Source organism: Salminus brasiliensis, chromosome 10, assembly GCF_030463535.1.
Source record: "Salminus brasiliensis chromosome 10, fSalBra1.hap2, whole genome shotgun sequence".
Lineage (NCBI taxonomy): Eukaryota > Metazoa > Chordata > Actinopteri > Characiformes > Bryconidae > Salminus > Salminus brasiliensis.
This window is the reverse complement of record NC_132887.1, coordinates 34,507,602-35,661,034: the sequence shown is the minus strand read 5'-3', so window position 1 is coordinate 35,661,034 and position 1,153,433 is coordinate 34,507,602. Positions and strand designations below refer to the sequence as shown.

General features: G+C 41.0%; 7 protein-coding genes and 1 non-coding gene across 15 annotated transcripts in view; 7 read left to right on the top strand and 1 right to left on the bottom strand.

Annotated features, from left to right (window-relative positions):
• The window catches only part of plekha1a (pleckstrin homology domain containing, family A (phosphoinositide binding specific) member 1a), a 27,784-nt gene extending 24,943 nt beyond the window's left edge, over positions 1 to 2,841 (top strand). For 4 of the 6 annotated variants that reach the window (XM_072689936.1, XM_072689933.1, XM_072689934.1 and 1 more), the window contains one exon: positions 136 to 2,841. In XM_072689936.1, the coding sequence (XP_072546037.1) occupies positions 136 to 456 (321 nt within the window). In that variant the 3' untranslated portion in view covers positions 457 to 2,841. The remainder of the gene's footprint in view (positions 1 to 135) is intronic. The other 2 variants (XM_072689937.1, XM_072689935.1) reach the window with 1 other exon arrangement.
• Positions 2,842 to 10,697: 7,856 nt separating this feature from the next.
• On the top strand, positions 10,698 to 61,655 carry htra1a (HtrA serine peptidase 1a). Its single transcript, XM_072690528.1, has 9 exons — positions 10,698 to 11,398; positions 39,542 to 39,641; positions 40,578 to 40,782; positions 51,438 to 51,632; positions 53,433 to 53,465; positions 53,576 to 53,690; positions 54,952 to 55,009; positions 55,101 to 55,196; positions 61,040 to 61,655. The coding sequence occupies exons 1-9, from the start codon at positions 10,924 to 10,926 to the stop codon at positions 61,206 to 61,208; spliced, it is 1,446 nt and encodes a 481-aa protein (XP_072546629.1). The 5' UTR covers positions 10,698 to 10,923; the 3' UTR covers positions 61,209 to 61,655.
• Positions 61,656 to 72,290: 10,635 nt separating this feature from the next.
• Positions 72,291 to 100,975, top strand: wapla (WAPL cohesin release factor a). The gene is made up of 20 exons (XM_072689931.1): positions 72,291 to 72,602; positions 74,940 to 75,403; positions 79,661 to 80,300; positions 80,468 to 80,760; positions 81,927 to 82,048; positions 83,380 to 83,475; positions 84,360 to 84,524; positions 86,590 to 86,726; positions 87,203 to 87,314; positions 88,010 to 88,237; positions 88,483 to 88,594; positions 89,236 to 89,333; positions 89,427 to 89,503; positions 89,685 to 89,857; positions 91,134 to 91,249; positions 92,819 to 93,052; positions 94,787 to 94,997; positions 95,152 to 95,240; positions 95,371 to 95,466; positions 97,942 to 100,975. Exons 2-20 carry the CDS (start codon positions 74,971 to 74,973, stop codon positions 98,005 to 98,007), a joined length of 3,498 nt encoding a protein of 1,165 aa, XP_072546032.1. The 5' UTR covers positions 72,291 to 72,602; positions 74,940 to 74,970; the 3' UTR covers positions 98,008 to 100,975.
• A 143,819-nt stretch (positions 100,976 to 244,794) lies between these two features.
• grid1a (glutamate receptor, ionotropic, delta 1a) lies at positions 244,795 to 747,859 on the top strand. 2 transcript variants are annotated; one of them, XM_072689929.1, is made up of 16 exons: positions 244,795 to 245,299; positions 250,807 to 250,962; positions 574,404 to 574,688; positions 594,835 to 595,040; positions 665,002 to 665,055; positions 674,256 to 674,429; positions 682,198 to 682,359; positions 686,132 to 686,251; positions 705,973 to 706,074; positions 710,897 to 711,094; positions 711,439 to 711,769; positions 718,352 to 718,490; positions 732,935 to 733,130; positions 737,567 to 737,733; positions 741,176 to 741,416; positions 746,849 to 747,859. In XM_072689929.1, the coding sequence occupies exons 1-16, from the start codon at positions 245,221 to 245,223 to the stop codon at positions 747,287 to 747,289; spliced, it is 3,051 nt and encodes a 1,016-aa protein (XP_072546030.1). In that variant the 5' UTR covers positions 244,795 to 245,220; the 3' UTR covers positions 747,290 to 747,859. The 2 variants fall into 2 exon arrangements, with proteins under 2 accessions (XP_072546030.1, XP_072546031.1); XM_072689930.1 differs by having other exon boundaries at positions 741,176 to 741,560; positions 746,849 to 746,934.
• LOC140564926 (U1 spliceosomal RNA) lies at positions 363,434 to 363,597 on the top strand. Its single transcript, XR_011980552.1, has one exon. It is a non-coding gene; the product is annotated as a U1 spliceosomal RNA (small nuclear RNA).
• Positions 747,860 to 865,533: 117,674 nt separating the features above from the next.
• Positions 865,534 to 907,291, top strand: ptpreb (protein tyrosine phosphatase receptor type Eb). Of its 2 annotated transcripts, XM_072689927.1 has the most exons (21): positions 865,534 to 865,678; positions 883,935 to 884,140; positions 887,683 to 887,754; positions 887,859 to 887,955; positions 891,292 to 891,365; positions 892,897 to 893,030; positions 893,146 to 893,236; positions 894,900 to 894,976; positions 895,476 to 895,512; positions 896,544 to 896,641; positions 896,933 to 897,052; positions 898,368 to 898,531; positions 900,183 to 900,318; positions 900,405 to 900,554; positions 901,603 to 901,696; positions 902,279 to 902,355; positions 903,058 to 903,192; positions 903,435 to 903,560; positions 904,896 to 905,047; positions 905,789 to 905,924; positions 906,553 to 907,291. In XM_072689927.1, the coding sequence occupies exons 3-21, from the start codon at positions 887,685 to 887,687 to the stop codon at positions 906,625 to 906,627; spliced, it is 2,043 nt and encodes a 680-aa protein (XP_072546028.1). In that variant the 5' UTR covers positions 865,534 to 865,678; positions 883,935 to 884,140; positions 887,683 to 887,684; the 3' UTR covers positions 906,628 to 907,291. The 2 variants fall into 2 exon arrangements, with proteins under 2 accessions (XP_072546028.1, XP_072546029.1); XM_072689928.1 differs by lacking the exon at positions 883,935 to 884,140.
• Positions 907,292 to 909,588: 2,297 nt separating this feature from the next.
• kctd3 (potassium channel tetramerization domain containing 3) lies at positions 909,589 to 927,239 on the top strand. The gene is made up of 18 exons (XM_072689924.1): positions 909,589 to 909,977; positions 911,506 to 911,559; positions 913,093 to 913,138; positions 913,706 to 913,779; positions 913,864 to 913,922; positions 914,018 to 914,098; positions 914,513 to 914,668; positions 916,900 to 916,993; positions 917,082 to 917,272; positions 917,371 to 917,486; positions 917,730 to 917,817; positions 918,625 to 918,741; positions 918,878 to 919,048; positions 919,326 to 919,481; positions 919,624 to 919,720; positions 920,973 to 921,175; positions 921,324 to 921,462; positions 922,402 to 927,239. The coding sequence occupies exons 1-18, from the start codon at positions 909,904 to 909,906 to the stop codon at positions 922,970 to 922,972; spliced, it is 2,487 nt and encodes an 828-aa protein (XP_072546025.1). The 5' UTR covers positions 909,589 to 909,903; the 3' UTR covers positions 922,973 to 927,239.
• Positions 927,240 to 928,068: 829 nt separating this feature from the next.
• Positions 928,069 to 1,153,433, bottom strand: part of ush2a (Usher syndrome 2A (autosomal recessive, mild)) — a 303,135-nt gene continuing 77,770 nt past the window's right edge. Inside the window, exons 19-72 of the mRNA XM_072689926.1 lie at positions 1,153,237 to 1,153,381; positions 1,141,317 to 1,141,547; positions 1,130,863 to 1,130,993; positions 1,127,138 to 1,127,264; positions 1,125,490 to 1,125,591; positions 1,125,192 to 1,125,380; positions 1,124,059 to 1,124,189; positions 1,123,199 to 1,123,475; positions 1,121,005 to 1,121,211; positions 1,118,839 to 1,118,919; positions 1,115,294 to 1,115,479; positions 1,109,721 to 1,109,834; positions 1,105,451 to 1,105,612; positions 1,099,992 to 1,100,151; positions 1,091,590 to 1,091,752; positions 1,089,903 to 1,090,050; positions 1,084,747 to 1,084,898; positions 1,083,441 to 1,083,603; positions 1,074,475 to 1,074,663; positions 1,064,708 to 1,064,855; positions 1,063,152 to 1,063,294; positions 1,051,931 to 1,052,559; positions 1,046,151 to 1,046,479; positions 1,044,119 to 1,044,241; positions 1,042,973 to 1,043,136; positions 1,042,093 to 1,042,302; positions 1,034,204 to 1,034,406; positions 1,033,842 to 1,033,954; positions 1,027,591 to 1,027,789; positions 1,023,904 to 1,024,072; positions 1,022,858 to 1,023,079; positions 1,008,125 to 1,008,348; positions 1,005,841 to 1,006,093; positions 1,003,568 to 1,003,765; positions 1,000,805 to 1,000,959; positions 997,724 to 997,922; positions 984,938 to 985,045; positions 983,540 to 983,723; positions 977,324 to 977,481; positions 972,473 to 972,631; positions 972,150 to 972,312; positions 966,285 to 966,639; positions 946,023 to 946,250; positions 944,295 to 945,814; positions 942,223 to 942,544; positions 937,186 to 937,392; positions 935,583 to 935,821; positions 934,926 to 935,143; positions 934,574 to 934,750; positions 934,380 to 934,463; positions 932,246 to 932,481; positions 931,313 to 931,378; positions 928,790 to 929,014; positions 928,069 to 928,374 (exon numbers count right to left, since the gene is read on the bottom strand). Of these exons, the coding sequence (XP_072546027.1) occupies positions 928,285 to 928,374; positions 928,790 to 929,014; positions 931,313 to 931,378; positions 932,246 to 932,481; positions 934,380 to 934,463; positions 934,574 to 934,750; positions 934,926 to 935,143; positions 935,583 to 935,821; positions 937,186 to 937,392; positions 942,223 to 942,544; positions 944,295 to 945,814; positions 946,023 to 946,250; positions 966,285 to 966,639; positions 972,150 to 972,312; positions 972,473 to 972,631; positions 977,324 to 977,481; positions 983,540 to 983,723; positions 984,938 to 985,045; positions 997,724 to 997,922; positions 1,000,805 to 1,000,959; positions 1,003,568 to 1,003,765; positions 1,005,841 to 1,006,093; positions 1,008,125 to 1,008,348; positions 1,022,858 to 1,023,079; positions 1,023,904 to 1,024,072; positions 1,027,591 to 1,027,789; positions 1,033,842 to 1,033,954; positions 1,034,204 to 1,034,406; positions 1,042,093 to 1,042,302; positions 1,042,973 to 1,043,136; positions 1,044,119 to 1,044,241; positions 1,046,151 to 1,046,479; positions 1,051,931 to 1,052,559; positions 1,063,152 to 1,063,294; positions 1,064,708 to 1,064,855; positions 1,074,475 to 1,074,663; positions 1,083,441 to 1,083,603; positions 1,084,747 to 1,084,898; positions 1,089,903 to 1,090,050; positions 1,091,590 to 1,091,752; positions 1,099,992 to 1,100,151; positions 1,105,451 to 1,105,612; positions 1,109,721 to 1,109,834; positions 1,115,294 to 1,115,479; positions 1,118,839 to 1,118,919; positions 1,121,005 to 1,121,211; positions 1,123,199 to 1,123,475; positions 1,124,059 to 1,124,189; positions 1,125,192 to 1,125,380; positions 1,125,490 to 1,125,591; positions 1,127,138 to 1,127,264; positions 1,130,863 to 1,130,993; positions 1,141,317 to 1,141,547; positions 1,153,237 to 1,153,381 (11,478 nt within the window). The 3' untranslated portion in view covers positions 928,069 to 928,284. The remainder of the gene's footprint in view (positions 928,375 to 928,789; positions 929,015 to 931,312; positions 931,379 to 932,245; positions 932,482 to 934,379; positions 934,464 to 934,573; positions 934,751 to 934,925; positions 935,144 to 935,582; positions 935,822 to 937,185; positions 937,393 to 942,222; positions 942,545 to 944,294; positions 945,815 to 946,022; positions 946,251 to 966,284; positions 966,640 to 972,149; positions 972,313 to 972,472; positions 972,632 to 977,323; positions 977,482 to 983,539; positions 983,724 to 984,937; positions 985,046 to 997,723; positions 997,923 to 1,000,804; positions 1,000,960 to 1,003,567; positions 1,003,766 to 1,005,840; positions 1,006,094 to 1,008,124; positions 1,008,349 to 1,022,857; positions 1,023,080 to 1,023,903; positions 1,024,073 to 1,027,590; positions 1,027,790 to 1,033,841; positions 1,033,955 to 1,034,203; positions 1,034,407 to 1,042,092; positions 1,042,303 to 1,042,972; positions 1,043,137 to 1,044,118; positions 1,044,242 to 1,046,150; positions 1,046,480 to 1,051,930; positions 1,052,560 to 1,063,151; positions 1,063,295 to 1,064,707; positions 1,064,856 to 1,074,474; positions 1,074,664 to 1,083,440; positions 1,083,604 to 1,084,746; positions 1,084,899 to 1,089,902; positions 1,090,051 to 1,091,589; positions 1,091,753 to 1,099,991; positions 1,100,152 to 1,105,450; positions 1,105,613 to 1,109,720; positions 1,109,835 to 1,115,293; positions 1,115,480 to 1,118,838; positions 1,118,920 to 1,121,004; positions 1,121,212 to 1,123,198; positions 1,123,476 to 1,124,058; positions 1,124,190 to 1,125,191; positions 1,125,381 to 1,125,489; positions 1,125,592 to 1,127,137; positions 1,127,265 to 1,130,862; positions 1,130,994 to 1,141,316; positions 1,141,548 to 1,153,236; positions 1,153,382 to 1,153,433) is intronic.

The window sequence follows — 1,153,433 nt, the reverse complement described above, 5'->3', positions numbered from 1 at the left end:
CATTGACGATCTCCCCAGTTTAAACCAATCCAGGGTCCAATAATACATCATTATGCTTGCTTCCCAGACAGTCCCACTGATGCATGTGAGACATGTTGCATAATCTGTTACTGTCTCTTCTGTCCCTCTCTCTAGGGGCACACTGTTGGCTCCTCCTCCTTCTACTGCACCCCCTCGCTTGGCCCCGCCCCCTGGAAGGCCAGCCCTGCCGTGCCAGCCTACCCAGAGTTCCGTGTTGCCACGCGGCCTGGCGTGGGACAGCGAGCACTTCATGAGCCTGCTGCCGTTGCCCCGGCAGCACGCCCGCCTGTCGCTACAAGAGACCCACCTCTCCAAGTGACTCACGAGTCGCCGTGGCGCCGGCGCAGCAGTTTCGGCGCGCGCGATGCCCTGTCTCTTCCCCCTCCACTTCCTCTCGACCTGGACGACGCCGAGCTGCCCGTCAGCGAGGTTTAGCTCTTGGAGGTTATGGGAGAAGCGGATCTGCAGAAGTCAATCACGGAGGGTCTGAAATGAAAGGAGAGGAAGAAGATGATTAAATGAAAGCTACCCTGAACTGTCGTGGTTTGCCAGATTGTTCCCCTTTCTGAAAGTCCTCTATAGAGTCGGGACCAAGCAAAATATTGTGTTTTTTTTATGTGTAATATAAGCACAGGGAGGATTTGCTGTTGCTAAAAGCTACTCACAGTTTTTCCACTTCACTCCTGCTTTAATTAGACGTTGGGAGTAGACTAGATGAAGCCTGGAGAAGCTGAGATCATTTGAGTGTCTCTTAATATTTTTAATACACTAAAAAAATGGCTTTTGAGGCCTCGTTTTTATAGTTACAGGAAAGGCTCAGTAACACGTGCCGACGTGGAAGATATGGAATAATATTAGCATTAGTAACATCAGTTGGCAAGTGGTCACTGATCTAGTGAACGTTACAGGAACTGAGGGAAACTGGGACTACACTAAACAGAGCTGTGTGTGTGTGTGTGTGTGTGTCAGAGTAACTATGCTAACCACTGGAAGACGGGGAAGACGGCTCCCTACTAACCGGAGTTTATTTAATAATGGCCGCTGATGTTTTGTGCTGACTCACTCAGTGCAGTCCTGCTTTCTTTGAGAATACCTTTCTTTCCCTTGCCCATTTCTATCTGCTCTCGTCTCCAAATTCTCAGCAATCAGTTTTGCTGAATTTTCTCTTATTTTTAGATCATTAATGTTAGCAGAAATCTGACTGAACGTAGATGAGTGTAGTAGCTTTGGTGTTGATGTTAAAGGGTGTTCAAAAGATTTTGACATTTCAAACTGCTCTGAGTGGATTTATTTATCTTAATGAATTACTTAGGCTGAAATTGCTGAAAAAGTGCAATTCCTCATTAGCTAACAAAAGTGCGGTGAATGTGAATGAATGAGTACTACAGGTAATGTCTAACGTGGGAGTTGAAGTGAGGGACTTGTGGGAACTGTGAATTGCAGACTACTAGAGGCAGTATAACAGCACTGGTACTAGTAACTGCTTGAATGATTTCAGCTTCAGTTCGGTTTGATCTATTGTTTTTAATGAGTTTCTGCAAACAGTTACAGCCCGGCTGCCCAATCCTCAATACCCAGATTAACCCTAGACTTGTTTTTAAATGATGAAACCACTGATATTGGATGGGCTTAATCCAAGGCCACAGCATTGGCTCATCATGTCGTATAGGGGGTATATTTTAATAGATTTTCACTATTTAACTGGACTTGATTTCTTTCTTTTTGTTAAGAATTGACCTTTAGCAGGTATTAAGACTTTTCTCTATATTTAGAAAAGAACAGAAACTATGCTTCCTTAAAACTGAACAAACATAGAGGACAAACTTCTGAAAACTAGTCCCACCTATGAAAGGATGGTTTATACAAATTTGCAGCTTAATATGCAGATACTGTGGGCCGAACAACCACTTTCCAACACAGTCCAGACAGTCCTCGGCCCAGTTTGCGATCAGTATTCTGTTCTTTTCTAAACGCAGGTGCATGTATTGAAATAGCGGGCTTTGCTATGATATTACACAGACAGACGCAGCACAGACACTGCAGACAGACGACCATGAGGCCCATCAATCACACTATAGTCCAGTCTGTCCCTTTTTGAATTGAGGCTGATGCCTGTGTGGCCTTTGCACTTCCACAAGCTCACTGTATTATTAGTTAGCTGAGTTTCTTCTAGATAACTACTGTGCCTGTTCACGTAAAGCCAAACCGTTTGGGTGTGTCTTAGCAGTTTGACCGCTTCTACAATATGCCATTGTTTCGAGCTGTTCTTTTCAGTTCTAGTCTTGTGGCTCAATTCCAGGACAGTATATTGTTTCCTCTGTTCAAAGACAAAATATCGTATTTCGATTGCATTGGGAGATATTTAAAAAAAAAAAAAAAAGAAAAAAAAAAAAAGTGTTCAGACATGTTTAAAGATGATCTGATTTTTTTTTTTTTTTTTTTTTGATCAGAATACTAAACACACAATGCTGCTTTCTACAATGTCCCATCTAAAGGCCAGCTGGTATTGCAATAACAATTAACACAATATTATCAGAAGCTCAACCACTAACAAGTCCTCGTGTAATGAACTAATCACTGAGCTGAAAGAGGGAAGAAACATACCGGAGAAAAAAAAAAGTCCAGGCCAGAAAGCTCCAGACTCCAAGACTGGATGTGAAACTTCCTTCTATTGAGGTCCTACAAGAGCCTCGATAAGTGACTGTAATTTTCTGTATTAACACTTTTTTTGTCTTGTTTGGTGACTGTAACTGTTGATATCTCATATTTTTGTATTATTTATTATGTCCAAATGTTAAACAAAATAAAGTTTTAATTTTATGCCTTTTGCTTTTCTAGAGCCTCCAAATGGAGAATGTGTGTGTGTGTGAGAGAGTGTGAGAGAGAGAGAGAAAATATAAAGCTGAATAACTAAAGAATGATTAAGTAAATAATAAATGTAACCAGGTAAATGTTCAGCAGGGTAAAAAACTTAAGGGAAGTAATGTAATCACGTAATGTAAGGTGCAGCAAGTAAATTTAAATCAAGGTAAATAGTTACATAGATTACATAGTAAGTAGGTAATATAAGCATTTAAATGTGAAGGAAGGTAATGTATGGAGTTGTGCAGTTAGTTTATACATAGTACAGCTTGAAGTCCTTTAAGTAAAAGTAAGTAAACAAATGTAAGAAAGTACGGTATGGTACAATAAGCGAAAAGTAATTACTACTACAACGACAACTACTGCTACTAATAATAATGTTGGAGATTATATTACTAGCTTAGTATAATCATTGTCATCATCATTATCATTATTATTATTATTATTATTAAGTCACACACGCTTTAAATATTTCCAGGCTATTAAAAAGAGTAGTTAACGAATATGTTGGCTATTTCATGACACAAATTTTACTAGTTTGTTATTAACGCCCCTTTAACTAGCTAGCATAAATAAAGGCTATGCTAACATAGCTGCTTCCTTTACTTCAGTGGTCTAATGTGGGTTTGGTGGGTTATATGTTTATAAGAGGTCTTAACTAAAACTTCTGCTAAAAAACTAACAAACAAACAAAAACCCCACTGAAATAAACAGGCTCTGATTGAAGGGTTAGGGGCCCAAGCATTTGAAAATACATTGAGGCATTATGGGAAATGTACCTGTAGTTCTGCTCAGCAATCCAGGATAAGATTTCTTACCGCTGTGATGTTACCCCATTAAAGTCCCTGAGAAATAGAATAATGAATAATAAATTAATATTTTCATTTATATTATAAAGTAACTATAAATAACTAATATATATATATATATATATATATATATATATATATATATATATATATATATATATTTATTTATAGAGTATAAATAATGCATACAATTTCATATATATATATATATAACTTATACATACACAAATATATATATACATACACAAAATGTGATGCGTGAACTGTATGCAGATTAACAGAATGGATTCCCAGGAAACTACAGAGATGAATACCCTGCTGCCCTCTAGTGTCTATTCACTGTTACTACACTTCACCTGTCCACCTGCCTTCTTCCTCACTTCACACATGTGCTGCCCATTTGCTTCTAGGCCCGACCCCTGGCATCATTACTGCTGTCATGGCCAGGATGTGAGGTCATGGTGAGGTAGTGCCAGTGACTGTGCTGGCAGCTGTATGGGTGACGTAAACGTAGATGATGGAGTGGAAAAGTGAGTGGTCCTCGGCCTGACCCCGCGCAAGCTGCTTTTTTCTTGCTGGTGGGGGTTTAATGGGGCCTCTGGGAAAAGTAGTTAAAGGAACAGTAATCCAGGATGTTTCAGCCTAATCCCAGTCTGCTGCATCTGTGGCTTAAAGTTTTTCTGAACTTTTAGAATGGATTAACTCCAAACAGTTCTAACAGAGGCCAACAGAGCAGATGAGGAAAGTTGGGGGGAGGGGGAGGGGGGTACACAAAAAACTTTTGAAATTATAGTAATTTTAAAGGAACGATGCACCATAAAAATCAAATGTACGCCATTCCCCCTCTTACACCAAACATACACCAGGTTTCCATACAGCTGTCAAACTAAATTGGAGGGATTGGTCATTATTAGAGTTTTCTTCAGCTTCAACCCTTCCTACCAGAACATCTTGTTAGTATGACGTAACGTATAAAAATAAAAATAAACCAGAGAACATTGTGTTGTGGTCTTCTCTCTTTGGTCGTTAGGGGAGGCTTAGCTGTAACAGTGTGTTAAACTAACCCTGCCATGTGGAGGCAGTACTTTAGCCTGGCTGGTCCTCACTGTTGTTTTTTTATTGTATGTATGTATGTATGTATGTATGTATGTATCATCTTCAGGCTGGATCTTGAGACATATCTGTCAGAATATGGTCAAAACAGGGTCCTGAGTGGTCCAGCGGAATACTAACCAGAGGATCGCTGGTCATTCTGCCATCGACAGCCGGAGCCCGAGAGAGCACAATTGGTCTTGCTCTCTCCAGGGTGGGTAGATGGCACTTTCTCCACACATCACTCCAGTGCAATGCTGGCTGGCACTGGCGTCTGCTGGTCAATGCATCAGAGCTGGTTACACTGGGCTTTTCTCCTAGAGTGTTGGTTGCCTGGTGACGCTGAATCAGCGGCAGCTCGGAATAAGAGGCGAGGAGGCGTGTGCCGGTCTTTACCCTCACAGTGTTGGGAGCATTGCATGTGATGGGGGAGAATATGTATGGTAAGGGTAATTGGTGATCCAAATTGGGGAGAAAATGGGTAAAAATCAGAAAACAAAGAAACAAACAAACAAAAAACACCCACCAGATCCACAAACCTTTGGTTGGGGTGAAAAATGCTCAGACGCTGTTTAACCATATACCATAAATATTTACCACCCTGTTATTTGGCCTCAGAATGGAATCACTGTAGACTCACGGGGGAAAAACTGCTTTTATTTGCTGGTTTTTGTCACCATGGCAACCCATAGCAGCATTACTACCAGAGCCTAGTCTAACATAGCTTTCAAGGATTCAAGGATTCAAGGATTCAAGGAGACTTTATTGTCATTCGCATCACATGTGGTACATGGGGTGGAACGAAATTGTGGTACCCAAGGACCCAGTTTTACCCAGAAGCAGTACTTAAATAAATAAAATATACATAAATATATAAAAATATATGTAAAAATGAAAATAAAATACAGAGAGAAGTAAATGGAGAAGGTAGCAGCAGAGTGTGTTTAAAGTGACTAGTGTCGTCAAAGTGTCGTTGCAAGTTTCGAGAGAGTTACTAACTTATAGTAATTATGCCCAAATCCTACCGGATAGTACTGCTGTCCTCTTGGTTTCCATTTGGCATGCTGTGCAGTTAGCTGGCTCAGGAGACTGTACTAGGGCTTGTGGGGTTCGGTTTTAGCTCAGCTCCATCAGCTTTCCAGAGGCATGTAGCTTGCTCTCACCGGCCTAAAACAGAAACACCTGGTCAGTCAAATATGTTTTTGCTAACACTTTATTTTAAGCAACACAAATGAGTTGTTTATCAAGGTCTTACTCTTTATGTAATAAATAAATAATTACACATTTCACAAGCGCACTAAGCTTCATTCATTATGACATATTTATTAGTGCATAATTGGGGGTCGGTTACGTGAAATTAACTAATAATTGCAATATTGCTTCTCTAAATGATTCAGCCTTGTGTTTAGCTTTCTCTAGTGGGCTGGGTTTATGTTAATTTTGGGGGTGTAACTATAACAAGTCTAGACTGTTATGTAACAGTTCTGGGATTTTAGAATTGGCCTGTTTTACAGCTCTGTCTTGGTTATGTCAAATTTTCTTTTGAAGGAGGAACAACAGTATTTGAGTCATTATTATTATTATTATTATTATTATTAACTCTCATTACAGTTTTCCATGCTAGGGAACCTTTAAAGCAGCACTATAGAGAACTGGCATTTTTGCTCCTGGGTTCCCCCTACAGTCAGGATTGTGTAATTCACGCTTTAAGCCACCCCAAAAGGATGTTTTCTGGATGGGCTGAGAGCCACAGGAGCGTCACTGAAAGTGAAAGAAGCATGTCTTGTACGAGGTGTACAGTTATATCAACAGATATACATATTTCACACAGATACGACTCGGGTTAAGCAGCGTTACCCAGTTCTCACAATCGTTGCCCTGCCTGCTTCTCCAAAGTTACCGTAAGTGCAGTTAGCAACAAGCTGAGCCCAGAGTAGCTACAGCAGCTGACAACTCGATCTAGGGTCAGGTCATAACAGAAAATGAGGGTGAGCCCTCTCGCCGGACCCTCTGCCAGACCAAACACTGTATGGAAGTATGAGCCAGTATGAGCAGAATTTATTGTAAATCTGATCAATGGAGGAAATGACTTTAGGGGTAAGCACACACCAAAATATCAAATATCCAAAATACACAACACGACCCCAACTAGACCCTACTAGCAAACCAGAAGGAAAGGCAGGGACCCTGCTTCGAGAAGCTGGTGAGAGACTTCATCACATCCACGCTGCCCGACACCCTGGACCCGTTTCAGTTTGCATACCGTCCAAACCGTTCCACAGATGATGCCATCGCTCACCTTCTCCACACATCGATGACACATCTGGATGCTGGGAGGGGTAATTATGTTAAAATGCTGTTTGTGGACTACAGTTCAGCATTTAACACTATTATTCCCTCAAGACTCAACACAAAGCTGGAAGATCTAGGTCTCCACCCATCCATCTGTGACTGGATCTCCAACTTCCTGACTAACAGACCACAAGCTGTTCGGGTAGGCAAGCATGTCTCACCCACCCTCACCCTCAGTACCGGAGCCCCTCAGGGCTGTGTCCTTAGCCCTCTGCTGTACTCGCTGTACACCTCAGAACGAAGGAGCTGATTGTGGACTTTAGCAGGAAACAGCAGAGGAGCTACCAACCTGTCCACATCAGTGGAACGGCGGTGGATAGGGTAGGAAGCTTCAAATACCTTGGAGTGACCATCTCTCAGGACCTGTCATGGAGTTGCCACATCAACATCATAACGAAGAAGGCTCGTCAGCGCCTATACCACCTGAGACGACTGAGGGACTTCAGACTGCCCTCCAAGGTGCTACGATCCTTCTACTCCTGCACCATCGAGAGCATCCTCACGGGGAACATCACAGGAACAGCACCAAGCAGGACAGGCAAGCGCTACGACGAGTGAGACGTTCAGCAGAGCGAATCACTAGGATGGAGTTTCCTGACCTGCAGTCCATCTACAAGAAGCGGTGTTGGACCAAGGCCAAGAAGATTGTGAAGGACCCCAGTCATCCCAACAATGGACTGTTCTCTCTGTTGCCCTCTGGGAAACGCTTAAGAACCCTGAAGGCTAACACAGCGACAATGAGGAGGAGCTTCTTTCCACAAGCCATCCGTGCCTTGAATGGGGACAGGGACTTAGGACACTAAATCAAAGTATCTACATACACAAACTGGACCCTCACTCACTACAATACACAACCATGGCTCACGGAAAACACACTACGGACAACAATGAAAATATTTCTTTTAACTCACACATACACTCACATACAGATAAATATGTACATATGTATATGTATGTATATACATACACACACACACAGACACACACACACACACACAGACACGCACTATTTCATCTCTGTATATATATTTGTATATTTGTATTCTGTACTTTTTTTTGCTTATATTTCTATATTTTCATTTTTATATTCTATTCTTTAACTTAAATGTAACTTATTCTATTTTTATTTTCTTCATTTTTATTTTATTTTTCTTTTGCACTTTTGCACTTTACTTCATTAAGTTAAGGTTTAGTTAAGTTTAAATGTAGATTTTTATTGTATAGCTTGAAGTTATACTGTGTATGACTATGTATGTGACAAATAAAATTTGATTTGATTTTGATTTGATTTGGACCCTCAGGGACCCCCCCCCCAAACTGGAACAGCAGCGTAGTGTGTAATGCATTCTGGGATATTTGGCTGTGCCAAGTTCACACAAGTCACGTCCTAATGTGTCCTAGAAAACACTCGGACTGTACCCGGCTAGATGGGAGACAGGTCCACAGGAACGCAACCTAGTCTTGCTTCTTCAAAACATGAGTGGCTGATTTCTCTGTCATGTTAATGGAGGAGAGCAGCCACACGTCACCCCCCTGTGGGACCCCGCTGGTTAATACACAGACGTCTGTGGCAAACACTTCATCACAGGTCAGTTAGTGATGCTAAAATCAGCAGTTCTAATGTTAAAGGTCAGAGAGCTGGATATCGATGCTGCTCTGAAAGAGCAGAACATGGAACACAGTGAAAAGCCGAGGAAATCCCAGTTTTAATGTTAGCCTGTAACCACAGGTTTAGCTAGCTAGCTAACTCACCAGCACCGGCTGCAGACAGCTGGATTTTCCCCTGAATTTGCTGAAACTCTGGTACCAAAACAGCTTCGCCTGCCTCTGGGTCCAAATGCAGCAATAATGCCATGATAATAAAATGATTAAATGATTCAATAAATGCAATCGTTCAGTACAACAAACTGCAGAGGCTCGTTTGTCCACTCTGACTAAGATATACTGAACGGACATTCATCAGCTTCTTTTACTTTCTTTTTTTGCTATATAACAACACAGATGACATGATCCGATCATGTCACCGGCAATGACATGATCTGATCGTCACTCCTAATAGCTATAAATCAGCAGGGAATGCTCATTTTATGCAACTAACTTCAGTCAAAGACCTGGAAGTATGTATTTGCATTTGCCATTTTACCCGAAAAAGAGCGTGGGCATTACATAAGGGCAAAGTCCCCGGCTGCATTGCTCTGATTCATGGACACGTTAGACCTTCAGTTCTGCTTTTGAAGTCCTAACCAATGGTAGAGCCTGCTTTGCTGCATCTACCTCGATACCACTGGAAACAGAATCCTCAATTCTGACTGTTTGATGGTTCTTTTGTTACAAACAATAAAATTACAGACATGTGGCAATACAGGGGCAACGGTGGATCAGTGGTTAGAGCACTGGGCTATTGATGACCGGGTTGCCTTCAATCATCAATCAACAAGCTGCCACTGTTGGACCTTTGAGCAAGGCCCTTGACATACTCTGCTCCTAGTGAGCACATGTGCCCACCGTATCACTGTTTGCTCTCTAGAGTGTGTGTGTGTGTGTGTGTGTGTGTGTTCACAGCACGGATGGGTTTAGCGGAGCTGAATATCGCTGTCTTGTAACTGTTCAACTACCAGAAATCATTAGGCCGAGAGGCCCTGTAGGACCTGGCCTAAACCCACTGCCACATAAAATGCTTGCTGGTTTTCCTGCTTATCCACAGAGCCTCAAGTTTAGGAACCACAGAGGAACCCTTGTTTTTAAGAGCATCACAAATCACCCACTTGCAACCATGTAAGTTGACCCTGAGAGCACAGCACTGCAGCTCCTTTCTCCAGTCCCTTTAATGCACCAGTATCCCTGCATGGGCCTGCAGTTACACAACGTGTTACGGCCCCCCTGCTCAACTACTGAGCTGCGGGTACACAGCGGAGAGGCACAGTACAGTGAAAGCTCTGTCCCAAACAGTGCAGCATATTAAAAACTGTTCATCACCAGCAGGGACGAAAGTGATGGAGGGTTTTATAGCGTCGGGTTCTCTCATTATTTACAGCTAAGCCTTTAGGGAAATGAGCTGCAGATGTGTTGAGAGCCTGAATGCTGTCTGTTCTGTTTGGAGCATTGCTGTGAGGATCTGATTGCTGCATTTAGTGTTTGTGAGGTCAGGATGTTGGATGGTGCTCCAGCCAATACTTTTGGGATGGGGTGGGGGGGAGGGGGTCATCAATCATTCTAGAGAGCTCCATTATAGACTCATCTAGCCCACGCCTAGTATTAGGCAGCATGGTGCCAATAGGTTCATGCTCATCTCCTCCAGACTATTGAGTGTCCACAAACTTTTGGACAAGTAGCGAACCTACATTTGGCTTTTTCGCTGAACTACCCCTTTAAGACCATATGCTTCAGTTACTGCTGGAGTTTGCTCGCGCGAGCTTTCTGTGGTCAGTGAGTGACATCAGACTGGAGGCCAAGCCTCCAAGCCAAATAGCGCGCGCGCACCTCTCTCTTTGTTGCCATTGCGTTTTGAGAGAGCGAGAGGGGGAGAGAGAGAGAGAGAGAGAGAGAAAGAGAGAGAGAGAGAGAGAGAGAGAGAGAGAGAGAGAGAGAGAGAGAGAGAGAGAGAGCTCGCGAGCGTGTTAAAAAAAAACGCTGCGCCAGCGAAATCCCAGTCGTGAACGCGCCCTGCGCCCCGCGTGCACGCGTCCCTCCAAACGACAGGGAGAGCAAACGAACAGCCAACCCCGAGACCGAGAACTTTCCCTCGCGCGCGCGTTCGACCGTTTCGGTGTTATCAGCTGCAGGCGCCATGTGGGCCGTGCTGGTGCTGTACGTGTGCGCCGCGTGCGCCTCGGCGAGCGTGGACGCGCGCCTCAGTAAGCGCTTCGTGATCGGCGGCTGCCCCGGCCACTGCGACAAGGCCATGTGTCCGGCCATGCCCAAGCTGTGCGCCACCGGCCAGGTGCTGGACCAGTGTGGCTGCTGCCCGGTGTGCGCGTCCGGAGAGGGCGAGGCGTGCGGGGGCGTGGGGAAGCTGGGGGACCCGGTGTGCGCCGAGGGGCTGGAGTGCGCGGTCAGCGGAGGAGCGGTCGGCTACACAGCCACGGTGAGGCGCCGCGGCCAGAGCGGCGTATGCGTGTGCCGGAGCGGCGAGCGCGAGCCCGTGTGCGGCAGCGACGGCCAGACGTACAGGAGCGCGTGCGAGCTGAGGCGCGCGAACGAGAGAGCGCAGAGACTCCAGCAGCCGCCCGTGCTGCTGATCCAGCGCGGCGCGTGCGGCAAGGGTAAGACATTTCCTTACGTTCCGTGCGCAAGATGACGTTCAAGCGTATCGGTGTGATGTGTTGACACCAATATCAGAATAAATAGTATCGATATTACTCAGCAGGCACCAGGTGTCAATTTCACGTCAGAAAGACGTTGGACTTGAACATCGGACAGATGTTGAGCTTTAGTTGAAAAGGAAAATAAGGTTGAAGTCAAAACTCAACGTTATGCAACAGATGTTACATTTTGGTTGGAAATCAAAGTCACATTTCTGCCAACAACTAACATTAAGTTGACGTCAGCTTCAACGTTAGACAGATGTTGAATTTCATTTGGAATGAAGATCTGGTTGAAGTTAAAACCCAGTTCTGTACAGATGTTGAATTTTAGTTGGAAATTGAGTCATACATCTGTCAAAAAACAACACTGGGTTAACATCAAGCTCCAACATTAGACAGACGTTGAAGTTCTGTAGGAAATCAAAGTTACATATCCGTCAAAAACCAACATTGGTTTGACATCAAGCTCCAACATCAGACAGACGGTGAAGTTCTGTAGGATCTTAAAGTTACATATCTGTCAAAAACCAACATTGGTTTGACATCAAGCTCCAACATCAGACAGACGTTGTCAGACACCATGACAACAAACACCACCATTAGGATTTCACGTTGTGGGGACACTAACTTTATAAAGTTTAGCAGATGTTTGGTCACCAGCTTTTGGTCACCATACCTCACAACTAAAAGTTGGTAGGTCACATCAACGTGATGTTGGTATGTGACGTTTGGAAGACGTTCAATTTTGGTTACTTACCATCACAACTGTCATCAGTATTTATGTCAGCAATATTGGCATTAGAAGTTGTCCTGACGTTGAATGTTGGTCACCCAGCGTCACCACCCACATTCATCCAGACAGCAACGTCTACAGAGAGTGGGGGGCAACTGGGTGGTAGCTCAAGGTCTCTCAAGGGTCTAAAGGGTCTTTTTTTAATGATGCACCTTCATCTTTAAGGGCATGTCTGTATATGCATCCTTTGTTGTTGGCTGCTCCACATGACATTTAGAGAAATCCAAATGTACAGTTTTTACACCTTGTCTTATGAACAGTGTAAAAACTAATAAAAACTGTATTATTGATTAAACTGCCCTTAATCCAGGTCGCTTAATCCACATAAGGGATTGGACGGCCACACTTCTACATCTCTAGCAAGTATTTCGGGGAATTCGGAGAGCCTGGGGTGGGACACGTGTTTCGAGTCTTGTCCTGCACGGCCTTTGTTTGTTTGTTTGTTTGTTTGTGGGTTCTTTGAAACTGTACGCTGGAACAAGGCTAAACAACAACAACAGATCATTGTCACATTTTTGACTTCTTGCCCGACCTAAGTACTCTAATGCTGACTGACGGCTGATACCGATCCGATCTTTGTGCTTATACAAAAAATACAGCCCCACAAACTGGGTAAGAAGATTAACAATATTAAACGATTAATCTGCAATTTTGTTATGCAAATTAAACATCTTACCAAGTTGGCACCAACGTCCTCCTGTAGCTCTCCATCTCTTTACAGAGCCTTAGCGCTTTTACTCAGTGATGTAAACTCTGCGTGGCTACTGCTGAGCTCAGAGGGTAGATTACACTCTATTCAGGGACTGAATAAATCATCCATTTATCTCTTAAAAAGTTGTTGAAGCATTTTCTCTATTAAAGCTTCGGCGTCCGAGCTTCATAGTGTCAGAGGCTAAAACTCTCAAAAATACACTGGTGGTTGGTGTGGCGCAACAGATAAAACCACTAGCTGCCAGTGAGCTATTACACCATGTGGGAGACCAGGGTTCGATTCCCAGTCTCGGTGACCGTATGCTGCGCTACACCAATAAGAGTCCCTGGGCAAGACTCTTAACACAACATTGGCCCACCTGTGTAATACAAGTCACCTTGTAAGTCGCTCTGGATAAGAGCGTCAGCTAAATGCCGTAAATGTAAATGTACACTGAAATATGATCTGAAAATTAACCCAGATTCCTCCAGACAGTTTATTAGGCTTACCACACATTTATCCGTTCTCCCGCCCAAAAATTCAAAGACTCAAATGCTAAAGCATTTTAACTCGTGATTAATTCATTACACAATTAATCACAGAATAATGTTGTGATTAACATCATTCAACTTTTTATTAGATTAGATATCACTAGTTATAACATTGGTCAGGCTCCTCCTAAACATGAAGTGATCTTCTCAAAGGAAATGATCTTCTACTCTGGTGAATAACCTTGTCTCAACAAACAGCGACAAAGATCATCTCGCCAGCTCACCTCATCCTATGTTCAGAAATAGGTTTATAAAAGGCTTGATGACATTCATTTGACAATCAAACAATATGCAATTATAGAGATTTTTGCCAACATTCAAGGTGCTGTCTGGGCAGATAATAGCTGACTTGGGTGGGACACTGTGCCTTGGGTTCCTAGTGTTTGCAGTCGGTATGCTGGGGTTATATGTGGCGTCTTGGTATGATACAGTTTTTGGAGTAAATACTAAGCCGGTGTTCAGACACTCCTCATGTTGCTTATATGTCAGCGTTAATATGGTGGATTACACTAGAAATGATATTGGGATCATGTCAGTGTCAGCAGATTCAAGCATTAGGTGTTGGGTAATGAGATATTAGCAGATATATGAACAGAACAGATGCTGACAGGACACTGCTAGTGGTCTGGGTCTGGACCCAGACGCTGTCCTATCCAGACCAGGGCCTATAACAGCTACACTATTGAGAACTATTTCATTTAGTGTTGTTTGTGTTCATTTTTGTGATTATGTTGAGTGATGTGACACAGGGCTGGGCAGTGTGACCAAAAATGTGGATGACCATATTTCTGTTTTTCACGGTATAGCAGGGCATTTTAATTTATTCGTATTTATTTACTGTTGCCAGTAAAATTAACATAAAATTGAACCATATTAGAAACAACTGGCCTCAGAGGTGGGTTACTTACTACCCATACACACACGTAATAACAGAAGAATAATTTAGTGTGCTAAACAGAAGTAAATAAATAATAGATACATAAACCTGGCATTACTGCAGAGGGTTAAAACATACATTTTGAACGTTTATGGGCTGAAAAAAAAGGTTTTCCCTCAGAAAGCCTCTCGTTTCTCAACATTATTGTAGCCAGTGGGTTCAGAACTAAGAACGTGTGTGTAAAGAGAGTGAGTTAAATTTTTTTTGCTGAGGACTCTCACTAGTTGACGACCTCTTCCAAAGGTCTTTGAGGACAGGCAGACGTTAGAAATCCTATGTCTCAGCGAGTTCTATTTCTCGGTTTATTTAAAATCAGGCGGACGTAAAAACAGCCTACTGTCGCTAACAACACAATGCTAAGCTAAGGTTCTTGTGCTACATTTTGTTATGCACTTTTCTGTCGGTAATCGGTATTACGATATGCAAGAAACGCAGCCCATACACAGCCTCTTTTTCCAGAACTGCCACGCTCAGAGTAAAGCCCAGTGTACCTGGCTCTGATGCATCGGCCATCAGATGCCTGTGACAGCCAGCATTGCCCACCTACCCACCCTGGACAGAGCAAGGCCAATTGTGCTCTCTGAAGGCTCCGGCATGAATGGGATTCGAACTAGTGTTCCTCTGGTCACAGTGACCAATTTGATTCTACAGAGAATTTTTCCCAGCCCCCCGAAAAATGACATCCCTAATGCTCTCCATAGTTGGTGCCTACGGTCAACAGTGTAGTCTGACATAGCCAGGATGGTTGCAACAGAATGGTATAAGTGTGTGTATTTGTGTGTCTACTCACGTATTTAGCCTCTTGTGGAGACTAGTTGTCTACAGGACGATGGAAAACTTGAACAGTCTGCTATTGTGGTGGCATGAGGCTGGTCACCACAGGCAGGTCAGGCTGTAGACATTACAGCATTTAGATACAGTCATACAGCAGGCAGTGGAAATGCACCAGCAGTGCAAACTTTCACTGTTCCACGTTCTGGAGTCAGATTTGATGGATTTGTTCTTTTCAGAATGATTTCAAATTCTTCTTGATTAGCACATATGCACTGTATGGACAAAAGTATTGGGACGCCTGCTTATTCATGGTTTCTTCTGAAATCAAGGACATTAAAAATTAGAGTGACACGAGCATCAGTGAGGTCAGAATGTTAGAAGATCACCACCCCAACTTATACCAAACTCATCCCAAAAGTATTGGATGGTGCACCATCATTCCAGACAACACAGTTCCACTGCTCCACAGCTCAATGCTGGGGGGCCTATACTTCGCTAGCCCACACCCGGGCAGCATGGTGCCAAAGGGTAACGTTTATCTTCTCCAGAGACTCCTATTCTATTGCCAATACTTCTCTCAAGACTAGACAAGTTGTAAGTGTATTATAATAGTATTATAAAAGATTACACTGTATGACCAAATGTTTGTGGACACCACTTCTAATGAATGAATTTAGCTATTTTACGTTGCACCCATTGCGGACACAGATGTGCAAATGCACGCTCTCAGCTTGTTTAGTCCTTGTAGAGAAGTATTGCCCATCGAATAGGACTCCTACTGGAACCATGCTGCCTAATACCAGCCATGGCCTAGAAGAGTATGAAGCCCACAGCATTGGAGCCGTGTTCTCTGAAATGATGGTTGGTGCTCCATCCAATACTTTTGGGATGAGATGGGGAGGTGGTGATCAGCCACAAGAGGATCCAGTCAGATCAGGATGTTGAATGAATGCAAAAGAAGGATACACATTTATATATAACAATAAAGCAGGTATCCCAATACTTTTGTCCATATGGTTTATTCTGAAGAGATTTGATACAGGATAATCTACATGCATATGAAAGGGGAAAGACCAACACCTCTTCAAGACCTGGTAGACCTCTAAAACTGCATCAATGTGTTTGGGATGGCCTCCGAAGGGTCTTTGAAGACTGAACTTTGGAGGTGCGGAAAAATCTCTGAAAGTCAGTAAAGGCTGGACTCCTTACACACTGAAACCTTTGCTCCTATATTCAAGTTGTTGAAGGACAAAGGATACTGTACTGTACTGTTCCACTTCTATACTGATAGAAGTGGAACTTCTTCGAACGTCCAGCATTTGTTCTTTATAGACTTTTTCTGACCTTAATTACAGAAATAGTTGTTCTTGCTAGGCCACTTTTACTTCTACTTGCATCATTTAATCTATTTGACTGAAGTAACGCCACTGGAGAACGGTTCTAGGCTACCCTACCCACAAACAAATGTGTGTATGCTCGTGTCTGGTTGCGGCAGCTGACTTCCAGACGATATCTCCGGCCTTCTGGGCGCATTAGTCACAGCCTTTCATCATCTGTAAAACAATACACCCATTCGAGTGGGTTTCTTTGCATTGTTTCCTGATATGAGCCTCAAACTGTGACTGCAGAATATCCAATCCAGCAGAGCAGTTCAGGAACACACCAGCACCAGCAAATCCCACTTGACTCTTTGAAGGAATCCCTTCTATTTATCAAGAAAACAACCGGCTTAAATTAAATTCCAGTTCTGCCAATGCCCTACTCTCATAGAACCAAGGACTCCTAAACGTTCTTGTCCCGAGTGTACGTTACCAAGGAACACCTTTCTTATGGTTGTGCATTGAAAAGCACCAATTTTTTTGGACTCAAAGTTTTCACGCAGCAACAGATCTTTTTGGGGACGTTCTGACACCCTGCAAATGTAATGATGATACACATACACTTGTAACACCCAACCAACTACATATGGAACTGCAGCAACTACTTGGCAACAGCCTAACAACCACCTGAAACAAATTAGAAACCACCTGGAATAGCAACTGCCTAGCAACCACTAAGCAAGACCATGGCAGCTGCCTGAAATAACATAGCAATCACCTTGCCACACTGCAACACCCACTTAACGCCCACTTAGCAACACCACACCAACCAAGTTTTATATACACACACACCATAGCAACAACCTAGCAGCCAATTGACAACTTCATAGTACCTACCTGAGGTATCATAGCAACCACCTAGCAACATTATAGTAACCATTTAGCAACCACCCTAGCAATACCATGAAAACTACCTGGAATACCATAGCAGCCACCTGGAAACAGTCTTGCAACTGCCTGGAAGTGAAACCCACTTTAGCTGTGCGACCATTCTGTGTTTCCTACAGGAAATGCACTTTTCTAGTTGTGTTCTAGAACCGTTACATTGTAAGGAGGTCCTTTAAAAAATTCTTTAAAAGATTCTTTGCTCTCACATGTGTCTAAAAATGTGTCTTTCACTTAATCTACTGAAAGTCTTTTATCCCATTCTTTTGGGAAACCAGAAATGTCCATGGCATAACTCCAATGAACACTTCTCAGCACCTGCATTTTAAAGCGTGAAGGAACCATCCATTTGAGCTTGGACTGCGATTCTGAAATGACCATTTTGGACTCCTTTATGTCAAAACAGACACCAAAAAAAAAAAAAAGCAAACACCAAAACTAGAATTCAGAAATTTGTTCCATACCAGGGACTTCTATTAGGTTGATTACCCACTGTGTAATTCCTTTTTATAGCTCATATAATGGTTATGAGAAATCCTTTAGAGGGAGAATTTTCAAACTGCAGAAACAGACTGCAGCAGCCTACCTCACCACATTAACCCTTACCCGGTCATACTGGAACACACACAGCCGTGGCCTTCTAGACCTTGTGATTAGACATAAAAACTAGAAATAGGATGTTTTCTTTACGTAGTAACTGTTAATGTGGGTGTGTACGCATTACCCTTCATCTTCTTACCCTTCACTATGTAATTGTGGGATTTTGCTTTTGAGGACTTCCATTATTATTAGAGTCTGAATGGAAAGGCTTAACTCCCATATGCCCCCACGTCTTCTACAAGCAGAACGTGGTTAATTCCTACAATTTCACCAATACGTCTATAAAGGGCTCGTATCTGGGAAAACCAAAATGTACCAAATGTCAACTGAGAAACTATCCAACCTTAAATATCCTAATGGGATAAACTACTTGAACCTCTAGGGATAATTGAAGTCATGTGTTTTAATGAAAAAGACAGCAACTATGGAAAATTGGGTCTTTACTATCTAAGCCTGATCTTCAGCAGACAGTTAGATGGAAGTGTGCCATGCCTCGAACAAAGAGTATCCCTGAGGACCCCAGAGGAAAAAAAAAAAGTGTTATCAAAGCTCAGTAGACTGGAAAAGGTTACAAAACCATATCTAAAGAGTCTGGCCTCCACCAATCCACTGTGAGACAGATGATATACACATTGAGGAAATTTAGCACCACTGTTGCTCTCCAAACGAGTGGTCGTTCATCAAAAATCACTCCAAGGGCATTGGAAAAAAATATTACGGGAACTCACAAAGAACCCCAGGGTCGCATCTAAGAACCTACAGGCCTCTTATTCACTGAGGCAAAGCCAAGATTCATGAGTCTACCATCAGGCAAACACTGAACAGAAGCAGTGCAGAATGACAAGGCTGGCAAGGATTAAGCCACTGCTCTCCAAAAAGAAAGAATTTACATATTACAAAACAACTGACTTTCATGACTGGAATGTCCCAGCAAATTCTACAGGAGAATCTCTTTGGCCTCAAACTATAGCTCACCCAGTAAGTGGGTCATGCAACAAGACAGTGACCATAAATCATAAACTACAATAGTTAAATAAAGAGTCAAAATAATTTAAACAAACTATATAAATAATAAGTCAATGATCAAAACACATTGGTAATAAATATAGAAATGAATAAATAAATAAATGTGAGTGGAAATGGACATAAAACACAGTAAAAGAAAACCGAAATAAAGCAGAGAAATAAGAAGAATGGTAACTTCCATTTGTCCCAGTTCTTCTGTTGCTTAAATACACATTTAATCCACCTCATCTTAAATTCAGCATAGATACTGATGTACTGTCTGTATGAGTGAATACAGGCCCAGCATAGCCAGGATGACACAATTTGGCAATTACTGACTGGGGCCTTTAAGTGTTTTTTTTCCAGAGATATAGAATATGCAAATGCTGGCAGAGGCTTCAAAGACTTTCAAAAAAATAAATAGCATTCAGAGTAAGTTTCTGAAGTCCTCAGACAACAAATCACTCACCCTGTCGGCAACAGCCTCACCTGTGAGGTCCATAGCTGCAGGAAGTCAGCCAAGTAAGATCACGCCAGCTGTTTGACTCATTCTCTTTTACTCACACACACACACACACACACACACACACACACACACACACACACACACACACACACACACACACACACCTCCTTCAATGGAACGTATGAGCCTGAAGAGTCGCATAATTCATGTCAGTGACTGAGAAAACGAGGGTTTTTTGTACGTGTTAATTACAGGGCTAATTTGCTTGCTTTTTGATTACAGTGTCGAGTCACCGTCTGTCAGTTTCACTGAAGTGCTTCTGACACTGAGCTTACGCTACATTACTAAGCAGCAAACACTTCATGCTGCCTTCATGTGCTTCTCTTGCTGTCTTTGTAATTACAAACTGCTTTGTAGTTGGAAACATTCAGCTATTTTGTGGCATTTTGTGTTCACTTTGTTGTGATAAATATAGTTAGCTAACCTAGGCCCACTTCAGACAGGGAGGTGGAGTAATGAAATTTAACTTGCCTCGCCTCAAATTCGCACAGGATAAGAAATCTCGTCATAAATGTCTGAGATGGGAGTGGCTACTCGATTTACATGCTGCCATCAGCTCCAAAACAATGTGATGCAAACCAACCTTATAATCAACAATCAATCATTTTTGCGTAAAAATGAGCAGATGCATGTATGTACCAGTATGTAGGCTATAGGCTACGCTACACAATGAATTTCCTAAATTTCCCAGTACCGTCACACCTCTATGGAGTCTTTTGGTTGGTCTTCTGGATCTGACTGAAGTTTGCCACGGCCCTGAACGACCCGCTGTATCTGTGCCAAGAATTAAAGGTAAAGGTAAAGGTAAAGGTGCACACTGTACAGTGTGGACTGTACAGCGAAATGTGTCCTCCGCATTTAACCCATCTGGCAGTGAACACACACTCACACACACACATGTGTTAGGGGCAGTGAGTACACACACACACCCAGAGCGGTGGGCAGCCAACTCCAGCGCCCGGGGAGCAGAGAGGGTAAAGGGCCTTGCTCAAGGGCCCCACAGTGGCAGCTTGCCGAGCCTGGGAATCGAACCCACAACCCTGTTATCGATATCCCGGAGCTCTAACCGCTGAGCCACCACTGCTCCTGGGGTTATTGCATTACATGGGGTTATTGCTCTACAGAAGTTATGGCTCTAAAAGGTGCTGGAATCTTTACTGACACTGATGCAGTCTGTAAAAATGATTGACATGGCACATTCAGAGGGGACTAAAATCACTGAGAAACTCTTGCATTAATTACCCCACCTCCCCATGTAAAACGAACTCCCTCTGAATAGGACTATAGTCGGTTTTGTGTATAGTCAGCTAGCCTGATATACATTTTGTAGCATTTTCAATTAATTGGCTCTGAGAACTTTCATGAGCAGATATATGGAGGAGCTCGAGTTTCTATGTCTTGTTGGTAGCTACTTTCAGATGGTCTAAGGTGGTCTAAGATGGTTAAGGTGGCCTGCTCATCCCAGCGAAACATACCCTAAACAGGTGGTAAGTTAGGTAAGATAGATGGTTCACCAGTTATTGACCAGGATAGCCTATGTTGCGTTTGATTTTGGTTATCTAGCTTGGTGATGCTACACCTGTAGGTCAAGTACTTTACAACTGAAAACAAACACGATGCCCTATAGTCGGAAGCAAGGTTTGCCATGATGGAAGGGTAAACAACTTGACCTACTGAGATTCATCATTCTGTTCATAGCAATCCCAATTGCACACGAACGGCCATGTTGACTTGGACAGAGCGTGTTAGCCAGAGAAACCCAGAGACCCTGACAGCCAAGCACTGAGCTAAGAGAAATCACGCTGAACAATGATGTGTATGAGGTCATGCTCATCTGGAACCGCTATTTTAGCTGGCGTCGGATGTAGGTCAGATTCAGCCATCGTAGCGAGTGTTATGGGGCTGTGAGCAGATTGGTTCTGCTGCTGGGTTGTATGCATGAGATGCGTGGATACGTGCTAGATATGGGCCTCTTATTCCTGTACATGAGATGTTATGTAGTTGATAAGAGAAAAGCTAGATACTGTTGGGGACAGGGTTATTGATTGTTTCATTCCAACACCACCCGCAAGTGCAGCCCTGGAGCTTGCTCAGTGCCACAAGCAACAGTCGTGTGGGATTGGGTTGGTGGGGGTGGGAGAGAAAAAATATGAGAAAAATGAGAGAGCATGTGTGCCTGTGTTTTATGATTGTGAGGTTTGAGATTTGCCCAAGGCACTGTGTACACACACACACACACACACACACACACACACACACACACACACACACACACACACACACACACGTTTGAGAGAGGGAAATAATATGGGTTTGTTTTCCTCTGGCTAAGCCTGGACCAGTAATGCCTCTCCAGCTCTTTGCTCATAAAGCAGAATTAAGCAGCTTTGTTTTGGGTGCTTGCGTTTCTCATGTATGGTTCTCATTAGCTGTCCTAGCTATATTTTTTTAGGCTAAACCCATGTAGGCCATCTGTGTTCATCCTACCTTTTAGCCTCTGGGTAGACAAAGTACAAAAATCCAGTACTTTGGCTCAAAGTCCTGCATTTATAGACCGTCTTAAGTCAAAGTACAATCGGTTTTATATTTACTTAAGTATCAAAGTACTTTTGATCATTTTGGGTACAGCTACACCTGGAAAATCTGTCATTAGGGGTGCAGAGTTTAGTGAAATGGTATATGATTGGTTTCCTTCTACAATTTGCTTAATATGCCTTTGAAAAGCCCAGTTGTCTTTCACTCTGGAGTAATGAGTAATTTAGACAAATTAAGGTAGAAAATCTAAAAATAACTGATTTGTTGGAGGAGGAACATGCCTGAAGATGACTTTTTTCTACCTTCCCTGTCCATAGAGGAAGTTTTCACAATCCACCACCACCAGCCCATCTCCTCTTCTTAATTCAGTCATATCTCTCTGTCCCAGCTCCATTTATCAGTGGAGGATCTGGCCTGCCTCACCTCCGGCCTAATGTTCTCAGAGTTCACCCTGCCCCTTTACAGTCTCCTTTCACATCATCTATGCTGATGGCATAATCCGAACTCACAAATAGTGTGCTATTTTATGTTGAATTCTAATATAAGGAACGAGCTCAAGAAGTGGAAATGCTTTAAAAGCTCTTCAAGCTTCACATATCTTTAAATGTGCAAGCTTCACTCATAATGAACAGCTGACAATGTAAACACACCTAGCTTTACGCTAACATAGCAGTTAGTCTCCCAACAACGGTCGTCCCAAATATCGCCCACTTCTGCGTATTGCGCATTTCCGCTCCGTTTTTGCAAATCGCTTTGATGAAATTAAAAAGAAACTCAAGCTCCCGCCTTAGAGAGGCATTTTAACTTTTATATTCTGTATTCTTTATTCTGAAAACTATATGTTACAGCTAACATTGCTGTAATCTTGAGCATCTGGGGTGGAAATACTCAATACACAGAACTGCCCGATATTGGGGACAGCCGCTGTTAGGGGGCTAACTGCTATTTAAGCCTATGCTTAAAGGGGGTGTTCAGATTTGCCTGCCTAATGGGTGTACCACAGTTTTACAGAGACTCCTTCAGTTAAACTTAAAGCTTGATAAGCCTGAATATTACCGGAGAAGCCTGTAGTGAGAACAGCACAGGCTACTCAAGTTACAGAGAGCGGTGTGCTAACATAGGTTAATGATATGAAGCCCACAGCAACACTAGTGAAAAGACTACTTGTGGTTCTTATGGTATTATATATATATATATATATATATATATATATATATATATATATATATATATATATATATGTGTGTGTGTGTGTGTGTGTGTGTATGTATGTATGTATATTACACACACACACACACACACACACACACACACACACACATATATATATATATATATATATATATATATATATATATATATATATACATATATATATATACACACACACACACACACACACACACACATATATATACACACACACACACACACACACACACACACACATATATATATATATATGAGAAAAAATATATTTCCTCTGTAATTAATCTTTTTTTTTTTTGGTGTGTGCGCATGGCCGAGTGTGTTCGTGTTTATTTTTTCTGCCAGGTCTCTGCACTCTCTCTGGGAGCTAGCTCTGGATTCCTGTTGTGGATTTGCTCAGTGGCCGACCTGACCTCCCTACATGCTGACGAAGCACATATTTTACCCCGGTCCATTTAGGTCCACACTCACTCAGATTCCCTGGGCCTCGGTTTGTTTCTGCTCTGTCCATCTGCAGTGTTACTCTCCTCTCTTACCTGCTGTTCCCACAATAAAATAAAACACAGGCAGTTAAAGTCACTCCCCTAGGAGTGATTGTATCTGCAGTACCACAAACCAGACTACATTCAAAAAGTTATGGACAATGAAAGTTGGGCTGGATATAGTACTGGCATTACTTAATGATCTTGTTTATGTGACCCGAAAGTGATTTGTACATTTTCGCATAACATCTCCTTTAGCAGCGCTGAACCCACAGGCCTAAGCACTGCATGAGGTCACCTCTATATTAAGCTTCAGAAAAATATTTTTTATGATACTGGAAATGAATGCAAGATTAAAACCGTAATACTGTGGAAGTTAATTACAGCAATACAGCAACTGTTATACCAATTGACAACCACCGATGCCCAAGATCATGTTACGACGATGTCTGCAGTCCCTGTTCTGACTATTAACGATTTTCTAACCATCACTTTTATGCCAGTTTGGAGAGTTGAAACGTAAAAAAAAACGTTGCTGTGTTTGGATGAGCTGGAAAATTTGAGTTATTGATAAAGGAGAAATGCCAGAAGTGGTGATGGCAACACAAGTGATGACGTAGTGCTAACAAAAGTCGAACGGCAAAATGGGACCATGACTTCAACCCTCATTAAATGGGCCACTGCCCGTTATACCTGGTGTGTCTAAACTGCCATTTACAGTTTACATCAGCTTACTGAAGTCTGATGCATCTAAACAACGCTAAAGTCCATAACCCAGCACATGCAGTACATCAACTAAGCCACAAAGGCAACCTAATTTGACTTCATTGTCTTTGTATTGTCAAATACCAACACATCCACGTACACTGTAAACGCTATTCAGTTTACAGTCTAACCCCTCTCACTCACCCTGAAGTTCTTTGTTTTAGTCCTGACTATTTTGAATGAGGTACAGTACAGTGCAGCCAGTCAGAATAGAGATAAGTTACATATCATTCTTAAGAGCGCAAAACACAAAACCAGCCTGTTTAATCCTGTGTTTTACAGAGAGGCTGGAAAATGGTCACATCACCAGAAGTGAAACTCAGGCAGGAATAAGAATTATTGGAAATTGGCTTCTTAACATGATTCAAGCACCGATGCCAGTTTAATTTCGTGTCATTAAGAGAGTTTGAATGTTGAAAAATGATTCACTTTGCTGTTCATTTCATGTTCCTGAATAAAAGACATGGCTATGAGTGTTTGTTACAATGATTTATTATTTGTGGTCTGATATAATTTTAGGTTTTCATCTGGTAAAACATGTTGGTTAGCTCACCATTATATATTTTTACCTTGATTTAAGGCTGCAGATCCTCTATATTTCGAGTATATATGACTCTGACTCAAAGCTCAGACACTTGGCACCTGATTCAGACACAAAACTTAAGATACTCAGTACTTGACTCGACCTCAAACCTTAGATATTCAAAGCTTGACAAACTCCAAGGACTTGAGACCTGAGTTAAACCCAAAAACTTGAGATCTGTGACTCAAACCGAGAGTTTTAAGACTTGACTTTGACTTAAAACCTGGATTGAGTCCAAGTCAGCTCCTGAATCTCTGAGGTTTGAGACTTGACTCAGACTCAAATCCCAGAGACTCAAAATTTGACTTAAACCAGTCACTCAAGATCTGATTCAGACTCAAAACCCACAGACTCTAGACTTGACTTGGATGTAAACCCCAGACACTCGAGACTAGATCAGTCTCAAACCGATTCAAGATCTGACTCAAACTTAAATCTCAAAAACTTCATTCAGACCTGCACCCAAAAGACTCTCAAACCCCAAAGCCTCAAGATTTTACTCGGACTGAAAGCCTCAGTGTGTGTTCAGCTCACACTCAAACACTAGAGGTTCGAGACTTGACTCGCACAGGCTGCTATTTACTTTAAAACTACAGTTTTTGTTCCATGGGGCTGTCGTCCGCTCCGCCCATTTCTCACTCTCTATTTCTGTCTTTTGTGTCACATCTCTCCTCCACCCTGCTCCCTCTATCCTCCCTTTCCTTCTCTTTCTGAGTGTGAACGAGTGGAATCTCTGTTCACATCCTGCTACTAGATCCACACAGCCATTCTCTGATAACCGGCTGTCAGATCCGATGCTGATAAACCATGCTCGGAGTGTGTGTGGGGCACTCTCCCCTGTCACACACTGATCTAATACTGATTAGCCATGAAAACCAACAGAGACTGACTCTGTGGCTGACACTGACACTTTCCCAGCCCTGGAACTTACTGTGTGACAGTGAGAACAGGGGGGTTGAGTGGCAGGAATCCTTGCAGACAAAGTGAAAGTGCAGCAGCTCCTCTGTCACCTTCTACTGTGTAGTCACGACTTACCAACTCTGAGTAGTGTCTGGTGGTCATAAATTAAAGCATGAGTGTCTTGGACGTGTGTATGAAAAGTTTACCAGCCCCGAGTCTGGTCAGGGTTAAAAAATAGGGTTGCCAGGTATCTGTAAGCCACCCATAAGCCAGCACTACCTAGACTGAAAGCCAGGGCGTACAATGTGGTTGCTGGGGTGTCACTAGGTGGCTGTTAGGGTGTCATCTGGTGTTAGAAAATGATCAAACTGATTTCAAAAGATATACTGGAGGCTTGCTAAACAACCTTCTCCAACTCCCACCCCCGGAGTCTGCCACTTGTTTTAATTTGCCAACCCCCCCAAACACATCTCAGAAGCATTGGACGGAGCACAATCATGCTCAATGCTGGGGGGCTTTATACTCCTCTAGCCCACGCCTGGCATTAGGCAGCATGGTGCCAGCAGGCTCATGTTTATCTGCTAAAGAGGGTCCTGTTCCATTTCTAATACTTTCTTCGAAGGGACTAGACAAGCTGTAAATGTGTGTGCATTAGCACGCGTGTTAGCACCTGCTTCAGCAATGGGTGCAATTTAAAGTAGCGGAATGCATTCACTTGAAGGGGTGTCCACATACATTTGGACAGTGCATCTCAATACACCATACCTTGATTTAGAACCCGAGATTTTGTACAGCACGATAGTATCATGATAAAAGTGCTGTGTGTAAAAAAAGAAGACCCTGACAGGACAGAGGGTGGGGTCACTTGTTCCATTCTCTAAAACAGCTTCCGGCTGGAAACTTGGAGAGCTTCTGAGTCAGGCATCAGTGTGTGTGTGTGTGTGTGTGTGTGTGTGTGTGTGTGTGTGTGTCCCTATGCTTATGTGGCATTTACCCCAGATTGCTGTAAAGCTGCTTTGTGACATTGATGGTTATTCACAGCTTAGTGCAACCAATTCCCTGCTATTGCCAGGGTATTACTAATGTACTAGTAAGTAGGTTTAAGAAGAATCAGCCTGGGTCATTCTGCTTGCACTAAACTAATGGTGTACAAAGAATCCAGGTTGCACTGTATTTGTCCAAATGTTTGTGGACACCCCTTCTAAAGCAGTCAGCTGCTTTAAGTTGCACCTATTGCTGACACAGATATGCACACACACAGCTTGTCCAGTCCCTGTAGAGATGTATTGCCAACATAAGAGTACTCTCTGGAGCAGATGAACATAAACCTGTTGGCATCATAGCTAATGCCAGGCATGGGCTAGAGGGCTATAAAGCCCCCTCCCGCCCAAGCATTGAGCTGTGGAGCAGTGGAACTGGGTTATCTGGAATGGTGGATGGTGCTCCACTCAGAACCATTGAGATGAGTTGGGGATGAGGTGGGGTGGTGGCCAATCTCAGAAAGCCCTCCCTGGACAATAGAGACAGTAAAATACCCTTGATTTTGAAAGAAACAATAAATGAGCAGGTGTCCCAATACTTTTGTTCACATTGTGTATTTCCCAGCTTAGAAAATTAGACAGGGTTAGAGCATAGGGTCAAGGGCACTGCTCAAGGGCAGCTTAGCAAACCCCATTATCGAACCCACAACCCTGTAATCATGTAACTCACTGCTCTAAACACTCAGCCACCACTGCCTAAATGGTTGCTAGTGTATTCAGTGGTCGCTGGGCTGTTACTAGGTGGTTGCTAAGGTTAAGTGGTTCATGTGTTATTCTGGGGGACTGCTATGGTGTTACTATATAGTAGCATGTAGTTACTGGACATTGTTGGTTGGGTGCACTTTTAGGGAGTTGCTGTGGCATGACTGGTGGTTGCCATGGTGGTCTCAGGTTTCCCCATGTTTATGTGGTTATGATAGTGGTTCTAGCCATCAAACATTGCACTGTTTTTTTTGAGTATTCTGCCATTTGATCCTATGGGACACATTCAGATATTGAATAATTGTTACATGGATCCCATACGTCCAATCAAATGCTGCATAAAAGTGCACCTATCACAATAAGATTTAATATTAATAATTATGTAATGTAATTCTATAATACATTGACTGGAGTGCTGTTAGGCAACATGTTGTGCAGCTTTCCACCACATTTATTTAGGACCCTAGAGGTCTGCACTGACCTAATATTTCAGTCGTGGTTCAACATACGGGACCTAGATCCAAGTTTGACTCAAGAAGAATAAATTACTTGCACGCTAAAACCCAGATTCAAATGCAGATCCAAGTAAAACAGATAAAGTGCACCGCATGCACTGTTGTCACACGGAGTGTCGAAATCAAGTTATTTTAGCAGCAGCCAAACAAGTTTTAACGTGGACCATTATTTCCATTTAATGGTTACACATATTCAGTCCACTAAGCAGAGGGCCATGAGAACCAGCGAGAAACTGGCCATATTAGCATGCTGTAATGGTTAGGGTGAATAGCCAGCCAGACTGCACGTCAGCATTTTATGATCATTTGTCCGTCTGTCACCCTTTCCCAGCCCAGATCCATCCCAGTGGCACCACCGTCCACTTCACAATCCAGCAAACTCTATAAAAATAACTCTCTAACCTTACCTCCCCCCGCTGCCCCGACTAATGTAATATAGGCCAGTAGGACTTTCCCACACCAAAGATCCTTTTCCTGTTTCGGCTTCTTCCATATGCTCCGACAGAACTCAAATAAACAGTGCACTTAAGGCCTCTGCCGTCCACAAACCCTGCAGAACTGCCCCAACCAGGCCATGAGACTTTGCTGTAGATGCTTGATCCAGACATTGCGCTGACCGGGACATGATTCATGCACATAGGATGCTAGCAAAGGGCAAGCTAGGCTTTCTACAGAAACATCTTGCAGTTTGCTAGAATTTGCTGGAGACAGCAGTTTTAAGTAGAGCACAGTAAAGGGAACTCAGGACACACACCTTAAGGTCTGCTAGAATGTGCTAGAGTTAGTTCCTAGCATTTTAAATGAGGGTCAGTAAAGTTAATTCAAGACAGAATTGCCTTGTCTTTTGCTAGCCCGAGTTAGCACGTTAAGTAATGGTCAGTAAAGTTAAGACAGAATTGCCTTGTCTTTTGCTAGCGTGAGTTAGCACGTTAAGTAACGGTCAGTAAAGTTAATTTAAGACAGAATTGCCTCGTCTTTTGCTAGCGTGAGTTAGCACGTTAAGTAACGGTCAGTAAAGTTAATTTAAGACAGAATTGCCTTGTCTTTTGCTAGCGTGAGTTAGCACGTTAAGTAACGGTCAGTAAAGTTAATTTAAGACAGAATTGCCTTGTCTTTTGCTAGCGTGAGTTAGCACGTTAAGTAACGGTCAGTAATATTAATTCAAGACACAATTGCCTTGTCTTTTGCTAGCGTAAGTTAGCACGTTAAGTAACGGTCAGTAAAGTTAATTCAAGACAGAATTGCCTTGTCTTTTGCTAGCCCGAGTTAGCACGTTAAGTAACGGTCAGTAAAGTTAATTTAAGACAGAATTGCCTTGTCTTTTGCTAGCCCGAGTTAGCATGTTAAGCAACGGTCAGTAAAGTTAATTTAAGACAGAATTGCCTTGTCTTTTGCTAGCGTAAGTTAGCACGTTAAGTAACGGTCAGTAAAGTTAATTCAAGACAGAATTGCCTTGTCTTTTGCTAGCCCGAGTTAGCACGTTAAGTAACGGTCAGTAAAGTTAATTCAAGACAGAATTGCCTTGTCTTTTGCTAGCCCGAGTTAGCACGTTAAGTAACGGTCAGTAAAGTTAATTTAAGACAGAATTGCCTTGTCTTTTGCTAGCGTGAGTTAGCACGTTAAGTAACGGTCAGTAAAGTTAATTCAAGACAGAATTGCCTTGTCTTTTGCTAGCGTGAGTTAGCACGTTAAGTAACGGTCAGTAAAGTTAATTCAAGACAGAATTGCCTTGTCTTTTGCTAGCGTGAGTTAGCACGTTAAGTAACGGTCAGTAAAGTTAATTCAAGACAGAATTGCCTTGTCTTTTGCTAGCGTGAGTTAGCACGTTAAGTAACGGTCAGTAAAGTTAATTTAAGACAGAATTGCCTTGTCTTTTGCTAGCGTGAGTTAGCACGTTAAGTAACGGTCAGTAATATTAATTCAAGACAGAATTGCCTTGTCTTTTGCTAGCGTGAGTTAGCACGTTAAGTAACGGTCAGTAAAGTTAAGACAGAATTGCCTTGTCTTTTGCTAGCGTGAGTTAGCACGTTAAGTAACGGTCAGTAAAGTTAATTTAAGACAGAATTGCCTTGTCTTTTGCTAGCGTGAGTTAGCACGTTAAGTAACGGTCAGTAAAGTTAAGACAGAATTGCCTTGTCTTTTGCTCGCCCGAGTTAGCACGTTAAGTAACGGTCAGTAAAGTTAATTTAAGACAGAATTGCCTTGTCTTTTGCTAGCGTGAGTTAGCACGTTAAGTAACGGTCAGTAAAGTTAATTTAAGACAGAATTGCCTTGTCTTTTGCTAGCGTGAGTTAGCACGTTAAGTAATGGTCAGTAATATTAATACAAGACAGAATTGCCTTGTCTTTTGCTAGCGTGAGTTAGCACGTTAAGTAATGGTCAGTAAAGTTAATTTAAGACAGAATTGCCTTGTCTTTTGCTAGCGTGAGTTAGCACGTTAAGTAACGGTCAGTAAAGTTAATTTAAGACAGAATTGCCTTGTCTTTTGCTAGCGTGAGTTAGCACGTTAAGTAACGGTCAGTAAAGTTAATTCAAGACAGAATTGCCTTGTCTTTTGCTAGCCCGAGTTAGCATGTTAAGCAACGGTCAGTAAAGTTAATTTAAGACAGAAATGCCTTGTCTTTTGCTAGCGTGAGTTAGCACGTTAAGTAACGGTCAGTAAAGTTAATTTAAGACAGAATTGCCTTGTCTTTTACTAGCGTGAGTTAGCACGTTAAGTAACGGTCAGTAAAGTTAATTCAAGACAGAATTGCCTTGTCTTTTGCTCGCCCGAGTTAGCACGTTAAGTAACGGTCAGTAAAGTTAATTTAAGACAGAATTGCCTTGTCTTTTGCTAGCGTGAGTTAGCACGTTAAGTAACGGTCAGTAAAGTTAATTTAAGACAGAATTGCCTTGTCTTTTGCTAGCGTGAGTTAGCACGTTAAGTAATGGTCAGTAATATTAATACAAGACAGAATTGCCTTGTCTTTTGCTAGCGTGAGTTAGCACGTTAAGTAATGGTCAGTAAAGTTAATTTAAGACAGAATTGCCTTGTCTTTTGCTAGCGTGAGTTAGCACGTTAAGTAACGGTCAGTAAAGTTAATTTAAGACAGAATTGCCTTGTCTTTTGCTAGCGTGAGTTAGCACGTTAAGTAACGGTCAGTAAAGTTAATTCAAGACAGAATTGCCTTGTCTTTTGCTAGCCCGAGTTAGCATGTTAAGCAACGGTCAGTAAAGTTAATTTAAGACAGAAATGCCTTGTCTTTTGCTAGCGTGAGTTAGCACGTTAAGTAACGGTCAGTAAAGTTAATTTAAGACAGAATTGCCTTGTCTTTTACTAGCGTGAGTTAGCACGTTAAGTAACGGTCAGTAAAGTTAATTTAAGACAGAATTGCCTTGTCTTTTGCTAGCGTGAGTTAGCACGTTAAGTAATGGTCAGTAATATTAATACAAGACAGAATTGCCTTGTCTTTTGCTAGCGTGAGTTAGCACGTTAAGTAATGGTCAGTAAAGTTAATTTAAGACAGAATTGCCTTGTCTTTTGCTAGCGTGAGTTAGCACGTTAAGTAACGGTCAGTAAAGTTAATTTAAGACAGAATTGCCTTGTCTTTTGCTAGCGTGAGTTAGCACGTTAAGTAACGGTCAGTAAAGTTAATTCAAGACAGAATTGCCTTGTCTTTTGCTAGCGTGAGTTAGCACGTTAAGTAACGGTTAGTAAAGTTAATTTAAGACAGAATTGCCTTGTCTTTTGCTAGCGTGAGTTAGCACGTTAAGTAATGGTCAGTAAAGTTAAGACAGAATTGCCTTGTCTTTTGCTAGCGTGAGTTAGCACGTTAAGTAACGGTCAGTAATATTAATTTAAGACAGAATTGCCTTGTCTTTTGCTAGCGTGAGTTAGCACGTTAAGTAACGGTCAGTAATATTAATTTAAGACAGAATTGCCTTGTCTTTTGCTAGCGTGAGTTAGCACGTTAAGTAACGGTCAGTAAAGTTAATTCAAGACAGAATTGCCTTGTCTTTTGCTAGCGTGAGTTAGCACGTTAAGTAACGGTCAGTAAAGTTAATTCAAGACAGAATTGCCTTGTCTTTTGCTAGCGTGAGTTAGCACGTTAAGTAACGGTCAGTAATATTAATTCAAGACAGAATTGCCTCGTCGTTTGCTAGCGTGAGTTAGCACGTTAAGTAACGGTCAGTAAAGTTAATTTAAGACAGAATTGCCTCGTCTTTTGCTAGCGTGAGTTAGCACGTTAAGTAACGGTCAGTAAAGTTAATTTAAGACAGAATTGCCTTGTCTTTTGCTAGCGTGAGTTAGCACGTTAAGTAACGGTCAGTAAAGTTAATTTAAGACAGAATTGCCTTGTCTTTTGCTAGCGTGAGTTAGCACGTTAAGTAACGGTCAGTAAAGTTAATTTAAGACAGAATTGCCTTGTCTTTTGCTAGCGTGAGTTAGCACGTTAAGTAACGGTCAGTAATATTAATTCAAGACAGAATTGCCTTGTCTTTTGCTAGCGTGAGTTAGCACGTTAAGTAATGGTCAGTAAAAACAATTCAAGACAGAATTGCCTTGTCTTTTGCTAGCGTGAGTTAGCACGTTAAGTAACGGTCAGTAAAGTTAATTTAAGACAGAATTGCCTTGTCTTTTGCTAGCGTGAGTTAGCACGTTAAGTAACGGTCAGTAAAGTTAATTTAAGACAGAATTGCCTTGTCTTTTGCTAGCGTGAGTTAGCACGTTAAGTAACGGTCAGTAAAGTTAATTTAAGACAGAAATGCCTTGTCTTTTGCTAGCGTGAGTTAGCACGTTAAGTAACGGTCAGTAAAGTTAATTTAAGACAGAATTGCCTTGTCTTTTGCTAGCGTGAGTTAGCACGTTAAGTAACGGTCAGTAAAGTAAATTCAAGGCAGAAATACCTTGTCTTTTGCTAGCATGAGATACCACGTCAAGAAAGGGTCAGTAAAGGGAATTCAAGACAAAACTACCTAGCGTTTCGTTACAGTTTGCTAGAGATAGCAGTTTTAAGTAGAGTACATTAACGGGAACTCCGGACAAACATCTGAAGGTTTGCTAGCTAGAATGTGCTAGAGTTAGTTCCTAGCATTTTAAATGAGGGTCAGTAAAAACCATTTTAGGCAGAATTGCCTTGTCTTTTGTTAGCATGGGTTAGCACGTTAGGTAACGGTCAGTAAAGGACAACAAAGAACAACATAGAAACATCCTAAGGTTTGCTAGAATGTGCTAGAGTTAGCATTTTAAGTAAGGGTCAGTAAAGACGCTCAAGAAGTTCAAATGCTAGGAGCTAACTCCAGCAAACTGTAACGAAACGCTAGGTAGTTTTGTCTTGAATTCCCTTTACTGACCCTTAAATGCTACCTCGTGCTAGCAAACCTTAAGATGTTTGTCCTGAATTATCTTTACTGACCCTTACTTTAAATTCTAGGTGCTAACAAACTAGCAACTCTATCTTATGCTAGCAAAAGACATGGGAAAATGCTAACTCTAGCACATTCAAGCAAGCCTCAAGGTATTTCTGCCTTGAATTCCCTTTACTGACCCTTAAATGCTACCTCGTGCTAGCAAACCTTAAGATGTTTGTCCTGAATTGTCTTTACTGCCCCATACCTAAAATGCTATCTTGTGCTAGCCAAAACCCAAAGCTATTTTTGTACTGAATGTGCTAGAGCTAGCATTTCCTTTGCCTTTTGCTAGCTTAAGATAGAGTTGCTAGTTTGTTAGCGCCTAGCATTTTAAATGAGGGTCAGCAAAGACAGTTCAAGACACAAATATATGTCTGCAAGAGTGTCCACTTTAACTGGAACCTGAAACCTGAAAGAAAATGTAAAAACCCTAAGGATGTGTTTATGGCTCCCTTTGCTGTTGTAGCTTATATTTAGCTAGCATAAATTGTCCTTCAAGTTTGGAGAAAAGCTTTGTTTACGTTAGATTGTTAACATTCGTGATTCATGTAATGTCTATAACAGATACCCCACCAGTGAAATGAGATCATAGATCACAATCTGGTTCGGCACGAACAAAACGTCTGATACTTCTCTAGATTGGCTGAACTGATTAGCCGTGTGTATCGTAACCGATAGCAGAACCAGAGGGAATACATGCGATACGTCTGGCCTCATAAGAGAGTCACCATGCTTAGTGTAAAACTAGCGTTCCTCAGCCTACGTACACCCCTGGGGTCTCCGAAAACGAACGCAACTTAAATCAGCTCGCTTACTCAAACCATATGCTCTTATCTGGCCCGGTTTCAGCGAAAAGTAAAACAGAAATGGGCTGTTTGATGTATTTAGGTCAGGGCTGAAAATATCCTTGACATTCCGAGACATGGGCCTCATTAAAGCAACAGTTTGGCGCGAGATCAAATTGACACAACTTTCCCATTACCCCAATTGTAGTCAATCAGCCTAGGGAGGTTGACTTCTTTGGTTTAGCTAATGTAGCTAACGAGTAACAGAAGCTTTAACCTCAGCAATTAGCATCGTGCAAACCACACACTTGCCTCCAACCATGTTGAGCAATCTGTAATAGACTTGTTTATGTGGTTTCTAACACTGTCAGGCATACTTTCAGCTATAAATATAGACAAAAGTGTGTGTTCTAGTTAAAAAACTAGAGACTAGCAGCTCAAATGCCTTGAATTTCATAAAGTTTTATACTTTTCCCCAATTTGACCTTGTGCAAATGTGTGCAAATGGAAGATCTGACCTCACCTCAGAACGGTCATAACAACGAAACCTTTGGTCCACCCCTGAAATTATGTGTTTGTTTGTCTGTTTACTCTACTGGAGCATTTTTCTGCAGAGGTGGCTTGGAAGCCGTCCGTCTCCACACCGTGCCAGCGTCCACACACTGGTCACTATGATGTAACGACAAACCGTGCTGTCTTTTCAGGTGTCTTCAGAAGAGCCGGCAGACGCGGTTGTCTGTCCGTCTGTACACTGGCTTCATAGGCTGAAATGAGTCAGCTGGAGAACCACTCCAACACAGGTGCTGCAGTCAGATACAATTTAGGACCGTTGAGACGTTGTTCTATCATTAAATTACTCGTCAGGCCTCACGCTCGGAACCCCAGAGCGCACCTAACAGGTTTCTTTGCCACTTCAGCCGTAAATATATATGTGTGGAACACTGCCTTGGCCCGATTCTTCGCTACAGCATTGTCTATTGTCTTGGCTATATCGTAGTGTCCTTGGCACGGTGGCCAACAGTTCGGTTTCAAATCCATCACTGTTGGTCAGAATGGCTTGGAGGAAGGCTCTGATGGAGATAACAGAAACAATGGAGGCGTAGAAACCGTTCAGGTCCACTTGGATTTCCATAGCTTCATGATCCTGGCTGGACTTGGCATATTTGATCCTCTTCTGCAGGACACGGTGCTGGACCTCCACAAAAGAAATCTTCAAAGCAGGCAAAAGGCCCAAAACCTTTCCATCACTGGATGGAAATAGAGGCTTCGCTAATGGCAGTTCACTTTACTAGTCTGTAGTTGATGTACGCTTTGATGTAGGGGTAGATTAAGCATTACGGCTCATTTAACAGTGTAACCTTTAGGTTTAACCTTCACAAGTCGTAGCGTTTGCAGTGTTGAGGATAAAAATGTGGTGTATTCACATGTTAACGTTCAGCAGGTTCTCAGAACATCTGTCAGAAGATATGAATTCAAAACTATTAGCTTGTGGTTAGCATGTTAGCTGACATTTACTGCATTAGCTTGCAATTAGTGTGGTATTTAACAGTTCATTAGTTCATAGTTAGTGTTTTCCCTGCTGAAGAATCCACCTTGAAACCAGCCTTTTCTGGTACCTGGTTTCGAGTGGTTTAAGCTGATCTTTGAGGAATGAGGTGGTTGAAAAGCTGGTCATCCAGGCATTTGATTTTAGTCATGCTTGGTCATGCTGGTCAACCAGGTTGGTCAGGTTGATCATGCAAACAAAAACATACCCTATGCTGGTCAAGAGCTAAGCTGGTCAACCCGCTGGTCAAGAGCTAAGCTGGTCAACCCGTCAGCGAAACTAGACATGAACAGATAATCAATTCAGTCTTGTCCCTGCTAAACTGAGATGGTATTTACTCTAACCGATCACACATTTGATTTTGTATCAAATCAAATCCCAGACGAAACCTCTAGATAGTTCCCATTTAGTGCGTTAGTTCATGGTTAGCATGTTAGTGGTATTAGGTTGCAGTTAGCGTGTTAGTTCGCGGTTAGCGACTTAGATAGGAACTAGAGATGAACGGTTAATAAAATAGGTATGGTTGGCATAATTGCTAAACTAAGATGGTATTTACTCTAATCTGTAACATCACAACACATTTAATTGTGTCTCCCAGCAATCGGAAGGTTGCGAGCTCAAATCCCCGGCTTCTGGTTGTGCCCTTGGGTAAGGCACTGAAACCCACACTACCTCAGGTGGCTATGCTGGCGACACCGTGCTACTCCCAGGCTGGCCATCGTCCCAGATTCCCTAGTCATTTAACCTTACTTAAATAGCACAGAAAAGCTCAAGTAGTAGAACTCTATTTTTAAACGTTAAGCATTAAATCTCAGCGTTTCCTCACTGACATGTACATCTGAAGACGAATCCTCTAGATAGTTCCCATTGAGTGCGCATGGTTAGCATGTTAGTTGTATTAGATTGCAGTTAGTGTGGTAGTTCACACTGAACTCATTACCTCACGGTTAGCGTGTTAGTTCGCTGTTAGTGATTTATTAGTTAGCTTCTATTTCAGATAGCGGAACTAGAGATGAACGGTTAATAAAATAGGCATGGTTGGCATGGTTGCTAAACTAAGATGGTATTTACTCTAATCTGTTACATCACAACACATTTCATTGTGTCTCCCAGCAATCGGAAGGTTGCGAGTTCAAATCCCCGGCTCCTAGTTGTGCACTTTAAGGCACTGAAACCCCACACTTCCTCCGGAGGAGACACTCTGCTGCACCCGGACAAGCCTCGTTCCCAGATTCCCTAGTAATGTGACCTTACTTAAATTCTCTAAATGTTCTCTAGATGTAACGCAGCATAAATACCCACTCGCCTTGCGTAGTCGTATCCTGCGTAAATCAGATTTAGCCTTTATTGACATGTTTTTGATTTTCTTGCGCAGTTAGCACAACGCCAGGCCTTCCACTGCATCTCAGGCAGGAGTGACGGTTCCAAAAGTGACATTCTGGCTGTAAAACAGTGGGGATGGTTTATGTGGAACTTTCTCCTCATGGGGACATGCGAGCCCAGCGCCAGCAAGGGCTGTAATTAGCTAAGCTAGCGTCAACGCCACGCTGGATGTGGCTTTTATCGGAGTGGGAGGAAAGTTGCTTCGCTCCTTCTCTTCACCCGCATCCCTCCTTCGCTCCCTCGCTGCAAAACCCGACCGGCCGCAGCTACTTTCATCTCGCGCACACTTTGCGCTTTGCCTTTCCCCTCCGGCCTGTGTAATTAACCAGTTTCAGCACCGCTGAAGACCAGCATGACCAGCACGACAACACACCAAGCTGTACATCAAAACTGGCGCTGTTTGGTGTGTCGCACATACCACAGTACATCGTATGCGAGTGTTAACACATGACCATGACAGTCTTACCATTTCGTTTTTGCGTGTGTGTGTGTGTGTGTGTGTGTGTGTGTGTGTGTGTGTGTGTGTCTGAACATTCCAAACAGTCTGAGGCTGAAGGCTATGGAAATAGCGAGGGAGGAAAATGAAAGCGTAATTTTTGGGCGCTTTATTTTACAAAGGGGAATGTTTATTACGAGCCTGCGAGTGGAGATAATAAACAGTTAGGGGTTTTACGCAAAAAAAAAAAAAAAAAAAAAAAATCAAGTCACTCTCACTTCTCCTTTTGCTCAGTGGTAAAATTACAGAGTGTTCAAAGTCAACATTTCCAGACATGTCTGACTAAGGGCACCTCAGAACTGGCTGCTTCTGTGTGTGTTTGTACATTTTAATAGGTCCTGATTTTGCAGTAAAACCAGAGAAAACAAACATGGCTAACCTTCAGGACAGGAAATGTTTCGGTTGTTTAAAAAGTGCAGACATTTTAGAGTGCTGAGATTAAAACGTAACGAGTTTTCTGACATATATACCGAAGAGCCAAAAGATGATGATCGCTAACAGATGAAGGTCTGGGATACGCACATACCAAGCAATTTGTAAGGAGGACCTGTACCCCTCCTCGTTCATGTAATCACCCAATCAGCTAATCGTGTAGAAGCAGTGCTGTGTATCAAGGCCAGCAGCTTCAGGTAATCTTCGCATCAACCCATCAAAAGTTTAACAGTGGTATGATTGCTGGTAGCATTTCTAAAACTGGGATCTCCTGGGATTTTCAGCACAGCGGTCTCGGTTTACCCAGAGACATTCAGTGAGCGACAGTTCTGCAGATGGAAACTCCTCGTTGATGAGAGAGGCCAAGACAGAATGGTGTCAGATCACCACTCTGTACAACTGTGGTGAAAAGCATCTCAGAATGAATAACGCGTCCAACCTGCTTTTTCTGGTAGCTGGTTTAAGATGGTCTAAGCTGGTCTTTGATGGTCACAGTGGCTGAAAAGCTGGTCATCCAGGTGACAACGTACCCTATGCTGGTAAGCCAGCAGGTTAACCAGCTCTTGCCTTGCATAGTGTATGTTGCAATTGATTTTAGCCATGCTTGGTCTATAATATTAGTATTTAATAATATTATATTTCAAAATTATTTTATAGAAATGTAATTTTTTTACTTGAAGTAAAAAAAAAAAAAGAAACAGGTAAAAATGTTGGCTTAAACTTAACTGGCTTAAACCTTTGTAGTAGTATATCATATATAATTTGCAGTCTAAAAAAATACTGTACATTTTGAAAGTCCCTGATCGTAAATACGACCCATTATCCTGCCAGGGTTTGTCCATGGAGATTGTAGTCTCAATTTTATGCAGTTAAAATAGCCAGCTCCACAAATCAGCAGGTGTCCACATACTTTTGGCCACGTTATGACCTTATGTCCCAACAAGGTTTAAAAAATTAAATAAAATAAAAAATAAGTGTTGAGTGTGTCTGTAGGGACTGAATGACTCGTATAAGCGTCCCTTGTATATTTACGGGACGCGCTGCTTTTTTTAAAAGTTAAATACCAGTTTGATGTTTTGGAGCTTTTCCTGTTGAGGTGATGTAATTTAATATTTCAGTGGTTTGTTCTCAGCTGTGCTGTGTTTTTCCTTGTTGTTCATGGCCCTGTCCTGCCCTGTCCTGCGTCTCCTCTGCAGCCCAGGATAACCCAAACAGCTTGCGGTACAAGTACAACTTCATCGCTGACGTGGTCGAGAAGATTGCCCCTGCTGTAGTTCATATTGAACTATATCGCAAGTAAGAAAATGTGTACATGTGGACACATATGATCAGATCTTGTGGTTCTAGCCTTCATGACATTGTTTCCCGTTCTATTCTGTTGCTGTTCATGGAAGACCTTTGGCTAGGTAGTGGTTAAAATGGACATCACTGAAGCAATACATCTGAATACACATTAAAAAAATCCAACAACTGATCAGAAGACATGTGGATTTGAGGCGGAACCAGAACCATCATTAGCCAGATATATTATACGTGTTATATTATGTATATATTATATATGTTGGGCCCTAGCCCCAACCTAACACACTAACCATGAGCTAAAGTGCTAGCCCCAGTATTAGCCAAATACATTTTTACTAAGGTACTTCATACCTTGCATACAGTAGGACAGAAAATAAGTGCATTCAGTGCATTTTCAATACAGCTAGCCACTTGCTAATGTGCTAACCACAAAAATAAAACTGTAAACCTCAGCTAATGCACAGATAGCAAGTGATGGCCCTAGCTAACCAAACTAACACACTAGATAGATAGATAGAGATACATTTATTTATTAATAAATCTAATTTCTTAATCCCAAAGGGAAAGTCACACACTACTTAGTGTGGTAGCCACATTTCTACTTAAGAATTTCTATGTAAAATGCTGATTAGTGCAGATTAGTGTGTATTTAAAAAAATTGGCTTCATCCTCTAGCACTTCATTAATGATCAGTTTCTGACCACCAAGCTGCTCTTGGCTGGACATTTTTGCCCTGATATAGCCTACTCATACCAGCACCCCACAGACTACCCAGACTACCCATGTCAATTAATATCTGGTCAGCAGCATCCCTGTTATTAGTATCCGTGCACAATGTCAGATGGGCTACAGTCTGTTGTTGTACAGCTTAAATGCATAAATGGTACAGAGTACGTAACATAGATGGAGCTCATCTCCTCTCTCTCTCAGGATGGTGTATTCAAAGCGTGAGATGGCAGTGGCAAGTGGATCAGGCTTTGTGGTGTCAGACGATGGACTCATCGTGACCAACGCCCATGTGGTGGCCAATAAGAACAGGGTGAAGGTGGAGCTGAAGAACGGGGTGTCCTACGACGCAAAGATCAAAGATGTGGACGAGAAGTCAGACATCGCCCTCATAAAGATCGACTCTCCGGTAAGAGAAGGCACTCAGAACACCAAACCAGATCAGCCCGGGACATCTGAGGCTTCAGTGTGTAAAATGACTGGTTTCAACCTGTAAAATATTGGACTTCAGTATTTTACAGGACACTGTAAAATACTTCTTTATGCAAAATTCGAGATGTAAAATAAGAGTACAGTATGTGAGATTGGAGTTTAAAGGATGGGTGTAAATGTACATGCTCAGTACCACAGCGAATACAAGGTGCTTGGAGCTTATCGGTATATGCAAAGACTGATGAAATGTAATGCAGAACCAAAAATCACAACAGCAAGTGTTTAGTATGTGAAGTTAGAGATTTCACAATGATTTAGAGTGAAATAAAAGACTACAGTATAAAATGAGAGTTTCCAATATGTAAAAATACTGTAAACTACGTAAATCTACATAAAAATCCAATGTGTAAAAATATTGTACATGTTTTAAATATTGTACATACAATACAGTGTGATAAAAAAAATCCAATATGTAAAAATTAGGATTTCAGTATGTACCTCGAGATTCAACATACAAAATGAAATACTTCAGTATGTAAATTAAACTTTTCAAGAGGTAAAAATAAAATATATCTGATATAAAATAATATCAGTATGCAAATTCTGAGATTTCAACATATGAAATTTGAGATTTAAGTAGATGAAATGTGAGATTTCAACATACAAAATCAAAGATTTCAGTATGTAAAATTTTAGATTTCAATATGCATAATTTCAGTTTTTATTAAGTTAAAATAAAGGTGTGAATTTGGAGATTTCAGCATGCAAAGTTTGAGATTATGTAGACTTGAAGACTTCAGTATGCGAAGCTAGAATTTCCTGCATTCAAAAGTTTAGTTTCTTTTCAATCTCTTGATTAACTTAGTCATCGCCAAAATACAGATTTCGCCCTCCGAACATATTGAATTGTGATATAGTCAAGTCAAAACCGCGACAGGGTTTTTATATTGTATGCTGTTTGGCCCGAAGCTCTAGCATGAGGAGGTTGAAGCAGTGTCTGCCAAGTTTGAGAAGGACATATTTAATGGTGCCTTTTAGTGTTGTTCTTTTTACAAGTGTTTACTGTGTGGATAACACCAGGAGCACTGTGGCAGAAGAGATGATTGATGGAAGTTGAAGAAAAAAAAAAAAAAAAAAACATTTAAAGGAACTTTATAGCCTTGATGACTCTGCTTTGTTTGTTTTTCTATGTCTTTTTAAACAGTGGACGAAAGGGAACAGAACTTTTCAGACTTGCTGAAGTTCCTTAAGTCAGTCCCAGATAGTGTTTAAGCTTTATATCTGTTCATAAAATGCATCATAAACAAAAATAATAATAATTCACATCAGTTAGAGATAGCCTGTAAACAACACCACCAGCAACCCTACAAGCAGTTGGCTCTTATTTATTTTTTACACCTCCATCATCTCTATTAACCGACATTTCTGCCATTACAGCAAAAAAAAAACAAAAAGACAGCTACCCGAGAACGCTTTGCCATCTTCTCATAAGCTCTAAGTGCTAGGCAGCTGCTTAGAAGAGCTTGTGGCTGCTGATTGTTGATTATGGGCTTCTGATTATATGAGTATTCACAGTAAGCTTTAACATTTGCATTACCTGGCCTTTCTTAGCGATGACCATGAACAATCCATTGCCCTAACAAACAAACTAATATCTCAGAAACTGGTTCAAAACTGAGTTCAGATCTGAAGGGGAGCACAAACCTTCGTATCACCTCCTATCCCTTTTTTTTAAACCTCAAAAATACCTCAAAATTGTACAAAGCAACCATACACCAATCTTGCTTAAACCAGCGCAAGTAGGTGAGGGGAGGGCTGGGGGGGGAAGCTGGCCATGTTCAGGAGAGGGCAGTGTTGGAAGAGTTCCAGCTTGGCGCCGAGAGTGCAGCATTGTTGGCATTCTGGGTGCTGTATAATGTTTGGAGAAGATAATCTTGGAAAATGAGGGTTCTAGTGCTTTACCAGAATAGAAACATATCTGACCACACGAATGCGAATTGGCCATTGCTTTCATTCCTTATAAGGTTTCTGTGCTTTAACTATATCTCTTATATTTAGACACACACACACACACACTTCCATGTTGCATTGCTCCATTGGGACGTGTGGAATATCTTGGAACGTGTTCACGAGCCAGTTTCTGGTGCGCGCTTAAAGCCGCGGGACTTCTTACTCACCCACATATATACGTTCCAGCGGGTTATTCATCTGCATCTGATGGGATTCCAGCACAGATGGGATTTGCTTGGTCGGCAAAAAATGAAATCAACTCAAATTGGCCCTTCCTCCAATTCGGTGGTGGGACAGATTTCTTATTCCATTACGTTTGCTTTGAATGTGAATGTGAAAGTGCATGTGTCATATGTTTAACCCCATAATACTCCCAGGCTTATTACACATAAATTATTGCAAATTACTCAGTAACTACAGGGACTTCAGTAGAAACCGGTGGGGCTGTTCTTTGGTAATAGAAGTTTGCATTAACACTTTTGACGCGCCGGCAGGCCATAGGCTCTTTAAGGGGTTAAATACTTGCTTGCACGTTAATGAACACCAATATAAGCATGCAATAAACCGGTCATTGCAGACGTCATAGGTTGTCAATGCTAGCTACGTGATCTCAGTAGAACATGAAGAAAGCCATGGTAAACACGGAGCTTGTTCTTGCAACTTGCTGTACTGTGAATACACACAGTCTAACACACTATTAGAGCACATTACGCATTCAGGAGATGAATTAGTCGTTAAAAATATATTAATATATATATATATATAATAACACACCAGAATCCCTTTAGATCCCCAGCCAAGCATGCATTCCCCCATCAAGTGAAAATGCCTCAAAGCTTTATTATCACAACAGCCACATTCGGACTATGCAAGTTATCTCCTATAACCACTGGGCAAAGCGAGGGGCCCGGAGTGGATTTCCAATCCTGTAAACACACTGGTCATTTACCCCTAAACGCAGAAAGCCTTATAACACACTAAGGCGCATTACTGAATAACTACAGGAACATCTTTACAAACTGGTGGGGCAATTCTTTGCTAACAGAAGTCTGTAATAACACTTTGGCCCCACCAGAAGGCCATAATCTGTTTAAAGGGTTAGTACCCGCTTCAGCTGTAGACTCTGAATACCCACATATTGCAATAACAGGGTCCGGGAACATGTACTTATTCAATACATGCAATAATAATTGCAAATATTTTACACCAAAACCCACACAAAAAGATATCATGGGCAGAGCCAAGTTTTGGTTTTGAGTAGTGGAGCCTGTACAAACCTTTGAATTGGACCAGGCTATATTTTGAATTGCTAGAGTAACACAAGATCCCAGACAGACTCTTCACAGACCTCGTCAGGTAGGGGAGTACCAAGCGCTGTGGTATAATTAAAAGGGAGGGAGGGAGGAAGAGAGAGAGCGAGAGCGAGATAGAGCGAAAAAAATGGAGTCTGAATGAGTCGAATGGAATCTGTTAAAACCTGCCTCTGATTTATGGTCGACGCATTTTGATGGCTTGCCACCAATTAGTGAAGCGTTTGGAGATAGTAGAAAGTGTTTATGGGGGTGGAGATGAGACAAAGACAAACCAGGGTCAAGCTGAATACATACAAGTCAGTATACTGTAGTGTCTGGGAAACGGAGTCTAGCACAGCCACACAAGTCTAAGGTCACCATGCTCAATGCCAAGGGTTGGCTAGAGGGGTATTTAGCCCCCAGCATTGAGCTCTGGAGCAGTGGAACTGTGTTCTCTGGAGTGATGGGATGAGCTGGGGTGGCTGAATGCAATCAAACCCTTGCAGCAAATGTTCCAACACCTAGTGTAAAGCCTTTCCTAGGGAAGTAGAGGGCCATGTTGAAGCAAAAGGGTGGATAAATTCCCTATTAATACCTTTGATTTCAGAAGATACGTTGACTACACTTTGAGTCCAATTGTTTGTAGACACATGCTAATGTAAGCAAGCCCGCTGATGCAGTGGGCCTTCATTTGATGGGTGTGTGTGAGGGAGGGAGCAATGTCAGCCTCAGGCCTGTACCCCTTTTATCCGCCCTGATGCCTCATGGTTTAAAGTGGGTCACTGCTGCAAGAGTTCCCCGTACACACAATGGAGAACACATGCTTGGTTGGGGCGTACGAGAGGTCTCTCTCTGTAGGAGAATGTAGCTTTGGGAGTCACGGGAGGGGCGGTTGCCCAGCCAGAGAATCGAACCCTAGTCTGCGATGATATGACCAGGACATGTGAGTGACTGACCACGTTGTGATGTGCAGTGTAAACACAGCCTTGGACGTTGTGTCTGCTGAAGCCCTGTTAGGTCTCTGCACTCCTCATAGTAACAGGGTTACTGTGATGGTGCTCCTCAACTGCTTCTGTGGCAACTGACGCAGTGGGGAAATGAATCACTTCCACGTCTCCCCTCAACCCTAATTTAACCCTCCCTGATTTAAATCTCCCATGTCTGCCCGTTTCCACACAGCGCTCCACATGTGCCAAAGAAAAGCCGCGGCTGCCCAGATAGGTTCGGCCGTATTGGAGGCCGTATGGAGTTTGACGAATCTGACGAATCCATTCGGGAACACGCAGTTTCCCTAGATTACCCACGTCCCAGAGGCCCTGGCTGCGGTCGAACACTGCTTTCATGTGGCTCCCCAAAAAGACAGAGGGTAAAACTGAGTCATGCGATTGCAGGGGACAATGTAAACCGTGCATGAATATGGAGAAGAACTTTAGATTGCACGCTTGCGTAAGTGTGTATGAGTGTACACACAGTTTGGAAACAATTTGTCAGTGAAATCTACCCCCCCCCCTGGCCAACATGTGTGCGTGCATACACAGACAGCCACACGGGTTTCAACTTGTCCCATCCTCACGGTTTATCATCTCATAAAATCCATACAGATTTCCAGACTACATTCCTCTGAAAGCTAGGCTACCTGAAACACATCACGCAGTGTTGTTGATGGGAACGGGGTCACTGTGTCTGCAAAACAAAAATAGCCATTTTATTCACTGTCCAAAACAACCACTGAAGCCACGTGTCTTCCTCAAATTATTTTTTGACCTCAAATAGTGTCTCAGGCAACAGGCACCATATTTATGGAGCAAATCAAACTACTGGTTGTGTAGATGTAGACATGCAGGGTATAAGACTTGTACTTCATAGTACACTGGATGTTTATTTTGTCAGATAAGCTGGTGAATTTGCTCTGTGTAAGAGAAGCGGGGACGTATGGTGGCTTTCCAGCACCTTCACTTCCTGGCTAAGCTTTTTAGCGGCAAACAAAAATCATCCCTCCCTTCAGTGCTCTGGGCCTGCGGACCAAATGACAGTAAACACAAACACAGCGTCCAAAATACAGCGTCCAAAACCCAATGGAGGAGCAAGCTGCAAGCCTCGTCCAACATGGCGACCGTCGCGTTTTCATGCTAGTCGCCTGCCTGGTCCAACATCACGCAATCATGACGTTCACAAGCTAGTCGCCTGCCTGGTCCAACATGGCTACCTTGCCATTCACATGCTAGACGCCTGCCAGGTCCAACATGACTACCGTGGCATTTACATGCTAGTCGCCTGCCTGGTCCAACATCGGGCAACGATGACGTTCACATGCTAGTCGCTTGCCTGGTCCAACATGGCTACCTTGCCGTTCACATGCTAGTCGCCTGCCTGGTCCAACATGGCTACTGTGGCATTCACATGCCACTCACATGCCATCGGCTTCTTCCAACAATACTACCTTGCTAACGTTGCCTAGCATAGCATTTTAAATTATGCATGAATCTACATACCCCCCCCCCCCGTGCTAGCAAACAACTTCCATAAAACTGTGTATTAAAATGTATATTATGATCAGTTACCGTAATAGAGTATTATGATGGAAGGTAATTTACTTTAGCTAGGCTAAACTGTTGCTAAAATTGCTGCTGCCAAGCAAACCAGTTGTGATTATTCTTCATAAACATTCACAAACGGGACAAAATTATACTGAAACAGCATAAATAATTCAACGTTCCCCTCCTATCCTCATCTTTTTTCATTCCTTTCAGCTCTTAGTCGTATCTCGGCTGTCCAGACACCTCAGCAGCAAAAGCGTAGGGTATGTTTTCACCTGGATGACCAACTTTCCCATTACCTTGACCACTAAAGACCAGCTTAAGCCATTTAAACCAGCTAACAGTGAAAGCTGGTCTGGAGCGGTGCTCGTTACTATGCATCTTATAATCTGATTGTTTAGGTTTATGTCATATGGCTAACTCTCTCATCCAGAGTGACGGAGGTAAGAGAATGTAGAGTTAGGAGTCTTGGCCGCTCTCATTCATGTAGCGTTCGGGTAACTGAACCCCAGTCTGCCATGGAAGGCCGTGTTGTTACCCACTATGCTACACCAACCTTCCTTTTGTTTGCAGGCGGTTTATAAACGAAATTAACCATCATAACCTTTACATCATTTTCTTAGGTCATGTAACGATCCTTCCCACCCGTACGTCTTTTGGAGGGTTCTCATTCTGTAAATTTTAGAGTTATGATTCTTTATGTGTCCCCTGGCGATGAGGTATTTCCAGAATGCAGCGTCATAAACACAGACACCTGGCTAACATAGACTTTTTACAGGCCAGCTGGCCGATGTGGCAAAGGGCAGGTATAGGGCAACAGCATAAGAAAAAAATAAAAATAACAATAAAAAATAATAAAAAATAATCGCTCTACTCTCTTTCCCTCAGCTCAGCATTACCTAATCTTTCTAAGCACGTGTTTAATACCCCCAACCCCCCGCCAGGCTCCCAATAAAAGAGGTATACTGGGCAAGCAGCATTTACAGGGAAATTCCACCAATTTGTACGTAAACCCAGAGTAGAGTAAACACTCCGCTAAAATGAGCGCAACTTAGTTTGACACCAGACGGCCATCAGGCGAACAGGTCCCTCCGTTAGCAATGCAGACCAAAACTGACATAAGAAATAAACACTGCAGCATTTTCAGTAGCATGATGCCAACATCGTCAACATTACGCTAGCAGACAAACAGGCTTTTTGTTTTCTCCAGAATAAAATGGTTCTTTTTATGATGGTTATAATGGCACAGCGTCCACAGCACTAATATAGGCAAGGAGCTAGCTTAGCTCTGGCGAGGAGCTAGCCAACTTTGCCAATAGCAAGCCAGCTAAATCAGATACCACAAACCATAAAATGCTTAAGTAAGCATAATCAGGTCAGATAATTACATACTTGCTACGTTATGGTACGATATCAGTATAAGTATAAAAGTGTAAAACGGAATAACTGGATGTAGCAGTCATTGATTTGTGTGCCAGCGAAGATTCATTTGTGAGGTAGCCAAGTTAGTGATTAGCATGTTGGTTTCCTCAGCCTGTTGCAAACAGGAAAATCATCAGAAAGATGATAATCCGGTGTCCTGACAGACTAAACGTGTGGTCTCTGACTTTTATTAGTATATTTAGAGCCGGTGGGGAACATACGTAGCTGACATTAGCATTTCCTCAGTTTTGGGTCTTTAGAGCTTGGCTTGGAGATCTGTGTAGCCGGAGCTAGGAGCGCTAATTTGCGTGCCAAAGTTAGAACTGGGCAAAATGATCGTATTTTATGATCAATTTTATCGTATCGTGATGAATTTTTGTTATTTTGATACACAAAATGCTTTTATGAGTGCATCGTGGATATCGGCAGTGACTAAAAAGCCCTGATTATCTGCACATTTCATTACAAAGAGTGTAATCAGTTATTTGATTCAACAGAGTGAAGCATATTTGGAGCGATATAAAATGTATTCCTATCGCCCAACTCTTTGATTGGAATTTGCCATGGGAAAACCCTGGATTATGTTTTTAAGTAGCGCTGGGTCTTTTTTAGGGCCAGGTGAGGAGACCAAACTGTGAAGCGTAGAGTAATACGAGCTGTAATTACGTTCCGGTGTTTCTGCAAACTGTGGGCTGGAGATTTCCCTCAGACCTGGCAACCCTGTGCTACCATGTGTTTATGCTGTTATCATCCGAGCAGCGGCCATTGGCAGTGATAACGCTATTCCTGTTTCACGTCCCAATTGAGTGGAAGAAGAGAAGAGGACTGAGTCGGGCTGGTGGGGGATCTCCTCCCCTCAACAGTCATCATCACCTTTATCCTCTTCTATTTATAAATCTACTCAGGTTAGCTCGGGTCCGGTTCGTTCAGGGTTCACCACGCGACCCTCCAGATCAGTTTACTGTTCGGGCCTGCCAGTTCACTTCCTCGGTCCTGGATGGCTAAAGCGCGTGAATGAGGTTAATAATGTTACAGAGTCGGTGGTCACCATTTTAATGCCCAAGGTCACTTCTTCACAGTGGTATTGAGGAGGAGAAAAAAAAAGGGTTTGACCATAGGCCTCTTTCTTACCCCTCCTTACCTCCCAACACCTTTTTAGATCGGTAGTGGAGCGAATATACACGTAATTGTAGTTAATTTAAGTAAACTTAGAAGCGTAAAGCATCGTTAGGTATAAAAATGGACAAACGTGTGGAAAAGTCGGTCCAGAATTGGAGAAATTTACGCTTTAAGATGACCACTGCTGCTGTTTGATGCTAACTGGTGGTTATGAGCTACATTAGCTACATTAGCCTCATTAGTCAGGGCAAAACTAAAGAAGCAAATTTGACATAGCTCATAGACAAAAGGTCCCTTTAAATGAGCTTAAATTTGCTTTTAAACTTAGCTTATGATTAGATGAAGGCAGTTAAGCCATGCTAATACTCGTTTCAGTAGCTGCTAGTTTAAATGGACCATAATTCACACAGAGATACGGAGGTGAGAACGCTGGTGGCTCCGGTATCCGTATCAGTCTCAGTTCCCCTGCAGTCTGTTCTCGAACTATTTTTACTGTCGGTAAACAAAATGGACACCAGCGCCACAGCTAAACACAGGTTTCTGTTGTCGTGATGCTAATCTGGTAGCTCTAGCGAGTCCTTGGTGTCGGGAGGGAGGGAAGATTCCGGAAACGATTCCCTGCAGGAATGGAAAAAGCCTGTCTCAATCCTCACGTGTTCCTTCCGGCATTCAACTTTCCATCCTGTTAGAAAGGCTGCCTGGCGATAAGGTTTCAGACATGGCCCGAATTTAAAATGCTAATTCCTTTTTACTGGACACATGATCACCAGTGCACCTGAAGGTTAGGATAAGTTAGTCTGCCCCGTTCTAGTTTTAGAACGCTTGGTCACACTGTCGCTTGTAGATCACAGCCCTGGCATACCAGAATGTGAAAAATATCCATTTATATAACGAATAGCTTTTTGCTACATTGCTAAAACCGATGCTCACTCACCAGCTTTGACATGCCACCTGAAAGTGCATTATAAGCAGGGATGCACTGATACCACTTTTTACTTTCTGATACCGATACCAGATTTTCAAATATGCCGAGTACAGATACCGAGTAACAATACTGATACCAACTCAACTTAAATACTGGATAGATGGCCTGATTAATCCTGATATTTATAGCCTTCCACTTTTAATAGATTGTACTTTTTTTATATCCTCATCCCAAATAAGATATAATAAGATTGAAAGAACAGCATTTACTGGTTGAGGAACTGCACATTTGAAAGGTTTCAGAGCTCTGAAAAAATGACTGATTTGCCACAACGCAGAAACACAAAAGTAAGGAAGCATAATCTGGCAAAGACGTTTTTTATGGGTATTTAAAAATCGATATTTCAGAGTGCTGAAAACAAGCTGCTTAAACTCAACTTTTGGTTTCAGAACCAAAAAAAAACAAACAAACAAAAAAACCCACATGGAAACAAAAACTGCTAATGTATAAGTTCCATTATCATGTATTTACGACTGGCTTTAATTGGTTGTTTAAATGTAAAAGTATGCGAACAAAAATGTTCTATGTTTAAAAAAAATTAATAATAATAAAAAAAAAAGTAGAGCGTCAGCTTCATGGTATCGATGCTCTCTACTGCCGATACCGATACTGTGTGCAAGGACCGTGTCGTTATTGGCGCCGATACTGGCATCGTTATCGGTGCAAAACTAATTATTACCACGGTGAACAAGTGGCCACATTTACCAGGAGGGGACAAAGGGACATCAAAAAGTGCAGGTTTAAATGGGAGAAACCCACCTTCAGTTAGGTTAGCCTCAGTGTGCATAATCAGCTAGCCACCAACTAGCCATCAGTTTGAACACAGTGGACAGAAATCTAGTGAATAATGGCTTCTAGTGAATTCTGGCTTGGGTTTGAAACCATATCTCCTTTATTTTAGTTGTTGTTGGCCATGCTTGCCAATTAGTCAGCTAGCAGAGTAAAGTAATAAAGCTGCATCAGAGCAGTAGCATTACAGAAACTGGATGTTTGCAATGTCTTTCGGGATCAATAAATTCTCCCTCTAGGTGAGCGAGTGTATTGCCAGGGAGTCGCTCGATCAGACAGGGATAAACAAGTGAAATGGGGATAAGTCTTAGAATGAGCCTCAGGCGAGACACTCAGCTTAATAGGTCTTAATGGATTCTAGACTCTCTACTTTACGATGTGTTACAACACCCTTCCATGGTTTACTGTTTTACACTGAAACCCTGATAGCCATCTGTCAGTAATACAAGTTCTTTTTCTGGCATTTCCTGCCCCACAGAGCAAACTTCCTGTGCTGTCGCTGGGCCGGTCAGCTGACCTCAGACCGGGAGAGTTTGTGGTCGCCATCGGCAGCCCGTTTTCCCTCCAGAATACGGTAACCACAGGGATCGTGAGCACCACTCAGAGAGGTGGCAAGGAGCTGGGCCTGAGGAACTCTGACATGGACTACATTCAGACTGACGCCATCATTAATGTAAGTGTGAAGCATAGCAGTTACCGAGGTGGAGCATTTCAGCATTATTAACTGCTATGTAACTGCTATGAAGCATAGCAGTTACCGAGGTGGAGCATTTCAGCATTATTTAGCAGCGAGGAATTTAAATAAGCATGTGTGGAAAGTTTACATTTGGATTTTTTTGATATGCAAATAAAACACCGTCTACTTCAATATGTAGACATATGCCTTGTTTTGACAACAAAAACTTTGTTAGAATTTAATGATTTTTTTGTTTTGTTTTAATTGCACTCTCCAGAGTAAGGACTTTACAGAAGCTACATTTTAAAAGTATTTTTTTATACTGGTTAAATCAAGTTTTACATCATTTAGAACAACAAAAATAATTGCGTAAATCCAGGTATGAAGAATATACTAGGACGTGCTTCTGTGATTGTAATTTTCAGTTAGAAATTTGGTTAGAAATGATTTATGATGATTGACGGAGGATGGAGGAGATTTTTGGCTCGCAACATAAAGAAAAGCTGGTTTTGATAAAAACAGGCCTCAGAACATATATACAGAAAGAGAAAAAATATGTTAATAACGATTAGTTCACCGATTTTCTGATTCTGCTGCAGGTAAGGTTTTCTTTGTCTGACATACTATTTATTTATATATTTATTTATTTTTATTTATTTATTTAACCAGATACAACATTGGACATTAATCAACATTTTCATGCCAATGTAATGTGCCAGAGTTAGCTAATAAGCTCTTTTTTTTTATCTGTAGTCCTTGGGCAGGTTATTACTGGGCAAGTACTGCAATGCAATGATTGCACATTTGGTTTGTCATGTCTTAAGGTTGTATTTAAAACTTTGGTAATTTGTGCTGTTTACCCAAACCTCCTACCATGTTTTTACATGCAATTCAACACAGTGGAACAGTGCACCACTCTCGTTGACGTAATGCAAGTTCTTGGGAGTCATTCATTTTTATTGACTAGTATTAGAGCAGTTTTCTCCAAGAGGTTTCCAGAGGAAATACCCTTTTCAGTAATACATACATACATATCATTGAAGTCTTTAGAGTTGCTTAAAAGTTGCTTACTTTTAGATGCAGTAAAGACAAGAGTAAGGGTGCGGTAGCACCTACCAAAGTGAAACGTGTTGCGAACCATGGTCTGAACCAAAGGACCAAATGTGGTCTGACTAAAAGAAGTAGTCTCGGTCTGGATCAACTGAACCATGGTTTGGTTCGTCTCTAGTGTAAAAACACCTTTTTTTGGATGGTTCGGACTTTTGGACTAATTACAGGCAGTTGAGGCAGGCCATCATCACCCATCAGACGAACTGGAAAAGCAGAATGAAATGTAATGTTCCTTGTCTGTCGGGTACGATAAATTTGCTGCAAGCCGAGCGCGATCATTCTGCGAATTTTAACTTATTTCCTGTGCCTGAAGTTCTTAATTAAAAGGCTGTTCATTCATTTTATCCAGGAAAGGCTGTCAGTCACACATTCTTCTACAACCCAATCAGTGTCAGGTGTAGGAAGATTCAGCTCATGTAAATAAGTTCTTTAGTGTGACCAAACGTATACAATTTACAAAAAGACCCCGGACCTTCTTGTGGAAAAATGTGCTAGAGTGAGTAGGCCTTCCAGATTTGACTAAACACATTAAAATACACAGATTTCTAGTGAGTCTTCTGGTGAGTCAGGGCCAAGTTAATCATTTCAGCCTGCAGTTTTAATGCTGCCATACTTTAACACGGTGTTTCAGCCGTTTACATGTCATCCTATTGAACGGCTTACTTTTTTCTCCCTTCGTTCCAACAGTATGGAAACTCTGGAGGACCTCTAGTTAATCTGGTGAGCATCTCTCTGATTTTATTGATCACTGTTATAGTAATGTGTGTTTATGTGAGAGCTGGTAAACGCATGTTATTTTGAGAACTCATACGATGCTCTCATGTCCGCAGGATGGTGAGGTGATCGGGATAAACACTCTAAAGGTTACAGCAGGGATCTCCTTCGCCATTCCTTCAGACAAGATCAGTCAGTTCCTGTCCGAGTCCTACGACAGACAGTCCAGAGGTGGTGCCAAGTTTGTACTATTGCACTAGTCGGCTGCATCTTTATTAATGCACATTAAAGGAATACTCCAGTTGTTTAACAACCTAAGCCGACTGTTGAATTTGTGTACAGTCGTTTACCTCAAAGAATAACTTTGATGCTCTTTCCTGTGCATAAAAATAAGAGACCACCAAACTTAAAGCTGGGCAGCTGCTGAATTCAGTGAAAAACAGCTATAAACATATGTGATTATATACAGTAACATGGGAATATTAAGACCCCCTAATAGTGGGAATAACCACCCTTTGTCTTGAACGACACTAGAGCGCCATCCTGGCATAGACAGCATTAGGTGATGTAAGGTGCTCATTATGAAGGTTAGCTGGTCAACAGTGGTGGGTTGATTGCTCTCTACCACTTGCCAGAATCATTGTTTCCCTCTGGCATCAGTGCCACATGGGGCATCACCGTTATGGGAGGGGCTCGATGTGTGAAAAGCGCTTTCTGAGGAGCTATCACCTGTTGTCCTGGTACTCTATTATCCTGCCCTTTTAAACATCAGTCAATCTGCGTCCATTGCCCATGGTGTTCGCTTTGCCACAACTGACTGGTGTGCTCGCTTATTTGTACCTGCAGCAAATTTGGTCCCATGGCATGGGCCTGTGGTGGCCTGGGCCGCATTCATTCCAAACCATGGGTGGTTATAATGGTCTGATATGATGGACAGTGGGGAGACAGTGTATAACGCCTGTCTGCGGCGTTGTGGTGTCGTTGTTCTTTCGGAGATGGCGCTAGTTTTGCAGAGGGAAGAATTTGTGGAAATAGTGTAGCACAGTGTGGGTGGAGTCTGATCATGCATGGATACCAGAAAACCTTAGGTGAGGCAAAAGTAACCAGAACTACTTTTTAGGGTGTGGTTCGAGTTTGAAAGTCGGGTAAAACGTCATAAAAACAGCTTGGTTAAACCGTTCTCCCATAGCTGTCTGATCTGAAGACCTCTACAGTGGTAGTGCAATGCTGTAGTAGTAGTTTTAAACTCACATTGTATAGTCATGTATTCCTGACAATCAGCAACTGCCCAGTGACTTCTGTTTAAAGAAATACACTAACGCCATTCTCTATGGTATCCAACAGTACAATGTGGATGTGACTGAAAGAGACTCTGGAATAACACTGGAATACTCCAATACTCCTTAAACAGTATTGTGGGATTAATGTGGTCCATTTTCTTTACCACAGTTTCAGTAAATTGACTTGTCTTCTCCATTTGGGTTTTGTACAGGTAGAGGAGGAGCAAAGAAGAAATACATCGGTGTCCGAATGATGACCATGACCCCTGCGTTAGTATTCAAGCTGTTGAGCTCATATATGAAGGCAAATATGCACTTCGAGTGATTCCTTTCCAAGAATTTATATTTTTTCTTTCTCCAGGTTGGCTAAGGAGCTGAAAGCCAAACAGAGGGACTTTCCTGATATTACATCTGGGGCCTATGTCATTGAGGTCATCACCAAAACCCCAGCTGCTGTGTAAGTACCTTCACTTCCCATTGTGCTAAGCCAGGGCGATAAACAAAGGAGGAGGAGAGGCTGGTGTGAACAGAAATTGGTAAAGAACCAACACATCAGTGGGAGGTTCTTCAGACCTTTAGACATTATTCTCAATCCAAACATATTGCAAGTTCGAATCTCAAGCCATGTCGCTTTGCCATCAGCGACCGGAGTCAGAGAGAGCACAACTGGCTCCACCCATGCTCTCTCCAAGTAGGTAGATGGCACTCATTGGTCTTAAGCAAATGTTGGCCAGCGTTGGAGCTAGAGACCTTGTGCTTTCCTTTTTAAAAGAGCTGGTGGCTGGCTTTGCACGTATTGTATCAAGTGGGACTTACCCTCACAGTGTCGGAAGCATTGCTAGTGCTAGGGGGAGTTACGAACGGTTGGGTTAACTGCCAGAACCAAAAAAATAATAATAATTAAAGCAGCATTATGCGAGAATTGGCATTTCTTGCTCCTGGGTTTATCCCCTACAGTCGGGAATTGGAATTTGCATTCTGAAGCACCATCAAGAAGGATATGCTTCAGTGTTACAAAATTAGAGATACAGGTGAAAGAAGCATGTGGACTGAGGCACAAATATGACTCGCAGTGGTTATGCAGCATTACGCAGTGTTACGCAGTTCTTACTAGCACTGTCCTGCCTGCCTCTCCAAAGTTCTATACTGCAATTAGCAACATGCACAGTGTGAAGCAGCAACAAGCATTTTCCAAGGAGCTACCACCTGTTGTCCCAGTACCACATTATCCTGCCCTTTTAAACATCAGTCAAACTGCGTCCATTGCCCATGGCGACCGATTTGCCACAACTGACTGGTGTGCTCGCTTATTTCTACCTGCAGCAAAAATAGTGGCACTATCCTCCCTATTACAGGTCAGTGGATCACGATTGTGAAGCTGTTAAGTGAAAACGCTACATAATGTTGCTTTAAATGTGCCTCAGCTGAGTATCTGTACATGCATCAAGACTTGCCGGCGTGACCAAAAATAAGTGAAAACATGCACAAGTTAACCGAATCGTATAATTGACAGAGAAGCTACTGCAATGCTGTTTGCTCTTACCATCCCTGAAAATCTGCCAGTGTGTGAATCTGGCCTAAGACCTGGCTCGGTCAAACTGCACGTTTCAAATTTATATTAGACCACCGCCCCATCGTTCCACACACACTCAAACCCACCCACAGAACCTCTGCTGAGGTTCAGCCTCACAGACTCGCATGTTTATTCACCCTCAAAGAATTCTCTCACTCAGTATTTTTCGGTGACCACAGTTTAACAGTACTATGCAAGTGTGTGTATTTGTGTGTGTGTCATGGGGACAGCCCACATGCTGAACACTGATCAAGCATAGCACTTTAGCCTCAATCCACTTTCACTTTTTATCCAAGTCATAGAACCTCAGGAACAGTCATAAGCACAGTCATGCCAATGGGCTTTGGTGGGGGCATGGTGAAAATCTGGAAGTGTGACCGTGTGCTGTGGTCTGTTAGCTGTAGGCCTGTGTGCATGACTTTACTATTCACTGTCTGTTTAAAAACTATGTTGGTAATGTTTAAGAGATGGGGCGATATATGAGGCTGTATTAGAAAGTGGTTTTCCTTACTGCTTATTTTTTCCATCTGCCACTATTAGCTGCAGTCCCAACCCACACAAACCAAACATCTGGTATTGAGCCTGAGCGACCACTAGGGACTGAGTATTTTGATAGCATTAGTTTAAAGCAGCATTATGCGAGAACTGGCATTTCTTGCTTATGGCCTTCCTCTATAGACGGCAAGTGGAGCTACACTCAAGAACGGCGCTTTTTGGGACGAGCTGAGAGATACAGAATAGTCACAAAGTGAAAGAAGCATGTGGATAGTTCCGGTTAAATAATACTGCAAGATATTCCACAGAATGCTGAACTGTCCTGCCCGCTTCACCAAAGTTAGAATATCGTATTGTGTAGGGATGACCCAGTCTTAACCAGTAGGCAGCAAATGGGACCAATCCAGGCTATTTTAATGAATTGGGTATCAGTTATTTTAAGCCTCACAAAAGTCCGATCCTTTGTTTTTATGACTCCAGCAGTGTGCCCTCTGGTGTCTTCTATGTGGCATTAACAGATATTACTCACAGTGTGCAGTAGTGAAGCACGTTCTTGGAGTGCTCTGCAGTGTAGAACTATTTAAGGCCTCTCTGAAGGCCTTAAAGGACCAGTGGCTCACCTCTGCATTTCTCCTCCTCACAAATAACTAGGAAAGCTTGCCGGTTGTTTTATATGCTAAATTTTAGGCCAGAATGTAAATATGCTAACGTTTGCATGGCGTCTTGGCCCAATTCCTGCTTGCCTTCGCCGCGAACAGTCGCAACTCCCGGTTGAGCGGCCCGTTACTTCAGTAATCCGATATCTCTCACAGATTCAGAGCTGCAACCAACCCTGCTGTTACGGAGTTGTTTAGGTTGCTGTGGCTGCACTGCGGTCAATCGCTAGTTGGTCTGAAACGCCCCTATAGTCTTAATTAGATAGTTTGGTTCAGTTTTTGCAGTTTTAAGCCGTATTTAAATCATGTTTACAGATTGCCATGTTTATTTATTTATTTTATTTTATTTAATATACCTTCCTTGAGATTTTTAATATGTGCAGGCAAGTTGTCAGCCCGTTGTAACTTCCCAAAAGTACACACCCATTACTGGAGTTCTAATATTGCATGTCCCTGGACCGGGTGCTTTGTGTGTTCAGCTCATATACACACACACAGGCTAACCACAGGCTCTTCCTGCCACACTCATGACTCACTCTGTGGAGACTGATGAGCTTCAAATGCCAGGCTTCTTGGTCTGAAGCTCACTGCTGCCGAAAATAACTGTCTATCTTTCCATGCAAAAACATCCCGCATTTGACTGTTACAGCTAATTCCCTGAAGTGTTAAAGCTACAGTTGGATTTGAATCATCTGATGACTTGAGATTTTACCAAATTCAATAACGACTTAACTTTTCTGTGAGTGGCGCAACTGTCCAAGTTAACCCCATCATTAGACTGGGAGATTCCTGGCAATGTCACGGCCATCCGAGTCCAAGGGAGTCTTTATCCTCCCAGCTGTGGTGTCATCCGTGTGATAGGTGGATAGCTAGATGCGGGGGATTAGCAATGACGAAATATGGGGGAAGACAATCAAGACTGGACTTTGACATCATTGACTCAGACTTGGACTTATTACTTGGAAATACCCAGTCAGTTCTCTTCCAGCCAGTTACCCTTCATGTACAATTTCAAGAAAAAGTAAATGAACTCCGATGTCTGCATTTATTAGTAATAAAATGTGGTCCGATTGGGTTTTAACAGTTTAGTTAGATTGTGGTTGTATATAATTGTCACTTGGATAACAAAGAGTTTACTGTACTGCTCATGTCTTTTATGGAGCACATTGCATAAACATCCATAGTGCATAGTGCAGGCTAGAAAAAGTAAGTGAACCATCAAGTTTACTTCAGTAACCTGTAGATCCCACTTTACCAGCACTCACCTCCAACAAACATTTATATTAGCTTCAAATAAGCTTAAAAGATTTGAGAAATTTTGGACTATTCCTCCCAACAAATGGGCTTCAGTCATCAGTATTTCTGGAAAGTCATTTCAGGAAATAATACAGCATCTCAATAGAGTTAAAGTCAAAACACAAATCTTTCTTTTTCAGCCTTTCTTTAGTCGAGTGACGTGTGCTTTGGGTCATTGTCTTGTTGCATCACCCAACATTTCCTATAAAACGATACAGCCGATACAGCTTTGAATTCATTCCAGGGTCTCACATTAAAACATACTTTCACTAATCAGTCTTTCTCCAGAGGAACAGCTTAATGTCATGTTTAACTGAAACATCCTTTGCCAATTACCTCTTGGAGAAGTCATTAATACTGAGGTTCACTTACTTTTTCTAGCCTGCAGTATGGATGTTTACTCAATGCGCTCAATAAAGGACATGGACAGTGCAACGGTTTGTTTGTTAATTGCTACACTTATTAGTAAGCGATGCAGAAATCTAGGTAATTCCAGATATCCAGGTATTCACTTGCCTTTTTTGTAACTGTTAATGGCCATTACTTGAAACTTGCCTATACAAACTCGAGACTGCTTATACATACACACAGACTTTTTGTCAATCTGGAAGTAAAAAAAAAACAAACAAACAAACAAACCAAAAAAAAAACCTATATTCAATAGACAGAACTGACTGGCTGACATAACCCTACCCACTAGTAGGAACCAATACTTCTGATATTGAACAACAATGGTTAGGTCACTAATGAAGATGACAGCAGCTGAAGAAACTATGCTACTATTTACTGCTCTTTTTTGCTGGGAGGTTCTTGTGGGTTTTTTTGGATAAGGGGGTTAGTTCAGCACCAACTTGCAAATAAATACACTGCATATGACTGTTAGTATTTGCTTTGGAAATGGCCACAACAAGATTCTGGGAAATGCACTCATGTTTGATTTGTACTGGAGGAGTTTCAGTCTCAGTAATTACACTGGAGTGCCCTTTATCAAAAACAGTGACAGTAATGGGGCTTGTTCGCCTTACAGTCTGGCTTTTTTTTTTTTTTTTTTTAGGTCAACCCCTTGTTCTCTCATTCTTTCAGTGCCATTTGGAAGAAGACTATTTGGAACATTATATATGTAAATCATACCTTCACTGTATGCGCAATAGATAAATGAGCCAAAACATTAAGGCTAAGCTGTGCCTTAATTGGTCCTGAATATGCCACCAAACCAGCTCACTCCGAAGGTGGTACTTGTGGTTTGTGGCGCGATTTTTTTTTTATTCTTGTTGTCCAGGTTAGGTTCCAGGAATTGACCAGGTTACATAACAAAGAACTAGACATTGGAGTGATGGCAGCTCAGCACGGTTCTCTGCCACTCACAGTTAACAGTAGGCAGGGGTTAGTATCGAGTATAGAGTTCTGCACTCTGACTGGTCTGCAGCTATACAAATGTACCCCAGCACGAGCCCCCTGCAAGCTTTGCTGTCCCAGCAGATGCTACAACCCAATCCTATGGACAGAATTAATTGGACCTTAAAGTCCCTCAAAGTCTCTCAGGTCCACTACGAGAGCCGACTGTTCAGTCAGCTTCCGACATGCGTCCTAGACCTTCACATGTGCCACGATTACAAGAGTCAAGGGCAACCAGAGAACATCTAGACAAAGACCAGGACTTCTGGAACAATGAGGTTTGGATAGGGCTTCCTCCTTTCATGAAAATCAAATTTGTGCAAACAGTTGTTTTACTTGGAAATCATTTTGCAGACAGTGAAACAATTTTTTTTTAAATCAACTGTTCTGAGATCTTTTTTAAATGCCTTTTGCAGACTCCTCTGCATCTACAACCTTCTTTATGATTTCAGTTGAATACTAAAGTCTCACACTTTTTGTCATTTGTCAACTGGCCATCTGACCAGCATGACCAATCTAGTTGACCACCATGAGCAACAAGACCAATCTGGTCACCCAGTATGACCAAAATCAAATGCAACATACTATATGCTATGTTAACCAGCTAGCTTACCAGCATAGGGAATGATTTTGCCAGGATGACCAGCTTTTCAACCACCTTGACCATCAAAGAGCAGCTTAGACCATCTGAAACCAGCTACCAGCAAAAGCTGGTCTTGAGCTGGATTTTTCAGCAGGGTTTAAATATGTTTAAAAAGACAAATGGTTTTCTTTATGGGTGTCCTTATTTTTTCACACGACTGTACATGTATTTCTGTATGAACGCGTGTGCAATACGTGTGACAGCTTTTATCTTCTTTGTTTCTCTTTCGTTTTCTTATCCAGCGGCGGCCTGAAGGAGCACGATGTCATCATCTCCATCAATGGTCAACGGATCTCCTCGGCAACAGACGTCAGCGCTGCCATCAAAAAAGACGCAACGCTACGCATGGTCGTTCGCCGCAGCAACGAGGACATCATGCTCACCGTGGTCCCCATGGAAATTGACCCTTGACCTTGACTGGAGCTGGTGCTCATTCTCCACAGCAATGAACTCACTGGGCATGTCTGAGGTCACACCCACTGGAGTGACTTTGGCCAAATGCCAATGGCCTTCTGATGACCGGCAGGGTGAAGGCCCTGCCTTAGAGACTGTACTAAGTACATTGGTGTAGATCCTTCTTCACATGTATTGTGTCTTTTTTTTTTTTTTTTTTTTTTTTAAATATTGTATTACTAAGAAAAAATAATGTTACTACTGTTTACTACTACAAATAAGCCATGGTTAGTTCTCAAAGTTTTTCCCAGCCCATATCTAGCCCATCGATGCCAATGTACAGCAATTTGCAAAAGTCAGAACTTTAAACTGTTGGATTTTATACCATTTTTTTGTAAAATAAAACCTTTTTTCTTTATGTATGAAAAAAAAGAATAAAAGACATTTGATGTTTTCGCTTTCAAAGACATTGAACTCGATGAGGAGTGTGAAACGCTATAGCAGTGATCTTCACCGCACTCAACATCAACCTTATACACCTCATACACTATATAACCAAAAGTCGGTCAACACACCTTCTTATGAGTGAATTCAGCCTCATTAAAGATCCCAAAGGATCAAGGTAGATCAAGTGTTCGGGGGACAAATGCATTAAAATCCACCCTGTTATTTTTTTTTTATCTCAGAATGAAACCCGCCAATATTCCCTTCACAATTTGCTCAAGCAAAGGGGGGGGGGCTTTTTGGCTGGTTTACATCACCGTGATGACATACAGCATAGCCTAGCCTTTAGGGTTTTTAAAAAATTAACAAGAACATCTTTATGTATTTATTTCAAAGGCTTGGATAGACTGGATAATGCTGCTGTCCCCTTGGGGACGTCTTTGTGTCCAGTCTGCATGGGGTCCAGTTATCTATTTAAGAGAGAGATTAGAGTAGGGTCTGGTAGGGTCAGGTTTTAGGAGACGGCTAGCTTCATCTGCCTCCCCACTAGGTGCGACTCTCTACCTGGTAGCCCGTTGTGTGGATACCTGCAGCAGCACTTCAGGTGAAGTTGAGAAGTGCCTCACCTGATTGGCTAGCGTTAGCTTTATCTCTGGATCTAAACCTATGGGTATTATGAAAGTCTCCTGAATTAGCTCTTGTGTTCATCCTTGAAAGGCTTTCGCTAGTGTTTCGCTGGGTTTATGCAATTGGGCATAATTGGGTCATACAGGGTTTGGTAAGTGGCCTGCTTTACAGCACAGTTTCAATTACGTGGATTTTGCTTTTGAAGGAGGACAGAAACCTTGTGGTTGTCACTTACATGTACCAAAGTCTCATTACTCAGCTATGCCAAGATAAATGCAGCTTTCTATTCCAGGGCAAAACTGTTTACACAGGTGTTGCACATGAACAGCTTCTATAATCTTCATAAAAAAAGGTATTGCCGGTGTTGCCAATACAATGGGACTCTCTGGACATGCTAACCAAGCTGCACATGGTTACTGCACATGCCCAATACTAGGCATCAGCTGAAGGGATATGACCGTTCTTGTGCAACTGTGCTCCCTGTAGTGACGGAACTCCTTCCGATACCTTTAGGATGAGTTTGTGATCTAAAACTAGTCATCAGACATCAGTACCGGACCTCACAAATGCTCTTGTGGCTAAATGCAATCAAAGGCTCACAGCAATCTTTCAAAATCCTGTGGAGACTGCTACTTACTTTTAGTTTGACTTACAGACTTGAGCCCAGACCAAGCTTCCCCTCTACAGCAATTATCACTTGTCAGTTTCTGACCACAAGTTCACTGCCTGCATAATACTGGGCTGGTGAACTGGTCTCAGCACAGCAGTGACACCGAAATGGCAATGTGTGTGGTACTGGTATTAGTGCGTCAGGCACAGTTGCCCACACCACTGCTACGTTGAGAGTGGACCACCACCCTAAAAGACCTTGCTAAGAGCAGCCTTGTGGTCAGAACCTGACCATTAATGAAGGCATAGAGGATGTTGCCATGCACACATTGGGCGTTGCGTCAGGTCTCCAAATACACTAGTAAGGTGGAGCTCCATCTGTTCTAACTTTAGCTTCACTTTACTCAAGGGCAGCATTGGTAAGCCTACAGGGCACCTACATAAGCCTTTCAGGACGTCAATTATCACGTCATTTTGCCTTTATAACTGTCTATACACAGTCATATCAGAATATTATGACCACCTACCTAACAGTGGGATGAACTGCCCTTGGCTCGGATGACAGCAGCAAGACGCCAATGCACGGACTGATGCACTGCATTCGGTGAAGGAAGTGGTGTAAGCTGGTCTGTGATGGTCAAGGTGTCCGGTTAGCCAGCTAATAAGAGCCTCCATCCGTTTTCCCCACATTTTTTGCTGTTGAAGGAGGACAGAAGTTCACAGTTTGTCACTTCCATGTACCAAACTCTCTCATTACTCAGCTACACCAAGATAAATGCAGTTTTCCATTTTGAGGCACCACAGCTTACACAGGTGTTGCACATGCACAGCTTTTATGATCTCCAAGCGTTGCCAATAAAATGGGACCCCCTGGAAAAGCTGTGCATGGTTTCCATGGCCAATGCCAGGCATTAGCTGAAGGTCAAGATGGTTGAAGAGTTGGTCATCCAGGTGAAAACCCTGAATACCCTACGCTGGTAAGCTATCTGGAAAGCCAGCTCCTGACCAGAAAAGTGTAGGTCACATTTGATTTTGGTCATGCTGATCGAACAGCTTGGGGATGCTGGACACTATGATGGGCATGCTGGTCAACCAGCATGGTTTGAGAGACGAGCTTGAGCTGACCAGGCTGTTTTGTTCATAAGGATTCAGATTACTGTAAAAAAAAAAAAAAAAAAAAAAAAAGGAAGAAAACAAAATATATATAATTTTCCTCCACCTAAGTGTTCACCTCTAATGCAGTCCAGCAGAAACACGTGTGGCAGAAAACCACGGACTTACGCCCAGTGGCCAGCGCAGAAAACATCCTGTGTGTCTGGTTTGGATTTATTGCAGCTTTTCTCTTTCTCTGTATTGTGTGTAAAGCTGGTGGACATGTGTTCACTCATCAACATTACACACACATACATACATACACACACACACACACTGGTTGGAAAACAAAGCTAGCATGCGAAAGAAAAGCAAATGCCCCAGATCTGACGAAAAACAACATGCAAATCCTGCTCATAGGAGGGATTCATATTTAATAAGGGCTCATATCTTACTTTTTTCTTGTTTATTTCCCCGAGGCACCACTTTCTTTGTCTTGGTGTGTTTTACTTGGTCAAACATAGGTTTGTTTGGTCAAAAACAGTCATAACTTAATGCATTTACCAACCTGTTTTAACCCCTTACAATTAAAAAGACTGTCCCTTTAAGACGCATATATGAAAATGAGCTGTGTTCTTATTGGCTGCCCTTATGAATGTGGCTCTTTTGAAAAGCAGTGCAACGTGTTTAAGTGCAACATGACTGGGTGTGGCTAAACTGCAGATTCCATATACAAATATGCAAATGAAGTGTTTTTTCCGGCCGTGACATCACACAAGGAGTACATTCCGGCTGTTTTGCAGTTATGATTGGCTGCATGTCTAAAGGCGATATTGCACTTCTTATAACTTCAATGTAAATGGGCGTGGCTAAACTGCACTGCCCATTCTGTTTTTCAGTGTTCTGATTGGCTGCCCTTCTTATTGTGGCTCATTCAAAAAACAATGGTAAGAAGAATAGCTGGAGCTAAACTGGTCATTTTGGATATATACATACATACATACATACATACATACATATTTATATATTTATTATATATTAAATTAAATTAATACAAGGAAACTAAACTGTACATATATAATATATGCACAGTTATACAGTAATATATATACACACATTATATATGTACAGTTTAGTTTGCTTGTATTAATTAATTATAATTTTACAAACATATATATATATATATACAGTCATGCCCGAAAGTATTCATACCCCTGTCAAAGTTTGACTTAAATTTACTTTTATTTAACCAGAAGTTATATTTTTGCCTGGAAATGACACAGGCATCTCCCAGGAGATAACACGATGATGTACAAGAGGCATCATTGTGGGAAAAAATATTTCTCAGCTTTTATACACATTTGAACAAAAAGTGGCATGTCCAAAATTATTCACACCCTTCTCAATAATTAATAGAAAAGCCTTTATTGGCTATTACAGCAATCAAACGCTTCCTGTAATTGCTGACCAGCTTTTTGCATGTCTCCACTGGTATTTTTGCCCATTCATCTTTAGTGATGAGCTCCAACTCTTGATCACCCTGATCTTTAGCTCCCTCCACAGATTCTCAATTGGATTCAAGTCAGGACTCTGGCTGGACCACTGCAAAACATTAATGTTTTTGTCTGCTAACCATTTCTTCACCACTTTGGCTGTGTGTTTTGGGTCGTTGTCGTGCTGAAACGTCCACCGGTTCCCAAGGACAAGTTTCTCTGCAGACTGCCTGATGTTGTTGTTGAGAATCTTGATGTATTGCTCTTTTTTCATGGTGCCATTTACTGCGATCAAGTTCCCTGGTCCATTGGCTGAAAAACACCCCCAAAACATTAGGTTCCCACCACCATGTTTGACAGTGGGGATGGTGTTCTTAGGGTTGAAGGCTTCTCCTTTTTTACGCCAAATGGTGCACACATCATTGTGGCCAAACAATTCAATTTTTGTTTCATCTGACCATAAAACAGAACACCAGAAGTCTTCTTCTTTGTCCAGATGAGCATTTGCAAAGGTCAAGCGGGCTTTTGTGTGCCTTTTCTGGAGAAGTGGTGTCCTCCTTGGCCTGCGTCCGTGGAACCCAGCAGTGTGCAGTGTCCGTTGAACTGTCTGCCTTAAGATGTCGCCACCAGCAGAGTCCAGATTCACCAGGATGGCCTTGGTGGTGATCCTTGGATTTTTCTTCACCTCTCTCACTATTCTCCTGGCCAGCACAGGTGTCACTTTTGGCTTCCGACCACATCTTCTGAGATTTTCCACAGTGCGGAACTTCTTGTATTTTTTAATAATACTTTGCACTGTAGCCACTGGAACTTGAAAACATTTTGATATGGCTTTATAGCCCTTTCCTGACTTGTGAGCGGCCACAATGCACAGCCGCAGGTCCTTAGTGAGCTCCTTTGTCTTAGCCATGACTGTCCACAAACCAACTGCAGAGAGCTGCTGTTTTTCTCCTGTTGAGTTGATTAAAACAGCTGTTCCCAGTGAATCAGGGTAATTAGGATGCTTTAAAACAGCTTGGACTATTTGGAATGGTATAGAACTTTGGATTTTCCCATATACTGTGACAGTTTTCAAAGGGTATGAATAATTTTGGACATGCCACTTTTTGTTCAAATGTGTATAAAAGCTGAGAAATACTTTTTCCCACAATGATACCTCTTGTACATCATCGTGTTATCTCCTGGGAGATGCCTGTGTCGTTTCAAGGCAAAAATATAACTTCTGGTTAAATAAAAGTAAATTTAAGTCAAACTTTGCCAGGGGTATGAATACTTTCGGGCATGACTGTACATACATACATACATACATATTTATATATTTATTATATATTAAATTAAAATAAGTTAATACAAGGAAACTAAACTGTACATATACAATATATGCACAGTTATACAGTAATATATGTACACACATTATATATGTATAGTTTAGTTTGCTTGTATTAATTAATTTTCATTTTACACACATTTTATATATATATATATATATATATATATATATATATATATATATATATATATATATATATACACACACATTATATATATATGACATATATATAACATGTTTTGAGAATTAATAATTCCCATGGGGTTTATAAGGAGAAGGTAAAGATAGTTCACAGCAGGAAAAGTGCGTTTGACAATCCCAAAGCGCCCCCCACTGGCAACATTAGAAACTGCACACTGCACTACAGCCACGCTGGACCAAACTAAATGGGGAACAATCCGTAGCAACATATTACACACAGTACTTCAGACATAGGTATTAGGCCAGCCTAGATAGTACAGACCAAACCAAAAATGTCCTATATAGTATAGATATTGGGTTCTTTGATGCATAACATGGAGTGGGGCTTCTCAGGGCACTAGATGGCTTTCACTAAAAAGACCCCCCCTACTCACTAATTTAGTCCTTTACAATTCCCACCAGCAGTTAGTTAGAAGTGGGGACTACTTCTGTCACATGATGCTACCAGCACCATGTCTTTTCGAACTGCCACTAACTTAACATCATGGTGGGGCAGTGGGGGCTCAGCGATCAGAGCTCCAGGCTATTGAGGACAGGGTTGTGGGTTCGACACTCAGGCTCGGCAAGCTGCCAATGTTGGGCCCTTGAGCAAGGCCCTTCACCCTCTCTGCTCTCCGGGCGCAGGAGTTGGCTGCCCACCACTCTGGGGCTGTGTGTGTGTGTGTGTGTGTGTGTGTGTGTGTTCACTACCAAAGATGGGTCAAACATGGAGGACACATTTCGCTGTACATGATAGATAGATGATGATTAGAATAGCCTTGGTCCAATAACCCACTGTTTTGATTAAGTGCTGATATGATTATTATATTATTAGGGATGTCCTGATCACTGTTTTTCACCTAATGCCAACAAGCCTATAGTATCTAATTCTAGAGTACCTAATGCCCAATCTCCTATAGTACCTAATACCCAATATCCTACAGTATCTAATCCTATAGTACCTAATGCCCAATCTCCTATAGTACCCGATATCCTACAGTATCTAATCCTATAGTACCTAATACCCGATATCCTATAGTACCTAATACCCAATATCCTACAGTATCTAATCCTATAGTACCTAATGCCCAATCTCCTATAGTACCCGATATCCTACAGTATCTAATCCTATAGTACCTAATACCCGATATCCTATAGTACCTAATACCCAATATCCTACAGTATCTAATCCTATAGTACCTAATGCCCAATCTCCTATAGTACCCGATATCCTACAGTATCTAATCCTATAGTACCTAATACCCGATATCCTACAGTATCTAATCCTATAGTACCTAATGCCCAATCTCCTATAGTACCCGATATCCTACAGTATCTAATCCTATAGTACCTAATACCCGATATCCTACAGTATGTAATCCTATAGTACCTAATACACGATATCCTACAGTATCTAATCCTATAGTACCTAATACACGATATCCTACAGTACCTAATCCTATAGTACCTAATACCCGATATCCTACAGTATCTAATCCTATAGTACCTAATACCCGATATCCTACAGTATCTAATCCTATAGTACCTAATACCCGATATCCTACAGTATCTAATCCTATAGTACCTAATACTCAATATCCTACAGTATCTAATCCTATAGTACCTAATACCCGATATCCTACAGTATGTAATCCTATAGTACCTAATACTCAATATCCTACAGTATCTAATCCTATAGTACCTAATACTCAATATCCTACAGTATCTAATCCTATAGTACCTAATACTCAATATCCTACAGTATCTAATCCTATAGTACCTAATACCCAATATCCTACAATACCTAATCCTATAGTACCTAATACTCAATATCCTACAGTATCTAATCCCTAATGCCTGATAGCCTATAGTAAACACCAGTAAAATCACTATTTTAGAGTATAATCAGACATTCAGATCTGATCAATTTTGTTTGGTGCAACTTTTTAAATGACTGTGTTAAACTTTAGTGTTTAAAATCTTACAGTCCAGTCTGACTGACCTACCTGACCATTCAGCTCCCAGTTCCTTTACAACCCTGCAGTCCGATCACCTGCAGTCAGATGAGTGGGTGTGCTTTAGTCTCCTCCTCGGTTCTGGATGCGCCGTTCAGAGCTGGGTTAGAACCAACGGAAGGAGCCGGGTTATCTGGCTGGCAGAACCGAGCATTTCCACCATAGTTTGTTTTCTGACCAGGAGTAATTCAGGAGGAAGGACGGGATGGGAGGAACGGTTTATCGTCCTTACAACCAAACTGGGCGGTTTTGGCAGCTTGGACAAAAACAACAGAAAATAAATAAACATATTATGGAAAAATAAGAAGTTTAAATCCTCATCTTCTGACATATTAACTAACAAACACCCTCCCCGCTGCTCTGTGAGCCGTTTGCTGTGTAACGTTTACAAGCTGAGGTTTCCCTCTTCACCGAACTTTCCGTTCCACCTTAAATAATGCCGCCGTTGCGTCCCGCAGCTGAAACGCACTCAACCAGCCGCGGCGCTATTTAAGGTGGAATTGAGAGTTAGAATTAGAGGCTAACTTTAGCTTTTGTTTTGGCTGCTCACTGCTAACGTCGCCGCATTTATCAGTTCAAACAAAGCTCTGTTTTATTTTACTCACCGAAATAAGCTCACACATTGATGCAGGAACTAGTTTCGAAAAGAAAATGAGAAGTTCGTCTGCAGCAGCTGAGGGTCGTGTCTGTTAATGGCGCTTGGAGGACGCCAGGTGGCACTCTGCTGCAGTGAAACCAAGGATCGGAACTGGATCGGAACCTTAAGAGCCGATAACCGACCCATTAAAAAGCCTGGATCGACCCCCGGTCCCGGGTCATAGGATTGGACTGTGATATCCCTAATTATTCTAATTTAACTGTTTTACATTTACATGAATCAGGTGATAATGAAGGTCATATTGGTGCAGGTGTTGCTGCACAGTAGAACAGTGCACCACCACTCCGGAGTCTGCTAATCTTAAATATCTATTCCACGTTGGCTCCACATGTAGATGCCCACCAGGGTCAGGGATGGGCCAAGAAGGGGATAAACCTGGGTCTATCTGGGTCGTGCACTGCATACGAGGCCTAGATGGGACCAATGTGAGATTAAGGTGGGAAGCTCAACTAGGCTCAAAGCTCATTCCCACCTGAAACCCACCTTGTGAGGCCCACTGGAGCACGTTGGCTGGACTCCCTCATCCTGTGGGCACTGTATTTCCGCGTGGTTGTGAGTTTTATCGCTGAGGAGACGCGTAATGTCTTTATCTTTGACAAATCCACTCTGAATAGGGCTTTTCTCACAGATACGGCACATTAGGCCCTTATCAGGTGTTTACAGCAGAAATCCTTCACAGAGAGGTCAGCTAAGGTCACCGCTGCAGTTTTATCTCCAAAGGTAACCTTTCTCACTTTGAAGTATTGTAGCATTTCCAGGGCTGTTAACCACAGAAGCAACTGTCCTCTCAGAGGACGCTGTCTGTTGTAAACACCTGGCGAGTGCTCAGACTGCTGATGAGAGCAGGCCGAGATTGGGTAAGTATTTCATCACTTTGCCCGTTGCTGGACATCTCAATTTCACAGCGATGTTTCGGAGCACTGCTGTTGCACTAAAAATCGTAGAGACTGTTGAATATAAAGCTCTGCCAGATCTTCAAACAAACCAGCCTGTATCTCTATCAGCTCTCTCCATGTCAGAAAACAGCAATAGCAAAAGCAAAAGCGGAGCTTTTTATGATAAAAGCTCAAATCAGCCTGTTTCTGAGAGATGCAGAACTGTTATTTGAAGTGACAGAAGTATGTGGACTGAGGCAGAGTAGAGTACAGTATCATGGTAGAAAGATACTGTTTAGAGACTTAACGCATTCCTGCAATTTAATAAATCATTCTCTCAATAAAAAAGTTCAACAAAAGTTCCCTTTGTTTAATTAATCTCTCAGTTAAAAAAATAGTTCAGTTTAAGAAATTGTTTTCTCAATTTAAAAATCTGTCCTTAATTTAATAAATTGTTCCCTCAATTGATCAAATATTTCCCACACTTTAATAAATAATTCTCACAATTTAATCAAACAATCCCTCAATTTAACAAATCATTCCCTCAATTAAATAAATATTTTCTCAAATTAAAGAATTATTCTTTACACTAAATAAAGCATTCCATTAATTTTAGTAAATCATTCCCTCTGTTTACATTTAATAAACTGTTCCTTCAATTAAAGAAATGATTCTGACAATTTAATGAGTCTGTCAATTTAATAAACTGTTCCCACAATTTATTAAATTATTGTAAATTTAATAAACTGTTCCCTCAATTTAAGATTTTTTTAATGTCAATTTAATAAACTGTTCCCTCAATTTAAGACATTTTTATGTCAATTTTATAAACTGTTCCCTCAATTTAAGAAATTGTTTTGTCAATTTAATAAACTGTTCCCTCAATTTAAGATTTTTCCTGTCAATTTAATAAACTGTTCCTTCAATTTAAGAAATTATTTTGTCAATTTAGCAAACTGTTCCCTCAATTTAAGACATTTTTATGCCAATTTTATAAACTGTTCCCTCAATTTAAGACATTTTTGTCAATTTTATAAACTGTTCCCTCAATTTAAGATTTTTTTTATGTCAATTTAATAAACTGTTCCCTCAATTTAAGATTTTTTTTATGTCAATTTAATAAACTGTTCCCTCAATTTAAGATTTTTTTTATGTCAATTTAATAAACTGTTCCCTCAATTTAAGATTTTTTTATGTCAATTTTATAAACTGTTCCCTCAATTTAAGACATTTTTGTCAATTTTATAAACTGTTCCCTCAATTTAAGATTTTTTATGTCAATTTTATCAACTGTTCCCTCAATTTAAGAATTTATTCTGTCAATTTAATAAACTGTTCCCTCAATTTAAGATTTTTCCTGTCAATTTAATAAACTGTTCCCTCAATTTAAGACATTTTTATGTAAATTTAATAAACTGTTCCCTCAATTTAATAAACTGGTCCTCTTGGTTTTACTAAAGGGTCCTCTTTACAGTAAGAGGGTGCTGTATTCATTTAGGGAAAGGTTTATGTATTAAGTATTATTGTTAGTTGTGAGCTGAGCTGAGCTGAGCTGAGTTGTGCTGCAGTCTGCGGGCGAGCAGCAGGAGGCTGCCGCGCTCTGGAGGTCCTGACCGGAGCCCTCAGCCTGAGCGCTGCTCTGCTCTGGTTTCCCCCAATAGCTCGAGCTCTTACTCTCGGGTCACTCGCCGGACTCGGGGGAAGGCCGCAGTTGAAGCGCTGCGCTGATTGGACAGACCCGCGCCGTGGCGTGACGTCGCCGCTGGCAGACGGGAGGCTGGAAGAGGAGGGGTGGTTTTAATGGCGCATCAGAGTCGGACTGATCCACCTTGCAGTAAATAAATTATAACTTCAGTTTTGGGGGAATCTGGAGTCTGCTGATTTGGCCGAGCCGCGTATCACCAGAGCGCGGGTGCATGAGCTCGGCTAGCTCGGCTAACGGCTCGGCTTATCGGTGTGGAGGTGTGAGCTCGAAAGGCCTAGCCGGGGAGTTAGCTAGATAGATAGCTAGCTAGCTAACTAGCACTAGCTAGCAGGAGGGGACGAGGAGGCGGCCGGAGCGGAGCGGAGCGGAGCGGAGTGCAGAGAGGTGAGTGAGTGCGCTAGTTCCAGGGTCAGTGGATTTTAGCCGGCGCAAAGTCTGCGAGACACGGTGGGAAAGAGTTGTGAGACTTTTCTGTCGCTGTTAAAACAGTGTTTTGTCGGGTGGAGGCCCGGCGGCGGCGGCGCGGAGAGCGGAGAGGAGAGCGGCTGTGTAAACACGACGTCCAGGCGGATAAACAGGGGTTAGCTCGCCAGGCTAGCTAGGCTAGCTAGCTAACTTAGCCTCTCAACTGTCATTGTCGCACAACGTCGATATTTTGGACAAAACAAGTTGAATAAGTTCTAATAATGAATTAGATATGTGTTATACACACTTCATGCGTGCTCTGACTGCAGTTTCGTTCACTTTGGGCAAATGCTAACGTCAGGAAAGCAGATATGATCTGTACACAGGACGGTTTACTGGACATTCCTCCCCTAACGCTGCTGGCTGGCTGTGCTTGCCTCCTGCTCGAGCTGCACAGCATTATGGTGGACAGTCCCTTTTTGCACATTGTGCACTTTACTTCTAACCATGCTGATCTCTTACTCTTACTTCTTTCGTATGTCCTTTCTATATTTGTGGGTGTTTATTGTTTATAGCTACAGGTTTTAGACACATCAGCGCAATATTTAAAGCCATTTATTACAGAAGATCACATCAGATCAAATGTAGGTAAACATAAATGTTAGGGCTGCACCGATACTGGATTTCTTTAAGTATCTGCCGATACCAACTCTTGACTCAAATACTTGATGGACGGCTATAAATCCTGATATTTATAGTGTTCCACTTTTTCTAGGTTGTACTTTTTAAAATCTCATCCCAAATAGGATCAATAAGCTTGAAAGAACAGCGTTTACTGGTTGAATAACTGCACATTTGAGATGTTTCAGAGATCTGGAAAAAAAATTAGGAAGCATAATCTGGCTAAGATCGACCGAACAGCTTTTAACTGGTGTTTAAAGTGTATACTTCAGAGCAGTGTAAATACACCAGTTTAGAAACCAAACGTTCTTCTGCAGCAATTTCACATTGAGGTACTCGTCTCTGTGTAAAAAGGTGCTAAACTTTAATGTGTTTCAAGCTGTTAAAACGCTAAGATTAAAGTTTTTAGAGTCTATGTTTGATCTAAGATCTAAAAACTTTTAGATTCAGGACTAAAAAACATCACATGGAAACAAAAACTGCTAATGTAAAAGTATCCTGAAATGTCGGTTTAATTGTAATGACTAGTTATGACTGGTTGTTTAAATGCTTGGTTTCATAACAAAGTATGCAAACAGAAATGTTCCATGTTTTTTATATATATATATATATATATATATATATATATATATATATATATATATATATATAATATTATAGATATAGATAGATATATAAAAGAAACAGGCGTCAGTGGTATCTGTTCTCTATTGCTGATACCGATATAGAAATACAGTAAAAAGTGACCAGACTGTCCCATTTTGAAGAAAGTAGCTGATCTCTTGTAACTGATATCTCAGTTTGAACAACAAGGCCTGGGTCCAGATTGCTCCGGGACGCCCCCAGCCAGCGTTCAGTTCCATCACCTGGCTCACTTGGATGACTGCTATAAATGATACTAGATTCTCATGAGGAGATCTTGGAATATGCTTTAATGAACCTGGTGGTGTAAAACCATTACTTTTTATTACATTTTACCTGCATTTATTCTAAAATTCGGATATTTTTGCCATTTCTTTTTATTTTGACCTTTTATATGTTATACATTCTGTCCGTTAGTATCTTATTTAATAAATGTCGGATTGGCTCAGCACGAGTTGACTGTGTATGACAAATAAATAGCTTTGAGATAGTGAGTAACGTTTGTGTAAGCTGGATCTTGGCTAGGCCCATTTGTCCATACATCTGTTCTCCTCCCTTGCTGTTATTTTAAACCACCAGCGCATCTGTTGGCTGAACAAATGTTTAGCACATAGTTTCAAGGGCTAGCTAACTGTTTATGAGTAAACTTACTTGTACTGGAGGGGGGAGGGTATGGATAATCCTGGAAGTCAAGCAAGTCTGTGTTGAAGTTGTCTTTACATGAACTTCTCCTTTTCTCCTTTTAATTATTCTTCATCGTCTTTACACAGTGCGCATGGCAACCCTTTGCTTCCTACAATGAAAATCCAAAGCGACTGCAGTATGAGTATTTTCTGAAGGGAAGGGTAGATTCTGCATAGTCAGATTACTCATGCATTGCTCAAAGGGTGTTTAAAATACTTCTGAAACTTGCTTGCAACATTTTGGATTGAGTAAGCCTTTGTGAGTTTATGGAGGATCCCGTATTTACCCCTCACTCTTTGTGTCTTGTAGGGAATATGTAACATATGCAACAAACATCAACATGACATCCAGATTCAGTAAAACCTACACGCGGAAAGGAGGGGAGGCCAACTCAAAGTTCGAGGAGGTGTTCGCTAACAAGAAGGCCACCCTCAGCACCAAATGGGGAGAGACCACTTACAAGGCCCAGCTCGGGACCAAGCGGCCTACTTACAGACCTGAGCTGCCGGAGCTGGTCAAGAGGCCACGCTTCGAGGACGACGACGGCGCAGAGGACCCGTTCGGCTTCGACAGCGACGACGAGTCCAAGACCGTCACGTCCAAAGGAACCCCTCAGTCAGACGTAGGCTCAGATGCGGCAGGCCCCGGGAACGAGCAGCCCAAGGTTCATGCTGAGAAGCAGACTCAGGGTGGTGCTTTGGTCAGCGGAGGGACGTCGGCTTTGGGGAGCAACGCAAGCAGAAGCTTCATGACCTCTAACAGCACAACTGCAGGTAAGACCGGCATGCGGTTGTGATATGCCGACAAAAAATGAAATGAAACATGGTTGCTTCGTTAATACAGTGCTAATATGCTAGGCTAACTTTGCTAACAAACACTGGACTGGACTGGAATGTCACCAATCTCCTCTCCATACGTTTACACCCAAAAATGCTCATCAGCCAGCTCTGTCTTACCACCCTGCCATCTTGTATTGCAACATGGGCCAGAGGAACAATATTTTGTCTTTGCTTATCTGCATGGTTTGTCTGTCCATGTCCTGTTTACTGTTTTCACTTTCTCTCCTTTCTTGGTACTGCCAATTAACCCACCTGTTCATAGCTCCACCTAGCACCAACATAGCTCCCGACACTAGGACGGTAAGGACCACCTTACACGCAAAGAAAAGCGTTGGATCCCAAGCTTCCCACACCAGCTGACAGACAGCTGTGCTGGCCAGTATTGTAAGGGGTATTGTTAAGTAGTAAGGGGCGGGAGTGCCATCTACCCACCTGGCGAGAGCACTGATGGCAAAGCGGCATGGATCGTGATTCGAACTTGTGGCCTCTGGCTATACTAGCAGTGCGTTAAACCACTGAGCTACTTGGAGCCAAGCTGTTCTATACATTTTTAAAATAAAATGAATGTAGTTTATGCCAAATATTTACTGAGATGGGATTGGTGACCTGCTTTGGCCGATTGATGGCATTTGGGGTCCGTTGTCACTCATTTGCTACATGCATAACTTGACCACACTTTTTGTTAATCTATTAAAGGCTGCTGTTGGTTTGTCGAGTACTTCTACACCAAGGTGAAAGTGCTATGATCTGAAACTGGTAATGTCACTGTGTTTATTGTTGTTATTGAAGTTGCTATAGGTATGCACAGCTGTGCAGCACCACTACTATTTCGCAGATGGTTTACTAAATCAGTAAGCCACTCTGGCTTCCTGTTTAGATGAGTGTCTTGATTATTATGATTTGGTGTTAACCTCAGTCGCAAGCCATGATGGCAAGATAGTGTCACAAAGTGATGACCTGACACTCCTGGGTTGTCTCAGGGTGATGAGTGCAGGGTAGCTATTTCTGTTGACAGTCAGAGCGCTCCCGTGCGCTCTCTCTCTCTCTCTCTCTCTTGCTCTCAGTGCTGTTTCTAGTGCTCTGACTCAGTAGTTTCTTGGGTTGTTTTTAGCTGCTCTCTGCAGTGTGGGAAAACTTTTTTAGGGATGTCAAATGTGATCCAGGGATACTTGAATTGATGAGCTATCGGCTATTTTAAGGCTGATACAGTGTTGATCCTTTGTTTTTACCACTGTGTTTTAGCAGGACATCTAGGCCCCGTTAACTGGCTAAATTCACAGCTTGTCGCAATGCGGAGCTTTCTCCGTAGGTAGTAGAACAGTTAAGTTTGAGTTTGCAGTGAAATATTCATAATGTGTGCATATGAGCCACTTTTCCTCCAGATGTTTGTCTGTTTTCTGCTTTTTCTTCTACTGACATGTGACCTATGTGAGGAAATACACTCCCGCCATTTATTTTCCTTTTATGTCTGGTTAGAAATTAAAGAACTGTGGAAATTACATTTGGCTTTACCAGTACTGTTCATCTTTCTCAAATGCTCAAATTGCTAACAAACTGGACTGACACTATAACTAGGATTGAGTCCAGAGTTGTGTGTAAGTTTAGCTGTTGGGGTAGGTAAGTGCCACATTTAAGGTTAGGGAATAATTCATCTGAACTATAACCGACATATGGTTGTAGTATGAAAGGAGACTGTATGACTGTATGTTGGAGGACAGGGTGCTCTGAGACCTTGGGTTGGATTTAAGGGCAGTTTCTGCATGGAGATAGAAAGCCTGACATCTCTGAGGTAGGACCCTGAGATTGGATTGGAGATGGGACAATGGTGAGGTGCAGGAAGAGAGATATTTAGCATAATAGTGTATTCTGTATACTATAATAAAAATACTGAAATACTATTATAAAGCTCTTAGCTGTAAACTATATAAACAGAGCGGAGTCTTGGAAAGATTATAGCAATTATAAATCAATAATTAATTAAAAAAAGAAAATGATTAAAAAAAATCTTCTGACTCCAAATAATACCCTGAAATGGCAGTTTATATCCATGAACATATGGTAATCATATTACTTATTGCAATAATTCTGCGTGTAAGTTTACTTTATCATCCATGTTTATTGGTTCTTATTGTACTTCTGAAGCAAGAGCGTAGTTTTGATTTTGACATTGGTGGGGACATAAAAGTAGTCCACTTTCATTTCATTTATAATAGATTGTCTTGTCAGTATTTTTGCCATAATGTAGATTACGTTAACCAACAATATGACCGTACGCTTTTTTCACTTTATGATAGGATATCTAGAGAAGTTGCAACGCTACTCAAGAGCTGACATTTAGCTTTTTAGTCAATACTAAATTATATATGTTATGTTAATTAATGATTTTGTAAAATCATTATGAAATTGGTTAGAGACAATGATGAATAACACTGATGAACCTTTGTACATCATTCATCCTAATATCTGTCACAGTATCGAGTCGCACTACCAACATATCATTATTCAACTTTACCTGTGATCCAGCCTCTCCACCGGCTTCTATACCTGCCTCTCTTCTCCTTTACCTGCACATTAGCAATTAAAAATGTTTTTCTTTGATTTTAATTTGACCTAATGAAACTAGCTCATGGTGCCGGCCGTCCTGACATCCTGAGCATATCGCCAAATTAGGCTAATTGCCAAACGCTCGCACAACTGTTTGTGGTTGCTGCCAGGTAGCCCACAGAATTGTTCCTCATTTATAATAAAGAGCACAGTCCCTTCCCGAACCAATACGAGGTGTGGATTTTTGTGCACGCAACTGTTGGATGTGATCTCTCGCTAAGCCTATGTGTACATCTCGTTGGCCAAGCTTTGGAGCTTCTCACAACCACAGCTTCTCGCACGTTAGCAAGAAATGGCAAAGCCAATCCTGTTCGTAATGTGGATTAGGGCGACGAGACTCGTAGTCAAGAACAAGGTCCCGTTTGTGTACCAGATACATTGACTAGACGCTGACTAACTGTTCATTATAATGTCTGATCAAAAGTATTGCTAGGGACGGGCTTTCAGTTTGTGCTACACTTGCAATCAGAAATTTTCAAAGAATGAAAGGGTCTATAAATCTTTAAGCAGAGCTAGATCTTGCTTTAAGTTAAGTTCAACAGAAGACCAAGCACAAAAGCTGAACGAGAAGATTATTAGATTGCACCAAGAGGGCAGTGTGTTTAAGAAGATATTTGAAGACCTGAACTTTTCTAGAGGCAACACTGGGGAGTTGGGCAGTAGTTCAAATCCTATGGCACATCAGCATCTGCATTTCCTGAAGAGGCCTTAGCCATCTCATTAGGACAGTAAATAACACTGTGTTACTGCAAAAGACTTGATCTGCCAAATCTGCTGCAAGACCACTACATTAATCATCTGGAAGGACTACTATAATATTAACAAGTCCTCACTGTCTTCCCATTGACCATTTGCAATGGTTATTCTGTGGTTTTGTCTGTATAAGAGCGTCACCATACCTGTTGTAGCTTCTGTTTTTCTGAAGAGCTCCTAAAGCTAGTGTTCCTTGAAATGAGGTGCTAAAACTCAAGACAGTGCCTTCCATCTAAGGACCATAATGTGATCCATTAAAATGTAATCTGATCTGTATCCAGTGGCTAGATTTGGACATTGTTTGTTGTACATGCAGTTTTGATGCTCTGCATGCTGTTTGCCTTTGCGAAAGAAAGGTGCAGTTCAATGTCAACATTAGCATGTATCAATCTGGCAATTTTCCCAGTCCTTAGGAAAGTTAGGAAGTACCTCAACTCATATTTGTTGACCTGCAGTTCTCCAAACTGATGTGACTCAGAGGTTGTGATTGTATTAGGATCAACAGTTAAACCAGTAATAGTGTAGTCCCAGTCATGGTCAGTGCACAGGGTCAGCCCTGCTACGGCACCACTGGAGCAAAGGGGTTAAGTGCTTTGCAACAGTGGCAGTCGAGAGGACCTGAGTGTACGTGGCCCTGTGATCAATAACCCAGTGCTTTGTTTTTGTCCATGTTTCAACTTATGAGATGTCAGAGAAAGTAAATATTGTGGTGTGATCTTGCACCATCAGCAGTTGAATGAGGGGAAAAAAACAAATCTCTTTATTCTAACGGCTCTTTTGAGTTTGAATTTGATAGTAATTATTTTTTTTTTGTCTGTTTCTCGCTTCTCCCAGTGAAGCCTCTGCAAACCTCATCAAATGCAAGCACTGGAGTCGCCTGGTACAAGTCTTCGAGCACAGTGAACAAACCCATCTCTCAGCCGTACATCATAAAAACATCCACTAAAGACTCCTCAGACGACTGGGACTCTCCTGGGGAAGATTCCCTGTCTGGCCCCGGACAGGGAGCCTCCACGCACACCTCCAACACCTCAGACGGCCTTAAATCGGCTGAGCAGGCCCCTGCAGAGGCTGAGCCTCCCCCAGAGCCGATCGATTTTGAGCAACTCCCCCTCCTTAAGCCAGCAAGCAACAGAATTTATCGAAGGCCCAATCGGGGCAGAGAACAGCCGGAGACCTCCGGAGCCATAGAGACGTCGACCGGGGTCGGGGCGAGTAAACCAGCCTCTGCGCCGGTTAAAGGCAGCAGCAGCACAGGTGTGGCCAGCGGTTCAGAGGTCAAGGCTGCTCCAGGCCGGGGCAGGGTGAGGGACTACACAGTGCTGCACCCGTCATGTGTGTCCGTGTGTAACGTGACCATCCAGGACTCCATAGATAGAAGTATGGAGGAGTTCGTGAACACAACGCCTACAGACCTGGGAGAGGCTGGAACCTTCCGAAGGAAAACGGACTCACAAGCTGCTAAACCTACCAGGTAGCGCACAAAATATTGAATAATGGGGATTGTATTGCCAGGTTCTTGTCAATACACAGATACACTTAGATATGTGTCCAATCATAGTGTCCTGCTTGTAAACATGACTCTGTATTTTTATTTATTAATTTTTTTCCCTCCATTTTCTTTTTTTTTTTTTTGGTCAGGTTTCGTCCCACTCAGACAAAAAGTAAGAAGGAGACCAAGCTGGAGTTTTTTGGTTTCGAGGAGAACGAGGGTCAGGAAGCAGATGGAGAGCCTGGTGCCTCTGGCAGCACAAGTTACAAAATCAAATACTTTGGTTTTGACGACCTGAGCGAAAGCGACAGTGAGGATGAGGAGGACGCAGCAGCTAGGGAGAGGAAGAAAGCCAAAAAAGCTGCTTCTGAGGCTCTGATGGGTGGAGCGGACAGCCCTCAGACAAGTGACTCTCAGGAGAGTCAATCAAGCACTAACGCAGGTACGTTTGATGCCATAATTATCAGTTCACTTTTACTCAAGTCTTTCTACTAGATTTCAGAGCATTGCTGTGTTTGATTGTATTTGGCAACGAAAGTTTTAGTGAGGTCAGGATGTGGGATGATCACCACCCCACCTCGTCCCCAAAGTACTGGATGAAACACCATCCGTCATTCCACTCCTCCACAGCTCAAAGCTGGTGGGCGAGCTCTAGCCCACGCCTGACATTATGCATGGGGCCAATTGGTTCATGGTTATCTGCTCCAGAAAGTCCTATTCTATTGGCAGTACTTCCCTACAGGGACTAGACAAGCTGTGCGTTTGTGTATTTGCACATCTATGGGTGCAACCTAAAGTAGCTGAATGCATTCATTAGAAGAGGCGTCCACAAACATTTGGGCCGTAGTTCTTGTCCTGCAGACTTGGTTCTAGATCTGGTTAAGGGTGCTGTATGATGTCCTGTTTATCTGTTAAAATTCAGTACTTTAGTATATAGCTAGAGGCTCTGCAGCATTCAGTTTTCTCAGGGGGATGGGTGCGGCATGCTGGTGAGGTTTTTCCAGCTCAGCAGGAGGGTGAGTGGAATACAGGTGTCACCATGGGGGTCGAGCATGTTTGGAGGGCAGGTGACTTGGGACATCTGATCAATGTAGACCTAACACCAGTGTCAAACCGGACAGGAGGGCAGTGTTTAAAGCTAAAGGTTAATCATAGAAACAGCTGATTGTCTGATCACAGCTTTGAAGATGAACTTCAGCCTAAACTGTACTGAGGGTTACTGCTACTGTATTTCTGAATCCAGAGCAAAGCTATGTTTTGATTGCCCACTTTGACATACAGTGCAATATCTAGCAACCCTGCAAGCTGCCTAGACTATGACTGTAAACAGCCGAAGTAAACAGTGTTTACCACAAATTCACTGTTTGTTTGTGACTGGATTGGTAGTATTTCTAATCCAAAATTGGACGGTGAAGCAGTGTTTTCGAGTGTCTCACTGGCGATGCACTTTAGACCAAATTTGCCTTGGCTGATGTTGAAAAGCAAAACATTTTAGCCAAACCTTTCAATTTTTTTGTCGAGGTGAAGCTTTAATAAGGAGAGTTGTAATGTCTCCTGCTGTAAGTGCATTCTGCCGTACATTACAAACTGTATTTTCTGTCTCTTTAGATTCTCAGGAGTGGCTGGAGGAGTCCGGCGCTCTTGGCTCCAACTCGCAAAAAGAACGAACAGGAAAATCGTCTGACAAGGCGAAGGAAATCAGCCGCAAGATCTTCAGCGGGCCTAAAAAGGTATAGCCACTGAAAGCACAGAGAGGTCAGGAGGTGTACCCTTTATCCTAGTCTAGCTTCAGCCCATGAATGCACAGCCATATGGTATATTTACATGCTCTTGAAGACCAGAAACAGGTTGTCTAGGTAATCAACGTCTTTAGAGACACCTCTAAAATCACCATACTTACAGTATCGCAATAGGTCATAACCCCTGTATTTAGAGATGCCAATACACAGCCCTAGTGGCTTATTATTTCCAGCTCCACATATTTGCTGTCTTCATATTCTGCTTGTACATTTGTATGGCCTGCAAGGCACAGCATATCCAGCTCGTCTTCGCCGTGATGAAAGGACTGTTGGTAAACATTAACAGATATTGGAAACCTTTAACGCACTATTCAGCCAAGCTCTTAAAGTTTACTTTCCACTGCGTTCTACAGTACATTGTAAGATTCTCTTTAGCTGAAACAGGACAAATACCTATATTGAAACAGGCTGTCGGGTTTGTATAATTTCTTTAGACTAGCAGCTCTCAGGAAGAATGTAGTTCTTCACCCTTGATTTATTATTAAACTCCATTCTAATGCAAAAAACATTATGAATTATTTAGTACCATTTAGCACATTTTTGTGGAGTCCCACAGGGCTCCGTTTTAGGGTTTGTGAAATTGATGCTTATTGTTGCTATAATGAAGTTATGAGCGTGAGTAACTGAAGAGAAGGCATGCTACAGGGTTTAATGGGTTAATTTATGCGGTTTGCTATAATATGATATGAAGGAAATATTGCAATATAGCAATATCTCTAACTTTTTCAGCTCTGTTTCAGTTGGTAATTTTGTGCTGATTCTAAACGCTATCTTCTGGAGGCGGTTGCTTTAGATCATACAACATTTTCTGTTTATGAAACCTTGTATCAGATGCTAATAACTATTTTGATGGAGAAATAATGTTGTACATTCCATTGCTTTGAGCTCTTCCTTTCATGGCTATGATGTTTTAATGTCTGTTTCATAATATTTATTTATTCTGTGCATATGTTAAAATGTTACAATTCTGGACTACATAATAAACCTCCTGTCATAAAATGTTATTACCTGCAGGCTTCAGTCCAGTCCTAATGAAAGAGCTGCTCTGCCATTAGTGCCTATATTTTTCATTTTTATTACCCATTTGTGCTTCAGTTTGTAGAGCATTTCAAAAGCACTAACAAGATGCTTCAAAATCTCATTATCTTCAAGGCCTTATTTGTCGGAAAATTATGATCTGACTGTTTTGTACTTTTGCCTGTGGATGTGTGTATGTATATTAATGTGTGTGTGTGTGTGTGTGTGTGTGTGTGTGTTTTCAGTCTCCTGCTAAGGCCGTGTATAATGCTCGTCACTGGAACCAGCCTGAACCTGAGGATGTGCCCCCTCCCGCACCCTCCCGCACTGTCGTGGCACCTGTAAGTACTGACATCTGGCCCTTTTATGACCTTATGAGTTAAGCTCCAAGCCACAATTCCACACAAAACTGTTTCGCTGCCACCCTCCTGCATTTCAGTATTGGAACAAGAATCAAACACTACTATAAACACCAGTCAGAAGCGAGTCGATGGTGTATAATTCAGTATATAAGGAGATGTTCGCTGCTATGAAACCATGAAGAATTATATCCAGTTCGAAAATTATACACATAATGTATATAAATAATTAGACATGTGAAGAGAATTGTGAACGATACATAAGAGTGAGGCAGCTTTCATGTGAATGTCTATATTGAACTTTTTTTTTTCTTTAGTTAATCTGGAAGCATGTGTATTACGTTTTAACATTTCGGATATTAAAACATATTAGATATTAAGTTAGGTATTTCAATAGCTACATTCAAACACGTTTTAATACCTAAATTAAAATATCTAACATGTTTAAAGGTTTTTTAGGTATTTATGTCTGAACATTTTAGGTGTTTAAATTTAGATATTTAAAATTTTTAGGTCATCCATCAATATCTTTATTCATTCTATTTGGGAAAGCATGTTCAACGACTTTAAACACAGGTGTTTTATCACACATGCAAATTAGTCACCTTCCAGCTAAATTTGTAGTTCTAAATGATTAATATCGGCTTTATGTCAATTATGTAGATCAGAGATTTTTTTTTTTAAACACAGCACAATAGCAGCTGACGTCATCGTCACCCAGCACACAGTTGTAGCATTTCAATTTTTTATTGTCTGATCAGAATTAAGATTACTGAAACATGAAGACAGCTGCGTTTCATGAGCAGCAAAGTTGCTTTCTAAACTCAGTTTTAAAACTCAGTTTTAATGTCTGATGATCATCCTAGAAGCCCAGTGTACCAAGCGGAAGCAAAGATGCAAATTCCTACAAAGATGATGGAGTGTTCAAAGCCCCGCCTCCTCCCCCAAAAGTCACTAAGTCTGTTACTGTCCCCACCGAGCCCTACCAGGACATCGTCACCTCGCTCAAATGCAACAAGGAGCACAAAGAGGTGAGATATGCATGTATTGTTTATAATACACCAAAGATGGATATAATTATTTTATTAATTACAGCCATTAGTCAGTGAAATAAATATTGCATGATTGAACAACAGCGAAGAGAGAGGGAAATGTTTATCCACCTTGACATTTAAAGTGGATTTCTCTTGGGATCTGGAGATTGGAGGTTGTTTGATCCATTTTTATTAGTTGAATATTAGCATTTCAGATCAGTCTTATTAGACTCTTCCAAATAAAAGGTTTGTTGCGTATGAAAGAGAAGCTGCTCTTGATAGTTTAGTTCATTTGTGGATTTATCTGTGTGATTTTTTTCATGCATTTGGTTTAACATTCTACCCCTTAACGGGCATCATCGTAACTTTCACAGCTTGTGACATTAATACCACCTACTAGCTTTTATGCTAATTGTCCATTTTATCAGCTTCATTTACTTTATTATTCTATAATTACAGACTATAGTCCATCTGTTTCTCTGCAGAGTTTGTTAGTCTTTTTTCACCATTCTTCAATGGCCAGGACCCCACAGGACTGACCACCACGGAGCAGGTCTTTTTTTTTTTTTATTTTTTTATTTATTTTTTTTTTTAAGAGTGGTGGGTCATTCTCAACACTGCAGTGACCCTGCCATGGTGGTGGAGTGTTGGTGTGTGACGTGCTGGTGGTACGAGTGGATCGGACACAGCAGTGCTGCTGGAGTTTTTAAACACTGTGTCCTCTTACTGTCCACTCTGTTAGACACTCCTACCTAGTTGGTCCACTTTGTAAATGTAAAGTCACAGGCAGAAGCTCTCTGATCTGTTGTTGCACAGTTTGTTTGTCATCTTCTAGTCCTTCATCAGTGGTCACAGGACGCTGCTGTCCATAGGATGCTGCTGGCTGGATATTTCTGGTTGGTGGACTAACCTCAGTCCTGCACTGATGCTGAAGGGTGCTTAAACCTTCCAGCAGCACTGCTGTGTCTGATCCATTTGAACCACCAGCACACACCATGTCACCACCGTGTCACTACACAGACTCACCGCCCAAACAATATCTGTGGTGGTCCTGTGGGGTTTTGACCATTTAAGAACAGGATGAAAGGACGCTATCAAAGAATGTAGATATCTAGCTATCTGTCTGGACAAAAAGCACGTTTCTGTCCCCCGAAAAACAGCAACTTTAAAATGAATATAAATTAACACTTATTTTATGTCTGTGTATTTCTTTATACAGCTCCAGAACTAATTGAGACCACCCTACAGTATCAGTTTCTCTGGTTTTACTTACTTTACTTTATTTATAGGCAATGTGTTTAGGGAAATTAACCCTAGCTATTAATATTTCCCCTAAAGTTCAAATACAAAAATGGGTATTTAGAGCATTTATTTACAGAAATAACAGCTGCTCAAATAATGCAACTAAATGATTAAATACAATGCAACTTCTTTGCATTATAATTATTATAAAGTTAAACAACACAGTACTAATATTTGAACTTTGAGAGCATTCAAAAATCACTTTGGTGAAATAACCTTGACTGCCAATCACAGCTTTCCTGTCTTGGCAGGCTCTTCACTAGTCTTTCACATTGCTGTTGCGTAACTTTATGCCATCCATAGTCTGCAAATTCAGGTAACTCAGCTTTGTTTGATGAAATGCCTGGAATAATGTGGCTGCCGTACACATAGAGATGCGGATTTAAGAAAATAATTAAGTGGTCTCTTATTTTTTTTTTTCAGAGCTGTATGTAGTTTGCTAGTTTAAGTATTTCCAGTGTTAAGTAAGGCCAGTGTACCACCCAACATCTTGTGCATCTTATATTTATCCTTTTGATAAATTGAACATTTATCCTTCATTAAAGTAAACGAGCTGAGCTGCTATTGCAACTGACCAAATCTCTAGTGTGGCGAGAGTTCACAGAGAAGTGAGCAACCAAACCAAAATGTATTGAAGAACCTAGTTTAGTTTTAATATCTGTATTCAGATAGTCGAGCCTTACTCTAGACCCTCTTGCTATTTATTTGTCAAAGTTTGAAATGAATAAATATACTGAAGTGTGTCTCTGTGTCTCTGTAGCTGTATACAGTAGTCCAGCATGTAAAGCACTTTAATGATGTGGTGGAGTTTGGGGAGAATCAGGAGTTCACCGATGACTTTGAGTATTTGGAGACCGGCCTGAAGAGCACTCAGCCTCTCAACACACGCTGCCTTAGGTAACGCGTGCACACACACACAAACACACCACACTACTCACTGAGGTTAGAACTGCAGAAAACAGACAAGCCAAAAGACAAGTTGCCATGTAACAGCAGCACACTCTGCATTGCTTGGGGGGAGGAACCTCAAGCACCATCAGTACACAAGAACGTCAGGTAGAATAGTTGCACACTGCAGACTTTTAGACTGCTCTGTTGTCTTCTGGGAACTCTCCTCACATTTGCAGGCGAGGAGTAATGTCCTGTTTAGGCTTAAAATAACCCAATTCTGATCCTTTAAAGCATGCATACATCAGACCTGGACATAATTCTCTAATTTTTCAAAATTTGTATTTTGTACATTTATTTAAAATGTTCCTATTATCTGTAAATGCAAAACTTGGTGTTCATCATTTCATTATACTTTACATTTTTTAAAGTTGATTTTATAGTTTCAATGTCTCATGTGACTGTTTGTCTCTTTTACTTTGCAGTATAATAAGTCTGGCCACACGCTGTGCCATGCCAAGTTTCCGCATGCACCTGAGGGCCCGAGGGAAGGTGGCCCAGGTCTTTAAAATGCTCAGTGATGCTCCACAGCATCCGGTGAGTTCCCATACACACTAATCTATAATCAAGGATTTTCTTTTCACTGAACAAGTGGGTTCAATTTAGTTGCAGTGTTTATTGGCTCATATACACTCACTACTAAGGACACACACCTTGTATTCACCCTAAGCTACATCCACCATATTGATGCACTTTAAGTGCATCGGCTACTCCGTCCATCAATAAAAGTAACCACCAACCACAGACCAGAGATTGTTTCAACTCAGTATAGCAGTGATACTTGGTAAAGGTATGGTAGTGCACGTTTTCAGGCAACGCAGTGCTGGAGATGGCTCCGTGTTAAGAACAGTCCGAACCAAAAAATATCTATTCAGCAGTGAAGTCCAGTGATTAGAAACTGACCACTGATGGACAAACTAGAGGATTGCTTGCACAGAAAGTGCAGGAACAAGTTGAGCTATGGTTTCTAACTGGTCATGCACAGTGCTGCTGGGCCTGATACACCACACACACCACAACAATGTGCTGCTGCTACATATTGGTGGTATTGCTGTACTGAAAATTCACATATCTGGTCATGGTGGGCTCTTTCCACTGATGGACGGGTATAAGGGAGCTGAGGCAGCAATAGATGGGGTACAGTCGCCACCTGTCATGTAACTAACTGCCATTTACTAAACTGGCAAATAAGTTATACATATTTTATATCCCCTTTAACCCTTATATGTCAGAACTTGGCCCTGTGCACTGCCTCTCTGATGTACATTTTGAGTCGGGACCGTCTGAATATGGATCTGGACCGAGCCTGTTTAGAGCTGATGATCCGGCTGCTGGAACTGGAGCAGGACCATTCGGTTGCTGACCAGCTCACTGCAAAAGAGATCAACAAGGTCAAGGAGAAGATCCGCAAACTGTGCGAAACGGTGCACAATAAACATCTGGACCTGGAGAACATCAATGTGAGTTATTTAAATCTGCTCAGTAAGGGTACATTTATCTTTAGATGTTTGCATATACTCATTATGGACTTTATAGTCAGGGCAATATTGGGCTACCGCCACCATGCTTAACAGCTGATGGTGTGCTTTGCGTTAAATGCCTCATGTTTACATCACCAAACATACTTGTGGTCTATCTGGCCGAACATTTTTATCTCATCTCCTCACCATTGACTTCCTCTGTCTTTGTTTCTGTCTTTCTTCAGACGGGTCACCTAGCAATGGAGACACTTCTTTCCCTGACGTCTAAGAGAGCAGGGGACTGGTTTAAGGAGGAGTTACGGTTATTAGGTGGACTGGATCACATCGTAGATAAAGGTAGTGTGAGTTTCACTTGAAAGCTTGATGGATTTCTGCTTAAGGGACCCATTACACTAGGCCCGTTAAAGTGTTATAATTTTCTGAGCATATTGTGGATATTTACTGCAAATATCCTTAGAAATATTAGTCAAATTGGAGGAAGTGCTGCAAATCTAGTTAATCTAGTATATTTTAAGTGTTTTAAAATATCGATATAATAATTCTTATAATATCGCCCACCCCTATATTAAACCAGTTTAGTCGTTCAAATCAGATATTTTAGGCACTGAACAGGTGCACTGTATGTCTAAATGTTTGTGGACACTCTTTCTACTGAGGGCATTCAGCTACTTTTAAGTTGCACCCACTGGTGTTCTCTGGAATGAGGGATGGTGCTTCAGCCGATACTTTTAGGATGAGGTGGGATGTTGATCATCCAACATCCTGACCTTAGTAATGCTCTTGTTGCTGAATGCAGACACATCCTCACAGCAGTGCTCCAAAACCTGGTTAGTAGAGACAGTTACTCATACATAAGCAGGTGTATATATTTTTATGCATGGCCTGATTTTAAATAGCTTTCAGTTTAACCATCAAACCAGAGAACACAGGATTTTGGGTTGATACTCTGACTCACTCTGGCTCTCTTTGTTTCTCAGTGAAAGAATGTGTGGAGAGTCTGGATAAAGAGGAGGATAAGGAGAATCTGGTGGCCTCATTATGGGGAGCAGAGCGATGCTTACGGGTTCTAGAGAGTGTGAGTACATGGCAGTGAGCGGGTGGAGTGGGGATGTGTCTGATCAAGTGTGGCATTTCATGTTGCTTTCTGCGTCTTTCTTTTCAAACTCAGGTCACAGTCCATAACCCAGAGAACCAGGCTTACCTGATTGCCTACAAAGAATCACAGTTAATAGTGTCCTCAGCAAGGTGAGTGTTTTGTGCATCTGTGTGCTTGTTTCACAGCAGGCATTTCTATGATGGTCCATTAATAGTAGCATAGTTCATCTTTGTTGGTGTGTGTTTACATGAGCCTGGGTATGATTCAGTGATCAAGCACAATATGGATGTTTATAATGGCACGTACGTATGTGTGTGTATGTTTGTATAGGGGCCTACGCTATTGTGAGGAGATGATTCAGCGGTATAGCCGCGAGGTCAACAGCGCTCTATCGTCTTCTGGCATGGCCCTCCCTCACTGTAGCCATAGTAACGTCGGCAAAGCCGTGGAGGACTGCATGAGAGCAGTGATAGGAGTGCTTCTCAACCTCACACATGATAATGGTGAGACTCTCAGACAGATCATGTTTTGTGTACTAAAACTAGAAGTTAATGAGTAAATTGTATAGACATGTATAGACTCATCAAGCAATTCATTAGGAAGACTTATACACCCAATTAATTATAATATGATCTAATCTGCCTCTTATAAGGTCATGCAGATAGGGCCATTTGTTCATACTAACAGTCAGGGCTGTTCAGCACATTTGAGTTTACTAGAGTTTACTCTGAATGGTGCAATAAAAAAGCAGCAGTTCTGCAAAAGACAAAAATCACATTGTTAATGAACAAGGTCAACAGAGAATGGCCAGACTGGTTGGTCAGAAAGGCTACAGTGTCTCAGATAACCACTCTGTACAATTGTGGTGAGAAGAAAAGCGTCTCAGAATAGACAACATGTTGAACGTCGAGGTGGAGGGGCTATAGCAGTAGAAGACCACATTGGGTTCCATATCTGTCAGCTAAGAACGGAAAGCTGAGGCTGCAGTGGGCACGGGCTCAACAATACTGGACAGTTAAAGAGTGGAGAAAACCTGGCCTGGCCTGATACAGAAACACAGATGGTAGAGTCAAAAGTATGTGCCGACAGCATTAACCCACTGCCTTGTGTTAACAGTCTAGGATGGTGTGGAGAAGGTTCTCTTGGCACACTTTGGACCTGTTAATACTTGTGAGTCATAGCTTAAATGCCACAAACTGAGGATTGCTGCTGACCATTGCTGAGTATTGCATATCTTCATGACCACAACTGACCCATCTTCTAACTGCTACTTCTAGCATGATTATGCATCATTTGCCAAAGCAAAAGTCTCTCAAGCTGGTTTCATTAACAAGACAATGAGACAATGTGTTCCTGAGCGGTCTTCCCATTTACGAGAATGATATCCCATCGAACACATTTTGCGATGTGGTAGTACAGTTGATTCAATGCAAAAATCTGCAGGAATTGCATAAAGCAGTCATGTCAACATGAACCAGAATCCAACATCTTGTGGAATCCATGCCTTAAAGATTTAAAAAATGAATTGCACTGTGAGTGAATACTGTAAATATGTATGTAGATAGGTAGGCAGGTAGGCATTGAGAGAATTTATTATCTGATAAAGTGCTAGTTTTTTAGGAGCTGAGGGCCGCTCTGTCTTAAAGAAGGGTAATACATGCCTGGCAGAAAAGTGTTTTCTTTGTCTCTTATTTTGTTTTGTTTTTTTTTTTTTTGTTCCCCCTGGCTTTCCTTTCGCTCACTCTCTTTCTATTGTTATTTCTCTCGCTCTGTCTGTAGAGTGGGGCAGCACGAAGACTGGTGAACAGGATCAGCTAATCCTCACAGCACTGAACTGTGTCCTCAAAGTCCCTCGTTTCATACCTCAGGAGCAGAGATTCGACATCCGAGTGCTCGTACGTGCTCATGAATTTCTCCTTAGTATACGCTTATAAAGTCCTGATGTGTGTAAATGTTAAAGTGTCAGAGATGGATGGCAGCATAAATCTCTGAACCTTATAAAAAAACTCCTGTCTTAAGATTTTGAAAAGAATTTTCTAATCTTGTTTAAAAAAAAAAAAAAGGTTCTGACATTAATAGTGTTTCCTAATTGGGGATTTCTTCAGTGTATGAGGACACTGGGATAAATAATTATAACAGCATAGCTGTGAACAGTTCTGTGGTTCAAAAACTAGAACTGTGCTTTGGCCGCGAAGCTGAAGATACAATCTGAATCACAATACAGGGGTTGCGATTTGATATGACGATACTGTAAGCAAATAATAAAAAAAAACACCACCATCATATGCATAAAAATCAGAATAAAAGAAATGTTTTGTTTTTATTAGGGATGTCCCGATCAGATTCACACGTATTTCAATGGATCGGGTACCGGCTATTTTAATCCCATTCTAGTTCTGATTCTGTTTAACCAGAGTGTTCAAGGTACTATTAACACACGTTCGTACTCAGCCGGCAGCAGTAAGAACGTTCTAAGAAGGATAATAAAAGAGTTGAGTCTGCAGTGTGGAGCTATTTTACAGTGGAACATGAAGAGACCATAACATCTGAACCTGAACTCTCACTGAAATGTTCTGTTTTACCAGCGGGAGAACCGCACGCCTTTCTTTGTTTTTAAACCAGCACTGAGGAGCACATTCAGAACCGAGGAGTGGCTAACACTAATGCTAATACACACACGCTATAGAAACCCAAATCACAGCACATTCACCCACTATAAACCATAAATAACTATAAACTATAAAGTTATTTCACACCAGTAGTCAACAAACAACAAATATCAGTCCAGAGTGTGTACCACCACACACACACACACACACACACACACACACAGGAAGTGATTAAACTGTAGCGTTGTAAAGTAGCTGGGAGCTGATTGGTCAGGGAGAAGAGTTAGACTGGATTCAAAGATACTAAACAAGATTTTTTTTTAAAGTCTCTACTAAACTAAATCAATCAGTCCATTAATGAAACGGCTTCAGTATTAATTAGCAGCTCATCTTCTCTAAACTGTGTGGCTCTATTATTTATACAAACACAGATCGGATCAGTATCAGCTGATGCTCAGCTTTAAGAGACTAATTCTTCAGAATAACTTGATTGGTACATTCCAAGTTTTTATGCAGTCAAAATAATGGGATCTAAAGACAAGACTGAGTACAACACTGCTATCTAGTGGTCGGGGTTTAAACACTATGAGCCGCTGCCTGCCACCAATCTTTACATATAATCTATTATTTTACTTTTCTTACACCCCTATTTAAAAATGTCTGAATCTGATGTAGACGTTTTGCTGAAGAACACATTCTTTTCTCAAAAACAAATGTAAGAAAATTCTTAGGAAGACATTGGTGAGTGAAGCCCTTTGATTCTGCAGTTGAATCGCTGTGCGTTTCTGCACAGTGGTGCAGTATTCCGCAAGGTGTTCGTGTGTGATGTGAGTTCTGTATGTGTTTTGTGTGCAGGGCCTGGGGCTGTTGATAAACCTGGTGGAGTACAGCTCCAGAAACCGGTACTGCCTTGTGGAAATGGAGGTGGACACAAGCTGCCTGATGGAGCCAGAGAAAGATGTGAAGAAAGAAACCGAAGATGGCACGGTGGAAGAGGCCTTTGAGAAGGTGCAGGAGGGGGAAGGAAGAGAAGAAGAGAAGAAACTGAGCGCTCAGGAGTCTGCAAATGCACTACCTGCCCTGGTGCAGGTACGTAGGAGTAATAGTAATTAACCTTATTGATACACATGCGGTACTGTGCAGAGGTTTAAGGCACCTAAACGCATTATGTAAAGCTGTTCATCTCAGCAGCAAGAGTTTTCGCTTGTGGAAATTTCTGAGCACATTAGAAAAGATTATTGTAAACATAAATGCAGTAGAAAATTAACTTGAATTTCTCATTCTGAACATCTTGTGAGCTAGTCCGAAGAACAAAGCTTGGTTCCAGGTTTCTCCTGGATGCCCCCCAGCCAGCACATAGATGTTCAATCCCATCAGCAGCTCACCTGATTTTAACCTCATTAAGCACAGATTTACCAAACCAGGTGTTTGGAGGATAATACTCAATAAAACTAGACTCCCGTGAGGAGAGCTTTGGAGATGTTTAAATGAAGATGGAGTTGGTTTTGGAGCTGTTTTTTTTCTATTCTGCCATATTTTACAGGTGCCTAAAACATTTGCACAGTGTTGTACCTTTCATACTCAAGCAACTTATACTGCTTAAATAAACACAAGCACGTAAGGGAACAATTAAATAAGTCAGTTAAGTATAAAAATAATAAATCAATAAAAAAAAAAAACTATAATCACAAAGCAGCATTAAATGACAATTGGTAATTTTCGCTCCTGTGCTCCCCCTACAGGTAGGGAGTGTAAATTAGCGTTACTGGACTGCTGTAAACACAAATTGCAACTTTCATGATATTGAAATCACGCCCCTTAATGATACACATGTATTTCTGGACAGGTTGAACGATATAGAACTGGCATCTGAAGTGAAAAAAATCATGTGGACTGAAGGGGTAGTGTCATATTACAGGATTTTACCCATATGTGACCCATATGCAGCGTTATGCAGCTCTGTTGGCAGGTCTCATGCAGTTCCAGTTCCATGCAGTAGCAGCATTCAGGCCAGGAGTGGCAATGACGGAGACTCTATTCTCCCTCCCTTAACATGATTCTGAAACTTCTATTTTAGGGTAAAATGGCTACATGATGCTGCTTCAGGAGGAACGAACTAAATCGGAAGTAAACACTAAAACGAAATGTAAAAAATATGCTACACTGTATGTCCAAATGTTTGTGGACACCCCTTCTAATGAATGTTTTCAGCGACTTTAAGATGTATCCGTTTCCGACACAGATGCGCACATGCAGCTTGTCTAGTTCCTGTGAAAAAGTATTGGCGATAGAATTAAACTCTCTGGAGTAGATAAACATTGAACCTTTGAACCATGCCTAATGCCAGACATGGACTACAGGGGCATAAAGCCACCCAGCATTGACCTGTGGAGCTGTGGAACTCTGCAGTGTTCTCTGGAATGATGGATGGTGCTCCATCCAATATTTTTGGGGTGGTTGAGGGATGAGGTGGGGCGGGTGATCATCCAACATCACTACCTCACTAACGCTTTGTTGCTAAAAACAATAAAATCCTTACAGCAATACTCTGAAATCTAGTAATAAGCCTTCCCTGGACAGTAGAGACTCCAACAATTATTAAAATTAAAAAACATTAAAATACCCCTTGATTCCAGAATGAAATCATAAATGAGCCGGTGTCCTGATACTTTTGTCCATATAATGTATGCAATGTAAGAGTTTATTGACAAGTATGCTGCATCTATCCATTTTTTTTTTTTTTTTTGTGTCAGATTTTTAAAAAATCGCGGGACCCTTTTAAGTGTTTGAAACCCTCTCTTGCTCTCCCATCTGTGTGCTCAGCTGTTCCTGGAGCGCGAGAGAGCGGCGGTGCTGGCCGAAGCCCAGACTGATGACCTCATCAGCGAAGCGCCCAAGTCTCAGGCTGACCAGAGTGGAGAGTGGCAGGAGACCTCAGGGGAGATCCAGTGGGTTGCCACGGAAACCAATGACACAAACGACGCAAAGGAGAAGGAAAAGGAGGAAGAAGACGAGGAGCTTGACCTCAATAAAGGTACCAAAGCCTTCTTGTTGGGTTTCGCAGGCAAATAAACCCTCAGGATGTTGCGTTTAGTGATTTACGACATCTGCATTTCATTTCATCCCTTATTCTTGCTTATTTAAATAAATCTGAATGATGAGTGGCCTCACTCCTGTATCTTTTACAGCACTGCAGCATGCTGGGAAGCACATGGAGGACAGTATTGTAGCGTCTTACACAGCCCTGCTGCTGGGCTGCCTCTGTCAAGACAGTCCGGTTAGTGCTTCTGGCCTTTACCCCCATATCTTTCTAGATTATTATTTTAATGTATTACACTGTGCTGTGGGTTAAAGTAAGGCTTTAGTGTCATGCCAGGTTTAAAAATGTGCGTGTGTGTATGTTCTAGTTGAATGTGAAGTCCGTGAGAGAGAACCTTCCTAAAGGGGATTTCTCCATTATGACTGAGATGCTGAAGAAGTTCCTAAACTTCATGAATCTGACGGTAAGGACTGTAAATACATGAAAATATGAGAGTACATTACTGTAGATTTAGAATAGCACTGTGGTCTGCAGGAACGTGCCTTCATGTCCTGCAGAACTTGTATGTGGTATTAATGAGAACTTTTCCATCCATTTATGTATGCTGTCGGAGAGCCTTGAGGCTTTAGTACAGTTTCTAAGTTGGGCTTGTGGTTATACTAGCTTTAAGAATCTCAAAGGATGCATTTATTAAAGTAATATTTGATTTATAAATATTGAGTATGTGACTTTAAAATGTGGGGTTTAAAAAAAAATGCTCAGATGTGGTTTTACAAGCCTGGTTAACAGCCTGTTGTTTTGCATTAGAATAAACAACTGTTTTTCCTTTTAATGTGAGTTTGTAAAAAATAAAGAAATAATAATAAATCAACTTTTTTTATTCACATTTTTATTCATTTCTATCACTTTGACGACGACTCAGACTAGCCTAGCACTGCAATTATCTTAGTGTCTTAGTGTCTTACTGGATAGTGTTGCTGTTGTATCAGTGACCTCTTGGCACAGTGTGGGCTTGTACAGGTTTATCTCTAACGTTCTGTGGTCTGCCTAGCATTAGCTTTTAGCCTTTAAGCGTCTTCCCTGGCATCGCAGCCCCTGAAATGCCCAATTCTAGATTCCCACAGTAATGCCCTTTTCCCTTCTCCAGTTACCCTAGCATTAGCTTTTGACCTTTTTGTCCTCGCTACCATATCCTACTGAACTAGATGTCGCGTTTAGCCTCAAAAGGGTTTCGCTAGCGGGTTGGGGGTGTAAATATAACAAGTCAGGACTGTTATGTAACGGTTTCTGGCTTTTGGAATTGATCTGACTTTTTTGGATTGAACTGGACTTTATTTTGAATGAGGAGACTGCAGTGTTGGAGGTTTACAGTATGTCCCTTTTATGTATCAAACTCTTATTATTCAACAATAGCACGAACAAGTACAGTTTTTCATTCTGGGGCACATTTAACTGTCGACCATGCTCCAGAAACGCAACATGCAATTAGCCCATCAGCTCCGATAAAGATTGACTTACCAGATGGCTTGTAAAAACACCTGGTGTACACTTGTGGCAGACCACTACATCAAAAACGACACATTAAAGAGGAATAAAATCAACATAATTTACTGATCTGCACTGTTCACGCCAGGCGCGGATGAGGCTGAGGTTGTAAAAATATTCTGCAGACCACTGCAGTACCATTTTAAATATACTGCTCCCTCTTATTTACTGTTTTTATAAGCAGAATTCTCACATTCTAGCATCTTCTGCAGGCTATCTTTCAGATTAGAAAAGCTGTGAACACACTTCTGCTCGCTTTCGGAGCACAAATCAAATAAACAAGAAGAGTGTCCCTTCTAGAACTCCCCCATGTTCAGCTCAGCTGCTAGTGAGAACATTTGTTTCCACTATTTTGTCACACAAAAGATAGTAGACAATAGATTGCCCTTTAATTGTGGGCTTGAGGGGAGGGGGGAGCTACCGCTCTGCATTTATTGGTTTATGCCACTGACTTAGTAATAAGAGCTCTCTGTTTCCAGTTGGTACGAGGTGTGGTTAGCTAGCTGAAGAGACTGTAGGAGCCTGTAGCCTAGCATGAATGCCTGCGTGCTTCACTGACTTCCCCATACCTTCCCTCCGGTCAGATCTTCTTTGAGCGGTAGCTTAGTAGCTGCTGCATTTATCCTCTAATAGCTTTCAGTGGTGGGCTGGGTTATTGTAAATTTTGGGGGTGTACATGTTTGTGGACGCTTCTGATGAAAGCGTTCAGCTACTTTAGGTTGTACCCTTTGCTGACACAGATGTGCAAATGCACACAACTTGTCTAGTCCCTGTAGAGAAGTACTGCCAGTAAACTAGGAGTCTCTGAAGCAGATAAATATGACCCCATTAGCACCATGCCTAATGTGCTAGTGCTAGAGCGGTGTAAAGCCCCCAGCATTGAGCTGTGAAACTGTGTCCTCTGGAATGTCTGTGCTCTATCCAGTGCTCTTGGGATGAGGTGGGGTGGCGATCATTCAGTATCGTGACCTCACTAATGCTGTTGTTGCTGAATGTGATCAAATCCTCACAGCAGTGCTCCAAAATCTTTTACGAAGCCTACAGTACCCCAACAAAAGCAGTATGAACAGTGTTTGAGGTTCAATGTTTGTGACTTTCATGTACCGAGCTCTGATTTAGCTACACCAGGGTTTCCATTCTAGGGTACCTTACAGCAGTAAGCAGTAAAGACGTGCAGGTCAAATGAACTTTTCCATTAGTGGAACCAGAAGTAAGCAGGAAACTCTCTTTGCTGATGTGTCCAGGTTAAAATACGAACACCTCTGGAGTAAAATCAACTTGAAAAGTCTTGAACTGTACCACTTTTAATGATGCTTGTGTACATACAGCACAATTGAAATGATTTCAGGTACAGATTTAAACTAATCGAAAATTTTCTCTCTGTTTATTTTAGTGTTCTGTCGGCACCACAGGACAGAAGTCCATCTCGCGGGTGATTGAATACCTGGAGCACTGTTAGCAACGGGTTATCGTTTAGTGGATTATCAGAGGACCTAGCAGCCCGCTGGAGGCATGTTGACATTGGAGGCACAAAGACCGATGGTGGGAGTCGGTCAGCTTCGCCGTGGTCACCGTAACTGGGGGGGGTTACGCTCATCGCAGAGTGTTCACGGGTCTTTTCAGGCATTATTCAAATGCTGTCTTTCTCTCGCACATACTTACACTCTCGCGCATACACACCTGTGCGTATGAATGATTAAAAAAAATTGATTGAAATAATAGCCCTTCCAGGCCCATGTTAGAGCAAAAGATACACATCAATTATTTGGACAAAAAAACAAAAAAAAAAACAAGGATATTTTTTTAATGTTTGAAAGTGAACCTCTATTTATTATGAAATGCCATCACATTGTACTGTTACTTCTAATAGTGAGTAACATTTGTTTGGGAAATGAAATTGTAATGAAATGAGACATGCGTGACATGTACGTGTACAACTTTGGCAATGAACTCCAAAACTCTGGTTACTATAGAGGTGGGCAATATGACATTTCATTACAGAGAGTGTAATTAGCGCTGTTTATTAACCGAAGGGCAGCAGATTTTAACTGCACCAATATGGAAGAGTATTTGAATTGAGCAGTTTTTCAAAATCTGCCACTACTGATGCATTTGGTCTGCATGTCAAAATATCACAAATATTGTGTAGAGTGGAACTGTCTTTAAATATCGTGATATAATATTATTAGCATATCGCACACCCCTAGGTTACCATTTAGTGAAGGTGGAAAAATTGCATTAACAGGTGTATGATTGTTCAGTTGGATTGATGTGTGAAAAGGAGGAAACCAATTTACAATGCAGAGTCCTATAAACTGGAACTGATTCACAGCTGCTGTCTATGAATGACAATATGGTTACATTTGGTTTGTTCAAATGATGTCTGGAAGAAATGTCATATTGCAGTTTTGGTTATTGTTACAGTAGAGGGGAGCGGAGCACAACCGAACACATTTAAAAAAAAATTGTAATAATTTTAAAGGCATTTGAGGTTGATAAGTTTGAGTAATCGATCTACACATCTGTGCATCACATGAAATATGCTCAGAACAGAAGGTGTATTAAGGTGTAAAAACAGTCCTCAGAGGAATCCTCTGAAAATCTTTTTTTTTTATTATTAAAAATCACAACATAAGTGCTAAGAGAAAATGAGATGACCAAACAATGTTTTACTTGAATTTGACATTTTACCCCATCTGAGTTTGTGCCCTGCTTTCATCTATATTTAAAACACCTTAGTGAGTTCTTAATGTGATGTGGTTTAAGGTTGGCCTGTGTTTTTTTTTATTATTATTATTATTATTATTATTGTTATTTTGTTTTGTTTTTTAGGTCAAAGTCTAATGTTTGGGGAAAATCAAGACATTCACATGATTCAACAAACACCCACAGAAACTCGAGCTCATATAAAAGTAATTTGCATATAACGGCCCTCTGCAATACACCCATTATCGTTATCGTGATGACTGAAGTGTTACATGTTGCAGCCCTGTTGGCTATGTAGTTGCTAGGTAAACCAAGCAAGGAAGCAAAGGACAGTTTTGAAGCTGATTAAATTCTGGGACCTTCACCTTAGCTGGCTTCCCCTGACATTTGCATCTCCTACATCTCCTATCTAGCTCTCTTTTACAAGTAGGAATACAAGCTTTTCAGTCTTGCTTTGGCTGCTCTGGGTGATTGTGTGTTGGGTATGCCCGGGGTCTGAGAGAGCATGATTGGCCATAGTTGGCACTCTCTCCCCTCATCGCTGTTAAGCGATGTTTGCTTGCACAGACCTCTGCTGGTTGGTGCGACTGAGCTGGGGACCCGGCCTTATCTCTGAGCATGCCGGCTGCCCAGCCGTTCCAAAAGAGGCAGGGACTGGCTTCGCATGTATCAGAGGAGGCGCCTTACCCTCCTAGTGCTAGTGGGTGGGTTAATTGGCAGTACCAAATTGGGACTAAAACAATCATGTACAAATAGAAAATGCTTTCGAAAACCAATGATTGGAAAGTGAAGATTTTGGTGATATTTGGGTCTTGGGTTATTTTTCTTTTCTTTAAAGAAGCATTGAATTGGCAGCGCTGGGTGGTCTTCATTAAACTTAACCCATAATTGAAGTGGTGTTTGTTACCACTGTGTGTATTTGTTATTAGAGTTCGTGTTAAATCAGCTCCACACTGGGACAAGCTCTGCATTTGATGCACAGGTTGTAAAGTTGATCGAGGTGGTGTTGTTCATGGGCCTCAGTTGTACCTTGCAATACCAAAAAAGAAAAATCTGATTAAGGTTTCTTTTATTGTTTCTTCTTATATTTGCTGTTCTTTTTTTATCTCTTTTCAGATTAAAACATTTTCTTTCTTTTTTGCAAACCTAAGCAAAAATGTGCTCAAGTTAGTACCGAGCTAGCACTGTTGTTTTCCTGTTTTCTCATCTCCTGTTGGAAATGTCTTAAGCTGTACCTTGTTTTCTTTCAGCTTTGGTGATGTAGAGCAGCTTTAAAATGCTTGGTTGAAATGAACACGAGCATCACCCCCTAACCACCCCCCCCCCCCCTTTCAAATCCCTCCTGGATGACCGAACTAAGCTAAGTGTCTTCTGTCTCTATCAGACGTTTGATAAAGCAGAGCCATACTGAATAAAAACCATTTCTATTTTCTCTGGTTTTGTAAAGCTGCAGCGAAAGCTAAGTTGTGCTAAGTTAATTTGAGTCTGAATTTCGAGTGGATTATTTTTTTTTTCTTATTTTTTCTGTTTTGAAATTGTAAATATTTTCTGTAAATAGTGCCTATGGGACGTTAGACTGCTTAGAGTACTTTTTTCTGAATTAAATTTTTTATACTTTTTTTTTTTTTTCTTATTTGAGGAAGAAATGCAAACAAATACGTTTGCAGGAAATATATAAATATCTATCTATATATAAATATGTATAAACACTTTTTACCAATTTCCAGGATACTGTCTTTGATTACCTGTAAATAATTTTACCTTTAATAAAAGAATTGCTACTTTATGTAATATTGGGGTGATCCCTTAAAAGCTGCATCACTTAACATGTTCCGCACACACAGATACGTAGCAACAAATGGCATAAAGCAGTGGCAAAGAGGAGTCAAATTAGTGACGCAAGTTCAAACCCCAGAGATGCCACAGCCATCCATGAAGTCCAGGATTGTGTATTTGGCGTAGTTTTTTTTAGAAGGACCTGTTATTGTGTGCTTTTTGTGAACAGATTGTGGTCTGATTCCACTTGTCTGCATGAAAAGTGAGATGTAAACATGCCTTAGATTCTGATTGGTTGTGATCTAATCACTCAAACCACATCCTGAGTTATATAATATATTAATTAATACGAGTAATAACTGGATCTTGGCTTCTGCCTCCCTCATGCTCTTTTTCTCTGTTGCATTTTCTAGTTGAGGCGTTACATGAATGCGAGACCCATCCATCGTTCCACCGCATCATAGAACCACTACCGTTCCTCTAAACTGTTCAGTCTCCTGGAGCGGGACGATTTTTTAAGAGAAAGCGTTGCTCACAAGAAGTAAAGAGGAAAATGATGTACGTGTTTGTGTGCTTTTCAGATCTCCTCTGGTCACACTGGGGACGTGTTTTAAGGACCAATGTAAACAGAATCCGTTCACAGTCGATCCAGATACTGAACATTTGGATCCAAAATGCATCTTAATGCCAGCTGTAAACAGGTCCATTGATTCAGAATTGCAAAATTCCCACACACACACTTTTACCATAAGGCAGCTTGGCACATTCGGTGTGTTTTTAAAGCTGATGGCACTACTCTCGACTTTTGACTATATTAGATGATGGAAGGTGTTCATTATAGAAGTGAAATGGTCTACAATGGCGCATCAATTGCTTTGTACTTCTTGCCAGAGATGTCGATCCCATCTGACATCAAGGGCCTGTGTTGCTCCACTGTTTTGCTGTTGGGAGACAATCAATGTATGAGAAGTCTATTCTTGGTACGCCTTCACCTCCGTACACAATGGCGCTAGAACATCCAGCAACAAGCAGTTTCCAGGGTGCTATTATCATGCCCTTTTGAACGGCAGTGAAATCACATCATTTCCCTGTGATGATGGTTTTGCACTCTGCTAACAACTGACTGGTGTGCTTACTTTTATACATCCAGCAAACCCTGTCATGTGGCATCAGTGACATCCTGGACAAAGTTAATTCCAAACCGGGGTGGTCATAATGTTCTGATAGGACTGGGAGAGTGGGTGCAGGGTGGTAGCATCTCTGAAACCTGTAATACTGTGGAATGTATTGGAGCCACAGTAGTGAAGATGTAGCAAAAATGTACTTCACACATCCCAACGGTACTGCCCCGCGAGCCACTGATTCCAGAGGGAAGCGACAACTGGGAAAGCATAAGAATTTCAGCCACTTTGACAAGAGGGAGGTCTTGTGGGGTGGTTCTGGTATGCAGTGGTCAGTAAAGTGCTTCAGTAAAGGACAACCAGTGCATTGGTGACCGGGTCATGGGCATCCAAAGCTTATTGATGTGATTCATGGAGCCCCCCCCCCCCTCCCAACTTACAGGACTTGGAGTATCTGCTGCTAAGATCTTGGTGGATATTCCACAGAACACCTTCAGAGGCCTTTTGGAGCCCATGTCTCAACAGGTCACCTCAAAGGGTGTTTTGGTAGCACAATGGGAACTGACACGATATTAAGTAGTGGTTTTAAGGTTGTGGCTGATTGTGTGTGTCTCTGAATCATATGCTGAAAGGACACTTGATATTATCTCAAGACTAAAAGCAGCCTTTGGTTTTGATGAAGGGACTGTCCAGTTTCACAGAGGGCCAAGCTCAATCTTTTATCGTTGTCAACTGGAGAGCTTCTTGCTTTCCTAGACCAGATTTCGGAGTCCAGTAGGGGGAGCTGTACTACCACAGCTTGTAACTTGTAATGGCGAGACTTTTAATGTGAATGTAAATTGGTGGGTGTGCTTTCATCTCTTGCCTATCCCAGTATCTTCTTTCCTGGTATATGTTTTATTTGTGTGAGCAGAGATTGAATCGTAATTGGAGATACTGTGCTTTTCTTAACACACCAAGCAAATGACAATGTGAGCTTTTATCTGCCGAACAACTGCTGCAGCGTAGGGAATAATCAATTATTTTTTCTTTTATTAATGTCTAATTAAAACAACTGATCAGAACCCTGTAACCAGAAAAGGAATGCTCATTCACTAAAGAACCTTTGAGGAATCCTTTTGCAGTGTAGTATTTGGCTTTGATATGTTTCAGCCTAGACTGTGGGTGCACCCCAATTATGTACTAATACCAACTTGTTGTTGAGTATGAAGTATGTAGTGTAAATAAGTGTCAAATATCTAAGATACATACTCCGAACCAGACTTTTTTTTTTAGTACGGTTACGATGGGCGTGGATATCCCACGTTGCAGTGAGAAACGGAAACAGAGGAGCTACTCAAGACTGGAACAATTATTAGAGAAAAAAAGAAATGGCGGATGACGAGGCAAACCCTCTCACGTGGCTTCTGTGACACCCTGGGCCGAGTTCAATCCAAACTGGGGTGGTCATACTGTTCTGATGGACCACTGATTCCTGAGTTAATAAGGTCATTTTTGACGCCCTGGACATTATAATTGTCTTGCCCTTACTGCACCACCTCCATCTCATATTTTCCAAATAAAAGCCATTGACATATACTCCACATCAGTAGTCCATTTCCTCAGAGCTCTGTGAATACTAAATGGAGTTATGGAATAACTGAAAGTTTGGGAGAAGGACCATGCCCAAACTCCTCCCCTCCATTTCTACACACTATAAAAAAAACGCTCCTCTCCCTTCTCGTTCTTGTGCCGAAAACCTGCACCCCACCACCCCCCCTGCTCCTCCTGATGATACAATCATACTCAACCCCTACCTGGCAAGGAGAGTCTGGCATCGAGTCCCATCAGCTCAAAGCCCCCCCCGAACTCCAGGTTTCTCAATTTCTCAAGTTCTCCTACTTGCCTCAGCTAGCGTGGTCCGCATTCAAAAGTAGGCTTTAATTGTCTCCTGTTGACCAAGTTATGTGGCCCCATACCTCAAATTGCCACCCCTGAGGTAAAGAAAAAATACATGGGTCATAACTTAGCATTATGACAGGTTTGGTTTTAAACAATAATACATTCATTTGTATGACATTAACTGTTCTCGTTAATTGTAAAGCTAGTTCAAGATTGAGTGAGATATGGCCTTTTAGTAAAAGGTAAATGGTAAAAACAAATAACCAGTAATTAATCTTCTAACATTCCAAAACCAGTTCACTTGAATCACCATCTTCCGACAAGAACAACAGCCCTGCTGCATCCTCCAGCAGCAGACCAGTCAGTTCTGGAGTATCATTTTATGGCACAGATTTCTCGTTGACAAACTGTCAAACTGTTTTTCTAGTCGTCACAAACGCGCGCAGACTGACACGTCTGGACCGTAAGACTGTAATTGAGTCATCTGCTGCTGGGTTTGTTTGTTTTGGGGATTTTAGGTTTTGAAATATAAACAAATCCTTTGTGAGGCTTTTAGGGCTGTGTTTTGGGAGTGGTGGGATTATTTGATTTGGCAGTGTGCCTTTTTTGCAGAGTTTGTTGAGCCGAGACAGATAAAAAATTAAATGTCACTTAGACTGCTGCTGTTTGTGTGGGTATTTTAATAAGACCCCTGCAATGTTTAGACCAGTTCTGCATGTTTTACATCAACTCCATTTAAAAAGAGACAAATACATATTTCTAAACAGATACACAGACTGACAGGAAAACACACACACAGAAAAACACACTAAATGATCAGTTCCTCTGGTTTTACTATTAATAGACCATGTGTTTAGGCAAATGAACATTTGTGTTGTATTTCATAAACCATTATAAACCATCAACAACATTTCCCCCTAATTCTAAAAACAATATTACTATTTAGAGCATTTATTTGCAAAAATGACAAATGCTCAAAACAACTGCTCAAATAATACAAAGAAATAATGATAATATTATAATGCAAAGAAATTATTATTTAGAGTTAAACAACACAGTGCTAATATTTGAACTTTGAGAGCATTCAAAAATCCCTATGGTGAAATAACCTTGACAGCTTTCATGTCTTGGCAGGCTTTCCACTAGTCTTTCACATTGCTGTTGGGTGACTTTATGCCATTCATAGTCTGCAAATTCAGGTAACTGCATTTGATGAAATGCCTGGAATAAAAATGTCTGTCATACACACAGAGATGCAAATTTAAGAAAAGAAGTGGTCTCTTAATTTTGTCCAGAGCTGTATGTAAATTAAAATAACGGCAGAGGAGGGCTGACGTGTCACAGAAGCACAAAATATAGTCCATTACCCTGCTTTTGATACACTGTTTGACTATCATTGAAAAAATAATTGATTATATGGATTATTATGAATCGCTCAATTAACAATCAGATTTTAAATTAAGGTTTTAAATTACGGTTTTATATACTTGATACCTTACAACAAAGACAATAAAGATAAACACCTAGTTCAAACATTCACTCTTCTTTAATGAGCTTTCCTGCTCCAACATCTAATTCCTGTCACAATTTTAAACCAAGGATGACAATAACACTTGGCTCACCAGCAGACCATAGGCTTTTTAAAGGGTTAAAGACATAATACGAGGAAGAACCACTGTCCACCTGGGCCAACTGGGTTAATGGATCTTGTGCCCAAAATGACTGTAATCTGCAAGATTGTATGAACATATTCCTACCAAGCATACTTCAGTACCAAAAACCTGTCAGTTGTTAGCCTACTTTTTGCCACAAGTCCCATGAAACCAGAAAACTACATGAAGAAATCTGTTTTTCACAGTATACTCTACAAGGCCTCTGAAGGTTCCCTGTGGTATCGGGAATCAAGACATCAGGCTTGTTCTAGCATCTCACACAAGTAAATGGAGCACAGGAACCCAATAGTCCATGTGATGTAATTGTTCCATTACATCCAGTTCAGACACTCATGTGCCCATGGTAGGACAAGGGTGACCAGTGTGACCTGTCCTACAGTAGCCCTTCTCTCAGTTTGAACCAGATAAGGAAGCATTTTGTTGTTCTTGTGTATTTGTTGTATTGATGAGCCTGGGGCGCTCAACACCATGTCACTGGTTTGTAGTTGCTCCATCCTCTGGTCGCCACTGCTCACCAGAAGCACCCTACAAACTTTGCCTTGCATGCTTGTTTGGATGTTTGCCCACTGGAAACTGATGTAGCTTCTTTTTAAAAAAAAAAAAAAAAAAACCTCTGCTCCCATTCATATTTCACAGCTTAGGGCGATGAAAGCTAAATACAGGCAGCTAGTGAGCCAATATAAGCAAACTGACCTAATATATATATATATAATAATATGGTCCTTATAGGCCTCCAAATAAATAAATAATTAGGTCAGTTTGGTTATATTGCCTCACTAGCTGCCTGCCTTTAGCTTTCATCGCCCTAAGCTGTGAAATATGAATGGGAACAGAGGTTTAAAAAGAAGCTACATCGGTGGGCAAACATCCAAACAAGCATCCAGTTGTTCTGGATTTTTTTGTATATATATTTTATTGTAGATTTATTGTATATACACACACACTTTTTTCCTTCAGATATGTGAGCTATATTTACAATAAGATGTGACAGGGTGGTAAATTTAATTCTAAAATGGGTGCAGTTCTTGGGTTGGGTTGAGCTTGGTTCCTCTTTGTGAACTCATTTAAGTTTATTATCTATTTATTGACAAACCTTAGTGTGATGGGGTGGGAAGTGAAATTGTCTCAAATATCATAACATTTTTACAATTAAGGTTTTTATTTGGACTTGGTTTATCTTATGTCTAACATATTTCTGAGAATAACAATAAAAAAAATAGTATTTATTTGGTTATTGTGTAGATGCTAGCATCATGGTGGTCAACACAGACATGTGGAAACGTACAGGTCCTAAAGATTAATGTTATAAATGTTAATTCTTTAATAAATAGCATTTTCTCATGTTACAGGATAGGAACTCCAGAATTAACACGAGTGCTAGGAAATGATTTGTGATAAAACATTAACGATGAAGATTTTTAATATTCCGAAATGTAATAAAACGTTAATGAGGGGATTCAGTAATATGGAAAGACAAATAAATGACCTTCTGGTCAGAAATAGGCTGGTTAAGGTCTAATTTACAGCAAAAGACAAAATAATGTACCCCTCTAGTCAAATAACAGCTTGAAGGCCATCTGACCAACCAGAAAACATTAATTGGCTGGGGAAGTTTACTTTGGAAAGTTTACACCTCCGGCTGGGGTTAAATAACCATCTAGGGAAGAAGGGGCGCCAAAAAAAGCGCCAACTCAACTCAAGCCACAGAGAATGTAACACCTTTGCTGCAAGATCCCTGCAGATTGTACTGCCGAGCAGACAGCAGGTGCTAGTCCCAGGCAGATATTAAACCGGAGCAGCTCATTACGAGAGTAGCAACTGGATGAGAATGCTTCTAATGGAGGAACCATGTACAGGAGCCAAAACCAAAAGAAGCTGCATCAATATCTGCATGCAATCGTGTCTTTAGGCCTAAAAAGCTGCACAGCAACGACAAAATAAAGCAAAACTGCCAAATAAACGAATGAACTCCAGTTGGAGAAAGGACAGATAAAGACGCCAGCCTCCTCTCCCACCAGAAAACCAGCTAAACACTGAATAAAGCCTGTGTTTTTCACACTCAGCAAAAGCTACTGGTTTTTATCAGCATTTGTAAAATGTGGGACTCCACTAAACTGACACCATTTTGTTGTTTAGTTTTTTGATAGTATGCCTGGAAATGCTCAAAAAGTTGGGCTAGAAATTTAACAAATGTTTTTTTTCCCCCTGAAGTTTAGAATGTAAACCATCAAAACCTTCACTAGCTTCTAACAAGCTATGCTCAGTTTATTAGCTAGGATTAATAACTAAAGGTTTGTGAACCCTTTACAACTTTCTGTATTTCTTCATAAATTCACCTGAAAAGTTTAGAGCTATAGAAAGTAGATAAAAGAAATTTAACAAATGACCCCCACCCCAAAAAAAAAAAAACACAAAAAAAAACAACCCCCCCCACACACATTTCTATTGTTAATTATTTATTGTCTAAAATTATGAATTACACTAAATATCTTTTGGAAGAAGTATGGGACATTTCAGGAGCATGCGTTAATATATAAGGGTAATTAAAGCGAGGTCTTTCATCAGAATATCACAAATCATTTTTACTGTTTTGTTTTTTCTGAAATCGAGGATGTAAACCATCAAAACCTTTACTAGTATCTAACTAGCTATGTTCAGTTTGCTTATATTTTTAGTTTGGCTTAACGAAAGGTTTGTGAACCCTTTACAGATATTAGAAAATATTGGAAACTAGATGAAAAGAATTTATAAAAAAAACCCCATTTTATTCTTAATTATTTATTGAGTAAAATTAGCTTTGCTGAGTTCAGGACAACTTGCCTTTATTGATGGACCTATGAATTCTGAATTCTTCCAGCAAATGCGACAGGAGAACGTCAGGTTATCAGTCTGTGAACAGAAGCTTAACCATAAGAGTAATGCTGCAAGACGATGACCCTACGCACACTACGTCTACATAGAAAATGGTTAAAGGAGGAGAAAGTCAACAATTTGGAATGGCCAAGTCCTAATCTAACCTAAGAAGCCCACCTTCACTGAGTTGGAGTAACCCTTTGCGCTGGATTGACCAGCAGCTACCAGAAACATCTGGTTGAAGTTCCTGCTTTCTTAAGAGGGTCACATGAGGTATGGAAAGCAAATGTTCTCAAAGATATTTAATGTTGGATAATTTTGCTTAATAAATAAATGTGAAAACCATAATGTGTCCGCATCATTTGTTTAATTGGGTTCGTCTTATCTAGACCTTGTGTTTTTTAATAGGCCTTCAGAAGAGCGCTACTGGGACCTATATAAAAATACCCAATCTTTTTTACTTATCGACAATCATACTAGAATTCTCTGGAAATGAATGCAGGTGAAAGAGGCCACCCAAGCCACCTCTCAGGCCTCGCCACGGTGTCAGTGTGTGTCCACTTACCTTTCTACATGTGTGGTATGACTGAGCAGCAGATATGTATGCAGGACAGTGAACTGAACAGCGTGCATGGATTTCACACTGATCAGGTCGACGGCAGCAGCAGCAGGAGAATATCTGAACCAGCTGTCAATCATTTTCCTCACGGCCTGACTACAGATGTTATACGCAGGCTATCAAATATCAGCTCTCCCCTTTTCCATTTACTACATTCTCTCCATATTGATGGATTGCTCACTTGTCATTTCCCCCCCCCACACTGTTAAAAACGGAATGGAAAGCTGTCTGGATTCGGTACATGCCCACCGCTCATGTGTGTCTATGTGTCTGACTATGTGCCAACAGGCACCATATTCTCCTCGTTTCTATAAATTTGTCCAGTTCTAACATTGGTGTGGTTTTATGCACCAGAATGTACCCTCTGTCTCACTGTGCCTTTAAGAAAGATCAGTGGACTATGTTTTGATTGGCTGATTTTATACAGCACTAAATACACGGATACCTTTGGAATTATTGGATCATTGGGTCAGCCAAGCTACAGCAAAAAAAAGTTAAGGGCCTTGCTCAAAGGCTCAACAGTGGCAGCCTAGTAGCTATGGGTATTGAACCCATAACCATGTGAGCCATAACCCAGTCCTCCTCTAACCCAACACCTTGTCCTATAAGCATAGGAGACTTCAAAAGTAGCTCATCACAAAGCAAAGTCTTCAGCATGTGGAAAGGTCATGCCTGTACAGTGTTACTTAACCCATCTCCATGATTTCAAATGCAAGATTTAATATTAAGATATTTTAAGCTGCATAATTATATTATTATGACTTATTGCAGCAGTTTATACTTCAGTATCTCTGCAGTAAACTTGACATAACTTCACCAAGAATGGGTAGATTAATCTTAAGCTGAATTTTGGTCACATGTAAATAAATGTGTTCATGGATGTGATCAAGTGTTTTTTGCAGATTCCATATATGGACTGTTCTTATATAAAACATAATAAAAATAAATTAATATTCTAGATCACAATTATTATTTAACATCAACATGAATATGTACATATACATGTTAATATTACAAAAACTTACATTTTTGCTGTTTTAAATCTGTCAGTTGTTCTTTGTACATTGTGCCAATTTCATGAAGAATAGACCAATAGAAATACTCCATGACTTGGAATAAAAGGGTATTACACTGAAAGATGTACTTCTACTGTAAAGTTGCCATATTAGACATCCAAGGATTTTGGATTTGGTTTGGAAGGTATAGCAGTAATACTATATACCACGGTACTGAAACCTGTTGACGGTATCTCAAAATGATGACGTGTCTGAAGTGGCAGATTTCTGTTCTGTGTCTATCTATCCAGGGGCAGTGGTGTCTCAGCAGTTAGAGCGCCGGGATATCGATAACAGGGTTGTGGGTTCGATTCCCGGGCTCGGCAAGTTGCCACTGTTGGGTCCTTGAGCAAGGCCCTTTACCCTCTCTGCTCCCCGGGCGCTGGAGTTGGCTGCCCACCGCTCTGGGTGTGTGTGTGTACTCACTGCCCCTAACACATGTGTGTGTGTGAGTGTGTGTGTTCACTACCAGATGGGTTAAATGCGGAGGACACATTTCGCTGTACAGTGTACAGTGACAAATACGTGCACCTTTACCTTTTTTAGTACATAACCAAGTAAGCACATTCCCCCATGTGCATATAAGAGAGCCACAGGGTGGGGGCGCTGTGGGTGCTCACTGACTGGTGAGGTCATGTCCTGAAAACAGGTGCACAATGAAACAAAACAAAAAACCCAATCCCACCATAGTTGCGAGGATGGAGATGCAGAGTTAGACGGAAAGGGAGAGCAAGCAAACCTGGATAAAAACCGGTCCACCAAACAAGCCTGATGTGCCAAATGTGTGGGAAACACTCCACAGACGGTACCCTCGACTTTGTGCTCTGTGATATGAGACTTTATCCTCTAAACAGATGAGATTTGAGGGTGTGAACGGTCTTTTTTTTTGTCTACACGATCAGGACTCAGAGAAACTCGCTGGACACTGGACAGCCTCTGTCTCCTCGTACATGCTCTCCTCAGCTGATTAGTAGCAAACTAATAATAATGGCGATCTTGAAATCTGTCAGCTGTTCTTTACAGAACACACTGGATTTCACATGATATGCACTTAGTGATGGCAAACACTCCCAGCTAAGTCTGTAATGATTAGCTACATGAAATGTGCTCAGTTTAAAAACCAGCACAAAATACCCAACACCGGAGAGAAAGCACGGTCGCCTTCCTGAATGAAATGCAGTTAACCACAGGTAAGCAGCCTCTGTCTCCTCGTACATGCTGCTCTCCACCTGAAGGAAAGACATGAACATTAGTGCTGCATCGCTACAGACTATACTGTAGCTAACATGCTAACTTCAATACACTGCATTTCATCGAAATTCACTCCATAAACAACGCTAAAACTACCTGAAAACCTCTCATTTCATTGAGTAGTGTGCATACACAAAATGTATGTTCTCTTTTTTTCAACATAATATGAATATTTAATTATTTAAACAGCATATTTACTGGCTATTAAAGCTGTTAGCTACCTCTCCTCAGCCGCGCTCCAAGCGGACTGAAGGGAAACACCCGCGAAGCGCGGTAGCTAATTACTTAGCTAGCTATCTACCCATGCTGTCAAAATAAAAGCGGAGGGGGAAATATTCATTTAATTAAAAAAATAATAATAATTAAAGCGAATTAAAGTACATATAGAATAAATAATAATATATATAAAATTGTGTATTCTTCTTACATATTTAGAGAGCCAGAAAGAAAACAAATTATTAATAAAGCTAAATTCAAATCTGCTACACTAGCTCAGCACAGGCTAGCTTAGCAGGTGGCTACAGATCTAAAAAAAAAAAAAAAAAAAAAAAAATTTAATTCAGCCTTTCGTCCTTTTACCAGCAAAAGCTGAATCTAAGCCACTCATCTGAACATTTATAAGTGGGTTTTCAGTCAAGCTTTCAGGCTTGAATTTGCTCTGTGGTGAGCAGACTGCTATGCTGCTAACTAAGCTAGCTAATGCTAATCAGCCTCTCTGTCCTGATTCAGAGCCGTTTAACGTGCAGCTTTGCTGTCAGACTGCTGGTTTAACACTTACGTACTGAATGATTGATTTAAAATTGTGCTTGTTCACTTAGTTGGTCACCCTGTGAGCAAAGTGAACTTTGCATTTGATCGTTTGATTTTCAGTTTTAAAATAAGACAGGATAAGAAAATACTGTAAACTGAGGTAGCGAATACTGTAAGATGTTATCACGGTATTAAAAATGTGGAGACCGCCCAAACCTATCTGACAGGGACAATACCTGAGTGTATATATATATATATAATGTATTCAGATACATCACTGCATTCATTAACTAATCATTTTGATGTTTTATTGGTCCACAATTGGTCAGCTAGTCAGCTTGGTTGCTGCCATGCTAACACCAAATGAATCCGTGTGAAACTGATGTCTGAAAACTAAGAAAACATTTGCTACTTCAGGCTGCTAGCCATCAGCAGCCGAGGCCTGAGAGAGCACAATTGGCCTGGTGTCTGCATCCTGTGGCATCACGTTGGGGGGGGGGATTACGTATGGGTTGGGTAATTGGCGGCCCAAATTGGGGGAAAAAAAAAAAAAAAAAAAAAAAAAAAAAAAAAAAATCGGAAGATACCTCAGCTATGCACATGTCTGAATTACTTTATTGACATACAATCAATACCTGCGCAAATTAATCACCACCCTATTGAGGCATACAACTGGATTCAAAAAGAAACTCAAGGTATTAGACAATTGATATTCAGGTTAGTGTTTAGCCTTGTAATGGCTGCAATTAATACTGGGGTCAGAAAACTCAATCTTGCCCTTAGAAAGAAGCACGTTTGCAAAGTGAATTAGGCCTAATGCCGTAAATGCTTCTGGATGTCTAATGAGGGATCTTCCTGGCGTCGCCGGCGTGAATTATACATTAGATTGCCGACTGAATGGGTGGTGCCCTTATCAGAGAGAGAGAGACAGAGAGAGAGAAAGGGAAGGAAGGCAGGAGCGGAGAGAGCAATGGACCTGTCTGCCTTTTGTCCTGCAGAAACGAATAAATCAGCTCACCAATGAAACTTTAATGAAGAAACAGAGTTACTCAGTCCGGCTTTATGCTATCTGTCTCTTCCTCTCGCTCCTTTTGTCTTTTCTGCATCTCCCCCTCTTCCGGTTCTTCGTTCTCCTCATTCTCTTGCACTCTCCAGGTGTTCTCATTGCTTTGCTCTTTGACTGAGACGTTCTCTGCATGTATGCTACTCACATTTACATACCGTCTACCCAGATTTATGGCGAGGGTCTTTAAACTTTGTCAAACCACCTTCACTGCCAATCACGTGGCAGGAGTGTAATACATGAAATCATGCTCATGTAAGCCAGCAGCTTCAGGTAATGTTCACATCAACCAGCAGAATGAGGGAAAATCTTTAGCATGGTGGAATTGTTGGTTCAATATAGGGGGGTTTGGGTGTTTCTAGTACTGCTGATTTCTTGGGATTTTCAGCACAACAGTCTCGGGTTATGCAGAATGGTGCAATAAAGAAAACACATCCAGTGAGCAACGGTTCTGAAGATGGAAAAGTTATGGCCAGACTGGTTGGAGCTGACAGAAAGGCTACAGTGTCACAGAACCACTCAATTGTACAATTGTGGTGAAAATCTGAAAAGATCTCAGAATGCACAACACGTCAAACCTTGAGATGGATGGGCTACAGCAGCAGATCACCACGTCAGGTTCCATTTATGTCAGCCAAGACCAGAAAGCTGAGGCTGCAGGGGGCACATACTCACCACAAATGGACAATTGAAGACTGGAGAAACGTAGCCTACTCTGATGAATATGGATTTATGTGGAGGTCCACAGATGGTAGGGTCAGATTGTGTTGCCAACAGCATGAATCCATGGAATCCATGAATCAACTTACCTTGTGTCAGAATTCCAGGCTGGTGGGGGTGTGATGGTGTGGCCAATGTTTCCTTGAAACACTTTGGATCATTGGTACCAATCAATCAATCAATCAATCAATCAATCATTGATTGAATGCCACATATTACTTGAGTGCTGTTTCTGACCATGTGCATCCCTTTACCACCATGTGCAACGGCTACTTCCAGAATGGCTTTGCGAAGATGACTCGGAGTTCAGAGTTTTTCAGTAGTCTTCTCGGTCACTGGATCTGAACCCAATAGAACACCTTTGGGATGTGATAGAACGGGATATTCACAGCATTACAGTGCTGAGTGTGACCTGAGGCTGTTTGAGCGCAAATGGAGACCATATCCAGTTTCTAGTAAAGCACTCCATGAGTGTAAGTCTTTAGAACCCCTCTTGCATCAAGCCACCTCCACAACCCTTGAAAATACCCTTACTTAATGAGATGAGTGATACGAGTCATGGTATTTCAGGACATAGCCTTTATTAGCTCTTTTAGCTTTATAAGCCAGTTTGATGGATTTAGCCAGTTGTTTTTGGTCAGGTTGTCAAGGGCTCACCATTTTACAGAGAAAATCCATGCTAGCATTCATGAAGCTACAGAACTGCCTCATACACCATTCAAATACAACTGAAATAGACCTAAATCAATGTTCATAAAGACCTTAGTCCAACAGTCTGTCATGACATCAAAATTGACAAAAGCCTGACACATGACAGCCTAACACTTGTTAAAATAAGCTTTTAAAAAGGTTTATGTAGGTTTATGGCAATTGCCATGAAAGACGTACTTAGGTGTCATGTAGTCTTATGAATGCTGCTCTTTAACCTACTCTAGGTTTGAAAACTTTGATGTGCTTTGCTGTTAATGAAGGTAATTCGCTACCTCACTCAAACACTACTACACTGATACTATTATACTAATAAACTAATGTTAATGATGACCCAGATAGCAAAACAAGTCATGGCACTGTTCTGGCCCATTTTTACTACCGTCATCCGGCCCACGCACTGCCGTAGATCAACTCTGTTGACTTTGTCTAAATCTAGCTGCTGGAACACAGCCACAGTTGGGCCAATTTGACCCAAAATAGAAATACTAATGATAGGATGTATGGTAGTTCAAATGCCATGACAAACTTTCAAGACACCCAGAAGTTATAATCCCAGGTAGCAGATGATTCTGGGCCAAGTCTGGCCCAGTTAAGGCCTAAACAGGTAATAAATAAATAAGTTCACAATGGGTACTGCCATGTGTACTGTGGGCCATAACTGGCCTAGCTTTAACCACCACATTTGAGCTCTGGGCCACATGTAGCCCTTTTGTAACCTACCATGTAAAGTATTTGTAATCTGGGAAACAACAACAAGCGATTTTAATGGTGACTTTAACATACTAGAAAACACTTGGACATTCTTACGGTCATTCCATGGTGAGCCAAAGGAAATTAATAAGTGTGGGCCAGTAGTAAGTGTGGAACATGCCTCATATGCCATTGCCATAACTGACCTTAAGTGACAGTAAGTGCCTTTACTGGGCTGTGGTTGGGTCAGAAAAGTCTGCATTCAGGGTAGTTTTTTTTTTATTATTATCCTGGAGCACCAATCCACTAGGTTTGCTTTTATAGCACAACAGAACAGAAATGGCACCTTACCCTGATAGCAGACTATGGTCACTGAGACATCTAATTGATTTGATCTCAGGGGAGTCTCAAGGGAAACATTAGCACTAGCAAATACTGCCAAACACAGCCTGGTCAAGCCAGGTAGGCTCCTGCATATAGCATATACAATGTGACCAAACTAATCAACCAGCAAGGCAACAAGCTTGTAGACCAACCAGGCTGGTTGACCAGCATTAACACATTGGTTCAACCATATGACTAGCTTGACTAAACTAGTCAACCAGCTTTCACTCAAATGACCAGCTTTTCAACTACCTTGACCACCAAAAGCTGGTGCTGAGCTGCATTTTTCAGCAGGACAGGAACCCATCCTCACTGAAAAATGTAAGCTGGCTAACTCAACATAAAATGGGGGGCAAAAGGAACTTGAAAGAAAGGTGAAATAAAGCTGATGTATCCAAAAAGGCAAAATGCAGAAGTAAAGCTTATGTAGCTAGGCCAGTGCTAGCCAGTTGCAAACCAGCAAACCATACAGATGAAGTCTGTCTGCAAACAAAATGTACTGTTATGCGCTGCTAACTGTCCAGAACATTTGTCGTGAATCTTCATACACATGTATAGGATGGGAAATGAACCCCATTTCTATGTATATGGAGAGTATAGGGATGTATTGGTGCATGCAAGGATGGTGCAGAGACGGTGATGAGGCATGCAGGGAGGAATGTAGTGGAGGGTAAATGTTCACCTCCTCCCTTTCCCCCTTCAAGCTCCAATCACCAAATGTAGCAAATAATTTATGTGAGGACCCTTTTCACAAACTCCTTTAAGGAACTGTCCCCAATGGTCCCTTGTGTAAAGGTCCTATTGTTAAACCGCTAATAACGTAACATTAGATATTACCAAAGATGCTACCTGTAGCTTGCAAGGTAGCAGCTGGTAGAAGAAAAGGTTTCCGTGTTTAAAGCAGCCACACTTTCAGATGATATGATTTACTGGTTAAAAAAAAAAAAAAGAAAAGGCTTTGCAGACGAAAATGAGACAGACAAGGCCGCTGGCAACGTCCAGGAACTGCGAGACTTGATCAAACATACAGAGAGAGGTTAGTGGCAGTACCATGGCACCAAAACTGAGTGAAATGACCATCAAGAAGAGCACAGTAGTGACTTCATACAACTATGACTCAACAACGGGCAAAATATTATATACTGTATATGAGTAAACTGTACTAACATATAACCAAATAATCCAGCCAGTTAACACATCTTAAAGTGAAAGTACATGCACAGACTCACATAATACTAAAAAACAGGCTTCTCTGACTTGGTCTTAATAGTGGAACCCATCGTACATCTCTACAGAACCATTGACTTAAGAGATTCTATTGACATGAAGAACCATTTACCAAAGCAAAGAACCATTTAACACCCAAATGGTTCTTTGGGTTGCATTCAGCCACAATAGCACTAGTGAGGTTGGGTACTGATGTACTGGTCCACAAATGCCACTCCAACTGGTGTCAAAGGTATTAAATGGTGCTCAATCATGGCAAATATATCCCTCCAGGTGATCTAGGGCCTTCACTCACTTCTGCTCAAAAATGACAAATTTCCTGTAGACTGCGATTGTTGCCACAGCTGGTAGACCCGTATGACCATATGCTTCCATACACCTATAAAATCAGCTATTTCCTTCACACTATGGCCTTTGGCATGCCCCAAATGCAATCACTACTTTTTGCCAATTATTAACATCTGCTTCACAAGGCATTTTCCACACATTCAACAAGACATTCAGTGGGCCAATAGAGACTATACCACCTCTTAATCATTGAATCCCACCACACTTGTATTTATAGCCTGAGCATCCTTGTGCAAGGAGGCTTCATCATTTGCAGGAGCCTGAAGTTACTACCACCACTACCACACAAGGTGATCAAGTGTTTTGTCTGTTAACTCATATTATTTAAATGGTATTTAATTAAAGGATTCTTCCCACCATCAGTGATCTAGTTCTCCAGGTCCCCTTATGCCACCAGCTGCAACACAAACCCAAAGCATGATCAACCAACCCCTTTTTTAACTAGAATTCTACATTCTTGTATACCGCAAGTATACCTCAATAGCTATAGCTCAAAATGTTGAAAAGGTCTACTTTTAAATGATGAGTTCACAGGACGATTTCCACAGCCAATCAGTCTTGGGACTGTGGTGAGGCTCCAGGAAGTCCCCCCACCCCCTTCTGATAATAAGAAGTCCAGTGCCAGCTCGGCGGTTAGAGCGCCAGGATATCGATAACAGGGTTGTGGGTTCAATTCCCAGGCTTGGCAAGCTGCCACTGTTGGGCCTTTGAGCAAGGCCCTTTACCCTCTCTGTTCCCCAGGCACTGGAGTTGGCTGCCCACCGGTCTGGGTGTGTGTGTGTACTCACTGCCCTTAGTTCACTAGTGTGTGTGTTCACTACCACAGATGGGTAAAATACAGAGGACACATTTGTGTACACTGTACAGTGACAAATACATCAGTCTAAAGGTTTTTCATAGTTAAAGAGTGGAGTAATTCCTACCCACAGCTCTTATAGAAGGTTTCCTCCATCATTGCTCTTAACTGCCATTTAATGATTAAATTGCACACCAAGGAAACAGCTACCTCAAAAAACATCATGGGCTTCAATTATTTACATTTTCAGGGAGTTAGGGAGCTAATCCATATGCACACATTGCCTCAAATCATACACAGCAACTAAAAAAATAAGTGCAGATAGCATTACAAATATTAATGCCACTACACATAACCAGAACTTGGATCTCCACCACTCTCACCCCTGGCACACCAACTACCAATCAACAAGGAAAGTGCACAGTTGGTTTGAGACTAAATCCTGATACAGTGAACAGTAAATACTAAACAAAATAAACCAAAGAAAAAAAAGCATAAGGAGAAGGGCTGAAACAGCAGTGGCTAAATGAGGAAAGGATACATGAGGAAACACAAAGAAGCCCATTACAGTTGACCCAGGAATGTGAATAATAAGAATTACCTGCTGGTTGTTAGCCTCCTGGAAAGCTCCTGCACTCAACACTCACCAGCAACCAGGAACCTGCATCACTTAGCACATTGCCATTCTATCAATAGATATGCACAAAAGCACATATGCTAAACATACCTCTCCAATCACAGCATGTATCAAAGAACTACACTTGTCAGGACTCTAAGAACCAGTCATTAATTGCCTGGAAGCCATTAAAACTTGGACAGCAGAACCCACCACACCAACCATGAGCAGAACCAGCCTACCTATGTTGCATAGACTTTTTAAAGAGGCCCCAAAAAGCACTGCAGCTGCTACATCTAATTGGTGGGTGTGTTCTTAAAGAGACAGACTGTTTAATGACAAGTGACCATTCTCCTGGCTGTCTATACCACCAAAGATGTTACAAGGCCATGCATGTTTTTAAAATACGGAGGCTTTTGCCTGAGTTTTGGTCTCCCGTCCACACGTGAATGCTGGTAATTCCCTCTGTTTTCAGTGATGTCGTGAAGATGGGGAAATTAGAGCTTTATGATAAAGCTAACGTCACATGCATGCATGTTTCTGCCTGAATCTTAAATACCACCTTACTGCCTATATAATTATTTTTTTAAAATGGGGGGAAGGAAATCTCTTTTTTTCAAAATACCCGGATATGTGTGCACAGGACCTAATAGTACATTTACATTTACAACATTTAGCAGACGCTCTTATCCAGAGCAACGTACAAAAGTTTGCTATTTATCCTAGAAAAACCTCAGCTAGTTAGACTAATAATTCAAAGATCCTCTAAGTTTAGACACTACTGAACACAAGTCAATAAGGAAACCACTCTACTATTCATCCAAGTACTCTCTGAAGAGGTGGGTCTTCAGTCTGTGTTTGAAGACAGCGAGCGATTCTGCCATTCAGACACCCAGGGGAAGTTAGTTGGGTGCCAGGACAGAAAAAAGTCTGGACGCTTGTCTTCCATGGATTTTGAGGGATGGCGGGTCGAGCCGAGCCGTACTTGAAGCTCGAAGGGCTCTTGGTGCAGATCGGCTTTTGACCATTGCCATCAAGTACGGAGGGGCTGGCTGGTCCATTCTTGGCTTTGTAGGCCAGCGTCAGGGTTTTGAATCTGATGCAGGCAGCAGCTACCGGAAGCCAGTGAAGAGAGAATGCAGCAGTGGAGAGACATGGCTGAATTTAGGGACATTGAAGACGACCCGTGCCGCTGCGTTCTGGATGAGTTGCAGGGGCCTGATGGTGCGCAGAGGGAGACCAGCCAGAAGAGAGTTGCAGTAGTCAAGTCTTGAAGTGACGAGAGACTGAACGAGCACCTGGGCGACTCTCTAGAGAGGAAGGGTCGAATTCTCCAGATGTTGTACAGGAGACACATCTACATTAACTGGCCTTTCCTGACGATGACTGTGAACAAGTCAGTCTCAGCCCTAACAACATAGCTAGTGTAAATATTGGGGCTCACGTGGGTGGAACGTGGGCATAGGCTTTGAGTGGATTTGTATATACTTCATTACTAGGGCCAAGATGGGCCCACCTTAATCCTACATAGACCACATATGCAGTGTACAACCCAGATAGGGCCCATGCTTAACCCCTCCCGGTCTCATCACTGACCCTGGTGGGCATCCATATTTGAGGCCAATATAGAACCCAAGGACAAAAAGCTTTGGTTCCTAGTTGGGCTACCCATACAGGCATACATGTGGACATGTTAGCTGGGTAATTAAAGTCTGAGACCTTGAAAAGTTTTGAAAATTATGCAAAACTAAATAATACACAATAAAATGTTGAAAAACATCAAACTTTATGCCTTTTGAAGGCCAGTCTAATGACCATTGACCATTGACACTGGCCCACAATTCCTATCCCAGATAAAAAATATGGGTATGTGTTGTTATTAATGATGGTTTCTAATTATTATTAACAGTAATATGAGCTGTTATTAAAAACACAAGCTTGAGTCTATTTTACCCACCCTTTACTCAGACAACCGCTTTGGTCAGCAGGGGCCTCCAAATCTCTACGGCTCGAGGCATCTGCCTGCTTCGCTTGGTGGTACACACCAGTGCTGAATACATTGCATAGCCTACAGCTATTTTGGTGTGTGTTTAAAGGTTATTTGTGATGGATCTGTGGCACATATAGATAATGCATAAGAGAAGGGCTTTAAGGCTGTATACTGAGCGTGTGCTGCCGGCAGTAGGTGTGGGAAAAGATGTATGTGAACATTTCCCAGTGACTAAGTGTACCTTTGGTATATATGGGGCTGAGGGGGATAGAGGGATGCTAGTAAAATATGATTTTATCTGTAATAGAACATGCATTATTGTTATGGCTGCTCCCCCACCCACCCCCACCTTCATTTAGTTTTTGTTGACTCCTAGCAAGTACCTTTGGGATCTGTTATGTCGGTGTAAGATAAGTGGCTGCGTCACAGATACACACATATTACACAGATATACATTAGTCATGGCCATGTGTACTTATAGAGCAAAAAAGCGTTGCCAATCAAAAGCCGAATATGGTGAAGCTGGCAGAAACAGAAATATCATTTTCTTTTTTTTATCATTAATTCATTTTTTAGATGCTTATGAATTTCACGGTTGTATAATGTTGCACTATGTATGTGATATTACTTGTGGGATAGCTCTAAGATATCTAATATATGCTAATAAGACACTTTTTTCATTTCCCCCAATTTTCTCCCCAATTTAATCATTCCTAGTTGCCACCTACTGTCTAGGACTTCCGCTACCATGCAATGCTAGCAGTGCTGGGAGAATGAAAACTAGCATGTGCTTCCCTCGAGTCACATAAAGCCGACCTTCAACTCAAACCGCCACTAACACAGTATCATTGGACAGCTGAACATGCTTGAACACTAACTGCCACTTCTGTTACATTCATTAACAGATGCCCACATTGACTAGCAAAACGCTAATTGATTGGGGGAGAGGGAGGGCCATTCCATCCACCCAGAGAGAGTGAGGCCAATTGTGTGCTTTCTGGGAATCCCAGCTGATCTCTCAAAGATTAGGCCAACGCTTAGCCAACTGCGCCCCCAGGATAAACAACACTGTCTGATTTAAGCCATAGAGAATCATTTAAACAGCTCACAAAGTAAAATTCTGTAAAAGAAAATGTGAATTCCTCAAGATCCTGAAAACTGCACAAGGTGAAAAAGATGAATATATTTATTAGCTGTCTTTAGAACAGCTCGCTGTCTGGTGTACATGTCCGCAGCTCTAATAGTTCAAAGAAGGTAGGCAGAGAAGCCACTGGCCTGTTTAATAAGGGCTGAAGTCTCTCTCCCACATCACCTCCACCCACTGAACTCCTTGGTGGGAGTGTCACAGCAGCGATGCCAATGCTGCCATGCTCCTTAACATTTACTCAAAATCTGTTTCCATTCATCACAATTTTTATTGCACTTTGATAAGCCGACTTATCCATGTCATTCACTTCTTACTGGTCAGGGTTGAGATGGGTCCAAAGCCTGCCTGGAACCATTGGGCACAAGGCAGGTAAACCCCCTGGTGCATCAGTACATCAGTCCATTGCGGGGTACTACACACAACCATATACTTACAGCCAGACAGCGACGTAACATAGCCAAACCCAGAGGAAACACATGTGGATGTAAAAATGGACCATACTGGAGTGAGGATCAAATCCACAAGCCAAGGCCTCTACAGCTGTGCATTACACACAAAGCTTTATCAAGCCTTAAAATGAAGAGATTTTTTTTATGTCTATGTTTCATGTTCAATTTTTGAAGGGCATTGCCAAATGTTCCCTCCAAAGCAGTATGGTGGAAAACCCACATTAAATTAGGAGGTCCTAATCTTGGATTCTGCTCCTCATCAATCACCTGTAGCTTTTGGCCTAGCACCTGCTTGCTTCACTGGCTTCCTCGCAACCAATACCTTTGCCAGTGGGCACGTCTCCCTTCTCCAGTCACTCTAGTGTTACCTTTTAGTCCTAAGTTATCTCTCAAAGTAGCTGTTGCGTTTTGCCTTGCCTTGCCTAGTGGGCTGCGAGTATGTACATTTTGGGGGTGTAAATGTCGGTTCCATGTCCCATACTCTCATTATTCAACTATGGCAAGGTAAATACAGTGTACAGGACCCTTAATGCTGCTGTTTATACTCACTGATTTGCTCAAACACAAAAAAACACAAGCTCCAACAGCGCTACACTTTGGTTTACAGCCTGAAGAACATCTTGAGAAACTGACTTTTTCAAGTGGGAATTAGAAGTTGGGGGGCCGAATGAATTTTTTGGAGAGAGCGGAAATTAATTTCAGCATTAATTACACAAGAGAGAGTCATGTTTACCATGATGTGAAGAGCTTATTCATAAATGAGGATTACCAGCCTGTTTTACTGTTTGCGTAAAATTTGTTGCACTGCTGCGCTTCTCCCTTATTTGCTTGTGTTGTTTCACCACCTGAACGAGTCTGCCGGTATAAATTCATAGTAAGAAGCAGGCACTTGCCACCAGTACCACAGTTATTTTTCTGTTTGATACCAGGGCAAGATTTTATTGACTATTTAATGTGCGCATTATATGAATTTGATGGTTTAGCTGGCTAACTGACCAAGCTAGTTAACCAGTATGACCAGCATGACTACACTGGTAGAACCACAGTCCGATATCCCTTAATGTAATATCTCTTTCATTCATGCATTCATTTGTTCATCTTCTTATCCACTTCTTCCTGGTCAGGGTCAGGGTGGGTCCAGAGGCACAGGGCAGGAACTACCTCCTGGACAGGGTGCCAGTTTCAGGGTACCTAGGGGTAATGGATCTTGCATAGCCTATTCACCTACCATGTGTTTTTGGGAGGTGAGCCAAAACTTGAGTACCCGTGGGAAACCTATGAGAACAACCCCACCCCCTTGAGCTTTGCAGTGACCAGCGCCTCCCTTTGACCCGGAAAACTGAACATTTAATGCTGCGCTCTTTTTGCGGCATGCAAATAGGCCAAGTCTCAACAGAGCCAGTCAGAGCATTGTGAGTGCATTTGGTGGTTCCCTCCAACCTGGAGAAAAGGCTAGTTCTATGTATAGCTTCTTGAGCTGTACAATACAAGTCTAAAAACCAATCGAGACCTCTCAGGAAAAAGTTTAGCTTGGAAGCAGGTGTCGGCCTAAGTTGGCCTTCCAGGCTCGTAGTTACCAATATTTACACTAGCTAAGGAAATGTAGCCCCTGAAATAAACATGTAAGCTAAAATGCTGTCTCTAACTAGCCAGTGCACATATGCAGACCTATCCTTGCTACAGAGAGCGCCACCTACTTTTGCTAGTAAGCTAGAAAGTTATCTTGCATTCCGCCACGAACCACAACTGTCTGGTGTTAGCTAGCTGGCTAAGGCATAGCCAGTCTGTTTCTACGAACATGAATACAGCCTGGATAATAGACATCATCGTACAGCAAAAGCTAAGCTAGCTGTGTCTAGCAGAGCACCAGAGCTGCTGGGAAAGTGTGCCATGGCTGTGGCCATGTTTTTAGAATGAGAAAAGGCTGAAAAGAGGGGAGGGTGTGATAGGAGGGACTCTTAGGTGGGACGCTTCAGGCTTTTGATGAGCGTTTTATGTAATTTCGTGTTCATAATGGTGGCTATAGCTATTAGGTATGTGGTTTTGGCTTTCAGATGTACAGTATATTTAAAATAACTGCTTCGGCACCATGGAAACCATTCTCTTCCCCCTGGGTCTGTGAGTTTTTGAATAACAGGGGTGGGAGGGTAGGAATATGCTCTCTCGCGCTCTTTCTCGTTTCTCTCGCGCTCCCTCTCCCTCATGCTGTTCTCGCATATTCATCTGTTCAAGCAGGCTCTTTCACTCTCTGTGAGTACTTCCTCTCCTCTCTTTGTGGGTTTCACGCTCTCATTTGAGGCTACCGGCAGCCCTGGAGCCATGACAGACAGAGTGAGAGAGCGCGAGAGCGCGAGAGCAAGCGCAATAGAAAGCGAGAGAGGAAAAAAAAAAGGACTGTATTCCAATTTCCCTTGTTGTTCAAAAGCTATCAGAGAGCGAGAGGGAGGGAATGATGAGGAGGCTGGTTTCCATGGTGCTTGATGTAGTTATTTTAAACATGCAATAAGTTCAAATGCTTCGATCGTCAACTAAATTCCTTCAGCCATCATTAAGCAGAGCAGACAGCATGCAACAGATGCGCTGAGGGTTCCGCGGACGCAAGGAGGAGGCGAGGTACCCGCAGCAGGGTGCAGCCGCAGAAACGAGCGAGAGATGAAACCAGAACAACAAGTGGGTTGCATAGTGAGAGTAGCACGCAGGAGCAGGCATTAGAGGTGTGTTTTAAGTGGCAAGGGAAATGTGGTAAAGAGCAGACGGAAAGCAACAAAGGGAGCGGTGTGTTGCGTGGAGGACGCGATAAGACATCCTAGCTGTATTTTAAAGCCTGTGATGTTTAAGGGACTCGTCTGTGGAAGCACAGAGACGGGGAAGGCGGTATTAGAGGGGTTTTGATAGCTGGAGCGTTTGATCACTGGGCTAGCCTTTAGCGATGCCAGGATCAGGATGTACTCTCAACAGCAGAATTGCACAAGAAACCCCAGAAATCCACAGACAGAAAAAAAAATAGCAGGTCCCAACTGATGTAGTCATGTGGACAAGTTAGGACACCCCATGAAAGCGTTTGCTTTTGAAACAGACGTAAACCTATGGTCATTTGACCATCATTTTAACCATGTTGAGCGATGGAGGTAATAGAAATTATTATTTTATATATATATATATATATATATATTAACATAAACTGCAGATGAAGCTGTCTTATGTGTTATATGTTTGGTTATATTACCTCCATCTCTCAATATTGTTTGAATGAACATAAAATATCCAGATATTTAAATATGTTCAAAAAGACAAAGGTTTTCATAGGGTGTCCTAATTTCTTCACGTGACTGTATATGGTTTGGCCCATAAATCTGGCCAATATTACATTGGATCCACACCCTGAGGTGAAGCGGTAGGGCAGATTTTCTGCTGCCTGCGTGTGTATCCTAAGCTGGTCTAAGCTGGTCTTTGATGGTCAAGGTGGTTGAAAAGCTCGTCATCCAGGCAAAAACATTCCCTATGCTTCTAAGATAGCTGGTTAACTAGCTCTTGACCAGCATAGAGTATGTTGTATGTTGCTATATTTGATTTGTGTCATGCTGGTCATGCTGATCAACCAGTGTGGTTATGCTGGTCAATGAACATGGTCAAGCTTGATTGTCATACAAGATAGCTGTGTAGCTTGGTCAGGTTGACAATGCTAAATCCAGCTAAACCATCAAATATACCCTATGCTGCTCAAGAGCTAAGCTAGTCAATCAGCTTGACCAACTTGACCAGCGTGAGCCATGCTGTTTTTTTCCAGCAGGGAACTATTGAGGCCTATTTTTGAGGATATATTTTTAAGTCTATGAAATGATGTCCTCTAATATCATTAATTATCAGAATTAGTAGTTAAAATCAATACCAGGGACGAACAACTGCAGGCCTGTTCTGCAATTGATCAGTCTCTAAGAAGAAGGCAGAAGAGGAGCTTCACCACTGTGTTATTCTGAGATAGGGCCTTCTGAGGAAGCTCAGTCAGCATTAGCATTCTGATTATAATTCAATATGAAAATGATTCAGCAGGAATTAATATTAATCCGGCCTCATGACATGATGCCCACCCTGGCATCTGTAGCCCACTGCTGTTGAGGTGAAGTGGAAACAGCAGAGACTTTTCACCACCTCTTCATCCTCCCTTTCATTTTGCCAGCAACAGAATAATGAACATTACCAGAGGCTTTAAGACACCAGAGGAAACTGCTGATGGGATTTGCTGAGTTAGTGCAGATACACATTATCTGCAGATCAGCATGTCACCTTACAGCCAGCATTCACAGTGAGCTTTGTCCATTGAAAGGGCCAAATCAATCAGCCAGCCAAGTCAGCCAGGATCTGAAGCAGCAAATCATTTCCACACCTCCACACTACCATGTCTGACTGTACGATGTTTAGATTAACGGGACCCCTGCCTTTCAAAAAGTTCCTCTCCAGATAATTGAACTTTGCAGGTGTGGATTTCTTTGGAAAATTGAAAAAGAGGGTGGAAACTGTACATATATGAGAAACCAGGCAAAGCAGGCAAGGTTTGGGACCAAAATATTGACTCTTTATTGTGAAGAGGTTCTGTGGTATAAAACGACCTCTATTATGCTTCAAGTAGCATTTCATGTGACCCTGCCTGGTAAAGGACTCAAGCCTTGCCCTTAGAGCCTTACGATGTAGACCACATGTAGACCTAGTTTATAGATGCGAAGGGTCCAGGGCCTACTGAACATGGCTTGTGACTGTCCGTGTGTTAGTGATGCCGGGCAAGGCTGGCAGTAGTGCTAATGCTTCTGTAGCAGTGCTGTGTGAGGTCAATGGCCGGCACTCTAACACTAAGGTAGCGATGCTGGGCAAGGCCGGCAAACGACGTGTTGTTAATTCTAATGCTAATGCTAATGTCGAAGAAGCGATATTGAGGCCTTTGACAGACACAATAATGCAACAGTATGCATTATTGTGTCTGTATGCATTATAGTATTCCTCAGAAGGCCCTATCTCAGAATAACACAGTGGTGAAGCTCCTCTTAAGCCTTCTTCTTAGGGACTGACCAATTACAGAACAGGCCTGCAATTGTTCGTCCCCCGGTACTGGTTTTAAGGAGTAACTAATTCCGATAAGTAATGATATTAGAGGACATCATTTATATAGACTATTCAAAAATAGGCCTCAATAGTTCCCTGCTGGAAGAAAAACAGCATGGCTCACGCTGGTGAAGTTGGTCAAGCTGGTTGACCAGCTTAGCTCCTGAGCAGCATAGGGTATATTTGATGGTTTAGCTGCATTTAGCATTGTCAACCTGACCAAGCTACACATCCTGTATTGATCAGCATAACCACACTTGTCGATCAGCATGACCAGCATTACCAAGTCGGTTGACCAGCATGACCAAGCTGATTGACCAGCATGACAACCAAGACCAAGTTGGTCAACCAGCATGATCTAGGCAAACAAGAGGCAGCTCTTTCACATTCAACAAAGTTCGTCAGTCAGCCATTCACTCAGTCAGCAAAATGGCCTATTCTATGTCGATGATATTCTGTGTCATTTCTTTTTCATAAATTGAAACATGAAAGATCTGAACTTTGAACGTGGTGGTCTCTGACTTTTGCATAGTATGTACTAAATACCTCACACACACTTTAGTAATACATACCGCAGCTTAGTGTTTATTTAAAAACGAAATATGTACAAATTCCTTTTTTACATTCATAACATGGGTTTCAAATGCAAATGGAGCCGCAAGATCATATTAATTAGCCCTGGGAGCTTTCGGCAGGTGTTTTTTCTTTCTCCATATATAATTAATCACCCTTCGCTTCCCTTTCACACTTCCAAATGCCTTGAGAGTGTGTTCCGCTTAGTTGCTATAATTGAACCTACTGCTGAGGCCCAACGAAAGTTCATCTGGAGTTCTGTCCCAATTTAACATTACCTACAGGCTACTGGTACACCTTAAACTTTCTCGCTCACATGACAGACACAGACGCACCAACACACACATTCTCCCTCCCTCTCTCTCTTTCTCTCTCTCGCTCTGATATTCCTAAAATACTACACACACTTTAACTACGCAGACATTATCCAGTATGGAATATTATGGCGTATTCCTTTAAGAGACAGACCCAGAAGAGCCTCGGAGCCTTAAGATGTAGACCACATATTTAGCACGCTAAATATCATGAAAGTGATACTGGGCGAATCTGCTGAATAGGCATGGTAGCGATGGTAATGTCGTGGCAGCGAAGCTAATGCCATGATATCGATGCTGGCCGAGACTGGCTGCTGGTGCAATAGCAATGCTGGGTGAGACTGGCTGCCAGTGCAGTAGCAGTGCTAATGCCGCGATAGGGATGCTGGGTGAGACTGGCTGCCAGTGCAGTAGCAGTGCTAATGCTGCGATAGCGATGCTGGGTGAGGCTGGCTGCCAGTGCAGTAGCAGTGCTAATGCCGCGATAGGGATGCTGGGTGAGACTGGCTGCCGACGCAGTAGCAGTGCTAATGCCGCGATAGGGATGCTGGGTGAGGCTGGCTGCCGACGCAGTAGCAGTGCTAATGCCGCGATAGCGATGCTGGGTGAGACTGGCTGCCAGTGCAGTAGCAGTGCTAATGCCGCGATAGGGATGCTGGGTGAGGCTGGCTGCCAGTGCAGTAGCAGTGCTAATGCCGCGATAGCGATGCTGGGTGAGGCTGGCTGCCAGTGCAGTAGCAGTGCTAATGCCGCGATAGGGATGCTGGGTGAGACTGGCTGCCGACGCAATAGCAGTGCTAATGCCGCGATAGGGATGCTGGGTGAGGCTGGCTGCCAGTGCAGTAGCAGTGCTAATGCCGCGATAGGGATGCTGGGTGAGACTGGCTTCCAGTGCAGTAGCAGTGCTAATGCCGCGATAGGGATGCTGGGTGAGACTGGCTGCCGACGCAATAGCAGTGCTAATGCTGCTGACGCAATGCTGGCCAAGGTTGGCGGCCGACATGGTAGCAGTAGCAGATAACAATGCTGAGCGAAGCTGTCGGGACTATAGCTTAACTCTCCTGAGCTATGTAGACATGTGGCCTTTCTTGAGTTTTAGTACAGATCTCAATAAAGTCTCACACTGTTCCAAAATAATAACACTAGTTCACTAAAAACAGAAGTCTCAATGGGTCAGCTCACCAATTTCTCATTCAGGACTCTGTCCCTGTAGTTACTGACTAATACACCTTAGTGTGTAATGAGGTTTTATATATTGAGATTAATATATATTCATATATATAAAAATATATGAATTGACATTTTTATATTTAAATAAACCAGCAATCCCCATTTTTACATCCCCAGATTTTACAGGATCCCCAATCCTTGATCAAATCATCTCTCTCTTGAAGCTCTTTTATTTTGGACACATTATGAGAAGAACCGAAAAAACAACATTTATGCTTGGAACAGCTGGTAAAGGGGGAGAGGATGACCAGCAACGAGATGGAAAGTGTAAACAGAGGACTCATGAATGAGCTATTAATAAACCTGAAGATACAAATAGAGGACAGGAATGTTCCGGAGAAACACTTTTCAGAAATTACAGACCGCAAATTACAGAGTCTTCAACGTTCCTAAATTCAGCCATGTCTCTCCACTGCTGCGTTCTCTTTACTGGCTTCCTGTAGCTGCTGCCCGCATTAGATACAAAACCTCGACACTGGCCTACAAAGCCCAGAATAGACCAGCCCCTCCGTACTTGATGGCAATGGTCAAAAGCCGATCCTCATCAAGAGCCTTTCGAGCTTCAAGTACGGCTCGGCTCGACCCGCCATCCCTCAAAATCTGCGGAAGACAAACGTCCAGGCTCTTTTCAACCAAGTGGTGGAACGAACTTCCCCTGGGTGTCCCAATGGCAGAGTCGCTCACTGTCTTCAAACGCAGACTGAAGACCCACCTAGGAGACCACCCAATAAGGAGACCACCTAGCAGAGTGGTCACCTTATTGACTTGTGTTTAGTAGTGTCTAAACTTAGAGGTGTCTTTTAACTATTAGTCTATTCGAACTAGCTGAGTTTTTTCTTGGGTAAATATCTGCTAAATGCCTTAAATGAGTAAGTAAGGTGTTAGAAAACAGTAAAAGTACGGAGTAAGCGAAGGGTATGTCAGGGTATGTGGTTATTACACGATTACACAATTTCCTAATCCATTGTCCTTCTGAGCGTAATTATATTGTAAAAATAGGACACTTGAAATGTACTGTAACTTGCTGGCAGCAATTAGCTGGTAGGTTGCTGTAGGAAGTTACAGAGTATGCCCACTGTACATGTAATCACAGTTCCTATGAAACACTGTAATGTTTATGACTGCAATAATTACAGTACTGCAACCGGCACATGTTTTAGCACAGCAAACATTAGACTTCTTTAAAACACATTACTGCTTTTTCTTTCAACACTGAATTTTAAAAACGTTAATACATGTACTGTAAATATCATTTTCCACTGTGAAAACTGCAGAAATTTGCTACAGTGTATAGATTACAACAACTGCTTGATAGTAGAGGTATAATCCCTCAAAAATGCTAATATACATAGACCAAACAGTGTGTAAAATATCCAGGAAGTACTTGATCATTATTATCGTGGTCATTCGGATCTCCAGAATTTATTTTAGCAAGTCATTTCATTTGGTTGACACTTTATTTGGAGGGTCCTGTTTAAATACAATAAACATTCATCAAACTCTCAGTAACATGACATATATCAGCGATGGAGCTGCATCTGAACATTCAGTAGATCATCAAGAGACTTTTACTGAGGATATCTACTGAATTCAGATGCTCTTCACTTCAAGTTTAGATCTGTAGATGTTCACCTGAGAAATCACTGATTATCTAACAGGTGTAATACAGACCATCTTAACATCCTCAACCAGCTGCTGCTATAGACCTGCTGCTGACACCAGTCTGTAACTGGAGTGTCACTGGTTAGGTTAAGATTAAGGGGCCAGGATGATGGTTAGGGTTAGGTTTTGGGTTGAGGTTAGGGTAAGGGTTAGGGCCAGGATGATGGTTAGGGTTAGGTTTTGGGTTGATGTTAGGGTTAGGGTTAGGGCCAGGATGATGGTTAGGGTTAGATTTTGGGTTGAGGTTAGAGTTAGGGTTTGGGACCAGATGATGGTTAGGGTTAGATTTTGGGTTGAGGTTAGAGTTAGGGTTTGGGACCAGATGATGGTTAGGGTTAGATTTTGGGTTGAGGTTAAGGTTAGGGACAGAATGGGGGTTAGGGTTAGATTTTGGGTTGAGGTTAGGGTTAGGGCCAGGATGATGGTTAGGGTTAAGTTTTGGGTTGAGGTTAGGGTTAGGTTTAGGGACAGGATGATGGTTAGGATTAGGTTTTGGGTTGAGGTTAAGGTTAGGGCCAGGATGATGGTTAGGGTTAGGTTTTGGGTTGAGGTTAAGGTTAGGATTAGGGCCAGGATGATGGTTAGGGTTAGGTTTTGGGTTGAGGTTAAGGTTAAGGTTAAGGTTTTGGGTTGAGATTAGGGTTAGGGCCAGGATGATGGTTAGGGTTAGGTTTTGGGTTGAGGTTAAAGTTAGGGTTAGGGACAGGATGATAGTTAGGATCAGGTGTGGGGTTAAGGTTATGGATAAGGCCAGGGGTTTGGTTAGGTTTTGGATTGAAGTCAGGGTTAGGATTATTTATGGATTATTTACCACATTGCTACATCTGTAACATTTACCACACATCTATTAACATGTACTACAAACGTCTACCAGGTATTACCCTCTGGAAAACTAACTTAATCTCTGAGAGTATTATTTCTACAAAAGTCCAGCGTATTTAAATTCAGCAACTGCTCATTGGCTTTAATTGTATGCATATCATAAGTGTTTTCTGTTCATTCCTAAGTGCCTGGAATTGCATTCAAATGATTTTAATGCCCGTGGCAGCGGTAATCGACCATACACTACAGATATGGCAGAAGAACATTAGGCTGAAAAATGCTGGAGTATTCCATTAAAAGGTGACCACTAGTCTCAAGAAAGGCCACATCCGAGCGTGTGTGCACATGTAGAGGCCAGCTGAGATGTCACACAGACTTACTCAAGACATTCTTACATTTTCAAGCACATCGAAGAATACCAGAGTTCAAGCCAACTGACTAACTGGTTTGTCAAGCTGAGTGTCTCATCGAAAAATCCATCTTCTTATCCGCTTCTTTCTAGTCAGGGTCACGGTGAGTCCAGAGCCTACCCAGAATCACTGGCCAGTCCATCGCAGGAAATCACACAAACCCAGTCACATACTATGTGTGTTTTTGGAAGGTGAGAGGAAGGCCATGCAGGAACAGGGAGAACATTCCAAACTCCTAAAAATAAAATAAAATGAAATAAATTAAACTACTTAAAAGGGAATCTGACAGACATCTCAAGCAAACCATCAAATTATCATAAAATCCAGTGTTTATTTGACCTTCTGACCACATAGGAGTGGAAACCCCTGTTTCCAATTTTAACATTTAAAATCCCCTGCCATTAAAATGTAAAAAACTTATTTTGAAATTGTTCGTCAGCTTCAACGATTGAGGTTGAGGTCTTGAAAACCAAGAAAACATTCAGAGAGAACTAAATGCTCAAAAGAGAACTGAACTGAGCTCAAAAAAGGACTGCTACAAAGGCAAACTCAAAACCCCTTTCAACAGCAGAAAAGACCTTCTGGAAGTTCCATGCAGGACTTTTCTGCAAGACCTTCTCCATTTTCAACTCCTGAACATCCTCTGAGCAGCTGCCTTGCATTCTGATCAGTCATATAACTGATGCCCGTAGAGCAGGAGATGGCTATAAAAGAATATCAGAGCTTTTTCATTCAGCCGTTTGCACAGTTGATAATGTAATTAAAAAAAAATCAGGAACAGTTGAGGTAAGGTTGAGGTCTTGAAGACAAAGAAAACGTTCAGAAAGAACTGCTCACAAAAGAAAAGCTACAAACGTGAACTCAAAAACACCCATTTTATTGCAAAAAAGACCTTCTGTAAGATTGAGCAGACTCTGAAGCTGCACCCAAACAAATAGGACCTTCATGGACCAGCCATCAGAAGAAACCCCTTTCTGCATCCAACCAGCATTCAAGTTTCCATAGGAACATCTAACCAATCTGTATGTGTTGTTCTGGTACATGCAGTGCACAGATAATACACAAAAAAATCGGATTTAATTGTTTATCATTTTTTATTTATATAATTAATTGATGTATTATTATTATTATTATTATTATTATTATTATTATTAATAATAATAATTATAATAATAATAATAATAGTACTATTTAAGAAAATGTATTATGTAATTATGACACTATTGTGGCAAAGGTCTTAAACACTTAAACTTGAATCATATATGATTGGATTAACCCCACCTGCCATTTCTGCTACTGCTGATGAAGTAGCACGATATTGAAAAAACTGATGTACAATACAGGGATTTTCACCAGATTTCACGTCAATAGTCAATAGACTCAATACACGAAATATATAAAATATTTGAAGTGTAAATTATAGCACACATATATAACACAGAGCGAAAAACAAAGGATAAAACTGCTTCACTTTGAATGGAAGTCGATGTAAAATAAGTGATTATTCTAAGTAATTTACAGCATGTCTATTGGTCTATTTATTCAACATCATCCACACAGTATACAGAGCATCTACAGAGGTGAAAACAAAGAGAAAACTAAAAATGGGTAAAAATGGAGATACATGTTTTTCATTGTACGACAGTACCATACAGTTTACATTTAACATAGAGTCTTTTCAAAATGCATGCAGAACTTTTTTTTACTTAAAAAAATGGAAAAGCTATTATTTTAGTACTCTTACTATTGTAGTGTCATGTTTACCTTTTTCACCATTTGAGAAGAAGCAGTATATTAACCTCTAACCTCTAACCATACTAATTACATAGCGCTACAGTAGTAAGCTAACTGGAACCCTTCTTCTGAACTCCACCAGTCTATAACTCTGCATTTCTATTAGGAAATGTTCATATGTCAGTGTACTCTGGGTCGAGTCAAGCATCAAGGCTGTTGAGAAGATGAGCCCCAGTGCGGAAAACACTCTCTTTGACAGCTTAGACATAGTTGGCACACAGAAGTAGGCTCTTTCTTTGACAATGAGCAGAGTTTGCATTGCACCTCATTTTTATTTAGATTTGGTGAACAAAGTTCCATGTTGTTTTTTCAAAACCAATAGAATTTTACAACTTCTGTACATATATATATATATAAAGGTTGGCCTTCTCTAAGCATCTGACTAGCTAATTGATAACACACAAAGTAAGAGAAGGCCATAAGAAAATAGCAACGCTTCTTTAATTAAAAAAATCAGGAATGGTTAACGTAAAGATGAGATCTTAAAGACCAAGAAAATATTCAGAGAGAACTGATCATATGATTGCTCAAAACCCTGTTTGACTGCAACAAAAAGACCTTCTGGAAATAGTGGTGCACTGTTCTACTGTGCAGCAACACCTGAACAAATATGCCTTTCAGGCCATTCTGCATTCCTACCACATAATTCAGCATCAAGTATTCAATAGAACATCTAAACAAGCCTGATGCATTTTGGAAACAAGTCCCGTGAACTGGTGAAGTTAGAATGGATGTTTCTGGCCGCAATCCAGATGTTGAATTTCATGAAAAGCATACATCTCCAACTGTTAAGCAAGACAATGGATTGATCATGCTTGAACTTGCGTTGCAGCCAGTGGCACACTAGGACATTTCACTGGTATTGGATTCAATTAACCCCTATAAGAGACTGTGGCCAGCCGGCGGGCCATAAGTCCTAATACAAACCAAAGAATAGCCCCACCAATTTGTACAGAAGTCCCTGTAGTCACTGAATAATACACCTTAGTGTGTAATAAGCCTTTCTGTGTTAAACCAGCAAATTCTGGAAGAAAACATTACATCATTTGTAAAAAAAAAAAAAAAAAAAAAGCTGAAGATGAAAAAAGGATACATTTTATTAGGAAAGGCCCAATCTGGTTAATTTTGCCCCTAAATTGAATAATCTGATCTGATCTTTGTGTTTATATAAATAATACAGCCACACCGTTTAGATAAGAGCTGCTGATTATTACTGAAGTAAAATCACTTTATATTTAGTAGCAGGTTCTATAATGAGACATTCTGGACTGACTGATTTAGTTAAGTAGAGACTTTTCTTAAAATGACTGTTTTATAGTGTGTTTAGTATCTAATAATCCAGTCTGACCCTCCTCCCTGACCAATCAGCTCCCAGCTCCTTTAAAACACTGCGGTTAAATCACGTTCCTGTTTTTGTTAGCTATTACCTTAGGTTAGCATACTGGAATTGTGGAAGCTAAAGCTACTATTGCAAAACCAGTCCTTACCTGGCTGAATCCATTCACTGCAGCGCCACCATGTGACATGCAGTTGCTGCAGCTTTAGTTATACTACACAGCACTGATATGAAATAGCTACATTTTGGAAAGAGGAACATACCTGAAGCCTTCCTCCCAATCTAACGTCCTATAAATACCATCTGTACCTCATTCATGTGTCTATGACAAGTCTTCTTAACCCCCGTCACCTCTCTTTTAACCCTGTCATCTCTCATTCCTGGCTCCACATGTCAGAGGGGGGCACTGGCTTCTTACCACAAAGCAGAAGCCACCTGAACTCCAGTCTAATGTTCTTGGAATTGTCTTTCCCCACCTTACTGTCTTCTCCCAATTCACCAAATGCTGATGGCATGGTCCGAACTAGAGAGCAGGCATTTTTTAGGGTAGTGTTGAGGGTAAAGAAGGCTAAGGACACATCCTCACATATCTGGAAACATCAGGGGGTGCTGGTACCAGGAAACAATCTACCAAAAGCTTCTTTTTTTTTGCACTGGCAAGTCGACAGCTTTAGAATTTAGATTTTGATGCTTTCAGGGGTCCTAGGGGTTACCAATGTGAGAGTCGTGGACCTAGCCTACGTCATTTATGTAGCCTATTTAGCAGACACCCCTATCCTAGTGATTTACAATGCTAGGAAAGTATAGGCCTGAGTAGCAGCGATTTCTTGCCTGAATGGCAAAACAAGTTCCAGTCCTCCTTGTGAGGAACGTTGCCTGTTCTCCTAAGGTGAGGTTAAAGATTTTTGAATGTTAAAGAGCTTCTATCAGTACCTACACGTGAATCAAACATAATTAGCTTTGTTTCTTGCACGTATCTCTGTTTCTCAGTACTGAGATTCGCTATCTTTTAATTCTCCACTGTGAGACACAGCAGATCATTAATACAGCCGCCGCCAGAAGTGATTACGGTCATCTAAGGCTAAGGCTCTCTCTCTCAGTCTCTTTCTCTGGCTCTCTCGCCCTCTCTCCCTCGTTCCTTCCTTCCTCCCTCCCCCTCCCCCTCTCTCCCTCTCTGTCTCTCTCAGTCTCTCTCTCCCTCTCTGATCTGTTTGAGATGCATTGTGCAGCTTAGGCTTTCCGAGGCTTCAAAGATTCACTATGGCTTTCATGTCCGTCCCCCAAAGCCAACCATAAAGCACTGCTACTGGTCATCGGACTCACCAAATCCACCCCTCTTCCCCCGTCCCCTGTGTATAGTCACTTAGGGTCATGAGTGCGTATTTTGTCTAGGTTTTTATTTACAGGTGTAACTTGTTTAGTCTCACTGGTCAGGTTGAGCTTTGTTGAGTTGCGATTGCTGGAAACCATGTTTTGAATGCGGAGGCAGGGGTGTCATAGACCCCGTTTACCCACCACACAAATTCACTACAGGACTACCTTTTCCATAATGCCCAGCGTCCTTTTAAAAAGCTAATGCTCTCATTTAGAGCCAGTGAATTTCAGGTTTTTAAAAAAAGATGAAAAGGTGAAGATAGCTAATAGTTATTGTTTTGGCTATGGCCACTTATAACCATATAACCTACCAAAAAATAGCCACATATTAGACCACTGAAGCGAAGGCATTTATTAACTAATTTATTAAAGGCATCAGTTACGTTAGCATTGGCTTTATTGATGCTAGCAATAGTAGCTTTAGCTTCCACAATTCCAGTATGCGAACCTAAGATAATAACTAATAAAAACAGGAACGGGATTTGACCGCAGTGTTTTAAAGGAGCTGGGAGCTGATTGGTCAGGGAGGAGGGTCAGACTGGATTCCAAGATACTAAACACACTATAAAACAGTCATTTTAAGAAAAGTCTCTACTAAACTAAATCAGTCAGTCCAGTATATCTCATTATAGAATCTATGATGCCCCAGCGTCCTTCCAAAAACTTGAACAGCTAACGCTTTAAGTCAGAGCCAGCGTATTTCAAGCTTTTGCGGCATATATAAGAAAGTCAGCCATGCAAAAGATAAGGTGAAGATAGCTAATAGTTACTGTTTTAGCTATGGCTACTTATAACCATATAACCTACCAAAAATAGCCACATATTAGACCACTGACGCAAAGGCTTTTATTAAACGTGCAAAGGCATCAGTTACGTTAGCATAGGCTTTATTTAGGCTGGGTTAAGCTAGTAAATTATCCAGCTGACACAAACTGATGATGCAAAGTCCAAATCACAGCTTCACATGAAGTGTTCTGATGCAAAGGAAATATTGTATGCATTATATATTATATTACTACTAACATTATTATCATAATAATTACAGTAGCAGAGGAATTCAGCTGTGCCCCCAGTACAACAAGCTGTCTAGGAGGAATTCTGACTCGTCTGGGAATTTCACCCAAGTGATGTTCTGAAGAAGGAAGTTTACATTTCCGTTGTTCTTCTCTTCTTACTTTTAACTCGAATGAACTTTTGATGAATGTTTTTTTTTTTTTTGTCAACACACTTCATAGCTGCTAGTCACGTCTCTCTCTTTCAAGCTCAGCCAAGGCTAGCAGAACATCTGTGCAGACAGCTAAGCTAGTCTGGCGAGAAGAGGAAGCAGTGCCTCGCACATTTCAGTTCAGCTGGCTGTGCAACCTATACGTTACATAGCAGATCTGTATCAATTAAAACAGTTGTTCCCTCAACACGTTTTCTGCCTCCCGAATCCTGCTGTGCTCCTCAAGCTACATCTCTGTTCTGTTCTTCTGTAGAGTCTGAAAGCTCCTTCAGTCCATCAATGCCTGATTAGAGGTTATGCGAGGCTTTCTACAGCATGTCTGGTGGGTCAGTCTTCGGTTTGAAACCAAGGCCTCCGACGGAGAGAGCGAGAGCAACCCATGATTTGTAACCCCTAGCATTTGAAAGTCTGATTTTCGCAGTCTTAATCAAGTAGCCATGCAAAAAGCTCATTAGGCTCATTCGATTCTGTCACCGTACAGCCAGGAGCTGAGTAATGGAGAGCGACTGGAGCATGAAGAGAACAAGAGTGAGAGAGAGAAAGAGAGGGAGGGAGTGAATGAATGAGTCTGACAGAGAGTGCGATTTCTCCGATGTGGTTCGAGCTCCGAGTGCGACCCTTCTGTTTGAGTGTGTTTTGATGACTGAGTTGGTTTCAATTTAGTTTGGAAAGGGCATCTCATTCACTTCACAATTCCGAGTCTGAGTCTGTGCCGGTACCGGGGGGATGGGATTGGCTGCTGCTATTGAAGTATCAATACTTTCCTTTTTGGAAATTGATTTTTAAGTGGGTTCTGGGCATCCAAGGCTCATTGATGCGTGAGAGCCATGAAGGCTGTCCCGTCTGGTCCGAACAGACAGTACAAGTCACAGAAATCTTTAATGAGGATTCTAGTAGGAATGAGTCACAACACTCTGCTGTGTATGGGGTTGTGTACTTTTACATTTAGATTAATAGCAATTGGCTGATGCTCTTGTCCAGAGTGGCTGAAGCTTGAATGCAAAAGTGATGCATAGCCAGACACCAGCTTCTGGCAGCAGTCCTGAGGAATCTTGGCCCACTCCTCATGGCCAGTGGCCAATAGTTTACTAATTTTCATGAGTTTGCTGCTGAAACCGCTTTCTTCAAATCCCACTCGAGATTTCCTATGGGGTTTAGGTCAGGCGACTGTGACGATCTCTCCAGAATCTTCCAGGACTTCTCCTGAAACCAAGCTTTGGTGGACTTTGAAGTATGCTTGGGATCACCGTCATGTTGGAAGGTCCCCAAGCTGATGCCCAAGCTGCCCAACCTTCGGTTTCCTCAAAGAAGGCATGACGTTTTCTTCTGTATTTACTGATACTTAATTGAATCCTCTTGAATCTCTAAGGAAGCTGAGAGCTTTGGTGTCACTGGACCTTCCAACTGGACAATTAACCCAAGCAAAACCCAAATCCACCACGGCTTGGTCATCCTGGAAACTTCTGGTGGTCCACTTCCATGATGGGAGCTTTGGAGATTTTCTGAGTTTTAATGAACACATATAATGATAAACCGTAAACTAGCATCTGTATGAATGGTATTGGTATTTACTGTATTATTATTGTTTTACTGAGTAAATAAACACACTAGTCAGATAAGAAGCTTTTTCTGTGTAATTTTCACAGGTGTCACAGGCTTGTTCACAGGGGCACAGGACTGTGTATATCTAAATATACTGCATATAGGTTTACAAGAAAGTGCATATCTGAAATGTACACATATTTGTCTTTGTAATAACAGGTTCCTGCATTGCAACCCTGCTATCATTCCCCTCCCTATGTAGTTGTGTTTTTGCTGTCAGTCTGATCACATCCTGCACGCACATTTTCTGTGATCTGAGAAACAGCTGCTCTTCTATTTTCTCTTCCATATGATAGAGAGGTTTGCCTGTGAGGTTTGATAGTGAGTAGGATACATTTATCTGGCATGTGGGAGGTTTGATTGTAAATGTAAGGTTTGATAGTGAGAGTGAGGGGTTTATTTGGGATGTGAGAGGCTTGATTGTAAATGCAAGGTTGATAGTAAACATGAGAGGTTTGATTGTAAATGTGAAAGATTCATAGTGTGTGTTAGAGGTTTGACTGTGAGTGCGAGAGGTTAATAGTGTATCTAAAAGGTCTTATAGTGAGTTTGAGTGGTTGGTTTGTCAAAGTGAAAGGTTTCAAAGAGAGTGTAAGAGGTTTGATTGTGTAAATGGTTTGATTGTAAGAGGTTTGGTAGTGAGTGTGAGAGGTCTGACTGTGATTGTGAGAGGTTTGGTTGTGTCAGAGGTTCATAGTGAGTGTGGGACATTTAATCGTGAGTGTAAGAGGTTCAATTGTGAGAGATATGATAGGTTTGATAGTAAACATAAGTGGTTTAATTGTTGTGGGGTTTGAGTGGATTGGTTGTGAAAGTGAGAGGTGCACAAGATTTGATAGTGTGAGAGGTTTAAAAAATAGTGTGAGAGGTTGGATTGTAATTGTGAGAGGTTTAAAAAATAGTGTGAGAGGTTGGATTGTGATTGTGAGAGGTTTGATAGTGAGTGTGAGAGGTTGGATTGTGATTGTGAGAGGTTTAAAAAGGAGTGTAAGAGGTTGGATTGTGATTGTGAGAGGTTGGATTGTGAGAGGTTTGATAGTAAGTGTGAGAGGTTGGATTGTGATTGTGAGAGGTTTGATAGTGAGTGTGAGAGGTTGGATTGTAATTGTGAGAGGTTTAAAAAGGAATGTGAGAGGTTGGATTGTGATTGTGAGAGGTTTGATAGTGAGTGTGAGAGGTTGGATTGTAATTGTGAGAGGTTTAAAAAATAGTGTGAGAGGTTGGATTGTGATTGTGAGAGGTTTAAAAAGGAGTGTAAGAGGTTGGATTGTGATTGTGAGAGGTTGGATTGTGAGAGGTTAAAAAAATAGTGTGAGAGGTTGGATTGTGAGAGGTTTGATAGTAAGTGTGAGAGGTTGGATTGTGATTGTGAGAGGTTTGATAGTGAGTGTGAGAGGTTGGATTGTAATTGTGAGAGGTTTAAAAAGGAATGTGAGAGGTTGGATAGTGATTGTGAGAGGTTTAGAAATGAATGTGAGAGGTTGGATTGTGATTCTGAGAGGTTTAAAAAGGAGTGTAAGAGGTTGGATAGTGATTGTGAGAGGTTTGATAGTGAGTGTGAGAGGATGGATAGTGATTGTGAGAGGTTTAAAAAGGAGTGTGAGAGGTTGGATAGTGATTCTGAAAGGTTACATGGTGATTGTGAGAGGTTGGATAGTGATTCTGAAAGGTTACATGGTGAATGTGAGAGGTTGGATAGTGATTGTGAGAGGTTTAGAAAGGAGTGTGAGAGGTTGGATTGTGATTCTGAGAGGTTTAAAAAGGAGTGTAAGAGGTTGGATAGTGATTGTAAGAGGTTTGATAGTGAGTGTGAGAGGATGGATAGTGATTGTGAGAGGTTTAAAAAGGAGTGTGAGAGGTTGGATAGTGATTGTGAGAGGTTGGATAGTGATTCTGAAAGGTTACATGGTGAATGTGAGAGGTTGGATGTGTGTGAGAGTCAAGTTTGAAATTTGTCCTAAAATACCTTTTATTTGTATGTCAGTGTGTTTTAATCTCTGCAGTATCTCATTTCCTCATGTGCCTATGACTGAGCGGAGTCTCAGGTTCATTGCCTCCCGGCCTGCAGACTCACTGTTTTAATAGCTTTTGATTGCATTAGGCGAGCTAAAGCTCCTGACCTCCAGTGGTCCGAGGGCGCTCCACTGCAGCTGCGCCCAGCATGGATCACCCAGTCTAGGCAAGATATGCCGCTATGGATCAGACTGTGTGTTTTGAAGGAGAGTGTTGTGGAAAGGGACAGAGAATGGACACAAAGAAAGAAATGCATAGGGTTAGTAAAAAAGCTTCCACCCAGTGATTACTGCATGCCTCAATCATCACACACTTTCCTTAAACCATGTCGAGTAGTTAAGTAATCTCAAATAGGCTCACATATTTGGTTTCTGACACTGCATGACAATGGTTGTAACCTTGGGTTGAACATTGGGGGTGGTTGCACATAATAGGGGGGGGGGGGGGCATAAATGAGTAAATAAATGTACTGAAATCTACTTGCCACTTTGTGAGGATTTCCTGCAGCAAACACAAACCACCAGAGGATAGTTGGTGCCAGACAGGTGGCTGGCTCCTGGGATTTTCAGCACAACAGTCTCTGGAGTTTACTCAGAGGACAGCTGAGAGGATCATCTGAGTCTCTCTTCTCTCCGTCATGAACATTTACACTGCCCGCTGCATCCACAAAGCAACCAGCATTGTGGATGACTCCACCCACCCTTCACACAGACTGTTCTCCCTCCTGCCATCAGGAAGAAGGTACCGCAGCATCCGGTCCAACATGACCAGAGTCTGCAACAGCTTCTTCCCCCAAGCCATCAGACTTTTCAACTCCAGAGACTGAACTGATGTTTTTTTTTCTGTTCCATGCACACACACACACACACACACACACACACTGTCTCTCTCATTCACCAACCATTTACCCCAGACAATATGGGAAGCATTTTGCACTAATAACTATACTACCTCCCTGGACTCAATATTTATTGCACACTGCATAATTTGCACACCACCCCTAATTATTTATTATTCTTTGTCTGTACTGTGTTGTGTTGTCTGCCTGCACTTGTACTGTGTTGCACTTGTGTTTTGTATCTATGTTGCACCATGGTCCTGGAGGAACGCTGTTTCGTTTCACTGTGTACTTGACTGTGTAAAAACCCACTTGACTTGACTTGTCTTGAATTTTGCAATAAAGAAAAAAACATCCGGTGAGCGGCAGTTTTGAATATAGAAACGCCTTGTTGATGAGAGAGGTCAAATATAAATGGTCAGACTGGTTGAAGCTGATGGAAATGTGGTGAGCAAAAAATGTATTATAGAATGCACAACATCTCCAACAGTTGGGTTCCATTGGGTTTCACGTCTTTCAGCCAAGAACACAAATCTGAGGCTGCAGTGGGAACCGACTTACCAAAACTCCACAGCCAACAGCTTAAATCCATGGACCCACATGACCCAACCGACCCAATGCGATGATTTTCTTGGCACACTTTTGGCTCACTGAACGGCACAGAGTTGTGAGTGTTCTTGCTGACCACGTGCACTCCCTCACAAGAAAAAGTTTCAAACTGGTTTAATTATATGTACTTCAGTGGTTTTCCCAGTCACTGGATTTGAATCTGATAAAACACCTTTGGGATGTGTTAGAACGGGAGATTCACAGCATGAAAGGGCTCTTGAGCAGACAGTACAGTGGCAAGTACTATTCATCCCTAACTTATTAACAAGGAATTAAACTAGTCTTCGAGTTTGAAAGAGCAAACTGGCCAAGGTGTCTGAAACACAACGGCTTAATCGCAAATCTTGCCAGCATGCAAAGCAAGTGCGAGCACAATGTTAGGCGTGGATGCTGAATGAGAATAAGGGCCTCTTTTTGACAATACAGTTGTCAGACGTATTGATGATATGTCTGACAACATTGAGAATGTTGTCCTGGAAAAAATGAAAGCACAGCAGCTTGACGAATCATCGGACTTACGTGGGTATGCACAGCTTCTAGCTAATGTGCATTTTCTACAACAATTAGGGAAAACTTTATATTGTGTAAGCCTCAGCCTACTATAACAGCAGAGGATATATTTCGGTTGATGTCAGAAGTGGATTATACTGGGGGAACTGTCTGCACTGACAGAGCAACATCGATGACTGAGGAAGAGGATTTTGAGTAGGATGGAAGAGAAAAACCCTAATGTCCTGGTCATGTATTGCTTTTTGTACCACAAGGCTCTTGTTTAAAAACCCTTTCGGATGTGTTGGATAGGTGCAGTACAAAATGTTAAACTGCAGACCACTGAAAAGCCATGTGCTATTAGTACTAAATTTTTTAGTGGTTAGTTTTAGTGGTATGCCGCAGGGTTCTTTCTTTTTGACCAAAGTGCCATGACAGTAAAAAGGCTGGGAAACACTGGTACAGTGTTTCTAATAAAATGCTTGGTGAAAGTATGAATAATCCCTAGTTGCCATATCCATGTTAACTCCTAACGTAGCATTACTAATATTACTCTCAGCCTCAGAGTGGCACGAACTGTCACTGCTGTAAGGGGGCCTACTCCTCAATTGCAGAACCAATTGCTCTTGTAGTGAAGGCTACAGCACATCAACCACTTTCCCTTTCACATGTCTTTTTTATACAGAAAGCCTCAAAATCTGTATTAAACACACAAAAAGGCCCACATTACTCACAGCAGTGCTCTAGCTGAAGGTGACGTGCTTGTCAGTGTGAATCCAGAGAACTTTTAAGCCATTTCAAGCACTACTAAGTTGTTTAGAACTGAGAGACAGGGCAAAAAATATATAATAATGTGTGAAAAGTGGGTCGCAAAGCAGATATTAATGTTTGGCAAAAAGGAGTGATTGCATTTGGGTGTGCAAAAGGCCATAGTGTAAAGGAAGTACACTAGCTGAATTTGCAGGTTTATGGAAGTGTATGGTCATACGGGTCTACCAGCAGTGGCCAAAATCTACAAGAAAATATCCTGTCCTGTTAGCCACAATTCTTAGAAGACTTTTTTTGTAGACTGGGATTTTTGCCACTGCTGGTAGACCAGTATGACCGTACGCTTCAATAGACATGTAAATTCAGATACTTCCTTCACACTATGGCCTTTAGTACACCCAAATGCAATCACTCCTTGTAGTCAATCATTAACATCTGCTTTGCCACCCATTTTCCACACATCCACACGACACTCTGCACTGTACCACATCTTCTCAATCTATGAATTCCAACACACGGCCCGCAAGTATTTATAGCCTAATCATCTTTGTGCAGCGTTATCTGCAGGAACCTGAAGTTACCACCACCCTAAACATGCAAGATGACTAATATTTTGTCCTGGGAGCTTAATCATCAATATTTTTGTTAACCCCCTTGCATTAAAGCTGAATGTCTACACATCAATCACGTCTTGATTGCCTTATATTGAAATTCTGCTGGACTACTGTGAACTTCAGAACCAAACAGAGGAGGTAAGAAAAGTTATAGCAATTGCCTTTCACTATTTGTCAGTAGGGTTCGTCAACAGCACACAACAGCAAGGGCAGTCTACCGGTCAATCTGTTGGACACATCATATCGGAGAAATGGTCACCTCAAAGGCACCTAAAAGACGCAAATATGTAAAGCACAAAATAACCCCTTTACCGTCAGTACTGCAGTAAAACTGCAGCCAACTACACTCTCCTTTTAATGTTAACATGGTTCCTAGCTTGGTTAAATATGACTTCTCATTGGTAGAAACCCATTTGTAGATGTTAAAGAACCCTTTTTTCCCTTATTGCTCAGAGTGTACCTGGCTTCCCACTGGGTTGCATCAAGCACCATGCTTCAGCTTTAGACTCCTGGAGGAATCAATTGTCTTTTGAATGAACCCTCAATTACCTTCTGGGGTTCCTCAAAGTCATCTTTTGTTCTAGCAGTTTCCTTGAGGAATTTGCGGTTAATTAGTGAAGTACAAAGCACAAAATAAAAAAATGAAAATGCAAAATAAAAAAATGAGGGTTTCAGACTATTCAAGTTATTACTAAACAGTTCCAATAGCACTGCTGTATGTATGCAAATTACTTCCCTCATAAAAGTTTAGCTGCAAACCATCTCAATAGTAAGAGTACCACCATTATTACGGAAACCAGACTGCCTTGAGAATTCCAGTCCAGAGTGAAGATATGTGCAGAGCTGAAGGTTAATCCTGAGTCCTGATAAAACACAGATGACAGCAAGTCTGTTACATTCAGTGTAATGGACAGTGAATTCGGCATATAGTTGGACTGTACACTGCACAAAAATATCTTTGCAAGTGAAATCTTCTTGAATATAGTGTAAAAATCTGATATTTTTTCATGTTTTCAAGTTTCATTATAAGATTATTTAACTTATGTCTAACTTATTTTTGATTGTTTTATGTGTGTTTATCTGTATAATGTGTCTTTTTTGCTTTTATGCAAATTATTTGGCTTAGTAGTGCAAGGAGTAGAGCTTCAGCTTTTGACAGCTTTATCACAGCCATGCTGTAATTTCACAATAACATAAATAAAATATATTAAAGTATATCATCGATTTTTTTTACATGGTTTAATGGTTCCTAGCCTGGTTAAAGATGTCTTGCCACTTGTGGAAAACCATTGGTAGTGCCAAACAACCCTTTTTCAGTACAATGTTGAACCCTTTTTTCTTAGAGTGGACCTGGCTATATTGCAATATAATATAATATAATATACATATGGTAGTTACATTTATTTTTTACTTTTTTATGTAAGTTCTAAAATGTGTCTTTTTTCATTTTGCTTAGTGCAAGAAATAACAGAACTTCATCAACTTCATCACTGCTTCATCATAATCATGAATACCTTTTGACAAGAAATAACGCTTGATCTGCCAGTTCAAAAGAACACTTTCAGTTGACAGAATTACTTAAAACAAGTAAAAATAGGTTGAGAAATAATAATATTATATATACTTACAACAGTGTAATAATGAGACATTTCAGGTAATTAGATTTAAGAGGGCTTCACTTTCTTAGAAATATATTAGCAAGTGGTTACATTGTATGTATTACCCTTAAATGCCCAGTACAGTAGAAAATATGTCATGGATGATTGAACACATTCGGGGGAAGGTGAAAGTTTTTGAATTACTACTCTTTTAATAAGCAGATATATAGCTCTCCCCCGAGATTTAAAACGTGCAAACAAACATGCAAGGCGACACATGCAATTTCCACCTGTCACATAACAGGACTGTGAATTTACAAAGAGCTTCTGCGTGGAGAAGATAGCATGCGCAATCCATCAACATTAAATAGAGCCGACACTCAAAACACACGCGCCCAATTACCTTAAAATGGATACTTACTCGGGTGAATTACTGATGCCAGCACTTGGAGGACGCAGTTGAACACCTTGAACGGGAAATGCAATTATGCAGGAAAGTTCTACTACTTTCTGCAATATAAAACCAACCAGAATGATTGTGTTCAGTACAGTAACTGACATGTTGATTAGAAGAACACAGTTAGAAGAACACAGGTTTGATGGCTGAGTTCTCTGTGAACTCCAGCCACTGTATGGTTTTGTTCTGTTCCACCAGTGCCACCTTTAGACAGACAAAAACGAGGTATCTAGGAGAGGTCTGGAATTGGTTATGATATAATGAATTATTTATATTTATTGTAATATTAATGTATTTCATATTTCCTCTTTGTTTACATAGCTTCACATATTTTTTTGGTATACAGGCTTATTAACACTGCTGTTTTTTTTTTAGTTTTCTCCATTGTCTGAACCCTTTAGCTGCTCTGTATACTCAATAATTGTGAATCATTCTGGATGAATAGACCAATAGGAATGCTCTAGAACTACTAGGCGTAAACTCATATTTTCCATTGACTTCCATTCACAGTAAAGCATATTATAAAGCATATTATTGCCCTTACCTTGCCTGTAAAGGCAGCATACATGTGTGTATGTATATATATTTATACAGGTAAAGGTGCACGCATTTGTCACTGTACAGTGTGCACTGTGTCCTCCACACTAGTGAACTAGGGGCAGTGAGTACACACACACCCAGAGCGGTAAAGGGCCTTGCTCAAGGGCCCAACAGTGGCAGCCCGGGAATCAAACCCACAACCCTGTTAACGATAGCCCGGCGCTCTAACCGCTGAGCCACCACTGCCCCAATACACACACACACACACACACACACACACACACACACACACACATATATATATATATATCCAAAATGATATCATATATGATATCAAAATATCATTTTTTGCCATCGACTTCCATTGAACCCCTTTATGCTCTGAGGCAGATTACACCCTAAGGATTGCACATCAGTAACTACATGCAAAGCAATGCAAGCTGGCTGAGTTACTCCTAAGTTACAGTATATCAGTGGGGAAAAAGCCAGGAACCATCATTGTTTCTGAGGAGTTTAAGAGGTTAATTCCTTTTATCCTTATCCTGTAAAATTAACATTTTAGAGATTACTAAATTACTTAATTAAGGATACTTTTCTATGTGCCTACGATGAGAGCTGGCACAGATCTCACAAACCTGTTCAAAACCTTATCATAAGTAGTTAACCTCTTAGCAGATTCAGGCTTAATACACACACAGGTGTATTACTCAGTAACTACAGGGACTTCTGGGCTATTCTTTGATAACAGAAGTTTGTAATAACACTTTCGGCCCATCTGCGGTCCGTAGGATTTTCTAAGGGGTTAAGATCCACTTGAGAGTGATCTAAAACGAGCTTTATTAGCTTACATTTTATTATTTACCTAGAACTAGAACAGATTCTCAAAAAATGTTTTCTTAATTTGATCTAGATTTTACTCTATATAGTTTATTTCCAGGGTTAAATGAAAAATAAGCCTTTCAGACCACTGGACCCAACAAACCAAAACAGTACAACAACGGTATGAACTTCATTCACGCTCCAAGATGTCTACCTTAACTGCCTCCAATTGCAAAGCTTCCACTACATGTTAGCTACATTAGCCTTGCAGCTGAGGGCAGATAGGGGTAAGGGGGCAAACTGTGTGAATTGGATTTCTGGTCAAAGAATTGTTGACTGAGAGAGAGTGAGAAAAAAAGAGAGCGAGAGCGAGAGAGAGAGAGACTTCATACTGTGATGACTGACAAGTATTGTATATCTGATGAGATAAGACAAGAGCCAGGTGGATTTCCCCCAGAGAGGAGTGTGTTGCCATGGCTCTGTGATGCAATCATAAATTTTGATTTTTGTTCATGATACACACTCTTCCATCTGCTGTGATGCTGTTTGAAATAGCTTGCTTGCTCTCTCTCTCTCTCTCTCTCTCTCTCTCTCTCTCTCGCAGAGGCTTAACCTTTAAGGCCACAGTTATTGCCATTTTGCCACTCTTCAATATACATGATATCGTGATTTGAACGTTAATGACTGGATTAGGATTATTCATGATTAAGTGCATTCCCAAGCTTTCCCAACTAGCTTTCCCAAAGTCTTAAATCATTTCAACAGTACACAAAATATTCAAATATATAAATACACAGTCATATCAGAATATTCTTACCACCCCTGTTTTGGAGCTCTACGTCCCACATAGGAGCACTTGTAGTTCTACGATCACTGACTCTAGTCCATCTGTTTCTCTGCATACTCTGCACACCTCTTTTACCCTGTTCTTCAATGGTTAGGACGCCACAAAGCAGGTATTATTTGGGTGATGGGTCATCCTCAGCATGACAGACATCTATCTCCACTGTCCAGAGAAGGCTTTCTGTTACATTTTGGAGGAGCATTGAGTGAGGATTTGAATACATTCAGCAGCAAGAGCGTTAGTAAGGTCAGGATGTTGGATGATCACCACCCCACCTCATCTTCCCAGATCTCCAACTCATCTCAAAAGTATTGGATGGAGCAATGAACCATCATTCCAGAGAACACTGTTCTTCCACTGCTCCACAGCTTAATGCTGGGGGGGCTTCATACCCCTTTCCGTTCCACGCCTGGCATTAGGCAGCATGGTGCAACTAGGTTCATGTTAATCTGCTCCAGGGAGTCTTCATCTATAGGTAACACTTCTCTACAGGGACTAGACAAGCTGTTTATCAGCACATCTGTGTCAGCAATGGGGGCAACCTAGAGTAGCGGAATGCATTTATCAGAAGGGGTGTCCACAAACATTTGGGACCATTGTAACCATTTTATGTGGGGGCTTTTAGAAGCAATGCTTCAGACTTCTGGCTCTGGCATCAAGCCCCTTTGAGTCTGACTGGTTACATCTTTGGAAATATGACAAAGTCTTGGTGGCGTTCCCTTTAAATTATGAGTTTAGTCCTACCCTTTATACCGATGTATCACAAATAAGCATAGAAAATGCAAAGCGCTAAAAGTATATGCTAAGCTTAGTGAGTAAATCCTCAATAAACAACTTGTGAACTAGTACAGCACCTCATGCTGTTTAGACAGTTGGACAACACTCCCTCAACGGGAACGGCTCATCTGTTGGGGTTAGCCTCCAGCCTAGCATGGACACCAAACTCCTCCTGCACTTCTGTTTCCTCTCGCTTTTGTCTGCAGTTGCCTTTAGAAATGAGCACACGAAGCAATGTGTAGCAGTATATCTAAAGGCCTTTAGCCTTACCTTAGTGCTTAAATCTAGTTCTGAGGTTGACCGTTTCTTCCAGTTACTTCTTCCAGACCATGTCCACCTCCCAGTTATGGTGGCTCAGCGGTTAGAGCTCCGGGCTATTGATGACAGGGTTGTGAGTTCGGTACCCGGCCTCGGCAAGCTGCCACTGTTGGGCCATCACCTCCTCTGCTCCCCGGGCGCTGGATTTGGCCACCCACTGCTCTGGGTGTGTACCTGTGAGTTCACTAGTGCATGTGTGTTCACTACCACAGATGGGCCAAATGTGGAGGACACATTTTGCTGTACATAGTGCAGTGACAGCACCTTTACCTTAACTTGTACTTATGTACAGTTGTTTGAACGGATGATGTTTAAAAATGGCTCCAAGAGACAGGTCTGGTCTGCACTGAGCACCTTGGACCTGTGTGCTGGTAAAGCCAATGACTGCTGTCAAACAAACAGCAAACTGTAGTTAAGGGCATTTTCACGCTCGTCCCAAATACACAAGCCCGCACCCAGCACCGATTCTGGGCTCGTTTAGGGGAGGGGCTCATTGTCGCTGGTTCGATTGCTCAATTCCGAATGCCACTTTTCAGCCCACATTTTAGCAAAACATTGGGGCCTAGGTTAATCCGATTATTGATTTTCATTATTTCCCTGGATACAAACACTCAGGCTACGAAGAACAGTGCTTTTCTGCAGTCACGGCATTTCACCAGGCAGGAACATCTGCAATCAAGCAGCCGTTCTCAAAGGAGAAGGTTCTTAGCCATGCAGGTGATAAGTTGAAGCAGCAACGTGACAAAATTAACCAATCACGCAACCCCAAACGCGCTTGAAGCGAACTCCAGACCACTGATTTTTAAGGAGGACTGGTGCTCTGGGCCACTCCTGAGCTCTAAAACAACTTTCACACTTCACCAAATTTACAGAACTTGCAGAACAGGTGGACCTGGGTCTGGGAAAAAGCTCTAGAGGCTTTGGTGTTGGCAAGTTAAAAGACATTAGTAACTTTAGTATTATTAATACGGTAATAAAGTGGGTGTATGTATATTTTTTGATGCATGTATTTATGATTTTGACCATGATTTTGACCCCCATAATGTTCTTGTCTTTTTACATACATTGTTTTGTTTATTAAAGATGTATTGTACACTCATTCTGACCCAGTCTAAGAACACAACGTTGTTTTATTGCCACCAATAGCTGCGACTTAAGGGTCAAGCTACCACATGCACACAATCACACTCAATTGTTTACTGTTTGTGTTCCTGAGGGCAGAAAATGGAACTCAGCCCAGCTTATAAAAAATCATAGAGCAGGCAGCCACCCAAACACACACTTTCCCACTTGCTAACATGCTACTATGACCTTTATTCGCATGTGTGCTTTCAGATTCTCCTGGCATGCAGGGCTGCAGAGCCGTGTACTATCCTTGTTCATTATATGTGGAGTTTGTACTGAAAAAAATACTGTTGGCCCAGAAAAACAGATACACACCCACACACACACACGCCTTTACACATGTGAGCACCATATGGGCTGAAGAGACCACATACATAATGCATTCGCCTTCATGATTCATCCCCTTGCTGATTAGGTCTTAATCTAAACACCTGTACTAGTGAGGCTTGTTAACAAGTCAGATGAGGCTATATGTTCTTCACACCACAAAATCTAGCCAATGTTGCCAATATATATTGTTAAAAAAAATTAATTCTCTCCACAATGGCAAGGCTTGTAGGAAAGGCACGCTGTTTGATCTTCTTCAGTAAGATTTAGCAGACTCTGAAGTGATGGTGCACTGTTCTACTGTGCAGTGATACCTGCAGAAAACACTTCCATGTAAAAATGTGTAAATGACTTAATTACAGTTTCTATTGGTCTAATCAGCCTGAAATTGGACACACTATGTAAATTATGTGAGAAAAAAACAGACAATATATATAAGGTGACGAGAACTATGAACACTTACAATGGTGGTTCAACCAAAAACTGACACAATTCTCACCTACTAGCTCTGGAGCTATGAGGCTAATTAGCTAATTAAATAGTAATGGAAGCTGCTAGCTACCTTGTTAGCACTGGGCTAATTGCATGCCGAAATCATCACATACTGTTAAATGTATGCTGATGAATACTTAGACATTCTTAAACTTGAAACTGTGGATGGACCTTCTAGGGCTCTTTGAGGAACTTTCAACCTTTTTTTTTAACATTTTTCGAGGGTTCCTCAAAGCACCTTAAAAAGGTTCCTCCACAGTTTTAAATTAAAGAACCCCATTCAAGTTCCTGGGGTTTCAGTAATAACACGGTTATAACACTGTTATGAAGCATTACATCCAAGTAATAGAGCTTACAAGGCTTAGGCCTGGTTAAAAACAGCAAATCTCATATTTTTTTCAAGTATAATAGTAACATTTTGAGCAGCCACAGAACAGCGCCCTCTGTTTGTAATTTATGCTGAAATATGTATTGGAAGTGTTTTATAAAAAAATGTATAATTAATCTATAACTTTATTTCAGGATCAAAATTACTTGCTTTGTGAGTACAAAGTACTACAAGCAGTATCTTGACTTCCACTCATCACTTTTAAATGCATTACAAATCTCTTTGAAACAGTAATAAAAGGTGTTCCCAACTAGCCCTTGACATCATCTTGCAGATAGAGACAAACACCACCACAAAATGATCATGGAAAACCCAAAAATGGTGGTTCTGCACATTCACACAGCCACTAAGTGGTACATATCGATTAGTAGCGTCATTTTATCGCTAAATTGGGACCCCAAGCTGTGGTGAAGAGGACCCAGACATGTGAAAAGGATCCATTCATGCTCCCTCTGGGCCCAAAAAAATCTACCTTGGCTGGGGAAAAGAGGTCAGTGTAGAACACTAATTCCCAAAAGTGTCTGTTGGGTGGTGGTTAGTTCATCCATTTCAAGGCAAGTCACTGTATCCCTGTACTGTATGGGGCAGACTAACGTACTCTATGTAAGCTAACACATCACCTGTGAACAATGAAGCTTTAGTTTAGCTTGGGATCAGCATGTTTCATGATGCAGGCATGCCCAATCAAATCTTGCACTACTTGTTAGCCACATTAGCCTCATAAGTCCAGTGCAAAAGTAGAGAAGCAAACTTCAGACACCAAATTGCTTGGATGACTACGTTTGAAACTTTGAAATTGGATTTTTGTCTGAGTCATTGCTTTAAATGTCATAAAAAGTCATTTACTGGCCACTTTGCTGGAAACGAGTGCGGCACTCTGTCTTGTCTTGGCAATCGGTTCAACTTTTCAAATAGCTCCTTCTTCTGTATTCTTCAGATTTACCTCACTCCAAACAGTGTTACAGAAAGAGTTTACCAGACTGCCTCTTTGAATAATAGACTCTACTCTAAGGGTCGATTGAACTCTCAGGTAATGGTGTAGAATGTTCCAGAACGTTCTAGCAGATCTCATTTGTTTTGTCTGAGCTAATGAGCTGTCTTTAATTGGCTATCATTACTGTTGTCTATTCAGACAGATCAGTGTTCCATTCACTGCCTATCCAGCGGGGGTAAAAGGTAAGAGAGACAGTCACAGGTCTAAATCCTTTAATTGGTCTCAGGGTGGAGTAGAAAGGTGCCGCATCAGCCTTTGAAGCAGAATGTCAAGCGAGACGGTTCAAAGCAGTGGGAATATTAGGATTTTTTGTTTTCTTCTTGGGGCATGCAGTGCCAGGACTGGAATTATTGATGCAGCAAAATAATCTTGAAGTGATATTTCAATGACAATTCAGGTCAGACGAGACATGTTTGGTGTCAGAAGGTGGCTTCTTGCATTTTGCACTGGAGCGACAAGGCTAGTGCAGCTAAAAAGCAATGAATGCTGTGCTAACTGCATGGCTGAATCATCATCACACACTGCATCATGTTGTTTCGTAGTCTCCAATAGAAATAGACATGCATGCAAATTCACATTTACATTTAAGGCATTTAGCAGACGCTCTTATCCAGAGCGACTTACAAAATGCTTCACTGTTTACTCAGAAAAATATCCTTAGCTAGTTTGTGTCGACTAGGATCCAAAAGATACCTCTAAGCTTAGATACTACTAAATACAGAAGTCAATATGGAGACCACAATACTCTCTACTACACTTTGCCCAAAATCTCTTGGCAGAGATGGATCTCCAGTCTGAGTTTGAAGACAGCGAGCGACTCTGCCGATCTGACACCCAGGGGACGTCGTTCCACCACTTGCCAGGACAGAAAATAGTCTGGATGCTTGTCTTCCGTGGATCTTAAGGGATGGCGGGTCAAGCTGAGCTGTACTTAAAGCTCGAATGGCTCTTGGTACTGATCGGCTTTTGATCACTGCCATCAAGTAGGGAGGGGCTGGTCCATTCCTGGCTTTGTAGGCCAATGTCAGGGTTTTCTGATGCGGGGAGCAGCTACAGAAAGCCAGTCAAGAGAACACAGCAGAGGAATTACATGGCTGAACTTAGAAGCATTGAAAACAACACCTGCTGCTGCATTCTGGATCAATTGCAGGGGCCTGGTCGTGCATCAAGGGGGACCCAGATAGGGCCCATGTTTAACCCCTCCATATGTGGGGTCAACATGGAACCCAAGGAGAAAACTTTGTGGTTCCCAGTTGGGCTAACCATACAGGCCCCACAATGGCACAAATCCCAGTCTAGTGGAAATTCTTGTTTTTCTTGCGATTCCCTTGCGAGTCCCTGTCCATCAGTTTCATCTTTCATGCACAGTTCTCATGAGAATTAGGGAGATTTTTGGGGAATCTGATTTTTTCCACTGCTGGTAGAGACCTTTATGGCCGTACACTATGATACACCTGTAAATTCAGGTACTTCCTGCACATATGCAATCTCTCCTTTTTGCACTGTACTGTATTCTTCTCAATCTTTGAATCCTGTCACATACCCCACAGGTATTTATAGCCTGATCATCCTTGCGCAACGGCATCTGCAGGAGCCTGAAGTTACTAACACCATAAGCACGTAAGGTGACTATTCTTTTAACCTGATTATTATCCATGTTTTTGTCCACTGCTATAGACAACAGTATGATATACAACGCCATATGCCACATGTGTAAGTCTATTACAGATTACTGAAAAGCTCAATGCAGTTGAGGCAAGAGTGTGATTGTATAGTAATTGGTGGGATATAAGCTACATTAGCCTTGTAGCTCCAGTGATAAATGGAAGAAGCAAACTCCAGACCCCAAACATATCTTGCCTAATCGACTGTCTTTGGGGTAAAAGGGGAAATTGCGTAAATTAGATTTTCCGCTGAACAGTTTCTTTAAAAGCATGACCTTTGGCTTCATTTTAATTGCATATTTAATATGTTTTAGCCTATTTGTAGCTCTTTTACTCGGCTATTTTAGGAACCATTATGGAAGTTCTGTCACACTATTGACACTCTTTTTGCATGTTGCATTAATTAATTTTTTTAAACTCCATATTTGCCTTGCTTTGTTCAAGCAGAATCTTCAAGCCGTGGGCCCAGGAAGGAGGTTTAGAGCATAACACCAAATTAAAATATTGAATATAACATTTGAATCACAAAGTCATTGTGGAATGATAATTTTCATATTCATCCCACGCAGCATTTACAAATCCTGTTGAGTTTCCATGGGTTCATTTCCAGCATAGCAGTGGTATGTCTGGAGGACAAACCACACTCCCTGGTGAGGGATGAACTGGGCTTCAAAGAAGTGTGTGTGTGTGTATGTGTGTGTGTTTGTGTGCGTGTGTGTGTACATGCTTGCCTATGTGTATGTCTGGATATATAAGGGATAACCTGACAGAAGAAAGTGAGCTGGATGATGGAAGTGTCAGTTCCTCTCTGGGCCTGTCTCTCTCCCCGACATCTTCTCTTCAGCCTTCCGTTTTTTGTCCAGGGGGAGATATGTTACCCTTAAAGCAGATAAGGCTGTGATGGATCCCAGATGAAATTATTCCAGATGATATCCATCGCATTCTCAACCGAGAGACTCTTCCAAGTCATAAATGCTTCATGCTAGCAGTAGCTTTAAGCGCTGTGGGGACTTCATGCTAGCATTAGCTCTGTAAGCGTATTTAAGGTTATAGCTACCCCTTAGTAAAACCTCATTGCTTGTCAAAGTCCTGAGAGAGAACCGTTGGAAATAGGGGTATTTGCGATATGACAAATAAAAATATATTAGGCCATGTGGGCTAACCATACAGGCCTGACATGGACGTGTTAAGTGAGTGTAAAGATCCTTTCCATCAAGTGACCATCAAAAGGTTCTTCACACTCACACAAACCAAATTTGGTTCCTTTATGGCATTGGTCAAAGAACCATTTGAAGCCCCTGAACACTTGGATGTATTTGGATATATTTGGAAGTATATCCATATATATATATATATATATATATATATATATATATATATATATATATATATATATATGCACACAAAATGTGTTTATGTTACCATGGCAACGCACACAGCCTATAGTTTTTTACCTCTCTACATTGAACTGTGATTGTGGTTTCACAGATCTTTATGGTTTACTGAGGTTGTGATATCTGTAAGTGAGTTATACCAGCCCATATACACAAGCCATGACTGCGGGAGCAGCTGCCCCATGTGCCCAGTCATCCCTCCTACCTGGTGAAGCCAGATGTGAGGGTATGGCGGGGCACGCAGGGTCGTCGCTCTCCCAGTTGAGCTGGCTTGAGCTTTAGCTCGCCAGCTTTAGCTTTAGCTTCAGCTCACAAGCCATGGTAGCCTTGTGATTTGTCTGGAGTATGATGAGGTAAACCTGACCCACTGTTAGGACCGCCCATTCTACAGGTGAAATCCAGTAGACATTTAGATTAGATAGAGAAGATATGCATTAGAAATACTTGGTACATTTACATTTGGGGCCCTGAGGAGCCAGATTCACTTCATTAGAAAGAAAACTCAGATTTGAGATGCCAGGGGGTTTAAGACTGAAGGAGCCATGACTGCATTGACAAATACAAGAGTGTAATTGGTCTTTTTGTAAAAATGCATCTTTATTAATGATGTAGTGCCTCAGTTATGGTGTTGCATTTATTTGACATGTAATAAATATGTAATAAAGCCTAAAATTCATGTTTTGCGACTGAATAATTTTTATTTTTTGCTGAAAATTGATGAATTTCGAGGCCACAGACAGACATTTCGAATAGAACAGGGTGCATTTGACTTTTGCCAAGTGTAAATGACTGTGGTTACAATATTATCAGTTTACAATTTGCAACCTTCAGTAGGTTTCACAGATGGAAAATATATAAATAAATAAATAATAGACTAAACCAAACAGAGCACCGACGCTTTCAAACAGCTGCAATGTACAACAGCCTTGCTTTCTAATACTAGTCTCGAACATTAACCTGAAACAAAAGATGCAAATTGCCTGGTGGGTGTGAGCTTTAATGAGATGCTGTGTTTGGGGATTAGTAAATTAGCTAAATCTGTCATTGTGTCTCTGTTTCGCCTTTTCCAGATTGGAGCTTTAAGCACACTCATCAATTATTTCATATTTGGTAACGTAACATGCTATGAATTAGCATGCTATAGAATAGCTTCCCATGGCTAATTTATTCGCTTATAATGCCAGCAAGCTTTCACAGCAGTGTGTCTCAGCTGTAGACTGCTCTATTGTTAGTCTCTTTGCCACCTGTTTGGCAGCTTAGCAGCAGCAGGCCGAGGCAGGTGTCCAGGCTTTGTGGCTCACTTTCTGGTCATTTCTCCAGCACTGGATTGTGCAAAAAACCCCAAAAGAAAACCACAAGAATTACTAAGGGAGGAGGAAGATTAGCTAGGGGTACTTCACAAGCTGAGGAGGAGCCTGTGTTAACAAGCATGTTAAGGTGAACCTGAAGAATGATGTTGAAATAGGTGCTTTGTTTATTGGGTATCTCAATGATTCAGGGTAGGCTCCAGACCCAGAAGGAGAAGATTTTGTAAGAAAATAAATGGATAGATGGATGGACGGCTGCGTGTCAAAGCCTAGGCTGCAGTCGAGTTAGGCTGCATTTCTCAGTCGCTACGTCATAGAAGGCTGTTGCCTTCGTATACAGCCCAGAAAAGCAGCCTATGTTTGAAGTGATTTGGAGGATGCGCCTGATGTATCCTTCCAGGCCCTCAGTTACCCACAGATCTTGGTGCACTTATAACATGGGGGTAAGAAAATAAGTAAATAAGGTCACCGTGCAATTGCAAGAGGTCACCGTGCAGACTGGTTAGACTTCTCCATTTGGGTGACCAACAGGCTACTAAGAAAGAGTTTTACCAGGGACCCGCCCTACCCCGGTTGCATCTTGGCCTTGGAGGCTTTAAGGTTAAAGCAGCTTCATGCAAGAATTGGCATTTCTTGCTCCTGGGCTCTTCCCACAGTCAGGAAGTAGAATTCGAGCTTCGAGCCACCACTGAAGAAGCGCTTTACACATGCATTTGACATCCTAAAAGATACACAACCAGCACAGTTCTCGCGAGGGATCCTGCACGCTTCACCAGAGTTACTCAGTGCCCATGATAGAGGAGGTACCGCCCCTATTAGAGCTCAGTGGAGCATCACAGTGATTTTGAAGCTTTTATTTTTTAAAGGGCACATCCAACATCTGGCTTTTCTGCTCCAGACGTTGCCACGACGACCTGTCGGAGACATAACATTCGAAACGGGTCGCCCCCCACCGCTACATAATAGTGTGAAAGGTCCTCTCTATTTCATCAATTAAGGAGAGTGCAGGTTCAGATGAAAGACATGCCATATAATGTTGGTTCTACAGTACAACTAAAGCTTACCTATTCTTATCTGCACATATCCCAGCTTAGACAGCCAGGGTCAGCGCACAGGTCAGCCATGCTATGCTGCCTCAGGAGCAGAAAGGATTAAGTGCCTTGCTCAAAGGCCCAACGGTGGTATTGAACCCACAACCCTGTGATCAATAACCCAGCGCTCCTAACCACTGAGCCACCACTCGAACCACCACAGGCTTCGGATTGATGAAAACACCATTTGTTAGAGGGCTCTTGAATAGTACAGCTTTTCACGATGGAATAACACAAAGGCCAATATCATGACATTGATTAACACAATTGCACAGTCCCAGTTACAACCCTAGTTATAGCCAATTTTCTCCACGAGTGCATGGAAATAACCCGCGTTTTGTACACTTTCCACTTCCCTGGGCTTATTTTCTGTTAGGACTGTGATTTTTGTCAGAGTTCTACAATAAGGGCTACAATAACAACAGGAATGTTACGGCTGAAGCCAAACAGGTGCTTTTTGGTGCCAGGCTTGAGCCAGGCTTCACTGAACCATTCAACTAAATAGCCAGTTACAGCAATTGGCAGTTCAGGGAATGCTGATCTAACAAGCCTCAGCAATGTCCAAGCATTGAAACCTGTGCCTTGTTGATCTCCTCATCAAGGAACATGGCTGTGTCTGAACCAAAACAAATGCTGGCTTCTTAGACCCTATTCTGAGGCAGAAAGGCGGCCAGTCCTGTCTGGTTCAGTAGTGCAGTACTGTAGCCTTCTTAAAAAAAAAACTATAGGGGCATCAAAAGTCAAAAGTATTGGGACACCTGCTTGTTTAATGTTTCTTCTGAAATCAAGGGTATTAAAAAAGAGTTTATCCTGCTTTTGTTGGAGTAACTGTCTCTGCAGAAGGCTTTCTACTAGATTTAGGAGGAGCACTGCTGTGAGGATTTGATGGCTTTTAGCAACAAGAGCATTAGTGAGGTCAGGATGTTGGGCAATCACAACTCCACCTCATCCCCAACTCTCCAACTCACTCCAAAAGTACTGGATGGAGCATCAGTACAGTACTGGATCATCCATCATTCCAGAGAGCACAGGTTCTGTAGCTCAGTGTTGGGGGGGCATTATGCTCCTCCAGCCCATGCTGGCATTAGGCACTGTGCCAATAGGTTCATGTTTATCTGCTCCAGAGAGTCCTAATCTATCTGTAGTACGTCTCTACAGGGACTGGACAAGCTGTGCATGTGTGCATTTGCACATCTGCGCAGCTGAATGCGTTCATTGGATTTGGACATATGCTATATATTTTGTTGGAACAAAGCTAACAAAGCTAAATGCTAACATCTAGCAGTGGGCGTCCTTGAGGACGTTCTGTTGACTTCATAATTTAGTGACAGGGACCTTCGTCACCACACTTCCTTCTGAGGGACCGGCTTGTGCACGGCACTGCACCATTTATCTGCTCTCGCGCCACGAGACTGTTTAGCTATTGCTTAGCCATTAATCTTTGCTAAGCTGTACCTCAGGTCCTTTGTTTGTTATTAGCTGTAACTGTTAGCTGTAGCTGCTAGCGTTGTGCTTTTGTCATATTATATTATACCATCAATGTCATTATAACAGTACACAAAAAATAGCTTACAGCTGTGTTATATCGCATATGTGCATAGATATATTAATATATAGATATATTATTATATAAGTTATGAAGAAATTAGAAGTCAGCCAAACTGGGCTAGTTTGAAAGTGCTGTCACAGCGGAAAGAGATTCAATTTCAGCTTCTGCTGGGCAGCTCTTGAGCAAACTTTGAGTAGGAGATTTTTTACTGAACCTGGCCCCCCTGCCCTCTGTAAGGGTAGCTAAAGACATAGCTGGGTCTGTGCATCTTTAAGAAGAAAGCAGTAGGCACAGGGTCAGCAAAACTGGACAGTTGAGGACAGAAATCCCTTCATGCCTTGTGTCAACAGTCCTGGCTGGTGGAGGTGGTGGTGTAATGGTGTTGGGAATGTTTTCTTGGCACACTTTGGGTCTGTTAACACCAGTCAGTCATTGCTTGAGTGCCACAGCCTATATCTGCTGTCGAATGGCTACTTCCAGCATGATGATGCATCCCAACATTAAAGTCTTCTCAAACTGGTTTCATGAAGATGACAGTGAGTCTTCAGTGATCTTCATCGTCATTGGATCTGAATCCAATTCAACACCTTTGGAATGAGATTCACAACATGAAAGTGCTTCTGAAACATCTGCTGTAACTGTGCGAAGCAATTATGTCAACGTGTGAATTTCATGGGATGGTTTCCAACATCTTGTGGAATCTATGGCATGAAAAATTGGGGCAGTTTGAGAAGCCAGGATTAGTGTAGTGTTCCTAACGAAGTGCTTGGTGGGTGTATATGTACACATGACAATTTGTAGCCCGTCAGTTGGTTACAATTAACCCCACCTTTGGGAGGGTACGCTGTAACATTTGCAGTGATTTAGCAAGCCTGTTTTTGCTGGACAGCCACAGGTTGCATAGAATGGTCAATGGAGTTTGGAACCAAAATATAAATCGACCTCTATTATGTTTCATGAGACCCTGCCTGGTAAAGGACCCAAGCCTGACCCTTAGAGGCCTTCTAATGTAGACCACATATTAATTCGCTTTTAGACATGAAGGACACAGGTCCTCATGAACGTGGCTTGTGAGAGACCCAACCTCAGCTTACCTAAGATTATGTCTTGTTTCGACAGCACAGATACTTGTTGGCCATCAGTACGAGAAAACGTCTCTTCTAGGCAAACAAGAGGCATGGGCATTTCAGCAAGGCCGGTCAGTCAGTCAGCCAGTGACAGGTGGTAGGTTGTGTACAGCTCTCCCCTAACCCTCTGTGACAACACACATTATGTAAAGCTTGTTTCTAGCGTTTATACCCTATTGCAGCTACTGTAATGGAGTTCACACACTGCGTTAAAGTGAATTACTCTAAACGCTCCACTGCGTTCTTAACCTTAATATAGTCTGCCCTCCACCCATTGCATGGCTTAATCAGCCATTTTTTCAAAGTGTTGGCCTAGATTATTATCTTTCTCTCTCTCTCTCTATTTTTTTTTTCTCTCCCCCACTCTCTCTCTGTCTTCCCATATCTCTCTCTCACAGCACTCAGTCTGACCTCATTGGAAGTAGTTTTGCTGACTCGCTTGTATTCTTTTCTTCCTCCTCTTCCTTTCTGTCTCTTCCAGGCTATTCCCGCTGTGTCCATGCCTCACGCACACAGTGGACTTTTGCAATTAATTCCCACACATGGCCTCCCTGCCCCAGCCAAACATCCCAATATATTCCAGTCACCCAGTTTCCCTGCCACGCTCATTTCCATAATAGCAATTAGGTTTATTCTTATGTGGAAAACAGACGATTTGCATAATCACAAAAACACAATCTGAAAACTGTTCAGTATGGTCAGCTACTTTGAACGCTACCTTGCAGCCAATTTTACATTAATATTTAAATAGGGGAAATTAGCGACACGTATTGGGAATATAGATGCGTTATGACTGAAAAGTGTGATTAAATTAATGTGTGTTCTCACACTCTGTCTTCTCCCCCCTCTCTCTCTCTTTCTCTCTCTCTCTCACACACACACAAACACACAGAAAGCTGGAGCTATTTTTGCATTGACTACTTTGATGGTGATTCTCCATGGAGAAGAAGTAGATGAATAATATTCACAGATAGGCTAAGCTGCTTTGAGTGCGTGTAGCATGCTAATGTTATTCCCATACCTCAATGTTCCAGTGAGCCGCAGAAATGGAAGCTTTGATTGCACTGCTGAAACCTGAAACACTTTCCTTCAAGAGTTCAGCCCCAAATCAAGCCCCAAACCTAAGACGGATCGACTGAAGCTAATGTCTTTTGTCCTGTCTTTTTTTCTTCTGAAAATAGACCTCTGAAGTAGTAGGTCATTCCTTAGTCTGTCATGCCCAAATATTGAATTCTGGGCCTGGCAGTTTTCATCTATGGTATGGACTGCCTGCATGGCATCTACACAAGCCTGTATCACAACTGACATAAAGCCAAAGAAAACATTTAGAAATGCTTATTCCATAAAGCATCGGTGGTCTTCAGAGCTCAAATTTTTTTGATTTGTCAAATCAGCAACTGGAATGACTTGATGGATAAAGCCTTACTATAGTCCTATGTAAAAGTTTGGGCAGCCTTGGCTAAATGACAAATATTGTCATTATTGCTGGGCCGCCAAGCGGGCCGACCTAGAAGAGGCAATTTCGCTTACTGACTGGCTGAGTGACTGACGGGCCTTGTTGAAACGCACATGCGCAAGAAATGCTTCTTGTTTGCTTAGCAAATAAGACATTTTCTGGTACCGACAGTCTAAGGACTGCATTTTCCACAAAGTTAACAAGTATCTGTGCTGCCGAGAAGAGACATAATCGTAGGTAAGCTGGGCCCAGCATTGCTAAAACAGTGTTAGCATTGCTATCATGGTGTTAGCATTGCTATCGCACTGTTAGCATCACTGCAGCGACGTCCACTAGCCTCAGCCAGCAGTGTTACTGCTGTGTTTTTATTGCTATCGCGACGCATGTTCATGAGTTCCTGGACCATTCACATCTAAAACTGGTAAATCTGTGGTCTACATCTGAAGGCTCTGAGGGCAAGGCTTGAGTCCTTTACCAGGCAGGGTTTAATGAAATAGTACATGAAGCATAATAGTGATCATTTTTGCCACAGAAACTTTTTTTTAAAATGAGCAGATGTTTTTATCCCAAACCCCCCGTTGTTGACATGCCAATGTCAGCAAATTAGCTAATTTAGGCAATGCAGCCAATGGCGGTCCAGCAAACTAGGGCTCCCTGTTTGTCTTGTTTTTACTTAATTAACAGGACATCTGTAGCTGAACATTAAGTGTAATATTTACAGCTAACCATAATACACAGCTACAGATATAGACATCTAAATCATCAGTCCTCACTGTGTTTTATAATTTGCTGTAAATATTGAACTTTATTTATCAAACATTAGCAAATTAGGCCTGAGGCTTGTTAGTTGATTTAGACTAACACTCACCAAACATGGATTTGTCTAAGCAACAGTGTAAAGACGTGAAAAAAAATCGATGTCCACAAGGTAGGGGAAGACTGTAGGAACTATCGTTTCAGTTCAGACTACTATTCAGAAATGATTTTGCTTGTACATGCAACGCTGCACAGTGGAATGCTGCACCACCCACTTGACTCACCTAAACTTTTATGCAGGGTCTTGGCAGGATGTGTATCTTTCGTTCAGTTGTGTAAATGAAAGAAGTCAAGGATGGCTGTTATATAAGCCAGACACAGAAAAGTAACTTTTCCACTATGGTTACAGAAAAGTGTGGTGATCAGATTAAATTACATACAATACATTCATTGTAAATCATTCTATCAAAGCCAGCTTTCCACACCAAATGTAATTTTACAGCTGGTGAAAATGGGACATTATTGTATTTGCCCCTTTTTGATTTTTGTAAACTTGATCCATAGGCCCGAAAGTTTCCAGCTTTGTTTCAAGGCTCCAAGAGAAAATGTCATGCCTTCTGTGAGGAAGCCAAAGCTTGGATATTATTGGACCTTCCAACAGGACAATTATCCCCAGCATACCTCAAAGCCCACCAATTCTTGGTTTCAAAAGAAGTCCAGGAAGGTTCTGGAGTGGCCTTCACAGTCACCTGACTTAAACCCCATCGCAGGTAAAATTGGAAAAAGGTGGTTGCAGCATGCCAGCTCATGAATATCAGTGAACTAGAGGTCATTGTCCATGAAGAATTGGCTAAGATTCCTCAGGAAAGCTGCCAGAAGCTGGTGTCTGGCTATGCATCACATAGCAGAAGGGTCTCTACTAAGTACTAAAGGTGCTTGTCATGAAGGGGTTGAATAATTCTGAGATTGCAGTCGTCATTACAAGTGGTATTTTGTGTTGAATTTGGAGAAACGCTTTACACTAAATTAGCTAATTGCAAACAGCTGAAAGTTTGTCATTTTTGCTAATAATCATTTGCAATAATTTTGCAGGGTGCCCCTAATCACTTTCCGAGACATTAAAGAAATATGTTCCAGGAATGTTTAGAAAACATCATGGCTTTCATCATTATTAGAATGTTTCTTCCACAACATTCCCAGTTAGACAAAAAAATATCATTATGGAAACATCTGAATAAATAAAATACAATTCAATAAAAATGGTGATAAAACTGACACATAATCACACTGATTAATAAAATTTAAAGAACGTGTCACAGAAAATGTTAACTTAAAAAGTGGAGTATTAATTAAAACACTGAATGAATTTACATAATTTACACTGATAATGAAAAAAAGTTTACATAATGAATTTACATTGATTTAAAAAAATATATATATCAAATTTTATCCCATTTTCTACCCAATCTGGAAGGCCAACTACCAAATCCCCATTCATGTGAACTCCCCCTATGACTAGCAATGCCACAAACACTGGAAGGGTGAGAACTAGCACTAGCATGTCTACTCTGATACATATGAAGCCAGCCACCAGCCTTTTTTGAACTGACGCTGAGGTGCCATCAACCCACCCCTGAAAGAGCTAGGCCAATTGTGCCCACTCAGACTCTGGCTGCTGATGGCAAGCAGAATGACCCTGGAATCAAAGCTGCGATCCACGGATCATAGTGGCAACTCCTTAGTCCACTGGACCACTCAAAGCCCATATTACATTTTGAAATATGTCTACCAAATGTTAGAAGCCCATATTTAGTTGTGAGCTAAATTACACAAACTACACAAATATTCCAGGAACTTCCAGAAAACTTGGCAGATTTTTTTAGAGCCAAAACTTGAACATTTTAATAAACCAAAATCGTTCTCAATCAGGACGTCCCTGCAGTGTTCAGAATGTTCACATGATGTTCTCCTAAGATAATTCTTTATTAGTCCCACAGTGGGGAAATTCTCAAGCAATTCCTAATCACAAATTTTTAGCTGGGATGCATTTCTGCTCACTTAACTATACACAGTAACCAGAGGTGCCCAGATGGAGGCTGTAAGTTCCCACTACTTGTTAGCTATATTAGTTTTGTAGCTCCTGTACCAGACATGTCTTGGCAGACCTGGGTTGAAGGGGAAAATGAGCGAATTTGATATTGTTTTTTTGAATGATCATTTTTACCTGACTACAATAGAGGAGCGTTAGTGCCAACCCTCCTGTTGTTGAGCTCCGGCTCACCACTAGTTCGAAATGACTGCTGTTGATGACCGAGTGCACTGATGTCATCTTTTAGCTAATTTCCATCTGCGCTTTTTAAAGCGGAGTGCTTTTACTCCAAGCAAATGCCTTTCCAGCAATCAGAGCCCCTCGGTGAAAGCATGGCTGCCGTTTGAAAAATTGGTTCTGCAGGGACCGGGCTCTGTTTTGAGAAAAAGCTGACAGCGGCTTTTGTGCGAGGGGTGTCCTCTGGCGAGCGCGTCTACCCGTGCTCGATCTTTTCAAATGCCAGGCCTTTGTTTCCTCCCCCCACCCCGACACAGAGAGACTCCTTAAACAAACACTTCACTCCTACTCGAGGCACTTACTAACCCAGACGCCCGCACTCCATTCGCTTCACTCATTTGCTGTGGAAGAATAGACCATGATCCTCATGCGTGTTGAGTATCGTGTGGGAACTGTGGAGTACTATCCTCATGTAAAGTAGTGTTTACTTTAATTAAGGGAGGCTGGCAGTGCTACAACAAATGCAGAAGTTAACTGATGAAAATTGGCAGCTATCTCTGTCTGTCCCTGAGACTGGCGTGTCATCCATAACCCAGCCAATCATTATAAATTACTAAGCTTTCTGTGCTCAGAGCTAAAAAAAAGAAAAAAACAACAACAACAACAACAACAATCGCCTGGCCCGCCCCCATCGCCACTGCTTGTATGTAGTTAGTATGCAGATAAACCCATGCAACCTTTCAAGCTCTGTTTAATGCCTTTGTGTTGGTTTGTCTCTGGCTGTTCTCCAGCATCTGAGGGTGATTTGTCTTGGTAATGAAATGCATAATGCATAATGGCGAACTGGAAGAAGCTAGAGAAAGCATCTGGGCCTGTCTGAGAGAGAGAGAGAGAGAGAGAGAGAGAGAAAGAGAGAGCAAATAAGAGAGAATGATATCACAACAGCCCGCTAATCAGCCTGTGTTGATTATGTTGTCTTGCATTTGTACAGATGACTGGGGCTCATACATAGACAACCACACACACACACACACCCACACACCCTACTGGCTGTTAGATCCGCCTTATGTTGCAAACATCAGTGCTTCTTTGGAAGATCTGTACATTAAAAAAGTGAACTGTGAGTAGAATAGATCTCATTTATGTGGACCGGCTAAGGTGAGCACCGGTTGCATTAAATCTGAAGGCTAAACAGAGGCGCAGCTAGCCCTTTTTTAGGGGAGCTTAAGAGTCCCAGAGTCCCTAAAGATTGCAGTAGGAAAAGGTTCTTTTCCTTTTAATGTTAATTTGTCTCTGACAAGCTGGAAATGTTAAAACCATAAAGAGAATATGGTTAAACCAATTATTTTAACAATGAAGATACAGCACCCCCCCCCCCCCCTTGCCTTGCAAAATGGTATGATCCAGCTGCTCTTTCTCTCAGCTAGTTTTGTACTTTGTCACTCAGAACCCACACTGCAGTCATTATCCATATAATAATGACTGCAGTCCATATTTCTGATGCTATCTTTATTCTGTTATTGTTAGCTAATGTCAGGCACTCGGTATCACGCCCTCCCCGGGGATGATTCCAAGCCACCGTCCACAGGCCCAAATAAGGACTTCCGCCTCATTTATGTTCATGTGTGAGTCGATTCATGTTTATTTGGTTCATGTGTTTCACCTGGGACTGGGGGGTACTTAAGGAGCCTCGACACCACCATTCGGTGCAGAGAATTTAACTGATTGGAGCCTTCAGGACGCCCTGCGGTTCCTCTTTGGTCTCAGGTGTGTCTAGGTCAGCTTAGGCAATTCACCCTTGTTCAAGGGGAGGTTTTCCCGGCTACTCACACATCAAGCGAGGCTCTCTCGCTTCCGGTCTGAATACTTAGGGCACCCACGCCCCAGCAAGGCGACCCATGCTTGCAGCAGCATGCTGCAATTTCAGGTTTGGTTGGCCTTGCCGTTTGGTCTAGCGGCTGGTTCCATCACATTCTGGTTGTATTCATGGTTTTGCCCTCTCATTGCTGCTCATGTTTTTTGTACTCTTGGTGTTCATGTTCCTTTTGTTGAATAAAACCTCTTGCTTAGATCTCCATCTCTGCGAGTGTTCATCCCATCTTGGTCTGGCCTAACACGCCATGACAGCTAGGAGTGACTATCTAATGGAGTAAGAGAAGCTATAGCTGATGTGCCATTGATTGACCTGTGTGTTATTAAAGCCAAGGTGCTAGAGTAGTGCGGTTTTTATTTGTATATATATATATATATATATATATATATATATATATATATATATATATATATATATAGGTAGGTACACAGATCTTGTATCTACACTAATTGTCCATTTTATCAATTTATACAGGCGCACTTTGTAATTTTACACTTCCAGACTGTAGTTCATTTGTTACTCTGTATACTTTACTTCCTCCTTTAACCTGTTATTCAATGATCAGAACCCTTACAGGACCACCACAGAGAAGCTATTCTTTTGGTAGTGGATCATTCTCAGCACTGCAGTGACACTGATGTGGTGGTGGTGTGTTAGTGTGTGTTGCATCAGTATGAGTATGAGTGGATCAGACACAGCAGAGCTGCTGATGTTTTTAAACACCTCAGTGTCACTACTGGACTGAAAACAGTGGCCTAACCACAACTATCCAGCCAACAGTGTCCTGTGGGCACCATCCTGTGACCACTGATGAAGAACTAGAAGATGAGCAACACAAACTGTGCAGCAACAGATGAGCGTCTGTGTCTAATATTACATCTACAAAGTGGACCAACAAAGTAGATGCTGTCCATCTTATAGATGGACAGTGAGGTACTATAGTGTTTAATCGCCAGCTTTCTGATGTACTCATAAAATAATAGCTGCTCTGTGGTGGTCCTGTAATACATACATATAGTTTATCCTTTATTATATTTTACTTAAATACATAAATTACATTAAATTACATAAAATGTCTTAATACATTTGTAAACTAAGCTTTGTGAACTAAGGTTTTTTTTTTTTTAGGTTTTTTTTTAGATTTGTTGGTGTCTTTTTTCCCAATTGAGTCCAGAATGACTTTAAAATGTAGGTTTTTTTTATAGCTGTTCTCATGTGGGTGCTGAGCACCCCTTAACTTACAATTACCCCTGGAAACTAGTGGGACTTGGTAATAGAAGTGTGTAAAAACACTTTCAGCCTGCCAGCGGTCCATAGGCTTTTTGATGGGTTAAATTTAAAAACTTACTTTTTCTAGCCTGCACTGTAAATGTTTACTCTGTGTGCTCAATAAAAGACATGAACAGTACAGCTAGTTTTGTTGTAGACTGTGTTTGTCCATAACTGTGACTTAGACAACCATCAGACCATCTTTAATTTCCAATCAATGCAGAAATCCAGGTAATTTAGACAATTGCGACATGAGGAGACCAACGTAAACATCCAAAGTAGGGTACATAGCGTTGTGTTCTTTACCCGGTGAGAAATCAAACACCAGTCTGCCATGCGGTGTAAAGCGCTAATATACACTTGCTGTTATACAATGATAGTTCTAGTAAGGATTACACCTCAAAGGAACCTGTTCACTGTGGAGCGTCATCTGAAATGGCTTTAGACTGGGGACGAACCCTGATTGTGATTTTGCTTCTCCAAGAGTGAATAAAGCTAGACTGAGGCTACTGTCCACTGACATCATTCATGTAAAAGCCCCATGGTCGCTGTGCTGTGAGATTGTTAGGCCGATTGCCCAGCGTGACCTTTATTACTCCAGTCTGTGAGGTTAGAGTGGAGTGTCAGAGTCACAAGGAGCGAACAATTGACGTGGAATGGTGGGGAAAAGGCAAGCGTTGGGTAATTTGCATAATAGGTGCGGTAAATAATATGTTTTATATGTAGCCATGTGTTTTTTGCGGCCCGTTCCTGAGCATCTGGGAGAGGGAGAGCGAGTGCAGCAGAGAGGCTACCGACCTTTCCCTGTCCCTTCCTGTTCTTCTTTTTGCTCTTTTATTTAATCCTTCTCTCAGGGCACCGCTACATATTTGGGTTGTTTTTCTTCGCTCTGCCGTTGCGCAAGGCAGTGACAGAAAGGAATAATGAGAGAATGGGGCTTGCAATGTTTATTACAAGTCTTAGCGAGACACTGTGGGACGTATTTGGCTCGCGCGGCGGAATTACACACAACAAAAGCAAACGTATATAATGACAGCAAGGGGGGAAGAGAGGGAAAAAAAGTGAGAAAGCTTTAAGGTTTGTCCTTGCGAGGGCCTTTTTTTTTTTTTTTTTTTTTTTTTTTTAACCAAAAAAGAAGTCGTGACTTTAGCTGAACAAACAGAACGCACACCGAGCTATCATGACTGCTGATCTTACCTGAACTAATGGGCTACTTTGCAGAGAGAGAGAGCTAGGGAGAGAGATGAGGAGAGAGAGCGAGAGCAAGAGCGAGAACTCATGCTGATAATGAATCATTGCACCTGTAGGCTTTCATAAGACCTAATGCTGAGGGGAAAAAAAAAAGCTGTGGAGCTCTTAGCGAGGTGCTATATCTCGCGTATTACGGACTGGGCATGGAGCACATTCAGTGGCAAAAGCATCATTGTCTATCAGTATATTTCAGTGTTCTATAGGGGAAATGTGTGAAGGTGTATGTGGTTACTTTCATAATCATCTGATTGTTATTATTTTTTTCCAGACTTATCTAATAACTATGTTCCTACTTCAGTCAAAAAAACTATTTGAAATATACAATAATGACCACAGAAAAACCAGCGCGGTTATTTACATTCACCTCTTCGGTCTACAGCACATTAGCAAAGTCCATATTATTCGTCATTATGAGGAGTTTTTAAGCTTGGACTGCTTTTCGATTGAGGCATTGTACAGGAAAGCCAATCAGAACAGAGCTGGTTTACATTTGAGTTTTAGAAACAAGTCCCAGAAACAAACAGCCTGTTTAATTTACATGGATAAAAAAGAGATGCATTTCTATAATTGTTGTAGGGTCCTTTTAAAAAGTTCCCATAAAGGCACCTTGCATTTTTCTTGGCATCGTTAAACAATGAGAGTACGGTTTATGGAAGTACACGGATGAATCTCAAACACTGTTGTCTTGTCCCAGCATAACCAAAACAGAGCTGCAAAACCCCACTTCCAAAACCCCAAGACTGTCTTGACTTACACCTGCAAACTTTACATAAACCCAGCCCACCAGAGCATACCCTAGTCCAAACTGGCTAAATGCTAAAACACCATGCCGACTTCAGGAGAATATGATTGTTGTTGATACTAGAGAGCAGCTCATCACCTCCAGACTCTGCTAGTTACGGGAACCAGGCCTCGTGACTGTGACTTTTCCTGTGCAAGAATGGGAGCTCAAACTGGACACATGTTGAAGGGAGCCAAGGGAGCAAACCGTGATCCATCATCCGCACCCGCGAAAACAAACTCCTTAAGATGAACGAAATTGGAGTTAAACACACATCACTAGAAAAAAAACTGCCTTATTATTTATCATCTTGAGAAAATCAAACCCAGGAAAGTGAGTGGGAGCCAGGCACAGGTAGGGCTTGTAGAACAAAAGGTTGACGTGAAATCAGTGTGAAATCCAGACATTTTATACAAATATAATATAGTTCTCCCAGTCAGACACATTTTTATTTCCTAAATAGAGGACCTGTCTGAGATTTTGAGGACACCCAGTCATGTGAAAAAGTTAGGACACCCCATGCAAACCTTTGATCAGGACACCCCCACATTTATTACTACTTGAAATGTGCATTTTGCATTTTGGGGCATTTTACTGTTGGAAGACCCATGACCTGCGACTGAGACAAAGCTTACTGACAGTGGGCAGTATGTTTTGATCAGGACACCCCCACATTTATTACCACTGGAAGTGTATGAAAATAGAATCAGGTGCTCCATATCAGCAGCAGATGATCAAAACATGGTTAGAGAGGATTCTGGAGGACTTCGCTTATTAATACCTCAGACATGTAGTCTGGTCTGCTCTTGATTGTTGAAGTGAGTGGTGAAGAAGATCACCATGGCCAGATCCAAAGACTTCTCTGAGGACTTTAGAAAGAAGGTTGTAGATAAAGATGAGTCTGGGAAGGAATTTAGAAATTAGTCGTTTCACTGTCTGCAGGGCAAGGTCAGGCTGTCCTTGCAAGTTCAGCCCAAGAGCAGACCTCACGATACTAAAGAAGTCTCCAACAATCCTAAAATGTAATCACGGGACCTACAGGTAGATTTTGCCACAGATTATGTCAAAGTACAGCATCAGAAAGACTGATTTTCATGAGAGGAGATTTTCTTAATTAATTTTTGTTTTCATTTTTTGTTTTAATAATTTTTGGCAAAAAGCATTGACTACAAAATTCACATCAACAATTTCTGTAACAGATCCAGTAGACTGGTGTGTTTTAGAACAAGATAGTAAGAGGTTAGTCAAACAGAGCATGACCTAATTGAGAACACAGAGAGATCCATTTCTTCAATACTTTTTAATTAATTGCCCACTACAAGGCCCTCAGTGAGCACTGTGTGTGTGTGTGTGTTTGCGGGTGTTTATGAGTGGCTACAGATAAATGAGCACAGCTATGGCAGGTCATATCTCAGTCTCCCTCTGGAGGCCCCTGGTCTCTTTGTGATATAGTTGGCCATTATTTGGAAACTGGAGAAAAGGGAGCATATGTGTTGTTTGGCCCCTGTAGTGCGCAAAAAGAACATATTTGGCCAGCAGCCCTACTGTTAGATTGATAGTCGTTGCAAGGGCTGGCGTAGGTAGGGCTTTCGGACGCGCAGGTATGTGTATGGCACATTTAAGGCCTGCTGGAGCTGGATGATTTTGACTGTAAGCTACTGAAGCTCTGTGATCTTAATCCAACACAAATCTGCAATGAAACAGTCTGATGCTTTTACAGGCAGTATTAAGTCTGGAGTTCTGTTCTGTAATTGGCTGAACCGGCTGTTTCCTCAGTAATAGCTGTCTTGTTCCAGTCCTCTCCAATCCAATATTGGTCTTGCTACCTGTCGTGTGATACTGCAGTAGCACCTGGACTGCTGTGGGCCATTTTCAGGGTGGGATAATTCTTGGATTTCACTCCTGTGAATTGGCAGGTGGGGAGGTGGGGTAGGAAACCCAGATATCTTTGAAATATCTTGAAACTAACAAAAGTAATTGACATCTCCTTCCATTTTTAGGTATTTCCTTAGTCTCAGGTTTGAGGGGTGCTTTCTCCAGACTGCCTGTTTCATCTAATTTCATAGCTGTTTGGTAGGATTCAGATCAGGGCTCACAAAATAGTCCGGTGTTTTGTTTTAAGACAGTCTTGGTTGCTTTTAGCTCTCCATTTTGGGCCATTTTACTGATGGAAGACCCAAGCCTCTTCCATGTTTCACAGTAGGTATGGTGTTTTTGCCTTAGAAAGCTTTATATGAGCATAGAGCTGATGTGACTTGCCAAAAAGCTTGAGTTTTGTCTTATCTGTCCAGGATATACCAAAAAATTCCAGTCTGGCAAATTCCAGTCTGGTCTCTTTCCATGTCTTTCTGTCAACAGTGGAGTCCTTGTGGCCGCATCCATGGAGGTTGGCTACACTACTGTGGCCTTTAAAGCTCTTAATAATAATAAACCATGGTAATAAGCCTGTGGAACAGGCCCCCATAACCCATTTCAAAAGTAAAAACAGCATATTTCATTCTGAAACAAACTAACAGGGTTGTAAATACATTGTAAAACCTCATCTGGGCAAAAGGTTCAAACTGGTCAAGCACCCTGGTCAAGCTGGTCATGCTGTTGGTCCAGCTAAGCCACCAAACTCAAACTCAGTTGCGCAACCAGCTTGTTTATCAGCATGGCATGTTTTTGCCTAGATGAGCAGCTTTTCAACCACCTTGGACCAGCTTAAACTATCTGAAACCAGTTACCAGCAGAAGCTGGTGTTGAGCTGTGGTTTTCAGCAGACTGGAAGGCGGTTTTCACTTCTTTTATTGCTTTTGTGGTCATCGTTGAAGAAGGAGGACAAACCACAAAGTGAAACAGCCGCTATTTGGCGCAAGTTTACTGACGTCTAGCTGAATGCGCAGTAGCATTAGCCTGTATGTAGCATTGCCAGTATTATGACTCTTAAACACCCTTATAATCCAGAGGATCCAGTGATGTACAAAAACCGCTTCATTTTTCATTGAATTGAATTACGCTTAGACTCTGAGAGCATAATGCACACTACAGAATGAAGCACGACTTTGGTGGTCTATGGAAGCAAGTCTAAACAGGCTAAAAGTTAACATTAACTGACTAGTGAACTGCTTGGAGTGGCTACAGAGCAGGGTACCTACTCCAAGCAGAGGTGCTATCCTAAAAAGAAACCAGCTAGCTAACCACACACTGTGCAACTGGTGACCCAGAAAGGACAACACCCCTATCCACTAAGGACATAATTACAAAAAATAATAATTGTTTTTGTTACAGTGCTAAAAGCAAAGCTATGCTATGCTACATGAGTACTGTGGGACATTGCAGTAAGGTAAACCTGTGAAACAGAGCAGGGTTCATCATTTATTTTTCCCTATGAACCCTCTGAAAAGTAAAACCAGCATAATTCATTCTGAGGCAAAATAACAGGGTTGTAAATAATGGTAAAACCTCATCTGGGCATATTTTGACCCAGGTAAGTCACATACCTGCTAGCTATACATCAGAAACATGCATTTTATAGCACCTATAAACAATAGCGAATTAACCTCTACGCCACAAGTAGTTCAGTTGGGGTCTAAACGTATAATATCGTACCCCATATTCTTTTGGTGCTTTGTGGCCTGAAGATGGATTAAAAGCTCTCGTTAGTGCCTGGTGATTCACAATTTCCATATGTCACTGGGTTGGCATTTGAAACCTAGAGACGGTTTTGCTTCCTCCTAGTGTTTCAAAAAAAATGCTGTGAAATTTGAATAGGCATTTCAGAAAATCAGACACCATCGTGAGATAAGGAAGTCTCAAAGTGCTGCCTTTATTTATTTATTTATTTTTTATAGACACTATCGCGCTATTCCCTCTAAGTGTAGTTCCTTATGGCTGTTAGGACATGGAACATATTGAATTTTCCAACTCCGGCACGGATTCTCATTGATGTTGCGGGCCCTCTGAGGTGAGGCCTATCTGCCACTTCAGTTAGGCACACACACACTGACTCACACTCACCCACCGCGTGAGAGAAACAGCTGCGAGCGTTTTCTTTATGCATACGGGAGCCGTGATTTAAGTGGAGTGAGAGAGGGAGATAGAAAGAGAGTGAGAGAGAGAGAGAGAGAGATATGTGGGTCGAAGAGTCCCGCCGCATGTTCAAAGAGAGAGTTCAGCGTTTATACAGTCACAGGCCACGCGGCCGGATCCGCCATACGTGAAAGTGGGATTGTGAGGACAAATTTAATTTACGCTTCATTTCCTTTTAAGGCGAAGTCTTCAAAGCTGCTCTCTTGGCCTCTTGGTGAGATTAAAGGCATTCTTCGCATTATTTCTGTGCCACCCTAATAAAACACATTGTTTGGCGGCAAGATTTTTGCGGCCTGACCAATTTTGACACGTATGAGTCGGAGTCCTCATGGTCGTATGACCGACTCCCGAATGTCTAGCGTCTCTGACTCTTAATTATTCCTCTTATATTCTATGAAATCCTTTAAAGACGGAACTCTGGCAGTCTCGGGGGTTCTTTGATGAGCTGGGGCATTATTCATTGGAATAGAGATGGAAACAGTGAAATTGAGATACGTTGCTTTTAATTAAGGACGTTTTTCAGAATGCTGTGATCTGCTCACAGCATGTGTTTGTACCTTGGAATAAAAATGAAAGAAAGTAATTATGAAAGAAAGTGGAGGAAAAGAGAGAAAAAGGATACTGTGCATTATACTGCACCAGTAAGCTCTGATTATATGAAGCAAGACCTTTTACTGCAGTAAATGGCAGTGTAATTCTGAGGGTATGGCAGTGCAGTAAACTGCATTTACCAGCTTTACTGCTGCAAAAGCATAAAACGCAACACTGCTTAACGCATGACAGGGCTTGTGAGCCCTTTTTTCTCTCTTTTAAACAAAAGCAGGCCTCCAGCAGCTATTTTTGACTTTGACTAATAAGATATGAAGACTGAATATTGAATGAAAAGGAAGCTTAAAAATATGTGTATATATGTTTCTAAATGGCACTTGAATGTTAAAACATGCCTTTTTCTAGAGGCAGCCATGGCCTGAATGTTGGAGAAGTGGCCTTGCGATCTCCTGAACCGACAGGACACAACTGAACCCCCAGGTGTTCCTCTGGCACCGCAGCACCCTAGAGGTGAGGTGCCTTGCTGAAGAGTCATGTCCTGTCAGTTCAGTGGATCAGACCAGGGACCTTCTGGTGCTCACTGCTCCCTGGGAGCAGCAGGGACAAGTAGGACATAAATGTGTGCAGCACGAAGGGCAATTAAGTAGTTCCTCCTTCTTCCTAATACGGCAATACTGAATGAGGATATAGTGATGTGCTAGCATCAGTGCTGAGAGGTTTGGCCGGTCAAAGGTATTCTGTAAGATTGAAGTTTTTAAGCTTCCTACCAAACCATCATCTAAACTGAGCAGTAGGGTAGACTTCATCTCTACTGAATCTCAAATTGCTCCTAGCATTAAGACTTGCCATTGCAAGAGCTTTAAAACAGATAGAAATGTGCTGTTATTTAATTATCTAATTCAATAGCCATGTGCAATGCATAAAATCATGCAGGCAATGGTCGCTCAGCAATTAGAGAGAGTGGCTGTACTGGTTGTTGCTGATTAAAAGACTACGCTAACTCACTTAACTCAGAGTGCATAACATGTCTAACCTTTAGGTGCTTTTCTGTCAGCCAAGAACAGAAAACTGAGGCTGCAGTGGACACAGGCTCACCAAAACTGGACAGTTGAAGACTAGAGAAAAGTAGCCTGGTCTGATGAATCTAGATTTCGGCTGAGGCACACCGATGGTAGGGTTGGTAGGGTTTGACGCCAACAGCATAAATCCATGGAGCCAACTTGCTTGGCAAAAAATGGCAAAAGCTAGCTGGAATTAGCTTAAATTTATTCTTACAAATATATTGAAACTGATCATGCTAGCTAGCTAGGAATAGATGAGACTGAAGGACTGCGACAACACAGTCCTAACAGCAAAGGTAAGCTGACTGTAATTAAGGAAACAATAAATGATTGCATTTATTTTCTTATTTTCTTTATATATATATATATATATATATATATATATATATTTTTTTTTTTTTTTTTTTTTTACATGGGCAATACAGCAACATTGGCAATGCAATATACAGTTATATACAAGAACCAGATACACTGTGAGTCCAATTTACTGACTGACTGACTGACTAACAAATCTTGTAACTGGCACATGCAAGAGGCAAGTATTTGTGCTGCCGGGAGGAGATGTAATCTTACATAATCTAAAGTTGGGTCTCTTTGTTTGAAACATAAGCCATAATATGTTGACTCATCATCGCTACATCGCGGCGTTAGTATTGCTACTGCATTGGTGTCGGCCACACCCAACACTGATACCGTGGCATTAGTCACAAGCCATGTTTATGGGGTTCCGGGTCTTTTCACATCTAAAAACTAGTAAATATGTGGTCTACATCTTAAGGCTCTGACAGCAAGGCTTGAATCCTTTGCCAGGCAGGATCACATGAAATGGTACTTGAGGTCATTTTATGCCACAGAACATTTTTCACAATAAAGAGCAGATATTTTGGAATATTGTTGGAGTGGTGGTCCGGCAAAACTAGGCTTGCCTGTTTTTTTTTAGTTTAGTTAACTTTCTAGTTTAGTGGTTGGTGTGGCGCAACAGATAAAACCACTAGCTGCCAGTGAACTATTACACCATGTGGCAGACCAGTGTTTGATTCCCAGTCTGGGTGTGCTGCACCAATAAGAGTCCTTGGACTTCTAACACTGCATTGGCCCTCCTCTGTAATATGAGCAACCATGAAAGTCACTCTGGATAAGAGCGTCAGCTAAATTCCATAAATATAAATATAATAACACTGATTTGGTGTTTTTGAGAAAGGAGGAACATGTATGCATGTACAGATGTTTAGGTTTGTCTCTTTACAAGGTTATACGTTTTTTTTTTTACTTTGCTATTAACGGACTGAACAGCTACTTTTCCCTAATAGCGCCCCCTATTGGAAAATCGTAATAATTTAAGTCTGGTGTTAAGAGTTTTAAAACAAGCATGAGCAATGTACTTGCTGAACTTCATTCATGTCTGATTTGATAACAAATTGTAAAGCTAGCTCTTTACTAATAAAATTAGTAGCAGTCCCTGACAGAGGTGGTGAATCTTATTGGGGAAAGATCTTTTAAAAGGCTGTGGACAAATTAGCAGGTTCAGTGAAAGAAAAGTGTGCTTCTATTTGCGGGTAGTAGTTTTACCACATCTAAAATTCTGGGGTTGAGACTGAAGATGCACTTATAGTGGGGGAAGGTGGTCAACCTTCTGACCTCAAAACATGTTTACAAGTTTTATACACTGTGAAAATTTCCACCTCCGCCACGTATTTGCGCCGAGTGATTCAACTCCCGATGGACACGTCCAGTCACATCAGTTTGATCTGTGTACCAAGCACTTACAAGCACCACCTCTACAGGCTGGGCTGTTAAACCGCACATCCAAATGCCCTAAAAGCACAGATGAATAAAAAAACCTCAGAGCTTTCCTTCGATCATACGACAGTCCGCGTACACTACAAGCTGTCTTATGACAGGAGGGACATTTTCCTCTCTTCCCCAGATGAGGATGATCTACATTTGGCCCGAGTAAATGAACTGGACAGATAAAAAGGGACGTCTCAATAAAACACATGGCAGCTGTCACTTCGGCTTGCTTTGCAGGGCTAAAGAAACACTGACACGAGCAGTGGAAGTGTGCGTGTGGGGTTAGTGCTTCCTCATGTTTTAATCACAGAGATGAAGTTTGATAGACAGATCTGGATCCTCACTACTTCTTTAAGATCTGACTGATCAATAGGTAGGCTGTGCAGTTTGAGTGGACACTACCCGTCAGTCCGTCATGTCTGATATTTGGTCTAATCTTTGAACAGTTCTGAAACTAGACTATAAAGCCCATAGACATCTCATGGGTGCAACTATTAACAAATATAATGAAATTGTCAATGCAGCAAAAAAAATGCATCTCTTTTAGCCATAATTTAATACCTCTTCTGAAGACAGCAGTATTGTATTGCATTTGCATTGCAATAGGCAAACAGTTCCAGAGTGTTGCCCCTTCAAATAGAAAATGCTGATTGTCCAAATGAAGTTTTACACATTGTGATATGACAGGTACCGTGTAATGACTCTACTAGAGCACTGTTGTCTTAAGACATACTCATTTGGCAAGAGGGAAGCATGACCATGTAAGCATTTAAAAGCATGAGCTTTAAGTTGGGCCGGTTTACAAAGCTTTCAGCGCTCAGTGAACAGTAGAGACAGTGACTCCAACAAAAGCAGATGAACTCTTTTTTCGGAAGAAAGGAAAAAAGAACAAGCAGGTGTCCAAATACTTTTGCTACAGATTACATTCCTTTATGTCTTACTGAAATTTCAGCTGTATTTAAGTAGTGGTTTACTCTTATGCAGTGTAATAGCGGCCTTTCTGAAATTCAGCCATAAAAATGCAGTATAATTTTGCACCTGATCTGAACTATTGAGACACTTGCTTATAATTTTAAGCTCAGGCGGTATGCCGCAATACTGGACGCCCTCAGCAATGAGCTCTATTGTAGCCTAAAGGCCCTGTAACAATCCATTGCTTTAACAACCTTTAGTGTCCTCTGCGGAGACATCTTGGACTTCAGGGGATCCTGGTAGGTATGGAGGTGTCAGTGAAACAGAGGGATACTGTCCAGGCTGCACTAGCAGGCCAGCACACTAACATGATGTGGCACAGCTTGAGGCAAGGCAGGCTAACAGTCAGCAACTTTGGTGCTGTGCTGCCAGTGTGAAAGAAAGGAGAGAACATGACATCTCCTAGGCTTAACTGTCAACTGAGTCAAAGCTAAAAGACATTGGATCACAACAGTGTGGTAGGCTGAACTAATGTGAAGGCATCTGGAACTGTGATGGGACAAATTCGCTTATACTTGACAGCTGACAGTTATACATTCACCTTTAATAGAAAAACAAGACTCTGGTGGTCATTTTTAAAATCCAAGTCAAATTATACATCAGTCACCCTTAAATATTTGGTTAAATGTCCCGTAGCAAGTTCCACCTTGATCAGACACTTTTGGTAGCCGTCAACAAGCTTCTGTCAGAATTCTGGTTGGATATTTGATCACTGACTTCTAAGTACAATCCATTTCATTCCTGACTGAGGTCAGGACTTTTTGGGAAGGCTATTCCAAAAGTCTAATGTTAGCCAGCTTCATCCACGCCACATCCATTCGTAGTCTGGTTGAAACACCCAATTGTGTCCAGCTTTCAATCGTCTAGCTGATAGTCTGAGGTTGTGCTGCAGAATTCTGAGGTAGTCCTCCTTCTTCATTAATCCATCCACTCTGTGCAGGGTACCAGTTTCCACTGGTAGCAAAACCACCACCATGCTTAACAGTTGATTTGATGTTCTTGGGGTTGGATTCTTCACCTTCTCCACTTCGCCAAACATCTTTGTCTCATCTGACCATGAAACTTTTCTCAAAAAGGGGTTATCATTGTCTGTGTGGCTCAGCTGCAAACTTTAGTCCAGCATGAAGAAGTTCATTTTGGAGGAGAGGATTCTCTCCTGGACGGCAGCTTTTACGGTGGCTGTGACTTTGCAGTCTGTTTTAGATTTGCAGTGCCTCTGGCTTTCTCGGCTACTGCAAGCTTCTCATTCCATGGCGATGTAAAACTTGAACTGTCAACTGCTGCAATTGTGGTTCACAGCAGACCTTAGTGGTTCTTTGGTTGTTCCTGACCATGCAAAGCAATTTTCTCTCAGCTGAGGGTGAAGGTTTTGGTCTTCTTCCAGACTTTGGCAAAGTGGCGACACCTCCCAATAACTTCTTCTTCAGTATAATTGTTTGAACTGATGATGTTGGAATCTCCAGTTGTTTAGAAATGGCTCCAGGAGACATTTCAATCCAAATCAGTGAACATTTTAACATTTTTATGAGGGCACAGAGACGCTATCAGCTGTAGTCAATCATGATCACTAGCAGGAAGGAAAGAGGCTTTGGCTTTGGCAAGAACTTTCAGCACCACTAAATAATAATCTAGGTGGACCATTGTATTGTCTTGTATGGCTTGTATTGGACACATATTGGATACACCTGTATGGCTTGTTTTTGCACATACAAGAGCTTTGTCTTTGGCTACACAATAGCTAACAGTGCACAGTAACAGACAATAATCAGTCACACTTGGACTGGCCCAGGCTTTCTTACCTACATACTATTCTATCACACAAACACCCTGTCACACACACACTTCCATACCTGAAAACATGCATACATACATACAATGGTAAATAAAAGGTATTAAAAGTGCTGAGTGCAGCAGCCTGACAGCTGCTAGCAACACAATACACCAAGATAAATAAGAAGTAAGAGACAATAAAACAAAATACAATCGTATTTGAAGGGTTTATGAATGCTTCTGTGCAGCAGTTGTTCATGAGTGTGATGGCCCGACAAAAGAAGCTTTTCTGCTGTCTGGAAAAGGGTTTCATTCTCATTCGGCTGCCTGAGAGAGGGCTCTGAAACAGGTGATGGCCAGCATCAGCGTCAACAGTGATTTTCTCAGCATGCTTCCTTGTTCTGGAGGTGTGCAGGTCAAGCAGGGTGGGTGAATTTCGATGGGCTACTCTGCAGATCTGGTGGTGCACTGCAGTTTGGGAATGTCCTAGTTGTGGGCAGAGCTGCACCAGCAGCTCTTGAGGCAGGTTGAGCTTCTTCAAACTACATCCTCTGTCGGGCTTTCTTTGGATGGAGTTAATGGGGATCATGGTTCCCAGGAACATCTCCTGAGGTCAACTGTTATGCACATGTTCAGCTCCAAGTTGCTGTGGCGCTCTAGAGGCCCAGCTGTCCGACCCTGTCACATATATTAGAGTACATGTTCTGTAGCTTTAGCAAGAGCCTTTATTTTCTGGAGCAATGTTTTATTTATTTTATTGTCATTATTTGGTTTAAAAAATGTGTAAAAGGATTGTTTAGCTTACCAGAGTAAGTTCTATAAGACCAAAGTTTTAGCAGCCCTAACATGAGCAACAGTGCCAAATCCAAGGTAGTGGTGTGGCTGTCTGCTAACTTGGTCGACACTACTCCACTACTCTTCATTGACTAGCAGGCTAATGCTAGTCACTGTAAACTGACCCATGTTTAGCCAGCATAGATATGACAGCAAGAGTATGATTTTGGGTAACCAGCCTTGACTGTCTGTTTATCTGCCTTAAAACGAGAGACACCGGCATCAACCAGTGATAAGACATCCTGAGCATTTCGGCCGAACCGGAAAGTCTGCACACCCCTCTCACCTTCTCTATGTTGTATGACATTACAGACATCTTCTACACACAACCTGCACTAATTATGAAGTGAAATTAGATTTTTAGAAAATATTAAATTTTATTTTTATTTAATTTATTTTCTCCTGCCCATACCTCCTGTCATATCCTTGCAATATTGGATGGGGAGTGTTGGTACACAGCCATTTCTTCAGCTCCTTCCACAGATGTTCAATTGGATTCTGGTCTGGGCTCTGTCTGGGCCACTCAAGGACATTCTCTGCAGACTTTCTCTGAAGCCACTCCTTTATTCACTTGGCCGAGTGCCTGAGGTCCAAAGTGCTCTGGTGCAGATTTTCTTCAAGATCTTGGTGTACTTAGCTGCATTCATCTTTCCCTCTATCAGGACTAGTCACTTCGGTCAAGCTGCTGAAAAACATCCCCACATCATGATGCTGCCACCACCATGCTTCACTGTAGGGGTGGCATTAGCCAGATGATGAGCGATGCTTGGTGTCCTCCAGGCATGGCCCTTGGTATTCATGCCAAAAAGTTCAATTTAAGTTTCATTAGACCAGAGAATCTTGTTTCTTGTTTCTCTAGGTGCCTTTTGGCAAACCTCTAGCGGGCTGTCATGTGCCTTTTACTAAGGACCGGCTTCCGTCTGGCCACTCTACCATAAGGGGTGATTTGTGGAGTGCTGTCTGGATGGGTCATCATCTGAAAGGTGCTCTCATCTCCACAAAGATACACTGGAGCTACTTCAAAATGACCCTTTCTTGCTCACCTACCTGGCCATGGCTCGTCTTCTATGATTGCTCAGTTTGGCTAGGCCGCCAGGTCTAGGAAGATTCTTGGAGGTCCCAAATGTCTTACATTTACAAATGATGATAGCCACTGTGCAGTTTGGGACCTGTAAAGCTGCAGTAATTTTTCTGTACTCTTCTCCAGACCTATTCTGAGGTCTGCATTGCAAACTGCATTTGACCCATAGCTTGGAGTTTGCTTTGACATACACTGTCAACTATGGGATCTTATATAGGCAGTGTTGGCAATCCCCAATCATGTCCAATCAGTTGAATGCATCACAGGTGCACTTCAATTAAGTTGTAGAAACTTCTCAAGGTGCCTTCTGTACTGACCTTACAAGTCAGTATCAGTGGAAACTGATACTCTCTCTGTATTTTATTTTCATTTTTATTTTCATTTTTACATATATTTTTATATATTTATGTATATTTTATTTATTTAAGTACTGCTGTCTGGGTAAAACTGGGTCCTTGGGTACCACAACTCGTTCCACCCCATGTACCACATGTGATGCGAATGACAATAAAGTCTCCTTGAATCCTTGAATCCTTGAACAAAATGGTGTACATATGATATTTTACATTTTGATTTTTATTAAATTCTTTTAAATCTTCAGACCTTGTTGCGAACTTAATCTATTGTAGAATAAGTCTGTAACATGGAGAAGGTAGAAAGGGTGTGCAGACTTCCCAGCTTTACTGTAGCTATAACAGTAAGTGCAGCAGGTGTCTGGCTGGCTAGCTAACATAAGCTAATCTACATTGCACCTCCCTCCTGCCTAACAGAACATGACTGTCACATTCAAATGCTTAGCTAACATTAGCTCTTTGGCGTTATGTCATCATCTGTGGGCAGCACAGATTGCTGCTGGCTACCCGAGCCACGTCTGCACTGCACATGTACCTGCATGCTTGGCAAAAATCGGGCAGGGGCCGCAAATTGGGTAGCGACATGCACCCCCCCATCCCCTCGTCATTGTGAAAGGTATGTAAAGGCATTACCCTGTGATTTTGGCTTGAAAGCCGAATTATATTTTCAGTTTCCATATGATTCAATCATTTAAGCATCTATTCATATGCTTTTTATTATGTTTTTGGGCCATTAAGTGAGTTTCTGTTCCGTTTTTACTCGCAGCCGGGGTGTTTATTATTTTATTTATTTATTTGCTCACATTGTGCTCAGTTTTAGGGTTCGGTAAGTTTTTATAGTTTGTGTAGTGCAACAGCCGTGTCGTAATCAGTGCACCAAGCTTAACGGGCACAGCTGAGAGACAGAGCGAGATCACGAAAACCTAATGAAGCTGGAGCTATACGGTCAAATATATATGAATTTCAAGCTGTTCCGTAAATGGGGAGCCTGTACAGCATACTGTTTGCTATATATGCCTTTTTAAAATTATTATAATTGTCATTGTTATTCTCTTTTATTTGTAGTTAATGAATTGGCCGCTATTGAGAGAGAAGGCACAGCCGAGAGAGAGAGAGAGAGAGAGAGAGAGAAAGGCGCGAGAGCACAAAAAGCTAATGATATTATTTCGTCGTGTGTGCACTTTATGCAGGCGGAGAAAATAAAAGCCCCCTTATGCTGAGCTGAAGTGTTGGTGTCTTTACTTTAGTCATCTTTGAACCCTACACATCGCAGAAGTAAACTTGTTGCATAAGCGCCCCACAACAGTACTGAGACAGTGTGTTTTTTTCTTTTTAACTGTGAAATGTGAAGTTTGACCACTGGTAAACCAGTTGTCAAAAATACCAAGTTGTATAATCATGCAAAGCCAGTGAAGAGGAGTTGACCATTTAAAAATAAAGAGGCCTTTATTGCAAATATAAGAACAGCAGCAAGGCCTATCACACTAAGGCGTATTATTCAGTAACTACAGGGACTTCTGTACAAACTGGTGAGGCTTTTCTTTGATAATAGACGTTTGGAATAACACACGTGGCCACATCTGGCAGTCCATAGACTTTTTATTAATCCTCCATAATGTTAATTAAGAAATAATTATAAAAAAAAGTTTATAAACTTTTATTTTATTTCATTTCTATCACTATGTAAATATGCAAGCCACCCTGCAATGCAAGGGGTAACGTTTATGCTTCAGAGCTCAAGGATCCCTAATAACAAAGACCACCACTGTTCCAAGGACCTGCAAAGCAAAGCTTGAAAAGGACCATTCAGCGTGAATTCTGTTTTGAGGGACTCCTTGAATTGAAGGAATATGTGAATGTTTACTGCTAGACCTGGAGGCACAATGTTCACAATGAATCCTTTACCTCCCAAAAATGTGATCTCCTGGCATCGAATGTTTCAGAGCGTCCTTTGCTGGGCCTTGAATTCACTCACAATATTTCCACTACATGCAAAAAGTCCTGCTAGATGACCACTGGTGTGCCTCAAAGTCATGAATATCTGGTCTGGAATATCCTCTGATGACATCAACAGCAGAAATTGTTGGTCGATGGACCCTTGGATGTTGCTGAGGTATGTGATGATGTATACACTCCTCTGCCAACTGGGGGACCCACTGTGGCAGTGTGTCTACTCATCCTGCAACAGTTTCCACTCAGATCCAAGCCTTTCTAGCTCTGCCTCCAGGACAATTCTCAGTGACCGCTCAAACAGGGCGGAAACACTGTGACATACTTCCATACTTGCAGGTGTGCTCAGTTCTCGTTCCTCGTCCTGCTGGGGGTTCCTTTCAGAGCTGTTTCTTCCCCAGCCTGGCATATTATGTGGAAGAGCTGTCTCTATTTCTGGGTGAGCCGGATGTCCTCCTGTTGGGTTATTCTTCCCCAAGGGACGGTGGCAGCTGCACTCACAGTGCAGGTGTGGTTTATCCTCATGTCAACCAACCTAGTCGGTGCACAGCATAATACACAGCATTATGTTAAATGAATGGCAAGCCATTTTAAGACGTTGTTACACACAGTTTTAGCTGGAACTTAATAAGTAAGCAAATACAGCTAATAGTTTATGTAAAATGTTGTTTATTAAAGATTATTGCAAATACGATGGCCAACTGAGTGGACAGACGGTATGTGTGGCCTGGCTAGGCCCTAGTTCTCTATTTCTTTAATTCCAGCCCAGACATATTGCCCTCCTGCCCTGTCATATGTCATTTTTTATACATTGTCTTGGACACATTGTATTCTTATAAGTGTTCAGTACTGATCTACACTGCCCTACACTGGTTTTCAAAATATAAACAGCATTAAGGTACCCTCAAAGTTACATTAAAGGTCCTTCAAAAAGGTTCGTGGACATTAAAGATAAACAATTGCAATGGAATACAATGTAAAAAGTTAACCTTTTAATAGTCAAAAATATTTATTGGTAAAATTGTGTTGCTGGATCCTCAGATTTTTTATTCATTAAAATATGTACATTATTTATTTATTTATTTATTAAATAAATAAATAAATCATGTAATATGATTCTACCGCCTCAGTTCACATGCTTCTCTCACTCTCAGCTTGTCTAAAAATGCATGTGTAAAACCTGTCTTTCATGAACTCTAATCTGCCACTATTATTATTATAATTATTATTGCCACCATTACCCATCATTACTTTCATTCCCCACACCATCTCTACTATGATTATATGAATTATGTGATGATTTAATCAGCATACCTGAGCAGTAGAACAGTCTTATGTTGTGGTTCGTGGGCTTCTATCAATAATTTATGAGTAGTTCTGACCAGAGGAGGATGGGTCCCCCTTGTGAGTCTTGGTTCCTCCCAAGGTTTCTTCCTCCAGCTCTGAGGGAGTTTTTCCTTGCCACTGTGGCCTTTGGCTGCTCACTGGGAGGGTTGGGTTTTATGTTGTGTTGATCTGTGCTGATTACAACGGCAGTTGTAAGAAGTGCTATGCAAATAAATTTGCTGTGATTTGATTTGATTTCCCTTTCGGGCTTTAGGCTCAATACGCAAATTACACTGTAGGGGGAGTTCAGGAGCAAGAAATGCCATTTCGCACATAATGCTGCTTTAAAAAGACAAATAATCCAAAAGTAAATGGAAGATAATTAGATTCAGTTACTCTAATACTGTAATCCTCTGGATCAAAACAAGAAGATGTCCTGAACTACAGTTTGAATGGTACTGAATGGGAATGAGAGTGGGCAGTGCCGTGTCCCAATCTGTCGCATCTGAAGCATCATTTGATGTAAATGATCTCTAAGTGTCTCGCACTTCCTTCCACTGCGTCTGTTTTCGTCTACGTCCATCCAGCATGACCAGCATGTGAATCCACTGCTTCACATCACATGAAGGTGTTTATGTGTGTGTGTGTGTGTGTTTGCTTGGTGGTCTGCCATTGCATCCTACCTCCTGTCCTCTGCTGCTGGATTGATTTCCCACCTCACGTTTATTTTAATGCATGATCTATCTACACAGTCACACACACACACACAGACACACACATGCACAAACACATGCCAAACATCAGTGTATGACTGAGCTAAAAATGCGTCTGCAGTGTCACCATCATCTCAGCAATGATTACTAAAATTGTGCGAGGATTGCGAACAGGCAAAAACGCTCTCTGTCACGCATACACACACACGCACACACAACACACACATACACACAAACTCCACAATTGAGCTGAATAGGTCTGCCACGTCTGATGATAATGTCGTCAGCAGTGATTGCTTTAACTGTCCTTGTGAAGAGTACATTCACACACTTACACACACACACACACACACAAAAGCACATCACAAAAGATGATTTGATTCATGTTTAATTTATAATTACAGAGGTGAGTTTAAATATGACTACGAACAGAGAGAAGAATTAAGGGTAAGCAGCAGAGCTGTGGCAAAAAAACGGCTATTAATCAAGGTGTATTTGTAAACTGATGTAACTGGACAAAACATCTTGTTGAATGAAGCTGGATTTAATGTGTATATTATTACATTTAACATTACAATATATCTCTATCTATGTATCTCTATGAATCTACAGATACGGGCCTCGAATTTTCTCTTTCATATGCTGCTAAAGAAAATAAGCTTTTAAGGATTATTTCCATTAACGCTATGAAGCCACTTTAGGAACGGTTAATCTACTGTTCTGTGAAATGATCTCTTCAATGAAAACAGCATGACAAAGGATGTTCCTAGAATGAGTCTTTTCATGGTGGACTGGGAGGAATACAGCCCTGAATAAAAATCCCAGAACGGGTCTTTTCCTGGTGGACTGGGAGGGATATGGCCCTGAAGAACAATCCTAGAATGAGTCTTTTCCTGGTGGACTGGGAGGGATATGGCCCTAAATAACAATACCAGAGTGAGTATTTTTCTGGTGGACTGGGAGGGATACGGCCCTGAAGAAAAATCCTAGAACGGGCCTTTTCCTGGTGGAATCTATGGCATTTGGTGGCATCCTGGTTGATATGGCATTTGGTGACATCCTGGTGGATATGGCCCTGAAGAACTATCCTAGGACGAGTCTTTTCCTGGTGGACTGGGAGGGATATGGCCCTGAAAAACTATCCTAGAACGAGTCCTTTTCTGGTGGACTGGGAGGGACACGGCCCTAAATAACAATCCCAGGACGAGTCTTTTCCTGGTGGACTGGGAGGGATACTGCCTAAATAACAATCCCAGAATGAGTCTTTTTCTGGTGGACTGGGAGGCATACAGCCCTGAAGAACTATCCTAGAATGAGTCTTTTCCTGGTGGACTGGGAGGGCTATGGCCCTGAATAACAATCCCAGGACGAGTCTTTTCCTGGTGGACTGGGAGGGACACGGCCCTGAAGAACAATCCTAGAATGAGTCTTCACCTGGTGGACTGGGAGGGACACGGCCCCGAAGAACATAGAAAAATAGAGTACTAAAGAAAATAGAGTACTATGGTCACCTTATTGTCTTGTGTTTAGTAGTGTCTAAGCTTAAAGGTATCTTTAAACTATTAGTCTATTCTAACTAGCTAAAGTTTTCTTGGGTAAATAGCAAAGCACTTTGTAAGTCGCTCTGGATAAGAGCATCTGCTAAATGCCGTAAATCTAAATGTAAATGTAAATCATAGAACGGGTCTTTTCCTGGTGGACTGGGAGGGATACGGCCCTAAATAACAATCCCAGGACGAGTCTTTTCCTGGTGGACTGGGAGGGACACGGTCCTGAAGAACTATCCTAGAACGAGTCTTAGTCTTAGCCAAAGGAAACAAAGTGCCTACTGATGATATTTTGAAAATTCTGGAACCATTCCATCGCAACCATCTGGGCCCCAGATGGTTTCCTTGAAGGTTCCTCAAAGCACCTTTGGAGGTTCCCCCACAGTTTCAAGTTGAAGAACCTCCCAAAGTTAATCAAGGAATACTTTTAACAGTGTGCTTCTTCCTGGTCAGCGTGGTTCTGGAGGATATGTGAAATTACTTGATGACACAAACGCACCTACACTTAAAAATATGATGCTACAGATGCTACAAATGGTTAATTGAGTGATGCCACAGAAGACCCATGTTATGTTCCCTAAAGAGGATTTTGAGTTGGAAGGAATCTTCACCCAAAACTTGATGTGTCTTGACAAATATATAAAGGTTCTTTACACTCACTTCTCTTTTACAGTTCTCATACTATTTTAGAAGAGTTTAGCATAACCAACTTGCCTGTCATGTTTCTTGACACCAGAGCACTCAGAGAAACCCAAACAGACATGTGGAGGGAGAACACATCAATCTTCTCAAAGACAGTGACCAGAGCGAGGATCAAGCCCACAACCCCAGGACCTTGGAGCTCTGCAGTGCACACACTACCTGCTGAGCCCTCCTGCCTGAGTCCTTGTTTTACGGTATACTGTGCTCAAGAAATGTAACTTTTCAGCTGAGGCTACAGAAGCATGGAGCTTGAAGTATTGGACCTTTTCATGTAATGTATTTCAAGAACTGTAACAAAAAAAATGCATCAACATCCACCATCCAGCCTAACCCTTCAGCACAAATTCATACAAATGAATGGTTAGCATCAAGGGTGACGTTAGGCCTTGGAACAGAGCACTACTTCATGTATAAGAGAAGCTTGAAAATGGCATACTTTGAGAAGCGATGGGCCTGCAAAATGATGTCTAACGGCTTAAACGCCCTCTTTCTAGAGAGGAGAAAAAGGCAGGAAAATTGCTGGCATTATTTGCGATTTCATAAGAGCTCATGAAGGGCACAGAGTTACAGTCCCATTATTATGTGAAATATTTGTTCAGTGTGAACTACTGTAAATGTTTAATATTGTAGGCCTGTGTGGGGAGCTTGGCAACACTGGGATCTATTATAGAAATCACATAAGGAGTTTTTATTTTTATTTCTTTGTGTATTATGCACAACAACAAAAAGAAAAACGTCATCAATAATTCAGAGGACCCTCATACCTGTGATTTGCAGATGTGCTTATGATGTGCTTCCTTTTACATCTACAATCTTGGCTCTAGCCCCCTTTTTTATCAACCATAGCCACAGGATAAGCAGCTGTGAACTTGTATATATTTCATGGGACTCTGTTTCCGATGCTTATGATATTATATGCTGTTTTAAATGCCATGGGACAGTGTGCTTTCACTTTCCCGCTGTGAAATATTTATGGGAAATTTGATTTGTGGGACATTTGAATTTTATTGTAATAGGGCATGAAAATATGCTTCACTTGAAATTCCGCAAATAAAAGCTCTAGCAAAATTCTACCAAGAACTGGAACAGTGCAGCAGCACCTTTCTTTAGCCAATCGCCAGCCTCCACCTTTGTTAAAAGACCTCTAGTTACAGTTTTTTTGCTGCTTTCAGAAGTGACGTAACATCTCTCCCTCCTTCTTCCCCGCCACCACCGGTTTGGTCCCAACGGCTCCCCGGGTGTAAGCTCCATCCCTTGTCTCTAAGTTCGGCAGGATCTGCCTATCTACAAAGCGTTTTAACTAGCTGACATTGTTCCCATCTCATTATTTGTCAAGATTATATTTCTGCTTTACTGATCTCATGTCTCCAGAGCCTTCTGGTAGAACTGTTCTTCACAGATTTACTCTAAATCTCAGTGCTCACTCTCTTCTCTCACAGGTTGCACTCTTTATCAGTACTGAATTATAGACATGTGCACATGTCTAATAATATAAAATGTCAGGTCCATAGGGTTTTTATGTTTACATTTTTGCCTCTGTGTGCCACTTTAGTAGATCTTCAAGAATGTAGGAATTCTACACAGGCTCAAAAGTTATTCTATTGATTATTTTATTGATTATTTTTCAAATCTAGACAGAATCAAGTCCTTCCTGTCTGGAAGTCTGAGTTTCCTCCCTTGAAATGCTTTACCAGGCCTTCGTTACAGACAGGTGATTAAGAGTTCTCTCTCAACTTACGTTTGTGTCTACTAAAGTGTTTCAGAGACTGCTTGATGAACATGTTCTGTCACAGTTAGGAAAACTAATATCCATATTATTATCCGTATACCAAGAGATCCTGGAGCTTTTTATTTCTAAATTATTTTTTATCGATTGCTCTGACTAGCGATTGCTCCGAGCATGCCTGAAAAAGTTGTCATAGGCCACCTGATAAGGTCTATTGGTAAGCTCCTGGATTCATTCCAGTTTGCATGAAGCACTGGTGATGCCACACTTGCCTAAAGATTGTTAAAAACTGGCCCTTTAGATTTGTGCCAGAGAGCCACAGGTTCCTATGACTTGCAGAAAGCCAGAAGCTATTCTAGGGTTTTATTTCTAGATTTCAGTTCAGCTTTTAATTTAATTAATTCCATGACACATATTCTGTCGCAGAGGCAGAGGATCTTGATGTAAATTGAGGGCTTATTTTATGGATTGAGGATTTTCTTTCTTATCAGCCTCCAAAGAGCGCCTGAGAATGGCGTCATGCCACAGCATCTTATTTTAAGTGCAGGAGCAGCCCAGGGGTGTGCCCTTTGACCTGTCCTGTTTACCATCTATTGTTATGAGATGCAAATTCAAGACATCTTTTTTTTATTTTTATAAGAACTCAGATTATATGGCCTTAGTTGGCCTATTTGAAGAAGGGGATATGTGTAAGAAGGCTGCCTACTTCAGATTGATCAGATTGATCAATTAATTAACTGGTGCTTAAATGGTGCTCTTATTATGACAATTCTAAATATATGAATATAGGATTCATTTTGATACTTAGAGCCTGAAGTCAGGATTTGACTGAAGTCTGAAACCCATGGACATCACCAAATGCTGAGTTTCCTCCCTTGAAGTGCTTTACTAGGCCTTTACTGTAGGCTTCACTGCAGAAGGGATGTTTAAGAGTTGTGTCCCACAATTACGTCGTCCACAATTATCCCTGTACCAATTTTGTTTTCGAAACTTTACTTCTAAATTATTTTAGACTGATTATTCTGACCAGCATTTTCAGTAAATCTATGTAAAAGGTTGTCATAGGCCACCTCATAAGATCCACTGGTAAGCACCTGGATACTTCAGTTTACAGGCAGGGACGGAGCACTGGTGATGCCACTGGTGATGCCACACTTACCATAGTTAATGCACTTGTTAAACACTTGCAGAAAGCCGGCCTATTCTAGGACTTTGGTTCAGCTTTTAATTCCATGCAAACACCTATTATGTCATGGTGGCTTGATGTGAAGGGCCTGATGTAAAGGGCTTATTTTATGGATTTGGATATGGATTTTGAGAATGACGATATATCTGAGCAACTTCAAGTCACTTTTAGTACAGGAGCACCCCGGGAGTGTTTTCTATTACCTGTCCTGTTTACCATCTATTGTTATGAGATGCAAATTCAGGACAGCGCTCTTTATCTTTATAAGTACGTGGATGATATGGCCTTGGTTGGTTTATTTCAAGAAGAAGATGTGTGTAAGGAGGCTGCCTACTTCAATCAGATTGATAAATTAATTAGCTGGTACTCAGATAGTGCTCTTATTATAAACAACTGTAGAACTAAGGAGATGATAATCAGTGGGGATAATTTTCCAGCTTGCATAAACAAAGTAAAGCTTGATAATCAGCCAGTTGAAATGGAGCAGAATTTTAAGTGTTTGGGCATCCTACTTGATAGCAAATTGAGATTTACAGACAACTCTGAGTTTCTCTTTAAAAGGTCATGCAACACTTGAACCTGCTGAGTAGTTTCTGTATCAGCAGAGAAACTCTAGAGCTGGTTTATAGGAGTTTGGTTGAGAGTGACATACACAATATTGCCAAAAGTATTCACTCACCCATCCAAATCATTGAATTCAGGTGTTCCAGTGAATTCCATGGCCACAGGTGTATAAAACCAAGCACCTAGGCATGCAGACTGCTTCTACAAACATTTGTTAAAGAATGGGCCTCTCTGGAGCTCAGTGAATTCTAGCGTGGTACCATGATAAGATGCCACCTGTGCAACAATTTTAGTCATGAAAACTTCCTTGCTACTAAATATTCCACAGTCAACTGTCAGTTGTATTATAACAAAGTGGACGTGACTGAGAACAACAGCAACTCAGCCATGAATGTTCTGCAGAGTCAATTGCTACAGACCTACAAACTTCATGTGGCTTTCAGATTAGCTCAAGAACAGTGTGTAGAGAGCTTCATGGAATGGGTTTCCATGGCCAAGCAGCTGCATCCAAGCCTTACAACACCAAGCGCAATGCAAAGCGTCGGATACAGTGGCTTAAAGCACACCGCCACTGGACTGTAGAGCAGTGGATATGTGTTCTCTGGAGCAATGAAGCACACTTCTCCTTCCGACAATCCGATGGATGAGTCTGGGTTTGGCGGTTTTGTGCCAAGTGTAAAGTTTGGTCAAGGGGGGATTATGCTGTGGGGTTGTTTTTCAGGAGTTGGGTTCAGCCCCTTAGTTCCAGTGAAAGGAAGTCTTAATGCTTTAGCATACCCAGAGATTTTGGTCAATTTCATGCTCCCAACTTTGCGGGAACAGTTTGGGGACGGCCCCTTCCTGTTTCAACATGACTGTGCACCAGTGCACAAAGCTTTGGTCATAGAGCAGAGACTGCGAGCCAGACCTTCTCATCCAACATTAGTGACTGACCTCACAAATGCGCTTCTGGAAGAATGGTTAAAAATTCCCATAAACACACTCCTAAACCTTGTGGAAAGTCTTGCCAGAAGAGTTAACGCTGTTATAGCTGCAGAGTGTGGCCCAGCATCAAATTAAGCCCTATGGATAAAGAATGAGATGTCACTCAAATTCATATGTGTGCGAAGGCAGGTGAGCAAATTCTTTTGGCATAATAGTGAATAATGTACACACTTGATACAGTATCCTGGGGACTAAGGAAAAAAATCATGCTGTTGAGTTTTGTTAATATGGCTGAGAAAATCATACATAAACCACAAAAACAGTTATGTGAGAAATATTTTTTTGGTAGTAGGAAGAAAAAAGCCCAGTAAATTGTGGGGAATCCTACTCATCCTCTATTTAAATGTGATCTGCTGTGGCCTCTGTATTTGAATCTCTTCAGAATGTGACATAATTTGCTGATTTTTGAGTTATGAGCTGATTTAGCTAGCTTCCCATTTCCAGACAGTTTCTGTTTACATGATATTTAGATTCAATAGTAAATCTGGCAGTAAATCATGCCTGGGTGTGGCTAGTGAAATAAAAGCTTTCGCAAAAAATCTACCAGGAGACTCTAATGCAGCGGCACATTTCTTAAGCCAATCACCAGCCTCCACCTATGTTAAAAGACCCTAATTACATGCTTTTTTCCTGTTTTCTTCCCCTGTTCACCAGTTTGGTTCCAACGACTTCCTGGGGTTAGGCTCTGTAACTACTGTAAGTATGGGATGATCTGGGATGAGTCCAATGTTGCAAGACCTGGGCTGGCGACAGGGCCTACGTCAAAGATTGTACCCATCAACTTTTCAATGTTAGCATGTTTTCACTTCTCATTACTTGTCAAGATTACATTTATGCTTTACTGAACAGATGTCTCCAGAGTCCTCTGGTAGAAACTGAACCCAATTGTCAGTTAAATTTTGGTTAACAGGTTGATTTAGTAGCTAAGTGGGCAATCACTTTTTTCACATGGGTGAGAAAGATTTATTTTTGAATTTGGGATCTAAAAGCTACATTGTGTTTGTGTTTACTATGACTAAACACAATGACTTGGATGATCTGAAACATTTAAATGTGACAAACCTGCAAAAACAGAAGAAATTGGTAAAGGGGGAAATACTTTTTCACAGCACTGTATATCCTGATGTAAAATCTCCATAAAAAAAACTTGTCCAGACTCAATCAGAGGCAGCCCAAGCAACCCAGGCTGATGTTAGCACTTGCTGTGTTTATGCATGGGAAACAAACCAGAACTAAAATGCACCAATGTATCGTTCGCTGCTCCGGTCCAGACCAAGTGAACCATACGCGAGATTGGATCACCCAAGACGGATGTTAATGCCAGGTTTGAACAGGGCCACTATTTTACATCCATAGTGATCAGGTAGTCTATAACAGTGTGCTGGGTTTCAGTGCCAGATAGCACTCTCTCTCTTTTTCTCCATCATCTATCTAGTACATGTACTCGAGCGAACAGCTGGGTTATAGCGATGTGTTTGATTACAACACCGCTTTCAGCCAAAACCATTAGGTCTACTGACAGAACACACACACACACACACACACACACACACAAAGTCAGACACAGTGTTTGGCACAGCTAGCAGTGGGGAATCTTTTGTACTCTTGGACAGATGCTTTCTGAGACAGAAAGCTTCACTGGTCAGTTAAACCCAATTTGTCGGGCCTGTACGACCAATATGCTCATTGTTAGTCAGAGAATTGGGCCTATTGTGTCTGCTAAAGCGGACTCCATGGGAAAGCAGAACACGCTGTACAGCCCAGCTTAGTCTAATTGAAGTCAGGTAAATTAAAGCATTAAAACACACAGAATGCAAATGAGGCCAACAATGAAAGGCAGAGAGAACGCTGTCTCAGGAGGAGGTACAGTGCTCTTCAAAATCTTCTCACTTTTGGAGAAACAGCCTTCAAACTGCAGTCTTCAAACTGCAGACTCATTTTCAGTGCAGTCAGGAAGTTGTAGATACAGCGGACTATGAATCGTGATGGAGAACTGCTGAACAATTCAGCAGTTGCAATCTGCAGGAAGTAGGTGTAGCTATGTCAAGGACTTTCATACACCAGCTTGACCTCAGATGATTTATGATGAGATGGAAATCTTTAAAGCCTCAAAAAAATGTTAAGAACATTATGGAGTTCTGGTACAAAGCGTTAAGGACTGAAGTCAAACATGTACTGCAGAGAAAATAATTTGTGAAATGTAGTGGTTTGCTGACAATGCTGGAGTTGGGAAAGACGGGAGAATTTCCAGTGGAGCCGTAATGATTTGGGCTGGTTACTGTGAACTAACATAGTATAAACCCTCACTAAATTTCCAAGCACACTTTAAACAACATAACCAACTGTGTATTTGTACACTCTTAACCCCTTAAACCCCACCAGTTTGTACAGAAGTCCCTGTAGTTACTGAGCACCATGCCTTAGTGTGTAATAGGCACATCTGCGTTAATGGGTTAAGGGGTTAAAGAAATAGTTTAAATAGTTGAATAATCAAATTATTCTAATTCATCAGTACCCCCTGATACAGCTGATCAACCAAGAAATGTTTGATATCTGACACGTGTCAGCCCCTCGTTATTGCGCCCTCCCCCAGGGGCGTTTCCGAGCCGCCGCCCACAGGCTCACAGAAGGACCTTTGTTGTGTTGCCGTTGTAGTTTGATTCAATGATTCGGTTCAGTGTCTAGGTTCATGTTCATGTGTTCAATTCCGGTTTATCATGTCTTGTTGAGTTAATGTGTTTCACCTGAGACGGGGGGGGGTACTTAAGGAGCTCGGCTACAGAGCTCCTCGCCGATAATTAAATGGTTTGGAACCCCGAGGCAGCCCGAGAGGTTCCCGTCTCTGACCACGGTGTGTTTAGGCCAGCTTCGGCTCTACTTCCTTGTTTGCGAGTTTTCAAGTACTCAGCGAGGTTTGCACACGAATCTCGTTCCAGATTTTTGTGTCCTGTAGTTGATGCCTTTTTGCTTAACTTGCCCCTTTGTGTTTTCCTGAGTTCTGTTAATAAATTACTTGCATTGGACCCATCTCTGTGAGTGTTCATCCCTCTGTGTCTGGCCTAACCCGTCCTCACAACATGCTTCTTTAGTTAAGGACAGGAGTTGCTAGGTTAATGTTGCTAACAAACACCGAACTTACACTTTCACCAATCCCATATTGATAAATACATGCCAAAACTAAACATTTATTTGCTTCAAAAATAAACCAAACATACACCTTTTATTATTGCTTAGTGTTTGATCATATTTCTTTTTATTTTATAATATATAACATTTAACCCCTACTTCCCGACTTCTGTGCTTAAGGCACTTAACGCTAAACGCTCCAGGGGTGCTGTAGCATGGTTGGCCTTGTGACCTGACCCCGGCTTTCTAAGCTGGGACATGTGGAGAGAAGAATTTCCATGTACTTTACAGGTGTATAAGTCTAACGGCGATAAAGGTACTTAACACTCGCACGTAGACGCAAAATACATCCAAACACATCTATGGTCCAGAATTTCTCTTTATGCATGAAAGTAACTGTCTGTAAAATGTTTCACTTTATTCCTTGCAATGAACTGCAAGATCCTGAAGTTGAAAGCACTGCAAACTGCTAAACAAACACTGAAAATTAATACATATATCACTACTGAAATATTAATTCTCTTCAGAACTCTTCAGTTATGTATCTTAATAGTCATTAACATTATGCTGGTATAAATTGAATGGGGAAATTTGCTCCTGGTAAAGTGAACTAAAAACAGGGTAAATATATTGCTATATGCTCCTGAGACCCAGAAACACAGGTTTAGATATTGTTATGGTTTGCCACAAGACAGAGGTGGACGTACTCGCAGGATAATGTTTAATTACAAGACAAGAAAACAGAAACCAAATAAGCACAGTTCAGCAAAATAAAAAAACTAAACAAAACACAAGACTCACATAAACAGGCAAAATCAACAAACCATGAACTGGCATGAACACAAACACGCACAAGACCAGACAAGGGACAACTGAAACAAAGGGGTACTTATACAGACACTATCAAGAGACTCACGAGTAACACCTGGGACTAACAAGGGGGCATGGCTACAAAGGAGACACTGGTGGAACACTAATGGACAGGCATGGCTAGGCCAGACAAGACACAAACAGAGCCATGTACTTGAAAGCACATGGCAAAACCAAACAAAGGCAGACATGACAACAGGGGCAGGCATGACAGATATTTATTTGTTTTGTTTTAAATTACTATTTAATTAATTTGTGTTATTAATTGTGATTGCAAGCTACGTTACAGCAAATACATAAATAAAATAGAAAATGTATGTGTGCCTATGTTCATGTAAATTCAACTAAAGGCCCTTGCACCGCTTACACATGGCTTTTTAACCCTAATGGGTGGTGGTTATTTTCACTTTGTTCCTCCTCAGGCTCTTAGGAGGCTGATAGGTCCTTCCCTGACCTTTAACCTTTTAGCTGCACTGTGTGACCTAACTCAGTCCTCTGCTTTCTAAAGTATGGACATTAGTCAAAAATAGTGTCTTGAAAGGGTTAAAATCACTTAAGAACCTTATCCTGATGAAACATTATGATGATTATAGGCATCAGAAACACAATATCTACAAAAAAATTCATCCATTATCTCCCTTGCTACCATAAACTGTGAAAGCAGTGTTGCTTGCCATTTTAAAAAGAAATTCCACACCCACAAACTGTAGCTCTGCTAGAAAGCCCAGGTCTTCTTGACTGTACAGTACGATGATAATAGATTGTAATAATATACTTACAGGTCTCAGATTTAGGTCTTTCACAGTAGACAGAAATGGCAGGGTCTCAGGAGGATATTTATGGTGGCTGTGAATGACTGGCATGCTCATGATTTTATGACTGTATCATCCTTGAGGCATCCCAAAGCTACTGTAACATTGTCCCATATTCTATGTTTTACATCCCCCAGGATGGCGTCTACAGCCTGGGAAACTAGCTTACATGTGTTTGCTGTTGATGTGACTGTCCACAGATGCAGCAACATGAATGTAATACAACAACATGAATAAAAGTTGATGGTATAGTAAAATATAAAACCTTGACATATGAAGGCAATTCCAAAGATTATATGGTACGGGGTATCTCAGCATTACACTGTATACACTAGATAACACTAATGTAGCAGCAGAGACCAGTGATGGCTAGTGATAACACTGAATAGGAGGGTGAAATAATTATATATTTCTATATCTCTTTGAGATCTCTTCGCACTTACAGCAATGAACCTTTAAGAAAAGCCATAAAGCAGGTGACCTGAAAACCCTCTCTTATGGGAGATCCACACTTGGACAGATGGAGTGTCCAGTATCTAAACTGATATCTAAGCTTAGCTGTCATGATTTAGTCAGTTCCGTTTTAACTGTTACTGTCTGTTTCTGTCTAATGAGTTTAAGAGGGTTAAAGAGGTTGCCATCTCCTGATTATAGGGTTTACACTGTCAGCTTAGACAGTTGTACCACTCGGAAGACTATTTTCTCAAGCTTGTCAAACTGTCAAAAGTAAAAAAGTAACCAAAGAGGAATACATGATTGTTCTGTATATTGTTTTGTATGTCAAGTTTCCATAGATTTGTTTTTTAATTTATTTTGATTTTGAAGTTTAATGTTGTTGCATGGTCAACCCCTAAGGCCCTGAAGGCCACACGTCTTCATTTTACTGTCAAAACTAACATCAGTTTCATAGGCCCTAAAATTGAACCCTGTGGAACTCCTCAAGATGCTAAACAAAACTGTTATCACTGAATTCACAATTGTTTCGGCATATGGATTAACAACCAAACAATAAACCTAGGGTTCAGGGGTTGAAATGGAGTGTAGCCTGTATTATGCCTTCTGTGTCCCGTATCAGTCAAACAGGAAGACAGTATGAAAGAAAATTAGCTCCCCCACAGCACACCTGATTTTATTCAATAAAGGACAAATATAAACTGGAGGCTGGATGGTAGCTGTAAACACTGGGCTTCCTCTGGGAAAGCTTTTAAAATGGTTAAGCAAACATATTCATTTCTTACAATGGATTGTTTATTTATTTGTTTATTTGTTGTATTTGTTGCTGTTAGTGTTTTATAACCAAAAAATGCTTACTGCCCGGATAAATAGATTTCCATCTCATTTTCTCAGAAGGCTTTTGCACAGTGCCGTACGTCCCCCTAGTTTGTTTTTCTGAGGACTGAAAACAAGTAGGAAAAAACAAAATGTGCCAGCAAAAACGATGAAAACTATGAGTAGTGATATTTTGCAGTTTGCAGAATAAGCCATTTAAGGAGGAACATGCTTGTTTCTATGGAGTTTAAAGCAGATGCTATTCACTGGTTGTTTACAGGCTCTATAATTGGTCACAATCTGTCTATTATGATATGTGCAGTTGTTCTCAGTTCAATGTGAAGGTACTTTTGGAGAATATCTTTTGGAAGACAATACCAAGATAATAAAGTGAATCATGAAATAAGTAAATAAATAAATAAATAAATGAATTCTTCCTGGGTTAAAACCCTATTAAATCAGACATGGTGAGGCTCTTCTTTGACATTTTCTTATCTTCTCCATGTTTTTAATTTAATTCAATTCAAATTGATTTAAATGGCGATTTACAATCACAATGAATGTTGTCACAAAGCAGCTTTACAGAGATCAGGGTCCGAACAAGCTAGTTTTTGAGCAAGCTAGTGGCAACAGTGGCAATGACAAACTCCCTCAGATCAAGCGAAGGAAGAATCCTTGAGAGGAACCGTGACTCAAAAGGGGAACCCATCTTCCTTTTGTCGACACCGGATAATAACAAAACTAAGCAAAACAACAATAAATCAACAATACAGTAATGCTGATTTAAGTAAAATATGGCAACTGTGCTGTCAAGCCATAAAAGATGAAAACGTGAGTGAGCACAGTAATGCAGTGAGGTGAGGATGAATCAATGCAAGGCCAGTGGGCAGCTGGGTAGTGGAGAGCCAGGTCTGGAGGTACCGGGATGGAACAGCTGGGACTTGGCATCTCAATACATGGGAAAGTGATGGCAAGAAAACAGAAAGGAGGGGAAAAGGGTTTGGAGGAAAGCGGGGGGTGGAGTAGGTGGTAAAAAAGGCTGCTTACATTACTGTGACATAATTATCTGTACACATTACTGCTTATTTGTTATGCTGAGAAACTACAAAGCCAAACCAATTCCAGCTGACAATTAGGTTAGGTTAGAATTAGCTTTAGGTGTAGTAAGTTCAGGTTTAAGTTAAGGTGTAGGTTCAGTTAATACAATTTCACTGGTTGCTTTGAAACATTCCCTATTCCAATAGTTTAATTTCTGTTTGTCTAAGTTGTGACAGTAATTCTTTCTTAATCATTTTCCAATATTCCTCCCACACTTCATTAATATTCATGGCTTGCCTTGCGTGCACTGCCCTCTTTAGGTCATGCCACAGCATCTTAAGAGTGTTAGGGTCAGGACTTCTTCTTTAGTTTATTTAGCTTGTTTGCTTTGGGTCATTGTCAGCCCAAATCTCTTCAGCTTGAGGTCATGGACTACTGCACTTACACTGTCCTGTAAAGTGTGTAGATACACTTTTGCATTCACTGTTCCCTCAGTGACCACAAGCCATCCAGTCCCTGAGGCCAGAGAAGAGCAGCCCCACACTATGATCTGTCCACAGAACATCTTCCCAGACATGCTGTGAAACATACAGGTGGTCTTAAGCAAACTTGATATGGGCCACAATAGATATTTTTGGACAACACCAGCTTCCTTCCTTTCTTCCTTCCTTTTTTGCATAAAGGCATTGTTCACACTAACCAGTCCATCTTTAAAACAACAGATTTGACAATAAGCAAACCCGTATGTTTCACAACATGTCTGGGAAGATGTTCTGTGGACAGATCATAGTGTGGGGCTGCTCTTCTCTGGCCTCAGGGACTGGATGGCTTGTGGTCACTGAAGGAACAGTGAATGCAAATGTGTATCTAGTGTGGGTTTATTTAATGGGCAAAGCACCAGTGGGACATTTTCACTTATTTCATCTTCTTAATTAAAACACCTTGCCATTTAGCTCTTGAAGAAGCCCTTAGCACAGAAGTTCACTTACTTTTTCTAGCCTGCACTGTGGATGTTTGCTCGATGTGCTCAATAAAAGCACAATTGTGCTGTTGTCTGTCTACAACTGTGACTTAGATATTGTTCACATTTTGTTGGTAATTAATGCAGAAATCCAAGTCTTTCCAAATGGTTCACCTTCTTTTTCTTGTCACTGTACACCTGCATTTGGAAACAGAGATTTGTTTTTCATCCTTACAGGCTTAAACGACGCAGCTGTGAGAGAAACTATGCTGCGTCTCGTCCCTGTTGTTCTGCAGGACAGTTTTGTAAGAGCTGTTTTAATGAGCTTTAAAAACCTTGAACTAAAAGGTTTTTTAAACATTTATATCATTTTTGTCCATTACTGTTGAAAACTGAAGAAATCTTTTAGGACAAACTGCCTTGTGTGTGTGTTGATGGCTACTTCTAGGCCATTACAAAAGAATTTTACAGATTTGTCTGCATAATTAAATTAATATTAGATATATATTATTGCTGTTGGATATTAATAAAAATGGCTGCATTTGTATTTGCAAACCCTGGTTTTCATTTCTAGCCTTCTAAAGAAAACTTACAGAAGTCTGTAAGTACCTTTTCAATAAACCGTTCCACACCAACCAATGTGAATGGCTTGAAAAACTGAATGACTCTTAATGATTGAATTTTTGCAAAAGTTTGAAAAATCTGAATAGGAATATGGTGACTGTATTGTTAGGATTTTAGTGGATTCCAGTATGGACGGATTTCACTGTTTCATACGGTTCTAGGTAAGTCTCCAACCCTGCTACTGGAGAACTACCTTCCTGGACTTCGATCAATCCCTAATCCACCCCAACTAACCCAAATAATTACTGCCACAAGACGTCCTTGATTGGCCATGAATTAGGTGTGTTGGATTTGGGTTGGAGTCAGGTGTGCTGCTTGGGATTTTGGGCCCCAAAACTCTATCAATTCTGACATAATATACACTGAATGGGTTTTTATGGCTCCTGTCAGTCACAGGCCCTTAGATTTCCCCCCATTCAGCACCTCTGGCTGGGTTAAAACCCGAAGGAAGGTCGCTCTCCAGAAGAAGGTTTGAAGACCTAATGTCTAGCCTATATAGAGTCAGAACCCTTATGTAGAACCCCTATATACCATTGTCTTTACTGAAGAACCCTTGAAGAAGCCATTTTTTATGCTGAAGTGGCAGCAACAAAATCAAACCATTCTAGAGTGCTTTCCACAGAGATTCTGTAATGTACCTTTCTAACTCTTATGTAAGTATTCATAACGGCGGCTACATTCTGAGCTGTTTTGCATTGCTATTTGTGCTTTTGGGTATCGAGAAGCAACAATACCTGACTTCAGCATATGCTCATTGTTTAAGCAAGTATTACGCTGTTATGCTTTCTCCACAAAGCAAAGCTCAGCAAGTTCATCTCCGCACAAACCCACCTCTAATAACCAGAGGGGAAAAAAGCCATGCTGAGATAAAGCATAGGAAATTACACCATAGTCATAGCAAAGGGATAAATCTGCTTCTGTGTAGGCATTTCGAGAATTGGATATTGAGAGGCAAGGAAAGGATCACAGCAGAGACACACAGGGAGGGAAAGAAGATTAGGCTGGGGTATCGGACACACCACCCGACACAAACCATACCCAGACTAACCAGAAGGAGGTCTGGATCAGATAAAACGGAACAAAATTAAATCAGAATATTAGCACTGGGACGAGTCTGGGAGAGGGAAAAGGATGAGGGATAACGATATTAGGTAAGGGGATTAGGTGAGGTTTGGTTAAGCCCAAGATGAGTGGGAAGGAGGGGGAATATGAAAGTGAGTGTAGTAAGGGATGGGCGTGTGTGTTCATTTTCAGTATGCAGGAAGCGTACGTGAGCGCCGGGTTATGAGCTTGACTGTCATCAAGGGAGCACTGAGCATGTAGAGAAACAGAGAGCAGGAGAGAGAGAGAGACCTCCAAAGATATTTTCTCATTGAAAATACATCTGCAAGCACGTTTTCAGTGTTGAGTGGACGTGTGTGTCCTCCTCTTGGCCTTGAGCAGCCATATTTTTAACTGCAATATGGCTAGTAGCCAGTTGTTTGCTGACAGAGCATGATAAATTCTCTTACTGCTAAAACTTAACAACCACGCAACCAGGCTCCTCTAAGCAGCTGAAACTGAAGCTAATCGATGCCTAAGAAGCAAGGGGAAGGCTATGAAAACATGACAAGGTGCTGGCAGTTCAGGGGAACTGTGGAAGTCAAAGCAAGATCTAAAAGGCCAAGAAAGCTCAAGACACATAGTTCTTTAACAGTGTGCATTGTCGAGAGGTCTGCACAAGTCATTGATTAACCATTACAAATTCCTTTGAAAATGAACCAGACCACAATTTGTTACGAGAAAAATCAGCCCTAACCTTTAACGATGCAATTGGCCTGCTGCCTGAAACCCAGTTTAGTCCAGGCTTAGCCAGGCTCAGGCTGGTGTTGGTTAACAGACCTCTAGCGCCCTAGAGATTCAAGCCCCATGCTGAGCAAGCCAGAAGCATAGCAAAGTGAGCAAGAGAAAGAAACCTTGATTTAAAAGGGGAACATATCCTCCTCTGGTCAACATCTAGCAAACCACCTCAACAAAAAGCAATAAAAAAGTAATGAAAAATTAAATCCACGACTGCCACGAGGACATGTTAAATGAATATGTAAAGAACATGTCTAATTAGAGTTTGTATTAGTAATAATGGCTTTAGTGGAGTCAGGAGGATGGGTTCAGCATGCTGGTGAGGTTTTCTGGCTCAACAGGGGGGAGAGTGGAATCCAAGTGACTCCATAATAAATGAGCTGGTCTGGAGGGCAGTCAAGCAGGGACACCTGATCAGCATGGAATAACACATTTACATTTCTGGCATTCGGCTGACACTCTTGTCCAGAGTGACTTACATTTGAATTGTGGAGTGTGGTATGCTTTCCTAGCCAGGGAGTTGAACCCTGGCAATGTTGTTACACACTACGCTACAACACCACAGATAGAAGGGCAGTTCAACTACTCATATGCTGGCAAGAAAGGTCAGGTAAAACCCCTATGTGATCCTAAAGGACCTGCATTAAGGTTTAGCTGTTCAAAGAGTGGTGCACTGTTCTATTGTGCAGCATTGTCTGCACAAATCTGAATGGAAGAGTCCATAGAAGCAACCTTACCTGTGACCTTATTGCAAAACCAACATATAAAGTCTGCAAAACACTAAAACATCTAGATCAGCAGAGTCATTTTGGAAACAAGTGTTGTGGAGTGATGAAATAAAAGATGTAAGGCCTTATTCTTTGAGGTTCTGTGGCAACCAGTCAGTCAAAAAAACGTGGAGTGGCTGGCTTCTACAACAGGACAATGATTCACAACCAACCTCAAGCTCCACTAGTGCTGGCAGCCATAATCTTGTACGCAACAAGCATGATTTTGTCCAGATGTTAATTATTTTGTTGATTTTTTAAACCATTCTTCCAGCAGATCAACTGAATGTGCTCATGAATAGGATAAATGTTGTTGGCTGGGTACCCTCCCCTAACTCACAACATTATGATGCAGTACATTTGACCAGGGGCAGTGGTGGCTCAGCGGTTAGAGCGCCGGGATATTGATAACAGGGTTGTGGGTTCGATTCCCGGGCACTGTTGGGCACCCTTGAGCAAGGCCCTTTACCCTCTCTGCTCCCCGGGCGCTGGAGTTGGCTGCCCACCACTCTGGGTGTGTGTGTGTGTGTGTGTGTGTACTCACTGCCCCTAACACGTGTGTGTGTGTGTGAGTGTATGTTCACTACCAGATGGGTTAAATGCGGAGGACACATTTCGCTGTACAGTGTACACTGTTTAGTGACAAATACGTGCACCTTTATTTGAAGGCTGACAATTGGTGTTAAGGTCATTATTTACAGGTCACTGCAAGTTTAACATTTTTGCCACTTAAGCATGATTGTTGAAAATGTCTCCTTTAGCTTGTGAAGATAGAAGTAGAAGCAAACAAATAGGGAAAAAGCTAAATACTAACCTGATAACCTATAGTTTGGTCTTCAAAACATACTCAGGATGTACGACCCTTTGTTTGTGCAGAAGGGCTGGTGAAGAGTTCAGTTTTCAGGCGATATTCCGTGTTCACTGGGTGAGGTCAAACAGCAGTTCTTTTAATCCAGGCTTTTAATGGTCTGTTATTTTGAGAATCATAGTTTGGTAGAAAGTCAACGTGCCATCACTCTCATTTCTGCACTTCTTGATTTTGCAAATCGGTCAAATATATCCATCGTTTATCCTATAGCAGCTGGGTTTGGTTTTGCGGTTGCATATTGTTGCTACTATATGCCTTTTGTTTTGTTCTTATGATGATGCTGCTAAATGAGGGAGCTTGTTATTTGCTTTGCCAATCTTCACTGTACATTTATCAGTGCTGTATATTTAATATAGTGTATAATGAATTAGTGTATTGCAGCCTGCTGTTGTTTTTCAGGCCTGTTGGCTGGTCTTTGAAATGCTTGCAGTCGGGTAATCAGGGTGTTATGGTGTTGTTGTATCTGTGACATGCTCGTTCACTCACTTATTGAGTAGTCATATGCGCATGCATTGGAACCTTCAAGGCAGGCTACATACCAGGCGGTTCTTGTGCGTACTATGAAATGCATCCCTGCCGGCTCCACTGTCAAACTACTCTGTGAAGTACTTAAGCTGGAATTTTTGAAATGGCCCTCACAGTCTCCTGGTATGAACATCATTGAAAATCTATAGGTTGGTCTTACACATGCTGTGTGGGAAAATTGACCCCAGAATACTGCAGAAGTAGAAGGGAAAGGAAGAGTAGGTGAAAATCCCTAGAACAAGAACAGAAAGACTCCTAGCTGGCTACAAAAACCATCTGCAAGCTGGTATATTTGCCAAAGGCGGTGTTAGCAAGTACTCAATGACTATTTAATTTGCTCTATTATTCAAGTTAGTTTGATATATATATATATATATATATATATATATATATATATATATATATATTCGCAAGGTTTTATTTTTTGTCTGTTGCACAGTTTGCGTTTACTTCCTTTCACTTCAAAAACCAACATAATTTGTAATTTGGGTGCTGAACCTGCACAATTTGGGTTTAGCACCTGCACTGTTATGGTAGAGCAGCAAAATGAAAACTGAAAGCTTCAGCAGAGCAAAGATCTTTTCATAAAAGCCCCTCAGCTTTGAAATATCAACCCAGGCAATGCCTGGGACTCATACACAGCTTCAGGTTCATTTAGTAAAGTCTTTGGTAATTGGTTTTCTTGTTAGATAAAAGGTACAGATCATTTGTGGTTCACTGTCAGAAAGAAAAAGTTACTGTACAGGTACATTTTTTATTCTCTAAAATACAATTAGTGTAAATGTACTGACAAAGGTTCAACAAGGTTCAAAGTTCCAGAAAGTACAGTTACTACATTCACTTTCACATGATTTTATGTAGAATAAAATATGGTGTATGTGGCCAATACAGCTTAAATACACTCTTACAAATATAGCTAAGGTGCTTTATTTTTTCCATTTTCGGTTCTTCCCAATGACATTACCCACAGTGGACACAGTAAGATTATAAGCTTTGGAGATGAGATTGTAGTCTTGAAATTGTCCATACTTTTTCACAATTATGGGAATCCTCAGACAATTCCTTACTTTTTTCCTTTGTATTTTCTCCATGCCCAGGATGCCCCATTTAACCCTTACTCATTAACAGTTTAACCATGAAAAACACCCCCAAGACGCATCGTGACCAGTCAAACCACATTTGGTGGTGGTCAGGGACGGATCTCGTCCACATTTAATACAAGTGTAAACAAAATGCATTTTCTGTGATCAGATTCTGTCAGGCAAGCAGAAATACGTCTGATGAAAAAAACTATGTTAATATGAGTAATAATTTCTGTCGTTCTTGGCTTCTCTCTCTCCCTGTTGCGATATGTCCTGTGGGTGTGTGCCCACGCTTGTGCTTTACTGGTAGATGAGAGCAGAGTTTGATACCTTGCGGTTTAGATAGTTCATCACATTTTTTGATAGTGCTGTTACAGGAATGCGAGAACTATTTATTGTTCCACCACAGTGTAGAACCCCAGCAATACAGTTTACAATACAACAGTTTATTGTCTCTCGCAGCAGAACAGTTCTGAAGAGAAATTATGTCTACGGGAAGTAAAATGATGTGTATTTTTAACAACAGTAAATTCAAAACAAGTAAAGGTAAAGCAGATGCAGATACTATCCGGATACAAACGGCATGTTAATGCCAGGTGTAAACAGAATCCAGTCAAAGTAATTCCAGATACTATCCGGATACAAACCGCATGTTAATGCCAGGTGTAAACATAATCCAGTCAAAGTAATTCCAGATACTATCCGGATACAAACCGCATGTTAATGCCAGGTGTAAACAAAATTTGGTCAGAATAGATCCAGAGACTATCCGGATACAAACCACATGTTAATGCCAGGTGTAAACAAAATTTGGTCAAAGTAAATCCAGATACTATCCGGATACAAACCGCATGTTAATGCCAGGTGTAAACAGAATCCAGTCAAAGTAAATCCAAAAACTATCCGGATACAAACTGCATGTTAATGCCAGGTGTAAACAAAATCTGGTCAAAGTAGATACAGACACTATCTGGATACAAACCGCATGTTGATGCCAGGTGTAAACAGAATCCAGTCAAACTAGATACAGATACTATCCGGATACAAACCGCGTGTTAATGCCAGGCATAAACAGAATCCAGTCAAAGTAAATCCAGATACTATCCGGATACAAACTGCATGTTAATGCCAGGTGTAAACAACATCTGGTCAAAGTAGATACAGACACTATCTGGATACAAACCGCATGTTAATGCCAGGCATAAACAGAACCCAGTCAAAGTAAATCCAGATACTATCCGGATACAAACTGCATGTTAATGCCAGGTGTAAACAAAATTTGATCAAAGTAGATCCAGAGACTCTCCGGATACAAACCGCATGTTAATGCCAGGTGTAAACAAAATCTGGTCAAAGTAGATACAGACACTATCTGGATACAAACCGCATGTTAATGCCAGGTGTAAACAAAATCTGGTCAAAGTAGATCTAGAGACTATCCGGATACAAACCGCATGTTAATTCCAGGTGTAAACAAAATCTGGTCAAAGTAGATACAGACACTATCTGGATACAAACCGCATGTTAATGCCAGGTGTAAACAGAATCCAGTCAAAGTAAATCCAGACACTATCCAGATACAAACTGCATGTTAATGCCAGGTGTAAACAAAATTTGATCAAAGTAGATCCAGAGACTCTCCTGATACAAACCGCATGTTAATGCCAGGTGTAAACAAAATCTGGTCAAAATAGATACAGATACTATTTGGATACAAACCGCATGTTAATACCAGGTGTTATCTTATACCATTTGAAAAGGCAGTTCATTTCCAGAGTTTTGTGTTGAAGGATGTAAGATTGGATTTTTTCTCTGCTGTTTTATGTTGCTCCAATGCAAACAAACAAGCAAGCAAAATAAACATGGAAATATTAAAGCATTTGTAATTGCACCAAATATCTGGAAGAAGCCAGTGACAGCTCAGGTTCATTAAAAAAAGTGTTCATAGACATGAAGAACTGAGATGTAGGTGCTGTTGCCCTGCTGCTCTCACATGCTCACTCAGGTTTGCTAATGGTGGAGCAGAGTGGTGCTATTATCTCAGGAAGCCCTCTTTGTCTGGCTCTCCCTTATTAGCTGGGCTGCTATGGCGAGGCCTGGTGGAGTCTCTGTTAATCCAAAACATCATACGAAGTCACTCCAAACAGAACTGACTTCTTTATGTTTCTTCTCCCATCTGGTCTAATGCTTGTGCAACCTTGATATTAACCAAGTGTTTCTGCTTGCCTTATGGTCTACTCCAGAGGAAGTTTGAACCTGAATCGCAGCAACATTTTAGCAACACGGTGGCCCACACTTTTATGAGGGAAGCAATATGCTTTGCTCTAATGAAAGTAAAGAGTTAACCCTCCCTTACAGAGCTGTGCTCTCGAGGTGCTCTCAGGTACCAGTACTTTGACTCTGACAGGCTGGAGTTAGCTTTGAATAATGGTATATTTAGTCATTCAGATTGTGCACCAGAATAATATGCTTTTCAAGAAAGGGGCTTTTTGCTTTGTGACATGGTGCATTATTATGCAGAAAGTAGCCATTATAAGGACTGAAGAGAGATAATTTAGCTACTAGGGCTATTTTAAAAGAAATCATTAGCTCAGAACAAACATGTAGTTTGTGCATGAGAGATATTCTGTACACATAAATTCATATATATATATATATATATATATATATATATATATATATATATATATATATATAATAATTATTATTATTTTTTATGTATAAATTATTATATTTTTCTATGTTTTTCCTTTGCTTATTTGCTACTGTATATTACCAAACAGTACCTCCGCTTATTTTCTAAGAATCTGTAGCTCTGATTCCGACAGCCAATCAGGTGCTGAGCACTGGTCATTAGTATGCATGTGTTTGCATGCTGGAGTTCAGGTGGCTTCTGCTTTGTGCTAGGAGGCCAGCCCCACCTTTGATATGTGGAGCCTGGAATGATTGATGACAGGGTTAAAAGGCAGGTGACGGGGTGGTGAAGGGTTGCACAGACTTGCCGTAGACAGGTGAACAAGGTAGAGATGGAAGTTATAGGACATTACATTAGAAGAACCACTGTTTATCACAGAGATGTGTTAGTGTGAAGAACCTTAATGAATTAATTGATGCAAATGTTCTGTGTATCAGTTTAATAAACACATATCTGTTGATAAATGGTTCTTTATGGATCCAATGAGGTTCTTCTATGGCATCGCTCAACAAATGTTTTGTGGGACTTTTCACTTTTACAGTGTATGGTAATTTACGGTATTTTACAGCAACTAGTAATGTGTTGTAAATTTACAGAAAAATATTTTGCAGTGTGTGGTGCAACTCTGTAGGACAGTACATGATGTCCAAGGTTTTACACTGGATGCCATTTACCTGTAGAATTGAACCTCAGTTGAGTGTGTTGGTTCAGGCAGCACTAGGTCAGTCTAAAGTGATGCCCTATGATTTCACTTCCTACAAGCTGGGATGTAATATAAGCATGCTTTTCTACACAAAAATTGTTTATTGTTATTGTTTTGCAAGGTGGTCACCATGGTGTTGCTAAGTGGTTGCTATGACATCCGAGGTAGTTGCTGTAAGTGGTCTATGTAGATTTTTGTTTTCTGTTGAATAAATGACCTGTGTTTACGTCCACCTTCGACTCCAAGGTTGTGGGTTTAATTTACAGAAAACAAAACAAACCAAAACAGGAAGCAAAGGAACACAAACTGGAGAATGAACCCAACAAAAGAAACAAACAAGTCAAGCTGACAAAGAAACAGATAGCGAATAAACAGGACAAGCAAACAAACCACGCCATGAACACACATGCACAAGACCAGACCAGGAACACTGAATCAAATGAACTGCATATACACAGACAATGACAAGAAACACCTGAGGAAGATAACAAAAGGGCGGGGCTACAAAGGAGGCACAGGTGGGAACACTAGCGACAAGGCAGGACCAGGGCGGAGACAAGAAATAAACATAAACAGAGCCATGTGCACATAGCAGGGCGGAACAGAGACACAGAAACCAGCACTGGAAAACACAAGGGCAAGACAAAGACTCCTGTTACACACCAGGACAGTAACTTTATGAACAGTTCTCAAATGCTGTGCTGGAGTGTCACCATTACAGCCAAATTTGATTAATACTGCTCAATAGTTTTGAAACTTCTGCTACAAACTAGTGCTGGCGATATGACCTCAAATCAATATCATGATTAATTGAACAATTTACCTCCATTACGATTCATGATAAATTACATAAACTGCTTGAATTGCTCAGTGGGCTCTGTGTTTGAGTTCTACTAAGAGACCCAGGAGACATGAGAGCAGTATATTTAATCTTGACAAGTAATGAGAGGGGATCAGTTTATTGATAGGTAAAATCTTTGGCATAGGCCCTGTTGATTGCCCAGGTCTTGCAACATCAGGGCTCTTACAGATCCTGCCGAACCTGGAGGCAAGGGGCGGAGCCTACCCCAGGCAGCCGCCGGGGGTAGATGTCTTTTAACACAGATGGAGGCAACCACAACAACAATGAACAAACAACAATGATCCTAAACTACTTCAAAATCCACCATGAAGTATCTCAAGAACCGAAAGCTGAAACTTTCCAAACGGCCTTCACAGTTCCCTGATGTGAACATTATTGAAAAGCTGTGATTAGATCTTAAACATACTGTGCATGCAAATTGACCCAAGAATACTGTACAAGTAGAAGTGGAAAGAACAGTGGGTAAAATTCCTAAAACAGGAACAGAAAGAAATCTAGCTGGCCACTCCCAAAGGTGATGTAGCAACGTACTTAAGTTTCACAGTTATTCAGTAACTACAGGGCCTTCTGTATAAACTTGTAGGACTATTCTTTAGTAATAAAAGTTTGTAATAATACTATCAGCCCACAGGTGGGCCATAGGCTGTTTAACAGGGTTAAGATTAAAATGTTCTATTACTTAAGTTACATATAAAGTGTGTTTTCATATTTGTGATTGACATTTTTTACAGTCTGCTGCAAAGGTTCTAGATTGTTTTTGCCATTACATACATTTACAGATCTGTTACAATTACAGAAAAGTCAATTGTTTTGTATGTAAAGGTACAAAATATCACTAATATCACTATCACTCGGTAAAAATGCAGGAAATTACTTTTGCATCTTATTTATTACGGTAACTGTTCACAACAGAATACTGCTCTAGCACACTAATGTTGTGCCTGAAGTATTTTAAGTGATTTACAGTAATATATGGTGAAAGCACTGTAAATCTAAACTATGTCTTCCTTCTGTTGTGTTTGAATATTTGCTTCAGTAGACCTTTACTCAGAACGTTTAGAGGATCTTAAAGTGCCGCTCTATTATTTAACTTCCTAGAAGCTCGGAAGTATTTCAAGCGTGCTTTCCTACATAAACACAATAAAGCTGTGGATTTTAGAGGAACATTAGGCAAACTCAACTGGAACAAATTGTTTTTTGGCGGTGAACGCATTTGCAGAAGGAATATCCTGGAAAAATGATAACCCAAATGTTTATGTTTTTTAGCTGATCTCAGCTGAACAGAAATCGCAGCTCTACGTTTTCCAGGGGATCTGTTTAAACTTTTATTCCCAGCTCATTATGGTTCCCTGTGTTCTTTGAAGGACAACTGTGAGGGCTACAAAACCAGCAACACTTTAGTTCAGTGTTTACATGCTGCTTCACTCTTTTTATATTCCTCTGTGAAAAAGCAGCTTAGTTTTGGGCTGTTTTAATTTGTATGGTCGTGACCACTGCTCTCTTCAGAGGCGCGACAGGGGAGGCATTTTGGAATGGAAGTCAACAAATGGCTGCTACACAGACAGACCGTACATGCTCAGCTTTTCAAGCTTGTTGGTGCTAAAACACTAAATAGTCACTAAATCAAGAGAAGCTCATAGTACCTTTAAAAGTCATTTTTCTTTATGTGTTAGCTGAGCTAAGATCACTTTAGGTGGTTGCAACAGTGTTGCTAGGTGATTGCTATGGTATACTAAGGTGTTGATAGGGTGCTATACTACACACTTGCTAGGTGATTACTCCTGTATTTCACATGGTTGCTATGGTTTTGCTTAGTGGTTGCTTAGGCCTTGCAAGGTGGTTGCTTGGCAGTTGTTTTGGTATCCCAGGCAGTTACTTTGGTGTCACCATTATAGATACAAAGGGTGCACACACATTTGCCCCCCATTCATGCCTATGGAAAAAAATGTAGTAATGTAGTAATGTTTTATTGCTGAGCTAAGATGATTCTAGGTGGTTGCTATGGTGCTGCTAGTTAATGGCTATGGTATACTAAGTGGTTGCTTTAGTGTTGCAAAGTGGGTGATGAAGATTGGTGCTATACTGTTGCTGGGTGGTTCCTCTGGTATGTGGTTGCATCCCATTCATTCCTATGAGAAAAATCAGTAAAAAATATGACACTGCTTGGAAACCATATGTCCGATCAAAAAGGTCAAAAGGCCTGCATCACACCGAACAATCTGGAGTTGGAATAGTGTCGATATCCACAAATGTTTGTGGAATTCTGTGGGCAAATAATAAGGGAAAAAGAGTATTCAGAAATAGAGTAATAGTAATCGGATATCATTGCTTTACTTAGTCTTCTATTAATATATACATTCAAACTGAAAAATGTAGGTGGTGTCATCATTTAATAGTTACTAATGTAACTCTGTTCCTCAGACTGTGCCCCCTCTCTCCTGCTGTCCTGCCTTGTAGATCATGTAAGTGGCAGCACTGAGACTTGTCTTTGATTGAAACCAGCAATTCGTCTCTGACATGATACTACATTCACTGCTCAATTAATGATTCCCCCATAGCGTGGGTCGACGATTAGATCTCATTTTATTCATTAGATGTAGAGATGATAGCTGGGTGTTTAGGCTGAACTTAAGGCATGATTACTCCGATTATGACCCCCCCCATGCACCTTTTAAATAAGTGATGTTGAATATGTGCATATTTGCAGCTCTGCTACAGTTTTATGGGGGCAGTCATGCATTTGTCTTCATCTAACGGACACTAGGAGGGTCCCATTCATCCTCTCAGTCAGGGCCTGACTGATATGAATCATTTTGTCACTGATTAAACCCAGAATATCAGCTGATATTCTTCCCCATGGTCTAAATAAATCTGGCACAAGTGTTTTCAGTTAGTGTCTAATATAACGGCATACCTGTTAACCTGGTAAGATTTTAACCACATGTTTTTTAACCACATTTAGAATTTAAATACATCTCTAGTTGATGTTTTTGAAATCCCACTGAAATTGATGCATTTGCATAATATGCAAATCTGCTCATATACATTAAACCAGTTGGCTGTGATGCTGTTTTTTCCAGCTGTATTCAAATGATAGCACTGCCACATTTTTGCACAGTGGCATTGCTTTTCTTACACCAGCAGTTGATGTTTGTGCTGTTTAGAATAATTAGCTTCTTGCAGTAGCCATCACTGTCATGAGCCACACGTTAAAATCCTTCGTATTGGAGTTCCATTCAGTCCAAGGAACAGTTTCTGCCATGGTCATAACCTTTACCATTTGCTACAGACTGAAAATCTAATGCTAATATAATTAATTTTGTGACTCAGTAAATTAAAATAAAAAAACAACATATAATAATATAAAATATTATTGTTATATAATTCAACAATAATAAACAATAATACATTTATAAATGTATAAATTATATGTATATAATAAATTAAACTGATCCTTACTAACTCATATTGTCAGTTTTTGTCTAATTTTTTAAGATACTTTAAAATTCATTTATTGAGTATTTTAGGTGGCTATTAAATGTATACAAAGTAAATAGCAGATACGTGCCTTTGTTGGGGCAAAAGGCATGGTTTCACAAGTCCATTAAAAACCCTGTTATTTTGCCTCAGAATAAAATGGCACCTTCAGAGCAATGTACTGCTTCAGAGCAATGCAGGCTGAATAGATTGTAGCCAGGTTAGCTTTTAGCCTAGCATCCACCTAGCAGTCTTGCTTTTCCTGAGAGGCCTCAGAGCAAAGTCTAGTCACTCTGGCCACCGGTATGGGAGACCAGCAACTAACAAAACCAAACCAACATAAAACAGCAGACAATTTCTGCCAGTGTGTGTGTGGGGGTGGGTGGGTGTGTATTAATGTGCTGTCACCTTGGCATCTGCGAGCTTGTTAGAGTGGTTGAGTTTTGCTGCAGTGATTCATTATGAAATTGCATGACAAAGATGACATTTAGCTTCTATCCTTTTACTCTGTAATGAAATAGGACACACACACACACACACACACACACACACACACACACACACACAATGCTGAACAGTGCCACTAGCACCAGTGATTGGCTTTGTGTCCATAGCGGTTAGTTTTTGATAATGCTTCCAGCAGCCATTATGTTTTAAAGTGCCCATATCATGGAAAAAACAGTGTTTCTCACTTTTTTGAACACAATATTGTATCAGCCCACTATCTATATACACATACATACATATATATATACACATACATACATACATACATACATACATATATATATATAAAATCACAAAAATCCATGCAGAAAAATCACATCCTCCATGCAGATCTCCTCTAGAGCAGTAATGTTTTGGGGCTGTCGACGGACTTTCAACTCCCTCCAAAGGTTTTCTATGGGGTTGAGATCTGGAGACTGGCTAGGCCACTCCAGGACCTTAAAATGCTTCTTACGAAGCCACTCCTTTGTTGCCCTGGCAGTGTGCTTGGGATCATTGTCATGCTGAAAGACCCAGTCACATTTCATCTTTAATGCCCTTGCTGATGGAAGGAGGTTTGCACTCAAAATCTCACAATACATGGCCCCATTCATACTTTCATGTACACGGACCAGTCGTCCTAGTCCCTTTGCAGAGAAACAGCCCCAAAGCATGATGTTGCCACCCCCTTGCTTCACAGTTGGTATGGTGTTCTTTGGATGCCACTCAGCATTCACTCTCCTCCAAACACAACGAGTTGTGTTTGTATCAAACAGTTCTACTTTGGTTTCATCTGACCATAAGATATTCTCCCAATACTCTTCCGGAACATCCAAATGCTCTCTAGCAAACTTCAGACGCACCCGGATATGTACTGGCTTAAGCAGAGTAACATGTCTGGCACTGCAAGATCTGAGTCCCTGGCAGCGTAGTGTGTTACTGACGGTAGCCTTTGTAACATTGCTCCCCCCCGTGTGGTTCTGGGATTTTTGCTTACCGTTCTTGTGATCATTTTGACCCCACGGGCTGAGATCTTGCGTGGAGCCCCTGATCGAGGGAGATTAGCAGTGGTCTTGTAGGTCTCCCATTTTCTGATTATTGCTCCCACAGTAGATTCCTTTACACCAAGCTGCTTGCCTATTGCAGATTCAGTCTTCCCAGCCTGGTGCAGGTCTACAATTTTGTTTCTGGTGTCCTTCGACAGCTCTTTGGTCTTCACCATAGTGGAGTTTGGAGTGTGACTGTTTGAGGTTGTGGGCAGGTGTCTTTTATACTGTTAACGAGTTCAAACAGGTGCCATTAATACAGGTAATGAGTGGAGGACAGAGAAGCCTCTTAAAGAAGAAGTTACAGGTCTGTGACAGCCAGAAATCTAGCTTATTTGTAGGTGACCAAATACTTATTTTCCACCATTATTTGCAAGTAAATTCTTTAAAAATCAGACAATGTGATTTTCAGAATTTTCTTTTCTCATTTTGTCTCTCATAGTTGAGGTCTACCTATGATGTCAATTACAGGCCTCTCTCATCTTTTTAAGTGGGAGAACTTGCACAATTGGTGACTGACTAAATACTTTTCCCCACTGTGTATATATATATATATATGTCCTATATATATATATATATATATATATATATATATATATATATATATATATATGCCCATTTCCATTGTTTTAAGTCGTGTTGATTAAGTGCTTTTGAATGAGTCACTATCAGAACAGATGTCAATTAGCACACTGACCAGACAAGAATAAAAGAACAAGCACATTCTTCAATTTAATTAAATTCAGATTTATTTCAATAGCTTTTTTTCACAATTAAAGTTGTCACAAAGCAGCTCTACAGAGATCCGGGCCCAAGTATCTTTTGAGCAAGCCAGGGGTGAGAGGAACCAATGACTCACAAAGAGAACCCATCCTCTTCTAGTCAACACCAGATAGCACAACAAATAACAGAGACAAGAATAACTGGATGAAAAAATAGTGAATTAGAGCTATGGCAAATGTGACATCAACTTATTAATAGTAGGAACAGGACATCTTGATACATGGAAAAGAGAGGAAACAAAAAGGAAGAAAAAACAAGGGGGTTAGAAGGATTATAGAAAAAGATTGTGAGTTTACACAGCAGGAGAGCTTAGTCCAAGGGGTAGGCAGGCACCAGCGAGCAGACAGCAGGGGCAGCTAAGCACATAGGGAGAGAGAAGGAGACAATGAAGGACATTCTTATGTTTGCTTTACTTTGTTGCCTTTAGAATCTTCAGAAACAGAAAGTGGAAATCAATGGAAATCCTGCATACCGTCTCTGGTTTTAAACTGGTGCTTAATTCTGCAACTTCACAAAAGAGGAAAAAATATATTACTATACTATACTAAGTTTTCAGTGGAAGTCAATGTAAAAATTATATATTATATTCCAAGGAATTTTTGAGCATTTATTTTGGTCAACTTTCCATCAAATGTATGCAATTCTAATAATGTAATAATGTAAAGACCAGCTCCCAGATTCACATTTTGTCAAAAAGACAAGAGATTTAGTTTTTTTTTACAAAATACAAGATCTGCCTCCTTTATGTGGATGAAAACACTGGTGCATAAATCCACACAACTGCCTCCAGCGGAACTGGATAAAACGCAGGGTACGGGCTCTTTAAAGACGGGCCTTTAATAGCACGTCAACTCTACCATATGTCCAATTAGCAAAGGACAAATCTGCAGTCATGTGAGCGCATGCGCATGCATGCCTTGGACATACAGATAAGGGCACTTCATCATTTAGTGAAAAATCACTCCAAATACATCTCAAGGGCAACCATATGCTGTCAGTTTAAGTGGAATATGAGTAAATAGCTTTTGTTCTGGAACACTAATCTCTGGATTTCATTATACTTCATTATGCCAAGTGGCTCAGAACATGAAGATCCAGCAGCAGTGGATTTAATCTGGCTCTTTTATGATGATGCTCAGCATTCATCTCAGCATGACGGAATGTCACCAGTCTGCTGTGGATGTATGAAGTCTTTACATTGTTCAATTTCCTGCCAAAGCAAACAAAAGAATATAGCTGAGTGCATTACTCGTGTAAACAGGAATGGGAAACAGAAATTGGCAAGATAGTAGATTTTGCTTGGTTAAGCTTTGAAATGGACTCTTTTTGATACAAGGCCAATTGCAAATAATTTTCACACATTTTTTCTTTTAATAAAAGCTTAGAGTTGTATTGTTCGAAACTGAGCACCAACAACAGCTAATTTTGAATCAACTGTTTTTGTGAGGTAACAAAAGCCTTTTCACAGACTGTGGTATTACGTAAAGTGCATTGGAAAAGTCTGCAGACTCTCACTTTTTTCACATTTGTTGTGGCCTTGTGCTAACCCCCCCCCCCATCACTCTGCAGTGAAAAGACAGTTTTTTGCAAATTAATTGAAAAGGAAAAACTAAAATATTGCTTTGACATAAGTATTCAGACCTTTTACTCACTACTTAGTTGAAGCACCTTTGGCAGAGATTACAGTCTTCACAAGGTTTTACCCTTTCTTCACCTGGATTTTGGGATTTTCTGCCATTCTTCTCTGCCGATCCGCTCAAGCTCTGTCACGCTGTACAGGGACCATCAGTGGACAGACATTTTAAGGTCTCTCCAAAGATGTTCAGTTGGGTTCAAGTCAGGGCTCTGGCTGGGCCATTCAAGGACATTCACAGAGTTGTCCCTAAGCCACTCCTGTGTTGTCTGTGTTGGCTCTGTGCTTAGGGTCACTGTCTTGTTGAAAGACCCAGTCTGAGGTTTTGAGCACTCTGGAGCAGGGTTTATTTAGAATACCCCTTACTTTGCTCAAATCAGCTTTCCCTCAACCCTGATCAGCCTCCCTGTCTCCCTTTCACCCCCACATCATTATGCTGCCACCACCATGCTTCACTGTAGGTACGGTTTTGGGCGGGTGATGAGCAGTGCCTGGTTTCCTCCAGACATGATTATTGAGGCCAAAAAGTTAAATTTTGGTTTCATCAGACCAGAGAATCTTGTTTCTCACTATCTGAGAGTCCTTTAGGTGCTTTATGTGTCTGTTACTAAGGAGAGACTCCTGTCTGGGCACTCTGCCATAAAGCCCAGAGTGCTGCAGTGATGGTTGACCTTTTGGAAGTTTCACCTATCTGCACACAGGATTTTTAGAGCTCAGCCAGTGTGACTATTGGTTCTTGGTCACCTCTCTTAACAAGGCCTGTCTCCCAGTTTACTTAGTTGGGGTGGGATGGCCAGTTCTAGGAAGAGTCCTGGTTTTCCAAACTTCTTCAATTTTGGAATTGTGGAGGCCACTGTGCTCTTGGGAACTCAGTGGAGCTGAACTTTTGATGATCAAGAGAAATGGGAGGCCCCTTAAAGCTAATTTTCAAGCAAAGGGTCTGAATACTTCATGTTCATGTAAAAGTTTTGCTTTTCTTTTTTAAGAAATAAGCAAAAATGTCTAAATTCTGGTTTCATGTTCCCATTATGAGGAATTAAATGCAGAATGTTTTTATTAACATAACAAATTGTATGAAATGTGTGTCTAAGGACTTTCTTTTGTTTATCCACATTGTATTTTTTATTAAATATTCAGCTTACAGCAGTTTAGTCCTGCCATTTGTAAGTGTTTCAGCTCTGCATTTTGAGTGATGTACTACTACAGGGCACTGTAAAGAAATGTAAAGTCAGGCCAACCTAAATGGAAAAGTAACTGATTAGTAAACAGTAGTAAAGCTGCAGCTCTCAGGCTCAACTTAAAATGTATTGTTAAATGAAACTCAAAAATCACCTTTACTACTGTTTAATTTCTTCCAGATTGTCTTTACAGCTCCACTGAAAGTTCCCAAGAGCACAGTGGCCTCCACAATTCCAAAATTGAAGTAGTTTGGAAAACCAGGACTCTTCCTAGAACTGGCCATCAGCTGAAACTGATTAAACATAAAGTCAAGTCAAGTCAAGTGGGTGTTATTGTCATTTCAACTACATACAGAGTACACAGTGAAACGAAACAACGTTCCTCCAGGACCATGGTGCAACATAGACACGGTGCATACAGAACACAAGTGCAACACAATACAAGTGCTGACAGACAACACAACACAGTGCAGACAGAGAATAATAAATAATTGGGGGTAGTGTGCAAATTATGCAGTGTGTAATAATAAATATTGAGTCCAGTGAGGTAGTAAGGTTATTAGTGCAAATGCTTTGTGCAAAAATGCTTCCCATTTTATCTGGGGTAAATGGTTGGAGAGAGAGAGAGAGAGAGAGAGAGAGAGAGAGAGTGCATGTAGCAGAAAAGACATCAGTTCAGAAGTTGAGTTGAGTTGAGAAGTCTGATGGCTTGGGGGAAGAAGCTATTGCCGAGTCTGGTTGTGTTGGACCGGATGCTGTGGTACCTTCTTCCTGATGGCAGGAGGGAGAACAGTCTGTGTGAAGGGTGGGTGGAGTCATCCACAATGCTGGTTGCTTTGCGGATGCAGTGGGCAGTGTAAATGTCCATGACGGAGGGGAGAGAGACTCCGATGATCCTCTCAGCTGTCCTCACAATGCGTTGGAGGGTCTTGCGATCATTAAGTAAGATGTTTGGTCTGTGGCTCCTTTCACTCAATTATTTTACTATTTATTCCCAGGTTAGGATGCCCCCTATCACATGACATCTCCGGACTTGAAGGCTTTTGACAATGGAGTGCTAAACACTTGCTGTTGACAATTGAGCTCATGATGTCCTCACACTTGATGAGCAGGCAATTAGGCAGCAGGGCCACTTCAGATCTGTGAAATTACGCTACATAAAATTGAGTAAATATATCTTTGCATTCTCTCTTGGACACAGTTACTGTATGTACATGGTTTCACAGCTCTAGAGTGGCGCACTTGTCTAACAATTTGCTTGTGAAGAGACAGGAGATCAGAATTTCAAATCCCATCATCACCACAGACCTCCATGATCAAAAGTCTATATAAGAAATAAGAACAAGGCCTATAACTTACAACTGGGAATAAACAGTAAATAAATTAAGGGGGAGGAACATTGACAGATAGCTGCAGCACATTTAAAGGTTTAATTTAAAGGTTTTTGAGACTCAACTCAATGTGTACTGAGATATAGAACTGCAAAAAAAGTAAATTTGCAGAGATCGTGGCTAATTTAAGTTGAGATAACTCAAAAAACACTCAGTATTCAGTTGCTCCCTCATTTTAAGTTGCTTTACAGTGCAGCCAATTATAACCAATATATTTTCATATAGCAGTCTTAAAGGCATTGTGCCAAATTCAGCCTGTTTAATGCTGTTTAAAAGATGAAGAGAGGTTGAAAATGGTCATATAACCCTAAATTATAAATGGTTTCAGTGCATAACATGCATTAGTAGACATTGGTACAAAGAAATTAAATGGACGTATTATTCAGTAGCTCCTACAAATGAATATTATATTATATTATAGGATATAATATGAACTGAACCTTGGATCCATATGCAAGTGCATTCCTTTTAAAGTTTTAAAATTCAGCTAACTACAGCTAAAGAATTCCACACATGAAGCTTGCTGTAAAGTCCTTCAGAAATGGACACACTTCATTTAGCAGCACTGAAGGTCCAAAATGACCAGTAAGTGACAAAAGTAATATGTAAAGTAGACAACTCTAATTGTTGGTACCTCTTCTTACCTATTTTAAAACATGATGTTTTAGTGAGAGATGGACACAGTAGTGTCTACCACACCACCTGCTAATGTAGAAGAGCCTGATATACTTGCCTATCCCTGCTTTCTACAGAAGCTCAAAGCCTTGGTGTAGTCATGGATGATCAGTTATCCTTCTCAGGTCATGTTGCAAACGTAACACGGTCCTGCAGATTTCTTCTGTACAACATCTGAAAAATTCGACCCTTCCTCTCTAGAGAGTCGCCCAGGTGCTCGTTCAGTCTCTCGTCACTTCCAGACTTGACTACTGCAACTCTCTTCTGGCTGGTCTCCCTCTGCGCACCATCAGGCCCCTGCAACTCATCCAGAATGCAGCGGCACTGGTCGTCTTCAATATCCCTAAATTCAGCCATGTGACTCCACTGCTGCGTTCTCTTTACTGGCTTCCTGTTGCTGCTTCTCTCATCAGATTCAAAACCCTGACGCTGGCCTACAAAGCCAAGAACGGACCAGCCAGCCCCTCCGTACTTGATGGCAATGGTCAAAAGGCGATCTGCACCTAGAGCCCTTCCAGCTTCAAGTACGGCTCGGCTCGACCCACCATCCCTCAAAATCCGTGGAAGACAAGCATTCAGGCTTTTTTCTGTCCTGTACCAAACTTCCCCTGGGTGTCCGAACGGAGTCGCTCGCTGTCTTCAAACCCAGACTGAAGACCCTCCTCTTCCGAGAATACTTGGGCGAATAGCAGAGTACTATGGTCACCTTATTGTATTGTGTTTAGTAATGTCTAAAGCTTAGAGGTATCTTTGAACTATTAGTCAATTCTAACTAGCTAAGGTTTTCTTGGGTAAATAGCAAAGCACTTTGTAAGTCGATCTGGATAAGAGTGTCTGCTAAATGCTGTAAATGTAAATGTAAATGTTGTATTTAATTCTGATGCATGGCAGGCTGGGAGTTTTACATGGATGTAAATCAAGTGTGCAATAAAGTGTGCTTATTAAAATAGGACCACACCCAGAAAGATCTGATCCGTGTTTCTTTTTATCCAGACTTTTCGGAGTGGTTAATATACTATTTAAGGTGACTTTAATGTGTTTCCTTGCGGCTGCTCTCCATGGTGCTGATATCTGGCTCTGCTTAGCTGGGTCCACTTTATCTGTGTGCGCTGTTGAATGCACAGGCAGGAATTACAGTTTACACCTACAGTTCATTTTCTAAAGCAGTTTCGGCTACATTTGTGACTAATGCATTGCAGGTAGTAAAACAAAAAAGGAATCTGATTGTAGCACAATGGTAAACAAACACAAAGCTGCTTGCTTCTGCTTTGTAAAATTTGGACCCAATTTCCCAAAAGCATTCTAGTGTTAAGATCATCTTATTAAGAGAGCAGTATGGGTGTTCAGTGCAATGCTTGTGTAGTCATTTAAGAGTCACCTTTGTGCTAAGATGCTTTTGGGAAACCCAGCCAATGTTGGTTATTGGTGCACATTCCTGAGGGTCTGGAGCTTGGGCATCATTTCATGATCCATTTCCTTTGGAACATTAGGATAGATGGCATGGGTAAGGATAAAGGTACCAGTGCATGGGGAATAAAGAATGATGGGTTTTATCTGGCAATGAAAAGCATATTTTTTTCATTGACTTGGTATCCTTGCCAAGTCTTGGAAAATAAATCCTTCACAGTTTAATGTTTTCTATGAACTGACCCACCTGATCCAAGCCCATGACTGGCTTGGTAAATAACTAGTGAGTTGATAAAGCATGGAAAACAAGACTGCATAGTGCTGCGGTTCCCACACAGCTGTGGCTTCACTCCGGTGCCACATAGTAATCTGATTTTATTTGAAAATGGATGTGTGGAAAACCAAAACTGCATAATAATAATCATCTCCATAACCACCAGTCCCCGGTAGACAGGGAGAGGTGAGATTATCTCCAAGTAATAATGCCAAACTATATGAATAAGTGAAAAAAGCACAGAGAAAGTTTGGGTGCTGAAAATATGGATGGCAAAAGTTGACTTGAGTTTTTGACTTAAGTCAAAACAGTACTGACATTTAACCCCTTAGACCCTGTATGTAAGCCCATACATCAGTTAACATCAGTTTCATAAGGAATAACCCTGCGGGGTGTTACAAGATATGCTAAACCAAATGGTTACCTAGTAATGCACAATAGTTTCTGCATTAGGTATAACAACTAATTAATAAACCTAGGGCTCAAGGGTTTAAACATGCTCAGTTGGCATGAGCTGAACACACTCTACATAACTCAGACTAATATATAATTTATTCACCAAACTCTTAAACAGCTATACAATTCAATAAAAGCACAGGGTGGGTTGCGTCAAGGGTTAAGCTTAACCTTCGATCAGGTTAAAGATTATCTATGAATCCAGTTGCATAACTTTTTAATTATAATTTTAAACCTGGATTCTATGATGATCAAGTAAGGTTGAATATTGTCTGACCACAGCCTTTTTCTGCTTTCCAGACTCTGAGGTCCATTTTTTGGATTAGGTAGACACCTTTGAGATTGGTTTAAGAGCCATTCTTTCCCCATGCCCGGGGGTTGCAGTTAAGCTTGCTCTTGATGAATGGAGGCATTGGCTGGAGGGGGGCAAATATCCATTTGTGGTTTGGACAGGCCACAAAAATCTGGCTTACATTCAAGGAGTGTCCGAACCCCTGGCAAGCACATGGCAGATGGTCTTTGTTCATTATCCGCTTTGATTTCCTCCTATCATACCACTTAGGATCCACAAACGCTTTACTACTATCTTTACTATGTGACACATTGGCTGCAGTGCACTGCGGAACTCTGGGGAATCTCTGTGTTCCTACATCCTCCAGGTCTTAAGCCCTACAAGGGGCACAAACTACCAACAGACATTCACTTGTACATCATAGTCTGTCAGGTGAGTGCCCAAAATACTCCTCCACTCATTGCTGGTTTCCTCTTGACCATGGTCCCATCTGTCCCTTGACTTCAAAACCAGCCTCCTTGTCTCTGGAGGAAAATCATATAATGTGGGAGGAATATCTATACCTGCCAGTTTGGGTATTCTTATTTGCCACTCTTCCCGAGCAAGAGGAGAAAGTCAGGGGAATCTTTGATTGTTGCAGAGTCTGAAACAGGCACCAGTATATGGTACACTTGGGGGGTTATGATTCTGAGAAGAGACTGTGGGTCCTGCCCCTGATTGCATTACAACATGGTGGGCGAGGGAAGGTCCAAAGCCATTCCCAGGGAAGGTAGTCCTGTCTGGAGTTGCCTGGCTAGAATCTATTTTACTACCAAAGGTGTGGCCACCCAGTAACTGGGGAAAACATCCCTAATTTAAGGCTTGCTCACAGACTACCCAACACTTACTCTTAAGGTAAATCTGCTCTGTGCACGCTGCTCTGGCAAAGCCAGTAACTTGGGTATTCCATCTCACGTTTAAGCTCTCTAGACACTGGAGTCCTGTCTCAAAACTGTAGATGCTTATTTATATTTTTCTCATTATTATAGGAGTGATAATAATAATAATAATAATAATAGTGACTCAAAGATTAGTAGTTAGAAGTCCAAGTAAACTTCAATATAGTCAATAATGGAGGGTAGGTAACTACTCAGAGTCAGGTAGCAATAGCTGGAGGGTGAGCAGCTGGTCTGTGGCTGGTGACAGGAGAGCCCAACGTTTTACTTTCCATCAGTGTCAGGCCTGACAGGTGGGCTGTGGTTAAGTTGTAAAATGTAAAATGTAAAGAGATAGAATAAATTTTTTTTGGAAGCACAGTGAACCTGAACATCATCAGAGTGTAACAGCTTAACTAGGAGAAAGCCAGAAGGTAATACAGACATGAAACAATCGGCATCCATCCACTGTCTACAAACCTGAGTGATTGTGTGTAAGTGGCAGGATGACAGCACAAATTTAACACAATTCCCATGTCCATGAATCTCTAGATCTGCAACCATTATCTAAAAAGAAACATTAACTATCAAAAGCTAAATTAAACAAATATGTTTTCAGCCTGGACTTTAGCCTAGAAGAGAACCTTCATTATCTGGAAGGTTATTCCAAAGTTGGGGGGCTTTACAAGGAAAGGTTCTTCCCCTTGCCTTCTGAATTAAAAGAACTAGTAAGAAGCCAGCACCCTGTGATCTACATAATTGGGATTGTTCGTAATAGGAAATGAGGTCTCACAAGTACTCAGAAGTGAGCCCATGTAGGGCTTATTACATCAATCAAAAAAACAATTTTAATCAATATGCAATTTAACTAGAAGCCAGTGCCATTCTGATAGAACTGGGGTGACATGGTCAAATTTAAGGACCCTGGCTGCAGCATTTTAAACTAATTGACGTTTACAGAGGTTCTTGCTGAAACATCCTGACAATAGTGCATTGCAGTAGTTTAGCCTTGAAGTAATAAAGGAATTTGGCAATGTTATGAAGATGTTGAAAAGCTGTCCTGGTCACATTTCCTAAATGTTTATCAAATGTTGACAGGTCTGAATTAATTAGGCAGTGCAATGAAGAGTTTTGGCTACTGACCTAGGAATAAGCCAGATTGAGCATCACGTCTGATGATTTATTTCCCGCGGGCCAAATTGAGAACTTTTGTTTTGTCACTGTTTAGAAGGAGGACGTTCTGCAACATCCAGCATGTCATGTCCTTGATTTTCTTTAGTTTAGGTTTGTCCTCAGGTTTGGATGATGGCTCAGTGGGAGCATCTCTGTCTTTCAGCAATGTGGCCTGGTTTCTTGATATTGTTGGTCCTGTATTCTTAATCTTCTGTTATTGTCTGGAACTCAGGCTTCCCTTCTCCTGTCTTCTCCTGTGGTTCTTTTGTTGAGGTCCCGAGTTTACCCCTTAAACGGACTATAGCCCGCTGGCCAAAACTGTTACTGACATTACTGACATTATTACCATCAGTTTTATAGGCCCCAAAATATAACCCTGTGAGACTTCACAAGATATGCTAAACCAAATAGTTACCAAATAATGCACAAGCATTAAACAATAGTTTCTGCACTATGAATAACAGCTAAATAATAAACATAGGGCTCAAGAGGTTAAACTTGCTCAGAATGCACGAGTTGAACACACTTTACATCACTCAGACTCGAGTCTTCCTAGTCTTCATGCCTTAAAAGAGTGTCCCTGTAGTCACTGAACAATATGCCTTAGTGTGTCTAATATGCCTTTTGCAAATGTATCATTATCTGATGTAAGCTTAAGCCTTGGGTACACTATATGAATACAGATTCTAAAAAGACTGGGTATCTCACACTTCCCCAAAAATGCCCATCACACAATAAAGGGCTATGGATCATACACTCCTCAAATCAAACACCCCCTAAAAGAAGTGTGCCTCTCGTTACCTAACATGCCTGTGCTGACCCAAAACATCAGAAACGTAGAAACGCCTTTAGGTGAGGTTTCATGTGGTAAGACGAAATCAGCATGGTCTATACAGACTGCTGAAGGACCTGGAGGTGAGTAGCAAAGCACATATTAGAGGCTACCCTATGTACAAGACAAATTATGGTTTCTTACACAAATTTCTATACCACCTTTAATGGTGCTGCAGTATCAGAATCAGAATTAACAGATTTATTGGACAAGTATGTTCACACACAATGCTGTTTGTATCTCTCTAATATTAACAATATACAGCTACATATAATTTACAGACAATACACAATATACAGAGAACAATAGTATACACAGTTTCTATAAAGTGTGCTTTACAGTGTTATTCACAGAACAGCAGTATGCAACAATATACAGAGTAATATTGTGTAACCACAGCAGTGTAAACATGTGTGAAATGAAAAATGGTGCAGTAATGCAGTAACTGTGGAATAAGAGTGGTAACAGTTTATCAGTAATATCTATGGCCTTTAGCTGATGTTGGTGATCAGCTGTTGAGGAAGGTGATGGTCTGAGGGTAAAAACTGTTCTTGTGTCTGACAGTCTAGATAGTTCTGTAGCGTCTGCCAGACGGGAGCAGCTGAAAGAGGCTGTGACCAGGGTGCGAGGAGTCCGTAATGATTTTCTCTGCCTGTTTTCTGATTCTTGAGCAGTACAAGTCCTGAAGGGAGGGCAGAGAAGCACCAATGATTCTCTCAGCTGTCCTCACTGTTTACTGCAGTCTGTTCCAGACATGTACTAGCACCATAATGATAGCTGTTACATCATTAAGGTGGAATGTAAAATCAATATAAAAAATTGCCTAAAAACTGCACTTTTTGTGCTTAACTGTCATTGGCTATTGACGGGACCCTTAAAGGTTGACTTCGCTGACCAGTGTGTACACTACTAGATAATGCTTAGAGTCAAGTCAAAAGCATTACAGTGGTTCATCATATAACCTTTACATTACTGAGATCTCAAAAAGGTTCTTCACTGTGTCATTTGTTAATTTGCCTTTATTGTCATTATGTACGAGGTCAGCCATGAGACTACACTACTGGAGCAGAAAGGTTAAGGCCCTCACTCAGGGGCCCAAATACAGCAGGTCAGTAGATTTGGGTATGGAACCCACAACCACTGAGCCACTACTGCCCATGAATGTGGACAATTCACACATAATTCACAAAACAATGTCTCTCTAAAGCTCTTCCCAATGAAAAATTAATTTTTTAGGAAGCACAAGGTGGTTCTTCTATGGACTCTATGGACAGGGAACACCTTTTCACACCTTTTAAAGTTCGTCACACTTGCCATTTAAGTGGTTGTCCTGTAGCAGAGTCTGTTTTAATAAACTTCCATGAAAGTGACTTCTGTGGTAAGACGCCACTCTCTGGATCATCAATAAAAGAAGTCTTTGCTGTAATCTTGTCTCATTTTTTAGGCCATGGCTCTCTCTTAGAGCTGTTGGACAGATCAGTGCTCGATGGCTGAAGGTTTCGAGAGATGCCCCTCGACTGCTCAGGCTCAGACGAGCAGCCATGGATGCTGAATCTATTCAAATGCCAGCATTTATTTGGCCTATCCCGAGTGCTTCGGTGGCTGAAGTTGACGGCGTCTCTTCATCTACATCAGTGTTTTATGCCTCTCGGTGCCAAGCGGGAGAAGACACCTCTCCTCAGCTCCACTGCTTCAGGATTAACGGCTAATGACTCGACTTTGTGTGACAATGGCATGGCGCTCGTTGCTCACACCGCTGCTGGTCTCCCTCCTGCGTAGAAAGGCTGAGCAGTTATGTCTGTGTGGCTAACGAGTGTAACAAGAGATGACATGCCCCGCAAAAAACACTCCTCATTAAATGGAGTGTATAGCAAGGCTCTGCTTGTGGAACACCTGAACTTTTGTTGCCTGCTAGTTTGTGTCTTAACGTCATCGTTGAAAAACTTTCTGAAATTAAATCACATGTGCAGGTTTTCCTCCAGCTAAAGTGCTTTAGGCTATGAGTAGCAGTTAAGCGCTCAACAGCAGATATGCATTAAAACAGCTTCAGTCAGAAACGAGGAACGTGGGGGTGCTGAGGGACTGCGTTGTCTAAAAGTACTAAAGCAAAGAATTAAATAAGCCAGGAGACCTCTTGTGTGTTTGTTTTGTGGTGCAGTTTGCTACTTCTTACTTTTTTTTACATTTTATTTAAATTTTTTTCCCTAAGCCTGCAGTAGCTGTTTAATTTAATGCTGCATTTTCATCACAGTAAGCCGAATTGCTTCCCTCGCCAATGGCTGACTGCTTTGAGCGAGTGCCTCTAAAAAACAAGAGAGTTAAAGGGTATGCAGAGTATGTAGAGGCAATCACATTTTGTGTACTTGATTGTGATTAATCACATTATTTTGTGTAGTTAATCACTATTAATGTGATGGCTGTGTAGTTAACCGTGATTAATCACATTTTGTGCGGTTAATCCTAATTAGTCACATTATTTTGTGTAGTTAATCCTAACTAGTAGTAGTATCAGTTTGTGGGGTTAATTCCAATTAATCACATTATTTAGAGTTAATCACAATAATCACACTAATCACCATATTTATTGCAGTCAATTGACCAAATCATTGTGCTGTTAATAGACTGTAGTACTGCTCACATGAACCATATAACATATAACACACAGTCCCCCATTAATATTTAGCATTTGGCTTTGTAGTAAAATATAAAATATAATATAAAGTATTTATTCACAGTACAACTGCTGTGTGGTTACTTGTGATTAATCACAGTGTTTTGTGTAATTATTCTCAATTAATCACATTATTTTGTGTGGTTAACTACAAGTATTCACATAATTCTATGCAGTTAATTGTGATTTATCATATTTTTTGTGATGTTAATTGAAATGAATTACATTATGTTTTGAGATTAAGGGCCTCAATCACATTGTTTTGTGCGGTCAGTTGTAGTTAATTGTCATGGCTGGTTAGGCCAGACACCGAAGGACAAACACTTGCAGAGATGGATCCAATGCAAGTACTTTTATTAACAGAAACAAAAGCAAGCAATGCAGCAACTAAAGTGACTAAACAGTAAAACAGCGTAAACTTGACAACAGGCTCCGGGGGGGGGGCTCTGGGAGCTGAGCTGGGTGAGCTGGTGAGGGAGAACTGGGAACAACACAAAACAACCTACCAGGCAGTGCTTGGGGAGATTACAGGGGGAACTAAGGACAAGCGTGAACCACTCAGAGATTACACAAACTAGGGGAAGAGAGCCGGGGAACCAGCCACTGAACCCTAAACGGCTAAGCCGACCAAACCTGAAGACGTGAAGTCGAAGAGGGTCGCCTAGCTGGAGCGAGAATCACGGATGTATCCAGGGAGCAAGCGAAGGTGCCTCGCAAAACCCAACGCTACAAGCAAGGTCCGCTAGTGGACCAGAACTGTGAGCCAAACTGGCCTAAACAAAAAGTGATCTACCTCAAGGGTCTGAACCTACAATTCTCGGCGAGGAGCTCTGTAGCCGAGCTCCTTTAAGTACCCCCGTCTCAGGTGAAACACTGTAATGCTGCTTACAATAGACGTTATAACAAATAACACACACTTCTCCATTAATATTCCGTGTTTGGCTTTGTAGTCACTGTGACTCACAGCAAAACTGGCGATTAAAAATAAAGAATATGTTACCATGTCTGTATTTTTGGTTAGATCCGAGTATTAAAAGAGTACTACATCTAGGCTACATCTCTTTCTCTACACACTTTACTATGTAAGTTATGGAGTTTTTGTTTCTATACTCAAATACTGCACTAACAGTCCAGCAGGGAATATTACTAACATGTGGCTGAATCCCAAATGACTTTTTTTCGGAAATATTATGCACTGTTTGGCTGCAGGAGCTGTTATTTTAAGACCTACGCTGTGCACTGTTTAGGGAGTAAGGAGCCATTTGAGACTCTGCCCCAGTGTGGGGAAAAGGTCAACACCATTAGCTTGGTGCCAACAGTTAAAATCCCATAGAGTGGAAATGGGTATCATCACTGCATAGGTAATTTGGCAGATAAAGACTACTTTTAAGGAGAAGATTTCTCAATTAACTAATTATTATAATATATTCATTATTAATAGCAAAACTATTTATCATTTTCAGGTTTATTTAATGTGCTTCCACAAAATATGTCCTGCATAAGAAGTCAATAGTTGCTTGAAGTATGCTTGAAGCTAACTATGTACATTTCTTGGCATGAAAAACATTTGGGATTCTTATTTTTAATGCATTTAATTATTTTGATCACATGGTTGTGTGTTTTATGCCCCATCCCCTATACTGACACTGTTGAGCCCATGAGCAAGGGCCTTAACCTTCTCTGCTCCATTGCTGGCTCTGACCTGGTGGTGACACTGGCTTAGTGGTGGCATGTTAGTAGTGTGTGTTGCGCTGGTTCAAGTGAATCAGACACAGCAGTGCTGTCCTGCACTGATGCTGAGGTGTTTAAACACTCCAGTAGCACTGCTGTGTCTGATTCACTTGAACCAGCGCAACACACACTACTAACATGAGGCCTAGTGTTACTGCAGTGCTGAGAATAACACACCACCTAAATAATACCTGTTCTGTGGTGGTCCTGTAGGGCCTTGACCATTGAAGATCAGGGTATAATGAGGCTGACAAATAGATATTAGTAGTTATTAACTACAGGGTGCTCCTATGTAAGACGTGGAGCTGATATAATGGACAAAGAATGTAAAACAAAGAGGTGGTATTAATATTTTGGCTGATTCATGTAAAGTAAAACCCTTCGTGGCACAGCATGTGGTGTAACATAGTGGTTCTCAAACCAGTCCTCAGGGAACCAAAATACGTAGGGATCGAACAATAACACATGGACCCGCCAGTGGCCCCTGAGAAACCAGCAGTTTGTTGCATATGTGTATATATGCATATATCCTGTGCTTGTTCTTAAAATAATGAAACACTAATTATATGATTGCGTGGGTTGAAATGTCACCGGAACAATGTCGTCCAGTTGCGACATGTAACTGAGCAAGCTCCACTAATGAGAATCGGCTCTCATCTGATTGGTCCCCTGAACAGTAATGCACAGGGAATCCTGTAGCGAGTCATTATTCCCTGGTGTTCTTTTATTGTGATGGCTGGCTAATGAGGAGCTTGTCATTGGCAAGTAAGGTGCACATGGCATAATGATGCACATGATTGTTTGCTTTTGATCTTGTCTAATTATGCTCATATGTATTGAGTGGTGAGCTCTCTACGCTGAGATCAGTCCCTCATTTAACACCCCCCAACCAACCACATCTTCCTCTGGCTTATCTTTTTGTTCTCTACACACACCTTCTAACACCCCTTCATTTTAGCACAAATTAGTCGCCCTCCACGTCTCGCTTCTGGAATTTGAAAGGTAGGTGAAATGCTGTCTTGAGGCATTTCCACATTTGCATTTTCAATCCGGTTCATTCGAACAGGTGTGAACAGAGTAATCGCACTCGGTGAGAGTGTGATCTGTCAGATCTGACCTCCGACTATCAGGTGTACTCTGCAAGTTGGAGCTAAATGGATGCATTAGCACTGTTATCGTGGCATTAGCATCGCTATTCTATTGTAGCATAGGCATTGCTATCGCAGTGTTAGCGCAGCTACCACAACGTTAGCATCACTATTGTGGCATTAGCATGGCTACAGTGCTGGCCACTGGCCTCGCCCAGCACCACTACCACAGTGTTTTCATTTTGTGGCATTAGCACCCCCACCGCGGTGTTACTCAAATGTTCATGAGGTCTACAGCTTAGGGCTCTGAGGACAAGGTTTGAGTTCTTTACCTGGCAGGGTCTCAAGAAATGGTACATGAAGCATAATAGAGGTCGGTTTATACCACAGAAACACCATTGATGATTCCATGCAGCCAATGGCGGTCCTGCAAATCTAGACTCCATTGTTTTTTTTATTTTACGTAAATTTTTTCTAAGTTAGTAGAATCCTTAAATGGTGATATAAATAAATAAGTAAGATATAAACAGAGTAACTCTGAGTGCTTGGTAGGAAATACTCACAGAAAGTTATTGCACAACAAGGATGTTTAGAAATATCCTGTCTTATGCTTGATACATTGTTTTGTGATTTTTATAAGAAGGTTTTGTTCTAACACATCCTTTTTTTAATGCTGGAGAGATGCATGCAGGGCGCTGTAAGACAAAATAGCCACCAAGGATTTACCATTCTTTTTTTCTTTCTTTTTTACCATCATCAGCTTTACATATAAAACTCAGACAACACATGTAGACTCACTGCTGATTTTGGAGTGTAAATAAAATGCCTGCATTTGTGTTGTCATGGCGACTCTGTCATGGCGACTGTAAAGAAATTATTTGGTCATTTTCTCTTGCATGTCACATCAGACCACCCTGAATGACTTTGTTTGCATCTCAATGACTGCATAATTCAGAAGAGTTTCCCTTGGAGTTTTAAATGCAAATGTTGATGCATTGACGTGGGCTCCATTAAGGAACTGACACACACATATATCAGAAGGCCACTGGCAGGCAAAGCTACGCTAAGCACAAGCTGTTTTAACCCCAGTTATTTTCAGGTCTATTTTGGATGTGTCTTTTGGATGTTTCAGATTGATCTACATATAATTTACAGGTTACAGAAAGAACCCGATTTGGGTACAAAACAACACAGCGAAAAAAATTAAATGCAAAGGAAATGTAGGATGGCTGTCCTAAGTAAGTAAGACATGGGCCTCTTTTCCACTGCAGGGCCCAATGGTTACTAATGGTTAATGGCCCAATGGTTACTTCGTTTTCCATGTGATGTGTCACTAAATCAGAACCAGCAATCACAATATAATTATAATTATGCAACTGTTTATTCTTTAGTCTTGCACCACAACAACAAGGCTAATGCAACTAGCTAATGGTAGCGAACCTACTGAAACCGTAAGTTATCTGTTAGCATTGTGTACTCTGCATGCGTATATCACACTTGGAACTAACTCAGTGAGGTTTGTCTTAGACGTGTGACGACTTTGGCATGCAATTAACACTATGCTAATGGAAGGCTATAGCCATGTTAGCAACATTAGGTCCATGGCATTTTCTGAACTGACTTCAGAACTTGCGGCACAAAGGTAATGCAAATGTGGAGCCAAACAGTGCCAGTCCACCCATCGAATGGTTCTGTGGCCCCCAAGTACGATTAGCTTACTGTGCTGAGAAAATCAGGCTCAGCCTAATTTGTAAAGGTCCTATGCCGAACCGTGGAAAAGCCACTGAAACGGTTACCCTCCATGCTAAGTATCATTCAGCCCTGCAGTGCTAATAGCCATGACTGTTAACAAGAATATAATTATATATGTCATATGTCAAAATATATATATATATAGGTCATAAACATAGTCATACACAGCACTACTAGCACTGAAATGCTTTGATAACTCTTTGCTCACATGGAACAACAGGATAGACTATAAGGTAGAACAGTATTCAAATTAATACAGTTAACAAATAAAAATATTTACACTGACATACACACACACACACACACACACACACACACACACACACCAGTTTATTATTAGGTCATTAAACATAGTCCAGATTCATTCTAAGTACTGTTAAGAATTCTTTGGTTTTATTTAGCATTTGAGTACCACAAGGCTCTATTTGGAAAGTGGAAAGTTTGGAAAGTGATGAATTTTGGTCTTACAAACAGTCTCTAGGGGGTTAAAAATATGCCTTTGCTTTATATTTGTCTTGTTCATTGGTGGTTCTTGGCTGCTGTATTTCTCTGGGCTTGACCCTGTTATAGTTTTTGTACATGCTTGGGCCCATTTGTGTTCAGTTGTTTGTTTGGTAATAAGTAAATATGAATATATTAGTAAAGCATTTGTAAGTTTTGCACATTGTGAAAAGTGGTCAAAGTCTGTTTTTTTATGTTTTTATTTTTGCTTCATTTTGTGTGGTTATCTTTTTTTGCCGTTTACTGGCTAGGGAGTTAGGGTTTTTGTCTCTTTTATTTCACTGTTTCTCTTTGGGTAGGCTGCAAAGTTCTCTCTCTCTTTAGCTAGCTGTGTTTGTTGTTTTGGCATGTCAGCTCCTGAAGCTATTTTTCTCTCTACTCAAATAAAAAACAGCAAATAAGAGACAAAGAAGTGTTTTTTTTCCCCTTTTCTCCTGAAGCCTAGAGTAGACTAGAACATAGCAAAGTCCACCTCATGGAGGGAAAATGTTGGATAAGAGGATAAAATGTTAGCCAATTAAGGGTTTTAAAAGTGTATTGTAATAAAATAATAACAATAGATCACCATAAAAACAATGTTATGTAAGCTGACCAGCGCTGGTCCTAGCTTTCCCTGGGACTTGAGCAAAACTTGATTTACTCCCACCTCAGCTTGCGTCTACATCTTCTACTGAAGTAACTTTAAACTTTTACACACATCTATCTAAGAAGGACACCTCTATTTTTCGTTAAGCATTTTAAACCAATAGTTCCTCTATGTATTGATTGATTATCAGACTATCAGACCCGCTCCAGTGGCTGGATCAACCACTGGAGAGCTTTTACTGAACTGGGAAAATCCTCACTTTGCACCAGCAAGCTGGAGTTCACTGCAAGGAACACTAAAGTTCAGCTCGGTAGTTTCACTCAGTCATTTTAAACTTTTATTTCTAACCATTTTAAATATTTGTGTTAAAATGGTTAAAAAGTTATTTTATTATTTTAAATTTATTTATTTGTTTATCATTATTCATTACTTTTATGATCCATTTCTTCTAATGCTGTCATTTTGGCTTAGCTTCACTTTAGTTTCCTTTTTTGGTAGATCCTGTAATGCTCACACTTGCGACTGAAAATAAACCAGAGGGATTTAATGAAAATGGGAAAATACAAATAAGAATCAGACCAAAAAGAAAGGCTAAGGCAAAACAGGGAAAACCGCTCAGTAACCGTGTGACAAACAGAGACAAACAGGCATATAAACAAACAGGCATATAAACACTGGTGTGCAGGTGAACATAATTAGAACAGGTCTGGAAAATGTGTTGTGATTGGTTGGTGGAGATAAGAGTTTATCAGGTGCATTAGGGGAGTTGTAGTCCAGATATTTTTAACTATTTGAGGGCAGGCAGGACTTGGGAAGTGAGTCCCAAAGAGTCTTCAAAGTCTTTAAAATATTTCCATAGTTTTACCTTTATGTATCTTAATTTTTGGTTTTATGTAATTTGGTTTATGTATTTTTGTTTGTTTTACACTTAATTTATTCTTCTCCCTTACCTTAATCTTCTATTTTTATTGATTTTTTAAAATATTTTTTCAATTTGTAATTTTTTTGCATTCATCAATTTTAGTTAAATTATTATTTTTATTAAAATTATTTACATTATATTTTACCTTTCCATCCCTGTTTACTGTAAAAAAAAAACAAAAAAAACTCAGCTACACTAAAATGAGGGTCACTATCAATTTACTTCTGAGTGAAAATAACGCTTGATTGATTACCACTCTTTATTTACTTGAATAAGTCACAATCCAAGCTTTTTGGGGGGCAGCTTTAATGAATAAGAGCCAAAGACTCGACCCATGCTTAAATGTGTGACCAAAAAGGTTTTGGGTCTACTGTATTTTTCCCACTCAATGCCAACCATGTTTTTCGCTTTTTGCTTCTGAGAGATAAGCCCACACAATTGTTCATTTGTTCACAATTTGAGAGGATGCTTTAGACTTAATGTCTGATAATGAATTCAGCCTCATGACTAGTTAAATGTCTGACTGGACAACAGAATCTGATTAGAAATGCTCAAGGCAAAATGTAAACCCACACTTGCATTCAAATGCTTGGAATCACTGTTTTTTATAATAATAATTAATTAGGTTTTTTTAACATACATGTATGAAATGATTTTTACCATGACACATCTGCAATACAACTGACCATTTGCAGGCAATGTTACCCTTGAAAACTTTACACAACATTCAGAAATATAAGTTTAAGTATGAATGTAGGCCAATTTGACTTTGTTTTGTGTCCTATTGAAAGCGAGATTTTAAGAGCTAAAATGCTCTAGCTGTGTAGAGCACTCAAGTATTATCCATTACAAGAGGAATTCAAAATAGCTCTCCAACACAGTGACCCATCTGTAATTTCATCGAGTTCATTTACTGATTTCCGCTGAAATAAAATATAGTAACCCACGTTCAAGTTTAGCTCTTGGAACCAGCATAAAGTTGCCTATTAACAGGTTGGACATTGAGCTGTGAATGTAGTCTTTCTTATAGATTCATCCGAACCTTTATCAGCCTACCTTCCAGGTAAACCAGGATAGTATGTGTATGAGTACTTACTAGGGGTTTTTCTTTGCTTGACAGACAAAGTACCGCTCATGAGCAGGCTTCTTCTTCTTGCAATATTTTTTCTGCCAACCATTTTTAATAAATAAGCAACAAACCAACTCTGGAATATATATATGTATGAAAGGTGGGCTTGTATACAGCTTTTTTAATAACAGTTTGACAGTTCAGTGCAACCACCTGGGATACCATAGTAACCTCCTAGCAATACCCTAACCATCACCTGAAACGCTAAAGTGAATACCAAACAACACCCTAGAACCAACAGGAGATACCACAGTAGCCACTGTTGTATGGCCTAATTTAGGGCATTTCAGTGTGTCTCTGCTATTGTAACGACAGGAAGTTTGCCTTGCACAGCCCCGCAAAGCTCACCTGTGTTTTCCGTTGCCAAGATAGCAATACATCAGAAATTTACCTGAACACACCTCATTTTGAGACCACCACACCAATCAGCGCTGAAATATTCACAAGCACTGTTGCTATTTAAACAACGCAGGTGAAAGGCATGATAATAGACTGTGTAAGACTATGTAAGATAGTGCCCTTTAACACCTGGGACACCACAAGCAACCACCTAACAATGTCCTAGAGCTAATATGAGATACCACAGTGACCACTTAGCTATATTCTAGCAATCACCTTCAATATCACAGCAACCACATAGGAACACACTAGATACCACCAGTGATACCATAGCAATGGCCTAGCAACACTTTAGCTATCAAATGGGACACCACAAGGAGCCACCTTACAATGTCCTAGAGCTAATATGAGATACCACGGTGACCACTTGGCATTTCTCCAATATCATAGCAACCACATAGGAACACCCTACATACCACCAGTGATATCATAGCCATGAGCAAGTAACAATCTAACAACCACCTAGGACAACCTTCGAGAACTAACAAGAGATACCACAGTAACCACTGAACAACACTCCGGCATCCACATAGGAACTCTCTGAGAGATACCTCCAATGCCGTAGAAACCACATAGGAACACATTAGACATCACCAGAGATACAATAGCAATGGCCTAGCAACACTTTAACAAACGTCTGGGACAACACAAGCAACCACCTAACAGCGCCCTAGAACCAATATGATATACCACGTTGACCACTTAGCAATACTCTAGCAACCACCTCCAATATCATAGCAACCACATAGGAACACCCTACATACCACCAGCGAAACAATAGCAATGGCCAAGCAATACTCTTGCAACTACCTAGGACAACCCTCTGAGAACTAATAAAAGATACCACAGTAACCACTTATCAATACTTCAGCAACCACATAGGAACACCTTAGAGACAGTACCACCAAAAATAACATAGTAATGGCCTGGCAACACTCTAGCAGCCACTTTGGACACCATAGCATCCACTTAGCAGCACCATAGCAACTATTGGAGATACCACAGCAACATGGAATAAATTAAACTTGTTCATGTTAATAATTCCAAAGTTTTAAACAGCGGTACATGTTTTATAGACAGCAAAGAGCAAGCAGCAACCTGAAAGTCCTCAGGAGCATCAGCTCAGAAGTTCTGTCTTCTGTCTCTTCTGTCTGCAGAACACACTGTTCTAATACATTTTTGCAATTTTGTCAAACTTTACTCCAAACAGCATCAATTCGTTTTATATGCTGTCTCATTCCATTTAATAGACAGTCTGCAAACACTGACTTCTTTCAGTAGAATATTTTCTTCAATTAGAATATATTTCCTTTTTTCAGTCTGAAAAGATGTTCCAACGAATTGGAGCTTCAATTGCAGGTGTGAGGACATGAACTTTGGCATTTAATGTACAATTCGCCAACCATTCATGGCAGTAATAATAGCATAGAACAGCTGGTGTTTTGAAAGCCTTTTTCAGAACAGAGACCAATATAAGTATGCACACTTCAAAATCCAGGTTCCTAAATGGCAGTATGTATGAATGGATGGTTCTTGAAAAGAAATGTGGCTTGACCTAAAAGCTTTATGTTGTAGGGATATTTTGTTGGAGCTTGTTGGGGCAATTGTGCAGGAAGATTGAATAGTGGATCTTGGTTTCTTTAGTAAAGACAATGGTTTTATATAAAACTTTGAAAAATCGTTCTTTGCCTGGTTAAATGATTCTTCATATACAAGGAAAACCTTTTGTAGATGGTCCTTTATAAAAACTTTTTTTTAAAGAGTTCTACATGCAATAGCTCAAATGATATTAATATTAATAGTCAATGAACACTTCTTCAGTACTATACCTGTAACTATAACTGTTTTCACATGTAAATATAGTTTTGAGTGCAATAATTTCAAATGCTATCATTTTATGATATTGAATAATTATATACATTTAATTATTTTATAAAGCTTTATTATAATCATAATTGATGGTTTCATATTTTATGTTTAATAACATAATAACAAGAATGATACATATGAGGGTTTTCTTAGCCCTTGGTGAATGTTGACCCCCCTTTGCAACCCTTGGTTTAGAGAATATTTGGGCTTACAGGACCATTTCCATGGCATCAGTTACTGTTAATTTGCTTCATTTCAAATATTGGAAGCAAAGTACATTTAATATTTTATAATGTATGTTTAGAAAATCATTTGAAACTGCCTCCTACACTTTGCAGAAAATGTCATTTCTTGGTTTCTTTGTTTTCTATATTAGTTCTTGGATTTGAATAGGAGTGCCCAAACTTTTACATACAGCTGTGAACATCCTCACGAAGAGTTAGTTGATGAAGCAAAGATGAAAAACACATTTAACTTGACATTTCGTGTCCTATTGAAAACGAGCTACTTGAAAGGACAAGTAGATAAATGTTTTAGCTGTCTGATTGCCCATTTATGCAGAGCACTCAGATATGATTCATTACAAGAGAAACATCAAAACAGCACTCACAGTGACCCATTTCTCATTTTTTTCCGTTTACTTATTGATTTCAGCTAGATTTTACTTATGTTTTCTTATAATGTATACTGACTAGTGGAACTCAGCATTAACATGACTGACCTCAACAGCATAAACTTACTTAAATGTAATTGGTTATTACTTTGATTTCATAATGGAAATAAAATTAAACCATTCCCAGAAATTCAATTGATCATTAATACATACATACATACATATGTATGTATAATATTATTTTTTTAAACTGTAAATAAATGGTAAAAGTGCATATTTAGCACCAAATGTTAATGGAGTATTTCACTCAGGCTGCAATGGGACCCACAGTAATCTGGTTTTGCATCAGATGCACCTGAGAGTGGTCTGAAGAGGAGCTTCAGTGCAAGAGATAAGACCAATTTATCTATCCATTCATCCATCTACGTGTCTGTCTATCTATCTATCTATCTATCTATCTATCCATGCATCCATGTGTCTATCTATCTATCTATCTATCCATGCATCCATGTGTCTATCTATCTATTGATCTATCTATCTGTAAAACCACCTATCTATCTATCTATCTATCTATCTATCTATCTGTCTGTCTATCCAGCCATCCATCCATCCATCATCCATCCATCTATGTGTTTATCAATATATCCATCCATGCTTTTTAACAGACAATTTGCTGTAAAACCATTTATCTATCTATCTATCTATCTATCTATCTATCTATCTATCTATCTATCTATCTATCTATTGATCTATTTATCTATTGATCTATCTATCTGTAAAACCACCTATCTATGCATCCATCCATCCATCAATCCATCCACGTGTCTATCTATCCATCCATCCATCCATTTTAACAGACGATTTGCTGTAAAACCATTTATCTATCTATCTATCTATCTATCTATCTATCTATCTATCTATCTATCCATCCATCCATCCAGCTACGTATCTATCTATCTATCTATCTATCTATCTATCTATCTATCTATCTATCTATCCATCCATCCATCCATCCATCCATGTGTCTGTCTATCTATGTATCCATCCATTCATCCATTTTTACAGACGATTTGCTTCCAGAATTTGCTGATATTTAATTGAACCTATTCTTTCCTCTACCAGTGAAATGTTTTCTGTTCCGCTGACTGCAAGATAAGCCCAAAGCACCTCCGTGCTGAAGTTTTCTTTTTAAGTAAACTTACCAAAATATGGTAAATATGGTAAATTTGGCATTCCACTATAAATAAGGTATATGTATGTACACCCGTCCTTTACAGAGACACAGAGACATACAGAGACATTCTAAAGTACAACTACTAATATATAGTGTGTCACATGGAAATGTATATGTGTGTGTGTGTGTGTGTGTGTGTGTGTGTGTGTAGGTGGGTGGGTGTTAGGTGTTGGGTGTGGGTGGATTTTTCCATGAAATCACAGCGCTTAGCATAAACCAGACGAACGACCAAATGGATTCACACTCACTCAAAGTTCCCAGTGATTCTAGAAAAAGTGTAGTGTAGTTGTAATGTGGCGGCACGACCAGAGGTGGCGCTTTACTCACATCGAATCGAGTTCAATCCAGCACCTGCGGGACTGAAGGTCGTGTGGACCATTAGAGCTGGACAAACATTCAGCTGGCAGAGAATGCAGCTTCAGTCTGCACCCAAGATTGCCCACCTGCAAGTGAACTGCCTGTGTAGTGTAAGTGTGTGTGAGTGTATGAGCACAGTTATTGTACACATGTGGTTTTGAACTCTTTGTCTTGAGAGCAAAAACCTCAAAGAAACACAGTTTCCTGGCAGCAAACACACACTGAGAGGTATGTAGCATACAGTGACACTTATTAACAAAGAGACCTCATGTACAGTGCAGGGTTTATTCAAAGGGAAAGCCTGAAGAGGAGAGGTTCAGCCAAGTTGTCAGCAGAGTCCTGAGGGGAGCTGTCCACGGCGTGGTGCTGAAAGCTGGCGACTAGATAGCCTTAACCCAACAATTAAGAGATATTTCTGTCTGTGTAGCCGCAAGAAATATCCTTTAATTGTAAGGTGAAGGGCACCACTCTTCCTCATCCTCTTCATCCTCCTTGACGTGAGCAGTCACACAAGCAGCCCAGATCAGACACCTGTGTCAGGGTTTGCTGCGCTGTGTCTTCGTGAGCCGGTCATCCGTCCTGTGCATCCCTTGGTAGACGAAGGGGTTGGGGTTGGCTCACCTCACCTCCACTTGGGATGACTTTTAAAGCCAGTTCATCGCTGCTCTTCTGCTTTTCCAGGACGAATCCACGAAGTGAATCAGCAGGGCTATCCAAGTCACCGCACACACACGCTCACACACTGTCACACACACTGTCACACACTTTCTCCCGCTTCAGTTTGGACGCTCGGTTCCTCCTCGGTTCCTCGGACGGCTGTGAAATCCGTGGCTCCCGCATCACAGTGGAAGAAAACCCAACCAAAAAGCCCACCCAAACACCACCCTGTTGCATGCGTACGTGTAGTAGAGAGGGGGAGAGAGCGAGTTACACAGAGACAGAGTGAGAGAGAGAGAGAGAGAGAGAGAGAGAGAGAAAGGGGAGGGGGGAAGAAGAAGAGGAGGAGGAGGAGGAAGAGGAGGAGGAGGAAGAGGAGGAGGAGGGGGTCCCCTCTTTGCTCCGCAGTTTGCTGTATCCAAGCCACACTGAGAGAGAGAGAGAGACGTAGAGAGCGCGTGCAGGAAGGACTCGCCACTTGCTCGTCTCGCGGTTCCCCCTCGCTCTCTCTCTCTCGCTCTCTCTCTTTTTTGATCCTCCTGAGAGTGTCCAGTGTCTGTCCAGTGTTTCTAGCCCTCTCTCTCTCTCTCTCTCTCTCTCTCTTTCTCTCTCGTTCCTCAAACACAACTCTGTGGAGGAAACGAGCTCGAGCAGAAGCGCGTGCACTACCTGTGGTTGGTTTATTTTTCGTCCTCCGCTCGCGCTGCATCTCTCTCTCTATCTCTCTCCTACTCTCTCTCTCTCTCTCTCTCTCTCTCTCTCTCTCTCTCTCTCTCTATCCCTCCGTCTCTATCTCTCTCTGGGAACTGGATTTCGGGGCTTTTCGCGGGGCGCGTGGATGAAAGCGTGCACCGGCGCGAGAAGCGGAGATGGAGTTGCTCGTGATCAGCCTCTCCTTGTGGCTCCTGCAGTGGCACGCGGCGCGGGCGGACTCCATCATCCACATCGGTAAATGGGAATAGCGAGTGTGTGTGTGTGAGTGTGTGTGTGTGTGTGTGTGTGTGTGTTGGGGGAGGGGGGTGTTGGGGGGGATGAAACGGCGCTCGAACCAACGGGTGTAGTTCTGTCTGACTGACCGTGTAGCTGCTGCTGCTGGTGGTGATGATGATGATGATGATGATGAGCACACAGAGTAAAACTGGTGAAGATTTTAGGGTTCATGGTGTTTAAGGGGGGGGGGGGGTGCTTCATCTTCCATCGTGTGCTTTTGGAGAAAGTTGTTTATTTATTTATTTATTTGTTTGTTTTTAGTGTTTTTGGAGGGACAGAAAAATAGATATTTTTATTTTTAATACTTATTTATTTATTTACATTTTTATTTTATTACCATTTCCCATCTTTTTATTTACCTTTATTAGTTATTTAGTTATCTAATTATATATCTATTTTTGTTTACCTATTTATTTTTTATTTATTTACATTTTTATTTTATTTACCATTTCCCATCTTTTTATTTACCTTTATTAGTTATCTAGTTTATCTATTTTTGTTTACCTATTTATTTGTAAAAAAATTTAAAGGCCAAGAAAAGTATATCTTTCTTTTTTATTGTTACATATTTTGCTTTATACATCTGTTTTATTTATTTATATATGTATTTATTTATTTATTGACCTGTTTAGTTATTTTTATCAATTTGTTTACATATTTATTTCTTTATTTTTGGAGAGGCTTTTTTTCCAAACATTGCTTATTTATTTATTTATTTATTATAATCGTCTTGTGTTACTCATTTACTTCTTTTATTATTATTATTATTATTATTATTATTTATTGTCTGTAGGCTCTAAGCCTGTATGGCTTGCTGCTCTTTCCACAGTCTTTCCAAAACAACACTCCAGATCTAAACAGGATTCAAAGGACGTCCCGTTGCTCCTGCAGGCTTCGTCCACTTGCTGCATATTGAACGCAAACGTGTGAGCCTGCGTGTGTGTAGCGGGTTTAACTCCAGAGCCCCCCTCCCCTCCGCCGAGCCCCCTAACTTTGTAGGGAACGTGAGCGCAATGTTAAAGGCTGCTCGGCAGCGAGCGGCAGGAAGCGCGGTGGAAGCCTTGGCTGCTGTGTCTGCTGCCCGCTCACTTCTGCTGCCCGCTCACCTCACTGCTCCATTACCTCACTGTCTCTGCAGAGCCCGCTCGGTTCCGGCTGCGATGTAGCTAGCTAGCTAGAACCGGAGAACCATGGGTGGTGAGGTGGGGAAGAATGGGGGTGGACTTGGCGAGCTGAAGTTGAACGGGCTTGACTTTGTCTGCGGGGCGAAGCCTCCTGAAGGCTGGCAGAGGAGAGAGGGAGAGAGCTGTTAGTGTTGGGTGTCTGTACGAGATTAGAGATGGTCCACGGTCTGACTCCTGTTTCCCAGGCCGTCTACTCACTGCAGTAGGCGATCAGACTTTAGGGTTGATGGTTTTGTGTCAGTAATTGGATCTTCATAATTAAACGGAGGTGATGCTGAGCTTTGGGTGTTTATTGAAACAGCTGGTTGCCCCCCTACAGAACCACTTGTTAGCTTAACATAGCTAGCTTCAGATGCTAACCACAACATACACAACATAACACACACAGGTAGATAGCTAAACCCCCTGAGTACACAACTCACTAACTCCATAAATAATAAATACATCTAGTTATGTAGCTAGCTAGTTCTTATGGAGCTTTCTAGAAGTTTGCTGTCAATCACACACAAGCAGGTTAGCGCTAGCTAGCTAGCTAGGTTATCAGCTGTAGCATCAATGCTAAACAGCTAGCTAGCTATCTAGCATTACGCTATTATGAAAGGCTTTGGTTCAACACACATATTATCCAATTGTAAATTTACAAATAACATTAAATCACAGATTTCTCTTAAGGTTTTATGACTAGCATCTAATGTTATTAGCTGTAGCTAGCTAGCATTAATGGTAAACATCTAGAGATAGCTAGCATCATGCTATCCACCGGCTTTGGTTTAGCACACATCTTACCCACAAATAACCTTAAATATAATTCACAAACATATATTACACAAATGTATTACCTAAGAACTTATACAAATGCAAACAAAAATGCTTTTACGTTGCATAATTACAGCTAGCCAGTTATATTTAAAATTGTAAACAGCTTAGCCACGGTTAGCTCAGTAGCATATTGCTTAAAATGGATTAAAATATTGTTTCTTAACACACAATAAACACATTATATATTTTAAAACTTTTTTAAGGTACTAGTAAGTATTGTTATTAATCTGTCTGCCATATACCTTACAGATATGGTCAGGTTTTATGGGTTAGCAAAGGCCTGTTAAAATACATAAAATACAGGCCATAAACACATCACCTCGTAAAATTATTAATTAATAATAAATAAATATATTTTATGTGGCTTTCCAGCATCGTATGCAATCATAGCTGTATAGCTTAGCATAGCTTAGACTTACAGGACTTGTTAGCTTAAAACAGCTTAAAGTACATTAAACACAAAATCATAATAGCTAAAATGTTTATTATAATTATTCAGCTGTTCGTCGTATTGAGCTTTCTAGACATATGCTGTCTAGTAATGACTTTTTCATATTAGCATAACACTATGGTAAACACATATCTAGCATTATGCTACAGACAGGCTCTGAGTTAGCTTTTTAATCCGTTAATTTGATCAGCAACACGTCTGATCCACGTCTTTCAAGAACTGAAAATATATGGCATATTACATATTAAACAAAGTCTTGCAGAAATAGCCTGGCCTAGCCACAACTGCCTAAGTAGCATAGCACCTAAACTAGATATGTTAGTCCTAAACGCATAATACATGACTTCTGAACTAGGACTTACTAATACACATCGTTATTCATCTGTCTACCATGTGCTATCCTGATGTAAGCAGGCTTTATGGATTAGCATAGGCCTTAGACACTCGATAGCTTAAAATATAAGCCACAAACACAGAACAACTAACACATCACCTCGTAACTTTGTAAAAAAACTTTGTAAATTGCTAGTCAATATTGTCATTTGGCTTTCCAGCATTGTACGCAATCATAGCTGTATAGCTTAGCACAGGACTTACAGGACATGTTAGCTTAGAATAGCTTAAAGTACGGGTCATAAACACAACGTAATAATAGTATTATAAATAGCATATTGAGCTTTCTAGACGTATAATATCCACACGATCAGACTTAAAGAGTAGCATTGTGGTAAACACGTATCTAGCATACATGTTTACCAAAAATTGGCAGGTTTTGAGTTCATCTGCACATCTGATCCACTTGATCATTCCAAAATACGCCACAAATAAAAATAGCCTGGCCTAGCCACAACTGGCTAAGCACCTAAAATATAAGACATTGTAGGCCCAAACTCATAATACATGACTTCAGAACTGAGTTACTGATAAAACAAAAAAGATGTAGTCCGACTTTATGGATTAGCATAGGCCTTAGTCACTCATTAGCTTAAAACACAGGTCATAAACACACACTAAACACCAACATATGACCTCAGAACTTTCTGAATTAGTAAGAAATACTGTTACCTCAGCCATACAGCATTATATTCCGCTTTAAAGCATTATGCTGTCCATATATGGCTGGACTTTACAAGGTAACATAGATCTTAGCCACATGTCATCTTAAAAAAAGCTAAATATACTGGTCATAAAGACACATTTACCACAAACACACATCCCCACACCTCTGGTGTTTACTTATTTAACATTGCGCCATGCACTAAAGTCAGTTTATGGCTTAGCATTGTAGGGAATATGATCTATATTAGTGTATTCTGTGCCGACACTCACTACAACAGTACAGGTCTGGATTTAAAATGGCATAGCGGCCTTTAAACCCATTTGAATGGATCCCTTGCTCTCTGTCTGACTTCTCTTTGAGCGTAGAGGTGGATGACTGACCCAGCTTGCAGATTAGCTCGTATATATCGAGCTTATGCTGATGTTACTGCATTAGAAGCCATATGGAAATTTGCTTAATGGCTTCTGGCACCTAATGAGAACTGGCTTAATGTTCTCACTAGGTTACAATTAAAGACCATCACAAGCCTGCAGGATGGTATCTTGGGCTGATTTCTTTGAAATGGCCTTATTTAGCTGTTGTGGAACATGTAAAAGGTAGATTTCCATTAGGGTCTGATTTGATGAATCAACTAAGACTGTTAGAAAATACTGATCACTATCATCGAGGGGTTAGTTAGAACTTCAGAGAGAAAACGAAAGCAAAGAAACTGTACTGGAATTGTGTCTGTAATGGCTTTATTTAGTTGCTAACCCTCAAAGCTGGGCCTCACTTATCTTGGACGGGCAGCAGTGTGGTTTGTTTTATTACGGTTTTGCTGACCCTGACACTCCTTTTTATTAAGGGTTTATGCTTAAATTGAGAGTTATAGCATACAACTGCTATCATTCAGCATTTTGATTAATGGATTCCTTTAAGTCGCAAGCCACATGGAGTATCCGTGGCATTTGCGCTGCAGGACATTAATGGTGGTTCCTGCAAAGAAGGTTGGCTACCGTAAGCAGATCATTCAAGCTGCCTATTTTAAGTGTGCTTGTTTTTGTGCAAAATATTACAGCACATACACTACTTATGTGCGAAAAAGTGCTTTTCATTGGGGCCTGGAGTTTTCAGTTTTCACTATCTTCGATATTGCAGTGATGTACGATACTGTCTCTGTAGTTAGGGAGGTTGCCTGTAGAAGGACTGTATAGCATTAGCATAAACACAAATAAACATAAATGCAGTAGTCAGAAGGTCGTGCTTGTCGGTAAAGTTGTTATTGATGTGTTGGTTTGAAGACCAAAACTTGCCTACTTGTTTGCCATGCATGCTTCCTGTCCTTTGCACTTGACATAACGGATTGTCCTGCCGGATTACAACCCACTGAGCATCCATAAACTGTGAAAAGTCCTTAACGAATTAGAGGCGTGCATAGAATGTGGATGAAGCAGTGGCCCGGTTCAGACATTGACGCTCTCCGTGGTCCTGAATCGTATTACAGCCAGGCTGGAGGGTTATAGATAGGTGAGCTCTCAGTTTCAGTCCTGCAGGGAAAACTTCAGCGCTTTCCCTTCTGTAATGTTTGATCAAACCTATAAGGAAAACTTCTCAGACCCTTCAGGAGTTCAGTTAACTGTGCTTAATTTGGGACAGCACAAACACGCATGCCCTCAGGATTCCCTGGGCTGAAACTGAGCAAGCTGATGTAGAGAACTAATCTGTTGAATGGTTCATAAAGAAAAGAGTGTAAAACCCTTAATGGGCAAACAAGAGTTTCACAGGATCAGAAAAAAATGGTGGCAAAGCTGTTGGCAAAGCGCTCGTATGCTCTGCAATGAGTGCGCACCAGTCGTAAACACAATGGCTGTGGAGGCATGTTGAATAATTTGAGCAGAATTCCACTGAAGGGCGAAAAAGAGTGTCAGTTGTTTTATTGTGTATTGATTTTTTTCCTCCTCTGGCCCAACAGGTGCCATTTTTGAGCAAAACGCAATCCGGGATGATGAAGTGTTCCAGCTGGCCATTTCGGACCTGAGCTTGAACGACGACATCCTGCAGAGCGAGCGGATCACCCATTCTATCAAACTGATCGAACCCAACAACCCCTTCCAGGCAGTGCAAGAAGGTAAGGGATCGATCTCCACGATCAATTAACTGTACTGCTTTGCTTTATCTTTTTGGCTGAACGCTTGCTCCATAAGCCGCTGGCCTGCTTTTCATGGGGTTGTGATGTCAGTTTGGTGTTGGAATTGCTGGAGGAGCCTGTTCTTGGGTTAGTCACAGAGGTTGCTGGGTTTTTCCTCTGGGTTTTGAATCTGGCGTCTTTTGTGCTGGGCAAAATGATTGTTGTTGAGTCTAGTCTCTCTTTCTGTATCTTTCCCTGACTCTAGCTCTCTCACTCTCTCTCTCTATCTCCCTTTTTCTCTCTCTCTTTCTCTACGTGCAAGCACACTCACACACGCCAAATGCTCTCTCTAAGGAATAAGAATGTGTGCTCTGTGAAGATAAAGCTGGGTTGAAGCATTGAGTCATTTGGTCCTGCTGGTCCCTCTCGTCTCTCGTGTAAAGTGGCCCAGTGATGTTCCCCTTTGGTGCCTCTCCACCTGCTGTGCAGCCACAGCTTCCGTCCATGTTTTTCTTGTTCAAACGCTCAGCAGATAGTGCTGGCGGTAAAATTTTTGTGTTCCTTGGCTAATTATAAGCATGTCTCCAGACCTGTTTTCTTCCTGTTAATTACATGCATGGCATTAGTGAAGCTAGTTTACTGCTTGTAGCCAAACTCGCTGGCTATTTGATCGGAAATACCTTCCATATAGGTAAACTTTGTGGATTTTCAGTTGTCAGTCCCCCACTGTCCTTAACTATGGGACGACTACTGATCATTCTCAATACAGCAGTGGCACCAACAGAGCAGTGTGTGCTGGTAAGAGTGTACTAGGCACAGCATAACTTCTGGGACTATTATGCTCTGTTTACAGTACACAAAAAATTAAATGTGCTACAAAGGATTCTTTGAGAAATGGCATAGAACAACTATTTGTGCTTTTATGAAGGAACTATGTGAAATATAATGTGTTAAGGTTTGTCGTCACCAGTTAGAAGGCATCGCTCGTCACCAGAGAAGCCTGTTTTTAAGAGCCGAACCGGAAACTAACTAGACGGACAACTGATGTACAATAGATGCCCTTTTCCATCCACTGGTTGTATTTAATCACCACCTGCCCTTATCAATGGTCAGTTTCCAACCACAGGACCACTGTTGCTTGGATGTCTTTGACTGGCAGATAGTAGATGAAGCTCTGTGCAAAGGTCAGAGACCTCACCTCTTCAGTCAAAACAGCCATTAAGTAAAAGTTGTTTCTATTCAGAACTTAAGCAGAGCTTGACAGAGCTTAAACAAGTACAGATCATTCTCTTTGTGGAGGTACGTGATGTAAACTCATTGTTAAGTCTGATTGGTTCTTTGGCTGATCTGATACTAAACAGGCCAACACAACGTAACCCTTTAAACCCTAAAGGCCTATATGAGGCCTTCAGTCTACACAAGGTTATTTGATTCATAGTAATTACAGAATAATTAATAGTGGATCTTCAGCATCCCTTAAAAAAAAACATTTTCAGCAGCTCTATTTTTAAGAGTGTACCTACACAAAGATAACTGCTTAGCTGTCTGAGCTCTCTCATGTGCATCTAAAATGGGTAAAGCTGCTGTTTCTGAGGTGTGCCCAGTTTCCCAAATGTATCTAAACTGATAAAGAGAGTGCTGGGTGTGAAGCTCGCTTGAAATTCAGTCCAGATAAGAAGGGGAAGTGGATAATACATAACTCACAGTCAGTGCTAAATATTGGACAGTAGTTAATACTTAAATGTCAAAAATTAGTCTAGGGTTCAAGAAGCTAAATTGATAAACAGAAGAAAACTATGGAAAATATAGTGAAACATCTCTCCACAGAAAAGACCATCATCATTTTCTTTCTCTGCCCGTTTATAATAAATTCATCTCAAATACTATAGATAATAATTAGAAGAGAATTATGACAATGAGTAGACAATGGCTAAAAGTAAAGGTGCTTCAAATGGTTCTTCAGGGGACACCATTGAAGAACAGAGATGTGTAAATGTGAAGACCCTTTTAATAGGCCTAAAGAAAGGTTCGTTATCAATATAAAAGTTCTTTACACTCACTCATCTCTAGCACAAAAATGGTTCTTTATGGAATCAAAAATGTTTTTTTTCTACAGCATCCCTCAAAAAACATTTTCAGCACCTTTATTTTTAAGAGTGTACCTACACAAAGATAACTGCCTAGCTGCCTTAGCTCTCTCAAGTGCATCTAAAATGGGTACAGCAGCTGTTTCTGAGACGTGCCTAGTTTCTCAAAGGCATCTTAGGGTTAAAATATACTTAACTGGAAGAGAGAGTGCTGGGTGTGATGCTCGCTTGGCCAATTAAGAGTTATCTTTGTGCTAAGATGCTCTTGGGGAAATCCAGTCCAGATAGGAAGGTAAAGTCAAGGGAAAAGAGGGAAAATAGAGAAATGAGAGTCCTAACAACCATGCAAGACCTGGTAGACCACCAAACCTGCCCCCAGCAGATAAGCAGCACTTACTTTCATCTTTGAGAGAGAAGAGAAAATCAAGCTGCACTTTCACCTCAGATCTAAAAAAAAACACCTACAGGTGTTTCTGTCCATCCTTTCAGTGTGAGAAGACGACTCAGCGCTGTGGGTCTGAAAGAACCTGGAGCTGATAAAGAAGATCTGACTGGGAAAAGAAAGCAGGATTGAGGTTACATGGACTGATGAGTAGCTGGGATTACCTTCTTTTTTAAACCCAACTTTAGAGGTGTGGAAACATCTCCCTGCAGATTTCTGCAAAAAACACTGAAAGGGAGTCTCCTGTAAGGAATGGAAGCTGTAATAAAGTTAAAGGATGGACTCGCTAAATATATGTAGATTGGTATTGTCAATTAACCCATCCGTTCGTTGTCGTAGCAATGCTCCTGACACTAGGAGGGCTTAACAGATGTCTCCTCAGATACATGCAAAGCCAGTCATCACCTCTACTCGAATTGCTGCCGATGCTGCAATGTTGGACATGCTCATAGGACACGCCTGTGCTGGCCAAACATTGCTTTAAGACTCATAAGGGGAGAGAGCGTCATCTCCCCACCCGGAAAGAGAGTGGCCAGTTGTGCTCTCTCTGACTTCGACCACTGATGGCAAAGTGGCATGGCTCAGGATTCGAATGCGTGGGCCCAGGGGCCATAGTGGTAGCACATCAGACTGCTGAGCCTCTTGGAGCCCAACACTCTGTTTATGGATAATGTGCCATCTTTCATCAAAAATGAAAAACTCATGAAGCGCTGTAGCCAGAAGAAACAGAGAAGAAACATTATGTTTTTTGTGCATTACGGAGCTGAACGCTACAAAACTACTGACAGAGATTGAGTCAGATTTTATCAGTGATTTAAAACAGTGGTTTGGCTTATTCATAGAGGTGGGAGTCTTTGAGCGTGGTGGCGTTGCAAAGATGGTCGCAGAGTGAACAGACTTTCCTATACTTGTTTTAGCGCAGCCTTAACATTTGCTGTCAACGGTGGAGGGATAAAGTTTCCAATCAGACTGTGAGCTCTGAACTAACTGTTGTAGAAAAGCTTATAAACACTGGTGCAAATTATAGGACATTCAATGTGGTGGTGGGTTTGGCGCAACAGATAACACCACCAATAAGAGTCCTTGGGGAAGATTCCTAACACTGCATTGGCCCTCCTCTTTAATACGAGTAACCTTGTAAGTCACTCTGGAGAAGAGCGTCAGCTAAATGCCATGAACGTAAATGTTCAATGTAATATATATGTTTGTACTGTTATGCAAATATGCACTGTTATGATCTATTTTTGATGAATGGAAGAAACTGAAATGCTCCAAAATGAAATCTTTTTACACTGACTTTCATTGAAAAATGAGAAGCTTTTGTAAAGTTGCCATTTTGGAGATACAGGTTGTCGTCAGAACACTACGCACTAGACATTGTGCTGTCTGACCTGTGTGGAAGGAGTAGACTTCCTTTAATGTAGCAGATCCCAGCAAGAGAATGGACACAACTACATTCAATGTAGTCTGGTGCGTTTTTTAAATGCCATTGATAAATACACCCAAAATAAAAATATAAATGCTAACAAAACCTAAAAAACATAACGCATAGAAAGATACCAAAAAAAAAAAAAAAAAAGCCATCGGAGGATTAAAAAAAAGTGGAAAAAGAGCTTTGGAAAATTGTGTTAAGACTGTGGGACTCAGGTTCAGGTATGTGGATAATAATAGCCAGGGTGGAATGGTAGAAATGGAATAGAAATAACAAATAAATAATAAACAAGACACACACAAAGAAACCAGCAGTATACACCAGGGTGAAACAGCACTGGGTCTGGAGCATTGCAGGAGGTTTGAGAGAGCAGGGTGTTTTTCCATGTTTTTGAAGTGGAGGCTGTTGTTGACTGAATTCAAACTGGGATACAGTAGTGAAAGACCCTGCATGAGTCACTGGAGAGTTTTTTGTGGAGTGATGATGAGTCTGACAGTTGGGAGTGGGGGGGGGGGGCTACATTCCCATACTACTTACTATGACGAAGGTTGTTTTGCATAAAAATCAACAAAAACAAACAAATAGGTACAGACGTTTTAAAGGTATTTAAGTGTATTTCCTTTATCTGTATTTCACTGTTACACTATGAGCAATTTGAAGTTGAACTAAAATTATGAGGCAATTCATTTACAGTTTTTTTTCGGTCACCTGACTTAATAATTCTCCTAACTCAAACGTTGGTGATTTTTAAAAAATATCTCAGTTATGTCAACAATACATTTGATGCTTATCAATAAAACAATGAATGTGCTGCTTGTTTATTTACAGAGGTGTATTGCTACGAAGAAAAGAAATCAGCATGTTGTTATTATAAGATGTTATGCTGTGGTTCTGAAGTCTTGTTATGACAAAATATCAAGTCTTATTATGACAAAATATACTGCTATTATAAGGTATTGTCATAATAAGGTTATGCCATTAAACATCAAGTAATTGTGAGAAAGTATTGTGAAATTATGAAGTTTTATGTTGCAAAACAGCATTAAAGTCATAATGATTTAAAGCATGTTATAATTATGAGAAAAAAAAATATTATTATGATGTATGCTATAAATAAAAAAAAATATATCAAATTTTTCTGAAATGTGCCAGTGTCAACTCTCAAAATATTCAATGTCATAAATACGTCGTATTGTTTTTATGGCAGGTTTTTGGAAAGAAAAAATCATTTATGTCATAATTATGTCATTTTTAGTGACATTATCTCATAATGAGAGAGACTGTTTTGTAATTACAAGACGTTCTATTATGATATATATTGCTTTTCACTTTCTCATCAAGATCATTTTGGTATCCCTAGCTTATGGGGTTGCTTAATGTTATACAAGAGTGTTTGCTATAGATCATTGTTGCTATGGTATCCCTGATCCCAGGGCTAAATTTAGTCAAACAGCTGTAGTGTATGGGGTTGCTTAGTGCTTGCTAGAGTGTAAGATGTTCTGTTATGACATATGTTGTTTTTGACATAATGTCCCATAACAATGAGATACATTCTCATAATAACAAGATAATTTTGTAATAAACCATGGTTATTAAATACTTATCAGAAATGCAAGATATGTTATAGTTATGACTGTGACTTGGTTAGTTGCATTATCTCATAATGACAGTATACTTTCTTGTAATTAGTTCTATGTCAGAATGATGACATTTGCAACATAGTATCTCCTAATATACATACATTCTTTATTATGAGATGGGTTGTGTCTTAATTATGACATGTTGATGTGACATAATATCTAATATTAATGATACTTTCTTGTATTATTATCATCTTATTACAAGATGTCCTGCATCCTAATTATGTTTGCGACATAGTGTCCCATAATAAAGCTATTTTTTTGTAATTATGAAATGGTCTATGTCTTAATTATGACACATGTTGTTTGTGACATAATCTCATAATAACAAGATACTTTCCCATAATAACAATATGCTTATTTCATAATTACAACATAACATCTCGGAATAAGGGCCTGCTGAATAATAATTTTATTTCATTATTTAATTAACAAACAAAAAAATAACTTGCTGTGGTGTTGCTAAGTGGTTGCTTTGGTATCCCAGGCTGTTGATGTGGTTGAAATATATTTGGCATAGCGTATAGAATATATAGTTCATGGAGTTGTTCAGTGGTTGCTAGGTGATTGCTATGGTGTGGCTAGGAAGTTGCTATGCTGTTGCTAAGTGGTTGCTTTGGTATCCCGGGCTGTTGATGTGGTGTTGCTAAGTGGTTTAAAATATATTTGCTGTAGTGTATAGAATATATAGTTCATGGAGTTGCTTAGTGGTTGCTAGGTGATTGCTATGGTGTGGCTAGGCAGTGGATATGCTGTTGCTAAGTGGTTGCTTTGGTATCTTTGGCTGTAGTTGCTTAGTTAGGGGTTGCTTAGTGTTTGCAACAGGGTTTTCTATAGATTATGGTTGATATTAGTGCTTCCTCGTCCTCCTTATTCATTCATTGCTGATTCACTCCTGCTTCTGCTGATTAGGAGGTCTCCCTCCATCACTGGAACGAGTGTTGTCTTCTCTCTAAGACTTTAGGATTCGAGCATCATCTCCTAATGAACTTACTTTACAACACTTTGGACTTTTGTGTTGAACTTAAACAGGACCACGCTGGAACATGTCCTTCGCCATGGGAATCAGAATTTCACCTCCTGCCACCATGAAGTCACATGCCGCTGTTGCATTTTTGCAGTCATTCACATTTAACCTTACCGCCCCTTTAAGGCATAGTGGAGGCTCTCTAACTGTGTAGGTGATTGGATGTGTATGTTCAGACATCATTAAGAGGCTATAACAGGTCTGTTAGAATGTAGAATCATTACACGAGTCATTGACCGACGTTTAACTAAAACAGCTCATTTTTATGGCAGCCTCATCCCAGAATTCATAAAAATGCTACTCAAACAGAATGAACAAGCAACCAGATAGCAATAAGGCCTGTAGAACTGCATGGGCTGTACGGTTACGTTTGGAACTTGGAGAAAGCAGCGATCCTTACAGTGCAGTTCGGGTGGAATGCCATATAGTTGAGATTGCAGTTCCTATCTTATGTTCTTAATTCCTGCATTCACCCAGTCCCAGAAGCTCCCTTAGGGCCCCAAGCTATTTCAGAGACTTATATATACTTTGCTACCACCATATTTACTAAACTCACAGCAGATCTATTTCTGACTGCAGTGAGAAAGTGTTTAGCCCGTCTTCGGGTGGATTCTGCAGAATCTGAACTACATGTAGGGACCATCTAAAGCATGTCTGGGATGCAGTATAACCTGCCTTTGCCAGTGTTTATATATCAGCGTAGTCTGCATAAGCTCTTTTATAGGAGCCTATATAGGCAGCGCAAGCTGCTCTCCCACCCACTGCAGTCAGCAGCCCTGAAAAACAAGGATATGGTGCTGTGTCATTACCATTGGCCACTGCATCTGAAGCGATGACACAGATGAAGTGAAATGCATCTCATTAGCTCATCCAAGTAAGTGCCGAAGGAACTGAACACAAGTGAAAATGTAAACACAAGTAAAATGTGGTATCCTCGGTGCTAAGTGGTTGAAAGGTATTTGCTAAAGTGCATAGAGTTGCTTAGTGGTTGCTAGAGTGTTTGCTGTGGTTGGGTTGCTATGATATCCCAAATATTTGCCTTGGTGTTGATAAGTGGTTGCTTTAGTATCCTTGGCTTTTGCTGTGGTATTGCTAAGTGGTTGCTCGATGGTTACTATAGTATCCCAGTTGGTTTCTATGGCATTGCTAGGATGTTGCTATGGTGTTGCTAGGTGGCTGCTGTGGGCTTGCTATGTAGTTGCAATGCTGTTGCTAAGTGGTTGCTTTGGTATCCCTGGCTTTTGCTGTGGTGTTGCTAAGTGGTTGCTCGATGGTTACTATAGTATTCCAGGTGGTTTCTATGGCGTTGCTAGGTGGCTGCTGTGGGCTTGCTATGTAGTTGCAATGCTGTTGCCAAGTGGTTGCTTTGGTAGCCCAGGCTGTAGTTTTTCAGATTGCTTAGTGTTTACTAGAGTGTTTGATATCATTTATGCTTGCAATGGTATCCCAGATGTTTGCTATGGTGTTGCTAAAATGTTGCTATGGTCTTGCTAGGCAGTTGCTAAGTATATCAACATTAAGCCTAAGTATATCATTAGTTATCACTGGGGTTGCCAGATATAATGTCCCAAAATCTAAGCATTTTTATTTGTTTTCCATTATTATGAACTTTCTTTAAAAGGTGGCCTATTTATTCAAGCATTATACACTTGTAGTTCACTATAAACTGGTAGTTTATATATTTTTAATTACTAAATCATCATCAGCATGTTTATCATTGTGAGGGCAGAGCTATAGATTATGGAGGTGATGCACCCCCCTGTAAATTGCACCTATACATGTAGGCCAGGATCACGCTGTCAGAAAAGACACACATAGCTCGCAGAGAGCAGAGCTGTGCCGAAGCCCAGCAGCTTCCTCCTGACTGTAACTTGGAGTGTCAGAGACGACAGCGGGCATCTTCTGCTCTGCGTAAGGGGAGATAACTTTAAGGAGCGGTGCGGGAAACCTCAGATGCCATGGCAGATGCCAAGTGTGAAAAGAGAATGCCACCCAGGCCGTATCTGCTGTCACCTTTGATCGCTTCGGATCTCTTTACTTGACATCCCCCCCTAAAGCCCCCTTCCGTGCCCCTGCTATGAAAGTGTGAATGCTAATCTCGGTTCAGAGCACGAGTAGACTGTGCTGTCACTGCACACTGCACAGCTTTCACCTCACACCGCTGAAAAAGCACCTTTTTGTTAAGAGGTTGAGTTTTTTTTTTTCACATTAGCTTTTATTTGTTTATAGTGGAATCGATCTGTTGTGGCTGCTCGGCTGATTTTTTCTCTCCGAGCGAAACTGCTGTCAAACATTTTTTTCATTTGTCTGTCACAGCGTGTAGCGTGCATACTATCAGGTCGTTCAGAAAGGGAAAAAAGTGTGATGACTCTGAAACTGACCTTGTTGGCAAGCAAAACTCACCTTCTCCCAGCAGATCTGTTCAATTTAATTATTTTAGGAAGAGTTTGCCACTCACAAGCATGGCTGCTGGCTAAGGCTGCCCAATATATCATTTGGAGGAGTGTATTGATTCACAGTATTCATAATTTGATTCAGTACAACAGAGTGGCTTTTTAATTAGATTCGTTTTCTGATACTGTGAGAACAAGGAGAACAAGGAGGGACTGAAAAGGTACGGCAGGTTAATACCCTGTGATAATACCCAGTACAGCTGATGTGAGATAGTGGGTGACAACACTGCCGTCCACGTGGTAGACTAAAGGCCAGAGCATACCGACCAAACATTCTTAGACAAACCCCAAAAGCAGTCTTTATTATTAGAAAAATGGGGAATGATGAAGACGTTCTTAGCCCTATTCAGACAGGATTAAATTTACATGGGGTCCTGGGGTAATTGTCTTTTTCACAGGGGCTTCTCTGATAGTTTATTCCCTCAGCAACTTCTGTGTTTTCCCCCGTCGCCCTCAGAGAAAATTACAAGCTGAACTCAGCAATTTTCTAATCATTTTTGAACCATCCAGATTCACAGCTGTATATTATTCCAGGCAGATGTCCTCTTACGTTGGGAAAAAAGGTGTTTGGCTGCTACCGCCCACCGTATTTGGTCCTTGAGAGCCCATATCAGAGCTCCTTCAGTAGTTAAAACACCAGTAATAGGACTGCATCTTTCCAGGGGAGTGCCGGAAGTGTACTTTGAGTTTTTTTGGCAATAAGTAAGTCCCGTTCGGGCCAACGTGGTGTTAGGAGTCTTATTCTGAGTCTCTTATTGGTGTAGTGCAGCATAGTCACCTAGACCGGGAATTGAACCCCAGTCTCCCACATGGTGTAGTAGCTCACTGGCCAGTAGTGGTGTTATCTGTTTCACCACACCACACCAACCAACCACAACCACATACCTGTGTAGCATGATTCGAATGATTTATCGAATGATTCTCTCAATAAGAGCGTCAGCCAAATACCATAAATGTAAATACACCATTATAAAACCCACCCAGACTGGTTTCATAGTAGCATATAAGCCCTATTTCTATTGGTCTATTCATTCAGAATTATTTTCACAGGGTACAGAGCAGCTACAGGGTTCAAACCATGGAGAAACAGCAAAGTGCAAAGGGATTGATGTGAAACAGGTGTGTGTGATTAGTATTCTGGAGAGTTGACTGGCTGAGGTAGGTGGTATGAAGGTGACGTCAGGAGACGGGAAATAATGGGAATTGTAGCTGATGCGGTCGACAGACGCCGAGTCATAAGAAAGCAGTCTATTGTTATTGGCCTGTACCTACTGTAGGCTAATTGTGTGTTGCCCGACTAATGTTGTCTGCACGCAGGCAGGAACACTTGTAAATGTGATATTTCCGACAAGACTTGATGGAAGCATGTGTTTTGCAAATCACAGCTATCAGTTACTCTTTGTAGACAGGAGGCCAGGTTGATCAAATAGTTATCACATCACTTGCTCCTTCTTACCCTCCTTCTTAAGTCGATCGTTTTTCGAGGTGACTCTTGGATTGATTGATTTCCCTGCAGTGCTCCTGTCTGACTGCAGGCTGTTCTGGGATCGATTCGACACCCTTCTGAGTGACAGCTGGGTGGTGATGACCTTTGACTTTGCTCTTTAGCTAGCGCTCGCTCTTTAGCGTTTCCTTTTTTTTTGACAGCGAAGCAATTTTCAGCCTATTAACCAGCAATCAATAAACATGAGTAAAGCTCACAAATGTTGGCTCATGTATTTGAATTATAGCCCTTGCTGGAGGAGTGAGTTTTTGTCCCTAGGACGAAGTGAGAGGTGTGAATTTGCGTCATGAAAGGAAAGATGATGGATGGTGTGCGTGCGCTAGGCCTGCACAAAATACCACTGCCTTACTGATGTCGGAGGAGGTTACCATATGCAAATGAGGCCTCTCACCAATCATACGAAAATAACAGGGAAATAATGTTGTTTACAGCATGCTGTGAAAGTCCTGACCAATCACAGCTCACTTAAAAGAGGAAATTATTTTTGTAAAACTGTGCAGGCAAATCTTTGCCACATTATTAAGTCGCTGATGCATTTTAATATACTGGAAGCAACACTAAAGCAACACAGTAAAAACTGCTGCAAATTTACAGCAGATGCTCTGCAGTAATGGGCAGTTTCCTCATCTATAAATATATGCTTATATGCAGCAGATTGCTGGGAAAAAAAGTTGGGCAATCCAGGTCAAATCTGTCAAGCTAAAAGTTCAAATGTGTTAAAATTGTAAGTATGTGTACTTGCAGTGCTAAAATCATAAACTTCAGTTATTAGTGCTGTAAATAAACACCACTATAACAAGCTTGATTTGTATAGCACCTTTCATGTATATAATGCAGCTCACAGTGCTTCACACAGGGTTAAAGGACAAAAAAAAAAAAAAAAATCAGTAAAATCCATAAAAAACGATAAAAAGCCGGAATATGGTATAATAGCATACAAATCATAAACAGTACAACAATCAAATATAATTAAAGAGAACAAGTAAAGCCCCTGGGAACCTGAATCCTGAGTATTCTTTCTAAATCAAGTTAATCTGGCTCCTCAGGGCCCCAAATGTGAATGTACAAAGGATGTCTTATAAAAATCTTCTAATAAAGTCTACTGTATTTCATCAGGTGGTCCTAACAGGGGGTCAGGTTTACATCAGCATACCCCTGACCGAGGCTGGTAACTCGGTTCCAGATATCAGAACCTCAGTAAAACACTTAGCGGTCTTCTTATAGCTGCTCCTGCTCTGTGGGCATTAGCTATTGTGATTTCCTGGCTATGTTTATTACTTTATTACTTTATTACTTATATAACATTTACATTCAAGACATTTGCTTGACACTCTTATCCAGAGTGACTTGCATCTGAATTGTGTTACACAGGCGGGTGAATGCAGCAACCCAGAGATGCTTATTATTAATGCATGGTGGTGTGCTTGTCTGGCCTGGGAATTGAACCCTAATCTCTAAACTGCTATATGTTAGCGACCTGTGTACTGGTTTGCCCTGTATTGTCCGTACATTTAAAATGTAGTCCAGGCCGAATCAGGCTGTTTATGCAGGTTTCTTGCCACACATGAACTATATAGATTTCAGGCCGGGAATATAATTGCAATAGTAGTAATTTGGTCATACTGTGCAGCTCTGCTGTGTGTGTAGATATATGTGTGTGTGGCATGTCAAATGTCAGGTACCCAGCTGTGTAATATCCTCACCTACATTTGTAATCCTGCAATCCCTGCTAATTACTAGGGCAGCAGGACCTGTCACGTAATGCATGCACACACACACACATTCGTACAAGCACAGCATGACACAACGAGTAGGAGGTTCCATGCATGGCCGTATTTAAGGGTCAGAGGTTAAACACAGCCTTCTCTTTGACGCCCAGCTTCTGCACATTTCCACGACAACCGTGACTGTCCCTTGCTCCGGCCTTTCCTTCCAGTCTCCTGACAGATGACATATGCAGTTTCTATATCGAGTCTATGGAAGAGCAAGCGCTGTTCTGCCAAGTTCTCTATAGACGTAACTTTGAACTGGTGAGCATTGGGATGTGGACAGAGACATACACCTTGTAGGTCCCAGAGGGCCAGGTGTATATGTGTCTGTATGATGTTGGGAGGGTATTAAAAGGTCAAAGCAAAGGGTGGACAGCACTGCTGAGTTATTTCAGAGCTTGCTCAGCCTCAAAGTGATCCTCTTTGCCCTCAAAATAAACCTGCTCTTTATAGCCATGAAGCTACGCTGCGGTTACCCTCACCAAAGAGATGTCTCGCTCAGATAAACCGAGGTAGCTGAACTAGGCCACTTGCTGTGAGCTCTTAAAGTGAGTGATGGTTGTGTGTCTGGAAGTGATTTATTATTTTTTTTTAAGGATATTACATTTATTTTTCTGGTGCTTTCCGCTAGGCCTGCTTGATATCTTAAGTATTGAGATAACGACATGCAGAGTGGGATTAAGCAATTGTATGGCCCTAGACTCACATCACTACCAGACTATTCTGCTAGTTATTGAAAAACAGGATGTAACAGGTGCAGCAGATTTTCCTGTGCCAGTATCTGCGGCAGGGAAACTCAAACTCGGGGCGTGACAGAGCTGAGGCGGGTACACACGCTAACCTAAATCCCTTGGCGACCAGCTTTTACATTCGTTTGCCTCCAATATCCACTCCTTCAAAAACCAAAACCGGACAACCCTCAGACTAGGGCTAACCGCACATCAGAAGGTGAACTCAAAAAGCACCGGTTCGAGTCCCGCTGTTAAGCGTCTTTGTTTCTAACTGCCGCTTTGGTGAAGTGGCAGAGCGTCGGTCTTGCAACGCGGCGTCCTGGGTGGCTCAGAGGTTACAGCGCCGGGCTATTGATAACAGGGTTGTGGGTTCAATTCCCGGGCTTGGCAAGCTGCCACTGTTGGGCCCTTGAGCAAGGCCCTTTACCCTCCCCTCCGTGGGCGCTGGAGTTGGCTGCCCATCGCTTTGGGTGTGTGTGTGTACTCACTGCCCCTAGTTCACTAGTGTGTGTGTGTGTGTGTGTGTGTGTGTGTGTGTGTGTGTCCACTACCACAGATGGGTTAAATGCGGAGGACACATTTCGCTGTACATAGTACAGTGACAAATACGTGCACCTTTACCTTTTTAAATGCTAACCCAGTTACACTCTCATCAGCTAGCTAGCACAGTGTGTGGTTCTCAAAAGCTCTGGAGACAGAGACGGTATGAAATAGTGTTAGCTAACTTTGCTAGACACTTATGACGACAAACCAGAGAAATGCCATCAGCACATTTCGCTCATAATTTCTAACTTTCTCAACCACTAAAGAGTAGTTTCTTAGCTAGCTAGTTAAGTCACATTAGCAAACTGATGGTAAGTGCTTTTGAATTTGCCCTATACTTCCCACATAAGGCACTAGATTCAATCATACGCCATACTCATTGGCTCAATTCTAGCTTAAAAGTGTTAATATCTGATCAGCTGCACTCATTAGCAAACTCTTCTACCAGTAAAACTGAGTAATAATAAGTAAAGATAACACTACAGTTTCTCGACTGATTGCATATGTAGTCTCTTAATGATGGATAATTATAATAAAGATAATGAATGACCGTTTATTTACAGCCGGTAGGGAAGAGGCGGTTGTGCTAAGCCAATTCTAATATTAGCATTTCCTCTGTTTTGCTGAGCCCATTTGGAGGTCAACACAGCTGAAGCATTTAATCTTATTGAAATGAATTTTGCTGGTGAGATTTTTTTTTGGCAAAAGCAAGTTTTAGATGGATCTGTTGCTTATTTCTAAAGAAGAAATCATAGCTGTCCAACAGCTATTGCTGACTATCATACTGCTACGGCAACTGATATATAATACATTGTGCTCAACTTAAGTAAGCTTAAGGTGAGAGAAGCCAGGACAATCGAATGAAGTCCACCTAGAAGCCAAGAAACAAAATTCAAATATTAAGAGGTACAAATTAAAATCAGTTTCTAATTACATACGACTAAATCTCTTGAATATATTCCTCTCGTTCCTTTTACAGAAGTGGATTGCATTTAGGATGCGATTCTGAGAGCAGCCGGACCTCAAACAGAAAGCCCTCAGCATCTCAGTTTGAGCCTCCATTGTCTGAGAAATGTGCAATTGAATCCCTTCCAATTGGTAGCTGTCGACTGGTCAAGGGCTCTGTTGTTCCTTTGACGAGTCCTTTCGCCGTGCCCACGGCGGCTGAGGTCTCCATGGCCTTGGACATAGCCTTTACCTGTTGGGGTGTTACTAAGCAACTGAAAAAGAAGCCTCTGGCAAGGCTCTTTAATGTGTGACAGCTATGATTTTCAATATCAAGAGCAGCAGAAATGTCGAGAAAAACAATGTGTAGAAAAGAGAAACCGTAGAGTACTTCAGCCGTGATGTGGAGGTTGGAACAATTCTGGTGGAGCACACAAGGTTCTTGAGATGGTTCGCAAAAAGAAAACTTGCATCAGCTGTGCATTAATTGCTTCAGCTCTTAAATATCAGGGTGGCAGAAGGGTTCTTTAGAGCGATTGTCTCTTAAGTAGAGCGATGGTCTCCTAAATAGCCCTCACGAGAAGATGTGAGGGAGTGTGAGGAACCTCTAAACCTCTAGTTTAAAGAAGGGCTCTTGAGCTGTAGTTCTGGAAGGTCAGCGTTCAGCCCAGTTTGGTGACACCTGGTGTTAAGGGGCACATATCATGCAAAAATGAATTTCCCTCACTTTCATTGAAAATACTAATACTACTAATAATAATCATTATGCTTGAAGTAATATGTAAATATTGTTGCATTTCCAAAAGTATACCATTTATTGCCCAGCTTTTTTATTTTATAGTCCATATATGGAAAGTATAGCAAACGGTTTCTGTGATGTCACAACAACCAACTCATTTACATATGCACATATTCTGCCAACCACAGTTCAGCCACGCCCATTCAAATTGCACTTATCTGAAATGTTTCAGCCAGGACTGCTTTTTGGACAAGACATAATACATGGCAGCCAATCAGAACAGAGCTAACATAGTTAGCCTGATTAAATCAACAGGTATGGGCCCTTTGCTAATTATTGCAACCGGTAGAGAGGGTGTTCACTGTGATGTTTGAGGAAATCCAGGACATCTACAAAATGGCCTTATACAAGTATTGCATTGTTGGTGTCAGAGTCATCAAAGCCTTCTTAATGACAAGAATGTCTTAATACAAAAATTATTGGCAGTAATACCAAAACAGCAGTTTTTCACTTACCCTGATGTGGTCGAACAGCCAAGACATATTTGGTGTCCATTTATATATATCAGATCCACCCCCCCCTTTTCTCCCAGTTTGGTACTGCAAGCTAACCCACCTCTTCATTACTCCCCCAGTACTAGCAATGCATGTCGACACTTCTCGACTGCCATGGAGGGTAGCCGACATGACCAAACAGACACCTGAACACAGCCAATTGTGCTCTCTCAGACTCCAGCTGCTGATGGCAAAGCATAATATCTCTGGCCCATAGTAATAGGCATTAGACCGCGGAGCCACTCTGAGCCTCTGTTTTATAGTCTTAAACTTGAGCTATGAGGTTAATACATCTAACAAACATCACGCAAATCTTTTGGCTACATCAATATGTGCCCAAAACGTATAATCATTTTGGTAGGAATGTCATTGGCCCACCAGGATGATATCTGAAGAGCCCTGCTTTAAAGGATCTCCACATCACCCACAAAGGCTGTATATCAGTTAATTTGTTCCCTAGAACCTTACATTTAAGCCAGGAATAATTTACAAACCCACACGGACCACATTTGAGTGAATTTATGCACCAAACAGTTACAAGGGAACAGACTGTTGTGACTGTCCCTGTCAGATCTTCACCGCATACCGTGCTTCATTCAGAAAGTAGCCTGGACTGAAACACTCCTTATAACAGCAGGAATAGTTCTGACTAAACGGCTACTGGCTGAAAGAGAGGATCTGTGGGTGTGGTGGTTTTTGTGACGTCAAAAGATTGTTTATATGGGCTCTTTAAGAGTGCTGTAAACCAAAAGGAATCTATATTGATCCCTCAGGAGTGGAAGTGCTGTCTAGGAAGCATTGCTCCAGGCCCATCATGATGACAAGAATCTGGTTATCAGCTGCATGTAAAATGAGTTGTGAGGTGTTCACCTGATGTTGGGCTGGGAAATGTGTCCTGACACCTCCTGCTGTTGCAGTTTGGGCTAAAAACGCTGACACACTCGGAACGTAGAGTGAACTGAAGGTTACTTTTTGTTTCACACTCACTTTATGAGTATTCTCAGCACTTTGGCTACTTGAATGCCCTCAATATCCCCTCTCATATGCCCACACCTTTTCTTCTTTGCTTTCTCTGTGACTCACCCACTATCTTTTATGCTGCCCTGCTTCTTCTTCTTCTTCTCTCCCTCCTTTTCTTGTTTTGCCCTCCATCTTCTTTCACTTTTGAGACCCAGCTTTAAACATTATTCCCATCATAACCCCCCCCCCCCCCTCTTTTTACCTCCTTTTTGTTTAACCTTTGTTTTTGCATCAGGAGTGCTCTGTCACTGGAGGAAATTTGAAAATGATTTATAACAGTTGTGGTCAGAAGTTTTCAGTGGGCTGATTTATTTGAACTGTTTTTTTTTTCCATGATTCCAGGAAATGAGTGACAACATACATTTTTAAAAGAAAGAAAACTGTGGGTAGGGGGTCTGAAATCAACAAAGGGTTCACATTAGACATACAGTACACTTAGTATTTGGTTAAATGGCCTATCAGCAAGCTGCACCTTGGCCAGCCATTTTTGGCAGCCTTCAGCAAACTTCTGTCAGACGTCTGGGTGGATATTGGACCGCTCATCTTGCCAGAACTAGTAGAGTTTACTTAAATGTGTTGGTTTTCCTGCCATGCCTTTAAACACAGTCCACATATTGTCACAAGGTGAAGATTTTGGGAAGGCCATTCCACAAACCCCTTTGTTGTGGGTTTGGGGTCATTGTCCCCGGAGCTCCCAGTTGTGTCCAAGTCTCAACGATCTAGCTGATGTTTTATGTCCTCCTTCATCAGTCCATCCACTTTGCGCAGTGTACCAGTTCCACTCACAGCAAAACAGCCCAAAGGCATGATGCTACCACCACCATGCTCAACAGTTGGTACTTTGTATTCTTTGGGTTGAATGCCTCACCTCCACTTCACCAAGCATTACATCTGCACCTGTCTAGGAGTGGAAATGTTTTGGCAGTTCTTGGGGTTGAAAGTGTTGGAAGCAGGAAAAGGTTGATCTGAGTAAGAATCTGACGAGCTAAATTGTGATGGCTAGATGACTGGGTCAGAGCATCTCCAAAACATCAAGCAGGTCTTGTGGGAGGTCTCCCAGTATGTATGGGTCAGTACCTACCAAAAGTACTTCAAGGAAAGAGAACCACTGAACCGGCAACATAGAAGTCATAGGCGCCCAAGACTCATTGATGCAAGTGGAGTGTAAAGGATATCCCATCTGGTCCGATTCCACAGGAGAACCAGGCTACTGTAGCACAAAACTCATTTGAGTGTTTTCCCTCCTCTAACAAACCCTCATCAGCTCAGGATGGGCTTGTTAATCAGCCGATGAGTTGGGTCAAGTCCCATATTTATCAAACGCCTCTGTAAGAATGCTGATCTGGGTTTATGCCAGGGGTATACAATTTTATCCGCAAAGGGCCAGTGTGTCTGCTTCAATCAATTGGTCACGTGTGCATCTGCTCGGTTGGAGTGATGACCTGCAACCACACTGGTCCTTTGTGGATAAGATTCCCAGATCAGCATTCTTGCTGAGAAGTCTGACAAATATGGGCCCTGATCCAACTAATCATCTGATTAACAAGGCCCTGTTGAGTTGAAGAGGTAGCGTAGGAGCAGGGAAAACAATACAATGGAAAGGACAGGGGAACTCTAGGAACAGGTTTGGGTCACATTATGCTAAATGCTAGGTGTGGGTGCATTTCAGGGGCAGATTTGGTGACTTTGGGGCCTCCTGGAAATTCATCCTTTCAGGTTCTCTTATCAGTTTGACTTCTAGGGTGTGTTTATACTTGTATGTATGGTTCCCTAGGTCCAGACCAAGCAACAAAATGATACATTGTTCGATTTTAGTCCTGCTTTTTGTTCATACTTGGATATTTCCATTTGAAGCAAAAGGCGAAAAGGTGATGTATGACAGAGGCTATGAAGGCTATGAGGCTATGAAGTAGAAGTCTGCAGAAGGCAGGTGTTTCCGCTAGTCCTCACCCATGATAAAGCAGGCAAATGCGGATGGCATGATGTTGGTTGAGCAATCGGATAGGGTTGATACCGGACTTTGCGGACAGGAGTGACCCGTGCTCAACTATTGGTTCATTTAAATGCCTTTGGTTTTTCTACTGTGTTTATACCACCAGAGTTAATTAGAAACGGGCTGAGACCCACCTGCTCACGCCTAATTTGTCCTTTGCTAGGGTAAAGACTTCTGCTGGTGCATTTGAAATGTTTTTTTTTTTCTCAACTTAGAAGTGTGTGTTCACTGTAAAGTAAAACAAGCAACTTGCAACAACCAATATCGTTGTGATGTATTCACGGCTAACTGTAACCCTAGTTTAAGCTACTGGACTCTAAAAACTAAAGGTGCCACAAAGGGTTCTTTGCATGTTGACATAAAACAATCAAAAAGAACCATTTTTGGTAAAGGAGATGTAAGGTTGCAAAGGTTCCTTAACAATTAAAATGTCCTTCACACATTTTCTTTTACAAAAGAGTTGGTTCTTATATAGCATCATTCAACCAACCTACTGTAGCACCTTTCTTTTTATAAGATATACCACATTTTAATTATATACCACATTGCACTGTGTGTGTTATGATGTACAATGTAATGTACAAAATGTAAGGTACAATTTTGCACATACCCGAGTCCCAGGCAATCCACCGACATCTGATGTCCATATTTTACTTCCTAATTCTTTTTAAGCTGCAACTATAAAATAAATGTGGCTAACAAACCCTAGAAACCAATAGTCACCCAAAACTTTTAGATTAAATATTTGCCTAAAACATTTCCATCAGTTCTGTCAGAACTACAGAAGTCCCTGTAGTTACAGAGTCCTACGCCTCAGTATGTAATAAGCCTTGTAAAGGGAGTGTTAAGGGGTTAAGGATATAAAACAACAGGAATTGCAGACACAACCTTTGCCGCAAATGGTTAATTGCTATAAGAAGTCTACAAAAGCAGATGAAGACCTTGGTGGTGTTAGAGCAGGTTGAGAGAAGTGTGTGATCATGTGTTTTTGCATTAGATCTGGGAGACTACTGACTTCTAGTGTTTGTTAAGGACCTTAGCCTTACAGCTCCGGGCGCCAAAATCATGTATTGGCTGATCGACTACATGTTAGGATGTTTGATTTTCTGCCAAACCCTTCCTTTAACCCCAGTCACTGGTTTATCACCAGACCAGTCTAGTTACCCAATCAATGCTATAGTGCTGTCTTGATTGCATTGCTGTGTTGACCACTTAGAGGCCCTGATTACTCGCAAATACACGTACACACACATGCCACCATGCTATCACCCTCCTCTTTGCCTTTTCCCCTATCTCCTATCCGCTAATCACACATCCCAAGGCCATTTCAAGGACAATTTTCACTGATTCCCCACAACATAGTAATTTCTCTTGTAGAGCAATAATGCCGGTTCAGAGCATTTGACCTTTTAGGATCGTATCTCATAAACAGAGACTGATTAAACAACAGAGACTTTAACCCAGTGTTCATCTAGGAACAAAGTGACAATTAACAGCCTTTTAGCTTAATAACTACGCCTTATAAATCTGTTTAATGAAAACATATCAGGGGCCGGGGGGGGATCTGGAGTCCAGCTCTTTCTCCGCAGGCTGAGCTTAATTATCAGATGGTTGTTTTTAATCCATCGTTAGCCGTTGAATAGCTCGTGTCCATGACATGACACGATCATACAGTAATACGGCGAGAACCATTGTCTAGGACTGATCTGCTTTTCTGACATTCTATTTCTAATTAAATAAGACATGATCTATTTTAATCCCATAATCAAGCTTTCCATTTGCATAGAATGAATCAAACAAATTAAAGCGGAGAGGCCCATAGCTGCTGGCTGAAGAGCCAATTGTTGCAGCCTCATGTACCGAGGCCTCTTGCTGACAATGTTTTCAATAAGGTTTTGTCTTATAATTAAGTTCACATACAGAAACCATTCCTCACATAAGGATGTAAATGACAATGACGGATTCATGCAACACGGCGCAAACTCTTTTTGAGCTTTGAGGCCTGCTTGTCAACATAATAGTAGTTTAAGTCTATATACTATACTAAGAATAGCTCGCTTGTTCATAAATATTGCACGCCTGATGTGTGTTATGGCACTAAAAACAGCTCTGCATTTTTAATAATGCTTTACTCATAGCGTCATTTGCTAATAGTGGTGATCAGTTATGCAGGACACACAATCTGCAAGTGCTCCTTGTCAGACTTTACAAATGTCTGTACACTTATACAGTATTAAATATATTATATATCTCCCATTTTCACAGATAGAGAATCTAAAATATTAAACATTTTTGTAAAACCTGTATTTCTATCCCTGAGGCCCACTTCAGGTGTGTACAAAGCAGTTTTCATTTATTTTTACATGGCCATTTTCCAACCAGGGCCAGCATAGCGGCACCGCAGGTAGTCCGCGAGTTGGGGTTATAGTATATCTGCCTTGTGCCAAAGATTCCGAGTAGGCTCCGGACCAACAGCAACCCTGTACAGAAAGAAGTGGATAAGAAGATGGATGGATGGATTTTCCAACCAATCTTTATCCTTTTAAACTCTCATTTTTGTTACACTGCCATTAAGTCATTTGAGATATGTAAATAGTTTCAATTGGCTGGCTGGTACCGTGCCTCGTTCAAAAAGCATGCAGGCTGAAACACTTAAGGGAGAAGCTGGAAATGGAAAAAGCATCAGATTACACCTTTTGAGGCAGTCCAATGTGTATTTTGAGTAGTGTGTGGGATAATGGACCTGCTGTAGAAGCCATCTTCTTTTCAATTCTGTTAGCCTACAGAATTTGCTGGTATTTAACTGATACATTCAATGGCTCCTATATGAAGTTAATATTAGTGCAGGTGCTGCTGCACAGTAGAACAGTGCAAAAAAGGCGTCAAATGTACCACTGAGGTCAAGAAGTAGAAACTGTATTTAGAAAAAAAATTAATTAATTAAAAACCTTTGACCATATATGTTGTATTATAGGCTTAAGAACTCGATTGGATGCTCAGGAACAGTGAATTGTTTAAATCATACCTGTTAGGCAAGAATTACTTTGTTGAAATGGAGTAAAAGTAGGAGAGACTATGCCAGTGACCTGTGGTGTCCCCCAGTGTTCGATTTTTGGACCGCTCTTATTTTAACCTAGACATTCTTATTCGTGGTCAGATCCCACACGAATATGGGAATATATCCTATGTTAAGAATATACATCTTTCCACAGCTAAATGGGGCAAATGGCTATGCCACCCTTGACTCACTTCGTGAGTGCTTTGAGCACATCACTACCTACTTTGTCCACTTACCAGTGACCTTTGATACCTTGAATCATCTCAAATCAACCACTTGCAATGTCAACATGTTTCCAGACAATTTTATAAAGAATGTGTTTCACACAGTGGCATTGGACATACCTCACATATTGAATGTCTCACTCATGTTGGATGCTGCAGTTCTGAATCTCTAAAAAAAAAAAAAAAAAAAGAAAACCTTGATGCAACCCTGTTAAGTAATTACAGACCCATTTCAAATCTTCTACCAGAAAAAAGTATTGAGAAAAATTGTCAAGTTTCTATCCTTGAATGAACGTCTAGACAGGTTCTAGTCAGGATTACGGCCTCATCATAGTACAGAGACTGCTCTAATTGAGGTTATTAATGATATTTGCAGATTTTGGAAAAATGTCTCAGCGCTGTCTTTGACACCATTAACCATACAATTCTTATAGACAGACTTGACAACTTAGAAAACAGAGCTAAAATGGTTTGTACCTGCAAGGCAGAAATGACTTTAAAAAAACCTGAAAGAAAATCCTGTTTCTGAGAGTGTACCAGTGACCTGTGGCGTCCCCCAGGATTAGATTCTTGGGCTGCTTTTATTTAATTTATGCATGCTTCCTCTATCCAGATCCTACATACTATGTGATATTCTACCACAGCTATTCAGACAATACTCTGCATGCTCAGAGATTTATTTGGCTCTATACCCAAAAGAAAAGGGTTCCCTGGACTTCCCTTTACATCTCTAACTAGGTAGGACAAATCATTCTGCAGTTGACTAAAGATAAATCTCCATCTCTCTCTTTTTCTATACATTCCAGAGTCCACAGATTTTTCAAATGCTTAAAATTGCAGTCAGTTCCTATGCCTGAAATGTCACATTGGTTGGGCCACATCTCTCTCTCTCTCTCTCTCTCTCTCTCTCTCTCTCTCTCTCTTTCTCTCCAAACCCTCTCATCTTTCTTGGCCTTTTCCTCAGCATGCCTTGACAGCTGGAAAAAACAGCTGCAATACAGTCTGTGTTTAAAAGACTAGAGAAGAGAATGGCTGCATGCTGTGAAAACCTGTCTATGGACAGGCAGATAGACAGGCACTCTCCCCACCCTCCATCTACCTTCTGAGTCTGCCACGCCTGTCTGTTTTTTTATTTACCTTGTCTGGTTCACATACACACCAAGTCCCCGTTCCTCAACCCCCCACACCTCTATTTTAGATCTTCTAACTTCTAATATCCTGGAGTGTTTGGCCTGTCCAGCAACCAGTCTCTAATACCAGGGGTGTAAAAATGCAGCATCACATGATGATGCATTGATCCAAAGGTAGCAACTCGAGTGGATCAATTTTGAAAGCTAATAATTATAATCAGTTTGAATAATATGCACTAAAGCTCATGTTTACTACTGTGTGTCAGATCTGTCTGAGGATTGCCAATTCAAACCACATGGTCTGTAATCTTAGATGAAACGATTGACCCTGCTCTTAAGGCAGGCTTTGTTTCCCATTCCCTCATCATTACAACACAATGTTTCAGTGTGAGTGAACAGAATGGAGGTAGTGGAGAACCTGGAGAGAGAATCATTATTATTAGCGCCCATTCATTCCAATGTGATTTGCTAAGTAGCACGTGTTCTCTTTGCTAATACACATCCTGGACACCAACACAATGGCTACACAATGGCTTTCTACCAGCAACAAAATGTATGCCAGTGACATGAGCTAGAAAGCCAGAGCTGCTGGGTTAAGAACACTGATTGGCTGACCTTCTTGGCGGCCATGACAGTAGTCATGCTGTGTTAGTCTACAGTTGCACAAAAGCACTGATATAAACATGAAGAAACAAGGTAGAACTGTTTTTGTAAAGGTCTGTAAAATCCTGAATCTTTAAAAGGTTACTCCCAAATGAAGGATCTTGCACGATGGAGACATTATGCGCAAATACCCCAGCTGAGAAATCCAGGTCAAGACCAGATTGTGCTGATAACTGGTTTTAGATAGTCAAAGTTGATCTTTAATATTCAAGGTGGTCGAAAAACTGGCCATCCAGGTAATAACATACCCTATGCTGCCAAGCAAGCTGGTTAAGCTAGTCAACCAGCTTAGCCCTCGACCAGTATAATGTATACTTTCATTTTTGTTTTCATGGACTAGTTGGTCCAGGCTGACCAAGCTGGTTTACTAGTTTGGCAAAGTTGGCTGACTGGTTTGGTCAAGCTGGTAATACTGGCGGTCAGGCTGGTCATGCTGGTCAACCACCTGGGTCAAACCAGTCAACAAGCTTGGTCATACTGGTTGAAACACAAACAAAAACATAGCCTATGCTGGTCAGGAGCTAAGCTAGTCAACCAGTGTTACCAGTTTAAACTTCAAATTGGGTTTATTTGTCAGTGGGACATCTGTAATCATATTTTTGTTGAAATGGTCACAATCACCACAGGATGAGCAAATGTAGGAGCTGAATGTTTGCATTGCATGATAAGATGATCATGCTCCATTCACAAGGTGTGTTCCAGAGACTGCAGTAAAGAAGTTCACAAGTTTCTTTTAAGTTTTGTGATTCGAAAGTGTGGTATCTAGTCAAGGATTTCTGATGGATACATTAGGGAGACAATTTGTTCCACTCATTGGGAAAATACTTTGGAGAGACCAAGGCCAATTGCGGTCTCTGAGGGCCCCGGATGCCAATGGCTAGCAGCATGACTGGGATTCGAAAGCTGTGGCTGCATCTCATCTCTCACATATCTTTATTGAGGCAACTACCCAAAGGAAAGCATTTCTAATAGTAGCCAGGTCTGCACAGAGACTCACCAATGATAAAGCAGGCAGATGTGGCTGGCATGATGTTGGTGGCGCGTGCGGGCAGGGTTGATAGTACATTTTACTGGCAGGAGTGAACCTGTGCCCGTGTACAACTGGCACCAGAGTCCGCTTTGAAACAGAGCGAGAACCACGTGCTCAGGCCATCTCGGCCCGCTTGTCTTGTTCGCACCAGAGTTTAAAGCCAGCGCTTACACTCACTTAAACGAACCGCACTAACAGAGCAATCACACCAGGGTTTGTCTGTAAGTCTCAGAGTGCATGTATCTGTCAGAGATCCGCTGGTAGAAATCACAATTATGAAATCAATACTTTGCTTCACCCTGACCTTAAATAACTGTTTGGACACAAATGATGTGAACGTGACTATGTGACCATGCAATACAAACATCAGGGAACTAAATTTGCTAGTCTTCTGGTGTATTGCCGTCGGGATGCGAGGGTGTTATCGCTGAGAAGATGTCCTCCTGATAAACTAATCCAATCCGAGTAGGACTATGGTTGATCCGGATGGAAGTGAAATCATCGAGAAGCACCTGTGAAAGAGGAAATTACCCCAGGATCCATGTACATTTAATCTTGTCGGAATAGCTTATACCTGATATGTAACCATGTTTAAAGCTGTTGTAAAAACACTGAAATTCCATATTAATGTACTCTGACCCTGAAATCCCTCTCAAGACGGCCAAGTTCATCTGAGTGCACTGTTAGCAGTGATGGGTGAATGGATGATGGATGAAAATGTGCACAGTCATATCAGAACATTACGACCACCTAAATAATGGTGGGAATAATCACCCTTGGCCCAGATGACACTAGCGAGACGTCCTGGCATGGACTGTATTAGTTGACATTCATTACAGAGGTTAACTGCTCCACCGTGGTGGTGCTCTGTACCACTTGCCGGAATCGTCTTTTCCCCTCTTACATCAATTGCCCATGGGGCACCACTGTTATGCTGTTGGGAGGCACTCGATGTGCAAGAAGTCAATTTTCTGTACACCTTTACTATGGAGGCTCTTGAATATGACCAGATGTTCTGTTCGACCGAACACTGCCAACAGTCTTTGCATACATGAAATGTATGCAATCTTGACCCAGGCATTTAAGGAATATATATGTCATTCAGGTGAGTTTATCATCTCTCTCTTTCAAAGCTTTTTGGTCTCCTTGAGCTTTTGGATCGAGTTGAACAATGAATCACTGAGGTTTCATCTAATATCTATTTTATCTAATATCTAATAACTTTGAACAAACTAACCCCAAGACCTAAGCAATATATGTGCTACAACAACAAATGGGCATAACATCTGCAGAGTTTGACCTTTCCTCTCTAGAGACGCCACCCAGGTGCTTGTTCAGTTTCTCATCATTTCAAGACTTGACTACTGCAACTCCCGTCTAGCTGGTCATTCTTTTGTGTTCCCTTCACTGGCTTCCCGTAGCTGCTGCCCGCATTATATTTAAAACCCTGACGTTGGCCTACAAATCCAAGACTGGACCAGCCCCTCTGTACTTGATGGCAGTGGTCAAAATCTGTAGAAAATCTGATCTGTACCAAGAGCTCCTCAAGCTTCAGGTGCGGCTTGGCTTGATCCACCTTCCTGTAAGATCTACGGAAGACAGGAATTTGATGACAGACTTTGATAGGAACAATTTCATGAGAAGAACAGACCTCCATGAAAACTGTAAATATGACCATAGCTTAACCATGTTTCAGTCAGAAATGGAAAACAGTGGTAGCAGCTTGGTCACAGGACTCCAACTTTAAGATCTAAAAGAGTCGTTATATGACTGCTAAATACATGGTCCAAAATGTGTATATGTTAAGATCTGCTACATGCTTTAGATTAAATGTGTGGTTCTGCTGCATTGATTCTGCAGCATATTCAGTATGTCATATGCCATATCCCCTTTCCTTGTAGGCATGTTCTACACTTGAAAAAAAAACTAAGTATGACTGAGAGCACATGTTGCGTTCTTTGGCACGGGTCTACATTGCTGGATAAGTGTCAGCAGACGCTAACAGGATCAAGCTTAGATCTGTCTTCAAAAAGACTCATTAGTGCTACGCTAAATGTCAGTGCTAGCAGAGATTTTAATAAGTCTACTAATGGGGATATCATATGAATGCCTTGAGAACTCCAAACCCCTGGCCCAGGTTGAAAAGAGTATGGGGAAAAATAAATAAATATCTGTCTCCCGTAATTTCATCGACTTCTTTCGGGTGTAAGGGATGCATTTTCAGCCACTCCGAATTCAGAGGTAAACAAAATAGCCCTTGAGCTCTAATTAGAGAATCTTTGGACTGACCCATTTTTCTCTGGTCTTCTGTTTCCACCCATTGTGGAGTCGAAGGAGCTTCAGGTAAGCTTTTTTGCATTTCATTTCCATTTAACGTCCATTGTGAGAACTTTCTTATTAATCAATTGCAAATGCTTAATGAGCATCATTAACAAACATGAGACACTGTCACTTGTCTAGTTGTGGCTAAATTGGCTTTTGAAAAACTCCAGGCAGGTCTCTTTCTCTCTTTCCCAAATGTGATGAATGATGTAGCAATTGTGCATTAACACCTGAAGTTATACAAGGCAAACCAGAGGGCTTCTTTAGTTTTACAGACACCAATGATCATAGCAAAATTGTTCAAAGTCAGTTGTACTACTTTTAGAGGTTCTTCAATTTGAAACTGTAGAGGAACTTCTTAAAGGGCTTTGAGGAACGTTCGAAGAAGCCTTTTTTTCTTCTAAAAAACTTCTCTTGAAGGTTCCTCAAAGCACCTTCAGATGTTCCACCACAGTTTCAAACAGAAGAACCCCTAACCCCCTGGTATTCTTTTAACCATGACGGTGTGGTGGGTAAAGCTTTGAATTCACAGTGGCATGGTTGTGGTTTTGGGCACCATGGTCATATTCTTTGTTACTGTGAATAAGAGCTGAAGCAATTCTTTGAGGAACTTGATTTAAAAAACGATTGATGCAAATTATTTGCATTAAAGCTTGTTAAATCCATATACAGTGGGGAAAAAAGTATTTATTCAGTCACCAATTGTGCAAGTTCTCCCACTTAAAAAGATGATAGAGGCCAGTAATTGACATCATAGGTAGACCTCAACTATGAGAGACAAAATGAGAAAAGAAATTCTGAAAATCACATTGTCTGATTTTTAAAGAATTTATTTGCAAATAATGGTGGAAAATAAGTATTTGGTCAATAACAAAAGTTCATCTCAATACTTATGTATAATATATTATAACAAGTACTTATTGTTATATATCCTTTGTTGGCAATGACAGAGGTCAAACGTTTTCTGTAAGTCTCCTTACAGAGATCTTCTCTAGAGCAGTGATGTTTTGGGGCTGTCTGCGGGCAACACGGACTTTCAACTCCCTCCAAAGGTTTTCTATGGGGTTGAGATCTGGAGACTGGCTAGGCCACTCCAGGACCTTGAAATGCTTCTTACGAAGCCACTCCTTTGTTGCCCTGGCAGTGTGCTTGGGATCATTGTCATGCTGAAAGACCCAGCCACCTTTCATCTTCAATACCCTTGCTGATGGAAGGAGGTTTGCACTCAAAATCTCTCAATACATGGCCCCATTCATACTTTCATGTACACGGACCAGTCGTCCTAGTCCCTTTGCAGAGAAACAGCCCCAAAGCATAATGTTGCCACCCCCATGCTTCACAGTTGGTATGGTGTTCTTTGGATGCAGCTCAGCATTCACTCTCCTCCAAACACAACGAGTTGTGTTTGTACCAAACAGTTCTACTTTGGTTTCATCTGACCATAAGACATTCTCCCAATACTCTTCCGGAACATCCAAATGCTCTCTAGCAAACTTCAGATGCGCCCGGATATGTACTGGCTTAAGCAGGGGAACACGTCTGGCACTGCATGATCTGAGTCCCTGGTGGCGTAGTGTGTTACTGACGGTAGCCTTTGTAACGTTGGTCCCAGCTTTCTGCAGGTCATTCACTAGGTCCCCCTGTGTGGTTCTGGGATTTTTGCTCACCGTTCTTGTGATCATTTTGACCCCACGGGCTGAGATCTTGCGTGGAGCCCCTGATCGAGGGAGATTAGCAGTGGTCTTGTAGGTCTCCCATTTTCTGATTATTGCTCCCACAGTAGATTCCTTTACACCAAGCTGCTTGCCTATTGCACATTCAGTCTTCCCAGCCTGGTGCAGGTCTACAATTTTGTTTCTGGTGTCCTTTGACAGCAGGTCTTCACCATAGCGGAGTTTGGAGTGTGACTGTTTGAGGTTGTGGGCAGGTGTCTTTTATACTGTTAACAAGTCCAAACAGGTGCCATTAATACAGGTAATGAGTGGAGGACAGAGAAGCCTCTTAAAGAAGAAGTTACAGGTCTGTGACAGCCAGAAATCTTGCTTGTTTGTAGGTGACCAAATACTTCTATTCCACCATTATTTGCAAATAAATTCTTTAAAAATCAGACAATGTGATTTTCAGACTTTTTTCTCTCATTTTGTCTCTCATAGTTGAGGTCTACCTATGATGTCAATTACAGGCCTCATTTTTTAAGTGGGAGAACTTTCACAATTGGTGACTGACTAAAATCTTTTTCCCCACTGTAACTGTATACAGCTCGCTGTGATTAACGCTGTTACACAACATGCTTACACTGCAACTTCACAGTCTACAAAATGGAAAGAGAGACAATAGCATGGGATGAACGGAATAGACGGGCCAATAGAAAACTTTTGGGTTTGGGTTCATCTCAAGCAGAAAAACAAAAAACGAAAAAAGTGTGGCTGTTGTAAAACCAAACTAGCTCACCACAATAGTCCAATGTCAATGCCTCAGCATCTCAGCAAAGCGCATCCAATCTACACATTCCATCCACAGCGCGAATGCAGACAAAAGATAGTGTTAACGTTAGCATTTAGCTAAGTCAGTATGATGCCAGTTGAGATGAATTTCTGGCAATATTTAATGGCTAGTTAAGAAAGTAAATCAACGTAATGGCTAATTATGATGTCCCTAAATAAGCTAAGAAAATGAAAGGCTGCAGTCAATTTGTAAAGGCCTGAGCTTTAAGCAGGTTATCTTTATGATCATAGTCTCTCTCTCTCTCTCTCTCTCTCTCTTACACACACACACACACACACACACACACACTCTACCTAATCTATACACTTTTGCTTTTATCTGATTAATGGCTGGAATAATCCGTAGAATACTTGATTGCTAAACAATAATAATAATAATAATAATAATAATAATAGTTACCTGCCACCCTACTCTGAATAGTTAAGTGGGTAGAAGATAAACTCATCTTCAGAAGGCATAAAATTAAACATTCATTTCAAACATTTAAGCGAGACATAGGTTAGTTTTTTTGTACTATTGTAGACTGAAAAAAGGAAAGGAGCCTGATGTTTGAGTATTGGAGCACAGGTTTGGGCATCCCAAGAAACTGAAGCTCTTACATATCAATGTCTCACGCCTTAATTAGCTTCTTTCAGCTTTAGTTTGTTCACTGTCTCAGGCATTAGGAAATGTCAGGCCATACAACTTTCAAACCAACTTTCAGACTCCTCAGTCCTTGTTCCAACAGTCAGCAGTCAGGGGCTCCTCTAAGCAGCTGCCTAGCTCTCTGAATATTATAATAACCGATGCCCGCAAAGCAGGAGAAGGCTGAACAGTTACAATTACAGCTTCCAGTCCTGTTCTGTCCCTGCTCTAGTTGTCCAGTTCATACACATGTACCCATTCATTTTCTCAGCTAATGCTAATTTTCCCCAATAACTTTCCATTTTGCTAGTCTGGATCATATATCACATTTAACAGTTTAAGTATGCTACTGGGCCATACATTTTCTTTTTTTATTAGCAGCAGTCAATCAAGGATTTCACTTACATACTCTCCTTTGCTCCATTTTGTTTTCCTTTCTTGCCCAGCAAAGGGCCAAAATTCACTTTTGGCTGCCCTTAAATAATGCCTGAGCAGATTGAGGCATGCTCAGTAGGCCCATTTTGGATCATACCATGTAAAGGGGTTCAGGAGTTCTTGAGGTTCCCAATGTTTTAATTATTATTTAATTAACTTTTCTTTTTACTATGTTTATTTTTTTAGGCTATGACCTATGCTATGGCCAATAATTATTTTGTACCTTTTTGTTTTTGCATTCTGTATTTCTTTAATGTATTAAAGAATGTAATGTATGATTTAGGTCATTGCTGTATTACCTTGCAGAGGAAAGTACTTGGTTTTGGCTGTGTTGAGTAGACCAGTGTTAGCCTATTTAAGGGCTCATTTCAAGTTTATGAGGAGAAGGGTTGGCTATAGGTTGAGTCAGTGGGTTGTGCTGAGATATGTTGATGTCTTATGCTTCTTTTATAAATAGAATAGTCTTTCTTTCTTTCTTTCTTTCTTTGTTTTTGCCACCTATTACTTATTTAAAAAAAATATAAAAATAAAATACTTGCACTGAAAGTGCTGTTGCAGTTTGCCGTCACTCCTTTATTACAATCTACTACCTTTTGGGGCACAACTACCCTCACCTATAAGCAAGGTCTGACCATATTCAGAAATGGTCTGGAAGATACTTGGAGAACTGCTTGTAGGATTGCTAGGAATAAACTGCACAAATAGGTAGAGGAAAACATGTCCTGCATCCTCAGCACAGAATTTACTCTCAGACGTTTTCAAAGGAACATCTTAACGAGTCTGGTGCATTCTGACCGCAATGACCAATAGGCATGTTGACCAGGTGTGTTCAAACTTTTGCATGCTACTGTATATGGGAGAATATGGACTTCTTCCTGTGTTTACTTTGGGAAGCTTGATTGTAACACTGTGTTAAACTAACCCTGCTGTGCAGAGGCCATGCTTTTTATTATTTTCGTATTATCAATTTGTGACTTAAAGTCAAATCTGTAATCAGAAATGCAACATATGTCCTCAGGGTGAATCTGAACAGTTTAAGTGTCAACTGTTTAAGTATTTAAAAAATCTGTTGCACTTTCCCCATGTTAGTCTGTGTCACACTGTCCCTTATGATCAGAATAAGAGATGATTACTCACTGTGTCTGAAGAAGAAGACAGAAAAAGATATTAATAGATTATTATTGGACTTGTCAGACTGAACCGATCTCTCTGTAATGATGTTTCAAGAATCCTGACACATTCCTGAAGAAATTATTGATGGCTGATCAATTAATCTGATCAATTCTAGTATTACCTCTGAAGCTCCCTGTGAGAGCAATTAAAAATAACAACAACACTGTGCGGCAGTGTGAGAAGTTAATACAGTCAGTTTGGGGCTGTCCCTTAGCTGTAAAGCTTCCAGGTCAAACTCATCTGACATTCATGACATTGTGCCTATTGATCTTATTACCACCCTCGTTGACTTGTTTACTCGAACTCTGCGAGTGTTTACTCTGCAGATGTGACTGCAGGAACACTAAAGTTAAAGTATGCGCTTAATGTCTTCGGATCATTAAAGCTTTTACTGAGGGGTTAGAAGTTCAGGGGAAACTAAATAGAATGGGTTTTATTTTTTTGTAGAGTCACCATTTCTTCTCTTCCTAAAAACTGTATAATCAGCTATTTACATTTACTGCCATTTAATTATTAGGATGAAATTAGTAATCAATGTACCAGTTATTTTGTCTGGTGGTAAATATAAACAAAACAGGCAAGACCAAAAAAAGTCTGAGTTCAAATAATCAATTTTCCTTTCCAGACTGAGTAGAGGGCATTTGTACTATACGGAGTACATCAGTATACACTGAAAAAAAGTGAAATGCACAGTAAAAGCATGCACACCCATGCAATACCCTGCATTTGCCAACAGACACCACAAAACACTGGTGAGAATGGTTAGATCTTGCTAGATTCGGGACTGTGATGGCAATAGAACTTCTAAATATAGTAGAGCTGCTGTAGTGCTTACAGCTGAGAGGATCATCAGAGTCTCTCTCCCCTCCGTCATGGACATTTACACTGCCCGCTGCATCCACAAAGCAACCAGCATTGTGGATGACTCCACCCACCCTTCACACAGACTGTTCTCCCTCCTGCCATCAGAAAGAAGGTACTGCAGCATCCGGTCCAACAAGACCAGACTCTGCAATAGCTTCTTCCCCCAAGCCATCAGACTTCTCAACTCCAGAGACTGAACTGATGTTTTTTTCTGTTCCACACACACACACACACACATACACACACACACACTCTCTCTCTCTCTCTCCAACCATTTACCCCAGACAATATGGGAAGCATTTTGCACAAATAACTTTACTACCTCACTGGACTCAATATTTATTGCACACTGCATAATTTGCACACTACCCCTAATTGTGTTGTATTGTCTGTCTGCACTTGTACTGTGATGCACTTGTGTTCTGTATGCATTGTGTATGCACTGTATGCATGTTGCACCATGGTCCTGGAGGAACATTTGGTTTCACTGTGAACTCTGTATGTAGTTGAAATGACAAAAACCCACTTGACTTGACTTGACTTACAGTTTTATCGGGTTACTGAGGCAGGTGATGTACTTTCTTGGGTGTGGAATTGACAAGAAGATCTCATAAAATTCATACCACATACCACTAAAGTGCAACCCAACAAATCCGTAACAGGTGCACAAACATATTTGTACATATTTTACGATTAGCAAAGAGCTCCCGTCCACAATTGAGTGCACCTGAGTGGTACAACTGTCTGCACATATCATGAGTTTGATCACCGGTGATGCCAGGCCAAGCATAGGCCTTGGCCCTCCCCAATCATTCAGCATGATCCTAGCTAGTGCAGGAATCTGTAAGGGTGATGTCCATCTATCAGGCAGTTGGCTGGCATCAGGGGCAGGGGGTGGCAGCGGGGGGATTATCTCCTTCAGAAGGCCGCTGTTGCCTGTCCACAGTATGTTTGATCTGTGAAATCCAGATGGCAGATGTAGAGAAAATTTATCCACAGGTTGTTTCGAAGGGGAATAAGGAGTGTGGTGAGAGAGCCTTCAGCTCTGTCCTGATGTTCTCATGCATCTGGCTGGGCTGAGCTGGAGAGGGTTGCTCTCCTCAACTCCTTCAGAAGGCCACTGTTGCAGAGATACAGGTGACAGTTGTAGTGAAAATGTATCCAGAGGTTGTTTGGGAGGGGAATGAGGAGTCAGTGCTCATGGTCAATGTGTGAAAGTTGGATCTGCTACATTGTGATGTTCTTTAGAGATGAGCTGGCACAACAAGCGGTCTAAAAGAAGTGCAGCGAGTCCCAGAAAGGCAAAACACTGTTCATGGATAGGTTTGTTGGGATCTTATACTGTATCTGACAGTTAGTCTTAATCAGCAGGCTTTAGCTAATGTGCCAATAATATGTAATTCTTCATTAGCAAGCCACCACGTTTATGCTGTAAACGTGTCTCTGCCCAAAAGAAGTGGAGGTTGGGTTTCCCATGAAAAACTGTTCTGGCCCATTGGACTTTAGACTGCATGTAGCTCTACGCTACACTGTACCAACCAGACCAAACAAAATAATTTAAAAGCATTTCATTTTTAATCCCTGCTTTTAAATTTCTATGCCTTCAGATGCCTGAAGTGAGAGAACTAGCAGCATGTTGCTCTTCTTGGAGAAGTGGTTAAACAGTCCTTTGGTGTACATCTCCTTTGGAGTAATAAATGTCTCTAGAGTTGACTGTGCTCCAGAAGAGTACCTTGGTTCTTTATAGGCCTGGTGTTTTGAAGTTTTCACCAAACTTTATCCTTGTCCTGTCATATCAATAGTATGAGACAGCTCCTAAATCTGACAGCATGCACTTCTTAATGCCCCATGCACCATCTGTCAGCCACAGCATGCCATTAAAGCGCTGGGTGCTGTCCTGGGCTTGTTTGTCAGCGGGTTTGTAAGAAGCATCACAGCTTTGCTTTGTGTGACATCACATTTCTCCTTCTTTCGTCCTCTCCATAGGTGCCAACTACACGGGGGGATGGCATTGGGCTGTACAACCCCACGCCCCATAAAAAAGACAAGGGGGGTGGGGGTGATTTGCAGGAAAAGCCATGACTGTGAAACTACTATAATAGTCTGAAAACACTCCCAACAATGGCACTGTATTAAGTTGTTGGAAATGCAAGGGGCTTTTAAGATGAAAGGTTTATATGGCAACCAGGATCACAGCTGTTTCATCATGCACACGTCTCACTTGTTGAATCTTTCTCCTCCGAGGTTGCCAGATTGATGATTTTCCCACCGGACTGGGGTGTTTGCGAATGCAGTTGTGCTGAATGATGAATTTGTGGGGTATTTTACTTCTGAGGTAGTTTCTTAATAATAATTGATGGCATTGATTGATTGATTTTAGACAATTGAAAATAAAAACTAATAGTCTTATGACTGAATATTGATAACGACTGTGACAGACAGGTGTGTACACTGACTGGTGTATTAAGGGCACAATGAAAGTTTAATGGTGCAGTGCTGATAGCCACCCTAATGTCACGTCTTTTTTAAACAATCAAAATGTTAGATGGTCTTAAAATACTGTTTTACAATGTTAATACAATTTGTCATGAGTAATATGATCTAGAACAATTATTTCTTTATTACCTTTTACCCAAAAAAACAATCTATTTAAGATACATGATATGGACAAAAGTATAGGGACACACCTCTAAATGTGTTTTGTTCCCTTCGAAACAGGTCTATAAAATCAAGCACCTAGCCATGCAGTCTGCCTTTACACACATGAGGGAAAAATGGGGGTACCCACGTAAAGTTACAGAGTGGGGTCGCAGAGCGCTGAGGATTATAGTGCATAAATGTTGGCAAACCGTTGTTAGAGCTGCAACCCCATATTAATGCCTATGGATTCAAAATGGGATGTTATGCAAGCTGCTGTAGATGTAATGTGTAGGTGTCCTCACAACATCACGACCCCTGTTTCCTGCCACCACAACTGGAAAGAAACCAGTAGGTTTATCTACAATGAGCCAGCTCACATCAAACCTCCCTGAATGACTTTATTGGTGGACTTTTGATGGAATTATGCAAAAATGTTGAACCTTCAATGACATTCCTCTTTAAATGTGTAGCCTAGTCACTTTTTGTACGCTTTACTCATGTCAACAGCCAGCTTCAGCCTTGTTTGTTTTTGCAGCCTTTGCTACAAAGTAGCACAGTTGTGGGCGGAGCTTAGGTAGTTCAGTTTTTATAGTCATATAAAGGGAAACAAAGTTTAAGCAGGGTATCTAACTGAAAGTACAGTTGGCAGATTAACTCTATTAAAGAGATAGTATGAATTATGTAGGCAAGTGTATGTGTGTGTGTGTGTGAGAGTGTGTGTGTGTGTGTGTGTGAGTGAGAAAAAGAGTAAGAGTAAGCGACTGAGAGAGAGGTCCTACAGCACTTTAAAAGCTTTGAATCTGTGTAAATGATTCATAATTATTCTCTCTCAGCCAAGCATGGCCACTTCCATCTATTATCACCCTCCTCCAAGCCTCCCACCTGCATCAGCCCTGGCTATTCTGTCCAGCTTTTGATAGCCAGATGCTGCCAGCAGCTATGCCAGCGAACTGCAGAAGCTGCCAGTGTGGATTCTACAATCGTCAGAAATCCAGATATAGCTTGCTTCATATTGCATTGTATTTTTATTTATTTATAAGTCTGTTTAGTTGGTTGAATTCAGACATACAAGAAGGTTCCTATACTTTTAGGTTAAATTTAGCATTAATATACTTTTTCTTTAAAAAAAACAAAAACGATTAAGTTCTTACGGGTTGTAAGTGGCTCAATGGTCTCATACGCTACCACTATGGCCCAGGGGTCGCAAGTTTAAATCCTGAGCCATGCTGCTTTGCCAGTCTGTTGGCTCGTGTGGTGGAGCTAGGGACCTGATGCTTTCCTCAGAGCATGTTGGCTGCCCAGTGATGCCACATCGGCAGCAGTTCGGAAAGAGGCGTGGCTGGCTTTGCATGTATCAGAAGAAGTCCTTACCATTCTAGGTGTTGGGAGCATTGCTAGAGCTAGGGGGAGCTACAAACAGGTGAGTTAACTGGCAGTACTGAATTGGGAGAAAAAGTAAATATACAAATATATATATCAAAATATTATGAATGACTACCTAATAGGGGCAATAACTACCCTTGGCTCGGATGACACTAGTGAAATGTTGTAACTTGGACTGTATTAGGTGTTGGTAGATGTTCATTATAGAGGTTAACTGGCCCACTGTGGTGCAACGATTGCTCTGTACTACCTGCCTGAGTTGCCGTTTCCCTCTGGGATCAATGGCTTGTGGGGCACCACTGTTATGCTGTTGTGAGGTACTCAGTATGCGAGAAGACTACCTTCACTATGGCAACTGTAGAACATCTGATTAAGTTAGCAGTTTCTGAGATGCTACCACCCTTTGCCTGGTACCCCATGATGATGGTTTTGCACTCTGCTACAACCGACTAGTGTGCTCGCCCATTTATATATGCAGCCAACCCTGTAACAAGGCATGTGTGACATCCCGGGCTGAGTTCATTCCAAAACCGGGGTGGTCATAATATTTTGATTTGACTGTGTAGTTGAGTCAAATTTTAGGAACTTTTAGGAACTTTCAGGAATTTTTAGAACCAACCACCTAGCGATACCTTATCAACAAGCAGCTCCAGAATAGGAACACCTTCGCAACCACCCAGCAGCACCTTAGCAACAAGCAGCTACAGTATGGGAACACCTTCACAACCACCCAGGAACTCCTTAGCAACCAATAGCAATACCACAGCAACACCTTTGCGACCATTAAATACCTTGGTAACCACCTAGCAACACCTTAGCAACCAATAGATATTCCCTAGCAACACCTTAGCAACCACCTAGCAACACCTTAGAAACCAACAGCAACAACATAGCAACACCTTAGCAACCACCATCTATTCAATAGCAACACCTTAGCAACCCTATATCACAGCCACACTGCTGAGCTGCAGTCACATTCACATTTTCTTCAGGAAATGCACATCTGCTAATAGAATAAAATGAATGTCTATTTCAGTTGACTGTACTGACATTCATAGACGTGGTAGATAGAGATTAGGTTAAAATCACTGAAGTATCCCTTAAAAAACTATTCTAGCAAGTTCTTAATCAAAACTACTAGAACACAGATTTTCTTACGAGTGTGCTAGGCTGGAAAGTTCCAGTTCAGTTCTCCGAGTTACTGACACCTGGCAAAAACCAGTGAAATCCATTAAAGCATGCTAGTTCCTTGTGATATTAACATTGCTGCAAGTGTGTTGTCCTAATTGGAGGAAAAATGTGTTTCAGCAGAAATGGTGGAAGTGTGGACCCCCTATGTGGTCTGACCTGAATATCATACCCTAAAATATGGACCTGAAGCTATCTAACAGCAAAATATTTGTTAGATATCAGCAGCATGAGTGTGCTAGATTTTTTTTTTTGGGGTGGGGTGGGGTGGGGGGGCATACTTGACTTTAATTAGGCTATGTAGTGCTGTTGCGTAATGCTGCTCAGCAGTGCTTAACATCCTGGGAATTGTGGTCAACTCACCTCTCCTGTCTGAAGCTTCTGCCTTCTACCTTAGAGTCCCTTTTGAATTGGGTCTTATTATACTCAGTCATATCAGAATGTTATGACCACCTACCTAATATCCACCATTGACGCTTGCGTGATGTTGTGGCATGGAGTGTATTAGGTGATGGACGGTTCACAGTGGCGCGTCGATTACATTGTACCACTCACCACAGACGTCATTCCCCACGTCCATCCAGTTATGACAGAAAAGGAATTAGGTTGAAAGTTCTGAAGTTTTCTTTAAATAAACCGTTGGAGTGAGTTTTACGTAAAACTAGAATAATATCATGCCACGTTTCCTGACACTTCTGAGCTGAGGGTGTGATTATTGTATAGCCCTTGATTGCCTGGGTCAAGTAGTTCCAAGGAGCATTACATTTCATGGTGAATAGTCACCAACAGAGATGGTCCAAAATGACCTGGAATAAAATACTGTAATTGTAATACTGTAAAATGTACATGCACATGCTATACTGTGAGACATACATGTGCTGGAATTTAGACGGATCTCGTCATTACCATTATGACGTTATGCATTAAACCAAAGGGTGCACCTATGACAAGTGGCTGATTTGTAAAAGTGGGGCATGGTAGGTTCAAACAAAAACTGACAAGGCATGGTCCCAGTATATGCAAGGCAACTGAGGCAGTCCAATACATGGTGGTTTACCAAAGAGGATTTTCTTTTGCATACTGAGGGGGTGGCAGTCCCTTGGTTCTTGACTTTTGACCCTGTTCAGTAGGTTAAGGACAAGCAAAGTGATAATCTTTACAGGATACAGTACTGTGCAAGTCTTAGCACTGCCGGGGAGCCAACACGCTTGAAGGAAAGCCCTAGGTCCCCAGTTAGGTCCCCACCTTAGCTACCCGGAAAGAGTATGATCAATTGTGCTCTTTCTGACTCTGACTGCTGATGGCAAAGCGGCATGGCTTGAAATTCAACCCCCAGGCCATGGTGCAAGCACATTAGACCGCTGAACCCAAAGCCCTGAGTGGGTATTTTCTTTTTTCCAGTAAACCCCGTATTGCATTAGAAAGAATGCAAATAGACATAAATTCAGCAGTGAAGGTATAAATATGTATATATTGAGTAAAAGAATACAGTTAGAAGAACGCTGGTTTGAGATGCTCTGGCAGGACTGTAAACAGGCAGTTCATGCTCAAAATCCCTCCAATGTGGCTTAACAAAGCAGTTTTTCCAAAGAGGAAAACTCTTAACAATGTCAAAGTCTGACATCCAGTAAAAGGAAGTCTTTGGTTCCACCTGCTGCTACAGGTGGCACAACTGCTCATTAAGTTTAGATAGGCAGTTACTTTTTCACACAGGCTGTGGAGGCATCGTAGAAAAACTGCTATTTTCAACCACATTGGAGATCTTTCAAGCATGAACTGCCTGTTTGTGGTCCTGCCACAGCATCTCAGCAAGATTCAAGTCAGGACATTTACGAGGCCACGCCAGAATTTTGTTTCTCTTTGAATGAGACATTCCCTTGTTCTAGGGCTTTGTATTATTGTTTTGCTGCTTAACCCCACCACCAAATAACCATGTTTAAAAGCTAGTACAATGTTCTTATTGGGGAATGCTGTTTAGCTGCATTATCTAACAACACTTGAGCTTCAGATCATGAACTGATGACTGCACATTTTATGGCAAGTCAACAAGACCCTGGAGCAGCAAATCATTACACTGCCACCACCATGTTTAACAGCTAGCATAATGTTTTTATTGGGGAATGCTGTGTTTAGCAGCATTAACACTTGAGCTTCAGATCATGAACTGATGCCTGCACTTTCTATGATAAGTTGGCAAGACCTTGGAGCAGCAAACTATCACATTACCACCACCATGTTTAACAGCTGGTGTGGTGTTCTTATTGGGGAATGCTGCAATTATGGATGTAATACGATTTTTGTTTCATACAGGGCCAGCTAATGTTGGCTAACTTTGTAAAAACTTATTTTTTGTTTACTCAGACTGTTGATATCTTCTGCAAGTACTGACAATACCCAATAATTTCACTTGCTAACACTGTTTTATTTAAGTAGTGTCACTGAGGAATGGGCTGAATAACATTATAATACTCTTAACAATCTCATAAGGAACAATATTACCTGCATTTAAGATCCTTCCTCTTAATAACCTATCATTTCGCAGTGTATACATGCCTTGGGAATAAGCTTTAATTGAGTAACGGTGCATTCTGCCCAAATAACCGTGCTTTGCTATGCATGGAGTGCTGATCTTGCACTCTGGGAGTTGTTTAATACCTTAAAACCCTTTGTGCTTGGATTACACACCCACCCACACCTACACACTTTGACACATGTACTCACACACATACACACACTCACACAGAGGAAGAATAAAAGGCTGAGTGCTGCCGTGGACTGTGCGAATGGTGCCATGCCCTAAACTGCCCTTGAGTACTGCACAGGTCAGAGAGTTAATGAAGCCATCCCTGCCTACACACACACACGTATGTGCATATGTGCATTAAAATACTTCTAGACATGCATAAATACACAGAGGAGGCTAAAATGCAAATGAACACATCCGGGCCTATGGTATATTCAATTATACATCTTTTACTGGGTAAGTAATGCACAGGAACGCACAGCTAATTCCCCACTGTGTGCTTCCGAATCCAGTTATTCACTCTGAACGAAAAACAAGGCCTGTAGGGTCAGCTTAGAAAAACAAAAAGTAGAGAAAAGTAGATTCATTTAGCAAAAAAGTGTCTGCAAATAACAAAGCATGCTCAGACATGCACTATTAAAAGTATATAAGTATTCAAACACCTCTGTTAATTAATGAATTCAGCTCCTTTAAGATGCACCCATTCCTGAGACGGGCTTTCAACAACCCACACACGTTTTGTCCATAAAATATCCATAAAATAGCATTGGCGGTGGAATGGAATGCTTTGGGGCAGTTCCACATAAGCCCAAGGTCACCATGCCCAATGTAGACCACAAGTTTGCGGCTTGATACGATGAATGTTGGCATAGCAGCATCTCATCATCACTGCTTGTCTGTACCAAACAATGCAGCGGCTAGAATAAATAGTTTGCTACAGTTAAAGTCAGGCTGAAATCTAATTGGGCCTTTTTTGACCTTGGTAATGATTAGTCAATTATCATCGAGTAAAAATGCTCAACTAGCTCCCTCCCTAATAAAGGAGTAGTACTTTGTGTTTGTCCTCGAAAGGCTTTTGCTAGTGGGCTGTAGAATGTAAATAGTTATGTAACAGTTTTGGGGGGTTTGGAATTGGCTCATTTTCCAGTTCTGTTTTACTTATGTGGGTTTTGCTTTTGAAAGATGACTCAACAGTTCATGGTTTGCCACTTCCATGTACTGAACTATGCCAAGATGAATACAGTTTTCCATCCAAGGGCATATTTAAGTTGTAGTTTAGCCTTTTTTGAAGTTTAGCCTGTTGGGTGTTAGAAACTATAATGCTGTTTCTGAATCTTGAAGTCATTCAGCTCTTCCTCAAGTGTCCCCCTCTGAGTGCAATGTCTGTGGTGTCCTATTTCTGCACTGTGCCAAATTTCCCCCTGCCGAACACTCTTCCTCTTTGCTGGACAGAGACATTTCCTCTGGTGCCAGGGATCCTTTCAGCGCTGCCTGTCTTGCATGGGGTTCTTAACATCCGTGCATTCCAGCAACACAGTAGGGCTGTCACGATACCAGAATTGTGACTTCAATACAGATTACAAGTTTACTAAAGCATAACACCATGGCATATATATATATATATATATATATATATATATATATATATATATATATATATATATATATATGCATTTACAAGTTTAAACCAGGCCTTTAACATATGGATGTAGTGTAAGAAGAAACTGTATGACTGTAGGAGTGGAGAGTGCAATTTCATGCTACTTCTGCTTTGAGCTAGAAGGCCGCACCTCCCCTTGATGAACGGAAGCAAGACTGAGACATAGGACTGGATAAAAGTGAGGAGACAGGGTGGTGGTAGTTGGGTGTGAAAACTATGTCATGAAACATGGATGGTACATAAATGTCATGGTAATATTGGGCTTCCCTATCATTTCTTTAATTTAAATGTACCTTAGCAGGCCACACATTATCCAGATGCTGTTGGTAGTCATCAACAAGCTTCTGGCAGAATTCTGGTTGGATATTTGACCAGTATTCTTGGCAGAACTGATTACATTTTTGGCTTCCTGGCATTTTCAAGCACAGTCCACATGTTAACGATTGGGTCATGGTCAGAACTTTGGGCAGACCATTCTAAAAGCTTAATGTTTAATGACCTGCTTTATCCATTCCACACCCACCCTTGATGTGCATCATTGCCTCGTTGAAACTGTCTAGCTGATGGTTTGAGGTTATGTTGAGGAATTCTGAGGTAGTCCTCCTTCTTTATCATTATTTCATCCACTAGTTCCACTAGTTCCACTAGCAGAAAAACAATCCTAGAGCATGACACTACCTCCACCATGTTTAACAGTTGATAGAGATTTTCTTGAGGTTGAATGCCTTACCTTTACTTTACCAAAACATACCTCTGGTCATTGTGGTCAGAACAACTTAACTCAGTCTGTGTCTCATTTTAGTATAAAACTTCTAAACCTTGTCAGTTTAGCTGCAAACATTAGCTGAGCCTGAAAGGTTTCTTTCTGGGCTGGAAGCTTTGCAGTATACGGCGTCCATGGCCACAGTAAAACTTGCTTAATTGTAGATATTGACGATGATGTTCCAGCAGCTTCCAGTTAATGGTAGGCCAGTGCCTTGATTGTTCTTGGGTTTTTTCTGACCATTTCTGACAATTTCCTCTCAACCGAGGGTGACATTTTGGGTCTTCCAGACTTCCAGACCTTGGCAGTGTGCTTAAACTGGTGATCTAAGAAATGGCTATGGTTTAGAAATAGTAAATCATTTGTGAGTAGTATGATCACCACCTGCGGAAAGAGACTGCTATTGAGAGTTGTGGACTGTTTACCATGTTGTGCTATTTGAAAAAAAAAAAACCTGAAGTTTCAAAACATTGTTAATAGAAATGGCTATGTAATGACATGGCAGCGTCAACTGGGTTTGCAATGCTGTTACTTGCGAGTCAGTGATGTGAGTCACAGGAGAGTTGTCATAGCAACAGTTGCCTAATCAATGGATTTGATGAAACCCCTACCTGATTGTCTTGACCTTCCATTCGAGAGAGGCAGAGAGAAAAAGAGAGATGCTAATTGATTGGTGTGTATATATGGATTTGCAGGATCTTTTTCAGGTTACAGATGAAGACACAAACTGCAATACTAGAAAACTGGGCTGGTGGAGGATTTTACAGCCTTTCATTTCCTAAAGCAGCGACATATATTGTGATAGTATACGCAGCCACATTATATTTGTAGTCACTCAAAAAAAAAAAAACGTAATCCATTACAAATTACTAATTACTTCTATCACATTTACTGGGATTACTTGACTTACTTGACATTAGTTCCCTGGAAAAAGTACTGTCTTTACCTCACTTCTACAATACTCTTTAAGGCCCATAGAGGTCTGTACCAACTGGAAAATACAAAGTACCAAAATACTGCCCAATAACTAAAATATTTTCAGTTATTAGTATGTGAGTTTGATGGGGGCAGAAATTGTGGAGCCTATTTTCTGAGAGCAGTAACAAAAACGCTTACAATTGTGTTGATGTTATTTTGTTGCTGCCCTCTCCTTGTGTACTTTCAGTGCGATGTGCTGTTAGCAAGCTAAAGGGATCGCAGCCAGTTAGCTTTTAGCCTTGCCCCGACTCCGGTTTGGCTTCCTCAAATGTTACCGTTAAAAATAAGCCGGGACTTTTCCTTCTGATGTGTGTCTAACTCCAGTCTGGTGTAGCTGAGGTAGTCTAGTTTGTTTCTGCTCCCAAAGGCTTTCATTTCATCCCATGCCGAGTTTGAGCTCCCCTTCTGAGGGTACAGAAAAAGGCGCAGCCAAAAGACCTGGTTTGCATAGCAACCAGTATTCCCCTAACTAGCAGTCTAGAGTTCCCGGTGCTTCACACCAGTAAGTACTGCAAAATGCTACCCCTAACACTGTAATTCATGATAATTTAACAGTTTCATTCAAAGCAAAAAGCGTTTGCTTTGACCTGTAACTACAGGGAAACCCTTTTTGGTGTTACATAGAAGTATTCTTTAATAAGGTACTATAGAGAACTATCTGCAAAAGGTTTTCTACCAATTCAAAAAACCCTTTCAGCATCCAAAGGTTTCTTTGAGCCTTTTACACCTGGCATTAATCTGCACTTTTTATCCACACAATATCTGAAAACACACTGTTTACACCAAACAACAAAACAACAAAAACAACAAAAAATGCGTCTGTGAACTGTGGAGGTTCTACAACCTGGTGGAACAATAGATGTTCACATTCCTGAATAACATGTAATGCTTCAACACTGGGATGGTGAGGACTGACATACGCCTCTTCTGACACATGCACCATCACCTCTTTAGAACTGGGTTAAGAAGTAGTGGTGGTGTAGTGGGCAGCTGTGGCCCAGTTTATAGACATGGGCTTGGGACTAGAAGGCTGCCGGTTTAATTCCCAGGACCAGCAGGATGTAGTGTTAGAACGTTCATGGCTTAGGGTGCCCAGGTGGGGCCTGTATGGGTGTCCCAACTGGGAATCAGAACGTTTTGACCTCAGGTTCCACATTGGCCCCACATATGGCTGCCCACCAGTGTCAGGGATTGGACCAGGACCACGGGTCCTATTTAGTTTGTACACTGCACATAAGGGCCTAGATGTGACCCATGTAAGTTTAAGGTGGGTGGTTGTAACAACAAGGCCCATATGGGAAGCTCGACTGAGTCCCAATAAAACAGTATGTACAAACCCCCTCAGAGCACATGCCCACCTGCAACCCACCTAAGCCTCACATGAGCATGTTGGCTGGATGGGTTTGTTCACCTTAATGCAGCAAGGCTTATTACACACTAAGTTGTATTACTCAGTGACTACAGGGACTTCTGTTCAGACTGGTGGGGCTGTTTTGTTTTTTGGTAATGCTTCAATAGAAAAACTGCAGTTATCAATATATTCTTTTTCTGCATTGTCCTACTGAAGGCAGGACAAAAGTAAATAAACAAAGAAACAAATTACTATATAAATAAATAAATAAATAAGATAAATCTCTATTATAGCCATGTGAATGCACTCAAGCACTGCTTTAGAGGGAAAAAAGCTGAAGAAATCTGTGGATAAGTGGTTGAGAAACCGCTTAATGTAAAGTCAGTGCTGTTACGCTGGAGCTTTTGTCAACAGTGGATTTGCAAATCAGTAGCAACGAAAGTGATTCGTGAAGTGGCAACTTGCGGGACTGATTTTTTAAGGAGTGATTGGTGGGAGTGAGTGTGATTTGTGTGTTTGTATATGAGGTGGATTTGCTATAAAAAAATGTGCTGAGGACCAAAAAAGAGAGGACGTTAAGTGCTGGACAATTTTCTTTTCTTTTCTTTCGGCTTTTTATCTGTTTTATTTTGAATCCATTTCCATTTGATTGAAGTGTGTGTGTGAGTGTGTGTGTGTGTGTGAGAGAGTGAATGAGAGAGAGAAATAGAGTGTGTGTGTGAGTGTGCTTGTGTGATTATCTAAACACTCTCGGGTCCCGTATTGTGAGGGACACAATGCTATACCTCCCACCTCGCTTCAAGTGCCCTTGACATAATTAGCAGAACTTCTCTCAGAGAAGAAATGTACACAAACAGACCAGTGATGTAAAACATGCTTTGGGTCGACTCATTACACAAGCATCTTCTGATTTACAAAATACTGATGTCCCTTATAAACGTAATAATATACTTATAAAGTATATTTCCTAAGTATACTGTAGTATGTTAATACTGTATCAATGCACTAGTGATATATCTCGAAGTGTACTATTCCAATACTTCTAGGGACTCAATTGGCCTACTTTTTAGTTTATGCGTATATTTAATTTACAATTATTTAGTTTATTTACATGAATGAATGGGTATTTATGGACGCTGCTCGAGTTGCTCAGTTGACTCTGTGTTTGAGTTTTCCCCCATATCGCAGACTGGACAGGACAGAGTCATGTGATTGCTCACGTGTTAGTATGTTGTTAAGGGGACAGTACATGAACACACAGTGGGGAAAGTATTAACACAATTTATTAAAAAATTGAAATATTCAACGAAGGCAAGATTACGTCAATCAGAGGTTCTGAATGTCGATTACATTGTACATTGGACTTATAGGCTAGTTAAGTATATAACACTAATTATATACTTCTAACACACTTTTTTGTTTTTAAAAATACACTTTTACCTCTACTCCCTGTAAACTACCAGTATACTAGTAGTTCTATACTGCAAGTATACTGCTCGGATTGATCAGATTGACGTGATGCCTCTTAGATTGTAGACTGGAAATTTCAGTGTCATTCGGCCAGATCTCTAACAGTGAATAACAGTGTTGAAACAGTAACCGCTGACAAACTGTACATTGCACCTTAGCCAAATCTATATGAATGGGGCCATAAGGACTACTCTACAATGTGTCAAACGAGTCAAATCAGTGTCCAGTGATTTGTATATTACTGAAAAAGCCATTGCCTTTTGCTTTTTGACTTGATGTCTTGTGATGATATAGAAGCTCCCCGGACAAAAAGGAGTCACCTTGCATGTTTAAGGTGGTAGTAATTGGCGTGTGGTATTAAAGATTGATAGGGCTGTGAATACCAGCGGGGTGTGCGACAGGATCCATACAGTACAGTGCAGTGATTGGCTCGTTCGGTGTGTGGAAAAAGGGTCACAAAGCAGCTGGAAATGTCACTTCCATCTGGCCAGACATGATAACAGTGAGATGTGTTGCTGTTAAAACAGCTGACATTATAGTTGTACATTACACCTTTGCCAAGGACTGCTATTTTTCGTCCATGTAGGCGAAATATAGATTTGGCTAAGTCTCCCTGAGCTACAGATTTTGCCCAAAGGGGATGTTAATAAGAACTGACCAATGTCAATCAGCATTTTCTTTTTTCCTTTTTTTTTTTTTGCTATTTTGAACCAATAAAAGATGGAAATTTGCTATGATTTTTGAAAAACTGTATACTTGCTTAAAATATACTAAATATATTTAATTTTTATGACCAGGTGCCCAAACATTTGCTTGCTATTGTATGTGCTTGATTTGCGAATGTTCTTAATTGTGTCCATATCATCCTCTTTGCTGTACTTCCTGTTTGTTTATTTTTACGATCTGAACATTTAAAGCAATTGCGTGGCTTAGACCCACCACAGGAACAACGCAATGAATAGGTCAGTACTTGTAGTTTCATATGTTTACTCAAATGTCTCTCCTTCTCTGAAATCTCTCTCGCTGCTTTAATCTGTAATGGTTTTACAACTCCTTTTTTCCACCATGTTTGTTATGACATTTAGCATAATGGATTTTATGCCTGATTTGCCCAAGCACACTCACGCCTAAGCTTTTTTTAAACGCAGCTGTTTGAAGCACTGAACGGAACTTTGATTCTTAAATGGACTTTTTATTTGGAAAGTACTTTTTGGTGGAATCATATGTCTACATATTTCATAGACATTAGCGCCATTGCTTTTCTGACGGCATATTCAATATTGAGATATAGTCATGTAATGTAATGCATGAGTACATGTATAAATGGATTTGTAGATTGAGAAGAGGCGGTACAACGTCTCGTTGGATGTTTGGAAAACAGGCCGCGAAGCAGAAAAGGAGTGATTGCATTTGGGTGTGCCAAAGGCCACAGTGTAAAGAAAGTATGTGTAGTGAAGCGTACGGTCATAGGGGTCTACCAGCAGTGGCAAAAATCTCAGCAGGATTGTGGCCGAAATCCAAAACTGTTAGACAGGGACCACCGGCATGTTTCACAGCTTGTGAATGAAAATGCAGTTCCCTGTGGAGGGTTTTTTCAGAAACTGGTTGTGAAGGACCTGCGTTGAGTTATAGAAGGTAATCTTGCCCTCAAGCTGTGAAACATGTCGGCGGTCCCTGTTCGTCAATATCATTTTTTGAGCGCTATTCTGACAGGAATTTCTCTTGTTTTTCCTTATTTCATAGAAGGCCTCCTCTAGTTCTGTGGGATAAAAAAGCATAACATATAAAAGAAGGTTTTTTTGTAGGCCCTTTTGAAGTCTGTCCACAGATATTTGATGATGTTTAGGTTGGGGGAGTGGCTTCAACTTCCATTGTGGATTTTGAGGTGTGTTTAAGATCTTTGTGCTGTTAAAGAAGCTCTTTTTTGCTTCAAGAATTTGCCCATTTTCATTTTAATCCATTCTTTCTTCTATAAATGAAAGAGGTTCCCCGTGCCACTGGCTGCAGCATAAGTCCCAAGCATGATGGTTGAAAAGGTATTCTTTTACACTGAATGTTTTCCTGACCAGTCACAGATGTTTTGTTTTTGGGTATTGGATCAAGGCCATTCACTGATCCCACCACATGAAATGCTCACTATTACACTATATACCATATGTGCAAAAGCATCCAGACACAATCATAATTAATGAAATTGACTATTTGAAGGTGCACCCATTGCCAACACAGGCATTTAGTTGCTTGTATAATATCTATTGCCAAAAGAATGGGGCACTTTGGAGCAGCCACACATGAGCCTGAGGTCTTCTTAATGCCAAGAATGATCTCGAGGGGTACAAATCCTTTCAGCATTGGGTTGTGGAGCATTGGAACTACATTTTCTGGAGTGTTAGAGCATCACCGGATACTTTTGGGATGGGTTGGAGAGTGGGGAACCCTTAGAGCCATTTCACATTAGAGTCATGCCTGCATTTACTCTGCAAGTATTGCAGTTCTAGTCTTACACGGTTTAGTTGAAAACAAAAGGGTTACTATTCAACGAAAGCATTGAACAACCAAACTGTCCAAACTGCAAACTAGAAAACTGTCCATTTAGGATATCATTTTCTCAGTGGTGTCAAGGCAGATACAGCCAAGCCAGCTCTTCAACTGTTTAGGGCTTCAGTAGACGGACAGAAGACATAATGCATCAGTCATTAAAAAACAACACAGAATTAAAAAAAAAAAAAAACATGGTTTGAATCCCAATGGATGGGACCACTATTGTAAGATAACATCTATTTAGGCTTTCTGGAAGTCCCAGATGCACCACATTCTGTGAATGCGAGCTGTAGCTAAACCAGGTTACAGTAGGTTGTGGAAATCCACAGCCATAGGTCTGTGCTATTAGGGTTCTTTATTGAAAGTTCAAATTAAAATTTGATCAAGAGAGGCCAAAAAAATAGGTTTACAGCCCAACTGGAGGCCTAACTCTAATACTCATGGTTCCTCACTGAAGTTAAAGTTAATGCTTGTGTGCTGAATGCAATCATATCCTCAGAGCAACATTCCAACAGCTAGTGGAAAGCCTTCCAAGAAGGTTAGAGGCTATTTCTGAAGCTCCCTATACCTTTGATTTTGAAGGAATCGTTGGATGGGCAGCTCTCTACAGAATTTCAGCGTATTGAACTACTACAGACTGATTATTAGCTCCTTTTGGGAATGTATCGCGGTAAACTGCTTCCTTTGCTTTCTAGATTTTACAAAGCGTAACTAGAAATGCCGCAAAGCTACTATTCCTTAACATCACTCAACCCCAGTGTGATGGCGGTTCAGCTCATTTGCTTTTTGTGGAATGTTAAAGGTACTGCTCTCATTACCAGCTGGCTTTAATGGCCCCAGCACCATTCTCAGCCCATGTAAGTTAAGGCCTCGCACTCACTCACCAATTCGTCACAACCACTCTATTACAACTGTGTTGTTTGCTTAGATTGCCATCACCCCGCCATTCATTTTCACTCTTGGAAACCGTTACCCAAATCACCAGCTGAATAGACTCTCTAAATTGCATTAGTGATCCACCCATGTATCTTGGTGACAGTTTAGTGGTAACAACAGTCCTTTTAGAAATTGAAAAGGGGGGTGTTAATAGTCAGTATGCAGTGTAATTGCTTGGGGCTAATATCACGGCTGGTGCGATCGGAATCGTCCTGGGTTAGCGATCAACCAACTGTGGTTCATCATGCTATGGAGATTAGAGTATCTCTCAGCCTGTATGGTAATAGCCTTGTATGATACACACTGTGAATATACATTAAACACACAGCCATAACATTAAAATCAGTGGCAGAGGAATTGAATAACATTGATTTTCTGGTGACAATGGTAGCTGAAAAATGAGCCATTGGAAGGATCTGAACCACTTCGTGATTGCCAGACGACCGAGACAGAGCTCTTGTGGGGTGTTTTCCGGTATGCAGTGGTCAGTACCTACCAAAAGTGCTTTAAAAAGAGGGCAAATCAGAGGAACGTGCACATTCATAACCATCACTTAGAGCTTCACATGCAAGAAAAACACTGACTTTTGAACCACTTTCTAAACAACAGATCTTGTGGTGAAGCACACAACGCTTCAAAATTAGGCTTTCTGTGAATTTATCAACATTTGCAGTGACAGAATCCAGGAATACTGCCAACAAGTCAGGGCTCCTCAGGGTACATCAGATTCCCTTCACTGCTCAAACTGCCACAGACTCACTATAGGACAACACAAGAATACCATAAACGACAGCTCTGTTTTCCCACGGGTACTCAGTTAACGGGGTCCAGCTAAGCTACGGCTGGAGAATCTAGTAGACTTTCTAAACTCGGCAGAGCAAAATCAAAACCATTAAATAGAATCGGACCACAGACGAGTATGAACCAGTGGCATAAGCCTGCTGCATAGCCAAAAGCTCGCTGCATAGCCAAAAGCTTGTCAAACTTGTTAGCATCCTCCACGTATTAGCTTGGAAAGTTAATTCAGATGCTAATAAGTCCCTCAAAACTAGCATCGGTCAGCTCTTCTGTGCGAAGGCTGAAGGGGTGATGTACCGATTGTGCTGGACTTAGCTAGTGCATACTTACGCTGCATTCCATTTACCTTAAAAGAATCAGAGCTGACTGCGTTCCAGTTAAACATTCCCATAATTGTACACCATTTCAAAAACATTTCCAAAAACCAGTTAGCCACAACTGGTTTGACAATCCTTTACCAGTATGAATCTAACCAAAATATGTCCCAGGTTAGCACTGTTAGCGATACCAGTTGATAACAACTCATTATACAGTATTTTGCACATCCAAACATCATGGAAACACGTCCACAGAGGCTGGACAGTACTATGTATATGACTTAACGAGACACAAATAGATAAAAGTGTTACTGAACTATAATACTATTGCTATTATTACTAGTGATGTTTGGTGTGGCCTTCTTGGATTTTGAGGTTGGTGAGGCTCTCCCAACTTTCCAAGATGGAAATCTGATTCTTAGAGGCGTTCCAGTTGCAATTTTCTATTTGAAACTCAGAGAAAAAACAAACATCCAAGTTCCAGACCTAGTTTATTTGTCAGGGACATGCTAATTAAATACCCAGCATTGACAGAACTGTAAATGAGCCAGCGAAACACCAGGAAGATCTGTTGCCTCGGGCCAGATGTTGAAATGCACACAACAAGGCTAAAACGTTTTTCAAAAATACAAGAAATTTTAGACTTCTAGTCCATAAAAAATATGCCATACTGTGGTGCGACAAGTAGAACGCGTAAAGTATAGCGAGTTTACTGTGTATCGTTGCACCCCTACCAGACAGCGAATGCAGGCTTTTGTCTGCCTGACAAAAAGCCGGATTTACGCTAATGTTGGGTAACAGGGTTGACTAGATGTGAGGAGCTGCTAATTCTCTTAAGCCTTGGGAATGCTGCCGATAATCCTGTGGGTAACCATAATGCACGTATGTCAGGGAGCTAGATTTCAGTGTAGATAGACTGCTAACCCTTTGATATCAGCTCTTTTATAACTTACTTTTTAAGCAGGATCAAGCACACGGCACAATGTCATCTTATCTCTCCGTCAGATCGGGTTTAAGGAGAATCCCTGTGTCGGCAATGCCGCTGCAGTAATGGAGCTTTCCTCTACTTCTTCTATTACGCAGGGCTTTACCCTTGCACGCTTAAAAATGAGGTACTATAATCTTATAATTGATTAGAGCTATTAAACCCTGATTGCATCCTGGCCCACTTTATGGGAGTGTAATTTGGAGTGTTTGTCTGGAAATCACAAGCAATATTTTTAATCGTAGCGATATACAGATTGCTGACTGGTGATAATCAGGACAGTATAAGTGTGTTGTGTGTGCGTTTGCATGTTCTTAGGCATGTGTGTGTTTGTGTGCTTGCATTGAGTAGATAATCGACTGGTTTAATCTCATTGATCTCTTTAGAAGCCAATGCTGTGATCCTGAACAGGATAAAGGAGAGCTGTGATTTCATAGCCTATGTGCTCGCTGACCAGAGACCAGTATGGTGAATATATGATTAATCATTCACTTACAGCCAGTTAAACAGGACTATCATGCTCTTTGCACAAACAAAACATGCAGTTTGGACCAGGGTTGGGAACCACTGCCTTAAAGAAGCATGTATGTCATAGACAAGTGTAAGCAATGAACAGTATAGTAATCTTAGTAGCACCTTCTACTTCTAATCTTGACCACAAAATAATGAAGTGTTTTAATGATGATCCCAACAAAACATATTATATATGTTCATACATATTCCAGGCATGATTTAACCTCAAGATGTGGTGGAAAACCAGTCACACCATCATGATTGTTTTAAAATCTATCTTTCATATCCCGCAGGCATATTATCCTATGAGAAATCCAGCATGTGCTTCTGCATAAGTGCATCCAGGTTCCAAATCTCCCCATTTAACCCTTGACAGTAATCCTTACAGACTATAGGTAAAGCATTTCTGTGTACTTATGCATGGGCCTATTAAAACAGTCCTTGCTTTGCCAAGATAAGATGGGGCTTTAGTAAGCTTTATGACATGGCTTAACAGGTCAGGAGTTATGTAATGTTTATGTATGTTGGCACTTGTGTTTGGATCATTGTAGTCCTACATCTCAGTCTCTCCCTTGCTCTCTACCTCCCTCCCTCCCTCCCTCCCTCCATGGGATTATTTCACTTTCCCACCAGTGTCTGTTATCCATGATTGTGTTTTTTTTTTGCCAAGAGAACAGTGTGAAAATGTTCTCCGCCCTCCTGCGGCCTTTACAGATCCCAACCTCTTAAAAATAAAGAAGGTTCTTTGAGCGGTGCTGTAGAAGAGCCATTTTTTATTCCTTAAAAAAGGAACCTTTTGAAGGGTTGAAAAAGTCAATGTCTAGGCTCTTCACTCTCACAGCTCCTTTAGAAAAGGCACATTTCTGTATCTCATTCAGTTCTATTCTGTTTGTTAATCCAAAAACATTCAGGTCTAAATCTGCATGTCCTAGTGTATACCTAATAGGTGCATTTAGTCACCAATAATACAGTTGAATGGCCCCCAAGGTCTCCCGATCTGACCCCCTTAGACTTTTATCTTTGGGGTCATCTGAAGGCAATTGTCTATGCTGTGAAGATACGAGATGTGCAGCACCTGAAACTACGGATACTGGAAGCCTGTGCTAGCATTTCTTCTGCGTTGTTGCTATCAGTGTGTGAAGAGTGGGAGAAGAGGGTTGCATTGACAATCCAACACAATGGGCAGCACTTTGAACACATTTTATAAGTGGTTGGAAACTTGTAAATAACTAATGAAAGAATAAAGTTACACTAAATCCAAGCACACTATTGGTTTTCTTGTGAAATTCTCAATACGTTTGATGTGTCACATGACCCTCTTCCCTATGAAAAAACTAAAGTTGGATTCAAAATGTCCGACTTCAAAATGGCCACCATGGTCACCACCCATCTTGAAAAGTTTTCCCCTTCCCATATACTAATGTGCCACAAACAGGAAGTTAATATCACCAACCATTCCCATTTTATTTAGGTGTATCCATATAAATGGCCCACCCTGTACAAATATAAAGGTGGATGCTGTCGAGTTCCAATATCCAAGCAAGTGTGTAAAACCACTGTGACCAGGCTCTCCTTCCCTGGTCTGTGTATCATTTTCTCTTGCACCAATGTCTGCACTTGTGTTTCAGATCCCAGGGGTCAGGACTCATTTTGAGTCTGGGAGTTACGTGTTGCAGGCCTGTCCTCCCCAGCCAGTAACTGTATTTTCTGCGTTACCCTCCAGCCCTGTCTTATTGTATCATTTGTCTGGCTTTGCTCAGTGGCTACATTCAATAACAGTAATGTTAATCTCCTTTTCCTTAACATTTGGACCCCCAGAAGTGCCTGTAGGTGTGGTGACACCTGCCTATATTCTGTCCGATAAAAGCATCAGTCATTTTGGTGTCCTGTGAGTTAACTGGATCCTTTGCATCAATTATTTGATATTGGCAGAAAAAAGGGGAAGTCCTAAGAAGACATAACTGATGTTGAGTTGATTGATTATTGGTGTCTAATCAATTTTATCATTGGGCAGCATGGTGGTGTAGCAGGTAGTGTGTATGTGCTGCACATCTTGAGGGTCCTGGGGTTGTGGGTTCGATCCTCGCTCTGGATTCTGTTTATGAGAAGTTTGCTGTGATCTCCCTGCCTTCATGTGTATTTAGATTTTTTATTAGCAATGTTAAAATATGTCATTTTATAATTGTGAACAAAATAATATTATTGGTAGAATGGAGGGGTGGTTTGGAGGCCCCAAATGACAACCAAATGTTCTAATACAGCCTCATTTTGCTTTTTGCTAAAGGAGGCTGACCAGGTCAGCAGATAACAACCATGCTAAAAGTCCTGTAATTTAGTTACAGTATTTGTGTTAAATACACGGTCTTCCTGGTCAGCCTACATTGGAAACACTGGACACAAAACAGTGATATCCCTTGGACAGGACGCCAGAAGGCTGCCATAGCAACTTTGTTGCACCGTATACATGTAGTGACGATACAGACACATTCAAATAAAAAAAAGTAAAAAAAAAAAAAAAGCCAGGTGGTGTGACTGTCAAACTGCATATACCAACACTTCCAGTAACAGCCACAGCCACACCTTAAATGGTAATGCAAATTTGTTGGTTTGCCTCTAAAATAACGTAGGACTGGACAAACAACAGAAATGGGTGGACTATATTCTTTATTCCTATACAAACGTATGGTAGCCTCTGTTATTAACTGAAAGCCATCTAGTAATAAGCTCCATTTGTTGCCAGAACAACACACAGACACACACACACACACACACAGTCTGCATTCATTTCAGTCAGCTTCCATTACCGCTACGTGCTTGCAGCTGTCACTCTCCTGAGCCATATATAAGTACTGTGTTAACCTCTGCATGTTGTTTTTACTGCAGCTTTCACTCCCGACTATAATGGAATTAAAGGTTCTGTGGTCAGCTTTGAGCCGGAACTAGAATGGCAAAACTTCCAAGCTTACACTCCGAGCACAAATCTGTGGCAAATTCCTTTCAATAATCCATTTTGGGATTACTGAAAATTATGCGGATTACAAGAGAATTGGACCTTAAGCCTGGAATGGAATAAGTCATTGAGAAACAGCTATGCACATACACACACACATACACACATTACTACTGGAGAAAGCGATTAGCCTATTGTGAAAGAGAGCAATTAGTAAAGAATACAGAGTCATTTGCATGAGTGTGTATGTATCTGAGATGCCGTACACCATTGACTATAAACTAGAGCTTTACTGGGGAATTCCTCTGATTTACAAAAAAATAATTTCCATTATTCATCAATTTATAATCCGTAAAAAATGGAAACAAAGTGATCACATCAAAGTGATTTGATGTGAAATGTTCCTCTCTAAGATTAAGACGTTTACATTGCTGGTGAACGGAACTGGAGCTAAGCTGTTTAACACCTCTAAAAGCTAAATCACAGCAAGTTATTATTTTGAATAGAATACATTGCCTGATGCCTGAGATATTGTTTTTATGGGAGTCTGGAGAGAAGGTATTGCCATAAAGACATCCATGGCAGCTGGTGTTCTAAAGCAATTTAGTCTATACTGTACATACAGGTTGTTTTGGATTGGAAACACATATCAAAATTCATATCAAAATATTTTGACCACCTACCTAATAGTGGGAATATTATATATACCACCCTTGGCTCAGAAGACTCTAGTGAGATGTTGTGCCATGGACTGTATTAGGTGACAGAAGGTGTTCATAATAGAGGTGAACTGGTCCACAGTGGTGCGTTGATTCCAGAGTTGTTGTTTACATTTACATTTACAGCATTTAGCAGACGCTCTTATACAGAGTGACTTACAAAAGTGCTTTGCTATTTACCCAAGAAAAACCTCAGCTAGTTAGAATTGACTGATAGTTCAAAGATACCTTTAAGCTTTAGACATTACTAAGCACAAGTCAATAAGGTGACCATAGTACTATGCTATTCGCCCAAGTCCTCTCGGAAGAGGAGGGTCTTCAGTCTGCGTTTGAAGACAGCGAGCGTTGGACACTGCCGTTCGGACACTCAGGAGAAGCTCGTTCCACCACTTTGGTACAGGACAGAAAAAAGCCTGGACGCTTGTCTTCTGCGGATTTTGAGGGATGGCAGGTCGAGCCGAGTCGTACTTGAAGCTCGAAGGGCTCTTGGTGTGGATCGGCTTCTGACCATTGACTTCAAGTACGGAGGTGCTGGTCCTTTCTGGGCTTTGTAGGCCAGCGTCAGGGTTTTGAATCTGATGAGAGAAGCAGCTACAGGAAGCCAGTGAAGAGAGAACGCAGCAGTGGAGTCACATGGCTGAATTTAGGAACGTTGAAGGTGACCCGTGCCGCTGCATTCTGGATGAGTTGCAGGGACCTGATGGTGCGCAGAAGGAGACCAGCCAGAAGAGAGTTGCAGTAGTCAAGTCTTGAAGTGACGAGAGACTGAACGAGCACCTGGGCGACTCTCTAGAGAGGAAGGGTCGAATTCTCTGGATGTTATACAGGAGAAATCTGCATGACCGAGTTACGTTTGCGACTTGAGAACGATAACTGATCATCCATAACTACACCAAGCTGTTACCCTCTGGGTTTAACACTGTCACACTGTAAGGAGTAGCGAGAAGTGCATTCTCTATCCACCTTCACTACGGCGGCTCTAGAGCATCCCAAGTAGTTAGTGGTTTCCGAGATGCTACAACTCTTTTGGACATCAATTAAAATTTCTTTCAATCACAACAATTGAAGATAGAATGGCTGTGTTTATGTTCTAGACTCTCAACCCCAGTGGTTTCTTTCATCATCTCTGTAGAGAAATCAGAGTTGTTACGTTTCTCTACAATGAACTATTTCAGATCAAACCACCATGATTGACCATGTCTTAACATCAGTGATAAAATAATGTAAATAATGTGATATTCCTGTTTAATCATGCATGAACCAAACCAAAACAGAACCAGAGAACAACCAAGTTCAGAGTTCTGAACCCAGTGTAGAACAAGAGCGTTCAGTCTGAATCAGCAGTCTGACAAAATTCCTTTGTAAGCTGACTTGAACTTGACCTTAACCAGAATGCATTAACAGTGCATTAATAGTGCCTGGGAAGTTACCCAGGAGCAAAACTGGGATCAAAAGATCAAGAAATCGTCAATAAACTAAATAAATGATATTAACTGCCTCATGACTGCCTCTTATAATCCTGGGCTTATTACATCCTAACACTTCGTTGAACTACTACTACTAAGTTATTCTGAGTTTTTGTGAGAGAAACTGCACTCATTTTAATGGAATTTGGAGTGATGTGTGGTGTTACATTGCAGACTTTTGAAGCAAATAAAAGTTTTGTGTGAAATGTTATGTCCTTGGCCAATAATATTGCCGCTCTAGCTGTGTAGGCCTTTGAGCAGGCCAGGTTATGTATGGCAGAACTGAAGCTAAATGTAGCAGACCTTTGCTCTCATAGATTTTGACTATGGCATGCACGTTGTGTAGAGCAGAAAAACATCTCAGAATGTACAACATCTTGAATCTTGAAGCAGATGGGCCACAACACCAAAAAAAAAAAAAACACATCAGGTTTCATTTTTGTCAGCCAAGAACACAAAACTGAGGCTGCAGTGGGCACATACTCACCACAAATGGACACCTAAAGACTAGAGATTACTGCTGCTGACCATGTGCATCCCTTCATGGCCACAATTTACCTTTATTTTATAATGCCACAAATCACACATTTTTTAAACTGGCAATGAGTTCAGTGTTCTACAGTGGTCCTCGGCTCCAGTCATCGGCTCTCAAACCAGTAAAGCACCCTTGGAATGTGGTAGAACAGGACATTTGGACCAAAATCCATGCCATGAAGAATTGAGGCTGTTTTGAGAGCAAAGACTGGCCCTGATCAGGGGTCCTTATACAAGGCATGGTAGTTAGGTAGTTACTTTGTGTTTGTACTGTTTATGGTTTATAGAAAAAGTAGGGGGAATTATAGAAGGTAAGAGATGGACAAAGAGAAATCTGGAGGTGAAATGCTAGAGAAATGCCCAATCTGATGTAAACATTTGATTGTAAAACGGTTTAAAAAAAAATGTAAGCTGTAAACATCTTGGCAACACGTTTTAGTCATTCTTCATGCTTTCAATCCTGACTTTTCACCACTTACTTCCGAAAAAGTCTTCACTTTCTGATCTGCCTCCCATCTCGCTCAACTGACCAAGAAGCACACATGGGTATAAAACTTTGCATCAGTCTTGGATTGCTACACCAAGGCTCTCTGACAGCTAAAACATTAAAGACAGCTCCAAGGCCTCAGTCTACTTTGCCTGCATTTCCACGCTTCTTAAAGAATCACACACACCACACAAAACCCCTCTAACCCCTCCCTGTCTGCCTACTGCAAAGCATTCTGGGAATTCTGCGCCACACAACTATATTCCTCTCACTACCAGCTTCTTTGGCACTGAACTTCTCCTACTCAATCATCCTCTCCGCTGGCTTGAGAAAACGTGACCAGAATGCCTCGGAGCAGTTTGCCGATTTTTTCCCCCCAGCCGATTTTTTGCTTTCGAGCAGAGCTGGAGTCACGCTTTAAAGACCACAGCAAAGACCTGGAGAGCAAATGTGGCATAAAGCCCTTGGACTCTGAATTGAACACTCTCGGTGGAACCAGAATTACTCTGAGTAAAAGCTGGACCACTCACAGCTGAACCAGAACTGCTCTGAGCAAAGCCACCTGGCAGGTATTAATGACAAAAGGCACACAACACTGCTGTGTCAATAGGATGCCAGGTCTGTGTATTTGTGTGTGTGTGTGTGTGTGTGTGTGTGTGTGTGTGTACAGGCAGGTAGCAGCTAGTTTAATTTACCTCACTGCATACAGTTCACTACCAATATAAGGCCTGTTCTGTTATGTGGAGTTTATTTAAACTTTGGCAAAAATGGTCCTGTCAAAAACCATCGAGTTATGGAACTCTTTTAAAGGTTACAGAACCTTCACACAACGTAAAGTTTAGATACAGCCAAGCAAGCTCTCCCATTGGTTGGGGCTTGATGCTTGATGAACAGAACTGCAGGCCTAATTTTTCCACCAAAAGGAATCAACCATCACATATTGCTTTCCAGTGGGTGGGACTAATTCTGCGTCAGACCAGCTGCCACCTACCAGTCCGACCATCAGTCCCCCCACCCACCACCACCCATACCAGACCAGCGGCACACCCTCCTACCACTGCTACCTGTTTAATGACCATGTTAAAACCTAAATGGACTCGTAACTATCTGCCACTATTAATATCACCACTATTAACTATCTGCTGCATCTGGTTTGGTCATTTTTATCATTAATGTTTAAATAGTTCTGACCAGAGGAGGACGGGTCAGGTTCCCCTTGTGAGTCTTGGTTCCTCCCAAGGTTTCTTCCTCCAGCTCTGAGGGAGTTTTTGCTTGCCACTGCTTGCTCACTGGGGGTCTTTAATACTTCATGTCTTCTTACTTTATTTTAATTACTTTTATTAATTTAAATTTAATTTTAAAACTTTTATTAATTACTAATTATGTAAAGCTGCTTTGTGACGACAACAGTTGTAAAAAGCACTATACAAATAAATTTGACTTGACTTAATTCATTAAAAGATGGATCACTCTGGAACAAAGGTGGGCAATGGGGGATGGAATCCAGCACAGTGAGATCAGCCCATGGATCGGCCCAATTATCCGCTTCCCGATTCAGCTTATTTTGTTAATATTGGGATCGATATCTGATTCTAATATCGATATGCATCCCTAATGGGGACATTACATTTCTGCTTCTCTGCACTGTGACACTTAATTTGCTTAAAACCTTGACCCTTTGACCTTATATGAAGATATTGATTTTTGCTAAATGACTTCCTGTACAAAGACTAAGTTTAGTTGTATACTTGTTAGGTCCTGCTGATCCCAAATAGCCAGAAGAAATAAAAAATGCACACCAAGCGGGTCTCAGGAGGATAAGGTGGCTAGAAAAAAAAATTCATAGCTAATCATAGACATTCTTGTTTGAAATATTTCCATAAATAGTTCTGTCATTTTTCTGAACATTAGACCAGCTAGCTGTGTCCTGACATACTCAGCTGTGAATATTACATCCTCAATATTATGTGTAATGAATGCTTCACCGTCGCTGTGCGTGAGAGTATATGAAAAGCTCCAAGTTTAGTGTAAAATACAATAAATACAATAAACAAACAAATCAGCATTGATGAGACCCATATACTGCAGTTAGAGCTTGAACTAGACAAATGCAAAGCAGTGAAAGTAAGTGAAAATGAAAAAGATAAAAGGAAAACGAGCCAAACCCTATCCATAAAAGTTCACAAGCACCCCAAGAAAAATAGGTTTTGTGTGCGTGTGTGCATTTAGTCAGTCTTCTGAAGCCTAAACGCTTTTCATGCATTATATATGATGTAATAATTACAGCCTCTAATTGTCTGCAGAGATTACTCTAAGAAAGGCCATTTGCATCCGTGGAGATTCATGCTCCATTATTTGCCAGAGAGTGTGCATTCTGATTCACAATGCATCGAGGCTAAAGGAAGCACAAAGGCAGATAATTTGAGGTTTCTGTCATTTTAGAGTTCTGACCAAGATCAAGCAATTAGACCCCCCTCATGCAACCGAAATGGGACGTGAAAGAAAAAATCAAAAAGGAACAGTTGAATGACTGAAATTTAATGTAGACAGTTTCTGCCAGTTAAAGTGATGTCTAAAGTTTGCTTCATTAGCTAGCTAAGCTAACAAGTAATATAAGCCTATACCCTTTAACATCAAGCGAACTGCATGCCGACATTTTTTGGATATTGTAATACATGCCCTTATCTATGAAAAAGTACTGAACGGACTGGAGCTACAAGGCTAATAGTGCTAAAGCAGTGGAAGCTTTTAGTCACTCATTAGCATTGTAACTTATAAACCAAATGGCATCAGAATTTGCCTCAAACTGCATTTAGTTGTTAGCTAATCTCAAATAGACTTGCTGGTGTGGTTCATGATACTGCAATATGCACGCATTTTGTTATCTAAAAAGTGGACTGGAGATACAAAGCCAATTAAGCTAACAGTCATGCAAGCTGTATAGCCACTCATTAACATCATGCAAACTGCATAAGCATGTGCACAGCTCCAGAGCCCACAGTGTTTAACTATCAGCTGGGACAGTCTGTTCAGACCCTCAGAGCAAAGGCATTGTGTGAGCACCACCAGTGAAGAGAAAACCATTGTGAGACGAAAGTGGAAAAAGAGAAAGAGGCAGAATCCAAAAGGCTTGGCTTTATAAAGTTTACTACAACTAATAGCTTCATCGTACAGATTACCATATAGATCGCCACATACCACAATCACCACAATAGATTTACCATATGTGTCCTATGTTGCACTATAGTTAGTGTAATATCTGTGTAATAAAATGTACATGGTGTGTATATACTTGTATTACATGATTATATCATTACTCAAAATAATTAATCAAATATTACTCATAGTAATATAACAAGGAATTATTACATAAAACATGAGTAGCACAGAATTATAAATATAATATTTATAATTAATATTTATATAAATTTTTATATAAATTATAAATTTGCTGATGTTTTAGATTTAAGTTTGTATCCTTTAGAGGATTTAATGGTAACTACTTGGATGGTTCATTATAGATGCCTCGTAGATGCTTGCCTGACATTCAACTAACACTCAACTGAATATCTATTAAATGTAACTGAAGGTAAATGAATCAACCCTAACCTTAATTTGAAGCTTAAATTTAACCCTAAACCTAGGTAAATGTAAGGTTTAAGTTAGGGTGTAGGTGTAGGATTGCATTCAACAGACAGTCGAATGTTAGTTGAATGTTAGTTAAATGTCAGGTGAGCATCTATGAGGCTTCTACAATGGACCATCCTTTATTTGCCTTATTTACACTTAAACAATTTGCAGTAATTCATTACAATAAGCAACATAATTTGCATATAATATACTTGTATATTATGTAGTTTTTGTTAGTGTTTGTGTTTTACACCAGAGACATTAGAGCCAAATGAAATAAATATATTTAATCAGCAAATAAATGTATTCAGCAAAATAAATAATAATAACTGCTTCAGTAAAAGCATCACAAATCTATTCCGGGCATCTGATAGCAACAAGCAAACAAAGGATTAAATTAGAGAAAATGTTCTGCAAAATGTGTTATAAGAGACTGTTAAATCTTGGTGGTATGATCATCTGAAAATGTGCAGGTATAGTGATTAGAATAAAAAAAAAACATGTAAGATTCATGCTTTACACATTATGCTTGGCCTGTTGTTGTGGGCCTTCTGTCGCGGCTGATTTCGGTTCATTTGCACAATCACTGCTGTGCACTATTATTGCATTGTTGCTCACTACTGGGTGTAATTTGACAGTGACGGTATCATTATTTCTGGCTAACTCTGAAACGCAAATCTCAAGGGTGGTATTGAGCACAAGTAGATAGGGTCTAGGTGGGTACTGGTTCATTCTTTATAATGCTGTTAATTCAGGCCAAGAAAACAGCGACACCAACCTTTTGAAACAGTATATGGGAACATTTCAGTATTCATGTATGCAGCAGAGTGATCTTCTGCACATATTGTGACATACATTCAGACTCGGTACGTAGGCTTATTATAAGACTATAATGCAGGAAATGGTTTTAAGCAATTACTTCGTTGTTGCATATTCATCCACATGCGCGCGTGCAGAGACGCGACCTTAGTTCACGTCATCTCGTCAGTTTTTGGTCCTGTCAGCAACTTTTAGCGCCCTATGTTAATCAGGGGTCAGGCCCGACGACACCCGTCTAGCATACGTGCCACTTCAGGAATGTTCCATTGTACCAGAGTAAAAGATAAGCCACTTTCTCTGCCTTGCAACACGACTGCAAAAAGGAGGAAAGGGCAAACCAGCGCAATCCAGCCTGTCTACTGCATGTAGATGAGCAAGGCGGTGCTGAAATATTCTGTAGCATCCATATAAGAGAAGATCACGGGTAGTAAAAGCATGCTGTACTATGTATCCAGTCTCAGATGGCACAGAGGGCCCTGGAAGCGTGTCCGGTTATAAGCGTCATGCAATCATCAGCTCAAAATGGGGCGTTTCGGTAGCTACACTCTACAACAGCAATGGGCATTACAGGTGGTGTTCTCTTAAATGGTGTACTACGCCCCACTGCGTTGTATCTTGACAGTACACGATGCATTCTTTCTTGCCCTCCAATTGGTTAAATGCTCTTTCTTTCAGGCCTCCTTCCAAAGGCAGCTTTTTCTTCTTGCTACTGTCACTGCAGAATTGCTTTTTATGTGAGAAGCCTGCAGCTCCAATAGTGCACTCTCGGATGCTGTGTCACAGCTGTCAAAAAACAAAGCCTTCTGAACGAAAGTGAGGAGAACACTGCGGCGGAGCATGCTAGAGACACACAGAGAGAGAGAGAGATAGAGAGAGTGAAGCATGGAGAAGGTAGAGATGAGGGAGAGGAAGGAAGGGTGAAAGGAGGAAGGATGAAGTCAAAATGGAGAGAGGCGTCCTGGGTTTTGAACAGTCTGAGAGCAGGAAGGTTTCTGGTGGGCTGGTGGAGTAAGACTGTAATGATGTTCTAATATCTAGTAAACAATAAACAAAGGTGTCCACAGCTATGGCAAACAAAGACATACACTATGTCCAAAAGTTAGTGGACACCCATTCTAATTAGTGAACACCAGTTGCATTAAGGTCCACCTTTCTGTAAAATACACCCAACTTGTAGAATCTTCATAGGAAATAGAATAGAGGGCGGATATGGGGGTGTGAAAGGGGGAGTCCCAGTGAGCGGGTGGTTGGGTTAATTGGCTCAGCTCAAATTGGGTATGGGAATGAAGAATAGAATGGGCTGCTATGGAGAAGCTGCACATGGGGCAGTGGTGGCTCAGCGGTTAGAGCGCCGGGCTATCGATAACAGGGTTGTGGGTTTGATTCCCGGGCTCAGCAAGCTGCCACTGTTAGGCCCTTGTGCAAGGCCCTTTACTCTCTCTGCTCCCCGGGCGCTGGAGTTGGCTGCCCACCGCTCTGGGTGTGTGTGTGTGTACTCACTGCCCCTAACACATGTGTGTGAGTGTGTGTTCACTACCAGATGGGTTAAATGCGGAGGACACATTTCGCTGTACGGTGTACACTGTACAGTGACAAATACGTGCACCTTTTCACATGAGCCTGTGGTCATCATAGTCAATGGACTTGCGGGCTGTGTAGCATTCTGTGTAGCATTCTCTGGAGTAATAGTGCTCCATCAAATACCTTTATATTGCTTTTGTGGCTGAATGCAATCAGATGCTCAGAACAGTATTCCTAGCGGAAGGCCTTCCCAGAGGAGTATTGATACTTTAAAAATGAAGGTGCTTCAACTGGTTCTTTGGACAAAGCCATTAAAGGATCACATTCAGCTCCATGAAGAACCATGTTTGTTCACAGCTGCAAATATTTGATTACAGACTATATGGACAAAAGTATTGAGACACATGCTTATTGATTCACCGTTTCTTCCGAAATCAAGTAAATAAAATAAAAAAAGTTTACTGTCTCTACTGTCCAGGTAAGAAGGCTTTCTACTAAATTTTAAAGCATTGCTGTGAGGATTTGTTGAATGATCACCACCCCACCTCATCCTCAACTCAACCCAAAAGTACTGGATAAAGCACCGTCCATCATTCCAGAGAACACAGTTCCACTGCCCCACAGCTCAGTGCTGGGGGGGGGGGTGCTTTTATACCCCTCTATAGCCCGTGACTAGTATTAGCCATGGTGCCAAAGGGTTTATATTTATCTGCTTGAGAGAGTCCTATTCTATTAGGCAGTGACTAGACAAGCTGTGCGTGTGCACAGTGTGCGTGTACACCTGTGTCAGCAATGGGGGCAACCGTGAAGTAGCTAAATGCATTTGTTCGAAAGGGTGTCCACAAACATTCGGACATATTGTGTAAGTTCATATCATCCACACCCTCAGAGACTCACAGAAAACTATTGCTTCTCAGGTTCTTCATTTCCTCCTCTGTCTAGATTGCTGTTCTCCTCTCCTGCGGTTCCTTCCTACCTGCTGCACAATTGATCAGCTTCTTGCTATTGACTTGCACGCTTGCTATAAACAGTGCTGACTGTCAATATGCCATTGCACTGTGTGTGTGTGTGTGTGTGTATGCATGTTATTAGTTTCTATAGAGATGTGGGCATGCATAGCTTGAGGTGTTCTTGTAGATTATTGTGTGTGTGTGTGTGTGTGTGAGGAAAAGTACATATTGTACAGTTTGTTTGCTTCCATGGAGGAAGAGGTATTGGCAGGTGTCTGTGTAGAATGTGCAACTGGAGGAGATCCTACCCTCAGCGCCTACACATGTTTAGCTAAAGGATCAACACTTCAGTCCCTCCTCAAATGCCCTGGTGTCCGTACACACTGTGCACACAGTCAATATTAAATTCAATCCATATCCATCAATTGTCAATCTATACGATATTATCAATCAATATTACAGCTACACTGATTTAATTATGAGTATTGGTGAACACACAAAAATGTCTCATACCTTAATTAGCTTGTTGGTTATGGCTTGTTCACAATCTTTGTTAACAAAGGTCAGGGGGCACTCGGACTACTCAAACCCTGTCCCAAAAATCAGCCGCCATTGGTTCCTCTAAGCAGCTACCTAGCAGCTCTTAACATTATCATAACTGATGTCTTCAATGCAAGAGATTGCAATTAGAAGAAATGACAGTTAACGTAGTTGTCCAGTGGACTTAAGCGCAGAGAGACCGAGACCCGAGGATCATGGTTCGAATCCCTGGTCATTCTGCCTGCCATCAGCAGCCGGAGCCTGAGAGAGCAGAATTGACTCTGCATTCCCCAGGTAGGTAGATGGCTCTCTCTCTTTCCCCACATCAGTTCAGTGTGATGCTAGCTGGCACGGGGGTCAGAGCTAGGTGCCCGGTGACCTCAGCGACATTGCCACTCCCTCCCAGTGTCCCAGGGGAGACCATTTTTTTCTTCCAATATGATTGGATATGATGTGTCTTTTCCTTAACAGCCAGGTTTAAACTGCTGCGGCTGTTTGCATGTGTGTCCTGATTGCTTATATGATTATTTCCAAGAAAGCTTGCAGGGCTTCTTGCTGGGTGCATGCTTACCTCATGGCAGGAGATTAACAGCACACTCTCCTCTCTTGAAAGGTGTGTGTGTGTGTCCAAGCCTTCTTATTAACACCCTGTGAGGCCCATTAGCTCTCTGTCTGACCTTTTCTCAGTAATTACCCAGCAGTCCTTCGCCGTGGCCTGGGTACTGCTCCAGTGGGACCGGTTGTGAAGGTGCGAGAGTGAGTGACAGTGATATAAAATGAGGTGCAATTGATTCTAGCGGCTGTAGAATGGGTCGAGGTTAGTGTAATAGAGATAAAGTATTATGTTTAGCTTATGTTGTACGTTGATTCCCCAAACCATTTGTGCTGATTAGTTCATCTGTAGTTGTCATTCTGCGAGAGTCGTAATTGCAAACACCATGGGGCGGGGGGTGGATACACTGAACGGGTGTAACGGATAACACCATGGGAGGGAAAACTGAACAAATGAAATTATTATGGATGTAATACACTGCTGTATTTATTTGTCTTGTTGACTCAATAAATACATGTGCCTAAACCTTCAAAGCCACACATATTAGCTGACTTCTGACAGTGTCCAAGGACTTAAATTAAAGACTTAATTACGTTCTTACCTCTCTAACTTCTACTCATTTTGACTGAGAGGTGCCACTTTTGTGTTTCCTCTGTTGGGCTGGACATACAAGGTACCATGTAGAAACATGCTGCTATCAAGCATTTCCTCAAACCAATCAGAAGACAACTTACTTTTAGGGGTTGAGGCACTTTAACCCCACCCTTTAATTTAGTCATGTGCAATTCCCCCCACTAAATTGGTCTCCTACAGTCTGAAAGGGTAATGCCATTGAAGCACAATCCATTACTTCAGCATGCTTAGAGGAGAACACTAACTGCTAATTGAAGAGAACACTAAAGGCCATCCTAAAGATATTGAGGCCAATTACACTGTCTTGGACATCCTGCCACTAATCGTTACGGTGCTGAAGGGCATTAAACTCACAATCTCCTGAAGATACGTGTAATGTTTAGATGGGTGCACAACTTGAGAATGTGAATCTATGTATTCTATGATCTATCCAGAGTCACACCACCAAAACTGATGTAGCATGGAGGATAACAACACTATGCTAAAAGATAGAAAGTCTTATATAAATATGATGCTCATCTGTTTTTACCTCAGCTAGCATTACTGGCCTAATCACAGTGCCACCATGGGGCCTGGAGGAATGACCAATTAGCTTTCTTACTCCACTGCAAGCTCCCTTAGCTTTACTGCTTTGTCATTCCTGTGACTAGGGGGAGCAGTATTCACACTTTAAACCTGGAGGAGGGGCTTGGGAAGTGGCGCCAGCCAGCTAGACACTTTGTCATGTGTGAGAAAAGCGGTGAACGAATCTCCAAACAAAACAACACAATGGATTATGGGAATTCTGTATCTGTTTAATGTGAATTTGTACACTATAGTTTACTGTGCATTGTGGGATTGGTTACAGTGCACTGAAAATGTAGATGGTTTCAGACACCACTACAAAACAGCTGAGCCCTAAAAGAAGTGCACTATATAGTGAATAGGGCACAGTTTTGGACACAGATAAGGTCTCCTTGCCCTCCACATTGCTCATTGTCTTTCGTGGACAGGGTGGTACGTCCTAACTTCTGTTCAGACCCCTCGGTAGCACCTTTCCATTTCTTTTCTTTCTATGCTTCCTACCTCGGACTGAACAGAACTGAACTGAAGAAATTCGGACCATGATGTACGACACAGGCTCTAAGCTGCCCTCTGGTGAAGCACAGAGATCAGACATCTCATGGTTGTTCAGTTTGAGAACATGTAACATTAAAGACAAGCTTGATTAATAAATTTTTTTTTTTAAGTCAATGACTGTTTGAATATTGGAAAATCGAGGCCAACCTCTTGGAAGAATAACTCTAACAACATCCACTCTAACGATGAGTGGGATTTCCTGCCAATGTTCTATGCAGCTTGTCCACCCTCACGACCAGAGCATGGGTCAATCCTAGCTCGAGATGAGAGCGGCTTTTATTATTTTGAGTAATCATAGGCACAAAAACAACAGCAAGGTTGTACAGTATACATTATTGATTCACCAGTGCATTTACCGCATATTGCCTAGGAAACCCAGCATTTGTGCAGCCCTAGTGGAGGCCTTTTATGTACCTTTCATCTTGGAGGCAATGTACTCAGTTGCTTAAAGCTCAGAGCAACTTCATTACCTGGTAATGAGTCAGTGCAGCGCTTGTTTGCGAGGTCAACAAGAAACCCCGAGCATGAGCGAAGGGAAAAAAACTAAAAAAAAAACTAAAAAAAAACACGTTCAGGCTGTTGTTGAGGGTTGTTTTACTTGCAACTTGCAGCTAGACCTTTTGCCCGTTGCTCTTTCCTTCCCGTTTCCAGCTAATCGAGCAGCGGCGGGGGCTACTCTAGTGTTACAAAACCACCTTAAGTGCACCTTAAAGTGTGACAGCCTGAATGTCACACTGGAGTTATCTTAGAATTGCCTTCGAACTTGGCGAGAAGAGAAAAAACACCTGCAAATGTCAGGCCTTGACAGGTTTTACTAGTTTGAAGCTCTAATTTGGCTAATTCCAAGATGACGTGATTTAGGCAGAAGGCAATAATTTGCCAGACACCATCATTTTTGCATACACCACTTGAGACCAGTGACCAGAATGGTGTATTGGAGGAGGGTTTTCTAACGCTAAGTATAATTATGGTGTGTGTGGGTGGGTGTTTTTTTTCTTTTCTTTCTCCTTATGCTTTTAAGTCCTTGGCTATACCATACAGTCGGTCCTGCACTGCTATTCGGTCAGGAGAACAGCAAAACCTCTCGAAGGAACTATTGATTGGCTTGGTAATTTATTCACCACCAATAATGCTGTTTGTTTAGCAACAGACTTAAATGCGCAAGCTTTGTCCATCGCTGTTAATAAGAGTGTTAGCTTGTTTGTTCTAGATGTGTGTGTGTGTGTGTGTTTGTGTGTCTGTGTGTATGTGTAGGTTCTTGGGGATTTTTGTTGTTTTTTTTCCACAGTCTGGGAGCTCTTTGTCACAGTTTTAGGTCTATATTAATTGAATGTGGTAGAAGTGTGTGCGCTCTGGAGGTGGCCAAATCGACAATGTAGTTATATCTGCTGGTGGAGTGTGGATAGTCATTATGAGGGGCTATCGACTGGGGTGCTTTAGTTATTGGGGGCGGGGTGGGATCAATGGGATGCTTTTGGAGCTTCTTTGGAGCTCTCCTGCTGCATCTTAATATAATAAGCAACGATAACGCAGCAATGTAGCACAGGAGCACACAGAGAGAGTAGGAATGCTCACCACTCAGTGCGGCTTATGAAAACCCACCCATTTTTCTACGCTACCTGGTAATACTGTTATACCACTGGACCATGCTGAGCATTTTCATGGCACCAACATTCAGCAGTTGGGGAAGGGCACTGTGGTATGCTGTCTCTAAAGTGTAATTGTAATGGTCTACCACCCACATAATACCTGGTCAGTGGTCATCCTGTCGTGGTCGATGTCATTTGATGGATAGGTTAAGGGGATGGCTGATAAATTGTCCAGCAACAGATGATCTATAGTCAGGAACTATAACCTAATGGTCCATAGGCATGTGTGATGAAGAAAGTGTAGCGAGCATAAGTACAAGGTACAGCGCTGCAGGAGGTGTCATTTCTCTTAGAAGCTAGTCTTCTCACTGTCCATGTCATCCCAAACACATTCAGTGATGTTGAAGTCCAGGCTCTTAGAGTGGACGGCCAATTGTGCTGGAACACCAGTAGCTACAACAGTTTGACTTGCAACGATTGTTCTTCTTTTTGTCTCATGAAGAGCTTCTAAATCATCTCCTTATCCTTTCAGACCGATAGCATTGAATGGTCACAGTGGGAGGATGGACAGTAACACTTGTGGGTGTTTTCAGACCAGAAGTTAGAGGGCAGCTTGATTTGCTCTTCACTCTTCAAAAGATAAAAGGTTTATGTTCTGGTTATCTAATGGGGAGAGCTTTGGTGGTCTACCAGGCCTTGCACAGTTGTTATGAGTCCCATTTTTTGAATTTTTGAAGTTTTAAAAAATCTTGTTTTCCTTTGATTTACCCTTCTTTAATCACCTCTGAAGAATCATGGAAAATAAATAAAATGTACTTAATGGACGTCTTGGCTGGAAGTGAAATCTATGAAGGGTGGTCTCTTGAGTACTGTAGATATAACTGATTGCAAGTGCCTGCCTGCTGCTTGCAGGTGCTCTTGTTTAACTACAGAAAGGATTTCTCTCTCTCTCTCTCTCTCTCTATCTATCTATCTATGAACACCTCATTTAAATTTAAAGGGATTCAAGTTAAAAAACTGAAAAGGCAAGCTTGGTTTGTTATTAACCCAATGTAAATGTGAATGGATAGCTCACAGAGTAGCACCACCACTAACTGGATGGCCATAATGACCTTTAGAGGCACAGCACAAATGCAGAGACATAAAGCATAAAGTAAAAAGAGGCTTGCATGTGATTAAATACAGCTACAGATTAAAATGCTCTCTAACCACAGACCCTAGCCAGCCTGGTCTCAAGAGGAATTTGTAAAAGACTAAAAGACCATTTCAGGAATTGTACAATGCGTACTAAATATAGTTTGACCACTGTGCAATGAATGTGTATGAATTACGGACACAATCCAGACAAACAGAAAGAGAATGTTACCAACCTGTCTAACCTTAACATAGGCCAAATTCAACCTGACCCTTAATCTAACCCTAACTCTAACCTTAACCATAACCTAAACGTAACCGAACCCTTACCCTACTCCTACACATAACCATAGAAGAATGTAAAACTCTGTTTACCTTTTCTTCTGGATATTCCGTCCATGAATCCGTTTTTCGTAGAAGCTCCATAACAAAGAAAAGCAGAATGCTGTAGTGCCACTGTTTGCTCAATTCTTCTTTGAGTACAAGACAGACTGAGTTGTGTGTATTTGGTTAAATAGCACAACCAGTGGATGGGAGCTCTTTGTGAATCGTAAAATATGTACGAAAATGTGTGTAATTTTCTTAGGGTGTACTTTAGGACGAAATGAATGAGCTTGTGTTGCCTTAACACATTAACCAAGTACATTGCATTCTTCATAGATTATCAATTACATTTGCATTCTTTACCAACAGATTTGAGCCACTATTTTCATGGCTGGAAGGTCAACATACTGTACTCTTTTTTTACCCCAATTCTTTTCCCACATTTAGTATCTTACAAAATCTACTCAGTAGCTAGGACCCACCACATCACAAAAAGCTACCAGTGATTTTAGGACAGTGTGTGATTCTTCCGTCAAAGGACGACACTAGAGAACGCTAACTTCTAGTTCTGTTGCGTCATCTAGCAGACGCCCACTCTGACTAGCATTGCACTGAGAGATGGGGGAAGAGAGTGCCATCCTACCCATCAAGAGAGAGAATAAGGCCAGTTGTGCTCTTAGTGACTCCAGGACACCAGACATTGTGCCTGAATCTCTCAATGAGAGGACCTTAGACAGTTGCGCCACTCAAGAGCCCCACCAAGATATATGCCGTTTACAGAATTGTTTGATGTAGCAAAAATGGATCGTGGACATCCCGGTAGTGCCACAGGTAATGCTTGTGCCACACAGCTTCAGGGGCCTGGGATGTGAGTTAGACTTCAGGTGCGAATGTTTCCTCCGACCTCCCAAAAACACACATAGTAGGTAAATAGGTTATGCTGAATTGGCCCTAGGTGTGAATAGGTGTGTGTGGTACCCTGCAAAGGGCAAGTGCCCTCTCCAGGGGGTATTCCTTCCTTGTGGCCAATGATTCTGGGCAGGCTTCAGACCCACCACAAACCTGACCGGGAAAATGATTAGATGAGGGGAAAAAAATCACAGTCTATCTTCCATTCACAGGCAGCTTTTTGCTCCTTAAATGTGCATCATCCAGCATCGAAGCTGCAGGTGTGAAAGTAGCCTACTTTTAATCATTTCAGGCTTGCCTGAGTACTTTCATTGGTGTGGCACTGGTGCTGCTGCCTATGGTCACAGCCTCCTGTGTGGAGTGATGGTTATACACTGTGCTGCCAGGCAATAGCGGGTCAAAATGAGCTTTTTTGTGAACATATTGCTGTTTTTCAATACAGAGATTCACTGACTTTTAATTCCACGCCATTGCTCTCCCATTGAGATGTTAATTTGGCCACTGCATGATCAGATGAAGGTCACGTGTTAGAAAGATGTACAAAGGAAACTGGAGGGAATTATGGAAGAGTTGTAGAGTAAAGCCATGGTCCCACCTCAAAAAATACCTTGCTATTTTCTTTGTGTAGGTGGAGCTCAAGTGCCTGTGGGTGGTCCCGATTTTGGAGGGAATGTGAACAGTTTACGCTAGCTATTTGATTATCTGGTATTTGCAGATTTAGGTTGGCAGAGGAGCAGAAAAATGCCTCTGTAGGTCCCTTGGATGCTACAAATATTTAACCTCCCCCTTCTTTATAATGGAAGTCAATGAAAAAAATTGCTATTGGTTCACTCAACATGATATTTTGAGAAGATACAAAGAACAAGATAAGATAAGATTGAACTTATGTTATGGCCCTCAGCTAAGTCAAGGGGAGTGGGGATTGTAAACATGGAGCTGGAGAAGAGCGTGATAGACCACAAAAGACTATCATGTGTATTATACAACACTATATGAAGTAGTCAGTTCAACAGTAACAAGTGGGTCGATAATCCAGCCTTTCTAAAAAGGGAAAATAGGGAAAAATGCTATGGACGGCACTAACAAAAAAACAAAACAAAAAAAAACCAAGCTTACTCTGCCTAACTGAACAAAAGTTAGAGTGCTTCCAGTGGGCCGTTTATGTACAGCCATAACCCAAACTAACCTGCACCCTGGATTCTAAAGAGCTACCAACAAGGCTAACAAAGCTGAGCTCTTATTGATGAACTTTTATAAAGCATCTCTTTACAAAAAAGTCTCTGCAGCAGACTACATGGAAAAAAGTTGCAAACATGCAAAAAGGATAGCTTTGCTTAGCTTAGCTTAGCTTAAAAAACTCTAAAATGTGTGCTCAAGAGTCTCTAAAGCAGAGGATGGCAGACAGTACCACCATCTTGTCTCTGTAGGGTTTTAGGAGTGAATCTCCTGATTGGTCACCTGAGTAGAATTGGATCCACCAATGGAAAGGAACCTGTGGCAGACTGCAGCAAAGAAAACCCAAGTGGTACACAAGGCACAAATGTGTCCAAATGCTGGTTCTTACATCACTTATTTACATTTACGGCATTTAGCTGACGCTCTTATCCAGAGCGACTTACAAGGTGACTTGTATTACACAGGTGGGCCAATGTTGTGTTAGGAGTCTTGCCCAGGGACTCTTATTGGTGTAGCGCAGCATACGGTCACCGAGACTGGGAATCGAACCCTGGTCTCCCACATGGTGTAATAGCTCACTGGCAGCTAGTGGTTTTATCTGTTGCGCCACACCAACCATGCTCTTGTGGTTGAATGCAATCAGAGCCTCACAGCAATGTTAGAACACTTAACAGGTTTTCATGTATATTCCCCTTGTAGCATTTGGTTAAAACCAGTGATTTGTCCAACAAAGAGAAATTCTACTTTCGCTGTTCCAAACCTGGCTTGTGCGCCCCCTAGTGGTTGAAAATTCTGACCTGTTGTGTCTGTAACTCCGCCCCTAATTCATAATGAAATAAAGGAGTTTTTTTTTCTGTGCATTACACGGAGTCGCCCAGTGACCTTTTGAATGTTGATGCTCCCACTGGTCACTACAGTGATGTACGAAACAGAAACGCCTGATTGTCTAATTGGCTGCTGAGAAGGTGGAGAACCCTGATACTGAGCATGGATGTACTTCCTAAGTCCTCTGATTGAGTTTGTGATCCAGATTTAAGTACCTTACCTCACTAAAGCTCTTGTGGTTGAATGCAATCAGAGCCTCACAGCAATGTCCCAACAACTACAGTAGCCTTCCCAAACAAGTAGAGGCAGGACAAATATGTAATATTCACGAAACTAGTTTTGAATGTCCATATCGGTCAGGCCTAGTGCCAGTGTTCCCAGTAGAGTCACTATTGTGCTTTCTAATCTTCCATGAAGGAGATCTCCTGTTCCTCTTTGTCAGTCCTCTTTGTCCAAAGTCCTCAGCTTCTCCATTGTGTTGTGCTGCTAAATACATTTTCCGCCTCTATCCTTTTCGTGTCTTCTCCTTTGAGATTCCAGCATCTGCCCTTTCCCTCTCTTTCTCTGGCACCCAGATTACGATCTTTTAGATCTCTGTGGCAGTTTATTCCCCTTAAAGATCTGATCTGCTTCCATATCTTCAACCGCACTCACCATTCTCTCCCTCCCTATCTCTCGTTCTGTGTCACACACACGGATACACTCTTTCTACTAGATTTTGGAGCGTTGGTGAGGTCAGGATGTTGGATGATCACCACCCCACCTCATCCCTGACTCCCCAACTCATCCAAGAAGTATTCCAGAGGACATGTTACGGATGGTACCAATAGGTTTGATCTTTATCTGCTCCAGAGAGTCCTATTCTATTGGCAATACTTCTCTACACGGACTAGTCAAGCTATTTGCACATCTGTGTTAGCAATAGGTGCAACTTAAAATAAGTAGCAGAATGCATTCATTAGAATATTTGGACAAGGCAATGACTCAGACCTTTTCTTATCCATTTGAGCTGCTGATTTGACAGTCAGTACCTTACCCATCTGCCAACTGTATCAGTTAAATGTGGCAGTGTACCTGGGTTTATATTCTAACCAATTTCCCAGACAGTAGTCTAACTAACTAGCTCACAACCTTGGCTCACAAATCAGGGCCCATTCCGACAAGGTTAATTTACCCACGTAATGACTTGACAATGGCATCCTACCTCTCCTGGAATTCTGGAGTCTGCTAGCAGTTATTTATATGCGTGTACAATAAATTCCTCCTGGGAAATCTGATTGTTTTTGAGAGAGAGAAAAAGAGAGGGTGACACGAAAAGCACTGTGATTGGTCTCGCTTTGTGCTATGTATGTAGATCAGTCTTCTCTGTGGGTGGGCTTTACAGTCAACCTCTCGTTCTGCATACCTCAGTACAGCAGTGTACCGCTGCCTAAAAGGGGTCAAAATAATGGCAGTGTAGCTCACTGCAGTGTTTATAACCGTGATGGTTCTATCGGCCATGGAGGTTAAATGACAGTAAAATACTCTTTTAAGGTGAGTTAAGAGGTTTCGTGCCTTTATTAGTACAGGGCTTGGATTTGCCAAAGCCCAAGGGCCTTATGTAAGTTTCTCGTTAACGTATAATTTGCACAAGTACTTGTGCACTAGTGTTCATCGTATAAACAACTTCCACTTCTTAAAATCAACGTCACAATCACTGCACTCTATGATACAGAGCCGCCAGCCACAGAATAGACAGTGTATCACTCTTTAACATTCAAGCACAGCACAGAGAAGTTTAAGGGCCTTGTCAAAACTAAATTATTTGACTAGGCCTCATCCGAATTTGCATCATTCTCTGTAACTCTGTTCTTAAACTAGTGAGCTTCCACTATGATATGCTTATACATGAAAAATACAATTAGATCCGCAACACAAGCAAGCCTCCAGAGAGATCCTTAAATGAATAATATCTTTCAAAATGTGGCAAACCGCTTCTCTTGTTTGTAATGACTCATGCAATAAGCAGTATGGCTCATGGCTGTTTCGCAGGCTTGTTTAAATTGTGAACACGAGAGTGTCTTTGCCAGTAGCTGCATTTCTAAACATAGAGTGGGGAACTGACTGGGATGTGTGTGTGTGTGTATGAGAAGTTCAGCCCTGCCAGCTGACCCTACAGCATTCTACCAGTCCAGTGATCCAACTAAATTATTACACTTACTCACACTCCCTATCACTCTCCACCCTCCACTCTAATTCTCTCTCATTCTCTGCCTTGTTTTCTTTCAGTACCACTTTTTCATTCTCATTCTCTCTCCTGTTCATTTGCTCTTGCTTGGCTTTTATTCTCCGTTCCCTTTTTAAGGCATGATAATAAAAAGGTAATATTTGCTTAATTCATACAGCAAACACATTTCAGTAACAGTAATATAATTAGGCAGTGAAAATGAATGAAAGTTAATAATAAAAAAAAGATGAGGCAAGGGGTCTAGCTTTTTGTGAAGCAACTTTCTCAGACGGTTTATTCCAATAATCAGAATAAATCAGTTCGGTTGGTGCTTTAACCAACAAAAAGTTTCAGTTAAATTAACTTAAAGTTCCTGTTCTGTTAATGTACAAAGTTTAGTTCAATTAACAAACATTTTTGAACGCAATAAGCAACAGCTTAGTGTAACCTAAAGGCAACGCACACAAAGAGAACTGCAAAGGCCCTAAAATTGAACCTTGAGGGATTCACAAGGTTTTCTCTCATTTTTTCACACTCCCATATCTCTCTTTCTAATTCTAATTTAAATTCTAATTTACTCTGTTGGTTTACCTGTTTAACTTGTTGTCTTCCACACTCACTTGCACACAGTTATTTTTCATCTAAATAAGAATCTCTGAAGAAAAGAAAATGGATTATTGCTTAATTGTTATTTTCCTAATAGTGACCAACAAAACATCTCCACAGAACTCTGAGACTGGCCCCGTTGTCCAATTACTGAGATATTGAGGTCCATAAAGAGAATAAAGGACAAAACACAGAATTAAAGCATTTCTCTTCATTGTTGCCACATTAGCTTTGTTAGTCCTACAGGAGGATGAGGGACAGATCTACTAAATGAGACGCTAATTACAGAAAGGCGAGCAACACAGTGATAGGATGAACAATTCAACTCCCATTTCTGTCAGCTAGGAGAAAACTTAATCATTAGGTCGAAATAACGGCTTCTCTCAAGAGCTAGACTTGGTATGTTAAATGCATTAACCTCTCTAAGAAAGTTTGCAATTATTCCAACAGTGGTCATTATTTTGAGAAAAACATAAATTATTTCGAGCAGTTAGATAAAGTGAACTGGAGTTTTGTGCCGAGTGCATTTGGGAACTGCATGGTTTTGAACTTATGTCGAACTGAACTCTACGTGCTGGGCATGAAAGAATGGCTGTGACATTTCTGCAACAGAAACCAAAGAGTACATGAAGTAACGAGTAGGATTTTAGAGGCTACACAGCCAGAAGACTTTCACTGTGTGCTTTTAGGAGTAGTTTGGAAAAGAAAATGATCAAATCGTTATCTAGGGAAACAGCAGTTTACTAATAGAAGCTTTTCATTTCCTTCATCAAATTCCCAAAGTCCCTGACTGAAAATAGATGAATAGGTTCAATAACACTCACTTTTCTCAGCCTCTGAGCATTTACAGTGGCATGCAAAAGTTTGGGCAGCCCTGGTCAAACTTTCTGTTATTGTGAATAGCTAAGGCAGTAAATACTGACTTGATTTGAAAGGGCATACATTTAAAGATGACATATTTTATTATATTTTATATTATATTTTATTATATTTTATAAGTTTTAGGCTTTTTATTTCAATATTTTACAAAATATACAAAATAAATAAAGGGCAAAAGGCCTGAAGCAAATGTTCAGTGATGTTTAGGTCAGAGGACTGTGAGGGCCATGTCAATACCTTCAGCCTGTGTCTCATGAAGTAGTTAATTGTGGATTTTGCAGCCTGATCTCACAGTGATCATCCACATAGCACATCCACATCCTCTTGTACAATGATCCTTTGCTATGCTCAGAGGAAACACAGCCTCTAGTGGCAAAGAAAAAGAGGACAGACACTCTTCGAGTCGACTTACAACTGAGAATCGGTTAATAATGTTACTGTAACCAAACAAAACTACAAAAATGTCAAATGTGATGTGATAATCTTAATCTACACCTAACCTTAGCCTTAACCAACACCCCAAACTGCACCTAAACCTAACCATAACTCTTATTCTAAACATAACCGTAACCCTAATTATGGTAATGAATCCCTACCTTTTCTCCATTGATGTCGGCCCATTAGTTTCTCTTTTATAAGCTCCACAGAGTTCGTATTTGCTCAGTTTGCTCAACAGCGTCACCAGTGACCAGTAAAAAAGTGACCAAATAGGTGGTATTTTTTCAAAATCCTAACATGATCCACAAAAAATGTCCATATATTTACATTTTTTGTGATATCATGTTGGGATTTGAAGGTGTGTTTAGGGTCATTACCGTGCGGTAGAAGCCATCCTCTTTCATCTTCAGCTTTTTTTTCCAGATGGTGTGATTTTTGCTTCCAGAAATTGCTGGTATAAATTGCATCCATTTTTGTCTCTACCAGTAAAATATTGCCTGTGCCACTGGCTTCAGCACAAACCCAAAGCATGTTCGATCAACCCTTGAGTTGAACAGTTTTTGCTTATTCTAAAATTCATCAAACTTGTCAGATGTTCCTCTGAAAAAGTCCAAATCTAAATTTTAGATTTCTACATTTTTGTGGTGAAGAGACAGGAAAGGTTTTCTTCTGATTACTCTTCCTTGAAGGTCATATTTAAGCAGGTGTCGCTGCACAGTAGAAAAGTGTGCCACCACTCCTGAGTCTGCTAAATGTTCCTGAAGGTTTTCCGCAGTCAAACAGGGCACTCCTATGAGCAGTTCTCTCTGAAAGTGCTCTTGGTCTTTCAGACCTCAACTTGACCTCCACTGTTCTTGTTAACAGCCTTTTCTTAATTACATTACAAACGGAGGAAACTGCTACCTGAAAACGATTTGCTGTCTTCTTATGGTTTGCGAGCATCAATTATTTTAATGTTGGGAGTGCTAAGCATCTGATTAAATGAGCCCATGGCTGCTTATTGTTCAAGCAAGGTTTGAGGAGTTAGAGTAATAATAAAGCTTTGTAATTTGCATCACCTGGCCTTTCCTAACGATGCTTGTGAACAAGCCATAGTGATACAAAAGTGGTTCCTAGCCTTGCTTCTCCACTGTTATGACTGTTATGTTAAGAAAAACTCTGAAACCATGCAAAAGACTGGGCACCCCAGGAGATTTGAGATCTCAGATTTGAGCAAAAATCTCTTGGGCTGACCAGTTTTTTGCATGGTGCTCCTTTCCTTTTTCCACTCTAACATTGTACGAAACCAAACATAATACACTATTCTGGTTTAAAATGTTGCAAATAATATTTCATCCTTATCTACTTTATGCCCTTTGGAGATCAGTTCATCTTCTGCTACTTAACCCCTTATGCTTCATGACTTTTATTACGGCCTTAGGCTTTACTACATGCAAAGCCATGCAAAAATAGTTCCAAGGTTATAACAGTAGGGGAGGAGTTCTGAGGAGTTAAAGAGGTTATCTATAAACTGTAAAAGTTTTTTGGTTATAGGGTTGTTCAAACCTTTGCTTGCCACTGCACATTTATCTGCATTTATCAAATGACAGATGCCATTATGTATTAATAACAGACACAATAGCAAACACATTAGGCTTGACCGTGGGATTTGAACTTGCTTCCTATGCCTGGCACGTTCACGTTCATGATCTTTGCATAAACCTCTGAAGTTAATGATAATAGCCTGACACAGCTATAACAGATGTGATTTCAGCCTTCAGGCAATAGAGCCATCACTGCAGTGCATCACTGTTATGCAGTTTTTATGTGTATCTTAATGGCTTTTCTACATTTTATTCCTAATTAGATATTTTGATTAGATACACTTCATGCTAATGCCACACGGTCACATTTGGCAAAACTGCTGTATTATTTCTCATAGTATACATAAATATAGAATTTCTCACGCCACTGCACGCTATTACGCATTCACAAAACAGCCAGGGTTCCCCCGTGAATGCGCAAGACTACCACTGCTTAGCGGATAAAGCGGCGTTATTACCTAACCACAACACTTCTGAAATATTCAAATATGCCAATATCATGCAAAGCTCCTTTTGAGCTATTGTTGGCTCTAAGCGTGGAGCTTGCGCATTAGTCATAACAGTGGTTATAATACCATGCCAGCATGCTAGATGCAGAGCATGTTAAGAGTAGGAGGGCTGATCCAGGATCAGTGCTTATTTGCTAGGGTCCATACGCGCTGAAAACAAAACTGTTCTTGAAACTGAGCATCCGTATTGCGCTGCTTTCTGATTATAGCCCCTTTGTCATTCCCAAAGTGTAGGAGGACTGACCTAGGACCAGTTTTTCACCGTCTGCTCATACGCTACAAACCAAAACAGATCCAGAACCAGTCCTTAGCAGCGCCGGATGATGACTGGGCCTGTGTGACCCACTGCGAGCGTGTGTAGGCCGAGCAGAGATGAGTGTACGTGACTTACCCACCCTCTGAATCCTTACTGGAAAGCAGCTTCAGTTTTCTCTGCGAAACTGAAAAAAAATGTGTGGCTGAATAGCTAAATAGCTTTCCAGGCTCAGTGTGGATGTTTTTTGCTAGATTCCATCATGAATAAATGCAGAAATAGGCCAACTATACAGTCAAAAATGCCTGATGTTCAGCACGCTAGTTATTGGCCTTATGGCTACTCTGAGTAATACTCTCTGGTAAATTAAAAGATGCTGTTGATATGTTGGAAGCTATAACTTCCAATGCAGCTACAGTACACACACACACAACCTTAAATGTGAGCATTGTTGCATTATTAATCTTGCTAGCTTGACCACCAAGAGCAAGCTAGCATGTTAGCCAACAAGTTAGCATAGCTAGCATTTTGAGTGTTGATCTCCTTAGGCTCACTTTGTATAAGATACGTTTACAAGTACCTTTATTGATTGAGGAGATTGAGAAGTGCTGGCAGTGGATGCTAACGATTGGCAAACGATTGGCAACGATTGGCAAAAAGGAGTAATTCCATTTGGGTGTGGCAAAGGCCATAGTGTAAAGGAACCTTCAGGGGCATTCACACATCTGGACTGGCCCACAAAATCCCCAGATTTAAATCCTCTTGAAAATCTGGGAGACTACCTGAAATAACAAGTAAAATGCCAGGGAAGGCATCCGTTAAATCTGGCCAAGCTGCGCAATTCTTTGACGCAAGAGTGACTGAAAGGCTCAGAGTGGCCGAGCGGAATAAGGTGCTCTGGCTAGGACCAGAGGATCGCTAGTTCGAATCACAGAGAGAGCACAATTGGCCTTGCTTTCTCCAGGGTGGGTACATGCCACTTTCTCATCACATCACTCTAGTGCAATGTTGGCAGATGCTTCAGAGCTGGGTACACTGTGCTTTCCTCAGAGCAAGTTGGTTGCCCAGTGATGTTGCAACTGTGGAAGGTCAGCAAAAGAGATGCTGGCTGACTGTACACGTGTCGGAGGAGGTGTGTGGTGGTCTTTGCCCTTCCAGTGTCAGATGAACATCCAGTTTCTTGTCTAGTCCATGCCAAATCAAATTTGAATTTGTGAAAATAAGAACAGTATAAAAATACAAGAATAGAAGCATACTAGCATTTTATTATAATTAGCTTGTTTTACTGTTTTTATACAGTGTCTTATATGCTTTTTATAAATCCAACATATTAGTGAATGCATTTGGAGTTTGCTGTAGATATGGAAGAAGGTACTCTGGTCAGATGAGACAAAAACAGACTTTTTGGTCATCAAGGAAAACCCCAAGAACACCATCCCCACAATGAAGCATGGTGGTGGCAGCATCATGCTGGGGGGATGTTTTTCATTGTCAGGAACTGGGAAACTGGTCAGAATTGAAGGAACGATGGATGGCGCTAAATACAGGGAAATTCTTGAAAACCGGTTTAGTCTTCCAGAGATTTGAAACTGGAATGGAGGTTCATCTTCCAGCAGGACAATGAACCTTTGCATAATGCTAAACCAACACTTATGTGGTTTAAACGTCTTGGAACGGCCTAGTCAAAGCCCAGACCTCAATCCAACTGAGAATGTGTGCTATGACTAAATGGTAAAGACTGCTCTACACCAATGGAACCCATCCAACATGAAGGAGCTGGAGCAGTTTTGCCTTGAAGTATGGGCAAGAATCCCAGTCGATAGATGTGCCAGACTTATAGAGACATACCCCAAGAGACTTGCAGCTGTAATCGCTGCAATAAGTGGCTCTAGAAGGTATCTGAGAAGTGGTAGGCATGTTGTGTAATACTTTTGCAAGCCACAAATGTACAAAATATTTGTATATGGAGGGAAACTATAACCTACAGACATACTGATATCTGAAAGAGGGAGTGAAGAAACTGTCGATGGACTTTTTTTTTTTTTTGCCCAGTTTATCAAACCTAAACAGGGCCTTGTTCAGAACCAGCGTCAGCCAAGACTCACCAGAAGGAAAGGTCAATTAATCCAGCAGTTGACTTGGCTCTCAAGTATATAACCACTTTTATCTGATGACCAATCACCTCGCTTTCCAATTGTAGCATCTTGTGGGTAAACTGCAACATTATTCTGTATCATAATCCTCTAACAGTAGTTTGGAAATAGAGTGGCTTTTCACACAGATGACAGCTTTTTCCAGCTTGGCCTCCATATTGCTTCTGCCAGACTGTGCTCTGAGAGAGGTAATCAATTCCAGGCAGAAATGAGAATGGCTTTTTTTCCCTTTCTCTTCTTCACAGTGTTTCTCTAGTCCACGGTAGGAAATGGAAGAGAGTGTTTTATGTTTGCCCTTCCTAAAGTAGGAGGAGATGGATGGCGTGTTTTTTTGTGTGCTTTATTTAAGGCCTCTAGCCTGTAGAGAGCCTCCCCATACTTCATTTATCTGTTCTGATTGAAACGTCAGATTGGCTTTATCTGCTATCACATCTTCTCATCCAGATTCCCTCATCTAACAGGTCTTTCGCTCGAGGAAGAGTGAAACCAGCAATTACACTTTACGCTACCCATGCATCCATTCGATTTTATGGATTTTCTATTTGTGCCCGTGACGTATTTCACTGCGTTCTGGATGAGATGTCATAACTCTTGCATGTATGCTTGCACACACACACACACACATTTTATGAACACCCCTGACTCGTAATCACTCTTAGTGTCAATCATGTAAATAAGGTGGAGGAATTGTTCCTCGGAGCTGTAAATCTCTTTCTCCCTATTCTTTTTTCTTATGGAAAAGAAGTGGGCAGACATCCAGGGAATTTTCTTGCTAGCACTTTCTCGCTAGCATTAACAGTAAATGATTTCCCTGTTGAGAAAAAAAAAACAGCCTGTCCAGCTCAAGCTGGATGACCAGCGTAGCTTTTGATCAGTATAGAGTATGTTTTTGTTTGATGTTTGTTTGATGGTTTTACTGGTCTACCATTATGACCAACCTAACTAAGCTAGTCAACCAGTATGACCAGCTTGGTTGAGTCAGTCGTACTGTGTCATCAAAAGTTAGTTCCAGCTAGTTCATCAAAAGTCCATCATAGTTGATCAAGAGCTAAGCTGGTTTATGAGCTTAGGCAGTGTTTTTTGTCTGGCAACCAGCATTTAAACCACCCTGACCATCATAGATCACCTTGGACCATCTAAAACCAGCTACCAGCAAATGGCTTTCAGCAGGGTTGATAGCGTATACTGTTCTAACATACCAGCCAAAATTAGGTACGAGGTACACAACTGAAACCAACTGCACTGCATTACCTTCCCAGATTGCTGATTGCCAATTATGCCTAGATAGCAAATGAACTCGCAGCTTGCTAATGCAACAACCAACTTTTTGGACTAGCATTAAAAAAAAGGCCACAGCTAGCTGTGACGCTGTGACTTTGCTGTTGGCTGCAAGATACTGAAGCCATTCATGTACAGCCAAAATGTAAAGTTTGCCATTTGATTGACATCCTTTAGCCCAGATTATAGAGATAGCTAGCTTTTGCCTTTCCAATAATAACCTTAAGAGTTGCTAGCTCATCAGCAAATTGCTAACTCAGCTATCTAGGTAAAAAAAAAAGAACAGATCTTGAAACGTATGCTCAGACATTTTTGGAAAAGCTGCATTCCAAAACTGCAACTTTAGAGAAAAAGTAAAAACTTAACTGTCAATGAAAGTCAATGTAAAAAAAGACATTTCATTTATTTTGGAGCATTTCTATTAGTCTATTCATTATGAATTTTGAAAAATGCAGGCATGGCAGAGGCAGTATGCTGGTTTTGCTGGTGATCAACCACTATTGCTGATGACAGGAATATCAGCGTTCATAACACAACATATCGTCTATTGTCTTACCATGCCTTATATCGCTTTTTTTTTACCTTTTGATATAATTTGAACCTGGCAGCTGTTCTTAATACTGTTTTAACATTTCATAATAATTGGACCAATAGAATGCTTCGAAAAGACTTGGGGGGAAAAAGTCATTTTACCTTGACTTCCATTGAAGTTGCCATTTCAAAGGTTTTGTATGACAGTGATGATATGTTGGTTCTACTGATTGACAAAATTTTAATATACCCCCCCTTCCTATCCAACCCCCCAAATTTGGGGTACACATTCTACACTGCTATCACCTATGGATTTTACACGTAACACACATGCTCATGCTTCTGGCTGTTCTTTTTCTGCCTTTTCTTCTCTGTGTGCAGCAAACTAACTATGGGTTCCTCTTGGGTCAAATCAATAATTTACCAGCATGAGTAATTTAATTTCTAGAAATAGTCTTGTGGATTCATCAAAATAACTTTAAATTTTGAGGCCCAAGACATCATCTTAACTAGCGCACGCCGTCATCTCAACATTTCCGATCGCACAAGCTGTGCGCGGTTTTGATTACAGGAGCATGCTGATGTCTTTTATTGCTTCCACTTGAAGTCTCCCCACCCTGACATAGCGCCTTTCCTCGTTCGCTGAGGCCCAGATGAAAAGTGCTTTATTGCTCTCAGTCATTAACAGCAGTTCTTGGGTTCAGGTCAGGGACCGCTGATGAATCTCACGCGAAGAGGATTTGTTGTGGTGAGTGCAGCGCCCGAGTTTTAATTACCCTCCGCTGGGTCCCGTCACCTGCGCCGAGCTCAGAAGTCTGCGGAGGAACAGTCCGGCTTAGCGCGGAAGGCACAAATCTCTAGCCAAATCCGCCGGATTTCGGTGCTTAGCATCAGCCCGGCGCTGTGCAACCAGACAGCCTCTTGATTGGGAATCCTACCCACCCCCGTGACTGGAGATGGTGTTAAAGTAACACGAAATAACAGGGGAGAACGGACTCAGCAGAACATGTTTTTGAGCCATGTGACAGGGAAATCAATGGAAGCTTCCCTACCAGCGAGCGCTGTAAAACTGTAAATCTGCTGTCATGTAAGGCGATGCTGTGTGTTAGCAGACTATTTTACAGCATGTACAAACTGGGGCTCGACTGTGGACACTTTTGTCACTCATACAAGGAAGCTAAAAAATTCCTGGATTACTTCATAGTATTGCTGATATAATTCTATGATCAAAAAGCGAAACAGTAAACAATGTGTAAACAATTAAACAATTTCCATCTTAAATTATTAAATAACATTTTAACAAGGATAAATAAGGACAAATAAAACAAAACTAACACACTCTATGGGGTTTGGGTGGGAATACAGGAAGAACCAAAACAATGAACGTAAAACTACAAAGCAAGTAGTTTAGATTTTCGAACAAAACTATAAACCAAACAAAGAACCGAGAACTGCGAAGCAAGGCTTCGGGCAAAACCAGGGGGATAAAGACAGTGACAAAACAGGATATAACTATCAGGGCAGACAGGGTAACAAGGACAACAGACGTAAAACCAAACAAGCAATGACAAGATCAATATACTTCCCCTTAGAGAAGACCATAGTCCGCTGTGGTACAGAGGTTGCAACAGAGCTAATTCACGGCAATGAGTGAGTAAAAAGCTACGGCTTATAAAGTCCCAGTCCCAGGTGTTCGTAGTTGCGTAGGGAAGTCTGGAATACCCCGCTCCTTATTTGGGCTTGGGGGCGGAGAACCAGATAATGCAGGCCTGACAAAAAGGAATTCCAATATTTTTTGCACAGTTGCCTCAAAGTCATTTACAGTGGTCTGATGTGAAATATGCTATTCTAGAGAAATCTAAATAAAGCATGTCTCTAGAAGCTACCACATGTGTCCTGATGTTTGAGGCTCTATTCACTGTCACAATGTGCAATGTGCGTTTAGCAAGCTGAAAGGACTGTAGCCAGGTTAGCTTTTAGCCTTCCCCTCAATTGCTTTCCTGGGTTGGACTTTCTCAAATATCCTGGTTAACACATTAGCCATTTTCTTTTTCTTCTGATGTGTGTTGAAATCCAGTTAGGTAGTCATCTGAGGTAGTCAGATTTGCTCTCATTTACATTACATTTACATTTATGGCATTTAGCAGACGCTCTTATCCAGACTGACATACAAAGTGCTTCGTTCACTTTCATGCTACCCAAGAAAAGCCTTAGCTAGTTAGAATAGACCAATAAATCAAAGGATACCTCTAAGCTTAGACATTACTAAACACTAGCGATAGTCCTAGCGCAGAAAAGAAAAGCTCTCGAAGGAGCGGCCAGTGCAGAGAAAAGATGGTAAAAGCCAGGCTTTCACTTTGCCGTGGGCCAGGTTTGAGCTCCCCTTCTGTGAACACTGGTGCAGGAAAAGCCAAAGCCTGGTTTATGTAGCAATCCGTATTCCCATAACTAACAGAGTCTGGAGGTGATGTCCTGCCGTCTAGTATCAACAACACCGTATTCTCCCAAAGTCGGCACTGAATTTCAGCCTTTTCTGCACTAGGACTATCGCTAGTGATACATCGGCCAGGGCCTAGCTCAAAAGCCTTAAAAAACACTGGAAGAGAGAAACCTTGTTAAGATAATCCTAAAAATGTAAAGTGCGCCAGAACCTTTCTTTCCTGTCAAGTTCTCAGAGATAAGAGGACAGGCCTTATTTTAAGCCTCTCACTGGCAGCCCAGTACGCAGCCAGCATAAGTAGCCCCCTTTGACCCGTATGAGTAATTCAAATCCATTCAGTGCCATTTTTCCCTATACAAAGCCCCCTCATCTCTTCACTTCACTTCACTCGCCCGAGCTGTGTGTTGTTGTTTTTTTGTTTTTTTTTAGTGCCTATCTCTCTCTGTCTCTCTTCAGCATAATGTGGCAGGGTTATTAGGAGTGTAGGGTCTCCTAGTGTTCTCATGTGTAAATGTCATCCATCATTGCCTCTAATAGGAAATTAAACCCTCCCCCTCTTCCTCAAGTCCCTATCGGTGGCCGTCACACGCCGATGATGTCATTCATTCATTCAACCGGGGCTTATTTTTGGAATGGCAGCGGGGGTTCTGGGAAATGGTGCTCGTCGACGTGACATTTGTGTGTGTGTGTGTGTGTGCTTCGTTAAAATGCGTAGGGTAAATTTTATATATATATTTTTTTTGACGTTCCCAGAAATGAAAGGATGCGTATCCAAAAAAAAAAAAAAAAAAGCCCAACAGTTAAGTTGTAGTTGCGGATCATGTCTTAGCTGTCGTTTGACACAAGGTCCTGGCTCGTTTCTCCGAAGCAGCAAAAGGGCTGATGTCACATTAATGTAGATGTCAGACCCGAAACATGTCTCATTTCAGCAAGCCGGCGCAGACGGAGAATGAAACGTCTCATGAAATATACATCACGGGATCCGGCGCCTCGGCCACGCTGGCTTGTCACAACCGAATCTCTGATGACTGAAAGTAGCCTAGGTAGCGGCCCCCTTCCTTTCAGAGTGGCGTATCGGCTGCAAGTTATGTGCATAATAATAAATGCGTTGTTATTATTGCAAACACGGAAAGCAATGCCACGCTGCGTGAGGGAGGCGCATTCATCAAAATTGATAGAGCAAGTTTTTCAACAACAATATTGCGGACCTGAGCCCGGAGTGCGAAATCAACAAAAGCTGACTGCTGACTGCTTGTGGAACCGTCATTGGCAGTCAAATGCCAGCAGTAATTTCTCCATCACAATATCAGATCGCACATCACGGTGTGTAATTTTCATACCCAGGGCCTATTTTTAGGGCAAGCTGATGATTCAACAGTGGTGAAAGAAAAGCAACTTAAAGTGGCTCGTGGGAACTTGCTCAGATGTTGCATCGCAGGTGCAACAGCTGAGCTCCACTGGTTCTCATTACGAACACAAATCCCAGGTTGACAAATGAATACGCTCAATTCACACAGACAAAGCGAGAAACAGAGAGAGATAGAGAGAGAAATAGCGAGAGAGAGAGAGAGAGAGAGAGTATATCAGCTGCTAAGCCGTATGCTTGCACGCTCTTTGGTTTGGCTCTAAAACACACTACGAGTTGTGTGTGAATGCCCTCAGGAGGTTTCCCATATGGTCTCCGAGAGGACTTCAGTAAAGAGGGGCTAAGGCCATCCAGCGCCCCCCAGCACATTTAAGGCCTAGGCGCACTAGTGTTTTGACAGTCAATCAGTTCAAGACTTTTGTGCGAGTCCTGGAGCGAAGACAATTCGCAGTGCATCCGAAATTTGGTGAATTCTGACAGTGTCAATTTGCATCCCGAAACTGTTGAAAGCTTAAGAAGCCCAGGGTCAGCAGCAGCTTCCAGTAACACAAAACGACAGTGTAATATTTAATGTAATATTTCAATGTAAATTCTGATCAAGTAGCAGCAGTTTGGGCCTTTAGTATCTCGTAAATAAACTTCTACTTGTCATTGAAGCTATGATTCCACAAGACTCTAGAATCACTCAGTTGATTCCCTTGTATTCATGCTGTTGGCTCCAAATTCTGACATCCCAACAAATAAAAAATACTGATTCATCAGACCAGCCTATGTTTCTCCAGTCTTCAACCATCCAGAGGCGGTAAGCTTGTGCCCACTGCAGCCTCAGCTTTCTGTCCTTGGCTGAAAGAAGTTGGACCCCAATGTGATCTTCTGCTGTTATAGCCCATCCAAGTTGCACATGTCTAGCATTCTGAGATGCTGCAGTAAATAGCTAATTGCAGAAGGGCCCCAGGTGGTCCAGCGGACATCAGCAGCCGGGGCTGCTCGTGTTTTCTCTAGGGTGGGTAATGGGCGCTCTCTCACCACCTCACACTAGTGTGGCACTGGCCGTCAGTGTTGTCTGCTAGCTGGTGTGTCAGAGACGGGATGCAGCATTTGCCTGGTGACGTTGCATTGGCAGCAGCTCCAAAAAGAGGTGTGATGGTCTTGTCCTTACTAGTGTCGGGAGCATTGCATGTGATGGGGAAAGGAGAGAATATGTATGGGTTGGGTTGTAATAAATAAATAAATAAGTAGCTAACTGCAGTAAGGTCGTGGAATCCACAATCAACATTTTTCCATCCCCGCCTCAGTATGCACCATTTTTTCCGCAATAATGCCCGAACTGCTGAAGTTGGGTGTGACTGTAGCTTTAGTCTAGTGTCCAATGAGTCGAGTAAAGCTGTCTGTGATTACTGCCACCATGTGGATCACATTCTCATTTGACAAACACGGGTTAAATTGATTTAATTGAAATCGAGTTGGAGGTAATTTAATTTGGCACTAGTTGGTCGCGAGTGTCAGATGAAAATCTCATTTGTCACGGCCTCACCTCCGTCCGTTTCGCTTTGGCCTGTGTTAATCTGCCATTGATCGCCCGGCACCGTGTGACATGGAGTGATACATGGTCTGATGGACTTTACTCATGCATAATGTACAGAGATTGAAAGAATGGAAATATTCCCTAGCATGGCCTACCAGGCCGCCAGTGCCTAGGGCTGGAAACTGATGACTAGTATTAATGCGAGGGGAATGCAAATGATGAACCTATGAAACAACCCCTATGAAAAAACCTAAAAGTCTTTTTTGAACATACGGACATCTGATCTTCATTTAAACAATATTGGGGGATAGAGGTAATAATATTAACTATTATGTGGTTGGTGTGGCACAACAGATAACACCACTGTCTGCTAGTGAGCTACCACACCACGTGGAAGACTAGGGTTCAATTCCTGGTCTGGGTGACTATGCAGCACTACACCAATAAGAGTCCTTGGACAAGACTCCTTACACTACATTGGCCCACCTCTGTAATACGAGTAACCTTGTAAGTCGCTCTGGATAAGAGCATCAGCTAAATGCCATAAATGTAAATGTAACTAAACATAGACAACTGATTTAAAATGTAATTAATAGAAATTTAATTTTCTTGTGAGAAAAAAAGTTAGAACACCCCTATATGTATTACCACTTAAATGTCTTAAAATTAGAATTTTTTCCTATTTAAACCTCATAAATTAGTCATGGTGAGTGGTATGACCATGGCCAGATCCAAAGAGCTCTTTGGGGCCTTCAGAAAGAAGGTTGTAGGTGTTGGTTTAAAAAGTTCTCAGAACTGTTCGAAATCAGTCTGCTGAGTCATTTTTTAACTTCCAACATTGGCAAGTTAGGCCACCCTAGCAAGTTCAGCCCAAGCACAGACCACAATATGTATAAAGGAGTCTCCAACAATCCTAAAATATTATCACAGGACCTACAGGCAACTATTGCCACAGATTATGTCATAGTACAGCGCCTACCATCTGAAAGAGACCGGACAAGTTTGATTTTCATGAGGACGGCAAAACATGTCCAAAGCACACTGTTTCAGAAGTCTTGATCTTTGTCTATTCTATTCTTTGCATGAAATTAAATGAACCAAATGTTTGTGGACGCCCCTTCAGATAGATATATTCAGCTATTTTAGGTTACACCCTTTGCTCACACAGATGTGCAAACGTACACACACCGCTTGTCTAGTCCCTGTAAAGAAGTACTGCCAATGGCACAGACACTCTCTAAAGCAGATACTCATGACCCTATTGGCACCGTGCCTAACGCCAGATGTAGGCTAGAGGGTTATAAAGCCCCCCAGCATTGAAGAACTGTGTTCTCTGGAATGATGGATGGTGCTACATCTAGTACGTTTGGGATGAGGTGGGCTGGTGATTATGCAACATCCTGATCTCACTAACGCTGTTGTTGTTGAATGCAGTCAAATCCTCACAGCAATGCTCCAGCATCTAGTAGAAAGCCCTATTACCTGGACAGTAGAGACAGTTACTCCAACAAAGCTGGATAAACTCTTTTTTTTTCTTTTTAAATACCCTTAAGAAACAATAATTGAGCAGGTGTTCCAATACTTTTGTCCATATAGTATGTATATGGTATTAAGGAGGCCCCAGAAAAGCTAGAGCCGGCCCTGTTGTGAAAGTGAAGCACCATGCTGTTGTAGTTACATGGTATTGCGCACCCTTACTTTCCACTATATTTGCTAACAGCATTTTTCAGCGAGTGAAGATCTGAGCATGTGTACAGCCGAGTGAGTATCAGTGTAGCGCGTGTTTGTGTGTGTGTGTGTTCCTGCTAATGACTGATAACAGTCTGAACTGGTGGCCGTTTGCTTTATTGAGCCAAGTCTCTTACCAGAGCGCAATCCATGGCGATGGATGCAATCTTGCGTGTTGCTTGTGTGCGTGTGTGTGTGTGTGTGTGTGTGTACATGCATGGTAATTATGTGGAACTGGTTCATCCCCAGCATTAACTATGTCTTAAATGTCGGATATGTTATGTATTATGAATCTGTGCTAAAAATAACGTTCTACTTTGAATGAAGTAGTTTCATGTCAATTCCCACAACAGGCTACAGTGCTGAAAAGCATTCTTTGCAAGTCAGGGAATGAAACTGACCTTTCATCAATGAAACGGAAATCTTTTAATCAACACTGAAAACGACGGCGCTTTCATGTAGCATTCCTACGTTTTCATCAAACCTATGAATGATATATTTCTGAATGCAGTATTTGAAGCTAAAGAATGACCTCCCAACTCCAAAAGCCCATTTCTTGCCTTTGACTTTACATGAAGTGTGTCTTTACCATACCATCCCTGTAATGGAGTTCTCTTCATTAAATGCTAGGTGTGGAGTCCACATGAATAGGAATTGAGTGATTGGCCTTCTGAATTGGGTAGAAAATGTGGTAAAGTTAGAAATAAATGATAAAAAAAAGTAAAATAATAGAAAAAGTCCTTAACATTTTATAAAATGAACAATTATTCAACATATTCCTACAACACTAGTATTGTATGAACAAACCAGGCGCTCACAGATAAAAAAAAAAAATATGGAGCTGAGTTTAAAGGGTAATACAATCAGGGTCAAAACCAAAAATAGCCACAATAATAACATGGGACTAGACCGAAAAGATCTAAACGAAAAACAGACAAATGTCAAAAGCAGCAGCCAAGCTGGCAAAAGCAAAAGACAAACCCTAGAGATGAAATTAGACTGGTAACCAAAGAAACGAATAAATGTGTCCACAAAATTAGCTTTCCCCTATAAATAATTATTTTAATAATACAATAACTAATAATCCATTTAACTAACAATTAGCCATTTCGACAATCAGTCAACAAGGGATTCTTTTGGCATAATCAGTCACAATCTTGAGAAATTAAACCATCATTTCAACATATTTAGTTCAAAGATAATAAGCCAGTATTCAACATCCTTTGATGGCTTGAGAACGTGAGACATTATTTCAACATACCCTGTCAAAACTTTTGAAATTCAGCCATTATTTTGACTTAATAAAGTTCATATATTAAGAAAATTAACCTTTTTTTTATTTAGTCAAAACATTTTCGTCAAAACCTTGCAAAAATAAGCCATTATTTCAACATATTGAGTTAAAATATAAGAAGATAAGTCATTATTTTCCACAGCTGGGGAGGTAAGGAGATGAGGAGCTGGGGAGTGCTTTCCTCAGAATGCGCTGGCTGCCTGGCTGCAGTTCAAGAAATGTGTTGGCTGGTTTTATGTGTGTTGGAGAAGACATGTGCTGGTCTTCAACCGATTGGGCAAAAATGGGGTAAAATAATAAATTAGTAAATAAAACGAATAATAATAATATAAAATATAAAAAATAATAAAATAGTAAATTAAGCAAAAGCCAAAACATAGAGACAAAATCACTGTGTCCCTACCATGACATCCCAATGACCAGCCTGTACTGGAGTTCTCTTCTGCTTATTAATGATGTTTTCTCACCTTAAATCATTCCTGAGCACACAAAGGACAAATGTGAGGCCCTGCGGCCATTCCACCCTGTTTGAAGGCTCTCTGCGTTGCGCAAGGCATCTCAGCTAAATCAACGAATCAATCTTGTGTGGTGCTGTGGGTAATTGGAGCGCACTAGCCTTCATTTGGAGATAATTAGATATGTCGGTATGTGTGTTAGCATGACTGCGCTACTGCTTTGTGTGTGTGGGCGTCAGGCTGAGGCTATAGTACCTGAGAGAAACTCCCGTCGGCTTGTTTTGAGCCGGAAAAGGAAGCGGCGTGAGCATGCAGAACGGTATGGAGTGGTTTAGATATAAAAGGAGCTGATTGAGATTTAAGATCCTGATAAGAAATGAATGAGGTTTGAGAGCTGATATTTAACATGGTTGTAAGCTGGCTTTAAAGTTAGACGTTTAGAGAGCGAGTCTGTTTGGTCTTTAATGTCATCAATTTTTGAGCAGGGCATTAAGGCCATTAATCAAACTCAGACTGGACGGAGATGCGTGAGGCAGGGAAAATTACATTTCTTCCAGAAGACTTCAGAGGCAGGCTTACAAGAAGAAAAATGTTCGCCTTGAGAAAATGTTAACAAATCGATAGATAATTGTAAGTTAAAGTCTTTGGCGTAGGCCCCATCGTTAGCCCAGGTCTTAAAACATCTGTCCAACACTAACAGTGAATATGGTTGTGCTGTTAGCCATTTTTACAATCAGTCAATAAGTGATTCTTTTGGCATTTATCTTAAAAAATAAGCCAGAATTTCAACATATTTACTTCAAAGTTTAAAAAATAACTAATTATACTACATCCTCAAAGCCTTGGCAACATAAGACATTATTTCAACTTATTCTGTCCAAATTTAGCCATTATTTTGATATAATTAGTCCATATATTGACAGAATTAGCCATTTTATGCTTACTCAGTGATTGGGGGCATTGCTAGTAATAGGGGATGTTCACAAGAATGTGAAATAAGTAATTAGCCTTTTAAATTGGGTGGAAAATGGGGTACAGTTAAAAATAAAATATAAAAAAGTCAGTATATCCACAAACTCAACATTTTGGAAAATAAACAATTATTCAACATAATGCTATGACAAGCAAGTCCAGACAAAAACACAGCAGCCAGTGCGAAACTAAAAGCCAAAATCTAGAGACAAAATGAGATAAGTCAAGTCAAGTCAAGTCAGATTTATTAGTATAGCGCTTTTTACAACTGTTGTCGTCACAAAGCAGCTTTACATAATTAGTGATTAATAAAAGACAGAGACAAAGAAGAAAAGACATAACGTAAGACATGAAGGATCAAAAACCCTCAGTGAGCAAGCCAATGGCGACAGTGGCAAGGAAAAAACCTTGAGAGGAACCAAGACTCACAAGGGCCCGACCCGTCCTCCTCTGGTCTGAACTATTAATAAATTAATAATAATTTATTAATAATAAATTAATAAATTACTGATAAAAAATACCAAACCAGATACAACAGATAGTTAATAGTGGTGATATTAATAGTGGCAGACAGTTACGAATCCATTTAGGTTTTAACATGGTCATTAAGCAGGTAGCAGTGGTAGGAGGGTGTGCCGCTGGTCTGGTATGGGGGGTGGTGGGTGGATGGTCGGACTGATAGGTGGCAGCTGGTCTGACGCAGGTAGAGGGGACCTCAGCGGGCAATCTTCCAGCAGGTCGGGCTGGGTGGCCATTTACTCGGAAGCAGGTCGGGCTGGGTGGCCATTTACTCGGACAACCAGAGAACTAATAAGGGGAATGCTAAACAGTGGCAATACTTCACAAATTACAAGGGAATTGAACATGTGTGGGAAGAAACCATGCGATTCTTCCTGATCTACCTGGTGGAAACTGACTTAAAAATTAGTCCATACTTTTCTACGTGGCTCTCAGCAAATAGTGAGGTGTTTATGGGACAGTTGTACTGTATAGGATGTTGATAAATTCATATGAAAACCATAACATGTTCACACAGTTCTACTGGAAGTCAATTTTCATTTTATAAATATAATAAACAATAGGGGAGCAAAGGCTTAGGCTTACTCCACTTGCTCAGGTCCCTATGGGACAACACTACACCTCCATAGGCCCAGTGACCGTTTGTTATGAAGTCGAACCCTCTGATTCTTAATTTTTAGTACACTCCAGCTTGGAAGAGCAAAGCTGCTGGAATGAAAGACGCTGATTATCTGAGCTGCACAGAGCCTGTGTCTGATGCAATTGCCTTTCCTTGGCTCGTGGATAATGACACAATTGACTGTCGCACGGTGATGACACGCTTGGGGCCCCTGGGTAAAGGGAAGATAAGTGAATGCATGAATATTTGAAACGAAGCCGGAGCAGTGTATTTCAGAGACAGACATGGCTGAATTGATTACTTAGCAAAGTGAGGCTCAGCGGGTTTAAATGCTCACCCACTGACGAATACCTCCATGCTTGCTTCCCACGCAGACCTAGCCAAATGTGGCTACAAAAGAACACAATTTAGCTGCAGTTATACTCTCAATACAAGAAAGGCAGGTCAAAACATGACTTTTCCAAAGTAAGTATTTAACATCCTGAGAAACTGAGCCATTATTTTAAACAACCTGTAAATAATATTGTTATTGCTTTTTTACTTCTAACACCTGCCTGGGGAGCAGAGAGGGTAAAGGGCCTTGCTCAAGGGCCCAACAGTGGCAGCTTGCCAAGCCCGGGTATCGAACCCACAACCCTGTTATCAATAGCCCAGTGCTCTAACCGCTGAGCCACCACTGCCCCCTTCTTTTATTTCTTTTGCGTATATAGTGTAATTTATCTAGGTTTTTGTAACTAAGTGTCTAGCTATCCCTTTCTGCTGTGACACCGAGAATTTCCCCACTGTGGGACTAATAAAGGATTATCTTATCTTATCTTATATTAACATGCTTAGTTAAAACTTTTAGAAAAGTAGCCATTATTTCAACATACTTAGACAACATTTTAGAAAATTAGCCATTATTTAACATGCTTAGTTAAACATTTTAGAAAATAAGCCATTATTTCAACTTACTCATTCAGAAGTTTAGAAAATAAGCCATTATTTCAACATGCCTAGTTAAATAAATGAGAAAATTAGCCATTATTTCAACATACTTAGTTAAAAAGTTTAGAAAATAATCCATTATTTCAACATACTTAGTTAAAAAGTTTAGAAAATAAGCCATTATTTCAACATACTTAGTTAAAAAGTTTAGAAAATAAGCCATTATTTCAACATACTTAGTTAAAAGGTTTAGAAAATAAGCCATTATTTCAACATGCCTAGTTAAATTTTTTTGAAAATAAGCCATTATTTCAACATGCCTACTTAAAAAGTTTAGAAAATAAGCCATTATTTCAACATGCTTAGTTAAATATTTTAGAAAACAAGATATTATTTTAACTTACTCAGTCGTAGTTTAGAAACTACGCTATTATTTCAATATACTCAGTCAGAGATGTAAAAATAAGCCATTATTTAAAAATACCCCCCTACTCATACCATTATTACAACATGCTTAGTGAACATTTTATAAAACAAGCCATTGCTTCAACATTTTGTCAAAACTTCAGTAAATAAGCCATTTCAACATGCTCAGTCAAAATCATAACAAACAAGCCCATATTTTGCCAATATTAACAAATGTAGCATTTTTTTCCTGAACTATTCTGACCGTGTGTCTGCAAGGCATTCTTACTTTGTTTGACATTTGACTCAAATCTTTGTTATGTCAACCAGAAGGAGGCATTACTGACAAATTTGCCATTTAACCTTCTGTGATTCCTGGACAGTTCCTGCCATGCCTCTTCTGGCTGCAATGACAATGTGCTGCCCACACTGTCTGACCACTGAAAGGCTGCTAGCTCTGTGCTAGGTTTATTAGAGCGAGCTAATTCATGATCATTACTTTTATGACTCCCAGCGCCTGGAAGATTTATATGAGCTGCTTGCTGGACTGCAGACCCAAGGAAGAGTGAAGAGGGGTGGGGGAGACCACTTGAACTCAGAAGGTCACTTTGATCTACTTGGTTTCAGTCGAACAGATTGAGGGGGCGTTCTCAGTGGATGCTATGGTTAGAGTTTGCTGTGCTCCTTAAAGGTACTTTGTGTTGTCATCAGCTGAACCACTCCTGTTTCATTGGAGACGATGGACTGGTCTAATATATGTTTTCACCACAGTGGGTTGCCAGACTGGATCTGCAAAGCCATAGAAGACACAATACAATTATGTTTGCTATGTGTTGCTATGTTACTTTACTTAAATACTGTGTTTTATATTAGATGATGTTGATTAGGAAGCAGGTATGTATTTCGGCATAACAGGTTGGATGTTAATACTTTACTAAACTTTTATTGAGTAATATTTGAGAATTATACAGACATACATAAAAGCATCTAGGACCTACAAATGTGAGTATATTGTGCAACTAGGATAAGTAATACTATACAGCTAAAATAAGTTCAGAGGATGATCGGGCTATTAATACCTGCAGATGGTATAGCACAAGAATGATCGGACTGTACAAAACTGGAGTGTGCGATGGGATTCATAGATGAAGAAGAGGTGGTACAGTGCAGTGAACATCTCATTCAATGTGTGGAAAATGGGTCACAAAGCAGATGTTAATGATTGGCAAAAAGACGTGACTGCATTTTGTCTTGCCAAAGGCCATAGTGTGAAGGAAGTAGCTGATATTGCAGGAGTATTAAAGCGTACAGTCTAGTATTAAATCTCTAGTCTAATATCCTCTAGTCTACAGGAAATTCTTGTCATTTTTGAGCAAGAAATGAGCAAAGGTGCCACGTGCCACTCTGCCCCCTATGTTGATGGTCTGCAGTTCCCTGTGGAGGGTTATTTCAGAAATTAGTGGTAAAGGACCTGCATTGACTTCTTGATGCAATTCTTGCCTGGAAGTGAAGCGATTTTCATTCACAAGCTGTGACACTCACAGCGGTCCCTGTCCATCAGTTTCATCTTTCAGCCACAGTTCTGATGAGAATTTCCTATAGACTGGAATTTCTGCCACTGCTGGTAGACCTGTATCAATACACCTTCAATAATGCTTCAATACACCTGTAAATTCAGGTACTTCCTTCACACTTTTTTTTCACACATCCAAAAAGACACTCTGCACTGTACCGCTTCTTCTTAATCTATTAAATCCCATCACACATATAGATTTAGAGTATGATCCTCCTCGTGCAGCTCCATCTGCAGGAGTCTGAAGATACTACCACCTTAAACATGTAAGGTGACTTATTTTACTAAACAGCTTTGAGCCACCCTTCAAGGATATGCTGTGTCCTTAGAGATACAGAGTCTTCACTGAAAGTGAATTAAGTATGTGGACGGAGGCGTTAGAGTAGTATTACAGGACATTACATGAAAAGTTATGCAGCGTTGTGCAAGTCTGTTGTTGCTGACCATGTACATCCCTTTATTAGCCACAGTTGCCCATCTTCTAACCGCTACTTCCAACCTGATGATACACCATGTCACAAAGCAAAAGTCTCAAACTGGTTTAATGAACATGACGGTGAGTTCAGTGTTCTTCAGTGGTCTTCCAAGTCATTAGATCTGAATTCAGTACACCTTGTGGATGTGGTAGAATAGGAGATTCACAGCATTACATTATTCTTGGAATTGCATGAAACAAGCTTGCCAAAATGGAACATTTCCAACATCTTGAGGAATCCATGCCATGAATAACCGAGGCTGTTTTAAGAGCAAAGGAAGGCCCCAAACCAGTATTAGTATAGTCCTAGTGGTAGAAAGTGCTTGCTGAGTGCAGTGTAATTGCAAAAAGCCAGGTAAAATGTTAGAAACCACATTAGTGAACCTTAGCAGGAGTTCAAAAACTGGATCATGTGAGCGCGTAAAGTAGAGCGGGTAGTGCTCTGCGCACAGGGTTGTCTGAATGGAGAATGCAAAGCAAGACTGGAAGTTGGAATCTTGCATTTGAGAGCCTGTAATTGTTGTGTTGTGCACACACTCATACAAAAGCTCTTTTTCAGTAATAGCTGCACTCTATTGACAGAGATGTTGGCAGAGTTGCAGTGTTCATTGAGAAAAACAGTGGCAAATAATTTGCCTTGTCATTTATTTCAGTTCAATTCAAGACTTTTTACAATAGTGTATTGGTGCAAAAAGCAGCTTGACAGAACTCTGGGCCCAGCATGCTAATGAGCAAGGCAAGGGCATCAGTGGTAGCATACCATCTTTGGGAGGTGATGGGAAGCTCAGATAAAAGACAAGAGCCACAAGGTGTGCCAGCAACCAGTGTCAAAAATCTGGCCGGTGACAGGTTTCATTAAAACACACTATAGGGAAGATCTGAAAGTTATATTAGGTACGAGGTGATGGTAGGTACTAAATTGTGTACAAGTCTTATGAGCAAATTTAGACCACCAAAGAACAGGTTGGGAGTTCATGCTGGGGTCGGCAGTTACAAAGCTAATTGCTAATCATTTGACTTGAAGTTTGAGAGGGGTGTGCCAGTATGCTACTCATTAAAATCTGTGGAGGATCCAGGTGAGGCTTTTCATTGCAGCAGGGGGTAAAGTGGGCTAATCATGGCACCAAAGTGACAAAGTGATGAAGCAGGTTTAGAGCAGAGGCTGGAAGGAGGGGTTGCAGAGTTTCCACCAGGCATGCAGATGTATGTTTCAGAATAACACTGTGTAGGTGCCCTTTGTGCCACCAAAACAGCTCTGGCCTGTCCAGGCATGGACTTCAAAAGACCTGAAGGTGTCTGGAACTGAGAGGTTAGTAGTAGATCCTTTAAGTTCTGTTGTGAGGTGAGGCGTCCACGGATTGCATCAATGAGCCCTGTTGCCATTTTACCAGTTGTTCTTCTTTGGTCCAGAAGGTACTGACCACTGCATGCCAGGAACATCCCAAAAGACCTGCCTGATGTTTTGGAGAAGATCTGACCCAGTCATCTAGCCATCACAGTTCGGCTCTTGTCAAAGTGTCTCAGAGCCTTATTTAGCCAATTTTTTGCCCGTTCTTCCAACATATTAACTTCGAGAACTCAAGAAAAGTCTGTTTACTTGCTGCCTAATATGTATATCCCACTTCTTTACACGTGCCATTGTAACTAGGTAATCAATGTCATTCTCTTCATTTCACTGTTGACCAAAGTCATAAGTAAACAGGTTTTCAGCCTGTGGTCCACATGACATTGCTTCAGCAGTCCCATGTTTGGTGTTTTTCTAGGCAGTAATTAGCATGGTCTTCAATAACGTACACTCTATTAGCTTTCTTTCACATTGCATTTTGAGCGTTTATAGTGGATGAGACAAGCTTTTTTTCCCCCATTCATTAGCTGGGACTCCCCCATCACATGAGGCTAGCAGCACTGGAAGGGTGAAGGCCACCACGTGCATCATTGATTTTACCTTAGCAACCCTGGACAGCTGAACACGCTTGATGGAGAATGGTAGCTGGCAATTCTGTTACGTCAGCTTACAGACGCCCACACTGGCTAGCATTGTGCTGAGTGATGTGGGGAAAGAGAGAGAGGGTCATTCTACCCACTCAGAGAAAGCCAGGCCAATAATGCTCTATTAGACTCCCAGCATCACCAGGGATCGAACTGATCATCTCCCAGTAATGTGGCCAATAGTTAGACATGTGGGCCACTCAGGAGCCCCTTGTAGAAACTTCATTAGCAAACTTTCATATGTATTCATATGAAAGTATGAATAAATTCTTTGTATATGTTATTTATATGTTTTATATGTAAGATTGATAAAGGTGAAATACATAAACAAAAAAAGAGTTATTTTAGGTTCTCCATGCTCTTCTCCATCATATATAACTTAAAAATACACTTCAGGGGAAACTTTTATCTCAGAAATATACATATACATGGCTCAACAGTCGCAAAATGCATATAGTAAGTCTCTTAAATAATCATGAGTGTGTTTTGAGCGTAATGTGCAATAAACCAATCAGCATGTCACTCACCATTCCCTTCAAGAGGTTTGGCCTGACTTTGCTGGGCGCAGAGCGGGGGTGTATGTGCGTTGGGCTGCACGCACCTGTGTTGACACTTCACTGCCAAGATAGCAACAAACATTTGACTGCTGATGTCTACCTAGGTTGTTTTCAGTAAGTGGAGCTCCTGTGTTTTCCATTGCCAAGACAGCAATACGCCAGAAATTTACTTGAACACAACTCATTTCGAGACCACCACGCTTAATAATTGGAATTATGGAAAAACCAAATGATATTAAATAAATAGATATAAATAGAAATAGAAAAATAGAAAAAACTGATATTAAATAATTCATAGTAGTTATGGATAATTTAGTGTATTTACAGAATAATTAATAGCATTCCCTCATTAATTCAGAAGTTATTGAATACTTTATCATTCTTATGGAGTAATTAATATTAGTTATTTACATTAATGTATACATTCATAGTGGATATGGTATAATTTATAGTAGATATTGAATAATTCATAGTGATTATAGAATAATTTATAGATCTTACAAAACAATCTACAGTAATTATGAAACAATTTATAGTGATACTGAATAATGTATAATAGTTATGAAATAATTAATAGTATTTTTGGAATAAATCATAGAGGACAATGAATAATTAATAGTAGTTATGGACAAAGCTATAGTGGTTACTGTATAATTGATAGTAGATACTGAATAAATCACAGGCTTCACAAAGGGTTAAAGTGTGTTACCTTATCATGGCAAATTGTCTAATTATCCTCAACATTTAATAAATATAAAACAAATATATATAATAAAAATAATTACTAATAAAAACCTTATTTTATGAACAATTGTTGTCCAGATGAGCATATGCTGCATGTGTGTGCACAATTGCGGACCACTGGCCTAGAGTTGCGCTTGCTGGAAGTAATTTAAATAGCCCAGCTGACCTCTACACCTCTTCTGTCCAGTGAAAATGTTTAGCCTCCCTCAGGGAGGCCAGGCAGCTGCCATGAGTGCCATTTCACCCATGCCCCAGTGGGCATCCCACTGAGCGTGTGGACAAGAAGGTTGGCATGAAGACTGGCGCCACGGGGAGCGGTCATGTGTCCGTGGCAGAGGGCACTCAGACCACTGCAGGCCTTCTCTCAGAGGAACAGAGGGTCCAAAAGGGGCCATGCCAAACACACACACACACACGTGAACTTGCCTGCACCCTCTTGCTCTGTGGATGGTTAGTGCACCTTCTGGTGTTCACACATTCGCATGCTGTTGTCCTTGAGCTCAAAGCACAGAAGTGTACATATGTCCTGACACTCTTTGTGGGCCACATGAGGAAGCCTCCATATTTCTGGTTCGACTGAGGCTTAAAAATAAGCATCATCACAGAAAGTTATTTCATGAAATTGTTACAGGCATGCTACCTAAAGCCTGAGACATCGCTTTATGACAGTATTGGGATAAAATTCTGACTACACTTAAAACTCAGAAGCCATTTAAGTGTAAACCTCCAAGGCATGCTGTGATCGGATTGCGATCAGATCACTTAAACATTGGGAGGAGGTCAGGGTCAGATCTCGTCCACATTCAATACAGGTGTAAATGGAATGCGTTTTCTGCGACAAGTGGAGATATGTTTGTAATAATTACAATGAATCTTGGCCTCTCTCTCTCTCTTTCTATCTACCCTCTAGCTCACTCTATCACCTCATGCTGTGTGTGTTTGTTTGCATGCACACCCTTGCTATAGTGCTTGTTTTCCTGGTAGATGCGAGCAGTATGTCCCTTGCATTTTCTGAGACATTAAAGAAAATGCGAGAACCACTATTGTTCCACCATGTTGTCCAATCTTCTGGAGCAGGACAATTTAGATAGGAAACCTTCCTGTTTATGTAGGTGTGCTTTTTACATGAGAAAATTATATCGAATCTCACCTGGTCACAATGGGGACGCATGATAATGCCTAGTGTAAACAGTCCCTTAGCCTCACTGGTTCACACTGTCATTTAATTGAACATTTAATGATAACTTGGCCAAATAAAAACTATCCAGTCAACTTTTAAAAGACCCTAACCTTAAAGAAAAAAGACTATCACATTGGACTATTTTCTTTGCGGGGGCGGAGCGAAATCAGGTGAATGTAGACAGCCCTGCTTGGAGGGAATGTAGTCGTAGGCGTTCAGCAAAGAGCTTTTTTGGATAGCTAGTTGAACTTGTGCATAAGTTCTATCTGTCTGTTCAATTTAGTGTGTGTATATAGCAGTGTTTCCACAGACACACCATCCTCATAGTGAGGGAATAATTCAAAATGGTTACTGAATATTTCATAGTAGTCATGGATCAATTCATAGTGTTTACTCAGTAATGCCTAGTTTACACTTGCAAATTCAGGTGATTGTAGGCGGTGATTGTCATCTGTCTCTCTCTCTCTCTCTCTTTCTGTCTATATATATATATATATATATATATACACACACAAACAATCTTCCATTGTTTTTCTTCCATATATATATATATATATATATATATATATATATATATATATATATATATATATATGACACACACACACACACACACACACACACAATCTTCCATTGTTTTTCTTCCATATATATATATATATATATATATATATATATATATATATATATATATATATATATATATATATATGACACACACACACACACACACACAATCTTCCATTGCTTTTATTGACATTTGAATCCATTGAATAACATGCAATGGTACAAAGTCCTGTGGCCTCAAATACTACAAAGTAAATTAGGCTTTGACAGCTAATGTAAATAATTTGTCATTTGCAACCCAGTTATCTACATAAAATCCGTGTAGGAACTGTGTTATGGCACTCTGCACCGCAGTATTTCTAGGTCTTGAAGAAGACACTTAATAAAGGAAGGCATATATAAAAGTGTTGCTCTGAAAAAATCCAAATGAAGATGGAATGTTGTGAGTGCAGTTTCCTACAGCAAAAAACTCATACAGGGAAACTACACTTGTACAGGAAGTCTCATCAATATCTCATCAATACATCATCAATATCTTAAGACATATCAGAAGACATGTTTCTGAGAGTCAACACCTTGTGTGACAGTTTGAGTTGTAAAGAGAAGACTTGGAGCTGCAGGTTTGATGGGTGGGGTGGCAGTAAGAAAGCCAATGCTAAGACGGCAAAACAAGCAAAGCAGGCTTGCATGGGTCATGCAACACTGGCAGTGGACTACCGAAAAAATGGAGGGTGTTCTAAAACTTTTGACTGGTAGTGTATATAATATGTCGAAGTGCATGCAACATTTGTTCTTTACAGAGTTGGACTGAAAGCAGGGTTATGTAAGGGGCGTGAGGGTTAGGTGGTCCTCCCAACACTTAGTTATATACATATAAACACTCACATATACAGCAGTGTTTCCGCACACACACACACCTTACAACTGTCCAACACCGACACACTATCCTCATCTAATCCACTGTCATTTCATTAGTTTAAATCAAATGGGAAAAGGGCAGAATGTCTATGAAAATCAATGGTTTTGTGTGACCACAACTTTAAGAAGGGTGCTGAAAAACAACAAATTACTGCCACTCAACCTTTTATCTCCATTTTTATCTCCATTTATTTATTTATTCAACATCATATAAATCTGGCAGTTGTTCTGTACATTGTGTCACAATTTAATTTTATGAATGGACCACTGGAAATGCTCCAAACTGAACTTCCAAACTTGGAATTAAATCTTTTTAAACTGCCCTCCATTGAAACCTTTTCTCCAGTATCTCCTGTAAAGTTGGCATTTTGGAGCCGCACTGAAATGCTTGTCGTGGGCAATGACGGGGAGGAATGGTATGGAGGAAAATGGTCCCAGTAGAGACATCAAGTGATGTTTATAGGTTCATCAGCAAGCCCACTGCTCAGATTATTCATTTAAATAGTACTGTTCTATTGTTGCTTCTCTCATTTGCATAGAATTCTAGCTTTTATCAACACACATTTGTGTTCAGGAAGTACAATAACGCTGGAGATCTGAGTCTGCACTGACTCGGCTCATCTAAAGCACTTGCAAACTCTCTGATGCACTGCCTTGCAGTAAAAAATAACATGATACGTCCAGGTCAGTGAGGGTTAATTAAACCGATGAAAGGTGTAGCATCTATAAAGTTAGAGTCAGATCCATTGTGTTGCTCTCGACATTTTCTGCATAGTTGTGATATTTTTTGTCCTAAAAAAGCATGAAAACAAACATGCTTACATATGGACACACACACACACACACACACACACACACACACACACACACACACACACACACACACACACACACACACCAGAGCTAATGAGCAGAGGTAATGCAGGGTAACACTATTAATTGATGTAGAGACAACACACTAACAGCCCTCTTTGAAGTTTGAAGAGAGAAAGTGTGTGTGTGTGTGTGTGTGTCTGTGTTTGTGCACGAAAGACTTGCCTCCAGGGTGAGGAGAGACATCTAAGGTGTACCTTCAGTCTTTTCTCCATCTCTCGCGCACACACACACACACACACACACACACACACACACACATATCCTCACACACAGTGGCAGAATGAAGGGAGTGGATTACTATTGGCATGAGCAAATGAACAAGACACGCTACAAGGCAGGCTGCCTGTGCACCCCCCCCCCCCCCATCCCCCCCGAGAGTGTTTTGCTGTGCAATCAGACAGCATTAGCAAGCATCAAACCCCATCCAGCTGTGTGCTTCTCCTCGCCCAGGTCAGCCCCGAGCAACTGTCCCATTATGTCTTCCAACAACTGTCTCGGAATGGGATTTGTCTTACTCATTACCATCCCTCCACTCTCCATAGCCGGCGCACTCTCGCTGAACTCCAAGAAGAAGTGCTAATTACCAATGATGGACGTGGGCAATAGGGCCATTCTTCTGCCATTGCCGTGTCAAATGTGGCGACATTAAAGTCAGCTTAAAATAAGAACAAACCATAGAAGGTTGATTTTCAGTGTGGGCCCATACTTTAGTCACCATCAATCTTTTACAAAATCATGTATAGTAGGTACTGAATCATTTTTTGCAGATACTTACTTTATTTGTTATAGATATTGTATCATTCATATAAGATTCGTCATTCATAGACTGAATCATTTTAGAAGATACTGAATCATTTCTAGTATATACTCACAAGCATATATTGTATACACTGCTTTATTTATTGTAGATATTGCATCATTCATATTAGACACTGAGTCATTTGTAGTAGATACAGAATCATTTGTAGTAGATACTAAGTAATTTATTGTAGGTACTGCATCATTTATTAAAGATACTAAATCATTAATACTGGATTCATTTATAGTAGATACTCAATACTCAATTTATTGTAGATACTAAAGCATATATTCTAGATACTGAATCATTTATTGTAGGTATTGCATCATTTATAGTAGATACTGAATCATTTATACTGTATCCTGAATCATGTATAGTAGATACTGAATCATTTATACTGTATCCTGAATCATGTATAGTAGATACTGAATCATTTATACTGTATCCTGAATCATGCATAGTATATACTGAATCATTTATAGCATATACTGAATCATTTATAGTAGCAACTAAGTATTTATTGTTACCGAATCATTGGATTCTGAATCATTTATTGAAGACACTGCTTCATTTATACAAGATTCTGACAGCACATATACAGGATACTGAATAATGTATACAGGCTACTTAATAATATATATTAATTATTTTGGTTATTTTGGTTATTCTAGCAGGGGTTCCAGTACGACAGGTAGTTTGGAATTTAAAAAGTAAATCCCATCATCCCAGATGAAGGCTAGCATGTGCTTTCTTCAAAGCACATGAAGCCAGCTAATTAATATATTTTCAAATTGCTGCTAGCACAATGTTATTGGACAGCTGAACATGTTTGGAGAAGAACACCAACTTGTAATGTATTTTGACTGAATGTGTGCACCACAGAGAATATATATGCAAGTGTATATATGGATACGGACATCCATACGGATATCCATATGGATTAGGGGCGATGCCTTCTGTCCATACTGTGCATCAATGTTGTCCGTATTTTCAGAAAGCTTACGGATACTTCCAGTTCTGTTACATAAACTAACAGATGTCTGCACTGACTAGCATTGCACTGACTGATGGGGTGAGGGAGCAGGCCATCCTACTTACTCACAGAGAATAAGGCTAATTATCTCTCTGGAACTCCCAGCCCTGGATGGCTGTGGCATCATTGGGATTGAACGGCGACCTCCTTATGACAGGGTCAACACGTGTGCTACAGTGGAGCCCCCTAAAACATGTATTTTGACTAAATGTGTGAACCACAGAGAATATTTATGTAAGTACAGATATGGATACGGATAGCCATACAGATGAGAGAGTCTTCTGTCCGTACTTTGCATTAATTTTGTCCCGGGGAAGCTTACGGATACTGCCCTCTAGTGAATGTATTGCATAACATCTGTGCCAACAAAAAGGCTGCATAGCAGTATGTGGGCAGTGATGGTTACATCATTTGAAATAATCAAGGCCAAGAGTCCAAATGAGCCCTAACTGGTAGCATAGCCACCTCATGAATCTCCAGACTGTTTGTTTTTCCAGGGTTCATGTCTGCGGAGCAGTGCTTTAGATAAAACATGCACAGGCACCACACACATTAGCGATTAGCATACAATTACTCTAAACACATGCTAAATGGTGCGGAAATGCATATGCACACACACGCACACACACCCCTCAGTGGGTAGACACAAATTAGCCGCAAACATGTAATCAGCCTTGACTTACTGCTGGTGCCAAACTGTGCTCACAAATGTACACTCACACACACATTAAAGGAATTAGCGGAGATGCTATAAGGAGATAGTGGAGGCTACGGAAGTGTGAAGCTCTCCGGGGAAGTTGTGTTGGAAGCCATTGTTTCTTGGCTGCTGCTCGCTCCCTCTATTCCTCACTCCCTCTCTTTCTCTCTCACCGGCCCGTGTTATCTCCCAGTCAGAGCAACGCTGTACAGTACAGATCAAATATGTGGAACAGTGTGAAACTGCCTTTCCATCCTGGCCATGCTGTGAGTGGGAGACACATACATACTCATTCATTTCATTTGTTTGTTCAACTCATTCACTCTTAGTTTCAATAATACAGCACTTTCCAATTAACCAGCACTTATGATGGATTCCCCTGGCTGATTGCTGAATTCTGTCCAAAAAATGACTCATGGTTTGGGAGGTGGGACTAGTTTTCGCGGTGGAGAATTTTGTGTTAATGCACTCTGTGGACAACAGTATTGGGACACTTGCTCACTCAATGTTTCTCCTAAAATGAGGGGTATTGAAAAAAGGATTTATCCTGCTTTACACTCCAATGAAGCACTGGAGCACTACTGTGACTACACTCAAACTCACCCAAAAGTATTGGATGGAGGACCACCATTCCAGAGAACACAGTTCCACTGCTCTACAGCTGGGGGGCGTATACCCCTTTGGCCCACGCCTTAGGGCACTGGGCATGGAAATACTTCTCTACAGGGACTGGACAAGCTGTGTCAGCAATGGGTGCAACTTAAAGTATGCACACCAGCATAGTGATGTGGGTGGAGTTTAACTGGGCATGGATACCATGGACACCACCTTAGGAAAAAAATAAGTATTTGGAACTGGTTGTGTAAGGATACCATAAAACCATATGAAAAATGAAAAATGATTTTTTTAACTGTGTCCTTTATCTCAGCAAGCTGTGTTAGGTAAGTCAAAGCAGTTTCTCCTGACAGTATTTGGGTGTGGATAAACAATGAGACATTGTACATGGTTGGACTACACTGTTTTAACAATGATAAGATCCTTGGGGGTTAAACCTGTGGAGGAACCTCTTAAGGTACTCTGAGGAACCTTCAATGAACTTTTTTCATCTTAAACCTTTTTGTGAAGGTTCCTTAGAGCCCCTTATGAGGTTCCTCCACAGTTTCAAATTGAAGAACCTCCAAAAGGTTCTCAAGGATCTTTTACAGTGTAGTTTTCAAGGAGGGAGGGTGGAGCTTTGGCAGACTATGGATACCTTAGTGAAAGTGACAGGAAAGTCCACCAACTCCTCCAAATCCCACTTTTGATAGCGTTGACAGAGGATGACATGTCCTAGAGGAAAATACAAGCTCTTTTATTGAAGCACAACTGAACCAGGTTCAGGTCATGCCCACTTCTGGTCCAAATAAAATCCAAATAAAGGCTATTGTCATATTTCAAACATTTGCTCCCATATTCCCACATATGACTTCTGTTACAGGTGACCTTCGAAAGAAATTGTTTTCAGTTCTTTGAAGTTCTTCAAAACTGTTTCTAAACGACTCTCCTGGGTAACCAAGAGATCAGGCTGAAAACTGCTGGAGTTTTCCTTCAGAAGAACTCAAAAGGGGTCCTAAGATCATTGATAGGACCCTTCCGCCAGCTCCCTGTGTGCTTCATTACTGTGAGCTGTATGCACGAGCCTCCACCGAGTGAAGTCTTAGACGTTGTGCACTCCTTGACCTCCAGATAGGTCCGCCCCTTAGGCCTTTGTAAGCACGGCAAGCGTGTGATTCACTCTAAACGTTTTCATTTTCTCAGCGAACGGTCTTATCCCAGTCAATCCAGTTGCTGCTAACAGGCTTTTGAGTGTGGATGAAAGCCGTTTGAGAAGGGGTTGGGTAGAGAGCGGCCGTATGGAGTGTGTTTGTGTGTGTGTGTGTGTGTGTGTGTGTGTGTACTGTCAGCGAGGCTGAAACGAATCAGAGCGGTGCGGCTTTTTTGTTTCAGAGAAACGCAGCTGCCGGATGATTAATAGTCAAGCCTACCACCTCCCACTAATCACTGTGGAAATAGTGCTGACCTTTTAATGGGACATCCAACACCATGTCCCCACAGAGAGCTCACAGTGACGCACACAGACACGGGCACACACACACACTCACACATAAAGAGAGTGTGAGAAACAGGCAGAAGTACCTGTACTTCTAGTATCTGTCATCCTGAAATGATTAGCGCCCCCTACTGGGTCTGGCAGAGAACAGGCTAAAAACACACTGTCACAGTTTTGGTTCAGTCAATAATTACTAATATTACTAAAGATGAGAGTTATCCATCTGGATTGGTTGGTAGATTTCAGCTATGGCGAAACAGGACACACCATTTGGGAGGGGTTGGTCGGGTACCCGGGGAAGTGGCAGGTCAGGTACCCGGGGTTTAGCCTTAATGTTAAACCCATCTATGGCAGTGAACAGTTGGTCTTGAGTTAGGAGTAAGCCGTGAATGCTCAGGGAGGAGAAAGCACAGGGGAGTGAACCAGCAACCTTTCGCTTCCAAGCTCACTTCTCTAACCTTTAGGCCATGGTGTCAGAGTGCAGGATCAGCCATGCTACAGCACTACTGTTGCTCTAGCACTGGCAGCTTAGCAGAACTGGGTATCGAACCCACAACCTTGTGAGTACTGACTCATTATATAGTAATGCACAGGCATACCCGAATCACAATGTGTAGCAATAGTATTGCAATAGTAGATTTTTTTTTCTCTCAAGTCGTGCACCTCTAGTGCTGAAACACACACACACTTGCATGTCACACATACGCTTTGGGATACGCTCGTACAGTAGCACGCATGACTGGTGATAAAAGCCCCTTAGATCTCTACCTAGGCACTCCACATTAAATACCTACGCACTCTGTGTCAAAACAAGTTTTGCTTGAAAACAAGACCAACACAAAGACACACACACACACACACACCTCAGATTATTTCACACCACATTCACACTCATGCTATCTTACTATCTGTCTCTTTCCCTGTCATCACCCAGGCTAAGGCTTTTCTTAAAAACAAATCTGAAATAATTACTGTGTGTGTGTGTGTGTGTGTGTGTGTGTGTGTGTGTGTGTGTGTGCACGTGTGCGCGTGCGTGCGTGCAAAAAGCTTAGGCATGCCATTTGGAATTCACTGGAGAGCTTCTACCTTGGATAGTTAATAAAGGGAGAAATATGGCCACCTTCACAAAAGAACTGGGCATCGTTGCAAAAATAGAGCCTCAGTATGTATCACAGTATTGCGTTCTTCTAAAGTTTGGAACAAACACAATTCCACAGAAACATTAGTGGAGCATTCCCAACTGATATAGAGCCTTTACACTATGTGTCACGTATCTGTTTTTGAAATGTGGTTCTTAATGGAAGCAGAAATGGTTTATTGTATTCCTAACAACAGTGGAACCCTTTTTGGCCATCTTTGAAGAACCACACTATGTTTTCTATCACTTGAATGGCTCTTTGAGTTGTCATTCCTCTATAAAAACCATTACCTTCACTAAATAACTCTTTAATAGCTGATACTTACCTGGCAGGGGAGATACCATGATCAAATAGGTGGTTCACCCAGGGTGAGGCTCAGCCATTGCACTCTGATTGTGCTGACCCCTGCGAATTCCCCAAATGTGGGAATCTCGACTGCATAATTTCTGGTAGTGGGGGACTGCGTTCACGCTCTCAATTGAACAGGGTTGTGGGTTCGATTCCCGGGTTCGGCAAGCTGCCACTGTTGGGCCCTTGAGCAAGGCCCTTTACCCTCTCTGCTCCCCGGGCGCTGGACTTGGCTGCCCACCGTTCTGGGTGTGTGTGTACTCACTGCCCCTAGTTCACTTGTGTGTGTGTGTGTGTGTTCACTACCACAGATGGGTTAAATGCGGAAGACACATTTCGCTGTACAGTGTACACTGTACAGTGACAAATACGTGCACCTTTACATTTTACCTTTGATGCATCTTATATTGTCTCCAAATCTGGACCTAAAATCCAAACTGGATTCAAACTGGATTCAAACTGGATTCAATGTCCAGATTTGAGAACCTGGGTTCTCTGACATTGCTCAAAGAACCTACTTAAATAATTTAGTTGTTATAGAATATCTATATTATGTGCAGGTCTTCACACTCAAAATGGGTTCTTCTATGGTAGCGATGGTTCTTCTTTTTTTTTGAGCGTGCAAACACTAGGCAAAGAACCACTTCTTCAGATAAAATGTTCCAAAAGGGGTTCCACTACTGTTGCGAAACAAATAGCCTTTTTTCAGTGCTATATAGGACCCCTTTGAGAACCCCTTTTAGAACAACATGAGTTTGCTAAAAAGGAGAAAGCACACTTCCTTCATCCACCCTGTCCCCACTTCCTGTTGGTCCAGGGGATTGAACCAGCAATCTTCTACTTCAAGCCCACTTCTCTAACCTTTAGGCTAGGGCTGGCCCAAAGCCATTGTCAGAGTGCAGGGTCAGCCTTGCAACATCTTTACTGGCGCATAGGAGGTTAAGTGTCTAGCTTAAAGCCCAGCACTTTTGGTGATAAAAGATCTGACATCTAATTGGCTGCTAGTGCAGGTAGTGTTTGCATAGCAACAAGCAGCGGATTTGTCACTTTCTTGGTGTATGTTAATGCTATACAGTACACTGGTGGTTGCTGTTTACAGGCTCTCTATAATTGGTCTTTTATTATTCATTCAGTGTTTCAGAAGCACTCAGGGTACCTGAGAAATACCCAGAAAAACACAAAAACACACATCACCTAACAGAGATACGGTAAAATACTGTCATATTGCCCACCCCTATGTGTGCACGTGTGTATTTGTGGATAAGCCCAGGTTTGTTCTGCACACACAATGACAGCGTTATACCCCAGGCCCATATTAAGCAGGGAAGTGCTCAAGGCACGAGGTCCTGTCCTCTTCCTGCGCCTCTATGCATAATAACTGCGGATTTATGGCTTTCCTTTGATATGCTGAACACATCAGTGAGAAGCAAGTCTGCAGTGTCTGACCTCCCCCATTCACACACCCAATTCTTTTCTTGCCTTTCTCTCCCCCCCCCAGTTCAACTTCACCCGTCCTTTCTTGATCACCTTGTGGATGTTCCGCCTGGTTATCACGCGCACACACATGCTCAGGAAGTTAAGCTAAAGCTAAGAAAGACACTCCTCTCCTTTAGGGCCGCAATGGCCGGGGCTTTTGGCTGCTGAATGGTTTGCTTGTTTGCTAGTTTGACTCACATTGGCAGGGACTTCCTGTCACAGAGGGAGGTTGACAGTGTGAAAAAATGCCCTTTCAACTTGATGAATTCTATGCCAGTCATTTACCCAAGTTGGCTTTTAGTGAAGAAAAATGGCTTTAGAATTACACGATAGTTATCATCGTTGATGCACAACACGTCAAGGGCTTTTCACAATACACAAAAAGCATCCCAGCGTTTAGTTATGGATATACACAGTAGGGACAAATGATATGTACTCAACACTGGTAAAGTGGAACACTTAAGCTTGGTCCTCAGGATCTACATGTAGTCATGCTTTATTGATCAAAACCAATTGCTTAGTTCATCTTTGGGATCTCAGGGGTTAAAGGTTGCTTAAAGGTGCCAAAGAAAGCATTTATTGAGTATTTTAGGTTTTTACTTGATGTATAAATAGTAAGTATGTGACTTTGATTGGGGTGAAAAATGCTCACATGGTTTAACAACCCTATTTTCAACCCTGCTATTTTGCCACAGAAGTAGATAAGATAGTAATCTATAATACTGGTGTAGTGTCCTGTTGTAAACTATCCTGTAGTAAACTATAGTAATCTATAATACTGGTGTAGTGTCCTGTTGTAAACTATCCTGTAGTAAACTATAGTAATCTATAATACTGGTGTAGTGTCCTGTAGTAAACTATCCTGTAGTAAACTATAGTAATCTATAATACTGGTGTAGTGTCCTGTAGTAAACTATCCTGTAGTAAACTATAGTAATCTATGATACTGGTGTAGTGTCCTGTAGCAAACGATAGTAATCTATAATAATGGTGTAATGTCCTGTAGTAAACTATCCTGTAGTAAACTATAGAAATCTATAATACTGGTGTAGTGTCCTGTAGTAAACTATCCTGTAGTAAACAGGATAGTAAACTATAGAAATCAATAATACTGGTGTAGCGTCCTGTTGTAAACTATCGTGTAGCAAACTATAGTCATCTACAATACTAATGTAGTGTCCTGTTGTAAACTATCGTGTAGCAAACTATAGTAATCTATAATACTGGTGTAGTGTCCTGTTGTAAACTATCCTGTAGTAAACTATAGTAATCTATAATACTGGTGTAGTGTCCTGTAGTAAACTATCCTGTAGCAAACTATAGTAATCTATAATACTGGTGTAGTGTCCTGTACTAAACTATAGTAATCTATAATACTGGTGTAGTGTCCTGTAGTAAACTATCCTGTAGTAAACTATAGTAATCTATAATACTGGTGTAGTGTCCTGTAGTAAACTATAGTAATCTATAATACTGGTGTAGTGTCCTGTAGTAAACTATCCTGTAGTAAACTATAGTAATCTATAATACTGGTGTAGTGTCCTGTAGTAAACTATCCTGTAGCAAACTATAGTAATCTATAATACTGGTGTAGTGTCCTGTAGTAAACTATCCTGTAGCAAACTATAGTAATCTATAATACTGGTGTAGTGTCCTGTAGTAAACTATCCTGTAGCAAACTATAGTAATCTATAATACTGGTGTAGTGTAGTAGAGGTAATTTTTAAAAATAATGCTTACTGGAGGAATGCGTCTCAGCACACAGTGTCGACAGTCACTGGAGCATTAATAATCTGCAACACGTGAAATAAGTCGAGAGAACATATTTCATGACAGTTGTTGTTCTGTTGCCATACAGGACTGTCTGTGAACCAAAAACACTCTCCTTCTCCGTCTCTGTCAGGAATGTATCATATCTATTATTTAAAGTCATTTGCTTTTGAAAGCCAGCTGAGACGACTGGGCTGGTATTTCAGTGAATCACTGCCATTAACTGTAGCCTCGAGATGATTGTGTACATCTGCCATTCTGACCACACATCTCTGTTCTGTATTAGAATTATTAAAAAGCATGGCAGCACATAGAAAAATATCTGTCCATGCCTCAGCGCTTTCCTCTGTCGCTGCTTCAGAGACGGCAGCCGCATACAGTTCGTCAACAGAAGAAAGGATGCTGTGCGCCACTCTGCTGCGAGCACGGAAAGCTGTAATTACTTTCAAGTGACCCGCATCACTGAAAACCTCCTTAATTCACCACATACGCTATGAGCATTTGCATCTAACCACTAAAGGTGAACAAGCTTTCTTGGGTCTTTTTTTTAATGAGTAGTAAACAAAGGGTCTGTAGCTAGTCAACATCTGACATTTTTTACACAAAATATCTCTGGCAAATACTAATATCCTTTCGATTTCTGCAATTGGCTCTAGTTCTGTTTTGGTCAGGGGACTGTGAGGGCCATCCAGTGGATTTTGAGGTATGTTTTGGATCAGTATCCTGTTGTAGAAGGCACCCACTTCTTATCTCTTAGCCCTTTAACAGCAGATCTAACATTTGGATCCAGTATAATTTGTGGCATCCACTCTTCCCTTCACTTGTTCAGTATTACCAATGTCACTGGCAGCAACACAACCCCATGCTTCACAGTTGGTAAGGTGCTCTTATCATGAAATGGGGTTTCCATCACTCTAGATAATACAGCTCCACTGCTCCACAGCCCAATGCTGTCAGTGGGCATGGTGACCTTCTCATGTGCAGCTGCTCCAGAGTGTCCTAATTTTTTGACAGTGCTTTTCTATGGAGATTTTACAAGCTGTGTATTAGCAACTGAACGTCTGTGTTCAACTGCATATGTGGGTGCACCTAAATACAAAGTTACCTTTAGAAAGAGCCCCCCCTGTCCATTTAAGATGTCCATATATGCTATAGCCTGACCCAAACAGGCAAAGGAATCAAATAAAGAACACAAATGGAACCACTGGCATAGGGACTGGCACTGTGTGGGGCTTCAAGCGGTAAAGGGACCCCCAGAATTGGATATATTAACATTTGTTTAGCTTGCATGCGAATGGGGAACATTAGCAGAATTCTAGAGTTCAGAGCATTATAAAGGAGCAGCTGTACCCTCTAATGTTAGTCAGTGACCTAAAAACGAACAAGAGACTCGTCTGTGAGATCCAATCACCATCCAGAGTTTAGAAATGTCAGAGATGCACAAAATAAGAATGACTCAATGCAAAACCAAAGACTGTGATGCTTTTCCGCTCGTAACCTGAATGGTATCCAGTTTTCCATATTGGGCACATTACTCCTTTACAGGTGTGCTGGAGTTCAATTTCGACAAGTGAGAATTGATCCTATCCATGATAGATGAATACCCTAATGAGTGACAGCTCTCCAGTAATCAATAAAGCCAGGAATTAGTCTAGCCTATCAAAACACGGCAGGCAATAAACACTAGCAGACACTTCTCCACACATGACAACCAGCAATCAAAGCCTTGCTTTGATCAGCCAATGAATTACCTTTGGTAATTAGATGAAACATCAGTAACATGCTGATGGGGTGTTGCCAAGCGCACAGACATAAATGTCAGGCTGACAAATAGGCAGCAATTAAAAAAACAAAGGAAAACAGGTGAAAAGCTGGGTGGTTGTTCTCTGTCCAGACAGTTCCCAGAGCCAAAACTAGCGGCACTGGGTGTATTTATCTTCCAGCTGTAACATAACTGAAGCTGTCATGGCATATTTCTTTGTGTGTGTGTGAGTGGGTGGGTCTGTAAAGGCCACATGATATATTGTTTGTTCACAATATTTCAAATATATAGCATTTCCAATTATATTATATAAATAATTCTAGTTATACTTCTATATATGTAGCAGTGAATCAGTATATAGAGAATTTTGTCCATATCCTGCAAATCTGGATTACATTGTATGTGCATGTTGCCTTTGAGAAGCTCCTGTTTACCTGTTTTTCTCTCATTTTTCCTGAACTGATCCACTGGACCCCTGATAAAAAAAACACACACACACACTTGCACGCCAGCATTACATATGTTCTGCATATTCATCATTCATCCTGAATGTTTCATGCAGTGTAAAGGCCAACTAGGACTTACAAATTATGTAAAAATGCAAGACACCATGTTTATTATTGTTATTATTATCAATATTAATAATAAGAAAAATAACCTCCCATCTCAATCTCCCATAGGTATCTATGTAAGATACCTTGTATGTTTGCTGGTTTCCACTTTACCAGTGTACCAATGTAATGATAAAGACCAATAGAAATGGTCCAATAACTCTTTTTTTAACTTACATTGTACATATATGTAATACAATGGCTCATATGTACACTCACCAAGCACCTTATTAGGCAGACTTTACTAATAATGAGTGATATTGTCTATGTCTGCTCTCAAAGCAGCCTTAAGTTGTTTTTATAGGATGTTTTTAAGATTTTGGTCCATACTGCCATGATTGCATTGTGCAATTCCTGTAGATCCTGCTCAGGATCACTTTCATGCTGCTTTATTGGATTCAGAGCCAGTGATTGGGAAGTCCACTGAAGAACACTCTAATTGTCATGTTCATTTAAGCACTGAGACAACGTATTGCTTTGGTGCATTACCATGCCGGACGAAGCCATGAGAAAATTAAAGTAAATTGTGACTTGTCAGCAACAATACTCATATAATCTGTGGCATTCAAGCAATGATTAATAGACCAAAAGTATGGCAGGAAAATGTTTCCTATACCATCACACCACCTCCCCCCAGCTTGGACTGTTGACAAAAAGCAGGCTGGGTCCATGGATTCAAGATGCCAAATTCAGACCCATCTGTAAGCCTTAGCAGAAATCAAGATTCATCTGATTGGCCTACATTTTTCCAGTGTTGGTAAGCGTGTGGCTACTGCAGCCTCAGCTTTCTGTTATATAGACAGTGAAAAAAAAAAAGTATGTTAACTATTTGGAATTTTATGGTTTCCTGCATTAATTTGTGATGATTCTCATCTAAGTCAAAAGTATTGACAAATATAATGTGCCTAAAAGAATAACACCAAAAAATTCTGCTTATTCATGTCTTCATTGAGAACAACCATAGAAAAGAAACCTCATAGTGCTAGTGGATAAAGTATGGGAACCCTTGAGTTGTTGGCATGGAGTCTTCTTAAGAAAATAAGTTTGGAGGTGTTGACCAGAACTACTTTTGGAGTTTGCTCTGCAGAAGAAGGAGACGTGTATATGAGCCATGCAAAAAGCTTTTAGAGGATCTATGGTCAGATAATTGATGATTTATATAAAGCTGGAAAGGGTTACAAAGTGATTTCAAAGACTTTAGATATTCACCCATCTACAGCGGTGCAAACAATCTACAAATGGAGACAATTTGGGACTGTGACTACTCTGACAAGAGGTGGGTTCCCAGTCAAAATGACCCCAAAAGCAAAAGGAAGACAATCAATGAGGTAAAGAAACAACCCCGAGTGACAGCCAAAGATTTGAAGGCATCATACAGGCTAAAATCTGTGTTCGTGGGTCTACAAAACCTTAAGCAAACAGGGTGTCTATGGCAGGACACCACAAAGGAACCTGCTGCTTACTAAAACAAAATTGTTGCACGTCTGAGGTTTGCGAAAGAGCGCATTGACACTCAGTAGACAGCAGTACTGGCAAAATGCTTTGTGGTCAGCTGAAACAAAGATTGCACTATTTGGAAAAAACATACAGCTCAATATCTGGCGTAAAAAGGCGCCGCACATTACCATGAAAATATCATCCCAACCGTAAAGTATGGTGGAAGGAACATCATGATTTGGGCCTGCTTTGCTGCATCAGGGCCTGGCCAGCTTACAATCATTGAGGTGAAGATGAATTCCCATGTATATCAAATATTCTACAGGATAATGTGAGAATCAGATGAAACTCTGTAGAAGTGTGGACAATTCAGAGTCCAGATCTCAGCCATATAGAAATGCTATGGATTGACTTGAAGAGAGCCGTACACACAAGACGTCCAAGGAACATGACCGAGCTAAGGCAGTTCCAAAAACTATTAAGCTATTAATTCCAATGGTTCACTTTTTCCACTACCACAATGTTGAATGACTTTGTTCGATAAAGGCCTGCAAGATCATATACATGTTTTTTGTTATTATTATTTTTCACATTATTATTCACCCCCCACATACCCCTCCTATATTTCACATTATATTTGTCAATACGCTTGACTTCTTATAACAGAACACCATAAAATTCCAGGGTTCTCATACTTTTTCTTGCCACTGTATTACACTGTACACTTTCAGTGACCTTTGTTAGAAATCCGGCAAACAGGAGGCAGATTCAGGAGTCAGGAGACTGGATCTTTAGCATTGGAGTTATTCACGTGCCGACCAAAAATCATACACGGGCACAGCTTAGTTGATCACGGTCAGTCTAGTCTAGTCATACCATATCCAGTCCATTCCAGGCTAGTCTGACCCAGGCTAGTCTGATCCGATCCAGTCTGATTAGGGATATTTCGAGAGGACCTTATATACATTAGGAATTGTGGGAGGGGAAAGGATGATGAAGAAGAGGAATTTAAGGAGGGGTATGTGGGGGGTGAAGGTGAGGGTGAAGAAGGGGAGTTTAAGGAGGAGTAGGAGGGGGATGAAGTTGAGGGGGGTTGATGGTCATCACACAACAAAGGCCATTGTTATGACCACTTGATTGTTGTCACCTTTTGTGGGTTATTTGAATTACCACATACAAAAGAAGAGAGTGACCGCTTCAAGCCGGCAGACGAAGTGTAACAAAAGGTGTAAGATAACTATTTGCTAAGATGAAACCACATGAAAGTAATGTTAGATAGATGTTAGGGCCATATTTTCTCTCACCTTTTAGCACTAATGTATTAAGATCTGAAAAAGATCTTACTGTATAGTAAATTATTACTATTTCCCTCTGTTCTCACATTTTCCCAAAGTTTGAGCAACGCTCAACCAGAAAATGTACAAAGGAAAAAACCCACCACACACACTCTGCCCAAATCTCTCCACAGTAGCACGCTAAACTACAGCTTGATGCTCTAGCAGGCCTGTCTACATATTTATAATGAGAGTCAGGAGAGAAAAAGGCCCGAATTGGCTTCCGGTCTGAAATGGCATGCTGCTATTGATCACTGCATTCCCTCTTGTGTGCGGAGAAGAGAAAAGCCAAGCAGGCTCCCCCTGTCCAAATTGGGATTGGGGGGGGGGGGGGGTGTTAGCAAATAACTAGTGAATGTGAGGGGTATTGATCAAAAGATAGAGTGATTGCCTCAGGAGCGAGAAGCCAAAAGAAAAAGAGAAAGTTGTTTTGCCAGGAGAGAAATAAAAGGGAGGATGGTGCAGCTCTTCTGGGTGAAAAAAGCTGAGAAAGATATTGGTGGAGGGGAAGCCATTTTTATTGGAGAAAAATGCCTTCAGTTCATACAGAGAGACAAAAGAGTGGCCCAGAGCAGCGATGATTATTCATGAAGTCTCGCCTCGGCCACCAAGCCGGAGTAGGAGGCCCTTTATCATCTCTTTGAGTTTGTTTTTTCCCCTCTCTCTGCCCGCCCCCCTACCGCTTGTTTTTTGGAGAGTATACTGTACGATTACATGAAGTCACGTCAACACGTCTGGCAGGTTCCTTCTCTTGCTCCCACTTCAGTTTCTCATGGTGCAAATGCAATCTGCTCTGGGGCATCAGTGCATCATCAAAGGGAATGAATGGAGTGATGGGTGCGCCTGTGATGTGCTGGAGCTTTACATGCATTTTTTTGAAAGCTGTCATGAAGTAATGCATCGCGTTGCTGCTGAAGTAGTCATACGGTCTCTGGAGACCTGGAAGAAATCTAAGAAAAATAAGTCTTTGTGTAAGGATTCTTGTAATGTGCACTAATAAATACAGATTGGGAACGCTAAACTATCAAATAATCCACTTTGGCTCATAGTATATGAGTAGCTAAAAGTCACTGGTGGTTATTCATCAAGCTTGCGTAGGGTCTGGCTGAGTCCTGAGCTGCGCAGGCGTCTAAGCGTTGGCTTAATCAATGAGAGATTGTAGGTTCAGTCACTGGTGATGCCACAGCCATTAATCACAAGAGAGCAGAAGTGGTCTTGTTTATCTTTGGGTAGGTGGGATGGTGCTTCCGCTTCCCCATCTCCAAGCACATGCAGGAGTAAGGAAGTACCACCATATCATTATTTGTGTTGCACAGGAATTTGATCTCCAGTCACAAGGCACGTTTCTCTCACCCACATGCCACGGCTGCCCCGGCTGTCCAATGACAGTTCAGAAAGTGGCTGTGGGTGGTTTCAATTGACGCAGTGGAAGCACATGCTAGATTTCACACTCCCAGCACTGGTGGCAATGTATCATGGGAGAGTGTTTACTAGTCAATGGGAACTTGAAATGATTCTGGGAGAAAATTGAGCCTTGTTAAAATTGCCCCTAGATGTGAGTGGTATCCTGCAATGTACTGGCAGCCTGTCCAGGGTGCATTCTTGCCTTGCTCTCAGTGTTTCTGGGTACACTTGGGAATAAACACCCTTGTCCGCACTTGTTTGTTTGTGTTGCACTTGTGTCTTGTATGCACTGTCTATGTTGCACCATGGTCCTGGAGGAACGTTGTTTCGTTTCACTGTGTACTCTGTATGTAGTTGAAATGACAATAAACCCACTTGACTTGACTTGACTTGACTTGACGCTGACCAGGATAAAGCAGATAAGAAGATTAATTGATAAATTAATGGATAATGAGTCTTGATTCACTTTCTCACAAATAGAAATGCTGTCACATTAAGTGACCTCATTAAGCTTTAATCATCTGGCGTTAGCTCTGCTGGCCTGGTCAGTCTACTTGTGATAATTAGTGGTTAAATTGGGTGTCAACAATTTGGGAACAGTATTGTTAAATTTATGGGGAAATGTGGTATTACATGGCTTACTGGTTCTGTGGTCCTGAACACCTGATTAATAACCTGTTTTTAGCAAATTTGTTTTACAAAAATGTTCTAAAGGCAAAGATGCTATGTACAGTGAAATGTGTCCTCCTGCATTTGACCCATTTGTGGTAGTGATCACACACACACACTAGTGAACTATGGGTAGTGAGCACACACACAGAGCGGTGGGCAGCCAACTCCAGTGCCCAGGAAGCAGAGAGGGTGAAGGGCCTTGCCAAGGGCCAAACAGTGGCAGTTTGCCGAGCCCAGGTATCAAACCCACAGCCCTGTCATCAATAGCATGGAGCTCTTACCACTGAGCCACCACTGCCCCTAAGATTTGGGCTGTCAGAAGTGGCATCCTACTGACATCTTTCAGCCTCAGACTAGTTTAACTCTTTACTGAATACTCAATATTTAGAACTCCTTCTAATGAAATCAGAAAACAGTCAAGTTACAGAGAACACTTCCTCATCAACATCCAACACCGTAACTCTAAGGTCTGTTGGTTTATTAGCTCATCTAAAGAGGCAGCCTCCATTCCTCATCCAACTTAAAACACCCCACTGTTCCTCAACTATTTTCAAATCTTGCAGTTCAACAGTGTCAGAAACTAAGCAAGTTAATGACAAGTGTGTTAATGACTTGGACGTACAGTTTTCCTAATGTTAATGGCTTGTAGCTCCAAGGCAAGCATACAGAAACCTCAGACACCAAATATCTCTTGGCTGGTTGACTGCATTTGGAATACAGAGCAAAATGCGTAAATGTGATTTTTCGCCACTTTATTTCCTTGTCGTCATCCGTCAGGAGGACTGAGCCGTGGTGCTCCATGCGCTAAAATGCCAGCATGACTCAGGCATTCTTGCGTCTCTAGCTGAAGTTCGCTGCTCGGTCACAGCTAAGGGCTTTTGCAGGGGGCTGCGTTCGCCGCCTGACAGTGAGCAGTCTGTCGTCGGACATATGGAGCGAACTGCAGAGTCAACACCCGCCGTCTCCTCCAGCCAAAGTCAGGGAAGGAGGCGGTGCTGAGAGAAGCCACAGAGACATGAGCACGAGGCATGGCGGACGGCCCAGTGCCTCTATTTGGGTCAGCAGTTACGAGGGCAGGCTCTCGTGGCATTCCTGATGCTCAGGTTGTGTGAAGAGCATTGCTGTTTAAGGTCAAAGAACATGACTTATTAAATAATAAATACACAAGTTTTGTTCTGACCTTTGTTTTTGGCACTGTGGGCTCTGTGACCTCTCTTGTTTTAGATATGACCTCTCCATAATTGGTATACACGTTACTGACCTTATTTAATTGTAAATGCAAGCTACATTGAGTGTTGCTGCAATAGCGCTAGTGCTGTCATGGTCACATCCCATATGACCCCACAAATAATGGACAAGAAACACTAAAATCACTGTCTGTCCGTCCTCTGACAGCAATTCAGCAGCCACTTCACCTTCTGCTCAGTCCTTTCTTGCTTCTCCTGTGCAACAAGTAAAGGAGCACACACTCTGTTACTGTCAACATGTTTACTGTTGAAGTGGCTATTGCACTCTGAAAAGTGCTGGGTTGTCTTTTCTTCCCAAATGCTGGGTTGTGCCCGTTGGGTCATTCTGCTGTGTTATTTCCACAGTTTTTTCCACAGTTTTTGAGTAGCCCAGTGACTGAGTTACTGACTGTGTCCGTCTAATCGGGTTAATTATGGGCACCTGAAGAAGTCAATTAGAATATTTAACAGCACCCGAGGAAACTGATTAGCACTCTCGTACTCTTCCAACCCCATGAGTTTCAAACCCCTCGAGGTTTAAAGTTTAGAACTATAAGAACTCTGGTTTAGTGTACTGGCTGAGCATTAGTTACAGTTGCAGAATTGTGTGAAAGTAGTCTCTCAAGGACACTGAGTGTCCTTACATAAAAAGAGTTTGTTACCTTGACATGGAAAATCCATTAAAGTTTTGGATTGATGTTTTTATTTAAAGTTAGTCAAAGTTTATTTTTTAAACTTCTTTTAATTGAACCGTTGGAGCTTGATGAGCATATGTTGTTGGCACCAATTTACTTGTGGATCACTACAACCTGTAATTGGAACACTAACATCTACTTTAACAGAAGATCCAGTGACACATGATCGTTTAATGGTAGTATCTGAAGCCTTCATTGAAAGCTCATTCACAGAAGCCCTGTTTTCTTAATTACATGCATGCATACACAGTCATTATGCAATGACCTCCCACAAATGTGTATTTAAATAATTAGGCATGACCAATAGATTAGATATTAAACTTTACATCACAGCCCATAAAAAAAAAACACTGTCATGAACAAGTAACAATAACATGCTGCTCTTAAATAAGGATAATCTCTCATACGTGAGGATTTTAATGGGGTGAACATCAATGGATAAGCTGACAAGGACTAATTAGCGCCCGTTTAATAACAATACAACCTGGACTTATAAAGCTGACCATGAAATAGCATCAGCATTAAAATAACAACGTAAATAGAAAAAGTGTCCCACTGTATTATTATATATTATTACATGCTGTTTTCCCAGTCTTCTGATAGTGCTGAATTGAAGCTAAGAGAATCATCTCTGAAGCTGACCTTGCAGCTCAAAGAGAAATCCTGAGGTCATGCAATGTATAGGGTATGTTGTCACACACACCTCATTCGTAATGGAGTTATGTAATAAATATAAGTTTATGTGAAGGACTACGTCCAGACTCCTCCTCTCCATTACTGTGCACTATAAAACCGCCCCTCCACATTATGCTTAACCTCTGCTTTGCAAGTGGGGAGGTCTGGTTTTGGGTCCCATCAGCTCAAAGCCCCTCAGAACCCCAGTTCAAATTTTTATGAGTTCCCCTTTCTTGCAGCAGCCAAGCAAGCATGGCCCGCACTTTGCAAAATGTCTGTTGGTTCTCTGTGCTGATGGTAGATGTACAGAGTGATATTCCAAGCTTAGCCCTTGCATGGATTTTGGGCATAAAGTTCACTGAGGATGAAGTCCAAATTATGCCTTATGTCAAATATAGTTTGCCAAATCATGCCTTATGCCACAGATAGTTCATCATTACACAAACAACACATGCCATGTCACAGAAATTCCATTCCATCATATCCTGTGGAAAATGAGTTTTTTAAGGTTTTTCTCAGGCATTTAATTTCATTGTGCATGGCAGAAATACCTTAGGTCATTTAATGTCTGTGGCAAACCTCTGTCAAATCCAAAAGATGAGCCAAGGGACTCCTCAGAGGCACAACACCTCTGCCAGCTTTAGGGAAATCATTACATAGCGTAACCTATAGCCTACATACCTGTTATGAGCATGTATCTGCTAATTGTCACTGTAAAATTTCATCAATACTATAAGTGGGTTATGCGATTGGTTATCATCACATTTTTTGAAGATGACGGCAGTGCGTAAATCAAGTAGCCACTCCCATCTCATTCATTTATGTCAAGATTTCTTAACGGTCATAAAATATACAGACATCCTATAGTAAAATTACATCACTCACCAACCTAGGTGAAACTAATCCCGTCCGAATAGGGCTTTAATGAGGAAAGCTTTACAGTGTAGCTGAGCACTGAGGGCAACCATCTTGTATTTCTCAGGAAAAAAATACAGTGTGTTATTTGGCCAAGGATTCTCAAATGTTTGCATGAGACAGGTTATCAGATTTTCCCCTCCCCTCAAAAAGATTGTCAATATTGCTTCTGTTGCAGCCTTGTTAAAGAGTGACTCCTCCTAATATGCATTCGATCAAGCTCTTATTGATTATTTCACAGTGATAAGTAGTACAGACTAATATAGCCTGCTGCATCACCTTGTCAAGATGACGTATGAAAGCGCTGCAGCTGAAGTTTATGTACGCAGGATTATGGCGCGCTCGCAGTGGTTTTCTCTCAAAGGCTCAGCGTTGCTTCACTGCATAAAGGATGTGACAAATGGTATGCAATACCCCTAAAGACATTAACACTAATGGCCTTATTCATTTCAAACCATTACAATTATTTGGCCCTTCAGGCTTCTCTAACTCCCTCTCTCTCAATCTCTCACTCTTACATCCAGTCCTATACACACACACACACGCACACAACATACACACATATACAGATAAGATTTAAAAAGAGTTGCGGAGGCAGGTTGCTTCCCATAGCGGGGCATTAGAAGACCAAACTGAGCAAACTGCTCCATGCATCATGTTAACACATCTGCACTCGACTAGTGACCTGGCTGCCATGCCATGCAGCATTGGCACTGCCTGGCTGTTGCTGGGCAAAGACAGGGTCAACTCAACAATGCCATCTGCTCTGCTGAGCAAACGCCCGCTGTCAAAGCCTTCACTTCCACACACACCTGCTGCTTTTATGGAACGAGGCCCAGGTGATTGTTTGCCCATCGTACGTACCGCAGCATCTGCACAGCACACAAAGCCCACTAACGCGCTACCAGCAAGCAGGAGCGTTCAGCTTGGTTGTCTTGACCTCAGGATCAGGCACCAGCAGTAAATACAGCATGTTCCTGTATATATTCACATGCTGTCTTGCCTGATTGCTAGCCAGGGTGCTCTTGGGGTCCCTTGGATACTAGCTTGACTGGGAGAGCTAACATATGTTGGCCAGCTAGCTTCCATGTATCATATGCTCTCTTCTGCGGAGGCGATATCTCTATCTCTAAAAAAAAAAAGCTCTGTTTTGCGATGTATTCTGTACTTGTGGTAGGAGGGCCTGCTATGGGTCTATGGTCTTTGAAGTGCAGAGTTGTCAAGAATGTTTAGTCCAGTGGTCTTCAAATAGATTAGACCTGAGGCTCAACTCAGAGCTCAAAGCAAATGCTCTATGGGCCAGGCCCCCTCCACTATCTCACCCACACGCACCTACAAAACACACCCACACACTCTCATTCATACCCTCTCATAAACTCTTGGACACTCTTATTCTCATCCAATTGTTTATTCAGATCACACTTACAGTAGTTACATATACACACAATAGCCAAAGGGCTATTTTCAAGCAACAAACAATAGAGAAATTGAAATATTTGGTAAATAAACAACATCATCATGGTATCAAATATACCCATGTTAATGATACCACTGTCAAAACCATTGGCAATATGGAAAAGCAAGGGAAAAGGCAAAGCTTTTACATATACAGAGAGCCCCAGCACTTTACATGTTCTTTTGAAACATGACAGAGCAGCAAAACTGAATTGGCCATTGGGCACATCTGCTATATACACTTTGTAAAATCTTTAACATTTAAATTAAGTTCTGCTCAATTGCTGCTGTATTATCTGGCACAATGCTAAATCGTACACATTAAAATATATAATTCATTTTATTTACATGTATGACCAAACATGTTTGAGGACAGTGTATTACCAGGGAATCTACAATCTGGCTGGTTCAGGTGGTATTTTTTTGCAGGACAGTGTTGAGTTATCACTGGTGGACCATGCCAGGGTCTTTAGGTAAGAGAAAAGGTGTTACTGTGGCACTGTTTACTCTTAAAGTCATGTGTTTAATGAATCTGGCCCTGTGTGGGTCATCATGTCCAATGCTAAATGTTGTCAGGGAATAAATAAGCCAGTACTGGGCTGTGAAGCAGTGGATTTGTGTTCTATATGGTGAACCTTCAAAAAACCTAATGCATAAATATGCCCTATATGGGGTTACACATTTCAGTTGGTATTGATGGTTGGGCAGTATTCAATGTTGAACCCATTCTGCTAAATAATGTTATCACTGGGGGAAAAAAAAACATGCTAGAGGAAAACTTGCTCGTTGGTGGATCTGGCCCTGCACTGTAAAACTTGCTGGGTTAAAAATAACCCAAGTTGGTTTCACATTGGCAACCAGCACTGGGTCCAATATGGAAGAACCCAGCATGGGTTCTTTTAAGCGTGCAGTGTTAGGTTAACAGTTTGACCCAGTATGCTGGGCTGTGGGTGTTTATCCAACTGTTGGGTATAAACAATTTAACCGCGGGATTGCAAAAGGAATTTACTGTAAAATGTTTATACTGTAAATCATAAGAAGCTAAGCCTGAAGAAAATCTCAGCTTCTGTATTAATCAACGTTAACCCTTTGGCTGGGTTGTTGCTATTCAGACAATAACACAATAGCTAAAATGACCCAAAACCACTAACTGATGACCCTCTGTTTATGAATGAACTGATAATCTGCACTGTCACACTGAAGTTAGCATGTAGCAATGGCTAAACAGTGTGCCCATGCTGCCGGCAAATCCAGAAAGAAAAGGGTGATTAGACAGATCCTGTAAGCAAAAAGGTACTTGTCAAAGAAACATCCTGAGCAGGCTTTTTTTTTACACTTTGTAAGGGTGCATGTACAGAGAGAGAGAGCACGAGGGGGAGAGAGAAAGGGAGAGAGAGAGCGAGAGAGTGAGGAGAAGAAAAGGTGGAACTAAAAGGATAGAGGGGGCACGAATGAAAAGAATGTACAGAGGTAGAAAGATGAAAGAGCAATCAAAGGGAGTGGTGAAGTGAGAAAAGAGGTAACAGCAAGTAAAAATGAAAAAAAGGGAAAAGAAAAGAGCATGAATGCCTGTAGGTGAAAGAACACTGCATTTCTGAACAGTGTCCATGCGGAATAAGTGTAAGCACAAAAAAAAATAGAAGGGTTTGGCAGCATTCTGTCTTTTTTCTTCTCCATCCCACAGAAAATGATGGTTCTGAAAATGATGCCTTCAACCCATGAGTGTGTGTGTGTGTATGCAATTATGTGCATGTGTGTAAGCTTATGCCTCAGCTAAAAATACAGCCCACCCTCAGCAAATCAGACTAATTCTATTAAAAACCCTTTCGGATGCGCTTTTTGCTTTTGTAGCTCAAGCCTTGTATAAGACATAAAAGAGCTTCATATACCTTACTTGACCTGAGAGGTCTGAAGCTACTGATATGTGCAAGTCTGCCTACCTTTTCTCTTCTCATTTTCTCAGCTGTATGTGAATCTCGGATTGACTGATTGACTGACTGACTGACTGACTGATAGACTGGATGGATGAATGAATGAATATACTATTAGCGTTTTTGCGTTCTCTTCAATCCATCTTTTCCACATCTGTATGCTGATTTTAACAGTTTGGACTGAATGAATGAATGATGGAAGGAAGGAATTAATTAATGAACCATACCACTGTTGTTGTTTTTTGGTCTCTCTTCAATGCATCACTTCCCTGCCTTTGCATTTCAATAGTTTGTACTGAATTAATGAATGAATGAATGAATGAATGAATGAATCACTGAGCCATACCACTGCTGTTTATTTGGCCTCTCTTCAATCAATTATCTCCACATCTCTATTTGTATTTCAGCGGTTTGTAATGAATGAATGAATGAATGAATGAATCACTGAGCCATACCACTGCTGTTTATTTGGCCTCTCTTCAATCAATTATCTCCACATCTCTATTTGTATTTCAGCGGTTTGTAATGAATGAATGAATGAATGAATGAATCACTGAGCCATACCACTGCTGTTTATTTGGCCTCTCTTCAATCAATTATCTCCACATCTCTATTTGTATTTCAGCAGTTTGTACTGAATGAATGAATGAATGAATGAATGAATCACTGAGCCATACCACTGCTGTTTATTTGGCCTCTCTTCAATCAATCATCTCCACATTTCTATTCGTATTTCAGTAATATGGACTGAATGAATGAATCAATGCATGAATGACAGAAGGAAGAAAAGTAACGAATGAATCACTGAGCCACACCACTGCTGTTTATTTGGCCTCTTTCTTATGCATTACTTTCCTACCTGTATTTGTATTTCAGTAGTTTGGACTGAATGAATGACTGAATGAATCACTGAGCCATACCACTGCTGTTTATTTGGCCTCTCTTCAATGCACCATTTTCATATCTCTATTTGTATTTCAGAAGTTTGGACTAAATGAATGAATGAATGATTGAAGCATGGAGCCAAACCACTGCTGTTTATTTGACCTCTCTCTAATGCATCACTTCCCCACCTGTATTAGTTTTTTTGTAATTTCCCTAACTGTATACCAGTTGACTGAATACATGAATGAATGAGTGAATATATGAATGAATAACGCACTGGGCCACACTACTGCCGTTTATTTGACCTCTCTCCAACACATAAAATTTCATCTTCGGGTTTTTTTCTCATTCCGTTGAGCACACGTTAAACGCTCCTATGAAAACCATAAGCAAAGCTTAAATCTTTTCATTTATTCCACCCCCGATTTTCACCGCCCGGTTTCTCCGAGTAAATGGAGATATTCATTACGTGCATGGCTTATTCACTTGAGTAATGGAGATGATAGAAGCTAATGCTAATCTTGCGCTGATATTATTCTCTGCTTCTCCATTGGACGCCTGCAAGAGAGCGAGACGCCCCCCCCCCCAAACCCCCCCCACCGCTCAGGGTTGGCTCGGTGCCAAACTAGCGTGCAAAGCAGCACCAGGGGGATTCTTTTCAGCCTTTTGTGTTGGAGAGGGTTTTCGAACAAGTTAGTACAAAAATATATAAATATTGTGCATTGTGCTGGATTCAGATAAGAGAGCATAACCCTTGTGAGTAGAAAAAAAACAACTGAAAAAAAACAAAAAACTACCTTGTATATTGAATTATCGGCTCATTTTTACAGAAACTACCAGGTGAAAATTACCAACACAGATCCTGGAAAGCATTTTTATGCTTATTGCTGCTGTCTGTTCTGCCTATGCTGTATAAGAGGGTGTATAATCAGTCAATATTGGTATGCTTTTTTATTCTGGTGTGTTTTGCTGGTGATATTATTTGCACCCCTGGTGAAATGACATATTTTGTTGATTATCTAAGAGACAATAAGTGACAGAAAACTTAAATATGGCATTTCTGCATAATTTAGCGTATTGAAAAATATTGGAATATGGAACATATAATAATGTACCTCCATTTCTGCCATTTGCCATACTCTCAATTGAATTCTTTGTGTTGTATCCACATTTCCTGATACAGATATATATATATATATATTAATTAATCATACATAAAACACTATGGGAAATATTCATTGCAAAGTTCTCTGTCTGTAACATATAAAAAACATCAATCAGTTTGGCTAGTGCAAAAAAGTAAGGATAAAGTGTTGTTTTTTTGGGGTTTTTTTTTTGACAAGGCGTCAGATCTTGATTACCAAAGCAGGCCTGAGGCAAGTCACCAGTTGTAATTTGAAACTGTCATCTGAATCAAATGTCCAAGCTTTATAAAGTCTCTGACTCTTCAAACCTTGTACTAACACTCATCAAACATGGGCTTTAGACATTGCCAGGGGCCACTGTCTAAAGATCTGAAAATGAAAGTAATTGATGCCTACAAGGCAGGGAAAGGCTAAAAGAAGGAGCCAGGCGATTTCAGCTTGTGGTTTCAGCTGTTATTAAGATGAGATCTCTGAGTAAACTGCCCTGGTAACACAGGAAAAGAAAGACCCCATATGACTACAAAGAACCTGTATAAAAGTTTAGCTGAGCTGAAGCTGAGATGAGGGTGAACGCTTCCACTGTGCAGCATTGCTTGCACAAACATTAATCTTCATGGAAGAGTCAGAAGAAGAAAACATTACCAGTGACATCATCACAAGACTTGAAAAGAACACTCTGCCAACTGTGAAGCATGGGGGTAGATCCATAATGTTTTTGGGGTTGTATTGCAGCCAGTGGCATCTGCAATACTGCATTAGTGCTGGGAAGAATGGTGGGAAGGATGATTACATTGTGAAATATTGAGTTTTACGTTGATTAGAAACTTCTAAATTAAAAACAAGGGCCTTAATTACAGGATTTTCTAAGACTGAACTTTGGGAGTATGGAAACTGCTGCTGAATGCTGAAACATTTGATATTGCATTTAATAGTCAGGGCTGCTCGTTGGATATGTTATCTGCATCTTTCCTGATGCTAAAAATTGAATAACTTGTCCTTAATGGCTGTTTTGATTTGAAATGAAATAAATAAAGGCTAATATATATTAAGAGCTCTTAGATTTTTTGCACCTTACTGTGTATATATATATATATTTATTTATATAGCCCACTCAAGACATTGGAGCAACAGTGTTATTCCTCTTTAGATTACACACAAAGGAAAGCAGAAGGAGCCACTTTGGCATGGAAGGTCAGTGCTACTTTGCGTTCGCACTCCTTGCAGACGGCGTGTTGAGGTGAGTGTTACTCCAGGCTGTGTATGGCACGCATCTACGATGTGACAGCTTTGACCGCGAGTGCTGGCAGGCACTGTGTGTCAGACACACTGAGACTAGACGTCCTGTTCAGACTGACGGACACTTTCTGGGTCCTGTCAAAGCTAGGGCCTGGCGGCCGTCAGTGGAAGCTGCTCTTTTTGCAGTGATTTGAGCGAGCTTGCGTGCGGCCTGTGGGAATAAATTTCAGAAAGCGAATGGGGGGTGAAAGTTAGTTAGTAGATTTGGGAACATTTTATGATAACACTGCAAAAAAAGGAATTTGAACTGTGCCATTTTTCACCTTATGATATAATTCAAATTTGTCAGTTGTTCTTTACATAAACATACATAAACAATGGACCAATAAAAGTGCTCCATTGGGAAGTTCTGGATTGTGAGTTGGTTTTGTAAAGGCAATTTGTATATATGTACATATGTATATGGCCCTTACAAAACCAACCCATTTCCCATGGATTTATTATATGGCTTTATTACGTAGCAAGTGAAAAAAAAGGAAAAATCCGTTCTTAAAAAACAGGAAAAATGGGATCTGAGACACTTTGACAAGGGCCAAACTGTTATGGCTAGATGACCGGGTCAGAACATTAGGTTTGTGGGCTGTTTCCGGTATGTAGTGGTCAGTACCAACCAAAAGTTGTGCAAAAGAGGACAACTGGTGAACCAGCGACAGGGTCATGGGCACCAGAGGACTTGTGGAGACTATGCCTAGACTCCAGGGTCAGATCTGTTGTGGCAGTACAAGGGAGACCTACTCAATGTTAACAGTACTAATGTTATGGCTGGTTGGTGCATACAGATATGCAATAGGCCATTTTAGCTGCAGCATTACTGTTGCAATTAGCGTATCTAGAACTCGTTAAAAAAGTATCCTGAACTTGAAAAAAGTATCTAGCAAAAGCAAGCAGGCAGGCAGCGGTGCAGAGAAGGTGAGTTGAAAAAAGAAAAAGAAAGAAAAAAAAGGCTTTGCCGGCTGATGCCACAACGTGCACCAAGATAACGGATTTATTTAAGCAGTCTGCAGGTGATGATGAGGACGGTGGGGAAGAGGCAGGAACATCAAAGAGGAGAAGTGAGCAGGGAGCAGGTGCTTTGTCATGCTTACATGCTACGTGCTGTGCAGTAGCTAAATGAACTACAGAACACAATGTCCTTGGTAATGGTCCTTAGGGTTTCAAAAATAGAGCCCTGCTGCAGGTTTGACCAATTGGTTGAACTAATCAGACCCTGTAGAGTTTTGGGGTTTAGAGAAGTTTATGCTAAAATTCTCTCAAGTGTTTAAAAAGAAAATGGTCATCAGCTTTGACCATAACTGGGTCAAGTGGCATCAGTCAAATGCAATAAATGTCAGTATATGTCAGTAAATTTCACAGTATGCATACTGTACTGTACTGTACTGTACTGTACTGTACAGGACTATTATTACCATCACATGTTTTTTGTCAGCAAATATTGGGCAAATTTACTACATTTATTGTTTACACTGTAAAGTAAGAAAGATAAAATCATTATAAACTGTAAAATAAAGACACTTTGCCACAATAATCTTTTATTGTATGATTTTTTAGGATTTAAAATTTTGTTATAGCTAGCAAGAGAAAAACGTGCATCTGTTGAAGTGCTGGTATTTCGCATTGAATGTTTACGCACGCTAAGATAATGCTAATTTGTGTTAGCCTGGTAATAGGGATGCTAATGCTTTAGTTAACCTTAAGGCTTCAATGCTAAAGGATTGACCATATCCAAACTATTACTATTTAGCATTTTAAGTTACAGAAAAAAGAACATGAAATATGAAATGTACAGTAACTTGCTGGCAGCAGTTAGCTAGTAAAGCTACTGTAGTAAATTTTACAGTATGCATACTGTACTGTACTGTACAGGACTATTATTACCATCACATGTTTTTTGTCAGCAAATATTGGGCAAATTTACTACATTTATTGTTTACACTGTAAATTAAGAAAGATAAAATCATTATAAACTGTAAAATAAAGACACTTTGTCACAAAAATCTTTTATTGTATGATTTTTTAGGATTTAAAATTTTGTTATAGCTAGCAAGAGAAAAACATGCATTGAAGTGCTGGTATTTCGCATTGAATGTTTACGCACGCTAAGATAATGCTAATTTGTGTTAGCCTGGTAATAGGGATGCTAATGCTTTAGTTAACCTTAAGGCTTCAATGCTAAAGGATTGACCATATCCAAACTATTACTATTTAGCATTTTAAGTTACAGAAAAAAGAACATGAAATATGAAATGTACAGTAACTTGCTGGCAGCAGTTAGCTAGTGAAGTTACTGTAGTACATTTTTACAGTATGCATTCTGTACATTTCACAGTACTTACAAAATACTGTTATTATTACTACAGTAATAATCACAGGACTATTATTACCATCACATGTTTTATGTCAGCAAATATTAGGCAAATTTACTATATTTATTGTTTACACTGTAAATTAAGAAAGGTAAAATCATTATAAACTGTAAAATAAAGACACTTTGTCACAAAAATCTTTTATTGTATCATTTTTAATGATTTTAAATTTTGAGAGAAGAGAAGAACGTGACGAGCTTCACTAAATGGACCTGGCTAGTGCTAGCTAGCTAGCTAGTGCACCAACACACGTAGCATGCTAGCACTGGCTATACACAGGGGCACACACGCAAACGTTTACCCAATAATATTACTGCTACACTGAAGTGATGATGTAAATATCGAATCTATCAAAATTTCATGCACAAATAGATAATTTGGGTAATTTGGGTAATGCTCGGCGCACTGGTGCCATAGCTTAGGACGGTGCGTCTCACTACAGCTAGCTAGCTAGCGCTTCTCTCTCTCCTGGTGCGGTGTAGCTAACATCACGTAGCAATGCAGTAGCACAGATCGCCGGCAGGGAGAGTCCAGTTCAGGTTTCTTATCGCTCTACTCGTATAAACTGAGCGAAATACAGCTTTCAGCGCCTCTTTTCACGCTTGGTATCAGTTTACTATACATTGATTACCAGCTGAGGGATACGAGCTGAAAAAGGCTCGGCTAGTAGCATTAGCAAGCTGAGGTAACAGCTAGGCCACTAGCATAGGTCTGCTTTGCTAAAGGTTAGGGTGCCTTTCTCTGTGTACCTTACTGTAGCTTTCTGTGCTTATAACAGTTACGGAGGACATAAAGACGCACTTCTGTCTGTATGACGATAACAACTAGTATCTGAGTTGGAAATAATGGAATAATGGAAAATGACTATTAACAAACATAAACCTGTGACTGAATTTTGACCTTGATGCTCTGCAGTAAAATGCTGTAGACTTCAGGTTCTACGGGACGAATTTGTTCATTATACAGCAGTAATACTGTCAAAAAAAACAAAAAAAAAAAACAAGAAATTGTTAATGTTACAGCCTTTAAAGTTTTTTCCAAATGGTTATTAACTTTTGCTAACTTTAAATGGGCAAAATATCCATGTAAATCGGATCATTTCCAGATCATGTACTAGCTGGACTAGGCTGGACTACTTCATTCAATGCTAGTGCTAACTGCTGGCGCACACCTCACTAGTTAGCATTGTGCAGACTTGCCTCAAAGTGTGTCAGGTATTTTTCTAGATAGCAGTATGTCAAAATCTTATAATAATAATAAAAAAAATTCTATTCAAAATAACATGAGACCTATGTGGGCCCATTTAGGCAGGCAGCTTGCATGATGCTAGCTAGCTGCTGACTGTACACAAGCAAACATCAGACACCAAATACTGTATGCCTTGGCTTATCAGCGATGTTCAGAAAATGTGATCATGTTCTTCTACTCTTCTCATTACATCTTTTATTTCTTGTATTTTTTGCATGATAGCCTTTAAGGCAGACCATTCTTGATAGGCAGCCCAGCAGTCTACAGTCTAAACAGGCCAGTGAACATGGACAGTGGAAGAGGGAGCAGGAACAAGCACAGATCCAACTAGAGGTGCACTACTGAGTGTTATTGGGGGATTGTGGAGTAAATTAGAGTACAGTACATAATTCATATGATCAGGTTATTAAATATATATACATATATACAGTCATGCCCGAAAGTATTCATACCCCTGTCAAAGTTTGACTTAAATTTACTTTTATTTAACCAGAAATTATATTTTTGCCTGGAAATGACACAGGCATCTCCCAGGAGATAACACGATGATGTACAAGAGGCATCATTGTGGGAAAAAACATTTCTCAGCTTTTATACACATTTGAACAAAAAGTGGCATGTCCAAAATTATTCATACCCTTCTCAATAATTAATAGAAAAAGCCTTTATTGGCTATTACAGCAATCAAACGCTTCCTGTAATTGCTGACCAGCTTTTTGCATGTCTCCACTGGTATTTTTGCCCATTCATCTTTAGTGATGAGCTCCAACTCTTTGAGGTTCGAGGGTCTCCTTGCCATCACCCTGATCTTTAGCTCCCTCCACAGATTCTCAATTGGATTCAAGTCAGGACTCTGGCTGGGCCACTGCAAAACATTAATGTTTTTGTCTGCTAACCATTTCTTCACCACTTTGGCTGTGTGTTTTGGGTCGTTGTCGTGCTGAAATGTCCACCGGTTCCCAAGGCCAAGTTTCTCTGCAGACTGCCTGATGTTGTTGTTGAGAATCTTGATGTATTGCTCTTTTTTCATGGTGCCATTTACTGCGATCAAGTTCCCTGGTCCATTGGCTGAAAAACACCCCCAAAACATTAGGTTCCCACCACCATGTTTGACAGTGGGGATGGTGTTCTTAGGGTTGAAGGCTTCTCCTTTTTTACGCCAAATGGTGCACACATCATTGTGGCCAAACAATTCAATTTTTGTTTCATCTGACCATAAAACAGAACACCAGAAGTCTTCTTCTTTGTCCAGATGAGCATTTGCAAAGGTCAAGCGGGCTTTTGTGTGCCTTTTCTGGAGAAGTGGTGTCCTCCTTGGCCTGCGTCCGTGGAACCCAGCAGTGTGCAGTGTCCGTTGAACTGTCTGCCTTGAGATGTCGCCACCAGCAGAGTCCAGATTCACCAGGATGGCCTTGGTGGTGATCCTTGGATTTTTCTTCACCTCTCTCACTATTCTCCTGGCCAGCACAGGTGTCACTTTTGGCTTCCGACCACATCTTCTGAGATTTTCCACAGTGCGGAACTTCTTGTATTTTTTAATAATACTTTGCACTGTAGCCACTGGAACTTGAAAACATTTTGATATGGCTTTATAGCCCTTTCCTGACTTGTGAGCGGCCACAATGCACAGCCACAGGTCCTTAGTGAGCTCCTTTGTCTTAGCCATGACTGTCCACAAACCAACTGCAGAGAGCTGCTGTTTTTCTCCTGTTGAGTTGATTAAAACAGCTGTTCCCAGTGAATCAGGGTAATTAGGATGCTTTAAAACAGCTTGGACTATTTGGAATGGTATAGAACTTTGGATTTTCCCATATACTGTGACAGTTTTCAAAGGGTATGAATAATTTTGGACATGCCACTTTTTGTTCAAATGTGTATAAAAGCTGAGAAATACTTTTTCCCACAATGATGCCTCTTGTACATCATCGTGTTATCTCCTGGGAGATGCCTGTGTCGTTTCAAGGCAAAAATATAACTTCTGGTTAAATAAAAGTAAATTTAAGTCAAACTTTGCCAGGGGTATGAATACTTTCGGGCATGACTGTATATTGATGCCCCTCAAGACTCCCAGGACTTACTGAAAACTGTCCCAGTCTTCAAAACTTATTCAACTTGTACAATTTGGACAGTCTGACCTGAATGGTTATTGTTCTATTTATTCAATTCCTGACAAATACTAATGAAACCTGACATTATTTCTTGTAATAGAATATATATATTGTACCATATATATTGTTCTATTACAAGACATTCAGAGTGAATGACGTGTATGTGGCATAATACACCACATGTGGTGTATCACATGTCAGGTTTCATTACTATTTGTCAGGAATTTAATAAATAGAAAAAAATCCATTCAGGTCAGACTGTCCAAATTATACAAGTTAAATAAGCTTTGAAGACGGGGACAGTTTTCAGGAAGTCCTGGGAGTCTTGAGGGGCATCTCCAGGTTTCAATTTGGGTCTGCTTGACAGCAGATCCCTGGATTACTTTTGGTGGCCAGTCCACCCCTGCTTTGCCTGTGACTAATGGTACTATACACATTTTTGTGAGAGTGTGTGCAGGTAGAAATCCTCTACAGGCTGTTCTGCTCAGGGCCCCATGTTTTGGGGACTTTCCCATGTTTTCTGCATCACCAACTAAATGAGCGAACAGGCCGAATGTCTGTGAGTTCAAAAAATACGGGCTGAATCCCAAACGACTCTGCACTTATTATGTAGCGCAGTATGTAGGTCATAAAATAGTGGCTTCCGCATCCAAACCGTGCATTGCACATCTAAGATAAAGCAATTTATATTCAGGCGCAGGCTGCTTGACTCCCTATTTAACATTTAATGCGTTATTTGGGTGCAGATGTGTAGTTAATGACTTACTGTATGCAGTGGACTAGGGAGTAGGTTCTCGCTAAAGGGCAAACAATGACATTGGACCAGATCCTTTTTTTTTTATGGAAAGTGAATAGAAGTTTCAGAAAGGAGGTGAAACTTTTCCTGTTTTTCTTTATACTGTAAAAATGGGTTATTTTGGGTTCATTTGGATGCTTAAATGGTTCTTTGCCTGGTTAAAAGGTCATTTGGATTATATAGAGCAATTTTAATAATTGTTCTATAAAGGCTTTTGCACCAAAAAGGGTTCCAGTGTTGTTATAAGTCAAAGTACCCTTTTTTTAGTGACATATAGAACCCTTTTTGCTTCGAGTGTACCCTCCAGCTCTTCTCACAGTTCTAGTTTGTTTTGTTGTCACTGACCCACTTTTCCGATTGCCAGTGTGGCAGTGTGTGGCCACGGTTTGTGACATTCTCTCCACAATTACTGTGTCCAGTCAGGTCTAAAGCTGCCCCATCAGTGACTGGTGGCCTAAGCTCTAAACGCAAATCCTTCACAACAGTCAAGGGTTCCCCCCGCAGCAAGGGCAATGGCGAAGCGGCTGACAAATCCGATCAAGGTATGCTGTGTTCCGAATAGCTGCGATCATCGCCAAGACACTGGCAGTAGGACTGTTGCGGACTTTCTGTTTATCTGTCTGTCTGAGCAGAACGAAAAAGAGACAGTGCTCCTCAGCTGCTGCATCGGAGTGTAATAACTTGGTAAAGCTGCGTGTGATATTGAATGGCAAGATCAGATTTCAAGATCAGATGTGCTTTTGCTCCAATGTATGAATGTGTGAATGTCATCACCGAGCAACAGCCAAGAATAGCAAGCATGAAATTTTACTCCAGCCATTCACCGCGTTATCGCAGGGAAACATACTGTGCCGCTTTTGATCCCACGGTGCGCATCGCCACACTTCGACGAGCTCCGCAAAGTCACCCTCACGCGTGGTGAAATTTGATGCTAGCCACTGATAAACTCTACAGTCTCTTAACTTCCACAGTTTACATCTCGCACACTGTATGATGCTATATTGGAGAATCCAGCATTCTAGTTAACTAGATCTGTGGTGTGAGCATATTTAGAGACTTTTTAGGCCCTAGTATGTCCACTATAGAGCCCAACCCTATAAAACATTGTTACTGATCATTTTAGGAAGCTTAAATGTGTAAAATATTGACTGATTTAAATCTTTTTATTTGGCCAAATTAAAAGAAAAAGATGCCAGCAGTGATTTAAACTATAACTGGTGTGGCGTAGTGTCTAACAACATTGCCCTCCCTGTGGCAGACTGGGGCTCAATCTCTTGTTTACATGTTAGCCCCACTAAGATGATGCTAATTTCTTTTGGGGATTTGCCTGTTACATTAGCATCAAGATAACAGTGGTGCATTTTCCCTATTTCCCTTCCAGAAAAGCCATGTGCTTGAACAGGCTGTTCATGCAGCCAAACCAGACATGTTTGACTTTTTAAGTTTGTTTGCTCCAAAAGACCAGATACAGTCACTAATCATGAGTATGAGCCAACCAAGAATGGTCATTAAAAGACAGTTAGTCCCGCTTACTGCTTGTTTCTGTTAGCCTGGTATAAGATTTGCCTGTTACATTAGCATGAAGCTAACAGTTTCAAGTTTTGACCTGCACTGAGGGTGGAGGTCTTTGCTGATGCCAATGATTTAGTAACTATATCTGGGCTCACTTAACCTGGGGGGTAAATTCTGATGTCTTACCAGCAGCATTTCTGCTGATACCGATAAATATGCTTAGCCTTACTGTGTAAAATAACTAATATCAGGAACATTATCAGAGTACAAAGACCTGTTCTAGGAGTTGTTAAATCATTCACTGCATGGTGAGTTTGTTCTGTAGCCTTACCCTGCAATGTGTGTGTGTGTATGTGTGTGAGTGTCAGCATAGCGCTCTGTGCTTTCGTGCATTAGCACACCGTGCCGCGTTTACGTACTTGACATTTTCAGCGTCTCGTTAGGGGAGAGATGGATGGCTTGTTGAGAGAGAAGCATGCTGCTTCTGCCTCGTGCGCACACGGACACTGATGCAAATGAACATGTGCGCCGTGCCACACAGCTGATTATAAATATTCAGAAACCCGGGCATTATGGATTTGATTTATTGTTTCTCTTCATGCAAACCTGAAAGGCCACTTATGAGAGGTTTATGAATCAAAGCAACTCAAAGCCACCAAGGCTGCACGATGACGCGGAGAGGGGATGAGTGACGGGAAAGTGACATAATTAAATGCTGTGTGCTTTCTGCCTAATGTAGGTGGACTTGTTAAACACAGGGTATGTCACAGAGGAAAAGAGCATGATGGTGCTTATAGATAAGCAAGGAGAGACAGGCGACATTAGCAAGCATCAGTCAGTTGGCTGTTTATTAGAAGATCTGTCTGTTCTTATGCTAAATAATGTTAGAGGTTAGTGCAGATTAAAGGAACACATGTATTACCATAATCCCAAGTAGGTAGCTAGTTTCTGATGGCCTAAGATTATTGAAAAGCTAGTCATCCAGGCTAAAACATACCCTATGCTGGCCAGCAAGCTAGTTAAGATGGTTGGTACACATGCAGTATATACCCCATGCTGTTCATCTTAGGTTGGCCAGGCTGTTTTTTTCATAGGGATTTTATTAAGCTGTTACACATGGTGGTGGTTGCATCATCAGGCTCTGGAGCTCAATGGAATGGACAGGGGATGTGATGACTACCTGACAAGTCTGCAGCATAATCTCAAACCATCAGCCTGAGGGTTGACACTTGGACACAGTTAGGTTTTCCAACAGGACATTGTCCCCAAACACACATCAGAGGTGGCTAGTAAAAAAGATAAAGCAGGCTGACATTAAGCTTTTGAAAAATGCTGATCTCCAACCAATGGACAATATGTGAACGATTCCAGGAAACCAACACATTTAATTTAACTCTCAATTCTACCAAGAAGAGTGGTCAAATTTCTAACCAGCATTTTGACCGAAGCTCATTGAGGGCTACCAAAAGCTCCTGATTAAGGGACATTAATCAGTTATGTGGTGTGATGTCTGTATGTCTTCCTTGTATTAGTTTGACACTCTGTTGAATTCAGTTGAATATAAACTTTAGCACCAATTTTGTTTCTATAAAAGATGTCATACACTCATTCTGTCTCGGAAAAAGAACAGGTCAAAGACGTCATTGAAAGCTTTTGCCGTGACATCCACGTCCGCGAGTGTTTGTAAACTTCAACAAACATATCCACAGATTCTTCAGTTAGGTCAAGGGGTGCTCAAGGTCTTATTGTACACTCAAGCAAGGTTAATGCACATAACTCACAATATTGAGCTGCGCAGAAAGCTGGTGATCTGACCCTTTTTAGGTTCTTTTAAAGAAGTACTCCAACGTTTTTCAACCAACCTTTCAGTCACTGCCTCATACCAGTGCATACCATCAATTACCATGGAGAGCCAATTCTCTCTGCACGTACACTCTTAAACATTAAGGTGCTACAAAAGGTTCATTTAGCAATGCCAAAGAAGATCTACTTTTTCTTGAAGCCTCTTATTATTATTACTAAAATGCGTAATTCAACTATGCCAAGGCAAATAGAGTGGTTTTCCACTCTAGGACACCTTTAAAGTGAAATTCCACCCATTTCTCAAATTTTCTGCATAACCCAATCAAAGTAATTCAAAATAGTTTGATGGGAAGTGGATTAAACTCTGATTGCTTTACAGTGGCAGTGATAAAACACAGACATAATGATGTATCAAAAGCAAATAGCCAATTTTTTTACTATCCAAAACCACTACTCAAAAAGCACTACTTCTAATGTACTGGTAAATACAATACACTGTATTGCTATGCCCTGAATGTACGTATTCACCACACATGGCTTAATAATACATGTTTTTGGCCAAACATTTTCAAAGCTATTCAAAAATAGACACCGTGTGGCCACCAAGGGGGCACAAGAAGACCAGAAGGACTCAAGGACGGACGTGATGCAACAAAAACTACCCCCCCAGGGGACTTTATTAGTCCCCTACAAAGTTCAGTATGTGGGGAAACAAACTTGGGAGCAAACTGCTGGGCATGGAGCCAAGCAGTGAGTGGCCAACCGTGGAGGGGTGGTTCAAGGTCCGAGGGGCACGAGCACAGGTCCAGGGTTGACTCAGTGGGCTGGTCAGAGGACAGAAGGGTGGAATGCCATTTTTATGGCGATGCCAGAGCAGCGGGTGAGTGCAAGCAGGTGGGGTCATCAGCTCGTGCAAGCCACATGTGCTTCGGCTGCTCCATATCCTTGCCTCGCGGTGTTCTGGGCTGAATGGGCTGCCTTGCTGTTCAGCACCGTGGACAGCGCCACAAGGCCAGGAGGGCTTCTCTGTACTACTGTTTTGGCGTTGTGGGTTCCAGCCATCTCCACAATTGTTGAACAAAGGCTCGGGCATCAGACAGCGTATTCAGAACCTCAGTGATTAAACTCTTCAGACGTCTGGCTCCCTTAATCACCACTGTGAACAAGTTCAAGTAGGTGGGGTTCTCTAGAATGGCGTACTTCACCTCAAGCCACTCTGAATGACTTCATTTGTGCAAGCAACTTGATTATGCAAAATGTTTGAGAAACTGGAATTCCCCTTTCAGGTTTCTTGGTATTGATGATCAGGCAGAATTCTTCCTCTTGGAAATCCAATTTGAAGATATTTACAGCCTAATTTACAAAACTATTTTTTAGGAAAACTAAAAAAGCTGCCAAATGTCAGAATAGGAAGGACCCATCACTGCTAGCTTCATCACTCTAATCTGTGGTTTGCTCTCAAATAGACTGCTAAAAGTTTCCTGCTCTGTTTCCTGCTCTCGTTCTTCGTCTCGTCTCTACAGTGTGGAGATGCTGAAAGCAGTCTAATGGCAGATTTGAGGGAGATGGGGTGGGTGAATGGTAATTAGTGTGTCTGTCACAACGCAGCAGCCAGACAAAGCAGCCGCCCACCCAGCCAAATGGAGTGCTAGTGGACAAGCATAGGGAAAGTAGCGTCCTGCCCCTTCATTCAACTTATAAAGACGGAGGCAAGGAATGGGAATTGTGTGTTTGGGTTTGTGTATGTTCACATGATTATACAGTAAGTGCTTGCGTAGGGGTGGGCAGTTAGGCAAATGTATCTCTTTTAGTGCACAGGTCACAGTGGTTCGAGCACCGCCAGTGAAAAAATGTGCCTTGATGCATCCAACATGCCCCCACAACATGTCTGAAATGAACGTTTGATATATAAAGACAGTGGCTTGTGTAGCTGCAGCTGTTTAGAAATGTCTCCAAGAGACATTCCTGACTTTCTGTGTAAATCTACAATCATCTTTCTCAGATCTGCAAAGAGCTTCTCCAACCCTACAAGTGCTGTCAAATAAACTCTTTGTATGTGGGCACAGAAAGGCTGTACACACTGTAGTCAATCATTATCACTAACAGGAAGTTAGGAGCTTTGGTTGTGGCAGATTCTGATCCTGTATGTATAATCTTGACCTCCAAAATTTAAAATACACCATTTGAGACCCTACCTCAAAGTTCCCACCAAAGTCAAAAGGCAGGGGAAACCAGTCCCTTCTAGTTGCTCAAACCTTCATAAATCGAGGGGAAGATGTAATTATCTCCACCCAATTTTTTAGAATTCACTCAAGCAGTTGGAAGTTTCACTCGAGCATCTGAAATATGCATGCACGAGCAAAAGAAGCGCCCACAGGCTGCGCATTTAGGCTGATACACCAGTTTTGTATGTATAATGCACGCAAAATGCATCTGATTTATGCCTAAAACAGACATCAGGCCCTCAGTATTTACGATAAGCCCTGGTAAATCCAGTCAGTCTCCCAGTATTTTGCATTTTGAGAGAGAAACTCCTGTAAATGCATACATAATGAGGCAGAAGTGCTAAAAAATGCTCCTTTGATCTTATAATGGGCTATAAAGGGCCAACGCGCCTATTTAGCAAATCACATCAGCCAGTTTTTAACAGCAAAATGTGCTTTGTGGTGGCATAAAAAGTGAGCCAAGCTGCCCCATAGTCTGCAGGATTCGTCCTTGGGTGTTGTGACCATTTTCTCTAAAATACCTTGACATTGAACTGAGATCAGCACACATTTTTTGAATGACTCATTTTAAGGTAATGCGGCTGTTGCCACTGGTGCCGTCAAGACAACATGCCTAGTGATTAAGGATCATATTTCCTATCCACACACTTAATGAAGGACTAATGAAGGTCTATCTTTGGTGTGTCTGAAGTGTTTTTAACACATTAGACCATGTATAGAAGCTCAGACTTTTTTGCTCTTAATACTGTCATAATTGCCATCAGTTATATGGGCCTTAAAATTGAACCCTATGGGACTCCACATGATGCTCATAACTGAATGGTACTGAAATCATACACAATAGCCACTGCATTAGGATTAATAACTGAATAAACAAGAGGGTTCAAGAGGTTAATGTTCTATGCCTTCCAAATTGCCCTTAGGGACAGTATAGTATAGTCTGCGTATTGCTTTTTAATACTATATATTGTCTGTAAATGATATGTACATTATCTGTATACTGCTCAGTACAAGAGAGACACCAACGGCCAGAACCAAATTCCTTGTGTGTGTCAATGTCATGGCGTGCTAGGCCAGACACAGGGGGACGAATACTCGCAGAGATGGAGTTAAAGCAAGCAGATTTATTAACACAAGGCGATAAACAAAGGGGGGCAAGCTACTGAACAAAAATGGCTAGGCTGGCTAAACCTGGAACCGCAGCACACTGCCGTAAGCATGGGTCACATAGCTGAGATATGGGTTGCCAGTAAATCCTGGCCATAAGCGAGCCTCGCTGATGACTTGATTGGCAGGGTGACCTGCTCCTGAACGTGAACTCTGAGCAAAAGCTGGCCTCAACACACTTCTACAGTACGGGGAACCTCTCGAGGTCCCAAATGATCCAATTCTCAGCCCCAAATGGCGGTGTCGAGGGTTCTTAAATACCCCCCAATCCCAGGTCAAATACGTGAACCAAATGAACATGAATCATGAGCCGACACAAAACACATGAACGTAAACAAGGTAAACAAGTCCTTATTTGGGCCTGTGAGCGTCAACATACTTCTGATTCTAATTCTTAACATGACTCTCAAAATCATGTCCAATAGTTAAGAATACTTGCAATGTGCTCAGTAAAACAATATCAACAATATATCATCATATTGCCCCATCCCATTGCTTCAATTTGCATATGTCCGTGCATGTGTGTGTTTGCGTTTGTCAGTATGTGGCTTTCATTTTAGCTTCAAGAACTATAAAACAAAAAAGGCCTAAACTACACCTGCTGTATTTCAATTGCTGCTCACATGCTACAGGAGCTGACTGTGTTTTTCCCCCTCCACAAAAGCCTAAGGCTAGCTTCAAGCAGTTACAGCCATGTACGCCTCTAGACTGCTTTGTAATATTAACACTGCTAAGATCTGTTGAGTTTTCCGAAGTTCAAGGGTTCACCTTCATTATTAATGGTGGGTTTACTTTGTGTTCCTAAAAAACTCCACACCTGGCTCAGTGTTATATTTATGGTGGCTGTCCTGCTGCTAGCTGAAGGGCCACACAGTGGGTTTGTGGTGTTTGCTTGGATATGAGCTGTTAATATCATTCTTTATGCTGATGGAATTTTGTAGACTTTTTGCATAATTCAATGGTTCAGATGTAAACAAAGTCATTCTTAGTAGTTATGTGTGAAATAGTGTGCCGTAAAAAAACGTACCCACCATGATTTCATTACAGATGATTGGAACCAGGGATTGCAATGTCTATTATGTGAATATGTCAATTGCTTTCTATCCAAAACCACCTGTGAACCAGTGTGGACACAGTAGTTAATCATGATCACTAACAGGAAGTTAGGAGGCTTTGGCTGTGGCAGGTTAGAAGATATTCTGGAACTTTTAGCACCACTGAATTAAATTTTGAAATACACCATGCACCAGTTTTGTATGTATCATGCAGGCGAAAAATGCATCTGATTTATGCCAAAAACAGACATCAGGCCCTTAGTATTTACAGTAAGCATTGGTTTACCCAGTCAGTATCCCAGTATTTTGCATTTTGAGAGAGAAACCTACTTTTTTGTGCAGTCTCCAACCATGAAAGTATATCTTTCATCAGTGGCCAACAAAGCCTGGACTTGACTTTTATCAGCTTCTGCTGCATAAACTGATACTTTTTGATGCCATCATGTGATTCTACAAGATTCACTCTTTCAAATGATGGGTCACTTCAACATCATCATCATCATCATCATCATCCTCATCCTCATCATCACGTGACTCTGCTTGAATATAATTCTACAAAATGGAATTTCAGTTTAAAGGGATAAACCAGTCTGGGTGTATTGTAATGGCCCAGCACTGTAGACCATGTATAGTTAGTCCAATGTATTGGAAAGTAGCAGCATTTTATAGACAGCTTTCCTGATATTAGACATAAATCGGGTACCTCTGAAACTCTCAAATGGCTAAATTTAAATGGATAGTCCGCCTTGGAATGGCTGTAGAATTTTTGGCCTTCAATGAGTTATCATCTAACTTGATAGAGTCGCAGTTCGGGAGATTACAGAATAGATTCATGAATTAGGCTACATGAATTACTAATTATTTCACATTTCTGATTTTGTTTAGACAGGGGTAAGAATTTCAGAATTTGCTGCATTTTATCTACACATATTATTCAAGGATTTTTTATCAAAAAAATCGTTCTACATGGCATCAATGGCTTAAATGGTTCTTGACCTGACTGAAGATTTTTTCTTAAATGGGTGGAACGCCTTTCGTAGATGGTTCTATAAAAGTACCCCATTTTTTTTTGCTAGGAGAGAGACTAAGCGTACTAGAGCCCTTCTTGGACCCAGTGTTTTGTTGGTCCCAGTCAGGCTTGTGTCAGGTAGCAGACCTCATATACAGTATGCCTAGACCTCCTGTATAGTGTTATACAGCAAATGTGTTTGTTCAGTACTTCTTTTTAATGGTTAGAAGTATTCTTTGCAGGGCTGCACTATATGGGCACAAGTCTTGCATTGCAGTGGGTGCAGGAACTAGCCTAAAGCCAATAAGTGATATTATTGAATTTAAATAAGCGCCAATGTTATTCAATTCATTGTTCTTTCATTTTCTTTCTTGCACCACATTCTTTTTTTAATTGCTTGGTGTTTTTTTTAACTATTGCCTTTGTACAATCACTGTAATCTACAGTCATAGCAAAATACATACAATGGAAAAGACTGAGCTTAATTATAGACTATACAAACGGAACATTAAATAATTTTCTACACGTACATATTTTGATATACACTCAGAAAGACTCCAATGTAGATTTCCTGGCATAGAATGCTGGAGGTCACTTTTTCTAGTGCTGTTTGTTGCCTCTTTGCACAAATACAGTTTGAACATAGTATAATTGCTTCCTGGAGTAAAAAATGGAAATGCTTCTGGCCACCACCTCCATAACCCTTTTGCATGTACGTCCCCCACCAGTGGGACTTGCTCTGGCAGGTCCCTGGATACTTGGGTCTCACCGGTGGTTTAAGCTATGACTTGCTAGACTGTCAACAAACTCATCTCCTTAACTGCATGCCCAGAAACACCCCTCAATCTTGCAGGCCAATCAGTGTAATACAGAAGTTAACTATATATATATCTCACATTTCAAATATCAAATCTGTCATGGCTAATATACTATATCTAGGGACAGTGATTAACCATGTTCAGTGGATTTTTCACCAAAGCACAAAAATGCTAAATAGCAGCCAAAACATGGGTTCCCCTGCAACCGATGTCTACTGATCTAAGGTAAACTGTCGCCTGCATGCTGTTGCGCTGCTTGTTTTTTCTCTCTCTGCATTTAAAAAGCATGCTCACAATACACTCCTACAATGCCTTTATCTCGTTACCCGCTTAAACAAACATTGCGGAAATGTTCCGCTTTGCCGAGCACACTCCTGGTAACTTAAGCATCTTGTCACATAATCCAAATACAAGATTCCTGCTGTCATATTCAGAATGCAGCTATTCATGACAGTGTAAACAAACACGACTGCGCCAACAAGGACGAAGCTGGCTTCTTATTTGCCAACTTTTCTGTTCAACGTTTTTTCTGTTTAAACCTTAAATGGCACAGTAGTTGCATTCTCACGTTCTGTACATCGGTCTGTTTTTAAGGTGGAGCGGAAAATTTGCAACCAGTACCATAGAATGCATTTATTGAGAATTTTATTTGTGTTATTCTTTGATGTATAAGTATGCCACTTATTAGTTGCAGCAAATACATGGTCAGATATGGTGATACAAACTGATTTACAACCCTGTTATGTTTGCCTCAGAATGAAACACACTGGCTTTCCTTTTACAGAGGGTTTACCTCACCTTGAATGGCCTTTTGTAACCATTCCCAAGTCGTACCGTATAGCGCTGCTGTCTTCTCCGGGCCCTTTCATTGTCCAGTCCACCCAGAGTTTGGTTAGCTAGCTAAAGAGATTGAAATAGGGCCTGGTAGGGTTAGCCTTTAGTCGAACACGTAGTTAGCACTCGCTTGCTTGATCGGCTTCCCTGCAACGTGTAGCTTGTTCCAGTCAGGCCTGCTTTGAACAGTGCTACATCTCATTGGACTAGTGTTAGCTTTTAGCCTTGCTTCTAAATTTCCCCAAGGTAGACATTGTATTAGGCCTTGTAAGGCTTTCACTACTGGGCTGGATGCATGTTTATATCATATAGTGGGTTAAGACCGTTATATAACAGTTATGGGGTTTCAAATTGGCCTGCTACAGCTCTCTTTTACTGACGTACATATACAGTAACCCATTCTTTTTTTCACTGTTTTTTTATGGGCCACTCTGACTTTCTTTACATCCAAATGATTGAACCACGTGGAAATTCAGAAACGTTGATAAACCGATCCTTTAACAGTATGCTGTTACTTACTTGCCCTGGGCAGATCTGTCTACAACCAGAGACACATAGAGCTAGCATAGCAGCGCAACTTGCAACGCTCTGCACTGCGGCCGAGTCCTTTCACACTAAGTCTTGGTGAGCTAGTGTCTGGCAGAGCCACAGAAAGCTGTCTAATCTCTCTCGCTGATAAAGCCACAGCTGAGCCTGGTGACAGCTCATATTTATGCAAATGCTGCCTATTCTGAGAGATTATTCAAATTGGGCAAATTAACTCTCTTCCCCATTCTTTCTCACAGAAGGCAACAGGTAAAAGAACTGTTTTACAAATGCAGGCATTAACAAAAAGCCGAGAGAGAGAAAGTGAGAGAGAGAGACAAAACCGAGGGCACCGGAAGAGCGCAAGCCGATTTGCGTCGACTCTGATTTTCATGCAAACTTCTTTTCCTTTTTATTGTCTTATTGTTTTCTCTTTTTCTCCGTCTTCTCTTGGCGCTTCGTGGTTGCTTTGCTCATGTTTAAAACAGAAGCCAGCGCTTTCGGTCTTGGCAGCGGGGGGAGGGGGGAACAGAGCACTTGGAGAGAAGCGCTAATCCCTGCAGTGGATTTGTATACATCAATTAGAGCCCAGGCTAATTCAATTTTAAATTCAAGCAAATTAGGAGAGATAATTGAAAATTCAACTCATGAATTGAAAATGAGCTGATATTTCTCGGGGAGGCTGTTACAGGCCCGTGAACTGAAACTAAAGTATTACTGAGATGCAGATGGGTGGACCGTAATGATAATCCTGCAAGTCCAACCTGTTTCTCCAGCATTGATTGTTGATGATTGTTAAATGAACAGGAGTAGAACTGCATGCCATTGGGGTATGATTCAGAAGATGGACCTGTTAGGAGAAAGCCAATGACAAAAATTGGACAGGTAACTGGTTAAGTGGGCTACGATTGACACTACTGGCTTTCCATGTTTAGACACCAAAATAACTGGTCAGTCAGTGGTTAGGTGACAAGAAGTAATATCTTGGAAAGTGGCTTTATCTTTAAGCTATATATCTGTATCTATATGTCATTTTAAGATACGGGCATAAAAAAGGGTACTAGTTTTAAGTTATTTTATATAGTAAAAGAAAAAATAGGTTGTAATATTTATTAATAATTAATAAGATAAGATGAATATAATGCATAATATAAATGAATATAAGTAGAGCTGAACATATGCATTATTTTATTATATTATTGTATAATAATATAAAAATATATATTATATAATTAATTATATGATACTATTTTTCATATATACTTTTTTAAAAGCTAAAGAATTCTTTAAATGATACTGTAAAAATATGGTGGTCAAAATTTGTAGGGTTTACTAACAGATTACAGATTAGTTTATTCACTTTCTTGATTAAGTGTTGCATGAAATAAAAAAAATAGCATTGGCAAAAGCCAGCCAGACTGTTGAACAACTAAATAAGTTTGTCAGACAATCTGGTCTCAGGAGGAATTTGTTCATATGTGACTAAAAGACCATTTTAGGATTTAGATATAGTTCTACCATCGTACATATGCATTAATTACTGATGCAACCCGGACACAGAGAAATCAAACAATTTGAACAGAGAATGTTACAAAGGAACCAGTGTAATTTTTTTTCCTGACCCTACAACTCAACCTAAACCTAACCCAACCCTCATTATCCTTACACCTTAACCTATCCATAACCCTTATCCCCTTACTTAACCCACAACCCTTACTTAACCTAACCGTAAACCACTCTAACCACCCTAATCCTAACTTTTACCATAATCTAAATGTAACTGAACAGTTACTCTAACCCATACTTTATCCTGGCAGAATGTGAAAATCTTACTGTTTCTGCAAGAGTTTTCGTCCCTTATTTTTGTAGTAGAATTTTATGAACGCTTTTATTTTGAATGAATTCTTTCAGAGATGGCACTAGTTTTCCAAAGGTAGGACTGTGTGGTAATACATTATTAATGCAGTGATGTGGGGGGAGTGTTACTATGCATGGATACAAACCATATTGTACTATATTGCTACAATTACAATAATGAAGACATTAAATCACATGTCAACAATGATACAGTGTCTTCCAGAATCATTTTCTGGAACAGATTAAGTCACAGACCTGAAGGGTATAAATGAAAGCTTTAGCTACTATTTTTGTGTTGTGGTTTTAGAAAAACAACCTGTATTTGAACCAAGTTCTGAACTGAGGGTGTTAGCTAGCTAATTTAGTTAATGTAGGCCAAAGGGGATAGCTTAAGTAGCCAACAAACCTATGGATCATGTAGCATAGAACCCCTTTTACATTGGTAAGAAGTAGCTAAAAAAACATCAGTAATAAATTCATAAACATGTATTTGCTTTCTTACAGATTTCCTTAATTATTCATTTTATGTGAATTTACTGAAGTGAATTGTTGAGGTCCAGTTCTGAACAGTCTTTCCAAATTGGAGATTAGTCTGAAGTCTGAAGTCTGTCTAATTTGCTGATGTAATTTCAGATTTCAGACTTGTGTGGAGACCTGATGAAAATCGAAAGTGTTGAAATGATTTCCTCAAAATACTAATGTCATATTTCCTATTAACTATTTAATTAATTAATTAATTAATTAACGTATGTAGAATAGTCATTTCAGTACAGGCCATTAACTGCACCTTGCTCTATCCATGTTTCTCTGTGATGTACCCCTCAGATTTCCCTTTTTCTCTCTCTGTGTCCATCCTTCTTTACTGCTTCACTAAGCAAAAGTGTAGATATTAGGATGGACTTCAACAAACAGCTGATACATGTACATACATCCTCTGACACACGCCCACTTTTGTTCCCATTTTTGCAAACACACACACACACACACACACACACGCACTCGCACACACACACACACACAAAGAGGCAGGGGTAAAGATGAAGAACATTTATTAAGCTTTTTAGCATCTTATATTAAATGGGTTTAATTTGGACTTGAAGGTCAGTGCACTCAGAACTTTTATTTTTATCACCTGAAAGCATCTCTCTCTCTCTCTCTCTCTCTCTCTCTCTCTCTCTCTCTCTGTATCACTCATTTTGTGTGTGTATATGTGTGTGTGTGTGTATACAGAGAGAACGAGAGAACCTGCAGGTGAGAGTGTGTGGGCAAGTGAATGAGTGCTTGACTCAGTAGAACAGCCAGAAAAGTTTCTACTATTAGAAGCTGCTGTACGTAAACAGAGACCGCATAGAAACGGCTCAGCTCTGCTTTTAAAGGACCACCTCAACATTTTTCTACCTGATTGCTCTCTGCCACGTCTGTGTCTTTCCGTTAATACCACAGACCATGATTTGAACAGGTTCCCCTGTAATAAGAAAATGACAGAATAAACACCAATAAACATTTGCAACATTTGAGATTCACAGCTCAATTCACCGTGATGCCACAGCAATTGGTGGCCTGGAGTCCAAAACAGCATAATTGGCCTCCCTCCCCTCCCGTCACTCAGTCTGACACTAGCCAACATTGATGTCTGTTAGGTAGTAACACTGAATTCGACAGTTAGCATTCTCTTCCAAATGTACTGAGCTGTCCGACGGCGTTAGATTAGCAGCAGTTCAAATGCTTTCTCAAAGGCTTTTATCCCACCAGTGTTGGTATCCTACCAGCATTATGCAATGGGTAAAGACCTAATGGGTGGGAATGGCCAATGACCAAAATTACAGCATTAGTGAGCTGAAGCTCCTCCTCCCAGGTTTTAGTATTTGGGAAACATCCTGTCAGTTACATTTTTTTCTGTCTGTCTGCTCCTGCCTATTGGTCAGGGTTACTGTGGTCAAGAGGAGGAACAAGCCAGAAGCCCCTCCTCCTCCAAATCTAATGTCATATACATTCTACACACACCTCTACCTTCTGTATCCATGACATAACAACATCCTGTCACCTCCTTTTACCTCAGTCATACACAGTGATGACAGCTGAGAGGATCATCGGAGTCTCTCTCCCCTCCATCATGGACATTTACACTGCCCACTGCATCCGCAAAGCAACCAGCATTGTGGATGACTCCACCCACCCTTCACACAGACTGTTCTCCCTCCTGCCATCAGGAAGAAGGTACCGCAGCATCCGGTCCAACAAGACCAGACTCTGCAATAGCTTCTTCCCCCAAGCCGTCAGACTTCTCAACTCCAGAGACTGAACTGATGTTTTTCACTTGTACTTTGTTGCACTTGTGTTCTGTATGCACCGCGTCTATGTTGCACCATGGTCCTGGAGGAACGTTGTTTCGTTTCACTGTGTACTCTGTATGTAGTTGAAATGAAAAACCCAGTGTAAATGCCTTCAGAGGCCTTGTGGAGTTCATGCCTTGAATGTTCAGTTCTGCTGTGGCGGCACAACAAGAACCTCCTCAATATTAGGCTGGTGGTATTAATGCTGGTCAGAGTATTAGCTCTACTTATCAAAGGGGGGGGGGGTCTGGCCTTCTATCTCAAAGCAGAAGCCACCCAAACTCCAACTGAAAGTTCTCAGAGTTCTTTCTCAATCTTTCTTTACCACTTCATTCAGCAGAAGTTCAGCAGTTAAGAAGGACTTCTACAAATAGCTGATAGATTATCAGAAGGGGGTCTGGTCTTCTAGCTCAAAGTAGAAGCCATCTGCACTTCAACTAAAGGTTCTCTGAGGTCCCTCCATCTTACAGTCTTCTCCAAACATCGTCATATGCTGCTGGCATGGTCTGAACCCGCAAAACGCCTGTTGAAAACTCTTCCTCAGAATGAGACACTCCAATTTCCTGGTTATGGTGGGCTCATGAATCCTCTGAGGAGCTCTGCTCTGATTGGCTAGCATTAATATATTCATTCAATATATGCAACTTATATATTATAAAGCTGTTATGTATGTTTTATCTTTCAAATTACAAACATTGTAGCAATACAGTAAGGCAATTTCAATTATTCTGGTTTTCTCTAAGGTTTTTTTTTTCTATTCATGCGTGGGTGGATCACTCCACCCACGTCACTGCATTAGTAATGTATTACCACACAGTTCTGCCTACTAGTGACAACTAGCAGCATCTCTGAAATGCTAAGTAGAGGGAAATGCTTCGACAGTTTGTATGTAGTAATCTGTCATTGGAATATTCCATCTTCACAAATATCCCATGATACGTTATTATAATAGGACAACTACTACTAACCCACATGTGCATAAATGTCCAGCTCTTCCATATTCTCTTCTTATTTTATCTATTTATCCACTTATGTCTTTATTTATTTTTGCATGCCTCCCCCCTTTGCCTAGAGCTAGCTCATTTGATGCTACAGAAATTGTAGGGGTTCGCTTGTAGGTTAATGTCATATAAACTGATTACAATAACTGTATTATCTCATGTTCAGTGTTTGAGCATACCCCCCCCCCCCCCTTTCCTCGAGGGGCATGCATAAACAAGCAGTAATGTTTGCCAAGCCATAACTCCATAATGTCTGTGCTATCGCCTTACCCCACAACGTCTCGTATGGTTGAGGACTTATGTTTCCGAGTGTGTGCTGATTTACATGGAAATGTGCTCATGTGCCCACGGAAGCAGATAGCACTTCACTGCTCAGTGTCTTCCTCAATGTTTGTCTTTTCTGAGCCGCTTCCGTACTATTCCATTCTTACGGCGCGCTGCAAATGGCACTTGACTATAACTGATGTGTTTTTTTAGGGCCGCGTCAACATTAGCCGTATTTGTGTGAGCTCTGAGATGATGCAAGATATGCAGGATGTGACAGCGGCAGCCTGACACTGGAAAAAGCATGAAATATGTGCTTTGAATCCACCTTAAAAGTGATGCTGACGTGTGTCAAAGTTTTAAGCAAGATTTTTCACTTGCCGTTTTTGTACTAATATGAGACGTGAGGATGTGGAGTAGAGAGAGAGAGAAGATGCCTGGCGTTATCTGTATCTGTTTAGTGCTCCAAATATCAGTGTCTGTATCTGGATTTGGATTTGAATTGAAAAGGGGTGTGGCCTAAATTTGAGAACTTTCCATTTAGTATTATTCATGCTGCATTTCATTATGCTTGTATGTTTTTCTGGTAAGAATTATGAAGATCACCAAATGTTTGTCGACAACCCTTCTATCAAATCCATTGCTGACACCGATGTGCAAATGCTCACACACACACAGCTTCTCTAGTCCCTGTAGAGAAGTACTGCCAACAAAATAGGACTCTCTGGAGCAGAAAAACATAGATGAATCTATTGGCACCATGGCTAACGCCAGACGTGAGCTAGAGGGGCATAAGCCCTACTATCAGTGGAGCTGTGGAGCAGTGAAGCTGTGTTCTCTAGAATGATGGTGCACCATCCAGTTCTTTCGGGATGAGGAGTTGAGGGCGAGGTGGGGTGGTGATCACCCAGCATCCTGACCTCTGTAATGCTCTTGTTGAAGAAAGCAATCCAATGCTCACAGCAGAGCTCCAAAATCTAGTAGAAAGCCTTCTTACATGAACAGTATAGACAGTTACTCCAACAAAAGCAGGGTCAGTTCTTTTTTTATAGCCTTGAATTCAGAAGAAACAACAACTGAGCAGGTGTCCCAATACTTTTGTCCTTATAGTATATGTCTTTCAGTTTTTGCACTTGGAATGATCCACTCTTCTTTGCATGAGATCTCTAGTTCTGGATCTCTAAATTCTTTGGTCATCTTGTACACAACTTGTTTAAGGTCTGTTCACAATATGTAGGTCAGAAGACTGTGAAGGTCATTCCAAAAGCTTCAGTTTGTGTAGTGGTTTTGAAGGATGCTTTGGATCTTTGAAGAAGCCATCCCATTGAAGTCATCCTCCTTTCTTCTGCCTTTCAACAGTTTGTCTGTCATTTTCATCCAGGATTTGCTTATTTTTTGTGGAATCCACTTTTTCCGTTCAGCTCTGCAATATTGCCAGTGCCACTGGCAGCAACACCAAAACAGTTGGCAGGGTGCTCTTTTAATAAAGTACTATCTTTCGTTTTTCTTTTTTTTCTTCTTTTTTTGTGTGTGTATATTTTATATATATATATATATATATATATATATATATATATATATATATATATATATATATATATATAGTGGAAGCAGCATTCGGTCTGGGAAGTGACAGGAAGGTTTTTTTTTTGTTTTGTTTTTTTTAATAATTTGTCAGATTTTTCCCCTTTTGGTACGGCCAATCACTAGCAATGTTCCCAACACTAGGAGGGAAAGGGCTTAACTCCAATACATGTGAAGCCAGTCAACGCCTCTTTTCTAATTGCCACCAATGCGACATTGCCGGGAAGCCAATACGCTCGGAGGAAAGAGCTAGGTCCTAACTAACAAATGGGAGTGATGGGGGAGAAAGCACCTCATTTGAGAGTGATGAGGGGAGAGAGCACCATCTACCCACAATTGGCCTTGCTCTCTTTTGGACTTTGGCCGTTGATGGCAAAGCAGCGTGGCTCAGGATTCGAACTCACAACCCCAGGGCCATAGTGGCAGCGCATTAGCCCGCTGAGCCACTCAGAGCCCCACAGGGGAACATCTTTACAAAAGCTAAAAATAAACTGAAATCATATCTCAGTATGTCAGTACATTTGTAGCGGAGGAGAATGCATGACAGTCCAGTCAATTAGAAGAGAGGCAGATATATACACTATACAAAAGTATTGGGACACACTCTTAATCATTGAATTTGGGTGTTTCATTCAGTCCTATTACCATAGGGAAATAAAATCCATCACCCATGCAGTCTGCCTTTGCACATTACACATTAGTGAATCACTAATGTGGATTTGGTGAATGCCAGGAGGACATGCCATGCCTGACTGCACTGTGCAACTGTAAAGTTTGGTGGAGGAGGGATAATACTATGAGAAACCTAGGCCCCTTAGTTAATATCTTTAGCATATTGAGACATTTTGAAAAACTAGGCTTTCAGCTTTGTGGAAACAGTTTGGGGAAGGCCATTTTCGGTTCCAGCATGACTGACTGTGCCCCAGTGCACAAAACAAGGTCCATAAAGGCATGTTTGGGTGTTGGGTGTCATGGTTGAGTCTGGTGTGAAAGAACTTGACTGGCCCACACAACGCCCTGACCTCAACCCCATCAGGTTCCTTAAACTTTATGAACGAGAATGTAGATTCTCTTCCAACATTAGTATCTGACCTCACAAATGCTCTTCTGGATGAATGGGTAGACCATCAAACAGGCACACTCTAAAATCTTGTAGAAAGAAAATGTGTTTAATTAGAATCAGGTGCTGATGATTAGAACATGGTTAGGTTGGAGAGCTCCCCAATGTAGAATCCACTAGGACGTCTTTATTGTATCAGAGGGTGCTTGCTCAAAATGAGAGCTAAACGTCACAAAGCTGAAAGAATTCTGCATAGAGGAGTGGGATGAACTTTCTCCCAGTTGATGCCAGAGACTGGTAAATCAATATAGGAAATGTCTAACTAAAGTTAGTTAAAACAAGGAGGAACATACCAGCTATTAGGACCTGGGGTGTCCTAATCTTTCCATTACAACATGACATTACATTTTACACATGATTGTAATAGACATTTTTTCAGTTTTATTGGATTAGTTATGTTACTTCCATCTCTTAATATTGTTTATAGTGAAGATCAAATGTTCATTTGCTTAAATACATTAAAAAGACAAAGGTTTTCATAGGGTGTCCATCCTTTTTCACATGACTGTATGGCTTGAGAATTGGATGTCATAAAAGCACCTGTAGGTGTAATCTGTAGGCGTCCCAATACCCTTTTCCATATTGTGTGTAAATATGTATAATAGAGAGAGAGAGAGAGAAAGAGGGAGGGAAGCACATGGATCACTATGTATGCCAAGGCCTTACTGCTGTTCATCCTGATGCGTCAGGTTGAGTCCAGGGTTTTGTGCTACAGCTAAAGAGAGGGGTCAAGTGCATTCCCTGGCGCCAGAACTGGGCTGAGTGCTATGCTAAACCCAGTTACAGATGTTCTCATGTATTGATGCACTGTGTGTGTTGCCTGCTTGAAGCAAATGCATGTTGGCAAGTGTGGTTGTGTGTGTGTGAGAGTGTGTTTGTTTGGAGCTGGGCTCATGTGGTGGCTCTGCAATGCTTGGGAAAGAGCCCAAAATGAGCATAATCACTCACTAGTGTGATTTTCTTTTCTTTTTTTCCCCCCGTTTGTTTATTTAATTCCATTTCATTTATCTGAGCTGGAAAAATCCCAGAGGGATTGAAGTCAGAACCCTGTTACAAAAGCATATATTGCAAATTACACAGGCAACCCATATATATATATATATATATATATATATATATATATATATATATATATATATATATATATATATATATATATACATACAAAAAAGACAAAAGTATTGGGACACCTGCTTCTTCATTGTTCCCTCCTAAATCAAGGGTATTAAAAGACAGTTTATCCTGCTTTTGTTGGAGTAACTGTCCAAGGAAGGCTTGCTACTAGATATAAGAGCATGATTGATTGCATGAGGATTTGATTGCATGCATTTAGTGACCAGAGTGTAAGTGAGGTCAGGATGTTGGATGGTCTCCACCCCAACTCATCCCAAAAAGTATTGGATAGAGCACCATTCCTCATTCTAGAGAACACAGTTCCACTGCTCCACAGCTCAACGCCAAGGGGCTTTATACCCCTCTAGCCAACACCTTTAATTAATTAGAAGGTGTCTCTATCTTAACCCTTCATCTAATCAGCACTGTATGTTAATATTGCATACGTAGCAAATAGAACACATGGAATCTGCGGTTTTGCTAGCAGCTGCCAACTGGTCTTGTACATCTTTACTTCTGTAATATCAGCCGAAATTATGCACAATTCATCCAATTCTAAGCTTTAGTGCGAGAATTATATATATACACACACAAACATATATAGAAAGAGGACAACGAGAGAATCAAAAACTTTAAAATGCTTCAAAGATGGTGGTGTGGGCATGGCTAGGTTTCAGCAGCACCAGAAAAATCTGTTGACCTAATAAGAGTTAAGGTGAATATGTTTTCTCCTAAGACCCGTCCACCTTTTGCAACATATAGTTTTTCATTTTGTTTCTCGAAATTTTGCATATAATTAAATTCAGAAAGAACCTATTTAAAAAATAGTTATGATCTTAAATTGCTTTTAGAATTTGTCTCAATTATTAAGAAGATTTTTTATTTTTTACCCATTTTGTCCTTAATTTGGCTCATCAATTACTCAACCCACACATATTTTCCATCACACGCAATGCTGGGAGGGTAAAGACAGACACACACCTCCTCTAACATGTGTGCCACCGCCTCTTTTTATGAACTCCTGCCAATGTAATGTCCCCTGGCAACCATCACGAGGAAATGTCTGTGTACCCGGCTCTGATGCATCGGCCATCAGACACCAGTGCCGGCCAGCTTTGCACTGGAGTGACCCAGGCCAATTGTGCTCTTTTGGGCTCTGGCTGCCGATGACAGCACTTTATTCCACAGGACCACTAGGGGCCCCCACTTAAAAAAATAAACATTTAACTTTTGGAGTATTATAATTATAACTTATAATTATTTATTTATAGTTATTTAACTTTTAAGTATGAAGTTGAAGAGATCATTTCTCAAAACACTTAGAACAGCATTCGTAATTTGAAAACACGCTACAGAATTTGCCATCTACAGCACTGCAGCATCTTACCAACGGACAGGACTAAACTAACTAGCATCAGTAGATGCTTTTTGGAGTCTGTCATTTTTAAATGCTGTCAGCTAATGTTTTAAGCAGTGCTTTGAAAGCTGGCCAAATAATTTCCGCCATAAAGTTTAGCTTTTTTTGTGAGGAATATAATACTAATAACTGGGGTGTGTTTAAAGTAGGCCGTGTTTGTGTCTGTGTGAATTTGCGTCAGTGAGTGTGTATCGGTGCTGGTAATATGAAAAGGAAAAGACACAGTACTGACAGTAACAAGGACAAAGTGAGAATAATTATTCGGAGCTCCACGGTGTTCTCGGCTCCTTTCAGGATCTAAAGAGAGCGCCGCTAAACTCCTCTTCAGGCGCCGAGACGCCAAGCTTCAAACACACACGCCCAACTTTTCTGTCATCAGACTCATACACACCAGGGACTCGAGTGGGCGGAATGCAAACTCGCAAACAAACTTCAAAATAACCAACGTTTCACAGCAATGGCTCGAGCATAGCAACATGATCATAAGCTCAAATTATTATACTGTCGCTTACTTACATGCTAACACCTACGGCTGCTAACTAAGGGATAATTGATTGACTGTATGGTGGGCATGCTGCGTATGTTCATTAGGAGCTGAATAATCTTTTTCATCTGACAGATAGAAATCGGCCAACAGTGGGCCTCATTCACCAGCCATTCTTAAGAGGAAATTTCTTCTTAAAATGCACTTTGCGCAGTTTTCACGAAAATTCTGACTTTCTCCAGTGTTTCCTTATTTGGGATTTGTTCAATTCAGTTTACAAGGACAATGGGGCCCATCATTATAAGACTATAGCTGTGAAGAATTCTGAGCTTTAAAAACACGTTGTCCGACTGAATCCGACAAACATTAGGAAAATTCTGAGAAAGCTATTGGTGTATCCGGCCATAGTCTGGTGTATATGCCAAAGACTCTGGCCAAAATGAAACCTAACCATTGCTACATCTGCTACCTCAAACAGGCCTACTTACCTTCTACACCAATACCCCCCAGTAGTCTCCAGCACCATTGTCTGGTGCAAAGACTAGCAAAACCCCTTCAGATGATGTATATTGAAGGTGGGACAAGCTTTTCAAAAGCTACAAGTGTTTTAAGGGTGCAAATGAACCTAAGTCTAACCTAACCCTATTATCCTAACCCTAAACTGAACCAGAAACATGGGAAGTTCTTACCGTTTCTGCAGGAGTTTTTGTCCATTAATTTCCTTTTTAGAAGCTTCATAATGGAGACAAACAGCTTGACTGTAGCTGCAGTGACACTCTTCTCCATTTTTCTTTGAGTATCTGGCAAAACAGCACCACCAGTGGATGGGAGCTGTAGTGTGAGTTGTAAAATATGTACAAAACATCTTTGTGCAAATTTACGTTTACATTTACAGCATTTAACAGACGCTCTTATCCAGAGTGTCTTACAAAAGTGCTTCACATTTTTGCCTTCTTCTATGAAGTCACTGTTTTGGGGGTCCATGTTTTCAATTGGACAATAATGTATATATATACTGGCTTATGTACAATAGGTGTATAAATTCTATAGTTCTGTATAGAACTATAAAAGGGTATTTAGCCATAACAATTGACAATAGTGGAGCCCTTTTTCTAGAGCCGTTTTAGAGTTTTTCTTGTATCCAAAGAATTCTGTTACCAGACGAAGACATTTTGAGAACCACTGATTCAAATGTTGGTCCTCCATATGACACCACAATACCTCACTCTCCAAGAACTATGAAGGTGCCCTGTGGTATCTGGCATTAGGGAACCTTAGCGGCAGATCATAGTAGCACGTCCTGTAAGTTGTGAGGTGGAGCCGTAGCAGATCTATGTGATGTTATAGAAACAGGACCCTTCATACTTCTTCCATAGCTCCATTGTTCCAGTTTCAGTGCTTGCCTGTCCATTGTTGGCACTTTCAATGGTGGACAAGATTTAGCATTGGCACTCTGACCGGTTAAACCTGTCTGTGACTTGTGCTACAGTAGAGCTTTCGTGGGATCAGACCCTATAGGATAGCTTTCTTTGCCTTGCTCTCACACAAGTCTCCATGACCATGACAATTTTGTGTAGGTCCCTCCCCATGCTGCTAAAACAATCCATTGAGACATAAACTCCACAAGACCTCTGAAGGTATTCTGTGGAATCTGGCACCAAGATGTTAGCAGCAGATCCTCTAAATCCTGTAGGTTGTGAGGTGGGGCCTCCATGGATCACATCAAGGAGCCTTGAGCAAGCTCTTGAAGTCCTTCTGATGAGGGATAAAGCTAACATTCCTGCCACATCCATAAAAGATGCTAGCAGCAGGTCCTGTAATAAGTCCTATACGTTGTGAGGTGGGGCCTCCCCTAATCTGATCAATGAGCCTTGGGCACTATGACCCTCACTGGTCCCAGGCTCACTGGATGTACTTTCTTGGAACACACCAGAAACACCCAACAAGACCTGCCTGATGTTTTAGAGATGTTCTTACCCAGTCGTCCAGCCTCAGATTCTTATGCTTGGCCATTTTTCAACACGTCAACTTCTAGAAGTGACTGTTCACTCGCTGCCTAATATATCCCACCTCTTGACTGGTGCCATTCATTTGGCCTATAATAGTATGGCATGGCTAATTGGTGTAGGTCCCAGGCCTACATGATTTTTTTGAGCGACTATCGGTCATATCAGTGAGTGTATTTCCTGTTTTGGTTATCTAAAATGATTTGTATTGGTTACGAAATGTTCAGATCAGTGAGGGCTTGCTGTTGAAGGTGTACAGAATGTTAAAATTGGTTTCTTTTTCAGTGCTTTTACCAGCAGAGTGACGAGGGAAGCTGTGAGCACTGGTTCGAACAATGCTGCCTGCTATTATGTGCCAAAGATAAGAGTGTTCTGTTAGCCTAGACTACGCAGGAAGTGTGTGTTACAAACAAGGTGTCACTGACCCTGTGCACAAACACACACACATGCACATATGTCTGCACTCAGACACATACACACTGGGAAAGATGTGCCATATCTTGTGGCTCAGTGGAAGAGCATTATGGATGTTTTTCGGAGGTGTCGCAGGAAGCTGATTATTGCAGAGCTGATTATTCCCAGAACTGGGTGTACTGTTCAGCAGAGATTACCTGCACTTTACTGAGAGACCTCACACAGCATACTGATGAGTACCCACTGTCACTTATAGCTACACAGCCTATCAGCTTACATACACACACACACACACACACACACACACACACACACACAAACACAAATACCCTGGGAGAACCTCCATTCCCTTCGAGCAGACTGACAGCACCAGCAACGCCGGCAGCACACTGACCCAGCGTTCCTCAACAAACACCAACAAACCAGAAGTTTGGTTGGTGTGCCCTAGCTGTGTGTAATTGATAGGAGTCTCTGCAACATCCCTCACTGTTCACACAGTTCTGGAAAGTGTTCTCCCCGTTCACACCCTTTACAATATTCTACTTTATTCACACGGTTCTACAATGGTTCCCCCGTTCCCCGTATATCCAGAACATTTCCCTATTCACGTTCTTCAGGAACGTTCTTTTGTTTTGATTCTGTTCTAGACTATTCTCCCCATTCATTCAACTCTAGTGTGTTTTCATGATTCACTCTGTTTTTAAATGTTCTACCTCATTTATACTGTTCTAGATTGGTTCTTCCCGTTCACTGTATATCCAGAACATTTCCCTATTCACGTTCTTCAGGAACGTTCTTTTGTTTTGATTCTGTTCTAGACTATTCTCTCCATTCATTCTACTCTGGAGTGTTTTCCATGGTTCACTCTGTTTTTAAATGTTCTACCCCATTTATACTGTTCTAGATTGTTCTACCTGTTTATTCTGCCATTGACTCTTGAATTCTCATTCATCCTCTTCAAGAATGTTCTGCTTGTTGATTCAGTTCTAGACTATTCTCCCCATTCACTCTGTTATAGAATGCTCTCCCCGTTCCCTGTATATCCAGAACATTTCCTTATTCACTCTCTTTAAGAATTTTCTTTTGTTTTGATTCGGTTCTAGACTATTCTCCCCATTCATTCTACTCTGGAGTGTTTTCATGATTCACTCTGTTTTTAAATGTTCTACCTCATTTATACTGTTCTAGATTGGTTCTTCCCGTTCACTGTATATCCAGAACATTTCCCTATTCACGTTCTTCAGGAACGTTCTTTTGTTTTGATTCTGTTCTAGACTATTCTCTCCATTCATTCTACTCTGGAGTGTTTTCATGATTCACTCTGTTTTTAAATGTTCTACCTCATTTATACTGTTCTAGAATGGTTCCCCCCGTTCCCTGTATATCCAGAACATTTCCCAATTCACTCTCTTCAGGAACGTTCTTTTGTTTTGATTCTGTTCTAGACTATTCTCCCCATTCATTCAACTCTAGTGTGTTTTCATGATTCACTCTGTTTTTAAATGTTCTACCCTTATTTATACTGTTCTAGATTGGTTCTTCCCGTTCACTGTATATCCAGAACATTTCCTTATTCACTCTCTTTAAGAATTTTCTTTTGTTTTGATTTGGTTCTAGACTATTCTCCCCATTCATTCTACTCTGGAGTGTTTTCCATGGTTCACTCTGTTTTTAAATGTTCTACCTCCTTTATACTGTTCTAGATTGTACTACCTGTTTATTCCATCATTGACTTTTGTCCCCATTTATCCTCTTTAAGAATGTTCTGCTTGTTGATTCAGTTCTAGACTATTCTCCCCATTCACTCTGTTATAGAATGCTCTCCCCGTTCCCTGTATATCCAGAACATTTCCCGATTCACTCTCTTCAGGAACGTTCTTTTGTTTTGATTCTGTTCTAGACTTTTTTCCCCATTCATTCTAGTGAGTGTTTTCCATTCGCTGTATTCCAGAATGTTTCCCTATTCACTCTCTTCAGGAACGTTTTTTGTTTTGATTCTGTTTTAGATTATTCTCCCCATTTATTCCATTCTAAAGTGTTTTCCATTATTCACTCTGTCCCATTCACCTTCTTCAAGAATGTTCTGCTTGTTGATCATGTTCTAGACTATTCTCCCCCATTCACTCTGTTTTAATGTATCCAAACTTGTTTATACCATACTAGAATGTTCTCCCCTATTCAGTGTACTCCAGAATGTTTCCCTCTACACACTATTAAAGAAGGTTCTTCTTTTTGATTTTGTTCTAGACTGCTCTCCCTGTGCACACACATCTAGAATGTTCACCTTTTTAATTCTGTTCTAGATTATTCTCCCCCATTCACTCTGTTGTAGAATGTCCACCCCCATTCGCTGTATTCTAGAACGGTTCCCTATTCACTCTCTTCAAGAACGGTCTTCTGTTTTGATTCTTTTCTAGATTCTTTTGCTGTATTCACTCTTTTCTAGAATGATCTCCGTGTCCACTGTGCCTATAGCAGGTTCTTCTTTTTGATTATGTTCCAGATTGTTCTCTAGAAATGCTTTTTTGACAGTCTGCCCACATCAAAGCTATTCAATAAGATCTAAATTTAAACTAAACCATAACTTAATGAAATAAAGTGCAAAAGTGCAACAAAAATAAATAAATAAAATAAAAGTTACATTTAAGTTAAATTTAAGTTAAAAATAAAATATAAAACTATGGAAATATAGAAATATAGAAATATAAGAAGCAAAAAATGGGGATATTCTCCCAAATTCACACAGTTCTAGGAAACTGTTCTCCCCATTCCCCCTGTTCTCAAATGTTTTCCTTCATTTTAACATATTTTACCTCATTCAAACTGAATGTTCTCCTCCACTCTCTTCAATAATGATCTCGGAGTGCATGCCATTCCTGCAGGTTCTCCCTTCTGATTCTGTTTTAGATAATTCTCTCTTAGTCACTCTGTTCTAGATTGGTCTCCCCGTACACAGTCTTATAGCATAGCACATTTTTCTTCTCATTCTGTTCTTGAATATTCTCCCCAACTCACACTGTTCTGGACAGTTGTTGAATGTTTTCTTGATTTACAGTTCTAGAGTATTCTGTCCCAATGATGATGTTCTAGCATGTTCTCCTCATTCACTTTTCTGTAGTATCCTTGCCCCCTTTCCCTCAATTCTTGGATGTTTTGTCCCATTTACATGAGATTAGACCCATTGCCACACTGTTCTCAAATGTTCACCCCTATTTACACAGATCTAGAAGATTCTTCCCACGTTCTCAAGATTCTAAAATGGTCTCACTCATTCACACTCTTCTAGAATCTTCTTTTTTTATCCACACTGTTATAGACAGTTCACACCCAGCAGTACTACTGTTCTACAATATTCTCCTTCATTCAGTCTAGATCATTTGGCTTACTCTTGGGGCAGATCTGAGTTGGGCTGGCATGAGAGGTTCTTAGAGCCCATGAGCACAAAGGAAGACACATGGAAGCTCCATGTGACCCTACACAGGAGCTCTGTAATCCCACACGTGGTTCATGTTCACACTCTTTCATCTATCATCTGTTTATACAGACCCCTCCTTCCTCTTGTATTGTTATGCAGTCCTCCTTGATCTTGTGAGCATTCAAGGCACAGGTGTCATGGTCTACATGTTGGTTTCTAATGATGCACCTCAGCCCATGTTAACCGCTGCTCTCGGCTGGTTCGTCCTAATAGGCAGTTCTTGCTTTGCTGCGTGTTTGGATGCGCAGGACGTGATTGCACTCTAATGTTCCCACGTAGCAGACATCATGGGAGTCCACACTATTAGCAAAGTCATTTGAGAGATGCTGCTGACTCCTGCGCGGGTTGCGCACATGATGTAGTGTTCCAAAAGAGGCCGTAAGTACTCATTTATTTGCCCACTCCCATTTAATTGAAACTGTAATACGAGGCATCTCATAAAGGTTCATGATAGCCGCTTGAGATATTTATGATGTGCTGTTTATTGCCGTAATGCATAATAAAAACAAAACGAATCCTGAGAAGTTCACGGCCCTGATGTGAGGAGTAAAGCTTTACATTAAGTCCTAGAGGCTTGAAGTGATGTACAGTTCTTTATTTAAAGGCATGTGATTCAACTTGTCTGTTCATTATCAAATTACTAGGTTTAGTAGGTGTGTTAGAGAAGCGAAAGTAATGTACTAGCTTGTGGGCTTCCAGGACTAGATTGGCTAAAAATATTATTACTGCAATTATATTGCTACATATTGCAATTGAGTCTGTCACGATGTACCTGATTACACTTGATTGAATTCAATTTTACCATGTCAGTTGGCATAATGACAATGTCTATTTTAAATCGCCTTACTGCTCTCTTGAAGCCTCCTTTCATGCTGTTCTTCAAAAATCAGGACCCCACAGGACTACATGTATTATTTGGGTGGTGGTTCATTCTCAGCATCAGTGATACTGACATGATGGTGGTGTGTAGGTTGTGTGTGTTAGACTGGTAAGAGTGGATCAGACACAGCAGTGCTGTTGCTGGAGTGTTTACCTCAGCGTTACTGCTGGACTGAGAACAGTCCACCAACCAGAAATATCCAGTCAACAGCATTCCTGTGGGCAGCTGCATCCCGTGACCACTAATGGACTAAAGGACTAGAGGCAGCAACAGATGAGCTTCTGGCTCTGACTTTACATCTACGAGGTGGACCAACTAGTTGTGTCTCAACTAGGGGTGTCTAATATAGTGGACCGTGAAAGGACACAGTGTTTAAACACTCCAGCAGCACTGCTGTGTCTCCATTCGTACCACCAGCACAAAACATACTAACCCAACATGTTGCTTAGAATGACCCATCACCCAAATAATCAATGGTCAGTCCTGTGGTGTCCTGACCACTAAAGAACAGGGTTGAAGGAGGCTAACAAAGTATGCAGAGAAACAGATGGACTACAGTCTGTAATTATAAAACTACAAAGGATGCTATATTGCAAGTGGGGCTGATCTAATGGGCCATTTCAAACCAGGGGTGGTCATAACATATCACTTAAGGACCGTACACTTCTCACACAAGCACAGAGAGAGCGTGTTCCGGGCCAGTCTAATACAGAATATGGTTATAAGTGATCTTCACTGTTTTTTTAAGGTCTATCCACAGATGTGATATCCACTGATTATGTGCAGGTTAGCTTAGTCTTCAGCTTGCACCTTCTGAGGTAGTCCATGGTGGATGTTGAGGTGCATTTAGGATTCATTAATCTGCTGAAGAAGCCATATGCTCTACTTGTTCAGCTGTTGCACAGAATCTGTGATGTTTGTTTCTAGAATCTGCTGCTGTTAAACCAAACCATTCCTCCCTTGACCAGTGACCACAAGCCTCCTCCCCTGACAAGCATGATCAACCCACCCCATGCTTAACAGTTGGAGAGGTGTTCTTTTTTGATGAAATGCAAATGCACCCTGCTATCTTCAAGTAAATCTTTGCTCATTGCTTTTCCAACTATGATTGCGATTAAGTCATATTCATAGCAAGCAATCTAAGAGCTCAGATCACTTGGGGTGCACATATTTTGCATGTTGACCCCTTTTTACTCTAAAATTGTACAAAGCTAAAATAATACACTGAATTTTGACCAGAGGTGCCCAAAAATTTTACCATTTTAATATTGACTGTGAATATGAATATATAATAATATTGAACATAGACTGTAAAGACCACTATCACAATGTAATTCAAAGTCAGAAATTGTGATGCAATAAGCACATACTCTCAATAAGGAAAAAACATAGTGCATCCAACAACAAAGGCAGCTTAATATATATATTTTTTATCATGATACAAAAGATCAATTCACCATCCAGATCCATTTTAGTATGACCAAACGTGGACATGCATGTGCCGTAACTCCACCGGGGGCAGATTTAAACCAGGTAAAGAGCCCGGCTGACCAAAGTCTCTGAATGGATTTCCTGCATAACATAACGTTAAATGATATGACATGATGAATTGCGCTGAATACAGCCAGAGACCGATTAAACGAAAAAGTTCAAAAAGGTCAGTTTTTATTTCAGGTTGACTTAAACAAGCGATGTATCACGCAGAACTACTAAGTGCATTAAAAGACTGATCCTTCCAGTGTTTCTAAGTGACAGTCTTAAACAACAACCAAAAAGTTCCCTCCAAAATGTGTGTTTCTACCCTGCACGTACAGTAGGTAAATTAAATTAGTAATTTGATAGGATTTCAGTGTGACTTGTGGTGCCTGAGGCTTGTACGGCATGGCTGATAGTGGATTAGCATTTAGAGTAGTGCTGCCAGCCAAGACCCCCCTCCTATCATTCCAACCTACCTGATACTCTCTCATTCTTTCTCTCTCTCTCTCTCTCATTCTCAGTCTTTCTCACTCCTTTCTTCTTTGCTCTCATTTTCGGCGTCCCCACGGGGTGTGGGAGGCGAGGGGGTTCGGCTGCCCAAGCGGTCAACTCTAGCCTGCAGCTAGAGAGAGAGAACGAGAAAGAGAGAAAGAGAGAAACAGAGAAAAAGAAGGGAGTTTGAGGCCTGTCAGGGTAAAAAAGGAGTTGAACACATTATCGGTCTTCACTGCGTTTATCTGTCAGCAACAGGTCCCTCGCAAAATTCTCCAATGTGCCCAGTCTGCCCTGCTCGCTTTCTCCATTTCTCTGTGTCTCTTACTCATAGAGTCACATGGTGTTGCAGGCACCCTTTGAGTGGACCCTTGACAGAGACAATGCGAGTGAACACTAGCTGACAGCAGGCTTGACAGCACAGGTGCTAGAGCGAGAGCAAGAGAGAAAGAAACAAAGTCTCGTCCAGCATAAAGCCTGGAAAACGCGAGCGCTCTTCCCCAGGGCCGAACAAGGGAAGATATGGAACAACAGCAGGCCTACCATTTGGACGTGAATAAAGCATGGCTTAAATTTAGTTCATGTATAACAAATTGGCTCCGGGTCGGCATGCAGAGCTAAATGAAAGAAACTCATTAAAACAAGCTGGAAAATGATGCAGAAATGCATGAATTTTCAGCCCATGTCACATTTATGTTTGAAAGCAGAAGAGGAGATATTTCATGATGATACAACTTGAAAAAGTACCTGTTGAGTCTTGCTTTTTTAAATATCAGAAAGCAAAAGCAAAAGCATTGAAAGAATTGAGAGGAGACCTGTAGCTACAGAATGTAAATGTAATTTACTGTGCAGCTTACTAACGCATTATTATTTCATTATTATACTTATTTTCATTATTATCTTGTGATTACATGTACTGTCTAGAGGTTTAAAGATACCACAGAACGCATGACTTCAGTATTTTAACTTGTTAATCATAAATAAAATACACAAATAGTAAGTATGTAGCTATGTTTGTGGCACACATGCTCAGATACGGTTTTACAAGCCTATTTACCACCCTGTTATTTTTTGCCGCTGAATGAAAATAGCTGTTTTTCCTTTTTAACAGCGGACTAATGGAGAACAAAAACAGCTCTGCTGTTATTTGTTGGTTTACAGCACCATGACGCAGCTCCCAGCTGCATAGCATAACCTAGCCTAGTGTAGCCTTCATGCATTAACAGTAGGAAAACAGTGGAAAACAAATCATAACCCCCCCCATCACCCCCTAACCTTTCCCCAGACACAACACCCAAAAAACCAAGCAAACAAACAAGCAACGCATTAAACTAACTCACAAGCTATATGCAATATGTCCAAATGTTTGTGGACACCCCTTCTAATGAATGCTTTCAGCTACTTTAAGTTGCACCCATTGCTGACACAGATGTGCACACCTTGTCTAGCTCCTGTAGAGAAGTACTGCCAAAAGAATAGGACTCTCTGGAGATATAACCCCCCCCCCTCCCACACACCCATCACTGAGCTATTGAATTAGGGAGTTGGGGATGAGCTGGTGTGGTGATCATACAACATCCTGACCTCACTAATGTTCTTGGCGCTGAATGCAATCAAATCCTCACAGCAATGCTCCAAAATCTAGCAATGAAAGAGCCACCAGTAAGTGAGCTCCCATAGCACTTAAGGTTGGTTTGATTTTAGTAGTAGTAGTAGTAGTAGTTCTAGCCCTATGTTTCTACTGCAAGGCTGAGATGACTTAAATGAGGCCCTTAGTGTAAGAGAGGATGGATAGTCCCATAATGAGATATAACATTTGGCAGTTAACTAAGGTGAGTTTTGCAGCAACCCTGAATCAGCTTGAGACAGTTACCCACACTAGATCACCTTTATGAAACTCCAGTGTCTTCCGGTTGTGGTTGTAGTATTTGGCCTGCTTGGCCTGGGCTGTCTCCACATCCTCTCTGACTTGCTGAAAGTGGTCTTACTTAGAGGTCAGGGCTCACTGGCTGGCTTAAAAGCTTTTTCAAAGATCCCACTTTCTTTTTCAATGGCACCTCAGCAGGTGTGGAACAAGTGCTGTCTTGCGAAGCATTGTTAACCCATTGAAATATTCTATATAATAATATAGATTGCTGTTTAACTGCTTGTAGGTTTTGTTCAAATTTTTTTAAAATCTATATTTTTTTGCCTTTAAAGGCTTTTTTTCCCACCAGTATTGTTTACATGCCCAGAGTTGGGATCGTATGGAACTACTGTAGGCAGTGGCCTGTCCTATGTCCAGATTTCTGTCAGCTTTTGTGACTAGCTTTTCCTATCATTTCACGTGGGGAATGTTTTTCATTGACATTCTGCCTAACCCATTCGCTGACTAATGACTTGGGGCCTGTGAAAAGAAAACAGATATTGACGCTTACCGAGGCCAATACTAGTCAGTAATAAGAGCTATGTAGGCAGCACACAGCCCCACACATGACGTGTTCGCCCACTGCCCTCATGACACCTTTAAAACATTTAGATCCAGTTTTCCAGCCCAGTCCGGATCTCAAGCTCTGTTAATGGCTATTGTCTTTAGAAAGCTAATACTATCTAATCTGGCACCAGCCTTTGCAGGCACAAACAAAAGTGGTCCCTCAGATCATTCAAAGCTTAGTTTTGTTTCTAGGCCACCGTGAACTGGATGAACAGGATGTGCGGGGAGTTGTGGGTGGGGGGCAGTAGTGTTGGGTCAGTGAATGGAGGAGCAGTCTGGCCTGGCGAAGAATCCCTCTTGGCTAAATCGTTAGCATATCCACTTCTGTGACAGCAGGAGTCTGGGTCTCTTTGCCCAGCTCTACATGCCTCCTTACTGGGCAGCTCTAACCATTCAGAGATACCAGCTGGCCATACCCACCATAATCCTTCATGCCAGCTTTGCCCTCTGCTACACGCCCACCCCCTTGCTGCCTGGCTGGACCCATGCTGGCAATCAGGCCAGTGAAGCTAGCTACACACTTGGGCCTGACTAATATGAAAATTTGAAATCTATACTCATATCACTTTACATGACCAACAGTTAAACTTTAGTTTTAGTAGATAAACAATCCTTCACTGGCTGATATCAGTGGGGGACCCTCAGGGCCTTCCAGGCCTTTAGAGAGGGCCTAAGGATTTCTGAGAATTCAGAAATACGTCTGTACCTCACTCAGTAGAATGACGCTTGTTTTTTAAACCCAGCAAGATTACAGAATTAGTCTTATTCTTTTATTAAGTTTATAAAGTTTGGTTGGCAATGCTCAATCACAATTGCCCAATCAAGATTTCAGCTTCTCAGTGGTATCTATGCAGATACAGCTAAATTAGCCAACAGTTGTTTTTTTTTATTTTTATTGAAAGCCTAATCCATCAGATTACTAACATACATAATATAAAACTGACATTGAGGAATTAGGAATTAACCAATTATGTTCAGATTTTTAATTGGTGGGACCAGTGTTATCCACATATATACGTTTTTTTTTTGCAGGTTTGCAGGTTTCTTTCCGGCTACAGCAGCATCTCTGTCCCTACAACTTACTTGGTATCTAAAAATAATTACTTAGCATCTCAAAACAATGACAGCAATTCAGACTTATCTCAGTATAATGAAATAGTATCTCATATTAATGACAGTATCTCAAAATAATTACTTAATATATCAATGTAATGACTTAGCATCGCAAACTAATGAATTAACAATTCATTATAAAAAAGTGGCAGGACACTAGCACAAACAAGACCACAGAAGACAAGTTTGATGTCAGATTCATCAAAGAAGCAGTGTGTCAGCCAAAGCAGACCTAAATACAATGCAGATTTGTCACTGTTCATTGCCATATACGAAGGGAGCCTTTGAAATGAGACAGCCTAGTTGCACCGCTGTAACGCAATACGTATTCGAATGCAGCCTCCGAAGGATTCAGTCTGTAGATTACATATAAATGACATTAAAATGAATAGACAGCAATTATGATTCTAACAACTAGTCATGTTTTAGAAATAGACAATTATAAATAAAGATTGACATTTTATTAAAGGGACACAAAGTAACCTAGTAATAATGGTTAATTAATAGGAAGAAGTAGTTTGGGTCTTTACTCCTGTGTTTGTTTTTGTGCCATTCTTCTGCCTGTGTGTAATTTGTGGCCACACCCCCTTATCATTACTCCCAAGTGTTCCTTGTTTTATGGTTACAATTTAGGTTAATTTACTTGTCCTGTGATTTGCTTGTTTTTGTTTGTTGTAATACAGTTTATTTCTCATGATTTGGTTCTTTGGATTGTTCTGTTGTTCCAATCGGTTCTGTTAAGCCTGTCTTTGGCGTAGTTTCCAGTGTTTATGATTTCTGTTTATTCATGTTTCTGTATGAACACCAGTGTACACCAACACATCTTCACCCTTGTGATATTCAGATATCTCTGCTCATGGTCTACTTTGTTAGCTTGTTTGTTTGCTAGCATTATTCCCTTTAGGCCCTAGCTTTACTCCATTCCCTTAACATCCCTCCCAACAAGTACACATCTGCTTTAGTCAGAAACCGGTTTGTGCTCAGAGTAATCCCATGCTGTATCATAGGTTCACTCAGATTAGGTTTGCTCTTTCTGCAGTCCTAAATAAGCACAGCAAAGGATGGTGCTCGGCTCTGCTGTGCAACCAAAATACACAGGAGAGATCCCCAACCTCCCTCCTGGAGATGTGCCTTCCTGTCTCAAATCTAATCTAACCACCTCAAATCTAACACACCTCACTGGAGCTCAATCAGACAATAATGAAGACAATCATTGGATGGATCAGGTGGGGTCAGCTAGGGTTGGGGCTAAAGCCTGCAAAAGGGAAGAGCTCCAAGAGAACATTCGGTGACTGCTGCTTTATGCTCTGAAAATACAATCTGTATCAGGATTTGTATTTTGTTTGTGGGGAATGGTTTGGTTATGGTTTCATTCTATAATTATGGGAAATTACATTTTAATAATAATTTGCTTGTAGAATTATGTTTGTAATTACAAATCTAATATATTGTTAGTGTTTGCATTTTTTAAAGCATTTCTTTATTACTACGCTAAGAATAAATTAAACTTTCACTGCTTCAATAAATTTTTTACTGCTGTTTTCATTTTAGTAAGTAAATCAACTTGGAATCTTAATACTGTATTATTGTAGCAAAAATAATACGTATATGACTTTGGTTGGATCAAATTAATCCTCAGATCAAGACTATTTACAACCTTGTTATTTCATATTAGAATGAAACACAATTTATCTTTTATGGTGGACTGGTGAAAAAAAGAAAGGTTATGATGTTATTGGCTATATTTACACAGATATCCGCATACCCAAAGTAGTCGTTGCATTCAGGCTCAAAGGCTTACTAGTGGACTGGGTTTATGTTAATTTTTGGGTGGTAAATCAAATGAGAAATGCTGTTATGCAACATTTTGGGGGTGGCCTAAATGTAATGACCACTTACCTTATAGTGGGAATAACCACCCTTGGCTCGGATGACACTAGTGAGACGTTGTGGCATGGACTGATGGACTATATTAGGTGACGAAAGATGTTCTTTATAGAAATGAACAGGACCACAATAGTGATGACTTGCTGGTATACCGTTGGAAGGCACTCAATGTGCGAGAAGTCCATTATCAGTACACCTTCACTACGCTGGCTCTTGAACATCCAACGAAGTGGCTTCCAAGATGCCACCACCCTTCTCCCACCGTCACAGTCATATCAGAATAGCATGATCACCCCTGGTTTGTAATGGACTTTGCGGCACGTCACAGATGCCAAACTTTATCTTCCAAGTTGGACCTTTGCAAGGAAAGAAAGTCAATCTTACGTTTTCAAGCTTGTGTAAAAAGATCATAAATAGTGAAATGATTTTATTCCAAGTATTTTGGATTACTTAAATTGGGCCATTCATCATAATTTTGTTTTTGTTTTATATGAATTAAATGAAGTGGTCTGAATTGGTTTATGTTGGTCTGACGCTTGTCTGGTTTGCTGGTGTATGCTGTTTTTTTTAGCTGGGCAATCTAAAGGGCTGCTTTTTTAGGTTATGTAAGACACACACGCACACACACACAAATATATATATATATATACATATATAGCAAGGCTAAATATAGCTATCTATCTATATATATATATATATATATATATATATATATATATATATATATATATATATATATATATAGCTAGGCTAACCATCCTAGCTTGTCTATGTGGTAGTCTTTTAAAGCCGAGAGACTATTTACTACTGGAAGTAATGGACTAACTTATGTACATTTCTTTAGTTTTCGCTGGTAAAAATGTAGTTCTGTTGTCCACTGGGGCACTCTTACACTCAACTAGCTCTGTGTGAGTCATAAAAAAACAAAGAAAAAGTCAGGACAAATATCAGCAATGGCAGCATCTCACAGCCACATGCTCGCTTACTCCATTAGAAACAAACATGGTAAGAGCAGTGATTCTTTTTAAGCTATAATGTAATCAGTATGAATAATCACCCTATTTGTAAAACGTACGTGATCTAATTATCCTGATTACATGTATTCAATTACTACTGTAAGACACTTGGGCAGTACTACGCATGGCAAGATCCAAAGTTTAGATAGCTCACTTTCAATAATATAAAAAGGACACCATGGACTCATTATGGCAGTCATTATCTGTAACGTATGAAGGTTAATCTGTTGTGCTTCTGTTGTGACGTCTAGCGCCTGAAAGATGATTACAAATGGTCAGACGCTGCAGCCATGATGTCGAAAATTGAAGTGCGAGTGTGTGCCAATGGCGATTTTCTTACCTTCAAATGTTTCTTTAAATTTGAGCGGAGTCTTTTGAAGCAGAGAGAATATTTACTGCTGGAAGGCCTAATTATTGTAGGTTCCTTTTGTTTTTGCTTGTGAAAAAGTTAGTGAATTTCATTTGTCCACTTGGGGGCACTCTTCCACTCAACTAGCTCTGTGTGAGTCATTAAAAAAACAGAAAAAGTCAGGACAAACATTAGCAAGGTCATCATCTCACAAACACACGCTTGCTCACTTGATTTAGAAACAAACAAGGTAAGAGTACTGATCCTCTTTAAGCTATAATGTAAGCAATGCTAGTATCACCCTATTTTTAAAACGCACCTGTGACCTAATTACTTACTTTTTCACTTTAACGGAAAACATGTAATCAGAGAAAACAGTATCTGTAATTTGTTAGTAAAAAAAAAAGTCAAAAAAAGGAAGTAATCAGGTCATCCTATTGTTAAATAGTACCTGTGACCTAATTACTTACTTTTTTTTTCACTGTTTTGTACCCTGATTATGGATTTCATGTATTCCTGGGTAAGATATTGGGACAGTACCACACATGGCAAGATTCCACACTTTCAATAATGTAAAAGGACACCATGCGCTCGTTATCGCCGTTATTATCTGCGACTTCTAAAGGTTAATCTGTTGTGCTTCCGTCGGGACGTCTAGCGCCTGAAAGATGATTACAAATGGTCAGACACCGCAGCTGTGATGTCCAAAATTGAAGTGGGAGTGTGTGCGCATGTGTGCATACGATAAAAATGAGACATGTTCACAGAAAGTTGTCTTCCTGTCTTCCTTAGTTTATCACTGCTTTCCAAGGGGAGAAAGGTGAGGTTCACTGCCAGGTGGTCCCTCCATGTGCCTGGGCCTCTGTGCGAGTGTGTGTGTGTGTGTGTGTGTGTGTGAGTGTGTGTTCTTGTCTGTTTTGGATTGGTCCTTCGAGCCATCGGCAGATTAAAGTGACAGAGTGTGTGTATGTGTGTGAGTGAGCGAGAGATTGGAGAGATAGAGAGAGAGAGAGAGGCAAAGACAGAGGACCAAGGAGACATTTTTACAGCTCTTTGATAGGCAGAGATGATAAAGCCATAGGGAGAGAGAGAAAGAGAGAGAGAGAAAGAGAGGGGGGGGGGGGGGCATGGTAGAAAGAGAAGCGAGAGAGCTTAGAACTCACAGGAGGCATTTAATAGTGCAGACAGAGAGACGAGAGTACAAGGTGTGTGAGAGAGAGAGAGATGACGGTGTAAGTGAGAAGATGAAACCCAACACATGAGAGTTGAGGAAAAATATAGTTGTGGAAACAGAGAGGCTAAGACAGCTAAAAAAAAAACAACATAATTACAGAAGTGGCCTGTCACTTGGTGCTTGGACCCCTAAGGAAAAAAAAAAGGGGGGAAAAAGGCTGCATAGCCTCGTTCCAGTGCCATTTAAACAAGACTGGCTCGCAAATTCATGCTCACTAACCAGACTGCCAGAACCTTTTCTGCTGTGCCTTTTGAAAGTCTGAATTAGGAAAGTGCTTATTAAGCAATACTGTCCACAGCAAAGAGGGAATGCAACCTGGACTATATTCTGGATTACTACCCTACAGCTTTGCCCAGCCCAGCATCCATGTGCCAACCTTTAGGATCCTTGCTATATTGCTCAAATGGAATTGTGCAATTATATATTTAATAACAAAGTGCAGTGTGTATAAAATCATTCAGATACAGGCCAGGATATTGTTCACATAAACCATCAGAATGGGGAAAGAATTGTGATCTCAGTGATTTTGAGCATGGCATGATTGTTGGTTCGAGATAGTTTGGCTTCATTATTTCTGGAACTCAAAAACAGACTGGTTGGAGCTGACAGAAAGGCTACAAGGAACTCAGATGACCACTCTGTTAAAATGTGGTGAGCAGAAAAGCATCTCGGATTGCACAACACGTCCAACCTTGAGGCCAATGGGCTACAACAGCAGAAGACCACGTCAGGTGCCACTGTTGTCAGCCAAGAACAGAAAGCTGAGGCTGCAGTGAGCCCAAACTGGACTGCTGAAGACTGGATCAACTTGGTCAGGTCTTATGAGTTTTGATTTCTGCTGAGGGACACCCAAGTCTATTTAAATATTGTTTCTGACCATGTGCATCCCTTCATGACCTCAACTGACCCATCTTCTAACGGCTGCTTCCAGCATGATGCTGCACCATGTCACAAAGCAAAAGTCGTCTCAAGCTGGCAATGAGTTCAGTGTTCCCCAGTCATCTTCTCAACCACTGGGTCTGAGATTTCCAGCATTAATGTGCACCTGAAGAATCCATGGCATGACGAATTAAGGCTGTTTTGAGGGCAATTTAAGGAGGTTCTAGCAATGATTGGTTATTAGTAGAGTGTTCCTAATAAAATCCACCAGTATCAGTGAAATGAATACAAAACCATTCAAATTTCAATTTTGATGAAACGTCTCCTTGTTTACTTACAAACATATTTGTTATAGTAAGAGTGGTTGCGTTGCTCCGTTTCAGTTTAATTATACTATCTCTCTCTCTCTCTCTCTCTCTCTCTCTCTCTCTCTCTCTCTCTCTCTCTCTCACTCTCTCTCTCTCTGTCTGTCTGTCTGTCTGTCTGTCTGTCTTGCTTGCGCTCTCTCTCGTTCGCTCTTTCTGTTAGTTTTGAGAGTGGGCAGAGTTCTCTGCTGATTGACAGGTGAATGCCTAGGTCTGTGACAGGTTAATTAACACATAGGTAGAGGAGGTGTTAGCTGGGCTCTTGAAAAAGAGAGTCAGGATAAAGTGTGTAGCTCCCAAAGCTGCTGCCCGAGAAGTGGGCAGGTGAGAAATGAACACATGTATCTGGGAGAGTGATGGGTTATTAACAGGTAGAGGAATAGCTGAAGCTACTGGGGGATCCAGCTGACAGTGGCCCTATGGTCAGAAACTGCTGAAGGGTAAGGGCATGACTAATACAGATTGTGCAGGAAAGGGATAAGCTAATTGTTACAGTGGAACAGATTGCATCAACAAGGTCAGTGTTTCCAGCAAAGTGGCCAGAAAGTTTAGCACATTTTACTCTCATACCAGTGCAGCACTCATTGATAGCAGGTGCAGATTATTGGTGCTAATTACAAGTTGCGATTGGTCTTTGGCATGTACCTACTCTGTGAAAGAGTAAATACAAGAGCTGCCATCTCGGAGGTTCTTACGCTAAGAGATACAGGGAAAGTAGTAGGTAAGAACTTGCTCTAGCAATACAGCTGGAGAAGCAGAAGCAAAGGTTGGGGGTACCATACCAAGACAAACTCAGCAAGTGATTGTTATTTGGCGTAACTGCCCTCTATTAACAACACTGATACAAACAACCTGACCCGAAGTTGGATTGGTATCATTGCTGTTTCCAACCTCATAGTGGTATATTACTATCTAAATTCAGCCATGTCTCTCCACTGCTGCATTATCTTCACTGGCTTCCTGTAGCTGCTGCCCACATCAGATTCAAAACTCTGACGCTGGCCTACAAAGCCAAGAACGGACCAGCTCCTCCGTACTTGATGGCAATGGTCAAAAGCCAATCCGCAAGAGCCCTTCGAGCTTCAAGTACGGCTCGGCTCGACCCGCCATCCCTCAAAATCCACAGAAGACAAACGTCCAGGCTTTTTTCTGTCCTGCACCAAAGTGGTGGAATGAACTTCCCCTGGGTGTCCGAACGGCAGAGTCGCTCACTGTCTTCAAATGCAGACTGAAGACCCTCCTCTTCTGAGAGTACTTGGGCGAATAGCAGAGTGGTCTCCTTATTGACTTCAGTAGTGTCTAAACTTAGAGGTATCTTTGAATTTTTAGTCTATTCAAACTAGCAGAGGTTTTTCTTGAGTAAATAGCACTTTTGTAAGTCGCTCTGGATAAATGCCTTAGTGTCTGCTAAATGCCTTAAATATAAATGTAAATATTACCAGCTATGAGTCCTGTTTACAGCAAATGTGTATACCTGTGAATAGTTCTGCAAGAGACTGCAACAACACGGTCCTAATGGCAGACTTAAGTTGGCTGTAATCAAGAAAACATGTGCTTAGCATAGCAGCCATTTAGCCGCATTCATTCATTCTTTTTTCTGCCATTAAAGCAAGATGTTACATATTTAGGCTATAACAGTGACAGTATAGTCCTAAAGTAAACCAGAACCCATTGTTCAGCCCATGTAAATAAGTAAACATAAGCAAGTCATAGACATAGTACATAGTAAAGTAAAGCAGCAATGCTGGACAAGGCTGGCAGGTCAGCGATGCTAGCAATGTGTCCTTTTACAATAATATTTCAATCAAGCAGACACAATCTCAACTTACCTAAGATTACATATTCTCTCAGCAGCACATATACGTATTAGCTTTGTGGCTAAATGTAGTCCTCAGACAGTCATTGTGAGAAAATGCCTTCTACGCATATAAGAGGCAGTCCTTGCACATGCAGGACCAAAAAATGCATGCCTGTAATATTAACATTAGCTACTTTAGAAAAACAGCACACACAAAGAAATGATCGCATCATTTTACATATAAAAGTGCTGAGAAGGTTCCACCACCCAGATAAGATCCATGGTCCAAAGGTGGTCCCTTTTCCCTTAATGACTGAGGTACAGGGGTGCTGGTCTGGGTTTCCCCAAAATCATCGTAGCACAAAGACAACTCTTGGAGGGATCAAGCGAGCATAAAACTAAACCCTCTCTCTACCAGTTCAGATAAACTTAACACTGAAAAGCTTTGAGGAAGCTGGGCCCAGGTTCATTTTGCAGAATGAGCTGGGCTACAGTCAGAAATGATAAACCCAAGAAAGTGTGCCTACATGGTAAGCGCTTCAGATAAAAATGGCCCATGGATGTAGATACAAGGTTGATGTATCAACTAAACTGGAAATGCTGTATTCGCAGCAGTCCATGCACGGCTCCGCATCATTAAGAAACATCATTACATACAGATTGTGTTCGCTGCATGACATCACTGACCCCATTTCAGATCTCATGCAGTTTCACATAAGGGTAATAAGATGATGACTACAGAAGGTTAGTCTTACAGGAACGCTAAGGCCAAGGCTTTGAATAGATGCAAATGGGGTGTTATGTAATCGGCAAGACATGGGGGGCAGGTAATGTTGTTGCATGTTTTAAGCCGTATTTTTTAAAATAAGCATCATTGTCTGGCAGTTCAGTAAGAATCATACTTTAGAAGCTCACTTCAAATAAGGAAAAAACATGTACACGTCTCTAAACAGTAAAAAATAAAAACTATATTGGCTTCATTCCAAGTGGTTCAACTTGCAAGGGTATCACATTTTGATGGTGTGATGTAATGCTTTTAAAGTTCATAGGTGTGAAAACTGTAAATATTTGTATTTCTACTGCCTTTAAGACCGATATATGCTAATAGCCTACATTCTGATTGGCTATCCTGCATTGCGTCTTATTAAAAAGGCAGTCCAAGCTGAACCCTTCAGATTTTCGGCATGAAGGAAGGGCTAAACTTCAACATTCTGCTCTTTTGTCCATTTCCAGGTGTGGGCAATGTTGACTCTTTGTTAAAAGCACTGGGTTATTGGTCACAGGGTTGTGGGTTCAATACCAGCATGTGCTAAGCTAGCACTTGTTGGGCTCTGGAAAGGCCACCTAACTGTGTGCACCAGTGCTGCTGAGCCTGTGCACTGAATCTGGCTTTCTAAGCTGGGACATGTGGTAAAGGTAAAGGTGCACGTATTTGTCACTGTACAGCGAAAATCCTCCGCATTTAACCCATCTGGTAGTGAACACACACTCACACACACACACACATGTTAGGGGCAGTGAGCACACACACACACCCAGAGCGGTGGGCAGCCAACTCCAGCGCCCGGGGAGCAGAGAGGGTAAAGGGCCTTGCTCAAGGGCTCAACAGTGGCAGCTTGCCGAGCCCGGGAATCGAACCCTGTTATCGATATCCCGGCGCTCTAACCGCTGAGCCACCACTGCCCCGTATGTGAGGACACCACTTCCGTTGCACTGTATAACAAGGCCCTAACAACGGCCGTCCCAAATATCGGCCACCTCCACGTATTGCACATTTCCGCTCTCTCTCTTTGCCAATCGTTCAGATGAAATTCAAAGAACGTAAGCTTCCACCGTCTTTGAGAGGCATTTAAACTTTATTCTTGCAAAAACATCGCTAACCGTTGTAATCTTGCACATCTGGAGCGGAATATACGTCTGTTGTTGGGGGACTGACTGCTGCAGTTCCCACTGCTTGTTTAGGACGTACAGTTCCTAAACCTGTTACTTTTTTCCTCTTGTGAAAACCAGCCCATTTTCAGGGTGTTGTGTTTGGATATTATACAGTCTGGATGGATATATATATATAGTCTGGATGAGCTACATACATGTTTGAATTTTTGTACGCTAGTTTACGCTCAAACACTAGACACAGTCATTACATTATGATCATTAAATTATGACCATAAGCCAATCTAAGCATTGCACAAGAATTTGTGCAACACAGAAACCTCGTCATCTGTGCTGTAGCTTTGGTTTACATGTTAGCCTGGTGGTAGCAAGCTAGCTAGCTATCAGATATAGCAGCTCTCAAGTTGAACGGCAGACATTTGCAGCTTGTGTCAGACACTTGGGTAACACGTTGGTTACTTCGGATGGTGTCCGATTCAGTAAAACGTGGAGTCTCTTTCGCTGAATATCACTGTTGGCTGGCCCTACCTTAGCTAGCTAACAGTTCATTGCCCAGCTTTCTCTAGTGAGGACAAAATATGGTTCTATCCACTCAGAGAAAAATGGGTTTGCAGAATTTAATTATTGTGTATTCTCTAAAACAGAGGTGTAATGTGTTTGATATGGGGTATTATATCGTTGTTCAACACTTGTGTACAAGTTTTGGCTCCCCTGGTCAGTTAAGTGACTACAGAATGAACTGATAAAAGCTCCAAAAAACTTAAATTTGGAAATAGAATGAATGATTCTTTTCAACATTTTAATCAGGATTAGTGTATTATTTTTGTTTTGTGCTATTTTTGAATAAGCTCTCAGATCTTGAGCTCTCAGACAGATTTGACCAACATGTCAGAACATAATTAGCTTGCACAGGCCCAGGCTTGCTCACAGTTATCGTTAGGAAAGGCCAGGTGATGCAGATGATGAGTTTGGGTACTTTCTTGGTGTTCTGTGGAAAGACAACGATAAGAAGTTGCAAACAGTTGCAAACAGTTGACCTCTCTCTTTTTCTCTTTCTCTCTTTTGCATGTCTTCCTCGACGATGGCTTCAGGTAAGACAAACGTTATTCCTATATTCAAGTACAAATGTCTCCCCAGTGTATGGCTTTAGTGCTGTTATAACACATGATATATATCATGCATATATCATCACTGTCATATTTTTTGTTTTACATTTACACTTCAAGATGTATGGACTAATAGAAATGGTCCAAAATGACATGGGAGTTCCATATTTTTGTTCTGACAATGGTGCGATGCTTATATATATATGGTCTGGCTATGAACTGTGTGGAATTGTAAATTATTTCAATCAAACAAATAATGATGAACTCCAAGACTACCCTCATGCTGCGCCCAGAGAACCTTGCTTTAGTGCTTTAGCGGTCCTTTTTTTTGTCTTGTCCATTTGTCCTGTCATACCCAGGGCAGCTGCTGCAGTGATGTATCCGATAGAGAAACGGCGCACCAGAACACTAATTGTAATCATCAGTGTGCGTGAGTGTGAACTGGCCATTGGAAGGCCAGCAGATGCTCTAATTATAGCTAATTTGTATAAATTAAAAGAGTGGCCTAATAATCATTTCACTTGCCAGTCACATCGCTGGTGCAAATTGCTGGCTTACTGCTGGGTCAGAAGTCTGTTATGATGATTGTAGTCTGATTGTGTTAGAGTGGGTTATAACCTGCACTTTCAACAAGATTGCTGTGGAAACGCAAGGCCTTTTCCTAAATTGGACAAGTCGTTTCTTTCGGCTTTATTTACACGTTTGTATCATCAATATTTTATCACAGTTGTATCAGAACTTTATCCATATATCCATGTTGTTATATGGTTGACCTACATCACGGAAAGTATCTGTATTTAGAGTTTAATGGGGGGGTGGGCGTGGCCTAAACATGAAGATTACATTTATTTTTCACATTACATTTCATCATATATGTGTGATTCAGGCATGGATAAGAAAATTAATTACAAAATGTTAAGATGTGACGAGAACCAGTTTTTGTCAGTTGCTTTTGGTATGTTAATGCAGTCACAAAGAACCTTGCATAAATTTACAGGAGAAGGAAAAAAACTGCTTAACTTTCAATTGAAGTGATTTTAGAAAATTTCTATTGGTCCGTTCATCATGAAATTGGGACATAATGTAAAAAGCAACTACCAGATATAAAAAAGTTTCAGACATCTGAGAATCTAAAATACATTAAATACAGTTGATACAGTTCAGTATTTTGCATGACTAACATTTGCAGAACAGTATAAAGAGCAGTGTTTGTGTCAGATATTGTACTTGTGCAATGTTGAACGCTGCAATATACTGAAAAAAAAGCAAAGGAAAGCATTAACATATTATATTAACATTGTCAGGCCCTTGCTATACGAGACGTAAAATAAAAAATGAAGTCCCATTTGTTTTATCCACCTGGAGAAAGTTTAAAAACAAACAAAAAAACAAACAAAAAAACACCAACCTTTTTTTTAGTGTTTATTTGATCACTGTCACAAAAAAAAGTTTTCTCACTTTTTTGACAATGTAAATCTGGCAGTTGTTCTTTACATGTTGCAACATTTCATGACGAATGGACCAATAGAAATGCTTTGAAATTACTTGAAATATAATATTTATATATTGACTTCTAGTGAAAGTTACAAAGTTTTTTTTGGAGATATAAAGTCTTTGCATGACTGTGAGAATTTGCTCAGTAAAACACCATATACAATATAAAAATAATATTCCAAACCTCTCCTTCAGCAAGTCTTAATAATATTTGTAGTACCATCCAGTACCTGGTCTGGCAAATCTGTGCTTCTTTATGTTAAATCAGATTTACTGGTGATAAAATTGAACCAGTTTATGCTAGAACTGGGGGCCTTCTTGGTTCTTTATACTGCCCTTACGTGTGTTATCAGAAGCATCAAGACAAACAGGTTTAAATAGTGTGCTTTTTCCACAGCACTTTATGTATTTACAGAGTGCGAACATATCCAGGTGAATGCACCAATAGAAAAAAGGTAAAGTTAAAGGAACAGTTCTGGTCAAAACAGCTAATGATAAAGCTAACCATGAATAAATGTGGGTGGCCACTAATTAGCTTTATGCAAATGCAGTCATTCTAACATGTCATGCATTTTACTTCTCCTACAGAGTTTCCAGTTAAGAGATATGAGCTTTTGTTTGAACAGTAGTGTTGTGGGTTTTTATTTATTTATATATTTTTTGTCTTGTGTTTTCTCAAATTCCCTAAATGAAAATGTCAATGTGCTGCTGTTTTGTGGCATGATAGGCCACGGGGCAGGTTGAAAGGCATGTTTTTATATTGTTTCTGTCAGCATGAGCTTTAATAGGAACCACAGTGTAGTGTGGCCCAGTGGTAAGAGCTCATACAGTTTTTTAATTGGCTAGTGGAGTGCTTCAGCCAGGCCTTCCAGCTGAGGGACACTGATCTTCAAGAGCCGTGGGAGATTTATTGAGAGTGATGCTTTCTCCCCCCCAACTCACACACCAGAACATAATGCATTTTTTTCCTTTAATCAGGACTTCCTCTGTGGTCCTGTGGTGATTTTTTTCCCCCATTTCTTCTGAAACTGTTGGATGTTCATGGAGCTGGAAACAACACAGACTCTTTCAGACACAAGATCATTACAAGTTCCCATTGTAGTAGGGCCGATGCACTTGATCAAACAGAACAGCGGGTGATGGAGCCATTGCTTATGTGGTTAGATGGGTTGCCGTGGAGACGGATCCGTCCGTCATTCAGAATGTCAGCCTCTGTTGATTGATAGATGAGCTGTGTAAATGTGATTGGCAATGGATGGACGTTCCACAGAAGCCACCAAAGCAAGGATAGTGGTTTAAGTAGTTTAAACCTCTGGCTAATCAATGTAAACACGATTCATCCAATGCGGTTCCATGTTCTTCGGTCCAGATGAGCTTTGTTGGACCTAAATACCTCATCTGCACATGTGACCATGGTAATTACTACACACTAGCTCTTTGCCAGCATCTGTGGTGTAGAAACAGCATGGCTACTACTTCAGGCACTTCAGCCAGTACTTCTGGCTTTTGCTAGTTTGGACCATGCCTTCAGGATATGATGATTGGGAGAAGACTGTGGGATACGGGAGAACTTTTCGGGAACTTTGAGCTACAGTTGGTGTGGCTTCTTCCTTGCTGGGAGGCCAGTCCCTTTCTGAGATGTGGAGTGGCAGGGAATGATAGATGACCGTGTTAAGAGGTGGATGTGGAGGGTTGTGCAGACTTGTATATATAGACACATGAACAAGGTAGAGATAAAATTTATAGGACATATAGATTAGGGAGGCGGGGCTTCGGGCAGGCTCCACCTCCCAAAAGTCATTTTTTTCATAACTGTACTTCTTGCGACCCACCCACTCATCTCACTGTGTGAGCTAACAGTGGGTTGAGACTACAGAAGTTTATTTGCGTGATGGCGTAGAAGAACCACTCTTGGGTCCATCATTTACCATTTTTGTATTGACGGTATGGGAAAGGGAAGAACCCTTTAAAGGCTTAAAAGAAAAGGTATCTTGATTATAAACGTTAACAGTTTAAAGGTTCTTTACACTGGTCTGGCATTGCCAGAACCTTTTGAAGCCTTTTTATTTTTACGAGTGCAGTCTGCAATAAAAAGCATGTCAATCAAGTATGTTAATTACAATATTAGGCCACACCCAGACAGTCCTCAGATAGGCCTTTGTTGTTTTTTCCCTTCTAACTTTGCCTTCTCTCCTCATAAAGCACATCCAACATGAAGCCAAAGTGGAGCCTCTTATTCGCTCCAGGGTCCCTGCGGGTGTTCCAAATTCGAACCCACGGTGCTGCGGTGACACAAGCTTTTTTCTGGTGTTAGGTGTGTCTGCCTGAATAAGCACGCACAACAAATGAGCAAGAACCTGAGGATAAAGGCTGACAGAACCACAGGCCGCCTCATAAATCATTTATTTCAAAGTCTATGAAACACACTTGTCTCCAAAGTTTTCTAAAAAAATAAAATAAAAAAGAAACCCTTCAAACTTTGTGAAAGAGAGGGAGCGTAATCCATAATAAAATAACTCTAATATACAGTACATTGCTGACAGCGTAACTGTTTTGCAGGGTAGGTATCAGAGTGCTATTTCCAATTCTCTAGAACATCAAATTAACCGTTTTTTTCCTTTGCTTACTTTTTTATTTTCCAAATGAATTAAAACAAGCTATATTAGCAGCACCCACATATTTGCCATCTCAGTGTTTGACTTGCGGCTGGTTACTAGTGACAGGCATCTCTAACACTCCAGGTAATGTGGTTATTTGAGGGGTTCAGAGAGCAGAATTTGATTTTAAACTACACAGTGAAGTACATTGAGACGTTAAAACGTGACTGTTGTAAAATATTAACTATTTAAACGATCAATCGCAGTTAGTCAGACGTTTTTAATAATTACGATTAAATTTTTTTGTGCAAATCTGTTTTTAAGGATTTATTTTTAATAAAGCTCCAGGTGGCTCATACACTAATGGGGGCTAATGCACTTATCCACTATGGCCAAGGGGTTGTGAGTTCGATTCCCGAGCCATGCCGCTTTGTCATCGTGGCCGGAGTCTGAGAGAGCACAGTTGGCTGTGCTGTCTCCAGGTGGATAGATAGTGCTCTCTCCCCTCATCTCCCCTTTAGCAATGTTGGCCAGCACAGGCATCTGTTAGCAGGTATGGCGGCCCGGCGCTTTTCTCATGTGTCGGCTGCCTGGCAGTGTTGCATTGGCTACAGTTCTAAAAGGCACGTGGCTGACTTCGCAGGCATTGGAGGAGACTTGTGTTAAGTCTTTTCTGTCCTAGTGTTGGGAGCTTTGCTAGTGCTAGAGGGAGCTATGAACTGGTGGGTTGACTGGGAGATCCAATGTTCAGTGTGTGCAACATTGGCTAAATGTTCCAGGCAGCCTTAAAAAGGGGGGAGTTCATCAGTTATTTAGTGAAGGCAGTGGCATTAGATAGAAAACATACAATTTGTGTAGGTGTCATTTGTAATCCGGACAAATCTGATGACTTTAAGGTGTTGAAGGGTTTGGAACACACGGTATGCATCATAAAAAGGGTCCACAATATTCGTGAAAGACGAAACAACTATTTTTCAGTACTATTTTTTTTTTATAAGAGTGTACATACACTATATGGCCAAAGTTTTTGGACATCCACTTCTTTTAATATATGCATTTTAATACATGCACATTTTAATATATGCAGATGCTGAATGCCATCAGATCCTCACAGCAATGCTCCAAAATCTAGTAAAGGGCCTTCCCTAGACAGTAGAGACTTTTGTAACTCCAACGAAATCAGGATAAACCATCTTTAATACCCTTGATTTTGGAAGTAACAATGAAATGAGCAGGTGTCCCAATACTTTATTCCATATATTGTATTATGGTGGTGACTCAGCTTGGCCACCAGCCCTAGCAGAGAACTCTAACCATCTTAAAGCTGTAGCTTTAGCTTTTATTGGCCTGTGTTAATGTTTACCATGTGTATAGTGAGAAATCGTTGTCACTGCTCCTTTAGCCAGTAAATTTGGTGATGTTTCTTTAGCCTACAGTTAACTGAGAGAATGACTGAATCCATCCACCCACTGCGTTACTTAGCTTACGTCCTTCGAGCTTCAAGTACGGCTCGGCTCGACCCACCATCCCTCAAAATCCGCGGAAGACAAGCGTCCAGGCTTTTTTCTGTCCTGGCACCAAAGTGGTGGAACGAGCTGCCCCTGGATGTCCGAACGGCCGAGTCGCTCGCTGTCTTCAAACGCAGACTGAAGACCCACCTCTTCAGAGAGTACTTGGACGAATAGTTCTATGGTCGCCTTATTGTATTGTGTTTAGCCATGTCTAAGCTTGGAGGTATCTTTTGTATTAGTCTATTCTAACTAGCTGAGGTTTTCTTGGGTAAATAGCAAAGCACTTTGTAAGTCGCTCTGGATAAGAGCGTCTGCTAAATGCCGTAAATGTAAATGTAAATGTACGTACAAGGACTACAGTAATAGCAACATCAAGAGCTACAGTCATTGTGTCGAATACAGGACAGTTCCATTGGCAATATCTTTACTGGTAATTCTCTTCTTCTTTAATTTTGAATAAAAGATGCTAGGCTAGCATTGCTAACAAACATTGTACTTAGCTGCCACCGATATTGGTAAATACAAACCACACAAAGCCACACATGTCTCTCAACCTGCATTGCACAGACAAATGGATGTGGTTTAGAACACAGTATGACTTATGCTGTGTTTCATTTATCTCGGTTGGCTGCGTTCCAGTTAAACATTACGATAATTGTATGCTAATTTTAAAACATTTACGAAACCAGTTAGCTAAAGACTTCTGAGTTTACCACAACTGGCCCACTTTTTATGTCCCAGGCTGGCCTTGTTAGCAATGCTAGTTGATAACAATAGATTATACAATATATACATTTTTATAGATAGAACGTCCGTTGATAGAAGGTTTAACACTGCTGCTATTATTACTGTATATTGTGTCAAAATTTGAACTAGTGTCGTGAGGCTCTGGGGTAAGTAATGTATTATCTTAATGTTTTTTTACCCCTTTACCTGAGCATTTATTCAGTTATTCGATTTGTAATAAGGGCATTCATATGAATAGTTGTTTTTCTACCTAGCTGAAACAGTTAAAGATGTCCCTGGACTAAAACATCATCATGTTCTATGCCTGACATCTTTATGTTCTGCCGCTGCATGAGAAACAGCCACGGGCTGGTACGGGAAATGTAAACACCTACGCCTCAGAGCGCGCTTCGGGCAATAAACAGGTGTGTGTATGCAGGTGTGCGCATGCAAAGATGTTATTGTATGCATGTACAGGCCTTTCATTGTGCATTAGTGATGCAGGTGCATGTACGGCGTATGTGTGTGGTGGCACTAAGCTATCAGGGTCTGAGTTTTTGTTAGGTGGGTGTGGAGATGGATCGAGCGAGTGTTAGTATATACAGAGCTGCAGGCTGAAAGCAGCAGTGAGTCCTAACGCCTCTTACAACACAGAGATAATTCACCAAGACACACACATACACACACACACAGTCAAGCATCAGCAGCTGAAATAGCACTATACAATATCTGTACACAAGTGATATCAGGGTACTGAAATTCAATTTAGAACATACACTATGTGGACAAAAGTATTGGGACACCTGCACATTCAGTGTTTCTTCTAAAATCAAGGGTATTAAAAAGAGTTTATCCTGCTTTTTCTGGGGGGCTTTACACTTCTCAAGCCCACCCCCAGCATCCCTAACTCCAATACAGCAGCTAATAGAAGCCTGTGATGGCCGACGTCATAGTAGGACTGATGTGGGGAGGAAGTGGTTTCAAGCCACCCCTGAGAGAGCAAGGCTAATTGTACTCTCTCAGACTTCGACTGCTGATGGCAAGCAGCATTGCCCAGGATTGGAACCAGCAAACCTTGGATCATAGTGGCCTTGGTCCATTGGACCACTTGGTGCCAGCAATAGATGCAACGTAAATTAGCTGAATGCATAAAAGCATTAATTAGAAGAGAAGTCCACAAACATTTGGTTAAGCCCCGCCCATCCACACTGATATAGTTATAAGGCAAGTCTCAGCCTGGACTGATTTTTGAATGAAGCACTGTACAGCAGAGCCAACCAGAACTTATATTCCACCTTAAAGGCACAGTATCAGGAGCAGCCTGTTTAATGGGTGAGGGATAAAGGGAGGTAGGAAAAGGGTGATATAAAAATGAATTATGACTGTCTTTGGTGCATAAAACCACACAAACGTTATAAGTGGATCTCATGGGGCAAAAATAAAAGACGAAAAAATGTAGCATAAGGGCCGTATAAGAAAAACTGCTGAGGCTGAGGGTTGTGCTTCCTTGGTCATTTCTTTTGCCCACTGGCCTAAATAACCCTGCCACCACGTCTAATGCATCCACACACTTGAGCCACACAACTCTTACGCATCCCAGATTCAGTGTGATGGGACTACATTGCTCTGCTATGTAGAGAATGCAGCCTCATGCCCTCCAGTCATTCTTTAATATAAAGAGTTCCTCTAGGACTCAGTAGCACTCCTGGATATGGATAACTGAAGGGACAGCTTGGACTGATTCCAGCTATAGGTTTCAGCACTGTGCTATAAAGCTGCATGCTATGAAATCATTGAAAATACAATTATATTGGGGTTGTGATATGCTTTGCAGTACATTAATAACGCATTGGTGATCCAATAATTTCATGCTTGAAGATTTGCCTGAAAGCTGGACCCAATGAAGACCTTAAATCACCAGGTCAGGATACTCACAACACCTTGTAAACACTGTGATTGGTCAGAGGCTTATTTGTAGCCTCATATATGACTTGTGATGACTTCTATTGGAAGCTACAGGTCTAGGAAAAGTGCTTTAATGGTTTCTTTGAGTGATGCCATAGAAGAACCACTTCTGGTTCCAAACATTACCATGTTTGTGAGTGTAAATAACCTTTGCATCAAGAAAAGGTTCTAAGGTTTTAGGGTTTTTTACAAAATGGTTCTTTATGGAACCAAAAGTGCTTCTTCTATGGTATCATTCAAAGAACCTTATGAAGCAGGTTCCTTTTATAAGTTTAAGGGGAAAATGAATGGCATAAAAAACACCACTGTCACACTCTGTAATGTCCCATACTCAAAAAAACTCAATTAGAAATGTGTTAAGGAGTCAAACTAGGAGTATGCTAACAATGCTAATATTGAAATGATCTCATAGGACAGACAACCTCGCCAACATACCTCCATACAAACTAGACACCCTTTTAAAATGTGGTAATTAAGTTGCATTGTCATTGTTGGAGTTCAGTAGTTGACTTATTTTAATGTGACATCATTTCAACGGGCAGGAGAGTTAGCTTGCTAGCTTGTGGCCGTGTCCCAATTGCGTACTATACACAAATGCTATAAAGTACATAACACAGAATGTTAACGTACTGACCTGTTTTATGTTATGCCAACATACGCCACTGCAAATTCTCCAGCCACCATTGCCACTGCACTTGCAGTGTCATCCGCCTTTGTTCCAGATGTGATTAGCGCCTCCCTTTCCATTTCACATTGCATTATGGGATAATTCGGACACACTCAAAATTCAACTTATTCTTGGTTTAGAGTTTTTTTTAAGGTTTTGAATCTTGGAGATCTGAGTATACTCAATGTTGTTAGTATAGTAGCATGCAGTTGGAACACACCCTGTATGTTAGCTGGTGAGTGGTGTGTTGTATTTCGGCTGCAAATTTTTTTTGGATCTTTCAAGTGAATAATGCATTCAGGACAAAATGTATTAATTAGTTTTATTGTCATTATATCATAGAATTGTTCTGTTGTACTATATATGCTATGGCATCCCTCAGATAAAGAGGGTAAGGGGCTTGCTCAAGAGCCCAACAATGGCAGCTTAGCCAAGAAACTGGCAATATGATACATATTACAATACAGGGATTTCGATTCAATATATTGCGATATATATATTGTGAAACTGCGGGGTGATATTGCATTTTTTTCTTTTTAATCAGATTTGAGGAAAACTTATAGTAAAAATCACACCATCATTTGAACCACCAAAAGATCAGTGTAACCTGAGGACAACACCTCTATCTAGCGGTTGCATCTTATCCAGAGCGAGTCACTGTTTACTCAGAAAATACCCTTAGCTAGTTTGTATTGGCTAGGATTTGAAAGACACCTCTAAGCTTAGATATTACTAAATGCAAAAGTCAGTACAGAGACCACAGTACTCTAGGAAGAGGAGGGTCTTCAGTCTGCGTTAAAGACAGCGAGCGACTCTGCCAGTCGGTCACCCAGGGAAAGTTCGTTCCACCCCTTTGGTGCCAGGACAGATGCTTGTCTTCCGTGGATCTTAAAGGATGGTGGGTCAAGGCCTAAAGGGTCTTGGTACAGACTGGCTTTTGCGGGATCCTGAGGGTGCGCAAAGGAAGACCAGCCAGAATGGAGTGGCAGTAGTTAAGTCTTGAAATGACAAGAGACTGAATAAGCACCTGGGTGGTCTCTCTAGAGAGGAAGGGTCAAATTTTTCGGATGTTGAAATCAACACTGGTGTTTTTAAATATCGTGTACACTACAAAACACGATATCGCAATACTTCGCTGTATATTGATATTTTCTCACACCCCTGTGTAACATGGGATTACTGTCACTGCAAGGGCTAATATATCACGATAACACTGTACTGTGCAGCACGATGGTGTTCAGTCACATGCTGTGAGCAGCACCCAACTTGGAAGCTTACGAAGCGCTCAATACGTATTATATTTACCTCAATCCTATCTGCGGTCACATAGTGATAGTGCTCAACTGGCATTATTGAATTGCTGTCTCTTCTGCCATTGCTGTGCATCCCTCCAATGATGTGTCCTCTGTTCTGCTGTGGTTCATCACAGGGCTGCTGCGATCGAACGCTGTTTTCTCAGATCTTCTTTCTGTATCTTGCGATATCTGTGTTGTGCCACCGACTTGTCACACTGCTGGCCTTGGAAGGGCTCGAGTAATAGCTCGCTGTGCATGTAAGGTCCATAGCATTTAAGATAAGGGGCTACTTAGGGCTGTATACGGGTTCTTTGGCTGAGAGAAAATGAAAGGGAGGTCTTTGGGGGATGGCTTAGTGTGTGAATGCTTTAAAAAGTTCTAATTAAAAAAAATTGGAGAAATAAGCCAGGTGTTCCTTTAAGCTGATCTAGGATTAAAGATCTGCACTCTAACAGCTAGGCCAATGGTAAGTCTTTGACACAGGCACGCAGGGGTATCACATGAAGTTGATCTCGAACCGTGTGGGTTCATGGCATTGATGTATGGGGGGCTCGCTTCTGAACGTGAAGAGAAAATAATTATCTCTGGAACACTGGACAACAGCATGGAAGGAGGAAAGTGTCCTCAAACAGTGCTTATGCAATACCATAAAAATGCATGTCTGGTCTCTAATTTATTAGGTAACTGATTACACTACATTTTTTGGCGATATCTCATAACTTATTATTTACTTATTAACTATTATTTTCAGTAGTGCAACTCAGTTAGGTCTAAAAATACAGTTCACACTGGGACCATTTCAGCAGTTGCATATGTAAACATATCTATGGCTTTAGACCCATCTAAATGTACACCTCGCAAAGTGGGGTTTGGGCATTGAAAGAAAATGGCCCAGATCCACTTCACATTTTGCTTTATGGTCAAAGAAACCCCAATGATTACTGTACACACACAGCCACAACCTTCTAAGCTTAGTGGGTTAAAATGAATTCCTCAGGAGAACGGCTGCCCACAGGTTTGTGTGAGCTTGCAACTAGGCAGCAGCAGTAGCAGCACTGTCATATTACAGCAATAGGTCATGAAAGCCCAAGTATTACAGTGGTTTTCTCTTTTAAAAGGTGATGGGGCCCGCAGCGAGTCACAGTTATACCCCAGTCTTACTGCTTTTAATGACTTCTGCTTTCATAAAACAGTGACTATATTAATATTATCATCTTATTAGAGTTGTTGACGTATTTTTATTAAGGCTTTCAACTGTCTCAGCAAATCAGCCAATCTTATATATGATGACGTGTATTCTGTGCTTTGTAAATGAATTGTGATCTGGACAAAAAAAGTGTATATATATATATATATATATATATATATATATATATATATATATATATATATATAGTAATATAATATACACTGCAAGTCTGTAAGTTGTTGGATTTGCATAGTATTGTGGGAACTGTAGTGGTTTAGGAGTATTGCCTGTCCTCATCCTCTTTCTAGCTCGTCTCTCTCTCTCCCTGTTGCCGCTGTGTGTAGAGAGACTCAGACGCTCGTTTCTAATCTTTAAGTTTTTATTCTTTATGTCTCACTGTCGTCACCTTTGGATTTGAAACGACTCAAAATAAGTATTTTATATAAGTATTTTACAGTCAACTCATGAAATCGTGGTGGATTGGATGTGGAAATACATTTAACACGCTAACATTAACACTTTACTACTCATTACTACCACACTACAGGCTGTAATAACTATCTATTATACTGCTATACTGCACTAGATGGAACAAACTGTACCTTACACAACTCTCTGCTAAAATTCCAAATAAATTGTATTAAACCGTAATGTCCAAACTGCAGTGCATACTGAACCGTAACCTTTCTGTAAAGTTAAACCTGTACTAATTATTTATATATCAATGACCATCTTAAGATGGGATTTATGATTTACTTGTTATTCAATGTATTTTATGTTACTGTGTAAAACCTGATAAAATAAGACATCTGCAGTACAGTTAACTAGGACCGAAATAATGTCAGTTTACATTTAGAACAGTTTAAAATAATAAAGCTATATAAAACAAGACAGGAAATGCACCCACAGCTCTTATTTATGACAATGCCCATTGTAAAAAAGCCCTATACAAATACACTTGACCTGACACATGTATCATGACATTCAAACATAGTTTAAACTGACTAAAAGTTACAAGTGTTGCATTTTAGCGCTCAGTAAAAACAAAAAAAAACAAAAAAACTTATTCTGGGGGATTGTACGAAAATGCTTTCTTACTAAATTCTGTGTTTTGTGTAAGAAAGGTACATTCAGAACAAGCCAGTCATTACGTCTAATGCATTCTCCATTTGTTCGGACTGTAAGGAGAGATGAAATGTTCGGTGGGTGGCGTTTCAATGCAGCTTTATAAATAAAAGCCCCTAAGTGGCACTCCCTTTCTGTGTACAGAGCTGACGAGCCAACTTTGCAGTGAGCCTCATGATGATGGGTTTTAGATCTATCACAAGTAATAAAGCATAGTGCACTGCGATAGATGCCTTCTAATGGTTTTAGTACTGAAGGAGCTGCATTCATATAGATTACATCACCATAATCCAAAACTGATTAAATGGTTATTTAAACAATGTTCTTTTTTGCTTTCCAAAAGAGGACATGCTGTGTTTCTGTATAAACCCAGCCAGCATGCTCATGTGGGGCTCACATGGGTGGAATGTGGGCTAGGATGGTTCCAGGTGGGCTTGTGCTCTGAGTGGGTTTGTACATGTGTTATTACTGGGACCTCCAAACGTTGGGCTTCCCAATTGAGGCCCATCGTTACAACCCACCTTAATCTGATATGGATCCCATCTAGGCCCAACCCTGAATGGGCTTATGTTTAACCCCTCCTGGTCCCATCAGTGACCCTGGTGGGCAATCAATATGTGGGGCCAACATGGACAAAACTTTCTGGTGGCCAGTTGGACTAACTATACAGGCCACACATGGGCATGTTATCTAGGAATATGCATAAATTCTTCAATGTGGGTTTTAGAACTGTACTATTCTAAATATGTCATGCTGCATTATTAGATCTATAAATCTATGGAAAGATCTGGAGTTTTGGCCAGGATTGCTCAAACTTTTGCATGCATGCCTGTACAGCAGTGTTAGAACATTCTCCAGCAACCTAGAAAAGGTATGTAAACACATACTGTATAGTATTATAAAGTATATGTTATTTATCAACATAATCCATTCTTTATAATAAAATTGTAAATTCATGCATATATGGGCAACATCTAGGGCCGGGCAATGTAACGATATTGTATCGTATCGTGATCAATGTTGTTATAGTGTTATAGCTTTTCTAAGCATATTGAGGATATTGTCAGTGCTTAATGATCATTGATCAACTGCAGGTTTTATTACAGACCTTGTAATTAGACTGGTTTAATTAGATAAAGAGCAGCAGATGTTGAGTAAAAATCACTGTATTTAGTACAGGAGAGTATCTGATTTTAGTCTGTGATTACATGTATTGTGATAAATTTTGTGTATTGTGAAAATTGTGATATAGTATTTTTACCAAATCGCCCAGGCCTGGCAACATCCAGATGTGGGAGATGTATTCTAATGGCAGGGAATGGGAATGAGAGTGAATAGAGATTAGGGTGGAAAGATCGGCAAAATTCCTTTAATAAGTCAGTGTGCCAGTCACTGCTCATGATCTGTGGGCTAGTTGTTGTAGTTTGTTTTGGATGGACCCCGCCCCCCCTCCCCCTTCACATGATTAGAGTCGATAAAAGTCCCCTGGGCCTAATGCGAGAGGATTGTGGAGCTCATGATGGGTCTCTTAGGAGAGGGGAAGTGAGTGAGGGAGGAAGAAAGAGAGTTGATTGTTCAGAAGGCAGTGTCTGAGTGTGTGTGTGTGTGTGTGTGTGTAAAAGAGAGAGAGAGTTGTTGGGGGAGAAACTGAAAGCAGTCATGGCCCGTCTCACACATGCACACTATCACAAGCTGCAAGTGAGAACATTTGTGATGCCGCATGAAGCAACTTAGTTCTCCAAAATAAAAAAGAAATAGAGGCAATTTCCTGAAACCTTTGCTTAAAAAAAGAGACTGGGTGAGATGGAGGGCTGCTTTGCTTTGCAGGAGACTGAGGGCCAAAAAACATTGCCAGTGAGGTTTTGAAATACTAAGTTCCAGGAAATGCTACTTTCACACTACGTGCTAAGGCTATTCAGAACTTGTCTTCGACAACAGTATGCCCCAATTATATAATAAACACTAATGTGTGTAGTATGGTTTTTTATGTGTGTTAAGTTGATGCAGAGATCTTCTAGTGCAGAGAACTGCCAATTATAATGTCTTCTGGGTAGTTCAAATGCTAAAGGGAGCCCGCTCAAAGAGTTTCAAATGAATGGGGACCTATGGAGATGTTGTGCAAAATTGTAATTCATGGCATTAGTGAGAAAGCCTGATAGCAATCTCTGACAATTTCTGGAAATTGCTAACGAGGTTCCACAAGGCTCTATCCTTGGACCACTGCTTTTTACAGCCAATTTGCTGATGATCTCATCTACTTGTCAGCATTCTGCATCCAAATAGCTTAATGAAATGTCCTGTTGAAGCTTGATGTAGCTGATTTTTGAGTGTGATGATGATGATGTGGGGGAACTGCCAATAACAATCTCTTCTTGGTTGGTTCTAAATGAATGGGGGCCTATTTTGTGCAAAATTGTAATTCATTACATCAGTGAGACAAAGCACTGTCAATCACTGACAAACCTGGAAACTGTTAATTGGGTTCCACAGGGCTCTATCCTTGGCCCACTGTTTTCTTGTTTGTTTGTTTGTTTTTAAAAGCCAATGAGCTGATAACGAACTGGCAATAAGCTGATTAGCTGGTAAGCTGATGCCATGCTGTAGCAAGAGAATATTTTCTTAATGAGAAGAAATCTTTCATTTAAAAAAATGAAAGGAAATTGCATCAGTGTAGACCAGTCACTGCCAACCTTGCTTCTCTTGCAACACTGACAGAGCTGATTAGTACTTGGATCCACATGACTACAAGATCACCCAAAATGATGATGTAATTGTTTAAATTAGGTGGTAATTGCAAGGTAGCCTACTAGGAGCTACATGGATGGCATTACCTTAACTTCCTGTTCTTCCAGCCTTTGCACATTAAATCTGCTGTTAACAGTAAAATTCAGCCTGTTTAAATTATTAATAAATGTCTTTTCTTTCATGTCTTGAGGTATTTTCTGCTCAATTCTCTTTCGCCAGCCCACCCGGTGACAAGTATTCTACAAGTTCTCACCAGTGTGATGTTCTTCAGTAAGTCATGGCCAAACAGCTGCAGTTCTTCAGTGCTTTTCTCTGCATGCGCTGTACCATGTGTAATAATGCTAATGAACGCATGTCCTAGCAGTGCTGGGCTGGGCTATTAATATCTGCCCACCAGGGCCGACTCATTAAACAAGTTCATCTGTAGCTCAGTGGAGCACGAGCTACGCTCATCAGATGGAGCCATTTTGTTTTAGCCTGTCAAGCGTGTAATGGACCACAGCCTTGGCTCGGAAAACTATCTGTTCCTTTCTCTCTCTTTTCTGGATGTAGATCTCACTTTTGATTTATTCCCTACCTTCTGCTTGCATTTCTCCCAACTCTCCATTCTGCCGCATACCCATTGTATTTGTATTGCCATTGTATTTCTTTCCATCTTGCCTTCAGATCAGATTTACTAGAGAAGCACGATTGACCGGCAAAATATTGCTCAAATAAATGGCATTATATTCTAAAGAAGGGTCTGTACGATGGAGGTCTTTCACTTTTGTGTCAGAATTTCCGGTCATTTTGTATCAGATGGTTTATGGTGGTATCCCATTCATAGTGAATGCAGTCTGATGTAGACGACTGCTGGGAACACTGATCATAAAGTAGCTAGCTAGCCATGTTAACCCAACATTTCAGCAGGCTCCAACAGTGCTGTAGGGCACCATATCCAAAGAAGAAGAGAAAGCTCTGTGATTGAAGGGGCTAAATTTAAAATGTCCGTTTTAAGGGAAACGTCTGGTGTTTCTAAGCTGTCGGGTAAGACGTTGGCCTAAAAGCTAAATTAGCGAAAAGCCTCATAAGCGTGCCTGGAGATTTATCTTAGCCATTTCTCTGGGTTACAATGTTCTGGTGTTGGTTTCCCCTCCACAAAATGGTAAGAGCAGACGTATAGACGTTTGGGTGGGTTTTGAATTGAGCACCTTCAACCATAGATGTATAGGCTGCATAGACAGCACTTCGATATGTTTGTGCTGTGCTCATAACACTGTTGTTCAAGCCAAATTCTCCTCTTCTAATTTTTTGACTCCCTCTAACTGAGCATATTATACTACTCAATGTATGTTTATTATCACTGTGGATGTATTCTATACCAATTACAACGTAAGGTCTACAAAGTGATCAGAGATGCCCCCTCCCATTGGTGTAATGGTGTAAAGTGACTATGAGCTCCTCTTATCAGCTGCTTAACCCTCTAGAGTCCAAATGTAATATTTCTCAATATTTTTAACAGTATCTTTGTGATAATACAGCAGAGAAATACAGTCCTGAATCTGTAGAGCCCCCCCCCCCCAGATCTTACATGACTCCCATCCAGAGTTACGAGACTTTGAAGACAGGTGGAGATGCTCGTCTCTGCCTCTTGCTGTGTCTACCTTGTGGATTTGTGTGTTCGCCATCTGCCGCTCATTTGTAATTGGAGGATTTGTGCTTGCGTCAGTGGTTTTGTGAGAAACTGACCAATGGAAACTCGTGTTCTGTGCCTCACCGAGAAATATTAACAAGAAATATTAGGAATTTCTCAAATTTGACTTAAATTGATCAGGATTAGGGGCAGATTATCTCTTCACACAGTGCTCTAGCTCACATGGGGTCTAATTTTCTAGAGAGCTTTATACTACTATATAAAATAGGTATTATCTTCTATTAAATTGAAGACAGTAAGCAAAAATCAAGACCTCAGAGGGTTAAGAAGACAGCAGTGCATTTCCATGTAGCTTCTAGTTTCCTTAGCTCATCATTTAGAATAAGAATTGGCAGTCAACAGGAATGGAGTAGGTGGAGGTCTGGAAGAAAACTTTGATTGTAGGATTGCTAGCATGACCCCCAGTTGACTGCAAAGGACCTTCAGGAAGATGCAGTGGTGGTGGTGTCCTGTTCTACTGTGCAGCAACACCTGCACAAATATGATCTTCATGAAAGAGTCATCAGAAGCAAACCTGTCCTCACCTGTCCCAATGTTTATGTGAAGAACACCTCACAAACATTTAAGCTTGCAGTTGGATCAATCATGCTTTGGGCCTGCTTTGCAGACAGAGGCACAGGGAACAGTTCACTGGTAGATTGAAGAATAGTTTGAGGTAAATACCAGCACATTCTGGAATTCAGCATCAAAAAGAACGAAGACGAAAAGAAGATGGGAGCTTGTCCTCCCATTTGTTGCAGTTACACCCTCTACTCTTTTGGGAAGGCTTTACACTAGATGTTGGAGCCTAGCCGTGTGGATTTGATGATTAGTTCTGGATCAGAAACGGATCCAACTCCAACTCATCCCAAAGGTATCGGATGGAGTTTCATCACTCCGAAGGACGCAGTTCCACTGCTCAACAGCCCAGCGCTGGGTCTTTCCGCCGCTGCCATCAACCCAGTCAGGCTCGGCTCAGCTCTCCAGCCTCCGCTGAGTGAAGGCGGGAGGTGACAGAATGTGAGATTTGGATGGTAAATCAGGCAGTTGTTGCGGGTATTGTTTTGCCAGCTGTTCCTCTTGAACTGTGACCGGAAAAAGTTTGGCTGTGCGTGTGTTAGCGGCGCGTCTGCATGTCTGTTTATGCCTTCTCCCTGTCCTTTTCTGCTTTTCCGTTGTTCAGTCTCTCTGGTCACAAGCCAATTCCTTAGCAAGCGCACAGAAGCGAGTAATGGATTTTAGAGTTAGTGTTCAACTGTGTCTTCTATCAGAGAGGGTATACAAACAAACAAACAAACAAACAGGCAAACAAACAAACAAACAAACAAGCAATCAAACACTGGTGCCAAAATGAACAGGCTGTGCGATGGAAATCAGATGGTGGTGGCGGTCAGGAAAGGTTGTTGAGGTCGGTCGTGCTGAAAAGTTTCATTAAAGGCATTGTTCACTCGTTTGAACGTCCACTGGGCCGTTGAATACACACTGAGGTGTGTGGGCATGAGTTAGGGATGGGCTTGATACTATATGGTCTCTTCAACCAGTCCTTTTTACCCTTATTAGTCACAGGTAGCACCGGCAGTAGCAAAGGCAGTGGTGTAATATCTTAAAAAAAAAATAAAAAACCTGAATTTTCCCTATTGGTAGCATATCTAATATCCATACATCAGTATACACTATATGTCCAAATATTTGTGGACACCCCTTCTACTGAATGCATTCAGCCACGTAAATTGCACCCATTGCTGGCACAAATGTACAAACACACACAGCTTGGGTCCCTGTAGAGAAGTATTGCCAATAGAATAGGACTCTCTGGAGCAAATGAACATAAACCTACTGGCACCATGCTGCCTAATGCCAGGCGTGGGCTAGGGGGGTGTAAAGCCCCCTATCATTGAGCTGTGGAGCAGTGGAACTGTGTTCTGGTGATCATCCAACACCCTGACTTCACTAACACTCTTGTCACTGAATGCAATCAAATCCTGTCAGCAATGGCTTTTATGCAGCTCGGTTTTCATATTTCAGACTCTATAGACTAAAGAGTGTGTGGACAAAAGTATTGAGACACCTGCAGTTTTTCTGTTTTTGTTGGAGTAACTGTCCAGGGAAGAAGATTTTGAGGCATTGCTGGGAGAATTTGATTGCATTCTGTGCCAGCAATGGATGCAATTTACATGGCTGAATGCATTCAGTAGAAGGGGTGTCCACAAATATTTGGACATATAGTGTATACTGATGTATGGATATTAGATAATGCTACCAAAAGGGAAAATTCTTCAATTAAATTTAAGAAGAGAAGCAAAAATTGAGACCTCAGAGGGTTAAGAAGACAGATATTTACATGTAGCTGTTTCCTTAGCTTATAATTTAAAATAAAAAATGGCTGGGGGGGCATAATGCCCTTCTAGCCCACACCCGGCATTAGGCAGCATGGTGCCAATAGGTTCATGTTTATCTGCTCCAGAGAGTTCTATTCTATTGACAATACTTCTCTACAGGGACTAGACAAGCTGTGTGTGTGCATTTGCACATCTGTGCCAGCAATGGGTGCAACTTAAAGTAGTTGAATGTATTCTTATGTGACCGTGTCATATAAATGCTGCTGTTTTTCAGACTGCACAGAGATTGACAAATGTAAGATTGTAACTTTCACTGTGTTCTAAACTGTACACTGCCACACAAAATAGTGCCCTAAAAAGGTGCACCACCAATAGAAGAAGGTGCCCTTGTTGTCATGATATTTAATACACTTGTACAGTACAACAAAAGCCTTCTCTTAGCATAGAGTTCAGGGTCAGCCATGCATTCCAGGAGAAGAGAGGGTTAGGGCCTTTTTTATTCAAGGGCCCAACGGTGCCAGCTTTGCAGATCTAACCACTTAGCCACCAACAGCCTTTCTGAAGGGCATTCATTAGTATAGTATAGTAACAGCAGAAGTACATGATCCCACCAGGCAGGGAGTTTCTTTTTCTTTCTTTCTTTTTTATCATGTACGGACACAACCAAACTGAGTACACGTCCCCCAGGGATAGTGGAATTTTGGAAGTTTTACAACTGCAGCATATTAAGCATTTAGAGCTCATTAAAAAGGGCACTGCTCATTTTAAGGTGCAAAAGGACACGGGCCAGAGTTATTAAGTATCAGAACTGCTACTGTTATCAGACGCTAGCCTTTGAATTACTCAGCATCGGATTGCTCATGTTTGTGTGTAGAACTGTAAGCGTGTCTGTCCCATGCGTGGTGTTTGTGGTCCTGCCTTTTAAAACAGGCTGTGCTGTCCTCCAAATCGCACCTCATTTGCAGGAAGTCATGAACTCCTTTGGTTAGCACACACTGCCATTAGGATAGAGTGACACGGCACAGCAACAGCCCACCAAGCCTGTGAATGCGTGTCAGGTGTACAGTGCATATGTGCACATATTTAACACCCTCACAGTCCCTGGATGTTTCTTCGCTGAGGTTTTGTCATGTTAGCCGCATGCCTTGTTAGCAGCTAGCCCACCACAAACCCTGTTGTTGTTGGGTTTTTTTCCCCCTGCTTTGCTTCAAATGTATTATTCACCAACCGCGTCTGTGTCTCTTTGCCACTGTACGGATCTGTCGGAAAGTAGATATGTCTGCCTGTTATCCATTAAGTCCAACCAACATCCTGACCTTTGTAATATTTGCATATGCAAGCCAAACGGGGGCCAGACAGTTCTCAACCCCTCGTGTCTAAACCGATCCCGGCTGAAAGGAAAGCCGTGAAGTGCTACTACGATCCATGAATAATTTTCAGCCCATAGATCAGAAAGGCTGATTGTCTCAAAGTTTCTGCCTATCCAATTTAAAGCGCTGTTTGAACTAGCCAAGCAAGACGCAGCTAGAGTGATGAAATATGGATGACGAGATATCAAGCCGAGCAATTGGCCAAGGCCGACAGCTGCCAGTCAGAGAGTCTGCCCATCTCATTTTGGTACGCATAAGTACAGTCCACAAACAAACACACTCCCAATGACTCCTCATGTTACCCGAAAGGTTTCCTAGGACAAATAATTGCAACTGCAGTAGTGTTTTAGCATGAAGCATATAATTCATACACTGAAGGGCAGCATTCTTTAGGCCCATGACACCCATGTAAACATTTAAATAAACGACATGTCGCAGTAAGGAAATTTTTTTTTACAGTTTCTCACCGAAAGATACTTCACTGTTTTTCCTCCATTCTATGAATATCTGCACTTTTAAATATATATCCATGTCATGTCCATCCTGCAACAAAATAGTATGATGAGGACATTTGTCGCAGTAAGGACATTTGTATTGTCCATGACATGTCCTCACCGCAACATTCTGCTAGACATTTTGCAGTAGGGACAGTTTCATGTTTTTTACTGAAAGATATTTCACTGTTTTTCTTCCACTCACATAAATATCTTTATTTTGAAATGTCCATGACATGTCCTTACCACTGCATTCTGTTGCAGGAAGGGCATATTGCAGAAAGGACATTTTCAGAGTTTTTCGAAAAAACTGAACGAACATCCCAGATTGCCCAGGGTTGCATAAACTCAGAGGAAACTTTCAGAGGACATGCAGAGGACATGCACACAAGTGTATGCTCAGCTTTTGTAACTTGTTTTTTGTAACTAGTTTTGCTAACATTAGACTAACAACACACTGTCTTTTAATGTGTGTGAGTGTATTTGCTTATCCAAACCATATCCAAAGCTCTCTTCAAGGATGTCCAATATGGACAGTTACAATGAAGTACCTAGTTTATCTAATTAGTTATTTAAAGTAAAGTAAATCCAGCTGCTGCTGAAATTGCAAAAACAAATACATACGTTTTTCTAGTCGTGTTCTTCTAAAGAATATACAGTATTATATACATAGTTAAAATTCAGTATTGCCTTTATACACATAAAGCCATGTGTCTCATCAATAGAACAGATGCAATTAAACATAAATACAAAAAATAATAACTGTAATTTCTCATTTTGAAGAAAAAGAGTTTTGTGAGCTAATTTTCCATGCCCAGCTCACCTGATTTAGCATTATTAAGCACTGATTTCCCAAATCAGGAGTTGGATGATAACTATAAACAATACCAGACTCCCATGAGGAGAGCTTTAGAGATGTTTAATGAACGCAGTGATGTGGTGGAAAACCACACCTTTTTGTATGAATGATATTTGGATTAATTCTAATATTATTGTAATTAACACATACTGATCAGACAAGGAGCTTTAAAGTTTTAATCTTCACTGGTGCCGAAAAGGTTTAGTTGTAGAGTAGTATATGTAAGCAGATTTACATATTTAAATTATATTTAAAATATGATGAATTTATTAAATTTGCATTATTTAAATTGCATTGAATTGCACTGTAGCACACCAATGGCTGCTCATGCTGTAGGACTCGTAGCAGTAGGACTCGTAGCTTGTTCAAATTTCCAGCCACGCTCTTTTAAATGAATAATGAAAAAAAAATAAAGATTCTGTTTTCCCTTTATTTTTGCCATTTTAATGCATTATTTTTGCATTACATCACCCAAGGCAATGCAAGAAGCTGGTTTGACCAGCTCCTCCGCTCACTATGCAGTACAATTTGTCCTTAGGCCATACCTACCCTCTCTCAGGGCTATGTCTGATACACAGAAACACTCCTGCATTTTGATTGGATAAACTAGGGTAATTAAAATTGCCCCTGACTTCATGCTCATCTCAAGATAAGCTTATGTCTGCCATAAGTGACTGCTCAGAGTAAAGGTGTATTATATTAAAATATAATTATTTTAATATATAAATTATAATTACCCAGAAGCCTCCACAACTAAATCAATCAAACATATAACCCTAATAAACATCCTGGACCTAATCCTAACCTCAACTTCAACCAAAAACTTAACCATCATGCTGGCCCTAATCCTAACCTCAACCTCAATCCAACATATAACCCTAATAAACATCCTGTACCTAATCCTAATCTTAACCTTAACCAAAAACCTAACCCTAACCATCATCCCAGCCCTAATCCTAACCTTAACCTTAACCTCAATCAAACATATAACCCTAATAAACATCCTGAACCTAATCCTAACCTTAACCTTAACCCAAATCCTAACCCTGACCATCATCCTGGACCTAATCCTTACCTTAACCTTAACCTCAATCCAACATATAACCCTAATAAACATCCTGTACCTAATCCTAACCTTAACCAAAAGCCTAACCCTAACCATCATCCCAGCCCTAATCCTAACCTTAACCTTAACCTCAATCCAACGCCTAACCTAAACAAATATGTCCTAACCTTAACCCAAAAATCAAGTCAAGTCAAATTTATTTGTACAGCTTTAACTGTTGTTGTCACAAAGCAGCTTTACATAATTAGTCATTAGTAAAAGACATGAAATCCAATCCTAACATGCATCCTGGCCCTAGTCCTAACATCAAACTCAACCCAAAACCTAATCCAAACCCTACTCTGGCCCCTTAATCTCAGCCTAACCCAGTTAAACTCCAGGTTAAACTCCAGGTGTCAGCAGCAGGTCTGTAACATCTGGTTGAGGATGTTGAGATGGTCTGTATTAGCTCTGTTGCTGAACATCTACAGATCTGAACTTGTACTCTCCAGATGAAGTGAAGAACAGAAGAAGCTGAATTCAGTAGACATCTTCAGTAAGTCTCTTGATGATCTACTGAATGTTCAGATGCTGCTCCATCACTGATATCTTACTGACAGTCTGATGAGTGTTTATTCCATCTACAAAGGACCCCTCCAAATAAAGGTGTCACCGAAGGCACTCACATATGACATTTCATTGCTTTTACAGGTTTGCAAACAAGAAATCTGAAAAACTGCAGTGCCGCATTTTAAAAAAGGGCTGTTTTTCCTTTTGTTTAATTCCTAATTTAACACAACTACTTAAGAACAAACAGACGGCAAACATATCCTCATAGTTCCAGATTTAAACACATTAGGAAAGTCATTAATTAACCGCAGTCACTGTAAAGGCGCAGATTCCGGGATGGCCAATTCCATTTAGTCCCTGCCTTTGTGGCATCGTGACAGGCGGGAACTCTGTGAAATTTAATAAACTCCGCAACAGGCTCAAACTCTTTGTCACAGCCACTGTTTTTATGTGCCCTCTAGTTAGGTTTTTACAGCCGCTATCGTTTCTCTTCCAGCCTCTCTGAGGATGATGAAGCAGTTCTCAATCCATCTGTGGCCACTTGGCACTGTTTGGAGAACTGTTTGGGGAGTTGTGATGATGCTGTTTGAGTTCAGGATGATGGCAGCTTAGGGCGTCGTGCCCTCTAAGAGCATGTTTAAAAAAGTCACATAAACATTAGCTGAATGCGCTAAACACAAACTGGCTCTTGAGTTTAGCACCGTCATGTTTCCAAACGAAAGTCAATATAACAAGGCCATCAAGGGAGTGAGGTAGCATGGTGGTGTTAGATGTGTTCTCGGCGGGTCCATGTGGGTTTCCTCTGGGTATTCCAGTTTCCTTCCCACCGTCCGTGCTAAATTGGCCCCGGAGTGTGAGTGAATGGGTGAGTGTACCTTGCGATCCAGTGGATATTCCTGCCTTGAGTCCAAGGATCCCAGGGAGGCTCCGGACCCACCATGACCCTGACCAGGTAAAACAGGAGGTACATTGGATTTAAACCTATGAATTTAACCCATGCTTGGCAGTGAACACACGCAAACAAACTAGTGTACTTGGGGTGTGAACACACATCCTGAGTGGTGGATAGCCATCATCCCAGCCCTAATTCTAACCTTAACCTCAACCTCAATCCAACATATAACCCTAATAAACATCCTGAACCTAATTCTAACCTTAACCTCAACCTCAATCCAACATATAACCCTAATAAACATCCTGAACCTAATTCTAACCTTAACCTCAACCCAACATATAACCCTAATAAACATCCTGAACCTAATTCTAACCTTAACCTCAACCTCAATCCAACATATAACCATAATAAACATAATAACCCCCATAATAACCCTAACCTTAACTTCAACCAAAAACCTAACCATCATCCTGGCCCTAATCCTAACCTTAATCTTAACCTCAATCCAACATATAACCCTAATAAACATCCTGGACCTAATCCTAACCTTAACCTCAATCAAACACCTAACCTAAACAAATACATTCTAGTCCTAACCTTAACCCAAAACCTAATCCTAACATGCATCCTGGCCCTAGTCCTAACATTAACCTCAACCCAAAACCTAATCCAAACACACATCCTGAGAACCCAGGTACCTCATCCAGAAATGTTGAGGTAAAAGAACGCACTGTTACTCAAAGCCCACCTACCCACCACTTCCTGCTGGTTCAGGGGGTCAAACAAGTAACCTTCTGGTCCCAAGCCAGCTTTTCTAATCTTTAGGCCTTTGCTGCCCCTAGAACAGTGGTTCCCGACACTGATTCTGGAGGATTTCTATTAATAGATGTGTCAAGATGGGGGTTGGCAATAGGACGATATTTTATCGGTATTATCGTGATGCATTGCGTCATAATGTGCTTTTGTGATTCATTAGTGAAGTCATTTATATATCATCATTACGTTTAGAGATCTTGTTCTGATTGGCTGCACTGCGCTGGGCCTTCAGTCAAGTCAAGGCTGAAACGCTCCTTATAACTGGAACATTAGTGGACTGAGCCAAACCGTTGTAGGCTGAATAGGCGGAGATATGTAAATATGCTGGTCTTTGTGATGTCACAACAGCCTCATTTTCATAAAGGGATGTTATGAGACGCACACTACATTATACCATGGGAACCCAAGTGTCCATGAGATGGGCCCTTTAACAGTACAAGTGTGGTTATAGAACATTTCGTTCTGGAACAAAACGAAAATAAATAAAGCTGATAAAAGTGGTGACGTATTACTTTAAATACTACAGAATTTACCTGCGGTAAGTTCACAGCTCCAGGTTTAGACCCACACAGGAGAAATGCAGTGCGTAACTTTGCCTTGCCTTTGAGAAGCTCCGCACGGACCATTAACATAAGCCCAGCTAATTTAAAGTTGGCGTAAACGCAGTGCTTTTGTCCCTCGCTGAGCCTCTGGGCACATTTCCACTGCCCACACGTCCCTTTTCTCCTGTCCTCCTCTCTCCTCTGCAAACAAGGATGCCATTTTCAAGACACCACTGCCATCTATCACCGCTCTTTAATCTGAGCACTGTGCTAATCCCACTATCGCTGCCGATCAATCAGCCAGCGCAGCGCGAAGGCAGAGTGGGGAGTGTGGGTCGGGATGAAGCCACACCAGAATTCAACACCAGGCTGTTGGTATAGGATATAGTGATAAAGGAAGTTTCTCCTGACAGTAGAAGGTATACACGGCATTGCCAGTTTATTAGTCGTAGCTACTGTCATTGACCATTATATCAGATACCCACACGATACGGCCAGATGTTTGTGGACACCCTTTGTAATGAATGCATTCAGCTACTTTAAGTTGCACCCATTGCTGACACAGATGTGCAAATGCATGCAACCAGCTTGTCTTGTCCCTGTAAAGAAGTACTCCCTGGGGCATATAACCATTAACCTATTATCACTATGCTTAATGCTAGGTGTGGGCTAGAGGGGTATAAATCCCCCCAGCATTAAGCAGCATTTTCTCTGGAATGATGGTGCTTTATCCAATACTTTTGGGATGAGTTAAGTCGTTTTGGGATGAGATCCAACATTCTGACCTCTCTAATGCACAAATGTTGTTGAATGCGATCAAATCCTACCAGCAGTGCTCCAAAATCTAGTAGAAACCCTTCCCTGGACAGTAGAGACCAGCTCTTATATCGCATCTTTCATAGAACCCTTTAATTGAGTGCATCTTTTGCAGCAGAACTTCCCTGCCATCTTCACCCTTTCCCATCAATGGAAAGGGTCCATCATAGGGCCAGCTTGACCAGATTTTATTTGGGTCGTAGACACTGACATGTTAATGTGTGTTAAGCACAGGTCCAGCAATGTTACAAAGGGTTTTCACACATCTCAGTGTCACTGCTGGGTCGAGAATAGTCCACCTGCTAAAAATATCCAGCCAAGGGCAACTCTGCAGCCAGGAACTAACTACCAGTAGAGGCCTGGAGGATGACTTACATAAACGGTGCCAGAAAAAGATGAGCAATGATCTCTCTGTGCACTTACATGGTGTAACAATCAGGTAAATGTTTCATAGACCGTGTAGACAGTGACTAAAGAGTCTAAGGTGGCACTTTGCCTTCTCGCAGTGGAAGAATGGACGATCTGAGACGAGCATGGAGCTTGATTGTCTACTCTTTTGTTTTAAAGCTGAAAGCTTTAAAAGCTGTTTGTCTGATGTGGACGTCTGGGTGGTCTGCCAGGTCTTGCGTGGTTGTTAGAAGTCCCATTTTCCATTTTTTAGAACTCCAGTTTTGGGAACTCACTTGACTGTCCTCTCTGGAAGCATCTCCTGAAAAATAGCAATCATCTCACTGTACACTTATATGGTGTACCAACCAGGCAGATGTTTCATAGACGGTGTAGACAGGGACCTAAGAGTCTAAGGTGGATTTCTGCCTTCTCACATTGGAAGAATGGACGATCTGAGGTGAGCGTGGAGCTTGATCTTCAATGCTGTTTGTCTGATAAGGAAGTCTGGGTGGTCTGGAAGGTCTTGCATGGTTCTAAGGAGTCCCATTTTCAGGAACTCACTTGACTGTCCTCTCTGGAAGCATCTCCTGACAAATAGCAATCAACTCACTGTACTTATATGGTGTGCCAACCAGACAGATGTGTTATAGACAGTGTAGAAAATGACTAAAAAGTCTATGGTGGAACTTTGGACGATCTGAGGCGAGCGTGGAGCTTGATCTTCAATGCTGTTTGTCTGCTGAGGAAGTCTGGATGGTCTGCAAGGTCTCAAATGGTTGTAAGGAGTCTAATTTTCTCATTTGTAGAACTCCAGTTTTAGGAACTTTCTCTGGAAGCATCTCCGAAAAAATAGCTTGATAGCTTATACCTCAATAAAAACCAATGAGTGGTTTACTATTAGGCAGTTTGCAATCATGCTGAACCACATTCCCCAAAGCCCATTGGGTTAATTTGGCCTTGGCCATCTGTAACTGCTTGTCAAGTCTTCGGTGAAGATATGAATCAACAGCCAACATCACATTTACTACACGAATCTGCTGCTTTATTCACTGAAGCAACCAAAGACAAGCTTTTATCAGAGATCAGAACTCTGTGATCGTGTCTACTACTGTGCTGTGCATGCAGCTCATGATCACACTCCACTATTCAGTCCATCTTTCCTCTGTCTGCTTTCTCTGTTTGTCCTTCTATTTCACGTTGATGTCCTTGTGACCTCCCCGTGTCTCCATTGCTTATTTTCTTCCTGTATGTGTCTGTCTGCCTTTCCCCCTCCTCCCCTTCCTAAATTCATACTTTCATAGTTGTGACCAATTCCACTTGAATTGAATTAATGTCCTTGGGAAGGATTGTTCTGTGGGCTGAATTGCTTTGTGGTTTGCTGTAATACCGCGGGACGTTGTAGTTCACATGAATTGAGTGCTTGTTTGCAGTTAAGATACTTTTCTGTTTGGTTAGGCTGCATGAGTGCCCTTAAAGTGATGATTGTTCCAGAAAGCAGGTTTTTAGCATTTAAAAAAAAACCCTGCTCCCCTTTTGCTGCACCCAAAAGTCTAGTTTTCACTGATTACCCTGCTGAAAAAAACAACACGGCTTGCTCAGGCTAGTCAAGATAGTTGACCAGCTTAGAGTATTTGTTTAAGGTTGTTGGTTTAGCTGGTCTGTAAGCATGATCAATCTGACCAGGCTAGACAACCAGTATGACCAAGCATGGCCAAGCTGGTCGACCAGCTTAGAGTATGTTTTTGTTTAAGGTTGTTGGTTTAGCTGGTCTGTAAGCATGATCAATCTGACCAGGCTAGACAACCAGCATGACCAAAGAGGTAAGTTACCAGCACAGGGTCTGTTTTCACCCGTTTTCAGACCAGCTTAGACCATCCAAAACCAGCTACCAGCAAAAACTGGTCTTGAGCTGGATTTTTGAGCTCAGCCCAAGCTTATTGACCAGTTTAGCTGTTGACCAGCATAGGGTATGTTGTCATTACAGCTGGACTAGATGGACTAGCTAGTGTGAACAACCTGACCAGCTAGTCCAAGCTGGTTGACCAGCAGCAGGTCCTGGAGCTGGACTGTTTTAAACTGCATACCTAACATTTGCCAGAAGCCATGAGTGGATGGTATCCTCCAACGAGACCACAGACAAATGTATGAGGCTGCTACTGGTTTTAGCATGCTTTTCTTCATAGAAAATAATGAGCCGTATAGTGTCTAGAATCAAATAAGCAAGTCTAGTTGATGTTACCTAAGATTACCCAGCTTTGTCCATGCAGTCTTCGTGATGCTAACTGGTAGTAAAAAGCTTGCTTCCTTTTAAGGTAAGGAAGTACCTCTACTGTAGGAGATTAGCCGACACAAGTGTTTGCTCTTTAGTTTTGTGTTGGTGCTACAAAGCTAATGCAGCTAACAAGTACTAATGGAAGCTTATACCCACCAATTAACACTGTGTAAACTGCATATCTAAAGCATCCCGCATTGTAAATGGAGTTGTCAGGTATTCTCAAATGAGACTGTATGCCATTGTGTTGGATGAAATTGAAGAGGCGGTTACTGTTTTTCTTCATAGTTAATGTGCCATAATGTGCCATATAGTGGGATCACTTTAATAGGTCTATTTGACATTATCTAGGTCTATTGACATGATTTTTCTATTACCTGCTAGTTGCATTATCTTCATAGCTTCAGTGAAAAACTAAGGAAGCAAACTTCAGACACCAAACATGTCCTGACCGAGCATCTGCATTTTGGTTACAGGTAAAATTGTTGAAATTGAGATTTTTGCAGAAGCATCACTTTATATATATATGTATAGGAGTTTGTTTTCTCTGTCTCTCCTAACAAAATGGTCTCGGCCTCTTGGGGCCAACTTGTAGTTCAAGTAATGTCCTGAATGCAACTGCTTTTGCATGCATAAAGTCCATTTCCATTACTTCAGGGAGAGGTCAGAAATCTGCATTTGTACTCTTAAGACAGCCACTGTCATCATGAATCACTCTCTCTTGGGAGGCAGTGTACTTTCAACATCTGATTTGAATATTTCCTAGCCATCTCAGAAATGTTTTTGCCATGGACAGTTTTGATGCTGTTGTTGACTGTGAGGGTGTTCCTCCCTGGGGCACAAAGCTGCTAGTTGATTGTAAGCATTTTTTTTTCCAGGCTTTCAGTGTCCTATTTTCCCCCCCTTTAGTTTCTGAGGACACCACGTTTCTTAGATACCTGGCTTTCACAGAGAGGTTTAAATGAAGTTCAGGAGAGTCTTATTATTAAACATCCGTGACAACATTGTCAGTGTCAAGAAAGTCGTATGCCTGTCTTCTTCATTTATCATGCGTTGGAGATTTCCGGAGACACTGCAGTGACCTTTCTGTTACAGTATGCACAATGTAGTCAAAGAATCTTTAATGGACAGGAATTATTAGGTCATGAACGTCCTTTCAGCCTCTTGGCCATGATGTACTCTCTAATAGCTGGAAATGGCTTAAGGTGCTAAGGTAATCAATGCCATTTTGTAGAGCTAAAAAGTTCAGCTACTAAAAGGATCATCACTTTCGGTACTTCAGCAAACAGTGCTTAAGTGATATGACTGTCAGTTGTCAACTATGAAGTTTCAAATATGATTGTCAAACAGTCCTATTTTACATTTAGTACAGAGACCAGAGCATCCCGGCTCTTGTAAAGGCTACATTTCTCTTGTACTTTATTGTTTAATTTGGTTTGTTTGATTTAATAAACAGTCATTTATGCATTTGCTACATTTTTCAACCTCTTTCCAGCCTTTAAAATGATGTAGGGCATGGGGCTAAACTGCTCAGAAGACATACTGTATGTAAATGACATCACAGAAACTGAAGATAAAGTGAATACTAAACGGGCGGTCTTGGCAGCCTAGTTTTTACATATAAACTGATTAAGGATATTGGCCTTTTCATTTCTTTCACCAGTTTTTAACCATGATGGCATTTTGTGTTCAAATTTTCCATCTCAGCCTGCACTAAATGCACATAATTAGCATATCATAAACCACAGCATCACACCATTCCTGATGAAATATACCTTCCAGTAAGAAACTATAAATATGTCATCTGTTCTATAGTGTTTACCAAATGTTTTGACACTGGCAAGTTGTGATATAGACATGTATATGTCAGCTCAGCTGATTAACTGACATTTAAAATAATTACTGATTTTAATAAGCAAATTTGATATGCTTGAACTGAGCCACATGGCAAACATCAAGCTGCATTTGAGATTATTAATATTAACCGAATTCAAGATCAAGTATTTTATGACATAAATTAGAAATAAAAACATAAACTAGAATAAATATAAATGATGTAGATGATGTAAAGATACAAAATGTTGCTGCTCTATCATGATTTTTAACATTTTAAATAATTAACGCAGAGCAAAATGAACGTTATGTCATGCGTTGAGACTCCTTGTATGTCTGGATACTTTTACTTTCACTTTTTCTTCTTCTTTCCACAGTGGATGGAATATTATTGATATTATAATATTATTAATATTATTATATTATATTATATAATATTATTAATATTAATATTATTATAATATTATATTATATTATATTATTAATATTAATATTATTATAATATTATATTATATTATATATATTGATATTGTTCATCAAACCAAATATATTTTTCCTGTTTATTTTCTTGATGTCTTTAACAGTTTGTCTACTTCTGTTGTACTAATGTTCTGATTCAAAAGAGATATTTTGTCAATATTGTCAAAGTCTTTTTGTTTGGGCTCTGAGCATTGGTCATTAATAGGCATGAGCTCATTTAAATCTCGATCTTGATTGGCTGTTACTGTCCCTTGCCTGTATCTAGGTCTTGTTTTATTGAGGATTTACTTTTGGAAGCTGTTACATTCAAAGAAAATAAGTTTTACATTGCAGCTATGTTTAAAAAGTTGTTGGCCAGTTTTTATTTGGTGACATTTAGGCCAGAAAAAAAAGGTTGCTTTGCTTGGCAGAAATGAGCCGGTGCTCCGTTTCCCTGCATGAAGTACCCACGGCTGTTTTAACATATTTTCACACCATGGTGTTTGTATTTTTAAAGGGCATTTTATTCCACCTTTCAGCACTTTTCTATCTTCTTTCGGCTGTGTTATAAACCACCCCCTCCCCTCCCAGTGTCAGTAGTTAAACTCTAACAAAAGGCCGTGCCTGTATGATGGATGGATGCGCTGATGCCGGTGTCATTGTCCTTCTTTCAGAGAGAGAGTTAAATTTATAATTTATCAGCACCTTTGAGGACTTTGCTTGTGATATGATGAGATAAGAAAGAACAGCAGTCAAGACAGGGGTCAGCACTAACTTTTAAAGATTGCTTTAAATCTGACAAACAGTTTTAACTAGGAAGGTCAACCTTCAGGCCTGGAAGAGGACATTGCTTTGACAGTGCAGCGTACAGCGGTATATTACAGGTACTGCACTGGTGTTTTTCCTTTTTTTATTATTAATATTTTTACCTTCTCAGTGTATCATGTATTTTTGTGCATGCTGTAAAGAGGTGTGTGTGTGTGTGTATGTGTCACCTTCCCAACACCTTAGTGAGCTCACCACATAAGTGATGCTGTCCTGCAAGCTCATTAGCATTGGACATGAACCAGGAAAAAGACAAGAAGGATTCCAAGACAACGCAGTCACTAAGGCCTGAACAATATTACAGGGAACAGACACATGGCAGTGTTTTTGGGATGAATACTATAAAGTCTGCAAGGACAAAAATCTGAATGAGTCAGAATGAGTCAAAATTATACCCAGAATTCCAATTTGAGGATATTTTCACTCTAGCAATTGAAAGGGTGTGTTTAAAGGAGGGAGAATTAAGGCAGCGGTTCAGACTAAAACACTTGGATGCAAGAACTTTGCAGTTAATGACTGCCTGGAGTCTCTTCCCTTGAGATGCTTTGGCAGGCCTTTCTCTTTCTGCCTTCAGCTGTCTGAAACTGTGCCCTATTCACTATATAGTGCACTACTTTGTGGTTCAGCCATTTTGTAGTGGTGCAGAATTTCCCGTACTCTTTAACATCCCCATAAAAATGCACCATTATATATATTTACATTTTCCATTAATTAATGGGGGGCGGCCATCTTTATTTACTTTCTGTTGGAACTTCTGGTCCGACAGCAGATTAACTTCTATAGATTACAACCACGGTGATAATAAATGTACTGTGAGTAGTATAACATGATCAGTTAGAGGGAATCACAGCATTTGGAAAATGAGAGGAATTTCGCTTGAACAAGAGCATTATGAACACAACACAAAGAGATCAAAGGGCTCTGGGATGCCATATAACTTGCCAACTATCTGACACCCTCTTTAAAAAGAGGACTTGCATCTGTGGTTGAAGGTGCTCAATCTAAAACATCCACCCAAACGTCCACATGTCTGCCGTTGCCATTTTGTGGAGGGGAAACCCGCACCTGAACAAGAGCAGTTGTTTGGACGTTTGGGTGGATGTTCAGGCCGCTTCTTCTTTGGATGTGGTGCCCCACGACACTCTGGTCTGTATGTGTTTTGTGGGAAAGCTAGCACTTGTTAGCTAGGCTCTAAATCACTATCTCAACCCTTGTCCTGAAGGCAACTTATCCTGCACATTTTAGTGCTTTCCCAGCTTCCAACACACCTGATGAAGCTAATCAGCTCATTAACAAGTCCGTTCAGAGTTGCAGGGGTGTGTTAAAGTAGGGAATCCACTAAACTGTGCAGGGCAGGGCAGTGTGCCTCCAGGACCAGGGTTGAGAAACGCCGCTCTAAATAGCGTTAAATAGCCTGTTTGAATGTTGGGTTAGCTTAGCTAGCCACTACTAGAATTTCTGCTTGTTTTCTTTCACCAGCTTTGACACCTCTTCGGACCTCATATTTCCATGAACGGTTACCAAATGCAAAGTCAACACTTGGAATCAACTCTACACATTTTATCTCCTTATTTTGTCATTAAATAATAAGGGCCCGGAACAGACTTTGCCAAAAAACTGCTCATCAGCCTAATGCAAACATATAGGCCTTTTCATTATCGAACTATATGTCTAAATGTTTGTGGACACCCCTTCTAAAGAATGCATTCGGCTTACACCCATTACTGACACAGATGTGCAAATGCACACACACAGCTTGTCTAGTACCGGTAGAGGAGTATTGCCAACTATATTTAGATATAGGACTCTCTGGAGCAGATAAACATGAATATATTGGCACCATGCCTAATGGCAGGCATGGGCTAGAGAAGTATAATATCACTTAGTAGCAACTGTGGATCTCTGGAATGATGCATGGTGCGTCATCAGTAGTTTTGAGACAAGTTAAGGAATTGACGATGAGGTGGGGAGGTGACCATCCAACATCCTGACCTTGTCGCTGGATGCAGTCAAATCCACACAGCGATGCTCCAAAATGGACAGTAGGGACAGTAACTTCAAAAAGCTAGATAAAGTGGAGTTATGACGTAACTGAATTTTGGGAGATGGTCTCCATAAACTTTATTAATACCCCTGTTTTCAGAAGAAACGATGAATGAGCAGATGTGCCAATACACCTGTCATATTTTTATTTGCATCACAGACACACAGAAACCTTTAACTTTTTAGAGAGCTCATTTGCAAATTTCAGCCTGCTGTGATGCCAATACTGCAAAGGTTAATATCGCAGTAACAATTAACTAATGATATATCGTGTGCTGCTGGTCTTCTCTTCTCCCCTAATGATGATGGATGAAAGATACAGCTCCTTTAACCTTTGACTTTTCCTTCCATATTCTCAGATTTCAGTAGAAACCTCAGAAGGTTCCACGGACACGTTCTTTCAAAGCAGTGACTGTAAAGGTCATCAGGAACATACAACAGATTAATGGCTCGATGGAGCTTGAAGAAGGTGTACTATCTGGCCCTGGTTTTGAGGACAAAGAAGTGAATAGCTGCTTCTGGAATCGCAGGGCCCAGCAGTCTTGCTAGGGATGCATTCTGGGACTAAAGATGTAGGGGATGGTCACTTTTGGCTTTCAAACCCATCAATTCTAACGAGAGGAGAGGAGACTGGACGCTAGTAGATAGAATGCATTGGAAATCAAGGAGATCCGCTGAAAGCTGTAACTAATTGGATAGCAATGGTGTTTATTTTGTTGGCTCTGAACCCCTGCACATTTGGTTCGTAATGAAACACCGACTGTGGGATTAAAAATACAGAATGTCATGGCATTTACACCCATATCCAGGCAAACAAATAGTAAACACAGGCACTTTATACATTACACTAAAAAAAACTTGTGAAATGACCTAATCTTAAGTGATTGACCACCTCAGACACTGGGTATCATCAGTAGCATTGCACTACCTGGCCGTTGGTGCAGAAGCCTCCAGTTCCAGCTTATTTTGGCTTTATTCATCCAGTCAAATCAATGCCAGTGAATTGTATTTGAACCACAAATATCAGAAATTCAAGCTTGATCAGCAGTGTTTAATGAAATGGTAGAGCAGTTGAAATATAGAGCTCAAGTTTAGAATTTGGAACACTACTAAACACTAAAATAATCCGCCAATCATGTGGCATCAGTGCAATGCAGATACAAACCAGCAACTTCAGGACATGTTCACATCAGCCGTAAAACTCTGATCTCAGTGATTTTGGCATGATTATTGGTGCCAGACAGGCTGGTTTGATCTCCAGACACTCCTGACATATCTCTAGAATAGTGTTATAAGGATAAAACATCCAGTAAGCAGCAGTTCTGCAGAAGGAAACATCTGTTAATGAGAGATCACCAGAGAATGGGCAAACTGGTTGAAGATGTACAGTACAGTACATTAACCTGGATAACCACTCTGTACATAAAGGCAGAAGACCTTGTCGGGTCCTGCTACTTTCAGCCATGAACAGAAAGCTGAGGCTGCAGTGGACACACGCTCACCAAAGCTGAAAACTGACCAAACATATCCTGATGTGATGAATCTTGATTTCTATTAAAGAACACAGATGGTGAGGCCCATTAGCATGAATCCATGGACCCAACCTAACCTGGGGGTTGCAAAATGCTGTAGGGAATGTCATCTTGTTAATAATAATCAATCAATTCAGTGCCACTGCCTATTTGAGTATTGCTACAGGCCATGTGCAGGTCACACAGCCAGTCTTCTTATGGCTACTTCCTGTATGATAACACAGCATGTCACAAAATGAGCCACTATGTGCCGTGGATTGCTAGTTCAGCAGTCAGAGTCTGGGAGAGCACAACTGGTCTTGCTGTCCCTGAGAGGGTAGATGGATCAGAGCCTGGATGCACCCGGCACTGTCCTCTGAGCACGTTGGTTGCCCGGTGACGTTGCATTGGCAGCAGGTGGCTGATTATACATGTGTCAGAGGAGGTATGTGTCAGTCTTCACCCTTCTAGTGTCGGGAGCATTACATGTGAATCGGGGGGGGGTCTAATGAGTGGGCTGAATAATTGGCTAAAATTAGGGTGGAAAATAGATGGCGCTCTCTCCCCTCATCACTCTAAAAGCGATGTTGGCTGGCACAGGCGTTTGTTAGCTGGCCTGCTGGAGCTGGGAACATGGTACTTTGCTCCAAGTGTGTTGTCTGCCCATTCGAAGAAGGAGGCAGAGGCTGGCCTTGCATGTGTTGGTGGAGAAGATGTGTTTAGTCTTTACCCTCTTAGTGTCTGAGTCATTGCTAATTCTACGAAGAGTTATATATATATATAAATACATTTAAATAAACATGGATTAGAATCTCAAATGAGACCATTTACAGGCTTCCACTTTCCTTATTTATTGAAATGCCCTTGAGAATAAATTGAAATTGTTCTGTATGCTTATAAATGTGTGTTTTAAGCCAGCATTGCTGGGTGTGGGTACAGTTGTGTGCAAAGGGCTTTGCTTATCTCTGTCAGATTTGATTATTTCACAAAGGAAAAAAAAAATTCCCTGGATTTTCAGTAGCCTAATTAAGATACAACACAAATGTAATAGCCTAAATTACCCTGGTCAGAATTCATTACACACTCTTCCATTAACTAATGTAAACATATTAGGTCACTGTCTGTACTAATTTCTTTAATGTGGTAAAATATTAGCTCTGTGCTCTCACATGCATGTGTTTTGCACAGCTACTGGGCCCTGTTTAGAGCTACACGGTGCGCTACTGATCTTTCCGGTCATTGTCCTGCTGTAAGGCAAAGCACTGTACATTCTCATTCTGTATCTTCATCTCGTCTGCCTGTCAGACTTTGTACAAGAACTCCACAGGCTCGGTTATGAACTTTCTAGCAGTGACCTGGCCTTTCTGTTCCTGAGGCTTACAAGAGGATTTCATCTTGTGGCAAACACTCCGAGGTCATGCCAGTGTGTTCTGTCCTCTGACACATCTATATCCACGTCCTGGACAGTGCTCTCGCCTTGCTCTAAGGTTTCTCTTCATGATTAAAAGTATCCTTTGGTCATCCATTACGGGTATCTTTTGTGGTCTGCCATGCTCTCTGCTATTGCCAAGCTTGCCAGTGCATTCTTGATGGAGGCTCAGTGGTTGATCACAATGTTGTGGGTTCAATACCCTTGTCTGCTAGTCTGAAACTGTTTGAGCAAGGCACTTAACCCCCTTATTAGTCCAGACCCTAGCTTTTTTCCAGATCTAATGGAGCTTTTAGGATTTTGCTGGTTTCAGATGGTAGTCCTTGTTTGTCCAGATGGACACATTCTGCTGCTAAGCCAGCTGGTTAAGATAGTTAGGTTCTGCCCAGTATAACACACGTTTTCATTTGACTATGACAAACCTGCTGGTCTATTAGTGTGTCCAACTTAACCAAGCTGGTCGTCAAGCTGGTGAAACTGGTTGACTAGTGTGGTAAAGCTAGTTAACCAGCTTGATCATGCTAGTCAACAAGCTTGGTCAGGCTGGTCATGCTGTTCTAGTCAAGAGCTAACCATTGTAACCAGCTTGACCAATTTTCCCAGCTAACATGTCCATGTGGGGTCCATATGGGGTCCGTGTGGGAAGCCCAACTGGGAACCTTTTGGGAACTTTTTGTCCTTGAGTTCTATGTTGGCCCCACATATGGATGCCCACCCCTGTCCGCAATAGCACCATCTGGGCTGTACATTGCACTTCGGGCTCAGATGGGACTGAGATTAAGTTGGGATGTAACAATGCGACCCATTTGGGAAGCCTAGCCCATGTTCCACCCATGTGAGCCCCACCTTAGCATGTTGGTTGGGTTTCTCCAGGACATAAAGAATAGGCCAGCCAAGAATATCATTACACACCAGTGTTTAACACAGAAGCCTTTAGCCATTTAGAATAAGGATATGTTTGTTATGTTAGCAACAAGCTTACTGTGGTCAATTCTGGCATGTCAGACTGCATACCTGGACCTTTAGGTACAAAATGTCATACTTAATGAGGTATAATAAAAATAATAGGAATATAATAGGAATAATAGAAAAAAGTAGCCAGGCTTCCTCTAAACTACTAACTCTGATTGAGCTTCTTCATAATTTGCTTTAGGAGCGTCTGCACTTCTTCGATGCTAATATTGAGAGTGATGACTTGGTAACACATTTGAGCAGGAACCAAGTGAACAGCCAACTGTCCAATTATTTTTGCTCCCCTAAAATAGGAGTCTTACACTTCAAAAGGGCTGATAATCTAACTCTGTTCATCCAGTATGGATATTCATGACCTCCAGTAAAAGCTGACAGTCTGAAGTACGTATAAAGGCATCGTCCGGTTACTTGGGGACTCCACCGTAGGTTGATCGCCGAAGCCTGTTGTCATTCACTAATGAAAGGACGGATGACAGAGGACTGACCCCTGTTTATTCATCACTGCAAGAGTGTGTATGTGTGTGTGGTGTGCTGCCTACAGCCTGTTAATACCCCTGTAATTTACAGTGAAAGCTTCCAGCTCATAACTCACATTTATTTAAGAGGGCAAGGTTGACCTGGTCACTCTGTGTAAATCATTGTTTTATAATGTGAGCACTGTCTCCGTCCGCGCAGAGGGAGACGCACAGTGGCATAAAGGTCCTCCAGCAAGCTGAAGAAAATATATTGTGACTGCCGTTGCTCACTGTGAGGCAATGTTTATACGCTGAATTACCAGATTATTAGAAACACCTACCTTGTACCTTGTCGATTATATCGGCTCCATGTCCCATATACCCTGTCCTGGAATTACAGTGCACCTACACTGTTAAAAGTTTAAGGTCCTTGAGGAACATGTTCTTCAGTTGGAAACTGTGGAGGAACCTCTTAAGGTCCTTTTTTTTTTTAGAAGAAGAAAATGGGTTCCTTGAAGAACCCCTAATTGTTCCTCAAGGAACTTCAAGAAGTTCTAGAAAGTTTATTTGAATACCCCACTGGACCCTCACGGAGCAGGTATTATTTGGAAGGTGGGTCATTCTCAGCACTGCAGTGACATTGACATGATGGTGTGTTAGTAGTGTGTGTTGCACTGGTGGTACGAGTGGATCGGACACAGCAGTGCTGCTGGAGTTTTTAAACACGGTGTCCTCTCACTGTCCACTCTATTAGACTCTCCTACCTAGTTGTTCCACCTTGTAGATGTAAAGTCAGAGCCAGAAGCTCATCTGTTGCTTCAGTTTGTCATGGTCATCTTCTAATCCTTCAGCAGTGGTCACAGGCTGCTGCCCACAGAGCACTGTGGGCCGGATATTTCCAGCTAGTGGACTGTTCACAGGTTTATAAAAAGCCATGCCAAAATGAGCAAATGCCAAAAAAAGCGATTGGCCAGTTCTAAAGAGGCGGTACTCTACAGCATGTAGTCCCATTCTAATTTTCATGGAAATGACCATTAAAGGTCACCTACAGTACTGGAGAGCTCATACACAAGCTCACAAAAGTTGGTTCCACTTTGCGGAACCCTTACTAGCTTTGTTTCAAGGCCTTTAGTTAGCACTGTCTAGCAGTCGTTGCTGTCGCTTCTTTACCCGCTCCTCAGACACTACGCCCCCGCCTATGCACACTTTGGATATCCACACCCCCTGACAAGAGGGCGGGAGACCTGCAGATCTTGAGGGTGGATATACTCTTTAAGGAAGCCAGGGGCGACAGTGGCTAGGGAAAAAAAAAACGCCTCAGAGCAAGAGGAAGAAATCTTGACAGGAGCCAGACTCAAAAAGGGGAACGCATCATCCTCTGGTCCACAGTGGATGGCACAGCAAGAAAAACAAGTAAGCAAGTGTAGTTACGGGACAGAAGGAAAGCAAAAGCGAAAGAACAGAGAACTGTGACTAGTGTGGAAGCAAGCCATAGCGTCTGTACAGAGAACGAGAATGGAAGTCGAGGCTTGCAACCAGGAACTTGCACCGGCACAGAAGTGGACAGCCGGGTAAGGGCAGAGAGATAGAAAAAACAGTCTTCACCAGTCACAAAGCCGCCGCTCTTGCTGTGTGTTTACTGCTAATACCACTGCCGGGTGTCACAGCACAGACGATTCCTAATCGTGCAGCAGGGATTACAAACTACAGATTCTTCTGTTCCTTCTCCAGCATGCTGTGTCCCTTTCTTTGTGTTGCTACTTGAACAGAATTTGCCATGAACTGTAGCTAACACTAGCCTCAGTGTGCATAAAAAACATTAAACCGCATTATTACATCATTTGACAGGTATCATGCTGTAAAAAAGTGGTTGCCTCCCTCCAGATGCCTTCTATTTCTGCATATATTTGCAAATTAGTTGGAGGATCTGATTTAGATGTTTTTTTAAGAATAGACTTTTAACCCACTTCTCGATTTTTGCATGTCTTCTGAAAGATCGGCTTTAAAGGCACTGGAATATAAGATACTACCTACATGTTTTTATCAGAATGTCCAATTTTAGAAATTCTTTATATTTTCTTGTGAAAATGTGGACGCATTGTTTTGGTACTTGAAATGGGTTTACCAGAGTCTCGGCTTCAGAAAATAGTGGAATGTGTAAATAAAAATAGATATAAACAGCAGATGACGAGTTTTCGAGTGTCCATTGGTCAATTTCAGATGAGAAGCAGATGATGGACAATCGAATCCACCAGCTAAGACACAGCGAGAGGCAGAGATGAGTGTCTTGAGCTGTCTTCATGGCCTCGTAACTCGTAACTAAGGATGAGTCACATGCGCTCTGGCAATCAAAAATGTTTGAACCATATTTCTGCTCTGTATCCTCTCAAAGATATTAATAGCAACATCCAGAATCATCAAAGTTGATGCGTTGCCGCGTTCGCAGACTCCAGAGGGTTGACGGCTGGGATCAATTTCACTATCCATACCCAGGCATGACATCATTTAAGGTGGAGTTATGACATAACTACATTTTAAGAGATGGGCCACGCCCCAACCCCACCTCCTCAGCCCTATATAAACCCACCATGCTCACCTTACTTTCATGATGAACAACATTGTCTCCTCCATATCTCTCTTGCTTGCTCACTCACTCACAGTAGTCATATGCGAGTGCGCTGGAACCTTACAGGTAGCCCTGGTACCGCGCGGTCCTTATGCGTACTATGACATTTCTTGAGGATGGTTAGTGAGTAACCCTTTTTCGTTTAAGCTTGCTGGGTTCTGTAGGTGGTAATTTGCCAGCCGTGTTAGCTTGCATAATTAGCATTGTGACCTCATAATTCTGAGGATCCAGTGAATCTCAGGACCACGCGTTCTGTCTTTGGAACATGCGAGGATGCAATCCCACAGAATGCCGACCTCAGGGGGCTGTCGCCCTGCACAGAGATAAACCCTGCAAAGAGGGAACCGCTTGTACTTCAACAGGGACCGTTACGCGATGGCAAACAGTCCCATGTATTTGATCAGGGTACAGACTATTCTGGATTCAGGTAGTAGCCCTACTGTGCATAGGGCTACATAGCTTGGTGGAAAAGTGCCATCAGTGACTCGCATATTGATAGCGGCTCCATGACGTCTGTAAATTCTGCACAATATTTAGAAAATCAGGATATTAAATACCGGGCTCACTTGCTTATACCCAGCCCCTTGCAAATACCCATCTTGGTTTTAAAGTTTAGACAGAATCACTATACCATTTTGAACTTTTTGGTGAGTGGACACTGAAGTGTTTACCGTGGCAATGGGCCTCTCATATTTCTCTCAATTTTAGCACCGTGCTTTTGCGTCAGAGCAAAGTCAGCTGTGCCTATACAAGGCTACATAGACTTCTGGAATTTTCATTGCTGTTGCCGCTTGATTGCAGTGGGCAGCACCGTAGAAAATCCAGATTAGTCTGACACCACAGAATTGCTACTTAAGGATGCTTATATTTTGTTAATTCCCCTGAGCCCAACAGGAAGTGTGGGCACAATATTTGTTGGGAAGCAAATATTCGTGGTTGCTTTTTTGCCTTTTGCCTTTTTTTTTTTTTGTTTGTGCATGGCTGTAGGACTTTAGATAAAGAACTGTGTTCTTAGGTGACCCCACAGATAGTCTGCAGTACACTCTTACTCTTACTCTTCAGCTGGTTCTTTGAGCGATCACATAGAGCAGTGTTTCTCAACCCTGGTCTTGGAAATACCCTTATTAGTTTCCCCCATTTTAACACACCCACTGCAACTCTGAAGAGACATGTTAATTAACTCACTAGTCGAATCAGGTGTTTTGAAGAGAAAGAAAGCAATAATGCTGCGTTTACATACTAGTCAGAAGATCCTGCTTCCCAACAGACATGTATAATGTACTAGAGACCCAGACTTAAGTAAAAGTACAAGCGCTCTATCAAAAAAGTGACTGAAGTAGAAGTGTTCCTTAAGTTCCATACTTAAGTGGAAGTACTAAAGTATTCAGCAGTTTTGGTACCTAAGTATTACCTAAGTATTGCAAATAGTTTATTCTAAAATATACTTAATAATATAAGTTTTGTGTCATGCAGAAAGCAGTCAAAAGTCAGAATATCATTGTTTATATTATTGTAATATATATTTTATATGATAAATTATTAAATATTATTATATTATTATAAATGCTCAAACTTAAATACTTTGGCTGTAGTACAAGGACAAGGATGTAGAAGACAGAAGAAGTCCATGTACATGAGCCTTCAATTAACTCTCTAAACAAACCTTAGCCCAAAGGAAAGGCTAAACAGTGCTGGCAGCAACCTGCCTCAAGTGTTTCATATGTAAAAATAAAAATGATTAGTGCCACGATCACTGGAATTTGAAGGTGGTGAAGATGGTGTTTGTTCTGGTGGTTCTTCCCTCTGGAAATAAACTAACGAAGCTCTAGTGTTAGTGTCCTCACTGCAGCAGTGGAGTGAAAGGGATCGATCTGCTCATTGTTGAGGCGGCTTCATCAAACCCGGTGACAGTGCCATCTAGTGCTCTGGTGGTGATAATATGGGTTTGAAATGATTCATAATTTGCATTCATAAAATGCAGCACATCAAAAATGTAACAGAGTAAAAGTATGAAACTCATCTAAAATATGTAGTGAAGTAAAAGTGGAAGTAGGAGAAAATAAATAATACTTAGATACAGATACAGCATTTTAGTACAGTAGTGAAGTAGTTCTACTTCCTTACTATTCATTGTGAAGTCAGAGTAGTCAGTGGTGCCATGGATATGGATAGCACGATACACAGTATTGTTCTATAGCAAGGTAACACACATAGATTGTTTACAATCAGCCATTAACAGCAGCTGCACTGTTTAAAACAAAAAGAACCATGTACTATCCAATACTGATTCCTTCTCCTTCTCTGTCATTGTTAAAAGGTTGAAGGTCTCCTCAGCTCTCAGAATCTCTTGCTAGAAATTACGACTTGAGGGGGCGTTCATGTGCAACTTGGAGAACCTTGAAAAGTCGAGAACTCTCAATTACCATAATTCCGATAGCAGGTGAACGCAGCATTAATGCGCAGGGCAGGCTGCCTCCAGGGCCGGGGTGAAAAACCCTGACCTAGAAGAACCACTTTAGGTTTCATAAGAAACCATGTTTATAGTAGAGATGAATGGGATTTGTGAGTTAGGGAGTTGAGGATGAGATGGTTTGGTGATCATCCAACATCCTGACCTCACTAATACTCTTGTTCCTGAATGTAATCAAACCCTCACAGAAATGCACTAACATCTTGTAGAAATGCCTTTACCCTAACAAGCCAATTAAGTTCTGAGACCTAACTAATGGGTTTTGCTTCATTCCTCCTCAGAACTGAATCCTAAAACTTTTCGAGCCTAAATAAAAACCTCAAAATTCCCCAAGGCTTGGTTTCAGAAGTAGTTTCGGAAGATTCTGGAGTGGCCGTCGCGGTCAAATATTCATAATGTGAATATTCCAACAAATATTCTTGCTGTAGTATCTTACAGTATAGTGCTATACTATTATTGTATAGTATAGTATCTATCACTGTAATGCTACACTTGGTATCGGTACTGTGGTGAAGCTTCTGATACCATGCCAACCTCAGTCCGTTTTATTTTTATTATTATTATTTTTTTTGCTTGGCTAAGGAAGTGGTCCCAGCTCGTTATTTGGATTCGGCTGTGTCTGAGCACATTCTGTCTGTCCCGTTAGTCCTGCTGGAACATTCCTTTTCAGAGCTAGTTTTGCCATGGGCTTCCCTCCTTCTGACAAGCATGTCGTTCCCAGCAGAAGACAGAAAAGTAGGAGGAAAATAAACAGTAGGCCCTTGCTCCCGGCCTTTAGTCCCATCACAGCTGATGAACAACTTACTACAGTGCAAATCAAACTGGAAGCAAAAGAGGAGAGGAGAAGAAAGAATAGGGTTCTCTGTTTCTGGAGATAAAACAAAATAAAGTGTAACTTATTGAAAGCATCCAATTACTGCCCCGTCCCCCAGTACCCAAAGGAGAGCAGTAAGCAATATGTTCAGTGCAGCGTTCAGATGCAGTTTATTTACCATGAGATTACTACTGGGAGTCAGCTCCCGTGGCGTATGCAAATGACGATAGCAGAATGTACCTATTATTACATCTTTTAAAGGGGTGGAAAGTATGAGGGTTTGTATGGAGGAAGCTAAATGCTTATAGAAAAGCTTGTTGATATTATGGTCATAAGTGCCTCGTCAATAAATCATCTTCCACAACCTGAAAACAGTAATGCAATAATAACACACTAACCGCCTGTGTTCAGCCTTTCACTTAGCACACGGCTTTTCTTCACCCTCTGTCTGTCTGTGTCTCTCTCTGCTGTTTCCAAATAATAATAATAATAATAATAATAATAATATTAACAATAATTGCAAAAATGATAAATAAAAGTTAGAAAAATCATTAATTTATAGTATTAAACAAATAGTCAGTACTTAATATTAACATGTTAACATTGTATACTTACATTATGTCTCATTAATAATGTAGTGCTGTAGTAGATTATTATTATTATTATTATTATTGTTGTTGTTGTTGTTGTTGTTGTTAACATTATGATTACTATACTACACTATACTATATTGATGTAAATTATAAATATACTAAATAATACATAGTAATAGGAGTTTTTTTGTGATTTTTTAATTATTATTAACACATATGCAATGTACATGTTGCTATTGTCTAATATCAATATACATTTTCAGGGTAAATATGTAATTCATGTATGGCATAACTACTAAGTATAATTTGTTGTTTACTATTTTAATAAAGTATATGAAATGCAATGTTTACTAAATGTACTAATTGTTTTTATTAATTAGGATGTTTTCATGCATAATTTATATAATCCTGTATGATAATAAGTAATCATTATAGATGCACAATTGTATACTAAGATTATACTTAGGAATTAATAGTTTATTATAAAATAATACAGATAATAGATCATATTTAACAATATATATATATATATTTATCTTCTTGAATCTGGGCATCCCTGGATCTGTCTTTCAACTCTACCTTACACTCCTTTAAAAGTTCCATCTGTCTTTCTGCCTCTCTCTCTCTCACTCTCTCTCCGTGTGTGTGAAATTATATGAGGGCACACACACCTGCAGGCTTAAGGTGGTAAATCCGGGCTTAGTTTGGGCCCCTTAACCCTGAACTGCAGACTGCCTGTGCGCTCTGAAGCTGAACTGCAGCACAGGATAAAGCTCCGGCCCGGCTATGGCTCTTACACACACGTGAAGTGGAGTCAGTCTTCCTTATTCTTCCCTTTTTCCTTTTTTTCTGCTGTATTTTCTTCAGCCTGGTTTGTTTGTCTACTTTCTTAGGAAAGGAATTAGAACCTACTGCACTGTACTGAACTGCAAAGTCTGGAAGTTTTGCAAACTTCTGAAGATACGAGGCGAACTTCAGCAGCAGTAAGCTGCCATCAGGAGACAATAAGCACATGTCTTGGTTAATTACCTAAAATCACACTAACTAGCCGAGAACTACGGCTTTGTCTTCCAAGGCAGAGGAAGACCCTACAATTAACCTTATTGTGCACAGAGTGAAACTCTCCTTTTATTATTTTCTTCTTTTCGGGCATGGGAACGCAAGCCGCTTTTTCTCCCCGGAAAGATTCTGAATTATCGGAGCCTAGATAAGCCATAATTGAACAGGTATGCTACTGCTTTTGCGCTGCTTTGTGCAGTTGATTGAGGAAGTGGAGGTGCAAGGACACATGGGAAATGTAGTTATCTGTGTAGTCTTTATTTAGGCCCCATCTCTGATAGCTTCCTCAAATAATTGGAAATACTGATAACCACTTGAGTAAGAAGAGAAAGAGTGGGGTTATGAGAGGAGGAGGAAGATTATGAATGGAATGAAAAGGTGGGAAAAAAAAAACAATGACTATGAAGAGGAGGGAGCATTAGAGAGAGAGAGAGAGCAGAAAGGAAGGAAGAGGGAAGGAGATTAATTGTCTGTTGTCTCAGGCCTGGCTTTAAGCGTTCTGCTTCCTGCTGCGCATTTTTACGAAGCACAGATGAATAGAGGCCTTGTGCTGTGAATCGCCACGCAGAGGAAATTAAGAGTCTGAGACAGACAGAGAGGGAGAATGGGTGAGCGAGAGGGAGAGAGAGAGAGAGAGAGAGACAGACAGAGTTGTGATGAGAGAAGATGAGAGATGATGAAAAGTAGAGGAGAGTGATAAGAGAGAACTTGGCTCGTCGGGATACCAGACCTGTTGTGCTGGGACTGATGCAGAGGGTAACATCACAATGCTTAATACCAGAGCCATGCTGTGACACACTGTATTCAATACACATGTTCCCACTGTTACAGTTTCATTAAAGGGGCACTCTGGCCAGAATTGAACGTCTGTATGTAAACATGCCTGTTTACCTCTCATCAGTGCTGCAGTATTCTCTAGAACAAGACATTTAGGTTTAAAGACATTAAAAGATAACCCTCTCTGATGATGTAGCTTGAAGGTGGAGGAGTTTTTGAAAAACTACAAGTGAAAAATGTGAAGGTAGCTCACCTGTACTCAAAGCTAGGGGTGCAAGGTCGCTATATATCGCTATATCGACAAAGAATCGCAGTACTGTTTTGCAGTGCCGTATCGATTTTCAGGTTTTAATGAATAGTTTACATGTAAAGATTGGTGGCAGATGGTGATTCATTTTGTGTTGTGTTTAAACCCCGACCACTAGATGGCAGTGTTGTACGCTTTCTTCAAATCTTCCCTGTTCTGATTGGATAAAAAGTCACCTTTTTATTCAATTTTTATACATATAATGTTGCATTGAGCTCTACTCAATGCAAGTATTTGGTTATAATAATATGAATATTCTCTATATTATACAGAAAAAATGGAAATGTCCACATGAGGACACAAGCACAGCCCTAAATTACTCTAATGCAGGCCAGGCCAGTAGGGGGTCCTAACATGTCACAAAATAGGATTTTAAATTCAAAATTCCTCAAAGAAACAGCATAATAGCTAGTACTGTAGTCAAGACCAAGACTGGGACACATTGAATCCGAGTCCGAAGACCAAGACTTTTAGTACTCGAGTCTGAGACCGAGACCGAGACTGGGAGTGGCCGAGACCGAGCCAAGACCAAGAAGAGGGGCCGAGTTTACAAAACATTACATTTACATTTATGGCATTTTGTTGACGCTCTTATCCAGAGCGACTTACAAGGTTACTCGTAATACAGAGGTGGGCCAATGTAGTGTTAGGAGTCTTGCCCAAGGCCCAAAACTTCTGTTCTGTTCTTCTAAAGTTCTTAAGATAAACATTAAATTCACAGGAAAGTTCCTTAAGGCATTTCTCCAAAGGAATCTTAAAAAAAAAAAACTTAAATATTAGAATATTAAGGAAGTCTTAATTATCGTCCTAAGATCTTTTTAAGACACTTGTCATTGTTTTCTCATTTAGGCCAACTGTAAGAGAGTCATTTATGCTGTATTTCACAGTTTATCATAAACAAAAATGCAAAATACCATTTTAATTTTCTAGTTTTCAGTTAAACTAAAAGTGGAGGCAAAATATATAGAAAAAAACTTCATCAAACTGTGTTCAAACATTTTTAGTAAACAAGAGCAAGACATGATTAAAACTTTAATAGTAATTTTGTACTTTTGTACTTTTGTAGTAATTCAACTATTTTTTTCAACTTTTTTTGTCATTTTAATGGCTTACGTGTTGAACTCTTATACAGGTTTTGGAAAATATTTAAAAAACATTTTATTAATACTATTTTATTACTTTCATAAGTGAAATATCTGAACCTGTTTATGTGTGGAGGATGAGTGTGTCACCTTTAAAACACTAATCAAAAAGCCTGTTACTCTTAAAGTCTCTCAGGAAGGGATAAGAGTGTTGTGGAATTCTCATTTGTTATTGTTTGCGATAGCTAGTCAGTGTTTACTTCACCTTGAGTTCACACCTCACTTTCTCTCTCGCTCTTCCCGGCTAAGTGATCATTTTGACCATGTTATGTTGTGAAGGCAGCTCACTTGTGGATGACTGAGACATGGATTTACAGACATTTGTTTGTGTGGATGTTCACAGAATGAGAGAGATTCAGTGCGTGCAAGGGAGAGCAGTAATCACGCGCAGTAGGCAATGTGGTGTGACTCACAGCTCGTCTGCTTGTTGCCTTAAAGCTCACATTCGGGATTTACACAAACATACTTTCGTATTTGCTCAAGAAGCCACCGACTGAGCTGTAGGCCTACACAGTACTAGGCTTTATGTGGTAATTCTAAACTTTTTAATGTGTTTAGCACAGCAAACAGACAGACAGGAGTCAATAAGGAGCAAGTATAGGGCATAAATGTTGTTATGTTGTCGTATTATTGCATAATCCGACAAAAAACATCAAAATGAAGATAGCATCAACAATTGGCTTAATCGTAGCCAGAATCGATTGCGTTGCTGGTAGATCTGCCAACATTGTGGAGCTCATATATAGGAAATGGAACTCATTAGGACATAAGCCCCATTCGTCTGGTGTTCAGAACCTCGGGTTGACATTTAGTTGCAGCATATCATGTTATAAAACACAATTTATATCGTTTGTGTGTGAGTTACTGCTTAACGTTAGCTCCTACCATTACTATAAATCCCACTCAGTAGACCACAATCATGAGGGAAGTGGTGTTTCAGTTGTTAGAGCACTGGCTTATTGATTCCAAGGTTGTACGTTTGCTAAGCAGGTTCACTAACTGGGCTCAAGGGCCCACTGTTGAGCTCTTGAGCAGGAAAGTTAACCCTCTGCTCCAAGGTTGCCGTAGCATGGCTGACCCTGCACTCTAAACCTGGCTATCTGAGCTAGAATATATAAGGTAAATGTATTTGTTCTTTATTTATTATACAAGTACAATGACAAGAAAGGTATAGCCTATCAAGAATAGGCATGTTGTTATGGAACAAGTAATGATCTACAGGTAGAATGTAGGTTAATAAACCTGGCTAGTTTTTGACTAATTTTCAATGACAGAGTTACTGATCGAAGGGAAAGGTGCATTAGTCAAGATTCAAGAAACATCACCTCCAGAACGATTAACATAACACTGGAATGATTTTTGATCCACCTCTCATTTCCAGCCATGAACACAAACATGCCTCTAAGAATTTATTTTCAGAGCATGTCTTATCATTGCCACCCAAGTACTCTATAAACTCTTCTTCATATATCTGTGATGTTTCAGTACTGGGTTCTGGGGAGGCGAGGAGATGGGTTTGAAATGCTGTGTTGAGAAGATTGGGTAGAGTAAAGGGGTATTGAGGAGATTGGGTGGAGTACTGGAGTGTCAAAAAGAGGGGGATGGAGTAATGGCACATTGAAGAGATGAAGGTGGAGTAATGGGACACTAAAGAGATCGAAGTAAAGCACTGAAGAATTTTGGAGACGTGTGGGGAGTGTGGGATAATAGAGTGATGCAGAGATGGGGTAGAGTAATACAGTATTGGGGAGATGGGGATGGAGTAATACAGTATTGGGGAGATGGGGAGGAATAATGTTGCTTTGAGAATATTGGGTGGAGTAATGGGGCATTGAGGAGATGGGGTGAGGTAATAGAGAATTGAGGAGATGGGGTAGGGTGATGGGGAATTGAGGAGATGGAAGTGGAGTAATAGGCCAATGAGAAGAATGGGGCGGAGAAATATGGTGTTGAGAAATGGGGTGGAGTAAAGGGGGCAATTAATAGATGGGGCAGAGAAATGGGTATTGTACTGATGGACTGTAGTAGTGTGGCGTTAAGGAGATGTGGGTGGAGAAATGGGGATGTTAAGGGGAATGGGGCAGAGTAAGGAGGTGTTAAGGAGATGTGGGTGGAGAAATGTGGTGTTAAACAGAAAGGGGTGGAGTAGGGGGTGTTGAAGAGATGGGGCAGAGAAATGGGTATTGTATTGATGGAGTGTTGTAGTGTGGCATTGAGGAGATGGGGTTGAGAAATGGGGCACTGAGGAGAATAGTGCAGAGACGGGGGCGTTGAGGAGATGTGGGTGGAGAAATGGGGCACTGAGGAGAATAGTGCAGAGACAGGGGGCGTTGAGGAGATGTGAGTGGAGAAATGGGGCACTGAGGAGAATACTGCAGAGACAGGGGGTGTTAAGGAGATGTGGGTGGAGAAATGGGGCACTGAGGAGAATAGTGCAGAGATAGGGGGCGTTGAGGAGATGTGAGTGGAGAAATGGGGCACTGAGGAGAATAGAGCAGAGACAGGGGGTGTTGAGGAGATGAGGGTGGAGAAATGGGGCACTGAGGAGAATAGTGCAGAGACGGGGGCGTTGAGGAGATGTGGGTGGAGAAATGGGGCACTGAGGAGAATAGTGCAGAGACAGGGGGCGTTGAGGAGATGTGAGTGGAGAAATGGGGCACTGAGGAGAATACTGCAGAGACAGGGGGCGTTGAGGAGATGTGGGTGGAGAAATGGGGCACTGAGGAGAATAGTGCAGAGACAGGAGGTGTTGAGGAGATGTGAGTGGAGAAATGGGGCACTGAGGAGAATAGAGCAGAGACAGGGGGCGTTGAGGAGATGTGGATGGAGAAATGGGGCACTGAGGAGAATAGTGCAGAGACAGGGGGCGTTGAGGAGATGTGGATGGAGAAATGGGGCACTGAGGAGAATAGAGCAGAGACATGGGGCGTTGAGGAGATGTGGGTGGAGAAATGGGGATGCTAAGGATAATGGAGATCAGTGTAAACACAGGCAAGGCTCCAGTCCAGAGAGTCCACAGGTTTTCTCGGCGTCTGAAACACATGCCCTGCTATTACTAAAATAATGATGACAAAAATAATTGATCATGTTCTCCATGTTTCACACTTTTGGATCCTTTGCTGCTGCTTGCTGCGCACTGCATACAGCCCCAAAAAACAGCCCCTTTAAGTCAATGGCTGAGGCACAAGCCAAAACTTCTTTTCTGTGATAATGCCAAATAAGATCCGCTCTCGTTGGCACATAGTGCATTTTCTCATGCCTGCACTTTCATTTTGGTTAGTTGGAGATCTCTGCGGCAAGCCTTCTTTAATCCAAACATATCAGTCATTCCGCAGAGCACCCCACTGGAGGAAGAAATGGAAAGTGAGGGGAGAGGATGAAAGAGACATCTTTCCTCCGAGAACCTGTGGATTTGATTAAATATGTACAAGGTGAAGTAATCACATTAGCTCGCCCTGTCATCTGGAGTGAGCCGTCATTAGTGGTTTAAATCAAGTTGCGGCTTTTGACCCCACAGTCGTCCACATGGGGTTAGGGATGGCCTCCTACACCTGATCGCCTGATAGCAGTCATTATTCACAGCCAGCTGTGGGCTACAGTCAGTAGGGTGGGTTAGCGTGGGTGTTCAGCGTAGTCCTGTTCTAGAATGGCCTCTAAGTGCCAGATTTAGGGAAACACTTACCACTTAGGTGCACTTTGAAGGGGTACTGTCTTTACTGACTCTACCCTCTGCCCCTTTATTACTTGGTCGGTCACTGGAAAGTGGCCACCATAGAACATATGATAGTGGCACAACCTATGATAGTTTATTAGAAACACCTATCTTGTTGGTACACCAGTCGTGAACAGTGTGCATTAGTCATCCTCTAGCTCTTCATCAGTGATAAATTTATGCCCACAGGGCCGCTATCAGCTGGACCTTTCTGGTTGGCAGAGCATTCTCAACGCAGCAGTGACACTGAGGAGTGTCAAAGGTGTGAGGTAGGTCACTGCTGTGCTGAGAATGGTCCACCGCCCCAATAATATGTGCTCAGCCGTGGCGCTGAGGTGATTAATGGACTGGGTAGAGGGAGGCTGATAGACTGTGCAGCAACAGATGAGCTACAGTCAATGGCTGTAAACGAACACAGTCCACCTATGTATAGGTGTTTTTTGATAAAATGAGTGTTGCTCTGTGGTAGATGTACTTAATAAACTGACACTTCAGTTTGTGTGCACATAGGTTTGTAGTGGGGGTTATTTGTTACACAGAGACTAGGTGAGGTGAACGACTTTAAAACCATAACAGCTTCATTTCTCATTCGCCAGACTGTCATTACCAGAGCCATCCATTTTTCAGCTCTCAATGGCTTTACACTAACGGCTACATTAACACCCTGGCTAACAACTTTAGCTTTGTCCTTCGTCCAGCGCAGCAGGATATATATATATAAGTCTTGAGCATTGCAAAAACCCAAGGTCTCTGAACTTGCTTAGCTAATAAGGCCTTAGATTTCTAAGCTTAATACATTATCTGGCTCTTTGTACCAACACTCAACAAACATGGGCACTTTTAAGTAACTAGTCTGAAGTTCTGAAACTAAAAGTAATCGATGCCCTCAAGGCAGAGGATTGTGATAAAAGATCAAAGGTCAAGTGTTTCAGCTTGCTGTTTCTCTAGTGTAAAATGCAATTAATTAATCAAGAGAAGATCTGGAAGACTAAGGCTATATTAGACCATTTAGATTGTATCCAGATTAGGTTTTGATAGTCTGGACAGCCAAAAAAAAAATACTCAAAGTTTTCAAAATCCATCATTACCACAGCAAACCCATGCAGATAAGTTTGTGATGTCCAGACTAGCAAATCCAATCACCTGCAAGTAACAGTGTGGACAGTCATCTCACCAGATCTGATTTGAGAAACAAATCCAGTTTGCCTACAGTCTAAATGTAGCCTAATACCTGGCCCACACTACAGGATTTTTAAAATCCTAACCGATGTTGAAAATGTGAGATACACATCAAAGTCCCCACACTACACAATCCAAGGCCCTGAGTGAAACACCACACACTTTAACAGACGGCTCCGATTCCCAAAACCCTTCAGAAGTTTCTTGGGAACTGTTACATTGCGAGAGCAGGTGGGGGTGTCTCGTAAACTGGATGTAAACAAACATGGTGGCTGACAGGGAAACCATTGCTATGCTAGTGATGAGTGCGTTCTGCTCATGAAAAGGGTTTGGATGAAACCATGAAGTAGCGTTTCCCACAAGAGAATCAGCATCCACCCCACGCTACAAGATACTGAGTCATAAATATTAAACGTTTCATATTTACGATTCACGATTGGGGCAAACCCTGACTGCTCTGGGATAAGTTTGGAGGACTAAAGATTGGATTACAGACACCACTGCAAATTGGGCAATTGTCAGGAAGAGCAAACCAGCCTCAAAATCGGGCCTGATTATCCTGTAGTGTGGGCCAGGCATCAGAAAACTCTAGAAGGGAACTGCTTGTATGTCTATGAGACAGGCAAACTGCATGTTTATCTAATGGCTGTGTGTAAATAAAGGCCACTTACTACTGGATCACCGTGGCCACGCCCCTTTCCAGTGATGTGCCACACCAAGAACATGCACAAAAGCTTAGCTAAATCAGGAGGGCGGTGCACCCTTCTACTGTGCAGCTTTGCTTGCACAAACATAACCCTATAATCATGTAATAGCAAATGTTTGGGTACCAGGTGACTGTATGGGTTTTGTGGAGTCATTGTAACCAACTGTGGTCTGTATTGTGGACTGATCTAGTGCTGACTCTGACCAGCTTTTCTGTGTGTAGCATAAACATGCATGTGCCGTAAAGCACTAAAGGTTCTGCAGAATGAGGCTGTAAATGTATCGTGACTATATAGTTTAAATATACCCACACAAAAGTCTGAGCCAGAAAAATATGATGCTGGCCCTTTAAGACTGTGTAATGCAAAGCAGCATTAAGACCATGTGTGGACAACATTGAATTTAAGGTCCAACATGAATGCATTGCTTTTGGCTGTTTTAAAGGAGATTCATCTCTTTTTTTTACTTTTACTTACCTTGCCTTAATGCATATGTGGGCCCAAGGACTTTTGCTAATGTGAAAAATTCTAGTGGAAGTGTGTAGCTTTAACACGTACAGTACACCATCAAGGGTCTTGGGATAAAAGCCTGACAACGTTTCACTGAAGGAGGAATGAAAAGTCATTTCATGCTGGTTTAAGCCGAACCTACAAGCTCTTTGTCTTGTTTAAAGTTGTAAACAAAATGTAAGCTTAATTAAAGCAGAGGTTCACCATATTAGCCTGATGAATTAATGCAGAGAGTAAAAGCATGTGCATGTGTGCTAAAGGGAAGATATTCATTCTCTGAAGGGGCCAATATCCTACATTTCTCTTGTATTGACCTTTGTTGCCACAGGTGCACCTGTGATGTTTGCAAGGGTTTGTAGTCATAATTCATTTCATTACCGTGCCTTTAAGACTACTATGCATAAATGAGCTCAGTTTTGACTGACTGCTCTGTACTGGGCCTCATTCTGAAGGCTGGAACACTATAACGGATTTGGATATGTGGATTTATGCAAATTTACTAGTTTTTGTGGAATCATTAAAAAAACTACGACTGCAAATAGGGCTGTTCTGGGTTCATTGTTTTATGTTTTGTGACATCACAGCAACAGTGAATTCATTAAATTCAGAAAATTCAGAAAAGTAAATTCAGAACAGCTCATGTGATATCACAAACAATGAATTGTGACATTACAAAAACAGTAAATTCAGAACAGCCCAATTGTGACATCATAAACAGTGAATATAGAACAGCCCATTGTGACATAACAAAATAAGTGAATTCAGAACAGCCTATTGTGACATCACAAAAACAGTCAATTCAGAACATCCCATTGTGACATCACAAAATAAGTGAATTCAGAACATCACATTGTGACATCAACAAAAAAAAAACAATGATTTCAGAACAGCCCAATGTGACCTCAAAAAAATAAGTGAATTTAGAACAGCTCATGTGATATCACAAAAACAGCCCAATTGTGACATCATAAACAGTGAATATAGAACAGCCCATTGTGACATCACAAAATAAGTGAATTCAGAACAGCTAGTTGTGACATCACAAAAACAGTGAATTCAGAAAAGCCAATTGTGACATCACAAAAAAAACCCTGTGAATATAGAACAGCCCATTGTGACATCACAAAATACAATTTAGAACAGCCCATTAACACATCACATTCAGGACAGGAATTTATTGTGAAGTTTTTGTTTTTTGTTTTTGTGATGTTACACAAAAAACAGTAAATTCAGAACAGCCCATTGTGACATCACAAAAAGAGTGAATTCAGAACAGCCCATTGTGACATCACAAAATAAAATTTAGAACAGCCCAGTAACACATTCAGGACAGGAATTTATTGTGAAGTCATTGTTTTTGTGATGTTACACAAAAAAACAAAGAATTCAAATAGCTCAATTTCAAGTCATTGTTTTGATGTCACAAAAAACCCAATGAATTCTAAAGAACCCATTTTAAAGCCATTGTTTGTTGTGGTCACAAAAACAATGAAGTCTGAACAGCACATTTTAGAGGCATTGTATTTTTTGGCATCACAAAAAACAATGAATTCAAATTGAACCGTTTTGGTGTCTTTGTTTTCATGTGAAGACTGACTGGACTGGGGAGTAACCAGTGTGCTCTTTAGGAAAGAAAAATCCTACAGTTTGTGACCATAGGTGACATTGAGGTGGTTGGCATGCTGAGGTTGACACGTTACATGCTTTCCCATGAAATGTAATTTGGTGTGTTAACATTTCTTAAGTGAATGAGTGTGTTGATATACGTATTAATTATGACATGTATTAATCATGAAGGGAGTTATTTTTGAACACCCGTTGGCATCCCGTAGGAATTAAGCAAACACTTCTTGCATATTTTATAATATAACTGTTAATATTTTATGAGCATAAATGATGTCAGGAAATTTCAAATGAGAGATTAATCTTGTATTTTTGAACACTTGTTTGTGTATGAATTATTGAAGTGTATCCTTAAGTGCCTGAATGTGGTAAAGTTCTCAAATGGGGGGAAAACATATATACCACTTGTATGTATCTGTAAAATTATGTCACGCAATCATTTCAGCTGGTTCAGTGCATTACACTTATGGATAATACAATGTTAGTTTAATTAGTTTAACTGATGAAATGAATTAATTTAACAAAATATCATATATCATATAACATTCAGTGGCCACCTTTCTAAATATACCATACATATATATACAGAAGTGTTCTCAGTATATATAATATGGCACAATTTATACCCAAAATATTAACTAAATGACATGAATAATCATCTGCTTGGAATATAAAACATATTTTTTATGTCTGTCCTAAAACAGTTCTAATACAAACGTGTGACCTGCACCCGGTGTTGTCACTTCCCACATTCAGTATACAGTATTAACAAAGACAGAAACAATGGTTAAAGGTCACACATGCTTATATACAGAATTAACAAAGTTCAGTAACAAACTGTTCTGATGTATTAAAAGTCCCATCAGAGTAAAATCTTCATACAGCTAAATTACACACTTTAGTACTGGCATATCAGGGACAACAGAAATATATATATATATATATATATATATATATATATATATATATATATATATATATATATATATAAAGATGGAAATAGTCATTTTTGTGGTATGAAAAGAAGAGTAATGATGTTGCATAAAAGTGTAAAATCAGTTGGATCGTTAGCCTTTGCGCTTCACGGTTAGACTGTAACTTCTGGTAAAATTGAGAAGCATTTCCACTTTAGCCCAGAGGTGAGCAAAGGTGAATGAAGTGAATGAAGTCAGTCGGTGGGGGGTGTAATTGTCCGTCTGATGGAATTTCAATTGCAGTAATAGAAAACTGACCTTTTGCATAGGCATTGAGCAACATAGGCTGTATTTATACAAAACTCTCAGACTTAAATCACTAGATAATTGGAGTTTGAATGGATCGCTCTCTCTTTCTCATTCACTCTTAGGTTGGCCAGGGCTACCATTGATTTGCTGCGCAACGCCAGTGGTTGCGTTTTAGAGAGAGCGCTGGAAAGCAATAACTTCAGGTCTCTTCTTGCTAAAAGTTCAATAGCAACTGAACTTTAATTAACTTTAAATGATGGTCCATAATCACTACAACAGATTATGATCCATAAATTAAGATGAATTTCTTGCAAAAGGAGAGTCAAGGGCAAAGGGGTATGAGGTAAATGACATACTTTCAGGATGATACTTTTTTCCCATACCTGTGATTAATATGATCATTTATGCATTTATTTGTTTATTTATTTATTTTAATATTAGACAACATACAGGGGGAATAACTACAGTTAATCACAGAGGCCCATGACTGTTAACCACAACTCTCGAAAGCAATCGATATTGTTGCACAAGGCCCTGATTGTTTTGCCTTGTGGGACCTGTATCCACTGTGTCCACTGACCGTTAAAGAGGAGGGATAATCAACAGACCAGAAATCCATGTTCATTACTGCAAGGAAGAAAGTATACAATGCAGGGCTGCAATGATTAGTCAACACGAAAGTTGTCAATAATGACAAAATGGCACGGATTTTAGTGTTGATGCACTGTTGACTTTTACAAATGTTCAGAATTTAGAAAGCCAACTGTGAAGCTGTAGAGGGAGGCTAACTTAAATTGAGTATCTGATCACATTCGAATGAACGCCACTTAGTTTGGTCAAACTCACATTTTTTTTAACTTTACATCTCCATTTAAACAGTTAGTAGATGTTTAGTCTGTGGCTCCTCCCCCTCAAATCGCTTTACTTTTTATTCCCATCTGCAGGTTTGATACACCCCATATCACATGACATCTCCAGACTGGGAGGTCTTTGGCTTTCAGCAGTAGATTGCTGGGATGGGATTTTAATTTAAGATCTCCTCACACTTAATAAGCAGGCAGTTAGACCGTAGGGCCACTCCAGAGCTGTGAAATACTACATAACACTACATTAAACCACAGTTAGAGTTAGAGTAAATTTACCTTCTTAATCTTTCTTAGATACAGATATGTACATTGCTTTACAGCTATACAGTGGTGCAGCTGTCTACTGTCAACACTACAGTCCTACATGTTTAGTTGTCTGAAATTATAAAGCCCCCCACCCCCCCCATGTCATAGTGAATTCCTAACAAGTAGATGGGAATAAACTGTAAAGACATTGAAGGCAATTGCAATTGGCAGCTTTAGGCAAGTGATAGTGTAGCGTAGCATATAGCCTACATATATGTTATGGACATGTAGCTGCTAAATACAAACAAAAATTTCATTATTACATTATTACTATTACTAAGTATTACTTTAAGATTGGTCAAAGGCCCTGCCTCTTGCAATTGAGGCATGAAATTTGTCACAGAAATTAATTCTTATTAAAACAACTAGCATATTAAAACAAACTCTGCTCCGAGCCTTTGTTTTCCACCAAGTTTATGTGCTGTTTTTCCTTTTTCCACACTTTGTATGTGTACAGCGAACTGTGGATAACTGAGGTCCAGGAAGGATACATTTAAGGATACAGTTATGTCCTCCAAATCACTCTGAACGTAGGCTGGGTTGTGTATATAATGTATATGTACGTCCTTCACTTTTGAACAGCCTTCCATGACGTAGTGACGTAGGCTGCCAAGAAATGCAGCCAAGGCTTTGGAACGCAGCTTATATCAGATGTGTGCATGACATGAGGCACCATGCAGTTATTTCCGCTTAGTATTACCCCACTAAAAGCTAGGCATTAGATGTCGTATGCTACATAGCATATAGTGTAAGGTTAGAGTGAATAGCGTAGATGAAACATGGCTACAAACATGGCTTTTTTTGATTGCTGTTAACAAAATCATAATGAGCAAATGAAACGTATATAAAGGTACTTTTATATTTTATGTGATGTATGTAGTGTTTCATTTGGGGGAGGATGGTCCTCTGTTTCTTCTATTGCCTTGCCACCTCTGATGTCTGGTCTGGTCTCTTTGCTGCTGCGAGTGCAGTAAGGAGAGATTTTCAGCCTAGCATGAAAGCAACAGTGTAGAATTCTCATTTCAGAGGAAGGCAGAGGGGGAAGCTGAAGCTGTAAGATGAATCCCCAGCACCGCTCAGTTTTTCATGAGAAGAGAAGAACATAATTGAAGCCTAGGGTTTTTTTTTCCTCTTCTTCTTCTTCACCTTGATTTAGATGTTCTTGCTCTATAGTTTCCACTTGACATGAGACACTATCTCTGGCGTCTGTGTAAAAAAATGAATCCATAATCTTGTTCCCTTCCGGGCTTGTTCTTTTTTTTCTGTAGTATATACTGAATGTGTGACAAAGACTGGACAATATAGACAAAGTACTAATATACCTATACCTCTGTTGCATTAAGGGCTGAACAATATGGGCAGAAAATCTAATGCCCGATCAGTCATTGCTTATTTGATGGCTGTATTAAAATTTCTGATTAAAACAAGATATGGGCTAACATGGGCATGCACTTCAGTTGGTGAGTGTAGTGGATAACAACACTAATTTCTCTTTGGTAGACTAGGGTTTGGTTCTCCAGCTGGGTAAGCACACCATGCTAAACCAATAAGAGTCCTTGAGCAAGACTCCTAAACACTACGCTCCTAAAAATAAAGAGGGTTTAAAGGGTGGACTATTAGTCTATTAGTAGTAAGGCCATCGCAGAACCATAAAAAAGTTTAAAAAGTTTAATGTAAAGATTCTTTACCAATTTAAAGGTTCTTCTCACAAAAATGGTTCTTTCTGGACACAAAATAGTTTTTTTCTGTAGCATCGCCCAAAGAACCCTTTGTAGCACCTTTATTTTTAAAGCCCTATTTGGCAGGATGAGTTTTGCATGGGAAAGTGGGGTAATGAAATTTTTACCTCCTTAGTTTACCTTAGTTTCTCAATGATTTTAGTGACATGTCAGTAATTTTACGGACTCTTTACTAAGCATTATGGGACATTTTAGCTTTTGGAAAGCGAGCCGTAAAAATAACCCTAGGTTACATGAATCCTGTGTGATGGTAAATTGGTAAAATAGAAGCTTGAGGAGGCATTTAGTGCCGTCCTGCATGGCACAGACACCTCGGATCACTCAAGTCTGTGGCAAACCTCAGCTATTGTCTGATGTACAGCACTAAAATCTAGAAGACAAGCCATAGAACGACGCCTCTGGCAGCTTTAGGCAAGTGATTGTGTAGCGTAGCCTATAGCCTACATACATGTTATGGACATGTAGCTGCTAAATACGAACTAAAATTCCATTATTACATTATTACTAATTGGGTTGTATGATTTTGGATATCTTGGTCATCAACATTAGTTAAAACTTTCGGTTGGTGAACTACACTTAGTCCAGCAGTGACACTGAGGTTCCCTCCCTTTGGTTGGCACTATGTTTTCTAGTTGTGAGCAGCTGAAGCCATGTATTCTACATGCTTTTAGGAGGTGATGGTAGTTAGTAAATCGACAGTAGCCATCATTCTTAGTTATTTAGTGCAAATTGGTCATAAATTTTAACGGATGTCCTCTAATAAAATTGCATTACCCCACCCAATACACAACACTCAGCATACACTACACTTTGCCTAATTACTCTTGGAAGAGATAGGTCTTCTGTCTGAGTTTGAAGATAGCGAGTGGCTGTGCCGATCTGACACCCAGGGGACGTTCGTTCCACCACTTGCCAAGACAAAGAAAAGCCTGGGTGCTTGTCTTCCGTGGATCTTAAAGTATGGCGGGTCGAGCCGAGCCGCACTTGAAGCACGAAGGGCTCTTGGTACAGATCGGCTTTTGAGCATTGCCATCATGTACAGAGGGGCTTGTCCACGCTTGGCTTTGTAGGCCAGCATCAGGGTTTTGATTCTGATGCGGGCAGCAGCTACAGGAAGTCAGTGAAGAGAACACAGCAACAAACCGCATCTGACTGTTGAGCTTTAGAAATGTCACAATTTTAAAACCCATTCATTTCTTTAATTATCAAAACACCCACTGAAACACTCCTCTGATTGGTTGTTGGTTAGGGGCCTCACAGCAATCTTCCACAATATCAGTATTGAAAAGACCGGTATCCTTCTGTATATTACAAGTAATATATAAAATAGTATACTGTGAAGCCCTAGCATGTGCACATTTTGTGTATGTTTGTGTGTGTGTGCACAGGTATATGAGGGTGGTCTATTTCTCCCCTGCTAGGATGTTCGATGCTGTGGTAATTGAGTTTAGATGGCCAAATGTGTGCTTTGGTTCTCCCTCCTCTCATTACTCATTACTCATTAGGATAAACTATAGCATTTTGCTCAGGTTTAATCATTATCAGGGTGGTCAGTTTAGCTCATGCACGTTCCCTCTGGACACCAGTAAAAGAGAGAGAGAAATCCATAGAACTAAGAAGCATGTTAGTTTCATTTCCAGTCAAACTCGTCATATCTAAAGGGGCCGGTACGCAAATTGAATTAGGAGACCTATGTTTCTAATTGACTTCTGGTTTTGTCTTCAGGCTCTGCATGATACCATTTTGTGTATGTTCATGATGTACAGCAGAACTCATAAGCAACTGATTTTTACAGCCAGTTATCAGTACAGTACATTAAAATGGCCTAAAACAACCCCAGGACCCACCAGCTGGTCCAAACTTTTGGAATACCACCTTAAAAATATGCCAGCTAGTTAGCATCATGGTACTGAATGAATAACAAGCCTTAGGATGTTTACAGTCAGTGACATATTTAGGATGTTTTAAGGGCCTAGAGCATGGATGGGGACTCTCTGGTTCAGGGTAACATGTAATTACACAAGACCTACAGACCTACAACTTCTTATTCATGCAATTATTTAATCAGCCTGTCACGTGGCAGCAGTGAAATGTATAAACCCATCCACATGCTGGCCAGTAGCTTCAGGTTATGTGCACTTCAACCATCTGAATGGGGGGGATTTATTGAAACTGTATAAAAAAATGTATAGATGGAGAGGAGTTGGTACAGTGTACAGTCTTGTTCGATGGTTCAGTCCAGGTGAATTCACAGGATGTGCCGAGAGGAAATGAGCGAGTCACTTCACCTCAGCTCGTGTATTGTCCCGTATGCCATCTGGCCAATTTTATTCCACAGATTCTTTATAAGCACTGAACAGTCCTCACTCGGTCTGGACCACACACCTCTGACGGATGTGACAGCCCATAATGTTCATTTGTCAAGCGAGAGCGCGCTTAAAAAAACAACACTTTGCCTTCGCACTGCCTTTTCTCTCTCCCCCGTGTTCTCTTGTCCCACCTCCTTGCAAGATTGAGTGTTATAAGTCATTGCTCTAACCTTGAGATGAATTGCCACTGCTGAGGTTCCGGACGCGTAATCCATTTGGGTCCAGGGGAAAGCCATTTCCCTCCATTCATCTTGACATAAGGTCCCGCTGCCACGTTCCATCTGACGGGCAGAGTGATGGGGAACGGGGCAGGAGGGTTCGAACCGGGAGGAATCCATCAAGGAGGTAAAGAGAAAGAGGTGAAGAGAGAAAAGAGCGCAGGTTACAGTTGACGTCTCTAGGCGCTGAGCAATCGGCCAGCTGAGGATTGGAGGATTGGCGGCTTTTTTCGGAAGAGATGGATCGTGAGATAGATTTAGCCACTGGATAAACAAGCTTTTAGACAGTGTAACACCGTCTCGGTGGGAATGTGAGAGCGCTGTGTCTGTTCCCAAAAGAGCCGGAACACAAACACCATCATGAAGTAATAGAGCTCGGGTCACTCTGGGCTTTCTCTTAACATCATTGAGCTTTTGTAGGGTGTTTCATGGCCACACTAGTTCACTGTCCGTTAAGTGTCAATTAAGTCTCATTATATGCTAATTAACATATTGATTTATCTTGATATTATGAAATGTGATTGATTTATCAATTTTGCACTAGCTGCCACTTACTACGCTGACGGTGATCTGACTAGAGTGTTTACTTGTATAATAAGGCAACTTGAGTACTAACTAGTATTTATGTGTTAATCCATTATCTGCCAATTACCTACTAATTTGTAAACATTCCCTTAATTGATTGTGTGCTAACTTCAACATACTACTCTGACTCTGATTAGTGTTTTTACTCATATAATGAAGTAACTTGAGAACTTACTAGATTGTATGTCAGACTTATTATCTGTTTATTAACATACTGCCTTCCTTGATTGATTGACTGTGCACTAGCTGTTACTTATTACACTGACAAAGAGACAAAGACGATCGTATTCACCAAGTTGGCTTCCACATTTAACCCATCTAAGCATTGTGCAAACAGACACAGTGGACAGCAAGCACACATGCCTGGAACGGTGGGCAGCCCTCCCCCTTGCACATACTTGCTAAGCTTGGGTCATCAATAGCCTGTTGCTTTAACCACTGAGCCACCACTGCCCCCAGTCATCTGATCAATTACCTGATTAGTGTTTTTACTCATATAATGAAGGAACTTGAGAACTTACTAGTACTTCATAGTACTTCTGTATTAGTCCTATTAGTTATCTGCTAATTAACCTACTGATTTTTCATTTTCCTTAATTGTGCAGCCTAGTATAAAACATGGTCTTGTTTCATGTGTATCGTCACTGTTCAATGAAAAACATTGTTATCTTTGAAGGGAAGTCAATATAAGCAATATAAGAGTGTATTCCAAGTAAGAGCATTTCTTTTGGTCTATTCATCCAGAAGTTATTACACAGTGTAGAGAGCAGCTATAAGGTTCAAATGAACAAAACATACAAACAAACAAAAAAAAAAGCCAATAATGGAGCTTATGAATGAGTTCCTAGTAAAATTAGGAGTGAAGATCATCAGTTTACTTGCAGGGACACTTAAAGTAGTAATTACTGGTTAAGTAATTGTGACTGATAAGTAATTAATGTTGAAAGTGAAGATAAAGGAAAGCAACAAAGGGTGTATCCTGCGTTTGTTGGAGTAATGTTTTCTACTGTTCATGGAAGGCTGGCTTTCTGATAGATTTTGGGGCATTGCTGTGAGGATTTGATTACGTTCAGTGGCAAGAGCCATGGTAACATAAGGATGTTGGATGGTGGATCACCACCCCCCTCATCCCCAACTCCCTAACACATCCCAAAAATACTCAATGGAGCACCACCATCATTCCAGAGAACACAGTTCCACTTCCAATTGTTTCATGTTTATCTGCTTCAGAGAGCCCTATTCTATTGGCAACACTTCCATACAGGGACAGTGTGTGTGCATTTGCGCATTTGTGTCAGCAACGGGTGCAACTCAAAATAGCTGAATATAGTATTAGAAGGGGTGTCCACAAACATTTGAGCATATAGTGTATATATCTGTACTTCACTGGAGTGGACAGAAACCTGTAGATTACGAGCAGTGCATTCAGTCCAGTATCAGTAACTGCTCAACTGTCTTAATCATGAGTTCTTAGTGTAGTTGAGTGAAGATCATCAGTTTACTTGGATGGACGCTTATAGTAGTAATTAATGGGGAAGTGATGGAGACTAATATGTAATGTATGGTAAAAATGACCTTAATGAGCTGTGGGTGAAGATTAAGAAGAAAGAACTCTAAGCACTGTGTTTATTGGAAATCACTAGATTCATTTACAGATAATTAACAGGACTAACAAATAAGTTCTAGTTAGTTCACATCTTTCATTTTTATGAGTATATGCAGCAGGCAGTATCCAGTTAATGAGTAGGTTAAGCTGTACTAAACTAATTACAGACTGAACAATAAATAGCCTAAACAATGGTCTCAGTTGCTAATTGCTAAGTACTTAGTCAATATTTAAGTCTTGGATGTTTCCACAGCCACTGGAAAAGGAATAAGATCCTTGAGGAACCTTTGGAGGTTCTTCAGGTTTGAAACTGTGGAGGAACCTCAGGCAACCCATTGTCTTCTTCTAAAAAACAACAACAACAACAACAACATTTCCCTGGCTAGCTGTGTCTCTACATTGTAGCTTGGACCCCTTCCATGCTGGCCATTGGAGTGACCATACTTGCAGCTCTGAGGCCTCTCAGGCTGAGCGGGACTTCCCCCTCCCCATTTAATAGGGCTCTGTCTGGACCAGCTAAGTGACTTTAATGCCATGGTCTGGAGAGTTTTTCCCTCTGCCTGCTGGGAAACCGTGTCTGTGTGTGTTGTGGTTGTTTTGGTCCATGCATTTTTATAGATAACAGTGGACAATGAACATGTCTCAGCTGATGGATTGCATCTCAGAGAATGGAACGGCCCGGGGCTCTAAGGGTTAAGCTACATAGTGCCCAGCACTAATTCCTGAAAGTTCTCTAGCCTTCTATCCACTGCCACTGTTTACTTGTTCCATTAGTAACCTCTAATCATCTTCTGATTGTCTTTTCTTTTCACATTTGTAAGAACATAACTGGTCAGCACTGCTACACTTTCATTAGCGAGGCCTGATAGCAACTATGCTAACCCCAGCAGTGAAGGCCCGCTGCGTTTCCTCACATGTGGATGCTTATTGCTCATCATTGCTGCGGAGACTGGGCCAGGTGGGATTGGGTCAGCATCGATCACTGGCCGGGAGGCGTAATTGGGCAGACAGGGGGAGCGTGTTCTCGCTGGAGTGCTGGGAATGGTCTGTGTCTGTCTGGAGGCCAGGACCTTTCTGCATTAGATGGAGAGCGAGCGAGTCATTAGAAACCAATGATAGGAGTGTTGATGTCTTTCATCAGCTAAAGGGCATTCATCGACATTCACTAAGCTGCAGAAATAGCAATGAAACTGAGTGCCAAATCTAGAGCAGGGCCGTAGTTATTCTACAAAGGAGACGTGATAGAGTTGGAAATATATTGGGCCTGGCCAGTACTGATACTGGAACTGAAAGGGAAACTGGTAAAGAATTGAACCTATTTTCAGTACAGCTTACATTTGGAAAAGGTGCACTTTGGAAAGGGTGTTTAGAATACAGTTACCTAATGTTTTGGGAGAGTACTTTTATAAAACACACAAAATGTAATAAAACATACATCTCTAATATAAACACCATCATTTCTTGTTTTTGTATTATTGAACTATTAGACTAAAGCACTCCTTAGATAAATGATAAAGAGGTACCCAACAAATGACTTTTACAAATACTGAAGTTCCTGCTGATCAGTTATTTATCTCAGTGTTACTGAGCTCTACTAAAGCCTGAGTAGACTGATAAATCACTGTGCTGATCAGTTATTTATCTCAGTGTTACTGAGCTCTACTAAAGCCTGAGTAGGCTGATAAATCACTGTGCTGATCAGTTATTTATCTCAGTGTAACTGAGCTCTACTAAAGCCTGAGTAGGCTGATAAATCACTGTGCTGACCAGTTATTTATCTCAGTGTAACTGAGCTCTACTAAAGCCTGAGTAGGCTGATAAATCACTGTGCTGATCAGTTATTTATCTCAGTGTAACTGAGCTCTACTAAAGCCTGAGTAGACTGATAAATCACTGTGCTGATCAGTTCTTCAACCTTAATTTCAGATGCATTAGGCTTATTTTAGGAATGGATGGATTCGCTATGGAGTGCTAATTTGAAGACGTATAGAGTTGAGGCACAGTGGCTGAGTTAATGAGTATCTTCAGAAAGTGTTAGTAAATGCTTCATTGCGGCGGCCACATCACAGAAAACTAGTTTCCATCCGCTCGATAGAAAAACCTGATTTTGAGGTGGCAGTGTTTGGCTCTTTACCAGAGGAGTGAGGGAAGAAAAAAACAAATGGAAAAAAGCTGAGGAGGAGAAAACTGAAAGTGGGGAGATCCAGCACAATTAGGGCAGTGCTTACTAGAGGGCCACGGAGTTCAGAAAATCCAATAAAGGCTCGTCCTTTTTCCATTGTGCTGTTGTTTATGTCCAGGGTTATTACAGCGATGAGATGTCAATCAAGCAGGACTTGATCATGATTTGCTGATTTCAGCCTTTTGGAGTTGTGCTGGGTTCGGAGGCGGATAGTGGTTACACGTACTTGAAACGATCAATTTTTCACCCAGTTCCAATCAAGCCGTTCGCATTTGATTCCTAATTCTCTTTTTTGGTTCAATCTCGTTTTCTCGTTTTACTTTGCTGTTGTTCACACCTCTCATTTTTTAAGATGTAGCATTTTATTAAAGTCCAAGGGGATCCAAAAAAAGAGAAATCGAACAAACTTCAGTATCAATGCTGATAGATGCTGGACGTAATAAGACAGTCCACTGCAGTTCTATAAGGAACTTAAAAGACAGGGGAGATGCAGCGAATGGCACATTTTGTCTCAGCATCTGTACCTCAGTCATTGTTTGCGCTATACTGTTCTATAAGTTAAGAATAGAAAAAATATTTGGTTTCATAAGGAATCATGTAAAAAAAAATTTGAGAGGTCTACAGAACCCTCAATTGGTGAAAAGGTTCTTCCACTCGTTCTTTTCACAACAGGGTATTCAGAGGTGGTCAGTGGTGCATCTCCACCACATGTAACACAAGTGTAAACAGAATTTATGCCGGATGCAAGCGGGAATATGTCTGTTGAGGCGTTGTGTGTGTGTGTTTACTGCTTGTGGCTCAGTGTGTGTGTTTCTGTGTATACTCATGCTTATTTACCATTAGATGCTTGACTACAGCTGGCACTTTCTGATGTCCACAACTTCTCAGCTCATCCCAAAAATATTAGGTGGAGCACCCACACATTTCCACTGCTCCACAGCTCAATGCAGGGGGCTTTATACCCCTCTAGCCCATGCCTGGCATTGTTGGCGTGGTGCCAACAGGTTCATGTGTCAGCAATAGGTGCAACTTAAAGTCGCTGAATGCATTCATTAGAAGGGTTTGGACATGCCGTGTAAAATCAGATCTGATCTGCTCACATTGGGGATGTGTTTTAGTGAATAGTGAAAACGGAATCCAAAGTATATCTAGATCCTATCCAGATCTGAAGCGCATGGTAATGCAAGGTGTAAACAGCCTCAGGCATTGGAAAAATGGGGAATAGGCCACTCTGACACCTCATGTGTGCGTAACTACGCATTCACACCTGCCTTTCGTTGCTCAGATCACTGGTCGCACATCGCCTGTAGGCATCTAACACATCTAACCTTTCATTGCTATGGTTTATGGGTGCGGCAGCCCCCCCCCAACAACTCAGTATACTGTACGTTACTGGCTATACACACACTAAAATCACACAATCATACATTCCCACAAACAGTATCAATGTTGAGTATCATTGCCTGCTGCAGGAGTGCCGGCTTGATGATGCCATATTCTAAAAGTATTTCTCTTTAGTAGGACCAAAAATCTAGGAACCAAATAAGGGGTACCATTAACGGAGATGAAGCCTGCACCACCCTGCTCGGCTCCCATTGGTAATTGCCAAATCGGTTTGCTTCTAATAAAATAAAATAAAATAAAATAAAACTGTGCTGAACTTTGTTGCATCACAGACTCTGCTTACTTGCATGGTCAATGTCTGTGCTACCTTCTAGCTTCCGGCTCTCATTGAAAAATAAGGACTACCGGCAATGTTACATCCCTGCCAGTGTGAAAGCAGGGTGCGGGCTTAAGTTAGGATAGGGCTTAAGTCTTCTAGCTTTTCCAGGGAACTTGGGACGGTAGTGGGTGTTTATAATAGTAATGTCACTCCTGTAGCTTTATTCTAATTGGTGAAACTAATGCTCTTACAACCCAGCCAGCACTACACTACCCTCCTCTAACAAGTCTCCTCTTGCCCTGTGCCAGTGTTTTGTTGTTGTTTTTTTCTATTTCATACTTGTTACTCCCACACGAGTTGTCTTTGCTATGCAACTTTTATTTCTAAATGAGTCATTGTTCCAACGAAGTAAGAATGCTTTCACTTGAGCGAGGGTTTAAGCTTTACTCCGGCTGTGTTTTGGGGAGACGTTTGTCTTTTATGTAGTTTCAAATCTCTGGCTTGAAGGCACCTGCTCGCAATCACAGGCTTTCCTTCCATTCATAATTTATGAGCTTTGTTAATATGTGTGCTTTGTTTCTTTCACGAGCCCACTGTGAACCTGGCTTTTGTTATTGCGTTTTAGTCTGTTTCTGCTGCCTTAATCCGTGGCAGGAGAGCAGAGATGAGACACTTTAAAGTTGTTTTCGAAAGCATCGTAAAAAGAGAGCCAGGGAGAGAGAGCCAGAGAGCGAGCGAGAGAGAGGGAGAGAGAGAGAAAGAGAGCTTGTCTTTTGCCTTATCACTGTCACTGATGCAAAGGCGGATTTTTTTTCATGAGCGTCTGAGGTGCGATTCCGAATGTGCCGCTGATCGGTACTACAGCCAAGAGATGGGGGTGGGGAGGAGGAAAGAGAGAGAGAGAGAGAGAGAGAGAGAGAGAGAGAGAGAGAGAGAGAGAGAGAGAGAGAGTGAGAGTGAGAGAGAGAAACATCAAACGAGTCTCAGCACTCCAAAGGCTTCAACTCCCCACCTTTGCAAAAAAAACACTTTGTGTGCAATCACACCCCGCTGACTCTGACACTTAGTAGAACTTTTGATTTTAGGTCTTTTGGTGGTGCGCGCGCACACGCACACACACACACACACACACACTCACGGTTGATTATAAAGGCATAAGAACAGCAGCAGACACATAACAGTCATATCCAGTCTGTTAATACAACAGTTAAAACCCTTTAGTCTGGAGCAGAGTGTCTGTATCCCAGATAGTAGACAGATACACTACTTGTCCAAATGTTTGTGGACACCCCTTCTAATGAATGCATTCAGCTACTTTAAGCTGCACCCATTGCTGACACAGATGTGCAAATGGTAATTGGTAATTGCCACATTGCTTTGCTTATAATATGCATTAAGCAAAACTGTGCTCAACTTTGTTGCATCATTTGTTGCATGGTCAATGTCCGTGCTACCTTCTGGCTTCCGGCTCTCATTGAAAAATAAGGACTACCGGCAATGTTGCATCACTGCCAGTGCGAAAGCAGGGTGCGGGCTTAAGTTAGGATAGGGCTTAAGTCTTCTAGCTTTTCCAGGGAACTTGGGACGGTAGTGGGTGTTTATAATAGTGATGTCACACCTGTAGCTTTTCTAATTGGTGAAACTAATGCTCTTACAACCCAGATGTGCAAATGCACGCACAAACAAGCAGCTTGTCTAGTCTCTGTAGAGAAAGAATGGCAATACAACCGGAGCGGATGAACATGAACCTGTTGGCACCCAGTGCCTAATGCGAGGCAGGGGCTATTACAGGGGCCCCAGTATTTAGCTGTGGAGCAGTGCGATGACTGTGTTCCATTTCATACTTCTGGAAGGAGTTGAGGATGTAGTGGGGCGGTGATCACCCAACATCCTGACCTTCCTAATGCTCTTGTCGCTGAGTGCAATCAAATCTTCACAGCAATGCTCCTCCAAAATCTAGTAGAAAGCCTTCTTCCCTGGACGGTAGAGACAGTTGCTCCAACAAAAGCAGCATAAACTCTTTCTTTAACACCCTCGATTTCAGAAGAGACAGTGAATAAGCAGGTGTCCCAATACTTTTGTCCAAGGCTCTCAGTGTCAATAGAATCAACAAATGGGTTGAGTAACCACTATACCTGTCAATTCCAATGCGTTTCTTCTCAGACAAAAATGTCCCGCGAGTCCCTCTTCAGCTAGGCTAGACATTTGAAACTTGGACAGAATTGGTTGTTCCAATGGGACAACAAACATCAACACTTGTTGTAGAATAGGTAAAGCAGGCCAGCATGAAGCGTTTGGAATGGTCTTCCCACCCCGTCCAGACCTCATGTGGACACTTCTCTGCCAAGAAGAGGGGCCAAATATCCACCAATGAATTCTGCCAGAAGCTTGTTGATAGCTACCTGAAGCCCCCTTAGGGGTTTTGCGAAGGCCATCATTGCAGTAACTATGACTAAACAACATATTGCACATCCCTGCTCTGTCCTCTAGACAGAATGGCCCAACAGTGCATATGTGCACATGTACGCCTGTCATTGACAAGAAATCATTACCTGTAGTGCTATTACCTGACTGTACTGGTAGCAGTGTTCTGCTGGGAATAAAACTGCTTCTATTTTTTATATCCTGAAGGTTACATGACCGTGTTCACTGACTGTCATAGTTAAAGCCATCACAATGCTTTATGCAATGCACAGCAAAAAGCGCCTGCATGTGTGCAATGAGGAAACTATTGTGTAAGATCAACTGTGAAGAGTTGTGTGTGTGGGTATGAAACTTCATGGGGGAAAAATGACTCAGCTGACTATATCTATGCCTAACAAATGCTAAAAAGCGTGGATGACAACCTACATTGTACCCTGAACCTACCAAAACATTAAAACCACCTGACTAATACTGTCTCTTAGAAATAAAGGTGGCTAAATGGTTATTTCAGCGATGCCATAGAAGAACCATTCTTGGGTCCATAAAAAACATTTTTGAAAAGATGATGTGTGTGTAGAAGAAGAACCTTTTAACCCCCCCCCCCCAAAAAAAAAAATACCTCTCGAACCAGTCAGATACAGAATGTTAGTGTGCATTAATACATCAACTAGATGTGAACATCAAGGGTTCTTACACCCCTCGTCTAATCTTAGTGATCCTAGATCCTAATTTGAACTATCAGCTGACACAGTTTTTTTGTTTCTATAAATAATACAGCCCCACAACTTGGGTAAGATGTGCTAATACACAACAGTAACCACCAGTAAATCACCATTTTTTTGTCAACTAAATCTAATCAGACATTCCAATCTGATTTACTTTGTTTGGTCCTATTTTTTAATGACCTTTTTATAGTCTTTAAAATCTTACAGTCCAGTCTGACTGACCTACCTGACCATTTAGCTCCCAGTTCCTTTACAACCCTGCAGTCCGATCACCTGCAGTCCGATCACTTGCAGTCCGATGAGTGGGTGTGCTTTAGTCTCCTCCTTGGTTCTGGATGCGCCGTTCAGAGCTGGGTTAGAACCAAAGAAAGGAGCCGGGTTATCTGGCTGGTAGAACCGAGCATTTCCACCATAGTTTGTTTTCTAACCAGGAGTAATTCAGGAGCAAAGTTGATATGGGAGTAAGGTTACATCTTCCCAAATGAAGATAATGGAAAAGAATATCTTTGTCGTTGCACAACTATCTACATCCAAACTGGGTTCAACCTACAGGTTAGGCCTACTTGAAACCCCCCAGCCCACACTTCTACACTCTCATAGCAACATTACTGTCATTAATAACATCAGTTTCATAGGCCCTAAAATAGAACTCTGTGGGGCTCCAGAAGACAATTCTAAACCAAATGGTTATCAAACAAATCACAGTTGTTTCTGCATTATGAATAGAAACTAAATCATAATAAATCTACGGATTAAGCGGTTAAAGCTTTAACAAAGTCAATGGAAAGATTCTTTACCAATTTAAAGGTTCTTCACACTTCACACAATCTTTTTTACAAAGCCGTTCTTTATGGAAACAAAAATTGTTTCTCTGTGGCATCGCTCAAAGAACCCTTTGTAGCACCTTGTTGTGCAGTTCTCTTAATGACCCACCAAGGTATGGACTTGTGGTATCTGGCACCTAGACATTAGCAGCAGATACTTCAAGTCCAGGAGGCTTTGATGTGAGGGTAGAGCCACCATGAATTGGACTTACTCTTTATTGGATTACAGCACATCGCAACAATGCTCAATCGGCTTGAGATCTGTGGAATTTGGGGGCTATCTCTACCCATGAGTGAGTGGATCACCCTTTAGCTGCTTTAGCCTGGTTAAATCCCTGCTGATGAGGCAACCGCGTACGTGTGTGTGTGTGTGTGTGTGTGTGTGTGTGTGTGTGTGTGTGTTCATTCAGTCCCTAATGAGGATGAATTGCTGTAGGTGTATTGGTGGTGGTTGAGATTTTGCTCACGTCTGAGTCTCTCTCTGTATTCTACTCTCTACCTCCACAGGCTGCTCACTGCTACTGGCTTCCTCATGGACAAACCATCTCAAACCCACTCACACATACAGCTGGATAGCCTCTCTCTAGACAGTCGGAATTAGTCGGAAATACTAATTCGAGTAACAATTACTGTTGATCTAGGCTTCTCTCTCCCTCTTGCTCTCCCTAACTCTTTCCCTTGCTATTTCTCAGTAGGTGATGGCAGACAGAGTTTGTTCCCTTGCGATTTAAATAGTCTAGCGCATTTTCTGATCGAGGCGCTACGAGAATGTAAGAACCATTTATTGTTCTTAAAGTGCAGTCTAAAGACCCACCTCTTCGTAGAGTACTTGGGCGAAGTGTAGTGTTGTGTATTATTATTATTAGTACTTTTGTTAAGGGACGGTTGTTTACAGGAATCTGCTCAAAGCAGATCCAGAGACTATCCGGATACAAAATGCCTGTTAATACCAGGTGTAAAAGAATCTGCTCAAAGTAGATCCAGAGACTATCCGGATACAAAATACCTGTTAATACCAGGTATAAACAGAATCTGCTCAGAGCAGATCCAGATACTATCCGGATACAAAACGCTTGTTAATACCAGGTTTAAACAGAATCTGCTCAAAGTAGATCCAGATACTATCCGGATACAAAATGCCTGCTAATACCAGGTTTAAACAGAATCTGCTCAAAGTAGATCCAGTTAGTATCTGGATGCAAAACACATGTTTTAATACCAGGTGTAAACAGAATCTGCTCAAAGCAGATCCAGAGACTATCTGGATACAAAACTCAATTTAATACCAGGTGTAAACAGAATCTGCTCAAAGCAGATCCAGAGACTATCCGGATACAAAATGCCTGTTAATACCAGGTGTAAACAGAATCTGCTCAAAGTAGATCCAGAGACTATCCGGATACAAAACTCAATTTAATACCAGGTGTAAAAAGAATCTGCTCAAAGTAGATCCAGTTAGTATCTGGATACAAAACGCATGTTTTAATACCAGGGGTAAACAGGCCCGGTAATAGTCAATACAAATACAATGTAAAAAAAAAAAAAAAAGAAATTATAAATAAATGAAGCAAGCCAACTTGAAATGTTAAATTACAGAATAATAATTTTGTTTAGTTCTTAGACATTCACACTGTTTACCTCAGCATCTCAGTTTATCGACTACACAGAGTTGAACAAACACTTAAATTCTTAATCCTTTTTAAGATTTAGTCTGTGTTCATCCCCCTCATTATGTTAATTGTTTGCCTTGCTCTCTACACCAAAGTTACAGAGTGCAGTGCTGAGCAATAGAGCTATTCTCCCTATTACAAGTCAGTGGAGCATCACAAGGATTTTGAAGCTGTTTTAAGATTTTTAAGTTTATTTTAAGGGAAAATATTAATATTGTTAAGCGTTATTAAGTGCCAGTGTTTGCTAATGCCAGTAAATCCATGGAATATTAATATCAGGTGATTTTATCAGCCCACAGCCCTTAGTACTTATCACTCTACATTCATATCTCTTCATTGTTTCTGCACATGTAGGCTGAAGCACTCTCCCTACATGTCTACAGGTTAATGGGATTTTGTACAGCTTTCAGAGTAATGGATTGTTCTATGTGTAAGGAAATGAGTAAGTACATGTCTGTACACTCCATAGGTCGCACCTGGACCTTGTGTGTGTGTGTGTGATGTATACTCGCTAATGGAGAAGCTTATCTTTATAGGTACGAGTAACTGCATTATGGTTTTATAGCAGTCCATTATGGACGTCGGAGTGTGTGAGGTGCTTTATGTGCAGGGAAACAGGTCAGTAGGTCACTACAACATGTGCTGCGTGTCTGCCAGTAAACATCTTCATTATCCTAATACGGATAGAGGGAACAAATGTAGTAGTGGTGGGCTTTTCTCCCCCCCCTCGCTCTCTCTTGCGCTCACTCGCTCTCATAGCATACATGAGTGAGTGCGACACACTTCAGCTGCTTTAGCCTGGTTAGCTGTCCATCTGTGATGCGTGCATGTGTGCATGTTCAATGTCTTTCAACAGTGATTTAGTGGTCTTAGCAGATATTTCATTACAGTCAAAGCTTCTATGCTCACCTCAAGTCCTCAACATGATCAATAATGGGCCTCTGAGGACATGCCATCATCAAAAATCATCCCATCAAGAAGTCTGGGCCTGATATACTAAATCTTTTTGGCTGCTTTAGTGTGCCTTTCACCTGTGTTCAAGGAGTAATGAAATGAACATTATTTATCACATTAACCCAGACGTGGTCAGCCAAATTACGAGCGATTCCAGGCTAACGTTGCTAACAAACACTCAACTTAAACTCCGCTATTTTTACCTTGATTTTAGCCCTGATTGTCAGTCTAGCTGAGTCTGTGCTGGTTGGCTCCAGGCTGCAGATTTTCCACTAGTTGGAGTCAGCGGTTGGAAAGAGAATTGAGTAGTGTGAATCTCAAATATGTTTGATTGTTCAGAACCAACTCTAAGCTCAATCGAGTAGCGTATTCTGGTCAGAGACTCAATCCTAAGGTGTCCCATCAATAGCCAATGAAATTTGAACATGAAAAGTGCACCTTTTAATCAGTTTCTGATTTTAATTCTACGTTCCACCTTAAATGACTGCAGTAGCTACAATTTGGTGCTAGTACATGTCCAATACTGTAACCGCCATGGAATGGAAATTCGTAAAAGAAGCCAACATCTGCTTCGTACGTAGGAGAACTTCCAATATATGCGATGCTATTCACCTCTAACTCTCTCTGCATCCTGTACAGACCATGACTAATGATGTCTTTCCACCCACGACCCCATCTAAAGCTGTTTAGCACCTCGTTAGGGGTCAGTGGTGCAAATGGCAGAGCGAATCAGCATGTCCTTGGTAACATGAGGCATGTTTTGGGTTTTGGGGTTTGTTCGATTCAGTCGTGTAGTGGATGATCAAACCTCATTTTCAAAAAACTCGCTTCTCACTTCTCACTATTTCTATATGGCGGTCTTACTCAGGAGCTCGGAAATGGAGTTCTAGAGAGGCGGTGTTGTTTGGGTGTCCCTGTGGGCTGTTTAGCTGCTGGTTGCTCTTGCTTGACATCCATTTCAGTAGCCTTTTATACTGTATGTCAGAGGGCTTTAATCCGAGGGGCTGTACTGGTCAGCAGTGCGGGTCGGGGCAGTAAGGAGCTGAGCCCCATGTTTGCTGTGGGGACACTAAACAGCCTGCCAGCTTTCAGTCAAACAGTGAGTGTTTGTTTAGAGAGTGAACAGCCAAGAGATTTACATTCACAGTCGCAGACCACAGCAAGGGGAAGACATGCAGGTTTCACACAGGTACACAGTGGTCAGCCTAGGCGTATATTCATGCGTGACTAGAAATATTACTTATAATATTGTAAGGGGAGGTGGTACGAAGACGTCAGAATCGGAATCAGAAATACCTTATTGATCCCAGGAGGGAAATTGCAGATACAGATACATACTGTTGGTGAAGTTTATGCCAATAGCATGTTGACAACATTGATACTGCAGCATTAGCAGCACACTGGCCATTGACCTCACCCAGCATTACTACCATGTTGATACCGCGCCATCAGCCGCCCTTACCCATCATTGCGACAGCGGGGATCCTGCCAGCCACCAGCATCGCTCAAATTCACTACTGCGCCATTAACATCGCTACCACCTTTGCCACTGGTCTCCCACAGCATCACTACTGCGACATTAGCAGTGCTACCTTGCCAGCCACCAAACTCGCACAGCATTGCAACCACGACGGCCTCAGCCGCCATCGCTACCGCGCCGGCTTCCAGCCTCAACCAGCTACCATTGCTACCGCAACGTTAGTCACAAAGTCCTTGGTCCTTCACACTACTGTGGATGTTTCTGATGGCAAGGCTTGAGTTCTTTACCAGACTGGGTCACATAAAGTGGTACATGAAGCACAACAGAGGTCAGTTTATGCCACAGAACCCTTTTTACAATAAAGAGCAGATATTTTGGTCGATTCTCTGGCAAACCTAGGCTTGCTTTTTTTTCTAGTTTAACATATTTAAACATCTGGACATTTGTAAAATCTCATCAATAGAATTGCAATGTTTTGGTGAGAAAAAAGTGAGGACACCACCACATGTATTACTACTTAATGTAAAAAATCCGACTCACTCAGGTGCAACACATTAGCTGCAGATGATTAGAACATCATTAAAGAGGATACTGAAGAGGCCTTTCTCATCTCAACCTTTTCGTCCACACACACACAAAAAAAGACAAAAACGCTATCTTGAGCATTCTAGCCTCAGAAAGGGAGACATCAAAACCCTACAAAGATTGAGGAAAGCACATAGGTTTAATCCCAAATTACACACTACCCCCTATGTAGTGTACTATGCATGAAACTACGGGTTCTTAATCTGAATAGAGCTTTATACATCTGTAATAGACCAGTATTTTCCATTTTACACAGAAATCCGAAATCTAGTGCTATCTGATTAAGTCAGAAACATGCTTGAATTGTGACATCAGCATTTTTATAATTATACATTTCTATATTTTATAAATTTTTCCTGTCCACCCGAGAACACTGAAAATGTCCACCTTGACGAGCAGTTTCTAAAAAAAAAAAAAAAACAACTCAGTTTTAGTGACCAAAAACACCATTTTCATGTGGATGAGAGGTCATAATATCGGGTAGATTTGTTGAAGTAATTGGTATCCCCATGGTGAGATCCAAAGATCTCGCTGAGGCCTTCAGAAAGAACGTTGTGGATGCAGACAGATGAGTCTGGGAAGCAGTTTAAGAAGATCTCAGGACTATTAGAAATGCAGAAAGTCAGTTCCACTGTCCGCTAAATCATTTACAAGTGCAACAATTGCCAACATGGCCAGGTCAGGCTATCCTAGCAAGTTTAGCCCAAGAGTAACAACAGTCCTGAAATGTCCTGATCTTTAAGAGTTTACGAGTTCTCTGGCAAACTTTAGTTTAGCCCTAATGTTTTTTGTTTTGACAGCAAGGAATTCCTCCTTGCACGCCTCCCACGAGGGTCGAACTTGAGCAGTCTCCTTCTAAAGGTTCCAATAGGCGTTCTCTACCAATAGTAAGGCCAGCACTTAGACAGCTGTGCCACTCGGGAGCCATCTTCCTTCTTCATTTCTGCACCGTTTTGCCTTTTTAGACTTGTTTGGCCATAGCAAGTGCAAAGTTAGCCTAAATGTTTCTGGTCAGCGAGCATATCTTTTTCTTTTTTTGCCTTCAGTCGTGTTTCAAGCGGTCTCACAAATCTAGTATCAATAATAGCGAAACAGAAGATACAGAGATGCTAGAAATATCGGAAATGAAGAAAATCCTTGAGGATAAAAGGTTCAGAGTCAGAGCCCATTGTGGTTGGTCCATTGATAAATATATCATTGTGACCATTGGCTCAGAGGGTCGATATTTATTGATTTCTGTGGTCAGCTGAGTTGATATTGAAGATAAGCTGAAGTCAGGCCAAGCCGAATAGTCCAGAGAGAATAGAGAATAGTCCACTCGGCAGTTGAGGTTTGTCCTAAGGAGCACTTTTAATTTCTTCCCTATACACAGTAGCCCTCACAGGACGTACTGGTGTGCTTGGTTTGTGTTGTAATGAACACATTGCTCTTATAGACTATACACCAGCAGCCATAACAATATAACAACCACCTCATTGTTTCTACACTCATTTTACTACGCACCATATAGGAGCACTTTGTAGTTCTGTGATTACAGACTGTAGTCCATCTGTTTCTCTGCAAACTTTGTCAGCATACTTTCACCCAACAGGACCACCTCAGACGTTCACATACTTCTGCCACTCACAGATATGTAATGTGGGATTGTTTCCCCTCACTAAATAAATGACCAGGTCTAATATATTTGAATTCTGATGATATTTCAGGTCAGATTTATGCAGAAATCTAGAAAAGGGTTCACAAACTTTCAAGCACCACTGTAGCTCTGGTTACTTTCCCCTGCCCTAAGGGTTTCAGATATTCTGCTCCATGAAAAAGCAAATTACCCAGACGTACAGTTGAATTCATAAATGCCTGAAGAATGAATGAAAGTGTTCTACAGAAATCTGTCCTTCGCATATGCATTTACTGTCAAAATTCAGCAAGCACCCACTGCTTTCTATTAGAAGTCTTTTGAGTCCATTCTTCTTAGTTGGAGAGCTGCACCCCCTCATCCTTACACACTTACTTTCCTGTAACACTGTGTCCTAACACTGTGTCCTAATAGCAAGCAGTGTGTGCTAGCATTAGTGACAAAATCAAAACACTGCAATATCTGCCAAGAGTGACAGCGCTTCATGCGCCATGCTGTTTATGACGGATGTTTCACCAGATCTAATGTTCCACCTGTTGGGATTGAAAAATGTTTTTTTTTAAATATTTGCTTTCATGTTTCTGCCCCTATAATTATACTCGCATACACCGTTGCAACCTCAAGTCTCTGTAAAGCTGACCACTTCACATAAGACGTCATCTGTTCGCACTGAACTGAGCAATCTATAACATCACTCTACCACCAGTCTTTTCACAAAGCACATCTGAGTTCAGTTAAAGTTATAGATTATCTAGCTTATGGCTAGAAATAGTATAAAAGAAGAAAGCTATATCTGACTATAGACTATAGCTATATATGACTAGAGCCAAAAGGACAGGGAGGATTGCAACCGTGATGTCAGACCTTATTATCTCAATGCAATGGCACCTGTCAAGGGGTGGAATCTACATAATAGACAGTAAGTGGACCGTGAGTTCTTGAAGTTCATGTGTTAGAAGCTGGAAAAATGGGCAAGCGTAAGGATCTGAGGTACTTTGACAAGGAGCAAATTGTCATGACTAAGCGACTGGGTCAAAGCATCAGCTCAGGGTTACGGGCAGTCAAGGCTCAATGATGCGATAAATCTAGGCCCCACCTCACAACTTGCAGGACTTAAAGGATCTTCTGCTAACATCTTGGTGCCAGATACCACAGGACACCTTCAGAGGTCTTGTGGAGTCCATGCCTCGAATGCTCAGAGCTGTTTTGGTGGCAGAAGGAGGACTTACACCATGTTAGGCAGATGGTTTTGGTTGTGTACCCCGGATGTTACTACTGTTCAAATCAAAACTTGTAGAACGAGCTAATGATCAGTAATTGCAGCATTATGTAGCATAATGAGCTATTAGCTCCAGGCTATTGATGACAGGGTTGTGGGTTCGATATCCGGGCTCGGCAGGCTGCCACTGTTGGGCCCTTGAGCAAGGCCCTTCACCCTCTCTGCTCCCCGGTGCAGGAGTTGGCTGCCCACTGCTCTGGGTGTGTGTGTACTCACTGCCCCTAGTTCACTAGTGTGTGTGTGTTCACTACCACAGATGGATCAAATGCAGAGGACACAATTTGCTGCACAAAGTACAGTGACAAATACATGCACCATTACCTTTTGACCTTTTTGCAAAAGTATTGGGACACCTGCTCATTAATTGTTTTTCCAAAATCAAGGACATTGAAAAAGACTTTACCTTGCTTTTGTTGGAGTAGCCTCTCTACTGGGCAGTGCCTCTCTACTGCTGTGAGAACCATCCAACCTCATCCCCAACTCCCCAACCCATCCCAAAATTAGTAGGCGTAGCACGATCATTCCAGAAAACACTGTTCCATTGCTCCACAGCTCAGGGCCTAGGGGGTGGGGGCTTCATACCCTTGTAGCCCACACCTGGCACTAGGCATGGTACCAGTGGGTTTATGTTATATCTGCTTTATCTTTATCCATATCAGCAATGGGTGCATCTTAAGGTACCTTATGAATACATTCATTAGAAGAGGTGTATAGGAAACTATACCATATACAAAAAGACAGTGGTAATGCAAGAAAGAGGACTACCATTACAGGACTGCCATAATAGAAAATGGTTAAATAATTAATATACAATGTGCATAAACACTCCAAAAGACTTCAATATTAGGAAATTGTTAAGAAGCCCAGCAGGAATCGACAAAGAAATGCACTGTAGTGACAGAGTGAAGTGTGCAAGGTGTCCTAGCAGCATAGTATGTTATTGCATCACCCATTGTAACAAGGTGGCATGGTGACAGTGTCCATAGCAGCAATATTATACACTCATTAAGGGACTGAGTGACAAGGACATTGAGGATGACTTCCCAGCTTCTCGACATGTGCAGTAACCTGATAGCTTGGGGGTAGAAACTGTTCTACAGCCTGTTCGTTCTAGACTGGATGCTCGGGCACTGTGACTGAGATGAATTCTGCCTATGATGAGTTCTGCTGCACTCGAAACTCCTTGCAGCTGCCATACCAGACAATGATACAACACATGAAGATTTTCTCAATGGTGCATCTGTAGATGTTGGTGAAGATGTTAAGATACAGATTCATTTATTGAGCCTGCGCAAGAAGACGAGTTGCTGACAGGCAGATCTCACAGCTGGTCTCACATGTTGGTATGGTGAGGTCATCAGTGAGGTGTACACTGATGTATGTTGCTGTATAAGAGAGAGACCCCCTCTCCACGATCATCTCTTTTGTTCTGGTGATGTTGAGAGAGATTGCTGTCTTTGCACCATTCTGACTAAGCCCAAAAATTGGCCTCCCTGCACGGCCTTATAGGGGGGAACGTTAGGATGATTCTAAGGGCCTGGGACTGACAGGTACCCTAAAAATGTATTAACTGAGTATTTTTGCAGAATTGTTAGAGTTGTGGAGGCTAGTGTAATATCTTTGCATGGGGTCCAACATCCCTGCCATCGCCCCTGGTCTCGTCTCCACCTGATGAGGCCTAACACGGTCGTGTCATCAGCTAACCTCAAAGATGATGTTGGATTTGTGCTTGGCTACACAGTTATGAGTAAACAGGGAGCACAGGAGGGGGCTAAGCACACAACCTTAGGAAGCCCCCTGCTGAGTGTGGAGAAGAAGCTGTTTCCTATTTTCACTACCTGGGGTCTGCCTGACAGGAAGTCTAGAATCCAATTGTAGAGATGGGTGTTTAGACCTGAAAGCTCTGAGATGAGGAGTTTGACAGAGATGACTGTGATAAATGTTGAGCTGTAGTCTAACAGCGTGTTAAAAATAATGGCATGCAAAGGTCTGGACAACCCTGGTAATTTTATGCAAGATTTTTGAGTTAAATAAAGTAAAGAAGCACCATGCTTCATGGGATTTGAGCTTTTGGACCTTAATGAGCTTGTTAGGGCTATGGTTTGTTTAGTTGTTGTTAGGAAAGGCCAGGTGATGCAAACCTCTACTCCTTAGACCTTGTCCCAACAATCAGCAGCCATGGGTTCCTCTAAACAGCTTATTATTGGTGCATTCCTCATCAGTTTGTATAAGACATGGATGACTACAGTTTAGGGTGCGCTGTTGGCTGCATCTATCCAGATATAAACTGGCAAGAAAATATCCCAATATAGATCCAGTTTGTCCCCATATGTTTCTACACATGCCTTGAACCTAAACTCCTATTGGCCCTATTCAGAGTAGCCTTTAAAGACATCTGAGTAGCTTTAGAACAATCAGAAGTTGCATTTTTTTCCATTTTACTAGCTTGGCATATGGTCCTCCGTATGTGGAAAAGGGCCGAATCACCATCTTGCAAAAACTGGGTGAAAGAGGTCATAGTGTTTTTCTGTCTTTCCCCCAGTTAATCTCTTTGGTTTCTTTTCTTTTCTCTCTCCCAGTTTTGTTCAAGCTTTAGCATATATGTAAGCTAAATTAGTAGAGTGGGGCTCTATTTGTCTTACTGCATTTGTGTATTAATATTGAACAATCAATAACACTTTCTAAAAGAGAACTGCTTGTAGGATTGCTAGAAAGACAAATAAGTTTGGCAGCAGAAGACCTTCAGGAAAATGTATGAGACTCTGGAGCGGTGGTGCACTACTATACTGTGCAGCGGCATCTGCACAAATATATAAATCATGGATGTGTCATCAGAAAAAAAAATCTAAACAAGTTGACTGATGCCATTAATATACCACATAAAGGTTGCAGAACATCATGACAAGGACAACTGTTAAGCACAAGGGGTGGAATAGCTATGCTTTGGGTTTGTGTTGCAGCCAGTGACAGGGGGGACATTTCACTGGCAGAGGGGTGAATGATAGCAGCTTCTACAGCAGGATAATGCTCCTAAACAAACAAACCTCAAAATCCACAATGGACTTCTTCCCTATGTTTTTGCCATTGCCCTCACAGTCCCTTGACCTAAATCATTGACAATCTGTGGGTCGACCTTAAAAATTAGTACAGCAAGATGGCTTTTGCAAAGAAGAATGAGTGAAAATTGCTCAAACAAGAAGTGAAAGACTGTTAGCTGCTACAAAAAAAAGTGTTTACAAGCTGTGACACTTGCCAATGGCAGTGTCACTCGGCACTGACCAAGCAGGGTGCCCAACATTTAGTTCAAATGCGGCCCCTTTTCCTTTTTTTATTTGCTTTATTGAAACTGTAAAGGTTTTTATGTTTTTTTTTTAACCTGAAATACAAAACAAGCCACAAAGAATAGCAACTGAAGAAGAGTATTCTTTGAAAATACAGAAGTACGTTCCCAGGTGAGCAGGAAATGAATTGTTCACAGAGCTCCAGTCTTAGTAATCGTTCAGCTGAATGAGGTCTCATGGTGGTGAAATCGTTCTGGAATTTGGAACAGTGGGTGAGAGCTTTAACATAGGAAATCATATGAAATTTGCAATCTACCCAGCTCTCGAGTATGAAATAAGGCAGTTGGATAATAACGGACATTGCCGATTATGAGTGCATTGTTAGAAAGCATGTCATTTTAATATTCATTCAAGGCCAGTTATATTCTTTACACTCTTTTAAAGAGGCTCGAAAAGAAAGTATCCATTTACCTTTGGCATAAATATTATCACGATGGATGTGAGCCTTGGTATGTAACTATGATGCCGTGTGGAGCTTCCAGAAGTTTTAGAAACAGCTCTCCAAGTCCAAAGCAGTGGTTTGGACCACTCAACCCCGGTCTTGGAGGACCACCCTGGTTTCCTGCTTTACCTTCAACTCAGTAAGGGCTTGTAAACAAGCTGATTAGCTGGGTCAGGTGTGTTGGGAGCTGGGTAAACATTGCAATGTGCAGGCCGGGTGGTCTTCCAGGACCTGTGTAGGATAAGGTCTTGTCCAATACCAACCAATTCTCCTACATTCTTCTTTAGTTAGCATCCATTAGCAGCTCTCTCTCTCATCTCCCATTGTGACAGAAAAGTTGCATTTGTGGGCAGCTGAGGCTTCAGTGTCTCTCCTGCATGCTCAAGGACACTGTCCCCCACCCTGTCATTAATCATTTCTCAATTAGGAATGAGGGAGGAGGTTGCTGTGACAAGCCCCTTTCAGGTGACTGTGGCGTGGAATGCGTGTCTGATCGCTGCTTGCGTCCCTCTCCCTCTCGCTCTTTCTCCCCGACACCTGTTTGTGGCTCCGCTGTGATTGATTCCGACACTGTTATTGAGGAGGAAAGGATGCCGTTCCCAGAGGGTAATTACAAGCGATTCTTCTCATTGGGCTAAGCCTTCGGCTCATGATGACTGCTGTTGCGTCACGGGAATTAGAAAGCGGCTCATGCGTTCCGCTCCGTAATGCGCTCTTTTGCGGTAATTTCATTTTGCTAGCTCACATAGCTGCCCCTCCTTTCTGTCCGTTCCCTCTTTTCATCCCTCCTTTGTCGGCATGTATAAATGATCTTTCTTTTTTCCTCCCTCCTCTATTATGTGCCAGGACAGATTATTTTGAAGAAGCGGCACAGAAATGTTGTAAATCTCCTCCAGGTTTCTCGGAGTTGTAATGAAAAAGCTTTCGAAAAGAATCAGGTCTGAATTATTTTCCCCTCTCTTTTCTGTCCTAATGCTGATCATACTGAGCTCCGCAAGGAGTGGAACAATCCAGCACTACATGGCTTCGGAAAACATTTACCTTCATGCAGCCTGGTCACTGTAAACGCATTGAAGAAAGCCGTGTGGAGTGTTGCACTGTTTTGGAAGAGCGAAACTTCTGGCTTCAGGAAGTATTAAAAATATTATCTCCTGAAATATCTTCAGGCACTCTATTTTCACTGTATCAAAATGACAACTGGAGTGTGTTTAATGTTCCAAATGAAATTCTATTGGCCAATTTTATCAATCATCTTTTATTTTTTGCAGTCATTGTTAGGAAAGGCCTGAGTATGCACACAGGTCCATCGCTTGCACACAATCACTCAGGTTTGTTGACGGTGGGGCAGAAGAATGCCAGTATTTTAAGGTGCGCTCATGTCTGTGCTACCTTCTGGCTCTCTCCTTTCAGTGAGGCTGTCATAGTCAGATCTGCAGAGTCGCTAGCCATGACAATGTTGATATTCTCGGTACTCCACAAATCCAAACAGAACTAATTCCAGTTCCTTCCATTTCTTTACTCTTTTTAGGGGTTGCTGAATACCCACCTGCCCAGTCTCGCACTGATAGAAAACTGACCATCAGAGTTTCCTAATTCCTGTCTTAGACCAGTTGCCTACTCTCCATTACGGAGTACACTGAAGACCTTAACATTTACATAAACTTTAGCTATTACTCTTCTAATTGCTGCTATTATTATACTTGTTATTATCTTTACTTTTAACCCTTATTATTACTTTTATTACTATTGCTACTGCTAAGCCTGGGCTAGAAACGAGCTGATGAGGTGACCTCATTCCATTTAGTAATCAAGAATGGGTCTCGTCTTGTGAATTTTGGTTCCTCCCAAGGGTTTTTCCTCAAGCTTTGAGGGAGATTGTCCTTGCCACCCTGGCTTGCTAACTTTTTTTTTGTAGCTTTTTGTCTTTTGTAGCTTTTTTCTATACAAATAAATTTGGATTTCACATGATTTTTAATTTTCCAGAAATTGGTATCAGTATCAGAGATTCCCATATCAGTTTGGGCCACAGTGAAGGGTTAAACAAAAAAAATGCACAACTGTAATCAGATTTGCTGGTGAAGCAATTGGTTTCTGTCAGGTCAAGAGGAGCCTTCAGGAAATAGTGCTCCAGTACTTATAAATGCACATGATTTTTCCTTTTTATATGATAATAATTTTGCTTTGTGCAAATAACAGGAGTAAGTGATGTGCTTATTCTCCTGGCTTTTACCTCATGCCGGGCAGTAGAGCGCTACCCATCTTAAATAAGCCACTGACATTCCAATGACGAGCAGACGGGCCAAGCAATAAAAGTGGATGAGTCATCAGACGGGTCTTTCTGTTCTCTTCATGGTGAGAGACATTGGAGAGAACAATAGATGAAGCAATACTGTGGATAAAGGCCTTCTGGCTTCAATTAATTGCACAGGGTAAGTACAAGTGAGGGTCTAACTTACAAATTACCACAAGTAGACCTACAATATAAGTTACAGCTGCACAATATATTATCTGATAATTGTCATCACGATATTCATCTTTGCAGTTCTTATATTGCTGAGGACTGTGGCACTATGGCATGCAAATAAGCTGTCGAACCAATCACATCAGGTTTTTTCTCTCTGTGTGTATTACATATACACATATCGACAGGTATTCATCTAAATCAAGTTAGCTATTTTGTCCAAAATGAATGTGGGGCAATCCTGGACCTGTACCAACTAGGTAGGTGTGCGTAACACTAGTGGCAAGTAAATGAAGACTGCACTGCAACACCTACTGACATCTCACTACCATGCCAGGTCCACCCCTGTGCTGAAAATGGTCTAACACTCAAATAAGATCTGATCATTGGTGGTCCTATGGTGTTCCCTTGCCACTGACTGATGAGGACAAAGTGGTCAGTCAGTATGAGTAGCATGTCCTGTGGTGGTTCCACTATTTTGTACACTATGCAGCATACATTTTTCTAATGATAGTCTCGCCAAAAAAAAAAAAAAAGACAAACCGTGACATTGGGAAGGCTGCTTTTCATTTTGAAAGAAAAAGGAGGGCTGCGTCCCAGAAGCCCTACTGTCTGATCTGGTGGCTCTACTAGCTCTACTAGCATATAATGAGGCTATGAGATACAGATCAGATGGAAGCAAGGAAAGCAGATGAGGATGGAAAGAGATTTAGATGTAGCAGACAGCAGATAGTGTTGCTGACTCATTTAGGAGCATAACCTTTATGCTTCTGAGCTGCTTCCAAACAGCAATCTGTTGTCTTGGTCATATTTGCTTATGAAAGATGCATTTTTGCAATAAGATAATGTATGTTTAATCCCTTAAATGACCTGTGTTGAAAGTGTTATTAAAATAATTTTTCTATTTTCTAATATTTCTATTAAGAATCGCCCCACCAGCTACTTACCAGTTAGGAGTAATACGCCTTTCTGCTGTAAGGGGTTAAAAGGTACCAAAGAATGCATTTATTGATTAATTCAAGCAGTTTTTTATTGGCGTATTTATAAACAGTACATTTTGCCTCCGAAAAATTCACCCCAATTTTCCATTTGTTGGGCTTGTGAAAAAACAAATTACTCACTAAAAAGCTTGTCTTTTATTAGTTCATTTACAGCACCAGCAAAACCCTGCAGAAGCCCAAGTTTTAACATGGTAATAAACGCTGTGTCATTATTCCCAATAGTGAGAATATTGATGGTGTTGCTGTCCTCTTGTTGTGTCCACTCAGGAAGATGTGCTGTTAGCAAGTAGGAAGAGCTTTCTGGAGTCTTACTAGTAAGAAACAATAAGCCGGTCCAGTTTGGTTCAGCTGAGGTAGTCCAGCTGGTTTTTGAGGGAGCGGACAATGAAGAAAAGAGCTACCGGCTAGCGGTAGCTTTTAGCCTACCACGGGGTCTCTCTTTGTCATGTAAAGAGTTTAAGCTTCACTTCTGCGGACACTGGTGCAGGCAACGTCGCGGCCACGAGGCCTTGGTCACGTAGCAACCTGTAGTTGATTCTGGAGGTGATGAGCTGCTCTCTAGTATCAACAACCTGAAGCTGCTCTCTAGTATCATTTCCTGAGGTCATCATGGTGCTTTACTGTTTCACCAGCTTCAACCAGGGCTAGTGGGTTGGGTTTATGTAAATTATGAGGGTGTAAATTTGTCATTTCCAAGTACTGAACGCGCCAACACACTCATGCCTGAAACGCAAGCTTGCTACTAATAGACTGTGCCAGCAGAAGCATACAGCCGCAAATGCAGCTTGGAAAGCAGCATGTCAAACGATGGGTATTTTGGCATTGTGGGAAATGTAGTTCACTGACTAAGTGATGAGCGAAGGTACCGTATGTCTAAACGCACATTTGCGTTACTTACAGCACAGAGCGGCAAGATTCTGGTAAGCATATTAGCTAGCTAGAGCTAGCTGTCCAACAAACCAACGGATAGGCAACTCGTAGCTAGTATAAGGAAGGATCGCTTTACTGATCCATTTAGAAAATCAGTCGTCAGTGCAATGCACTTTGAGTCTCGCTTTCTTCACCTTTCACCTAAAAACTGTTCAGTCTGTATCCAGGTAGATAGGTGCTGTCTTATGTCTTAGTAGCATGGTTACGTTGTAGATGTGATCCCAGGTAGGAACTCTCATTATGAACTCAACTGTGCCAAGGAAAATACAGTTTTCCATTCTAGGGCCCCTTGAATATGCAAGGCATGTTTGTCAGAAATTGTACATGTGTTTGAATTAATTGATTATTAATTAATAAGCCACATGAATAAGTCATGGTCAGTGTGTAAAGCCTTAGGAAGGAACAGTTGGAGAATTTAACATATGCATTATTGCCGCGCAAACTGCCAACTCATCATTGCAGTTAAGTCAGTGATTAACTGAGTAAGCATAACAGTGTAATTACAGTGCAAATATACTGCCTATACCATGCAGCTGCAGCATGTCTGCCTGCGAAGTGTTAACCACTTCAGAGGTAAACGTACTCCTGCAGAGCGCAATACGTATAAATTTCAGTGATAGGCACTCAGCACTAGTGGTTTAGGTTGTGTGTGTGTGTATGTGTGTGTGAGTGTGTTTTTCTCACAGTGATGAGCGAGAGCACGGGGGGCTTGAATGCAGTCCTTTTGCGGCTTTTGGAGCTTGGCCATGCCACCGTAGTGCTTCCCCCATCTCTTTAATGAAAGGGCCTCTGCCGTAGTACAGCAGCATGCATCAGCAGCAGCAGCAGCGTGGCTAAATTTAGCGATCCGTGCTATGTCAGCATTGCTGAGCCAGGATCAATATGAGAGTGCGGTCTGATGCCAGAGCTAAGAAAGGGCTGTCAATCAGCAAGCTTATGGGATACGGCTATAAATGTCTCTCTCTTAAGTCTTGCTAAGTCGCTCTATGATAACTCCCTTAATGAAGCAACACAAGAAAGTGTTTAGGGCTTTAAAAAAAAAAAGAAAGAAAGAAAGAAAGAAAGGAATTAATATGGTCATTAAGTGCACTTTGATTACGTGCTATAAATTGCATGCTCGTTAGCCCAGATCAAAGAGGGTGAATGCTTGTGAAATTTGATTTACCATAAGTATGCTAATATCAAACACTGGGGGCATCTCTGGTAGTGCCTTCGCTAGCTTATGCTAATCGCGTTCAGCAGACGTCATCCGCTCCGCTGTCGGTTTTGAAGGAAGGACGGAGTAATTAGCATTCTGCGCACACCATGTTTGTTTCCCCCTCACATGGCTCGTATTGTTCTCCTCACATGTCTTCACCTACAGGGATGTGTGCGAGTTAGTGTGTGTTCCTCGCCTTTGAAAGAAGCTCCTCGGGTACTCTCGCGTTCATGGCTGCGCATTAGAGGGGAATACAAAGGCTTGTGTTTGTCTGGGACAATAACGGCCCAATCAGTGACTGATGGCCGAGCGTCTGAGGGACGCTTCGGCCCCCACATTAACGTCCCCCGCGCATCTGTTGGGGGAAAACGGATGAGCTAATTAAACTCATCAGGGCTCAACTTTTTAATAAGCCGCCCCTAAGTGCTATTTGCCGCCACGTTAATCGCCAAATTTGGGTTTAGCCCATTATGGAGGTAAACCTGCAGCGATGAGGCCCGCTGAGGCTAATTAAAGGGGCAGGCTAAAATTGGACTCCATTAGCTAGTGTAGAACATCCAGGCCTTTAACGTACCACAGGTTGTGCCATTAAGATGACCATGTTCATGCGTCATCAGACATGGTCAAAAAACAGCATTGTGATGTGTGAAAACAGTGACTGCATCAAAACACCCGTCCTCGTCCTCTTAAGTGGCCTCTCCAGAAAATTCATGCAAATTTAACAAAAACTCACAATATTTCCAAGGGCTCTTGTTTGTCCCATGACCACAAACATGCATTTTTGTGTTTTGGGGAGTTTTGATCTGATACTAAGTATCGGTTATCGAAACATCCAATCCAATACTCTTCATCAGTGGATCAGTGTAACTTACAGACAGATATACACAGTATAACAAGCGGCAATACTTGTAATACCCGATCTAACCATGTTTTTATAGTCTTTACAAGCAACAACTCCCATTGCAGGCATGAAGTGACTGCCTCATACAGTGAATAAAAGTGAATAAGGTTACATCAAACTATCAAAAAAAAAATCACAAAATTGGTCTAGGGGTCTATCAGAGGGAAAACAATATGGTATCACAATTCTATCCATATCGGCAGAATATGTGGCATAGGACATGAAAAAGTGGTGGTGTCACCCCACGCCACAACCCTGCTTTAGGTTTTGGGGGTTTGTTAACTTATATTTCATATCAAGGCAGTAAATCTTATTGCTTCTCTGAGAAAGCACTGCCAGTGCATTAATAAATGCTTCCTAACAGAGTCACACTGTATTAACCATTTTAAGTATGGGTAATTAAAATGATTTGCAAGGTGTTTATGACTTAATGTATGCACTGATTTTAGCATTGGCATTATGTGATGTGATGTTAGCTGTATATTTATTCCTCTGGGGTTGTGAATTGTTTAGGTATTTGGGTATTTTTTAACAATAATTTGTCAAATTACGAACAAATTAGCACTAGCAATGCTCCTGACATTAGGAGGGTAAGGACTTAACACTTGTATTCTCCAATACATGCAAAGCCAGCCAACACCTCTTTTTGAACTGCCACTGATGCACCCCTGCCAGGCAGTTAACATGTTCGGAGGAAGGCAGCGAGTCACCAGTTCCAGCTAACAGACGACTGGGCCGGCCAACACTGCTGTAAGAGTCTACACATCTGGGTAGAGCACGGCCAACTGTGCTCTCTCAGACTTTGGCCACTGATGGCAAAGCAGCATGGCTCATAATTCGAACTCTCGACCGCCGGGGCCATAGTGAAATAGTTTGATGCCAAGTCTTAATAAAAAAAAAAAGTCCTAGTACTTTAGGATATTAGAGATATTGAAGTGAAAACTTTTTTCTACCATCTTTTTGTCAGCATCAACAAAATGTTCACATTGTTTGTGGCTTTGTAAAGTCTTGCACACTAATGGCCACACAGTAGAAACATTAGCCAGATGTGTTAGGTGAACTTTGCTACAGTTCGCTCTCCGTGGTGCTGATAGAAAGCTGAAAGTGGGATTCATTAGCTTAAAATGCCATGTACCCAGAGTAGGCCAAACGAAAAGCCTTTGCCAATGCTCTCACCTTGCTTCTTTTTAAATGGCGTCCTCGTGCTTCTGCGATCTAAAATTAAGCCCTTCTGCTAATGGCCGCCAAGGCAACCATCTCTATTATCAAGTCCATTAAGGCCTAAAGGGGGAAAAATAAATACACTTATCAAAACCCCTCAGATTATTATGAGGTAAGTCACATTGTGCATCCATCTGTGGCAGTGAAGTGGGTGGTGGGGGGGTACTGGGGGGTGCTAGGGGGTGGGGATAAAAAAAAAAAAAAAAAACTCATGTTGGTTAAATTCAGTTTCTAACGAATGAACATTCATTATTGAACAACATGTTCTTCTCTGTATGTTAGAACCACATTCAAAATACATCTATACTGATCAGCCATAACTTTAAAACCACGTGAAGTGATCAACGCTGATTAGCTCGCTACAGCAGCGCCGGTCAAGAGGTGGGATCTACATATTGGGCAGCAGTCAGTGATACAGACTAAAGTGAACAGTCACTTCTTGAAGGGGATGTGTTGGAAGCAGGATAAATGGGCAGGTGTATAAACCTGAGCAAGTTTGACAAGAGCCAAACTGTGATGTCTGGACGACTTGGCATCAAAGCATCTTCCTGGTAGGTAGTGGTCAGTACCTATTAGGAGTGGTCCAACCCACCTCACAAAGTCTAGGACCTGCTGGATCTGGATCTGCTGCTGACATCTTGGTGCCATATACCACAGGACACCTTCAGAGGTCTTGTGGAGCTCATACATTGATGGATCAGAGCTGTTTTGGTTGCACAAGGGGGGCCTACACAATACTAGACAGGTGGTTCACAATATTAGGCAGCCCCCTTATACCCCTGCATCAGTGGAAATCGACCAGATATTACTGATCCATTCTCAGCAACGCAGTGACACCAGCGAGGCAGTGTTATGTTAGTGTGTGCTGTGCTAGAATGATTGTACTGGGCACAGCAGTAGTGCTAGTAGTTTTAAAACACTACTGGGTTTAAAAATGAGTCAAAATAAAAACAAAATATCCAGCCTACAACAGAAACTCACCATTAATGAAGGGCTTCCAGGGCTCTACAGAGTTCAGCATTCTGCCTCGTTCAACACACCTGATTCAACTCATCAGCTAATTGGGAAGCCCTTATAATGAGTTGAATTCAGAGTATTAGATACAAGAACAGGCTAATCTCTGCAGTGTTGTGGCCCACCTGGGACACCTACAGACTGGAGGATGACTAACAAAAACTTTGTTTTTTCCAAGGCTTTGTTTACACTGCAGGGTAAATGGATTTGGTGAGATTTAAGTGTTCAGGTTTTCTACAAGTGACCAAATCTAATTTGAGTGGCCAAACTCTTGTCGCATTTACTTGCATATTTGTCTGTAGAGTTTATTCTGCAGACAGAAACACCTAGTTCATGAGAGAAGTCAAGCGAGAATGCCCTGACCAATTGGAGCTGGCTCAGAGACCCCTGATGAGACCTAATCACCCTAGAATGCCGCCACCTCCTATGAACGTTCAACTGAGGTTTTGTCTCCCAAAGCATCCCACTCAATGTGTGTAAGGGTTAAATACAGACTCTTCTGGACAGATTCATCACATCTCCAGCAGTTAGAACCTTCTCCCTTAAAGAAGGCCTACATGAAAAAACATCACTACATTCTGTGTGAATATGGCTATAAGGCTTCGACAGCAGTGCCATAATTGTCTGAACAACAAGATTTTCCTGCCCCTTTAAAGACTATGAAAACCCCATCTGATGAAGCATCTCAAATGGGGGATAAACTCAAAGATATTCAAGCCTGCTATTTTAGAAATCACAATGGGTTAAACACTGGCTGGGTGGGCTATAAACAGTGGAACAGTGGACCATGTCAGGTTTGACTTCTTTCAGCCAAGAACAGAAAGCTGAGGCTGCAGTGGACACAGAATGGTCTGGTCAGAATATATATATATATATATATATATATATACAATCTGCCTTACAGTCAACCAACAGTCTAGGTTGGTGTAGGTGGTGTAATAGTGTGGGGAAAACTGTTCTTGGTAGACTTTGGGTCTGTTAACACCACTTAATCATCACTTGAATGCCACAGTCTATTAGAGTATTGTTGGTGACTATGTGCTCTTCATGATGATAATTGATCCATCTTCTAATGCAGGGGTAGGCAGCAGGGGCCAAAGTCCAGCACAGTCTGAAAATTTCCCAGCTCTAACAGACCTATTAAGCCTGGTGATTAGCAGGGAAGTTGAAGTTGTGCTTGAGCAGGAAAAGCACAAAACTGTGAAGGACCGGAATTGCCCGCCCCTGTTCTAATGGCTACATCCAGCATGATGATGCACCACATCCCAAAGCCAATGTCGTCTCAAACTGGTTCCATGAACATGACAATGAGTTCAGTGTTCTTCAGTGGATTTCCCATTCGCCGGCTCTGAATCCAGTAGAACACCATTGAATCTGATGTGGTAGAATGAGAGATTTGTAGCATGAAAATGCTTCTGAAAAAGGAAATATGTGATACAATCAAGTAAAAGAGTCTTAAAGCTGCTTCCAACAGCTTGTGGAATCCATGCTACGTGAATTGAGGCCAATTTGAGAGCACAAGGAAGTACAAAACTTACTAATAGAGTAGAAGGATGCAAGTGTAACAGGGCTATGGTCAGTAGTTGCTCAGCTATGTCCACATATATGCTGGGAGCACCTAAAAAAAAATGGACTCAAGGGTGTAGATACATGATAGATGTTCCTGATAACACCATCTGCAACCACTAATGAAAGAGCTGTACATGCGCTGCACATTAGAAGTATTAATTATTCAGCTTTAGCTTTAAAAAGCACAAAAGGAATTCAATTAATTAGCGGTTTTAGTGCTGAGTATAGGTTCGCGTCCCTCTCCATCTCCCCCCTTCATTTCCCTGTAGAACTGGCCTTGCTCTAGTTTAGCAGAGCATATGTCGGCGATTTTCTGCCAGATACTTAGCTGAGAATGTCTTACATGGGTTTGAACGGCCTTCCTAACGCCAGGGCGGAGGGGCGAAAAAAATGTTCTCTACATTTTTGGCAAGAATACAGGGATTGGTCACAAGGCACTAATTTAATTCCTGTCTTGTAAATTTCATGTCATGGCGTTACACCTTTACCAGCCTGCATGATTAAGCCTGGGCCTGTAAAGATGGGACGGATCCAATCATCGCAGCACGTCCATCTGCACCTAGGCCTTATGTGATCTGCCGTGGAGACGTGTTGCAGATAGAGAGGCCACTGCCTCATAAATGCACAGCATGCTCCTGTATTCTTAACAACATTCACGTATTATGCTAATGCAGGTTTGTAATAAATTTCCTGGAAGCCACGAGGCAAATAGACACATTGTGTTGTGCTAGGCAGTTTATTAGGACAATTAATTTTCCCGTTCTTATGACGCACGGGCAGAGACCGTCCTCTACCAGGCTTCTTCATCTGAAAACCTGGGCTAATGATGAGTCAATCAAGACACTGATGAAAAGGCGGCCTAGGGGCTGCATCTGAGATAATGTGACTAAAAAAAAAAAAAACAAGTTTTCTGGCAATCCCACTGCTTTTAAAAGCTGTAAATAGCCATCCTCATTGATTCAATGTTAACTCATGCGCTGCCAATTAAATGCTTGGTCTTGAATTTGTCAGTGTAGCAAACTATTAAGTAACATTATTGGGATGCTATTAGCCCATAGTGATGTTTTGTGAACTTCACGTCTTCCAGATTTTAGATTATTGGCATGGAGATTGGCGTTCTAGTTTCAAAGACCTGATGACCCCAGAATGCCATGCCTGAACTCCTGTGACTGTCCCTTTGCTCTTTGGAGAAGGTTTTGGCCCCTGTACCATCCCACTCAATGTGCGTGGGGCTAAAGTACACACTCTTCTTATGAGATTAATCAGTTGAGAGAAGGACTTAAAGAAGGACTTTATGAGTCCAAATGAAAAACCATCGCCAAAACCATCTGTTGTAAACATGACTACCAGGCTGCAACGGCAGTGCCATAATTGTCTCTACAGCAAGCTTTTTCAGCTTAAAGACTATGAAAACCCCCTTATGATGATGTCTCTTGAATGTGGGAGGAACTGTGGGAAATCTACAAGCCCGCTAGACAGAAAGAAGGTGTGTGTGTGTGTGTGTGGGGGGGGGTTCTTAGTGGTGTCAGCCAGATCAAGGCCAACTCTTCATTGCTAATGCTTCTTTGGTGTAGGTATTTTCGGTTGTGAAGCTAGCTGCTTTTTTCAGTTTGCCACTGCATGATTTTAGAAAGTCAAGAACTCGGAGCTCCTAAAGACTTCGAAACTCTCCTAAAGTTAAAACAACAATGGGCAACATGTAAATTAAATTTTTTTCATAAGGATTTCAATCAATGCAAATTTTTGTGTTATTCCTTGGAATATTTAAACCTTTCTAAAAGATGTCTCTCATATCTACAAAGTAAGAACAAGCTGATGACCATCAATATTACATTACAGTTTAAAGATGACACTATAAACAAATGCAAACACTTTTTTTTCTGAAAGTCAAAGTTAATTACATGTCTAAAGTGAGGCATTATTTTTATCTCACTGTAACATTGCTATCCACTTGCTCCCAGAAAAAAACATTGCCCATATTCTTAAAACACATGTGGCCCACATGTGACTTACTAGGCAGAATATTTTTTTGGAGTAAAACTGACCCAACTGTAGTCACCTATGGTTGTGCTTCAGCATCCAGATTCAAAATATGACCATGTTTTCAACTAGCATACAGTAGAAACTTTTCATATTTTAAGCCAGATTACAATATTTCCATCTTTTAGAGTTTCAAAAATAAATAAATAAAAAAGGACCCAAAGCAAAAGCAAAGTCTGGGCTCCCTGCTTGCTTAGTACGTAGGGACACCCTTTGGCAAGCATAGCTTGTAAATGTATTTGGCACAGCTTGTAAATGCTTTTTTAATTATTATTTGGGGAATTTTTTGCACATTTTTCCTTACAGTCTTCTAGTTCTTTGAGATTTTTGCTTCTGTCTTGCAGGCTCTGCTCCTTTGCTTCACAAAATGTCCGATAATGTTTTGGTCAAAGAACTATGAGGACTCTGTAAAACCTTCAGCTTGCAATTCTTCAGGTAGTGCACTGTAAATTCTAAGTCATGTTTAGGTTCAGATCTTTTTTAGACAGTGTTTGTCTCCAAAATTTGCTTTTATTTAATTTTATTCCTCTAGTAATAAAATGTTCCACTGGCTCCAGCACAAGCCCATAGCATGATCAATCCACCCCATGCATAACAGTTGGACAGGTGTTCTTTTTATGAATTATACACCCTTTATCTCTCCAATCTTACTTTTGCTTATTGTGTTTATGTTCTAACTTCATTAGTCCATAACACTTGTAACAAAATGCATATAGTTTGCTTAGATGACTCCTTTAGTGACTTTTGCATGGACTTGGCACAGCCAAATATCCCAGAATGTATTACACACCATGCTGATGTTCCAATTGCAAAAGTATCATACAGCATTCTACCGTCCTCTGGAGTTTGTAGCATATCAATGTCCCATGTCAATCCCAGGTGAGGTTAATTAACTCTGATAACTATGACACAGTAACTAACCCAACAGCTGAGCTGAGATTATCTAGCACCATGAAAATAACCGAGCAAACTGGCCCAACAGACTCAACCCAGCATTTGGGTCAGTTTTTGTATGGGAGGAGCAAGCAGAATTAGCCCTGCAAAAGGGAAGAGTACAGCTAAGATGAGCTTTAGCCAAAACTGGGACCACCCAGTTTACACAGAAATGGTAGAATGTCTGGTGAATTATTTTTAGGATTTTGCATATGTATACTGAGTGCAAACAAGAAAAGGTAATTATAGATATAGGTTGCCTGGGACTTTAGGTGGTCTTTGCGATCTTATAATAACATCAATACAACAGGAATGTCTTTAAACTTATTTTACAAAAATGCAGTTCTACCAAGCAGACAAATTGTTCGGGTTTACACTATGATTCATCTCTGCATCTCTCTGGGTTTCACAGCTGGTTTGGACTGTCGCAAACAATTTTTTGACATTTAGTTGATCTCTTTATTAGGTGCCACTGCATCCATTTATTGAGTGTTTCAAGTTGTTCTAAGAAACTGTTATGTAGAAATAGTCTGTCTGTAGGTCTGGGACTTTGGTTAGGGTGCAAAATGCTCAGATGTAGTTTAACAAGCCCTGTTACCCTGTTATTTTGCCCTAGTAAGAACTCTGCTTTTATTGCCTGGTTTTTGTCACTTTGGTGCCTCACAGGAGCATCAGGTGCCTTATATACCTTTTTTTCTCACTGTATCAAAAACATTGTAATTATCGTCCTATCAGACAGTGTTGCTGTCCTCTCTAGGTCCTCTCAGTGCTGTGTGTGATTAGTTAGCTGAAAATATGGTAGTTGGTTGGCTAAAGTTAGCTTTTAGCCCTGTACTTGCTTAGCACCCACTTACTTTCTCAGGATTGGCTTTTTTGAGTTCCACTTATGTGTGGTTAGATCTAGTCTGAGGTAGCCCGGTTCATTTTTGATGGAGAGGATGTTGGAGGGAAGAGATGGTAAAAGCCAGTCACCTTGGGGTTTAGTGTAACACGGATACCCACTTGCTGCCCTGGCAGGTTCCTGAATTGCTGAGTTTAAGTAACGGTTCCGTGGACAATAACACAATAAAAGCTGCAGCCAGGAGGCCTGATTCACGACTGTTACTAAATTACTAAATATTCATGTCTGCATCTATTGTCACTTTGTGTTCTTCAGTTTTGCTAGGTCTGCACAGACTTCAGATTAAGCATTGCTGTTGATTATTGCTGAGAGGTCCTCAGATTTTGTAAGCCTCTTGCTGGACTGCACTGACCTAAACACTTCAGCATATACAATTTATTAGATTTTCTTTTGCTAGATCTTCAATTATGCTTCTACTGCTTCCAGTTTTTGTTATTTGTGCACAAACTTTCAAAGTCTTCAATTATAGTTTGATTTGTGGACGCTAGCAAAATGATTTTGCTTGCATTGTCAAACATTAGAGACCTAAATTGTTCAAAAATGTGTCTGCATCAGCAGCATGGAATGAAGTATTGCTTTCTCCAGGCTTCACACCCACTATATCACACTCAGCATCAGAGAACTTGCCAATATGTGTCTCATTGTCTGCAAACTGAAACTTTTTCATAGGGCTTTCTGGACAAAGGCACTGGAAATATTGACTCTAAACTCAGCGTTGTGCTTCTGACAGGATTAAATGTGCAAAGATGAGCCAACATATTATGACCACCTGCATAATATGGTGTTGGTTCTCTGTATGCCACCAAATAAGCTCCAACCTGCTAAACCATGAGCTCCACAAGACCCCTGAAGGTGTTCTGTGCTACCTGGCACCAAATGTTAGCAGTAGATCCTTTTCAAATTCATTTTACAACAAATGTCACACAGAAGCTTTACAAAGATCCGGGTCTGAGAATCAAGCAAAAGGCAATAGTGGCAAGGAAAACCTCCCTCATATTGAGAGAGGGAAACCTTGAGAGGAATCAAGATGCAAATAGAGAACCCATCCTTTTCCTTTAAATCCTGTACACTGCAAAATAGAGGTGAAGATACTGTGGGTGTTCCAGACCATCCCACAGATGCTCAGTCATCTTGATATCTGGGGGATTTGGAGGGCAGGGAGAGATCTTGAACTCTGTCATGTTCTTCAGACTGTGGAGGCACAGATCAAATTAACATCCAAATGAATGCTTGGGCCAGGGTTTCCCTGCAGAAACCCTGCACTTCACACTTCTTCCAATGCCTTGTCTTCTTTCCATGGTACAACCAGGTGCCATCACTTCCCCAGGTGAAAGGTGCTGGCTGTCCATGACAGTCTTCTTTCATTGCTCCAAGGTCTATTTCCGAAGCTTTCTAACCTTAGTGTCTTTTTGTAGGGCTTCACTGAAATTGTTCTCTAGGTACTCCTTAGCTGAGTTTTTTTACATCATTACAAATGAGTTTAGAATGTCTCCTTAAATAAACTGTTTACTAAAAATAGTGTTAATTAACAGCACATCATACCTGTATTATTAAGTTTGGGGGTCTCTATCATTTGTATGAACATAAACGTCAGATTGGTATTGGCCCACAGTCAGCATTAGGGAAACGGGCTGAGACAATGTCTTGGTACATTGTCTGGTGCACACCAGAGTTCAAACAGCATTCACACTTACTCTAATGAACCGCACTAACAGAGCAATCACCCCAGGTTTTGTTCTAATCAAGATATGAATCAACCCTTGTACTGCACTCCACAACATTTTAAATGGAGATTTTCTCTTGACAATATAGTCCAAGACTAGGCCTAATCACTGTCCGGAAAACTATTATTTATATATATATATATATATATATATATATATATATATATACACCTGCCTCCTCCACATACACAAACATATCTCACATTTATGCCTTCAGCCACACAAGCACACTTTTCGTGAGTGATAAATCAATCAGTATTTTTTAAAACAGAACAGTTTCTTCCTTTTCTGTTCCTTTGAAAGCTCATTAAACCAAACTGTGAAATGTGCAATTTACAGCTTGTTTTTTTATGTCCATTCTTTCCTTCGTTCTTACATTCATTCGTCACATAATACCAACTGCAAAGACTCATTTGCACAAGTAAAAAAAACACATTTTAAGTACATTTATTGTCAATATACTTGTACACTAGAATGAAATTCTTCTCTTTGCCCATACCAGTTCAGAAAGTCAGGGTCAGAGCACCCCTGGAGCAAAGAACACCTTCGGTACACTACACGGCTTAAGTTAAAAATTGTAACAGGTTATAAAAAGACTGGGTACCTCACACTTTGAGTGAGTTTTGCTGACTTTTATGGAGAACGAAAAAATGTCCTTCACATACTAAATGTCTAGGGATCATCCACTACACCACTTCAACCTGCTGCTGAACCGATCCAAACACGCCCCAGAACATGCATGCCTTGCGTTTACTTGAAGATGTAGATTCGGGACAAAAGTGGAAGCTCTCCTACGTACGAGGCAGATGTTGGCTTCTTATACATAGCTCCGTTCCACCTTAAATGGTGCTGCTGCATCAGGCATGTATTAGTGCCAGAATGTAGCTGCTGCACCATTAAAGGTCATATGTAAAATATATATAAGAAACCGCCTAAAACTGCTGAAAAGCTGCACTTTCTGTGCTCAGCTTTCACTGGCTGTTGATGGACCTATTCAGAATGAGTTGCAGACCATTATGCACTACAAGATTACACTCGGGGGGTGTGATCAAACATGTTTGATATGCTCCGGCTGGTCTGAAACGCGAATAAGAGACCGGAATTCAGAGTCTGCGCCCCTCACTCACTACTAGATTCTCTCTCCGGCTGTTGACAGGCCGAAAATCTGCAGGCTAGAGACAACCAGCACAAACTTAGCCAGACTGAGAATTGGGATTAAAATCAGGGTAAACATTGTGCGGTGTAACCCTGGCTTTAATCAAGGGCGCAACAGTGCTGGCAGTCCTTGGCAGATGCAGATCTGAACCCACAACCCTGTGATTAATAACCCAGAGCTCTTATTACCAAGTATTTCTGAATCTCATAATCTTATTCCAACCAGACCTTCATAAAAGAAAGTTCAGCATGTTTCATTAATTTAGGCTGAGCATTTTCCACCCTTACCAATAATAGCATTGTTTTGGTGTGCCTTGAAAGTGGTACTGGTGTCAGTTTTCAAATCAATCAGTCGAGCCTTAGTTGTATTCACTCTGTAGGTCTACAACTTTGGCTGATGATGCTCCCTCACCTTTTACAAATGGGGCAAGGAACTCGTCTTTGCATCTGTCCTCTTCTTCGAAACATCAAAACTTAATCTTAGAAGGATTTTACTCAAACTTCTCACCTCAAACTTAGTGTGATCCATCAATGTGCTGTTTTCTACACAGAAATGAGCTTTGCCTTGGGCCCACTGTCACCATCATCGTCATCAGTTTTATTTAGAGAGCCGCTTTTCCAATGCCCAAGGTCGCTTTATAAACAAGAAGCTATGCAACACTATATAGTCAGTGGTCTTTTAACTGTTGGTAATGCAGGCAGGGAAGACGCACTGGGGATTGCAGGTCAGGGGGCTTTTACCTAAGCAGATGACCCTTGAGTCAAGGGTTAACATACAGTATATATTCAAAGTATGCAGAGATTTCTTCTTTTGTTTTAGGATATTTAGGATATTCTAGGATATTTATTGGGTTGTTTGCTGCAATAACAGCTTCCACTCTTTTGGAGCATTAGAGCATTAGTGAGGTCAGGCACTGATGTCGGAAGATTAGTTCTGGATCACAAGAGCAGACGGCACTCCAGCTCATCCCAAACATATTGAATCACTCCATCACTCCAGAGAACGTTGCAGAACGTACAGTTGCACTGATTCACAGCCCAATTCTGAGGTACTTCTCCTTCTTCATTGTTCTGTCCACTTTGTGCTGTGTCTCAGTTCCAAAACAGCCCCTGAGTGTGTTGCCACCACCAGCATGCTTAACAGTTAGGGGGATTAAATGCCTCACATTTAGGGTGCCTACACACTAGAGGCTGACAGAACATCAGAAAGGCAGTCAGGACTTCAGTAAGGATGCTGTATAAGCTCTGTTGGACTTAAAACTTGCCTGTATGCAGAAAAAAGACACTCTATTGAGTGTCAAAAAAGCTCTAACCATTGCAAACTTTGCTGCAACTGATGGAGGCATGTCAACCAATTGAAACGCAGTTGGGTGGGTACTGGCAGATGATGGATGATGGAAAGTTCAAGATGGAGGAGAGGTTAATCGGTGTGGAGTATTCTTTCCTGGTTCTGTATAATGCTAGTTTGGCAGAATACAAAGATTGACTTTCTCGTCCGGCAGGTCCAGCATCTCATCTGACCATAAAATCGCCCTCCAGAAGGATTCTGGAGTCTTTGTCCATGTGTTCATCTGCAAACTGTAGTCAAGCTTAAAGATGTTGTTTTTGGGGCAGGTGCCTTTATTTTTGGATGGAGCCTTTCAGTCCATGGTGATGTAAAACTTGCCTAACTTGGGCCTTGGTGGTTCTTGGGTTGTTCCTGACTAGCCGAACCATTTTCCCCGCACAGCTGAGGGTGACCATTTGGTTCTTCTTGACTTGAGGCCTCAACTTGGCCTTTTCTCCCAATAACTTGAAGTAAGTGAAGTTTGGACTGAGGATCTTGAAATCTACAGTTGTTTAGAAATGGCTTCAAAGGACTCCAAAGGACTTGCACTGTGTGTTAGTCAGTCCAATGAGTGCTGTCAAAGTGTTTTAGAGAAGCTACCAGCTTCTAGCTACCAGCAGCCAATCATTATCATGGATAGGAAGTTAAAAGGCCTTGGCAAGTTTCAGTACCACTGAACTAATCATCAGTCTAACAAACATGCTTGGATTGAATGTATCCAGAGTTAACAGTAGATAGTAGATTTTTTTTTATGTGTTAATTCCTGCAGAACTTCAGTAGACAGGCTGTATTATAACACATTTCTAAAAGTGTGTATTATGGTAAACAACAGCAGGCCCTCTTAAGCCATTTAGTTCTAAAACAACCCAAAACATGAGAAGAAAGAAGTTTCTTTAAAGCAGTAGCTGAGCAACTGATGATTCCTCACTGTAAGTTTTAAACTTCTGAACTTCGGCGAATGTACCCGTCTCGCGTGTCTAGAGCTCGCTAAGGTGGCTGGGGTTCAGTGCTTCGGAGAACCAGATGACTCACCCACTGTGTACGCAGCATAGCCGCACAGTTGCCATGCTAATTAAGCAGCTATTGTTTACCTTGATGTTGTGTACCTGATGATAGCAGAGATGCTTTTTTTCCTTACAACAATTAAGTGTAACCGCACTCAATTACCATACAGAAGGGAATGAATACTCCTATTAATTCTAGTGTGCCTGCACAGCAATTATGCTTTTCAGAGACCACAAAAAAACAAGGTTTTAAGAAGTTGCATAATCAAAGAAGGATGCATAATGACTGAAAAAAGGGTATTGGCGTGTAATAGGCTACCACAGCATGTGTAAATGTGGAAAATATGGAGCAGGTATTTTAGTTCCCCTTATCCCCTTATGGTTGAAACAGTTTTTGATGCCAAGATCTTCAATGCGATCCTTCAGAACATCAAAAGAACATTTCAGAACATGAAAGGACTTTGGCCTGCGTAAAAAAGACATTTTGGGGGGCAGTGGCTCAAGAGAAAAGGAGGCAATCTGAACGTGAATGAAAGTTCATTTACAGCACATTGCAGACACTTTTATCTGGAGAGACAGCCTAATCATATTTCAGAGAAAAGGAAGCGTAATGATGGGATTCTTTCCCAAGGCGGCCTAAAATGAGGAAAGAGCCCATGTAATGAAAAGAAACCCAGTCGCCGGCATATAGGGTGGGGGATATATATGCACTAACCGCTCTGAGCAGGTGAGTGCATGCGAGTACATGTAGTGCCTTATCCCTAGTCCCAAATGGTGCCCCAAGCCTTGTGGTCCTCCATTTGTTTGTCAAATTTTCCCTTTTTTCTCCAAATTAACCCACGTAGCTCCCCCTAGCACTAGAAATACTCCCGACACTAGGAGGGTAATGACTTAACACGTCTCCTACGATGCATGTAAAGCCAGCCACCTTTTCTTTTTGAACTCCCTGGGCAGCTGACATGCAAGGGAAGCTCTAGGCCTCTAGGACTCCGGCTGCTGATAGCAAAGCAGCGTGGCTGTGATTAGACCGCTAAGCCACTTGGAGTCTGACATAGTGAGTGTGAGTCCTCGCCTGAATCAGAGGGTGCTCGTGAACACCCTTTAGTTCAGCAGAATGAGCAGAATGAATGCTGATGTCGAAATTCTGAAAAAAACAGCTTCATCCCACCGGGACATGGAATATACCAGACCTTTGAATGTACCCTGTGGTACTGGGACACCTGCTCATTCATTTCAAAGGTTTTAGAAAATACTTTATCCTGCTTTTTTGGAGTAACTGTCTCTACTGTCCATACAAGGCTTTCTACTAGATTTTAGAGCATTGCTGAGCATTAGGGAGGTCGGGAAGTTGGCTGATCACCACCCCACCTTCAACTTATCCCAGAAGTACTGGATGGAGTTTCATTATTCCAGAGAACACAGTTCCATTGCCTCTAGTCCACGACTCTAGTCCACCCCTGCCATCATATCTATTCCAGGGATCCTACTCTAGTGGCGGTGCTTCTCTACAGGGACTAGACAAGCCATGTGCATGAAGTTGCCCATTTGTGTCAGCAATAGGTGCAACTTAAAGGAGCTTGAATGCACTCATTAGAAGGGGTATACATATCTGGCACCGAGACGTTAGCAGCAGGTGTTTGAAAGTTGAAGAAGTGGAGCTGCTGGAGATTGAACTTGTTCCAGCACATCCTACTGGGTCTGATAGCGTTCCAAACATGCTGCTATATCAGGCCTACATGCACTCCTTATGAAAGCAGTCCAAGCTTTTCCCCATTTTGTTTTAAATGGTTTAGGAACATTATGTTGGGGGTTGAACACAAGAACAGAAATGGTCAAATTCCTGTTCTGCTTGACACAAAATAGTTGGTTTTTAGCCTTTTTCTAAACTGTACTTAAATTCACCAGCCAAGCGTAATTATACGGTGACCATCCATCAAATCCACTCTGCCTGCGACTCAAACCCTAATAGCAGCTCTTCTTTTCCTTGCTTTTTTTCCTAGAAGAGTTAAACTGGTAGATCTGTTTTGTTTGAGACTAAGTTACAGGTCGACATCAGGTAAAAGCCCTACTTGGCAAGGCAAAGTAGACGAATGACACCTTTATAGTACCAGCAAGGCCAAGAAAATGATAACATTGCAGTAGAATAGCATTTTATTGTTCACAATGCTATTGAAAGTCCCTACATGTGAGCTGAATGGATCTCAAGTGACTTTACACTTCCGTCATATGCAGACATTGACAAGTCTGACAAGTCTAACATGCCAACTCGCACAGCTCAAAGGGTTCTTCATTGTTTTGCCGATACTGAACATGGAACCATTGAGAAAACCACTCAGGCTTTCCACGATCACCAGTAAGGGTTTCCAAAAGCCACTTTAGTGCTGAGATGTTGAACACTGTCCTTTAATATCCATTTATGCTGGTGGATCTTATACACTACCTCAATGGATTTTAAATGAAGCAATCAGGATGTGATTGAAGGGTAGACCTTCAACTTTAATCCAAGGGGTTTAACCAAAAGAGTCAATTAACCGTTTAGGAATTACAGCTGCAGTAAGTAATTGGACAGTTGACTAATAAGCAATTTCGAGCCCAGGTGTTGCCAGTTGCCTCACTATTTCATGACACTTTAATGAGATAAAAGATCTGGAGAGGATTCAAAGCGTTGAATTTGCTTTTGGTTTTGGTAGATGTTCACGCCTGCCTCCATAAATCCGAAGGCAACATTAGCGTTTTTGTAAATTTCTGGGTGTGGGTACTCAAATGTCCATTAAGGTTTTTTATTGTGCATTTTTTAGCTCAGTGAGTTTGATATTGGATATTTAGCTGATATTTGCAAGTTTACATATGGTCATATAGACATATAGTTTCTTTGGTCTGACAGTGGGAGAGTGAGCAGATGAAGACTGAGTTTGCTGTTCTGATTTCTCCAGGTTTGCAGTAGCTCTCGCAGTAGCCGATCTGTTTGTATCAGGACCATTAGCAGTGCTGTGGTTGCTCAGGTAACCAACAAACGGTGCTGGATCCTGTTTTAGAGGCTGTGCATATGATGTAAGTGCGTACAAGTCTGACATGGCCAGGAAAACACCCACGAAAACCTACCAGACCACTCTGTCTGTTATTAGAATTATTACATTAGGCTTTTGTAGGGATGGTCGTGCTGCACACTGATTCCAATTATTACCATCACTTTGCCTCTTCCTACTCATAAAGACTACTGCTTTCAATTGAAATGAAAAAATCTTGGACTGCTGCTTTAATGATGTTAAATTAGGTGAGCTGGTGATAGCGCTGAAAACATCCACGCACTGACTGGGGGCATCCTGGAGACTTTTCCAAACTACTTCATTCAGAATGAGAAATTCTTGTTAACTGTTACTGTATTTATGTTAACCTGCATCTGTTTTATGTTATGTTATTTTTCAAGATCTTATTGCGGAGATAAATACTTTTAAATAATAGTGCCTTAAATGTCTGCACACCACTGTACAGGAGAGACAGGAGCTTTCCCGGGCATGCGTCTCTGCCATGTCTTTTCAGGTTAGTTAATGCTCTGTACAGAATTAACTTTCTGTCTTCCGAATGATCTCCCTGTCACCTTATATCTTAAAGCCATATTCACCCAGGGATGTCTGCTGGTATTAGATGGGTGCGATAAAAAGCGACAGTAAATAGATTAGAATATGACACTGTTTGTTTGTCCTCATAGCTAACTGCAGTGGCTTGTGATTTCTATCCCTGGGAGTCGAGCCGCTGAGCTCGGCAAACATTCATTACGATGTTACTGAGCGCATGAGCATGTGGGTGCTCTCTTGAGACAAAGAGCTAATGTTGGCTTGAGGAGATTTGCAGGGGTGGGAGGTATAATAATAATAATAAGCATAATAAGTCTAATTTAAATAGCGCCTTTCTCAAACTCAAGGGCGCTTTACAACAGCAGAAAATAAAATACAATCAATAAAAAAAACTAAAAAAAACTACAAAACACACACACATATTCCTAGGAGGCACAGAGAAAAAAAGGTCCCCAAACCGTGGCGTGAAGTCATTAGCAGGCCCAGATAGAATCCTTATGAGTGGGGGAAGGTCCATTTTAGCTTGAGAGGCCTCAGGGGACCTCAAGGCCTTGCAAAGTCACTCTATGGCTGGCCCAAAAAGCCTGCAAACTCTGATGCAGAGTCACTCAGCTTCAGAAAGTTACTCAGCCTGGAAAGACTAGGTATAGCTTGGCCCAATAGTTCTCAGAACTGAAATGTGACTCCATCATTTGGCCCAACCAGCCTCTGAACTGCAATGTAGAGTTGCTGCAGCAGCCGGCCAAGTCAGCAGCTAGCCTGGACAACCTCTGAGTTGAGATATAGTCACTCCAGTGGCCGGCATAATACTCCATTGTCCAGTGGTGGGCCTGGAATAACTAAAGTTTTGTAGAGTTGGTCCAGCAGCGGGCCCAGCAAGCCTCCAAACCACAAGGTAAAAACATTCCAGCAGCTGACCTGCAGAACCTCCAAGCCGTGGGATAGAACCACTCTGCCAGCTGGCTTGGAAGATCTTTAAACTGCAACCTATTGCTGGTCAACCAGCATGACCAGCAACACCACTAGATGGCCAGCATCACCAAGTTGGTTGACCAGACCACCAAAAAAGTTACCATGCTACCAGCAAGAACTGTCTTGGGCTCTTGAGTGTTTTTCAGCAGGAAAGGTATATATTCACTCCGACAGCTGGCCTAGAAAGCATCTAAGTCATGGTATAGAGTCACTCTAGTGGCCGACCCTATGGTGATATTATTACTACCACCATCATTGCTCTCATTATTCTTACCATCACTACTATGATTGTATTAGTTATACTATATTTCGATTATTATATTCTGATTATTTTGCACACCTGAGCAGTAGAACAGTCTTGGTGGTACAGTGACTTTTATCAATAATTTATTAATGGTTCTGACTAGAGGAGGATGGGTCCCTCCTGCGAGATCCCTCAAGGTTTCTTCCTCCAGCTCTAAGGGGGAGATTTTCCTTGCCACTGGGGGTCTAAGGTTTTTATGTCTTGTCCTCTTGCTGATTACTGATTCTGTAAAGCTGCTTTGTGACAACGCCAGTTGTAAAAAGTGCAATACAAATAAATAATAATAGAATTGATTTGATAACACATATGCTGATAAACCCAAAACGGTAAATGATGTACAGCCTTGCTTCCCCAATGAAGTAAACTTGAGCAGCTTAAAAAATCATTTAAACATTATTATATAAGTACAATTACTTACCAGCCTGAGGCTTCTGTTTTTTGCTCATGCTTTACTGGCTACATTTCTTCATTGGGCTGTGAAATAATTACATGACTTAATCATGATTAATGGGATTACGTTGTGTGTAGTTAATTGTGTGATTCATTACATTTGACTGTAAAGAAAGCTTTTTATCATTTAAAACACCCCTGGACACCCCTTCTAATGAAGACATTCTGCTACTTTAAGTTGTAGGGAAGCACTGCCATTAGAATTTATTCAATTCACAGATAAACACCAAAGCACCATGCTTAATGCTCATCCAAAATTTTTGGAATGAGTTGGGAGTTGGGGATGATGAGGTGGGGTTGTCATCATCCAACATCCTGACCTCACCAACACTCTTGATGCTGAATAAAATAAAATCAGATCCTCCTAAATCTAGTAGAAAGTCTTCTGCCCTGGACAGTAGTTACTCCAACAAAAGCAGGAGAGACTCTTTTTAATACTTGATTTTGTAAGAAACAATGAATGTGTCCCAATACTTTTGTCCATATTTTGTATAGATTATTTTCAAATAAGCTCGTGGTGTGAAAGTGACTACACAGTTACCAATTTGCTTTACTTATGTCCAGGAAGTATACATGTGTCATACTAATGTCAGTATATACAGTCTGATATGCATCAATCAGCCATAACATTAAAACCCCCCAGAGGTGAAGTGAATAACATTGATTATCTGGTTACAGTGGCAGCTGTCAAGGGGTAGATACACGTAATAGACAGTAAGTGAACAGTTAGTTCTTAAAGTTGATGTAAAATTGGCAACTGTGGACTACTTTGCCATGGGCCAAATTGTGGAGGCTAGATGGTCAAAGCATCTCCAAAAAATTAGGTAAGCTTTGTAGGATCTTCCCAGTATGTGGTGGTCAGTACCCACCAAAAGTGTCCCAAAGAAGCACAACCGCTGAACCAGCAACAGGATTTGCTGCAAATGTCTCAGTGCCAGATATCATAGGACAACTTCATAGGTCTTGTGGTGCGTCGACGGGTCGAAGCTGAAACAAATTGTACATTCCTACATTCTAGTTGTAGCCCCTCCGCGATTGTAGTCTCAGGCCATGGTTGTAGTATGTACTATAAGACTGTAGGATGGGAGAGAACTCTTAGATCTGTGCAGCTTCTGCTTTGATCTAAAAGATCGGGCCCCCCTTCGGTGAACAGAGGCAGGACTGAGAAATTGGACTGAGTGCAGGGAGGAGACTGGGTGAGGGTGGTGGTGAGGTGTGAAAATGCTGTCATGGGATAGAAGAGCTGAAGGACTGAAATGTATGGGACATTTTTCTGTTAGAAGGAGGAGGAACTTCTGAAGCTTCTGGCTTATCCCAAACCTTAGTTGTTTCTCCGTATAAATCATACAACTGCTCACATTGGCATGTTGTTAGCATGCTGATTTGGGTAGTACGAGTGTATTTATTCCATTGATGATGTACATCTTTTAAATGAACGTTTTTTAGGTTCTTCTAGCTTATCCCAAGCGTCAGTAAATGTACACTATAAGTCTAAATGTTTGCATAACCCCATTCTAATGATGGATTGAGCTACTTTTAAGTTGCATCTGTTGCTGACACAGCTGTGCAAATGCACAGACACAGCTTGTCTGGTCTCTGTAGAGAAGTACTGCCAATAGAAAAGGACTCTCTAGAGCAGATTAATATGAACCTAATAGCACTGGAATTTGGCATTAGGCAAGGGCTTGATGGGTATAAAGCCCCCCATTGTTGATCTGTGGAGCAGTAGAACTGTGTTCTCGGAAATAATGGTTCCCCATCCAGTACTTTTGGGAAAAAGGGGGATGAAGTGGGATGATGATCATTCTATATCCTGCCACAGATTGCAATCAGATCCTCACAGCAATGCTCCAAAAATGTAGTAGAAAGCCTTCCCTGTATAGTAGAGACAGTTACTCCATCAAAAGCAGGCCAAGCTCTTTTTAATAGCCTAGAAACAATGACTGAGCAGGTGTCCCAATACTTTTGTCTGCACAGTATATCACATAAAACTAGCCTACATGTGATATTTATAGGATGTTTTGGAAAAAGGGAGGAACTCCCAAACCACGGCGTGATACCTCAGGCTGTTATAGCTGGATAGCTGGTTGTTTTTTTTTAGTCAGAAGTTTTAGAAGAGGAGTTTTAGGAGCTTCTGGCTCCTCCCAAATCTCAGCTATTTCTCATAGCTGATATAACCACTCATGTTGGCATGGCATTAGCATGCTGATTTAGGTAGCACTGTATTATTTAATTAATTAATGTAGTGATGCATCATTACTGCCTGACATGGAAGACAATTTCACCTTCACACCAACCTTTAGATTTCTGAAGACACATCTGTTGTACAAGGAAGATCCAGGCTTAATAAAACTAGAATATCATCCGTCACTCATATACTTTGTTTATTTGCTTTTCTGGAGTAATTTTAAGGTATAGATGCGTGGGTGCATGTTTTCCTCAGTGTTTGGCACCGTATTTCTCCAACTTATTAGTTTAGCAACCATCTGCCGTACAGTTTCTCTCTTCACTCGGTCTGTTTTTTCCTCCATCTTGGTTGTATTTGCTGGGTTGCTGTATCTGAATGTTGACTAAAAGAAGAGGAATACGCTGCCTGATGCCTGAGACATTGTTTACGGTAGTGTTAAGATATGATATTGGCCTAAAATGATTCATGGCGTTTAGATTATTTATTATGTAGTTCCGATTTGTCACTACTTCACCATTCTCAACATCATGTGCTACTCAGAAGACAGGTGTGGGGCTTGCATAGACATGTACAGGCTTAGATTGTTGCTCAACCGTTGGCGCTTTTCCACTGCATAGTACCTACACTACCTCGACTAGCTCAGCTCGCTTTCCACCATGAAAATGGCCCCCTGGAAATGTAGCAAATGACGTCGCTAAACACCATCACTACGGTTTATAGATTCTAAAAGACATTATCTGAACAGGTTTCTAGATTTAAAATGATTATTTTGTTTAAAGAATTAGTGGTAAATTAATTAATTTTGGTAGCTAACGCAAAAAAGATACATTCCCTTCTATGTCTCAGTTTTTAGAAAATGCTTTTTTAAAGGCATAAATTGAATGTGCTTTTATTATTGTAGCATTAGCCAGTTAACCGGCTAGCGTTCTAGATAGCGATAGCAGAATAAGTCCGGTTATAAAGGAAATATATGGTGTAAAAAAGTTAATGTTCAATCGGCAGCTTTACAAAACTTCACATAGCAACTCAAACTAAAACATATATACGCAGATAGTACACATATAGTATACAGTGCAGCCATATGCATATGTGAAATGATTTTTACAGAACTAAAAAAAGCTTGTTGTCAGTAGTGACCATTAAATCAGCTAGCCAACTAACGCATTAAGAGATTAGTTTGGAGATTTTACAAATGGCTAGTTTGTGAAGGATGTCTGCATTAGGTCTTGTAGAGTAATGATTCTAAGTCAGAGCTCTGCAAGGTTTACACGTCACATTTTAGTCCCTACATGGCTCGCTTGGAACCTTGGTAGAGTCAAGTAGAGTAATGTCAGTAGAATAGTAGTGGTTCCGACTATCCCCACAGGAAAGAAATGTGGTAATTACCTCTAGAACCGAGCACTTCACATTAAAACCCCTCTAAAATTACTGTTTACACTTGTGATTACATTCTGCAGAAATATTGAGAAATCTGAAAACCTGTAATTAAATACATTTACAACTACAGCAGAAAACAATAGGTGGGATCATTTGGATTCTGTTTTTTCAACAGCCATTGCGCTGACATTACAGAATGTTACCAAACAAGGTAGTTTAGCTGAAACTGGGGGCTCTCTCTTTTACACTTTTTGTAGTTCATATCGGGGTCCGATTGATTTGAGCATTGTAAAAGAAAAATGGTCTTGATCCGCTTCGTGTTTCGCTACCTGGTTAAAAAAAACAAAAATCTTGAGGCTCACCATACAAACACCACCACGTTCATTTAGAGCTTAGCGGGTAAAAACAACCTCCACAGGAGAACAGCAGGAGAGCGTGGCATGATTTGAGTATTTCTGTATCTGCTAATCTACTGGGATTTTCAGCACAGCAGTCTTTTGAGTTTACTCAGAATGGTGCAATAAAGAAGACACATGCAGTGAGCGGCGGTTCTGCAGACTGAAATGCCTTGTTAATGTAAGAGGTCAACAGAGAATGGCCTATGAATGACTTAATCTGAACTGACGGAAAGGCTACAGTAACTCAGAAAACCACTGTGTACAATTGTGGTGAGCAGAAAAAAGAAACATCTCAGAATGCACAACAACACGTCCACCTTTGAGGCAGATGGGCTACAACAGCAGAAGACCATGCTGGGTTCCACTTTTGACGGCCAGTTGAAGACTGGAGAAACGTTGCCTGGTCTGATGAATCTCAGTTTCTGCTAAAGCACACAAATGGGAAGCATAGGTAAGATAGGTAGGGCCAGAATTTGGTGCCGGCAGCTTGAACCCATGGACCCAACCTACCTTGGTTGGTGGAGGTGGTGTAATGGCGTGGGGGGTGGTCTGTCACTTGGTCTGTCATCACGTGAATGCCACAGCGTATTTCACTATTGTTGCTGACCATGTGCATCCCATCATGATCACAATTGACACACAATCTCCTCATGGTTATTTTCATGATGATGATGCACCATATTCTTCTAGGTTACCGGTATTTAAAAGAACACTTTTGGGACATGGCACAATCACAGATTCAGCTCTAAAACTGCAGGAATTGTGTGGTGCAAGCCTGTCAACTCGGACCAGACTCTCATGTGAATGTTTCCAACATTATGTGGAAGTCATGCCATGTTATAGAGGCATGTTTTTAGGGCTAAAGGAGGCCCTACTGGGGTATTAGCGTAGTGTACCTAGTACACTAAAGTACCTGGTGTGGAGTGTATGTGAAAACACTGCAAGCACCATAGTTCTTATTAAAGGCACACATGTATTTAATCTGTAAAGTTCTACACTACTTTGTTGCGGGAAAAAGAAACAACATTGCTGTAACGTGATACTTTGTACAAGCAGGGATAATGTGCACCCGCTGTGCGCAGAGGAGGCTAGAGCCTCTCCTCTATGCATCTGACTGCAAGACTGAGTGCTTTGCCTGTGGCAGAAGTCAGCAGATTGCGAACGTAACGTGACTTCGGCTCATGGAGCACCCCATCTGTTCAGAGGCTGGGCAGCTCAGACTGCAGAGGAGCAGCAAAGAGACACTTCTACCTATCGCTAGAGAAAACGTGACAACGCTGTGAGTGACTAGGGAGGGCACAGTTATCTCCTTGAGCCCTTACTCCCCAAGCAAAAAAAGCTTGCTTGCCTGTCATTCTCCAGAAATTGCCTCCTGATCCAGCATGAGGACATGAATCTAAATCTGCCACGGGAACTCAGAGGACAGATGTACTGAGCCTTATTTTGCCAGGTTTCAGGGACACATTATGTCCGAAAACGCCTGGCGTTATGGACAAACAAGCCTAAACACGCCGCTAATGCGCCATTTGTATGGAAAGCACACAGCATTTCCCCCCATTGTACATATCCATGCTGTCATGGAAAAACTTCATACCTACAAAATAGCATGTTTATAAGAAAAGGGGAAAAAGATTAACTTCTATTCCTTTCTATTTTGGAGTAATCTACACTACATGTCCAAATGTTTGTGGACAGCTCTTGTAGTGAATGGATTCGGCTTCTCTAAGTCACACCCATTACAGACACAAATTTGTAGATGCCCACACAGCGCTTATCTATGTCCTATACAAGTACTGACAATAGAGTCGGACTCTGAAACAGATAAACATCAACTAATTGGCACCAGGCCTAATGCCAGGCATGGGATAGAGTGGTATAGAGTTCCCCAGCATTAAGCTGTGGGGCGGTGGAACGGTGTTCTCTGTAATGATGGTGCTTTATCCAGTACTTTTGGAATAAGTTGAGTAGTTCCAGTAATCTCCATAATCTAGTTGAAACCTTTAGTAGAGGACAGTAGAGACTTACTACAACAAGAGCCGGGTAAATTTTTTTTCTTTTTTAAACCTGTGATTTCTGAAGGAACAATGAATGATGAGCAGTCCCAATACTTTTTTGTGTCCTTAACATATTAGCATTGGAAGAACATAATTTTCCCAAGCTTTAAATGGCTACCCAGCCCACCCTGCTGGAAGATTGCCCGCCGAGGTCCCCTCTACCTGCGTCAGACCATCTGCCACCTACCAGTCCGACCATCAGCCCCCCCACCCACCACCCCCCATACCAGACCAGCGGCACACCCTCCTACCACTGCTACCTGTTTAATGACCATGTTAAAACCTAAATGGATTCGTAACTATCTGCCACTATTAATATCACCACTATTAACTATCTGCTGTATCTGGTTTGGTCATTTTTATCATTAATGTTTAAATAGTTCTGACCAGAGGAGGATGGGTCGGGTTCCCCTTGTGAGTCTTGGTTTCTCTCAAGGTTTCTTCCTCCAGCTCTGAGGGAGGTTCTCCTTGCCACTGTCGCCGTTGGCTGTTCACTGGGGGTCTTTGATCCTTCATGTCTTACGTTATTTCTTTTTGTCTCTGTTTTTTACTAATTACTAATTATGTAAAGCTGCTTTGTGACAACAGTTGTAAAAAGCTGTACAAATAAATCTGACTTAACTTGACTTGACTTTAAATTAACCAAAGTCAGTTCCATTAATGGAATGTGGAGGACACTCTTATCCAGAGTCAAATCATGTTACACAGATAGGAGAGTTGGAGAATACGAGAGTAACATAGAATGTAGAGTCCTGCCCAAAGACTCTTAATGGTGTAAGGGGACATATTTGTCTAGTTGGGGAATCAAACCGTAGTCTGATGAAGGTCATGTTGTTGCCTACAAAACCACACTAACCTCCAAGTCAAATAAAAGACAGTGAAGCGCACTCTTTGCCATTAACTCTTGGTCCAAGCTATCTTTTCCTCTTACTCTGGACCTTCCTTTGGGTGTTCCCTTAGGTTCTGTATTTTGACTGATCGCCTGTACTCTTCTTGTTGGAGATTAAAGCGAGTTGCCAAAATCTCAGTTGCTGAATGTGGTTCTGAGTTGAGTGGATACAACAACAATCCCTTTTGCATTCAGGAATTAAACCACTGGCATTTCATAATACGGTGCAAAAAGGTTCAGTTCACAAAATAAGAAGAGAAAGGCAAATTTCATAATGAATGGACCAAAAGACCCACAGGCCTCACCCAACATTACCGTGGCATTATCACACCGGCTATGAGCTACATGGCCTGGCTCGCTTAGTGAAGACTATTATTACCTTCACCAGGAAAACACTTAACTGCAGGGTAACAGCTGTGTAACAGTGTAACAGCTGTGCTGGACTGTGTTCATGATTGTGTGGCTGTATATATCATCTGTTATGCCAAGACCATGGCTATAGCTATTCGTCACACACTTGCATCAAACCTCATGGAGGGTGTTCAAGGATGTGTTCAAGTGGATTCCACCTTTTATTTGGCTTACTAAATCTATAAAATGGTCTGGTTGGCGTGGTTTCATACGAGTATGATCAATACATGCATTACATGCTAAGAGAAGAATTACAGCTTCAGTAAGTTAGCTAGCATTAGCAATTATCAGTGCACTGCCTGGTCCTGATTTAGCAAGACAGCAAACGGAAATGGAAACCTTAACAGGTCTAAGCGTACCATACTGGCGTGAAACAGTACAGCCTAGCCTTATTTACCATTTGGCCCTGCAGTGGAAAAGAGGCCACTGATTCTTGAGGAAGTTACTCTTTACAAATGAGGAATCCCCACATTTGAAGAACTTCCTAATCATGCAATGTGCAAAGGTGCCACAACCATTAGGGTACCACATACTGTTTTCCCACTTAAGGTCCCATGAAGTTTCACGTTCATGGAGCGATATCTTCGTGTCAGCTGTGTGAGCCAGAGAAACGGAGGGGACCTTATTTCTGTTGTGGAGTAGTAGAACTGCTTTCAGGCTTACTTTTGATGAATCAGTGAATAAGTGCCACTCATCTGTGTAAAATTCATGGCCAAGTCCTTTCATAACAGAACAAACATCACTGCAAAACCCCAGAGCATCTTCAGGGGAGGAAAAAAATCTTTGAAAATGTCATGGCAACCATGAGGAAAAAAAGCAAACAAACATTAGTTTCATTTCGGATAAAAGATTCCAGTCTGTTAACCTGGTTCGGCTTGCTTTTTGAACAAATGCAGACCGCAAACAAGATCATTAAGATCTCTATGATTCAGCAAATGTAGTTCCTTTGACAAAAAGCTTGCTGCAGATGTTTGATACCGACTGTCCTCTACTTGCTCACTCAGACTCGTGTTTTGGAGGCTCTGGCACAGGTGATTCCTGACTGTGGGGTACTGGGCTCATGGCAGATGGCAAATTAGGATATTTAAATGAGTGTGTTTGGATGTTGATGTTATACCATTTATGTTTGCCAAGGAGAAGTGACGATCCCAACCGTGATCTTTAGGTTCTCTCCAAACTGCAATCGCGAAAGGCATATGGTGTGAACCTTTTGCCCATGCTGCGAGTAGCCTGACACGCGAGTCATCAATCGAGGGGGCCCAGTTTTTAATTTTATCCTAGTCATCCACTTTACAACCAAACTACTCCTCACAGTATTTTATACTGAAGGTGTGAAAGATTGTTTTTGGGCTTTGAATGTTGATGGAGTATCAGCACAACACTTAAATACACAAAAGGAGTGGGCAATATTTGAGTGCCCCAACATCTCTGCAGGCCCTTGCTGACTCATTTAACTAGGCCTATGCTTTCAAAAAGTAGCTGTTGCACTTTGCAACCCTGTTGGTATTAATTAAATGCTTTACAGAGCATGTGTGCATATATAAAGTGCTGTGCAAAGGTTTTTGCACCCTTGGTCAACGTTTCTGTTACTGTGAATAGCATAGAATAGAACAGTGAAAGGCTCCCCTACACTGGGCCTCATCCAACTCATGCACAACCAGCCACTCCAACTGAAACAGCACATTGGGCAACCAATGCGCTCAGAGGAAAGTGCCAGGTACCCAGCTCTGATCGGCTAGCATCACACTGAAATGATGGCAGTAAGCATGACCACGGATTCGGACCATCAATCCGAAGGGCATAGTGGCAACACTTTAGTCCACTGGACCACTTGGAGCCAAAGCGAGCAAAAGATGACCTGATCTCCAAATCATTTAAAAATGACAGTTTTCTATCTTTTACACTGCCCACTTTCACAGGTATCACAGCTCGACACCCTACACGAGTCTTTTAGTTCTTGTGTGGGACATTTTCACGACATTTCCGGTCTTCCTTGAAAAAGGCTTCCAGCTCAGTGCTGTTTTGCATTGTCTACAGATTTTCAATGACGTTTAGGTCAGTGGACTGTAAAAGCAATGGCCAAACCTTCAGCTTGTGCCTCCTAAGGTAGTCCACTGTGCATGTCAAGGTGTGCTTAGGATCATTATCCTAATCCATGATCATCTTGAGGCCTTTTACAGGTGGTGTGATGTTGGCTTTCAGAATGTTCTAGTATTTAATTGAATCCATTCTTTCCTGTACTAGTACAGTGTTCCACTGTGCCACTGGCTGCTACACAAGCCCAAAGTATGATCCACTTCTGTGTTAACAGTAGGAGTGCTGCTTAATAATGTTCAGTACACTGGACTGAACTGACTTTCTTTTTTTTCTGATAACTCTTTTATTAAGGTCCCATTGCGCAGGTGTTGCTGCACAGTAGATCAGCACACCACCACTACAGACTCTGCTAAATCTTCCTGAAGATCTTTTGCAGGCAAACTGGGGCTCCCTACAATCCTACAGCAATCCTACAAGCAGTTGTTTCTTAAAGTTTTCAAGGTTTCCAGACATGAACCTGACCTCTATTGTTCCTTTTATCCACCATTTCTTTAGTAACATTATGAAAATGCTTTGCTGCCGCCTTCTGCTTTGTGGGTATCAATCATTGACTATGTATTTATTAAAATATTTAAAAAATATGCATGGCCTGGCCATGCCATTTCTATCACTGATTGTGAACAAGCCATAGATCTACTAAGCTAATTAACGTCTGAGACCTTGGTGAAAGCCATCAGAGAGCCCAAACCTCTTGGGAGGCCCTACTTTTGCAATATGTACAAAACCAAAAAGGTACCCAAACTTTTGCAAGCCACAGTACTATACGTAGTGATGTTTGAAAAAAATAAAGCCTTGCCATGCACTCTTAGGGACTCATTTGCTCTGAATGAATGCTCTGTGATATTACGCTGCAGTGTAGGCCACATGGGAACAGTTGATTCAATGGCTTGCATTGTTGCATAGTCATTAGCACATTGTGTGATCTGTATGTATGTATGTGTATATATATATATATATATATATATATATATATATATATATATATATATATATATATAGTTTTTTTGTGCAAGCTTTGCGTTTTTATTGTAAATGACTGAATACAAGAAAAAGTTGCCTATAATTGTCCTCTATTCACTTAAAAAAGGTTGTGTGAAAAATTTGTTTTATATACAAGGCATACAAATGCATAAATGATGGCAATATATGATTCATGGGAAGGTAAGGCTCTGGCGACGGTTTAAAAATAGATGAAAAATCCACAGGGAGGTTTTGCATACAGGCCTTGTGGGTGTAGATCTTGGCTTCTGAGAGAATTTTTAAGCATTTTTAGATTTGGGTCACATTTCTTTGAGAATACAAAAATGATGATACACAAGCAACGTGACGGATGCTGAAATCTCATGATGGCACAATAGAGGATGGTGGTAAATGCATAGAAATGTCGAGCACACCCAACAAATTCAACTGAGAAGTTGAAGTGAATTGTGAGGGCTTTCTGTTCGGCTAACTAAGTAATCCATTATAGTAAATTCACCCCTCACAGTCCGATTTGTGGAAAAGTGATTTCTGATAACAGCTGGCAAACCACTTGTGGTGGAACTATTTTTATTTTATTTATTTATTTCTGTATAGGAAATTGCCAATACTTTTTCTTTCATTTTTCCCTCCTTCATCCATTTAAAACATGATAGAGAGATTTGTCAGAATCTTCGTATGATGTTGTGTTTGCATTAGCTCCATCAACCATCACAATATACAGGATTCTCTGAAAATGTGCCACTTGCACTTAAATTCACACAGTATTTCAGCATTTCTGTGGGTCTTCAGCCATAATGTTGAACAAACAACTACAGAACTGCAAAAAGTAGAGCCATCTCTTGTAGCTCAATATACAATATATAATAATAATAATAATAATAATAATAATAATAATAAAAAATAAGTCCAGTTTATTCCTTCATCATTCAGCCTGCTGTTTTGCACACATCTGCACAGATTGACACAATGTCCATATACTTAGAGTTTTAATTAGCTAATTAGTTTGTTTTGGGGATGTAATTAGCTATCTAGCTAACAGTAGCTGTTGTATTGTTTGTTTTGGGGATGTAATTAGCTAGCTAGCTGCATGCTGTATTAGTTTCTGGCTCAGAATTTCTGGCTCTGGCTCTGCCCTGCATGGGACCTCCACCCACCCAGGGGATTTGTCTGCAAAGCTGGATCTGGACACTAAAAGACACATTACCACAAAACAAACCCAAAACAAACAGTCTAGAAACCATTTAATCCTAAACTCCACATTAATCCCATCACATTTTAATCCACATAGTCAATACAGTCAAAGTTACCCTCCTCTCTCTGGGGGTTGAAACACAGTGACCAGCATTACTCCAAAGCCTTGCGACTGGGTTATTTAGAAGCTTAAGGCCTTATTGGTTGGCTTTGTAACTCTGTAAGGACATGATAGGATGTTTAATTACCTGTACCTGTATTGTACAGTACAACTGAATGGAAGAATCATCCAAAGTAACAATGTTTCTCCACTCATTTACCCAGGTTTACCTTTCATTTTCCCCTGATTCTCTGAAAATGTGCCCCTTGCACTTAAATTCACGCAGAATTTCAGCATTTCTTTGGGCCCTCAGCCACCAACAACTACAAAACTGCAAAATCCTCAGCAGACCTCTCCTCATAACTACTACTGAAAATACATTTGCAACGTGGCCAGCAAAGCAAAGACAAAGCTTGTCTGTTTGAAGGGTTTCAGAAGAAAACACTGACATTTCAGGTTGTTAAGTCCAGAATAACAGAATGACTAGCAGGCTATATTTTGTATGCCTGCTTCAGGTCAGCTTGTCCTTGTTCTCTGAATGACTCATTGTATTGTTAATGGAATCGAACCTTTAAGACAATAGTGCGGGTTCTGTAGGACAAGCGTATACTATTTCCACAAGGTCAATCAATACAGTAAGGTGTGCACGCTCGGTTAAGTGGTCTGTTCAGTACTTTGGGGGCTCGTAAGCATCCAGATAACCCTATTTACTCCATTGGTGACTTGATCTCATAATTCAAGATGACAGCACACTGTGAGTATTGAGCATTTCCACAGCAGGTCGTAAGTGCTTCGGCTGAGGTACAAGCTAGGCATTTCAGTCTGACTGGGCCCTCCATTGTCTTAATGAATATGAAAAGGCTTTCCATTGTCTTTCCAAGACAGTGACGTTCAAAGTGTAATAATTATGGAGGACAATTAACAGAATTGAATAAACTCCTACATTGTGATTTAGTTCAAATTAAGGTGTAATTTTCATAGAGTTTGTTACTTTGCATCCTGTACACAGTAATCAAGACAAAACGAGCTAAATGGTTCTAATTACCAAATCTTTGTCGAGACCAATTTAAATGAATCTGTGCTTACAATGTTTAAAGTGGCCTCTTATCAGTCATCAAAAAAGTAGAAGCACTAGTCTTGAAACAAGAATGAAAAACAGGCAAGTTAGACCTCTGTTATGCTTCATGTACCATTTCATGTGACTCTGCCTGGTAAAGGACTCAAGCCTTGTCCTCAGAGCCTTCAGATTTAGACCACATATTTACCAGTTATAGGTGTGAAGGCCCCAGGGCCGTATGAACATGGCTTGTGACTGATTCAGGGGTAATGAGCCAGCGAGCCGACCTAACAGCACGGTAGCAATGCTGAGAGAAGCCAGCGGTCATCGCAGTAGCATTGCTAATGCCGCCATAGCAAGGTGAACGCCACAATAGCAAATCTGTCGCCGACATAGTGGTGGTGCACAGGCTTCCGATATTGTGGCGTTAGCATTGTTATCACGGCTTAACACTGCTACAGCGACATTAGCTGCCACCACTGGCCTCACCCAGCATCGCTGTCGTGACTTTACCATTGCTATCACGGCTTAACATCGCTACAGCGGCATTAGCTGCCATCACTGGCCTCACCCAGCATCGCTGTCGTGACTTTACCATTGCTATCATGGCTTAACATCGCTACAGTGGCATTAGCTGCCACCACTGGCCTCACCCAGCATCGCTGTCGTGACTTTACCATTGCTATCATGGCTTAACATCGCTACAGCGGCATTAGCTGCCACCACTGGCCTCACCCAGCATCGCTGTCGTGACTTTACCATTGCTATCACGGCTTAACATCGCTACAGCGGCATTAGCTGCCATCACAGGCCTCACCCAGCATCGCTGTCGTGACTTTACCATTGCTATCACGGCTTAACATCGCTACAGCGGCATTAGCTGCCACCACTGGCCTCACCCAGCATCGCTGTCGTGACTTTACCATTGCTATCATGGCTTAACATCGCTACAGCGGCATTAGCTGCCACCACTGGCCTCACCCAGCATCACTATCGTGACTTTACCATTGCTATCATGGCTTAACATCGCTACAGTGGCATTAGCTGCCACCACTGGCCTCACCCAGCATCGCTGTCGTGACTTTACCATTGCTATCATGGCTTAACATCGCTACAGCGGCATTAGCTGCCATCACTGGCCTCACCCAGCATCACTATCGTGACTTTACCATTGCTATCACGGCTTAACATCGCTACAGCGGCATTAGCTGCCATCACTGGCCTCACCCAGCATCACTATCGTGACTTTACCATTGCTATCACGGCTTAACATCGCTACAGCGGCATTAGCTGCCACCACTGGCCTCACCCAGCATCACTATCGTGACTTTACCATTGCTATCACGGCTTAACATCGCTACAGCGGCATTAGCTGCCATCACTGGCCTCACCCAGCATCACTATCGTGACTTTACCATTGCTATCACGGCTTAACATCGCTACAGCGGCATTTGCTGCTGCCACTGGCCTCACCCAGCATCACTATTGTGACTTTACCATTGCTATCACGGCTTAACATCGCTACAGCGGCATTTGCTACTGCCACTGGCCTCACCCAGCATCGCTGTCGTGACTTTACCATTGCTATCACGGCTTAACATCGCTACAGCGGCATTAGCTGCCACCACTGGCCTCACCCAGCATCGCTGTCGTGACTTTACCATTGCTATCATGGCTTAACATCGCTACAGCGGCATTAGCTGCCACCACTGGCCTCACCCAGCATCGCTGTCGTGACTTTACCATTGCTATCATGGCTTAACATCGCTACAGCGGCATTAGCTGCCATCACTGGCCTCACCCAGCATCACTATCGTGACTTTACCATTGCTATCACGGCTTAACATCGCTACAGCGGCATTAGCTGCCACCACTGGCCTCACCCAGCATCACTATCGTGACTTTACCATTGCTATCACGGCTTAACATCGCTACAGCGGCATTTGCTGCTGCCACTGGCCTCACCCAGCATCGCTGTCGGGACTTTACCATTGCTATCATGGCTTAACATCGCTACAGCGGCATTAGCTGCCATCACTGGCCTCACCCAGCATCACTATCGTGACTTTACCATTGCTATCACGGCTTAACATCGCTACAGCGGCATTTGCTGCTGCCACTGGCCTCACCCAGCATCACTATCGTGACTTTACCATTGCTATCACGGCTTAACATCGCTACAGCGGCATTAGCTGCCATCACTGGCCTCACCCAGCATCACTATCGTGACTTTACCATTGCTATCACGGCTTAACATCGCTACAGCGGCATTAGCTGCCATCACTGGCCTCACCCAGCATCACTATCGTGACTTTACCATTGCTATCACGGCTTAACATCGCTACAGCGGCATTAGCTGCTGCCATGGGCTTCATCCAGCATCACTATAGTGGCGTTTCCAGCAGGCTGGAAAGCTTTAGCTCAGGGTACAGGTTCGTTCATGTGCCCAAAAAGATCCTCATCAAATAAACATCTATGTACACAATGTTATCCTATAGGCACAATGTCCATCACAACTTTTAGTCCACTTCTTAGCCTTATAAAAATGTTTTTATTTAGTTAGTTAGTATATATATATAGTTAGTTAGTTAGTTAGAACTACAGTCCTTGCATCACTTCCTGTGCGCAATTTTGTTTTAAAGCGATCAAATATTTTCTGTAAATACAGAGGATCCCTGTTCAAACACAAATGCAGACGAGCTGCACGGCTGCCACCGTGCCTCAAAGGGTTAATGCATATCGGCTCATAGAAAGCTCAGTACTAAAGCGAGTATTAAACTCAAACTTGGAAAGCAGCAAAGTCACAACAAACATGTTCACTGTGAACAGTAGGCCCAGCATGGAGTTTACCATCTGTGATTAGCTACTTCCAGCAGAACAGGGTTCGAAGCCAGAAGACTACACTAGGAGATTACACCATGCACTGAAGAAAAAACAAAAAACCAGCAGCCACCGTAATTCCCATGTCGGATCCATCTCGGTAGTTGTTCTGCTTGTGACGACGTTAGATCTGATGATCAGGGAGACCTTTAAAGTGTGCTTTACAGATGGTTGAAAGCATGTTCCCAGAAGAATCAAGACATGCGCCTAAGTGACAGTCGTTTAAGCGTCTAATCACATTCCGAAGCTTTTCGAGTGCTCAGACACTGCTACCATCTCATTCACTTAATAAAAAGTGACAGCTGAGGGGTCAGCTTTATTAAAGCATTTAGGAAACGGAAATGTGTTGTGCGTGAGTTTGAAAAACAGTAATTGCTAACAGAGACATCTTCACTAGTCATCAATATCTTTCCCCACTGCATATGGACAAAAGTATTGGGACACCTGCTCATTCGATGCTTCCCAAATCAAGGGAATCAAACTGATCAGAGTTTATACTGCTTTTGTTGAAGTAACTGTCTCTACTACCCATAGAAGACTTGGTGGTTGGTGTGGCACAACAGATAACACCACTACCTGCCACTGGGTTACAACACCATGTGGGAGACCAGGGTTCGATTCCCAGTCTGGGTGACTATGCTGCGCTACACCAATAAGAGTCCTTGGGCAAGACTCCTAACACTACACTGACCCACCTCTGTAATACGAGTAACCTTGTAAGTCACTCTGGATAAGAGCGTCAGCTAAACGCCATAAATGTAAATGTAAGACTTCTTACTAGTTTTAGAGCAGTGTTGTGGAGGATTTGATTGCATTCAGTGACAATGTATCTATTTATCTATCCATCCATCAGTCTATCTACAAATGTAATTTTATTTTTACCAATGTGCTCAGACAATTATGAAATCTTAATTATGTTTCATTAACCAGAATATGACGTGACATTTCTCTTTTCTTGGCTTTATTGATATTTTTAGAGACAATTATAGAGTTTTTACATAGCAGTCTGTTCCCAGCAGACATACTCTGCTGAGATAAATATTTCTCACTGTTTAATCTTGATGACGTGCTCTAAAAAAAAAAACAGAAAGAACTTGAGAACTGAGAAAATTAGAAGGCCTTTATTGCAGGTTCCACGCCTTTAGCACGTAGCACGTCATTGCACTCGAGATGAGACCCCATGTTGGAAAGTCTTATTCACCAGAAATACATGACTGCAGAATAAAACGAGGGAGAGATTTACCTCCTATTTCCAGAGGAAATGTGATTAAGACCACAGGCTGCTACTGGATGCAACCCAGTCACACAGCTCTGACTGATTAAAGACATTGGAAGCCTGCAGTGAAGGCTGGGTTGTGCTAAAAACACAGAGGAAATTACGCCATCACTTTACTTGGACCACTGATGGTGCCTCATAGATGCTGAACTAACCTTCAACTAACCTTCAACTGAATATGTATTAAATGATTGTAAGTCTAATTGAATGTAATCCTAACCTTAACTTTTAGTTTAAGAGTTGGATTTAAGGTTGGGTTAAGATTAGGTTTTAGGGTTGATTCAAGGGCATGGGTAAGGTTAGGGATAGGGTTAGATTTAAGGTTTAGGTTAAGGTTAGGTTTTAGGGTTGATTCAAGGGCATGGGTAAGGTTAGGGATAGGGTTAGATTTAAGGTTTAGGTTAAGGTTTTGGTTAGGTTTTAGGGTTGATTCAAGGGCATGGGTAAGGTTTGGGTTAGGGTTAGATTTAAGGTTGGGTTAAGGTTAGATTTAAGGTTTAGGTTAGGGTTACGGTTAGGTTTTAGGCCTAGATTTAAGGTTTAGGTTAAGGTTAGGGTTAGATTTAAGGTTTAGGTTAGGGTTACGGTTAGATTTTAGGGCTAGATTTAAGGTTTAGGTTAGGGTTGGGTTTTAGGGTTAATGTAAGGGTAAGGGAGGGTTAGATTTAAGGTTTAGGTTAAGGTTTTGGTTAGGTTTTAGGGTTGATTCAAGGGCATGGGTAATGTTAGTGTTAGATTTAAGGTTTAGGTTAAGGTAGGTTTTAGGGTTGAACTAAGTCTAAACATAAGGTTAAGGTTAGATTTGAGGTTTAGATTGAGGTTAGTGTTATTGTTAGATTTTATGGTTGATACAAGGGTATGGGTAAGAGTTACATTTAAGGTTTAGGTTAAGGTTAGGTTTTAGGGCTAGAGTTAAGGTCTAGGTTAAGGTTACGATTAGATTTAAGGTTTAGGTTAAGGTTAGGGTTACGGTTAGGTTCAAGGGTTAGATTTAAGGTTTAGTTTAAGGTTAGGTTTTAGGACTAGATTTAAGGTTTAGGTTAGGTTTTAGGGCTAGGTTTAAGGTGTGGGTTAGGGTTAGATTTAAGGTTTAGGTTAAGGATAGGTTTTAGGACTAGATTTAAGGTTTAGGTTAGGTTTTAGGGCTAGGTTTAAGGTGTGGGTTAGGGTTAGATTTAAGGTTTAGCTTAAGGTTAGGGTTATGGTTAGATTAAGGTTAGGTTTAGGGCTAAACTTTAGGTCTAGGTTACGGTATGGTTAGATTTAAGGTTTGGTTAGATTTAAGGTTTAGGGTTAACGTTAGGGTTATGGTTAGGTTTCAGGGCTGATTTAAGGTTTAGATTAAGGTTAGGGTTAGATTTAAGGTTTGGGTTAGGGTTAGATTTAAGGTTGGGTTAAGGTTAGATTTAAGGTTGGGTTAAGGTTATGGTTAGGTTTTAGGGCTAGATTTAAGGCTTAGGTTAAGGTTAGGGTTAGATTTAAGGTTTAGGTTAGGGTTACGGTTAGATTTTAGGGCTAGATTTAAGATTTAGGTTAGGGTTGGGTTTTAGGGTTGATGTAAGGGAGGGCTAGATTTAAGGTTTAGGTTAGGGTTGGGTTTTAGGGTTGATGTAAGGGTAAGGGAGGGCTAGATTTAAGGTTTAGGTTAAGGTTAAGGATACAGTTAGGTTTTACAGTTGATTTAGGGGTAAAGTTAGGGTCAGATTTAAGGTTTAGCTCTAGATTCCATAGTGAATCATTTACATTCAACACTTTTATTCATTTATATTCAATCGAATGTTAGTTAGACGTTAGGTGAGCATCTATGAGGGATCTTTAATGGACCATCCAAATGATGTGATACTGAAGTTGCAGTATTCCCTGGATTGTAGACAGTCAGTATTGTTATGGTGGCAAATGAGCTGCGTGGCACTGTTGAACTGTATTAAGCTATACTGCAAAATGTTCATTTATGGAGCTGTATGATATAGCTTGTTCTTTAGATTGATCACCTATTGTAAATATTTCAAAAAAAAAAAATCCTGGTTCTAAAAGCTGTTGTACATCCCTCCATATACACATGCCCTTGTATGTCTACTCAATTCTGTGGTGCTGTTATTAGAAACCTTTGTGCGGTTCATGGAATGAATACAATAAGCCACCTGAGGCTGTACATTAAAGTGATTTTATCATGGTTAAGAAATGGTAGTCGTGAAGTGGGGAAAATGACTGTAATGCACAGCCTCTCATCTCTGATTGCTTTATTTAACCAGACCAAATGTGCAAAAATAAGTTACCTAGTACCAATAGACACCAGGGGGCCTTGAGCCACTGCCCATTTGCCTATGTTAGTGCAGTCATAAGCCTTACCAACAGTGTCTCGCCAGTAGCTTTAGCTAGTCTGATTTAGCTCAGTCTCGACCTGCAGCTAATGAAGCTGAGCTTTCCGACAATATGCCATACTGTATGTGTGTACTGTGTGTCGTAAAAAGGTGGCTATCATGGAGAGCACAGATAGAAAGCCCCTCATGTGCAGGCTACTTAGCTTGCTGTTAATAAAAGTAGGCTTGTTGATGCTTGTCTCCGTTGTCAAGCAAGTGGCTTACAAAAAAAGGCCTGTATGCAACAATGAGTGGCACATTCTTAATTGAATATCATGTTGGGAAGAAGCCTAAAAAGCTATGAGAGAGGCAAATATGAACATTGCCATAGTAAGCAAATATCCCTCAGTGAAGGGCAGATACACTGGCAAATTAGGTTGCACCTCATCGCCCATGTTATTAATACCTTATATCTTTTGTTCCACACATCTTATATATCATCATTCAACACCTGGAAGAAAGAGTGAAGGCATTGGGAGTAGAGGAATTTTTTGAGCTGGAGCTGAGGCGAAGAGATAGAGGAAGAGTAATCTATAACTTGGGGGGGGGGGGGGGGGGGGTTGAGGAGAAAGAGGGCATGACACTAAAGGATCTGCCCCAAAAAGTAGCAAGCTTTAAGGGTGGAACCACCAAGAGACCGGCACTCAAAGACCTCGGCGAGTGGGCTGGAGTGTAGGGGAGAAGCAAGTACGAAATCTAAAGGCGGCGCCAGGCCAGGCCATTCAAGGCCTTAAATGTCAAGAGCCGGACCTTGGACAGAATACACAATGAAACAGGGGGCGAATGCAAACTGTTGGAGAACCGGTGGTGATGTGAGCAGATTTGTTGGAAGGAGGTAGAAGGTGTTGCAGTATTTTTCCTGGCATTCCAATGAACAGAATAAGAGGTTTGGCCTTTGTATGCTTAGTAAAGGGGCAGATGGGCATTATTACGGATGTAAAAATAAGTTTTACTTTTAGCGAGTGCTTTGAGATGAGGTTCAAACGATACGGTGGAATCAAAGAGCACACCAAGCTTGCGAGCTACAGAAGAAGCTTTAATAGACACTACTCAGGATGGAGCACTACAGCAATGCAGTTCACTCAATACAGAGTCAATACAGAGTCGCTGTCTACCTGAAGATCACTTCTGGCCCTTAATATGGATTCCTCAGTACTGTGCCAAGAAGTAAAAGTATTTGGCAGTAAAAGAAATTCTCTGATGATGGTTCTTTCCAACAGGCTTACATGTGAGGTTCATGATTTTGCATTTTATATTTCACCACCCACCTTATTTTGGAAATTAGATAGATGATAGTCTTCTACACATATGATATTAGACCTCGCTCACTCAAACTTGACTGATATTTGAAGCTTGACTGTTGCATGACTGTGCATTCCTATGAACCACTCAGCATTCCATACTGTGGATTAGCATTCGTGCTTTTTTTTAGTAGTTCTCCATCTACAACAATCATAAGACAGCAAATGAAAACATCAGTTCACAAGCATGAAGCGGCCCTGACAGCATGGCTTACGCAATTTGTCTTAAGAGCGTCATACTGTCTTTTTCTTCTACTTTTTTTTTTTTTTTTTTTGTCGTAGGCGGGTTATTGTAAACCTTCTCCCCTCGCTGCTTTTCAATTCCAGGACAGAGCCTTTGCAGATGAATTACGGGCCGTTGATTAATTGACGTCTTTGGCATGCCTGACGCGAGAAACAGCACTCTCTAATGCACTTTAGCAAAGTTCTGAAAAGACTAAAACTAAAACCCCAACATGTTGTTCTCTGAACTCTAGTCCACTGAGCGGGAAGCACTGAAGGGGCCATTCCAGATTAAGCTTGCATCCCTCAGCTTCATCAGTTTGCCAGCATTTACATTTTTGTATCCGTTTTCATGTTTTGGCCTTCACACTACAATACCCAGCATGCATATTTGCCAAATATTACAGTTATTGTAGCATTTTATCTATCTGGCTTCCTGCTGTATCAGCAAACTAGTAATTGGGGGGGGGGGGGTCTTACTTGAAGTTCCTCCTACCTTCAAGCATCATAGGAGGGAATTTTCTACTCTTTAAATCAAGACGATCAGCCAATCAGAACCGAGAACATAGTGTAAATCATATATTATATGTCTATAATATATGTAAAAAAATAAAAAATTGGATTGCTAACCCTTAGGACGAGTTTTACCAAAGCTGTTCTCATTCCTTTTTATCTGAGATTCGAAGACTACAGAAACACAAAATAGGGCTGACCTTCCATGATACCCTGTGCCTGGGTGGGCTTCCTCCCACGGCCCAAAAACATGGAGTTTGGGGGCTCCAAGTGGCTCAGCAGTCTAATGCGCTGCCACTATGGCCCGGAGGTTGTGAGTTCGAATCCCAATTCGAGCCATGCGGCTTTGCCATCAGCGGCCAGAGTCCATGAGAGCAATCGGCGTGCCAATTGATGGGTAGCTGGCCCTCTTTCCTCTCATTACTCGTGAAGCGGCTGGTGCGGCGGAGCAGAGGAGCCTGCACTTTTCTCCGAGAGCTGCCCAGCAATGGGGCATTGGTGCATTGGCGGCAGTTGGAAAAAGAGGTGTTGACTGGCTTCGCATGTTTCGGAGGACACCTGCTCCCCCAGTGTTAGGAGTTACTAGTACTAGGGAGAGTTATGAACTGGTGGGTTAATTGGCAGCACCAAATTGGGAGAAAAAGGGGGAAAATCTGACATACGTAGAATTAAAAAGAAATGACCATGCAGTTAAAAAAAAAAATTGAGCTGTGTGTATAAGTATATAGTAAGTATATAAGTATATAATAAGTGTGCAGTGTAAATGGCTGCTGCTTCACTCCGGGGGGCATTGGTTGGAGGGCAGAGTGTAAAGGATTCTATAGAGTGTTTACTGTAACGCATCCTTGGGTATTAAAAATGAGCCATATAGGTATAACCTTCCATTGCTTTCCCTACTAGTATCAATGTGCAATAAGGCGGAGCTTAAGAAAACCCTGCTCACATCAGGTCAATAATGTATTACCACAAATTCATACTACATCCATCTCTTACAGAACAGATGATCCACATTTTACAATGCCTCAAACTATGCTACATTAGGTACTATTGTAAAGCTTGCTGTCCATCATAATCAACCATATGATACAGATGCAGCAGATGCAGACCAGGTTGGAAAAAGCAGGAATGCTCCTTTAGCTCCTGCCAAGGCTAGAACCCTGTACTGGTGACTAATCGTTTCTCCTGAGTGGATTTTGCTGTGTGATCCTGCTGGCTAATGCACTCCTGCTCAGTTCTCGAAGTCTGAGCGCAGTTATAGCATGTTGTCATGTTGACAGATGCAGCTGCACCGCCATTTCTGCATCGTGTTTGAGTTGCAGCCCGCCCCTAGTGTAGTAATGGAGAGAACTGGATTGCAGGCCAAAAGTAATCTCCACTTTTGAACAAGTCTAGAGTTTGAGATTCCGAAACACACACACACACACACACACACACACACACACACACACAGATTTATTGAGCTGTAATGTAGTTCTGTGCTGTGTGTCGGCAGATAAATTTCATATTTGCCACATTAGTAGTCTCCTCACATTCCTTCCCATTCACACAAAAACTCACAGTGCTAATTTTGGAAGCCTAGTCATAACTGTGTGTGAGAGAGGCATAGCTGCGGGGCTTGCCCCCCCCCCCCCCCCTCCCCTCCCGAGACCTCTACTGCTCTTTTTTTTTCCCCCACCCTTAAACAAATGAACGTGACCACCACTCAAAAGACTCAAGACTCAAAATCCGAAAGACGAGCCAAAGGACTCCTTAGAAGCGCTATTTTGTAGCGTAGCCTGTAGCCTACATACACGTTATCAACATATCTGCTCATTTTTAAACAGAAATGTAATTATCCCTATAAATGGGTTATAAGATCATTGCGGTTGTCATGGCATTTTTTTGCAGGTAACGGCAGAATGTAGCCACTCAAGCAGCCACTCCCATATCTCCCATTTTATCCTGTGCGAGTTGGTCCAAAAAGAAATTTTACCACCTAATCATGTCTGAATAGCTAACATTATTGTCTATATGGACTGTGAGGTCTGTTACGTTTTCTATTACAAAGTGGCTAAAAAAAGTCTGCTGAATGCTGCTAACCATCTTAAACCACTGGCTGTAGACATCAGACATCTACTCCAGACATCAGACATCTACTGTAGACATCAGACATCTACTCCAGTCATCAGACATCTACTGTAGACATCAAACATCTACTGTAGACATCAAACATCTACTGTAGACATCAGACATCTACTCCAGACATCAGACATCTACTCCAGTCATCAGACATCTACTCCAGACATCAGACATCTACTGTAGACATCAGACATCTACTCCAGACATCAGACATCTACTCCAGTCATCAGACATCTACTGTAGACATCAAACATCTACTGTAGACATCAAACATCTACTGAAGACATCAGACATGCACTCCAGACATCAGACATCTACTCCAGTCATCAGACATCTTCTGTAGACATCAGACATCTTCTGTAGACATCAGACATCTTCTGTAGACATCAGACATCTACTCCTGACATCAGACATCTACTCCAGTCATCAGACATCTTCTGTAGACATCAGACATCTACTGTAGACATCAGACATGTACTCAAGACATCAGACATCTACTGTAGACATCAGACATGTACTCAAGACATCAGACATCTACTCCAGACATCAGACATCTACTCCAGTCATCAAACATCTACTCCAGTCATCAGACATCTACTGTACACATCATACATCTACTCCAGACATCAGACATCTACTGTACACATCATACATGTACTCCAGACATCAGACATCTACTCCAGACATCAGACATCTACTGTACACATTAGACCTAATCATGTCTGAATAGGGCCATAGCTAACATTATTGTCTATATGGACTGTGAGGTCTGTTAAGTTTTATATTACAAAGTGGCTAAAAAAAGTCTGCTAAATGCTGCCAACCATGTACTCCAGACATCAGACATGTACTCCAGACATCAGACATGTACGCCAGACATCAGACATCTACTAATGTTAGGATCAACGGTAAGACTAGGTAAAGGCAAGGTTGTGTTTAACACTCCCAGGTTTACCACACACTAATGTGTAGTATTCAGTAAATACAGGACTTCTGTACAAACTGGTGGGGATATTGTGTGGTAACAGAAGTTTGTAATAACATGTTCGGCCTGCCGACGGGACATAGACCTTTTAAGGGGTAAAAATATTATATATATTCCCATTTTATGGAGGCTGCAGTGAGACAGGATAACAGGCTAGTTGGAGATTATTGATGTCTGGGACATAAGGTCTAATAACTGCCCCCTCAACCTCAAAAAAACTAAATTCTTGCTAGGCCACTGTTGTCTAATGATAAATGGGTGTGCATCACACTTAGTTACAGCTATAATGAATTGATACTTCTCTCTGAGTACATTATCTTCAAATTACACAATATAAATCACTTTGATCACCACATAGTAATACATTACAGAGTAACATAATTTCACACCCGATTTCCACTATGCTACATTTACTGTGTGTTGCCATCTTACATATAATATAAATCACTGCATGATTACACACTGCCAGTCAGAAAGAATGGCTCATATGATGTACATATGTCATGCACTGATGTTAAGCACCTGGGGGTTTCTTTCATGCGTTTGAGGGGATCTATGGTTTCTTTTTTTGGTGGAGTAACACCAAAAAGAAATTAAAATAAAAAAAAATATTTGACTCATTGCTAATTAAGTGATGGAAAGGGTTGCTGAATGAGGAAGTTCAGGTATTAAATTTTGTCAAATACAATCCGCAGACTTGAGCAGATTTAAGAACTTGTGGTACTCTGCTGGGGAATGTGTGGAGAACAAAAAAAACAGCTGGAGCCACTATTGAAGGTGTGTGTGGACCCCAGATGGCCACTGAATAGATGTAAAATCAGTGTTAAACTGCCAACTGTAATTTAATTAAATCAACGTTCATGTTGATTCATTTCCCTTCTGCACCCTGAATTAATACTGAAACAGAAATTTTAACACAGTATTTTTTTATTTAATGTTAACACTATTTTTGTAAACCTTTAAAAATCCTGTTATTGCTAATCCTATTAAATCAGCCCTGCTTTATGTACAACAAGGGTCATTTTTTGAAAGTAGAATAGAGAAAAATAGTAAAAAAAGAGACTTGTTGTCAAATGTAGAAATGTTATTTAAATAGATTTTTATATGTTAAAAAAAAGTTAAAGTGCTTGGTTCAAACATTTTTTAAAAGCATATTCCCATAATATTTTTGTTTCCTAGTTAAACTTGGTGTTGCGAGTGATCTTTAAACTTGCAGGATTTATACAAGGATGAATTTGCCATTATTCCCATTATGTGCAAGTGTTGAGAAAGTGTTTGGAATGACAGTCAGTATATATACACTGGCTTTAACACACAAGCTGATCATACACTACATTTCAAAGATCAGCAAACCTTAACACAAATACTTAAATGTTGATATACAAATTTTTATACACTTAAATTCACTATTAATATATATTTATGTGTGTTCATTTCAATTTTATGTTGAAGTAAACGAAGTAAAAATAAGAATTTAAGAAGTACCTTGATAAATATAAGAAGTAAAACGTATGTGTGATTTAGTGATTAAGTAAACGTGTTAAATTTGGTTTTAAATGTTAAAAAGTTCTAAATTTTGATAAAAGACTCGCTTATTTCAAAATAATACTTAAGAATTGTAAGAAAACATAACTTTGACAAAGAAAATAAAACATTTTTTAAATGATTCACACCCATGCAAAATCAACATTATTAGAATTGTTTGCATTTAAAATAGCTGTTACTTGACAATGGAGTTTTACTTTTACAGCCAACATACTTAGAAGCTTGTCCAGCTTGGTGCACTAAGTTGTTCAGATAAAAAAATAAGGAAAAAATGGTAGTGTTTATATAAATGAGCAAGTAAGTGGAGTGTAAAATGAACAGAATGAGATCAATAATTCAATACATTACGAAATCCCCAATGTTTAATATATGAACCCTGTCTGGCCTACAGGCGCGATTTAGCACTGTGCCGTAACACATTATCCTCTTACTTTCTCTCTATATAAAGCATTGCTCTATATAAACCACTGCTCGGCCACAAGCTGATGAATTCAATTTCCTTTGCCGTCTTGTTTTGCAGGGAGTGGGTATTGTAATGCATTGATCTACCTAGTCCTCTACCTGCTATACTTGGGTGTTTTTCCTATGGTTCTATCAGCTTCCCAGCTCAAGTGAAATTGAACAAGCAATAGCTTTTCACTCTCTGGGGAAACATAGATATATAGCTACTGTGCTGAATTGCCATGGCTTGTTGGGTTACATTTTTCACTCTGAATGCTGTTTTGTCTTTATTAGCTAATCTCGCTACAGTTGGCTTCATGTGCTTTAGATGCTGGTGCGTTTAATAATTCATTCTCCAGCACCACTGCCCGAGATGAAACCCAACATATGCTGTCATCAGACAAAATCAATCACCATTCCGTTTTTGCAACTATTTGGATATTTTTGTATAAAGTAGATCAACGAACTTTCGGCTCAGAGAGGCTCACAGGACTGGTATTTATACCTTTGGTACAAATGTAACACTAACAAAAGAGAGAACTTGTGCAAAGTGCTGTGCACAGTAACTTCATCATCGCATCATTTTATCACATTTGCATTAGATGCAATATTAAAAAATACAGTTCCTGTTTTTCATTCACATGAGTGCCTGAAGTGGCCCCGAGTTTGAGATCTCACTTTAATAACGTGCATATTACTAATGCTAATGTCCATTTCGGAACATTTGGAAGCCTACTGAGGTTCTCCAATCAATCCTAATTTTGTAATTTTAAACAAAAGTACAAAAGGAATGAATGAATTTTTCATTACATTTTATTATAAGAGAGTTTAAAGAGTTTAATAAAGGCTAAAGTAAACATAAGGGAGCGAGACTGAATCTCTAAACCACTAAACTGCCTTCATAAATAAAACATTAAAAATGCAAAAGCAAAGCTGCCAACAATGTCTTCATGAGCTAAACTGCATACTCATGAGGGCTTTTGTTGTTTATGCTAAAGAACTGCTTATACCACTTGTAGCATAGTAGATTACCCAGCCAACATGCTCATGTGGGCCTCACATGGGTGGAACGTGGGCCCCGTAGGGCTTTCCAAATGAGCCCCTTTGTTAAAGCCCACCTTAATCTAACACGGGTCCCACCTAGGCCCACATGGAATGTGCCACCTAGATGGAATCCATGCTTAACTCTTCCTGGTCCCATCATTTACCCTGTTGGGCATCCAATATGTGGAGCCTACATGGAACCTGAGGACAGAATGTTATGGTTTCTCAATGTGTGTCAGACCCCAGATTGACACCTGGTGATTGTTATCTTAGGCATACACAAGGACAGTCCATGACCATAAGTGTAGAAGCAAGGGTCAAAAAAAGCACTAGTAGAAAAGAGCAATAAAGTCGTGGACGTTTGGAACGCAAAGCAGTTACATTTACATCCTGATCTCACAGGTCTGTACAGCACTTTTCCTACTTTTTACTTTGCACACCGCACTCTAAATAACAAGCTCTCCCTTTGTATTGTGTCTCATTCGCTTGTGCAGCATGAGTCAACCTATGCCTATTCAAAAATTCTGCAATACTGCTAATTATACTGTGCAACACCTGTCCTCTCTAGCTGGATTTGACAACAAGTAGCATTAGCTCGATAACTAGCTTAACTGTTAGTTATCTGACATGTGCTGGGGGGTATTTCACAAATTAGAATTTCTCACTTAGCCAGAAAAGCTCATTATAACCAGGAATACAGCATATCTGAATATAAAGCAGTGGGAGGAAAGCCATAATCCATTATAATTTGAATTCGAATTCTGGAAAAAAATAAATAAATAAAAATCAGTCTTACTGAAGCATCAGGGAGCGTCAGGGAATGTTATTCCTGGTGCTTTATTAGGATTTTTTGTCTCTGTGAATTTACAAGCATCACATTTCTATAGGCATCTACTCACAGACTGAAGTATATAAACTTTAGCCTATGAAACGGCAGACTTTCTAATGAAAAATAGCCTGAGATCGCTGGTTTCCGGTAGAACACCTTTAGAACTCATTCGAAAACTAGAATCTAGAGTCTAGAGTCTAGAATCAGACACATAACCTGGTAAGCCATTATGGTCAAAATCCAATCTGCATCAAGAGCCCACCATCCCTCAAAATCCACAGAAGACAAGCGTCCAGACTTTTTTTTGTCCTGCACCAAAGTGGTGGAACGAGCTTCCCCTGGGTGCCCGAACGGCAGAGTCCAACACTCGCTGTCTTCAAACGCAGACTGAAGACCCTCCTCTTACAAGAATACTTGGACGAATAGCAGAGTACAGCAGAGCAGAGCAGAGTGGTCTCCTTATTGACTTGTGTTTAGTAGTGTCTAAATTTAGAGGTATCTTTAAACTATTAGTCTATTTTAACTAGCTGAGGTTTTTCTTGGGTAAATAGCAAAGCACTTTTGTAAGTTGCTCTGGATAAGAGCATCTGCTAAATGCCTTAAATGTAAATTAGGGTCCTTTACCCATACCTACATTGTGATATTAATGTTTTAGGAAAACATCATATCATTACTGACCATTAAATTGCATTTCAAAACCGCTAGGAACCTCTAAGAGGATCACCAATGGTTTATGGCCAGCAGGGAGGCTGGGCAAGTCCAGATGGAGTTCCCCTCTATAGGAGACTCCATGACACTTTTTAATCCATGTGGTGTCTTCATGTTAGTGGTCACCAACCAACCAACCAATCTCCTGCAAGTTTTACCTCCAACCCAAATCCAAGGGTCGGAGGCTACAGGAAAGTCGACCTCATGCAATTAGGAGGTTTATTTCCTCAGGTTATTTTATTCTGGACAATAGCTAGAACTCAAACTCCCTCCATATGTGATGCTGTTTATTGTAAATAGGGCCCTGAGTCTATAACGTAGTCCAGAATATCAGAACAATGATGGCCTATTTCAGACGTTAATGGAGCAGCAGCTCCTCATCTTGAGCACGTTTTGCATTTTACATTCTCTTCTTTTACATTTTTCTCTGGGTATTATCCTGCCTTTTACATTTTGTTTCTCAGTGTAAAATCACTTCTCTCGTTCATCCATCACTCCTGTTTGCCTAAACTCACTTCCCTGATCCCACTCTCTCCCTTCTTTCTCCCTCCCTCTCTTTTTGTAGCCTGCGAGCTAATGAACCAGGGCATCCTGGCATTGGTGTCGTCTACTGGCTGTGCAGCTGCTAACGCTCTGCAGTCGCTGACAGATGCCATGCACATCCCGCACCTGTTTATCCAACGGAACGGAGACGGCACGCCCCGGGCGGAATGTCAGCTCAACCCCAGCCCCGACGGAGAGAGGTATACGCTAGCTGCCCGGCCACCGGTGCGGCTCAACGACGTCATGCTGACGCTAGTCTCGGAACTGCGCTGGCACAAATTCATCATGTTCTACGACAGCGAGTACGGTGAGTGTCCAGCCGAAGCCAGTATTGAATACGTGCCACCATATATGGACACATCAAGTCAATCACGTGGATCGGAATAACACAGCGGCTTTATAAAAGGGGCTATAGCATTTACATTTTCCGTGCATTTCTTTAGATACTGTGTGTAAATTATTTTAAAAGGTACGGTTCACTCCACAGGGTATATCCTGTCCATTAACTTCAAGAGACCATTTTGATTGGATCACTTGCGATGCCACAACAAGGACATTTAGTATTTTAAGCACTTCATAAGTGTTGAAAACATCTTTACAGTGCAGTTGAATTGATTTATTTCATATTTATTATTTAGTATATATTTTTAATAAGTATGTCACTTTGATTGGGGTGAAGAATGCATAATTATGGTTTTACAACCCTGTTATCTTGCATCAGTATGGAACACGCAGCTGTCTAGACGTTTTACATTCTGAAAGCACCATCTACCTACCCAGAGAGCACGGCCAATTGTGCTCTCTCAAACTCTGGCTGATGCAGACAAAGCGACATGGCTCAGGATTCGAACTCGCCACCCCCATGCCATAGTGGTAGTGCATTGAGCCACCCGGACCCTCGCTGAGTCATATATTTTTAAGATGCATTTTTATCTTTTCTATTCTTTTCTAATTTTTGTTAGACTTTCATACTTTAAATACTGATAAGACTTTAAACTATACATTTCCTGCTTACACCCATGCTTCCATGTGGAAGGGGACAATATCCACATCCACAGTCAGATATTCCCTTGACCTAATAAATTGCCAAAAGTCATTAAGATCCTTTGGCAAAGATTCATTTAATGTCTCCTAATAGAGATGGTCCTTCAGTCTGAGGTTAAAAAAAAAAAACTGCAAAGAACAGAAAAGAGTCTTGATGCTTGTCCTCCAAGTATATTGGAGAATAGTGGATCAGACACAGGCTGGCTTGTGACCTCTAGGTGCGAGATGCAGGTCCATTTTGGTGTACGTGGGCCAGCATCAGAGCTTTAATTCTGATTCATGCAGCGAAAAGTTAGTAAAGGGACGAAGTGCTTGCTTGGTCGGCTTATGATTGAAATGGAGCGAAACTGTTCGAGGCATTGTTTTTGTAGAAGCTGTGGGTGGAACAGGCGATATCAACCTTGTGCTTGATGGGAATAAAGCATCCGCAAAGCTTTACATGGGATTAAGGACACTCAATTGATACAAACCGAGGAGAAATTCTAGCAAAGTACATGTAGATAATGGCTATTCATAGGGTCTACTTTGTGCCCACAAGACCAAAATTAAACTAATTAAACAGCGAAACAGAGAAACGGGTTCCTTGGGGCTTTACGTTTTCTACACCAGTGCTTCAGCATTTATTGTAATTGTCCTCCAGTGAGGCCAGCTTTACCCTGTAAAGCATGCGGACACTGATTAAACCGTAGCTTGACCTCCGCTTTCTTTTATTCCTGCCTGTCTCGCTGATTACCCCAATCCAGCATTCTTACATTTCATCATCCTCTCTTAAAAATCCCTAATTCCCCAAATGAGGAGCGTCAGAGCACAGCGGTGTCCTTCCTTCTGAGCTGGTATTTGCTGATTGATGGCAGCTTACTGTGCTAACATGCAGCCATTACCAAATCACACACCTGGAATGAAGGGACTCACAGCAACAATGGGGGTCTTTCGATCAACTCAGTCGATGCAGAACTCCACTTTGATTGGCTCAGTGTGGATCTATAGCTGCTGAACAGGGCTCCGCATCTCTTTAAACGGCTCTGCTTTTGTGAATGTGCGCTCAAGCTGTAACTGCTATCGGATTTGGGCTTTCAAGGGAGAGGGCTGTGGATTCAGACAACAGGATAGCTTTCTTTCCAAGGGGCTAGCATCTGATGTAAAGCTTCCGAGGATTAACTATGCTATGGCACCTGTTTTGTAGCAGCGCATTTTGTAGCAATTACGATTGGGGTTGCTTGACACTGCCTCTGTGTATTCCCTGTGCTCTTGGATGACGGTTTCAGAAGTCTCTCTCTTTCAGAAGTCTCTCTTTCAGATAGATAGCCTGATATAAATGGGCTAATGGGGTTAAGTCCCCAAACTCACTCTCTATTTAAAAGGGCATCAAAATACAGGTTTCATTTTGGGCATCTATGCCGTTTTTGGGCACCCACATTCAATCATTGAGTGGAAGCTGATTTTTCTGGACCTGAGAACAGTAGTGCCACATAAAGGTTGTATGACAACTATAAACTGCTAAATGCCTTAAATGTTAATGTATAAACTGTCTGAGATAGAGCTGATTTATAATAGATAGAGCTCCAGAATCTGTGAGGCAAAGTTGGTCTAAAATAATCTTGTTTAAATTGAGAGACAGATGCCATTTAATTGTAAATATCTTATTACATGGTGGCATTAAATGCTGATTTTTTATATTCCTCATAAAAGCCCAGTGAGTTTAGCTTTTGTCAACTAAACTATATTCATTTTATTGTACAAATTTATGATGACAAGCTTTGGTGACAAATGTGTGCCCTTAATCAGCAGTACTACTGCTAACCCAGCCAGGAGACTGCAGTATCATCTTTAATTTTGTAATTTTACTGTTTACAGTTAAAACTAAAACACCCCACTGCCACAAACCACAGCAGTTATCTTACTTTTATGTACTAAGACTAAGAGTGTGCAGAACTAAAGTAGTGAGTGTAGTGAGTATACAATTGTCTGGTATCAACGCTTTGGAGTTGTTACTGTTTATGGTAGCCACGTTAGCAAATTGCCGCCAAGCACAGCTTCACGCAAATGTTACAAGTCTCTGAGGACTGAAAAATGGCTCCAGTGAAGTTGCCAAAACCTTGAAATTTTGAAAATGTCTGTTAAAGGAAACATTTTAGGAAAATTCTATTCATTTGCAAAGAACATCCTGAGAACATTCAGAAAACTGGAGCTATAAACCTCAAAAAGCACTCAAAGAAAATGCCCCTAACGTAGAAACGTTAAGAAAACGATGATACAATGATAAATCATTGCACATTTCTGAAAACGTTTCAGGGAACGTTCTCGAGTTAACAAAACCATTAGATTCCCTTTGAGGGAACATTTTAATGCAGCATTCCCACAGTCAACATGGAAGGTTATGGGAATGTTCTGAGAACGTAGTCCCACCCATCACCTCACTGCTGCCAACTACAGCAGTTGTACCCATGACTGGGTGTTCATCACTATGCTTTTATTGTTTTAAAATGGGCATTTCGAGTCATATACACATAGAAAACTGTGTCACGCCTGTTTTACAAAATGACACAAACTGTTTAAAAAGCCTGTATTTATTCAGTTTTAAATAAAAAACTAATATAATAAAAATATAAAAATATATAATGCTATGTTAGGCTAGAACCATGCTAAAAGTTCAGCGACATTTGGCGCGTATAACATGGAGATTTGAAGCTTATTACAGTTTATAATATAGGTAAGATATATTTTACTTTGTATTTTATATTACTTAATATTTCACTTTGTAGACAGCCACCACTGTCTACCTTTAGCTTCACTTTGTGGCCATTTTATCAGAAACACTGACCATATAGATGCACTTTGTAGGTTTATGATTACTGTACCTCAATATTAAATAGAAATAGGCCATCCAAAGAGAAGGGAACACAACAAACTTGCCTGTATGATCATTAAGAAGTTTCACCAGGGTCTCCCAGCAAACAGCATCCGCAATCCCATCTTTCTGTCCATGGACATATTGATAGCATCCCTAAATCTCTTACTGTAAAGCGTTTTTAAAAAAAACAACAACTTTTATTTGAATGAAAACCGGTTGGTTTATCTTCAGATTGCTTAGACGTGCAAAGAGGGACAGCTGGAATAATTTGCCATGCTTGTACTCCAGAGAGTTTCAGATTTCACTTTGCTCTGTGGTGTGTTGATTTAGTAGAAGCTGTTTTTTAATGAGCAGATTTGTACCCATCTTATGGAGCACAGGCATGCTCTGCCCTTAATTAAACCAATCTGAGAAGTACTTAGGCTATTCATAATAACACATATAGAGAGTGTAAGAGTGCTAGTTTTTCCGCCCTATTAAACCTATATAGGCAGTTTTCCTATACCCTGAGCTTAGACTAGGACTGTCCTCATTGGCAGTTTGCAATTTAGTCCAAGACCAGCTTTAAACCATGCATGCTAAACTAGTTGATATAGTGAATAGCCAACGAGGACATGCAGTGTCATTAATGCAAAGCACCAAAAACTATTTGAGTACTATTTGAGAACCATGAGCGCCATGAATGAGTGGGTGAGCGTTTGAAAAAAGGTGCAGCTGAAGCCTACTTGCTAACCATTAAAAATCAGGATTTTTTAAATCCTGGAAGTGGTGTGGAAAAAAATACTTTTAAAAGGAGCATTTTACATTTACATGAAAATTCTGAAGCTCTCACTGCTATCTGTCAGAACACCTCTCTTGAGGTAAAACCAGCCGATGCCTTGGCGGCTAGCTGCCTGACCTCCAACAAGCCGATCACGCCATATCCATGAGATAACAGAGTTGATGATTGCAAACCTGTAACTTCAGTCAGGTAGTTGACTGAAGTCACAATCCATGCCCCAATAGTGAACCCTCTTCCAAAGCTACTTAGATCTTTTTTTATTACCATCATAATGCAAAATCTAGGTCAATCTGCTTAGCATTTTTCTGCTGTAGTAACAGAGAATGCAGTACATCTATCTGGAGACATCTGCACTTGTTATGTTTCTCCACTCATTTATTCAGGGTTTATTCATATATTTGTTTACATCCTCTACTGTGAAATTATTTTTTAAAGAGATCAAACCATTTCATTGAACTCCTTGACTTTTCAAGCTAGGCTAATCAACTTTGATACCTTTTTGATAACTTTTGACACATTCACCTAAGCACCGGACCCCATACTTAAAACATTTGTCTAACAGGGTTATCCTTTTTTTCTTTTATTCTTCCAGCCTACCGTAGACATACATTGATTTTGATGAGCTTGGATTTTCAAGCTAGAGTCATCAAACTTGGTGCAAAGATCCAACTGCTGACCCAAAGCAAATCACTGCACTTCATTCCTATAGTGCTTGTTTAGCTAATCCTGCTGGCCTTCCTTTCATCTCTCCATCCTCCCACAGGAAGCCATTGATTTTGATTCTCATTGCATTTACAAGCTAGAAACCACCTAATCTGATGGACATGTTCAGCTGCATTGCACGCTTACATATCAATTGCCTGTCCAACCGTTGTTTCTTTTTCATTTCCATCCCTCCATTTTTCCTAAGAGCCCTTTATAAAGAACTCTTTATATGTCAATTTGAAGCCAGATTCAGCAAACTTGATAGAACAATTCAACGGCCTGAAGTACAGGTCTGTGTACTAAATCTAATATCTTCATCCCACCATTATCTCTGAGCAATAAATAGATTTTTTTCTAGTCTTTGAATCCTAACTAGGAAGATTCAGCTTTTAAGGTTGAAATCCTTCTAGCTTGACGACTCTTCTTAGTTTCCAATGTCTTAAAAAAATTCTAGAAATGGAAACTGTACCTCATTTACCTTGGAATAGCTGAATGAGGAGAGTTTGGTAAATGGAAGTCATGTATTGTGAACCTCAAATGCTGTTGTATCTTCATTAAAAAGAAAATCCAGGATAAAAAAAGTTACATAACAGTCGTGACTCATTTATTTACACCCTAAAAAGTCTTACAACTAACCAACAAGCCTTTCAAGGCTGTACACAACTGTTACTTATAGTGAATATGGAGGTAAGGCTAGAAAAGCTGAAGCAAGGCTGATTGGAGATGTCAGAAGTGCTAACCAGAGGAAGCTGTGAAAACAAGTGGGTGCTAGGCTAAAAGCTAATGCTGCATCGACCGGAGAAGTCTTTTGTTACAGTTCTGGGCTAGGGTATGCTAGACTAGGCTCCTAAAGCCTGTTGCGATGACATAAATCAGCCAATAAAAGCAAAGCTTATCATTTTCTTCCCCATACAAGGCCTATGTAAAAGGAAAATGAGCATGTTTCATTCTGAGGCAAAAATAACGGGGTTGTAAATAGGCGTGTAGAACCAAATCTGAGTGATTTTCATCCCAACAAAAGTCCCACACTTACTATTTATACATCAAAAGAACAAGTGGAAATACTCATGCATTTTTGGCACCTTTAATGAGCTTTGGAAAGGCAAGTTGTAATTTGTTCTTTCTAGCTTTGAAAGATTCCATTTAAAGTACGATGTCATTAAAATATTCCAATGTAGGGGTCAGTTTCTGTAAACTCCTCTGAGAGCAGCTGTTTAGTAAGAAAGCTCTAATCAGGAATGGATAAAGCTCAGTCACAGTACCAACCCGAGTAAGATCCCAGCATCTTTAGCAGATTTCATTCCTCCAGCGTTTCATTCACCCTGAAGACTTGTGTCAGCAAGCGGAGACAGTAGCACAGGCTGAGCTAGTGTTAGAATACTAATAGCCCAATGTCCAGAAGCTAAGAGGAAGCTGAAACTGTACCATGACATAGATTTGAATACATTTTCCACGGGCGTTAAAAATATACCAGCGTAAATTCATGAATCTAATCTGGAAACACAGTCATGTGAAAAAACAAGCCATAGGACACACCATTAAAACATTTGTCTTAAACATATGGACGTTTAACCTTCATGCTAACAATATTAAGAGATGGAGGTAATATAACTAAAAACATACAACTGAAGTAAAGTCTTTTAAACAGAGAGGCAGTTTCCTGTGTGTGAAAAGTTAGGACACCCTGACAATTATTACTATTATAAATGCCTGAAATCAGAATCAGGTGCTGCACATCAGCTGCAGATGATCAGATACATGGTTAGAGAGGGTTCAGACATTTCATTTGGTTTGCTCTTGATTGTTGAAGCGAGTGGAGAAGAAGATCATGGTGAGATTCAAAGAGCTCTCTGAGGCCTTCAGAAAGAAGGCTGTAGATGCAGAGGAGTCCAGGAGGGATTTAAAAAGGTCTCAGAACAATTAGAAATCAAGGCCTAGCAGGATCAGCCCAGGATCAGACTGTAAGGAAGTCTCCAACAATCCTAAAATGTCATCATGGGAACTAGAGGTAGATCATGCCACAGATGATGTTAAAGTACAGCTTCTGCCATCGGAAAGAGACTGCACGAGTTTGATTTTCATGGCATGTGAATAATGCATTTTCTATATGAGTTACAACAAAGTACTATTCTTGAAATGGTCAAATTAATCTGACATGGAAAAGCCCATTTCCTACATTCCTCAGGGGCTTGGTTGCCCCTGACCCTGTCACTGGTTCATCAGTTGTCTCTCATTGAGCTACTTTTAGTCTGTACTGACTACTGCATACAGGGACCCCACCCCCCACAATACCTGCAGTTCTGGAGATACTCTGACCAGCCATTATAATTTGGCCAACTAGCCAAATCTCTACTGCCAAAGTGTCTCAGATTCTTCGTACCCATTTTTTTCTGCTTGCAACAGAGCAACTTGAAGTACTGACTGTTCACTTCCTTATATGTAGGTCCCACCTTTTGATAGGTACCGGAGTCTCCAGATTATTAGTCCAGTACACTTCAGTTGGCAGTGATTTTAATGTCTTGGCCATTGTAATGAGAGTCTATGTTCTTCGCTTCACTTGTCAGTGTTTTCTAATCCAAACCTTAACCTTAATCCAAAACCTAATCCTGACTCTCATCTTGACCCTTATCCTTTTTTTGTCCTTTCTTTGAAGGCATGAGAAAGGAGGGTGCCCATGCTTTCCCAAAACTGGTTGGCAGTGTTTTGGGTGCAGTGCGTACACATTGCAGAGTCTGTAAATGTCATTTTAAACATTGTATGTGGTGTAATGTTCTCTAAGGATGACTTCATACTGAATGAGTTGTAGGTTAGTACTGCTGGGTGTAGCCCAGTCCAGAAATCTGACCCTAATCCTAAGGTAGGACTGATACAGGATAAAACAATGAATTTGAAACTAGTTGTTTTTCATCATTTGTATCTTTCCATCCCCTTCATAACATTGCTTGTCTCAACTTTCATGACGCAGAGGTACAGGTCTATGTATTCAATACTTCATTACTTCTTAGCTGGCTTCCCCTTGAAACCTCTGAACAAAGTGTAAAAGACACAAAACTGCTTACTCCCACCAGGAAATCCTCTCTGGCTGCCAAAACCAGCCTGTATCCACTTCATGGACCTCATTACCTCTCCAAACGTTTAGTCTTATGCACACCAGCTGCTGTAGCTCACATAGATAATCTGATACAGGTCTTCTTACCATCTCTTTTACTTCATTCTTTACAGTCGGAGCTCCCCCAAACTCTGGGTTTTATGCCCTCCACATCTCAACATCTTGCACAAGTCTTTTCTGTTTTCTCAAAACTTTTCCACCTACTCTGTTGTATTGCTCATATTTTTTGGCTCCTATGGACTGGGAGGTAAATATTTTATGAGCTCTGTATACTCCAGGCTTTTTCATTTAGAAATGTTGCTTTGTTTTTATTTAATACATTTATGGGACAGTTTTAACCAAATTTTCATTGCAGTGACATCAGTAATGTCCACTCTTCAAATTAAGTTCCTATTGACACCACAGCATATATTAAATGCAAACTCAGTCCTGGTCAATTCAGAATGTCTGCTGTTTTTCATTAGCAAACTTTTTTAAGTACAGCACAAAGGAAAATTTCATTAGCATTTCTGCTGTGTTTATTTATTAATAAAGCACTGTGTCGCTGAACGAATAATCCAGTAATTGTTGTGGAAATGACATCAGCAACATATCAATGCAGTAACAGCAGTGAAGCGTCTGAATACACTGAGGTAAAAAGCTGGAAGGTGTTCTGTTGATGCATTAATGACATTAAGTAGATTTACTGTTGCATCAAGCAGACTTAATATTTTACTTCCATTAAGCAAAACCTAATTCAGCCCTACCCAAATCCTAACCTTAACCTCAACCCAACACCTAATCCTGACACTGTGGTCCTAATCCTAACCTTAATCCAAAACCTAATCCTGACACCCTGGTCCTAATCCAAAACTTAACCTCAACCCAAAACCTAATCCTGACAGCGTAGTCCTAATCCTAACCTTAATCCAAAACCTAATCCTTACACCCTGGTCCTAATCCAAAACTTAACCTCAACCCAAAACCTTAACTTTAATCCAAAACTTAATCCTGACACCCTGGTCCTAATCCAAACCTTAACTTTAATCCAAAACTTAATCCTGACACCCTGGTCCGAATCCTAACCTTAACCTTAATCCAAAACCTAATCCTGACACCATGGTCCTAATCATAACGTTAACCCTAATCCAAAACCCAATCCTGAAACCCTGGTCCTAATCCTAACCTTAACCTCAAGCCAAAACCTTATCCTGACACCCTGGTCCTAATCCTAACCTTTACCTTAATCCAAAACCTAATCCTATCTCATCTTGACCCTAATCCTTTTTTTTGCCCTTTCTTTTGAGGCATGAGAAAGGAGGGTGTCAATGCCTTCCCAGAACTGGTCGACAGTGTTTTGGGTGCAGTGCACCCGTACACATTGCAGAGTCTGTAAATGTCAATTTAAACATCTGTATGTGGTGTAAGTCAAGTCAAGTCAAGTGGGTTTTTATTGTCATTTCAACTACATACAGAGTGCACAGTGAAACGAAGCAACGTTCCTCCAGGACCATGGTGCAACATAGACGCGGTGCATACAGAACACAAGTGCAACACAATACAAGTGCTGACAGACAACACAACACAGTACAGACAGAATAATAAATAGTTGGCGGTAGTATACAAATTATGCAGTGTGTAATAATAAATATTGAGTCCAATGAGGTAGTAAGGTTATTAGTGCAAATGCTTTGTGCAGAAATGCTTCCCATTCTATCAGGGGTAACTTGGTTGGAGAGAGAGAGAGAGAGAGAGAGAGAGAGAGAGTGAGTGCATGTAGCAGAAAAAAAACATCAGTTCAGTCTCTGGAGATGAGAAGTCTGATGGCTTGGGGGAAGAAGCTATTGCAGAGGCTGGTCGTGTTGGACCGGATGCTGCAGTACCAGGAGGGAGAACAGGCTGTGTGAAGGGTGGGTGGAGTCATCCACAATGCTGGTTGCTTTGCGGATGTAGCGGGCAGTGTAAATGTAAATGTACTCTAAGGATGACTTCATACTGAATGAGTTATAGATTAGTACTGCTGGGTGTAGCCCAGTCCAGAAATCTGACCCTAATCCTAATCCTAACCCAAAACCCAATCATATAACCATCACCCTAACCCTAATCCTAACTGTAAACCTCAACCCAAAATCTTTTTTTGACTCCCATTTTCATTCATGGTTCATGGTATTCTTTCTGTTGGTCTGAGATGTATTTTTAATCCCTGGCTTGCTTTTAGACCTGATCTCTTAATTTATCTTAATGTGACCTGTAGAAAATGTTGGGCAATCCCTTAGTAGCTAGTGGTGTACATTGACAACCTAGTGTACATTCTGACTAGTCCATCATGTTAACCCCTATACTGTATACATCACATTCACACTTTTGAAAAAAAAAAAACCTGTATCTCCAAAACTGCAACTTTACAGGAGAAGAAAATAACTTTCTTACCTTTCAATGAAAGTCAGTGGAAACCTATTTCATCTCAAAAAGCTGTGCTGTTATTACAAATATTGGCGCGGTTGGAGTGCTTCTCAACCAATCAGGTTGTGAGGTCAGAACTACCTGTTATATAATGTTAAATATGCATCAGCATTTTTTTTTTATTCTGAATGAGTCAGCTGTCACCGAGTCAGCCTTAATCTTAAAGCAAAGCTCTAAGTTCTATTATTTTCTTTGAAGAAAACCTTCCCATTCTCTTCACTGTTGAGCAGTCTTGAAGTGACACAGTTAACCCTGCAGTCACTCTCGCCGGTGTAGACAGAAGTAATGATAGGGCTCTTGTTATAATTTCCTACTTTTGTGTAAAAGAATGATGACCTATCCTTAATTGGCTCTATAAGAGAAAGAGAGAGAGAGAATCCGGTCTGTTCTTGGTCTATGAACTAATGGGTCCGTGGGGTTGAAGTGAGAGCCACTAAAAGGCAGATCTGTCTGGGAATGCGCAGATTCTGGAGCGCTGCCAGATGGAACCAATCAGTAGCCGGTCACCCAAAGCACTGTGTGTTTAATGCAAGATAATTATTCCATCTAACACTAACTAACCAAACCCCAGAGGATCACTACACCAGCCGGCACAGCATGATCAACGCATACTCCTACTGCGGCCTTTGACATCTTTGAATCCGAAAGGGAAAAGCGGATCAAAAGGGGCATTCGATTTTTTTATTTTTCCGTAATTAAAGACGACCCGAGAAGATGGTTCTCTTCTAGTCTTGTTTTGCTTCTCTTTGTCCAGCTCAGGGCCTTTGGTAGGCTTTTTAGAAGGTCGTAGTGGACTGTAGCATCTTGATTCCCCTGTAAATCAATCACCTCGACCTATACAATTCTATAGTCTTCCGACGATGAAAGATGATGAAAGAAGACGGAGCGATCAATCTTGTGCCATTGTGTTCCTCGGCCTCGGTGTGTACATGGCATTACACATCAAAAGACCTTGGTGTGTTTATTCCTCCTCTCCTCTGAAAGGCATTTCACAAAAAGTGCAGCACTTGTTCAAGGCTACCATGACATTTAGGCCTACATTGATAACCAAGAATATTGCTCAACTTAAAGCTTGTCAATTATGTCTGCTCTAACGGTACAGTCTTGTGTTATTTTGGCCAAGGGTGCCTAAACTTTTGTGGATTTCTTTGACTTGAGAAGTGGCAAATAGTATTTGTAGAGTCCCCAATGCACACCTGCTTTGTCGCCGGTGTGGCCAGTGGAATAGTTTGACCATCCAAAGCATTGCACATGCTCATACTATTCTCATAAGGTACCAGACCCTGTTTGTCAAATAGTCCCAGTTTGACCCACTTGTTCATAACTCCCCCTAGCTCTAGCAATACTCCCGACACGAGCAGGTTAAGGAAACATGTCTCCTCTCATACATGCAAATACATACAGACACTGCCTCTTCTGCAACTGCTGGGCAGCTGACACACTCAGAGCAAGTTGCCAGGTCCCCAGCTCCTTAGCTGCACTAGCTAACAGATGCCTGTGCTGGCCAACAACGCTTAAGAGCGCAATCTACTCACCTGCAGAGAGCATGTACAATAGTGCTCTCTCAGACTCCGGCCTCTGATGGCAAAGTGGCATGGCTTGGGATTCAAACACGCGACCCCCATTTAGCTACTTTACGTTGCACCCATTCCTGACACAGATGTGCAAATGCACTATGCTTTACATAGTACTGCCTTTACATAGTACTGCCAATATAACAGGACTTAGATTAACATGAACTATTGGCACCATGTCTAATGTCTGGCGTGGGCTAGAGAGGTATATCTGCGTTATCTGTGGAGCAGTGGAACTGTGTTCTCTAGAATGATAGTTGGTGCTCCATCCAATACTTTTGGGATGAGGTGGGAAGGTGATCATCTAATATCCTGATAGCTGAATGCATAATCCAGTGGAAAATCTTCCAGTAGAAACAGTAGAGACAGTTACTCCAACAAAAGGCAAGGGAAGATGGCTGCTGAAGTAAAAAACAGAACTCATTCTTTGGTCACAATCAACAAAGTTAGATGTAGAAAACAACAGGAACTGCATTTATGAAAAGAACAGCCTGCCAACTGTTAAGCATGGGGGTGGATGTGTCATGTTCCTATGATTAGTATTCGCTTAAAATATTGTGTTTAATGTTGGCCTGATAACGACACACACTGATACTGTTATACCAGTTCTGTGTTCTGCGATGTAAATTTAGAGGCATTAAACTCTTCAGATATTTGTGTCACCACTGTGAACTATTCCTACAGAGAATTCCTACAGGTGTAAGATAATGAAAAAATGGGAAATTGTTGAAAGGTAGTTTTGCCAGTTTATTGGATCAAGACAAAAATCATGCTAAATATAAGAAATATAAAAAATAAATATAAAAAGTAAAAGAAAATAAAGGAAATTAAAGATGAATTAAAGAGTCCATGACCCCAGTAAATACTAAGTATGTTCTCCCCTTTACTCTCTCTCCCAACTCCTCCCGACTATAGACGTATCTCTCAAAGTCTCAATAAAACCTTCCTTCAGCCCGAACTGCCTCATTTTTCTCCCCTATGTTGGAATTTACTCTAGCATATCTGAAATGGCCCAATCAGCATTCGCCACCACACACTCAGCTTTCATCCCCTATATAGAAACATAGAACAAACATTGTTAAAAAAAAAAAAAAATAATAATAATAATAATATGAGATGAAAGGTGTGAAATAGTATGTTTAATTGTGCTGTGTGACATGGATAATGTATATATGTGTGTGATCTATCATCTAATCTGTCTATCTATGTTCTACTACTAGGTACATTATGATCCATGCATATATATGAACTTTAATAACACTCTTTTTAATGATTATATTTTCTGATTCTGTGATGACATTAAAAAACAAAGTTGGCTGGGCAAGATCCCCAGATCTCTTACACAAGTGTCTCCAGAAGGACCTTCTTTTTGTATGGTATCTATTTAATTATGCATTTAGAAACATCAATCCAACAGTTGAACTCCTCTTTAGCATTTCTGTTTCAGAATGCACAAAGCCCAGGAACATAATGACTTGTGATTCTCTATATGTGCTCCTTCTTATTTAAGAAATTGAAGGGCTTAATCTCACTTATTAGGCTACACTCTATTAACGCCTTGCGAGTGAACAACTTCAAATGGGTTTGCTCTTATTGTTGAAGCATAGGGGATCAAACGCATATCGGTTGTACATCCGTTTGACCCTTTCATGGCACAGCAGGAGGAAGAATAGGCTAAAGACGTGAATTATTCTCTTTCATGCCGGTTATTCTGCTGAGACTTACAGGCTTTCGTTTATTCACTCTGCTCTCACCCAGTGGAGCAGGCTTGTTTGTGTTTGTTTGGAGAAAAAAAGATGCCTTTAGATATATAATTAGGCTATTAAACAAATCCAATTTCTGTCCCAAGGGACGTCTTTCAACTGTTTTCTTTTTTCCCCACTCCGCTCTTCGTTAGTAATTCATATATTGCAGTGTTTGCCTCTTCCAGGGACTTGCTTTGTCCTTTTAAATTTGCAGTTGTGATGGTTAGATCAAAGCGGAATAGCTAAGGTCACAGATCGGACGATGTCAACAGTGAGGACTAGGCTTGAGATGGCAATCAAAAGGTTTGCCACTTCACTGCATGTGCATTTTTAACAATAGGATAGAAGCCATCCACAGCCTACACCCAGAAACACACAGCCATTATCAGAGCATTTGGCAAGTCTAAGCGACGGTGACGAGAGGCGTATTGGTTTCAGATACCAAAGGACACCTTCAGAGGTCCACACCTTGTAGAGTCCATGCCTCGACAGGCCACACCTGTTTTAAAAGCACGAGGGATGGTGCACAGCATTTTGATGTTATGGCTTGTCATTATATAGTCAGTGTCAAATACATCATCGCTGTCATGCAGTAATGTGGAAACGTTTACAGGAGAAGACATTTACCTTCCTAACCTTTGATGAAAATCAATATTAAAAGTTATATAGACTACATTATGAAAGTCTGGCACAATCTGAATAACAACTGTCAGATTCTAATTATGTAAAAAAAAGTGAAAAACATCAGAAATTTAGATAGCCGATTACCCAACCCACTCATTAGTACTCTCCCCCTAAGATTTTTGATGCTGCCCACTCTGGGATGGTGAAGACTGACACATGCCTCTTCCAACACATGCACCATCAGCCACCGCCAAACTGCGATTCCGCCAAAAGCCATTCATCGTCTACATGGCCAGCTTATAAAATTAAAAAACAAATCAGCAAGAAAAATAATATTGTCCCTCCCTTAGACCAGCCATCTAATCTTTTTCAAAGCTCTTGAAGGCAGAGGTGGAGCTAAAGGGGCGGTAAGAAAGATTCTACAAATGTGACATGACAAATGCTCTATGTTGGTTACATGAGTTCCATGGCATCCCCTGGCCCTGTCGTCTAGCCATTACAATCCGGCTCTTCTCAGAGTGGCTCAGATCTTCCAGCTTGACTGTTTCGAGAACCTAAAAAATGGACTGTTCACTTGCTGCCTAATATGTGGGTCCCATCCCCCTGATAGGTACCACTGTAACCAGGTCATCAGTGCAGTGCACTTCAGTTGGCAGTGCTTGTAATGTCATGGCTGTTGTGTAGATTCCTACACTGACCTAGGGATTTTACGTCCAGTTTGTTTTGATTATGTGTTCAATTACTTATGTTCTTGTCCTTCAACCATTTCAACTGTGTTGCTTTGGCCTTGTGCTTGGGATCACTGTCCTGTTGAAAGACTCCATAAGAGTCCATAGGTTGTCTTGTAGTATCTCCTGCTTGGGAAAACCACATGATGCTACCACCTCCATGGTGATCTACACTGGTTTACACTGTTCTAAACTAGTCTATGTTGGTCTAGTTTGTCTAAACTAGTCTATGTTTGTCTGTTGGTGGACAGAAGACTGGCCATTGAGATGTAGAGGCGGAGATTGGTTTTGAGTTTAGATTAAATGACTTAAATTCTTGTTGTTCAACTGCAGTAAGGGCCCATTCAGCAAGAGAACATTTAGAGTAATGTGTTTTTATAAGCACAAATATTAGTGCCCCTACTCTAAATTAACCTAAAAGACATTTTCATCAATGTTTCAGTTGGGCTACTCTGTTTGTTTTCGCAAGTGGGCTTTTTTGGCCTGTGAGTATGTGTGTGTGTGGTGGTGGGGGGATTCGTTTAAACACTAATTATTTAGTGACTAGATTATGGAGTACAAAGGAAGAAGGAGGATGCAGAAAATGAAAAATAATACAACCACCAACAGAGTAGAGGGACCGTGGAAGGCAGTCTAATTATTCCCTGTGAATTTTGGGTTAATTTGTTTTGGGAGCACAACAAAGATTTGTTTTCTTTGATTCGTCGAGCGTTTTGATGGTTTCTTGTAAAGTCAAGGCTCAGAAACACAGCAGTTGAGTCGGCTTGCATAAAGCCACACATGCATACACATGTTTTTAGCTTGTTTTTCAAGTGAAAGCTGTTGCTGTATGAATGGCGTGAGCCTTTGGAGTGGAGTGATTTTTACTGCAAACCAATATGGTCTTAAATATGGTTAAAAGGTTCAAATGAGTGGGTGTGGGGTCACAAGTTCGAATCCCAAGCCATGACGCTTTGCCATCAGCACAATTGGCCGTGCTCTCTCCGGGTGGGCAGATGGCACTCTTTCCACTGATCACTATTGAAGCAATGTTGGCAGGCACATGTATCTGTTAGCTGGGGTGCTAGAGCTAGGGACTTGCCGCTTTCCTCAGAGCGTGTCGGCTGTCTCTTTTCGAAGAGGTGGTGGCTGGCTTTGCCTTTATAGGAGGAGACCTTGTTAGGTCCTTACCTTCCTAGTGTCGGGAGCCTTGCTACAGCTAGAGAGAGATATATGAACAGGTGGCTTAGTCGGCAGTACCAAGTTGGGAGAAAAGGGGAGGAAATTCGCTAAACAAATTTATTGAAGATTAATTGTTTTGTGGTGTTTGTTCCTCCAGGCACATCTTCTCCAGGTTGTTCAGGTGCTTGTGGACTTCAAAGTTCAAATAATGCCACAGATTCTCAATTAGATTGAGATCAAGACTGACTTGGCCATTGCAGAACATTCAGCTTTTTGTTGTTCAAGCAGTCCTGTGTGGCTTTGGCCTTGTGCTTGGGGTAACTATTCTGCTAAAACAGTTTGGCCCAGTCCCAATACTCGCCCTAAGTCCTAAACCACTTCTAAAAGTACACTTTTATGAAGTTGTTGAAGGGCGGGAATATTTAAGGCTTAAAGCAGTATTGGGACACACTTCACCTTGTCCCTTTACCTGTGTACGACCACACGGCTACTTAAACTCCCCAATACTGCAGTTGCCACAACGCTGGAAAGGGGGTGCTAAAAGGGGGTGCTGGTGAAAATGGGACAAGGGTGCAAGTGTGAGTAATGGGACAGGGCAGATGTCTTGCATATTTGCATAATTGCATATTTTGCACCATTCATCTACTCTTTAAGATAATGCTCAGCTGAGGAAAAGCATCCCCACACCATGATGCTAACACCACCATGCTTAACTGAAGAATGGGCGTTCCAACTACCCTCCCATACAGGCCAAATGTGAGCAGGCCTCTTGATGCAGCTTCACTCCAGCCTCAGCCACTGAACTGTGTAGCTCTTAAAGTCATTGTCAGTCTCTCTGTGGCTTCCATCACAAGTCCTCTACATGCTCAGTCACTGAGTTTTGTGGATTGCGCTTGTGTGGACAGTGCTGTGGTGGTATAGTGAAGCTTCCATTTTCTCTCAACAAGTCCAGCAGTGCACACTGGGATCAATTTTGAGACACTACATTACACTACACTACATTATCACAATGGTACTTGTATCAATGGGTTTTGATGTCCTAAAGAAGTGAAAGTTCTTAACTCACCAGTAGAAACTCACCAGTAGAAATCAGTTGTAAGCCAGTTGTGACCTTGTCAGACTGATATCTTTCATCTGGCTAAACCTCCACATCTTCCACAGGGTTGAATATTTGCACAATCAGCATTTTTTCCATTAATATTATCTTCACCAAAAGATTCCAGCACAAAACCTCTATCACTTCAAATAATATGACATACTTTACAGTGCATTCCTCCGGGGTGATGAAAATCTCAGCGTGTTAACAGCCATTGTCACGAAGCAAAGAAAATTCATGTACTTTACAAGAAAGAACTAACACGGAGTTCATGGTAGAAGGTTATCTCTGGCAGCGCTGAAACAGGAAAACTGGTAAAAGCCAGACCCAGACAGAAGTCTGAAAGGCCTCCTTTGTCCTTTAAGCCTCATTTGTCTTCCCTTCAAGGACTGATATCCAGTCCTTCTGCCCGTTTTGAGTGGGTGACCATCTTATCATCCACGCAAGGAGCTTCGCCACTGCACTTCATAAAGCCTCGACGCACCATTAAGCCATCAAATGCCGACACTGGCTTTCTGGACGGCCCCTGATGTGGGGCCTGGGATGGGCGGACAGCAGAAATGAACAGTTCTTATCTCTCAGACTGCTCTTTAATTGTCCTTCCCACCTGTCTTACACTTCCACCACACTACATCATGCCTCAGAGGCCAGACTGTGGAAAGAAATAAGGAACCAGCTTCGGTTACATAGTTTTGAAATGATGAGTACTAGTTGTGCTAGACTTTTAAATATATACACTGCTCAAAAAAATAAAAGGAACACTTAAACAAGACAATATTACTCCAAGTAAATCAAACTTCTGTGAAATCAGACTGTCCACTAAGGAAGCAACACTGAATGACAATCAATTTCACATGCTGTTGTGCAAGTGGAATAGACAACAGGTGGAAATTATTGGCAATTAGCAAGACACACTCAATAAAGGAGTGGTTCTGCAGGTGGGGACCACAGACCACTTCTCAGTACCTATGCTTTCTGGCTGATGTTTTGATCACTTTTGAATGTTGGTGTTGCTTTCACACTCGTGGTAGCATGAGACGGACCCACACAAGTGGCTCAAGTAGTACAGCTCATCCAGGATGGCACATCAATGCGAGCTGTGGCAAGAAGGTTTGCTGTGTCTGTCAGTACAGCAGGAGACGTGGAGGAGGCCGTAGGAGGGCAACAACCCAGCAGCAGGACCGCTACCTCCGCCTTTGTGCAAGGAGGAACCAAAGGAGCACTGCCTGGTCTGGGAGGAGAACCCTCAGGAGACCATCCGCCACCTCATCAGCATACCCAGGCGTTGTAGGGAGGTCATACAGGCCGGTGGAGGCCACACACAATTCTGAGCCTAATTTTGACTTGTTTTAAGGACATTACATCAAAGTTGGATCAGCCTGTAGTGTGTTTTTCCACTTTAATTTTGTGCCCATTATTTTTTTGAGCAGTATATACATATGTATATGTTTAGTGAAAGGCTGCATTGTTAGCTTAGATATAGGACAATCATTGGGTTATTTGCCATCTCAAAACAAAAAAGGGGGGCAAATATTAGTGCCAGGCCTAAGAAAAGCCATGTAAGCGGCTAATAATTTTATGCAGTAAGATTTTAAGAAACACCAACCATGCACATGTCTGACTTTGTGGATTTCTTTCTGATATTTCCAGACTTGGTTTCCCCACCACACTGGGGTAGCTTGAAAATGTAGTCATGGGTGGAAATGATCAAATCGCAGGGTGCATTATTATACATTGTAAATTTCATACTTTGAATACAGACATTTAATCTGAATCAGTTCATTTATCTATACTGATTCTGTTGCTGAATAGCTGACACTCGGCATTAGCTAAGTAACATCTAAAAAATAAGACAAATTTTATATGCTACAAAGGTTTTCCACCATAGAGAACAATTGTTTTACCAGACTTAGAACCATTTAAACATTCACACAGAACAGTTCTAGTTCTATATAGCAGTGATTCTCAAAGCAGTTCTTAAGGATCTCCAGATTCAAGATACAAGTCCAGATTTAGCTTGAACCCAACTAATAAAACACAAAGGCACAGAGCACAAATGTGACCGTCTGGGGCTCCCAGAGGACAGGGTTGGAGACCATGGCTATAAAGAACCATTCCCTTTACTAAAAAGCCCTTGAAGAATCCCTTTTTGCATTTTTCCCCACCGTCATGACACTTGGGAACGCATGAAAGGTAAAATATGGCTGCTTGAGCACTGTATTACTTTACAAAGTAGATTGATGCATTTGATACATGTAGAAAGTCTCAAAATATCATTCACTTTTTTTTGGTTGGCCCACTGATGCTTTGTAGATGCATAGCTTAGTAAATATTACATGCAAGATACAAGATTTGATTTCTCAAAGCCTAGCCCTAGCCCTAACCCTTCCCCATAAACCACAGCATTACCATTAACACCCTAGCCGAGTTTCTTCAGATAGTTTTTTTGAACAATTTGAACCCATATAGACAATCCACTGGGGGCTATACACATGAATATGGTGCAGGCCAAACATCTTGTACAGGTTTGTCAAAGACAGATCTTTGTGAATTTCTGTCGTGAATGAACTCTCTCTCACCCCCTGTTTAACAGATGTGCGTGGTCTGAGGGGTTTTCTGGACCAGGCGTCCCGCATGGGTTTGGATGTGTCTCTGCAGCAGGTGGACCGGAATGTCAGCAAGGTGTTCTCCACTCTATTCAGCACCATGAAGACCGAAGAACTGAACCGCTATCGGGATACACTGAGGCGGGCCATCCTGCTGTTGAGCCCTCGATCGGCACAAGTCTTCATCCACCAGGTCAGAAAAGTCTCCATATATTCTTTCTGTGATCAGATTGTAATTGTAAAGACTTGTGACACCGTAGCAGGATTGGTTTAGAAAGTGAAAAGGATGATGACAACATTGTAAGGCTGCTTGTGGAAGCCAGGCAAGGTGCTAACAACGAAAGGGATCTGATGCAGTTACATAAATAAGGTTTGCAGAAATGCTCCTCAGACCAGAAACAGCGTTCCTAGATTGAGAAGAGGTGGTAAAGTGCGGTGAATGTTTTGTTGGATGTGTGGAAAATGGGTGCCAAAGCAGATATCAATTATTGGCAAAAAGAAGTGATTGCATTTAGGCGTGTCAAAGACTCTAGTGTAAAGGAAGTAGCTGAATTTGAAGGTGTAGTAGCAGTGGCAAGGATCCCAGTCTACAGGGAGCAGAAGTGCTTAAGACTTCTAGAAGCAATTCTAGATTATTAAAATGATCATTTCCTGAGGACTGGGATTTTTGCCACTGCTGGTAGACCCGTATGACCGTACGCTTCCATACACCTGCAAATTCAGCTACTTCCTTCACACTATGGCCTTTAGCACACCCAAATGTAATCCCTCCTTTTTGCCAATCATTAACATCTGCTTTTGCGACCCATCCAATGAGACATTCACTGCACTGTGCAGCCTCTTTTTAATCTATGAATCTCGCCATGCACCCTGCAGGTATTTATAGCCAAACATCCTCATGCAGGAGTCTGAAGTTACTACCACCTTGCAGGCAAGGTGACAATTTTTTTATCCACTTAGTAGCTACACTATATTGCCAAAAGATTTTGGACACCTGCTCATCCAAGGTTTCGTCCAAAATCAAGTGTATGTAAGTTTGAAACATTAGTTCTGCAATAACGTTTCCCTGGAAGCATTGCTGAGAGGATTTGACTGCATATCGCCACTAGAGCATTTCTATGGTGAGGTGCTGATGTTGGATGGCTAGTTGTGGATCACAACCACCACTCCAACTCATTCCAAATGTATTGGATTGAGCTCAATCGCTCCAGAGAACACAATTCCACAGCTTCACCTGCTTAAAGCTGGAGGGCTTTCTACTCCTCTTGCCCATGCCTGGCTTTAGGCATAATAACCGTAGGCTTCCATGCAGCCATTTTAGAGGGTCCCATTCCATTGGCAGTGCTTTAATGTGGAGATTATGATAGCTTTTTATAAAAGCTTTGAACAGCTGTGTCAATAGTGGATGCACCCCAGTGCAGCTGAATTCACTCATAAGAAGGGGACTCCACAAACTTTTGGACATATAGTGTAGAGGTGTTACATCTCAGGGAGCCGTGCTAGCTAGCTTGGTATACATGGCACCTACTGAAGAGCTGCTTCTGGCAAGCCTTCTGAGAGTATTTTGGCATGGTAGTGGGTATGGAGACATTTGTTAAGTTGATATAGTAGTATAGTTTTATATTTTCAGTGTGATAAAAATGCAGGAGAAAGTGATAATGTGATATACCACCACAAACACCCCACATCACGGCTGAAGATGATGTGTTTTGACTACTAAAAGGACAGAAATCTGTGGTCAGACTTTGCCTCAGTCGCTCTAGCTTGTGCTCTCAGTGTTAGCTTGTGTTTATTGACTCGTTTCTAGTGTGATAACAGTGGTCTGCACATTACATCTGCATTGCGTCTGCTGACTAGCTTCAGATGGGAGTGAAATGGAATGGAACAAAGAGCAGAGTGTTGTTTGTGTGTTCTAATGGCTGCAGCAAGCCATTATTGTTCCAGATATTGACGAACTTGTTGATTGTATTTTCAATTATTTGATTATTCTAAAAGCCCAGCTTTGGCTGTTTGTCTTAGTTTGGAAAAGTACTATAAAATAAAATAAAAAAAAGTTTAGCTGGATAGCCGGTCTCACAGACTTCACTCAAGTTTACAATTCCCACCTATGCACAGCAAACTATGGCATAACCAATCAGCCATGAAATAAGCATTGATTATTAGCATTGGTTACCTTAAGCCCTATTTGGACGGGATTCGCTTTCCATGGGGAGGTGGGGACATCAGTGAAGACTTAAGAATAACAGCAGGTTACGCGGGTAAATATCCCGCCATATCCGGGACAGTGGGGTAAAAGTAAATTCCCCATATATAATGAAATTTAGTGCAGAAAAACTAGCAATTCTCACAAAATTGAAACACGATCTGATGTTTCATATAAAAACAATAAAAGCACTTTCCACACAAACTCAAACACTCACACATCCCGTGAAATGCCCACAGCCAACTCACCCAGTTAATGCTACGCTTTACTGTGAATTAAATGATTGTTTATATTAATGTCAGTCGCTAGATTTTAGTGGTTTAATACTTTTTTTGAAGGCAAATAGCAAATAAAATGTTAAATGTTTTCATAATATTCAGTTTTTTTGTTTGTTATTAAATAAACACCTTTTTTTATCAATGTGAGGGCAAGCTTAAATGGTATAAAATGTACCCATTAAGCATTGGCAGACTTTTTTGCTTTTACAGCTGTAAATAATACAGTAATATAATGACTATAAAATGGATTCATTTCATTTTAACACCATGTATGCTGCTGAAATCTTGATCAGAGAATCTAAAATGTAAAATTTGTGCCAGTGTAGATTTTGGTGAGCATAATAGATACGTTTACCCTAAACAGCATAGTTTACCTAAGCTCAACCCACACACAAGAACACTATCCTTGTTGTAATAAGTTTCTCAGACTTCTCTGAACAGGCCTAGTGTTATGACTGTTAACCCTTAAATCCACCTCTGAACTTTTCCTTCACCGCGCTAACAGCAACTGAGTGTTCTTCAGTAATGTTTAATTAGGTGTAAAAACACATGGCAAATGGTCTGGCACCTCCAGACTATCTTCAGAGCTCCTGAAGTCATTGCTCCTCTCTCCTAGACTACAGGTTTTCACACCTACCTCTTTGGTACGTCTCACAGGTGCACAGTTAGAGACTATAGCTCATCTTTTTCCTTCACACTTTGTGTTCGTCATCGTTGTGCCCTTACATCTGAGGTCAGCCTCTGACCACAGGTCCACTATTTGTCTGAATAGTTTTAGCTTGGCGGACTGTCCGCAACTATTTGCCGGGTGAGAATGATCCTTCACCCATGGTCAGCGGTGGTCTTGTAGCGATTCTTTCCTATTGACAGACAAGATAGAAGGTGGCGCACCAACAGATGGGCTACTGTGGGTAACTGTAAACCTACAGAGTGTATCTGTGTGATGCATTGAGTTTAATTCTACAAGTTATTTGAGTGTTATTTTTTTTTTTCTGGAGGAAACGACAGCTTCACCCCCTGGTAAAGAGCAAGTCGATTATCTTGCTGCCTGACATGGATGGTCAAGCCATAAAAGTTGTTGTAGCACCATCTTTGCTTCTATGCAAACCCCTTCTATGATTGAGGCTAAAAATGCCAAATGCAAGTGCATCTCTTTCCAGTCAAGAAATCAGAACATTTGCAGGAGGTTAATGCAAGGGTGCTGTCAAGAAATCTGGGCCTGTTAAAAGCTATAACACCTGGCCCACAACTCTTAACAATTCTGCCACAATACTTTACTAAAACATTTTCTAGGGCCCCTGTCAGTCACAGGCCCTGAGAATTGTCCTAACTCCTCCACACGCAAGTTTGTAAGATGCTGTTGTCGACGTTGTTGTGACTTTTTCTTGGTTTGTTAATGACTTACATGGAGCTAGCTGAGTGTAACAGCGCCGGTGGAGAATCTTGAGCCTGCCTTCCCTGCATGGCTGTAAAATGGATGTGGTGTTGTGTTTCTGTCTGTTGCTAATCGAGGGTGCTAATAGCAATAATCACAATAACATGTATAAGCTACATTTTATATATCCTGTCACAAACATATCAGAATATTCACCCTTGTTTTGGAATAAAATCAGCCTGGGGCATCACAGATGCCATGTTACCACAATAGTCATGGGCAAAGGATGCGATTTGACTAATGTTAGAAAGGGCATGATAAAAAGGTAACAGACGTGGGATAACCTCATGGGATGTTCTTGAGCTGCCGTAGTGAAGGTGTACCAAGAATGGACTTTGATGCCAGAGGGGAACGGTCGAATCCGGTGAGTGGTACAGTGCAATCCATGCACCACTGTAGAGCAGCTTACCTCTATAATGAACACCCTCCCTCACCTAATACAGTCCATGCCAAAAAGTCTCACCAGTGTCATCCGAGCTGAGGGTTGTTATTCCCACTATTAGGTAGAGGGTCATAACATGCTGATTTGACAGTGTCATGATGAAAGGACCAATAGGAATGCCCCAGAATCATATTTTATGTTGACTTACAATGAAAGTTAAGGTTTTTCTCTTCTCCTGTAAAGCTGTTATATTGGAGATACAAGGCTGTTTTTTATCTTGTAGTTAATGTGTTCTAAAAGAATAGGTGGTGTATAATATTAAAATCAAAACTGAAGTCTAAAATGCATGATGTATGAATGCATTCTGTTTTGGGTCTTTCGCAGCACAGACGGCTCTGAGAAGCAAGGTATTGAAAGAGGGAGACAGAAGGAAATAGACCGAAACTAGTTCATCTTCAACTGAACATTCTTTTCACAGTTTACTGCTCTGTCAATAGTGTGTGCAAAACATTCCTGATATATATAAGAGAGCTCCTACACTGCTGCAAGTGAAAATGGATTTGCTATAGTTTCTGTTCTGGGAGGCTAAACAACAACACAGTACAACTAAACTCACTTTAGTTCTCTGTTTCTAGACAGACTCTCTGTGCATCTGTATGTGTGTGTTTGTACAATCCCAGATATATTGTATCTGGGGTTATATTAAGTTCTATCTCTGCCACCTTAAACCCATTCGCAAGTGGGTTCGGGCTGTCTGCAGTGGTCTGCCCAGAGTGAGTTCTTTTGGCTTGTGTGCAACCAATAGTCTAAAATGACCATAAAGCAGCATCAGCTGTATGTCATCTGCAGAACGATGTGGGGCATCAACAGGATATGCATGCAGATGAGTTCAGATCAGGCATGCTGTGATAGTTTTTGTGGTTATAAGTGGTGACATTTCATGACTTTGGTTCCTAAACAACATGAAATGTTTACCTCTTCAGAAATGTCACATTTCTGTTGAATGAGGTGGTTAAATTTCCAGCACAACCAACATATGACTGTGAAAGAATTTATATTGCATTAACTGCTGTTTCGAATTGTCAGACTCCGTATTATGGGATTTAACCACAGTAACACACGCCCACACTGCCCAGCATTAACAGATTATTAACAGATAAAGTATTTTCATGCCTTCTGGCTCTGTCCTCAAATTCTTATTTCTGGTCGAAGGTCATGGGTAAGTTATCTGAGATCCCGGGCCTGAACCATTACATCACTACTTAACGATATCTAAACATATTAAATCCTTTCTATTGACATCTTTCACCATTGCCAAAAAACAAATCTACTTAGTTGCAAAGATAGAACCCACATCTCCATAGAACACAGGGTTTTACAGGGTTTGATGCACATATAAAAACAAGCAAGCACACCAGTCAGTTGTTGCACAGTGCAAAACTATCATAATTGGTAAAGGATGCAAAAGGGCCTGGTAATAGAGTACCGCTGTAGCAAAGGTGTACAGAGAATGAACTTCTCACACACTGAGTGCCTCCCAACGCCATAACAGTGGTGTCTCATGGGCCATTAATGCCAGAGGGGACTGGCGACTCGGCGAGTGGTACAGAACAATCGGTGTTCCACTGTGGGGCATTTCACCTGTATAATGAACACCTCCCACCTGGCTAGTGTTGTCCGAGCCAAAGGTGGTTATTCCCACTATTAAGTAGGTGGTCATAACATTCTGATTTGACTGTGTCAAAATGTCACAATGAATGGACCAAAAGAAATGCTCCAAATGACTTGAAAGTGAAGTTATGTTTTCCCCTCCTCCTGTAAAATTGCTATTTTGGAGATTGGAACCTAGAAAACATTAAAGGGTCATATTTTCTATTATACTGAGAGCTAACTAGCTGCCCTCGTCCCACACACTTTTTGAAAGAACACCAAGGTCTACTGTATATTATGTAAAACATGACTCTTTGATTGCTACAGCATGCAAATGAGGTATTTCCCGCATTCTAGTGTTTGCCTATGTCTGTCCACTCTTGTCAGTGTATGTCTATGTTTGTTCTAGCTCTGTCTTCTGTGTCTGGTCAGTCTGTTTGTGTAGTTCACCACTTAGAGTACTCATTTTGGGAATGTGGGTGGTGGGAGGGAAGCTACATATATACATATATACATATAGATAGATAGATAGATAGATAGATAGACAGAAAGAAAGTGCTGGTCCCTGGTTGGGAGGTGGCTGTCTCTCCAATGGATAGCGGCCTGGGGCTTAATAAAGAAGAAAAAAAAAAAACAAGGAGCACGACCAACACAGAACATTTCTGCGCTGCTCTAGTGAATAATGAGGGAAGGACACCAAACAGTCCATACCGTACAACTTTAAGACTCTTACCTTCATGATTTTAGGCTCCCTTCATTTTCCCCATTTCATTTGCTGGGCTTCATCCTAACTTTAGTTAATACAACATTTTTTTAGTTAAACATAAAAAAAGTTTCTTCTTCTTCTTAGAAACAAGTGAACATCTATAAAACTGCCTTCATATATAATTTAAACCAGCAGAACAATGAAAAACACAAGTTTACCCTACAAACACAGCTGTCCCAAACTGATAGAACTGTAATTAGGTGGGTTATGACAATATAAGCTTAAAGCACTGCCGCACTTTGGCACACAAACTGTTCCACTTTATCCAAAAACTGCTGAAGTGAAAAACAGTAGCTACCATAATTGTGTTCCAGGGTCTGCAGCATCCAAATAATACCTATATCCAGTACAGTTTTAACACAGAGAAGGTTATGAGGCTTTCATGAGGCCCATTTTTGCCTACTTACTTTGTATTTATGCCTGAATTCTGAGGTGTTTCTTTTAGTCCAAAGTACACAAAAGACCAAAAGAACTAAATTCAGCCATGTCACTCCACTGCTGCGTTCTCTCTGCTGCCCGCATCAGATAAAAAACCCTGATTCTGGCCTACCAAGCCCAGAATGGACCAGCCCCTCCGTACTTGATGGCAATGGTTAAAAGCCCAATCCGCACCAAGAGCCCTTCCAGCTTCAAGTACGGCTTGGTTCGACCCGCCATCCCTCAAAATCCACGGAAGACAAGGGGAAAACGTTGGGGGGACTTTTCCAAGGTGCCTCTCTTTACCTTTAAAAAGGGCCCCAATGGTTTCAAGGGTAAATTAAGATCAATGGAATGGAAAATGATGGTACTTTTATGGTACGTTTTCTTAATGCTTAATACACAAATAGTAAAACTTGCAACTTTAAAATGATTACAATAAATGACGTTTAAAAACACTTTCTTAACAAAGCATTATAGAAAAGTTTCTGCATAAAGCTGCTGGTTAACAACTCTGGATGTGGACAAAATTGAAGACTCAGATTTTCAGTGACGTGATGTATGATGGGTTATTGTGTGATGAGCTTTCAAAACACCTTCTTTTCTTAAAGCCTTCTTCTGCTTTGTGGATGTATTTATTCATTTATTTATTTTTTAATTAATTTTTTTGGACTTGGAGTCTTGGAGATCAGTTCATCTTCTACTCACTTAACTGTTCTGTTTCAGAAACTTTGACCAAGGGTGCCCAAACTTTGGCATGCCACGGTACAGTTGATGCATTACAGGTATCAAATAATTATGTTTGTACAGTTAAAAATTAACTTTTTACTTACTGACATATTCATTTGAACTCAAAACAACAATAGCTTTTATTAATGCATTTATTAAAACCATGCATTTATTAACAAATCATTTCAGAATGATTCATGCGCGGTTCATTAGAACTGTATAGGAGAAGACTGGTCTACTTCATGTAGAGTGCTGGGCCAGCAGTTCAGTACAGTGTCATGCACAGTTTATAGCCATCGCCATCTCACTGATAATGGAAGTAGAGCTGAAAGGAACAGGGGTTTGACACAGTGATAGATGTGAATCCAATGTGAGTAGTGCCTTGCTGTTTCAACACTCCATATAGTCAATCTGAACCTTAATTACTCTTTTATAGGATTCATTTGCCTAAATCTGATTTTCTTACTGCTGTCACTGCTGATTAATGGGAACTTAATATCTTGACCTGAAAGTACAAACTCTGGCATAATACTCTGCTAGATGCCTTTAATCAGTATGGATTTCATTGCATACATGTCAGTCTTAGTTGCTTGGTCCCTAGGTGATTGGTAAAAGTTTGCCCCAGGATAACAATGCGCCAGATTCATGAAATTCAAAGCCAGATTTACTGCGATGTTAAAAGGCACAGTAACGTGTTTGCTCATTTATGAATGCAGATTACCGGCCCGCTTCACTGTTTGCATAATATCTGGCTTTAGTGCTGGCTCTTTTCCCTTATTTGCATGCGCCATTAACAAGTCAGGGCACAGAGTAACGCCAGTGTCACACCATAGCCCTAAAAGGCCTAAAAGATCATTTTAATCTTGAAATCAACAGTTCAGGGGCATGCGAGTGTGTTTTGTACTTAGCACTAATGTGAATTGTATAGAAACTTCCCATTCTTCCGCTCTATCAGCACAGCTTGTGGTGTGATTGAGTTTTGTGGTTGTTCTGAAGGGTAGCCCCAGGCCCCTGCACTGCCACACACTACAGCAAAAAGGCAGACTGCAGGGGTTGCCTAAAAGGTATATAACATCTGAACACAAACCCACTATTCCATGTTCCCTGTGGACCTTTAGCACTGGAGGAGCCACACCACCATGTTGTCTTCTTTCTCTAAGCCTGGTGGGTAACAAGATCTAAACTCATGGGCTGCTGTTCTTTGCTGCATGCCTGAAGGCATAAGCTGAATTAAGCACTGCAGTTGTAATAATTCTAAAACCAGGGCAACAAAATAGTCTCAAAACGAGTTACACTTGGTTTTACCCAAAGGAGACTTTAAAAAACAATATAAATACTAATACTTTTTCTCAGTATATCTCCATGATTTAATAGAGATATTATCCTAGCAGTAGAGCTTACTTTGGTAAAGGGACACATGTATACAGTACAAAGAAATGGGCGATATCAAATGTTTTCTGATAATTTACTGTGCTGAATTATTTATCTCAGTGTTACTGAGCTCTACTAAAGCCTGAGTAGACTAATAAATCACTGTGCTGATCAGTTATTTATCTCAGTGTTACTGAGCTCTACTAAAGCCTGAGTAGACTAATAAATCACTGTGCTGATCAGTTATTTATCTCAGTGTTACTGAGCTCTACTAAAGCCTGAGTAGACTGATACATCACTGTGCTGATCAGTTATTTATCTCAGTGTTACTGAGCTCTACTAAAGCCTGAGTAGACTGATAAATCACTGTGCTGATTAGTTATTTATCTCAGTGTGCTGAGCTCTGCTAAAGCTGAGTTATTAATCAGTTATTAATCTTAGTATTTATTTATTTAGTACTTATGCACAGTATTTAGGTTTCCACATGTTTCAAGCATCCCACGTCTCAGTGTTTCAGTAATGTACTTAGTAGAACAGCCTTATGTTATGCACATACTGATTACTTTGAGCAACCATTTGTGGAGAAGGGGGAGCAAGTTTCCCAGGATGAGTTTTACAGAGCTGGACTTGACTGACCATATTTCAGATTTCTACACCTACCCAGCTTTAGTTTTAAATGAGAAGCCGGTTAATGACTTGATTAGTCTAGCCAAGGTTTCCCAAGCCATTCGATATCTGGTCGCCGCGGGCTGCATGCTGCTCAGTGCCCGTGTGTAGGCCTGATGTGATAGTGCTGCTCTGATTCCCTGAGCAGGCAGAGCTGCTGAGCATATGGGCCGATAATGTCAATCAAACAGTAACCTACAGAGGCTTCAAAAACACCAGGGAAAACTACACAAGGCCTTGGCAGCGAAGTTATCATGCTCTTTTTGCGCTGCACGCCCTTAGATATGAGGTGGGGTGCGTGTCTCAATATGTCCATCCATATTCAGCAGGTGGGGTGCAGATCTCTGACCACAACAAATCGATTGCAGTGTTTAGAAATTCTAGCAGTTCTTACATTGAAATGATTCAATGTGTGAAATCTCACTATACAGAATACTTAAATGTGAGTTTGCATAGTAGTGGAGTAGTAGACTGCCCAAGAATTATTTAAGGCCAATACAATTATACACAGGCCAGTATTTCTGTGAACTGATTTTTTTCTGGGGTAGGATGGATGTACAACATCATGTTTAATAGAAAAAAAACAACAATGTGGAATTTTCTAAAATCAACATAGGGTTCAAAATAAAGGTATAAAAAGGTGAGGCTCTCAGCCCCAAGACCACTGTACTGACCGTTGAGCATGGTGGTTGTAGTTGGGTGGTGGGGTTGTTTTGCTGCCAGTGGAACTGGTATGTTGCATAAAGTGAATGGAATAATTAAGAAGGACAAACTCAGAATTGTTCAGCATATCCTCAGGCCATCAGCTAGACATTTCAGACAGTGTGGTCCTGACATCAACTTTATTGAAAGTATTGGTACTGTGCTTTAGTGTGTGTTAATACCTGTAGTTCAGTTCTCTTTAATTAAGGTGAAAGGGTAACATATGATGCACAGATATGACAAAAGGCTGCAAGTAGAGTTCTGCACAAGGCGGACGTGTACTGCTGTGTACGTCTGGGCTTACTGCCACAGAAGAACGTCTTTACTGAGGGAATTGTCTTTACTGAATTAAATGGGATTGTAATGGTGACTAATGGAGACTATATGGAGATATACTACTAATGCCCATAACATAACCATCAGATATGCCTTTGGTTTGTACTGTGTTCATACCTCAAACGAACAGACCGAGGCTAAAATGGACTGAGACCCACCTGCTGACAGTCTCGCTCCGCTTGAACTGTACTAACAGACCAATAGCACCAGGGTTTGTTTTTAATCCAACCAAAGCTGACAACTATAAACACACCAGGTCAAGTCAGGTCTGTACCAGGAAACCAACAAATTTAACTGAACTCCAACACCAATGCTGTAACTCATCCAGTCCCCATATCAAGGACAGTTGAAAGAAAGCACTGAATGGGCAATATTGCAATGACATTCATGCCCATGATGAGAGCACGTCAACAGCTATTAATAACATATTAATAACATATTAATAACGGAGAGCTAGGCTAAGCACAGCCTCCACCCCATGGGGGTAGTTAGTGTTTCCACAGTGTTACTGCAGAAGCTTTTAATTAAAGGTTTGTCAGAAACATACTACAGATGTCCAAAAATAAAGAAAGAAAATATAAATGCAGCTGCTAGCCTTCGTTGGCTGGGGGCCCAGAGAAAGAGGCCACAGTTGGCCTTGGTCTCTTCATGGTGGGTAGATGGCACTTTCCCCCCACGTCACTCCAGTGCAATGCCGGATGGCACTGGCATCTGCTGGCCGATGCATCAGAGCCAAGTACGGAGTCGGTACAGAGCCGGCCTTCTTCCGAGTACATTGTTTGCGTGATGTGTACAGTGACGTTGCCCCGGTGGCAGTTTAGATAAAAAGGTGTTGGTTCAGCAGTTGGTGAGAACATTGCATGTGATAGGGGGAGAATGTATGTATAGGTTGGGTAATTGGTGATCCAAATTGGGGAGAAAATGGGTAAAAATAAATAAATAAATAAATAAAAAAAAGATAATCTAAGTTTGTCAATGTCTTTTCAAAGGGATACAGAGGATTACATGCGTGTACACACACACACACACACACACACAATCACATATGCACACCTATGCCTCATCCATCACTGCCAGTCCTAATAAAGAGGGCCTGGGATAATTAAGCGTGTCCGATTGTGTTTTCAAGATTCAAATTTTTAAGCCCAGTGAATGCAAGCGACATGCTGATTAGAGGGGGAGACCCAATTAGCTGTTCACAGCATGCTGATGACTTTCTCTACTCCGCTGCTCATTGATTGTCCTGATCTGCAAGTCATTGTTTCAGACCAAGACCTGTTTGTTTTGGGGTGGGGGGGCTATTATGACTCCTTCCTTTAACTTGCAGGGTCTAATGGCTTTGTTCTGCATGCGTCAGAAAAGTGACTTAAAGGTATTGAAAACACATTCATACCATATTCTTTCCTTACTGGCTGTTGCATTTTCCCTTCTTCACCTGCTTTGTCTATGGCTAGCAGCGCTTTTGCTTGTGGGCTGGTTTAATCGTCTATGTATCGGCATCGGCCGATTTTTTTTTACCAAATATGTGATCGACCCTGAGACCTGCTTAACTTGTGATATTCTGCCAGTTGCTGCAGCTCTGTGCAAGGTCAAAAGACCCTGCAGTTCACTCCAGAGTAGAAATCCCTGCTTCGTGTGCTGATTGAATGATGGTGGCATTCATGTCTGGCTTCTTTTTTTTTTAAGCAGGATCAGACTCAAACTCACTCTTAACTTTTGATACCACTAGCAGGATACCACTGTCTAGAGGACATCACTTGGCTCAGTATAGTGAGTATCAGATCACAGCAGAGCTAGCAAACACACCTAACAACACTCTGAGCTACACAGCGCTGTTCCGGGCTCTCGTAGCTGCTCGGACTTCGACAAAGTTTTAAATGTGATTGATTCATCTTGAGAGACTTCAAAACACTTCGAAAGCCCCCGCCCTCGATTGGCATCGGCGATTGGGCGATCAGTATCCGCCCCAGAAACACAGATTGGTCCATCTCTAACTGGTTTTGGAATTTGCCTGTTTTGGTCAGTTCGGAGTTCATGGTTTGTCACTTCCATGTACCGAACTCTAATTAATCAACTATCTCAATACAGTGCTCAGTTCCACCCTCTAATGCCCTGTCTTAATGGAGTTTGGAAGAAAAACCTCTAGTATATGGTCCCACCCTTATCTTCATATTAATAACTCCTTCTTTTACTGAAGTAAATAGGTGCAGAAGGTCACTGCAGTGCTCGGCGACTTTTGCAAAGAGCAGGATCTCAAATCCTTCAGTGACTTACAGGCCGAATTCAGGCTTCACAAAAAACAATATATGCAAATATTTTGCATAGTTTGCAGAGAACCCCTCAACCCCTGCAACCTCTCATAACTCAGAGACTTATTTCAGGCCATGGTGGGATTCATGAGGAATCACTTAGCACTATCCTGAAAACTGCATGGAAATATGATTTTGGAATCTTGTTCCAGGAAAAGGAATGCGGTAACATCTTGCATAATTCGAAAAAGCATGTCACATGATACTCGAACTAGGTTAATTCTACTTAAGAGAATTAATAGAATGTATAGGACGCCCTCTAGACTCCACAGTGTTGGCCTTAAAAGCGATCCTGGGAGCTGGAAGTGCCCTGACATGAATATGTTAACTCATGTTCTGTGGTACTGCCCCAAAGTTCAGGACTTTCAGACCCTGCTTCATGATTGGATTCAGAGAATTGTTAGCCAGGAAGTCCTTTTTTCCAATCGCCTAGTTTTACTGGGGAAGCCGTCCACCCTGAAAGATACAATTCCAGCTATCTATACTGAATGTGTTCAGACCGCCATCATGTTGGGTAGGAGACTGCTCGTCCAACAATGGAATTCAGCTCACACGCCATCACTCACAGACTGGCAAAATCTGCTAACTAGGGTGGCAGCAGAAGAGCCTGTCTCCCTCTCTTAGGGGGGCAGAGTGGAACAGCATTACTTGAAATGGAAAAAAACTGCTTCAGTACATGAATAGTCCTTAAAGATAAGCATGACTTCGCCCCGTTCAGTGTAAAAGCACTATGTCCACACATACACACATGTACTTAGGCCATAGCCTCTTCGTATGTTGAAAGTTTGGGCAAAGTGTAGTGTATGTTAGGTATTGTGGTCTCCGTACTGACTTTTGTATTTAGTACCATCTAAGCTTAGAGGTATCTTTTGGATCCTAGCTGATCCAAACTAGCTAAGGGTATTTTCTAAGCAACCAGTGAAGCACTTTTGTAAGTCGCTCTGGATAAGAGCGTCTGCTAAATGCCTTCAGTGTAAATGCAAATAAAGCAATAAGCCATGAGAGAGCTGCGGTTTCATTAAGGGGAAGGGTGTTTTGGCTAAAACTTTATTCTCCTTGATAAAATCACAGTAACACATGGTTGCGAATGGTACTGCTTTTATAAAATAAAATATGATAAAATATGTTGGTGTTGAATTAATAAATGTATCCTATTTACAAAAAACATATACAATAAACTATTCTTCCGCCACACAAAGTAGTCACTGTTGTAAGTCAACGTGAGGGTGAAGGTTTAGCTATGATAATGTGGCGAAGCTGCTCCACAAACCAAAATATGTTGGTGTGTATATAAGGTTTTTCAGTTAAGTAGAAATGCCTAGATTTTCCCTCTTTCTGAAGGGACTCTTGCTCTAAAGGAGACGTCGCAGGATGTACAGTGCTTGGCTGGGGCTGTGTTTTTAGCCTTGAGCTCAAGAAGCTGAATGTGTAGCTTCAGCATTAGCTTTACCGAGCAATCTATAGGGCTGTATTTCTCTCCTGATCTCAGGCAATTCAGACAAACGAGAGACTTCAGTATTCAACTATTAAACTACATATGAGAGCTAACGTTAAGCAGGCTAATATTTGTGACATGCTGCCACTAACTGACTGGGCACAGTTTTCCATTCTGTGGCGCTTTAATAAGTCTTATCTTTGCCTAATACCGAATATGACTTCACCACATAGCTGTGTTTTGATTGATTTTTTGATTGAAGAACAATAATGAACTAACATTTCCGAGTATTCTCTTCACAAAAGCCTGCCCCAGACTCCCTAAGTACAAGCCTAGGCCCCTATTCATACATTTCTAGTGATACCCCTGCTGTCCATGCTGAGAGAAATGTGCTGTGCAACATCGCCGCTATTCAGAATTTTAAATGACATCACATTTGATTCGGCTTCCTCTCACAGCGGTTTTCAAACATGAGCATCACACAGTGGCTTATGAGCAACAGCATAATAAAATCAGTTCAGTCCATTGACGGCAAACTGAATTCATACTGGAGATAAAACACCATTGCCATTTCAGATATGTGATTAAACAGGCCAGCGAATAGCGGTGCTTTTGATTCAAATGTCACTTATTTGCCGCCAGACGAAGAAGGCGACTGTGCTGCTGAGGATCAGACAGTGGCTTCAGAACCAACTCACTGGCTTTGATCTTACTACCTTAAAAACAGACTAGCTTACGCACTGGGTCTGTTAGCTGCTCTGTATCTACACCTGCCGGACGTTTTCTCAGGTACACCTACCATACTGGTGCATTTTGCAGGTTTGCCATTACTGACTTTAGCTTATCGTTGCTGCACAGTTAAGCAGCCTCAACTCCATGTTCCTTAACAGAAAGGGACTGCCTTGAAACCACTGCCGAGAGACAGCACAGCAGTGACACAGGTATAGTAGTGTGTTGACGGTGTGTGATGGGCTGGAACAAGTAAATAAGGTAGTACTGGCTGTTTTGTTAAACACCACTTTTTTGTTATTGGCACAGTTTCTGGTAGTCGTCTTCTATCCAGGGTCAGTTTCTAACCACAGGATCGCTGTTGATGTTTTTGGTTGGTGGACTGTTCTTAACGCAGCAGTGATGCTAAGACGTGCACCAATCTCAGCATTGCTGCAGTGTTTTTCATTCAAGTCTGCTCCGCCCACACTTGCTAAGTGGGTTCCTGAGGAAGAACAAAGGACGACGCAAAGTGGTGGTCCTGAGGAAAGTGAGCCGACGCTGAAGGGCCGAAGCAAAAAGTTCAGTCTCTGGTTAACAGGCTTGACGACTTCCGGGCCAGGACCAAGATCCAGAGGGACATTCGAGACTGCAATCTTGGGATCAGTAAAGGAGGAGGAATATGAGATATCATTTCTAAAATACACTGGATAACCAAACAAGTCAACACGTGTTTCAATGATGACGGCCAAGCATGTGAGATTATGAAACATCCCTAAAAGAAATGGCTATACCAGAGTTCACACTATATGTCCAAATATTTGTGGCCATCTTTTCCAATTTATACATTCAGCTACTTTAATCTGCACCCATTGCTGACACTGGTGTGCAAATGCGCAGACAGACAACTTGTCTATTCCCTGTAGAGAAGTACTGGCAATAGAATAGGACTCTCTGGAAAACATAAACACAAACCTATTGGCACCATGCCTAATGGCAGGTGTGGACTAGAGGGGTATAAAGCCCCCCAGCATTGAGCTGTGAAGGTGATGTGTTACTGTGAGTGATGGTGCTACAATACTTTTGGGATGAGTTGGGGTGGTGATCATCCAACATCCTGACCTCAGTAATGGCCTTGAATGCAATCAAATCCTCACAGACAAAATCTAGCAGAAAGCTTTTCCTGGACATTTTTTTAATACCCTTGAGACAATAAATGAGCAAGTGTCCCAATACTTTTGCCCGTATAGTGTGTATATATAATATATTGTGCATTCACAGATCTTCTCTTAGAATTTTGGAGACCCATATGGTACAAGCGGGATGTTTACAGGTTCTCCACTTATTTGCGCTCCAGTAATTCTGTTGCTGCCAACAGTAACTGGGACTCGTATGGGTTAAATCACACGAACACCTTTGGTTGTCCTAACCCGCATTCAAACAGCACCTCCTTGCTGCTGTCAGCACTGTGGCACAATTGGGGGTGAAGGGTCAATGCTGCCTCCCATCCTGACCCTGTGCTTTTGTGTGACCTGTCTATATGCAGTGACCTTTGTTAGAATACAGGGCAGTGGTTACAGAGAGAGAGCATGCCTTATAAAATTGTACAGCATCTCTCCCCAGTCACACAGTAACACAGTGATAAATTGGGGCTGCCAGTGTGTTATCCATCACTGTCCTTTCCGCACTATCGTCTTCTTGGCCTCACACACATTCGCACCTACATTCATGCACATCAGCAAAGTCTTTTTTTTCTTTATTCTTGCAGACAGGCCGGTACATGCGTGCAGATATACATCAATGAGCCAAAACATTATGAATAGCATTGCCATGAGTGGATGTGCCTGAGATGTTTAGGGATTTGATTTCTACTATGTATGAATGCCTGGACCCAAGGTTTTCCATAGCACCACACTGCCTCCACTGTCTTGTTATCTTCCCCTGGTGCATCCTGGTGTCAATTCCCCAGGTACATGGCACTCATGTTCTCATGTATTGGACCAAAAGTCCAATTCTAAAGCTCACTTGCCCACTGTAGGCAGTGAGCTTTTGACAGCGGACAGGCGTTAGCATGGGCACTTTGACTAGTCTGTGGCTGCTGCGATTTTTGTGTATTGTGACACATTGTCACAGTGGCCTTTCTGTCAATTCGGACTAAATGGAATAGCCACGGTGGCCCTCTCGCATTGATGAGCCTTGTGTGAGCCCACGCTGTTACTGATTTATGGTTTGTCCATCCTTGAACCATTGCTGGTAGGTTGCTCACCACCACTTATTGGGATTACGCTGCAATCCTTGATTTTCCAGCTATGCTAAACCCTGTGGCCATTGTCAGATGCTTGCTTAGGTCTTCACATTTGCTCTTTTCACATTTTCACAGCCAAACATGTTGAGTCCCAACTGGCTTAACAGCCAAGAAATTCTAGACCTTAACATTAACTGGTGTTAAGACTTAATTTACATTTTATACAACCATAATGTTTTTGCTCATCAGTGCACATTCACTTAGTGAATTCTCCATGCACTCATGTCATATATCTGCAGAATTATCCATACATACATTAAAGTTCACAATAAAATTCCCAATAAAAATGTAGTTAAATGAAGATGCTGCACACCTACTATAACAAATTGCTATAGATACCAGCATTAGCTAAAACCCTATATATACTGTTTATAGCCCTTATGTGTGTCATTTTTTATTGTACAATACTCCCCTGCGCTCTTGGGAAAGCCTGAATATAGCTACTGGTGCCACTGGTCATTTGTTTTGTCTTATAAAACGACCAATTTTTACGTTCAGAGGAAATGTGACTTTGAGAGCGACGAAGAAAAGACCGAAGAGAGTCAACTCTCAAATGTGAATCGACTCACAACAGAGATTCTACTATTCAAATCCAATGTTACAGTAACAAGGCAAAAACTACAAAACTGTAAAATGTAATAGTATTATCTTAATCTACACCTACACCTAATCTGAACCTGAACTTTACCCAACACCCTAATTTATACCTAAACCTAACCATAACCATTATTTAAAAAATAAGCTTAATCACTTAATCCCTGAAATGATGAATCCTTATAGTTTCTCCAGTAATTTCGGGCCATTCATTGTTTTTAATCTCCCAAAAATGATAACAGCAGGATTCTCTCCAACACAATCTCCCAGGACTGTTTTATCAATTCTTCTTCATATATGTGCGAGCATGCGCAGAAAATTGTTTCCTTGGAGTTAACAAGTGTAGCAGTGGAAGTCAATGAGGACCTGTTATTTACTCAAGATATTTGTTCCTCACAATAATATCGATTTACTGTGTTGTGATGCATTGTCACAGTAGCCTTTCCGTCAGTTCGGACCAAATGGAATAGCCATGGTGGCCCTCTCTCATTGATGAGCCTTGGGTGTGCAATACCTTACAGATTACAGGTTACAGATTTATGGTTTGTCCGTCCTTGAACCATTGCTGGTAGGTTGCTCACCACCACTTATTGGGATTACGCTTCAATCTTTATATTTTAAAGACCACCCTAGACCTTCACAATGTCTGTGTTTAACCATTTGCTTAGTACTAACATCAATTCTAAGAGGCTCTGGAACTTATCACTAGCATTACTGTAGCTGTACAATCTGTGTATCCTGCATGGTCACCGGCTAGTTACACTGTAAATTAGCCTCTAGAAACTTACCCAGATCAGCTAAATTACCACAATCTGGATAAAATTCACTTTAGTCGATTTGAGTATCCCATTTATCAACTATTCAGCCAAGGAAAAATTCCTTCTATGAATGAACGAAGGTAAAATGTTCCTGAGGTGATTATATTGATGTCAAATGCTGCACGTTGCCCAAGAATAGCAAGACAAGCCTAATAGCACACAGCAAAGCAGCTTCAGTAGCTGTTTCCATTATCTTCCAAATATCACAACATTTCATCATGACCCTGGCTCTTAAAAATGATCATGCAGCTATAAACCTGGTATTCATGCATGGGCAAGCATTCACATTTTATGTTCTATATTTAGCACTTCATTATAAGTTGTGTGCAATTTAAGTAGACCGCTAGAACAGACTGATATTTAATATACAAGGTTTATACCTCATATACCTCCCCCTCCCCCAGCCACCCTAAATTCAGGCTCTTCCCTTCTCTCCAGCTCTCTTTTCTTCACGCTCCTTCTCCATGTTTAGGTTTTTTTTTTTTTCAAACTTTACAGCATTATTCTTCTGTGACCAAATCAGCTGGTGTGTGTTTTCTTTTTTTTTTTGAAAGACTGACCTTCAAATTATCCTTGGTTCCAGCCTGGTAGGGTTTCTGCAGTCAGTGCATTTGGTAGAGGAGAATGATGTACTTGTATTTGAAATGCCCTTTCCTGCAGGAAAAAAGGAAGAAAAAAGGGTCTGGTCAATATATTTGGCATATGAAATTAACTGATATCAAGGTTCCATGGATTTATGAGCATCTGTGGAAATCCATCAACACTGAGCTGGATACATTATTATTATTTAATTAACAGGTTTTTTAACTACTTGTTAAAGTTAAAGACATGTTTCTTAAATATTTTAGGATAGTATAATATAAAATAACAAAAAAAGAAATAAGGACTCAAGCAAAAAAAAAAAAAACACTATGTGGTCAGTGGTTAGTTACACCCTAAGCAGCTAAGACTCTTTCAGTTATTGTCTGGGATGATTTTCATCCATTCTTCATGGCCATTCTTCAAGGACCCGTAGTTCAGAGATTGTTGGCCCATCTTGCATGCACTGCTCTTTTCAGGCCCAATCACAGATATATATATATATATATATATATATATAAATCTATTCTTCCTTATACTAGGGAAATGTTCCCTGTGCCACAAGCCACAAGTTACTTTGAAAACATCAGCTGTATAATTCATGTTGAGGACACAGAGTTAGATTTTCTTATGATTACTCTTTCATGAAGGGCATATTTGTGCAGGTGTCGCTGCACAGTAGAACAGTGTGCCACCAGTCCAGATTCTGCTAAATCGCCTTGATAGTCTTTTGCAGTCAAACAAGGGTTGCACTTCTAGCAATCCAATGAGCGGTTCTCTCAGAAAGGTTTCCTGGTCTTCCAGACCTCCGCTCGAGCTTCCATCAATCCTGTTAATTGCCACTTGTTAATTAAATGGGAATGAAAGGAAGAAATGGTTGCCTGACACTGCTTTGCTATCGTCTTATCACATACATGCTTGTGCAGATGTAGCTGCTCAGCCAATCCTAACTTTATATTTGTGATCACATGAACAACCATGATGCATATGCATTTTTTAACAGTGCCCAATGACTATGCACCTGTTTAATCATGTCCATTATTTAGTTTTAATTACTTACAAACTATATATAAACCTTGTTATATATATATATATATATATATATATATATATATATATATATATATATATATACACACATACACATACACACACACTTTATGGACAAAAGTAATGGGACACCTGCTCAATAATTCTTCTTCTGAAATCAAGGGTATTAAAAAATGAAAATAGGAATTTTTCCTATTTTCTTGGTGTAACTGTCTCTGGTGAGGTCCGCAGAAGACTTTCTACTAGTTTCTGGAGCACTTCTGTGAGGATTTGATTACATTCAGCGTCACCACCCCACCTCATCCCAACTTCCTAACTCGTCCTAAACATATTGGATGAAGCACCATCATTCCAGGGAACACAGTTCCACTGCTCCACAGTTCAATACTGGGGGGCTTTATACCCTTCTAACCCCAAACATCATGGTCCCAATAGGTTCATGTTTACCTGCTCCAGAAAGTCTTATTATATTGCCAGTACGTCTCTTGAGGGACTAGTCAATCTGTGTTCACAACTTAAAGTAGCTGAATGCATTCATCAGCCCCTTCCTTCATTAAAACAGTGGAGGAAAAATGTCTGCCGTTGCCACGCAGAAATGAACAACGTTGCGTTGTGTTGAGTACAGTGACTGTGTACCAGGCCTAGAAGATGTAACAAGCAACCCAGCATTATGGGGAAAACCCATTCTCCATGGTGTAATGCACTGCAATAAATGAACTCCAGTAAAAGCACCTGCATGCCTACATCATCAATCAAATGTCAGAGGTCATACAGTCGGTCTCTTGTTATCATGACGGCTATATCATTTTGGCTGTCTATCAGCCCTGACAATACGGTTCTTGTTCAAAACATATCATAACAGGGCCATTTTACTCCCTGCAAAATTGTTCTCAGAGGAGTAAAGAGACACTGGTGTGTTTTACATATTTTACCAGGGAGAAACAGAAATGAAAAATGACTGTATGCATAATATGGTGTATTAAAGTGAGGAAAAGGCTGTGTCTTCCAAGATGGATGAATATTACTTATGGTAATACTTAACGTCTGGGGAAGAAGTTTAAGGCCATGGAAGAAATAAATTGCTCTTTCAGAATTCATTTCTGTGAATTAAAAGTAAACCGTGAAGCTAATTCTGCTTTTTGGGGGGGGGGGGCGGGATTACCTCAGATATGAGAATGGCAGAAGAAAGGCAGCCCCATAACTTAGCATGTAGCTTGTAGCACTTTTGAACACTGTGATTTAGAGATGGCGTATCGATGGGTATCGGTATCGGTAACAAATCTAACCCAATAGGCCATACTTGTGTGATGTTATGTTGTAGCTTTTCCTGTGGAGCAGCAGAGTGTTTAAGAAGCTTGAGCATGCTAGGCTACATGTAGACACTAATCTTAAGCAAAGTGCTTCAGTTAAAAGAAGCCCAGCAGAAATGTCATGTACAAAAATCAGCCATTACATTAAAACCAGCTAGTGAGTATCTCTCAAGATGAGGATCTACATATTAGGCATCCAGTGAAGAGTCAGATCTTAAGGGTTGATGTTTTGTGAGCAGGGAGAATTGACAAAAGTGAAGATCTGAGCCACTGTGACACTGTGACTGAGTCAAATTGTGATGGCTTATTGAAACATAAGGCAGGTCTTGTGGGATTTTTCTGGTATGCAGTGGTCAGTACCTACTAAAAGTGGTCCTAGGAAGGACAACTGTTTCATGAGCACCCAAGGGTCATTGATGCGATACATGGAGGCCCCATGTTGTAACTTACAGTCATGTGAAAACATTTATGACTACTTCAAATGCTAAAATGCTAAAAGGACTTTTTCACATGACCGTATAGGCCTTGTGGATAGGACTATAGGATCTTCTTCAGGCCACCTTCTGAGGTCTTGTGAAGTCTATGCATGCCTCCAGTGGAACATTAGAAATGCATTGGTAATCGGTAATGGTAGGTGGATAGAGATAGAGACCAGAGAAACTGCACTTAAGTGAAAATATGGGTAGTGTGTCAGATTTGCTCAACTCGTACCAGCGCAACACACACCAACACGCCACCATCGTGTCAGGGTCACAGCAGTGCTGAGAATGACCCACCACCAAATAACAGCTGCTCTGTGGTGGCCCACAGGGTGAAAGGAGGCTAACAAAGTATGCAGAGAAACAGATGGACTACAGTCTGTAATTATCGAACTACAAAGTGCTCTTATATGGTAAGTGGAGCTGATCTAATGGGCTCATTTTGAACCAGAGGTGGTCATAATAGTCTGATATGACTGTGTATATTTGAAAATTCAAGCAAACTCAATTTTTTTATAAGTCATTTAATGATCTCCAAAATCAACCGATATATAACTGACCTGAATACACTAAAGCAAACCACTGACAGACAGACTGTATTCAAATGCTTTATACACATACTATATGTATACAGTAGGACTGGCACTGATCAAATAGATCTTCTTTAACTGCATTAACTTCATTTTCAATGAAACTGTACGCCATTTAGTTTGAGACTCATCAGATACAAGGTGGGCAGAAGAGAAAAGCAGTTCACAAACATTTGAGGCAAACATATTAGACACTGACCCTGCTGGTATTGTCACTGGGTAGCGTCTTGTGGTTTAGTTCTAATGGGTTTTTTTAAAGGCGAAAAGTCATTTCTTAATTACTTTAGTTATTTTCCGTCAGCTCCCACTGAAGAGCTACAGTTCATGTCAAAAGCACTTAGCACAAATGAAAGTTATGAACATTTCCTGGGTTACAAATGACACTTTTCCCCATCATATTACATTGTCAACTGATCTGTAGATATTAAACAAAAAATGCTTGCATATAAGCTCACCTCTTTGAACCCTGGCGTGTTGAAAGCTTCCAGTGAAAAACAATTCTCTAATAAGGACACAATTGAGTCTTAATTGGACATAATTGGTTCCTGCCTGTGAAGCATTAAAGTAACTGCCACATTTTCCAGTGGAGAAATTCAGTCTGTTTAAGGATCATTGCACACAGACTCTAATGCTAAAATAAAGGTGCGAGAATAAAAAGAAATACAGCAAGAAAAGAAACGTCTTACTAGCGCCGCAGGTAAAGTCTGCTGGGTTCATAACTTGGAGCCAACTGGAAGCTGAAATCACACCACCTAAACACTAGAAATGCTAGCATCCAAGCAACATGCAGACTTGGAAGAGAAGCCACTTTCAATGAGCTAGAATGCACCAGTCCACAATATCAAGAATTCTGCATAACATTGGTCAGGAATGGCATTTATTTCCAAGCCTAGTCCTGGAGAACCACACATTTCCCTATTGTAAACAATTCAGGCTGGTTAATTAGTGGATTTGTTGGATTAGGTGTAGTGGGAAGAGGGAATTATGCAAGTCTAAATTATGCAAGGCACAAGGTACTCTTGAACTAGGGTGGGGAACTACTGTCATTTGGGAGGGGGGAAAAAAGACATCTGTGTGCAGCGTGCAAAACTGACACTGCCTCGAAAAATAGCATTCCAACAGAAAATAGTGGTGGAGGCAAAATCATGCATCCTATTTGTGAATGCATTCTAGGAATGATGTCCACTTCCCTGAAATGGGAAGTGAAAGTGGCATTAGATTGGCATTTGGCTGGCATCAGACTAGTTTTTCCCCACCCCGGTCCTTGGGGCTAACCTTTTTGCGCTACTCTAGTATTCTGAGACCTGGGACAAAGCAAAAATGTGGAAGCGTCATCAGGGCCCCAGTTGCTTCATGTGAGTTCGACCCTAGTGTTGAGTGTCTCGAGTCTCTGGACACACTCAGTCTCACACTCCAGGCAAGTTGCACCTCAGATACTTAAGAACTTGAGACTAGACTCAGACTTGCATTCCAGAGACTCAAGACTAGACCTTGACTCACCAGACTTGGACTCCAAAGTCCAGAATTCTCTCAGAAGGTTTTCTGACTGTAGCTCTCTGGGGTATTAATCTGAGCCTAATCTCAAGCCTCTGGAGTGCGTTGAGTTATAAGTATCTAGAGTCGGGTCAAACGCTTGGGGCACGAGTCCGAGTCCAATCACAAGTCCCTGGAGCGATTTCAGGTCAAGTCTTATACGTGAGTTGATTCCTGAGCCTCTGAGAGAGTCTAAAGTCTCTGCAGTCTAATCTAAATTCTATCAGTCTAATAGTCTAATCTCAGGTCTCTGAAAGAAATAACTCAAGTCTTGAATCAAATCAAGTTGATTCCTGAGCCTCTGCAGAGCAAGTGCGAGTTGAGTATGTAGGGTGCTGTCTAATGCCTGGGGTGTATGTCCGAGTCTAATCTAGAGCTTTTTAAGTGCGAGTTGATTCCTGAGTCTCTGAAGCGCAAGTGTAAGCTGAGTCAACTCTCTGAAGTGTAAATGTGAGTTTAGTCTCGAGTTTTGCCCATCCAATCTTGAATGCTTCTCTGATCTCAAGTGTCTGGAGTGCAAGTTGAGTCTCTGGGAGATGAGTTGATGCCTAAGTCTCAAGAGTGTAAGATGAGTCAAGTCTTTACAGTGTAATTGGGAGTAATGTCTCAAGTATCTAGGGTGCAAATCCAGCCTCAAATACTTGGGTTGTTGGGAGTCTCTGGATGGTGAGTAAAGTCGAGTCTTAGATCTCTAAAGTGTAAATGTGAGTTTAGTCTAGGGGTTATAGGATGCCCATCCGATCTCAAATGCTTCTCTGATCTCAAGTCTCTGGAGTGTCTGGGAGATGAGTCCAAGTTTTTTTAAATGCGAGAGTAAGTTGATTCCTGAGTCTCTGAAATGTGAGTGTGAATCAAGTCTCAAGACTCAATGGCGCCAGTTTGGTCTCAAACTTTGGGGTGCAAGTGCCAACCAAGGATGGCTAGAACAACGGCTAAACCTGCTAAAGTTTCAGGAAGTCTTAAATAAGCTGCAGTGAGCTACAGCCATGTCACTCCACTGCTGTGTTCTCTTCACTGGCTTCCTGTAGCTGCTGCCCACATCAGATTCAAAACCCTGACACTGGACTACAAAGCCAAGAACAGGCCAGCCCCCCCCCCCCCCCCCCCCCTCGACCCGCCATCCCTCAAAATCCACGGAAGACAAGCGTCCAGGCTTTTTTCTGTCCTGCACCAAAGTGGTGGAACGAGCTTCCCCTGGGTGTCCAAACAGCAGAGTCGCTCGCTGTCTTCAAACCCAGACTGAAGACCCACCTCTTCTGAGAGTACTTGGACGATTAGCAGAGTACTATGGTCTCCTTATTGACTTGTGTTCAGTAGTGTCTAAACTTAGAGGGATCTTTGAATTATTAGTCTATTCTAACTAGCTGAGGTTTTTCTTGAGTAAATAGCAAAGCACTTTTGTAAGTCACTCTGGATAAGAGCGTCTGCTGAATGCCTTCAATGTAAATGTAAGCTACAGGTGAACGACATTCAAATAATGACTGCATGAATGTGGCAAACATGGCTGCTCAAGTCTGAGTCGTTGACTCAACGTCCACCATATTTTTTTATTTCAGTAAATAATGATAATGAGCTTTTCTCCAGAACAGATAGTCCTGGTGACCCACTATTTACAATTCAGAAACTCTGGCTTGTCCAACTACTTGAATTTTGGAATCGCCTCTAAAGCACAGCCCTATTTTAGAGGTTTCCTAGATGTGGTAGATATACTGTGTACTCACACGTTTACTCTGAAATGCCTAAAGGGTATTTACTGAAGCCACACCAACCAAGAACAAAGTCCTTCTCTATACTGCGCTCACCTTCAATTCCCACAGCTTCTCTAGTGCCTCATTGCCCAAAGTCTCTGTCAATACCGAGCCCGAGGCCAAATGCACTCTGTGGCGTGCTCTCTGCCTGGGTGAAAGTCTTCTGCCAGAGCTCCACAGAGGACTGGAACTTTTGACAAATGCAACGTGACCGAGCGAGATGCGATATAATGCCAAACAAAAACCAAAACACTACAGTTCTAGAATTCCTGTACCAGGCATGGCTTAGTAACACTTTACATGACTGCAGGCCCTCTAGTAGTATGCCATTGACTGGGTATATTTTTTTTTCACTGGTTTTAATCTCTAATCTTAAATGCACTCAGTAAATAGATCAGCTTGTATAATCAATGTTTTCTGATTTCTACCACATTCTTACTGCTGTATTAAAACATTCTAATACTACTAATACTTCTTGTTGTATACACTGTGTTTTTGTCAGCGGGTGAGCAAATCCAGAGCATTTGGGTGCTTAAGAGCTTGTTGTTTTTGTTTGTTTATTTGTTTGTTTTTACAGTTGTAGAGTTTCTGATAATAGCAAAATAATCAAAAATATCGGAAATGCCGCTGGGTGGATAAACCAGATGCTCACGGAAGTAAACTAATACAGTTTATGTTCTGATCACATTTTAATAATTTTACAGGTATGCATAGCTTATATTCCTCTTCATCATGGTCACGCCACATAATAAATTTAGGGTGAGTTTTTTGGGCATTGGTCTAATGGTCTAACTGTAGCTGATTCAGCCTTCATCCAGAGCGGTGGGCAGCCAACTCCAGCGCCCGGGGAGCAGAGAGGGTAAAGGGCCCAACAATGGCAGCTTGCCGAGCCCGGGTATCGAACCCACAACCCTGTTATCAATAGCCCGGCGCTCTAACCGCTGCCCCTGCACAAAGCAGTACCCAAATAGGAACCCTGGCAATTTTATATCTTGAGTATGGTGTGTATACAACTCATACAATTTATTAAAGTTAGGTCATCCAAAAGATTAGTCGAGGCAGGCAGAGCCAAGAGAAGCCGAGAGAGCAATCAAAAGTAACATGGGCGACTCAAAAAAAAAGGTGGGACGCACAATCAAACAAGCAATCAAAGAGACCAACAAAAGGGGTCCTAACACAGGTAAGAGGCTTGGTATGCAACAAAGTCAATTGGAAGTACTTTACGCAGAATAGAGCACACACACAGGTATACACACAAACAGTGTGATTACAGATCAGACCTCTGGTGATGTCCATGATTGGTGGGCATGCAATTAAGCATGTGTCCATGCAGTCATCTGTCTATTAGGGAATTGTGGGAGTTTAAGTTCGTAGGAGGGTTAGAGTCCATAGATGGGCCAGGTAGCGTGGGACTTTATTGCATGGCAAGTAAATACAAGAAAAGTGACACATCACGTTAACAGAGAAACATAGATTAAAGTGGCAGCTTGTGGCCCTGTGGAAAAGGCTAAAGGTCAACAATTAATAATTTGACAACGCTAATAATGTATTGATTACATAACAATCACAATAATGAATAATTCATTAACTATGTAATAAATAAAGTACTTGGCCATGAGACCTTGAGTCCCCTTATAATTTAGTTTGTAATGAATGCCTTATGTATACTCATTAATTGTCGGCCAACTATCAGCTTTAATTTCTACCAAATCAATGTGTTCCTTAGGTGTAACTGATACGTAATGAATAATTGATTATTTAATTATGAAAAATCAATGCCTTGCATCGCATTTGCTACAGGTCACTGGATATCCATTCATTCTTGCAGATCACCTAGTATGCATATCCCTAGTGCTTAAAGGATAAAAGGAACACAATTTTTTCCCCAATTTAGCTGAGCCAATCAACCCACCGCAAGAACCCACCCCAAGGACAAGCCCATGCCTCCTCTGCTACATGTGAAGTCAGCCATGGCCTCTTTTTGAACTGCTGCCAGTGCAGCATCACTAGGCAGCCGACGCGCTTGGAGGAAATCACCGGATCCCCAGCTAGCTAGACAGCTCGCAGATGTCTGTGCCTGCCAACATCACAGTGGGAGTAATGAAGGAAGGGGAGCGCCATCATCCTACCCAGAGGGACCATGGCCAACTGTGCTCTGTCTGGCTCTTGGGCCAGAGTGTCAGTGCCTTAATCTGCTGAGCCACTCGCAGCCGCCAGCATGAGCTGGATTTCCTGACCTTAGGTCAACAAAACACCCACATAAATTCTTATCTGGAACTGTGGTTGGACTATTCACCACCTGTATCAATATCAGTACTGCAGAGGCCAATGTCACCATAAAGATCACAAAGAATATATCATGAAGCCCAGAGTAAAGCAAGGTACCTGCAATACTGCAGTCATCTTTGCATCACCGGACTAGATTTCTTCGTTTTGCCAAACATACTGATGTTTGTAGGCCTCCAGCTCTAAAGACACACTTTGAAATTGAGTTTTACTTAAATCGAGTGTGAGGTAGCTCTCTTTCACCAGCAGCATGATGCCATCTAGAAACGCCTATCTTTTTGTCACATTAGATATATCATCTCTGAGATTACTCTCCTTCGCTCTGCTTGCCGTCCACATCACTGTGCCACGAGGTAGACACAACAGCAGTGGAAAATCAATTCAGTTAATTTGTGTACAGACAATGCCCTCTTCCCTGCAGCAAATGACCTCTTATTGTTGAGTGCTTCAGGTGAAAAGCTGATCTACAACATGTAGTGTGAGTGTAACATGGAGTCAGGCTGAAGAGATTAAGAGGCTGGATATCACTGTGAGCAGTTTTGATTTACAGGATGATTAGGACAAAGCAGTGATGAGCAGGAACGTGGTGGGTAGGAAAATCCATGATGAAAAACCAGAAAGAAAAAAGAAGCAAACCGAGACAGAGATATCCACGAGAACAAGCACCATCCTAAACAGTGCTCAACTAGGAGGGACCGAAAACAAAGAGGTACTTACACAAAACAGGACAGTAAACACCTGGAGAAAATAATGAGGACGAGATTACAAAGGGGACACAGGTGGGAACACTAATGGCCAACTAATGACTGACTGAATTGAAGCACAGACAAGAGACTGGAGAGGTGACAGGTACAATGACTAGATAGTAAACAGAACAGGAGATGGGGCGTAAGATAGGACAACTGGCAGAAACGTTGACGGAACAAGACATGGGACAGGAAACAGGCCGTAAGATGGGACCAGTCACTGGAATTATGACTGGACAGGAGATGGAACAGAAGTCTGGAACACTGATGAGCCAGGCAGCAAACAAGCATAAACAAGAGACAGGGTGGAAGATGGGAGAGAAGACATGGATCTTAAAAGGACAGGACAGTTTACAATCACTAAAGCTTTCTCTGGACCCCACTACACCTCATCTTTTTCATTCATGCAATGATCTTTAATAAATATCACAACCCCCACTGGTACGAATTTGTAGGGTGAGAAAAAGATGCTGTGACAATTTTCTGGCGAGATGCGGGATGGTTGACGGACAAAATGTATGCTTACATTATGGATACCATTGTTTTTGGCATCATGCTAAGGTTGCAGCTAATTGTACTGCCACCGGATGACATTATTATTCTCTGTGCACTATAGAAACGTCCACAGGAGCACTGGATTGTCAGAAAATGTTCTGCCATCTGTAGCAGCTCTTTCAGTTACCTGATAAGATAATGGATTGCTTCCTTTTAATGAGTATGATTAATGACTAAATAGACATATGGCTTTATTAAGGATGACAGGAGATGTAGAAGAACTGTCAGATGTTTAAAAACTCTAATTCAAACTGTAATTAATATTATATATATATATATATATATATATATATATATATATATATATATATATATATATATATATATATATATATATATATATTATACATACACACACATACTCACACACAGGCTTCCTCTGAGTCACACAAAGAAAGTAAACTACTACTTTTTGAACTGCCACTTACAGCAGCTACACCACTCAGGAGCCCCCTGCTTGCATTTATAAATGGAATAAATGGAAAGTATATTTACGGCATTATGACAGGTTTGTTGACCTTTTTAGGCCTTACTTGTTCCTTCTTAATTCTTAATCATATTCATCAATATTGAGGTATTTAGATAAAATACATTTTAACTAACAAACGTATTTAACTGCTTCTCCGTGTGCCGTGTGTTGTTTACAACAAAGCTCTGAGCTAACAGCTAAGCTGAAGTCATACTCATACTCTCCGTTCCACCTCAAATGATGCAGCAGTTACTTTCTGCTGTTGACATGAAATCTGACTGGATTATAAGATGTTAAACACACTATATAAGTTATAATATAATTAAGTCATAATAACGAAAAATAGTGACAGGTGTCCATACTGGTGTTTGTTAACGGCACATCTTACCTATGCTGTTGGCTTGTATGATTTCTAGAAACACAAAGATCAATTTGGATCTGAATAGGCCGACAGTCAGCATAAGGTCCTCAAATTGGGGGGCCAAAACACTTGATTGGGACATCCCTACTTAATACACTTCCATGGCATTGTTATTCATTAAATAAAACCAAATATCTTAAATATAAAAGCAAAAGCTATAATACAAGACCAGTGGTTTCTTAAAAAGACAGAGAACAAACTTGAATGACAGTCGAAATCATACCTGTTCTGTGGGGTGTGTCGCGGTTAGCCATTTTTGTAAACATCACAGAACTACTTTTTTTTTTTTTTACCAGATCTCTAAATTTCCAGGTTTTCCTGATTTTCTGAGACATGTGAAATCATATATCCTTATGTCTTTCCGTAGGATATAATACTTTTGCACCATATGCCATTTGAAAGCATTCTATAGGAGCGTACATGTAAGGACCTCATCTGTCTGTTTTTTTTGTGCCCAGCCAATCAGACTTTGGAACCCCAACTATGTGTTTTTAAAGGAAAGTTAACTGGCGCCTGGGTGGCCACTTCAAGAAAAGCTCTGCTCTAAATGGAACCTAATCAGGTTGGATTGTTGTTGTTAGCTTAAGTTTGTGCCTTCGGAAACCTATAATTGGCTTCCCATCGTGGACTGATTTCAGACTTTGGGGTGCACATACGAAAGGTCTCACTTTGTCGGGAGGTTTTCAGATCAGCCTTTTCCTGGAGATTAACAAACAGAACTGACAGGCAGGTCATCCACCATGGCGGTTCTTTGGTAGCATTTGGCCTAATGTCATGAATTAAACACTGCTATTTGCATGTTTGGGTAAGTGAATAATTGGGGCTTTATTGGTGTTCAGAAAAAAAGGTCTCTTTAAAGCAGAGAGATGAACACTACTAGATGTGTTTGGCACCATATGGTGTTTCCCAATGCGCAGTTGAACAGTTGCTGCATTAAAAACCCAGTACATTTAAGCTGTTGAAGGCTCTCATGCTTAATCAGCTCCAATGGTGGGTTATTTAATGTCATTAATGCTTATTGTTGCAGGAACAGTACTTGAGAACACGGCACAATAGCAATGATGGATTAATTAAAGCATGCTGTGCGGCAGATACTAATCCGTTTTGAGGTGAAACCACTTCCCAGAGATCATTTTGTATTCTTCTACATTCTGAAAACGCATGTACACCAATGTACACACTGATCTAATTGTCAGGCAATACAGAACACTGAAATGAAGAAGATGTTCCAATCACTCTGCGGCTGTCGCCTCACTCAATATTATGCAATCTTATGCTCTTCATATTGCTCCGTTACGCTTCTATGACTAATTCACGGCTGCTGTTAGCCCAGAGGGATTTGACAAATAGAGAAAAGGAAGCAAGGTGCGGCGCATATCCAAACAGCTGTAGAATCTCCTTAAGATTTTTTTTTTCTCTTCCCACGACCCTCTGGTCGTTCTTTCTCTCCCTCCTTCTCCTAATCAAAGACGAGTAATTGCATCATTTTTCAGGGCCTCGCCTCTGTCTCAGGGGCGGGTCTGCCCCATTCATCAAACTAATGGAGGAAGGAGTGATTTGGAAAATACTGTATAGGCTTTGATCATGTTTTCCTCTCCTGTCCCATTACTCAGCCGAGAAACTCCGGGAATACAGGTGTAATCAACTTAATTTGCGCTTCAAACCTTGCGTTTAAGCATGCGGCCTGCTACTTGTTCAGCAGAAAGCCTTCTGCCCCTGAGGAACGGTACAGATAAACTGTACATTTATTCATCTGTCAGTCTGTTGGTGATGGGCAATTTTGTGGTCCACGTACTTTGACAAGTAATCAGTTTTTCAAAAGGGAATAATGAACAGCTTGACATGAACAGCCACCATGATGACGTTAACAGCAAACAGGGGCATGGTGATACATTTCCGGCAGTTTCATAAACCATCCAGTCAGGCAAAAGAAATGGCCCAGTAGGAAGTTCCTAAATTAATTTAATGATCTGTACCATATGTTTACAAACATGTATGGTCTCGCAGGGTAGTCTTGATGCTCTTACACAAGCTCTGATGATTGAGTTGCCTATTAACTGCATTCCAAAGCTCTTTCTGATCAGGTTTGATTGAGCATCATGACACATTTCACAACTGTAAAGATTCCAGATTATAATTGGTACAGAATTTATGATTGAGTATTTTACAAAGACCTAACTTTGCTCAGCACATGAAAATTATATATATATATATATATATATATATATATATATATATATATATATATATATATATATGGGTTAGTTCAGCCCTCAGGAGTCTAAGGGCTTTTCTATTTATGAATGCCTTCTTAAATTTACCTTTAAAGACACTTGCCCTATAACACAATACCCACATGTATATCAAAATGTTCAAAACAATCTCAGCTCTCTTTATAATAAGACTCCGTGTGAGCTAGAGCACTGTGTGAAGAGATAATCTGAAACTGAAAAAATATCAGATTTGAGAAATTCTTCCTATTTCTTGTGAAAACATACCTTTACTCTTGTGGATGAATTGTCTTGGGTACTTGAACTGGGTTTGCCAGAGTCTTAGCTTTGCAAAGAGTTTCACACAAAACCATAGACGGACATGCAAATCCACCAATAAGAGATAGAGATTCAGATGACAGACACACAAATGCACCAGTTAGACCCTTGACCCATCTTCATAGCCTCATAATTCAGGATGTGATCTGGCAATTAGATGCAATGTAAAGGGCGAACTCTACATATTCTGATTTTTTTTTCTTTTTACTTTCTCATCACAACACAATCAGAGAATTCAGACAGACACAATTCTCAAGATTTACCCTGTTTTGGGCTCTGCTACCACCATGGCCCACGGGTCGCAAGTTCAAATCCTGAGCTATGTGGAGTTGCTATACTATACTGGGTTGAGGGCAGGTGAAAGAACAAATACATTTCTCATGTATGATATGATTGTGAAATGCCATCCTATCAAGTTTGTAGTATTGGACTGAATCTGAGCAGAAAGTATAGCCAAAAATTCACCCTGTTACTTCCATCAAAAGTCAAATCATCTACATAAACACCAGTGACCCAGTTTCACTGGCAGCCTCATATATTCCCATGCTGTAACACTGCCTCCGCCATGTTTGACGCATGATAAAGGTATGCTTGGATCATGGACCTTTCCTTTCCTTTTCAATAATCAATTTATTATTGGTTTCATCTAGGGTCTAAAGAATCTCACTGCTGACCCTGGCAGACTTTTCTCTCAAGCTAATCGTGTCTGCTCTAAAGCATTACCAGTGGTTTGCATCTTACAGCCCTCTGTATTTAGCTCATGAAATCACAATTTTGGGTTTAGGTTTTTTTTCCCTCTTTTAAAGGGTTTTAAACTAATACACAGCAATCACTGCACAACTACAAGACCAGGTAAAAAGGGGAAAAAGCTGAACAAGAGGCCTGAGACAACAAACACATCAAAACATCCGCTTCAGACATAAAAAACGCTAGAATGGATAATGCAATACTCTTGTTCGGCAACACACTGATGTCTCCGCTGTGATTTACACATTGACCTGAACAAGAGAATTTCCAAGACACACCAAGCGCTTCGAAATAAAATGCGGAATGGATTGAATAGAGAGGAGAGGCTGTATGCTAATGTAGTGTCTGAGTCATTGCAACAGCAAAGACACCTGGAGGCGTGCGCTCGCCAGCAGAATATCCGGCCGAAATAAAAGAGGAAACGGAGACTGGCAGGCCTGTTGACTTCATGGCTAAGTTAATTCCCAAGCAAACTGGAGAGGGCCACTTTGATAAGCCAGGACAAATTCACCAAAGCGACTGAAGCCTCACGTCTGGAAAAGTCGGTGAGCTGATGCCCAACATCGCGAGGCTCCCCTTTTACCCTAGGAAAAAAAAAAATCTAATCTAGTGTACCACTCAACAACTCTCTTCAGTGTTCATCTCTCCAGACCTGACTAATGCTGTTATGTCAATAGTCCCCAAGCATTAGAAGGATGCCCACTGGGAACTTTATTAAATTGTACATTGTACAAGTGATGCACAAACAAACTTTCAACCAATCAGTTGCAAAAGCCTTCAGCCAATCTGCACACACATCACTTTCAGTTTAGGTGCAGAAACTGCAGAAGTCTGAAGTCATTAATCCAAGCCACAGATATACTGCAGTATTTAATTTGTATGCCTTAATCAGAACAAGGACAAAGTTTCTTTTGAGGGTTAGCATTTCTAAATTAGCTCTGTTAGAGACCAGGTTAATCAGCTCTCTTTTAATTTCCATTGAAAGAATGTAGAAATATATCTGGTAATCGCTACATGGGGGTGCACACATGATGGCCTCAATTTTAATAGATGAAGGGTGTAGTAAGCAACAGACTTTTAACAAATAAGACTTGTATTTGTTGTTAAACCCAATGAACTAAATAATTACATAGCAATTACCAGTGTATTTTAGTCTCAGACAGTACACTGCATTGGTTTCTGAACTTGTCACCTTTTATACTGCTCTTAAGTTTTCATGCCTATCTATAGTACTGTGTCTGACTTTGTTAAATGTAAAACACCCTTTAATTACACTCACTGAACAATTCATTAGGAAGACCTGAACATCTGCTCATTCAGACAGTAGTGCAATCAGGCAGGTCAAGTGTCTGATTAGACAAGCTGGTGTTTTAGTATGTCTAGTTACAATTTCTATACAGTTATCTAATCAGCCAAGTCAAGTGTCTGGTTTGAGTATTTCTAGAACTGACGATCTTCTTGGACTTTCAGCGCAACAGTTTCTAGAGTTTACTTGGAATGAAACCTGCAATGGAGTGAAAGTTCTGCAGACGGAGAATGGCCAGACTGGTTCAAGCTTGAGGCAGATGAGCTACAACAACAGAAAACCACATCTGGTTCCACTTCGGTCAGCCAAGAACAGAAAGTTGAGGCTGTAGTGGGCACAGCCTCACCAACACTGGACAGTTGAAGACTGAAATTTGAGATGATAGGGTATGAATTTGGTGCAAACAGCTTGAATCTTGAGGTGATGTAACGGTGTGGAGATTATACCAATCAATCATTGCTTGAATGCCATATCCTATTTGAATTTTAATGTGCTCTTCTTCTAATGGCTACTTCCAGCATGGTAATTCACCAATCACACACAAGCATAAGCCATTTCAAACTAGTTTAATGAACAGTGATAATGAGTTCAGTGTTCTACCATGGGCCTCCCAGTCACTGGATCCAAATCCAATAGCACACCTTTGGGATGTGCTAGAATGGGAGATTCACAGCATGGCGAAATCAGGTCAACATGGACCAGAATCTCCAACATCTTGTAGAATCCATGCCATGAAGAGTAGAAGCTGTTTTGAGAGCAAAAGGAGGCCCTGCCCAGGATTAGTATAGTGTTTCTAAGAAATTGCTTGATATACAAGCAACCCTCCTAACCAATGTTTTTTTGGACCGTACAAAGCAAGACTTATGAAAGGCTGTAAAGGAAAGCTAGATCAAAAGCAAACAGAAGCACAGGACTGAAGCACAAAGGGAGACCAATGGCAAGGAGGTGTGCGAAAGCAAATTTCACACTGCGCCAGCTCCATCCTGCGTGTCAATAAGACGACGCAATAGGAGGAAGGTGAGTGAATGGCTGAATTGCTTTGAAATGCAGAGTGTTGAAATAGAGCACAACATTAGAACGAGATGTTAATAGCGGGTATTACATCTCATTTCGCATTGTGTTTATTACAGGTCAGGCGACATCAGCGATTATCACCATTTCATGCAGTCTTTCACAATCGCTGCAGTTTTCCTCATTTTACAGTCTAGCCTCATTCACAACATTTCCCTCTTATTTTCAGGTTTCATTACACCTGAGTGCAACACACACACAGCTGAACTCACATGCCCCGGTTCCTCATAAGACTGCCTCCAGCCATCTGGACCAGCAGCTTCCTGACAGTCTGCTTACAGATGCAACAGATAATGTGCCAGAAGTGTGACATTCATGAAAGAAATTCCTGGAGCCCTTTTCCAAATAAATGCACCAAGTTCACTGAGGAAAGGAAGCCATACTGTGTGCTAAGTATGTCCAACACACCCTGTCAAAATGGCCATTCGTTTTTTCAGAATTTCTCAGATTTTTCTAATCATTGTGGAGATTAGAGATATATGAAAGACCTACGTGGACAAAGGTGGAAAGCGGACATCAAAACAGGGGGCTCTACAAAACGGAGTTCCAAACTTTTTTAAAACATCCAGAGAAAACATGAACCTGGGTCATGCCGCTTTACAATCAGTAAATCCGAAAAAGCACAATCGGCCATGCTCTCTCTGGGTGGGTAGATGCCGCTATCACTCCTTCAATCACACTTAAAGCAATGTTGGCCGGCATAGTCTGTTAGCTGGTGTGGCAGCAGTTCGAAAACCTGCAAGATGTCTTGCAGTCTAGGGCTAGGGGGGATGTACGAAGGGGTGGGTCAATTGGCAGTACCAAACTGAGAGAAAAAGGAAAACATAAAAAAGTAACTAAATAAATAAAATTCCTTTCATTCACGTAGGAGCACCAATCTTGCTTCCACTGCGAGAAGATCACTCAGCACTGTGGCTCTGAAAGGATATGGAGATGATCTAGAAGCTTTTATTGAAAAAATAAAAACAAACATTTGATCAATTCAAACTGTGGAAGCTGCTTGTGTTCTCAGAACTAGACCTCAACATCACTGAATGAGTTAACAAGCTGTTTTGGGCAAAAACTATACAAATGAAGAGCCATCTCTGACATTTGTACATTATTTTGTTTTTCTTCTGGCAGCGTTCCTGAGGAATCTTAGCCCATTCCTCATCGGTATTGGCCTCCAGTTCACTGACATTCTTTGGTTTGTGTGCTGCAACCGCCTTCTTTAAATCCCACCAAAGATTTTCTATGGGGTTCAAATCAGCCAACTGTGGCGGCCTCTCCAGACTTTTCCAGGACTTCACAGAGCCACTGCCATGCTTCACTGTAGGCAGATTGTTTTTCCAGGGTGTGCTTCATTCTTTCAGCGGTATGTCTGGAGGAGGAAGAATATGAAGTACATGCTGAAAAGCACACCCTGCCTACAGTAAAGCATAGTGGTTGCTTGACTAATGCTATGGGGCTGACTTGCTTCCTCTGGCACTGGAAATGGATTGAATAGGATGGATCCGATCAAGTATCAGGAAATCTGAAGAGAAAAGATCATGCCTTCTGTGAGCAAGCTGAAGCTTGGGCATCATTGGACCTTCCAATAGGACAGTGATGTCAAGCATACCTTAAAGTCAGTTAAGACTTGGTTTCAGAAGAAGTCCTGGAAGATTCTGGAGTGGTCACCACAGTTGCTGGTTTCACAGGAGAGCTGTCCGAAGCAGGTGTCTGGCTATGCATCACGTTTGCAGCAGGTCAGGAGGAAGCAAAGGGTGCTCTACTTTGGACTAAAGACATTTTGTACATTTCATTAATACGCCATAAATGCAACGGGGTTGAATAACCAAGCCAAGCAAGCACACCACGCTACACTTGTACAAGTCCTTGGGCAAAAGTCCTCAAGAAAACTCTCTAATCCCCTACCTGTGTAACATACTTCCAATGCCATGCTTTGGATAAGAGCATCAGCCCAGTGGCATGAATATAACAATAACATATTATCATATTGACCAGTCTTGCTCCAGGCAACTCTGCCGTCAGTACATGCCATGGCTGGGAGGCCATGCCATGGGCTTGTGAGAGCAAGGAGAGATATAAGGAGAGTGGCAGGGATGGAGGATTAGTTATTTTGCCTTCCAATCCCCATTAGCACCTGTTGCAGCTCCATAGCTACATGCGGGTGTCACAAAGGGTGAATTTCAATGACTGCTGTAAAGAGAGGAAACCTGCCTCTATTGCCTTCCTGTCACATACTCTCTGTTGGCTCCCTGTCACTAGCTCTAAGCTCTTCAGGTTCTGTTTGTGTGTGGGAGAGAGAGAGTAGAGCTGGTAGGAATAAACTCTGTGTGACCACTGCATCAGGCAGTGGAACTGTGGGATATGATAATCATGCTCCCCGGAGACCCCATCACCAAGAGGACGGGACAAAGAAGAGTGGAGGGGTATTAAAACCTGTCAGGAAAGCTTCTGAATGAGCCCCTTTTTTTTCTTTTACACTCGCTATCGCAACACAATCTGACAAGTCTGTCAGAGCCAAAGACAATTTTCATTCTTTTGAAACTAGTTAATGGCTCTATCTCTTCCCTGGTGCTACTACTGAGCTGTGCGTGTGTGTGTGTAGGTATGGGTGAGTGCATGCATGTGTGATGCTTTACCCCATTCGGTGCTTGTTTTATCTTGGCTTGGCTTGCATTGTGGGTGAGAAAAAAGGAGCAGTGACGCCATAGCATGCCATGCCAAATGCTTCTCCAATGGCATCGCTCAAAAAGACCATTGTAGCGCCTTTATTGTTAATAGTGTTTGAGCCACTACTAGGGCCCAGTGGTAAATCTGTGGATTTACCAATCATACCAATCAGCCATAACGGTAAAACCACTGACACTGGTTTAGTACAACCATGCCTCATTGATGTGATCCATGGAGGCTCCACCTCACAACTTGAAGGACTTAACCCCTTCAAGATCTGGCCACCGAATGGTGGTTATTTTTACATGAACACTGCTTCAGTTCTGTATCACTCTCTAATTACTGCACTATTTAAGGTGGACTGACAAATTTGTGTTTTAGAGATGCGCTGTATGTTGTGGAAAGACCAATCCGTGAACTGATTTGATGAATAAGTAGAGTTAAGGCTTTTTGCATCCTACCTTTCAGCTTCCAGGGGTGGGACCGTACCTCCGAAAGGGTTAAAAGCTCTACTTCTAATGTCTTGGTGCCAGAAACAGCAAGGAGAGCCCATTCCTTGACAGGTCAGAGCCATTTTGGCAATAGGATTGGGGCAATACACAATATCAGGCATGATGTTATGGCTGATCAGTGTCTATTCAGCATATATATTGTGGGAACACTTTACTGAAGGGCAGCATTCGCAAGTCTTGACAGTGGACATTTATAGGCCTCAAAGTCATCTAGTGGCAAAGACATTTTCACCCTTAAAAAAAACAACAAAAAAAAACAAAAAAAAAAAAAACATTTGGGTTGCGAAAACTGTCCGCACTTGCAGAAGCACCTTTTTACATACAAGTAATTTTAGCATTTGGTATTTTATCATTCCTCTTTTAGGCAAAAATACGTCATAACTGAATTTTGTAATTCCAAGCACGTTTATTGGCTGATTGTCACAATTGCTATGTGTCTAAGCTCTGGGCAGATATAAACTGTGGGCCTGTGTTTGAAAAGAGTAAAAGATTATAAATGACAAAGGCTGTTTGCAGGCTTTTGAATCCCATTGTCCATCTTTCAAATTGAGCAGCCTGAAACACCTATTTAAATAATTGTCTAAATCGCTGTTTATCGCTAGAGCTCCATTCTGTGAAGTCTGTGGTTATCTCTATTCAGAGAGCAGTGCGTGATTGAAATTATCAGGAGACTCACACCTCCCAACGAAATGAACTGGAGCCACTCTGTGCTTATTTGGATTCTGAAATTGCGCTCGCGGGTTATTTAGTTCAACCTCAAACAAAAGGCACCTTGTGTTTCTTAGTATTTTTCCAAGCTAATGGCCAGTAAAAGCATCTAATGAAGCAAAAGTAATTCCTAATAAAGCTGTCTTCATTTGTTTCTCTCCTGCAGGGGAAAAAAAAAAGATCATGATCTCCCAGGTGATAAGCTATGGAAATTTCAGTGGTTTGTGATTGAGATTACTGTGTATTATACTAGCTTATACAGGAACAGAGCAAAATATGCCCTACAGCAGCCACACTATGTGTTACATTTGATTTACTAAGGCTGTAGGGAATCACGCAAGCTATACATAGCCCTGCCTATTCACAGCAGTGTGGTGAAATGGTGGAGCTTTAAATACGCTGTTATTCTGCAGGTAAACATTCTTTCAGCACATGTTCGAGGTTTAGCACGTGTTCAATTGAAACATTAATATTATGTAATTTTTTCCCTGCAAGTATGTCGGCCCCACATTTCTATCCTCACTGTGACACAGGTATGGGAATCCCTTGAGTATGGCTGACACCTAACAAAGATTTTTCTATTAATTAATCTATTGATTATTTTGTCAATGAATTGATTAATCTAAGTTTTTAATTTGAAATGTTCATTTGAGAAAACTGTTTACATATTAATCCTATTACTGCAGGTTTAAACAAGAACTTCAGCTGAACAGTCAGCAGTGCAGTGGGGGTATTTATACCCCTTATTAAAGTGTAGGAGATCTAGTGTATCTGTGCCATTCTCTACACAAAGAAATGTGCTTAAAATAATGGCAGAGTGAAGTAATTACATGTTTTTCATCCAGCCAAGCCCAAAGTGCACAAACACACACACTGTCACAGTCAGTCAACATAAAAGCCCAGATTGTACCCATTTTCTCCTAGTCACGCATTCACTGGAAATTCCAAGGTGACAGGCAGATAAATATGTCGCTGTAATAATGAGGGCATTTAGCAGCTACAATAACAACAGATTAATAAAGGCTTGTTTATTTCTACAGTGGACGCTAGGGCAAAGTGACGTAATTGCGAATCACACAGCGCCAAACGTATGTGGTCACCAGTGTCAATGAGCAATGTGGATGGTTCAGTGCTGTGATGTGTACTATGTTCACACTAGATATGAACCGGCCTTGCCCCCCTTGTGTTACACAGTAACTACAGGGCCTCTGTACAAACTGGTGGAGCTGTTCTTTGGTAATAGAACTTTGTAATAACACTTCCAGCCCACCGGCAAGCTATAGGCCAACCATGGAGCCAACCAGATTAGAGATAGAAACCACTGACCTCATGGAGCAAAATAATGTTCCAACGATGCGTTGTCTTAAGTATTGATGACAATTAATCACATCAGTTCACTCTTCAGTCATAGAAAAGCAAGCAGGTAGTTTAAATGATAATGGGTCACTGCTTGCCCCTCCCCCTACCACAACCCTTTTCATTACTCGTCTAGACTGCACATTTTCTTGGTCTTTATTTGAAATTTATTCTCATTTGCCTCCGTTTGCACTAGGTAGCTAATGTTTACTTCACCTTGAGTTCACATCTCTTACTCACACCCCACATATATACATACACATACACACTCTCTCCCTTACAGCAGTAGCCTGCCGTACCTGTCTTCCTGTCCTTGGGTTCCCAGCTACTCAAATCAAAATCAACATACATATATGATGCAGTTAATCTTCATTTTGGACTGTAATTTCATTTCATTGAGTTTTCATTTTACTGCGTATTATACTCATATATATTTAGATTTACAGGTGCAGAGCAAGTTATGCCTTGAAGCAACTACACTATGTGCTATGCTGGATTTACTAAGGCTGTAGAAAATCACATACAGTACAAATAGCCCCACTTACAAACAGCACTACAGTATTAAAGCTGTAAACAGAAACTCACAAAAAGAAAAAAACAAAAAAAGGAAAGTTCGACCATGAGGAGATACCAGTCATAATAAATAAAGTTCTTCCCCACCAGAACATCCTACAGAGACGCGATTTCACTACGGCTACAAAAACAAACTTTATGAAACAATAACATAGGCTGCAAGCGCACCGCGGCATGTTCTGCACTACGTATTCTCACACGCATACATCTGGTCCTGAGAGTGTAGAAAGTGTTATTCTGTAAGTAAACAGTCTTTCAACACTGTCTCTGTCCAGCCACTGTTTCTGCAGTTGTTAAAGAAATTGTTATCTCTCAATACCCAAACCTCACCTAACCATGCTTTGCGCTGCCCTTTCTCTTAAATGTGAACGCATCAGGGAGTGAAGTGGATTTTGTGTGTTTTCCATACACTCTGCCCACAAACCGTGCATTTAGGTTTGCCACTTTATTGAAGGTAAGTACTTATAAGGCTACATGACATCTGTGTACATAAGCTAATAATTAAACAAACACTTAATGCTTATATAAAAGCTCATCATCCCTCGTCATGAAGGCCACTTTTGTCAACTTTGATGTGTCAGCAAGTCAACAAGTGATGCTTGTTGGAATAAGCCTTTATACACACATATGTAGATTTACGCTTTACAAATGCTACCCTTCAGTAAAGTACTAAAATAATGGATTTGTGCATGACGTAATAGAGCACTCCGATCTCTTCTAGAGTCTGCTTTCGTTTCATTGTTTACATCTGCCACGTGCTTCCTGGTTTAGGCATAACTGCTTTTTTGTTTAATTCTTGTTTACCGGCCCTGCTCCAGCTGCTCTTTATGCCAGGTTCAGGACAGTACATGATTTTAGCCCCATTATTAAGTTATCACTGAGGTGTTTTTTGAGCTCCCCGACAAAAGCCTCAGGTCACAGGCAAATCGGTGTTTGCTTAGTGCTTAGACGCGATCACTGAGTAATCACCAATGCCTCACGAACCCCCAACAAATATCTAGCAGGTGTGATATCTGGACCTGTCAGCAGCAAGTGTTGTGACTGGAAGTTAGTGCAGCAACTAGCTACCATCAGTTCTTGTGAGTTTTCGTGACAAAACATGTTTTAGAGAGCAGACAGACTCGTCATGGGTCGATGAGATCTGGCAATGATCTGGTGAAAGATCTTGTGATGTGTGCAAACTCCAACCAGTAAAAGGTCTAGGAAAAGCGTGTTGTTTGAACCTGGCATCCACCTGTTGCTTGTTTTCAGCACTACCTCTTTATTATTACCCCTTACAAGACGTGCCTACATGCAAAACTACACACACGACCAGCAAAGGAGATGTGAGATGAACTAAATATAATATAGTGATAACAGTAGGGCAGGGCTTACAACAAGAAACACATGGAAACACTAATGAGCAGGTGTGACAAGGGCGAAGACTGGATGTAAACAGATGTAAACCAGGACAGGGCAGGTAAATACGTGACAATGATTCTGTTCTGGGGCCAGTGGACCTCATATGCAGTGCAGTCAAAATGTCAAAAAATTGATTCAATTGTTAGAATATGGAATCCATTGTTAATGTTCATGGTGGTATATGGTAAACCATACAATATGCAACACCATTAAGGAGTCCAGTGTTGTAAGGGGGCCTGTGCAATGCATCACCACAATCAAAAACTTCATTTTTCACCTTAGTTTGCCTAATTATGCGCAATTACAGGAAGGAAGGTAATTGGCAAGGTAATTACTTTTTTTGACTTGACATTGCAGTTAGGTAATGTAGCTTTTTCATTTATTATAGAGTCTGCACAACATTTGGATCAGATATAAACACTAGGGGACCCTCAGTACCTCTTTAAGAATTGCTTGGAATTGAAAAATAATCATCATAAGTGATGCTGAAATGATTTTAAAACTCTGCAAGTAGTACAGTATTAGTCTTATTTCAATAATATATTTTAATTGAAAACAACATTGTTTATTTTCTAACGTTGTTTAGTTCTAAATAGAACACTGATCGTATTTCTCAGTGGCATATAAAAGTACTATAAATAACTACACTAAAAAGGTGCTGTAAAGGGTTCTTCAACTGTGCCTTAGAAAAAGTGTGAAGTACCTTTAAATTTGTCGTATGAAGAATTGTGTGTTCTTTACATTCACAATTCTCAGCAGAAACCAATGGATCTCCTATGTTATCACTTAAAGAAACCTTTGTATCGTCTTTATTTTAAGAGTCTAGCATTGTCATAGGGTTGTTTTTCACATTGTTTGATCCCTTTAGTCATTTCTGGCCTTAACTCTAGGCCTAAGTCTAATTTTAGCACTGGATTATAAAGAACATTGGACCTAGAATTGAGCCTTGTGGAACACCTTTGGCAAATTGGTGTTATAAAACACCAATAATAAAATTGAGATTCAAAAGGTCCCTTCAAACTACACCTTGATACCTATATGAATTCAAGAGGTTGTATATAAGCACAAGATTATTAAAATGATACCATGTGGTCATGTTTGCTGTGATAAACAGCCTCAACCTAATCTACCATCATGTCGTTCCTGAACATCTAACTCTCAAGATCCCTGATCATCCTCTTAAACTGCTAACCAACAGCATATGTATATTGGAAACCTGTCACATGCTGCTATTGAACAGCTTATCTGCCATGTCATTGAATCTGTAACATCCTGTATCATCAGCGTCGAGAGGATTCAATACTCTTATTCATGTCAAGTCTAATAATTACAGTGGTTGAAAAAAATAACATACTCGTGGGAACAAACATGACAGCATGACTTTTTTTTTTGCAAAGAATCACGCAATTTACAGTGAATAGCTTTAATATGACTCTTCTGAATCTACAATGTGACTCTCTCTTCTAAGAGCAGGACATTTAAAATGCAAATCTCCATGAAACTTTTTTTCCCCCTGAAATGAGCACTAGAATAGTGATGTAACAATCTTGACATTTATCGCTACTATTGTAAGCCAAAAAGTGGTGATTTCTCGCTCTTGACATTCGTACTCTACCTTCAGGGGGGCTTGACAAATTGGCCAGAACTGATGCATATTTTACCACCCCCTGAACTAATTATGTTAAATCATATGAGCTTTTGCAGGTGAAATGAATGAATGAGCAAGAGGCACCCGCACTATTAGTAAATACACTTTGCAGCATTAATTAATCTAGAGGCCACAGAGTCTACAGTGAAATTAGAGTGTTCATGGGCTGAAAAACAGATGTGGCAGACATGTTTCCAATATTGAACTGTTGTGCTCTTTTTCAAATCCTGTTCCATCTGGGAATTTGAACATGTTCACTGACATTTACGTTTAAGTGCACTAAGATTTCGTCTCCTGCAGGAGAAAGGCAAGAGATCTGTGCTGCCAGTGCTTCGGTTTAATTGCTCAAAACTAGTTTTCACACGTCTTTCCTGTGCAAACTTGAGCATGATTCATTTATAGATTTAGAAATAAAAGATATTTTGGGAAGCACCAATCATGAATCATGAATTTTCAAGCCTGATTCCAATGTCATTCCAGCCAAAATGATGCGGCATATTACAATTAGCAGCAGGTAGTGTGTGTGTACCGCACAAATCCACGGTCCTGGGGTTGTTCAGGTTAGATTCTTGCTCCAGACCTCTCAATACCTTCCTTCCATGTCCATTTGAATTTCATCCAGGTATTCAGGTTTCTTCCTGCTTCCCAAAAACACATGGTAGGCAATTTGTCCAGGCTAAATTGCCACCTAGGTGTGAGTAAATAGGTGTTGTGCTACCATCTGATGGGGAATTCCTGCTTTGCACACAGCAGTTCCGACTAAGCCTCTAGATAGTGAGTCTTACCAGATACTGTGGCTGCCCTGTCATTGTGTCCCCTAAAGAGATTGTAGCTGGTTAGCTTTTAGCCTTGCCCCCACTCGTCTTTTGTCTTGGTCACCGTGTGGAAAACGCTGATCAGACACACCAAAGTTTCTTAAGATCATTTGAGCTAGGCCTATCAATAGCTGGCTGTCCTTTGTTAGGGCAATAAACAGGGCTTCCTTGGTTTCTTTGTCCCCCTTGCCCCCCACCTTGTTAAGAGTTACAGGCAAACTCAGAGAGGATGATTCTTTGCTGGGACAGTATTTTTATCACCTGCATAGCCACACCCCTTTTTTTCTTCTGGTGTTGAGCTTGCAATGGGCACTTCCAGTGGTGCGGTCACCTACTGGTGGGCAAGAGTACCTACTAGAGTACACTGTGTATACTATTGTTCTCTGTATATTGTGTATTATCTGCAAATTATATGTAGTAGTATTTCAGCTGTATATTGTTCATACTAGAGAGACATTAACAGCTGGAAACAAATTCCTGGTGTGTGTGAACATACTTGGCCAATAAATCTGATTCTGGTTCTGATACAGCTGATATAGCTTTCAGCCTAGCACGGATTATTATTTGTTTTTACTGTTTACCAGATTGAGCTTCTTATGTGCGGGCACATCCACAAGAAAAGTCATAGTCACAAGGCCTGTAACAACCCATATTTCCATAACTAGCGTTTGGACGTGATGAGCTGCTCTCCAGTATCAGCAAGACCATATGCTCCTGAAGTTGCAGTCACGTTTTACTGTTTTGCCAGCTTTGACTAAAGTGCTCTAGTGGCTGGATGTATGTAAATGCTGGAAACGTAAATATCATGAGTCAAGACTGTTATGGGGTTGGGGTTTTACAATTGGCTCCTTTTTCCAGCCAAGATTTTCTTCTCAATGAGACGACACTGTTTGAGGTTCATGCTTTGTCAGTTTCATATACTGAGCTCTCATTATTCCACTATGCCAAGGAAAATACAGGTTGACATTCTGGGGCGCCTTTAATGCAAGGTGTAAACAGAATCTTCCCGTCACCCTTTGACTCCTTCTCGTTATTCTTGCATCCTCCTCTGAGCCCCCAGAGGCCGTAACTGTACCCCTGTTTTCAACACCGTGTCAGAGAGGCAGCCCATTTTGATACAGAATAATGATAGAAATTAAATCTGAGACTTGGCTGTGTCTCAGTCAGGGGCAGGAGGTCAATAGAGCTTAAATTAACTCTCTCTCTCTCTATGTATCTCTCTCTCTGTCTCTCTCCGTCTATCTATCTCAGGTCACAACCAAAAAGAAAATGCTCAAACAACTTTAATACAAGGCTGGAATGGTTCAAATTAAGTGAGTCCATCATACATCTGAAAGGAAAACTTTCAGAGAGGTGAGCTTATCTGCTGAGAAAGTGATAATACCCACTTAGATATCACCAGATATCCCCAGTTTTTGTCACTAGATATTCTTGACATTCTTGTGGAAGGTGTTTGGTATGGAGACTACCACCCTCAGGTACATTAAAGCCTGATTAAACCAGGTTTGTAATTAGCTCTGACTGTGCAGCAGAGTCTCACATATAGAAAAGAAAGTAGAAAGTTTAAAGGGCCGTTAGTCAAGCGAAAAAGCCAGAAAACACAACACTGGATATTTTTCCCAATTATAGCCATCATTCATTGCTTTTTGTTGAGCTCCCATGAGTTTATCAGTCACTACCTGTGTTAGTTGATTAGCTGCAGTCAAGCAGTATTACTCCCCTGCTGAAAAATCCAGCACAGACCCGCTTTTGCTGGTAGCTGGTTTCAGATGGTCTTAGGTGGTTGAAAAGCTGCTTATCCAGATGAAAACATACCCTATACTAGCTGGTTAACCAGCTCCTGACCAGCATACAGTATGTTGCATTTGATTCAAGTCATCATACTGGTCATGTTGGTCAACCAGCATGGTCAAGCTTGGTCATACTGGTCGATCGTGCTTGTAGACTAGATAAATCAACAGGGATCTCTGAACCTCTGAAGGAAGTTCACCCAAAGCTTTATTTCACTCTCTCAGATCTCTATCTGATAAAGATCTAATCCATCTAAGCGCTTACAGATTTGTCCAGGAGAAACATCGATAACTATGTCCAGCTTCATCCCCTCTTGCTTAATAGATATCTCTATTTTGGAAGATCACTTCCAAGGTTAACTCATGTTTAGAAGGTGATTTTTCAGCAGGTTCAGTGTTGGCCTTCCACACATGGAGCGTTCAGCCGGAGATTTTTCCGTGTCAGATGCGTTCTTACTACAGGAACTGTTTAGCCTGTTGTTAAGCAAGGGGCAGCATCTGTGTAGCATGTGAAGGAAGCACGGCATGATGCAAAAAGTGCTGAAATAGGATAGGACCAGTTTTATAAACCACGTCTACAGCACACTCACTGGAAATTCTCCGGAAAGTGACCTGCTCAGTTAGCACATGCGCTCACTTGGACATAACCTAGACTTGGCACTATGGGGTTTGCAGGATGTCAAGTCTGGTTCATGTCCAGTACTACTGATCTGGACATTTGCATTCACACATACCTCCTCCAGGTAATGTCTGGAAAAGTTCTTGGTTTTCGTTGGCACTTAATATTTTATAATGTTCTGTTGCCATTTCTAAAATGCTCTTAATTTTATTATGTTTTACATATTTCACATACTAGTTTTGAAGTACTTCAAAGAAAGAGACTAGTCAACCAATGCTACTTCAAGGAACATATCTGTAGTTTATGCCTATAAACAAACCTTGGCCTTTAAGAGTAAGTTACTCTGCAACTGAGCACTCCCCATGAAAGGCCTTGAGCTTCCTGCCATGCTAAAAGTGGTGCTAATGCTTATCTAATTTGCATGCAATGAATCCATTTCAATCCTTAGTCTACAAGTTCATGGCGACAGAACTGGGTGTTACTTGAAAGCCTTTGGAAAACCGCTGCATTAAGTGAATTAATAAGCAACCAGGCAAAGTTTTGTCAAAAGTTTGGCCACAACCAAGAAGAAAAGGCTATACAAAAGGCCCACTGAGTGAATGTTGAAACAATGAAAAACACACTTAGGTCCATGAATGTGGCAGCAGGAGCTCTGAACACGTAAACCTCTTGTTTCTTACCGCGGTGTAGTCCATAGCAAATTATATGTAATGAGTGTGGAAGTAAGTGAAAGTAGGTCAGAACATACTGTAATGGACATCATTACTACTACAGCAGTTCACATTGCACCTCCTGACATCATGCGCCGCTGCCAAAGTGGATAAGGCATTTTGAGCCCTTCTGAAAAGCACCTGGCCTTAATTAAAAATGCCTAAGGATTTTTTTTTAAATTAACAGATAGTTCCAGCTCTAGTCTGATAGAATGAGCTGTGTTCTAAGCCAATGTGAAATATTTAGTATATGCACAACACAGTGACCTCCTCGCAACACTGCTGCTCCGTTCATATGTCTATTCAGTGTCTGGCTTTAAATGCTTTTAGTCAGTAATTTTAAGTTGTTCTGTATGCATATTGTCTTTCCATGCTATTAACTCACAAATTAAAATCTATTACATCTCTGAAAAGAAGCGAGTTAAAAAAAAACAAACAAGAAATAGTTATCAGACCTGTCAGTCCCTAAAGCCCTTTCCTAACGTAATGCCTCTGTCCCTGATGCTAGAGATGATGATTCTCAGAAAGCTGAAGGTGCGTTGTTAAGATGAACGGATGATGCAGTAGCGATGGCTTGGCTCAGTGAGGGTAGTAAGGCAGTCCAGCTCAAATGTAGCTCAACATTAATTAGACAGCCTGCACACATGTACAAATATACAAGTCCAGTTCAGTCACTCATGTAACATTTATTAATAACTATCATATAGTCCTAAAAAGCCCAATTCTACAGAGAACAATCTCAACCATAACATTTCATATGTCATATATTGTCTGTACAGTTACAGCAGCGTAGTGCCTGGCAATAGAACTCATTCTCTCAGCTCTAAATAAGTAAATACATTCATTAACATTAACATTAAATCATAGAACACTTCACCTAAAAAAAGTCCAATATCAATGTCTGTATCAAACGGTATGCTAACTCATCCTACTCACCAGGATCTGTCTGTGTATCAGGTACAAAGTGAAAAAGCATTGTACCACTGATCAAAGTATGTGTGTGCGTGAGGGTGGACAGAATTATAATGATTCTTTTATTATTTACCTAGAAGTATCCAAATGATCTGGAGATTTGCTCTGCTATCTGCTCTACAAACAGATGAAGCCACAGTTTGAACCCCTTGAAACAGGAAGGCTGTGGTGTATTACTCAGTAACTAACGGGACTTCTGTACAAACCGGTGGGGCTATTCATTAGTAATAGAAGTTTGTAATAACACTTTTAGAATGCCAGCGGGCCGTTTTTTAAGGGGTTAAAAGATAACCAACACCAACTGATGTTTTTACCAACAGGGTAACGTATGCCGTTACACCAACGTTCCAAACTGCATTTACATTGGCTTTGTTAGAAATGGGAAATAAGGGTATTAAAAGGAAACAGTACATTGTCAGTACTGGCTACGTTTTTACACCGGGCCCAACTCGCTATGTTGACATTTGCATTCACTCTGCTTTTGGCAGTTTGGCAGAGTTTTTCATGAACAATTGGTGCTAAAAAGTTTACATTTCCATTCGTAGCAGAGATCTGTACGTTTAAATATGAAGCTTGTGTATGAAAAAAATTCAAAATAATTATGCCAAAAACTAAATATATGCTTGGTTGTGCCCCACTCTCCATTAGTACTGTCTATTCTGCACACCCACAATGGCAGTTTTACTTGTTTTGCTCTTCATTTGCAGTCAGCATCCACAGATTTCAGAATACATTTCTCCCCCAGTGTTGAAGCGTGAAGAACATTTTCCAAATGCGCCCGGCACACGGCTGCATTCAGATTCAAAGCCAATGCCTGCTGTTATAAATATGTAATAAACATCTCATAAATTATGAATAAACACAGCCAAGGTTATCGATTCAGTCATATTTTATCCAGCCCCTTTGCTTGCCGTGCACAGTTAGGGTAGAGATATGATGGTATGGGGTAGATCAGGTGATCTAATCATGCTAACAGTTAATAGCAGGAGATTAGAAGCAGGCCCATGTCCATGGTGAATATTTGATGATGATGTGCCATCGGGGATGGACTTAGCCAAGGGCAGAGTAAACATGAAAGAATGGACCTAAGCACCTAAGGCATAGGGAAAAGAGAATTGGAGCTGAAGAAGGTACGGCTTGCATTGAAATGGAGCTTCTGCCGGGTGTGTGGACAGTTACTGACGTTTCTGTTTTGGTGCTCTAGAAATGTCAAGTTATGGTACGGTAAGGTATGGGTATTAATCCAAATCAGTTGGAGGAGTGCAGTTCGGGGGCTCATCATGGAGCCCAGTTGCCTTAAATAGCTGCATACATACGTGTGTGTTAGGGACACATTCTACACAGTGCTAAAACACAGTGTTGATGAAGTAGAAGTGTCCAGAGGCTAGCAGCCTTTGGCTAATATTAGCGAAATATAGATAACTGCTGTTGGCAATTTATTGCATAGTATAAGTATTCCCTCCCCTTGCACACTTACAACAGTACCACTGGCAGCAACACAACTCCCAAAGACGATACATCTACCCCATGTGTCACAGTTGGCAAGGTGTTATTTTCATGAACCAGAGTTCCTGCAGTTTATCAGAAAATGTAGCTCGTCCCTTTAGCCAGCAGCATTTTTTGGGTTGTAGTTTTTAATTCTTTACTTTTTAGTTTGTTGATTAAAACTCACTAATAATAGAAGCCACTGGGCAATTGCTTTTCTATTCCATTTCTGACATGTATTTGAAAATATACAACTATTACACTCTCTCCCAGGTCTGCCTTATCCTAAGACGCTTTAAGGTCTTTTCAAGGCTGTTTACATGATTCGCACACAGGAAAAGGACAGTACACAGCATACAGGTACGCTCTCAGGTTCTTTCAGAATTGAATGATCAGGCAAGAGCCTATGAACTACACACACACACATGTTCATGTTCAGGGAATACTATGTGCAATATCCCCCCCCACCCCATGTGCAATTAAGAGTCTTTTGCTGTAAATAATATTGTTTATTGCTTTTTTAATTCTTATTTATATTGTGTATATAGTGTAAATTATTTATCTAAATTTTTGTAACTGAGTGTCTTGCTATCCCTTTCTGCTGTCACACTGTGAATTTCCCCACTGCGGGACTAATAAAGGACTATCTTATCTTATGAAAACTCCAATTACACCACTGCTGATGGCGTACAACCGCAAATTTGTTACCTGGAAAATAAATTCCATCATAAGCTGCGTCATACAAGAATCGAAGTTTCTTACTTCTGAGCTCCCTCTACAGTCAGGAAGTATAAGAGCCACTCTTAAAGGACATGCTTTTCACTTGCATTTCTAGACAAGCTGAGAGACAAAGAACTGTCACCGAAAGTGAAAGAAGCATGTGGACTAAGGTGACAGAGTAATTTTACACAATTTTACACAAATGTTATGTGGGTTGGGCTGCATTACGCAGTTCTTACAAGCCTGAGAGATACATAGTGCAGTTACCTGTGAGGTTTCTACGTACGCTCATAGTACTACTTCGTCAGGAAGAGAGAGACTGTTGCATGTTACCATTACAACACCGTCACAAAACTCTGATTACCCTGCCGCATGTCTTTCAAAGAGCAGTCAGCAGGCCTGAAAAACAGCAGCAGCTGAATAATAGTCTGTAATATGCCAAAATATTAAATATAATACAAAAAAAAAAAGGTATAAACAAACAACAATATGCAACCGCAAAACCAAACCCAGCTGCTATGTGATAAACAAGCGCAATATTTGACCGATTTGTAAAATCAGAAGTGCAGAAATGAGAGTGATGGCACGTTGAGCTGGATGTTTGCTTGATCTGGATGACCAGATCTTACATCGAATTATGACCGTCAAAAGGACAGGATACCTAAAGCCTGGATTATAGGAAAAATACCCATTGTTTGACCTCAGCCAGTGAACACAGGATATGACCTGTGAATTATACTCTGTACCAGTAATTATGGACAACCAATGGGTTGTACATCGTGAGCATGTCCCGAAGACAAAACTCTAGATAAACTCGATTTTATATTTTTATTTTTTCCTAGCTGAAGTTCATTCTATATTTCCTCGTTTATTTGCTTGCTAACACACAAGATAAGCTAAATCCGACATTGCCAACAACCACGATTAGGTGCCAAACATGTCAAATGTTTGCATCATTTGCATCATGGCATTGTGAGGGGAGAGTGGACGCAACCCAAAAATACATCACATTATTTAATGAAAAAATCCAAGGGGCCAACAAAATCATTAAAAAATTAGAGTATTGCGGCTACCAGTGCTAGGAGTAGCAACGATATAGACACTATTCTCCCTTTTCACACGACAGTAGAGCATCTACATGATGTTAGAGCTGTGATTTTAGGGTAAAAATGCTTCATAATGTTGCTTTTAAAGAATGATTTATGAAGATGCACAGCTTTTTGAACCGTTTATGAACCTTTTGGTGGAAGAACAGAAGAAGACGTGCAGCAGCTGCCCATTGGCTTCTGTAATAAATGTGTTTTGATTCATGTCGAAAGCACTTGGAAATGATAGTCTGTGGTAATCAGCCTCACTCTACAGATGTGTCAGATCGCGATTAGGTTAAGAAGCGCAGGAGTATTCCTATTAACTGCGACTTCTGCCTTCTTCACTAGAAGTGTAATTTGCTGAAAGCCCGTATGTCGCACTGACTCAAGATCTCGCCCGTTGCTCCTGCTGTGCGGTGTGGCATTTTGCTTTTGGCCCAAAGTCCAAAGCCCCCTCCGCCTTCGACCGAGCCACGCGGCATGGGAGGAGAGCTAGGATGAGGGTTACTATAGCAACCACAGTATATTTAGCTTAACAAGGGCCGTCTGTAAATTAACACAGAGCGGCCTTTGTACGCGCCAGAGCGCGTTTTGATAGAACTCCGCAGCAGACGATGTTAAACACACTCTTCTTCTTAGAAAAGTGGTATTTGTGTGTGTTTACAGGGTAAGGGGTAGCGGGCCGCTGATTTGAGAGCGTGGCGTGAAACTCGGATCGCGAAAGCTGTCCAGCGCTCCTCAAGCCAAAAGCCGCAGTGAATCAATCCTCATTCGCGGCAGACATGATTGCCTTTCACACGTATTGATGGGGGAGGTGCAGCAACAGCCAGATGAAAGAGGGAAGGAGAGAAAGCTAGGTTGAGAGACAGCGGTGAGAGAACTTGTTTGTGTCCATCAGGAACAGCAAAAACCAGTCGGGCATGAACTTCTGCTCAGCACAGTTTCTAGAAGCAAGGCAAATGCAGTCATTATTCCACTGATTCATAATTATTGAGAAGGAATAACAAGAGGACTGTAGAACAGAAAAGGAAAGTAGGCCTTGTCTTAAGCTGAATAAATCTCTGATATCGTGGCTAGTGGAAACACCTTAACTATACCCCGTATATCTATATATATATAGGTCATTGCAGGAGCACTGTTAGACGCATATACACACGTTACGTCATTTTCTTGAGTGAAATGATCTTCACAGAATGGCAGATCAATTTGCTTCTTCAAGAAATAGTGCTTGAAGTGCTTGAAGAAAACTGGTCAGCCAGTGCAGTAATTTCTCACTTCACATGAGCCGATGTTTCACTTTATGTAAGTGACAATGTCTGAAAATAGGTTGAATTATCTTCTAAGAATCCCATAATGGAAAACTTTGGATACACACCAATCAGCCCTACGTAATATTGTGTGGATCCCCCTCATGCCGCCTGACACGTTGAGGCAAAATCCTCTAACCCTGGAAGTTGTGAGGTAGGGCCTCCATGGATCGCGCCAATGAGCCTTGGGTGCCCATGACTATTGATGATGGAGTACTTTTGGAAGGTACTGACACCTCACAAGACTCACAAGGACGCTCTTTCTGTGGGACACTGAGTGGCTGCTTGTTTTTTAGGAATACACTATAATCAGCCATAACATTAAGACCACTATGTGTGGTGAATAACATTGAGGATCTGGTTACAATATCACCTGCCAGGGGGTGGGACCTACATATTCAGCCTATTGTCAACCTAGACTTAACCTAAGCATAATTTTAACCCAACTGTAGTCTTACCCTAACCTTAACCATAACCTAACCTTTACCTTACCCTAACCATGACCGTAGCAGTTCTGACCGGGTCTGCAGGAGTTTCCATCCATGAATCTCTTTTTTAGAAGCTCAGAGAAACAGAGAAAAGCAGAATGCTGTTGCTCTGCTGTTTTCTCAATTCTTCTTAGAGTGGGCTGTGTGTATTTGGCAAACAGCGCCACCAGTGGAAGGGAGCTCCCTGTAAATTGTAAAAAACGTATGTAATATCAGAGGGGAGCGCATGCCAATGTTATGAATTTCTTGGTGTGCACGGTAGTGGTATATGTACAAATCCGATGAGCTCTTGATGACATTAGACAGCAAGTCAGTTCTTGAAGTTGATGTGTTGGAAGCATGAAAAACGGACGTAAGAATCGGACTGACTGACTCCTCCCAGCGATTCTTCACCAGATTGGCTAAGGTTAGCTAATTCTCTCAAAGTAGCTGTTGCATTTAGTCTCCTGAGGCTTTGCTAGTGGGCTGGGTGTATGTAAATTTACAGGGCATAAATATTAAAACCTTAAAAACTTTTACATGACAGTTTTGGGGTTTTGGAATCGGCCTGTTTTACGGCGCTGCTTTGGTTTTGCTGGGTGATGACAGGGGTTGAGGTTCACAGTTGGTCAATTCCATATACCAAACTCTCATTATTCAACTGTAAACCAAGGTAAGAACAGTTCTCCATTCTAGAGCACCTTTAAACATAATTAGCTTCATAATGACCAGTAGAAATGGTGCCAAGACGTATATACGCATGTTACGTCATTTTATTCAGTAAAATAGTCTTCACAGAATGGCAGATAATTTTGCTTCTTCAAGAAATAGTGCTTGAAGGAAGGAAACTTCTCACTTTTAAACATAATTAGCTTCGTAATGAACCAGTAGAAATGGTGCCAAAATTTATGTTAAATAGAAGTAAAAGGTGTGTTTGTGTAGGAGTTATTAATGGACTAATGTGATAAACAGATTCAAACATACGTGGTCATCTCAATACAGCTTTGCTTTGAGAAGATAGAAAGAGCATGCGCGAGAGAAAGCGAGAGAGAAAGATATATTTGGATGGCTTTCATTTTTGCGACACACTGTTTTGGAAACGTTGTGAACTCAGACTGTGTTGCTGTTTACACTGCAATCTTGCATCAGCTGTACTCGCACCTACGAATTTGAAAGCAGTCAGAATGCTACAGAAAGCAATTTAACATTTAAAACATTTACTTTAACCTCTCCGTGGAGTAATTACAGGCCATCCTTCTGAGACCTGCTGCTTACGTTCTATTTTTGGCCTGTGTACTTGTTTGTCACTGTTATTCCACTGCATGTAAGAGGTTCAGTCATCAAGCACTAGTGAAGAAAGCCATTTGCTTGGGTCTGTAAGTAGGAATTGCAAAGCTTTATGACACCACTGCCTGGAAATCTGGCTGTAATTACTGGTCAGCCAGGGGCCAGTGGCTTTCTCAAGGCAACATTCACCACTATATATAGTTCAATGGTCCATTTAAAGACTTAAACTCTCAAGCGATGAGCCGGTTTTACATCAGGGTTTTATTTTTGTTTGTTTGGGGGTTTAGCATTTTTTTTGCTGAAAAAAGTTTAGTGGGGCACCCCGGTTGCACAGGCCCTGTCATCAGAAGATTGATCTCTGGTGATGCCATAGCCAGTCATAGCCGGGAGTCCCAAATAATATAAATGGCCTTGCTCTCTCTAGGTTGGGAGGATGGTCCTCCGTCCCGAAGAACTTCCATTTGATTCAGTAGTCCTTCATATACAAGTGAAACGTCTTGTTGAGATATGGACTCCACAAGACATCTGAATGTGTCCTGTGGTATTGGACATCAAGACGTTAGCAGCAGATCCTTCAAGTCCTGTAAGTTGTGAGGTGGGACCTTCATGAACTGCACCAATGGTTCACCAGATGTCCTTCTTTGGAGCACTTTTGGTAGGTGACCCAGTCATTTAGCTATCACAATTTGACCCCTTTGTCAATGTTGCACAGATCCTACACATCCACTTCAAGACCTGACTGTTCACCTGCTGCCTAATATGTATATCCCACCTCTTTTCAGGTGTCATTGTCATATAATCATAATCCACAATATTCACTTCACATGTTTTTATACAGTGTATATAAAGTAAACACCTGGGTTTGTACAAACTGAGGGGCTGACAAAGTATTTGCTCAACGACTGCAACTACACTAATCAATGGGGTTCCGTTTAGTGCTGCCAAAGGGTTACTTTGACTTGTAACGATAGTGGAAGCCTTTACGGAAGCCTATGCCATGTAGAAGCATCTCCAAAAGGTTTTCCACCATTTAAACACCAGAGGACCATCTACTTATCCATCTGGCATTGTTTTATATACTGTAGCAGCATTTCCTGTAGTATAGAATCCTTGAAGAATCCTTTTCTAAAAGCGTAGGCTGATCAGCTTGAAAAATGGCTAACAGGCTGAACTGCTCCTCCAATAATAATCAGTGTTAGGCTTGAAATCGGAGCCTTTCCTGAATGATTCAATGTGAAATTCCAATCTAAACCTAAAGAAGGCCTTAACAGCCTCATTTGTCTGTTTTGCCTCAAATGGTATTAAACCCATGCTGAATCTCAAATGCCTCTCCTGCTTCATACATACTGAACACATGCACAAAGCTCAAATGGCTTTTTGTTAGACATGTTATACACTGTTTGAGGTCAGAAGCTACTATTAACTACTAAGACATATATATAGAAAGTAGTGAGCTGTTTGAGATTCTACGGCAACATTTGGGGGGGGGGGGGGGGTACAACCTTATTGGTTTTTGATAAAACACCGGCAAAATAAAATAAGATAAAATACACAAATGGTCAATAAATAATGTATTATGAATAATGAGCACAATAAACAGCTCTAGAGTACGCTAGTGTTGCCAAGCAACCGTGGACTGCTGAAGGAGGGTTTTTTAGTGTTTTTTTAGTCGCTGCTGAAAAAAGTTGAACATGGGGTACCCCGGTTGCACAGACCCTGTCATCATAAATGTTTATCAATTTTTCATATAACAGCGAAACTACTACGCTACAGCAGTGACTGATGCAGAAATCTTCACCTCGTAAGTAGTTTTGCTTACCAAGCTGTCACTGCAGTAATAAAGCCAGTTTCCATTAGCGCCTCTATGTGCTTTCAAGTGTGTTGTTAGCATGAAGCTCACAGTGTGACTTCTCTCATACTGGTGCAGCACTAAGTGGCTCCCGACTAAAATCACGGGAGACCCACAGCTTCAAATGTAGCTTAGCTAATCCGATGGAACTTTTCACTTTATAAGTAATATCTGAGTGTAATTCACTAAAAGGAACATTAGGGAGCTGCATCCTCAAGGAACTGATACTTTTAACAGTGTACAACCCAAATGGGACCCATGTTTAACCCCCTCCTGGTCCCATAGGGCCCACCCTGTTGGGCATCCATATGTGGAGCCAACATGGAACCCCAGAATAAAATGCTCTGGTTCAGAGTTGGGTTACCCATACAGGCCCCACATTAGCTGTATATGGTCAATGAAAAGCATGCTAATCTTATGACATTACTACTAGCAGCCAACTCGAAAACGCACAACTTCAAATGTAGCTCAGCCAATCCGATTTTCTAACTGGAACTTTCCACTTTCTAAGTAACATTTGAGTCTAATTCACTAAAGGAACATTAGGTTGCTGCATCGTGGTCCATTCACACACCTAGTGTAGTGGATGTGTCGACTGCTTGTGTGCAAAAAGCATTGATTTCATTTCCGCTGTACAGTTCTGCTGCTCATTACTCCCGAGATGAATGCAGTTGAACACAGCGTCTGCCGCTGCCTGATGTCAGCGCATTCATCTTACACTCCCGGCCATAAGGGGGGTGTGAGGTGTGGGTGCTACTGGAAGTGTTTTCATTGAAGTTTGCTGCTTTACAGGGAGATGAATGAGCAGGTTCTGGCTCAGGTCACCCAGCCGCGCACTCTGCCTTGAACATGCCTGTATTCATAGATTTCCTATGAATAGGTTTTGCCCATAAATATTTTTGCGGTGTAATGAATATTGCGTGAAATCTAATTTTGCTGCTGTCCAATATGTATGATATTACTGTACAAAAGGAGGCCACGTTTGCTTTAACAAGGAGGTAGGGGCACATTGGGAGGCCTTAGCTTATACACAGCATTTTAAACACGTCTTCAATCACAGGGCCTCTACGGGTTTCAGTCTGCAGTAGCAACGAAGTGACATTGGTGTGGGAAATGTCATTAAAAGTCCTGTAAGCTGCGTTTTTTTTTTTTTAAATCATGCAAACACCCTGAAATTGCACAAATACTAGTTGTGTTCACTGCCTATGGCTGCAGTTTAAGGCCCTCATTTCAGGCCGTAACAATAATGATAATTGATTATTTAAATTCCACTAATTCTGGAAAATATTTTGATATGTTCTTCAACCCATTTGACAGTTTGGCAAAAGTATTGGAACACCTATACATTACACCTGCAGCCCATATTGCTGTGGTTTTTAACAGTACCACTCACAGTTGCTAGTGGAAGATCTAGGAGGGAAGAAATTTCACCAGTTGACTTGTTGTTGCAATGATGGCTCCTCTTACAGTACCACACTGGAGTTCAGTGAGCTCTTTAGAACCACCCATTCTTTCTCTAGTGTGTGGAAAGGCAGACTGCATGGCTTGGTGCTTGGTTTGTATATTTGTGCATATCCGCTATACACTATTCCGCTAAAACTAGTTCAACCCATTCAGAAGTCCAAACACGATTGGTTGATTCTACTGACTGCTTTCTAAAAGCAAGGCTTCATCGTTAACCACAATCTTAGAATTTATAAAATGTTTATCTTATATATACACCCTTTAACCACATGTAAATGGTTTGACTACAGATTTGAAACTGTTGAGTACAGGGGTATATAAAAACTACTGAAATGTATATAGTACCTTAATGAAGGACAGCATTGTTAAGTCAAGATGACCTTGACTACACCGGTCACTGATAACTGATATTAACCCACATAAGCATATATAAAAGGCTTTTTCCAACGAGCATCAGAACTGGAAAATGCATTAGCTTGTATTTGCCAATTCTGATGTCATTTACCTTAGAAAGTGTCAATACATTTATACAGTTGTTTTAATAAAGGCTTATTTCAGTTGTGAAGAAAGGCTCCCAAACACGAATAAATGCATCTTATGAATGAATCTTGACAAAAGCTTTGCTGTTTAATTATCAGCTATAACATTAAAACCACTGACCGGTGAAGTGATTCACACTGAATAACACCAAGGGGTGGGACATATGTATTAGTCAGTTCTTAAAGTTGATGTGTTGAAAGCAGGAAAAATGGCCAAGCTTACAAATCTGAGCCATGTTGACAAAAGACAAATTGTGACGGCTAGACGACTGGGTCGAAACATCTCCAAAACATCAGGCAGGTCTTGTGGGGTGTTCCTGGTATGCAGTGGTCAATACCTGCCACAAGTGCTCAGTGGAAGGACAACCAGTGAACCAGTGACAGGGTCATGGGTGCCCATGGCTCATTGATAGAATCCATGGAGGCCCCACCTCCGAACTAACAGGACGTAAATACCACAGGACACCTTCAGAGGCATGAGGATCTATTAGGCAGGTGGTGGTCATGTTATGTCCGATTGGTGTAGTACTAAATCATCAGATGAACATCAGCCAAGAGTTGAATTTCAGCTCCTAAAACTAAAAGTCAACTGAAACAGAACAACAGCCAACTCTGTATTCAGACAGGATCTCTCAGAGAAACACAGAATGCTACATGCACTGCCGAATTGCTGGGTTGGCCTTGGCTTTGGAGGAATGAGACTTCTTTAGACAAAACAAATCCAAGTAATGTTCTTAAACATAATCTCCTACATAATACACACACAGTCCCCATTGCATATTCCTTAACATTTGCCAGGTGTCAGTGAGCCATGAACTTGGATATTGTGATTTGTACTCCGTACATCACAAGATGCACCAAAGTTATGAGGCGTCATTAATTTTACACAACTCATCTTTCAAGCCTCTGATTGCAAACCGTCCTTCTAGAGGCAAGGCTGTATTTCTCAATGCTAGGTGAATTATCCAGGTAGAAATATGACCTATAAACGTCTTCCTTAGCCGACCATCAACCAGTCTGCCACCACAATGATGTGAGAATCATAAAAGCCAAGACTGATGCTAGAGTCACTTCATTTCTTGGGCTTTCTTGAAGCTTCTTGTTTCAAATCTGGGGTTTTAAATAGGAAATAACGGAATGGGAACTTGTTTGGGAGGATGTAAACAAAACCCAGAGAAACAACTTTTCAGGAAGGGCCGAGTGTGAAATGAAAAAAAAAAAAAAAAAGCTGCAGACTGTTTTCTTTTTACTGCGCACTTACATTTCAAGGTGCCAAGAGTTGCGGTCTCACCGCCATCTTTTACTTTTATTTCGTGCTACTTCTTCCAGGTAGGATTGCATTATGGAGGCGTTTTCAAACTTTTCATTACGGCCATGTGGGAGCAGTATTTTTTTTTATTTGTATCTTATAAAAACAATTTGGACCAGACTGAGTCCCCAGAGAGCCATTTATTACAATCTAATTTTGTTCACACACACAGTCCTCCAGTTCCTTCTCTTCTCTCTCTCTTACACACACACACACACACACACACACACACACACACACACACACACACTGGAAATGTCATTACTGTATCTGTATCAGAACTGACAAACATGACAAACATGTGCAATGTACATCCATTTATCCATCCACTTCCAAGTCAGGGTTGCAGAGGGTCTGGAGCCTACCCAGAACCATTGGCAGGCGGGGAATACCCCCGGGGACAGGAAACCTGTCCATTGCAGGTTCCCTCACACATCCATTGACTCACACCGAGGCAACGTAGCCAATTTAGCCAATTTACCTACCATGTGTTTTTGGGAACACCCATGTGAGCATGAGGAGAACCCACCCTAAACTCTTCACAGATAGAGCCTGGAGCTAGGATCGAACCCACAGACACAACATGCTGTGCCACTGTGATGCCCCGTGTCTGTGCGGGTTTCCTCTGAACACTTTCCAAAAACACATTGTAATCGCTAGGTGGGATTGTGGGAATGAAGGTATGTGTGTGTGTTGCAATGGAGATCTGCTGCCCTGTCCAGGGGTATTTCAGCCTTGCACCTAATGATTCCGAGTAGGCTCCAGGCATACCCTAAGATTATTAAATGAATGGAGCAGATTAGCAAAGACCTGTGCACAGGCCATTAAGGAGCGATGCCTCCCCATCACTAGCACTGCGCCGACACTAGGAGGGCAAGGGCCTAACACATCTCCTCTGACGCATGCAAAGCCGGCCACCGCCTCTCTTTGAACCACTGACGATGTTGCATCACCAGGCAGCCAGTATGCTCAGAGAATTTGCCGGGTCCCATATGCCTTTAGAGTGATATAGGGAGAGAGCGCCATTAACCCACCCAGACAGACCCCAACCAGTTGTGCTCTCTTAGATTTCAATCGCCAATGGGAAAGCAACATGGTTCAGGTTTCAAATGTGCAACCCCCGGGTCATAGGGGCAGCACAACAGCTTGCTGAGCCACTCAGAGCCCAAACTGCTTTAAGAATGATATGGGAGTAGAGCACCATCTACCCACCCGGAAAGAGCTCAGCCAGTTGTGCTCTCTCAGACTCCAGCCACCGATGACAAAGTGACATGGCTCAGGATTCAAACAGGCAACCCCCCAGGCCATAGTGGCAGCGCATTACACCGCTGAGCCAGTTTGCTGAGGTCAGGAGCTACAAATCAGGCAGAATCACGAAAAGCAAACAGGAAAGGAAGTTTCAGTAATCTCTTCCCAAGCAGCCACAGCTGCACACAAGAGAGCGGAGTATATGATGAAGCTGGAGGTTCGCATTTGGAGTGAAGTGGATTTAGAAAGCAAGTAAGCTTCAACATGTTTACACAGTTCAGAAATAATCATCCTCTTCATATCTCTTTAGAATGAATCATCTCTTCATTCCAAATAATGCATTTCTATTTAAATTCCATCCCTAATTCACACACAAACAGCTTCAGGCTGAGCCCATTCTCACACACCTTTCTGAACATCGGCTGTCACAAATCTCAGTCTTTTTACCTGTATTGCCGGCACCTGCTAAACAGACACTAACCAGTCGCAGGTCTGTTTCTGCTTCGCATTCTTTCTTTTTTACTCATATGTATCCAGTAAGGATTAGGTATTCACACCCTCCTAGTGGGCCACAAAGGAATTGCAGGGAGGGTGTGAGGAAGGGAAGACCTAGATGGAAAATTAAATTAATTATGTGGCTTATTTTATAATTTAATAATAAATAGGCAAAATTTAGGGTCACACAAGATGTTAAAACAAGCCAGTTAACCACCTATCCAAAAGAGGGCGCTTCTGGCTTTTTATGCAAGCACACTGCAGTAGTATGCAAATTGATGAGTTTGTTTATGTCGGGAGGGTGCGCTTCAAGCTTCAAAACGTCTGGTCTGACTAAATTGTTTTGTCTGGCTGCTAGGTCACTGAAGACCTCAATCATTTATGAACAATACGTGTAATTTCCCCTCTCATACATACTCATTTGTGGTTAAATAAGGCTTTAAAACAGTGTGAGCTTGATGTTATATGTCAAAATGTGCAGTTTATGTGCTGTGTGTATGGAAATTCACTCCTTCCCTCATACATAAGTATTTGAGAGCATTTGAGGGGCTGTGCAAAGAATAGGAATGTGGCTGGACATATGAGGCTATGCATAGTGTCCGTGATAAGCATTGCGCTCACCTCTTTGAATGCAGACGAGGACAACACAACCAATGTGGACCCATAATCCAGAACATGGAGTAAGAAGGTAGAAGGCAAGTATCTAGTAGTAGAAGTAGTAGTGGTGGTGGTACTGCCCAGACGTCTGCTGAAGATTAAGTGAATAACCCAAAACTAGAAATGGCATTGCATTGGCCCTATCTTTGACGGATCACAGGCTTGATTCCTGGCAAAGCCACATCTGGGGCCAGAATACCCAGACACTAGGAGGGCAAGGGCATAACACATCACCTCTGACACATGCAAAGCCAGCCACCGCCTCCCTTTGAATCACTGACTATGTGGCATCACCAGGCAGCCAGTATGCTCAGAGGAATGCGCCAGGTCCCAGATGCCTTTAGAGTGATAGGGGGAGAGAGCGCCATCTACCCACCCAGACAGACAGACCGTAGCCAGTTGTGCTGTCTCAGACTTCAGCCACCAATGACAAAGCAACATGGCTCAGGTTTCAAACGCACAACCTCCGGGTCAGCCACCTATGGCCAAGCCACCTAAGCGTTGGCCCTATCTTTGATGGATCGCAGGCTTGATTCCTGGCAAAGCCACAGCCATCCAGGACCAGAATACCCAGACTTTTTTTGGGGGGTAGAATGGCCTGCCCTTTTCTAGCCAACATGGGCTGGAGTTAGCTGATGTAACAGAACTGCCAGTTAACACTCTCCTCCAATTAGAGCACGACCGTGCAAGAGGCTAGTGGCAGTTCGCAAATATGAGGTTGGCTGGTTTTACGTTATGTAGAGAAAGCACATGGTAGCCTTCAGCCTCCCAGCACTGGTAGCATTAAGTGATAGGTGGCGCTGATACTAGTGAGTGAGAATTTGGTAGAAACATCATTTGACTGATATCTTTTACTAACTGCAGTATCGATACTGGTACAGGGTGTGGTATCTGGTTACCATGCAGATTACAGGTGTAATTATCTTGTAAATGATAACTACTGTGAAAATTCAATAAACAGAAAAGAAATGTTTTCTCTGGGTATAGCTCTTACTGCTGGTCAGCAGAATGGTGCCTCCTACCTTTTACAACTGTCCAGATGACCTGTAGAGGCTAACCCTCAAGAGTCAGCCTGTGCCCCCAAAAGCACCAGTGACTGAGTAGTGGTGTGAGGATGACCTTACTCAACTCATGACTCCTCGATCAATGTGTAGAAACTCCTGTGCTTGTGCCTTCACCGTCTACAATTCGTGTGACCCTGACATCTAGCCATGACACCGCCTTGAGCTGAGGGGGCTTTCTGCTGGGAGCGGAAACTCACTCCTCCTGCTGTGGACCGTTACCTTCCCATAACCTCAACACATCGAAAGATTGAATGGTCTGCAATACGACACTGGCCAGTGGCAACAGTTTTCTCAGCAGCATTTAGCTCAGTATTCCAAACTGATTCTTAACACACTGGTCCAGTCCCCAACACATATGGACCCACCTGACGCTTTTGGTTGTAACAGATCTGGTCAAGTGCAGAAACCTTGGTGATTAGCTATTGAGGAGGTAGACCATGTTGTTCGGTTTTATTCAATTTATGTTTCTCTAATGGATGCGTGCAGGCTCAACCTGTTCTGAGTATGCCTGGGTTTCATTTATATTTATAGCACATGGTAGACTCTTTCATTCAGAATGACTTACAGTTTAATAATCTTACAGAGCACAGCAAATGTAGCATTAGGAGACTCTTACTGCTCACCCAGGCAGGGAATCAGACTGCAGGGAAGCAGTGGTAATGCTCCCTCAACCATTTATGAATCACCCTTGTATGTTAGGCATAACCATCATTCTTTCAACTATGAGCTGCCTTCCTCAGACTGATTGGGTCATGTCCATGGATCCAGGTATGTCTTCCATGGTCAATCATAACAATTCAATGTCCTACCCTTTGGCTTGTTGGTAGCTCCAAGGCTGTTCACCAGATGCATCCAAGACAGAAGATTATTCCATCAATGGATTATTGGCTTGTATGTGCCTGGATCACAAAAATCTACCTTTGGAAATTACCCATCAGGTCACCATTTCAGCTACTGAAACAGTCATGCCTTTCTGTTGGGCACTACCTCAGTCCAGTGCACTTTCTGTGAGACCACTATGCTGCTAGTGGAATCATATTTCAACTACTTCAACATTACATCAAGAAGGCTGCCTTCACTAATAACCAGGCTCAGCTTGGGAGGTACAAGGAAAGTACATGGTAGCTGAGCTGGCCATGCTAAATTGCCCCTAGGTGTGAGTGTGGTATCCTGCAATGGTCTGGCACCTACTTAGGGAGTCTTCCTGCCTTGCATCATGTAGGTTCCAGTCCACAGCGCCCATAACCCTGAGCAGGATGAAGGAATAAGTGTGGGTTTACGTCACACGTTAAGCTACTTCAGTGCTACTTCATCTTCAGTTCCTCATTGCTCATGTCCTTACTGATATTCATCATCCTTGTGACATTGTTGATATTCACTTTCCTCCACCCCTGGAGAAGAAACAATGCAGAATAATTCTTACAAATGTAACAGTGGTTCTGTGAGTTTCAGCTCACTGCCAGATCTATGCATTTCTTGGAATCTGCAAATGGTTCCAGGAGGAAGGACATTGTTCATGTGCGCATGACTTTTGCTTTGCCATCTACTTCACGTCTGTCATTTCATCATTTAGTTTTGGATAAGATTTCGGAGCAGAAATAGCATCCACTAGGCTTTGCACCTCATTGGGCGGTCAGTCAAAAGAAATGGACTGGCACCCTGTTCAGGAAGGTAGTCCAATTCTCTGTAGGCTCCAGACCCACAGTGAGCCAGGAAAAAGCAGATAAGAAGATGGATGGATGGATAGAAGGAAGCTAGGGTTGTTTGTTATAATGTCATGTAATGCCTTTAAGTGCGTTTATGATTTGTATGGCAAATATGTTCGAATTTTTGCATATTTTTTTAGGGGTTCTGCAATTTGAAGGTGCTTTAAGCAACCTTTTTCTTCTAAAACCTATAATTGAAGGTTTCTTAAGTTTCAATTTGAAGAACCTCCAAAGGTTCCTCAAGGAACTTGTACTTTTACCAATGGGAGAATCCTCTTTTTGGTCATTTTTGGGGCACTGGTGAGCCTGTTTTTTGGATTTATGGATTTTGCACCCCCAACCAGTAGAAAGTGTATTTATTAAAAGGTAAAGGCACATGTTAATAGGCTGTTATATGCATGTATCAGCTGGGGGTATATGTTATTAACCACAAGTGAAGACAGACTCTTGTCACTACAGGGTTTCAGACTGGGGTAGTACAGCTCATGTTCAGAAACAGGTGAAACTAGCTTTTCCTCCATGTTGAAGGAAACTACCAGATAGTCTGGTCTTTTTTTCCTTTTTTTAGTCGGTGACAAATGCAGGATTTAGATATATCATACAACATAAGGGGTCATTAGGTCATCTGCCGGCTAGGATGATGTCATTAAGAGGGGGGGGGTTTGCGAAAAAACAAGCGTTTGACAGTAGAATGACAATAGGATCCGCAGGGATGAAAGATGCTACATACAAATATACATAAACCTGATCTCAGTAACAGAGTGTGTAATGGATGCTACGAATGTGTGATTCTGGCTGCATTGGAACATTGAGACAAATGGCCTACAGAAACGCAGCTAAACAGCTGGAAAGAAAAGCATGGTTGGAGGGGCCAGATACTTTGCTTATTGCTTTTCTTGTTTGTTTTACATATTGGCCTCTGTTAGAATTGTACTGTATTAAATTTCTGGTGGCTACTTCAAAAGCAGATTTTAGAGCTGGGGATGGGGGGGTTTGAGTCGGCATTTCTAATGTTTTTTAAGACTGTCAAAGGATTCAAATAATTAATTGTGATAAATGGTATTATTTTGTGCATTTTCTTCCATTTAAAGGAGGCCTGTTTTACTTTCTATTCCTAATCCTTATTGTTACTTCCCTGTGTTCTTTGAAAAGCAACTGTGAAAACACTAATTCTGGGTTTAAATGATGTGTTTCACTCGCTTGTCATTGACTTGCTCAAACTTTGTAACTGTCTTTTAAAGCAGCTTTTATGCCTTTAGTGCTTTGGGGGAACCTTCAAGAAACCCTTTTCTTCTAAAAAAAAAATCTTTTCTTGAAAGTTCTTGTTAGAAGTTGAAAGGTTCCTCTACAGTTTCAAATTGAAGAACCTCCAAAAAATACAAAGGATAAAGTGCACTGTAGTGGATAAAGGTTCTTTTTGATCATTTCCCAGCATTACTGGGAAGCCAATTTTGGGGTTTTTGAATTTTGCACCCCCACCACTGGAATCTGGCAAAAGCTTAATGTAAAGGAAAAGGCTTGTGTTAAATAGGCTGTTATCAGCTGTAGCAACTGGGGGCATATGGTATTAGTGAAGTGAAGACAGCCTCTTGTTTCCAGAGTCTGCTGATACTAAAAAGACCAACAGAAACAGCCTGGTTATTCTCAGCACAGCCAGTCAGACATTCAGCTAACAAATGAATAGGATAAATGGTCTTGAGCAAGTAACGAAAATGTGTCTCTAGAAACATTAGTGGTAGCTAGTGCTTTTCAGCCAAAGAAATGCATAGCTAGCATAATTGTTTTTTGAACACTTACATTCATCATCTGCACTTTTGCAATGGACACAAGAACAGGGTGGCCTACAGTTATATAGGAGGTACTTGCTCTTGCTGTCACTCAGAAACGGGTTAATCTTGGTTAATCTGTCCACAAGAACTCAATCCAGGATTCCAGGATCTTTTATCAAACTGTAACTTGCCCATCCTAACTAGCAGTTTGCATCCTGCAGTGTAGCCACTGTATTTCTGCTCTCGAGGTCTTCTGCAGATGCTAGTCATTGACAAATCCCCACCTGCCTCCTGCAGAGTGTTTGTGTTCTATGGGACGAGTGCACAGGGATTTTTCTTCATTATGGTGAGAAATCTTCAGTCATTAGCTGTGGATGGATGGATCTTTCATGGTCTTCCAGTCCCTTTATGGTTTCTAAGCTCACCAGTTCTCTCTTTCTTCCTAATGATGTTCAGAACACTAAGCCTAACGTTTGGCTTATGGACCTCACTGCCTTATTCTTGATTCTAAGCCTTATAGTGGTTTCCCTGCAAAAGCAGACTCCAAATTAAATCAAATGTATTTGTACGGCGCTTTTTACAACTGGCTTTGTCACAAAGCAGTTTACACGGTCAGTAATTAGTAAAAAGACAAGAAATCAATCTAAGAAGACATGAAAAACATGAAAAACCAAACAACACCAAACGACGACACTGGGTCGTCCACAAACACTGGCAAATATCGAATGTTATAAATTAATATATTAGTCAGTTGAGCATTGCAATGTATAAATAAAATAAAAAGTAAAAGGTTGCGATATACATCACATCAAGTAAACCCAAAAATTATCTAGAACCCAGAGTTCCCCACTTGTGAATACGCCTTCACTGACTGTTCAAGTGTTGTACAGACAGTATTTCCCAGTTTCTACCACCACCTGAACACAGCATTAACATAGCAGCTGCTTGGAACAGCATTAGGATTACCTAGGACACCATAGCAACCACCTAGAAACCCAAGAATCATGTAGAATCCAGAGTTTCCCCACTTGTGAATACACCTTCACTGGCTGTTCAGGTGCATTTTACAAGTTGTACAGACTGTATTTCCCAGTTTCTACCACCACCTGAACACAGCATTAACATAGCAGCTGCTTGGAACAGCATTGGGATTATCTAGGACACCATAGCAACCACCTAGGATACAGCTTAGCTCAGCTCAGGGATATGGGAAATACATAGTTATAGAGTCGTACAGTATGAACACTAATTGGGTATCAATTTTAAGTTGAAAATCTGCATTTTCAGCAGTGCTAATAACGCTTCATCCTCCAGCAGCAATTACTGCGCCTTTTACTGGCTTGACGTTCATTTCACTTATGGCTCTCTCTCTCTCTTTTCCTCTCTCTCTTTCAGGCTGTGGAGACAAACCTCGCATCCAAAGACAGTCACTGGGTGTATGCGAATGAGGTAAGCACACATCACCACCTCATTATCTCTTAATTGAACTGCTCAAGCAAAACACTAATTTACATGATTACCCATGCAACCGAAGCGTGGGCGATAATCCAAAACAGTCGTTGAGTTATTGGTTTGAAGCCATCTGGAAACTCCCTGAGTAAATGTGAGGTAAAATATATTAAAGGTAATTTATCCAGTCCTGGTTCGACAGTATGAATTCAATAAGCGAAGAAATTTGGAGACTTTGATGTACAATGTTCATCCTACTCATTTGCAACTGTTTGGCTTGTGAAGCCTCTATTTATTTATCTGCGCAGCACTGGCAGCACTTTCAGTGCCAAAAACCATCATCTTTCCATCTCTCTTTTGGAAATTCTCCCATCGCTTCACTCTTCCCTCATTCACTCCTTTTTTTTTGTTTTTACATTTTTTCTCAATATCTCTCTTTCTGTCTCCCCTCTTTGGCACCAGATCCTCCTCCTCCTCCTTCTTCCTGTTCTCCTCCTCTTCCTTTTCTATATTCTCCGCTGGTTTTAGGGGTCTAGTGAACTCGAAGCTGCTGTAAATGCCAAGCGCTTATTGAGCAGCGATGCTCATGCTTTGAATACCAAGACAAGATCTTTTCTCAACCGCACAGGAAAACAGTCTAGGCTTATAGACTCAGTGAGTAACCGTATTTGGTGAGAAGTGTGATCAGAAGGTAAGACACTGCATTAGACGTTGGTGAACTGTGGCTGTTAGCTACTGGGCCCAGGTTAGGCCACAAATATTAAAGTTGAATGAAATAAGATAAATAAGCTGTTACATTTACATTTATGGTATTTAGCTGAAGCTCTTATCCAGAGCGACTTACAAGGTTACTCGTATTACAGAGGTGGGCCAACGTAGTGTTAGGAGTCTTGCCCAAGGACTCTTATTGGTGTAGCACAGCATAGTCACCCAGACCGGGAATCGAACACCAGTCTCCCACATTGTGTGGTAGCTCACTAGCAGGTAGTGGTGTTATCTGTTTCGCCACACCAACCAAATACTAACATGCACTGTTTTATAGCACTGAATGCAAAATGAATACACTGTGGTATATAACACAGTATGCCTTCTATGGCACTCCACGGAACCTTTTCACTCTTAAACACGAAGCCTAACACTGTTACAGACACTGTTACACACAGTAACAGTGCTTGTGTAGTAGTTTTATAGTGACTCCTTCAAATAGTAAAAAAGCCAATGTTTTCTATTTCTAATAACTGACTGAAACCTGGTTAAGCTATTATCACACACAACATGGAAAATTAACCACTGTGCTCGTGCAAATCTTGTAAAGGGGTAGCTCTAGGGCAAGGCCTTCTCCTGCCACCAGGGGGAGGCCCCGAGTCATGCCAAACAATTAAGTAATTAAGCCCTGGGTTTGAATCCCGGGTGACTTTATTTTTGTTTCTGTTTTGCCTGCTCTGAGATTAAGTGCTCTGCACTTGGGGCCATTCGGGGCTCACTTAGTAGTACGCCGGCCCGCCAACACAGCGGCCTGGGTTCAAACCCCGCTGTGGGTGAGCACCACATTAAGAATCTTAACACGGACAGTTGGAGAGGAGTGGGTGTATCTGGTAGTTCCCTTCAACATGAAGAAAAGGCTAGTTTCACCTGTTTCTGAACATGAGCTGTACTACCCCAGTCTGAAACCCTGTAGTGACCAATCAGGAAAAGGTTTAGCATGGAAGCAGGTGTCGGCCCAAGTTGGTCTTCCAGGTTTGTGGTTACCAGCTATTACACTTGCTAAGGAGAGTTAGCCTCTGAAGTAAACTTGCAAGCAAACGCACTCTCCAACTATCCACTATGCATTTGCAGACCCTCCCTCACTACTGAGAGTGCCTCGCTGCTGCATCTAGTGCAGAATTTTTTAAATAGCTCACTACATGGATGTCATCATATAGTTCCACAACCATTTTTATAGTAGACAAGGAGTGTTAACATCTTTTTAAAGGCTTAACCTCTTAACGCAGAAGGGCCTGTTACACACTAAAATGTATTATTCAGTAGCTACAGGGACTTCTGTACAAACTGGTGCGGCTATTGTCTGGTAATAGACAATAAAAAAAAAACTTTTGGCTGTTGGTGTTTTAAGGGGTTAAAGAGCCCTCTCTTGATGTGAAGGTGCTTACAAAAGCGATTCTTCTACAGCATCTCTCAAACAACCTTTTTAAGAGTGTACAAGCAAACAATGCATTATACTGTATCACTAATAGAAAGCCATTTATATTCAGCCATAGGTCATACAACACAGTATTTACCATTTCGTGCACTATTTGGGTGTAAAAGCCACAGTTTCATGACTTATATAATGCACTATATCCATAAGTGCACTACGTTAGTCCACTTAACCTTTTAAAGATAGATTAAATGCTGTAAAATGGCCGGAGTAAGAGGCTGGAGTCAAAGGTGTAGTGGAGCCAAGGCACTAAAAATCCATAATGCACTGCATAAGGCAGGGGGAAGTTTAACAGAAAAGAAACAGAAAGAACAAAACAGAGATACTAGAATATCAAGACGCACTCTCACTTCTGTCAATCCTTCCACTGCATGCAGACAACTCAACACTGTGGGATTTGAAAAAAACCTTTACTGGGAAAAGCAAACAGACAAAGGAGGTAAACATTTGCTTCACTCAACATCATTGCTTTACTTTTATCTGGCACTGGCGCTGCCACTTTGAGCCGAGGATCGCTGGGTCAAATCCGGGATTATGCTGCTTGCCATTACCAGCCAGAGCCCAAGAGGGCACAATTGGCTATGCTCTCCCCTCATCATTCAAGTGTGATGCTGGCAGGCACGGGCGTCTGCTAGCTCAGGCATGAGAACAGGGTACCTTTCCGGCCCTTTCTTCCAAGTGTGTTGTATCCGCCGCAGTTAGGAAAGAGGTGGTGGATGGTTGTGCACGTGTCAGAGGAGGCGTGTGTCAGTCTTCACCTCCCCTGTGTGAATGGGGAGGTACATGTGATAGGGGGTGAGTACTAAGGTGTGGGTTGGGTAATTAGCTATATAAAACTGGAGAGGAAAATTTGGTTAAAAAAAAGAAAAGGTGGATAGATATTGTCTCGTTCATGCAAAAACATTCAAAATGTCAATTTTATAGTAAGGAAACAAGCATTTATAGTTTTCAGTGGAAGTCAATGTAAAAAGACTTTGTTCAGAGTTATTTTAAGCATTTCTATTGGTCAATTTATCACGATATCATGACAATATAAAGGACAACTGTCAAATTTAAATGATCAAAAGTGGAAAAGTGGCGAAAAATGGAGATAAAATATGAAGGTTTTTGTCTAACAGTGAAGCTATGGACATAAATAATATTAATAAAGTTATTATTAAAAGCAGAGAAATATGAAAGTGTAGGTTGGTGACAATGTCATAATAGCAAAGTATTGAAGTAAAAAAAAAATTAATGTGTATATATATATATATATATATATATATAGCACATTTTTAATTATTATATTTATTTTAATTCTTGAATTATTATTATTTCCAACATGGATTTATTATGTGGGGGCATCAAGGAAGAAATCTAAGAAACTGAAGAAGCCCCTACCTAAACTCTCTGTGTAGTAAATACCCATATAAACACACATTGTTTACAGCAGGTATTCGTCCACAAAGATCCTGCCCTCGTGCAGTGGTTTAACACAGGCGGCCTCACGCAGCGAGACAGCTCTCACTCTCAGCATGACCTCACGGAGCTGTGCTCTACTCCGCTGATCCAGTCATGTGCATTAGCTTTGAACTGCATCTCTGGCGAAGTGGAACACTGAAGCTGTTCCTCCTGTTTTTGTGTTTGCGCGGCGGCGCCTGTGCGTACACACGTGTGCACCACCTGACTGAAATCCTATTACAGCTGTCTAATTACGTACCGACAGTAACGCACATCTACGCGTTCGTGAATTATCCTTTCATCTGCCCTCACTCCACCGCGTCTCTGCTCATTTGCATCTCGTGTCTAGACTGTTAAATAAGAGCCAATCATCCCGTCCTCTCACAGGGTCCCCCAAGACAGAGGGCAGATCTGAACATGGACGTGTCAAGAGACTCCTCAGATTTATTATGCGCTGGCTCAAGAACTCTAGAATCAAATGAGTTTTTCCCCCCTTGTCAAGGATGTCTAGAGCCAGGACTACGGTTATGCCGTCTCGGGTCAAAAACGTGATGCTCCTTTCTGGTGGCAAATCCATTAACTTTGTCTGGTTCTATTAACTTCTTCTACAAGTATTAATAAAACAGAACTGATCTAGTAAATGCATTAAATACACTACTGAGCACTCTATAAAGAACACTATATTATATACTAATACTGGGTAAGGCCTCTTTTTGCTCTCAAAACAGCCTCAATTCTTCACTAAATGGACTTCACAAGATGTCTGAAAGATTCCATGGAGATTCTGATATTTTCCTGTCAATTTTTCAGGAGAATCTTCATACTGTGAATCTCCCCTTCAACCACATCCACATGACTTTTGCAGTCATCAGGAGTTTTTGGAGGTTTGATTTGCCTTTCTGGTAATTCCACAAGCAGTTCTCTCTGAAGGTTTTCTTGGTCTTCCAGATCTCAACTGTTCATGTTAATGTCATTTCTAGATTAAATTAGGAACTACCTGAAATTGCTCTCATTACCTATCTTCTCAAAGTTCCCTCCTGATTTGTGACTAAACGGTTGCATGGTGCTCCTATCCTTTTTTGATTTTAAACATGTATAAAACAAAATGTTATACATCAATCTCACTTAAAATGTTGGGAGAAATTGTGTAATTTAATCTCTAATGCTTCAAGACTTTAATTACATCCTAAGGATTACTAATCTAACTACATGCAAAGCAATGCAGACTGGCTGATTCTTACAAAGTTATAATTACGGAGGAGGGGGAGCCGGGAGCCACTGTTGATTCTAAAGAGTTTAATGGTGTGTTTATACTTGTCAACTTTGGTTTGATTAAAAAGAAACCTGGTGTGATTGCTCTGCTAGTGCGGTTCATTAGAGTGCGAACGCTGCCTTTCCAACTGTGGTGCCGACCAGACAAAGCAGGTGGGTCTCGGTCGGTGGATCTCAGTCTCCATGCAGACCTTTTTCTGTCTGTTTTTAGTTTAGCAGGACTGTGTCCTAATCCACACACTACCGCTCTACACAGTGTTTCAAAACTAGCCACCATTAGAATTCCATTCATTAGAGTAGTTGCCTCAGTAAGGACTTGTGCGAATTTTATCGCGGCCACAGTAACGTCAAATTTTACAGCTTTAACATATGCCATTAACAAATTAGCACGTGTACATTATTAAAATCATGGTTCAATACTGAGTTATAATACTAAGTTTTAAGTTTTTGGGTTTGAAAGTATAGTGTATATACACTGGCTCTGCGGGTGTTCATAGATCTGAAGAAATGGTATGGAGTTGAGGAATAATATGATGAGGCCTATGGGTTAGTTGAAAATGAGAATGTGATCCATTCCCAGGCCTAACTTGGTAAAGCCATACATGAACTGAACAAATATAGTATGTGACTGTTGATTTACACCCCTCGTGGAGTTAGACCGTGACATCCTAAATATGGAAATAGTGCAACACCACATGACCTGTAGTAGGGTATAGAACGTGAGGTGTTCCTCTGTCTAGAGAGAGAGCAGAGGTGAACTGAGAATTGACAGGCTCTCTCCACACTGTACTTTTGATTGGAATAAAATGTTTCATTATTGCAACTGAAAGATGGTGGTCACGAGTCTCCTTTCAAGGAGAAGTCCTTCCAAGAACACCTCAAGAAAAGTGTTTTTTTTTCCACTACTAATTGCATGGATCACACAGGACCCGCGGACACACCCACCTTATAAAGACCTCTACTTGCATATAGACTTCTATAGATAATATGTCATTTTCTTGGGAACCAAACTTTAGTAGTATATACACACCCGAACCAGGACACCATAACTATGAATGCTACTGTAAGTAGTTACAGCCATATATATAATGCAGCCATATTTATCAATGCATTATACCTCTTCATCAGTGTGTTTATATGCACATGGTATTTATAGAAAGTATTACCAGAGTCGCTTCTTCTAGACAACATTACTTTAAATAAGTAAACAATTAAAAATATTAGAATGTTAGATCCCAGAATAATCTCAACAATCAAAAATCAAGTCAAATAAAAGATATTTAGACCAGATACTGAATTTGTTTGCAGTATACGATTGGGAACATTCCTAGAAACTAGGAAGTCATGTATAAACTACTAGTAAGTCTTTGTCTTTTTTGGGCCACAGTCCCATTTGGGCACACAGAACAAATACACCTACAACTTGCCCCTCCCAGTTTTCACAGTGTAGGAAGAGACAGCAATGCGTCCTAATATTCCAGAGGTCCTGCTGCTTGTTGATCATCATGGAGTTTCTAATTCATGTCGCGAATGATTAATAACTCTGACTGAGCACCATATCACAGATAATTCATATGTCAGACGAAGCTGTTTTGATTAATGAATTTGCAGACTGCCTGTCATCCGCAGTCCCAGCGTCACGCTTCCTGGGTCCCCGCAGGACAAGCAATATGAGCTTGTTTTGTGTTTGTGTTCTTTTCCTGAAGGCCATCAAAGCTGCAGCTGAATCAAATGCCGCTTCCTTCAAGAGCTTACAGTCTTTTTTTGTTTGGTCCGGGCTCTTACACATTTGGGTCAGTGGTCATCTCATAAAGACACTAGACATATGTGATGATAGGAGGGACAATGACAAAGACGGAGGGTCTGTTGTACATTAGAGAGAAGAATGTAATGTAACTTTACAATGTGGCCATAGTAAGCCATCCCAATTAATCTGCAGTTAAGTTAATGTTGGGTTTGCTGAGGCTAATTGTTGTGGTTATGAGGTTCAGGGTTTAAAGGTGCATTTATTGAGTATTTTAAGTTGTTCTTAGATGTAAAAATAGAAAGTATAAGACTTTGGGGTGTAAAGTGCTGAGATGCTGTTTAACAAGCTTATTTACAACTCTACAATGCTTTCTTGTCTCTGAATGAAGCATGCTGATTTCCCTTTTATGGAAGGCTATAGATAGAAACCATAAAGGCATTAACTCATTTATTGGTCGGTCGCAGAAACTGCATATTATAGTTTTAACACTGTAACAAAAACGCTGTAATTACTCCGCATAGTGCTTTTGTCCTTTCAGTGGGTTTTTGTCTTCTCAGCATGATGAGCTGTTAGCAAGCTGAAGAGATTGTAAGTTAGCTTTGATCAACGCCCCCCCCCCCCAATTCGCTTCCCCGGGTTTGTCTTACCAATTAAAAATCAATTAGTAAATAAATAAGCCAATAATTTTCCATCTGACGTGTGTTTAGCTCCAGTTTGGTTCAGCATAGGTATAGCTTAGACAATAGAGGAAATACATACAAGCATTAGCTTTTATCCTAATGTGGTTTCCAGTTGGCTCCTCCTGGCTTTCGCTTCATGGTGGGGTTTGAGCTTATTTTTCTGCGGACACTGGCACAGGACAAGTCGCATTCATGAGGCCTGGTTTGCATGGCAAACCTGGAGATGGAGTTGAGACTGAAGTTGATGTGCTGCTCTCCAGTATCAAACAGCACATTGTCCTGAGGTTACCATCTTGTTTTACTGCTTCACCAGCTTTGCCTTGGGCTAGTGGGCTGGGTTTATTTAACTTTGGGGACGTGAATATAAAAAAGTCAAGACTGTTTCTTAACTGTTTTGGGGTTTGAGAATTTGACTGTTCTCCAGCTCAATTTTGGTTATGCCGAGTTTGCTTCTGAAGGAGGAACAATAGTATTTGAGGTTTGTCCCTTTGATGTTGGCCCCTTTCGATGTACTGAACTCTGATCATTCAACTATGCTAAGGAAAATACAGTTCTGAGGACCCATTAAAAGAAGCAGTGAAATCATTGACAACATGCTTAGGACAGAGGGGTTAGCTGTTTAATAGTAAATCAGCTCAAAAAAAAACTTTGAATGGTCCAGTGGACTAATGCACTGCTGTCATGATCCGAAGATCACTGGTTTGATTCCCAGGTCATGCTGCTTGCCATCAGCAGCTGAAGTTCGAGAGAGCACAATTGGCCTTGCTCTTTTAGGGGTGGTTTGATGGCTCTTACTTCACACATCACTCTCCTAGTGTATTGGGTAAATGGCCTTCCAATTAGTGATGGGGGCATTGCTAGGGATAGGGGGAGTTCACATGAATGGGAATTGGGCAAATGGCCTTCTAAATTGTGTAGAGAATAGGGTACAAAAATAAATAAATAAATAAATCATCTTTGAGAGCTCAACGACATCAGTGTGATAATTAAAAATAATGATCATAAATCATTAAACAATATATAAATAATAATAAATAATGGATTAAATAAACAATGGTGAATAATGAAAACTCATGATAATTTCTAAATAAAAAACAATAAATAGAATAAAATGCAAATAGAAAAATAAATGTGTGTATTCTATATGTTCTATCTGTAAAAAAAAACTGCTGTGATACATGATTTAAAATGAAGCGTATTTGTAAAGTGTCATTCTGGTAATTATACTACAGTTCAGGCTTGGACACCAGTTTTATACATAAGCTGCATTCACCGCATTCACACCAGCAGAATCATCCTATCCTGTATGTGTGAAACCTGGCACAAAAGGCTTGCATCTGGCCCAGAGAGAGAAAGGGCTGAAGAGACAGGGAGGCAGATGGTCAATGAATGATTAAGAGACAGGAAGAGAGGAAGAGAAAAGAGGCAAGACAGGAGAAGCCATTGTGCCCTGTATGTATGAAGTTGACCCCTCTTGTGTGTGAATGCTGTCTGTGTGTGTTTGAAGAGTGTATGCTGTACAGTGGGGACTGACCCTCAGCTCCGACTCACTGTAACTTATCGATCCGCCTCCACAAAGGGTCTGACCACACTGCAGACTTGGGAAAGCTCTATATATGTTTTTCAAAATATACTCTTGAATAGACTTGCCTGTTCCTGCAGCTATGCTACCTGGCCAGGATCGGATAACCATATTGTTGGGCTTTGCAATGCGCAACCATTATTATAATTATTATTGTTATTATTATTATTGACTATAATACCATAAACCATTAGTTTCTGTGCTAATTTAAAGTCTGTCTGATTTGGTCTTGTCCATTGTCAACATACTAAACCAACAATGTTTGTGTGTGTGTGTGGATAGGAGGTGAGCGATACCGAGATCATGGAGCTGGTCCACAGCGCTCTTGGCCGCATGACCGTTATCAGGCAGATTTTTCCTCTGTGGAGGGACACGAACATCCGCTGCATGAGGAACAACCACCGCATCTCCTCGCTGCTCTGCGACCCCCAGGAGGGCTACCTGCAGTCCCTAGAGGTCAGTATAGCAAGTATGTTTGGTTCATGTGGAGCACCCGAAGTATGGGTCCCCACCATATAACCACCCCCCCCCAACCCCCCGGACACCGTCCCTCATTTATATGGTCAGCTCTTGGACGCATCACATCACACTCATGATAACAAGAAGCCAGTTCAATCCTGTCTTTCCAGACAGATGTATGCAGGAAAAGAGTCACAGAGCAAGCCTGTGCTACACTAAATTCCTCCTGGGGTTTCTATTAAGTCATTTCAGACAAACAAGCCCAATCATCTATCAGTTATGTTTTACTCACAGAGCAATATATAAATAAAGATTTAGAATTTGATTTAGAATTTATGATGTTTTAGCCAGCATGGCCATTTTGTCAGATGTAGGCCTTCGCTAGATGAATCTCATGTCTTTTAGTCAGTCATTGTCATGGTTCCCGCAGTAAGGCTCCAGCCCCTGTGTTACTTAGCTCTGCCCCTTTGTCATTATGTCCACCTGTGTTTAGTTTAACCCCAAACTCATCAGTGTTTGGTCTCTCTTTTTCTTACCATTTTTCATTGTCTATTGAATTCTCAGCCCAGCCCAGCCTTCAAAATCACTCTCTATTACAAGAATAGTTCACCACACTGTCCTGTAGTCCTGTTTGAATTCCCAGTAATGAATTGTTTGATTGTTCCATGGCCATTGGCCACAGAAAAGAAAACACTGTGTTGCAGAGGAACAGCCAGAATTGCATTCTAGGGTGGTCCTGCTAGGAAGCATTATGTCCCAGAAACATACAGTGAGGATGACAACCACCAGCTAGCCTTCTTTGTTGTAGCTAAATCATTAGAACAGTACCATAACTGCAGGGGATGAAGAAAAAACACCCGATGTCTTATGTTACCAAAGACAACAGTTACTACCGCAACTGACAGAACATCACAGCGGGTATTGGCCAGTTTGCCAGGGTCCTACCTTGTACATCACTAAATGCAGGGTATCTTGGCAGAATGAGTGCTATGTTATTATGTAAATTCCATAGGCTGCAGGAACTAGCATAGCTCAGCTAAATTCCCACAACGGAGGAATTTAGCAGTAGGCTAACAGAAGTTAAATAGTATGGAAATGTTTTGCACCACAGTTAGAAGTGCAATTATTAGCATAGTATGTGAAGTATCTAAAAGTTTGTGATTTGAGATGTAGCCCTAGTTACCAAACGTCCCATATTTTAATGCTTTATCATGCCAACATTAGCTTAAAGTACTTAAAAGTAAATAATTATTTAACTGCCATAGGATACAATGGTGTTATGAGCAGAACATACTCCGCCACCTGAATGGCCTCTTGGTCAGGCTACCATGTAGCCCATGCAGGTTAGTTTAAAGTGCCGTAACCTTTGTTATCATTAACATCCAGTTTCCCAGTGGAGCGTTTCCTGCAGCATACAGATTTCTAGTGTGCAAGGCATAATTTATTTCATGTCACAGCATATTGTTCTCATTCATAATTCAACACAAGGCTGTGCCACATGGCTCACAATTAAATGCAAATTTGTGTCAAATTAGTTGTCTTACTGCATGGGTACACCCACCAGAATGTACATTTACTGTATACTGCATAAAAATAATCACAATCATTAACATATTTGAACCATAGTTAATTTTTGTAAATTCTGCCTCTGTACACCACCTCAGTGGATTTTAAATGAGATAATTAAGATGTGACTGAAGTGTAGACCTTCAGCTGTCATTCAAGGGCTTTAACAAAAATATTGCAATTATTGTTTGGGAGTTACAACTATTTTTTTCTTAGTCCCTTCATTTTCACAGGCTCAAAAGTAAGTGGACAGTTGACTAACAATCAAGACAGTTTCATTTCCAAGTATGGCCTGTTTTATTATAATGACAAATGGAAGATGTAAAAGGGCTGGAGCTGATACCAAATGTGATACCAATTGAATTTGCATTTGGGAAATGTTCATGGGCACTGATGATTATTTTGCAGTCCAGAGACAAATGGCAATGGCTTTAGGAAAGGACAAACTAGTTCAATATAAGAAGGAAGGTACTGGTGAGCTCAGCAGATCTGGAAAATCTTCGGACACCTTAAAGCAAGATTAACTTTAGAGAGTTAAAAAGTTTAGAGAAAGAAAGAAAGTTATACCATATCATCCGTCAAACATGGTGGAGGCACTGTTATTGCATGGGCATGAATGGATACCAGTGAAACTGTGTCACTGGTGTTTACCGATAGATGTAGCAGGATCATTTCTGAAGTGTATAGAGCTACACACTTTAGTCACATTCGAAAGCATCATAAAGTGTATATATATATACACATACACACACACACATACTTGTCTGTAAATTCACTGTGCAGTACATTCCTACAGAGAGTGTTTAAGCCTCCTTCACTGTTAGCATGATTCTGTTCAGTCAACCCAACGACTAGGCACAATATGCCTTAGATACAGTGTATAACTATGTAAATGTACTCAAGCCACATCAGGACACAAATAAAAGCTATTCTTGCTCTTATTTAGCCCTGCTGCTCAAGGGAAGAATAAATGAACCGCCTGGCAGATCATCAACGGGTCAACAGCAGTTAGCGTTAAGCCTGCAGCAAGGCTACTTGTTGCCTTGTGAATTGCTAGTGCTCCCTAATCAGCTTCTACACCCATCAGAATCAATAACTGAAGGGAATGGGTCGGTGTCATTTTACAATTTTATAATAATTTACAGTCGTTCAGGAAAAAACAGCGAGGCTGCCATGCCAGGGACCCAGGCTAGAATAAGGCTGGATGGAGCCCTGCTGCTGTGAGTAACGGAGCGTGCTCTGCTGTGTGATGTGAGTTGGATGGGATTGATTTGGTGTGAAGTGGAAGGGTAGGATCGGAGACACGTTTTCCCCCTACTCGAACGGAGTATTCTTTCTCTCACAATGTGTCCTCCATTTTTACAAAGCAGTAGTTTTAGCTAAATAGATTGTGGATGCATGTTGAGCGTTGTGAAATTAGATCAATTCTTTAAACTAGAAATAAGATATTAAAAACATTACACATGATTGTGTTCAGTTATCCAGAATTAGCACAGAACATCCAACACAGTGGGTATGTAGGAAAAAGACCTCGATATATAGGTCTCGATTTGTGTTCGCCAGGGCTAAAGAAAACCACAAAAGGTGGGTTTGATATATTTTGCTTTATTTTTTAATTTTGCCTTTTTGTACGTACATCACCTCGATGGATTTCAAACAAAGCAATCAAGAAGGAGTGTTTAAGTGTAGTTTACAGCCTTAATCCAAAGGATTCATATAAAACAGTCCAATAAACCTTAAGGAAAGCCATAATTGTTTAAAACCATTGTTAAAACCATATCATTTATTAATTTAACCAAATGTAATAATCTAAAGCATTCACCCCACACTGTCAAAAAGCAACGTGGGAAAACATGTAAATAAATAATATTATAATTATAGTATAATGATCTAATTTTCTTCAACAAAAAAAGGGTGATGATTCATTTATATTCATTCATATTGATATTGATAAACGGTGCAGGCAATAAAGTTGGCAAATCTTTCATATCTATGTAGCCCAATAAATAAATAGTAATAGCTCAATAAATGTATATATATATATACAAATATTCAATATATATACATATTCAAATATCTTTGAATATTTGCTTGAGCTTTTTCTCCACCTCACTATTTGCAGGCATTGCTATACTCCACTCCAAACACCACTCTTTGTACTAGAAACTGCACAGAATCACATTTTTCGTCTCATACGCATAACGGTTTTAAAACTTGAAGCATCAACTGATATTAATGACCCATTTCTCATTTGTAATATAGTCATGAGCATTTTTACACATAATACATGTTTACTAACTATTTCTGGCCTTCATACATGAATGTGCTCTTTGAAAGAAGGGACTATGCTTTCCTGCACAGCCCAGTTTTCATGGAATCACACAGCTCATTTTTTAGGCGCCATTCAGAGCGTGACTGACACATAATCATATTGTGTTCATGAGCAAACAGGCTAGCACACCGAGCTTTTTTAACACAGACAGGAGTGCTGTAGGCTGGTATCGTGTTGGTGTTATCTCTGCTGCGCACTTTTTTACTAGCCGCTTAATTACTGCCTACCATTGTTCCGCTCAGCCCCTGCAGAATTCCACGCCAAAAGCAGAAACAAGCTCAGGCTCAAATCATTTAAGGATTGAGCTTTAAATATTTATATACCCCTTATAAACAAAGGTGTTAAAAGTATTGACATTCATTACTCAGGTAGAAGTGTAGATACTAGGGTTTAAAAAGACTTCTATAGAAGTTGAAGTATCAACTTAAGCTTTTTACTCAAGTAAAAGTATTAAAAGTACTGGTTTTAAAACTACTTAAAATATGAAAGTAAAAGTAATGGAAGGAAAACAAGAGCCAAAATCTTAGGCTGTGCCACAGAGGGCCTATAGTGCACAACCCCCCCTCCCCAAAAAAAAGTTTTTTCTGAAATCCATTATAGTTATTATGTTCTATTAAAATGTTAACGTTGAAAAATGTTGGAATACACTAGGCTACCTGTTTCAAACAAATGGAAATGAAATAGGAGTAACAAGGCTATTTTTAAAATGTTAGGAATAGAAAGTTCAGATAATTGTGTAAGTAAGGAGTAGAAGTAAAAAGTCAGCTGACAAATAATTACTACAGTAACGTATAGATAACCAACATTTCTACTTAAGTAAGGAACTTCGTTACTTGTCACCTCTGCATATAAACGAGTTTATCAAGGGTTCTTTAGTAAGGCCAGTTGTTCTACTACATTGAACTGTGACAACTTTAGATTAAAATGGATCTTTTCCTGGTAAATTGTCATTACAAAATAAAAGTAAAAACCTCTTGTTAATGTTTAATGTTTTATAACTCCACTATAGACTCCAAAAAACTAAAAACCCTTTGTGAGTACTATTATACTCTTTTTACTTAAAAGGTTTAACAGAAATATTGCAATGCCATAGTTAGTTACAGCCCTTTTACAGAGCTATCCTAGCATTACCTAGCATTTGAAATAAAAGAAGTATTTTTTATTTCTGTGTCCGTGACAACCTGATGGAACCCATGAGCATCACCAAATCCTGAATTTTCACCCTAAAAACTCAGACCTTCATTTGCCTTCATTTGTTGCTTGATTGTTGGTCTTTTTGCCTTCTGTTTTCAGAATTAATGCTGCTACTTCTATCAGCAGCCACATCACCACTACTAGCCATACATGCTCATGCAGTAACAGTGCCTCCACCAGGTTTGACAAATAATGTGGTCCTCTTCGGGTGATGAACCCTTCCTTTTCTTTTTTATGCTGAGGTTAATCTTAGTTTTATTAGGCCCTTTATATTGAAATGAATGAGGGCATCTCTTTATTGTAGGGTTGTCTACTTCCTTGGTTCCGTAAAGAACCATGTTTGTAAATAGAGGGGTGTGAATGTGAAAAAAAATAGAAAGCCGTTCCTTAGAGAAAAGGTTCTTCATTGATTGAGAGGCTCAAAAATAATGTGGATAGCGATGACATAGAAGAACCATTTTTGTAAAAGAGATGCATGTATGAAGAACCTTTAAAAGGGTTCTTCAGGGGCTTCCAGTGGCTCAGCAGTCTAATGCACTTCCACTATGACCTGTGGGTCACAAGTTCGAATCCTGAGCCATGCCTCTTTGCCATCAGCGGCCGGAGTCAGAGAGAGCACAGTAGGCCTCGCTCTTCCCTCATCACTCTTAAGAGATGTTGTCCGGAACAGACAGATGTAGCTGGTGTAGCGAAGCTAGAGACCCGACTGAGTCGGCTGCCCAGCCATTCCACATCGGTGGCAGTTCGAAAAAAGGAGGTGGTGGCCTTACCTTCCCAGTGTCGGGAGCATTGCTAGTGCTAGGGGGAGTGACATACAGGTGGGTTAATTGTCAGTACCAAATTTGGAGAACAGTTTGCTAAAGAAATTGATGAAAAAAAAGGTTCTTCACACATATAACTCTTTTAAAAAAGAGGTTCTTCTATGGCATGGAACTCTTTGGAGCATCATTATTCTTAAGAGTGCATTACAAACATGGTAGCGCCACTATGGGGTCAGAGTCAAACAAGCCTTTTTACTTAGAGTGTAGTGACAGCCCTGCATCCTGCTGTTGGAGTATGTAATGAGGGCATATAAGTGAGGCAATATTGTAATATCTGTCCAATAATAATCATTTTTACTACATTCATTTCAGCTCTCCCCCTGTTCACTTTAAGTTCAGTGCAGTTAATAAAGCAGTTTGCTGGCACATCATGCAGAATAATTATTTCACCTAAATGTAAGGTGTTTCTCTCCATCATGCACACTCACAAAAACACACACACACACACACACACACACACACACACACACACATTTATTGTCTGTCTCTTCCGATTACCTTTAGACACCTCTGCTGCGCTAGCACATTTGCGTGTGCGTCCTGCATGCATGCGTGTCAGGTCAATGTATCTACTTTAGCTAGGCGGACTTGAGCTTTCGTCTCCTTGGCGATAGCGGCAGCGGTGTCACTTTGAGTTTGTTTTCTCTCTCCACGTGTCTCTCAGTGTGACGGCCACTCTTCGCAGGAGCCGAACCATATGAAAAACCCTACAGCTCACGCCAGCTCGCTCTCTCTCCCCCTCATACACACATGCACACCGTCTCATTCTATTCTACTCTATTCTCTTCTTTTCTGGGAACTGCAAACACATTTTTTACAGATTTCACTGAAATCAGTTATACTTGTTGCAGACGCTGGGTTTTTAATATATGGGTCATTCAGTGCTAACTCAGCTAGCGCCAGTGTGGTCACAACACTGATTTCTATGCACAGGTTCAAGCAGGAGCTACTGTAAAACGTTGTAGTCAGCTTTAGATGTATGGTTGCTAAATGGTTGATACAGGGATCTGCCGTATTATTAAAACTATCTGAGTAATATGTGTAGGTCTGTCTTGTGTTACCACAATACCTCTGACCCAAGCAAAGACTCCACAAGACTTTTGAAGGTGTATTGTGGTATCCGGCATCTAGACGTTAGCGGCAGATCCTTAAGGTCCTGTAAGTTGTGAGGTGGGGCCTCTGTGGATCGCATCAATTGGGTGTCAATGGCCATGTGGAATCATTTTGGTTGGTAGTAATCACTGCACATTATGTTAATGTTGACGCACCTGATGTTTTGGAGATGTTCTGACCCATCTAGCTAGCACAAATAGCCCTAGTCAAAGGTCACATTCGAGAACTAATTGTGGGTCATTCATACCAGAAGCTTCGACGATACACAATCTGACAAATTGCATTTTCCAATAAATGTGGCTATTAATAACATGAAGCCAGATCATTTTAAGTAAGATATTATTACCAGCTTTGTTTCCGTTATTCTGGAAGCAAACCTGATGGGGCAAACTTTAAAATTTCAGAACTAAGTCGAGCACACTTGTGAACAATATGGAAATGCTGCATCCTCTCGTGATATGACTTCTGTCATATTTAACATCCATTTCATAGACCCTATAACAGAACCCTGTGGGACACCACAATATATGCTATACCAAATATTTACCAAATAGTTTGAAATAGTTTCATTAGGATTAAATACTGAAAAATAAACCTAAGGTTTAAGTGATTAAAGCAGCAGAATAATGTGACCAAGCCCATGTGCCCTGAATGGGTAAAACTGGAAGGTTGGAACACATGGGAGATGGGATTCCTGTCTTCCAGTCCTTACACTGATTTACTGATTGTTTTCACACAGGTCTCAAGCCTGTACCTGTACGACAGCGTGCTGATGCTGGCCAACGCCTTCTACCGGAAACTGGAAGACAGAAAGTGGCACAGCATGGCCAGTCTGAACTGCATGAGGAAGTCCACCAAACCATGGAATGGGGGCTGGTCCATGCTGGACACCATCCAGAAGGTCTGAGTATAGTACAGTTCTGTAAAATATCAGTAACATGTAAAAACAGAAGTCCATTCAAAATTCCTACAATTGCAGGACAGTCGCAATGTTTCAGACCAACTAACACAGGAGGAGAGAGCAAACAAATCTAGTACACAAGTTACTCTGTCTTTCATAACAAACAAAATCTAAATCATAAGTATGGCATTTGAGCTTTAGCTCAGATCTTTTTTGACAAGGTCAAAGATCTAGATTATTAAATACAGCCTGAGGCACGACACCAATTGTAATTAGAAGCAGTCAGCTTATCCAGGTTTCCAAGCTTTAAACTTTATCTGACAATTCAAACATTGTGCTGACATTCAGCAAGCAAAGCATCTGTTAAATGTTTAAAATAAAAAGAAATAGATGCCTACAAGACATGGGGAAGGCTATAAGAAAACAGCAAGGAGCTTCCAGCTTGTGGATTTAACAGGGCAAAATTGTGTATTAAGAAGAGGCAGTTCAAACTGTGGAATTTAAGATGATCGTCTGATCAAGAGATACAGTGCCCTCCATTATTATTGGCACCCCTGGTTAAGATGTGTTCTTTAGCTTCTAATAAATTGAGTTTTTTTCTAAATAATATAGGACCATGATGGAAAAAAGAGTAAAATCCAACTCTTTAACTCAAGTGAATTTTAAGGGGGAAAAAAATCCCTGACTAAGAAATAATTATTCTTCATAAAATCACCTGTTCCATAATTATTGGCACCCCTAACATTTCTTAGGAAATAAATGTAATTAAAGTATTTCTGTCAATTCTACAGTAGTTGATCAGATCAGAGTATGTAGGAACATTTCATTAGTAATTCACAACTTCCTGTTTCCCTGGGGTATAAATATGACGTGACACAGAGGCCATTTCTCTTCAACATGGGAAAGACAAAGGAACATACCATTCAAGTAAGGCAGATGTGTGTTGACCTCCACAAGTCAGGCAATGGCTACAAGAAAATAGCCACTCACCTCCACCTGTCCATATCTACTGTCAGAGGAATTAAGAAGTTTAAAACAACTGGAACAGTGATAAACAAGCCTGGACGAGGACGCAAGTTTATTTTGCCACCACGCACAGTGAGGAGGATGATAAGAGAAATAAAAAGGTCTCCAAAGCTCACTGTTACAGAATTGCAACAAATGGTAGCTTCTTGGGGTCACAAAGTCTCCAAAACAACCATCAGGCGCTGTCTGCATGCCAACAAGCTGTTTGGGAGGCATGCACTGAAAAAACCTTTTCTCACTCACAATCATTAACGCAAACATTTGGAGTTTGCTAAGCAGTACTGGAACTTCAACTGGGACCGTGTGCTTTGGTCAGATGAAACTAAGATAGAGCTTTTTGGCAACAAATGCTCTAAGTGGGTCTGGTGTAACACAAGGGCTGAGTAGGCAGAAAAGCACCTCATGCCCACTGTGAAATATGGGGGAGGATCAGTGATGCTGTGGGCCTGTTTCTCTTCCAAGGGCCCTGGGAACCTTGTTAGGGTGCATGGCATCATGAATGCTTTGAAATACCAGGACATTTTAAAACAAAATCTGGTGGCTTCTGCTCAAAAGCTGAAGATGGGTTGTCACTGGGTCTTTCAGCAAGATAATGACCCAAAACATATGGCCAAATCTACACAGAAATGGTTCACCACACACAGAATCTAGCTCCTCCCATGGCCATCTCAGTCCCCAAACCTCAACCCTTATTGAAAACCTGTGGGGTGAGCTAAAGAGGAGAGTGCAGATGAGAGGACCCAGGTCGCTGGATGATTTAGAGAGATTGTGCAAAGAGGAATGGTCAAAGATCCCTCTATCTGTATTCTCCTATCTTGTGAAACATTATAAGAGAAGATTAGGTGCTGTTTTGTTGGCAAAAGGGGGTTGTACAAAGTATTAACATCAGGGGTGCCAATAATTGTGGCACACATGATTTGATGTTAAACAATTATTTCTTAATGTGGGATTTTTTTCCTACTGAATAAATTCACTTGAGTTAAAGGTTGGATTTTACTCTTTTTTCCATCATGGTCCTATATTATAAAAAAAACTCAATTTATTAGAAGCTAAAGAACACATCTTAACCAGGGGTGCCAATAATTATGGAGGGCACTGTATAAACCCCCAGGGGGAACTGCTTATTAGCTGATGAGAAAGGCAAATCAAGACCCCCCCCCCCAAATATGATTGCCAAAAACCCGCAGGAATGTTTAGCTCAAGCGCAAAGAGTGGTGGTGCACTGTTCCACTATGCAGCGTTACTTACACAAACAGTCTTCGTGGAAGAGTCCTCAGAAGGAAAATGGGTATAGAACATTTAGACAAGATAAATTCACCCCCCCCCCCAAAAAAAAAAAAAAAAAAAAAAATGCTGTGGACTGATGAAGTCAAAACAGAACTCTTTGGCCACAATCAGCAAATGAAAATGGAACTGTGTGAAGAAGACCTAGCCAACTGTGAAGTATGGGGGTGGATCCATCATGCTTTTGGGTTGTGTTGCAGCCAAGAGGGAAGTGGAGGGAAGAATGGACTCCACAAAATACCAGCAAATCCTGACCTGAAATGTCAAACCAGCTGTGAAGACTGAAGCGTTCTAAAACTCAAGAACACTTTACTACAATCAGCACTCTACACAATTTACACCTCTACACTCTAGAGCATTTGGGGGTTCACGCAGGACAGAGTGCCAATCCAACTAACTGACCTGATTTCCTTGTTTTTGGAGTGTGGAAGGTTCTTCCTGACACAGGAAGATAGATTTGGCCCAGCGGTGAGCAGCAAACCATGAGCAAGCCACCGTGCTGCCCACGAGATAATTTTTGCAACAGGATAATCATCCAAAATCCACTTCAAAATCCACCACGGACTACATGAAAAGACACAAACTGAAGCTTTTGGAAGGACCCTCACAGACCCCTGACCTAAACATCATAGTAAATGTGTGGATAGATCTAAAACTAACTTACATTTATATTTTTACATAGTGAAAGAAATGAAAGAGTAACTTTATATTGTGCTGAATATAGTTATATATTTGATTGGCTACAGAGTCTGTGTTTAATACTCAAAATGGGTCATTTGGCCAAGTGTGCACATTTTTTGTTTTGGATATATATATATATATATATATATATATATATATATATATATATATATATATATATATATATATATATATATATAAGCAATTCTATATAAGCAATTCTCTGCAGTCCAAATCAAGCCATAAAGTACTAGCATATATATATATATATATATATATATATATATATATATATATATATATATATATATATATATATATAGGCTAGTACTTTATGGCTTGATTTGAACTGCAGAGAATTGTTTCCACAAGATAGCTCAGTCTCTACACTTTATTATATAGTAGGTACAAGCCTTCATATCCTTGACAGATAAAGAATTCAGAGTGTGTAAAAAGTTTCCAGGCTAAAATATGATAACTACATAACTGCACTTCCATGTAAAACTAAAAGTGTAGTAACATGTTGTTCTAAAACGAAAAGAACCCCGCAAACAGAATTGTCCGACTACAATGACAAAAACTACCAAATATAGCAGATCAAGTTGGCATGTGGGTTCCTTTTGCATAGGATGTCTAGGAAATATGAAGTAACGCACCCACCCAGCACATTTAGTAGGTGCAGTGTCAACTTTCTCTACTTTTCAGTGTGTAACTGGGCTATTTTAGCTGGTATAAACTCTTCTTCACTCAGGTGCTCAGCATATTTTTCGCTCTCCTGCAGGGAAGGATCTCGGGCCTGACAGGTCTAATGGATTTCCGAAGCAACGGAGCCAACTCCCATGCACAGTTTGAGATATTGGGAACCACTTATAGTGAGACATTCGGGAAGGATGTCAAGCGGGTGAGTGATCAATGTCCCATCAATGACCATTAACAACAACAGTACAGTTCTTGTAACATTAGCAAGACTAACCAGATGCTCATGGATGCAAAACTGTGGAAAAAGGGTTTATTCATGAAAGGAAAAAGGAAAAGAGTGGTACAAAAGCCAGGCCAGGTCAATCCAAAAAGGTAAAGAGGAAAAACAGACATAACAGAAAAACTGAGGAACTGCATGATATGCAACAAGAATCAAATGGTTAAAGAAATATCATTTATTTTTGGTAAATGTTTTTTTTCCAACCTTACTGTATTCCTTTGTCTGATATATGTAAATGACTATATTATTGATTGGCTGCCTGATAATGTGCCTCATTCACTCTTAAAAATAAAAGTTGCGTCAAATGACTAAATGACATTAACGATGCCATAGAAGAACCAGGCCATGGGACTCATTCAACAACGTCACCCAGAATTCTTAGGAAATCACTTTCCTTGGATTGTCCATTGTAAAGGAGTTGTAGATGCTCACCTGACATTCAACTAACATTCAACTGAATATGTATCAAATGCAAATGAACTCTGAGTTAAATGTAAATAATTGTCTATTAAATGTAACCTTACACCTAACCCTCAAGCCTTACCCTTTTAGGGTTTGATTTCAGTTTAGGTTAAGGTTGGGGTTAGCGTTCAGATTTAGGGTTGACTCTAGGGTATGGTTAAGGGTAGGTGTAGTGGTGTTATTCAATAGACAACCATTAACATTCAGCTTAGAGTTCAGATGTATTTATTAGACATTCAGTTGAATGTTAGTTGAATGTCAGGTGAGCATCTACATGACATCTACAATGGACCATCCAACTGAAGTGAGACCAAGCGAAGTCAGCTTCCTAACAATAACATCTTTCATGCAGAACTGTCCACAGCTCTGCTTTTACACCTTGTCCTCATAAACTGAACAATTCTTGAATAAGAAAACCTCTGTAAATGTCAACATCTTCGTGCAAACTGAAGACATTTCTTGCCCCATGTTTGTAATAAAGATGTGTGAGTGTGAAGAACCTTGTGTAGGGCCATTAGACTTTTAAAATGTTCTTCACTCTCACACCTCCATTACAAACATGGTTCTTTATGATGATCAATGGCCCATCATGGACCATGACCAAACCCGAACTATAATACAAATCATGTGCTTCTTTTCTTGTAACTGTACTGAGACCAACCAGATGCTCATGGATGTAACACAGCAAAAAGAGTTTATTCACGAAAGAGAGGAGTGGTACACAAAGCCAGGCCAGGTCAAAACCCTGAAGAGCTAAGAAAGATGCATGGAAAAGTAAAAAATGAGAGTCAAAAACAGTCAAGGGTCAAATTGACAACCAGTTCAAAGGGCAATCTAAAAGGATAGAGAGAAAAACTGCTAAAGCGAGTCATACAAGAACAGACAAAGCAGAAAAACTGTTCGGTTTGCAACAAGAATCTATGGCAATACTTCACAACAAGAAAGACGAACAGGTGAGTATTCATACAAACATTTGACTGAATAGAGGTGAACATGGTTTGAACTGGTAAAGTGGATCTAGTGAACAGTCCAGGATTGGTTGGCTTGTGGTGATGACATTGGAAGTCAGTGGAATGATGGAAAGTGGAGTTTCTGTGGTTGACTATGACAGAATAACAGCTGGAAAGCATGACATTTCTAGGGTTATTTTTGTTTATTTATAATATAGTTTTATTTATTGTTTTAAAATTGCATGTATTGCTTTAAAATAGACTTTTAAAATTCCTTTTAAAAATTCATTATAAAGAAAAAAGTATCATTATACAATTCAATTTATTGCTTTAAAATGGAATATTCATTTTAAAATCCATTTATTGTTATAAAGTAGAATATTTCATGGTAACATTCAAGTTATTGTTTTTAAATAGAATATTGATTTTCGCAATTTAATGTGTTAGAAACTAGAATATTAAAAAATAAGAACAAATTAATATAACAAATCCATTTATTGTTATGAAATAGAATGTTTTGAAAAAAGTAGATTTTAAAATTACATTCATTGTTTTAAATGATTTTTACATAAAAGTGGAAAAACAGTTGATGCCAATTTAAATGTCAAAGAGCCCATATCCCACATTTACCTTAGATTTCATTATTTTACTCCTGCAGCCCTTTTATGATGACATTTATGTGGGGTCATGTATCAAAAACAGTCCTCTCACTATTATAAAAACACCTCTCTCTATTATTTAGAAATAAACAGACCTTTTCATATCATTTATATGAAGTTTGGTATATATAAATGACCAGATTTGCTGCCTGGTGTAGTGCATCATTCCAAAATCCTTCTATATTGAAACACTGCTTATAACACTGCATACATGGGTGGGGCTAAACTGCTGTTTACTGAATAGTGCTACTTTATTTAAATAAAAAAAGAAAAAAGGTTTCCTTGATATGAGCACTTAAAACATGTCGAAATGTCTGGGAAGTACAGGGACCCCTTGAGGTTTGTGTGTCCATTTTGTTTGCTACACAACTGCAGAGACAGAGAGAGATACAGTACCCAGTAATACCCTGCCCGGGTCCCTGTTGTGTGTGGAGGTCAGAGACACTCAGCATGCTGCTTCTTACTGTGTTTGAAGAGCTACTGCAGCCAGTGACACAGAACATGGCTGATAAACCCTCTGACCTAGTCCCTGTGTGTGTCTTTCTCACCTTCACCTTGGTTCAGTTCACAATACCTGTGCAGTCTCCTTCAGTTCAGGCTTTGTCAGAGCATTTAAACGAATCGATCAATCCAGAAAGAGACCAAAGGAGATTTTATAGGACCTCCAGAGTAAGGGTGTTGAAGGTTCATACACTTGAAAGGGCTATAGGCATCTGTCAGTCCACTCAGGCATATATGCTCTGAAAAGTAAAGGCATTGAATTGCTCTTGGTGTAGAAGTAGGATTAACTGCTGTTAATCTGTAATATGATGTCGTCAATAGGTTCATGTCTGCAGCACCTACTATACTACTATACTGTTGAAGCAACATTATGTAGCATTTTTACCTTAAGATAACTGGCAGCTTCAAAATCCTGTTGAAGGTAGACTGACCGTAATAGGGAGAATAATGCCTGCATCATCGCCACTCCAGGCCGGAACGCTGCTACTACACTGTAACTTTGCTGGACCTTGTAACACTATGTAACCAGAGTCATATTTGCGTAAAATCCAGTAATGTTATTCTACCACCTCTGTCCACATGCTTCTTTAACTAAGCAGTTCTGTATCTCTCAGCTCACCCAGAAATACATGTTAACAGCTGTCCATAAGAAGGCGTTTAAAGCTGGATTTGTATTTATGGTAGTGGTGTTAAAGTTGAATGCGTATTTTACACTGTACAGCATTGTTCTTTCTATTCTCTGTTCAGCTTTCACAGCAGACTGAAGGTTAGGACGTGCAAATCAGCTCATCACACAGGGACAGTTCTATTTTTTAAAGTTTTAATCAAGTTCTCCCACAAAGATTTACACATATTTTAGCTAAATTAACCTAAATATATTTCTAAAAAAATTTAATAAAAAGCGAATAATGGAAAAACATCAGTCACTTCCATTCTCAGGTGCAAAATCCAAACTCTGCCAGAAAATAAAAGCTTAACAAAAACCAGAAAGGACCTGCCTGTGAGGGGGTGCTTATGTTAACCATGACTACAGAGCTGTCAGTCAATATATAATCTGAAACACCCATGAGTCTTTACATTATGCAGAGGTATAAAAATATACAAAACTGGTTATTTATAAAGAACTATTCACTGAAAGCCTCTTTAGAGAACCAAAATTGTCTCTTCAATAGCATTAATGGTGTTCAAATGAAGGAAATTTCGTACCGTTTATACACACGAGTAGGGCTTTCGGCAAAGGTCACCGGAAGAACATGCTGTAGAATCCTCAAACAAGTTATAAGGAACCCTGCAGTGACAGTTAAGGACCTGCATATGAATAACTATGGGAAGTGAGGTTTGCTTGGGAGAGTGGGGAACTGTAGCCCTCCTCTTTTAGCATCAGAAAACTGAAACAATATTCATAGCAACCCAAATGAAAATACATTTACACATTAATGATGAACTGTTTTCTATTTAAATTTAGATATGTAAAATATATGTAAAGTAAAATACTGTCTGGGTATACTCCAGTCCATACTTTCACAGTAGCGCTTCTCTCCAGACCCAGGGGGTGCTTGCTCTGAGAGTTTGGTGCGTTTGGTCAAGTGTGAAAGCCATTTTGAGCTTGTGAGCTGCCCAGAGAACTGATCTCTGGTCCTCCTGAATTCGGTGGCCTGGGGGTTTGCTTCAAGGTGCAGTCTCTGCTGCATGTGTGGAAGCTGTCCACTCCCTGAGCCACGTGTGAGGTTGCATAATTGATACATTTTTTCATGTGACTGCTTCTTCAACTTATAGCCTACATGGCCAAAAACCTGACGCATTTGCAGGTAAAATGCCATCATGACTCCAGAAAGCGCTGTTCTTTATTGCATGAGTGTTTGTATCCAAAGAAAATAAGGACATGTAAAAAGCAGATGAATCTAGACCCTACTATCTTTGCACAAAAAAAAAATGTACAATTGATCCACAATTTGTATGAAATTCTTCTCATATACCTCTTCCCCAAAGCATCCTTTCTTCCCCATAAAGACCATAAGATCAAAGGAAAGAACACACCTATTTTTCAAGACTAAAGTACTCATTCCCTCACAATCATTCACTTCAATGTTAATCTACAATGAAAATACAATAGGTCATCTACATATGTCATTAATTTACTAACAATGCTTAAAAATGAAGACAAGGAAGCATTTACCACAATTCAGATCAGATATATACACAATTCACAATTCACTCTTACAAATACAGGTGCTACAAAGGGCTCTTTGAACAATGGCATAAAAGATATATACGTTAAGAACCGTTTAAATGCTTTAAAGAAGTCAATGTAAAGATTTTTCACATTCAAAGCTCTTTCTTTTCCTGTGGCATCGCTCAGAGAAATCTCTATAGCACTTTTATTTTTAGGAGTGTAGGAAAGCAAATAAACAATATCTAAATTTATGACATGTTTCCCCTTATTGACGATGTGAATCACCAGCTGTTCTCTACATAGTGTCAGAACTTCATGATGAACAGACCAATAGAAAGCTCTAAAATGACTTGCAAGAAAGACTTTCTACATTGACATCCACTGAAAGATTGGACATTTTTTTTTCTGCTCCTGTAAATGTGCTATTTGCATGACAATAAAGAAATACAGCAGGCAAAGGCATTACCTCTATAGTGGAGTCCTTTGACAACTACAGATATCCCATCTCGCAGCAAATTGCAACTGTCCTGTCCTGAGAGCGATCATTATATAGTGCAAAATATACAAGACAGACAAAAAATCTGATAATGCTACCAACCAGCCGAGAGCTTGGAAAGCATCTCATTTGCCGTAATAACTTTAGTCTGGTTGGTGGGTTGCTGCTGTTGAACAGTGGTTCAGTCTATATAGGGCCATGCCAAATTAAAGTCCCATGAACCACGTACCTGAAAGAAGGATTACCCCGTCCCCCACTGTCAGAACAAAAGGACAGCCTTTTTAACTTTCTTAATCTTCAATGGGAATCAGTTTGAAGAGAATTTCTTTTGAATGCATTTAATCAGTACAAAATACAGCAAACTAACAGTCTAAAAGTGATGCAAGGTTTGGTTCCAACAGCAAAAAAATAATAGAAAGTCATATATGAAAGACTGCATTGTAGTGTAGAATCTCTGACAGAAGTCTGGCTTGACCAGTCCTGCAATCCCAATGTGCAGTGGTCGCCAACTCTGCTCCTGGAGTGGAGAGCAATATTTTCTTGCAGACTTGAACCCCATTTACCCCCATTAATTACTACCTTCAGAAGTCCCTGATTGACTGAATAGGGTGTGTTAGATTTGGGTTGGAGATGAAACTTGCAAAAAGGTACAGTAGCTCTCAAAGAGGAAGACTGGGCACCATGTCAAGTGTTAGCTTTGGCTAAAGGGGTATAAAGAACCCAGGCATTGGTGGCACTGTGAAGTAGTGGAACTGCATTCTCTGGTAGTGATGGAGCTCCACCCAATGCCTTTGGGATTTGAGGAGTGTCATCAAATATATGTTCCAGCATCTAGTGGAAGGTCATCCCAGAAGAGTAAAGGCTGTTACTCTAAAGGACCCTTAATAATATTGTTGATTTCAGAAGAAGCCATGGATTAGCAAGTGTCTACAAACATCTGGGTATGTAGTGTATTGTTACCCGACTTGGTCGTAGCTATCTGAATTACCTGTAAATTTTACTCTGTATTTAGTCTGGCAGCTCTTTTCTACCAAGTGTTCTTTTGGGCTCTTTCATTGCTGTATTTTTTGTAGCCGGCTTTCGCTTGTAGACCTGTTTGGCCAAGATAAGTGAGGTTATTTCAAATAAGCCCCAATATTATTTGGTTGGCTTTCTTGGAATACCTCTCAGGATTGTTCCTCAAGTGCTGTGTGTGTGTGCGCATGTTTGAGAGAGAGAACGAGAGAAAGATAAATATACACTGCATGAGGAAATTCATAAATAGTGATTTTTAAATAATCTGCCTAATAGCCTGCCAAACACACTTAGTATTACTAGTTCATTTTACCACAGACAACACAGACCTTCCCTCAGGCCAGCAACACTCAGTGTTAATGAAAACACTCATTCATTATTTAAACACAAACATACACAGACACACACAAGGGCATCAGCAAAACACTGGCATTTTTTTATACAATGAATTTTTTTTTTTTTTAATGTATTAACAATCCCCACCGACCATGAGTTAACCGTGGACAAGCAGTGGCTTGGTAAGCCCACTTAAAACTCCATGGGCTAGCCCACACTCAAGCCACAACGCCTTTCTAAAATGTGGCCCACAGTGCGCAATGCAAACCTGGGCAAACTCACGTAAAACCAACATTGGCCCTCTGTGGGCAAACCCACTATTCCAAACTGTGTCCCTCTGTGGGCAATGTAGACTTGGGCAAATCTCCATAAAACCCACACAGGCCATGAGTAGGCTAGCCCACGCTGGACCCACACTACTATTTTGGAATGTGGTTTATTGCGGGCAAAGCAGATCTGGGAAAAAGTACGCAGAATCTACGCATGCCCTGTGTGGGCTAGCCCACACTGGACCCGCATTACTGTTTCAGGATGTGGCCCACTAAGGTCAAGTTAGACCCAGGCAAATTCATACAGGCCTAAATGGGCTGTGTGTAGGCTACACCACACTGGACCCACACTCCTGTTCTGGAATGTGGCTCATTATGGGGAAAGTGCAGATCTGGGCAAACTTACGCAAAACCCACATGGGCTCTCCGTGGGCTAGCCCACACTGGAGCCAGGTACACCATTATGAAATGTGCCTCTCTGGACCCACACTGCTGTTGTGGAATGTGGCATGTGGGCAATGCAGATCTGGGCAAATTTGTGCAAAACTTACACAGGCCCTTTGTAGGGTAGCATGCACTGGACCCACACACTGCTATTCTGGAATGTGCCCCCTGTGGGCAATGCAGATCTGGGCAAACTTACACAAACCCCACACAGGCCTGCTTGGGCTACTCCACACTGGAACCACACTGCTATTCCGGAATGTGGCCCACTGTGAACAATGCAGATCTGGGCAAACTCATAGCAAACCCTCATAAACCCTCCAATGAGTTAGCCTACAATGAGGGACAACACCATTCTGAAATGTGCCCCCTGTAGGCAATGCAGACCTGGCAAACTCATGCAAAACCCACACAGGCCCTTTGTAGGCTAGCCCACACTGGACCCACACTGCTATTCTGGAATTGCCCCCCCTGTGGACAATGCAGATCTGGGCAAACTTACGCAAACCCCACACAGGCCCTGCTTGGGCTAGTTGACCCTGGAACCACACCGCTATTCCGGAAAGTGGCCCACCGTGAGCAATGCAGACCTGGGCAAACTCATGCCAAACACTCATGGACCCTCCAATGAGCTAGCCTGCAATGAGGGACAACACCATTCTGAAATGTGCCCCCTGTAGGCAATGCAGACCTGTCAAACTCATGCAAAACCCACACAGGGACCTGTGTAAGCTAGCCTGCACCAGACACTGCTATTCTGGAGTGTGGCTCCTTGTGAGCAAAGCAGAGCTGGGCAAAAGCATGCAAAACCCACAAAAGGCCCTGACCTGGCTAGTCCACGCTGGATCCACACCGCTATACCAGAATGTGGCCCATTGTGAGCAATGCAAAACTGGGCAAACTCAGGTCTAACCCATGTAGGTCCTATTGAGGGTCACACCAAGACCATGCTAGCATTCTGGAGCTCCCACATGATAGTTGCTGAGATACAGCGGATCCATCATCTTGGTTGGGCGCCATTGGTGGAGAGAGTTTGTATCATCTGCAGTGAATTTAATGTATTGACAGTCAGATAAATTGGATTTAAGGTGTAAAGGTCTTAACAAGGCCTTTCATTGGTTAAAATTTTTTTGCAGTGTATCCTAAAATACACCGAAAACACATTAGCGAATCCTTGACGTGGTTAAAGATTACCCTGCATTAACACACGCATCTGAAAAACACATCTAAACAACCCACATTGTACCCAAAGCATTTATAAAAACTGTCTGCTAATGACCACCACACACACACACACACACACACACACACACACGTTACCCTTCTGCACTCTCTCCTCTTTACATTCAGTCTCCTTCACGGCTGACCCTCACCCACAGAGATGTGCATTCTTCCACTGATTCTTCCACTGATCCTAGTTTCAAATGCCTTCACCCCCTCGGGCTGTGATGCGTCTCCAGCCGCTCAGCATGTCACTCTCCTCTCCTCCTTCTGTCTAATCTCCCCCTCTCATCTCTCCATCATCATTTCTCTCTTCTTTTCTCTTTATTTATTCCTCCCGCAGTTTGGCTTCCAGATGCTCCGAGCGGCGAGGCTAATGAAGACGGAGATGTTATTTCCTCTGCCGCTTTTATTTCAGCTGTGTCATTATCTTAGCTTGTCTCTCTTTTTCTCCCCTCTTTCATTACAGAGAGTCAGAGAGTCAGGCTAGTGGCGGGCTCTGAGAGCATCGCTGTAGAGCTCATGGTTTTGGGACGTGTGGAGCCACTGCGGCAACAGTGGTTCAACTAGCTAATTTTTCCTTTCACTGGTGTTAGGAATGGGCGGAGTGCATCCAGACAGACACTAGCATGTCCACAGCACATGTACTATTCCTTATGAACTCACCCTGTGGACCTGGGAAAGTCGCCGAAATGGATTTTGAGACAGACGTGCTGAAATCAGCTCAGTAATCGCCTGCAGATATTTTGAAAGACTATTTTGCGTTGTTTGAGCACATACATTTAAGTGTCTCACGTGCCTACCACTCAACATGCCGATCAGATTAGCCACAAGCTGTCTCATTAGAATAGTAGCTCCAGTGCTCCACCTACTACCTTCGCGATGGCAGAATTTTAAAAGGCAGCCATGGGTTAAAATTGCACAAAAGACAAAATAATTTGACTAGAGGCAGCATGACATGAAAACAAACTGCATCGTAAGTGTACATTGATCCTGATTGAAGTAGCTAAACACCTAAGGATGGAAAGAAAGGTAAAGCAGACAGTTGGGAGATACAGTTGAGAGATTGGGAGAGAAGAGTGGTGTGAACTCAAGGTGAAGTAAATGTAAGCTGGACAGGAGAATAAATGTAAAGGTAAAGTCTAAAGATTTGTGTTGCTGGAGATGGAGGTAAGCAGTGGCTTATTATCATTGAAAGGAACCTTTCCATATATACTCTATATTCCATATATTTAAAAGATACATTTTGATGAGTGTCATAAGAAACACTACAGGTGCAGCTGGGAAGAATGTCACTTTCCTAAAAAGGATTTCAGGGTACAGTAGTATATTAATGTGGAATTCAGAATTATACCGTTTAACATGCATGACTTTTACCCCTAAAGTAAAGTAGAGTAAAGCCCCTGGGAACACATTTTGATACATATAATTTTTTGCATATAATTCTAAACTTGTTGGCTGTCCAGTGAAGCTTTCAGGAAAGTTTAAAGAGAAAACCACAATGCACTTATCGGACCTCTCTGAGAGCAGTCTGGCGTGGTCTTAATATTCCAGTGAATGTGCTTGAGCCCTCAATTACTGGCAAAGAAACGTTGTGTACGTTACCATGGCAACACACACACAACCTTGAGACAGGGAAGTTGTGTTTTTCCAGCCTTTTACTTTGAACTGTGGTTGTGATTTCACAGAACCTTAGGATTTACTGAGGTTGTGATATCTGTAACCGAGGTACCAGCCCATATATGGTTATATGCACAAGCCACGACTAGGTGGCTGTACCGCGAACCCCGGCATCCCTCCTGTCCGGCGCCCATCACCTCTATGCTGTGCGTAGAGCGAGGTAAAGCGGGGTACGGGGTCCATGGTAGGCAGCAGATCTCCCCGGCTATGGTGCTACATCGAGACATTCTCCCGTCCCTGGTAAAATACATCAGACACACAGCAATAAAGCACACTTACAGCAGACGAGGTTAAGTGTCTTGCTCAAGGGCCCAACAATGACAGCTTATTGAACCCACAACCTTGTGATCAATAACTCCGCACTCTCACCAGCAGTTATTATTGTTATGTTACTATTATTTAGTGTGTGTTTTTTTTAATGAGAGCTAGTTAACAGGAGTGGCATTCAAATAAGCCTGGCACAGCTGGCACAAAGAGGAACAGATAATAATTGGCATTCAGACCATTCAGGCAATTAAGTTTTTAAGCTGTCATCAAATAAGCTCCGGCCTACATTAACTGAAGCGTACGTCTAAAGTGAATTGCAAAACTGTTCTTAAAAATGTTGAGATGGCGGAGGAACAAATTGGCCGACGTGCACGAGGAAGAAGAAAATATTTGAACCTGCAATTTATGCTTCATTGTGAAACCCATTAGTCTTTCAATTCTGTGGAGAGTGCAGTGCAGTAATTGATCTGCAGTTTTTCACAGAAACCTAATTGTTCCCTTAAAGTGAAATAATGTAGCCTACCATTAAGACATATTATTGAGCTCCTACCCAAGTTGTCTGTGGCCATGACAAAGTCAATGTGTGTGTTTTTGCGAGAGAGGTTGAGAGAGGAAGGAGAGAGAGCGAGAGAGAGGTGTGCTTATTAGTAGCTTGTGTGAACTCAAACACAAATTGGCTTTTTAATTGAGCTTGACATCTTCCAAGTGTAGACACTGGGATTGCTAAAGAGCCGCAAGAGTCTGCTCTGTGCCACGACGGAATGAACCCGGTCCCAGATTCCTGACCTCCAACACTACAGAAGTGGTGGGCATGTGCGTTTTCCAGAAATCAGTGTCACAGGTCAGAGTTATGTAATACCGGGACACAGCGTGAGGGGTGTTTACCTTCTGCAGAGGCTTCTTTCTCGTTAAGCGTTAATGGCTTTGAATCACTTCCGCTCCAAACAACCACGGCAGAAGTGATATGTCCAATCTGAGAGAAACTGAGGTGAAAAGACTCGTCCTTAATGCTGTTGTACACCCAATACGACGTGAACAACCAATAGAAATGCGATCCGAACTATACATACCAGACATGGATCTATTTCTTGCCAGGTTTTTCCATACCAGAAATAAGTCGAACAGAGGCCGGAACCCATCGTATGTCAATGTTTGTGGACACCCCTTCTAATTTTGAATAGTTTCAGCTACTTGCACCTATTGCTGACACAGGTGTGCAAATGCGCCCACACTAGCTTGTCTTATCCCTGTAGAGAAGTGCTGTCAGTAGATTAGGACTCTCTGGAGCAGGTACACATGCACCTATTGGCACCATGCCTAATGCCAGGCAATGGCCTAGAGAGGCATAGCTGTGTGAGCTGTGGAGCAGTGGAACTGTGTTTTTTCCTGGAATGATGGTTGGTGCTCCATCCAATACTTTTGGGATGAGGTAGGCTGGTGATCATCCATCATCCTGACCTCACTAACTCTCTCTTTAACGAATGCAATCAAATCCTTACAGCAATGCTTCAAAATCTAATAGAAAGCATTTTTCCCTGGACAGTATTGACAGTTGCTCCAGCAAAAGCAGGGTAAACTCTTTTAAAACACCCTTGATTTTGGATGAAACAATGAATGAGCAGGCGTCCCAATACTTTTGTGTATCTACAGATTGTATATTCTTGGTGCACTACAAAAGAGTAGTAACATGGCAGGGGGACACATCCGCTCCTTGTAGTCTCTCCACTGGCGTTCCACAAGGCTCGGTTCTTGGTCCTCTTCTTTTCTCACTCTACACAAGGTCTCTTGGTAAAGTGATCTCCTCTCATGGATTCTCTTACCACTGTTACGCTGATGACACTCAACTCATCCTGACACACAGCTTTCTACTCGCATCTCAGCGTGTCTCTTCTTGGATGGTGGCTCACCACCTTAAACTCAACCCAAGCAAGACAGAGGTGCTGTTCATCCTGGAAACTGCTGGACGTCAAAATGATCTTGCCATCTCCTTTGAGAACTCACTGGTCACTCCTTCTAAAGAAGTTATCGTTCTCAAGTCATGTTGTAAACATAACTCGGTCATGCAGATTTCTCCTGTACCGCATCCAGAGAATTCGACCCTTCCTCTCTAGAGTGTCGCCCAGGTGTTCGTTTAGTCTCTCGTCACTTCGAGACTTGACTACTGCAGCTCTCTTCTGGCTGGTCTTCCTCTGCGCACAATCAGGCCCCTGCAACTTATCCAGAATGCAGTTCAGCCATCTCACTTCACTGGCTTCCTGTAGCTGCTGCCCTCATCAGATTCAAACCCCTGACGCTGGCCTACAAAGCCCAGAATGGACCAGCCAGCGATGGTCAAAAGTCGATCCGCACCAAGAGCCCTTCCAGCTTCAAGTACGGCTCGGCTTGACCCGCCATCCCTCAAAATCCACGGAAGACAAGCATCCAGGCTTTTTTCTGTCCTGCACCAAAGTGGTGGAACGAGCTTCCCCTGGGTGTCCGAACAGCCGAGTAGCTCGCTGTCTTTAAACCCAGACTGAGTACCCTCCTCTTCTGAGAGTACTTGGGCGAATAGTAGAGTACTATGGTCTCCTTATTGACTTGTGTTTAGCAGTGTCTAAACTTAGAGGTATCTTTGAACTATTAGTCTATTCTAACTAGCTGAGGTTTTTCTTGGGTAAATAGCAAAGCACTTTTGTAAGTTGCTCTGGATAAGAGCGTCTGCTGAATGCCTTCAATGTAAATGTAAATGTAAATCTGCTGCTAATGTCTTGGAGCCGGACACCACAGGGCGCCTTCAGAGTCCATGCCTTGATGGGTCAGAACTGTTTCAGCGGCACAGGGGGTTTATCACTTATATATTTGAAATAGCATTTCTATGTTCTGAATGGCTGGTGCTAAAATGAGAGGATTTTAGGATACCTGTGCTGATTGAATGCAGAGCATTTGTTTCTTGCTTGTTTTTTGCCTTCTCCCTGTCAGTTTGAGAAGCTAAAAATAATGAGAACCATCTGTTGCTTCAAAGATGATCCATTTTATCACTTGTAAAAGCTTGTAGCTAATATGAACTAATGAACAGGAACAGGTTTCTTTCCGGTAGACTCAGGAAAGGATCAAAAGACAGACATTTTTACAGACGGTCTGTCTCATCCCTCTGTTTCTCCTGCTTTCTCCCACATACACACACACACACACACACACACACACACACACACGTATTGACAATGCTCAGATGCAGACGTTTCAGCTTGTGAAGATAATGTTCTCGTGATTTTTCACATTTTTCTGCCACCACAACAAGCCCCTCCAGTGTCTCTTTCAATTCAGAAGGAGCACAGCCTGCAATGGTTCTGAAAGCTGTAAGCCTTCACAACACAGCAGTGCTGAGGCAAACTCGGCCGCCTCTCCTTTCTTCTCCTCTTTTTGTCCTACTGCATCCTGCTGTGCTTTATGTTCTCTTTCTTTCTCTTGATCTCTTGAAAGGTCTTAAAAAAGAATCACTCTGACTAATCCATTCAGTACACTCAAATACTCAAAAGTCTCAAATATTGAATTTCTACAGGATTCTGATCAAAATAGGAGTAGAACAGGAGTGTAAATGTCCACACTAACACCTAATACCTTTGAAACACATCACGTTTACAACATTAAATAAAAAAAAATACCTCAATAAATAAATTAATACATAAATAAATCGACTATGCATTAGTATCAGTTGGTTTTCAGCTAAAATATGTGATCAGCAATTGGCTGATATTTCTTAGTCAATTCCAAGAGCCGACCACATCCTTTAACTGCTAGATGGAACTACGGAGCTCACGCCTGGCTGCAGACATTCATAAAAGCCAGTGTTGTACTCCATGCTCCACCTGTCTGGCATTACTCTTTTTTTTACCGTAGCTGCCACTACATCACTGATCACAATCACTAAAGGATCTTTTGTATACAACCCAGAAGTGCAGCCCACGTTTGGGGTGATTTGGAGGGTGGGTGCCCTTGGTTACCCACAGTACTATGTGCACATACAACATGGGGAGAAAAGGGAAATGCCTGGTTAGACTGTTCCATTTGTGTGAGCAATAGGCTACTAAGGAGGAGTGTCTAGGACAGTCCCACTGAGGACCCACCCTACATCGGCTGTGGCCTAGGCTTTGGAACGCAGCTTTGACTAGTGCAGCTAGTCCAAACACAGAAACTTGTAGAAAGTGTGAAACTAATGGCGGAGGAAGAAGAGTAAAGACTTCTAACACCACTAACCGGATACCCCTCTCCAGAGTATACCATTCAGCCCAGTACTGTGAGTATCAGCACACAGCAGAGCTAACAAACACTGCTGACCATACAAAACAGCAAACAGTGCAGACCTTGACCAAAACTCTCTACCTACACTAAAGAAGCTGGGTCAAGAGTAAAGGGTGTTGGCTTATGGAAGGGAACAGGATTTGGTAGCACAGTGAAGTCTAATGAGAAGGGTCAGCTCAATCGGCTCTTGGAGGAATTTTGGTGGGCCAGGAGGATTCCACACTGGTCCACGTCTTCTCCATTTGGATATAATGGCTGCCACTGTGCTTTCTGGGGTTGCAGAGTCTAAGAAATGGCTTTGCAGAACTTTTCCTGACTGAAACATTCCAGTAACATCCGCCATTGTCTTGTCTGGAATTCCTTTTAATTAGGTGTAGTGTGGTGTAGCTGCATGTTGAGACCATGTTTGCTCTGTGAGCAAGTGGTATCCAAATGCCAAGTGAGTGGTATCACCATGGCAAGATCTAAAGAGGTCTCTGAGGCCTTTAGTTAGAGTGCATAGGAATAAATACGGGGCTCAGAAAGCCTAAGGAATCGAACCCAAAGTGATGAGAGTTTTTAGATAAGCTAGATAAGCAGCCCTTTTCAGCTGTGATTCCCCTCGGAGCTCCACCGTGCAGCCCTGTATGGGAATTCATGTGCTCCCTTAGCTCGTGCTCGGAGTTCGACAGCATCTTAAATTCTCTTCATTCAATTCCAAAAGTAAAGTACATTTCATTTCAAGAGACGAGGACATTGCAGAAGTCCAAGTAATGCCTGGAAAGGTTACTGTAGCATCCCAAAAACACTGATTGGTCCAACTCTAGTTAAAATTGCTCTATTAGAAATTATATTTTCTCATACATCATTTTTGGGCCTAATGCATCTTATCAGACGTTGCGGACACAAGTGAGACGTGTGTTGACAAACGTTCCTGACCCATTATGTAGACGGTCAGCGAGTACTGAGGCACACACCGCATAAAAGTCACCGACTCTATGCTATAAAAAAATGCTACGTAATGCTGCATTTTCCTTCCAGTGTCCAGTCTCTATCTGTGAGGAGTTCATGTGTTCTCCCTGTGCCCTTGGCGGTTTCTCAGGTTTCTTTGGTTTCCTCCTAGCATCGTAAAGGACTGTCCGGGGAGTATTCCTGCCCTGCGTCCAGTGCCTTAGAGTAGGCTCCAGGCCCACTTCCCTCACCAGCAAGAAGCGGATACGAAGATAAAGGAATGCAATGATATGATAGCATGAATCATGCTTCATTTGACCAGAGACATCAAAGGTCAATGACTTTGATGCAATTCAGGAACCCTGGTACTATTTTGAGGCGCATACAATGGTGGAAAAGAAGGAATGAATTGTTAAGACCCATGAATTACAGACACATCAAGGCACACAGATGCACACTGGTAGAATGCTGTATTCTGCCACAGGGCATGGTTCTGTTTCTTGTGCAGGGTGTCAGACCATCTGTCTTATATCTGTGTCTGCTCCAGCTCACAGAAAGGAAGTATAGAAGAAAACAGCGAAGAAAAAAAAGGCACACCAGCTTCCCTACCTTCGCTAAAGAAGCTGGGTCAAGAGTAAAGGGTGTTGGCTTATGGAAGGGAACAGGATTTAGTAGCATAGTGAAGTCTAATGAGAAGGGTCAGCTCCATCGGACTCTTGGAGGAATTTAGGAGGGCCAGGAGGATTCTACACTGGTCCACGTTTTCTTCATTTGTAGATAGAGGCTGCCACTGTGCTTCCTGGAGTTCCAGGGTCTAAGAAACATTCCAGTGACATCCACCATCAAATGGAATTCCTTTTAATTAGGTGTAGTGTGGTGTAGCTGCATGTTGAGACCTTTTAGCTTATTAGCCTGCTTTCCCTGGTTGGCTCGGAGTGCGCGTAGTATCCAAGTGAGTGGTATCACCATGGCAGGATCCAAACAGGATCCTCTGAGGCCTTCAGTATAAGTACATAGAATTAAATTTGGGGGTGTCCTAATGTCCTAGCTCTTCTTCAACATTCAAGAGCAGATCAAACTAAATGTCTGAGGTTTAAATAAGACAGGCTCCTGTGCAGTCCTCTCTAACCATGTTCTAGTGGAGATGGCTGTCAGTAAAGTACCTTTGGGATAGAATGCTGCTGTATCTCGGCTCCACAGGGCACGACATGGCGTGGGAGCCCTGGTTCTCGATGACTGAATACAGACGCAAATCCCTGGCAATAAAAGTTGTGACAGAGTTAGAGCCTTAAGATGTAGACCACATGTTTACTGTGGTAAACTTATTTTAGATATGAAGGGCCCAGGACCTTATAAACATGGCTTGTGACTAACAGCACTTTAGCATTGCTGTCTAGGCCAGTGAGGTAGCGGCGGTGATGCTGCAGAAGTGATTCTGACGCCACAACAGTGATGCTGGGCGGTCACTGCACTAGCGATTCAGTGCAAGGCCAGCGGTCGCAATGGTTGCGATGTTATGAGGGTGAAGGTCAATGTGGTAGCAATCCTAGTAGTCCGAAATTTTTTCACATGACTGTATATTTTGTTAATTAACTATTTTCCCCCCCACAGTGTGCACCCTTTAAGAAAATAGGTATTGTACAGTATAGCAGAACTGACTGTTGTTTGGCTGTGTGTGCTTTACAGTGGTGCAGCTTAGATGTTTTTGACCGTGCTCTATGGACCGTGTTCTTCTGGCTGCAACCCTGCAAAATGTTTAATGTGCTAATGTTTACTGCAACACGCTCCAGCAAGGGCGATGCTATGTTGCAGAACGCGATGACCTTCCAGTGCTGGAACCTGCAGAGCCTGGGTTACTAGCAACAGGATGGATAATTAATGAAAACCAACAGTTAAAATGCTGCATTAATACGGATGCTGCCTGTACAGGGCAAAAGATCACAGGTCACTTTCTAATTTTGAAGGACAAACATGATATTCTGTATTAGCAAGGTTTTCCTATAATCAAAATAATCATTTGAAATTATACCATTGACTCAACCTGAAGGTCTCAAAGTACACGGGAAGCTGGGGAAAAACAGGATGCGACAAACATCAGCACGGCTGGTTTCAAGGCTGCAAATGCATTTACAGTCCTGATGCCAAAAGATCTTAGTCTGAAAATATCGGCCCATCAAAACGTATAAAGAAACAGCAAGTACTGTAAACTGTATGCTTTTCATTCATGTTTGATGGAGATTACAGGTCTGCGTATGCTCGTTCTAGCTCTCATCAAGAATGTGGCCACTGCCGTTGCCTAGGTGACTATTTCGCATGTTGGCGTGACCACTTTCCCCAAGTTAGACAGAGAAAGAAAAACCATTTAGTGAGTCTCTTTTTAAGGACAGAAGCAGGAAAGCTGTCACTTAGCAGCACGGTGTTGACTGTCGATTAGTCTGACTGTGGCTTTTACATTGATTAATTACAACTGACTCAACTTAGTTGAATATCAGACTTGAACTTCTTGAACCAGCGTACCTTACCATAATTGTCTCACTGTTTTCTTCAGGAATCTTTTCAGCAGCAGGCCCACTGGCCCATCCACCTCCGATAAACACCAGTTTCAAGCTCATTACACACTTCTTAAATAAAATAAATGAAAAAGTGTTTAGCATCACTTATCACGCCTGGAATCAGTGGAATCAGCTCAGACTGACTGTTTTCGAGCTGACCGATACGAGCTGTACAGGGCTAGGGTAGTAACGTTAGCTTAGGTGATTTGGGTGGCTTAGCCTTTGTTTGTTTCTCTGGGTGAATGTTAAGTCACATGTCATCTACTGCGACTTTCTGTGGTCTGCATATAGCATTAACTTGATGTGGTACTGTCAAAAGGCTGCATGGCGTGTTGGGAAGTGTGGTGAGGAACGGAACAGTGCTTGAAGTCATGAAGCCCGTATGTGCATGCCTCCTTTATAAACAGTGCTGTTAGAATTTTTGGACCTGGCACGGCCTGTCCTTTAACTTAACGTTAGCTAGTTTAAGCGACCTTTCTCGCTCCTCTCCTCTCCCTCTTGTTGTGTGAGTAAAGATAAGAAGTCTGGGTTGGGAGTTATCAGTAGTCTGGTTTCAAATGAAAAGGTCTCTGCAGAGTTTTGTAATTGCAATTTCAGGACATTTCATAAAATTCAGAGGCAGCGGTGAGGCGCCACAAAATATACACAGTGGAAGCATTGTCTTAAATGAATCTTCTGGCAAACGTCCAACTCAGCTCATCCAAATTCCTCAAACTTGATTTACTAGTGCTGCCTTAACTTATTTTGCATATGTTGGACCAACTTATTCTTTTTGATACTTATTTCCCAAATGAACTGTTCCAAACTAGAGATAAACTGCATACTGGAGCTTTATAGAGTGTTTGTTTATTTATTTATTTATTTTTAACAAGCTTGCCAAAAGGGGGTGATACTATATACTGGCCATGCAGGGTGCCCAAACGTTTGCTTTGGGGCCTTTTTCTTATATTTAAACTTAATATTAAAACTTTAAAAGATCAAAATAAAAAAAGGAACAATGACTACTAAAGAAGTGGGCTTCAAATGGTTATTTGACCATTTTTGGAAATGAGACCTCTGAGTGTGAAGGACTTTTTAAAGGTCTGAAGAATCCTCACAAGGTCTGACGAAATGTGTCCTCATCAACTTTTTGCCTTTCAGGCAATTTTTTATCCGCTGAGCTATTCACAGAAGCAGATCTTTTTGCATGGCACTTTATTTGAGCATGCATCTAATAAAATAACTAGATGATACTGGAAATGCAGAAATCCCACAAGACGTGTGAAAATGTCTCATTCTCTTTTTATTTGACCTGATAGACTTTGGTTGATTTAAAGTTAATTACGTTCGACACGTGTCAGGCTGAGCAGGTTCGGTGTTTATTGACTGTAATTTGTTCTCTAATCTTATGTTCTCGCTCTCTCTATTTCAGTTGGCAACCTGGGACTCTATCCGTGGCATGAATGGCAGTCTAAAGGAGAATCGTGTGGAGAGTGGCATGCAAGGAGTGACCGTGAAAGTCGTCACATTATTGGTGGGTAGTCCATTCTCAAGTCCACAATGGCATTACTAGACCCTTATTAGCTCCACGACAAAGAAGTGCTATCCATTTGAGACCTACCCTCACTTACTGATAGAAAATGACAAATGTAATTTGGTAGCTTACTCATTATGTCTGCAGGTTTGTAGGCCAATTATAGTCAAATATGTCCCATGTTATTGCAGCTACTAATGAGTACATAATGGTTATAGAACCTTTACTTTATGCAGATGTTTAGAAGTCTTGAAAGCTATCAGACCTAACATCTTCCAGTCTGAAAATGAAGGGTCCTAAATGGTTCTAGTCTTGGATGTGCAGTTCCAGGAAAACCCTATAATGGTTATAGAACCTTTACCTTTTGCTGAAGTTCTAAAGCCTTGAACCCAATCAGACCTAACAGGTCCTTAAGTCTTGACCCCAGATCACACCTAATATTTCAAATTTCTAAAAGTTCCTAAATGGTTCTTGGCTTGGATGTGCAATCCTAGAAAAACTTTATAATGGTTTTGAACCTTTAACTTTGAGGTTCTATGAGGTTCTAACATTTTGATCCCTATCAGACCTAAAACCAAACAGTTCTAAAGGTTCCTAAATGTGCAGTACTAGAAAAACAAGGTTATAGAACCTTTAACATGATGAGGTTCTAACATCTTGAACCCTGTCAGACCCAACATTAAAAAGGTCAGTGTAGAAAACGTATCTTTTGCATTTATGAAATAATTCCGTTTGTGAGAAGGACCACGCCAAAACTCCTCCTCTCCATTATTATGTGCCTTATAAATGACACTCTTCTCCCCTCACCTTCTTGTGATGAAAACCTGCACCCCACCACTGCCCTATTGCCTCCTTCTTTGCTCTGTCTTTAGTCATCAAGGAGTCTCCAAGTCGCATCACGTGAAGCTTTTAGTGGTGATCAAAAGTGGCACCAACAGTGGGTTTTCTGTCATCAGCACCCTTTGTAGTGTCATTATTTTGAGTGTAGAACAAAGAATTACTGACCAAACAGCACAAGCATTTCTCAGAGACTTCACTGATTACAATGAAAAAAAAATCTATTCATTTTAGCATAGTTATGTTTGGATTGGACCTATTGAAACTTTTTTGGATGTGAAATGCCTGTATTACTGAAGTGGGACTATGAAAGCCACCCCCGTACCGGCACAAAATATCTGTAGGCAGTAATTAGCACCTGTTTTAGTAAATCTGTCCCTATATTCCCAAAGGTTTGTAGACACCTACTCATCCAACTTTTCTTCTAAAATCTAGGGTATTAACAGGCAGTTTATCCTAAAGGTGTTGGATAGAGCTCCTTCCCTCCAGAGAACACAGTTTCACTTACTGCCAGACCTGTTGAATCTAAGCATCACTTAAATAGAACCTGCCTGGCAATGTGTAGCAGGCTAGAAGGTCTCAATAAGCAGCACATGATGCCCAGTTCTGAAAGGAGGATGCTAAAGAAAGCTTGGAACCATGTTTACCCTTTTCCTGGTTAACCTTGGCTACCAAAATTTCACCAAAAGTGCATTGACGACTCATCCAGGAGGTTGTAAAAGCACTGAAGACATGGGGCCCGTTATATATGGCGTAAAGTTAACACCACATTCCACCATAAGAACATCATACTCACAGTCAAACATGGTGGTGGTAGTGGGTGATGCAAGTCCACCTGTAAATGAGTAAAAAATAAAATAAAATAATAAGGTTCTGGAGTGGCCTGACTGGCATGGGCTTAAGAGGTACAAAGCCCCCCAGCATTGAGCTGTGGAGCAGTGGAACTGTGTTCTCTGTAATGATGGATGGTGCTGCATCCAGTATTTTTGGTGTGAGTTAGAGATGAGGTGGGGTGGTGATCATCCAACATTCTGACCTCACTAACACTTTAGTTGCTAAATGCTATTAAATCCTCACACTCTAGTAGAAAGTGGACAATAGAGACAGTAACACCAACAAAAGGATAAACTCTTTAATACTCTTGATTTCAGAGGAACACCTATACTATATTCACACAATTTATATATATGTACATATTTTTTTTCTCTCTTTGTTTTAAATTAATTTCATTGTTTATTCTTTAAGTGTTTATTCTTACACTACCAGTTGCAACTATAACAACATCAATTTCCCTCATAGGATCAATAAAGAATTTCTGATTCTAATTGAAATGAGCAGGTGTCCCAATACTTTTGTCCATTTTAAACAGGCTCCAGGCTCTCTGTTTTAGGTTTTGTGCCACTAAAAAAAACTGGAACAGTGTGGATATCGTGTTTCAGTAGAGCCCATGCCAGTTGTCATGTTGTCAGATGCTCTCACTGTTACGACTGCACACAGTCATGCATGATTGCTCTTCAGGAAAGAGGCTCTCTTTCAGTCCCATTCCTAGAACGTACTTGTTGGTGTTTATCAGCAGAGAGTTGTATCGCATGTTTGTTTTTTTTCCCGGACAGAACAGCCCCCTCCACTAAGTGTTACCTAAGCGGCTGATATTTAAGCGGCCTGTTTGTCCCGGTGACAGTGATCTTTTGTGGCCTCGGCAGGCCTTGCCACAGAGAGGTAATTTCTGTCTGATGAGGTGCCACACGCTCGGCTGCTCGCTGTGTCACGGGTCAGCAGTCTCCCTAGAAAACCTACATTCATATTAACCTGGAAAAGAAGCTGCCAAGCTGCCTGTGATAAGGATTTTGAAAGCTGATCTACAGGTGTCTGGAAAAGCTTGGGCAGCCCTGGCCAGATGACACGCTTTGTTGATGTCTGAAGTGAAAAGAAGTAAAACAACCTTTGTAGCAAACTGTGACATGTGCAGAAGTTTGGACACCCAATCTCCAACCACCCAGTCAAGTCAAATCTCGGCAACGTCACCTTTGGAAGAGATCACAGCTTGCAGACACTTTTTTTGTCGGCAGCTGGGAGCCTTTCTCTTCCCGTTTGAGGAATGCCTCTACTTCTGCAGTATTCCTGGACCGTCTTGCACCCATAGCATGTTTTAAGATATACTCACAAATGTTCAATGAATTCGATGCTTAAAGTCCATTGATGACCATCCAAAAGGGGTCAGTTCAAAAGCGTGGACTTCCACAGTTTCCCTTAACTGATATTTTTGAATGGCATTTCAGATTATTGAATCTTTACATACGTCTCTGATGCTTAACAGCCGGACTCCGCCTCTTTGCAAACTGCTGCCAATGTGGCTTTACCAGGCAGCTGACTCGCTCTGAGGAAAGTGCCAGCAAACAGACGCCAGTGCTGGCCAACATCACTTTAAGAGTTATTAGAAGTGAGAGCCCCATCTATCCACCCAGAGCACGGCCAATTGTGCTCTCTCAGACTCCAGCTGCTGATGGCAAAGCGGCATGGCTCGGGAATCTGCAATCCCCCGGGCCATAGTGGAAGACCTGCAAGCTCTTTGATATCTTAATAGCTTAACCCAATTAGAGGAGCCCATGGTTGTTGAGGGAATGTATTAAGCTCATGATCTTGACGTTCCTCATAACTTTTCTTGAGATACTTAACTAGTCATAATAAGTCATTTACGACCTACAGGGTTAATCACAGGAGAAGTTCACCTAAACATACAATGAGCACGCTTTAGCGCTTATGCCAGATGCAGTCAATCACCCAAGACATATTTAGCATCTGAAGTTGGCTTTTTTTGGTTTTGAACGGGAGATGCTAGGCTTAAACTGCTAAGACTTGAAATGTCACCAAAATGCATCCAGACCCTCATGGTTTAGAACCTGGAACTACTCGCACCTCAGCACAGTAGGAGGAGGTATCTTCCCATGCATTAAGTTTGAAAGTGGTTCTAGAAGGCAGGACATAAAGCCAATGATTAACTTATTCACATGACTTTTGATAGACCTGTTAAGCGAATACATTTTGGACAAAAGTTCGTGGACACACCTGTGTTACCCAGGCATACTGGATGAGTGTTTAGGCAATTGTTTTGGCAGCCGTATTGGATAAGCCTTTGGGCAAAGGTTTTGGCACCCCACACTATAGCCAAAAGTTTGTGGACTCAAATAGCCCAAAATATCAGATGAGCTTTAGGACGAGCCATCTTTTGGGCATCTTTGGCACCCCAACACTGCTGAGCTGCAATCGCATGGTTTCAGGAACTGCACGTTTTAGTTTATTTATGTGGCTTTTTGATAGATTAATGAAGCTAATACATGAAGATTTACCAGTACGTTGAGTTGAGGTGACAGCTTTAGTCCCGTGTTTGTTAGCAATGTTAGCCTAGCATCTACTGTTGTAAATTGAAGAAGGAAACATGCTGAATGACTGCACCTGGAGTCAGTAATAAATCAAGGTTATTTCATATTTTGACAAACAGTTCTTTCCTGTTCTGAGACAACTGCACATTCTACCATCACTGTTTTTTTTTTTTCTGCATCTTTAAAAACATTAAATATGAAGAAAGTGGGCATTAACATCTGCATAAAACAGGTTGTCAAAGAGGCTGTGTTTACTTTTTCCCATTTTAAAACTTAATGAAATGTGTCATTTGGCCAGGGATGCCCAAACTCACTGCTGAACACTGCTGAAATAACATCCAGTCTTTTCTCAGTTTTCTTTTAGTCAATTATTCAAATACATCCTAGTTTGTCAGCAAACCCAGTGCCAAAGAACATAGTCTTGCAGTTCATTGCGGTCATATGGTTCTTTTGCGGTCATTTCCCAAAAGAACCATAAATGACGGATCATTTACTTGTTAGTCCAAATATTAGCTTTATAAGCCATAAAACTGAAGTGAAGTAATGCACCGTTTACCTTCTTTGTTAATTAAATGAAACTTGCCAATTGTTATTGTTTGTTCCAGGAGGAGCCTTTTGTGATGGTGGCAGAGAACATTCTTGGCCAGCCTAAACGGTACAAGGGCTTCTCCATCGATGTTCTGGATGCCCTGGCCAAAATACTGGGCTTCAAATATGAGATCTACCAGGTAGCTGACGGGAAGTACGGCTCCCCACAGCCTAATGGTTCTTGGAACGGCATGATTGGAGAACTCATCAAAAAGGCATGTTTACACGTCAAGTAATCAATCTGTCTCTAGTCCAATAATTAGCTGATAAGTGACGTAGCTACTTCATGAAGTCATCCCTCTTGAGCGGTTCTGTGTATCTGAGGTTGGTTGGCCAACCATGCTAAGGAAGCACAGCTAAGTAAGCTAGTTTCTAAGCATTCCATGCCAAAGTAATGTAGGTGGAGCGTGTACTGGTTCCTCTGATCAAGCATTGGTACTCAAAATACAACCGGAACAACCGTTTTGGTAGCACATCTCATCCTAGATCACATACCGTCAGAGTACAACAGCTGTAGTTATGAATTTAATGTCTGTAATACCTTCTTATTTCCAATCAGAGGGCAGACCTGGCTATTTCAGCCATCACCATCACCCCGGAACGTGAGAACGTGGTGGACTTCAGCAAACGCTATCTGGATTACTCTGTGGGGATCTTGATGAGCAAATCTGTGGAGAAACTCAACATCTTCTCTTTGCTGGCACCCTTTGACCTGGCAGTATGGGCATGCATAGCTGCCGCCATCCCTGTGGTTGGAGTTATGATCTTTCTTCTACGTCGTATCCAGTCAGTCCGCTCCCAGAACACCCCCGGGCCCCACCAGCCTGCATCTGTCACCACCTCCTTCCAGAGTGCCATCTGGATTGTCTATGGAGCTTTTGTTCAACAAGGTGAGATAATATCAAACTTTTACACTTTCCAAGCCTCATAACACTCTCATGTCTTATTAAAGGGTTATTAAACATTTCTCAGAAAGACTGTAGATTTGATTACTGCTAGTTATATTAACAGCAGTTAGACCCTTGTTGTTATTGTCTCGCTGCTGAAATGCCAAAGATAAAGCAACCCTTTTTTAAGCATCCTCTATAACAAGACAGAAGGAGTGTGTGAAAAGTACTGATGAAGTTTTTAACGACTTGCCCTTAGGAGGGCAGCAAGTCGCCGATAGGGTCTCTGTGGGTAAAGTGAGAAAAAGTGGAAGATGGCGAAAAGTAAAAAAGTAAAGTTTTCAGAACTAAGGACAAAATAGACAAATACTTTATGATACTTTAATACTTTTAAGTCAGGCTTAGCTGACAGAAGCACGAGTGCAGCAGGGTAACATTCAGCAACATCTAGATATGACTGTTAGTCCTATTAATTATTACAAAATTACTTGCTAACTGATCTAAATTATTTCAGTAGCCACTATAAATTACTCTATACCTGCTATACAAGATTCAGTAACTGTGGTAAATGATTCAGGAACACTATGGATGTTAATTTACTATTACACATTATCCAGGAAATTAAAAACTACTATAAATTATTAAGTAACTGCTATAAATGATTTAGTTACAACCATGCATTAAATAACTGCTAATAATAATTCAGGAATTACTATAAATGATAACATTTCTACATAACTATTATTCAGTAACTGCTATAAATGATTTAACAACTGCTACAGATGACTTAGTAACTGCTATAGATTATTTAGTAACTGCAGTAATTAATATATATGATTCAGGAACTACTAAAATGATTCCATATCTACAATAAATGATTCAATAACTGATATGGACGATTTAGTAACTGCAATAAATGATTCAGGAATTAATATATATGATTCTTGACCTACTAAAATGATTTAATGACTCAGTAAGTGGTATGGATGATTTAATAGCTGAAGGAATTATTCAGGAACTAATGTATATGATTTAGGAACTACTAAAAAGGATTTAATAACTACTATAAATTATTAAATAACTACTATACATTATTCAGAACTTCTATTTATTATTAAGTGACTAATACAAATTATTTAGTGCTATGTTTAAGTAACTGCTATAAATGCTGCAATAACAGCAATAAATGAGTCAGTTACTACTATGCATTATACTGTATCTGCTATAAATAAACTACTCCAAATGATTAAGTTACTACTCTAAATGATTCTGTAGCTACTATAAATGATTCAGTAACTACTATAAATGATTCAGTAACTAATATATAAATTTGTATTGTTATTTTACAACATCTAATGATTTATTGATTATATCACCAGTCAGAAATTAACATTAACCAAAAATAAGCACCGTCACCTTTAACTAAGAGTAAAGCTCTTAGTCAGTGGAAACATTTGCCTCTTACACACATCCAGTGTTTGACAGATTTTCACGTGTGAGCAACAACCAGAGTTTCACATAAAGCATGAGAATCAAGGCACATGAGCGTGTGAGAACTTCCCTGGGGAGGCTGAACAGTTTGTCTTGTAAAACGTACAGTACAAAGGGAATACGCTGAAGGGAATATGCCATTAGTCTTTTAGTAGTTTTTGTGCAGATGTAATAAAGAGTAGGTTGTTGGTGTTTATACATTCAGCATTCTGCAGCCTAAGAAGCGTTTGTGAGAGAGAGCGAGAGAAAGAACTGTGTCAATCCTCTTCAACTGGTGAAATCCACAAATGAATACCTGGCTCTCTGCCTGCGTTTCAAACCCCCAGGCAGGCTTTAATTCATTTGGCCTTCTCTTTAATTGAGGAGAAACTACGTCAGTTACAGTTTTGGGACATGATGCAAACAAGTGAGCACATATGTCCAAGAAAAGCCCAGTAGATGTGTTTATACTTTTTTTTTCCATTCATGTCTGTGTTCAGATAATAGTCTGCACGATCATTTGGATCATATCATTTAAAGACATAGTTTTTAACTATAAACAAGCAACTTTTGCTGACCTCTGAAGTCTGGCTATGTCACAGTGTAGGGGGGGGCAAGAAACAGTTAATTACATTAACCAATAATATCACAGCATTAAAGTCCATTGCATTTAAAGAAACGCAACTTCTAACGGTCTGAACGTGGTGAACACCTTCCCTGTTATGTTTAGATAATTGATAGTGAACTTATAAACCTATGCACTTAAAATTCAGCTGGATTTTGTAATGAGCTTCCAAGAGTTTATCGGTCACAACCTGTGTTAGCCTCAGCATCTTTAGCTGCTAGTATTCGACTGAATATACCTTTCTGTAAACGGGAGGATCACCCAAAGCTTTACTTTACTCAGCTTTCTAACTGATAAAAAAGGTCTACTTCATTAGTCATGTGAAGTCCTTCAATCAAACAGTTTACCAACATTACCAACAGAGCATGGTTTACTATTCACCCAACATCGCCTCATTTGTGTAATAATAAGGCCCAGCTAATAATTAGACCATTTTGGAAAAGCACTTCCAACATAAACTCCTGCCCACAGCAATGCAGTGCACTTACTGGCTTTCTCCATTTGTGTTCAGCCGATAGAGAGATAAATTAAATTTGCTGCATTAATTCGTTAATAAATTATTATTTTTATTTTATTATGTTCAACATATTTCACAGTTTTGAATTAGTAAGAAACAGGAGTGACTAGTTGACTAGTGCTTCTTTTGCCAATACACTAGTTAGCAAGTGTAGCTCATAACAAGGGCAGTAAGCACAAATAAACCCAAAGCGGTGGGCAATCATCTCAGCGCCCTGGGTGCTATTGAGGGTTAGTAGTGTTCATCAGGGGAACCTCAGCCATAAAAGCTGAGGAGGGAGAACTTGCTGTTCCTTCACTCCCACCCACTTTCTTTCCTGTCAGTTCAGGCTACTGAACCAGAACTGTTCCGGTCCCAAGCCCACTTCTCTAAACTTTGGGTCAAGGCTGCCCCCTCGGGCATGTGTTTCCTTGTCCCACCCCTCCTATCATCAAGTAAAACATCAGTCTTTAGTTCCACAGCTGGAGTTGCCAGAGGTGTTGCAGAAGGCGAGTAGTCCTCTGTGACTCATGGTAAACTAGTGTAAACCAGCTCTGATTCATTTTGAGCTTCAGATCATTTGCTTTTCACAGTCCAAACAATGCGTTTATGTGTAAAATCACGTCCCCTGAGTAATTACAGTATTTCCCTCCTGTAGATTTTGTTTCCTCAACATTTGTTGGGGGTATCAGAAGCAGTTGTAATTTGAGGGTTTTGCTCATGATCTCTTCTTTTTGAACAGGCTTATTTTTGTTACACTCAAATATAAAGGTTCTTTTAGATGGTGATGAGTGATGCTATAGAAGAACCAATTTTGTTTTCATAAAGAACCATGTTTTCAGAGTTTTAGTAATATAAACTGGATGTCAACTTCACATCAGAAAGACATTGGACATTAACATCGTAGTGTTCCTGAATCATCGACATTAAGAACAACATTAACATTAACAATTTTTGTAAACCCAATGTTGTACAGACGTTAAATTTTGGTTGGAAATCAAAGTCAAAAATCTGTCAAAAACAAACACTAAATGGCCATCAAGCTTCAATCTTAGACAGATGTTGAGTTTTCGTTACTTAACAACTTGACTTAATATCAAACAGCTAACAATGTTAGAATTTGACTTTTAACATTATGAAATTTAGCAGACGTTGGATTTGGGTCACCATACCTCACAAGTAAATGTTTGCAGTTTGGAAGACATTAAAAGATGTTTGCTTATTTAACATTAACTTAAAAACAACACAATATCAACGTCAGCTGTCATTAAATGTATTCGACATCGTACTGACATTAAATTTTGGTCATCCAATGTCACAACATACTTTCAAGCAGACCTCAACATTGCAGGCCAGCTGGACACTCAAACATCTATTACAAACATGGTTCTTTATAGTTAAAGAACCATTCAACCCCTTAACGCAGAAAGGTGTGTTACTCAGTAACTATAGGGACTTCTGTACAAACTACTGGGGCTATTCTTTTGTAATAGAGTTTCAGCCCACCAGCAGGCCATACGATGTTTAAGGGTCCAATGTACCTTTATATTTTTGTATATGTAAATACACTGGTATTAGTGACATCAAACCAATAAGCTCAAAACCGGCTGTTTTAGAAGCATTGTTTACAGCATAGTAGTTGGAACTGGGGAATGATTTGATGGTATTTTTTGATACTGTTGAGAACCTTCTACATCTTTTACTTATTTATTTTGTTTATTCCTTTTATTTAAAAGAGAGAAAGCGATAGAATTGTGTTTTTTCATTATACGGATCATTTAATATTAGCCAAGCATTATATCAGCCTGCCTCACTTCACTGAGATACCACTGATCATGAGTGTTTGAGTCACGCTGTTGTCTCAATTTCATTGGTGACATTTCTGTGGCTTTTAGGTTTCATATTTCATATATTTTAATATTTTATACATTATCTATTCCCAAGAGTTTATGAAGTGATCCATGGGCCTAAAGCCACAGTGATTAGTGGTCCGAAGCCATAAGAAAAGGTTGAACTTATAGGGAAAGAAGCAGAAACGTACTGCAGGACTGGGTTGCCAAATCTAGACATCTTCAGATTCAGACCTTGAGTTTGTAATCACTAGAAGCTACAAAATCAAGTGGCCAGTATTAAGAGTTCAATTAACTACCAATGATTGCAAAATCCAGGACTGGAATACGGATTCAAGGTCCAGATCTGAAGCAAGCAGTTTGGCAGTACAAAGAAACAGTCAGTACACCAGAGACGAAGAGTGAGCAAATGTCAAAGAGACAAAATTACACAGGCAAGAAACTCCTTAGGTCAGGAAAAAGGATGGAAGACCAATAGACTGTAGAGCAGAGGTGTCCAATCTCCGGAATGTCCGGTTTGGTTTCAGGCTTTCAATCCAGCAAAGCAAGAGTCCATGTGATCAATTGTTTGAAGATCGAAATCACTTGATTAAAGGGCAGAATCAGGTGGGCTCTGACTTTGTTGGAATGAAAAACCTGCAGCCTCACTCTTTTAGCGAAAAGCATGGTTCCTACGTCTTACTAAGATACTATGTTAAGTAGCAACATACTAAAATCATTGGACCAATATAATAAAATAATTAAATTCTAGTGTTTCAGTTTGGTCCTAAATTACAATTGCAAAGTCTTCAAAAATAATACGATTAACTTTAGGATTCCTGCTGGCCAAAGGTGTTAAGTAACTTGGTGGCTAGTACTTGGTTACTGTGTATAAGTAATTATTTAAGTACCTGTACTTTACTTGAGTATTTCTGTCACTTAATACTTTTTACTTCTACTCCCTACATCTCACAAGACGTCTCGACAATTTCCCAACAGGCTCGTTACTTTAAATTTGAATTTAACTGCTTTTTAATTGGGCAGTTCCTACTAAGGCAGCAAATTGTGCACACTGCTATTTGTGAATCTGACTGTTTCTGCTGTATTATAATGTTCAACAGCTGAAACAGATCAAAGTGTTCTTATGCCTCCAACTTCTTGCAGCCTAGATTACAGATATCTGTCCGATTTACTCAGAAGTAAAGGCCAATTTCTTAAAACCTTAAAACAGGGTGGAGTATTTTATTTTCCTAGTTTAGAAATGTTGATTTAACAGAATTATGATGAAACAGTATAACAGTAAATTTGTTACAACCAAGGTCTGAGTGAAAAGAGTGAACAGAAACAGGCCATTAGTGTTGATCACATTTTTAGGGTATTAGAGCTGAGAACTATATATTGGCACATTTATCATCTGTGAGCTGAATAAGAAACTGGTAAACTCTGTATTGTAATTCCACTAGTTTCAGTTTTTTTGGTAAAAAAAAGCAGAGATTAAAATGCTGTGTATGCTTGTTGTGTTTGTCTGTAACTCGTCTGAAAGCATTTCAAGAAAGTAAACTGGACATTTTCACTAAATCATACTTCAAGTTTTTCTAACTGGAGTATTTGTACTTTTACTTAATTATGGGACTTGGGTACCTCTGCCACCCCTGCTGCAGACACCCTAAAACAGGATTTCTATATAATACCAAGAAAGTTCTTAGACTTGTAATAGGATCAGAGGATCAGGATCCTTTTTAGAAGAATTATCTAAAGATGATGTTCTAAAGAAAAATAATTGGACCATGCAAAGAAGCATTACTGCATTTAAGTGGTTCTCTCAGGTGTTCATGGTTCTATATAAAGCAACCCTTAAGAGTGCACACCAGCTCTGTGTGGATGAGGTTAGGCACAGGCTTCAGAGCACAGTAATTCTGGTCCAGAGTGCAGCACAGTTTGGTGCTTTCTCAGATTTACTAAAGCTGGCAGTCCACAGGTAAGTTAAAGGTTCAGTGAAAATGTTACTTTCTGACCATGGCTTTGGAGGACCAGACCTGAAAACCCATGCCAGAGAGCAGGACTAATGTTCAGTGGTCTGGAAAAGAAATAGAGCTGTTTATAACTGTTAGCAACTCCAAGAAAGAGTAACATGAGACAACCTTTATCTCTTTTCTGACTTGCAGGTGGCGAGTCCATCATGAGCTCGGTGGCCCTGAGGATAGCCATGGGCAGCTGGTGGCTATTCACACTCATCGTGTGCTCCTCATACACAGCAAACCTGGCAGCCTACCTCACAGTGTCCCGCATGGACAACGCAGTGCGGTAAGCTACTGTCCCACAACACTGCAAGCTCCTTAACAGAGTGCTGTTAAAGACATCTGTTGTTCCAAGGGTATTTAGGTTCTCATGATTTTATTCCTAATGTTGGGAAACTAGCTGCCTTTCATGGAAAATCTTGTTATATAACAGATTAGTAAGAAATGTGCATTACATGTATTTTCTTTTTTCAACAAATTTACTGTTTTAAAGATAAACATTGGATTTTGGGTGCCATCTTGCCTAGACCCTGCAATGTCCATTATTTTCTTGAGCAAAAAACAAAAATAAAATAATAAAGCAACCATTTTATTCAAGCAATTTAATATTCTTATTTTTTATGATGAATAATCAATAATCTGTTTATAAAATATATAATATTTTTAAATATATAGTATTTTTTTAAGTATTTTTGTTGTGAATTTATAAAGTTTGCTCAGTTATGTAAATTGCATCCTAAATATTGAGTTTACTCGGTCTACAGAAGACACACACACACACACACACACACACACATTTTTAGATATACTTATTAATTATTTTATGATTATTTAGGTCCCATTTAGGCAGTATTTCCTCTTTGATATCATCCTTGTTCATAGTGGTGGTGATAACCCGACAACCCCAAGAGTTTAATACCTCTAAAAACTACATTACATAAAGCTAACATGTGAAATGATTACAAATGCATTGCTTGATGCCTGAAACATTGTTTTACAATACTTTACAGATTACAAGTTTGGGCCTAAAATGTATATTTATGGTGAAGAAACGCAGGCATAATGCTTGAATACAAAACAAACATGCGTTATTAAAATTGCATGTTCTTTCAGATGTATAACGTGACCATCTTCAATGGTACATATACAACTGACAGTACAGTTTCTCAATATGGTACAGTACAGTTTCTCAATGGTATAGATATAAACAAGGTCATTTGGAGAGGTCTGATGTGAAATGCAGTGCTCAGCGATATGTACCAATTCTAGAACCAGCATCCTAACAGTTACATTATAGAACGGTTAGAAAGGTTTGACACAAAATGGTTACACATATACTACCTCAGACATTGACTTACAGTAATAGATATTACATGAGAAAAAAACAGAGTCAGCAAGTTTCTCTACAGTAAACCATCTTACATCAAACCCCCCTGACTGGCTATGTTGACATCTCAACCTCTGAATTTTACGGCAATTTGGAGTATTCTCCTCTAATGCTCACGTAATCTGGCCCATTTCTACGAATATCATCGCATTACTTAACTTTCTCCGTTCACGCCTGGCTGGATTGTACCCCATTTGCTTCAGAGATTGTGTGTTCATGATGAGATTGTGCGCTTAAGTACAGCACTCAAATTGGTTCCTTTACTTATAAAGAAGCCTTTCTTTGGCTCTTGGAAGCAAGAGAACCAGGCGTTAAAAGACAGTAGTGCAGTAGTATGACAACATATAAATCTCAGTTCAGGTGACCCAGTGTTCTGCAGGGTTCGGTCTGTTTTTCTACTCAAGCACACCTGATTTGATAATTAACAAATTAGCTAACTGTGCAATTAGATACAGAAAATCAGATATAGATTCAATTGTAGCTTACATTTTATAAATGATCAAATTAGGGCAGGAAGACTTTTGAGCTACGGATCAGGGCTAGGAGGAGGTAAAGTGATTATAATGCATTATAGAAGATTCGTATGCCAACTGCAGTTTCTCCCTCGTCTGGCCTACATTACATGATAATGTGGCTGATTTTGAGACTCTCCTGACAATAGCAAAGGTGTCCCAATATCAGCCAGGTCCCATCTGATCTGTGGTGTAGTTTGGGGTTGAGTGAGGGTTGAAGATCCAGTCTTTACTGCTCTGATATACTCTTATTCCAGTTGTGACTGCCTTGATATTGAGTCCGTGTAAAGAGCAACGCTGCATGTGAATATATCTACGCCGATGGGTGTGGTGGTCTCGAATGAGGTGTGTTTAGGTAAACTTGTAGCTTATTGCTGTCTAGCAAACGGAAAACACAGGTTCACCACTGACTGAAAACAACCTGGGCAGACGTCAACGGTCAGACATTCGTTGCTATCTTGGCAGCGAATTGACAACACAGGCACATGCAGCCCAACACATTGCGATCAAAACACACCCATGATTAATTAAGAGAGTTAGTACATGCTAAGGCATACTTTTCCCACTGTTACAATAGCAAAGACACACTGACGTCCCTAAATCACGCTGCCCGGTACACAGTTCACAGCTCTCCTAAAGACTGTTAAAATAGGGCCCTGTATATTCAGTAATCCACATCAACCTCAACAAAACAGTAGATTCCCATTTTAAACATTGGATTAGATTACTGCAACCATCACTCTGGGAGTCTACATGATTGGTGTTACCTCTTCAAATATGACACTTCAGACAAACTGTCATGGAATTTACCTTCTTGCGATCACAAGATTAACACAAATTCGAATGAATTTAACCAATCCCTACAGCGTGTGTGTGTGTGTGTGTGTGTGTGTGTGTGTATATATATATATATATATATATATATATATATATATATATAAACTTACCAGAGTCTGAGTCAGAGTGCTGAAATCTAGTGTAATTCATGTCTTCACTTAGACCAACACAAAAACATAATATGAACTCACTTAAAACAGGTTTTAGCTTTCAGGTGCTGTTAATTAATGCTGATAACCCACTGGTTGTGTTGGTACTGTGGTATGGTCAGAAACTCAGATGTTGGCAACATAAAAAAACAACCAGTAAATAATAATAATAAAAAAAAAAACTCCAGATGACTGAATCCATGCTTATTGAAACCGAAATAGTACTGTGGTATACTGTGGTATACTGTGGTATTCATGCGAAGAGTCTAAAAGCTTGGGGTGCTCTTCAAATATGACAATTTAGACAAACTGTCTTGATTGGTGAGCTAACTGGTTTATTTTCAGGCCCTCCAGAAATTTGCCTTCTTGGGATTGCAAGAATTAAGTGCAAATTCCACCAATCCCCACTGCACCTGCCTGTAAAGCATTTTTGCAATTAAGTGTGCTACATTTCAGGACACCATACTGAGCATAAATCTACTCTTTTAAAAAGCTATTTAGCATGATAGTGTGCTGTTTGGGACTCAGACACAGATGATTGACTACTGACAAAATCATCTGGTATCTACACTCAAGTCTTCCTTTTGCATATCCCAGCTAAGAAGGCCATGGTCAGCAATGCATCAGCGTTCTTGGAGGGTTAAGTGTCTTTCTCAAAGACCCAACAGCATCAGCTTTTAACGGACCAGGGTATCAAACCACCAGTGATGTGTTCAGAAAAAACAAATTTAAATTGTTTTCATATTTAAAAAAAGGTCAGACCTCACTCCCTGACACCACCTGCTGGTAACATTGGTTTTCATGCATCACAAAACCCACATGTATTAACTTATTCATTCAGTATTATTACTTTCATTATTGTAGCTAATTTACATTACAATATTTAGATGTGACTTATTTAACAATAGTTTTTTGAGTCTGTATAGCAGTGGCCTGAGTCGCATAGCTGTCTAAGAGTCGACTCTATTATCAGGCAATCTCGTAACGATACGATCCATGTCTGGGAGTCACAAGAAACAAAGTTAAATGTTGTATTTTCTTTATCTGGAGTCAGTTGCTTTGAAGTCATGTTCCTGTTGAGAGGTCGACTTCATTTCCAGTTTGTTTCCGACATTCACCAAATTTGACACCAAATCCTGGTGGCTCTAGATTTAATGTAGTGAAATTGTCATTCTGTTTCCAGTATTATTTGTTGAAATATGCAAAATTGCCTGTGAATATCTAGTCTACCGTCCACATATTCTCAGTGTATTTTGACATACGGAATAAAATTGACTTGACGGACATATCAAATACACCATGTGGTCAAAAATACTAGGGTAATAATAAATGTATGCTACTTTTGTTGGAGTAACTGTCTGTACTGTCCAGGGAAGAAGGCTTTCTACAAGATTTTGGAATTCTGGAGCATTGCTGTGAGGATTTGATTGCATTCAGCTACAACATCAATAGTGAGGTCAAGATGTTGGGTGATCACCTCATTCCAAACTCATCCTAAAAGTACTGGATGGAGCACCATGCTTTATTCCAGAGAACACAGTTCCACTGCTTCACACTCATTTTTTATATATATATACACATACATACATACACACACACACACATATATATATACATTAAGCAAAACAGTTATGAGCTGTTACTCAATAATGAGTATTTTTTAAATCTGTGTGACACTGAGAGATTGCTGCATGTTATATGAACAGATTAATATGATTTTTTAAATATTTGATTTGGATTCTGCAGCCAGAATTGTATATACATGAATAAGAGATTTACTTAGCTACTTACGTTTTTTCAGTAAAGCCTGAATCCGACAATTTTAAATAATCTTGTAAAATAAGTTTCATTCATTATGACCTTATTAGTACATAATCAGAGACCTGTTATGTAAAAACAACTAATAATTACTTGTAATAATGCAAAATAAACACTTTGTTGCCACTCTTATGCAAATTAGTTAGTGCTGTTTAGTCTCTAACTTGTAATGAGTAGAACCTGGAATGCCCAATACACAACATGCAAGCTAGGCAGATGATAATGGACCAAATGATAATGGGCTGAACTGTTGTATGGGACACATACTGACATAATAGACATTTTGCATTTTCAGCCTAAGTACCATGAACAGCTTCTGAATCTGTGACGCACATGGATTCATTAAATAATTAATTACTGCTTTATAGTCACCAATTAACAAGGAATTTAACCTCAATTTGGAATGTTGAACACTTATTGATGCATTAGTGACTTATTCAACTCTTATTAAATCTAAAGCTGCAATACAGTCACACAAGGCAGTAAACCAGGCACAACCTAGAACCCACACAGATCAAAGTGCTGCCAATTACACACTAATAATATGCAAATGTGGGTAATAATTCAATCTCAAATAATTTGCATAACTGGGGTTTAAAGCATTTAAGTGTGCATTATTGCAGCTAATAATGCGATTATTACTGTTTTATTTGCATAACAGACCTCCAATCATGTATGAATAAAGGTCAAAAATAATAAAACGTAATGCACAGTAAATAAGGAAAAGAAGGAAATGTCTAATTCAGGCTTTACTGAAAAAAGACGACGACCTTAATATACCCCTAATTTGTGTTACTTAAAATATTGTGACTAGCTAAACTATTATTAGATATATTGGCTAGATTTTAGATTCTCCAAGTTATTATTTTTGTTGTTCCACTTAATTTCCCCAGTCGAAATAAAGTATTGACTGTAGGCCAGCTGCATTCTCTGCTTCAAAGCCCTTACAAAGTCATGGATTAGCCAGGCTTCTGTTTCATGCTAAATGTTAGTGTTTGTAACATTGAGCTAATGAATCGCTAATGGATTTCTTGTGCCTGTTCTTTTACAGCTGCAGTCTTTCACTGTCGAAAGCATTCCCAGCAAATACTGTTATGGGAATTATTTGAATGTTTTGAAAGGTTACAGGCTGGATTTTTTTGGAAGTCTCTCTAGATAACCACAGAATAAATCTCCACTAAGCTGAGCAAGCGGACATCTTGAGCAGATTTGCTACTGCATCATTAGAGCATAAAGTTTGATTGCTTTACTCCTATCTGGATTGGTATTGTTTTTCACACTTCACGGTGGTATGAGGCTGGTGTGAAGCTAGTTCTCACTCCCCCTGTATTGCCGTCCACCATGTAATTTAGCTCTCTTTATCCTGCTCCACTAAACCAACTGCACTCATTTGTTATGTTGAACCAGCGAGACAGAGCATTGAGTTGTTCAGTCATTGCTGTTGGAACAAAAAACGTCATTTGTCCAAACTAGTATCTTCACAGGAGAAGTAACGTGGTGGCTCAGAGGTTAGAGCTCCAGGCTATTGATGACAGGGTTGTGGGTTCGATACCCGGGCTCAACAAGCTGCCACTGTTGGGCCCTTAAGCAAGGCCCTTCACCCTCTTTGCTCCCCGGGCGCTGGAGTTGGCTGCCCACCGCTCTGGGTGTGTGTGTACTCACTGCCCCTAGTTCACTAGTGTGTGTGTGTGTGTTCACTACCACAGATGGGTTAAATGCGGAGGACACATTTCGTTGTACAGTGTAAAGTGACAAATACGTGCACCTTTACCCTTTTTACCCTAAAGGCCTTCTTTACTTCTTAAGTAAAAAAAAACAGTGAGGATAAAAGCTTAAGCATTAGTTTCACACTGCAGTTCTACCAACAAGCTTGTCATGTTAAGTTCACATTGGTAGTGATTGAGAAGAGGCAATGGCAGCTGCAATACGAGTCTAAAAGGTCAAATCTGGATTTGATGCTGGTTCACAAGTCCAAACCTTTAAATCTGGATTTGATGCTGGTTCATAAGTCCGAACTTTCCAGTCTTGATTTGATGCTTGTTAAACAGTCTGAACTGACTTTGGTTCAAAAGTTCAAACTTTCCAGTCTGGATCTGATGCTGATTCAGAAGTCTGCCATTTACATTCTGGATCTGATGCTGGTTAAAAAATCCACACTTTCCAGTCGGGATTAGATACTGGTTCAAATATCCAAACTTTCCAGTCTGAATTAGAGCAGATAAAACATGTCCACATGTCAAAACTGTATCAGTAACTTTTATACACAACAGAAAATACCTTTTGAGAAGAAATGACTAAGCTCTTATGTATTGGTCATTTAGACATTTTTGGTTTGTATTGTGTTTATACATAAAAAAAAAAAAAAAAAAAAAAAACATTCCTTTGAAAATGGGCTGAAACTGACTTTGTCCATATATTTAGTTTGCAAAAGAAGCCAAACTGCAGTTTTAGTACTTGTTTTCATGAACTGCACTGAAGGCCCAGTCACACCGGGGTTTGTTTTAATCAAACCAAACCTGGCAGGTGGGAACATGTCCTTAAAAAGGTTTTCCAAGTGTTCTAACAAATGTTCCAACTTCTACCGGTGTTCTTGTTTTCAATCTTGTTACATCTCTTAAACGATCTCACAGTGAACGCTAGAACCGCACTCAGTGTCCTCACAGCAGCAGAGACAGTGTAATCAGCCTGGATGTAATTGCATTCTTCTTCTGCTGAATCATATTGTGTCATTAATGCACAGGGGTCCAGTGGGAGCTTTTAATTATGCTAGCCAGCGTCCAACATGAAATGGACATGAGTTCCCCAAGCCCAGCAAACATGCTGCTCTGAACCCAAGTACACAGCTCCTGAAGTCACTCTACTGGAGCCTCTTGACTGGCTCCTAAGAGAGCTATTGTCCAGCCAATCAGAGTTCTCCCCTCATATGAGGATTTTCTGAAAGTCACTGGCCCTTATTTATCAAAAGTGTGCGACACGCTCCTCATCTGACTTAATCTGACTGAAAATGCTATATTGCGATGAAACATGCAGTAATTTGAATGTTGTAGATGAATGAGCTTCAGCTGTGTGGAAACAAGCACCCACACACTAGTCTATTATTTGCAAATGACGCCCCCAATTTATTCTCATATACATAAGCAGTATCATGTACATGAAACACTCTGATTCATGCTGGTGTCATGATGGTGAGGCAATCAAAAGACAGGCATTAAGGTTTACAAGCAAATGTGGCCATTAAAATATTCTGTCCACTTTCACATAAAGTCCAGCACAGACCTCAGAGGCTGTTCCTTAGTTTGTAGTTGTAACATGACTCCCAAATAAGAATCCCGTCTTGGGATTCTTGGCCACTTATGTAATTTAAAGATGTGCTAAAATGGACAATGGCAAACCATGAACCTCAAGCACTCCTCATTAGAACCAAATTCTGGCGTAACTAAAACAGGCATGTAAAATGGGCCAATTCCAAAAGCCCACAACTCTTACATAACAGTCTTGCATCCTTTTATTTACATCCCTTCAATAATAATAATTAAAAAATGCTCTATACGGTAAGACATAAAATAATTACAGTGTTCAAACACAGACTGAAGACCCACCTCTTCCGAGAGTACTTGGGCGAATAGCAGAGTGGTCACCTTATTGACTTGTGTTCAATAGTGTCTAAACTTAGAGGCACTTTTGTAAGTCGCTCTGAATAAGAGCATCTGATGAATGCCTTAAATATAAATGTTCCTGATACAGTGCTAAATGTAAATCTGTGCTATGCAATGCTATGCTATGTGGCTAGACCAGCCAATCAGAGCAGAGCTCAATACATTATTCACAAGGCAACCATAGAAAATCAGCATGTTTTATTCTGAGGCCAAAATAACAGGGTGATAAATAGGCTTGTAAAACTGCATCTGCATATTTTTCTCGACAACCAAAGTCACACACTTACTACTTATACTCATACATCATAAATGACCTAAAATACTTAGTAAATGCATTCTGTGGAGCTTAGAATGAAAGTTATCATCAAGTATTAGCCTGTGTTCTAGACATATTTGGCCATTACGCATCATGACTGGAAGAAAACTGTACCCAACTTTACCCACCCTGAGAGACTATTAGAGAGCACAATGGGCCATGCTCTCTAACAATTTGTCCGGTTGCTGATGGCTCGCAACCCTCACATGCCATAGTGGCAGCGTATAACACCACTGAACCACTTGGAGGCCATGATGCCATGTTTTCAGATTTCATGCTGTAAATAGTTGAAAAATGTGACACCTTGCTGATTTCATCGTTAAGACTAGAGAGAAAATGAGTACCTCCTGCTAATTTTGCACTTTCACTTTACACCTCACCTCTGCACTGTACATTTCCTTTTGTGTTTTTTATTGGAAAGCAGCGATATGCACTAAATTTACACAAAACATGTATCTCCATTTTTGGTTTGACTCCTGTAGCTGCTCTGTACCCTGTGTTTAGGAATTCTGGATGAACAGACCAATAGAAAAGCTATGAATTACTTGGGATAAGCTCTTATTTTGTCCCCATTTTGGAGATACATGTTCATTAGACAGAGATGATTTGCTGCTATTTTTAGTCGTGTATATGTGTTAATATCTCTGAATATACATTTTTTTATATTTTACTCAACTTGGGCCATTTTATTTGGCAAAGCTGTATCTTTGCTTATCTTATTTTATATATTCAACCTTATATTCCGTCATATTTCATCTTTCATGAGCAGACGCTCATCAAAGCATTCTACTGCTAGTTGTACTGTGTGTAACAATGTATGATACAAACAAAACTTTAAACTTTAAAAAAGTAATCCCAGTTTTTTATGGTTGATTATTTATGCTCATAACTATTAGCTATGCTAAAGCACCCAGGCCTGCGTCTGTTTTATTCTTCATGATGTAATAACGGCTCTGGAGCTTGATTTAATTCAAACTGTGCAGACCTGCTCAGCAGGGTTTGGTGTTTATGACTGCACAATAAAAGCTGTTTTTTTTTTTTTACTCCACACTCAACTATAATTTTTATCACTCTTTACTGTAGCAATCAAGAACTGTAACTAATTAAATTGAGTAATTGTCCTGATCTTATCACCTCGAGATTGCCCATTCAGTCTGCAAGTAATTGCATGGAGTCCTGTTAAATAGCCTTGCCTGGGTTGATGGAGAAGGCTTATCACGACGCACGCCAGCGCCATTTGAAATGCACTGACAAACAACATATACTGCTCGCTCTAATTAACTTAACGAAAAAAGGAACCTTTGAGTTCACTTTAGTCTACCAATTGTGGTGAAGTACGGAAGTGGTGTGCCTCTCATAATAATGCCTGTTGTGTTATTTAGTTTCAATTATTTGCAGAGCTTAGATTTGCCAGACGAAAATAAAAGCACTTAGTGAGCAAGGAGTTTATAAATTAGTCAGTTCCCCTGCTACTTCATTTTAGCTGCAGTAGGAGAATCCCTGCAAGTGAACAGTAAAGCAGTAAAGTTGAATTTCGAAGCATTGTCCCAATCAACAGGAGCCAGCAAGTTCCCAGCAAAGTCACAGTCATCTATAACTGGGATTTAAAGGACGGCCCTCCCTCTCCACCATCACTTAGCATGATGCTAGCTAGCAAGGCAGTTGTTTATTAGCAGTTCACTTAACAGAATTGGCATTTAGCTCTCTCTGTCAGGCATGTCGATCTGTCCAATGAAATTGTGTTAGCAGGGGTTCAAACGGATGTCGTGGCTGATCTGACGTCACTCTGGGAAATGTACGATAACCTTCACCCTCTCGGCACTGGTGGCATCATGTTATGCGGGAGACTAGGATCAATAAATGTATTGTGGACATAGTGGCAGCAGGTGTGACCAGAAGAACAGCTGTCAGCCAGCTAGCTAAAGTTCATGGGAAAATTAAAAAAATTGGGACCATAGCCCCTATTTAGGGCTTTTGCTATGGAGTGTTCAGCACAGTGCGTGCACCCAACACCATGTTTGCCAGAATCTGATTAAATGCTTTAGGCTGGACATTGTTGCTGGACCAGCCAACTCTCACTTGTAAGTAAAGAAAGCTGTTTTCACTTATAAACTCAGAAAATTGTCAGAAGAATCGGGCCTAATTCTCCTTTCACACATGTAGCGCACAGCCAAAGATTTGACGTCAGACACGTTTTCACTTCAGTAAATGTTCCGCTTGTTTTAGGCAAGGGGCGGAGCCTGTGTAGCGCCTTATGATCACTAATGCTCTCACTAGGACAAATTCAGCACCCACAACACCCTCTGATTATTATTATTATTTTTTTTTTTTTTACAGTAGTTTTTTTGGGAGCGCCCTCTGGTGTCTGACCAACCCAGAAAACATTCTCAAGTGATAATTCTCCGGTCTCTCGTGTTTCGCTGGAACTATTGGCTACACTGCTCCCACGATTTCCAGTGGTACTGCTTTCAGAAAATGTGCAGAAATACGGATGAAATGACCGCAGAGTACGGACAGAAGGCTCCCTTCCATATCCGTATTTAATGTAAAACATAAATGAGCCTTAAGAATAAAATACGTTAACTTTATTCTTTTGTTAATACTTTCTGGAGTCTTCATAACCTTTCTGTAATGAACTATTTCACATCAAACCACCCTGACTGACTGGTGTTCGCATCTCGGCGGTTGATTAACGTGGACATGGTGGAAAATCATTTGAATGAACCCGAGACCCGGTGCATGTTTTCAGTGTAACAAGGTCTAAAGTGAAGCTCACTCTGCTGTACTGATGGTTAATGGGATACACTGATTAAGGTCTCAGAGGCCTTAAAGCTGTTGGCGAGTAAGTGGGTCATTATTTACAAGGTCATTTACGTGATGACAGTGTTGGATAGGGCTCCTTCATTACGAACCTTATTACCTAATCAATACTCTCTGCTGGGGTTACGGTTCATTCATTTCTTTCCATAATCTCTACAGCGAGGGAAAGGGCAGGAATCAGGTGAAGGGCTCAATGTCCCAGTTTGCTTTGCAGATAGTGTTCAGTGAAGTACTGTGAAGCACAGTGTGTGAAATATGTCCAGTAATTAGATATCAAACACAGTCTATGTCGGTTTCCTAGAGTTATAAGCATCAGGGAAAATTCAGGCCCTCAGACTGGGACACTAGCTGCTTCACTATAGCAGTTAAAGCACACTTTATGTGAGGGTTACTTACCAAAGGAAGTCATAGCACATACATAAGTATTGAATAATTACTAATAATACTAATATAACTAATAATTACTAATAATAACTTAATAAGCAAGTATTTATTAATGTTGAACCATCCACTGCCTGGCATTGCACTTATTGGGGGCAGTGGGGGATCCATCTAGAGGCTAATTATGCTTTCTGGAACTCCTGGCTATGGATGGCTGTGGCATCACTTCACAACTATCGATTCTATGGCTTTACTACTTTTACTTCTGCGCCACTCAGGAGCCCCATGTCTGTCAGTGTAATGCCAATACAATGTAATTTACTCCATATTCACACATATTCATAGGCTATGGAGTCCCTATGAAGATAACCTTTATATAAAGTAGTGCTGGCTAAGCGTTGGATTACAGTTAGTCACCAGGGTAAAGTCCACATTATTTTAGTTAGTATTTTGGGGAAGGCAGTACAAAGTAAAGCATTAGAGTAATGTAATCCGAGGGTGCTTAAAACAATTGTTTGAGGGGCTTCTTGGTAGGTTGAATATATCGTACCAATAATGACGACATGCACTTTTCTGGACGCTCTCAACCTGAGTCAACAGAGCTTTCATTGGATTTCCATGCCATGCTGAGCAGAGGTTATCTATAGTTTACGCAATTTAGTGTTGGCTCGCTTTAAGACACTATACGTCCAAATATTTGTGGACACCCCCTTCTAATTAATGCATTCTGCAACTTTGCTGAAACAGACATGCAAATGCACACACACAGCTTGTCTAGTCCCTAGAGGGGTATAAAGCCCTCCAGCATTGAACTGTGTTCTCTGCAATGAGATCTAATACTTTTGCAGTGAGCTGGGGAGTTGGGGGATGAGGTGGGGTGGCGATCATCCAAGATCTTGACCTCACTTGTGTCACAAAATAGAAAGTCCTCACAGTGATTCTCCAAAATCTAGTAGAAAGCTTTCCCTGGACATTAGAGAGAGTTACCACAACAATATTTTAATACCCTTAATACTGGAAGAAACTGTGAATAAGCAAGTGTCCCGAAACTTCCACAGAGTGTAGCACCTGTATGATGATCCCACTGTATCCTAACAGAGTTACAGGATGGTACCTGTTGGCCAGACATGCTAAGAGGCATAGAAGCAGGTGCATGTCTTGTACAGTGTAAGTGGAAACTTAAATATTAGATTTAAATATTAGAAATCTCACACCAACAGTCCTGATGGTTCACGTTTTTGCTCCAGAACTACTCATCCAAAATCTGCACCTGACCTCACTAAAGCTCTTCTAGCAGAATGTAAACAGATCATTACAGCAGTATTTCAACATCTAGTGTAAAGCCTCCCTAAAAGAGTAGCAGTCATCACAGCAGCAAAGTGGGTTTGCATTTGCAGACGACGTCTACAAACTTTTGGACATAAACTGTACCCGCAATATGGTAATATGTCCATTTCTTGCAGCCCTGAGTTACATTTTATCCCACTCAGCAAATTCTGTCTGGATCTAGAGTGATAATTATCTGTGGGAATGAATTTATCTGGCTAAATTGTGCATCTTTTTTGTTCTGCACATAAACATTCCAATATATGATCATTTTTATTGGAAAGATGTGCATTTTACACCCAATATTTATCGGCCCTAATCTACATCTGTGGTCCATTTGCACAACCTTCTCAGCCTGGAAAGGCCTGTTTAGTTTAGTTAGTAACCAAGTTTTGTTTGAAACATTGAAAAAATTCTACTCAAATTTCAGATCAGTTTCTTACTATATCCTTTGGTCTTTCATTTCAGTGTTTACACATGAATTGGGGAGAGGGGAAAAAAAAACAAAAGGAAAAAAACTCAATTCTTCCGGGAGATTCTTATTAAGCAAATGAACAATGTGTATGCATACATCAGACATCAGTTATTCCAAGAACACACTCACTATGTTAATTAGCTTTCTGCCACATACTCCACAATGTTGACTTCTTCCAGAAGCCCTAAGAGACTCTCTCAGCTATTGCACATTGTTGCCTCAGGGTAATCAACCCATTTCCCTCGCTTTACAATGACAAGATACATACAGTGCCCTTTGTAATGTTCAGGACAAAGGCATAATTGATTTTTATTTTGTTTGGCCTTGTATTCCAACAAGTCACATGTGATTAAGAAGTGTACGTTCTCCGATTTCAGTAATGAGCATTTTTATAGTTTCATTAAAACATTTGAGCATCTTTAAAGCATCTTTAATTCATAAAAAAACATCAGTTGCTATGTATAGACCATGTTTTAAACACCTCCAAATTTATTTTGCTACTGCCATCAGCAGTTACATCATCACAGGCCCAGGTCATAACACTCCCACCACCATGTTTTACAGGTGAGGTGATCTGCTTTGGATCTTGGGCAGTTCCCTTTCAGCTCCACACTTTGCTCTTGCCATGATATAAGCTCTGATATAAGCTAATCTTGATCTTATCTAGGGATGTTATGATACTCCTTATCAGTGCTGCTAAAATTATTTGATTCTTCACAATTTAAATCCCATGTAAAAATAAATAAAATAAAGAAAACCAATGAAATTATTATATAAAAAAACCTACTTTACAACTGTTTTGTTTGCTTTATGGAAATTAATAATCTAGAGGGATTCTGAGCTAAAAATTATACTCAATTGATTGACTATGATATTTATAACGAGTTCTTTAGAATACTTAACCATATTATAATATATATATCTGTTGATTTTGGACACTTCCAGGTCTTAAAATGGTCACTGTTCAGCCGTGTCTTGTCTGTACCCATGTGTGCGTTACACCCCTCTTCCTCACACCTTCCTAAGTTTCTTCTCCAACTTACTTTCTTCCAGCACATTCCAGGACCTGGCCAAGCAAGCTGACCTCAGCTATGGCACTGTGAAAGAGTCGGCAGTCTACGAGTACTTCAGAGTGAAGGGAACTAATCCCTTGGAGCAGGACAGCACCTATGCAGAGCTGTGGAGGACAATCAATAAAAACCAGGGGCAGGACAACTCAGTGGGCACTCCAGCTGAGGGCATCCGAAAGGTAAGAACAGCAAAAGCTGGATTAAGTACACTGGCAGTAGGCCTGTGTTGGCTTGGGCTTGGTAAGAGAGGTCAGCGGTCAGGTTTCTGAGGTGCTGTAGGTGGGCGATGAAGGCATTGTACGGGTTTCATGCATGAAATGAAACGCCCGAACTCCAACATTTTGTTAAAGGTATATTCTTCAGGCTTCAGATCACCTACATAGGTTATTAATGACAAATTATATAAATCTACATAAACGTTGATGAAGGCCTTTCATAAAGGCTTATTCCAACAATCAACAGTTTTCATGAAGGCTGCTTTTGACAACTTTGCTTTTTGGAATAAGCCTTTAAAAATGTTAAGGGTTAACACTTAAATAGGTTTAGGGTTGAATAGGATGAGGACAGTTGTCATGAAGGGCTTATGTAGGAGTCATATAGCCATTAAAATGCAATCGTAAGTTGTTTTACATTTAGAGTGTCTAGATCATATAATTATACTGTTTATAATGCAGTTAAAGGCACATTAATTGCTTTAACATTTTATCCAAACTTTGGTGGGTGTTTTTAATGTAACACTTAAGCATCTGTAGCTGGGAGTCCAACAGAGCACATCTGGCTTCGCTCTGTCTGGGTGGGTTGGATGGCCCTCCTTCATTGCGTGATGCGATGCCAGCCAGAGCAAGCGTCCGTTAGCTGCTATAACAGACTGGGTGTTCTCCCCAAAGCAGTCAGCTGTCAGATGTGGTGGCGCTATGCTAGCATGTGAAAGAATCCTAGCTAATGGTTGGGAAATGAAAATGATGAAACTGGGGAAAACCTGGAAAAGTAACTTTCATGTGGAGACGCTATAAAGAAGGCAACATCCACAATACTTCCGAGTGTGCATGGGGGGGATGTTCTAGTATGTTTCTTAGTAATAAATTGAGCAAAGCACACCAGCCTTGTGATGGGTGGAGGTCCTGCGTACATGAGCAGGGATTAGGACCTCCCAGTTTACACAAAAAGAGCAGAAATATCGTGAAGAATTGGCCGTTTACTGGGTATTTGAAAATTTTTCATTGGGCTAAATCCGCTCAGGCATATTATTTGGCCTTAAATACAAGATTAGCCTAGCATAGCAACGCTTTATCTCACCTTCTATATAAAGAAACGTAAGATTGTACAAGTGAATACCATTCAACTTGTGATTTTCATGGCAATAACCCATATTTCTAACATTCTAATGTGTTTTAAATGTGTGAACATTTAGACAACAGAAAGTAATATGTGAAATATGCGTGGCAAAGAGCGAGGTGGCCAGCTTTTAGAGTCTCCTCAGCAAATGAAACTACACTGGAGTGTAGCAGACTGACATCATAAAACTGCAGAAGCAGAAATAGGCCACAATACACCTAGTTACCCATCAGTTGGTACATCCAGGCACACTTACACACTGTCAGAAAGACTAGTATCTGGATTGTATCCTGATAAGACATTAGGCCACATACGCTTACACTTGGTATCCGAATGCGTCTCCAGTTAGTCAGACTGAAATCCGATTGCTGATTGGGTTGTGGTGGGAAGGGTTTCAGTTGTCGAATAAGTCTTGGAGAGACAGATGGGTTTACACTGCTATAACAACATGTGGCTTCCATATGTCTCAGACCTCCTCCTGAAGTGGTTTGAGTGATGGGTTTTGTATCTGGTGCGTTCACACTTGCAGTTTTATGTGCCTTGGTCTTATGCAGATATAATCCAGATTCTGAAGATGAATGAAGTGACCAGATGTAAATGGTGTCAAACGGAGCCCCCTTGTTCTGTATGTGAGGTTCTAATTAAGTGGTACACACAGTCGATTCGGGTGTGAAACCAGTATATTTTGATTACCTGCCTGTGTTCTTTTAAAATGGGGCACACGACTACCCTCTCTGTAGCTGATGTATCCGACAACACTGGCACGAATGCACATTACAGGAAAACAAATCACACAATTAATATTCGAGCTGTTCCTTTTTTATTCATTATTACAATTTAATTTGAGTTCGTTAGGAAGCAAAATATTACAACTGTATTTTCCACTGCACCAAATTGATTCCTAAGTAAGTGATAACACTGAACAGATTTGGCCTATTGGGAAGTGTTCTTACACTTCTCGAGGCAACGAGCAGTGTTCTCACTCACACACACACACACACACACACACACACACACACACACACACACACTGAATTGCTATCAGTGCCTCGCCAGGTTTGTGTTTAAATGAATTAGTTCATTTTCTTTAGAACATTTCTAGCTGCCCTTTTCCTGATTACAGCGACTCTGTCTACTTGGCTCGTGCAAAGCCATCATAATTTGAGTTTGTAATTTCATAAATTAGACACAGACAATTCCGGGCACACAGGTGTATCATCAGAGGCTAGTCGTGGTTTAGCATGCTAATTGCATTCGAATGCGATTCCTCAGAGTCACCCTTTCCTTTACGATAATGGGACGATATCAAAATGTCATATTAGCAGCTGTACTTTTGAAAAGCAAATTACAAACGAGAGCCCAAACTGTGCACGGACGCAAGCAGCACAATCCGGGGTTTTGAAAGAGGAGAGGCTGGGAGAAAATTGCATGTTTTTAATGTAGAAGCTAAAGGTAATTGTTTCTTTTGTTATTTCACTCTTGATTCAATCCAGCGTGGAAGTCGCAGCTTTCAAACGAAACAAGAAGCGGAGGTGCAGCCGCTTTATTTTTCTTTGTATTATATTTATTTCATTTATTTCATTTGAGGAAAATGTGGTTAACTCAGCGGATGAGTCATCCCCTCGAAAAGAAAGGAGGATTGGAAAGAATATCAAGCAGAAAAATGAGTGTATTTCTTCACACTAGGGGTACCCCCTGAAACTTGATGAGGTAAATCATCTGTCAGATACCAGTCTGTCGACAGAGATTCTTCCACAAAGCCGAGCAAACCAGAACTAGTTAACGAAGCCAAAAGGGAAAACCAGCAAACTAATATAATGGGGTAAAACCAGGTCATACACAGGGCACATAAACTAGATACCATTACAGAAAAGACAATGGCAGAAATTAGTTTCAGGTGTAAATAGCTAATATTCAGGTGACCATGAGCATCGGAACAGTTTGTGATTAGAAGATTATAAGGTAGGCATGGGTCACATGGGTTCTCAGTGACTCCTGGGAAATGAAGTCTCTGACTGAGAGAGCCAGAATAGGAAACTGGAAGCGTTACAGTATTCTATCAGGACTAGCTAGCATGCTGAATACATGATAACATACGCACAGTGGTTAACTGATGCCAAAAGAAGTGTTTTCCTCATGAGCCCGACCCTGTTACCTTTCCTTTATACCCCCCTACGCTAATGTCCCTGCACAGGCCTGTCACAAATAAATAACAATGTAACTTTGTTTAGTAGTAATTACTAATGACACCAGTTTTTTCCTGATGACAACCATCACTAGCTGTTGCACTATCCTTCTATTAAACATGTCAAATAATGTATTTATTAAGTATTTTATGCCTATTTACAACCCTGTTACTTTGCCTCAGAATGAAACCCATGGAGCCTACAAAACAGTACTGTTAACAAAAACACTGTAATTGTTCCCAAATCGTATAGTGTTGCTGTCCTTGCAGCATGATGTAGCTGAAGAGATTGTAGCCAGTTAGCTTTTAGCTTTTTGCCCCCGCTCACTACTCCAGGTTTATCCTTCTCGAATCTTGCAGATTAGCTCCAGTCCAGTCCCTAGTATCAACTTGTATTCTCATAACTTGTAGTAGAGTCTGGAGGTGATGTCCTGCTCTCCAGTATCAACACTACCCTAGTCTTTCACAGGAATTCACAGTCACATACTGATTTTTCAGGAGATTTACTAGTGGGCTGGTGCATGACAATTTAAAGAGTCTTAAATATAACACTCCTAAATATAAGGGCTTAACTGTAAGGAGTCAATACTGTTATGAAACAGTTTGGGGGTTTTCTTTTGATGTAGAATTCAACAGTGTTTGAGGTTCATGGTACACTATGTGGACAAAAAAGTATTGGGACACTTGCTCATTCATTGTTTCTTCCAAACTCAAGAGTATAAAAAGGTTTATCCTGCTGTTAGAGTAACTGTCTCTACTGTCCTGGCAAGTCTTCATACTAGATTTTAGACCATTGCTATAAGGATTTGATTGCATGCATGCCAGAATTTGTGAGAATGCTGGATGTTCACTACGCCCACTTCATCCACAACTCACCCCAAAAGTCATTGAACACAGTTCCACAGCTCAATGCTGGGTGGCTTTAGACCACTCTATACCCCTCTAGAGTTCTAAGTAGCTGAAAGCATTCATTAGAAGGGGTGTCCACAAACCTTTGGACATATAGTGTACACCAGTTGCAAGTACCCAGCCCTCATTATTCAATCAAGGGCCCTTTTAATGTGCGTGTTTGTGTATGTCTCTCTCCTCTGTAAGGCAAAGCGGGAGTCCTACGCTTTCTTATGGGACATGGCAGTGGTGGAATATGCTGCTCTGACGGATGATGAATGCACTCTCACGGTCACGGGGAACAGCATGAGCACCAAAGGCTATGGCCTTGCGCTGCAGCACGGCAGCCCCTACAGAGACCTCTTCTCACAGAAGTAAGTGCTTCCTCACTGCTGCTCTCCCCTTCTCTACCTTTTTTGTGCATCTCCCTGCTTTAAATGGCTTTGCTCTTTTCCCTGTCTCTTTAGCATACTCTTCTTTCTTGCTCTGTCCACTGCTTCAGTCTTCCTTTGCTTCTTATTAAACACTCTTATTAAAAGGCAGCTGCCTTTACTTATTTTTTTTTCCCCCAATCATGGAACTCCTAGCATACGCCGAGTAGCCAGGTTATTATAGGAGTGCTGTTGATCTTCTGCAGTTTACAGTATCAGTCCCCCTTTACCCCATCTATCGATAAAACGCCACCACCAAAAGACTGCTGCTGATCAGATATCATTTGGGTGGTAGACCACTCTCCGTACAGCAATGGTTGTGGTGTAAAGATAAGCTATAGCAGGGGTCACCAGTCTTATCTACAAAGAGCCAGAGTGGCTCATCTGGACATCCGATTCGGTTTGTAGAATCAGTTTGTCCAAGTCTTCAAAAATGAGGTGAACTCAAGCCCTTTATGGATAAGATTGGGGACCCCCTGGGTTCCGAGTGGCATAGCGGCCTAATGCCCTTCTACTGTGGCCCGGGGGTCGCAAGTTCGAAACCCGAGCAATTAGCAGTGCGGGTTGATGGCGCACTGTCCCCTCACTACTCTTGAAGCGATGTTGGCCGGCACAGGCATCTGTGGTGTAGCTGGGAACACGCTTTCCTCCGAGCTGCTTGGTGGTGCCGCATTGGCGTCAGTTTGGAAAGAGTGACTGGCTTTGTATGTGTTAAATCTTTACCCTCAGTGTCGGGAGCATTTCTAGTGCAAGGGGGAGCTACGAACGGCAGTATCAATTTAAGAGAAAATGGGAAAAAATAGATTGCTATAACAGTGTAACTGTACACCTGCAGTGTAGAAACAAAGCAGTTGTCAAAAATCAGGCTGCTTATGTATTCACATTAACAGAAATTCTGACCAGGGGTGCCCAAAACTTTTGCATGCCACTGTATGCTAGATATAAGTGGCCAGAACTTGTTGCCAGCATAAAGCCCCACAAATGTGCTCCTCTCATACCAGAACAGTACACTTTATTCACATTAACTTCTGAACCAAAAACACTGATGGAGGTTAACATTAGCGGTACACCACTTTTCTGTTGTTAACCCGAACTGACATTCATTATTGTTGCCATGTTTGCTATCAAAACCTTTAATTATGCAGTTTCTAAACTCATCATCAGTTATGACCAGCGCAGACCAACACAGAGGCTGGAATCCAAATTCTGCAAATGGGTAACAACATTGTTGTTGTTGTTGTTGTTCTCCCTTTGAGGCATGTTTAAGTTCTATGCTTATTAATAAGCAGACCAAAGTGAAGCAGTCTGAAAGAGCACTCATCAGTCAGAATTACTCATTTTACAGAAAAATGTAGTTTAAGTGGATGTATCCTGTTGATTAATGGCTATTGTTAGAAACAAGCCATGGGTTGGATGGTAGGATGGATGGATCCTAATAATTATTGGCTTTTATTAAATCAAATCACGTTTATTGTCATGTCACATTACACAGGTGTAAAGTCGAGTGAAGTTAGGTGCATCGTCCCTCACAGCAGTAAAAACAAAAAAACAAAAACACAAATACTGAATATATACACATTAACTTATACTTTACATATACTATGCACACACTATACACATACTATACATGCTCTCTATATACATTATTGCACTTTCAGGTATGATATGTTCTAAAAAGACTGGATAGGTGTGAATACAAGTGTAGTGTGTGTGGGGAGAAGTGTTTGTGGGTGCAGTATGACTGAGCATAGGAACAGTTGCAGTAAGCAAGTGCAGGGTATGTTTGTATGGGGTGGAGATGTGATGAGACAGGTGAGAACACTGCGCTACTGTCTGTTAATCAGCCTACTTGCTTGGGGGTAGAAGCGGTCTCTAAACCGACTGGTTCTGGTCTTTAAAAACAAGCCATGGGTTGAAAAACTGAACATTTGTATTTGTATGTAAAGACATTACCCATAGTACTCGGTCTCTAACTCAGTACTAACTTTGTTCACTGCACTTTGTTTATAGTACTACCTTTGTTTATAGTTCCCTATATTGGGATCTGATGGCACCAATTTTTGGAGACCACAAACACAATAAAACAACAAATAAAAGCTGTTCTAGATATTTTGTCTAGCGTCTAGCTTTTAAGACCCTGTATGTTAACAACCATATCTACAAAAGAAACAGAACTACCGTAACTTCCTGCTAAGAAAGCAGTAGATCGGACAACAAGGCTCCCATCCCCTACTATTTCCCAGCGATTTGTGAGGTAGGTAAAATGTGACAAAGCTAGCTAACAGGGTAAAAACAGAATGCCTGACTGATCTGAACAGGATGTTATCAACAGGAGGTCATCAAAGGACAGGCTTGGGTAACATACATCTGCTCTAAAAGTATTACCTATAATTTGTGCTGTACTGGTACAGTTATAACACAGTGTTTGGACTTCACCGGTAACTGCTAAGAATAACTGGCTCCTGGCTTTCACATTTTGCAATATATTGGCTTGTTCTACTCCTCTTTAAAAAATACTGACCGAGCTGACTAGCAATTAGATCCACATGGCCACCAGGTCGAGCAAAATGTAGTATTCGGATGCAGCCAGCCACCAGTTTCGATAAATTAATAAATACATATATACATACATACATACATTTATTTAAAGCACTCAAAGAATCAGATATTGTACGGCACCCCTAGTTGACATATTAAATGTACTTATGAATCTTTATTATACAGTGCCTATAAAACATTTACCCCCTTGGATGTTTTCCTGTTTTATTAATTTTATAAATGGAATGACTGTCAACAGAATTTGGCTTTTTTGACAAAAAAATACAAAATATTTATATAAAATTCGTAAAATAAGTGATTACATAACCCCCTTTAAAGTGACTGACCTAATTCAGGAGCGATTCAAGCAACTGGTGCAATTAGTCTCACAGTTGGAGACTCACCTGTGTGTAGTAAATGTGTCTCAAGTGAAAATAAATTCGAGTCACTGACCACCCCCTGGAGTAAATCCATCATTAAAAAAATGGAAGGAATAGGGCATGTGTGTAAATCTGCCTAGAGCAGGCTGTCCACGCAACCTGAGTGACCGTGCAAGAAGGAGACAAGTGATGGAGGCTCCCTAAACACCAAAACAATCCCTTTAGAGGTTTAACTGTGGTCTGATTACTGCCTTGGAAAGCAGGGGTCAGTTAACAGGATCAGCCATGTTACAGCATCTCTGGAGCAGAGAGGGTCGAGTGTCTTGCTCAAGGGCCCAACTACCACAGCTTAGTAGACTTGTGTATCGAACCCACAACCCTGTAACTAATAACACTGAGCTACAACATTACATTTAGATGTTGTGATACAAGTATCATCATCTTCATATTTCCATGTGTCCCTGCAGGATTCTGGAGCTACAGGAGAAGGGGGACCTGGACATCCTGAAGCAGAAGTGGTGGCCACGCAAGGGCCGCTGTGACTTGGACAGAGGCGCCGAGGCACAGACGGAGGGGCGGGCGCTGAGGCTGCACAGCTTCGCTGGGGTTTTCTGCATCCTAGCGGCTGGGTTGCTGCTGGCCTGCCTGGTAGCGGCTCTGGAGACGTGGTGGAACGGCCCACGCTGTCGGCGGGCACAGCCCAAAGAGGTGACCCCCCAGGCGGCAATGCCGCGGCCAACCCCTGCCCGTCACGCCCGGGACTGTGCTGCCACTGCCACACTCTACTTTATGGATCCAGATGCCACTGACGGCAGCCCCGATTTAGTCGAACTCCAGTACACGCAGCTATAGGTGTGACCCGCAATCCTAAACTTCCTTACAGCCTTCTATTTGCTCAGGAGAGAAGGAAGAGGGGATTCACGTGCATTTTTCTTTTTTTCTTTAATTTTCTAATGGAGTGTATCTTGGTTCAGCCGTCGCACTGTAATTTGGATGGGCATGGGGTAGCATTGTGCAGTTGACATTTGAGGGAAGGCACAATTATTGTCATCATGGACGACGGATATGGTATTTTTAGACTCGAGCACCCTGGCTTTATTGGCCTTTTTACTGTGTGTAATCACCCATTGAATCGTTCATTTCAGCCCTGTTGCTTTAACATGCATGCTAGCATTTCTCCATGCCCATGATATGGGCTGGTCTTTCCACACATAGGCTATACATGCTAAAGGCTGAACCTGGATCCCTAAACTAAAGTGTGTGCAACGAGGAAGCCAGTGCATTGCTTATTCGACCTGCCACAAAGGTTAGGAAGTCCTCTTCTCTACCTGTCTATTGCTGGCCACTCCAGGCTACTCACTGATTGATTGCTGTATCATGCAGGCATGATCATGTTACTGCTATTGTTACTACCTTACTTAACTTTCCTTTCTGGCTTCTTCTTCACATATACCGTACTATGCAATAGTCAGAAACCACCAGCTTATTACAATTTCAGTCATTGTTGGCATCTGGAAAAAAAAAAAACAACTATCAAAGTGTGCATAATGTCTTAGAGTGTGTTATGTCATGTCGTCTTGATATGAGTACTAAACCACGACTTTAGTTAAGTACACTAGGGATTTGTTCACAGAATGCTGTACGTTACAGCTGTAAATTTACAGTTTCTGTGGCCGCATCTTACGCTTTACTGAGGCAACTACCCTTACACTACTATTTTAAAACGCTGTAGTGTGTGGTTTGGGACACAGCCCCACTAAGAAGTTAAAGCACAGAACCGTGGGCAGGTCTGCACCAAGACTCACCTGTGAGGAAGCAGACAGATACGGGCGTTGGTGGAGTGAGTGGGCAGGGTTGGTTCTAGATTTTGCAGGCAGGAGTGAACCCATGCCCGTGTCAGAGTTTGTTTAGAACAGACCAAAGCGCACCTGCTCAGGGGGCCACTTGTGTCTGTCACACCAGAGTTGGAAAGGCAGCGTTCACACTTACTCTAACAAACCGTGCTAACAGAGCAATCACACCAGGGTTCATGTTAATCGAACAAAAGCTGACAAGTATAAACACACCCTTAGTGTTTAGTGAGGCAACCTCCATTTAGTTAAGCTGACTCACTTTGAAGGTGTACACCTCCAAAGTTTAGACTTGGACGTGTCTGCTTCTCACCACCCAACTCCTCCCAAACACATGATGTTGATGATGAAGAAATCTGAACTCCAAGAACGATAGACTGTTTGATAACTGTCCATTTGCTTTTCTCAGTAAGAGCTTCTTGAGCAGCTCCACATTCTTTAGATCCACAGTGTTAAGTAATCTTTTCACAGTGGAAGCATGGACATTAACATCTGTGGGGTTTAGCGATGACTTACTTTCTGAACTCCAGTCAACCCAGAGTACTGAGGCGCATAAAGCATAAGTCGCCAACACTTGCTAACTCAATAACTGCATTCCATACCTCCTCTATATTTAACATCAGCACAAAACGTGTGCTCCTGGAAGCTTTATGTCATGGGTTTCCATGGCCGAGCTGCTGCATGCAAGCCTTACATCACATCAAGCAAAATGCCAAGTGTGGGGTGCATACCACCATTACTGGGCTCTGGAGCAGTGGAGACTGTGGAGTGACTAATCACGCTTCTCTGGCTCTAGTCTGAGGGAGAAGTCTGGGTTTGGTAAATGCCAGGAGAATGTTACCTGCCTGACTGCACTGTGCCAACTGTAAAGTTTGGTGGAGGAGGGATAATGCTTTGTTTTTCAGTAACAGGTGGCCTCTGGCTTTTGCATAGTACTAAACAAAGTGGATGGCCAGAAACCAGGAGAAAGATCTAGGAGTCTACTCTTTCAGACAAAATAAGAAACCTTATTTGTTTGTAGACATCTGCCCATGCAACCATTCTTCTAGAAAGAAGGGTATTAATAAGGAGTCTAACCTTATTAGTTTAGTAACAGGCTCTAGTCTTCTGGAAAAAGGCTTTACACCACTTCTGAATCACACATGCCACTCCAACTCAGCTCAAATGTATTAGATTGAGCGCCATCACTCCAAAGGATGCAGCTTTACTGCTCCACAGTCAACTACTACCCCTACTACTACTCACTGCTACCCCTCTAGCTGGCATTGGGCACCCTGACTGTAGGGTCATGTGCAGAGGGAGGTTTTCTTTCCTGTCCCTCGTTTACTCTGCATAGACTGTTGCAATCCATCGGAAGCCATTTGGTGTTCGCTCTGATTATTCTGAATATTGCTGTCCATGCCCTCCGGTTATATATTCTACTATATTGAACGTACCAATGTAAGCAAATGCTGTTTTGATTACATTACCACAGACAGAGACTCAGATATCTGGTAACATTTTACAATAATAGGCCCCAATGAATAGCAGCTTGAGCATTAGCTAATAGTCAATGACCCATCAGACCAGGACACCTTCCATTTTTCCAAGGTCCAGTCCAGATGTCTTTGTGCCCATTGCCCTTTTGTGGTAGGTAGCATCCCTCTCAAGACTTGTGCTACTGCAGCCCTACTGTCGGTTCCACCCATATGGTACAACCTTTACTGCCCTGACATCAATGAGTCTTGGGTGCCCAGCACCCTGTCCGAATCACCCCATGCCTTACTGTTTTGGTGATGTTCCAGGACAGTCGACTGGCCATAACAACTCAGCTCTTCATGCCTGACCATTTCTTCTATACCAGACATGCAGACTACTAGAATCGGCTGCTTGGTTACTGTTGAACATACATTCCAGACCTTGACATGCACCAATGTTATGGAATAATCAACGTTATTCGCTTTACCTATGTTTGGGCTCATCCGTGCATTTGTTCACTTTCTGTCAGTTTCATCAGTGTTCGCAAATCAGTTCCGGCCAAACAGAGCAGGTGTAGGTCAGATACTGTTAATTAGGGCAATTTCCCTCCTTACCTGTGTGGTGCGATCAGATAATTTTTTTTCTTTAATTAGGTTTGTTTGGACAGGTCTGAACACACCACTTGTACATGGTGGCACAGTAAATAACCGCACTGTGGTCTTCCATTAATCTCAGCCTGCTTTCAAGTGAACTCTGCATCAGATAGCTAAGGCAGAGTTCAAATATGGGAACACAACCTCAGAGAATGCAGTTTTCCTTTTCCAGCAATAAGTCAACAGTGTCTACCATGAGCATAATCCGACCGCTTCAACACTTGACTCCTTACTCATCGTTTTTGCAGCAGAAGCCTTACTGACTGTGATGTATTTAGACATTTAACAGCTCCATTTCCATGCAACTTTATGGGTAGAATGATTAATTTTTATCAAGAATGCATTTAAAGTAATGTATATGAATTTTATACTCCTCATTTTTTGGCATTAACAGTGACAAATGTAAAAGTAACAAATTGCTTAAGCTGCTGTCAATGTTAGACGATCCAAACCAAATTAATAAGATACAATGTCACAAAACTCCCAAACGCAGACTCCACAGAACACGGTGTGAAAACATTACTAATTAATGACCGCATCAATAAATTAATACCAGCTTCTCATTTTCCCATCTAGACACAATAAATACTGCCTTATCATATTTAATTTATAACTTGTGCATCCAGGTGTAGCATTTCATCTTCATCATCATTAATCACCCGTTGATCTTATAGAGGAACAGGATGCGCTGTATCTGGAGAGTCGTCCATTTGTGTCCAGTCTATCTAATAGTTGATTTGATTGGAGCTTGTCGAGTTTCCCAATTAGGTTAGAATGTGAAGTACTTGAATAGGTAATAAGGATCAGAAGACCACAAGGATCCAGTGAGAAACAGCAATTTCATCTGAACATCCGAACTTTTTTTTTTTGAGTTTTCTCATTCCCTTAGTCCATTTTCCCCTCTTCTCCTAACTGCACTATTAAAAATTCAGATTTTTAATAGTGCAGAGAAAAATTCAGATAAACAGGCTAAAATTAGTACAGCGTACACAACATATTAGTCTCATGCATATGTTATATAGCAAAAAATAGGGCAGCACACAGAAAATGTCGATTCTACCAGTGGAACGGTCATTATGGGGTCTGCAGAAACAAGCTATGAAATATCAAGCTTCCAAAAACTCAACAGAAAAATGAAGACTAAGAAACAGCTATAGTGGCATGCAAACATTAGGGCAGCCCTTTTCATCAGATTGTTTACAGCCAGTGTGATATTTCTGAATTTACTGGTTTTCAGCTGAATTCATTCTCTGCCAGTGAAATGTTTGCTTTGCCACTTGCTGCCCAGAGCATAATCGAGCCATCCCCGTAGCTTAACATTTGGAGGGGTGTTCTTTTCATGAAATTCTGCATCTATTTTTTCTCCAGGCATATATTTGCTCGTTGTGACCACAACATTCTGTAGAACAGTGCACCACCACTCCAGAGTCTACTAAATCTTCCAGTCATCAACTTGACCTCCACGTTTTCGTTAACTGTCATTTCTTAATTACATTATTGACTGGAAACGGCTTCCTCAGAACACTTTGCTATCTCCCTACAGCCGCCTTCTGCTTTGTGTGCATCGATTACTATAATTGTTAAAGTGCTAAGCAGCTGCTTTAAGAAGCCCATGCCTGCAGACTGTTGGGACATGCTTTGAGAAGCATTTATAAAATCTTTGGAATCACGAAACTTTACAAGCCAACTAAGGTTTGAGACCTGGGTAAAAGTTATTGGACAGCTCAAATCTCGGGTGGGTTTGTTTGTTGGCCCGCTCCTTTTTTCAGTCTATAGTTGTACAAATCATAAATCATACACTAATCCTGATTAAAACTTTTATTTATTATGTATTTTGGAGTTCTACTTCTACTTACTTAACTATTCATATTACGAAATTCTGACCAGGGGTGCCGAAACTTTTGAATGCTATGTTTTGTAAATGTACAAAAACAACTACTGAAAGTATTGAAATAAAGGCATTAAAAACACCCAGAGCATATTTAAGTCTATGGAATTGCAAATATACTTTATCACAATCATAATTGATTAAATGATAATTATAATAATTTAAAATTAATGCATCTAAATCGGCATCAGATTTTTGCATCTTCACAGTTCTACTTTTTACTCGTAGCCCATGTACTTACTCTCCCAACTTACCTCTCTCTCTCTCACTCTCTCGCTCTCTCTCTCTCAGGACAAAGAGGTGAATCTGGAGCAGGTTCACCAGCGCCTCACTGGCCTGATAGATGACGACCTAGCGCACAAGCAGCTTCCCGGCCAGTCTCTCGAGATCTCGGCGCTGGACATGGGCAGCATGGGCAGCATGGGCAGTCTGGCCGGCATGCGCCAGCGGCAGGGCTCGCAGGAAGCCGTGAGAGACTTTCCTCCAGGGGGCATGTCTGTCACCTCCTTCCTGCAGGAGGGTCCCGGGATGGGGCGCCTGCCTGGGCGCAACCTGCCCCTCCCCCTCAGCAGCTCCACCCTGCCCCCTTCCATGCGCTGCAAGCACCGGGCCCCCAACGGTGGCCTTTTCCGCCAGAGTCCAGTGAAGACGCCCATGCCTATCGCCTACCAAGCAGTGCCCGGAGGAGCCATCCCGGAAGCCATCGACTCGAGCCACGGGACTTCTATCTGAGCTGGCCGGTCATCACATTCACCTTTTGAGAGAAAAAAAAAAAAAAAGAAAAAAAACAATTTATAAAGCCGCAACTTTGCCTGCCAGCCCAAACCATCCAATCACAGACGGAGGACGGAGGTCTGGTACAGGCCGAGAGACGGTGTAAAGACCAGATGAGAAAACGTGTCAAAAAAGGAACAAGTACTTTGTTTTTTTTTTCTTTCCTTGTTCTTTTTATAATACAGATGAAAACACATGGCTGTTAGGACAGAGACATTGACTTTCCTAAACTGTGCATATTTGTAAATAATGAGACACTGCGGTGAAGTCAAAGTGTATTTTGAATATCCTTGATTTTTTGTTTTTGGACGTTCGGTTGAGAGACGTTATTAAAACAAAACACAAAATATATATACAGACTGTTTGAATGGCTTTGTAAATTTGGTTCTAAACGAATAAAAAAAAGAATTCCTCGTGGTTGTTTTCTAAGTGCCAAGCTCAAAGATTTTTTCCCTTTGAAGTAAAAGTGTCATGAATGTACTAGAAAATATTCAGAAAAAAAAACGATTTCTACACTTACACACAATTGTGGACTATTTGATTTTTTTTTCTCAAATAAAACAAATCTTGAAAAAATAATGAAGTCAGTGATTGGGGCCATTGCTTACATAAAGTGCTGTGGTGGTTCTTCATTTGCTAACCTGTATAAGAAAGGAAGGATTTGGTCGTTATGTTTGTTGTTATCCTGATGGGTCCTGGTGATTACTTGTGGAATACGTACACAAAACGGTGGGCGAGATTCAGAAAATGCGCTGCCAAATTTAACGTGAGGTTAACATTCATAAATGAGGATTACGTGGGCGGCATGGTGAGTATTTCTACAGCAGCTCTGAGCGTGGCTCATTCAGTCAGATTGAGAAAAAAAAAACAGATTGACCAAGTTGTTTACAATTACAGGATTTGGCTCTTATTGGTGTGGCGTGATGCGTTTCCCCAGCTGAGGACTCAAACCCTACACTCTTAAAAATAAAGGTGCTACAAAAGGGTCATAAGTGATGCCATAGAAAAACAATTTTTTTTCGTTTCAACATAGAAATGTGTGTCTGAACAAACCTGTGTGTCATAAAAAAAAACCTTAAAGTCTAAATAACATTTACAAGTGTTATTTCTTTAAGCCTTTTAAAAGGTCCTTCACACTAAGGTTGGGTGGTATGAAAAAAGCAGATACCTCCCCCATACCATTGCAAAATAGTATACTGTGGTATTACTGTATGGGAATAACGTGAAGAACCTTTAAAATGGTAAAGAACATTTACATCAAATGGAGGTTCTTTAAGCCTTTAAAATGTTCTTCACACCCACAAGTTTGGGGGGGAGGGGTATCTGCTTTTTTCATATCTCAAAATATAGAAATAGTATACTGCGATATTACTGTGTGGGAGAGCAGATGGCTCAGCGTTCATGTGGCTTATGTACAATCTAATACTGCATTATTATATTTTTAATCAAATTCAAAGGTTAGTTTGCTCACAGGGTCACAGACTAAATGAACACAGCGCAATGTGAAATTAATATTTTAAAAATATAAATTTTTCGCTAGCTAAGCCTTCGCTTAGCTAGCTAGACAATCAGACATCCCAGCGCAGCTGAGCTATCGTCACAAGTGTCCAGTAGTGTTGAAGTGTTGAGGAACAGAAACGTGAAATGAGAGACCGGTTCTGCTGTGTTTGGACTTGTAGCTAACAAGCTAAACCCCACGGCACAGACTGTGTTCCAGCTAACTGAGGCCCAAATCGCACACGTTTAGAGGATAAAGCCTCATATCTGAGAGTGCAGTGTCGAGTGAATGGTCTTGGCAGTGTTTCGATTGTTTTCAGGCACGTTCAGTAGACTGCTTTATCCAGCTTTGCTTGCTCTGGCTTTTAGTCAAACACAGAACGTCGCAAAACAAGCAACTACATCCATCATCACCAATCTGTGAGCACCCAAAACACCCCTACCCTGTGGCTCTCAAACAGCTTGTGGGGGGGGGGGGGGGGGGTATATGAGCTTGTTTGGCCGTGTACTAAATAGACGCAGAACTGAAATCTGACAGACACAGTAATTCTCACAATTTAGATGCTGTCAACATTTTTAAATACCACGGTATACGGCATTATCGTTATACCTTCCAACCCTACCTCACACTCACACATCTCGATTACAAACACGGTTCCTTATCAAAAGTGGTTCTTTTGAGGCATCACTTAAAGCAGCAGTCCTTAAGATATATTTTATTTTAATTGAAAGCAGTAGTCTTTCTGAGTACGAAGAGGCAAAAAATGTGTGTGGGGGGGGTAATAATTGGTATCAGTGTGCTGTACGACCATCCCTGCAATAGCCTAATATACTCATTCTAATACCAGACAGAGTGGTCTGGTAGGTTTCCGTGGGTGTTTTCCTGGCCATGTCAGGCTTTTACATACTCATCACATGCACAGCCTCTAAAACAGGACCCACTGTTGAAATCACAGCACTGCTAATGGTCCTGATACAAACAGAACAGCTACTGCGAGAGCTACTGCAAACCTGGAGAAATCAGAACAGCAAACTCAGTCTTCATCTGCTCACTCTCCCACTGTCAGACCAAAGAAACTATATGACCATATGTAAACTTGCAGTGTTTAGATTAATTCGCTCTGAACTGAGACCACACCACAATGCACGTTTTATAAGTACTCTTCTGCCTGCTCAGTGCAATTACACACTCCCACCATTAGTCATCATCAGTCTCAAGTCAGCACGAAGATGCATTTTATATAAAGCGCTGGGATTCCCTGTATATCTGGATGCTTTATCTTTTACTTTTTTTATGCTGCTGCTTCTGACAATGGATGGAAACTACTGCTACATGTAATGCTGGTTAATATAGTTAACCATAAAAATTTATTAACAATAATTAATATAATTTTTTTGCTCCTTCTATTAGAATTTTAGCTTTTATTGTGAGTTATGGTTTTCTATGGTGTATGTTATTTATGGACATTTTAGCACCCAAATGCTGCTGAGCAAAACACATGCTAAATACAGCAAAGAGCACGGCCATGGTGGACCTCATTAATTACTTTCACATTGATGGCATTTGAAAATAGCATTTGTCTTAAATCGATTTTCAGAGTTGAAATGACCACAACTGGTCATAGGGACTGTGTAGTGAGGGCTGCAGTATGCAAATATTAATCTGCCAGTCATGTGGCAATAGCGCAAAGCACAAAACCACGCAGATACGGGTCAGCTCCTTCAAATAATGGTTACATCAACCATAAAATTGCAGTATAGCATACTGCACTAGGTAAGCTTTTCTACTGTATCAGTAGCACCCAGTGACAAATGTCAATATGTTAAACGGAGCATAAACACTCTAAGCATTTTACATCATTTTACATCAGTGCACATAATTATAAGTTCATCCACTCCAGTACATGAATTGCTGCATGTTCCAGTAATACCATCATTTTCTTTTTTTTTTGTGGTGCCATATCTGATATTATTGCTAATACTAATTCTATTAGATCTAACAAGTGTGAATCAAGCAATTTTCAGGTTTTAAAATCACGGTTAAATTTATGGTAAAGATGAAACGGTCACTGGAGGCTGCGTACACTCCAACAACCAGATTTAACAATATGCAACTAGCCAGAGGTGACTCAGTGGTTAAAGCTCATTGTTACAGATGCCATGGATCTGATACCTGGGTTTGGCAGTGGTTAGGATGCTGGGCGAGAACGGCGGTTGTCATGGTAGTGATGTTACCACCATGGTAATGATGCTGTCCGAGGCCCGTCTGCTGGCACGGTAGGGATGCTAATGCCGTGGAGGATCCTCTTACGATTAAACTTTGGCAGTGGGGACTTGGTAGTTAGCGCTCTGTGCTACTGATCACATGGTTATGGATTTGATACCAGAGTCCGATAAGCAGCCATCCTTGAGGGAGTACTCAACCTCTTTGTTCCAGTAGTGCTGTAGCATGGCTGACCCCATGACCTGATCCTGACTCTGCTCTGCATATTCCAACTTACAATTTCATTTTTCTGTACAAGCTTATAACTGTAATGACTAAGGTACCTAACAAACAAAGACTACAGTCACATACATGAAAGTTGTGTCCCCGGTGTGCCAATCAAAACATGCACCATGGTAATTAAGTCCACTTCAGTCCTAAGTCACTATGGTTTTGATCAGCGCTGGTTCTTCCTAACGAGCGTCCTACACGTAACCCTAGACATCCAAACCCACATTATTGTATAAGCTTGTATAATGACCAATGCTCAAGGCCCCTCTGGTTGTCAAATGGTACATGCCATCAGAATCTCTGAATCAGGGATATGGATTCTAAGTGGATAATGCAGGCATATATTTGGATCTAAATATCTGCTCTTTATTCTGAAAAAGATTTTGTGGCACAAAATGACAAAGCATTTCATGAGACGTTTTCAGAACGGCACTGATGCTAATGCTGCAGTAGCAATGCTAATGGCCAATAGAAATGCCAACATTGTGATAGCGATGCTAGGCATTTGGCAGTTGTCACAGTAGCCATGCTATCGTTGCAATAGCGATGCTGGGCAAGTCCAGCGGCTGCAGCAGTAGAAATGTAACACTACAGTAGCAATGCTAATGCAATGCTGGGCGAAAATTATTTTTTGTTGTTAGTGTTGTTAACTACTACCGAATACCAAACCTGTGATATTCTTGCTGATCAGTCATCATCAGTCTCATGAAGTCAGCACGAAGATGCATTTTATATAAAGCGCTGGGATGATAATGTCACAATACCGATGCTGGGCAAGGCCAGTGGTTGCTGCAGTAGAAATGTAACGCTACAAGAGCAATGCTAATGAAATGCTGGGCGAAACCAGTGGCCAATGCAGTGCATTGCTAGGTGAAGTCACCGGCTTCAGTCAGTAAGCAAAACTGCCTCCTCTACAACTGCATCAAACAATATCCTAAATAAAAAACACAATATACTAATAAAACACGAGGCTAAAAAAAAAAATTCTTGCTGACGATAACTGCAGTACAACAATTCTTCCACTGAGCACTGGAGTTCGCAACACGACAATCAGAGATGATTCCAGGTGTTTAATGGGCAAACAAACAATTTGATATGAGTTCATTTGACATGGTCACACATCCCGACTAAAATGAAGAGTCTGAAACCGCTTGAAAAGTGGAAGAAGCTCCAGTGTAGTGTAGTTTGTTTATGGTCTGCTTTTCTGTCTATGTTGTGGTTGAACTGATCTGTCAATTATAAAAGCAAAGTGTCTGGTTGCCTTTTCGACTAATGATTACAAATCTTAAGATTTGACAAACATGCATACAGCTCCAATCTTTCTTCATCTAGTGGGGTAAAAAAAAAAAAACATGAGAAATGACTTCGAAGATTGGCTGCCTGCCGGCTGTGTAGTCTCTTGAAAGATCAATATCTGAAAAGAGGACCAGATTAAACCCAAGCTGTCCTCAACTCACAAAAACATGGGTTACAGAACTGCTATGCAATGAGAGGCTTCAAAGTAAACAAGGACACAACAACACAAGGACACAAAGCCACTGACCAGGCTTCCATAGGTCCAGCTGGTTTGGGTCCTTGCCAAAAACCTACAGGAGTGCTAACAGCGCTCCCTTGTGGAGTAAGTTCAAGGCCAAGTCAATCAGATCATGGAATGGGCGGTTCTAAAAGTGGGTCAGGCTTTGGTAAGCATACCCCTGACCAATTACAAGGCTAACAAGGCCCTGCCTCACTTCGAGTCTGAACAACCTGGAGAGCTAAAGCTAAAACTAGAAAGCTAAGGCTCGAGCATGGCCCGAGGTCCTGATGCAGCAGCGTAGCCGAGGAGGTCCGCTGGGCAGCCGTATCCCCAGTTGCGGCTTTAGCTTGTATCTATATATGGGCTCGTCACTGTTACTAGGTAAACCCTAAACATCTGAGAAATCACAGCCACAATACAAAGTAAAACTAATATATATATACAGTGAGGAAAAAAGTATTTAGTCAGTCACCAATTGTGCAAGTTCTCCCACTTAAAAAGATGAGAGAGGCTGTAATTGACATCATAGGTAGAGCTCAACTATGAGAGACAAAATGAGAAAAATAAATTCTGAAAATCACATTGTCTGATTTTTAAAGAATTTATTTGCAAATAATGGTGGAAAAAAAGTATTTGGTCAATAACAAGAGTTCATCTCAATACTTTGTTATCTATCCTTTGTTGGCAATGACAGGTCAAACGTTTTTTGTAAGTCTTCACAAGGTTGGCACACACCGTTGCTGGTATGTTGGCCCATTCCTCCATACAGATCTCCTCTAGAGCAGTGAGGTTTTGGGGCTGTCGGCGGCCAACACAGACTTTCAACTCCCTCCAAAGGTTTTCTATAGGGTTGAGATCTGGAGACAGGCTAGGCCACTCCAGGACCTTGAAATGCTTCTTACAAAGTCACTCCTTTGTTGCCCTGGCAGTGTGCTTGGGATCATTGTCATGCTGAAAGACCCAGCCACCTTCCATCTTCAATGCCCTTGCTGATGGAAGGAGGTTTGCACTCAATCTCACAATCCATGGCCCCATTCATTCTTTCATGTACACGGACATCCAAATGCTCTCTAGCAAACTTCAGACGCGCCCAGATATGTACTGGCTTAAGCAGGGGAACACGTCTGGCACTGCAGAGTCCCTGGCGGCGTAGTGTGTTACTGACTGTAGCCTTTGTAACGTTGGTCCCAGCTTTCTGCAGGTCATTCACTAGGTCCCCCCGTGTGGTTCTGGGATTTTTGCTCACCGTTCTTGTGATCATTTTGACCCCACGGGCTGAGATCTTGCGTGGAGCCCCTGATCGAGGGAGATTAGCAGTGGTCTTGTAGGTCTCCCATTTTCTGATTATTGCTCCCACAGTAGATTTCTTCACACCAAGCTGCTTGCCTATTGCAGATTCAGTCTTCCAGCCTGGTGCAGGTCTACAATTTTGTTTCTGGTGTCCTTCGACAGCTCTTTGGTCTTCACCATAGTGGAGTTTGGAGTGTGACTGTTTGAGGTTGTGGGCAGGTGTCTTTTATACTGTTAACGAGTTCAGACAGGTTCCATTAATACAGGTAATGAGTGGAGGACAGAAGAAAAGAAGAAGTTACAGGTCTGTGACAGCCAGAAATCTTGCTTGTTTGTAGGTGACCAAATATTTATTTTCCACCATTATTTGCAAATAAATTCTTTAAAAATCAGACAATGTGATTTTCAGAATTTTTTTTCTCATGTTGTCTCTCATAGTTGAGGTCTACCTATGATGTCAATTACAGACCTCTCACATTTTTTTAGGATGGAGGACTTGCACAATTGGTGACTGACTAAATACTTTTTTTCCCCACTATATATATATATATATATATATATATATATATATATATATATATATATATATATATATATATATTAATAAGGCTGTCTCCAGGCTGTGTGTGTTGTCATGGTAACGCAAACAAATCATGTTGATCACTGATAGAGGGCTGTCAGTCATGCATATATATATATACACATATGCTTCACTGAACACCCAAGTTTAGTATTATACACAAAGCCCTTGGGACACATTTTGATACACTGATATATATTTTATATATATATATAATTTTATATATTTTAATATATATATATTTTATTAAGACTACTATTATTACTACTACTATCACTACAGAGCCTAATGTGCTTAACTGCATATACATATTGACCTACTTCAGCAAAGTAACAACTACAGAGTCAGGATGTGGAATTAAGCTGACCCGGCACGGCCACTGTCCACGTCAGTGAGAACTGGATAATATCATAACTTTTTTTTTTTTTTAAATAAACTGGTCTGCTACCTCTAACGTACCCCTGCCTTTTTCACAATCTTAATGTATGTTTGGTAAAAATCCATTCCCAGATGGCAATATATGCTCCGGATGAAGTGCGCTGTATCTCTAAAGTAAAGGTAGAAGGACATGCAGAAGAATAAGATTAATGTCACATTGCCAAGTTGTGGTATTAACAATAGCCTTCAGATATTGCTCAGAGAGCCAGAGAAAGAACTGTCTGTGCACACTGTGAACACATACACTAAGGTCCACTGCAGCTAGTCTCCCTTTCAGATTCTGCTTAATAGAATGGAGTGTGCTTCATTTTTAAAGGACCATTTGCAAAAGAATCTGTAAGATTAGGATCATCCTGTATAGAATTTAGCCCATCTCTGGCAGTACACACACTAGGGAAACTCTAGGAGAAAGAAACACACACACACACACACACACCTGGAGCAGTCAAATTGTCTAATTATCTTTTTTTTATTATGTTTTTTATGTTCTTATAGCCTTTAAAACAGTCCTACCACCTGTCTAGCCTGGTGTCAACACGAATTTGTCCAGATGTGACTAAAAGACCATTTGAGAGTTCGTACAATGTTCGTACCTACTACACCTAAAAGGAACTGTAATCTGAACATAAGCTAAACGTAACCTAACCGTTAGTATAACCTAAACATAATCAGAGTAGCAGGGGGAAGTTCTCATTGTTTCTACAGGGGTTTCTGTCTATTCATTCCTTTTTATAAGTTCAGCAGAAAAAAGCAGAATGCTGTGGCACCCATCACTACCCAGTTCCCAGTGGCCATCAATAGCAGTTACATGGCTAGCTTACACAGCTACACACAGCTATACACAGCTAGCGTTAGCAGCTAGCATAAAGCAAGATAAGCATATGGCTAACACGGTTAGATCCAATGAATACATAAATTAAAGTCCTCAAAGTCACCACTTCATTAAAAGATGCCAAAAATGACTATAATAATAAAAATCCCACCAGAAACTTGACTTCTCCGAAGGATTTTACAGCAGCGTTGAACGTGGCTCAGCCAAACAGGTAAATGACTAGATATAGACTGGGAGGACAATTTTGTTTTTCTGTCAAAATTTAAATTGTTAAAGTCATCAACTCAATGCATCCACTTCGTGTTGAGCACCTGGGCTGCCTGTATATCTAGATACTTTAACTTTCACTTTTTATCTTTGTACTACCCGTGCTTTTACGGCTTCTCTGCTGCTGTATTACACTAAACAGCACATATCTGACTCCAAAGTCCATGACTTTGATTCTGAGAATACTACTGTTCTTGGATGTAGCCAAGCGAGGGTCATTAATATTTATGACCTTATTAATATTAGCTTGGTTTCTTCACTGTCCAAAGAAATCTCAGCAGAGAGTACAGTGTAGAAGAGGAAACAACTTTGGGTTCTTAACTTTGATGTGTGTTTAATGCAAACAGAGTCACATTGTGAATATACTGTGTGAGCGAGTATCTGTAAAGGTAAACCTCCGCTAAATCATCTGGATGTGCTGGACGATGATGTGCTTTATCCTCTAATTGGTTGTCCAGCGATGACCAAAGAAAAAACACACACAGGCTGACCTATGTGTATTGTGACGGACTCAGTGGGCAAGCTAGGCAGATAGCTCGTAGATGTAGTAGTGTAGATCTGTCTGAGAGTGTCAGAGAGAAACCGCATACACATATTACATATTTAAAGATTCGCTTCTTTAGTGTCAGGCACAATTTGAAGGTGGTTGATATCTTAAGCGGCTGTTAGGTTATTGAAGTTTAAACATGACGTGTCCTAAAAGAGTCAGCAGTGCAATATCCATCCTTAAAGGGTTATTGGAGTTTGAAATTGACAAGACACTCCCGTTCAGTCTAAGTATTGCATCTGATAAATAGTTATTGGGCTTTCTCAATGAAGTGTAGCAACAAAATTGTGGTATGACTATGATTATAGGCGAGAGGGCCTAACATATGGCCACGGGCCAGAACCAGGCCGATAAAGGTTCTAATCTGGCCCCCCACGTCCACCATCTCCCTAACTATACTGACTGTCCACTAACTCTCCACTTCAGCTGGGGGTGGATAACAGGCAGTCAAGCTAAACCAATTAGAATCTCAGAATCTCCATTTCAGCACAGGGAGTGTCCAGTTCACAGTCATCTCATTCAATCTTCTACTTCTCAGAGTTCAGACAAAAGCCTGAATTACACAATCCTACAATATGATATCACACCAACAGCATATAACATGTCACAGGACTGTTTGAATACCCTGCGTATTCCATTCCAATACCATCCCATTACATTACCATTACTGTATGCACTATGCATGCCAGGAAAGGTCACACTCTGGAGAAGGATGACCCCTACCCCAAATGGTATGGCTTGCTAAACAACTTAGATTTGTGGCTTGGTAAAGTGTCTGGCAGTCAATATTTGGCAGACACATATGTTATGAGCACTTGTGCTTTTTAGAATAAACTTCAGTTTGAGTTCCTGAGAGATATATAGTAGAATCACCCTTTTCAATTAAGAGATCACGGCATCACTAGGAATTTGGTCTGCTGAAATGCCAGTGGAGACATGTGTTACTCAGTAAGCTGCTGCTCTACATGTGCTAATGACATCGGGGGACAGGGTCTGGCACAGGGTCTGGCTTCCCCCCAAAATTGGAAAAAGTGGTATAAGGGCACCTAGACACTGGACTGCATGTAATGTGGCATTTTACTAATATAAGAGCTGTTTATGTTAGATAAAGATTATAAAGATATATTTGTTTAATATAAGGGCGCCCAAACACTTCAGCCAGATAAGGATAATATCTGTAAGCAAGATATTTTTGTTGAGAAAACTGCATATTGTCGTAACCTAATGCCAACATATTCTAGCCTTTTATACTTGAAAAAGATTACAGCTAGTACAGCGAAAAGCTCTTCAACTTCTACAGCAATTCACAAGCAAGAGCAAGCACCTTGACCAGGAGAAGTCATCTGCTGAATCAATATTTGCAGGATCACGAGGAGAAGAGTGGTTTAGAGCACTGCTAGTGAAGAGACGGCAGGAACGTCAGCGTTTTCATGTGAATATGCAGATAGAAAAAAGATTTAGCTCATTACTAAATCATTCAGTCAGTGATGAGCACTGTACTGGAAAACGAGCCCACTCTGTTTAATGGCTATGAATTACTTTATCATCACATGCCATGCATCCTACTCCACAAACCAAAGCTGGACAACGTACGGAACAAAGTTCGAGCGCTGTCCAAACAAAATCATACCATGAGCGTGACCGCATGGGTGGCACAGGGTGGCAACTGCCACATTTGACATATCCAGGATAGCAACAGAGTCGCTGTTCTGGCCCACAATACTCTCATCTGGCTCACATACTGCTGCGACGGCAGTGACTTTGTCCGAGTCTGGGTGCTGGAACACAGTCACAGCTGTCCAGTTGGGCAGTTTTGTCCAATTTTGTTCCAAAATCGAAATGCTGAACAAATATTTCGGATGGTAGGCTGCTACAAATGTGACTGCTACAGCTGGGCAGTTTGGCCCACAATGCTTTTGCCATTGCCATAACTGACCTGTAGTTGTCTTAACTGGGCAGTATTTGGCCCAGAATCATCTACTACCTGGGAAACCAATGGTCATTCCAACTCTGACCTCAAATACAATAAAATGACAGATTTGTGTAAACTCATATTTTGGTTTAGATGCACTAACGAATGGACATTGATTTGGACAAGCTGAGCTCATTTTTGTGGATGTAGGTGAGTTTTTTTTTCATCCAGTTTTATGTAAAAGACCATAATCATTTTCACAATGAAGCCTAAGAACAGGGTTAACACAATCCATCATGCCATTCTAGATAAAACAGTATTTTGCTACCCACCCCCAAAGAGATTTAAATTACAACCAATTATGTAAAGCCTGAGTTACACTACGCAATTTTCACCCCTGTTTTAGGCCTGGTTCTGAGTCTGGCTGTGCTGGGTGGCTCTAGTCTGCAGATTTTTACCAAAGTTCAGCTATTTATACAATTGTAAGGTAGCTTACATTAGCTGCTACCAGAAAATAGCTACTGGGGTGCCATTGGAAAGCAAAGCATTTTAGCTAGAAAGAGTTGGCTAGCTAAAACTGCTTCACAGACACAGACAACTTCAGTAGAATTATATGTAGTGATACAGTACATAATTACATCAAGGGGGCTTGGCAAGCATCCTTCATCTGTGTGAATGCTAGCTAGCAGTAGCTTACACAAATTGAAATTTCATTATTTCAACATGGACACAAATATGATTAAAGACTGCATAGTTAATACTGAATTAGCTCATCTTTATTAAGAGCTAACCTGTTAGCAATACCTCACATTTACTTCAGGCCTCATTACGCAACTACTCAGACATCTGATCACTGTATTCGACGATATCAGATGAGCGCTTCTACATTTTGTTGTTGTGCTGTTTCTCATGTGGAACTGGAAGCTCAAATCTTAGATTTCTCTCTCAAAATAAAAACTTGGGATTGAGAGGAGAATGCCGAAGAATGGTGGGGAAGGAGGCTGAGATAGGAACACACAGATCTCAAGGTTGAATTAAAGGGAAAAGAAAGTGCTGATGTTCTGATGTGGAGGCAGAAAGGGATGATGTGCAGGGAGAGATGGAAGTGTAAGAGAAGGACAGCAGTATTACGGCAGAACTAAGTCGTGAGGTACCCTCAGGATGCTAATCTCTTTTCTTAGCCCATTCCTAGAAGATTTGATCTTGTTTTAGTTATATTAACAAACTTGTTTTTACAACAGTTGAATTTCATGCACGTCCATAGGCAGCAGTAGACTGGGAAACAATAAGCTGGAATTACCTCCTGGTTTCTTTGTTGCACTCTCAGTCATTTCGCGTCTTTAGATATGCGGCTTAATGCTCTTGCAAACCAGTTCCCGTGTTTCCCCAACAATAAACTAATACATAATCTGTGACTTATTGAAAGATGTCAGCTGAAAATGCTGTGCTGTTGGATAATAAAGGATAAAGGAAATAAGAGACAGTTTTTATATTAGCAATGTGTAATGTAAAACCTGCTGTTGTATAAATAGCCTATGTATCTCCTACGGCGATGGTATTGTTGATTTCTCAGTCCTGCTAGCGACCAACAGCTGTGCACAGTTTCAGCTAATGCACTAATGACTATTTTTCTACCAATTCATCCATTTACGGATTAGTCGATTATTCTAAATGCTTTTCTTCCAAAAAAGTTACATTGACATAAAAACAATCTTTTATTTTGAGAAAACATTTCGCTGTACATACTGTAGTGCCAAATACTTGAACCTTAACCTTTCTCATGATGTATGGGATGGGGAGGGGGCAAAAGTAATAGCCCAACAGTTTGTGTGGGTCATCCTGTAGTCCTCCTTCATCAGTAGTCACAGGAGATGGGACATTTTTGGCTGGTGGACTGTTCTCAGTCCAGCAGTGATACTGAGGTGTTTAAAAACTCCAGCAGCACTGCTGTGCCTGATCCATTCATACCAGCCCAACACACACAACTAACACACCACCACCATGTGGTCCAGCATCACTGGAGTACTGAGAATGACCCGCCACCCGAATAATAGCTGCTCTGCTTTGGTCCTATTGGGTCCTGACCAAAGTTTGCAGAGAAACCAATGGACTGCAGACTATAATACCAGAACTACACAGTGCTCCTATACGCTAAGTGGAGAGAAGTTCATTCCAAACCATGGGTGATCGTAATTTTCTGATATTACCGTGTACAAATCTTAAATAAATGATATTAAAGAACCGTAGCCTACCCCTGCCCCCAGCCAAAAACACCACCATTCCAGGCAATGCGGTACTCTCTTGTTAAATTCCTTCACGGTCTAATTTACAGCTCGTCTTCCACTACTCTCCCAGTATCAGGTAAGGCACTGAAGTAAATAAAAAATAATCCAAAAATACACCTGCTCCTGTTTATTTGGCACTTGAAAAACAAGCTGTGCTCTTTGCCATCTGAAAACATATCTAAGGCATTTCGAAAATAGAACTAATGGAGTGGTCCTGCTGCATTGTTCTGTTCTGTCTCTTGCCATGAGTCAAACGAATAAGACATTGCTCTCCAGCTGTCTGCTGCCAGCAGGCAGAATTAATGCGGGCGATATGCACACAGACAGCCGGCACCTCAGCCCCTGTACCTGCATCGAGCAGGATTAGCTCTGTGATAAACAACTTCGCCCTGTTTGATAAATAATCCACAAGAAACCCAGCGTCAAGACAGTGCAATGAAAGTTTTATGCTCCAAAGCAGAAGCCTGCTGGAATGCCGTGGAGAAGGCAAGACAGCTGCAGAATACCAACTGTGAAGGCCTTCTTCTCTCTCCCGCTTTTCTTTTGATCAATAAACATCTTGCTCATCTTTGAATGAGTGCTTAGAAGGCTGGCGCCAGTCATTTTGCGATATACAGTGTTCCCACATACCGTGGACTGCAAAAGTTTGAGCACCCATGGTCAAAAAATTAAAGTCCATTAAAAGAAAAAAGGTCTACAGCTGAAGACACAACAGTCCTTTAATATTTAAAGCAAGGTTGTGTTTACACTTCCATGTTTCAAAATAAAAGCTAAAGTTTGGACACCCTGCATGGTCAATGTTCAGTAACACCCCCTTTGGGAAGAATCACAGCTTGTCAACACTTCTTGTAGCAGCTTGAGTCTTCTACTCTAGGCTAATTTTAGTCCATTCTTCCTGGCAAACGACTTCTAGTTCTGCAAAGATTCACTGGCTGCCTTGCATGAACTGCTCTTAGGAGGTCTATTCACAGGTTTTCTGTGATGTTTTGGATGTGAAGCAACATTTAGCTTTTGTGCTGAACCCGGTAAAAGCCCCGTCATACTGGGTTTTTGCATTTAGCATCGCCTCACGAAATTGGCGTAGCCAGAAAGCCAGAGGTTTTCTCAAACCAGCTAAAGAGCTATCAAAACTACTAAAAACCCCAGTAGGAAAGATGATTACCGCCTAATCCAACCTTCCGCTCATCTCACCTCACAGGTATTTAAGTTGTAGTGTGGCTTAGGTCAGGGGTTGGGGTTGACCACTGCTTAAAAGCTTGATGCTGTAATCAGTGGATCATGTATGGGGAGTGTGCTACAGAACAGTGGCTTACTGAAGGACCGGCCCCTGAGGAAGCCATATTTTCCATCCACTATTATGATATTTTGATATCCTCCACCAGTATGACCCAAGACCTAGAAGGAAAGCAGCACAGCTTACGGTTTGATGACAGTAGAGGCTCTCTTTCGGCATGCCTACCAAAAAGTTTACTGGCATGAAGTTTGCAACACTTCGTTTTACCAGGATGCAAACAATCTCAGCAACTGTCCAATTCTGAGGATCCTTGAAGAAAGTTATCCTGGCAAACTGTGCACTTCAGACGGGTTCATCACAGTTAATCGGGTTCTCTCCAAAGGACGACACTGGGGCTGCAGACTGAGAGGTAGACCCCGGGAAACTCTGTATACATAGTTCTGACCCCAACTTCTTGTTCAAAGAAAACCCTGAAAGCCCAATATAGCCCATGACCTTCATGTCCAAGAAGCGTGTATGTAAACTCCCCAAACACCACTGCAAATGGATTTTTGCCTGGTTAAATGATTCCTTATATAAGAATTTAAAGAATCCTGATCCTGAAGAAAATGATTCAATTTGGCTCCAGAAAGGATTCAACTACTCTTACAAGTCAAAGAACCCTTCTCCAGTCCGAGGTAGAACCTGTTTTTGAGTCTTTACTTTGAGTTTTTAACTACTTTTCTTCCCTGCAGTGCCTATCTGTTTTTTTCCAGATCTCTGCCCCATTGTTTTAAGCCCCACTGTTCAAACTGCTTTTGGAAACAATGACAAGAAATAAATGAAAAATCCCACCAAAACGAGACAGAACAGGATGTCATTTCGAGGGTTAGGAGATGTTCTGTTGGAATTGAAAGTTCCAGCATTCTGAAGATCAGGAGATGTCATGAGAAGTGTGTGATCGAGCCATATATTAAGGTTGCACTGTTTACATTTGATATGGAATAATAATTACTCAATAAAAAGCACCTGTCCCTCCAGAAGCCGATCTGAATGAGTCTTATTACAGTGAAAGATGCAGTGCTGACCATGGCTATCTGTTACATGCTTATAGCTGCATGGTTATTGGACCTGTTAGCATTATTATTATTATTATTATTATTATTCCACACTGAAGCTCTGCAGACTCCACACCAACTCACCACCAGAAGTCTTAATATCACACAATTTGCTGGTTATTAAAAGACTAAATATTGAATTGGTCTCTCTCTCTTTCTTCCTTTTCTCTCTCCACCTACCTTCTGTTTCTCTCTCGCTCACACACACACTTCTCGTTTTCCACTCTCTTGTGGCATCTTCCCCTCTCTCTTATCTCCCTCTTTCTCTCCATCCCTCCCCTTTTTCTCTCTGTGTCTTTCTTCCACTCTTTCTCGTTCCTTCTCCCCTTTCTCTTCCACTCTCTCTCTCCCTCTCTTGTTCCTCCTCACCTTTCTCTTCCACTCTCTCTCTCCCTCTCTTGTTCCTCCTCACCTCTCTCTCTCTCTCCCTCTCTTGTTCCTCCTCACCTTTCTCTTCCACTCTCTCTCTCCCTCTCTTGTTCCTCCTCACCTTTCTCTCTCTCTCTCTCTCTCTCTCTCTCTCTCTCTCTCTCTATCCTCCTCACCTTTCTCTTCCACTCTCTCTCTCCCTCTCTCGTTCCTTCTCCCCTTTCTCTTCCACTCTCTCGATCCTCCTCACCTTCCTCTTCCACTCTCTCGATCCTCCTCACCTTCCTCTTCCACTCTCTCATTCCTTCTCCCCCCCCTTTCTCTTCCACTCGCGCTCTCTCTTGCATTCCTTCTCCCCTTTCTCTTCCACTCTCTCCCTCTCTCTCTCCCTCCCCCCCCCTCTCCCTCTCTCTCTCTCTCTCTCTCTCTCTCTCGATCCTCCTCACCTTTCTCTTCCACTCTCTCGATCCTCCTCACCTTTCTCTTCCACTCTCTCTCTCCCTCTCTCGTTCCTTCTCCCCTTTCTCTTCCACTCTCTCGATCCTCCTCACCTTCCTCTTCCACTCTCTCGATCCTCCTCACCTTCCTCTTCCACTCTCTCATTCCTTCTCCCCCCCCTTTCTCTTCCACTCGCGCTCTCTCTTGCATTCCTTCTCCCCTTTCTCTTCCACTCTCTCCCTCTCTCCCCCCCCCTCTCTCCCTCTCTCTCTCTCTCTCGATCCTCCTCACCTTTCTCTTCCACTCTCTCGATCCTCCTCACCTTTCTCTTCCACTCTCTCTCTCCCTCTCTCGTTCCTTCTCCCCTTTCTCTTCCACTCTCTCGATCCTCCTCACCTTCCTCTTCCACTCTCTCGATCCTCCTCACCTTCCTCTTCCACTCTCTCGATCCTCCTCACCTTCCTCTTCCACTCTCTCATTCCTTCTCCCCCCCCTTTCTCTTCCACTCGCGCTCTCTCTTGCATTCCTTCTCCCCTTTCTCTTCCACTCTCTCCCTCTCTCTCTCCCTCCCCCCCCTCTCTCGTTTCTTCTCCCCCCTTTCTCTTCTACACTCTCCTTCTCTCTCTCGCTCTCTCTCTCCCCCACTCTCTCCCTCTCTCTCGTTCCTTCTCCCCTTTCTCTTCCACTCTCTCGATCCTCCTCACCTTCCTCTTCCACTCTCTCTCTCCCTCTCTCGTTCCTTCTCCCCTTTCTCTTCCACTCTCTCGATCCTCCTCACCTTCCTCTTCCACTCTCTCGATCCTCCTCACCTTCCTCTTCCACTCTCTCTCATTCCTTCTTCCCCCCCTTTCTCTTCCACTCACGCTCTCTCTCTTCGTCCTCCTCTTACTCCTCTTTCTCTCTTGCCCAGTCTTTCCCTCTTTGCTCCCTTCTTTCTAATTCACTTCCCCTCCCTCTCTCCTACCCTTCTCTCTTCATGTTCACTGGGGGGGTCGGGGGGGTATGTTTAATCTGACCATTACAGCTGTTACAGAGAGAAGCTGGTTAGCATGAGCCTATTTAGCAGGAGAACAGTCTGCTTACCACAGAACAGACTGGTTGAAGGAAAGCCCACTTAGACGATAATGACTCCAGCAAGCGGCGACGAATGATCGTGCGATCTCTGTTAGCTTTGGGATCTGTAACCCACTCGCCAAGCTAGCCTTGACCGAGTATCAGACTCCTTTGCTACTGACACAAGTGTTGAAGAGAGTGAAGTCGAGCGAATGGTGTTGGAAGGAAAAGAAAGGCAAAATGAGAGACTTGATCTGCCAGTGTTTGGACTCGTAGTCGCCATCAAGGCTTATTAGCTAAATTATCTAGCAGGCTAACCACCACAGCGCAGAATGTGTTCCAGCTAACTGAGGCCAAATCACACCCGTTTAGACAGTGAAGAATCATATCTGAGAGTGCAGAGTCAAGCTAATGGGGTTTCGGGCTGTTTTCAGGCACATTTAGAAGACTGGTTCATCCAGATTTGCTTGCCTTTAAGTCAAACTCAGCATTGCTAAACTTAACTACAGTGGGCTTACATCACGTAACATCACCAATACAGCATCCCCACCTATTGGCTCTCATAAGTCCACATGGGGGAATGAGCTTATTTGGCTGTGAACTAGACATCAGACACGTCGTATTGTTAAAATACCATCCTCATTTTTAAATACCCCAGTATACGACATTAACCACCCCATTACACCACCCCAGCATCTCCCACCTTCCTCTTCTCTCTCTCCTTCTTTTTGCCCTGTTCTCTCATTCACTCCCTCTCCAATATTCAACCTCTCCCTCTCCCTGGCCTCTTCCTGCCTCCATGTATCTTTCTTCCTCACCTCCTTTCTCCCTCACTAGTTTCCCATCTATCACACAATCTCATTTTTTCTGTCCCTCACAATAACCCCCACCTCCCCCTCCACTTTCCTTCACAATCTCTTCAGCTTAAGTCCACCCTGTTGTCTGAAAGCCTCACACAGGAAAAGTTAATTAGCCTTGGCATAAATAAAACATTTGGCTCTGCATGTTTAAATGAAGGAAAATTGACAGCCAGCATCATAAAAGTCTCCAGAAGCTGCTTTATAATGACTTGCTCTTATTAAGCAGATCAGCCTCTGGCTTTCTAAAGCAATATGAGGAAAGCTGACGTTCAGGTGAAGAAATATTCGACTCTGAATCTTTGAATGAACATGAACAGCCATTCCTGTTAGAATCTGGGCTGTAGAATCTGAAAAGCATGCGCAAACTATTAAAACAGCGTGTAAACACGCCTAGTTTAGTCAATCATGCATTATGGGCATTTAATATTCTAACTTCTACACACAGGTCATATGCAGAGCCGCTCCTATAACCCATTTTAGCTGTGATGTCATCGAAGGTACTATTTAGCATGCTGCAAAGACTTCAGTGCGTAATTAGGCTTTAATGGAAAGTAACAGCTCGTTATAGACGTATTGCACATTGTTATTAGGTCATTTGGCACAATTTAGGGACCTTTAAAGGCTCAATATTGAATCTAACAGGGAGATTTCACTTGCTACTAGATTTTTTTTAATGGCTTAATAGCTACTAAACTCAAATAGTTCGAGAATTGTGGTGCTTCTTTGCTGAATCATCATAAATCTTGGTAAAGTTTGGTAGCCTTGCAGTTTAGAAGGCGTGGAACAGATGTGTGACACTACTGGCTACATTAGATAATGTTACTTTGTTTAGGTAAAGGTACAAATAAATATATAAATAAATAAAATGTACTTCTTTTAGCTATATCTATGGTGGCCTGGTACTAGTAAAATAAATAAAATAAACACATTAAGCTTTGTTCTCTAAATGAGCTCACAAGATCTCAACATTCTCTCTACTTTCTAAATTCTTTTTTTCCTTTTTTTTTTTACTGTTTCTGTTTACCTGCATTTGCTGTAATGTGAGGAGGTGCTTTAATAAGTTTTTCAAGTAACATTCATATTGCAAAAAAAAAAACACAAACAAAACTTAACATTTAGTAAAAGGAAGTTTAAATAAAAGTCCATTTAAAAAGACCTGAATTAACTACATACCAAAGTTACATAAAGAGACAATACTACACTTCCCCACATGGAAAATGCGCTACGAAGAATGCTGAGCATGATCAATCAAGTTAAGCTTAGAAAATCTACAGTTTTGGATATCGCACAGCATTTTACAGTTACAGCAGCCAAACAAAACATAACACTCCTGTTAAATCTGGATGAAAAAGGGAATCGGGATCTTCAAGGTAACATTTTGAAGTAAGTAAAGAGAGAAAAAAAAGAAAGGCCTTTATTACAGACTAAAAAGAGAGCATGCTACTGTTCAAACTGTCATTTGGAAAAGATATGAAAGATCTTAATGGAGTGTGTGTGTGTGTGTGTGTGTGTGTGTGTGTGTGTGTGTGTGTGTGTGTGTGTTCCATTAAATGATGAGTGGGAATCATGCTGGACTACTTCATAGTGTGAAATCCAGCAATACTGTGCAGGCAGTTATGAGGTTTTACGGAACAGAGCTTTTTGCAAGTTTGTTTCTACCATTAAAATGCACTGGTCAAAGGTTCTATAGTTAAGTCAACGGTTCTACATTTCAAGATTCAAACGTTTGTCATGTGCACATAAGAAACAAGCAGTTACACTGTACAAAGAAATTTCCTCCATTACCAACAATCTTATAAATATCACCATAAAAACAGAGAAATAGAATAAGTATTTTATATATATATATATATATATATATATATATATATATATATATATATATATATATACATACATACATACATACACACACACACACACACACACACACACACACACACACACACACACACACAGTGACTGCAGTGTTTTAAAGGAAATGGGAGCTAAATGGTCAGGGAGGTGAGTCAGACTTCATAAAACAGTCATTTTAAGAAAAGTATCAGCTGATGCTCAGCATTAAGAGGCTGAGATCAGATTAGAGGCCAAAATATTGCCACCCATTCCCAACACCTCTAGTACTGATCCTGCCAACAAACCCACCCATTCCTAACTCCCCTAGTACTGATCCTGCCAATTAACCCACCCATTCCCAACACCCCTAGTACTGATCCTGCCAATTAACCCACCCATTCCCAACACCCCTAGTACTGATCCTGCCAACGAACCCACCCATTCCCAACACCCCTAGTACTGATCCTGCCAATGAACCCACCCATTCCCAACTCCCCTAGTACTGATCCTGCCAATGAACCCACCCATTCCCAACTCCCCTAGTACTGATCCTGCCAACGAACCCACACATTCCCAACACCCCTAGTTCTGATCCTGCCAATTAACCCACCCATTCCCAACACCCCTAGTACTGATCCTGTCAATTAACCCACCCATTCCCAACACCCCTAGTTCTGATCCTGCCAATTAATCCACCTAATCCTAACTCCCCTAGTGCTGATTTGTCTGGGGATGGGATGGGGATGAGGTGGGGTGGTGATTATCCAAAATCCTGACCTCACAAACGCTCTTGTCTAGTAGAAAATCTTCTTCCCTGGACATTAGAGATATTTACTCCAACAAAAGCAGGATAAACACTTTAACACCTTTCATTTCAGAAGAAACAATGAATGAGCAGGTATCCCAATAGTTGTTGAGGTTTCTGTGTACCTTTCTGGTAAATAAATGTGTTCTGGTGGTCTCTGACTTTAGCACTGTATTTATTTCCACTGGGCACTCCTCTATTAATCGTGTGGCTCTGGTTTCCTGAGTAAATGTCGTCTGTACGTCTACAGTCTCAAAGAAACTTGCCTCTCAAAGAAAATAGTCACATATTAATCTTGACATCGGCCCTAAAAATCCATAATGGCATACTTCCTCAGTTCCTGCTCCTCCTGTGGTGAGCCCTTCATTTAGAGCACAGAAATGTAATGTCTTTCAACAGCCTACACACACACACTGCAGGATGTAGTGAAGAGACAGCCCACAGGGAGGCAGTGAGCTGGCAGAGGGCACATACAGCACACACGCACACACCACACGGATACAGCTCTACAGGACATTAGGCTTCATTACTAGCACACAACAACCAGCAGCAGGGCAGAAGTAAAGCATTTTGATTTAAAAAAAAAAAGTGCAGCTCTTAGCTAGAGGTTGGCTATATGATGATGCACTACACAGTTATATCAGAATATTATGACCACCCAAGTTTGGAATGAACCCATTAGATCAGCTCCACCTCTCATACAGAGCTGCACACTCTGTTAGCCTCCTTTCACCCTGTTCTTCAATGCTGGAGACCCCACGAGACCGCCACAGTACTGAATTTCCACAACACACACTATTAACACACTGTGTGTTTCAGTGTCACTGAAAATGACCCTCCACCCAAATAATAGCTGCTCTGGGGTGGTCCTGTGAGGTCCGGACCATTAAAGAAAAGGGTGAAAGGAGGCTAACAGAGTATGCAGAGAAACAGATGGACCACAGTCAGGAATTATACAACTACAGAGTTAATTCCAAGCTAGGGGTGGTCATAATTTTCTGGTATGACTGTGTATATGCTCAGAGGTATGTGGACACTTCTGTGACTTATGTGACTTATGCCATCTTTGCCACAAGTCACGTTCTGAAATGTCTGCCTGGTTAGAGCTGCCCTAGACAACTGTAAGTGCTACTATTGTGAAATGAAAACAGAGCCACTGAGTGCTAAAGAGTGTAAAGAGTCCTTTCCTCTGTTGAATGACTTAAATGAGTCCCAAACTGCCTCTGGAACTGGGAAACTGTATGTAATAACAGGAGCTTCATAATACGGCTTTCAATAGACAAGCAGCTTGTACTCAGGCCTACGATCACTATGCACAGTGCCAAGCACTGGCTGGAGTGATGTAAAGCACCACCACTACACTTTAAAGTGCTTTACCATTTGATAGTGTGATAGAAGACTTGGTAAAGAGGTATGATGGCCTGGGGCTGTTTTCTAGGTGTTGGGCACCACCCCTTATTTCAAGTTAAGGATAAAGTAAATGTTACATGGTTTCTGTGTCTGAGAAGCTATACTCAAGCAAACTGTTTGAATCCTGTATTTCATGTAGCTAGCGCTTCAGGAAGCAGTTTGAAACCTCCTTTAGAACTCTGCCTAAGGGCTGAGCTGTTATTACTCCTAGATGCTTCCATTACACAACTAAAAGAACTGACAGTTGGCTAGGGCAGATCTGACTTAATGGAAATAAAGAACAATGGAGGTTGTTTTGATTGAGAAGTTGTATTTTCTCTGCTGCATTTGAGTGTGGACTATACTAGAAGGCCAGTGTCCCTATGTTGCTGTACTTCACACATATTGTACATCTAGAAAGATACAAAAAGAAGATTTGTCATATTTTATATATATAAAATATATATTCTTCTTTACTCTACTGGACACACCCTAAGAGCTTAAATCAAATTATTCACCCTCTAAACATCTAGTCATTAGAGCCCCAAATTTTAACTTAACCCTGCCATGCTTCAATGACGGATTAATTAGAAAAGGGACAGTAACAGCATTTCTTTCATAGGCAAAGCTACAAATACACAACACTGCCATTACTACAAAACAATAAGAACCATCCCACATGCTCTGTGGAAACAAAATGAAATCCTCAATCATAGCTTTCCACACTCTGATTACAGCCCTTTGTGGAATAATCCCATGTTTTTAATCAATAACAAACTCTTCACATTGCCGGCTCAGAGTCAGAGAGGAGTCCCCAGCCAGCCACAATTATTCACTAGTGGCTCATTCATGACCTTCAGTAGCGCCCAGGAAAAATACAGCATACCACTGTCAATTTCCATATTTACTGCGTACAGAATTACACAGTCCTTACCTTTACTTAAAACCTGGTTGCCTTAAAACCTCAAAGCAGAATCACAAATAGATAAAGACATAGTACCGATATTATCAGTTCTTAACTGGCAGTACTCAATATACGCAAGGACACCACCTCTATAACCAGCCCTTCAAAACCACAGTTCCTGGTCAAAGGTCAATGGCAGGCCATTAGCAATCTCGGGCCTTGCTATTCCTATACCCAGTCAAGCAGTACTGAATGATCCCTCTTCATTACCAAACCCTTTTTTTTTTTTTAAATCTCTCATCCACTGGTAATTAAAATCGCAAAAAGACATACTACTGAACTGGACCCTTTGCTAGACTACATCGCTGCAAAACTGAGGTCGGTTAACACGGGTTGCCATATTTACCTTTGCATAGTTGAATAACAAGAGTTTACTTTGTGAGAACATGGAGACCAGGCTAAATAAGGCTATCAGCTAATGCTAGGTTGACCGGAGTAGGAAGTATCTGCAGGTATCTGTGCGCAAAAGCCAGGGGAGCAGCCTGGAAAAGGCCTCTAAGGTTAAAAGGTATCGTTAAGCTGCCCCCCAAAAAAGAAAACTCAGGGAAGAATGCAGGTGCTAGGCTAAGAGCTAATGTTAGGCAGACAGGAGAGGTCAGAAGGGCATGAAAGGTGTTGCGAACCATAGTCTGGACCAAACGACTACAATCAGATAAAATTTGTTTGCTTCCAATTACAGGATTTGAGGCAGGCTATCGCCAACAATTAAACTATAAAAGAAGAAAAATAACCGGTGCTGAAATCGGACTCCCCTTCGCCTGCATATGCGTCACAGCAGTATTAGCACAACAGATTAATCTTGTGATTTCTGTATCTACTGTAACTGTAGGTGAGCCCTTATTTGTAAACAGTAATTCTGCTGCATGAATTATGGGGGAGTTTCTCATTGTTTCTCATGCATTAGAAGAGAATCAGATTCTGGCAGGGAGGCACAATGGAGAATTTGGCACAATACTTGGAAAAGCAACTCGGCAAATAGAAAAACATGCCGACATCCAACGCAGGCCTTTCTACAAAGCAATTAAATGAGAAGTAAAGGGAGTCGCATCCCATGTAGGTGATGACGATGGGACGTAGCAAAGTTCTCTAGCTCCCTCACTAAACTGCAGTGTGAAACCCAAACGAACTGGATCAAAAGTATACAATGCAACAAAACCATGAATCTTGGTTCGGACCTTGGTCCCAGCTTTTAGGGGTCAAAACACCCCTAGCCTAAGTTTGAACTGGAGTAAATGTAATTGTTCATGCTGATACACCGTTAAAACTGCTGTTTTTAATTTACTCCAGGATTAAGTTTAATCCTGTTATTGTTTAGACTTTTAAATAACCATCAAAGTAATAGACATATAATTTCATTACTACTATATAATCAGTGGTGACCGCTTAACCTATTTTACAGGTTGCTGCAAGACCTTGCAGAAGGGTAAAAGCCTTCATCATTCAACAGATAGAAACACTGCGACAAGTGTTGCTAAAATGTACTAGAGGTGATCCTTTTTAGAGTGCTTCAAACCTGAAGAGAGCAGAATCATCTCAACTCCTCCAAAACGACTCTAAATGAATTGAAGCAATCAGTAAGCAATTCACTTTTTTTTCTGGAATCACATCGCCCTTCACTGAAACGTACAACGGTTGCATGCAAGGATTCGGGAAATTGGTGAGAAAGGAACTTCACGTAAAGCATGCACAGAAATGAGAGTTGCTGTCAAAGCCGGAGCTGCAGTTAGTCGACAGGCTAAGCTCCCCGTGTTTGTAAAAACAACTGCTACTGTTGTCAAGGAAACGTCGCTACATAGGAAAAATAATGGTGGTATGCCGTATGACAAACAGATGCAAATCCGTGTCATTAACTCCACTTCAATTTCTCTTCTTTCACAACAAAGCGAGCACTATAACGCCCCCTTTCATTAAGAATGCACTGATTGGGGCTTTTCAGAATCATTTTATTAACATTTTTACTTTTGCAAACCACCAACATGGCCAATTTCAACAACTTAAGAGTGTCCAGGAATATCCAGGAAAACTGTATTAATCTTGGGATGGCTGAATAATAAGACTTTGGTACATGCAAGTGATGTCCTGAGCCTCAAACACTGTTGTCTTCCTGGTCCTAAGCAAAACGGAACTGTGCAACAGGCCAATACCAAAACCCCCTAAACTGTGATGTAACAGTTTTAACTCACGGCCCCAAAATGACATACATCCAGCCTACTAGTGAAAGTTTTTCAAGGTCAAACGCTATAGATCACCATTATCACTTTTCTGCATTTGTTAATGTAAAGTGTAACGTTAGCATCATAGTATAGTATAATAAACCAGTATCTACACCAGTAGAAAATAGTAGCCTGTTCCTAGATACACCAATAATTCAACCAAAACACATACACACACCCGAGTTTCCACTCCACCCAGTTTAATAATGTTCAACTCCAGCAGAAAGCACCAGCTCATCATGTGTCATTTTTAATGAGGCAACCAATAAAATGAGAGGGGGTAAACTGGACCCTAGTGAAGGCAGGGCTGAACGGTGGGACAGATTTACTTGTGTGTTTACAAATGCTAGCACGCTTAACTCAAAGATCAACGGTAATTCATTCAGCAACTGTGTTCTTGGTGGTAGTTTAATGTAGAAATATGATACAGCGTCTCTAGTTGTGCCAGTTGTAGTGTTCAGGCCGCTTGCTAATATTGCTAATGTTTACATGGACAGAGTGGGTGCAGGCGAAAGTTCGATAGCGCCACCACTCAGAGCCGGACATAATGAAGATGCTGTGACCGTGCTAAAGGTCTATAGATACTTCTGGAGAATACAGAAGCATGGATGATTGGCTAAAAGCAAACGCTAGACAACTGCTGAGGCAGTTGTTGGTAGCACCAACAGCTTGAACCCATTAATCCAACCTGCCCAGGCTGGTGGAGGTGGTGGTGTAATGGTGTGGGGAACGTTTTCTCACCACATGTTGGGCCTGTTAATTCCAATCAGTTGTCACATACATGCCACAGCCTAGTTGAGTATTATTGCTGACCATGCCTGTAATTCACTCATCTTCAAATGCGTCAAGTCTTCAGCATGGACCAAGGAATGTTTCCAACAGCTTGTGGAATCCATTGAGGCTGTTTTGAGAGCAAAGGAAGATGCCATCCTATTGGTCCTATAGGTAAAATGCAAACTTTAGGCCTAGGCCAGGCCCACTTCCTGATCAAATCCAAATACATACACAGATACAGGCACTTACATCACTAAACATATACAGATAGTGGCGCTGCATTTCACCCATTTAAATTCCCTGGGACATTAAAAACACAAATGCTTAGAATATAAATCCTCCAGTTTTTAAGCAAGACTCCAACATGGTCTAGTCTAGAATTCAGTAATTAACACAGAAGGAGGTGTTGGCAAAAAAAGTTTCCTTATAAATGCGAATACAGAACATTCAGTCCTTCTATTATGTTGGTACTTTTCTTACTGACTTGCAGCAGGGAAGCAGGCTCAGATTGCTCCTGGTCAGTGTTCTGACAGGACTACAGGGAGCTTCAGCTCATAGCGCTGGCCTCTTCAGTCTGAAGCCTGTAGCCTGACTACACTGCCCTGTCAACTCCAATGTCCTCCTCCTCTTCCTCCACCCCAAAACGGCTCCCTGTCATGCCTTCCCACTCACATTAGCCACAATTTCTTTTTTTAGTCAAATACACACAGACAACTGTGGCTCGTGTGATTTGATTAGATACACCCTGTGATGTAACATCGGTTTCTTCCTCCATTTAATCTCCATTCATGACACCTTTGTAAAGACACAAACAAACGACGAAAAAAGTACAAGCAGACCTTCCCGAAAACTTTCCACCAGATTTATCACCATTTAAGGAAGCTCTGAGAACTGAGGAATCGCAGCAAAAAGCCTTCATCTCTACAAACCAGCAATAGTTGCACTGCCTGAAGTATAAACATATGCAGTTTCGAGCTCCTGGCATGATGCTGAGATGATTGCAGGCTGATAAAGCTTGGACAGCATGGAAAGTGTTGCATAAATACAAAAGAATGGATCGGTAGACTAAAGTGACTAACCTGTGAGTCAGTCCTCACTCTCAGCTAATAAGATGACCTCTAAAGACGCAGCTATTTCTGTTACAAACCTTAAACTCTTTCATAGTGAAAAAAAATCCACATTAATTAAGTCATGAACTGGAAATTAGGAAACGACTGCCCTCTACAGGCTACTGGAAGTTGCTCTGGATTACAGGCTGTATTAGGAGTGTAAGAGTGTAATTTTGTTTAATTTGTTATTTATTATTTAAAACTTTAGTTAGTACAAATAGTACCTTTTGGAACCCTTCATTTTTGGAAGTTACGCACTGTATTTTAAATCATTTTGGGACGGTTTATATGCAAAAAGAAATAACTGGATGTCAGTTCAGCCCAGACAAACTAGCCTTTATCTGTGTTGGAGAGACTTGCTAACTCCCTTCCAGTTGGCTGTGCTGAAGCCCAATGAAGATGTCTGAAGGAGGCTGAAAACCAGCCAACACTCAAGCGGAAGTTTGATGATGCTAGTCTTCGGGGCCAACAATGACGATGCAGCGACTGTACTAAAGGTCTATAGATACTTCTGGAGAATACAGCCTATGGATAAATGGCTAAAAGCAAATGCTAATCGACTGGGTGAAGCACACATGTGAAACACATATTACCGCCTTTTTAAAAGTGTACGAGATGGATGTCAGTTGGATGTTAGAAATTGCATGTTCGACCACTTTAAATAGTGGAAACTTCACTCTGTCTTTGTATCTGTTGACCAAACTGAGCACAGTAAAAAGATCCAGGAACACAGAACCGTCCAAGGATGTGGGAACCAAGACTATGAAAAAGGTCTGGACAATCTCAAAGCTATAAGTCCATCTCCAGAGATCATAATGTTCTTGTGTACACTGTGCACAATGTCATTAAGAAATGTATAGCCCATCTCCCTGGATGTGGACGGAACAGGAAAAATGGTGGAAAACTGCAGACTGGCTGAAGAACCTCAATCAGCTTCCAAACTAATTTAAGCTGACCTGCAGACACAAGGTACTACTGCAACTCTCTTCTGGCTGGTCTCCCTCTGTGCACTATCAGGCCCTTGCAACTCATCCAGAATGCAGTGACACGGGTCGTCTTCAATGTTCCTAAATTCAGCCATGTCACTCCACTGCTGCATTCTCTTCACTGGCTTCCTGTAGCTGCTGCCCACATCAGATTCAAAACCCTGACTCTGGTCTACAAAGCCAAGAATGGACCAGGCCCTCCATACTTGATGGCAATGGTCAAAAGCCGATCCGCACCAAGAGCCCTTCGAGCTTCAAGTACGGCTCGGTTCGACCTGCCATCCCTCAAAATCCGCAGAAGACAAGCGTCCAGGCTTTTTTCTGTCCTGCACCAAAGTGGTGGAACGAGCTTCCCCTGGGTGTCCGAACGGCCAGTCCAACGCTCCAACGCGAGTCCAACGCTCGCGGTCTTTAAATGCAGACTGAAGACCCACCTCTTCAGAGAATACTTGGACGAATAGCAGAGTACTATGGCCACCTTATTAAGTGCTTAGTAATGTCTAAAGCTTAGAGGTATCTTTGAACTATTAGTCAATTCTAACTAGCTGAGGTTTTTCTTGGGTAAATAGTGAAGCACTTTTGTATGTCGCTCTGGATAAGAGTGTCTGCTAAATGCCGTAAATGTAAATGTAAGGTACAACACTGTCAGCTCAAACTCTGTCACCATCTGAACGAAATGGGAGGCTATAGTAGTACACTTGAGGGGTTGGGTTAATTATACAAGAGCAGGGTCAAAAAGGTGATTAGCAAATGTCAGCAAATGCAGACAGGATAGCAGGATAACGAGTGTCTTAGACATGAGGGTTAGGAAACCAGGCAAGAGTTGAGAACCGGAAATAGAACCATAACAGAACCAGGCTAAAAGATCCAAAAGGTAGGCAAAAACAGTTGTAGTAGCACCTCACCATTTATGAACAACGAAAGACCTGATGTATGCCGTTTTTGCTGCTCGATAGCTCTGGCCCAGTGGTAAAGGTTGAAATAAATTGAATTCACCCACTGACCTACAAATAACTTGGTAAAGTTTCCTCCGTCTAAAGCTGGCTTGGTCAATGAGCTATTTATGATCTGATTTCTTGAACTTTACCAGTCCTGGAACAGGTTAGGAGTACAGTAGAAGTTGTCATGGCAATGTACAGTATCTTAGGTAATACACCATTGTGAGACAGAAAATCCAGAGTTAGAAGCTGAAACAGGTGAAGCTAGAAATTCTGAGACCAGTGAGCAGTGGTGGATTTAACCATTCTAAATATAAGAATTATTTTTTAATTGGATGCAAAGTCAATGCCAGCCAAAAGTCTGGAATCCATGGACATCTCCAAATTGCAAGTTTCCTCCCTTGAGATGCTTTGCCAGGTCTTTTTGTGGGTCGTTGTGACTTGGGTTTTGTCTTCAGTAAGTGAAAAGCTGTTCAGTTAGGTTGAGGTCTTAAGCCAAGGCGGATTCAGAAACTAAAACAATACCTTTTCTTTAGAACTACAAAGCTGTAATGAACTTCACTAGAGCATATCTGGAATGATTTGTAATATTTGTGGCATCCTTCTGGAATCAAATTACTTTTTTGGAGAGATGTTTAAATTTTAAAACAACATTACGCAACATTTTCACTGAACTGTGCCACACTGCAAAACCTGATTCATGTTTGTGTAAAATCCTGGAACATTACTCTACCATGTCAGTCCACATGCTTCTTTCACTCTTGGTGTCTGTTCTGAAAGTACAAAGGTCCAAAAATGGGGAGCCCAGGAGCAAGAAACACCAATTATCACATAATGCTGCTTTAACTCTACATTTAAAAGAACAGAACTAAATTTCTACATTTCATAAATAGCAGATCAGCAGATTTCTCAGTACAATTCCCATATCAGAGCATCCCTACACCAATATAGGAACTGTGGGCCAACGACAGCGTACAATAACTGAAACATGACAACACAATGTAAGTGTGTGTCATTTCAAGGTAGATAAGCTCGCCAGAAAAAACAATCACAATTCTGAGGAGAATTTCCTGTAGACTGGGTTTTTTGCCACTGCTGGTAGACCCGTATGACTGTATGCATCAATACACCTGCAGATTCAGCTCCTTCCTTCACACCGTGGCCTTGGGCATGTCCAAAATGCAGTGAACTCCTTTTTGCCCATCATTAAAATCTGAGGATATAGAGCAGATATATGCCTCGATACTAATATATTTCATCTCTACCAACATTTACATTACATAATAATGGGGCAAATTAATGTCCCTGATTGAACTCTATATAGCTAATAGAAACAACAACACATGCTGTGCTTTTGAGGCAAGTGACGGACATGTATTGTGGACAGACCAGGGCATAAAGGCCCAGGCCACACAGGGCTCAGCATGGCTATTCCACAGATTCTTGTACTCATTTGCGCAGTGTTGTGGCTGTCTTTTGTTAGGGCTAGTAAGCCTCTTCTCCTGCCTTTTCTGATTGTGTTCAGTGGTACACAAAATCACCTCAGTGATTGGAGCCCTGTAAAGCTGTGTACACAATTCGCTGCTCTGCAGACCTTGTCTGAGAAATTTGTTCCCTTTTGCAGGGTGAGCGATTCTTAAATGCCCTCGGCATTGAGAACTTTCGGCTACGGCAAAACAACAACAACAAAAAAAAAAAAAAAAACAGCGGCTGATCCTCCGCATTTCATTTTCTGGGCATGAATTGTTAACTGCTAGAAACAAATGCTGTCATTACATTTCACTGAAAATGCCCCGGTGATTTCTAGCTTGTCTATACACAATCTAGAAGTCATGTAAAATTCATGTTTGCCAAGTCTGTAGTGTTGTAGAGCTCTAGTTTCGGACATGTTTGCAATTGCAGTGAGAAACTGACAGTCAGTCGATACTTTGGAAATATTTATTTTGGTCGACTGTTACCCTACAGAACGTCTTCCTTTCTAAATAAAATAATTATTTAATTAATTTCTTTACTCACTATTTATACATCAAAGAACAACTTCAACTCCAGAAATACTGAACTTTAATATATAGAGTAAGTATGGTGGGGGTAAATGCTCATAAGTGGTTTTACAAGCCTATTTACCACCCTGTTATTCTGCCTTAAAATGAAATGTGTTTTCCTTGCTGGACTGGTGAGAACACAGTCAACTCACCTACCATGTGTTTTTTGGGAAGTGGGAGGTAACTGGAGAGCCTGGAAGAAAACCTGCACGCACATGGAAGAACACAAAAAAAGCTCAGGCCCACAGCCCTACACACACACCACTGTGCCACCAATAAAACAGCAAAACACTATTTAGTTCCAGTTTAAAGACTCAAAGCCCCACTGCAAGTTACCACTGGCAGACCCAGGAAGGGGGGGGGGGGTGTGACCACTTCCACTGGTGCCCCCATGGTTGAAAAAGTGTTGTTAAAGTGCCACTGGCATAAAAGAGACAAAGTTTCCCCATTAGCTGCCCTTCACACAGGAATAAAGTGATGGACTGCCTGCTATAATGCCCCCTTTTGCAATAAATTATGATAATGTGCCATCTAGATCAAGAAAATTTGATATTGTGTCATAATAAACGCCCCTCAATGGGAGCCCTTCCAATAGAAAAGGGTGCAGTTCTGTCCTCTGTGCTACCTCAAACTGACAGCATCCCAAAGTGTGCTCTTTCTAGCAGTGAAATACTGTAGTGAGATGCAGTGCTAGATAGGGTCCTATTACAGGTGAGAAAGCATGAAGAAGTGCCCAATTAGGTGTTCCTCTAATGGACACAAGTGCCCCTCCAGAGGATAAAATGTGATGCAGCGCTGTAAAGGGTGTTTGTAGTGGATGTCCCTCCAGTGAAGAAAATGCTGATGTGGTGCCCTTACAATGGGATAAACTTGACGTTCCCTTTCCGATGAAATTCATGAAGAGTCAACAGGGGTTTGGGGGGGAGGGGGTGGTGGTGGGAAAATGATTTTTGGATCTCAATGCGGACGCAGACGACTTTGAATCAATTCACAAATGACAATTTATTCTCTTAATGTTAATTGATAACTTAATGCTGAGAATGCAAAAGGCTCTGATTAACCCAATTAACCCAATAATCCACCCAACTGTAGCTCCCCCTAGCTCTGGCAAAGCTCAGATTGTGGTGGGTCCACAGCTTTACCACACCAGTTAACAGATGCCAGTGCTGGCCAACATCACTTAAGAGTGATGAGGGAAGAGAGAGCGCCATCTACCCACCCGGAGAGAGAGCATGGCCAATTGTGGGCTCTCAGACTCCGGCCGCTGATGGCTAAGCAGCATGACTCGGGATTTGATCCTGTGACCCCCTGGCCACAGTGGTAGAGCATTACTCGGGATTGCCATTCAAATTGAATCATGAGGTGCCCAGAGATTCCCACCCCTACAGTCAACTCAGATGCCCTTCCAAGAAAGAAAACAATAAAGTGGCCCTGCGATGTACCCTCTTGGAACAGGCTGGATGCCATGATGACAGTTTAGGGGTCCCACCATATCCTTAAGATGAAATTTACTTGAATTTTGCCTAATTTGTTATTTTGCTCTTAATCAAGAAGTAATATTGTTATCATACATGGCGCATCATGATGCTAGTGGGGCCCCATGCCGTGCTGTAGGTGTCCTTTTTATTTTTGCGTTCCTGCCCTTCAAACAGCCCGAGCCTGCCCCTGCAAGTTATTCTTTCGTCTTGAGGTTCCTGTGAAATTGGACTTTCAGATGAAATAAGGGATTTTGAGGAAAATCCACATAAATGGCAGAGGAATTCTCAGTGGTTCCTTTGGTGACAACATAGCAGAGCTGTAACTTTTTTTTCCCCCCCCCCATCTTTCTTAGGATATACTTCCCAGCGCTGCTCAGGGAATCCTTGTGACAGCAGTATTCTAAAATGCAGTGCCTCACCATCTCCCTCCAGCAATGTCCGAACAGCTGACAGCTCCTGTGTAAATGTGTGTGTTACTGTCTGAGCAGATTACATTTGATTGCTTTCCTATGCCAGTGCTACAGGAGACACTTTGTATCTAGGAAACCACAGGGAAATGTGTCTAAGACACACAGGCCTATTGCTAGAACACATTGCTCGCATTCTCTGACGAAATCACATGGGATGGCGTGGTGGTCGTTTGTTTGTTTTTTGGGTTTTTCCCCCTCCATACATTGTGCACATTTTGCACCATCAGTGATTTCAGTAGCTTTAGTCTTTACTGAGGTGTGTATATATATATAAAAAAATATATTATTTTTTTTAGGCCTTGCTTGAATAATTCTGATACTCAGAATGTCTTCTTTTTTATGCTGCTATTTGATTCTTTATGCAGTATTCCGAAGCTTCAATGGTGCTGAATGGGGTTCTTTACGACACAGAAGATCCACTTTCCATAAAGAATCTTGGGCTTTATTCACGAACCACTCTTAAGAGTTCTGGCTATCTGTGACTGCACAGAGGGAGTCATTTTGGCTTGAGCAGTGGGACGTTCTACAGTTTGACCATTACTCAGCAACTCCGCTGTACATCATCTGTAAAATGATGTAGGGAATCAACAGGCAGTAACTGTGAAGTCAAGATCATGAATACTATGTGTATTACTATTATTATTATTATTAAAGCCATTTTACGACACTTCATGACTCTGATTCATGCGGTCACTAGATCTGACATCGAAAATGTTTGAAATGGTCATTTTAAAGATATAAACAGTGCCAGGTTTGTCTTCCCTTGCAGCATGAAGCTGATATTCCACCTTAAAACAGCGCCACAGTTACATTCTGATGCCTGTAGCTACTGCACCATTTAAGGTGGAATGGAAAATTTCAGTAAAAACCTAGAGAATAGCTCCAGCCTTGTGAAGGCAGCCGTATTAAGTTACAATGTTCTACATCAGTACTGAATTATCTGTCAGATATTCTATCTTGGATATGTGATGGGGTGGTTAAATTATCAGAGGCTAAGCAAAACGTCTCTGTGCTGTTTTAGCACTGTAACAAAGGAAACATCACTTGAGTGCATCTTGAGCACAATGTTTAAATGAGCACATTATGTTTAACTAGCATTCTAGCTACACTTCTTTAGCCCTATGTCTTGAGTCGGTGGCAAACCTCAGCAGACAAGCCAAGGACTTCTCAGGTGTGGCGCTTTTGTGTAGCGTGTCCTATAGCCGACATGTGTTGGGAACATGTAGTCAGTTTTCATACTAAAACCTTATTCCATGCAAATTGGTCATACATTTTTACATATGTCCTGTAGCAGAATTAGATCTTGTATGCCCTAATTGGTAAACTATATATTATATATATATATATATATATATATATATATATATATATATATATATATATATATATATATATATATAAAAACTATATAATAAAAACAAATTAAAAAATCTTTTATTATCTAGTTTAGGTAGAAATGTTGGTATTTTACGTCAAAGTGACGTTGGCATGTGACATTTGGAAGATGTTGTATTTGGTTTAAATTTAACATCACAGCTCAAAACCAATAAAATATATAACATCAGCTGCTAATAATTCTACATCAAATTAACTGACATTAGATGTTGTCCTGATGTTGAAATGTGATCACCCAAACCAGATAACATCTATCAATGTTGATGGGCAGCTGGGGGACTAGAATGACATGAGGAGGAACCTAAGAAAGGAGGCAAACTTGATAGATAAGAGCAAATAAGTTCAGGATAAAAATCTGACTTAGAATTCTACTTAAAAGAAAGTCAAATGTAAAAGGTTAGTACTGCATGATTGCATTATTTTTTTACAGATACATTTCATTAATCACCAAAAATAAATCTGTATTCCTACCTGACCTCAGTATGCCTGACTAAGGCCCACAGAACCTTTTAATCCGGTAATGGAAAAAGGTAAAGGAAAATCTTGACCTTCGGGAGGGCACATAATTCCCAACATCTCAGATTATCCTAAAAGCATCTGAAAATTATCTACCCAGAGAGCCAGACCACTCAACAGCCATAACACACTCCTCCCAGACTTCTTTAAATGAAATGTAAAATCAGGGTTGACACACTGGGCTGATCTGTAAAGTTGGGTCATACTATGGATGTCTAATATAGCCTCTGTGTCCAGTTTTAGTAAGATAGGCCAAGGGGAGGGTTATGGTTCGAATGCCACCCCAAACACTTTACAACTGGAAGGTAAACCAATCATTATTAAGGATCAGGTGTGTTGGGAATGTTTTCCTTGCAGAAAGGTAAAAAGTCTACATGGTTCTTCTCACTTCTCACTTTGCTGAGTTCTTTATAGTCCTCAGCCCTGCATAGTTCTTCTCAGTTCTAACAGTATACAGGAGTTTTATACTGTATACCAGGGGTTACGGATGGAGCACAGCCTTTTGGTGTGTGGTTCTTTAAATATGGAAGACAGGTTGTTCTTCTGATATGGGACTCTTCAGGACCCTGTTCATCCCCAACAGCTCCGTTATCAGAATAAACAGTGCCTATTGTAAGTGGCTTGAGAAACCTGAAAACTTCATCTTAAACCCGTTCCATTTAAAGTTGATCTAGAAATCCACTGACTTGATCAACTGCAAGGATTTAGCTGAGCCAACAGTGAACTCAGCTAAACTTCATCTAAACTCATTCTACTAATATATGCAATGTCTGGAACATCTCAGTAGTCAGGGCAGCCATGGTCTGGTTTGAACCCCAAGAATGGCATCTAAGGCTGAGGAGACTGGTAATTCAGCAAAGGTTCACAGTACTGCTTAATCTTAATTCAGAACCTCTGCAAGACCAAAAGCTGAAAAGCTGAATTGGTCGACTTCTCTGCTTCCCTCCATCGCTGGTATGAAATCAACTCGTTGACATTGATTCCCATCACTTGGCATCAACTTCAAAAATCTCTACAAGGAATTGCCTTATCTTCACATCATGAAGTTGAATGGCAAAACATATCCCAATGGCCCTAACTCATGAAGAACCCACAAGAATAAATCAGTTGTTGCAGAGTATGAGGCTCTCTTCCTCACTCAGGATCAAAAACTGATTCTGCTGCTTCTCGCTGAACAGTGACCTCACTCTTCAAAATGCTCTTTGACTCGGAAGCCAATAAAGAGACTAATGCACTTAGTGGCGATAATGAAATCAGGAAAACATAATGAAATAAACTACATGCCACTCTTTGTTTACTTCTGCACACTCTATTCATTATCATTATGATCTATATTCCCACTATGATGGACGTCTTCAATCTGTGTGTGTGTGTGTGTGTGTGTGTGTGTGTGTGTGTGTGTGTGTGTGTGTGTTTATCATGGGGAGCTGTGTGGTTAGGTGTAGGGCTGAGTATCACTGATTTCCCAGCTTGATTTGATTCTGATTCACAAGGTCCCAATTCAATTTGATTTCTGATTCGATTTAATTCAATATCGATTTATTTAGGGATATTTCAGTTACAATATGTTTGGTTTGAATATGAAGAGATTTTCAGAGAACTGATGATGTAAATGAATAAGGAACACTCAACCTACCACTATTAAAAAGATTGTGTTAAAATATAAAAACAGTGTTTATATGAACTCTGAGTTTGTGTGGAAAAAATGATGCAATGTGCCTCATTCGGCCAAGCAAACGCACAACAGGTGGACTTTTGACATTTACATTTAAGGCATTTAGCAGACGCTCATATCCAGAGCGACTTACAAAAGTGCTTCACTGTATACTCAAGGAAAACCTTAGCTAGTTTGAATAGACTAATGATGTAAAGATACATCTAGGTTTAGACATTACTAAACACAAGTCAGTAAGGAGATCATTACACTCTACTTTTCGTCCAAGTACTCTTGGAAGAGGTGAGTCTTCAGTCTGGGTTTGAAGACAGCAAGCGACTCTGCTGTTCGGACCCCCAGGGGAAGCTCGTTCCACCATTTGGTGCAGGACAGAAAAAAAGTCTGGACGCTTGTCTTCCGTGGATTTTGAGGGATGGCGGGTCGAGCCGAGCTGTACTTGAAGCTCGAAGGGCTCTTGGTGTGGATCGGCTTTTGACCATTGCCATCAAGTACGAAGGGGCTGGCTGGTCCGTTCTGGGCTTTGTAGGCCAGCGTCAGGGGTTTGAATCTGATGCAGGCAGCAGCTACAGGAAGCCAGTGAAGAGAGAACGCAGCAGTGGAGAGACATGGCTGAACTTAGGAACGTTGAAGACAACCCGTGCCGCTGCATTCTGGATAAGTTGCAGGGACTTGATGGTGCGCAGAGGAAGACCAGCCAGAAGAGAGCTGCAGTAGTCAAGTCTTGAAGTGATGAGAGACTGAACGAGCACCTGGGCAGTCTCTCTAGAGAGGAAGGGTCGAATTCTCCGGATGTTGTACAGAAGAAATCTGCATTACCGAGTTACGTTTGCAACATGACCTCAGAACGATAACTGATCATCCATGACTACACCAAGGCTTCCAGCTTCTGTAGAAGGAGTGACCAGTGAGTTCTCAAAGGAGAGCTCACTGGGAGAGCTGCCTGTGAGGCTAGATTGAGTGTGTGTGCGAAACATCCAAAGTGCAACAAGTTGGTTAATTCCACAGCATGGGTCATATTTGCAGCATAGTCGGTCACGATAGCTGGATCTTTTGTTTGCAAACTTTCATTGCTTCAGACAGTAGTTCAGATAGATTACTGGCTGTGTGACTGGATTCAACTGCCCTCGTCTGTAAAACCTGAGACATGAGTCTAGATTGGTCATCAATAATTGTAGGTACAAATTCATTGCTCTGGATGTCCAGCTATCACCGGTAAGGGCAACTCTCTCTTTTGACTTAAGTAAACTTGCTAATTTTAAAGATCGATCTTGGATATCGGATCGATTTCAATCGATAAATCACTTTTCTAAAAACACCCCTTGTGAGGTGTATGAAGCACATGAACATTTAAGACCTAGCTTTTTAAGATTCCATTGCAAATGTAAGAGTAGAACGTGACAAGTTGTCACAGTCACTCAAAATTCCTGTGTCTCTTATTTTTTTGTTGCTCAGGATTTGCCAATTATTTTACTACTCAATTTGGCTCTTCTGAGTAGCCAGGACAATCATGGCCTGGTTTGAACCCCAGGAATGCCATCCATGGCTGAGGTGCCCTTGAGAAGGAATTCACCTCAGGGCGCTGAGGTGGCTGCCGACTGCTCCAGGTGTATATTTTCACTGCGCTAATCACTCATGTGAAGTTGTACATGATTACATGGTGTCAAAATTTCAAGATGAACGAACCAATAGAAATGCTCTAAAATTAATTCTTTTTACCTCGACTTCCATAGAAAGTTAAAGGTTTTTATCTTCTCCTGTAAAGTTGGCATTTTGGAGATACCAGGTTGTTTACACTCTGGGATGAAGTGAACAGATGGAGAGTTAACTAACCTCAGATTCTATGCGGATGACCTCTAGAGTTCTCTAGAGGGTGTGATGCATTATTGGCACATGAACAGGAACCTAATCCAAGAACCAGCTCTAATCCATTCTGCTAGAGCTTCATTTGTAACATGAACAGCGACCTCGCAAACACCCTCAGCCAACTGTAGTTGGATTCTGAGGAGGACAAGGAGAACACCATCTAAACACTACAAACATCTTCATCTACCACCATCCAAAGCCCTCCTATGGGGCTCACAGTGACAACTTGGTTTCATAAACATGCTAGATTGACACAGATTGGAGGTAACAAAGGAAACGGAAGAGCAGCGAGCTCCTGAACAGCAGTAGAAGAATGGGTCAGAAATCCTGGAGCAACTAATGTACCACTGAGACAGGCAAGAAGAGGAATAAGAGAAGCTGCAGAAGACCTCTTGAGACATCTGTTGTGGAATGCCTGTGGAGAGTGATAAACAGTCAGACAGGCTCTTGCAGTCCCTGTCTCCACCAACAAGCCAGGCAGGCTGTATCATGGAACACCTATCTGGCATTCAGCTGAAACCACCCCTTTCTGACTGGAGAACCCCAGATCTGAAGGTATTGACGACCCAACAGACAAGATTGATAAAACACAAAACCCTGGCAATGCAAAGGCCAACAAAGGCCAAAGGGAGGAATGGAAGATCATGGAGTCAATTCAAGCTTGTGTTCCTTCACCCTTTCCATTCTGAGGACTAAAAGGCGAGAAGGCAAGAACACAGACAGGGCACACATGAAAGTATCAGGGAGAGAATATGTCAGAAACCGACAAGCTTTAAGAAATCCTGAAGACATCCACTGGTAGGCTGGCCAATCTGTAACTCCAGCCTTACAGAGGAAACGGTCAACAGTGTGGACCAAACTGTAAGGATGGGGACTTTGGTGGAGTGGGATCTGTCTGAGGCTATTTGAGCTATTTGAGCAAGTAAAATATTGGAATGAGAGAGGGTAAAGAGTAAAGACCACACAAGAAAAACAGGCAAGCCTAGTTTTGCCAGACCACTATTGGCTGCATTGAATCGTCAATGGCATCTCAACAATGGCATTTCTCCACTTCATGTGACCCAAGTCTTGCTCCCTTGCATCCTTAAGATGTAGACCTCATATTTACCATATAAGATGGGAGGGGGTCAGGACCTCATAAACATGGCTGGGTGAGGCAGACAGCCGGTGCAGTACCGATGCCAGAGCTGTGATGGCGTCAATAAACTCCACAGTAGCGATAGTGGCCTAGGCCGGCGGCTAGCACAGTAGCAAGGCTAATGCTACGATAGTGATGCTAATGCCACTGTCGCAGTGGTAACACTGCGGTACAGGCCCACTATATTCTCACACACTGAGCATTCCACTCAACATCCATAACCACTGCATCTTAGTCTCAGTAGATTCTAGAAGTGCTCATGTGAAGTTTATAAGGATTTGGACAGTGAGAATGGTTATAACTTTGCTTTTTAGACGTGTCGACTTTTACCTTTAATTTAAAAGGGTTTAAGGAAATATTGAAGCTTAGGAATTAGACACTATTACATAGTCCTTTCATTTTCACAAGCTCGAAATGTAATTGGACACAACTATTAATATAAGATTTATTGCAAATACCTGGGTACAAATCCTTTGCAGTAAATGACTGCCATTAAGCCTGGAAGCCACATCACCAAACGCTGAGTTTCCTTTCCTTACTTGGAATGCTTTGCCAGGCCTTTTCTGCAGCTGCCTCTAATTGCTGCTTGTTTGCAGGACTTTCTGCTGTTGTCTTCTGTGAGTAAAAAGCATGCCCAATTGGGTTGAGGCCAGGTGAGTGACTCAGACATTTAAGAAATTTAAATGCAACATTTTCATGCTTTTAGACAATAGAATTCATGTTTTGTTGGGTCATTATCTATCTGTAGCATTTGGCCAAATCTGAGCTTAAAGCACTTCAGAATTCATTTTGCTGCTTCTATCAGAAGTCAGATCATCAATAGACACCAGTGACCCAGTTCCACTGGCAGCCATACATGCCCATGCAATAACAGTCCCTCCATCTTGTTTAACAAATGAAGTGAGATGCTTCAGGGAGGTCTCCAGAATGATGCATTTACATTCATGAAGGCATCTTTTGACGGACACACTGATGATACACTTACTTCCCTTGAGAGTGTTCTTGACTTGACTAGATGTTGTGAAGATCATCTACTTTCGTCGTCTTCCATCATTTTCCAGGCCTTGTGGTGTGCCGGAGCTTGCCAGTGCATTCCTCTCTTTTACACTTTGGCCACTCCTACAATATCTAATGTCTTTCTAATGTGTTCACTTCATTTTAAATTCACTGAGGTGGTGACAAAATGACCAAAAAGTGGTTACAGCACTAGGGTTGTGGGTTACACAACAGGGTTGTGGGTTCGACACCCTGGTTTGCTTAGATGCCACTGTTTGGCTCCCGGACAAGGCCCAAACCCTCTCTTTTCAGCGGGTGCCACAGCAAAGCCCACCGAGTGGAGGATAACGCTAAAGCTAACACACACACCCACACACACTCTATAGAAACCCAAATCACAGCACATTCACCCACTATAAGCCAGTTATTTCACACCAGTAGACCACAAACAACAGTGTCCAGTCCAGAGTGTGAACCACTACACCCAAACACACACAGGAAATGACCTGACTGCAGTGTTGTAAAGGAGCTGGGAGCTGGATGGTCAGGGAGGAGAGTCAGATTGGATTATAAAATATTAAACACACTATAAAACAGTGATTTTAAGAAAAGGTATTTTACTGAACGTATTATTCAGCAGTTCATTTAAACTGTGAGGCTGTATTATTCATACAAACACAAAGATCGGATCAGTATCTGTATTAGTTGATACTCAGCGTTAAGAGACTCGGATCAGGGAGCAAAATAACCTTACTAGTGCTCACCAGTGTGTGTATTCACTGCACAAATAGTCAAGGTCAAATTCCATCCATGTCCAACACATATGATGCTTGTGGCAGTCTTTGTCTTTGTACAAGTACTTATGGACCTGACTGCACGTCCACCAGAATTTGCAGGCAGTTGCAGAATGAATGAATGATGCAGTGAGCAAGTACTCAGAGCTTAGTGACGACAGGACAAAGCACTCTCCTTGTTATCCTCCTGAAAATGGCTAATAATCAAAATAGCGAAATAGGCCCTGCAATTTACAAGCAATCATTCAACACTTGTGTGGTTTCTCTTCTTTAAACAGAGCATGCGATATTTTCAGATCATTCCATACCGATGTGCACCTGAGAAATCCCGTTGGATTGCCAGTCTACACAAAATTTGCATACGAAGGAGTTTGAAATGCATAGAATGCAATTTGCTTGCCTGAGATTTTTACATTTACATTACATCATTATTGCGAAGACTGTGGCACGACAATGTGACATGAAATCTGATTACAGGGGGAATCAGACAGGATCAGACAGACATTAGTTGGTGCCAAGCGAAGAAAAGAAGGGGGGGGGTCATAATTAGTCAGTGACTTCATTAACCTGATTAGATCAAAAGGGAGTTGGGTATATTGCCAGAGTGAGCAGATGGCCTACGAGCAAAAAAAATATTTAAAAAAAGCACAGTCAAAACACAGTCAAGTCCAGTTTTGCTGGACCAACAGTGGGGAGTTTGGGACCAAAATATTTGCTCTTTATTGGGAAGAAGCTTCTGTGGCATAAACCGACCTCTATTATGCTTCATGTACCGTTTCATGAGACCCTGCCTGGTAAAGAACTTGGCGCCTTCAAATGTAGACCACAGATTGACCAGTTTTTAGATGTGAAGGGCTCAGGACCTTATGAACATGGCTTGTGACTACTGCAGCATTAGCGACAATGGGCACGGCCAGCAGCTGTGATTGCGGTGTTAGTGAGGACAGAACTGTGAGTGAGGACAGAAGAGGAAGTGCCCTCTAATAGCGACGCAGTAGCGATGCTGGGCGAGGTCGGTGGACGCAGCGCTGGTCATCCACCAGTACAGTTTCACATTCCCTCCTCAGACCTCAATGTATCAACTGAAGGCACTCAAAAAATGTTGCTAGGTCTTCAGTGGGGAAGCTTCTTCAAATTACTCAGGGTACAACGACACCTAAGAAACTCTCATGTTCTCCCACACAACAACTCTCACAAACCTCACTGGAAAAGACAACAGCAGCAACAAGGTTGTGGGTTCGATTCCTGGGCTCGGCAAGCTGCCACTGTTGGGCCCTTGAGCAAGGCCCTTTACCCTCTCTGCTCCCCGGGCCCTGGAGTTGGCTGCCCACCGCTCTGGGTGTGTGTGTACTCACTGCCCCTAGTTCACTAGTGCGTGTGTGTGTTCACTACCACAGATGTGTTAAATGCGGAGGACACATTTCGCTGTACATAGTACAGTGATAAATACGTGCACCTTTAAAAACCTTTAACAGCAGAAGCCATGCTGAGTGAGGACAGGAGAGGGAGTGCCCTCCAATAGCGATGCTGGGTGAGGTTGGTGGTCGCAATACCAGTGGGGTGGAAGTTGCCACAATAGCAGCGTTATCGACACAGTAGAGATGCTGGCCGAGGATGCCAGCTGACACTGAAGCAATGGTAAAACCATGGTACTGATGCTAATGTCGCAGTAGAGATGCTGGGAGAGGCCAGTGGCCAACGCTCTGCTAATACTGTGGTAGCATTGTTGAGTCGACATGCTATCGCTATGGACTTCGATAGACATGTTAATGCCACAGTATGTCTTCACACCACTTCCACTTACAAGAATATATTTCAAGCAAGGAGACCCAACCTCAGTTTACCTAGGATTACTACATCTCTCAGCAACACGGATACTGACAATGCAGACCGCCAGTACGAGATCTGTCTCTACGCCAACAAGAGGCAGCCAGATAGTAAGCGAAATTGACTCCTCTAGGCTGTCTCGTTTGGCGGTCTGCTTTAATTTGAGCATAATGCATTCATTTGCTTAACGGGCATTCATCCTTATTCACTGGCTGTAGGGCTTTTTTCGTGTGTGTCCGAAGTTTTCTTAACAGAGAACACCAGCAAATGCATCAGTCAAGGTTGAGGGAGCAAGACAGACTAAATGAGATCTTGGGAAATGAACTCGGCAGTAAACTCCAGAGATGATATACAGTGATGCGAGTGTCTTACCTTCGCACTCCCTCTCCTGTCCCCAAACATGCTGCAGGCCCATTGGTCAATTAGCACTGAGGCAGACCTGAGTAGTGTCATTACTCTCTCTTTCTCTTCAGAAGAAAAAAAAAAAACAAACAGCTAATGAAGGAAGCTGAGAGGAGAATCACTAACTGCCTCTGCACACTAGGCCCAATCACTCCAAATCTCCATGGAGCCCTCTAATAGCTCATCCATCTCTGGTAATGAAGACTAATCTAGCTGTCAGCATCTCCGTGATGGAGGTGAGATGCTACGGTGAAGGAGGGCAAAGAGAAGGAGCTTCCATACAACCTTCTCCTTTTCAAGCTCCATCTACCAGTACAGGTTCACATTGCCTCCTCAGACGTCAATCTATCAATTGAAGACACTCAAAAAATGTGGATAGGTCTTCAGTGGGGAAGAGCAAGCTGCGTCAAATTACGCAGGGTACAAACACCACCTGAGGAACTCTCATGGTCTCAACGACTCTCACAAACCTCACTGGAAAAGACAACAGCGGCCACACTTGATGTTCTGTTGGTATACTACTGTTCAGTTTTTGCACACAACGCAAACCAGTTCCCATAAAAGAGGAACCCATGCTCCTGACCCTAAACCATCCCTAAACCATCACACAGGATTAGATGATCCAGTCAAACCCACAACTAATGTTAGAATATGAGGTTTTCAGAAGGTGATTAAGTAATTAATTAGAATGAAATCCAGTAGATACAGTTAAGTTCCCAAGACATCCCAAGTGTCTAATGCTGAATCAATCAAATCCTACACTGAATGATTCCAGTCCTATTATGCAGGTGGCACCATGGTGATGAAGCTGGGCTGGCAGGCAGGCGAGGAACACTCGCCCCAGCATCAAACCAGACAGAAGGGACAGTTGTTCAAAGAAACGCTCATACCGCGCTGGAAAACATGGAGACCACTTTTTTTTTTCTTAAATTTCTTAAACAAAGCGAAGTTAGCTGAATTTGCAGACTATGAATGGCATAAAGTCGTTCAACAGCAATATGAAAGACTAGTGGAGAGCCTGCCAAGACATGAAGGCTGTGATTGGCAATCAAGGTTATTTTAGCATAATGATTTTTGAATGCTCTCAAAGTTCAAATATTAGTACTGTGTTTAATCTGAATAACTTCTTTACATTATAATTATTACAATCATTTCTTTGCATTATTTGAGCAGTTGTTTTTGAGCAGTTGTCATTTCTGCAAATAAATGCTCTAAATAGCAAATATTTTTATTATTATAGAATTTAGGAGAAATGTCCATGGTTTATGAAATTCACAATTTCCCAATAGCGAAATTAACATTTGTTATAGTATAAAACCAGCAAAACCAGTAAAAATAGTAAAACCAGAAAAACTGATCATGTAGGGTGGTCTCTTCATGTTTATCCAGAGCTGTATAATATCACCTGAGGGGACAGAATCATTAAGGCACAGAGCCAGAGACCAGACACCTGCAAATTTCGGCAAGAATTAGTTCTACATTCTCTACATCACCTCTAGGTCCACACAATTCATATGGTAAGCAGTGATCTGCTCTGGTGATGCCATATAGGGTTGGGTTGGTTTACATTTGTACCAATATCGGTACTGGTTCTGGTACCTCCTTATCCCCTCCCAAAACCATCCCTACAACAGGGCCTAGCGTGAGCACACTTGTGAAGAAGCCCAAAAAGGGTTTCTGGATGCACCCTTAGATCCAGAAACCCTATTTGGGCTTCTCCACAAGTGTGCTCTAAAACACTATAACCCTATTGGCCCGAACTAAAATAGTAGTTGTGAAAGGTGCCACACACCAAAATTTGGTTTGACCAAAAGAGGTGATCTTGGTCCGGATCAAGGGATCGGTTCATTTGCAGTCTACACTTTTGATTGGTTCAGACTTTTGGACCAGTTACAGGAAGTTGAGAACTTCTCTACTTCGCCTGCATGGGTGCAACAGATTCCTCTTGTGATTCCTGTATCTACTGTAACTGTAGGTTAACCCTTATTTATGAACAGAAATGAAAGGAATCCAAAGGTAATCTAAAACCTATGCAATTCGACCAGCTCTGCAGCAGAAAATACAAAAGGTAGCCTACAGCAGATGAAGAGCATTCTCTGAATGGCCACAGTGTAAAACCTGTACAACATACAGTATAATATGACATGGCTTTAATCAAACTCATTAATTCAGTGTTGATTTGGACTTGTGCCTCATGCTGCTAACTGCCATCTGTATTTTATCTAACTGTCACATAGGATTATGGTATCTGCTGAAATGGGAAGTTACCATGTAAATGTCAATTACAGCTCAATAATGATGCTGGAAACTAATTAGTTGTGACCTCTTTTGTCAATCAACTCCACTGAAGATAAGATTCCTGATTGCTGATGTTTATCGGTCACCACTGGAAGCCGACTGCTTTAATAAGATCTTTCTCTTTAACAGTAAAACAGAATTGCATGAATGTGAACGAAGATTATGAGGATTTAAAAGAGAGTTGAGGAAAAAGATTTTGCAGTAATTAACTAATAAAATAGCTGACAAGATCTTGATGCCTTTGAATTCAACAACTAATCATTTCTAACTCTTAGAGGCACGTAACAGGTTCTACAAAGTCATTATTTTGGATATGATCTAAAGATGCTTAGATAAGTTCTTGATTAAGAGAAAGCAGAACTTTTGTGAGATGGTTTTTCACACCATTGTTCCAGACCCTGGTCCGTTCAGGACAGGAGATTTTTGAAGGAGCTGTCCAAGCAAACAATGGTGAGCTCAACACAATGATTTATTTATTTATTTTTTTTTTTTTTTTTACAAAAGATGTTTTTTAAATGGTTCAAAGTGTTTGTGGGTGTAAACTGTGAAAGTAGATACTAAGAAATATTTAATAATTGTCAACAAAACGTTCTATAGCAAATGCTGAATGTTGCAAAAAATGGAATTGCAAACATTTTGGTTCGGACAGCATACTCTCAAAGCAGACAAAGTGTGTGAGTGCAATGGGAAAGGTGTGAGAGCACTATTTATGAATTTAAGTAATGCCAACTTGAATGAAAGTTAATACATAAACACATAAATACTTCAATGGTTTAACCATTTGAAGCCTTAAGGATCAAATGACTGCCTGAAATGTCTATGTAAAAACTGGAGTGTTTATTAATTTTTTAGACTAATTATTAAAATAATAAAAATAAAGAAATAATGTAAACTAAAACATACAGAACATGACATTGTAAACCCCCTTATACTCAGCCTTGCCTAAAAACATCCAAATAATCACATTTAAATGTTTCAGATCTGTTTGTGCCAACAGTTGCAATCAAACATTGTGATATTTGCGATGAGTTGTTTTTACATCACTGTGGAGGATTAATCAGAATCAGAATCAGAATCAGAATCTCTTTATTTCACCAAGTATGTTACCCATACAAGGAATTTGTCTTGGTGAGAGCAACACGTATGACAAGTAACAAAGAAACACAGAACACAGTCTTAAACTAAAGGAAAATTACACTAAACAATAAATAGGGTAGGGGATAAATTAAAAAAAAAGTAGAAAGTACTAAAGGTAATAAAGGTAATAAAGAGCTGAAAGATGTATTTACAGAAAAGAAAAGAACATCTGTACAGGTGTGCAAATAGTCATAGTGCAAAATAGGCAGAGTGCAAATAACTGTTCAGTCCGGTTTGGTACAGTTCAGTTGTAAGTTTAGAGGTTTACAGTGGGAGGTGACCACTGTGATTGAGGAGCGCTACAGCTCTGGGGAAGAAGCTGTTAGCATGACGTGTTGTGCTGGTTTTGATGGACCGCAGTCTTCTACCCGAGGGGAGTGTCTGGAAGAGGAGGTGTCCAGGATGTGAGGGGTCAGATGTAATCTTGCCAGCCCGCTTCCTCATCCTGCTGGAGTAGATCTGCTGAAGTGATGGCAGGTTACATCCTATGATCCTCTCTGCTGTCCTGATGATGTGCTGGAGTTTGGTTCTTTCTTGTGAGGTGGAGGAACCAAACCAGATAGTTATGGAGGCTGTGATAATGGACTCGATGATCGCTGTGTAGAACTGGATCATCAGGGTCTGTGGCAGGTTGAATTTCTTGAGCTGTCTCAAGAAGTACATTCTTTGTTGAGCTTTCTTGATGATGGAGATGGTGTTTTTCTCCCATTTCAAGTCTCTGGAAATGGTGGTGCCCAGGAACTTGAGTGACTCCACCATTGATACTGCAGTGTTGTTGATGTGGAGGGGGGGAAGGGTGGGTGGATTGCGTCGGAAGTCCACCACCATCTCTACAGTCTTTTCTGTGTTTAGCAGCAGGTGGTTGTTGCTGCACCAGGACACCAGCTGCTCAATTTCCTTTCTGTAAGCAGACTCATCACCGTTGGCTATGAGGCCCACCACAGTGGAGTCATCTGCAAATTTCAGGATCTTTACAGCTGGATCTTTGGAGACACAGTCATTAGTGTAGAGGCTAAAGAGAAGGGGTGAAAGAACACAACCCTGAGGGACTCCAGTACTGAGTGTCCGGAGGTCTGAAGTGTGCTTCCCCAGCCGCACCTGCTGTCTCCTGTCTGTCAGAAAATCCACGATCCACCGACACATGGAGTCTGGCACTGACAGCTGGGAGAGCTTGGCCTGAAGAAGCTGCGGCACAACAGTGTTAAAGGCCGAGCTAAAGTCCACAAACAAAACCCTAGCATAGTTTCCATGGCTGTCGAGATGTTGCAGGATAAAGTGCAGGGTCAGGTTGACCACATCATCGACAGACCTGTTTGCTCGGTACGCAAACTGCAGGGGGTCCAGCAGGGGATCTGTGATGGACTTCAGGTGGGCTAGGATCAGGCGTTCAAAGACCTTCATGACTACAGAGGTCAGGGCGACAGGCCTGTAGTCATTCAGTCCGGTGATGGTGGATTTCTTGGGAACTGGAATGATGGTGGAGGTTTTGAAGCAGGCTGGAACAGAGCAGAGTTCCAGTGATCTGTTAAAAATGTCTGTAAACACTGGAGCTAGTTGGTCACAGCAGTGTTTTAGGGTGGATGGAGAGACTGAGTCGGGCCCGGGGGCTTTCCTCACCTTCTGTCTGCTGAAGAGCCTGTGAACATCCTGCCGGTTGATGCAGAGATGAGCAGGAGGCAGAGGTGAGAGGGCCAGTGTGGGGGTGGAGGTGGAGGGGGGTGATGGGTGGTAGACGGTCTGATTGTCTTTTGTGAGTTCAAATCTGCAGTAGAACTCATTCAGGTCGTTGGTGAGGTGTCGGTCGTTCAGGAGGAGGGGGGTCTTTCTCACCTTGTGACCAGTGAGAAGCTGTAGGCTTTTCCAGGCTGAAGATGGGTCGTTAGCAGTGATGTGTCTGTTCAGCTGCTCTGAGTACTTGCTCTTCGCAGCTCTAATCCCTTTCTCCAGTCTGTATTTGGCCTCCTTAAAGACAGTTCTATCTCCACTCCTGAACGCTTCCTCCTTTTCCCTCCGAAGCTGTTTGAGTTCAGCAGTAAACCAGGGTTTGTTGTTACTGTATCTCACCTGTGATTTAGTTGAGATGCAGCTGTCTTCACAGAAACTGATGTATGACGTCACAGTGTCTGTGTATTCGTCCAGTCCGTCTGTCGCCTCCTCAAACACAGCCCAGTCTGTGGATTCGAAGCAGCCCTGCAGCTTCTCAATGTCTCCACTGGTCCACCTCTTCAGTGTTGTGATGACCGGCTTGTTGGTTTTGAGTTTCTGCCGGTAGGTTGGAATGAGGTGAACGAGGCTGTGATCGGAGAGCCCGACAGCTGCGCGCGTGACCGCGCGATAGGCATTCTTGATACAGTGAATGACCCACTGTTCTTGGCAGAATTGTTTTAATTCAGATACACTGGACTGTCCATTTAAGATCTTACCACTTTAGTACTTTGGTGAGTCTAAAATCATAATTTTGTTTCTTTTGAGTTATGTTGATAGGCTTGCTTGTGTACTTTGGATCATTGTCCTGCTGCATAACCCAACTGCACTTGAGCTTTAGGTCACAAACTGACAGGCAGACATTCTCCTTTAGAATTTTCTGAGCATTCATTGGGCTGCATTGTGTACTTGCTCATTTTGTCTTCATCTAATCTTAAAATTAGTTGGACGATCTGAAATATTTCACAACTATGTATGACATAGCTGACAAAAGAAATTGAGAAGGGCAAATACTTTTCCACAGCACTGTATATTGTAATTTGTTCCTTTTGGTCAGGCAATTTTGTTCCTGGATCACTTTGTTCAGTGTTCACACCAAAATATGTTAACAAAAAGGCATGCAGTTGACAGGATACACCAGACTGGGCAGATTTTATGACGTTCATTTGCGTTGATAATTGAGACGATATCCACAGAGCCACAGTGTACCCTGGTTTAAGTAGCTTGTTAGTGTGTGTGGGTGTTTTTATTTTATATGCATCTTGTTTTATCTTGTTAAATATTCTGGAGCAATAAGCCACAAGAGGCTTCACTAACGATGAAAAAACTTTATCATATTAATACATAATTTATTTGATGTATGCGGCCCTGTGTGTGTATATCAGGCATTTTACAGTGGCTTTGAACATGCCTTGACCTCCTTTTATTAAACTCACATTCTATAATTATCCCCTCAGAGTTTGTTTGGAAGCAGCTGCCATGCAAACCCTGTTGTGCACCAAACACTGGGTTGGTTGGTCTTGGTTGGTGGACTCTGGCATGGTTTGTTTGAAGTAAAAATAAAATCTTTTATGAATGTCATGTACCCTGAAAGGGTCATTATAGAAGAGATAGGTCTGAGAGAATACTCTCTGCAGCACAGACACTTGTTTCGCTTTGTGGTAAAATGCTGTCCTCAGACTGTCAGTATGAGAAAATGTCTTTTGTAGACAAACAAGGGGCAGTTCTTGCGCATGGGAGTTTCAACAAGGTTCCTCAGTCAGTCATCCACTCACTCAGCCACTCAGTCAGTAAGCGAAATTGCCTCTTCTGAGCCTGCCCGCTAAATGGTCTGGCAATAATGTTTTTGTTTTTTTTAAGGATATATAGCACTTTTTACAGTCTGAGTAACATTAGCACTATGCTTTCTTATTATCAGATTCTTTTTTAACACAGATTAAATTTAAACATGTAAACTACTCAGTGTCTCCAGCTACACTGGAAATTATGCAATTTAACAAGCTCTGCACTATCAAAAACAAAAGGTAGGCTACCTTTAGCAGAAGAAGTGTAAACTCTGAATGTCATGTCAAGTCAAATTTATTTGTAAAGCGCTTTTTACAACGGTTGTTGACACAAAGCAGCTTTACATAATTAGTAATTATTAAAAGACAGAAAAAAAAGAAATAACATAAGAAGACCTAAAGGATCCAAGACCCCCAGTGAGCAAATCAACAGCGACAGACAGTGGCAAGGAAAAACTCCCTCAGAGCTGGAGGAAGAAACCTTCAACCTTCAACCAAGACTCACAAGGGGGACCCGACCCGTCCTCCTCTGATCAGAACTATTTATAAATTACTGATAAAAGTGACCAAACCATCTATACTGTTGAACTGCTCTAATCATGATCATAATATACTAATCATGGTGTAGATAGTTAATAGTGGTGATATTAATAGTGTAAAAAATACGGCCCAAAGACATCTAAACAGACTAAACACAGAATGCATCATGTGGCTTTTGCTTTGGTTTGTGCAAAATACAATTTGTGCTTTGAAACATGAATGAGTTTCATGCACCATCTCATCTCATCACAAACCCTGAATTGGAGCTCTGTCTGGCAGAGACTGAGGCAGTAATATAAGGCTCAGTATATATACACATACCTTATAAACCCATGTGCACTTAAGAAATGCTGGGAGTCTTCAGTATCTCTTACTGCAAGTTTTGAGGTGTGTGTGAACCTTTCAATGGGGTTCTGGTGGTCCAGTGGACTAAGGCATTGCCACAATAACCCACAATGACACCAAGCCCGGGTTCAAAAGAGCACAAATCTGCCCTACTCTCTCCAGGTGGGTAGATGGCTCGCTATTTCAACATCTCTTTCGTGTGTCAGCTAGTCGTTGCATCAGAGCTGGGTACCTGGCACTCTCCTCAGAGCGTGTTGGTTGCCATTCAGGGACAGTTTGAAAAAAAAAAAAAAAGAGGCTGCGGCTAGTTGCATGTGTGATGTAGAAGGCATGGGTCAGTCCTCAGGATGATGTGTCATTACATGTGATAGTGGGAGAATACTAACAAGTGGGTTGAGTAATTGGCTCAAATTGGGGAGAGAAAACTTTTCAACCTTATTATTTGTTATTAAAATTAGTTTTAATACAGGATGATAATAATAATAATAATAATAATAATAATAATAATAATAATAAATTATCATCATCATCATCATCATCATGTATATAAACAAATTAAAGTTTTTACATAGATATTTATTTCTTCATGCTGCTTTGCTCTCTAGATCCCAGAGCATGGTGGATGCTAGGGGAATATTTCTTAAATTTATTTTCTTGCATTTTCACTTATAATTTTTATAATGTCTTGTCTATGATTAAATGTTTTTTCAAAAAAAGAAATTAGGGACCTATTCCTCACTTCCACTTTTTTACTGCAGTTCTGCCCTTTAGTGTGACAATATCTTATGGCGCGACACCGAAATATCTTTAGAAAAATATATTTTATTGCATGTGGGAGATTACAGTCATCACTTATCTTAAATTGGTATATTTATTAACAGTTCTGAAAATATGAAGCAAACATTGCCTCACATTTATTTACTTCTGCTGTTACCATCACTACCATGACTATATTAGTACACCTGAGCATAGCAACAGACTTGCATTGTGGTACTGTGAGTTTTTATCAATAATTTATCCATGGTTTTGACCAGTGGAGGATGGATCTCCCTTTGAGAGTCTTGGTTCTTCCCAAAGTTTCTTCCTCCAATTTTGAAATCTTTTTGGTCTTTTTACTGGATTTCTGTGTAACTTGTTTCTGTACAACTATAAACTGCTCTACAAATAAATGTATTCTAGATTAATATCAAATGGCATGATATTATATTATATGATTAATGAAAATAAATGCCCAACAGTGAAGATAAAGCTCTCTAATGCTGTTGGTAAATAATTATTAAGTAATTACAGTTAAAACATAAAACCCATAAGCTAAGTCACCCTAGGTTCTGTGGCCGATGGTTCTGAGATTGATGGTAATTGATTGGCAAAATCTGACCAATCAGTTTTGTATACCTATATGCAGTTTACTTGTTTTCGTTCAATGACAAATAAATCAGTGGGAACGCTTCATGAACCAGAACTATTGCAACTGTGTGTCATTTTTTCCTACAAATATAAATACATCTCTAACCACCTTCTGTTTTGAAAGAAGTAGTACTGCTGTTGAACAATTTCACTGAAGTAATGTTCATAATAATTTGAGAAGAATATGACAAGAAATTGATAAGACTTTATGGTTAAATTGCTTCTTTGTTTTTCTTTCTCTTTTGATGTTTTGCAACAATTCAAACTAACCCTAGGATACAGAAGGGCAATAACAGTCGCCTATACAGGACAAATCACTTCACACACTTCTTAGCTGTCAAGCATTGTTCTTCTTTGCTTCAATCATCCATTCACCTCCTTCACTCCAAACAATCTATCCAAGCCTCAAGGACACTGTTGACAGTTTATGTTCATCCAATAAGGTGCTCACTTAAATCTCCAAAAGTCGGAGTTCTCCTACACAACTTTTATCCTGATCAAGTTTCAGACCAGTCTGAGAGCATCAAGTATTTGATTTGTTTTCTACTGGACTATTAAGGTGTAATCTAATGTGTTATAATCAACAACTGACCAACAGTCAGGAAATTAAATACGGACAGTAATGAAAACTGTCTGCTCATTCCCGATAGTTTTTAACGCGACTGTAATGGGTTTCATACATGACCTGACATCTCACAGGCTAGTGGAATGCAATCAGGAAAATACGTGTCCGAGTCTATATTCACTGCCTGACCAAAGAAAAGGTCACCACCTGGATTTAACTAAGCAAATAGATAAGAGCCTCCCATTGGATAAATACTGCATGGGTGATCATGTTTCAGCTGGCAACAAGTTATTTAACCCTTACTGATGCAGTGAGCAGCTTCTTATTTGTTAAACCACATGTGGAAAGACACATGCTGTGGTTGTGGAAAAGATGGTTTCAGAAGGGTCAAATTATTTGGCGTGCAGCAAGCAGAGAACACATCTATGGGGATTTCTGAAACTACTAAAACTACTAAAAAGGGTTAAGAACTGTCCAACGCATTGTTAAAAAGTGGAAGGACAGTGGGGAAACATCTTAAATCTTTGGTGAAATCAAATCATAGAAAAACAGTAAAAACAATAGTGAAAGTAAGAGCATTTAGGACTTTGGACTAAACACCTGTGTAGCCTTAAGAAAACCAAAACGGCTTCAATTTGCTAGGGAGCATAAAGATTGGACTCTGGAGCAACGGAAGAAGGTCATGTAGTCTGAGGAATCCAGATTTACCCTGTTCCACAGTGTTCCATCATGCCCAGTGCCTACTGTACAAACCTATGGGGCAATACTTTGATCGGGGTTACTGTAGTTGGTCAGGTCTAGGTTCAGTTTATGTGCCCAAAGAATGAGGTCAGCTGACCTGAATATACTGAATGACCAGGTTATTCCAGCAATGGATCTTTTCAATTTCAAGATGAAACTGTAAGAGAGTGGTTCAGGGAGCATGAGACATCATTTCCACACATGGATTGACCACAACAGAGTGAGAATCTTAGGAATGTGCTGGAGAAGACTTTGCGCAGTGGTCCACATCTCCCATCATCAATACAAGATCTTGGGGAAAAGTTAATACAACTCTGGACAGAAATAAATGTTGCAACATTGCAGAGGCTTGTGGAAATGATGCCACAGCGAATGCGTGCTGTAATCAAAGCTAAAGATGATGCAACAAAATATTAGAAGTGTGTGACCTGTTTTTGGCCTAATTAACTGTACTTAATTTTCCTGTATTAAAAACCAGTAACCATTTTTTTGTAGGTAATTCAGCCTGAAACTGTGGAGGAACCTCTTGAGGTGCGTTGAGAAACCTTCAAGAACCCCTTTTCTTCTACAAAACCTGTTCTTGAAGGTTCCTCAAAGCACCTTAAGAGGTTCCTCCACTGTTTCGCATTGAAGAACCTCCAAAAATTCCTCAAGTATCCTATACTTTTACAGTGTATCTCCATTTTTGCAGAGATACCCATTTGACTACCAAGTGCAAATGCACATGGCTTCTTTATTTTTATTAGGATACAATCCAGATAACTGGGCACATGAAGTAACCAGGTGTAAACAGGGTCGTAGTGTGAAAATAAATAAATAAATAAATGAGGATGAGGAAATAAATAAATGGTTAAAAGCTAGCATGTGCTTCCTACCACTGTCCAACCACTTGTGAACCATCCGCTTCTTTTTAAACTGCCGCTAAAACATGACTGGACAGCTGGACAAGCTTGAAGGAGAACTGTCTGTGTTGATGCATGAAAAGGTTAGCATCGTGTTGAGTAATGGGGAGGGGGATTAATGCTCTCTGGGACTGCTAGCTCCGTAGGATTTGTAGGGTTGGGTTGCCTGAACCCAGATTAAGCTTAATCCTGCAAGATTTACAAGATTTCCAATTCCTACAATATCATACAATGCTTCCAGTCTTTTTTCCTCCAAGTCAGATAAAGTCGGCCAACTGCTTCTTTTCAAACTGCCGCTATCAGACCATCATTAGACGGCTGAACATGCTTGGAGGTGAGCGCTAACTGCCAGTTCTGATACATAAGATAACAAAAGCAGACCCATCTCAATCTTAATCCTCCACCTAGACTTGGCTTAATCCACCAGACCAAAACATTGTGCAGGGTTACCATGATGTGGAGAACCAATTACACCACAATTTGTGATCGGAGGGAAAAAGAAGGGCCACTGTTGCGCTGTTAAGGACTCCTAGCCATGGGTGACTGGGGCATCATATTGCTCTTTTTTTTTTTTTTTTTTTTTTGGATTTACTTTAAGTGTCATAAACAAATGACCGCCTGGACTGGCCTCATGGTAAGAGGCTGCTATTTAATTACTGGAGGTTAAAATCCTCCTATCTTTAAAGTTCACTTCATCCATAAGAGGCTTTAGGAATGAAAGGGGGTGGTGCTCATGGTAAAAGGCTGCCATTTAATTTCTAGTGAATTATTAATAAGTTTGGGCACTAAGGCCATCAATGCAGTATGCACTTACACAACCACAGCTAATTAACCACAGAAGTGAGGCCAGTCAATTTCGTCTGAAACAGATCAGTCCCAGCTGAAAGATAGCCATACTAGTTTACACTGAAAGGCTACCAGTGGTTAAATCCTTCTAAGTGCACTTCATCTATAGAAGGCTTTAGGAATGGAAGGGGTTGGTGCTCTCTCTCTCTCTACACTCTATGCATCTCCCTCTCTTGATTGCAGGCGCTTGATTTCTCATTGTGTCTTCCTAACTGAAGCAAAGCAGATGCCTCTTCGGTCAGCAGGGTTTGCGAGTGATTCTTCCGTTTCATATTCAGTTTTAAACTTCTATTCAAAACTGAAAAGTCAATTCAGGCAGGTTGTTTTGCCCATATTGCCCAATATTTCAAAATCCTTGAGCAAGTGTTCTTTTGATGCACCTTCTACAGATTTATATTTAACAGGCCCAAGCGCTTATCACGCTTTCAAGGGCAAAGAAACCTTGGATGGATTCGGACAACAACCAAAAAAAAAAAAACCCACCACAGAAAACGCAGGGGAAGAAAATAGCAGAGATCCACCTGAGCAAGTTTACTCAAGCTATGCTGTCCTTCAAGAACAAGCATTTCCCTCTATTTATATATATATATAAACCCCTCTCCCTACTGTCTTTCTGTCTTTACTGTCCGTGTAGTTACATGAACTGGTTAGCATCGTGTTGAGTAATGGAAAGGGGGGGGATTATGCTCTCTGGGACTGCCAGCTCTGTAGGACTTGTAGGGGACTTGCCTGAACCCAGATTGATCTCTCTCACTCTTTGGATCCTAACCAATACAGACTGGCTAAGGATACTTTCTGAGTAAACAGTGAAACAGTAAATCTGTCAATGTGAATGGTTACAGTGGGGCCAAAAAGTATTTAGTTCTCCTACTTAGAAAGATGAGAGAGGTGCGTCATTTTCATCATAGGTACACTTCAACTTTGAGAGATAAAACGATAAAAAGAAATCCAGGAAATCACATTGTAGGATTTTTAAATAATGTATTTGTAAATTATGGTGGAAAATAAGTATTTGGTCAATAACAAAAGTTAAACTCAATACTTTGTAACATAACCTTTGTTAGCAATGACAGAGGTCAAACATTTCCTGTATGTCTTTACCAGGTTTGCACACACTGTAGCTGGTATCGTTCTCCTCTAGAGCGGTGATGTTTTGGGGCTGTCGCTGGGCAACACAGACTTTCAACTCCCTCCACAAATTTTCTATAGGGTTGAGGTCTGAAGACTGGCTAGGCCACTCCAGGACCTGGAAATGCTTTTTACAGAGCCACTCCTTCGTTGCCCGAGTAGTGAGTTTGGGATCATCGTCATGCTGGAAGACCCAGCCACGTTCCATCTTCAATGCTCTCACTGATGAAAGGAGGTTTTTGCTTAACATTTCACAATACATGGCCCTGTTCATTCTTCCCTTAACATGGCTCAGTCGTCCTGTCCCCTCTGCAGAAAAGCAGCCCCAAAGCATGATGTTTTCACCCCCATGCTTCACAGTAGGTATGGTGTTCTTGGGATGCAACTCAGCATTCTTCTTCCTCCAAACACGACGAGTACATAGTAGTTCTGGATTTTTGTTCACTGTTCTCATGATTATTTTAATCCCATGGGATGAGATCTTGTGTGGGGCCCTAGATTCCTAAAGAAGTTGTTACAGGTCTGTGAGAGCCAAAAATCTTGCTTGTTTGTGGGTGACCAAATACTTATTTTCCACCATCATTTACAAATAAATTCTTTAAAAATCCTACAATGTGATTTCCTGGATATTTCTTCTCTCATAGTTGAAGTGTACCTATGATGTAAATTACAGACCTCCCTCATCTTTCTAAGTAGGAGAACTTGCACAATTAGTGGCTGACTAAATACTTTTTGGCCCCACTGTAAGTGACAAGTGAATGGACTGATCTTAAAGATGACCTCTGGAGTGGTGGCGCACTGTTCTACTGTGCAGTGACACCTGCACAAGTATGACCCTCATAGAAGACAACCATTAGGGTCATCAAAAGAGAACCTTTCCTGGGTCCTTACCACTAAATTCTTCATGTGAACAGGCCTAATGCAGACTGGTCTAAATGGACTCGTGAAATTCAAATAGACCTCTTGGAATGGATTTAGTTCAATATCAGCAAATCCTGGAAGCAAGTAACACACCTCATAATCCACAACAGACTACCTCAAGAGGCACAGGCTGAAGGTGTTGCAATGACCCTCACAATCCCTCTCCCTGAACATCCTTGGGAATGTGTGAATAGACCTCAAAAGAGCAGTGCAGCAAGGCAGCCCAGGAATCTCACAGAACTAGAAGAAAACAAGAACTCAAAAGGTCCAAGCTGGCTGCAAAAAGCGGTTAGAAGCGCACATATTTGCCAAAGGTAGTGATACTGAATACTGGCCATGCACTGTGCCCTTTTTTATTTGGTTATTTTGAAACTAAAAGATGGAAATAAAAAAGTAATCTTGGTTAAATATTAAAGGAATGTGTGTCAGATCAGGACGTCGTTTTCTCTCTTAGCTATTCTAGTACCAGCGATTTTGATCAGGGGTGCCCAAACCTGACCACCTACCGCACACCACTGTAAGGTATACTAAATATTAATATGTTAAAGTATCCAAGGATCCTGGGCTACTGGAAAGGGAAAAAAAAACAAAAAACAAAACCCTTGACATAAGTACATTTTGAAGATGCACCTACACCGAGTACCCTCCCTTCTTCTCGAATGCTCACCTTACCCACACGCCCACCCAGATTTTAAGACACTCCTAATTTTCCATTGTTTTTATTGTCCTTTGAGTCCATTGAATAACCTGCACTGGTACAAAGACCTGTGACCTCAAATAGTACAAAGGTAGGCAGCAACCGAAAACTGGGGGTTCCATTTTACCCATTTTACGGAAGTCGTTGGTTAACAACTTATAGGTAGTCTGTTGCAATACAAGTAAATTAGGCTTTGACAGCTAATGTAAATAATTTATCATTTACAACCCCGTTATCTACATGAAATCACTGTAGTGTGTGTGTTAGGGCACTCTGCACCGCAGCATTTCGAGGTCACTGCACATTCAGATTCTTATTATAATGTCTTGAAGATGACACTTAATAAGGGAAGGCATATTGACCTCATATTGAAGGCATATTGAAGTGTTGCTCTGGCCTTTGAGAAATTAGCAGGCTTGCGTAGGCCACAAAACACTGACCGTGGACTACTGAAATAGTATTGTACGTATAAGTTATTGATATGTTTGTTTATATATTTTTTGGCAGTGAGGTTATAATTGTTATGAAGGTGCACTTTATAATGAAGTGTACATTAAATAATCTAGCATTAGCTGTTAGCTATTGAACAGCACTGAGTATTAGGCCAATAATGAATTTATAGTAAAGGTCTTAAGGAGCTTCAGCCACAAGCTTTGCTTTGTTTCTGCCTCAAACCTGAAGTGAAGCTTAATTACTCTGGAACAGAGAACATTAGCTTTTAAACTGCTGCAGGTTAAAAACACAATAATACAGGCGTATCGGGCCTAAAGTGTCTGCAAGCACATATCTGAATCAGACAGACATCCCTAGTTGAGGTGGCAGAATACATAAAAACTGCTCTCTCTATGATCCAGCATCTCATCATTACCGCCCAGCATGCAAGTGCCACAAAGCAGGAAACCATCAGAGGTCTGCAGATGGCAGGGCTCCACTGGGCTTTCATGCTGAGGTGGCCGTGTTAGTACCCAGGATACGCTTATGTCCACCAAACTAAACCTGCCAAAGTCTGGTAAGAACAGGCCAGGCCTCTTGGTACTTCATTTAAGAGCTCCTGCTGAACGGATTACTCACACTTCCTCGGTTTAACACTTTCAAACTTAAAACATAGCTATTTCTACTGGAGTCTTGGACATACAGCTGGTCATATTTAAGCCTCTCTGTGTCTGTTGCCAGCACTGCATTTAATCTACAATGTCACTCTTCCAGCATTAGAATGCAATGTTTTGGGTTAACATGCTACATGATAAAGGATATAAATAACACCTTATGTTCTTTGTTAGGCATTTCTTCACTAGCTATGTTTGTGCGTGAAAGCTGAAGCTATTTGACCATCATTGCTTCCATTTGTCCTTTTTCCAGGGTGGGTGGAGGGGCTCATCATTCAAGGTTTAACCATGTTGTAGACAATCTTTAGTCACTGTAATATTAACTTATAAAAATGGCCCATTTGTGTGTTGATGTGGGGATGATTTATTAAACCCCAATGAGGTTTCTAGTCCACCCTTCTGTTAATAGTGTGTGTGTGGGTATATATATATATCGGGTATTTTGTAGGTGGTAATTTAGCCATTAGCCCTTACCAGGCACAGGCCAAAAAACACATTAGAAATTCTATTCAGCCCTTCAACCTTTTTAAGTCCCAGGTGATTAAGTGAAGTGTATGACTCTCCAAATCTCCAAAAAAAGAAAGTCCAAAAAGTCAGATCTCCAGGCTTATCCCATATAGCCTCACAGCAAAACCAAATGAATCACAGGAAGGAAAAATCAAAGGGCTGACTGACCCTACCAGCGTCTGTTCCTGAAAGCTTCTGACCGGGAACAGAAACAAATCATTAACTCCCAAGTGATCTTCATGTCCCAAACTATAATTCTTAAAAATTCTTCGCATTAAGCTATTTGATCTTAAATCATGGGTACAAGGCCTACCCCTAGGCCTTCACCTCTCATGTCTGCCTTGATTTCTCTCCAAAACTCGACTCCTCATTCGTGTGTCAGGCACACACAGGAGACTTTCTAAATGAGGTGACCAGCTACTGGTTGACCTAGCAGCGCTTACCATGGTGTAGGTTTATGGGGAAAAAGCCTGCCTTTCAATAAACTGAGCCATCAGCTTGCCGGTTATGCCGTGAGTGAAGGAACCCCCCTTTTATACATCATTGAGCCGAACGCTACAAACTATTCATGAGGTCTTTGAGAAGAGACTAAACTACTCAAAACTGAAGGTCAGATCACTGATAAAATTTAACATTCATTAATCACAGGAATCACAGGAAATAACTGCAAAGATGGTCAATGACCGACCAGACATGCCTATAAGAACTTTGGCCAACATTAGGAAATAATATTTTTAATTAGGGAATAATAATTTCTGTATTTAGGATTTTAGAAAACAAGTAAACAAAAACATTCCAAACCCAGTATCCCTTATATGACGTCAGAACTACTTGCCCGTTAACAAGTTGCAAAAGAACTTTACTACATGGTAGCAAACACTGCTGCACACTGAATGGACATCATAACAGACATCCCATACCTCATGCATATTGATAGTGGCTCGCTAATGGCCACAAATTACATACAATAGCCCGGTAATCAGACTCCTGTATATAATCAGGCTGGCGAGTGTTTAAAACTCACTGTAGACTTTCTAAAAGTTATAATAGAATACAAAAAAATTACATACTTTAATGACCCATTTTCTGCATATAGCCCAGAAAAAAGAATGATACACCTTATATATGTACAATGCCTTGCAAAAGTATTGAACTTTTCAATCTTTTGCCACATTTCAGGCTTCAAACAAAGACATGAAATTGTAATTTTTTGTCATGAATCAACAAGTGGGACACAATCGTGAAGTGGAACGAAATTTATTGGATATTTTAAACTTTTTTTAGAAATAAAAAAACTGAAAAGTTGGGCGTACAGTATTAATCGGCCCCTTTACTTTCAGGGCAGCAAACTCTCTCTGAATGATCCAATGTTGACCTAAATGACTGATGATGATAAATAGAATCCACCTGTGTGTAATCAAGTCTCCGTATAAATGCACCTGCTCTGTGATAGTCTTAGAGTTCTGTTTAAAGCACAGAGAGCACCACGAAGACCAAGGAACATACCAGGCAGGTCCAAGATACTGTTGTTGAGAAGTTTAAAGCCAGATTTTTTAGATACAAAAAGATTTCCCAAGCTTGAAACATCTCAAGAAGCACTGTGCAAGCGATCATATTGAAATGGAAGGAGTACCAGACCACTGCAAATCTACCAAGACCTGGCCGTCCCTCTAAACTTTCAGCTCAAACAAGGAGAAGACTGATCAGAGATGCAGCCAAGAGGCCCATGATAACACTGGATGAACTGCAGAGATCTACAGCTGAGGTGGGAGACTCTGTCCATTGGACAACAATCAGTCGTACACTGCACAAATCTGGCCTTTATTGAAGAGTGGCAAGAAGAAAGCCATTTCTCAAAGATATCCATAAAAAGTCTCGTTTAAAGTTTGCCACAACCCACCTGGGAGACACACCAAACATGTGGAAGAAGGTGCTCTGGTCAGATGAAACCAAAATCGAACTTTTTTACCACAATGCAAAACGTTATGTTTGGCGTAAAAGCAACACAGCTCATCACCCTGAACACACCATCCCCACTGTCAAACATGGTGGTGGCAGCATCATGGTTTGGGCCTGCTTTTCTTCAGCAGGGAGAGGGAAGATGGTTAAAGTTGATGGGACGATGGATGGAGCCAAATACAAGACCATTCTGGAAGAAAACCTGTTGGAGTCTGCAAAAGACCTGAGACTTGGACGGAGATTTATCTTCCAACAAGACAATGATCCAAAACATAAAGCAAAATCTACAATGGAATGGTTCACAAATAAATGTATCCAGGTGTTAGAATGGCCAAGTCAAAGTCCAGACCTGAATCCAATCGAGAATCTGTGGAAAGAGCTGAAAACTGCTGTTCACAAACGCTCTCCATCCAACCTCATTGAGCTCGAGCTGTTTTGCAAGGAAGAATGGGCAAAAATTTCAGTCTCTCGATGTGCTGATAGAGATAGAGACATACCCCAAGCGACCTGCAGCTGTAATTGCAGCAAAAGGTGGCGCTACAAAGTATTAACGCAATATTGCACGCCCCACTTTTCAGTTTTTTATTTCTAAAAAAGGTTTCAAATATCCAATAAATTTCGTTCCACTTCACGATGGTGTCCCACTTGTTGCATCCTTGGGTCATAAGAAAGATGTTAATATTTTGAAAATTATTTGGCAAGCAGCAAGAAGAAAATCTAAGGGAATTGCTGAAACTACTCAAATCTGGTTAAGAACTGTCCAACGCATTATTAAAAAGTGGAAGGACAGTGGAGAAACATCATCATCGAGGAAGGAATGTGATTGAAAAAAAAACTTGAATGATAGTCATTTACTTAAATGCTTGGTGAAGACAAATTGTAGAAAAAGAACAGGGATCAGTTTAATAGTGAAGGTAAGAGCATTTCCACACGCACAATACGAAGGGAACTCAAGGGATTGGGACTAAACAGCTGTGTAGCCCGAAGAAAAACACTCGTCAGTGAGGCTAACCTAAGTGTGGTGTGTTAATGTGGGTATGGGAGAGTTGTTGTTTGGTGCCCTAAGGTGAGTATTTGCAGGGTCATGGGTAATGTCAGTTATAAGCCTGGCAGCCTCATAAAAATAACACTAAGGTTATTTGTAACAAATAGGTAAGAAATAAGGTTAGTTGCAATATTCATATTTACACTACAAAATTACATTTTTGTTTAATATATGATGCTAAAAACTATTAATATAATAAACTATTATAGAACAAAATAAACTATTAATTTGTCATATTTGACAGATTAACCTATTAATTCTGACATTAATGTCTAATTTAATTGTATGTCATTTGTCACAACCTGATGTTGACAACACAGTAGCTTCTCTAGGGGAGGGGGTTTTGTTGCCAGAGAAAAAACTCTTGGGAGGAACCAAGACACCCAAGATGGGATCAATCATCATCCATGGTCAAAACTATCATCTATGATTAATAAATGATATAAAGTCACCTTAACACCGCACCAGCCCACTGTTATGCATGAGTGTACTAATATAGCCACAGATTTATAGATTATTAGATGGTTATGCTGAATCAAGTCCCATTATTTCTCCAAGTGTCAGTACACCAGGATGACAAGTTTAAAGAGATGTAGTTTAAAAGGTGTGTAGTGTAGCAGATTAATGCTAATTTAGACTGCAGACTAATGATACAGTCGCTAAATGCAATCAAATCCTTACAGCAGTGCTCCAAAGCCCTCTTCCCTGGACAGTAGAGACAGTAACCCTTGATTTTGGAAGAAACCATGAATAAGTAGAACCTCACAATTATAGCAGATAGTCCTAATGCTTCTGTCCATATAGCGTACATGCAAATGCAGATAATATAGCGGTGAATATAGCAAAGATAATAAAGCTACCCTCCACTAGGCATCAAACTATATTACAAAAAGCCCTAGTGGAAACCTGCAAGTCTGCAGCAGCACTAGATCGATTTCACACTTCGGTTAAAGTTCTAATTCACCCCAGCATCAGTGCTGGCATAGTTCCTTGAATCCAAAAGGAACCTCTGGGTGAATTTTAATAAACGTCTTCCACAATGTAAAGTAAGGTGTTTATTGAGTTCTCTCCGCTACATACACTCCCATGCCATCAATCAAAGAAGCAGTGCCACTGGGGCCCTGGAGGAAAGGCTCAAAAAGTTTCCATTATGAACCTGTAATAGGAAATCCTGCTGACTCTGCCCAATTCAGATGCCTTTGCATCATTTAACTCCTTTTGCCCTTCCGTTTCCCCCTCTGCCACAAAGCGTAAGCAGATGAGAACTGAGGGATACCTTTGCGTGTTTGCAGGTGAGGTAGATTCAGAGAACCGATTTAGAGATCCAGCTTTAGCTTAGCCTGCTGACAATAAGCTGTATTTCAGCCAATATCTACAGTCGTAACCATCATCCACCCAGCCATCCATCTCGCCATCCATCAGTTAGTCAGGGAGGGAGCATCAGGCCTGCACAGCTTGCATGTGTGAGGGAATATGCATATATATATGTGTTTGTTTACAATCATCGGTGCCGCTGGCCCTTAGAAAAACGTGCCATTTCGACAGCGTGCTATGATTTACATATAATGACTGTTGATAGTTGCTTTTATGGCCATAATTGAAGCTGAAAGCAGCAGATTCAGCCTTTCAGTGTGACAGCGAAGCTGACATAAGTTGAATACTGTAACGCCTGCACTGTTCTGCACAACAGTTGTTTGGAAAACAAGCTGTAATCTTTGTCCAATTCCTATTGTCCAATCTTGTCTGCTGTGATATTGTGTCCCTATATTAGGGATACAGTGGCATGCATAAGTTTGGGAATCTTACATGTTTAAGGTGGTAGTGAGTTTAGACTCCTGCAGATGGCACTGCACAAGGATGATCGGGCTATAAAAACCTGCGAGGTGTGCGGTGGGATTCATAGATTGAGAAAAGGTGGTACAGTGCAGTGAGTGTCTCATTGGATGTATGGAAAATGGGTCACAAAGCAGATGTTAATGATTGGCAAAAAGGAGTGATTGCATTTGGGCGTGCTAAAGGCCACAGTGTGAAGGAAGTAGCTGAATGGTGTATGGAAGCATACGGTCATACGGATCTACCAGCAGTGGCAAAAATCCCAATCTACAGGAAATTCTCCTCTGGCAGGATTCACAGATCGTGTATGTAGATGTAGTTCTGAAACTGGTGAAGGACCTATGGAGGCAAATGCTTTGCGAAGCGCATCATTCACAAGCCATGAGACCAGCTGCCGATCCGTCAGCTTTGTCTTTTGGCACAAATTTCCCGTAGACTGGGATTTCAAGGTTTTTGTTTTTGGTAAAACAGACAAAATCAAAAATGCACAAGGATTTTAATGACGAATTCTAAAGGAGTATATATTAAATAGGTAATAAAATTACTAATTACACAAAATAAACATACATTACACATTCTAATTTAAATCTATTCTAGTGAGGACATCTGGAACACTTGCTAAAAGAAAACCACCATTACAGCAAGGACTAGTGGTTCACTGTTAAGGCAAGCTGAAGTTGAGAGGCTGATATATTTTAGAATCTAAATCACGAGTGTTTAGTTTGATTATTGATTTGTTTACATCAAAAATTTTATTTAATAAAAAACACAGTTGCCTAATAAGCCTGTAGAAGACGAGACATTACTATTTCAATGTGGGCAAAGCCGCAAATTTCTGTAAGGCCTGTCATTTTTCTTTTAATCTAAAAATAATTCATCAATTGATTTGTTAATTTATTTATTTTATAGTTTGAGTTTTTATGGTTAAAGAGAAATTAAGTAGTAAGTTGATGTTGAAGTGATTTTGATTTGATTTGTGATGTTTAAAAAATAATAATAATAATAATAATAATAAACATGAATATATGCTGCTGTCCGTCTTAATATTGCACAAATCTATAAGGCAGCCAGACATTATGTGCCGTATACAAGTAAAATAGTCTGATACTCAGAAACCCTCAAAAATATGTTCCTATATGGGAATAAAAGAATGAACGAATAGTCTTTTCTTCTGGTACAGCCCCAGTTCCTAAGGTACTGACCATGCAGGGTGCCCAAACTTTGGCTTTGGGCTGATTTCTAATCCCAGCTGACGGCCCTCCTGGGCCTGTGGAAAGTACCAACGTGTTACCCGCACATTCCTTTTATGTAGTCGGTTCACATTCAACCAGATCAGACTCACTGGTTTGTAAAAGCACAGTTAGAGGCTATACAAAAACATGTTGTTTTGGAGCTACTCCTCTGCTGTGGAAGCCGCAGGAGAAAGCTCTGTCTGACATGACTTCTCAAACACTCATTAGAACCGTTCTGTCCTATTTGCTCTCCATTGCAAGTCAAGTGGGTAACATCGCCCGCTTTCCTGCCAAGCTTGAGTTCCCACCAACAAACAGAGTGTGTGTGGGTGCATAAATGTGTGTGTGATGGAGCACCAGATGGGACATATTGCAAACAAAGTAAAAACCACAGGTAAGCATAAACGTTCGGTGCAGAGTCTGTCCTCCTCTGAAGCCGAAACAAAGCATGGGCGGCAAAACCAAATATCGGGTTTTCAAAAGAAGTACTAATAACGAATAAGGCCTGCAACGATCACTCCACCATCAGTCCCAGTCGCAACACAAGGGAGTCATTGGTCCAGTTTTCGGTTTAAACCAATCAGCCCTGAAGTACTAATTCACCCAGCAGTAATGATGAACTGAGGTCCGAGTGGTGTCCTCTGCATCCGCCTCGCACTTAAGCAAACACAAATCTGGCAATGTCCTCTGGTTATTTCTAATGATGTTAAGGTCAATCATAAGCTACTACAGCATTTCATCATGAGAATGTTATTCCAACTGTCAAACATGGTGGTGGTAGTGTTACAGTCAATGTTTGGAATGTTAGCACACATGCTCATGGGGTGCGTTTTCAGGTGAAAGGATTAATCTCCACAATTTACAAACAAATTTAAGAACTGAACTTTAAAAAAAGGCAGTTTTGTGAGTGTTTCTCAAAGGCCTTTTTAGTTTCCAAAATCACCAACGCGTTTTAAGCAGTTCTCTATCGACTCCCCCTCATCTCCATCTGTGCTGGAAAGGAACCGCCATGTGTTTTCATACATTTTTCTCATTATTATTATACCACAAAAATAGCATTGGGCCAAATCATTATAACCAATAATAACCAAAGCATAATTAAAATCACTGATTTAAATAAATAAATAAATAAATAATTAAAAGCAATTCTTACCCATCACATACCAAGCACAGTCACACAATTACCCTGAATCATGGGTCAGTTCAGAAGTATAGCAATCTCTGCCAGAGCAAACTGTTATTCCCTAGACAAGCTCAAGCCAAATGCTTTAGGAAATTGGGTATAAAACAAACAAACAAACAAAACCCCACAAACACTCAGATGTTAGAAAAGAAGAAATGGCAGGCTGTTACCTGAAGCATAATCTGCCATCAACATCAGGAAGAAAGGTCATGACTACCAGTTTAACAAGCAGTACATGGTTGTACAAGGCTCATGTGATGAACTTAGGAGGCCCATTTGTAGCCATTTCACCGCACTGGACTAAAGCATTTAATGAAATTATTTTATTTAAATAAATCTCCTGTCCTTCAATTAAGTTCAATTATTGTTTTCATGAATGAAATGATTTAAACTCTGGAATAAAATGAAACACTACACTTCAGAATTGAACTGAGGACCTCCATAGTGGGAGACTGTAATGCTACCCACTACATCTGAATCAAAGTCTATGTAATAATTACATAAAAATTAATAAAAACTGCTCCTGTCCAATAAAAAAAAACCATGTCTTTTTGTCAGTTTTTAGTTCTGTCCATGGTTTATAATAATGAGCCTTAGTTGCCCCTGACCCAAACACCACTTGTCCTTTCTTGGAGCACTTTTGGTAAGTTCTGACCACTATATACCAGAAAAACCCCACATGATCTGCCTGACGTTTTGGAGATGTTCTGACCCAGTGGTCTAGCCATCACAGTTTGTGCTCTTTTAACACCTCCATCAGCTTCAGGAACAGATTGTTCACTTGCTGCCCAATATACAGATCCCACCCCTGTAGATGATCAGTGTGTTCACACCACCAATCACTGGTGCTAATATTATGGCTTATCTGTGTTTATTGTAATGCGAAAACCTTGTGTCTATTTTTTTTTTAGCACGTGAATCTGACAGTTGGTTAGTTACATTACATTTAAAAAATGGAACGAGATCTTTTTTTTTTTACATGCTGTGATTTTGGAAATAGAAGTTTGGTTAACACAAATTTTACATATATTTGGTAAGTTGATACCCCTAATTTGTGTACTTATGACCTTCATTTTAAGGTTCTGCCTACTTAAAGTTGGCTATCAAAACAGTGCCGTCATTTCGGCTTCAGAACAGCAGCTCAAACCCACTTCCTTACCCCAACAGCAACTCTCCCTCACGCTAACTCTGGAAGATCGCAACAGTGAATACTGAATAAGGAGGAGGACACTGCTTAATGCACACAGCGATATTCTGTTCTCTTTGCCCTCCGCTGTATCAGAAAGTTTGGTGCAGTGGGGCAGGTTTTTAGTTAAGGCTGAAAATGGTAAATATTTCATGCTGGAGCCCTTTGGTCTGTCTCCCTGGATCAGCTCACACCTGAGAGAGCACTCTGCATGGCCACACTCTGCCTGCACCATCCGCCATGACCATGCATTACGGCCTTCCTGCATTGATAGCTAACCTTCTGCTGTCTGCTCCGGTAGGAACACCCTGTTTACTGTACAATACTGAGTGGACTGGTGGGACAGTACAGAGATGTATGGCAGGTGGGCATGAGCTGTCAACTACTCACAGAACCGCATACTGTATTCTGTTGGTCCATCCATCATGAAGAATTCCCACAACAGCAACTACTTATGTTCCGAAGCAAACCAAGACAAACTGCTCTCATTGGCCATTACATTAAAACCAGGCACAGGTGAAGCGAATAGCACTGATTATCTGGTTAGAATAGCACCGGTCAAGGGATGGGGTAAACAGCAGTATGGGAGTTTTGTTAGGTCTTGCTCCCCTTACAGTCTGGAAGTATAATTTACGCTTTGAGCCACCCCTAAATTACACGCTTCATACATGCATGCATTTCTGGACAACCTGAAAGACCATCAGAACAGTCCCAGAAAGTGAAAGAAGCATGTGAACTGAGGCAGGTAGAGTAGCATTACAGGACTTTACACAGGTATGACTCAGGGGAGAGTATTATCCTGCCTGTCTCACCAGAGTATCATTGTGCTGAGCCCATGCTGAGCCCGTTACAGGTCAGTGGAGAATCACAAATGTCTGTGAAGTTGTTAATGCAAGCTAAAAATGCTACGTACAGCAATTTTGCTTTAAATCAAAGTAATGAAACCGTGCCACTGATGTGTGAAGTGTACAACCGTTCATTTTTCTAGAGCAGCCGTTCAAGACAGACACTAAAAAAAATAAATAAATAAATAAAATAAATTATATATATCTGGGCTTTGTTAGATCGCGTTTCTTACATAGCATAATAATTAGAACAGCAGCGCCAAGAGATCAAGTTATTAACAGCAAAACAGTAGATTTGAAATCGAGCCCAAGTGGCAACAAAAGACTGTCGCAGAGGCCACAGTAATGGCTGACTCAGCTTCAATTAGCAAATAAATGGCTTTTATTAGGAGGAAAAGGGAAAGAAAGTTTCAGCAGTCATGTCAGACACTGAAAATTAAAGAACCCAGATCCCTTGGCAGTTTTTCAATTTGTCCCTGAGCCAGTGGAACTGAAATGAATCAAGATAAGAGCCCAAATCAATCTGCTGATTTCAGGTGGGAAAACAAAATGCTTCCCCCGGTTGAATGAGAAGCGTACGGTGGTCCCTGATTGCCCAGAAGGCTGTTGATGCATCCTAACCAGAACCTATGAGAGGCTGAGGAGCAGCAGAGGCTCGGGACAGGACACAGCTGCAGGGGAAACAGTTCAAAATGTATGGCAGTTGATCTCAGGGTTCCCCCACACACTGCCACAGAGCGCTGTGCAAAGCCATGTAATTTACATTCTTCTTCTTCTTTTATTTTTATTATTATTATTATTATTATTATTATTATTAGCATCATACATAGGAATGAACTGGGTGCAAAGGTTTGTGCACCGGTCTTATATCACAATGATACAAATAGAAATACATTCATTCAATACATTCAAGTAACACACAACCAACCACACAGGGTATCACAGAAACCACTTGGTGACACCCCAGCATCCACCTGATACACAACAGAAACCACCTAGGCATTCTTGAGCAACCCCCTGGCTGCACCCACTGCTGACAGAGATAGGCAAATGCGCGCACACACACACACACACACACACACACACACACACACCTTTGACTGTCTGGAGCTTATACACATGAACCTACTGGCTCCATGCCTAATGTCAGATGTTCTCTGGAATTATGGGGCTTCATCCAATACAGTTGGGGAGTTGTTTTATTACCCTTGATTGCAGAAGAAACAATAAACGAGCAGGTGTCCCAATACTTTTCGCCATGTAGTGTGTGTTATTATAAATATAGCATATGCAGTGCTCAATGTAGGTAGTAGGGAGCCATGCCAACCAGGCTCTGCTCCTCATTAAAGGGCTAAATGATGACACTGGGCCAGTCACACTTTGGAAAAGGGGAAGAACATCAAAAAGTTTCATTCAGGAGATTAAAGGTTGTGAGCACTTTTGCCCTGATAATAGCAACACCATAGCAACCACCTGGGTACCATAGCAACTGAGCTATGGTACAGAGCTTAAACTCTAGCAACTGTTTGAAAAAAGAAAAAAAAAAAGAAAAAAAAAAGCAAAGTCAGTATTCTCAGACCATTCCAAGCGCTATCCTCACTGCCGTATTGTGAACACAACCTATACAGCATCTAAATAGATACCGGATGGTATGATGATAGTGGGTTCTTTAAATAGTTACTGGACTCATGCCAATCAGCTGTACTCTTATAGCCATTGTAAATTGTAAAGTTATTGTAAAGCTTTGTGTGTAAAAAACATTGTAATGTAACAAATAAAGGATTACTACAGTAAGTAATGTGCATTAATCTGTATATTAAGTAGTCAGCAATATGTACATTTTTTAATGTAACCCTCCCAACCTCCCAAAACACTTATTCACACTTAGAAAACCAAAAAAATATTTAAATTTGACCATGGATGGCCAAACGTTTTCATAAGACAAATTGGGTAGGGACAGTAGGGACATGTCTACTGAATTGTCCCTAGCAATGATTTTGATGAAAAATTAACGGCTCGTCAGCGTCTAGTCAATGCATTTCATACACAAGGGATTAGCAGATCTCGTCCTCTCCTACGAGTCCCGCCTCCGTAACCCAAATCACTCACAGGACTGGCTTTGCCATTTCTTCTTACAGAAATGGTGGCAATCTTAAGCATTAGTGTGTATATGTGTGTGTGTGTGTATTTGGCAATTAGCCGAATTTGTTGATATGCTCTTGCAGAATAGCAGCCAAAAAGGAAGGTTCACATCAGGAGCTACCACAAGTCAGAGAGTAGGTACTAATAGACGAGAGTCCGAATGACCGCACCCCCTTTTGGGTGAAAGCAAACCCAATCATATTGCTGCGCCAAATTAGAAATAATAGCGTCAGCAAGCCTAAAAGCTGCTGCTTGGTATATTGCCTGTCCAACAAAGGTTTTCTTCATGTCCCCAAAGAGCGAAGGGCAGCAAAATGTTAAGTAAAATATGTATGTACATCTGTGGCAATCACTTCATCACAGGTCAATTAATGAGGCTGAAGTCAATAGTTATAATGTTAAAAAAGTCAGAGCACTGAATGTTGGTGCTGCTCTGAAATCTGTAACAGCTTTAGCTAGCTTGTTAATTCAACAGCTCAGGCTACAGACAACTGGATTCTCCCCTGATTTGTTAAAATGCAAGTACCAAAACAGCCTCGACTGTCTGATCCCTGGCAGGATTTGTCATTACCACCACTGTCATAATTATCCAAATTCAAAGTGTGTCTAAATGCTGTATTAATGCCATGATAATAAAACTAAAGGCAATTGATCTCTCGCTCTTAAAATGAATCAATACACGTACTAATCAAAATAACATACTGGGTAGGATCGTTCATCCACTTTGACAGCGGGGAGCCTCCATTTCTTTCATTTTTATAAATAACGCCACCGATCATTGAGCTATAAATATTAGATATAAACCAGCAGAGAATGCTTCAACTACATTACCTGATTTTCTTTAGCACACATACAGAATCACAAATACAGAACAGTACAGGGGGAAAGAGGCAGTTACTCAACAAAATGAACTGAACACACACACACACACACACACACACACACACACACACACACACACACACACACACACACACACACACACACACACACACACGATCCTTCCATGTGAACTCAATTATTCTAAAGGTAAAGGTGCACGTATTTGTCACTGTACAGTGTACACTGTACAGCGAAATGTGTCCTCCGCATTTAACCCATCTGTGATAGTGAACACACACACTAGTGCACTAGGGGCAGTGAGTACACACACCCAGAGCAGTGGGCAGCCAACTCCAGCGCCCAGGGAGCAGAGAGGGTAAAGGGTCTGCAATTTTTATTTATTATATCATTGTAATAAGAATAATTACATGGAAGGATGTGTTATGTTGTCAGGTGACAGCAACAGCCTGACCGTGTAGTAGAGGCAGGTGGAGAGGCAAAGTCTTAGGTAAAGTTCAATAATGTCAAAATTCAGTATTAAAACCTAAAAACTTACTAAAACACAGCCTTTTTGTTGAAGGGCATGACTTTATCCATAACCTGAAAGCTGATTGGCTCAGAGTGATGTCGCTGCAGAAGTGTGGCCATTTTGCCTTATGGCTCTATACTGGTTTCATCCACACAGTCCATTCACGTGACAGAAAGCTGGAGTTTAAGTTGGTTAAACTTTGGTGGTTAATACACGGTTCATGTGCATTCTGAAGTGCTTCTAGTGACTTCACCAACTAATTGACTATTAAAGCCGCGCAACCCTTCTAGCGAAAGGGTTCATCTTCATTCAAATTCTCTCAAGTCTATTAATATTCCCTTACCAGAAGCCAGTCTAATAACAATGCACAATACAACTAATGAATCCTGTTTCTGATAACCTCCCCCCGACCTTATGTTGTCACTTTAACCCATCCTCCATCCACCCTTTTGTTTTTACCACAGTTAAACTACTGCTAGACACACACATTGTCAAAAAATCTACAGTGATGGGGTCATTCTGGAGTCCGCAGTCCGCAATTTATGCAGACCACGAACTCTAGTCTGGTCCAATAACACATACACACTGAAGTAATTGAACAAATTAACTGAAGTAGTTGTTGATCAAAGCCAGAGTTTTAAACACTGGCGTGACACACTGCTCAAATTCACTGAAACATGAACTGTTTTATCATAGATGAATTCTATCTATTAAAGAGGCATGCACTTCTAAATAATTTAGATACGCTTAGAAATCAACAGTCAAAACTGGGCCTTGACCTTGAAGTTCATGGAGATCTCAGCCTTGCGCTCATCTCTCGGTTGCTCCTTAGCAAAAACATTCATATTCATTGTTCCATCCGTTCCTCCCCCATGGATAAAATCAAAGAAAGTGAAGCATTTCACCGCCATGTGCGCCTGACAGCGAGTAGGGAGAGCAAGGGACCAAATTTACCAGATCATTTATTCTCTCAGACGCAGTAGGCTCTTCTGACAGCTATCAGGCTGTGAGATACTCCTTTAGTGGTACGCTAGCTCTTCAGGGGCCTGTGGGGGTAAGCTGCTTGGATAGAAAAGGAAATGTTTGCCATTCCGTTTCATTTAGATCTAAAATGCACAGCAGGGGAGGATTCGAGGCCCTGGCCTGTCTTCCTCAAGCCCACTGTGCCCAATGTTCAATAATTAATTAGGATGTACAATAAATGGCCAAGATGAATTATTTACAGGTCACACTTAGTAATGTACTGGGGAGGATGAAGGTTAGAAAATGATGTTTTTAAAACTGGAAAAATTGGAAGCCACAGCCAACAACCTTGTGTTCGATCTGCTTGCAAGCACTGCCAAGGCTAGTATACTGATTCCAGTAGAAATACTTTTAAAAAGTCTTGCGGAAACATAAAAGGAAATAGAGGTTATTTCTGCTATGAATATTGATAAATGTGAACAGCGAGGTTTATTTTTAATACCATTACCAACAGGGATCCTGCAGAGCCTTCTACATACTTAAAAAAAAAGTATATATAAATGGTTCCTTAGGTGATGCTACTTAAGAACCACCTTTGTAATAGAACTAAGAGTGTTATGAAACTTTCAATTGGTAAAGAACCTATTGAAAGTGTGTAGGCCTTTTTGGGAACCAACAGAATTGCTATATTGAGATCTAGAGATATATATATATATATATATATTTAAAAAATGTTTATTATTTATTTATTTCAATTTCCACCTCAATTTTGACACCCGACTTGTCTTCCTCATCACATGCAATGCTCTTTTCAAACTGCTGCTGCTGCATTATCACTGGGCAGCCCACCCGTTTAGAGGAAATCTTATGGCAAGCAGTATGACCCAGGATTGGAAAGGATCATACTGCTTAAGTGGCTGATTTAGAACAAGGCAAAGTCATTGGCTAGGCCCACTGGTTAGGCCTTAAGGAGCAGCACTGACTTTAATAAGCCTTACCAGAGGTACACAGCCCAGCCCGAGCCCAACACGGATTAATAATACATTGGATTTCATGCAAAGTTATCAGCTTAGGTCACAGTAGATGTACTCACTGACCAGATTTACTATAACTTAGTACTATTACTTCACTTAGAAGTAAACAGCATTTGCTCATTCATTACCAGGGTTTGTGTGATGACGTGTACTACCACAATTTTCAAATCCATTAGGAATTCACAACACAACAGTGCCCAGCAAACAATAGAAATACATTTGATTTCATGCAGGATATTGTTTGTCTGCCAATTTTTTTTTCTTTATAGCTGTCTAGTTTACCAAACAGTACTTCTGCATCCTCTATTCTGGTCAGTCCATTCACAAGCTCATTAACATGTTGATTCTGAAATAAAAATACCATGGACAGTATTGTACTAAGTACCAGTCCAGTGACTTTATGAAAAGACATTCACACCTACCTTGTTTGGTCTGGACCTGTGGTCTTCGTCTGGTTCAAACTGAATCATGGTTGAGTTGGTTTGCACTGTGAAAACACCATTTTGGACAGTTCAGACCAATTACAGGAAGGAGAGGCAAATGTCTCGTTATTCATTAAAGCAGTGTTCCTCAAATCTGGTCATGAAGACACACTTGCCCTGCACATGTATTGCTTTCCCTGCCCCCAACACACCTGATTCAACTAATCAGATAATTAACAAGTCCTTTCAGAGCTGCAGTGAGTGTGTTGAAACAGGTTAACCGCTAAAATGTGTAGGGTGGGGAGCCTCCAGGACCATGGCTAAGAAACACTGCATTAAACAACAGAATTGGAACTAGTATTGAGTTCTGCACTTGAAGTTGGTGCTGCTAGTGGTCATGCCATAATATTAGCAGTATAGTAGAACCAAATGAATCAGTTCATTCATTTTTTTCCAGGAGAAGCGACTCACTGAATTGGTAACATGCCTATGTCAGATGCACACCCTTTTACAAACCAATCAATGTCAATTATAGGAAGACACAGCCCACGTAGGTGTTGATGACGGATGTAGGCGTAACTTATGTGCAACATAAGTTAAAAATATTCATTCTGCTTATGAAACATTCATATTCCTACAGTGGAAATAGTATGGATGATGATATCATACCCCCTATTGATGCTAATCAAGTTTTACCTCTTGGTTAGTGAAGCATGTATCAAGCAAGTAATAGGTTCTGCTCAGGTTATAAGTGGAATCAGAATATTCATTTTATGACACATTTCAGGAAACATATGTTCTGATGCTTACAGCTAATACCCTCAGAACAACTGGATCAACGTAAAAGCCCCATACCATCAACAAAGACATTTTTCCAATAGAAAGACTTCATCATATTGATGTTTGAAAAGATACATAAAAAACCTGGATGGCGTGGCAGCTGGTAGCCTGTACCAAAAGATTCATGACTGCGAGTCATTTATTCAAATTGAACTGAACAACCATTGAGAGACAGGTGTTTGGGAATAATGCATTTTAAATGTTGTTAGTTAATGATCAATGAGGTTACATTTAATCTTATAATATGGGAAATAATCATACAGATCTTTATAGTGTACAAGTTAGCTGGAGCACTGTAATCAAAGGCACTGAAGCATGAAAGTTGAAAACCCTTTGAATTGTCATGAGCATGAGCGCATGAAGCAAAACGCAGGGCTCAAAATGATTCTACTGCAATAACTGTGGTATACAGTACATTTATACATTTGCTAAATGTATTAATATGAATGAATGCCACCAGCTCTCTAATACAACACAACAGTGAAGTCAACAGTAAAGCCAACACGATGGGCCTCATTCACCAACATCTTCCTAAGAATTTTCCATTCTTAAATTCTTGAAACAAAGCTCTGCTCCTATAATGATGGATCCCATTGTCCTCATAAATGAATAATTAATAAGAAATAAAGAAAACACTGATGAATTTCAGAAACAATGCATTCCTTCTTCATAATGGTTGGTGAATAAGGCCGATTATAATATGGGTAATGTTAACTAGGTGGCTAGAAAGCCACATAAGACCAATGACTAATGTGACTAAGACTAACATGTTTGTAAAAGCAGAAACAAATTGCCTTGTTGTGCAGATATGAGAATAGGCAGTCACCTAAACAAGAGCCAAAATGATGCCTTACTGTGCTTAAAAAAAAAGGCCGGTGGTTAAGGCTGTTTAAAGTAGTTAAACAGGATACAGTGATTTGAGAGAACATAAAGCATTGAGAAGACCCTCAGTTTTCAGAACTGACATACAAATTAGTCACACCTTGCCTACCTACCTAATATGCTGTTGGTCTCCAGCATGCCACCGAACAGCTCCACAACAACTCCAACCATGGTGTCTTGTGGTATCTGGCACCAAGCTTCTAGCAGCAGAACCTTGTGAAGCCACTGATCAGACTTGCTGGTCCAGCACATCTCAGAGATGATAGATCTGATTGAGCTCGGGGTAGTTTTGAGGCCAGGTAAACATCTTGAACTCTGCAATCCCAACAACGTCTGCAGAAAGGCAGAAGACCGCTGCCACAAAGGAATGTACTTGGTCTGGAAAGATGCTTTGATAGGTAGCACACCTCCAGAAGGTCCTTGGAGATCCCAACCATTTAAAGGAAGTTCAAAAGGAGTATGTACAAAAATCCAAACAATAGACTGTAAAAATTCCCAGTTTGTTTGAAGAGGGATCTGAATGCTTGACTAGACCTTCCTCATACTCCTGCTCTGGGTTAAAATCTAGAGGTCATCTTCTGAAAACATGCCCCTTCCTCTACATAGAAATCTCTGTGGAGAGCCCTCCCTAATGGATGGAGTGTGTACTGCAGAAGTGTGGGCATAATCGATTCCTAACAGCAGCCATGCAGTACATATGTCTAATCCACCTTGTGTTTCCTGCAAGTTTTCCCGAACACACCTCATCCCCATCTCTTCCTCCTATTTCTCCACATTTACTACTCTGTTCCTCCACAGTACCGTCAGGAGTAAAGCTTAAGCCCATTATAAGCCAAGTTTGATTGAAAGTTGGTAGGTACACATGGGTGAGGTGGAATGTGTTAGGAATGGGGAAATGGAGGTTATATGGTTCATTTTGTAATCAAACAACCCTACGAGAGCACCAGAGACCAGCTTATCTGTCCTAATCATTGGTCTAGATAGAACAGACACCACCTGCCATGTACTGTCACTACCCAAGAATCAATCTCTGACCAGTGACCATAGATGCCATGTGTCATGTGATCTGAAGCATCCTACGATTCCTCAAGCTTGCTTTGAATCAGCCGAAGAAGGGAAAGGAGAAAGAGCATCAGCTTTCAGTTCCTTTAAGTCATTATCTTGTTTTCTCAAGATAATAATCTTGCACGGTCACTCTCATCAAGCACACCATCTCTCAAAACTCTAATATAGTAGTTCTCAATCCTGGTCCCAGAGACCCAATCCTTGTCTCATCACACCTGACTCATATGATTAAGTGATTTGGCTGATCATTTGAATCAGGTGTGCTGGAGCAGGGAGGCACCTAATGCAAACCCTACACTAGAAGACTCTGAAAAGACTTGGACACTCTCTCACATCTAAAGACTGAGAATCATGCAAGAGTTACTATTTGCAAGAGTGCAATGACATTCCTTTTGAGATTTGAGAAGAGAAGCTGATAAACAATTGAGCAGAAACAGACGCCTCTAATCACGGCTACCCTTGGAAAAATAGCAAAGCAAATGCCCAAAAAAGTGAAAGCACTCAAAAAGGCATTTGGTGTCAGACTGGCATCTACATCAAGTCTTTTTTAGCAAGTAAATGAAAAACATGTCTTTAAATAGCCAAATATGTATTTACATATTCATGCATATGTACATATTTTTTAATAAAACAAAAACATCTTTATGAATTGCTTGCAATGTGCCCAATGTGTCTTTACTTCCTAAGTGGATTGCTCCTTCCCCATATCAAATGTCAAACCCACTTCTACCCATAATTTCACTGTACAGTGATTTCTGTGACATTATATTTAAAATAAATAATTAAATAATATTAAGGGACAGTATAATCATCAAACTTTTGGCAAGTTGTCTGATGGCAGTGCCATGCCATAGAGGGCTAGTTTCCTTTTTTACTACGGCTGTTCTCTTTGTTTCTACCTTCTCACAGACTCTAACTCTAATCCACCACACCTGATCCAACTAATTACTGCCATCAAAGGTTCTCTGGAGAGGGTGTGTTAGATTTGGGTTGGAGTTGAAACCTGCAGGAAGGTAGCTCTCCAGGAGGCCGGTTAGACAGCATAGGCAATAGCATGCTAGCCTAACTGCAAATCCAACTGATATTGTAGTGAGTTTGTAAACAACGTAACTTACTAAAACCTCAGCAAGATCACCAATGATGACCCGTTTACTCGCCAACTGGCAAACCACATGATGGCTTTGCAGTTCTTCCTCTCTCTCTTTTAACACTGCATTTACTGCATGTAGCGCCTCAGTCTGTCCTTTAGACTGAAAGTATCTTTATAATAAAAAGAAAGGCTGTTATTTGAATCTGTATCAAACCTGAATGTCACCGGGAGCGGCAGGAACATGGCATTACAGTAAAACACTACTGGTTACCTTTGCTAATATTTGCCTTCTGCATGCTAACCTTTCTTGCCACTCTGGAGGAACACTGACATCCATTTCAGCACTTTAAATGTTTCTGAGAAGTATCTGGAATTTATTGTAGATGACCCATTTAAACTAATTAAAATAATAATTCATCAAGAAATGTTTTGCCAAAACAACATTCATTCAAAATGAATTCAAATACTTGATGATCAAAACTTTAGCCGGGTATTTCCACAGCAGAACTGACAGGCATAGCCAATCATTACGGCTGAAAATGAAAGGCATTTCACAGCATTGAGGTTTGTGGTCCATATTATTTAACTTTGGAATGAATCTTAATTCTTGAGTTTCTGTTGACCTGTGAGTCAAGTAAGCATGAGTCAGAGTTTATTCATAAGTCATCAACATGCAACTCAATTCTGACTCCAGTTTAGAACTTAGCTTAGCTGGTCCAGATATAATGCTTGCCATTACAAGCATCTAACAAATATATCCATTCCGGCTAATCAAAAGGCATGCAATGGATTTAAAGGCAATAACAAAAGTCAACTGCCGCCATCATATTAAAACCTTGTATCTCCAAAATGGTGAATTTACAGTGAAAAATCTTCCGAATCCTTTTTAGCATTTCTACTGGCTCGACGTCAAAAAAAAATATAGAGGTACCAGATTTGTGTGTGACAGCGACAAAATACTACTTCTCAGTAGTAGTAGCACCACAAAGAAACTGCGGCCCCACAAAATACAGCTGTGAAGTCTAAAAAGCCTTCATCACAGCCCCCCGCGGCACCATAATGAGAGTTTCAGAAAACCCCATCCTGCAATTATTTTTGAAAAGTTGTGCTGCCCACTCTATAAGCCAGATGCCAATGGAGAATTGAATCCGACTTGAAAAGATGCTGAATATTTTGCAGCTGCCACAGATTTATGATTTAAGCTGAACCGTAGAGGCTTCGTTTTGGTACTTGCCGGCTTCATGCTGAGAAGCCACTGTCTGCAAACTGTGTTTTCGCCTGATGATCACATGGTGGAGGCCAGCACTCAGCATTTCAGCTCACTCTCAGCAGTATTTTTTTTAAATTCCCAATATTTTACCATTTCTGTTTTAACTCTGTTACAACCCCAAAGTTTATTCATCTTCTTATTCAGTTCTTCCTGGTCAGGGTCGCAGTGGGCCAAGAGCCTATCTGGAACCATTGGGCAAAAGTCAGGAACACCCCCTCTAGACAGGGGGCCAGTCCATCACAAGGATACCACACACACCCATTCATTCACAATGAGGGGCATGTTAGAATGGCCAATTCATCTACCACACTCCAGAGGAACCCAGAGTACCCAGAGGAACCTACATGGACATGGGACAACAAACTAAGTTTCTCAGAGAGAGCGGCTGGAGTGAAGATCCTGGAGTGTAGCCTCTGGAGCTGTGTAGCACATGCACTACCTGTTGCACAATCACATACATCTTAGGAAGGGGGCGAAAGCTGGTGGTCTAAAAATGGTACTTCTTAAAGATGAAGGTGTTTTAAAGGGTTCTTTGAGCGATGCTATGGAAGAACACTTTTGGTTAAGGAACCATTTATGTAAAGCTTTACATCCCAATGAGAATCTTTAGCCCTTTAAAGGTTCTTCACACTCACACATCTCTTTTACAAAGAGGGTTCTTTATGGAACCAAAAATGGTATGCAATTGCCCTTTGAAGTGCCTTTCATTTACTTTTACATAGGAGAATGAAAATCTGCATAATAATGACTTATTATTATTATTAGCACAGAATTCCAGGTCCCTGAAACAGTTGCCCAAATGAAAGAGAGTAAGTCCAATGATTGGCAGAAAGACTGACTGATTGACTGTACAAGCAGATGCAGAATCCCGGCCCGAGCATTCACTCCACTTTGTGCACTAAGATATAAGGCTTTATCCTCTACACAGGTGTGATTTGAGCCCCAGTTAGCTGGACGTTTCTGGCTACACATCGATGCCTTTAGCCTGAGCACATAATTGCTTTGGCCGTTTTCCCAAGTAAACGTCATGTTGCAGAATGTTTCGCTACTCAGTCCGACTAAAGGGGGCGTGTTCCAGCGGGAACGTGACGTCACAGCATACCCCACACAGCCCCAGTAAGCCGAAGTATAAACAATATGGTTTTCTCACCTAACTAAACTAGCAGCTTTATATATACAGCCACACTGCACTTTATTAGGAACATATGTACACCTACTCATTCATGCAATGGTCTAATCAGCCAATCGTATTGCAGATATGGGGCAGAAGCTTCAGGTCACGTTCACAACAACCATAAGAAGCATCTGTGATTTTGAGGAAATGGTATTGTTGTTGTTGCCAGACAGGCTTCGGTTTCAGTATTTCTAGAACTGCTGATCTCCTGGGAGCAGTTTGTAGAGTTTACTCAGAAAGGATGGAAACGTCTTGCTGAGGTCAACAGAGAATGGCCGAACTGGTTGACGGAGACAGAAAGGCAATGTAACTCAGATAACCACTCCGTACAACATTGGTAGATGAGGTGGAAGGGCTACACTAGCTGAAGACCAATTCAGGCATATCCCTTGTTCATTAAGACCCAAATAAGACAGCTCTAAATGATGTATGGGTTAAGCAAAAAGCTTCTTTCATTATGATCCAGTCGCTGCTTTGATGATGGTGGTGGACTGCCAGCATCTCAGACATTAAATGTGGGCCTGATTATGAAAATAATGTAACCCATGTGCTATGGTCTTTACAAGCAAGTCTACCTATAATCGAAACACTCATGAAAAAATGCTGGAAGACCTTGGGCTGCTTTCTTTGAGGCGGATGATGTGCCATCTGATCCACCCTTTCTGTGGGCTGGATCCTTAAGTGTAGTGGAAGGAACTCCAAGGTCACTATCCAAGACTGTCTGTGCTGGAAATAAAAAACCTCACAGTCATGCGCTTTCCTGCAGAGCGGAGGCTCAGTAGAGGGAGGAAACTCTATTAACTGTCTTGTGAAGCTTGCAATGTTTACAGACTGCTCTTTTTGGCAACGATGTTTAAGCAGCTGCCTGCCAGTGGGGTCCAAGTATTGTTTAGCCATGTGCAATTGTTTATTGTCATGTAACATTTTTGATCAACATGTTCAGACTGTTGAGTCTGTTGTACGTGTGCCATATAAATAAGACATTTATATGTCTTATTTATAAGGCACTTTTATAAGGTTAGAGTGGATTCGCCAGTTCGAGTCAAAATTACAAGTCCTGAATTTGTAGGGTGGTGTCCAAGCTTCTGATATTTTGCCATTTGAAATCATCAAGCTTAACGTACAACTGCAATCGATATGAGTCAACCTCCATTGCGAATAAGGTGTAGCAAAATGCCACGTTTAATGACTACTGCAGTCTCAGACTTATTTAACCCTCTGAACAGAGCACACATTTGCAAACCAGGTGGCAAATCAAGGGCTTCATTAGTAGAATCAGGTATGCTTGAGATAAAACCCATCAAATACTTGGACTAGCGAGGGGTTTGTTGACTGTGATGTCTGTCTGACGGCAGGTTAGAAATCTGGCTAAGTCATAAGAGTTGTGAAGAATATTCTGAGAAGAGATCATTGCCTTGCACAAGCAAGGAAAAGGAGACACAAAAAGAGCAAAGACACTGAATGTTCCTGGAGATGCAGCTGAAAGCAAAGTTCACAAGTACAAATGTAAGGGAACACTGGCTACACTACTTGGAAAGGGCAGAAAGAGGAAGCTCAGCTCAGGAATCACCGGATACCAACAGGTTCCTGATGAGGCAGGTGGTCAAAAATCCCTTGAGTGACTGTGAGGTTTCAGATTGCACATTAAGGCACATACTAAACGCTGAAGGTCTTCATGCCTGTACACCTCCCAAGATTTTTTGGGGGTTTAACATTATCAGAACTACAGTGAGTCCAAGAAGTATTTGATCCCTTGCTGATTTTCTTTGTTTGCCCACTAATAAAGACACTATCCTTCTGCACTTTTAATGGTAGATATATTCTAACATGGAGAGACAGAATATCAAGACAAAAATCCAGAATATAATTTTAAAGAATATATTTTAATTAATTTGTATTTCAATGAGGAAAATAAGTATTTGATCCCTCTTGCCAAACACACTCAATACTTAGTGGCAAAGCCTTTGTTTGCAAGCACAGCGGTGAGACGTTTGTTGTAGTTAACCACAAGTTTAGCACACACACCAGGGGGAATTTTGGCCCACTCTTCTTTGCAGATCCTCTCTAAATCATGAAGGTTGGTGGGCTGTCGCTTGGCAACTCTGACCTTCAGCTCCCTCCATAGATTTTCGATCGGATTGAGGTCTGGCGACTGGCTGGGCCACTCCATGACCTTAATGTGATTTTTCTTGAGCCAATCCTTTGTTGCCTTTGCTGTATGTTTAGGGTCGTTATCATGTTGGAAGACCCAACCACGGCCCATTTTCAGATCCCTGGCAGAGGGGAGGAGGTTGTCCCTCAGGATTGTGCGGTACATGGCTCCATCCATCTTCCCAGTGATGCGGTGAAGTAGCCCTGTACCCTTGGCAGAGAAACACCCCCAAAACATTATGCTTCCACCTCCATGCTTGACGGTGGGCACAGTGTTCTTGGGGTCATAGGCAGCATTTTTCTTCCTCCACACATGGCGGGTGGAGTTGAGGCCAAAAAGTTCAATTTTGGTCTCGTCTGACCACAAAACCTTCTCCCAATAACTTGGTTCATCTTTCAAATGATCATTGGCATACTTGAGGCGCGCCTCCACATGTGCTCTCTTCAGCAGGGGTACCTTTCGGGCACTGCAGGATGTGAATCCATTGTTGCGCAAAGTGTTGCCAATTGTTTCCTTGCAAACTGTGGTCCCAGCTGCCTTCAGGTCATTTGCTAACTCCTGCCGAGTGGTTGCAGGACGATTTCTGACTGTTCTCAGCATCATTGCCACCCCACGAGGCGAAATCTTCTTTGGAGCACCGGGCCGAGGTCTGTTGATTGTCATGTTATACTCTTTAAACTTTCTGATAATTGCACCAATAGTTGTTACTTTCACATCCAACACCTTACTAATCTTTTTGTAGCCCATTCCAGCTTTGTGAAGGTCAACAATTCTGACTCTGAGGTCCTGTGACAGCTCTTTGGTTTTACCCATGTTGGAGACTTGAAATCTGTGTGATCTGTCTGATTCTGTGGACAGGTGTTTTTCACACAAGTGATTAGTGAGAACAGGTGGCTTCAGGTCAGGTAACAAGTTGATTGGGAGTGTCTAACTGGTCTGTAAAAGCCAGAACTGCTAATGAATACTAAGGGATCAAATACTTATTTCACTCCATGAAATACAAATCAATTAATATATATTCCTTAGATTTATTTTCTGGATTTTCTTTTTAATATTCTGTCTCTCCATGTAAGAATACATCTACCATTAAAAGTATAGAATGATCATGTCTTTATTAGTGGGCCAACGAAGAAAATCAGCAAGGGATCAAATACTTCTTGGACTCACTGTATATCAAAAAAGGAGTTTTGGGAAATGTTTGAACAAAACTGGAATTTTTCAGGCCTATGGATCATGGGTTTGTCTGGCAGAGAATTTGGCATACTGTAAAAATAACACCCTGCCTACAATGAAGCATGTTGGTGGCATGGTGATGCTCTGGGGATGCTGCGTTTCCTCTAGCACTGGAAAGCTGCAGAATTCCTACGAGAAAACCTCACACCTTCTGTGAGAAAGCTGAAGCTTGGGCGTCATTGGACCTTGCAACATGACAATTATCCCAAGCACACCTCAAAGTCCACCAAGGCTTGGTTTCAGAAGAAGTCCTGGATAATTGTGGAGTGGTCATCACGGTCACCTGACTTGAACCCTATAGAAAATCTTGTGGGTGGGATTTGAAGATGGCGGTTGCAGCACACAGCACCAAGATTATTAGTGAACTGGGGGCCATTGCCTTCAAGGAATACGCTAAGCAGCTGGGGTCTGGCTATGCATCACATTTGCAGCAGGTCATAACAGCAAAAGACGCTTGTTATGAAGTGGTTGAATAAGTCTAAAACTGTCGTAGCCATTAAAAGTGTTAATATTTGGTAAGTTGGTAATATTAGTAAATTTGTATCAGCAAAATAGGTAGTAATATTTACATCAAGTTTCACTGTTCTATATACAGTCATATGAAACAATTAGGACAGCCCATTACACTGTTATCTTTTTTAACAGATGTTAACATCTGGGCATGTTTGAACAAGGGTTTTGATCTTTATTTGAACAATATTGAAAAATGGAAGGCATATATCTACTTTACTACTTAAAATATCTAAAGATGAGATGAGAATCAGGTGATCAGATAATAGTTAGATAGGATTTTGGAGGATCTGGTCTAATTTAGCCCTCAGATATTTTGTTTGGTTTGAGTTGATTGGTGAAGATCACCATGGCCAAATCCAAAAAGCTCTCTGAGGCCTTCAGAAAGTAGGTTGTAGATGCACAGGAGTCTGGAAATTGATTTAAAAAGATCTCGGAACAATTAGAAGGTCAGACCATCCAAGTTCATTCCAAGAATAGACCTCTAGATGCTAGAGACCTTGCTGTCTAGCAAACATCATTACCACCATCTCTCAGTATTGTTAAAATGCAGATGAGATATCCACTTGTTTAAAAAGACAAAGGTTTTCATGCAATGTCCTAATTGTTTCACATGACTGTAAACAGATCTTCACAGAAATCATTTTTTTGGTCTACTTCTATCACTTTCTCTATATCACAGCTCTAGGAACAGTCGTTTAATCCCTCTATGAGCCTTCTCCCTCTCCCTTCCACCCATGCTCGTACGCTTTGAAGGTTGGTGTTGGCTTCAGTGTATTGTTCACATTTTGTTACTGACAGTGAACCCACAGCAGAGCTTGAAGTGAGCTCCTGTGAGGGCTTCAGCTGAAGACGGCCATGATTGCTCTGTGATGAAGGGCAGGCAGTGAAGTGCGCTCCACCGAGTGCTTAGAGGGTTCCAAGTATTCTTCCAGTCATACAATACAGCCTTGTCCGCTAAGAGGAGCGAGAGTGCAAAAGAACTCCCAACTCCTGCCAATGAACAGAAGAGGTCATCTATCACTCCACATACATACCAAGGTGCCAGTTTATTGGGTACAGCTCTTTACCTCCTGCGGCCTTCAGAACAGCATGAATGTTGTACTGTGTGGAAATAACTGTGTTGTGCAAACTCCTACAGGCCTCATCCTATTTCTCCTATTCTAGCAATAAACGACTACTGCCAGCCCAGCCAGCATGCTCATGTGGGGTTCACACGGGTGGAACGTTAGCTAGGTGGGTTCCAGGTGGGCATGGGCTCTACGTGTTTACTGGGACCCAGTTGGGCTTCCCAATGGGGCCCATCATTACAGCCCACCTCAATCTTACATGGATACCATTTAGGCTTTGTGCAACCCAGATGGGGCCCATGTTTAACCTCTCCTGGTCCCATCACTTATCCTGGTGGGCATTTATGTGTAAGGCAAATGAACTCAATTTACAAGCAAAACAGAACTCCTAGAACCTGAATGAAAAGACTTTCATGATGTTATGATAATAGTCAGCCTAATTTTTTAATAATTTATCCAAGCTTAGTTTGCACTGTTTCATTTATTCTCCTTTAGAAGTAGAAGTAGGGGAATTTAACCAACTACTTTACTAAAAGGTGGCAAACTCTTTGTTCTTATCCACACACTCCAAAATGATATCTAGGTAAGGATAATCCTCTTAAATACAATCAAAATATCTACTATTTCTCATTTTTACATTTTTATATAAATAATATAATATACTATGTGATTATATCTACTAAAAGGGTCTTATAGCCCCTAAAATCATAGATAATTAAGCCACTGTCAATAAATACTTGTAACCAGGAATAAGTCAGTAGATACAATTACGTCAATATTGTAACACAATATTTTTGCAACTAAAAATGAGAAATATAATTCAAAACTGTTTTGTTACCTTCTGAGAAGTTCCTTACCTAATCTGTTAAAGGCACCTAGAGGATGTCAGAGTGTGCTCTTTTGTGTACAAATATGGAGCATTTAACTTTTTATACTAAGGTAAACACAGATTCAGCTTACATCAGCAAACACATGCATGGGTTTTAAAAGCTACAGTGTTTTTGGCAGCATTTTAAGGATGCGCTGTATGTTGTGGGAAGACAAATAAGCTGCAAATAAGTGTGTGTGTGTGTGTGTTTGCACATTTTGCTTGTAGTATAGATTCCATACTTGCTATTCATTTGTTCTTAAAGAACAATTTCCTCATAGTTGTGCTGTGTTGGGCTCATCTCAAAATGTATACTCACTGACACCCCTTGGCAACACATAAGGGACCCCTGCGGATCCTCAGACCCCCACACTGAGAGCCATGGCTATATAGAACGTTCTAAATAGCACCATCTACAAAAAGTTATCTACCAGTGCTTAAAACTGCTCAACAATAATATACTATGTGATTATATCTACTAAAAGGGTCTTATAGCCCCTAAAATCATAGATAATTAAGCCACTGTCAATAAATACTTGTAACCAGGAATAAGACAATGTCAGTAGATAAAATTACGTCATATTTGTAACACAATATTTTTGCAACTAAAAATGAGGAATATAACTCAAAACTGTTTTGTTACCTTCTGAGAAGTTCCTTACCTAATCTGATAATGGCACCTAGAGGATGTCAGAGTGCGTTCTGCTACAACAAGACAAGGATTGGAATCAAGGATCAGGTTTTAAAACCAGATACCAGAACCATTTAAAAATAACTGATTGGATCAGATTGGGACGTCCCTAGATTTAAGAGATTTTCACTTAACAATTTTTTTTTTTGCATTTTTTTGCAGTGTAGTGGTAAACATAATAACTTAAGTCCTGATACAAGCAAAATGATAGAATAATCTATTTTCTGTTTGGTTTCAGAGAAACAAACGGACAGAATGAGATATAGGACGAAGCATATTGACTTTAGAGTCATTAATCTCGTTCTCCTTTTCTGACATGCACATAAACTCCTAAATACAAAGCAATTTTTCACACAACAGGAATAACTTGGCAAGAGCTGGCAAAATTCAACCTGCCAAACAACAACAACAACGAACAAGATAGGTCACATGAGGTTGTAGGTTAATAACATGGTTTGGTAAAGTGGGCCCTAAGTCCTGAACTCTTGCTTCAATCTCAGTCAGTGTCTCTGCCACTGCAAATCCCCCTGAAAAAGACTTCAAAGCCTGGCACCCACTTCAAATACACAGGAACGCTCTCACACCAAGGTCCAGAACACCCCAATCTAACCAGAAGGGGCCTTTAAAAAAATTTCATGCAGAGTTCAAAAGGACAGAAGTTTGCTGAGAGAGTGGGAGAGTGAGACAACAAGACCAGGCGAGGCTAGTTTTGCCTGACTGCCATCGGCTGCCAAGCATTTGTCACAAGAGGCACCAATATTTCAGTAATAGGGAAGCGGTCAGTCAAAATAGGTCCAAAGGAGGCTACGCGTCCCTCTTGAGAGTCATTTTCACTTGTGGGTAATGTCCTTTGTTTTAAAAAAATGCCATAAAATGCTGCTAATAACAGACGCAAATGAAAATGTAGACCCTATTTCCACATAAAAGTACCCTACAAATATGGAGCATTTAACTTTTTATACTCATGCAGACGGTAAACACAGATTTAACTTACATCAGCAAACACATGCATGGGTTTTAAAAGCTACAGTGTTTTTGGCAGCATTTTAAGGATGCGCTGTATGTTGTGGGAAGACAAATAAGCTGCAGGTTTGAAGAGCATTTTTGCATCAGCGTTAGAAACCAAACGTTCTCAAACTGCAAGCACCATAAACATATTTGTGAAAGAGTTCAGAGACAAAAAACTCTACAAAAGTACTGGAGTACCAATTACATTCAAGGCATTTAGCAGATGCTCTTATCCAGAGCGACTTATAAAAGTGCTTCGTTATTTACCCAAGAAAAACTTCAGCTAGTTTGAATAAACTAAAAATTTAAAGATACCTCTAATCTTAGACATTACTAAACCCAAGTCAGTAAGGAGACCATAATACTATTCGCCCAAGTCCTCTCGGAAAAGGTGGGTCTTCAGTCTGGGTTTGAAGATGCAGAGCGTTGGACTCTGCTGTTCGGACACCCAGGGGAAGCTCGTTCCACCACTTCGGTGCAGGACAGAAAAAAGCCTGGACGCTTGTCTTCCGTGGATTTTAAGGGATGCCAGGTCAAGCCGAGCTGAGCTGTACTTGAAGCTCCACCGCTCCACAGCTCAAAGCACAGGGGCTTTATACCCCTCTAGTCCACACCTGCCATTAGTCAGCCAACAGGTTCATGTTTATCTGCTCCAGCAAGTCTTATTCTATTGACAGTACTTCTCTGCAGGGACTAGATAACCTGTGTGTGTGTGTGTGTGTGTGTGTGTGTGTGTGTGTGTGTGTTTGCACATTTTGCTTGTAGTGTAGATTCCATACTTGCTATTCATTTGTTCTCGAAGAACGATTTCCTCATAGTTGTGCTGTGTTGGGCTCATCTCAAAATGTATACTCACTGACACCCCTTGGCAACACATAAGGGACCCCTGCGGATCCCCAGACCCCCACACTGAGAGCCAAGGCTATATAGAACTCCTTTTTTGACGTTCTAAATAGCACCATCTACAAAAAGTTATCTACCAGTGCTTAAAACTGCTCAACCCAGCAAAGATCTATTTAAGCATCCAAATGGTTCTTTGAGTTATCGTGGTTCTCTCTAGAATCATTGTCTTTACCAAAGAACCCTTGGGGAACGCCCTTTGGGTGTACATTTTCAAGCACAATTGTTAGCTATGAGTCACACTAAGAATGCTAATCTGAGGCTTTTATTATATTGCCAGGCAAATAAACAATGTTTAGAGGTTGTTTAGAACTATTCAGCAAGTATTGCATGCATAGAACAGGGCATTAGTGTACACTGACCTGGTCAGCTTCTAGCATTGGATAACAGTGTATTCGGACACCTTATTAAGTTTAAAGCATTACTGAAGCAGTTTGTGTAAAAATACAGCATACAGCAAAAAAAAAAACTTGGGCATCATGAATGGGGTGTTTCACACCAGTGATAAGACAGATATGCTGGCGTGCATGTATACGCGACTGTTCATTAATGTTGTGGTGGAAATTTTGTGACAGAAGAAACACTAAGTCTCTGAATCAGTATCAAAGTGAGTAACAAATTTATTGAGAGGTACAAAGCAAAACCTTAGTTTCTGCCTGTCTGCTCTGAGCTCTGCATGGTCTGCAGGAGCCTTTATCATCGCTGGGCTTTACCCTCACCCACTCAGCAATGACTGGCCAGATAGCCTTATATGGTATAAACAGGCTATACATTTATCTGTTACTTGCATGAGAACCGTCCCAGGAATATGACCCCACTGACCCCATCTGGTCCCTGTTTATGGGGGGGGGGGTCATTCTAAGGTAAGTGCTGACCGGAGATCATTCTGTCCTCCCGTCGGTACTTCTTCTCTCGCCCACTTCTGCTTATCATCTATGTCAGGGCGCAGTTGCACCGTGAGAAAGATAAGCAGAGACAGACAATAACAGTGTGAACAGACCCCGGTACAACATAGATGAAGAACATATAACAAGAAGTGACCGAGGTCCCCTTACATATTACAGAATATGCATCAACAATTTAGTTATTGATTATGAATCATCGATAACTTCCATTACAATGTAAACGCCTTAGCATGGACCGCCTTCTTTAACCCTGTCTTATCTTTCACAGGAGAAAACTGCCTTAATCTGACTAAGATCTCAGTTCAGCTACTGTGTGCCTGTGAAGGCACAGTTATTGATTATATATTTATAATCTAGTGGATAATTAATAAGAGCTCTCCAGACTAACTGCAGACATCAACGGAAAGGAGTCTGCCGAAAGCAACATCAGTCACTAACACACAAATTTATTCGGACATTACACAGCTGTTCTGCGCTGGCCTGTCCGTCAGAGACATCTGTTTGAAACAGGTGGCAGCTGAAAGTTTGAGAGCTGACTGAGTGGGTGTGTTAGTTTGAGCAGGGGGCGGGACACTTGCTCTATGTGATGTAGAATGACACAGTAATTTCGAACAGTCTGTGGAAGCTCTCGCGCAAAGCATCGATAGCTAAGATGATTATGAGTTTATTTTTTTAATTAATATTTTTTAAAATCTACAAATTTGTCGCATTCATACTAATTGTAAAATTTGGGTAAAACAAGTGGTTTGTCGAATCAAAACCCTTTATGCTGATAAATGACACTTTTGCTGTTCTAAACCTGGCTTGTGCGCCCCCTAGTGGTTGAAAATTCAGTTCTGCTGTGTCTGCAACTCCTCTATTGTTGATGATATGAAGGGGGTAAAAATATCCCTGTATTACTTAGCGCTGGGCAGAACCCTCCAAATGATAACTCTCCCACTGGCTGCTGTGGTGATGTCTGGAGAGGAAAAGCCTCTGATTGGCTGCTTTCTACCCTGCTCACTCCTCACTAAGCCCCCACCTCCATCCTCTCATTTTCAAGCTTCTAACTATTATTTATCAAACATAGCTTTTAGCCTAGCACCCACTCCCTTCCCTGGGTTTCGCTTCGTCTTGCAACGCCTTTGAGGTCCCCTTATATGGACACTGGCACAGGAAAACCACACCCTTTGGAGAGAAGAGGTGGTAAAAGCTTTAAGGCTCACCTTGTGAGCCTTATGATGTGGACTATGGTGCAGGCAAAGCCGCAGTCATGAGGCCTGGTCCGGGTAGCAACACCTTTTCTGATTTCGGACCGTTTTTAGTCTGGAATTTAGTTAAAGCTAGCCCTAGTCACGTCCCTGTTCCAACCTCACCCTATTCAACTATGCCAAAGTAAATACAGTAAATGCAGAGTACAGGAAGTTAAAGCACTGCATACTTTGGTCCAAAACATCTTTTGATGCTCCAAACCCTTCTAATCAGAGGCTGTCTGTTGGTGTTTGTCATTTCTGTAGAGCTACAGAACAGGTGATTCACCTCACCATGTCAGTATGTTGGTGTCCCGGAAGGTATGACTCCGAACACTGAGCTCGGAGAGCTTGTCTGTCTGAGGGAGTGGAGGATCTGAAGTCGAAAGGGCAGACAGGATTGCTGATATCACAGCTCCCCCTACTGATCGGTCACTGGACTCAGAGTTAAGCAGTAGAAACTTCATTCAATCAGTCATATTTAAACATCCATCTTTTTTTCATTGCTTTGTAGCTTTGCTGACTTCGCTGGACTTTAGACCCAGTGCAAACAAGAGGAACCTGATTAAACGTCTTCAAAGTCTTTGGAAGCAGAGATGATGGCAGTACAAAAACTGATGTCTTGGTCAGTGGCATTGTTTATACAATATCTGCCTGAAAAAATGGTTAAGATGTAAGCTCAAAGTCATTCAGGTAGTGAATGTTTGTTCTAACGATATTCATTAAAATAAACTAAGATTAGAGGCAATTACATGCTAACTAAACACAACTAAAAATTAGAAGGTAAAAAATCCACAATAATAAAGAAAGTTTTTTTTATGTTTCATGAAGCAAGTATCCAGCTGAACTGTCCAATAAAAAGCTATTTTTTTCCCCAAGTTGTCCCAAATGACTTTCCAATTCACACCCAGTAGCTAGAACTGCCCCATCCCATAATCCCACCAGCACTGCAAGGGTGAATGCTAGACTTTGCTTTTTTACTGCTGCATAGTCCCACATCTCTATTATAAGCAAGGTTCTTTATGAAACCAAAAGTGGATCTTCTATAGTATTGCTCAAAGAAGCCTTTTTGTTGGCTTTATTTCTGAGTAAAGAGTGTAGAGCAAAGCCAGTTATGCTCTCTGGGCCAGAATCTGCAGATCTGCAGATCATGTGTTGGAACATGAACACAAGCGGTTGGTAGAATTCGGCCATTCTAAGCTTTTAATACCAAACAACAATTCAAAAAGGGTGTGATTGCATTGAAGAGCATTAAAATAATCAGGTGTGACACATGTATGGACGGGTTTCACAGGATCACTCTGGGTTTAGCAATACTGCGTGACTGAGTGTACATGAGGGATAAAACAGAACTCATCTGTAATTACACCAAGGTTTCCTACAAGGCTTAGGGACCTAGATTCTCATCTGTGTCTAACTGTAGAACCCTTTGAGGCATTGACTGAGAGATATCTGACACATAGTTGATGAGCCTGTCCTGATTTTCAGAAGGAATTGCATGTACAGTTGCCATATCAACAGCATAGCTATAAAAACTGATGCCATGTTCCCTGCTGACATTGCCTAGAGGTAACAGCTAAGGTCCTAACATTGAACCTTGAGGGACTCCGCAATCTCTTGATACTTGAAGCCATTTTATCTGGAACTATATGGCACCTAGATGAAATGGAACATGAAACATCTAGAAGTGAAAATAATGTCTTTTAATATCCTTGCATCATTCTTAACATGTAAAATGGTACATATTTACACTATACTATACAATTAGTTCAATTTCCATGTCCATGTTCCATACAACATTTGTTTTACAGCTGTATTGGGCCAGTGAAGAACATGAGGATGAAAAGAGGGGTTTGAAAAGAGTCATGAAAGAGCTTCACCACTGAGAGTTGGAACGGCAGGTGGCGGCGTGAGAATTGCGACATTCTCCCTATCTCTGACTACCCATGGTCAAAGGGTAGAAAAAAGGGTAGAGCCCTGCAGCTCTCACTGCTCTCATGCACTATCCATCTCTCTCTCTCACTCTCACTCTCCTCTCTCTTAGTACTTACTCAGCATCAGTTCTCAAGACCAAAATACCAAAAGCATTGCCAAAATACCAACACTAGTGTTGTGTGTTTCAGGTGTACAAGGTGTACACAGTTTAATGCCTATAAAAACGGCATTGCAGAAGATACATTATGCTAAAGGTTATGCATCCTGACGCCTGAGACGCTGTTTAGCTGTAGTTTTTTTTTTAAATGTAATATTTTGGAAGCTACATAAACACACTGACATTAAACCCAGACTTATGAGGTATGCTTCAGATAGAGCATTCAGAGCAGCGGACATTTTCTTAGATAATAATAATGCCATAAACGTGGTATATATAGCCTAGATTTTAGCCTTGAATTCCCTCTTTGAGAGGAAGGTAAACAAGGGGTGGAGATTCCACAGCCAGCCCTCCTCAACACTGGGAAGGGGCTTGAGACCTGCTGCACAGTTGCAAGACTCTTCATTGCACTGCTACTGCCGAGAAATGAGGAGGTCTGGCACCTGTGTGATGACTTGATCTGTTCCCAGAACTGCAGGATGTCCATTGATTTGCAGAGCTCCCTCTGCACTGGCCATCAAAACAAGTCCAGAACCTCTCTCGTGGGCCACTGGCTCCCATTCGTTCTCCTACTACCTCCTCAGCATGTTCGCTCTTGTTTGTTTTTCTGAATAATTGGCAAAAATAGTAAAATTTGACAGAACTAACATGACTAACCACCCATATGGCAAACAGCTGACTACTCTAATGTGTGTCTGTACTGGCAAACAGGACTGCCAATTAGAGTGCTGTCTAGGAGCCAATGATCACTGGCCTCAGTGTTGAAAACTTCAGCTTGCATGTTCAGTGGGATTTAGACAGTCTGAGTTTGGGTTGTAAATGTCAAAACATGGTCAAATAAAGGGCCTGGACCACATCTGAGGTTTGCAAAAGACATTCCATATGTAGAATTTGACCCTTGACTTAGACATCGACATTCAAACAGAATGTATACGCCAACCAGCCATAACATCTGACAAGTAAAGTGTAAAACGATCAAGGGGTGGGATACAATAGGCATTAAGTAAACAGTCAGTTCTTGAAAGTGATGTTAAAAGGAGGAAAAATGGGCAAGTATAAGATTCTGAGCCACATCTGACAACATTGTGATTGCTAGACGACTGGGTCAGAACATCTCCAAAATGGCAGCCAGGTCTTGTGGGTTGTTTCCAGTATGCAGTGGCCAGTACCTACCAGTACCTAAGTGGTCCAAGGAAGGACAACAACGTCATGGGCACCTAAGGTTTGTTGGTGCGATCCACGGAGGCCCCACCCTCACAACTTACAGGCTGACTTCTTGGTGCCAGACGTCTTGGTGCCACACCTTCAGAGGTCTTGTGGAGTCCATGCCTTGATGGGTCAGATGAGTTCTAGTAGTAGGTGGTGAAGGGCAGGTGGTGTAAATTTTGAAGTTATTCGGTGTATGTTCCTGCACATCAGTTCCTTTCCCCCATTTCTAACAATTGACTGAATCCTGGTTACCTTTAAGTCACATTCAATGATGTATCAAGGACTTCCAGGAGGCCTAGAGAGACATTTTTGTCTCACAAACATGGTCCCACCAACTGGAAATCATAAAACATAAATAACACCCTTCTAAATATGTTGGTAGTTAAGCTAATGTCATCATCAATCAGTAAGCTCCCACAGTGCCCCACCCTGTGTTTCTTTAAAATGCACATGGGGGAATGATCAGATATTTCATTTTGAAATACCGTCCTCATTTTGAGATACCCTCAACATTTCTAAACAACATGATATACGGTATTACCATTATACTGCCCAACCCTAATCAGAACACTGGGTCATCCATGCTCCAGGTGTCCCTCAAGCAGCGAGGGAAGGAATTTAAAAAAATTTGGAGAACAAAGTGGAGAACATTTTAAACAACTGCCACCAAGACCAGCTCTGGCCGTCCTCAGACTAGCAAGTTCAGCCACCCAAGAGCAGACCACTTCCAACAATCCCAAGATGTCATCACAGGACCTACAGCAAGCTGTCGAAGTACATGCATCTACCATTAGAAGAACACCAAGAATACCTAGACACAGACCAGGACTAATGAAACAATGGGATTTGGACAGAATCCAATGAATCCAAAGCTGAATTAAGGAACAGAAGACATGTTTGGCACAAACCAATTTGAGCACAAGCACCTCATCCCAACTGTGAAGCATGAAGGTGGAAATGTCATGGTTTGGGGCTGCTTTGCTGCAGCAGGGTCTGGCAATCTATTAGTGTCTGTCTGTCTGTCTGTCTATCTATCTATCTATCTATCTGTCAATTGTTTGATCTGTCTGTGTATTTATCTATCTATGTAGCAATCGATCTGTCCATCTTTTGATTAATCTATTGATCGATCTGATTCTATTGATCGGTTTGATCTATCTATCTATCCATCTCTATCTATCTATCTATCTATCTATCAATGTCCATCTATCTCTATGTATCTGTCTATCTTTCTCTCTATCTATTGATCTGTCTATCTCCCTGTCTATCTAACTATCTATAAATCGATCTATCTCTCTGTCTATATATCTACCTATCTACCTGTCTATCTCTCTATCTGTCTATCTAGCTATTGATCTGTCTATCTATCTATATACCTGTCCATCTATCTCTCTACATATCTATCATTTGATCAATCTATCTCTACGTATCCGTCTATCTATCAATCAATCTGTCTATCTCTCTGTCTATCTATCTATATACCTGTCTGTCTCTCTGTCTATCTATCTATGCAGCAGGGTCTGGCAATCTTTTCATCATAGAATCTACCACGAATATGAGACTGTCTGTCCAAAAACTAGAGCTGGTACATCACACAGTGAACTACACATCATGCAGTGAACTACACAGGGAGTACAGATCCATGTCGGGCTCACGAGTGTTAGATCCTGCTAGAGTTCACAGGAGGACTGTGAACTTTAGCAGCAGCAAACAAGTTCTTTTTCCAACTTTTCTTTCATCACTCCCTCGCACATTAATGAGAGGAGAGAGCTTGTAAGCTTGCAAAGGTGGTTTTGAATTCGCTCTAACTTTGGGGAAATTTAACAAAGCCTTTAGATGTCTTTGTCTTTCAGTGACTGCATGTGGGTGCACTGTTTTTTATGTTAGCCCTTGCAACATTAATGTGAGGCACCGGTGGCTTCTCTGCAGGCCACAGAAAGGTCTCCTGCAGGTCAAAACCCAGAATCAACCCTGGATAAAGGAATAAAAACAAACACCCTACCTCTTTTTAAATGCACTGATTAACACGAGGATGCATCATGGTCTCATGACATCTAAAAAGTCAGAGGAGTATTAGCATATGTCCCCATACAAAGAATGAGCCCAAATGTCTCTTCATCCCAGGATGGACATGCTGGTGCCACTCCGGAGACTCTCCTCTGACCTCTTGCCATGTGATATTTGGTAGAATGATCATATAGAAGGAAACATAGTCCTCTCAGTGGAAATATAATCATTGAGACGCCTGTTCATTCATTGTTTCTTCAGAAATCAAAGGTATTAAAAAAGAGTGTCTCCAGCTTTTGTTGGAGTAACTGCCTCTACTCTCCAGAAAAGGCCTTCTACTAGATTCTTTGGAGCACTGCTACAAGGATTTGACTGCATTCAGCGACAAGAGCGCAAGTGAGGTCAGGATGTTGAATGATCACTACCCTAACCCATCCCCAACTCATCCTCAAAGTACTGGATGAAGCACCAGCCATCATTCATGAGAACACAGTTCCACTGCTCCACAGCTCATTGCTGGGGGCTTTATACCCCTGATATTAGGTTCATGTTCATGTCATGAGTCCTATTCTATTGGCAATGCTTCTGTAATTCAGACCAAATTATGGTGGTTTGTGGCACCTTTCACACCTGCAATTTCGGTTTGGACCAAACCGAAAAGTTTGAAGGTCCTGAACAAACAAGGTAGGTGTGAAAGCACCCTTAGAAGGTCATCCCATAATCCATTATTCAATATTTATTTTACTTTCAGTTGGAAAGCCATGTATTCCTGCAGATGGGGCAGTGAGCATGACACAAAAGTAAAGACATGGACCTCATACTAATACAGCATCCTTTCCTTTTTATTCCTCCGAATCTCATAAGAGGAGCTCGATTTTAGAAAGCCAGAGAAGATATTACAGAACATAAATCTCCCTCTTAATCATTTAGTAAGATCACCTTCATAAGGGATTTACTGCACATCATCAACGACAAAGTATAATGTCTTTTGCCTCTAATGTAGCTATTATTCTTATGCAAGCTTTTGTGAATAGACATTTTGTTGTTTCAAGCGAGTTTTAATATCCTGGGTCTGTCGTGCTGAAGTGGAGTTTGATTAGTATTTTTATTTTTCTGTGAAAAGTCTGCATTGTGAGTACAACATGATGGAAGATCATACTTTCTCCACTTTCTCCCTACGAATGGATTTATATGAGGAGACCATACTAGTGGAGACCGTGCATGTATGAAGATTTTGGGAGAGTTACATTACTAATGTGTTTGTATTATTTTTGTATTCATTTTTTAATTAATTTTCTTATTGTAATTTTATATGTACATAATTTGTGAAAAAAATAAGTGTAAATTAGACATGACTATTTGTCTATTTGTCTATCTCTTTCTATTTGTCCATCTGTCTATATTTCAAGCTATATTTCTATCTATCTATCTATCTATCTATCTATCTATCTATCCATCTATCCATCTATCTAACTATAAATCTGTCAATTGATCTTCCTATCTCTATGTATCGATCTGTCTATCTATCTATATACCTGTTTATCTCTCTGTCTATCTCTAGCTATTGATCTGTCTATCTATCAAACTGTCAATTTATCTATCTCTCTATCTATCGATCTATCTATATATCTATCTCTTTGTATATCTCTCTATCTCTGTCTATCTATCTATCCATCTATCAATCGATCTGTCTATCTATCTATCTATCTGTCTGTCTGTCTGTCTGTCCATCTAGCTATTGATCTGTCTATCTATATATTGATTAATCTGTCTATCTCTCTATCTATGTATATACACCTGTCTATCTATCTATCTGTCGATTGATCGATCTTTCTTTCTATCTATCTATTTATTGATCTCTGTCTCTCTGTCTGTGTATCTAACTATTTATCTATCTCTCTGTTTATCTAACTATCTAACTATTTATCGATCAATTTGTCTGTCTGTGTTTCTTTTTATCTATCGCTGTCTATCTGTCTGCCTATCTATCTCTATCTATCTATGTCTATCGATCTTTCTATCTGTCTGTCTTTCTATCTATCTAAGGTACAAAGACAATGACCACAGCATTACAGTACTGAAATGAGAGCACTGGAATTAGAAAAGCTACACTACCCTGACAGTAATATGAGCATCAAACTAAACTACAGTACAATTTTCTCCAGTTTCTCCAGTTAAGCCCAGCTACAGAAATGTAGAACAGATTACAGCACAGTAACAACAGAGCAGCACCGTACAATCATTCACTAATCAATGTACTGGTGAGCAGGTGATCTCACAATGCAAAGCAGGTGATCTGCAATTTTGGATAACAGCTAATCAGGCCACACGTCTAGTTTTCACACTTACTCGCTCATTTTTCAGGATATCTGTCTGGGTGTCTGGTTTTGAATGTCATTTGTCTGGTTTTTGTAATGTTCTCTTGAATTGTGGTGGAAAACACAAGCAAATGCAAGGGGGAAGCACAGGAAAGGGGACAGGCAGGGGAGACTGTGTCTCTGGTGCTAGCTACGTGTTGAACTACACGCACTGTCAAGGAGAGATGGCTGAGAAACAGATAAAAAGGAAAAGATCTGACGAACAAAAGCTGAACAAAAAGTTCTTAGATCAGGCAAGGGGAGAACACACTGGTGTGTCTAGACGGTGGAGAGACCTTAGAGAGCTGGGAGGAATGAAACGGGATGAGGAGGCTCTAATGCTGCTGGATAGGGGAGTAACACTGACTTATTTTTGCTATTGGTATGGGTAATGGGTAAGCATCGTTTTGTCCCCTTTGCTAATTATAACCTAGCTAAGGATAATTACTTGCCATGATGTTGCCCTCTCTAACATTATACTATGGCATTTGATCATAATATACACTTGTGATGGGATTTATGGCCACAAAGATCTACAAGAGATGTTTGCTAGCACAGTGGGGTAATGTAGGTTCATGCAGAATTTGAAAGGCTATGCTAAGTAACATTAGCAAGGTAACATAAGCAGTAAATCCCCTAACAACCACTTCTGTGTATAGCTTCCTTTGCTTTGAGGAGAGAAGACTGACGCTATGGTAGCATTACATATACAGACTATAGAAGGGTGCCTTAGTCTCATTGTAAGCCATTGTAAACCACTGAATGTGGTAGGAACAGTGCGGAAACACGATTTCTCATCCTAGCTTATACTAACGAAATACTATTTATTTTTACAGATTTATGGCAACAAAAAAAACTATGGAGGGATGAGGACATGATGCGGGCACTGGAGGAGGTTTCTGCTGGCCTGGCTGTACACCATGCAGCTGTAACACCTTGGGGGACAACGTAAGTGGGCTGGTGACTCATGGATGTTGCACAGGTCGACAGGCACCAGAAGATAAAGGGGTCTGGTGCATTACTGCATTTACTGTGTGCAGCATGGGTTCCATACATCAGTGCAGTACGAGGAGGAAGAGGAACACCAGTGAAGACTTCTTAGCTAGTGGTGGCACTGTTTCAGGAGGAGGCACGCGGCAGAAGTGAGCGCGAGGACGCCGGATACTATCGACCGTGGGAGGACAGCGTGTGCCAGGAAGAAGAAGTAGTGGACTGGTACTTTGACCTGCTGACATCCACTCTGAAACACCCTGTAAAAGAAAGGTCTTAGCGATTGCATAAACAAGCATTGTGGTGGATGGATTCAGATAGTGTGGCATCTTTCCTCCGAATCCACATGCTGTGGATTCAAGCCACATCATGCCCTCCGCTGGCCCTAGGAGCACCACCAGCAACAGCCCACAAGAGCCAATGCCACCATCATCCTTCTCTCTAGTGAAGGCCTCTGCATTCACCCAACTACCCAGTCCAGCAACCTCAGCTGGATCCCTCTGGATCATCCCCTGGTGGCAGCAGGACTGATTTAGCCTGACCTTGCAGAGGTCCTGACTCAGGGCGATTACAAGAAGAAGACCATCAGGAGAGTCCCTGTTGAGACCCAGGACACCACTGGAGAGACCTTCATCACTGCACTGCCTTCTAAGGCACCAAGGTATCAAGTCAGCTCCCCAATGTTTCCCCAATGTTTAATTAATTTATTTATTTTTTATGTCTTATGGCTTTTAAGGTGGCTCCCATGTCCCAGCGGATTAATTGTTTGCACCAATTAAGGCCATTTCAATAAACCTATAGTTAGATTTAGTATTAATATTAGTAGTGATGTCCCCACCTTATGTGAACAGGAAGTCGTCCCCTAATAAGGCCAGTCTAGGGCTTGAAGGAATTCCAGGAATTCCAAAACCAAATGGTCTGGAAAATCACGGCAGACCAACTAACGTAGATGAAAGTAGATCTGTAAAATAGTTGGATGTGAAGATCGATCCACCTGAGTAATGGAGAGTGAGAAGTGTGGCTAAGAAAAGAAACTCGTAATTCGGAGGATTCCAAGTTATGCACTGTGGTAATAACTGGAGTGTCACAACATGTCTATGCTGTCGGAGATGATGGGGTTTGACTGACAGGAGGTAAGGTCATGTGGCAGTGTTTTCACATAAAGCCCAGGAGAAAAAAACAGAAAAGTCACTGCTAACAGAGGGGCACCCTGGGCTGGTGGAGCCTATTTACAAGCAAAGACATGCGCACACACACAACCACACACCCACACACTTATATTAATTATGCTCCAGTCAGCAGAGTGTCTCGTCTGTGTCCTGCAGAGAGACATCAAAGCCACCAAGCAGAGAATTACTTTATCTCTTCTCATTAGACTCTCACTCTGCTCTGCTTTTCTCTCCTTGCTCTGTCTTCCAGAGTCATGTTCTCTCTTAATCTCACCTCTGCTTTCTCCTCTTTCATCTGTGCTGCACGACGAGGAGGGTAACTGCAACCATGTACTGTATTGCGCACAGTCAGGTTCGAGTAAACCAACATTAGCATTAAGAGGGTACAGAACGACCAGTATTTCCAGGGGAGATATTGGAGTAGGAGTGGTAGAATTGCAAAGAGGGTGCGCCACTTTCAGACCTGCTAGCCTTACATCACTGCACAGGAATTACATGATGAGTGTCTATAGATCTTGACTGAGCAGCTAGAATCCTAAGGACAGGCTGGTACAGCAGAGTACAACTGGAAGACAGAGCATGAGATTGTGTGTAAGTAGCGTGGGTGTTACACGGGAGGGCAGCAAGCGGGAGAGCTGTGAACTCAAGGTGAAGTAAATCAACAGGGACAAATGAGAATAAACTTAGAAGTTTAGAAGGGTGGGTGTTGGGTCAGGGGTAAGCAGCGGCTCATTATCATTGAAAGGAAAAAGCACTTAAACCGGTCGTTCTGACGGGGTGAAAAAGGTTCTGTTGGTGCTTGAACTTAAAGGTACTTTAAACCAAAGCACGCTGCAGACATTTCAGTAAGACCTCAGTGACCGAAGTGTTAACTTGTGAGAAAGAGGTGTTACGGCATTGTCCGATTCAGGACATAAGACAAAAATAAAGACCCCCACCTATACACAACAACCAGCTTCACAACGATAGCAGCCACACCTCTTTTTTAAACTGCTGCCGATGCGGCAACCAACACACCTGAAGGGAAGGGACATGTACCCGGCTCTAACGCCCTAGCTAGCAGACAGACAGAGGTTCTGTGGCATAAAATGACCTCTATTATGTTTCATGTACCATTTCATGAGACCCTGCCTAGTAAAGGACTCAAGCTTTGCCCTCAGAGCCTTTAGATGTAGACCACAGATTTACCACTTTTAGATGTAAAAGGCCCAGAACCTCATTAAACTGCTTGCAACTAACGCGGCAGTAGCTATGCTGGGCAAGGCCGGCAGCCAACGTAGTGGTGTTGCTAACATTGCAGTACCGATGCTGGACGAGGCCAGCGGCCGGCACAGTAACCAGGCTAACTCTGCGACAGTGATGCTAACATTGTTGTAGCAAAGGTTGACGAGGCCCTAACAACATTGTAGCAATGTTAACCTGACGTGCTGTCTCTACAGACTTTGACACCGCTTCCCTTTACAATAACATCTCTAGCAAAGAGACCCAACTTCAGCTTACCTAAGATTACGGCTTCTCTTGGCAGAGCAGATACTTGTAAGCTATGTGGCAAAACATAGTCCTCAGACCGTCAGTACGAGAAAACTTCTTTTCTAAGCTAACAAGAAGAAGTTGTTCATGTACGTTTCAACAAGATTTGTCAGTCAGTAAGCAAAATTACTTCATTTAGGCCGAAACCAAAAACTACAGTGCTTAGATCTTTCAGAAGAGTTAACATAGTAGTCTCAACACCTACTAATCCATACTCAATTAAGACAGCCGTAAGAGTCTCATTGTTCCTCTAATGAAGCATGTAAGTTTCCCAGATAGCTGGAAGCCTTTCAGCCTCCCCTTGGGTCACAGCCCACGTTTTTTTTGTTAAGTTGGCTCCCCCTGCTGGTCTGGAGTAGTCTAAACGGCATGTAGTGTCTAAAAGTACAATGATAGAGAGAGAAAGGCAGTAAAAAGAGAAAGAGAGAACTCCACAATGTAGAAAGGATCATATTGCGTGTCACCTTTAAAGTAAATGTGTCAGTAAATTTTAGGTAAATTTTGCTGTTCACTGTCTAATCACAAACCTGCAACATACAGAGGCGGAATGGCCCTTTATTCAAAGAGCAAATCAATGGAATCAATGGTCTGACTGTAGCGAGTTTACTAACTGTAGCAATGTACGCTAATATATTACATTTAATAATGCTTGTATGGGTATTTGCTTTTCTTTTTGATTCGCCACATTCAGATTTCCTTTCCATATATTCTATTCACTATATATACATTAAAGTCCATTAGTCCACCCGGATTTGTTCTTGTTCCACCCGTGTTAACGAGGATGCATCAGGACACTGGTAGAGCACATATTTAAAAGTTTTAGACGTGAAGGGCCCAGGACCTCATGAAAATGGCTTGTGACTAATGCCGCAGTATCTATGCTGGGCAATGCCTGAAAAATGCTGTAACAATGCTAACGCTGCAATATCGATGCCAACAGAATTGATGCAAACTCTGTGGCAGTGATGTTTACACCGCAGCAGCGATGCTGTGCAAACCGGCAGCCGGCTAGCTAACACAGCGACAGCAATGCTGGGCGAGGCCAGTCTACGGCACGCTAACACCGTGGTAGTGATGTTAAGCTGGCATGCTGTCGCTACGGACGCTCTGTACTAGCCCCGCCTAGTCATTAGTGCTCCCACCTGTGTCTCCTTTGTAGCCTTGCCCTTTCCTTATCCTTCCCTAGGTGTTCCTGTTTGTGTGCCTGTGCTCTTATACTCCTCTTATACAGAATGTTGATGCATTCTCCTCATTTTAGGTGTTATTTCTTTGTGTTTATACTATGGATATTTCTGTTTCTGTTTTCTGATTCTGTGACCTCGGTCTGGTCTGCCTCAACCACCAATAGTTACAGCAGTGTGTCAGATCTCTCACACACACTATGTTTAGCTGGCTTTACTTTATTTATTTATTTGCTGATTGTAGCGCCTTCACCAATGGGACACTATCACAAAGCAGCTTTACAGAAATATGAATCTATATTTTACTGGCACTGACCTCATCACTGGCTGATCACGAGTTCAATCCCCTGGTAATGCCCCAACCATGCCTGGCTGGAAGTCTAAAGCCGCTTTTCCATATGAGCTCCGGAAAATATCTGGAGAATAAGGCCTGGGAATTATCCTCAGTTATCCTTTCACACATGGAGTCAGAGCCAGAGATGCACCATAGGGCTGGCAGGATAAAGTCCAGGTAATGTCCAGCACAACATATTCGGACATGTTAGTGTTCATGCATACAGTTTCTCCTTTTTTTGGTAATGTCCAGAAAGGTGTAGGGTTGCCATGCATGTATAAAACAGCATAACTGGCCTCACTTTCTCCGGGTGGGTAGGATGGTGCTCCCCTTACCCTGCGTCACTCGGCATGATGCTAGCAAAGAAGTGTCCTTTATCTGATGTAGTTAAAAGTTAAGAGTTCTCCTCCAGGCGTGTTCAGCTGTGTTTTAACAAGACAAGGTGGAGCTTCATATGTTCTGAAGGACACATACGCCGTCCTAGGAGGTGTCTTAGCTAGTGGGTGGGAAATGGCTATGATTTAATTGAGGGGTGGGGGGAACAGTCCTCCTCTGGTCAATATTAGACTAATTAGAAATCTCCACTACAAACATAAATGTGTAACCAGTCTCAATAAACTGTTGAAAATACTATAAACTGAATCAGACTCAAGCTTCCAAACCTAAGCACATTAAAATATATCTTAGTTAAAACAGGCTTTTTTTTACAGTGTATGCTGGGTGAATGGAGGACTTTTGTTGTTGCTAAACTTTTGGTCCAGCCCTGATCACTCCTGTCACTACCCGGTTTGGGCAGAGCATGTGGGGCGCGAATCGGGTATGACAGTGCCGAGTCCGCGGCCTTCGCTGCCCTCAACCTTCCTAAATGGCCACCCAGCCCGACTTGCTGGAAGATTGCACACTGAGGTCCCCTCTACCAGCGTCAGACCAGCTCCAACCTACCAGTCTGACCAGCAGGCCACCCACCCGCCACCACCTATGCCAGACCAGCGGCACACCCTCCTACCACTGCTACCTGTTTAATGACCATGTTAAAACCTAAATGGATTCGTAACTATCTGCCACTATTAATATCACCACTATTAACTATCTACACCATGATTCATATATTATGATTATGATCAGAGCAGTTCAACAGTATAGATGGTTTGGTCATTATTATCAATAATGTTTAAATAGTTCTGATCAGAGGAGGACAGGTCGGGTCCCACTTGTGAGTCTTGGTTTCTCTCAAGGTTTCTTCCTCCAGCTCTGAGGGAGTTTTTCCTTGCCACTGTCGCCGTTGGCTGCTCACTGGGGGTCTTTGATCCTTCATGTCTTACGTTATTTCTTTTTGTCTCTGTCTTTTATTAATTACTAATTATGTAAAGCTGCTTTGTGACGACAACAGTTGTAAAAAGCTATACAAATAAATCTGACTTGACTTCTCCACGCTGGCTAGCAGGCTAACGCCAGCACAGAGTTACATTTACATTTATGGCGTTTAGCTGACGCTCTTATTCAGAGCGACTTACAAGGTTACTCGTATTACAGAGATGGACAGTGTTAAGAGTCTTGCCCAAGGACTCTTATTGGTGTAGCGCAGCACAGTCACCCAGACTGGGAATCGAACCCTCCATCTCCCACATGGTGCAATATCTCATTGGCAGATAGTGGTGTTATCTGTTGCGCCACACCAACCACCCAGTTAACATGTTTATCCAGTATAGATATGGCAGCAACAGCGACATCAACCAGCATTAAGACATCCTGTAGCTTTTTGGCTGAATTTGACATATATAGCTATGACAGTCAGTGAAGCAGGTGTCTGACTGGCTAGCTAATGTAAGCGAATCTACGCTAAACCATCCTCTGGCCTAATAGGACACAACTGTCGCATTCATAACGTTAGCTCTTTGTGGGCAGCGCCACCAGCTCAGCACAAATCCGGCAGGGGACGCAGATCAGGTCATTTTGGAAGCTGACGCAAACGGCAAATGTCTAATGTGATTTTTTTTCAGTGAAACTCTTTGAGTAAACTTAATGAATAGAATGAGATATTAATAGAGTTAATACAGAAAGTGTGTTTACAGACCACATTTAGAACTGTACTGACCTCTTATTTGTAAAGCAACACTAAAGGTCCCAAATGAAGGAAATGCTACATTTTGCTGTGCCGTCAGCATAGCCTTTTAAACATGTCTTCCCCACTAAAAGCTGCATGATAAGTAATCAGTCTGGAGACTGTTTTAGATGGTAAAACTACCGTTGAATTTGTGTTTTGACTGTCAACAGTAGGCCAGCCTGCTTGCTAACTGCTTGGTTCGCTCCCTGGCTAAGCATAGCTCCACATGAAGCCAGTTTTCAAGGAATCTAGCCAATTCCTATTACTCCCATTATGCCAAACCCTTTTTAGAAGAGTCCAACGCTTCAAATGTTTCATGTAAAATAAAATATATGTCTCATCTTTCAGACAGGAGGTTTGGATATTAGAATAATACGCTACATTAAACAGTCAATGCAAACTACAACAGACAGGTCTTGAGCTCTAAGTTTGGTTGTTCTCCTGTGACTGGAGTAATGTTGAGAAAGCCGGTGCAATATTTTGGACTCGGAAACATTTAGCCTCTAGCAAATGATCAGAAGGTTCTGTGTCCTCTCCTGGGATACTCTTGCACACTGTCACCCTCTTTGAGTTCTCTCTATATCTTTTCTCAAGGAAATGTCGCACAGTGGCCTCCCCCTTCGGTATGCATTTTCATTAGATGTGGAACTCAGGCTGCGAAAGGCCAATGAGATCGATCAGCAGACAAAGAAGGTGAATGTTCTCAGGGAAAATAAGTCCAGGATTATGGATAGGATTGCCTGCCTGTTTTTTTTTTATGTTGTCTCGGCCTCACAGATGCTGGCAAATGCACAGGTTAGTGGTGGCTGGATCATGCATCAACCTTCGGCTTGCCGACTTCTATGCCAGAGCTGTGTGATGCTGATTGCTCTGCAGTAAGCATCAATCATAATAGAAGAAAGACGCTGGAGAGGAGGGGCGTCAAACAGAGCAGAGGCCCCCTCCCCCCCTCCCTTTGTTTTTTGTTTTTTTAACTAACCATCAAACCACTAACTGGCCAGTCTTTACTCCTTTCATAATTGTTTTATCAGTGGTTTGGATTGGACAGGGTCAGTAGATAGGGATGATTGAGACAATACAGGCTCGACATGCAAGCTGCATGAATGAGAAGCAGCAAACAAACTCAGAGACAGAACAAAGGAGACCCGAAAATAGAGAGACGCAGAGAACAAGAGTGAGCAAACAGACCCAGAAGGGAGGCAAACAGACCCGATGCAACAGAGGCAGTTTACTGGGCATATATACTGGGCAACCCACCCCTGAGGCATCGGCTAGCAGGGCCCATTCTAGAGCAGCATCACTCTGAAGTATGTACGTTAGAGGGGTCAGAATGTTGACCCTTATTGACCAAAAGAGCTGGTCTCGGTCCAGATCGCCTGAACTAGGTCCGATTCGTTTGCGGTTGGATGGTTCAGGTGGTTCAGATGGTTTATCGAAGGAAAGGCTGCCTGCCACAATGACAACACACCAATGTCAGACACACGTCCTTCTGCAAACCACTCAGTGTCAAGTTCGGGAAGATTGAGCTTATGTAGGCGATGATACTGGGACATAGTAGTTTCATGCAAAACAAGACCACAGCTGGGGCAGTGGTCGCTCAGCGGTTAGAGTGCTGGGCTATTGATAACAGGGTTGTGGGTTGATTCCCGGGCTCGGCAGGCTGCCACTGTTGGGCCCTGGAGTTGGCTGCCCACCGCTCTGGGTGTGTGTGTACTCACTGCCCCTAGTTCACTAGTATGTGTGTGTGTATGTGTGTGTGTGTGTGTGTGTGTGTGTGTGTGTGTGTTCACTACCACATAGTACAGTGACAAATACGTGCCCCTTTACCTTTATCAAATGTATCAAAAAGACAAATCGTAGGTCGTAGGCCTGCCACAATAATTACGGACATGACCTCAGTGATTTTTGCTGACCTCGATATCGTCCATTGTGTTTACTTGCAGGTATTTTATAAAAGACATTCACGCTGTTGCATCAATAATAGTGCCTTCATACACACAGAAGGAACTGCAACAGGTAGTGGTGTAATGAAACCCCCCCCCCCCCCCCAAATAGTTCAGCATGCATGTGGATCTGCCAGAGGCTTAACTATAATAAACATATAAAACATATAACAGTGTTGTGGTGTGCTGTGTTCTGACTCAAAATCAGCCAAATCTACAGTACGATTTGTAAAACTAACGGGCCGCTTAGGGAAAAGCAGAGTAAAGACTTAACACCACTAACCTGATACACACTGAGGGTCCATCACTCAGCCCAGTGAGTATCAGAACACAGCCACTAACAGCACGAAAGGCGATCAGTGTATTTTTTTTATGACAATGGTAATACATCGAGCATGGTTACATACCTGAAGTGACATCACTCTGGTGTTTCAGTGGCAAGCAAAGTCACATTCCCCCGTTTCTATGGGGGGAACGTTTCAGCTTTAAGCAGAATAAGCAGGCAGAGGCCATTAATAGGAATATGTAGTTTAGACACATGATGGTGAAGACAACTGGGGGGAGTACAAGCACATTTCAGAGTGCTGCATCCAGAGTTGATTCACCCCTAAGCTGAACTTGATGTCATGCCATATTTTGCAGAGATGTTCCAGTTTGCTGGAGAGCATTTGTTCTTTTTTCAGCACCTCCCAGCACCTCCCAAGTTAGCCAACACGGGTTCAAGCTGAACTCCTTGGGCATGTCAGCTGCAATCCATCAATGCAGTTCTTGACAGTTTACCTGCTATTTCTGAAGTTCAGCTTGCTGTCTCCCATAGCTGCTGGTCTGAGCATGAAGTTTCGGCAGTTCTCAACAGTGTAGCTGCTATCAATGCTTTCATTCACAGAGCTCTTTGTGACAACCAAAGCCTAGAGCCACACTCACATTATTTAGATTTGTTTTGTTAAAAACAACCAAAGGATCAGAATTAGAAACAACCTTGGGTTCAGGCACAGAGCTGACCAGCTCCCAAACCTTGAAAATAGAGTTACTGTTCCCCTGCTCGGACAGGATGTTTAGTGAGACTGAACACCGATTTTCTATCGGAGATAGAAGCCTGCTGAAAGGCATTCAAGGGTGCAGCCATAATTCAGAGTACTTCGAGTGAATCATTTGACTGAGCTTGCAAAGAACTACAACATTGATCTCAAACCAGAATTGTTGCCGGTGCCTGTGAAGCCAATAAATCCAGCGGCTGGACGTCCACACCAGGATACTATGTTAGCTGTGCAAAACCTCCTACATCTGTTTCCCTTTTAACAAGCAGCCGTGCAGATGATCAGTGCTCTATAAGCACTCACGATATTCTCAATATGCTTAGAAAAGCATGTTGTGTGTCACGATGACCATAATGTCATGAAAGTTGTATTGCCCACCCCTACTTGCAGCCATCTTACCTGAGACAGTCCATTATTCTAACCTCCAAAGGTGCTGAGATCCTACTACATGTTCCTACCAAGAAATCTGCACACACAACCCCCATCCTTGCATGGGCGAGCAGTCCATTCGTAGTACACCTTCACTATGCCGATTCTAGAACATCCCATGAAGTTAGCGCTTTCCGAGATGCCACCACCCCTCACCTACTGTCACAGTCATATTAAAATACTATGACCACCCCTGGTTTGAAATGAACTTTTCATTCATTCAACACATGCCATGTTACAGGGTCTGCTGCACGTATCAATAAGCAAGCACACCAGTCAGTTGTAGCAGAGTGGAAAACAATCGTCATGGGCAAATGATGCGAATAGGGCATCAGTCCAGACGGAGGGTGGCAGCATCTCGGAAAACAGCCACAAGCCTTTAGTCAATATAACTACAGAGAATATGTCCCATGAAGAGATACCACGCTTCTCCGTCAGCATTTACAACTGAGGTGTCCTTGAACAAGGCACCTATTGCTCCCCAGGTGTTGAGGTGATTGCCCACTATTCCAGATATGTGTCTACAGATGGGTAAAGGCTGCTGATAAATTCTGTTGCAATCGCAATAAAGTGGGGACTATAATAATGTAGACAGGCTAACTTGTTTGAACACCAGGACACAATGTTGCTTGACCTTGGTCAGATCTTTAGTTGGTGGAAGGACACTAATATTACATTATTAGATCTGAGTTTCCTTGGTACTTGGTACCAATTTCACTACTTAGCCATTTCTGTTGTAGTAGATGAACATACTCCAAGACCCCTCTAATAAAATCTTAGCTTCCCTACTCATATCTCCCAGCCCAGTCTCTAGCAACGCTCTTGGACAGGTGGTTTTATATATATAGCTACATTTTTGTATAGGGTACTGTTTAAATCCATGTATTATAGTATGTATAGTCTGAGATGAATATGTGTTCAGAGCTTGTGGAGATACTTCCTGTAATACGCTGATGTTAACCCAGCATAGGCTGAACTGGAGCAGGAAAAAAAATCCTCCCATTACCTTCAGATGTGGTCTAGATATGGTGCAGACGATTGTCCACCTCAGCTTCCTGAGGTGAAACTCCAAACCTCTAGAAGCGAAGGCCGCAGCAACGCCTAGAAACAGCAGGGGGCGCCGGGACCTGAGCTCCACCAGCCGTGAAGGCATCGGGGGTTTGCCTGGTCGAGGAGGAGCGCGTTCGCAGAGGTCAGAAAAGCGCAGCTCATCGTTAGACAGGACGGAAAACGACTGAAGATCGCACTGGGTTCCCTTTGGGTGACGTCACAGTGGAGGCGCTTTCATAAAAACGCAAGCTGGTGGTGCCGTTACCGTGGTTTCCTTTGAAACGTTGATTGGAATAGAACGCTGCTACGTCACAAACGTAGGCCTGGGCTAGCTCAGAGCTGCAGTGGCGCTAACTTAACAATGCTGATCAACACTTTCCTGGAGTTTAGTGGGTTTATTTATACGTCATATATAATGAAGGTCATCTATAGTTGGGGTATATCTTGTGCTATACTGACCCTGTTGGGTTGTGTGTTTATCCTAGATGTAGATGCAGGTGTAGACTCCTCCACATCTACAACTTTCTTTCTGAAGGCCTCAGAGAGCTTCTTGGATCTGACCATGGTGATCTTCACCACTTCAAAAATCAAGAGCAAACTACTCTAAATGTCTGAGGTTTAAACTAGACAGGCTCCTCCAACATCCTCTCTAACCATGTTCTAATCATCTGCAGCTGATGTGCTGACATTTTCAGTAGTACAACATTTGGGGATATTCCAAGTTTTTCTCACAAGAAAAGTTAATTACATTTTAAAATGATTGACACAAATGAAGAAATTGTATTGGTTTAAAGGTGCATGTATTTGTCCCTGTACAGTGAAATGTGTCCTCTGCAATCTGTGGTAGTGAACACACACACACACACACACACACACACACACACACACTAGTGAACTAGGGGCAGTGAGCGCACACGCACGCACGCAGCGGTGGGCAGCCAACTCCAGCACCCGGGGAGCAGAGAGGGTAAAGGGCCTTGCTCAAGGGCCCAACAGCAGCAGCTTGCCGAGCCCGGGAATCAAACCCACAACCCTGTTATTGATAGCCCGGTGCTCTAACCACTGAGCCACCACTGCCCCTAGTTCTTTTACCTCCATCTCTTAATATTGTTAAAGTGAAGACCAAATGTCCACATGTTTAAATTTATAAAAAAATGTTTTCATGGTGTTACTTACCAAGAGAAGGCTACACCGCTGCTAAAGTACATGGCTATCTACTCATCATCAAGTCCATCTGGAGCTGAGTCAGGAGCATAGAAGCAGAAAAACACAATGCAAGTGGCCTACAGGACAGGAGATGTGTCTGCTTTCTACTCAACAAAAATGTTATTGAGGTCTGTGTATTTGCTGTGACAAAGAACAACCGACAAGAGCAAGAGCAAGAGGCCCAGAATGTGGTGAAAAAACAATAAAGATCAGATGGGCCTTGTTGCTTTCCCCTGAACATGACAGATTTCCCTTTCTTGGGTCCTGGTTCCTCTCCCAACCACTGATACCCCTTTTCTGGAAAGCTGCTTTGTGACAAAGCAACACAGCCTTTTACTGTGGAGACCACCACCCAGAGACCCAGAACTGGAATTCCATCCTACACTTACAGTTCCATGCCACTAGGTGGTGGTCTTCGATCACAGTAAAGTCAGTTAAAAAGTCTAAGGCTGTTGATGTGGTAGAGATTTTAATTGAATATTTTTGTAAATATTGTCTTCCATTCGACTGTATTTTACTTTGCATTGTTTCTTTTAATCTGAATAAAACCCCTTAAATCACTTGTTACCACATGAAATAATTAGTGTAAGTTGATAGCTGACACACCCTTTTTACAGTGTAATTTACAGATATTATTTTAAGTTTGCAAGTTGTGTTTATTTTAAAAGACTGTACAGAGCAGTTAATAGTGCACTTGAACAGGAACGTGTTTTACAGATACTACTGAAAACGACTGATGCCCAGCTAAATGCCATGTCCTTCTACATTTAAGGTGGACATAAGTCCATACATGCAATATTACAAAAAGTCCGGTGGGCCTAAGTCAGTAGGACCAAGGCTGTGTGTGTGTGTGTGTGTGTGTGTGTGTGTGTGTGTGTGTTTGTGTGGGGTGGGGTAGGTAGGAAGGAAGGGAAATATTTGGAAAAGCAATTTACATTTACCGAAACTAGTAAATCACTTTTATAGCCTAAATTGGGAAACCATCTTTTTAATGTCATAAAATAAAACATAAGTAAGCATAATAAATAAAATAAGTACAAAAAAATTAGTTTAGTTGAATCATCTTTTACATATTGTTTTTATTATTTTTATGCCAATAGTTGACCTGCCTGTTCATGTAGATGCAGATGTACATACAGGCTAATAGTGGTGGTAGAAGGTGGGACTTGGCACCATCAGCATTATATATATATATCAGCATGGATATTGCGTCTACTGAACGGCATGTGCCATTGGTCTGAATGACTAGTGCCACTGGAGTTAACTATTGCTATTGCCTCCAGTGGTCAATGGCTCATATCTACATGCCCGTCACTTTTCAGAGTTTTTGATGGGCGATTATGAAGTGATGCTGAGAAGCTAGTATGCCAATGTGCAAAGCCAGTGGTTTCCCCACAGGAGGTGTTGGCAGGTGTCTTTCCTATGGGGCACATACCAGTCTCTGAATGGCAGGTGCGGATAGCAAGCGCCACCTGCCGGTAGCTTTAGTGACGTTAGTGGCTAGTGCCAGTTGTTAACAAGCATCTGTGGCAGGTACCATTAGTGAAGTGGCATGTATCAGTGGGTGGCACTTCCTGAACCCTTGCTGTAGCTACCAAACATAAGCTGTATAGAACATATTGGTTTTGTTAGGGCCCTGATTCTTTTGTTCAGTCTGTGATGTCTTTTCTAGCAGTCCTGCACATCACCTGCATTTCATTAGCAGCTTTGCTTAACAAACATTGGACTGTGACTATACTGTAAATGCTAGTTTAGGGGGTGCAGTGAGTCTCAGAACGTCAACTACAAATAATCTGGGCTCCTTAAAAGTAGAGAACACATTTATTTAGTAAGGTGAAAGCATTGGGACATAGTGTTTTGAATACATACTTTTCTTACTTCAACAAGTGAACACAATGATCACATTAGTATAGCTGAACTAATTTCACTAAAACTGTATAGAAAATCATTTCCATTTCCATCACTGTAGTACTAACTCTGGAGCTCAGCACAATTGTCCTTTTACACAAACCAAAGGTACTGTGCTCTGGCCCAATGTGACCCTTGCTTGTTGTTTTACTACCCTACAGTCATTTTCCACTCCTAGAAGTAGTTGTATGGATGTAGGCCAAAGTATTGAGTTCTTATAATAATATATGTCTCCTGGGAATAACATCCAGCCAGATCTTTCCTCAATAAGCTACTCATTGTAGCTTATTTTCAACACTGCAGGACTTCAGTGGGTTAATAATTATCTGATGGGATGAACTGGTTGTTCAGGGTAGTGGACCAGCCCTGGATTTAACTCTCTATGGTACAAAAGACATCATATAATATAATGCCAAAAAAAGTTTGATTCACTTTTCTTGCATGAAAATGTTATTTACAAAAATACATATATATATATATATATATATATATATATATATATATATATATATATATATATATATATATATATATATGTCTGGATGTTATTCTCAGGGGACAGATATTATTATAAGAACTCAATACTTTGGCCTACATCCATACAACGACTTCTAGGAGTGAAAAATGACTGTAGGGTAGTAAAACAACAAGCAAGGGTCACATTGGGCCAGAGCACAGTACCTTTGACATATATATATATATATATATATATATATATATATATATATATATGATTGAGTACAAACTGTGTACACCTTTTACTACTAAAATACTAAAATAATTAATGTGGCAATTCTACTTGTAGTTGTTTTTGTTTTTTTTAAAAGCCAGTGTTTTGCACACAGATCTTTTACGACCACAAATAATAATTAATACAAATGATGTTATTTCTAAAACTATATATAAATACATTAATAAAACATACATTTAACAAATGCCACTCATTTCTCATGTTTGGTAGAAGTTTATTACCCTTTCTGAAGCTCACTGTGTTCCAGGTAAAAAAACAGACCAGGCCACTAAAGTTAATACAGAGGAAAACCCTCAGCATTACCCTGTTTAAAACTCTGTGTAAAATTTAGGCCACCTGTCATCCACTGATCTCGACATGACTTTTTTTATCATTAAATTTACCATAGTAATGGCAGAATGCTGACTGGAGCACAGTGATGCCCTGAGAAATTGAGCAGTGATTGATGATGGTTGTTGAGTGCTGGCATGCGCTGAGGACCTAATCATTCCTTACCACAGTAAGACAGTTCCTGTTTGAGGGCAGATATTTGACAAATATCTTGTTAAATGTTTTCACATTTAATAAAAATATGGATAAAACTGATGCTGTTGGTTTATGTACAGCCAGTGTCACTATGTGGTGACTTCTAATTGAGGTTTAGAGAAGAAGGGTCACAGAATCTAAGAAAGGCCCGTCTCCCTTCACCCATCCCCACCCTCTTCTATAGGGGGACCATAGAGAGCATCCTAAGCAGCTGCATCACTGCCTGGTTTGGGACTTGCACAGCCTCTGACCGCAAGACCCTCCAGCGCATTGTGAGGACAGCTGAGAAGATCATCTGAGTCTCTCTCCCCTCCGTCATGGACATTTACACTGCCCGCTGCATCCGCAAAGCAACCAGCATTGTAGATGACTCCACCCACCCTTCACACAGACTGTTCTCCCTTCTGCCATCAGGAAGAAGGTACCGCAGCATCCGGTCCAACACGACCAGACTCTGCAATAGCTTCTTCCCCCAAGCCATCAGACTTCTCAACTCAACTCAACTTCTGAACTGATGTCTTTTCTGCTACATGCTCTCTCTCTCTCTCTCAACTTCTGAACTGATGTCTTTTCTGCTACATGCTCTCTCTCTCTCTCTCTCTCTCTCTCTCTCTCTCTCCCTCCAACCATTTACCCCAGATAAAATGGGAAGCATTTTTTGCACAAAGCATTTGCACTAATAACCTTACTACCTCACTGGACTCAATATTTATGATTACACACTGCATAATTTGCACACTACCCCTAATTATTTATTATTCTCTGTCTGTACTGTGTTGTATTGTCTGTCAGCACTTGTACTGTGTTGCACTTGTGTTCTGTATGCATTGTGTCTATGTTGCACCATGGTCCTGGAGGAACGTTGCTTCGTTTCACTGTGCACTCTGTATGTAGTTGAAATGACAATAAAACCCACTTGACTTGACTTGAATCAGCACTGTCGTCTGCTTCCCAAAGTTACATTGCCTTAGTATGACTATAGACTATAATATAATTATAGACTGTAATATCATAATTTATTAGTATGTTCATTAGAATCATTATTAATGTATATACAAATATTTAATAGCAATTGTGCATATTTACAAAATATATAATGAAATAATTTAATTTATTAACAACAAATATAATTTAATAAACAGGTTTTTTTTATTTATAACTAAATATGATTAAAAATCGTAGTCTGGTCTCGGTCCTAAGACTTCTGGTCTTGACTCGGACTCGGCGTGTCTGGGTCCTGCTCCTGACTCGGACCCCCAGAATCATTCACTACTGGCCCAGCCAGCTATCCCCCCTACATTAGCGTGACGCAGAGCGTGTGACGAAACACGCCCACCGGAGTGTACAGCAGAGCGGAGAGGAGGAAAACACACACACCTGCCTCTCCCACACACACACACACACACACACACATCAGCACAGCTCAGCTCAGCACAGTGCTGGATGATAGGCTCGTCTGGAGGACTCCGTTCGGCGAGTCCGTCGCGGCTGTAAAGGTAAATAGCGCTTCTTTAACGGACACTTTAACGGTCAGAGACTGGCTGTACCTCTGTCTGTCTGTCTGTCTGAAACGAACGGGGGGAGGTTTCCCCTCCGCGGGCCTGCGCTGAATTACCGTTGAGCGCGCGGCCTGTGGGCTAGGGGGGCGAAAACGTGTGCGCGTGAAACGTGTCCATCAGCACAAACAGGCGGCTGGTGAATTACACTGCATTCAGCTTGTAGGATTTCCTCCAGGACAAAACACAGGCGATAAATATGACGACGTGGTTCTCTGCCTGGTTCATGACCAGTGAATGACCGCGCCGTGTTTTTCGTTTGCCCTCCCCGCCGCCACGTTTTCTAGTGTAACAGACCGCCGCAGGGTGAATGTGAGGGCGAAAACCGCCCTGTTCAAACGCATGAACATCAGTAGGGATAGCCCTGCCCTGCGTGCCGGAGGTAGGATGTGGGTTAGTGGAACAGGCAGTGCATGTTTACACACAGTCCAGTGGCCCAGCAGTAGGCGTTCATGCCGCAGACGAGCCGCCTCCTCTCACTGCTGTTGACCCTGGAGGACGAGCAGCCTGCGAGGCGGAGCTGAGCCGCGATGCTGGCTCGCTGAGAAGGGCAGCACACGGGTCTGCTCCTCACAACACTAGAGAAGAAACCTGCTAAGGGTCTGAGCATCCCCAGTGTTAGAACTGTTGTTACTGTGAATAACTAAGCAAGAAAAAATAGCCTGATTATTAAAAAAGGCATGTCTTTGATATGTTAGGTTATGTTATTTTATATATATTTTTTAAAATAACAAAAGGAAATCAAATGTATGACCACTACTTACTTTAAGTACTGTAAGTATCACATTTCTTATTCCCGTTTTTACCCATTCCAAAAAGACCGATCGCAGAATTTCAGTGATAGGTCACTATGAGGGCCAAAAGCGTGGGCCTTATCAGATAGTTGTGGATTTTGGAGGTGCGTTTAGGACCATCCTGCTGTAGACGCCGTCCTCAGCTTCAGCCTTTTTGCAGATGGTGCTGAATTTAATGGCAGCCATTCTTCCTTCTACCAGTGAAACGTTCCCCGTGCCACTGGCTGCAACACAAGCCCCAAGCATGATCGATCCACATGTACGCTTAACAGTTGGAAGGGTTTTCTTCTCTTCGTGAAATTCTGCACCCTTGTTTTCCACCAAGCATCAGGCTTGCTTAGATTTGTGGTGAGGACGCAGGAAAGATTTTCCACTGACGACTCTTTCAGAAAAGTCATGTTTGTTCAGGTGTTGCTGAATCTTCCTGAAGGTCTTTGGCCGTTCTAGCAATTCTATGAGCAGTTCTCCGGAGCCCCTTTCAGAATGGCACGGCTATTAGAAGAGGATTCTGTATGTGTGAAAGCAAATGTCCAAATCAGTTGGACCGGACCGGACCCAGACTTTATCCTGCCAGCCCCTCTAATAATGTTCAAGTGAGCCCACGTGTGAACAGAGCATATTCTTTTTCGGAGAACTTACAGTGGCTCATACCTACACAGGGTCCGCCACAGGCCTAAACCATGTATGGTGAGAACGGTTCCGAGAGCAGGACAGCTGCTGATTGTTGGGGCTAGGTTTGAAGAGTCAGAGTATTTAGTAAGCTTTGCATCTTCTATTGTAAACTAAAGAAAGCCTGTGTCTAGTTTAATGAACTCCTGTTCTTAATGAACGGCTTCCAACACATCATTCTTTGCTGTCCACAGGCCCCCTGTAGTGGGCCCTCACTCCTCAACCCACTCCTTTCTTTTATGAGCGGTGTGGCATCCTGCATTGTCTTTTCGGCGGTTCTCCACCAAACACTTGCACAGGAATTAAACATGTGTAGGACATGTAGACCTGAGTGACTAGTGCTAGTACAGTTTCTCAGTGAGCCATAGAAACTCTGCATTTACATTTAAGGCATTTAGCAGACGCTCTTATCCAGAGCAACTTACAAAACCCTCAGCTAGTTTGAATAGGCTAAAAATGTAAAGATACCTAGACACTACTAAACACAAGTCAGTAGGGTGACCATAGTACTCTGCTATTCACCCAAGTACTCTCAGGAAAGGTGGGTCTTCAGTCTGGGTTTGAAGACAGCAAGCGACTCTACTGTTCGGACCCCCAGGGGAAGCTCGTTCCACCACTTTGGTGCAGGACAGAAAAAAGCCTGGACGCTTGGCTTCCGTGGATTTTGAGGGATGGCGGGTCGAGCTGAGCCGTACTTGAAGCTGGAAGGGCTCTTGGTGTGGATCGGCTTTTGACCATTGCCATCAAGTACGGAGGTGCTGGTCCGTTCTTGGCTTTGTAGTCAAGCATCAAGGTTTTGAATCTAATGCAGTCATTTTTTTTTTTTTTAAGGGAATAGAATTGAATGTCCCTGCGGGCTCCTTTAGCTTCATCTCTTAAAGCTTATTTAAAGATGTATGAGACAGATGTTCTTGTAGAATAAAGTATTTTGAACATTTGTGCTGTTATACATGTATATCGTCGCTGTCCAATGAAAAACATGCATCTCAAAATAACCCTCTCAACTTCCAATGGAAGTCAATGTAAAATAAGTTTATTCCGAGTCATTTTGGAACATTTCTATTGGTCCATTCATCCAGAATTAGTTTCTCTCAGGTGGAGTAACAAAACGGTGTGAGTAACATGTGGCTTATATTTTTACTCAAGCCTTTTTTTTTTAGCTCATGTTTATTACATATTAAGCAAATGCTAGTGAGGTATTGCTTAGAGCTGGGCTACATGACGATACTTTATCGTAGGGCTAGGCGATATGGTAAAAATACTACATCACTATATTTAAAGACTTTTTTTGCAACACGAAATTTATCATGATCCATATAATCACAGACTAAACACATCAGCAGCCACAGATTCTTATAAACTACTGTTCAGATACTCTCCTGTACTAAATGCAGTGATTTGTTTTCAACATCTGCTGCACTTAATCTAATTAACCCAGTCTAGTTATACAGTTAGTAATGAAACCTGCAGCTGATCAGTGTTTATTAAGCACTAACCATATCCTCAATATGCTGAATATGAGAAAAGCTTATTATCATGATGACAAAATTCATCACGATATGATAAAATATCGTCATATCGCCCAGCTCTACTTTATCGTATCATGATAAACTTGTGATAGTGATGCACAAGATGCTTTTCTAAGCATATGGAGGATGCTGTTAGTGCTTAATGAACACTGATCAGCTGCAGGTTTCATTACAGACAGCGTACTTAGACTGATTTAGAATAAATACTGTACTCAGGACGGGAGAGTATCTGAACAGTAGTTTTTAAGAATCTGTCACTACTGATGTTTATTATTACATGTATTGTGATAAATATTGTTTAAAGTCTTTTACCCAGTCCTAGATATAACCCTTATAGAAGGGTTTAAGGCCTCATATCCCACATAAGGCCCACATGTTAATTTATTAAGCACATTTCCATAATTTCCACCTTCTCTAAACTGGCTGCTTTTATTACCTGAAATATTATTTGAAATCTGAACTATGCAAAACACCTATATTCTGACTAATCATATTTTATGTTGCTATTCCTCCATCTCAATTATTTCTTAAAAGCTTATTGAAGGTCTTTAGGACTGTTGCTCAGGATTAACTTGTTTTCTATGACGTGCCGCTATTTTTAGAGATTAAGGCAGAAGATTAAACCCGAGAAGTTTTGCGTCTGATGAGCAACTGACATTGCAGTGAGTAAAGATGGAAAAATGTAAAGAAGAGCCTGTTTAGTTTTTTTATCTCCGTGATGTCTGCTCGTCAGATGCAAAGCCCCCCTGGGTTTAATCTTTTTTGAGCGTGACTGGACTGAACAGCAAATAATGATCCGATGGCATTGTACAGCTGCGGCTTTCATCATCGCTCATCCTTTTCATTTCTGACAAAGCCATACATCACAGCAGGGCGTGGTGTGGCCTTTAACAATCGGTCATACACACCCCGACGCCAAGCCAGGCGAACACCACTACTGCATGGAACCTCTGGTCTTTATTCAGCTTGCGTTCATGTGTGTTATGTCTTCATTGTTGAAAGGCATCTTTTGTGCTGGTAGGGAACAGTAACTTTAGCCCAGTGCTATGCGTTCAACTGCACTTTGGACAAATACAGTAGTAACACACATGCGGTTCTATAATTAACACTAATTCTATACTAACTAACTAACTAACATACACTAATAACTGTTTTTTGTGTAGTGCAAGTAGTGTTGCACCGATATTAGTATCAGCACCGATACTGGCACTTACACACAGTATTAGTATCGGCAATAGAGAGCACAGATACCACAAAGCTTACTGACGCCCTCCTTAGAACATTTTTGGTTGCATACTTTACTATTAACCAAACGTTTAAACAACCAGTAAAAGCATAAAGTCATAAAGTTATTACCATTAAACAGACATTTAATGAACTTTTACATTTTACACTTTTTTTTGTTTCTATGTGGTGTTTTTTAGGTTTGTTTAAAGGCCATACGCTGAAGTTTAGTACCTTTTTACCTCAGAACCTGAACGTGAAATTGCTACAAATTGGTATCTGTTCACTGCTCTGAAATATGGATTTTAAACACCAGTTCAAAAGTTGTTTGGTCAATAGAAGCCAGATTATGTTTTCTGCATTGTGGCAATTTTTATTTTTAATAGCTCTGAAACTTCTCAAATGTACAGTTCCTCAACCAGTAAACGCTGTTCTTTCAAGCTTATTATATCTTTTTTGGAATAAGATATAAAAAAGTACAACCTATAAAATAGATTTATAGCTGTCTATACAGTATTTAAGTATTTGAGTTGGTATCGGTACTCTGTATCGGCAGATACTTGAAAATCTGGTATCGGTATCGGAAAGGAAAAATTGGTTGCATCGGCGCATCCCTAATCTCAACCGTGTAGTTGAGAGAAAAATTTGCATGTGGCACCTAATATGCTATTGCTACAAGATAATTTTCCAAAAAGGAAGATACTAAAGCTTCTCCTGAAGGCACTAAAAACGTGTTTGCAGTCAGTAATCGCTCGAAACCACAGCGAATACACAGCAGTAAGGAACACGCTTTAGTTTGGCGAATTCTGCCGCTACCAGCAGTAGCAGGGTGAAGGCTGGCACGTGCTTCCTTTGAGTTACACAGAGCTCTTTATATTTGGTCATTTTTCTGTTTTAAAATAAGGAATGAACAGATTATATGGACGCCACATGTGAACGTAATACGGTAATACCATATACCGCATATACCGCACCACACTGGGGTTGGCTAGGGAGTATGGTTAGACGTTATCCACTTTTTTCACACCGCTATTCTGTCTTGAAATAATATCACTGTATACCGCAACATTATTTCAAGACAGAATAGTGTGTGTTGCGTTAAACCAAGTGTTACTAACGCATCCCTCCCAGTCATAAGAACGACTTGACGTTTGTCCCACTGATGGCATGTCCAGGAAAGGAGGCATAATAACATTATGGAGTACAGATGCATTTTCCTGGATCACTCGTAATGCTGCTGTGTAAGTGCTGTCCTTGCGACCTTGTTTCTAGCCGAGGGAATGTGACTGGGAGGATTAAGGCGGCATGCACTTAAAAGGAGATTATTTTCATGATTACTTTTGCTCGCCAGCGTAATTTAAAGCCGAGCATGTTGGTAAACACTCCAGACGTCTAGAAACATCACGGCAGTAGCCAGAGTAACACTTTTGCTTTTTGCGTACGGTCCGAGTACTGAGTTTCGTAACTGCGATTTCGTGACATTTCATCAAATTCTGAAGTGATGGCAGTACAGACATACTGCTAGAGATCAGCAGTTCTACAAATGCAAAGAAATAAGTGCGATAAACGGTAATTTTGTCATTTTAGGAGCATTTTACGACTCTGATGAAATGATAATACTATAGCAAAACGCAGTTATACCCTTTTCAAGAGGAATTCACTTTTGATCATGAATTGGAATATGATCAAATGTTTTAAAATCCCAATTAGATAAAGTAAAACCACTGTTTTTAAACAACGTCGACATACCTCGTTCACATTCATGGGCCCGCCTCGTCTGTTAGGTTTACAGCCAAAATGTTCCCACACCAGAGCTGTAGAGCGCAGCTTTGATGCCATTTGTAGTCCATTCGGACTCACTCGTCCAAACTTTCTGGCCGGAACTGTGCAGTCTTTGGAGGATCACAGCCATTAGCTGACAGATACACAGCCAACGCAGTGTATCTGCCGCTGTGCACGAGTTGAGGTGAGGTGCAGCATGCAAGACAGTCCGGATCCTTCCTGCATCACAGCCAGATTCCAGCGTCTCTGCTAAAACACTCAAGTAAACACAATCAGCAATATCAAGCTCAGCTGAAATTATCGGGGTCACGTCCAGAAATTGTACGATTAATCGGTAACGTAATAATCGTGACAGGCCTTGAGAGTAGGTTTCTCTTAGATCCTCAGAGGGCCGACAGCTCTGATCTGTGTGATTCAGCCAATAGCGCTGTGAGAGCTGTGGCCCAGAAAGAACGTGCCTCATTAACAGCTTAATTCGGACTTTATTAATACACCAAATACACTGATATTGACATCTTCATGTACCAGCATAATCCAACATTTCTTACTTAAAAGCTACTACGCTTTAAAAGGAGTTCTTATCTTAAGCACTTTACTGAAGATGAGCATCTAAAAGTAGGGCATTGTGCTCAAAGTACATCATGCAACGCTGCACTACCCCACAGAAGGAAGGGCAGAGTTAACATCACATCACACGCTGTGTGTGTGTTTGCTATTTCAGGCTGAATTTGGATTGGCTTCACTTTCTTCCTGTTATCCGATCCAACATTTTCTGCTGATATCAGCCCGATACCCATCTCCATCAATGCTGATATGCCTCTCTATCAGTAGCACCATATTTCTCTCTGGCTTTAATAAGCAGGGACAAAACGTAGCTATAAGAAATGCACAGAAATAGAAAGCATGCTCTAAAGTGTGCAGAAATATTTAAATGTGCTCTTCTGCAATTTGAACCGCTAACATTTATGCATTTTAGCATATGACTGCATTTATTGTATTAATTAATGCAGCATATAATGTTGTAATATAAAGTTGGACCACAAGCTAGGTTGGAGTCTCATTCAATCTCATTCAATTTCATTACAACACTGTAAGAATGTTGCGTATTGAGCTTAGGTGGCTTCATAGACTCTCATCTCACCTTATTTTCAAACCGAAAAATGACCAAATGCAGCGCTCAGTTTGTTCACAGGGTAACAAAGTGAACATTGCAGTTTTAAATCAATTAGTTTGTAAATATTAAACCGTCAGTCTTGCCATTTTAAATGTTACTCGGCTCCACCAAGTATCCGACAGCCTAGTGCAGTTGCTGTTGAGCTACTGACCGTCAAGTGTTGACGATAAAAACTTATGTCAGAGAGCTAAAAGTTGGTGTTGGGAGGAACAGAAAGGCAAAATGAGAGACTGTGAGCCACGGATCTGCAGTGTTTGGACTTGCTGCTGGCTATCCAGGCTTAGATAAGTTAACTTGCTGGCTAAACACCACAGCGTAGGCCGTGTTCCAGCAAACTGACCCTCAGATCACACCTGTTTAGAGGATACAGTTGAGTAATCTTGGCGTTTGTCTTGATGGTCTTTGAGTGTTTTCGACTGTTTTCAGGCTGTTTACAAACTCCAGCAGCACTGCTGCATCTGATCCACTTGTGCCAGCGGAACACACTAACACACCAACACCATATCAGTGTCCCACCCATATAATACCTGCTCTGTGGTGGTCCTGTGGTCCTCTGTTATCAAATTGGCCTAAGACCACCTGTATGTTCCACAATACGTCTGGAAAGATGTTCTGTGGACAGATCATAGTGTGGGGCTGCTGTTCTCTGGCCTCAGGGACTGGATGGCTTGTAGTCACTGAAGGAACAGTGAATGCAAATGTGTATGTACACACTTTACAGGACAGTGTAAGTGCAGCAGTCCATGACCTCAAGCTGAAGAGATTTGGGCCGACAATGTCCCAAAGCAAACAAGCTAAATAAACTAAAGAGGAAGTCCTGACCCTAACGCTATTAAGATGAGAGAAGGGCAATCAAGGCAACTCAATCATGAACTCATTTTCCTCGCTATCCTGGGATACGCATTATCTTTCTAAAAGTGTTCGGACACATGTAGTTTAGTGCAAACATGCTTTTAATAAAAAAATTCTTTGTAGGTTTATCTTTGGCCCGAATAACTGCGTTAATGTGTTTAGGGAAGGCCCAGTTTCTGAAAACATGAAAATGGGATAGCTACTCACTTCTCATTTATTAATGTAAATGTGAGCAGCTCGATGCACACCACAACTGTACCCTACCTGCTATTCCCTCACTGTATAAATCAGTAATATAGGGTACTAAATTCTACACTTCAGACACTACCTGATCTGACACATGGCTATGCTTATAAGTTGAACCTGCTTTTGTTGCTGTAAATGTCTCTAATGTCCAGGGGAAAATGCTTTCTGCTAGATTTTGGACCATTGCGACAAGAGCAATAGTGAAGATTAGTCAAGATATTGGGTGATCACCGACCCATCCCAAAAGTATTGGACGAGGCACCATCATTTCAGAGAACACAGTTCTTCCACTGCTAGGGGGCTTTATACCCCTCTAGCCCATGCATGGCATTAGGCAACATGGTGCCAATAGGATCATGTTTATCTGCTCCAGAGAGTCTTATTTGATTGACAGTACTTCTCTACATGGACCAGACAAGCTGTGTCAGCAATGGGTGCGACCTAAAGGTAGCTGAATGCACTCATTAGTGGGGGGGTGTCCCCAAACATTTGGACATTTAGACAAACTCTATGGACTACACCATTCCATTGCAGTTAACCCTGTATTTTTTTATTCTGAGTGCACTAGAGGGCAACGCAATTTCTGGTAAAGCAGAGCAGAGCAGTTGTGGTAGAAGCCCTGAATGATCCAGTGGAATAAGGCACTGTCACTATGACCAGAGGATCGCTGGTTCGAATTCCGGTCATGATGATAGCCATCAGCAGCCAGGGTCCTGAGAGAGCACAATTGGCCTTGCATCTCCTGGGTGGGTAGTCAGTCAGTACAGTGCTGCCAAATGTACCCTAAACAAATTCAGATTCAGCACACAGATGTGCAGTATTGCCAATAGAATAAGACTCTCTGGAACAGAAACACAAACCTTTTGGAAGCCTGTCAGTTCCATGCCAGGTGTGAGGTAGAGTGGTATAAAGCCCCACAGGAAGGCGTTTTCTGGAATGATGGATGGTGCTCCATTCAGTACTTTTGGGATGAGTTGGGGATGAGGTGGGGTGGTGATCGTCCCGCATCCTGACCTCATTTACCCTCTTATCGCTGAATTTAATCAAATTTTTAGAGCAGTGCTTCAGAATCTAGTAGAAAGCCTTGACCCTTGGACAGTAGAGACAGGATCAACTCTTTTTTTTTTTTTAATACATTGACTTTTGATGGAAACAATGAATGAGCAGGTGTCCCAATACTTTTGCCCATATAGTGTATTTAAAATACTGAATAGATTCGTGCTACGTGACTGAAGATAAGGCAAATGTTCATATTGCTGAAAACATCCCATCACTCAAGCCCTCAAGTTTGGTCGTTGTGTAATCGTTGTCTACAGTCAGTCTTTGCTTCTACTGCTTCAGTATTTTAGCTGTCCTGCATCAGGCTTTGTTTAACAAATGTTTACACGTTTAAGATCAGGCTGCAGTAGACATAGGAGTTAACATGTTCTTCCATGAATGATCTGCAGGGTACTTCGGCAATGCAAGGGAAAGTCTTTGACGAGTCGTTGTGGATAGAGTCCTGTCTGCTCCCTCCTGGAGCTGAGAACTTTTTTTTTGTTCTCCTCTTTTTCTTTCCGCTACTCTGGGTTTATGATTATTTCATGAAAGTTTGTCATGAAAGCCTGCCTCCAGCCCTGCGCCGAACATTAACAGTAGCTCCCGTACCCTCTCGACTGTAAGAAAAGCCGGAGTGCTCGCCGAGGCATGGAAAACATTTGCCTGATTTCTGCGAGCAGAGCGAACGCAGCTTGATTCAGAGGTATGAATTATTTTAATACCTACACTGCACTTCACTTTTCAGAACAGGCTCTACCCCGGAGTTATTCATAGACTCTTCGCTCTTAGCCTTCCAGACCTGACACGTTCCCAGACTGAGATTTCATTGGTTAAAGAAAGTAACCAGTCAGGGAAAGTGTCTCTCTCTTAACGGGGAGGCTAAAGGTCTCGGGAAGTTAGCCCAGTGTTGTAGTTGGCTGCTCTTAGATTTTGACTGACATGAATAAATGAAGCGACGGAGTGCTGTTGGATGACACGTCCTGGATTAAAGTTTAATCGGTTGCACAGGTTCTGCTCAGCTGGGGCTGTTGTGTTATCCAAAGTTTTGACGGCCACATAAATGAGCATATGTCATTTATGTTTTACATTTGCCTTGATGGCTCCGCCCACCAAGTAGTGGTGCTCCTACCCAGTCGATCAGTTGGGTCCCATAGGTAAATGGCTAGGGTTGCCACCAATTCTGTGCCAGTGGCGAAATTCAATGTATTTACTATGTGTGTGTGTGTGTGTGTGTGTATGTATATATATATATATATATATATATATATATATATATATATATATATATACATATATATATATACACACACACACACACACAGTAAATATATAAGAAATGGCTTGGGTTGCCACCCATTCTGTACCAGTGTTGAAATTCTATATATATTTACTGTGTGTGTGTGTATACATATATATATATATATATATATATATATATATATATATATATATATATATATATATATAACGTACTGATGCCTATTCTGAAATAATCATGCATCCCTACAGCAAACTGCCCAGGTGTGTTTTGTGTGTAGGTGTTGGTGGTTCAGAAGGAAATATCGCTTATCAAATGCTTATAATATTAACATTAATATTTTTAGATATATGAAAAACATGTATCTCCTTTTTTGCCTATTTTTACTTTTCTCCGTGGTTTGAACTCCATATAGATATTCTATTTAGAGATTTCTAGAAATAATATTGTGCCGCCACAACAGATCTGATTATTTGAGGCATGGACTCCGCAAGACCTCTGTAGGCGTCCTGTGGTATCTGGCATTGAGAGGTTACCAGCAGATGCCCTTTAAGTCCCTTAAGTTCTGAGGTGGGGCCTCCATGAATCAATGAGCCTTAGGTGCCCATGATCCTGTCGTCGATTCACTGATTGTCCTTTCTTGGAGCATTTTTGGTAGGTACTGACCACTACATACCACTGCCTGATGTTCTGCCCCATTCTTATGCTCGGCCATTTTTCCTGCTTTTAACGCATTACCTTCAAGAATTGTCTGTTTACTTGCTGCCTAATCTGTTCCACCCCTTGACAGATGCCACTGTAGATGAAGAGAAGTTTTTCTTATTTCACCTGTGAGTGATGCTAATGTTATGGGCTGTTTGCTGTATACCGACTGTATACCAGGCATGTTGTAATGGATTGGAAATCAGCCATTGTAAGCTCTACTCAGTCCCCCCGATCCTTTGTTTTTCCCCACAGTGTTGTAGCAGATTTACGGCTTGCAGCAGTGAGAAGTGTTACAGTAAAACTGGCGCTTCAGTTGTGGGAATTGCTTTTCCTCCAGATGTTTGTCTAAACTTTGCCATTTTTGCCCATGCCACCAAACACATGTCTGGAAGTACACTGGTTAGAACCAGAAACCATGGTGGAAATGCCGGTGGGAACTCCATGGTCAGCATGTCAACTCATATCTTTAGAATGATGAGGGAGGACAGTCAGACCTCATTAAGATGCTCATTGGTCTGCTACCAAACAAAATGTCTGTCCAGAGTGTCACATGAATAGTAGTAATAGTTCACTAAAAGCATTTTTCAGATGTATGATTCCCCAAGAGGCTTGTTAGTTTAACACATTCTACAGTAGCTTTGGTTGAGCATGGGTCAAAAATTGGGGTTGGGGGGGCATTTCACGCACAGCTAAATGTTGTAGCTAATGGAATCAGATTTTTTCTGCATTTAGATACTCAGATTGGATTGGGGACGTGTGCTTCCCCAAGAGGCTTGTTAGTTTTACACATTCTACAGTAGCTTTGGCTGAGCATGGGTCCAAAATTGGGGTTGGGGGGGCACTTAACACACAGCTAAATGTTGTTGCTAATCGAATCAGACTTTTTCAGCATTTAGATACTCAGATTAGATTGGGGACATGTATGATTCCCCGAGAGGCTTGTAAGTTTTACACTTTCTAAAGTAGCTAAAGACAAAATGGACAGACTGACAATATATTTTCTCCCGGAACGCACAGCCAAATGGTGTGGCTAATCAAATCAGATTTTTAAAGATTTTTTAAATACTCTGATTAGATTGGGGACGTGTGCTTTCCCAAGACGCTCGTTAGTTTTACACATTCTACAGTAGCTTTGACTGAGTTTGGGTCAAATTTATATATATATATATATATATATATATATATATATATATATATATATATATATATATAAGACTGACGAAATTTGGAACGTGTGGCTAATCAGATCAGACTTTTTCAGCATTTAGATACTCTGATCGGATTGGGGGCAGTATAACTGAATCGTGACATCCTCCCTCTCTCCAGTATAGAACCTGACCTTTAGTACACACTGAGTTTAGTATGGAAGAGAAGGCACCGGTTATGGTTGGTGGCAGTGTGGTTTAGCTCCTCATCTGAGTAGAGCTGACTTAGCAATCAGCATGCTGGCTTACTCGAATCCTCCCAACTGATTGGATGTGCGGTGTCTTTTATGAGTTTATTTACAGTCAAGGGAAGGAAGCAGAACATTTGCAGACAAACACTAGTGTCCCTGGTCCTTTAGGCGGTGCAGAAGTGTGCCAAACTAGTCAGTTTTCTCTGCCACACAAAGCTAACTAATAAGCTTGACTTGAATGAGCCTGACTTTAGATAGATTAGCGAGCCATCAGGCCCTTGCTGTAAAGTACAAGACAACCTCGTCTATTACATGATCCAGTGCGCTAGCCAATAAAGCAGGTGTTTAAAACATTGGAAATCTCGTCACGTTAAAAAGGCACCGCTGACGCCACAACTGCTGTGATGCACGTCTAAATCACAGATGAGTAAAGAGAAGGTAGTGACGGAAGACGCAGCCGTACAGCGGCATTAGGATTATCATTCTAATGCTGTAATGCGTCGTCTACAGACAACACATGGGTAGAGACGAGCGTTAGTCATCAGCTGAAAGACGTGCAGCTAATCACAAATGGCTGTGTTTTCTTCAGTCAGGTCGAGAGAGCTTATGAAACAGGCTCTCTCTCCTTCTGGACAAATTCACAACAGTCATCTCGCATCAACAGGGTCATTAAACCGTTAGCTAACGAGTTAAGAGACAGCCAACTTAAAAGATAACCAGTTGATAGCCACTTTTTTTTTTTTTTTTTTATCAATGAGCTAAAATTACCATGTTAAGAGTTATGCAACTTATGTAATTAATTATTTTTGGTTGAAGAACGCTCCCAGAAATAATTGTGATATTACTTCTTTAACAATATTATTGTCATTTAAAGACTATTTAATGCCACTGATAAAATGATGATATAATGGCATAATAATGCAATTACGGCCTTTAAAAGAGCAACAATCTTTATTAACTTTATTAATTATTAAGAATATTTAGACACTGGAACTGGAATATAGAAAATGTTAAAATATTGTGAATAAATAAAACGTGAATAAATGAAAACCAATCTTTTTATTCGGCTTAAAGCCAGAATGGTCCCACGCTGGATCTGTGAAACACATGCCAACATCCATGGTCCAGAATGGATCACGATAATATTAATAATCAGGGAACACGCCGATGTCACTTTTTCCATACCGATGCCAGATTTTCAAGCATGTGCCGATTCTGAGTACCAATACCGATACAAACTCTGACTATACTGAATATAGACGGGTGTAAATCCTGAAAGTTATAGTGTCCCACTTTTTACAGGTTGTTTTTTATATCATGAGGTTTAAAAGTACAGCATTTACTGCTTGAGGAACTGCATATTTGAGAACTTTCAGAGCTATGAAAAAACAGAAATAGCCACAATGCAGAATGTAGGAAAGCATAGTCTTGCTAAGCTCGACCAAACAGCTTTTTAATCTGTGTTTAAAATTTATATTTCAAAGCAGTGAAAAAAAGCCAAGCCAAAAAAAAGGTACTAAACTTCAGTGTGTGTGAAAGAGAAAGTGCTAAAAGTTCCATTAAATGTATAATTTATAATGTATAATGTTTAATGGTAATCACTATTTATGACTGGCTTTTGCTGATTGTTTAAACATTTGGTTTCATAACTAATGTTCTATATTAAAAAAGTCAGTATGCTTCACGGTATCTGTGCTCTCTGTGTAAAAGTGCCGATACGGTCTCAGTGCAACACGAACCCATACTGTACCAATATTCAGTTCTGGCTGTGCTTGTCCCTAGATTCACCTAGGCTGGCCTTTTCATTACTATATTCCCTGAACAAAAACACTGGATCACTCTCTTCTCTTCTCTAACACAGACATTTATCACATGCTTAATCCCCCCCCCATACATACACTGGATCCATGAGCCCTGGACTATCCACTGTGTTCTGCTGTCGGCTCTCTCCAGCCGAGCGTCTGGAACACAATCGCTCGGCCTTGACTGACAGCTTCTCTGATACGATCTGCATTTGCTTGACCTGTTCAGGGGCCTGACACGGCCTGCAATGACGAGCTCGGTTTTACGTCAGACACGCACATTGAGGTCAGGGATGTAGACTTAGCTGTGAGGTAGGACTTCTTTTTAGTTTTCAAGGCTCTGCATATCAGACTCTCACTCATACTTACGGCCAACAATCAGAAATGATTGTATATAATAATTGTATATAATATAATTAAATGTGTACTCAGCATTTATGTTCTTACTGAATTTATTTAGTAATTGACTTATTTGACAGGTTATTATAAAGCCTGTTTAACTGTCTAAACATTTTTCTGAAGGTGAAGCTATTCTTCGCTTTTGTGTTCATCGCTGAAAAGGAGGACACTCACACTAGGATCTTGTAAAGCAGGCCTGTTTCATGAAGTATTTGTTATTAAAAATAGTTTTTAGATGACAAAGTAAAAGTGTATATGAAGTGAAACATTGCTTACCTGGGCTGAGCAACTCATTAGCAGGCTACTCTAGTAATAATCAGAGGTCAGAGGCTTTACTGAAGGATTCACGGTAAAACTGCATCATACCAAGTAAAGAATATTCCACTGTATTTTCTGACGCTTTAAATGTCTGCATTTAACTGTACACTGTGTTTCAGAACACTATGTTTCTCAGTATGTTTTTCAGCAACTATAGCACAAAGCTTACTGGCACCCTACTTACCCTACCATTTTTCTTTTAGATGGAACATTTTTGTTTGCATACTTTATCTTTCAGTCTTTTCGAGTATCAGTCAGAGTTGGTATCTGTATCACTATTCCCTATTGGCAGATGCTTGAAAATCTGATATCCGTATCAGAAAGGAAAAAGTGAAGCTAGTATTCACCAGTTAGCATGACATCATTTAAGCAAATGTAATTGGTGACCATTTACTTTCATTAGCTGTCAGCAAAATGACCATGCCTACCTTACCCTTTCCTTTAATGGTTATTAAACCCTGTAAATATACACCAGCACTAGCTTGGCGCTTAACAGTCCAGCGGAAATGAGCTTTACGGCATCAGTGGTACTCAGGTTTTTTACAAAAGGTGAATTTATCTGTGTAATAAGACAATATCTGGCTAAAACAGCATAAAGATCTATCCAAATATTCATATTTTCATATTCATCTTTAATCAAGAGCACCATTAATATTGGAGGGTACTGAGATGCTGTCGCTGGGGCATTCAGAGATGAATAATTCTGTATACTGTGTGACATTGACTTTACTGTGCTTAAGTCATGAATTATATCATATTTCGCCTCTACAACATTTTACCTGCCACAGTGACTGCAGAGGCGGAAATCAGCCCACTGTCCTGCATTGTGGTCAAGGATACCGAGCATGGATCTGAATGGCCCTATTTGACTGTAGACTATTAAGTATTTAATGGGAGCACTTAACCTCAACCTTGTGTGGGTTGCCAGGCACTTCTGCAATGCAGTGATCTTATGCAGACACATTATGTACAGTGCAGTGAGTTAAAAGTTAAGTGTGTAGTCATTTTTTGGGGGTTTGCACCTTACGTCAACACGTTTTCCATGTCTGGATTTTATCTGGATATACTTTGGCCAGATTCCATTTGTATTTTCTATAAAATGCATCTGTCGTGTAACCTGATGAGTGACCCGCTCTGAGTATTCGGGCCATTGACTTCAAAAGACCTCTGAAGGTTGTTCTCTGGTGTCTGACACTAAAATGTTGGCAGCAGATCCTTTAAGTCCTTTAAATTGTGAGGTGGGGCCTTCATAGAGCAGATCCGTGAGCTTTGGGTGCCCATTACTCTGTCACCGATTTTCTGTTTGTCTTTTCTTGGGCAGCTTTTGCAAGGTACTGACCATTGCATACCCAGGACACCCCACAAGACCTGCTGTTTTGGAGATGTTCTGATCCAATCATGTAGCCATTACAATTTGGCCCTTGTCAAAGTGTCTCAGATCTTTATGCCTGCACAAACATCACCTTTAACTGACTGCCTACTATATATCCTAACCCTAAGCAGGAGCATAAGCTGCTTATGTAACTGTATGCATATAACATATAACACATGTCCCACTTAGACTCTGACCTAGGGGTGCAGCGACGAATCGACTCTGTTGATCAAAATCGTAGTCAAATAGACTGTTGGTGATGCATGTTGCAAACATCACATCTGTCACAAAGCTGAAGATGAAAAGAAGATGGCAGTATAATGATCCTGAACACACCTCAGAGTACTCGTAGTTCTCCAGCCAAAACATTATTGAGAATCTGTGGATAGACCCCAGAAGATCAGTGCATGCAAGATCAAGTGCAAAACATCAAGTGCGATACTTGCAGAAATGTTCACAATATCGTTCCACAAATTGGTCCAACTGCCATCTCATCAGTTGGAACGGAGAAACAAAAGAACCATTAGTGTTAAACCTTAAAAATACTGTGATAAAACTGTGCAGTTATTTTTATTCAGTATTTGGCATATTGTGTTGCAGTTAAACAGGACAACGTTTGCTGTCTTTATAATAAAACACTGGTCTGTGTTCTACAGATACTGATATCCATGAGAAATTCACAAAAGCGTACTCTGTTGTATTGTGACTAGGGATGCACCAATCCGATATTAGGACGGGATATCGGTCCTGATATTAACAAAATCAGCTGGATCAGGGATTGGATAAATCGGTCGATCCATTGAACCAATCATTTTACTTTAATTTAAATAAACTGCACTAAATGTTTGATTACTGCTTGGACGTTTGGCCGAGTTACTTATTGATTCTCAGGTTCAGCTGCTAGATTTAATTTCGAATCACTGTTTACACTAAATATTTAAAATTAGATTGACTGACTGTGTGTTTGACAAAGGGAAGCTACTCATTTTCAGTTTTGGCTGATACATTTGATTTATTTTAATATATTTTAAGAAGTTTGAAGTTTTTTTATTTTTAATTTGAATGTTGTGTCAAGTTCCAGCTCAGTTGTTTATTATTTCAGTGTCAAATAAATCACAATGTAGGACATTTATATTGTCCTATTTTGTTTTGCAAAGTTAGTAAAGTAATGTTTAAGTCTCTCACACATGGGGAGGTATACGGTTTAATTTATTTCAGCAATGGTATCGGATTAGTATCGGGTATCGACCAATGTGCAAAGTTTATGTATCGGTATCGTATCGGAACTAAAAAAGCATATAATGTATCATGGTGTATATTGTATTATTAGCCACAAATAATTAGTCAAATTATTAAGACATTTGCTTCAGATCCGTTCCCAGTTTCCAAAAATTCTAAGTAACAAAAAAATATTCAATAAATATGACAAATTACCTAATCAGGCCATCTTTTACCCTTCAAGCTCTGGTTTAAGAAATTTTGACCAATTGTGCCCATGCCTCTGTTCCACCAGAAAACATTCTGCACTTCTCTTGAAGAACGTGTTTTATGTCCTTCATATTTGTATTATAATATTTTTATTATATTTGTACGCTAAGACTATACATGTATTCATATTTCTCTTCTTCACCTTTCCAGGGTTATGGCTGTCATACCCAGAGTAGACAGGACAACCACCTGAGGAAGTACATTACCTAGAAGTGAAAAGAGGAAGCGAACGGACAGACATTATGAAGCCAGCTGACTTTTCAGTCTAGTACCCAAAAAAAATAGCAGTGAGCAGTAAACTGCTATGGACTAGGAAGTTGACTCCAGACGAGACATCACTGGTTTGGATCACCTCTGTGAGTACTCTGGTCTTACTTGGACATCAGAGCGAGACCAGTATAAAATATTTGGTAATAATGCTGATTTGGAAAAGCTATTCATGGTTTGTGGGGACAATTAAAGCTTTATTTAATGACAAAGAATATAGTATTTTCTTGTCAAGTGAAGTGCCTTGAGTTTGATGTCATCTTTACTAGTCAGAATGGTAACAAGATGTCTGAAATGCCTCTACAAACAACCTATTGAAACCCAATTGTTTTTTTTTTTAAGTAAGTACATTAATATGTCCTCCTTCACAGTTAGGCCTGGTTGGTATGTATTACTGCGGGAGACGGTATTACCTGAAATAGCACAAGTAGTGTAAATGGTTCTACTGTGTCTAATGTACCGCCTCAACCACATTCAGTTTGCTCACAGGGTAAAAAAAAATGAAATGGACAAGCACCCTTTTATATTCATGAAGTGTTAAACACATGTTTAGAGGATAAAGCAGCAAAGCTCAGCACGCAGAGTCCAGGGAATGGTCTTAGGAGTGTTTTCAGGCACATTTGGTATCCAGGTTCAGATCCAGAGAGTTGGCTGGCCAATCAAGTGCGGTAAGATCATGGTCAGCAAACCATTTGGTATTAGTTATGGTCCTGCTGGAAAAGGAAATCTGCATCTGGATAAAGCCTGTCAGATGAAGGCATATAGAGCTCTAAAATCTCCTGGTAGGCAGCTGTGTTGACTTTGGACTTGCTAAAACACAGTGGGCCGACACCAGCAGATGACCTGATGAGTCCAGGGAATGGTCTTAGGAGTGTTTTCAGGCACATTTGGTATCCAGGTTTGCTTCATCTCCCTTTAAAACGTGCTCCGCGCGTCAGCAATTCGCAACTCTGGTGGGCTAGGATTTGTACCACCTGTTTTCAGAGCTCCCTTTTAATGCACATGGGGGAATAGGCTTATTTTGCTGTAACTAGATAGACAATAACAGAAATCGGATTATTTTGAAATATCGTCCTCATTTTCAGATACCGGCAACGTTTTTAAATACTGCGGGACACGTTATTAGCATTAAACCTACCCAAGCCGTATATTTCATGCTCGCCATGTTTTGCCTCTATACTGCCCTCTACTGGATGTATTGCTTTACATCAATGCCAACATAACAGACGTGTAAAAGTATCATTTAAGACAGACACAGTTTTTTTTTGTGCGTATAGGGAGTATAAATGAGCTACTAAAGCCTTTAACATCAAACCCCTCTGAATCACTTTTACACCTCACTAAAATTATTCAGAAAATAAAAATGGATGGCATTATCAATACCAATAAATCCAGTATTGGCTCATATTATAAGCCAACCAATATATCGCTCTAGCTCTGGAATGCATGTCTGCAAGGGCATGTGTGTGTATTAACACAATTGTGTCAGTGATGATTGCATCAGCCAGCATCTGCTTCAGCACTGTGACTGAGTTCCAGGAAATGGTGGAGGCCTTTTCCACTCCAGATTATGGTGGGATTAATGAAGCCCACCCCTGTTCTCTTTTCACCTCTTTGAAAAGTCATTGTGAGGCAGGTGAAATGGCAAAAGCTTACATATAATAACATGCAGCGGATGGCAGAAGTCAATAGAAGTGTGTTGTGCCATTTGGGCTCTATTTTCATGCCAGCCAGCTTTAAGCACAGATGGCAGCAGTGGTAGTGTTTACGATTTGAAATCGCATTTGGACCTGGAAAACCTGGATGCACACTAATGCCAATTTCATGACGAGCGCTGAGAAATGCAGACAGACTTCCATGTTGCAGCAAAATCAAACACTTTTATTCTTAATCCACAACATTTAAAAGGTATGATCATCCTCAAAAATAAATGCTCTTGGAAATCAGAGACCCAGAATCTCAAATTATTAGAATATTTCATAAGATAAGACTGGAATGGATTCTGTACAATACACACATGTCCAGCTTCTAACAAGCATGTTCATTTATACACTTAATACTTGGTTGGGGTTCTTTTACTGCATAGCGGCAGTCAGCTTGTGGCTCAATAATGGCCTTCAGCTCTTCTGTATTGCTGGGTCTTTGTTTCTCATCTTACTCTTGACAATACCCCATGGATTCTCTATAGGGTTCAGATCCAGAGAGTCGGCTGGAAAAGACAATCTTCATAAAACCTGTCAGATGAAGGCGTATCAACCCCTAAAATCTCCTTGTAGGCAGCTGTGTTGACTTTGGACTTGCTAAAACACAGTGGACCGACACCTGCAGATGACCTGGCACCCCAAACCAGCTTCACACTTCACCTTGAATTCTGAGCCACTCTAATCGTCCTCCGAACTCTAGAACCTTGAATATTTACTTTCACCTGAAAAAAAGACATTGGACCACTGAGCAGCACTCCACTCCCAGGTCAGGCGCTTGCCTCTGACATTGCCTCTGATTCAGGAGTGGTTGATATGAGGGATGAGGGCAGTGGTAGCCCCTTTCCTGAAGTTCCTGGAGACGTCTTTGTGTGGTGGCTCTTGATGCACCAGCCCTCAAGCTGAATATGCTGAATTGATACTCAAGCACCCGGAACAGCCAGCCTTTTCAGCAGTGTCCTTCGGTGGCTTATCCTCCTTGTGGAGGGTGTCGATTATCATTTTCTGGACAACTGTCAAGTCAGCAGTCCTTCTCATCTTGGGACTATATGTGCTGAACTTCATTGGGAGATACACAGTATTTAAACTGTTTGTATGGTAATTTGCTCAAATTCAAAGTGAAATATTGTAAAGCGTTGGTTAAAATTCAATTAAATTTAAAAATGAACCGTTTCACATTAGCTTAACAGCACAACAGCTTGAAAATAACCTTCTAGTCAGGCTTTCCAAGTCCCATCACTTGCTTGCACCAGCCCTGGCACAACTGCATCCGTTTGGCCCAGCCCTTCTAGCAGCCTGGAATAACAGGAATGTTTCAATACCAGCCTCTACACACCCAAAATTGCCAGCGCTAGCAATAAGCACTGTTAAATGATACTAAATAATGTATACTGTATAACTGTATAATGAAAGCAGTACTTCTTGAGTTCATACACAGTCTTTACAAGACAAAGGGAACCTGAGAATAGTGTCGTTTCTTAGAATAGCGCTCAGGAACTCGAATGAGAGGAATATCTTAATGACAAACGAGCATTTATCATAAACCATATTCCAAATATACACATGCTTTCATAAATTCCTTCCTGTCCTACTTCCTTTATACCATTTAGCTGCTACTTATAACATATATAGGCGCAGCATGTGGAGCATCCAGTGGCCTCTGGAGAAGAAACATCTCTCTGGAGAGCGTCTATGATTAGTTAAATGAAATTGATGGGTAATTTTAGAGAATGGCCTACTAGCTTAGAAACGTAAAGCAGTCCTTATGGGTTATTCTTTGTGGGTTCCCTTATGTAGGCTCTACAGGGATGTGGAATCAGTTCGTGGATGACGCAGTTGGTCGAGTGGTAGCCAGTACAGATGCTGAGATTCGTTCAGTTGTAATGATGTAGAAATAGGATCTTACCTGGTTTCCTTCCCTTTGCCTGCAGTCATGATGGTCCTGTTTCTGGTGGCCACAAACCTCATATCAAACATCTCCTCACACGCGAACCGGACTGCAGGTATGTCCCGGCTAAGTCCTTCACTCCTGATGACTGCCCACATGAAGAACCCAGGGTCTCCAACATGTCTGTGTTCTGTTTCTCTCTGCCTCTTTCCTCCTCAGAGCCGCCTGCTCCTCAGGGTTCCCACGTCCTGCCCTCTGCCCTCGTCATCTCTCTCCTTCTCATCATCTTCATCCTCCTCACGGTCTACCTACTCAGGTACATGTCCTGCCTTCAAGCCGTGTTGGAAATACACTACACATGTAAATGTTTGTGGACACACCTTATAATGAATGAATGAATTCTTGCATTCATCCACTTTCACTTGCACCCATTGTTGACACAGATGTGCAAATGCACACACACACACAGCATGTCTAGTCTCTGTACAGAAGTACTGCCATTAGAGGAGGTGCTGGCAGGCCTGTCAGAAGGCCTATTGGCCTGTGTTATCTGGAATGATGGATGGTGCTTCATCCAGTACTTTTGGGATGAGTTGGGGTGGTGATCATCCAACACCCTGATCCTGAAATCTAGTAGAAAGCCTTCTTGCATGGACAGTAGAGGCTACAGGCTACAATGGAAACAATTATTTTGGTATATTTGAATAATGAGAGTTCAGTTCAAGGACTGACTTAACATAAACCTCAAACAAATGCGGCAGAACCAAAACAGAGCTGTAAAATGGCCCAGTTCCAAAACCCCAAAACTGCTACGTCACGGTCTAGGAGGCTGTGGTCAAGTAAGGCTGTGACGTGGTAAAACACACTTGGGGAGAATATTGTGTTGTTGATGCTTTTACTTACTTTTCTAAGCCAAGCACATCACCTTCAGGCTCCGCTTGCTGTGAACCAGGTGTCATGGCGGCAGCTTTTCCTTTGCCGGTGTTCGCAAAGGAGGAAACTCAAACTTGAGGAAGGAAGCTAAAGCCAAGAAAGTAAGCATGTATTTGTGCAAGGCTTAAAGCTACATCTAGCCGGCTGACTTTTACCATTCAACATCCCTCAAAAGCAAACTGGACTATTTTAAACTAGACTATACATCAGAAAGGTAACTCAGAAGCATTGCACAAGGAAGGCAAACTAGAGGAAGCAAGTAGGTGCTAGGCTATAAGTTAACACTAGTCAGCCGGCTACAACCTTTTTTAGCTAGCTAACCGCACTTTGCACCAAAAGGACACACAGGGGACAGCAATATGATGTAGTAAGGCTCAGGAATAATTACAAAGAATAAATACAACGTTCTTGTTACACTGCTTAAAGCAAAGCTGTGCTATGGTATGCCAGGCTATGTGGCTTTTTTTTTTTTTAATAAAAAAAAAAATATGCAAAATGAATACGTATCATTCTGAGGAAAAATGGTGGCAAAAAAGGTTGATTTATTTATTTACTATTGTGTGGCAGCTTTAATGGCTAGAAAAAAAAAACACAGAAAAGTACCGTATAAAAAACTGTATTTTCATTAATATTGCGATATGAATTTTCACGATTAAGGATAACGATTGATAATCCCAAACAAGTGCTTTCTATTGTCAGGCTTAAATATGAATAGTAAGTGAGTTGCTTAACCATTCAACAAAGCTGCCAGTCCATGCACAGCTCAGACACCACTCTGTCCCAACAACAAGCAGCCTGATTAGGCACACCTCATCTCAGCCTTACCAAAACATGTAGCTCATTTTCCCTCATCAAGCACTATAATACACTCTTTACTCAGGGAGGGTCTTTACTCACCCCCTTTCCAGCAGCACTGCATTTGAGCCTGGATTTTCTCTCTGCTTTGCCCCTGGATGTGGAGACACCTGGTGGCTATAAGCATGAACAGCAGCTGTACATCTTCTGCATTCTGAGGGATCTGCAGCTGAGACTCAGGATACAAAGTCCTAAATGACAGCTGTTGTGTCACTGCTTTGTTTAGCCATAAGCATTAGCTTAGCTGTAGCGCTACTTTGCCCTGGCTGCCAATTTAGTCTTGTTATAATTTCGTTTTTTGTCCTTTTTGTTTGTTTACTTTTCCAGTTATGGTGCTGATAATATACTACATATGATATTCTCATTACTAAACTGTGCTACAAGATCATTTCATGATACACAATATGTTTAATGATGTTTTCGAACGTAGACCAAAGAGGAATGGCAGATTTGTTTAGGTTTATTAGTTAAACAGGACTATCTATGCTCTTCATAATGAAATTAAAGCTATTGGGCTATGTCTTTAAAGTATTAGCAATTTTCATGATACATTCAAATTTTTCATAATGCCCAACTTCAGTCTTCTTCTTTACATCTGGCTGTTTTTCCTAACAGTACAGGACACATACATGTGAGTGTGTGTATATAGTTATAATCTAGGCATTAGTACTGCAATTATTATTCTTACCATGTTTGTTTAAATAATCCATTCCAAATCTATCAAGTAAAATAGTGCAAAGTTAGTTGGAATAAAACTTGGTTGATTTACATAATTGCAGCAGCTCACAGCAGTCATATACCATAGCCTAGCATAGCATAGCTGTGATTTTAGCACTGTAATATAAGCATTGTAATTACTCCTTACCGTGTTCCTGTACTCTCAGTGGTCTCTTGGCATGGTATGTGGTTTGCTATCCGAACAGATTGTAGCTGGTCAGCTAATGTTTTAGCCTAGCACCTGCTTGCTTCCAGCTATACTTACCTGGTAAAAGATGGTAACATATATAAATACATAATAAAAAAGAGAGAGATAGTAAAGGGTTTGGGCTACCTTCCCCTGCTTTAGCTTGTTTGCAGAAGGTGTTGTGGGGTCTGGAATTGCCTGTTTTACAGTTTGAGACCGTGTTTGAGGTTCACGCTCATTTCCTTGTACGCATGTGCTTTTATAATTCAGGTATGCCAAGGTTAATACAGATTCCCATTCGTGGCTATTTGTAGCCTACATCCTGGAAAATGACCATTTTTATGTATGATTAACAGTAATTATCAGTAATTGCCCATAGATGCACATAAATACTCTAAACAGTAGTGAAACGTGGAGTGTGTGGCCTGCTCATCCTCACTGAGGTCAGTTTCATTTAATTTCATTTAGTTTCATTTCAGCTCCATCAACCGAGATGATGAGCTGAAATTCCACTAATAACTGATGTTCACTAATACATTTTTAAGCAGATTTTCTAGATTTGGATTAATGAACTCAACTTCTCTCTCTAAACTGATGGAGTTGAACCCCTACCCTTTTAAATGTGACTCCACATCGCATGTACTTAATGATGTGCTTCTTTGCGGGTGGTTTTAAAGGGGTGTGTTTATGGGCTGAGTGTGTGTGTGTGCGCGTGCATGGCCCCGCCCAACCAGTCCAACAGCTGTTTGTGCAATAAAACCTGAGGCAGCTGTGCTAGCTGCTCAAAGCTTCATTGCCTCTCAGCTGCTCTGTGGAATCAGAGCTATAGGCTGTCTCCCATGAGGAAGAACAGCTTCAGATGGTGTGTTTTGGTGGCTATTTACTACGTGTTCTTTGTACATAATTAGAAACTGTCATTAGAGCCTTTGTGTTTGTTTGTGTTTATGGTTACTTTCATAGGTTCAGGCACCAACGGAAGGATCTTGTCACCTCAGTTGACAAAAAGTTACCCAATGGCTTCTTGGAAGATCAAGGTAGGTTCAACATCCTCAGTTCATTATTTTTTAAACTATCTAAAGACGCAAAGTTGTCTGCAGCTAATGCAGTGTGTGCTTTTCACGTTTCTGGCTTCTCACTTCCAACCAGAACAACTCAGAACTCAAGACAGAACAGCCATACCTGGGTTTTCATTCATCTCTGACCAGATGTGTGCTAAGATCTAAACAAATCCAGGCTCTCCGAAGGGTAGTAAATGCCAGTGTTCTGTTGAGTTGCGCTAAGCTACCCATCAATACCTGCTGTTGAGAGGCTGTATGGGTGCAGCGACCCACAATTTTTTGTTTAGATGGTGTTTATGGTGATCTTAGCTTACTGTTATGACTTACTTGGATGTTAGTATGTTAATATGTTAAAGTTATGATTACCGTACCTTATCTTTACATCCTGCAGCTGTTTCATGCAGACTGATTCCTTCATATCACTGCTGTCCAGTGAAAAACATGAACATCTCCATTTCTTTCTGTTTTTAGTTTTCTTCATGCTTCGAACCCTGTAGCTGCTCTATACCCTGTGTAAATAATTCTGAATGAATAGACCAGTAGAAATGCTCTAAATTACTTGGAATAAACTTATTCACTTCCATTCAAGTTTGTTACCATTTTGGAGATGCAGGTTTTTTATTGGACAGTGGCGATATATTGTGTAATTTCATGGAGCCAAGCAAACCCTTAGGACTCAAAGCCTTTATTATATACATGCCAATTTATGTTTTTTTTTTCTATTCTGTGTACGCTTGACACGGAAAGACCCAGTCATGGAAAAAAAGGAAATACTTTGATGTTATGTGAATCCGTCAGAATTTGCAGCTTTGTAGTTTTTAAAGAAGATATATAGTGGATTGGTATCAGTGTCTGCATCAGCCAGTGCTGAAGATTTCTATATCGGAAAATATTGAAAAGCAAAAGTGGTATCATGTCACCTCTAGTTACACAGCACTGTCCTGTAGTACAGTCCTGTAGTTTAATGGCGATGTCTTGGATGATGGATGAACGGTGTATTGTGACAATTTATCACAACCACATATTCCAGGTTTCCAGGTATCCCGGAAAATCTGGAATACCTGGAAACTCAGTAATAAGGTCATAGAAACTCCTGGAAAATGAGAAAAATGCTAAAATGTCTTGGGAAAATTAGTTAGATCCTGGAAAAGTTGAGTTATTGAGACCACCTAGATTACATATTGTAGCCACTGGTGCCCTAATACTGAACCCCAAAGGACTTACAGGGGATTTTGCATTGTACAGAAAAGATTATTGTAACTTGTGCTTATAGTAGCAGGTATTAAAGTCAAGTCAATAGGCATTTATTGTCATTTTATCTGTTCTGGAAATGTCCAGATTTCCTTAAAAAAAGTGGTATATCGACCACAAGACGGCCATATTGCCCACCCCTGTGACTAGATTACAGTGTGGGATATGATTTTGACGACTAAAGATCAGGGCTCTTCTTCTGAGAAGTTCTGCTGTCTGTTGTAACTCTCACTCTCTCTCTCTCTTACCATTTCAGAACAGACAGTGGTGCTCCTCCCTCGCTCTCCCTCTCCGTCAAAGCGTTTTTTCCCCATCCAGCTGGACTCCCTGGAGGAAGAGTTCCGCCTGCGCATGGCAGATGATGGCAAACTGTTTAGAGAGGAATTTAACGTATGAGCACACCCTCATCTATCTCTTCCATTTCTCTGCTCCCACTCCTTATGACCCAATTAAAACTACAGTGCTTTCACTAACCGACCTTCCCCACCTTGAACTTTGTTTGCAGTCTTTGCCTTGTGGATTCGGCCGTGGCACATTCGAAGAGGCTAGCAGAGAGGAGAACAAAGAGAAGAATAGATATCCAAACATACTTCCCTGTGAGTACATATGTTTATAGTGGGAGTGTACAAAATTACACGAATTCATTAGAAAGACTCAACATCAGAACTCAGTATTGTGTCTCATTGGCCAAGATATTGGCTGTTGGCTGTTGCAGTCCCCTTCTACCCGGGCTAGATGTTACACAGCAGTGATACCAACATGGTAGTCATGGTACTGTATTTTAAAAACCCAGGAACACTGCTGTGCATAGTACACTCTCACCAGACACACAGCGGTTCTGTGGTAGTCTTTTTCTATTAATGGACAGACCAGAGGTCTTGGGGCTGACCAATTGTGCTGGAACAGATCGACCGCAGTTAGCAATTGTGCATATCAACCAATGAGCCAAAACATTGTGACCATACACCTAATCCTTGTGACCATACACCTAACAGTTTACTCTACAAGACATGTGAAAGTATCCTGTGGTACACTATATATCCAAATATTGGTGAACACCCCTATCTAATGCATTAATTGTGCTACTTTAAGTAATACCCATTGCTGACACAGATTCTCTTTGGTGAGAAATAGGATCAGTAGAGTAGACCTGTTGGCATCATGCCTAATGCCAGGCATGAGCTAGAGGTGTATAAAGTCCATAAAGCACACCCCACCGATTGCACATGCATGATGCACATGCACCTGGCTGCCTGTGTGAGAGAAAACAGGATTAATCAAACCTCACAACCTTTCTTCCATTGCTCCAAGGTCTATTTTTGATTTTTTTTTGATTTTGCTTGCATGTCTATTTTAGGTGCTTTTAGTAGTGGACAAGGCTTTAGCATGGCCACTCTGACTAGCATACACATACCCATATGCAGCAGGGCATGAGGCTCAATCATTAAGGAAATCTTAGACTTGTGCCACAGTAGTCCTTAAGATGGTTAGGCCGAGGTGTGAGAGACTTTATTGCCCTCACACATTGATGAGCTTTGGACTTCCAGCACCCGGTCACTGGTTTGTCTCTTATGGGGATTCTGGGGAGCAACTAACAAGCTCTCTCATTTCGGAGATGTTCTGACCCAGTTTTCTCGCCATAAGGATGTGGGGCCAACTATGAAGACATAAACTAAGTGAACTGTAGGAAAAAAGGATGCCTCTCTGAGCTTGATGAAAAATGGTAAATGTTTATTACAATATGCAGTAATGAGATACATGGATGTACCTCTGATTCCTCCTAAGCTCCTCCTGTGAAGGATGTAATGCCCAAATGAGCATATAATAAGCATCTCTGGACTGACTATGCCGAACTGTGGGAATCGAGTTCTGACGTCTTCATATCTAGGCCACTTCTTTTTGTCTATGATGGCTGTTGACCAAAACCCCTTTTGGTCACACAGCTAGAGCTATTGTGGCTCTTCCTGCTTTGCTTTGTCCTTTGCTAAATAAGCCAAATGGTTATTCCAATTTTGGAGGGAGACACCATGGTTTGGACTTTTTTAATTTGACAATAATGCCATTGACTGCAGCAAGGTAAGCCACTCACCTTCTCTGAGTGGTCAGTATAGTTCGGCTCATCAATGTATATGGTGGATGTTACTGATCAAATAGCCAGTGGTGTCAGGTGGATAAACTGGCAAGTCTGTGCATGTAGCAGTTTAGTTCTCTGCCAAATGGTCTGAAAAAATTGACTACTGTTATTGATTTTGTCAACAGATGATCACTCCAGAGTGATGCTTTCACGCATAGATGACCACATGTGCTCAGACTACATTAATGCCTCATACATAGATGTGAGTACTTTCTTTATGGTATTACTGTGGTTAAAGCAAATCATGCAAAAGCCAGACTCAGTAGACATTCTGACGCTATTCATTAAACTGTTATCAGTTGTTTTGGCTGATGGAAAGGTGCTATAAAATACATTTATTCAGTTGTTCTTTGGTGTATAAATAGGATCCTGGGTGTCGTTTAACAACCCTGTTATTTTTGAAACTCACAGATTTTGACTCACAGGCACCACGTAGCATAGCATAGACCTAGGATACATAGCATAGACTAGAATGCCTAGTTTACTTAGCACTGTATCAAAAAAAAATTTTTTTATTATATCATCAGGAAGTGTTGCTGTCCTCTCTGTGTCCTCTCAGGTGAGGGGCGTAGCCAGTTGAAGATTGGTCGGATGGGTTAGCTTTTAGCCTAGCATCCACTTTCTGATACTGCAGATGAGTGGCAGAAGCAGCCTGAAGCTATTGTCTGCTGACATATATTTGTGTATATATGTTTTTGTAGGGTTACAGAGAAAAGAACAAATTCATCGCTGCTCAAGGTAAGCAAACAAACCCATTTTTTTGTTGAAAAGACATTTGTTGCTAAATCGTATTACATGATTTACATTTTGCTTTTGTTGTATCATTTAATATTTCATGATCAAACTGATCAAACTCAAGCAAAAGGTTAGTGTGTAACACACCAATACTGATACTGGAACACTTTGGAATGTTAGGAAACACAAATGGGGTTTTTATGATAGCCTTGTTCTTTGCCCTATATAATAGACATTTGTATGTGTTGTAATAATAATTGTTAGCTGTAATAATACACAATAAATGCTAAGACCCTCTTATGCAAATTATTAAGCATGGATCATTGCCTTTTATTGTATTGCTTTATTATTTTACGTTATTAGTGGTTATTGGAAGCCCTTTGATTCATGTTGGTTCTAGATAGTGCTGGGTTTATTGTGGCATTAACAGATGTTCCAGATTCAGAGGTTCTACTCACTAATTAAGTATTTGAGTTCATTTGTATCACAGATTTAGTATCTATTCATGGTGCTTTGGTAGAAAATACTACATGTCTGTATATGCTCCATACAACAGTTCCGTTTATCATTTGGTGATTAAAAATGATTTCAGCTTAACGTCTGACCAGGTTGTATGTGGTGTGATTGACATTCCAGGTGCTAGAGGTTCTACTTATTATTGGTCAGAGACTGAACAATACTAAATCATTTGCATAACAGGGTGGTAAAAAGTGTGTATTATACATTATTACAACTAATAATGCAAGTCTTAAGGTTTTTACATAACAGAGCTTCAAGTATGTCATTTTATTGAACAAACAACAAGACCTTAATACACTCCATTATTTGTGTTCCTTAAAATAGTGTTTTCAGTTTAACTGTAGTTGCTCTAGCCCTGCTGGATCAGAGTTTTAGAGCCCTGTTTGAACTGAAGAGGTTTTGAAGAGGATTTTTGGTAATAGTGAGCTAGATAGCAACTTCATTCACAACATCCAGTGTAATTTAGTAAATGCCAGAAACTGTGTTTTAAAACCAGTTCTTTTCTCTGTTCGCAGGTCCAAAACCAGAGACTGTGGCTGATTTCTGGAGAATGGTTTGGGAACAGAAATCTTCCACCATAGTCATGTTGACCAACACACGAGAGAGGAAAGAGGTGAAACCCTCAGTCTTCACCTCATTTTGGTTGATTAGTGTGTATTCAGAAGTATGGAGTTAGAAATGCCCTTTATATGCATCTGTCCTTAAAACACATACAAATAAAAACAGCTGTGTTTGAGAGAGGCTTGAAACCCACAAAGATGTCCCACATAGAGAAATATACTATTTGTGTCTATAAGCAGTTGTGAAATGGCTTATATACTACACTATTGTTGTATTCTTTTTTCTGCTTATGGTCTGTTTATAAACCAGTAACACTCACTGATGTGTGTCCATGTGTGTGTAGGAAAAATGCTATCAGTACTGGCCGGATCAGGGCTGCTGGCAGTATGGGTGTGTGAGGGTGGCTTGCGAGGATGTCACAGTGCTGGTGGACTACACGATCAGAAAGTTCTGCGTGCAGTATGTGAGTGCAAATCCTCAAATTTCCTCTGTCATCATAGAGAGCAGTCTGTAAGTGTTGTTTTTTCCCTCAAACTTATGGTAGAAGGTAATGGCTTAATTGAAATTCTGCCCTATTTTGAATTCATTTGTTATTACATTTTTTAAATTATGTCTAAAATAATATATGTTCCTGACTGGAATGAGCTTTCATGCATGGCTTGTAATCTATACCATGACTTTATTACAGTTTCCTAGTTAACACCCAACTTAGGACTTATAAAAGACCTGGGGATTATGCTTTTTCTCACAAAATTGCCCCCATCTCTTGAAAATCAAATCATGATTGGTTGATTTCACTGCTCAGTTATACTGATGGCCCATCTAAGGTGTAAAGCCTTCGGCCCAGCTCCTGAAGACCTAACCAATGGAAGAGTTTGCTTGATTGCCTAGATAAAGGATAAAGGTAAAGGATAAAGGTGCACGTATTTGTCACTGTACAGTGTGGACTGTACAGCGAAATGTGTCCTCCGCATTTAACCCATCTGGTAGTGAACACACTCACACACACACACACACACGTGTTAGGGGCAGTGAGTACACACACACACCCAGAGCGGTGGGCAGCCAACTCCAGCGCCCGGGGAGCAGAGAGGGTAAAGGGCCTTGCTCAAGGGCCCAACAGTGGCAGCTTGCCGAGCCCGGGAATCGAACCCACAACCCTGTTATCGATATCCCGGCGCTCTAACCGCTGAGCCACCACTGCCCCACCATAATATGGAATATACAACGCTGATGAACACAAGATCATAAACCTTTTGTTTTTAAACCAAAACTAAATTACACAAGCCTAGTACAGCAATACTTTCAGTGTTTAAATACAACATGCTTGTTGTATTTAAACACTGAAAGTATTGCTGTACTAGGCTTGTGTAATTTAGTTGTTTTAGTTGAATAAAAATTAACTTAAAATTACAGACAAATAATTCAATGCCCAGTAATCATTCAGAGAAGGTCTAGAAGGCCTTGAGAGTTCCCTTTTGCTTTTTTTTGTTCATCTATGGTCTATCAGATGCTCTAAGATCTATTACTTGGTCCACATATTGTTGGACATCTGCAACACTCAACCTTTTTTTCCTGCATGAACTAATACTGCAGCACATAGCTGACGCAAAAACACTGGAGCAGCACTGCTACACGTTGTCCCCCAACATGGGAAGGAGGGGAGTGTATAAAAACACACCATGTTCTGTTCAGTTGCATTCAGATGAATACATTCAGTTTATACATTGAGTATAACTGGTGCTCATGTTAATAGTGGCTCTCTCTGTGATTCGTAGCACACTGCAGATGGATGCAGGGCTCCGAGGTTGATCACCCAGCTCCACTTCACCAGCTGGCCTGATTTTGGCGTGCCCCTCTCCCCTATCGGCATGCTTAAATTTCTCAAAAAAGTCAGGAGTGTCAACCCAGCACACGCTGGACCCATAATAGTTCACTGCAGGTAATGTTGACCGCCAGTCACAATACACTTTTTACTAGTGGGATACAGGAGAGGTGTTATGATGCATCCAAAACATCATCAGCCACCTAGCAACACCATTGCAAGTACCTAGCAACCACTTAGCAGTACTATAGAAACTACTTAGCAACTTTTAAACTCCTTAGCAATACCATAGCAACCACATTTCAACCAACTAGCAACCTTGTTACAACCACTTAGCAACACCCAAGCAACCATCGCTTATAACTAAAATAGCCACATAGCAATAAGTGAACAAAGCCTTCCAGTGACATTTGTCTGCTAATTTTAGAGCATGGAGTGAAAGTAGCCGAGTTTGAGTGCATTTCACTGAACTGACAAATTGACGTGACTGTGTTTGTGTGTGTGTGTGTGTGTGTGTGTTTGTTTTGTGAGGGGGTGCTCAGCTGTTTAAAGTAGAACAGAGCCATCATATGAGGCTGTTAACACATGTAGTAGGAACACTTGTCTCATATAGCTGAAAGTTGTGGATAGACTGTGACAGTGGGGGGCAACAGCTGTTTAAGCACAAAGCCATGCCTACCCTCCCAGCCAATGGTATACAAACGCTTATTTCATCAGATCCAGTTCACTTTACTCCTCAGCTCAAGTTTAGTTATATAGAGCATTTTACTATATTTGTGTAGCTTTAAAGGGCCAAAGAATAAATTTCTTGAGCATATTAAGTTGTTCTTTGACATATAAAAAGAATAAAACACACAGATTTCTCCTTTTATGGAAGGCCATTGGGAAAAAAACCCAATAAGCTGTGGTTTTATTGGCTGGTTTACAGCACTGACAAAGCTTGCAGAAGCCACATATTTTAGCATAGTTTTAACACTGTAACAAAAACACAAATAATTGCTTACCGAACACTATGTGTGGCTGTCCTCTCTTTGTGTCCTCTCAGCGTGATGTACTGTTAGCAAGCTGAAGAGGTTGTAGCCGATTAGCTCCTAGCCTTGCCCTCACTCGCTTCTCTGGGTTTGTCTTTCTGATAAAAACCAAACAAACAAACAAACAAAGAAAAACTATAAGCCGGAGCGTTCTCTTCTGATGTGTGTTTAGCTCCACAGTTTGGTTCTGCTGAGGGAGTCCACTTTGCTTTTTAAGGAGTAATTGAGGAATGATGTAGAGGAGAGATTTTAAAAGCTAGATCCCAGTTTGCTCCTCCCGGCTTTTGCTTTGTTGCATGAGTTTGAGCTCCCATATTGCAGACACTGGCACAGGAAACGCTGCAGTCACAAGGTCTAGTAGTTATGGAAATAGGTGGGAGCACCCCTAATTTCAAGTAGACCTAAAGCATCAACAGCACCATGGTACCATTTGACCAACTTTGACTATGACTTTCGCGAGTGGGCTAGATTTATGTAGCTAGAACTAGTCAAGACTAATGTAACAGGGTTTTGGAATTGGTTCATTTTCCAGTACTGACATGTACTGTACTCTCAGTATTTAAATTTGCTGTCTTGGGCCCCATTTAAGCCAGTCATTCTTGTTAGTTCTGGCAGGAGGGAGAATGGCAAATGCAGGTGGCTCCATGGTGGCTGAACCAGTCTGGAGAGGACAAGTGAGCAGGAACACCTGAGCATGATCACTCTAAACACCAGTATGTCTCTCTCGCTCTGTGCAGTGCTGGGGTTGGAAGGACTGGCACATTCATCGTCATCGATGCCATGATGGATATGATGCACATGGAGGGAAGAGTGGACGTGTTCGGCTTTGTGTCCAGGATACGAAATCAGCGCTGTCAGCTTGTGCAGACAGATGTAAGACTTCAGCTCAGCTCCACACCTTTGTTCAGCAAGACTTACAGTTCCTAAAAACTCTCTCTCTTTCTTTCTTGCTTCTTTAGATGCAGTACTCCTTTATCTATCAAGCTCTGCTGGAACACTATCTGTATGGTGACACTGAATTGGACATCTCGTCGCTGGAAGGTCATTTGCACAGACTCCACAGCACTCATATACACATGGACCGAGTGGGGCTGGAGGAGGAATTCAGAGTAATTAGCATCTACTGTCATACCATTTCTTACGTTAAGATTATATATCCAGTATACAGTGTATATATAGGTCATTCTCTATACTCTGTATATTGGATATATAATGTCAGTGTGTATGTGTGTGTATTAGACATTTAGTCTGGTGTGAGTGTTATTACCATGGTGAGATCCAAAGAGTACTCTGTGGCCTTACGACAAGTGCAGAATCTGCCAGAATGGCCAGGCCAGGTGCAGCCCAACAGCAGCGCACAAAATGCATAAAGACGTGTCCAACAATCGTTACATATCATCACAGGATCTTTCCACAGCTTAAGTCAAAGTACAGCATATACCACCAGAAAGAGACCACAGATGTTTAAATCGTCATAGAGGAAGGGAGAACACCTAGGCCATGACGTCTGGAACGATGTGCTTAGACAAATGAATTCTAAGCTGAATTATTTGGACACAGTAACAGAAGACATGTTTAGCGTAAACCAGACACAGCAGTTGAGCACAAAAATCCATATCAGGAAGTGTCTTGGTTTGGGGCTGCTTTTCTGCAGTAGGGCCTGGAGAGCTCTCCAACATAAAATCCTCTAGGAATTCTTTTTGAGGCATCCTGACTTTTTCACAAGAATGTGTATATACACAATATATATACATATATTAGTAAAGACCATAGACGCTAATAGGGCAATGGCTGAAATCAAATGAAATATCAATAAACATTGGAAATGCATGTCTATAAAAAGTAATACTCTCCCAGTATGTATCTCAAGGTTTACATCTTCTTTAACATGGTTAAAAAAAGATTCCTGGTGGTTTTGCCTTTCCTAAGGTTTTCTGGTGTTTGTTCCAGTCAGAGAAGGAATTGGTTTTCTGATAGTGTTTTTTTTTCCTAAGCACAGGGAAAGTCTTCTGATTGACTGCATGTGATATTAGTTAAACATCAGGTAGAAATACCTGAAATCAGGTTGAAAAACACTGGAATGTTCCTTTTATAGCCAGAGGTTTAATGGAAGTGTTTTTCAGGCCTTCAAGTCTTGCTTTAAATCCGTTTTTGCAGAAGCTGACTAATGTCCGGATAATGAAGGAAAACATGAGGACTGGGAATCTGCCTGCTAACATGAGGAAGAACAGAGTACTGCAGATCATACCATGTAAGCAAACACCTTATTTTATAAACCTGCTACCAGTGGTGCCTTTTTTTTCTGCTGAATAAAGAACGCCTTGGAACAGCTGAATATTAAAACTATAGGTATATGGTTATAGACTAAGACACTGACACTCTGGCCTGAGGATTACAAGTTATCAATCTTTGCCATTAGCAGCCGGAGCCCAAGAGAATTCAACTGGCTGTGCTTTCTCCTCTAATCACGTTCATTGTAATGCTGCTGATGTATCAGATCTGGGGATCTGGCGCTTTCTTCCGAGCACGTTTGCTGCTTAGTGATGCTAGGCACCATTGGCTGACTTGACATGTAAACATGACATGTTGACATGAAAGCGTGCGCTGGTCCTCACCCTGCTAGTGTTGGGAGCATTGAAAGTGATTGGGGGAGTCCTAGTGAGTGGGTGGGTTAATTGACACTAAATCAGGAGAAAATTGGGTAAAAATAAAAGTAAAGGCTGATATCCTACTTCTGCTGCATTTAGCTAAATTCTTGCATTTCTATCTTAAAATGACTGTAACACTACTACTGCCTCATCACACGTCTCTTTTTTTTTTTTTCTTTCCCCAGATGACTTCAACAGGGTTATATTATCTGTGAAACGAGGTCAAGAATTCACAGATTACATAAATGCATCTTTCATAGATGTAAGTATCTTATGATGAATCTGTGTACTGGGTGAGCTGCACAAGCAGGGTTTCCATTAAAAAAAATTTACTTTTACATTTAAATTGTAAGCTTATTTTGCAGTGTTTCTGCATTTGATTTTGTGGCTTTCTTTAATCCAGTCATCCTTTTCTTCTGCACAAAATTAGCATAAAAGAAGTAGTAAACACTCTTTACTGTCTAGTCAGCATCTTGCTTTAGTGTGGCGCTGCCAGTTCTCACACATTGGCTGTTGAGACTCTGTTCTCACTCTCTCACATCACACTTGCCATTTCTCACTCATTTTTAACAACCCCTCTGTCCCCTACAAAACAACCTCCAGATGAATGCGACCACTGATAAAGTTTCCTACAGCTGCCACTCTGAATTTTACTGATTAAACACACACTCTGTTGGCAACGGCGGCCTCCCGAAGGACTTCAGAAGGCCGCCACAGAGTCGGCAAGGCAGCTGCATGCTAGATAATTGCTAACACTCCCCCCACCCAGCACACCTCTGAGTATATACAGTATATACTGTAACACACACTCTCAACACATCTTTGACGTTTGTTGTTTGATTGTCATTTAATATCCATGGTCTGTTTTATTAGTTATTTTATAATAAATCACAGAAGTGTGCCCAAACTGTGTGTTTGTGTGTGTGTGTGTGTGTGTGTGTGTGTGTGTGTGTATTGTCTGTAGGGTTACAGGCAGAAGGATTACTTCATAGCCACACAGGGTCCATTGGCCCACACTGTGCAAGACTTCTGGCGCATGGTGTGGGAGTGGAAGTGTCATTCCATCGTCATGCTAACCGAACTAAAGGAGAGAGAACAGGTAGGCGCCACTAACGTCACTTTTACTGCATGTATCAGGGTCATTCACTGCCCGCTGATGAATTATTACTACACCTGAGCGGTGCCCTCGCAGGTCTTTTGAACTGTTACCTGTCTTGTTGTAACCAGAAAATTGTGTTGTGTGTGTGTGTGTTATTGTTGACAGAATTGAAGGGAAATGGTCCATATCTCCTTGGGAGCTAATAATTTATTAATAAATCAGTTGTTTCTTTCTGCCTACAGGAGAAATGTGTGCCTTACTGGCCTGCAGAGGGCAGCGTTTCATTTGGAGAGTACAATGTCGAGCTGAAGAGAGACACACTGTGCGAGACGTTTAGTCTGCGAGATTTGCTGCTCACATACATGCCGGTGAGTTAGATACCTGTAGCCATCAATGTCTAAGGGAAATAATAAAGAACTCCATAGTAGCGCTATATATATATATATATATATATATATATATATATATATATATACACACACCTTGAAATGATACAAACCATGATACATAATGCCATATGTCAGCTTTCTATATGGGAGAGGATTGGAAGTGTTATGTCATACTCCTATTTAACATGTTTTCTTTATACACGATACATTTTGGTAACTATTATTAATTACTTCAACATTAGCAGCAGGTATACGTACTATTACTACTATAAAGTTGCCAGTTGATTAGATACCCATGATGTGTCTACACCAATTGACTATATAGATTCCAGTAATATATCTAACCATGCGGTCTTAATGAATATGAGCTCTGGGTACATCTAGTTCTATTATGTGTAGTCTAGGTTCTTTAAGGAGACTGGCTCATTTAACTTGGCTGACATAAAAATATATTAAAAGGATGACAAAAGGCAGTAAATATTGATATGATGTGTGTGTATATATATATTTGATAGTATGTGTATTGTTATTCTATGCTATTAACAGAACAGAAAATGAATATTTATTACATCTCAAATAAACTAGTTTAAAAACTAAATAAATGACAAGAAAATCTAACAATAAAACAAACAACTACTGTGATGAGATCTCATTAAAATTAACAAAAATTTAAATATTAATAATAGTTATCAGACCTTACAATTTACAAACCCTTTCCCAATGTAATAACTCAGCCCCGATCCTAGAGATGATGATTCTCAGAAAGCTGAAGGTGTGTTGTTAAGATGAACGGATGATGCAGTAGCGATGGCTTGGCTCAGTGAGGGTAGTAGGGCAGTCCAGCTCAAATGTAGCTCAACATTAATCAGACAGCCTGCACACATGTACAAATATACAAGTCCAGTTCAGTCACTCATGTAACATTTATTAATAACTATCATATAGTCCTAAAAAGCCCAATTCTACAGAGAACAGTCTCAACCATAGCATTTCATATATCATATATTGTCTGTACAGTCCTCATTCTCTCAGCTCTAAATAAGCAAATACATTCATGCACAAATATTAAATCATGGGACACTTCACCTAAAATGACCCTGGCTGAGATACTGTTGCTAAAACAATTTCTATCCATGTCTGTATAAAATGCTATGCTAACTCACCAGGATCACCAGGTTTTTCAGATAAAATGGCCATTAAGTGGTAATAAATGGTAGGTGTTTCTAATAGACTGATAGCTTGTATATATCGTGTTTGTGTATGTGCATATATTTTCTGGGATCACTTTGACGGTCTAATGTCTCTTTACTGTAGGAGAAGCAGACCCGCCTGGTCAGGCATTTTCACTTCCATGGCTGGCCAGAAATTGGAATCCCGTCAGATGGAAAAGGGATGATTGATCTCATCGCCGCAGTGCAGAGACAACAGCAGCAATCTGGCAACCACCCCATAGTGGTGCACTGCAGGTGCATATGCATTTTTTTACATTTTCTTAAAGTATTTGAACATGATTAATATTTATTTTTTATAAAGCAACCTGCATGTATCTGGTATAAGCCAAAAGCTCATAACACAAATACCAACCCTTCTAATGTAAATACTACGGATGCACGGAACCGATATTAGGATCGGATATTGGTCCTAATACTAACACAATTAGGTAGGTATCGGGTATCAACCGATACGCAATGTTTATGTATCCGTATCTGCATCGGAACAGAAGAAGTCGGCCCAGTGAATCCCTAAGATAAACGCAGAATATTTCTGCATCAAAATAAATATGATTAGTAAAAAGATGCTGTCTTAAACATGGCTATACATAAAAAAACAACAACTTGAATCTCCAAAATTAAAATAAAAGAGATGGAAAAAAATATTTTTAGTTTTCAAAGGAAGTCTGTGAGTTTATATGGTGGCCTATACACACTTCCCTCAACATTTCTCTGGGTAGTCTAAATTGTGGTGAGTTGTAACGCTGTGTTGAAACTAACCCCTGTTCTTTAGTCTGGCTAGCTCTCACTATGAGTTACTTGCATGATTCAAAATGATGTTATATTACAGAAACCATGGAGATTAAAATAACAGTATCAGTAACTATACAGTGACTCATAGTCATAATTAAAGACACTTTAACATTTAAAAAAAAATGTTGTTTTTTTAAGAAAAGAAAAGAAAAGTTTCTGTTGCTTTTGTGTTGTATCGATCAGTGCTGGTGCGGGCCGGACCGGAACCTTCATTTCTCTCAGCAACATCCTGGAGCGAGTCAAAGCTGAGGGTCTGCTGGACGTGTTCCAGACTGTGAAGAGTTTACGGAACCAGAGACCACACATGGTCCAAACTGTGGTAAGAATGCACCAAACTGAACATGGACTTTAACAGACCTGCTATAACAACCAGTTGTGTTGTATTGGATTAGTGACGAGCACACCTTACTCGCATCTACAGAACTGTGCAAAAAAAGCCTTAGACATCTTTACAAGCATGGAAAGTGGTTTAACCGTAGAGCGGAAGACAGCTCTCGAAATGCCTCAGTCAGTATTTGTCTCAGTTCTTTGTGGCATGGATTCTGGTCCATGTTGACATGCTTACATCACACAGTTACTGTTATTATGAGTCATAGTTATTATGAGCCCCTCCTCCTCTGTCCACTTTCTGGTAACTGTAAAAGACCGGACGAGACAACCTTATTCAATTTGGCCCCTGCCTTTAACCTGTCTGTGCAGTGCACACACATATACACACACAAGTAATCAAACACACACAGTGACAGTGGGCAGCCATCCCTGATGAAGATGCCTAGGTTTGACTGTTGACAATGACTACCAAGAAAGATAAATAGTTAAACACTCTTCTTGGCTGCCTAACTCTCTTGCACAGCACTGTATATCTTATAACAGATACAGAGAAGCTATGTTTAACAAGCTATAATATACTATTATTCATTCTTGCCTTTTTTCCCCCCTTTTTCCAGGAGCAGTACGACTTCTGCTACAAAGTGGTCCAAGATTTTGTGGATATCTTCTCAGACTATGCTAATTTCAAATGATGATCGTTCCTTTCAGAGCTTCTGGTAACTCTTTCTCCGCCCCACTCGTTTCTGTTTTCAATCTGAGGAACCTCTTGCTATGGCTTGATCACTCTATGCACTTGACCCTTCTCTCGATAGGTTTTGAAATCAATGCAGTGAGCGGGAACTGTTTTTGTAACCGAGTCCTCACTTGTGTAATCACACAAAGACAAAACAAAGCATTTGCATTTAGATCATTTTATCTCAGAATTCTTCTGTTATTTTATTTTTTAAGGAATGTTTGTTAAATAATTTAATGTTAAGTTTTATTTATATATTTTGGAGTCAGAGCGGGATGTAAACTTTTTTTAGATTCTATTTTTTATTTGCACATTACCCACCACTGTTTTTAAAGATGATTTAAAACCGCAAGTAAGTGTTAAGCATTTCACGTTTGTCTTGTCAGTGTATTTTTGCCATGCTACTCTCTAAGCTGTCCTGAGTCCTTTTAAGAAGTATTTACTTGCAGCTAAATTAGCATCTGTGTTATGGAATAATTTAACATTTAAAAGAAATATGTGGATGGAATTCTGGTTTGGGAAGTGTATGTTCCCCTCAGTCATTCTCCTAGTCATCCTGAAAAAGATGAGCATCACAAGAAATAAAAACACATGATTTCCACAATAAATGTATTCATAATTTTGCTGATTTTGTTTGTGGTTTCATAGAGATTGTCAGCAATGGACTGGAATGATTCAGAACCACTGCAGTGGTCATTCTCACCGCATAGACTGGCTTGTAACTTACTCTCACTCACTCACTCACTCACGTGTAGCAAAGTTAAGATTCTCCACTAGGGGGCGCTATTAGTACTTGAACAGCTTCCAGTGAACAGCTTCACATCAATAGCCCCATTTAAACAAGTTTAAATTTACTCTGTAACAAGGGGCTCCTCTATGATTTTATTTTTCATCTGCATTAAACTAAAATAATCTTTTTGGCGGTTTAAAACCACACTGTTGTGAATGATATCTTGGTACAACGTGATGCAAACATTTATGTAATAAATTCGCTCATCCTGTGATGATTATATCGTTATGTTATCACTGAGGAGACGTCAAATTATTATGACAGCCGTCCCCCTGAAATATTAATTCAATCCGAATCGTGCTAATGACACTGTTTTTTCTAGTAAGTAGCTGTTGCATAATGTGTGGTGTACATAAACAGGATTCATGTTAAACAGGACTTTAGACTACAGGAGCAAAATGGCCACATTTTCAGGCCATCTACGTGGAGCTGTGTGGAAATATTCACATCAGTACACTGTAAGATATGGGCTGTTGTTCTGTGGGTAATCTATGTGTGTGTTAAATAGCATTTCAGCCTACAGCAGTTTAACGGCACCCAATTATGCCGAAGTTACAAGGAAATTTTCAAGTGGACTTCTCTTTGAATGAGACGCAATACAAGGCAGCCAATCAGAACACAGTACTTTGCATACGCAGAGTAGGCCATCTAACCTAAAATGTTGCCAGTGATACAAGCCGTAACTCAGTTAGTACTAGGACAAATTGAAATTCAAGATCTAGAAAATAGAAATTCTGATTTCAGATATCAACTATGAAATTTGAGATATATTAAATCTACATTTCTATAAAGCTGTCAAGGGCAGATTCCTACCTTGCGGCCAGTGATTCCTAGAAGGCTCCAGACCCACCATGACCCTGACCAGGAAGAAGTGGATAAGAAGATAAATAAGTACATTTCTAAAAAGGCCATTTATAAAGCATATTTACATAGTCATATTCCAGGACAGCCATTTCTAATGTCTAGTCATGTTACCGCTGATTTACATGGAATAGCATTCTATTATCATGTCTATGATCACATTTTATTTTCTATACTATTAAAGCTATCGATTATTATATGCAATTCCAGGATTGTAGAGCCATTTAGAGCCTTCACATACAGCAAGCTGTTTTAGCCTAGTCAAGTCAAGTCAGATTTATTTGTATAGCTTTTTACAACTGTTGTCATCACAAAGCAGCTTTACATAATTAGTAATTAATAAAAGACAGAAACAAAGAAGAAAGAAGAAAATAACGTAAGACATGATGGATCAAAGACCCCCAGTGAGCAAGCCAACGGCGACAGTGGCAAAGAAAAACTCCCTCAGCTGGAGGAAGAAACCTTGGGAGGAACCAAGACTCACAAGGGGGACCCGACCCGTCCTCCTCTGATCAGAACTATTTAAACATTATTGATAAAAATGACCAAACCAGATACAACAGATCCATTCAAAATGATTTTAGCCGCTGGTCTGCTATGGGTGGTGGTGGGTGGGGGGCCTGCTGGTTGGACCGGTAGGTGGCTGCTGGTTTGACGAAAGCAGAGCCTACCAGCCATACAAGTCGTAACTAGTTTTATGCTAGCAAAAATTCTAATTCAAGATATTTCCATAGTTAAAAAGTACTTTCAGTTTACTTTACAGACCTTTAAAGCCATTCTGAATAATTATACTTTCAGGACAACATGTCCTCAACATAATATTGACTATAGTTAGATGTGTCTCATTTTCACTAGTAAAAAAGCTCTATATCTACAATCACTTATAGATCAAAAGTACAAGTAAAAAGCACAGTTACTTTTTTAACCAATAGAAATTGCAATTTCAGTTTCAAGTTTATCTGTAAGCTGTAAACAGCTTAAAATGGCACTTTTAGTCTCTTAATGACTTTTGTAGGCTGACATGGACCTGAGTCAGTGTTTGAAATCGTGTAAGACAACGGAGAGCTCAATTCAGCCCTTTACAGGCGAACAGCCGGACCACTGGCGCTCCTCAAGGCCGCTGTCTGCAGCTCCCCCGATCCATTAAAGTGACAGATGACGAGCACCGCGATGCAGCCAATGGGAGCTCCGAGGGCGGGGCCTGTGCTTCTGGACACGACTGACGCTCTTGTTTCTGATTGGCTGTTTCGGTGCTGTCGACATGGGTAGCGACGGTCTGTCCTAACAGTCATAGCGGTCCAAGCCTCTCCACACGGCCGCTAAACAGCCCACAAAAACGGTGCCTTTCTGGAGGTTTGTGGCGCTTTCCTCGTCCTACCCCCGTGTGTAAACACGCCGCCCCTGAGCGAACATGGCGAAGAGGAGCGGTAAGCCCGCACGCGCCGCACGTTCTTCGAATGACGTTTAAATGTAGGGGGAGGCACGCGGGCGAGATAATCATAATCATAACTGGACAAAAACAAGAGCTGGAGAAGACATTTCATCCCTCTTCGGTGGCGTAAAAACAGTCTTCGCTGAGGAGATATGGCCGGAATCTGTAACAGCTCCACCACATCTGGAATCGGTGACATCATCCAGCTCAACGTCGGGGGGACGAGGTGGGCTAACCGTCAGAAACTTGTTCAGCTCTTCGACCTGACAGGCTGAGCGCGTGACATTAAACGAGCCGAGGTCTGTGGGAGTTTGTGTGCGTGTTTACGGAGGGGCAGTACTGGTCATTTAGACGGGTTTTTAGGCGGTTAGGTAGTCCAGTCCAGTCCAGTCCGAGCTGAGCTGAGCTGAGCTGAGCTGTGAGAAAGTCGATAGGAGGACGGAGACGTCTTCACCTCGCTGACGCGGAGTTTCATGGCGCATGGGCTTGTTTACATCGTAACGGGATGCAGTTGGGCTCTGAAGCTGAGCTGCTTTCTGTTGGTAAAAAGAGAACAGAGGCTTAAAAAGAGACTAAAAAAATTAAACAGAGACTTAAGAGACTTGATAATAGAAAATTGATCAAAAAAAAATAAATAATAAAAATAAATCCAACGTAAAAGTCAAAAGGAGATGTAGCTAGCTAGCAAGTCTAGACCAAGTCTAGACCAAAACAAGCTTCAAACATAAGACATGATGAAGAAATGATGTTAATATGTTTGTAATATAAGATCAATATGTTGGATGATCAATGTGATGAATATTGGAGTTAATATTCCCAGTTTCTGACCAGCAAAGTTGGGATCAAATCTGAACTAGACTAGACCAGCACTGTTATCAGAAAGCAAAACATGGTATCATAGTATTTCTATTAGATTATTTATTCTGATCACTTATTAGATAATTTGCAGATTTCACCTCTCTCAGGGTCACACACCTGCTTAGTTTTTGTCTAGTATGTTTTAATAACGTTTTAAATGTTAAAATAATTTAAACATGAATTGCTATTATTTAAAACCTTCACTTAAAACATCAGGGTCTCTGGCCCTCATAGATCTCAGGACAACATGTGGCTTATTAATCAGTGGACTGGCCTTTTGGGAAGCAGCTCTTCTGATTCATCATCAGTGGCTTTCCCACACTAATCTAATCTAATTAGAATAAAAATTGGTGTGATGGAGGTCCTCGTGTGATTACTCAGGACCACTTTTGCATTCCATCCATTATGTCGTGATTTCAGTCTGGGATGTCTTTCTGTAATTGAATCGAAACGGACAGATCTAAAATGAACGAATGTTTAGTGGCAGCAGTAGGTCAAATCGATCAATGCTGGACAAGCACAGACAATTCAGTTTGTGTGATGAGTGACAGAAGAGCCACAGGGGACAGCAACGACCTGACTGAGAGCAAGTGAGTTAGTACTGATGATCGTTCAGTTTATGGGGCTCTACTAATAATCCTGAGGATTACATTGTGTGTGTGTTTGTGTTCTTACTCATCTACTACACCTGATTCAGCCATGTAATGTAAGTCATGTGAGTGTGAAACCATTTATGAGTTGATTCAGGTGTTCAGCTGGCAGAACACAAAACTGCAGGACAAGAACTTGATTGAAAACCACTGATGGACGTGCTGGAAATGGAAATCGAGTCAATGGAGTATTCAATACTCTGGTGAACACTGCTTAAATAAATTGGACGTTGTTTTTTTTTCCAGATTCAGCACATCAAGGCAGACTCTTATGTGGATCCCAGACTCTTTCTTCTCAAGGTAAAGTTACTTTACCTTACTAGTCCTTTTGTAAAACTCCACTCTGATAGTAATGAATGTTAGACCCAATAACATCAATATCTTAATTGTTAAGCATTATGTTGTGAGCCATAAATGAATTCGAAGTAACTAGATTTGGGAGAAGGACGGTGCCTGAATTCTTTTGTTTTCTCAGTCTAACATCTTGTTCATTTCCATCTCTGACTCCTGTGACTTTTTACATCCCATCACCATCCCAACTCCGTCCTGTTAGTCTTATCTTTCTCTCTACCTCCATACATCACAGGGGGTCGGTTTTCTAACTCAAACTAGAAGCCTCTTAGAACTTCAGCCCAAGTTCCTCAAGAGTTCCCTCACCTCCTAAAGTTATTTCTACAATTATTTAACATACAACAGCTTTAACTTAAACAACATATAGTACACCTATAAAAGATTCAGTGTCTAGTAAAGACAACAGTTCTAAACAGAACCAATCATAACTCAAAGAACCATTTAAATACTTAATTGGTAATTTGTCTGGTTTCAGTGGTTCTTCAGATATAAGGAATTTTGCTATTCTTTGCAGAACCTTCTGGTTCTTTGTAGCACCAAAGGGCTCTACTCCTCGTTAGATCTATGAGCCAAAGCATTAAGACCACTCCTAGATGGGGCAGATAACATTAACTATCCCGTAACAAAGGTGTCAAGGTATGCATGTTCAACCGTAACTGAACAGTCAGTTCTCCTGGCCGACATGCTGGAAGCACGACAAGTGGTCAGGCATCAACCACTTTGGCAAAGACCGAATTATTATGGCCAGACAACTGGGTTGAGGAATCTCCAAAATGACAATCCTTTATGCGATGTCTAAAAAGAGGTAAGAGGTCTAAAAAATGACAAAGCAAAAACAGGTAGTGTTGGATGCCCATGGCTCATTGATGTGTGAGGGGAACAACAGCTGTTCCATCAGGGCGGAACCAACAGAAGGGCTACTGTGGCACAAGCTGCAGAAATTTTTAACAACGTTTATGAGAGGATCTAGTCACAACACACAGTGCTGCATCACTGTGTCCACACTATCCACCGTCAAAAGTGCCTACAACAGACACACAAGCATCTGGACTGGACCTTGGTGCGATAGAAGAAGGCCACCCGGTCTGAGGAGTCCTGTTTTCTCGTACATCACTTGAATGGCTAGCTACACATGTGCTGTTAACCTGTGGGATGCGCTGGATCCAAAGCGGATCCATCTGGCAATTGACAGGAGTTCAGATACCACCGTTTTTAAGAGGTCTTGTAGACTAAGCTGTTTTGGTGGCATGCAGATGGCCATCAGCATTTTAGGCATATTAGTGATCTTGGCTCAAAATGATTGGCTCATCTGTGTATATACAGTGAGATGCCCAGGGCTTTGAATACTATCTGTAACTTTGAACAGCTATCACACAAAAGCTATATGTTACAAATCAATCATGTAACTGGAAAGTGAAATGTTTCCCTGCCATACTTTTTCAGGGGTAAGTGCCTTATTCAGATCTTATGTGTGTCCTCTAGCTTGCTCAGTGGGAGAATATCAACTTTACGGGATGAAACTGGAGCTGTAAGTAGTGCCATGACTCTTGCAGATTTATCTGATACTTATTTGTGGCCACTGACAATAGTCGTGATTAACCCTCCTGTTTTGTAAGGAATAGAAATAATGTCCACAGGTTAAATAGATCCCATTTTCACCCCTTACAGACCATGACTTACTTATGCTAATTCAGTATTCACATAAAAGCCTCATATTTTAGATTTTAGATTTTAGATTTTAACACCCTGAAGCCTCTGTTTTCACTACTTGGTCAAATTAACCAGAACAATATGTGTGTAAAATAATATAATAATATAATAATAATATAATCATAAAATAAATTTTCCATTACATTATACTAATTAAGCTCAGCAGTAATGGTCTCATGCTCCACAAATGATAATTTAGTTTTTATCTGTAATTTTAAACTATTAACTTTACAATAATGTTTAACTTACAGAGACTTACCCAGTTTTGATGCAAATTTTATATTTTAACCCCTTGAAGCGTCTATTGTCACAACAACATAACAGGAGTGGTTATGCCCCTTTATAATTGTACAGGCTCTTTAATTTTCTTTTTTCCCCCAAACAGATATTTATTGATAGAGACCCAACAGCATTTGTGCCCATTTTAAACTTCCTTCGGACAAAAGAATTAGACCTAAGGTAAGAGATATGGCATACTGGATTTGAATTCAACAAACACCACATATTTGGAGAAATACTGGCTATGTGTCAACTCTTTTGTAGGGGGGTTAACATAAGCATTCTGCGGCATGAAGCTGAGTTTTATGGAATTACACCTTTAGGTATAATTTACTTTGTTTTTCCACCAATTCCAACTGATTTTAGTGTGAATACAAAAATAATCTCCTTTTTGCACTTGCTTTGTTGCTGTGGTTAGTTCGACGCTTGCTGTTATGTGAGGAGCTAGAGAGATCATCATGTGGAAGTGTGCTCTTTCATGGCTACCTCCCACCACCAGGTACTGTGAGATTACTTAATTAAAGTTGATTACTCAGTACAAAATTAGTTTACTAAAATTTACTTCATTGATGAATTTGGCTTAAATAAAATGATTTATTTGTATTTACATTTTTATTGGTCACTCTGTGACTTACGGCCAGATGAGAAATGTATGTATGTAGTTTTTTTGGCCACACAGTCTTTTTACATTTTGTATATTTGTGAGCCATTTCCCATGATTTTTCATGTGCATATCTACCAGTGCTGATACATAGACATTTATTAAATAAAGAATCTGGAACTAAACCCACATAGATTAGCATTGCTGTGAAATAGAACATTTCTTTCAGTAGATTTACAATTGTGGTAAAATACCACTTCTAGAGTTTACTTTCCACACTTCAGAGCTTTGCTTGGCTTGTTTTTCTTTCAGCTATTCCAGCACGCAAAGCTACTGGTGGGCAGGCTGCAGCTGCTGCTGGCCAGGAGGAGCACCCGGGCCCCAGTGGAGCGGAGGGGGGCTTCCCACGCTCCTGCCCACAGTCTGCTCTGCCGGGGCCTTCTGGAGGGGAGGGGGGAACACGACTGGGTGAGTAAAATCAGTTTAGAGTCATTCTATGAGATCAGTGAGATCGGTGTCTATTGGAGGGATTAATATAATTTTTTCTTGAATTAATCTATTTTCTCCCAAAAAAAGGCTTCCCACCTCACTAAACATTTTATATTTTAGTTAAAATATTTCATTATCACAAACACATTCATAGAAATATTAAGAAACATCACATTTGAAGTGGCGGTGCGTTTGTAGACTCCAGTGGGTTAAAGAGAGAGATTCTTCACTATAAACTATAAATCCACGGAATTCACTCAGTCATTTGTGTTTGCTCATTTGTTATTTCTGCTAGTACGTAGTACTCAAGTAACTAGACCTCATACACTGATACAAGGCTTGTCAGAGACATTAACACCTATAGCAGGAAAACTTTCAGAACGTTTTAGGAATATTTCTTTAACAGTACGGCAGTGTTCATGGAAAGACTGTAGGGACGTGACACTGGGTCATCTGGTCTGTGGGAATCATTTCCCCCTATGGTGTACATCACGTTACAACTGTGAGAAATACTATTCTCACAAAACAAATTCAAACATTCTGACTCCCTCCATGTTTATCACAAATAAGAATGTTAAACAATATCTGGCAAAATATGACAGTATACTTTCCACACAGACAACACACTCATACTCATTTACTAGTTCTTAAATCAGAACAGTTGTTAAGGGCTATGGATATATATTGACTAAACATGCATTTATGTCTTTGTGCAGTCTGAATCTTATTAAAAAGATTTGTCCCTCTTCTTTTGAAAATTATTCATATTCCAGCACAACTTATCATAAGCCTATAAAGCCTACCATCCCCTGCAAAGCATTCTGAATAAGCACATTGGTATGACGAATGTAACATGACTAACAACCATAACATTCAGGACGGACATTGTCTAGCAGTGTGGAGAGAACTGCTCCAGCAGAGGCTAATGTCTTTATCTTCAGTAGAGGGAGGGAGGGAGGGAGAGGGACCACCACAGAAGCAGAGCAGTCCACTTATTGGCTGAACAGCAGTGGGTGGGGGAAAGCCATCTTAAAAGGCCTTTTATGTCCTCTGTGCCCAGCCAAGTCATGTGAGAGGAATGATGAGAGGCCAATTTTGTAGCTCACTGCAGCATTCACAAACACAACTGCCTTAGATCAGACAAAAATGCTTGATTCAGAATAACACGTAGGACTTTTAGGAGCTGTTGAACGTTAAAATGCTGAAATCGTATTTGAAAAGGCTTTTGACTGTCGCTTACTGTCCCTTATTTTGGGGAGAGGACTGGGGCGGTATTAAAACAAGTCATTTTCAGAAAAGAATAGAGAATACACCAGGCAGACAGGAATGACTGCAGATGGAGTATAAAAGAAGCACGGTTATAAAAAAGTACTGTACTTACAGTTGTTGTTAGAACACACACACATTATATATATACACACTCATCATGGACATGAATCATGGACATGTCATGGGAAGCTTGGTATTTTAATGATTTCTTTGAACTGTTCTTTTTCTAGGGCAGAATAAGTGACAACATGCACCTTTAACAGAAAATAAATGGTGTGGGCTGGGTAAATATTCATTAGTAGGATGCACAATGAGCAGATGCTTTTGGTAGCCATCATCAAGCTTCTGATGGAGTTCTGGTTGGTTATTTGACCACTCTTCCTGGCAGCATTGGTGGGATTCACAATCATCACAAGCGTCTTTGTTGTGGTGAATTGTGTCCAAGGTTCTAGCTAATGTTTTGAGGTTATGCTGAGGAATCATGAGGATATTCCATTCACTTTAAGCAGTGTACCAGTACCTAAAGAGCTCCAGAGGTTGTTCCTACCACTACCATGCTTAACAGCTGGTACAGTGTTCTTTTTAAGAAATAGCTGACTTGTGTAAATCTATGATCATCCTTCTAAGCTCTAAGAGTTCCTTTCTACTGTGCATTGGTTAGTCCAATAATTGCTGTGAGGCATTTTGTATGTGTGCACTGAGAAGCTTCCAGTTGTAGTGGATATTGATCACTGACAGGGAGTTATGACTGAGATAATAATCTAAGTGGGTGTATGTACATGTTTGACCTTGTATGCTCCAGAAAAATAACAGCTCAAATAATTCAATAAAAGCATAATATTGATTTGCATGTCCATGATGACTGTATGAATGCTTCCAACCACAGCTGTAACTTGCTTAGTACTGTAAAAAGGCATTTGTCTTTTTTATCTGAATTTCAGCTGGATCTCCAGTGGATCCTCGGAAGGTGCTCATTGTCGCTGGTCATCATAACTGGATTGTAGCTGCTTATGCTCATTTTGTCATTTGTTACAGGTAATTCATGCCAAGTATATGTTACCAAATATGCTTTGAATGTCACTGAAACACTTTGATTTGCCCCCACTATCCTGTTGTTGCATAGGATAAAAGAGTCCTCAGGATGGCAGCAGGTGTTCTCCAGTCCTTACCTGGACTGGGCCATTGAACGTGTGGCCCTAAATGCGAAAGTAGTAGGTGGTCCACATGGAGACAAAGACAAGATGGTGGCAGTGTCGTCAGAAAGCAGGATCATTCTGTGGAGTATCCAGGATGGTGGTAGTGGGAATGAGATAGGTGAGGGGGGGGCTTACAGTACAAAATGAATAGAAAACAGCAGAAAAATGCTTTTACCTCACCTTTTTTGGTGTGACTTTCTCTGTATCTTCCTAAAGGTGTTTTCAGTCTTGGAGTACCTGTGGACTCTCTCTTCTTTATTGGGAGCCAATTAGTGGCCACAAGTCATACTGGAAAGGTTGGGGTGTGGAACGCAGTCACCCAGCACTGGCAAGTAAGAGAATTGAGCTAATAATTATATCAGAATCAGAGTAGTATTGGTTTAAAAAAGTTTAGACTAGTCCCATATGTTTTTAAACTGCAAATAGTGAGACAATTTGGTGCAGTCCATTCACAGAAACCTTTATCAACTTTTAATTAATGTTTTCTTGTATGCCAGTTTCGCTTGTTTACAAAACCAAGGTGTAGAGATGAGAAACTCAACACAGCACACTGTTTTGTTTTGTTTTTTGTGCAGGTGCAGGACGTTGTGCCCATAACAAGCTGTGACACTGCAGGGTCTTTTCTTCTTCTTGGTTGCAACAATGGCTCTATTTATTACATTGGTAAGCAGCTGGTCAAAACTAGCTATGTGTTCGCCAAGTGACAGCAAATGGCAACTTGAGCATTATAAAAACATCAATCTTATAGTCAGCACAAGCAGGAAGGTCCATACTCAAAAGTAAAAACCAAGCAAATGTTCAAAACCAGGTAGTTCCAGCACACAGAAATAAAGCTTAGACATCACCAAGATCAAGATAAGGTCCTAGCATCTGAATAGCTGAAGCAGGTATGTGCATTCAGGTGTGGGGCAGAGCTTAGCTAATGTACAGGGTCTGTCCAAGTGCAGGCCTCTTGTGAACACCCCATCTAATGAATAGATTCAGCTACTTTAAGTTGCACCTAGTGCTGACGCAGATGTGCAAATGCACACACACAACTTGTCTAGTCCCTGTAGAGTAGTACTGCCAATAGAAGTATAGAATAGAAGTATTGCCAAAAGAATAGGACTCTCTGGAGCAGATAAACATAAACCTACAATAACCATGCCTAATGCCAGACACAGGCTAGAGGGGTATAAAGCCCCCAGCATTGAGCTGTGGAGCAGTGGAACTGTGTTCTCTGGAATGATGGTGCTCCATCTACATATACTTTCAGGGTAAGTTGGGAAGTTGAGGATGAGGAGGGCCAGTGGTCATCCAGCATCCTGACCTCACTAACACTCTTGCTGCTGAATGCAATTAAATCCTCACAACAATGCTCCAAATAATATAATGATATAATAATTCAGGTTGTGAACTACATAGGTTCCAGTGGTCCATAGTATTTTAGACATGACTTCAGGCTTTGAATGTATCTCTGATTATTTTTAGACATGCAGAAGTTCCCACTGAGAATGAAAGACAACGACCTCCTGGTGACCGAGCTCTACCACGACCCTTCAAATGATGCCATCACAGCACTCAGTGTCTACCTAACACCTAAAACCAGTAAGTGACCGGTGGAAAATTTACTAAATATATATATGTGCCCTTAATCCTTTATACTCGACATCATGCGCTTTTCTTTAACATCCATTAAGTATTGCTCAGTGTAACAGTGTAATTAAGCTCACAGTGCTTGCAGGTGTGAGCGGAAACTGGATTGAGATCGCTTATGGCACCAGTTCTGGGGCAGTACGTGTAATAGTGCAACACCCAGAGACTGTAGGATCGGGGCCACAACTCTTCCAGACCTTCACAGTCCACCGCAGCCCTGTCACTAAGATCATGCTGTCTGAGAAACACCTGGTATCAGGTAACAATGCTATTAAAAGCAGATGCTTATACGAAAGGCAAATATAACGCTATTTTTTCCATTTTCTAAACACATATGAGGTGCAAAGGTAGTATTTTTTTTTTATTAAGAGATGTGCCTTCTTGAGAAAGTCAGAGATATTTGAAACATATAGAAAAAAGGTTTCACTGCTGATGTGATTGTTTTCCAATTGGAGAGAGAAAAAAAATGAAGAAAGAAGAAGAAACAATTGGGAATGTGAATGATATCAAGATGATGATAATATTTTGTGCCACAGTGTGTGCTGACAATAACCATGTGCGAACATGGACAGTGACTCGCTTCAGAGGCATGATATCCACACAACCGGGATCAACGCCATTGGCCTCCTTCAAAATCATCTCTTTAGAGGAGACAGAGAGCCACAGCAGTTACTCTTCTGGTAATGACATAGGTAAGAGTGACACTCATCATGAAAAACTGAGTAGAGCTATGCTTATTAAAAATCTTAATAACAGGGACAGTTTTGTTAGCAGATAGATTGAAAGGTCCGCTTTGGTATGCATGTACAATGCTTATTATATTATTCCACATAGGTCCCTTTGGGGAGAGAGATGATCAACAAGTGTTCATTCAGAAAGTTATCCCCATAACCAACAAACTCTTTGTGCGTCTCTCCTCTACTGGAAAGAGGTATGTTTGAAAAACAGCAGTGATACACAAACACAATAAACATAAGAAACATAAGAAGTGTTCGGATCACTTGGTAATTGTGAAGTACACAGTAGATGTACAGTTTCAGTAGATGTCTGTGTAGTTTACTGTCTATGTACACTATTGTCAATTAGGGACACAGAGCATGTATTTACTGTCTTACAGCATCAAGAAAAACCTATACCAATGACTGTGTCATTGCACCCCCTAGTGGCTAAAGCAGCACTAACACACTTTGCTTAGGACACAGTGTACTTTGGACATAGTCCCATAGTGATGAACGAGTTTTCATGCAGTACATACAGTACGTGCACTGTAGCATTTGATATTGTAATAATTTCACACTAATGTTACCCAGAAATGAAAAGTCAAAATTGCAATAAGCTATTACAAATGAACCTGAAAATGTAGTAAGTTACAAGCAATGTAATATTATTGAGAAAAATGGTATTACATTAATGGTCAAGACTCTGTATTACATTATAAGGCAGTTTATTACATTATTATTTTTAGATTTATTACATTTTTGATCAAGTCGAATACACAATTGTATGACTTTTCTGGGTGTAATTACTTGCAAATTATTAGAACATTTCTGGCTTTTCATAGTTAAAAACATCAGAGATTAACCAAAAGTATTTGGATGTTTTTACAATGATGGTAGGGTCTTTCTATAAAGAAATCATGTAGAAAAATTCCAACGAAACTGCACTAATTAGTGGTGTTCAGTCCTGGTTACCCACTGCCCTGCATAGTTTGAGCTATTCCAAGCCCCAGCATTCCTGTTCCAGCTCATCAGCTGGGGGCAGAGAATACCTGAAATTCTGCAGGGCAGTGGGCCCCCATGACTTAACTTGAGAGGTGGGAATGTCAAAGTCTGGGGCTGTTTTTGTTATAACACTGATGTTGAGCCTGATGAACTTGGAAGAAAACAAGGGCTGTTTCAATGCAAACCTGCAAAAGTTCCCCAACGATAAGAACCTGAAAACAGCAGCTGCCTTTCTAAAGAATACACAACACAGTGCACTTCCTAAGTGTGGCACACAGTCAGATACCTTTTAGGACTACTGTGGTGGAGGTAAACTGTTGTATAACAAGGATCACCAATTGAGGTCCTGTAGGGCCAGTGCTCAACACACCTAGCAATTTACAAGGGTTGAGCATGTGTGTTTGGGCAGAATTGATGGCTTCTGGTTTACAGTGTGTACACGTGTTACTGCTTAAATCGCAGGATTTGTGAAGTGCAGGCTGTCGATGGCACCACTATTACCTGTTTTACTGTGCGTGAGTGTGAGGGATCCAGCCGCATGGGCTCCCGACCCCGCCGCTACCTCTTTACCGGCCATGCTAATGGCAGCATCCAGATGTGGGACCTGACCACAGCAATGGACACGGTGAACAAGAGCGACGACAAAACCAAGCGGGATGCTGCAGGTGGGTTATAAATAAAACAGTCCAGTCTCAATATGTTCCAATCAGGGAACATTACTGTATAGACAAATCTGAAATGACATTTATCTTTTTCATTGGTGCATTTCTATAAAAACTGCTAGTACTTGTGCTTTTTTTTCTTTTTCTGAAGAAGTGGGAGGACCCACAGAGGAGGAGCTTCTAAAGTTGCTTGACCAGTGTGACCTGAGCACATCACGCTGTGCCACGCCCAACATCAGCCCAGCTCCCTCGGTGCTGCAGCACAACCGTCTTAGAGAGTCCTGCTCCAGGTCAGGCCAAGCTCTCACCTCTTTTCACCTTAAAAAGCCACTACTCAATGCAGTAAACACTATGGCTTCTGCTTTTAGACAGTGTTCAAAGTTCCAACACTTTTCCTACTAAGTTAGAATTACTGTGGTCAGGAGTTCGAATGCCAAGCCATGCACTTTCCATACATTAGAGGCAATTGTCAATTAAAAGGTGGCCAAAATAAGAATTACATTAAAACATCAAAGTTTTTTTGTTGATCTTAATTTCTAGTAACGACATAATCTAGTATCAGAAACCTTGTCTTGGTAACATGGTAGCCTAAAGTACAATAAATGTCATAAGCAAAAGCTTTTGGATAGAACACAGAGCAATTATTAATAATATATGACATGGCATGGTACTGAATAAATTGTATCTGGTTTAGGTTAATGCATCATAAATTCAGGCATGCATCTTGACTCTAAAACAGCACCTTTCCAGACTGCCATTGAAGCTAAAAGAGCAATGATGAATAAGAAATCACAAGTGTGGAGCAGTACGTTCTTAAACAGTAGAAAAAGTGCTCAGCAAAACTGATAAGTGGTTGGTGACAGGTTTGTGACAGAGTGGAGGGATGACAGGTTTGAGGTTTGAATCATCTTTAAAAGTAAGTGTAGTGATCTTTATTTGAGTATGACTTGATGGGCTGCTCGCCTTACATTATACTAGGCCAATTAGCATCAGACACAGAATGTTTATTATGTTAATTTTAGTTAATTTCCAACAGTTTACACTATTAAGCCGTTGTAAAACTGTTGCATTGTTGTGCTTTGTTCTTTTTCGGAAACACCAGTAAGTATTCAAACTGTAAAATACTGGGATGAATTAAGAAACCTAACATAATACATAATGTGGAAAGAGTAAAATGTAGGTGATGATATATAAATAAATTTAAAAATATATATATATTTTTACTTCAGTCTCCAGCTGCAGGTGCAAGAGCCAATCTCAGAGACAGCCACATATGGATCCCTGCGTCCATACAGAGAAAGCCCCCTGCTGGCCCGTGCCCGCCGCACAGAAAGCTTCAACAGTTATCGTGACTTCCACAGTCTAAACCTGGCCAAAGTCCTAATGGAACACAACGGTCAGTGCGGCGCAGAGGATGAGGTGCGGCAGTCTACGAGCGACAGCAACGGTGACGATGGTGACAAAAAGAGTTTGGCCACAGAGCAGTGGGGCAGCAGGGCCTATGAGAGTCCAGTAGCTGGCATTAGTCGGCAGGCCCCAGATAGCCCAGGAGACCCACGCCGTAGGGCCCACTCTTCCGACGAGGGGACTTCAGACTGCCGGCCTGAGGGCAGGAGAAGAGGAGCGTTTGAGGGGAATTTCTTGAGCCGGAAGAAGGCACCCCCAGTTCCACAGCTGAGCTCTGTGCCTGTGGGAGCAGATGCAGGAGGCAGCGACTCCTCCAGCACAGCCTCTCCCTCTCCAACTAAAGCGTCCACTTCCCCACGCCACCGCAAAGGGTCAGAGATGACGAGCGAGTGATTGCTCATGAGTCTACAGCAGTGGTTCTCGGCTTGGGTCCTGTAGTTCTTCTATCCTGCACATTTTTGTGTTTTCCTTGCTTCAGTAAACAGCTTGTTAATGAGCCAGATACACTATATGTCCAAATGTTTGTGGACGCCCCTTCTAAAGAATGCATTCAGCTACTTTAAGCACCAATTGCTGACATTAAGCCAGGCATGGGATAAAGGTCCCCAGCATTGAGTTGTAAACATGTTATCAGTCTTTCTGGACAAAGTGATGGGTCTACTTTTTGTTGGTTAGCAGCTAACCATGCAAGTTAGAAAAACGACCTAGGAGAACCGCTGTATTAGAGCGAGGTAAACACCAACATATGCAGGACAGCTCCTGAACTGAGAACCACTGATCTACCATTCCTACCAAATACACCAGTAGTCACTGTTAAAGGCCCACACAGAAGCAGCGGGTTTATTATTTACATATCTCTATCTCTAAATATCTACATATCTCTAGCTCTAAAGGTAAGCAGAGCAGGAATATCTGTACAGAGGAACGTCTGCTGCGTGTTTGCTTGCTATCTTTTCAGCGTGTGTTAATAGTACTTAAGTTGCTTTATTTGTTTAATATCACAGATTTAATACCGACTTCTAAAAGCACTTTAGTCCCCGTCAGTAGACTGCTCCCTCATCTTTACTGAGAAATTTTACATACCCAGGCAGATAAACTACACTGAACACTGAACCGGCGGTTCTTTTTACTCTGCCATTCTAGACCCTGTAGTGGCGTTAAGTAGGCCTTATCCATAGTTGTTTTTTTTTTTGCTTTTCTATAAACAAAAGGCACTTTATTTTTGGTATAACCGAATACACAGTCAATGAAGGGAAAATTCAAGCTTTTTGAAGCCAGGTGCCTTTAATATTGTTTTTTTTCTCAGTTCATTACCTATTGTCTTTGGTTGGATCTGGATCTGGAGGGAGTTAATTGTAGTTTAATGAAACCAGGCTAACTTTGCACAAAATCCTGTTTTTCAGATGAAACTTTAATCCAGGTGCATTATGTTATTACATAATCTTTCCAGAAGCGTCTCAGAGCACATGATCAGCCATCTATCAGTTAAGTCACTTCAGTTTGAGCTACAAAAACTCTAGGATGTACTGATTATTCCATGTCTTGTGTAAATTGTTTTTGGAGTTTAGCCCAAGCTACTTATTTGTCTCTGGGGATTGTGGTGGTGTGTACTACTTGTAATAGTACTCTTCTAGCACTGCATTGAACTGTGGACGCTAGCCATCTTTCAAAACACATCCTCAGCCCACTTTAGTAATGCCAACTGGAGTTATGAGTGGCATACTGACAAGCTGTCGTGTGCAAGAACGCTCCAACAAGGCATTGTTTTGTGGGTTGTTTTTTCTCTTTTTTAGGAGAAATTGACGATGCTGACATCCTTAGCATAACAAAGGCTCTGTATTGATTCTGCTTCATATTTTAATTCAGCTATTCTGTTTTACTTCAAACACTAATTTAAACCTGCTTTTGAGAACACAGGCTGTTTTTTAACCATCGCCTGAGGTTCTGAAAGTGTCTTTGTGGAACGCAGCTGTTTCATGAGATATGCAATTTGATATTTTTGATCTGTGTATTCAGACAATGTTATACACTATAACTGAGTAGACAACCAGATGTCTGTGAAGCTGTCTATGTTGTCAATATACAGCATATCTATATCTATATATATATACACTCATCATCGTCTTCACATAATATATAGCCCTAATTATTTTGTATTTTTGCATTTGCACTTATTGTGAAGATGTAGTATTTATCTCTATATACACCTGTGTTAAGCTGCAAGATAGTTCTACTGTCTTTTTCTGCGTAGCCTTGACTTGGCTGTGTTTACACTTTTAATCCTACCAGAGAGAAATCCACTCTCTCTCTCTCTCTCTCTCTCTATATATATATATATATATATATATATATATATATATATATATATATATATAATCACTCTTGACGTGGCATATCGTGGATTTTACATTCCTCGTAAGCCATTCATGCGAGTCATGTCATTGTGAAATAGGAGGGAAAGACTCAAAACAAAAGGTTCTACCCAACGGAACCATTTCAGTATAGAGCTTTCACAGTTTCTTGCTCTGTGTTTAAAAAAGATGAGAGAACACAGAGAACAGATGACACAGATCACTGAATTCCAGTTAGAGTGATACTCAACTATCAATATACTTAATGAAAAACTGTGTGAAGGGTTTGTTCCAAGATGCATTACATGCTATTTACATCATTGTTTGTTTTGCAGTGAAATATGTTGTTGGGAGAGAGATTTACAAACACAAGAATTGGATTTGGTGCAGAGAGAAAAAAATGAAATAAATAAATATTGCCATATTAACCACCCCTAATTCCAGTTCTGATCATCACACAAACTCAAACTTAAACAAAATGAGTCTATGTTTACTTCCCAAAATAATGGTGCTTATTAGGCAAAACTGTCCAAATAATTAACTGCTATTACATATCATCATTGTTGTAAATTATTGGTTATGCACACTAAATTGCTGAATGGATCAGACCACCTCTGGGCTAGAGAAAATGGTATACTGAGGGATGAGCGATTCTTTTGGGTTCATCTGCAAATAACAAACAATGGCTTTTTCTCTTTTCTGTTACTTTGTCTAATTGTGGAAGCCCACAGAATATCCAGTGTAATATCTCATCATTATCATACCTCAAGCAGTTGCTGCTCTTGCCATGTAGTGCAGATTAGAGAGAAATTCCTCCTTGACTCCTGGCAGGCAGTTCTGCCATTCCAAGACAATAATCACAGTCCAGCGATCCAGCTCGGCCTTCTCCCCTTCAGTGCTGCATGCAGTTAATCAGGTCCTACCAAGCTTCCTGCAAAGACTCACGTTAAATTTACTGTACGACCAACATCTTCCTGAAAGTGTCAGTTATAACCATCAACATGACTGCTCTTGTACAGAGTAACAGACATGATATATTCTTGCTGTATGTCCTGTCCTGTATGTTTCACAGCTGCTTTCTGTCAGCATTTGATTTACTTACTATGCTTAATGCCGTCTGCTTGCTAGGGTTAGTAAATGTAAGTAAATGCTATTCAAGCTTAACAAGTGAGAACTTCTAGGCTCTCATGGTGGGTCCAAGTCACAAGTCAGATTCCTCTCTTCATTGGGTATCTGATCAGTCAGTGCAGTGCGACCGACTAGCAAGGCATGGCTGCAGAAAGCATGCTTTAAATAGGACTGATGTGTGAGAGTTCTGTAAGTTCAGTGAAGCTCCCCATACATTTGAGAAAATCAAGTGTAATGCTCATTAAGGTACTGGTACCAGTGACTTGAAACTGGTATTATTTTTTTTTACATAAAAAAAATAAATAAATAAAAGAAGGAACCAGATGTTTCAAATGATTCAGAGTCATGATTTTAATACATACAACAACAACACGTTCACCAGCACAAGTTCCTTTTCATTACTGCCCAGTTTACACATAACACTAAATGGGAAAACATGAAAATACAATAAAAAAACAAACATAAATTATCAATAGAAACAAAAAGGAAACAATAAATAATACTGATCATCTGTTTAAAAAATCTAAAAAAAATCTGAATTGCTTGTATTTCGTTTTGCTTGTTTGAAAGAAGCACTGAAAGGGAAGGTATGATCAGGAGCGCTATATTGCTATATTATACAGGTTTAAAACAACCCCTCAAAATACACATGCGACACCCTACATTCACATGTGACGTTATAAAGAAATACAAACAAAAACGTCTGCACTTTACATTAACATTACATTTAAGACACTTACTGATCAGTTGGCATTGTCACAATCAGTTCTACTATATTGCTTGGTCTAGTAGGCACAACTTCACACTTACTATGTTTCCATTACTATCATCCCACACATCTACACAGACTGTAGAACAAATGACTTATGGGACTTCAAACACCAATGCGGGGAAAGGAGATGGAGCTTCCGGAGTCAATAACTGAAGACTAGTTTATTGTATCCTATCTCATCTTTCTTTGAAATTCTGCCATATAGTACTAAACTACTGTAGAAGCCTGAAGTTGGATGTTTGATATTCGTTATATACATCAGGTCTGTAAGCAAAATGACTCTAAACTTCATTTGATTAAAACTGCACAAGATTTGGTATGTAATGTTATGAAAAGGGAATTCCATAAATGTGTCAGAATTACTGCATAATGTAATGGGTTGAGATGTAAATAAAGGTTTTTGAGAGTGGCTTGATGAAGAATGTTGCATCGTAATGTAGGGAATTGACACACTGCCTTACGTTAATGTGGCTATGACAAAAAACAGCAGTCCCAATGTTTGTAACACACACATAGCCCCATTGTTTGTTCTCCAAAATGTATCCCTACAAAAGTCCTCTGAGGTTTCATACAGATATCATTACAATATTGGGCTTCCTGTTATTTCAGTTTTTTCTGGGACAGAATGAGTGTACAACATCTTTAATAGGAAAGAACAAGAATTTGATGGGGGAGTTGGGGAGTTTCTGAAATAAACACACGGTCAGAATGTATAATCAAAATACATACATTTACTTTACATTTATGGTTTTATGGTATCACATTATATGGTATTTCACAATTCTTCTTAATCTTTATAGCTACAATGACCTTTAAAAGAATGGTTGAACAAATTCTTTATTCTAGATAAAATGTTTTATGGAGCATACATTTTTTTTAATGGAAAATGTATGTAGCCAGTCTAAACGACATAATTTACATTTACCCATTTACCAATTCTGCAGAGACTGATTTCTGGTAGCACACTGAGTTTCAACCTCTTACAGCTTAAAGAAACACGACCACACAAATGGAAACACAGCGTTTAGCATAAGTAAACGTATCAGTTAAGATGGAAGCAGTGAGGCAAAGTCTGAGCTGCATGTGGTGCTTGTTGGAGAGGTAGCTGCCATGTATTTCGGAGGATATTGTGCACTCCAGCGGTATGAACTGTTGAATAGCTATTGCATCTCTAATGCTTAAAGAAACAGAACTCCATGATTACCCTCCAAGAGGTTTCAAAAGATGTGTGATGTGTAGAGCCCACTACCAACATGGTAAAGGCTTCTGTAGTCAAACACCACCAGAACCATTAGTTACCTTTGTCTGCAGTCTCATTGACAGAGTAAATGCAACTGCTTGGATTTCTGGTGGCACTGTGACACTGACAATGTGTGAGTTCATGAATAAGTGAGAAGGTGTAAGATAGTGAGCGCAGGAGTGAATGAGAGTGAGAGAAAAAAAAAGAAGGAGCCCTATAGGTGTGTGTCTGTAAACATCGTATGCTCTTTCTTCACCGAGCTGAAGCCCTTGATCGTTTCCGGATACTCCTCATCTCCCACGTACTGCAAGAGGAACAGAAAGTGGTAGAATGAGGGAAAGTCAAGGGGACCACTAGGATTGCCTGATATGGAATAAATTCCCCAATTGTGACTGTACTGATTAATATACTGATTTATATATTTTGGTACACCTTACAATACACTGCCCATTAACTTGCACTCTTGCCCTGAACTCTAGCATTTTAACTCTAGCTGAAGACACTTCTAAATAAAGAATATCCAAACATCAGTGCAACCAGTGTATCACACACAGAGAGAATGAGGTGGAAGCCAGTGCTGAGCAATAATTTGCTCTATTTGCAATGGGAAAATACAAATATCCTGAATCAGCAAACCACTCGCAAACATTCATCTGGAGCAGTGATTGGTCGGGATGCTCACAGCAGGTAGGAAAAACATATATCCAAATTCCTCTCACCATGCCGCTGTCGGTGCCCTGCAGGTCAGGGTCCCACGTCAGGCCACCTAGAGATTTCTTATCGGCCGTGTCCAGGAGCTGACTAACGCTTCGGTGAAGGGAATTCTGTGAGTAGGCGTGGTTGAGCTGGCCCTGGCTGGGCACCCGCAGCACTGACATGGTGGTCTGGTAGCTGTGATTGCTGATGCGGGAGCCGGGCCCAGCGATTTTAGTGTCGGCCAGACCCTGAGAGAAAACGTAAGAAAAATAATAATAATACAAAACGATTCATCCCACTTAACTGAGACGCAGCACAGCTAACAGCACCATCACACACTCTTTCATTCTGTGTGTTTACATGCACACTAATCATACGAACATGATGATGTTGGTACATAGAAAAACGAAGGGTTTTCTCTTGTTCTCCAGCAGCGTTTCTGAACAACTCTGTCTGTCCACACAGGAAACCTGTCACAAAAATGAGCCACTACTCTGATCCTGCCCGACCAGCAGAGAGCTGAATCTGATGATCAAATTCATCAAAGAAGCAGCGTCCAAAACGGCCAAAGCGGCCAAAACAGACCTAAAGGCAGTGCAACGCAAGATTTCCTCACTGTATCCATAACTCCATCTTATCTTACACACAGACTTACAACCTGATTTGTACCTGGACAAATTGAAGAAAAAAAAAAGTTTGGGATGTTTTACATTACCATGGCAACTCTGTTGCACAAATTCCTAATTCTGTAAAGCTGCTTTGCAACAACGTCAGACTGTCTTTGAAGGTGTTCTGTAAGCAAACCAAGTCACTAGTCGGCAACAGCCAAGCGCAAGATAACATCACCATGTCAGCTTTTTCAAACACAGACATTGTTAAAATCAGTTTCCAGTGACCTAAAATGCCGGGTTTGTGTGGACAGGGGACAAAACCACAAAGAAAAAGCTGATTAAAAAAGAAACAAAAAAATCTGATATGTGGACGAGGCCTACATCAGCCCAAGGTTTGGCCGGTCAGTACACGTCTACACTGCATTCAGATCAATGCCAAAATCTGATTATGCTACACACATAAACACACTCACTATTATCCATGCAGAAGAAACGGAATGAAAATGAATAACAAGAAACTAAAAGGTGAGAAGAATGAATGAGTTTGATCATTTGAATGAATCAAATGTTGATGTGAACAGAGTCGTTTAGAGAGGTTTGATGTGAAATGGTTTGCTGTAGAACAACTTACTGGCTACTGGACATCTTTACAGTGGTGGTACTATCCGGAATGACCAGTGAATCTGTGCATAGTGTTAATGACGGTAGGTACGTAGTGGTAAAAACTTCTATAAAAAAAAAAACTTCTACTATATCTCTATATATCCACCATTGGTGTGTTAAAAAAATAAATAATAAAGCCAAACCTTTTGATACCTCTTTATAGCTATCGTAAAACAATATCTTGGGCATCAGGCAGTGCATTCATACTGATTTCCTGAAATGACTTTCTACTTTCTATTTCTTTCTATTTACAGTCTTCAGTTTGGCTCCTTTCAGCATCACTGTAAACAAGTTTGAGTCAGTTAGTTGTTCTAGAAAAGCGAATTCTGCTCAAATCTGTGAAATCCCTAATCCCAAATAGTGTCTCCCTATGAGTACTAAGTAACATAATTTTAAGGAAAACAGTTTAAGTAAAAGTATAATTCTATCATGTTAAAAAAAAAAAAACTTTATTCTGCATAATTACATCAATTTAAAAACCTTAAGTTTCATTGGCACAGAGCTACAGCACCATCTGCTGGACAAAAACTGCTGTGCTGCTTCAATTTGCATCTACTTCAATCTACAGTACTTTAAACAACACACACACCAAACACCATTCCAACCAGAAGAAAGAAGGAAAATAACAACACAAGAGAGAACCCAAAATGCACATGCATGTACACTACCAGTCAAAAATTTGGACACACTTGGTTGAATGTGTGCTGATTGTCTTCTTGAAAACATTTGATCCAAATGCTAGAGTGATCATACAAGAGGACACGGTGGACACATGGGAATCCTCTGAAGCTAAGATGTTGTGGTTGGGGGGTTTCAAGTAGGCCTAAGTTGTAGGTTCAACTGAAAGGAGATGATTTGGTTTGATCTAGGTACTTCCACCCTGGCTAGAATTAGGATCAAATGTTTTTAAGATGATCAGCACACAATGATCCAAACTGTATCCAAACCTCTGACTGGTACAGTACCAACACAGATGGAAAGGGGAAAGCATGCCATTCCATAACAATAACACCCTAAAATGCAGACACACAAAAAATCACCCGAAATGCAAACAAGAAATCGGCTTTTAGCTCTGAAAGAAAAAGCCAGTGAGGACGCTGCGGTGGGCGCTGTACCTCAGTGTGCATGGTAAACCCCTTTAAGGTTACGCTGCTGGACGAGTCGGGCACACTGTCGAACTGCGAGGAGAGAGTGAGGCGTGAGTAGAGAGAAGGGGGGAGACAGGGGGGAGAGAGAGAGAGAGAGAGAAAGGAGTGCAAGGTGAGTGCTTACCATTCCTCCATCAGACTGAAGGAGAGCAGTGGAAGCATGGTTAGAGCACAGCTCAGAACAGGGCCTCTGCAGCAGCAAGCAGCGAGCCATTACAGGAGGAAACGGAGAAACGTTTAAAGAGAGGGGGAACAACAGGAAAGGAGTCTTAGCAGCCACAATTATCAATGTTCTTCATAATACATCACTGAGTTCTTTGATAATTCACTTCTAATATACATCCACAAGGTGGCAGCAGCATGAACAAGATGAAAGAAGTGAATACCAACACCCTCTTGTGGACGATTAATGCAAGTACAAGTGGTCTATAAATTTGGCAAGATAGAATGGGGAAAAGATGGGGAACAGAACAGATGGAGAGCTGATTTTACAAGGAAACAGAAATACCTTGTAACAACAGATTCATGATAAAATGAGGCACTTTATGAACACCTGTACATTTATCAATATCTGCTTGTTAACACCACTCCTGCTTTAAATGTGGAGAGTGTCATTTGACAGCTATTACATTTTTATAGGTCACACTATCAGTCCCGCTGTACCCCTGCAAGGCATTTTTAGTGTTCAAACCTGGCATTAGCATGATTGCCCTCACCATTTGCAGATTTTGTTAAAGGAGCATGAGAAGATCACCCCAACAACATTTAACTGCAATAAAAGTCCACGATACACTGCACCCCATGTTTTCCCCATGTCGCCCAGCTCTCCTGAACCTGCAGTGCCAGTGATGTGTTTATTAGATATCTGACAATATACTGGTTGGTGATGTCATACTTTAACCTCCAGTAACCTGAAAAGATTAACACTTGTATTTATTTATTTATTTTGACAGCCAATCGAGTGCAGACCCACAGGTTTCAGAGTTGACAAGGACTGTATAAATGAGCTAAAACACTCAGAAGTCATCCGATATCAGTGCTGTGTCTGCCCTCTCACCAAGTACGAGTCACTGGGTGGGTATTTGGGGCTCCTCCTCTGCAGGGGCTGGAGGGGTGGCCTCTCCCTGATGAAGGGGGGTTTACTGAGGGCTCTGCGCAGGACCAGGCCCAGCAAGAGAGCCAGTAACAGCAGTCCCAGGAAGGCCATGAGGAGGATAAACCACAGCTCAGTGTAAAACCTGTAGCCAGCTCCATACAGCCCTGTTTTACCTCCTGAAGTAGCTTCTACAGCATCTGTTTGAGAAAAACAAACAGAAACAAATGTACTCAGATGAAGTATGTCCATTTTACAGGACACTGGGGCACCCTGTGGCAAATTCTACATTATTTTATTTATTTATTTGTTTATTTTTAAAACAGACGTGCCAAAGGTTTGTGTTTTCTACTCAAATAAGGCATAAGGCATGCTACCAATTCTAATTACAAACTGCCAAAGCTTATTTAGAAACTTTATTTTTACATTTTCTGACCCTTGAAACCTATTATGGGGTTCTTTAAGGAACTATCTAAAGCTCTGAAAATGAAGGCAAGTCAATGCCCACAAGGGAGAGGCTATAAGAAGATTCTACAGTGCGAATGTTACTAGGAAATGGCTGTTCAGGGGAACTGTGGAATTCAAGATGAGTTCTGGAAGATGAGAAAAACTCTTGGAGAACCAAACCAAAACCCCCATGTGACTGCCAAGAACCTGCATCAGTCAACAGCTGACCACCCTCTTGACTCAAGAAGAAAAACGTTTGGTTTGATTAGCTACAGAGTCTGTGTTTCCTGCCTCTCAATTAAATGAAAAAAGTGACATTTGTCCAAGGGTGACCAAACTTTCACATACATCTGTACCAAAATGTATTCACATTATTTATGAATTGATACAAAGTTGCTTGAGAAGAACACTGGTAGACCTGCATGACTGTACGCTTCATTACATCTACATATTCAGCTACTTCCTTCACACTATGGCCTTTGGCACACCCAAATGCATTCACTCCTTTTTGTCAATCGTTCAATCATCTGCTTTGCTACTCATTTTCCACACATCCAACGAGACCTTAACTGCTCTGTACCACCTCTTCCCAATCTAAGAATTCGGTCACACACCCACAGGTATTTATAGCCTGATCATCCTCATGCAAGGCCATCTGCAGGAATCTGAAGTTACAACCACTTTGTACGGGGAGCATTTATAATAATGCTGTTGAATTCTGCGCAACAGGAAAAACGTAGAAAGATTTTTGCAGATCTGAAGTTAGGATGAAGCTTGACTCAAGAGCTTGACTCAAAAATTTCACAAAGTGCGGTTTATCTGATTAGGACAGTCACAATGGTCCAAGCAGGTCTTGCATGATGGTTGAGGGTTCATTTTCTCTGTATATTTATAAATTTTTTTACTCCATTTTTGAAAACTTAATATCCATTTAATTTCCTTTGACTTTCTTCTTCCTTATCCCCCTTCTAATCTCAGGAGATATATCTCCTGAAAAGTGACTAACTTGTAGTTATTAGCCATTTGGACAGGAAATGAAATGAATACAAGGGTGCGTAGATGTATTACAAGGGTATAAATATAACTAGCTGACCCAATCCAGGTCAGCAAGACCACCACAAATATCATACAGACCCTTGCACTGAGATGTCCTCACTGACGTACTCTATATGTCCAAATGTTTGTGGACACCCCCTCTAATGAATGCATTCACAATTGCTGACACAGATGTGCAAATGCACACACACAACTTGTCTAGTCATTGTCATGAACCTACTGTTACTATGCCTTAGGCCAGGTGTGGGCTAGGGGGCTTCAAAGCATTGAGCTGTGGAGCAGTGTACTCTGGAATGATGGAGCTACACCCAGTACTTTTGAGATGAGTTAGGAAGTTGGGGATAAGGTGGGGTGGTGATCATCTAAAGTCCTGACCTTATTGCTCTTGTCAATAAATGTGATCAAATCCTCACCACAATGCTCTCCAAAATCTAATAGAAAACCTTCCCTGGACAGTAGAGACAGTTACTCCAACAAAGGAGGATAAACTCTTTTTACTACTCTTGATTTCAGAAGAAAGAATGAATACTATTGTCCATATAGTGTATTATGGTGACATTTTGCAAAGAGCGATCAGAGATTACTGCCAACATACCTACACCAGTGGCTGTGTTGTATTTTATAACTGGAGAACTGGCACTGCCACTGTCTGTACTGCAGGTTACCTGGAAGGCAAAGGCTAGAGATAGAGAACAACACATATGAGACATATGGTTATTATTATACTGATTTGGTTTTCAGCAAGGCCAGCAAGGCCTCAAAAGCTGGACTGTAAGAAGATGTTCATACTTTTATCAGAGGTACGGGGTATGTAGATGTAGCTGTGGAAGCCGCTGTAGAGGCGCAGGCCGCTCTCAGTCAGAGCGTAGTCCCTCAGAGGCCCGTTCAGAGAGAAAGACTCAGTCCAGTCCACATACACTGTTGTCAGGTTGCTGTGTGCTACAAATGGCTGCTTATACTGCGGGGCTGCAACACAAAGCACAGTGACACCGAACACTGTCAATTGCTACTTTGATATGACGACCATAGAGCTTGAATGTTGATTTTCATTACATTCAACCACCACGCCTTCAATAGTGTCCTGGATGAGAGATGTAAATATGTATTGATAGAGAGAACACAGAATGATCCCTTGTCTTACCTTCTTTCAGGGTGGTGATGGAGACCCAATCTGATGCTGTGCTTCCCATGTTGTTATAGGAGACCACACACACCTCATAGCTGGCATAAGGGAGAAGGTTAGTGATGTTGAGGCTCTGCCCTTTCCCAAAGAACCTGGTTTCAACTGGTCCCACAGAACAGGCCATGGGGACGGGCTGCAGTGGCTGGGGACACGCACTCCGCACCAGGAGCTCACAGCTACGACCAGAGGATAAACATCCAGGACAAAACGTTAAAATGATAACCAGCTATTTACACCCTAGAAGCATGCAAATGTTGAATGCTCTGATTATATTTGGATGTAACATTTAATAATTTTGTATATAACTACTGAGTTTTAATAGTCCCTTAAAACAGCTCTACATATTGTGCGTACTGTGGAAGTGTTGTTTAATGTTATTAAGTATTATATTATTATCAGTTGTAAAGATGTAAACAAAGACATTCAAAGTGGACCAATGTGAAAGAGGGTCACTTAGGATTTTGTGTGTGGCAGTGACAGTGAATGATTCTGACTTTGTTAACATCCTAATTTAAGATATTGTAGTGGTTCCCTGTGATTAGTTAATAGTAACTAACTAAGTAAGTAAGTAGGTAAGTTTGAACAACAGTTTTAGTACTGCTCTATGTTCAGCACCTTTCAATGATGCCATTGGGCTGCAGGGGCTCGTCCCACTCCACTAGAGCCCAGCGGGAGGTCAGGGTAACAGGGCGGGGTGGGGGCTGCTGGGCCGGGGCTGAGGCCTGAGTGCGTAGCTCGCTCAGGGGACCTTGGCTGCAGCACAGGTAGCAGGTACAGGCCTCCACCCCGACAGAGTACACAGTGAAAGGCAAGAGACCATGTAGAGTCTGCTGGCGGGACGTCCCCTCTGATAACTACAAAGAGAAAAAGGCAGAATATGATACTGTGCTTGTGGTAGAACATAAATGATGAATGATCGATACGCTTGAATAAGACTTCCATCACAAAACACTCAAATAACTTAAATAATAATTTGCTCTCAAAACAGCCTCAATTCTCATGCCATGAATTCCACCAAATGCTGGATACATTCATTTTGCCTGACATGGTGCTTTATCATGCTGAAAGTAGCCATTCGAACATGGGTAGGGGATGCATCGGACCAGGCTATGCTTTTCCAGATTACGTCTCTCTACAACTGTTTTGATGAGCCAGTGCCCACTGCAGCCTCAGCATTCTGATCTTGGCTGACAGTAGTAGAACCAGATGTGGTCTTCTACTGTTAAAATATTCTAAGATGATTTTTTTTTTGCTCACCACATTTGTACAGAGTGATTCTCTGGATTCCAGTAGGAATCATTCTACATTGACATCTCTCATCGACAAGGGGTTTACGTCTACAGAACTGACGTTCATTGGATGTTTTTTTGTTTATTATAAATATTATATAGTACCCAAAGCTACTAACTCAAATGTTCATGATTTCATGCACTGATTGCATAAGTGCACAAATGAACAGATGTACAGATGTTCCTAATAAACTGCTTGGAGAGTGTCTATAGTACAACACAGTCACTTACATCACTGGAATAATTGGCTGTGATACAGTATGAACAGCAATATGCACAGCAACTAATATAAGCCCTGTCTATTGACATTTTCACGTGACACCATCATGACATGGAATCTGTCCTAAATAACTTTTAATAATTTTCTTTTATGCAGTGCAATTTCTCCTTTCTCCTGAATCCAGTCATCTCAGATAAATAACAAGATAGAATGTAGTGCTGTGCCAGACTCCTTCCATGATGTACAGTGTGTACAACAAATCAGATCCACTCCACACACACTTCAGCAGTCTAAGTGTGCCAAAGCAGATGCCATCGCTAAATTCATGGTGACAAGGAATCAAGTGTGATGAATTAGCAGTTGCAAGTCTTTAAGCTATGAAGTATGACTGTGCTGTGTGTGAGACGGGTGAGAAAACAGCATTGCTATTAGATTAAGGAATAGTACAATATAAGATAACAGTAGAGAAAAATGTATCTGGTATGTCATAAAAACAAAAAAGACAATTAAACCCCCATCAATAAATCTTTAAAATAAAGCTTTCCCTCCTTTATCTATTCATTTTCGCAGACTAAAATCTTCTTTCTGAAAGGCTGAAAACCTTTATTCTGCTGCATCTTCTCAATGATGACTGCAAAATGCTGCAAAAAATGCGAGTGCACATAGAATGTGCTGCTATAACAGAACCTATGAACCAAGTAGTGCGTACCAGAAGGTGTGTGTCCTGTTTCTGGGCAAACACCCTGTAAAGGCTGACGATGCCGTTGGGCTTGGAAGGGGGGCTGATGTCCACCACAGCGGAGGTGGCATGAACACGCAGGAATTTGGGTGGGCTCACGCCTTCAGGAGGAGCCGGTCCAGTCCGGCCCAGTGCCCAGGGGCTGGCTGCACGACCTGCTGAGTTCACAGCCCACACCTGAAATCACAGTGACATTCATGTTCAGCTATTCACAAATTCTGTCAGTTTTTTTTTTTTTAAAGGCACCAAGGGCCTCAAATAATCAGGGTTATTTTTTAAAATGTCTTAATTTTTATTAACACTAGCATTTATTTATTAACTTGTTTGTTTCATTATATTTTCTGTCATTTCATTTATTTTTGTTTTTTTTGTTTTTTTACAATTACAGCGCAAGTTGGTTCATAGGATACAAGGGCTTCTTAGGGGTGATTCCCTTTATTTACTGTTGATCAATTGCAACAGATAAATAATAGTAATACATAGAAATTCACACTTCACCGTTCATTCTGGGCTAAAGAACAGTTTGCATATATTTCCAAATACGAAGTTGTAAGAATATACTTCTCTACTTGTAACAGCTCTAAGAACATTAATTAACAACACAGAATCAATTATATTATTATAATCAATTATAAATGATTGTAACATTTCACAAATGCATTTGTGCAGTTGAACGGGCACCTCAAGATCATGATGTTATGCTACATTTCACTAACAGCCAACAAGACAAATATGTATTATGATGGGCGACCACTGGCTAGTGAACTTAATAGCTACACCATGGGTTAAAAGAAGCTAACAGCTACTGCCATGGTTCTTCAGTGATATGCTCTGAAAAGAATGGTAAAACGGCTGTCTTTAAACTCGCTTATAACAGAGGGGCAGTTGGTGGGCTACCAATCACCCTCAAATCTATGCTACAGATGCAGCTCCTAGACATAATTTAGCAAACCTTTATTGAGCCAGTGTTCCCATGGCGTTCTTGTCCATGATGAATCTAAACAAAAAGTTACTTACCCCAGACGAAGCTGATTAGCCAAGTTCATCTGAAGTTTGCTTTATCAGTTCAGGACGAAAGATGCTAGGCTAATGTTGCTAACAAATATTTAGACTTAGACCATCACCCATTTCATTTCTGTAAACATATGCCAAAAAAACATATCTCAGTCTGCTGAAAATACATCCAGATCTTAAGGCATGTATGAACTGAGTCTAAGTTCAGTTTTTTTTTTTAGCAACATTAGCCTAGCATATCCCATTCTAAAGCACACATCAGACATCAAATATGTCTCATCTTATTGACTGTATCTGGGGTAAGTCCTAAATCATATTTATTCGTTCATTCGTTTTTTCAACAAACTATTCCTTTAAAGCTGCCATTGAGGGTGCAGTGCAGAGACACAGGCTTGAAAAGGCTGTTCCACAGGTGAGGGGATCAAGTTGTCACTTGCAGGCCAATCGCCTAGACTCAGACACTGACGCCAGCTCAGCGAGACAGATCAGAGACAGTGCGCTTTCTCCTGCTTTCAACGCACAGTCACCTTCACCTGCCGGGCCCTTGCCTTTGGCATCTTCCTCAAGGGGGAAAGCAGCTGCCTGCTTCTTCCAGCAACCCGAGGCTCTGTCTGTCTAAGCCACACTGTCAATAAGTGCCCAAAAAGCGCCAGTGTCCATTACAGAGGAAATCTACATGGAAATTACATTTCACCTTCATCAAGGAGCACGCGAACACACGGCTGGGCGAAGTAATCTTATTTAGCCCACGAGCTGTTGGTATAATTAGAGAGGAGGAACAGCAAAAGGTCGGCTGGGGTCACCATTTGCATGGGTAAGTAATTTGTAGATTGTCAGTGGGAATCGAGGTGGCAGATGGATGTTCCGGTGGATAGGGTTAAATTAGCCTCAATAATAGGCAATTAGACCGTGATCAATCAGAATGATAGATCTAAGTGGCAATACGTGGGGACTGCGCAACGTACAGCCTGATTGCGTATTCCTGTCCGGACTCGTTCGCCTGCCGAAGAGTGACGACGAGACGGCTCGATGCGTCTGAGGAGCGCAGAAGTGTGCCGAGCCGACGGAGGGCGGGGAGGGTCACGGAAAGAGCATCTTGTCACCCCAAAGAGCGAAAAGGTCAATGTGGCAGGAGGAAGCTAGAGTGTGACATCGCTCTGAACGTACTGTCATCCTTTCAATCAAACATGTCGCACACGGTAAGGCTTCCCAACGCGTCTGTAGAGTGAAGGTAAAAGGAAAGGAAACCAAGAAAAGAGAGATCCATGTGTGTTAATTGAATTGATAACTGATATAACACTATTCAAGCTGGGCTAGAGAAAGGAAGCTCTCTAAAGTGAGGTGTGTGTCCGACTGTTTTCTCTAAAGTAGAGAGAGACTAGGACATTCCCATGTCCTTGTATGCGGAACAGACCTTTTTATTGCTGCGCCACCACTTGCATACTGAGCTGTTATTACGGTAATTAGTGGGAAAATAAAAATATGTCATGTGTGAGCTCTAATGGATCTGGGTTGAAGCGGTGAGGGAAGAATCTGCCCAGCGACAGGTTCTGAGAGAGTTCCACCACGCCCCACTCATCAACACCGGGCCAAAAGTGAGCACTTCCAATAGGAGTGCTAATTAAGGTTCGGCATAAAAGTGTCAATAAAATATGTAGCCGCTGCTCGCCAAGGCGGTTTGGTTTCGCAAAGGAAAACTGAAGCGGAGCAAAACCTCAGCGAAATGAAACAAGGCAAGGGGGACTGTGTTATGACATTTGGATGAAGACATCAATCACAGTAATAACCGCTACTCCAAGAGATCTCCTTAAACGTGAAAAATGGACTGAGGTTGAATGGATTAAATCAGACACCTAATCCACAGAAATTACAATCGGGTAGGCGCATAAGTGCGTAGGTTAGAACTCGGAGACCCTCCCCACGCATCCGGTACAGTTAGCGTCCTCTCCGGAGACAGCAAATGGACATTAAAAGGTCCTTCCGATGCTTGTACGTTCGAGAGGCCGCGGCGGCTAATTCGATGGCTTCGATCGTAATCAGCGGTGCACTGCCAGGTCCGAGATTAATGGCCCTGTCACCTGTCCGTTGTCGCTGGGCCCCGCCCGCCGGCTGTCATAAATTACCACTCATAAATAAGACAGAACAATCAGGCAGAGTCTATCAATTTAGCCCACGACCGGCCCACGCTTCTCACACCTGACAATCAAATGCTAATGTTATTTTGCTCTAAAGGCTAGCCTGTCAATTAAGAAAGGTCTTGTAAGGGACAGCGGCGCTATGAATATGGGAGCTAGATTAAACACCTGTCATACGGGCCGAAGGCAGTTAGCATGGCTGAAACGGACCTGGAGGTTCATCGGCCATCAGTGGTAACTGCGCAAGTGTTGTATAATATGGAAAAGACACCAAATATTTCTGAACTTCTTCAAAGCCTTTAGGGGAGTAAACCCTGATGTTTTGGCCCAAAGTCATTTCCAGGGGTTAGAAGACTCACAACAACACCAAAAAAAAACACAGCTATGCCGTGAAATTTGGAGGAAAATTGAAATTAAAAAAGAAAAAAGTACCTGTGGGCCATGTAAGGTGCTACAATTTGCAGGGCTCTATTGTGGGAAATGTTTTCATAAAATAAGTCACATGCAATGGATTATGCCCATTGTATTTTTTGCTCCACCAGCTCAGAACTAACGGTGCTAACTGAATTACATTAATTAATATTAAGTCAAATCTTCTACAACCATGGTTTTCAAAATGGGATCCATGATATAGTCATTGGATCTGTAAATCTGAGCCAATATAAAGTTTGAGGTGAGCCAGAAAAAAAAATGATATGAAATATGTAATAATGTTAATATGCAATGTCAATACTCACACTCTGTAAATAAACCAAATTCAACTGAAATTCTAGTACAGTGATGACTACACAAGACTTTAAAACATCGTTCTTCCATTCAACCTAAATGTGCTAGCAGGTAGGTTTAGTTAAGTATTCAACCTAATGAAGTATATTCAACTGAAGTAAAACACTCAAATAAACAATTGAATGTATTTATCAGAGTTGAACAAACCCAGTTATCTGTTAACACAAGGTCTTTGATTTTGGTTTTAGTGGGAACAAAAGGCAATAGACCAAAATGTAATCTGTTTTAAGGGTCTAGCAAATGAGACTTTGATTATACCATCAGAACACAGAAAACTAATGAAAGAATGAACTGCACAATCTTGAGAAACAACCAACAGAGTCTGGAGTCTATTAGCAGCTAGTGGATCAATAAAAGCCAAAGTCTCACTGGAGAAGAGCTTGTGTTCCCATCAAATAAATATGACGGTACATAGTTTCCTAATGTGAACAGCTGGTTGACATATTTTAATACAATAAATACGTGAATCAGCAGATTTTTCACAGGGAATGGGGTTGAATGAAGCTTGAGAAACCCTATTTCCATATGGTCAGCACAAGTACAGGTTAAAAGGTAGGAGTTCCTGCCCTTGTGAACATGCCTGCGAAATGTGAGTGAGTTAGTGAGGTTATATGTATATAAAAACACCTTGGCATGTAGCCATTTTTAATATATATTAAAGTTTATATACGTTTCTAAACATTTTTGGAGTCATTTTAAATCATTTTAGTGTAAGAGAAGAGAATGTTACTTGTGTCAAGCATTATTGTCTTGTATTATTGCAAACTACAAGCATTATCAGTGGAATAAGCATAACCTTTCACTGCATAAACATTCTTTAAAAAGCGAAAAAAAGCTTGTAGTTAGAATTCTATAATATTCTTTGAAAATTGTTAGGCATTCTTTTGAGAAATTAGAAATTCTGACTAGATGGAACAAATACTCCAAAACAAGCCTACAAGTGGTTTACACTTTGGTTCATGCCTTGCTGACATTAAGTATCCTAATAATCCCTGACCATTATTAGTGTTCATGTGTTTTTGTGTGAAATAAAGGAAGAAGTGGAAACGTGAGGAAATGTGAGGTATGTGACCTGGTACTCGTAGGCCGTGTAGGGAAGAAGCTTGCGGTCGTGGTGCGACGTGGAGACGTTGTGGTAGATGAGTGCGGGTGCAGAGCGACTCTCCGTCTCTTCACCCAGCCTTCGGAATAGCTCATAATGCAGCAGCTTGCCGTTCGCCTGGGCTGGGGGAGCCCATGACAGCAGGAAGATGGTCTGCATGCCCTTGGAGTCGGCCTGAAGCTCCAGCAGTGGCGCAGACTGGCCAGCGGGGGGCGCCTCCTGCGTCTGAACAGAGGCCCAGTCGCTCGCGGCACAGCCGAGCAGCGTGCAGGCCTCCACTCTCATTTCATACCTGCAAAGGAGTCGCATGCAGAAGGAAAGCAATTACGCTGAGCGCCCCCCCACACTCCCGCCCCTCAATGTCCCAATATACAAATACAGCACAGATGGCCTGAGTTCAAGTAAGCTTTAACTGCTTGCATGGAATCTGTTACTGTTCATAAGGCAATCTTTAAAAGTGTTTACATTTTATTTGACACAAGGTTACACAGGGATATAAAAAGTCATTCTGCCTTTGGAAACATTTTATCTGCAATCTTAAAACGGTTCACGAGATCTCTAAAAATACATTTGTCACAATTCAATTTGTATTGGAATTCAGTCCCTGATTTGAAATGGGCTGAAAAACTCAAAACACCATCTTTACGGGACAGGGTCAGTGGCAGCTGGATTGAAGGGGAGAGGAGAAAGGAGGAAAGGAGAGGAGGAGAATAGAGCGAAGGTCGTCTGACAGAGGTGGCGATGGTGAAATGATAATGCTGATGAGCTATTATTATCCCCTTCCGTGCTTATCTGTATTTCACTTCAACATGCGTGCACACACCCGGCCTTCCGCCATCCTTCATTTGACTGCGTCTCTGCCTTTGACTTTAACTAAGCTGGCGAGACGGGAACACAAGGAAAAGCCTCAAGGTTGGCTCCTTTGCGTTCCATATCCTTCCTTTTTTTTAATTCTCCTTTGAGTCTGCTGATCAGCTGCACGTGCCTGACTAATAACTAATAACTAATAACTACTGTTATTAAAGAGCACTAGTCTTTACAAGTGGCTAGCACCCTGACTGTACATTAGGAAATTTGATAGATTAATAGATTGACATTAAATGTGCCCTAAAATGGAAGAAGGGGGTTCAATAGATGGACGTTTCGAAAGCAACACAGTGTACGTAAAACACTCACACCCCCAAGATTTGGGCGAAACCCAGAATAAGGCTAAACACAGCAGCTACTTCAGAAGAATATGGAAGCGAGGCTTAAAAAAAAGGCTAAATGCCAACTCTAGCAGACCAGATGGAGCACTGGTCAGAGAAGGACCGACCAGGGGAAGCTCCACTGCAGGTGTCCTTGCGAAGGCTGGGGGAGTGCTGCGCTACAGGGAAACCAGTAAAGCACAAGGTTGTCCATGGTAGGCTAAAAGCAAGCTCTATAGTCTCTTCAGCTAGATAACTGTAAACCATACTGACTGGACACTGAAAGGGCCCACAGAGGACAACAACACTATCTGGTAAATTTTCCAAAGTCACATACTTACTATTTATACATCTGTGTGTGTGTGTACATATAAATATACATATATACACCATCAAAACCTAATTCGGACATGTAGTTTTTGAGTTATTTTAACAAGCATATGCATCAAATAGACCAAAACTAAAGAAGCAACCATGCCTCCCCTCCCTACAGAGCCCCACTGGTCACGTCCCACACAAATAAAACAGCACAAAAGTCTAGTTGTCACTCCTTACTAAGTCATGGCCACAACCTAATTTTATTTATGAGGGATGTTACCAGCGGGGCTCTGCACTGGCTGTATTTGCGGTATTGAGAAAACTGTTGTACATGCAAATTAGTTTCCTGCTGAACTCTTCCTATAACCCAGGGCTGACCTTCTTCTGGGTCCTGAAGAGGCACCGTCTCTCTGCTCAACTCATCCATTAATTGCCAGCTGCTATAATGTCTTTCACATAAGCTTAAAAAAATCTCCAACATCAGTAATGGAGGCAGCAGTAGTAGCTCTGCAGAGTGATCAGAGATCAGCCAGATACCTGTAGTAGGGCTTCAGAGCTGTAAGGGAGAAGCTGCGGCTCTGGAAAGCACTGTGATGCGGTGCAAAGATCAACCTCTTCACGTTGGGCTCGGCGGGGTCCCGCTTGTACAGAGAGTAGCTGATGATGACTCCATTGGCCCGTGCCGGGGGGTCCCACTGCGCCATGACACTGAAGGGCCCTAGGGCATGCAGCCGGGGAAGGGCCACTCCTGACGGAGCTGAAGGCTGTGTTCGAGCCACAGCCGGGGGGCTGGTGGCTGTGCCCTGGCTGTTATTAGCCGTGACAATGTAGCTGTACTCGACGCTGGGTAGCAGGGTGAAGTCATGGTAGCGTGTATCCATGCCAGCGTAGATGACGCGGCCATCTCTGCGGAGCTCGTAGCCTGTGATTATGCCGTTGGGGTGATTAGGCTCTTTCCATGCGACCTCCACTGACTCAGGGCCTGTGACTTTTAGAGTTGGGGCTAACAAACCAGTAGGGGACGCCTCTTTGGTTTGCGCTGGCGTGGATGGGCTCGGGGTACAGCCTCCATTTGTACAGGCTGTTAAGACAAGGATATAAGGAGAGTGTGGCTGTAAATCAGTCACCTCCACGCTCAGCTTTTTCCCACGGTAAACCTCCTTCTTGTTTACCTGAAGGATATATTCTAAAATCTCCCCGTTCTGAAACGAAGGTACGGCCCACGCTGCACTAAGGGTATAGGCTGTGACGTTGGACACCATGGGCGGATCTACTATCGCAGGGGCAGCTTCTAAAGTCCGAACTGTAGTTGCTCGGCTGGTGACACAGCCAGCTATTGTGCACGCAATAACTGCATAGCTGTAGTTGGTGTAAGCGGCCAAATCTTCATCAGTATAGTTTAATACACCGGAGTCAAAGCTGAAATGAAAGGCAACGTTGTCCCTCTGAATCCTGTAGCTCACAAGGACACCATTGGGCTCCAGTGGAGGTGTCCATGACACAACCAGCTCCGAAGGCCGTCCCTCTAGATGGCTGACCACTGGGGGAAGCAATCCACTTGGAGGAGCCTGTTTAGTGTGAATAGTCAACCAGGGGCTGTCAGTTGAACCCGCAACGTTTGACACCCGCACACGGAATCTGTACCTGCTCCATGGCTGCAGACCAGAGACGTTGCAAGAGAAGCTACTAGCTTCCACGTCTTTCTCTGTAAACACAACTTTGGCTCGTGCTGTCTCATCCTCTTCGCTCCTGATCCTGCTGTCACCCAAACTCATAGCCATGATCTGGTACTGCAGGATCCTGCCATTGGGCTGGCCAGGCTGAGTCCAGTGGAGCTCTACGGTGTCTGCACCCACATTCTGCGCTGTAGGGGCCAGCTGGGTAGAAGGAGGTGCCTCCTCAGTGGTGACAGGCTGGGGGGCAGTCCTTGTGCAGCCAGCCTCAGTGCAAGCCTCAAGAACCAGAGTGTAAGTGGTGTACGGCTCCAAGCGCCGGAACAGGAACTGACGAGAGAGGCCGCTGAACTCGAGATTATCGTCACTGAAAATGTTGTACATCTGCGGATACAGGGATGGAGAAACTCTCAGTTTTCTTTCCAGCTAGAATGAAGACTTAATAAGATGAATGATATGCTGGAGCATTAATTGCCACTGATGTGAAGCACCAAAAGCTATCTGAGTACTAATTGCGCCCACTGGTGCAAGGAATAGTGGGCAGTGGGTCCACAGGACTAGAGTTGTGAAGGTTTGCAGTATCTGCACATACCTTGATGACTCCATTGGGTGAAGCTGGTTCAGGCCAGTGTAGCAGCAGGGCACGTCCATGCTCTCTCTTCTCCACGCTGAAGTTAGCCAGGCCGCTGGGTGACGCCTCCAGAGTACGTACCGCGGCCCAGGGGCTGGACACAATACCTGCTCCGTTGACTGCCTCTACACGTACACTGTAGGTGGTGTAGGGTTCCAGTCCAAACACATGAGTCTGATACACATCGCCCTGGAGCAAGACAGATAAACACACACACAAAGATAGCAGTCAGTTTTGCATTCAAGGAGAGCAGCATTCTCAAGGCTTCATGCCAGCTACATAAGCCCTTTATGACAACTGCCAAAAAACCTACATAAACATTTAGAAAGGCTTCTTCCAACAAGTTTCCCAGCTCTCCCCCCATGGACTACACTTCCGAGGATTTCACTCATCACTCAATCACAGGCTCATGCTCTCGTTCAGCCAATCAGGACAATTCTCACGCTCGTTGTCACCTGAGTACGGATTCAGCCCACCTTGTTTTTGTATTTCTACTTCTTTTGTTTTATTGCCTCTTTGTAAAGTATTGCCAACAATTTTGTAGCATACCAATGTTTTGTCTGTCGTGTTGTGACCCTGTATTCTGTATATCCTGGATTTGCCCTTTTTTGCGTTGTTTGCTGGTTCTCTTTTGACAATTTGGGTTTAGAATCTCACCTGTTTTTGACTACGTTTCGTCTCGTCCATGTGTGGTCCTGCTCATCATGTTACTGATTTGGTCTGGCCTCTGTACTACATCTTTTGGACTGCCTTTTTATCAGTAAAGACTGTATTTTCTTGTACATCCGCAAGCACCTGCTTCATCTCAACAGTGTGACACTTGTCATAAAGGCAGCCTTTGTTAATGCTTGGAATAAGCCTTTATAAATGGCTCATAAGTCAACGGCAGCATGTGAATGCCTATGCAGTAATTATATATTTATAAACTCTTAGGAGTATAGAGTGTGAAGTGTCACTGTGTCATATTTTAAATATGTAACTATGGTTTGTGTTGCAGTGGACAACACAAACACAAGTTTTGAGTAAGTTGTCCCTAAATTCTGTGGTGAACTGGAGGTGGGATGCCGGTGCCGGGTGCCGGAATGGACGGGAGGGTGTGATGCAGCACCATAGCCAAGGAGATCCACTGGCCCCACCTTACCCGCACAGCATGTAGCCAGTCGTCAAAGCTGGGACATGAGCTTGGATCTACAATTATGGGCTGGTAACTCAGTAACAGATATCAGAACCTGAGGAAACCTTAAAGAATTGTGAATCACATCCATAACTCAAAGTTAAAAACTTAAAAACACAGCTTCTCTGTCTCAAGGCTGTGTGTGTGTATGGCCACGGTAATGTAAACAAACCACCAGTTCACCAGTGAAAAGGGCTTTCAGTCTTTAGAATATTAAGACCACACACACAACATTCTCAGAGAGCTCTGAGGAGTGTTATATCAGATTTCTGCTTTGTGTGTATATATCAAAATGTGTTCCCAGGGATTACATAATTAAACTATTAATTTCCTAACAACTTGCTTAATAATGTAATGACCATTAGTGTAAAACTCTTTCTACCAATAATGTATAAAACTTATTACATTATTGAGAATGTAATACATTTCTAGGTTGATCATTTGTAATATCTTATTACATTTGTTACATTTTTGGGATTTTTCATTATTGGGAAGTGCTACAGGTGCCTTTAATTTGGACATGTGTGTATATATATATATTTACAGTTATATATATTACTCATATATTCTTTTTTGAATATAGGTACACTTGATAATGCAGTGTTAAATAACTAATTGAGTTTCTCCATTTACAGTCTCTCTACATTATGATGTACATCCAGGACATTTTAATATATTTAGATAATTGAATGTTTTGTATTCATACCAAGGGATTTAAACCCAGACTACTTGAAGAAACAGCTTCATTTCTTATTTACAAAGCAGCCTGTGAGGAACATTCTGGCAATTACAGATGGCACATTATGCTATTTACTCGTAGCAGTTCAGCACAACGCTTTAGTGTCATTTTGTGCATTCATGCCACAACTTAATTCCTAACTGATCTCAGCACAGTCATTCTCTCTGGTTGGTTCATGAGAGCTACACATTTGAATGCCAAGGTCCAGTAAACACTAAACTTTATGCAGTCTGGACCAGGATTCCAAAGCTGTTATCATCTCTACTCAGCAACGTTGGCATCCAAGGGCAAAAATGACCATGACAGAGAGACTACTCCCAGTTAACAAAACTGGCAGAATTCACGTTCGATACAATGCGGATTGTGTAAATAGTTCCCACCATGCCTGTAACAGCTTTACTGGATTAATTGCTCCCATAACTAAAGGCAAAAAAAGAACAGGATTTCATGAAACCCAGTGCCAGCATGGCATCAGCATAAGGTCTGGCACCAACAGTCAATCGTCAACCCCCCACCCCCCTTCCCCCGAAGCCCACCCAACTCCCGTGACAGCTTTTTACACCCGCATCCATTACGACGCCGGGAGGCGGCGGGCCGTTTAAAAGGTACCTTTTTAACGGCGTGAAATATGGAACGCGTTTGGACTATAAACCCGGCAAACATATGCACACTGTCAATAGCAACAGCTGCTTCATTCCACTTTATTTCAGCACTGAGACTTATATCCAGCCCCTAGATGGCAATGCTATCAAACTCTTTTCCAAACATGGATAGCGAGACATTAACAAGCACGCGCTTGCTGGACCAAGACACTCAAGGCAGCCATTAAACAGCGACTAAGAGGATTGATTTTGGTTATAGATTTCCAAATAAATGTTAACGGCACAGATCCCTAAAATGGGAAGTGTTTAGGTTTTGATTAAGGGAATCGGTCAGGCTGCCGTGAGGAGCAGGCAAAATTCTACTGAACACACAAGTCTCTACAATATAGATCCAGGCATGAACTTTAAAAGATGTTTGCCTTTATTGTAATAAATACAGTGAGTCCAAGAAGTATTTGATCCCTTGCTGATTTTCTTCGTTGGCCCACTAATAAAGACATGATCATTCTATACTTTTAATGGTAGATGTATTCTTACATGGAGAGACAGAATATTAAAAAGAAAATCCAGAAAATAAATCTAAGGAATATATATTAATTGATTTGTATTTCATGGAGTGAAATAAGTATTTGATCCCTTAGTATTCATTAGCAGTTCTGGCTTTTACAGACCAGTTAGACACTCCCAATCAACTTGTTACCTGACCTGAAGCCACCTGTTCTCACTAATCACTTGTGTGAAAAACACCTGTCCACAGAATCAGACAGATCACACAGATTTCAAGTCTCCAACATGGGTAAAACCAAAGAGCTGTCACAGGACCTCAGAGTCAGAATTGTTGACCTTCACAAAGCTGGAATGGGCTACAAAAAGATTAGTAAGGTGTTGGATGTGAAAGTAACAACTATTGGTGCAATTATCAGAAAGTTTAAAGAGTATAACATGACAATCAACAGACCTCGGCCCGGTGCTCCAAAGAAGATTTCGCCTCGTGGGGTGGCAATGATGCTGAGAACAGTCAGAAATTGTCCTGCAACCACTCGGCAGGAGTTAGCAAATGACCTGAAGGCAGCTGGGACCACAGTTTGCAAGGAAACAATTGGCAACACTTTGCGCAACAATGGATTCACATCCTGCAGTGCCCGAAAGGTACCCCTGCTGAAGAGAGCAAATGTGGAGGCGCGCCTCAAGTATGCCAATGATCATTTGAAAGATGAACCAAGTTATTGGGAGAAGGTTTTGTGGTCAGACGAGACCAAAATTGAACTTTTTGGCCTCAACTCCACCCGCCATGTGTGGAGGAAGAAAAATGCTGCCTATGACCCCAAGAACACTGTGCCCACCGTCAAGCATGGAGGTGGAAGCATAATGTTTTGGGGGTGTTTCTCTGCCAAGGGTACAGGGCTACTTCACCGCATCACTGGGAAGATGGATGGAGCCATGTACCGCACAATCCTGAGGGACAACCTCCTCCCCTCTGCCAGGGATCTGAAAATGGGCCGTGGTTGGGTCTTCCAACATGATAACGACCCTAAACATACAGCAAAGGCAACAAAGGATTGGCTCAAGAAAAATCACATTAAGGTCATGGAGTGGCCCAGCCAGTCGCCAGACCTCAATCCGATCGAAAATCTATGGAGGGAGCTGAAGGTCAGAGTTGCCAAGCGACAGCCCACCAACCTTCATGATTTAGAGAGGATCTGCAAAGAAGAGTGGGCCAAAATTCCCCCTGGTGTGTGTGCTAAACTTGTGGTTAACTACAACAAACGTCTCACCGCTGTGCTTGCAAACAAAGGCTTTGCCACTAAGTATTGAGTGTGTTTGGCAAGAGGGATCAAATACTTATTTTCCTCATTGAAATACAAATTAATTAAAATATATTCTTTAAAATTATATTCTGGATTTTTGTCTTGATATTCTGTCTCTCCATGTTAGAATATATCTACCATTAAAAGTGCAGAAGGATAGTGTCTTTATTAGTGGGCAAACAAAGAAAATCAGCAAGGGATCAAATACTTCTTGGACTCACTGTACATTTAATGATCTAATAACATTCTGGCTTGAGGGGCTAAAGTGCAGTGTTTTAGGTGGGCTGTAAATGTACAGTTATTTCCCTACAAGTTTCAGAGCACAGTTTCTCTCTTCTGACGGTAAGACAAATAAAACATAACATAAATGACTTATATAATAAATGGCAGAAGAAATCGTCGAAAAAAAAAGCTGCACAACCAGCTTAAACCATCGGTTTAAGTGGTTCCCACTTCTAGGCATCTCCTAGGCTGCTACATGGTCACAAGGGTGTAAAACTGTTAAAATCAGATCATTGAGGACCTCTTAGAGGGCCTTCAGTTTGAAACTGAGGAGGATCCTCTTAAGGTGCTTTGAGGAACCCTATGGTAAAAACCTTTTCTTGAAGGTTCCCCAAATAACCTTAAGAGGTTCCTCTACAGTTGTAAATAAAAGAACCTCCAAAAGTTTCTTAAGGATCTTATTCCTTTAACAGTATGGTTGCTGTGGTATTCCAGGTGGTTGCCAAGTTGTTGCTAAGCACTTGGTACTGGGGGTAGTTTCTAAGAGGTTGCTATATGGGTGCTATGCTATTGCTAAGGTTGTCCTAGGTGGTGGCAATGGTATTCAATGTGGTTGATATGCAGAGGCTATTGTATTTCAGCTGGTTGCAAAGTGCCAGAGCTGGTTATGTAGCTGTTGCTAAAGTGTTTCTAGGGGAGTGGCTATGGTATACAATGTGATTGTTATAGCAGTTGCAGTTGTCCAGGCATTGCTAAGTGGATGCTATGGTGTTGCTATGATGTTTGTTAGGACGATTGCGGTGGTATTTTAGGTGACTGGTACACAAGTGTTCCAGGTGGTTGCTATGGTGTTGCTTAATGATGGTTGCTACAGTGTCTCAAGTGGTTGCTAGGGTGTTGCCCAAAGGTTGGTGGTTGGGTGTTACTAGTCTATGTGTGTCATCTTGACATAATTAGGATAAAATTAGTGACCTACTCATTTCTATGGGGGGAAAAAGAAGAAGGGGGAAAGAGAGAGACCCCTATTTTCTACATTACAGGAATTGGAGACCACAGTTAGCCTCTGCTCAGAGATTCAGTCATTTGTATTAAGAGAGAAAAAAGTCTTTTGCAACCTTTTTTCTTTTACCCCCCCCCCCCCAACCCCTCCCTTTCAACTCAACGCAGGTCTCCAGTCCCGTCGGCGGCTTGAGCGCGAGTTATTTCCTGTGACAGCGCTGGGGGTCGAGCAGGCCCGGGGATGATTTTAATTAAGAATAACCATGTGTATTTGTCACAACAATTATGCTAATTAGCTGAAAGCAGAGATTCCTGACCCTTCAAAGGTGTGGGACTGCCTCATCTGCATACAGTAGTCAAGCCTGTCCCTGCCTGCTGCTGCTGCCGCTGCTGACTTCAGCCTGGCCCGGCTTTCATTAGCACGCCACGAACAGCAGCGCAGCAGTAGGAGGACCTGCCGCATCAAAAAGCATCAGCTGCAGCCTTTGTTCAAGGGACAGTCCACCGGCTTTTCATAATTTTGCTTGCATTTCACTCAGCCAGAGAATCCTTACTGCAAATTACTATCGTTGGAATTTGTGTATGAAATGAATTGATGCCCAGGTCCCTGGGCACATAAGCATCTTTCAGACATGAAAACCTATGAGCAGTGGAAAAGGTGACTTCCTAAGAGACAAACTGGAACATGAATATTCTGATGCACTCTGAGACTAAAATAATGGGGTAATTCCTGTAGAATTATTTACTTCATTGAGCTCAACAACTATGCAAATTCAAGTCATGTCCAGGAAATCTACTTTTGAGACCCCGCATCTATAAAAAGAATATGCCCAGTGTAAAAACATTGCCCTTTATTTGAGCTCTACTGGCTCCATTATGGCACACAGTGCTTGGGCCCCAACAATGTGATGTGGTTACACAGTGGTTACAGCAATCCACAGAAGAAGGTTAAGATTAGGTCCAAGTGTAGATTAAGCTGTAGGTTACATTAAGAGTAGGTTAAGGTTAGATTAAGCTGTAGATTAAAGTGTAGGTTAATGTTAGGCTTAGTTGTCAATTAAGGTGTAGGTTACATTAAGGGTAGGTTTGTGTAAAGATGGTTTAGATTAAGGTTTAGATTAAGGTTAGGTTTAGGTGTAGATTAAGGTTAGGTTACGATTAAGTTTAGGTGTAGATTAAGGTTTAGATTAGGGTTAGGTAAAAGTAGATTAAGGTGTAGATTAAGGTGTAGGTTAAGGTGTAGATTAAAGTGCAGCTTAAAATTTGGTTTAGGTGTAGATTAAGGTTATGTTAAGGTTAGGTTAAGATGTAGATTAAGGTGTAGGTTAGGTTAAGGGTAGGTTAAGGTGTAGATTAAAGTGTAGGTTAAGATCAGGTTTAGGTGTAGATTAAGGTTAGGTTAAGATTAGGTTTAGGTGAAGATTAGGGTGTGGGTTACAATAAGGGTAGGTGAAGGTATAGATTAAAGTGTAGGTTAAGATTAGGTTAAGGTGTAGATTAAAGTGTAGGTTAAAATTTGGTTTTGGTGTAGATTAAGGTTACGTTAAGGTTAGGTTTAGGTGTAGATTAAGGTGTAGGTTAGGTTAAGCGGAGGTTTCCGTGTAGATTAAGGTTAGATTAAGGTGTAGATTAAAGTGTAGGTTAAGATCAGGTTTAGGTGTAGATTAAGGTTAGGTTAAAATTAGGTTTAGGTGTAGATTAAGGTGTAGGTTACGTTAAGGGTAGGTTAAGGTGTAGATTAAGGTGTAGGTTAAGATCAGGTTTAGGTGTAGATTAAGGTTAGGTTAAGGTGTAGATTCAGCTGTAGGTTATGTTATAGTTAGGTTAAGATTAGGGTTAGGTGTATATTAAGGGTAGGTTTAGGTGTAGATTAAGGTTTAGATTAGGGTTAGGTAAAATTAGATTAAGGTGTAGATTAAGGTGTAGGTTAAAGGTTAGGTTTAGGTGTAGATTGTGCAGGTGTGGGTGTTAAGGTTATGTTTAAGGTCTAGATCAAGGCTACATACAGCTTTGTAGTTTTTCCTTAGTTACAGTAAAATACCTTACTTAATACTCTCAGGTTTGAGTTGATTCTCAGGTTTGAGTTGATTCTCAGTTTTGAGTTGATTCTCAGGTTCGAGTTGATTCTCAGGTTCGAGTTGATTCTCAGGTTCGAGTTGATTCTCAGGTTCGAGTTGATTCTCAGGTTCGAGTTGATTCTCAGTTTTGAGTTGATTCTCAGTTTTGAGAGAGGAGTCAGAGGAGTCGCCTATAGTCTTTTCTTCATCACTAAAGTTTGTTTTTTTCTCTAAACGTAGCAGTGAGTCAGATAAAGACAGTTTAAAAACGACCAGTGAGGACGTTTTCACCAGGAGATCAGACTGCTGCAATCAGATTGTTTTTCCTGTGTGATCTAGGTACACAGCCAAACATGCTCTAAGCCAAACATCAAGCCTAAATACATCATATTAACCAACCAAAGAAATGATCAGGAACTGACAGCAAAATCAGCCACATTTTGATCCGTTTTGCCAGAAAAAACATAAAAAAACTGCCTGAAGGAGCCATGACACATTACTCTAGGTTAACCCCCTATGTAACTGGGGCTATCTTGGCACCTGTAAGCACTGATTAACTTTAAACCAAAAGTTCCAGATTGTACATCGAATGTTATTCAGAACTCCATATCAAAGTCCACACATTCTACGCCTCCATTCTAACAAGACCTCATAGAGCACAGAAATCAGTGCTACATAAAGACCCCAAGAGACTTTAAAACCTCCCCTGATTAACCAAAGCTCCACTTCTAAGCCCCTCATTGCCCAGCTATCCGAGCCTCTTAATCCTGAGTGCACCTTTAGTGCAAGCACTGAAGTGGAGAATGCCACGGATGACCACGGACCTACTTTCGACATCATTGGAAAGCATGTGGCCTCTTGTGCAGGAGTAATAATGAAACAGCAGACTTTAGCAGAGGGGCTTCTCGGCCTGAGATGCTTGTGGTGGACGGGTGATTTGCCGTTTGGAATGGACGACTGCGTTTCAAAGAAGCTCCAATCAGCCCGAGAACCCTTAAATCACTGGCCACTTCTTCAGACTGGATCAGCGTCTGATGAAGTCTAGACTCTTGGGTGAAGAGCACCACACATGGATGCTTCTTCATACACACACACAGGCTAAAATAAATGCACTGATGCATTGTGATGCATCAATCTGAAGGTGGCGATTGGACTACAGTTTATGGAATTTTTGAATTAATTGTAGTCGATTATAATAATATTCAATGATCTTATTTTTGTCATGTTTTTTTTTAAATGTATGTAAAAGCTTGATGTGTTGTTTTTATTACACCAATGAGCCATGTTGACAATGTGTTGTCACCGCTAACAGTTAACACCCACCAAGGCATGGTTTTGCCATAGTCAGAAAGTGTGCTTCAATATATGGCACCAAGACAGTAGCAGTAGATCCTTTAAATCCTGTAAATTGTGAGATGGAGCAGCATAGGATTGAAGATGGAGATTGGAGACGTCCTACAGATGTTTGATTAGATTAAAATCTGGGGAACGGAAGTCTTCGTTATGTTCCTCTCACCAGTCTGTGGCTATGCAGCCCTATACGCAACAGATTCTAGGCACTCTAGCGTCCAGGCGCCATGGGTAACCAATACCCTGACAGATCAGAGTGTTACAAGACATTCAACATTATGGTTCCTGCAGTCATATTTGAGTATTTAAATTGGAAGCAGTTGAATGCTACACTATAAGCTAAATAAAGTTCTATATAATACTGACAGAGGGTTCTTTGACATTGTTGGTGCAATATAGAACCACATACAAATGGTTTTTTTTTGTATATAAAGAACTTAGTCCTGGACTCATCTTGAGCTCAACAAAGGTGGTCTTTGTTGACTGCAGCACTGATGTACACAAGCAAAACCTGCCTCCTTTCAGTGAAGACCACTATGAGGGTCTTGTACACATTCACAGTTGAGTTTGAACTGCCTCCAAGAAGTAGGTCCACATCATATCGTAGCATTATAGTGAGTTCATACCGCCCACCGCAGGTGCACACCACAATCTTCAAGCCTTTTGACAGCGGCATTCCACTGCACCATATGGCAGGAAAGAACACCAAACAGAAGAGACACATACAAAAAGGCCACAGTTGCAGACAAAGGCCTCTGTTGTCAGCTTCTATTGCGAACGACCCCAGATTGGCACGCAGCAGCCGCCTTTGTTTGATGAAGCTGTGAGTCTTGCTACAACCCATAAAGCAAAGTGTAATCAAACAGGGGCCCTAACAGCATTCATCCTTTTAGTTAATGAGCGGCCATGCTGTTTATGTAGCCCTGAAACTAGCTGCTCAGAATTCCGCTCAGATCGTCCCGTGCCGCTTCATACGAGTGTCTCGCCGTCTACAAAAAAAAAAAGACATGGTCCAGTGCTTGCCCATCATGTCTATACACTCTTCCCTCTCTTCTTAATGATACACTAACAGATTGTAAACATGCTGTTGCCGTTTCAACAACCCCCCCTTCCCCTTTTTTTTCCTGTGCATTTTTTAAACAATGTCCTTCATGTTAGAGTGGTTACAGGCAGCAGAAGGACATCATTAGAGCCATGGTTAAACTGCAATTTACACCATTAGGAAGGCAGGAGCAATTTTTATTGCCTAGTAAATTTCAGCTCTGAAATATTTGGACCATATGGCTCAATTTGTGTAATAACCTTAATTTCTTGCACCCTTCAGGTCCGCCTGCCTCTCCGCCGCCGCTCCGACAGAGCTGGGCTTCTGTGCGCAGAAATGCAAAGTGTGTACGGAGCGCCGGTGGAGATTAATAAGGTGTCACGTCCTGTTTGGGTGAAGGCATCGGAACAGCAGCCAGATGGTATCGCGGCAAATGACTGTCAAGGGTCCTGATCTAATCAATAGGATGTATTAATACATCTCCCATCGCTGAGAACCTCACGGGGCCACGGCACAACATCTGGAAAGAACGCAAGGAGGAGGGGGGGTGGAGAGAGCGAGAGAGAGAGTGCGAGAGAGAGAGAGAGCAATAGGGAGAGATTGATAGAACAGAGAAGAAAGAGAAACATGGATTTAAAAATGGGATAGAGAGAGAGAGAGAGAGAGAGAGAGAGAGAGAGAGAGAGAGAGAAAAGATAGAGAGAGAGAAGAGGGAGAGCAATAGGCATAGAATTAGAAAGAGGAGGAGAGGGAGAAGAGAGAGCAAAAGGAAGAGACTGAGAAATAGGGAGTAAGAGGGAGCAGAGAGAGCAATAGGGAGAGAGAGAGAGGGAGAGAGAGACAGAAGCGGGAGAGCAATAGGGAGAGACCGAGAAAGAGGGGGAAAGGGAGAAGTGAAATATGGGAATAGGGAAATAGGGAGAGAGAGAGAAAGAGAGAGAAAGAGAGAGAGAGAGAGCAGAGCATAAAGAAGAGACTGAGAAATAGTGAGAGAGGGAAAGAGAGTACTAAGGAGAGCAAAAGGACGAGACTGAGAAATAGGGTGAGAGAGGGAGAGAAAGAGAGAGAGAGAGAGATAAAGGGGGCGAGAGAGTGAGTGAGTGATGGAGAGAAGTGGGGGGGCAGAAGGTGGGGGAGCAGTGTAAATGATGTAAATGACAGGCAGAAAATCACAGCTAAAGCAAAGCGACGGAGTGAGATGAGGGAGTGAGAGCAGAGCTGTAGTAGTGGCAGAGAAGGGAGACAGAAGTGACGGAGTAAAGAGTGTCAATGAGAAAGACAGGTGTTGTGGTGTTCTGGAGCTGGTCTTCTCTCTCTCTCTCTCTCTCTGGTAGCTTTGATAAGTGTTTGGTAATGAGGGGCGTCTGTGCATGTGGTGGGGGAGGCTGGGTTTTGGCTGCTCGGACCGCCTGTGCTGCGTAGCCTCATTCAGTCCTGCCGATGTGACGTCCCCATTAATCACCCTCTCTGGCACCGGCCACGGCACACGGCACAGCCAGGGATCAATAGCAGCCCTCCTCCACCCCCACCCCAACTTCAACAACAACACAAAAAAAAGGGGAAAAAAAGGCCGGCAGAGAGTGAGGTGTTGGATGGGGCTCGCTCGGCCACGTGTCTCTTCCTGATGCTGCGGCGCCACTCAACATTACGGAGAGGCATTACTGAACATTATGCCATCTGCTCTGCTGCCTGTCTGCTCCCGGCCCGATCCAGGACATTCTGTGCCTGTACACACCCAGAGCCATCCAACACAAACAGTGTCTACACTACTGCTCGAGATATCTGTTTTAACCTGACGGGACCCGGCCAGTTACAGTCCAGTCACATGCAAAAGTTTAGCCACCCTAGCGAACACCTCTGTACACTTCTTGGAGACGCAACGTTTGTCTGGCTTTGCTGAACAGAGGCCAGATGCTTTTTTCGTCATGTTGCAGACATGCTACCTCCACAAACCTAAGAGTCAACACTTTACAGCATGCAATGGACATGGCAATAAGGTGTCATAGTGCCACCTGCAGCACCGGAATGCTCATACACAACAGCCATGATGAATCTGCAGAAAGTGTGCTAGCTTGTAAGTGAAGGTGCAACTACCTGAGGGAGTTGGAGGGAGCTTTGTGTGAAAGTATAGAGGTCTATAGAGTTGGCACTTACTGGTAGATATCACAGCATGCAAATCTGTTTTCTAGCTAGCTAGGAGCTAGGTCTTCTTTTCTCTTTCCATAATACTTCTAGTTTGGTAATATCACACACAGCAGAGAGTCAATGAATTTCTATTTACATAAATGAAAAGATTTGAAAAGTCTCATTTGGTCAAGGGTGCCAAATTTCTTCAATGAAAATAGCAGGTTTTACTCCGCACTTAAAGTAAAGGCCTCAGATCACTTTCGAAGAGAATTATATTGAGTTCAGGTCAGTTCTGAACTCACTGATCTAGTTGGTCTGGCTTCAGAGAAGTTCTGTAGGGCTCAGGCTTATGCCACATCCAAAATGCAGTCATGCAGGTCAGGTTGGGCCAGGCAGTGACAGTTCTTGGACTGTCTTCAGGTTCAGACCAGATCAATCTCTAACAGTCTAATTTTGTTTTGGACTCAAAATGTGATATGATTTTTCTGGGTCTGGTTGAGGCTCAAGCCTAAACATGATGCTCAAACATGATGCTCATGGCTGGGCATGGACAGAGAGGTTGTGTCCAGGTTTGGAATGTAATTTCAGAACCAATACAAGTTCTACTGAACACACAAAAGTAATCAGATTTATATCCAGGGCATAACTATGAGCTGTGCAGTTGAGGGAATCGTATTGGGTCCATAGCACTGTGGCCAGGGAAAAAGCAACCAGGCCCCCTACTGGAGTACTGGACCCCTTATGTCACTACGTAACTCTATTGTACACTCATGCCTCATACACTCAGCCTGAAACATAAAAATAGCAACTAAGCAAGCAAATTATTTTACTGCCTTATTTTTGTATTCCCTGAAGGCAAATTTTATATGGAGGGCCCATTGTACTTTGTATGGCTTCACTGCATGTTTCAAGGTGGAATACAGTGCAAAAATGAAGAGAACAAACTAGAAGGATGAAGCGAGCTGAAAATATCCTCTGGGGATACTTTTTCACTCAGTCATAAAAAAATAAATCCATGTTAACTTAACGAGAGAGAATCAACCTGTAGCCGCTCAACAGTTGGTTACAGCAAAATCAATATGACACCCTACTGCAGGCCAAGTATCGACACAGCAGGCGGGACAGCTGATCTAGCACAAAGCCAGTGTCCAAAAAAGATCCGGCAGGATCAATGGATTATAAATGTAGCCCTGAGAAATTGTGCTAATAACCACGCTCCAATTTCCCTGTGGCAGGTGTCGCGTTAAGACTGCAGCAGGGAAGCAGGAGAAAGCCAGTAGCAAAGACAGTGCGTCGATGCTTAAAGGAATACTTCACCCAAAAACTGTTCAACTGATAATACTGAGCGGAAACTACGGGAAGCTAGCACTAAAGGTAAAGGTGCACGTATTTGTCACTGTACAGTGTGGACTGTACAGCGAAATGTGTCCTCCGCATTTAACCCATCTGGTAGTGAACACACACTCACACACACACACACGTGTTAGGGGCAGTGAGTACACACACACACCCAGAGCGGTGGGCAGCCAACTCCAGCGCCCGGGGAGCAGAGAGGGTAAAGGGCCTTGCTCAAGGGCCCAACAGTGGCAGCTTGCCGAGCCCGGGAATTGAACCCACAACCCTGTTATCGATATCCCGGAGCCCGGGAATCAAACCCACAACCCTGTTATCGATATCCCGGCGCTCTAACCGCTGAGCCACCACTGCCCCTACATAATGAACATGCTAACTGACACCTAGACGTTTTTACTCATTGTTATGCTATGTTAACCTTAGTTGTTAAAGCAGCCTTTAATTATAATTATAATAGTACAGATTAAATGAATACTTTACATCTAAAAATAATGAATTTTTCATACTGAATGGAAATAGAAAGATATAGAAAGCTAGCACTACATAATTCTGATCGGGAATCGAACCACTGTCTTCCACATGGTCTGGTAGCTCACATGGTGTTGCCAAGTGGTTGATGTGGTAGTTCATCCTGAGAGCTTTTATTCACTGTTAGCCATGTTAACCTTTGTTGTTAAAACATCTATTCGAGAAAGCCAGTACAGATTTAATGAACCTTCACCCATTAATATTAAGTTGCTAATGCTAATACAGAGTGAAAAACAGCAGCAGCAGGAAGCTAGCACTACACAGTGATCATGCTAACGGATGCCAACTAGCTTTAAATTAGCTTTGCTAAATATGAGGTTACATATTCTCTTGAAAAATCCACTTTTAAGAGAGTATGCCATTGCTCTAAATAATACTTAATCTAAAAAATATTAAACTCCAAATAAATTCCAATATTAAATTCCTAATAGCTTTTATTAATTGCTAAGTTCATGTTTGCATTGGGCTACTGTTGTTAAAAGGCTCTTTTAGGAAAAACACTACTTATAAGAGCATGAAAGTGCTTAAATTAATACTTAAAACAAAATCCTATAAATATATGAAAAAATATTCAATGGCTGCTATTGATTAAAACTGGAAAACTTCCAGGGCCAGTTAGCAGGCTATAAAATGTGAATGTGCTAAATTATTACTACATTTTATTCTATGTCTATGTTTTGTTCACTATAATATCTATAAATTATGTTATATAGCTAGCATTGCAGCTATATAAACATGTTAACAGATTCCCACAACACTGTATTTATTGTTTGGCTATGCTAGTCTTTGTTTCTCACATATTACTTATAAAAAAAAAAAGTACAGAAAGTGTCATCTCAGTATTTAAATGTAATCATACGAATGCTTTTCCATGTAAAGCAAGCACGGAAAGTTACAGTGCACATTCCAAGTTAAATCCTGGATTGTAAACAGACTAGCAAGCTAACTATGCGCATATTTTTGCACATGAAACAGATCATTTGGAGAGGAGGGGTAAAAGTTAATGAAAACAGTGTGCCCGGCTACAAAATCTGTATGTGCCTGAGAGACGCAAACAGCACTAGCTTGACCTTTTCATCTTCCACTACAAACACATGCTATTACTGCCGAATGAATATTCAATTCAGTATCTGGCAATGATGAAAAAAAAAAAGGGCCCGAGACTGATTCAAGGACAGCATTTCTTAAAGTTTTTGTTCTTGTAAAAATCAGTACAGAAATTAAGAAACAAAAGGTGACATGAGACTTTTAATTTCAAGTTGTGCTGAAAAATTAAGGAAAAAAAAAAAAAAAAAGAAAGTCAAAAATGACAAAACACAAGATGATAAATCAGCGCTACCCATTACCAGGTCAGGGTCATAACTCAAGAGGGCTAAGGACAGCGTGGAAAATTAATTACAAGCTGATTAACAGCAAACTACCTGACGTCACGCGTTTGCCCACCGCCCAAACGAACGCTGACTTCTGGAGGTCAAGAAAAACTGGAAAGGACTGCCAAGAATAGAGCCGCAGCTGTAAATTACTCCCATAGAAGAAGAGAGGCAGCACTGATAAAAGGCTTAGCTCGGATGACGTTCATTAATTGCTACCCAAATAATTAATTTGTCTATCGGGCCGGCATCTCTCTGGAGCCTAGTGGGGGAAGTGGAGCCCCTCAGTGGGACCTGGATGCTTCCCTCATCACAGTGCCATGAACAGGGGCTTAGTCTGGCTTAGACCAAACTTGGGCTGTGCCGGGCTCTTGACTGGAATACTTGCATATTCAGCTTGCAAGTCTTGAATGAAATATATGAAATGTCAGACTTTGTAAACCTGCACCTGTGTAATCCCATCCCTGCCAACTGATCTACTGCTGTACTTACCCTGTACAGAACAAAATGTTTTTTTAGTAGTTACTGGTCTGATGAGGTTGTTGCTATGGTATACCAGGTGGTTGCTCAGGTATTTCAGGTGGTTGCTAAGTGTTCCAGGTGGTGGTTAGGGGGGTGGTTGCTGTTGTAAGTTCACCAGTTGGTAGCAAAAGATGTTGCTAGGTGGGTGGGTGATTTGGTGTTGCTTTGGTGCTTTTGAAGTTGTTTCTTGGTGGTTGCTGTAGTAACTTATTTACATATACATTAATGGCATTTATCTGATGCTCTTATCCAGAGAGACTTACAAGGTTACTCATATTACAGAGGTGGGCCAATGTAATGTTAGAAGTATTGCCCAAGGACTCTTACTGGCATAGCGCAGCATAACCACACAGATCAGGAATCGAACCCTAGTCTCCCATATAGTGTTGTAGCTCGCTGGCAGGTAGTGGTGTTGCCAAGTGGTTGCTGTGGTAGCCCATGTGATTGGCTTTACTAGTATATTTGTATCATTGTGACATAAGAAGGGAGCACAAATATTTTTCAGTAAATATCCAGAAAAAAAATATGTTGCAAGGTGGAAACGGTTTACAATAGTTATGATCATGAGTTCAGACCAGTCCCCCATATAGTACATGAAAAAAATTTTATCCCTTTTTAAAAATGTATTATATTATTTGTATTATGTTTAATCCTACATTTTTCCTGTTTTATTCTACTACAACAAAAAGTGGAAGAATTTGATCTGTCTGCGGCAGAGAGTGTGCTATTTCCCACCGGGACAAACAGAAGAGCGTCATGAATTACCTAGGCTACGTTTATAGGTGTGTGAAGCGTCAGGAAATGAAGGATCGGTTTAAACATGAGAGAGGTGGCGCTGATTACAGATAGATGTTCTCATATTTTATTTGATATGGACCTGTGGGATTTACAACGTTGAGGGCTATAAACATACCAGGTTGGAATTGTGGCCTTTACCAGCTTGCAGTCTGCATATTCTTAACAGGCAGCAAAAATCAAGGTTGGAAAGTAGTATATCATAGCTGTCATATCAAAAGCCTCACAACTGCATTTTTGTCAGTTTTTAATTCTTTTTTTTTCAGCTGCACTTTACAGTAAATTGTGTAAACATGTGGTGATGTATAGATAAAAATATATAATATTTATATATATAGTAATTAAAGTCCAAGTTGAGGTCTGGGAGACCAAGAGAACTTTCATCATAGAACTGGAAAGTTTCACAGGAAACCTGAACTCAACCTCACCATGTGTTCTCACACGACTTTTGCAAGAACAAATGGGCAAAAATGCCCAAGTATCACATTACAAGCTGTAATGTTACTAAGTACTGACCAATCGCTTTGGGCATTCTTCTTTTTTGTTTATTTTAAATCTGTAACAATGGAAATAAAAAAAGTAATATTTCTAAAAATATTAAAGAGACCGTATTTTACTTGCTTAACTATTCACAATAACAGATAAGAGGTGATGTGCCAATTTGTGCTATTATTTCAATTATTTCAGGTGGTATAGGTGGGTGTGTATAAGAAAAAATGGGCGAATCGGCATACAGGCATACGTTAAGCAGATGCTGAAGCTCAGCTGGACACATATGCTGTTCTTTGAACTCTGCACTTGACACACACACACACACACACTGTAGCCCACATACTTTGGGGGGGGGTGGGGGGGTGGGTTGGTTGAGCACATTGTGAATAATCTCCTCAAAACAGAGCAAGCTGTGTTGCCTTGAAATGGGAGAGAGAAGAAAAAAGTCACTGATAAATGATAGTGACTGAGTTTAATTCAAATGAATCAGGTTAAAGGGCACCATTTACATTTGATATAAATTATGACCAACAAAGGTCAGCAGCAGAAGCTGGTCTTGTTGCGCTGCTGATAGCATACAGAAGATTGCATATGTCTCTTTCTCACTCATGCAATCTCGCACATATAACGTTAAACTGAGTTCAAAATAAGCCCATATTAATTCCAGACAAACCATTCCAGCATATAAAGCTTTTTTTTTTTACTTTTTACTTTTTTCCTTTGGTTCGCTGGCCAAGTGGACACTCAGTCAGTTTAGCTGCATCAATACAATGAGGTCAGTTTAATGGAAAATAGCTCATTTTGTGTCACTCTTAAGTAAACCTGTAGGTCATGAGGATAATGTACGGAAAAAGAACGATTAGAAGTAAGATGTTTTGTAGGCTGGTGATAGGAATAATTTACAGTTTGCAAATTTAAATACCATGCGAACCCTTCTTTCTTCAATCACCACAGAAGTCGTCATGGGTCAGATGTGATTAGAGTAATAACATTTACAGTTGAAACCAGAAGTTTATATTACACAATATAAATTATAATATATATTTATTTACATATGCATTTTTTCCTTACTGTCTGACATTAATTTAGAACAAACCTTTCCCATTTTAGGTCTATTAAGATTACCAAAATTATTTCTATTTGCTAAATGCCAGAATAATGAGAGAGGGAATTTTTAAGGCAAATTTCATTGCTTTCTTCAAAGTCAAAAGTTTAAATACATTTCATTAGTATTTGGTACCATTGCCCTTAAACTGTATGACTTGGGTCAAAAGTTTTGGATATCCTTCCACAAGCTTCTCACAATAGTTGGCAGGAATTTTGGCCCATTCCTCCTGACAGAACTGGTGTAACTCAGCCATGTTTGTAGGCCGCCTTGTTTGCATATGCCTTTTCAGCTTTGCCCATATATTTTCAATAGGACTGAGATCAGGGCTTTGTGATGGCCACTCCAAAACATAGACTTTATTATCTTTAAGCCACTTTGTAACCAGTTTGGCAGTATGCTTCGGGTCATTGTCCATTTGGAAGACCCATTTGCGCCCAAGCTTTAACTTCCTGGCTGATGTCTTGAGATGTTGCTACAGTATTTCCTCATGAAGTTCTTTCCTCATGATGCCATCTACCAGTCCCTCCTGCAGCAAAACAACCCCACAACATGATGCTGCCACCTCCGTGTTTCACAGTTGGGATGGTGTTCTCAGGCTTGCTAGCTTCCCCCTTTTTCGTCCAAAAGTAATGATGGTCATTATGGCCAAACACTTAAATTTTAGTTTCGTCAGACCACAGGACATGTCTCCAAAAATGAAGGTATTTGTCCCTGTGTGCATTTGCAAACATTAATCTGGCTTTTTTTGTTTCTTTTGGAGTAATAGCTTCTTCCTGGCAGTGTGGCCTTTTAGCCCATGTGGATACAGTACTGGTTTCACTGTGGATAATGACACACTCTTGGAAGCTTCTGATAGGTTTATTGGTAACATCTGAGTTAATTAGAGACACACCTGTGGATGTATTCTAAGGCACATTTAAGATATCAGAAAGAGAATTGTGGACTTGCACACGTCTGGCTCATCCATGGGTGCAATTTCCAGATGCCTGAAGGTGCCTTGTTCAATTGTACAAATAATTATATGCAAGTACAAAAGATGGGACTGTCCAGCAATCATACCGCTCAGAAAAGAGATCTGGTTCTGTGTTCCAGAAATGAACGTGCTTTGGTCAGAAATGTGCCCAAATCAACCCAAGAACAAAAGCTAAAGACCTTGTGAAGATGCTGGCTGAAGCTGGTAAAGACATGACATCATCATATGGGTTGTCCCAAAATGTTTAAAGGCATAGCAATCTTGGTGAATTTCAACTTTTGACTTTGAAGAAAGTAATAAAAAGTGTCTTTAAAAATTCCCTCTCTCATTATTCTGGCATTTAGCAAATGGAAATAATGCATATGTGTATTTTTATATAGTGTATGTAAACCTCTGGTTTCAACTGTGAATATATATTAATTTTTTTTAGTGCAGTTGGGCTTACTTTACAGAGCAATACACATCAGCTCCGCTAAGTGCTGTAATTAATGTATAGGATGTGTAAGACCAGAGCCTTTAGTATTAGCCTTAATTAATTGTATTTATACTGTATTTTATCAATAAATTATCAATGGTAATCTATTATCGAAATTCACATACAGGATACATCTTTTTATAGCAGCTCATACTGAATATGTGCCTGTCACGTTTAACCTGCTTAATGGGACTCTGGGGTTAGGGTTAGGATTAGGGTGTGTACCTTTCACTTTTCCAAAAAGAAGTCTAAATGTCAGCATTTGCCTTTTTGTGAGGAGAAACTGAGGTGTCACATATCAGTTCTCTACAAGAAATGACATTATCTCTCCAGTTGTTTCAGAAGTAGAAAGACGCAATTTTAGCTTACTGTTGGCTGCTTACTTTTGGGTGGGTACAAATGGATATTACCAACTTCCAAAACAAACAGACAAACAAACAAAAAACCTTCAAGAACAAATTCATTTATATTATAAAACTCATCTTACCGGCACTGTGAGGGCTGTAACACTGGTGGAGTTGAGTGTGGGGTCTCCAGGCTGTTTTTGGTACACTATTTTGTACTTAGAGATCAGTCCATTGGGCTTACTGGGCCAGGTCCAATTCAGCAGGACTGAATAGGCACTGGCAGGCAATGCTGTGGGCATGCCCATACCCTGTGGTTCTGCCTCTAGTGTGAGGGTGGAGCTCCAAGAGCTTGAGGCTGAGCCCTGTGAGTTGTGGGCGGTGACTCTGTACTCATATTCAGTGAAGGGCTGAAGGGAATCAGAGGCATCAATGAACTCCAGAGGGCCCTCGGTCCAAATAAACACCAAGAGCTCCTCCTGCGTCCCTAATGGTCGTCTGCATGAGAGAAGAAGAAATTACTGTTACAAACCATACATGGAAATGTACCCTTGTGTAAAGTTGTAGGTCACATTTCTTATTTCTGAATAAACAGTCCTCAAAGATCTGCCAACACCACCCTACATAATTTGTACGAGACAACAAATATATATATCCAAACAAGGTAAAAATAACTTTTTTACTTTATAATATACATTTCTTAGACAAAATACTTCACTTAGCATGGGCATCTAAATGTATTCTGCCATGCCATACACCACAGAAATAAATACACAGCTACATCTGGCTGTATGGTTTCAGGCTAGATTTGTTACAGGCTAGATTTGTTATTTTTGCCTTCGACACCTGATCCATATCATTTTCTGATATCGGCCTGATACCCAGATACGGATATGCAGATATGCTGGCTTTACTTAATGCTGTAGATATTTCTGCAGACAGATGTTTGGTACATAGAGGTCCTGGAAAATGTTAAGCATTGCTCTGCTGTATTAATTTGCTAGATGTACTGTACTTTGGAATGTATCACTTTCCCCCTGGTTTTAATGTAGTCTAGGGGTATCAAACTCATGAGGTAACAGGAGGGCATTACACGTTGTCCAATGCCAAGAGGGTCCGGGACGATTTTTATTGGAAAACTCGTCACAGTGTGAAGTGGCAGTGGTGGCTCAGCGGTTAGAGCACCGGGATATCGATAACAGGGTTGTGACAAGCTGCCACTGTTGGGCCCTTGAGCAAGGCCCTTTACCCTCTCTGCTCCCCGGGCCCTGGAGTTGGCTGCCCACCGCTCTGGGTGTGTGTGTGTACTCACTGCCCCTAACACATGTGTGTGTGTGAGTGTGTTCACTACCAGATGGGTTAAATGCGGAGGACACATTTCGCTGTACAGTGTACAGTGACAAAAATGTGCACCTTTACCCTTACCTTTGAAAGGAAGCATGAAGTTTCTAGTTTGCTAATGGTGAATGAAACGTTATTAGCACATTTTGGCTAAAGTGTGCTGCTAGCGACTGACTGACCAAGACAACCGGACCACTGAGTGACTGATGAACACCAACTGTGGGCTCTATATGTAGTCCCTGTCTAAGCTATAATATAATTTATACTATAGTAACACTATATTAGGTATATTATTTGGTTAAAATTAACCTAATAATGAACAAAGTCAGTGTTCACTGTTTGGGAGTCCCGCCCAAAATGAAGATTCTGAATCGCTCTGAGTTTGAGTGCCCCTGCCCCAAAATGAAGACTCGGATTGGTTCTGCCTCTGAATTTGACCAGGCCTTTTCAATATCAGTAAAGTTTAGGGAGAGTGGTTTTAGTATAAGTAATAAAAATAGTCGCTGTTGTGAGCACAGATTCAAAATTTTCTTGGCGGGTTGGATTAGAAACTTTATCGTCCCCTTTGTTACCCCTTATTCTGCGACGAACCCTCCCCCCCTCCAGCTTGGCCACAAATCCCTTTTGTTGTGCAAGCTCATTTTCAATCATGTTTGAAATTCTTAATGACACATTTTGTACATCAGACAATAAGAATGCGATTTAAATGCAACAAAACTCTAAGGGAACAGGGTGCGAGCCATCAAAACAACAAAACCCAAAAAAATGCAAACCAATAGCAACAATTGGGTTACAATTGAGATCCAATCTATATATGAAATCACTCCATTTTAGTTATTAAATGATGATGTAAAACTCTCCATGCTCCTTGTGTGTTTTTGTTTTTATCCTAGCCTGGTCAGTGTTGTGAGGAGCAAAGGATATGTCTGTGCTCTTAAAGACACTTTGCTCACTTGTTTATATTATTTGCATGTTCTTACGGTCATGTTAAGGGTGTAAAGGTTTTTAGTTTTGCTCTTAATTAAACAAAAGGCTTTTTTGTACAGGGGGAAGAATGGCACTTGTGATTGAAAATCAGGCCAAGAAAATTCTTTGTCTGAGACAGCTCTACTCAAATCGCTGCTCAGGTCCAAAGCATGACACTTGACTCGCGGGTGGGAGAGAGAGGCAGACGGAGGAGGAGGTGAAGGCAGGGGCATGGCGCTGTGCTCTGTGCAGGGCAAGCTTCGTTAATTCCCCGACATTAGAGGCAGGGCTTCCATGCTGCTGCAGAAAATGACATTCGGCTCAGCTAATGTGGCCCCTGCCGGCCCCACTCGTCCCGCCACTCCCTAATCCTAACCAGCGCATTCAAATCAAGACAAACATGGACCGGCAGGGGAGAGCAGAAGCGTACACTGTGCGTCTAAACTACAGCACACAGCTGTGAACAGCAGCCAGACATGCGCACACACACAAATACACAAAGCTGAATGAGACGTGTGTGGAATAAGAGATGTTAGAATACAAAAAGGTATACATAATGCAATGTTTAGGTATGAAAACTTATTTCTTATTCTTTCTTTTCTCTCATATTAACTAAATCACATATACTGTATTTTATGTTATATGATATCTGATGTATGTGGTTGTGCAAAGGTTTGCTTCCACCCTTAATTTATTGATACTCTATTGAAAATGGCCAGTAAGTTCACATTTCAGGAGATATTTATAATTTAATAAAAAATTAAATGGGACCCCTGACAACAAAGCAAAGACTTTTAGAGACCACCAAAACTCTTAGTGTACTTAGAGCTTCTTCTTTGAGAGAGATGATAAAATCAAGCTCCACTATCCCTAAAGAGACAACTCAATGCTGTGGGTCTAAAAAACAAGGACATTTACCAGCTGCTGCTGTTGTCAGAACAATGGGCCAATGGGCCATCCCAGAGTCCAGATCTCAACATCATTGGATGTGCTTGGAATGACCTGGACGGTCGGGACCAGAAAATTCCTCAACTTCTAAGACTGATTTTTGGAGGTGTGGAAAAATCTCCAGGCAAGTCTATAAGCAAGTCCCCTAAGGCTTTAATAAAGGTGGACATACTAAATAAAAAAAATATGATATATATTTAGTTCATGCCTCTTTCTCTTGAACATAAGTCTGTAAGTTCTTAATGTGACACTATGAAATGATTAAAATACAACCATTTGTGTCCTAGTTCTCTGCTTTAGACTGTCCCAGTAAAGCTCCCCACACCCTCTTGATTTGTAATTCAACATATGAAGGACAAATAACAGATCCCTAAGGGGACGACACAAAGTCAACACTGGATAAACGGGAGGGATCTGTATTTAATGTAATGTTGATCTGGGGTATTACAATAAACAGGCACGGTGACAAACCAAGTCTTTTAAAGCCAGCAGTGGATTCTGGGGCCCCTCGACGGGGAGGGCGTTCATATCATATTTGTCTGCGTTTATCCGATCCCAAATCGAGGCTCAAATCAAATCCGGCCACGAGCGCTCTAAACACCGGGGCCTCTGCGGGTATGCTAATGATATTTCTTCAAGATTTATGCTGGCTTTGGCTTCACTGACCTCGCATATGGATGACATTGGTCAACACGCCGTGCTGCCCTTGACTAAAGCCCTTACGCTAGCAGACACACGTCGGGAGGATGAGAATGGTTTACGGTCACCTGCAAACCATGAGGAAACGCCTCGGCACAGATAGGTTCTTAGCTTCGTTTTTGTTTGAACTTGAAAATGCCTTGACTACAGGATACAGGATGCAGGCAAATATCCCAGACAAGCTTGATGGTCAAAGTTTGCTTTTTTAGCTTTGCAGGGCTAAAATAGCGAGTGACTAAATTACACACAGACGGTGGACTAGGGTGTATCCTCATAGATCAATTTTGGGGCCTTTTCTTTTTAATACATATAGGGTGCAGTTATCTAAGGGTCTTTCAGATTGAAAAAATGTGAAGCACATACTGCGTGGAAGGACAGACTGTGTGTATATCTGAAAGAGCATAATGATAAAGTTAGCAAGTCGCTCATGTCCCGCTCCTCCACTGTCGCTGAACAGAGCTATAGAAGCAGTGCCCTCTGACGCTGATGTGATTGTGCCGTGTCAGTGTAAGCTTCCCTCGCTCAGCGCCGGGCAGACGCATCGCGGCATCCTGTGTCATATCGCTCTTTCTAGCCGCTCGGAGTGTGCCTGGAATAATCAAAGTCAGCGGGGCCATGTCAGCTTCCATTTAGAGCTGCCCGTCAGAACTACTGCAGCAATCATTCTCTCTCTCTCTCTCTCTCTCTCTCTCTATAACTGGGCCTCACTCACGTCGCTTTGAGATCCACATATAAGCACTCTGCATATAGCTGATTTGCACTGCAAGCTGGAGCAGATGCTGACAAGTGTAAGATCAACTGTGATCGGCCTGTTTACCTCAAGGTCATGGTGTAATTACTGTTTAATGTAGGAAACACATCCTCAGAACTATGAACACACTTTTCAAATGCATTTATTTCCTCAGTCTTATTTCCTCACTAGAACATGTTGCTCATTTGCTTATTGTGACATTGCTGGAACACTTACTGTAGAACTATTGGAATGTATAAATAATGGTACCACTTTAAGACAAGACCCTTATGCTTATGAAGGTTTAGGAATGGTGTTTTATTCGTGTATAATTGCTAATTAATCTGGTCATTAACATTATTAAGCAGACATTATACATAAGGACATCCTGTCTCTTGCCAATATGTGCTCCCATATTCATCTTTACTATACTTAAAGCTCATATCTTGCTAGTTACTTTATCTTCTCCATCAGTCAATGTGAAACCTCTCAGCACTTAAAAATACTATTAACACTAATAAAAACCTTAAAACGTAAAGATAAACATGAATGCTTAGAATCCTTAGAATGTGGCCAAAAGATCATTTATGACTAATAAAAGCTCTGATTTTGGTTAAATTGTCTTAATCTATTAACAGATCTCTGCTGAAGCTGAGAGGCAGAAACAGCTGAACAGTATTGATGAATGTGGGCTCACACAATCGCCTTCATCAACCTTCCCACCAAAGACATGGATGGGCTAGATGGGTTTCATTTGGGCATGGGCTCTGAATGTGTTTGTACATGAGTTTTACTGGGATCCAGTTGGGCTTCCCAAAGGACCCCATCAATACAGCCCACCATAATCTTACATGGGTCCAATTTAGGCCCTGTATGCTTTGTACAAGCCAGATGAGGCCCATAATTAACCCTTTCTGGTCCCATCAATATCCATCCATATGGGGGGGGGGGGGGTGTTCTGGTTCCCAGTTGGGCTAACCATACAGGCATTTTAGGCATTTTGGAGTTACAATGAGCATCACCAGGACTTCTCAAACAGTAAATATTAGCAGCTTAAACTGAATATTAACTAGCAGCTGACTGGAAACAAACATTACCGAAACTGGCATTAAATATGTGCCACATTGTGTAATGCTCTGTAATACAGTCTTCAGTTTGAAGAGTACAATTGTATATCATTTTCATGCTTTCACAAATATCCAGCTAATGATAAAGGAGCAAATATAGACATGAGATTCAGTTTCCTAGCAGTAACTTTAGTTAGTTGGCTAAATCTAGTGGTATGAAACTGAATGTAATGTCTGGGGAAGCAACCAAATATTACCTGTATATGAAGTACATGGTGATTAGGCCATTGGGCTTGTGTGGAGGACTCCAGTGCACCTCAATAACTGCAGCTCCAACTGCATTGAGTTCAGGCGGATCCAAAGCCTGGGGGGCTACTTCAGATGTTCGAACTGAGACCCCAGGGCCTACCCCACAACCATCTGTATGGGCACACACATATACACTTTGCAAAATCACAAAAAAGACACTATAGTCCATGCTGTAGAAAGACCAGCAGATCATCACCAGCATCTACAACTTCAGATGGAATACCACCAGAAAATGCTGAATCACTCTGGTGAAACCCAAGCTGTCTGGTACCTGTTTGACAGGCCTGTACTCTGATGTGGTAGGTTGTGTACGGGTCGAGTCCATTGAGCAGCAGAAACTGGTCTGGGCCGGCGGGACGGAAGAGGGGCCGCTCTGTACCAGCATTCAGCAGCACATTATAGTCCACAGGAAGACTGGTGTTATACACACCTGAGGACACATGAGCGGTCACATCAGAAAAGACAGTAAGAAGAAATGTCCATATGACCATTAGTACATAGCCATATTGTATACTTTATAGTCTGTTTGTGTACTCCTACATTCACTAGCCACTTTATTAGAAACACTTGCCTTGCTGGTCTACATATAATGGGGCAGTGGTGGCTCAGCGGTTAGAGCGCCGGGATATCGATAACAGGGTTGTGGGTTTGATCCCTGGGCTCGGCAAGCTGCCACTGTTGGGCCCTTGAGCAAGGCCCTTTACCCTCTCAGATGGGTTAAATGCGGAGGACACATTTCGCTGTACAGTGTACACTGTACAGTGACAAATACGTGCACCTTTACCTTTACCTTTAAAGTTCCAGAACTTGGCCATCCACCCAAAACAACAACAAACTTGTCAGTGCATGCGTAGGGATAGGCAGACAGACAGACAGACAGACAGACAGACAGATAAACAATAAGCTTATAATACACTCACACAATTTACCGGTCTAATGACTTGGCCATGTTACTTGTCTAATGATGTTAAAAATGAATGGGCCCTTAACTGTCTGCCACTATTAATATTACCACTATTACCATCATTACTCTGACCATCACTGCCATGACTATATTAAGTTCTACTACACCATGATTATTATATTATGATCAGAACAGTTCAACAGTATAGATGGTTTGGTAACTTTTATATATAATTAATACATAATTCTGAGCAGAGGAGGACGGGTCGGTTCCCCATTGTGAGTCTTGGTTCCCCCCAAGGTTTCTTCCTCCAGCTCTGAGGGAGTTTTTCCTTGCCACTGTCGCCGTTGGTTTGCTCACTGGGGGTCTTGGATCCTTCATGTCTTCTTATGTTATTTCTTTTTTGTTTTGCAATTTCTTACAGCTCCACTAGGGGGGCCCTCCACACAATTCGTATACCTCTGCTTTAGCCCTTAATGGTCAGTTTTTGACCATAAAATTTTAGTTGCTGGACCACTCCCCCTACCCAGAAGTTATACAAAAGTGTATAAGAAATGCTGCTGTGCCAATAACCCACACACTACCATAGCACACGTAGCGTCACTGCCGGGCCGAGAAATAGTACACTGCACAGCAGTGCTGTGGTTTGAAACTGACCAGTGAAAAACTGTGAAAGCCCATCTATAGCAACAGTAAAATTGAAGCCTTAGCTGTGGTTTATCATGGCTTGCCATCCCTCACTAGTACAGTGTGGTATGCTTGTCTGGGTTTCGAACTAAACTCCAGCCTGTCAATAGTAGTAATAGTGTTACCCACTGCACTGTATGAACCACAAGATAAATGTTGGTGCTATCAAAAAAAATTGAAACCATGTAAAGAACAGTTTATTATGTCAAAAAGTTAAAAACAGCAACAATTGAGGTGCAAGATTTTTGTGTGACACAGACAATTTGTGACACAGTGCTTTATGTACATGATGTAATGGGCAAAGGCATAATTGACTAGCTTTAGAGAATGGCTAATTGTACTCTTATGGACTAGTTATGGCCAGCAGTGGCATCCCTGAAAATCAAACCTAGCTCCCAGCGGTACACCTCACGTGAGCATGTAGCTTGCTGAAATTGAACTGGGTGTAACTGGGCTGAAGCTAGGTGTATGGAAAAGGTGTTAGCATTAGCATTATGAGTGGTTAGTTCCAGCTGGCTAAAAAAATGCATGTGTTGCCATACAGGAAATTGCTCTGTTTGTAAACTAGCAATTCCCAATGTTCAAAGATGATGTTTCCTAAACTGGCTCCCACTGCCATCTCCCTCTTGCTCTCTGAAAGTCTGCCACGGCACATTTGGAGTGAGAGATCTGCACGCCTGGCATGGGCGCTTTGTTAATATTCCCATCACTGGCGCCTTTCATAATTTACAGCAACTGGAGGCTGATAGGTTATTCAACATTTATGAGGCCCGGCGATGTATTCCGAGCGGCCTGATTATCTTTACAAATGAAAAAGTTAAATTATTCAACTTCCTTCATTGCCGTCTCCCTGAGCAGATGTAGTCTTTTGCCCGAGACACAAACCCCGCTCAAATTAGAGGGCGCTTTGATCAGGGCTCTCCTGCCAGAGAGGTTCAATCGCACAGGTCCTTAAGTTCTATTATTTACAACTAATCACTGACTTTGGAGTTTTCCCCCACTTTCAACTCGAATCAGAGTCTAATAAGAAATAACGACACGTAGGAAAGGAAAAGGAACACGCTATCAGACCTGATTCGTCAAGCGCGGGCCTGCCTTCCAGAGCCCACAAGCCGGCTCTCGCATTCAGACTTAACCAAGCATGAGAGATTGTGGTTTTTAAAGCCATAGATTTTTTTGGATGGGGGGGCTCTCTGAATGTAAAGTCAATAAATAATCCAGGCTATGTAAATGTTTTTTCAGCGGGCACCGGGGCTAGTTAAGGGCTCTTTAGGTGTAATTGAGGCCTCTGAGCAGGTTCTTCTCATAGGAAAGAGGCCTAATGAGACAATAATAACAAAAGATGGACCATCTGAGGCAGACAATCAGGGCCACTTGAAGGTAGTGTGCAAGAATACTCGCACACACACGCGCACACACACCTGCACGCATGAACAGCTCTGCGCTCCCTTTCTCTTCTTCCTCAGCAGGTGGACAGTGTAATAGGTGTGAGCGTGCAGGGTTTGAATGGGAATGAGCTTGTGTTAGTCCCGACTGAAGCAATAGTGAAGCAAACACTGAGGAGGGAGCAAAGGGGGGAGGAGGGGCATTTATTTGTTTGTTTGCTCCCTCGCTTGTTTGTGTTCGTGCTCTCGGGGTGGGAGAACGCAAAGCTCTGGCAGCTTCGCAATGCTCAGCGGGACCCTGCGGATGGGCCCACTGTTGTCTGTGACTGCAAACACACAAGCTGACTGATCAGTGGAGAGCAGTGGGCTGCAGACTGTAGACAGACACCGAAACGAGAAATGAGGGCAGAGAGTTTGCTGAGCTGTGGCAAGGACAGCAAGCCTTACATGAAGCCTAGTTCAGTAACATATTGCAGATATGGACTATAGGGAAAGTTAGTTTAAAGGGGGGTGGGGGGGGGGGGGGGGGGGTGGTTCAGCTAAACAATGAATTATGCTAAAAAATATATATATATATATATATGTATATACACAGCTCAATGCTAGGGGGCTTTATACCCATCTAGCCCATGTCTGACATTTGGTATAGTGCCAATAGGTTCATGTTTATCTGCTCCAGCATTTAACCCATCTGTGGTAGTAAACACACACACACACACTAGTAAACTAGGGGCAGTGAGCACACACACACCCAGAGCGGTGGGCAGCCAACTCCAGCGCCCGGAGAGCAGAGAGGGTAAAGGGCAGCTTGCGGAGCCCGGCGCTGTGATCAATAGCCCGGCGCTCTAACCGCTGAGCCACCCCTGCCCCAACTTAAAGTAGCTGAACGCATATATTAGAAGGGCTGTCCACAATTATTTGGACATATAGAGTACTTATAAGTGTAGGTAGGTATAGTTAGGTGAGGAACACGAAATATCAAACTTACAGTCAGTCTTCACTGACCCTAGATGTATTTAATCATTAATATTATTGAATAAATTCATTTTAAGATTCATTTTAATTTTTACTACTCCCAGAATACAACTCCCCATTAACGTGTAGTGTATATGCAATGAGCCGGAATTTGGTACAACACCTCCTGTTTAAAATTTCTGACTTCCTTTAGATGGTACTTCCTCAGAGGTTAGCAAAAGAACTATCGTAACTCCAGCACTCAAATAAAGAAGCAAAATTTGGACATTAAACATGTCTTGGTTGATAGTCTACATCTGAGATAAGTGGATAAACAGTGTAAACTTGATTTTTATTGCTAAACCATTCCTATACAGCTATGCTAGCTTCAAAAATAAGGTAACACTTTACTTGAATGGTCCATTGTAGATGCCTCATAGATGCTCACCTGACATTCAACTAAATGTCTCTTAAACGCAACTGAACTCTAACTAAGTAAAATATAAATGATTGAATGAATATAAACAAACCTTTTAGGGTTCGGTTTAGGGTTAGATGATTTAAGGTTTAGGTTAAGGTTAGGGATGAGATTTTGGGTTGAGTTGAGGTTAAGGTTAGGGTTAGGTGTAGGGTTACATTCAATAGACAAGCATTTCCCTTCAACTTAGAGTTCTGTTGCGTTTAATACATATTCAGTTGAGTGTTAGTTGAATGTCAGGTGAGAATCTATGAGGCATGTATAATGGACCATCCATGTAAAGTGATGTATTGGAAAAAATTCTATGTATACCTTTATCCTAATAGTAGAAGAGGTTCATTGTAATTCAATGTTCAAATTGAAAACTACAAAAATCCCAGAAGAGCACAGTAAAAGCTGGTGCGCAGGAGGCAGAGCACAAACACACTTTAAACAGCCTCACATTAATTCACACTAATGTCAGAGGAGCCATCACCTGAGCTTGAATGTCTGGCTAATTGATTGGCTGCAGCCGTCTTCGTCCAGCCCACTCTAACCACAGTGCACTGCGACAGCGATCGGTTCGCATTAAATTCTTCGCTGCGCTCCTCGTAAATCCCTCCCGCCCCACCCGCCCCACACACAGACACTCTCTCTGGCCAAAGCGTGGATAAATCACCCCTGAGTGAGTGCTAAATAGAGAGGCTGCTTTGTGCATTAGGGTGTAAACATTACCTGGGGGTGACCAGGCGACAAAGACGGAGCGTGGACCTGAGACGTTGACATTATACGGAGCAGGGACCCTCTCTGGGGACCAGACGGGGGTCTGGATGACATACTTGCTGCTTAGGCTGCTCCCACCACCAGTGCTGGCCTCCAACTCGTACACATACCTGCACAGAATCGCAAATTAAACAGCAGCTTTGGCGTCTGCAGTGTCTCCCTGCAAGAACATGTGTTTTTCAAAAGACCTTACTTTGAATGTGAGTCAATGTATGATTTTATTTTTGGAATAAAAGTGGTCCATTCATCATTACAGAATCATACATTGAAAAACACCTGTTTTTTATGGTGTAAAGAATCAGAAAAACAGGAAAAGTCTGGGCACACCTGGTCATTGTATTTGTTACTGTGAATAACTATGTGAGTAAAACACGATTCCCAAAAGGCATCTGGTTGGATATGACACATGTGTCATGATGATAACACAATATTTTAGATTAATTAGGCATTTATTTAGTTATTTATATTTTACCAATTTCCATCTGATGACTCTTCCGTTCATATTTGTGCAGGAGTCGCTGCACAGTAAAACAGGGCACCAGCTGCTTTCCTGAATCTCTGTTGAAGTCAAATGGCCGATCTGATTAGCCTTTCTAGACTCTTTATAAGCAGTTCTATTGCAATTTCTTCTTCTTGGTCTACAAGACCTCAACTTGACCTCCACTGTTCCTGTTACCTGCCATTCTTCCATTATAATACAATCTGAGGAAAACTTCGTATAGCCTCCTTCTGCTACGTGGGCATCAATATTTTAACGTTGCTGATCGTTGCTGATTGTTGGGACAAGGTTTGAGGAGTCAGAGTATTTATAAAGCTTGGGAATTTGCATTACCTGGCCTTTCCTAATGCTGATTGTGAACAAGCCAAAGCCTTAACAAGCTAATTACGGTCTGAGAAGTTGGTCAAAGTTATGAGAGCTCAAACATTTTGGGGTGGCAAATATTTACATGGTGCTCCTTTTCTTTTTTTCCACTCGCAAATGTATAAACCTAAAATAACCCACTTGCTTAAAAAGAATGTTCCATTTTTAACTTTGTGTTTTTTTAGAGATTAGTTCATCTCCTACTCACTTAACAGGTTCACAATAACAGATATTCTGACCAGGAGTGCCCAAGATTTCACATGTCCCTGGATATACAACCACCACAGCCTAAAGAATCATTTAACCGTTTCAACTGTGTTTACTCTACGGTTAAATGGTTGTTCTCGAAGATTGAAATACATTTAAAAACTATTAAAAATGGTTCTACAGAAAGGTTGTATTATGTTAGGAGACTTCAAATAATTCTTTTTCAGCTTTATTATTTGATTTTGTACCCACAAAGTTGGTACTGCCAATTAACCCACGTGTTCGTAGCTCCCCCCTAGCAGTAGCAATGCTCCCGACACTAGGAGGGTAAGGACATGCGAAGTCAGCCACCACCTTTTTGGAGCTGACGGTTTGGTCCCTGGGCTATAGGGTAGCACATTGGACTGCTGAGCCACCCTGAGCCCCCCCCCCCCCCCCCCCTTTCAGCTTTATACAGAATGATAAGATCATAGAAAAGATCATAGATAAGAGCCTTTTAACCAGTCAAAAATCTTTTAACATGAAACAGTTCTTAGTGTTGCTATGGTTATATATATATATATATATATATATATATATATATATATATATATATATATATATATATATATATATATACATATACACAGAACCACTGCCTTTTGTAAAGAATAAAGAATTCAAGAATGTCCTTATTTTAGGGTGTTGAACCTTTTTTTTGTTAATGTTGGAATATTTAAATGGTTCCCTTACATAGTTCCTCTCCATGATAGAACACCTGGAGAATAGTTATTTAAAATGCTTCTGTATAGGCAAAAATGGGTTTCACCACAGACTGTGTAAAGAGAAGAACCATTGAAATCCCTCCACTTTGCAAATGGGCACAGAACCATTTATAGGTTCTTTACAACTTTTGTGGTTCATTTCAAGGAACTATTCATATGTTAACTAATAGTTTTTTCCCCAAATCTATAGCTGGAAAAAGTATAATATATAAGAAAAATTGAAATGGTTCTATATTACAGCCAAAAAGGTTCCACTGCAATGAATCCTTTTTCAGTGCTATTTTTTTTAAATATATTGTTGTCCTACAATAAAATAATAAACAGCCTCTTATTCATGTGTATGTACTTTCTTGTCATTTTTAATATCAAGATGCATCTTCTGTGCCTAAAACACTGGGAATACTCTAATGGAAAAGCTTCCTGTTAATTTCACTTTAACAGTGCAGCCTAAAGCTCCCCCGGCGGATCGATAAAGGGTGATGCCATTAAACAGATGACAGTGTTAATGCAATGCTGATCAGTGCCTCCACCGTGATCTTTCAGAGGCCTGATAGATACCCCACACAGACATGCATATGAATGGGACGGCGAGTGAGTGTGTGTGCCCAGTGTGCGCGTGGGTGTGTATGCGCGCGCAACGCTAATGTCTGGCGCAAGTTATAAAAATGCCTGCGGGAAAGCTCTTTTAAGATACACATGACTTCACAAGATAGATTTAGCTTTTAAACAGCGCGGGGTGTCGGTGCAAAGGTCTGCATTGGCAATGTAAGTGGGTCATGTTGAACATTGGAGGCTTTTAATTTGCCATAAACTCAATACACAGCCATTAATACCTCTGCATTAACTATTGTTCCGGAGCTATCCCTTTAAAATAAGCCCATCAGCCATCATATACTGCTCTCATCACCAGCAATAAAATGCATTAGCGCCGCAGATTTGTCACCCGCCGCGTTTTACGCGCATATTTGCGGACGGCAAGCGCGAGATGCTGTGATAAACGCACACTGCTGAGGATCAGCTCTAGCAGGCGTACGTGTGTGTGGTATACATGCTTTCTTGAGGGATTTACAGTCATGTGAATAAATTAGGACACCCCATGAAAACCTTGGACCAAAATAAATAAATAAATAAATAATCACATCAGGACAAGACTGAAGTTTCTGAAGCCAGAAAACACCTCTGGACAAAGACCAGGACGTCTGGAACAATGTGCTTTGGACAGTCTCGCCCTGATGTTTTTCCTCCTAACAAACTTGTAAATCAAACTTTTCTGATGGTAGAAGGTGTACTTTGACATCAGCTATGGCAGGAGATGCTTGTAAAAGGACCCGTGATGACCTTTTAGGATTGCTGGAGACTTCTTTATGCATTTTGCGTTCTTCTCTTAGGCTGAACTTTCTAGGACAGACTGACCTGGGCATGATGGCAGCTTTTTATCTCGTTAAATGATTTAGCGGACAGTGAAACGGCTGATTTCTAATTGTTCCGAGGATGATTTCTAACTGTTCTGCAGACTCATCTGCATCCACGACCTTCTGAAAGTCTTATAGAGCTCTTTAACAAACAAGAGCAACAAAACTAAATGTCTGAGGTTTAAATACAGCAGGCTCCTCCAAAATATTCCTATCATTTACCTTTTCCCTCACAAGAAAATTGCATTTCAATTAATTACATTTTACAAATGATATAAAAAACCTCTTAACTTTGACTTAACTTTAACCTCTGAGACTCAGACTTTTGCTTGGTGTGCATTTGTAATTTCTCCTATTTGGGATTAGCAGGACCTAACAAGTATAAAAACTAAACTTAGTCTTTGTACAGGAAGTCCGCATATGAGCCAAAAGTATCATGGTGCAGAGATGAAGAAATGTAATGTCCCCATATGAGGACGCGGGGTCTCAAGAGGTTAAATCAAGGTCAAATCTCCATATCTTTAAATATGTTCAAAAGATAAAGGTTTTCATGGGGTGTCCTAACTTTTTCACATGACTGTAAGTGCCACAAACACAATGCCACTTCAAAAGAAGCTGTGTATACCTATCAGGTCCCCCTAGAGGTGGTGGTGGTGGTGGTAGTAGTGGTGGTGGTGGTGGTGATGGTGAAGGTGAGGAGGAGGGAGGTTTAATATTTCACTCATCAGACACACTTTCTACAGTGGTGAGGTGTGTGACAGCTAATCAACACTGTCATAAATAATCGATGAGCGTGGCCCCCCTGGTTAGCCACCTCGCGCGTCCCTCTATAGCCTCGTCGGATAATGAAGCGTCCGCTCGCCTTTGAGGCGCTCCGCGGCGAGCTAAATTGGACAAAGGGAGAGAAAAGGGGCCGAAAGCAGAGAGGGGGAATGCCTTTTGGCAGGTCATCTGGAATTACGGCAAATTAAACGTCATGCTTCGCTGCGACTCTCTTTGAAGCCACAATATAAACAAACCGGTGGGAAAAAGGGGGCGGGGGTGGGGTGTGGTGGAGTGCGGGTGTGGTGTATGGGGAAGAGAATCTGTGACCCATTCAAACCGCCCAATCAGGGATGGTTTTGACAGTTCGAACCTGTGCTGTCGACACGGAGGGGCAGGGTTATTTATAAACAAATAAATAAATAACTCGAGAGAATCGCTAGTGAAGCTCTGAATGACAACTTGAGCATTTTCTCATCTCTCCCGGCAGATAACATAATGAAAACAAACAGATTTATATTGTATCTTAAGCTGCTTATTCGACACAGGCAGCCTTTTCAAATATTTACCCGCTATATTGCATAAACAAAACAATCCCAAAGCACACAATGTGTGTGTTTTACGATTAGAGAGTAGCTTCAAGATGCATTTTTGATTGTGCTTGTGGGGAAAAAATAAAAATAAATCAGATATTCGGAACTGACTACACTTGAGATTCTCATGACACATAGATAGGAGCTTTAGGAGACTGTTAATTACAGATAAAATAATAAAAATGTGCAGAAATGTAGGAGACACACTTAGAAGTAACGTTATTGACTACTGATATTATTGAATGAAAAAGCAACCTAACAAAAGATAAAATTCAGTGTCTGAATTTATTCTGTGTAGAATTAAAAAGCTGTAAAGGTAAATGTATATTTGCCCAGTAAAATCTGATTGAATTTAGTATAAATACAAATAACATTCATTTAAAAACAGTGGTTAACCTAACCATTCATCTCCAAAGCTCTCCTCAGGGAAGTCAAGTATTATTTACAGTAATTATTCAACACCAGGTTGAATAATTCTGAAAAGCTGGTTCTGGAATTTAAGAAATCCAGGAGAAATATAGAACAAAGCTTTGCTTATTAAAATAGCTCTCAAGACATGCTAAATCCTTGTTCATTTTAACTACATTCATGTTCACATGCATCTGTTCTAACTTGATATAGTGGTTTTACAAGTAAAACACTCTGAGACAAATAGATAATTACATTAATTAAATATAGTGTTTAGGTGCCTGAAACGTCTGACCAGTAATATGCACTATATGTCCTATATGCACTATATGTTTGTGGACATTTTGTAATGAACGCACTCAGCTACTTTCACTTTCTTCCACTGCTGAGACAGATGCACTCGCTAAGTGTAAATGCACTGCTTGTCTAGTCCCTGTAGCAAAGTACTGGCAATTGAAGAGGATTCTTTGTAACAGATAATCATCACCCTATCTGCACCATGTTGCCTAATGCCAGGCGTGGGCTAAAGGGGTATAAAGCCCCCCAGCATTGAGCTGTGAAGCAGTGGAAGCACTGTGTATTCTGGAATGATTGATGGTGCTCCATCCAGTACTTTTGGGATAAGTTGGGGTGGTGATCATCCAACATCCTGACCTCACTAATGCTGTTGTCACTGAATGCAATCAAATCCTCACAGAAATGTTCCAACATATAGTAGAAGGCCTTTGCTCTACAGTAGAGACAGTTACTTCAATAAAAGCAGGGTAATCTTTTTTCTTTTTCTTTAAATACACTTGATTTCTAAAGACATCCATTTACACAACAGCAGCAACAAGCATGATGGAAATCTCAATTTTTCTAGCACGGAAGATCCATGAAGGCATGAATTACATAACTAAACTGCATTCAATAAAGCCATACTCAAGTACACCTCTCTAGTCTATCTCAAGCTCTAAGCTCTGGGTCAATATCCGCCTCCAGAGCCAGTGCTGCTGCTTATTAGCCAGCCTTCCCTTCAAAACTTTTAATGATTTAGTATCAGAGAGGCTCTCCCTTTGTGGGGAGGGGAGCGGAAGGATCCTTTAAGACACACGGAGGATTAGGTGTCATCAATAATCAACTGCTAATAGCTCGCTAAAGATGGGCGTGAGATATAGGACCTGCTGTTGGGCTGCAGGCCAGCGTCCGTATAGTTGGTTGCTTGTGGGCCACCGTTGAAGATCACTTCGCTGTCACGCAAGAGGCAGTAGCGGGTCAGCAGGCCGTTGGGCTCGGTTGGATGGCTCCAGTAGAGCTCCACGGCTGTGCTGTTCACCAACACATGCCTGGGTACCGCCCAGACACCTAGAGAGAGAGAGAGAGAGAGAGAGACAGAGACGGGAGAGGTTAGAGGCGTCTAGGAGAGGGTTTATTAAATATGGAGGAGGCGTAACAGCAGAGGTGGGCAATATGCCGATATCGTAACATTATTGTGATGAATTAAGTCACAATATTCTGTTGCAGAATGTCTTAAGCAATTTTAGAGAGCGTGCAAACAAAATGACTGTATAGAGAGCCTGTTAACAGCAATACATGTATATTTGCTGCATAAACGGCATAGTAGCTTATTGGATATTCACCTCAGTATATCACGTTTAGAAAGGGATCAGTGGGAAAATTGTGATCGGATATTTCTGCTGTACATATGCTCTTTAAAACAGAGGTGCTACAAATGGGTCTGTAGGTGATAAAAAAAAAAAAAAAACATTCAATTGAAAGAATCTTTAAATGAGGAAAAGGTTGAAAAGGCTCTTCAAACATAGCATTATAAATAAACCAATAAATCTGAATACTCGTAATATACATTCTGGTGTTCTGGAGTACAGTAAGTACATCATATAACCTCAGTTAGAAATGTATATAAACATCTTTCTGATATCACAAACCTCCAATACCAACATCATTCTGATATCGTCACGCATCTCTAGTCCTTTAATGTTTATAAATTGCCTATTTTTTGGTCTATTCTTACTTAGGTAGTTTGATTTATTAAATGCTGAGGTATTTTTTTAAAGCTTTTTAAAGGGCTGCTGCTGTTCGGCTGGTGCATTTTGTCCATTCAAACTTGGCCATCTCTGAACAACTAAAATACAGTTAAACATATCATGTCAAATTCAAACTGTACAATATACAACAGCTGTACAACCAAAAAACACGGCACAGTAAAGAATACACAGTACACGGTGGGTCCACAGCAGAAATAACGATCATCAGTGCAGTAATCATTTTAAACACTTCTTAGCAATTTAGCATTTTTAACAATTTGTCCAACTGTAGACAATATTCACCAATTAAGAGCATGAGAGAAGTTTAAATGTATGTATCTTGAAAGTGTGCATAAACTACCATGAGCTTAATGTGTTTTACCACATTGCCCACCCTTACATGACACATATAGAGGTTCATAAAAGAGCTCGTTTAGAAAATCAATCAAATGAAAATGTGAAAATGTAAAGCAGAAAATGTGGAAAGAGAGCGGGCCTGCAAGGGAGAAAACATGACAGAGAAAGTGTACAAACCTGCTGGTGCGTCTTGCAGCGTGCGGCCCATAGATGGCTTGCTTGCTCCACAGCCGGCCGCCGTGCAGGCCGTGAGTAGGAAGCTGTAGTTGTTGTAAGGCTGCAACCCTGCAAAAGCACACACATACACTCACATTACACTGAAGGGTATTAAAGAGCACTGAGATCCAGGGGCACCCTCTGGACTTACGCATGCGTGCATAAGGAAATTATAGGACGAATTATAATGAAACAGGCTGCATCGAGTGAAGTAAATACATGTAAAAATAACAATGCAAATATTTGCATAGATTACAGATTACACTATTATACAGCATCTTGAGTTATATAATTATATAAATGATAATTTGAACTTCAAACTTTAACTATATATATATATATATATATATATATATATATATATACACATTCTTAACAAAATGATCATTTGGACTAATTAACTGAATTAAATTAAATAGCTGAAATTACAATTCATCTATGACCTGTATTTTAAAGAATTTGTTTGCTATAAAATAAAAAAAAGTTACACCACTTTAATCCATCATGTTCAATCAACAAAACATTTTTCTTACATAACATCGCTGTCACAGAAAAAACTAAAATCAAAATGGCAATTTAACAAGAGAAGGAAAAAATGTCTCAACTTTCAATGGAAGTCAATGTAAAATGTCACTTTGGAGCATTTCTACTGGTCCATTAATCATAGAACTCTGAAATTTGGCCATTCACATTTCCAGATTCACATTGTAAAACAAGTGAAATAAAAATTACATATATTATACATATATATACATATATATATATATATATACATATATATATATATATATATATGTAATATATAATTTGCTTACATTACATACAAGTTATTATTGTGCTGCTTTCAAGATAATGGCTTAAAATACACGAACTGAAAATTACTCAGCATCACAACAGATTACATTACATTAAAGTTATTTACCATGCCAGAGCGTGCACCCAGACGTGGCTCGCATTGCAATGGAAGCGCTGTGCTATAAAGACGCTGTTCAGCGGCTGTCCCCTTGTATTTAGTATGCTCCACAAAATTCTTTACTTAACCCAAACACGGCTCGGCGTTCTGAAAACATTGATCTGTGTTTGGGTTAAATGACTGCGGTTGGAAGGCATACTAACAAGCCAAGCAGGTGCATGTGCTTCTGCAGCTTTGTGCTGTTATGCTGGTCAAAATTACGGGTTACACATCTGGAGATGGGCGTTTAGATTCAATTTCTTTCAGTTTATAAGATACATTATTTCACTTTTTGTTTTGTGTTCTTAAAAGATGTCTATTTTTAAAATATATATTCTGAAAACAGGCACAATTTGTATTTAATTGTACATTTATCATGCATGACACAATAAAATAATAAAAGTGTTGCATAAACCATATTTTGTGCTTGCATTTTTGTCCAATGTGCTAAATTCAGCAAACAAACAATACTGGTGTATTAAAATGTGTGAAGTCTGTCTTCAGTATTCTGATGACATTAAAAGTTTTTTTTTATGCCGTTAATAACATTCACAGTTCAACATCTCATTCAGTCTCTCTGCTCTTATTTCTGTCCTATGGTCATGCATGTTTTCTTATTAAAAAACAAACAAATGTATTTCAAGTACGGTCACCTTAAAATGCAAATATCTCCTAAAAACATTTCTTACTTCTACGTTCTTCTATTAACTCAAGGGGGCACTCTAAGTCTGGTTAAGAGACATGCCACTTCAATGTAAAAATGGCAAGGTAAATAAATAAATATATGAAGAGGGGTGTCAAAAAAAAAAAAAGACAGGGGGAACTTCAATCATTTTAGTGCTCGCCCCTTGTTACGCATACGCCGGCCCATTTGTAGTGCGCAGCTAACGCAAAGTGAAACAATGCCGTAACTGTCATCCAAATTGTTCTGAACAGCGCGATGAGGAAGTGTGGGGTAATAAATGACATAAAAAGGTCTTTTATTGACAAGCTGCCATTTACTGTTTGCATTAGAGAATATGAGAAGATGATGGCTGCTCGCCTCCTTTCCCCGAAGGTATCGGACTGAAGGAGAAAGAGCCGGGACGCTTCCCCTCGCCTCCCCTGCCGCATTGATAACGCCTCTAAATAATTAAGTGATGACTTCCTGTCTACAATTACTTAATGTTTTTTTTCTTTTCTTTTTCCCCCACACTGCCCAGCTAGGAGGGGATTATGAAGCGATTTGTGGGTTCCATGTGACGGTGGGGCTTTGCAGGCTACCCCCAATGTCTTTTGCAGGATCAGGTTCCCCTTTCTCACTGCCCTCCCCCTTCTTCACTCCTTGATCAGGTTGAATTTAGAAGAGGCTGAGGTTCCTCTTTAGTGTCACATCACGGCCACTTGGTGCTCTGTTCCACGACAAAGTAACAGCAGCTCCGAACAGGCCCCCGAAAACAATTTTGAAGGGTCTCTGCATGGGGACAGGCCCACTAGAGCCTGTATGGCATTAAATCATCCGGATTGTTGACCGTTTCATTTGCAAAATACCAGCACACTTGAATTACAGCCTGTGCGGGAAAGTGGGACTATTTCAATGCAGAATCATAAGCCGAGCAAAATACAGCTTTCCACTACTAATGGAATTCAGGGCTGCTCAGATCGACAGAGCAAAAAATAGATCAATTTACGTGAAACACAAAATTACTGTCGGAAAACAAAGAGCCAAAAGAATAATGTGGGCCTGCACAATTACTTACTATATATTTACTTGAGATATAGATATACTTATAGATATAGATATATACCTCATTACTTTAAGCTATATGTTTAAGCTATAGATCCACTTACTTTAAAATATACTCATAATTATTTATGATGTATACCTAATTACTTTACAATATATACCTAATTACTTTAAGATATATACCTAATTACATAACGTAAATGATGTTCTGGTTGGCTGCCTTGTATTGTGCCTCATTTAAAAATGGTCCAGGCTGAAACACATTACTTCAGTGTGAATGGGCGGAGCTATACAACTTTAGACTGAATATGCAGATACACGTAAATGTGCTGTTTTTGGGACATTACGTAAAAACGAATAATAGAAAAACATGCTGTTTTTTATTTTACGCAAAGGTTGCTTTACCTCGGCTTCACACCAGCACCTTGGGAAGGTTTGTCAAAAGAGAAGCTGAGACAATGACAAATCTGACCCTCTCAATTTTCTATACCCTCAGCCATCCTCAGAATCCTTGGCTATTTACAGAGGCTACGGTTCTTCATGAATTTTATTTACTGATTATCTGATTACTGATATCTACTGTTCTTGATATCTACTCTTGATATCTACTCTTGATATCTCTGTTATTTAAAAAAAATGTTGTATCAGTAAATGTGATTAAAAAAAAAACACTATATAAGATCAGAATATATACAAACAAACATATACATAACAAGAACATCTTCAGCAAAGCTGTTGATATCTTTGAGCAAGTCCACAAGTTTGGTCCCTGGCTTCTCTTTTTGATACCTCCAGCCAGTTCACATGATTGTTCGAATCTACCACCAGCAGCACACCTGATTTCACTTAATCTTTATACAAAATAACTACTTGTGTATTTGTGTTACTTAATTTACTTAATTTAATATTGTTTTCTTCTTTTCAAATATCATATTATTATAAAAATAGCTTATTAGATATAGAAAATGTACATATTAAAAATTAGCATGTCGCAAATATATTATTTATTTAATATATTACTATACAATTATTATAATATATAATTTTTATTTGTTGTATTTATTAGTTTTTTCTGTTTTTTAAAATGTTTTGTTTCTTTTGCCAATTTTAGACACAGTTGTTAGTTATGTTTTTTAGAACATCTTGAATTGAAAATAAAATGGAGCAACAAAAATGTTCTAAGATGACCTATATGTATATACAAAATATTCAGAAAACATACAGATTATATCCACATTAACTTACACTAAACATGCATTATTGCTCTGTTTACAATATACATGTTTAATACAGTATATCATCTGTGAAATATAGAGATGTTTACTATTCACATATAACTGGATAGAATGTGAATTTAAATGTACTGTGAGTGGGGTGTCTTTAGTGTGTGCAGTGTGACTGAGCTGTTGTTGTTGTTCCAGTAAGTAAGTAAATACAGGGCAGAGTGTGTTTTTATGTGCTTCTGGTCATAATATATATATATATATATATATTACAGAGAAAATCATGAGTTGGCTAGGCTGATTCAGATGATGTGATCTCCATGAGGCAACACAAATACAAAATTGCAAACGTACTATACATTACTACATTAATAATTCATTTACAAATGTCCAATTAAATGCATGGGTGGCAGTGTAATTTATATAATTGAGAGCATTAAATCATTCAGGCTAATGAAGAGTTATACATATTTTAGACCCACTGGGATTTTGGAGTTAATTCAGCACAGCTAATTTGTGTATCTTCTGAGGCAAAAAGCATATATGCATCTACGCGCTGCCTGTGTGAAAAGGAAAGACTCTGGGAATGTCTTGAAGGCATAATAATTCTCTCTGCCTCTCATCTTCAGGCAGATAATTTGGTAATTAAGCCTAAACAAAGGGCGCTGTTGTGCGGCTGCACTTTCACTGGATTCATGGCGCCTCCTCTGAAGATGCTGCGAGTGCCTGAGTCAAGGTTAACTTATTCCAACACTGAGGTCAATTACTACCAGCACATTCTGTTTGCAAATGCAGCACTGTATCATCCACACACACACACACACATATACACACACACACAGAGCGCTCTGTATTAAAATGAATAGAAAGCCCTGTTTGAAGTCCAATCTTTAAGCTCCCTTACACTTAAACACTTGTGCTGGTGTGGAGGGAAGAGAGTGAATGTCGCCATATGAAGCGCGGAGCAATTATTCAGGCTCCGGTTTCAAAGAATTCCGTCTTTCTACCTGTGCCTCACTCTTCGCTTTTGTCTTCCTCCCTTTATCCCTGTGGGACAGAGACCCACTTTAAAAGTAATACTAATGATGCCTTTCATTTATTGGGCCATTATTCATTACAATAACAAAAGGCAGATGGATAGAGGCTTTGTCGCTCAGGCGCTTGGCTCATAGTTGCGAGGCAACTCACACTGCACTGCACTATATCTGTCCTGCTGTCACCCATTACCAAATATTTCACTTTCTTTGATCATATGAGAAGAAGCTCATTTTTATAATGTTTAGGCTAAGCAATCTTTCCTCCGCTGCAGGGTGAACAGATCTGTTTCCTTCATATTCCCCAAGTTGAAGTGCTGCTTTAAGGCAGGGGGTATTTAGGAGGAAGAGGAACGGACAGGAACAGAATTCTGAAGTTGAGCATCATTAATGTGGTGTTCAGTCTTAAGAGGAAGTGCCCACATAAGAATCTACTGGTCTAAGATGGATTTTTCCAACAAAAACAACCCCACCTCACTACCCCACTTGACACAGTATTTTGGTAAGGTTGCCAGTCCCTGTTTTTTATCTGACCTGGTAGCATGTGGCTCCAATTGCTAATCAGGCCATGAGTTATATATCGTACAAAACCAAGGAAAGCAGAGAGGAAAATAATTTAAGTACATGGACAGAGTCAGATATGTTATAAATGAGGAGACCAGTTTACATATATTGTCCCACATTTTAACAAAATGAGCCAATCAGCTAGCTGGTTATGCCCCTTGATGTGGGGTGGGGGGGGGGTGGTTTGCGCAAGCCCAGTAGCCAGAACAACTCGAGATGTTTTTTGTACCTTTTTGTTTAATTAAAGGCTACAAACTATTCATGAGGTTTTTGTCAGATTTGATCAGTGATTTAACATAGCTTTTTGAAACTTTGAAATTTTGGTATCTTCCCATGTACAGAGTTTGAAGCCTGATCTCATATGAATGCCTGGAAATAACTGCCCGGCGGCATTGTAAAGATGGCCATTGAGTGAACAGACTTGCCTATAAGGAACAGAGAGTTTACAGCTTCTTCTAACATGCCTTTGTTGGCTCAGGGAATCCTCATGTCTGTGCTACCTTCTGACTCCTTTCACTTTAGCTAGGCTCTTATAACGAGGTCTGCTGGAGTCAATGTCCGCACTCTGATTAACCTTAGATACTGTGTCCAGTCCTCTTATACACACTCTAACTACCTATGTGTTTCTTTTTTGCTAAAGTGACTTCTACACAGTACTGTACATGTTCAGTAGTTGGTTTACTGAACAGTGAATTAGAGACTCAGCATGGTGTTGGACACAGAAGTGTGCCACACTTCTTGGTGCCGCTCTTTCCACCCTCTCCACAAAGGGAAACCCCTGGCCCTTCTCTGCCTTGTCTTCCTCCAGCAGCAGCAAAGCACCCAAACAAGTGCAGCCAGGCAGCCCAGGCCGCCATCATCACTCGCCAACTCCTAAACGAGCCTCGCTGCCAGTCGGCCAAATCTGCCATCGGATCCCCTCGCTCCCCCCTCAATTCATGCCCAGGATCCCGAAGCAGCTGATTGGCTCTCCACTCTCCCACAGCCGTGTTTGCCAACTCATGGGTCTTTAGAGGAGCGCAGAGAGGCCCCCAGCCCAAATATCTTCACTCAGCAGAGGGCTGCTGGGGAGCCTCAGTGGTTTGAAAGCCCCCTCCTCCCCCCCATAGTTTCAGGCTTATTTTACAAAGACACAAAGCCTTCCAGAAGTCCCTCCGGCGTACATAGGGCAGCCTGTGGCTGAGCGCTGTTGAGGACTGTGGGGTGGGATTTGAGGCTTTTAAGAGAACAGGCCAGAAGATGACGAACTAGAGGGAAGCCACAAAAGGCCTGCATCACTACACATAACATCGATGGATATAAGATCTATGCAATGTTTAAGCAGGGCTGTCTGAGGTTTAGAAGTGCCACAGAATGCATGTATTCAGTATTTCAACTTGTTCTTGTTGATACATCAGTAGTAAGCATGCGACTTTGCATCTTTTATGGTGGGCTTGTGAATAATTTGATGAGCTCTGCACTACAAAGGCTCATACACGTGCCACTTAGCATATCATAGCTTTGTTTTTAGCACTGTTACAGGAACATTGCGGTTAGCTAGGGTTAGCTTTTAGTCTAGCATGGGTGCCCACTCCCTACACGGATTTTTAACTCCCCTTCTACAGCCGGTGACCCGGGCAAAGCTGTTCATGAGGCCTGATTCATGCAGCAACCCATATTTCTATAAGCGGTATTAAGTAGTCTGGTGGGGATGTGCTGCTCTCCAGTGTTACTGATGCACATTTTGTCTCAGACAATTAACTAATCACTGTCAAAAACACTATATTCTCCTGTAGTGGCTGTTCTGTTTTTACCACGTTATGTCAGCTTTTGGGCTTAAAAGACTGTTGCTAGTGGGCTGGGTGTATGGACATTGTAGGAGTGTGAATAAAATTAGTCAATGAGACTATTGCATACCAGTTTTTGGAAATGGTACATCTTGCACCACAGTTTCGGTTCTTCTGGAATTTATTTTCAATAAATGGACAACCATGTTTGTCAGATTCAAACTCATTAGTTTGAAGCAGTTTTCTATTCTAGGACACCTTTAAAAAGAGGCCAAACAGTCCAAAGAGTCTTGAGGCTTTACTTGAGGCTATACTTGCTTTGTTAAACACTGCATGACAAAATAGAAGTTCCCACTCATTGCTTTAGGCTTCTTTAGTGGCTGGAGACTAGCGGCTATGGGAATGGATTTGATGCATTCATTATGGAAACATTCAACGAATCATTGCTTATTCTTTTGTATTATTTTTTTTTTACTTGAATAAATTTTTAATCAAGTAGTCATCACAGCCCTACTTTTAAGCCCAGTACATAGTTCAGTTAGCATTCTCCATTCAGGATCCCTCTTTTTCTATTACAGGGCAGATTTATTGATGTCCAGTTTTTATTATAAAAATGTTGCAAGACAGAAGCTAATAATTGCTTTTTCATCAGTAATAAGATTTATTTTTATTTAATCTTGTAATCATTACAGCCATACTTTTAAGCCCAGGCAGAACATGCATACATAGTCCTTGTCTACTTTTCTATTAGGGGGCTTATGTATATCCTGCTGGTGATTGTAAAGGCAAGTTGTGATTGCACTGGTTTGCAGGGATGCTCTGAAGATGCTTCAAATGTTCACCCCCACCGCCATAAAGTACCTGTAGATTATAGACTACATCTGTAATTAGTGCTTGTTTTAGGAAATCTGTCCCTGAACCGCTACACCAACTGAAAGTTTTTTAGACCGTTCTTCACATGCACACTTCTCCATTACAAACATGCTTCTTTATGAAACTAAAAGTAGTCATTCTATGGTATCGCTACAGAACCCTGTAAAGCCCCTTAAACTCGTAACTTTAAGAGTGTATGTTTATGTCTGGTTGATCGATGAAATACAATAAAACACGGTCAGACAAACCCGCCTGCGTCCTAACTCACCTTGCCAACCTGCTACACTCAGATCAGACCGCAGCACCGACAAACCACTTATGCTAAATAAGCGAAACGTTACTAAAAGATACTTGGATAAATGAAGATGATTTCCCATGGACATCAGCATGCTCAAAGGAAGGCATGTGGATGCCTTCTGTTGCCGCTACCTCCTCCTGACAGTGGGTTTAGCATTCCCCGAGCCGCCTCGCTCTCTGAGGACAGGCTCTCCGCACGCCTTTTCATTCATATTAATTGTGACTGGAAGAAGATCAGACGCTCCCAAAAAATACGTGCCCGGCTCAGATTTGATAATCATGTCATTGATAGTGTCGGCGGGCGAGGAACAACTAGCATTTGGCTTTTGTCCTCTCTCTCTCTCTCTCTCTCTCTCTCTCTTTTCCCTCTTTCTCAAGCGCACTGCATGAATTATGCATCATATTACCCCCAGAGAAAGACACTTAATTCACATATGTACTATTTGCATAGGGGTTATTTACATAAATTGTTTTAAAATGTAAAATAATATAATAGTGTTTATTATTATTCTTACTGTTAACATCATTTTTAGTAAAGGAAGGCATAATAATGGTAGTTTTTTCAGCTATCGTTTATACAAGCTCTATCATAACCATTAAATATTTTTCCAAGCTTGTGTCATCAATGTCGGTTTACTAGCTAGCAAAAATAAAGCCTATGCTAACATATACAACTAATGCATTTGCTAGTTTAATTAATACCTTTGCTTCAGTGGTCTAATATGTAGCTATTTTAAGATAGATAGATAGATAGATAGATAGATAGATCACTTTATTTATCCCACAGGGAAAGTCAGTTTTTACAGCAGCAAAATCAAACAAGAGGGCAGCATAATAAAGGCACTTAAAATAGTAGTAAGAGGGTTAAAATAGTAGTTGGGAGGTTATACATAGTTATTAGTGGCTATGAAGAAAACATAGCCATGCGGTATCATTACCTTGTTTGTTGCGTGGCTGACAAATGTCTATTACTCTGTAAAATCGTACTACACAGACTCTGAAACTGTTTAAAAGCTGTGGGACATCATGGGAAATGTAGTGCCTTTGCATGGCATGTCCTGTAGTTCTGCATAGCAATCCAGGATATAGTTGACGTTTTGCCACCGTCATTTTACTGGGTCACATCCACAGGAAATTGGTCTAATGACGCCCCTGAGCCACTACAATAGATGTGAATACAGTTAATTAAATGTAATCCTATTGTTTTTTTGCATCAAGCGGAGCTTTCCAACCCAAGTACATAAAAATATATACATCTAAACTTATTTTTGATGATTAAATAGAAGGGTTAATAGCACAATACAAATGAAATAGATTTTACTCATGTAACATCTGCAGTACTGTAGTAGAAGCAGTATTACATGAATCTGTGCATAAATGGACAGTATTTATTTACTTAACTGTTGTTTTGAAACTACCTCCACCATGTGTTTACAGATTATTGAGCACACCAATGTTGTGTTATTCATGCATTGAATGGTTATAATATAGAATTATTTCAGAGCCTATAAATAACTCAGTGAGAGGCAGCCAGGCTAAATTACAGCCTCCAGATGACAAACTAATACAGTTCTAACAAACTAATACACCCAAGAAAAATAATGAGCTCATATTTGACAACATGCAGAAAAGTTAACTGTGTTGTGTAAATATATATAATTTCAGATGTTGTCATGCTGATATTTGCTGTTCTACAGTGTGGTTGATGATGTATTTGCCACATGACATTGCCTTTGGCACTAATCTTATTTATTTTATTGCAGATATTTTAGATGGAGCTCGTCTGTAACTAAACTAAGTAAGTAACTAAATAACTTGTTTCCTTACTCCCTCAAGTTCAGCAGGCTGAACGTCCTCCACAATTAGTACTCAAATAGGTATTGGTACTTCGCATTACACTGCATGTACTAGTTATGCAATTAGGTTGAAAAGGAATTTAGGTACAAACAACATAGAACTGCACTTATTTAGCTGCAATTGTAATTTACTAAACTTTTTTCTAATTTAGTTAGAAATAGCCTCGTCCATCTGTTACACTGAACTTCGCCAATGGAGTCATAGGAGTTGTAAGTGCTGGAAATTTACATTTTCAGTTGTAGCAGTATCTTAAGGTTACTTTGATTGTGCCCTTCTCTGATATTAATACTAATAACATTACTAATAAAACTCATTATATAATCAGCATTCTCAATACTTATGCTGCTACAACTTTTAGCACTGTGACTACTACCAACCCTTCTGTTATGATCACTTTTATGACCATTATCACTATTTAACTTCCTTACAATGCAGCATCCTTCCACCACACAGGCCAGTAGTCAGTATTGTTCATATTTCCTCAGGCTTCAGCACAGACTCCTCTCTCAGTGTGCGCTAGGAGCTGGCTGTTGTGCAGCTGTCCGTTGCCATGCATTGGGCCGGTGTGGGAGGAGGTGGGAGTCACGAGCGTGTCCCCCACCCCCATCCCGCGTGGATTCTGGGCCCAGCCACGGATGGCTCGGGGCCAGAAACACAGCTCCGCTCGCAGGCAGATAAAAAGACGTCCCACAAATCACGGGGGCCCTGGCGGGTGATGGGCAGGGTAGCCCGCTCATTGCGGGAATCAGGTGTAAATTCAGTCATTAGACTGCTTCCAGAAAACAGCATGCATAAATAAAGGGTGGAGGCGCGGAGGGGACGCTGTGGCTGCTGCTCTGTTACTGCTGCCGTTGCAGGTGGCGGTGGCGCGAAGGCCAGGGAGTGGCTGCTCTTTGCTGCCAGATAGATTCATTACTCACTTTCAGACACACACACACACACCGAGACAAGCTTACACACACTTACATCTCTCTTATTCTCACTCCTTTAGTGGCTCAAGAGCAGATCACATCATGTATGACCCAGCTGTATGCTGTCTGCATACAAAACAAAGACATTCTTCTGTTTATAGCTCATTTTTCTTATTAGGCCTTATTATCCACAGTAATGCCAGAGCACAACTGAAGTGTCCATAACTGAAAAGTATATGTATTTTTACTGGTGTACTAACCTACCACCAGATTTACAGTGATGTCAAGATCAAGCTTTACGGTAACATATTTTCTCATGCATATACAAGAGTGTTTTGCCTGAAAATCATAGAGCGGTCAATGAGAAACCAAAGAAAAAATCAATAACAAAATTACAGTACTGTATAACTTACTGTATAATTATTAGTTAATGCAAGAAAATGAAAGATGTTTCTTAAAAAGAAAACATTAAGGATACCCATATCCTTAAGGTGGCTTGGGTATTGGCTACTGATATAAAAACAAGTGTATGGTCCAGTTAATACCTTTAACACAAAAATACTGACAAAAATAACAAAAATGATATATAACAGTAAAAATACTGTTTACTACTGTGCATGTATCAAACATTGGAAGACTTAATACAGCATTTTAAAGCAACTCATATCCAAATGACCAGGTTAGCCACTGGAAGACACTTTACAAAGACACTTATAAAAGTGGCAAATGACCTCTAAAAAAAAAACATCCTAAAAAATGTTTAACTGCAGAATCGAATAGCCTTTAAATAGCAGCCTAGACACTGGATCATTAAAACACAAGGCATGTGCACTGTAGGGCTGTATTATCAATAAAAAATAATAATATAGATATCAGATTGAATTTCTCATTCAGTCTGTGGTCCTCAGGTAGAGGGTTCCATTATTCCTTTTTTTGGGGCACAGACATGTGTTTGTGAGGGTCTGCATACAAATTGTTGCTGTCACGCCAAAACCTTGTATTTCCATTTCATTTCAGTTTTTCACTTTTTGACTCATTACCTGTCAGAAGTTCATGATAAACTGACTTTTGAAAGTTAAGTAATTGTAACTTGTATGTTAGCCCAAACGATTTCTTATAATTACATTATTGCCATGCATAAATTTCATAGGGTGCTAATATAGACCCCTGGGGGACTCCACAAAATATGCTCAAGCAAACAGTTGCCAAATAAAATTGAAAATAGTTTTTGCATTAGGATTAATAACCAAGTCATAAACCCCTATAAGGTTGTCATTTTGGTGATACAAAGTTTTGCGTGACATATGAAACTTATTTGCTGGTAGTAGCTGTACAAAGAGACCAAAGATAATAGATCAGTCAATTAAAGTTAATCATTTTTTATATAAATGAATTAGAAACTAATACATATGTTATGATAGTGAAGAGGTTGAAGTTGTATTCAGACAGCTTTCACAGAACATACTTTTAGTCACAGTTGTCACTGTTAACTTCTCTGCATGTTGTCAAGTCAAAGTTAGACACACAGACAGACAGTGAGATACCTGTGACAGTGTAGGCCATCTCCCCCTGCGTGTGAGTGTGGATGACCCCCACCCCGCTTTGACTGAGGCGATACTCGCGGATGATGCCATTGGGCTTGGTCGGGGCCACCCAGCTGATGTACAGTGTTGTGGGCCCCAGTGCACTGACTGAGGGAGCAGCAAGACCCTCCGGTACCCCCTGGACAGTCACTGCCACCACCTACACACACACACACACACACACACACACACACACACACACACACACACACACACACACACACACACACACACAAAAAGAATTACAGAGCAATTTGCCCTAATGGAGGCTTGGATATCCTACTCTAATAGAATGTCACTAGTGGTTTCAGCTCTTGTCTTTAGGAGTGGCAGACTATTAGGAGAAGGCCGTGAGAGGTGGTTAAGGTGGTTCTTTCTTTCTTTCTGCCCCCCCTCCTTTCCCCTGTTCTCCGGTTGTTTGCAGCCTGGCCCGGGCAGTGGCCTGATGTGCTTTTCGTGAGCCTACCGAGTGTCCGCTGAGATTAAATCAGCATCCTCATTCCCTGCGACAGAGGCGGCTCAGCGGCCCCATGCCCCGCCGGGTAATTGCTCCCCTTGTATTGGGGCCGACAATAATTGCAACTGTTTGGGAGCGACGCTCGCAGGTGTACAAGTTAATCCCCCCACCCCTCAACGGCCCGCCTCACTCCACTTACACCCTCTGTCTCAATTCGGGTACTGTGTACTACATTCTTTCACTTAAGTGGTGGCTGATATAGCAAAAATATACCTGTACAATACCTAAAAGCCCTTCCTCATTCATAAAACTTCCCCTGATCATTACAGTATATGTAGCCCTGTCAAATGACATGTTTGTGTGTTTCTGAACTATCATAAAAAAGTTCAAAAACACATTTGAATACATAACTGTTTGTGATTATCATATTGAGAAAAAGAATAAAAAGTGGCATGTGCAGATGTTTTCGAATGTAACAAAAATAATACAAATAGATTAATGAAATATTTTTAAAATCATCAATGTGGCTTGTGCTAACGTTTACACACACTAAGCATTGCAAAGACATTGCAAAGATTATTAGGCATGTGGCATGCCATCAATTGTGTTCTTCACTGTCACCTAAATGAAATTACCAGGCTACCAAGTTCCCTTACTCTTCAAACCTTGTACTCTTGAACTCTTTGGCCACATTTGTAGAAAAGAAATGAAATTTTATGAAAGGAACACCTTGCCAACTGTGAATCACGGGAGTGGATCTATCATGCTTTGGGGTTGTTTTGCCGCCAAAAAGAGTGTTATTTGGACAAAGGTCACAGCATTTTTTTTTTACATTCATTTTGTAGAAAAAAGTTCATGTGAACTGTGTTCACACAACAAATGTTCTATTACGGAAATACTTAAAAGTAATTAACATATTTTGTGCTAAATATACGTAATAAATTGCCATGCAGGACCGCATTATTAAATAGAGCCTGAATAACAACCATACACCTATCAAGTTCACAATTTTCCACTGAGGGCAAATGTTTATACAATTTTATCTTAATTTCTCAATAGTTCTAGTCCAGCTATCAACAGTATACTATATTCTCCTGCATTCCCGTGTGGACACATGCACATGGAAGCACCAGATTTAAGATGCAGTCAGTTGAGAAGGAAGAGGGTGAGGAAGAATCCCAAACAGGTACTGGATCATCCAGGCCTGTTTGGCCTGGAGCTTTGAGTGAGCATTCTAACTGTGGTGAGGACAGGGCCGTTTCCCCCTCACTTCCACCTCCCCGGCTGTTCCCTCAGCACACCTCGGAGCACAATAATCACCTGATCTAAAATGGGACAGAAGGAGAGCTGGGTTTGTTCTTTCATCTGGCGCGAACAGCAATTACTGGAAGATAACAGTGATGTGGCTTAGATAGAGGCTCCTGAGGAACAACGAGGCTGCTATCAGAAATATCCAGTGGGCTCAGCACTTTGAAACCAGACAGTGGCAGCACGGGAGAATTAATTTCTCTATGAATTTCTTTATGAGTGTTGTGTGGAAGTTTAAGAAACTGAAGAAACAGCTGCAACTGCTACACTAAACTTAAAGGTTCTACAAAGTTTTGAAAAGAGAGCACTGAGCTGATACTGCAATCACAACAAGGCAGTTCTTTTCTTGTGATGAGGCCTGTAATTTTTTTTTAAAATAGCTTCAGAAACACTCTTCAAGAACACAAGTAATTACACACCATGTATTAAAAAACAAACAAAAAAAAGTTTTGGATAAGATGGATACAGTTGCAAGAAATGGTAAGTAAATAATTAACACCCACAATGCAGGCTAGAAAAAGTAAGTGGCCCTTTAAATCGAATAACTTTGCATGCACAGACCTCTATGGGTGAGACCATCTTAATAGGTTCAAAGTCAAACACTAATCATCTTTTTCAACCATTTTTTTTTATTTGTAGCATCAAAAAACGTCTCTTCGGCTTAAGGTTATTGATTGCCGCCCTTATATTCTCCTGGAAAATGTTTTGATACACCTTTGAGGCCCAATCCACACTGCAATGTTATTTTGGGACAGCAATGGCTTCCTTTGTGGTGTCCTTCCATGAGCCCCTTTCTTGTTTAGTGTTTTTTTTCTAATAGTGGACACAAAAACAAAAGTTTCTGCAGTTCTTAAGAGTCTCCAGTAGGTATTTTCCTGTTACACTTGGTTTTCTGACTTGCCCTTTATGCTCTTGGAGTGATCTAACAGGACGCCTAACAGGATCTTTCTTGAGAAAAACAAATATTAGTAACTGGGTTTTGTGTCGTTTTTACTGGGCAAAGCACCCATGACATCCACAGTTTAATCTAATTTCCTTAACTGAAACAGAAGTCAACTTACAATGCAGAAGTTCACTTACTTTTTCTAGCCTGCACTGAGGATGTTTGCTCAAGACTGCTGAGTGATTAGTTTATTTTGATTGCGTAAGTCTAGAATTGTTACCAAGACAATGATTAGAACACATTTAATGGATTAAACTGTAATTTCCATTATTTTTTTTTAATGACATTTTAGAAATGTATTTAAAATGGCTTAGCTTTTGTTATACACACTCACTTTGGTGGAGTCTGTGCAGCCGGCTGAAGTGCAAGCCCTCAGTTGGTATGTATACTCTTGGAAAGGCCGGATGCCTCCAGCATCAGTAAAGCTCTGCTCATTTCCACGGTAACGCTCCTGTCCATCTCGCAGGATCACATAGTGGTTGATCTCACCTAGATTGAGACACACACACACACACACACACACAATCACAAGTTAGAGAGAAAGAGGAAGAAAGATAGGGTTTAATTCCATGTCATCCTTGCTTCTGTACCCATCATTTCTCTCTCTCTCTCTGTTTGTATTTCTCTCTTTCTCTCCAATTGCATTCCTCTTACTCTCTCTCTCCAAGTCAGAGTGAGGAGAAGGCGGAGAACTAAGTTCCTCTGAAATCACAGCAGATTGGGTGGCGAGGTGTCTGATTAAAGAGCAGAATGGAGTTCTAATGAGCAATCAACATGTTTCTTTACATATTAAGTGGTCCAGAAGTTCCCTCAAATGGAGCTTGTTAGTTCTACTTAGCGGCATGTTTATGCGCATGTGAATTTGTGCATTCATAAATTATTCCGCCACGCGATGCAGATTAACTACAGTAACTGTAGTAACTGCGTCTTCAGAGGCGCGCCGCCCGCATCAATCAGTCCACGCCGTACACTGTGTTATTATTACAGGTCAAAAGTCTGTTTCTAGTTTATTGCAGAAATGGGGCTAAATGTACAGAGTCACACTGCAAGCAGAGATTAGCCAAATCAGGCCCAATCAGGAATGTCTTACAGGCAGTTTCTAACACAGCAACAGGGAAGTCTTCTGAATGACAACAACAGCCTTGCTAAAGCTGCTATTACATACGTCTGTGGTCTTAAGTGTTCGTGGTGCTATTTTAGTAATACTTTGCTGGGCCATTTACATAACCATTTCATTAACTCATTAAAGCCTATAAATCCTTTGTATATATTATATTTTTCCACTTCATGAATAATAAATAAAGCACCACATTTCCTAAATGTCTGCATAATTAAATGGTTAAGATGTGATCAGAACTGGACTTCTAAAAGCTGCAATACTGAAAGTTATTACACCAAATAGTTGTAAATACTCTGCCCCAAGCTAAAGACTACAAGGGGACTTCACCTGGACTGTCCAACTTCATTACTGGCCTGCTCCAACTCCACACTCTAACCACACACACCTGCATCTTGTTTCTGGACTCATTATCTTGGCATATACTACTAAATACAAGGGGCAAGATCTTGAGATGCACCTTTTGAAGCACAATCTCTAGAAGATTGAATTGGTACAGAACCTTTGTGAAGTAAAGTGAAGGGAAGGTTGTGTAGAACTATCTATTTAAAAAAATTGTCCCTTCATGGAACAATCAAAAAATGTTTCTTTTTGTGGCCTCGTTCAAAGAAGCTACTGAAGCACCTGTATTTTTAAGAGCTGCTTGAGACTATAATGGAAGACACAATTTACTTAGATTCTCCCATTCATGTTTGGCCTGCTCCAGCTCCACGACTCTATACTCTGACCACACACCTGTAGCTTGCTTCTAGTCTGATTAACTCTGCTATGTCTACTACAATGTCTGAAACAATGTGGGAGGTCTGCCATACTTATCAGCTATTTCTTGCTTTTAGAAACAAAACTCAAGTTCGATATGATCTTAAACCAAACCAATTCTAAACTTTCACACCATTCAGTGTCTTTAAAAACATTAGTTGGCTTAGCAATCCTTAACCACAATAGGAGCTTGGCTGGAGCTACAAGGCAAATGTAGCTGTAAAAAAAGAGTCTGATCTGATACATGACATGTATCTGATCAGTCTGATACATGACATAAAACTAGAGTCCATTTTTGAGGCGTTCTGTAGTTAACTCTGATTACTTTCTTTTCATTTGCTTCCTGTTACAGGTGAAAGTGTACAATTCATTTTGTGCACTGTGCTGGATTTCTCTCTACTGTTAATGTTATATCCGTGTGTTCAACAGACACCCAGGCAGGGCAGCAGAAACAGATTAATCTGCTCTTGTTAAGACTGTAAAATGTCACACAATGTACTTCCTGCTTTACTTTAGGGCTATGCCACACTTTGGTTTGTTTTATGATGACGACTGGCTCTTGTTTATTTACTTATTTAAATTAAATACAGTTTCAGTGTACTGTGATCTGTGAAATACTGTGATCAGCATGCCTATGCTGGTTGACCAGCTTGACCAGCATCACCAAACTGGTCGACCACCATGAACAGAAAGACCAAGCTGGCCGACCAGCATGACCAGTAACGCTTAGCTGCATGGCCAGCATGAAAAAGCATAAACAAGCTGAATGGCCAGCATGACCACCAAGACCAAGCTGGTTAACCAGCTAGCTTACCAACACGTCATATGTTTTTCAGTTGGATAATCAATTTTCAACCACCTTGACCCTCAAAGTCCAACTTAGACCATCCAAATCCAGCTAGCGGTAAATGTTGGTTTTGAGTTGGGTTTTTCAGAAGGGAGAAAGCATTGAGACGCGCATTTGGCGATTCAGGCATGACGAGTGCATAACATGAGAAAACTACATATAAAACCACTGTCTATGTTATTTGATGGGATTTTGCCCACTTAAAAAAGAGACAGTTTAAAGCTATTGGATATTACTTAACAGATCAACCTGTGTTGATTTAGAGATGCAGTAGGGACACTGCTAAATAAAAAAAACTAAATAAACGTTTACTGTTTAATTTAATTCATAAACAGCATGAAAATACAAAAACTGCAAAGGAAAGATAATCTTACCATTGGACTTAGATGGTGGGGACCAGTCCAGTTGGATGATATCATCACGGAGACCCACCCTGCTCCAACGTGGGGGTGGGACTTCTCGGGGTACATCCTCTTTTGTGGTGATGCGGGAAGCAGAGCTAAAGGCACGGCCGTGCCTGTTCCACGCCCCAACTTTGTACTCATAGCTAGTGTAGGGGTCCAAGTCTGTGTCTGAATGTACAAACACATCAGCAGTGGTACTCGTAAACACAGAGGACATGATACACATGAATACATGTGAGCGCGCATACACCATTTGAGTGATACAGTACTGGATTTTGACCATATGTGTTACGAGTCGTTTATGGTGCCACAGGAGAATCGGGAAGCGCCTTCCTCACTAAAACACTAAAACTATAACAAGGCCATGCATTCAAGAGTGGCCGGGGACCACCCTGTTTATTACCGTGTTTTTCTTTATCGGTGCAACAGCAGTTTGTTGTAAATGTGTGTGTGCGCTGTGTGCGCGTTTGGGGAGCTGTGGGTGTAAATCACGGAGATGGGTAATGTGGGATCCAGCATGCTGCTGGAGTTTGGCAGGATGCTTACTTCACAGGCTTCTTCAAGAGCAAAGAACAGTGTGTTTAGCTACAATGTTGGTGGAACTACAGGGAGCTAAGCCTGGTCAACACCTCTAATCACATTAATGCCTCCGTGACTCGTCATTCTGAAACAAAAACAGGCACTGGAACTGCTGCAAATCATGAAATCAATTAGATTATTGGGAGTTCTAAATGATACAACCAAAGTGAAATTATATAAGTAACATTTTCTATGGATGTACTTTGGCACATTCAGGCATTCAGTAAAGGCTTCCTTGTTTCAACACTAATAATGACCCAACTAATCAGTTCACTAACAAGCCGCTTCTGAGTTGAAGTGTGTGTTAGAGCATGAAAACACTAAAATGTGTAGGGTACAGGTCCTCCAGGACCAGAGCTGGAAATCACTGTAATAAAGAACAAAGAGAAGAGCCAAAAAGCATTTCACAAACCACGAGGAAGCCCATCTGTGACTCGGACACACTCAGTAACTGAACTGGATGGCCATATTGTTGGGTCTGGGGAGCTGATCTCTGCACTGCGTTCCTCCGAGCGCACTCAGTGTCACCCGTCTGCGGGGTGCAGGTATGGGGGCGCGGGAAACATCTGGAGGCACGTGGGGCCGCGACAGCTTTAGACGCCTGTGCCCAGATGGCGGCACAGCGCTGACTAGAATCACTCTCCTCACGCCAGCCAACCCCCCTCAACTCCCGCATTAGTCTTGATTAAACAGACGCAACTAACCAAATAAATAACGCCCCCGAAAGAGGAAAATGCACGCTCCCAGAGCCGGCCAATGATGTAAAAGCAGAACCTGATGCTGCATAGAAGTACAGTGGTGGTCCTGCTATAGAAAATGTCCCTGAGTTTGGAAGCATGGCAATTCAGTATGATGTGTAATGATAATACATTTGATAGTCTCCAACAGGGCTGGTTTGTAGTCTTTTACCCTTTAAATAACCCTGACTGTTACACGCCTTGAAAAGTGTCCAATGCTATTCAAATATAATTAAAATCTGATTTTTAAGAAAGCGTTTATTATAGAAAACATGAGAAATGAATGCCAGGTCGACTTAAAGGGGCAAACTAGCTCCTTTACAAATTTCTCAACTCAACTGATTGCCTTGTAAATAAGGCACAATACAGGACAGCCAATGATAAGTGTGGTCACAAGACATTGGCAACCAGAGTCAGAGAGAGCATAATGGTCTGTATTCTCTCTGGGTGAGCAGGTGGCGCTACTTCCCCACATCAGTTTTAAGCGAAGTGGCAGTACCAAATTGATTAAAATTATATATATATATATATATATATATATATATATATATATATATATATGTATATGTATATATATATATATATATATATATATATATATAGATATATATAGATATATATATACACAGTATATATATATATATATAATTCCGCATCTCAGGTGAATTATTTCTTCTACCTCCTTCATTTATTCACTGCTAATTGCCAATTCTAAATAAATAAATAAAAAACTGAACACATATTTATATATGGGTATAATCAGATACACAATAAACTTAAGGAGACCTTACTTTAATTACATGTATCATTTTAGGGGAAATAAAAGTAGCATTTTACAGTATTTTACATTTTTACCATATTCAGGCATGTTTTGATGTATTTAATATGAAATGTTATATTATTTGGCAAATTGTTCTTAGCTTTTACCTGTAAAAATATATCTGTTTGCCATCCCGCTGTAAACAAGCTCCTCAGCAGTTGGGCAGAGCTGGCCATCGTTTGTAGCAGAGGATGCGATTGGTGCTTCAGGAGAGCTGGTCGTAGTGGGAGTGGCTAAGGCTGTACCTGGCTCACCTGGCACCCAGGTACAGATGAACAGAGTTGGGTTAAAATCACACAAGCCACAGTACGCTCCCCAAGCAGCAGATACAGGACAGACGGCGCTGGGACGGCACTTTTCCTAAAGGGCGCACACACAAACACACACACAAACATACACCACACATGCTCATTAGTGACAACAGTCATCAGATAACTGTTGGGTGTCAAACTACCCCAGCCTGCGGGTGTGTGCAAAGCCCTATGCCTCAATGAATAGAGCGAATGCCCCTTAATGACATAATTACAAGTTAATGACCGCCACCCCGGTTTGCTTTTCTTCACACTCTCTCTCTGGCTGGCGAACTCAAGCTGGGTGCAGTATGTGCCTGTGTTACAGCGAGCAAATCTGATTAATGAAGTGTGAGTGCGAGCTCCCGCTTCCTGACGAGATGAGCACATACATCACGCCTCTCCGTCTCATATTTCTCACCTTAGCTTCACAATGTGGCAACTTAAAGCCGTACTTTAGCCCAAGGATGCGTATGAGGCTAACAATGAAGAAAGGCCAGTTAGCTCACTTGTCATTCTTCAAATGTACCTGGTCAGTAAAGACATGGTTGGTGTCCCAAATCTGCTTCTTTACCTTTGCACTGGAGATACTTATGAGGCTAATGTAGCTGACAAGTAACAGAATATTATACCCACCAATTATCACTGTGTGAAGTGCTTGCCTGAATCAACACAGACGTGCCTCAAACTGTGTTGAGTTACTCAAGTGAACTTCAAGTAGTTTCTGACACTGTATGATACTGTTATCTACACAAATCTAAGCCTAAAAGAAAAGAAAATGTTTTCTATGTAATGTAATTCATTATGGACGTCAATAAATTAATTAAAACATATGTACACCAAACATAAACATTATGGGGGCATAATATTTTATGAACGTGGGGGAGCAAACTTAGATAATATAAATTAGAATTTCAAAATAATAAATATACTATTTCACAAAATAAAAGACTGAAACTTACTTTTTTACAAAAATGTAAAAAATCCAAAAACAAACAACCCCCCCCGCCACTAAAGTCACTATTTTTGCCAAAGTCTAAGTGTCAAAATGTGATAATTTTTTTTAATTGCATCATTATTTTTGAAAAACATGGTCAGAATTTTTTAAAATACATAATTGTTTAGACAATTAAGTCCTTAAGCAAACAAAATTAATCTTTATTTTGAGAAATTAAGTCAAAATCACAAGAAAAAAAGATTAGATTAGTGAGTTTTTCTGTTTGTTTTGGGTGACAAAAAAATAAGTAAGACTACTTTGCCAAAGGTAACAAACACATTATTTGCATTAATAAAACAGCAAACGCTTAGGCTTGCTTCCTTTGTGCTGAAATGCATTTCAGAATTTGCTCTATTGCGTAGATTCTATTTTCTATGGTAAAAATGATTTTAATCGCCCTCCGTTTGATCTTTGTGAACTTTCAAAGGCAACATGGACTTGTTCGACAACTCACTGCCATCTCTACAACCACAACCAACCACAACCACGCCAAGTGAATTAGTATTGTCCAAGCAATCCAAAAATCAAAAGGATCCATTTGTCCCTTAAATTCATCAGGTGCTGCATCTCTAAAAGCTACTTAAGATGTTGGGATGGAAAATTTTGGAAATACGTTATGGCTTCCCAGTACATGAAACACCTTCAGTCATTTCTTCATGTTTCATCCCAGAGCCCTGATAGGATTCCACCTGACACTACCAAAAACAACTGCACACTACAGCAGCCAGATGGAGCTGGAGCCAGATGGTTCAAGATGGTTCAAAGATAAGATTGTCCCAAAAGAAATATGTTGCTAAGAACAAGAAACCATCCTGCATAGTGCCCATTAGTTTTCATTCACTGTTAGCCATGATGACATTAGTATCACATGTTATCACTGATATTTCTCTGTTTGACCGATGATTCAGCACAGATAACAATACTTTGCTTTTCATGAGTGCTGGAAAACTACATTCTAACCACCTGCTTAATATTGTGCAAGTGTCACACTAGTAACACATTAACTTCATATACTGACTTTTTACTTGCTGACTAATATCTCACACCCCACCAGTGGCAGATAAGATTATGTGTGAAGAAACCCAGAGTAAGGGTGTGGTTTACCTGAATGAGGACACCTTGCGGGGCCCTATCGGCACACACAGTCTCCTGCAGGTCAAAGCCCACTCCATTACAGCACTCCTCATCCTGCTGAATCAGCTCCGTCCAGCAGCACTTCTGAGCCGCCGTCTTGTTGTCCAGCACATGCACCTTGTGCTCCAGTTCCGGGCCGCGACAGCACAAAGAGGTGGATGTGTTGATGTAGCGTTCTCCACAGCAAGCCATTCCTACACATCACACACATAAAAGAAGTATATTATATTATGATCCAAAATACACTATAAATCATGTTATTTGACCTGTTCACTGCAGCCACAAAGTCCATTATATATGGTTTAGTCTCAGTGTTAATATACAGCGAACTCCGGACTCAAGTTCCTCTTCACTCCAAGTAATGCTTAAGTTATCAAGCATCAGTTCATTATTTATTTAGTGAATTTATACCTAGCTAGAAAGCTAGTGAAATCTGTTCTGATGATTTAAAATACGCTTGTTTTTTAGGTTTATGAAAGTATTTAAGTTATGAAACAAATCCAGCATTAGTTCTTTCCATGAAGAGGATTCTGACTGTACAGCATAACATAGTGGAGGATAACTTACCTCTGTACAGGCAGGAGCATTCTGTAAACATTATATAACTGAACAAACTTTCTTCTTCTTTATCATCCTGTTATTATTATTATAATAATATTAGTAGTAGTAGTAGCAGTATTAGTGGTCGTAGCTGTAGTAGTAGTCATGGCCATAGTACCAGCAGAAGCAGTACTAATAGTAGTAGTAGTATTAGCGGTAATAGCAGGTGATGGTAGTACAAGGAGCAGCAGTAACAGCAGTAGTAGAAGTGGTGGTGGTGGTGGTGGTAGTAGTAGCAGAGGTAGCAGTAGTAGAAGTAGTATTAGTAATAGCATTAGCTGCTGTAGTAGTAGCAGCAGCAATGGCAGTAGTTGTAAGAGTAGTAGTAGTAGTAGAAGCAGTGGTGATATAAGTAGTAGTCATAGCAGTAGCAACAGTAGTAGCAATTGCAGTGGCAGCAGTAGTAGCAGTGGCAGTAGTAATAGTACCAGTAGTTGCAATAATAGTGGCAGTAGTACATATATAAGATACAGCAGTAACAGTGGTTATAGTAGTAGAAGTGGCAGCAGCAGAGGTAGAAGTAGTAATAGTAGTAATAGATCTAGCAGTAGCAGCTGTAGTAGCAGCCCCAGCAGTAGTAGTAGAAGTAGCAGCACCAGCAGAAGTAGTAGTAGAAGGAGCAGCACCTGCAGTGGTAGTGGCAGTAGTAGTAGAAATATAAGAGAAAGCAGTAACAGTAGTTGTAGTAGCAGAAGTGATGTAAGTAATAGAGCTAGCAGTACCAGCTGTAGTAGTCCCTTTTCGAGCAGCAGTAGTAGCAGCTCCAGCAGCAGTAGTAGTAGCAGCCCCAGCAACAGTAGTGGTAGTAGAAGCAGCACCAGCAGTCGTAGTTGTAGTAGTAGTAGTAGTAGTAATAGTAGAAGGAGCAGCACCAGCAGAAATAATAATAGTAGTAGTAGTAGTAGAAGGAGCAGTACCAGCAGTAGTAGTGGCAGTAGTAGTAGTAATAGGCAGCAGTAACAGTAGTTGTAGTAGTAAAAGCAGCAGAAGCAGAAGTAGTAATGTAAGTAATCAAGCTAGCAGTACCAGCTGTAGTAGCCGTAGTAGTAACAAGTAGTAGCAGTAGTAGTAGTAGAGTAAGAGTAGCAGCCCCAGCAGCGGCATAAGAAGTAGAAGTAGTAGTAGAAAGTAGTAGTAGTAGAAAGAGCAGCAGCAGCAGCAGTAATAGAAGTAGTAGCACCAGCAGTAGTAGTGATCATAGTAATGGTAGTAATAGTAGAAGTAGCAGCACCAGCAGTAGTAGTGATCGTAGTAGCAGTAGAAAGAGCAGCACCAGCAGTTGTAGTGATCATAGTAATGGTAGCAAAAGTAGAAGTAGCAGCACCAGCAGCAGTAGTAGTGATCGTAGTAGTAGTAGAAAGAGCAGCAGCAGCAGCAGTAGAAGTAGCAGCACCAGCACTAGTAATGATCGTAGTAGTAGTAGAAAGCGCAGCAGCAGCAGCAGTAATAGAACTAGTAGCACCAGCAGTAGTAGTGATCGTAGTAGTAGTAGAAAGAGCAGCAGCAGCAGCAGATGTAGTAGAAGTAGCAGTACCAGCAGTTGTAGTGATTGTAGTAGTAGTAGTAGTAGTAGTAGAAAGAGCAGCAGCAGCAGCCATATGAAAAATGTGTGTATTTATTGACAGTGTTTTTAATATCTATATTTAGTCTGTGACTTTTTATAAAATGCACTTCTCAACTGATCATCAAAGTGATTATTTGATTTGTATAGTTTTAAAAGGTATTACATATATATTAAATAAATATAATATATACACTAAACTGATCTATAATGACATCCTTGCATTAAAATAATACTACATACACAGATACAAATGTACTGAACATTCATACCTATTGAAACATACCTTCTTTTTCCCCACACTATAAAATGTCATAGCTCTGAAATGCCACAGACATTCCATAGCTCTGAAATGCTACGTTCTGATCAGCTTGGTCAGCTGGAGTTTGAGGTGCGGCATGTGAAAAAGGCACATGAAAAGGATGTGGTCAGCTGAGGGAAATCAAAAACGCTCTGCCTGTCCACTCCCATCATCCGTCACTTTCTCACAGCCATCAACCTGCATCCTCTCCCATTACCTTTAAAAGCATCGGCAGTTGCAGAGCAGCGCTCTACTCGGTCAGCGCGTGCTTTTGTGCACCACTTCCAGTTGCATGAAATACGATGGATGCACAATTCATTCACCACTGCAATCTCAAGTGTCACAGGTACTTAGCACTATAGTTGGTGTGACACATTAAACCTGGTTCCTGGTTCCACTTTTAATTGATAAAGAGTTTAGGATTGGACTTTTCTGGTTAAATGGAAAATGGACTGTAACATATGAACTGCTTACTTTTCTTGAGGACCCTAAGACATCTTGATGTAATCAAACATGATGATACTTGATAATTGAAACTGAAAATTAAAAATTGATTCTGCTAAAAAATTGATTAACTAATACAAAGTCATTATTGTGTGGAGATGTCACACCATTATCACTGGGTATTACTGGCAAAGAGAATAAATTGAAGAAAAAAAAAGAATGGATCTGATCCAATCCTTTAACAAATCTATCCTGAAATAGCACTATCACATTGCTATGTCATGTTGTTAGCTGGGTGTTTCTTCTGTGTGGAGTGGTAGAGTATTTGTGTAGTTGTGTGGTTGGTGTGGCGCAACAGCCACTGAGCTACCACACCATGTGTGAGACTGGGGTTCGATTCCCGGTCTGGTGATTATGCTGCGCTACACCAGTAGGAGTCCTTGGGCAAGACTCCTAACACTACACTGACCCACCTCTGTAATATGAGTAACCCTGGAAGTCACTCTGGATAAGAGCATTAGCTAAACACAAGGGGTTAATGTAAGGCAACATAACAGGAGCAAGTAGAGGTAGAGATTCTAGAGATTCTTTTGGACAGATGAAACCAAGATTAAAATAAGCAAAGAGAAGTGATGATCCAAACATACCACATGATCTGTCAAACATGAGGGACCATCCCTCCATCCGATGGAACTGGCTCACTGCTATTTGCTGATAATATGACAGAAGTAGCAGGACCAATCCTCAAGTCTTATACTTTCTGCTCAGATTCAGTCAAATGGAACACACTACAGATCGTATGGTCTCCTACATTTACATTTAAGGCATTTAGCAATATGCTCTTATCCAGAGCGACTTACAAAAGTGCTATGCTATTTACCCAACAATAACCTCAGCTAGTTTGAATAGACTAAAAATCCAAAGAACCTCTAAGTTTAGACACTACTAAACACAAGTCAATAAGGTGACCACTCTGCTATTCACCCAAGTACTCTCGGAAGAGGAGGGTCTTCAGTCTGGGTTTGAAGACAGCGAGCGTTGGACTGCTGTTTGAACACCCAGGGGAAGCTTGTTCCACTCCTCCTCTTCCGTGGATTTTGAGGGATGGCGGGTCGAGCCGAACCGTACTTGAAGCTGGAAGGGCTTTTGGTGTGGATCGGCTTTTGACCATTGACTTCAAGTACGGAGGGGCTGGCTGGTCCTTTCTGGGCTTTGTAGACCAGCGTCAGGGTTTTGAATCTGATGCAGGCAGCAGCTACAGGAAGCCAGTGAAGAGAGAACGCAGCAGTGGAGTGACATGGCTGAATTTAGGAACGTTGAAGGCGACCCGTGCCGCTGCATTCTGGATAAGTTGCAGGGCCTGATGGTACGTAAAGGGAGACCAGCCAGAAGAGAGCTGCAGTAGTCAAGTCTTGAAGTGACGAGAGACTGAACGAGCACCTGGGCGGTCTCTCTAGAGAGGAAGGGTTGAATTCTCCGGATGTTGTACAGGAGAAATCTGCAGGACCGAGGATGGATGATGACCCAAAACATACCACAAGAGAAACCCTCGGGCTTCTTAACGCAGAATCAAAATGGAATAGTCCGCTTACCTGACCTCAACTCAACTGAGCAGACTTTTCACTTACTGAAGACAAACTGAAGGCTGAAAACCTCAAAAGCAAGCATCAACCGAGAAGGCGGCTGCAGTACAGGCCTGGCAAAGCATCTCAAGAGGGAGTTGACTCAGCATTTGGTGATATCCATTGGTTCCACACTCCAAACAAATTGCATCCAAGTATTGAAACAGTCTTTTAGTTTTTAATATTGTTAGTTTGTCCAATTACCTTTCAGTCAATGAAAGTCTACACTTCAATCACATCTTGATTGCTTCATTTCATATCCATGGAGTTGGGGCACAGAGGCAAAATGACAAAAAAAAAAGCTCTGTTACTGTCCAAATACTTTTGTTGAATAAGCTTTTACTTGCAACAGTCTACTCAGATTCTCCTACGTTAGGTGTCAACATGCTTCCTTCCATTCTGAACATGTTATCAGCTTGTTGAACTTGTTATACCATTTGACAAGCAGATCCATACACTAAAGAGTGTGTTATATTGATCAAATATCATTTTCCTCAGCCTACACCCTCCAATAACGATCCCAAACCGGTTATAGATCAGCATAAAAAGGCAACTCCAGCCCATATCCAGTTTTGATGTCCCACTAACTGGGAGAGACTCATGGTTTATTTACTTGGGTAAACCATTGCTACCATAATTATCATCAAGCTCCAGTATGATAAATTGCTAATTGTTTAATACCCTAATCAGCGTTCATTCTTTGCGCAGATAAACTGTGACAGCGCCATTAATTTAAATAGTAATTTCACTTAACGGCCAAAATGGCGGAGCAGATTTTTACGCAACGCTTTTTCGAGAGGGCTGCATCCATCACGGCTCCACGGTGACATAAAGATGTCTGACGTGCACTAACTCACTTAGGGACAGCAGATGTTGCAGCGCTGTGTTCAGTGGCAATTCCCAGGGTGTATTACTTCAGCTCCAATGACTTGCAAATAAACAGCTCAACAATTTTTCCAAAATAGCTCCGCCATCCCGCTCCCGTTACTCCTCTACCTCCCTTGCATTTTTCATGATACTTCATGAACTTTGACACAGTGACCCCTTTAGCTGGGGAAGCTCCAGCGTAATCGTTCTCCAGCCTTGACCTTGGCCTGTCAGATAAAACAATTCACCCTCCTTCATCTTTTCCCCAGCCCCTTTTGTTTCAGTATCAAAAAAGGAACAGAGCTGGGAGCTGGAGCTGGATCTGCAGCCTAAACTCGCCAGCACGCCGTCAGCGCACTCTTTGTGTTGGTGTGCGAGTGTGTATGTTTTTTTTTCCTTTTTTTCCCTCCTTTTTCCTCCAGAGCACCACAAAATGATTTTGCTAATCTTCAGATTTATGATGGATTTGCATACATTCATTAGAGTGTGAGTGAACGCAGCGAACATAAGGTGCTTAGTCTCCTGAATTAAGGTTCATTCGTTTAATGATAAGTAAATATTTAGCCTGCAACGAACAACTGATAAAAATGTGTGCTGTGGCTTACGCGAGCCTTTGGATACTAAAACTGAAACTTAGAACAAACGAAAGCACTTTTGTTTTTTTTGTTTTTTCCACCTTTTTTTTTTTTTTTAACTAGCTGAATACATTAGCGCCACAGCCAGACACATTTTTCAAAGTCATGATCAGAGAGCACACAAGGACTTTGCTGCCTTTATAGCCCCCAGTTAAAGAAAAAAAATACATCTGACAAAGGTATCAAATGATGGCTTAAAAAAAAAAAAAAAAAAACAGTTTTTTTTTTTATTCATTTATTTATACTCGGATCCTCCTGTGGGAGCCATGAGGAGAAATTACGTTAAATTGACTTTCTTCCGCCAAATCAGATCCCACATGGTCCCTGTCCCTGTGTCTTTGGCAATATGTATTTTATCAAGCGGCCGCATTAACAGATGCGACTGACAGAAAGTGCTTGGGTGGCAGGAACAGTTTCACCACTCTTTGGGGAATTTGAGAGGGGGGAAAAAAGCCAGAAGGCAGAATATGCTGTGTTTATGTGCTTTCTTCTGCAAATACATCGATTACGGTGCACAGTTGTGCACATAAAACTCTTAATGCACGAGAAAGAAAAAAAAAATCATAAAACTGGTCAACTTCTGATTAATCAGATCACCAAAACCACCTGAGAGGACGATGGATGTGTGTTGGCCTCCCCCAAGTATTTTTTTTTTTTAAGGTAATACGATGTAGGCAATACTGACTACTGACTGATACAAGAACTTAAAAATGCTGATAAATGATTGGCTAACCTGAACCTGCTGATCTGATTTTCAGCACAACAGTTTCTAGAGTTTACTCAGAACGGTGCAATAAGGCTCAGCAGTCTAATGCGCTGCCACTATGGCCTGGCGGTTGCATGTTTGTATCCCAAGCCATGTCGCTTTGCCATCAGCGGGCAGAGACTGAGAGAGCACAATTGGCCGTGGTCTCTCCGGTGGGTAGATGATGCCCTCTCTTAAAACAGCGGAGCTGGGGACTGGGGAGTTTTCCTCAATTTCCGAGCATGCAGACTGCTTGTCAATGCCGCACGGCTGGCAGTTCGAAAAGAGGCGGTGGCTTTGCATGTATCAGAGGAAATACATACTTACCCTTCTACTGTTGGGGGTTAATGCTAGAGGAGGCTATGAATGGCAGTACCAAATTTTGAGAAAACTGAAAAATGTGACAATCAAAAGTAGTGCATGGACTATAACAACAGAAGCGCACATCAAGTTCTACTTCTATCAGCCAAAAACAGAAAGCTGAGGCTGCAGTGGGCAGAGGCTTACCAAAACTGGACAGTTAAAGATAAGATAAAGGTAGCCTGGTCTGATGAATTTCATGCTTAAAGTCAACAGTCCAGGCAGGTGGAGGTGGTGTAATGGTGTGGGGAATGTTTTCTTGGAATAATTTAGTTATTGTTAATACCCATCAATAATCACTGGAATGCCCCACCCTATTTGAGTATGGTTGCTGACCATGTGCCTTCCTTCATTACCCGAATGTTCTAATGGTTATTTCAAGCTAAACTATTTATATAAGGCTTATATTATTTATCAGTTCAGCATGTATTGCTGTAAAATTTACAGGACCGAGTGGAAACCCTGGTTCTATTGAATAATCTGGCATGTTCTGATAGAAAACTGCTGGAGGACAGACCACAGCTGGAAACAGAGCTATCAGCTGGAGCTCAGAAAAGCCTAGAGGAGTACGCAAGTCCTTTTCCTTTGAAATGATAAAAGGAGGGAAATGCAACATACAGCTTGCTACTGAAACAGATCTTGAAATTCTGAACCATTTTAGCTCAGAGGTCACCCTGACAGCAGTCCAACACAAGCCTCGTCAGGCCAGACATCATCACCGTCCAACTGACGCCCATGATGTAAACTTTAAACTGTTTTAAAGTTTTGGCACCCTCTGTCCATCCTTATTTTGCAGGTGGGTCTTTCATTGTGCTCACGGCTCTCTTTCTAAAAAGTGGTGATGACTCAAGGGTATTTGCGACAATTAAAAGGAACTTAATAGAAACGCTGTAACTACTATAGGCCGACGTGTCTTAATCCGTCTGCGCCACACTCCATCTTTGAAAAAGAGATCCGGGCACAAGCGTTTGGAATGATCCCCGGTCTGGCATTTGCGTTTCGTCATTTGCGAGGAGGCAGTTTTGGCAGAACAATGAGAGGACATATGAGGCATGATTAAATGCTCCTGCTGTAACGAATACAGCAGCTCATCTCTGACAGGAAAATGTTTAACTATCACCATCATTTCCACCGGCAAATGGTCATTGTGTCCTTGAGAACATATTTGATTATTACACTTTTTTTTTTTTTTTGGACATCACAGCCATTTTCCAGACCCACACGCTTGTCGTCACTCACTCACTCACACACAGACACACACACACTTTCACTTATTTGCACGCAAGCACACACGCGTGCGCACACCCACACCCACACCCACTCTCTCGGCCCCAAAGCTTTTAACACTTAAACAGTGCAAAATATTCAGATTTAACCTTGAGTGTTTGATATGGGCGCAGCGCTTTTAAGGAGCGCCCTGCACACAAGCAGATAGGAGCCGAGCCTTCTAGCAGACACTGAGCAACCGAATGCATGGAAGCCCCTATAATCCAAACACATACTTTAAAAAGCATTAGGCAGCAATTTCGTCTGTCTTATCAAAACTATAAATAAATATATGTATATGTTGCTGTCTGACAAAAACCTTGTTTCTCCAAAATGGCAAGTTAATGGGGGGAGGAAAAAACCTTTGATGGAAGTAAATGTGGAATGACTTTATTCCAAGTCATTTGGGAGCATCTCTATTGGTCTGTTTATTACCTGCCAGATTCACATTATGTTAAAAAGTGAAAAATGAAGATTCAACAGCAACATATTCATATAAAGTCAATACCCATCACTTCCTCAGCTCATCAAGTCACCAATTTGTTAAAAATCCACAAGAGTCTTGTAGGGATTATGGTGTTTTACCACGGTTAATGGGTATAGGCATGATGTAGAGACTGGTGTCTGATCAGTCAATACAACCAATATGTCCAAGCTATTCAATTGTTGCTTTATGAACAGCAAAAACACAGAACTCTTGGACACTCCTTGACTGCGCCAAAACACAACCCTGAGGAGATTATATTGAAGATAATTCACTTACATAAGGAAGAAAAAAAAGCTGATTAAAAGAAACAAAGCTAACAGGATCCCCAACATTGATGCAAACCTAGTAGACCACCAATACTGTCCCCATCATATAAACAGCACTAAACCCTTTCAGAAGTGAGTTCTGGATGTCTGTGGCGATCTGTAGTTCTAGAATTTGACGCTACTCTGCAACACAGCTGCGCGTGATCTGCAGAATGGTGTGGAGAATCAACAGGCAATAACTGTGCAGACAAGATCAGGTCATGAATACTGTGGTCTTGAACATCAGTGTATTTATCGTTCTAACACTCTCTCCCAGTCCCTTTCATGGCACCTCTAGAATGAGTGTCATTTGTTTTCTCCTGTTTTATTAAAGTAATGAAACTTCAAGATGATTTGGTTCATGTATTAACTGAATCTGAAAAATCTCATTATCATATCATTTTACAATTTAAACAATTAAAAAGGTTTGCTGTGCGCTTATCAGTGTATGTCAGCGTTAAGCTGACATACCACCTTAAAACATCACCTACACTGGGAACATTCCAATCCCACCAACCAGGGACCAGCCACGATAAATCCCACTCGTGGGATCACACTTGCTAAAGGTTCAAAGCTTTAAAAAGAGGAGAAAAACAGATTCTACTCTCACTTCAGAGCTGAAGACGTCCAGGCGTCTCAGTCATTCATTCCACTGTGAGAAGATGATTCAATGATGTGGGTCTGAAAAGATGTGGAGATGATCAAGTAGCTCTTACTGAGATAGGCACACAAAAAGGAAAGCTGCTGGTGGTATAAGAGTAAGGAACTGACAACCCCAGAGTCTAGACATTAACATCATTGAATGTGTTGGGAATGGAGAGTAGAGAACCAGTAGAGAATTGATTTTGGTATAATTATATTTCTGATTTCTGACATTTTTACTACTGCTGAAAAATTGATAACTTGTATTTAATGGTATTTTTACTATAAATATAATAAACAAAAATAACAGTATGTGTTGGGTATTTTAATATCTTCAAACATGTCAATCACATGCTTTCACCTCTTTTGTTTTTTTACTGTATCTAATACTTTCCCAGTATTGTTCCTAATTGGCCTCTGCAGCATGTTCTGGAACTCGAGCGACGTCCAGGCAGCTTTTCAAACAGCTGATAGCTGTCTCCCACAATTCTGTCTCCCCCCTGCCGGCGTGCCACGACTCCTGACAGTATGGAGTGTAATGCGTGATAGATCGCACTTTGGGGACTGGGTAATCACATTTCCCTTTGCCATCAGCTGGAGCTCCGCAGGACATCCTCAGGAAAAAAAAATAGAAGTCCTGGGATCCTATTCTCCCAATCTGGAGGAGTATGTGATGTCTTTACCCAATGTCATCGTGCTTCTGAGCAGGACAAAGAGAAAATAACTTAAGCTAAGATCAATAATAACCGAGACGACTCTGTATGTGAATATACACAATAAAGCGCCATACTTTTTTGTTACTTTTTTAAAAAGTTGCATAACCCTTAAAAGTTGCTGGTGATGAGAAAAATGTGGTGTAACTGCACTGTTATTTATTGTTGTCACGTGTAGCTCAATGAAACAAGGAGTAATTCTGCAGAGATTTTATAAATAACGAAATAAAATTAGTTAAAAAAAAACAACATTTGCTATGAATTGAGTTATAGCTGCAAATATCGCTGCTGTCCAATGAAAACCATGTATCTCCATTTGTTTGGAGTTTGTTTAGTTTTCTCCATGGTTGAAACCCTGTAGCTGATCTGTACGCCAATAAAAATGTTGTCAATCACTTGGACTACTCTTTTATTTTGAATTAAGTTCCATTCAAAGTTAAGAACATTTTTGCCTTCTCCTGTAAAGTCGCATGTTTTTCAATGGACAGCGACAATTTGGCCTTGTTTTGTGAGGTAAAGAAATCTCCTTGTATCCAATATAGAATCTCAGTATCTACTGTGTAACTCACTATGTAACCACATATGTAATTACGCAACCGCAGTTGAAAGGTATAGCAAAATGAAATTAATATAATTCCTTGGTAGACTTTTAAGACCAAGTCAAGTTTGTTTATATCAAATTTTTTGCAGCTTTGCAGAACTCCAGGTACAAGCAAAACGTTCCACAGAGTAAGAGGAACCTTAAGAAGAACCAAGACTATAAAAATGAAATAGGAATAAAAAATGAACAATTGACTAATGGAAATGATTATCAGTCTTATCAGAGTGAGAAAGAAAAATTAATTAATTATGATATAAGTATGGATATGTACAGAGCTCAGTATAATGTAAGGCAGTTGAAATTTAAAAGGTTAAATATCTGCTGATTGAAGTATGCATGTAATCCATGCAAATGTATGGAGAAAATGCATTAACCTCAGTCAAAGTATATGAGATGGTATGAGGATTTCTCTGATTGCTAATAATGAAGTACTTTGCCTATTCCTACTATTTCTACATCACCTGAAAATCAGCTGACCAGGCTACATCACCTTAACCCAGGGCAGATGCTCTACTACATTAGGCTGCTTATTTTGCCCCAGCAGTTCATCCTTCGCCTCCCAAACACCTTTTTTAAGGAAAATGAAGTCTTGAGGGAGTGCGAGTGTCTTTATCAAGGTTAAGTAGCTCATTCGGTAAAAGAGCAGGCCGAGAGTGCCGGCAGCAGACGCGGTGTGAGCCCACGGCAGCGCGCGCCGGCGGCCAGCCTAGCGGGCAAATGGCCTTTAGTTGTCCTAACGGCACTATCCATCATAACATATGCTCTCTCCAGGACGCCAGCGCCTTAATGAAGGATGGCTTTTTCATCCACCTTATTTCGGGAAGATGAACTGAAGGAAGGAACGGGATGAAAGGAAAGCGAGTGAAGGGAATTCTCGGCAGTGGGAGCGGCCATGTTGCGGCTGTAACATAGGCATCGAGAACGTTTTGGGTAAGGGGACAAAAGTGGAGTATTAAAAAAAAAAAAACGAGGGCCCAGGTAGGTGGAAAAATAATAAAAAAAAAAAAAAAACACATAAAATCACACATCGAGAGCAAGATGATTAACCAAAAGCTGAAAATCACTGGAACTCATCCCCGAGGTGCCATGAAAGGGACTGGGAGAGAGTGTTAGTATGATAAATACACTGATGTCAGTGACCTCATGGTGGCCATTATTTCTGTTGCATCCTGGGAGCCTGCTGCGGCCTTGGCACGGCTCTGGTTGGTGCTCGGACAAGGGCAGCTCCATCATCCGGCCTGACAAAGATGGCTGACACTAGGGGCCCATGCCCATCCAGCCCATCTGTGCCCAGGTGCCCACTTTAGCATGGCACGGCGGGTGGAGGGGAGGGGGGCAGCTTGGGTGACCCCGTGAGGGTTCAGCTCCTCTGACACTCCGCCACAGTGTCATTAGAAAGTCACCAAGGACTGAAGCCCAAACTAAGCCAGTGGGAAGTTCCACTTTGTACCAAATATAGCTGCTATTGTCTCACTTTCACTTACTTGCTGTAGAACCGTCTACACAGTAAAAGGGGAAAGGACAGCTAGATTCCAGAACTGTAATACTTACTTGTGTTAAGCATTTCGACTTGTGGTAAATGTGATCGAGACGCATCTCTGTCCACCTCTAAATGTGGTTTGAGTGATTCAATCCCAGTCTGATTACAATTTACCGTGGATGTATTTACACCTGGATTTAAATGTGACCAAATAAAATTTGAATGGGATCCAACAACACTAGTTAATGCAAGGTGTAAACAGCCTCACAGATTCTGAGTCAAGATCATGACTTTAAAGCAGTCGAGTCTGAGTCAAGATCATGAACAAGTCTTTAAAGCAGTCGAGTCTGAGTCAAGAACAAGTCTTTAAAGCAGTCGAGTCTGAGTCAAGAACAAGTCTTTAAAGCAGTCGAGTCTGAGTCAAGAACAAGGCTTTAAAGCAGTCGAGTCTGAGTCAAGAACAAGGCTTTAAAGCAGTTAAGTCTGAGTCAAGAACAAGGCTTTAAAGCAGTTAAGTCTGAGTCAAGAACAAGGCTTTAAAGCTGTTAAGTCTGAGTCAAGAACAAGGCTTTAAAGCAGTTAAGTCTGAGTCAAGAACAAGGCTTTAAAGCAGTTAAGTCTGAGTCAAGAACAAGGCTTTAAAGCAGTCGAGTCTGAGTCAAGAGCAAGGCTTGAAAGCAGTTAAGTCTGAGTCAAGAACAAGGCTTTAAAGCAGTTAAGTCTGAGTCAAGAACAAGGCTTTAAAGCAGTCGAGTCTGAGTCAAGAACAAGGCTTTAAAGCAGTTAAGTCTGAGTCAAGAACAAGGCTTTAAAGCAGTCAAGTCTGAGTCAAGAACAAGGCTTTAAAGCAGTCGAGTCTGAGTCAAGAACAAGGCTTGAAAGCAGTTAAGTCTGAGTCAAGAACAAGGCTTTAAAGCAGTTAAGTCTGAGTCAAGAACAAGGCTTTAAAGCAGTCGAGTCTGAGTCAAGAACAAGGCTTTAAAGCAGTTAAGTCTGAGTCAAGAACAAGGCTTTAAAGCAGTCAAGTCTGAGTCAAGAACAAGGCTTTAAAGCAGTTGAGTTAGAGTCAGAAAAAAGACTATAAAGCAGTTGAGTCTGAGTCAAAAAGAAACCTTTAAACCAGTCAAGTCTGAATTAAAAACATTTTAAAGATTTTAAAGGAGCTGAAACAGTTGAGTGTATGTTAAGAAAAAGACTTTAGAGTAGTCGAGTCGGAGTAAAGAAAAATAACTTAAAGCAGCCGTGTCCGAGTCAAGAATAGGACTTTAAACCAGTCAAGACAAAGACAAGAACAAGTTTTTAAAGCAGTTGATCCTGGGGCAGGAACAACACTGAAGCAATCAATTCTGTGTCAAGATCAAGACCATGAACAGCTGAGACCAGGACAAGACCAAGACCACTGTGATTCACTGTGAAAGAGACATCATGACATTATGACTGAGTAGAAGTTAGACTGTGAATTTATAAACAAATGCTGAATTTGAATAGTTTTAGATGTGTAATTGTTGGATAACACGGTGTGTATGGGGGGGGGTCTATTAACAATTGAATTTCCTAAAATGTAAAACACAATTAAAAAGAAATTTCATTGTGGTAAACATACTTGTGCTTCTGGTTAAAAATGTGCTTTCACTTTCAACCATGCTAATGTTACATTAATACTGATATTTCATAACTGATCATTTGATATATTGATAATTCATGGCACAGCAGCAGCTGGAAATAACTAGCCCCAATGGAACTTGCTGTTTACAAGTAGAGAAGAAGGGGATTGTGAAGAAGTGCTTTTTCAGTTTGGTTATTAAAGGGTTCAGCTCAACGAACTTGGAGAAACGAGCTTGAATGAACTTGCCAATTCTTTTACTTCAGTGAACAGACGCTTATGCTGGCTTGCATTGTGCTGAGTGAAGGGGCGAGAGGGAGTGCCACCCTACCCACCCTGAAAGCATGAGGCCAAATATGCTCTTTTGGACTCCCAGCCATATTCCCCTGACACTTAGATGACTGCACCACTCTGGAGCCCACAAGTCTAACCTACAAATAAAATGCTCCACCCTACTGTTGGGAATCCTACCTGGAATACGAGTGTGTGCCACTCCTCTGTCAGCATCACCGCAGCATACGGCCTCTCGTTCAACCAGTTCTCCTCCACAGCACTGTGATCCGTAGCCATCGTGAAGCCCCCCTCCACAGCAGATCTGACCTGCCGAGGAGGAGAAGGGCGTCCTCCCGCAGCACAAATCGCCCAGTCCCACGGACACACGCAGCTGATCGTGGTCTGGACAGCAAATTTCCCCTAAAGTCGGCAGGCAGCAGCAAACACATGGCATGAGTGGTACTCAATCTATATGTCCAGGAACAAATACCCAGCCAGAGTAAAGCTCGGTGTACACATTTGTCCTTTCAAATTTCTGGTCCTTTTCTCTGATCTTAATGTTGGACTATTTGAATCGCTAAATGATTTATGTATCTGTAAATGTCAAATTAAAGAAATATCAGTTTAAGTAAAAGACAAATAACAAGCTTGAGCTTTTTTGCTTAAAAAGGGTCTGGACACTTTTGTTTCGAATATGAACAATGGCGAGATTCTGCCCCCTTTATATTAACCCCTTAAACAGCCTATGGCTCTCCGGCGGGCTAAAAGCGTTATTACCAACATCTATTACCAAAGAATAGCCCCACCAGTGCAGAAGTCCCTGTAGTTACTTAATATAATGCCTTAGTGTGTGATAAGCCTTGCTGTGTTAAGGAGTTTCTAACTTGTCTCTAATAAATGTGTAGTGACACACTAACAATCCATGCAACAACAGTGCAACTACAGGTGATGTCTTCATTGTTTGATATAAATAACAGTAGAGTATGTCATACTTTAGGTGTATCATCAGTTTATCAGTGTATCCACAGTTTTAAGCAATTACAACTGTTTCCCAATTGTTGTAATGGAAAAATACAGATGTTAGATGATATTTTATAAGTTTTCAATATGTTAAATGAAAAAAATTAACAGCATATATGCAGAAGTGTGTTTTCCGTAGATAATGTGTGCTTATTTTCACTTTGAACATGTCAGCTGACCACAGGTGCCCAAACTTACATACGACTGTATAGACCAGCACGTACCTGGGTTGACTAGGACATAGTATCCTCCACAACACTGGTGTTGAGGCAGAGGCTTGTGGAACTGCCCGCCACAACAAACACTGAATGAAACGTTCACCGCCAGCAAATAATGCTCGCTGCAACACTGGTGCAAATCTTTGAAGTCATGTATAGTCTCCTCACAGCACACCTACAAGAACAAGAACAACAAACGCAGTGTGACAAACAGCACTCTTGAAATGCACTAAAGCAATGCACATAACATGTCACTTGTGCTACAGCTCTGACGGATCATACTACTCCTCAAACATGTGCAAAAGTTCCTTTTGGTCCGAGGCAATTAGGAAGTTAAGAGGTGGCAATGCCATGGCCCCAGAGGGGCCACCACGAAAGGCTCATGCAGATCCAGGGAGCGGTTGGGCCCTGGGGCTGCTCGTCTTCCTACTCTTGCCACCAAGCGGCAACTATATTTAGCTGGACTCCAACCGTCTATTCTGGCAAGAAATCAGGCCAGGATAGATTTTCCTACAGCAGAGAGACCATACTCCGGTGGCGTCTGAAAAATCTGTGTCGCCCCAAGCCACTGACATTGTCCTTACCTTTGGCTCGGCTTCAAGCTCAAAAAAAGTTATGTAAGGGCATGTTCTGAAGTACCTGAGAGAGGGGGAAAAAGGGTCTCGACTTGGAATAGATCACAGTAATTTATAAGGAGGACAGAAAGCAGTCTTAATCATAATTAATCAACTACTTACGTTGAGTTATACTGATGATACACAACAACGGTGCAAAATAACCTGCAACACAACATGGGCAAGGGCACCTTAAGAATTATCCATATTTTTCCATTGATCCCTAATAAAATGTGGTCTGATTGTTTTAAAATCTAAATTACAGACAAACACAATCAAACTAAACTTGTAAACACAAACAGTTACAGTAAAATATTGGTGTAATATTGGTATTTGGGGGTAAAATCCACAGGTAACTGAAGTCGAAGGTTCACTTACTTTCTCTAGCCTGCACTCTGGATGTTTACTGAATGTACTCAATAAAAGACAAGAACAGGGCAACTGTTTGAGTGCTATTAGCTTAGTTAGATTGAGTTGGCTAAAGATATTGCTGTAGATCATTTTTAATTTAGCAATATGTTGGAACTGGTAAGTCAACTGCGCAAATAACAGCATTTTAATCTTGTCTGTACCATCAAATAGTGCCACTGTACATTTGTGAAATTGGTGGCATTGGTAAATTGGAAATTGGTACCACTAACATCCAACAACTCCACCCCCACAAAAAAACTAAAGGAATAAAGGATCTTTTTGTAATGTTTTTGTTAAATATTTTTGGTCCATCAAGCAAGCTATCAGCAAATTGTTTTGGGTCACGCACCCCCGTAAACATCACGATTGCACTTGGGGAGGAATTTAGAGGGCATTAAAAGTTACATTTAAGACATTTAGCAGATGGTGTTATCTAAAGGACAAAGGGCTAAGTTACCAAAGGGCCCAGTTGATTACTCAAAGAGTATCCGTAATAAGTTTGTATTGGCTAGAATGCAAAAGATATCTCAAGCCACAATGCTGCCAAATACAAACATCAGTATGGATACCTAGATACACAACACTCAACATACTACACTAAAACTAAAAAAAGAGATATAGATGGAGTAGAAACAAGTTTGCTGCTCAGTTATGATCTAAAAGAAGAACTAAAATCAACACATCAATATAGTTTATGTGAAGCATTGAGACTACTTTTATATTTATACATATATGCATGCACTTTCTGTAGCACAATGATCTTCTTCCTATTAACTTATGAATTATGACTTGAATAGATGTAGAGGGCATCCAAAAAACACCTTTAAAACAATAATATCACAAATGTTTATACAACAAGAACTAAAAGTAAGAGCTAATTAACAACAAACTATTATGTTTAATTTTCTATTGGTCCATTCACCATCAAATTTGACACAATGAAAAGGAGATACAGTTGCAACAATATATTGGCTGGCAGTACTATCAGCAATTGAAGATACCCTGGACAAAAAAAAAAAAAAAAAAAAACAAGCTCATGAACAGTGCTATTGTAAGATGCTCATACCAGCCCTGGACAACAAGGCAATATTAGCAGATGGCTCTGTCACATTCATTCGCCGAGACCAAGAGAATCATCTCTATTCTGCGGCTGCTGTCGAACACGGTGAGCTCGTCTTTCCCCGAGTTGTGTTCTTTTGTGCCCAGGCCTCCAGAGCATTACTGTCTGCTTTTGAGCCGGGGGAGACGTATGGCTCTCGCTCGCTTGCCAAGTTGGCGGCGTTTCAATAACATCAGGACTGCAGCAATTGCAGGAGACAAGTTAATCTATTTACTGAAAACAATCGCGGGGACGAAAGCTTCGCACTTAAACGCCGAAACAGCTTGCTGTGTTTTGTTCTCCTTCATAGAGGTGTATTTCACTTAAAGCGTTAAGAGCCGAAATGAGCCAAATTTTGTCGCATCATAACTGATGTAATTTTTTTATACTTTAATGACCTGATTAAACATAAATGAAACGTCGTTTACATGCAGGGGTAGACAGGCCATGAAGATGCCCTTAAGAACAATGCACAATTATTATAAAATGAATCTACACCTGTATGTGGGTTTAGTATAAGACAATGACACATAAACTACAACACAGCCAAGGAAAATAGAATAAAATTGCTTCATCCGTCCATTTTCTTTTCTGCTTCTTAATGGTCAGGGTCGGTGTGGGTATGGCGCTTACCCAGAACAAGAGGCAGGGTACCACACACACCCATTCACTTAATCACACATTCACATCTAGGGGCCAATTTAGCATGGCCAATTCACCTACCACGTTTTTTTTTTTTTAGGAGGGAAAAAAACCTAGTACCTAGAGAACACACACCAAACTCCTCACAAACAGAGACCAGAGTGACGATCAAACTCACAATCCCAGGACCCTGAATCTGTGCAGCACACACACTACTCGCAATCTTGCCATCAGCCAATTTTGCTGCTTTAACGCAGAAAAATGCACCTGTGAACCTAGCAAGTAGGTGGACATTGGGAAACAAATAGTAGTGGTACTACATAATGTGAATCTAGCAGTTCTTCACATTGTTGTTCCTTCTTCCCCAAACTTTACTTTACTTTGTTCACCATCCAAAGAGCCTATTATCAGCAAATGAGAATTGAAACTGGACATTGGATCAATGGAAGGAGGTCACCTGGTCCAACTAGTCCCATTCTTTTTACATCATGCAGACAGCCAGATACAGGTTTACCAATGGGATGTTCTAAACAGTGTCTCATCACTGTATGCATATATAGGTCCCTTTTATCTAGGGACAAAAATTACATCACTTGACCTCAAATAGCTTCTGCTGAAAAAAATCCCTATAATTCAGTCACCAAATTAAATCAGATTAAATCTGAATTTCTCATTTTGCCAGGAAAATGTTAAAAAGATGCAAGAGAATGTGTTTTCCTCTTTTGCCTCTTTGGGTAATTAATTGCCCAAAAATACTTTGCACTTTGTATATTTGTGACACTCTTGAATACAAATGTACATAATTAATGTAGTGACTAGACATACATGAAGTAATGCTCAGTGGTTTCTGATATCTAGTATAAAATGTTTAGAAAAGAAAAGACCCTGAGAATGCACATTCAGATGCAGAATATCAGATGTAGTGACCTGCTGTTCTGGGTCGTAACAAGAGCTTCCACAGAAGTCCTGGTGGGCAGGACATTCCAGATATGAGCAGTGAGTTTGGGGAAAGACGGCCTCCTTGGCCTTGAGCTCCTTGCATGGTTTAAGGGCCCGTCGACGAATATCATAACCTCCCATGATTCCATTGGGCTGGCCAGGAGATGTCCACTCCAACCTAACGGATCTGGCAGACATGGAGAGACAGAACAAGTGTTGTCATAACAAAAAAAACAATCCTCACAGCAATGTTTACAACAGCTAGTGTAAAACCTTCATGGGAGAGTAGCTGTTCCTGTAGCAACTCCCTATTAAAGCAGCACTGTGAGAGAATTGGTATTACCTGCTCCTGGGCTCCCCCTACAGTCGGGAAGTGGAATTCACGCTTTACACATGCATTTCTGGACAAGCTGAGAGATACAGAACTGTCACTGAAGGTAAAAGAAGCATATGGACTGATGTGGTAGAGTAATACTACTCACTTTTACACAAATCACAGTGTTCCGCAGTTCACTGTAGCACTGTCTTTGCTGGTTTACTAAAGTTACATAGTAGCCATGATAAAGATATTATTCTTCCTATTACAAGTCAATGGAGCAAGCTGTAGTTTTTAAGGTTAAAATGATACATATTATTTTATTAATGTCCTTACATTTCAGAAGATACATAAAAGGCATTATATCAGAACAGTCCTGTGCCTACTTTTGTTTTTTTGTTTTTTCTTTTGTAACAATTAAAATATTCCTACCAAATTTTAAAATGGACCAATATAAGTGGTGCAACACTGATGTAAGCCTGTACTGCTACTATTACAGCTCTGTTACTATTCTGTTACTATTCTGGAGATACAAATGTTTGTTTTAACAGTGCTGATGTTGCATATGTACAAACCATGTACTGCTTATTATAAGAAGACACAACCACCTAATGAAATTGAAATGCATTTGCTTGGTGTTACTTCAAAATGAACTAGGATACATATCTAAAAAAAAAAGGTTTTCTGGTCTAAAATTACTACTACTAAAACTGTTAGTGTATTGCTACAACGAATCTACACACACCATAGTTATATTCAGTATAGTAACACAGTGAAATGCTGACAACAAACAAAGGGGTAAATACACTGAGCAAAGACACATGGCGCTAATGATGAGGCTACTGCTGTACAAAATACAAGGCATGAACAGTAGTATGTTTCAATCGTCAGTTGTTCTCTATTATTAGTCTCACTTAAAAGAACAATAATAAGTGTTGTAAATAGATATAAATAGTGCTCTGAGTACAAACACTCTCTCTCTCAAACAGAATCTGTGGAGCAAACATGTGAGTAATCTGTTGTGTCTGTTATGCAGCCATGGAAAACACAGAACTGCACAAAATCTGCAAATTTAACATGTTGGTCCCTTATGAAAAAGCTATTTTCTCTGTGGCGCCATCTTGTGGCAGATTAGCGAACACCTTTCTTAGGGATCTGTCGGGTGCAACAGGTTAAAGTTAAGAACTTTATTTTTTTCAAGTCTTTTTTTAAGTTCCTACAAAGTTACATTAAGTTTTGGAGTCAGACTTCTTTCACAGGCAATGATATTCTGCTGGTCCATGATCTTTTCCACCATCCACCACAATCAAACCTTCCAAAGGGTCAGTGTGGGTCCATGAGCAACATCTAAGCCAGCCGGTCAAATAACTATCTATTATCACCAGCACAGGAACTACTTGAATTAGTCTGTTAGCCTTACTGGTTGCAACAAAAGCTTGGTCCCACTTCAGTCCTTTCAAGATAAGCTCAGGTAGCACAGCTTTATAGTGGCTTTCCACTTCACCGCAATGTGTGGACTGCACAGTGAGTTATGGTGTGAGCAGCCCTTCCTTTTTTGATGCACTTCTGATATTGATTTTCCTCTCCACTCATAAGACACGGAGAACTCCCTCTCGACACAAGGAGAATTTCCTGGTCAGCACCCATTCCTTTCGGAAACGAAGCTAAAACCTCTTGCTGCTCCCGGCTTTTTTTTTTTTTTTTTTTTAAATATATATATTTAGCAGAATGTTTCACCACTATTATTAATAGAATTATTTTCAAATAAACAAACATATGACATTGTTATTGTGCCAAATCATATTACGACATACTATTTTTGTTTACTATGTGTATCGGCCAGAGGCAGGAGTATAATATTACAATGTGAATATGTAATATCTGAATAAGCTGAATAAGACAAGCTCAAACAACTTAACTATATAAATAACTCAATACTTAACTTGATTGGCTGAATTAATTTCTATACACTCAGCAAAAGCATGTTTAAGATCAAACATAGCAACTAAATCATTGCTGCAGTGCTTACAGCGGTCTCAAATTTAGCTTGTAAAACCATCCAGCTGTAAACTGGATGAAGAATTGGGTTAATAAAATAGACGGAAAACTATAAAAAAAAGGTGTTCTTTTATTTATATTATATTTTGGAAACCATGACAAGGTGTCTTCAGGAATCCTCAAGTAAATACTGTTATGCTTCTGAAGGCACTTCGAAGATAATTTAAGGCCAAATACTGATACATGGCTGTGCTATACCACAGGTACACTACCCCAGTCCTGGAAAGCCAGTCTCTAGCAAAGTTTGTTAGTTGCCCTACTCAAATACACACACTTTGCCTGCCCCCCCACCCCCCACCTCTGCCAATAGTATGACCAATACATAGCAATAGCACAAGTTTAAGTAGATTGCTGTGCTTATAGCCCATTCTGAGGGTCATATAGCTCTCGGTGTTCCACCTAGTGGAATAGCGTCTCCTTGTCATTGTTTGTCTAGCTTAACCATGTTCTGCTGAAAGTTATCTATCTACCTTCAACACGGTGTTTCTGTTGAGTTGGAACATCGGTGTGATGCATTGCTCACCAAAGTGGCACTATAGAGATGGGCTTGGGCTTATCATTGCTTACTGTTGGGACACAATTTTTGTTTCTTTTAAGGGATGCCATATATAATGTCTATAATGTCTGAATGCAAAAATAGGATAGGACAGCAAAGCCACTTCTCCTTTTGAGTGACATACCCCCATACAAAGCATCCACAGTGCTTGCAACCAATCCTTCTAGGTTGCATCTCCAGCAGCTGCTCCATCAACAACAGAGCTATTTAACACAGCAGTGGTAACGTGGAATGTACCAACACTAATAATAATAATAATAATAAGTGTACATTCACAGTGAGAAGCAGAATGCTTTTGTATATCTGCCTCCCTGGGGGCTGGGGAACCCTCACGTGGAGAACAAATGCAACAGACAAGACCGGAAAATGACAAAGACCTTCATTTCCCTCTCAATTGAAGCCACTGACTATAATCTTATGAAAATTCTCTGCCAGTTTCCTTCCTGATTTATCCCCCTCCACTTTTCCAAATGATTATACTGATCCTAGTCTGTTTCTACGCATCTCTTTATGTTGTGGAAATCTCTCATCACGTCTCTAAGACTTGAGAATGACATAATTAGCGTCCGTTGCTTCCCTTGCCTCTGCTCTTCTCCTTCCCAGACGAGAAGGCTAATTGATAGAGAAGGCCCCCAATGACTTAAAGCTGACAGACCTTAGCGTCCGCTTACGAATTCATGAAAAGCGACAAGGTTCCCTTTTTTTCAAGGCAGATGAGCAAATCATTTGGAGATTAGCGTGTGCTTTTACAACACATGAAAAGAAAGAGGGGGGGCTGGTAGCAGTTATTTTCTCTTAGAGTAGAAATAGAGGGGCTAAAAGAAAAAAGACAGAAAGAGAAGCAGCTTTGCTATAACAAATGCATTAGCATTATATCACAAAGGGTGTCATTGCTGTCCAACTCTTAATCCCTCATGGAGAGAAATAGCTGGAATTTCACATTCGCTGGCAGGACCGGTTAGGCTAAGCCATCAGTTGTGGCACTTGTCATATTTCAATCAAAGCTTAAGCCAAGGCGGCGGCGATTCCTTCACTCCAGCCACCCTCCCAAGCAGAATTAATGAATTAGCTATTGATTAAATTCCACTCTAGCAAATCTAGCGTGGCAAATAAATGAACTGTTTGGGGCATGTGTAGGCCATGGCCAGTCATGTCAGGCCAATCGATCAGTCGTTAGTATTCTATCGGGAAGAGAAAGTACAGCAGAGCGGTGATATGACATGGCCGGGTGAGGAATTTGCACTGAGGATTATGGCACATGACAGCACACAGCAGCTGCGTGCCTTGACCAAGCTGCAATCTACACTACATAACCTGCTCACCGGCTTTCACTCAGTGACAGAATGCTTCCTGTTGTATAGCAGTAAATAATCTTGCTGCACTGGGGACCCAGGTCACAGAAAGAAAAAAAAAAAAACCTATATGATGTTGTGGTGTAATTGGCCATGTCTACTGTGTACAGTTTTTCCTCAGTAAAGTCATGTTAGGTGTTTGAAGGTTGCTTCTTCAGTTGTTACCACTGAAGCACTGCGGCTAGTGTAGCTAGCAATACAATAAAATAGTCGGAACATTTGAATTCTTGTTAATACAGTTGCTTATACCACAGTTAGTTCTGTCTGGACAATGTAATTGGCTGTGAGTGCCAATATCTTCAGATAATGGCACTCTGTATGCATCAGTCCCCCTTATTCTCCTGTAACTGCACTGTTAAAAAAGTAACAGTCGAGTTTAAAATGGTGGTTAACAAGCCTGCCGACTACAGGCAATAAGCAGAATGCGACAGCCTAGACTAACAGCATGGTGTTTCCGCTACAATATATAATATATATAATATTTTATATATAATAATATATATAATAATTTTATTTACATTCATTGTATCTTAAAAATTACTGTTGCTACTGCTTCAGAAGTGTATTAAATGTCATGAAATTGTGCAGAGGGGCTTTTAATTGAAAATGGATGTTGGATCCGTTTATTGGAAATCGATTGAAGAAGTGAAATAAAGTCAGGGATCAAAAAGAAGAGCTAATGTTAAGTTAGTATGTTTTACAGCTGAAAACGCAAAATACATTAGCAATGTAATGTAAAGCCTATCGTACACTAGACGCGCTGTGCCACGTCCAAAAATCAAACCCATTATTTATAAAGCAGGCATACACGTGCACAGACACTGCACGTTGATGCACGCTCAGGCTTCATGACGTTGCACACGTTTCCTACTATTCCTCTTGACCTTTTGACCTTACTACATTACGTTAAAGCCATATCAAAATTACAGTTAGCCACAGTAGATTGCGTGTGACTTGAAATGTACACACAGAAAGGCAGCCAGTTATTTGGTAAACAAACAAATGCTAAGGTAAGGTTACCTCAGCTAGTGTTACTATCCTAGCCCTGAACAGCTCGCATCCTTTAGCTCTAAAACAGCCAAGCTCACAGTGGGTGAAAGATTCCATATGTGTAAATGGATCTAAATAAAAAGTTTACAAAGTTTGTGTTGGACTTTAGTTTTGCTCTATTTCATCTCATATTTCCTCATTTTAGTTCCTTATATATTTATTTCCAGGTCCGGAGGTGGGGGCTTGGGTATGCCGCTGCTGGAAATAATCCTAAAGGAACCACTGCCAGAGGTGGCAAGTAACAACTGTATTTAAGGAGATTTTTAAAGTATCTGTACTTTTACCAGAGTGTTTTTGTCACTTAATACATTTTACATTCACACTCTACATTTTGCTTTTAGTAAATATGTGAACATTTACATTTAAGGCATTTAGCAGACGCTCTTATCCAGAGCGACTTACAAAAGTGCTTCACTATTTACTCAAGAATAACCTCAGCTAGTTTGAATAAACTAAAAATCAAAAATACCTCTAAGCTTAGATACTACTAAACCCAAGTCAATATGAAGAACATAATACCTTAAATGCATGTTGAATATAACAATATACATTATTACTGGCACATGTCTAATTTGGGTCTAATTTTGGTGTGTAAAAATGTATGTGAATTCAAACTTTTCAAACTACTAAAGTACTAAAGAGATACCGTTTTTTAACCTTTGAACCGTAAGTTTATTATTCTTTTATTAATCCTGTTATTGATGCAAAAACTACTAGGAATAATCTGGTCAGAGTTCAGCACATAATGTGGAGTCCCACAGGGTTCTAATGTAGGATCAATGAACGTTTATAGTTAATTATGAAAGTTATGCAGTTATGAGGGTGAAAAACTGAGGTGTAGGCCTACATAAAGGGTTTAATGAGTTTGAGGAGCAAAAGTGGAAGACATCAACAGTTTGTAACTTACCTGGAACTTAGCACCTGGATGTGAGGTGCTGCTATGTCAGCTGGCGTGTCCTCCACTGTGGTCACCTTGGTGCTGTTACTCTTCACACAGGCATACACAGTACACACCTCCACCTAACAACCCACGTCCAGAAAAAACAGTTTGAGACAGTGCTTTTTCATGTCCATCATCAGGCCATGTTCTACTCTTTTGCAGAATACAAGCTGTTCTAGTCAAATACTGTATCAAATGACTTGCATCGGTGTTTCAACCTCTTTTGACACACAACCTTGGTACACTACTTAGTCAGCAAGGGACATGTAAGACAGTACAGCCGAATGAACCCGCTGCGTAACGTTAGCCTGTGAGAGAGTGGTACGGACCTGAATGTCATACACGGTGAAAGGCAGGAGGCCCCCAAGCTCCAGCGATCCGGATGTGTTGTCGGTGGAGGCATACAGCTGCTCGTCTAGATAGATGGAGTACTGCGTCACGGCTCCATTAGGAACCAGGGGGGCTGCCCACAACACCCGTACTGATGTGCTGTTGAGAGTCACTACTTCTGGAGGGAAAACCCCTTCAGGCTCTGTGGTAAAGAGACAAAGCGAATGAAACATAAGGACGAATAGTACAATCAGAACTAGTTATGCGTGGATATGGTACCGATAGTAGTACTGATACTAGTAAAAAGCAATATTATACAGGCCCGGCTCCAGACTTTATCACAACCTAGACAAGATTTTACTTTGGTGGGCAATCCCAGGTGAATCTGGCCTCCCCAGACAGCTCAGACTAATCAGAAACATCTATAGAAGTTCATTACAGGGCTAGTCTGTCCTGATAAAACATTTTTATTGGTCAATTTTAGATCAATCCTGGTTTGTTTTGATCTGGCACTTACAAAGACATCACATGCTTTGATCTATGTAGGCCCACCAGACCTATTTATACATTTTGAGATAGGGGGTCCATATTGAATCAATAACACTGACTGGAAAATAATAAAAGGAAATATAAATATATCTGGATATAACAACTATTGTATTCATAGAAAATTAAAACACTTTTTATGTCGATGCAAAGCCCCCTAACAATGTGGAGGTCCTGGTTACTGCCTATACCACCTATACCACCAGCTGGTCTTTTTGAGCTGAGCCCTGGGATTGTAAATGCAGCAAAATCCAGATGTCCTGCACAGCAGCTTAGCATTGCTAAATGTATCTCTAAGCAGATAAATGTGAAATTACTGGCACCATGCCTAATGTCACTGAGCTGTAGAGCAGTGGAACTGTGTTCTCTGGAATGATGGTGCTCCATCCAATACTTTTGGGATAAGTTGATGAGTTAAGGGTTTATGTGGAATGATGATCATCCAACATCTCGACTTTACTAACGCTCTTGTTGCTGAATGCAGTCAAATTCTCACAGCAATAAACCAACGTCTAGTGGAAAGTTTTCACACGAGACAGTTACTCCAACAAAAGCAGGATAAACTCTTTTTTTAATACCCTTGATTTTGGAATAAATAATATATCAGCAGAGTCTCAATACTTTTGTCCATTTAGTGTAATTTAATCAAATATTTCACACAGTTTAGCCTTTGCTTTGGTTCCTCAGTCTATCTCTGGCTCCTCACCCACATTTATACGTAAGCAGATGCCATGCCTCAAAAACACTACTTCCCTAAATGAGGTTACGGTCTCTGTATTGTGTAACACAGCAGTCCTGCGGCTCTGGCTCTGCGCTGGCTGGATGTTCTGTGAAGGCACACAAGCAGGCAGTACAAGGCCAAGCCCAGCAGCCGAGAGCAAGCATCTCCCCCAGGCTCACTTCTGAGCCTCGCTGCTGAATCTTCATGTTTTTCTCCTTTTCTTTCCGGGCCAATATTATGTCAATGTGATACAACTGCTGCCTGTAATGTGAGCGAGTGAGCGAGCCAAAGCTAGAAAAATACCACTTAGCTTTTTTTTTCTTTTTCTTTTCTCGCCTGTGGAAAAAGAAAGCAAGGAAAAGAAGCTGAGGTGCTTTTTTTATGTCACAGACTGAGCGCATATTATGGCTGAAATGCACAGTGCTCCAATTGGAGGCAATATCAGTCAATTAGAGGTGCAAACCAAGTGAGTTTCAAATGAGTGGAATTCAAGTGAAAGGACATTAGTCTAGCCTGCTGTTCTACTACATGGGAGCACTTTCAAATTAAGAGTTAAGAGTTTTACTTGTTCCAAATTGGGATCAAGGTCTGGTGATTTTGCTGGTCAGGTAATGTGTATTGTCGCTGTCACACAAGAACCTTGTATCTCCAAATTGACAACTTTACAGAAGGAGGAAAGACCTTCATTAGCTTTCATAGGAAGTCTATGTAAGTCATTTTGTAGCATTTCTATCGGTTCTGAGAACAACCCACCACCCAAATAATAGCTGTTCTGTGGTGGTCCTGTGGGTTCTGACCATTGAGGAACAGGGTTAAAGGAGGCTAACAAAATATGTATGCAGAGAGACAGATGAACCAGAGTGTGTAATTGTAGTGAAACATATAGAAACATCGCAGAATCATGTTGTAGGGATGTTTTATTTTTTATTTTTTAACAACCTTTTCCAGTCTGCTAGAAAACACTAAAACATGGAAGAACCTTTATCTCTCAGCAGCTCAATTATCTAAAGCACAAACCCAAACAACACAAGAGAGATTGCAATAGTAAAGTCAAAGTCCAGATATCCCAAAAAATCGAGACTCTGGACACTTTTTGAACATTCAGTCATTCCAACAAACCTAAACAATCTACTACAATGAGAGACCAGGTAAAAACCACTGCCAAGCAGTGAGCAAAGCAGGTGGAAATGAACCTCAACTGACTCTAAAGCCCTTAGTGCTGCAAAAGTTGGTTCAAAGTGAATTTTGGCCTTGAATATTTACTTCAAGAGCTTTTTGGTTTGCTGGCTAGAATTATCTGTATGTGTTATTTGTAATCCAGACAAATCTCATGTATTTTAGGGCAGCTGTCAGGCCCTCTTCATCGCGCCCTACCCCGGGGCGATCCCGAGCCGCCGCCCACAGGCCCAAAGACGGACTTCTTTCTCAGTTCCGGTTCATTTGTGATTCATGTTGATTGTTGATTCATGTTCAATCCGGTTCACTCAGTGTTCATTACCATGTTCATGTGTTTCACCTGGGACTGGGAGTACTAAAGGAGCATTACCCACTTTGTTCACTGCCGTGAATTGACTTCATTGGAATCCCTGGGACGTGCAGAGATTCCGCATGCGTTACCGGCATGTTCAGGTCAACTCTAGTTTATGGTTCATGCTCAAGCAAGGCTCTAGAGGCAAGCGAGGTACGTTCGCTTTTGTTTGTGGTAGTTTATGGTAGTTTAAGAAGATCCCCTGCTGCTACCTCAAAGTTTTCCATAGGATTTAAACTCTGCTAATTTCTCTTATTCTCTAATTTCTCTTATGTTCTCTTATTAAATGATCAAAATAAACCCATTATAAGCTTTCCTTATCCTATTCCCTAGTACATTAAAATAGTACATGCTACAGCAAACACTTGTAATAGATTTAACTGCATAAACAGTATACAGTATTTTCCCACTATTTAGTTGGGTATTTGGAAGCTGCATCTAAGTGGTGTGAGCCATGAGATGGTGATTGTGTGTTACAGCAGTTTCGCTCAGTGCTGGGGAAGAAAACTGGCAGAAGCAAAGAATGCTGGCTGCATCCCTCTCTTTCTCTCTCTCCATGCAGCATGTGTGTGTGTGTGTGTGTGTGTGTGTGTGTGTGTGTGTGTGTATGTTTGTGAGCGTGTGTTGGATGTGGGGAGGGGATCCCAGCAGACAGTTTGTGGGCAAATTGAATCAGTCCTGACGGAGCGCAGTGGGATTGGAGCACTGCACCAGGGGGCAGGGGGGGTTAACTGGGCCAGTCTGGGGGATTCTCTCTCTGCTGCATACACTGGAGCTGCACACCATCTTACAAACCACCATTTCTCTTTCTTTCCCACTCTATTATTTTATTTTAGCTACAAACTACTATTTTCGATGAACAAAAAATATAGCTTCAAGAGAAAAAAGTTAAAAAAAAAACAAAAAAAAAAAAACTAGCTTTATTTTGCTACATGAACACAGAACTTGATTAGAAAAATGTTTTGCAATTTCATAATTTTGCAAGTCCAACCCAAACTGTCTTGGTTTTGTCTTGGTACTCAAACCAATTTGTAATTATAATTAAAACGATTTGCTGTCTATGTAAACACACAAATCTGAATCACACGTTCTGTTCTGTGGACTCAGATTTGAAAAAAATGTATTAAACATTTATAGACAGAAATTTCAGTAACTTAGGGGTTTTTAAGGGATCTTTAAGGGATTACATGGACTTCCAATGAAGGAGGAAACCCTAGTAATGCCACAGTCATCCACAACTGGCCAGCTCAAGAGAAAAGAAAATGCCTGGTGGCACTGTGTGATAAGTTCTAGTTAGGAGGAAAACTGTGAAAACTGAAATAAATATACTGCATTTTGTTTATAAAACTGAGATGCAGTGGTAAGAAATGTTGGGTAAAACTTAGTAAACTTGTTCTGACTCAAACGTAAGAAAGTGAGATGATGTTACATTTCTGTACTGTGAGGAAATAAATAATAAGCTCTTATTGATCTGAATTCTGTTCTAAATGTGTGAGCACGCCCAAGAAGAATCCAACAATAAGGGTAGACTTGTGCTTATTTGATATTAAGGCCATAAGACATATGAACAAATTTGACATGTCTATTGGTTTAACTATGAGCAATATACTTCGGTATTAATGAACCAAAGGGAACACCATATTTTCTAAATGTTCTAAAAATTCTCTAGTTTTTCTCTTAAAGAAAAGGGCACTGTACATTTCAAATCACATTTTAATCCACATACTCTCGTTTATGCAATATCATGTATATTGTAGATTAAAATAGTGTAAAATAGACACTAAATTCAATATTTGTTTAGTATTGTTTAGACCAAATATATATCTTATAGACAATATATTATAGTGTCTAATGTTTTTAATGTGCTTTTTATTATGTCAATAGGATTAGGTGAGAGGAAAGTTGCCATAATAAATTATACAGACACTATATACTGTAATTATCTGTTTACATACATTTTTTAATGTATTTCAAATTACTAGGCATCCAGTGTATTTATTACAATATATTCATTTACTATATTCTATATTTTTATATTAATGAAAATAATGACTCCAAACCTGTAGCTAAACAGAGAAAATGAGGTATTGATATGATGAAATGGTTCATTTTATGTATCATTCTCCTCCTACAGTGGCCTCTACAAGGTAGTCATAGTCAGTTGTATTCTCAAGTGTACCTGTTTTTTCTGTGATTGTTTCCATGATGAAGAGCCTGTTTTCTTTAGCTTTTAAGTTAAGAATATACTGTACGCAAGTAAGATCTGACAGTCCTCTATGATCTCTTCACAACCACACATCACTAAAAATCATTTCCTACTATGACATTACACATGTTTCACTGCTAAAGAGGCAAGGTTTTCTGAGGCGAGTGAACTTTGTAAAAGAACTTTGTAAAAGACAAAAAAAGACTAGTGATGGGAGAGAGATCAAATATCCAAGCGGCAGCTTTGAACACGTCACAGGTTGACATGAGGATAAAACCAACACTGTCTGGAGGTCCTGTCATCCAATCTCTCCCACACTCAAACAAAAGGACATTACTGTGATTCCTCCAACTCTAAAAGCCATTTGGAACTACTTAGCCAGTGAACAGCTACACTCTTCAAAACAAAAAAAAGTCCTACAAATGCCACAGAAAAATCACTTCTGGTTCCATAACTAACCATGTTTGTAAAAGAGATCTCCTATGGCTACTACTATGGCATTGCTCCAAGAGTATATCTGTTCACTGGCCGCTCTAAAAGGCCTTCAGAGTTGGAGGAAGCTTCTCTGAACGGATGATAAATATACTATAATCTTTTCTGTTGCCATTCCTTAAAGGTTCATGGGTGTTTGAGTGGTCTGGAAATGCAGGAAATGCTTCAATGGGAGCTGTTTAGAGAGTGCATATTAATTACTGTGATTGTAAATGTCTTATGGGAGTGTACAATGTAATGGGAAGGTAACTGCAAAATAATAAGTGTATATTATGCTAACAGATTCATTTGCCAGTCTAAGGTACATCTCAATGACAGTAAGTAATTGTGAAGACTGGATAAAGCACCATGTCTTCAATATGAGGAGAAGGCAAAATGCTTGTGACTTGCTAGATACAGCACAACAATGAGAAAATCCTTCCTTCATGAACGATATGGATATTCTGTGGGTTTATCTCCAGTGGCCGAAATGCCTAATTAGTGACTGACTTTATATGGTAACATGAGGATTTAGTACTGAGAATTTAGTAGGTTTGATACCTGTATGCCAGTCATTAAAGAAACGGCTAAGCTTACTTTCTTCTTTTGCAGGCTTCATTTACAGCCGTAAGTCTGCATTCAGATGGTGGAGCATATCCCCAAAACATACCAAACAGGAGGGGTCCTGGGAGGGATTCTGATTCCTGAAGATCTCGCAGAGATGAATAGATTTACACTGGTGCAATATTTGGTTAAAATGCGTCTCAGACGACCTCCTAAAGTGAATTGAGCAATCGGAGTGAAATCAGTTTTAAACGCATCTTGGGTCTTTTTACACCTGCGTTTTATGCGACTCAGCTCTATGCAAGAAACGACCAAGTGAACACAGGGTCTGAGGCATCTATGAATTACACATGCAGATTAGGGTTATTAGAATATCAATAAAGATCTGGGTCATCACTGTGATTATAAACCCTGCTTATCAGACAGAAGGGCGACAGACCTGTAAAGGAGCTAATATAAGCACTCGCTCCCACTGGCTCTCTCTTCATATCATTTCCGCCCCAGTACCATCAACGCAAGACTACACAGACCATCCTGTCCCACTTCTTAATTAGGACTCTCTTAACATATACATTACCCGCTGCCTTAATATGATCTGTAGGTTCAATTGCAGTTGTTAAAGCAGGCTGCCCTTTAAGCTGTAAAATAATGAAATTACCCGCAAAAACGCTTAGCTAAACGGCCCGTAACTTTTATTTGGGAGGTAATGATTTTCTAATGCTTTTAATGCGCTTTTTATTATGTGGATAGGATTAGGTGAGGGAAAAGTTGCCATATACTGCAGGGAAAAGCCAGTTTGGATTTCTTATATATTTATTTTTAGCTGGAACCTAATGCAAATGTCACTCTCCGCCACTCAGACGGGATTAAAGGGTGGAGAAGACTTTCAATCGAACTCAAAGTGGGGGTTACCTGCGCTGTATGCGTAAGAGTGCGCTTATGTGAACACAGGCAGGTGGGGGAGGGGGGTGAGGAAGGGAAAAAGGCAGAGAAGGAGAGAGAGACAGAAAGACAGAGAGAGAGAGAGAGAGATTAATCTGATGCCTACGCTATCGGTGAATCAGTACTTTTGCTGCGAGGGAGAGGGACAACTTAATGACTATTGATCTCAGAGCAGAGGTCAGGATATCAAAAAATTTCGGGAAAAAACGCAAATTTTCTTCGTCCGTCTCTGGAGTACGAAAAGCAAATATTTAATCAATCCGGCCCTCTGCCTCAGCCGCCTTTATCTCCGTGAACAGGGCCGAGCCAAGTGATGTGAGGACGGCAGACTGATGGAAATCACAGGAAAACGTTTAAAGTACTGACAGCAGGACTATAATTAACCAATACAATCTGCAGTCCAACTGCCTTCAAGTTGTGTCGCAGAGGAAGCAGATAAACTTACTGTCACTTTAATACTCTGTCTGGGGTGGAACTCTTCTGACTGAAGCTTGCCTTAACACCAACACTTTTTGAGATGTGATAGCTCTGATGTATTTGCAAAATAACCCCTTCATGACTGGCTTTTACTATAATATTGCATATAGTCAATGTCATGCAAAAACTTGGCATCTCCAAAATGACAACTTTACAGCACAAGGTCAAAAACAGCCTAACTTTTAATGCAAGTCAATGTAGAATGATTTTATTTCAAGTCATTCTGGAGCAATTCTATCAGTCCATTCATCATAACATTCTGACACAATGACAGGAACAACCGACAGATTTAAAACATGGCAAAAAGTCTGATTAAGTCTGACACTGTTCGAATGTTTGTTAAGTTTATAAGGCAGGCAAACAAAAACACTTCAGCCAGACTAAAACTGTAGGTAGTAGGCGGGAAAAAACAAGTGATTAACTTTTAACTCACCACCGTCTGCAGTGGTGCACGCCACCTCTAGGCTGGTGATGTTGTGAGCTCCATTAGACACGGTCAGAGAGAGTGTGTACTCAGTGCTGGGCTGCAGGTCAGAGATCACTATGGAGGTCACTGAAGGGTCAAGGCTGAGCGTCTGGCTTTCCTGGGTGGAATTGACTGTGAGAAAATAGAGCTCCGCTTTCCCCTGGAGGTCCTGCAGAGCTGAGGTTGGAGGAGTAAGGGAAAGAGAAAGAGACAGAGACAGAGAGAGAGGCCTAAGGAGAAATTCTACTAAGAGCTTAACCTTAGTGTCAGGCAACATGAACACTGTGTAAACCTTTAAGTAACCTATTTAGGCTCCGCTCACTCATATATAACTATTAAGAGATTGAGAAAGCTTTGTGAAGACTATGTTGATCTAACTAACTGAAGCTAGACATGTTATTTTGACAATGAAAACAAACAAACAAACAAACTCTCTTAAAGCCCTGGTCACACTGGGTCCATCAATTTTCACATGCGAAATTCCATTCATTTTAATTCGATTCACACACTCGACCTCCACACAAATAAATTTCATCTTTTGTGTCACATGCAAATTTGCGTCCAAGAACATTGCTGCTTTGCTGCTGTGTGACCAGTGACGTGTTTGCACTGTCTCTGCTCTGTTTGAGTCAATATGGAAGAAGCGCTGCTTGTTGCAGTTTCAAACTGGCCCCATTCGCAGCCATGTACATTCCACGAGGCAAAGCCAAAAGCGAAAACCCAATGTGACCAGGGCTTAACGCTGATAACTCATAAGACTTCCTATGAACAAACTGGCAGAATACATAAAAAAAAGTACATTAAACATGATCAAATGTGAAGAGCCAACTGTTTCTAGGGGTCTTACTGGGTGTGGTCCAGTTAAACAGAATGGCGGTGTGGTTGAGGACGAGGGCAGACACATTGGCAGGGGCGATGGGTGGTCCAGCTAGAGTGACCGCTGTGGCCACCTCCCCTGAAGCATAGCCCACATCATTGTGCACCAACAGCTTGTATTCGTACCATGTGTATCTGCAAAAGACTCAGTAGTCAAGTACGCAATCTGCAAGGACAATGAAGACATGAAGCAAGTATATGTATTTCTTCAAAAAGAGGAACAATGCAAGTAGAAATAATATGTAGCTTTTCTTCAGACATCTTTCATAGAAGAAAAATTATTTCCCAGACCAAGATCCATGTCTGACTCCCGCCATTCCGCCATTTTCACTTTCCAATTTAACCATTAGGAACAATAGTTTACAATGTGAAACGTGCAATGTGAAAGTACTGTACGCTTGCAGAGTTTAAAAGCAAGCATAACTTGAAAGCCTAGAAGGCTCTGAAGGTTCCTCACCATTCAGAGTCAGTACATTTCTCAATGCACCATTTCACACCAAACTACTCAAAATGACTTTATTTATATTGTTAAGACTGAGCCTGAACTATAAAGTACTTACAATGCCGATTCACCATCGGCACTGCAGGACTGTGCAGAATCAATGTTTGGGAAACTGGCCTTAAGCGTTAGAAGGAATATAGACAGTTTTCCTGGGAAGTCTAAGTCATAATGAGTACAGCAATGCTACAAAATCAAGGAATTAATTATAGCATGACACCAAATGAATGGGAGCCGAAGAGGATTACATACAATGATGTACTTTGCATAAAACTAATTGGCTCCAACTAGTTTTAATTCATTATTAGCAGCATAATCCTGCGGAAACACAGCAACAAACTTAAGCATTTAGTTCAAAACAACAGAAGCTAAAGTTAAAAGGGGTAAAGAGGAGGAGGATCCAAGTGTGCAGCAAAACACACAGACACACAGACACACACACATGAGCACATCAGCAAGAGGAGTGCCAGCAAAAGATTAGAGCAAAAAACGATTTAATTCTTTGGGATATTTGCTTAATGTATCTTTGAGCAGTATTAAAAAGATGGCATCGGTGCGCAAAACCAGTTTTGTACACACCGGCAACGTTTGCATTAAAGCTAATTTTGGTAATCTCACCTGCTAAGGCCTTTATCTTCGTGGAACAATTTGTCTCCTGCGTAAACATGGTACCAGCGATTGAAATCTTCGGGGGGACGGGAGGCCAGGGGCTGCTGGGTTTTCCGTCTCAGCAGCTCGTACCTGAGGGCAGCGGAAACGGCCCAATAAATCTCAGCCTGTGCACTCGCACAATCCTCCTGATGTTTTAGCCCAGGTTTGCTGCTTTTTTTTTTTCCCCCCTCACTCGCTCTCTCACTTTCTCACACTCTCTCTCTCAACAGTAATGGTAATTTCATCCATAATCACAAGAGCTAGGCTTAATGTGCTCTTCATAAGCCTAGTTCAACAAACAAGGCAGCGGCGGGAAAAAGAAGTCATGAATATTAATCGGCAGACATGAGCACAGAGCTTTATTTACCACCTAATCAGCTCAAAAACAGACTAACATAGCAAAAGACTGCTAGGTTGCGTTTCAGCCATGAAAGCGTTATCCTACGGATGATTTCTAAATCATATGGAAGTCATGCTGTCGGCACAGGTCCAAGGGATAACACAAAGTTTTGGGCAATGTTTGTACTGCTCTGATTGTTTGCAGTCACTCTTCACTATCTTTGAAAAGCAGTTTAAACGGCAGTCCATATAAAGTGATCTACACTCACCAAGCAATTTATTAGGAAGTTCTGTACACCTACACCTCATTCATGCAGTTATCCAATCGAACAAAACTGCGGCAGAAGTGAGATGCAAAGAAGGCCAGGCCAGCAGCGTCCGGGTTTTCACAACAGTCTCAAGAGTTTATTCAGAATGGTGCAATGAAGAAATAACACCTAGAAAGTGGCAGTTCTGCCGCCTTGGGCTGAGAGAGGTCAACAGAGAATGGCCAGAGTGGTTTGAGCTGACAGAAAGGCTTGTGTGTACAATTGCGGAGAGCAGAAAAGTATCTCAGAACACACACATCATGTCCAACCTTGAGGAGGATAGTCTATAATAACAGAAGACCATGTATGAAGTCCCCTCTGTCCGCCAAAAGCAGAAAGCTGAGGCTGCAGTGGGCACAGGCTCACCAGAACTGGACATTTGAAGACTTGAAAGGTGTAGCCTGGTCTGGTGAACCCTGATTTCTGATGCAAACCCTGATGATCTATTGCAAACATGGTTCTTCATAGAACCAGAAGTAGTTGTTCTATGGCGTCACTCAAAGAACCATCTGAAGCACCTTTACTTTCTAATAGTGTCTAATAGGGTAAGAATTTGACATCAACATCATAAAACCATGGACCCAACATGCCTGGTGTCAACAACCCAGCTGTGGAGGTGGGGGTTGATAGTGTGGGGAATGTTTTCCTGGCGCACTTTGGGTCATTCTAATTGTCACTTTCAGAATTTTTCTTTGTGGTCTTATCTGTCACAGGATGTGAATCCAAAAGACCACTCTTGGGATGTGACAGAATGGGATATTAACTGCATGAAGGTGCACCTGAAAAATCTGCAGGAACAGCAAAATGCAATCACCTCAACATGAACATGGATCTCAAAGGAATGTTCCCAACATGTTGTGGAAATAATTCCATGAAGAACTTCCTAATGCCTTCCTAATAAATTGCTCAGTGAATATAAGCGTGCTACTTGAAGGGTGACGGAAAACAGTGTTACCACTCCATAATCCATATAGCCAATGTATGGAGACATGAACCATGAACACATTTACATAAGATTAACTTAACTTAAATGTTGTTAGAGCTTATTTCAGCTTAGACTGACTTTTGAACAGGGCACATTTAACCAACCAGTACATGTATAATCTTTTAAGATGTATATATAAAAACAGCCTGTTGAATTCTGAGAGACACAGAGAGGTTAGAAAATGGCAAAATTGTAAAAACAAACAAACAAACAAACAAACAAACCATCAAAAACTCCAGCACACAAAAATATGAATACATTTATTATTAATAATCAGTTAATTACGATTAACTGATCATATTAATTGTTGTTTCAGGTCACCACTGATTTGACAAAATATAAATTTCTGCTTTGCCAATCGTATTACCTTATGTTGGGCCCATTCGGCCTGGACGGCGGCTGCCACGACACAGCCAGGAAAGACTCACTGATGGCGACCACCGAAAGTGAACCCACCCCCTGTGGAATTGTGGGTAATGTAGTGACAGATGTGGGCAGGCTCTCGGTGCAGCCTCCAACGTAGCCCCCACCGCCTGAACAGGCCAGGATGGTTATGCTGTAGTTCATGTATGGTACCAGGCTGGTGATGGTGCGGTTGAGGTTCAAGGGGTCTGTGTGAGGGATGCGGGGGTCCGGCATGCGAATCTCATAGCGCTCGATCTCTCCATTAGCTATTAATGGAGCTGACCAGGTCACCTATAGCAGAAAACACATATATATGTGCGTATAAATAAACGCGCCACACAGTTTGTATTATGATAACACTATAATCAGTACTGTAATTATGATGATGCCATAGTTTATAATTTTATCACAAGTACAAATAGGGATTGTTAAGAAGCTAAAAAATATTTAACATTATTTTAATGTATATCAGTCTGTTGATGTGTTAAATCATAACATGCAGTTTTACAAGGTTTTATGCAGAACCTAGGATGTCTAAATGGTTATTTGTCTGGTTAAATGGTTCTTTGGATTGTTAGAAAAACATATGTAGACAGATCTATATAAAATCCTTTGTATGAAAATAGTTCTATATAACAGCAAAAGATAAATACTGTTATGAAAAATATATATATATATATTTTTTTTTTCATAACAGTATTTTTCTTTTGCTGTTATATAGAATTGTATATTCATATTAAATTCCTGAAACTACTTTAAGGGTATGACAAGGCAGGATTAGATTGTTTAGCTAAAGCATAAGAGTCACATGAGCAGGGCCTGAAAGCAGCCCTCTATCTGAGCACATCAGCACAGGCTTTTAGATCAACGAGCTCCTGGAAATGATGGCACACGCGAATTGAGTGAAGACACCCTGACTTTGACCCGGGAACCGAATATTCCTTTCATTACATTTAAAACAGGGCTAAGCCTGCGGTGCGTTATAATGAAATCCTAATGGAATTGCATGGGAAACAAAGCATGTGGCATGCTTTCTCAAAGACAAGGAAGTACGTCAGCATTTTGGGGAAACAATAAATGTACTGAACATGCCTGATCATGAAAGAAAATGTGGAGGATGACGAGACGAGACTGGACTTACGCTGAAACCCAGATTTTTCGTATTTACAATGTGCTAATGCTCATGCACTTGTACATTATCTCTGGTTGATGAACCGTTTATTGGCTTTCTTACTCATTATGAACTAAGGTAAGCACTGGAGGTCTTGCATGCACATTATTACACACAGCAGCCCAGGCTGGGTGCGTGAAGGCTGGTATATGCTTTGTCTGAGTTACTTGTAGCCAAATATTGTTGAACTGCTGCTAATTCGCCTCGAACATACTTGGAGGAGAACACTTCCAATTCTGTTACATAAGCTTACAGACAGAGCAAAAAGAGGAAAAGGAAGGCCATCATACACACCCACAGAGTGCAAAGCCTCTTTTGGACTTCTAGCCACGGATGACTGTGGCATGTCCAGGAATTGAACTTGCACCCTAGTAAAGTTGTTTCATGAGTTTTAATGGGATTAAACAAGAGCAAACCATTTTTTTCCACCATCACCTGAAGTGGGAGATTCCTACCCCCAATTCCACCAAGTACCCACTGCCCGGCACATTTTAGTGTCTTCCCTGCTTTAACACAACTGATCAGCTAATCAGCTATCATACTAACCCCTTTTAGTTCAGAGAAACACTAAAAATATGCAGATCCGGGATACACCAGGACCTGGGGTAGGAACCAGCTGAGCTTTAAACTGAAATCGGAATCCACTCACTCAACTCATCCTATAATGCAAAACCCTAATAAATCCTCTGAATACTGTGAACACAACAAATACTTCACAAATTTGTAAATTAAGAGCAAATAAAGCACACGGAGGAAAGATGCCGGGACCCTGAAAGTAATTAAATAATCAGGATTTGTTCAAACAGAAGATAGCATAAAGACTATGAAGACGCTAAACAAATCGACAGGAACAAATACACTTCAGCGTATGCTAATGAGAACAACTGTTTTAGGCTCTTACACGTGTAAGAACTCTCATCCAGTTACACGCAGTAACATAGCAGCACCCAAATTAATGAAATAATAATAGCATTAAAATAAACTAAACCCGGGGTTAGGGGAAATGAATAATTCACGCAAGTTTATGCAAATGCTGCCTTTTGTTTGAAGTGGTAAGCATTTCTGTTCATGATTCCTGGCACTGTGAGAGAGAGTCAGAGAGAGAGAGAGGAAAAGAGAGAGAGAGAGAGAGAGAAAGAGAGAGAGAGAGAGAGAGAGAGAGAGAGAGAGAGAGAGAGAGAGAGATGTGTGGGCACGTATGGGTGGATTTGTACACAGTAGCATCTAAGCTGAAAAGCTTGTTTGGTTACATTAATGTCCCCTTGAATCCAGTTTGTTAAGCATCCAAACCATTGCAAATCTACCTTGTGCTCTTGAGCATTACACTTTTGAATCAGTCTAGATGCTCCCTGTAAGCCATATCTTCAGAGCCTTAAAGAAATAGTCCTGTTTTTAAACCTAATCTCTATCCATAGCAACCATGTTATACTGTCAATTGACAGACATTTATTCCTGCAAACCTACCGCCAGGGAATCTGGTCTGTTTGTCACTTAACAGGGCAAAGGACCGCCTACTTTGAGAGGAAAGGGACATTTGACCAACGTACCAAATAACCAAGCGCAAAAACACATCTACATACATATGTATCCTTTTTCTTTGTGAGTCTCTTTACACTATATGTCCAAATGTTTGTGGACACCCCGCCTAATGAATGCATTCAGCTACTTTAAGTTGCACTCATTGCTGACACAGATAAGTCAATGCACACAAGTAGCTTGTCTAGTCCCTGTAGTTAACTCGCAGTAGGGATGCACCGATCCGATACTAGGATTGGATACTGGCCCCGATACTAACAAAATTTGCTGAATCGGATATCATATACTTAGTCTGATCCATGGGACCGATCTATTTACAGAACCAGATTCTCACACTGCCAGTATTGTAGGCAATATATCCCAGGATCAGAGTTATATACAGACATCATACACATATCACAGCAAACAGCAAGACTCCCCCTTGGTCCCCAGCATGGTGCCCTTGACCGGTCATCAACTATCAGCAAGTAATCCAGCTCATCTTCCATATAAGGAGAACTGAGAAAGGATGAGCTGGTAGCTCCTCTTTAGTTATAAGGTTTTAAATTTCAGAATAAAAGTCCTGAACCAGACAACACTGTGCCGAGGTCCAGCAGAGTTATTCATTGTTATTCATTTATATCTGTATTCAATTATTATAGTTTGTTAGGTTTATTATATCATATGGTTTAATAATTCAACAATGGTATCGGATCGGTATCGGGTATCACCCAATACGCAAAGTTCATGTATCAATATCTGTATCGGGACATGAAAAGATGGATCGGTGCATCCCTAACTTGCAGCACTGGTAAATTTAGCCTGTTACACAAAGACTCTTCAAGGTTTACCTGAGCACACTTGAATGATCCAGAATGGATGTCTTGTAGATGCTCACCAATATGTACTAAATGCAACTGAAATGATTGTCTACTGAATGCACAACTGCTACGAACTTTTACCACAACCCAGAATCTGAACCCTAACCTTAACCTTAACCTTTAATCTCACCCTAAACCTAACCCTTAAAAAGTGTAAGGCACAGGATGGGGATTAGGTGTAGGGTTACATTCAATACACAATCACAAACACTGCATTTAACAGGCATTCAGTTGAATGTCAGGTGAGCATCTACAAGGCATCCACAATAAACTGTCCAAGTAAAGTGAAATCCATGTTTTATTACTCACAAATAGCCAAAGGAAATTGGTAGGTTTATGTAAAAGAGGCTACCTCTTTAGATGGGCTAATGGGCTAGCACTAACCAGTACAATTTTGAATGTCTTCTGCAGGAGTCTTCATGTTAGTTTGCCAACATGTTAGTTTGTCTTTTAAGCCTGGGTCACAAAATGTGATTTTTACCCTGATTTGGTCCTGATTGTTAATCTGGTTTGTTGGCTCTAGTCTGCAGATGTTTTGGCATTCACAGTTAACCGTTTGAGAGAGAATTGAGTAGCATTGGGCGCAGACTCAAATTTCTGGCCTCCTAATTGCGTTTCAGACAAGTCTGAGCATAGTAATGATGTCTGGCTTTTAGACCCGACTCTGAGAATAATCCAGTAGTGTATACTGGTCAGTCTGAATGTATCTTGTCGGAAATCAAAAAAAGCTATATTCTGGCACTAGTATATGTCTGACACTGCTTTGTTCGTTGGGTAGCCTCTAGTATGTGCTGTGCTACACACCACCACCTCTCTTTGCCCCTTTGTCTTCCCATCCATGACTTCACCTAAATGTGTTTTTCACCTTTCTTTTGTGTGAATGTTAATGCGAATATGTGTCTCCTAGCTAACACAAGGCTTGTGTGACAGGTTTTGGGGCATATTTGGTTTGGTCGTGTAGTGTATGATCCCTAGGTGTTTGACATTTTTTCATTCACCATAAAAATGAGCAAAACTCTGGAAGTGCGAGATGCCCAGTCTTGTTATAATCTGCTACAATTTTTTAAGTTGTGTAGTCTACCCAAGGCTTTAACGACTTTTGTAAGACATTGGTACACTTGTAAACACTAAGAAACTAAGTGTCTTGTCCCAGTGAGGTAACTGACTTAACTCTTTCATAACCTTTCAGCATGTGTTTGTTAACTTCACATAAAAAAATAGATCCTTTCTGGACATACTAATCATTGTATACATGCAGTAGATGGAGAGTAGGTTGGAAAATGGTGGAATATTCCTAAAGTAAAGTGAAGCAAAGGTCAGGAAGCAGGCATGAGAATTATATATAACCTAGCAAAGCATATCAAGGGCACATTCACATGAGGTTGTCCTGCACTGGTAGTCTTAATTGGTTGAACTAAAAAGGCAAACTTATACATTGACCTGAAAACGGTACGTTCAGCCCCTCACAAGTCTCATTTGTGCCTTATTTGCACCTCATTGGTTAACAGCATGCAGAAAACTCTAACATGCATGGTAGATAAGAGGGAAGGAATTCAGGGTTAAAGTAATGCTATTCTCTATCACACATTCGGTTGCCAAATGATGCTGATGCCACAGTGTAAAAGAGATAAGGGATTTTTAGAGTTTTTAGACCTTTTAACAGTTTTACATAAACTGAACCCATGCACTATGTGATATACACTACATGTCTAATGAAGTTGCATTCTTTAAGATGCACCCATTGTTGACACAGATAAGCAAATGCACACACACAGCTTGTCTAGTCCCTGTAGAGAAGTACTTCCAATAGAATAGGACTCTCTGGAGCAGATCTGGAGCAAAACATCAACACATTGCCATCATGCCGAAGGTGTGGATTAGAGGAGTATAACCCCCTAGCACTGAGCTGTGGAACAGTGGAACTGTGTTCTCCGCAATGATGGTGCTCCACTCAATACTTTTGGGATCAGTTGTGGAGTTGGGGATGGGGAGGAGTGGTGGTGGTGGTCATCCAACATCCAGATCTCACTAATGCTCTAGTCACTGAATGCATTTAAATCCTCACAGCAATGCTCTAATGATGATACTCATAATACGCTAAGAAATGTTTTTTGTTTTGCGGCACTACCCATTGTAATAAAGATGTCCTATCATTATACGGAGATCAAATCCTACCTGCACTGACTCTGGCCCCAACAACAGCACATCAGGTGGCTGCAGACCGGCAGGTCTTGAAGGTCGGGTGGTCACCCTCTCCCACTGGCTGCTGTTAGAGCCGCCCTGCTTGGTGCTTGCCACCACTCTATACTCGTAACTGCCCCAGGGGCTGAGAGCTGTTGAGCTGTCCAGGTATGTGAGCGTTTGGTTGGGCAGCACTGTGGCCACGGTAGAGATCTGCTGGGTGCCAGTGACTCTTCTCTCCACTGTGTAGCTCTCTAACACCCCGTTGGCCTGCAGAGGTGGATCCCAGGTCAGTAGCACAGAAGTCGGCGTGTCCGAGTAGAGTCGAGGGGGTGTCACGCCCTCCGGAGGGGCTGGGGGTGTGTGGATGGCATGGGAGTCGGTAGATAAGGTGCAGCCTGCCTCTGTGCAGGCCTCTACCTGGATGGAATATTGCTGGTAGGGATCCAGTCCTGAGAGGGTCAGGACAGTGCTGTTGCCAGACACGGTGGTGCGCAGTTGTCCATTCTGGTAGATGTTATAGTGGGTGAGCACACCATTTGGGCGTGAGGGAGGAGACCAGGAGATGGTCGCATTTCTGGAGTGGAGCTCAAACAGCACGGGTGGGTCAACAGATCCAGGGCCTGAATAGCAGAGGGAAAATGACAGTAAGAGAAATTACAAACATACATATGGAAAAAAAATGCATAGGGCCAGAGCCATAAAACGTACTGCCATCTTATGAATGAGGACAGAGGATGAATTGTATTATATTATAATTTTTTTAATCAATTTAAACTGTTTAATAGCACAGGCAAGTCTTGATGCATGTACACACATAACTGATTAACTGAGTACCATGACAAATATCCCAACTGCAGCTGAAGAGAACGTGATGTTCTTGTGAATTAATACAGAATTCAATATCAAGCACCTATATCAATCATCAGAATATCACTCACCCCTCATTTGGAACGAACTCAGACCGGGACTCACACCAGCAAGTTGTAGCACAATGCAAAAATTAATAATGATAATAATAATAACAATAACAGGATAATAGGTTACCGGGCGAAAGCTAGTAACATCTTGGAAACTGCTAACTTCGTGAGATGTTTTAGAGCTGCCGTAGTGGAGGTGTACCAAGAATGGACTTCTCGTACATTGAGTGGCTCTCAACTGCATAACAGTGGTGCCCCACAGATCATTGATGCCAGAGGGCAAAGCCGACTTCATGAGTGGTACAGAGCAATTGACGCGCTAATGTGGACCTGGTGCTCATAATATTACTGATAATTTGTTTGTACTTTAAAATATATTATAGATATTGACTTAAAACTAAGAGGCGATAATTCTGCTGCTGTCCTGATGTACAAATGCAGTTAGTGTCAAGCACTGAAACTACCTGTATATCAATACTTTTACACAGCTGCTTTTTGATTGCTTCAAGCTTTGTACAGTGTTTGTTGAGTAATTTCCATCCAGATTTGCTCCAGGTTGTTTGGGTGGGTTGGATGTTTCATACAATAGATCACAATCTGCATGATATCTGGACTTAACTTGGTCATTGCAGAACATGCTGTAGAACCTTTCTGTTGTTCAACCACTCATGTGGTGCTTCGGAGCACTGTCTTATAGGGAGATACTGCAAGACATCCTAATTTAGGAACGTCACCTTTCTACATTTTGCACCATCAAGCCATGCTTTAATAAAATAATATGCCCAGGCCACGTTGAGGAGTATGCAGTGTTAGTTTGGAGCAGACTATTTTCTCTCACACAACTAATGTTACTTTAAATGTAAAGCACTTATGACGGTCGTTCTTCACACCAAACAAATCTGATGACTTCTAAGGAGGCTGAACACTTCTGCATAGACGTCAAAACCTAGCAAACACAAATATCCTGAAGTCAGGCGCTGTATCAGTAGAGAAAAGTCAAACTTGGAGCATTTCCAATATATCGATCAAGCTCTACTTCTACCAGCAGCATTCCGTAATCCACAGCGAGGCCTTTCACACACAGCTCCGCTCTGACAGCGCAGCATTGAGACTGACATCACAAGGACAAACAGTGATCGGAGCAGCCTTATTCTGTGGATTAAAATGGAGAGTAGGCGATGTGCAAATCAGCTCATTTAGCCCAGAAGACGGACCCAGACACTGCACACTGCAGGCAAATATGAAATTATATTTATGGATTTATTCAGCGGAGGTTATACGGCGACAGATATCAACTACGGCTAAGACTACGCTGTGAAGAGATTGCAGTGAATTGGAGGAAATCACTTAAGTCTCCTGACTGGTCATTTTCTTTGAGTGCTTACAACAACACCCGAGACGGCCGTGTGCAAGCCAAAAAATCCTTCATGGATCTAAAGGCTCAGACAGCTTGGGTCATTTTCATAATTACACACACACACACACACACACACACACACACACACACACACACACACACATGCAAGCACAGAAGCACATACTTGTCTTGCTCTCTCTCTCTTTCTCTGTCTTCTTCTAGTCTTTGTACGCTTTATGATTTTGGCAGGATAAAATGCCCAAATCTAGAATAAAACCAAACTAGGTGAAATGCTACATTTCATAAGTTAGTGTCAACTCTTAGCACACTTGTTTTTAAAGGGACCACATAATAGAAAACTGAATTTCCCCCACTAATAATGAATTGACCAATATAAATGTTTTAAAATGACTAGAATTAAACCCTTTTTACAATAAATTAAAGCTTTATTTTCCTTCTTATGTAAAGTTCCTATTTTGTTGATGATATTACGGATGATATTATCAACATAAAGTTTTGAGTGAAAGTAGACTTTTCTTTTAAATGTAATAATTAAAACAAAAGTATTTAGTTGAGGTTTCCCTGCTTTACTTTAATTGCTGCGTGCACGTGAGCTCAATGGCTTTCGCAGGTGTGTACAGAAGCTAATGATGAGTAGATCAGATTCACCCGAGAGTGGTATGAGCATGAGCGAATGAAAGAGACACTCAAAAAAACAGCATTAAAATGGTCAGTCTCACAGATTAGCTTAGAGTAGAATCTCGCATGTTTGTTTTTACATTTTTTAAAATGATAATGAAATGTTATATGAAAAAATTGAATATTCCCAATGTGCTTTTTGTGACTTTTGACCCACACTGCCTAATTCAGCTAAATTTGAGGCATCAGACGAATCATACTGCATACTTTGCATGTAGGAAGCAGGGAGTAGAATTTATTATTTTTTTTTTTTTTATTAATTTTTTTTTGGTAGGGTGCAATATTAAATAAACAAACAAATAAATAAATAAATAAATTAGGGGAAAAAAACACTAGTGTAAGTGAAATATGGCAAAGAAAGTAAGTTGCGCCACGGCGTCTTGTGCTCGTCCTCTCCGCCTCGTTCTTCAGCCTCGGGTGTCTGATTGATATTTGGGACCCCATGAAAGCTCATTTGCAGGTAATGTTTTCCTCCTCCATTTACGTCCCACGGCAGCGGCGGTAATGGCGGAGCGGCAAGGGCGCGGCCGATCAAGGTGACTGCCTCTCGCTTTGCCTCTCGCGTGCTGGGCTGCTGATGTCTCCCTACAGATGGCCCACTTTCCACCTCCCATCAGCGCCCCGTCCCACCTGAGCGGGCGGCGCGGGACAGGACGAGCTTCACTCTGCGGTTTACAGCTCCACAGCTCAGCGAGTACAGCAACAACTGCAACAAGCATGGCAGCTCAGGACTAAATAAGTAAGAGAAACTACCACGGGAGAAACTGCAGATGGACGAATAAATAAAATGAAGGGGGGGTTGTAGGTCCTAGTACACCATCTAACTTGCCATGTATTTCCATTAGCATTGTTTTAATGGCTGCAGTGATTATTAGGGCTTGGCCAATGTATCGGTAGGCTAATAACATTGGTGAATACTGATAATTTGCAGTTATATGGTATTTGCTAGTGTGAACCTTGAGGGTCAATCAGGAGGGCGGACTCAGATTTGTTTTTTGGTCTGCTTTCCGTGTAAAACCAACCCCCCCTCATTAGAGTGACAGTCCAAACAAGACAGAGGAGATGAGAGGAGGCCGGATAAAAGTTTGTTCAGACGGGGATAGGTTGTGAAGTGTGGGTATATAAAGAGGACAAAGACTTGAGCAGGTGGGGTTTTTAAATTCTTAACTTTCACATAAATGTATGCATAGGTTTCCATAACACTGAATTCAAAATGGGTTGCTTTAGCAGCTTAGTTTCTGTATAAGCAGGAAAAAAAGTGTGCTGTATTTAAAAAAGGGGTATTTAGGGCAATTCTGAGGCCCTATGACTGACAATGGACCTAAAAAACTTTATTAATTATTTATTTTTATTGTATTTTGGCATAATTGTTGTGTTGTAATATATTTTCATGGGATCCAAATTAAAAGACAGTTAGTATGTAGCTGTAATTAAAAAAAATAAAATAAAATAACTTTACTTTTCAAACCTCAAGGCTACAATATTCATATTATTTACATCTATGTTTCTGCTAATTTCTGCAGTTTGACTTAACTGATAATCTGTCAGTAAAATACAGTTTCCTTAAAACATGCAGTTCTATGCTTATAAGTATAACATTTGAATTTTAATGCAAATACAAAATTGTACCAGATGATATTGACAAATTAACTCTATATTGGCCACACAGTTTCCAAAATTCTTCATTTGCTTTTTTACGCTATTAAAAAAATAAACTAACTAGTCACACCACACGCACTGTGTTTATTCATACTTTTTATGATATGATTCTTATTTGTTTTGCTTTCAAGGACACACTTTGTCTATTTATTAATTAGATGATTAAATAATTAGCTACATCAAATAAAAAAATAATAAATATAAATGAGATGAAGTTTTCAATTTAAAGTTCCAATGTCATTATTTCTAATATATTGCTATATAGATGAATAAATTAATTAATTGTTAATTGGTTACAATTGCTAATTGTACATCTAGCGGTACTAGTCAGTTGTAACAAGCTACAACTAGTACTAGCTAGTTGAAACACTCCAGACACTGACAGAGCATAACTCAGACACGTCTGCTTTAGAGCGAGAGAACCTACAGAAACCAGACAAATCTTGCTCAGTCTGAGGCTTCACTGCTTTTACAGGATCGTCATCACCGCTGTTTATGATTCCAGCACCGATCTGTCCATTCATCTACTGGTGGTTATTGTTGAAGATTTTTTTTTTTACTGTGTCTGTGACGGAAAGAGGGGCTGCCGCGATTCCGCTCCCCTCCACCTCCTGATAAATAAACAATGCACAGATCTGACCTTTGGGTTAACAGGTTTTTATGCTTGCTCCACTCAGCACTCTAACTGATTCAATTACCACAAAGGTTCGGGAGCTTCCATGAATACAGAAAAAGTCCCCCCAGCCCCACCCCACCCCGGTTGCTGCTGCAGAAAAAAAAACAAAACACAGGTCTGAGTATGTACCTGCGCTGGCATATCCAATGTGGCCCTCTGGAGAAATTTCTTAATTGTTAATAATTTTACCACATGAGACAATCAAGTCACCTTGAACACAGCCGAACACCTCCCCCTCCCGTGCTTGCTTACTTCACCCTGAACCAGGCCTGCTTCTGCTGCCCCCCCCCTACCTCCAACCCCCACCTCCAACCCCCACCTTAGCCTCCCCCCAGTCTGCAGAGGCAAAGTGTTATTTAAGCTTTACTGGTCTGTGTTAAATTCTGCAATTTGAAGGGCTGTTAAGTTTTTCAATTGAAATTTCATTTAAGATGCAGGTGCTTTTGATTTTATTGACGCTTTACTGCTCTCGGGGCGTGCGACGGGAACACGGCGCAATAACGTCAGGGGCCGCCTCCATCAGGGCGTCGGCAACAGCTGCAATCTCGGGACATTTGGGATACTTAGAGGGGCCTTTCCCTGGGACCGCCGTAAATCGCTGCGGCAGAAGGAAAAACAAGAGCGCGGGCTGGCCAAGCTTTAAATCACATTTATAAGGATTTGGTTAGCATAATAATAACACAATCAAGTGACAAGGCAGGGAGGGAAGGGAGAGAGGGGGCGAGTGAAAGAAAGAGAGGATTATTTTTAGCATTGTGGAGGTCTTTGGGACAGCAGGAGCATTTCTGAAGGTTAGAGCGACTGATGGACGAACAGGACAAATAACGGGACGCTGGCTGGAAATGTTGAGCAGTGAAGTACTGCATTGCATTCCAATGACGACGACTCCAAGATTTAACAACGAATGCCCTTTACATATTGTAAAGCCCGCATTAGACTCTACATTAAGCTATTCATTATGAGCTACATTGGTATAGAAGTATGTTATGTCACCGCCACTAGTAAGTGAATTATTAGTTCTAATAATGGGTAGGAAACACTTTGTTAGAACCATATCATGCACATTATGGAGTATATTTATTGCCATATGTCCCATGATACACTGATACAGGTTTTACTGAAGTCCAAGACCTTCTTAAACCCAATTTCCCCTTCAAATAAAGCACTGCCGCGAACACAAGTGTGCATGCGGTATTTTGCAAAACTGGGGCATGCCTGATGCAATGGCACATTTAATGTAAAACTTAAATGTAAAAAACATTTTTTCCATATTTTCTTTAGAATGTACAGTAATATGCTCTCTATATAAAAAAAATCAATCACATATATATCTGGAATTTGACCAGGGGTGCCCAAACTTTTGCATAAGACTGTAGGAGCATGAGACTGTGTGTGTGTGCGCGAGAGACAGACTGGAATGAAAAGGAAAACCTACATGGTAAAGTTTATGTTCACAGGACCAGCTGTCAAGTCTAAGGAGCAAAAATTCACGGATGGTATTACATTAAAAAGATGGTTATAAAATTTTAATGGAATGATAAAATCAGAGGCAAGAGAGACCCTTCTGAATACTTAAAACGTTCATACATCTTCACTAGTAAAGTTTCATGCCAGGAGAGATTCACTGCTGAACACAAGGAGACCTCAAAACGGTCAAGTAAACACAGACTATGCTGGCTTGCTACTTTTTGAGATATTGCACGACTACAATTAGCTTCTTTTTAAAGTATGAAACAATCTGTTAAGTGATGGAAAGGCAACATTTTAAATAATTCAAGAAAAGGCTGGTAATTATTTGCGATTAGCAGTAGGCCCTGAATATGTAGGCCACCTTTCCTTACCTGAGAGCACAAGCATTCCAGTAGGGAGAACAGACCGGAACAGAACAGAGCATAACAGAACAGAACTATCTCTAGGGGTGTTTCTAAATTAGAGATGAGAAAGTGACGGCTGACGAGGGTGGGGGACCCCATCAAAGAGAGGGAAAAAGGGCTAAAGAAAATATGACATACGTTCCTCGGCTCGTATTTCACCTTGCTCGTCCTTTCCCCTCCCTTGATCGCGAGCGGCCACATTATTTTGAAGAATCTCCTCGATTCTTTCCCACAGTTAATTTAGTGCGGCTTTGCTCAGTACTATTTCATGTTGATGGCCTGGTTGATGGTATAGGGGAGAGTGTTTATAGGTGGAGTTGGGAACCACTAAAACTGGTGCTTTCTCCATAATCTGGCTGAGCGTGGGCTCGAGTCGGTCACTGTGCGGGCTCTCTTTGTGGAAATAGAGATTCAGGTTTCAACCATAACAATCATTGCTTTCCTTCTAGGTAATGTGCATCTGTTCTCAAAGTCACAGGCTCTGAAGGTGGTGATGGTGACACAAGTGTAAATAAGAAGAGGCTGCTATAGACGCCTGCAGTTTAGGCTTACACATGCACATGTGGAGTGTGCGTGACATCTCTGGAAGTGAGGGGTTGGACACATGTCTCAAATGAAGAAAAATCAAGTGATTAGTGCAGTGTAACTGCATGCTTACAATCAAATACTTGCATTTAAATAAATCAGATATTATTTAATTGAAGGTGGGATTTGATTTTTTGCAACGTATCATTTATTACTTTTATTAACATTTAGTGCCAAAAGGACACCTTTGTCCACCTCCTTGTTAAGTATTGATGGTATATTCTCAGAGAACTGAGCACAGTCCAGTGTAAAAAAATATATATATATAATAAAAGGAGCGTAAAAAATAAATGTAAAAGAGCCAACAGCTGGTCAGTGTTTGCTGATTAATTAAACTGATTAAGCTGAAATTGCAGAAAATGTGGTAATAATTATGATTATTTTTTGGATAGCCAGACACATCTTTATATGTACCCACCCTCCAATTTACCAAACCTACCTACCTACTTATTTACCTGCCTACCTGTCTATCGAACCTACCTACCAACACTCTAACAGACATACCTACCAACCCACCCACCGACCTACCTAATGATATTTAGTATGTACATGCCTGCAGTACTTACCTATCTACATATCTAACCTACTGACCTATCACTTTAGCACACCTACCTACCAACCCACCCATCAACCTACCTACAAAGCAAGTATGAAAGTGTTAAATAAGCACTGATCGTGTTAAATGAACACTGGGAGTCAATTTAAAACTAGAGGTGTTGACACTGGCAAACCTACCGGTCACCACCCACTCATACCTACCTATACCACAGCAGTGCCTACCAACCTACATGTCTAACTTACTTACTAATCTAATCTACCTACCGATGACCTACCTGTACAGTACCTGCCTACCTATTTAACCTACCCACCCACTGACCTACCTATCCGTTTATACATTATATACTTCCAGAATCTATTCACAAACCTACCAATTAATTTAACTTACCCACCCCCCCACCGACCTACATACCTGCATTACCAATCAACCTACATATCTATCCACCTTACCAATCGTCTATTTAACCTACTTCCCTATCCACTGGCCTACCTATCTAGCCTACTAACCAGCTACCCATTCACTACCTATCACACCTACCTATGTGCCTACAGTATGTACCATATATATACCTAACCTAACAACCTATCCACTGACCTACCTATCAACAGCCTATACAGTGACCTCAATGCCTACCCATTTACCTACAGTATCTACCTACTTACATATCTATCAGACCTACCTACCTATCCACTGAACTACCCATCTAACACACCCACGTACCAACCAACCACTGACCTACCTACATGCTTACCTACCAATCTATTTAAACCACCTACTTATCTGCAGAAGAGGGGAGTGTAAAGTGCAACAATGAAGCAATATGCTATTCAATATAATTCTAGATCATTTCTATTGGTCCGTTCAACAGGATGTGGTCACACGATGGGGTTAGAAAAAAAAAGTGATGCGATTCTGTTAAAACAACGTCATTCAGCGCAAAGGTAGGAAACAAATGTGACTCCAAGCCTGCACCCTGTTCACGTACCCAAACTCTCTTTCAGAGACAGAGGCAAAGAACTTCAGCAGAAGTTGTAGACTGCCGCAGGGCATTAACTCCAGAGCGAGACAGAATGAGAGAGAGAGAGAGCATGGGGGGAGTGGGTGTAACTCTCCACATGGTAATGAAGAGGTGATGGTCCATAATACAGCGCATTTTGAGTGTATGCAAATAGTGGCTGCTTAATTAGAATGTATGTGATAATAGACTGAAGTATAATTAATTTATAACTTAGCAAAGAGTGTCTGTTATGAACCCTAATATGATTCTATTACAGTAATCAGTCCACAATGACACCAGCTAGGTCATCTAGCAGATATACACCTCTAGCTTTGGCTCTCTGGGCTGAGACACATTCACACACACACACACACACACACACCCACCTGCTTCACCACTTCTATTGCTGAGTAAGTAAGGCCCTCACATACACATTGTTATTGAGCACTGTCTCTTATGGATATGCATGTTTGCATAATTGATTACTTTTGTGTATTAGGGGTATAATCTTGGTAGCAATTCTACTCCATCGATTTTTGAATGCTATATCTAATCATAACAGATTATAATAATATTAAATAAACTATGCATTCTGGATTTGGACAATTTAGATCTTTTGGAGATACTTACTTTAACCTGAAACTAAAATCTATCACATTCACTTTAATGTTCCTTAGCTCTAATCCTAACCTAGCCCTAACTTTAACCTCAATCCAAAACCTAAACCTAACCCTTACCTGGTCCTGTTCCTAAACATAACATTGTTGAGAACCAACTAAGCTTGATTAGACCATTTGTCCACAATTTACCCATCTGTAGATAATCTATACAGGGAACAAGTGTACTACCCCAATAAAGTGAGTCAGTTTCTTCAGCCATATTTGTCCAGACCATCATGCTCCCCTCACCATCTTGTCTTCTTCCCACAAACCATCCTGGTTTTAAACACATACTGCCCATATAATGTAAAAGACAACTGGAGTCATCCGACCAGATGAACAACTTCTATTAGTCCAAGGTTCACTCTTACTGGGACTGTGCTACCCCATATGCAAAGAGTCCTGTGTCCTGCCAGAGTAGCCCTCCTGTTGTTCTGTCCTACATTGTCTTGGTGCATCGATGAGCTCTTGGTGCCCGACACCTTGTCACCAGTTTGTAGTTTGCCCCTCCTCAGACCACTCTCAGTAGGTATTTACCAGTGCTGACCAGGGGTATCATATAAGCCTTGCTGTTGCAGAGATGCTCCAACCCAGTGGTCTGGCCAGGACCATCTGGCCCTTGGACAAAGTCTAAGTCAAACACATCAAACTACGAGAACAGGCTGTTTGCTTACCATCTAATATCATTTGACACTGATGCCACTGTTGCAAGATCACACTACATATAATTTGTTATTATTGTATAATATTTGAGCATATTACAAAGCTATGAGAGTGTAGTGTGGGACGTCTTGTCCATACACCTGCATAGCGTGGTCAGGGGATCATGGAGGAGTACCCATGTACTCACTCAGCAATACTGTTGAATGCTCTACTAAACTAAAAACATAAACATTAACGTAGACAAAAGGCACATTTTCAGCCATCCCTTATTGTTGCTGTGTCAAAAAAATGCATTAAATCAAGACACTACCCCATTATACAGAGTCAAACTATGAATTTTGTAGATCATTACACCCCTGCTACTCTCCAAAAGCAGAACGGAGAGGTTCACAAAACGGAGTGACTTCATTTTGCTTGTGAAAGTTTGCAAATATAAAACAGAGGGCAAGTACTTTAATGATGCATTTTCATGCACACACATGTTCACATTAATTCCTGACATCTAAATGCATCGCATTCTTTGTGCAAAGACCTTGTGAGTGCATGTGGGTCAGAGTCAAAACTCACGATCTTGGGCAGTATATAGAGAGACCCAAGAGCTGCTGGTCTCGCCGTGGCTGTTGGACACCAGCAGTCGGAACTGGTACTCAGTGTACGGCTCCAACTCTTCCACCCACTGACTGAACACTGTTGTTTCATTGTCCACCAGCCTGTAGAACACAAACACACACACATCAAAACTTACTACACTATGTATAAACCTGGACTAAACTTGTTGACTTCCAATCTGAATGGAATCGTTCTTCTGAAAACTGCTCAGATCAAATTAAGAACAAGCCTATCGCTTTGAATGCGCATTTATGTCCTCAATTTGTTCGCTCACATCAGGACTATAACCCGTAAAATCATGCACAAACTGATATTTTCTTTGTTTTCCTGCAAAAACAGCTCTATTTAAGTGCTCCTCATTAAATGCCTTATGACTCTTGGTGATTGCAATATGGTTATGCTAGTTTTTTTGAGCAGCACCAATTTTCACCAAGCCCTGAGAACAAATTTACCATAGCACTATAATAAATAAATCACCCGAACAATGAAATACATTTGAATGGAATGGCAGGAAATGAGGCTGATATATAATACATGGGCCTAGTCATTTATTTATTACAACAGAATGAGAATTCCCCCGTCTCTGATTAAATAGCAATTTGTTGTCAGGGGGCATGTAATGCATACATATCAGAAGAAGAAGTTAGTTCTTTTTTTATTTTATTTTCAATTGGGTGTCGGGTTTGCTCACAATTACCTGGAAAACTCTCAATTTCTCTGCTACTTTAACCCTTAGAAGCCTGGAGTTAAAGAACAGTTGTTCTTTACAGTAAATGTCATAGAACCACAATAAATTACATTTAAATTTGATTCATATCTGATGTACAGCACTTCTGCCTATCCGAGCCCAATATATATACCTTGAAATATATGTTTAAAATATTTGTAAAAATGTATTATTGTTGTATTAAAGTGTGTATCTCTTAACAATCTTGAATCTCTAGTTGAATAACACTAGTTCATTAGTAATCTATCATAGGATATTCAACATTCACTCAACACACGCTATATGAACAAAGGACATCTTTTTTGGGGGGAACTGTCTCTAGTGTCCAGGGAAGGCTTCCTACTAGATTTTAAAGCAATGCTGTGAGGATCTGATAGCATTCAGTGACATACGTAGTAGTGAAGTACGGATGTTGGATGATCACCACCCCACCTCACCAACTCCCCAACTCATCCCAAAGTTTTTTGATGGAGCACTATCATTCCATTGCTCCACAGCTTAATGCTGGGCGGGCTTTATACCCCTCTAGCCCACAGCTGTGGTGCCAATTGGCCTTTTAGAAATGATAAATAATATATATATATATATATATATATATATATATATATATATATATATATATATATATATATATATATATTTATATATGATATTGTGATACAGGCAGGCAAAGTCACATTTTGTGTATTTGCTAATTCTATTAAAAAAAAAATGTACTACTCAATCCTGTAGGAGGAGGCATACATACAGGTGTGTGATGCAGATGTGATGGTGGGAGGACACTCACTGCAGTATGTGCTGGGTGGCTGGTTTCCTCATCTGGAGCCTGTAGCGCAGGGGTCCGGGAGCGTTAGGGCGTACGGGACTGAGCCAGGCCACCTGCAGCGAGGTGGGGGTGGCAGCTGCCAGCCTCGGGGCCAAGAGGCCATCTGGAGCTTAGGGAGAGAAAAGAGTGAGAGAGAGAGAGAGAGAGAGAGAGAGAGAGAGATATGAACTGGAGCAGAGACAGGCCAAATGGTGACACGACTATGACTCCAAACACCAAAAGCTGATATTGAGGCTTTATTAGATCTTTATAATACTCTAATCTAATATAATAATCAAGACTCTTCTCTAGTAAACATGTTCCAACTAAGCCTTTTTACACACATTGTATATAGTATATAGTTACATTAATTCAGCAACTGCAACTGCCACTAAAACAATGCCAATGAACAGGCCTGGGAGAGAACACTAATCAATGCCCAGGAATAGCTAGGAATAGAAAACATTGTAGTGCATTGCAGCGCATCCAACAATAAAGGTAGCCTTGTGTATTTTCTATAGAGTAACAGGTGGCATACAGAAAGCTTAGATCCTACATATTTATTGCTTAGCTATTTTCCAATGCTTAGCATGAACATGGGCATATATCACCCCTCTATTCCAGATATAAACCAATTGAGGAAGCCATCGCCAAAACCTGCGACTTAAAATAGCTGAGGGCATTTAGAAGAAGGGGAGGACGAACACAGAGATATTCACATATAAAATGAATGATGATTGTTTTGGTACATAAACCCACACACCATAAAATACAAGACCAATGTAGTATTTGGGTCCTTCAAAACAAAAAAGAACTTACTAGTACATCCAAACCTAACCTCTAGCATACCAAAAAAAAAAAAAAATATGACCCCTACTATGATCAGAAGGAGTCTTATCTAAATGTCTAGAGCGAGTATTGCCTAATTGTACAGTCAGCTCCTACACACCACACTCTTAAAAATAAAGGTGCTACAAAGGGTTGTTTGAATGATGCCATACAATATCCATTATTGGTTTTTGAAAGAGCCATGCTAGTAAGAGAGATATTCAGAGACCATCATAAGGGTCTTTACACTCACACATCTCTCTTACAAACATGGTTCTTGCATCACTCCAAGAACCCCTGTAGCATCTTTATGTTTAAGAGTGCAAGGTAAAACTGCACTGCTCTGAAACACACATGCTCCAGCCAATACAGACTGGTGTCTGTCTCTTGCTAACAGATCTTGATTTCACCACAATATTCCAATACGTATCTTGGGGGGAAAAGCTCCAGTCACCTCTGTATCACAAACAGACTGGGAGTCACATTGGAAAAGAAAATCAGCCAAATTTCATCAATGTAAATTGACTTCAAAACAGCATATTTCTCTTTAAATTCTAAGTCAGGAAATAGTATTTCATTTGGGGGATGGGATAGGAGGAAGAGAAAGGGGTGATGGGATGAGAGGACCTCTCTCTTTAAGTAGAGAGTGGAGCGAAAGAGAGAGGTAGATTGTGAATGACACTTATCTAATGGTGCAGTCAGCTCTTTCTGCTTCTGGCATCAGCTTATACATTGCCTTTATTGATGGTGTGACTGCCGACAGCAACAGCTGGATGAATTCTGAAGTGTAGAAAAGCGTCCTGTTTAGATGTAGTCAAATGACTCAACACTCTGGATGGTGCTTTGCCTTGCAAGAGAACAATTATCTGAACTGTAAGGCTAAAGCATTCAGGGACATCATGTGGAATCCTCTTGACCGGCCGAGGTCAAAAACACATGATCTGACCCCAGCTGAGATGAGAATAAAGGCAGATCGCTCCCTGAACAAGCAGGTGTTGAAAATGACTGTTTTACAAATCCCGCAGAGCATCACCAAATAAGATACTTGTATGTGTATGATGATTACCTTACATGCCACCTTTATTTAATAAGACTTTGTAATCAAATACATGTATAACTGTGCAAAAGTCAAAGACCACCTTTTATTTATTCGCAGTTTAGCAAAACCTCATTACGCACAATTATATATGCTAGTGCTGTCCATCCTTTCAATGTGAAAAGATGACTGAACATTTGGAATCAAAGCAATGGAGTGGCCACCCCAGAGCCCAGACCTCAACACCATTTTAATGAACAAAGACCACCTTTTATTTATTCGCAGTTTAGCAAAACCTCATTACGCACAATTATATATGCTAGTGCTGTCCATCCTTTCACTGTGAAAAGATGACTGAACATTTGGAATCAAAGCAATGGAGTGGCCACCCCAGAGCCCAGACCTCAACACCATTTTAATGAACATAGGGTTATTTGCACAGGCAACAAAATGCAACCAACTTTTGAGACTGAACTTTGGAGATGTGGAAAAAGTTGATTTGCTTCTACAAATCAATGCAGGTCTTCCACAATCAATTGGCCCGGGGAGCTTCTATGTTATTTATTTTGGTTGACAGTATCAAGTCTGTAGGTTTTTTTTATTACTTATTTTTAATTATTTGCATTATTTGTCTTGATAGCCAATGATGAATTGTGCTCTAAATAGCTATGATAGCTATGATGTCAGCTTCATTTTGAACAGCCTGACAGCAAACATTTATGGCCTCAGTAATGCATAATGCAAGACTATGCAGTTATGCTTTCAAAGTGTGCTGTCTTAGTTCAATTGTTAAGACGTTAAAAGAAACATCTTCACTATTCCGAAGGAAAACAAGCAGATTCTAGTGATGCGGCCCTTGGCGAGAACTCCAGTCCAAATCGTGTGTTTTGAGGGGCAATCCTAGCGGCATCTGTTTCAATAATACACCACTCCAGCGCTGGGAGCGAGGTCCTTCTCTTAAGTGAAGGCTCATTCCCAATCAACATCCCTCTCATGCAGTCACAAGCACTCAATAACTGTTGATTACTTAAGTCATTTTGTGCATGCTGAAATAGAATTGCCTCCGCGGAATACCAAATGCACTCACGGCTGCGGAAAAGCTTCAGAAAACAAAGGAGGGGCGACGAGGGGTGAAAGTTACAAAGGCGAAAAAAAATCCCACTGCTCCCGTCCCCCAGAGCCTGGGCCCACGAGCAGAATGAGATCAACTCATATTCGGAGAGATTACGAGAAGGGTTAAAGATGTTAATGCGCTGATTGATGAGCAAAGGGCCTGCCAATGGATGTCAGTAAACACAAGGCTTCTTTGATGGATATTCCAAAGCTCGCTCTGCCCATCCTTCATTTAGGTTGACAGGAGGAAAAGGGTTGAAAAAAACGGATGAAGTAGTGCTGGTAACACAAAGACAAGGAAAGAGGCCTAACCCGGGCGGAGCTTGTCTTTTCAGTATATTGGTACATGCTGGAAAGCCTGGGTTAGGCGCAAGCTGCAGGAGCTAAGTGGGACGTACCCACAATGCAACAAAAACGTTGTATTTAAGTAACATTACAATGTATCGTATTTCATTGTATTATGACTAGCATGTTAGCTTGTGGAAAGTGTGTTAGTATTAAGCTAACATTGTAGCTTGTGGTTGGGGCAACAGATTATTATACTGTTTTACATGCACTGTTCTTTTGGGGTCATGGTAAAATCTTTAACTTGAGCCCCTTGAGGTACTCCATTGTGGATTTTGAGATGTTTTTAGAGTTGGAGAGGTCTTCTTTTCATTAAATTTCATCCCCGTTTTCTTCAAACACACCTTTGGTCACCACAACCAAAATGTTCTATTTTAGCTTCATTAGTCCACAGGACATTTTTCCAAAATACATCAGATTTGTTTAGGATGACTCTACTATTCAGGTCATATTTGTACATGTTATTTTATATTCAATATTTACTAACTTGCTTTTGTGATAGGCTGCTGGGTAAGCTAACAACCTGTTTGGTACAAGACCTCTGAGTGGACAGCCTCTTTGTGAATTCTATTAAGATAATGTACAAGATGAAACTGTGGAGGAGGACTGATGGGGGAAATAGTTTAAAATGTGTCCATTATGGGTGTGCACCCACTCAAGTTCTGCTACAGGGCTTAACCCAGTTACTTCATATGCTAGCGTTCAAAAGTAGGGATTGGCCTCCTGCACGTCGAGGGGTCAGCCTCATCACTCATGTCAGCAGTGGCTAAAAATCGCTTTTGCTGCCAAGCAGCAATTTTCATAATGCACAGGCGCTCGGTTTAGGCCAGGCGCCGGGCTGTGGGCTGCAGGAGAGAAACGGATGGGGCTTCGTTGGACCGACGTCGGCATTAAAAGCCATTCCGTGCTTTCCTCCATCTGCCTTTGCCGCTATACACCAGCTAGGAATAACCGCGACGGAGGCCGGCCAAGTGACCATAAACGTAATGATGATGACGAGCATATGGACGGGCCTGGATCGCGATCCGCCATGCTGCTCTGCTGCCGAGAGGAACTCACTGCTTCGTAGTAGCTGCTTCCACACACACACACAAACAAATATTTGTGTCCAAACATTATTTTTGCCACATTTGACATCTCTTGACTTCTAAACATGCACAAAGGTCACATGGGCAGCTTTAATATTCTCCACTGAAAATGTAAATGGTAACACTTTTTCTGTAGTGACTGGCTTAAACCAACATTTAAGCAAAGATCCATTAACCCCTCAACATAGCAAGCCTTATTACACTCTAAGACATGTTCATACTATTCAAGTATATTCTAAATATTACATTAGAATAACACAAATAAACCATATGTCAGATATATTGTTTACAAGACTTCTCTGTAAACTCCACCAACACTACGGATATGGATTTGGTTCCAACAGCAGTTCCCCTGATTTTTGATTTTTGTAGGTTGAATAGATGTCAGGTGACCCAAAATGTCAATATGATGTAGAATAGAAATGACAGCTGACATTGATATTTTGTTGGTTTTAAGTTGTGGTGGTAAGTAACCAAAATTAAGTCTTCCAAACGCCACATGCAAACGCCTTGTTGACATAAAATACCAATATTTAGTTGTGAGGAATGGTGACAGACACCCAACATCTGCTAAACTTCAGAATGTTAACGTCTATTCAATGTGAATTTCCCACATTAGGTAGATGTTGTTTGCTTTAAGCAATATTCTAATACTAATAATATACACATTTCATATTCTATACATATGTTAGAACTGTTTCATTTAAAGACGTAACTCAGCCAAGGTGTCAACTGGTCTCAAATGGTCTCTTTGCACGGTACTGCAAATGTAAACAGGTTATTAGGTAATGAATGAATGCATGAATGAATGAATTATATCATTGCATTTCAACAGTATGGCAAAATGACTCATTTTTAATAACCTGAGAAAAACGGCACAAAAAAACATAACATGTAGTGGGGTTTTTGAGGACGAGAAAGAAGAAGAAAGAGATACTGAGAGAAAAAAATAGAGAAAGTAGGAGATGGACAGACGGAATACGAGAAAGAAACAAAGAAAGAGACATGGACAAAGAGAGCGAAGCAGATAGAGAGGGACAGAGAGCGAGAGAAGCAGACAGCGCGAAAGAGAGCTTGCACTGAACAAAGACAACCAGTTGACAAAAGAGTTAATTCCTTACAGACTTATTTCATCAAACAGTCGGCATGGAGTTTCCTTTGTTTCGCCTCCCTCCTTCCTCAGGTATATCAAAAGTGTCACTAATCATTTTAAACTATGCACTTTTATGTTTCCTCTGGATCTCTTAGCTTTCTCCCCTTCTGTTCTTTGATATAACAAGGACAGTTTGAGACAAGGCTTCAGTTCAGCTCCGAGAAGCCTAAAGATCTGCCTGAGAGGAGTGGAGGCAAACGTGTGGTATTTAAAATTTATACTTCCTCATGTCTTTGTTTTGAACTTGAACATTTTTCCTGCAGAACTTCAACTTTGCTCTTCGCCCGTCGTACAGCGAGGCGAGACACAGCCTTGCTTTTCTGGCCGCATGGCATAGAGGAGAGTTTCCGGGTCAGTATTCAAACTCTCTGTCCATTCAGCTGAACAGCAAAGCCACTCTACTTCCTCTGAGGCCCTGATTACACGTATCTGGAGATGTATACTGACATATGTGCACTCAAACAAGGGAGGGTTGAGTGGCTGGTGGTTTCAAATGAAGAAAATATGCTGGTATGAATCCTATCAATTATCTAAACAGAAATGTATAGTGTTATTAATCTAAATAAATTAGCTGTTTGCATTTATTTATTATAGACAAAGATTATTTTTTTTTATAAAACTTTTTTAAGAACTTAAAATGCAGCTTTTTAAAAATGCTGACTTCATGATTTTAACTTGCACATGGTTGTTGGAGACTTGAATGGGTTTACTTTTTGTTACACCATGACAACCTTTGTCCTGTGATCAGCTTTGGATTTAGGTCTATTGAGGCCATTATGCTTGCTTCTGGAGAAATCTGACCTCAAACTTTATATTGGAGAGATATTGGACCCCCTACATGGCTGCCATGAATTTCTTGGCATTAATAAGAGCCGTTCAAGCCGTTCGAGATTTTCAGAATCCCTGATAAAACGGCTGCTATGAAAGGAACACATTTGTAGGGTGGAGTGACGAGACCGGGACAAAACTCAGTGTCGCAATAGGACACAGATGGTATCATGGCATTACAAGAAAGGCTCTGCCAGACAAAGGCTAAGAACTGGCAGGTGAGTTCATGTCTCTACCAGGACTCCACTTTGGTCCTCCCTCTGGTTTTTCTTAGGATTAAGAGCGATTGTGAAGGTGTTTATCGGTCACACTTGTGTCCGTATGCCTCCCCTTTCGCTTTGATCAGTGGAGATGTCTGACGACAAGGTTTGGGGAGTGGGGGGGGGGGGGGTAATTCCCGCATACTCACAGCTCTGCTGGAGGCCTCTCAGACATCTGCAGCTCAAACAAATCAGACGGATCAAATTCGTACAAAAAATAGACTGTGCCACCAACCCCCATATTACACACACTGATGACGACTGATGCTTCAGTAGCTGTGTCTCACGCACTACATGTCCAAATGTTTGTGGACACTCCTTTCACAACATATTGCTGACACAGATGTGCAAATGCACACATACTCTCAAACCTTTTGTCAACCATTCCTTAAGCGTGGACTAGAAGGAACATGAGCTGTGGTGCAGTGGAACTGTGTTCTCTGGAATGATGGTGCTTCTTCCAATATTTTTGGGATGAGGTGAAGTGGAAATCATCCAACATCCTGACCTCACTAATGCTATAGTCACTGAATGTAATCAAATCCTCAGAGCAATACTGCAAAATCTGGTAGAAATCCCTCCCTGAACAGTAAAGACTCCAACAATAGAATAATGGAAAAGGAAGAAAGGGTGGAGAAAAGAGGACATAAAGGAAAAAAGAAGGACTATACAAGGAATAAATAAGAGAGATAAAGAAAGAGAAAATGGGAAGATAAAAATGAATGAAAGCAAGTGAGAGAGAAAGAGAGAGAGAGAGAGAGAGAGAGAGAGAGAGAGAGAGAGAGAGAGAGAGAGAGAGAGAGAAAGAGAGAGAAACAGGGCTACTAATCAAACCTGTTCTGCCGGAGTAAGGAGCTGCATGTTAAGCCTGGCCCAAATATTGAATACGGATTAGAACATAAAATGCCTGCAGTGAATTCAGCTCCTCCCTCATCTTTAGCCATACGTGTGTCCATCGATTCCTTTCTCCCCTCCCTCTCCACCCCAAAACCATTCAGCAGGGAAAGAAATCACTAGCTCTTCTTCTCTTTATCACCCTATGGTTAATTTACCCATTGCTTAAGCACACATATAGCTGGCCGCCTGGCGCGTGCTACCCAACACCCGTCCCCGTGTGTAAATCAGCTTAATAAGTTCCCACACCATTAAGTAAAAGGAAGCATGGACTGAGCCCTATTTAACCAATGACTTGTTACCTTTCATTTGCTACAAGAAGGTCGTAAAAAAGCACATTCCATGGCCATAAGAGTCATAATTAAAATCAACAACAATTTAACAGTGGTGAAAGTGTGGCTCTCGAGCCTGGCAATAAACTTCAATGCTTGGTCTTGTCGTGTGAGCGGCTAAGGGGCTTTGGGGAAGGGGGGGTGGGTGGGGCGGAGGGGTTATCTGCCGTTGGAACGGACAGGGATGGTCTTTCAGATCAGCAGCAGCAGCAGGCATTGTTCTCTGTCAGGCAGCAGATGTGGAACGTCTCCCCGCTGGCCTGGCGGAGTGTGCCTGGCTGCTTCAGAGTGATCAAACGCCTCACTCTCTCCCCCGTGACGAGCGCAGTGATTGAACGCTGGGGATGGAAAGGGCCGCCACACACCGGGTTACATTAAGGCAGGCGATATGGCAGAAATATGTCATCATATAAAACAACACATGGTACCCTAACACGTTCACAAAGTGTGCCATAGTATTTAGTTTATTACGCTAAATATTAATTTGTTGTGCACCAAATATATTTGTTTTCATTATTATTACATTTAAATTCAATTAAATAAACTACTAAAGAAGGAAGATGAGGAAAAATGTAATCTAAATGTAAGCCCAATTAGTCAAACTTGGTGACTACCAAACTCACGAAAGAGTGCTGCTGCTGACCACTGCTGACCATTTTAAAGCATCACTATGTAGCACTTTTACCTCAAAATAGCAGCTTTAAAATCATGCTGATGCTGCAATTACTTGTAATAGGGAGAATGTTATCTCGGCCATTGCTTCTCTAGGGAGCTGCAAGAGATCTCTTGAGAACTGCATAACATTGCATAACCCTGTTAATATTACTTTACCACTGCAGTCCACATGCTTCTTTCATTTTCAGTGACGGTCCAGTATCTCTCAGCTTGTCAACAAATGCAGATGTAAAGTGTTATTCATAGGGTGTACAAAGCATGATTAGTAACTACAGTTATGCAAAAGTGAATTACTCTCCCCACCTGTAGGGGGAGCCCTGAAGACAATAATGGCAATTCTTGCATAACACTGCTTTAATCAGGGATTTTAGTTTTTTGTTTTTTGTTAATTATTTATATAATATGACATTCTGGACTTTTGTTTGTATGGCAACCTCCTTTTCTTAAAATACAGTCTGACTGACCTCCCTAAACATTATTTCCACAGGTAGTTTAAAACACTGCAGTGAAATCCCTTTGTGTGATGTGTTTGCATAGTGATACTGATTTCGGTGGACTACTGATGCACAATAAATTTTATATTGTAAATGCAATTTGATGTGGACAGGCATGCTTTACTCTCAACTGAAAAAAATGAGCATTTCGGTGATGGTTTCTCTTTCAAATCATCCACAATGCAGAGTAAATTCATGATTTTGGTAGCATGATTTTGGTGGCAACTATTCTGTTATCGTCCAAGAACACTTCTCACTTTTGTGGACTATGAATAATATCCATTATTGATGCCTAAATTGATGTTAGATGTCAGATCGGACATCTCTAGTTTATGCAGTAACTATACACTGGTAACTGCTTTTTTGCTATTTACAGGCCACCTTAATGGTATGAAACTCGCTTTTCATGATATATATTTTAAACAGTTGTTTAATGTTTCAAAAGTACAGTCAATACCATGCTATACTCAGAAAAGTGTACTGGGATGCATCGTAATTGTCCAAAACAACAACAACAACAGAAAACCACCTCAGATCTCAAACGATAACCCCTGGTATCAAGCTTCGGTTCCAATATTAGCTTGCGTTGTGTTGTTTTGCTTGAGGTTTCACACAGCGACCACTAAAATGAATATGCATTATACCTTCTACCTAGGTTCTCTGAGACCTACATTAGTGTGAGGGTGCAGTAAGGAGTACTAACCTGCAGGAGGGAGTGAAATACTGGTGGGGGCGCTGTCCACGCAGCCCTGGCCATTGCAGGCTCTGACCATCACACTGTAGTTGGAGTAGGGCAGCAGGCCTCCAATAGAAACCCAGTGACCCGCTTTGCCTGTACTGAACTGTGTTCTTGTCTCTGTCTCTGTCACTTCCACTCCGCTTCCATTCTGGCCTGCAACACAAACAAACTACAGATGGGTATTTCATGTAGCCAGAAGACGTATAGCCTTATTAAAACACAATCTCAGATTTGGTAGTCTGTACACACCGATCAACTATAACATTAAACAACATTACAGCCGCTTCTGTCCAAGGTTGGGATCTACCTATTAGACAGCGAGTGAACAGTCAGTTCTTGAAGTTGATGTGCTAAAGGTTGGAAAAATGTAAGGATCTGAGAGGCAGAGAGACAAGGGTCAAATTGTGGTGGCTAGACAACTGGGCCACAACTCCAAAAAGGCAGGTCTTATGGGGTAATCCCAATATGTAGTGGTCAGTACAGTAAAAGTGCACCAGGCAAGGACAACCAGTGAACCGGCAGAGTTGTGAGCACCCAAGGCTCATTGTTGCGATCTACGGAGGCCCCACCTTTACAGAAAATGTAAAATTTACAGAATTAAAAGGAGGGAGAGCACAACACTGATATCCAGCGGTCGGAGTTTAAACACGGCACAAGATGAACCACTGCCTGCCACCAATCTTTGCATGCAAAGCAGGGCTGCACAATGAGTGCCAGAGCCCAGTACAGTCTTCGAAGTTCTGACAGGCCAACTAAACCTGGCAATTAACAGGTTAGTTGAATCAGTTTAGTGCAGGAAATGCACAAAACTGCAGGAATCTGGTCGTCCTAGACGGGAATTGGCCCCCCCCAATGTAAACTTACAAACTTAAATTAGCATTGAAAGGCTGTATATGGTGATATTCAAGTGATATATTTTTATATATTTTTTTTTACCTTTACAGAAACAGAAGAGAAACATCTGCTCTTCTTCAACCGTTTATTTATTTATTACTTACACTGACCATTAAGTACAGACACCCTGGGAAAAAACAAGACTTTTTCTTTCATGCGCCAGACCGAGAGGTGCGTTTCAGGTAGTGCACCCTGTGTGTGTGTGCGTGATGCACAGTGCCCTGCTGACACAGGGAAGCCTAGGCTTTGGCTGTCTGGGTCTTAATCCAGAAATGGGGATTGATCGCTTGTGCTAGCGCAGACATTGATTTAAAAACACAGGAAGCTGGCTCTCGGTATAAAAAAAAAACAAAAAAACACACACACACACACACACACACACACACACACACACAACAACAAAAAAAAAACACACACAGACTAGAACAGAAATACAATTTCATAAATAATAGCAGCAAAAGATGTCTGTTTGGGTAGGGGTCGCAGGCTGTCAATCCGATGAAAGCTTTATATGGTATTGTGTAAAAAGAAAGAGGAAAGAAATAAAAATCTATAAAATTTCACATTGATGCTTTACTATAAGAAGAAAAGGATATTTCCAATGAAATTCTGTCCGGCCTTACGGCTTCCTAGGCAATACCACACACAAACACACACACAGTCTTAAAAAAAGCACTAGCTTGTACTCTCATACTGGAATACATAGGCCTTTTAAACTCACGCACATAGCTCAACCCTAAGACCTAGACTACACACACACACACGTAATGTCCTCACTCAGACACATGCATTTGGGCACATTAACCAATGGGTCAAGAGTCAGGCCTCTCAGTCCCCAGCCACCACCACTTACTGTAATGCAATCGACCGCAGGATATACGGCCCTGCTTGCAAATTAAAAGCGAATTAATTTCCTCCAAGTTCTCACCTCCCTTCTGGACCAGATGTGATGCTGGAGAGAGAAAGAGAGGGAGTGACCGGGAGCAGCATGTGTGAGTGTGCGCGTGTGCATACGCACGTGTTCTGAGTCCATAACCTCTAGCCCTTACCCATCTGAAGGCTCTGAAATGTGGTGGTACTATAAAGAAATCAATAGACATGAAGTGCCCCGGTGACTAAAAGCACATCCACATGCAATCACTCCTCCAGTGTTGTGATCAAACTCTTTAGCCGGCATTTTCTAGTACTAAGGAGGGGGAGGAAGAACAGGACTCTCCGCCCCCAATACACTAAACAACAATACGTTTAGAGGGCCCATATCTTTCATTTTTCATATTTGCCTTTTTACTCAGCGGACTGTTTATATGGGTTATGCACCAATTTATTTTTGTCAGCATTTTCTAAATTATTTGTTTTCCCTAAAATAAAGCAACCAATGGCTTTGTTCTGATTGGTTGCTCTACATTGCACCTAATTCAAAAGACAATCCAGGTTGAAACACTCCTTATAACTTCAACGTGAATATGTAGAACTGAACTAGCAGGATATATGTAAATAAGTTAGTTGACATCACAAATGTACTGAATTCAAAATTTTTTTCTTTCTAAACATGAACTGTGTGGGCCTTAAAATGAATAGTCTATTTTAGAACTGTATTATATTCTGCATATCCATACTTCCATAATTCTGTTTTTATATGATTGGACAGTGATTAAAGGCTGTCCGACTGTATATTTATGTATGTCACCAATAAAGTGTAATATTTATAAATGTACAATATTTATATAAATACCTAAATAAACAGTGTTTGTAAATTACCTTCCAATATTCTGAAAAACCAACAGTGACCATTGGTTGTGGTTAATGACTGACCTGCAGTATTTTTTTACCAAAACTATTATTAATAATTAGACAAAAATGCCTTGATTCATTCAAAACCCCCAAAGAACGTGTGTAATTGGCCAGATTCCTCCCATCACTCATAGGTTAGAGAATTTATTTTGTATTGCACATTTCAATGACATCAGAATTGTGAAGGCTGATCTTGCCCATAAATATTAATCAATGATAAATTGTACAGCCACAGCCCCTAAGACTTACCCTACCCAACCTTTATTTTTCTCTTTTTCCCCCCAGTCAAATCGCAATGCAACCGTTTACCTATTTCACTTTGAGCGTGGAGAATTAACTGCCAACATAAAACAATTTCATCTTTTCTTTTAAAGGCATGTCTATATCCCTTTTTCCTCTTGCTCTTTTGCGGCAGAGTAAAAAATGCACAACTAACGTGCTTTATTTCTGGTAAAAAGATAAATGGAAGGGTTTGGCGACTAAAGAATATATCACAGTTAAAAAGTCACTTTCCCCCCCTCCAGCTCTACATAAATCACAGCACTAGTCAATATTTAATAATGCTAGCCTTGGTCCGCAGTCCCTTGCTCACCCCTGTCATGTGTAATAGCTCCCACACCGATATCCCCGACATAAAAGGCCGGCTTTACGGCAATACTAACATGTAGAAGGGGGTCATTACTGATCGACGTTTCCCTTAATCTGTGACTGCCGGCCACCGGCCAATAAATTCTCCAGCAATCCACTGGGAGAAATCAGTAAACTTCTGGCTTCGCCTCCCCAATGGATTGTGTGTGTCTTGGCTAGATGACCTGACCCTACATAAGCATCAAACTAATGCACATAAACCAACATACTGTGATGTAGTGACACACTCCACTCTACAATCTGATTTGATTCATGACACGGGGTCCACAATTCTGCATTCTCGATGTATTTTGAACTAAATTTGAATTTCTGATTTCTGCAGAAAAACTGACTAGCTAATCTGAACAGAATGGGAGATGTGATCCGGTGACTGGGATGGCCACTGAAAACACTGAACTTGTCATGTGCATAAAATCAATTTGAGACGTATTTTGCTTTGTGACATGGTGCGTTATCAGTAACCATTAGAAGAAGGGTAAACTGTACATTGTGGCCATGAAGGGATGCACATGATCCGCTACAGTACTCATGGCATGCGAGTACTCATGACTGACTGGTATTAACAGGCCCAAAGTGTGGCTGGAAAACATTCCCCACACCATTATACCACCTCAACCATCCATGGATTCATGCTGTTGACACCAATCTGCTGTGTCTCAGAAAAAAAAAACGGAGATTCATCAGACCAGGCAAAATTTCAACAGTCTTCAACTGATAAAGTGATAAAAGTGAAACTCAATGTGGTCTTTTGTTGTAACCCAATTATTTTATGGTTCTATGTGTTGTGTATTCTGAGATGCTATTCTGCATCTCAGAATAGCATGTGGTTATCTGAGCTACTGTAGCTGTCAGCTCCAACCAGTCAGGCCAATTTTCACTGGCCTTTCATATCAACAAGAAAAGTTGTCAAAAGCAATCGTATCACGCATCTCTTTTGTTTTCAGGATGTCAAAAGAGCAGCAATTATGTTCAGAGCGCCTAGTTTGGGTTTGTGCATGACATTTTCATCAAATCATTTTCATCACTACATTAGGTTTATATGTAGTCCAAAACAGATGCCTACTTTGGGCTAAATTTGGACCAAATTAAACCACTCAACATCTCCTTTTGGGCTAAATAAAGTACATGACGGGCCAACCAGCCCAAAAAACAACTTCCATATGTCGTCTGGCGCTGAGTGGGATAGCCATGCTCAAAATCACTGAGATTCAATTTTACCCCATTCTGATGGTTGATGTGCGCATTACTTGAAGCCGCTGGCTTATACCTACATGATTTTGTCTATTGCACTTCTGCCACAAGATTGGCTGATTAGATACTTGCATGGAGAGTAGAGTAGCAGTACTTAGAAAGCATGAATCTATACTATCATGGATAAGTAAAAATCGCTAAATGCTGAGTGTCATAATATGGAGTTTTCTCTATAGTACACAGCACCCGAATTATGTATATACACCGTATAAACCTTAATTATTGTAGCTTGACATTTTTGCCTTAAATCAGTCAATCTCTAATGAAAATGACTAATTCAAACTCTAATTCAAACTCTTTGAAGCCAGCCGATCGTTCACACTGGGTGTAACATCAGTGAAACAGTGGCAACAAGCGAGAGACAACAGCGAGGGCTGTTGAGAAAGAAAAAAAAAGAGAGCCATACCAGGAAATAGGAACTGCAGCGCTCTCTCTTGCTGTCTTCCTTTTCCATGTGCACTCTGAAATCAACCCCCCCCCCCCAAAAGTCCCCACCCCTCCACACATCATAATCTCGGCTTCTTGGCTCAGAAGAATACTTCAAAGCCCTCGCACTATGAGAGTAGGGGGTGGAGGGGGTGAGGGTTGGGGGGGGTGGACGTAGCAGGCTTTGAGAGAGGTCACTTCCATTGGTTCGCGTTTCCAGATTACAATCTTGAGTCGGTAAGCTGCTCGTCGTACTTGTCGGAAAAGCTACTTTTAAGTCCACTCCGCGGTGGGCGCGACAGACGGGCCCGAAGAGACCGCTTCAAACAGACCTGAGAGATGGGGATGTCGACAGATACAGATTACAGCAGAGGTATACTAGTATATAGATGCAATAGCAGCCCATTCAGTGCCAAAGTGCTTCAAACATGTAAGACAGCAAGAAAAAAGCAGGTAATGGAGAAGGTTGTGGTATAATCACTAAACACATACATACGGACAGACATGTGTCTATCAAATACACTACACACTTTGGAAACACTTTGAACACCGGGATCACAGTATCTCGAACAACTGTGCTTTGTTTTTTTTATAGTTGTTAACCATAAATGTAAAAATGTGATTTTTAACCCGAAACAGCAGAAATTCTAAATCTTAAATAATATAAATATTTGTAGGCTAGACTGTGTTGGATACAATGCGATTGTTTCTTGATATGCCCAGAGTATGGGGCATTAGTAGCTCAGTGATTAGAGCTCTGGGTTATTGAGCACCAGGTTGTGGGCTCAATACCCAGGTCTGCTAAGCTGCTACTGTGGCGTATCCCTCTCTGCTCCAGGGTGGCGTAGCATGACTAACCCTGAATTGACCTTCTGTGGCTTACCCTCCTAGTGAAGGGTGTCGATGATTGTCTTCTGGACAACTGTCAAGTCAGCAGTCTCCCCCATGATGGTGGTTGTGTGTACTGAACTAGACCGAGAGACAGACAGTATTTATACTGTTTGAATATTAGACAAAAATTCTGAGATTCTGAGATTCTGGATTTCTGATTTTCATGAGCTGTAAGCCATACTGATCAAAAGTAAGACCAAACGTTTGAAAAACGTCACGTTACGCATAATGAATCTAAAATATATGACAGTTTACCTTTTTGAATTAAACTATGACCAAAAATGATCTTTTTCATGGTATTCTAACTAGAACACTGTACATTTACACAAAACGGCCACAGTCATCAACATTAACCACTTAAATAAATAACCGATAAAAATTAGAGCAGAGCCAAAAAGCTCCAAAAAGTCATTAGAATGAAAACAACCAAGCTGGCAAACTTACACCGTTTAAATTCTTGTTTATGTATGCGTGTTATCAGGACGGCTATAATACAAACTATGTCCATCAAAGGGGCTGACTGATTGCCTTGTAAGCGATCTGGTCCGAATATTATAGATCAGGCAAGCTCAGCTTAATTAGGCGCTGACATAGTAATGTGGCCGTCAACAAAGCAACCTCAATTTCTGGATTTTCCACAAACAAGCACATTATAGGCCATAATTTGCTGATGATAAACAAATATGCACTGCGGAAAAGAAATTTCAATTTATTTTTGTGAGGTGATCATTCACACCCACACAAACACACACACACACACACACATACCCTCTCACACCCACACACAAACACAGGACGACATCGCAGGATTAAATGTGTACAATTGGTCAGCTGTGCAGATGAACTGTTGATTAATGGAGAGAGACAATCTATTCTATTGGTCTGGCAGTCAAAAGGAAAGTGCTGACACAGAGAGGTGTGGGTCAGTTCTTTCATCTGAACTGAGCTGGAGGCGGACCAGCAATACAAGTGGGGGGGGGGGGGGGGGGTAGTGGCACCCACACTACCGCCAGCTTCAGCGCCTAAAAGGACAGCCCCCATTGCCACAACCTCCAACAGGCTTGGAAATAAGAGTTTATTCAAGGATGTCTAAGGCCTTACTTAATAATTTCATAAGTCTGACAATGAGCAAAATGTATTATTTAATACTTAAGAAGTTAGCCACAATGTATGAGAGATTTGAGATATATCTGAGATGCTAACTGAACAGTAAGTACTACTGGTTGAAGTGTTGAGTGTGAGTGAACTTGGCAGACGTGAAGACTTAAGAAACTGCAACAAAGGCCAAATTTGTTATGGTCAGAAAACTGGATTTGAGAATCTCTAGAACAGCAAGGCTTGTGACTGATGAGTACCTACTGTGATTGGTTTTTTGACAAATAAACAAAGCCATAGAATAACCACTTCTTGTCCCCTAAACTTATCCTTTGGGGGTTCTTTGGACACTTGTTTTTGTAAAACAAAAAAATGGGTGTGTTTATTGTCAGTGTTGGTTTGATTACAACTAACCCTGGTGCCATTGTTCTGTTAGTGCGATTTGTTGTATGTCGAAGAGAGTCGATGCTGCCTTGGTGTCGGTCTTGGTTTCGGCCTATTTCTAAATGAACTCTTGTGCAGTTCGCTCGAGGCATGAACACAATAGGAACCAAAAGGCATCTGAATGAACCAAACACAGAGTTGTGCACGGGCACAGGTTCACTCCTGCCTGCAAAATCTAATATCAAGCCTCCCTGCTCGCTCCACCAATGTCATGGCACACAAATCTGCTTGCAACCTCTTTATGCAGACTTCTACTTGGAGTCTTCTGTCTTGGAATCTTCTTTCCCCTATTTGATTCGATTGCAAATATGTCAGCGTGAACACACCCCAAATCAGGTCTAAAATGTAATATAGTGTATAATTTCCTTGCCTGGTCCAGACCTAGGGAAGCGAACTACAAGTATAAACACAATCTGAGATTGGTGAGTGGTTCAGAATAGAGAGGACAGAAGGCTACAGTAACTGTACAATTGTGGTGAGTAGAAAAGCATCACAGAATGCACAACCACATGTCAAATATTTGTGTTTGGGTTACAACTGCAGATGACCACATTAGGGAACACTTCTATCAGCCAAAACCATCATGAAAGACTACCTATTGTATAATGAACCATGTCACAAAGCAAACATCATCTCAAACTGGGTTCATGAACCTGACAATAAGATCATCAGATTTAAATCCTAAAGAAAAGCTGTGGACGGGATGTGGACATGTGGCGTAATCATGCCAACATGGACCAGAATCATTAAGAAATGCATCCAAAACAAGTGTGAAATTGAGGCTTTTCTGAAACAAAACAAAACAAAAAACAAAAAACAAAATCAGGCCCTACCTAATAAAAATATGATCTTTCTAATAAAGTACTTGGACAAATGCATAGATTTTCAAGCTGCTTAATAATTCCAAAAACATATACATGATACATGAGGTAGGTGAGTTTATGCAAAAATAGCTTTTCCTCCATGTCTGCACACATGACTGTGTATGTGCGTGTTTGTGTGTTGTGTGCATCTTTTCCTTGCATCCCCATTCGCACACAGTAGTGCTGGCATTTATCTCCAGGCAGCTATAAAAGAGCTCGGTCAGGGCTGGCGGAGGTGAGTGGCGGGGTTGATTTCTTCTGAATGCACTATTACACTCTTTTTAACAAACCTGTCCACTCTCATCCCGCCGAGGACGAGGAGCGGGGTGCGCGCGGCGGCCGCCTTCATCTCTACGCCGCCCTCTGGCCCCTTCACGGCGCCCGGCAGCCGGCGCGAGCCAAATGGGGGCCGACAACAATTCATTTACGGCCATTACTGCACAGCAGCGGCGCGCTAGGGTTCACTGCCCTTTTTGCATACTGTGTGTAAACAATCATAGGGAAAATGGCTGGAGTCAATATGGGTGATCAGAGGCTAGAGACGGGGTGAGGCCGAGTCACATTCACTCACAGGCAGAGAGATGTTGGGGGGAGAAATATCTGTGGAAGCGCTTGGGTGCAATTTACCTGACGGCTGGTAGAAGGCTCCGGTGAAAAGGGCCGAGTAAGTAAGGTTGCCATTGGGCTTGGCGGGGGAATCCCACTTCACTCTCACTGATCGAGGGGTCTCGTTCAGGACTTCCAGGGGCACGCTGCCAACTGGTGCCATCTCTAATGTCCGGACCTCCATCTAAGAGAGAAGTAATGGAAAGAAACTATAACACACTGCACTCTTAAAAATAAAGGTGCAATGCCACAGAACAACCCCTTTGTTTATGATAAAGATCTGTGAGTGTCATGAACCTTTACATCAAGCAAGGGATTCTTCAAGCTTTTTAAAGGTTCTTCACACACCTCTGTTGCTAACATGATTCTTTATGGAAGCAAAAGTGGTTCTTCTAGGGCATTGCTTTATAGCACCTAATTTCCCACTTGTATCAGCCCAGTATTGAGTACTGTTGGCACAAATCTGACTGGTTCTAGGTCCACAACTATAGGCATAAGCAAATCTTTTCCTGTTGACACTTACCTCTTGGAGAACTACTAGAAGAAACATCACCCAGGCCTCAAAAAGACACCTAAAACACCATGTAGTGCATTCTATACTGTATCTACCCATCTATATGCCCAGTTAAAGGGAAACTATGTGCATCAAACAGAGTGGTTTAATGTGAAATTCACTGTGGAGAAACAGACTGATTTGATAACAGTGGTGGTGATGGAAACCAAGAATTGTAATGTCTAAAAAAACAAATAAGGGCATTTTAAATCACTGTCCAAAATGATTTAGTGAACCACACCATCTCCAGATTGTACGGTTATAATATGTAAAGTAGTAAAGTAGTGTAATGTAACTTATCTTTGGGAACTATTTTCTCCAGGCGTCAGACAGCATATTTGTAACCTGTGATTACATTAAAAATGTGCTATTCATTACCGCACCGTTTATGAGAATGTTTTACATTTATATGCCAAAATTGGAACATATTAACACATCTTTGCAGAATGTCCCACTTAAAGCATGGCTATTTCTCCGCTTGATGACACGCCCATTCCCTTCGTTCCCTTTGGCCCACTCAGAGTTTTTGCAGCATTGGCAGAACTGGCCATTTGACTAAATATTGCACACATATTGGAAAAATGCCCAAATCTGGCCCATCAAAGCAGTAACCAGCCCAGAGTGGCATTTATACCAAATGTCAAGCGCGAGCAGAAGGTGCTTTATTGAACAGAGCGAATCGATCACCTTTATGATGTCGAGCTGCCATCTGACACCTTTTGGGGGAGGCGGGAGGGGGGGTATTAACATAATGTAAATGGGACAGGCTCTCACCAAAGGCCCGAGAGCGCAGCCCTGAGCTGTGCACGCTTGCACACGGAAGCTGTGCAGACTCCAGGGAGACAGGCCGCTAACCCCGAAGCTTGTGGACGAGGAGTTCTGGACCAAAGCGCCATCCATCCACAGGCCGTAGCTGCTGATTATGCCTGCGGCAGATAGAAGGAAAAGCCCCGTTAAGAGAATGAGTCAAATATAGTCAGACGAGTGATCTTTTGTCAGTAGTAACAGAATCCAGTGCCTTGCTGAGTCACATTTACATAACATCAGATGAATTAGGCCTATCTTGACTACCCAGAACAGAACACTGTCAATCTGTACCAATACTGATTTTAGGGGGCTACAAATGTGGGAGGTGGAGTTGACCGTAATTCTTTGCGGCCTTGTTATCAACGTCAGCTGGTCTAATCTGTACCTGCCAATCAAGGTCTTAATCAAAACACCCACAGAAACACTACCATGAACCTGTGATTGGTAAAGAATATTTAAGACTGTTTTGTCAGTACTGTGCAGTCATAATTTCTGCATTTCTGCACATGGGTCAATGTGGCATGATGTATAAAGGCTAAAACATGCACTAAATGCATATTAAAATAAATACATTTTGAACGTAAAGTGAGCGTTTGAGTAAAAACTTATATTGCAAACTGGAAGAAAAAAAAAAATTTGAGTCGTATTCAGATGCCTGTTTGTGTCCCAACCCACCCTAACCCCCCCACCCCCCACCCTAACCCCCCCACCCCCCACCCCCTCGTTTGAGCAGTAAGTACATAGGTGAATATCCTTTCTAAAAATAAGAACTATTTAAAAAAAAAAAAAACACACACACAGACAGGTAAAGTCAAGACAAACTATTCTACCAATTCTTTCTAATGGTACAGTCATTCTATATCAGGGATTGTGTTAGCTCCTTTTACTTTAGGTCTTGCCGGCCTAAACACATGTTGTGGACATATTGTGTGTGTGGGTGTGCGCTTTATGTTCTGTGCACTTATGATGATAGAGTAGTACAATAAAAACAAGTTCTTTTTGTAATCAATACATGTATCAAAGCACAGCATATGGGTTTATAGCCTATTGCCTCTTGGAATCTAAGAAGTGTATGCTCACCCTGTGAAACTTAGATCTGTCCATAATGATGAACAGAGCTATCAAAGATTCTAGAATACATGAGAAAGATAGAGGATGTATGAAGCTAGAACAAAATAATCCAGAAGTCTTCATATTTTAAAGAGGAGATCAAGGGTCAGGTTAAAAAAAAGAAGAAGGGTGAAATGGTGTTTTTGATACTTCTATTCAGTTTCATCAACCAAGTATCCACATAACCACCGCAGGTTAAAGGTAAATGGTTTGAAACATGTACCAGGCCTTGCGACTGTGCCAGTGTCCACGAACAAGTAGCGCAAACTTGGTGAGCGAGAAAGCTCATAGCGGGATGCAAGCAGGTATTGTGCTATTCTAAAAGTTAACTCTAGCTGACTGGCTTTAACATCTCTTTTCTCCAATGTCTGCTCCCTCAAACAAACTCGACCACCTCAGACCTAAGAGATAACCACACATCAAAAGTAGAACTTTGCTAGGATGGGCTAGGAAGCCAAACAAGGGAAAGTGAGCATGAGCCAAAATAAGACACTGGAATAATTGCAAAAATGTTCTTGCTACAGTGCTGACAAATACATGCTGTAGTATTCTATGCCATGCTCTACGACGTAGCTTATGTGAGCTACCTCAGTGACGTAAACCAGACAATCAGAGAAGAACTTTTTTTTTAGGAGCTCACCATAAACAAAATGTGTGTTTCGTTCTAAGCCAAAATAACAGGGTGGTAAAGTATTCAAAAAATGAATAGCTTTGCATCTTTAATCAACTGTGTGTGTATGTGCATTACGACTTGCCTGTAATACCAAACATGTCTGAAAATGTATGATTTTAGTCTTACAAGTCTTATATTCCAAAATCTAATACAAAATATATACAAAATATTTCTTGGGCTTCAGCACAAACAACAGGAGGTAACGTCTGGAATTCTCTCCAACATGGACAATAGACTTGTTTGTGTTGGCTGAAGTGCTTCACACAAAAGTTTCAAACATTTGTGTGACCCTGCAAGCCAGGAAAAATACCACTGGTAGATCTCTGGTTATGATTTTACTTATATATAACATATAAAATAACATTATTAACATAGCAAGTAATTTCAAATCTTTGAAAACCACAGCACACTTCTCATATTTAAGATTTTTTAAATGTTAGTGGTGTAAAAACTTATATTGCAAACTGGAAGAAAAATTATAAAAATATATTTATAGAGTCTTATTCAGAGGCATGTTTGTGTATCTGAGCACTGCCTGCTTCCCTGATCAAGCCCGAACGCCAACACCCCCCCTCCCTCGCTCTGATGTAAACATGCCGTTTTGTTTAAAGCTCTGTTAAAGGTAGCCATTAGGGAGAGATGGCTGTAAAACATGGAAAGAGAGCCGTTTAGTGTAGCTGCCCCCTTTACAGCTGCCCACAGCAAAAGCACAGTTAGAGGTGCTCAGGGTCAACGGAGAGGGGTTAGAATAGGACAGTGCGGCCAGGAGAATGTGGCAATACATATTGTATGGGGGAAAACCATCCATGAACTTAAAAACACACTCCAACATGGACACGAAAATACATGCAAACACAGTGGCTTGTGTGTGGCAGTGTTCAACCGTGCTAAATTGTTTATTTGTACAAATAAAAGAATACATTACAGCTGTCGGTTGAAATTGGTTGCCCGTTAACCTCAAGCTAATATTAACACAGAAACCACAAGAGATTTTCTCTAATCAGAGAAATATGAGCTGCATATTCCTATTCTCGGTTACCCACTCTGAAATGCAATATGCTGATTGCTTATATTCTGAATACACAAATACGCTCATATGATTTCTCAAACCACTGGAGTTGGGTGACTGTTCTTAGGAGTAAATCTTTGGTTACTCATTCTTTCATTCTTTCTGTGTTCAATAATTAATGCAGTCATTCTTGGTGTAACTCTGCAGCCAGGAAAATTATCTTTGTAAACACACTGTAGAGTGTCTGCTATTCTCAAAGGCAAAGCCAGACAATTATTAGATAAATTAATGCAAATAGTAGTTTCTAGCCTTTTCTCTGTTGTGTTTCCTTCCCTGAGGAGGAAAAAACAAACAAACAAAACACCATATATATATATATATATATATATATATATATATATATATATATATATATATATATATATATATATATACATACATACATACACACACACACACACACACACAAACATTGATTTAATGCTATTAAGTCAAGATAGAAGGGTGAAGTGTATAGTTTGTTAACAATAAAATAGGAACTACATTTAAAACTACAATTATATATCTAATATAGATATATTATATATCTATATATTATTATATATAATAATATTGTGACTGTTTTGAGATGCTAACGAGCAATGGGGGGTTGAAATGTGAGAAGTAAGCTCCAAAAACATGGCCCTGGCTAAATGAATCAGTATAATATAATACTATAATATAATAATATATGAAATTGTGTCCAACTGCTATAATAATAAAATAAAAATAACAAGAAAATCTAAGCAAATTTTCTAAATACTGACTTGCTCACTTTTGAGCAGAAAATCATTGGATTTTTGAAAACAATAAGACAGAATAGCATTTAACAAGGCTCAACCAGTTAAATAATAATAAAAAACATATGAAGATAGATCATTCTACTGCTCTGTCACAATGTGCAACAATTAAAGACATAAAGACTATAGTTCTGTTCATTAAGTTTAAGGGAGCTCTAAAACAGGTAAACACAGTTGCATATTTTCATTACTGTGAAACTCTACACTATTGTTGAACAGTTAGAAATCAAAGTTTTTAATAATCCAAAATATGAAGAATAATGTCTAGTTGTAGGTTTTTAAAGCTGTTTAGCATCAAGGATGAAGTTAAAATAAAAAAAATTTTCACAATTCATCATAATTTGTCAGAAACCATGGCAGAAATGATTGTAAGTATAGAAATACAGTATATGATATTATTCAGTACATTCTTGTTGTTCCCCAGAATACCAGACATATTGAAGTAAATGTAAAAATAATATACTGTGGTGCCCAGTTTGTAATATTTACAGCAGAACTACAGTTTTGTTACTTGTTGTTTCTGTATATAAAACAAAAAAAAATTTACTATTAGCTGGACAGCTAGGCATCTGGACAACAAATCTGGATTTTAAAAAGTACAAATCTGTGGAGCACAATACAACATACAGTACTGAAACCATGAGTCCTATGTAAAAGCGTTATAATAATTTTAAAGATATAGGTAAAAAAAAATGCATTGTGTGTCAGAATGTGTTCTGTGTATCGTGTATTCTTTATATACTTATATCATTATGGTTATACACTATATTATTTTCTAAATTCATGATTTATAGTTTTTTTATATTAGATAAAATATTCACTATTTATCTCTAGATGTGAAGTTTGTATTTGTAATTTATTTACTTAAACCTATGACATATACTATATATCATTTCAGGGAATGTGATCAGGGAAGCAGGATGTTGCTTGTTACACAAAGCATAATCAGAAAAACAGTAATACTGACTGATTCTTTATCTTACGTTTAATAAATGTACCATATTTATAAGCGTTTCTATGTCAAAGAAAAATGTTTTGATGATTAAAAAGGTTAAAAGTACAGTATTCCATTACTCTTCAAATAATAAATCTAACCCCAAGACAAGGGTTCAATCCCTAATATCCTATCTGATGTCTCATTCCCAGCAGCCTCAAGAAGGAAGGGTGTTTCCACAGCACTGAACGAGGAGGTGGCAGCAGTGGGCTTGTGACAGCCGCTGTTGAAGCTGCAGTTCACAGCATCAGTCAAAAGGGAGCACTTTTCATCCACTTAAAACACTACACTCTCTCTCTCCCTCTCTCTCTCCCTCTGTCCTACTGCTTCTCTCGCACCCCCTCTCTCCCTCCTCTTGTGCTGGCACACAAAAAGTGCTCTTTTCCTCTGTGTTGTCCGTGCTGTGCGCTAACCCATCATTATACATGAAGCATGCCTAAGCGCACCATTTAGAATATGAGTTGACCTTTGACCGCGCCTGGCTTTGACCCCACTCACCGTTTGGTTTGCGTGGAGGGCCCCAGGACACGTTGAGCGCGTGGGGGGAGACGTGTAGGATGTCCGGAGCTGGCACCTCCTCTGGAGAGCTTTCCTCTGTGTGGGCTACGCTGGGGGCGCTGAGGGTGCAGCCACCCGCCGTGCACGCCTATAGGCCGAAGACAAAAGGCAATAACAGAGTTTCTGCTTGTAAAAGGAATTATATAACATTAGAATAAATTTACACAAACCTTGTTGTAGGAAACCATAACCAATTTTATTTAAGATTAAAGAATAAAGGTTTGGTTCCAGATTTCTCCTACATGCCACCAGCCATGGCATAGACATGTTAAAAATCCATCAGCAGCCCACCTGACTTAACTTAATGAAACATTAATGAATCAAACCAGTTGCTGAATGATAACTGCAAGTAATACTGGGCTTAATTAAGAAGAGGCTTAAAAACACATTGATATACATAAAACACAGCTGTTCTTATACTGTATTACTGCACTATATTAATGCTATTTGCATCTAAACTACCATTAGTGTCTCCTTGAGCAAATCAAATCTTGTTGCTTTTTCACATAAAAATGTTTCAACGTCCTGCTAGAGTTTATAAAACCTCAAGCACCACTGGTCATATTCACTCTGTGTTCTTTTCCAAAAAAAAAAAAAAAGAAAAAAGAAAAAAAGCAAGCCAATAAACTGCTCTTACTGCCCATTAACTACCTTTTCAAACAGAATTTTCTCACTCAACATGTAGCCTTAGTACTATTATTAATTTATTAATGTCCCAGTATTTCAAAAGAGAAACAATGTACTTTTGGAATCACCACTCACTTATTTTATTTTATTTTATTTTATGCAACAACCTACATAATGTAGACTTAAACATTATAAACCTAGACAGCAAAAAGCATTTGTATAAGTTTTATTTCACATTTTAGTTATTAAATAACACACTACAATTATCTATATTAAGTCATTTATGCCAACTTTTCTATTGTACAATTTTATAACATTTGAATTATGAATGTTTCTACAAATCAATTTTATTCCCAATACTGTCACCAATTGCTTACATAAGCATTTGCTGCTTTGTTATTTGATGATGTTTTTTTGGTGTGTCTAAAACTGCACAAGTTTAGTATCACATTGGATTTCTTTTTATACTTGTCTCAATACTAAAAATGTTTTTTTACTTATAGAACATTATGAAATCAATTATTCAATTATTTTGAATGCTTGAACTTACTTAAGTAGCGACATTTAAAGTGACTTTTGAACTAAAACTTTTGAATGGTGATTTGAAATATTAGGAATTAGGTATTAATAATAATAGCTTTTATACAATCTGAAAGCCTGAAAGGTGATTTTAAGTTTGAGCGATAATTTGAAAGTTTTGAACAGTGATTCTTAACTTTTAAATAGTGACTTGTGAACGTTTTTTAATTATGATTCACACCTTCTGAATAACCTTCTTGTAACTTCTGAATAGTGATTCAAAGTTTTTGAACAGTAAAACTAAATCATTAAATAAAACCTTATTTTTAAATGGAAATTCTACATTTTTGAATGCTGTACTGAAGCACTGAAGCCTACACATATAAAGATAAAAAAAAAATGTGTAGTGCAGATAATGTGTAATACAAAGTCCAACATGGTTTGACTATACTCTGAAAGTGTAGAGCAGAGTTTAACGCACAGCGATCTGGAACAGGTAGGTGGCCCCGGGCACAAGGTCGCGCAGAGTGTGATCCTCAAAGAGCTCCGAACTGTTGTAAACCACCCCAGGCGCCTCTCCGGGAACTGCCTGGTAGAGCGTGTAGAACTCCAGCAGTCCGTTTACCTCCAGTGGAGCGGCCCACCTGAGGAAGGAGCAAGAATTGCGTCAAACCCGTGCACTATCCACCGGTCACGCCACTGACTCTTTGGTCACTGCACAACGTGACTTTGGTAAAAACTCGCCAGCGATGGTCAGAGGCAGAGATAATGGTGGACCACCCAGAGCCCAGACGGAGTCTACCGCCATAACCCTGGCCAAGGATGCGCAGCCAGAAATAGGGAAGTCTGGTGGGTTAGTGTCTCAGGCTGCAGCTTGACTTTCTCGCAGCTAAATTTAGAACAGAGGACACCGCTATCTGCTGAGAGATCCGAGAGACCGAATCACACAGGAGAGCCAAGAGGTAAAAGAAGAAGATAGACTGGGACAAGTTAGAGGGTGGTGGTAGACAGCAGTTAAAGGAGGGAGGCAAACAGAAGATGTTTATGGCGTTACACTTTTTATAAGAACTTTGTCTATATGTATTAAAAGCTTTAACAAGAGCTTTTCTTTTTCACTGTTTTTACTCTGGTTTCTTGCTTCGTTTTATGACCTTCTTGCTTCTATTGCTTGTATTTTGTTCAGAAGTTTCATATGTGCTGACATCATCGTTTCAGACCTTGATGGTTTTTGAAATGCCAGGTTCAGTACATAGAAATCTTCACATACTTAAAGAAGTGAGCAAATATTTAGAGAATGGCATTTCATTTGTTATTTCATCTTCTTAAATATGAGGTTTATACTAAATGGCAAACATCTACTTGTATTATGAGTCTCCATGCAAATGCTTATTAAATAATCTAGTATTTTCTGACATCCTTTAACATACTTCATTTTTATCCAACTTCAGGACTGAGAGGTTTTCTTGTTATCAAGATGAAGTCTACATGCAGTAACCTTTTGAACCCTATGTGTATAAATGTTTTATTAATCTTTATGCAGAAACTACTAAGAGTTATTAGGTAATCTTTGTTTTGGCATATTGTGTGGAGTCCCACAGAGTTCCATTCTTAGGTCTATGAATCTGATTTTAGGAGAATTATGAGAGGACCTCAGTTATGAGGGTGAAGAACTGAAGTGTGGGCGTAGGTCCAGGGTTTGAGGAGTTACAAGGTTCCTAAACAATTTAGCTTTCTGACTGTTCCTTGTGTTTTCATGTTTAGTTCCATGCCCGTGCTGCTCGCATTGCTTGTATTTTGTACAGAAAGTATAAGTCACAAGTTTGGCTGTTTCTTCAAGTATGAAATTCATATTGTTTCTTCTACTGCTTTCTCCAGAAGTTGTTTCATATCAAAGCAGTTGTTTATTTGCTTCTTGAGTATTCTGGGCAGGACAGATCAGAACATCTATAATAACTTCAATAAAAAAAACAAAGACTTAGTTTCATTTACTTATTTTATCTTTTTAACTGAGAGACTTATCCATACACATTTCTGGGTAAGTGACAGGAAAGGTCATCCTGTAAGTGAACCCTAAATAAAAAGGGTTCTATATAGTACTAAAAATAGTTCTTTGACACTTTTGGTGTTATATAGAATTTGTTTTTTATCATCTTTAAGATTTAATCAATCCTTTTACTAAACAAAAACTAGAAACAGTGATTTAAAATGTTGTTTAAACAGCAGCATATAAGGTGCAAATGGAAACTTGGGACAAGCAATCTTTAAATCACTCTAAAGGGATTTTCCAAGTCTCAATAACGGATATAAAACTCAAGAACTTTGGAAAACACAGTATTCTGCATGATAGAACAGAAAGGACTCTAAAGCTAAACTTGATGTAGCATTTTTACTTTAAAATAACAGCTTTCAAATTATTGCAATGCTTTACTGACTTGTTATAGAGAGAACTGCTTCTCTATCCTTGCTACTCCAGGCTTGGCACACTACAGTCTGTAACTTTGAAGCAGTAGACAGGATGACGCTCATGAGTGTGCTCAAGTGTGTAATGCTGCCTAAACAGAGTTTAGTTGGTGTAAAGTCATGCAATATTACATTACTGCCTAATGCTTGCACATTTTTCTTTCACTTGTAGTGACAGTTCGGTGTAGCTCAATGCACAAATTACAATTCCCAACTGTGGGGGCAGCACAGGAGCAAAACATTAAAAATGTTCCATAGTGATGCTTCTTTTGTGCTCATATGTCCAAATGTTTGTGGACACCTCTAGTAATAAATGCATTTAGCTACTTGAGGTTGCACTCATTGCTGACACAGATGTGCAAATGCGCACACACACACAGACAGTTTGTCTACTTATTGTTGAACATATTGGCACCATGCATTGAGCTGTGGAGCAGTGGAACGGTGTTCTCTGGAAGACTCCACACAATACATCTGGGTATGAGTTGGGGAGTTGTCACTAAATGCAATGAAATCCTCACAGCAATAGTTCAAAATCTAGTTGGACGCCTTTCCTGGACAGTAGAAACACTTAAACCAACAAAAGCTTAATAAACTCTTTTTTTTTTATTACCTTGATTTGAATGGGTAGGTGTCCCAAAACTTTTGCTCATATAATGTAGCTAACTAAAAGTCTTCTACCTGACTGAAGCCCAACAAGGTCCAGCAAAAAATCTTTCATGTACATATGTTTGCACTCTCTCCCATATGCTCCCTCTCCCCCTGTCTGTCTGTCTGTCTGTCTCTGGCTCAAGCACTCTTTTCTTTCCTGCCTGTCTCCCTGTCATGGGTAGCAGGTTCAGGTTGTATCAGTCAGTTTTAATCAGGTCTGATCAGGCTGGGGTTCACTTTCATGCCTGTGCAGAACTCTTTCTTCGCAACTCTTGTAACTTGAAACAGGCAAATATGAGTGTCTTATAAAAGTTTGAAAGGTCTAGCACAACCGCCATTGAGTTATAGAGGCTAGGACAAAAGCCCCCCTGCCCCTCCTCATACAACTGGCTCTCTAAGCAGTATGTTCTATTTCAAGACTTGTCTACAGCTTAAAAACAACATGAGCTCAGATGATGCATAGGGGACACACAAGTTGTTTTTCAAGCTTTTTTTGTTCCAAGAAATCAGCGCATGCCTAACAAGGGTCTTTTGGTCTACCAGGAGCAAACACACCCGCAGGTAACCCTACTCATTATTGTGATTAATTTAGCTTCTGCATCAATTAAATTGTATTTTAAATGACAAACGACAGTGGCTATTATGACGCTCTATCACATAATTGATAAATCAATTGGGCTTATGATTTATACTGCCTCCGAAAAACATCTATAACAAAAACAGAAAGGATTGGGAGAAGGCAATAGAAGTCTTCAGCTAGGCAGAGATAATGCAACACCGTATAGAGTGATATAATGTAATACTATGTATGAGTGTTACTAATTGTAGCCAGGGACGGAGTGCGAGAGGGCATTCGGGAGGGAGTGTTTCTGCTGATTCTGGTTTTGCGCATTTCCTGCAGCCCAGGACCTTTCTCACAGGCAAATCGCAACACAACAAAAGAGTATTGAACACATATGATCCTTCACCCTTTGCTATTACAATTCTGCTAACAAGGCAATACCTTCCAAAGGCACCGTATCCACAATTAGACCCTGAGAGAGAGAGAGAAAAAAAAGAAGCGCGCAAGATATCATCTGTAATGTCAAATAACTCTCACTCTCTCTCTCTCTCTCTTTCTCCTGCTCTCTTTCTCTACCACCAGTGCCTCTCATCCTATTCAAATTGGAATATCCCATGGAAATAAAGCAATAACCTGCCCCTCCCCCTCCCAGCAGATTGGAACAATAAATATGGTGAGCTTTCCTCCAAAGCACTGCTTTCAGGAACGAGCAGAACCATAACCGAGTTATGAAAATCGGTGATGGGACAAATTGAGTCATATACATCTTTTTAATAAATGACATACAGACATCACAAGCTCCCCACCACCATTAATATACAGGGGAAGAGCACGAGCACTCCCCACCCTTCACAAGTGAGGGGAAGAAATGAGGATAATTGGATGAGGACTGGTTTTGAGAGGTTACCGCATTAGTGAGGGCGAGAGAGCGAGCGCAAAGCTGTCGTGGTGGTGGTGCGCGTGTGTGTGGGGGGGGGGATACGGTTAGGTTCTGGGCTGTAGACCAGATAGGGCCTACAGTGTTTAAAATGAAAGTGCATCAAATGGTTCTTTAAGCAACATCGTAGAAGAGACACATTGCATCTGAGAACCATGTGTTAAAAAAAGAACCTTTTAACTTGAGGTCAAGGGTTTTACCAATTTAAATGTTCTTCACACTGTTTCTTCATGGAACCAACTGTGGTTCTTCTATGGTCTCTGTCAAAGAACCATTTGAAGCACCTTTATTTTTAAGATTGTAGAATTATCACACAGGCCAAGAAAGACAGCATAGGAAATCTGTTTATGAGATTTATGTCTGTAGGACTGGGAGATTTCAAAATGAGCTAGTTCCCTCCAACATGGAGGAAATGGTACTTTTACCTGTTTCTGAACACAAGCTATACAATAACAGTCTGAAAATATACCTCGACTTGTCATGACAAGGTTTAACAAGAAAACAGGTGTCAGACAAAGTTGGTCTTCCAGGTTCGAATGCATCAGTGTTTAAATTGGCTAAATAAACTTGCTAGGTAACATGCTGTCGCCAACTTGCCAGGACACATTTGTTGACTCTGCTTTTGCTACAGAGAACACCTCTCACTCTCCTCCAAGCATTGGACAGTGGAGCAGTGGAACTGATTTCTTTGGAGTGAAGGAGCTCAATCCAATTCCTTTGTGTGGCGTTTGTGAACTAATTCTCCAACATCAGTGATGACCTAATGTTCTTGGGGCTGAACGCAATCAAACTCTCATGGCAGTTGTCCACAATCTAGTGGAAAACCTTGCGAGTTATTTTAAACGTATACATTTATTTGTATTTATTTTAAACTCTTGATTTTAAAAGACAAGGGATGAGCAGGTGTCCACAAACTTTTACCAATGAGTTTTTTATTTTTAAAGATGCATATAAACAGCCTGTTGAATTCCAAAGATGGAGAGTGGTTAGAAAACTTTCATGTAGTAGTGAATTCAACGGAAACTGCATCCACAAACTAAGAAAACTACAGCGTCTAACCTAACTCACTGACACGGCAGCCAAGTTGCATTTCAAATTCGGTTGTTTTATTGGGCAACAGGCCGAAGTTGGTGCACTCAAGTTGTCGACTCACATATGTATTCTCCTTGCGCCCTGGCCTCCTCTCCACCGTTCTCCGACCGTGATCGCTCCAGTAAAGTGCTGACATTTTCGCTCCGGCGGCAGAGGGAGGGGTTCCGTCACCTCACTCTTGATGCTAAAAACAGTGCGGCCGAGTTCGCCACCCTGTTGTTCCTCCATTCTTCCCTCTTCCCGCCTCTCTCTCATTCTCTCATCCTCTCAGCCCCGTCGGCAGCGGCCGCATGGCATCGTGCCCTCTCCAGCTAGTTCTTAAGTGATGGCGGAGCGGCGACTAAAGATGAAGCTCTAATGGCTTTCACACAGATTGCTAAAGGCCAAGGTGGAGGCGGACTGAGACGGAGCTTCTAGCTCTCATTCAGACGCTCTCTCTTGCTTCCTCTCTCTCTCTTTCACACACACACACACACACACACACACACACACACACACACACACACACACACACACACACACACACACACACACGCACAGTCTCTCACTCTTCATTTCTCCCTCCCTCTCTCTCTCACTCACTCACTCTCAACACAGGGGTCAAGCGCAGGAGAATATTTCGCATGCTAAACAGGAGGGGAGAAGGTCACGCTCAGACGTTTTCATACAGTCCAATGACAGGCCAGACTGCCCGTCGCTGCAGCTTGCTGTTACACCACTAAATCAAGGCTCTCTTTCCAGCGAATGCCGGCCACAACGCCGGCCGGAGGACACCCAAAGACAACAAGGACGAAGAGCCAGCGCGCTGAGTGACGGAAGGGGCGCGGCGCACTTTATGATTATATGGAAAACACTCAGTTGATTAATGCGCCCCCGCTGCCGCCGTGCTAGGACAACTCCTCAAACTTGACAAAATACCCTGGAAAAATAAGCTGGAGTGTTGACTTTAATCTGACCCTTGACCCCCCACCCCTTTCCCGAGTAGGCATAATGTATTTTAAGAGATGAAAGATGTGCTTAGCTTAGCTTTAGTACATTGGGAGGAGACTAATTTCTGGAATCATTTATAACAATTAAATCATTTTTTCTTTGTAATCACATCTATGAAGCCTAGTTTAAAGCTGTCGCCCATTTACATTAGCCATTCTGAACTATGTATTAATGGGCAATATATCAAGAGGGCACACGGACTATACACTCTTGGAGGGGGAAAAAGACCTTGTTTTGCACAACTGTTGAAGCATTGGTCCTGTTGCAAACAGCCAATCCATGGCTTGCTCTCTTTGCGTGGATAGGGTGGCCCTCCCTCTCCCCCATCATTCAGAACAATTCTTTCCAGGGCATCTCATAGCAGATGTAACAGAATTTACAATTAGTCCACAAATAATCACAGCACTGAGCACTTCAATTACACTGCATACATTACACCGGTGGCAGTTTGAAAAAACGTGATGGCACCTTAGCTGTCCAGGAGGAAGCACGTGCAAGACCGCATCTACTTAGTGCTTAGGCAATAGTAAAATAGTAGGAGTCTAGTGGGTGGGAACTGGCAATGATTATTATTTGGGAGAAAAATGTATATTGCAGTACATTCTTTGATTTTAGTTATATAAATAAAGAAAAATAAATATATCTAATAAATATATAATAAGATATATATTTTTATGGATCATCTACAACTTCTTTGGGGGAAAATTAGTACAGTAATGACAGCTGACCTTGATATATTGTTGTGTTTAGGTTCAAATGTTAAGTAAAATACTGATACTCATATTGACAAAAATAATTACAATTAGTTGTAAGGTATGATGAGCAAAACCTAACATCTGCTAAACTTAGTTTTCAACTAAAATTCAATGTTCGAGTCCAGCGGACATCCAGTGCCTGCTGGGATGAAGCGACAGGATTACAGCCATAGCATTTTGTCCACACTGTGCAGCCTTTCTACACATAAAAGAGACAATGACTGGGAGTGCCCAGCAGGGGGATTATGGGTAATACAAGGGGACAGTTCGGATTTCTCTCTTGTCCTCCAAGAGTGAGCAGACGCCCACTGCCTCATTACTGTGTCTCTTTGATGAAACTTTGTCACATAAAAGGTGAGTCCTTCCACCTTCACTCCCGTCCCCACCTCGTTAGCCTGCATGTTCGCACGCATGTGCGTATATATTAGCGTTTGCCTGCATGTCTGACCCAAGGACAGGCCCTATAATGAGGGTAGAGGGCCACCAATACAAAACCCTGGTTCCTGCAGATGAAAGGTTTGTAGTCCCACAAAATGAACCCCACTGACGTATTTAATCATAATAAATTAAAGCCACTGTCCAATAAGGTGATGTGCTTCTCATGTCACTAAACAGTCCCACTAATTTGCATGCAGGCACAACCTTGTATGTGAACATAGGACACAAAATGTACAGGCCTAACCTACTGGCAGATTAGATTTCTAAAAAAATCTACCTTCTACTGCAAAACAGATACAAAGTCAGTAAGGGAGAGTGAGAATGCAGTAAGGCAGATTTTGCACCACTGTGTAATTTAGGCCGTTACAAGGAAGGAGATCTTGAACAATATGAAAATCTTGTCACTTGTCATACATTTTTTTTTTATTCAAAGTCGTTTTGGAGCATCTCTGTTAAAAAGTAAAGAAAGAAAAAAAGAAAAAAAAGAAACATGGCAAAAATGGAGATACAAGGTTTTTGCCATTTTTTTTGTAAATAACACAGTCTAATAATATATTAGGAAATATTAATATATCACATAATATAATTAAAAGTAGTGTTTTTTTCTGAATGATCTGTCAGAATAGGTCAGAATATCACATTATCCACTAATTAAATATATAAAAATATATAAGCAAGGTCATTCAGAGAGAATTAGTGTGAAATGCTATTCCGAACAAACTTGAGTCAGAATTGAAACAGTGGTGGCGATAGGACCTATTACATTGCATTACACTGCCTGATGCTAGAGATGTTTGTTTCAAAAAGGCTTTGTCTTAAAAACCTTATATTTACATTCACTTATGGTAAAGAGGTACAGGGAGGTTATTGTGATGCAATAATTAAAAAAAATAATTAATTCACCACAATTTTACAATTATCAAAATCTTGTGTAGATATACTGGGGTTTGTAGAATAGAAAAGGTCTACTGTATTGTGCATGGGTATGAAGCACTCACTGGACGTAGATGCTGCGAGCATCCAGGATGGTGAGGACGGGCGCCTCCATGTAGGATGGGGGGAGCTGCCCAGTGAAGAGTGTGACTACGGAGCTGTTCGTGCAACCTGCCTCAGTGCAAGCGCTCAGGACCAGCTTGTGTGGAGTGTAAACGCCTAGATCTGAAACAACATACATCAGAATAATTAAGAATAATTAAACATTGTACATCTGAGAACATTCATTTATGCGGTCATGTACAATTTGAAGACCTATACATATGTGTCTGCACTATGTCCAAATGTTTGTAGACACTCTTTCTATTGAAGGCATTCAGCTACTTTACGTTGCACCCATTGCTTTCTAGTCCAGCTTGTATTGCAAATAGAATAGGAGTCTCTGGAGCAGATTAACATTGGAGAATTATGTGGAACTGTATTCTCTGGAATAATGGTGCTCCATCCAGTACTTTTTGGGTGAGTTAAGGAGTTAGGTGAGGTGTGCTGACCTCACTAACATCTGTTACTGAATGCAATCAAATCCTCACAACAATGCTCTACAATCTAGTAAAAAGCCTTCATTAAGACAGTTACTCCAGCAGGTTAAACAGCAGGATATTTTTTGTCTTACTCTTTTTTCCAATATACCAATATTTATGTTTGTATGTGTGTGCACTCTAATATGTTTTACTGTATTGACATATGAGTTGGTTTGTATTTTTGATCGATTTACTTTAATATTTGACATATAATATTTGATACAAATAGAAAAGATTGCTTTCCATTTTTGATATTTTTGTTGATATAATGTGAATATGGCATCCATAATCCTACACTGTATAAAATACACTGTATACACTATCATAATGAATAACTCAAAATTCCTTTCAAGTTAACCAGGGTTTTTTCCTCCTCTTGTTTTGTCCTTCACCTGAAGTTTTTCACTTTTTCCTGGTTAAAGTTCCTGATATCTGACATCCCACATTTGTGAAGTGCAAGCAGTCATATTCCTACACAAACCTTGTTCTGTTTTGAGTTCATTATTAAAGATCTAACTCTCGTCACTTTAAGCATGTTTGGGTTCAGTGAGCTATTGTAGAGATAATCAGTCATCTCCCTCTGGCCCTCTGCCTTCTCAAGAGGACACATACACACACACACACACACACATATACACACATACACTTGCACTTGCACACATACACCAGCCTGCACTTCCACACGGCTGGACTCATTTGTTAACCATTTGTACAGTCAGGCTGGAGTTTTCAAACCCAGGCTGAGAGCGGCATGTTTCAAAGGGCATCCTCCACGCGAAGGAGGCTCTCTCCTTGAATCGCTTGAAAGCAGTTTTACTGTCAAGGAACGAGGAAGGGGGAAAAAGGGTGAGAGAATCCAGATTCACAGCAGGGGCGGCCGCCGAAGCTGAGCTAAGATATCCTGAAAGAAATTGGAATCCCCGGGTTTGGAGCGTGCTATGCATGTGCGCATGCGTGAGGGGGTAAGCGTAGTGATGCGGCGCTCTGAAGCTTCTTATCATATCAGACCTTTACCTTCATCCTTCATCACGACCTGCAATGAATGCTGCACCCCGCTGAGTAAGACTGAAAATAACATCTAGCCGCATGATGCGCCTTCCCTTTAAGACTCACTCACGCTTTGTGTTTGAACTTTAGGCTGTGATACAGCCTGTAGTCAGGCACGTCTTTATCCGTCGACGGCAAAGTTGCTTAAGGTGATCAGAGGAGCGGGCTGAGATTGTTCTGAGCTTTGAAAAGGAGACTCTGGCGCAGAGCTTTCAATTCTTGACAAAAAAACTAGGTGTGAAATGTGCTTAGGGTTTTCTCACCAGATAGTGGCTTCTGTCATAGCATATTTGCATATAGTCTGCCACTAAGTGAGGCGGAAGGGAGGGAGGCAGAGAGAGAGAGAGCATGAGAAGCCTGAGAAAACAGATCAACAGGCGTTAACTAGAAACGCATTACAAGAAATTATACCCTCGTGCACGGACGCCCCAACCATTACTGTCAGGCAAGCTATAATTTCCAATCAAGACCACCCATTGACTTGCCAGTGCTGCTGTGGGAGACCCATTGATCTTTCCTTTTTATGATAAACACATTGTTTTTAGGCTGAAATGTGTGAAAAGATTCTGGAAATCTTTGTGTGGTACATTTGGTTCATTATTTAATTCAAGTCAGAATATATGCTATGACAGCACTGATCTACACCTTCTTGGCCAATACTATGCTTGAGCAGCGCAACCATCTAAACATTGGCTCCACCTTTAAGAGACTGCAAGTTTAATCTCCAGCTATTCATTTCCGTCTTTCCTGACCTTTTTTTTTTCAAATAATGGCTCAGCAGCCTTCATTCAGCTCTAAACTGTTTGACTGAAATGCAGTGACAATGGGGTCATTTTAAGATGAAATGCTAAAAGACTGATTCATTTCACCCAGACCTAGCAGACAAAGATCATTGCACATACACTTGCATATTTAGAATTACACATGACCTAGTGAGGTATGTTTAGGTAGTGAAATGTAGCGTTTTGTCTTTCCCAAAGACCTATACTAACCAAGCAGCTTATGAAGACTTGTACACCTACACATTCATGCAAATATCTAAATCAGCCAATCTTCTCATACATAAAATCATGCAGATTTGGGTTAGCAGCTTCAGGTAATGTTCAAATAAACCATCAGAATTGGGAAAACTATGTAATCTTAGTGATTTTAAATGTGGCATGACGACTGTTTGTACCAGAGGGGCTAGCCTCAGTATTTCTAGGACTGCTGAGCTCCTGGGGTTCTCAGCACAACAGTCTCTAATTTGTTTTTCTCAGCATGAAGCAATAAAGCAAAAACATCCATTAGAAGTGGCAGTTCTATGGACTTGAAGCAGATGGGCTACAACGGCAGAAGGCCGTTCCACTTCTGTCAGTCAAGAACAGAAAGCTGAGGATGCAGTGGACACAGGCTAATCAGAACTGGACAGTTGTATTTAGGAAAAACGTAACCTGGTCAGGTGAATCTGGATTTCCGCTGGGGCACATAGATGGCAGTGTAAGAATTTAGCACGAACCGCTTGAATCCATTGACAATCCAGGCTGGTGGAGGTGGGGTAATGGTGTGGGGAATGTGTTTATGCCACAGTCTATTTAACTATCATTGCTAACCATGTGTATCGTTATGGCCATAAATTACATATCTCCTCATGGCTACTTCCAGCATAATAATGTAGTTTGGTCTTAACTGGTCTCATGAACATGATAATTGGGATGTGGTAAAACTAGAGATTTTAAGATAATGTAAATTCTCTTCATGAAAAATTTTTTGCATTATGCAATCATGTATGCACCAGTATCTCAAGAGAGCATTAGTATTAGTTTTCCTAACAAATCTGCCTGGTCAGTGTATATTGGTAAAACTGTGTAGTCCATCTATATGTTCTATGTATCTATAGATGTCCACGTCTATATTGAACAGTAATTATGTATAAGGGCATGCATAAGCAATAATTATGTGCTGTAATTGGCTAAACTGTCCACTGTAATTCCAATACTGGATTAATATGTAATTTTTATCTTTTCTTTATATAATACCTCTATATTTCATGTACTGTCTTATGGTATACAGTCTAACATAACCATATGTATAGCCCATATACAATAATTCATTAGCTATAATGGAGTGTATTCAGCTGCCTTTTACAAAACTTTTTTTTAGGCTTTTTTCCCCAGCAAACACAAAGAGTGTGTGTATGTGTGACCGTATATGGCTGCCACTATGTATGTTAAACCAGGAAGGGAGTAAGGGAGAGGAATAGGCTGACATTTTGAATGATTCATCTCAGAGTGAATATACCTGTCCTGGGTGTAAATTGGTCTTTTGGGGGCTCCCACATCATTTAGGCATGGCTCTCACCCTGGGGTCAAAAAGTGGCGGGAGCCCTGAGCCTTTTAATAAAACATTGCACAATGTTCACACATTACCGCCAAGAGCTGGCCGCTGCCGCTACTGCTGCTGCTGCTGCTGCTGGAGGCCAGGCCAGCAGGAGCACACTGGGAGTCACAAATAAAAAAAAAAAAAGCCAAACATAACAATGGCTGGCTGTTGGCCCTTGTCTCTTCCAGCAAAATGAAATATAGTAATACAACTGTGCTTCCTTAGAAGCGAACAGAGCCTCAGTCGTTTAGGGTTTTTGATTAAATGGGGGCAGGGGCCAACTACAGCAATTTCCACACTTCAGTTATGTTTCCAGTTGCCCCAGAGTAACATGGCTAAGATATGTGTGTGTGTGGGTATTTGATGTACTAAATTCTCTCATGAAGTTTTGTCTTTTTTTGTCTGAGAATAAGAACCACTATAAGTATAAAGTACAGACACACTAGTATTCAGAGGTTTGAAGGTTTCAAATGAATGTTTTAATCAAAATAATAACCCATCGGATTGCAGAATTTAGAAAAGTACATAATTCGACAAACAAACAATACCATCCTAAAGTTACTATTAAATACAAAATCCCCAAAACATGACAGATGACCATAAACTGTAGTGCCAGTTTTATTAAATTTCTATTTACCTTGTGAATCTGTATTTTATAGTATTTTATTGTTATTACATGCATTTTTTAAATATATATTTCAATTTTTTTTTTTTGAGCCATGTTACCCCTGGATAAAAAGTTCAGGCATCCCTACACTGTAGGCCTCTAGGCTAGTGGCCTGACTGGAATACTTAATTTTCCTCCTCCCAATTAGATTTGTGCTATGCAAAGAGTTGAAGTGTTTTCTCACTGTTGTACATTGTCTGAATGTTTCAGGAAACTTGTATTTAACATATAATAGTATATAACACCTGTGCGATAAAGACTCCACTAGCAGTACTTCACCAAGTTACTATGCACAGGATCGGGACTGCTCAGCGCACGCTCCTGCATACGCAATGATTCAAAGAACTGTTCCAAAACAGCCCCTCGGTGTCAACGAGACGCTCTGTCTGCTTCTTCGTTTCATCTGCTCTTTATGACAGCTAAACGCTGTTCAAAGGAACTTCCCCTGGGTAGGGCTGGGTAGCTCCCCTCTCTTTCAAATGCTAATCCACCTCTACTTATTGTTTTCTTTCGGTATTCATGCTCTTCTTCTGAGTAAACACGAGCGTAAAGGAACAGACATACCAATGTACTTGAGTTGCTACAGACTTGGGTTTTACAAAACAAACCATTCGCTTTATAATGTGGATTTACATCAGGGCTTCAGACATGAATATCCACAACACCACCCCCTGTACGCTTTAATAAACGTCTATCCTTCAGAATGTGAGGAATATGCTGTCACCTTGCATCTCAAAATGGTAGAATGTCATAGCTTGAGTTAATTAACCTAACATTGTACATTTTAAGTAGTTTTGCAACCTGAACTGTGAACGTTCACACAGAGGAAAGTGCATCTCACATTTTAGACATGGGCAGAATTTCTTACCAGTGATGTTAAAAGCAGTCTCGTTGCCTCGGTAGATGAGCTTGTTGTCCTTGTAGAGGGTGTAGTGGGTGATGATGCCATTGGGTTTTTGAGGGGGATCCCAATAAACAGAAAGAGAGTCAGGCTTTGGAAATGCACGAGGAGGAAGGACTTCCTCAGGAGCTGTGATAGAAATGATATAAGGATAAACAACTGAAAGGTTTCTGACTACGGATTTCTAGGAACGTTCATGAAAGTGGCTTCCAGTTTCCTAGAATGATAATTAGTAATTACTTTTAGTATTAATAAGTACTCTTCAGTTAAATACTTAAGGAATATGTTTAACTATGCAGAAGGGTTCTAACTGCATGCGGTTTGTTTAAGGTAAAATGAGGTGCATGTGAAGAGCACATCAGTCCAAAAGTACACAAAAGTATTCTAATTATTCTCGTTAGATAATTCTATAATTATTAGAATTGGTATGTGTGTCCTGCATTTGATTTCTCCCCTAATGTCTACTTAAGACAGTTAAGACAAGTGTGGGTTTACTCAGCTGATTTATTTTTATATTACCATTTTCTATTGAATTACTAAAAAAAAAAGCTGGTTTTGTCACTGTCCCTTTAAGAAATTGCAATAGGTCTCAGCTGATTGGCTGCATCTCACTGAAACAGCAGTTTGGGGTTAATCATTCCTTATAACATCAGAGTGAATGGGATAACCAAAGTGACTAAACAGGCAGATATACTTTATATAACTGGGTTGGTTTTGTGACATTCATTTAAAACTTCCATATTTCCATATATGGATTGTATTTGGTGTGTTATGAAACTCTTTACATACAAGTCATTATTGGCGTGTTGGTTTTTTTGCAGTTATGTTACATGCCCAAAAATATTTTATTTTATCTTACATAATAAATGTTGGCCTCCGCCATTAACCCATCCGTGTAGCTAGTGAGAAAAAACAAACGTGCTCTGAACAATAAGCAGAGAGGTCCTTGCTCAAGGGCCCAACAGTGGCAATCTGCTGAGATAACACAGCCTTGAAGAGACCTTTCACAACAGCAAAAAAAAAAAAAAAAAAAAAAAAAAAAAAAAAGTCAACCATGGCCTTTTGTTTTTTCTTTTTTTTGGTATCACTTTACTTGGATGGTGCATTAAAGATCCCATGGAAATAAATAAAACGTCTCATAATTTTATGCCAGCTTTATTTTAACAGGGACACACAGAATATCAAAGAAAAACTGAGAAAATTACATGAAATGAGAAATAAAAAATGAACTTGAATTTCACTGAAGGAAATAAGTATTTGACCCCCTAGCAAAACATCATTTAATACTTGGTGGCAAAACCCTTGTCGGCAAGCACAGCAGTCAGACGTTTCTTGTAGTTTTGTAGGTTTGCACACTCTTCAGGAGTAATTTTGGCCCACTCCTCTCTGCAGATCATCTCCAAATCCTTAAGGTTTTTAGGCGTGCATTTGGAAACGCTGAAGCTTCAGCTCTCTCTATAGATTTTCTATGAGATTGAGGTCAGGAGACTAGCTAGGCCATTCCATGACCTTGATATGCTTCTTATGGAGCCACTCCTTTGTTTCCTTGGCTGTATGTTTTGGGTCGTTGTCGTGCTGGAAGGCCCACCCACGACCCATTTTCAGTGCCCTGGCAGAGGCAAGGAGGTTGTCACCCAGGATTTTGCGATACATGGCCCTGTTCATCTTCCTGTCGATGCGGTGAAGTTGTCCTGTGCCCTTAAAAAAAATAACACCCCCAAAACATAATACTTCCACCACCATGCTTGACGGTGGGGATGGTGTTCTTAGGGTCATATTCTGTATTTTACTTCCTCCGAACACGTTGAGTTGAGTTGAGGCCAAAGAGCTCAATTTTGGTCTCATCTGACCACAGCATCTTCTCCCAGTCTCTCTCGGAGTCATTAATATGTTCATTGGTGAACTTAAGGCGGGCCTGGACATGAGCCTTCTTGAGCAGAGGAACCTTCACTGCACTGCAGGATTTTAAACCATTATGTCTCAGTGTATTACCAATGTTTTTTTGGAGACTGTGGTCCCAGCTGCCTTGAGATCATTAACCAGCTCCTCCCGTGTAGTTCTTGGCTGATTTTTAACCTTTCTCATGATCAGTGAGACTCCACGAGGTGATATCTTGCAGGGAGCTCCAGGCCTAGGTCGATTGATAGTAATGTTGTACTTCTTCCACTTCCAAATAATTGCAATAACAGTTGTCACCTTCTCATCCAGCTTCTTACTTATGGCTTTGTAGCCCATTCCAGCCTTGTGTAGGTCAACAATTGTGTCCCTGACATCTTTAGACAGCTCTTTAGTATTACCCATGGTGGAGATGTTGGAGTATCACTGAGTCTCTTGGCAGGTGGCCTTTTACACAGGTGACAATTTGGGACAGGTGTCTCTCATGCAGGTAGCGACTTCACTGAGATTGGGGTGTGTCAGTGGTCTGTGGGAGCCAACATTAGTCATGTTTTTTAGGGGATCAAATACTTAGTTCCCTCAATGAAATGCAAATTATTTTTTATTTAAATATTACTTCATTTTCTATATTTTCTTTTTGATATTCCATCTCTCACTGTTAAATGAAGCTACCATAAAATCATAGACTGTTTAAGTATTTGTCAGAGTATAAACTTTTAAAATCAGTGGGGGATCAAATGCTTATTTCTTCCACTGTAGATGCTCACCTGACATTCAACTAAAATTCAACTGAATATCTATTAAATGCAACTGAACTCTAAGTTGGATGTAAATGGTTATCTATTTAATGCAACACTACAACTAATCCTAACCTTAATCTTGAATCAACCCTAAATCCAAACCCTCACCTTAACCTTAACCTTGAATCTACTCTTAAACTGAACCCTAACCTCAACCTTTCCCCTTAAATCCACTCTAAATCTGAACCCCAATCTTCACCTTACCCTTGAATCAACCAAACCCCAAAAGAGTATGGTTAAGGGTACTTACATTAAGCTTAGAGTTCAGTTGAATTTAATAAGCATTCAGTTGAATGTTTGAATCTCTGAGGGATCTACAATGGACCCCTCATGTAAAGTGTTCCCTTTCTGCTAAATAATAATTGCTATAAAGAATAAAGGAGCTGCTACACCAGACAGGGAACCAGTGTGCAAAGTTCTGTAGCGCAGAATCGATACAGTAATTTCACTTTTTGTAATCAAGTCCACATCAGATTGATTTTTTCACTCTACAATGACCCCTAATGTCATACTATCTCTTAAACAAGGCAATTTAGCCCAACTTAGATTAATGCACGACCTGAAAAAGCTGCCCACATATTTCACTCTACTCATAACCTGGCAAAAAAAAAAAAAAAAAAAGTGAAAGAGAGATACTGTTCAAACTATTTAAACCACTGGGCAGAACACAGAGACTTTTATTTGCAAATGGGATGGAGACAGAGATACTAATTGCAGCTGACATTGAATCTGTCTTTATTCCTGCTGTTTCATGTAGGAGAGGGAGAGGTTCAGTCAATGGACATGACACTTGTTCTCCTCAGACTACAGAAAAAGCTTCGTTGTCTTGCCTGTGGAGTCGGACAGACGCAACGGTAATAAAGAATGAGCACAGAAGAGTTGAAAGGGAGAGAGAAAGAGAGGTCTCCACAGTGCTCCAGCAGTGCTCCGGCAGCGCTTCCGCCTGCGAGAGCAGCCGAGCACGCCCTCGGACGGCTCCAGAAGCGTGGAAATGGAGCGCTTGATTCTCCATTTCATACTTGCGGCCGTACAATCAATTCTTTTTAGCCCGCCGACTGTCTTTAGATTTACTTCTCTGGCGGAGTGAAATGAAGAAAGCTTTCATTAATCTTGCAGATGCCTCCCATTAATGACAAGGCTCTCTCATGAACAATGTAACAGCAATTAAAAAGGCCATTCATCTGCATTACAGCTATTAAAGATGCATGTCATTAAAAGCGGGAAAAGAGTTTGATTCATTCGCCCACTCGCCCAAATCCTACCCCCCCACCCCTCCTCCAAACCCTCACCCTCACCCCCTCATACTTTCTTAAATTCACCCTCTCCAAACCCGGGACACTGCCAAAAAAAAAAAAGAGAAAAAAATCTAAATATAAAATAAAAAAAAAATAAAACGGAGCAATTACAGACTGGCAATGCACTTTGTCATCAAATTAGCTTGGAGTTTTCCAGTAAATGGTGCAACACCTTTCGTGCACCTCTCCAGGCTTTTATTATTCATCAAAGAAATGTGCGAGTCAGGACCTTCTAAATGACTTTACCTTCTTGCGGAGTGGTGAGGCCGATGGAGCGCATGCTCTCTCCGCAGCCGGCCTGAGTGCACGCCGTTAGGGTAATACTGTAGCTGCTAAAAGGAGCCAGGCCACTTAGCGTTCCTGCAAGGAGAGAGAGAGAGAGAGAGAGAGAGAGAGAGAGAGAGAGAATGAATGAGTGAGAGAGGCGGAGAGCAGCAAATATCACTCTTTTCACTTCCATATTTCAAAAATGCAGTCCCGCTGCCTGTGATGCTATGGGACTTAATGCAATGACTTTTCAAACACAGCATAATTTAACCATCACTTCTGATAATAGCCCCAGATTTAAACGCGCTTTATTAGTCATCACAGAAGGGGTATGCCAGGCTTTTCTGTTCAGACGCTAATGATGGTTTTTAATGGACAGTGTAGGCCGCGGTGTTTAAAAGCAGCCTGATTTGAAAAGCTCTTCTCCAGGCACCTCCTTAACCCTGTTTTAATCAGTGCAATCTGGGTGAGCAAATTAACTTTTTTTTTCTTAAAGAATTGGACAAGATAAAATGAAGATATACGCAAACTGTATAAATAAATATAGGCGAATGAATAAATTAACAGAACAAAAAAGGTACAAAGAGATGTCAAAGCTTATGTATTCAACAGAAGTCAAAAATGACTTACAGATCTGAGAAAGATGGTCATAGTCAGAAATTTCTCATTTGAAAATTCTAAGATCATTTGGTCAGATGACTGTATGCAGGTCACACAGGTTTTATTGGGAGGAGTAGCCACACTGGCAAGGTCTGGTAGAAAATCCCTCAGCTAAGAGATAATTGGTATAACAAGTCAGAAAGAACTCAAGAACCACCAAGGCACAGGTCTGCCATGAGTTAGAACCTGCTGGACCACCAGTGCTGTCACTGTCCACACCCGGGTTGTTGTTGGGGCCCTTGAGCAGAGAGCCTTTACCCTCTCTGCTCCCCGGGTACCACAGCAATGGATGCCCACCGAGTCCAAATTCCATCTGTGTCCAACAGTAATGGTGAAAATGGTTGACTCAGGGTCAGATGGGACAAAGATAAAGTAGTTTGACCACAATGACTAGAAGTATGTTTGAAAAAGTGGTAGTAGCATCATATTGTGGGGCTGTTTGGCTGTGAGTGGAACTGGTAAACTGCACAAAGTGGATGGAATAAGGCTTGGAGTACCCGACCTCAAACATTTAGAAAATATGGGCACTAGGCTTAAAGGTCGGGTCTGTGCCAGTAAATCTAAATAGATAGATAGATAGATAAATAAATAAATAAATAATAATAAAAAAAATCTACCAATTCTGTCAAGACGAGTGGTCAAATATGCATCATTCTGCCAGAAGCTTGTTGATGGCAGTCAAATGTTTAATTAATTATTGTTATTTTCCTATTAAATGTGTTTGTTGTGCACCCACTCAACCCAGAAAAAGAACAGCTCAAAGAAGGTACTGAAAGCTCAACTTTGACATGTCTAAGTCCATGTCTATGTCCATGATGAGTGTATGTATTCCTCTGACCATAACTGTTTAAACAATTAAGACCATTAGTATTTGGACAGACACTAATGTATTTTTGACTCACCACAATGGAACTTTAAGGTGAAAGCCTACACGTTAATCATATTGTTCTAAAATCTCTAATTTATTGAGGTGATGTACACAACAAAGATGGATGCCAAGATGTCAAGATATCAAAAAATGTATTATTACTTTAAAACACAAGGTATAGTGGCTATAAGACTACTACAACTTTATTCTTGGGTTTCTGAAACCTGTGCTTAGCATTTTAGCATAATTTTATACATTCACCTGCGATACTGGTTCTAAACACTGAATAGTGATGATACATTTTTGGAAGGTAGTGTCAAATGGCTTATGAGATAAATGGCACTGGATCGACATAAGGGTGCTTATTAGTTCTATAACAGATGCCCTGAAACTAATCTGACTGTCCAAGTGCATCAAAATGTTTCAGAGAAATGTTATATAGTAATCTTATAAGTTCCATTACTGAGGAATGAGCTGTTATAATTTAAATAATAACTGAACCAGAGACTTGCAATTGGCTATTAGGAAATCAATATGATCAACATGATTATTAGTAATGATATAGTTGGATATAATATGAATCTAGAAGATTTTATTCCATATAACATACAGTTTCCAGTACTAATAGACGGCCAGAGAGACAAACAAACAGCTGGATGGACAGACAGTGCTTAGTGAAATCTGTCATCGCTTAGGGAACTGATTAAAAGGAGCCTAACCTCTTGCACTCATTTCTTGTCTCTGCTGCGACACCCTCATATAAATAGCGCAGCATTAATATGGCAGAGCCATAAATTAAAACAAAGGACTTCTGAAAGCATGGCTTTTAATGAATTTTTACTCTTTAAAATAAGGATTTATTTATGAATTTATCATCCAAAATAAAGAGAGAGTCCTTTTAATGGTGGATGTGCGTGCGTGCGAATGTGAGAGTGAGTGGCTCTTTGGCTAGCTTCCATGCTAATCTGCACTACACGTGCCAGGCTAATCTCAGTGCAGGACAGACCGCTGTCAGAGTCAGAAAGTAAACACTACGGTGCGGTCGTAACTGGGCAGGTGTCTCCAGTTTTTTTTTTTTTGTTGTTTTTTTTCCCCTCCCCTCGTCCGACATCTTTTAATTCAATTAAGAGGCTGACCCAAGCCATTCTCATTACCCACTCATTTGCTTTCTGGGTTTTTATCTGCCTGTGTAATTCTGCGTTTGGTGTCACGGCTATCATAAATTAACAAGGCTTAGCCTCGTGCTGTTTGAAGTGTGCCAAGAAAAGGATAAAAAAATAAAACAGGATCTTCCCATTTTGCCTGGAGACAGAGTGTAGATTGGCTATCTCTAAGTGGCATCTCTGCTCGGAGATTACACATTCATCTGATGTTACAAAGCATTTTCACAAAGTAAGGAGGCAAGGCCCCACTCCTTTTTCACACTGATCACTCTCTACAAATCATCAGCTTCTGTCCTGAAAGAGACACTGGTAACTTTGGAACGAAAAGAAGATAAAACATGATGACCTTCAATTATACGACACACAAGGCAGAAGAGCTCAAAATCCTGGGTGGGAGGGAAATAATAAAATATTGTCACAGTCATGCAAAAAACAACAACAACAACAGTATTGTTGACATTTGAGCAGTTGTTTCTTAAAATTGCATCAGAATGTCATGATTAATGGACCAATAGAAATGCTCCAAAATTACTTCATCAGCTACCACCAGTGTATAGTATTATTACCACGCTTGATTCAGAATTACCTTGGCCCTCTTACTATAACACATACCTTGTAGTCCATCTGTTTATCTGCATACTTAGCCTACTTTCACCTTGTTTATCAATGTTCAGGACTCCACAGGACCATCGCTCAGTTACATTTACATTTAAGGCATTTAGCAGATGCTCTTATCCCAAGCGACTTACAAAAGTGCTTCGCTATTTACCCAGGAAAAACCTCAGCTAGTTTGAATAGACTAAAAATTCAAAGATACCTCTAAGTTTAGACACTACTAAACACAAGTCAATAAGGAGACCACTCTACTTTTCATCCAAGTACTCTCAGAAGAGGTGGGTCTTCAGTGTGCGTCTGAAGACAGCAAGCGACTGCCGTTTGGACACCCAGGGGAAGTTCGTTCCACCACTTTGGTGCCAGGACAGAAAAAAAGTCATTCATCTTCCGTGGGTTTTGAGGGATGGCGGGTCAAGCCGAGCCGTACTTGAAGCTCAGCTTTTGACCATTGCCATCAAGTACGGAGAGACTGGTCCTTTTTTGGCTTTGTAGGCCAGCGTCAAGGTTTTGAATCTGATGCAGTTACACTGCTGGACTGAGAATAGTCCACCACAGCGTCCTGTTGACAGTGTCCTGCGACCACTGTGTAGTTAATCATCTAGTCGTGTGCAGCAACGGATGAGCTACTGTCTCTGACTTCACATCTGCAAGGTAAATTAATTAGGGAGGTGAGAGTGGACAGTGAGTGGACACAGTGTTTAAACACTCCAGAAGCATTGCTGCGTCTGATCCACTCAAACCAGCGCAACACACACAAACATGCCACCATCATGTCAGGTTTACTGCAGTGCTGAGAATGACCCACCACCCAAATCTAGGTATCTAGATCTTAGCCATCACACAATGCCAAAACACTGGGAGGGTGAAAGCTAGGATGTACCTTCTTCTGAGTGAAATAAAAAACCTGAACATCTTGTTGAACTGCTGCCAACACGGTGTCACTGGACAGCTCATCACACATGAAGGGGAACACTAACAACCAATTCTGTTACATCAGCGTATAGATGCATGCAACACTGAGTGATTGAGGAGAGGAAGGGCTTTTCTACCCACCCAGAAAGAGGGAGGCCAATTATGCCTCTTTTGACTTCCAGCATCAGTACTTAGTAACACCCCCTTTGGCAAGTATTACAGCCTGTAAATGCTTTTTGTAGCAGCTAAGCATCTCCCAGTTCTTTGTATGGGGAATTGCCACCCATTCTTCTTTGCATGCACTGCTCTTGAGGAGGTCCACAGATTTTAAAACCTTTGCCATTGCTCTTGAGGTGGTCCGTTGTGGATTTTGAGGAGTGCTTAGTATCGTTATCCTGCTGTAGAAGCTATCCTTATTTAATCTTCAGATTTCTTGGTATTTCATTGAATCCATTTTCTCTACCAGTGAACTGTTCCCTGTGCCACTAACAACAACACAAGCTCAAATCATGATCGATTTACCCTTGTTGCAGTCCAGTTCTATTTGACATCTTTGATCCCTTTTTCCATGTTTCCAAAATGCATCTGGTTTGTGCAAAAGTTCCTTTAAATTTTGTTTATTTCCTGAATTCTGGATACAGGATGGGGTTTTGCTGATGACTCTTGCATGAAGGTCATATTTGTGCGGGTGTTGCTGCACAGAAGAACAGTGCACCACCACACCAGAGTCTACTAAATCTCCCTGAGTGTCTTTTGCAGTCAAACAGAAGATTTGATTAGCTCTTTTCAAGCAATTCTTTGAGTTATCTATGAAAGTTTTCTGGGTCTTCCAGACCTCGGGACTTGATCTCCGCTGTCCCTGCTAACTGATGAAACGTAAAGCCTTCTCCTGCTTTGTGGACATCAATTATTTTCATTGTGAAAGTGTAAGGCAGCTGCTTAGAGGAACATATTGCTGCTACTTGTTAGTATAAAGCTTGAGGTATATTTGTAAAGCTTTCACCTGGCCCTTCCTTTTGCATGATAGAGTGTATATGTGTTTTATTAGTTATCTGATCAGCTGAGTATGAAGCCATTGTAAAATAACTAAATAATGTGCTGCACCCTGTGTATTGTGAAAAAAGTCTACTGCCCACCATTTAATTCAGTACAGGAATATTAACAAGAATATTAATAAGTACATTTTTCTTCTCGTAGGCAATCAAGTGAGTTCAGGGCTAAAATTGCTTTTTCAGGAATAATAAGCGTGTAGTGTTAAAAGGGCTAGCCAGAGGTAGCGGTTGTTTAAAAAAGATGGGCGAGTCTGTGCTCCAGACGCCCGTTGCGGCCCTTACCCGCCAGCCGCTGCGTGTTGGGGAAGGTGGCGCTGATCGGAGGGGACGAGGGACGGTCCCGGCTGTACGCCTTCACCACGTACCGCTCAATTACACCCCTGACCCCCGGCGGCTCCGCCCAGCTCACCTCCACGCTGGAGCCATTTACACTGGCAACTCTGGAGGGAGGCAGCACACTTTGTGGAACTGCAAAAGGGATAATAGGGGAAGGAGGGAGTGAGGGAAGGAGAGAGAGAGAACGAGAGAGAGAGAGAATGGGTGAGAAAGAGAGAGTGCACAAGAATCCAGATGGGAGGAAAAAAGAAAGAGCCGTGTGTGTGAGAGAGAGAGAGAGGGAGAGAGGGAGGGAGGGAGAGGGAGCGAAAGAGAGCGTGTCAGGCCAAAGAAAAGCAGCGCACATATTCTTCACTTTTAATAGACACAGTAAATCATATCCAACCATTAGCATAAATACAATTTATTAGAGTTGTAACTTTTTCAGCGCTGATTTAATATGACTGTACATCCACTGTTCATTCTGGGCTATATTTCAAAACCATCCGGCAATGGCCTTTTCACTACACGACTCACCTTTTACAAAGAAGTACAATAAACAGTCAAACGCATGCAGAACAAGCAGCATGCACACCGCATTTAACACACTGTAGACAGTTGTTTGTTTCTTGCATGTAAATTATGAAGTGGGATGGAATTGATTATTATTTGAACACTAAAGTTAATTGATAAACACTTTGTTAAAAAATCTTTATATTTCAATTAGAGAAAACACACTGGTAAAAGATTTCTATTCAGCCAGACATGTTAGTTTGTCTCCTAGTAACAAATTCCACGAAGAAGCCTTGGTGCCTTTCCATGAAGGGGGCCACTACCACACCACTACCTACTCTTCCAGAGATCAGATCTTCTCATATACACATAAACATCTATTTATGTACCTCTACACCCATACATACACACATGCATGTATACAAATCTTTCCCTAAAGATAAAGTAGTGCTGGCTCTCACCAAAAAACTGGTATACTCAGAGATGTATAGTAAGGAAGTAGGAACTACTTCACTTCTGTACTTGAGTACTAAAATTATGTATCTGTATCTGCTGGAGTATTATTTTTTTCTCCTATTTTCCCTTTTACTTCACTGCATATTTTGGATGAGTTTAATACTTTTACACCGGTGCTGCATCATTACTTCAAATCCATACAAATCATTTCAAACGTACATTATCACCTCCAGAGCACTAGATGGCACTGTCACAGAGTTTGATGAAGCCTTCTCAACATTGAGCAGATAAAGCGATCGAGCCGTGAGCACGCATGCTGCTGTTCTTCCTCTCACTCCGCTGCTGCAGTGAGGACACTTACGCTAGAGCTTTGTTATGTTTATTCTGAGATGTAAGAACCACCAGAAGAAACACCATCTTCACCACCTTCAAAAACATGTGTGTGTCCTAATGGCCTGAGATCTTTTGGCTGTAGTTTTGTTTACAGAGAGTGAAGCTCAGGGTTTTAAGATGCTTTCCTCACTTGCTTTTACATATTTAGCACTTGTAGCACACTGTAAGTGGCAGGTTGAGTCAGTTCTGTTTAGCCTTTCTTGTGGGGGGAGTTTGTTTAGAGAGTTAATTGAAGACTTATGTACATGTCCTCTGTCTTCTACATTCCTGCCCTTGTACTACAGCCAAAGGAATTGTGACGGTCCTTAAGTCTAAGAATTTGAAATAATATAAACAATGATATTCAGACTTTTGACTGCTTCATGACAATACTTGTACTTTTACGTTCAGTACTTAAGCAGTACATTTTAGAATAAACTACTTGCAATACTTAAGTACCAAAAATGTTGAATACTTTAGTGCTTCCACTTAAGTATGGAGCTTAAAGAACACTTCTACTTCTACTCAAGTAACATTTTTAAACAAGCACTTGTACTTTTACTCAAGTCTTGGTCTCTAGTCCTTTGTACATGTCTGGGATCAGACATAAACAGACAGATCACACAGAGACAAACACTAAAACATGTGCCTAACATGTCGAAGGGCTGCAGTTTACACACTGTAACAAAGAAAGTGTTCTCAAATTTTACATAATATAAAATATACTTTGGTGTGCTTTCAATAAGAGTGTGGAATAAGGACATATGTAGTTAGCTCTCAATATAATATAGAAAGTATGACCAGTAGGGCTGCTCAATACTAAAATAAAGTGACACTGCAATACTTTTTTCCCTACAATATACATACCAGATGTCACCAGATATCAATGATTTAAGGCATCATGAAAATAATAATGCACTCCATGTAAAATAAATAATACTGGGCAGGGAAACTCTGCCTCTGGTAGTTAGGTCATGGAAAATGAGAACTATGATAATTTTTTATTCATTTTGTGTCAAGCATCCAAAAAGCTGTAGCATGATGTATGTGCAGTGTAACTATGTGCATGCCCACATTGCGATGCCTGTAAGGAGGTTGAGTCAGTGTTTTATGGAAATTTGGGTGAATTTACCTAACTAAAACTCCTAATTTAGATTTTCAAGCAATTTCGTTTACGTTTTCGTTTAAGAGATAGTGGAACCCAACCTTAAAAAATTAAAACTATTGAACTATAACAGTAAATCTGAAAGATTTTTAAAATAGGATTCATTTGTACTAACATTTCTCAATTTAAATGAGCAAATTCTCAGTGCCACAAGCCAGTTTTTCCTTCATTTGTTTTTAGAATATGCCTAATGTTGTCATTCACTTATAACTAAATGCTTAAAACTCAAAATAAAAAATGTAGCTATTTTATCTCATTACTGAAACTTTCAATCATTCAAGCAATGTTAGTATTACTTAGTTCATTAAGACTAGCTTACATTACTAGCTTACTTACTTTTCTATTTTAAAACCACACAACAGACAGCCAGTGACAGTTAAAGAAAAGCAGTTAGTTAATTCTGATCCCTATAACTCAACCTCTGACTCCCTATGACTGCACTTTCCATAAATGCCTTTGGATGTAATGGTGTTCATAAAGAAAATCTTCTGGCATAGAGTAAAACAGCCAGCTGTTCCTTTTCATTAAAGCATTAGCTTTGCTTATTACGACTCAACTAACAATACCCAAGATATGGAAAAATTGTCCAAATTTAAGACTCTCAATCCAAAAACGCAAAATGTCTAATTGGCTGAATGTGCGGAAATGTGCCTCTTTAGTTCTTCAAGCCTTTCAACCCCCTTTCCCACAGTCTCTCTCTCTCTATCTTTATTCCTCTCTCCCTCTCATTCATCTTCCTCTCTACAGAAGCCCTTCATTTTTAAAGAGGTAGCATTTGTGATGTGCGCTCTTACCCTGAGCTACATGATAAGCTATCACCAAGCACCATCTCATCTCCCTGACTGTTACATATATTGCGCAGATAAGAAGGAAATGGGCTGCCCTGAAAACTATGGCACAAACAAATATCGGTACAGAGCCTTGCCCTGTGAGACAGCTAGAAAGAGACAGAGAGAGAGACAGAGAGAGACTGAGAGTGAGAAAGAGACTGTCTGTGTGTGCTTACCTGTCTCTCGACTGCGTCCTCGCTGCCATGGTCCGGCTGTCCACCCTCCTTCTCCAGATGCCATCACTCTGTACAGATACTCTGTTCACAAAAAAGCACCTTTCAAATCAGCCATGATAAAACAGAGATACAAAACCAAATGATATTTTAGCATAAAAATAAAAATTTGCAAGTTTTACTTAATCAATATGCAAATAGGGCCGCAGCTAATAATTAAAGCTAGTAAGCAAATGCTATAATTCTAACCTGACACTCACAAGCTTTGACATTTTTAGTTTAGGACGTTTTATATAATCTTCACATATTCCCTTATCAGCATCATCTATGGATTGGTACACTGAAAACATCTTCCTCAACATCAGCAAAACCAAAGAGCTAATTGCTGACTTGGGGGTGGTGGGGGGGGGGGGTACCTGCCACAACAGCTCTTCTGCACCATGGTCATGGTCTCTACTGTACATAAGCTGTGTACTGCTGCTATACTCATACTGCATTGTACATATGTGATGCTGTTTACAACACCAGACTTGCTCTACCTTAGCATACTAATCTCCGCAACTGTAAGGGAAGCCCAAGATCAAAAATTACCAATTTTGCATAATGTTAATTTTGGCATAGACTTTTAATAAAAATTTCACTGTTGCCACAACTGGCTGAACTCCTCAAGAATGGTAGATGCTGAGGCCCTGAGTGGAGCAACTGTCTAAGTGTTGACATCACTGGGAGACTGCAGCTTCATAGCCATTCATGGTTAGGAGTTCAATAGAGCATAAACAGCCTCACTTTCTGGGTAGGTACAATCCTCCTTCTTCCTCAATCACTCAATGTGATGCTAGCTAACACTGACGTAATCAAACTGGCAGTTAGTTAGCATGTTCAGTTGTCTAAAAAGGTTACATTAGTGGGGGTTTATAAAGAATGAGTTGGCTAGCGGTTGTCTAGCACATGCTAGCCTTCCCCCTCCCAGGCCTGATGGTCTCATGTGATGGAAGTCCTAACTAGAGGTTAGGGAAAGAGCAATGAGGTGCTGGAAACAAAATTTGCATTTTCACCTGTAGCAAAGATATGCAATCACTGTATAGCTGATATTGGCTCAAATGCTCTCAAGATTCTCAAATACTTACTTTTGCTCTTTTGTTGTACTGCTATTAAAGTGACGGTAAATGATGGTACAATAAAAATAAGCTAAACACTAGAGGTGTAAAAATGCATTGCTGCATTGTGATGCATTGCTTAGAAGATTTAACTGTATGGATTATAGAGTTTCAGAATATATCTTTGTAATGTTTAACATTAAAATTAAATTAAATATATTTATATATATTTTTTTAAGTAATTCAGCTAAATTATATACAATAGAACACAATGTAAGTACTTCATTAATCCCAAAGGAAATTGCAGACCGTGTCCCTGATTCAGTTTAATTATTAATAACATAACTAATTAGAATTGTGCTGAATTATGAGATTATATTATATACACTGAACCATTTCAATTTTTTTACAATATGGAATATGGAAAATAATGCCATTCAAAAACAATTTTACACAGCTTGATTCAAACCCAAGCACATCTTAGGAAAACCTATAGCTCCATATACAGTAGCAATCCAAACATATAGGTCATCTATCTTTCTCCTGACCACAAGTGCATCCAGTGCATCGTGGAACCCTTAGGAACAAGCTGAGTTTGGGGCCGGGGAGAGAAGTGATACAGCTGAGCTGCTACATTTGCACCGAAGCTGCCTTTTAGCTTCATCTCCGTCAGACACTGGAGCCCAGAGAGATGCGCTGGCTATATTTGGCCCCCGGGCGTCAGCCGAGCTTGCCTTTCTCAACACTTTCAGCAGAGTGCTGATGAAGGGGACAGTGCAGACTGCTTTAGCCGTGACCTCTCCACTTCCCCCGATGTCAGGGTTGCGTCCACTGCCGGGCTGGACATGCACTGTTTTGTTTGGCCCTTACGAGAACAAAAAAGCCCAGCAGAAAGAAGGCAGGGGAAAAAAACAGGCCAAATGATCGCCTGAGACATCGCCCGAGAGGAGGCCCAAAGCAAAAGGCCAAGATATCTTGGGGTCAACAAGGCTTGGCTGAAGTGCTGGTGGGGAAGAGTGTGTGTGTGTGTGTGTTTATATGGTGTTTTTTGTTTTTGTTTCTTTTTTTTTACCAGTGAAGGGCTGCAGAGTCAGGTCCACAGCGCTGCTCTCCCTGCCCACGTACACCAGGATGGAGTCGTTTCCCCGGCAGTTAACGCTGGTGTCAGCTGACAGGCATCCATCCAGATTGACTCTGACAGCGCCACGGGATGCTGTGGCCAAGTTTACGACAGGCCCACGCGCCGCCAATCGAACGCCCCTGATGCAGCCGCCAAAACCTTGGGTGGGAAGGGGGGGATGGGGGAGATAGAGAGATAGACATAGAGAGATAGAGAGAGTTAGACGCATTCTGTACTGCCTTATTTATCTAAAACAAGGAGCACTGTCAGAGGCATCCAGACAAAGAATGTAGAAGTAGGTCAGACTTTTTATACTTATATTCAAGTATACACTTAGTTTAAATAAGGAGTGTCTGAATGTGTGGCTTGTGTTTACGTATGCTAATGTTAAACTAATGCTGTCTGCTCCACAAGCATACATTTTCAGTTTAAAAAGATGTTCAGTCCAATTCCATTCAACACAGATAGATTTAGATAACCACATAGGTAGACCTCAACTATGAGAGACAAAATGAGAAAAGAAATTCTGAAAATCACATTGTCTGATTTTTAAAGAATTTATTTGCAAATAATGGTGGAAAAGAAGTATTTGGTCAATAACAAAAGTTCATCTCAATACTTTGTTATATATCCTTTGTTGGTAATGACAGAGGTCGTCTGTTTTCTGTAAGTCTTCACAAGGTTGGCACACACCGTTGCTGGTATGTTGGCCCATTCCTCCATGCAGATCTCCTCTAGAGCAGTGAGGTTTTGGGGCTGCCGGCGGCCAACAAGGACTTTCAACTCCCTTCTAAGGTTTTCTATAGGGTTGAAATCTGGAGACTGGCTAGGCCACTACAGGACCTTGAAATGCTTCTTACGAAGCCACTCCTTTGTTGCCCTGGCAGTGTGCTTGGGGTCACTGTCATGCTGAAAGACCCAGCCACCTTCCATCTTCAATGCCCTTGCTGATGGAAGGAGGTTTGCACTCAAAATCTCACAATACATGGCCCCATTCATTCTTTCATGTACACGGACCAGTCGTCCTAGTCCCTTTGCAGAGAAACAGCCCCAAAGCATGATGTTGCCACCCCCATGCTTCACAGTTGATGGTATGGTGTTCTTTGGATGCAACTCAGCATTCACTCTCCTCCAAACACAACGAGTTGTGTTTGTACCAAACAGTTCTACTTTGGTTTCATCTGACCATAAGATATTCTCCCAATACTCTTCCGGAACATCCAAATGCTCTCTAGCAAACTTCAGACGCACCCGGATATGTACTGGCTTAAGCAGGGGAACACGTCTGGCACTGCAAGATCTGAGTCCCTGGTGGCGTAGTGTGTTACTGACGGTAGCCTTTGTAACATTGGTCCCAGCTTTCTGCAGGTCATTCACTAGGTCCCCCCGTGTGGTTCTGGGATTTTTGCTCACCGTTCTTGTGATCATTTTGAACCCACAGGCTGAGATCTTGCGTGGAGCCCCTGATTGATGGAGATTAGCAGTGGTCTTGTAGGTCTTCCATTTTCTGATTATTGCTCCCACAATAATTTCTTCACACCAAGCTGCTTGCCCATTGCAGATTCAGTCTTCCAGCCTGGTGCAGGTCTACAATTTTGTTTCTGGTGTCCTTCGACAGCTCTTTGGTCTTCGCCATAGTGGAGTTTGGAGTGTGACTGTTTGAGGTTGTGGGCAGGTGTCTTTTATACTGTTAACGAGTTCAAACAGGTGCCATTAATACAGGTAATGAGTGGAGGACAGAGAAGCCTCTTAAAGAAGAAGTTACAGGTCTATGACAGCCAGAAGTCTTGCTTGTTTGTAGGTGACCAAATACTTATTTTCCACCATTATTTGCAAATAAATTCTTTAAAAATCAGACAATGTGATTTTTCTGAATGTTTTTTCCTCATGTTGTCTCTCATAGTTGAGGTCTACCTATGATGTCAATTACAGGCCTCTCTCATTTTTTTTAAGTGGGAGAACTTGCACAATTGGTGACTGACTAAATACTTTTTTCCCCACATATATATGTACATATATATTTCATATTCATGATTTTAACCCTTGATGTCTTGCTGTACATATTTTCATAAAATCAAAGTTTTCGACGGAACACCTACAGCATAAGCCACTGTGTGTGTTTGTCCATGTAACACGTGTCTCTTACCATGCAGCAGGCTGTGTCGGAACAAAGCTGGGTGCTGAAAACCAGCTGGGACTCCTCCCAGGTAAAGAGGAGAGCTGATGGTCAGTGGGCCTCCTCTCTGGCTCCTCTGCTGCTCCAGGGCCTCGTTTAAACCGGCTCCAGCCAGGGATCCCCGCTTCATCATGGTGGCGCTGTTCCAGCCACCGTCACAGTAGGACAGGCCCACCCACACGGCCAGCTCTGCATGCTGCTCTCCCCAACGTAGCACCCAAGAGAGAATACCACCCTGCAGCTCTGCCTGGACACACACACACACGTGTGCACATGCACATATTTGTGATTCTACAGCTAGAATACTTTATTTGAAAGATGTATGGCTTTTTATGGGCCCTCATAAGGGAACCTGTTATATTAGTTAGCCCACTAAGTTCGTAGAGCTGCAAATATATAGGTTAATTTACATGTGTGGCCATATGAAGCGGGCTTGACTGTGTTACAAATAGTCAATTATGTTTTTATGCTGTTTCCACAGCCGATAAGATTTCATTACTTAATTCAACACTGTGCAAGTTGTGATGGACACTATTACCATCTACACTGACAGTCACCAAGAACCGCTCAGTTTTTTGCAACTGCTTTAGATGCGCAAGGGACTGATTTCTTCTTTTCTGGTAGACAATCATTAGAAAATAATTAAAAATGGTTATCATGGACAACAAAGTCACCACTTTTGGGAAATGTGTGGAGAAGAAATCCTCCCATGTTGTCAGTTTTTTGTTTATATCTGTTTTCATTAAAAAACAACTTCAGCAATAATTTTAATGGAACTATTTCTGTTCTCACTTAATGGTATTTTGTTTCAGTATACAAACAAAACTTACCAAAATGTAATCCTCCCCGTTGCTGTCATAAGCAAACAGAAGAAGAGCATTAAGCTGATCTGTTTTGAACTCAAATGATATTTCAAAATTTTCTCCACCCTGAAAGACCTCTGGTTCCATTTTGAGGTAACCTAAAAAACAGGAAATTTAATGTAAATGTACAGCAGCAACTAAAAGTTTGGAAAACCTTGCTTAAATGTATTTTTGTAACTAACCAAGAAAATAAAGTCAAAGTAAATTTCTTTAATATTTTAGGCAGGAGTAGTTTTTCATTTCCATCTTTTATAGCTACAAAATAATGGGTCAAAAACTAAATATTTGTGGACCCTGCATAGTGCTTAGTAGCATCCTCTATGGCAAATATCAGACCATGCAAACATTTGTTACAGCCAGTGAAGAGTGTTTCAATTCTTGTTCTGGGTAATTTGTGCACCTCACAAAAAGAAGTTTTTGGAGATTCTTGGTAGGTCTTGCATGCACTATCCACAGATCGTCAATGATCCTCATCTTAGGGGAAAACCTTCAAAGTGAACCTCCTGAGGTAGTTCAGTGTGGATTCTGAAGTATGTTTAGGATCTGCTGTAACAATCTTCTGCTGTAGAGGCCATCCTCTTCTCATCATCAGCTTTTGTACAGTGTGATGTATGCTTCCAGAATTTGCTGGTATTTAACTGAATCTATTGTTTCCTCTACTAGTAAAATGTTCCTTGTGCCACTGGCTGCGAAAAAGTCCAAAACACGAACAATACGCCACCAGGAAGAAGTGGAGAAGTGTCCTTTTCATCAAATTCTGCATTATCTACATTATCTTGTTCATGTGTCGCTGCACAGTAGAATAGTGCACCACCACCACCTTTGAGCAAATAAAAACCCTATGAGCAGTTTGTTTAGAAAGTTATCCAAGGCAACATTCGACTAGAACATCTGAGGTTGATCACAGAATCGAAAGATTGTTAAGAGTTTCATTACCAAACTGGTTACCTGCAATATCCTTTCTTTGAAGGCAGGTACAATAAACAAACAAGACTGCACAGCCCTGCATTATATACCGGGTCAGCAAAGGTTAACATAACTGCAAATGAAGTTTGCAAAAAGCATATTCCTAGCTGGAAACTAGACAGACTCGGAATTACCATGTCCCAGGAAGTAGGCCCCATGCTCAGTATCCTCAGGACAGCCTTCCCAGCCCCCATATGTCTCGTGTTCCTCCAGGGCTGAGTCCCAGTCTAATGGCTCCCACATAGCCACAGGGCTGTTAGCCCTCTGGACCAGCACTTCCCTCACACAACCTGCAAAACCCTGTCGCACCAGTTTGGCTGGACCTACACATACATACATACACACATATATAGCCAGTTATGTATAAAAGCATACAAATTCAGTAAGAATGCCAGCCAAGAGCAGCTGTGTGGATCTGAACTGAGACATTACCAGTGTCTTGTCGGTGAACAGTGAAATTCTCTGGAAGTCCTCCAAAAAAAACACCTGTGTTTTGCCCAATAATAGTACTTCCACTGGTTGCTGATGCAGAACCTATTTAGAAGAATAAAGGAAGAGAGAACGAGTTAAAGGAATATTCTAGTAACTCTAGTGAGCATCTGCTCAATCCTTTGGATTCTATTATAATTGAGTTCAGTCAACAACCACTTCGAGTTGTCACACTTCACATTACTTCAGTTTTAGCGTCACTACATTGGCTTCTTTACGGAATCTAATAGAACTGTTGAATTCACTGTGCTGGTTGAGAGTTAATTTTTCATCTGTGTGTTTAAGAGCCCAATGAGGAGATGAACTTATGAATGGCAAAGGACTTTGGTTTTAATTTTGCTATCTACACCGATGAGCCAAAACATTATGATATTATGACATCATCTGAGATGATGAATATAGTTGATTATGCAGTAGCAACGGTGCATATCACAGTCTCATCAGTTCTTGTAGTTCGGCATGCTAAATTCAGGTGAAATGAAAAGGCATGAAGACCTCTCTGAATCTGACGAGAGTCAAATTGTTATGGGAAGGGGTGCTCAAATCCATGATCTGACAACAGGGTCGTTGATGCGCACGGCCAACAAAGGCTATACCAATCAGGGTCACACTGACAGAAAGGCTCATTTTACTTGATGGTTACATGGAGAATGTGTTGAAATACACAGCACATCACATCCTCCTGTGTCCTGGGCTGTGTTTTGGCTAATATGATTTACTTACTTACTTATCTGGTACTAAATGCAAGGAAATGGAAAGTGGAAACAACTGTCTATGGAAATCGAACATAAGCTACAGCTACAACTGGAGTGTTCCTATAAATGAATTAGTACTGGCGGGGTTGGATAATGAAAGCTGACAATGTTATCAGTACAAATCCTGTCCATTTTGATTTTGTAGATCACTTCTAATCACATAATCACCGGAGGTGTTCTTCAAGGAAGTGTTAATAATGATTATTGTGTTGGAGTGAAGAAACATAAATAACATTGGCAGTTTGGAAATAAAGTTAGTGGTTGTGTTTTTGGCAGGATTGAAAATTGTAGCATGGATTTTGGGTGAAGCACACATTCTGCCTTATATGAAATAGACGAAGCAAAGCATGCATGGATGTATATGCTTCTTTCCCCCAGTAAATGAGGCTGGTTATAATCCAAGACTGAAAAAGGCTCTGCAATTTGCAATAAATGCCAAATATTCAATGGCTTCTGGTAGCCCAGAGCAGATAAGGTCATAACCTTAATAGAGTCACAGGCAGAAAGAGCGAGGCGCACACACACACATTCTCTCTCTCACTCTCTCTCTTTCACGAGTGTGTGCTCAGTGCGATGGTTTGGAAAGCGCCGCTCTTTTCTGCCAGTCTTAATTGAAATGCAAGTTCAGGAGAGGGAGCAGCTCCTGTAGTCTAATTATTCTAATCACACAATGAATGGCAAAGATTAACCTTGATAATTCCTCTGCTTGGAAATCTGCAGAAGCCAGGCTTTAGAGGCATTGATGAGGAGGAGTGTAAAGAGCTGGCCTATGAATATGATAGGTGTGAGTGTGTGTGTGTGTGTGTGTGTGTGTGTGTGTGTGTGCACGCCATTACCAGTGTATTGATCGTCCACAATGATTGTTCCCACGGCCTGCTTCCTGGTAGTGATCAGGCGGTGCCACTGGTTGTCGTTATACCTCCTCCCTCCATCGTTTTGTGGACTGAGGGCCACAGCCGAGGCCTAACATCAAACACTTGGGGTTAATCACAGACCAATCGCCCCGCCGCTGCAAACACTGCTACGTTACAGGACCTAAGCTTTCTGGAGCTTTGTCTATTAGAGTAAATCTTCCCCAAAGCCAGTGGAACACAGTTTGCATTGCAGCCCCACTGATATTAACATTTTGTGTACAGATACAAAAACAATATGCAGACAACTGATTATATTGGCTACATTGACTACATGTTACATGCTCAGTTAAGCAGCCTTCAATAGTTTTGGTCAAACAGTGCTTCACTGAGTAATAAGATTGGCACGTGTGAATTGCGAGATTGTTTTAAAAAACATGATAGAATACTGTAAATATCGTAGCAATGGGGTTTCACAAAATTCTTAGCAGCTTTGGTGGTCAAGACATGGTCAAGAAATGTCAATTGTGTTGAGGTGACATGCCATTTGTTTTTGTCTTTAGATGCATCTGTAGCCTGTTTTGGGTTATTATCCATCTGTGCTGTGAATCGCTATCCTACAAGTTTTCCAGCATTTGAAAACTGAATCTGAGCAAGACAGTGTATCTCAATATCCATGCCATGACAGTGCCTCCACCATGTTTGACAGATTATGTGGTGTGCTTTGGATTATTTTGGTATTATTTTGGTATTTCTGAGCATTTCTTTTTTTAAGGAGAAAAACTTGTTAAAAACGGCCACTTCTAACATATCTAATATGTCTGATGAGTTTGCAGTTGAGTCTAATGATGGCCCTCTTCACTTGCATCAGCACCTCTCTGGACCACATATTGAGAGTTCCCATTAACAGCTTGCTTTTAAGCTGTAATTGAAAAAAACACCTGAAAATAGGCCAAACCACCTCACATCATGATCTTGATCTTCATTTCAAATCCTCTGAGAAGGTAAACACGCAAAAAGACAAAAAAAGTGTCACTGTCCAAACACTTATGACACTGACCGTGTATACCTTAATATGTATCTTACTTTTATCAAGTAATACATACTGTTTGGGCCTCACATATACCCCATCCCTGCTCTGAAAGCTAAGGGTATGAGAAACTTTGTCACCATCTACAACACCTTCACCTCCTGTGAACTTCTCAAAGAATTCCACTGACACAGGAGTTTCGTCTTTGGTGGACATCGACGTCCCTGTTTTCTTCCCAGCAACGTCTCCCTCCCAGAGGTACGCAGTGGATTCTGCCTGGAGATTGGACCCTCCACACAGGCTGTAAATTAGAGGCTCTGGCATCGTCTGCATTAAGATGGGGGTTATTATCTCGCTAAAATATGACATCACTCCGGCTGGCACATTTTAGCGGCCCCGGCGTAGCGCTCCGCAGTGAACACAGCGAGACACAAAGTATCGTGTCTCTGCCTGGTGATGAAGATTTAATGATCAAATCGATATATGTATGGATGCCAGGAGCTGCGATATGTTTACTGCAGAAAGAAGACGGCTTTAGGTATCAGCCTGGGGAGACGCAACACGCTGTCTTTATACCCCCTACTCTCTCAATGGAAGCCTTCAAAAGGGCTTTCTGACTATCAGAGATCAATTCTGTCACACTGCCAAGAACCTCTTCCAAGTGGAACTCGTTTCTCAGGTCACAGTTACTGTTTCCAAGCTTAACGTTGGACGCATCGGGTGGAGATGTTCCAAGGAGAGGACATGAGCGTCCTCTGGATTGTTGCTGAGGGAAATTGCAAGGTTTCCTTTGAGAAGAAGAACCAGGAGACAAATACCATGAACTTTAAATGGTTACTTTTTACAGTGCTCCTGAGTATTGTACTTGGATATTATTTTGGATGATTTGCATTTATAGTCATTTAGTCATTTACAATAAATGAAATATATGTGTGTATATATAATTTTTTTCAAATTATAATCAGTCTAGCTGTTGTACATTTACAAACATCTTTATTAACCCCTTTTACCTTGAACATACGCCAACACGCATCAGTAGGTTCATAGGTCCTTGCATGGAACATTGTGGAACTCCATAAAACATGCTAAACGACATGGTTTCCAAATAATTCATGATAGCTTATGCATTAAGATGAACAACTAACTAAAAACTGTGGATCAAGAGGTTTAGGCACCAAATATTTATTTCAGTGTAACTTAAACCTGCCTACAGCTATGCAAATGTATAGTACAAGGACTAGCACAGTTAATCAGTCATTGCTTTAATCTCCTGCACTTGTATGCGTATACTGAAATACTTGAGATTATTTACTTTTTTCATTCACCAAAGCACATTTTTTGCATGTTATTTGAGTGAAATTTGAATAAAATACTGAACGATTGCACTTTAGCATAGTTTCTCTGTATCTATTACACCTCTTGTATTTATTCTCTCATTTACTCAGCACTAGTGGATATTTTCATATTTTTCACTTGTATGAGGTACTTCACTCTGTTACTCTTACTTTAAAAAATTCATCTTAGGATTCATATAGGCTTTGGCGAATGCTTAGTAACAGAGTAAGTGGCGTCAGTGTAGAACCCAGCATGCTCTTGGTTAATAGCCCTTGAATTTGTTTAAGACAAAATGCATGCCTTCAATGGTGTTAATTCTGCTAATCATGCCCCTGGGCCTTGGAGAAGCTTTCTACACTTTGTGTGTGCTTTGGGCCTTCGAATATCAGCGAGTACCCCAATAAGGAGATTGTGGAAAGGGGGGAGGGGGGCAAAACTGGCATCATTTGCAACAGCTTTTTACAGGAACTAAATATTCTTTCATGAGACAGCGTTTTATAAACTGCTCATTAATTTCATCATTAGAAAGAGTGTGTGGGGAAGCATACCAGTTTCCTGTGTCACGCCCAATTAGCGTCCCATGGTGCTAATCCCATTAGAATTGTTGAATTCGTTAATGGGGGAACTAATGGGCACGCTATCAGGGGACATTAATTGGGCATGACACCACTTTTAGTTATAATTATCAAACTACCCCCGACAAAATATGTTTATGAGTGCAAAAACTGGCGAGTATTGTCGGCGATGGATATTGGTGGGGAGAGATCGGCGGTGGTCCTGTGGACACTAATGCGCAAATCATCTTTCATGATGGCTTTCATCATCAGAGCGACAGACTCGAGCCAGCGAGGTGGCATTGCGCTGCGACATAATTAGCATGCTACTGCCGTAGCCTTACCCGTGACTGCGGGTAACAAGTTAATTGGCCTCCAATTCAAACATTGCTTTAGTCTGAAAGTTCTCCATGGAAAAAAGGCAGTAGACAGAGTTTCATGGGATCAAAAACTAATTATTTCCCCTCTTAAAAAAACAATATTGGTTTTGGGTTTCACAAGGGAATCAAAAAATAACCATGCTAAGCTTTCTTCCTCTATATTGACCCATTAAACAGTAGAATCTGAACCAGTTACATTCAGAGATAAAGATTTATTATTGCAAGAACAAGAAGGCTGGGCTAGTATGTGAAAAATAAAATAAAATAATGATGAGTCGGACAGAAATCTAAAGCAATCTTGAAGAAATTTCTAAATTACCACTGAACACTTAACCAAGGTGCACTAGCAGTTTAACCAGGGGTATCTGGATGAGCTTTGGTTTTTGACAGGCATAAACAATTGTGTCCTACCTGAGGGTCAAAGAGAAAGTAGGGTCGGCCACCACGCATCTGCAGTGCCACGTATTCTTCCTGCTCTCCAGGGGACAGAGCACACAGGATAAGCCCGTCTTCTGCACGTGTACGAAAGCTCAGCTGAAGACCTGCACAAAGATACAACAGATGAACAAAACGATGAGTCAGCCATTCTTTGGTGCATCACCAGCACTGAGGTTCTTCTTTTTTTATTTTTCTTCCACCATTTTTCTCACCAATTCAGTTGTCATTTCAAACTTTCACACACTACCTAAGACTTTTACATCCCATGATGCAACTAGTGTTGGGAGAGTGAGTATCTTTTTGATTGCTGCTAATGCAACATCACTGTACAGCTCAATGCAAACTGCCAACTCTGTTATAGAAGCCCACACTGGCTAGCATCTTGCTGAGTGATGGGGGAACAGATAGGGCCATCCTACTTACCATCAATGGAGCACAATTGGCTGTGGCCTCAAAGTTGGTCTAACCAGCGACCTCCTGAAGAAAAGGCCCATTTCCACCCAGCTGCTAGCTGGCAGAACAATGTTTATAAAATATTTGTCCTTAGTGCAGACAGTGTTTTAAAAACCAGACATGAACAGTCAAAAACGCCAAAATGGCAAATCATGACTTTCGCTAAAGGTTTTTGGGTGGCGTACCCAGAGGTGTCATCCTCTAGATTCACTGCCTCCAAACTGTTCACATTCATTGAAGTGTGCATAGTACATTTGTTTCATTACATCATTAGCAATTCATTCAGTTCTGATTTTCTTTACTGCAATATTTTTCTCTGGTAATCAATAATTTCTTATAACACAGTTGACCTCTCGCTTATAATAAGACTGACCTCTCGCTAACTTTAAAATGTTGCATTGAAATCACTGTATGTGGATTAGTTATCTCCTAGTAGTATGCTTTGCTTTCATTCATCTCAAACAAGCATGGATTAACCAGCTGTAATTCAAATGTGGTAATATTGCCCACATGAATTTGCCGGCATAGCCAAAAATGGCAGTAAGCAGAAAAACTGAGTATCAGCCACACACTCGTATTTTACACAGCTGTGGCTAATGCATCTCTGGCTGTGTATAGGTGTGTAAGTCTCCTCAGAGGTGGCTATACACTGTATACCTATGAATACGCACCACTCCACTAGTGGGTGGACCTCAAAAGTGTCCACTGTTAATGAAACAGTGGTTAGTGTACATATGACCACTGCAAATATATAAAGAAGTATGAGTGTGTGTGTGTGTGAGAGAGAGAGCCCACATTCAGAACACTGAAAGGTCCCACAGAATTCTAGATGATCTGATCTCCACAGACTCTCTTCTCACAGAAGTGCTTTCTTTACATTCCCTCCAGCTCAGCTCTTAATAACACCCTCCACCATCTGACCTGAAATCAGACATAAAAACACCTTTGAAGTAAGATCCCTCTTCAATGCAGTTAATTAATATGTTGAGGGCTTCAAGTCCAAATCCACTCAAATTCAGACTATACAGATTAAACAGATTCTACTTAATCTATCATTCACTCTCAAGTGGATTGAAATAGTTGCAAGTCTGACCGACCTCATGTAAAAGCATCAGGATATATCTTTGTGCCCAAGATCGACATGACTGATACTAGGATTACGCCTTTGGATCTCACACACTGAAAAAAATGGTTTTACTTTCTTGAAGCATGGCATTGGATGGTTAAATTGCAAGTTACATGCAGTTACGACAGTGCTTATAGAAGTGCTGTGCAACATATAAAGAGGAATGAAGGAATTATACTGCTATATATTGCAATCCCGCAACATATTTAATGAATGGGTTGGCAAAAAAGTTTTTTTGTTGTTGAAAAATGGAGCTACACTACAAGGACAAAACTATTAAGACGCTTGCTCATTCATAGTTTCTTCCAAATTCAAGCATGTTTATCTTGCTTTTGTTGGAGTAACTGTCTCTGCTGTCCTGGGAATACTTCCTACTACATTTTGAAGGATTTGAGAGAGGTATTGAGGTCAGGATTTTGGATGATCACCTCATCATCCCCAACTTCCCAACTCAACATCATCAAAAGTATTGGATGGAGCACCATCATTCCAGAAAACACTGGGATTCCACTGCTCTGCAGCTCAATGCTGATGGCTTTATATCCCTCTAGCCCATTCCTGTCATAGACACTGTGCCTATAGGTTCATGTGTATCTGCTCCAGAGAGCCCTATTGTGCTGGCAGTACTTCTCTACATGGACTAGACAAGCTGGTTGTGAGCATCTGCACATCTGTGTTAGCAAGGGGTGCAATTTAAAGTAGCTGAATGCATTCATTCGAGGGGCGTGCACAATCATCATCATCATCATCATCATCATCATCAATCATGTAAAACTGAATTCCCCTTCCTTTTGTGATACAAGTGCCACTAAAAAGCCTTGCTGATATTCACTAATTCAGTGAGTAGTAGCAGTTCAGCCCCTCCCATTCCTGTAATCGTTATATTCCGGGCCATTCTAAACCACAATCAATGAGCCTGCATAACCTTAATTGTGGGTGTGGTTTGAGATCAGTATGTGGGCATGTATTTATTTAAAAAACAAACACCTGACACTGGAATTTAAGTGTTTGTTAGCAACATTAGCCTTGTAGCTCTAGTTTAAAATTAAAGAAGCAACATTTCGACAACTTGTCCTGAATGATCAACTACATCTAGTGTGACAATTATGTAAATTTACATATCCTTCACACTATGCCTTTAAAGACACACTGGCGAATTCACAATGTGGCACGATTAAAGACTGGCCTGAATTACATTTGACCCAGTAATTGACTTCTGTTGGATTACATAAATAACTTGATGCATCAAAACACCCACAGAAACACTTTGAATGGTGATTGCTCAAGACTTTCACAGCTGATTGGTGAGCGTTCATTTGCATATTGCTGCATTCTGCAGTATCAGTATTGCAAAAGCCAATATCGAGATAATCGCTCTGTCCTGGATATCAGAGAGGGTTTTTTTTTTGGACAATAACAAAACCCAGGCCTGAATCACTTTAAAGGGGTGTTACAAGAACATAAACGACACATTGACCACTGCTAGCCACTATTCAGTTGTGCTGTGTGTGTTTGTGTGTGTCTGGAGATGTCTGGGGAGACCCCCGCGCCAAAGTTGAAGTTTCAGCACAGCCGATCTCTCCTGGGTGATCAGCTATTTTTTTTTTTTGACAAGCTCTTCACATCCATCAGAGCATCCAGCCCATTACGGAAGGAAAAGCAGGGGGCCAGGGTCCCAGTGGAGAGCATCATGACAGGTCTGCTCAGAGAGAGCGGCGGTCAGTGGTCTCCTGGAGCCTTGGCCAGGCCGGGAGAGACGAACGATGAGGAATGAGATTCACCTCAGAGAGTCTCTGGACCAGTGTTCAGACATGGGGAGATGTGAAGCACTCTTGCACAAAGACTGCATCAGCACTTCATGGAGCACTTGGACTAAATTCAGAGCCCGGACACAGACCGAAGTGGAACTTCAGCTACGATTACATCCAGATTTTTGTGGCTATTTCTTTTTATGTTGACAGAATGTTGATTCATCTGACTTCCAAATGAGCTACTTCATTCTTTCTTTCAAAAAAGATGATACGGATACCAACAGTTTTTTTCTGATATTCATACCAACATTGGAATTGAGTACTGAGTATCAATACCAGGCCGATATTTTTTTTATTTAAAAACTACTAAGCTTTTAAATAAGCAGTTTTTAATTCAGCAACAAATAGAAATACCCCAAAGTAGGGCTGGGCGATATGGGAAAAATGTTGTATCATGATATATAAAGACATTTTCAAGATACACAATATGAAATTGTGCATACAAAATTCACCATTAACTGCAGATTTTAAAAAACGCTCTACAAATACTCTCCCATATTTAGAATTCAACTTCTATTCCTCCCAGTTAAACAGGACTAATGACACTCTCTGTAATGAATCGTGCAGTTATTCAGTGTTCTTTCATTTGATTTTTATGATATACTCATAAAAGCATGTTGTACATCACAATAACAATTTGATAAAGTATTGTCATATTGCCCACCCTTACCCCAAAGTAAATACACAGCCATCATCATCATTACATCTCAGTGTGTATACCTTGCTGTTATCTGCATAATAATAGTACATATAATAATATATATTACTTGTTACTATAGGCCTGTCAAGTACCTTACTTACTGTAAAGCTTACTAGCATATCGATTGCCCAACAAACTATTACAACAGTTCTAAAGTTATAATAAATCATCCTTCATTTTATCATGGCTTAGATGTTTTTTGTTTGTTTGTTTTTTGTGACCTTAACATTGAATGATTTGTTGCCTATGCTAGCCATATTGCTACCATTTTCAATGACCCATATTAATCAAACATGACTAATTAGGAACACGGATCTAGAATCAGACCTCATCAGCTCATGTACGTCTGCTCTGTTTTACAGAAAATGCAGAAGCTGACTGGGATTCATACTCAGAGAAAGTTGGTAAATATGTCACTGTGTGCATGATGTGTAATGGTGAGAATTAGTAAAGCCCTTCCAAATACTTGCCTTTGTCATGATTGTTGACAAAAACAGATATTTTGAGCTGTTCGCACTTTTACCTCTCCTGAATTATTATTAATTAAATATTTTTCTTGCAAATATAACTTTGGTTACTGATCATCAAGTCAAGATCTTAATTAAGCCCTTGCAAGTAAAAATGCGCAAAAATGTTATGCAATCTATTGCTGGTTAATTGGTATAGCAATTATGGACTTTGCAATATTGATACTGCAGATGGTTGCAATTAGCAAATGAGTTCTTTTTGTTGCTTCCTGGCAAATATCTGGTCTAGTTGTCTGCTTTGACAAATAATCTGTGTAACAAATGTGTAAAAAGCAAAGAGACAAAAATGAAAGGAAATAATTTAAGAGCTATAAAGCCACATTATAAAGGAGTTCACTAATGTATCTTTAACATTTTGTCAGGTAAATTACAATATACATGTTGCGCTGTCCAATGAAAATCATGCATCTCCAAAATGCATCTCCAAAACTGTTCTTAACTTTGAATGGAAGTCAATGTAAAATAAAAAGTGTATTCCAAGTAATGTGGAGCATTTAACTGGTCTATTTATCCAGAATTGTTTACACAGTACCTATAGGGCTCAAACAATGGAGAAAATGAAAAAAAAAAATGAAGATACGTTATTCATTGGAAAGCATGCTAGTATTTTTTTTTACCTATAGTAACTTATTAAATGTAGCTTCATAAAAAATATCCTTAATTTATTTTTCATTATAATCTGTTAGATGCTTCAAGGATCTGTGAGACGTGTGCATGTGATAAGCTTGGACTGACACGAAATTGGGCCAAAAACACTTTCCCATGCCAAAAACCATAATATCGACCATAAGTAAAACAAACAGGGCCATTTGGATTTAATCTGCTTAGTACATAACCTGAATAACTTCAGTCATGTTAGCATTATTGCGGCATTAATCAAGTTGTTGCGTATTAATGAGTTTTCAGCAAATGCTAATTACTGTCATAGATTCTGCAGCACCCCATTAAATATACAAATTACAGAATTAAAGAGCCAGAGCTTTTCATGATTAATCTTTAAATGGGGGAAAAAAAAACTAATGATGTCTGTACAAAGTTTCCCCTCTACTTTTCACACACTGAGGCCGCTTGACAATCAATCAAATTAATTAAGGAAAATAATTTGTATCATTTAACATTCGGCGCTACAATAGCATGTAGTCTTTGAAAATCACTCGGTTCTTACTTATTTCAGCCCCCCTCGCACGGCAGCAGGGAAAAGCTAAAAAAACTAAACAAAACAGCCGTGTTCACCATTCAGATTCAGTAAAAGCAATGCCACCTGAAATGGTTAATACAGTTCATCACAAGAAAAATGAAACATATGAGGAGTCACCCCTTTTAATATGCATGAGCCACAGTCTTGAGTTTGTAGTTTACTTCCAGACTAAGTATCGCGAACAGAGCCGAAGACACAAGCCGCCATAATGCATCAATGAGGATTAAAATGCAGATCAATCTGCTGCAGTGATATTGCATTTTTTAATCTTGTTTTTTTCCCCCTTTGATTTGTTGGGAGTTGTGCGCTCTGACAAAATCATTTAAGGCCCCAAATTAGATGACCATTGATTTCTGCTTAATGCATCGCTTTGGCTACATTTCAATATTATACAAAGTATTTGTCCCTGAGCATGTTGTTTGTTCATTTCATTATGCCTCATTTCAGCCATTGAGCTCTTCGCTCTCATTTATCCAGTGCCCCCCATCCGCCGCCCCCCTTTGCTGGCTCGATAAAAACAGCTTGTTTTCAACAGGGAAATCTTTATGTTTTCCCCGCCCCGGCGCGCAATACGTTTGCTCCGCGACCGCTGCCGAAAGGGCGAGGACTTCACAAGTGTGGAGTGGACTGGCCTTGTCCTAATGTATAGCTAAGCCAAAAAAGTAGAATGTCTGATTTTGAAGGAGCGGAGCGCCTAAAGATGTGGGCCAAGGGGGTGGGCCAAGGAGGGGGGGGGTGTTGCCGCTGTTCCGGTTTGTTCTTTGGGCTCCCTCATTAGTCGGCGGCCATTTATAATGCCAGCAGGCCCAAGGACGAGCTCTCCACTTTGACTGCAGCCATTGATCAATTAGAGAGTCAGCTGAACTCAACTCCAGGCTTGATTTATAAAGATTTATCCGTTTGTCATTATTTAAGGAAAAAACTGGAAACTGCAGTGCTAAATGTTAATAGAGTTTTGGGGGTGAGGGGTGGGTAGGGACTAAGGAAATGGCCATTCGTTTCCTGAAATTGCAAGGTCATGAAGGGTCACTCATTTCTATGCACGTTTCTTAAGGAGGCAATTTAGTGTCCCTGACTTCTGAGGCAGGATCTCCTAATTGCCTCTTTTTTAATACAAATAAAGTGTGATTTGTACGATACCCGCACGACATGTGTGGAAACAAGAAAAGGACTCACTACAACATGGTCTCGTGTTCCTTGGTAAAGGCTGTTGCACTTAACAGAGCAGAGAAGAGAGGTTATCTCTGCTGTATAGGAGAATGCAATGGGAGCAAAGGCGCTTCCTATGTAGAACATATCCCGCTGAATAACTACACAAAGGAAAGGTTAGAGGGCAGTGAATTGTGAAAGGTTCTTTGTAAGCCAGAAGGCAGGAACAAAATAAAAAAATAAAAAACAGTTCGCTCTGAGCAGACGCTTCTTTGCCTGATGCTGTCCTACTCGAGATTCTCGCATTCACAACAGGATAATACTGCATGGCTGTGCATGTGACTGTTTAGCCTGCATGGATGCATACACCAGTTTCAGCCCTTCTCACAATAATACTGAGCATGCACCTTGCACTCACTCACTTCATCATAACTCATGGCTTGCTTTTACATGAGTCAAAAGGGACCCTGGCCCGGATTTCCATAAAGCTGCTTTGAAATGACAAATTTTAATTGAACTGACTTTGAATTTCTTTGGAAAGCTTGTTACAGGTTGCAGGGCAGGTAGAAAGCATTATGTTACAGAGATATCATTATACTAAGACTGACAACCGTCGGCTAAGCAATTAGCTTGCTTTACTGTAATCTCTATAACCACAGAGAGAAAAACATTACACCAAAAAAAAGGTTGACCTCTAATTTCACTCTATGGGTACTCAGGTGACCACAAACTGCCCTGTCCAAATGAAATTAAGAGTTTGACTGGTCCTGCCTTTAAGTTTGAATGCACACCATTTTCCTCTCAAATGAATGCCTAATTTTATCTTTCTGTGATGCTCTTATTTGTAATGGTAAATGAATGAAATCAAATAAGGCATAAATTGCATAAATTGTGTTATCTAGTGGCAACAATTAACAATAAATCACGTTAAATAAATGACAATTTTTTTTGTGTTTTTGTTCCTAGCAAAACATTATTATTTCTTTCATTATTTTCATTTCTAATAATTAAGATGTTTCAGAGCCATATTGAGAACTTAATGCTCAAATCTACAAGAAAATGTATGAATAACTGAACAGTGAGAAGCAAAATAACACTGTGACAAAGAATGCAAGATATAGTTTTAAGTTGAGAGTATAAACATCTTCTGTATTAACACACTTTAGGTCTGAAAGAAAGGTACTGGAATCCAACCCAAACCAATGCACAGGCCTGCCATACACTGCAAGCAGCTGGAACATCAGTGTCACTGCCTACAGTCAAGTAGGTTTTACATTGCCATGAACTAAGAGCCTGTCATCCTAACTAAAGTTTATGGTCAGATAAGACAAAGATGTTTAGAAGAGTAAAGGTGAGGAGTACAGAGTTTCCACCCCACGAGCACTGTACTGTTAAGCATGGTGGCGTTAGAAGCATGCTCTGGGCCGTTTGGCTGCCAGTGGAACTGCTACATTGCACAATGTGGACATCAGAATTCTTCAGTATAATCTCAAACCATCAGCTTGATGGTCGAGTGTCCCAAAAGAACAATGGCCCCAAACACACATCAAGAGGGCTGTGGAATAGATAAAGTAGGTTAACATTCAGCATTTGGAATAGCTTTCACAAATCCTGGCCTCAACTCTAATGAAAATATGTAGATTGTTCTTAAAAGTTGGATCTTTGCCAGGCAACCAACACAATTAACTGAATTCTACCAATTCCGCCAAGAACAGTGGTCAAGGTACAGTTTTAAACAAATACTAGGGGTGCTGTATGTATTTTTTGATATTTTTAACCCTGTGCTCATTTTAGAAAATGGAAACTTTTCAACTAGAGATGTAGGAGTCTTAAAGGCACAGTGGCAAAAATACCCAGTTTAATTCAGGTGGGAATGTAATAAAGACTTTTGTATGTTTTTGATAATAAAGCCACATAAATCTTTCCTCAAATGAATAATCCACAAACAAGTAGTAATTAGGGTGAACTCCGACTATAAAACTTTCTGCAACAATACTACCTTAATGTCACGATTATTGCAAGAGGCATACCTGCTATCTTAAATTTACCTGACTAATCTGATGATTCAAGGCAAGCCTCTTAAACATAATTAAACTGTGGGTAATCTAAACAAATGGCAGGATCACAGATTTAAGGATTTTTTTGCATTAGCAGATGAACCAGAACCTATATTCATTTGGAACTCAATATTCCAATTATGTTTGTAAACAAAAGTATAATTGCCCTTTGTCTAATCGGGGAAGTCATTAATTTATCAGGCTGTTACAGAGAGTGAGAGCTGAATAAAGAGTGTACTCCTCCTCCTCCTCCTCCTCCTCAAACACAATCTTGATCTGGTGGTTGATCCACATACAGATGGAAGACTGTCAAACTCCACAAGATTTAACGCCGCTGCCTTTAATTGAACTAGAAGAAAATATTTGAATATTTAGGCTTTTAGCCTTTTCGTTATGTCCAATCATACAAAGACACCGTACTTGGGCTAGACTCCTAATTATTCAGCCAATGCCAGAAATATATATTTATATATATTTATGTTTTTATCCATCTTATCGTGTTTTATTAAGTTTCACTGCAAGTTGTACTATGTGTAACAGTGTAGGTGCCAATAAAATGCAGCTCGGCTACACTGAAAATAAGGGGCACACTCAATAGACTGAGAGTTTAAATATGGGTGGAAAACATTGCGGTAACCCTTTTTTTCAGGATCCCTTGTAGATGCTCATCTGAAATTCGTTGAAATGATGTTGAAATTTGTTAAATGTAAATGACTGTCTATTGAATGTAACCCTACACCTAACCCCAACTTAACCTTACCCCTGAATCAACCCTAAATCTTTACCCTAACCATAACCTAAACCTTAATTCTAACTCTAAACCTAACCCTAAAAGGGTAAGGTTAGGGCTAGGTGTTGGATTACATTCAATAGACAATCATTTACATTCAGCTCAGAGGTGAGCCATCTACAATAGACTATCCAAGTAAAGTTATACCAAAATGGTATTTATATTATGATATTTAGTTTTTTGGATGGCTGGATGAGTTGAAATAGACAAAAAACTGTAGCACCGCAAAAAAAAAAAAAAAACAGCCCTGCATTATGCTTTCTTTTCAATGATGCATGCTTCTAGTCAGTGTTTCTTACAGTGCTGATGACATCCACCCTATTCCCATATCCTAATGTCATTCTGTCTACCTCTAGAAATTTCTTTATCTGCCAGATACGTCACATCTCCTCTTTACTGTAACCTTAACATAACTCTATTATTATTTCAATTTGTAATATGTGCTTTATACAGTATGTAGGCATAATGTCTACTAAATATTTACATAGTTGGTGCACCTTGAAAAAGATATTATACTTTAATGTTTGGACATTAACATAACAATAACAATACAATGATTTATCATAACCAAATACTTCACATTCCACACAGTTTAGGCGCTGATTTAGGACAGTACCTGTAAAGTCAGTGTTGGTAGGCAGTGTAGAACTGGGAAAGTGGAAATATCCTGTCCCGGTGAAGCGTCTGCCTCGGACCACCTGGCCCTGAGCATCAGACAAGGACACGTCGGTCCTCTCCACCTGGTACACAGGCTGAGGGCCGTTCAGCTCAGCCGGGGCTGCCCAGGAAATCTCCATTCCAGTCGTGTTCAGCGGGTTCAGCCTGGGTGCCTTCAGACCTGCAGGAGCTGTCAGAACAGAGGTTTAGAACTCTTTTAAACTAGAATTTTAATTTAAAGCTCAGCACAGGACAGCTCAGGCATCAAATGAGACCGAAACAAAGAACAGGACAGAAAAAAACACAGGAAAACAGGAGAGGGGGCACTCAGGTGGAGAAGTGGCGAGGAAAAGAAAAATGTGCATTTATAGTCATCGCTCCATGCATGCCACTAGAATGTTTTAAATGGGGCTCTCACACAGTAAATTACCGGGCAGCGACACCTCCGCTGTGCATTTAGGCCACTTTGCCCGTCAGCCCAGCTTCACTAGGGAGGCTAATAAATGACGTCCGTGGGAAATGGACGTGTTGTCTTCAAAGACCCATCGCCATGCGTTGTGTCATAAATTACTCTCAATCAATAGCACTTGAGTCTATATATAATTGAAACCCTGATCATTTCAAATTCCTCCTGCTGATTTAATAGCATGTGTGTGAAGTCTTGGTGGACATTTATCACTTTTGCCTTAAAACATATGGGTGGTAAAAATGAAGTGTGGCCAGAAAACCAACTATTAGTATTGTTGACTGGTTAATTGACGTAATTGAATACCTTCATAGGCACTTCATAACAAATACACAAATACTAGCATATGGCTTAAGATGTATTAAAAAAAAAAAATGGCACTGTACTGATACAAGGGCCCTTGCAAAACAGTGACATTTGATCCTTTTATAACATCATTCATGTATTAAATGTAGCAATGCATGGTCCTAGTTGTAGATCGGTTAAAAAAAAAAAAAAAAAAAAAAAAAAAACTGAAAATACCAGAAAATGTGGAATCATGCTTCATAACAGTGTTAGAAATGGTGAAAACGTTTGTCACTTTAGTTTAAAGACCTTCATACATAATTTCCTCTACTCTCCATGCTTATTTACATGTTATGAACCCCCTACGTTAGCAACCTTCTTTACTACTTCCATTTGTCCAACAGGTGCTATTTTTAAATGGTAATTTAAAACCAGTAAGTAATTTTAAACCAAGAAAGACAGATGCATTGCAATGCATTGTTAGTTTTTTCTCTATTTTGTTGCTTACTGTCTCGGTCACCCAAATTGCTTTTCAGTATCAATCTTGCAGTTTTTCTTTACATTGTGTCCAAATTTTATGAAGAATGGGCCAAAAGAAATGACCAAAACGACATTTGGAATACAATTTTTGACTGCTGTTGAAAGTTAAGAATGTGTTTTCCTTATAGTTATTTCTTTTCCATTTTGGTAATTTGGAGCAATATTATACTTAACTGAACCAAGCAAAACAACGCAGAAACCGACATAAACAACGCAGAAACAGGATACTTTACCTAAAAAGTTACTCTGTGGTTCTCTGTACATGACAAAACTACTCCAAAGTTCCCTCTTTTAAACTAGATTCACAGGCTAACCATGAAGGTTAATATGGCTTTCATCAGATTAGTGAGTGCGCCAAATCTCCCAGACATGTCTAGCAACAATTACAGCCCTGTCTCTGTATTTATTTATTTATTTATTTATTTAAACGCAGGCTGACATTTTCAAAGACTCTTGAAAGCCCCCTGGCCCTTTTACACACTATAGTACTTACTTACATTATTTCCGTAACAGGGAAAGTATTGATTTATGCATAATTGTCCCAGCCTTCCACAGTGGAAGAAATATGCATGGCACAGTTCAAGTCAATACGGTGTGTACAGGCGAGGATACACTTGTACTGCACGCCTTTATGGCTGTAATATACATAAAACATTACCATCAACTCTTGATTAGCTGTTCGCTTTTTGACAAGATCAATAACGTCAGTCCAGCTCCCCTTTAACATTCTATGGGCTTACACAATCCTTGTCCTCATCAGTGTGTTCAAAAATGAGTTATTATGCTTTTTAGCAACGGCCAACTGACAGCTGAGGTCCAGCCGCTCCATGATAATACACTATTGTTTTACTGCAGCTCGATCTCACAAATGCTTGCATGGAAATATTAGAAACTATAAACAACAGCAATTTAAAAAATCACTTTGATTGGGCAATAATAATTTATATACTTAAACATATTACATTTATTCTGTATTAAATAACTTAGTTAAACAGCTCGTAAATATGGGGAAAGAGCTAAAATGAAAGCTGTGACCGGTACCAATTCTAAAGAGCTAGAAATTAAAATATCAGCAGATATCATTTATTATGGGCAATTAAAATAAAACAAAAATGTAATTCTGCTTTACTGACTGATATGAGTGTTAATTGCCATCCAATGATTTACTAAGTTAACAAATATGATGTCTTAAGCTGTGGGGCTGGACAGGAAGCCTGGGCACCAAATACTTCTCTGATTTGATGCTGTTAGTGTTTTAACCATAGCTAACCTGTCAATCATAAACAGTAAAACACAAAGTAAATAATTATATCCAAAAACCTGCACCATTTTTGTAGGTGCAGGTCCTAAAAAGGTCTAAAAGAGCTTGGAAAAGCATGTCCCAGAGAGATGTTTTAGGCTCCTCCCCTTTGACGAGCTGGAAGAACATCTTGCTCAGACTGATCTGGCACTTTCATTTTCCATCCTGTTAGCTAGTTAGCTTTATTACACTTGATCAATCTTTGGGGATAAGTAGGGGATCAGTGCCATTTTGATTTAGCTACTGTTTCTCCTGGTTTGGTAACAGGGCGTTAGTTTTGTGTAGTTTTGCTTCTTTTGTTTTGGTTAGTTTTGCTTTAGTCGTTTTGTCTGTTATTTTGGCTTACGCCTAACCCTAATGTCACATTTCCTCCACTGACTGACAATAAATTCATACAGTGTCCAGTGTTTGGTCTGGCAGAGGGTCATGGGAGAGAGCCCACCTTCAGGTTCTGTTAAGGGTCATAACAATAACTGGCGTGGTCGGGGCATGATCTGTATGCCAGCTTTTCTCAGATAGGTAAGGTAACCTAATGATTAGCATGCTAGCTAACCGGCCTAGTCAACAGTAAAATCACAAAATGCTGACAATGCAGTCTCCCGACTGACTGTTTATTTCTCATTAGTTTATTCGGAGCTAGTAGGGAAGAAATAGACCATTAGACAAGGCAAATGTTATTATTTTCTGGGTCTTCAGAGCTGGGCCGGGCCGGCCTGTCCAAAACCAGTGCAGGTAGACCAAACATGCTACTGGTTGTGGATGTGAAGCTGTGTGTCGAAGTTCACCAAAGTTGTACTTGACATGAGGTTTTGTATGGCGACGACCTCAATGCAAAATTGCTCATCGTGGTAAATAACAAAGTACATAATTTCGTTGGTAAAAATTAATCAAAAAGAACCCGTGTGTGATCAAAGGGAATTCCACCAAAAATATATATATAATTAAATGGTTCGCTGGTGGTTTTGGACAGTAAAACAATGTCTATATTTGTGTTGTAGATTTTGTGACCCCTGGTTCCTATCACCACCACTGTAAATAAGTATGAATTGATAGATTTCTCAACAATGAATCATTTCACAAAATCACACTGAATAATTTTGTTAATGATTCCGTTATTCAAATGGTTTGGAATATGGATGACGTGGGGCTACTGTGATGCAAAACAGAAGCAGTTTTGGACCTTGTTGCTGTAATGCATGTATGTATGTATAAAATACAAACTATATATTTTGGCTTCAGAAACAGCCACTGAGACAACAACACACAGCACCACCGTAACCGTTCCGGCAACTACGCTTTGGATGATGTTCGCTCCAGCATTGAGAGAAATGGGCTGCAATTCCGCTCAAAGCAAGCAGCTGCTGACTGCTCCACTCGAACAGATGGTAATTCGGTCTAATGGTGCATCCATATAATAGCGATGGGCATTGTGTGTACAGACAGTAATAAAAAACGAAGTAAGGATCGCATAAATTGCAATCATCAACATCAAAGTCCTGGCAGAGAAACTGACTGGCTGGAGGGGGGGGGGGTCGGTAAGGCTAAAGGGAGACATAGTCTTCAGTGGGCTCGACAACAGGTTGTGAGATGCAAGTGCGTGTTTGCTTATTGCTTCCACTAGGAACAGGGACTTGTGGTATGTAGCTGGGATGGCGGGGAATGAAGGTGTTTGCAGTAATAGCCCAGTGACAAATGAAAATTTCCCACCCAATCACAGTTGAAAACAACTGTCAGATGAAACATTAAGTCAGAGGCAGAAGGAAAATCCAACATTTGATAGCTTGTATCAAATGAACAACATATTGGTTGGTGTATATCACATAATGCTTTCCTGAGTGAATGGCATTAGCCAGGTTTTTGAGAACTGCGGTGTTAGTACACTGATTTTGACCCTTGTGCAATGTTTGACCAATAGCTCTTAAAAGAAATTGAATGTATGATCATTTTGAAAAGTTCACAATTAAGGCCACATAGTTTATGTAGATATGAGTGCTCTTCTTCTGCAGTCCTGGTGCAGTGCCAAACCAAGCTTGTTTAATTAGAGATATCCAAATTTTAATATTCAAGTGTCCATAGCGGTACGTGTCCACTGCACGCAGCGTGACATTTTCCGTCCACTCTCTTTGTTAGCACCTTGCCACTTGCGGGGCATGTATGTCTACAACACAGGACAAGAAGGAACATGTTAATCATAAAGTCATGGGTTTTACTTAAATATTTCTGTAAGGCGTGACAGTAGCTGAAATAGTTCTATTTTTGTCTATTTACAGTGCCGGTCATTGGACGCTCAAATTTGCTGTACTTGGATATAGGCATGGAGATTATATGGAGAAATAGCAACACCATGAACTGGACATGGGACAAAGTTGTGGCAGCTATTGTGCTCTATATTCACTGGAATAGTGCTTTCTGGGTTTAGGTTCATGTCGTGCAGACAGAACCATCTAGGCACATACTGGTTGTGCACGGAAAACGGAATGCTACATATGCATAATGCATAATTTGAATAAAGATTAAGCCAGCTCAACTTCTCTCGCCGCGCCACAAGTCATGTTTGCGGCACCTGCTATCCTACAACTACGCTACGCTGCTGCTATCCACCGGTACTATCTGCTGAAAATGAATGGAGGCGCAATTTTGAATAGCAAACTGCGTGCAGTGGACGTGTACTGCAAACGTTTATAGACAGATGTTTGATCAACCACACAAAAGTCATCAACCAAAAATTAACACAGAGCTGTGGGTTTACTTTTGTAGATGGTAGCACCAGTTTAAATGGGAAAAAACCCTCAAATACAAAAACAAATTTACAGAGAAAAGCAAAAAATATGTGGTTTTATTCAGATGATTAACAAAGGTTAGCTAATAAGCTAACAGAACTAACTGCTATGTTGGATGGTCTTGCTAGACATCAGCTAGCTCAGAAGTGCAAAGTCAGAATTTAAAATTATAAATTCGATTTCTGTGCGTTCAAGCAACAAAATGGGGAAAACATGGTCGATGCAATGCAAACTGCTGCTATGTTTGCTTTGTCAGAGCGACAAACTTATGTCTGGTAGGAGTGCATGCAAGCACTCATATTTCATATTAGTGTATGTGCATATTTAGACACAAATACAAATAAAAAATGCTAATTTCCAGTGTTTTATGTCTGGGGACATTTTTCCAAATTCTGTCTTGAGTTTAGTCTTTTCTAATTCCCACCCACTAGCAAGGGAACATATGTGCATGTTCATAATAAAAATGTATTATGTTTTTAAGATTTGCTTCTTTAAACAAAAAAAAATTTTTGGAAAAAGTACAGTATGCTTAAAAATAATTCTGAATTATGTTTTCAGAAATGTCTAAACACTTTTGTCATAACTAAGTTTTAATGTGACTTTTTTTTAAAGAATTGTTTTCTAAACAGAAATAGTTTAAGGTACACTTAGTGTATTTTAATTTTGCATTCTGAAATTTTGCATAGTGCTACACGTAGCCTAAGACCCTGTTTACACCAAGTCAGTTCATGCGGTATCGGGATTATATCTGGATAAGGCCAAGCCACACAAAAATGCAAGTGTAAATGCACCCAAAATGCATCTAATCCAGAGACAAATCCTGAGACACATCTGAGCCACGTTAAAGCAGTGCAATGAATCTGTCTCTCCAATACGCAATTGACAACCAAAACCCCTCCCAGTACAACCCAAACACCAGTAATAATCACTGGGCAACGAGTGAATTTGCTTATTCCATCCTACAGAGCAACTGAATTTCAGTCTGACTAATCGGAGACACATTTGACTATCAAGTGTAAAAATCTTATCAGGATACAATCCAGATACTAGTCACATGAAGTGACCCAGTTGTGGATGAGCTCTAAATCAAAGAGCTCAAACAAACATTTTGTTTTAACTCAAATAAAGTAAACCATATGGACATAAAACTGGAAAATACTGTGCCACATGTTACTCAATGAGTCTAGTTGCATTAGCATTAAATGAAATGAAACTGAAATGCTGTTGGATTCAATTTGTTCTGTTTTGTAAACATTTCTTAACAAAACAGTAAAATTTGCTATGTTATTTTGATGAAACACGACAACCTGTTTTTTTTTTTGTAAGAAGGTAACTAGGTGGAATGGTTACTTGATTACTGAAATACATCACATCTTCACATCTCTTGTTTGGACATTAACTGCAAACTCTATGTATGCATGCTCCTACATTCTATCTAAGCTATATTTTTCATTTTATATTTAGAGCACAGGTATGATCACCTCTGAATGGAGCACCCTCACTCCCCTAAATACAATAGCACAAAGACAGAGACCACTGCGCAAACAAGACCAGTGGTGAGTGCGTTTCCCGCCATATGGAGGAGGCGACGCCATAGACGGGAGCGCACAGAGCGGACCATATGTTACAGTGGCGCCATGAGCCTGACGGATTCATGTCCATCACTTTCCGCTGTATCAATTAAAGGCCCTTGAAGGCTGCTTGATTTGTGCCTGTGTTATTAAAGCCCGCTAATTCGTCCTACTTACATATTCCGTATAAATCTCCGCGAGGGCCGCGTGATTCATGGCGTTCGCAGGGAGCTCGCTGGCACATTTTTCTCCTTGTAATTAACAGTAAATTGTTTTTACTGCCGAGCGATGAATTGGGCCCCGCTTAGGCCGCAAATGGGGGAGTGGTGCCGGGAGAGTGGCGAACAGTGGTGGTAGGGCTGAGGGAGTCATTAAGTCATCATATGTAGTGAGATGGAGATAGTTAATAAGGACAGGGAAAGAGGAACAAAGAGAGGGACACAGAGGATGTACTGCTAGGTGATATGATGAGAATATGATATCCTGATATTCAAAGACATTTTGACAGTACACAAAGTTCATCATTTTTACGAACTAAAAATAATATATTTTAGAAGGAACCATCAAAAAAGGCAAACAAGCCTAAGCTTATCAGAAATTGTTGCTAGGCAGTAGCTATGGTATTCCAGGTGGTCACTTGATCAGTTACCTTGTTTGATTGGTTGATTGGATACTGCAAAATACTTATTATGTCATGTCTGGTAGTTGCTAGAGTGTTGATAAGTAGCTGCTATTTGGTTCCAATAGTACCCCAAGTTGTTGGTGGTGTTGCTAGGTGAGCTCGTTGCTGTAGTATTCCACAGACTGTTCATTCTTATTGACAAAAAATCCTAATTTGACACAGTTGTTTATACCTGTAAATATTTCTATACAAGATTGTTATTCCTATTTAAACTAAACATCACAGACCTGGTTTGAAGATCTGAGAAGATCAGGAGTCGATCCTGTTTAGCTGAAGCTGACCTAACGTTACAAGGATATCGGAAGGGACCTTAGACCTTAAACATCTAATTCTCGGCATGGAGTCTAGCGTGGAAGCCCCCTAAGTACCCCCGGCCTCAGGTGAAACGCATGATACAATCAGACGACACAAAGCAATCAAAACCACGAACACAATTGAACTGAACCAAACATACATGATGTAAATGAACTTGAACCGAATCTAAGAACCGACACATACACACTGAAACATGAAACAAGTCCTTAAGTGAGCCTGCGGGCCCCGGCTCGGGACCGTCCACAGGGAGGGTGCGGCGACGCGGACCTGACAGTTATGATGAAAACTTTGGGAAAGGCCATTCCAAAAGCTTTTTAATAGCCTGCTCCACAGCTTTACACCACAACCACTTGTAATATGTCTAATTTTACAACCATCTTTAATTGTTTAGATGAAACATCTAATTGTTTCCAAATTCCAACTGTCCCAGCTGATGGTTTGATGTAATATTAAAGAATTCTGGGGTAATCCTTCGCTATTATTTTATCCACTTGCAATATACCAGTGCAATCTCCCAGTGATCAACAATTAGGCTATGCCTCTTGGCAGCCCTAAAAAGTGATTTCAGTATTTGAATACTGTTACCTACACGGTAGAAGCTGATTTATGTTAACTTAAAAAAATAAGCCAAGAACACAAGTATTTTGATTTTTATTCACATTACTTATGCACATTAAGTGATTTCCACTTTAAACTTTCTAAATAGAAATATATTCATGTGCACCCAAGCCTAATTGCTGAAGTCTTTGCATCAGTGTTACAAGCACACACTTGTTTGAACTCAATCCAAAGAAAGTTGACATTAAAATGAAAGATACTGTGGCTGGTATGTTACTCTGGTAAGCAGCATCACTGTATTGGCATTGCTAAAAGACTAGAACCACAGCGTAAATCTGAATCGGCTGGATATTCAGAAACCTGTATTTTTAATATATAAAAAACATTAACTAGGTGAAATGGTTAAACAAATACTCAAATACCTGCCAAATTCTATAAATAGACAGTAACTGCAAAATTGTCAACTGATTAGTCCACTGGCAGCAAAACAGCTTCAAAGCATGGTGCTACCACCACCATGCTTACTGCGTTATAAGGGCTGAATGCTTTACCTTTCTTCCTTCAAATTTGCCACTAGTTTTTTTCTCAAATGACAATAAAATTTTCCGTTAGGAGAATTTCTTTGTGTGGTAAACTGATCTTGAAGGTCCATCAGTAGAATTTGATTAACACGGCCACCATGGAATTAATGCATTTCTTCACCCAACACCATATTCTGTTCAGTACAAAATACTGTATATAAGTACTTTGTACTCTCTAGCCCTATGTCTGGCATTAGGCATTGTGCCAATAGGTTTATGTTCATCTGCTCCAGAGTGTCCTATTCTATTGGCAATACTTCTCTACAGGGACTAGACAAGCGTGTGTGTGTCTGAAAACAACTGTGTACACTTCTCAACTGACTGCGCCTCTTGTATAAAGCAATAAAATATCATTCTATTAAATTGTCATTAAAAATATTAAAGTAGCAACATTTCTGCACAAATTACTTTGCTGCATCCTTAATGACATACTACTAAATTTGTTGGCACAACGAGAAAGGGAATATGGTGCCCATCCCTCACTGGTTTAAGTGTGTTTCTAAGGTCAGTGGGGCTAAGCTTGACTGATAAAAAGGGAGAAAGACATACAGAAACAAAGACAGAACAAAAGAAAGCACTCAGACAAAAAGTCTGATTTAAAAAAAAAATGGCTTGATGACATACTTTCCGAAAGTGTGTGAACGCCTGAACCCTTTCTCCCCCAACCTGCCTGCCTGTTTCCAATTTCATCAATTTCAAAGTATGAAAAATAATAGAGATAACCTGAGAGCGAATCTAAAATAGCTTTTATTCATATTCCTCAGAGATAAAAGCCCTCCATTTCAATGGAGAGTAGGCCAAACGGTATTTGCTCCAATTCATAGGTTTACACACGTCATGGTTCAGTGCTGGGATGGGGCTACACAATTAAAGGTGCCACTCGCTTGTCCCTCGGCAGCTGGGAACTGGCCTTTAAACAAAGTGGCTTTGACCGATGACGGACGCTTTCCATTAAAGCCCCGTCATTAATATTAAAATGGAAATTAACATGTATCCTGCACCTCGGCCTAAGACAAAACGTACTTCCCAATTTATACTCATAATTAGATGTTGAGAGATTGCTCACACACAGCACACACACAGACACACACTCATAAACAGACCACAAAAAAAAAGAGCTACAGTAAAGAAATGCATTTTGTTGCAAACATTACAATGGGAAACTTTCATTTTATTTTTTGGGGGATTTTATGTAATGAACCTACACAAGTGGACTGTGCATATGCATACACTCTTTTTGGTATGAGGCCCCCAACTACTTTCAGAAGTCACATAATTGGTCAAAAAGCGCTGCACAGCCAAGACTGGAGTATCTTATTCCCCCCAATACATTTTAATTCCAGGTTGTAGTGTAACAAAATAGGAAGAATGCCGAGGGGGGTGAATACTTTCGCCACGCACTGTAAATATATATAATAAATTATATTATATTATATTTATTTATTTAAATATAATATAATATATTTATTTAATTATTTATTTAAAATTTAAATTTATTATTTTATTTATTAATTTATTATAATTATATTATATTATATTTTGGTGGACTATTCACAGTTCTGCAGTACTAATGTGTCTGCTCCACTCGTACCAGCGCAAACAAAACTACAAAATGCTTATATATGGTACGTAGAGCTCGTATAATGGGTCAAGTTCATTCCAAACCAGGGGTGGTCATAATATTTTGATATGACTGTGTATGTAATACAAGCAAGGTTCACTGCCAGCAATCTTAAATCAGTATCTTATCAGTCAGTGAAGCACAATTTAAAATACTACTGCTGAGAATTTGTCTGCATTTACATAAATTTAGTTAAAGTGTTTGCAAATCGGCGACAAACCACTGCACACACTCAAAGTAAAGACTTGTGTAGTGCGACTGTTTCAGCATGCAACATTGCCAATATGTTTTTCATGTTTGAAAATCTCTGTGATGAATCTACAACATGCAGCAAAAGCAGTGATGAGCTGTAACAGCAGGCAATATTAATTCTAACAGTAACTTACACGTTCAGATTTCACTTAAAAAGACAGGTGTAACGCATTGTGATCGGATTAGGATCAGATCATTTAAACCACATTTAGAGGTGATCAGAGACCCAATTTCACATACAAACATAGTTTCATGACGTAGGTGATATGGCTTTTGGAGAACATGAATGGTTTAGAGGAACAGTGGGTGTTCCACAATGCGTTGGAACAATAGAGGGATCACAAAAAATAACTATTTCAACCGCAAGTGAACATATTCTGTAAAATTGCCAGCTGGGGTCGACCAGTTGTGGTGCTTCCCTCCAGGTGCGTTGGTTGCTCGGCGATGTTGCTTCAACGGAAGTTCGAAAAGCGAGCGAATTGACAGAATTTTTCCGGCAGACGTATTTCCACTTGCCTAACTGTATCCAGACACGGACAACATATTCTGTTTACACTCCTGGAATGTGGTGGAGATACGTCTCTGAACACGTCCGTTGTTTAAGCAATCTGATCAAAATCCAATCTCAATGTGTCTTACAAGTGTTTTCACATAGCTTTTCATGTGGTCAACAGAAATCTGAACATTAACACAAAGTGTAAACAGCCACTAGGACTAGGAGTGCACGCTGCTGTGTTCACATAACTGATCATAGGTGACTGTTGTGTAGTGTAAATTATACAGCGATTCAGATCACCTAAAATCATGCCCACTTGGAATAAGGTACTAATAAATTTAAGATGTTCAGACTGATCATGCCCTGACAGACAGCTAAATAAACAGTGATGTCCTGGTGGGCACAGGGGTGCAATGTTAAGAGTGTACTGACCGGAAGGCCGTGTGCGTCCTGAAGCAGGTGGACTGCTCACACAACCATGCGTGTTACACACAGTTACTGTGAAGCTGTACTCTTCATAGGCCTTCAGGCCCACCACAGTGTAGCTCCGGTCCTCTGCTGAAGCTCTGTACAACAGCTGGTGATACAAAAACATAGATAACACAGTAAATATCATGGATACATAACAC

Coding starts and splice junctions, on each gene's coding strand:
- htra1a (XM_072690528.1), top strand. CDS start 10,924: ATGTGGGCCGTGCTGGTGCTGTACGTGTGCGCCGCGTGCGCCTCGGCG. Junction 51,633..53,432: donor AGACTGACGCCATCATTAAT/GTAAGTGTGAAG, acceptor TCGTTCCAACAG/TATGGAAACTCTGGAGGACC. Junction 53,466..53,575: donor GAGGACCTCTAGTTAATCTG/GTGAGCATCTCT, acceptor TCATGTCCGCAG/GATGGTGAGGTGATCGGGAT.
- wapla (XM_072689931.1), top strand. CDS start 74,971: ATGACATCCAGATTCAGTAAAACCTACACGCGGAAAGGAGGGGAGGCC. Junction 83,476..84,359: donor CCCGCACTGTCGTGGCACCT/GTAAGTACTGAC, acceptor TGATCATCCTAG/AAGCCCAGTGTACCAAGCGG. Junction 89,504..89,684: donor TTAATAGTGTCCTCAGCAAG/GTGAGTGTTTTG, acceptor ATGTTTGTATAG/GGGCCTACGCTATTGTGAGG.
- grid1a (XM_072689929.1), top strand. CDS start 245,221: ATGGAGTTGCTCGTGATCAGCCTCTCCTTGTGGCTCCTGCAGTGGCAC. Junction 711,770..718,351: donor TGGAGCTTTTGTTCAACAAG/GTGAGATAATAT, acceptor TCTGACTTGCAG/GTGGCGAGTCCATCATGAGC. Junction 737,734..741,175: donor AGAGACCTCTTCTCACAGAA/GTAAGTGCTTCC, acceptor GTGTCCCTGCAG/GATTCTGGAGCTACAGGAGA.
- ptpreb (XM_072689928.1), top strand. CDS start 887,685: ATGATGGTCCTGTTTCTGGTGGCCACAAACCTCATATCAAACATCTCC. Junction 901,697..902,278: donor AGTACTGCAGATCATACCAT/GTAAGCAAACAC, acceptor TTCTTTCCCCAG/ATGACTTCAACAGGGTTATA. Junction 905,048..905,788: donor CCCATAGTGGTGCACTGCAG/GTGCATATGCAT, acceptor TGTATCGATCAG/TGCTGGTGCGGGCCGGACCG.
- kctd3 (XM_072689924.1), top strand. CDS start 909,904: ATGGCCGGAATCTGTAACAGCTCCACCACATCTGGAATCGGTGACATC. Junction 913,780..913,863: donor ACAAAAGAATTAGACCTAAG/GTAAGAGATATG, acceptor ACTCTTTTGTAG/GGGGGTTAACATAAGCATTC. Junction 917,273..917,370: donor TGGTAGTGGGAATGAGATAG/GTGAGGGGGGGG, acceptor ATCTTCCTAAAG/GTGTTTTCAGTCTTGGAGTA.